Source organism: Dermacentor albipictus, chromosome 4 (assembly GCF_038994185.2).
Source record: "Dermacentor albipictus isolate Rhodes 1998 colony chromosome 4, USDA_Dalb.pri_finalv2, whole genome shotgun sequence".
Classification (NCBI taxonomy): Eukaryota; Metazoa; Arthropoda; class Arachnida; order Ixodida; family Ixodidae; genus Dermacentor; species Dermacentor albipictus.
The window spans coordinates 74,929,287-76,031,728 of NC_091824.1; the positions used below are offsets into that span (position 1 = coordinate 74,929,287).

At 47.0% G+C, this 1,102,442-nt stretch overlaps 14 protein-coding genes, 1 long non-coding RNA gene and 1 pseudogene across 37 annotated transcripts; 8 read left to right on the forward strand and 8 right to left on the reverse strand.

Annotated features, from left to right (window-relative positions):
- Positions 1-52,335: 52,335 nt before the first annotated feature.
- emei (transmembrane protein 161-like emei) lies at positions 52,336-184,371 on the reverse strand. Of its 3 annotated transcripts, none has more exons than XM_070537134.1 (12): positions 184,237-184,371; positions 90,203-90,246; positions 89,894-89,994; positions 88,014-88,112; positions 84,999-85,265; positions 80,967-81,121; positions 79,448-79,508; positions 73,486-73,629; positions 70,354-70,467; positions 69,445-69,619; positions 56,664-56,760; positions 52,336-56,192 (listed from the first exon to the last, which is right to left on the reverse strand). In XM_070537134.1, exons 2-12 carry the CDS (start codon positions 90,203-90,205, stop codon positions 55,921-55,923), a joined length of 1,488 nt encoding a protein of 495 aa, XP_070393235.1. In that variant the 5' UTR covers positions 90,206-90,246; positions 184,237-184,371; the 3' UTR covers positions 52,336-55,920. The 3 variants fall into 3 exon arrangements, with proteins under 3 accessions (XP_070393235.1, XP_070393236.1, XP_070393234.1); XM_070537135.1 differs by lacking the exon at positions 184,237-184,371 and adding an exon at positions 145,377-145,396; XM_070537133.1 differs by lacking the exon at positions 184,237-184,371 and having other exon boundaries at positions 90,203-90,430.
- LOC139059146 (putative leucine-rich repeat-containing protein DDB_G0290503) lies at positions 91,969-154,919 on the forward strand. 3 transcript variants are annotated; one of them, XM_070537131.1, is made up of 20 exons: positions 91,969-92,191; positions 94,820-94,899; positions 96,384-96,454; positions 98,588-98,845; positions 100,085-100,224; positions 105,981-106,098; positions 108,326-108,425; positions 111,717-111,822; positions 112,535-112,852; positions 114,616-116,728; positions 122,370-122,737; positions 126,140-126,315; positions 129,543-129,681; positions 134,540-134,581; positions 136,812-137,061; positions 139,703-139,730; positions 142,041-142,108; positions 146,783-147,081; positions 149,987-150,043; positions 154,299-154,919. In XM_070537131.1, exons 1-19 carry the CDS (start codon positions 92,153-92,155, stop codon positions 149,996-149,998), a joined length of 4,725 nt encoding a protein of 1,574 aa, XP_070393232.1. In that variant the 5' UTR covers positions 91,969-92,152; the 3' UTR covers positions 149,999-150,043; positions 154,299-154,919. The 3 variants fall into 3 exon arrangements, with proteins under 3 accessions (XP_070393232.1, XP_070393231.1, XP_070393233.1); XM_070537130.1 differs by lacking the exon at positions 149,987-150,043; XM_070537132.1 differs by lacking the exons at positions 149,987-150,043; positions 154,299-154,919 and adding an exon at positions 144,565-144,616 and having other exon boundaries at positions 146,726-146,896.
- Positions 184,372-184,978: 607 nt separating the features above from the next.
- On the reverse strand, positions 184,979-340,887 carry LOC139059149 (MAP7 domain-containing protein 1-like). Of its 7 annotated transcripts, none has more exons than XM_070537138.1 (7): positions 340,748-340,887; positions 220,038-220,271; positions 212,197-212,236; positions 211,412-211,456; positions 210,053-210,100; positions 195,281-195,576; positions 184,979-185,366 (listed from the first exon to the last, which is right to left on the reverse strand). In XM_070537138.1, exons 1-7 carry the CDS (start codon positions 340,854-340,856, stop codon positions 185,284-185,286), a joined length of 855 nt encoding a protein of 284 aa, XP_070393239.1. In that variant the 5' UTR covers positions 340,857-340,887; the 3' UTR covers positions 184,979-185,283. The 7 variants fall into 7 exon arrangements, with proteins under 7 accessions (XP_070393239.1, XP_070393238.1, XP_070393240.1 ...); XM_070537137.1 differs by having other exon boundaries at positions 220,038-220,274; XM_070537139.1 differs by lacking the exon at positions 340,748-340,887 and adding an exon at positions 340,332-340,437 and having other exon boundaries at positions 184,981-185,366; positions 220,038-220,274.
- LOC139059451 (uncharacterized) lies at positions 188,393-194,240 on the forward strand (annotated as a pseudogene).
- Positions 234,308-320,614, forward strand: LOC135895903 (uncharacterized). The gene is made up of 6 exons (XM_070537144.1): positions 234,308-234,489; positions 287,706-287,942; positions 289,937-289,976; positions 292,852-292,923; positions 307,475-307,546; positions 320,159-320,614. The coding sequence occupies exons 1-6, from the start codon at positions 234,486-234,488 to the stop codon at positions 320,574-320,576; spliced, it is 843 nt and encodes a 280-aa protein (XP_070393245.1). The 5' UTR covers positions 234,308-234,485; the 3' UTR covers positions 320,577-320,614.
- Positions 340,888-342,305: 1,418 nt separating the features above from the next.
- On the reverse strand, positions 342,306-780,899 carry LOC135895879 (ensconsin-like). 7 transcript variants are annotated; one of them, XM_065424085.2, is made up of 7 exons: positions 780,751-780,899; positions 423,730-423,966; positions 420,007-420,046; positions 414,780-414,824; positions 387,297-387,344; positions 374,432-374,727; positions 342,306-342,543 (listed from the first exon to the last, which is right to left on the reverse strand). In XM_065424085.2, exons 1-7 carry the CDS (start codon positions 780,857-780,859, stop codon positions 342,443-342,445), a joined length of 876 nt encoding a protein of 291 aa, XP_065280157.1. In that variant the 5' UTR covers positions 780,860-780,899; the 3' UTR covers positions 342,306-342,442. The 7 variants fall into 7 exon arrangements, with proteins under 7 accessions (XP_065280157.1, XP_070394183.1, XP_065280160.1 ...); XM_070538082.1 differs by lacking the exon at positions 780,751-780,899 and adding an exon at positions 780,320-780,402; XM_065424088.2 differs by lacking the exon at positions 780,751-780,899 and adding an exon at positions 751,820-752,005 and having other exon boundaries at positions 423,730-423,963.
- LOC135895901 (uncharacterized) lies at positions 475,699-580,457 on the forward strand. Its single transcript, XM_065424141.2, has 6 exons — positions 475,699-475,825; positions 537,164-537,400; positions 542,899-542,938; positions 562,850-562,921; positions 572,901-572,972; positions 580,011-580,457. The coding sequence occupies exons 1-6, from the start codon at positions 475,822-475,824 to the stop codon at positions 580,426-580,428; spliced, it is 843 nt and encodes a 280-aa protein (XP_065280213.1). The 5' UTR covers positions 475,699-475,821; the 3' UTR covers positions 580,429-580,457.
- LOC139059660 (uncharacterized) lies at positions 689,837-733,222 on the forward strand. The gene is made up of 5 exons (XM_070538084.1): positions 689,837-690,056; positions 695,107-695,146; positions 695,858-695,902; positions 704,531-704,578; positions 732,869-733,222. The coding sequence occupies exons 1-5, from the start codon at positions 689,855-689,857 to the stop codon at positions 733,083-733,085; spliced, it is 552 nt and encodes a 183-aa protein (XP_070394185.1). The 5' UTR covers positions 689,837-689,854; the 3' UTR covers positions 733,086-733,222.
- Positions 719,864-726,592, reverse strand: LOC135895877 (uncharacterized). 2 transcript variants are annotated; one of them, XR_010562508.2, is made up of 4 exons: positions 726,356-726,592; positions 723,946-724,031; positions 723,124-723,346; positions 719,864-719,958 (listed from the first exon to the last, which is right to left on the reverse strand). It is a non-coding gene; the product is annotated as an uncharacterized lncRNA (long non-coding RNA). The 2 variants fall into 2 exon arrangements; XR_010562509.2 differs by having other exon boundaries at positions 723,120-723,346.
- Positions 780,900-782,296: 1,397 nt separating the features above from the next.
- LOC135895881 (DDRGK domain-containing protein 1-like) lies at positions 782,297-813,218 on the reverse strand. 2 transcript variants are annotated; one of them, XM_065424092.1, is made up of 3 exons: positions 813,063-813,218; positions 785,162-785,466; positions 782,297-782,545 (listed from the first exon to the last, which is right to left on the reverse strand). In XM_065424092.1, the coding sequence occupies exons 2-3, from the start codon at positions 785,448-785,450 to the stop codon at positions 782,445-782,447; spliced, it is 390 nt and encodes a 129-aa protein (XP_065280164.1). In that variant the 5' UTR covers positions 785,451-785,466; positions 813,063-813,218; the 3' UTR covers positions 782,297-782,444. The 2 variants fall into 2 exon arrangements, with proteins under 2 accessions (XP_065280164.1, XP_065280165.1); XM_065424093.2 differs by having other exon boundaries at positions 812,981-813,194.
- Positions 813,219-862,497: 49,279 nt separating this feature from the next.
- Positions 862,498-864,877, reverse strand: LOC135895880 (uncharacterized). Its single transcript, XM_065424091.2, has 5 exons — positions 864,068-864,877; positions 863,900-864,008; positions 863,389-863,455; positions 863,173-863,271; positions 862,498-863,074 (listed from the first exon to the last, which is right to left on the reverse strand). The coding sequence occupies exons 1-5, from the start codon at positions 864,346-864,348 to the stop codon at positions 862,863-862,865; spliced, it is 768 nt and encodes a 255-aa protein (XP_065280163.1). The 5' UTR covers positions 864,349-864,877; the 3' UTR covers positions 862,498-862,862.
- Positions 864,878-877,430: 12,553 nt separating this feature from the next.
- Positions 877,431-881,496, forward strand: LOC135895902 (putative nuclease HARBI1). The gene is made up of 4 exons (XM_065424142.1): positions 877,431-877,952; positions 878,044-878,185; positions 878,702-879,043; positions 881,390-881,496. Exons 1-4 carry the CDS (start codon positions 877,431-877,433, stop codon positions 881,494-881,496), a joined length of 1,113 nt encoding a protein of 370 aa, XP_065280214.1.
- A 36,164-nt stretch (positions 881,497-917,660) lies between these two features.
- Positions 917,661-957,839, reverse strand: LOC135895889 (uncharacterized). The gene is made up of 6 exons (XM_065424112.2): positions 957,670-957,839; positions 948,693-948,929; positions 945,612-945,651; positions 925,684-925,755; positions 922,877-922,948; positions 917,661-918,147 (listed from the first exon to the last, which is right to left on the reverse strand). Exons 1-6 carry the CDS (start codon positions 957,671-957,673, stop codon positions 917,697-917,699), a joined length of 876 nt encoding a protein of 291 aa, XP_065280184.1. The 5' UTR covers positions 957,674-957,839; the 3' UTR covers positions 917,661-917,696.
- Positions 957,840-958,030: 191 nt separating this feature from the next.
- Positions 958,031-1,018,778, forward strand: LOC135895866 (protein enabled homolog). Of its 3 annotated transcripts, none has more exons than XR_010562506.1 (8): positions 958,031-958,182; positions 971,641-971,879; positions 975,392-975,431; positions 976,165-976,209; positions 990,348-990,395; positions 999,992-1,000,284; positions 1,001,604-1,001,778; positions 1,018,534-1,018,778. XR_010562506.1 is itself a non-coding variant. In XM_065424072.2 (7 exons), the coding sequence occupies exons 2-7, from the start codon at positions 971,678-971,680 to the stop codon at positions 1,018,596-1,018,598; spliced, it is 693 nt and encodes a 230-aa protein (XP_065280144.1). In that variant the 5' UTR covers positions 958,094-958,264; positions 971,641-971,677; the 3' UTR covers positions 1,018,599-1,018,778. The 3 variants fall into 3 exon arrangements, 1 of the variants encoding a protein (XP_065280144.1); XR_010562505.2 differs by having other exon boundaries at positions 958,088-958,264; XM_065424072.2 differs by lacking the exon at positions 1,001,604-1,001,778 and having other exon boundaries at positions 958,094-958,264.
- A 3,640-nt stretch (positions 1,018,779-1,022,418) lies between these two features.
- Positions 1,022,419-1,060,741, reverse strand: LOC135895869 (all trans-polyprenyl-diphosphate synthase PDSS2-like). Its single transcript, XM_065424075.2, has 6 exons — positions 1,059,819-1,060,741; positions 1,059,211-1,059,693; positions 1,038,965-1,039,292; positions 1,036,739-1,036,969; positions 1,034,901-1,035,056; positions 1,022,419-1,024,169 (listed from the first exon to the last, which is right to left on the reverse strand). The coding sequence occupies exons 2-6, from the start codon at positions 1,059,522-1,059,524 to the stop codon at positions 1,024,014-1,024,016; spliced, it is 1,185 nt and encodes a 394-aa protein (XP_065280147.1). The 5' UTR covers positions 1,059,525-1,059,693; positions 1,059,819-1,060,741; the 3' UTR covers positions 1,022,419-1,024,013.
- Positions 1,060,742-1,086,685: 25,944 nt separating this feature from the next.
- On the forward strand, positions 1,086,686-1,101,353 carry LOC135895870 (uncharacterized). Of its 3 annotated transcripts, none has more exons than XM_065424078.2 (2): positions 1,086,686-1,087,970; positions 1,089,241-1,090,633. In XM_065424078.2, the coding sequence occupies exons 1-2, from the start codon at positions 1,086,787-1,086,789 to the stop codon at positions 1,090,190-1,090,192; spliced, it is 2,136 nt and encodes a 711-aa protein (XP_065280150.1). In that variant the 5' UTR covers positions 1,086,686-1,086,786; the 3' UTR covers positions 1,090,193-1,090,633. The 3 variants fall into 3 exon arrangements, with proteins under 3 accessions (XP_065280150.1, XP_065280149.1, XP_065280148.1); XM_065424077.2 differs by lacking the exon at positions 1,089,241-1,090,633 and adding an exon at positions 1,099,972-1,101,353 and having other exon boundaries at positions 1,086,688-1,087,970; XM_065424076.2 differs by lacking the exons at positions 1,086,686-1,087,970; positions 1,089,241-1,090,633 and adding exons at positions 1,096,227-1,097,534; positions 1,099,972-1,101,353.
- Positions 1,101,354-1,102,442: the final 1,089 nt, after the last annotated feature.

The window sequence follows — 1,102,442 nt, forward strand, 5'->3', positions numbered from 1 at the left end:
TGTGGCAAGCACAATAACTCCCTTCCTTTCAAAGTTTTTCACCGTACGTATTCTCACGTGTTTGTAGCTCATCGTGTACAGCGGTGCGGCTGCACAAACGTTCACAGACAGTTCGCCCAGAACTGACTTAAATGTTTCCATGTAAATAAGTTCAATAGAAAGGGTAATTCTTGTTCGTCCAGATAAGCTATCTTCGAAAACAACTCTATGGCTGGTCCAAAGTTCCCATGAAGAGTTGTTTAGTTTAACTTCCTTGTTAGGCCAGTGGCCAGATTGGGAAACCGGGCTCGCAGTGCACGGAGAAAGAATGGGTCCGCTGAGAGAACCATTACACATCTTCTAAACTGCACATGTCGCTGTATTAAATCAGTAAAATCATCAAAGTTATCGCATGGTGGAGCCATCTCTAGAATTATCACCAACTTCAATGCCATCACTGTGTCCAATAGTTTTCTTATCTTTGTGGTACGCGGTGTTACTCGGCCTCTGACACAGCGGGATTGTTCCAATGCTACCGCCAGCCCGCGCTCTCTCATAGTGCCAGTAAGGTAGACACCGTTGTATCTCTTGGACTTCAGTTCATCCAAAGCGGAGAACAAGTCTTCTTAGCCGCATGATCGGCCAAAGATTTTGCCGCGATCGCCCGTGACGTCCTGGACCATGCTTAGCTCACTGGCCGACATTGCATAGGGTTCGTCAGCAATGTCGTAGAAGTGGGCCAGGAATGCAATACAGTACGAGACAATTGTGACCAGCCCCGCAATGTAGCGTAACTTGACTTGGACCATAGTGATGGGGAGGCACTCCTAGATGGCTTAAGAGAAACCTCTCGGCCAGCTCTCACCATTTGTGTAGAAGGCTCGAGTAAAATCGTTTCCGACGCTTCGACGATTTCTACGCGTTGTTATGGCCCGATGTCTTCAAAATGGGCACACAAATAACAGGAACATTAAATCCCTTCACTTCACCGTCCCAATGAGCGTCGGTGCAGGTTTTTCGAAGATGATGATGACGCCTTATTTAATGGCAGATACCCACTGCGAGGGGTAGGCTACAAACCTAGCGGTAATATGAAAACGAACAGAAACAATAACAAGCGAAAATAAATAAATAATTGGAGATGAGAAAGAAACCGATCATAAATTAAATAAGATAGTGTATATTAAAGCAGGCAACCTTGCATAGACAGGAATAATATGAGCTTAAAGGGACAGACAAGGCACGTGCCCAGGAGGGGACCCATTTGCCCCCCCCCCCCCCCGGAAATTAAGCAGTATCAACCCCCCTCCCAGTTACGCGATCACTCCTCACACACATTCCTAAAGAGCCGCTAAATCAATGTTGAGACTTGACAGCTATTCGGCGGTCAACATTTTGCTGCCTACTCCACTGCTTTTGGGTGGCGGTAGACAAACGGCCCCCGCAGCAATTGAAAGTCTCGCACTGCGGCCATGCGAGCAGCGGCAAAATTTTATAAAGCGGTTAACTCCAAGGCCACGCAAACCAGTATGCACGTAGCTCCAATATACCCTGGCAACGACGCACTGCAGCAGCACATGTTTATTGGATTCTTGAAGGGGGCAATTGGGAAACAGCAAAGATGGGACTACGCCTCACCGCTCTAGCCTGCCACGAGCTGGAAACACTTGCTACCCTAAACGCCACAACAAGTCGCGTCGGTAGCCAGGCAGAAATGACGCCGTTATCGCATCCTACGACACGACATTGGAACATTCTCCACGTGCTACGGGAAAAGGAAACACTAAGGCTGACGTATTATCCAACACGCGGTTTTCGAGAACTCCTACATCAGGGCATAGCAATTGTACGAGACGATAAAATGTCATGGCCGTAGAGTGCGTTTAACACCTGTGGTCCGCAATTTAGGTGCACGCCCGGTAACATGTAAATAATTTTGGCGCCGTGGAAGTAGCAGGCGAGTTCACGCACAGTACACTGATCACGCTGAAATAGGCGAAGCAGAAATCGTAGAGGAAGCAGCCTGCATCGGACAGACACGGATGGGAACGCGAACCCACCGCTAGAACGTGGTTGCCCAAGCGTCGCGCCACAGAAGACGTCTGTTCTGCCTGACCAGAAGAAGGAACCATGAAGAGACTGCAAGGACCTAGTAACCCGTAATTGTTGCTGTACAACGTGACAAACGTATTACACTCATCCAAAAAATACAGACTGTGCTAAGTACCTTCTATCTAATAGGGGTAAATCGTACCCTTGAACATGTTGAATATTTCGTCTTACGTATTCAAGAATTGAGAGCCACACCGAGTCTGACGTGCCATCATAAGTGTAAGCAAGGCCTAAAACACGAAGAGAATCGCTCTTTCAAAGACGGAAAATGGGACTTAGCCGTGTCTGTGGTGAATCAATGAACAAATAATGCCATTTTGCAAATTTTAGCGCAGCACCTGAAATACGTCCGTATTTACATTCGAAGGCTATGGGATAAGCTAACTTCACTCCTGAGATACAATGTGAAATCATCGGCTACGGCTGTCACCTTCACAACACCGCTACCAGGCAGTGGGGGACAGCACAAGTAAGGGCCTCTCAGTGCTGAGCGCCGGAGCGGCTTGAGGCTGAGCGCATAGAGTACTGGGGATAGAGGACACCCTTCACGAACAACGCGAGTAAGGGGAAATGCACTTTCACACAACCATCAAGGAACAACGTTCTTTGTATATTTGAATAGGTAGTCCTAATAATTAAACTCCGCAGAATTTGACGAAAAGCCGTACGAGGTCACTACAATAAATATGTAGCTATGTTAAAGGCGATCGAATGCTCTTTCTTGATCTATAGTGAAACTAAGAGACCACGTGCTGACCTAGTCAGCGTGCATGTCATTATATCAGGCGTCACGAACGAGAGGTTCTGTATCTCACTGCCAGAGACTGAGTATGCCTGATGGTGTCCTATTAAGGAAGGCTTCAGGCTTCCCAAGCGTAGAGTTAGAATAGCTATTAAGGTTTTGTAGTCAACGTTGAAAGGCGTGATTGGCCTCCATTCCTCTGGACGAACTGAGGATGGATCGTGCTTAGGTATCAGCACAATGCGACCGTTGCGAAAACTAGACATAAATTCAAGGTTCTCAAAGTAACGACTGAAAACAGACACGAAAGCGGCACCAGTGTGTTCGCAAAATGCTAGATAAAACTCTACGGGTAACCCGCCCGGCACTGAGGCCGGACCACGTTTCAACGAAGATAATGCTGTTTTCACCTCGTCAGCTAACGGTCGTGCACAAAGACGTTCAGCGACCGCAGGTGGAGCCTGAGGCAGCTCATTAAGCATTTCAACGTTACCATGATCCATTAGCATGTTCGTACGCGCCATGCTTTCAATAATTAGGCGCAGGAGGCGACATAACAGGAAGTGCTCTTGTGGCCACAGAACCGAATGCATTGGGCTGTTCATAAAAGCGAGTTTCTTGCAAAGCGCCAAACTTCAGGTTGCACACATGGATTATGTCTGCATTGCCAAGGAGCAGCTGACAAAGATGACGCTTCGATGAGGCGTTGGAAATGCCTCCGTAGCTCGCGATGCCATGACCGCATCAGCGGAGTCAGTTGATTGACCCGAAGGGCAATAGGGAGCTTCGTGGCGGTATCCGCCAGTTCTTCTGCCGTGCGTTGTCTGAGTACGAACTTCAACTGAGCAATGCAGACGCCACTGCACCTTGAGCGCGTCCCATGACTCTGGGTCAGATCTAGAAAGAGAGGCGCGCAAGACTCTTGACGAACAAGAGCGCGAGTGTCTCTCATATAGAACGCGGATGCCGAGGCGCGAAGGTTTTGCTGATGAAGAAGCACGCAAGCAAACTTCAAGCATAATTGGTCTGTGATCGCAAATATAAACAAGAGATGACTTCATGCTACCTATGTGAAGGTATCGTTAACACACCGTGTTAACGGTACCAATTTGTTTTTCATTCAGATTTGTGTTTTCTGACTGCGGCCCTTTCCGTGGGAAAACAATCCATTAGCAAATGTACTTATTTGACTAAACGGTCGAATCTGAGTACAACAAACCAAATTGCTGATTTGAGTGGATTCGTTATGTTGGGGTTCCTTTGTACATGGCTCCAGAAAAATCCGACCATCGTCTGCTCACATTGCGCCGTGCCAGCCCATGTAGGAATAAACTTAATTTTGGTTGGCCACGATGGATGAAAACAACTTTGGTTATCGGTGTAGTAGCTGTCGTGTGTCCACCCATACACATTTTGTCAGCTACCCGAAAACCTCAAAGAACAGCTGTATTTTGCTTATCTGCATTCACTAATCAAATAAGTACGTGTTTGCTAGAATCCCCATAATATTGAGTTAGCTGCTCTGCTTGAAAATGTTCAAAATCTTGCAGTTAGATTTGTAATAGGAAGTCATACTAAAAGGCTTTCTATTACTCAGAGTAAGGGTAAGCTGCAATGGCAGGATTTAAAAGACTAGGAAACCTCTTCAGTTAAAATTATTTCACAGCATGCATACACTATTCCAAACATGTAGAGGTAGAGAAATTCATATCAGGCTATCATCATACCTCACAAGAAAGAGATTACACTAAAAAGGTTTATTAATTTCCTTTTACTTATAGGTGATGCCTCACATTGTTTTTTCCTTGGACCAAAGGGACTGCAAGGTTTTTCCGCCTGCAAATGTTTGCATAGTTTTCAAAGAAAATTCCCTCCCTGCTTTGTGTGCTTGATTTGAATGTAAGTTACATTACACAGAATGTGTGCCCCCCCCCCCCTCCTGCAATGCCAGTACAGGTGAAGCAGGTACTAAATGAATAACCACAAAAGGATTTTGGAGCGAGCAAAAATGGCATGTGCATTAAAGATATGCGTAGATGTCCCGTCGGTATTGCTGTCAAACAAGAAATTGTGATATCGAGGGACTGAGCAAAATAACTACATGTGTGCTTGCCAAACTATAGCTGTCATTTACGCCTTGATTGTGACTTAGCTACCAAAAGAAGTTTTCTTTTTTTTGTCTTGTCCTTTTTCTGTTAAAATGTACTTTTTTCTTTGTCTTTGGGTTTTTGTAGCTATATCATGTGCACATGTGACCAATAATGCCGTGTGGAAGTTAGTGGTTGGTATTTCTCACTACCTGTCGTTTGTTCAAAATGTGTACTAAAGTCAATAGAGCACCAACCAGAATAAACCAGTGTGTTGAATTTCTTTTCTTGTTTTAGTATGAATGACCTGACTGGTTATGTGCCCAAATAAACAATTAGATTATGAAAACAAAATTCATCAGAACATGTCATGCATTTTACTAATAATTACTGTACTTCAACTGCAGAACCCACATGTTCAGGCATGTAGATTTAAGTAGAACAAGTCTTTTTGCGATTCTTAGTTCTGAACAGGTGAGAGCAGTGCTAAGGACACAAAGGGAGTCCACATAGATACATGGCATGGTGCACTGTGCACTGACTGATAATTGATGTGTTTTTGCAACAGACAAGCAAATAAATATCCAGTAACGCCTTGTCAAAAGCACGAAAGCACATAAAGAGGCAGGGCGTGGTCACATACAAATGTGCCGTGGTTTTAGATTTGTTAACAAGCATGCCACTTTCCTGTAACTTCAGAGAACAGGTGCTGCGCTGACACATTCATCTTTTTTGTTGTTATTTTGTGGGATTTGATTAGTTTCTGGTTTATTAGTTGCTGATTTTGCTAACATGTTGCACTTGTGAAATTTGGGCTGTCATCTCCACTGTTTACAGTGTATGTACTCTAATGGTCACATTATAGTGGTGCTTAATCGTGAAGGCTCTCATTCAAATATAACCTTGTCTGATCTACATATGCTTTTCTTCATGCCATAGGAATAAGATATACTATGTTTGTGTCAGAAGGAAAGAAACTCAGACTGGTGTCTATTAATGCACATAAATATATGCTTAGTTGCGTTAACATTTTTGCATATTTTCAACAACTTATTTGCATTTCTGCAACATTCACACTCTAGCTTATCCACTTAGGTGTAAGGAATAAAGACAAAAAAGTAAAGCATTACAGTGTATTTAACTTAATGCTCTTGATTCTTGTTACCTTCTTGGCAGCTTTTCTTTTTGGAAAAGCATATGTACAAAAGCACGTTTGGTCAAATAGTCTGCTGTTTGCGGGGATTTGCACGCACCACTATAACGTGACAAAAGCAATGTGTCGCCATTTGGTTATGCAAATTCTGGTGTAATGACACCACAAAAAGTAAACGAAGAAAGATACATACGCACATGAAACAAGCACCGGATCTCACTTCAAGCTTTAAAATAAGGAAACAGGCAATATTTCGTAACAGCCGGAGACATGATGTGATGATATCTGTTAAAAGAAATTCTTTATGCAGTGCAACTAATAGATCACTGATACATTTGTCATTCTTTTTAAATGGTTCAAGCCACAATTACCTTGCATGTTGTCAGGTCGTAATACCTGGCTACAACGCAAGTTTTGTGGAACACATGACTGCAGTCACATTCTTTGCAGTATTTAACATTGTGTGAGGGAGGGTTGTTTCGCACAGATGACTCATACTCCCTCAATCTCCCTGATTTCGCATTAATAGAGCATCCCATCTGTCCAATGTAGGCACGGCCTTATGATGGCAGCAGACTACACGATGCTTGCGGCCTAGCTCACTAGATGCATATTGTGCTGCAAGCCACAACCAACCTTTTCCTTTTTTTTTGGCTTCTGCCTTTTATAACAGCACAAAACTCTCCTAACAAGGGCCTGAGAAAACAATGATTTGCGCAACTAAATTAGGCATGAGGAATATAATGAATGAGATGAAGTAAAAAAGTGGTTGCAGTTGTTTCGTATGCATTTGTGATTTTCATGGGTAATAGTGTAGCTGGTCTCCACGGGCAAAAATTTTTTTTCTGTATGAAACGTGAAGAGAGATTCACTCTGATGAGAAAAAAAGAAAAGCCAGGAAAACAAATTAATTTGTTGCGTGCAGCGCAATTTGCAGGCAGTGCACTGTGCAACGAAGGTTATGTACAGTCGGCCATTCCCATCCAGTCATGCTTGCATTGCATAGACACACATCGTATTAATTTGAGATTGCGGCTAATGAAGTTTGTGTGCAACAACTCTCATCCGCACATTGTAATACATTGCAAAATAGATTGGTTCGTTCCTGTGTTCTTCAAAACTCGTAGCCAGAAATTATGAGCAGACGTACATAAGATAATTAAGCTTTGGCAGATTAGCACAAAAAGGACAAATGCATCAGTCATTCTCAGTTACATTGCATAAAGAATATGTTTTTGAATTAAGGACGTCACTTCCTGTCACTATGTGTTGTATATGATGTCTATTTTCTTATTAAGCGAGAGTTGAGGTTAGGCGCTTGTGTCCTGCATGTCTTGGTCTTCGTTTGCTTCTGTGGTGCCATTACACCAGAATAAATCCATGACAGGAGCTGCCAGTCCATGCAGTTATACTACATTGGGCTCAGTACGGATGGCGGCCTGAATGTGATGAGTGCGAAGTAGCAGTAAGAACTTCAGAAGGGTAGAATTTTGTGTCAGTTGGTGGTGCATATTACAGTATGGTGAAGCGCTATAGATGGAACAGTCTGAGGCGAGACAGATGGGAAAGTGCTACAAACTGTGAAAGTTTACTGGAAAGTTTCGCTGCAGCAGGACAATGAGTACATTATCCTGGTGCAGCAAAATTTGCCAATGTTCATAGTTGTCAGTAGCACTTGCCCATCTACATTACACTTCACCGTACACTAATAGCAGTAACAACAGCAGCCAACTGACCCGAGCAATAATCAAAGCCCATAGAATTGCCAAATTGTAGGAGAATGTTTCAGTGTAACACATGTTTTGTTAACCGACAAGTAAATGGCGTCCATGTCTGCGAAACAATGATCAGATGCATTACATGCATCTACATGCACATACATGCACATACACATACATGCACATACATGCACATACACATTATTTTACATGCACATACATTATTTTGTACAACTGCTTCCTGCTTTTGTTTTTATGGCTTTTAGGAAGCATTCCCAAGTACTTAACTGTCTGTTCTAAAATTAAATCTGTTCTCAGCCAGCACTATGTGGCATTACTGTATAAGCCCTTACTTCGTCAGTGTCCTTCGCGCTGTTCCCAACTAAATATGAAGAACCAAATAACCATCTTTTTAAATTTTCAGATTATGAAGAGAATACTCTTAATATGTATTTCATTAGAAAAATTTTCTCAATTTTAAGAGGAAGTCCGGCTGGCCCCAAGCCTGGTGCGAAATGAAGAAATGGCACTCCACATCAATTCATGTTTACTTGTGCATAGCCAGTCTGTTAGCTTAATTTTTGGTTCTTCCTATTGAATTCTCAAGAAAGGTACCAACTCTGTCATTCATTGAAAACAAATTTTTGCACTTGGGGACGCAGCCATGGACAAAGCCTTTGAGCTCATTATTATCTTTATTTTTTAAAGAAAGTGCAGCTCCTTCGAGGAGCAATAGGTTGAATAAGACGAGGGTAAATGAAAAGATGGCGACATTAGTCATCAACAGTTGTCCAACAAAGGAAGTCTCAAGCTGGAGCCAAGATCTTTGCAAGGGAACCAAATGGCTCCAGCTTGAGACATTCGTTGTTCAACCTGGCAAGTCTCCTTGTCGAAATATTTGCTCAAGCCTGAGACCTATATCCGTTCCACCACCCTCGACCAACAATACACCTATACATTTGGCAACCCATGGCAAGGTAACAAATTCACATTCAAAGAAAGGGAATCTAGTGTGCACCTTGGAAGGTAGCATGAACAGTACTTTATTTACTTAATGAAATGCAGGTTTGCTATCCAATTACTTTATTTTGATCCCCATTTTATAATTGGACAGCATGGTTCCTCAGAGAGAACAATATTTCGGAGCTCACACAATTCTGCTCCTTTATGTCCATTAAATCTGTCCTGGTTGCTACACTATCAGCCCTGTCTGTAATTGCATAGCAGTGTGTTGAGTATGCATCCAAATTCAAAAGAATAGTTAGGCTTCTACTTCAGAATGTCTGCTACTGCGTTGCAGCTCGAATTTTATATCTAGGTGGTGACTGTGATGCCATGCGCTTTTTAAATAAGACCAATATGCTATTTGAAGGGCAATTAAATGCAATCTCAAATGACCTCAGCTCGGGGGATGACACGATTGGAGGCCAATGTGATAAGGACGATTTGATTTCTGAAAATAAGGCACTTAAACGTGAGAAAGCGTGACTAATTTCGTCTAAAGATGCTGCTAGTGGATATGATCAGGGAAGGTACTTGTTCATGGCTGCATTTACAACATGTTATATTGCTGGCTTTATATGTTGCACTGGGTACAGTGAAATGTTACTGCTTGCACAATATTGAACTAAACATGGTAGCCATGCTAAAGTGTCCATGCAGAACACAACTCATCCACTGTTATGGACTACAGTGGAATTTCAATAAACGAAAATCGCTTAAGCGAAACTGCCGCTGAAATAGGACACCATCCTGATGGTTGGTTGGCTCTCTGCACTGTCTCAGTAAATAGAATGCCTGGTAAATGGAACCAATTTCCCTGGCACCTTGAGACTTCATTTAAAGATCGCCCACTGTAAAAATACAGGGGGATCCTGTTTGGAACTTCCGCACATCTAGTCGTATACAAAACTGCATGTCAGTGGGAGCGAAATGCAAAAGCACCCGTGTACTTAGACTAAGGTGCATGTTAAAGAACCCCAGGTTGTCCAAATTAATCCGGGGTTACTCGCTACGGCATGTTTCATAATCAGAACGTGGGTTCTGGTTGTTAAAATACGATAATTTTTAATAGCTTGCTCATAAATACAGCCCAATACCTACACTAAATTATGTAGCTTGTTTGTGTGATGAGTCCCAATTTCTTAATTTAGTACTTTGACATTTATCATATTTGAGTGCTAGTCAGAGCAATATACCACTGATCGGCCTCATTATACAAGCCACAGTTAATTAGGAATGGCTTAGTCAAGCAACTTAAACTTACAGCACAAACATGTAACACGGACCACAAAAGGAAGATACGACACACACTGGTGCTAACAACCTCTTTATTTCTTCGTCGTCGATGCAATATAAACCCTAGGCCACACAACCGCGCAGGCACTCCGATTACATTACAGAGATCTCCCAAATTATCACATACGCAAACGTATGAAGTCAAATTCAGATGGGTGCAGAGACAAAAATATCTTACTGATGCAATTATCGTCTTGCCTTTTTTGTGGTAGGCGTCTAAGGCAAGCCGCGCATGCTCATTCTTGCTTCTGCAGAGAATCGACGTCCCGTCAAGTTGTGCCTCACAATTGTTGCAAGAGTTTAAAGGCGCTCCAAGGTGCGCTCCTCTAACTACATTTCTGTTTATTTTTTGCGCATGTTCCCTGAATCGCTCGTTGACGCAATGCCCTATCTAGCCAAGCTATGTCTTACCACATGAGAGTGGAATGGTAAAAACCACGCCGCCAGTGCACAACACGTATGAAGCACCATGCCGAATTTGGCATCCTCCTCTGCTCTCTCTGCAGGTGCGGGAGCATAGCTTGACAAGCTTGTTCGGTGCAAAAAACGCCAAAGGAACACTATGCCTGCAAGCAACTTCCTTGAGTTGATAGATGACCTTATGTGTTGAAGGGACCACGCAGGGAACATGCGCAAAAAGTGAACAAAAATGTAGATAGAGGAGTGCACCTTGTTGCGCATATAAACTCTTGCAAAAATTGTGAGGCACGACTTGATGGGACGTCGATTCTTGGCAAAAGCGTGAATGAGCTTGCGCGGCTTGCCTTAGAGGCCTACCGCATAAAAAGGCAAGGTGATAATTGCATCAGTGACATAGCTTTGTCCCTGCACCCATCTGAATTTGACTTCCTACGTTTGCATATGTGATAATTTGGTAGATCTCTGTAATGTAATGTGTGCGCCTGTGCAGTTGTGCGGCCTAGGGCTTATATATGCATCGATGACGAAGAAATAAAAAAGTTGTCAGTTAGCGCCAGCGTGTGTCATATTTGCCTTTTGTGGTCCGTCTTAGGCGTTTGCGCTGTAAGTGTTAAGTTCAGAATTATGTACCAACTAGGCCCTAATGAAGTTTTACTGTTAGTCAAGCGAGCTCAATATATAGTTTGTGCAAAAGTGTGGAGTGTCAGTACAAAGTAGCAGTTCAAACACATGGCTCTGTAGTTACAGTTCAGTGTGAAACGAGGAAAGATTTCTTAGCATTTCTTTCTTTTACTAATTTCATTGTGTTAGGACATGTGGAATACGAGTAACTGGCATGCTTACAATGTACAGTGTTCTGTTTTAAAATCCAGACAATTGTTTTACTCGGGCAGAAATGTGCTTTCTTTTGGGCCTGGAAGTGAACATATTATATTTCTTACATTTGGCGTCAAATAAATTTTCTTCACTGTCAGTGTGTGTCTCGTGCATTTTTCCTTTCAGCAAGTAGCAACTGCTCTCGAAGGCGTTTGCAGGCCTCGGAGGCACTGCCGATAAGCTAGGACGACTGTATAAAAGCTTTGCAAAGAGGGGCTCTGTGATCAGCGAAAGTAAAAAAAAAATGAAGACGTGCGGTGACGGGTTCATTCGCCATTGGACCACGTGTGCGCGTGACTTGGTCGATTCAGCGGTGGCCCTGTGCCGTCGATTGGACCACGTGTGGCGAGTCCGCGGCGAAATGCTTCGTGTGGAGCATTTCGGGACCACGCAGGGACCACGCAAACCCGTGGCGGTACGCCGCCCCTATGCAGCAGACGGAATACCGCAGGCCAAAGTGTCAGACGCCGGCGTCCGCTCCGAGCAGGTGCGACGCCTGCTCGGGTGGCAGCTCACGGGCGGCCGAGTTCCCTTGAGCCTTGATCGACGGCGTTCGACATTTAGGCCTGCGGTGTTCCGTCTGGTGCTGCGTAAGCGCGTGACCTGCACCACGAAGCATTTCGCTACGTGCTTGCCACACCTAAACTAAAATGCCTTCAATTCCTTCACAAAACTCCCATTGTACCTCCCAGTCAAATGGGGGTGAAGTGGGCGTATTACGGTACCCCCGTTGTATGCCCAATTAATGCCCACGTCAATGGGAGTTTTATCATACGCCCTTTCAATGGCAGCAAAAAGATGTACAAAAGGGAATGCGCTAGAGGACAAGCAAAAAACGCCCATCTGGGTGTTTATTTGTTTATAGTGCACAAATATATTACCCAAAGGCGCTCGGCGCTGTCTCGCAATTTTCTGCATGAACGAACTGATGTGAGGCAGTCAAGCACACGTCAAGTCATGAAAAGTCCATGCACATGAAAGCACACCAGTCAAGCACATTAAAAGCCCACAGGAACCGCCTGACAGCAGTGGTAAACAAAATGAAACAAAGAAAGCGTCTCTGTAAGACACACTTTCTTAATCTTCACACCAACACTCGCATACTACAGGTATCTTCACCCTTGTTGTGAAGTACATTTCATCAATGCGGTGTGTGACGCCCTGTGGCAAGTACAATAAAACCCTTTCTTTCAAATTTTTCCAACGTACGTACTCTCACGTCTTCGTAGCTCATTATGCCCAATTAATGCCCACGTCAATGGGAGTTTTATCATACGCCCTTTCAATGGCAGCAAAAAGATGTACAAAAGGGAATGCGCTAGAGGACAAGCAAAAAACGCCCATCTGGGTGTTTGTTTGTTTATAGTGCACAAATATAGTACCCAAAGGCGCTCGGCGCTGTCTCGCAATTTTCTGCATGAACGAACTGATGTGAGGCAGTCAAGCACGCGTCAAGTCATGAAAAGTCCATGCACATGAAAGCACACCAGTCAAGCACATGAAAAGCCCACAGGAACCGCCTGACAGCAGTGGTAAACAAAATGAAACAAAGAAAGCGTCTCTGTAAGACACACTTTCTTAATCTTCAAACCAACACTCACATACTACAGGTATCGTCACCCTTGTTGTGAAGTACATTTCATCAGTGCGGTGTGTGACGCCTGTGGCAAGTACAATAAAACCCTTTCTTTCAAATTTTTCCACCGTACGTACTCTCACGTCTTCGTAGCTCATTCTGTACAGCGGTGCGGCTGCATAAGTGTTCACAGACAGTTCGCCCAGAACTGACTTAATTGTTTCCCACATAAAGAAGTTCAGTATAAAGGGCGATTCCTGTTCGTCTAGGTAGGCCATCTTCAGGAACCACTCTATTGCTGGTCCAAAGTTCTCATGAAGAGTTGTTTGGTTTAACTTCCTTGTTAGGCCAGTGGCCAGATTGGGAAACCGGGCTCGCAGTGCACGGAGAAAGAATGGATCCGCAGAGAGAACTATTACACATCTTCTAAACTGCACGTTTCGCTGTATGATATCTGCAAAATCATCAAATTTATCGGATGGTGGAGCCATCTCTAGAATTATCACCAACTTCAATGTCATCACTGTGTCCAATAGTTTTCTTATCTTTGTGGTACGCGGTGTTACTCGGCCTCTGAAACAGCGGGATTGGTCCAATGCCACCGCCAGCCCGCACTTAGTCATAGTGCCAGTAAGGTAGACACCGTCGTATCTCATGGACTTCAATTCATCCAAAGCGGAGAACAAGTCTTCCGCTCCGCAAGATCGGCCAAAGATTTCGCCGCGATCGCCCATGACGTCCTGGAGGATACTGATCTCGCTGGCCGCAATTCCATACGGTTCTTCAACAATCTTGTAGAAGCGGCCCAGAAATGTAAGACTGCATGAGACGGTTGTGACCATCGGCACCACGTAGCGTAACTTCACTTGTACCATAGTGTTGCGTAGACACTCAGAAAAGGCTTAAGTGATACCTCACCGTCAACTGTCGCCACTCGTGTGCAAGGCTCAAGCAAAATCCTCTCCGATGATTCGACGATTTCCACGCGCTGTTATGGCTACATATCTTCAAAACCGCCACACATTTCACAGGAACTTTAAATCACTTCACTCAATCTTCAAACGAGCGTCCGTGCAGGTTTTTCGAAGATGATGATGACGCCTTATTTAACGGCAGAAACCCACTGCCAGGGATAGGCTACGAACCGAGGGCACGATGTACGCATGTGGCCTTGTAGGCACTGGTAACAGGATATTACGCTTGGACGGTATGAAAGAGGTCGAAAAACGCACCCATTGTAGATAAAGCGTTTGGGTGGTGCAGCGGGTCCTGAAATTGTTACCAGGCATGTGCGGCCACGTCCTAGGTAGCGGGCTAGCAGCACATGAGTGTCACAAGTCGTCGGGATCCATCCCTGTTACCAGGTAGCGAGAGATGTCCGTGGCAGAGAGCAGGTATGCTTGAACGGGCAAGACGCGTCCATTGGAAAGAGTGATTGCTGCCAATGTGCACAGGGCACACACTTTCTCTAAGGACGGCACCCATACGGACACCGTGTTGGAGGCTCGGTGATATGTGTAGCCTGAGAAGCTCGTCGCGGTGACGCAAGCGTCTTCTGAAGGCTCGTCATAGGGATCTCTTCTATGTTGTAGCCTCCCTTTGGACGGATGGCAACTTTATACGATCCAGGGGGGGGCTGTTAGATGGGCGTACCGGGAGAGCGTCTGGATTAGCAGACACGGACGCTTTTGGACAGGAGCAACTGACGAGGCAAGCACGGGAGACGCACCCGGTGATGCAGCGTTGCATGGAGACGCCGGTGTTCGCGGGTCGTCTACCTCGTTTTCCATCGTCTCTTCGTTGGTGGCGGTTACCGAATCAGCAGAAGGAATAGTCGCCATAATCTCCACAGCTAACTGCTGCCGCAGCTGCTCTTTCTTGCGGGGCGTTATTGCTCCTTGGCGGGATCACTGTTCACGCGATGAGGCGGCTAAGCCTAAAACTCACTTTGGGCGACGCTGTCTTGCCCCCGGGAGCATCTCGGGGGCCGTCGATGACTCGGTTCCGTACCACAGGTGGACAGGCTACGAGGAGCGGCCAAAGGTGGCGGAATTTCGCAGTTCCAAAGGTAAAGAACGCTTCAAACGCCGGAGCTGCAGAAACACACGTCCGACGAAATGAAGCACTTGCAGCGCCCCCCTCCCCGTGCTTCACTGGGTGGCGACAGGTAGCGGCGTGTGAAGGCCAGTTTTCTCATCGATTCGGTGCCCATGCGATCAACTAGAGATGCGTTCAGATTTCACCATTTATTGGTGCAGGTCGAGAGAGAGAGAGGATAAACATTTTTATTCGGTGAATGAAGCTTTGGAGAGGCGTCCTCATTCCAGAATCAGCCTCGCAATCAACCTCGCAATCAGCCGTTGCTTATCCTCGAGGTCGGAGCTGGCCAAGGCTCTCTCCCAAAGCTCGTTAGTGGGGTGAGGATGCGGATGATTTAATGGTGCCGCTCTGCAACCCCCTACTATGTTCCTGAGGGACCCGGGCTCTGCGCAGAAGCGGCATTCCGAAGAGAATTGTGTAGGGGCTAGGAGGTGATTTCTGTTTGGTGTCAGGATTGGGGGCTCAATCCCATCGTCCGTGGTCCTTTGCCAAGATTGGAGTACGGCATGAATTCGAAGGTAGCTGGCCCATGCCGTCGTCCAACTTATTTACGCTGAGATCGTTGATGAAGTGAAGAACTGTTTCTCATCGAGAACGAGGAAAAGGGTTTATTTACAGAAATTAAATCAGTCTAACATGACTGCTTGAGAAAAAGAGTATCAGTCCAACATGACTGTATGAGAGAAGCGACTCAGTCTAACATGACTGCTCAAGAGAAGTGTTCTCAGCATTCGCACAACCACAGTTTTTATACACTCGATCCGCCGGTCATACGACGCGGCGACTGTTCGTTTACTCATCACCAACTCGCCGCTGCTCTGCAGATCAGTTTACATACACAAAGGCAACCGCGCTCTGATGCCCGACGACGGCGTTGGCGGGGTGCCGTTCCGGGAACTATCGGGGCCGATCGAGGGTCGCTCGTTGTTCCGTGCCCCGCCGAAGCGTGAGACGCACCAAAATACGTCGTCCCCACGGCAGCTTGTCCATGCATGTCAAATCAGCTCCGCGTTGGGGAACTCCGGAATCATTGTTCACACACGCCGAACTAGTTCCGTCACAATGTCGATGGGGCGGGTGGAAGGCGGCGGATTTCAGCGCAAAGGCCGCTTCTTTGAACGCCTCCCAGCTGCAGCGACGGAGAGGGAGAGGTGCGCGTCGTGTCGCCCTGTCGTAACTGTGTGGCAATCTCTTTTCGCAGCTCGCCATTCTTGACATTGGGTGGGGGAATGTATTAACCTGTAGAGCTCGGAGGAATCGCTCCTGCTCTCTAGGTAGTGACTTGTTTGGGGGGTGCATGTGTTCGGCGGGTTAGCTTGTAGTGTTGTGTGATGTCTTGGTACGAGATTAAAGGGTGCATGGGCTCGGGAGGAGGCATCCCTCCTTTATGCCTCTCTCTAGCACCATCTTCAACGGTCACGCACATCGCTGTTGACTCCTTAGTTCAACCTGCTTTGTTTAGACTGATCCAGGGACAAGGAAAGGAATCCGGTTCGTGGTCAGCTTGTCTGTATGCTCGTGGAACGAGTTTCGGCCGGACAAAACGCCACTTGCAATTATTTCCTCGAGTGACTGCTCACCGCGACGTTGGCGGGTTGTCGGAACCATATGCCCGCGATATGGGCTAGATAAGATGGAAAATAATACATTGCGAACCGCGTCCATCATCAAATTCTGAAATAACCCTTAAACCCATAAGCAGTTTGACTGTCACCCGTTACCTCGTCTGGTTTTTCTCTAATTGTACTGCACATTTCGTGCAAAATTGGCAACCGAAAAACCACCTACAAGTATACACAGACGGTTCGGTGTGCGCACAAACAGATAGCTGTGCAGCGGCATTCTGCATACCATCCCTTGAAGTGTCATGGTCTGGCCGACTGGATCGCGTAGTTTCCTCTACAACAGTCGAAAGCGCCGCAATAACCGCGGCTTTGCGGAAACTACGGGCCTTTTCTGCACGTGATATCGTGGTGCTGACGGATTCCAAGTCAGCATTACAGCGATTACATCAGGGCCTACCTCTAGAGAAATTTACAAGGCAGTCTCTAGCACTGATTGACGACCTAACGAGCAAAGGATTTAGCATAAGGTTTCAGTGGATTCCATCACACGTAGGAATTGATAGAAACGAGGAAGCTGACGCCCTTGCACGCCTAGCGCTGACATGTGTCCCAAAAGTGAACGCTCCAAAACCTTTTCAAAACTATAAGGGTGCAATCCGCCTTCACTTTCGAGAGATGCACAAGAATCCACACGAACCCTGTGTGACTCATGGACTTACACGCGAACAAGCGACGCTTTTATACCGCATCAGGACCGACTCCGCGTACACCCCAGCTTGGTTATTCAAGACTGGGCTTCGCGCTTCCCCACTCTGTGCTTTCTGTGGTGACATTGGCGACATCGAACATTTCATTTGGCTATGCCCGCAGTTTGACACAGAAAGAAAAGCGATGGTCGACAAGCTACAAAAAAGCGGTCTCACGCACAGGACCTTTGAGGACGTTGTTTTCCCCGGAGGGCCCGCGGCATTCAGGAAGAGAGCGCAACGACTGCTGATAGCCTTCCTGCAAGACACGGGGCTCATCGACAGCTGGTGACACACCCCTGATCTCAACTCGAAGGAGGATCAGGCGGAACAATTGCCGGCTATGTATGCCAGGCTAACCCCGCCTGCTTCAACATCACCACCACCACCACCACCGCAACCGAAAAGAAGGGTCATAACGAGTTGAAAAACTAAGCGATCTACGAAGGGAGATAGCCAAAGCAACAGCCAAACAGGAAAGAAAAGAGAAAATTAAGAAATTTCGCCGTTGTTTATGAAAATATTTATGAATTAACATCTTTTTATTTAACAGGGAAGTAGAGAAAACGCCGCCGGAAGTGGAGAACTATTCCGTGTGTTTTTAATGACGCTTCTACACTGCAATTACCAGTCGAGTCGCCAGACGACAGCCCCTTCTCTGCTGTGCTTATGTAGGTGTTTTTCTAACCTTCCGCGGTGGGCGCAGTACGTCTAGAACCGCAGCGCTCTGCGCTCTACACGGTTGTACGGGACTGGCGGCCACGCATCCTTACGCAATTTCCCAAATAACAATACGAGTCGTTTTCTTAGTAGAGCAGTTAACGAGGGATCCAAAAGAACAGTCATTGTTCTGCAAATATATATTTCTCTATAATTCTTCCAGAGCTAATTCAAAAAAGGTTACTATAGCCGTATACATACAACTTAAGTCTGCAGTGAGGACCCGCCCATGCCCTCATTACAGCCAGCCAATGTTCCTTGGCTTTCGTACTTCACTTTCGTAAACAATTCGTACTTCAAACTTTTCCTGTTACCCAAATACGGTGGTAATCACAAAAACAATATTATTAGCGCGTAGTTTTATATGTTTTCCCTCACCTATTAGAGTGGAATTGCAAAAGCGTAATACTTTATTAAACTGAAATAAAATGCTTGCTTCGCTGCAACTATTTATTGTCAAGTTTCACTTCAGTTGGCAGTGAAGTCTCATGAGTAAAACGGGTTCAAGCAGTGAAATGTACTATACCGCAGACTTTTGAAGAGTAAAATAGTCAGACTCCATACACTTTGTCCATGTCTGTTGCACACCTCAATGCTTCCGCCGATGAAAAGACTCTTCAAAAACAGCAGACGCTCCGGAGGTATCGGGTATTAATGCCATATTGAAAAGGCCGCGTGACGACGATTTTGTTTGCTGCTGTGATTGGCTGGCGCAGCAATGAAACCCCGCGCGGTCCGTGTGCCTTGGTTGCCAAGTGCTGTTTATTTAAGTACTATTGTACTATAGTAATCATTATTTTACAATTTCTCTTGTTTACTCATTCTTGGCATTTTTATCCCTACGCTTCTTTCCTGCGCGAGTCCATTTGATGTCGTCCCGTGTTTGCCAAGTGAAGGAGAGGTGCATCTCACAGGCGTACCTGCGAGATGCACATTATTTCATTCCTCTTTTGCGTGTTTACGCATCTTCATGGCGAATCGTGGGCGTTATTCACATTTGCACTAGTAAAAATAACCCCCCTCCCCCCCGGGAAAAAAATCCTGGCTACGTGCTTGGGACAGACAACCACTCAGAACATGAACCAAGATAACCCCGCTGATGAAATGATTCCCTATCGTAGTGGCTAAAACGAGCTGTGTTTTTCTCATTAAACGCGGATTTTGGTCGCGTATCGTGCAACGCGCGGTTCCCTTGACGACTCCACATAGAATCGACTCCTGGGACCGAATCTTATAACGGTTCGGAAGGAGAACCGTCGATTTAGCCTCACCTGATTGGTCAGAGGAGGGAAGATAACCGATGGTCATTAAAGGTTACGGGCTGGATTCCAAGGGAAGGGAAGCGTATATAGCAGGGGCGGCAGAAAGTTAGGTGGACGGATGTGATTAAGAAGTTTGCAGGGACGACATGGCCACAATTAGTACATGATCGGGGTAGTTGGAGAAGTATGGGAGAGGCCTTTGCCCTGCAGTGGGCGTAACCAGGCTGCTTATGATGATGATGGTGGTGATGATGATGATGATTGGTCAGAATTTTGCTTGCGTCAGAAGTCGTCAGAAACAGCGGACGGCACCGCAAATTATTTTCACGTCACGCATCTGTCCATCATTTTCACAACGAACCCGTCACTAAGAGCGGAACCGGCGAAGGGATAGTCCGCTTTGGCTTCCGTTGCTGTGGCTTGGCTAGCGACCGTGGTCGCGCGAGTCGGTCGCGTGACCCCGGAGACACGCGGGCATTGCGCGCGCGTGCGTTGGTTGCTTCGGAGCCTATCACTTGGCATTGTCGTCTGTTTCGCGTTGCTCTTTCATTGTCGGCCACGGCTGGAAGAGCGATACGCGCTCGAAGAGATGATGTATAATTATTTGCACCACCCCTGCCGGCTTTCTAAGTAGACCTTTTGCAGGCTACGCTACGAACTGGAGGATACTCGGGTGCAAGCGTACCTGTGATCATTCCACGCAGAGGAAGGAATTGCGCGCTGCGGTTCATCGCTACCGGCCTGCAGCTCCCAGAGGACGATCGGATGCGAATCATTCATCCGAATGGCCTAGATCTCTACTGCCGACACTGTCCACGAGGTGTTCTCGCAATTACTTTGTTGGCCGGTAGAAGGGTTGGGTCAGCGTTCCCATGACCTCCGCTTCAAAGCCAATGCCAAGTTGCCAAGTAGATATTTGCATGGCGATTTCCAATTTCCTTTGCTATCGCCACGGTGAATAGCTAGCAGATCGCCATAGGTGGGTCTAGCGCTTCCTTCGTTCGGCTGACAAAACTGTACACTAAGGACGGGAAGATATTATGAAGGTCTCGTATTTGGCTGCCCTTTTTGCTCAAGTTCGGGAGTGCTACACTTCCGTCCTCAATTTCACAGCACAGCGCGCAACGTCAGCACCACGCTCTTTGATTTTGCTTCGCGCAAGAAATGCATGGCTCGTATATCGGAATGTTCGACTTCAAGTTCCATTGCTTCTATCAAGCGACGCGCCGTGAGGCAGATCGCAGCGATAGCGGCAGCGCGGCGGCGAGCGAGTCATGTCCTACGAGCGCTGAAAACACAAGGAAAATGGATATAGACCGTTAGTAAAGGCCACCCTAAGAACCAGTTCACGTTTTTGTTGCGCTCGCTACTTCGGAAGTACCGGCACTGCATTCCTGAAGCGTGCATCGAGCAAGCTCCTGGTAGCAGACGGCATAGCGCTGCGCTCTGCCAACTCATTTACGCTTGCGATACCGCTGGTCCGTGAGAATAAAAGAGAATGAAATGGATAAATTACATCAAGCATTGCGTAAACGCCCGGCACTGCGCGTTTACAATTTAAAGCTTGCCCTATAATACTTAATTTGTATTTTATATATAATTAGCAAGCAAAAACATTCTGCAGTTCATCGATTAGCTCGTCATATGATTACGTGCACTTCAAGGAGGCACCCTCTCGTCTCTCGGTCGCGTGCTCCCCTTCTTCCACCTCCGGCTTGGGAGTGGCCAATTTAGTGACGTAACGGCGAAGAGAACGGTTCGTTTTCTGAGTTATAAGATTGGCGGCAACTGGTGACACGAGCGCGGCAGAAGCGTAATGCCATGCCAGAACACTGCTGCCACGCACGGAAGTGACGACACAGTTGTCAACACGTGATTGCGAAGTTGTTTAAGCATGTATGGCGTGTTCCGGTCTATAGTCGCGCTGGAGCTGCTCCAGCTCGACCACGTCGCTACCGGGTGGCGTGGCGCTGAGGTTCCGGACAGTATGGATCCCTCTTGCCTCGTACAACGATCTCACAAAGTACTTTTAACGCGACAGCGTTAAGGAGCTCGTGTCGCAGAAAAGCTGGTGTCGTCGGCGTTCGCGGCGTTGGCCGTGAGCGAAAAATGGCGGAAGGCAATTTTAAATAAAAACAACTTGCAAGATGGGCTGGGTGGGAATCGAACCACGGTCTCCGGAGTGTGAGGCGGAGATGCACCACTCAACCATGAGTTTTTTTTTAGTTTGATGCTTCAAAGCGGGACAAAAGCGCCTCTAGTGAATGCGGTGTTGCCTTAGAAACATGCCGTAGAAAGTTATACTGCGGTGTACATCGGTAATTATGAGCATGTAAATTACAGAAGTCACCGTTAAACGCGTAGCGAAGTACGTTTCCACTACATTTCTTCTGCGCTTGGCGCGCACGCAGAGCCATCTTGCGGCAAACACAGAATACCCCCTCCTCACAATGTACGGCGCTGCCCCGACAGCTGGCGCGCCACTCGCCCGCTTCTAGAGGACGATCCCATCGAGGCGTCAGCCCTATGATCGCGTCCGTCTTCATGGCACATCGTGGCCCGGCTATCCGTGCGGATCACGACGTTTGGCTCGCGTAGATCGTTTCTCTTTCCGAGACACCGAGTTCTTTGGTTCGTTCCGCTTGCTCAGGCACACGTTTCGTCTTTGTGTGACTCAAGAGCATGCCGAGCCAATGAGCGGGCGGCGCGAACGGGGTGCGATAACGTTATCGCGTTCCACTTTTGAAGGCGAAGCTTAAGCGTCCTCCAAGTTTCATCTGGGGAGGCGGAAGTATGCGCCCTTGCACAATAAATTGAACAGACCTCGGGCACTGACACTCAGACTCTTGAAAGTCAAGGCATACCCTAGCCCCGCCCTCTTACACCGGATCTATCCTGAAATTCAAACGTCAAACACTTGCACACTTTGCTCAGACTACCAACTTATATCACATGCCCTGGTGGTGCCCCGCATTACGGGGCGAGGAAGACGTTACGTCATCCAATTGGGAGGCTGCTACGCAGTCCCGATTTTGAAGCCCAAATATGGGCAGTCCAACGGGTCCGCGACGTGGCGAAGATACTATAGGTTTTTCTCTCCCGACGTGGGAGCGTCCCGCTACGTGCATGTTCCGATGAACCTCAATAAAGTTTTTCCATCAATTTATTACTAAATTGTGTGCTATAATATTCTTTAAGCTAGTTGCGCTATTCCGTTTTCCAGTGATGTTGCTCTTGTCTTTCATTTGCTGTTGTGAAAAGGGCACGTGTACTCTCAGCTTGGCAGCATTTTTATTCTCTTTGCACTCGTTCTAAATGCTTGTTGCTGCTGTTGCCACTTAGTGTTGTGCATTGATCGCGCAAAAAGAATTGTTTCCTCCTTCGTGGGACTTGCTGTTGCAGATAATGCGCGAGTAAGTCAGATGTAGCAAATTTTTTTTTATGGCGATGTTGCGTTTACGTCCACTGTTCACTGCCTTGCATGTTCATACTTTTTACCTGTTTATCTCGGATTTTGGTGGCTTGCGAATCGTGACTTGATTGAGCATCTGCTCTCCACAGTCCAAGTGGCACATGTTGAGCAACCAGAATGTAAACCGTGAAGACACATATTGAGGAACATGGCCTAGCCACTGATAGTTCTACTCGGGCTCAATATTGATGTAAATCTTGGCTCTCTTGAAGACCAAGGAATTTTCTTATACATATTCAGGTAGTTTGTTAAGCTGCTATTTAGTATTGCTTCTTTTGATGGTGCAATGCGAGATACTATGTTTGCACAAATGTTCCTCGCATCTTATATGCGAGGAACGAGGAACCTCCGAGGTTCCTCCAATGAACTTAGGTTCATTGGAGGAGCCTGCATTATACTGTAGATGTAAGATGCATACAAATATGACTGACGTAGGTTTGCAGGCCCATGCGAATGCCACTTGCAAGTTTCTATTCTATGTATTGTCCGAGTCGTCGAGGGGGCAGCGCAGCACCGACAAAAAACTGAGGCGCGAGCTCATGAGCTAGCACGTCTTCGTCTTCTTCTGGGAGCAAGTGGTCCAAGCGTATAGCGGAAGCGCGTGGCATTACCCCTCCTACTAGAAGAGCATCGATTCGAAGCTAAAAGTTGTTGACTAGCACAAAGACTTGTCCCAGGACAAATGCAACTGTCCGAAAACCATGACTATTATGGTGGGCGATATGCTTTTAACCGCACGACATGCACAATCTCGGTCCGCGGTTGCCGGCGTCGAGCTGGCTGGGTGCCATCCGGAAGAACTTCATAGTCGAGGTCACTCTCTCGCCGAAGTACTTTGTAAGGGCCGAAGTACCAAGCTTCTCCGAACTAACATTTGGTCGCCTGGTCACCTAACACGGTTGGTAGACAACTTGTCCGTGGCGGAAGTTTAGTGTCACGCGCCAATACACTGTTGCTCAAGCGAGCATGCTTCCTCGACATGCTGCACGAAATGCTCGGTGTCTTCGTCAAGACTGTCAGAATTGTCATATGGTAATATGGCTTCTAACATCGTCTGAACTTTACGACCGTAAACGAGAGAAAAGAGCGTGAAGCGTGTTCCTTCCGTAGTGGTATTGTACACAAACATGACCTACGGTGGTACCTCGTCCCATGTCTTCGGCGGTGCAGCCTTACAAAAAAATGTTGAATGTTTATTGAAATTTCATCGTTCAACATCAACAAATGGCATTGCAAGCACATTAGGGAATTTTTGAAGCATTATTCAGGATTTCGTTCACAAGGGTTGATAATTGGTCGGCGACATTTTGTCCGAACATCATTGGGGCCTTTCAATTTGAAAGACCGTTGGTGTACTGTTAGAACTATGATGTATTTCAATGTTTAAAGCACATTGAAGCATTTTTGAAGATGAATTGAGCCTCAAAATTGAAATACCATTGAACTATTATCCAAATATATTGTTTGTCAAAATTGAAAGCCCATTGAAGCATTGTTGCAGATGTGTTGAGTCTCAACATTAAAAGTGAATTGAAGCATTTTTGCAGATGTGTTGAGTCTCTGAATTGAAAGTCGACTGAAATATTGTTGGAGCTGTATTGAACGTCAACACTCAAATTATGTTGAAAGCCCTTTTATGTCCCCACTGTGTATTTAGCAGTGTTTAAAATGTCACTTTTCTTAAAATACTGCTGAGCTATGTTGAGTTGCATATAATTATTTTTGATGTCACGTTGATACATTTGCTGTGAAAGGATATGGGCAAATTTACATAGAGGTGCTTCTGTATTGCAGGCCTTGGTCACCCTGTGCTCAAAAGAATGCTCGTAGAGTGCCTGGCATAAACCGTATTGTAAAGCTGCTAGCAGCAGTTTGACAGTTTTTCAGTTGTCATAGTGAATGGTCCTTCCCGAAATCGTGAGTGCTGAACTGATCCAGACAAAAACCACTTCTTAAACAAAACGCACTGTTGTGCATTGAACCACAAAAGTAACATCAATGCCCATGTACTTCGTCTCATATTTATGAAAAAATATCAAATCTGGTGTCATCCTGGAAAATAATTTGAAGTGAATGCGTCTCAATCTCACTGGCTACATGTAAACTGCAATATGTGCCGTGACGTTGTAAGTGAATTAGTAAATTCGTGAGAATCAGTTGGATGTCCTTCCATTTATTGTGCTAGTAATGTCCACCTCTGAATAATCCACCTCAAGAACAAGAATTATGCTACCTGGCACAGGCAACATTAAAAAAATCTGTAAAACTCAAAAAGGATCACTGTACAATCCTTATTTGTTGGTTGAATTGTGCGTGCCGATTTCCGTAAACATTTGCTTTTGAAACATGGCAATCACAATAAGTGATGCCATGGAAGCAGTTTATTATGCTGCATTGCTTGTTGCATGATCCTGTTGTATTTTTTGCCTTGATAACGTTCCTGCACAGGTCATTCCATATCAAGCGACTTATTCATATTGACTATCTCAGATTTTTCGATGAAAAAAGAAACACCTATTAGTGATGTGCTGGAAGACTTCAAAAATTATTCCTCGTGCGAGTTCCATTTCAAATTTATTCTGTGCCACAAAACAATTACAAAAGAATTCACAAAAAAGTCAGGTTTGATGCAAACACGAAGGGTACATCATTGCCATGACCGGAGACCTTTTTTTGCACTTTAAGTTTAAGCCAACTTATACTTATTAATTCTTACTCATGTTTTAGATAGCAAAAAAAACATTTTTGCAACATTATGTAAAATGCAGTTTTTACTTAACATAACTATCGGACAGTGGCACAGATGCACTTGCAGGTGTGTCATTTCATGCCGAATCCACCATCGCTTTTCAACACCACAGATATAGCTGAAAACATTGCCACATGTTTACTGGAGTTCAAAACTCCTTCCCCGCTTTTATTTTTGCCAAAAATTTTATAGCATTTTGGAGAGGTTATATTTCCTGTTCAGTTGAGCTAGTGGACGTCAATCGACATTTGTTTTGAAATGCACATTGCTTGGATCGAGGCCTTCAAATGTTGTGCATGGAAATACGGTGAAGTGATGCGACTGCCAAATTAGCCAATTTCTCAAATACTTGAATACTTAGAGTGCTTTTGGCACCGACAAAAGTGACTAAACTTGCACTGGGTTAATTTCTTTCGTAACAAAAATTTAGAAGACAGATTTTAAATACAGAATGGTAGCCCAGGTGACATAGTATAGCAGAAAAATATTTGAAGCTAGGAAGGTTCAACCGATCACCTGTAAAGAAACTGAAAATTCTAATCGCTTGCCAGAAGGTTCATGCTCAAGGTAAAAACAGCTTTGGCGGTCAGCCAAAAAATATGTGATACAGTATCAGATAGCTATACATGTCTGCAGATAGCTCTACAAGTGTGCAGATAAAAAAAGAAGGCATTATTTTTAAATGTTAATAAATACTTTTTTTAAATTTTTGTCACTGGCTTTTCTCTGATGTGTGCAGAAGCTTGCTGGCGGCATTGCCGACAATAAAGCTGGCTTCGTTTTCAACACAGATGACAAAGAAGCGGTACTGGGGTCTGAATTTTATGGCCAAGAGACGCATGCTCTAAGGCAACAAGGCTTGTACTTGGTGTGGGCCATGTAAACCATACAGCCATTGCACATAAAATATCAGTGTTAAATTTGTGAGGGAGTCCTGCAGTGTTGAGATACGTTTCATGCGGTTTAGAAAAATAAATATTACCTATTACATAGCCAGTAAATCCATAAAGAGTGCTGACATTGTTCATGCAAAGCATTTTAAAGGACCTGTTGTACTGCAATGCAATATATCAACATGCAACGCAACATACAGGGAGCAGGACAGTGTGTCCTGCTCGCTGCAACCTAATGATGATGCAAGTACAAAACATCTTCATAATTAAAACTGGAAACATACACGAGTATGAACAAATTCTTGTGGTGTTGCATGTTACCACTGTTTGAGAGCCGGAACATGCTTATCTATAAAAGTCATATGTGTCTTGTTCAGGCTGATGTGATCGGATGTCGTTGGTGACCACTTTTCGAGCTGACTTGAAAAGCGGACAGACCATGGTAAGGAAAGGTATGCACATAAAACACACAAAAAGAACAAAAAGAAAAACAGAAACATGATTCTTTTCATTCTTGTGTCCATGTTTCCTATGCTTGCATTTCCAGACTATAAATCCATATCAACTTGCTCAACTTTATGTTGCTTCGTATTGACAGGTGCAAATGCTGCTTGCAAAATTTCTATATATTATAAATGGTAATGCTGGTGTATATCTCCAGCCAAATTGTTTCGTTCATTGGAATAAATTATTTCGGGCGATGAACCAGCCAAGTTGTACGTTACAACGTGGATAACTCTCAACATTTAAGATCTAGCTGGAAACGAGGCCGAAATCATAGCACACAGGACATACATCACACTGGACGTGCTGTGTTAGCACGTTTCCTCCTAGTGTCATTGTCTTCTACACCGCTTACTCTTTGTGTCAGTGTTGTCATGTTGCATTTGGGTTCTGCACACGGCATGTACACAGCATACATACAAATTCGAGTCCAAGAAACAACAAGCTACTTGAATATGAACAAACGTGTTTATTCTGCTTTACCGAAAAAAAGAATTTGCATGACTAGACCCTAGAGCAGGGTGCGAGACCGGGCTAGTTGGTATTCCATGCTGAAGTGACTAGCGCAAGAGCGGACACGGGACACTAAAAAGGCGACAAGGAGAAGAGCAAACTACAAAGTGGTGTTTATTACAAAAAAGTACAGTCACCAACTGATTTTCTGGACTCCAAAAATTCGGACATGCTCGATTATTCGGTCTGCTTCGCGGCACCGCCATTCTACCCATAGACCATAATGTATAACAACTGCCGAAAGTTCGGACACCTTGGAACATCTCGACTGATTTTTCGGACCCTCCTTGAGACAACTCGATCGAGAGCACCACGCACCGACTCTGAACGGTGCATGGTTCAACTTGCTGAATGCCATTTTTGTTTTAGACGGAGCCTCCTTGCTGCCTCACGAAGTGGCGCTACTGCAAATCCCCGCTCATCATCATCGTTTGTGCCTGGTTCGATAGAGTGGCTCTACAGCAGTTCCAGTTTCAGCTTAGTAAGCCATGTCAAGACAATCCAGCAGCTGATTTGTTTCTTCGCGCACGACGTTGCGAGTAGGCCACGTTTTTCGTTTGTGCGACTGGTGTTTGCTTTGTCGAGGTTGCGGTGATCCAATGCGGCATACGGACACATCGCGCCAAGTGTCTAATGGCGCCGACAGTGCCCACGCAGACTGCGCTGGGGAATGCTGGCAAGCGGGTGCCGGGAAGCCTAAGATTTGTCACCTTCCAATGTTCTCCCTACTGATTCCGGACACCGTCTCATTTGACAGTTTCCCAGGTGCTGACACTGCCGTACTGACATGTGCAGCACTCGACGACGGCGAGATCATTCGTCATGTTTCTGCTGCACCGCCGGTCGATGACTCAGAGTTGGAAGATGACGCACCATGTGCTACGCTTCCATCGCATGCGGAGCGTGTACAAGCATGTGACTGTGCTTTCAGCCGCCTATAGTGACCGTACGACCCTCTCCGAGATTCAGGCTTACCTGATTGCGCGTAAACGGAACAGCATGCAACAGCGATTCACAATTTCTTCAAGCCTACAGCCGAGCCCGAATAAGTGCGTGGAATAAAGGATTTCATTTTTTTTCTTAATCTACTTTTTCGTACACCTGTTTATTCGGACATTTCCGCAGTCCTCGTGAGGTCCGAATAAACGGTCGGCGACTGTATGTATATATGCTCTCGCTCACTTGATCATAATCAGTTACAATCGTGCAAGTCAACATGGTCATCACAAATAAGCAAGAGCGCACCAAGGCGGCCTCTCACATACAGACCCCAGGTGTGCAAATTCTTTAATGTCAATGCTAGGGATGGTTTGCTAATGCAGTTGGCTTCTGCGATAGCCGCTGCCTCAATGGCGGGCCTATCGTTCTCTTGCGCGTTGCTGGCTATTATTTCTGTTCTTTTCAAAGTGTGGATGACATTTGCATTGGGAGCAACGGATTCAAAGGAAACCTTCTCTCCCTTTCTATATTTTCTGATTATGTTCCTGTAGTCTGATGTTTAGGCACTTTTCCGTTTGTCCCACTTAACACTGCCCGCAGGGAAGAAGTATGCTATATACTACTCCTCTTGAGCATTCACCGAAACCCTTTCTGTGAGCAGTGTTACATGATTTTGATTGTCTGCTGACAGGGCTGGTTTTGGCGCATAACAGAGATAACATGTGGGGCGCGGAAAAAATTACAAACTCCTGCCATGTGGCCTATCTTCTTTAGTGTATGCAAGATAGCTTGAATGTATGGGATGGCTGCTAGATTCCTGCAAACAGTATCACATGGGTCAGGAGGAGGGGTATCACAAGTTCGTTTGAAGGCTGTTGGTTATCCCAGCTCCCTTACTGTTTCCGTTCCAGAGTCGCTGCGTAAGAAGTTCTAATCTTATGGTACCCCTCCCAGTCCACGTGATACTGTTCGCAGGAATCTAGTGGTCATCCCATACATTCACGCTATCTCGCATAAACTAAAGAAAATAGGCCAAAGGACTGGAGTCTCAGTCGTTTTTTCCATGCCACGCTAGCTAAGTTATGTGCTAAAACCAGCCGTCTGCAGACAATCAAAATCATGCAACATTGCGCACAGAAAGGGTTTCGCCGAATGCTCAAGAGGAGTAGTGCATAGCATACCTCTTCCCTGTGGGCAGCGTTATGGGGGCCAAACAGGAAGTTGCCTGAACGTGAGACTACAGGAACATAAGCAGAAAGTACAAAAAAGGAGAGAGCATTTCCTTGGAATCCATTGCTCCCAATGCAAATGTCATCCATTCTTTGAAAAACAGAAATAATAGCAAGCAACATGCAAGAAAACACTAGACATTGAAGCAGTGGCTATCGCAGAAGGCAACTGCGTTAGCAAATCATCTCTGGCATTGACGTTAAAAGAATTTGCACACCTGGGGTCTATATGTGGGACCATGTTGACTTCCATGATTGTAACTGATTATGATCAAGTGCGCGAGAGTATGCCTACCTTTTTGTAATGAAAACCAGTTGGAAGTTTGCACTTGCCCTTGTCGCCTTTTTAGTGTCCCGTGTCCACTCTTGCGCCAGTCACTTCAGCATAGACACCAAAAATGGTCTGACTAGAGGAAAGATTGGTTGATAATTGGAATGACTGGCTGCTTCCAGATGCCTTCGGCTTTGCCTGAAAAGAAAGAAACACCAATTAAGGCTCTTCCATTACTACCGCTATCAGCACCATTGTTACTCAGATAAACAATAAATGATTTCTAATTCACAACTGTCATTACAAGTGCTCTTGTCAAAAGAAATGGTTCAGACTCAGCAACGTTGGCATATATTCATCCATAGGCTTATAGCATAAGAAGCTTCAGGTGGAAAGGACCCATGTCAATTGATGGTTTGCTTGGAACAGGCAAACATGTCACGTGCACATTATGACATTCAGAGATTACATTTCCCACATTTGGGTAGAGCTGCCATGGCCACATACTGCGGACATAGCTCTCAACTTTCACTGCTACATTAAACAACCTTGCAGATTTTACTGATCCCAAAACAATGAAGCACTCTTGAAACAAGCTCAAACCATGCATGTTCTTTATTTCTGATGCAGAACAAGCAAGCCAATGATACTGTGCAGCTGGCAATCTGGTAGAATAGCAACAATATAAGGAAACCATGCTTGCACCACAACTGCGTCATAACACCTATCAGCCCCTTTCAGATATGGTTTGTTGTGTTACAAAAGAAGTATCGATGTGTAGTATACTTTTTACTCAAGCAGTGAAAATTGAAATTTACTGTCGCAAATGCATCAACATATGCTCCCCATCTTTTTAAGAAGTTATATTGCACTGTGTTCACTGAAAAATTTGCCCTTTTGTTAGTGTGTGCTTTTCGAAGCAACTGGTAGCATTCTTGTGATGTAAAAAAACCTGCAACTATGCCTAGACCCCATACATGGCTCCTGCAGGCAGTACTGCTTATTCTGTCCGTTTCTTGACTTTCAGTTCCAGAAACAAACAAATTATGCAACATGTTTTTCCAGATTGTGTTGCTTCATGTGAATGCGCTTAATTCGGGAAATTTCTTAAATGAATCAAGCCTCTCCTCAAAAATTTCTAAGTAGAGTAATTCATTAACATTCCCAAACATGAGCACTTACCGTGTATTTTGAGAGTCAATGGGAACAGAGCTATTTGCTCAAATTTCTATGACTTTCATGGCAGCAGGATGGCCGAATTCTGTGCTGTTAATAAATGCAAAAAAACTTGCTAATTTGTGCCATGTTACGTTCCAAATTACTTTCTTTTTTATACCGTGGTGAGGATAGTCTGTGGTGATTAGTTGGAAATAATGTTATTGGCCTGCAGTCTGGGACAAAAGATTTTTAGAGCCGCAGTGACAACACTTTTTCCTTGGGATCTATCCAAAACGCAGATTCCATAAAATCCAGGGAAAATTCTTGTAATTAAACAGGTGATTCTATATTGTTTTTTTGCAGACACCTATTTTTTTCTTGTGAAACTAAGGTTGATTTCATTGTTGTCAGGCTTGAGCAGCATTAAAAAATTTTTAATGAAAATTAGAAGTGGTTGCCAGACATGTCCAGTTAAATTTATGTGAACATGCCCTACTGTCTGCAGTGCACATGTTGCCACATTAAAGGCCTGAAAGAAGGCAATGAAATATGTTACTTAAGGTAATTAGTCACAAGAGTCCTAGATCAGAAGAAAATTTAAAGACTAAAAATTGTTTGCAACACTTGTCACTCACTACTGTGTCACAATCTATAGCTTACCATTAGTCTAAAAGTACCATCATTGCATTGTGCTAAAACTAATCTAAGAGACTGAACCCTGGCATGATAAAAAAGACTCCTGAGAATGAAGGCCTACTCAACAAGCAATGGAACGACAAAAAAAAATGATATGCATGATAAGAAAAGATGCTATTGAGGAAGGTAAAGAACTAAGCACCATGACAAAATTTGTAAATATGCAAGCACAGGATGGAGTCAGTAGACGCAAGCCAGATATATTTACAGATCACTTCGAAAGGCTTTCGTCCCGCAGTGAACATAATGTAATTATGCAGTCCGAGACTGTCCGCAAACCGCCTGTGGCTTCCGGTATGGCTAGCATGGACCAGAAGAGCACATCACAGTCACGTTATCCAGCTGTCTGGGACTGTTCGAGGCTTTGTTTCAAAGCACCGTGATCGCAAGTCGCTCTCCTGGCTGCTGTTGTCTGCTCTTAGCTGCTTCTAGATAGCGACCTACCCAGCAAATTCAGTAACGTGGCCTCCAATATGGTGCAGTCTCGGAGGTCACGTCGCCGACACAACCATAAAGCTTACATAATGGAATCGCAGCCTGAGCACATTGAACATGTCCACGAAACTCAGTTTACACTGCGCTCTCGCTCTTCGTGCCCCTTAACCGCTGTGTTTAAGCCAGCTCATTCATTGCCTGCAAGATTTAAGCGTCATTGCCACACAAAAATAAGCAAAAACACGGTCGTGCCACATCACTGTTCAGCCAGAAAGCACATGCCGATATCCTCAAAGCTCGTGAAACCATCTACTAAAGACCCGTGTGTCTAGGACAGAGCGCGTTTACACTGTCTACTAATCCTGCATGACCAAAAGCAAACACTCCAACTTGGTAACAGAAGGGATCAACATACGTGTCAACCGTAATCGGCGAAGCTCTGATCATACAGGGTGTTCCATGTAACTTGAGCCAAACATTAAAAATATGAAAATGCGACGTAGCTCGACAGAACCAGAGTAATGTTGTTTGCAGTCACTTGGAGATACTCAGATTTATTTTACTTCCATCTGCCTTAATTAAACTTTTCAAATTTTATTATTAAATTGCAAGTATCCATGAGAAAATTGTAGAGCAACATGAAAAGTTTCCCATACAGCTTTCTCTTGTTCAAGACATGCTACATAGAAGTGTTTTTTCGAGCGTGAAAGAAGCTTGCGAATACACACAAAGTGCTGCGAATGGCCAGTCGCAGAAGAAACCATACTTGAAGGTTTGTATAATTAGGCAGGAGAGCTGCACTTGCTGGATGGCTCATCATTTAATTTCCAGAAAAAAATTCAGCAGTGAGCAGCAATTGTATCACTAATAACCTTGAACATCTTCTGTAATTATTAATTTGTAAACATCTGTTGTCGAACAGCCTAATCACTAAAGTTCTGAACACATTGCAGACAATTACAGCACGTACTACACGAAAAAAAACAGTAATATAACTTACCAAACATAATATTAGTGTGGCAGCAGGTCAAATGGCTCTTCAGCAATGCTTGCGTCCTTCCTGCTGGAACAGAGAAGGACGTTGGGCTTACACTGACAGCACCCAAACCACACAAGCTTAAGTTGCAAACACGTTCCCCAGAGCACAGGAAGTTCCAATTAGATACGGTCAAGCCGCTTAACGATGTCGCAGACATTCAATGACAGAATGTACTTTCATGGAGTCTCCACTTTGTGAAATACGTGCTAATACAAACATGCTGGCACACAGAATCAAATTGCATGTATGAAAATTCTGAGTAAAACTATATTTCCTAGAAGCCACAGGTCACTCACTCCTTGTGAAGTACAGGTGACTGTCTAACCTACACTCAGAGGGTGGAAAATTCGGGATCCTCTCTGGTGAATAACTAACCATATCTCTACCGGTACCCAGCAATACAAAGGCGAAATACAAGTATTATATTGACTAAAGAAACAGCTAAGTGCTACCAAACAAGTACAATAAATAAATTATTTAGAATTCATCTTCATATGTCAGGCTAATCAAGTTAATTTTCTTTAGATCACAAGAGAGAATGGTTAGAAAAGAAATATTGGAATCAGTCAACACCGTTGAAGCATTTTTATGATTGCCTGCAGATAGAAGTTGTTGAAATAAGACAAGGGGCAGGGGGAGAAAAGACAACGTGCGATAAAACAAAATGGGGCCTGTGCTATGCAAAACAGCAGATGTAAGAGATGGAGACCCTCAGGTGGTATTTTGCAATATTGTTTCGACAAATTGTTTCAAGGAGCGTGTCTCCTTAATTATATTCATGTAATCTTTAGAAATGGATAGCATAAAGGATATACTTGTTGACAGTTCCATAGTGAGTCATGAACATGATGCACACAAGAGTTAAAAAAGCATCTTTAAGAATGCTGTAGAAACTTGCAAAAAGCAAGTTGAAAGCAAGTTTTTATAACCTCTCACAACAGCGAGCTTTGCCTACAACTGTTGTAACATTTCCTTGCAATGTGCAGCACTGTTTTCACAGACAGTTTGAATCACTATGTCACAAGCTTTGGAAACAAAAGTTCATAAGTGCTAAACAAGCACATATGATGCTTTACCCCTATTGTATGGTCACCTTTATCTACACCACCGCATATAAATGGATTATGTCATCCGTTTAGTAGCTTCTGATCATGTACCTCTTAACTGCAAATTCTGCCAGAATAACACCTACTGATTACTTGGGGATAGCACGAAAAGACAGGAGAAGGCTAGACAACACCAGCACAAGCTAAGACTTTTGTTTAAATGCACACGCACACACACACACACACACACACACACACACACACATAAATATTAGGCCTATTTGTCCTGCCTAGTTGCAGCTGCAGGACAGCGGGATGTTGTAAACAACAACCACACAGTTGAACTGCTGCATGTGCCTCTTGCTAAACTTCGCATCAAAGCCTGGCCTGATTCACCTTTTTGAATCCAGATTGCTTGACCTGACAAATAAAAGTTCTAGCTCTCCGAACAGTCTTTTTGAGACTATGGCTGATCTTGTGAATGTGATCTAACAGTGGTCGCCCCGCTGTAGGCCAATGTTAGACCTGGGTCTAGAAGTTCTCCTCCACTTGGTGATGTCTTCACTTGTTGAGGACGCTATTTCATGCTCCTGCGACAGAGCTTCACAGCCAAAGAGTGTGCTGATTCAAAAGGCAGAATTCCCTCCTTATAATATGGGGCATAGATCCAGTGCACATGATCGACACTCCCCCCCCCCCCCCCAAAAAAAAAAACACTGAGGTCCAGAAATGGAAGATCACTGTCTAGTGGTAATTTTCCAGTAGAACACTTTGTGGGGCTACTTGGTTCAGAGCTTACAGAAGATGAAGCGCCAACAGAGACACCACACTAAGAAAGAACAAAGACAGGACAAGGCACTACTTGCAACTGTTTATTGAGGTCAAAAGCGGCTGAACATATAGCCATGGGGAGAGGGAGAAGAAGAAAAAAAAGAAGCACTGATTATGTGAATGTGCACGCGCGAGAATACAGAAGCTGTATATGAAGGGAATCACAAGATTAACCAATATATAACACTTATCTAAAGACATGCATCCATTTGCGTAAATATTGAGAAACGGGGTGCTGACACAGGCGCCCCCTCTATTTTTAATCTGGTTGGCCTCCAACAGTTCACTCACGACAGTGTCTTTGCTTTTAAACATGATTGTTGAATCATGAAGCCTTGCTTCACTTACTTGCTTATTCTCATTCTTGCAGACCTTGCAGTGAAGCAGCAAGTTTGAGCCATAACCATTTTTCAGCGAAAGCTTGTTCTCCCACAGGTGTTCATTTATACATAGGCCAGTTTGTCCGATATAGTCTTTCCCACACTTAAGCGGTATACGGTATACAACCGCTTGTTCACACTTCACAAAAGGGCTTGTATGTTTAATAGAACGCTCTACTTTCTTAGAGTCATAAGATCCGATCAGGCGGCACAAAGTAGCAAGTTTCTGGGGCGCGGGAAAAAACTACAGGAATTTTGTATCTCACGGCAACGTGTTTAAGATTACGCGCCGCTTTTTGAGAATACGGTATCACCGGTCACCGCATTATGTGTCGTGCATCCACCCTTAAAAAACTGTGCTGTCATAAGGCACACGAAAGTGTTGACGAACAGATTATGAAGTTGAGGAAGGCTTGCTTTCCTTGTTTGGTTTTGAGCACAGTTTCGGAGGCATTGTTGAAAAAGGCGAAAAAAGAAAGAAAAAGAAGCAGCGAAGAAGATCAAACATTGGAAAAGAAAGCTAAACCAGTGGTGATATCTTAGTCTCACAAAGTGGCGCATTATCTCAAACATGTCGCCGTGAAATACAAAATTCCTGTGGTTTTTTCCGTCCCCCGAAAACTTGCTGTTTTGTGCCGCCTAATTGGACTTTATGACTCTAAGAAAGTAGAGTGTTCTATTAAACACACAAGCCCTTTTGTGAAGTATGAAGAAGGGGTCGCATAACGCATACCACTCAAGTGCGGGAAGGAGTATATTGGACAACATGACCAATGCATTAATGAATGCCTGCGGAAGCACAAGCTTCCGCTAAAGAATGGTTATGGCTCAAACTTGCCACTTCAGTGCAAGGCCTGCGAGAATGAGAATAAGCAATGATGTGAAGCAAGGCTTCATGACACAAAAGATCGTGTTTAAAAGCAAAGACACTGTGGCGCGTCAACTGTTGGAGGCCAAACAGATTATTAGAGGGGACGTCTGTGTCAGCCCCCTGTCTCTAAATATTTACACAAAAAATTCATGTTTTTAGATAAGTTTCAGATTTTCGTTAATCTTGTGATTCCCTTCATATATATCTGTGTTCTCGCACATGCACATTCATGTAATCAGCTCTTTTCCCCCTCTCCCCATGGCTATATATTCAGCCACTTTTGACCTGAATAGACAGTTGCAAGTAGCGCCTTGCCCTGTCTTCGTTCTTTCTTAGTGTGCTGTCTCTGTTGGTGCTTCATCTTTTGAAAGCTAGTTTTCTCCCTTCCAAGAACTCAACCAGCACTGTAGAGAAGACAGAAAACAAATCACTGTACCCATTCGGTAGCCCTACTTCCTGTCATATAAGGTAGAAAGTTTGCAATGAAGCAGAGTACCTTTACTACACTGGTCCTCACAGCAGTTAGTGTTTTACGACTACTTGACAGTGTTCTCAGGAGTGAAAAGTCACTAATAAAGGGGTTTAGCAACTTTTTAAAATCTCCCACAAAGTGCTACGCATGTTCAAGTAAGGAAAGCTACTACTGAAAGGCAAGCTCCGCTATCTGGGCCTGAAGATTTTCTGTGGTGAGCATTGAGCTGGAGCTATTCCCCGCACTCAAAGGTGTTATTACCTTTCCTACTGGTGCACTTGAACAATGAAGCATGTTGCTGCTACAGGAACACCAGAGAGCACTTTTAACACTTGACACCGCCCCGAAGTGGAGGGGAGCTTCCATAACCAAGTACAATGTTTATTTTAACAGTGCATTCGCAATGCCTTTAGGCATGGCCAAGAAGCATTTAATGGAGTTGAACGCAGCTGACATCTCAGGTCAGACAACTTTGAAGGAATCCAAGGCCTACGACTGTTAGGCAATGTGTACACAAAGGCAGCCATCAATTCAAGCAAATTGATCGGAGAGCTGGAACAACCTTTTTATTTTCAGCGCCAAGCAAGCTGGGCACGTACAAAATATTAACCGGACCAGGCTAACATGTGAAGTTTGCATCAAAACGTATGTGCTGCAGTTCATAGGAAGTACAGTTGGTGCTGTTTACAACATCCCACTGTCCTGCAGCAGCAATTATGTAGGACAAAGCGGCCGACGACTCAAGGATTATCTTACAAAACATGCACAGACCCTTGACACAACATGGGGGACGAACGTAGCCTATCAATGGTGCTTTGTGCAGTTGCACACCAAATTTTTAGCAGTAAAGTATTTTCATGACACATTTTCAAAGCATACACAACTTGCAGAATAGCTCTCACTGTGCTAGCGTGTCATCACTTAACCTGCTTGGCAAATTGAAGTATTCATATCAAACTGCAGGAGCGTTTTGAATTGGACTGTTTGGTGCATGTTTAGAAAGGAATCGAACAGGGTTACAGGCAGGACAAAAGGCATATGTTGCTTTGTCTGCCGCCGTCATTTCGTACTGGCCGTAGCACTGTTCATTCCCTTTTAAATATTCATATATTTTGTTCGCCTGACCCCACGACACAGCAGCGAGCTCAGGCTATAATTTTACATTGTTGCGCTGGCTTCCAATGTCGGACTTAATTATGTCCTCCTATATTCGCCTATTATAGTTAGCTCAACACTAGCCCACAGTGAGCTTAGTAGTGGCTAAACTTAGTTACCATGGAGCCCATGCATGACAGTACTAGTGATCAGTGTGCAGTGTTTTTGCGTACTCATTAGGCCAACACTAGACAAACAATTACTGTATTGGTGCATGTTTTATCTATTGCCTCAAATCATGAATCTGGCACTATTAGTATTTTTTAAACACCATACATATGTGCACCCGAGTCAGTTATGCAACAATATCACTTTCAAGCCGACGTGCTCATGCTGAACCAATTTGTTGCCACGCGAAAACAAATCATCAATTATCTTTCGAATGCATCTGCAAAAATTGCTTACATAGGCCTCGTCTTTCCACCAACATCTGCAGTCACTGTCCATTAAGACTGCATATGCAAGACAGATATGCACTAGAATGGCACAGCTTACCACAACAAAGAGCACCACACGATAGATGACTGTGGCACACTGGTGCTGTAAGCAGGCCCCCATGGCTGAGAAACTGAGCGTAAGCCGGCACACAGACATCCTTCACTGGTGCAATGGCTGCAATTGAAATACAGGTATCAGGTATCTTCAGACCGGCCTTCATAGTAAAGCAAAAAGAGTTTCATATACAATTACACTTTTGCAATAAGCTTGTTACTGAATTACAGATTGCTGTGGTATTATTTGATATCTTCAACTGTATCGATCAACTCATTTTAAAAAAGATCACATGAAGCACCTCCTATTTGGCAAAACCGCAGACATATTTCTCGACATAACTCACAACATGCATTTTAGAATAATTATTGTAGTGATGCGTATATGCTGAAAATTAGTCTACGCAACAAGAGACAGTCAGTATTATAACCAGCCTTTAACATCAGTGTTGACACATCTTTTGATATTTTTATACTAATTTGGAACATTTGTAACTCTGAAATGTCCATTACACACTTTTGGACACCGCTATTCTGTGTCAAGGTTACGTTAAAAATTACTTACCACATGCATTTGCTTTACAATTACGGCCGCATATGGGCAGAATTTACGTGACAATAAACTTCCGGAATATGTGAAATGCTGACGCAATGCGTCACAACGTTGATCGTCCGTGTGAGTAGCTGTCCGAATTAAAAACGAAAAAAATTCGAGAAACATACGATGCCGATTGCCAGCTAGCAAAAAATATTGGAGGATGCTTAAGCTTCGCCTTCAAGAGTGGGACGCGATAGCATTATCACACCCCGTTCACACCACCCACTCATTCGTTCGGCAAGCTCTTGAGTCACACAAAGACGAAACGTGCGCCTGAGCAAGCGGAACGAACCAAAAAACTCGGAGTCTCGGAGGGAGAAACGATCTACGCGAGCCAAGCTTCGTGATCGGCACGGACAGCCGGGCCGCGACGCGCCATGAAGGCAGACGCAATCGTGGGGCCGACGCCTCGATGGGATCGTCCTCTATCTCGCTTGGGAGCACTACGCAGACGCATGACTCCACGCCAGCAGCACAGCACACATCGCAGGGGACGCTTTCCCACTAGAGGCGCTACGGCGCAGCGATCATGTCAGAAGCGTCCCGCATCGGACACTGCACCTAGGAATCGTGCTGTGAGCACAAAGAGGAGCCGCGTCGTCTAAACGCGAGAGTTCAAGTGACGCACGCTGGAAGTTGGAAGGGGAGAGGGCGAGAAAACTTATTAAACGCAAGGATATTGGGCAACCTCGCACCGGTCCCCGCACGGCCCCAATGCGCTAAAACGAGACGAAGGGCAGACGTGAGCGGGTGGCGCGCCACCTGTCGGGGCAGCGCCATACATTGCGAAGAGGGGGTCTTCTGTGTTTGCCGCAAGATGGCTCTGTGTGTGCACCAAGCGCAGAAGAAATATAGCGGAAACGTACTTCGCTACTCGTTTAACTGCGACTTCTGTAATTTACATGCTCATAATTACCGATATACACCGCAGTATAACTTTCTATGGCACGTTTCTAAGGCAACACCGCATTCACTAGAGGCGCTTTTGTCCCACTTTGAACCATCGAACTCATGGCTGAGTGGTAGCGTCTCCGTCTCACACTCCGGAGACCCTGCATGGTTCGATTCCCACCCAGCCTATCTTGCAAGTAGTTTTTTATGAATTGCCTTCCGCCATTTTTCGCTCACGGCCAACGCCGCTGAAGACACCGGCTTTTCTGCGACACGAGCTCCTTAACGCTGTCACGTTAATAATCCATTTCTTCTGCAGCGACCCTTAATGGGTATCACGCGGACACTTTCAACTGCGATCGCGCACGATTGCTCGGGCTCGATCCCAAAGTAATGGGCACCGTGTGACACCAGTGTTACCTAACATTGCAGATCGCGCGAAGTTACGGCAGCAAGCACGCTACACCATCCTTTCATTGTAATGTAGGGACATCGCATCCAACATGCTCTATGAGGTGTTCATACACAAGGAAAATTTAAATTCCGGACAAGCAATCTATCAATTACGGGTATGAACACAGCGATTATGCACGCCAAGCAAAGACACTGCGTCCTAAGCTTAAGGAAATATAGAATTTCGCTGATGCAATGCACTGCCGATCACGGCTAACATAGTGTTATACCACGTCGTGAGAAATTGCTAAGGGGAACACTGACTTCACTTCGTTTTGGAATGCCAAGAGACAGCAAAGCACAGTGCAAATTCGAATGCCAACATCAGTAAACCAGCTGCCACATACAGCCGACAACGGACTGCTACAGACGTCGTCGACGCTGATACTGCTATGCGTGTCAATGTAATCTATATGAAATCAGCACAAGAAACGCTACACCCTTTATCACAGACTCGCAATGTCGCGGCTTATCAATCCTCATGGCCAAGCGGGAATGTCGTTGCAGGGCATGCTCACACAGCACAGTTGAGCCTGTCAGCGGCTATTGCGGTGCATTTCGCATGGCGGCGTGCACTAACAACAAAAAAAGAACACTTAAATCACTTACCTGCGTAGCAGTCCATCGTCGATTTCTTGTTAAATCCGAAATGCTACAGGTATACCGCCTCCGCACACCGCTATTTCCAGTCGCTGTCCACACTGTACTGTCACAGCCGCTCGATGCAAATCAAGGTGCGGCTATGGTGCGGCCAGCTACGTCGCGCCGCGGACAATAGGCGTGCGCGTCTCGGCCGAGTTTACAGTTGCGGCCGCTTTTCTTGGTGAGGGCGCCACCGGTCGGGGATGATTTCGCGACTTCGCACCGGGACTAAGCAGGCGTTGGTTCTCGCGTCAGAACGCGTTTGCCACGTGCTCTACGCACTAATCTCGTGCTTTTTCGCGTGCGTGTGTGGGAGCAAGTCGGTTCGCGTCGGAACGTGTTTGCCTCGTGCGGTATGCATTTATCTCGTGCTTTTTCGCGTGCGTGTGTGTGAACAAGTTTGCCTGTGCTTGCTGTGCTTTGTTAAGGCTTTTCGGTGTGCGTGTGTGCCGTAGCCAGCCTCGTTCATTTGGCGCGATGACGCGCAACTGTTGTTTGCCACTCTGCGACACAAGTGCCAAAAAGGACCCGACTGCGAAATATCACGAGTTCCCATGCGAATTGGAGCGTCGAGAAGCGTGGCTAAAAAATATCTCTCGCCAAGGATTGTCGAAAAAAGGAAGCAAGTGGGAACTGAGCGATAGATCTCTGGTATGTTCCCTGCACTTTACACAAAGTGACTATAAAATGAACACGGAACCTAGGCTCCTGCTTCCGAATGAGTTACCGACCGTGTTTTGCAAATATCCACGGTACCTGCAAAAAGAGAATGTGCAGCCCAAAAAACGCCATCGAGGAAACTTTACTGATCACACAGTAGTTGAGGCAAGCGATAATTGCGGCGGCTCAGGAGAAAGCCCCAACATCGAAAGTGCCTTGCAGTTTCTCAGCGACAAAGTGGAAGCTCTAGTTCCAAAGACTGCCTTAGAATCATGCTCTGAACGTAGTTTTTCTGTTGACCAGGCCTGCCAAACTGCATTAGATATTGTGGACGTCCTAGAACAGTCAAAGCAAGCAGTCAAGAGATTGAAAAAAAAAATAGCCCGTCAAGGAGAAGAGCTGAAAAAATTGCAGTCCGAACGGGACGAAATGAAAAACCGCCTCTTAGTTTATGAAAACAACAACGAAATTCAGTCCTTTGTTTAGGTATTACAAAGATCGGAAAAAGGAGACAAAGCTGCTGTTTTTATCAGCAACCAAGTGGCCACTTCAGGGGAAAAAGCTGCCTACAATGAAAGAATACTGCGGGAATGCATTTTATGGAAAGCGTGCTCAAATAAAGGACATGAACATGTTCGAAGCAGAGGCCTTTTGAAGCTTCGTTAAAAGGGACGCACTCCTTAGATAACCTCTAGCATCACTCAATATGCTTCGTTTTCATGAGAAACAATCTACTGATGATTATTTGCAATGATAAGCGTTTTTATTTCATCTAAGCTAGTTTGAATTACTTGGGGAACTCGGTACAAGTTCTCCCCATGTAAAGTTTTTACTTTGCGTACGTGTTCACGAGAAGTGAATAAAAGTACTGATAGATTGCTTCAAGCAGAACCTCTCGATGGAAGTGCACCAACCGGTCGTGCATCGTACGGGTGACGGTCACGGATAGCGTTCAGGCATATTCTAGAACAGATTTCCACCCCTGTGACAATCTGTTGGCGTTTGTGGCGTAATCAGCACTTCCATCGACAACTTAAAAGATTTTGTCTGCAATTTCCAAATATAAAACGCATTATTTACGCCTTGACTGGAGTGGAAATCGCGCGTGCCGACGCAGCTGTGAAGGGGCCCTCTATCAGCAGCCATCCCCGAGCGGTGGCGCCGCAGCGGGCGCACGGAGAACTAGGCCCGAGACGCCGTTCAGGCGCGACGCAGCGGACCGCGCCTTGTGCTTTTGGATCGAGCGGCCGTGGTACTGCTGTGCTGGAGAAATGCAAACCGTCGTGTAGGAGCGATGAAAGATGATGATAAGCAGCGCCACCGCTAAAAACTCTCCCGTTAGAGAGATGGAGATTCTTGTTTGGGAAGAAGAAAAATTGTTAGTGTGCGTGTATTTACGATTCGCCTATGGATAATGTTCAAACAGCGTTACCTATGGTAACTGCTGGTGAGCGTGAGCCGTGTCTTTCCTTTATATCCCTTGCGTGTTGATTTTTCGCTCTTAACATGTTCAGTTGCCCTCCACATGAAATTACGGACGGCTGTCCGTATTTCAAAAACAGAGCTCACGTCCGTTTTTTTTTATTGATATTATTACGTAGATGCCGCTGTTTTTCATGAAACTGAACGGTCTACAGAATTATTGCGGCAGGTTTGACCATAAACGTGCTAACATAGCGCATCGCGACAGGACGAGGACAGTCAAGGATTTTGACACACACATAGCGCTCTTTACTGTGCTCTTCTGAGCAGCCTCATCTTAATAAATGTCACTGCTAACGGCAACTGTCACACTGTTACATCACACTGTTAACTCACACTGTCACATTCTCTGGTCACACCTGCAACTAGATGCAATGGGAGTTTTAAGACGCGACGTAAAGTACACTACGTCTCGACGGTCCTTGTCTCCTGTCGTTAACACGGTGAACCCTTTCTTCAGTAACTCCGAAACTGTTCTGCGGCTAATGTCCCTTGACTTGATAGCACAGACGGGTGGAGATGTAAGACCATGCAAGGCAAGTTCACCAAAGATGGTTTTCAATGTACTCCACGAGAATAACTCAGACACAAAGCTCATCTCCGTTTCCTTGATCCTCAAGGCTGCCTTTGTCCACTGAATAAGAGGTCCGAGTCGCTCGTGCAGAACTGTTTCATTCAATTTTTGTTTTAGGCCCGTTGCCAAGTTTTTTATAGAGGACTGCAGGTAGTATATGAAGATCGGATCGGATGAGATGACAATGAGATGCCTCTTAAATCTTCTGTCCTTTTGAATTAAGCCGACGAATTCATGATACAGTCCTCCAGGCTCTTTCATCTCCAGGACTGCGGCCATCTTGAGGGCTTCCAGGGTGTCCAACAAGACACCAACGTTGTTGGTGCTTGGTGCCGTCTTGCTTGTTGAACAAGCCGATCTCTTCAATTTTATTCTTATACCTTTAGTAGTCATTTGGCCCAGTAAGTATGCGCCGTCATATCTCCTTTCCTTGAGTTCTTCTAGAGCACTCACTGGATCATGCTCGTTCAACTTGACATCGCACGAAGTCGCAAAGATTTTACATATAACTCCTGTCACATCCTTGATCAAGCTTATTTCCCGGGCCAGAATCGCCTGAGGCTCTCCCTCAACGACGTAGAGCCGATTGAGAAGCGTGATAACGTAGTAGAAAGGTGTAAGCAGGGGAACAGCAAACCTCAACTTCACTTTGTATAACGCGTACTTACGCTCGCTTCACTCTGTCATTCACAGTGTCGTCGGCCACTAGTCCAAAAGGTTCGACATCGAATGTCGGTGTTGCAAAGATGATGATGATACCTTATTTAAAGGCAGAAACCCGCTGCGAGGAATAGGTCACGAACCGAATCGTGATATGATAAAAAAACAGCAACAGTAACAACAAGGGAAAGTAAATAAATAATCGAATATGAGTGTCGACACGACTGACTAGCAGGAGCGCCGCAGGTTCGAGACAGTCTGTCCAACACAGCGGTCGTCAAATCGGGCGTCAGTGCCCGCTGCTTCACCTAGTTTACAGCGCTGGCAGCCAGCGTCCGAGCGTAAACAAACTCGACCTCACTACGCAATGCCGGCACGCCTAGGGACAAACGGCTACAACACGCGCTAAGAATCCACAGAAGAAACCTCCTCCGTAGTGCCTAGGCAGAGTCATATATTCAAAGAGCAAAAGCCCTCAGATTTTCTCTCTCGCGTCCGCTCTTACTCGCGCCTGCACCTAAACGGCTGCGATCCCTCAAATAAACGTGTCGTGCTTCATGCTGGAACGCGCCGCGGTTTATTAACGCGATAGCGTTAAGGAGCTCGTGTCGCAGAAAACCCGGTGTCGTCGGCGTCTGTGGCGTTGGCCGTGAGCGATAAATCCCAGAAGGCGCTTTATAAATAAACATCTTGCAAGATGGGCTGGCGGGAATCGAACCAGGGTCTCCCGAGTGTGAGACGCTACCACTCAGCTACGAGTTCGTTCCTTCAAATCGGGACAAAATCGCCTCTAGTGAATGCGGTGTTGCCTTAGAACGTGCAGTAGAAAGTTATACTGCGGTGTATATCGGTAATTATGACCATGCAACTTACAGAAGCCGCAGTTTCACGAGTAGCGAAGTACGTCTCCGCTAAATTTCTTCTGCGCTCTGCGCACACGCCGAGCCATCTTGCGGCAAAAACACAAGACCCCCCCTCCTCGCAATGTACGGCGCTGCCCCGACACGTGGCGCGCCACTCGCCCCATTATCGCTTCCGCCTTCATGGCGCGTCGCGGCCCGGCTATCTGCGCCGATCGCGACGTTTGGCTGGCGTAGAGCGTTTGAGTAGGCGGTGCGAACGGGGTGCGATAACGCTATCGCGTTCCACTCTTGAAGGCGAAGCTTAAGCGTCCTCCAATTTTTCTTTCGCCCTCTGTGGCTATCGCTGGAACTTGAGAGTGTGCGCGGCCTTCGCTACGTCATCCGTTGCACCTTTGTGCTTTATAGGGTGCAGACCACGGAGGAAGGAAACTCAGGAGAGGCCGTGACGTCACTCTTTGTAAAGCGAAAGTGAAGCCGGAAGTTGGTGTTGCTCATGGCGTTGCTCCGCCTATCAGGCCAGCTCTCCTCTCTTGTTTACATTTCTCGCGAAGCCACGCCGCGCTAAGCGCAACCGTGCTACTCGGACCAGCGCGCTCCGCAGCAATACTAAACAATCGTTAGCCCGTTAGCATGATTCCGCCAAAGAGGGCAAAATTTCCCGCGGATATTCCTTCGTCCGTTGCCGTTGCCGTGGCGCGGTACATTGCGTACAGCGTTGCATGCGCGTTCATTTCACGAACTTTAGTTCCTCCTGTCCCACCTGGCCACAGCAACATCCGGTAGAGCGCGGTCCAGATAACGCAGCGCAACAAAACACGGAGACCAACGCAAACCTGCCCGCACGGCGCCTTTGCCACGGTACGAAACCTACGGAGCAACACGTGTGAGCGCACAGAACAATAACAAAGCCGCCCTTGTGGCCCGAAAGGCGGGGCCGCTACAGCAAAGAAATAAAAAAAAACAGCATAACAAAGGAGAACCTACTACGTCATTTCCTCCACACTTTTCTCCTAGCGCGCGGAGGGGGCACGGCTATGAGCCCCCTTCTAGCCACCATAGTAGGGCCTCTCCTCAGTTTCCTTCCTCCATGGTGCAGACGCTCGTTCGCTGGCTCATTCCATTTCTGTTTGCTCGTCGCGTTCGCTATGGAAGTGAGCGACGAAGCCGCCGAACCAATGTTAATACCACAAAGTTAATCCAAGGAACACACCAAGGCGCACCAACGCCTGGGTGCGAGCGCCACCACCAGACACCTAAGCCAAGGATAAGGGTCGCCTCCAGCTTTATTTAGCTAATGCACGTTGGGGGCTGGTTGGTTGGGAACGTGCTAACATAGCGCATCGCGCCAGGACGAGGACAGTCAAGGATTTTGACAAACACATAGCGCTCTTTACTGTGCTCTTCTGAGCAGCCTCATCTTAATAAATGTCACTGCTAACGGCAACTGTCACACTGTTACATCACACTGTCAACTCACACTGTCACACTGTCACATTCTCTGGTCACACCTGCAACTAGATACAATGGGAGTTTTAAGACGCGACGTAAAGTACACTTCGTCTCGACGGTCCTTGTCTCCTGTCGCTAACACGGTGAACCCTTTCTTCCGTAACTCCGAAACTGTTCTGCGGCTAATGTCCCTTGACTTGATAGCACAGACGGGTGAAGATGTAAGACCATGCAAGGCAAGTTCACCAAAAATGGTTTTCACTGCACTCCACGAGAACAACTCAGACACAAAGCTCATCTCCGTTTCCTTGATCCTCAAGGCTGCCTTTGTCCACTGAATAAGAGGTCCGAGTCGCTCGTGCAGAACTGTTTCATTCAACTTTTGTTTTAGGCCCATTGCCAAGTTTTTTATAGAGGACTGCAGGTAGTATATGAAGATCGGATCGGATGAGATGACAATGAGATGCCTCTTAAATCATCTGTCCTTTTGGATTAAGCCGAGGAATTCATGATACCGTCCTCCAGGCTCTTTCATCTCCAGGACTGCGGCCATCTTGAGAGCTTCCAGGGTGTACAACAAGACACCAGCGTTGTTGGTGCTTGGTGCCGTCTTGCTTGTTGAACAAGCAGATCTCTTCAATTTTATTCTTATACCTTTAGTTGTCATTTGGCCCAGTAAGTAAGCGCCGTCATATCTCCTTTCCTTGAGTTCTTCTAGAGCACTCACTAGATCATGCTCGTTCAACTTGACATCGCACGAAGTCGCAAAGATTTTCCATCTAACTCCTGTCACATCCTTGATCAAGCTTACTTCCCGGGCCAGAATCGCCTGAGGCTCTCCCTCAACGACGTAGAGCCGGTTGAGAAGCGTGATAACGCAGTAGAACAGTGTAAGCAGGGGAACAGCAAACCTGAACTTCACTTCCATATTGCGAAGGAGCGAAGGCTTTGTATAACGCGTACTTACGCACCCTTCACTCTGTCATTCGCAGTGTCGTCGGCCACTAGTCCAAAAGGTTCGACATCGAATGTCGGTGTTGCAAAGATGATGATGATACCTTATTTAAAGGCGGAAACCCGCTGCGAGGAATAGGTCACGAACCTAATGGTGATATGATAAAAAAAACAGCAACAGTAACAACAAGGGAAAGTAAATAAATAATCGAATATGAGAAAAAAACTGATCATAAATGAAATAAGATAGTGCATAATGAGGTAGTCAGCCTTGCCTAGACAGGATGCATGCTCATCATTCAACGAAAGGACAGGCCTACACGAGGTGTGGCACACGTTCAAGGCTATGGCAGGTCAGCGTAAAACACACTGCGCTATTTCAAACGTCTTGCTCAAAACTGGTCAGTCAGTCAGCCAGCTCCAAGATGATGCCGCGAAGACGTTTTTTCCCCAACCATCGATGCCTCCGAACGCCAAAATTTACCGGAAAACGCTGCCTGTGACCGATGAGGCCATCCAGACCACATTCTCGCTCTTCGAGCTGGAACAGGCACTTTCTTCAATCAACGCGCGCAGCGCGCCAGGCTATGACGGCGTGACGTGGGCGGCCTTGGGGAATCTTGAAGAATACACAAAGAAGCAACTTCTCGATAAGATTAACGCAGCATGGGTCAACGGTGAAATCCCAGCAGGATGGAAGCATTCGATAGTCACACCTATACCGAAACCAAACAAACAGATGTAGTGTCGAACATGCGCCCTGTATGTCTCACACTTACTACGTGTAAGCTGGCGGAGCGAATGGCCTTGACACGCTTATCTCACTTTCTAGAAATAGAGGGTCGCTTTCATCCAGCGCAGATAGGGTCTAGACAGAACCTTAGCACTCATGACATCCTCTTGCTTGTGAGGGAAGGTGTACTGCGTCAAAAGACAGTCGGTCGCGCAAACCGCCACCCGAGCATCCTGGTGACGGTGGACCTGGCGTTGTCACATCAGCTTGCAGGCTTGAGGATGTCGGTGGTGCTTGTGTTTGCTTATCGTCTTCGTCGCTGGAAGGGGCGGACGCGTCTTCGTAGACCGATGACGGGAAAGAGTCGTGCCGCGTTTGTTTCGATACAGCGTTGGCCGTCGTTGTTGGACTTGCGTGCGGTCTCTATGATGACGGTGGCGGCTGCGGCTGCGTTCGTCTGGTTTCGCGTCTACGTTGTTGGTCAGCGGCAGCATGCTCAAAGCGTACTTCATACATCCCAGCAGAGCGTCCGGTGGTAGACGCTTCCGGAATGCCTTCGGGACGCTGTGTAGCTGTTTCCTCGCTCCAGTCTTGGGTTGGCGCCATCAAAGATGATTGTCCCTCGTGTACATCATGGTTGTCAGATGGAGATAGCTTCGATGACCTGGGGTCGTTCATCAATGCAGCCGTGGCCGATGCGACACCGATGAAGAGGTTGTGCAACAGAATATGAAACGCGAACAGCGCGCGTTACCGTCGAAGAGAAACGGAGCGCCAGGAAAAGACGCGCGCTCGATCGCATCCGAACCGGAAGTTGATCAGACGCTCATTAAAATTGCTTTTCTTCTATGCAGGCACTTGACAGCTAATATGATATTTCGCGGTCGTGTAGTATCGAACGCTATTATCACACAGAAACGCATGATAGTTTAGTTGATGATAGTATAGTTGATAGTGAAGATGATGTGATTAAACAAAATGTGCATATTAATTAACACTTAGGACCACTCTCTTTCACATCGTTTTAAGCTCAATGTATTTTAGTAACAGTTCATATATTTCGATTGTTTTTAGTTAAAATGATAAAGTGCCGCGTCCCTTCCGAGCGTTGCAGGAGCCGATTCTGTCTGGAGTTATCTGGGGAACCGCGCGTTGCACGAGACGCTGCCAAACATAAATCGTCATTTAATGAGAAAAACGCGGCTCGCTTTGCCACTACGATAAGGAATCATTCCATCAGCAGGGTTATCTCGATTCATGTTCTGAGCGTGTGTCTGTACTTTTAAGCTCATGTTATTATTCCTGCATAGACGAGGCTGCCTACCTTAATATGCACTATCTTACTTCATTTAGGATCGGTTTCTTTCCCATTTCGATTATTTATTTACTTTCCCTTGTTGTTACTGTTGCTGCTTTTTTTTATCATATATTACCATTCGGTTCGTGACCTATCCTTCGCAGCGGGGCATATTATATATGCGGTAACAGAGACAATACATGTCGTTGAGAGTTATGTTGTCTGGCAACCCGGAAAACGCGGCGCGAAAGCGCCGCTCCTTTTTTTCGTACAGGTGCTCGCGCGTCGGCGGCAACGCGGGCGTTTGCCGCCCGTCGCGTTTTTCGCTCGCGAAGAACGCGCCATGCAGTTTAAGAGCAGGCGCGAGAGAAAAAATGGCTGTGGCTTAGCTAAGGTTAAGCCCAGGATGCGAAGTATACTAGCCTTTATTTTAGTTGTTGAACCACTGTTTAGCCTGGTGAACTGCTGTTGCTTGGCTATATTTGGTTCGGCTAGACGAAGAAACAACTCATGCAGGCGAGCGCACGAGCTGAGACCCGGCTATGTAGCTACGCGGCCGCAAGCGAGCGCACGAGTTGAGCATCCGCTTTTGCAGCTGTTATGACGTCATATGGTAGCTACGCGGCCGCGCGCGGCGCAGCGAGGAAGAGCGTGGTTGTGCGGCTAGTATGCTTCGCATAAAAATGTGGGGGCTTTTGATCCTTGAATATGACTCTGCCTAGGCACTACGGAGGAGGTTTCATCTGAGGTTTCATAATATGCCTCTAGAAGTTCCCATGCCTTTCTGTTACTGCAGTTGCGCAGAATCTTGACCTGATTGAGCATAGGCCTGCATTTGTGATCTAGGCAATGCATGGGTAAATGACGTTGCTCCCGGTTTTTAATAGACCTTTCGTGTTCACGAAAGAGTAACGAAAAAGCACGGGAACTTCTAGAGGCATATTATATAAAAAAGAAGGGACAAGCGGTTATCAGTGACACATCGATCATACTTTACAATAGGGAGGCATATTTCCTAGAAGATATGATTAGCTGAGCCACGCCACTGGTTTTTTTCTGATTTTGTTTTTTCTCCTCTTATCTGCTGCTGATACCCTGATGCGCCTGCGCTGGTATGAACTGATATTTGTTTCCCTCGAATAAGCCTCAGTCGTTAGTTTGCGCCTGCCCCGTCTTCTTCCTTGTGATCGCCTACAAAGTGCATCCAATATTTCCAAATACAATGAACCAACTTGTCCCAGAACGCATTCTGCTAAATGTCTTTAAAGTTCTTGTTTCGGCGATAGGTAACCCTAGGTACACCCGGGAACGCTTTTCTCAGACGCTCGTTACTTGATAACATTGAGTGGTATTTTCGTAGGATGTTGTTTATGTTTGGGTGTGCATTAGAATATTTTGTTATAAAGGCCGACGGTCTGTCAGATTCTAGTGTGGGCTGTTTCTTCGCCAATTCCGACTCTCTCTCCAATCTTGACGCGGCATCATAAGCTCTATCGAGAGCAACTTGTAATAAGTAATAAATAGCAGAGGACAAGTTGACAGTATATTTATTGATAGCGCTGTATTCTCATCGCTTATTTCACGCTGAGGCGAGAGGCACCACGAAGGTCAATTCCCTCGCTGCTGCGTGCCCCATGTTGAAAGCGATCGTCTTAGGTGACGGACAGACGGACGGGTTTTTTTGTTTTTCGTTGGGTAGGCATAGAAATGCTAACGCATCTAATACCGGCGAACGGAGGCCTCGGGAGGGCAGTCAAGATTACAAAATGCCGCAGTTTCGCCGAAAGGCGAACCATCGATTGCGACAGCAAATTCGTAGACGAAGTAAGGATAACTTTATCGGCCGTATAAACTTGCTAGCGTTCGCTTGCTATATCTGAATTAACAACCATGCGTATTTCCAAATGCTAGTAGGCAGAGCAGGGCGTGGCACTTGCGGAGACGACGGACGTTTGCGCGCATGCGCGAGTAAGAGCTGGTGCGAGAGAGGAAATGCAGGGACTTTTGCTCCTTGAATATACCACTCTGCCAAGGCACTATAAAACAGTTTCTTAGCGTGTGTTGTATGCGCTTGTCCCTAGGCGCGCCGGCAGAAGTCGCGGTGGTGCTGAACCTAGCATCGCAAGTTGGCAGCTCGACGCAGTTATATTTATTCAATCGTGTTGTTTGCTAATTAAAACATGTCGCTATTTCGCATTATTGGCGGCGCCTCCAGGACACCAAAGTGGCAACGGGGACATCAAAGCTAGGAGCCGGACTGGTCCGTGGGTTGAGGCTCGCAGAGGCCTGCGCGTGCCCAACCCACAGGCTGCCATGCTTCCAGCTTTGATCCCGCCACTACCGCTTGGGTGCCCCGGAGATCTTGCGCCGCCTGCTTTAATATAACTTCAGGTGCTCTCCTGTGGCCTCGGTTTGCCGTTTACATGTGCCCTCCTGGAGCACTTTTGGCTATTACCATTACCAGAGTTCTGTTACCCCATGGTACACTTGAGGTTTGTTTTGACTTGCCCCTACCTTTTCAGTTAAAATTTTATTATGGTTAAAAGGTTACTGCATCATTCTTGTCGTGCACGTGCACAGCTTTCAGTTCATACTTTCACTTTATTTGAGCAAATCCTGACAACAGAAGGACAAGCACATTAGAAGTACCAACGGCGACTACCTCATCTGTATTTCACTTCATTTTTTAAATTTCCACTGTGAACCTCATGCACAGACACAATATACTTAAATATATCGACAGTACAATGCTTTTTATATTTTTTAAAGAGAAGGAAGTAGCCAACTAACAATTATATTTAATAGTATAAATAGCCTATGCCGCATGAAAGAATATGTTCCTGTATGTTCACTTCACTTCAAATTGCTTTGCATGCTTTTTTTCACACCGAAAAAAAAAAATTTGCATGCTTCAGAGACCCCTTCACCAGAGTCTTTTATCAATGACGTGTGAAATGCACTTGAATGATGTGTCTCAGCATTGCTTCTCTTTCAACTAGGCCATGCTAACAACTGCAGAAAGAAAAAAAACTTAACCATTTGCAAGATGTATTAGGGATGGAAAAATCACCACTTGCATGCAAAGGTCATAAACGTATATAATTGAGTCAGTAAACCAAAATGAGACCAAGCCGGATTCACTCAAAATCACAATCAATTGCAGTCATGCGCAGCAGCGCTTGTACTAAAACTCACAGTGAAAAAAAAAACAAGAGAAAAAGAAAAGGCGGCAGTAGTTTCGCTGGAACGATGAAGCACTATTAGTGAAAGTGAAGTACAAGACAATTCTCCCACAAAAAGAATTCCTCGAGGCCATGCGAAGTTTCTTCAAGTGCAACTGTTACTGAAGGTTATATATATGGGGGAGGGTTCGGAAAGCTGGTTTCCCCCGCTCCTCCAGAAAAATTAACTATCTGCCTTTGTACACCCCTAATACAAAATCGCTTTTCTTAGGCTTTTGTTTTCACTGGCATTCAGAGCCTAAGGCCTGAATAGATGTGTGCCTTAATTTTCGTACTCTACCCAAAATAATCGGTCAGTTGAATCAATTTGTCATCATTCAATATTACAAAAAAAGTAATTGATTACAAGTAACTATAATTACAAATTACATGTAATTCATTACATACAAATCTGCAGAGAATATTTCTACAGCGACTATGGTGGCTATAAAAAAAAATAGATTGCAGGGCCCCTTAACAGGCTGCCAAGCTTCACAGAAGAGCCACTGCCTTGGCCCATCACGATACCACACCACACAGCTACTTGTGAGTCATCATATGTTGCACCAATGTGGAAGCTCTGAAAGTAGAAAGGCTGACCAACAAAATTATTGCAGCCCACATGTGGTGCTCATTCAAGTAAATGGAACCCAAATGTGATGTGTGTCATTTATCAAAAGAATGTCATACAGTAGCAAACAACACCCACGCTGTCTCACAACGCAGTGTACATATCCGTTGGCTTTGAAAGGCACACAAGTGACTAAGTTGATCGTGGAAGATGATGCCTATTACATGTGGTTACAAGCACTGTTTTATACAGCAGACCGCATTTAAGACCAACAAAGGCTATAGTAACAGACTAGTTGCATAGGTTTAATCTCGCAATTTTTTATCAACTCCATGAATAAAATTATCTATGCATTAATAAGTTAGTGCAGTGGCCATTAAATGATAAAGTGAGCAAAGAACAATCTATCTTATGGAAGCTACATTTAAATACTGTTCACACTTCAATGTACGTATACAAAAATGACAGACACATACAAAAAATATGTAATGTGGCGTTTACCAGTATGCAATCGCCATGCACACATGCAAAAGGTGTTCATGAACGCATAAACTCTCCATTAGATCATACAAAGTACAGTTTGTTGACCTGTATGTCCACAAGAAAATGAAACCTTGCTTAACCGACCATATTAGCTGCTATAGATCTGTTTGACCATGAAGCTATTCATGACACTGGTGCCGCAAGTGTCACATTCAGCTGCATTCAATACAAGCTGCAACACCGGTGCCTGTGGTCGAAGGGACTCCAAGATGTATTATGTCAGACCCACCGTCTTGAAGCACTTTTGACCACTAGCATCAGCGTTGCAGCTGATATTGAATGTGAGTGTGTATGCTAAGTGGAAGTTACACCACTTAATATGTGTTTTATTATTTTAATCTCTTATAAGTGGATGTCAAGAGTGCTTTTTCAACAAGATGCAACTAAAAGCGAATGCTTAAAAAGCGAAAACAACCACAACATGAGTACCGTAACATGCACTCATCACACTGTGTTTTAGCTCCTGTGAAGTGAATCAAGTTTCTTAGCTCACAAATTTACCTCACTTGCATTGCACAACGCACTTCAGCTTACACTTCCAAGGTCAAATAAAATACCATTGCGAATCTGTCAGAAACTAACCGATAAAGTGATATCCACTATAACATGCTCGAGCAAGGACAACAAACAATAGAGTAAGTGTAGTCGTGCACTCACGCACATGCTCTGAAAGCAAGGCGCTTACACCTGTATTGAACATCCACCGTGTCTTGCGGATGTGTCACGAGGAGCCGCAGAATCACTCGTGGGTGGTGCTAGCCTGATTTGCCAACAACCTTTCTTGTGAATTTTCATTAAGAAGCTCTTATGTGGGACACCACTAAGCAGTTACCTTCCATATTAAGCAGGAGAAACACACTTGCACGGGGACAGTCAGCTTGGAGATGATGTGTCTGCAATTCTGAGATCAGAAGAACAGCACTACCCTATTTATCTTGCTGTTGCCCACAGAACATGATCAGGTGAACACAAGAAGATGAATGAGACAGTTCTACCAACTGCTACTATCAGAAAAGCCTGAAATTTCACTATCGATAACAAGATACAACACACAACGCCATAACAGAGCTATAGACAGAAACATCCGTGTGAGAAATGGGCCAGACACTGCCTGGCAGAGGGCTGGTAAGTACCATGACTTCACCACATTATGCAGTAGCTCCAAGCTTTGCTTATCAAGAACTGGGTACCCATGTATATACACTGCTAATCGCAACATACTCGTATTACATATCATTACATGTCTGCAACAATAATTCAGGTCTATGTACACTTAAAGTGTGGGAAATGACAAAAATCAAGCAACATTTACACTGCGGCCTACACACCTTAGCTAGGGGCATTTCGTATCATTAAACAATTCTCTCTCTCTCGCTCTTATGCCTTGTATTGTGCAATCTCACTCGAGCTTCCCCTCCAGAGCAACCAATCAAAACAGACCGATCGCTTCAATGTTTGTCAATGTCCTCTCTGCATGCCCCGGATACCAATTATTTAACTAAGAACTTGCCAAAAAGTTATCAGCAGCTTGGCTATTACATGGTGATGTGTGAACTCCATAATCATCTCTGCTCACATAAGGGCGTAGGTGCAGACTCTGTGTTGCACTGGGATGGAAGTATACACAGATGCCCCTAGCTCTCACGGTCATTTCACAAGCACTCAAAACTGAGCGGTACTTCAAGCCTAAAGGAGTTTAACATAACAACAACTGGCATTCTGCCTGCTACCAAACGCACAAGCCAGGCCTTGCGAAGTGCCTCTGCCACTGCACAGCCTTGTTATAAAACCCTGGGCTCGTACTATAGTGCTATCACTCATTAACCTGAACCTAGGAAGCGTACGAGTGGTACACAAGTCCAACTACACTGGTGGCAAAAGATGTCGCACACAGCCACCAGGTCATGAAGCTAAGGACACCTCGGAATAACACAGGCGTGAAGACGGCTCGAAGTCCGGCCAGCGTTAACGAGAACTGCTGGCTGGTTGCCAGGATGGATTCTGGAGACGGTCCTCTCGATGGCACTCCAGGGTCTGTGTTGTGATGAAGAGGAGCACCGGGACTGTCTGGTGACCACAGGTAGGCGATCCAGCTGTGGTCACCTAAAGAAATGAAATGAGCAAGAAAATTGCACGATAACGCATATTCCAAAATACAGTCAAATTTCATGGTAAGGAAGTCCCTTAGAATGACAGAAGTCTGAGCTAGTTGGTAAGGATTCAAATGCAAAGAAGGGGTAAGGTGTGCAGACGTGGCCACAAGAGGAGAGAGGAAGTGGACAATACGAACGCCGACTATCAATTGAAGGAAGAACTGGAAAGGTAGCACAAACATAAGGCATGACAAAGAGCACAATATTTCACGCCGGCATTTTTAAGCAAAGGTAAAATAAGAGTTTGTAATGATGGAGAAATACACACAAACTTGCTATAGTTCTACAACGAAAACATCAAAAGGGTGTGTCACAGGGCTATTTGGTATTGCACACTGTAGCAATGACAGTGCGAGAAACAATAACATCAGGCCTAATTAGGACTGCTGGACTTTAGTGGTGCATAAACCAGGCCACTGACCTAATGTTTTCAACAGGAGAGCTGTAAATGCACATGTGAGCAATGGCGTGATGTACTGCAGGGCCACTACGCACAAGTAGTAGAAGACTCGAACCACCTGAAAAATAAGAAAACATGGGAAAGAAAAGGAAATGGTAAGTTAAGTGAAAGCACGAGTTCACTGAAACTTACCTTGAGTGAACACCAGCGTCACCGCGTTAAAGAATAAAGCTGACTTGGACAACTTAGCACTTCGCCGTAAAATTTCTCGCCTAACACTTTTCCATAAGCTTTATCACCATCCATCACTTCACGATGATTTCTTTCAGTCACCAACAGTTATTTTTCCACGCCGTGACCATCCATACAAAGTCAAACGCAGTAACTGCCAGTCATCCCATTATGCATCTTCGTTCTTACCACGCACAATAACTGAATGGAACGCCTTACCATCAGTCATTGCCACGGAACCAGACTTGACTAAGTTTCAACATTTAATTCGCTCACGACTTGTCGACTAATCGTATTATTATTCTTTTTTGGGACTTTTACAGTGTTTTTCGATATTTGTTGGTGTTTTTAGTGCAGTTGCCTTATGTTCTCCTAATATGTACTAATGTTTTCTCTGTAATAATTGTGACCTAATTATCTTGTATGTTAACTATGTTTCACTGTATTATTACTTCTGTTAACCTCTCTTGTTTTTAGTATGTACAAAATACAACCAGTGCTTGTGATTGACCCCCCCCCCCATGTAATACCCTCGTAATGAGGGCCTTTGGGGGTATTTTGAATAAATAAATAAATAAATAAACTTCACTGTATGCAAGCCAATCAACATCATGTCCGGCAAAAGTTGCAAATACGTTCCACTGTGCCTCTCTACACTTCATCGGCGTTCTGTACTTTGTTATAACGGCTTTCTTTTTTTTTTTGAGACCATACAGAATTTTTAAAAAGTGCCTCTGGCAGATAGCACAATTTTAGTAATTGACCTGGATTACTGAAAGAGGTGGACAATAATTGTACGAGAAATCTAAATGCAATATTGACTAATTAAAAAAGTTCACAGTCACTTTAACATATGCTAAAGAGGATGAAGGCCTGTGCGCTCTCGAGACATTCACTACATTACTTGACATTTTCATTCAAATGCGTTGTTACTTCCTATTAGTTGTTTTGTCACAGCAAAGGTTGTGGGGGGTGCCTTAATTATTTTCGCCCTAATTCACACCAAAGGTTGCGAGTCCAACTCCCACCAAAGGTTGAGAGTTCACCTCCCACCTAACGTCATGGTTTCGACTCTCGGCCTTCCCAGTGTCAATTAGAATCCAACTTGGAGATATGGCCTGTTCGCCCATATCTCGAAGTGAGTTTGATGCCCACCAAGAGTCATGAGTTTGAGTGCTTTAATTAACTGTGCTATAGTTAACTTCACCTTCATTAACACCACATCTCAAGCTGATGCTTCTTCTTCACCGCAGCTTCATGCTTTCTTATAAAAAAATTGATGGCTTATAATTTACGCCAAAGGTTGTGGGTCTTAATTAAGTTTCCCTTAATTAACAGCAAAGGTCCTGGGTTCGACTTCGTATAAATTTTAGTGCCATGGATTTTGGTGCCATGAATTTTGGTGCCATAATGTTGGACATCGGATTTTTCGACCCATGAGCCATCTAAGGCTTTCGCCTTAAAAGTCCCTCATTAACTTTTTATTGCAATTGCAATTTACAAATCGTAGCCAGCGAGTTTGCAAGGCAAACTTGGAACGGCAGTTTCGAATATAAGAACACCAGCTTCGAGGCATGCATTCTAAGAGCATGAAGAAATACATACCACACCATGCCACCCTCCTTGTGGTTCAGTGCATTTGATATTCCAAATTTGTTTAACCATTTCATTACAATCACCAACAGGACGACAGCCCACTCCTAGACTAACCACTTAACCAGTTCACCCTGTGACACATGCAAGTCTCTGAAGCATTGAAAACACATTGTGTGACTCTGTCTCAGCTATCTTAACAGCAAAACATCTTTTGAATTAGCTTTTGTATTAGCCTGAAAGTAGTGTGCAGTAGTGGTGCATGAATAGTCGAATGTTACCAAATCAAACAGTGAACGCTTGAATAGTTCAAATCGCAAACTGAATATTTACTGTTTGATTTTCTTAAAATTCAATATATTCAGTGCAGAAATATGCAGTGCCACATGCTGCATGCCCCGCGAAGTCCCTCATGCTCGATGCCACCCAAGTGGGTGTTTCACTTCAGTTTTGGCACAAAAGGAGCACCGATCAGGCATGCCACGGACAGGCCAGCCCGGCTAATGCGGAAGCAGACTTTGTCACTCCGAGTGCTCCCTGACATCACACCAATGTGGGGAACCTCACACACAGTGCTTGTAGAACGGCACCGCAGAATGTTCATCAGAGCAAGAAGTGGGGGGGGGGAGGCGACGCCGCTGCGTAAACTTGCTGTTACCCTCCAGGTTTCAGGTGGTAAGCCACACCAAAACTGACTGAAACGGCGCGGACAGTGTCCCTGCTCTTTGCCATTGGTGCTGGCTATGCACAGAGGTGTGATCGAGTCACGAGACACGCAGTTTTTTCATCTGTTGTGCACATTAGCCATACAATAGCCCACCTGCCGTAAAGTTAGGATAGCCCTTCTGCACTTGGGAAAAAAAAAAAACGGAAAGCAACACTTTCTATGCTATAAATAAAAGATTGCCACAAAACACAGGTCTACTATTAAATGAATTTCACTGGTATTCAGTACACTAGAACATCACTACTTCATGAGTGGCTGAGGGAAAAAAGCACTTGATTCTATTCAACAGTAACTATGGATAAGAAAAATATTTCTCAGCCCTTCATACACTAGAACTGAGTTGTAATCAGCACTGGCATACTAATTTGGTGCCCATTTTAATAAGCGTAGCCCGTAGTGTTCTGAAGTCAATATAAGTTTAACTTATATTTCAGTTCATTTCAGTTTATAAGTTCATTCCAACAGTCATGTTGGAGTTGCATCGTGGAGTATTACAGCAGGAGGTCCTAGAGTTTTGAAAGAACTGCCAGGGTGACCTCCTATGATTACATAAATACGGTTATTATACAGAAACAACAAAGAAACACGGTCATGTGAACATTGAGAATAAGAATTAGGTAAGTTGATCATTTAGAACAGGAAATTAGATACATGAGTTAAAGGTAATGCTGATTACTCAAAAGTATGAAAAATAACCGAAAGCATATTAACAAGCAGAATAACAAATATTAACGAGAATAATCAACCTGACATGAGAGACTAAACTCGTTTCATTATCAATAATATTAATTACTTATACAAAAACAAAAGATAATGGATAGATTCTGATAGAATAATTGTTCTAACGGGAGAACATTAAGTTTAGAAAACACTGACTCACCAGACAAATCAAATGGGCTGAAATTCATTAGTCTCATAGCTTGGTTCTGAAGTCGCTGCAGACGTTCAATATGCGTCAAATACATATTGGCCCACGACGATGCACAATACCAAAGATGGTTACGAATATAAGCTAAATACAAAGATCGTACAATGTGAGGTGGAAAATAAGCTTTTGTCTTGATGATAATGTGGATGCCGAATGCAATCATTTTTATAAGTGATCGGGCGTGTCTATGAAGTTTTTGGTTCAATATATAAGATGACACCAGGAAACCACGCTTCGTTCAAAACCTGGATGATATAATCACCAACGTGAACAGAAGGTAGGACATCGATTGAAATTCGCAGGGAATTCAAAACCATAAATGTGGTTTTAGTGGGTTCAATGCGCAGATGATTATTCTGGCACCATAAAGTAATATTACTTAGGTCAGTGTTAAGGTTAGAATGGAGTGTGGCAGTAGATTTACTTGATGTAAAGATGGTCATGTCATCAGCGTAAAGTACACACTTGCTCTTAGCAAGAATAGTGGATAGGTCATTCATAAACATCAGAAAGAAAGGTGGACATGGAACTGTACAATGTGAGACCGGTTACTTAAGTAGTCTCTAATAAAGTTTAGTGGAGGACCACATATACCAAATGATTCAAGTTTAACAAGTTGTATGCGATGGTTTGTGGTGTCGCGGGCACATAGGATCGTCTGGGTTGGAATTCTCCGACATAAGGTGGCCTGACAGTTCGCAGGGTTATCTGACTGAGCTAGCTTGGATGCTTGGATGCCACAGTCAGAAGTTCGAATCCTCGCGCATTTTTATCCCCCTGAAGGTGGGAAGATCGAATTCACCTCCCCCACCCCAGTACACTACATCTCCAGGCTTGGAGTGGTGCCCGATATTGCCAAAAACGCCGAGAGCAAGTGGGGCTATACTAAACCAGTTACAACCAAATTAGGAAGACCCACTGAGCTTGACGTAGTAGTTCTGCAGAAACCCGCAAGGTGGAGAGAAGACTGAGATGTCTGATTTTCCCTTTACCCACTAAGCTTCAACAAGCACTCCCTCACCAGAACAGGAATTGGCCTCCCTGGTGCAGTATTCGGCTACTCCCTCCCGAATGAATCATTCAATTACCCAATGGCCCTCAGTCCCCAACAGCTGAGGAGCATCTGACCAAGGCGGCAGTCAAACATGTAAAGCAGCAAAGGGTGCTAAGAATCTCTGGACCCGGACAGGCCGCCAGTGGAAACTGACCCTTGCAATGTTCAACACCCGAAACCTCTCGAGCAAAGATAGTTTAGCAGGACTCCTTGAGGAACTATCAGGCATTGTTTGGGATATCATTGGCCTTAGTGAGGCTGCAACTGATGAGGCTTATAAAGTGCTGACAAATGGCCACGTCCTCTGCTATACAGGGCTACCAGATAAGAAGAAGTTTGGAGTAGGGTTCCTAATCCATAAGGACATAGTGGGCAACATTGACGAATTCTACAGCATTAATGAGAGGGTAGCAGTGGTCGTAATAAAGCTGAGTAGGAGGTATAGAATAAAGGTAGTACAAACCTACTCTCCAACCTCCAGTCACGATGAAGAAGAAATAGAACAGCTTTATGAAGATGTTGAATTAGCGATGTGAAAAGTGCAAACTCGGTATACTGTAGTCATGGGCGACATCAATGCAAAAGTGAGGAAAAAGCTGGCTGATTAACAAGCCCTTGACAACTACGGCGTCGATCCTAGAAACGCTAAAGGAGAGGTGCTGGTAGAATTCGCAGAAAGCAATAAGCTGAGAATAATGAGCACCTTTTTCAGGAAACGTAGCAACAGAAAATGGACCTGGAAAAGCCCTAATGGTGAAACAAGGAATGAAGTTGATTTCATACTTTCTGCCGATCCCAGCATAGTGCAGAATGTAGAAGTGATAGGTGGGGGTAAAGTGCAGTGATCATAGGTTAGTGAGGGCTAGGATTCACCTCAATTTGAAGAGAGGAAGAGTAAAACCAGTCAAGAAGAAACAGGTCAACCTAGAGGCAGTAAGAGAAAAAGTTGACAAATTTAGTCTGGTACTTGCAAACAAATTTGCAGCCTTAGAACAAAGTGATGATGATGATGACACAGAGGCAATGAATGAAACCGTAACTAGGTTGGCTTCAGAAGCAGCAGTTGAAGTGGAAGGTACAGCACCAAGGCAACCAGTAGGTAAGCTCTCCCAAGCGACAAAGGACCTAATAAAGAAACGACAAAGAATGAGTGTCCAACTCAAGAGATCAGATAGAATTTGCATAACTGTCAAAAATAATCAGCAAGGAGAAAATAAGGGATATTCAAAATTATAACATGAGGAAGACTGAGGAAGCAGTAAAAAATCAACACAGCCTGAAAACAGGGAGAAGGAAACTAGGCATCAGACAAACCAAAATGTATGCACTGAAAGATAGGCAAGGTAATATCATCAGTAATCTTGAGGATAAAGTAAAAACAGTGGAATAATCCTATACTGACCTGTACAGTACCCAAAGCAGCCATGATACCTCCATTCGAAGTAGTAATGAACAGGTTACAGAGGATCCTTCTAAAACTAGGGATGAAATTAGAAGCGCCTTGCAAGACATGAAACGAGCAAAAGAAGCAGGAGAAGATGGACTACCAGTCGATTTAATAAAAGATGGTGGAGACATAATGCTTGAAAAACTAGTGGCCCTTTATACGAACTGTTTATCGACTTCAAGGGTCTCAGAGAACTAGAAGAATGCCAACCTTATACTAATCCACAAATTGGGAGACGTCAAAGAATTCAAAAATTATAGGCCGTTTAGCTTACTTCTAATATTATATATAATAAGGGCAACACTGGACTTTAGTCAACCAAGGGAACAGGCATGTTTCAGGAACGAATGCTCTACAATGGATCACATCCATGTCATCAATCAGGTAATCGGAAAATCCGCAGGGTACAATCAGCCTCTATATATGGCTTTTATAGATTACAAAAAGGAATTTGATTCAATAGAGACCAGCAGTCATAGAGGGATTACATAATCAAGGAGTACAGATCCCTTATGTAAATATCTTCGAAAATATCTACAGATTCCACAGCTACCTTAATTCTACACAAGAAAAGTAGGAAGATACCTATAAAGAAAGGGGTCAGACAAGGAGACACAATCTGTCCAATGCTATTCACTGTGTACTTGGAAGAAGCATTCAAGCTATTAAACTGGGAAGGCTTAGGAGTAAGGATCGACGGCGAATATTTCGGCAACCTTCAGTCTGCCAATGACATTGTTCTATTCAGCAACACTGCAGACGAGTTACAACAGATGATTGAGGACCTTAACAGAGAGAGTGTAAGAGTGGGGTTGCAGATTAATATGCAGAAGACAAAAATTATGATGAATAGCCGGGCAAGGCAGATTCAGGATCACCAGTCAGCCTCTAGAGTCTGTGAAGGAGTACGTTTACCTAGGTCAATTAATCACAAGGAACCCTGACAATTAGAAGGAAATTCATACAAGAACACAAATGGGCTGGATCACATAAGGCAGACATTGTTAGCTCCTGACTGGAAGCCTACCATTAGCATTAAAAAGAAAGGTGTACAATCAATGCATTCTACCCATGCTGACATATGGGGCAGAAATTTGGAGACTGACAAAGAAGCTCGAAAACAAGTTAAGGACAGCGCAAAGAGCGATGGAACAAAGAATGTTAGGCATAACGTTAAGAGACAGGAAGAGAGCGGTGTGGATCAGTGAGCAAGCAGGGATAGCCGATATTCTAATTGACATTAAAAGAAAGAAATGGAGCTGGGCAAATCATGTAATGCGTACGTTAGATTACCGGTGGACTATCAGGGTTACAGAATGGGTGCCAAGAAAAGGGAAACACAGTCGAGGATGGCAGAAGACTAGGAAGGGTGATGAAATAAAAAATTCACAGGCGTTAGCTGGAATCAGTTGGCGCAAGACAGGGGGTAATCGGAGATCACAGCTAGAGGCCTTCGTCCTGCAGTGGATATAACATAGGCTGCTGCTGCTGCTGATGATGATGGTGTTGAGGGCCTTCGTCAGATTAATGAATACAGATTCCACAATTAGACCTCTGTCAACCGCTTGCTTGATTTCTTCAGTTAGAGCAATAAGTGCCAGTTTGGTTGAATATCCTTGGCGAAATCCGAATCGCTGAGGAGAGAAAAGGGTAAGTTTCTTTAAGTAGTGCAATAATCAAGTGTGGAATAGCTTTACAATCATTTTACTAAAAAAATGGTAGGATACAAATTGGCCTGTAATTCCTTGCTGAAGTCTGATCCCCTTTCTTGAAAACAGGAACTATTCTACCAGCTTTAAGACACGTCGAAAACACCCCTGCTAAGAACAGTTTGTTAATGATTAGTAGTGCCAAAACAGACAATATTTCATCCAAAATTAGTTTTACTTTACAAAGATCAATGTGGTCTAAGCCAGCACTTGTAGTCTTCAAAGATGTAATGACCTGATGAAATTCATCTGAAGTCATTGAATGCAGATAAAAGGAAGGACTACACTGAAGTAAAGAACACGCCGGTTGCTGCATATCCATAGATTAGTAAAAATGCTCACTGAATGCGTTAGCTATTCTAACAAGCTCAGTATACATTTTGTCACCTCGCTTTATTTTTATTTTGGTGTCTGAGCAATCATTTTTGTTTGGAAACTCTTTAATAATTTTCCAGCAGCACGTCTGTTGCTTGTGTTTTTTGCAATAGGATCCTGATAATAATTGCATTTAGCACGCCTTAATGGAGAAGATAACATTGCAAGAATATTTCTGAAATGGGACTTTAGTGTGAGGTTTAAAGGCTGTGACTTTATTTTCTCATGAAGGTTATTCTTTTTATTAATGGACATTAACAGTGAGTTACTAATCAATGGATTTCTGGGTTAAGAAAACCACTTCATCACAGTAGTGTAAATGGTGCAGTTTTCTATACATGTAGCTATTGTTTCCGAAAAAGACACAAAACCCTTTTCTGCGTGATCCTGCTTAATCACCGATGTCCAGCCTGCACGAATTAACTGCACAAGTTTGACTGAGTCAAATTGCCGCTTTGTCAATGTATTATTGCTCTTCATATTTTTAGAGCCTAAGGTAAAAAAAAATAGGATTATAGTCTGTAATGCAATGATCTACCACTCCTCCAATGCAATCTTATGAAATGTTGGAGATATGATCTATTGGTGTACTGCAGCCTCGTAAACCATTCCTAGCTGGAACTTAGATGTGCAAACAAATGCCATAGCTGTATAAACAGTGCATGTACTCTAAACATGATGCACTTTCAAGATTGACACTGGTAATGTCACCACATATAACAATGGTCTTATTTTCTACTACCAAGTTATTAAGAATGTTGCTTAATTGACTGCAAAATTCTGGATATGAAGGTGAAGGTGACCGATAAATGGAAGCTACGATGGTGTTACGACTGTTAACTGGCATAACACTATGGTTAAATACGAACCAAACAGATTTTCACAGGGAATATTCTCAAACGTGATATCAAGACGACATGTGTGTGCTAAGGACGAGTTTACAAGTATGACACTTCCACCGCCATGACACAATTCGCGATTACGATATTCATAATAACGACCTGGTAAGCCATACAAGTTTCCTTCGTTACCAGATACTAACCATGTCTCGGAGAATCATGTGATAGAGAATGAATGATCAAGTAAAGACAGGAACGCAACAAAATCACCATGGTGCTTTCTAAGACTTCGGATTTTTAGGTGCAGAAGTGATAATGTGGGTGACTTTTCGTGTAATAATTCTGTCGTTTGGTGGCACGAGTACATAGCCATAATGACTTAAGACGGGTTAAAATCCAGAATTACAGCGTATCTAACGGAAGGTACTGAGGTGTTCTCCAGATGCAATTCGAAGCATGCGACTGTCATCAGTCATTCAGGCTTTGATTGGGCAATTATCGGTCCAAAGGTGCCTCCACTGGTGTGCCCTTTTAAGCGCAAATGCCTGCACAAAAAGGTGCTTTCACTCTGGCTTAGCCTAGACTTGAGGAGCGAACGGAAGAAACTGGTACATAAGAAGCCGATCAATGAGTTAGCGGTCAGAGGGAAAATAGAGGAATTCCAAATCAAGCTACAGAACAGGTATTCAGCTTCAACTCAGGAAGAGGACCTCAGTGTTGAAGCAATGAACTACAATCTTATGGTCATCATTAAGGAGTGTGCAATAGAAGTTGGTGGTAGCTCCGTTAGACAGGATGCCAGTAAGCTATCGCAGGAGACGAAAGATCTGATCAAGAAACACCAATGTATGAAAGGCTCTAACCCTACAGCTAGAAAAGAACTGGTAGAACTTTCCAAGTTAATCAACAAGCGTAAGACAGTTGACATAAGGAAGTATAATATAGATAAAATTGAACATGCTCTCAGGAACGGAGGAAGCCTAAAAGCAGTGAACAAGAAACTAGGAATAGGCAAGAATCAGATGTATGCATTAAGAGACAAAGCCAGCAATATAATTACTAATATGGATGAGATAGTTCAAGTGGCTGAGGAGTTCTATAGAGATTTATACAGTACTAGTGGCACCCACGACGATAATGGAAGAGAGAATAGTCTAGAAGAATTTGAAATCCAACAAGTAACGCCGGAAGAAGTAAAGAAAGCCTTGGTAGCTACGCAAAGTGGGAAGGCAGCTGGGGAGGATCAGGCAACAGCAGATTTGTTGAAGGATGGTGGGCAGATTCTTCTACAAAAACTAGCCACCCTGTATACGTAATGCCTCATGACTTCAAGTATACCGGAATCTTGGAAGAACGCCAACATAATCCTAATTCATAAGAAAGGGGACGCCAAAGACTTGAAAAATTATAGACCGATCAGCTTACTGTCCGTTGCCTACAAAGTATTTACTAAGATAATCGCAAATAGAATCAGGAACACCTTAGATGTCTGTCAACCAAAGGACCAGGCAGGATTCCGTAAAGGCTACTCAACAATAAACCATATTCACACTATCAATCAGGTAATAGAGAAATGTGCAGATTATAACCAACCCTTATATATAGCTTTCATTGATTACAAGAAAGCGTTTGATTCTGTCGAAACCTCAGCAGTCACGCAGGCATTACGGAATCACGGTGTAGATGAGCTGTATGTAAAAATACTGAAAGATATCTATTGCGGCTGCAAAGCCACCGTAGTTCTCCATAAAGAAAGCAACAAAATCCCAATAAAGAAAGGCGTCAGGCAGGGAGGTATGATCTCTCCAATGCTATTCACGGCGTGTTTACAGGAGGTATTCAGAGACCTGGATTGGGAAGAATTGGGGATAAGAGTTAATGGAGAATACCTTAGTAACTTGCGATTCATATTGCCTTGCTTAGTAACTCAGGGGACCAATTGCAATGCATGCTCACTTACCTGGAGAGGCAAAGCAGAAGGGTGGGTTTAAAAATGAATCTGCAGAAAACTGAAGTAATGTTTAACAGTCTCGGAAGAGAATGGCAATTTACGATAGGTAGCGAGGCACTGGAAGTGGTAAGGGAATACATCTACTTAGGGCAGGTAGTGACTGCGGATCTGGATCATGAGACTGAAATAATCAGAAGAATAAGGATGGGCTGGGGTGCGTTTCGCAGGCAGTCTCAGATCATGAACGGCAGGTTGCCATTATCCCTCAAGAGAAAAGGGTATAACAGCTGTGTCTTACCAGTGCTCGCATACGGGGCAGAAACCTGGAGGCTTACGAAAAGAGTTCTACTTAAATTGAGGACAACGCAACCAGCTATGGAAATAATAATGGGTGTAACACTAAGGGATAAGAGAAGAGCAGATTGGGGGTGGGAACAAACGCGAGTTATTGACATCCTAGTTGAAATCAAGAAAAAGAAATGGGCATGGGCATGTAATGAGGAAGGAAGATAACCGATGGTCATTAAGGGTTACGGACTGGATTCCAAGGGAAGGGAAGTGTAGCAGGGAGCGGCAGAAAGTTAGGTGGGCGGATGAGATTAAGAAGTTTGCAGGGACAACATGGCAACAATTAGTACATGACCGGGGTAGTTGGAGAAGTATGGGAGAGGCCTTTGCCCTGCAGTGGGCGTAACCAGGCTGATGATGATGCTGCTGCTGCTGATGATGATGATGACGACGACTCTGGCATGAGGTGATCGTTCGCATACACAGGTTTGGGGCCTGCTCTCTGGGCACACCCTTTCTTACCTTTTCAGTGAATCCAGCTTTCTTGTCTAGCTAAGATAATCACACAATAATGTGCCTTCAACTTTCCGTGGGTACATGGTGTGCATTGCCTATATTTGTATTGGTGATAATATCTTGATTTTCATGCAGCTAAGTTCCTGATAGCTTATTATATTCTTTTTATGCAATGCTAGGAGACTCCCGATCATGTGCAGCCCTTGTTTCCTTGCCAATAATTTCTAAGCATTCAATTTTGTGAAAAATTTTCTGATATTCAATACAATATCTTGCTTGATTCGATTCAGAATCTACTACTATTCGGTATTTGCACATCCCTAGTGTGCAGGCATCAGCATTCTATGTGCAAGCTTTCTTCTGCTGCCCTGTTTGATGACAATGGTGACGATGTTAGCTCTAATGATATGCTGTTGGTAACTTTGTGAATACAGTTTTGGTTTTGTATGTGATCCTAATGAGCAGGCAATTTTCGGACCAATTTTGTTGCAAAGAAAGGCATGCAATATAATCAGCTAGATGCTATAATCATTCATTGTTAGCTGTCATTTCCACTTTGAAGTCTGCCAAAGGGAAGCCAAGAATCTGCATATTCAGTGGGACATAACATATTCTCAATGCAGTCACCATTCCCTAGCACCGGAAAGACAGACACTGCAGCCATCGGGATTATCAGTCAAGTTCAAATTATCTAACAAGAGCCAATTTCAGGATGAAAATGACAAAGAAAATGCGACATCATACAGCAAAAATGGCCCAAGTGATCTTCAACAGAAACTTTGGTGAAACAACCTGGAAACAGAACCAAGTCTGTAGGCAATATGCGAAATACTATAAGTAGGCTTTTCCATACTATCAGGTTCTCCTACAGAAGATGGCTGACGTTAGTCACAGCACCATGAAGTCAAAGGCAGGCTTGCAAGCAGCGAAGATGCAGTAAAAAATAGATGGTGGCAAGTATAGCGGCATCACCTGATGCACTCCTGCTTTATTTCTACTTCTAGGGCGATGTCCACCACCATGTGTGGGTCAAACAAGACGTGTGAGGAAGTGCACTTGCAAAATTCTGCGAGTCCCCTGTTCCACAGCTCAAAGTACCCCGCAACCAAACTGACACATGCAACAAGCCGCAGGTTGTGCTTACCTTGCGTTGAAGGTCAATGTTGCTGATGTTCCCAGCTTCCTTGCGAAGCTCGGCCATCTTCTCGGGAGCCAGGTTGAGGTAGGACTGCAGGTACCGCGGCATCAGACAGAGTCGCAACACCACCACGGCCAGAACCAGCACGATGCGGCTTGCCTCAAATGCCTGGCTGCTCATTCTGCATCAATGACATGTTCAATGAGCAATGGATGTGACATATGAACTCACATTGACTTCTAGGTGTGCAGCAATGCTGTTAGAAGTGTGCTTAAATGATAAGCAAGAGCTGCATAGGATGAGGCTTACATGAATTAATTAATTCGATTGATTTATTAATCCTACAGAGTCTCGAGTCCATGGCTTAATTTAAGTCCGTTAGGCACATAATGTGTGATAAGGCCCTGTCTAAGCACACAGTCTCACTTTGAGAAATGCAGGGAGTACCACTCCTGAAAATGACGCTAACACGTGGGATTATTGCACAAGAAAATTTCCAGAAAAAACATGAGCAAGGAGTTATCGCTAGTGACTGCTGAAAAACTTCCAGTTCTCTACTTAACAAAGAGATGAATTTAGCCATATCCTGCAAGCTAACAGGCTGCATAAATTCATTAAATTAAGCCCACACAAGCTTTCTTCCATAATTACGGTGTTTGTGATTTTGTTACGTGTTATATAGGTTGCCAAGCAGTTTTACACATCAATGTTTAGTGCACAAATTTGGCAGGCTGCACTCTGCTCTCTAGCTCCCTGTTATGCATTCAATGCTTTTGTAGTAGTGATTACAATCGTAAATGTTAGACTGTTACTGTCTCATTAAAATGTCTTGTTCTAGTCAAGTCTTCGATACAAACTCGAAATCAATTTCATGAAGTCAGAAAGAAAGCTGCAATGAATGCACCAGCCACTTACAGGTTTCCCCTCATGCCTGGAAATGATCTCTCGGTGAAGTACTCGCGGGCAAGAGGCTTCACCCACAGCAGCACCACAAAGAGAGGTGAGACAAAGCTCAGGTGAAGCAGGAGCCTGCAATCAGAAAAAAAGAAAGAAGGAAAAGGAATGGAAAAGAATCCACAGACTGTGATTTCCCTTGCTGTGAACTCCTTTGCTGTGACAGTGACACGCTGTCACAGCAGCCACCGCCATCATCTCAAGCACAACACTGCTTCTTTGTGCACACTTAGGTATGGCGTGTTATGCCTCTGGAATACATGCAACAGATGCTAGCATTCTGACAGCACCTTCGCATGGTCGCCATGGCCTTCCGAATCTGAGCTGATGAATTTCGAATGCACTCTGTGTCTGGGTAACTGAACAGCAAGCTGCTTTTTGGAGCAGTGAGAGGTAAGGAAGCAAAAACTGAGGGGAAGTTCCGGTAACGTGGCCAGCACCACAGGCTGCATTTACATGTGCAACATGGCTGTGATGGCGATGTACAAGGATGATAGTCATCGCTGTCGTGAATAGAGCATGAGTCGCCCTTCGCCAGCGCAACCACTGGAACGGGTCAGGTTGCGTGACTCAAAACCAAGCGTATTTTTCGGCTGCTCTGGTAATTAAATACGGTAATCATTTGTTTTGAGGTGCCATTTTTACTCGCCAGCCGAAAACAGCTATTTTCAGGAGGAGATAATGTGTCTTCGTCGGATTCGATGTCCCCTAGCACTGTCCCTTACCAAGACAGACGCTGCAGCCATAGAGGATCCCTATTTTTGGTCAGGTGCATTCATGCTGAACAGTCGAGTTCAAATTATTTGGTGAAAGTTACTTTCAGGATTGAATTAACCGATATGTCGAATTAGCCAGAGTCGAATTAATGGATGTCTACTATACTGACCTTTGGGGCCAGACACCCAGCGTGGTTGCTTAGTGGCTGTGGTGTTGGGCTGCTAAGCCCAAGGTCTTGGGATTGAATCCCAGCCACGGTGGCCGCATTTCAATGGGGGAGAAATGCGAAAACACCAGTGTATTTAGATTGAGGTGCATGTTAAAGAACCCCAGGTGGTCGAAATTTCCGGAGCACCCACTACAGCGTGCCTCATAATCAGATCGTGGTTTTGGCATGTAAAACTCTATAATTTAATTTGGGGGAGGGGGGGCAGAACTTGTGATAATAAAAAAAATTAAGCAAGAAGCTAAGAGTACACAGTGAGTGGTGGCAAGAAAAATTATAAATGCGATCAAAAGAAATAGAAAGAAGTCTAAGAAGAAAGAAATAGAAAGAAGTCCAGTTGAGAAAAAATTATAATTAGGCAGATCATGTAATATGAAGAAGATATGACTATTGTTGCATTTGAGCAAGAGAAGAGGTGCCAAGGAAAATGAATCACTGCCGAGGATAGCACAGGATTTAAGATGCAGTAATGTGATTAGGAAATTAGCACACACAGGGCAGGGTCAGCTAGAGTAAGACAAGGATATCTGCAGGCCTTCACTCAGCTATAGCCTAATGATAATAAACAGGCATATAATGAGCAGGTGGAAGAGCCAAACAGAATAAGATCCCCATAGGCTGTAAAAAAAGCAGCTTCCATGTGCTCTTTTCTTCAAGACCCTGGAAAAAAAAAACGAACAAAGCCTCTCCATTAAGCGCTTGTGTCTTACCAATGAAATCAAAGAAAGCTCACTCTTCGGGTAGACCAGCTAATTTTTTTACTGGCTTAAAGATCGGATGAATGTTGCTATGAGCAAATCAATGACCAAACTAACAGATTACTAATTTACAGATGCAGTTTATGTATTCATAAACAGCAATGACCTCATCTAGGCTCAGTGATGCGATAGCTGTGGGCCCACATGAGAGCAACAATTACATATTAAAACACCCATTCAAACAAAAATGATCAAATGAGAACAGCGACTAAGACAAACAGTAGTAAGTACACTTACATGGCACAAACTGGGGAAAAAGAAAGAAGAAAATGTGAACTGATCGTAGTTTATCAGGTCGATGATCACAAGCTGTTGCAAAACCGTCAATCAAGCAAACGCATACATTATTGTTCTTGTTTTTGCCTTCTCAAAGGGAAATGAGTCTTCCTGTCCATGGTGGTATATGTCATTCTTTAATGTTGGCACTGACATGCTCTGTTGTAAGCATTCAGCAAAGGTGCAATAGCAGAGTTACTCCAGATATGATTAGAAATACAGTATATTTCCCTTAATTCGACCATGACAGGACCGATGAAACTGATTCAATTATCCGGTGAGTTGAACTAAACATCACGCAGAAAAAAAGCCGAAACACACCGCCGATTCATTCGGCAGTATTTGCCAGAGTCTAACATACCTACGAATCAAATGCGCACCAACTTTGTGTCCAAAGCAGTTAACTAACGTATAAATGACAGTAAAGCTCCTAAATAAAGTACAATAAATCTAATGCGCACCCGATTATTTAGCAAGAAAACTATACAAGGAGCGAAAATGTGCTGCACAATGCGGCTCGTATCCTAAAGTTAGCTTCGCCGCACAATCTTTAAAGTCAGCTTTGCCGCAGTACATTCCTGGTATGCAGTAAAGCATACAAACGCCTCAAAGGCGAATTTGGTTTCGTTTCCGATTGGCACCAGGCAAGCAATTTTCGGCCTTAATTTTCCTGAAAGAAAAACCGTGCGTGAGGATCGGGTAAACTGAGACCTTGTCACCTATGGTTATTGCTTGAATATCTTTCAAGGGCAAGTCGAAAATGGGCGTTTTCAATGGGAGATGACATGTTCAATGCATCCACAGTTCCCTAGACTCTGTCTAGACAGATGATGCCACTAAAGGAGTCGCTATTTGGGTCGCCATAGGGGTCGGGCGCATGCATGCTGACTGGTCGAGTTTAAATTGTCCGCTGAAGGCCAATTTTAAGACAGATATAACAAAAGTTCGGGTCTATAGACATGCAAGGGTGTTGGCCGGGACCTTTGGCCGGGATCGAATCAATTTTTAAAAATCGAATTAACCGGAGTCGAATTTTATGGAAGTCTACTGTACTTCTGTGCTGTGCCACGAAGCTGATCACCGAACACGCCTGCCTAGTCAAGCTGGCCAGCTTACCTGATGAAGTGCTGTCCTTCGCAATACTTGAAGGCGTCCCAGTGCATGCGTGCATAGCGGAGGCCAGGAAACGTGAAGAAAGCTCCCACAAGGCCACACCAAACAGCTAGGAAGAACTTGAACATCAGTTGAGATGTGGGACCACTGGGAATCAGAAGCAAAGGTGTCTAACACAAAAAATGCAGATAATGGGAACTCACAGGTCACTAAACCTCTTAAGGGATCTTATGACCTCAGGTTGTCATAAGTGATGATCATTTTGGCTTATGGCAAGCCCTCCTCATAACATAGACTGTATAGACATACTGTCATCACTGCTTGTGTTCATTTAGACTTCCTACAATATCTGAACACATATTTCTGTGTTCTAAACATGGTATCAAAACGGGTCACACACCAACCCCTCCAAAACAAGATCCATTATGGTAGCATTATTCTTTAAAATATGAGCCCTTAAGGTGTTAATTATCCTAAATGACATGCACTGGTTGGAAGCAGATGGTTTTAACCTTCTAATTTCTTCTTCTAGTTTTAATTTTGCAACGCACCAGCTTCGAGATGATTCTAATGTCAACTGTCCTGCCATCGCTATTAACTTACAAGACAGTGCTCTGCAGACGAATTTTTCAATATGGAAAAACACTCCCGAGAAGCTTAAGTGTCTACATTCATTCAGATGCACAAATTGGAGTCATCATCTTTGCGATACCAACCGTATTACAGGCGGCCATAAGACGCAAGGCATTATTGCCTACCAAGTCTAGGATGTACAACGAGAACATGTGCAGACATAAAGACATTTCCCACTCTACGAATGCATAAGTTCTTATATTCTCTCTTTGAAAAAGTAGTGTAATAAGTCCCAAGCTTTCCCATCCCTTAAAATTTTCACCCTTCGTCATGTCGTTATGAGAATACATGTCACCAATGATAATAAACTGATTTTGCAAATGTGCTTTTTCAATCCTTCAGTGTTTAAGCCTTTGGAACCAGAACTGAAAGGCCTAAAAACAACCTGGCATTGGCGTATTTGCTGACGACTTTCTCACCGAGCATGACTACCTTGTGGCTTATGAGCTGTGAATGATGGCTACCATTACAATGTGGCATCATAACAAGAATCTATGAAAAAAAGATGACAATGTTGAAGAACAGAATGATGAGAAGCTACTAATGATGTCCAAAACAATGAACACCTTTGATGTCCTGTGCCGTACTATGGGTTTTGGCAATGTTAGTGATAATGCATGGACATAAACGAGAGCACAGTTTGACAATGTTAACCCAACAATGCGTTAGTATCCATGGTTTTATGTATTCCAGAACATTTGCTGAGTGACCTAATCCAACCAAAGGACAAACCAAGGCCACTATTAACGTTTCGCACTAAAAATTTTGAATTACTTAACCCTTTAACCGCCAATTTAACTTAAGAAAAACATACCAAAATCGTAAATTCTTTTAAGTAGTCATAATTTTTTCTAAGCAAATGCAATTCTGAAAATATATTACATCATTGATGTCTGTTTAGAATTAGCACAGAAATTAAAAAAGAAAGAACTGCTGTTGCAGGCAGCTTTCCCTCAATGCATGCCGTGGTAATGGGTCAGAACGTACTGAAAGTCGAAGTACAGAACGTACTGAAAGAGAAGGGAAACCGCGGAGGCGCAGGTGGCAGGTTATCAGTGTTCACGCGCTGCCACACACATGCACTGCTCAGTGCATCACCGCCGTCGTCGTCATCATCACCGTCGCTCTCGTTGTCACCTGAAGCAATATCTAGGATAAAGATAATGTCGAGTCGTTGTCGGACACAAATTCCATGTCGTCACTAATGCTGCTTTCTGTATTGCTCCAAGAAGCACCTCTTTTTCTTGGAGCATCGCCGTCACCGGCAATCTTCTTGCGAAGCACTATTATGAAATGATTGTTGTCAGGCTTAAAACACGTGTGAAAGGCACGAAATGTGGTTTTTAATAGACAACTACCGCCATCTAGGGTTGAAAATTGCAACCAACGCAATTGACGACAGTGATACGTCTTTGGCGGAGGAAGGAGCGGAGAATCAGGCCGGATAAGTGATTCGTCGTTGGCGATATTGGTACAAACTCGTGTGATGAGTACAGCTCGGGGTTGGCGGCTAAAGGGTTAAAGCACGATTTTATAAAGAGTCGCCTGGGAATGGTCACCACTGGTGCGTTGTTTAATCGTATGAATTGCAGAAGACAAATACTTCTGACTACCCCAAATATTGCTACTGATGATGTATTACAGTATATTTTGATACAAACGTGCATGTGCAGCTTATTATTAATATCTCAATAAATATTTGAAGAAGCTACAAGTTAGTCCAAAAACACAGCCTCCAATAAATACTCATTCGGGAGTCAGAGTTAGCATCATCTGAACACAAAATGCTCAGGTAAGTAGACAGTGTGAAAAGAAGTGTGTGGGCACCTAGAAAACCTTTTGCTGCCTGGCATGCCATAGATAGGGTAGACACTTGGCCCGTTTCAGAGCAGCACAGCTGGCCGGCTTTACCCTCATGGTTCTGGCTGCTGGTGCGTCCCCAATACTGACATGACACTTGCCAGTTTTCTGGTTTTCCATTAACCAGCACATTTTAAGCTGCTTCACAAGCACTGTCTGGTGTTCACATATAGCAACTGTAGCGGTATCATCATTGGCACTGCCCTCAGTCGTAAGCAGTGAGTCCAAGGCCAAATTGAACTGCTAATGCTAGTGTCGAATAGCACCTACTCCGGGTGGGGCATGAACCTAGCAAGAGTAGGAAATAAAAAAAGGCCAGTCGCCTCTCGTTTTTTGCAGGCCTCGGCTGTGCCCCAGCACTCCACGAAGCAACTGTGCTATCACCAGAAAATTGATAATTCGTTGGAGTTCCCTCAAACTATTTAATTGTTTGTTTACTCACTCACTTACTTACTTTTACTTACTTACTTACTTTACTTACTTTTACTTACTATACTTACTCTACTTACTTAATTACTTTGCTTACTTATTTATTTATTTCAACTGCATGCCAGGGTCGCTGCCTCAAGTAGGAGGAGTATAATAAATGCACATGAATTTCATTCGACATAGTTTGTAGCAGTATATATAATAATATATATGGGGGTACCCAAAAGTAACCGTAATTACGGTATTTAAAAAAACCTATGTACTTATTTATTTTTTACAAAACCTTATAACCTTGTAGGTACTCTCCATACGCTTAATACATTTGTCCAATCTGCAATACCATTCTTTGAAAAATTTTTCAAACTTGTCTGTTTTGATGGTCTAATAGCTCCTCTCTCGTTTTTTTCCTCACCTCTTCTACATCGTGAAATAACAGCCCTTTCATTTCATTCTTCATCCGAGGAAGCAAAAAAAGAAAATCGCATGGAGTGAGGTCCGGTGCCTGCACCCCTTACTCACCTGACCTCACTCTGTGTGGCTGTAGCATCTGTCACACTCCCGAGACAATAGCTCACGTACTTTGCATGTGCCCTGATTATGCGGCCGAACGAAAAACACTTAAGTCTAGTGTTGACTGCTTGGACTCTCGCCCCTTCTTGAAAGAAAAGATTTTAGGCGTGTGGAGAAGAGTTGACTATGCCCAACGGACCCTAAAGTCACTCTTGTGCTTTCTACGTGAAACTGGTTTAGGCGATCACCTCTAGAACCTGTGAGACGTGCAGACAGTGCGAAATGTCTTTAGGCGATAACTTGTTGTGTGGAGAAGATTACTCTTGCGTGTATTGTGTCTACAATGCACATCCGTGTATTGGACAATGTGTATATAGTAGCTCATTGTACCATAACATAGTCACCTGCCACCTACCTTTCCCTATATTCCCACTTCCCCTTTCGCCAGTGAGGAGTAGCAGGCTAGAGACACTCTCCAGGCAGACCTCTCCTCCTTTCTCTTCATTAAAAACTACGCCTCCTCCTCCACCTCCTGGATGCTTCCTGATGTTTCTTTGTGGCCTTCTTAACCTCATCCCACCAGCTCTTGGGTTTCCATCTTTTCCCTTTGGGCCCGACTCCTACCTTAGCAAGCTCTAGCTCAAATAGCCCTGTCACTAGCATATGTCTATTCTGTTTTACTGTGCGAGCACCCCCTATGCGGTTGGAAAGCTAGCAAACGGCTCCCTGCCTGGCTGGGCATTCCGGCATGCTCAGGCAAGCCCTCGTGCCCGTGTTTCTAAATGACATGCCAGCACTCTGCGTTGCGTATGGATGTATGAATTATATAATGGCAAAAATAACGACGGTATTTTTTGGTTTGCGTCCAAGTAGCATTACCCACTAAAGAGTGTGTCATCGGTGTATGCCGCAAAGCGATTAATGTGGACTCAGTATGGCAGTCAGACGTGCACTCAATGATTTGCAGCGAGCAATTTATAACAGGTATGCGTCATGAATTTCGGCCTGTAGCGAGTCCTTTTTATTAATATTTGCCCTTCTCCAATTTTAGGCCAGCCTTCAAACTTTTCTAGCCACCCAGTCTACGGGACAACTGTTTTCACATACACCCGACTTTCAGACAGGCTGCACTGCAGCGGCACCGTGGTTTGATAGAGAGGCATGTAACAGCAAGTAAATGACAGTGAAGTAGGATTTCGGTGTGGCACGCACATGACATCGGCTGGTGGTTTCAGAGTGCGCTTTCGCGTTCACTGTACACCCTCATACCTTTTGAGATGTGAACGCGGGCACTTGCTGCCAGCATCTTGCCAGTTTAAACCATGTGCGTGATGGCTTCGACTTGTGGTTTAAGAGTGCATTCTTGTGCTCGGTGCATGCTCATGGCTGTCAGCACATGGGCTCGCTCCGCCAACGGCTCGCCGGCTTAAACCATTCACGTGTGCGCATGCCAGCAAATGCATGCGTTTTTATTGTGAAATGGAAATGAAGGGCTGTATTTGCTAGCGATGCTTTTTAAAAGCACCTCATCCCGTCTGGCACGTCACTACACGTCCGATAAGATTAGATACTTGATGCGATAAGTTATACGACATAAATGCAATCTGTTGGAAAATATGGCACAAGGTCGGCGCTCATTCTATGCTGGCACTCGAGGTGCGAAATAAGTGAGCGATATGAAGCAAAGGCTAGCCGCCACAATCCAACTTGGTTTGACAGCTGGAGAAGCGATAGGTGGCATGTGTTAGCATCTATCCAAGCTACTCCAGTTCATCGCTGGGCTGCACTTTAGCTTTGTTTTGATAATAGCTCCGCACCAGGTCATTGGCAATTGAGCATCACGAAAAGCTGCAAGTCTATCCCATTTCCTAAAAATAAAACGGAATACAGCCTTCCTCCATCATATCGATATGATGTAAGATGACTAAACAAACAACGCAAGCTGAATTCCACTCGATCAAACTCCATAGCAGAGGTAGCAACAAGGTGATGACGGGGAATGTTTTCCACACAAATACTCTCGCACCGAGAGCTCCAAACGCTTCCTCAGGCCTACGGCAGGGGGTGCTCACTTTTTGTCAAAGTGTCCACTCCTCCAGCTGACACAACGTCCTAGATGATTCATTATGATCCCTGTCTGTTACTTGAGCTAGCATTACCATGACTTGTGTTTCCTTTCAATAAATCTAGTTAATTTTCCCTGATAGAAGCACAAAATCCCTGAGAATTCCAGGTTTTCACTGTTTTTCCAGTTGGAAGGCACCCTGTTTTAGAAAAGGCGTGCAAAACAAAAGACAAAACGAAGAAGCATGGCAGGGCACAAGCACCGACACAAATGGACTTTTTATCCCATTCTCTCCTGACTAAATAGAGAAGCCTACACTGGGCTGATGAGCATGTTCAATTTTCAGTATAAAAAGGGCAAATTGCCCAGAACACGCAGAACGTCTTTTTGGCAATATTATTTGTAGTACCTAGACTGCACATTGCAAATGGTAGCCCACAGGGTAAAACTAAGTGAATGTTAGCTCACCTTGAACTCAAACCCTGTGTTTGAAGAAACTGGTGCGAACTTTCATTGAAACTTCTGTATGCTGCCACGAAGAAAGCAAAAAAGAACAACCTGTAGATTCAGTAGCTGACTTGGACACTGCTAAATTGTAGCAAAGTATTTCTCCAAAATTTGCGCAACAATACAACACAACCCACATACAGCAAAGTGGTCAGTAAGCAAGCATGATCGTTTGCCTTATACTCACCAAGTGGCATCCCCAAGAGTGGGCACATATTTTGAAGCTGTAGAAACTCTACTACATGTTTGCTGCATGTAAAAGGATGACCCTCAACAAGTATGAAGGTGGAGAAACACTTTTAAGATATTTTTATTTGATACTAGAGCTGGTCTCAAAATGCTGGACCTTGCCTGGACCTGGCTCACGTGTGGCAGTCACGGTCAACACGTTAATGGAGTGAGTCAGTGTAATCGGATGTCATGGCACATCCATCTCATGGGTACCAAAAGTGAAACTAGCTCATAGGGACAAGTGTTACGGCAAATATCTAGGACACTCTAGCACTTGCAAGTACATTTTCTAAGGTTTTGACTTTCATTTACCACAAGAAAGTGAAAATTCGAATAAGTCACACCAGTTATCTTTTAATGCCTCTAGCATACATGTCACAAAACAATGCATGCACTAATTCAGAAGGATGGCTTGCTGAGTGAGTTGGTATTCCATTCTTAAGGTGAGCAGTGCGAAAATAATACTTCATACAAAGGTAAGGATGATGAACACAGTGCTGTATTCGTCTCCATTACCTTTGTATCAAGTTTCATTTTCACACTGCTCACCTCAAGAATGCATACAATAAGGGCTGCAGCACCAATTGACTATTAACAAGTGACTATCAGGAAACTAATTCATGCTGCAAAACTATGCACACAATAAGGGCTGCAGCCCTTATTGTCTATTAACAAATGAATATTAGGAAACTAAAACACACATACACAAAAAAAAAGATGTTATGTAGCAGTTCACTTTTTTTATAGCAGCAGCTTTATCCAGTGATACCAAGAATGATAGCAAATGAGTTCCGCAGAGTCCCGTAAGGTGGAGAAAGTGTCACAAAAGAGAAAGTTGTCATCCACCCGAATGTTGCATTAAGCTATAAAGGAAACCCTAAGGGTTTCTCAGAAAGAATGCTTCGCAGGTGAAGAATGATGCAAGCAAAAGTGCATCAAATGCGAACCTGCCGATTTCTGACGGCCGCAGTAGAGAATAAAAAGGCAAATGCAGCAGCCGGGCTGCATCTATTGTTATGTTGCGCTAGTTATGTGCAACTGCATAGTCTCAATGCATTATCAACCCACACTACGTAACATCCACCTTCTTTTTACAATATTAGTATGATTGACTATTTATAAATTCAAGTTATAATGCACAGTCCTGTAATCGTATGAAAAACGTTTTTCTACGGAAGCTGTGTTTAGCCTAATCAACAAGAAAGAGTAGAAAACAGAGGAAGAGCGAGAGACAGTTACGGCCACTCACCGTCACGGAGGCCAAACTCGAGGAATTCTTCGTCAGCAATCAGTGCCACCATGGCAAGGACAAAAAACGTGAATCCCGAGACAAGGCAGAGCGAGCGTTCCCCAATGGGCTCCTCGCCTCGGAAATACAGGGCTGTCAGTGAGAACAGGACCTTGCTGAAGAGGAACCACGTGTCAAGGACAGCGCCAGTTTGGCAAGGAGGACAAATGAATGCAGTGCATGCTTATAACCAGTTATCAAAGAGAGTACCGGGGCTAGCTGTTAGTTTACTAAAGTTAGCTAAGCATATATTAATTTATTGTGCATTCATTACTTTTTGTGTTTAACTTACACCCCAAGGTTCAGAGGTAGTGAAGCAAAACAATTGGTAGATTGACTATCGATAGCCCATCTACAGTTCTTTTAAACCTTCTATCGATAGGCTGAAAAGGATCACTGATATAGTTAAACCTTTTTTGTTTGCGAACGCACCTCTCAAATTGCGCACCGCGTGAGCAAGCGATCGTCTAAGCAGACTAGCATCATGTTCCCCATAAAGTCAAAGTGAGATAAGATAAGCCCATGGCTGTGCATGGCAGTCAGCATCGCTTTAGAGGTAACCTGCTGCATGTGCAAGACTGGGTGAGTCCAGATGGCCTGATATCATGTGTGCTGTCTTCCCATGCCACATGTTTAGCGCGGCTGTAACCAAATAGTGGCTCTGCACGTATATGAGTCATCTGTATTATCAGACTTGACGTATGCATTACCAGTCCTGAACGGACTGCCTAGTTTCATGGCCCAACCAGAACGAGATCATCGCATTGCTCTCCGACTGATGCTTGGATTACCTCTTGAGGCATAATCCATTGCATTACTCACTGAAGCACATTAGTTAGCCCTGAGGCTGCAAGCAGACCAGAGAGCTTTGTATCATACCAAGTGTCTGCGCCGTGCATCGAATGGCCAATTGCTCCTCAATCAGCTGATTCCATTTCCTCGTATAAGAAAAATGGCGGCATTACTTATGACCATTACTGGCAGTTCTGAACATGCTGCTTCAGTTACATCTCCGCCTCCGAAGGATATCGGTAAACACGTACCATATAGACTCATGTAAGGGCCATACCCCCAACTTGGCAGCCCAAAAATTTGGAAAAAACAAATTTCAAAGGAGAAGCAATTGCATTCAGTGCCACAATTACATACGTGATCATTGGTGAATTTTCACGTGCTGCATGTTGACCTCTGAGGCAATTGTAGATCTGGGGTGAGCACAATTTTGATCAAAAGGTTCAGTCCTGTGTAAGCAGCTGCACCTCATTAAGATTGCGAAAAAACGTTCAGCCCTTACACGATTCTATACGGTATTCCCCATTTATCTCACAGTCCCTGAAATACACAAAAAGTCTGATATGCCTGTTTCGACAATATTCCAATTGGCCTGGTTACGCATGTTCGAAAGATATGTAGGTAGTATTCACAGATACATCTGTGATTACTGGTCAAGGCACCTCTGCAGCCTTTTTCTGCCCTTCGACTCAAGCACGACGTATATTTCATATATCACATCCAGCCACATCAACAACTGTGGAGCTGGCAGCAATTGATGTTGCACTGAAATATGTGCAAGAGGAGTTAAGTACATCAAAGGCTGCCATATTTAAGGACTCCCACACTATGCTTAGCAGACTATTATGAAGTCACATTGATTGCCAGTTGTCGGCAACATTATCAACTCTGCCAGCAAAATTACATCACATGGTGTATCTCTCGTTGGTCAGTGGATACCTACGCACATGGGGATGAGCAGAAATGAAGAGGCTGATTGGCTGGCTTCAACTTGTGCTCATAACAACTATGACTGCCCAGGAATTTTGTGCAAGCTTGATGACACTCGTCTACTGATCCATCGGCACCTGTTCAAGCAGCACCCAAACCAGTGTGTGGCAAATGGAATGTTCCCACCCCATGTTTGTGATTGACACATGTCTCATTGTACAAGAGCACAACTAATCAAACTAAGTGTTGGCTGTGTAAAAGTGTGTGAATGTTTATACTGACAATGGCATGTGGACAGTCTGTCGTGTACGTCTTGTGGTTGCTGTGAGACACTTCAGCACCTGATATTGGAATGTGCCACTTTCACTGTGCAGCGCACATCACTGGTAAGGGACTATCATTTCTTTAGCCTGCAGTGTACAACGCTCAACAAATATTTCTAACCCAATGGTCATGCATCTTGACACAATCAAGCCTATCATGCTCTCCTTACTTTTCTATAAGTAGCTTAGGTTCATGTTTGTAGCATATTTTTGTTCTCAGATTACAAGACCTGAGACACTATTTCTTCAATTTTAACATTCCTTTAGTAGTGTGACCTGCAGTTACCAGCCATACTATGCATGACTTGTACTGTGTGTGCGCGTGTTTTGCATTATTGTTTGAAATTCGCCATCTTGTTCTTTCTTTCCTCTTATCTCCCTTCTTCCTATCTTGCATTTCTATGTTTCTGTCTCCTCCTTCTTTCTGAGGGTAGGCAGGCATTGTGCCCCTTTCAGTGGCAGTTACCAGCCTGCTCCTTGCTTGGGCTTTCCTGCAAGTGTATACTATACATTTTCAAAACAAATAATAATACTTTCTAGAGCCTATGGCTTGAAAATGGAGCCTTGATGGCTGAGATAGGAACCAACTAGCAGAACGACAAAATGATGGCATGGCTTGGTCGCGTGATTTTGCTTTGTCTCGCTCCACGATTGCAACAGTAATTTGCACAAGCCTGTCAGTGGTTGTAGAAACGCCACAGTGCAATCACTTAGCAACATTCTCGATATACATATCTAGGAATGTTTCCCCATGGACAGTGTCTATGACATAGCTCCTATGCAGAGTTTCTTACATTGAATGTTCAAGAGTGGCCCCCAACCCTAGTTTTCAAGGAACTGAAGGAGCGCATTTATTTTCAACCTTCAATATGTTTTTCTAAATTCAAGGCTCTTTAAGGATTCGAAGCAGCTTACAAACCCTGGATAGCTGACCAGCTATAACACTAACAGGGGAACGTTGCCATGTTTATGCTGTAGTGTTTGCGTGTGGTGTGTCACGCTATATTACACTATCAAAAGGGAACCATTGATACTACTATGCGTAAGAATAGTGCACTATCGATAGTACCATGGTGGCCCTATCAAATGCTCTTATACTACTGATACTTTGATAATGACTCAACTATGATAGTTTTGCACCGTTAATCAAAGGTCATTACAAAAAAAGTGAGGGTACATGTCTGAGAAAGCAGTACAACAAAGCAGCACAAACAAAACCACAGCAGAAGACATAGCAACAAATGAGCTAACACATGTACTAGGTGGATTAGACAAGTGGGTTAAATAAATAATTAATTAATCAATCAATAGGGTTTAATGTCCCAGGCCAACACTAAGGCTATAGGAGATGCTGTAGTGCAGGGCTCTGGATTAATTTCAATGGCCTGTTGTTCTCTATACTGCACCAAGACAGTGTGTCATTGCATTCTCCTTACTGGGATGTGGTTACTGTGGCCAGGAATCTAACCCAAGCAGGGAAATACCGCAGCCGTAAGACCAGGTAGGACAAAGCATCCAGAAAAACCATTCACAAAGTTGGTGGCAAGAGATGCACCAACAGCCAAGTCACCTGCTCCATCATCATCATCAGCCTGGTTACGCCCACGGCAGGGCAAAGGCCTCTCCCATATTTCTCCAACAACCCCGGTCATGTACTAATTGTGGCCACGCCGTCCCTGCAAACTTCTTAATCTCATCCACCCACCTAACTTTCTGCTGCCCTCTGCTACGCTTCCCTTCCCTTGGAATCCAGTCCGTAACCCTTAATGACCATCGGTTATCTTCCCTCCTCATTACATGTCCTGCCCATGCCCATTTCTTTTTCTTGATTTCAACTAAGATGTCATTAACTGCTCCATCAGATCATGTTCAATTCCCTCCCAGGACTGCTCTCGGCCCTGCTCTACATTCAAGACCAACATGGTTTTCCTGAAGGCAGCAAGGATACACGGCAAAGCCCAGTACCAGCAGGCACCACACCAAGCTGAGGTTGATCTCCTCGCGGTCAGCGAAGTAGTAGCGGTATGCCTCGGTGATGGAATAAACCAAGACGGCATGCACAGCAAAGTCCATCAGCCACTGGTAGTCGGTGTAGAAGCGGAGCTGCAGGGCCTCGTTGGCGGTGATCGGTGCTGCTTGCAGCGCCACCGGAATGCTCTTTGGCACCAGAAACTCCTCGTAGTCCTTGCCATCATCCAGCGAGCCATTGCGGTTTCTGCGGCATTTGGCAGCAGAGAGCGCACATACCAGTGACCTTCAGAATGGTTCACACAACACTTGCAGTAGTGATTTGAAGGGTCTCTGCACTCAACACCGATGCAGAGGCGTGCACTTTTCCTGGCACGTAATGAAAAATTATTTTTCTCTTACTGCTGCTGCGTTTTCACTCAAATTTCTGCAAAATAAGAAAAAACTGTTTTATGGCCTGGATCATTCACTATAACACTTGGCACTGTCAGCTGCTTGGTTTTCAAGAAAAACATTCAGACGTGCCCACCCATCAAGTAGTGAAAACCAACCTCTAAGGCAATAGTTTGTCACACAGAAAACAACAAAAGCAATTGCACGACATCATAACCACTGTTTTCAAGACACCACTTACAACAAAAAGCTTAAACAAAGGCAATCTGGCATTTTTTTTTTTTTATGAACGAGACAAATAACAGCAACATTTCTTATATCGAACGATCTGGAGCACAAAATGCAATATTCCTGCAAAATATGAGCAAAGACAGCAGTGGTACATGCAAGATAATCTTTTTTCTTTAATAAACCCACACAGCTTCATGGCAATGTGAAGGTATGACACCATACCGCATCACATAAAAAAAAAATTTTCCTGTGCCTGTTTTTAGTCTACAACACTACAATACTCTACAATGGATCACATCTATGTTGTTAATAAGTTAACCGAGAAATCCACCGTGTACAATCAGCCTCTATAATATGGCTTTCAGAGATTACGAAAAGGCATTTCATTCAGTAGAGATACCAGGAGTCATAGAGGCATTACGCAATCAAGAAGTACAGATCGCTTACGTAAGTATTTTGGAAAATATCTACAGAGATTCCACAGCTACCTTAATTCTACACAAGAAAAGCAGGAAGATACCTATAAAGCAAGGCATCAGACAAGGAGACACAATCTCTCCAATGCTATTCACTGTGTGCTTGGAAGAAGTATTCAAGCTATTAAACTGGGAAGGCTTAGGAGTAAGGATCGACGGCGAATATCTCGGCAACCTTCGGTTTGCTGATGAGATTGTTCTATTCAGCAACACTGCAGACGAGTTACAACAGATGACTGAGGACCTTAACAGAGAGAGTGTAAGAGTGGGGTTGCAGATTAATATGCAGAAGACAAAAATTATGATGAATAGCCGGGCAAGGCAGATTCAGGATCACCAGTCAGCCTCTAGAGTCTGTGAAGGAGTATGTTTACCTAGGTCAATTTATCACAGAGAACCCTGGTCATGAGAAGGAAATTCATAGAAGAATAAAAATGAGCTGAATCACATACGGCAGACGTTGTCAGCTCCTGACTGGAAGCTTACCATTATCATTGAAAAGGAAGGTGTACAATCAGTGCATTTTACCGGTGCTGACATATGGGGCAGAGACTTGGAGACTGACAAAGAAGCTTGAGAACAAGTTAAGGACTGCGCAAAGAGCGGTGGAATGAAGAATGCTAGGTATAACGTTAAGAGACAGAAAGAGAGCAGTTTGGATTAGAGAGCAAACAGGTATAGCCAATATTCTAATTGACATCAAGAGAAAAAAATGGTGCTGCGCAGGTCATGTAATGCAGGGTTACAGAATGAGTAGCAAGAGAAGGAAAGCACAGCCAAGGACGGCAGAGGGCTAGGTGGGGCGATGAAATTAGGAAATTTGCGGGCCTCAGTTGGAATCGGCTGGTGCAGGATAGGGGTAATCGGAGATCACAGGGAGAGGCCTTCGTCCTACAGTGGACATAAAATAGGCTGAGGATGATGACTGCACAAAGTCATTCGTATAAACACTAGTAGATGCTATGATTGGCACAGTCTATATGTGTGCCTTATTTTGTCCTTTTCTGAGGGCTGCAATTTGGTGTGTGGTTTGTATGCAGGGTAAGCATATATGTTACAACAAACCTTCACTGCATTCGGCACATGCCTTAAGGTTCCATCAAGGCTGTTTGACTTGGGCAATCTTGAAACCTCGATATAAGGAACATGAATATAACAAATTTTTGCATGTAACAAAGTAAATAACAAAATTTTTATCACTGATAGCAACATGTTATGAAAATATACTTATAACAAACATTGAACATAGAAAAGATACTTTAGTGCTGGCCATGACTTCGCTATAACAATGTCCGACCGATTGACTGTACTGCTGCTAGTAGTTTGCCAATAGCTTAGAGGCACAGAAAGAGGATGTTGCCACAAATAACAAAACTGAAGAAACAACCGCAAAGGGGCATTCCTGGTTGGCACTGAATCTCTCAACGTCATCACATTATTAGACATGTAGAGGGAGGCCTGAACCTGCCAGAACATACTTCGAATGACGTGGAACGGCACCAAAGAGAATGGGCCTCGCCAAAACTTCCAGGCCCTTCTATAGTTTCGGACTAACAAACAACTAACCGAACGTGCTATAGATGATATGGCTATGCTCTGTAATAAAATTAAGGATAGACACACGATGCACCGTGTGCCCTCACGCCTCTTCATTATGTCCTTTTGTTTTATACAGTGTTTTTGCTACACATCTTCTCTGCATGCACTCCAATGTCGTCAAACATCAAACACTCGGGTATTCTGAGTTTGTAACAACATTAGTTTGCACACAACGTGTCGATGACAATGTTATTTTTGCAAACTCGTATGCTGCGTGCTAGAAAATACGGCAATTTAAATTGCATTTTTCTTATCGTTTTACAAAGAAAGAAAGGCAAAGAAAAGGGACTGCATACCTCCACTTCTCCCTTTTGTTCTTTCCCTTGAAAGACTTTCCTGAAATTCCAGCGAGGGACTTGAGTTCTTCGTCCGATGGGTGGAGGTACCGTATCAGCCTGCACCACAGTGACATGAAGCGCTGCATTCGTGACACCCACACAAGTTTCTAGAAAACACAGAACCAGAAAGAGCCGAGTTTCTTGGCAGCCTGAGTGTGTGGCCAAGAAACAAGAAATATAATTTGCAAACACACCTATACAGTACATTTTCAGTGCACCTATCAGTTCCAGCTTGCCTGCACAAGTTACAGGGAAATCTGCTGTTGCATTTACAAACAGGCTTTGATTTCACTCATTACAGATGAGCAGCGATTCTCAAGCAAGCAAATATTATACTTTGGCAATGCTTCTCAGAAATCCCTTCAATAAGGAGTTGCTTGAAAAAAAAACCCACTAATAACCATATTATTGCCCTTGAACAGGCACTGAGTGTGCCTGGCAGTTGTAGGTTTATATCGGGAATCACCAAATAGTCATATTTAATTGCACTGACAACACGTACTGAGGGGTGGCACTGCCTTAGACATTCTGGAGTCGAAACCATATCAAGCGGAGGAGCTTTCTAGAATGCAGAGGGTCAAGCTTTCTATGTGGCATATCCACACCCTTTGTACAGTGGCTATATGGGCAAAGACTAGAACTGTAATGATAACTGACAAGGATTTAACATTACGAGGCTACACTTGGGTTATGAGAGACACGTCGTAGTGGAGGGCTCCGGATTACATATCTCCCCACATGAGGTTCAAGTATTAAAGCCCCAGTACGCACACATTTCTTCACTTCGGAAGTCGTTGAAATGCAGCTGCCATGGCTGGGCACTAATTCCACAAACTTTTGTTCAGCAGCGGAATGCCATTGTCCCTGCATTCCAAAGTGGTTCCCAGGTTAAAATTGACTACCCTGCTTGACACAGAGGCTCCAGCCGCAACTGCGACCAAGCAGACAGGGACAGAAACTTGCCGAGAAAAAAAGAGGGGCATCATTCTCAGACTGAAGTGATGGTTCATGGGTGTGATGCATTAGGAGCCCTTTCTTTCATCCTTAATTTACAGCATAACGGAGGAGAACAAAGGAGGGAATGATTATGATATTGAACTGAGAGATCGCACAACTACTAAATTATGGTTCAATGTGGCATATTGGTGTGCAAAAAAGAGAGATTATGCAGGACACTTTCAATTGTTTCATTCAATTTAATGGCTGGTCTATGCACTGTGATGTTGTACACAGAAAGCTGAGGCTTTTAAATAACAATTCTGGACCCCTCAGAAAGAATATGGTAGAGTGGGCAGGAAAAATGTGAATCAATATAAATATTTGGGCTGGACGAACAATGTGCTGTCTGGTATTATGCGCAGCCATCATTCCTGAGCATCACAGACTCTAGAAATGTCTTCACAAGCCCTTTAGAATCCACTGACTCGCTTGTGGAAGCCAATGTGTATTGAGGCACGGAAGCATATGCTATAAATATGCATATAAAATGGAAGACGTCACTACATACATTTGCAGCATACAGGCAAAAGTAGCGTGCGAGGTTTACTTGAAAGGCAGACTTGGAAGCACTAATAACGCAGAGGAAGAGGTCACAAACCTCATGTATTGACCGAGGCACTAGTTGAAAGTTGAAAGGCAGAAGCTCGAAATACAATTGGTCTGCACTAGGAAATCGAGTGGCGCTAGAGGGTCATGGACAGATACGCATGCAGTGCCGTGTATGGTACGCCGCTCCGCGTATACATGCATGTCCTTCCAGCGCTACGCAGTTTCCAAGTTTTATATGTCTTGAGGCAAGCACTGGCGATGCAAAGCCGTGAGTGGCGAACGTTTCTCACCTTTTGCAGATAATCCACCGGGATATTGAATACTGTGGCGACAGCTTTTGCATAACGCTGGCCATTATCATGGTGATCACGATCTGGACGCCGAAGAGAGCCTGAAAACAGAGTTTTGTTTTTCTCGCTTTAGTCATGTACTGCAAGCCGGTAAAATTAGAGGCAAGAACGAAAACACGCAGTGCGACCTTCTCGAGACTCTCCGCGTACGCATTTTCAAGCACTGCTCAAGGGTGAAGGAATTACATGTTGCTAGGGAAGAGACTATGAATAGGATCACACTTTGGAAGTAGAAACTGCGTCTCTTACCATGTTTCTTTTCTAAGGAGAAGCAGGCTTTACACGATGCCCAACTGGAAGAAATAACGCGAGCTAAATGTCACTACACTTCATTTGCGCGATCTAAGTTTGCACTGTAGCAATGAGGACTTTTCAGGACTCGATCAAATGCAAATTAGATGAATGAAAACTGGGACCGCACTCCAGACCACACGCACGGCAGATTCCTTCCATCCCCTTTTGGCAGCAGACCGCTTCGGAGAGGTTACCGAGACCAGTCTTTAAGAGGGGACAAAATAAAGCTACAACTAAGAGGGTTCTTATTTTCATACAAAAATAGAAACTTATTTAAGCATACCTTTCAGGCAGTCGTGAATTTACCGGCTTTTTATAAAGCGATGTGAAAGCACAAACAAGCCACAATAAGGGCGAACTAGTCGACGTTAGTCAAGTAAATAGCCAAACATTTAGCAGTCGACGCAGGCACGCAGGACCAAGTGAAACGCACAAGAGTAAGAGTGTGATGTTGTGCTGAAATTACCGTCACGTTTATTTGTCTGCAGTGTTTGTGTTGTAATTATGAGACGAAGTTAAAGCACCGACGCTGCCTTCGTGTCCGTTGTCGTGACCATCACGTCCAGGCGCGTGCGTAAGCTTGTGCGCAGTGCTCGATTTTCATTGCATCATGAGTGGCGCCGGGTCGACGAGGTCGCTTGTTTTGAACTCGTATAAAAGCCTCCACCGTGTCATATTGCAAGTGTTTGAAGGAGACCCGCAGACCATACGGGCAGCGAAGGTTAGAGTGAAAGAAGAATACGCCAAATACCTCCACGAAACTGACTCTGGTAAAATAGAGGAGCTACTGAAGACGGCCAAGGACGTCGAAAAAGTGCTTCAAACGGACGTGATCAGGGCTGTTAGAAATGACAAGGGAAACTACGAAGTGGAGTTGAAGCCCCATCACCTGCAGGACAATGCTACTTGCAAGTCCCACGATACCAAGGACTCGCGCTGACGAGAAGTGAACTATGCGACGCACTGCAAACTGTTCGCTCATTCCGCCGGTCACATGTAGAGCACGGTCAAGATGTAATAAATGTGCGCGCTCTATCTACTACTAAATATTGGGCACAGAGCTAGCCGTTGCTGATTATGCTGAGCACCCAGTTTCATTCGCGATATGAATACAGATGTGGTTTTTGGTGGCACGAGCATCTGCGAACATCGAGTGATATCTTGTTTCTTGCGCTGCACTTCCGGTTCACCTCTAAGACGACCGGGGAGGAAATTCAAAATAAATCAGAAAAAAATATTAAAAAATAGTACAGTACAATATTCATGGGTTTTGTTATAGATATAACAGAACATAAGTTTATTTACAAGTTGAGTTACTGAAGTGTCTGGAATAATGAGAATTAGAAATCGCTCATTACCGCACACCATACAGTTTTCTACTTTTTTTTTTTTGTAGGAAACTATGCCGCACAGCAAAGCACAGAATCGTAGACTTTTGAGACCCGCCACGCCGAGGTGCGAGGTCCACTAAGAGATTAGGGTCGCCTAACATTTTACCTCATTGCTGACCAGTGTGTGTTTATTACGGCTTTTACCTTTTACTTAAATAAAACAAAGTAAAGGGAAATCTTCACATGTTCGAGCTTGTGATACAGAGCCGGGTTTTTATTCTTTGGACGGGAAATACAAGTATGTTTTTTTTTTTTTACTTGCAAAAGTCCGAAAACGAAACATCTTAGACACGGCAGGAGTTACCATCGCCGGCGACAGCAGTTCTCTCGCCCACTCGCAATGCGCGTGCAGCGCGTGTGCCATGCGCCGCTCTCCTCCTCGCGAGATCCGCGTTCATTTAAATGTTCTCATAACCGTCGTCAGCTTTATGTCAGCCAGCTACACCGGCCGCCAGCTGGCTGGTTAATTTTAAGGGGCGTTTTCTGCGTTTTTTAACCTTTGACATTCCGAACGATGCTGAACAGAGACAAGGAAGCGGCAGTCCTGCAGTGGGTACGTCTCGAAAGCATTCTTTTGTCCTCGTACGGTTTTCTGGGCGTAGCGGCCGATCTCTGCCTGTCAGAACCACATATTGCGCTGTTAAAAATTAACTGGCCCAATTTGAAGCGTGCTTCGCTGTGGGCTAGCTGTTTCGCTGCAGTAACAGCCATAGCGCGTATTTTGGTAGATAATCGTGCGAACATGCTGAAAGAACGCTGCATAGGGACAGCTAGTTGTAAGGTGGTTGGTTGTTCGGCTAAGGTGTTTAATCCACCTGACTGTGTAAGAATTCGCGATGTGTCACGTATTTCATTGTGGTCAGAGAAGGCGTTGAGGAACTGCACTCGAGTTTGTGTATGCGAGAACACCGGCTCAATCACTTCAGCTCGGGGGCAGTGGCGCAGTCACTTTCTTATTGTTCCGTTTGTGGTACACGGTCGTACACAACCATCTGGTGGCTCCACAAGCAAACTTTCCTATGGGAATTCCCATAGTGGCCCCTCCTTGCTGGGACACAAAGCAGTTATCGCAGTTCTGCGCACTGCAGTTGCACGAATGTTTCACGCGGGCAAATGTGATGCGTTTATAGGTTTCGCTAAATTCGCAACCCTAAATAAAAGCAGTTTCGTCTACTTCGGACTTGTTTTTGTGATGCGGTCCCTGGATTTATGGACATTTTCATTGCACAGTTACACGGTTGTTGTTCACTTGCTTGCGTTGCTTCGTTTTCCCGATTTCTAGTTTTTGAAACGCTTAAGGTAATGCAACAACACTGACATATGTACTATGAGACTCCGTACGTATTTACTATTATATCACATATTTACTTTTTCAATCCCTTACTACAGTTCTTGCTGTGTCTTCCTTTAATTGCCATGATGTTGTGAATGTGGAGGTTTCCGTATATCTCTAATGAGAAAAGTTGAGATGCCATTGTTTAAGTTAACTGCACTTGTGTTGACCTCAAGCCGGCGTGAAAACCTAAGGCTTGACCTTAGCTGCTTTTGCCCCACTAAACCACATTTAACTAACTTAATGGTTTCGTCAGTTTTAATGGGCCTCAACAGTTTCATGAAATCGAAACTTTGCTGGTAATATCATAGATTTAATAACAAAAGCCACAATTATGTATGTCAGTGAAATGTGTGACACACTGGTACAAGCATTTGAATATTGCCCGCCATTTCCTGTCTTTCCTTTTGTCATTGCCATTGCCTCGTGTTGGAAAGTTCCTCGAAACCCACATATGCACAGGGTGATTATCTAGGGTTGTACAGCTATTTGATTGGCTATGACTGGGGTTCCCTTTTCAGTGGAACAGGCATTCAGATTGTGCTCAGTTGCTTACTTCAGCTGTAGAAGACATTATGATAAAGCTTGTTTCATTGCTTCATCGTAGGATGCTCAGATTTGTTTTTTTTGGGGACATAAAATGTCTGCAAGAGAAACGGTGCTATCATAAGCTGCACAAATGACTAGATTGTGTGTACTGGTATGGCAGGTTCGCTGTTTGCATGGGCATGAAAAATTTGCTTGCTCATGATGCTCTACATCAAGCTCGACTTGAGACAGACTTCACTAAGGATCCCAGCCATTCCTGGCGCTATGCCAGAATAAAGGGAAAAGGTAAATGTTACATTGGTGAAATCAAGATACTCTTGTGTCTGCCACCATCAATCTTGTGGAGAATACAGATTGCTTGGCATGTTTACCCATAACAGTAGTACTCGAATCAAATATGCAAGCTGAAGCCGAAGCTCATTGCAGATAATCAAGGGCTGTACTGACATTTTCACTCCAGTCTTTCACACCAAGTTGTGTGAAGTGACCTCAACTGTGTCATGATGCTCACGTCCTTGCGCTTTCGCATACCATCTCGTAAAGCTACAAAGTGTCTGTGTACATTTCATCCTGATGTTCCTTTACTGTGCCCAGTGTCGCGACTGCAGGAAACGCAAGATTCTGTCTCTCGACAGTTTCCTTCTTTTTCTTTGACTTCACATGAATTTGCATGTATTCTTGTGATTTTGTAGTCGTATTGTCTATGGTCAGCTTTGTCATCGTTTCTCACCTTGTCTGCTATATTATTGCTCACTTGACAAATGTTTTTCTTTTTTGCATTGTGCTCCCATGGTGCAAAAAGTGGGATATGGCGTAGCGAGCTGTTGCCAAAACCGAAAGGCTGTTAGCAGCCACTAGAAGAAAATAAATGTTTTATTAGTGTCACTCCCTGTATGCAATCTTATCCAAAATTTTAAACAAATTTCTATCAGTTAAAAATTGTTTTCACTTAGCACAGCTATTTTAGACATACCATAGTTGGCATGCAACATCGGTGTCTACAATTCCGTGCAGCTTCACAGGAAGTTCATCCTTAATGGTCATATTAGGCACCAAGAACAAGCGGTCTTTGCCAGTCCCACCCTTCAGGCTATTGCAGGGAGCTCTGCAGTAGCTATTTTCTTTTTCGTTTGAGTTTCCGTATATCTCTCAATGCATTCAGCTGATTACCACAAGTCTGTTTCCTTTGCCTTTTTCATTATTTTCTTCTTTTTCATAGAAATCTCTTAAAACTGAGCTTTGTTTTGATACAACTGTACAGAAGCACTGGTAACATCCCATTCTTATCTTGCTATGTAGCTGTCCTGCTATGACATCAAGGTTAGAGCCATCTCGGACCTACAGGATGGCTTGCAACTGCTCAAGCTTCTGTCAACCATGTGAGTCTTGCTCTTGCATTTCATATTGAGCCTATGGCATAGCCTCAGTTAAGTTATCAGTGGTTGAAAATGGCAAACATAAATGAAAGGAAATCATGGGCCAAAAGCTACATGTGAGGGCAATCGTAAATATCTTAAAGGAATTTTTTAAAATTCCCTTAAAGCTATCCTCTGGGATGTCATGTCCAGGAACTTTCTATGGGAACATACTACAGCAATTTCTTTACTTCTCAGTCTTGGAGATTGCATGTTTTAAGTTGTGCACCTAAAATTCTGCTTGCAGAATGAGTGACTGCTTGTATGTCTAATTCCTCCAGCATAAAAGGCTTCTTTAGTTATGAACAGATGCACACCAGAAAGGCTATTAGACTACAAGATTGACACTTAGTTATGTAATAAAAGCTACAGTGTAACAACACTGTTATCAACATTGCCACCAGGAGGAATGCCCAGTTCCTGTAAAGATTCCTAGTGCTCTCGCAAAGTTCTCGCAAAATTTACAAAGTGAATTTTTTTACTTTGTGTACCCCCAAAGAGAAAATAATTCTCAGTTGAGCCAGGAGTCCTTTGTCTTTGCCCCACCAGTAATTTGTTTTTCTGCGTGTCTTTTACACAGAAAATCTCTCGTTAGAAAATTTCCAAACTGATAAAGTTTGTTGCACAATGCTTAGAACTGTGGCTCCAAAAAATTGTGGCCCCAGAAAATCTCTTTTAACGTACATGTGTGGCTTTTTCAAAGCAGACTTCTCCGTCAACTGCACCACCTAAGCATGGAAGGAGTACACACGTTACATGAAAACATTATGCGAGTTCTACACATTTTAATTGCAGAACTTGAATTATTAGATGATGCCTTTAAGCATAATGAAATTCCTTGATAATATTTGTTATATTGTGTTCTTAAACTCTACTCCCACAATGCATTTGTGTAATGTAAATATGTTGTTCGTATAGCTAATAGATGACATTCTTAGTGGGGTGGCGGTAGTAAATGTGTATCCTTTTATAAATCGATAACAGACAATTTTAGAAATGTCCCCAAACAGCCTTGCACAACCAAAATCTTTTGTATGTTTCTTATGTTCTTTTTCACTCTTTGCATTCTTTTGTATGCCTGGCTAGTACTGTCCCCTATTAGAACTGTTACAGAAACTTCAGCCATGCTGTTTATTGTTGTACGCATAGTGCTTCCAGAACCAGCTGCTTCAACATTTCAGTCACTAAGCAAGTTTATCCATATTTAATCTATAACAACTACAGATACACCTGTGTACATCAAACTTCACAGTAGTGACTCTAATGTATGGGCTGAAATGGGGTGGTGGCAACCATCATGAACTCAACAATTTGGAACTAGTTTGCGATACGTACCTCCGGCAAATTGTGTTGCTAAAGTACATGTATATGCTAAACTGTTGTAGTTGCATGCATTGAAGAATCCATTTCATTGGTCGGTATCCAATTTCTCACTTTATTTCTTCTAGTAACCCGGCCTGCAGCATCGAAAACGTCGATCCTGTGAATACTTTTGCACATATAGAGCAACAGCTCTGTGGTAAGTTTGCACTCTGCTATAATCGAAGCAACAACATTCATTCCCATAAGTAGATATGTCTTGCTTGTTCTGTTAACGTTGAAGAAGGATTCAGAAGTCAAAGGCTAAGTGCAATGTTGTACGCTGTCAAAAGTTTAGTTTCAGATAGCGTATTTACATTCTCTGCGAAAAAATTTACCTTTGAAGTTGAGTGCACGAGTCTCAAAAAGCTTGCAAAAATAGCTGTTTTTGGTACTGAAACAGAAATAAATCCTGCATTTACTGCTCTCTGGGGGACTCGCTACTAAAACATCGTGCTGGAATTTGGCATCTGATAATTACCAGATGCATGCGTTGCCTCCTGAGGCACGTCTTTAAGGCTGTTCATGCAAAGATTGCTTCCTTACTATGTACTAATTTATAGCTGTGCCAAATTGAAACTTTGTTGCAGTTGGTCGTTAAAAATGAGTCGATAGGTTACGCTTTCGAAATGTAATCTAGGCCACTTTTGCTGAGATACCAGGAAGGTCAACAAAGCTTCACTTTAAATTGTCTGAAGAACAGGGTAGACCAACTACACTGTGTTTAAAGTGCTTGCGCAACAACCCAGCCAGTGCCATGCCAGTAGTCTTAGCTCTTTTCACTATGTACTTGGGTTTGAAAGGCAACATTCAGGAGAATGCCGCTGTGGAGAAATTTAAGGGGAAGTTTTGAAAAGCATCTACGCAACCGTACTCTATGGCTTAATCTTTATTCTCTCCACCCTGCCTTCTGATATCGAGGGTTAAGGATATAATGGTACAAACACAGCATACAGGGTGTCCCATTTAGCATTAGCCAAACTTGCAAAATATGCAGATTCCACGTACCTGGACAGAACCAAGTTAATGTTGTTTGCTGTTACTTGGATATACTTGGGTAATATTTTGCATTCCTTAGATGAATTAGATTAAAGGTGTCCGTGAGAAAATTGTAGAGCAACATGAAAAACTCCCCAATACGGTTTTCTGTCGCTCAATATGTGCTACACAAGTGTTTTTCCGAGCATGAAAGAAGCCCGTGAATACATGCAAGGTGCCTCGAGTGACCAGTCACGCAGCCATTTTGTGTGTATTCGCGTACATCTTTCACTTTCAGAAAAACTCTTCTATACAGCACATATTAAGCAACAGAAAGCTGTATCGGAAGTTTTTCATTTTGCTCTATAATTTCCTCATTGCCACTTTTCATCTAATTATAATATTCAAGCAGTTGAATAGCTGAGATTATGTAATTAGGTGGAATGCAGAAAGTCTGAGTATCTCCAAGTGATGGCAAACATTACCTTGGTTCTGTCCAGCTGTGTGGTATTTCCATATTTTTAAAGTTTGGCTAAAGTTACGTAGGATACAGCGTCTGCTTCTTACAATAGCTTCCCTTCAGCCCACTAAGAACTACTAGGACAAGCACACCTGGCTGCAGCAGTGAAACTCGTGGGGAAATTGGCCTGTTGGGAAAGTTTGTGTCCATTTGCAACTGGAACCAGAACAAAGAATACGAGACATTGTGCACTGCGTGTTGTGACCCAGCTGTGTCTCACTTCAGCATTCAGGAGAGCATGCAGGTAAAAGGGCTGAACAGTTATTCTGTCACATCGAACATCTGTGGCTCAAATAATGGTGCACATTTCTGAAATTGTATTTCAGTTAATCTGGTACTGCTGTTTTAGAACACTCCTTTTCATTATTTTCGGTGTAATGGTTGAGTAGAAGGAATAAGTTCGTTTTATTTAATGAACTTCATGCCATAACCTTGGCACTGGAACGTCTGGAAGAGTTTGAGTTCAGTCTTTGGCACTTTTAGAATTCAATATACTCCATCTTCACTGATAAAACAAAGCCTGAGCAGATGCCATCATCCCTTGACATCAGGTGAGGTGATCAGGGAACATAAAAGTGGTGTTGCCAACAGCCTAAGTTTTGCATCTTTTCTGACTTGCAAAGCCTCCTTTCATGGTAAAGTTTCTTGGAAGCATAATTTACTAATACTGCTGAACTTGTTTCTCTGGTACTGTCCCTTTAAGTGCTTTACACTGCGAGATGGGACTTTTCAAAAGCTTCCAAGCAAACTTGGTTCCATGCACCACTCAAATTTCACTTTTTTTTCTCTCTTCAGAGCACCATGGGTGCCTACCAGCCCACTTCCTGTCATCAGGAAGTGCAAAAAGGCGCCGATATGACGACATTCAATTGGCCACCACTTCTGTTCTGGCTCTGTCGGCTCTGGCACTTCGGGCCACGAGTTGTAGCCCAACCAGTGAGGTGGCCCCACTTCTCAAACTTGGCGAGGCAACGCAATGCTGCATTAGAGACTTGATAGAGATTGTGAGTGCCGGTGACGATGTGCTTGAAAACCTCGCAGCCTACTTGAAAGGTTGGTGGGAGCAAATCTTTTCGATACCTGAAATGTACATAAAGCATGCATGCTCTGAGGTTAGATTCGGCTGATGCTTGTTGTCCTCGGAATAGCCCAGGTTGTTGGATGTAGGGCATCGTTCACAGTAACCAAGTCCATCATGGTGAGCAGTCGCTCACAATATGAACGCTACTGTTTCTAAACAATCTGTTTCTGTAATTGGAAATCTTGCTTCAGTTCAGTCAGCTGCCAGAAAATGAAATTGTAGCCATTCTGCTTATTTCTGCTCAAGAGCCGTGTTGTGATTATCAAGAACTATAAATGCAGTGAAAAGTGCAAGTATACTTCTTTATGCTGTGAACTTGTGCCCAGAGGGGCAAGAAAGGCTCAAATTGCAGTGTGAGATGTACGCGTGACAATGTGTACAGTAAAACCTTGTTAATATGTACCTGCTTAATGAGTAATTGTAGTATAAATCTAGTTGCAATGAATTCCCGGCCTTGTCACCATTGAACCTAATCTATTGGCTGACCACTTGCACTGTAGTCGCTTAACACAGGCCAAATGGTTAGTGCGTAGTATTTACTTCTTTCAGCATGTACAAGTGTGGAATCTGCAAAATATTGTGCGTGCAGACCATAAATAGTGAAATTTCAGTGCATGGATCTTTCACGGACTGCAGTTGTCACCGATACCGACGCCAAACATGGTAGCCATGGCGTTTTTTCAGCTTTCATAGCTTCTAGCACTTCTACGTCGTCATCCATGATGACGTGGATGATGGCCCTTCCATATCCAATGCAGCTAGTGCATTGAGTCATGAGAGAATTTGCAGAGAAGTAGGACCTTGCAGAAACTGGCCCACGGTTTTGCAGAGTTTGAGGATGCCATCTTTGCTTCAAGGCCACCATGGTGGAAAGTGCAAATCTGATTTTTTTGCTGCCTGCTCACAAATAAAACTTGTCTGTGTGTGTGTTTGAGTGACAATTAACACCTTTCTTCTTGGCCAGTAAGTCTATAGCCACTCATCTGCCATTGTTTGTTAATTGGCACATCACTTAGTACATGCCTGATCAATGTCCCCCACCAATGTTGTATTAAAGAGGTATTGCTGTGTTCCACTAATCTTTGAATGCACATTGTCTGGAGGTCACCTTTTTGTGTGTCCCTTTTGCTGCTATCTCATTCCAACCTGCAATTGCAGGTTTAAACTGAACGATTCTGGGCATTACATGCTGCTTTCTCAACCCTGTGCAGTGTCCAACCTGGAGGAGGAAAGCTTTCTCTGCATCACCAGGGTCAAGCGCAGGAAGAGCGAGAGCTTCACTGCCTCTCCGACGGGGGCGCAGACCCCAACTAAACGTAACAGCATTTCGCCGCAGCAGCGTGCTCGTTTGGTGAGCTCCAGTGCTGCATTTTTCATTGCTCTGTTCAATTGTTAACCGTTAATGTGTGTTATTTATACACTGCTTGCTTTGGCTCACTTTCAGTCTGAAGGCAATGTAAGTAAATGCATTTTTGTGAGCTGTTCTCTCCGAGTAGTTGACTCTTGCAGTCAACCACCTTCATGTTCCATTAATTCAGCCTGTCGACAAATTTTCTGTATTGCCCCTGCCGCTTTAAAGGTAAAACACCAAATCAGCTCAGAGTGCAAAAAAAGTACAATTTGGAAGACCTTATTGGGTAAGACATTGATTGCTAAAAGAAAGAAAACAGGCAAGGTTTTAATTTTTCAAATTTCATCTTAATATCTCCACAATAGTATGTCAATGTGACATATTGATTTCGGTGTATTTTTTTATATTTTGGCTATTGCTGGGCAGTAATAAAGGTTCCTAAATTGCTAATTCCAATTATTAGCTATGTGTGCATGTAATATAATTCGGTCCATCTTTAAAAAATTAAGTAGGCCCAAGCAGATACTGTCATAAGCCATAACTTCATGGCAAGCAAGTATGAAGATTTCATTAAAGCTGCTTTGCCTTTCCTGGCTCATCAAGTCTACTGACAGCAGAAGTGGCTTTCTGGCATTGTAGAAGGGTGTTTTAACAATACAATTAAATAAATAAATATCACATGGAGTTGTCTGAACACAGTAGTCTTTTATTAATTCTATCTTGCTCGAAAGTCTTGGCCGGCACCGATGCATGTCTATGGGCCCAAATATTTGTCATTTCAATCCTCAAATTGGCATTCACCAGATCACTTGAGCTTGACCAGTCTGTGTGCAGGCACCATATGGTGACTCCAATGACCCCTTCTGTGGCAGTGTCCATCTCGGCAAAGCTTAAAGGACAGTGAGTGCATTGAATACACGCCATCTCTTGTTGAAAATGGTCATTCTTGGCCAGCCCTAGGAAGATATTTCAACTAATATAACTATAGCTCACAATGTCTCATCACAGTATTTACCCAATTCCTATGCACAACTATTTTCCCAGGGAACTTGGGCTGAAAACCACATTCAATCAATTTCGTTGGTCCCATGAAGGTCCAGATAACAAGTCGACTGTATATTCCAGGAGTTAAGGGCTCATAATTGGCACTGTATGCAGTGGTCACGTTAAAGGAATCTGTTGCAGGGAGCCTGGTGATTTTAGTCTTATAATAGCAAGTCCAGTTTCTGGTGGTGGTGTTTCACAGGATCTTGTCAAATTGCAAAGAATTTGAGCACAGGTGTGGTTACGCAAGACAAACCAGTCGTCTGTCATGCTATGGAAATGAAGTGAAATTTGAAATAGTTCTCTCGTCGGTGTCGCATTTACGCGACACAAATACAAAAGCATTGCAATTCAATACTTTTACCAATGGCAGCATCATGCAGCAAATTGGACCACACGCAAACTGGTTTTCCTCATAAACATTCATTGATGTGACCACAGCCACATTGCGGTTGCCCTTGGAAAAGCTACCCTTAACCAAGCTGATTTGTTAGGGCCTGCCATGGTGGCACGGTAGCCGTGTTCGGCTGCTGAACACGGGGTCGCGGGCTCAATGCCCACCCTCAGCAGCTGCATTTCAAAAGGGGCTAAATGGAAAAGCGCTCGACTGCTTAGATTTAGGTGCATGCTAAAGAACCCCAGCTGGCCATGATTAATCTGGGGCCCTCCACACAGCGTTCTTTACAGCAACTTTGGAACAATAAGCACCAAACTAGTTCAATTTAATTGATTTGTAATAATCTCTAAGGGCATAAATGGGAAAATATTTTTCTTCCAGGCCGCGCTGCATACTGTAAGCATTCATCAGACTTTCCTTTCTTGCACTATAGTATATGCATTCGACCCTCGATAATGGCGAATATGGATATAACGATGCAAATACAATTATCACCGCTACTAGTGTAACTGATCTATATCACTGTCTCGGATATAGCGTAATATATAGGATGTAATGAAGATACTTCTGTAAGAATTGCCACTCGGAAATAGAATTTTACTTTTACTAGATTTGAAAATACTGCCATTCATAGTTTGTCATTGAAGTCAGTCATTCGTAGTCATTCGCTCTTGTGCAGCTGCCACATTTTGTTTTTTTGCTACACAAATGCAAAATATATAATTACCTGTGGAGGCACTTCCTTGTGTGTTAGTTTCATGAAAACGATTGTGCTGTAGCTTATTTAGCTCTTTGTAGACTACAAAGTGCCTATCCAAACTGCATGTATAATTAGTGGAGCTATGCATAAAAAGATTAGTGCACTTCAAGTAATTTATTTCACAATCCCTTGAGAATAACTTTGTGCACTTACATTTGTCCTATATTAATGAAATTTGGTATATATATTCTGTAATTTCAAGTAGATATCAGTATTCTCTGCATCTTAAAATCTCTCTCGGCATTAGTTGCAAAAGTACAAGGTTATATTTCATGGGATTGTGAAAATATGTTGGTGTCCCATTTTTTTTATAGTTCCAGTAATTGTATATGCTGTTTGTATAGATATCAGCAATTTGTGGTCTACAACAAGCTAAATTAGCTATAAAACAATGCTTTTTGTGAAAAGTTTATACACGAGGAAGTGCGTCGAAAGATCAATATATCTTACAGTTGTGTAGGACATAAATACAAAAAAAAACTATAGCAGCTACACAAAAACTGACATCTTTGTAACCTACATAAATACCTTACGAATGGCAGTACTATTTTGAAATCTCTAGCACAAATTCTAAAAAATTTCTTTCGGTTACCATCACCGCTTAAGGTTCAACTGTAATGCAAAGTTCCAAATTTTTTGCCAGTAGGTTTTTGGCTGAGGGAATATTGTGAATGCAAATTTCAATAGTACCTGCCACTGTGGCTCGGAGGCTGACATTCTCCTGTCGAGCACGATATTGCGAGTTTAATTGCTAGCTGCAGCAGCCCTTATCCAACAGACAGGTTGTACGAATGCTTCTGTAATTAAGCCTTAGTGCATGCTAAAGAAACCCATTATGTAAACATCAATTTGGAGCCCTCTATTAGGTCCCTCTTGCAGCCAGTCTGTTTTGGATGGTAAAACACATAAATTATGCTAAGCACACTGTTTGCCTTTTTTCTTCTCCTGCTTCTTTTTTTTTTTTTTTTGAAGGGTTCCCCTGTGAAATAAGCCCTTTTTGCATTTTCTTGCCTTAAATGGACCCCTCACCAGGCCTCGTAGCAAATTTTGGTTATAAGCTGGAAGTTAAGTGCCCTCTAGAGAGCATTCTGCCATAAAAATGTTTCAAAACCGCTCATTAATAGCCGAGATAGAAATATTTCAGAGCCGCAAGCCCATGATTTCAGGAGGCGAGCTCCCCTGCATAGCAAGACTCTCTCTACTCGCCCCATCTAGCCTCCGCAAGCGAAATTCCTTCCCTGCGTTCTCCCATACCGGAAGTCAAGGATTGCGTAACTCGCACGTCACGAGCCCCGCCTTCATTTTTTTTCTCCTCGCTTCTTCGCGGCGCACTTCCACTGACAGCGTCGTGCATGAGCTGTTCTGATTGTCTCATTTCGTGCAGTGCACGATTTTGCACGCTGTGCACAAGGACACTTAACTAGCGGTATAAGTCATTGCAACACGAATACTGAGGCAGACATAACCGGATCACAGAGCATGATCCCGTGCTGGAACACAGTAAGACACGAGTTGCGGCATTTGCACGTGCGACTGCATGACATGGGAACAAGCACACGAAACAGTTGCTCAGTGGCTATGGTGTTAGGCTGCTGAGCACAAGGTCGCGGGATCGAATCCCGGCCACGGCGGCCGCATTTCGATGGGGGCGAAATGCGAAAACACCCGTGTACTTGGCTTTAGGTGCACGTTAACGAACCCCAGGTGTTCGAAATTTCTGGAGTCCTCCACTACAGCGTGCCTCATAATCAGAAAGTGGTTTTGGCACGTAAAACCCCATAATTTAATTTTTAATTTTTTTCAGAAGTACGTCTCTCTTACTGCAGTGCAAAGTAAAACAAGAACATGCAGACATTCAGTTTGTGTGTTATTATTTCGCTAAACCTTGGTTCATCTATTCAAGCTACAGAAATAAGAGATGTTGCCTTGAATAATTCTCAAGGTCACGTGTCGCTACAAACAATGTTGCAGTGCAAACACTTGTACGTAGGCGCATTAGCATGTTTATGTCGTCCTCCTGCTTGGAGTGCGGTGGCCGCGAGGAGAAGGGAAAACAGCATTCGGATTGAAATTTCGGTTCTTTCTGTGGGGGGTAACAATGTAATACTTTGCAGACAGGATCGTTATCCCTCATTGTATGCTCTGTCCTTGTCGACTAAAGATGGCCAGACCTTGTGAGGGGCCCTTTAAGTCTTTGCAGCAATATTTTTTTCCTCAGCTTCCCAATTTTCAAGCCATACTTTAAAACCATTGTTATGAAAATATTACTTTGCTTGTGTAGCTTAGTTTAATCAGCCACATGATACCGACATTTTCTTTTGGCTTCATGCAGTTGTGTTTGACAAGAAGCTGACGCCCTCGGTTCCCCTCACTTTTAATAAGGGGAACCGGCGACTCGGTGAAGCTTTCCTTTGCAAACCTCGCCAGGTCTTGACACTCTGAGAAAGCAGGAAGGGCTTCTCCCACTAAAGCATGCTGTGCATAGTAGTTTCCATCCTTCTACACTAATCAGATTCATGTATGAATTATTCCCTCTCAACTTGATAATGGGAAGATGCTGCATGTTCTGCTCAACAAGGGCATGAGATTTGTGTACACTATACTTGGCGGGCTAAGTGCAGAAGATACCCAAGTAATGTGGTCTTAAGTCTCGCCTCATGTGTCCCACAGTGCAGTTTTTGATCTGCAACATCTTCTACAGAATAACTGCTTCATATATTCATGATTCCAGTGTGCAATGCACCATGACCACTGGTCGCAGAAATGCGTTGCTCCCCTAATTCGTTGCTAACTATGCTCAGCTCTGTGAAGGCTTTAGTGTAATAAGTAAATCTCATTTTGCAACATAGAGGTATGGGACTCACTCTTGTATTGAACTGCATGACGCATCGCATATCTTTATTTCATATGTGATTCACTATCGTCTGGGTCGCGAATGCAAGCAGTCGGACAAGTCGCTCTAGCCTTCAGGGCATTACCTGATACCTACGAAATGGTCAACACAGAGCTTGCAATCTGTCGCTTCTCTGGAATGCATGCCTGTAATCCATCTCGCAAGTTGTCTGAAGCGCTGCTGCAGGTATGAGGCAACACTCTTGTGCTGCGCAATAAAGTTCCAAACACAACTGTGCGATTGATGGCAGCATTAGAGTTTTTTTTTTATTGGTGCATGATACGTTACTGCAATATGCAGTATGTTAAGACATTTGCACATGCAAGTCGAATACCGAGAATTCGGCAGCCAGTGAGCAGACGACGCGACAGATTAACCCATCCAGAGAAGAACTCTGCCTTCGTATTGGCTAAGGAGTCCTGCAGCTTGCACAATGTTTTAAACGACTTGCGCGACGGAGTATACATCACATACACCACTCTGTTGCGGTGTCTGCATTTTGATGGCAGCAAAATGCAAAAGCGCTCGTACACATTGGAGAAAGGAAGTCAAAATTATTCTGGAGTCCCCCACTAAGGCATCTCATAGCCCCAGTGCTGCTTTGGGTCGCAAAACCCACGAATCAAATGAACCTGTGATTTGTGTGCTGTCTTCCTCTGCAGCCTGCCCACCAGGTGAAGGAGATGCGCATGCTGCGCGAGCACATAAACGATGAGGAGCAGGCCAACGTCGAGCTGCGCTGTGAGGGCTCCAGGCTCAAGGACATCATCAAGCGCAAAGGTATTGTGTAAAACTGTGCTAGCAGCATGCAAACTGATCGAAATTTTGTGTCGGTACTCCTTTAAGCATGAAGTTGAAATAACTTGAAAGATAAATTTCGGGGAACACGCACACATATATCTACAAAATGTCCATAGCAAGTGTAGCTTGAAAGGTTTTTAAATTCAATTTTAAAGTGTGCGTGGGAAGTCAACCGCAGTGTGCAGCACCCCGCAACATTGCCATCAATGTGTCTGTGTTGTAAACATTTTAGGCATAAACAATGTTTATGTCAAGAGCTTTCATTGCAGTTATGCTTACCGTGCTACGAGCAGACCATGCTGCTTCTGCGCTTGCTCGTGCTCGGACTGACTGCAGCCTCTATGGTGTTATGCCACTATAGTTGCGCTGCCAGTCTTCCTCAGCTGTCACTGATGGCCAAATGCTGCCTTTGTCATACCTCGTGTGTTTTCTATTTCAAAGCGTAGAAAAAAACTGTTAGTCTTACCTCTTCTTTCTTTGCTGATAATTTGCAGGAAGAGCACAGCTTATTGTCCGGATGCTTTGCCCTCTTAAGCCCCGACCACACTAGCGCGCAGCTAGTAACAAATCTCGCGCACTGATGTGCACATCAGTTTTGTGCGATGATGTGACAGCCATTGCTGCTTTCTGAAAATCTCTACTTGTACTGCTCACTAGGTCATGTACTGACGCAAAGAAGGTTTGGTGCAATGATTACTATATCGTAGGTATCTATAATATAAAAAGACCCAAAATTTTTATCGGTACTCCTTTATTGTAAACTGGTTCTGCAAAAGAATTTTGCAATTTCCTCTTTCAGCTGTGACGGATGGTCTTTTCTGAACAAGTTATCTCTTATAGTTGCGTGGAACAATAGACCTCCTTTCTTTATATATCTTCTGGCAAACATGCAACCACTCTTCCTCCTTTCCCAACCTTCTCGCACCTCACACTGTTCATGTAATCTCATCGGAGTGTCACGGTTCTTTCAGCTGCACTCCTGATTTCAGTTGCCTTGCAGCAAGCTATTTAGCTGTGCAGCCATGTTTTGGATGACACTTGCATTTATGACCAAGAGATGCTTATACTTGAATTGGTACCTAATTATAAATCAGCAACTGTTGTGTTTGTTAGTTTCTTTGCTTTTTGTTACAGTAAGTAATGTGTATACAGTATTCTGCTATGTTCTCTTGCTGTTTCTAACTTGTTTCCAAGTACCTTTTCTGTTAACTTTATAATGTTGTGCTGTTTTTTTTTAATAACTTTTTTACAATTCCATAAGAACAACCTTGTACATTTATGATTGTCCAATACTAATGAAATCTGGCACATACAGGGTGTTTCAGCTAACTTTAGCCAGAGTTAAAAGACATGCTGGTGCACTCTAAGATGACGCAACCAAATGCATGTTGCTGACTGTTGTATGTACTGCGTCATGCTTTTTTTGCTTAATTGTATAATTAGTCATGAATAATTAACCAACTTCTGAACCAACGAAGCTAGGAAAAATTTCCAATTAATACGTTGCAGAGCAGGTTGCACAACATCCGAAGAAACAGTTTGTCTTTCTGTTTATCAAGTATTAGTGTTTTCCAGCTTACTGCGGATGCCCGCAAAATACAACAAAACACTACGCAACATGGCCACTTGCACGTCGTTGCAGAGAAACTTGCACAGAAAATGCAACAAGGCAAGGAGCATCCACTCATAATTTGCCAAGCCCTGGTTCTTGGATTCTCGTGAAAAAATTTAGGCCTACAGCTTTGTGGTTGCCAGCAGTTGTTAAAGCCAGCAAGTACATCATCTGTGCAAGCATAAACAGACAAAATTCATTTGCCAGAGGCATGGTGACAATATCAGACCTGAGGACTGGACAGTTGCACCAGAATCTCCAAGTGAAATTCAGAGCTTGTTGGACAAACACCTAGTGCAGAAGCTATTATATTTTGTCACCCAAATAGGGCTGAGCACTCCTTGCAAGTGCTCAGCCCCATTGCAAACAATGCTAGCAGGGCATTGTCGGTGAGTCATGTCACGAGGCTGCTGATGTAAGAATGTGCCCTTCGTAGTGGTCTGTACCACAGACGCTTCAAATGGATATGCTGTGACTTTGCAACCTGTCGTTAGCATTAACAGTACCAAGATGGATGATTCTTTTATAACAAGTACATCCACATCTTTAGACTATATCATTTCTTTCTTCCTTTTTTTTTTTTTCCATCTACAGATCGAGAGATCAACAGCCTGAAGGAAAGGCTGAATGCTCTACAGTCGGTGTCCTACAGTGATGCCAGCAGCCTTGCATTGCTCCACAAAAACATGGAAGAGTACGGAGTGTTCTTTTACCTATTGTCAGTTTTCTTATTTTGCTTGATGCACTCTTACTCGTGTACAGTGTGTGCCGATGTTAAAGAGAACGCGCGAGTGCAGAGTTCATGTGAATTTCCTCCTCTGGCAAGTGTACGATTGCCTGACATTGCAGCAGAAGACTTGTGTTTTGTGACACCTTTTTACACAACTGTGCTGTGCACTAACGTAGCTTCAAGTTGGCACTTCCACCTAAACCAGTTGAACACATCAGTGTTCCCTTTTAACAGTGGACCATACTGTACAGTAGAATGTTCCCGTTTCGCACACTGTCCTGGCTCAAATGTTCGCAATAAAGGACAAAAACGATAATACAGTTACGCTTAAAAAAAAAAAATTTTTACCGGTTAATAAGTTCCTGGAAAACGCTACCTTTTGGCACCCACGTCCAGTACATCACCATACAGCAAACATGTGGTGCATTCTCCACCCACTAGATCCCACGTAAACAAAGAAAGAGCACGAGGCACATGCAATTGAGAGCAGTAGATGCCTGCTACTCTGGCTTTCTCACAGTACTTGTCCTCTCTTGTCACGTGAAAAGGTCAGCACGCACTCAGTTTCCTCTTCCAGCACTAGTAAATCTCCTCACAGGTCGTCACACCCTGTATTTGCAGCTATATTGTCATAAACCCTATTGTGATAAGCATCTTCACCTGTCTCTTTCGCAGCACTTGTGTAGTGTCGTTTGAAGCGTACTGCACTTCACGCTTTCAGTAGGTGATAAACCAAACACGCAGCCATTTGTTGCCGCAGGTGATGCGAAGCGAGTGTCATGTTTGACTTTCGCAGCATCGTATTCCAGTATTGTCCGCGAGCTCAATGTTTGTTTCTTGTCGCTGTCTTAAAACACTATGCAGAAAGAAAACAGCAAAGTGTGCCTTGGGCTGCTTGAGACCCACCAAGGTAGACGTGCGTCGGCATTTCAGCCGCATTGTTTCCCAGACTAAGCATGGTAAAGCTTTCCACCAAAATGCCCTGAGCAAGGAAGCTGTTGACCGAGATTGAATTCAAGGAGTGCAAGCTATCTGAAGCTGCAAGAATGACGCATCTCGGGCAGGTCGGGGCGCCACCAGCTTGGTGTGCATTGGCGTCTCACGTTAAAACAATTCGTGCAACAGTTCACATTGCGCCGGTGTTAACTCAAGCTGAGACTTCTAAATTTTTTAGTGACTTCGGGTTGTACACTTTCCTGGCTTTCCTTGCATTTCTTTTTCCAGAACGTATAAATGAGGTTCTACTGTATACTGTAAAATCACACAGGCTTCTTCAAAGCCAAAACGTTTCTGAATCTATCTTAACCTATTCATGGTGTCTACCAACTGGGAAAACCGGGAATTCTCAGGGATTTTGAGTAGTCTGGAAAAACTCGGGGAAAAGTCAGCGAATTTGTGCTTCTATCAGGGAAAATTAGCTGTAATTTTATTGAAAGACCGAAAGTAGAGGTAATGCTGGCTCGAGTAACAGGAATCGTAATTAATCGTCTTTGACGCCTGGTCGTCAGCTGGAGCAGTTGCCAGTGCACAGTCAACGACAGACTTTCCGGATTCCCTATAATTTGGACGGCTTTGCGGCATCACCACGTATCCCATAGTCAATGTATCAGAACGTCTGAAATTTCGGACGTAAGAACTCTTCGCCGTCCTATTTTCCGGATGTTTCGCCGTGACCGTAGGTCCGAAACGGCATTAATCAAAGCCACCACCACTGCCATTTTGATTACCTTGCCGCCCTGAACCAGCGCACTTCCACGCAGTTCCGCTGGAGCTGTAGCCACCATGGTGGCAATGCTAGGCCTAGCTACTTCGACGTTCGCTATGAAGCTTCTTGTCGTTAAGTGCCATGTTTTTTATTGAAAGAATTCGCTGCTATCAGCAATGGCACGGGCTCCGCCTTTGTGGTCCTCGCGATTGGCTTAGAAGCTTGGAAAGCACGATGCGTTGCATAATGCCGGTTTCTGAAAGTCGGCTTTGCCTCTGTACACAAATGTTACTTGGTGAAGCATATGCAAAAGTATTGCAGTGAAGCATAACAAGCATTGTAAGGGGCTATTTGCTGTGGGGCAGCACGTATTCCTTAATTATACACACATGCACCCGATACCTCTTGTGGTAGTATGAGCACCGATATGCCTAATGTGTGTACCGACAGGCCTTCAGAGTGTTTTCGAATGTGCCTGTGGCGGTTTGAGCCCTTAAGGGCAGTAAATGGCATGCCTTTAATTTTTCCAACTGGCCGATTTTTCGGATGGTATTGTGCCCCCTAGGCAGTCAAAAAATTGGACGTGGACTGTGCAACTGACCAAGAAGATGCTTCAAATGGTCCGTGGCGCAAACAAGTGGCGGAAGGAGGACAAGAACAGAAAGGACCTACGCATTGAGGAATGAACGGGAAAGGATGCATGCTGCCGCCAATTTGAAGGAGCTTGAGCTCCAAAAACAGTGTTGGCTGATGCCGAGATGCAGGTGTCCCTCATCCAAACCAAAATAAAATCTTCAAAGCAGTGAAACACAACACTGAGGCGTCGTGCGCGGGCTGAGAGTATGTCGGGACAGTTGAGATTGACTTACGAGCTGTTGAGAGAGAATCTCAATTGTGACAAAGTTCGGGCCTTGTACCAATGAGCTTGCTATCAGTTGATAGAAATAGCTGATATTCGAAAATATTTGCTTCTCTATGCATCTCTTTATTCGTATTTGAGAATGTCCTACTCGATTTGCAATTTTTTTCGAAGACATTTTATTTGCTGTGCATTTTACTAATCCCTCCCTTCTGTTCTCTTCTTGAATAACATAAACACTACTACTTAGTATTCATATTGGGCTAAGTCATTTTTCTTTTTTTCATATGCTTACTAGAGAGTGACAGCATCGGGCGATACGGTTTCAGCCTGTTTTCACATAAAACATAGTTCTGCATCACTCAGGGAATGTTGCAAAGGCACTCAGGGAATGCCTGGAAAACTCGGGGGAATTTGGAAATGTCAACTTGGTAGACACCCTGCCTATTGTTTGCAATTGTTCAAGTTTCTATGGAGGCTCGTTTGGCAAAAAACAATGATAGTATGTGCGCTTTGTTTTGTGGGAAGTGTATAACGGCATGTGTAACTTTATTGTTCATTCCTAGAACAGTTCCTGTAACATTGGTCGCCTAATATGCTGTGGCCACTGGTCTTGCATGTGTTTCATATGGTCGTAAGCAGGTTCAGATCTGCAGCCATTTACAGTTCCATTATTCCTCTTTTCTTCTAGAACTTCGGCACAAAACCAGCTCCTGCAGGACGAAGTCAACTCCTTAAAACGGATAAGAGAAGACTACGACATGGTCATCAGGCAGAATGTCTCTCTGCAGGCTGAGGTGAGTAGTGTTTCTAAGCACATTTCTGTATTACCCTGTTCCTCATGAGGTTTGCTTTTGCCAAGATCTCAGGTGTATATGGTGGTTTCACCTCAAGGTACAGCTTCACAGCCGCAAAAATGTTACCTAAAGTGTGGCTTTTTAACAGCACATGCTACAGTGCAGTGAAGCCATACTTCTGATCTGTGCCACATATCACAGCACTGCACATAAGTCCTCCATTCAGAAATTCAAACTCCATTTATTCAGTTTTGGAGTTCCATGAAGTTCTAATTATCAAGATTCGAATGCATAACTACAACTTGTGAATTTGAGGTTATATCAAATTGTGCATTATTTGTGCACTTGTATGCTTCTGTTATGCGACACACTGTTTTGGTTATCGTAGTTGATGCGCTGTGGCAACTGGTTACACATAACATGTTTCATTGTGCATTTCGTCGTAAGCAGGTTCAGATTTGCAATGCCTCCCATGAAAAAATCGCATTGTTTTGCTAATTAAAGGCACAGAACCCAATGATGGAATTGCTTGATGCATCTTTCTGTAACACATTAATTTTTGGTCTCTAATGGGATCTGTAAGAGCAGTTCTCGCAGTGCTGCTTGCTATGTACGAAATGGAGTATAGTTTCCCTGTTCTATTGATTTGCTGAGACCGAGATAGCAAGGTTTTCCTTACTGACAAGTTCTTGCCCTATGACTGCTACCGCAGTGTGAGAAGATGTCCCAGCTTCAAGAAAAGTGCAACAGCCTCAAGGAAGACCTATCCAAAGTCCTGACCGAGAAATCAGACCTCCGCACTAAGCTTGATGCTGTGGAATACGAGGTTGGCGAGCTCCGCTGCGAGCTTGGCACGAAGACTCGAGAGCTGGACTCTTTGGTTAGCTTCTACTCGAACAGGGAGGAGCCAGCTCCAAGGGGCTCGCAGGCCCTGCCACAATCGCCTCGAGCCAGCTGCTACACAGAGCTGCGCATGGTTGAGCTGCAGGAGGCCAACGCCAAGTTGCAGCAGGAATCTTGTCGGCTGCAGGCGAGTGCCCATGGCTTCTGTTTTGACCTTTTCCCTGCTGGCTTGTTCCGCCTATCGTGCTGCTCCTTGTGTATGTCTCCTTTCCTAGTGCAGCTGTGGCTGCACATGGATGTCGGCAGCCTGCGTGCTCCTTGTTTTAGAGGTGACCTGCCCTGTGTGCAGAGTGGCCGTGTCGAGATGGTGGGGCATCAGGTGCACTGCTTTTCCATGTGTATTGTATTGGAAGTTGCATAAAATAGTTTCGATGACTCGAAGCAAGAGGACGACTAAACATTCCTGCTGCCGATACTTTTCACTGTATGGGCGACACTATCAGCTGCGGGGGCGGAATGGGTGCGAAAGCATGGCTGGCTTCACTTCATACCACTGATTTGAAGACATCGCTGACATGGCATGAAATTGTATCTTTCATTGCGAACTCTCAAATTCAAATTTTTTTTTTTTCTCATTCATGTTTGCGTTCTTTGATAACCCCATAATTCGGAAAATTTTGCAGTCCCTTCCGTGCATGAAAAATCAATTGCCAACTGCTTAGTTGCATAAAAAAGTATTATTTTAATACTTCGAAATTGTAATAGAACAAAGCAAATTTAGGATTTTGCAAGCTTTGCTATATCAAGGTATAACTGTATAGTGGTTTTTTTTTTGCTACTGAAAGTATTGTTACGTTACAGTAAAGCCAACTTCTAGTTTTTGCATGAACCTTTCTTGGTGCGGCGTTTTGAAATCAACTGTGCAGCATTGTTTAGCTGTTATTTATTGTTAGATCCTGGTTTGTTTGTCTAACCGAAAGTGTTCGGGAAAGGAAAAAATTGCGGTGGCGGTTACCATGCAGCTACTTTCCTAGTGAATGCTGTGTCAGAGGCCTTGCCCAGCTTTCAGTGAGAGGCTGGCACAGAACTGTGTGAGCCACAAAGCCATCGCTGCTTTAATGTGCTTCTAGGAGAAACTGCTGTAGCTTGAGCACATACTTTTGCAGGCTGGGTCGTGACGCCTGGTAGACCTGTGCCACTGCACACACAAGTGGCTACTGTTCGGGCTCCCAAAATGGCAATAAAGCACTGGCAGATTGCCTGACATGTTGGATGTCGCAGAGCATGTGCTGAAACTGAGGGCATTTTGGCGACAAATGCAGATCAGAGAAGTGGGTGGCAAACGCATCTGATTAATGCAATGGCCAGTAAGGGAAAAGTGGGCCAATGAAGGGCGCAGATAAAGTGGACATGGCTGCCACTGGAGTGCTGGAGTGCACCAGTGAAATTTCTGCAAAGGCACATAATGCAGGAAGTGCTAGCTTATAATGTCACCAGTTGCTAACCAATAGTGTGAGATGGAAGAAATTAAAAACAACTTCAAATCTAACAGGAGGAGTACAGTTCCTGTGGCAGTCTAGTTTGATGAAAACTGCTTAGTTTAACTGTTAAACAGTGTAGCCTGATCATGTGCAATGTTTCTTCCCTTCCTCAGACCCATTATATGTATCTGATCTATGCCATTTTGAAAACTGCCCTGAAATTTCACACTATTCTGTTAGATAACACACAACTATTAATTAAATGTCTTATGCAGGCAACACGTGTTTAATCGGGAATAACAATACTTATTTGCATTGTTTGCTGAAGTGATGCATCCCTCATACTATCAGTGCAAAAGTGCCAAAGCATGCTGCTTAACATGTGAAGGCAAATAGGATTGCTGCTTTTCATAATCTTCAGTTCCACATTACCTCCATTTCATTTGTGCACAATTGTTTCTGTTCACAGAGTGAACTGGAAGAGACAACAGCCAGGATGCAGGCAGATAGCAATGCCAGGAAGGCCACCATAATGCAGCTGGAGGAAGCAAAGGCCACTCTTGTTGCAGAGATGTCTCAACTGACCAACCGTAACACGCAACTGAACATTCGCATCTCGGGACTGGAGAACGAGCTGCAGCTGTCGAAGACCACAACTGCCACGCTCGAATCTCGGCTTTCAATTCAGTCGAGCCAGTCTGAAATGCTTCGCCAACAGCTTGCTGACAAGGACCAGCAGATTGCTGCACTTGACGAGAAGTCGGCCGCTTCTGATGCCATGAACCAGGAGCTGCTCAAGTCAAACGCTGAGCTGAACGCAGCTTTACGATCATCAGAGGTAGAAAAGGTGGCACAGGCAGAAAGAATGCGTGAAGTCATGGCAGAGAACAGGAAGCATCGGGATGCTTTGTCTCAACAGAATTCCAAGATGCTCGCTCTGGAGACAACACTTCGGAATGTGGAGCTGAAACTTGCAGAAGCAGTTGGAAGAAGTGAATCACTTTCATCCCAACTGTCGGTCAGCCAGGAACAGTGCATAAAGCTTGAGGAAGCCATTGCGTCACTGCGCATTGAACTGGAGGCAAGTCGGTCTCGCTGCAGAGAGCTAGAACAACAGTTGAGTCAGGCTGGATGCGAGAAGGAGGCTCAGTCAACGAGACTTCTCGAAGTGCAAGATGAATTGAACAGTGTTACGAGCAGAGCCGACCAGCTTCAAGCACGGACGCAGGAGCTTGAAGCCTCCAAGCAACAGCTTGAGACACTCTGCTCCGAGCTTCAGCACAAATTGAGTGAGAGCAAGTGCCAGCTTAACGTGGCTGCCGAAGAAAACTGTGCACTGTTAAAAATTAAGGAAGAAATGCAAGCGGCTCACGCCTCCTTGCGTGCCCAGCTCGATGAAACAAGTAAGCAGCATGCGGTGCTGGTAACTTCTCTACAGGGCCAGATACAGGAGTCTGAGGTCCTGGTTGCTAGACTCAACGAACAAAAGCAAAGTCTTGCTGAGAACTCCGGAAAGCTTGAGGCCGACCTTGGTCTGCTTCGTTCTGAACTGGTAAAACTAAACGAAAAGAATGTCATGCTTGTAAACGAAATATCTGAGGTTACTCATTCTCGTGACGAGCTTAACGATAACCTTGTTTCGGAGAAGAGACAAGTGGAGCAAATTACTGCAGAATGTGCCAGGCTTCAGCAGTGCATTCAGAACAGCGCAGCCGAAAAGGCTGAACTCGAAGTTCGCTTGGAGAAGGAAACGGGGCTTGTTCATGCACTCAAAGAAGAATGTGCCAAGCATGTTGCTGTGAATGAAAACCTCCATAGTGAAAATACAGCAATCAAGAGTACTCTTGAGGAAGCCAAGCTCGGAATGGAGCAGCTCGAAGCCAGTGTTCAAGAGGTGAACAACAAGAACATTGCACTACAAAACAAGCTTGAGGGGACCACACAGAAGCTTGATACTTTGCTAGCAGAGAAGCAAATTCTGCAACTGAAGCTGTCTGAAACAAGTGCTGCCTGTGGCGCTCTTCAGAAGGAAGTGTCGGAGGTCAGGACAAAGCTGCGTGCTTCTGAGGAGCAAGAACAAATTCTCAGGAATGCCAATGCTGGCCTGGACTCGTTCATCACTGACTGCAAGCAGAGACTACAAGCTAGAGAGTCTCAGCTTGGTGAGGCGACCAGACGAATGGAGTCCCTGCAAAAAGAGGTTGGTGTTTTCCAGCAACTAGTCACAAGACTCAACCTTGAGAAAAAGTGCTTGCACTCATCTCTCGCGACTGCAGAAACCACTTCGCAGTCATTTGAGAAAGAGTGCCAGGCTGCCACATGCACCATTGAGGAGATGAGATTGAAGCTAAAGGAAAGTCAGCACAGGCAGATGCAGCTCTCCGCGCTTGCCGAGCAACTACAACAGGAATGCAGCAGCCTGAAACTGGTTCTTGCGGACATGAGTGAAAAGCTGTCATGTCGCGAGCAGGAGTTGACGTCAGCAGCCAGTGATCGGGACAGGATGGCATCACAGGTGAAGGAGCTGCAAGATGGGCATGCCCGTCTGAAGCACGACAACCAAGCTCTGGAAGATCGCATAGGTAAAGGTTGATTCAGTATTTATTTTAATTGAGTGGCACTTCTTGAGAAAGGCATGGAACATGCGAAAATTAAGGGGGTTAGGACTGATGGTGTTCTTTCAAAACTCCAACTTTGGGGTAAGAAACTTGTTACTCGAAGAAAGCATAAGGTTGAACTTCCATTTTTGAAGCACCAATGCTAGATCGCAAGTGTGATGTTGCAGATTTCACATAACCGGCCTAAATTCAGTTTCTGGCTCTTGTAAAATTCATGGCAGTCCATCTTTACAAATAAAAATAACTAGGCCCCAGAAGACACCATCGAAATTCATTTCATGGTGAACTGGTGCACGAACTTCAAGGTAGCATCACCACCAGTCTTGCATCTCTCCTCTCGCAGGAAAAGTGGCTTTCTTGGTATTGTATAAGGGTAATTTAATAACACAGCTCAACTTGTTTCAATATAATTTTAGAGACCATTGTTCCACAAAGCCTTTCAAGCATAAGGTTTTTTTTTTAGTGCACCTTGTGAGAGCAGAGTTTGTGGCAAGTAAATCCCAGTCTACTTTTAGGAGATAACCCACTTGTAGGAACTTCATCCGTTTTTAGTTTTTTGAAAGGCACAGCGATCATAACGAAATATAATATATCACAGAACTACTAATTCTAAAAATTCTTACCCAGTTTTTTTAAGCATCTTATGATGCTCCTCACCCATTTTTCTCAGTCCTGAGAAGAAGGCTGAGGTCTCCATTTGATTTGTTGGGCTCCTCAGAGTCCTTGTCCGGACAAGGACTTTTGCTGAGGATAGCCAATTTTTGAAATAAATTATACCATGTGTTTGGCGCATGATAGCCCGAGTTGCTTATGCGCCATAAAACCCAATACAATACAATGCAATAAATGGCAAAGCCAAATGTCAGTGACAACCACCGATGCTTTCATCGCGTTTGTCCTTGTTACCACTGAGCTTAAAGCTGTGCCACCACTTTCCATCTTGCTTGTTTCATGCCATTATGAATGAAGTGCACAGTTACTGCTAAAGGTGCTGGTCAGCACACTATAGTCCCGGTTTTTTATTGCACCTCACAGTCAAAAGGGAATGCAAAAGACACAGGCCAATGAAGCATATCTGTAAACGTTTTTACGATAAGGAATGTCCAGCATTAGGACTATTTGGGCCGAGCAAAGGCGATACCATAGACATCATATAAAATTCCGATGAAGAAGACATTGGGAGATATGAAGATACAGGAAAAAAAAGGTTAGTTTTAGAGATTGGTGACTGTCATCTGCTGCCTCCGCCAGAATAGACCAACGCAGTAGAGACCAGAAATACCAAACTGAGATCCTTGATTGTATAAAATTCTTTTGTATAGTTGCAATGAGTGAGAGCACTGCATTCGAGGAAAAGGCAACATTTTACAGCACTTGTCAGTTGCAAATGGTATAGTCGGTGCTTGCAGATGCTTCTTAATAAATGTGACGTCTTCCAAGTGAGATCGTAGGCTCCCTGCTGCATGTAAAATATTTCGTTTATGTGAAATGCTGCTTACCGACTAAGCAAGCCCAGAAACGCGAATTGATACTTGTGAAAACTTATTCTTATCTAGAAGGCTGTTTGCACAAGATTATATTTTTTGTAATGTTCTTATTTCATCTCGCATGCTTTATATGGGCTTGATTAGCCACTGTGGTGTGGTGGCATAGTTTGGCATTGCTCTCCTGAGCCAAACGCTGGGGGATCAAATCCCGGTAGTGGCAGGCCAGATTTCGATGGGGGTAAAATGCAAGAATGCCCATGTACTGCATATTCAGCATAATCCGAAGTCCCCCTTTAGGACATGCCTGGTAATCATATTGTGGTTATGCTGCATAAAACCCCAGAATTTGGAGGGGCCCTGAACCACTTTTTCTGAAAGTGGAGAACGGTATTTGTAGCGAAAACAGGCTATTTCAGAAATACTTCGCTGCAAAAAGTCCTTCAGTGTGTTCAGCAGAAGTGGAGTTGGCAATCAAGTACGGCCTCCGGTGTGCTCATCCCAATCCCATCTTCAATGCCTAGCACTGCAAAGGCTACAGCAGAGTAGGGTGTGCCCACAACGCTCCACCTTCTAAATGTCACCGTGGTGCGCAGTTCAAATTTCAATCTGCATGTTAACGTAGACACCATGACTTCAGATTTTGGTGCCTACATTGCACTAAACGTAAGCGAAACGCAGTTGTCGGTCAGCCGCGATGCACGTAGCCAGTGGACTTGTGATGGCACCCGACGGTGGTCGCGGTATTGTGGGGATGCGCAACTCTCGGGCGTCCCCTGATATCTTGTTTTCCCGCATAGCTCCTGTCTCCTGCAGTGCGGCTTCGCCGCGTGGCCTGGGGCCCGCAGCGGTCGGTGTGGTTGAAGTGGAGTGCGAGAGATGGCGCGAGTGTTGCGCTGCTAATGCCACCTCACGGCAGAATTACTTGGGTGCGGAAAAGGAAGGCGGTTCCTTTTTGGGTTGCGGGCCGGCGAGTGCCGCGGACGTCCCGCGCATGCGCCGATCCATGCTTCTGAGAGACCGTCTCACGTGGCCTCCTTCGAACGCGCCACCATTCGTGTGACCGTATGTGCGAGCGACCAGGCGTTGGGATCCAGCCTGGGGTGAACATATTCGCTCGCTATCCGGTCGCAGTGAGTCGGACTTCTAGATTTGTCCTGCGCCCATTGGTGTGTTTCGTGGATAGCAACTCGGCTAGCAGGCATTGATCTATGAAAGGTGCAATAAATGCCCTTGTAATTGTTTGCACTACTGTGTTGTCGTTCCTTTGTCCCAAGAGCACGGATGAGGCCCCACAGTATCTACGCTATGTAGCAGACCGCACCTACCGATAGCAGCCGCGTACGGGAAACTGCTTTATTACGGAAAAGTGTCCAGAAGAGAATGAGGAGCAGGATTTTGTTAAAAAAAAGAGTGTTTGAGAGAAAGGTGGCTTTGCACTCCACTTGCGAGCTCCACGTGCTACATATGACAGCAAAACTTGGCAGAGATGTTCACAGCAGCGTATGCTACTTGCGGACTGTTATTTCACCAAGCACAGGGTGTGGTTCAAGGCTCCTTTAAGTGGTCCTGACTGCTGATATCTATGGAAATATTGTGCAGTCGAAACAGCACGAGAACAGGAGCATCGAGGCAATGACTGCTTATAGCAGTGCACGCACAGGCATCACGTTGCACTGATCGTGCTAGTCACCGTACTTAAGTGGTTATAAATATTGCACAAGTAGTTGAAGGCTTTACTAGAGGGAAAGGCTGTTTCTATTATGATCAAGATCGTTTTGTGGTGAACATTGGTATATGTATTTACACTTTATCTAATGATGCACATTTACCCCCAAAAATTTGCACTTTTTGCTTCCGTTAGTGCTCAAGACTTTATGCAGTTAAAATTCACCAATGTGCTGCTCATTTTTCTGTGCCATCTTGTCTAAATTTAGGATCTCGAGTACCTGTTCAAGTCCTCCTTGGTTTGAGGTGCTAACTATAAGTACAAAATCATAATACGGATGTGTGCTATTCTTCCCAGAACCACATAGACTAGCTTTGAAAAGAAGCGCAAGGACGAATTTTATTGTTCTATTTGTTGCCAGCCCAAACAGCAGCAGTGGTGCTGTCATGGTATAACCATCAGCTTTTGCAGCCCTTTTATGCATCTGGATGATTCTTCCTTCGTAAATGTTTATAGGTGTTGCCTTGAATATAATTTTTCAGTGTGTGAAACGGTAGGTCCTTGAATAGCCAAGTGACGTCAGCCACATACTGCCACTACTTTTGCTCTTGGTGAAGCTTTACTGTGATTGTGACAGTTTCCAACAAAAATTTCAAGAGGGAACTCTAGCATAGAGGCCATTGAATTGTGTTTGCTCTTTGACAACATAGATAGGAGTGGCTCTTCTTTGGTCTGCAAGATTTTTCACACTAGATAGCAGCTGGCAGTTCCAACACACATGCTATAGTCGTTTGCTACCTGAAATTGGACAGCAACGGAAAGAACATTCACAAATAAACCAGTATCTGGAGTGAGCGTATCTGCCAACTCTCCTGTCTTTTTCCAGAAACTTTACGAATTTGGGTTTGTTTTGTAAGTGCTGCTTCAGGTTTTATGAAAAATAAATTGTGCTCTTAAAAAAATTTTCACTCATGTCTCCGAACCTTCCGTTGGAAATCTTCTGATAGAAAAAGAATGCAAGGGTTTACCTGCTCGAAGCGAGCTTGAGACAAGTTCCTGGAACAGCAGAGTCGCTGGAAAATTTGTCTAAATGTTGCTTGTAGGTCTCTGCTGTTCCAAGTTTGCTATTGCTTGCGCTCATGAATAGAGCATGTATTTATTCCTAAAAAAAGAAGAAAGTGTGCCTTTATTGTCCCTTTAAAGCTTGCTCAATCAAATACTAAGTCGACGGGGACTGTTTAAATACAATTCCAAAAACCTTGCAACGGTTGTTTTGTGCCAAGAAAAGACTTCGTTTAGGAGAAAATTGCATCTGAAATGTCCGAATACCTTTTTCAAAATTTAAATCTCCAGCCACTGAACTGGGGGAGTTGCGACGTTGCATACACCATCACCACCCTTTGCTGCCATCGGTGAGTAAAACGGTGCCCGACAGACGGCGGCACCGAGCCAAGACAGAGCGGCAGATTCACCGCTGCAACTGCTTTTCGGTCAAGTGGCGTAGACCATTCGGGCATCCTGTGACATAGCATGGACGTTGAATTCTCTGCTACTTGCAGTTTGTGCGAGTTTCACGAGCCAGCAACACCTGCGCAGCACCACACGATAACGAAACTACTGAAACGCGAAAGCGTGGGGGGCACAGTCAAGCGAAAACGACACCTGTCGACCGCCCACGTCGTCGTCAAGGGAAATTTCAATGAGTTCTTTTTTCTAAAAATGAAATAGAACTGAAGCAGCAGCATTTTATTTTTTTACAATACAAGGATGTTTTTTGCAACGAGCGGTTAAGTACCAGTGACAGAATTTCAATGAGGAGTGCTTTCATCATCGGGCAATGTTCTGTGGGAGTCTCTAATCATGTCCTGTATTTACCTCAATTTCTTGAATATTAAGGCTCTGTTCGCGATAATATTGACGCCTTACAGATTCTCGAGCACTTATCTATCACTTTAGCTCGACTTAATATTTGCCTTTAGTGTCCCTTTAAAAATTTACTATCCCTGTGCTTGTAAAGCCTAAAAAAAAATCTGTGCTAGCCTTGTAGTGGCCATGGGATTTTACTAATTTTTTATGTTTGCAGGTTGACGGGTATAGGTGTAGGTGGTGCAAGAAAGTTCAGTTCAGAGTACAGTGCTTTGAGCATTGTCATACTGCCTAAGCAGGTTTACAGTAATTTTACGCAGCATCAATGGAGGAAAGCTGCAATTCAATCTTTTCTCGCAATGTTCCAAAGAATGAAGTGGGTAGTTCATAATAACTTTTTCTTTTGCCGTACAATGTTTCCATGTTTTTGTTTTAAACATGTTTTCGGAGCACTAAGAGCCCCAGGAGGTCAAAAGTGATCCAGTGCCTTCTGCTATAGCATGGCTAACTGCCTCTGCATTGCTTTGTGGCATTAAACTCAAGCAATCGACCTTCACTTGAAAAAAAAAAAATACACAATGCACAGGTGACCTGGAGGTGAAGCTGAACAACCAGCTGGAACTTCGGAGGAAATCCGAGGAAGACTACTACGAGTGCGTCAAGGAACGGGATGCCCACAAGGAGGCACTGAGGCAGCAGATAGACGAGCTCACCGCAAAGGCTGCAGAGAAGGAGAGACTGCAGGCAGAGTTGGAAGAGCTGCAGAGCCAGTGTGAGGGCTGCAAGACTTCTGCCTCTGATATGGGTCAGCTCACCGAGGAGAAAGAGCGCCTCGAGCTCGAGCTTGCAAGCAAGCACAGAGACTTTCAGACACTGGTTGCCAAACGTGATGAGCTCTGCCAAAAGGTCCAAATGCTGGAGAAAGAGAACGAAGGCCTCAAGTGCAAGCTCAAGGTGAGCCGTTGGGCTTCCCTGCATGCTGCAAGATTCCTTGTGGCTATGAGGTCTCTAAGCTTGCTAAATAGTAATGGTGTGTGGACAGCAATTTTTGAGACCAAATCACCAGCAAATGAAATAGTAGCAAAAGAGAATCTAATATGGTATCATACATTTTTGAACAGTTCTTAAATAATAAACACTCTTTTTCGCCATTAACACAAAAAATAGCCACACCCTCAAACTTACAACATTCGCAAGTTTCTGCCATTATAAAGCTTGCTTTTTGACACTTTCAGGATATGTCGTAATACCAGAAGGAAATATTTATTCCTCATTTAAATGTGCTAAATGCACAGAGAACAAGAATATTCAATAAAGTTATTTCTCTGAAATAGAGCATTTCGCTTAAAGCATTTCAAGAAGGCAAATGTGATATATGAATTTACAGCCTGTGCACAATTATTACAAAGTACACAAGAGTTTTGCAAGAAGTCCTACTCGCACTTAGTGATATTTTCAGAGCAGTGTGCACTTTAGATGTATGCAGTGCTATTTACAGAATTGTAATTTTTTTTTATTGCTGAGTCAGTATTCTAAACATGAGGGATACTTAAAAAAAAAATTTGCTATATTCAACAATTCTCATAAACTTGAAGGCCTAAATTGAACATTCATTTCGTACAGTTAGGTTTTCAGTGCTTCTTTTAAATGCAACGAGCCTTGTAAAAAATCGGTGCAGTGATTGCCAGGAAAACAATTTGTTTCTGTGCATTTAGATTATACAACTAAGATATGCAAGCATTTTATTGGTAGGTCACATGGCCTGTATCTTCATCTCGCGATGATTTTGCACATCTAATATGTAGCATAAGTGCCACAATGTCAGAATGCTTGTGTTTAGCATGTTCATACTTCACTTTTTCCATTGTGTAGCTGAATAGTTCCTGACCTTTATTTGCTAATTTCCCTGTCTGTGTTGATGTGTTTGTGTGTTAGAACAGCACCCTTTCCTCCAATGCACACATTGATTGAGGTTTCAGTGTCACTGCTTTAAGGGTGTTTCCTTACTCGGTATCTTGTTCTCATGTTCTTTGGATCAGTTTTGCATTTTTTTTCTTTCTTTTAATACAGTTGATATTGACCCTTGAATGAGTCCCCACTCCCCTCCTTATGTAATAATGCCTTTTGGCCCTTAAAGTGAAATAAATGAAATGCTTGCAAGAAAACGAGGGACGAAAAAAAAATCAAAAACTTAGAAAAGCAATTGTTAGTAAAGCTAATGTGTGAAAGGCCACAAAGGAATGCACTGAAAGAGCCAGGCCAGCTTGTTCTATTTACTGTATTTGTGCAGTGTTAATAAAAGTATTGTATCAGGGTGTCTGCCAACCGGGAAAACTGAGACTTCTTGGGTATTTTGAAGTCTGGAAATACTCGAGAAAAACTCGGGGAATTGGTGCTTCTATCGGAGAAAGTTGGCTGTCATTTTATTCAAAGGGAGCAAAAGTCTCCCTAGTGCTGGCTCGATCAATTACATTTTTGGCTGAAGTAATTGTAAGCGGTTGCTTCTCTGTAATGTGTACAAGCCTATTTAAGTCTGAGGAGCATGCAAGAAATTACAGAAATTTCATTGTTGCTGCTAGTAATTCTGAATTCGATTTGAGCATTCCACCTGAAGTTTGATACGGTGATGCCAAGATCGTTGAATGAGGGTGCTACTTCTGTGGAAGAGTTCTCAGAGTAGTTATGCAGTTGAAGGTTCAGGTGATTGGGTTACTTGCGTTACATTACCTTTATTAGTATTTAGTTTTCGGACACCCAACCGCACAGGGTCGAAGTTTGGATTCAAGTGTTACATTATCACTGGGACCAAGGTATTGCACAATTCCCCACCCACGCGACTTCGCTAAGTGAATGTGCCAGCCACCTGCTGCATGCTCACTTGGCCTCTCTGCTGTTATTGCAATGATTGATTGCCAATCACTACACCGACTGAAACCTGGGGTTTGTACAGACATTGTGAGAGATGGGTGAACCGTAGTGGATGTTACCATGATGCCTGTGTACATCGTGCTATGTTGAAAGGTGCTATTTTAAACCTAAGAGTACGGGTGCATTACACATCCTTGTAATCCGTTTCATTCATAGCAGACAACACCTTGGAGGCTAAAGAGACTTCTGTCACTGCTCGCATTTGTGCCAATAGTGCCTTGATATGAAAGATATGGTTATGTGTTATGTAACTTGATGCGACATTGAGCTTTTGCTTTTATGTTGCTCTTAGCTTCAGGTCTATGACCTGAAGCTGTTAATTGCCAAGCAAGCGAAGTGACACGTTTTTTCAACCACTGCGCACAGCGTACCACTCACTCTCAACCAAAACATGATATAGTATGCACGTTGGGTACTGGAAGCATGAATGACATGCGATTTGACATATTCTTACGTCCACAAGTTGCACAGTTGAGTCCCGCTACAATGAAATTCACGAGAATGTATTTCACTGTGGAGGGAATATTGATATCTTGCAGTCTATAAAATTGTAACAGGGAATCAAAAGCACTTCTTTGTAGTGGATTTCGACTGTAGTAATAATTGCAGTTAGTATTCTGCAGAGGCAGCTGCACTGTGAGACTTGATAAATGAGACTTTAATGACTGTATTATTTGTGGAGCTTCTGCTTAGTTGTCTGCTATGTGTTAAATTGAGTGTAATTAGGGCTATGACTTCTTTTTTCTAAGAAACTAAAAGCTTGTCATGAGCACTGTGCTGCAGTAGTCCTGCATGCACATCATGCAATACGTCGGGAAAAGAAGGGACACTGTGTTCTCATAGTTATTTTCTAAGCGGTGTTCATATCATACTGCACGCAATCTCTACGTTTTGGCTATATGCTAGTGCAGTTTTTACCTCCCTCATCTTTTTGCAGCACTGCTCACACTTTTGGGCTTATAAGCCAGGTGCGCTGAGCAACAACCAATGCAAAGCTTTGAGTTAACAGGAATTTGACAACGTATTATAGTACACAGGTTGGCGAGACCAGACATTTTGTGAATAACTCAATTTTCTGAATTAACATGCAGTTGCGTGCTATTATATTTTATATTTGAAGTTATACGATTTGTATTCGACAATATTAAGTCTCGTACCTCTTATGGATGCCTTTCCAGATGCAGGAACGAGGAGAAAGGAGAGGCTTGGTCTTTAATCGCGACAATATAAAGCCAGCAGGCAGTGAAGCCAAGGGAAGCATAGGGGTAATTAGCAGTGGTTGAAACTGGAATGTGGAAAATAATCAAGGGGAAATGAAAGTGGACGAAAAGATAACTTGTCGCCGGTGCAGACCAATTTGGTCTGCACTGCTCTGAGCCACGGCTCTGAGTGGTGCAAGTTACAGTACCTCCTTTTCTTTCTCTGTAGTCTGCCAACGAGGACTCTGCAAAGAAGCTCCAAGCTGCCTTTGCTTCAATTCATTCTGAAATGAATGAGAAGACCGCAGAAATGAAGAAATCAAATCTTGATTTAAAGGAAGCGGCTGCCATGTGGGAAAAGAAATACCTCGAGCAGCAATCTCTTCGCAGGCGAAGAGAGGCACTGTAAGTATGGCTCCACCTAGTAGTGTTTGTAGTTCACTGCATGTAAGTGTTGTCTATAGACGATCTTAATTGTGTGTGTGGGCAGCAGCACCTTTGGCTGTTAGTTTCTCAATTTTGTGCAGTGACTTTAAATTAATGTAGTCATGAGACACCAAAGACATCTGTACAACCATTTTCATGGACACGAGCCAACCACAGAAACTAAGCTTTGTTCGTTAAGAAGAAAAGTGCTGGTGTTAACAGCGTGTAATGGCGGCAATCTGATGCTTCTATAATACAGGCTATAGAATTTGTTTAGTGCACCTGGAATGCATAACGTGGTCTTAGCTAGCAAATCTTCAGACACTGAAGAGGCACTAATTTGATACCATAGGCAGTCAGGTTGTTCTGCAAAATTTTTGCTTGCATTTTGAATGAAAATGGGAGCTTATACTTTGAGGTTATAGCTTACGGTTTATTTCATTATATCGAAATTTAGGTACATTGGAATTCAACCTTTCATGAAAAGTGCAGTTGCCAAACAAATTTTTTAACATGACGTTCAATAACAAAAAAATTTGTTGTACTTGAATCGGTGACCACTTAAAGCTGTACTGACAGTGTTCACAGCAGCTGCATGGCACATGAAAAGCTGAAGAAAAAAAAAATGGCTGTGGCTTAGGTAAGGTTAAGCCCAGGATGCGAAGCATACTAGCCTTTATTTTAGTTGTTGAACCACTGTTTAGCCTGGTGAACTGCTGTTGCTTGGCTATATTTGGTTCGGCTAGACGAAGAAACAACTCATGCATTACTTCTTCGCCTTCAAGAGTGGAACGCGACAGCGTTCCCGTCGACCCGCCAAGGGGTGTAAGACAATGGGCTACAGGGCAGCGACTACGCGCCCCGCATTGGACGCGGTGAGCGTCGAGCAAAGCAGCGTTCGGCGCGGCAACGAAATGTGCGCCTGAGCAAGAGACGCACGCCTTAGAAACAGCGCGTTTCTAAGGCAACACCGCATTCACTAGAGGCGCTTTTGTACCGCTTTGAAGCGTTGTACTCGTGGCTCAGTGGTAGCGTCTCCGTCCCACACTCCGGAGACCCTGGTTCGATTCCCACCCAGCCCGTCTTGCAAGAGTTGAGCCAAAGCCACTTCTCCTCTGTCGTGACGTCACGGTGTCACGTGATCTCATGGTCACCGCCGCGCCTGAGGAGCTGGGTTGAGCCCTCGTAATATGCTTCGCATAAAAAATGAATGTCCAACGTACTGTGATGATTGGCGTAAGCAAAGCTTTCATATCCATTCCACCACCATGACTTGCCAGCGTGGTATGAAGCGTGTTACAGAGTGGTGTGAAACCTGATGCTATGTTGCACTGAACAGATTACCTCTCCAGGAAGCCCAATTAACGCAGCATCAAAACCCGTTGGATGTCAAAAAACAGTTTTGCATCAAAATCTCATGGAAGCGAAGCAACAACCTGAATTAGTTTGTTCATGGCTGCCACATTATCCGTAGTGCATCAAGTGCACATTATGTCCTCAAAATTCATCATTCGGTTATGTATGTATATCCAAAACTTGTTGAACGAGCAGTGTGCTCGTCGAAAACACCTCTATTTGTGCCAAAAAGTAATCTGCTAGTTTCGCTCTGTCATTTCCTGCGTTTCCTGGGAAATGGTGCTTTCTTTGAGTGAGTCCAGGATGGCCTCTTTTGACTTCAAGATAGAGCTGCATGGTGACGCCCTTTTTTTCGTCAATCAAAATCTCTTCAAGCAACAGGGTGTTCTTTTTAGTACTGCCGACTCTACCGCTACGTGTGCTTCTCACTCGCCACATGAGGGTAGCACCAAATTGGGTGCTACCACAAGGCAATGTGCAGAAGACAAAACTATGCTGTGTAGAATAGGCATTGCATGGCACGTTACGATGCACCAATGTGTGCCCCTACTTGACACTGCACTTACCAGCTTATGGCCTCCGTAATGTGGCAGAACATCTGAGGCCATGACCAGCAAAGTTCGCTGCTGCCAGCAAAAACACTGCTCCTATTTGGCAACCACTGCCTGTTGCGCAGCACTCAACTTGAAAGATGCATTTGTAAACAACCACCTGTAATTCAACCATTTCACCAGTGGCACCCGCAGTAGTTAGTCTCCATTTATTGCTTGTTTTCCTTCATGAGAGCAGTGAAATTTCATTGTACAGTTAAATCGTAAATAAATGCCTTTCATTATATTAGGGTAAAGATACATGGTGTTGTGTAAACATGAATTTATAAAAATGTAAATACTTCATTAATTTGATGCTTTCGTTATATCGAAGTTCATATCGAGGTTTTACGAATCAGTTGCATCACAATAAGTCATCACCTACAAGTCAGCCCCCAGCTTTTGTGCTTTGAGAATTCTTTACATCTGTGTGTTCTCTGGTGAAGGGTTTACCATGTTGTAAGTCATCACCCGTGCTCACAATATCAATAACTCTTTTTTAACAGCTATAGTAGTTGCTCTTTGGTTTTTCAGTGGTTTCTGTAGCATTCCCTAAATGAAATATCATTTCTCCCAGATGCAAGACTTTCATATGAGTGCAGCAATAGATGTCCCGACATGTTTTCATATCTCCTATGTGCATGACATCGTGTCTCGGAATTTTTTAGCGGAACAGATACAAATGGTCCAAGTGCGGATCATAGGGAAATTCGGCCCACATGCCCATTTAATGCAGATGCATCTTACAGTGATCGCTCTTGCTCCAGAGAGATTTGCGACATCTGTTGCAGGCATCATGCTTATCATTAATTGAAGGTACCCGAACTGTTTGTCTCCATCCAGAATTTAGTCCTAGCATTGACAATCTGCAAGCTGTTGCACCCCGTAGTTATTATTGTGGTTACATCATGTCTATTGCTGTTGGGTCAGCTCTTGCTGTTATGGCTTCTAAATGGCTCCATACAACCTCTTTTCTACTTGTCTCCCGTGGTTGCAATGTGGCTGTAGACGTCTCAATCTTCTCCTGTCACGCTTGTTCAATGATTACAATGCCCGCTACCAGAGTACAGAATATCAGAGAAGTGACTTTGGATAGCAACTGTCCTTTCAGACCACCTGTAGTATTTGGAAGCGCTATCTCGTTTGCTGTTTTTATGTAATTTGCACTAATGCATAATGCATGACGTCATACTGCGTGCCTGTCATAATGCATGACCAGTCACCATGAAAGATTCATTCCTGGATTTCTTTTCTTTGTAGTCTGATTAACCACATCACAGAAATGAAGGAGACAATCAAGCAGACCAAAAGGGACACAGAGACACTCAAGGCTCAGACAGAAGAAAATGCCAAGCGTCTTGCTGCCACGGAGGAGGAACGAGATAAGCTGGCGAATGAGGTAAGGTTATGGCAAAAGCTGCTTGCTAGTTACATTATTAGTCCTCCCTAGAGTCGCTAACATTACACAAGTTAGCCAAGTTGGTACATATTCACGGCTGGAATGTTAAAGGCAGAGAAACAAAGGACAGTAGACATGAAAAAGTCAAGTGCATTGAACAGGATAAGCGCAGTGCTTGTCTTGTCCTTTTCTCTGTCCCTCCGTCTGTCCTTTCTCACACTGCCTTTGCCATTCCAGCCAGACCCACTGAAGAGAACCTGTATGATTTCTAGACTGCTAAAGTATTCTTTCAAGACTATATTCTTCATTTCACTGTATGTCAATTATGTGAAGAGAAAATGAAGGCTTAGCTTCGTTGTAATGAATAAGCTAGGCCTGAGCAGACTATCAAAATCGGTTACGTGGCAAACCGGTCTGGGAGCTTCAGGGTGGCATAACGATCTTTTGTCCTTTCTCATTTGTGAAGCATTCTGTCATGGTAAGGGTGGCAGGTTTTAGTATTGCATTAGTATAATACAACTCAATCTATTCTTAGTATACTGATATGACTTTTCTGCATTACTCTGAAACTCCCAAACCCTCTAAATTCTAGAACTGATGCTTGCCACACTAAAGCACAACCACAAGAAATGCTCACAATATTCTTTATTATTTCCTAAGCAAAGTGATTGTACCTAACCCATAACTGCCAGCTCTTTTGATTGTACAAACAAGGCTGTTCTGAAAAACTGCCCCAAATACACTAGAAAAAAAGAAAAAAAAATAGTGCAGCATAGTCTGCATTGTAATTGTACAATATGCGCTAGGGACATAGTCCGATTTAAATCCATGCAATTTGTGTGTAGGCAGTGTTGGCCTATTTTGTTTCACATTGAGACATGTGCTGAGAAGTGTGCATGAGGCAAAGCTCTCATATGCATTGCAGAATGGCAGCGTTAAGTCAGCCGCATATATATATATATATATATATATACATATATATATATATATATAATATGTATTATACCGTTTTTGGCGGCATTTGTCGCATAATAATAAAGGTCCAAGTGTCATTGTCGCTAATGGCGAACTTGTGTCGGACAACTCTCGTATGGCAGTATGTTTTAATGATTTTTTTCAACTGTCTTTACTGGCACTTCTGCAGATGGTCTTTCTCCCCTCTCTCTAGAATCCCCGTACACATCACCAATGCCTAATATTCAGGTTTCGCATGAAGGCATTGTAGCTGTTTTGCTTAAAATTAATGATAAGAAATCTGTAGGTCCAGACGGCATACCGAATGCCTTTCTGCGCAGATATGCGGAATGAGTAGCTCACTATCTAGAGATCATTTTTAATTCTTCGCTGAAACAAAAACGGGTCCCAGATGACTGGCTGGTCACAAATGTGGTTTCGGTTCACAAGTCTGGTGAAAGGCAACATATTGGAAACTATCGACCAATTTCACTCACGTGTGTATGCTGCAAGCTACTTGAACACAGTTTCAAAGTCAATCTACACCTACCTTGAAGACAAGAAAGCTTTTTTTCCCAACCAGCACGGGTTTCGACAGCACCTTTTGACTGTCACACAGTTGATAGAAACGATTAACAATTTTCCGGCTTCCCTGAACAATAGAAAGCAGGTCGACGCTGTATTCTTGTACTACTCGAAGGCTTTCGATCAGGTCGTACATAATGAATTAATTAAAGAACTGATGGAAATGAATATAAATTATGATGTTGTTATGTGGATCCGCTCGTATCTTACAGATCGGACACAATACATACGTAGAAATAAATGGTAACAAATCTAACCAATTAAAAATAACCTCAGGCGTTCCACAGTGATCCGTTTTAGGACCACTTCTTTTTCTAGTTTACATAAATGATATTGCTCGTGACATAAGTAACGACATAACCATCTGGTTATTTGCAGACAATTGTTTATTATATCGTGAAATCAATAACCAAAACGATCAGGCGTCACTTAGTCAAGCCCTTAATGCTGTAGAAGTCTGGGCCGCAAAAAGTAAAATGAAAATTAACGAATCTAAATCAGTCATGCTCAGAGTTACAAACAAAACAGAGCATGTTATTGAGTGTAATGAGATGAACTTAACAATTCTAACCGAAGCTGAAACGATAAAATGCCTAGGTTTAACAATTTCGAAAGACTTAAGTTGGAAATCACACATAGACAGAATTTGTGGAGCTGCAGAAAAAAAGTTATGGTTCCTTCGCCGAAAATTAAAGCTAGCAACAACACCCGTCAAACTACCTGCATATTTAACTTACATTAGATCAACTTTAGAGTATACCAGTGTCATTTGGGATCCGTTTCAATCAGGATTAATAAACCACATTGAGAAGATACAGAGAAAATCTGCAAGGTTCATTCTTTCCCGGTATTATCGTACTGACTCTGTTTCCGAAATGCTTCGGTTGCTTGATTTGCCTCCACTGGCTCAACGGCGGAAGTTGGCTAGACTTATATTTCTTTTTTTGTTATCAAAAGGCCACTTCAATATTAAAACCACACCCTATCTTGCTCCCAGGCAGGCTCGAAACGTCAGATCAAGTAGTCATTGCATGTTCTCAACTCCAAAAGCATATCTGGACATGTACGCTTGTTCATTTTTTCCGCGAACGATTAAGTAATGGAACAGTTTGCCGGCGTCAGTTTTGCAGTCGAGTAGCATTAAAATCTTTGAGGAACGCATTAAAAACCTTTTATGAAATTGAATCTTAGTGGTGCCGTGCAAACATGGTCACACTATTCTAGAAATACATACAAGTCTTTCTTTTATGCTGCTTCCAATATCACTGTCACAATGTTAGAAACACGTATTTCTTAGCCAAACTATTGTATTTGTATTTCATTATTTGTTTTGCATTGTGTTTACAACATTCATTGCTTCATGTCCTATTTACGTTTGTAAAGTGTTTACATTTTTTATGCTATGTGTAAACCTGCTGTACCCACCCTGTTAGGGACAAGACGGCCAACAGTATTCGAAAATAAATAAAAACAAATAAATATATATTTGTGTATGTGTATAGATACATATATGTGTGTATGTGTGTGTTTCCTAATTACTATACATGTGCACACACGATGTCTCTGATCACAGTACAAGCACCGAAGCGCTTAACTATGCTGTCAGCCATTCAGATTGGTTCCTGACGTTGCTGTAATCGAGAACAAGTAGCACAAACCTTTTAGTTTGTTGTCCCCCCCCTTCTTCTCAGCTTGGCAAATCTCCTGAATTTCGAGTTCCTCAGTTTGGCAGGTATGCTAACCTTATTGTTCCACATCAAAAAATTCTGCTTTGGATCCTGAGGTCATGATAGCATCGATGACGCCAGGTCCTCTACGTTGAAACCAACATTGGTGGTATTCCCAGTCCTAACATTTCCCTCTCCAGTCAGTCATTTCCTATCGTCATGTGGTCCACATGACTTGCAATGACCGAGAAAAGGAAGAAGTTAACAGAATAATTAAAAATGCTGACTGTAATCTAGGATACCTCTGCTGCAATTGTTCCTCTGCTTCAGCTTCTTCTAAAACTCCTGCTGTACAAATCCTTAATCTGCAGTAAGCTTGAATATGCTGCCCCTAGCACATTCCTTGCCTGTCATCGTAAATTTGCTAGCCCTTGTTTATTTCACAGAATAAGTTATTCCTAGCCTGCACACTATGTTACCTCCCTGTTGCCTTTTTCCTTCCATTGATCATGCACAAAAAGCCGCAAAAATGTTGTGCTAGGCACATCGAATTTCTGTTAACCATACCTCTCATTACTAAATACTACCACCATCAGAGGCCACTCCCTTCTACTGTTAAGCACATAAATTTTAGCAATGTTTTGCTAACACTGTATTTGCAGGAGCCTAATAATGTCTCTAGTGTTCTTTTCTCCACATTGCACCCACTCCCTTCAATAGCACCTTTGGCCCTGAGGGCAACAGAAAATAACGTGGCAGTTCCACTCAACGGCAAAGCGTTGAAAGCAATAGCAAGGTTTAACGCTGCACTCAAGCGCCTTGCACAGTGTTCCAACAGCAGAGATGGCATGGTGTGCATGAGGCAACAATTGCTTTGCAGCAGGAACAGACCTTGCAGATGCCAGGCGTGTTGCAACGCTGCCATGATGAGGAATGCCGGCGTTACCACTGTCGCCACTCTATGGTGCACGAAACGAGATGGACGAGAAAATCGTTGGCGTCTGACAGGGCCCAGTGAAGGATTAGTTTCTCGCTCAGCCTGTACTCTGCACACACTTAGACCAGTGTGCGCACCAAGGTGTGGTTATGCTCACCGCTACTCAGCAGAAACTCTTGCATGTGCACGTGCAATGAAGTGTTCAGAACACTTCGCTGCAGAGTATCCGCCGTGGTTGCTCAGTGGCTATGGTGTTAGGCTGCTGAGCACGAGGTCGCGGGATCGAATCCTGGCCACGGCGGCCGCATTTCGATGGAGGCGAAATGCGAAAACACCCGTGTGCTTAGATTTAGGTGCACGTTAAAGATTCCCAGGCGGTCGAAATTTCTGGAGTCCTCCACTACGGCGTGCCTCATAATCGGAAAGTGGTTTTGGCACGTAAAACCCCATAATCTAACTTGGCTGCAAAGCCGACTAAGCAGAACGTGATGGTGCATCCACTTGGCTTTTTTCCTTCTGCAGCCAAATGGCACTGTGCGCCTCTGGAGCTTTCGTGCACTTGCCATGCATGTGTGTCCATACCATGACTGGATGGCAGTGGCAGTGGTGCAACCGTACCTTTAGTGTTCTTATAAATGCTATCATGACAATAGATAATTAAACAAATACAATTTTAAATGTCTTACAAGTGTTTCTCAACCTTCATTTCATGCAGCTTACTGCCGTGACGCAGGAACGAGACAGGCTGGCGAGTGAGGTAAGGTTTTGGCAAAACCTGCTCCACTGTGCTATTCCTCTTCAAAGGTCAAATAAAGAAGCACTAAACCAGTCTAGACTGAAGTCTTCTTTCAAAACTCCATTTTCATTGTACAATATTAAATATAAAAAGAAAACAAAAATGAGCTTCAAAAATTTTTGTTTGTTGTTGCAATGGACTTTAGTGTTCTCTTGTGTTTCGTTCATTATGCAGTAGAGCTCTAAAAATTTTCACACTAGTGTTTGGCTCCTCTTAGAATACCGTATAATGCAGAGCACCTCTACTCTACTTTACTGTTAAAGCATTAGTTAGTCAAAATCCATTATGTCAGAGAGCTGGCCTGCTGAAGCATGGAGAACAAAATAATTTAACTGGCATCGGCATGTTTTCTTGGCCCGTCGTGTTTCAAAGATGCTGCGAATTCCTTGGGAGTGCTAGACAAGACTTCTTTGCCTCCATCTGGAGGTACATGTGAGCACTGATATCTTATTTCGCCGTTGAAGTTGTTCATTTCTAAAAACATGGCACGAGTGCATGCGATAATTTAAATGCTGCTGTGGTGAATTCCCATCACCACTGGTGATGGGAATGGTGATGACGCTGGCTAGGCTCTTGGTTCTAAGAGAAGGCTGTTGTGAGCAAAACTTCGGTTTTAATCTCGTGGTGCAGGCAAATTTTTCTAGAAAGATAAGCGCATGTTAGAATCGAGTATATACTGTAAACGTTCATTGTGTGCCGTTTCCGTTTGACAACTCTCCAGGCAGGCTGTCAATAGGCCAGGGTTCACAACAGTACTTGAATGTAAAACGTCATTTTCAAGGCCTTAAAAGCCACAAAGTTTCACGGAGTGTTTAAAAATCTCTGAATTTTGCTTTTGGCTGAGTTCAGTGGAATTTGACTCCGGGCCTGCATAAACCTCATGGTCCGATTTCATTAGTATCTTTGTGGCGAGGATCCGTCTTATATTTGCAGTGGCTAGTGGTGGTTTATGCAGAAAGGGTTTAGAAAGCATACTTTCTTCATAGTGCAATAAAAATGTTTGCTTATTGTTTAAGGCAGTGTTTTGTTTTCAAGCTGCTGGGCATACTGCTTTATTCCTTGAAAGCCCTTCAATTTTTTCTGCAAAAGATGGTGCTAGCCCCAAAGGTGTTTTTGGCAAGATACATGTGCTCAGTGCATTTGCCCAGAACTGCGAAGGTACACTGCAGCCATTGAAGTCGCACGTCTTCAGGCTAACGAGTCAAGAGTTTGATTTATCCGGCAAGGGCCAATCCAGGGCTGTTCTGGCTCATAAGTGTGTGAGTGGTGATCATGACCATCGGTGATGATCGAATTGACAGAAAAATCTGATTCCAGATATTTTGAAAGTTTGTTCTATACATTACTTCGTGACACGTAAAGCTAGTGCAGAAATTCAGCTGTGTTCATGTACTGTATGCTTAGTAAATTTGATCCATTTCCATCCACAAGCTGTTGAGAATGAAAATTTTCTCTGCTCTGCCAAGCAGGGTGGAAGGTGAGATTACTGCTACTTGTCTTCAAGCCCCATGAATGCTATTTCCTTTGCTCGTGTCGTCATGCAAAGCTACATCCCCGTTTCCGCATGTTTCACATCCTAAAATAAAGTAGATAAAATAAATATATAAAATAAACTCAAATAAACATTCAAGCATCCTTGTGAGAGCCTTGTTCACTCCGTGTATGATTTTGAACAAACCTCCTGTACCGCCATCCACACTCACATTGAGTGCTCAGGCGCTGGACACTTGAGCAAAGAACCACTACTAGTAATAACACAGCATCTGCTAGGTCCGAGGCACCAGGCTCAATGCTACTGCCTGGGTGTCCTTCTGGCTTTTTCTGGTGACAAACATCTCTCAATCTGACCAGAAACACTGCTATGGATGTTGTAGTGGGACTGCCGTCAGCTGCAGTGGCATTGACAGATGGTAAGGAGAGTTCAAGCCAGCTACTAGGACAGTTGGTACGCTGGCACCACTCAGTCATTTGTCAAATAAATGCAGTTGTGGTTGCCTGCACTGGAATCTACATAATTTCTCTGCGTGACACCACATCAATTCAGCGGTCTAGACATATGCAGACAACTGTACAGGATCGGAAAGGTTATTTTTCATTCCTTGTGATCAATGGCATACACTTTCATCTTATACCATGTTTCCTTTCGATGAAACAGCCTTGAATTGTTCAATGCCATTTTCTTGTGCTGCAGAACCGGTCACTCAATGCTCAGCTGAGCTACTGCGATGCAAAGCTGCGCCAACACACGAAGGAACCCGTGAAGCCCTCAGCCAAGGGAGCTAACCAGTCCCTGTACTCCACGCCAAGCCTCGAGAGCATCTGGTCACAGCGCCAACTCTCGAGCAGGCCGTCTTGCAGCTCCACCATCTCTTGCGATGAACAGCGCCGACTCTCAAGCAGGCAGTCTTGCAGCTCCACCATCTCTTGCGATGAGTTCAAAGGTACCCGTCATGGTGGCTCTGGTTCAGTTAACCAATCTACAGTAGCCGCATTTTAACAGGGGAAAGGCAGAAACAATGGGTTAAAATTTATCTGGAGGCTCCACTACTGCATGGTACCTCAGCCTTGCATGTGTTGCTTTAGGACGTTAGACCTTCACAGTTTGGTTAGAATTTAGAGTTGAGAGGTACTGCCTAGCATAAAAAATAGCACGAATACTTTGTTCAACTAAAGCAAAGCTCTCTGCACTTTGTAAAACTCGCAATATATTTGTCGAAAAATTTTTTGATCTTGTTAGTCTGTCGCTGCATACTTGTTGCGACTGAATAGGAGATCGTACTGTCCATAAACTGATTACAGTCAAGTGCCTCTAGAATGAACGACTCTAGAACGAAATGATGTGTATAAAAAATAATTTCAGAAGTCCCAAGCACTTTGTTATAAAAGCGTTTGACTGTAGTATGTCCATCAATATTTTACTATGCTTGTCCACTTTATGGGCTATATCATGTATTAGCTTGAAGGGTTCCCAGTGAAAATTGCTTTTTACTTAGTTAGAAACCTTGGAATGGCTTGGGTTTGTATGTTGACTGTGCTTTTTTTTCTGTACCCAAACACATTTTCGAACATTGTGTAGTGATGGACATAAATATGTACAGCATGATATGACGGTTATCCAGAGATACAAACAGTTGTGAGAGCAGTTGATAATAGTCAACAACCACCATGGTGGCTTACCAGCTATGGCATTGCTTTGCTAAGCACAGTCACGGAATCGGACCCTGGCCACAGCGGCTGCATCTTGATTAGGGGTGAAATGCAAAAATGCCTTTGTATAATGCACCCAATGCACGGTAGAGAACCTCAAGTAGTCGAAATTAATTCGTGGTCCCCCACTAAGAGCGTGCCTCATAATCAGATCGTGGTTTTGGCACATAAAACCCCAGAACAGAGTTGATAATGGTCAACAAAGGTAGACACTGACACAATTCGAGCCAACTACCAGATATGCAGTTATCAAAACAAACACACAAACAAAACAAAAATTTCACGATATTTGTTCAGAAAGGGAAGAGACAGTTATGCACAAAACATTCTCCTCTAAGACACTGTTTATTTGTTAACAGTATGTAGGGGCATAAGGCACTACAGTTGAACCTCGCAATAACGAAATCTGTCGGAAATGCGAAAAAATTTGCTGTCGTGAGAATTTCGTTGTTGCGAAAAGGTAATAGGTAATGCAGCACAGATAGGTAATGCATCACAGAACAAAACTTTAACTGTCCAAATTCCGTTAGCCTACTTCGCAAGCTTTGCTCAAGGATATAGAACTGCACTGCCGACAGTACAAAGTGCGGCGCATGCGTAGTGCAGAATTCTCGGACAACTGCTTTCGGAGATGCGATGAGGATAGCAATAGGGGCTTGTTGGTATGGCATATCTCATTTTGTTATAGCGGAAGCTTGACAAGGACAACAGAAGGCACATCTGACACACACAGCGCTGTGTGTGTCAGATGTGCCTTCTGTTGTCCTTGTCAAGCTTGCGCTATAACAAAATAAGGTGTCGGAGATGTGATCACTTGCCGAGATTTTGTGTAACTCAGCACCAGACGCAGAGCAACAGTACATGCAGCAGCATTTCTCCAGCGCACGCTGTTGCCCGTAGGCGTCGATGCGGCCAGTGCCGATCGCAAAAGTGATCGTATCTCGTGTACGCGAAGGCATATGATTGAGATAACGGCCCTTTCGTGAAAATCTACATCTGGCATAGAATCCACACATGATGCCTGTCGGGTGGCACCAAAACCAGCGTTCTTGAAGCAAGGGATGCGTATTCCCAGATGATCGGTCAATCATGGCCCCATGCGTGACACTCCTTATACTGCGAACGCCATCTCAAGCGCCATAAACATTTCCACGTAGGTGGGACGTGGATTTCATTGTTTTTGCTGCATTTTTCTCACCGAGGCGCGCATTGCGCCATGCACTGCCGCGATCGGGGATTGTTGTTCCAAACGCGCATCCAGTTTGCATTCAGTCTCGCCTCACGCGATTGGCCTAGGCCTCGCCGAGTCGTCAACCACGAGGAATGCAAAATGAACGCGAGTTTCGAACAACGATCTACGATCTCGCCTGGTAGGCGTTCAAACACCGTCGTCACATTTCGGTAGCAACGTGCGTGCCACTCATGGTGCCGCTTCAAATGGGCGATCAACAAACAGGATGGCGGCCATGACTTGTTTCCAGCGCACTGATCGCTTCCGCCGCTTGGTTGTTCTTGTGAACAAAAATGGCAGTGCCCACACAAGTGCAATGTGGTGGTATTTTACGTAATTCTAATGCAAAACAATCGCATTTGAGCGCATTTTGGAGCCTGCTAGCTTTACACAATATGCGGAGTTACATTCTGGCAAATTTCGTTAATGCGAGATTGTAGTACAGCTACATTTCGTTGCCGAGAGGTACGAAATGCATTGAATCCTATGGGCGTTCTCCAGGGATACGAAAACGTTTTGTTGTCGCAAGAATTTCGTTGTTGCGGCATTTCGTTATCGCGAGTTCCAACTGTATTTACTTTTTGTACATGCTGCTGAAGGACTGACAATGGCATTAATACTGTCTGTTTTTGTTTCTTTTCTAGTTCCAAGGTTTAAGTCCAACCCTCGACGGTAAGTTCAACATTTCCTCATTGATGAGGCCATGTTTCTCTTAGATACAGCCCTGTCCGTGCATGCTGTCATTCATATTGTCAAACCCTTTCTACTTCTACCTCATTTTTTTTCAATGGACTGAGCTGCATTGGTAAATATGCTTCAATCCCCCAAAGATTCCACTCTTAGCACTAGAGGAAGCTTGGCAAGTCTGAAGAGGTGCAAGAACCAAATACAGATGGTGACACTGCCTTCAAGTTCCCGCACAGCATCTGCTCAGGCCTATATGCAATGCCAAAAACAACTGTATTGTACTCTAAATGATCCAAAGACTGAACATATCAAGTTTCAAGAACTTCCATTAAGCAAAAATTGCCCAAATACGAAAATAACACACTATGCTTATTCAAATGTAAGGAGACTGTTTTTCCCAGAATCCTTAGCCTGGAAGTCATCCCCCTTATATGCAAGGCTGACGGATTCAGTTACTGTTTCAACATGGTGCCAGCAGTGCCAAATTTCCAGTGACCTACAATTTTAGAGGGCAGTGAAAATTGTAAGGTCGGGTAGTACCATATTTTCATGCATATAACTCTAGCAGAGAATTCGGAAAGCTCAACACTAAAGGCAGGAGTGCATGCTGCCATAAAACCACACCATAGGGCTAAATTTGTGCAGCCGTGAACTCTTGCCTCAAGCTGAAATTCGCATACAGTGTGTATCAATTAACCCTGGTGCTTCCACATATTCGGTATTTTGGGCAATTTTGCCGAGTCTGAGTGATCAATCTGCTAAACTACGTCACGCTAAAGTAGTGTACTTCTGGGTCCCCCAACTGGAATCCTCACCTTGTAATTGGAACTGCATTATAACTAAATAAATAAGGTAACTTGAAATTTGTGCCATCACGGAGGTGTACCAGCAGTGGAGTTCTGGCACAAAAATTTTTAAAAATCAGTGTTAAACCTTAATTTTCTCTCTATTCATTTTGCAGAAAGAGTTAAATAAGTACTGTATTTACTCGCAAAATGAACACTTTTTTCCCCGAAAAATGTGCGCAGTTGGGGACTGCATTCACTATGTGGGATAAAGTTGTGAGCAAATTTTCTTTTCGTAGCCACCTCCATAAGAGTCGGTTCCGTCCGAAATGCGAACCATCGATTGCGATGGCAAATGTATGTACATTACATGAGGTAAGGATAGTAGTTTTATCGGCTGTATAAACTTGCAAACATTCCCTTCAGTGCAAACTGAGCGGCGAGGATGCAGTACGGACAAAGGTATGAGCCGCCATCGACTCGGCCCCCAACACAGATCGCCATGAAGATAAGGTGTGCGACAGCCGCGCAATGCGCAGTTGCTGCCGGAGTAACCCCCCCCGGCGCCACACGCGACGGAAGACTGCACGTTTCCTTCCCGCTTTCCTTCCTTGTACACGGGCAATTCAGCAGTGATTTTCAGCGCCCCTCGGGCACAGTTGTGCAATGCTGCCAGAGTACAGCCCCTCCACCCCGGGGCCCCAGTGGGCCTGGGGCCTTTTGCACGACGAAAGACGGCGTGCAAAGCTTGAGCCGCAATCATTGGCTTCCCTTGCACACGTTCACTCGCACCTACACCATGTGGTGCACGGCGACACAAAAATGCACCTGGAGCGTCCATCTAATTCCTATCGCAATAATAGTAGGAGACATGGTACCATCCGGCGTCCGACACGGCGTCGGACACAATCGCACCCGCCGGACACAGTGTCAGACGACGAATCGTACAGTGTGTCTCCTTCATGGCAGTAAGTTCAGGGTGCGATCACACGCGAGAGAAAGAAAAAAAAACTCGCTTCTTGAGTGGAAAAGTGGGGACTCCGTTCATTACGCAGTGCTTTCATTATGTGAATAAATATGGTATAGTTTTGAAAGGATGCTGTATGGGTCTAGACTGAATTGATTTTTTTCTCCTTATAGCGCTTTTAAGTCTCTGTTCAGTACATGCAGCAATTGGAAGTTGTGCTGCTGCCAGTGACTTTGCTCAGCACCAACCATTTCAACAAATCTGTCATTGATTTCTACCATAATAAATCATGGACTAGTGAACATCAAGTCACCATAAAAAAAAAGCATCAGGTTTTATGCATTGTGGAAAAGAAATATGAATTCATTCCTTTGTGTCGGTTGAACCAGAGGAGAATAAGCGCAGACAAATTGAGCCAATAATAATTTGACTATGAAAAATTTCTCTGTACTCGAATTTCATTTGTCTATGGTCGCATGTGTTTCGATGCATTCGTTAGACCTGCAGTCTTTTCTTTTTTTTTTTTTTCATTGAATTTCACAGGGAGAGTGGTGTGTCGAGGTCGGGACAGGTCGCGCAGGCAGCAGCTCTGGACTCCACCATATTCTCTGGCAAGTTCCTCATAAATTTCAGTCTTTCATTCATGTTGGCTGCCATTATTAGTTTCTTCTGCCACTCTTTCATTCATATTGGCTGCCATTATTAGTTTCTTCTGCCACAGGGCTCTCATTATTCGTCACTTGCCTATGGTGCTCAGCTTTTCAGCGCACAATGGTCATCGAGTTCTGCACTTGCTACATTTTTCACCCTGCAAAGCCCTAATGCCACTGTACATCAAGGAAGCTTGATCTTGTTCACCTTCATTTCTAGCCACGGAGAGTACATTTGTGCAATATATATATATAATATGTAAAGCAATGAAATGTTTTTTGAGTAAAAAAATTGATCACTAATTGGTTTGCTGAGCTACCCACAATGGGAAATTTCACTCCGGGGTATAAAAACGTTACTGTGAAGTTCACGTTAATTTTATCATGCATAACCCTTTGTGCATGTCATGCTGCGTCATGCAGGCAATAAAGAAAAATTTATAATTTTTTTTATTGCCAAGTTTCAGTTTTGAGTATGCTTTTTCTCTCTGAATGTCTTGAACCGACACTGAATAAACTAGTCCAATTATTTTAATGCTGAATGAATATGTTGGCATGACGGGTTATTAAACGATTCTCTCACAGTGCAGAACTCTTGTGGACCAATCGTGAGCGGTGTCTTTGAACAGATTCTATTTTGAAATGGTTGCATTGATACAGAAATATCAGTCACGTGACTCTCAAAAACGGCTGCCATTTGGGAGGCAAAAGAAGGTACTTCATAAACATGACTACAACTAACACCGTTCTATTTGAACATCGCATAGGTCCCACACTTGGAACAGTCTTCTATGTTTGCCTGCCTGAGCAAAAGCATACTAATTGACTAGTCCTAGCAACTGATGTGGTATCCCAATAGTGTTAAGTGCACAGTCGGCCAGTAAAAGCTTGTGGTGCATGGGATTTGCAAAAAAAAAGCTGAATATCTATGTAGCTTACGCATCTTCAATCTAGTACATTAGAAGCACAGTTTTTTAATGCATTAGCATTATGAGTGTCAAAGCAGAAAAAGTGTATGTGCGTGAAGTATGGGAAGCCAGTGACCTGGTAGAGGGGTAATAGGAGAGCGCAGAAGAGTGGTGGACGCATGCGTGCGTGTCGGCTGACAGTGGTCTGCCGGACCATCGTCAATTGCACTTGGGTGCCTCGAAGAGGTGTGAAGTGTCAACTGAGCTCATAAACACATTGCAATGTGATGAACATAGTTTAAATTATGAATCCAGGGCCTTAAAGAGATGCCACTAATGCATTACTCTTGCATTTACTACTAAATTGCCACTGAATTGTTTATAATTTTATTTTCATTTATTTACGTAGTAAGCATAGCGCGATCAGGCATTACAGCAGTGTAGGGATCAAGCTAATAGGTAGTCATTAAAGTGTGGTGTACAGCGAGAGAGAATGATGCAAGTAAGGAGTTGTTTCAGTGAAAGCACCTCAATTAAGCAGACCTCCAGTTACCATTCTTTCATTCATAGTGAGTATGCTTTTCTGAGCATGCATGCATTTCAGCACTGACATCTCGGAACACTGGAAAGTGTATAGTTTTTAAATAAATGCATTGTTGCCACGAACTGAAACCATAGTGGCTGGAAAAATTGTTGCTCTGCCAATGTTTTAAGAGGAAGAAACTTATTTCTGTAAGTTTATGCATTAGGAGGCATGACTCATGGGAGATGCCAATTAATGATTTATATATACTGTGAAATAACATTAAATGAAGCATGTACTCCTCTGATGCCCCAATATTCTCCAATCGAGCATCATTTTGGCCCACATGACACTGAACTGCCTTTCATATTTCGACTTGAACGCAAATCGTGCCACTAGGGATGGCGCTCTTTCCAGTTTGTCTTTATCGGCTGCTGTAGGGGAAGTCCCATACAGTGCATGGATATTGGCCGGACATGTGATTTATAACAGCAAAAAAATTCTGAAGTCCTACAAGTTTTAGTCATGATATCAATGCCACTATAGTGAGGGGTCAACAGATATACTTGCATTCAGATACGAGTTCAAATAGGGTCGTTAATTTTGTTTGTAAAAGTAAGCCAATGTCAGATTATTGGCTTCTTAGTTGTGTATACTGTCGGATTCCGTTATCTTGACCCTGAGAGGACTGATGAAATTGGTCAAATTATCCAGCTGGTCAAATTAAGGTGAAGAACAAACATTAAAACACACCACTGATTCATTTGGCAGCATTTGCCCGAGTCTAACAAACCCCTGAATTAAATGCGTGCCTACTTTCTAACTATCTGAAGTAGAAAACTAATAGTAAACAAAATAGTAATCTAACATGTCGTATTTTATGGCAGCCAGTTTCTTAGCTTCGCTGCAATGCAGCCGTCTTATGTGATAAAGTGCAAGAATGCAGCAAAGGCAGTTCTTGTTTCGTGTCCAATTGCACCATGCAGACAATTTACGGCCCACTTTCCTCGGAAAACAAAAGGCACGCTTTAGAATCGGGTAAGTACCACAATCGGGCATTACGAGGTGCCGTTATTGTTGGGGAATCTTCCTGAGTGAGCCAAAAATAGGAGTTTTCGGTGGGCGATGACGTGTGTTACATGCATTCACTGTACCTTAAGCTCCGCCAAGACTGACACTGCCAATAAAGGGTTCATCGGGCTCACCATAGAGGTCGGGCATGATGGCTAGTCCAGTTTAATTCAATCCGGTGAATGCATACTTTAGGATCGAAATAATGTTTGGGTCCACAGAAATGCATGGGTGCCGGTCGGGATCGAATTAACCAGAATTATATTAACAAGTCTACTCAATATACGAGGCGATAAAACTACTTCGTAAACAAACAAAACCGTAATATTCTGCAGAACATTTTAAAAACTTGGGGGAGGCAGTGGGGATTCAATTTCGACCCATACTGCAGCATCGGTCACATAGCGTAGTGGCTCAAGTAAAAGTATGGTGCATAGGGCATTTCATGCTATGCTTTGTTAGCAACTTACCCAAAAAGCTTTAACAACAAGCAAGAATTTTTTTTTTCTTGCTAGATAACAATGGTGTGCAAAAACCTCTTTATTTCGTTTTAACTGCACAATGCTTCGGTCAACAAGTTAGAATGGCCCACATCACATGCTTCTTTTTATTCACTAGGCACTTTGCCTAAGTATTCTTGATCAAAATGCACATTAAAGAACCACTCAAAAGAGAAATTACTTTAGCTGTTGCAAATTACCCTACCACAATACAAAAAATCACTCACCGTGGGAATGCTTGGTAAACCAGAAAAGATGCAAAAAACCACATGAGGGGGCGCTGCCTTAAAATTCCTGTACCAGCTCTCTGCGGTCATAAATTTTTACGCAATCTGCAAAAAGGAACTATATAGTGTATTTTCAGAGTTAAAAATAGAACAACTTCTACTGAATAACAATGGCCGAAATGTTCAAAAATAATATGCAATCTGTGATGTCGCAATTCTAACCACAATATCAATGAACATAGGGTTATTCAAGAGTACTTTATCGATCTAAACAGATTAAGTGCTTCTCTTTAGTGTCCATTCAAATGCTTTCAGGCTTGTATTGTAAGAAAGCAATCGGAACTTACCGTAAAAACTGGACTATGGGTCGGACCGTAATATAGGTCGGTCCCCCAACTAACGAATTCTAAGAATGAAAAGAAAAATCATTTTCAGTGGCAAAAGTACCGAAAGACACCCTTACCTTGAAACAAATGCGACTCAGCCGGTTACACAATGGTGAGTGTTTATTTAAACGCCGCTTGCATGTGCACCTGGCCATGTTTTTAACAGTATCGTGCAACCATTGACCACTGTGCTTGTCAGCAGCTTATTAACGGTGCTGAGCTGGGAAACAAACGAGATACGTGCATGTGTACAGATGTGCTTACTTTCACTATTTCGCCGCTCCGTGCTGTGATAAGGTGCTGACAAACATGTGGGTCGATGGTCGCGCGATGCTGTTAAAAATTATCCGGGTGTACAGTACACAGAAGGGCATAAAGTGCGCAATGTCTGGTATATAAGACGAGGGTTGACTTTTCGCAATGGTTCTTTGAAAAAGAAGTTCGACCTATATTCCGGTTTTTACGGTATCACTTTTAAGGAATTTTGCTAGCACCTGACTAACAGTGGACCGGTCATCATTCATCATCGCTGTTGGCAGTGGCCTCCCTATCACTATATCAACCCATAGTATCTAGTCTTCGGTGCCATCCGTGGCATTTGAGATGCCACATTTTTTAAATGCCTCGCAGACCATGGCATCCTAACAAACTTCCAGTGCTTGCGCAATGTTGCCACTCCTAAAGAGGCAGTCAATGTGTGAATGGGTTTGGATTGCAGCAATCTTGAATGCCAACGATAACCTGTAACTATTGCTGCTTTGGTTTTGTACTCATTTATAACATGCAAATGGCAAATTTTTCCATAAAGATAGTGCATGCGTTACAATCAAGTGAATACAGTATTGCCTCTTGCCATCAACATCGGTTCTGCATTCCTGCCAACGTAGCAGACGCCTTTTCTCGCATTGTAGCCAAACCATTGTAACCCTCCTTCTTTAATGTCTCTTCATTGACTGTACATAGAGAGCCGCTTCTCCTGTGACGAAGAGCAAGACATGTTCTCAGAAACGGCACTCGCAGACCTCAATAGCCAGCTGGAGGACCCGATGCACCGGTACAGCGAGTTGTATCGACGCAATTCGATGCTGCCTCAACATCTGAAGTCGGTGTACCCGGTAGAGACACAGCAGTGCCCGATACCGGCGACGCCCCTGAAAGGTGACGGCAATTTTGCCTTTCCGGAAGTTGCCAGCACCTCTGCAGCTGCTACACCAAGTGGCTCGACTAAGCAAGTCAACGCTGCTGAAGACGCAACCAAACGGAAGAGAGATGCCCGCTCCAGCAGCAGCGATGACGGCAACAGCAAACCACCGTTTTGGGTAAGTGGCGAGGCTGTTGGAGTCTTGCCTTCATTTGAGTAATGTGGCTAGGCCAAGCTCCTCTGGCAGTGGCAAAGCAGTTGCCTGTGGTGAAGTTTACGTGCAAGTAGCAGTTTGAAGTTTTGAAGGCAGGTGCTTCACTGAAATCGCAAGGCAGTTCTTTGGGGGTGGCAAATGCCAAAGTTCTACACATGGAAGTGGCTGCAGGAGCTAGACGAAAGATGGTAGAATAGTATTTTTTATAACTTGTAGCTAAAAAATCTCTGAGTGTGTGTACCCAAATATGGCCATGACCTACTTTGGCCTATTTGGTGCCTTAATTTTCTTGCAGCCAACATTGAATTGTACAGCCTTGGCAGAACTGTAGAAGTGGTCAGAAATTAACAATGCCTGTTACGACGGCTCGGTGGTCATGCGATTATGACATTTTAATACTGAGCGCAAGGTTGCGTTGCGGGTTTGATTCCCTGGTCATGGTGGCCGCATACCAGTGCCTGAAGAATGCAGAGATGGTCGTGCTTAACAACATTTTGTGCACATTAAAGGAAACTCCAGGAGGTCGAAATTAATCCGGGGCCCTGCACCACAGCACCCTTTTGAACAGTTGGATAAACCAACATTGAGGCAGTGGAAGTCCAGTTGCGTACATTTGCTATGCCATAGCGTAACCTTCACTGAACATCTCTCGGCACATTCTTTCAGTAAGCGAGACACAGGAAATGGAACAAATGTTCTCAGTCTCTTGGGTTCTAGTTTTATTTTGGTGTTAATGCTCCTTACTGTTGACGTTAAATTATAAAGATTACCATTTTGCATGAAATTAGAAGAATGCAAGCAAGACTGTATGCTTACTGGGAAATGGCACTTCCTCCTGCACATTCCCCCCCCCCACCACCCCTTTTTTTTTCTGTATGCGTGAAAGGGACTGACAACCAATTATTATGGTACCAATTTTTTTCTTTCTCTTTTTTTGTGCAATGGAAAGCTTACCAGTCTGAGTGTCTAATCATGAAGTGCTAATGCGGAAAACGCCATGGAGCATTTTTTTATCGCATTTTTTCTATCTGCAGTGAGGATGTAGGCATCGACTAGATGCATGCTTAAAGCGGTAATAGGTGAGCGCGATAGCAATTATATGCCGGCATGAGTGGGAGGCAAACAAGTGTGGCTGTAGCTGTAGCTGTGAGAAAGTATTTTGTTTATTAAGTCGATGTTCCTGTGATTCATGTCTTCTGAAGTGTTAAAGTATTTCTGCCATAATAGCTACATGTTATCATAGTTTCCCGTCCAACTGCTTTGGTATTTAACCAGCCAAAGGAACCCAATCGGATCAATAACGAAACTGCACTTGTACACATGATACAGTTCAGCGTGTTGCCATAGCCATGCGTGCGCTCTTGCTTTCTGAAGCATAGAATAAAACACAAGTGTCTAATAGTATACAAACTGCAACGTCAAGCAATAGTTCTGCTGTACTTAATACCAGTTGACTTACGTACAGTAATCTCGTAGAATGCATCCGAAGTACCAAAAGTTCACTGCCAGGTCTCTCCAATTACTGGTGTTTGAGACCTTCATTGCCAATTTAAGATTATCATTCCTACCTAAATCGCGAATAGCACGCTGCATTCTATAATTATAAATCATGGTAATTTCATTTCCATCAACGTCTCTCAACACATTCTGGCCAGGTATCAGTCCCTTCAAGTTGTTTACAGGGCACAAAATTAGAAAAAAAAAAGCCGAATTCCCGCAACTCCCAGACGCATAGCCTGGTATTTGGAACTGCACCCTGCTGCAGTATGTGCAGCTAACAATATTCAGTTCATTTAGGCACTACAGTCAGTCTAATTTTTAGGACTCCTCAGGGGCTGCAAAAATGTCCAAAAAATCGGGCAGTCCAAAAGAACGAATGCACGCGTTCTATTTTCCCCAAGGGCTCAAATTGGCACAGGCACGTCGTAATCGCTCTGAAGGCCTGCCAGTACATTTATTAGGCGTATCGGTGCTCGTACTGTGACGGCGGGTGCACGCATGTATAATTACGAAATGCACTGTGCCCTGTGACAATGGCCCCTTTCCACTCTTGGTATGCTTTACCGCAATACTACACGTATGCTTCACCGCACAACACTGCTGTATTAAGGCGAAGCTAACTTTCGGAAACCGGCATTGTGCAACGCGTCGTACTTCCCGAGCTTCAAAGCCATTGGCGAGGATTACAAAGGCGGAGTGTGCCATTGCTAACAGCGGCGAATTGTTTCAATGAAAAACATGGCACTGATCAGCAAGCACCTTGGTAGCGGATGCCCAAGTAGCTAGGCCTAGCATTGCCGCGGAGGTGGCTACAGCTGCCAGTGGATCTGCGTGCAAGAGTGACTGTTCGAGGCACCGAGATAATCAAGATGGCGGCATCGGTAGCTTCGATGAATGCCATTTCAGACCTGCGGTCATGGCAGAAAGTCCGAAAAATCAGATGGGGAAGGGTTTTTGCGTCCGAAATTTCAGACGTTCTTATACATTGACTCCATGAGGTACCCTGGCAATGCAGTGAAGGTGTCCGAATTTTCGGGTATGTCCGACAAATCCGGCGACCGGAAAATCGGTCGATGAGTGTACATGTGCGAACTGGGTGAAAACTGAACTCTGGTGGAACCGATGCCCTATAAACTTCTGATGCCAACTGTATATACTGCACTTGTAACAGTTAACCACTTCCACAGCCTAGCTTCGCACTCTAGAAATTTAGTATACTACATTGCACTACCGTGCTTACACTATTGATATACATAACAGACTCAGCTGTACAGCAGCATTGCTAGAGCTGGATGAGCATGAACTGTAGTTTCCTTTGTTGAAGAATGTTGTTCTAAACTGCCTGCACTCTTATTTTCGCTGGCCGTAGATTGTGTTCTGAATCCCTGCTGCACTCTATTTTTGCTGGTGATAGATTACATTCTGAGTAAGTATTTCTTCTTGTGCATGATATTTTCATCATCTGCACACTAACCCTTCGGTGTCCAAGTCCCACTGGCTATGAAGAGTCGTGACACAATCATGCGATACCTTTGTGTCTTGGTGGCCCAGGTTTAAGCAGTCATTTGTCAAAAAACAAGTGAAGCGTCTTTGTGGTTTGTCCTGCCTCCCTTCGTAAGGTGCATGATACAGGTGTTGTCCTGTTGTGCCACATTTCCTAAACACATTCCTGTGCTGGCTGTTCTCAAGGAACCGTGTTTTTTAATCTGAGGGTTCATGCTGCCTCTGATTTGCTAGTAAGCACATTTCTGTGTTTATTTGGTGTTGGCGAGATATCTGTATATACATGTGCTGCACAAGTGTGCATTGGAGTTGTTAATCGGGCCATTGCTTCCTTGCCTCCCCTGTGCACATATTTTAGACCACAGCACATAGCCACAAGGTTCTATGGTATGCTATCTATATAAAGTTAATGGCTAAAGACATCACAAACCCTAGTATGCTGTAAAGTTGCCAAATTCATATATTCAGCTCGTAAATGCTGCTAAACTGTTTGCATAATAAGTGCCACCACACTGCTACGAGATTGTTGCCATGTGGTGGTGTGCAAGTAAACATAAAGTTATCAAATTCTGCGCAAATTTGTGGCAAACAGCAGGAAACCACCAACCAACAAGAAAGTGAACAAGGCAAAAATAACTACACTACATCTCGCCAACTTTGTGCAGTGCAGTGAAGGCTATGGTTCATGTCAGCCAACCAGAACTGAGAGCCGCCTGTGTGCTCCGGAGGAAGTCTCGCCCATTGTGCGTTGTTAATCCTTCATCAAAGCTTTTATTGAGTCGGCACTGTGCAGTGAGAGGCGGACAATGGAGAAACCCTTCTGGTTACCATTGCTGGTTGGCTGATGCAACCTATATCATTTGATCAGCACCACAAAGAGGTTGCTGATCAGGAACATAATATCGCAAGACTAGAAGTATTTCTGGTGCACTCAGCATTCGACACTCCCAAGGCTTGCGTTTCTCGCAACTCCCAGAGTTTAAAACACATATGGCACCAATTTTTCTCTAGCAATTATCCATGACACTGTTTAGGCCCACGAGCACTAACATGTTGAAAACTTGGTGTTTTCTGCAAGATAAACTTCCAGGTTTCAAGCGTTGGGCACTGTTCTGATGAACTTTTGCAAAAAACTAGTTGCTTGCACACTTTCAAGGAACACTGAAAACGGAGATCACTGAATCTGCAGGGCCTATTTGTTTCTTTCCATGTGCTCGTTCTGATGATCTATTTAGACAAGTGCATTTTTAATGGCCTTAGGTTTTTGAGCACCACAAATTGGAAGCACGACTGCACTACTTCACTGCCTAACACAGCTGCAGTCCTTTGTTTCTGGTGAAGTTACCATGCTAGAAATAAGGCTCGTATGCTTGCTTGAAGACATATGCTTGTTATTGTTTATTTCTTTTTTAAAACTGTCTATTCAAGATTTCTGAAAGTGCATTGAATTCTTTGAGAGCTGGCATTGAGGTGACTTAGGTCCTGGTACTGGTCCTGGTACTGGATCTATGTGAAGAGAAAGAGCCCATAAGTAATGCCCTGTTGGTGTTTGTGGGGGGAGGTTGTGTTTTGTCACTCCACATGTATGTTTGTGTGCATGCTTGTTTGAGTGCTCTTGTGTGCACCTTTGTTTGATAGACTACCAAGTGTGTGTGTGTGTGTGTGTGTGTGTGACCGTCCGTCCGTCCACGTCGCTATTGCCACAGGCATTGCAGAACTTCTGGGTAGCTTTTGTGTTAATGTCTAAGCTAAAAAGCGAAGTGACTCTTATATAAAGTGAGCAAGCCTTAACAGCCAAAGGAAGCAAGGCAGTGCTCCATTCATGCACTTGAAGCTAACTGAACTCAAGCACTCCAATAATACTCAAGCACTCCAATAATAAAAGAAGTGAGCTTATAGCAAGTTTTTATATTCACAGGGTGAGTAACTATAATAACTTCAATTTGGAGAAAGTGAGTAACGGCTCTGTGGCACGAATTGGTTTATGGGCTCAGAGTGGCGAAAATGCTTGCGACGTCATTCAAGGGATCGCCAAGGGGAGTGGTTCGAATGGAACCCTGAACACCCTGCACTGTCTCGTGCAGCTGAGAATGAAACACAGTTTATTGCTATAGTGGGATTTACATTTTGTCTGGAGCTTAACGCTGCTGTGTCTGTGATCAAATCGGTAAACCGTAAGCATGGCTGTAATACTTCGGCAACCCCAGTGCAGTGAGCCATGGTGCTAGGAGCCGCAGAGTGCTATACCAATTTCCACTTTGAAAATGGTGATTGCTGCTGTTCTGTTGAGCTTTAAGTGAGCCACCATGTTCTGCTGGGTAAAGCAAGAGTGCAAATGTCTTGTCTTACCTTAACTACTCTGGGATTTCCGCTTACTGGTGTTGCAGTTCACTGCATCTCAGGCTCTGCGAACAGGACTTCTTGAGTACACGTGCTTTCAAGTGCAGTTATCATCACTCCTATTTTGAGAATTGCATGGAACAAGCTTGACTTTACGACGGGTCAATATCGCAGCATTGTGTAAATAGCCATGTCACTAGCGAAAACATAGCGGTTGTATTTGCTAGGCATTGCTGGTCATCATAACGGTCAGGGCATGACAGGAGGCCAGTGCAAGTCCTGACAATGTGACAGTTTTCACTGCTTGATAAGGACCTTTAATTTTGTCTCATCTGCTAACACCGTTGTCCTACATACAACATGCATGCCATCAGTGGAAGTAACACGCAGAGCCTTCATTCATTCATTCATTCATTCATTCATTCATTCATTCATTCATTCACAGAGCCTTCATTCAATTCTTCTCGTATGTTTTTAGCATAGCAGAACCATATTGTCATTACCCTAGCAGCTTTTCATGTTCTAAATGGTATGATTCCCACTTGCCAACGGATGTACATATTAGGTTGTGGTACATTTGCTGTACAACTGACTGGCGAATGGACAACCACGGTTACCTCGCTTGACAGGCTCTCATCTGCTTGAGCACTGTCACCATGAACACTAAATGTTTTCCGCACGTAATAATGACTACTATGTTAGAATAAAGTAGTGTCGTAACTGTTTTTCATACCAAGTTATAGCCACTGTCAAACTTCTCTAGCACGAATGAGAGCAGCAAGTGGCTGTGCCTACCGTTGCACTTGCTCGTGCCCACGTTTGAGAGCCAAAAGTGCTGTGAATGACCTCTGTTATTTTATATGTAAAACTATTTGACAAGAAGCATGTGAATTGGTGGCAAAGCTATGCATTTTGCGATTGTTCACAGTTCCTGAAGCGTTGTCAGTTATGTTTTTGGATGGAAGTTGACTAAAGCCTGTAGCGGTATGCAAGGGCGAGATTGCTTTTTGAGTGTTCACTTTGACTGTCGCTGAGTAGCTGACCTTTGATGAAAGCACACCGCTGCCAAATCGTGAGAGTGCATGCGAACGTTTGGAAAGCAAGATGTTTGTGTGATCTACAACCAGGCTCAGTCACCAGTGGCGGTGATCTGCCAGTATGTCCCTTGCAAAAGCTTGCCATTGACATGTGTTGGAGTGGGGTGCGCCGTTGCAGGGAGCTTTCTTCTATTGTTTGTACCTTTATCTTGAATGCACAAAATTAGGTGTTGCCACTGGTGATAGTACTGCTATGCTAACACACTGTTGCTGTGCAGGGCAGTTCAACACTGCAGGAGCACGCAAGCAATTTTGTTTTCACGCGTGTTAAGCAATCAATTGTAGAGTAAAATGGCAAGGCGAATGTGAACTTCTCTTGACCACAGCCATGGGCTATATTTGTTAGCAGGTTAATTTTGTTGCGTTCATTTGATAGTCTGAGCAATAGGTTTTAGTGGTAATGATAGCTGTCGAGGAAGTGTTTCTTAATGTCTTAACTTCTCTGTTTTACCATAACTACTGTATTCAGGTTATCATACAACTGAAATCAAGACAACTGTGACCAACTGTGGGAGTACAACAAGACTGCCAAAAAAAGAAAAAAAAAAGGAAAACAATCACTATAGCATTGGATGTGTCTCTTTTGAAGTGCATTCTTTGACTTGCTTCATTCACTAAATGGTGTTCATGCCTAATAATTATGATATAGGATTATGATAGGATTAAAAATTGGAAGTGGCTTCAAGAAAGTAATGCTATGTGTGAGACTTATGCAGGATATGCACTCGTTCCTTTTTCCAGGCAACTGCAGGTACGCCATCAAAGGCGAAGCCCAAGAAGTCTGCGCAGACACCATCAAGTGTCAAGAAATTTCTCAGATCCAGATTTAAGCGATAGCATTGCGGAATGTAAATAATTTTAATATACTTCTGTTTACTCGTGACTTGTTTTTAAAGGAAGAATAGCTTAAAAAGAAATGACAGAGCTCTTTGTACAGTCACCAGTTTTTAAACAAGAAAAAAAAAATTAAGTGAAAGTGTGACAGATGCTTATAGCATGACAGTGCAAGAAATTTTACGAATCTTATACAGCATTACAATCTTCCAGTTAAGTAACAGATATGCACACTCTACGTTCCAGGTTTAAGATTATATATATATATATATATATTACTCCTCGTAACAATTTATTACTGACTGAAATGCAAATTGTGCACTGTGTGCTTTCTTGGAGATATTGATGGAGTATTCACCATAAAAGGTGTCGCAAATGGAGAACTAACTTCCCCGAGTCTCGGCAAACTTCAAATTTCTGTGTAAATACTTATATTGACGGTTTCGGTGTGTGGCTTGTCTTTGGAACACTTGGCACTGCTTGTATAAAGGAAGTTTTACAGTTTTTAATAAACACTTTTACTTTGCACTTGGCTCTCATTCGTGTTTGTTATCTTAGCAAAAGCTATGTACCTTGTATTGATATGCATATTTGCTTCTTTGCACGTTTTAAGTTTAAACAATCGATAAAAAGCTTCGATCACTATAGCTTCCTACGGGGACATAGCATCTGCCATATTTTTTTCTTCTTCCAGAACGATTTGCTGCCTTCTTGAAATTCAGGTGCATTAATGCCCGAATGCAAATGGAATATTGCACACTATTCAGCAATTTCAAATAGTACTCAAAACTAACCAGATATTCCGCAAGTATTAATTTTGTTGTTCTGTCTGCTAAACAAAACAGCAAATTGTCGAAGCAATGCAGAAACAAAACAAGTAATCGAAGATTTATTTTTCGTTTCGCACTAGTAGTCCACATCACATCGTGGTAATTTGGTCCTTTTAGGCATAGTCACGTAGCAGCTTTATTACGTCTCAACCAACGATTTTTTTTTCTTGCAACAGGTACTTCTACATGGGCTTACTGCACACAAGTCCTTCCGCTACCTTTTCTTCTACAACTCCGATACATTTTTCAACAGCTATTTATTTAGCCAACTGCTCTGCCACTGCGATCATTCAGCCACCATGCAAATGATTGGTTGTAGTACATGGATTTGTCTGATATACATTCTTGTGGCTTCACTGTGGCTTTGCAATTTATGCTTTGTTTAATGTAGGAGGTGATAAGATTGCAAGCATGCATACTTCCTGCTAATTGCAGTGGTTCCTCTTGTCCATGCATCCGTGGCGTAATGGTTTCAGTGCTATGTTTGAATCCTGTTCTTAGATGATCGGTTACCCAAGTGACAAAGCTGTTAAAAGCCATCAGCACAATGAGGGTAGCATAGGGTTGGTACAGCATCTACTTTGTTGTACAAGCTGAACGACGGGAGCAACAGAAAGGCACATTTGACGTACACCCAGCGTTGCCTCAACTTTTATGTGCCTAAGCAAGTCAACGTACTACCCGTAATTCCAAAGATGGCTGAACTGCCCTGCTTGCAGCTCCTGTAGACACTAGCACCATAGTTTCCTCTAGTAATTGTGCACAGTTCAGAGGCTGTTTTTTTAAGTGTGAAATGATACTCTGCTGTGCTTTTTTTCTTTTTTAATGTCCATATAAGGATGTACCTAGTTAAACTCTCAATAAATATTTCAGCAGTAAATATATGCATCTGCTTATGATTATTCTATACTTACTATTCGATTCGTATTCAGTAAAGATTATATTCGCCCACTCTAATTTTCTCACAGCTTGATGTAACATATGTAAAATCTGAATTTTGCTTATGAAAAGAAATTTGCTTTTCAGTCTTTTGCTTGAAATGACGGTGAAATGGTACAAGAAGGGTAATTGCTTGAAGTGAATTTATAAAGACTAGGTCCAGAAGCAGGCGAAATCTGTGACAGCAAAGTCGCTGGAAAACGACGAGGGTGCGATACGGGTTTGTAGGTCGGCCGCAAGAAGAAACAAAGACCTTGCTTTGTTGCGCTATACAGATAACTTTCGCTGGAAAAGTTTGATCTAAAAGCAATGTCTGTTGTACTAGGTTTGCTGTTTCTTGTGTACCCAAGAGCAAGAAATGCCTGCTTATCCCCCTCCCCTCCTTGATGTTGCAGATCTTGAAGTTCACAGGTTGGGCAGGTATGCTAATGTGTAATGAGCTTGGACAAAGCCAGGTGCGTTTGTGATGACTACTGTGGCCAATAATGTCTCAGTTGTGCTACGGCTTGACTCCAGTTGTGGAAAATCGTACGGCAATCACTGCAACTGCCCGCCCATGCCTCGCGTGCCAAGAAGGTAACAGCTTTCCAATAGCCAGTTAGTACGCACCAGGCAACCGTGCAATAGCGATAAAGTCACACAGAGATCCAGTGTTTTTGTGGGGAGGCAAAGGTAGAGAAGTCTGTCCGATTCGGACAGCCAAGACGCTTTTCACCATGCTCCTGGGAGAGGCCTATCGCCATGGTGGAAGGAAAAAATTGAAGGACCCTGACGTCACTCTTTCCGAAGCTAATTGTTGAAGCCGGAAGTTGGCATTGTTCAGCCATCGTGTCCGGCCAGTTCTCCTCTCTGGTTAGCATTTCTCAGGCAACTGTGTTGCTCGGAAGCACGCGCTCCGCGGCAATCCTAAACCAAAGGATGTAATCGCAATGTCTTGTCGCATTACTGTTGCAGACGTAGTTTTGAAAGAAGTTCATAATGAACTTTGCATATTGGGCTGCGAGGTCGAAGCCGCTGCTTTTACTGGCTTCTATGAAAATAAACGTGCTTTATCAGCACAGCCAATAAACTGCTCTCAGCAACCGCAGGTACCGGCCATTGCCCAGTTCTTGCGTGTTCTTAAAAAAGATCACCTTTATGGCCCCCTTCTGCTTTCTTTTCTCTGCTTGGACTTCCTGGGGCTCTCAGATAGACTTGCGAGCTAGGCATCTGGTGATACGAAAAAAACTGACAACCATTCCACTCTGTGAAGATGAAATGACAGCGAAAGCTGATTACAGTCAAAGCTCTTAAACGAAAAGCAAAGTGCTTCACCTCTGCCGTGGATCGGCCCGAAGGTAGTGCAATATTCACACAAATAGTGTGCGATTCCACATACGATTCCACACAAACAGTGTGACATTAATCAGATTGAGGCCATCCAAAAGAAAGCGATCTGCTTCATATGCCATAGGTACGATAGGGATTTTTCACCGTATACAGCGCTTTCATCCCTAGGCTTACAACTGCTCTCAGATCGCTGACGTACGGAATCACTGAAGTTTTTGCATTGCATTATTAACTCTTCTTACTGTCCTTGCTGTCCGTTGCGTACAAAGTACTTACTATGGTCATTGCAAATAGAATCTGGAACACCTTAGACTTCCGTCAACCAAAGGACCAGGCAGGATTCCGTAAAGGCTACTCAACAATAGATCATATTCACACTATCAGTTAGGTGATAGAGAAATGTGCGGAATAAAACCAACCCTTATATATATCTTTCATTGAGTACAAGAAAGCGTTTGATTCAGTCGAAACCTCGGCAGTCACGGAGGCATTGCGGAATCGGGGTGTAGATGAGCCGTATGGTAAAAATACTGAAAGATAATCTATAGCGGCTCCACAGCCACCATAGTCCTCCATAAAGAAAGGCGTCAGGCAGGGAGATACGATCGCTCCAATGCTATTCACAGCGTGTTTACAGGAGGTATTCAGAAACCTGGATTGGGAAGAATTGGGGATAAGAGTTAATGGAGAATACCTTAGTAACATGCGATTAGCTGATGATATTGCCTTGCTTAGTACCTTAGGGGACCAATTGCAATGCATGCTCACTGGCCTGGAGAGACAAAGCAGAAGGATGGGTCTAAAAATTAATCTGCAGAAAACTAAATGTTTAACAGTCTCGGAAGAGAACCGCAGTTTACGATAGGTAGCGAGGCACTAGAAGTAGTGAGGGAATACATCTACTTAGGACAGGTAGTGATGGCGGATCCGGATCATGAGACAGAAATAATCGGAAGAATAAGAATGGGCTGGGGTGCGTTTGGCAGGCATTCTCGGATCATGAACAGCAGGTTGCCATTATCCCTCAAGAGAAAAGTATATAACAGCTGTGTCTTACCAGTACTCGCGTACGGGGCAGAAACCTGGAGGTTTACGAAAAGGGTTCTACTTAAATTGAGAACGACGCAACGAGCTTTGGAAAGAGTGATAGGTGTAACGTTAAAGGATAAGAAAAGAGCAGATTGGGTGAGGGAACAAACGCGAGTTAATGATATCTTAGTTGAAATCAAGAAAAAAATGGGCAGGACATGTAATGAGGAGGGAAGATAACTGATGGTCATTAAGGGTTACGGAGTGGATTCCAAGGGAAGGGAAGCGTAGCAAAGAGCAGCAGGAAGTTAGATGGGTGGATGAGATTAAGAAGTTTGCAGGGGCAACATGGCCACAATTAGTACACGACCGGGGTAGTTGAAGTATGGGAGAGCCCTTTGACCTGCAGTGGGCGTAACCGGGCTGATGATGATGATGATTAACTCTTGCCGTATATCTTCAGATCACTAGCCAACTCCTGCAAAACCATCTCCATCTCCTGCAGTCACCATCACCTAAACATCGCGCCTTATTTTGCACGTACGGACACTTCTAAATACAGTTTGTCCCCGTGTAATCGAGTACTGGAATTCCTCGCCTGGTCCTATTGTTTTTGGCGGCCATTGAATAGTTTTGGTTTGTATTGTTCGTATTGCCTGTGTTACTTACTATTTTAATTTCTCTGCCTTTCACACCCACTCCTGCAATAGCCCGATCGGGCTACAGTATGTACAAAAAAAAATATCGGGCTGACCCCCGGCAGAGGTTAAGCAGGCGTTAAGCACTCTCCATACGTGGGCCGACGCCAAAAATAGTGCAACACCGGGCCGACCCTCGGCGGAGGTGAAGCGGGCATTAAGCACTCACCATACGTGCACCGACCCCTGGCGGAGGTGAAGCAGGCATTAAAGGGCCCTTCACCAGGCCCCATAGCAAATTTTGGTTATACGCTGAAAGTTGTTACTTGTCCTCTAGGGAGCGTTCTGCCGCAAACATTTTTGAAATCGGCTCATTAATAGCTGAGATAGAAATATTTCAATGCCGCGAACCCATGATTTTAGGAGGCGAGCTCCACTGCATAGCGCGTGACGCATACGTCACGGGCCCCGCCTTCAGTTTTTTTATCCTCTCTCTTTCCCCCTCCTTTCTTTTTTTTTTTTTTTTGCGGCGCTGCGCACGAGCTGTTGTGATTGTCTGGTTTTCAGCCTCCCCTACTACAATCCCATCAAGAGTGAGGTACAACAGGCGGACGCGATTCTACGCAAAGCCTACAAAACCGCACTCCACCTTCCCCACAACACCTCAACCGAAAAGCTCCTAGCCTTAGGACTACACAACACCTGCGACGAATTGAAAGAGGCGCAACTAGTCTCCCAACAACGCAGACTACAGCAGACCCCATCTGGCAAGGAGCTCCTGAAGAAACTAGGCTGCGCCGATCAACTTCAAGAGATACTGAGGATCGAAACAATTCCGGACGAGTATCGCAACATACTAAATGTAGCACTCATACCCAGGAACATGGATCCCAACCTACACAAAGCACGCAGAGAAGCGAGGGCTGAATACCTACGAAAGACACTAGCACCCCAAGAAACGACGGCATACGTGGATGCAGCCACATACGCCAGAGCAGCGGGGCAGAGCAACAGCAACGCAATAGCAACGGTGATTGATTCGAACCTACGCGAGATCACCAGCGCATCACTACAAGACTGTACGATAGTCGAGGCTGAAGAAGCGACCGTCCCTCTAGCGGCAGCGGAGGGATATCGGTCTAAACGGTCTCTTCCAATCCTTACAGACTCACAAACGGCGTGCCGCAACTACCTACGCGGCAGAATAGGGCACGGAGCGCTCCGCATACTCCGCTCCGCAGACCACATAACGACAACTAAACGAATGACCAATTAGGCGTACGATAGTATGGACGCCGGGACACACGGGAGTGGCAGGGAACCAAGAGGCGGACAGGATAGCTCGAGGGTACACTTATTACCGAGCATCCAACGTAGGCGACCTCGAGGGGACCGAACCTGCACCCTAATACAGTAAAAGCTCGTTAATTCGAACCGCAAGAGGAAGACGCTTCAGTTCGAATTAACGAAAGTTCGAACTAACGAAAGTGAAGTAGGGCAACAGTACACTGCGATTTGGAAGCAGTAGGGCATGTCAGAAATTTGGCGTGTCAGAAAGTGATGGCGTGTGCCGCGGGCACACGCCATCTTCAAGTCGAAGCTCTGGGTCCGACTGTGCCACACCACCGATGTCCACCGAAACGAACGTTAGCCGAGGCTTAACACCATCACAATGAATCGCCACGGCCGATACCTCCTAAGCTGAAAACATAGGTGCACAACCGATGAAGACTGCCGAGACAAAGACGCTGAACATGTGAAGGTGGCAAAGGCCCTCATTCGTTGGTTCTTGATTGCAAGCGCAGCTGCGACGTACTTGATTCGCTGTGTTTTGGAGCTTGCCGTGCCATCTCCACACATTAGCAGCTGTACAAGATTTGCAAAGCCTCCGAGAGTCGCAACGGGCAAGAAGTCTCGGAGGTTACGTAGAACGGAGAGGCGGCAGCCGCCGCTGCCTTCTGGCTGACCCCGCGTCGGTTAGATTTTTTTCCAATTTTGCCTTCTCTCGCCGTTCTCTCCGTTTCGGAGGCAATACAGCCTTGTGTGTAGGCAGTAGGCGCGCTTCTCTGGCCGTCGTACAGTTCGAATTATCCATAAATTCGAATTATTGAAGTTCGAATTAACGAGCTTTCACTGTATTCGGCGATACTAAGTTACTACAAGGGCTGCAGAAAGCGGTATCCACCACCGCACAACTCCCTTAGCAGAGAGGACTCTGTCGCGTGGAGGCAGCTACAAGCGGGCTCGTACCCGAACCTAAACGTACTCATCAAAATGTATCCCACACAATACAATGACAAATGCCCTTGGTGCCACGAAACATCCACGCTGTATCACATAACGGGGACATGCCAGAAGATAGACGTGGTACCCGTCATACCAAACCCGAGTGCGTAGCAATGGGAGGGAGTGGTCTCCAGCGATCGCCGGGTAGACCAAGAAGGTCTGATTCGGCGAGCACAACTGGCAGCAGCATCCAGCGGAGCCCTGGGCTAAGGGCAACCGACCGTTGGGCAAGAAGATTGACGAAGCCATCTGAAGACCGCAGAAGACCAGCGAATCTAGAGCTCAATAAAGTTTTTCACTCACTCACTCGCGCAGCGCACGATTTTGCGCGCTGTGCACAAGAACACATGACTAGCGATATAATTCAGTGCTACACGAATACTGAGGCAGAACAAGCGGATTGCAGAGCATGATCACGCGCTGGAACACGGTAGAGAATGGTATATAATACCTTGATTTGGGCGAGTTGGTTCATCTTGACAGTTTTCATAAAAAGGCGCTAAAAACGAAGTCGAAGGAATACAAGCACCAGTCTTGTCTTATATGTTCCTTCGACTTCGTCTTTAGCGCTTTTTTTAATGAGAACGTCAGAATGGCATGGTTTCGGTACCTGCGCATATGACTGCACGACCGTGCAAACAAGCAGACGAAGCGGAAGTACATCTCTCTTCAGTGCGAGGTCAAACAAAAAACACGCAGAAATTCCGTTTGTGTGTTTTATTATTTCTCTAAACTTCAATTCGTAAGTTCAAGCAACAGATCACACAAATAACAAATGCCTTGAATATTTCTCAGTTACGTGTCACAACGAGCGACGTCACAGTGCGGACCCGAGTACGTAGGAGCAGGGACGCGAGTACGTCACCGCCTGGCTTGCAGCGCGGTCGCCGCGAGGGAAAGGGAAAACGGCGTTCGGATTAAGATTTCAGACCTTTCCGCGGAGCGTAGCGATGTAATTCTTTGCAAACACGATCGTTGGCGCGCTTGTATGCTCTGCGCTTGGCAGCTCAAAATGGCCAGACCTGGTTAGGGCCCATTTAAGCGCTCCCCATACGTAGGTCCATCCCGAATATACCGAAGGGCGCGTTACAGGTTCCCAAGCCCGCAGACGTGTATGCCATTGAGCTTGGACCCTTTCTGCACTATGACCAGGATTGGCCCACATGGTTTTTGCTGTTGACATATATACGCCGAAAAAACTACGAAAGGTTAGTCATATGCAGCTTTCGCTGTAAAAATGTACGCATTCTCACTGCACTGCAAGAATGCACGGGAGACACGTACGACACACCCGACCCATTTGCGATCCATCTGGAGTTTATGAGCACAAACGCGTATTCTCGCTGTGGCTTGAGGAATTTTCGTGCTTTATTGAGAAAATTTCAGGTGACCGCACATCACTACGACAGAGCGCCGCCGAGTAGGCACAACGTCATTTCTGACTCCGTATTTTGGTACATTGACCGCTTCTTCCCACGGTAAGTGAAGCTTCACGGAACCAAAGTTTTGTGATAGCCAACGCACGGTGTCGAACAGTACGCGCGTAGACCCGGCCTACGTGCGATGTCGAGAGCAGCGAAATGCACATATATTCTGCGTAAAGCTCTATCAGCCCGTGATGCACCTGTGCAGGTGCGTGTGACCGCCGAACGCGCCCTGCTTAAGAGAGTTCGTGCTGTTGCGAGAACTGCGAGAAACAAGCAACAGTTCAGCAACATGTGTTTTAATATACACAAACGCACAATACCAGCATTATGCATTCTTGAATAGCGGGCAAAGTTCTGACTGGTGTTGCAGAAGTAGCGGGACGGGGTAGTGCTGAACTTAGCGTCACAAGTTGGCAGCTGGACGTAATTACATTTATTCAGTCGTGTTTTACTTGTAACAACGTGCCATTATTTCGAATTATTGGCGGCGCCTCCAGGGCACCAAAGCGGCAACGGGGACATCAGAACTAGAACCCGGGCTCACCGAGGATTGCGCGTGCCAGGGGTGCATAAGATTTTTTTTTTTTCGATTACCCCCTGGCACGCTTAGGCCTCCGCGGCCCCAATCCATGAGCCACCCTGCTTCCATTTTTGATTCCCCCGCTACCCCTAGGGTGCCCTGGAGATTCTGCGCAGCCTCCTTCATTATAACCTCAGGTGGTCTCCTGAAGCCTTCGTTTGCCGGTTACATGTGCCCTACTGGAGCAGTACCTGTAAAAAATTCAGTATCGTCGCAAGGAGAAAAGCGGCCCGCGACTTATAAAACACAAGTCAGAACCTTGCTGAACAACGTACGTACTACGTGCCGAAAATGCACCATGGGCTGTCAAAATTAGGAATCGCGGACTTGCGAGCAGTGGCGTAGCTAGGTCGTCTGGCACCCGGGGTCCTTCGCTCTTCTGTCACCCCCCCCCCCCCCCCCCTCGGATGTAGTCGAGGAAGGCGAGGATATCGACAATTTTCGGGTGTCTTCAGACGTATATTCCTCCACAATTTTCTCCTAGTGCGCGGAGTGGGTAGGGCCTCTCAGTTTTTTCATTCCTCCATGTCCAATCGCTCAGCCACGGCTAAGCCGAAGCCGGCGAGCTTGCAAAATGTATACACTTAAAATGAGTTTCCAGGATGTCACCGGTTTCGAGACATTTCCCGAAGTGTGGAACGAAATACACGGACGTACCAGTTACTTTTGTGCTTCAGTGCATAAAAGAGCGTGGAAAAAGTGGAACAGTGAATTTTTATGGCGGGGTGGATGGCGTATGTCTGCAAACTGGTGTCATTCTGTAAATTCGTTCCAAGTCGATACGCCTTCCAAACTGCAATTAAGCTGGCTACAATTCGTAAATTGCAATATGTGTCGTATTGTAATTAATTCAAAAGATAATTATTGTTTTTATTATTTAGTTGAATATGTGTATCGATTTATCTTGCAAGTAATGTCCGCCTCTCGAATAATTCAGCTCGCGGACTATAATTATGTTATCTGCTACAGGATATATCTTTGAAGATTCCATAAAACTTAAAAATGGTCATCCTGTATACCAAATAATGACACATTAGTTACACTTACAAAAAATAAAAAATAAAAGGGGTCGCAGTTTCGCCCGAAAGGCGAAGCATCGATTGTGATAGCAAATTAGAGGGACAGCTATACGAAGTAACGATGATAGTTTTATAGGCCGTATAAGCTTGTAAACATAGACATAGCAACGAATTTAACAAGCATGGTGCCACGCGCTCACAAGCAAACATGAACACATCTCACTCGATGTAGCCGCGATCGCCGGCTCAGCCATACTTTTACTCGCGCATACAGCGCGCGCGCGGCGACGATATTATCGTCCTTGGACTTTATGCGGAACCCCAAGGCGACGGCGACGGCAGCAGTGCGCCTGGAGTGTCCATATATATTGCTATCGCAATAAGATCCGCAAACTGTCACTTGCCTTCACCGCAAAATATTGTAAAAGTTTCACCGCATTACATAGCTATACGGCTACTCGAGATGGCGAACAGGGTATTATATATGAGGGTATTATAGACGTGATCCATAAGAGCTTCATGACATTGCATAACTGTACTGCGGTGAAGCCATTATGCGGTGGGAAGCTAACGCGTTGCGGCTCGACTACTCGCTTTCGCCGCGCGGAGGAGCGAGCTGCCCGCCGCTGGATTATATAAGCAGAAAGTCGTCACTGAGGTGCCTAGCTTAAGGTTCCAAGACAAAAAAAATGTCGCAGTTTCGCCCGAAAGGCGAAGCGTCATCGATTGCGATATATTCCGATTGCGTTGGCATAAGGACGAGCGGCAGCAGCAGCGAGTGCTGCTGCGAGTGTTACCCTTCGTGCTGGCCCTCGCTTCAAGGCGAACTAAGCGACGAGGACAAAGCGTGCACGAAGCCATCAGCGCTCGGTGCGCCTAGACTTTGTACCCACTGCTGGCCGCTTCAAGATGGTGCCCGCTCAGCCGCGCCATGCGCAGCCGCCACTGGAGTTACTGTATATCTGTTAGCACACTATAGTAACTCTAGCCGCCATAGGAATAGGACGCCCCCTGCTGCCTTGCGCGCGACGGAAGACGGCGCGCTTCCTTCCCATCTTTCCCCATTGTGGGCATGAGATCGTGCCACCATTAAAGAGCTTTATTTAGGGGACGCAAGCGGCTTGCGTACGCAAGAACTAGGGGTGACGGTACTGCGAGTTTAGGGGACGCAAGCCGCTTGCATCCCCTAAACTAAAACTCTATATTCTTTTCGGCTCACCCTTGCACGCCTTCATTCAACCCACAGCACGCGGCGCGCGGCCGCGATGTTACCGCAGTTGAAATTTATACGGAATATCACGGCGACGGCGCAAGTGCGCCTGGGGTGTCCATAAATTCTCATCGCAAAAAGAGGGACTTTACCCTAGCTATTCGCCAAGAGGGCCTCGACTGCACATGCACGCAGCCTTCCACTTTCGGTTTCGCGCGCGCTGATAGCCGAATTTCATCGGACCACAGTTCCGCGGATTATATAATGTTTCCACGTCAAAAAAAAGAAAACTTTGCGATTACGATTACCCAGCTGAAATAAAAATATCAAAAGTCAATCTTTAGAATTTTGTTAATTAGCGACTATTTATTACCGGTGTCACACGGACACTTTCGATCGCGACCTCGAGCCCGATCCGGACCAAAATTCTCGACAGCGGTGGCTCAATCCCGCAGCTTGCACGATGGAGTCAATCGTGATCAAGAAATCGAATCCCAATCAGGCTCGATCGCGATCGAAAGTTTGCGCGTGTGGCTCCCGTATCATCCCGTGGTCGCCACCGCCTATGGCATGTATCCGAGAGAACTGTCGTCTTAATTCAAAACCGCTATTTTTTAGTATTACTAACTGTCTTAGTAAAACACCCGGTTTTGCCCTATATGTTTCCTCTATAGTACGGGGAGAACTCTAAGGATTCTTGCGCGTTATTTTGAGTGTAAGTGCGTCTCCTCGTTCGCTTTGGGACGCGTCCGCCGGGTAACCCACGTTTCGCGAAATGATTTGCGTAACCGCAAGTGGTAGCACATGGCGGGATGTCTTTGAGGACATTTAGAGCGCAGGCTCGCGTTCCTACGGCGAGTGTCGGTGTCCGTGTAGGAGGCGGCGTAACCGAGCGAACGAGCACAGCGAAAGATGAAAGCGAACGCGGAGCGCAGCGGGGGTGGAAGTCGAGAGGAGGAAAGCGGAGAGGAGGGTGCAGCGAAACCATGGGGCGGAAAGTGGAGGAGGGTATGGAGAAATCGTCAGAAGCGTAGTGCGGCGACAACGGCTAGGAGAAGGCGCCAGAGTAGCGCGCGTCCTCTGGTAGGCCTTTCAGCGGCGGCTGCTGCTGTGAATCGCGCCCACACGTCACCCACACGTTTGCTCACGCGATCTCCAGATTAGCGAGGCAGTCGCGCCGCACTTTCCTCCATTTGTAACGTGCCGCACGAGAAAGATTATCCGCACCAGCCACTATCGCGAAATGAAAGCACGTACAGGGCTGCGCTCAAATTTCGCATTAGGGAGTATCGTAATCGTCGGTGAATTTTTCGTCTAATCTGAATATCGGGGAGAGATGAAAGAAAACGCGTCCAAACACTTGCTTGCTTTATCACGCCTTATCACGCCGTCGTCTTTTGTCATTAAGAAAAATTGTTTCAGAAATATTAGTTCCCTGTGTTGGACTGAGTCTTGTCATCCCCGATATTCTGTTTTGGGGAGCCTCTTGTCTAGCTAGGACATTGCATGGCATAGGGATGTCGGTGTGACTGCTGTGATATTATAACTGAATCAGCAGGATTTCCTTAAAGTTAGTATTTGTTATTTTACTTTTGCTTTGATCTAGTAGTGGTTTATTTTAGATGCGACAAATTACTTTCATATAATTCATGCTATTCTTGGCCAATCTGCCATGCATAGTGGCTTGAGCCATTCATCGAGGAAACCACACCAAACTTTTTCTGATGTGGCTGTCTCCATCGTGAGTCTACGAGTCCGCCCATTACTATGCGCGTTTCGTATGCATCTGCGAATAGTTAAGGCGCGTTCAAGCCACACTCAGTGACTACTGACACACGTCGATCAAAGAGCCACCACATCTAAGCATATCGAGTTAGCACGCCTTTATTTCATATTAAAGAGTATATTTACTGTATGATGCGACTACGGCTCCATTATTCACATTCGCTTCCGTCGTCACTGCGAATGCGGTTCAGCTGCGGTGTCAGGAGCCTTACACACATTGTGCTGCCGGTGGGAACGAGGCGCCGTCTCAGACGCGGGCGGCGGCTGTCGCAACTTTCTGCGCGTTGTTGACCGGGTCATGAATAGGGGGGCGCCTTGCACGCGTTGCACGTCGTAAGCACTCGATAACGGCGGCTTCGCTCCACCGGCGCTGAACTGCACCGTACGACCCGGAACCGGCGAGTGGGGGCACCAAGCCGGAACTCCGAACGCGCCCAGGGTCACGTTCGGGATCGTCGCCACTCTCACCGGAACCGATTGCGGCGCTAGGAACTTCGGAGCTGCCACGTCCGAGATCGTTGTCGTTGTCACCTGCAGGGCTGGTCGCGGAGGGAGGAAGTTTCGAAATACCACGTCCGGAATCGTCGTCGTCGGCTTCGGAGCCGGTTGTGGCACGATATAGGTCGGAGGTGCCACGCCGTTTGGAAAACCCGGTACGCTCCACCGTGGGTGCGCCAGAGGAATCACATAGCGATGCGGTGCGACGAAGTACGGCGTGGGACACGCTGGAAGCCAGCTGGCAGCTGCTGGCGTCCAGTGGAATGCTGGCGTTGCTTGGAATCGGCTTTGGCTGAAGGGATGCTGGAACCAGTACCAGTACGCCGCTTGGTCGTACGTGCACGCGCTCGGCACTGCAGGCCAGGGGTGGTTACAGGCGTCCGCGTTGGGCTGCGGCGGTACAAGCTCGCACCTCTTGCGCTGCTGCTCTGCCGTTTCGATGGCTCCTGAATCGTCGCCTTGGAACGACGGCACACCCGCCTCGATTGCTGCAGCCATATCTGGCCGCGTGCCGTTAGCTTTCGAACGCGAGCACGTGACCGGAGGGGAGGAAAAGCGCCCGTGCTCGGCGAGGCTTTGAAGGGGCGCGTGAGGAGCATCGTGACTGCGGTGAGGCTACTGCTTCTTCTTCTTCTTTCGAAGACAAAAATGCCATCGAAGCAGAGTAGAGTCCCTTCGTAATAGCAATCGCAAACGGGCGCGTCCACTTCCTCTTCTTTCTATGGCTGGTACGTGTGACGTCTCTTGAAACACCGTTCGCGCTCGTCGAGCAAGCTGCGTTTGCGGAGAAACACGTCATCGACTGTTCCCGCTGCGTGCCTCACGCACGCCGGAGCAGGCCCGCGCTCACTTAGGCGATGAACTCTGGAAGCAAATCGACACCTGTCGCAGCAGCCGCAACCAGCTGCCCATGGTACCCACGGAACGAGACATGTAAAGTCAATTGCTCCGTCTCGAACATCGACGCGACTGGTGGGATTATTATTATTATTATTATTATTATTATTATTATTATTATTATTATTATTATTATTATTATTATTATTATTATTTGTTTTGAAAAGATATGTACACGTGACAGGAAAGAGAAAGCGAGGAGCAGGCTGGGAACTGCCGCCGTAAGGGGCACGATGCCTGTTACTCTTCAGAAAGGAGGTGACAGAAACACAGGAATCGAATATAGAAAGGAGGGGAGGAAAGAGGAAAGAAAGAGCAACAGTGAAAATCTAAAATATTAAAGTAGAATGCACAGTACAGGTCACACACAGCAGGGCCGGTCACATGAAGGTCATGCTACTACAGAATGAATAGAAGATATACTGTCTCAGCTACAAACGTGAACCTAAGTTAATTCTAGAAAAATAAGAAAGGGCGATTAGCTTGATCGCGTCCAGAGGCACAGCCACTGGCGTACAAATATTCAAGTGTCGTGCACTGCAGGCCAAGGGGATGATAGTCTCTCACTATAGCGACATGCGCTGCGCACTGAAAGCGGGGCACTCCAATATCAGGTGCTGAAGTGTCTCGTAGAAATCACAATACGTACACAATGGACTGACCACACGTCCTAGTCTGTATAAACGTAGGCACACGTTCACACAGCCAACCCTCACCTTGAGTAGTTGCGCTCTAGCGCGACGAGGCAAACCTCGACCGCGAACACAGGGCGGGAAAATTCCATTTGCGACGCGCTGATCTGGATGCTGTTTGAGTAGGTGGCAACAAATCAGCAGACGAACATCGTCAAGCTTGTACAAAATTTCAGGGCAGACACAGTTGTTATGTGCGCAAGTTGAAGCCAGTCGATCAGCCTCTTCATTTCCGGCGATTCCTACGTGTGAATGTATCCATTGAGCAACGAGAGATCCCCAACTGATGAAATTTTCTTTGCAGAGTCAATAATGCTACGCACTATTGGGCAATCAATTTGACTGCTTGTAACTTGCTAAGGGCAGCGCGGTAGTCCTTAAAGTGGCAATCTTCGATACGTTTAACTCCGCTTGCCCGTATTTCAGTACAACATTATTCCTGCTACCTCCGCAGTTGTTGACTAGGCTGGATGGGGTATTTGAAAGATACGTCGTATACTTAGTCGAAGGGCAGAAAAAGCTGCAGAGGCGCTTTGACCGTCGCTGTGTACAGATGCACCTGTGAATACTTGAAGATAATCTGGAAATTTTGCGAACATGCGAGACTGAGCCAATTTGAATATTGCCGAAACAGGCAAATCGGACTTTTTGTGTATGTCAGGGATTATGAGGTTAATGGGGAATAAGTGTTTGGTGATATCTTTTGTAGTCCCGGTTAACAGAGCGGTAGCGTTTTCGGACTACACGAGATATCGGCTATATACGGCGCCTGTTCACCTCCATTCACTCGGTCCCCCGAGCGGCTAGTGGCAGGGCCCCCAAGCCGCTTCCAGAGAACGGCCTGATCAGAAGAGACCGTTCCACGCTCCTGTGCTTGCGGACTGGCTGCACCTCGACTGCGGCCCGGCTGTATGCCAGGGGCTGCGCCACGTCACCTGCCTGCAAGAGGTGCGGAGACCCCGAGACTCGGGAGCACCTTCTCTGTGCCTGCCCATCCTTGGCGCAGGAACGCTCCATAGTAATCAACACCTACAGACGCCACGGCCTTCCAGCAGCCGCATAGACTGACCTGCTGTTCCCGGTGTATCCCCGGCTCCCCGCGCTGCGAAGCCTGCTGGAGTTTGTAAATTCCACATGGGGGAATACACCCTGTAAGCGCCCGCTACAACGCTGGCCACTTTACTGAGGACTGCCACTTGTCGCGCATAGTGGAGTCTATTAGGCCACATCGATCCTCCCTCTTTGTCTATCATCCTTTCCCACTCCCTCCCCCTGATGAAGCTTCGCCAGGGTCCCTCACGGGTTGCAGAATCAAGCGTCTTTCCTTTCTTTAGATCACTGTCGTCGTCATCATCGTCGTCATCATCATCTATCTTTTGGAGGCGGAAACGTAACTGAATCAGCACGTTCAGAAATGACAGCGATGATCATAAATAATACCACCATTTTTCCCATGCGATATAACGGGCGGTGAAAGAGACGATCAAGGAGCGATTGGCCATTCGATGCGCGGTGCAAACGCTGAATGCGATATAGAGGTGCCTGCCTGCTTGCAGCCTCAGGGGTAACTGATGCGCCTCAGTGAGTATTGCAACAGATTGCGCCTCACGAGGTAATCTAAGCATTAGTCGAAGGGCAACCATATATGATCTCGTTCCAGTTGGGACATCAAACTAGGTGGTACGTTCAGGGCTGGTAATGCATACAACACGCCAGAGAGTACAGATGACTGGTACACCTGGAGAGCCGTAGTTTGGTTGCAGCCAGCACCTCTAGCAGTCTTGCCCTCCCCCCTTAAGTATGTGATTGTCGAAGAAGCGGCATAGAAGCGGTCACTTCTTGTCGCCTTTAACGTATGGCACGCACCCACGAGGGAGGACTGGCCAAGGTTCGTAATGGAAACAAAGTAAAAGTCCTTGCTTCGAGTTAATTTAGTGGCCTGTATTACGTATATTCAAATAATAATGACCATCAATACTAAAGAAAATATTAATGCGTAAGCATTCTCTGGCGAGTACCCTAGCAAAATTTGTCTGTCACGCGAAAAGTGCGATGCCTTGTATGTGCGCAAAAATACGTAATTTGCGAATTTACTCGTTTATTATTATATTTATTCGCTACAATGGTGTAAATGTAGATGATCGGTAGCTATATATCTAATAAGAAGCAGCTTAAATTAAAAAATTACTTAGAGAGAATACCTACATGATTTGACTTATGTATACACATAGGGATACATAGGGCTCCGCAGAAAATGCATGGGGAAACCTATAGTAGGGGTGGATCAAGTTAGATTTGGGGATGGGCCTACTTAAATTTGCGGGTATGACGCATACTTAGACAGCTCCAGTGGAGTTTCTGCAATAAATTTGTGAAAATCGATCATGTCAATTTTTATTAAAAGCGCTAGATTACAAAAAAAATGCGGTCTAATGTTAATAATGAGCGAAAAGGTGTTTAACATGTCAGCCTCCGTGCGTAGCAACGACGTACTCATGCACAATCTGACACACTCCCTTTCGGGCACGACCAAGGGTGCTCGCACCAAAAGATAAGAAAAGTACTGAGAAAGGAAGGTCATTACGCAATAGGGGCTTCTCTATAAGGGCGTCTTTCGGGAATATATTCTCTGCAAAAAAGGAAGAAATGGTCCAGTGATTCTACATCCCGACATGACACACAAAGTAAGTTCGATGATGCAAACCCACACGTACACATGTAAAGATTTAACTGCGGTAACTATATATTCCCAAAACGTCGATGAGGAAGCGAGTCCATAACTTAAGACAAGAGTCTCTGCTAAGACTTATCCCGGAGTCTCGCTGCTGCAGTTTAGGTTGTGCCCTATTCACTGCTTCACTAGATTCGCGGGCGCGCGCACGCACGCACGCATACTCCATGAAATAGAGCATGGCTCAATTTAACATGTGACAGTGATATGGCTATCTGCAATGATACAGATTTGCCCCAGACGGGTGCCTCTCCGATGGACATAACGTGAACGAAGTGTTACTGACACACGTGGGCCTATTCTTTCGGATAAAGTGCGCCTCCAAGAGCTGACGCGCTGTTTTATTGCCGCTACTGCTCGGAATACTAACCTGCGAAAAGTACGCTCACATGTGCGGGCGTTGCAAGGCGCGCCGAGATGCGCGCCATCAAATTTAACTTGTTGCAATAACCATTACCTTGTTTATTTCTTCTTGATAAAGTCCTTTATTACATAGCTTATTACCTACGGTGGCTAAGTGCCTATGTTTGCATGTATCTAACCGTTTTCCCGCCAATCTGGGCCACCAGTGTAGTCCACGGTCGAATGGCGAGGGCATCAGGCTGGTTGTGCTGAGGGAAATGTGCTCTAAAGCAACCACTGTTATTCCAACGTGAGCCACTGAATACGTGGCAATGTCCACATATGTAAAGCTCTTCAACGAACCTCTTTCACGCCGACATGAGTCGCTGTAGACGCGGGATTGGGTAAGAGGTACACCGCTCTTCAATGATCGTTGTACCTCGCGGTTCAGATGCTCGTATACCTGCTCACTTTTGACCACGTGGCGCAATTCGAGGCAAACCACAAGTGGCAGGTGCTGCGGGCTTGCTCAGGTGCCGTGAGCACGGCGACGTCCCACGTGTGGTCGTCCCTGAGCAGGCAGCTCATGTTCAACAAGACGAGCATCGAACCCGCCTTCGAGCTGTTCGACGACGTCAAGACAATGGTCACGTCCGATGAGAGCTTGCTGGGAAATCTCTTGGAGGATTCTACGTACCAGCTCTTGAAGAAGACGCTCGAAAATGTTTCGTTGGCGTCTAATCGAGAGCTCTTGGAGCAGCAACGCAATCTTGTCCTGACGAGTGGTGCAGGGCTGACGACAGACAAGAACTTCGTGCGCAACTACTTTGCAGTTCGCCAGCAAACCCGCACCTTGGCGCTCATGTGGCCGCCGAGCGCCCTGCGGGACATAGCCTCGATTTCGGAGATGGAGTTGAGACCCACCTATAATTACGAAACTAATTCCCTGTTCCTCTCCATGGTCCTCGAAATTTCCCACATTTTCTACTTGGATGACTCGGTGCGCCTCCTCAGCTACGGCACACTCGGAGCAGCGTTATCGCGTGAGCTGATCAGATCCTTCGTCCGCCTTCACGAGACCGAATCCCAGAGCCCGGCGTAAGCCACCAAAGCGCTGCTGGAGCGCCTGACATGCTACGCGGAATATGGCACGGACCGTTCCGTGGGGAACGTAACCGACTTCAAGACGGAGATGTTTCCCTGGCTTGCCAGTGCCAAGGTGGCGTACGACGCCACGAGGAAAGACTTCTACCGCGGCGGAGTCCGCGACAACTCGACATGGAAGAAGATGCAGAAACAGTTCTTTCTGCGCTTCTTTCTCGCGGTGTGCGAGTCTTCGGACGACAGGGTGGTGGTCAACGGGCGCCACAAGTGCGTTTGGCTGCTGGCTGACAACCGTGCGTTCTCCGAAGCCTTCGACTGCCCGGACAACTCGTACTTGTCGTTCCGGCAGTGTCATTCGTAGGTTGATCATGTTTTGTCGACCACGGAAGTAGGACTTTCCACTCTGACTTTTGCTGATTGGTTATAGTCGGTACTGACGCATCACGTGCATGTGAGCAAATAAGAATCGTTTTGTTTTGAGCTATATGCTCTTCCATAATGAGGGCGCACAGAAATATCCGATCAGATAATTTCACATGGAGTGATATGAATATATTCTGTCGGATATTTATGTGCGCCCGAGGCTCTCAGAATGATTACATAGTCTTCAATTGCGCCTTTTGTCATCCTACGTCTAATTAGAGCTCCGTCGTCGTCCTCTATAAATTGTTGTAGTTCCCTAAAGGTAAGAGTGTTACCTGTGCGACAAGAAAACACCATTAAGGTGTGTAAATATTTTTGCAGTGTATACAGGACGATGCTTGAAGATCGCAACCACACCACTTTCGTTCTTAATTGAAGTCACTATTTTTGTAACTATAAGCACTTCTTTCTCACTTAAAAGTGCGATAGGTTTCACATTGCAATGCAGTATGCGTGTTGCCTTTGCACCGCACTCTAAAGGTGGCGTTGCACTTTTCCTTGCATGTGGCGAAGGCATATATATAGATAAGCTCACACATCGCATTCGCATAACACGGACATACACGTAGACAAAAAGGCAAGCATGCGCATACGTATATATATATATATATATATATATATATATATATATATATATATATATATATATATATATATATATATATATATGACATAAGCATATATGTTTCAACTTTTAAACGTACATATACTTCGCGTCATTCAGATTCCTGAAAATTAAGAAAATAATATGTAATGGCAAGTGATAAAATTGAAGTGCACACAAGTGAATGAGTGAGTGAGTGAAGAAACTTTATTGCAGGTCCGGCGACGACGCCAACTCGTCGCGCACCCGGCTAGTCCAACGTCGGGACCGGCAGGTCTAGCCCACCGGCACGTGCGCTAGAGTGGAGGTCTGCCCGCAGGATAAGTCAGCCCAGCACGTGGTTATGTCATGGCACAGTTTAGTGTCTTAGAAAACCCTGAAAATGTGCCTCGTACAATTTTGACATTTAATACACTGAACAGCCCCTTGCCCCAAACATGTATTTTCGCTGAGAAGTTTTGAGGTGCTGTTTCATGTATAGGACACAAGATGAGTACTGGATAGGTCTCCATCTATAATATCGGCGAGATGTCTTATTTATAGCCATAAAAAGAATTATCTGTCCGTCAACAGTAAGCCGTAGGCTGCCGTACACTTGCGAGTAAACGCCACCACTGTGCACATTCGGCTGATGATATCGCGACATCTTGGCAACAAATGTGCAGGGCGCCGTAAAAGTAGCAGTTTTTTAATGTGTCGCATGTATCTGTGCTCGTGTCACACCCGCCGGTGTGCAGATTGGCATGTCGTTCGCGTACATGTACAACTTGACTGTAGCTAGCAGGTGTTCAACGACCCACCTGAGAGCGAGGGAGAGAACGGTATAGGGCTCAGCACACCGCTTTGAGGGACGTTGCAGAAGGTGAAAAGTCGTGTGGTTGGGCTGTCTACGGCACACGTAAAGAAAGACGTCACAAATATTTACGCATACACCCATCGAAAGACTCCACGCCCGTGGTCAACCATCCCGAGTGCATCGATAACGGCCTCGTGAAACACATTGTCGTGCGCCTACGTGACATCGACGAACATAGCCGCAGATAGATGATGTAGTAATTTTTATACTGTATGCAGGTAATGATATCGGTAACATTGCCAGTCGATGAATGATGTGGTATAAAACCGTCCGGGAAGTTTACGTAAACATTGTGACTTTAAGAAGGCGATAATCATTCTTTAGAATAATTTTCGGACATAATGAGGCGGATTGGAGTGGAGTCCTATCGTGCTTCAAGTTGTGGAACTGTAGGCGGCTCGTCTTACATCCTACAGAAAGAATGTCGTCTTTCGGATGTACGAATCTGATTGAGAAAACTGAGCCAGTATATGGCCTCAGTGCTTAAGCGGTTGATCGCCCACCAACTGCGACATAACAGGCAAAGTTGAAGCCAACCGGGCTGCTCGAGCAGTGCATGGCGGCTCATGCCGATTTGTATAGTGTTCGTGCCATTCTCTGAAATGGAAGAGTAAGCCTTCGTTCGTGTATGTGCTTGGCCTATGAACGTGCTCTATCGCGTCATGCACTGCAGCAATGCGGACCCATTCAAATTACTGACCCGAAACGCTATTCTCCCATGCCGAGTGAAGTTTCAAGCCATGACCGTATACATGTCTACACCTACTTCGTTTAAAGCGTCTTTTAGACAAACTAATTAAAAAATATATCGATTGGATGCGATCGCCAGAGTAGCGCTTGTAACGTTCGCGATGACTTACACCGTGTTTTGCGGGCCCATGCATGGGCTTTAATTGCGTCCACAAAAGCAGACCTAAAATATATGTGGCAGCTCATCCTGGCCGCACCATATCTTCTTCGACCTCGGAGAAGATATGGCGATATTTTTCTTTATCCGGAACACTGCTCCTCATGTTCGGGTGGTCGTTTGAGAGCGCTCTGGCCGTGCTACGAAGGTGGTCAAACGCAGCTATGAAGACGCAAAACGAGAATAATCGGGCATGCAGGAAGTTATGACCCTGCTTCTTTATGAACAGTGAATCACGTTTACACGCTAGCAGCAACGATTAGTTGACTGCTCTTTCACATGAACTTTGCAGCACTGCCATAACCCTCTGGAACGACTACCCGATAATGTCATTAGGATGATTCCTCTTATACACCTCTTGCCGCCCAATGTTTTACTTATGCCCTTTAGCGGGCACATGCGAGATCATGCGATCATCATCATCATCATCATCATCATCATCATGGGCTTGTACCAGATCCACTGTTCGAGAGAGAGAGAGAGAGAGAGAGAGAGAGAGAGAGAGAAGACATTTATTTGGACCATCGAGCTCGCTGCATGCTCTTGAGGTCGAGTGGGCGGTGTCCTCATTCCAGGACTCCACTGGCCATGGCTGCTCGACGTACAGGCTGGACGAGAGCGTCTTGTACCGCCAGGATATTGCCGGTCAGCTGTACCCCCTACCGCTCACATGAAGTGCTAGGCGTCTTTAAGTGTTAAGTGTTTAAGTGTCCAGAAACTCTGGAGCACCTCCTGCTGGCCTGCCCTGCTCACCTGCAGCACCGCGGTCGACTTCTGCAAGAGTTCCACCGCCTGGGGCTCCCATGTTCACGACAGGAAGATATCCTCTTCCCCTGTCGTAATCAGCTACCAGCCTTCCTACGTGTCGTCGAGTACTTCGACTCGTCGGGGCTCTCGGCGAGACTATAGGACATTTCTACAAAGACGGATGGCCGTGAGGCCATCCCACTACCTCGAGCTTCCTGATCGGCCACTACTTCGCTTCCATCTCTACGACCCTCTACCTTTCTCCCTCCTACCCTCTCTCTCTTTTAACCCTATCCCTTCCACCCTGCTGGCGCTGAGCAATGCTCCCGCATGGGTTGCAGAAAATAGCGCTAGCCTTTTCTCCTTCCCCACAAGAACCACTTCGGTAAGTGTTGAGGTTTGCCCCCGCACCCCCACGAGATGTGAAAGAGTGTATATAGAGCTTGTGTCGTCGCACCAGGGGCAGATGCCACGATATGTTTGTGGGTACCTTTTGCTGTATCTGTGTAGGTTTGGGAATGTGTTAGTCTGAATAAGTCTGGGAGCTCCTGCCTCTTCAGTGCTGAGCTTTCTGTGAGGGGGAGGATAAATCCTGCGGTTGAGTCGCTGGATCTCGAGTCAATCGCAGTAATTGAATGGCTTGAGTATACTGTGGACCATCATGGGCCGGAGCCAGCACTGTTCGAGAATTGTGCTATTGCACGCAAGAATCGCAGCTAAATAACGCGGGAGATTATTGCTTGGGGGAACAGGTTGCCTGAGCGGGCCATCTGTTTCCCTCAACAGAAAATTATTTGGAAAGACTGGATGCACTTTGCAGACGATCACAAGGAAGAAGACAGGACAGGCGCCTGTCCTGTCTTCTTTTGTCCAAATTTGTCTAATCCAATCTGCCAGGCGAAAATTCACTCAACCAGAGAAAACCGAACGCGCAGCAGAGTGCGCAACGCGGTGGTCGGGGCAACACGAGAAAAACGCATGCGTTCTGGCTGGCTCTGGCAGCCTGCGAATAGCGAGAACAATAAAATTGAGAAGTCTCAATGTGTCCTTGTGTTCTCATGCACAAAACCAAAGGAGAAACGTAAATAAGAACCCAGCTATCTTCGCTGGCTTTAGTGTCTTGACATGGATGCTTGGTACAGGTGAAAAAAAAAATGTTGACATTCTGTTTTGTGACATGACGGCACGAATGAACCACCACAACGCTTCGTCTCATCAGACCTCGCGGCGTGCTTTGTCAGCTTATCTGATAGTGTGTTGATTTGGCTTGTTTCGTTGTAAGGTCCGATGTACGGCTTTAGAAAAGTTTATGCACCTTTGGCGTCAAATGTTTATAAAGACATTAAACCCACAAAGTTCTGCAATTGAGTATCTCAACCACGACTTTGGAAATGTCAATGCACCTTTCGTATCAAAAGTTTATGAGAACTTTATACCCATAAAGTTTCAGAATTGAAATCGATGCGCTCCGTAGATGCCGGGGCCTCCGCGAGATACCGCGACGAGCCCGCTCGCCATCAAAACGCCCTTGGAACTTTGTGCTCCGATGGGGCTCCTGCGTTATGTGACTCCAGGTTCACGGGCCTTGCCATGAAATCCAGCCCGAGTTCACAATGTTCGCGCCGAAATGCCTTTCCGAGCGTGAAAAAGGCATTCTAGACAAAATCCCGTATGAGTTCCTGCGCGGGGGGTTGTTTTGGTCGGCGGGGCATGACAGCTCGAACAAATTTCGGGAGGAGGGGCTGAAGCCCCTTAAGTCCCCCCCCCCCCCCCCCTGGCTACGCCCCTGCCCAGATGTAACTGGGCCTACCCCCACACTTCAAGTAGGCCCACTCCCAAATTTTCGTACCGCTGCTCACGCGTTCGTCGTCTTCTTCCACAGCTGCACTTTGAAAGCGATCGTCCTACGCGAAGGAAGGACGAAGAGACAGTTTTCTCGTTGGGTAACCAGAGAAATGCTTACGCATTTAAAAGATTTATCTAACGTGAATTCAAGAGAGATTTAGTGAGATGAGCTGCTACCTCTTGGTGCACACATAGTCTAGCGGAACGTGGGACTGCATCCAACTTTATTGTACCGACATTTCCGGCATGCTCCGCGGCAAAACGCGGAAGAGACGCCAGGTAAAGCTGCAGATCTTTGAATACAGCTGTCGCCTCCCCTCCCGTTAAATTATTCGTCCGTTTGCAGGCTGTTCATCGCTGTTGCCTTCACCGACAATTACGTCTTTTCTGCCCTATAGAAGGCATGCGAAGACGTCGTCGGTGGTTAGTCACAATGACATCGCCACGTGCCGTCAACTGCGACGTATTCGTTTGCCACCTCACCCGCTGCTGTGTCACAAGAAGCCGTGCGCAAATTCAACGATATCTGAAACGCTACAGCAAGAGTGTAACACTCGCCGACATCGGTACGCTCGTCAAGTGCCTCGCTAGCGCTGCCGTTAGCGCTCGCGCGGAGCACAGCTGAGTGGCGGCGGTGTTCGTTATCAATGCTAGAAATCAGCCGGGGGGGGGGGGCACCTAAATTCCTTCCTTGCAGAGTTAAATTCGTTGTAGTGGTCCTCGTCGCGGAGGCGTCACGGCACGCATGAAGGATAGGAATTTGGCACGGATATATTCAAGCCTTCGTTATATAGGTCATCTCGTTGTATAGGTGTTCGTCTTTTTTTTGTATTTGACCAACCTGATTAGTGGCCAACTTATCTCTAATGCCCATTCATGGCCAATCTCGTAAAATGGGTAAATTGCAGTATGTTGCACAAAGATGCGACACCTCCCATCCCCAGTCCTAATATGACAAGTGTTATATGTATATATGGACGTGACGCCCACGGCAGAAAGGTTGTTGCATATCCACCGCCACCCCAGAAAGGGAATGGGATACCAGCGTCGCGGTAGCTCAGTTGTTAAGGGCGTCGCAGGCGTAATGCGAAGACGTGGGCTCATATACCTACTGCGACCAGTCGTTTTACAGCGAAGCTATTAAGGGCTAGCTGCCCAGGATTGTGTCCGTGTAGACACAATACTCCACACAAGTGGCCCGATACCGAAGATAGTGCAACGCCGGGCCGACTCACGGCGGAGGTGAAGCAGGCATTAAATGCTCCCCATAAATGGGCCGATCCCGAAACTTGTGTTGTGCCGTGCCGAGCTGCGGGGGAGGTGAAGCAGGCGTTAAGCACTTCCCATATGTGGGCCGATCCATTTTTACCACAAGAAAATCACCTAGTTCCAAGCAATCGCCGTCATCATTCATGACGTCACAACTACGTCACAGCTACAGGTACTTTAAAGCGGAAGATGTGGTTTTTGTGCTCCCTGGCTTATCAAGCCTTTCTCTACTCTTCGCCGTCCATTAAGCGTCATCTTCATTCATGTGGATGGCGACGACTACCTTGTAATTGCCAGGTGCCATCCGTCTCTACTTGCAACGAAGTTTCACAATTTTATAGGTCTACCATGTCGCGAATAAAAAAAAAATATGAGTCGCAACTAATACCAATACAGGTAAAGATACTTTGAAGGGTCAATAGCTCACAACACAAATAAAGTTTGACAAAAACAAAACCGTCTTTATGTTTACGACAATGCACGACCAGAGAAAATAGAGGGATTTAGAACCGGGCTGTTGGGCATTGCAAAAGAAATTATAGTTCGTTCATTGTTATTCAGCATTAAAACAAAATGTCGGGATTTGTGGCCGTCCCGACTGGGTCAAGTCGGACACGGGTCATTTACTCAAGAGTCAGAACTGCCACGCTAAATTCGGGACCATTGGCAACCCTACTTGGAGCACGGTTGGAGCGGCATTTGTCGATCCCGGGCGTTTGCCATCACGCCCATGTCCTTACACCGGCCAGAGGTCGCTGCGACACTTTTATTTATTTATTTATTTATTTATTTATTTATTACAATACTTTCGAGGCCCAGGGGCCGTTACAGAAGGGAGTGGAATAAGAAAACGGTAAAGTCATAACGCAGCAAAAAGATAACAATATTACATAGAGTAACGAAAAAGCGCAGGCTTAGGCGAACTGCAAGATCATATCAGTGACAAGGCAGATTAGACAAACACACAGTTTTCAGCGGTAGTTTTAAATAAACCCGCGTCAGACATATCGGCAACAGAGGTGGGCAGGTGTTTACAATCACTTGCCGTCTTTGGCACAAATGAGTTAAAGTGCGCATTAGTCCGGCAGTATGGAATGCATGCCTTATGGCGGTGTTCTGTGCGAGGTGATATGAATGATGGCTGAGAAAGAAGATCCCCTTTTAGCTGATAACTGTGGTAATAAGTCTTGTGAAAGGTCAGCATTCGCAAGAGTTTCCTACGAACGGAAAGACTAGGAAGGTTCGAGGTACTTTTCATTGCAGTCACTCTAGCAGTGCGGGAGAAGTTGGGGATAATCTATGGTGTTGGGCTACTGAGCACGAGGTCGCGGGATCGAATCCCGGCCACGGCGGCCGCATTTCGGTGGGGGCGAAATGCGAAAACACCCGTGTACTTAGATTTAGGTGCACGTTAAACAACCCCAGGTGGTCTAAATTTCCGGAGTCCCTCACTACGGCGTGCCTCATAATCAGAAAGTGGTTTTGGCACGTAAAACCCCATAATTTAGTTTTTTTTAGTTGGGGATAAAACGGGTGCTGCGATTCTGTACGGATTCTAATTGATTAGTAAGGGCCTTGAGGCCCGCGTTCCATACAGAGCATGCGTATTCTAATTTCGATCGTACTAGGGTTTTGTGACTAGTAGCTTTAATGAAGATAGAGCCGTAGAAAAGTTACGCCGTAGGTAACCAAGCATGTGGTTAGCATTAACAATGTAATCGACATGCAGTTACCATGAAAGATTAGAAGTTATATGGACGTTTAAATATTTACAAGTTCTTGTTAAAGTACAGAGCCTGACATATGGTGCGCAGTAAGATTCGCAATGGGAGACCTGTGCGAAACACGCATAACTTTACATTTGTTAGCATTCAGTTTGTTTCATGAGCCAAATGTTACACCAACTAGATACCTTATCTAAATCACATAGAAGTATAGACGGGTCTTAAACCCAAGTGATTACAGGGTAAATGACGTAGTCATCTGTGAGAAGCCTGATTGAAGAGTTAATAGAATTTGACAGATAATTAATATATATTAGGAACAATAACGGCCCCAGCACCGAAATTTGAGGCACGCCTGAGGTAACAGAACATTATGACGAATAAGCGTTATTTTCAGTGACGAATTGAGTTCTATTACTCACACAAACTCTCGATCCATAAAAGAATGTTGGGGTCAACGTTTGCTGAGCCTTAAACAAAGTAGTTGGTGAGTAACAAGATCGAAACCCTAGAAATTTGTGTTGTTTCACTATATCTAAAGGTTGTGCCTCAAGGCACAGCTGAAAATCCTTCAGATGTCCTCTGGTGAAAGGCAACACAGCCGTCTTACTGTAAGACAGTTTCATTCCCATTTCCGTCGACAAGGTTAAGGCCTTCCTGCAGAGTTGACTGAACAAGGCTGGTACTTGAATCAAAGGCCCAAATGCAAACATAATCCGCATATATAGAGTAGTGTAGTGCAGGTGGAAATCTCCTCGATAAATCCGCCATCACACAATTAAAGAGAAACAGACTTACGGCACTGCCTTGTGGGACTCCTTGAATAATATTATGAGAGGAACTTTTTCCTTCACTTATTTGAATAAATAGTTACCTGCCGTTGAAGTTGGATATCCACCATAGCGCCCTTCCTGAAACTCCCAGTTCTAGCAGGATACATGGTATATGAGCATGGCTGACTGTGTCGAAGGCTCTTTTAATGACTAAAAAACCACTATTGTGACACTTCTCATAGCTCTTTCGTGTTCAACATACGTGAAGATATCCAAAATTGCATCCATGGTGCATCACCACCTTCGAAATCCTGTCATGTGATCGGGAAGTGCTTCTGTTTGCTCACACCACCATTGGGGCCTAGTGTCAATAATTTTCTCCATGACCTTGCATAAACAGCTCGTCGGACTCACAGGACGAAAAGATTCAAGAGAAAGAGTTGTTTTACCAGGCTTCAATGTAGGTATCACACGTGCCGCTTTCCAAGAATTAGGGACACGCTCCTTTTTCCACAAATCATTGAGTAAGTCCAAAAGTGCCACTCGACCATTAGGTCCCATGTTTTGCAACATACCGTATGTCACGAAATCTGGACCTGCAGCAGTCTTTGTCTTACAAGACGCAAGCGCACATTTTAGCTCCATCATGGAGAATTCGTAGTCTAATTGTACATGCTGCTACTGAAAACAAGGAAGAACTTTTTGTTTTGCCATTTAAAGCGAACACTGAAACTCAGCACTAGTAATAGATATGTTTGTTCTAGTTATAACTTTGCAGAAATCCTCAGGAATCACTAATTTTGAAGTATCCTTGGCTATTGTGAGAGCATGAAATGGTTGTGTTTGAACAACAGGGCCGCTTAATGCACGAATAGTCATCCATAGTCGTGCAACTGGTGTCAGGGGAGACAGCGCATTGCAATATTCATGTCATCTTTTTTCCCTAATTTTTGTAGTCGTGTACAAATGACTGAGGGGATTTGCTGCGAAAGAAACACGACGACAAGAGAAAGAAACGAAGACGTGTATATATGCGGTAACCATGTGCAATCAAAATTCAATTGTTAGTAGCGCTGTGTCTTCGCTTCCTGCTGTGGCAACCATGCGCAATGAAAATTCAGTTAGTAGCACTGTCTTCGCTTCCTTATCTTGTCCTCGTTTTTTCTTTGCGCTTTGCCTCAAGTTATGCAGTACCAACTAGCCCACCAGTCTGTTCATATGAAAGTCTGCGTAGCAAATGCGCAGCAGCTGTTTATGGCTTCAAGACCGCCGTCACTCGTTAATGCGACTAACAGTGATATAACGAAATACGAAGAGAATAAGTCTTTAACAACGTGGAAAAGAACTTCCTGTGGCCTTACCATGAAACGGCGACGAAGCAGAAATGTCAGACGCTGGCAGAAGAACCCAACAACGATCCTTCGGTAGCATTTCACAGAAAGAGCCCGGTGACGGGGCCCGACTAGGCTTCGCACGCGTTGGGTCGTGACGCCTGTCAAGCTGCCTGCCACAGTCACATGTTTCTCGATGTGCTCTACCACCTACCGGAATCGGTAAAGCTCCATCGCTCGGCCGCGAAACGCCTCTAGTGTCAACTCTTGTCGTTTACTATGTTACTCTATGCCGCTGAAGCGGTTACGGTAGCTGAAATCACGCCATCCGGCCCCTTATTACTTTGATAGCCGAAGGAGGCCCTGGATAAGTTCGGCTCTCGACGTGACAGCCGCACGACGCGAATATTTGGCGCAAACAGCTAGGAAAGGAACAAAGGGGGGAGAGTACCTTGGAAACCGACGAAGAAGAAATGAGCTGAGCGAAGGCAGAGAGCACGGCGGCATACTGGCTGGGCGCCTGTTATCGCTGGAACGTTAGTTGGCCGCGCCAAATGCATTGCAAGATAGGCGAGTCGGCGCTCATGTACAGGCTGTTTCACACTTAAGGCCAGAATACATGAAGCGAACTTTCACGACGAAGTTCGGGCGGCAGAAAATCTGCCGCGGCGCGACGCCGTATGTTCTTGCTTCTCGAGCGTTTTGCGGCTGCGCGAGCTGCTGCCGCCGCCCGACCCCAGCTGTGGTGCTCTTGTTCAGTTATTCACATTAATTATCTGCGTTCATTGAGTCTAGAAATATTTTTTGTAGTATCGCGTACTGCAGCAGTTGCTTAGCGTCTTTAAGCAGTCGTTTTAGAAGCCTTAGCAGTCGTTAGGTGTCTTTTCAGTCTCTTGATTATGGGATCTTCATTTATTCCATGATTCGCAACCCACGTAGAAGCAATGTGCTGAAACTAAGCAGAACTTCACACGAATAATAATTGGAGAAGCGCAGAAGAGGACGTCACTCTTGAGCCACTGTGCAGCCCATCTAGTTTGCTGAGCGAGGAGCGTCGTTGAAGTCGTGTGACAAATTCTACGGACCGCTTGAACCTCCAGTCGGGCTCCCAGTAGCCTTTTTGCTCCCAGTAGCCTTGTTCCACAGGAAATTCGCAGTTGCTGCGTCGAAAAAATATAAAGGAAGACAGCAAATTTTCATGAATAAATGAGGAAAGGCGGCAAGGTCTCACTGCACAAACTACTGTCAAGAAACAACCAGATAAAATTGTTTCTAATGGTGCTCGCGTATATACGTTGTCGCCCAGCTTCATTTTGACGCGATTCCACTGTTTTACTCAAGCTTTTGAATTCTCGCGTTCACGGGAGAATCGACGTAGTGTGCTGTGGAGTTTTTCTTACTATATTTATCCCTGTAAGACAGGAATAAGCAGTGAAATGTAGATTAGGGCGACACATCAAGCGTCAAGAAGAACCACACCCTGAGAATTAGCGAAACTCCTTTCACGTGTTACCCTTTTTAAAAGGTTTTTTGGTCATAAAATTCAAAATTAAATCTCTCTTGCGCAAGTCGTTTGTTTATAATCAAATGAAGTATTTTTACCACTGTAAATGGCTAAATTATAATCCCCTCTGCTTTTTTTAAAGCCCATGCAGATACCAGACGAACAGCCATCTCTGGATTCTTACTGGCTTGGCCGGTTGCCCACGCATTTCATTAGCCTAAGAAAGACCGCTCAGCTATAGACAGTTTTATCGAGTGCGCCGCCGTCGATTTCTCGCTTCCCATTCTTGTCAATCTCCATGATATTTTTTTGTTTCCGTTCTTTGCATCCAATTCACTGTCTCTATTTCTACCTCATTCTTTCTGGTGACTCCTTGTTGTTTATTAACAATTTTAATTACGGTGTACGTGGTTGCCAACTTCCTTGACCTTTTCCTGTGTCCACGCGTTTCAGGTAGAGGTAGTTGTGCACTTTAGCCACCCATTTGTTTTGATTCATATACCTGAGCTTTTCTTCAAAACTGATTTGGCTTTGCACTGCTCTGACTTCGAAAGAGGCCAAAACCATGTCACCCTGCACTACCCCATTTGCGGTTTTACCATGGGCGCCCAAACCAACTGACCAGCCGATCTTTGTTTAAGTTCTAGCCCCGACAAGGTATCCAATTTTAAGCACAGAAATGAATTTGCAAAATTAAGCGCAGGTACCGTTGCTCCTTTACAGATTCCACACACAACCTCATATTTATTGTGGCCTCAAGGCGCTCTACGTTTCATTATTGCTACATAAAGCAGCTCAACAAGTCGTTATCTGGTATTCTGTCGCAGTCATAATTGTTGCTACGGTTGAACTACATCCAGGTAGCCCCAGACATGTTCTAACAGCTTGTTCCGAAATGCTCTGTAGGACAGAGATGTTATTTGTTAGCATTGGGCAGCACTGGTGTGCTATATCGCAAGTATCCTAGGAAGAGCGTCCTGTATAGTTGAAGCATAGATCCGATAGATGTGCCCCACGTTTTACCGGCAAGAAACATTAGTATATGGGCGATAGGGGGTAAGCCTCTCTTCAAGTATGAGATGTGGGTGCCCATGAAAAGTCTCTGTCGATAATAACGCCTAGGAATCGGTGAGATTTTCCGTATGAAATTGTTTGGTGTTCAATAGAAATGGGGTGCCAGGTCATGTAATTGTGAGTAAAAGCGACTAAGGCAAACTTCTCGCCCCACATGCTAAGACCTTCAGCACGCAGGTACGACGATGTCAGGGTCACTGCTTTTTGGAGCCGTGCACGAATCTGGGGACGTGTAACTGCCGAGGCCCATATGCATATATCGTCATCATATATGGAAAGGTTGACTCTATGTTGTAGAACCTGGGTAAGTTCAATGATCGCAAGGTTAAACAAAGTGGGGCTAAGAACCCCGCCCTGCGGGACGCCACGGCATGTGTAATGGTCAGAGGTTCGTCCATCCATACTTTGCACAAAAAAGGATCCTTTGAATGGATAGTTCTGAATCCACCGAGACATTCATCCACCAATGCCATTATTTTCAAGGGAACATGCTGGCCCACCACCTCGCTCGCTTGACAAAAAAAAAAAAAGGACCCAAGGCAGCGTTCTCCAGATCAATTGAGGCTAACGAACACTCTTTGTCATTGAGATTCTCGCCCTCAAAAAGAACCCCATCCCCACTGTGGTGCTTGAAACAGCCTCCGGTGTGCCTTGCTGTTCCAGGAATTGCGAAAAAGGCCAGCGTGGCCACCGCAGCTCCCAAGCAGATCACACTGGAACACTTGCATTGTTATAACATCTCAATCGGGCCTCATCAAGTTTAAGACTTTACACCTAACGACATCTACAGGTTCCGAACTGGCCGTTCTTCGCGCTGCTGTGGAGTACATTGAAAAAGTACCGACTAGCAAATAGGCAATACTTTGTGACTTGAAAACAGCCCTCGAAACCTTGCAAGGTTTACGCCGTGGTAATTATGACCAGCTGGTGTCCCAAACCAGCAAAATTTGCCATTGCGCTTCTGAACGAGGACGTGATATAATCTTTCAGTGACTGCTGGAACATTGTGGCATCGTTGGTAATCACCTCGCCGATGATGCTGGCCGACGTGCCCAGGATGGACCACTGACACTCGTTATACCTTTAGCGAAAGTAGACGCTGCAAGAGAGCTTCGAAATCACGTGCATACCATCACGTTGAGTTAGTGACATACACCGCAGAACCGAAATTACCATCAAACCTTTCGCGACGTGACGCAACACTGCTTATCGGCTGTGGGTAGGAGTAGCATTCACTAACTCCTAAATCTGTCGTATTGTAATGGCGGACTCATCGATGTTAGCTAAGTGCAAGTGTGAAGAAGTCATCAATCATTTTCTGCGCCACTGTTCTCGCTTCGATAATCAACGTGAGGCTCTCCAGTGTGCCTTGACTAGACTGGACGATAGGCCATTTGCAGAAGCAAAGGTCACGGAAACCTGGCCACAGAGTTCATCAGCACAGAAAACCATTCGAGCGCTTCTTCAGCACCTGAAGGCAACAGACTTGATTGCCCGACTGTAGACATGCTGCACCCAGCTTATTGCTTGCGAAAGTGCGATATAGACCATTTTTTCATGGGCGCCACCATATTACGCATGCAGTGGCTCCATCTATGGCCAGCCGGCATGCTGGCCTGGGCGAGTATGTCAGGTATACGCTCGGCGCTGGTTTTTGGTGTTTGTTTTCGCGCTCGTGCGGTCTGTTTAGTGTGACGTGGCGTCTTCTACGTGTAAGATGGTGCTGTAAGACGTACTGAAGCGGTTTAAGTCGGTACGGCAGGACATTCTGCTGGCGTTGACGTGGACGGGGCACGCAGCGTGATGTGTGTACGCGTGTTTGAGCCTACCATCATCCTTGGAGATCAATTGCGTATTTCTCAATGTTCCAGTCACAATATGATCTTATATCAGTATTCTCCTTTATTTTTAAGCAGCGGTTTAGGAGCAATGAAACGTACGCGACAATCGTAACAGCGTGGGAACCGTTCTGCTGCGGTAGAAGTTGTGCTGTTATACTAGCGTTAAAACTGTTAGCTGTAGATTACATTGCGTGACCACGTAGTTCAGTGGACATGGTTTCCAACCGTGAATTAAAAAGTTTTGGTTAGTAATAACAGTATACCTTACAGTGTGGATTAGACTTGTCCAGCAATACGACCATTTACGAAGTGCGCAAGCGTCGGAAGCAGTGATACGTGCTGGATTGCAGATATCGTTGCTCTATATAGCGCATGGTCCAAGCATGCGACATCAATATTTATACGAGGGTTGATCCAGAAATAAGGTTCCCATCAATTTTAGAAATATACAACATTGTTTATTCTCATAGAAATTTACATAATCGGAAAGATAAAACTTTGCTCTATTTTTCTACATAATTGCCAACTTTTTCTACGCATTTTTGAAGGCGGTGCTCCTATCTCTGTATCCCAATGTCGTAGAACTCTGCCGCAAACGCGATGAGGAAGCGTTTCACCACTTCTTTGACTTCATCGTCGCTCCAGAAGCGTTGGCTACTCAAATGTTCCTTTAACTTGGGGAACAAGTGATAATCAGTAGGAGCGGGACTGTACGGTGGGTGGGGCATGACAGTCCCCCCAAAGTTTTTCAAAAGTTCCTGGGTTTGACGGGAGACTTGAGTCGTCCTCGCCGGCTGTTCTGGATAGCTCGCCTGAGTTTTCTAAGTGTTGCACAGTAACTCTACGAGTTGATTGTTGTTCCACGTTCAATGAAATTGATTAGCAGTATCCTCTTAGGATCCCAAAAAAACGCTTGCCATAACTTTGCCAGCAGAAGGAGTTTGTTCTATCTTCTTTGCGACTGGTGACTCTGGGTGACGTCACTGCGTGGACTTTTGCTTCGTTTCGGGAGTCAATTGAAGCACCTACGTTTCGTCTTCCGTAACAATGGAGTTGAACAATCCTTTCTTATTTTCCTGACACTTTTGAAGAAACTGGCAAGCACGGTCAAGGCGTTTCTCCTTGTGGTCTAATGTCAATATAGCTGCGGAACCCATCGAGCACAACACTTGTGATACCCCAATTTTTCAGTCAGAGGTCTTTCCACTGTACTGTAAGTACTCCCATGAATTAGAGCAACAAGTTCACGGATGGTTATCCTCCTGTTTTGAAGCACTTTGCGTTGGACCATCTGGATAACCGCCTCCGAAATGTGGATAACCGTCCGTCGTGTGGATCCACCACTATGTGCGGAATAAAGTAATTCCCAGTACATAACATTGGCGACGAGGCGGATCACCCATGGCAGGGAAGCCCTAGGGCATCGTGGAGCATCCAGTAAGTCATAGCTGAGCGCCAGCATGATTTTTCTGCACGCTTGGAGGAGTTTACTGGCTCCAACTGGGCATCGTGGTTCAGCCGGCTACAATTTTTTTTTCGAGGCCAACGATGTGACTCACCCTGTCAAGCAACGAGCACACTTGCTTACACTGTGCGGTGCTCAAATTTACGACGTGGTTTGTGCGCTGCGTCAACCGAAGACGCCCGACCAAGTGAGCTACGCCGAGATCGTGGCCGCACTTCAGGCACACTACGACCCTCATCCGTCCGAGGTCTACAGTCGTGCGATGTTCCAAAGGCAAGATCAGCTTCCAGGTGAATCGGTAAACGACTACATGACCGCTCTACGCAAGTTGGCTACGAGCTGCAATTTCGGCACGCTGCCGACGGCAACAACAGCAACGGCGACGTCAGCTGAGGTCACAAAAACACAAAAACAGGAGATTAAGAGAGAGCTCTTATTTGATAACTCGCGGGGCAGCTCACTATTATTCGAAGCTAGGACGGGGGTTTTGAGAACGAAAACATACAGGGCTAAATTTGAAGACGGGGACCTTCGGTGCACAGCTTGCGGAGCCGAAATGGAGACCACTGAGCATATAGTGCTAAGATGCACAGACCTTCGCCCGACCCTGGCAGAGGGAACAGTGGCAGATATGGAAGGGGCATTAGGTTTTCCCGGGGAATGAGGGCAAATAGATGAGAAAAGAGTGGCAGTAACGAAGGGGAGGCTAGAGGATTGGTCGAGGAAGTCAAGGGATAGATAATACCATAAATCGGGGAGATAATGTTTCCTCTACTGTTTTAGATAGTTATTTTGGGGGGCGGAGGGGAGTGAAAACTAGGTTAAGGAAAAGAGGATATAAAGAAAGGAAAAAAAGAATAATAATAAAATAGGAGGGGGAGCAAAAGGCTAGGTGGCACCAGCCGCAGCCCGTTACAAAGGGTATAGCCGCCATACATCCATTCATCCAGGGAGCTACGGGCTGCAATCCAACGCTTCTTCCGTTAGATGTGATGTTGCGCGATCGCTTCGTGTGTGGTCTCCGGGACCAGAATCTTCAACAGCAACTGTTTGCAGAGAAGGATCTGACTTTTTGCAAGGCTTATGATTTCGCTATTTGAGCGGAAAGCGCCGTCCAGCAGCAACGACAGATAAAAGCTGATCATGCGGAAGTCAACAAGGCGGCTACACGCGCCGGCGGCAGCGCTTCGGCGTCCAAGATGCATTCTCACTAAGCGCAACGCTGCTGGCGTTGTGACGGTTCGCACAGCCCCAAGACGTGTAAGTTCAGCACAACTATTTGCAATTACTGCCGGAAACAAGGCCACATTGCCAAGGTTTGTATTTCGAGGAAGAAGGCTGAGAAAAAAACATACCAACGTAGCATCTCCTTAGAAACTTCACGGACTGCGGAAGTGACTAACGAAAGCAAACATGAGGTTTCAACGTTGCATGACCTTTGTGCAATGGCAGACGGATTCAGCACCCCGAAGTTTACTCTGACGCTTACAGTGCACGGCAAACCTGTGACTTTTGAGGTCGACTCCGGTGCAGCATGCACCATGGTTAGCAGAGACACATTTCAAACCGTATGGCATGCACACCCACCCTCTCTGAGGCAGGACGACATTCATCTGCACACCTGGTCAGGTCAGCAACTGCAGGTTGTCGGAACGGCAACAGTAATGGTTCGTCACAAGAACACAGCTTGCAAGCTACCACTTCTCGTTGTCGAGGGCACTGGATGTAGCTTGTTGGGACGCAATTGGTTTGACAAGCTGGGCATCGAGCTTCACGGCATTCACCAGACAACGGAGGAAGGCAGTTTGACCGAGTTGCTACAGAAGCATGAAGACATTTTTCGTGAAGACATCACATGACACACGGGTGCGCCAGTGAATCTGGAACTGAAGGAGGGGGCAAGACCCAAGTTTTTGAAGGCACGGCCTGTGCCCTTTGCCATGCGCCCATCAATTGAGGTACAGATTGACAAGTACGTAGAAGACGGTATTTGGGAGCCGGTCCAACACTCAGACTGGGCTACACCGCTAGTATGGGTGCGGAAAAAACATGGAAGCTTGCGCGCCTGCGGTGACTACCGTTGTACAGTGAATGAAGCTGCGAAAAAGGCTTCATACCACCTGCCCACAACAGAGGACGTGTTTAGCACTTTGAATGGTGGCCGGGTTTTCAGCACCTTGGACTTGGCTCAAGCTTAGACTCAACTTCATGTGACTCCAGCGACAGCACAGATTCTCACAGTAAACACTACAAAAGGGCTGTACAAGGTAAACAGGCTTGCTTTTGGTGTTTCAGCAGCCCCAGCAATTTTCCAGCGGTTTATGGAGACCACTTTGAGCGGCTTGCCGGGAGTTTGTGTTTACCTGGACGATATCATCGTGAGTGGAGCAACAGCAAAAGAACACAAGGACCGCCTAGCATCATTTCTCCAGCGGCTGGCTCAGGCAAACCTACGATTGTGCAAATCCAAGTGTCAGTTTGGTGTGGCGGAGGTAAAATTCCTGGGTCTCAAGATTGATGCAGCAGGAATTCACACATCTGACGAAAAAGTAGAAGCTATCGTGAAGGCACCAACGCCCACAAGTAAGCAGACACTGCAGTCATTTTTAGGAATGTTGGCCTTCTATGATCGATTTCTAGAGCGTCGTGCTACAGTTGCAGCAACCCTGTATGAATTTCTGGCAAAGGATAAGACTTGGAAGTGGGAGCAACGGCATCAAAAAGCGTTTGATGAGCTCAAACGGTGCTTGTTGTCGAGGACTGTCTTGTCACACTATGACGAAAACAAGCCCCTCTTGATTTCATGTGATGCTTCACCTTATGGTGTAGGTGCAGTGCTTGCTCAGCTGGACAGCCAAGGCAGAGAGGCACCGATTGCGTTTGCATCCCGAACATTGGGTGCTGCTGAACGTAACTATGCACAACTTGACCCTGAAGCTCTTCCTGTAGTTTTTGCAGCCACACACTTCCACAAGTACATTGTGGGTCGAGAAGTCACGTTCATGACTGACCATCAGCCGTTACTGGGGATTCTCGGACCACGGAAGCCAGTACTAGAAATTCTTTCGCCCCGAATGAAAAGATGGTGCCTTAAAGTGTCAGCATACAACTACAACCTCCAGTATCGTGCCGGTAGTCATCATCAGAATGCAGATGCGCTGAGTAGACTGCCTCTGCCAGACCGCACTGAAGAACCTAACTTACCTGGAGACGTGCTCATGTTCGAGGCGTTACCACGACCGCCGTTGACAGCTGAGGTTGTGGCCACACTAACGCAAGAGGATCCAATCCTAGCAGAGGTCTTTTCAGCAGTACAGAATGGCACCGTGCAGCGTCTGCAGGGAGACAGTTTCACCCCATACCGCAGAAGAGCCACCGAACTTGCTATCCATCGAGGATGCATCAGCTGGGGCTAAAGAATTGTCATACCTGCAGGAGCACGAGAACAGGCCATTTCATTGGTTCACGCAGGCCATCGTGGAATTGTAGCCATGAAAGCTTGTGCGCGCAGTTATCTTTGGTGACCTGGCTTGGACGCCGAGATCGAAACAACTGTCATATCATGCGACCAGTGCCTGCGCACCCAGAGCGATCCGAAAAAGGCTCCAGTTCCAAATTGGACGCAGCCAACGACACTATGGCACACATTGCACGTGGACTTTGCAGGTCCGGTAGAAGGACATACCTTTTTGGTTGTTGTCGACGCTTTTACCAAGTGGGTAGAGGTGCGACCGGTGAACAGCCCAACATCAACAGCAATCATTAGTGTGCTGCAATCTTTGTTTGCCACATTTGGCATACCACGCAAGGTTGTGTCGGACAATGGGGCTGCATTTGTGTCTTCCGAGATACAAGACTTCTACCAGAGAAATGGCATTCGAAGCGTAACGTCAGCCCCTTACCATCCTGCTACAAACGGGCAAGCAGAACGTTATGTTGGGGAACTGAAGAGGGCACTGGCCAGAGAACCATCCGGTTCGCTCAGTGTTCGCTTGTCACATTTTCTGTTTCGGCAGCATACCACAAGCCATGTTCGGGCGGGAGCTGCCAAACCAGTTGGACCTCATCATTGCATCGGAAGGACAGCAGGCTGCACAACCTGACCTACTCAAGAGTCGTCAACTCATGCAAGGAGAAGCCGTATGGGTAAAACTATTCGGCAAGGGGCCAGACTGGACAGAAGGTACTCTGGTTAAAAGGATGGGCCACAGATCCTGGCTTGTGAAATGCGCAGGAAGAATTGTTAGACGCCATCTAAACCAGCTCAGGAAGTGCACCGGCGAAGTGAAGCTGGACAGACAAGCCTCAGCAACGCTCACGTGGGGCATGGACAGTAATCCAGCGGAAAGCACACCAGCTATGCCTTCTTCACGTCCACTCGAATCCGAATCGAGCATACCGAAACGACCAGCACGGATCAAACGGCAGCCTACTTGGTACAAGGCATCCTTATAAGCGGGGAAAAGTGTTGTCTCCGTGATTAGTTCGGGTTTCAGTCGTCGGATGCGGACGGGTGCAGCCGCATAGTGGCAGTGTCTGGAACTACGTGTGAACGTTCCCCACTGTGCCGATGGCTGGAGCCACATCCCTGGCAAGTCCTGGTGTGGGACCATCACGTGGACAGTGTGTTCGCGCCAAGTGATGTAATGTGGTCGCCATCTCTCCGACAAGGCTACGTTCTTAAGTGTACTATGTGCGGAATAAAGTAATTCCCAGTACATAACAAATACATCAGTGAGTTTGATTATGAAACGACGTCATTTGGAAAATGATCTTTAGTTGTTAGTGTGAATCGAGGTGCCAGCACATGCATGGTGCGCGTGCGTTATGAAAAACTAGCTTTTACATGCTTACTGTCTGCAAAGATAAACAGTTGCAAGTTAGCGCTCGTCCGGTATATATGTTCTCCCCTCTATGGTGATCGTGTTTCGGCGATGAATCCATTATTGTTCGACATGCATCAACTCGCTCAACAGCAAGAACTATTAGCTATACGCGAGTGCGCGATAGATCAGCGAGAAACTTATATTTTATTGAGAGGCCCAGTAAAATATTCTCGTTGCCGAGCAAACGAGATACGCGTTTGTTATGTGCATTTATTGTCGATGAAGTTGTTCGCACTACAATTCAAGAAATGCCCATAAAGTGGCATTCACAAATACCAAACGCATGTATGTTCAATAAGCTTACCATTGAAAATGCCCAGTCCTATGGACGACCGTTCACGCTCCCTCTGCAGCCGTTCCAAGTACTCAAGGTGTTCACGCTCCTCTTGCTCGCGTTTCTGGGCGCGCAGCTTGTCTTCTTTGCGCATGCGCTGCAACTTCTCCTCGTGCTCACGTGATGCGGCCTCACGCTCTGCTTGCAGCCGCTCCATTTTGTCTAGATACTCCTCGGCATGGCGCGACGCGCTTAAGTCGATGTCATCCATAGTGGCTTCGTGGACTTCCTGCCTTTTCGCTTGCTCCCTGTCCAGAGTTTCGGCCCTGGAATTGAAATTCACTTTCAGCTGTAGTCTAAACACCTAAGAAAATCCTAGGGGGGGGGGGGACGCGAACAGTAGGTTTTGAGACAAAATCGAATGGGAAATGGAGGAGTGCCAGAATCGAATCGAATAGCGAATACTTTTCTAATCGTCTTCAAATAATAAACAGCCGTTATCACCAATAATACAAAATCATCTTGACATCCCTGTATGTTCACAACAGTAGCAAGTTGTTACATTATTGCGCGTTGCGAAGCATCGATTTATAAAAAAACCGCAGTTTCTCCCCAAAGGCAAAGCATCGATTGCGATAGCAGTTAGTAGACGAAGTAAGGACATTAGTTTAACGGCGGTATAAGCTAGTAAATATTCGCTTGCTAACTAAATTAACAAGCGTGGTGCCACGCGCGCACACGCAAACATTATTACGTCTCATACAATGGCCGCGGAAGCTAGCTTTCACAACGCTGGAAGTGCGGCAGCACGCATCGAGCGAATCGACTTCCGTGCTGCGTCTCGCTTCAATGCGAACCATACTCCGTTGCTGCATCAGTGAAGGTATTCTGTAAGAGTCCACCTAGTGGACTATCCATTTCGTCCGCTGCTGATTGGATGTAGCTGTACGGACGAGGAGGGGACGAGCGGCCCTGGCCAATCAGGAACAGCCGAAATGGGCAGTCCACTAGGTGGACTGTTACAGAATACCACCCCAGGTGCAACGCTGTGGAAGCTACGCAAGCAGTTCAGTCGCGAAAATTTATCACTCAGCGCGTTCCGTCCATGCTTCGCAGCGTTCGAGTGGCGTCTGCTCGCGCTCGCTAGTATACGTGAGGCTCCCCGCGACTGGCTGCAATAACAAACCCGAAAAAAACAAGAACAAAAATCAAAATGATTTAAAACAACGCAATAGCAGCCGTATATCACAGTGTGTTTGTTTCTGAGGATTAAAACTTGTTTTATTCAATACTCAGCCTATGGAAAAACAGTAGCGCACAATTGCGGCCAAAAACATCGAACTACATCCAAGTGCGATCTGGATGTGCGAACGCGGCTGCGTCATACACAGCAGCCGCTGGAGTAAAGCGCGCCCCTCCCCTCCCCACGGTACCTTGCGCGCGACGGTAGACGGCGCGCTTCCTACCCGCTTTCCTACCTTGCGCGCGCGAGAATGTGCTGCCACTCGGCTCACTCTCATATGTTTTCACTCGTGCATACAGCATACGGTGCCCGGCATATTATCATGCTTGCACCTTATATGGAATATTACGGCGACGGTGACGACGACGGAAGAAATGCGCTTGGAGTGTCCATACAATTGCTATCGCGATAAAAGCACAAGTGTAGAATTAGGAGCAGATAAGTGCCTTTAATTCGCGTACTAAGGACCCATCGGTGAGTGCGAATGGCAGTGGCCGCAAAGGTCTTGCTCCGACGTAGCGCGCTCCACTGGATGTAACAATTCTCCTGTTTTAAATTTACTACGGCCGCCGTGATGAAGTGTATGGCACTTTTGTTGCATTTTTATGTTTGATCGCGCATAGTTCGTGATCTAAAGTATTAACTATTCGAAAATTATTCCTATTTACGAATACTGCCTATTTGATTCGAACACGGAGTGGAGGAGGGCAATATTCGATCTGTTATTCGGACGTTACAAATATTCTGACGCCCCTACAATATCCTTTTAACCAAGTACCGGGTATTTCAGTGAACACTTGTAATATTTTCTTAGGTATCCTGTGGAAGATAGCACAATTCTAATTCATCAGCTGGTCTACTCGAAGCAGCGGATATTACTTGCAAAATAAATTGACATACAAAACAGACTAATTAACAACACGTCACTAATTATGTTTGGACTAATTACCTTATGGCTCATATTGCAATCAAGGAATTTTAGGCGAGGAGTTCGCAAGGCGGATCTACTAGGAACGAACTCACAGGATGACACCAGTTTCGCGATATTATTTCCCGAACGTTGCGGAGAAATGAATTGGCGCTCCAGACACTTTTATGCTTCAATGCATAAAATGGAGTTTTGTTAAGAATGTAAGTGGAACGAGAGTGCATTTTTACCGCATACAGGACGGCGCATGTCCCATAAATGGTGTCATCCAAACAATTATTTTCATATGCCTTGCAGTCTCACCCGAGAATTTGTAAATTACAATATGTGGCATAAGGTAATTAGCTTAAATTTAATGAGTGAATTTTGTCATTTACTCAATTATGCATATCAAATTTTTGTACAAGTAATGTCCGCTAATACAAGACAATTTTTATAAATTTCGAAAGTGTTCGTTGCCTACATATCGCAAGTGAATACCGCCTAGGCCCATGTAATAGCCGCATCTTTGCCAGTGCGAACAGTGATTATGAGCCTGGCAATGAGAAAGATTATGTGCGTTTCTTTGTGACGATTTTGTTTAGACACGGCGCAACGTGATGTAAAAATTTACTTCAGCAAGAAAAATGTAGCCAAATTGCTTAAGTTGCCCGAATTACTGCCATTTTTAATGAGCTACGATCTGAGATCAAGCAAGATAAATTAAGGGATACGGCGAATAAAATGAAGAAATGGTGCTGAAGTACACTGAGCAGAAATAGATGCACAGCATTGCAAAAAAAAAGCAATTTCTTCGAAGATGCAAAAGGCCAAATTATTGCAGTTTTAATGAAATTGCTCACTAAATTGACCGAGTAATTAAAAAGTCGAAGTTGCGCCCGAAAGGCGAAGCATCGATTGCCATAGAAAATTATTGGACAGCTATATGAAGTGAGGACAGTAGATTTATCGGCCGTGTAAACTTGTAAACATTGGTTTAATAAATAAATTAACGAGCGCGGTGTCATGCGCGCGCACGTAAGCAAAAACACATCTCGCTCGATGACCGCGGAAACTCGCTGTGAAAACGCTGGCGTGAGCGAATGTGGCAGCAGCAACGAACGAGGTGACGTTCGTGCTACAGAGCGTAACTTCCAACTAAAGTTATCACGCAACATGACCCGTGTATATGCATTCATCATTCATTGCCACAGCGCATGCGTCAGAAAACATTATATGCGTGGAGAACTGACCAACACCATTGCCGACCGAGGCGAAGGCCGAGCCGCACACCCACTGATAGGAATCACGCCCGCATGGAAAACAACGCTGTGACAACAATATAAAACAATAATCAAAATACGGCTACAAGAAAGAGATTGCAGCTCCAAAAGGGAGAGTGCTAAAAAGGTAAATAAAAGAACAATGCAACATTGTATAAAAGAAAACTAGCACCATGAAACGCTAAAACGCTTCCCCAGGGAAGAAAAAGTACAAAAAACATGGTAAAAAAGTGTAAAAGATCTGAGGCACCAAAAAGGCAGCGCATGCGTAAGAAAGACCTCTAGAAGTAGGAAAGAAAGGGACAAAAGAAAACGAAGCGAGTAACCATAGAAGTTGGTCCACTGTATCCCTTAGTGTTGCCGATAATCGAGCCCTTTCATCGAGAGCGTGACACAGGAGGCGCTGACGTAACTATAGGGCATCAACACACGACGCTGCATCAGCGCCCCTTCTGACACCCTCTCTAGGAAAGAGCTCAATTATCTGCAACACTAAGTGATGCAGCACACCAGCTTCTCTGACTACTCTACTCCGTGTGGGGCATAAGGAGCTGGTGTCACTGTTGCCATCATCATCATCAGCCTGTTTTATGTCCACTGCAGAGCGAAGGCCTCTCCCTGCGACTTCCAATTACCCCTGTCCTGCGCCAACCGATTCCAAGCTAGCGCCCGCGAATTGCCTAATTTTATTTCTCCACCTAATCCTGTGCCGTCCTCGACTGTGCTTCCCTTCTCTTGGGACCCATTCTGTAACCCTAATGGTCGAGCAGTTGTCTAACCGGCGCATTACATGACCTGCCCAGCTCCAGTTTTTCTCTTGATGTCAATTAGAATATCGTCTATACCCGTTTGCTCTCTGATCCAAACCACTCTCTTTCTTTCTCTTAACGTTATACCTGGCAATCTTCGTTCCATCGCTCTTTGTGCGGTCCTTAACGTGTTCTCAAGCTTCTTTGTCAGTCTCGAAGTCTCTGCCCCATATGCCAGAACTGGTAAAATGCACTGATTGCACACCTTCGTTTTCAATGATAATGGTAAGCTTCCAGTCAGGAGCTCACAATGTCTGCCGTATGCGATCCAACCAATTTTTATTCTTCTATGAATTTCCTTCTCATGATCAGGGTCCCCTGTGATTAATTGACCTAGGTAAACGTACTCCTTCACACACTCAAGAGCATGACTGGCAATCTTGAACTCTTGTTCCCTTGCCCGGCTGTTAATTACCATCTTCGTCTTCTGCATATTAATCTGCAATCCCACTCTGACACTTTCTCTGTTAAAGTCCTCAATCATTTGTTGTAATTCGTCCCCAGTGTTGCTGGACCGGACAATGCCATCGGCAAACCGAAGGTTGCTGAGAGGTTCGCCGTCGATCTTTACTCCTAAGCCTTCCCAGTTTCATAACTTGAATACTCCTTCCATGCACGCAGTGAATTGCATTGGAGAGATTGTCTCTCCTTGTCGGACCCATTTCTTTATATGTATCGCCCTGCTTTTCTTGTGTAGAAATAATGTAGCGGTAGGACCTCTGTAGATATTTTCCAAGGTATTTACGTAAGCATTCTGTACTCCTTGATTATGTAATGCCTCTATGACTGCTGGTATCTCTACTGAATTGAATGCCTTTTCGTAATCTACGAAAGCCATATAGAGAGGCTTATTGCACTCTACGGATTTCTCGATAACCTAATTAATGAGGTGGATGTGATCCATTGTAGAGTATCGCGTCCTGAAGGCAGCCTGTTCCCTTGGTTGACAAAAGTTAGATTAGATATTATTTTGGTAAATATTTTATATAACACTGTGAGTAAGCTTACAGGCTTATAATTTTTCTATTCTTTAACGTCTCCCTTTTCGTATATAACTAATTTTTGCATTCTTCCAGTTTTCTGGGACCCTTGCAGACGATACACACTTGGTTTAAAGAGCCGCCAGTTTACCAAGCATTATGTCTCCTCCATCTTTGATTAAATCGACTGTTATTTCATCTTCTCCTGCCTCTCTTCCTCGTTTCATGTCTTGCAAGGCCCTTTTGACATCATTGCTATTTATAGGAGGAGTTTCTGTATCCTGTTCATTATTGTTTCTAATGGAGGTGTCCCGACTCCTCTGGGTATTGTACATGTCAGTACAAAATTCTTCCGCTTCATTTACTATATCTTCGAGATTGCTGATGATATTAACCTGCTTATATTTCAGCGCATACATCTTGGTATGTCCTATGCCGAGTTTCTTTCCCATTTATTTCAGGCTGCATCCTTCTTTTACGGCTTCTTCAGTCTTTCTCACGTTATAGTTTCGAATATCACTTATTTTCGCCTTAATGATCAGTTTTGACACTTCCGCAAATTCTATCTTAGGTCCTGAGTAGGACACTTTCATTCTTCTGTCGTTTCTTTATTAGATCCTTTGTTCCTTGGAAAGCTTGCCTACTGGTTGCCTTGGTGCCTTGTCTCGCACTTCAATTGCTGCCTCTGAAGCCAGCCTAGTTACAGTTTCATTCATCATCTCTATGTCATCATCATCTCGCTATCCTATAGCTGAATATTTGTTTGCAATACCAGCCTGAATTTGTCTGCTTTTACCCTTACTGCCTCTAGGTTGACTTGTTTCTTCTTGAGCGATTTTACTCTTTCTCTCTTCAAATTGAGCTGAATCCTAGACCTCACTAACCTATGATAACTGCACTTTACCCTACCTGTCACTTCTACATCCTGCACTGTGCTGGGATCGGAAGAAAGTATGAAATCAATTTCATTTCTTGTCTCAGCATTAGAGATTTTCGAGGTCCACTTTCTGTTGCTACGCTTCCTGAAAAAGGTGTTCATTATTCGAAGCCTATTACTTTCTGCGAATTGTACCAGCATCTCTCCTCCAGCGTCCCTAGAGTCAACGCCGTAGTTGCCAGTTTCTTGTTCACCACCCTGCTTTTTCCCACTTTTGCACTGAAGTCGCCCATTACTACCGTATACTGAGTTGGCACTTTTCTCATCGCTAATTCAACATCTTCATAAAACTGGTCTACTTCATCATCATCTTGACTGGATCTATGCCTCTTACTAAGTTTGATTACGACTACAGCTACCCTCTCATTAATTCTGTCGAATTCGTCAATGTTGCCCACTATGTCTTTATGGATTAGGAATTTTACCCCGTAATAATTCTTATCTGGGAGATCTATGGCAGAGGACATGGCCGTTATTCAGCAATGTGTAAGCCTCACCAGTTATTCTAATCTCACTAAGACCGATGATACCCCAGCCAATATCTTATAGTTCCTCAAAGAATCGTGCTAACCTATATCCTCACTCAACAGAATTCGACAATTGCAGTTTGAGATGGTCAGTTTCCATTGCCGGCCTGTCCGGACCCAGAGATTATTTGCACCCTCTGCTGTGTTACAGGTCTGAACACCGCCTTGGTCAGTTGTTCCGCAGCTGCTGGGGACTGAGGGCCATGGGTTAATTGTAGGAATCATTTGGGAGGTTGTTGTATCGCTCCGTTTATACGAGTATACTGCAAAGCGCAGGACGATTTTACACAATGCTGTATCAGCCCATTACTGCAAACGAAGGATACGGGTCGGCTTCGCGAAGAGGGAACGCGAGAGACACCCACGCATGGAAATAAATTCAGCTTAGTGCTTGCGCCGTGGAAGAGCCGCCAAATGCGCACGCTCGCTCGGAACAAATGCGAAGGCGGTTCGAATTGAATGGGAAGCGTTCGGGGATACGGGCCTGAAGATAGGTTGGGGTGTGCTTGAAGCCAACGTTACCGCTAGACACCCCCGGGCTTCCCAGATGTCTCGTTGACATTCTCGACCGCTGCTGCGGTTTGTTTGTGGGCCTCGCCGCCAGTCTGGGAAGCGTAGTCGCGAAAATTGGGCGACGCGACACACGGCCACCTGGTTTCAGTGCCACTTTTCGGCACCTGCGGCGCGACTTGTGAGAATGTCTTGAGAAAACGGCGATATTTTTACGACCATTTAGCCGGCTGCGACCGATAGATGTTTTTGTACACGATCTCCATCGGGTTCCAATTACGGTGTTCAGGGCGTTCGAGCGACCTGACCCACATCTGCCCGGGGTGACGGAGTTTTCTTAGCCCACTGTCAGGTACAGGATTCGTCAATAACCATGGCTTCCTGGGAACATACTTGCAGCTGGCGTGGTGGCTGCTTGCAGGAGATGCTTAAAATTAAATTATGGGGTTTTATGTGCCAAAACCACTTTCTGATTATGAGGCACGCCGAAGTGGAGGACTCTGGAAATTTCGACCACCTGGGGTTCTTTAACGTGCACCTAAATCTAAGTACACGGGTGTTTTCACATTTTGCCCCCATCGAAATGCGGCCGCCCTGGCCGGGATTCGATCCCACGACCTCGTTCTCAGCAGCCCAACACCATGGCCACTGAGCAACCACTGCGGGTTGCAAGAGATGCTTAGACCGCGGGCTTAGCCGGGCAAGGACGCGGGCAATTTATGGTTACATGCGAGAGCTAGAGCTTGGCCTCCGGTACCGTCGTACATCAAGACCGATACTCGGGGTCTGACGTCGGGGAGAGCGAGTTGAGACGCGTCTTTCAGTGAACCTATCCCTTTGCGTTGCACCTGCACAGTTTTGACCAATCTCGGGTCCGTCACGAAAGTTTTCGTGCTATGGGTTGCAATAGTGTGAACTCACATGTGTGATTCGCGGGCTAATGACTCTTGTGTAACTGAGGGTTTACAAAGTGCTGTTTTGGTTGTGTGAAAAGAGCGGGGTTCGGGCTTGGACCCGGGCAGACGCCTTGGCGTTCGAGTAAAGCGTCTCTTTACCGGGCAACGGCTCTTCCTCCGCAATGCCGGAGCGTCGCTCCTGTCCGAGCATACGTGCCTTCGCATCGCTCCACAGGAAGGACCCGAATGCCACGTTATTCGACAAGGACCAGTCCTCAGGCACGGCTCGGCTCCTCTAGAACATCATCCGAACATTTTGGCCAACTTCTGCTGTGATCGGACCAACGTACTGTGAGTTTCTGTGCTTTTGTCACGGACCTGGCAGGGCGCTCAGCTAGCCCTAACGGCTAGGGGAGTAGGCCTGCCGTCAAGTACGCCAACGGCCCGCACTCCTTCAGCAGCAATGGCCCCGAAATTCGTCACCGACACTGATGGATGGACCACTCGAGTATCAAAACGTTCCCAAGGTACGCAGCACGTTGCAACGCTCATTTTGCGTCCGCCAACTGGCCTTTTCCTACCTCAGTGGAGCCCACGAACGCTTCACGACGCGCTAAGCGTCTCAGCAGCTCTGACTGCTGCAGAGGCTCGCGCCGCTACAGTAGACATCAAAAAAGAAAAGAACTTGGCTGTAATAACCAGTGATGACTCCTCGGCGACAGAAAAGCTCCAGCGCATTAATGAAACCACTCTTAATGGCAAAACTTACCCTGTCCACATCTATATCGCTTCACCCCATAACTCGTGCAGAGGTGTGATTCACAACGTGGAAATGAACACCCCAACCGAAGAATTGATGCGTGAACTCCGAGCCCCAAATTATGAGATTATTGCGGCTCGTATGATGGGTAGAACAGCCACTGCAATCATAACTTTCAAGGGCTCACATGTACCTCGCCAGGTCATATTCGGCGGAGGTGTATACCGCTGCGTCCCTCACCGACCCAAGGCGCAATTTTGCACAACATGCTTTGCTATAGGACACCGATCAGACGTTTGTCGCGACAATGGAAAACAAAGGTGCAGAACATGTGGAAAGTCTGTCGGAGATCCTGTAGGGGATCATAACTGCAAACCAGGCTGCCCTATTTGTGGCAAGGACCACAAGGCAGACGACCCAACTTGTGAAGTGCGACGAGCCGCTGATAAAGCGGTCAGAGAAGCGGCCTACCTGAAGCGTTTGAAACAACGAAAGGACGACAAGCAAATGAAAACAGTCACCATCGCAAGCCGAAGCCCAAGCCCAAAACGTGACTCCGACAACACATCGAGAGACAGAAGTAGCTCCAGAAGCCGTCAACAGTCCAGGGGCCGCAGCCGCTCCAGAGGCAGGAGCCGATCCAAGGGCCGCAGCCGATCTAGGGGACGCGGCCATTCCAGGGGCCGGGACCACTTCGGGGACCAAAGCCAGTCCGGCAGCAGTGGCCAGTCCGGGAGCGGCGGCCAGTCCGGGGACTGCAACCGGTTCGGAGGTGGCAGCCAGTCTCCGGATCACAACCATTCCCGAGGTCAACAAGACGAGCAACCCGCAAACCAGCGAAACGTGAGTCAGTCACCCGGCACCTCCCCTTTCCCCCCCATTACCAATGCATCTCAAGTTCAAACACGAGCTCAAAAAGTAGCCAAAGATTATAAGAACGCTCTACTTCAAACCCGCAGACCTAATGAAATGTCAACACTATCGTCACAATCACTAGAGCCTACCGAAGGCATGGACATGCAAGCAGAGGCACACGCACCTGAAGTTACACGATTGGGTGATATAGAGCAACCCTTAGCTCAGGAAGCAGAACCAGCGTCATTGCAACCGGCAATGAAAAAGGCAAGATACCACACAACAGCCCTACAACACCTTGAAGCAGATTTTAAGCAACTAAGGGACGAAATGAAAGAAATGCAAACCAGTCTAGAGGCCAAGATAGCTCAACAGGTTGCTGCTCAAGTTGAGGAGGCGCTAAAAACATACACTCAACAAATAATGAGCCAAATGCGCTCCCTGTTCAACGAGCTCCTCAGGAGCCAGGCAGAGGCGATGGTCTCTACACAAGTGCAGGCTGCGATGGCCGCATTACCGCGCCAGGAAGAGCGCGAACGACCCAGAGCACGTCGATCTACCAGCGTAACACGACCCACTCCTTACCCTACAGCGGGCGCTCCGCAAAATCATCAGTAGAACAATGGCGACTAATCTGGTGGTGTGGCAGTGGAACTGTAGAGGGATTGCTCGAAAACGAGGCCTTCTCACGCAGTACATTGCCGCTCAAGATCGTCGACCCGACATTCTCCTACTCCAGGAAACTAACCAAACACCTCATCTTGCAGGCTATACGACGTATAGCCATAATTCTGCACTGGCCATTCTTATTCGTAAAGATATAGCGGCAAATGTTGTCCACAGCACGGAACAGAGCCTCACTGTACGTGTCTTTCCAACTAAAATTGTCAAGAGCAAGGCACAGCCCCACTTATTCATCACAAATGTTTATAGCCCGCCAAAACAGAAAGTAGACTTCTTCAAGGAGGTTGCGAATCTGCGGCCAACGAAGTATTTTGATCATCTAATAGCAGGCGACTTCAACGCGCCACACACTTCATGGGGATACACAAAAAACTCCTCCAAAGGATCCGCACTACTATACCATATGCAACAGGCCCAGCTAACTCTCCTTAACGAGACCGACTCCTCGACGCGGCACGGAAACTCCGTAGAAAGAGATACCACGCCTGATCTCGCCTTCATTAAAGGACGACTGTCAGCGCAATGGGTTAACACGCACGATACTTTAACAAGTGACCATACTGTCATACAGATGTTTCTGCAAATCAAAGGATTCCCAAAACGCCAGCGCAAGCATCGCCTGACGGATTGGAATGAGTTCAGAAAGACACCTGTAGGAGACTTCCAAAACATGCACTTGAAAGATTGGGTAGAGATGGTCAGGCAACGAATCCAGTCACACACGAAGGAAATAATAGAGAGGTGGGAGCAACCAAGCACGGACAGGCATCTTCTTCATCTCTGGGAGGCACGACATGCCCTCATTGAGAGATGGAAAAGAAATAAGCTCAATCGAAAACTGCGCTCACGCATCAACACGCTCAACGAGCAGATCGTCCACTACACTGAACATCTCACTCGTGAGCAGTGGTACGATACGTGCAACAAGCTCAATGACACATTGAATATGAGCTCCACGTGGAATCTCATCCGATCACTCATTGACCCAACCCAGACAAAGACGGAAACGTCCCATAAGCTCCGAAAGCTGCTCGAAACATTTGAGCATACCGATGACCTATTCAACGAGCTTATAACAACACACATTGCGGATCCAGTGCAACCACAGTATGCCGACTACAAAAGCGCAGAGCCAGAAAATGAGGGTCTCACCGGCCCAATCACATTAGCGGAACTACAGCGTGCCTTAGCAGAAGCAAAGCCGAATAAAGCGCCAGGACCAGACCAAATTACGACAACACAGCTCCGCAACCTTACAGAAGCCGATCATGCATTCCTACTTCAGGAAATTAACAATGTGTGGGACACGGGCAGCTTGCCAGAAGAGTGGAAGACAGCCAGCATCATTTTCATTCCGAAGCCTGGCAAGCCCCAAGCCATAGCGAATCTGCGTCCAATATCGCTAACATCATGCGTCGGCAAGCTAGTGGAGCGCATCGTGCTTAACAGACTTCTAATTCACCTTGAGCAATCACAACACCTACCCCATAATTTGATTGGATACAGACATCACTTATCTACTCAAGACGTTCTACTGCAGCTACACGAAGAAATCACGAAGGAAACAAGCAGCGCTCAACTTAAAGCTATTCTTGCCATAGACCTCAAGAAAGCTTTTGACTACGTTAACCACGATGCTATGCTGCAAGAGCTCGAAGCTACTGGCTGCGGAACCAAGCTTTATAACTATATTAGGGACTTCTTACGGAGTCGCACGTACACGCTACGAGTAGGCGACATCACCTCACAACAGTATCCCCATCCGCAGAGAGGTATCCCGCAGGGTTCCGTGATCTCTCCCACTCTCTTTAATCTTGCCATGTGCGTAGTCCATAGAGCGCTACGAGACATCCCCGACATCAAATATTCGATCTACGCAGATGATATCACCATCTGGATCAACACGGGTTCGCCAGGGCATATCCAAGAAACTCTCCAACAGGCTATGAACAGGGTACATGAGGCTGCTCAAACTATTGGCCTTAGATGTGCGCCGGAAAAATCTGAATTGCTACTGGTCCATCACAAAAGATGGAGACCGCCCACCATACAAATTGTAAACGAAGGCGTGCCCATTTCCCAACCAAAATGTATTAAGGTACTCGGTCTCCACATCCAGAAAGATGGAGGTCCCGCTGCGACGGTGCATCACCTGCTCAGACAAGGAGAACAGGTGCTGCACATGATGCGTAGAGTCTCCAACCGAGCAAATGGAGTGAAAGAGGCGGATATGCTTCAACTAAGAAATGCACTAATTATGTCGCGCCTGCGCTATCACCTGCCCTATACCAATCTCCGCAAGCAAGATATCAATCGCCTTGATGCGCTCATCAGGAAGGCGACAAAGCTGGCCATCGGCATCCCGTTTAGTGCCAGCACTAAGCTCCTACTTGACATCGGTTGCCATAACACGGTGGCGGAACTAGTCAGCATTCATCGTCGTCGCCAAGAACTGCGTTTGCAGCGCACGTGTCACGGTACGCACATCCTCCACAGCATCGGCCATCATCCAGAAGCTGCGCCCCTTCTGAACACGCGCCCACTACCCCCGAAACAACGCGAACTTCTAGCCATAGCTCCACTGCCACGCCACATGAATCCAGAACGAGGCAAGGAAAGGCGACGACAGCGAGTGGCCTACTTCAAGAGGTACACGGCAAGACACCCTGACGGCATATACTTGTACGCTGATGCTAGCGTTGGTGCACGGGGCTCCGCTATAGCAGTCGTGAATAACGACCTCCAAACTGTGCATACGGAGGTACTCTCGGAGACAGATCCGACCTTAGCGGAACTGACAGCCATCGCAACTGCGATCAAACACATGCCCCCTAGTAACTCAGCCTACCCAAGAATCATATTTACCGACTCCATGGCGGCTTGCAGGAAATTGTTGCACAATGATCTCCCTGCCCACACTTCGACATTTATTCAAGAGCACCTTCAGGGTCCTCTAGAAATCATCTGGATACCTGGTCATGACGGGCTGCCGGGAAATGAAAGAGCTAATCAGCTCGCCTGCGAGACTTTGAACCAGGCACCCTGCATTCCGCGACCAACCCAGACGAAAAGGTGGGCTCCCCTGCTTCTGCGGCCATATCAAGAGGCAAGACGCAAGTTCCCCAAACTCAGCAAAGTGCTCACCCGTGAACAGGGTGTACTGATTCGTCAGGCCCAGACTGAAACACTCCCTACACCAGCGCGAATGCACCTCCTCCGCGGCCTCTTACCTGAAGATCCCCCACCCTGTCGATACTGTGGTGAACACCCGAACACATCCCATATCCTCTGGTCCTGTGGACCACCCCCACCTCCCCTTCCTGCCCCCACAAATCTTTCCCCTAAACCCCATGCCGGGTGGCTGACAGAAGCAGCCAGCGCCGACGACCAACGGTACCTTGCGGCGTTTATCAGTGCTGCACTGAAGAATGCCGCAAGCGAGGCTCTGGACTGAGGGCCTTTCCACGTTACCACCGAACATGAAAATAAAGTTTTTTTCTCTCTCTCTCTCTCCGCAATGCCGCCGCGCACTCGAGTCATCTAGGAGCATCTTAAACACCTTCCCTCCTTAACTGGTGTTGAAACAAGCAGAGAATAACAGGAAAATAAAATTTACTACACTCTTCTTTGTTTTCCCTATTTCTTTCCTATTTCTAGAGTTCTTACACATGAGCTGCCTTTTGGTACCTCGGGTGTTTTCTAGGCCCCTTTTAGTACCTGTTTTACCCTTCCCCAAGGAAGCGTTTTACAGTTTCCGGCAGCTATAGTTTCCTTTTTACACAATTTTTGCATTATAATCTCTTTTCTGTGTTTACCGCCTTAACAATCTCCCCTTTTGAGCTACAATCTCTTTCTTTTCATCGTATTTTGTGTCTTGCTTTATATTGTTGTCACGGCGTTGTTTTCCACGTGGGCGGGATTTTTGCCGGTGAGTACGTGTGGGGCTCGGGCGCCATGCCGATGCGCAATGGCGTTGGTCAATACATCGAATGTTTTCTGACGCGTGCGTTGTGGCTATCAATGATGAATGCATATACGCGGGTTTTCTTTCGTAATAACTTTGCCTCATCCTTCCTGCTGTCCGTGTTCGTTTGCGCATTACCTGCTTTAATGTGTCGGCGTACCAGCTAGCTCGGATACAGACCCTAGTTCTGTATATTATAATTTGCGGGAACGAACGCCATGCCCTCTCGACGTAGCACCCACTCTGTAGTAAGACGCAGCATCGCGCATCGCTGCACTGTGCACGGTCGTCCCGTGGTAAGGCTGCTGAAGCGCTCTTTGCACTGCGTCGGGCGGAGTCAACTGCGCGTCCAATGACGATCAGCTCTTTCTTGTTGTTTGGACGCCCTGCACAACGCTTCATTCACCAATGGTAGAAAGCTATTGCCAAAAGTTTAAAAGAACTTACAGTTCTTGATAATCAGACGCTACCTGTGCCCTTGCATTCTGGAACATCCTGGAGTATAGAAATATGGAGACAAAACAAACAATACTGGTTATAAGTGACATCTCGTGTTTGGAATAGCAAAATTCTTCAGTGATCATGACATAAATCGCTGCACCACATAACTGACATTAGCCTGGGAGCTTCTCGACAGAGAAACGCTGAAGCAGTGTAAGCAGAATTTTCGAAGCCGAAAATCGGCTCACGTAGATCAGCAGTTGTTCCAATGCAAAACAGCGGAGTGCTTGGTTATCGTGAAACCTAGCGAAATGCAAGAAGTGCGCAGCTGTATGGCGTACTGCATGACAAACCAGTCACGAACACCACACGTGGCACATCGCAGTTGGTCATGTAAGTTGGCAGCGCTCTTTCATTTTTAAAATTATGGAGTTTTACGTGACAAAACCACTTTCTGATTATGAGGCACGCCGTAGTCTCCAGGACGACTCCGGAAATTTCGACCACCTGGGGTTCTTTAACGTGCACCTCAATCTAATTACACGGGTGCTTTCGCATTTCACCCCCATCGAAATGCAGCCGCCGTGGCCGGGATTGGATCACGCGACCTCGTACTTAGCAGCCCAGCACCAGCTCTTTCATTTTTCTTGGTTGCAGAAAAACTATGCACTTCACTATTGGCACTTGAAAAACTGGATATATTACGCTGTCGATCACGTGAAAAAAAGCTCAGTCTCGATATACACCAAGTGCACATCAGATGGAAGGTGAGAGCTTAGGACCTGTTTAAAGCTGCTATAAATGGCTTCTTTCTTTTCTTTATTTTAGTTTTACTTGCATTTTTTCATTCATTCTTTCCTTTTGTTCACGCACGTTGCGCTGATCCAGTGGTTTCCACCACGACGGTGTCCGATATGTAAAATATAAGGCTTTATGTGAAATTAAAGCGTTGTTTGCAATAATCTACTTCTCCTAAGTTAATGACTATTATTTACTTGGTGGTGCTGAGTTGCAGAGAATAATTAAAACAAAACGAAGCTAGGCAAAGTATTTTTCTGTGAGGATGCAATACAATATACAGTAAACAGGAAAAGTTTACTGCACACTTAATTGCTCGTCATTTGCTGCCACTTCGTATATAATTGGCTGCTTTGACCATTAAATTTTACCCTTTCAGTGAGCCAGTGCTGACACATCGGTGCGATAGCAGTCACCGCTATTTGATCATGGTAACCATCTTTCAGATTTACGTCACTCGTAAATTCTTGGATAGTGGAGCCCAGGTAAGTCATTTGACTTACGTGAACTCATGATAAGAACTGAAGTCCAACAGTCTCGAGCGTCTAAAGATGCAGCACAACTCACGCTTTCATCTCTGCACTTCCCGCAGGCTCCCTTGTATCGAGGAACCTTGAAATAAAATAAAAGTTGAGAATAAAGCATATACGGAGGATAGAAGTAAGAATTTTTCGTTTCATTTATTGCACCTTATGGGCCTACGGATATTACACACACATTTACATTGCACACAGTTTGTTACTGAGGAAGCAAAAGCTCTGTTATGCATATATATGAAGAATGAGTTGCACGCAGAGCGCTGACTATATCAAGTTAAGAAAAATAAATTGACATTTTCGCCTCGAAGAAATGAAGCCGACGGCAAGGACCCACTCACATAGAGCTCCTCCCCGGCGGTGTTCTAAGAATACGCGGGGGCGACCCTGCGCGACGCTGGCGTGATGATGAGCGCCCATCCGCCGCGGAAGCTCGGTGGCTGTGACGTTACGCGCTCTTGTCTAATTCATCGACAAGTAGAAGCACAGGCGCAATGATTCTGCCTCCATCTCATAGCCTCATGGTTAGCTCAGATGTTAGGGCGACGCCCTAAACAGGATATAAAGAGAGGTAACAACGAGGTAAGTAAATAGGTAAATTAACTAACTGACCGAGTGTTACTTATTTAATTATACGACTCTAAGCGACTATGTGAACATGAAAAGGCCATAGACGCTTATGTTGTCATTTCGCGTGGTTACAGTACACCGGCACTGGTTCCATCATGCATAGAGCAGCCGGGCTATCACTAGGAAATTCTAAGGTTGATCGTCCGCCAAGGCATGGGAACGGACACCACGAGGTTTCGGCCTCACCTGGCGCCATCGGTGAGGATCTCATCTGAGAGTCCCGGAGCTGTAACGGGGAAGGGAAACAAAACACCATTAAGCGGCCACCTCAGAACAAGAGACAATCATATATATGCGACAGCCGAGCAGGCCGATTTGGGGAGATATTATAAAGGGGAACTGCATTAGTAAACTACACTTCAATGCCGCTCATGTTCGCCAAGCCAGAAAAGACGCAAAAGCCACGAATATATACGCGTGCCGAAACGCCCTGATCTTCTCGTACATGCATTGTTTTCTTGCACTTCGCTTGCAGTATGCAGCTCCCGTATACATTTTATGATATAAAAAGCTGATTCGATGCATGTGCGTTTATATATTAGTGCAGTGTTTCTATACATTTCACAGTTAAAGATGTAACTATCGATGAACTTGTAGGAAAGCTAGGTTGTTCCGATATACAGCTGTTACCGGAGTATTTAAATTTCAGATTTGTCATCTATTTGGTTATATTTTCCCTGACCAATCTTGATGTGCTTGTGTTTCTTTTTGATGACATTGTATCATGCACTCGATGTGTGTCCTACTTTCGTCAGGTTTAAAACACTGGTATAACACAGCAGGGACGTTCCCATTGCCAGGTTAGTTGTTCCACAGTTGAATTCTGTAGTGTACAAGGCCAACTGCACATCGCAAGGGGCGGAAGAAGGGACAGACACAATTAAAGAGAGTGTTCTTTCCTCTCGTGTCTCTTTCTTTTTCCCCCGTCCCTTGAGGTCTGCATTTCGCACAGGACACCACAGAATTCACATACACATACACGTTTTATAAGGGCCTACTTTCTAGACGTTGATAACTTAGAGTGGTTGAGGTTTGGCAGGTCTTTTGAATTAGCCTTTATTAATTCATGCTTCCTACTGACTTATTTTTTCTCCTATTCATGCCTCAAGTATCCCACAGGGACATTACGTGATAGGTGTGAAAGACTGATAACGCAGAACTCGGTTTGAAGAAAAAAGTTAGAAAACTTATATTCTGGTTATGCAGTAGAGTTGAATAAAGAAAACATCGCAGCACAGGACGCAACGTCCGCTCTCTTCGGTCTCCAACACACACGCGCACACATGCGCACACGGACCGTCTTCTCTCGTCGTCGAAGCTCCACCCCACTTCCAAATTGTTACGTTTCGCCTACGACGCGCGGTATAGCCGGCGCGGATGCAATGGACGCCGGGGCTTCATTCAAAGCGGCGGACATTTTGGCCCATTCAGCGCTGCCGCAACGATTCCTGCCAAGCGCATCCAGGCATATTTCAATGCCACGTGTCTTCATGTGTGTGTGTGTGTGTGTGTGTGCGTGTGCGTGTGTGTGTGTGTGTGTGTGTGTGTGTGTGTGTGTGTGTGTGTGTGTGTGTGTGTGTGTGTGTGTGTGTGTACATATTGGTGCCCACGCTTGTCAAAACGCGGCAGCCGGGGAGAGGAGCTCCCCCAACTGTGAAGCGAGGAGGTCTGACCGGCGCCGTCCCTGCGGAAGCGTCACTTCTCGTCTCAACGTGTCCGTGCACCGCCGTCTAGTGCGCCTCATCCCGAGCCGTTCCTTCTTGCCCTCGACTCCGAGAGTATAAAAGCAGCTGCCCCCGGACGCCGAGAGAGGCTCCGATTTCTTCCGTCGAGTAACATGGCCTCCCGTCTCTCCACTTCGGTCGACCTGACCGGCCGCTCTTTTGCGATGCTAGAATAAACAAATTGTTCTGTTAGCGGTCGACTCATGCTTTTCCCGGACCTTCGGATGCTTCCAGCTGTGCCCCAGGCCGCCAGGCCAACGCTAACCTTGGGGCTTGCGACCCAGATGCAACAACTGGTTGCAAGCGGTGAGATCGCGACAACGGAGGCCAGCAGCGAAGATATGCGGTTGACTGTATGCTGAGCAGCACAACGACCATCCGGGAGCAGGGCAACGAGCCCTGTGTGATGACTGGTTGCCCGCAGCGGAACGACTGCGCTGAATTCTTGGCTGCGAGGTTTGGTGAGTGCAGGACTTTCTTCTTCTGAGTTTTGCCAGGCTTTTGCTATTGTCAGAAACAGAGCTGGTAATTGTGGTTGTCGTTGCTGCCGGGTTAGTTTGCGGCTTCGTACTAATGATGAATGATGATGAAATAAAGGCACAGAATGTTCGAAAAAAAATACGATAGTAGGCAGTAGAGAAAGCAGCATTCAGAGCAGCCATGGATTGGAAGTCGTTGCGCAAACCGAAATTGCTGGAGCTTGCAAGAGAGTTGGGTCTGGATGTCTCAGACAAACTCAGAAAACCAGAACTGCTAAGGGCTATTCTTGAGTTAGAAGCTGAGGATGACGAGCTGTCGGAATGCCTTGAGACCATTGAGGAGAGGGAGACGCAAAAAGAGAAAGACGAGCGCGAACGTAAAGAGCAAAAAGAGAAATAAAAAGAGAAGCGCGACCGTCAACACGCTTTGGAAATGAAGCGCCTCGAGGCAGAGATGGAACGCGCTCGTAATGGAAGTGAGGCACACGGTGCAGGAAAACGAGTATCGTTCAAAATGACTGACCTGATGCGGCCGTTTAGGCTTGGAGAGGACATTGGTTTGTTCCTGGTTAACTTTCAGCGAACGTGCGAGAAGCACGGGTTCTCTCGGGAAACGTGGCCAGAGCGCTTGTTCACTTTGTTACCCGGCGAGGCGGCCGACGTAGTCGCTCGCTTGAAGAGAAAGGAGGCAGAGGATTTTGACCAAGTGAAATCGAGTCTGCTAAAAAAGTACCGGCTGTCAGCGGAGGCGTTCCGTCGGAAGTTTCTGGAAAATGAGAAAGGCAGAAGTGAGTCATATACAGAGTTTGCCTACAGGCTTACGTCAAACATGCAGGAGTGGCTCAAAGAAGAGAAAGCGTTTGGTGACCACGAGAAAGCTCTGCAGTGTTTCGGGCTGGAACAGTTTTATAGTCGGTTACCTGAGAACGTGCGGTACTGGGTCTTGGATAGGCCAGACGTTAGTACGGTGGCTAAAGCCGCCGAGCTAGCAGAGGAGTTTGTGACGCGTCGGGCTCGCGGAGCTAAGGACGGTGAAAAGGGTGAATTTGGCTCCAAGTTTTAGAGGCCGAAGTTCACGCCCATGACAGCAAGGGGGGACACACGTAGTGCGGATGCGAGTGAAAGCAGTCCGACCGAACTTAAGGAGACGGCGGCAGCCGAAGCCGAACGCAGAAAGCGGTTCGAGACGAGGCAAGCGCGCGTGTGTTATACGTGCCAGAAGCCGGGTCACTTTTCGGCGCAGTGTCCAGAAACAAAAACAAAAGTCGTGTTTTTGTCATTATGCAGCACTGACGAGAACATGAAGCTTCTCGAGCCTTACATGCGAGACATCCTCGTGAACGGGAAAGAGTGCCGAGTGCTTCGTGATTCCGCAGCTACAATGGATGTAGTTCACCCCTCTTACGTAGAACCCGATATGTTCACGTGCGAGTGCGCATGGATCAAGTAAGCCGTGGAAGCTCATAGCTTGTGTCTGCCCGTAGCAAAAGTGCTTATTGAAGGACCTTTCGGAGCACTTGAGACGGAGGCCGCAGTGTCATCTATGCTGCCCCCCCAGTACCCGTACATATTTTCGAACAGGTCCGATCACCTCCAGCGCGAGAAGGGGCTTTTGTTTGGTGAGGCTAGCGTTCAGGCCTTAACCAGATCGAGAGTTCGGGAGCTCGCTGCAAAGGCGGTAGTTGCGGGGCCGACGTTGTCGAACAATGAGAAAGGGTCGGAAGAGCAGCAAGTTGATATTCAGAGCACGTCCGAACTGAATAAACTTGAGCCTGTAGCGTTGAAGGCACCAGATACTGGAGAGGAAATGCCCGACACGGGAAAGTTAGAAGAGCTATCTGCAGATTTGCTCATCGCGCCTACGTCAGATGGACTTAATAGGTTGCTAAAGGTCAGCCGGTCGGCTTTGATAGCCGAGCAAAAAAAGGATGGCAGCCTAGAAATTATGCGCTGCAATGTCAAGGAAGGTATCGCCAAGAAAAATGCTCGTTTTGTGGAAAGAAGCGGGGTCCTGTACCAGGAGTATCTAGACCGCAGGGGAGTGGAGTTCGATCAGCTGATCGTGCCTCAGTTCTACCGTCAGGATCTGTTGCGCTTGTCGCATGGAGGTTCGTGGTACGGACACCTAGGAGTTAAGAAGACTAAGGACCGTCTCTTGCAAGAGTACTATTGGCCAGGGTGTCTTCGTGACGCATACCACTTTGTGAGGACACGTGACACCTGTCAGCGGTTGGGCAAACCGGGGGACAAATCGAGGGCGCCGTTGAAGTTGGTACCTATCATTACGGAGCCTTTTAGACGGCTCGTTATTGATACAGTGGGACCTCTGCCGGTAACAGCCACGGGGTACAGACACATTTTGACTGTGATCTGCCCAGCGACAAAGTTCCCTGAAGCAGTGCAGCTTAAAGAACTCAGCTCACTTGAGATAGTCAATGCACTACTTTCCATATATGCGCGAGTTGGTTTTCCTGCGGAAATCCAGTCAGATCAGGGCACAGTATTTACTAGCGCTTTGACGACAGCCTTTCTCAAAAGGTGCGGGGTAAAGCTGTTACACAGCTAAGTGTACCACCCACAGTCGAATTCCATTGAGAAGCTCCACTCCGTCATGAAGCGCGTGTTGAGAGCATTGTGGTTTGAACAGCAAACTGACTGGCAGCTGTGTCTGCCTGGGGTGATGTTTGCATTAAGGACCGCACCGCATGCGGCTACGGGGTTTTCGCCAGCTGAGCTGGTGTACGGTCGCTCGCTGCGGTCTCCGCTTCGCATGCTTCGAGACGGATCACTGCCCTCTCCAATGGCGGCAGACTATCTCTTCCAAAAATGGCCGCCTCCTGCGCTGGAGCCTCGCTTTGCAACAATATTCCTTTGAGGTGCGTTACAAAAAGGAGAGTGTCAACGGTAACGTCGATGGCTTAAGTAGAGGCCCCTAACGTAGGAATCAGCCTCAAAGTTGTTTGTTACTCATGTTTTTCTTCCTTAGGCAGGATTTTTAACATATTGCTTTTGTTTAGTGTTTCACACTCATGACATGCTTTCTAGTGCAATCTTCCAATTTGTGGACGCGTTTTGAGTGCTGCTAGACTACTGTAAGGAACTAGGCAGTAGTATAAAAGGGGAAAGAGCCTGGCATGGCTTAGTGAGGGTTGTGTCGTGCTTGCTGACTGAGCAGTTGAGTTTCGGCGTAGTTCTAACGCTTGCTGGGAACGAGAACAAAAATGGCAACTCTCCCGAAGTCACTTTGCAGTGTCCTGTGTGAACCTGAACGTGAGAACGAGGCCTTCTCTGTGCGCTGCGCTCAAGAAACGCCGAGGGACGACCGACTTCGGTAACGAGCATCATCGAGCGACATCCCTCCGGACAGCGGATGCAGACCCCTGACCATCGGGATCTCCATCTCCCGGTGGGGCGGTCTGTTACGTTTCGCCTACGAAGCGCGGTATAGCCGGCGCGGATGCAATGGACGCCTGGGCTTCGTTCAAAGCGGCGGACATTTTGGCCCGTTCAGCGCTGCCGCAACGCTTCCTCCCAAGCGCTTCTAGGCATGTTTCAATGCCACGTGTCTTCGTGTGTGTGTGTGTGTACATGTTGGTGCCCACGCTTGTCAAAGAGCGGCAGCCGGGGAGAGGAGCTCCCCAACTGTGAAGCGAGGAGGTCTGACCGGCGCCGGCCCGGCGGATGCGTCACTTCTCGTCTCAACGTGTCCGTGCACCGCCGTCACGTGCGCCTCATCCCGAGCCGTTCCTTCTTGCCCTCGACTCTGTGAGTATAAAAGCAGCTGACCCCGGACGCCGAGAGAGGCTCTGATTTCTTCCGTCGAGTAACATGGTCTCCCGTCTCTCCACTTCGGTCGACCTGACCGGCCGCTCTTTTGCGATGCTACAATAAACAAGTTGTTCTGTTAGCAGTTGACTCATCCTTTGCCAGGACCTTCAGATGCTTTCAGCTGTGCCCCAGGCCGCCATGCCAACGCTACCCTTGGGGTTTGCGACCCAGATGCAACAAAATGTAAACACAACAGGAGCGACGCCCTGCTCTTCGTCAATCGCCGAGGGCAAAGGTTGCCTCCGTCGAGGTGGTGCCGAGGTGGTGCCGTTTCCACTCTCCACTCCGGGAAGACGAAGGGTACTTTTCGCTTTGTCTAGGAAAGACCTCTAAAGTGCGCGCGTGCGGTTAAACTAACACAAGAACACAAAACAGAACACACTGCCCCCCAAAAATGAGCGTGCTCACTTCCCCCCTCAATTGCAGAGTTCAACTGGATCTAATAGTTGCACAGGCCGACGAAGAAGCTTACCGTCCGGCAGCCGCACTATGCAGGCTCGGACGTGTCTGTTTCGACTGAGGAGCACCTCGCAAATAGCGGCTCTTTTCTAGAGGAGCCGAGGTAGTTTTTCGTCATGAACTGAGACAAGATCGCCTTTTTTGAGCGAGTTGTTTTCTTTGCTGACGGAGTTGTGCGCCGATCGTAGTAGCAGTAAATATTCGTTTCCCCACCAACGCTAGATGGTCTAACATTCAATGGCAACTTTTCCATCTTCGCAGCATTTACTTGGCTGCAGTTGCAGTTGGAATGGTCGGATGACCATCAGGAAGCGCTAACAATCTTTTGCCCGTGAAACGTTCTGTCCGTGACGTCACTTGTCACATGAGTGTTTTCTATATGGATATGCAGCTTGCGTGAAATAAAAGTTGTTGTTGTCGTGCTCGGCGTCCGGCAAAGGCCGCAACACCAGTTCGAGTTTCCGCGGAATAGGATTATTTTCCCCTATACTCGAATTACAACACCACGCTTAGATTAGATTAGATAGAATTTAGATCGTACTTTACGATTTCTCTGACGCATGTTACTTCGAGAAATCAGTTATTTCAGTAAAGCCTCTGCGCCTCTCGGATGGCCTCCGTGGTTGTCGTCAGGAAAAATCTTTCGCCAAGCGACATTCGTCGCCAACACCACCTTTTTTGCGACGCGGGGCCCTTAACGCTGTCGCACGTTTGGGCCCTACACATGCCGTCAGAGATTAGCTCTACAGGTTCTAAGAGAATTTGTCGTAGACAGTGAATTGATAAATCTCCTGTGAGCAGTAGTGACTGTGAAATTTTAATGTCTTCTCTGATCACATGATCTGACCAAAGGTACTTGTGTTTTTCTCGTGGTTTCACGATGTACTTTGTTTCCCCTGTGGTACATGGACGTGCTCTGTTAGCATTTTGCCGTTATAAACTTCTGACTGTTCTGTATTTTCATTACCTTCATTTTCTTTCTTTTTCCCTACAAATGATATTGGCATAGTCGGCTTTGTTTGTCGGCAGACTTCCCTTAATTTACAATTTATAAAAAGAAGCATCCATAATGATTAATATTTCCACTTAACATGGTGCATGCTGTTTTCTATGCTTCCATCTGGCGCACAGTATGCAGCAATGTGTTCGTCGTACATTTGTAACATAAATTAACGAGATAGTTATTCAGGAAGAAATCGTCATCCACTCGACTTTGGCGTAAACCTACAAAGCCATGTCATGATCCCTGTCCTTGTGCTTCAAGTTGTCGATTTATTCTCCCTCAGGCTGCGATCTACTAGCCTCTTGGTTAGGTTACATGGTAGAGCAACCACACCGGTAAAGCGTAAGTCCCGGGTTTCATGCCGGACGTGGGCGCAGTTTTCTTCAAATGCGAAGCTTCCTTTCTTCAGAAACGCTTAGAGTTTGTAGTTTCAAGCTACCGTCGGGTGGATTACAACTTTCATCAGCCTTTCCCCGCTGTGCGGGCTTCCGCAAAACTGATTTGTTATTTGAAAATAGTCTTGTTAACACTTACTCCTAAAAAATGCAACAAGTCTCTTGGCGTCATTTGTGCCCAGTGCATTGACAAGGTCGACGGCCTGCAATTTCTTCATATCCGCCTTGCATCGCACGCCCTTGGCTCCAAGTTCTTGCATCAGGAATAGCATGCGGTCATCGGTGATGCGGGGCAGGGCAACTTTGATCGCGGCGACTAGGTCCTTGTTGTTGACCGCCATTCGCTCCGACGGCCTTTTGGCAGGAAGGGGTGCTGCTGCACACGGAACGCAAAAAGAGCACAAGTGTCAAGTACTGCACTCGCTCGCGTATCAACGAATTCACGGAAGCTTCCATCACACACGCCTTGAAGCGAAACTGCTGCATTTAGTTTGTATATGTGAACCAGCAACGAGCAGGAAGTTCCGAAATTATAGTAAACCACTAAAAGTGAATTGTCATCGTAAACCAGGAATACCTTCGAAGGAACTATTTATAGTGCCGACGGGTTCTCTCAGAGTGGTGCTTCCTCTTAAGCATGGGACAAAGATGGCATAGCTTGCGGCATTATGCTTTAACTGGCGATAATAATGAATCTGTATAACTGTTTGGGGTATATAATACAACAGTGAAGCAATACTGAAACGTTCATAGCCTTAAGGTAATGCCACCATAACTGTACAACTGCTTCAAGAAAAACCGGCTGTGTCGAACCGCTTGGTGTGTGTGCTCTACGTGAACATTTCCCGAATTATATCGACCGCCGTCTCTTAAATCATCTTAAAGCAGTACTGAAAGAAGTACTGGCTCCTTTATGAGTCGCAGTACTCCTTTCAATGTACTGCTGCTACATTGCGCTGCACAACAGGTCAGCACTTATTTCAGTACTTCGTATAGGAACATTGAGAGCAGTACTGACTCGCTGTACGGAATGATGCAGCAGCATAGTAAGTCAACAAGCAAGCCGAACTGAATGACAAAACTTCCCGATGTTCTGCGCACACGTGACCATTCTCTGCGTCATGGCATCAGAATATATTACCACCTATTCTTATTTATCCTTGTTCCGGAGACTGCATCTCACCCGCTAACAAGTTACAGTTATCGCTCAGCGCGACACGTGCCTGCATTATTTGGAACTTACTCGAACGTTATCGTTCCTTTTCTGTAGTATTTTCTCGCGGAACTTAATGTAATCAGATAGTATGCGCGCTGCGAGTAGTGCTGTATTTTCTGGAAGGTATGCGAGCACCCGCGATTAAGCTGGAACCTTCGACGAGTCACGTATTAAAGTCGACGCGCTTGACTCACAGATCAGATTTGGACGATCGCAGACTGTGCTCGCCATGGGAACTGAATCTGCCAATGTTCAACACGCGTACTCTCTGTAGTGAGGGCAGCTTACTAGGGCTCTTTGAGGAATTACCAGGCCTTGCCTCGGATATTATTGGTCTTGGTGAGGTTAGAAAAGCCGGCGAGGCTTCTACATTGCTGACCAACGGCCGTGTACTCTGCTACAGAGGTGTTCTAGACAACAGATAATACGGGGTAGGATTTCTAATCCATAAGGACATAGCGGGTAGCATGGATGAATTCCACAGCATTAATGAGAGCGTTGTTGAAGGATGGCGGGCAGATTGTTCAAGAGAAACTGGCCACGCTGTATACGCAATGCCTCATGACGTCGAGCGTACCGGAATCTTGGAAAAATGCTAACATAATCCTAATCCATAAGAAAGGGGACGCCAAAGACTTGAAAAATTATAGACTGATCAGCTTACTGTCCGTTGCCTACAAACTCTTTACTAAGGTAATCGCAAATAGAATCAGGAACATCTTAGACTTCTGTCAAGCAAAGGACCAGGCAGGATTCCGTAAAGGCTACTCAACAATAGATCATATTCACACTATCAATCAGGTTATAGAGAAATGTGCGGAATATAACCAACCCTTATATATAGCTTTCATTGATTACGAGAAAGCGTTTGATTCTGTCGAAACCTCAGCAGTCGTGGAGGCACTACAGAACCAGGGTGTAGATGAGCCGTATGTAAAAATACTGGAAGATATCTATAGCGGCTCCACAGCCACCGTAGTCCTCCACAAAGAAAGCAACAAAATCACAAGAAAGGAAGGTGTCAGACAGGGAGATACGATCTCTCCAATGCTATTCACAGCTTGTTTACAGCAGGTATTCAGAGACCTGGATTGGGAAGAATTGGGGAAAAAAGTTAATGGAGAATACCTTAGTAACTTGCGATTCGCTGATGATATTGCCTTGCTTAGTAACTCAGGGGACCAAATGCAATGCATGCTCAATGACCTGGAGAGGCAAAGCAGAAGAGTGGGTCTAAAAATTAATCTGCAGAAAACTAAAGTAATGTTTAACAGTCTCGGAAGAGAACAGAAATTTACAATAGGTAGCGAGGCACTGGAACTGGTAAGGGAATACATTTACTTAGGGCAGGTAGTGACGGCGGATCCGGATCATGAGACGGAAATAATCAGAAGAATAAGAATGGGCTGGGTGCGTTTGGCAGGCATTCTCAGATCATGAACAGCAGTTTGCCATTATCCCTCAAGAGAAAAGTCTATAATAGCTTTGTCTTACCAGTACTCACCTACGGGGCAGAAACCTGGAGGCTTAAGAAAAGGGTTCTACTCAAATTGAGGGCGACGCAACGAGCTATGGAAAGAAGAATGATAGGTGTAACGTTAAGGGAAAAGAAAAGAGCAGATCGGGTGAGGGAACAAACGCGAGTTAATGACATGTTAGTTGAAATCAAGAAAAAGAAATGGGCATGGGCAGGACATGTAATGAGGAGGGAAGATAACCGATGGTCATTAAGGGTTACGGACTGGATTCCAAGGGAAGGGAAGCGTAGCAGGGGGCGACAGAAAGTTAGGTGGGCGGATGAGATTAAGAAGTTTGCAGGGACGGCATGGCCACAATTAGTACATGACCGGGGTTGTTGGAGAAATATGGGAGAGGCCTTTGCCCTGCAGTGGGCGTAACCAGGCTGCTGCTGCTGCTGCTGATGATGATGATGAATGAGAGCGTAGCCATCGTCGTAATAAAGCTGAATAGGAAGTATAGAATATAGTACAAGCCTACGCTCCAAACTTCAGTCATCATGCTAAAGAAATATAGCAGCTTTATGAAGATGTCGAGTTAGCGATGAGAAAAGTGCAAACTCCGTGCAATGTAGTCATGCGCGATTTTAATGCAAAAGGGGGGGAAAATGGCTGGGGAACCAGCAAACGAAAACTATGGCATATATTCTAGGAACACTACAGGAGAGATGTTGGTAGAATTCACGGAAAGGAATAGATTACGCTAACTTCTCACACGTGAGCAGAAATAAGAGGCGCGCGAAGGAAGAAGCGCCTAAGAGACGGCCTCCGTTGCTAGGCGACAGCCGGCTCGGCGGAGCATGCGCTGAGCGCGGCTCACCCTTAAGGAACCTCCTGCGAGGAACTGCTTCGTGCGTAACGTGGGACCAATGTTGCCATCTACTGAAAAAGTGCGGGGGAAAAAGGCTTTGCCTGTCCTGTCGTAGCTCGTCAGACCGCGATGAGGCTTTTAATGTGTTGGTTATCGGCGTTATATAGTCCATAATTTTTCTCTTGTACACGTGGCACCATGAAGAATGCAGTTGTATTAAGAAATGAGCTCGCTGCCGGGAAGCTATAGCTTGTGTCCAAGCGAGTTAAGAAAAGCCAGGTTTGGAAACATTTCCTGGAAGTTGTTGATGTGCACACCCTATCACCAGTAGGGCATGTGCAGTGCAAAAGCTGCAAAGCTTTCTTCGCATATGATGGCGGGAAGGCAGGAACGTCGCACCTGAACCGCCACAAGTGCAAGGCTGCAGATGACATCGCTGCCATTACTTCATTTTTCACCGAGAAGCCGGGGAATTTGATGACTGCTTGCGTGAAGTGGTGCGCAAAAGATATGCGGCCATTTGACGTTGTTTGCGACGACGGATTCCTAAAAGTTGCCGATGAACCGATTGCTATCGGTGCCAAGTACGGGAGCATATCCGCGAGGACCGTGATTCCGCATCCTACGATGGTGTCTCGCAGGGTGTCCGAAGTTGCAAAGGAACTCCGAGAAGCGGTGATGCCCGAGATCCAGTCTGCGATGAAGGAAGGTCGCTGCTCGATGACCCTTGACATGGGGACCGACGACTACAAGAAAGCAGCCTATATCACTGCAACGGCGCATTACGTGAGTGTGAAATCGGAACTGAGGAGCCTTGTTTTGTTCACTAGCGACTTTCCCCCCGAAAGAAAAGCTGGAGAGAACATCCGTAAAGGGGTTGTACAAAGGAGCGCGAAGTTGGGGATTGATGAAGGCATGTTAAGCAATGTGGTGTTCGTGACAGACCAAGCTGCCAACATAATTAGCGCACTGCGTCCGTATGCCAGAATGAACTGCTATGCTCACGTCATGAACACCGTTCTTCGGAACGCGTTTGATGACGGGTACCTCGCTCAGGAACTGCCTGACCTTTTGGAACAACTGCAAAAAGTGAAGGCTGTCGTGACTTCTTTAAAACAGAGCGGACTGACGAGCCAGCTACCGCACGGTGTATGCACGCGGTGTAATTCGAAGCTCGCAATGATCAGGTCCGTGCTAACTCAGTACGATGCGATAGAGAACCTCCTGGATTCAAGGGGCAATCTGCTCTTGGAAGACGTCAATGAGGCCTTGTTGATGGAGGTCGTCAAATTCTTGGAGCCCTTCAAGGAGGCCAGAGAAAAGCTTGAGCAGGACAAAACAGTAACGCTGCCCCTTGTATTGATGCACTACACAAAACTGAAGAAGCACCTTACTGATGGTTCGATAGACTCACCAGAAGTGTGCAAGCTCAAGTTGAGGACGCTAGAATTTCTTCAAATAAAAATGCCCATAAGAGAGCTTCACAAGATCTCAACGTTCTTGTGGCCGCCTTTCCGCGATCCCTGCGTGCTTGATGAGCAGGAGAGGAAAACTATTGACGACAGAGTAACAATTGTTGAATGATGTACATCTCCGTTTTCCACAAGGAGAAACGAGCACAGACCAGCTGGATAAGGCACCCCCAGCGAAACGTACGTTCCTTGACAAATTTAAGCAGTAGCGCGATGCTGCGGAAACTCAGCGAGCCGACAGGGAGGTTGGCAGTTACCTTCGGGACAGTGACAGGGATGAATGGTGGGAAGCCCAGCGTAGGAAATACCCAGGGCTTTCATTTTTTGCAAAAAAGTACTTTGCATCCCATCCACGAGCGCCAGTAGCGAACGCAATTTTAGTGCAGCAGGGTACGTACTCCAGGAGAGGAGGAGCTGCTTGAAGCCGGAGTGCCTAGACAACCTGCTGTTTTTGCACAAGAATATGTAAATTTTTGCATCTTGCTGGCCTTTTCAGACTCCTATTCCTGTGGCATGGTTTCCGGGTGCCGTATTTTCGCGTCATTGGGTGCTATTTTAGGCGTATTTTTTATCTTTATTTCCTTAAAAAGGGAGAAACATTTCATCTGGAATAGCATCAAGTAGGGTGCGGGACAGGTTGATTATATAATTATATTATACGTGGAGATTACGTTTCCGTGTCGACGTTAGAATATAAACGATTTGTATTTCGTCTGCTTTTGCTGATGAAATATTAGAAAATGTAATATATGAAAAAAGCTTTTTTTATCTTGCTGCAACAAATTATTATTCAAGATCCTCGTTTTTAAAAAAAAAATGCGTAAATAATGTTTCCAACGCGAGTGTAGAAAAGAGCATCAGAGAAAAGCTCCCGGGATTGCTTCTGTCCGCTTTTCTATTTTAGTTTATACTCCTTTTAAATAAATTTCGTTGCTATGTTCTATCGTCAATATATATTTATTTAATTACTTTTCGTGTACATGTACATGTACCACATTTCATTTGTATTCCTTGGTATTACCTTCCGAAACCACAATAGGATTACGAGGCATGTCATAGTGAAGACCGGATTAATATCGACCACTTGGAGTTTTTTAACATGCTCCTGAATATAAGTACACCCGTACACCCATTTCGCCCATACCGAGATGCGGCTGCCGTGGTCGCGGGAATCGCACCCGCGTCCTAGGGCTTAACAGCACAACAGCTTAGCCGCTGGGCTACCACCCCATGTAAAGCAACGTGTACACACCGGATTTCCCGTCTGATCGACCGCTACAAAGCGCAAGGCATCAGTAATAATAATCATCAGCAACAAATATCGTCTAGCGGCCCGGGCCGGGCCTGGTCATGAACAGACGCACCCTGGCTAACTTTAGTAATAACGCCCGGGCCCTGGCCAGGTCCGGGCTTGCAACCACGCGCCCGGGCCGGGGCCGGGCTTGGAACCATGGGCCCGGGACGGGCCCGGGCTAGGCTCGGGCATATGGGCCCGGCCCGGGCTTGGTATCACGTGCCTGGGTTGGGTTCGGGCTCCATAAAGCGGGCCCGGGCCGGGTCCGGGCCGAAAAATCAGGCCCGTGCAGTGCTCTATCGTCTAGTAAGTCTTTTGCTGCGCCAAGGCAAGGCCTTTGAAGGGAGCGCCGTAGGCTCGGTCTGGTGTCACTCGTCATTATGTAGTCCTTTGAGAGGTCGATAAATATCGCAACACTCAACGTCCGGGTGCTTAGTGCCAAGAGCGGCAAAGAAAAGTTTACCGCCTCGTAACGGAGCTTTGCTACGATAGTGAAGCCATTCAGGCAAGGTGGAGAGAGAGGACCAGACAGAGCGTATGGTGCGTCCTTTCGCGAGGCGCTATGACGTGTGGGTTTCCCATACGGTGGGGGTATCTTCGGGGTGCATTTTGTTAATCCGTGTACTACCCATCATTTTCATGCTGGCTGAACCTCCCCGCTTGCAGCTCCCATAGACACTAGTGCCAGAGTTCTCTCATTATTGTATGACACTCTATGGCATAAACGAATAAAGAATGGATGGATGCTATGAACGTACCCCTTGAAACGGGGCGGTGGGTGGCGCCACCAAGCTTTTCTTATTTTGCGAAATGCCTTATTTATCCGTCCTAATGCCGTCCTATCGCTGAAAACAGAAAAACACCCAGATGGGCGCTTTGCGCTTGCCCTCTAGCACATTCTCTTTCGTACGTGTTTTTGCTCCAACTGAAAGGGCGTTCGATAAAACTCCCATTGACGTGGGCATTATTTCGGCACACAACGGGAATACTGCAATATGCCCACTTCACCCCAATTTGACTGGGAGGTACAATGGGAGCTTTGTGAAGGAATTAAAGGCATTTCAGTTTATCAGCGGCAAGCACGTAGCGAAATGATTGGTGCCGCCGCGGTTACACAGCACCAGGCGGAACACCGCAGGCTGAAGTATCGGACGCCGGGGTCAAGGCTCAAGGTAACTCGGCCGTCCTTGAGCTGCCACCCAAGCAGGCGATGCGCCTTCTCGGAGCGAACGCCGGCGTCCGACACTTAGGCCCGGTATTCCGTCTGCCACTGCGTAGGCGCGGCATCCCGCCACGAAGCATTTTGCCGCGTGCTCGCCACACGTGTCCCAATCGACGGTACATGGCCGCCGCTGAATTGACCAAGTCACTAGCATACGTGGTCCAATGGTGAATGAACCCGTCGCCGCCCTTCGACATTTTTCCCTTTCACTGACCACAGAGCCCCTTCTAGCAAAGCTTGCGCTGTCATACAGTCGTCTTCACGAAAATGCTAGTTATCGGCAGTGCCTCCGAGGCCAGCAAACGCCTTCGAGAGCAGCTGCTACTTGTGAAAGGAAAAATGCACGAGACACACACTGATATAGAAGAAAATTTATTGGACACCAAATGTAGCAAATATAAAATGTTAACTTTCTGACCCAAAAGAAAGCCCATTTTTGCCCCAGTGAGACAATTGTCTGGATTTATAAATTAACACTGTACACTGTAAACATGCCCGTTAATATAGGGGGCAGTTCTATGCCACTGAAAAAAAAAAGCAAGTTTCTTGGAAGATAGCCACATGCGCACTTGGTGATCACATTTTTTTTTCTGGACTTGCATATTTTCACGTAATTTATCCCTTTCCCGTTTTTAGGTTTGGTTTCATCAAGCATTATCTTTTATCAGGTTTTATTGCCGTACTACTTTCTGGTAATTTTTATGAATCACTGCATTTTCACAATATTCCTTTTAATTAGAAGTTAGCGTACCCTGTTCTTACTGTTTACACTATACGTTCTTGCTACATAGGCCAAATAAAAGATTTTATAAGGAACACAGAAGCATCATAAGGGCCATTACAGTGACTTGTAGCAGTCTAAAAAAATAAGTAGCCTGGCTGCAAACAGCACCAGAGAACACGTAGGACGCACAAGAAAGCCGAGATGATCTAACAACCAAAAGGTTAATGTACACACCGAGTAAATGCTGGCTGACAAGCAATAAACCAAACATACACAAAAAGGAGAAGCAAAAATTAATGTGTGTTTCCGGACAGGAAATGCATCCATTTCTAACGGAGGCTATGCTGACAAGAGTCTCCCATCATTTTTCGATCTACAGCTTCCATAATTTCTCTAGGAAGCCGATCTGCACAGAATGCAAGCTTCTTCCTCTACAATGCACGTTCAGATGTCGAGAGTGCATTGCAGAGGAAAAGCTATCATTCTGTGGAGATAGGCTGCCTAGAGAAATTATGGAAGCTGTAGATGCAAAGCCACTGGAAGAATCTTGTGTCAGCATGGCCTCTGTTGCACTTTCAGAGATGGATGCGTTACCTGTTGGGATCTGTATTGACACACATTAGTTTTTTTCTTCTGCTTTTTGTAACTTCGATTTATTGCTTGTCAACCAGCATTTACTCGGCATGTTCAATAAGCTTTCATTTCTTAGTATGCCTCATGATCATCTTGGTCTCTAGCAGAAAGGTGTTCCTTCTTTTTACAGTGAAGCCGTATATGCCTAGGAGAAACACTTGTGGTCCAATCACAAAAACCCTAGTGTAGGGTTATGAGCCATTGTTTAGGGGGATGTGAGCCATTATTCGTCTTACATGATAGACGGAGAAATTTCTTGTTGGGTAGACATAGAAATGCGTATGCATTTAAAACATATACATTTATCTACGTATTATTGCAGGGAAAGGACACACAGGGGGACGGGGTTAAGAGAAGTTCATGATGTCATAATTATCTTGCAGCAAAGGTGTGGTGGGCCATTGGCTACATGTTGATACAAACATGCACACTATAACATGCAGACAAATGCTCAGGACAGATTCCAGAATGTTTGCATCCTGATACTTATAAAAATGAACAGTTCCATTACATGTCTGTCAATGAGAGGGAGAAAGAAAACTTAATTGTGTTCGAGGAACAAACATTCATTGATAAACTCAGAGATATAGTCATTGCTTAACACTTTCGAAATGAATAATTATAGCTTGCTATCGACATTCAAGCAGCCTTTCGACAGCAAGAAAAGGAATCAGGTTTTTCAGCTCTGAACATTGAATTGCAGGCAATGCAAGCAGGCATAAAAGTCTGACAATATAATCTGTTTGGGAATGCCAAATTGGAAGAAACATTTAGACTTTCATTTGCACTTTGTCTGGCTGAGCAATCTAGTTTGAAATGACTCCCATATGCATGTCTTAACAATGTTGACCTAATACAGGTTAAATGCATGACTAGCTTAAGAAATCTGGATGATTGCTATAAATTATAGTGAAGAAAGTATAATATCTAATAACATTAATAATATAATAATAATAATTATTTCCACAAGACACGCTAACCCTGAGCGGCGTGCGAGGCTGAGCAGAAAGCTGAAAATTCCTACGACAAGTGCGCCTGCCGTGGGCCTACGATCCTGTATTATGGATAGCGCGTAGTGATATGGTCTTCTTGTTAGAAGTTCAGAGTATACAACCAGCGCGAGACACAGAAAAACAAAGTGGACGAGAAGCATGTCATTCAGAATGTTATGAGACAAAGCAACGGTTTCTACAAAAGTGACGGTAGCTGCACAAAGCATTTGATGCGCCAGCTTTTGCGCCTTTAGAAATATTCAGAGAGGACTCCCATATATACATATATTCACAGCAGACGCACGGCGATGGACGAACCAGGCTAAGGGCTAAGGTTGAATTTCACAACACAACTTTCATTCCACGTTCAGTAATCACACCGAACACTTGCAACTTCGTCCACGTGCACACGTCGGCTTTCGGGTAGGTGCTTGTTGATGCGTTTGGTGCAAGAGTATGACTAGGTGCAGGCATCGCATATGCGCAATCAGGAGCAATATACACACATCATTTCTCCAGAAGCTGACGCCGAGCACGGGTAGCGCGAGGACCTTGTTGGGCTGACACGACGACTTCGTGGCAGCCGAATTCCGGATACTGCATGTGCGGTGAGGGTAGCTATATGAACTTGTCGATAGGTCATCTTGTAGATTGTTGTAGCGCAGGCAGAACGAAACGGTCATAGAGGGCAGATGAGACAACACACAGCGCTGAAACACATGCGAAAAGCTGTTTACGTGCGCCATGTCGCACTGAACTTCAGAAACGGCTGTTGCGCACTCCAAAACAAACATTAAGTAAGACGTTCTTAAATTACTAAACGTGCACATTATTTGCTCCTAATCAAGAAAAGTCAATAACATTGTAATGTATATGTTTTATTCATTACAATAGAAGGATTATGCAGCGTGTGCCATGAAACCGGGCAGTAAGCAACCCTGCGCGTCGCACCAGTCGCATTGTTGAAATCGCAATTATGTGAAATGGCTCCTTCAAAAATCGCAGTGCGACGCGTGCGACTGCCCCAATTTTCATCGTTCCAGTCGCAGCATGTGAAACAGCCTTAGGCGGCGAATCTTAGCTTACCTCGCACTGCACGTAACTTTTCTGGAAGTGGCTCGCGCTTCGGGGAACGTGTCGCATGCTCATGGCCATCCAATTAAAGACGCGGCAAAGTCCTTCATCTAAAATCATGATTTTTACGTACTCTCGCTTCACTCTAAGCACTCAAGCTGCCTCGAATACGACAAAGCTCGAACAAATACAGTGATCGTGCAAAATGGTTCTGGACGGCCAACTGTCGCGCCATGTTGCACTGAGGCCTTCAATAAGTCATGCCAGCGCTTCTCCTCACGGAGAGCACATACACACTCGTAGAACGTGCAATGGTCGTTCAAAGTCACTTACCGTGGAGTCTTGAGGGTTCAAACGTGTGAGTCGAGACATCAACAACGGTATAAGAATGCGCCGTTGCTGCTAATGGCTGCTGCTCGGTCGCTCTCAACGCGCGCGTGCGCGTTCGGAAGTCCTGTGCCCCTCCGCGCGTAGTTTCGACTTTCGGCGTCCACTGCAGCGCCAAGGCGCGGCTACTCCGAATAGAAAAACAGCGCGGACACACATTGCGCGGGATATTTCGAATCTGACTGTATAAATCATTCTACTGAAGTCGTCGCCGAGGTTGACAGCGTTGTTGCTCACGACTGAGTTACTCTTTTCTCTATTTGGCTCGTGTCAGACATGGGCGACGCTACCGTTATTTTCTGAAAATCCCCATTTTACAACCGCAATGCCCCTTGAAATGAGGTCGGGGATAAAATAATGGTTCTAGCTTATTTTACTTCTTTTCGTTTGAGTACTTATATTAGGCTGGGGAGGAAAAATGACATGTCATCTTTTAAAGCGCCCATATCGGCTAATTTGTGTTTATAGTGCCAGCATCCAACGTTTTTTTAACAATTATTAGGAACTTTGTCTTTGTACGCCTCCACTGTTTGTGGGAAAGAGCAAAAAGAATCATTATGGGAAGTGCCAACTACACTCTACATCCGCAACGTTGTCGCAGCTGTATACCCGAAAAGTGAAAATAAACACAGGAACCTCTGTCACGCATGCATCGAGACAGGTATGGGATTAGCTCGCCGAAAGTGGCTACTCACCACTTGCCAAGTAACTCGTGCGCGAAGCAAAAGTCTACAGCGGTACAGCAGACTTGATCACTAGCGCTTTGCCGCTACTCACCGGCAACGTTAGAGCAGCTGAAACTTACTCTGAAGCGATAACTGCGGCGATGGTGGCAATCGCCCAGATAAGGAAATTCGCACGCGGCCGCCCTCGTTGCAATCCGTTGTGCAATGAAAGCTGCGCTTTTACAAGCGACAAAGACGGAACCGACGATTGTGGCGAGGGCGGCAATCGCTTAGTCAGTGCCTACTAATTTTTTTCTGTGCCTGCCGCGTGAGCGCCGCGTCAGCCTTGCCCTCTCCTGTTACTCTCTCGATGTTGTCCCGAGATGCCGCTTGGCGGCTCCACCGTATTACCCGTTTGCAGACCGTTCTTCCGCGCCCGCGCACCGGAGGTTCGCGGACATTTCGCGCTGTGCTTGCGACGTCTGCGAGCAAGAACAACAAAATTTATTACATGTTTTCGCAATGACAATAAAAGAAGTAATCTCTGCACGAAATGAAAAATAACGTTGTGTTACTATGAGTCTTACCGGGGCCACAATTCCCGCCTCCGCCAACTTGGAGACGACACTTTTAACCCGTCGGTTTCTGGCAGCGGTAGACGAAGGTCCGTCTGTTTGCTGCAACGGTGATGTTCTTGTGATGTTCTACACGTCAGTATGCGCTGCTGTTGTGTACTGTTTTGTACGTCGAGCCAGCGAAAGAAAGACTCTGGGGTGCCCTTTCACGACATAGCAGCGGAGAAAGCGCTACAGGACCGATGGCTGCCAGTTATCTCAAAAAAAAAAAACTGGGAGCCAAGTTCAGACTCAGATGATTCGTCCGTATTGAGCCTTCATTTTATGGAAAGTTACTTTCGCCACGACACGAATAGGCGCATGCTCAAGAAATTTGCCGGGCCCAGTGTTTTTCCTCGCTATCCATCCCACATGAAGAATGAGCTGCCTAAGGTGAGGAGTTTAGCGTTACACACAAAAAAGGGCGATTCCTCTACGGCCACGCCGGCCAGCCTGCCTGCATCTGCTGCGGAAGTATATTCATGCGCTGCATCGTCGTCAGACACACTCGAAATTTGCGTGAACATGCACGCCCGCTCAAGCGCCCGAGCCCAAATGGCCCAGCGATCAGATCACATGAGAAAGTACCTCCAGTCTGCAATGATGACCTGCCTGATACCACTCCTCTCGCATAAAAAAGCGGGAAATGCGTGAACTTCATTTTTCCAACCGATGCGCAGTCAGTAGACGGGCCGGGCGCCCATGCCGTAGTATCAGTTGGCGCTCGGATGGAGAAGCTCCGTATCAATGTTCCTAGAACGAAAGAAGTGGCGCGAAAAAGAAAGGACCTGGAAGGCACGGAATCGGAGGCTGCAGGCAACCATGGACGCTTACAAAAAGGAGCTACAACGCCTAAAGGAAGCATTCAATGTCAACCAGTTCCTTCAAGTCGCCGCAGACTCAAACCAGGGCAGTATGAAAGCCTGATTAATTATGGATCAGGTGCTTAACAACAAGGCAAAACAAGAGCAATGTGGTCTGAAACCAGTCTGCGCCGTACCTCTGTCTCTCGTCCCTTTTCGTGCGCTAAAAAAGGTAAAAGTTATTGATAGTATCGTTTTCTGAAACTTTTCGATTCTTGCCAATCTTTAATAAAAAAAATGAGGAGCTAAATCAAAAATTCAAAACCAACAGTCACTAGATTTTATATTTTTCTTTCAAATCCAACAAACCTCGTCAAATTCGGTGCAGTGGTTGCCGAGAAAAACGAATTCTCCTTTTACATGTATTTAGATAGGAGCACCTGAACTAAAGCGTCCTCCCAACTCAGGGCTCTCGCCATCAGCAGAGCACTTCAGGTGCTCCGAGATAGTGCGACAGATTTTTGAACGCTTCTTTGCGCACTATGCTATGATGCGGTAATATGGAGGACTCGCACACACGGAAGATTATAACAAATAAGATACAATGATAATAATAATAAAAAGAAATAAAGACAATGCGCGGGTTACCAACGGCTGCAGCGCGCCGCAGCCGCCACCGCGGGGGAGGGTGATAGCATAGGGCCACCCTGCAGTCAATGAGAGCAAAAGAGTGACGATGGGTCACCAACGGAAATGTGCGTTACGCACCAGGCCAGTGCCTCGTAGAGGAGGAACTGAACAGGTTACAGATAAGATAGAGGCGGTCATAAAGGATGCGCTGGCCAAGTTGAGGGGTCGCGTGATGGGTTGACGCATGCATCCGCCCTCCTTGCAACCCGCTGTGCAATGAAAGCAGCGTGTAGAGTAGTAATAACGCCGATAAATATGGGAAAGCGAAGAGAGCGAGGGCGGTGCACCACACTGGCAAGCTTGCCAACTGTTCTCGAAGAGGTTTGCTGGGCGAATGCATACGAGTGCGAACGGGTTTTGACGCCTAGTGACGAAGACGTAGTTTGCCGTATCCGTCGAATTCCCTTGCCGAGGGGGTTTCGGAATTGTCCGCTTAGCTGTCTCTTCAAGAGCACCTGGGCATCGCATCCATAATGGGTCAGTAAATGCCTCTCACCGCCTGTTATAGCTGTTCGAAGCCGCTTGTTGACATTCGCGATTGCCTTAAACCGCTCAACGCTACGCATGGTAAGGAATACAGAACGGGAGGAAAATACCAGGTAACAGAGTACGGGCCCGAGAATTGTCACAGGCCACAGTATCCGTTTGGACTTTAAAGTTCGGCCTAAATGTCCGGCCTTTAATGTAAGCGAAAACGTAACTATGGGCCTGTTAAGTTATTCAGCTGCGGTGTTTTATTTTAGTGTACATTACAGCGGTTGCTGTTATTCATTCAATAGTTCGGGCAACAAAACTATGTAATTTGCATGGACACCTTAGTTGGTTCGAGGGCCAGTGCATAGATTGAATGTGTGAGCACCTCCAACAATCGCCAAGAGCCAACAATATAAGTAACGAAATCCAGTGCAAGCTTATCGCTTTGAACTGATTATCCCCGTAAGAGAGTAAAGCAAGAGTGGATTGTTCTGGTTCAAACTAAATAGAGGTGTTTATTTACTTATTTATTCTTATTATTTTTGCTAAACCAATTTTGAGTATTATTGTTGTCATTAATGTTAAGCTGTATTTCTATTTTCGATGCACTGTGAGCAGTGTTGTAATTTTAAAACTAGGACTTACTAGGCACTAGGACTTAGGAACGAGTTTAATGAAAAACGAAGGTACGCGTCCGTTGATTAGATCAGGTACACGCATTAGACAAAAGATGCATCGGACTGAAAACTGGCGTCGATCCTGGTTACCATAACAACAACCGTAGTCATAGCGAAAATAGTAACAAATTGCTTCAAGAATGTAGTGGGCGCACTGTTCGGCGAGAACTGGCCCTTGGGCCATGGAAATCAAATAATCATCAACTGAGTGAGTCACAACTGCCATTCTTCTGCTCCAGCAATGGTTAATATATATATATATGAACATATGCAAATTACTTTTGTACAATAGTACTTGTAACGAGCGCCTATAAGTGGATGGTTCCAGGGGCTCAATATAAAGTTAAGTACGAGATATAAAATAGTTTTTTATTACAAACTAGCAAAAGCTAAGCTGCGCATCACAATAGACCTCTCCATATTTGCAAAGAGCGTGACGTCACTACAAAAGCCTCTCCCTTCTGCCGCAAACTCGAAGTGAGCGCTAGTTGGCAAAACACGTTCGAGCGACATGTTCTCTCTGCGTAAGAATGCTGCTTGCATATCATCCGCTGCGATCGTAAGTCCGGCATATTGCTGTTTTTCAAGTGACGGCATCTACGAACAGTGCTTAAAAAGTATAACCATCCCCGTTTTATCGGCACAACAATGTATCGCTGTTGCCGAGTATACGGTTCCCTTAAGTCACCCATGCAAAAATGCTTCCTTACTTTCTTTAGAACTTTTATCAACTTCCTATCAACTTTAGTTTTTAAACATCCTATGGACTATTACATTTTAGTAACGTTTGTCAGAATAAAGTTGGTTACTTCTTTTTAACTTATTAGAAACACCGTTCAATAGGAAGTTAATAAACATAATTGTTTTTTAAGGTACATAACTCAAGTTACAGAACATGCATGAATATTGTTAAATATGCTTATAATTATTAAGTGAACATGGCTGGTGCAAGACTGTCTTGCTTCATGCACAGGTGCAAATTTCCTTCATTTTCAATCAACTTTCTAGTAACACTGGTGATTAGAAAATTTTAAAAACGATTTACTGAAAAATGAACAGATGACATAATGTTAATTATAAATGAATATGCAAAAACTGGCTACCTTCTTACTTTTTTTTTCCACAGTAACTGTTTTCATAATTTTTAATCAACTTCTCAGTAACAGACGATAGTAGAATGTTAACAGAAAAAAATTGCTTTTAATACCGGACGCTAAGAGGAAATATAGTCTCACCAATTCAAGATGAGGGCACATATTGAGGAAAACATAACACCTAGCGCCATAGGACGCTTGTATACATGGGCGGCGATCATGAATTCGTGCTCGGTAGGCATCAATGCAGCCCGCAGGCCATTGTTAGGGACCGCGTCATCTACGGACGACTAGCGCCACCTGGCATCAAGGAGCCCATTTTATGCTGGCTTGTTAGAGTGGCCGCGTCGAGCCGGAGCACATGACATCGCCAGGTTCCAGTTTTCCATTTGAATAAATAACATTTTTTTTTTTCAACTGAAGCGTGTCATCGTCAACACACAGCTTACATGGCGACCAGGGCTCCAAGAACGAACCTGAGGCGGACGGGAAACTGAAGACGAAGCGAGAAGGCGAGGCTGTCCCCACCCAGGCGAGCCACAGCGAATGCAGCCAGCAACGACGACCAGCATGGAAAACGATCACCGCGAAGTGAAAACTCTACACTGGTCACGGACGAAGCAGGCCCCGGCACCAACGATCTGCAGCTTACGACGCCACAAGTTAACATCGAAGGCAGTCACTTTACAACTCGCTTGGCGACGCGCACGGACAACGACGAAAACGGAACTATGCCGAACTCGAGCGAAACGATGGAGGTCGCGATGCTCAATACAACGCTACAGCTGATGGCACGACTTCTCGAAAGGCAATTGGGAACACCAACACCAATGTTGCGGGACGGTGTGGGTGTGGTCCATGTTGACCGTACAGCTGGCAGTTATGCAACTGTGGGATGATCCTGTTCAAGTTTCCGGTGGTATGGGGTTTTCAACAGTCACGCCTGTTGCAGGAGTGTCACTCGACGAGGTTACGAGCTCGAAGCTGTGGTCAGATTCCTCGTTGGCGTTCCGTGATTCTCTTCGCACGGGCGCGGTATGTTGCAAAAGCCGCTTTCGCGATCTATCGTCGCGACGCTACATCGGGTTATTTTATTATTATAAGTACTGATCCAGCTGTAGGGCACATGTAACCGCCAAACGGAAGTCTCAGGAGAGCACCTGAGATTATAATAAAGCAGGCGGCGCAGGAACTCCAGGGCACCCAAGGGACAGTGGGGGGATCAAAGCTCGAAGCAGAACGGTACGTAGGTTGGGGCCGCCGAGGCAGGTGTGTGCCAGGGAGTGTTCGCACTGACAGCTCCCCTGGCACGCGCAGCAGTGCCTCGCAAGGTCGAGATACTTAAAAGTCACCTGCGCCCATGATCTTTCTTTTGCCTCGGTGCAGTGAGCACGATTAACGAGAATAATATGGAGGGCATCCGGTGCAGTCGCGAATGCGTCATGGCAAATGTAGCTCGCGTCGCCTGGCGTGTGTAGTAATATCAGACTTGGTTGTATGAACTTTATGCATAACACGCTTTGTTAGGGTACCTTAGCGGAATGGGCCTAGAGGACGGTGTTGGTACACGTTTTTTCGTACCGCCCTAATCCTATACCCCCACTACAAACACACACACATATCCCCTTTTTTATGTATGCATACAATTCCTTGCCATGACGGATCATAGCTTCCTTTATTTTTCAAAAATAAAGGAGGCTATGGACCGATTGACCAGTTCAAGTTGTGAACTTGTCAGTAACCGTCATAGGAATCACCGTAATAAACACAATTCCACGATCGGATTGTTTACTTTCATTTTTTTGTTGTAACACTGAGGATATAGAACTTAAGTTTGTATATGTGAGAGGAGTATGTGGATATCACGAGCTTAAGCCAATGTGCGATACACAGACAAAGCAGCTGCTACAACATGAGCTGCATTGAGGGCCACACAACACATGTGTACAACGAATGTTCAAAAATACAATGCATCAATGCCCCATTTGCCTTCAAGTTTATTATCAAGTTCAAGTTTACTGAAGTTTATTATGAGCATATGTACAACAGGAATCTACTGACACACCCGCAGTGAAGGTGGCTGTTGGAGGTGTGCTGGCTGCCTCAGTGTAAAAAAAAGGAAATTGGGTGAATGTCGACACCAGTGCCACTGCTTCTTGCCTCTGACCTGCACGTGCCTCCGTGGCATTTTTGTGCACAAGTGTGCTGGCTTGGCGAGGTGTAGGAGTCATCCGAGAGAAAGAGTATCGTTTACATGGAGAAGTGGCTGTTCACGTTGCCTGTCGCTTTCCCTCAAATGTTTCCTTGGCGACTAGGGTGACACACCCGCAGTCAAGGTGGCTGTTCGAGGTGTGCTGGCTGCCTAAACGAAAGAAAAAGCAAGAAATTAGATGAATGTCGATACCAGTGCTATTGCTTCTTGCCTCTTACCTGCATTTGCCTCCACGGCCTCTTGGCTTGCGGAGTCTGTATGAGGGAGATGCTGTTGCTAGGCGTAGGCATTGTCTAAGCAAAAAGAAAGGCAATTCAAATGGGGAATTATGGAAATAAATGCAGCTATGTCTGCTTGCACTCTTCTTGCCTAAAGGTTTTCAAACATAGTGTCCAGTATGCACCAGCACTTTGCTTCTGCTTTTTACCTGCAGGTGTTGCTGCAAGATCATTAGTATGGCTGCGTGCAGCATTGTAACACTTGGTGGAGGCATTTGAAGTGGTAGCCAAAAATATAAAGAATCATCCTTGTCTGCACGAATGCTTTCAATTTCTAAATGCAGTGGTAACTATCACTATTAGTGCAAGGCCCCCCACATCTATGCGGCAAGTGCCATAGCTCGAAACTGAATTTTTCCTTTAGTGCTTCACAAGGCATCTGATATGTCCACATTAGATGTGATGTGTTTGTTTTTATTTATCCCAGTGTGGAGAGAGCATCATTAAATTGTTTATTCTTGCGTGTCTTGTTTTTTGGTTTATTTCTGAATGTATCAAGCAGCAGTCTCACGATGCTAAAGTGACTTATGTAATGGCAATCAGCTTTTGTTTTGCAGAAAAACAACGCATTTCCTTACCCAATGTTTGACATCCCCTCACTCGCATAATTTTGCAGAGTATTCTACCTATATTGACTTGCGTGACCTCCACTAAAGAGCCTTGCATTTTCAAATACGACTCTTTCCTTAAAATCATTCGACACTTCTCATAATTTCTGTACCTTGGGCTTCCGATACTCTGCATTCACCATTTTTGCTTGTTTCTGACTAGAAATGTCTTCTTTAATTTAGAGCTTAAATTTTACCTTTGGAACACACGGAAGGGCTTGCCATTGCATATCTGCATAAAAGGGAAACATGTTTCATTAAACATTTGCAAAATTCAATTGAAGATTGATGAATGCAGCTTGCAGTGTGATTTGACTGAATTAGTGATAAATGTAACTCATCTCACTTGGTAAATTAAAGCACATATTAGTGTGACGTACAAGATACGTTACACTAACGTGGTGGGTTCTCTTGCTTATACAGCAAAATAATCGGTGGGCGAGAAAAAAAATTATTTTTGCATACCCCTTGTACACACTGATTTAAGGAAAATGAGCTGGAGCTGTCCACATGATGTACTTATTTTACCTGCGAGTATGGTCAACAAAAATGTGTCCCAGCCGCTTAGTGGTATTCGGGATCATGTCAGTATTGCATAGGTGCCTGTTGTCTAAAATAATTGAATTTTGAAAATGCTCGCAGGGATCTGATGTGCATATCTGTAGTTTATGGATACATGTAAAATACTCAGCATCAAGTGCAAGTGAACGGTCCCACAGGCCCGGCTCGATCATGCAAATAGATTCACTGCACAAATGTGTGACCGGAAAAGATATTCCACATGAAATGTCTTGCAAGGAAGTGTTGAAAATATTGCACAGTTAATAAAATGCCTACGCTATTAATATGTGGGTTCATGCACTCGTTATGCAAAACGGAGGTGAGGCGCGCAGACAGGACACAAGAGTAGAGTATTCACAAGCAAACACGAGCGCCGCCCACTTCTCTACTCTTGTGTCCTCTCTGCACGCCTCGCCTCTGTTTTTCATAATGAATCCTTACCAAATAGCTCAGCTTTCTGTCGTTCTAAGTATCGATGCACTCGATTTCGTCCGCATTAGGCACACGCCTCTTGATTACTTCGTGGCACAGAAATACTCGGCATCAGGCTGTTTTTCTGCTGTGGCCTTTGCAGAAGCATGATTGTTCAAAGTGCAACAATTAAACAGATTCTTTGAGTTGCTTGTGGCTTCGCCAGTACAATTCCGGTGCGCTGGTCCGCCTGTCCAGCAATTTCCTACTGAAGGGAAACCTGCAAATAAAAACACCGCTCCGCATGCACAAAAATGCTCTACTGTGACGCTTCTCAAACGATTGTGATGCACCACAAGAGCTGCCTACTCGCGTGATATTCTCAACAAGGAGATACATTCGTTTACTTACATGTGAAGGTATATGAAGCCAGAGCACTTCGGGGCTTCGGTGGCACATAAGGCATGAGTTTTCCATAGCGTCCGATGTCGACGCGCAATCGCATGTCAAACCTAAACTGTACGAAACTACTGCGCATCTAAAAAACAGATTCGAAACCGAAATTCTCGTCATCCTTTATTGCATAAATGCGTACATCGTGAATTACATAAGTCACGGACTTGGCGATCGCTTTCTGTAAACTTAATATTAACGTACCACCTTCATAAAGCCATCAGGTATGCGTTTTTAGATGACAAAGCATAAGGTGACCTGTACTTCTTTTCAGCTCTTGCAATAGTAATTGCGCTGGCCACATTGACCAGTAGCAACAGGGCGGCGCCCTAGAGGTTCCCACTTTTCCGGCCCAGCTTTTCCTCTAGAGTCGTTCTACGAACTCTATGGCGATAGGAAATTTCAAGGCGCCGCCTTGCGTACATTTCTTTTTATAAATTAGAAAGAGGCCATTGTCATAACTTTTGATTGTGCGAAAAGGCATTAATCTTGATTACAAAACAAATGCAGCAGTGAAAAGTGGACAACATTGCCGAAAGTTTGCTATATTCAACCAATATTATTTCGTATAAACGCGTTCTTTTAAAAAATGATGGCCCCAAACACAAATGCCAACACCACCCGAGAGCGATGCAAATACTATGAGAACGCGTAATGAACAAAAGATTTTGTTGAACAAAAATGTACAAAAATGTGGCGATACGCATTCCTTTCGGCTGCCATTGCATATGGCTGCTCATTAGCATAATTCGCGCGGCTCGTCGCAGCAAGAATTATGGCGGAAAATCTCAGCAATGGCGGCCCGGCGCAACGTCACGCATCGTCAAAACGACGTTTACGAAACAGCCCTTCCTGTGACGCTCCTCACGAGATATTCCTTCAGCCAATCAGCAAGCTGGCATGGCGCATATCTTGGATTGCCACGACATATCCGCGCAATTGCAGATGTATTGCACTGGCTTCTGCACGCTACCGCTCACATTATTTTTGAAGCACTAACATCACAATATATCTGCCGAGGACCAAAAAAATGTATTAGTCCATGAAATTTGCAGCTCCACGTCACGTTTCGTCATCTTGATGAAAACGCAAAATGACATTTCGCAAAACTTCCGTTTCCCGGCACAAATTTCAAGGCACGCGAGCTCTCCACAGCCAATCAGAGAGTAAACATGGCGGATAATGGCGGCCGTGCAGCCGCCATGCGTGTCGAGAATAGCCATAGAGTTTCTCACTAGAAACTCTATGATAATAGCCCCCTGGCACTGGTGCGACGCCCAGGGTTGCTTACTGCCAGGTTTCGTGGCACACGCTGCATAATTATTTTATTGTAATGAAGAAAACGTTTACATTATAATGGTGTCGACTTTCCTTTGCCAGGCGCAAATAATATGCGTGTTTTGTAATTTAAAAACGTGTTGAAGTCAAGGTTTGTTTTGGAGTGCGCAACAGCGGTTGCTGAAGTTCAATGCCATGAGACACGGCGCACGCAAACAGCTGTGCGCAGCTGAATCAACGCTGTGTGTTGTCTCATGTGCCATGTCTGTTTCGTTCTGCCTGCCCTACAACGATCTACAAGATGACCTATCAAAAAGTTCACATAGCTACACTCACCGCACGTGCAGTATTCGGAATTTGGCTGCCACGAAGTCGTCGTGCCAGCCCAACAAGACCCTCGCGCCACCCGCACTCGGCGTCAGCTTCTGGAGAAATGATGTGCGCATATTGCTCCTGATTCCGCATATGGGGTGCCAGCACTAAGCCATATTCTTGCACGGAACGCAACAACGAGCACCTACCTGAAAGCCGACGTCTGCACCTGAACGAAACTGCAAAACTGCAAGTGTTCTGTGTGATTACTGAACGTGGAGTTGTGGTGTGAAATTCCACCCTAGCGCTTAGCCTGGTTCGTCCATCGCCATGCGTGTGCTGTGAATCTATATATATGGGAGTCCTCTCTGAATATTTCTAAAGCCGCAAAAGCCGATGCATCAAATGCTTTGAGCAGTTACCGTCACTTTTGTAGAAGTCTGTACGGTGCCTCATAACATTCTGAATGACATGCTTCTCGTCCACTTAGTTGTTCTGTGTCTCGCGCTGGTTGTATACTCTGAACTTCTAACAAGAAGACCATATCACTACGCTCTATCCGTAGTGCAATATCGTAGGCCCCCGGCAGGCACACTTGCCGTAGGGTTTTTCACCCTTCTGCTCAGCCTCGCACACCGCTCACGGTTAGCCTGTCTTATGGAAATAAATATTATCAATGTTGTTAGATACTACAGTTAGTTCACTGTTTTTATAGCAATCATCCAGATTTCTTAAGCTAGTCATTTAGCCTGTCTTAGATCAACATTGTTTACAAACATGTTTTTAAAAGCTTGTAGTCGCACTAACATCTTTGATGTAAAATGTTATCTTCGAAAGCAGGGGCAGTATTAAGCAATCTTTATTCATGTAATCACTACGTTTCACGTTTACTCTCAATAATCGAGGGGAAAAAATTGTTTTCCTAAAGATTTGCATTGGGGCAGTGAACAGTGTCCTAATTGTCTAGTGCCCTTTAAGTGTTTAGCAGTGTATATGGCATTGTTGGTTCGAAATGTTTTTATCACTGATACATTGTTGACTAGTTCTGAATTACAGTTCGCTCATGACCTCGAAACTTAAATATTCAATGGCAATCTCGACATTGTAGCCCTGAGCCCATTTTTTTCATTCGGGCTAACAACACGAACCCTAACACTCCCAGCGCTACATATTATGCGGGTATACCAATACCAAGTGAATTGGATGGAAAGACAGTTGTGGCTATATGAATTCGTACAGTGCTGCGTGTTTCATGTGAAATATGGGGGTTTGGCTACCAGGAGGAAAAAACTGTCATGGCTGGATGAATTGGTGCAGCGCTGCATGCGTCATGTCAAATTTGTGGGTTCGGTTACCACCAGCAACATTTCTTCTACTTCCACTGCTCTTCACAAAAAAAAACAGTCATGAAAGCTACAGCAAGGTTAACACTCAGTCATAATTTATGTCATGCTTCAATGGAGCAATATCCTCCGTGGTTTTCTTGCCATGAGTCTTGGGTTAATGAGTGGGTAAGGGCGCTAGAATGACGGGTTGAAGAATGCTTCTTTAGCTGCTGGTTACAGTTCTTATAGGTAGCGTACACCACAAAGGTAAACGAGTACATAGACAGAAGTGTCGACTGTCAACTGAGATGTTATTATTCGATGTGCCGAATTTACACAAGCAAGTGAAAGAGCTATCTGAAAAAAACATTAACTTCTGAAGATAAAAACAAGAAAAGCAGACAAGTGGGCAAAAAATGAACTACGCTGGAAATCGAGATACAAAAAAACATGTAAGATTGCATCACAAATACAGGCCGTTCATGTCACTTCCAGAAAAACTTTAGCTCTTCTGATAAGGCAGTCAGGAAGGCCTCTGCAAGGTCAAGCGCAAGATTTGGCATGTTGACTCTACATAAAAGGCTGTGCACGAAATTTCTCTTTCATGCGGCGCTTGTCATATGGGGCAGACTGCCAGATGCCTTCATGAGAGGTTGTGCGAACATGCATATAATGTGCGCAGTGGCAGAGAACGTTTTTTAGGCACATCATACTAGCACGCTTGGCGGCACTCCTTGGTTTGAAAGAATGTCAGTTATTCACAAGCACAGGGATGGTCATAACCATATCATAAAGTAGCACAATTGGCATGGGGACAGAGTACATGCATCAGCAAGCCATCCATTGCCTTATCAGAAAGAGAGCTCAAGTTTCTGGGATGTAAAACCTACGGCCAGCATCCTTTACGCAACTCTACATTACTTCATGTTCCTCTTGATGGTCTGCTTTGTTCTCCTTTTTGGTAGTTATTTTTCAGATAGCTATATCACTATTGTGTGAATTCAGGAATAAAACCTCCATTGGTAGTGAATGCTTGTGCCTACATCCTCATTCAACCTTTGCGCTATACACTCACGATAATGGATCAACAACTAGCTTAATAAGCTGCCCTGCTAAAGTCTTATAGGAGATGCTCCTTCAAGTTTGTATTCATGGATAATTTTCCCTTGTGTGCAAGTTTTAGTAATGAGCTTATTTGAAATATTAAAGCCTTTTATAACATCTTGTTTGGCGAAAGTATTTTAAGAGTTTGTGAACTATGGTCTTGATTATCAGTTTATCTTGGCTATTGAAGGACAAAAGGATTAAATGTTACCCGTCCTGTGTCAAATGCATCTGATCAATTCTCTAACCTCGGTCTCGTCACGCACCTAATGCTCTCATGGTGCAATTTACTTAAGTTCTCCCATCTGATGAATCACAGTTCAACTGTTTGATATTATTTCATGGAAATGGTTGCGCTACAGTGCTGTTGTATATTGTTTTTTGTGTATTGTTTTATGTGGAAGGTTGATGCATTATTTTCTGAACATCAGGTACCCAAATAAATTGTGCAGTGTTGCTGCAAGGAGCCTCATAAACCAATACTTAGTACTGAGGGACACATTGGACCCTGGCCATGTAGGAGCATTTTCCCATAACTGTCTTCTATTTTGATTTCGCTTGCACTTTCAGATGTTAAGCATATCCTGGCCAAGGAAGCCGCAGTTCGATGGGGGCATAATGCAAAACCACCCGTGTACTTAGATTTAGGTGTACGTTAAAGAACCCCAGGTGATCCGAATTTCCGGAGTGCCCCACTAGGTCATGCCTCTTAATCAGATCGTGGTTTTGGCGCATAAAACCCCTTAATTTTTTTTTTACATTTAAGGGACACTAAAGTGAAAAATGATTTCTTCTGCATCAGCAAATTACCGTTCTACAACACCAAAAACACCACTCTTACAACGATAAGAGGTTTGGTAATCCAGAAAAAGCACGAGAACGAAATACCTGTGGCGACGCCTAGTTAAGTTCCTGCACCTGGGGGCTGTGACGTCTTGGATTTTGATGGCTTCGTCTAGGGCCTACTAACTATATGTAGCGGCACAGATTCACTACATTGTGTTCTAAAGGAACCAAATATTAAACATGCCAGGTTTCGGGAACCTTTACTCAGCCAACGCGGCCAAAGTACGAAAACATACTTTGGAATCCCTGACGTCACGCTGACGTACCGGCGCTGGGGTTTCGGTGTGAAATTCAAATACTGATACTTGCACCTTCATTTTCTCATCTAATAATCAAACTATTTTTTTGAAATGACTGCCTATCAGGGTTCTCAAACAATGCTTCATTAGTCTAAGCTAATTTATTGTTTTGCTTAAGTGTCCCTTTAAGCATGCTACCAAAGCCTTTCTTAGTACTTTGTAAAGTTTATGACCATCCTTGCTTGCCATCCTTAAAGTCTGTGTGCTTGTGATTGAGTAGAGATGTGGTGGTTTTAAAGCTTTGCAGCTTAACTAAATGTGAAGATGTCAACAGCACCTCTGCATCTGGCATGCAATACGGCCACCTCTTGTAAAATTAATTGCTTGCTGAGCTAAATATATATTTGGTTAAATAATACATTTTTGTACCTGTAGCCGTTTTCATGCATTAAAGTTTTGACCAACACCAATACTGAAAGTAATTCTCAGATATTGTGTTAAAAGGTGTGCTAAAATAGCTCAGTTGGTACATTTTGGAACATGAAGGAAACAGTGCAAAAAGCAAGCTAAGGTTAGGGCAACTCAATGCTTAACTGTGTACTGTGTTTGCAGTTTCTTTCAAAACCTGAAAACTGGAAGTCATTGAACTGTTGATTAGGTATGTAAAGTCAATTGCTTTCATTTCATGCCAGTTCTCATGGTATGTGTGCCTAAGAAACAAGTACAAGAACATGTGAAAGGGAATGCCACCAGGATTATCTGAAGTCGATGCAGAAGTGAAAGCAAGAAAGGCAAGCGAAAGTTGTGACGCATGCTTAAAATGTGGATTTCGAAGACAGGTGATCAACTGCAAGTTTGCATGCATATTTCATTAGATAATCTGACTCTCTTTTCTTTGTTATGTGGCTTAGTTGAAACATTTAGTTGCTTCTCTTGATGTACTTGTTCCTTTCATTTACATTTTTTCTTTAACAAATGCAAATATGCAATCTGGCTATAGCAACTATATCTGCAATGCTGTCATCAGAAATTTTATAGGTGATCAAAGAAGCAAAATATCATATCACAACGCCACCGTGAACCTATAGAGTGAAACATTAGTTCAAGATGTAGTGGTAGATGCATTTATAGACTAGTAATACAGCATTCGTACTGCAATGTATATTGATATAGATGCTAAGATGTAGTGAAAGGTGTGTGGCTATGCTACTCTGGCACATGAGTTGTTTTAACCCTTCATTGATGAGATCTGCATACAGCATACCAAAAAATATTCATTTTTCTTGCTGATTTTAGCACTGAGTAAGAAGTTTCTTGTTAAATGTCTTGAGACAACACTGAACGACTCGCAGCAAGTGTCATTTGTCGGCTTAGAGCAGGAACACAGGATGGGAAAAAAAGATAGACATGGGACTTGCTTTCTGTGGAAAGCACGGTCAGAGGAGACAGACCAGTGCAAGATCTGCTGTAGTGACCTCAGACACACAATGCGAAGCAATGTACACCTATGCAATGTATGTACACATATGCAAAGAGCTCTCTGTACAAATTCCAAACGCAGCCATATGTAGTTTGGGAAGAAGCCCACTTCTTCCCCCATATTACTACAGGAGTTTCTACAAAATATTCTTTCTTTTCATTGATTATGCTTATTCTCGATGTCTTTAGCACATTTAGGTATAAAATACTTTGTTTTGTAATTATATGCGCGGTCATTAAAGGGTTAAACAAATAATGTGGTTCCAATGAATGTGAATGAATAACTTCAGCGACTCTTGTCGCAATGTGTTGATCATTCCACAGTCTTTGTGAGACCACGAAACAGGAACTAGGCAGCATGAAAATCACTCAGCAGTACCAAGAAGGAAGCTTCAGCACTTATACAGTACTGCAGAATACACTTCATCTACAGTGTACCTTTGGTGTCCTTTTTATTATGTGGTCTTGATCCCACTACGGGGAAATAACTCTGCTTTGCAAGTGCATTGCAGTACTTTAATAGTTTAACTGCTTGCTGCAAAAGGAAAGTGCCTGTAGAGTATTGCATAAGGATCATGTGTTATGAGGCAGTCGCTCGACGTGGTATGTCATAGCACTGAGTTGCCGGCAGCCATTATAATTAGCTGTCTTGTGTGGCATTGTTAACTTGACAGAACATAGTGAGCATTATTTGATCAACAGACAATACTACATAATTCTGGCCCTTATTTGGAACTTTGTCTCATCTCTGTGATCCGTGCAACCCGGCTTTGATGTTACTGAGACGGAGTGACTCCTTGCAAAGCAGCAGGGTAGTCCTGTTAATGATGCTGTCATTCACACTTACGCAGATTGTTTAGTAGGCATTAGCTCAGTGCCATTCCCCCATAGAATCACAGCTTACATTTCATTCATGTATAGTGGAAACATTCTGTAGATTTCATGTGAAAAGGTGACATTGGAGGGCATTATGCTACAAGTTCACAGCACTGAGCCCCATTATTGGAAGACAGCTGTTGTCTCAAATTACTTAGAGCAAAGTGAAGCCATGTACATTCTCACCTTAACTATTGCAGTTTAGTATGGGCCACAATGACCAAAACAAACATAAATAAGGTTCTCGTATTGCAAAAGAAAATTGTTCGAATAATTGCCAATGTTGATAATACAACTACCTCCAAGTATGCTTATTGTCTGCGTCAATAATCATTTGTATAAATTTAAGTTGTTCCAAAAAATGTTATTCAATAAACATTTTATTCAATAAGAATAGCAAGGTATAAGAATATAGAGGCAAGACGGTATCGAGACAGGCTCAAAATGTTATATTTAATTCATCGGGAACATGTAAAACTAGATAAAAAATTGTATATTACCCCTTGTAGCCGGCGCCCAACGCGTTCATCACATTCATTCAGGTTAGACGAGTATTCGCACCATACCACATCATTTAAGCAGTCCTTTTTCCCCCGAACCATCCATGACTGGAACGCCCTGCCTGAAAACGTTCTTCAAAGCTCCACCATATCGTCCTTCATGCACGCACTCATTATTCTATGAACCGAAACGTTTCCCACGATTTCTATCCTAATCCATACACTATGTGATATAGATCATATCATGTTAAGGGCACCGTTAATTTCTTTGTGTGTGTATGTATATAAGCCATTGTGTAAACATGTGCTGTATTGCAGAATTCTTTGATATCTTCCTTCCTTTTTATTGTTGTTTCTTTCTTTTGCATTGTATCAAGATGACGCTTTGCCTGTTTCCACCTTTCTTTTCTTTTTCTCTTTTTTTTTCTTGTGTTTCACATGTTATTGGCTTTAAAGCCTATATGTATATCCCACTCCTGCCTAGGGCCTCTAAAGCAGGCTGGCAGTACGGAATAAATACAATTTCATGCTGCCTAGTTCCTGTTTCGTGGTCTCACAAAGACTGTGGAATGATCAACACATTGCGACTGTCTTTCCATCCAATTCACTTGGTATTGGTATACCCGCATAATATGTAGCGCTGGAAGTGTTAGGGTTCGTGTTGTTAGCCAGAATAACAAAAATGGGCTCAGGGCTACAATGTCGAGATTGCCATTGAATATTTAAATTTCGTGGTCATGAGCGAACTGTAATTCAGAACTAGTCAACAATGTATCAGTGATAAAAACATTTCGAACCAACAATGCCATATACACTGCTAAACACTTAAAAGGCACTAGACAATTAGGACACTGTTCACTGCCCCAATGCAAATCTTTAGGAAAACAATTTTTTCCCCTCGATTATTGAGAGTTTTTATGGGGAACTACGCAGCAATTAAGTTATAATCATGCATTAAACAACAAAAAATTGTTTTGATTATAGACACCTCCCACTTTCCTTAGTGACGTAACCGCATGAGAATGGAGGACAATACTCTTTCTAATTAATTAACATTGTGCTTAACATTCATATTGCAAAACAAGCTTGGGAAAAATGTGTGACCGAACATAACTGAGACATTTACTGTGGAATGAATTCTCATTATGTACATTCTATCCCAACTTTATTTACATGTGGCATAGGTCGGCAAACTGATGCATTAGTTGACTCACTCAAACTGATCTCGAAAGTGAGTCTGAGTGAGTCCGACTGAGTCGAATTTCTGTAGGTCTTAGCCCGAATGAACCCGGCTAATAGAATTTTGGTGAGTGTGAGTGAGTTCTAATTATTTTGCTGACCTATGCATCCAGGTAATTGTTGTGGCTTACATTGTCTGAGATGACAAATTGTAGGCAATCTATTCAATTTTCTTTTGAAGATTGTCAGGCACGTCTCCTGCTGTGATATTTCAGAGGTGTGCAGCAATGTCAATGGGTATCGGAGGCAGTGTGTATGTTGACAATTCCTTGTACTGTCCTTTGACTGCATTCTCCACATGTTCAGCTGCACTACCAGACAGCCTTGAAAAGAGAAATATTTATTGAAATCAACAACGAAATCCAGTGCTAGAAAAACAAAAGGTATGGAATCACAGACTATCACTCCACATGCTCAAATTTACCAACTATAGTCAGTGACGAGCTAAGAATACAGGAAGGGCTCTTGATGGGCACATTTGCCATGGCAAATGGAGCCCATTGCTGTTCAAGGATAATGATGTACGAACAGCAAAAATCTCTGACTGAGACAACCGACTCGTTACAGCATGAATGGGCTGTTAAAACCAAATTTAGAAAGGAATTTTAACACCCCCTATACAGATACCTCCTTACCAAATCACCATGACCCCTCTCCCCCTTTTCGCATTGGTACCATGCACAAGGAATGCGCATTACTGGTCCCTTCACAGACATCGGTACCATGAGCAAAAAGCTCCCCCATCAAGGTGAAAAAAGCAACCATAGTCTACGGAGGTATTGCTTTGTGAAGGACAAATACTGGGCCATAAAGTGCCAAGTTCAGACTAGCATTGTCTTGGGACCAGAAACGAAGAAAAGCAGGTCAGATAAAGGCCAAGGATGATTTTACAGAACAAATATATACTAGCACATTCTGGTTCTCAAATACACAAACTAGACTGCTTGTGTTTATCCAAACATTATTAACACCCTATCACATTTCTGGTGGCTAACGAATGAATATTTCAATGAGTGTATTTTTTCTGATAACTTCTTGGTGCCTTTGCTTATAAGCCTTTTTTGTGAAACACGGCCATTATTCCAAACAGGAAGTCAACTTTTCCCTCAGCATTACATAAATCTGAGCTACTAAGATAGATACAAATGTCAAGGTCGAATAAGACTTTGAAAGGTGATATGGAAGGATTGAGGAGTCACGAACATGATTGTGCTTCTTAAGCTTTTCATATATCATCAGTTCTATTTGGGCTGTCTAGACTGCACAACATTTTAAAAAAATGTATTGCAGCGTTTTGTTTTTATGTTTTCATAAATACACCTCATTTGTCATATCTATCAGTAGCAGAGCATTCCAATATTTAACAAGGACGGTGGTAGGCTATAAAAGTGGAACTAGGACTATATAGATACATAAAAATGTTAGGGGGAAAAAACTCTTTAATTTTACATAGTGGAATTGCCCCTATGACATGCATTTATTTGTTTACTAAATTCCCATGAGCTTATTCCCCAAAGTTAAGATGCAACCAAGGGCAGAAAAAAGCTTTAGGACAGGAATGAATGTCACTTGCTACTACTTTATTGAAAGCAAACAGGATCGTATTTATAGGTGAAAATGGCCATGTGTACACACAGGTTTGCAGGCAGTACTCAAGCAAGTTTGCATTATTCAGTGATACAGTGCAGGAACTGTCGTTCAGTTCAGTTCAAGCCACAGATGTATCACTGACATAGACGTCACATTTCATGTTGATGAAACAGGCCTCCATTAATTCCCATACCAGAGAATCTTTGCTTTTATCAAGAATGCGGATATGGAAAAGGAATGGCTCACACGTGCGGGAATTGCAGTGCATAGGCAAATGTGCATTAATCTTATTTCTGACAGACAGCTCATGTTCTCTTGCCAAACCGTTGATGCAACAGCCTGTCTGGCTGATATGCACCCTGCCGCAATTAAGTGCAATTTCGTGCACCGTACCAACTGCGCAAGTCACATATGGCCTTGTATGATTTTTACCACAAACGGTCAGCTTCTGTGGGTCTGAGATGCGTGGGGACAGGCCAATAAGCTTCTGTGGAGCCAAGACAATAATAGGTACTTTGTACCTGCTGGCCACTTTCTTTAAATCGTGGGCCACTTCATGCATGTATGGAATAACATGCAGCCTTTTCTCCACTAGTGGCTTGGCAAGGGACAATTAAGCGTTCTTTTTGGCGGTGACGCTCGCCTCCTTAAATCATGGGTTTGTGGCACTGCAATATTTCTATCTCAGCTATTATTGAACCAATTTGAATATTTTTGCAATAGAATGCTCCCAAGAGGGCACCTAACAACTTCCAGCGTATAATTAAATTAGCTATGTGGCCTGGTGAGGGGCTCTTTAAAGTACTGTTCAAATACCGGTATTGTAGCTTTCCAGCATACAACAGGTTTTAATGTTATACAGAGTTAATGCATGATTACAGATTGAATAAGATCGGGTGCATACGACTTTTTTGGTGCCTCTGATGCTTCGGAGTGGCTTGGGGAGACAACCAAGTTAATCAGTGCTCCATCACACACCCATGTCGACGTAGCACTGGAACCAGTCGTTGGAAGATCTGAAAGCACACCCAGACGGTTTATCAATGGTTTTGCACATTAGGAGTGAAGCAGTGGACACTGAACAGGCATTGATTAACTAAACAGCCTTTTTTATGGTTGCTGTACTGTCCCAAACAGGTTTGTTATTTAGAGCCATCACAGCACAGCACGGCACTAATCCTACTGCCCATATGTGAGCTAAGTACAGGACGCATTAAGCTAACAAGGCTAAGCTTATTTTTGCAATGTCAGCAACCATCAGTGTATAAGAACAGATGATTTCACAAAGATAGAACCACATTGCTGATTACACGAGGTTTTTATAGTCCTATTGCTGAAAATGCCAGCAATTTTTTTTCTTCAGTTGGTTCAATTTAACTTCATTGCTGCGTGATTATTGCAGCGCACAAATGACAACAAAGATTGAACAGGCAAACAAGTCCGTTTTCCTCGTCTTGCCTGTTTTATTAGTTAAACGCTGCAGAAATTTGCAGACTATGGCATACTGCGACCAGTTATGCTAACTAAAGCACCATTACATTGACTGAAGCTGTTACTCCTTCTCCTACGAGATAGGGTAGCGATTGCACACCTGACCTCAACATCAGTAGTAAACCAACTGCACAAGTTTTCAGAAAATGGAAGTCCTGAAAAGGCTAGTTTCCTTGCGGCTTTATGACACGGCAATAATATAGTAGAGCAACATTGTGTTCGTATGGGCAAGTATGCGCTACACTTCTCAATTTAAGGTCAAGTGCATTGGCTCGGACGAAACGAAAATATTAGTAATTGGCATCACAGTGAAGTGACACAGAGAAATTTCGTAACACTGTCAGTTCGACGCACAGCAACCGAAGAGTTATTAATCGTGCTCGACATTTCCGCTACGCATACTGTTGCTACTTTGCCCATATGTACCAAACAATGACCAAATCCTCTTTGCACTCCATAACGCGCAGTACATTTACGCTCACCTGTACTAGAAGATCGTTGCCTTTCATCAGGTACGCGAACCCTCCCGTCCGCAGGCTTTCGTGGAGGTCGGCGAGTTTCCGGGTGCCTGTGAGCTTCACGATTTTCTTTGATGGCCCCAGCGAAGCGAGGCAAGCCGCTTCTTCCGCAACAGTCGGCGAGCGTTCAGTTGAAGGCGGATCGGATGACATGCTGCCACCGCTGTCAGGTTTCACAGGCGCAATGCAAGCAAGAGGCAAACCGCTCCTTCCGCATCAGTCGGCGAGCGTCGATTTAGGGCCGATTTACGCTCGAGCCGCCCATCGCCGCAAGCCGCACCGCACGCGTGCGGTCGCGCGAAAGATTGCACGTATCAAACACTTCTGCACAAATTTCGGCTTGCAATGTGTACGGTTTACACTATGTACGCAGTATGAACGGAAATTTCTGCACAAGTGTTAGATACGTGCAATTTTTCGCGCGACCGCAAGCGTGCGGTGCGGCTTGCGGCGATGGGCGGCTCGAGCGTAAATCGGCCCTACGCTCAAACCGCCCATGGCCGCACGCCGCACCGCAAGCGAGCGGTTCGCCAGTAATGGCCGACGTGACGTCACGAGAGGCGGTCGTGAACTTTCGCCTCCGTGCGGCGGCCGCATAAACATGGCGCTGGTTCGAAGCGAAGCGGAGCGCGAGGCCTAGACCGCTAGGCTGCCGCGGCAGTTTGTTTTTTTGTGTGGTTTATTGTGATCACTGCAAGAGCTATTCAGCACCTGCAAAGCTATTTGTCTAACACAACAAGCAGCTGTACTCTTCCTGACCTCTTCAGTCCGTGCGATCGCCAGAGGAAACAGACGGATGTGTGTTGTGTTTACGCGAGGATCGGAAGGAATGAAGCCGCCGATTTCGTGTGTTTTAGGCCGTTTTTTGCACGTGCATTACAAACGTGAAGGCCATCGCTCACACCTGCATTCTAAGCATGACACTAGTTCGGTACGCGGCAAAATGAAAAGATTGCGATCGCCCTCCTCAGCATATGGTGTTCGTAGGTGTGTATGCGCGCTTCATCGATACGAAGATTGCAAGTTTGTGCAGTACTGGCTTGTGTTTCAGAAGCGATGGCACGATGTGTAGCGATGAGCTTCATTATCGCCTCATCGCAGTCATTCGTAATGTGCTGTTTGTGTCTACCTTCGTTTGAGCTGTTTTGCGGGCTGCGATGCGCATTGGTGACCGCGAACACGTACAGAACGTTCGAGCGCTAGGGTTCTTACTTTTACGAAGCGTAAGTGTACTGTGATATGTACGTGCAATGTGTCGCAGTGGTGCTAGGTGTATAAGTGTTCGTATTATGCAATATGCATATGTTCTCAAGTGAACAGTGCATAAGCTTTGCGGGCGAGTTTTGGTTCCGGCCCTTTCTGCCTCGTTCACGTATCTTGTGTGTTTTTCAGAAGTTATTTCTGTGCTACGAAGGTGTTTGTAATCGGTGAGGGCAATATAAGGAACACCTTAAAAGTTACATGAGTACATGCGCGCTGTCATGAAATGTGGACGCGCGTGTGCACTGTTCTCATGAACGCAAATTTCGGGCACTCTTCATTTTTGTCATGTGGACATTAGTGTAAACAGCTGAAATCCTGAGGCGTATTTCTAGATTAAGCAAAGTATACATTCTTATACTGAGAGATGTGAGCGCCTTGCATGTGCAAGAAATTCAGCTGCTTGTTTCTTGTTAGTGTCTGAGTACACACTGTTAGTGCCAACACCAGTGACACAGCATGATAAGCATATAATGTGTGAAAACTAGATACTTCATTTTGATTCTTGACAATTTGCATTTTTTGATAGCAAGCCATATGCATGTAACAAAGCATGAAGATTACAACACAACTGGTATGGTCAATATATAATTCGAGGATTGTAGCAGAAGAACTTAAAGAATGCGGACACAGAAGGAACGACTATAGTCGGATACAACTTTAGAAAAAATGGGAGGCCCCGCCCAGATGACCAAAGCGCGATGTCCGATTGCCTCCGTGACTAAAATAATTCCACTAAAAAAATTGTGCTCCTGAAACGCGCAGTTTTAGGTATAAATAAAGACTTCTGTATTTTGATAACTGGTTTAGTAGAGCTCTCATGTGCTACAGCACATGCCGGATCGCGACCGAAAAATAACCCCTTGCCATCCACAACGCTGCCCGTCGTCTGCTCTTTAGCTTCATTGCAAGTGACAAAAGTAGAAAGAGCAGCTTTGGCTTTTGCGCTTCTTTACATGTACACGGCACATTTACTACTCTTGTTCCGAGCTTGAAATGAATCAGTTGCTATTGAACAAGTACTTATATAAAGCAATGCATTTATCGCAACCATTACAAACTCAAGATGCTCCGTGTCAGCGAAAGCACAGTGTTCAAGGTGAGGAGGGAGGTCAAAGCTTCGCATATTTCGGGTGGCAAACTGTTGATGCCCTCGCGAAAGCACCCACAAAATGCGGAGAAAAGAAGACGCAGCACAAAGTATGACACGTTGTGTGCACCGAGGTCGTGTGCACAATTTATTTCGCCGCAACGAGATACCGACGGTCGAGAAGATCACTAACGAGTTCGCGAAGCGTATATGGTGTTATGTTTTTGCCCTGGGATTTGTCTGACGGAAGGCCAGTGCTATGGTGTGCAACATTCATCCCCGCATGGTCCCTGCTTCGCGTACACGACTACGTGCACGACTCGGGTTTCCCGCAACTGCACGGCGTCCACGACGGAAGCCGCCACCGGATCACGGACTGCTATTCGGCCCCTCCCCGTGCCGGCAGCAATGCAACCCCCTCCCGCCTTTGTTCGGCAGCGCCCGCACCACGAACAACTCCCACTGTGTTTGGGACGGTTTCCAAAGGAGGGCTGTGTTTCGACCCTGTGCCTTACAGTTGGTTCCCTTTGTCCTATGCGGGCCATAAAACTTCCCTGGCGCACCATTCTGATTGACCGCCAGATCGGCCTGACGCCACAGCGCGGTTTGAGAAAGTGCCGGTCACCGAGAGCGGCGTTAGGACCACGGAGGCTACCCAGACCCTCTCTCTCTCTTGACCTTGTTTCGTCCTTAGGGACTGTCTGGGGAATCTGTGGACTGAGGGGTGTTATTTAAGCAGCTTGCAGCTGCTCTGTTGGTCTCTCTCCTGATAACGACGACAACATGTAAACATTGTATAAAGAATTCTTCACCGAGAAAGCTCTCCTCATCTCTGACTCTGCGTGAAGTGGGGTCCAGACCTCCTGCCAGCCTCACACACCTCGACACACGCAACAATGGATCTCCCATCACTGAAGCGGTGTACTGTGCGTCGCCTGCTTGTCGAGATCTAATTCAAGCACGAGAAGAGGAGCCGCAATTCGCTGCTGATCGACCGGGATGACATTGCTGAATGGCGGAATCTCTACCTTCGTGACGTGGAGCGCTATGGGCAGAAGGCCGAAAGATCTTTTTCCTGGATGAGACATGGGTGACGGCGGTACACACTGGGTCGATCGTGTGGACAGACATCGTGGTGCAGAAGCGCGGACACCTATACGCTCGAGCAAATGGCCCGTCGACGGGTCTACAAGAACCTTCTGGAAAAGGCCTGTGCCTGATTGTGACGCACATTGGCAGCGAGGATGGCTTCGTCGACGGCAGCTTAGATATATTCCGAGGCCATAAAAACAAGTGACTACCACGAAGAAATGGACAGCAATCACTTCGAGGGATGGTTTAATGACGTTTTGCAGAAGTTGCCTGCTGGTAGCGTCATTGTTTTGGGCAATGCACCTTACCATTCCCGGCGAGAAGAGAAATAGCCGACAACAGCTTGGAAGAAAGAAAAAATACAGGAGTGACTCAAAAGCAAGAACAACACCCACAGCGAAAGGGTGGTTAAAAAGCAGCTGCTTGAGTTGGTAGCATCTGTAAAGCCACGCTTCCTGAGCTACATCGTAGACAATGCAGCTGAAAGAGCCGGCTGCATTGTACTCAGGCTCCCACTGTACCACTGCGAATTAAATCCTATCGAGCTCGTGTGGGCAAAGGTAAAAAATGGCATAGCTGCGGACAACAGAGACGTCAAGCTATACACGGTCTAATACGTCTTGAGGGAAAAAATTAAGCACATAATGGTGGAAGACTGGAGGAAGAAACTTCACCATGTCATGGACCTGGAGGCAAATGCAGGCTTGATACGTCTGGAAGTGACCACATCCAACCCATCATCATCCAACTGGGTGAAGATGACAGTGAAGAAAGCGACTCCGACTGCGAGCTGTCCGGCATTGAGCCACTGGATGAAGCATAACAGCTTCTTATTAACGAAAGAACAGCCCTTATTAAGGCTACCAAAATATTGTCGGTGGGTTCGCAGCAGCTAAGCATTCTCCCGTGACCTCTCAAATAAATAAGCAGTTCATTTGATGACATATTCCTTTTAATGGAAGCCCAATTCTGAAAAAGCAACGGCCTGCACAGATCGTGCTTAATATAAGTATTGGCACGGAAACGTGCTGAAATGCTGGAAAATCAGAATGCAAATACACTTGTTAACCCTGAATAACTGTGCGGCCCAAAATGCTCATTCGGGCAGCCACTGTCCAGCTTCACACGAAAAAGCAGTAGTCAACGTGAAAGTGACAGCCACACCAATGCGCACACCAAAGTACATTTGCTTTGCGTGCAGTTTCGCTGGCCCTACTCTTATTTCCAGCCTGTTGAGATGAATAATGCCAATGTCAGAAGGCCCAAAATACTCTATTGGGCAGCCACCTACGAGCATTATGGGCCCTGTGATGAGATAACAGTCGTCAGGGCATGCTTGAAAGGCACCTTTAGCATCTGCACTTCAAAGCGCAGCCATGTCGTAGCCATTGTAGGTGAAACAGTAGCAATCAACGCGAAATTGTCCGCCACTTTTAGCCGTTTGCATGCAAAAGCACACTCATGTGGTCGCATTCTTTATCTTGGTTATATGGCTCAGACAAGTAATGTGGACAAGAGAACAATTATCAAACATCATTAGCTTAGTTAGGCCCCTAATACTCATTATGGTAACTATTAATATTAGTAGTCGAGGGCACGCTTGAAAGGCACCATTAGCAGTTTGCACGTCAAAGCACAGTCAAGCTGTCGCCACTGTTAGTGAAACGGCAGCAATCAACGCGAAAATGACAGCCACTGTTGGCAGCTTGCATGCAAACACGCATTAATGTGGTGGTATTGTTTATTTTGGCTACCTGGCCCAGGCAAGTAATGCGAATAAGAGAACAATTATCAAACATTATTATCTTAGTTAGGCCCCTAATACTCATTATGGTAACTATTAATATTAGTAGTCGAGGGCACGCTTGAAAGGCACCATTAGCAGTTTGCACGTCAAAGCACAGTCAAGCTGTCGCCACTGTTGGTGCAACGGCAGCAATCAACGCGAAAATGACAGCCACTGTTGGCAGCTTGCATGCAAACACACGTTAATGTGGTGGCATTCCTTATTTTGGTTATCTGGCCCAGGCAAGTAATGCGAATAAGAGAACAATTATCAAACATCATTAGCTTAGTTAGGCCCAAAATACTCAGTCGTGTAGCTATTAATAGCAGTAGTTGAGGGCACGCTTGAAAGGCACCATTTGCAGTCTGCACATCAAATCACAGTCATGCCGCAGCCATTGTTGTATTTGTTTATCTGACCGGGCAAGTAACACCAATGTTAGCACAACTATTCACCCTAAATAGCTCTGCTAGCATTGTTTGTACTAAAAAATGCTGAGTGAAGTTGAATGTGTTTTATTGAGGTAATTATTTAATTCACAAGCCATCGGCACAGCGATGGACAGCCACGTTCAGACAATGACATATATGAAGTAATAACTGGTGAAAGTTGCAAAAGCTCTCAGTGCACTGCTTTGCCGGGCTCCATTCACTGGAAGATGTCTTTGCAACGATGAAAGCATCAGACAGGAAATGATACCCCACTGCACAATGTTATTCATGTCGAATATTTTTACCATCATATGTGATGGGCAGCGAAACCGTCTGTTTACTAAGACTGAATGCATGAAAAATGCAACAGCATAGCAAGGTGTTGTTTTGCAAAATGCAGCCTTTCATGTGCGCTTCTGGCGAGCTGCCACATGCACTGATGCATAAACATGAACAGAAGTAAGAGGCAAAGTTACTGTGCAACCCACATGACGCTTTTAAGAAAATGTATCTCTAAACCTTTCTGTTTTCATAGGCGATCAAAATTTGTTTTGAGCAAGTTGGTTAATCACATTGCAGCAACAACACAAGAAGCAAGGACAGAAAACACAGCGAGTAGGCAGATTGAGAAGACGAGGTAGACCAGTGAGACAGGTTTTAATGAGATGGAAGAGGCCAGCCCTACAGTGTGCAGGAGTTAGTGCTTTGAATGAGATTGGTTAATGAAAATGTGTAAAGACTTTGCGAAAAAAAAACTAGCAAAAACAAATGCTAATATAAAATAAAAGGACAGAAATAAGATTAAGCGCAAACACGCATGGTAGCAGGCACCTATTCACGCACAAACGCGAAAGCTAAGAAAAACTCAAATTTAAAGAAATGTGGGAAATTTTAAAAAATTGACAAACGCAAGAAAACATGCACACATTTACGAACAGACGCGGGTAGAGGTATTATAGGAGTGGGTTCACAAGCTGCTGTGCCTACCTTCTCGTACCTTTTTTTTTACCGCTCTCTTAACACTGTCTTGGGAATTTTTAATCGCAACATATCACGAGAATCGAAAAGCAGCGCGAAGCTATTTTGTGGGAAACCATATCGAGCGCTGGCAACGCAACTTGTGCGTGACTGTGCCACAGCATGCATTCTACAGCTTGCGTGCACGGTGAGCACTGGTGGAAAGCAATCAATCGACGGTGCTACACAATGCTCGAACACCACCGTTAGACGCTCGGCTATCTCACTGCTGACAATGATCGTTCATGCTAAGTTGATGGCGAGAAATCTTTGCGTTGGAGGCTTCTTTTGCAAATATTTTCTGTTGAGACGCTCGTAAGTTTGTTTCATGCGTGCACATTTTTCTCATTTCTCCTGAGAATGGTTTTGCTCCATCGCTTCACCCCGTCCGACGAGAAACACGGACACTACATGAACACGCACGCTGCTGACAGTAGGCACCAGACTTTGGCAAACTTTTCTTGTCGTAACTCATAATTTCATGAAGTACAAGTCCTTAAAAGGAACGACGATAGGTTAACTCAGGAGATTCTTGAGGCATTCGAGATAAGTAAAACAGGAGCGTAATGTGTAAGCACACTGTCATTGGCCTTGACAAGAAAGGAAGTCACCTTTTTGAGACAGCCTCAGATGTATAAGAGAAGAGATATGGCGATGAAATCAATAATAGTGGGAATTTCAATCAAGAAATCAGTTGACAGTGCAGCTGCGTACTCGTCTAGTCGTTCCTTCTGTGTCCATGTTCCTTAAGTTCTACTGCTACAATCCTCGAAGAATAACCAAGTAGCCCAGTTAAACACCCTTTTGTCAATATATGATATTCTGTTGGCAGCTGGAACATCTAGTGTGTATGTAAGTGTTGAAACCATTATTTTAAGCTGTTGATATTGCATAAGGATGTGTGAATATTTGCAACTTTGTAATTATGCATCAAATAGTGTCCTGTTCGATTCGGTGGTCACTTTTTGTAACAGTGAATATTTTTTTCATACGTATCGGGCATTTCAAAATGCCAACTGCACCCACATAAACACTAAATTGCAGAAAAGTACGGTAAATTTTCACCATGACAGGCGTGCTATAGCCATAAAACATGAGAACTTGCGTAGAGGAGCAGGCTAGGTCACTCAGGCAGCCACACTTTACAGGCTCTACAGTGATCATTTGCATCCTCTGAAGAGCCCTGTGCATGCGAATAAAGTACTTGTTTGCTCGTAGGCTCAGTTTGTGTTTTTCAAATACAATACTTAGTAAGGTACTATACTATTACAGAAACTTGCTAGCTTCAAAAATACAGGGATATAAACATCAGTTTATGTTAATTGTGATAATGGCTATTCATTTTTAGAAAAGTATTCGATCCAATTTGCTTCTTGCACTGTACTATTCGGTCCTGAAAATCCTTATTTGCTCACCTCTAATATTGCATTATTTTTGTGCTGTCTTTCACATGTGCACTGCAAACAAGACTCGCATAGATGTGCACTCAGAGCATATTACATATAATTAAAGAAAATTTCCCAGTGGGCTAGTTGGTTCGACATAACGCTGTTGCGCAAAGTGACGAAGGGACAGGACTTAAGAGAGAAAAACAATGCACGACACCCGAGTGCAAACTAACAACTGTTTTATTTTTCGGAAAATGAGACCTTCATATAGCCTAGTCGCATGTTCAGGGATGTTCTTCCCAGTCTAACCACGCCATCTATTATCATTCATTACGCTAATCTCTTTGCTGAGTGATATAGATGGCACATGGGGTCATCTTGATGTTGTAGGCTTCCATGACTTCTTTTTCTTTGGTTACTACATTTCAGCAAGATCCCCATCCTGTGGGAGATACGGCATGAAGCGCAATGTATGGCCAGGTCTCTGGGTGCTTGTGTCAGACTGCAGTTGTATAGATGGTTGCGCAGTCAATCATTTACGCACCTGCCTGTTTGGTGCATGTAATCAGCCCCACTTGTCAAAGATATCTTGTAGACCATGTCTATCGTGCATTCAGTCAATCCTTTAATGTGGTTTATAGTGCATGCATTCAGGGTATTCCTTTCGCTGGTCATTCCATTTACTTTTGAGCACATTTCCTTTAGCTTTTGTCGTGCTGTGAGGACCACTCGTTCGCTCGGTTAAACTGAGCGAACGACTTCAGCAAAAGATGAGAGCAAAGGCAGCATGCAGTGGGAGATTAAAAAATCTGCAAGTGAGAAGAGGCATGAGGAGGAAAGTGGATAAGAAGGTGCAGCATAACCATGAGGCAGATAAAGGAGGAGTGTATGGCAAAAGTGTGCGAATAAAAGCGAAGTGCAGTGACGGTAGCTACGAGATGGTGCCAGAGTAGCACGCAATGTCTGGGAGGGTTGTTGGCGATGGCTTCTGTGAACCACGCCCACGCATCACCCATGCGCTGGCTCACGCGATCTCCAGATTGGCAAGGCAGTGGCGCCACACTTCGCTCCGTTTGCAACATGCCACACGAGACCGATTGTCATTGCCAGTGAAATGACAACACATGTAGAGCTGCACTAAAATTTCGTATTAGGGAGTATCGTAATTGTCTGTGATTTTTTTCTGTCAATTGCGTATGCTCTGCAGTAATAAACATTGCAGAAACATCGCCGGTCGCTTATGCTCTTATGCCTCTCAATATAGGTATTGTATCAAAGCAGATTCCTTGCTTTGTACACGTTTGTTTCCAGAGCTGTCTCTGCACATTTTACACTTTATGAAGAGGGGATACTAGGAAACAGCTTATAAGTTATATCATTGCTCCATGCATTGCAATTATTCATTTTGTGCTAGGTGTCGTGCTGTAATGTAAGCTACGCAAATGCTCCTTATGCAATCTTTTGCACATGTGGCGACACAGCAAAACACCTTCTCTGCCACTGCCCAACTGTTGCATATCTGTACACGTGTACATGTGTGATAGTGTTTCCCTTTCTGTCATGCGGGCCATATTGCGATCACACCACCCTTGCTCACTATGTGTATATAATCGTTGGCCGCCATAACCAGAAGCTTTGTTTACATGCATGCGACAGCAGAGCTTTGCTTCACCTGTACACTTTCCCTCCATTTACCTCGCAGCCACCTTAATAAACAGCAAGTATAAACGCTCTCATAAATGTTCACTTGCGGCACAGCATCTGCTCGGCATCTACTTGCTGGAATGAAAGCAGTTTAGGAAATAATCTAAAGCTCTATTTTACTGACTGCAGCATTTATCATGGGTGCGAAGAGGGTGTTGCGACAGAAAGCCTGTGGTGCAAATTCAAGGAAATGTACTAGGATGCTGATCAAAAGTTTTATAGGTGTATAGTGCAAAACCACATTTACATACAGGAATGACATGACACTGGTCATAACTTAAAGCAACAGTTCATGGGGCCCACATATATGGGCACATAAACGTGATTCTCAATGCAAGTTTGACTTGATGTGATAGTCACTTTTCAGATAGAAGTGACATGATGACATACTGGTAATCAATGCCTGTTATTTCTTTGTTCCCACAATGATCAGTTGTATAATACTTGTTCTCAGATACAATAACGCATCTCTGAATCGTAGATATCACATCCCATCTGCCCTATGCAACTTTGCCTCATGAAATAGGAAACTCGTTGATATAATCAGTTACGGATTATGCCAAAGTGTTATGCTGTTTCTTGCAGCTTTGTCTTTCATGAGTATTTGTGTAATGTGAAAAATAGTAGCCTGATGTTCTAAATGTTACGTATGCTATATGACAATACTATTCTTTTTCCCTGATCAGAGGAGGCTTTTGTGTCAATATATAAATTGGAAGCTTTTTAACAACGAATATGTGACAAGTACTTGCATGTGAACAAGCGTATGCAGCCTTCCAAAGACAAGCACGGTAACGAATGTATCTTTTAGCCGTATTGGCACAAAACTTTCCCATAGGCTTTTTTTTTGCCTAAAGCCAACCACCCATCTCGATCTAGCAGATTTATCTTTTATGAGACAAGTCTGTGCTGTTTTCTTTGCAACAAGTTCTTTTACATGTGTCTGCAAAACATTGGCCCTTCATTATGTTTGTTTTTTCTACAACTTTCATGTTTTTTTGGAAACAATTTATTTTGCATTTTTGGAAGCTCTTCATACAGCAGCCATTATTTCTTGGAAAGCTTCTTTGCAACGAGGCTCTAAAGTTGTTGATACACCATTCAAGTATTTTTTTTTATATAACATTAGTAGCCTTGCATTTAAAACTTATCCTTTGTCCCCAATAGTTAGCTCTAGTTCGCACTAGTTGGTTAAGATGTAGTAACTAAATATATGGAAATAAATATTGCTACTACAAGTACTCACGTCGTCGTGTCACTATTCAATATTAGACATTTACTATTTTTGTTCAATTTCTGTTTGAAAAAAATTAACATTCGCCCACCTCACAATGCTCGAAGATGCGCCCAAGCCATATTTGTGATGTAAAAAGGAGGTGAGGCGTGCAGACAGGACACAAGAGTAGAGAAGTGGACTTCTCTACTCTTGTTTCCTGTCTGCACGCCTCACTTCTTTTTTGCATAATGAATCCTTACCGACTAGCTCAGCTTTGTCGTTCTAAGCCATATTTGTGCTTTCTGAAGTCTTACTTTGCTTTAATAATAGTGGCAAAAAGCAGCTTTTCAGAGAGAACTTGATTTTGTTGTTCTGTGTTTTCTGTTCTTCTGCCATAAGTATAGTGAACTGATAACTATATCGCATACACACAGCCTCTCAATGGAACAGACATTTATTTGATACACATGAATTTGCACCCTGTTCATCTAGATTTCCAAATTATGCTGATTGTGGCCAGCCTCTAGTACGTACAGAAGCATGTCTATGATGTGGTCTGAGGGTACATGTGCAGTGCTACTGTGAAGCTAGTTATAGTTTTCACAGCAATGCACCAAGTAAGGTTGTTGCTTAATTGTTATAAAGAAAGACAGCATCAGCTAGGCTGTAAGGGCGACAAAAATGATTTGTGCAATTCACCAAACATAGAAACAGATATTAATACGACTATAATGCCATGTGCTAGTTAGTATATCAAGTGAATAAGAGAGTGATGTAAGGGCTGTTTGGTTAATCTGGTTTATTTGTCGGGTTAAAACACAGGCTGTGAAGGTAACTTCAACATGTCGAGGTTGTCAACATGTCTAATTATTTACGAAATTGGTGAGGTGGCAGTGAGACTCCCTGGGAAAGCAATACCTCAGTTGTACTAATGGTATGGCTTGATTATATAATTTCATCATTGCTTGTTTAGAAATATGACGGTGGGTTAGAACCTATGAAATGGCACAACAGCAAGGCTGAACATCCATCCTAACTTCTCAGAGGCTTAAAGAATGATAAACAGTTATGCTTTAGAGCATATTTTGGTAACAAATATATGCCATCTTCATTTCAGTGGAACGGAAAGAGGTGATTGAGCACAGCCATGCTATTGTAGCATGCATGAAGGAATACAGGAGAGCCTGGGGGCTAGTATATGTTAATAGAGTGAACAAGTAGCTGTGACTGGCAAGATTATTTTACTCCACAGAGGATGCTGCAGTAAGGTTCATGCAACTGTAAGCAATACGAGAATGAGTGAAAGATTACTTGTAATATATAGATTTGTATGGCAGATGAGAATGTGCACCCAATTTGCCACTACGCATTTTTTCTATTTTATGTTCAGCACAGAGTGAGTCACTATGGCTTCTTAACTGGAGATTTCTGCGTTCCATTTCACAGTGTTTATGGGGCTGCCTGCATTCATTTGACTACTTATGAAGTGATTGGATAATAGAACATGCCCACATTACAGATTTACATAGAACATAATATGAATTCATCATAAAGCTCCACCAAAAAAACTGTCTGTCGGTTATGAAAGCAAAACATGGCAACAAACATTCCCTTACTTTCTTGTGCTGCTGCACACATGCTGCTAATTAACTAATGTCTACAATGCAGACATTCTGTTCTTTCATTAGTTGTAGGTGCAAGTTGCTCTGACACAATCAACATGCATTCATTGCCTACAAGCTACTGCATATTATTATTGGTGTTACAGCAGGCATGGCAAATGTTCTCCCCTACTTGTGTCTTGTGCACCATATGAGCCAGCATTTCATTTCATTGTCATGTACCTGTTTAAGCTGTTACTGATTCAGAAAGGCAAATATAAAACGACTTACTACGTCAACCATTTCGCATGCAAGATCACTGCACTCATTGCAAAGCTTATTAGAGAGGTTTAGATCAGGGGGATGCAATCGTTGAGGCTCAAAGTACTAGGGGGCCTCAATGCTTGCGTCCCCTTAATCTAGATCTCTATATTCGCTTGATAATCTTGCTTTGCTTTGAGGTGAAGTACACATACTGTGCACCTGTTTGTTAGCCTACGCACTTCTCTTTCTTTTTAATGTGGCTGTGCATTAGCTAGCTAGGTTGTCACTACATGAATGAGATTAGGGCCATGCCCAACGCTATCAAATAACATTACTTTGCTATAGCTCACCGACTGTGCAAGCTTCTTTTTTATCTAGGGAAAAAAATAAAAAGAGAATGCATGCAAAAATGATGTTGACAGCAGCAAACGGTCTCAAGGCAATCATCCTTGATTGTCGCCATTGCTGAGAGAGCAAGCATGCTTGTATTCACTTTGACCACAGGCTGTACATTGTTTAAATGCTGATAGAGGTATGGATAAATAGTGAATGGGCAGCAGGTTGGCCACTCAGGCCTTTATGCATGGGCATTGCTGCCTTGTGTGCCCTGTAAACCTCTGTCATCTCTTAAGGCATGAATGACATAACACTACTTCTATTGGCAGGGACATTTTTAGCACCAACAAGAAATGTAAACATTAGGTGAATTCACGCCTATATGGGGTGTCTTTTCAGCAATATTAATTAATATTTGTTTTCATGCAAGCATTCTTCTGTTGAAAACATATCTGACAAGCATCTCTGGCTGAAGAAGCAAACTGTGATATGTAGATATCACTTTTATGTATGTCATAATTGTAATCAATTGCTCAAGACGTACTGATGGCTAGTTGTTTAGTCATGACTTAACATGGCAGTGCAATTTGAAATAATGACGTAACATAGAATGAACAAATGCTAGCTCTGTGCGCTCCTGTACGTTCATTCGGTGTTACATCATTGTTCAGAAGTGCGATGCCATATTACATCATGTAAGCAATTGTAGGCTCACTATTAACTTGACAGCTACTAAAGAGACCTCAGCAGCAAAGTGAAACTAAATCAACAAGCCACTGTTGATGATTCACATGCGTGCTCGGTGACGAAGTGGCTTGTCAATCAACACAGCTGTATTCCATGATAATAGAACCATCTGTATAGGAGTATGTTAATAGATAATGCTGCGGCGCTTCAGCGTGCTACGCTGTTGCTGTGACAGATCCCTTGCTCATTGGCTTAGATACACCTGTGTGTTCGTGTATGCGCGTTCTTCCAAGCTGTTGCGTACAGGGTCTGGCCTCATCCGTGAAAGGAATGCACATTGGTTGGTGGCAGAAAACAGACCGAGTTTATTTTCTACAAGAGATGCAGATGAGAGCCGCATGTGTTTGACGGGGCAAACTCTCGGTCCCTGTCTAGTGGCCGAGACGCTGGGGGTGATGGAGAATCCTTGGAACTCGACTCGGGGCGGGGTCGCTTCCTGTTTCGTCTGCACTGGTGCCTTGTCCAGCCGAGGAGTGGTGGTGCATCGCTTGTACACATTTTCCTCCCTTCTCAGATGGAGTCGCCGTGGTGATCCTGAGGGTGTCGTTCCCACTGCAGGCATGGCTCTGCAGTTGTGTTTGGCACGGTCTCAGGGGCAGTGCCAATCTCTGGTTTGGTCACCGATGATTGCGAAGGCTTCAGCATTCCTGAGAGAGTGGCCTCTGATGACGTGGAGTTATCTGCTTTTATCCCAAGCATAAATGGGAGCGGGACACTGCTTGCGGTTAGTGTACAGCCCTTATCCTGTGTCACCAAATCTTCTGTTGGGTATCTCAAAACACCGGGCTTGATGTGGTCGCATTGTCGTCGCACTAACCTGTTGGGGCCTTTAATGAGCCACGATCTGTGGCCTAGCTTTTCCAAAACTGTTCCCTCTGTCCAGATCGGATTCCCTCCAAAGTTTCGAAAGAAAACTGCTTGTCCGACAGCGAGTACTCTCGACTTTGTATCCCTGTTGCAGTTGGTATGGATTTTGTTCGCTTTTGCTTGCTTTTGCTTTTGCCCAAACCCAAGTGCAGCTGGCATTTCACCCTTTGATGTGCAGATGGTGGTGTGTTGCTCTAGAAAAAGTGGGCCAGCCTACTCACGAATGTTCCGTCCTTGTTTTTGGCTAATGCTCATTTTGTTTCGAAAGCCATCCTTTCTGCTTGGCCATTTGTTGTAGGATGGTACGGTGTGCTTGTTACATGGGTCACCCCATTCTTCTTTAGGAAGCTCTCAACTTCTACTGAAACGAAGGATGGCCCGTTATCAGTCACAAGCTTTTTTGGGAGCCCAAAAGCTGCAAAAAGGTTCCAGAGTTCCTCAATCAATGTGGCAGACTGTGTAATTATGCATGGAGCACACTTCCAACAATTTACTGTATGTGTCCACAACAATTAGCCAGCATTCTGCCTTTTATGGGACCAACGAAGTCTGCATGAGCTGTGTCCCAAGGCGTTCTGGTGCTTTCCTATTTGGGCACTGGTGCACTGGCTGGTGCCCTTTGGTGTTGACAACAAGTTGCACAGTTTCTAGTGAGCCGTTCGATATCTGCGTCAAATGCATGCCTAACAAAAGTACCTTCGTGCACATGCCTTCATGACCACAATTATATGGTGGTTTGCAGGTGCGAGTTGAAGAAGGTAGTTTCTCGCCTTTGTTTTGGAGTTACCATCCAGGAGCCTCTAACAAGGCACCCTTCCTGCGCTGAAAGCTCAGTCTCCAGTTTCCGGCACGATGAAAACTGCTCTTTTGGCAGTTTATGAACTTCACCGTTTGAAACAGCCTCCAGCACTTGGGACAGGACTCATTTGAGTCATTCGTGCTTGTTGATGCGGTGAAAGCTCGAAGCTGAGCATGGTAGCCAACATGAGCACGTCTCTTGGGGGATAAGGTTCAACTTGTGCCGGTAGTGGAAGTCAGCTTAGAGTGTCCGCATTTTGGTGCAGTAGGCCAGGCCTGTACAGCAACTTGTAATCGTACTTTGCTAGTTTAATGCACCATCGCGTAATCCTTGGTGAAAAGACCCGGGGTGCTTGCTTTGTTTCACTCACGATTCCAATCAATGCCTGGCGATCTGTTATGGTCACATGCCGGCCAGCTATGTACTTATGAAAATGACTGATGCTGTAGATTACTGCTGCACTTTCTTTGTTGAGCTGGAAGTAGCTCTTTTTGGCACTTCCCAGTGTTCATGAACTGAATGCAATGGGTGCCTCTCGGCAAATAGCATCTTCCCGAGCGAGGACGGCATCAAAGCCGTACGGCGATGCGTCCACAGACAAAAGAAGGGGCTTCGTCCCGTCGTAGTGAGTGAGTACTGTAGATGCACGAATCATCTCCTTAAGTGCCTCGAAATTGACTTGATGCTTGCTCTTCCATTTCCAGGGCGTGTTTTTCTCTAGGAGCCTATACAATTCCACCACGATCATTGCTCTGTTCTCCAAAATGCAGTCGTCAAATGCATTCGTCGTAATTTCTAGTGCTGGCTCTCCAACGTGGTTGATCCCCTTCACCTGAATTTGAAGTGCCAAAAACCAATCTCTTCCTAGGAGGTTGCACCCAGTGCCCTTCATAACCAACAATGGCAGCAGATAGTCCTTTGATCTCAACATCACATGAACTTGTGCGGAGCCCAGGATGTGTAATTGTTTACCTGACCATGAGCACAAATCGAGCAGCTCGCATAAAAGCCACGGAGTGTTTTTCTTCCGCCTTCTGTAGTCCGTGTCCTCGCTTATCAGGGAGCATGCCGTACCTGTGTCCACCTCAAACTGGACTGGCTTTCCCTCCACTATCAAGTCCACAAGGAACTTGGGGCAGTGTGTACTATCTGTGTGCAGCTTGCAGCAGGATTTGCTGACAGGTGGTGGTTTGACACTGTGTGCCCGTAGCAGCTAGTTGTCGGAGCGTGGTTCCGTGTTTTTCTTTTTCTTTGAGATGCAGGCATGCTCGACATGACCTTCCTTGGAGCAGAAACGGCACTCGGCTGTCTTGAATTTGCATGTTTCAGGGTCGTGCAAGCCGTACGTCGCATCGATAACAATGTCGCGCTGATGTATGCTTGCCCCCTGGCTTGATTTGCGACGTCCTGTTAATTTCCCCCGAGTTTGCCACTCCTTTGATATCTCGCTGATGCCTTGACGCACTTTCCGCTGACAAGGTAAGTCCACAGTGCATTGAAATGTCAAGCTTTTTCTGCGAACAGTCTCGGCGAAAGATTTTCGTCCCAGACGCCGAGGACGAACCTGTCGCAGCATCACATCTTGGGACGGCATAGTTGGATTCGCCGCAGAAGCGGTCGTTTGGGTGTCAGGTGACGTCGTCGATACTGTAGCCGAAGGCAGCGCTCCGAAGTTGCAGTCGGCTGTCAAGGTTCCAAGGGCCGCAGCGTAGCTGCTGATCGACTCGTCTGGCCGTTGGTCGGGTCTTTGAAACACGTACCGGTTCTAACGCGCGGATGTCCTGGTGTCGAAGTGCCGCCTAAGAAGTGTCACTAAATCATTTAAGTTGACTTCTGCCGGATATCTTCGGCGCTATCAGCGCGCACACGGTGTTCGAAAGTGTCGGCTCCACAAAGCGTGAGAAGTGCCCGCTTCTTCGCTGACGTCGCTCGCCACGAAGTAAAAGTCGAGGCGCTGGACCCACGATTCCCATGATTTGCCCGAGAAAGGCTCGACAGCGCCTTGCATTCGTCCTGCAGCCATGGCCTTAACTTCGAAAACTTATAGATCCGCTTCGGAACTCCTGCCTCATCGCCAGTGTTACGTACGGGGTCTGGCCCCATCCGTGAAAGGAGTGCGCATCGGTTGGTGGCAGAAAACAGACTGCGTTTATTTTCTTCAAAAGACGCAGGCGAGAGCTGCATTTGTTCGAGAGGGCAAACTCTCGGTCCCTGTCCAGTAGCCGAGACGCTGAGGGCGACGGAGGATTCTCAGAACTCCACTCGGGATGGGGTCGCTTCCCGTTTCTCCGCGCTGGTGCTTCGTCCAGCCGAGGAGCGATGGTGCGTCGCTTGTCCACAACACAAGCTTTCGCTAGCACAGCTATAAAAAGTGCGCCAGCGCGCCGTACACAACCGAGCACATAGTGACGTATGTTGTCGCAACATTACGCGGTAGCAGTAAACAAATAACAAAAAGGCGGCACAGGTAAGACGACTGCACAGTGTTCCAAAGGTGGGTCACCACGTCAATGCCACACATGCAGCAATGAATGTGACAGTGCAGGAGTCGCGTTCTCACCATGATGCGGAAACTTCAACTTACATCGACAAAAATATGCTAGTGTCGTCTGCTGTTGGCGATAGTTGCCGACTTTGAACAGTGTTGCTCTGCGCACTGCAGAATGTTTGCCAGCTTTCAACAGACGTCGCGTCCCCAAACCTAAGTGCGGATGCAGGCGCATTCGAACCGCTCGAGCTAAATAATATAAAAATAACTAATACTACAGCAAACGCAATAACAATATCTTGGCACGATGCGAAATATTGCTGGTCGCCAGCACTCGAGGCTGCCAACTCGCTGATGCATGTTGCCAGTTGCTGGTTACCTATTTCGACAACCAGAGGGCGCATGCGAACCGCAACGCATCATGCGGTTTCAGCGTAAATGCAATTTTGTGACCGATCGCGACGACCGCCCGTTTTTCACGATCCGCATGCATGCGGTGCGGCGTGCGGCGATGGGGGGTTTGAGCGTAAATCGGCCCTAAGTTGAAGGCGGATCGGACGACATGCTGCCACCGCTGTCAGATTTCACAGGCGCAACGCATTAGATACCCGTTTACCGCCGTAGATTGCAAGGTGCCGTCAGAGCCATTGCCGCTCTTCTCATAGTTGTGAATCCAAAGTCGAAGTAAATACGAAAGCCATAAGTCATGTGCTGGGTCCTGAGTATTTCGCTGCACCCGTTCGTAAAAGATTTTTCGCTCACCGCTGCACTATCCTTGCTCAAATTTGGCAGAACGACCACATTTTGGCGTCTACTTCGTTTAGGATAACACTTAGCACAGTTAATTGCCTGTTTTAAATGCAAACTTACCGGCGCCTATGAGAATGCGAGCAGCAGCCGCGACTGTGCAAGCATAAACGTTTATCGCCGCCTGCCGTCGGCTGCAGAAAGCAGCGTTTCAGAAGCGCTGCAGCGTGTTGCCTGCAAGGAGGATATATAAATTAACCTCCTTGGTTGCTGCTCCGGGAACAGGCGACTGTCCTAGTCCTCCGTAGGACGCTGCTTATTAAAGCTGATGGCAGGCGGCGACACAAGTTTATGCTTGCGCCGTCGAGGCAGTTGTTTGCATCTTCATGGGCGCAGGCAAATTGGCGTTTTCTTTCTTACAAAAAAAGGCACTTAACTGTGCCAAGTGTAAACTCGACGCTAAAATGCGATCGCTCTACAGAATTTGAGCAAGAACAGAGCAGCGGTTCGCACGTTTCTTGCACAGGGGTTTGCAGAACAGTGCACAAAGTTTGCACATTCCATTGTGGTCGCAATGATTGTAAAACAGAGCACAACGTTTTTAGATTCTAAATCTAAAACGTCAACATACCACCACAACCCATAGAAACCTTCGTACGAGGCAATACTCCTCTAAAGGGCACTGCTTCACAGAAGTGGTGCCTTTTCGGGCTTTTCGCCTCAGATTTTCGCTTCTAAAATTTTAGAGGGAAACGAAGGTTGGGAGGTTCACCTCCTATTCAGAGAAGTTGTAGGCATGCTTTTGTCTGATGAGCTTCCCTCAGAGTCTCTTGTTTATATGGAGGTGAAAATTCAAGAATTTCTCCGTTCATTCGTTATCCGCTACCCAGAAGGCCGCATCATCCCTAAATTACATTACCTTGTCCACTACCCCCGCATGATCTCTCTTTTCGGACCACTAAAACAAATCTGGCGTATGAGGTTCGAGGATAATCACCAGTACTTCAAGAATTCGGCATCAAAGATGAAAAACTTCAAAAACATATGTAAAACATTTGCAGAGCTTCACCAACTTTCGCAAAGCTATGAATTCCGTGAGATTGTCTTCAACCAACACCACACCATGTCAGGCCTGAAAGCTGTGCGAAGATCTGTTTTACATACGTGCATTGAGGAGCGTCTGCCTGCAGGTAACGCATGGCAGGCAAAGTCAGTCGCTATGCCGCAAATGGCATACCATGTGGGAGATGTGCTTTTAATGGCCAAGGGAGACGAAACTGACTTATGGGGTTTTACGTGCCAAAACCACTTTCCGATTATGAAGCAAGTTGAAGTGGAGGACTCCGGAAATTGCGACCACCTGGACTTTTTTAATGTGCACCTAAATCTAAGTACACGGGTGTTTTTGCATTTCGCCGCCATCAAAATGCGGCCGCCGTGGCCGGGATTCGATCCCGCGATCTCGTGCTCAGCAGCCCAACACCATAGCCACTGAGCAACCATGGCGGGTAAGGGAGATGACCCACAATTTGCACAGATTGCAGGTATTTTTGCGGTTCAGGATGAGGTTCTGTTCTTGTTAGACAAAATGTGACTTGTTGTATTCAGGAGACATCGATAAGCATTTAAGGTATCCAAACGCAATGTAGTCTGTGCGACGCAGCCAGGAGATGAGGTATTACCAGAGTTCCTAGATCTTTATCTGGCAGGGGAGGTGGCACCCAGATGTGAATTAGTGTTGTTTCATTAAAAATAGTAATATTTGCTTAGCTTCATGTCATGAACTCTACGTGGTGTACTTCGAAGTTTGTGCTCTGTTGACATTGTGTGTATATTCATGTTATATTTTTTTTCTTGTTTTTTTCATCCTGTGCATGGTCAATCAATATTCATGCATCCTTCCCCCCTAAGGTACCTTTATATGCAAAGTACATATTAATGTACAGTGTGTTGCATATATATACCAACCAGTGTTATCACTTTTCGAGTTTGGCGTTCTACCATCCTGCTTCTATTATTTCTTACTGTATAATTAAAAAACAATTTGGATTTCTTGCTATGTTGGTTATGCAGTAATTCAGCACTGCATGAAACGCATTTTACTTTTGGCGGCTATAGAGTTGAACTCAGGTAGTTAAATATTGCCGCGACGGACATCGTCTGCGTAGCTACATGCGCGTGGATCGAAGCGCGGCTTGGAACTCGGTTCAGGGAGTGGCTCAGGAGGTGCTAATGCTTGCCGAATTTCTTGGCGAACAACTTCTGCGACCGAAGCAACAGTAAACTCCTTCAGTGTCACAGTTTGCTTCGCAATCTCCTCGAGCACAATGTCTCTTATCAGTTGACGCAGCGAGGTCTCGTCTGTCACTGTGAGTACTGCGGCTCCTGCAAGCGCATCGTTAGTCAGGCGTTCGTATTGCCGACATCGCTGCTGGAGCGCCCACTCGATTGCTGTGGCTTCCTTAATGAATTCTTCCACAGTTGTAGGCGTGTTACGCACGAGACCAACGAATAGCTGTTCTTTGACGCCGCGCATGAGATGACTCAGCTTCTTCGAATCCGGCATGTTGGGATCCGCGCGGCGAAACAAACGAGACATGTCCTCGGCGAACATGGACACACTTTCATTGGGCTTCTGAATGCGCAACTCGAGAAGGCGTTGTGCATTATCTCGGCGATCAGAGCTTCCGAAGGTGTCAAGTAGCCGACGGCAAAATTCGTCCCACGTTGTCAAATGTGCCTCGCGGTTTTGGAACCACGTCCTTGCACTGCCTTCAAGAGCGAAGTACACATTGGAATGCTTCTGGTCCGGACGCCACTGATTGACCTTAGCTACGCGTTCATACTGCTCCAGCCAGTCTTCGGCGTCTTCGTACGTGTCACCGTGGAAGCTTGTGTGGACTAGATTGTTTTGGATAGTCACCTGTGTTGGACTTGCAATCGCCATTTCCTGAGTCGTTGAGGTCGCTGACCAAGTTCGCTGCAAGAGACCGAATTCCGGGCACAGACCTTGCAGGCGGCGGCTTGCGCGGTGCACAGGTGCCTCGACGGGTGGATGATGTCTTGAAGGGCTGGACGCAGGGCTACTCGCAGGAGTCGTCCCTATCATTAGGCGATGATGCGATACCCAGCACGTCCACCAGTGAAATGCCGCGATGCCATCTGGGCCCAACCACGCTGACGATACCCCGAGCGATGGCAATACCTTGATGGAACAGAAGTGCATTTAGTTGTTCGGCTACACCGTCCTTGTCAAACTGTTCTCCGCAACTTACGGAGACAAGACTGCATGATAGTGGTGGTATGCAGACGTCGTCGTCGGTGACACGTAACGATGTACGTCGGCGTTCTTCGTCTTGGCTCGGGTTCTTCGTCTTGGCAAGGTTACCTCGCCGACCCGTACGTTAACCACGGCGCCGTACTCCCGCAAGAAGTCCATTCCAAGGATGAGTGATCTGCAGCACTTTTTTAAAATCATAAATGTGGCGAAAAAAGCTGTATTTCCTATCTGGAGCTGTGCAGTACATTTCCCTGTAGGCACCATTATCTGGCCCCCGGCATTTCGAATATAAGGGCCCGTCCATTGCATTTTGACTTTCTTAAGCCGGTCTGGCAACTGCTCACTCATTATTGAAAAGTCTGCACCAGTATCAACTAAAGCTGTCACGTCGTGCCCATCAATTGTTAAGAGTAGGTCGGCACTTACAAATTCGTCGGCGTCCCGTTTCTCCGGGTTGCTCTGCTCGTTTCTCAGTAATAATGGGGGGTTTTTGGCGGTTCGACGACTTGCAACTTTCCCCCCGGAGGTCGCTGATTTCAGTTTCCCCGCCGTGGGCTTGGAGAGCGGCCTCGTACCACGTCGGCGAAACTGCGACGGTTCGGCGAAGAATAACGTAATGGAGACGGCGAGCGCGACCGCAGATTAGCTGAGCTGCCTTGTTCCCGGCTGACACTGTCGTCCAAGCGTGGATGTCTATCTGGAACCTGGCGCGGAGTGGCAGGTGACATTTCCTGGATGCCACCCTGGCGATGACGGCAAAAACGATAAATGTGCCCTGGTTCGCCACAGTGAAAACACAATGGTCGGCGATCAGCAGTGCGCCATACGTCGGTCCTGCGAAGCTGGGGTCGCCTGAAATGCTCCCTCTGTATCCAGGCAGCAATAGGTGGCCGCTGGTGGTACTGCTGTACCGGCATGGTAGAAAGCACAATATTATGCTGTTTTCTTTGGTATAGTCAATCAGTTATTTGATTGAGTGAACCAATGAATCCACATCCGTTGCAACCTATAACATCATATGTGCCTTTCACTGACTCTCTTCAAGCGGCATGGGAGTCCTCGATTTCATGCGTCATTCCTGACTTCCTTTTGTGACTACCGTTGGAAAAAAAGGTAGTCAGCGACTGAAAAAAAAGAGAGTCGTGGTAGTCGTGACCCTCTTTTGACTCTCTTTTTTTAAAGAGTGTACTGAGTGGCAAGCCCCTCGTCTGCTTATATGCCTTTCTGATCATTGTGTTGATTTTCTTGAGTTCCGTCGCGTTGAGTAGTGCGTATGGAATAGGGTAGGTTATTCGAGACACGACGAAGGCTTGGACAAGCCGAAGCGTGTCCGCCTGCCCTATGCCTCTTGTCTTGGTTGTTATTCGCCCGATCATGTGGGTAACTTGGGCTGTTGTATTCTTAAGCTTGTGAAATAATATTGTGTTGGTGCTATCCTACTGGAAAACCATTCCCATTACCTTTACGCTCTGAGACGGAACGATTGTGTTGTCCCTCCAGTTGTATGTTAATAGTGGGCGAGTCGGATATGTGCTTCTTTCGCGGTGAGACCAGGAGTAGCTCCGCCTTTTGTGGGGGAGCAGCTGAGGCCTCATGACAGCGTACTCGCTCACCACGTCTGCCGCTTCCTGCAAGCGGCTCTCCATTGCCCCGATGGGCCCTGTCGATGACCAGATGGTAATGTCGTCGGCATATTGGCCATGCCGGATCCCCGGGATGTTATCGAGGAGTGGCAGAAGGCCTATTAGGGCGATATTGAAAAGGAGAGGCGCGGCCCTCTGGTGTGCGCGCCCGCCCAGTAGAAGGGGTTTGTGGCTTGGTCCCCGAACTTTAGGATGGCTTTTCTATCTCAGAGGAAATCTCTGATATAGGAATACGTCCTGGCCCCACAGCCCAGCGTATTTAGCCTCTGTAAGATTGCTGTGTGTTTGACGTTATCGAACGCCCCTTTAAGATATAAAGCGAGGATAGCCGTGGGAGAGTTGCGTGTCGCTGGTACAATCACCTCCTCTTTCAGCTGAAGTAGGATGTGAGAGGTGTGGACGGAATCCTATCATCGCTGTTGGAAGTTTCCCCGAGTCCTCCAGGAATGGTTGTAGCCGGTTGAGAACGATGTGCTCAAGGACCTTTCCTGCGCACGAAGTGAGGGAGATCGGTCGCAGGTTCTCAATGGCTGGTGGCCTGTCTGGCTTCGGTATCAGACGAACCTCAGCTATTTTCCAGTCCTCGGGAAAGTTGCTTTCCCTCAATACTTCGTTAAGATGAGCAGTAAGCTCTAGCAGCGAGGGGCTGTCAAGATTGACAAGTGGCTTATTGATAATTTGGTCCATTCCCGGGACTGTGCGGCGACTCAAGCCCATTATCGCCGCTGTTCATGTAGATGAATGTCCGCAACTAGGAACTCGTTACGTGTGTCGGTGTAGGGTGGAAGAGGCTCCGATGGCTGTGTGGGGAAGTACTGGGCTTTGAGGGCCAAAAGGAGGTCCGCTTCGTTTCCTGGAAATTGGTGGATTACTCGGGCCGTATTGTGGTGGGATACCGTTTTGCTGCTGGCCAGGTTGATTAAATACCTCAATAACTTTCACGTCTTGTAAGTACTCAGTCTTCCTCTCAAGCTGTCGCAGAGGGATAGCCAATTTTCTCGGCATAGTGCGGTAGCGTATTCCGCAGCCTTTTGTGTGAGTAGTGCGATTCGCCTCTTGAGCTTGCGATTTAATCTTTGCCTTTCCCAACGCTTCAGCAAGCTACGTCGGGCTTCCCACATGTGGAGCAAGCGAGCGTCGATGCTCAGAATGGTGGTGGATGTTTTAAGCATTTTGGTGTGCGCCTTCACATCCTGGTGAAGCTGAGTGATCCAGTCCTTAATTGAATGAAGCTGTTGGCTGTGTTCGTTTGTAGCTCCTTCTTCACTTATCTCCCGCAGCTTGGTCCAATCCGTGAGGCGAGCAGTGCCTATCCTGGTTTTGTATTTGTATTCGAGCCCATGGAGAGTGGTGGCTAGCAGCGCGTGGTCGCTGGCTAGGTTCTCCTCCACATTGGTCCAGCAAGCTTGGGGATACTTCTGGTGAGGGTTAAGTCGGTGTTCATCTCTCTTTGAATACTTGTACCGAGCCTCATTCTATTCCTTGGATCGATGACGAGTGTGAGATCCATGTCCTCAATAACATTGTGAAGCAGGCTTCCCCTGGGGTTGGTGTACGTATAACTCCAGAGGGTGCGGGCTGCACTAAAATCGCCCACTGTTAGAAGCGGACGCTTGTCTGCTGCGTGCGTGGCTTGCTCTAAGACATGTTTAAGGAACGACGGCGCGCCTTTCGGCCGACAGTAGACGTTTAGAACAAACATGCGACCCTTCTTCTTTGTTGCATGTGGGATAATTTCAAGCAGAATGTCAAGCGGCTTGGATTGTTGGAGATGGTGTTGAACGGCCACTAGGTTCTTACTGACCAGGGTGTGAAGGCTGTCCGTTGTATCGGCGCCATACGTGAATCGGCACCATACGCGACGTATCCGGCTTGGCGGACGTGTGTGTTCGTTTCTTTCAGTGCAATGATATCAGGTGGTCTTGTTGATGTAGCAATGTATTGTATCAGTGATCCCTACTTCACCTTTAAAACTGGTGGTGGGATGCGCCACCAAGCTCTTATTAGTATTTTACTGAATGTCCTACCTATATTTAAAGAAAACCCAAATATTTTCTAGCAGGAAGCTTTCTGAACCACTAGTGGAAACTTTGTTTTTTACACCTGCGTTGATTGTCGTCTTCCTACTTTTTTGCCACCAAATTTCCAATAGTCTCTTAGTTTGCTTTACCCCTGCTGTCACTGAACGCAATGGTTTCAAGGAGGCCAGATGAGCCTAAACCTGCCGCTGGGCAGATATCTTCACACTCTAATAAAATAGGCTCCACCCAGGCACGTACCCAGGGGGGGGGGGCCCGGGGGGGGGGCCGGGCCCCCCCCCCCGAAATCAAGTGGCATACCCCCCCCCCCTCCACCCACGCCACCACTCCTCACACATTCCTAAAGCGCCACCAGATCAATGTTGAGACTTGACAGCTGTACATCGGTCCGCATTATGCTGCCTTTTTCACTCCTTTTAGATGGCGGTAGTTATCGCCATCTCTTGTATAGTGAAGGACAGTTTTTTCGTAGATTCTGCACCCGCGCGATTAACTCGAGATGCGTTCAGTTGTCACCATCTATTCAACCGTCACGCGCATAGCTGTTGCTTTTGTTACTTCAACCTTCTTTGTTAAGGCTGATCCTGGGACAAGGAGAGGGATGCGGCTGTTACTCAGCTGGTCTGTACTCTCATGGAACGAGTTGCGGCCGGAGAAAACGCCAATTGCGTTTAACTTATCCCTTTGCTTCATTTTAGAGCGCAGCTCTTTGGCGTCCGTTCCTGGGTTTCGCGTCGTCGTCGGCGTTGTCGTCGTCGGCGTTGTCGTCGTCGGCGTCGGCCTCGTAACCAGCTCGCCGACGAATCTGCTGCTCCGCCGCCGCGCATGCGCGCTGTCGGCTCTCCGGGCGAGGGAGGATGATGGAAGGGAGGAGGAGAGATTGTGGAGGAGGGCTGGCTACACAAATGGCTCTTTGGCGTCCGTTCCTGGGTTTCGCGTCGTCGTCTGCCTCGTAACCAGCTCGCCGACGAGTCTGCTCCGCCGCCGCGCATGCGCGCTGTCGGCTCTCCGGGCGAGGGAGGATGATGGAAGGGAGGAGGAGAGATTGTGGAGGAGGGCTGGCTACACAAATGGCTCTTTGGCGTCCGTTCCTGGGTTTCGCGTCGTCGTCGGCGTTATCGTCGGCCTCGTAACCAGCTCCGCCCCCCTTTCATCCCCCCAGCGCTAGCAGCGACCGACTGATACCGCTTTCGTGAGTCCGCTACCGCACTCACGAAAGACGTCGTGCACTTCCTGCAACTCGCATTAACCGTCCATCGATCCACACCGATGTTAGTAGTGGGGGACTTTAATGTTGACATAAAGACAAACAGCAATTTCCTAACACTTATGCGGGAGAACATCCCGTTCCTCTCGCTCGTAACGCGTCCCACGGCTGTGACAACCTCGCGAGGCACTTGCATAGATCTCGTCTTTGAGAATCAAGCATTGGTGTACCAAGTCGAACATATATCAGTCTATTTCTCCGACCACAAAGCTTCCTTCATGACTGTCAAGAACTGTTAGTGGAGTCTTTGTTAAAGGAATACGTGTGAAAAATAAAAAAAAAATTCTGTGATAGCGCATACATGTGTTGCTCGATTTCTTTGCCTCAATCTATCGAAAAGGTGAAACAGCTTATTTTTTTTAACGTAACACAAAGACATGCGCATGCTTGTTGTTATCTTGTCCAAGAAATAAAATATGATGACCTAATAAACAACCCATTTTAGAGCGCAGCTCTTTGGCGTCCGTTCCTGGGTTTCGCGTCGTCGTCGTCGTCGGCGTTGGCGTTGTCGTCGTCGGCGTCGGCCTCGTAACCAGCTCGCCGACGAATCTGCTGCTCCGCCGCCGCGCATGCGCGCTGTCGGCTCTCCGGGCGAGGGAGGATGATGGAAGGGAGGAGGAGAGACTGTGGAGGAGGGCTGGCTACACAAATGGCTCTTTGGAGTCCGTTCCTGGGTTTCGCGTCGTCGTCGGCGTCGTCGTCGGCGTTGTCGTCGGCCTCGTAACCAGCTCGCCGACGAATCTGCTCCGCCGCCGCGCGTGCGCGCTGTCGGCTCTCCGGGCGAGGGAGGATGATGGAAGGGAGGAGGAGAGACTGTGGAGGAGGGCTGGCTACACAAATGGCTCTTTGGCGTCCGTTCCTGGGTTTCGCGTCGTCGTCGGCGTTATCGTCGGCCTCGTAACCAGCTCCGCCCCCCTTTCATCCCCCCAGCGCTAGCAGCGACCGACTGATACCGCTTTCGTGAGTCCGCTACCGCACTCACGAAAGACGTCGTGCACTTCCTGCAGCTCGCATTAACCGTCCATCGATCCACACCGATGTTAGTAGTGGGGGACTTTAATGTTGACATAAAGACAAACAGCAATTTCCTAACACTTATGCGGGAGAACATCCCGTTCCTCTCGCTCGTAACGCGTCCCACGGCTGTGATAACCTCGCGAGGCACTTGTATAGATCTCGTCTTTGAGAATCAAGCATTGGTGTACCAAGTCGAACATATATCAGTCTATTTCTCCGACCACAAAGCTTCCTTCATGACTGTCAAGAACTGTTAGTGGAGTCTTTGTTAAAGGAATACGTGTGAAAAATAAAAAAAAATCTGTGATAGCGCATACATGTGTTGCTCGATTTCTTTGCCTCAATCTATCGAAAAGGTGAAACAGCTTATTTGCTGCGCTCAAATTTCGCATTAGGAAGTAACGTAATCGTCGGTAATTTTTTTTCCTTGAGTTACGGCTCGCCGCGACGCTGGTAGATGCCCGGAACCATATACACGTGATATGGGTTAGATAAGGTGGGAAATGAAATAATGTGAAAGAGCGTACATCATGGAACCCTGCAATAACCCTTAGGGCACATTCACACCGGCGACGTGACGAGGTCGCGCGACCGTTTGCGGCTCGCAATCAAAAAGCGACCGAAGGCGACTGATGTTCACACCGGCAAGCCCGGCTGAGCGCGACCCGCAAGTCGCAATCCCGGAAATTATCGTTCTCAGCGAGAACTCTCGGAATCTACGCGGAATTTGAATGCGACGCCGGAGGAGGCCGGATGTAGACACACGAAAGATCACTTCCGGTGCGCCGCTGATTGGTTTATCAGTTTTGCGACCACGGAAAAGCGACTCGCCCAAAACGGTCGCTTTTCGAGAAAGGCGACCGTTTGCGGCCATTTGCGACTGGTCGCAAAGCGGCCAACTTGGTCGCGCGACCTCCTCAAGTCGCCGGTGTGAATGTTCCCTTAGACCCATAAGCAAGATGACTGTCGCCCGTTACCTCGTCTGTTTTTCCCTAACTGTATAGCACTTTTCGTGCAAAATTGGCAACTGGAAACAAAAATCGCAAGGAGTTGAGAAATTAAGCGATCTACTAGGGGAGAAACCAAGGCAACAACCAAACTGCAAGCAAAAGCGAATAATAAAAAAGTTAACCGTTGTTTATGAGAATATTTATGGATCAACATCTTTTTATTTAAAAAGGAAGTAGAGAAAACGCCGCCGGAAGTGGAGAACAATAACTTGTTTTGAATGACGCTTCTACAGTTATCGGTCGAACCGCCTCATGTAGCCACTTCTCTGCTGTGCTTATGTGGGTGTTTTTCTAACCTTTCGCAGTGAGCGCAGTACGTCTAGAATCGCAGAGTCCTGCGCTCTACGCGGTTGTATGGGACTGGCGGCCGCACAGCGTTACGCAATTCGCGGAACTGACAAAATTGATCAACAAGGCGAAAATAACTTATATTCGAAACTATAACATGAGAAAGACTGAAGAAGCCGCAAAAGATGAACGCAGCCTGAAATCAGTAAAAAAGAAACCTGGCATAGGACAAACCATGATGTATGCACTAAAAGATAAGAAGGATAATATCATTAGCAATCTCGATGATATAGTAAAAGCAGCGGAAAAATTCTAAGCTGACCTGTATACAGTACCCAGAGGAGTCACGATAGTTCACTTAGAAACAGTAATGAACAGGATACAGAAACTCTCCTATCGCTAGCGATGAGGTCAGAAGGGCCCTGCAAGACATGAAACGATGAAGAGCGGGAGGATAAGGTGGAATAGCAGTCGATTTAATCAAAGATGGAGGAGACATAATGCTTGGAAAACTGGCGGCTCTTTATACGAAGTGTCTATCGACTGCAAGGGTCCCAGGAAACTGGAAGAATGCAGACATTATACTAACCCACAAAAAAAGGAGACGTTAAAGAATTGAACAATTATGGGACCATTAGCTTGCTCCCAGTATTATATAAAATATTTACCAAAATAATCTCCAATAGAATAAGGTTAACACTGGATTTCGTCAACCAAGGGAACAGGCTGGCTTCAGGAAGAGATACCTTACAATGGATCACATCCATGTCATCAATAAGGTTATCGCGAAATCTGCAGAATACAATAAGCCTCTCTATGTGGCTTATATATAGATTACGAAAAAGGCATTTGATTTAGTAGAGATACCAGCAATCGTAGAGGCACTACGTAATCAAGGAGTACAGGACGCTTACGTAAAAAGCTTGGAAAATATTGCTACATGCGTGAGGTATTTGTTTGAACGAGGCGCGTAGGCGCCATCACTCCAGAAAAGAGGAGGAAGAACGAACTAGGCTCGCGCTGTGAATCTAACCGGTCAGCGCATCAACCGTTGTTTTAAATATAATCTGTAAATAGTTTCTTGTCTTACTGACTCGTCTTTCGCGTTAGAATATGTACAGAGGTTCTACAGCTGCTTTAATTCTACACAAGAAAAGCAGGGAGATACCTGGAGAGAAAGGGGTCAGACAGGGAGACACAATTTCTCCAAAGCTATTTTCTGCGTGCTTAGAAGAATTCAAGCTATTAAACTGGGAAGGCTTAGGAGTAAAGATCGACGGCAAATAACTCAGTAACCTTCGGTTTGCCGATGACATTGTTCTATTCAAAAACAATGCAGACGAGTTGCAACAAATCATTGGAGACCTTAACAGAGAGAGTGTAAGAGTGGGGTTGAATATTATTATGCAGAAGATGAAGATAATGATTATTAACCGGGCAAAGGAACTAGAGATCAGGATGGCCAGTCGGCCACTAGAGACTGTGAAGGAGTACGTTTACCTAGGTCAATTAATCAGAGGGAGCCCTGATCATGAGAAGGAAATTCACAGAAGAATAAAAATAGGTTGGATCGCATACGGCAGACATTGCCAGCTCCTGACTGGAAGCTTACCATTATTATTGAAAAGTAAGGTGTGGAATCAGTGCATTTTGCCAGTGAAATATGTCCAGTGCCAATGCATTTGCCAGTGCATTTCGCAGTGCATTTTGCCAGTGCATATGGGGCAGAGACTTGAAAGCAAGTTAAGGACCACGCAAGAAGCGATCGAACGAAGACTGCTAGGCATAACGTTAAGATAGAACGAGAGTGGTTTGGATCAGAGAGCGAACGGGTATAGACGATATTCTAATTGACATCAAGAGGAAAAAATGTACCTGGACAGGTCATGTAATCCGCCGGTTAGATAACCGTTGCACCATTAGGTTTACAGAATGGGTACCAAGAGAAGGGAAACGCAATCGAGGACGACAAAACACTAGGTGGAGCGATGAAATGAGGAAATTCGCGGGCGCCAGTTGGAATCGATTGGCGCAGGACAGGAGTTTCCCGTTTCCCTAGCATTACCGCAGCAAGCAACTCTTCTTCTTGCTTGTACCTCGCTTTATAAGTACGCGTTCTAAGGTATTCTGATCTCACATGAAAAGTAAAGAGCTTTCCTTTGAGTTAACACAAACTGTTTCTTTCCTCTTAGGTAGTTACTCATAGGAGATTTCTTTTCCATTGCCGCCACTCATGAAATGATCTCGACCTCTCTGACTTTGCGTTTGACCTTCTTTGTTGCCATGCTACTTAAATATATCGGTCGCATACTTGCTGATAAGCTTCCTAGTTCTTTTCTTCCACTGTGAGTCAAAGTCTTTCCTGTACAAATATCGGAACACTCTAGCAACCCATTTACTTTCTTCTATATTCTACAGTCGTTCTTCAAGATCAATTTTACTCTGAGCTTCCCTCACTTCAAAACGTGTCCATCCCATATCCCCTTGTACAGCTTCATTTGTAGTTTTCCCGTGAGCGCCCAATACGAGGCGTCCCACTGACCTTTGTTGCCATCGACTCCTGATTGTATCCCGTACTTCATGCAAACAACCGTATTTCCAAGTGTAAGCCTTGGAACTATTACACCTTTCCACATACCCCGCAGCAGCTCAGACCTATTGTATCCCCATAGCGCTCTGTGCTTCATTATGGCCGCCTTTCTCTCCCCTTTTGCTCTTACTGTTTTAGAGTGCAGCTCTTAGGTGCCCGTTCCTGCGGCCAACGTCGGCGTTGTGCCTCGGCGTAACCAAGCGAACAGCGAAGGATGAAAGCGAAAGCAGAGCGCAGCAGGGGATGAGGGACGCGAAGAGCAAAGCGGATAGAACGGTCCAGTGGAACCATAGGGTGCAAAGCGGAGGAGGAGGGTATCGCGAAATTGTGACAAGAGAACCATAGTGCGGTGATGATGGCCACGATATGGTGCCAGAGTAGCGCACGTCATACACATGGAATCAAAGCGCTGCGTGAGCGGAGGTCTGTCTGCGGCGACTGCTATGAATCGCGCCCACGCGTCACTCACGCGCTGGCTCTCGGACCTCCAGATTAGCAAGGCAGTCGCGCCACACTTCTCGCCGTTTGCAACGTGCCACACGAGTCTGCGCCAGCCAATATATCGTGAAATAAAAACACGTATAAAAGGTTCGCTCAAATTTCGCATTAGTAAGTATCGTAATTGTCGGTGAATTTTTTTCCCCGTGTTTCCTTACTTATATATCTATTTTCTTCGTTTATTCATCAACCGATGTGTTTGTGTCCTTTCACCAGCGGTATCTCCTGGCTCTGTATTGCCACTGTCTGATCACTGTTTTCATTGAATACCATAAGACCTGATTTTGAACGCTAAATTTCGATCCTAACTTCTGACCTTACTGTGCACAGATATTAGCCAGAAATTGTATATCCCTTTGCTTGTAAGCGAGCAACACAATGTCGCCCGCATAAAACAAACCTGGAGGCTGCTGCTTTACTATTGCTCCCACCTGTTCTTTTAAAGATTAAACGTGATATAGCTTTCCTCTACCGCCCTTTCCGTCCTTACAATGTACATAATAAACAGCAGTGGTGACGGATGCCACCCCTGTCTCAGTCCCTTGCAGAGATCAACTTTCTCCTCGCTCCTCATCCCCTCCCAGTCAACGCAAACTGTGTCTTCTAGGTAAATCTTCCTGAAAAGCTGCGTACAGTCGTTGACTAAGCCTTGCCCTTACAGCGTATCCCACAATATGTTGTGGTGTACGTTGTCATACGCTCTGGTAAAGTCTAAAAAGCCACATATTCCGCTCCCTTTTCTTCTCTGGATATTTCAATACACTGAATAAGTACAAATAGGTTATCATCCATACGCCTAGCAATTCTGAAGCCATTCTGAAGTTCTCTCAATGTAGCATTATTCTCTGGCCATGCTTGTATAGTTTAATTTATTGGCCTGCATTGCTAACCTGTATATATCTGACGTAATGGTTAATGGTGTATATGAGTAATACACCCCAGCTTTATACTTACGCGGATGCGCAGAGGCTAACGCCATCTGGCGGTGCTGCAAGGAACCGAGCGGAGCACGCGGCGCACGCCGCTCTGTGATTGGTAGAAACGCGGCGCGCGGCGCGCTATTATGAGTACAAAATTCTCGCTCATGCTCAACGCACGGTCAACACCGACGATGCCGTGCTTTCTTCGTGACGGGGCCCTTAAAGCTTTCGCTTTAAAACATTTGTCAACTGAAGGACCTGCATTGCAATTGAAGTGAAGCAGGTGACGCTTCAGCTCCGTTGAAGCAGACGGCGCGCAGGGTGCTCTCACTATCTCCGAGTGATATGTCCGTCATCTGCGATGTGATCGCAATAAATGAGATACACGTGTCAGCATTCAGAGGCGACAACACGGCTGCAGCGCATTCGGAACCAGCCATCGCAGGCGACTGACAACCGTGGGCGCGTTGTGGCCCGCTGCCAACCGCGCTGTTTCCGCAGTCCTCTCACCATCATCATAACAAAACCACAGCGGCCGCCTGTGCGTGTGGGAAACGACTTGCGACAATACCCTTCTGTCCCCGCCCTTACTCCCCCTTTAAATATTAGTCCTCCTACTTCCCCCGAAAAAAAATTCTATGCCACTGATTGTATCTTCAGGTTCGAATTCTTGAGTGCAGCTAGTGATTTTCGATATTGTTCATTATCAAGTGGTACATCTGGTTCTACCTGCTACTTTCCAGCTGCCGCTAATGACCTTGACAATGGGACGAAACCGTGGACTGTTGAAGACCTTATAGGTCTAGTGCGGGTCGTCATCCCGGACATCACTGAAGACGTGCTCATGTCTCTGCTGGTATACATCAAATCAGCGGGCGTCACCAGTGAAGCGGACATCGACAAGGTAGAGGCTAGCAAGGTTTCGGCGATTGTTGGTGCCGATAATGCAATTGCACTGCTGGACTGCTTTAAGAAGGAAGGTAAGTGGGCAATGCGTGCTATAGCTGAAATATTTTTTTTTATGAACTCCGTAAATAAAAACTCAAGAGGTGGAGGAGGGGGAGGTCAACCCAGGCCACGTGTTTCACCGGTGGCGTTGAACTTGCCATTCTCTTGCTCGCGGTTCCCTGCGATTGCCCTATTGAAGTGCTCGTGAGACGTACAGAGCTTGTAATTGCAGAAATGCTTAAGTCATTTGAATGGAATTTGCTGCATTTGTTACAGAAAGCAGAATTTTAAATATATTTGCAACCAAACGTGTAATTCATGGCCGGATCGTTATTGCAAGAATTCCCAAAACTCGGGAAAACTTCAGTATACTCAAACACAAAGTTTACAAATTCATTCCTGCGCCTCAAAATCAGATTACAGTTCAGTGAGCTGCATCCGATAAAGCATATCTGGAGTGGCTAAATGTGAAATATGGGTTTGCAGCTTGAATGAAATTGTTACATTGTTTACGATAGTGAATTTTGTCAGCCATCTTTCGCGGCACTACGATTTTATATAAAATATAAAAGTGTATAAAATAAAAGGCATGAATGCCCAATTGAACTCCGCTGAGCGGTCCTTCGAGTTATGAACTCTTCGCGGCCAAGCGAGCGCGTTAAACGCCTGGCGTGTTTTGATTTGGCCTTGCCGAGGCACAGTTCGAATGCAGGAGAGAGCTTGCGCCACAGAAGCATTTCACCAAAAGCACCAGCGCTTTCTCATTCCCACACGTGAGCAGTCTTAGGTGTCTCTGCCGAATTTTTGTGTTCTAGTGATGGCTTGTTTTATTCATTTTACTACAGACAGCAGTTACGAGCTAAACGGGCTGATTTTATTAATTCATTCCTTGCAAGACAGGCAAAAAAGACAAACCTAAATGTGAGACAAAATATAAACAATGAGTTAGTTTAAACTGATAAGGTAATCCTTAAAACTCCTTTTCTCTTATTTTCGTAACAGCGGATTGTTTAGAGAAAGAAAAAAATGACGGCCAATGTTTTCATCCCGCCATAATCCTATCGCCAATGCGTGTGCGTGACGTCACGGAGTTCAATGTAGTTCTGCATATGCATTTGGCATTGGTGGCTTATATATGCGTTGTTCAATTCTTAAGTCTTTTAGAACACAATGTAGTCCGCTTATACAGACAAATAACTACGCCCTGCCATACACCGTGAAATTCTAGAAAGTCACAGCGACCTGGCACGGCAATTTTATTGGCTTACAAATCCTATTATCGGGGTAAGAGGGCTTTTTCTATTGTACGGAGGGGTACATTACTAATACAAGTGAAATTATTTTTCTCTTTAGTTTCTCTTTAACAAAGCAGTTAGATGCACGACACCTGAAAACACAAAAAGATATACTGATCCCGGTGCCAGCACCATGGCAAAAAGTTGTATATTGGCACGTTAGACAGCCGTCACGTAAGATGTTCCAGATGATATAAATACATCGCAATGCATTGTGGAGTGTGTGTGTCTTTGTAAGGAGGGGGGGAGCTTATTTTTTATTTTATTTTATTTACATTACCCCTAAGGGCCCTCACATGAGGGTATTACATAGGGGGGGGGGGGTACAAACATGACATATACACAAGAAATAAAACTACATAAAATAAACATACACACAAGGAACATAAAATAAATAGATATGAACAAGGGGTAAATGCACTCAGTCATGAAAACACAAGAACAATTTACCTAATACGTTAATATGTGCATATAGGCATAAGTAATATCTAATCTGCTACCACTAACCGTTTCCTTGCAACAAAGTTTGGAAAGATGGTAGGTTAACTTCAGTAGCTATGCGTGATGGTAGGTTATTCCATTCTATTATTGTGCGGGGAATAAATGATTTTGCGCAGAGCGACGAGCGGCACATTATGCGTTTTACTTTGTTAACTGCGGTTTGTTGTTCACAGAGTTCAAAGAATGAAAGGGTGATTGGAATGTGTATTTTCTTGCTTTCCCGTTACCAGCCTTGATCAGAAAGAACCCACCGTGCCATGCGGTCACGAGGTGAGAGATTTGCTCTTTACTAGTGTTGTGTATGCAGGTCACGTGCATGCGAGCCATTGTGAATTTATGACCGAAAGTTTCGATCTAGAGTTTTATAGTGCTATATATTTGGAAGACACCTCGAGAATGCTTCGAATCAAGACCGCGTCTGCGGTGCCGAACGTACTCGAGAAACATGCTCTAAAACACCACTGATGAAACGCAGTACCGGGTGCATATCTCTTCGTTGCAAGCGCAGTGACTGGTAAAACAAGACACCAGCTGGAAATAATTAACATAATATTGTCAGCTGACATCTTTGGTTAATTTCGAAAAGCACTTCCATTGAACGCCTGCCTAATCCTGAAAGCGCAGCCTCGTAGTTGTCAACACAGGTCTTAATGACAGCAAATAATTGAGAATGCACTGAGTAGCAACCATTAATTCGAGTTCTACGGCGCCTGTCAAATAAGTTTTTCGTACAAGACGTGACCGTGCGATAAATTGTGATTAGCTTGCCCATCACATACCCATCGCAAATACATTTCAGCTCATTTGTATGTTCCTGTCCTCGTGGAGTCTATAGACAATCACATTTTGCTGGTTTTCTTGTAGGAGGAAATAATAGGTTAACCGTGTAAAACCAACTGTTAGGGGTGTGCTGAAATTCGAATAAAAACCGAATAGTATTTTTGATTCGTATTTTTTGTGTAGAATTCACTATTGGAAGCGGTGGAATATTTGTTTCATTCGAATAATGCAAAACAGAACATTACGTGCAGTTCTCAGGACGTCTGATGTAAGTGTACACTCGTCTGCATGATTCTGGTGCACGGTTGTTGCACAGTTCTGCTATCCCGTTTCTGAAAAAACACATTTAAGAGTTCGGATAACATTTTAGCGCCAGCGGACAAGAATATAAGGGCGACGTAGATAACACGATGCGCTAACATTGACATAATATTCCTGGGAAGATTCAATGCCTGTTTATTTACTGCATTCCGAGTGTCACTCCGTAGGATACCTCTTCGGCAACCCTGCTGCAGACAAACGTCCAGACTAAGGCTTATATAAATTTTGTTATCACATATTTTGTGGAATTGCCTAGACAGAACTTGGCAATACTCCTTTTAAGCAGTTTTGAATGGGCGGAATTCTAAGGTAACAAGAGCTTATTCGTACTAGGCTTATACGTCCAATGTGTGTGTTGGTCTGGCAGCTCAAGCTAGATGTCTAGGAACTGAAGCACTGGTAACCGTGAATTGCACTTAATTAGGGGATCTGTAAAAGCCGCACTTTCACCCGAAAGACGAAGCATCGACTGCGATAGCAAATCAGTAGACAGCTATACGAAGTAAAGAAATAATTTTGCCTGCTGTATAAACTGGTAAACATTCGCTTACTAAATACATTAACAAGCATGGTTGTCACGTGCACACAGGCAAACAAGCACATCTCACTCAATGAGCGCGGACACTCGCTGTTAACGCGCTGGCGTGAGGAAGAGCGGCAGCAGCAGCGAGTGAATAGACTTTCGTGCTGCCCCTCGCTCCAACGCGAAGGGGTGAGAACACAGCGCACACGAAGCTATGAGCTGTCAACGCACCTAGACTCTGTACTTTTCTCACATACGTTTGCTTCCAAATATGAATAATTATGAGTATGAAACTGTGCAGGGTTTCGTGGCGATGCGTGCTGAGATATATGCCGAGGCTGTATTAGCGTATTTAACACTGTAATCTCGTCAAAACTATCTAGTGGGTAGCCATAAAAAGCAATGGCAGTATATGTAGTATTAACCTTATAATATTTGATCAAAAACCACACTATTTAACCGCATTTTTGCAAAATAATATATTTTACGTATGTCTGCAGTAAGAAAAACTACAGGCGGCATGCGTGCTGTGTAAGTGACGATTAAAGTGTGGTTTTTGTGCAATATTTTAGCGGAATGACGACTTTATCTAAAAAGGGAAAAAACTGATGTCTGGTGCTATTAGGGACATATGCACGTCGTACTTAGTTCAAAATCTGGGTGAACCCATTGCTCTGAATTCATGCAATATTCTCAAAGCTCACCGTTGTAATGCCTGCCGTTATAGAATGAGGGCTAGTCATACAGATAGTTGTACTCGTGTTGGATTGTGACGCGATGTTGTGACGAATGTTCTCACTCACGCTTCATTGGTGCTGTTGTGTGTTCTGTGTGTGCGATGGGAAGTAAGCTGGTGCAGTAGATGTCTTGGCGTAACAAACCTCCAAAGGAAAACAATATTTTTTTGCGCCAGCCTCGTAGAATGTAAATGGCACTGCCGTGCTTCCACAAGGCGCCATTGCAGGACGTGTGGTCTTCTATGGGAGCTTGGCTACCATGCGTAAATGTACCTTTGTAGAATGTGCCCCACCCCCTCTCAACCCCGTTGCGGGACGCGCCGTAGAAGAGGGCGTGTTTTCTCCCTCCCTTCCTCCCTTGCGCTTGTGAGATCAAGCCACGGTCCTCGGCTCATCCTCGCACGCTTACTCATGCACCTACAGCACAGGGTGCGCGGCCACGGTGGTATGGCACTTTGACTTTATGAGGAACATCACAGCGACGCCGACGCAGATGATGACGGCGGGAATACGCCCGACGTGTCCATATAATTACTGTCTGAATAAGTCTTTTCAAAGAATAAACACCGTAGAGTGTCCGTCCAGATTAAAAAGAACTAAAACGCCATCGAATTTCTACGCTGTCTGCAATGTTTAGCTTTTTTTTTTCAGTTGCCGCTTGTATTTTGTGTACTTGCTTTCTTTCTTACTTTTCTATTAACACAAACTCCCTGTAACAGCCCTGGTGCACAGCAACGAAAATAGATAAGATAAATCGAAGGCACTTCATTTTAATCCATTTCAGTCCCACGGCAGCCGCTGCTCAGCCGTCTGCCGTTGCTACCGTCGGAGGCCTGTCCCAAGACATGGTCCAAATGTGAGTAAAAGATCTCCCAAGCTTCGCGAACCTCGCGGCGCATAACACAATGCACAAAATGAGCGGCGCTACAGCGCGCAGAATATTCTCGCGTAGTTGGCTTCCCTATTTCTACCTATATATGCACATCACTTCTCAGCGCGTGTTGCCTCATGATAGCGCAAAGTGCAGGACGAGTGCGGACTTCCTCGACGCTGAGAGCTCGAACTGTTACGTGCGCCACTCCTGGCTGCAGAGAAAGCGCACGTGCGAGAAGGCAAAGGAGCATCACTTCGTGACAACACGCGTACGTCTCTTCATAGTTATGCTATATGGCGTCCTAAGAAAGATGACTGCGTAAGGCGTATTGCCTTGTGTGTCGTACATGCGAACCAACGCCCATAAAGCTGCTGCGCACCGTCAATTAGACACGGGCCTCAGTTCTGACCAAGGCAGTGAAGTGTGCGAGATTTCCGGTGCCGTGTTTTGCGTGGGCGGAGCCCTGTGGAGTGGAGACAGTGTTGCTTCTCCGGATGAACTTGGATTACCTCAGGTTCTTTAACGTGCACCCATTGCTTGGTGCACGAGCGTTTTTTCATACATCCCCATTGGAATGGAATCAAACCCAAGACTCTGCGCTTAGTAGCGAAACATCATAACGAGGCGCCCCGCATCGGACTTAGCGCCCACCTATCACGCGGTGAACGTCGAGCAACGCAGCGTTCGGCGCGACAACGAAACGTGCGCCTGAGCGAACGAAACGAACCAAAGAACTCGGTGTCTCGGAGGGAAAACGATCTACGCCAAACGTCGTGATCGGCACGGGCAGAGAGATAGATAGTAATCTAAACCGGAAGCACGGCGAAGCGTCGTCAGGGGAGAGGGAGTCCCGCGACGCGCCTGGCAGCGGTCCCAATGCGCGCGCGGCGCGCCTCCTGTCGGGGCAGCGCCGTACATTGAGAGGAGGGGGTCTTCTGTGTTTGCCGCAAGATGGCTCTGCGTGTGCGGAAAGCGCAGAAGAAATGCAGCGGAAACGCACTTCGCAACTCGTGTAATTGTGACTTCTGTACGTTACATGTTCATAATTACCGATATACACCGCAGTATAACTTTCCACGGCTGGTTTCGAAGGCAACACCGCATTCACTAGAGGCGCGTTTGCACCGCTTGGAAGCATCGAACTCGTGGCTGAGTGGTAGCGTCTCTGTCTCACACTCCGGAGACCTGGGTTCGATTCCCACCGGGCCAATCTTGGAAGTTGCTTTTTATTTATGAAGAGCCTGCCGTGATTTATCGCTCACGGTCAACGCCGCCGACGCCGACACCCGACGCCGACGACACCGGCTTTTCTGCGACACGAGCTCCTTAACGCTATCGCGTTAAAATGTTTCCCAGTCAACACAGGGACACATGCCCATGGTGTGGGGCCATCCCAACACTATATCACATCACATGGGAGTGCAGATATAACTTCTCTTTCCACACAGAAAAAAAACCCAGTGCGGAACAGTGCCGCCTTCTCACCAGCGGCGTGCTCACAGTCCAAAAAGGATTGGTGCAACACGCTCTCAAAGTGGCCAGGTTCAGCGGTGCTCTGTAATAGGGGCGCCGACCACTCAATACGGCGGAGACGTCAGTAAAACATGAAGATCTCTGTTAGCCCCTGAAAGCTGTAAATAGAGCATTAAGGTTTTTCCTTCCTTCGCCGTCCCGTGTGTTAACCACGGCGCCGTACTCCCACAAGAAGTACATTCCAGTGATGAGTGATCTGCAGTATTACTTGAATATCATAAAAGCTGTATTTCCTATCAAGAGTCCTGCAGTACATATTCCTGTAGATGTCATTATCCGGCCCCCGGTATTTCTAATATAAGAACCCGTCCACTGCATTTTGGCTTTCTTAAGCTGCTCTGCCAACTGCTCACTCATTATCGAAAAGTCTGCGCCAGTATCAACTAAAGCTGTCCCGTCGTGCCCATCAGTCGTCAGGAGTAGGTCGGCACTCACAAATTCGTCGGCGTTCCGTTCCTCCGGGTTGCTCTGCTCGTTTCTCAGTAAAAATGGGGGATTTTCGGCGGTTCGACGACTTGCAACCCTCCCCGAAGTCGCTGACTTCAGTTTCCCCGCCGTGGGCTTGGAGAGCGGCCTCGTACCACGTGGTAGTGGTGATGAAAAACTTTTATTGCTCTCAGAAGAGTAGCACATGGAGTTACGCATATGGGCCGGTCCTTAAGGGCCCGGCCCTTAAAAGGCTAGGTGGAATCCCCAGTGCGGGACTCCAGTGGCGTCGGCCGCTGGCCGAGCGCGCTCGACCAAGGCCCTTTGGGTCTGCAGATCATAGCAGCCGAGCAGGGTCGCCTTCCAGTCCTCCCGAGTGGGGCTGGGGTGAGGGGCAATAGCTGGGTTAGATGGGCAGGCCCACACCATGTGGTAGATGTCCGAAGACTTCTCCGCACAGTGCGGACAACTACCCGTGAAAGAACGATCAAAATGTTTGAGTGCTGCCGGGCACAGCAGAGTGTTCGTATAGAGACGGAGTAGAAGCGGCTCCTCCGTCTTAGATAGCTCTTTACTCGGGCGAGGGTAAAGGCTATGGCCAGACCGATAATGAAGGACAATGTCTCTAAAAGAATACGCGGGATTGAATTCAAGATCCTGATCTAGGGGGTCGAGAAAGGAAGCCCGGAGAGACAGCGCGCGGGCGGCGGCATAGGCTGCCTCATTCCCCTCGAGACCCATATGAGCAGGAGCCCATACTGTGTTCCGGTGAGCGGGGCCTCCGGTGTAGGTGCAAGTTTGAAGTAGTCGGTAGGCTAAGTATGGAGACCAGCCTTGCTCGACGTTCCGACAGTTCCCTCGCGAGTCTGAGATAATTATTTTGGAATCAGAGTGGGTAGCAGCCAGTGAAATGGCGACCTCCTCCGCATGAGTTATGTCGCGGGCGCGAAATGTAAGCCCGTTAACTCTTTTGGACTGGTAAATGACTGCGGCCGTGTACCATCCCCCATGGTGGGGGCCGGAGGCGTCCACGTAATAAGTGCCGGGTTTCGACCCATAATGGCGGCCGAGGGCTTCCGCCCGCGCCTGGCGCCGACCATTATGGTCCTCACGTGTCATGTTGTCAGGAAGAGGGCGTACGTGGAGGGCGCATCTCCACTCGAAAGGGAGTCGTACTCGCTCTTCCATAAGGGTGGTGTGTTGGATGTGTAGTGGGCCAAGGAGGCGACGGCCCGAAAGTGTCTTAGAGAGGCGTGTGTATTGGTTAGTTAAGTGAATCTCTCGGAGCTCCCGGAACGTGTTCACCATGCCTAGACCCAGGAGGCGCTGGTTGGAGGAGTTCACGGGGAGATCGAGGGCTCTCTTAATAATTTTACGGAGGGTGACTTCGAGTGCATCCTCGTCTTGTTTCAGAAAAAGGAGGTTAAGAGTCGAATACGATATTCGACTGGTCACGAATGCATGCGCCAGCCGCAAGGCGTCTTTGCACCGCAACCCCCCGCGTTTGTTGGAAACTCGGCGGACCATGCGGTCCAGCTGGTCCCCCACCTTACGGAGCTTGGCCAGGGTAGTGTTCGACCGTCAATGTTCATCAATGAAAAGCCCCAGTGCACGGACTTCTGTGCGTTCGGGAATTGGTCCTGTCTACAGAGAGAGCTCAATTTTGGCTGTATACTTTGGTTAGGGGTGTATGTGTACAAATCCCGTACCACGTCGGCGACACTGCGATGGTTCGGCGATAAATAACGTAACGGAGACGGCGAGCGCGACCGTAGATTAGCTGTCGTTCCCAAGTGACACTGTCGTCGAAGTGTGCATGTCTCTCTGGAAACTGTCGTAGGGTGGCAGGTGACATTTCCTGGATGCCACACTGGCGATGAGAGCAAGAACGATAAATGTACCTTAGTTCGCCACAGTGAAAACACAATGGTTGGCGATCAGCAGTGCGCCATACGTCGGTCCTGCGAAGCTGAGGTCGCCTGAAATGCTCCCTCTGTATCCAGGCAGCAATAAATGGCTGCTAGTGGTACTGTTGTACTGGCACGGTAGAAATCGGGCGACGGACAGCGTCTGCGAAGCTGTATGAGCGTGGCTCAAAGCATGGCTCGGGACATGGTTCAGGGAGTGGCTCAGGAAATGGAAATGCTCGCCAGATCTCTTGGCGGACAACTTCAGCGATCGAAGCAACAGCGAACTCCTTCGGTGTCACAGTTTGCTTCGCAATTTCCTCGCGCACAATATCTCTTATCAGTTGACGCAGCCAGGTCTCGCCTGTCACTGTCAGTACTGCGGATCCTGCAGGCTCATCGTTAGTCAGGCGTTCGTATTGCCCGAAACGCTGGGGTAGCGCCCGCTCGATTGCTGTGGCTTCCGTAATTAATTATTCCACTGTTGCAGGCGGGTTACGCACGAGACCAGTGAATTCCGCGACGCTACCTCGGCCCAACCACGCTGACGACGAAGACGACGACCTTGAGGGTGCAAGCGAGGTGCTAGAGAAGAAGAAGCCTGAACTGAGCGCTTGTTCTAATTGTTTCGATTAAATACCGCTCTCCGCTTTTTGCTGAAGTGAGCTGTGACACTGGTAGACGTGCTGGGTATCGCATCATCGCCTAATGATAGGGACGACTCCTGCGAGTAGCCCTGCATCTAGCCCTTCAAGACATCATCCACGCGTCGAGACACATGTGCACCGCGCAAGCCACCACCTGCAAGGTCTATGCCCGCAATTCGGTTTCTTGCAAGGAACTTGGTCAGCGACTCCGCCGACTCAGGAAATGGCACTTGCAAATCCAACACAGGTGAATGTTCAAAGCAATCTAGTCCCGACAAGCTTTCACGGTGACACGTATGCAGACGCCGAAGACTGGCTGGAGCAGTATGAACGCGTAGCTAAGGTCGATCAGTGGCGTCCGGACCAGAAGCTTTACAATGTGTACTTCGCTCTTGGATGTAGCGCAAGGACATGGTTCCAAAACCGCGAGGCACATTTGACAATGTGGGACGAATCTTGCCGTCGGCCACTTGATACCTTCAGAAGCACTGATAGCCGAGATAATGCACAACGCCTTCTCGAGTTGCGCATTCAGAAACCTAACGAAAGAGTTTCCTTGTTTGCCGAGGACACGTCTCGTTTGTTTCGCCGCGCGGATTCCAACATGCCTGATTCGAAGAAGCTGAGCCATCTCATGCGCAGCATTTATAGATTTATTTCAGGCACTTGAACCCACGACCTTTCATGTTAAGGCGAAGTTAATGAAGGCAAAGTTAACTTATGTAGAGGTAATTAAGGAGAATGGCAAGTAATTTATTGAATATCTCTTGAGCGCGCAAGCTTATGCCTTCACCCTCTTTGACGTATGCTAAAATGACCGTCAGTTTTTTTTAAATACTAGAGAATAGTAGGTGATGTGGCGATCCACATCGCAAGCGGGGTATTCAGGAAGAGAAGAGGACGAGGTTAGTCGGAGGAATTTAGAATATTTACATAGGCGCAGTCGAAAACAGGAACCTGTGGGGACGAAGATCAACGTCGCGTTCAACGAAGGACGAACCACCATTGTAGGGTTTGGAGGACGGACTTCGCGGATGAAAACCCAAACTTGGGAGGATTTATTTACATATTATACAGGACGGTGAGCGTCAATTAACAGTCGTACAGTCATTACGGGCCGGCAGCAACTCGGACGCTGCGGCCCGCGGCAAGAAGTTCGAGAGAGGTGAAACAGGGAATCAGGGCATGTCCCAGAATGCCCAGGTCTCTCTGGAAGGCTTCTTATAAACCCTTCGAGCACTGCAAGTCACGTCATGTTTGACCAATGGGAGAGTCCACTCCGATGACGCCACTTGCAGCCAATGGTAGGCGCCCGTGTCGTGGTGTCACACCTGGCGGCTTGCTGCGGTCTTGCCTCGCAGACTGGCAATGGACTTCGAACAAGGAGAAGGGGAGGGCTGCACCTGCTTCATTTTCGGATGCCCACCTGCTAATCCCGGCGGCGCACGAACTTGTTGGCACGTAAACTTGTTGCCTTAAACTTGTTTGCTCGGCCGCTTCTCTGGAATGCGCTTTCCTGCTTCTGCATTCCTCAATTAGCTGTGCTGCAATCCGATGTGGTCTGGGGAACTCGAAGTAATCGCAGGAACCAGCTCCATATCTAACAGCTCGTCCTCGCCCCGGTTGTTCTGAATGGCCGGTGAAATCAATTCGCTGGCCATGAAGAACGCTGATAGAAGCTGCAGGGTACTGGGGTCGAGCCACGTTTGACGAACTTCGGGATCCTTGGCCCTGGAGAACAAACGCCAAACAAACAAAACAGCACAGCGCTGCACCACGCGTAAGCGCACGCTCTTCACCTCTGACTCGCCAGGCTATTATTGAGTCAAAATGCACTCTTATCTTTTATTTCCCCCAATTTTGACCAAACAGTTCCAACCACCCTTCCAAACAGCTATCCATTTCTCCTCGATTGCCGACAAGACCAGAGTACTATTGTTGTTGCAAAACAAAAGGGTCGCTGACGATGCAAACAACAAATGAAAACAGCCGAACATAACATAAGTGGCCTAACTACACGAACAGCATGTTTCCAATCTATCGCAGTGGCGTACTTATCGCACGTAATGGTGCCACTGAACAATCTGGTCAACCTCACAAGTACGTAATCACAAGCGCACTAGCCTTGTGGTCACTAAACAAAACGCGTACTTGCGTTGTAGGCAAACTTTTCACTTACGCTTACTCACGTTTCTTCCCTGAAAGTCCTACAGGACACGTGAAGTAAACGAGCAATTAAACTCGCGGGACTTACACACTCCGCAGAACTCTTAAAATAATGCGTCTTTTAATAACTCGTTCCACGCATACTTATCAGCGAAGTCAGAATACGGCTGCCCTCAACACACACTAGCAACCCAGTCATAAAGTCTGCTTCCCTCCGTCCACACAGGACACGCGCTAATGGAACTAAGAACGCTTCTCCGTGCAAATCATGCACTCACTGAAAACCTACGCGCTTAACCTTGCAAAATTCAAAAATACTTAAAAAGAAGGTTAAATAAAACACACGCGCGTTACGATAGGCCTCTCAACAATAACCTTGACCCTCAGGTTACTCAAACATACACACACAAAAAAAAACCTATCTACTTATTAATGAGCATCTCGCGAGACTACATGTTTACTTAAAACGCATCTTTCAAATCTCGGAGCTTTCTCAAACCAAAACATAAACAAAGCTCATACCTTACACCTTGAAAGAAAGCCTAGTCTCAAATCGCGAAAACTTTCCGATGCTCAAAATAAAATACAAAACAACACGTTTTCCTACTACGGAAGCTCTCTTGGCCTCTCATTCCAAACGCTTACGTCTGACTCATACTTTGAGTCGTACCCGGGGAGGCCGCAGTTTCAAAGCTACTCTGGCTACGGAGGAACAACAAAAGGGCTGATTCACTATCAGCTCCCCCAAGACGTTACGGTCTCCTGCCAATTTGCGTCCCCGCGCCCCGCTTTCAACACAAGCTCGATTGACCGCGTCGCTACTCCCCACCTGGTCTCGTCCTGCCACCTTGCGTTTCTTCGAACTGCACGCTGAGCTATGAGAAGAACTACGGAACGACGAGGAGCTTAACTGCCTGGTGCCCTTTGTCCGCGTCCGTGCAGAACATTCTTCGCGGTCCCCCTTTGACCTGTGGCTCGAACGTTTTGGATGCGTCAACATCGTCCTTGACGACCGCATCTTTTTCCTTGCGCCCTGCCCTTTTGGGTTTCTCGCCATTTTTGGCGGCGCTACATTAATTACCGCGTGCCTATCTTTAGGGCGCTTCTTCCTGCGGCGCTTTCTCTTCGCACTCGCTTTCATGTCGCCTTCTCGTGCCTCGTGCTGGCCGGTACACATTTCGTCGGCCCGGATCGGTCTCTTACCCGCACAGTCTGAGTGATTTTCACTTAAATCAACACTCTCTCTGCCTCGACTGGCGGACAGCTCAACCGACTCTGGCACAATGCAGCAGGCTTTACTCGAGTAAGACAACTCGCACTCTTGCGAACTGCCCTCTACTACATTGCCCAGCTCATGCTGTGCATCGGCACACAGCCCGTCGGCATCGATCGCTGTCTCACGCGCACAGTCCGAATGATTATTAACTGAACCATCCCTCTCTTGGCTATCTAGACTGGCGGAGAGCCGCACCGATCCCTGAACAATGCAGTTGTTCTCTCGTGGACTACGGAGCTCGCCATCCCGAGAACTACTCTCAACTGCATCGCTCAGCTTGCACTTCACTTCTGCACGCACATCTGGCTCTACATGGGTGCTCGCGTCTGTCGCGTCAACAGTACCCTTTTCCTCGCTAGCAACCTCGCTAACCTTTCCAGCGACGCACACGCTCGGTAACTGTGCCAATTTGTTCGCAGCTGGCCTAGCTGTCTCTACAGTCATCTGTTGGCACAGCACCTCGTCGCTCTCCTTGCGGCCTTTAACGGCCTCTATTGCCACTAAGGCATCGTTAGCAGCTAGCCTTTTCCCTTCGCTTATGAATCGGCAGCCAATCTCACAGGCACTACTCTTTTCGTCGGCTTCTGGCGAAAATCTGCTCGATGCTGCCTCATTCTTTCGCTCTGTACTTCCTACAGAATTCTCAGACAGCCGTTGTCTCTGTGCCAATAACTGATCACAATATTGTATCTCTTTGATCAGTGCTGCCTTCTCTCTCTCATACTTTTTCTCTCGCTCAAGCTCGCGTTCCTTCTCACGTTCGTGACGCTGACACCTAAGAGTAAGTTCTTGAAGCTCCTGCTTCCGTTCATTCTCGCGTTCTTCACGCTGACGCTCACTCCTAAGCTCACGACGCTCTCGCAAACGTACACGACGCACACGCTCCCGTGGCTCCTGTATCACCTCCCAAGCAAGCCTAATACTTTCATCATCATTGCCACTATCGTTAATCGCCTTTATGATAGCTGGCGTTTCCATCCGTTCGTCCGCCTCAACTCCCAAATCGTCGCACACCAACAACAAGTCTAACCTCGTCAACCTTCTAAGATCCATGGCAGCTGCCCCGACAGGTGGTTAAAACTGTTTTCCTTAATTAATTTGTGCAAACACACAATGCAACAAACTCCCGATTCCCAGAACTATCAAAATTGAACACACAACCTTTGAGTCTGGCGAATCATAAGGAAAAAAACCACGCGCTCACTTACGGTTGCAGCACCCTGCCATCCGGTTCATTTGTCCGCTGTTCCCGGTTCCTTCCGGACTCCCTGGGTCGAAGGCTCGCTCCTTCTTCGATACTCCCAGTCTCTTCGGACCTCTTTCGACGAAGGCTCTCTCTTCTTCGCTCTTCCCGGTTCCTTAGGATCTCTCTCGATGAAGGTTTATCCGTAGCGCTGCCACCAGCTGATGCATTCGGAGGCGATCCTACCGCTGCCAACCAGATGTAGGGTTTGGAGGACGGACTTCGCGGATGAAAACCCAAACTTGGGAGGATTTATTTACATATTATACAGGACGGTGAGCGTCAATTAACAGTCGTACAGTCATTACGGGCCGGCAGCAACTCGGACGCTGCGGCCCGCGGCAAGAAGTTCGAGAGAGGTGAAACAGGGAATCAGGGCATGTCCCAGAATGGCCAGGTCTCTCTGGAAGGCTTCTTATAAACCCTTCGAGCACTGCAAGTCACGTCATGTTTGACCAATGGGAGAGTCCACTCCGATGACGCCACTTGCAGCCAATGGTAGGCGCCCGTGTCGTGGTGTCACACCTGGCGGCTTGCTGCGGTCTTGCCTCGCAGACTGGCAATGGACTTCGAACAAGGAGAAGGGGAGGGCTGCACCTGCTTCATTGTCGGATGCCCACCTGCTAATCCCGGCGGCGCACGAACTTGTTGGCACGTAAACTTGTTGCCTTAAACTTGTTTGCTCGGCCGCTTCTCTGGAATGCGCTTTCCTGCTTCTGCATTCCTCAATTAGCTGTGCTGCAATCCGATGTGGTCTGGGGAACTCGAAGTAATCGCAGGAACCAGCTCCATATCTAACACCATGGAATGCTACAAAGCAAGTGACAAACAACATGCCGTGCCACTGGAACATGTCGCCTCACCTGATGTTCTATGGAGCGTTCCAAGTGCCTCCGGATTTACGGCTGACGACACCATCACTAAAGGTACCGTTCCTTACTCCAATGAACAAGACGTGTCTGAAACTTGTTGTAAAGGACCGATCTTAACTCATGAAACTCAGCTAGCTGTAACGCCGCCGCACAGTGATATAACTGTCTTTAACGCACTGCTTGACCTTCAGAAATGCCAGATGAAGCAACAGCAGCAGCTGGTACATCTTCTTGTTATGCTGTCAGGATCTGGAAACAAGAGAGAACAGCCTTTCTTATAACCAGACATATGTGATGGCAATTCGTTCGGTGTATATACCTGGTTTCATTTCTATGTGTATGCTTGCTCCACGCACCAATGGTTGAGTGACGCAGATCACATACAGAACATGCGGACAATTCTGTGTGGCAACTCAGGGAAATGGTACGATATTTGGTTAAATTCACAGTTGAATGAACCGTGGAATGAGCGGAAGGAGACTTTTTCTCGAGCATTGAAAAAGAATCCCGAGGAACTTTGGAATAACGCCATATTCTTCAGACAGGAAGCAATAAACATCAGACGGTATGAGTTGGAAAAGTGGCATTTTATTTGTACTGCCGAGCCGAAGCTTCCAGAATCGTCAATTGTCGCCCTCATCATAGACGGATTGACAAGAGAGTAGCAGAAACAAGTTCTAGCTAGGTCGCCAAGCACAATGGACCAACTGCTTCAGTCACTGGCGTACGTTATGACGACAGATTTTAATATGCTATAAAAAGAGTCATGAGTCATAACTCTCGACCTAGTGATAAATCCACGCAAGGCTCGGTCCTTCATAACCAGCCATACCATACTAGTCCAGGCGCCACAGAATCTCGCCGATATGGTGAAGAAACGGTGTTCCTGGTTAAATCAGGCGTTCTGACAATGCCGATGCTTGTAAACAACCGAAACATGTCAGCATTGATTGACACTGGTGCTTCCGTGAACCTAATTAATGAAACTATAGTGGAGGTGACCAACATCATATCCGGAAAGCTATTCGTGTGTGTAGCTACGGTGGTTCATCTCGGTATTGCCATAAATGGACAACAGAAGCTCTTGAGTTTGAAGGTCAGAAATTCAAGATGGAAGCGCTCGTCGTGTCAGCGGTGAACTTCGCCTTTCTTTTACCACGACCTGACATGAAGAATATGAAGGTCAACATACTATGGAATGATGAGGTGACTAGTGAAAAACCTGAGCAAAATATGTGTTTCACGGGAAAACCCGACGAACGAAAGCCATCATGCGCAGAAGACGTGCTGCAGAAGTTGCCCGAGTTAATCTGCATTGGGCAATATCCCGAAGCCACAACCACGACTGAGGTGCCGTTCTTGTTGCGCGACAGCACAGTCGTCAGAAAAAAGCTGTATAGTCTCAACCATGAAAAGAAAGTATGGCTAAGACAAGAACTTCTAGGCATGTTAGAAGCAGGGATCATTAGGCCATCCACATCCTGTTTTACTTGCCCTATTACCATTGTACCAAAGGAAGATTGATCATTCCGACTGTGCACTGATTACCGAATGATAAACAAGCAGGCCGATCTTTTTCCATACAGATGCCTAGGATAGATGACATCATTGACGAGACTGGAAGATGCGCATGGTTTTCACTTATAGAATTATGCAAGGGGCACTAGCAAGTACCACTGAAAGAAGAGACAAGAAGTTTACGGCATTCGTCACACCATTCGACATCTACGAGTATAATCGGTTACCATTTGACTGGAAGAATTCTGGGTCGTGGTTCCAGAAGACGAACGAAGCGCTGAGCAAATTCATTAGACAATTTTGCAATGCATATGTGGATAATACCATTATCTACTCCAGAACAAGGGGAAACCACGAGGAACATTTGTGTGACGTACCTGAGGCACTAAGCACCGCAGGACTTAAATTTAACGTGAAGAAAAGTGAGTTTTTTTACAATAAGGTGGTTTTCCTCGGAAGGGTGTTTAACGATGAAACGAAAATCACCAAGGACGAGAGTGTTCAACGCATCAAGAAAATGGTGAAATTGTATGATGTTCATTCGCTCCGAGTGTTTTTGGGACTGGCGGACCATTTCCCTGCATTCAGAAGAGCCTGTGCCAGAAAAACCAAATGCCTCACCCCACTGACCCAAAAGGGCGTGCCATTTATGTGGTCAGAAGAGTGTAAGAATGGCTACACTGAGCTTGTCCGCATCATTTCATCGGACCCTTTATTAATGCTCCCCTACTTCAAGTTGCCCTTTCAGCTCTATACCGATCCATCGTATTATGGAGCAGGCGCCATACTCTACTAGCGTGATGCTACAAAGCACCAAGGAAAGGAGCTGAGGGTGGTAGGGTACTACTCTTCCACTTTGACTTAGACAGAAGAAAATTACGCAACTACGGAGACGGAAGCACTGGTGGTGGTGTTAGCTTTGCGGTACTTCAGAAGCTACCTGGAAGGCAACCACTTCAATCTATGTACACGCAACCAGGCGTTGACGTAACGTTAGAGCTATCCCAGCCGAAGGGCAGACTTGCTCGATGGGTCAGCGAAGTGCAACAATTCAGGTTTGACGTCATACATCGCCCGGGACAAAAACATCAAGATGCCGATGCTCTATCTCGACTCCACGAGCCGCATGAAACACCAACTAGAAACATAAACCTGTTTCAGCTTTGGGAAGGCACGCAGGAAATGAAAGTAAAGAATGGCAAAATTTACGTCCCGGATAACAATGTGCCAACGGTCCTGAAGATTTACCCCACTAGTCCAGAGTCAGGAAGATATGACGGATTCTGGAAGACGTTCCACAATATAGCCCAGCGTTCCACTCGAAAAACATGAAAAAAGACATCACAAATTATGTGAAAAAATGTCATCAGCGTCAGCTTGTTAAAGCCAAGTACAAGCTAGAGGCAACAGGATCGTCTTGCCAGAGCATTGCGATATCCCCTTCGAAGTTGCGCATCTTGATTTCGCTGAAATAAAAAAAGAAGGGGAGGGAGTTAGAAGGACCCAACCATTCCTTGTCGCCGTGGATGAGTGCAGGCGTTTTGTAGCCGCCAAAGCTAGAAAGGAGGACGCAAACTGCGTGATATCATTACTGGAGCGAGAACACTTTAAGAACGTCAGAGTCGTCGTCACAGGCAATGGCCCAGCCTTTAAAAGCGAAAAACTGCGTCTTAGGTCTGAGAAAAAAAAAATCACTCTTCGCTTCCCAGCACCTTACCATCCGGAAGCTAGTTCCCTTGCAGAGCGAGTGATTATACGATTATACCCCGGATTCAAAGGCGACTGCAAATGCGCCTTAGAAGGCGCTGTTGTACATCACAACAGATCATATACCGCGGGCCTGGGATGCAGCCCACATTGTGCGGCATGCGAAACGATATCATGGCTGTCAGCGGACCACGAATTCGGCTTAGTGAAACAAATTGATCTTAAGGAACATCCCAAGACTTCTCATCAGCGACAAAAATATAGAGCGACAGTGAAAAATAAGTTTGACCGCAAACACTGAACAAAGATGCCGGAGATTGAACCAGATTCGTAGATTCTGCTTCGAACGGAATTCGAAAACGCCGTTTGCAGGACCTTACTACGTCATCAAGACAGCTAGACAACAAGGACCGTTGAAGACAATATACTACCAAGGACCCAGTGGAAAAGGTGAACAGGCTTCAATTGGGAATGTGCTACCGTGTTATCATCGTGGGCGCCAGGACAGCCGATTGGGAGTGCGTAGCGGTCGACATCGCCAGCGGGGTAATGACGAAGAGAAGAAGAGGACGAGGTTAGCCGGAGGAATGTAGCAATAAATGGGTTCTACCGGCAGTACCCTAGTGGAATCTTTGCGAGGGATATGTTACGGCACGTTGCTTGCCAGGGCAAGCGCACCGAAACTTGCTACGCAATGAAAGATAGCAAGTTTAAATCGTTTTATCAATTATACAATGGCAGGTTAAATATGAGTCCCGGTCTGTACTTGCGACCTCCTGGCTATCGAACCTTACATATATAGCGCCGACATTTTCAAACACTCATTCCTAGTTAGAAGAATAGAAGATTGGAAAGAAAGAGGTATTTGAAGATGCAAATTTGATAGCGGGTTTTGAAAGAAATTGCATTTCGTACTTGTATAAGTCTGGGTTCTGTGGCCCTGATTTATGTTGTATGCTGTTAAAGCTGTTTATATATCGTAAATGCATCGTTTGTTTGTTATATACTTGCTATTAGTTCCATCTGCCGTGTGCTGTTTGTACAGGTAGTATATATGTCACATGCATTGTGCAATTTGTACGCTATCTGTACTGCTTAACTTTTTCTCACTTGCATTTCGTGTGCTTGCTTTCTGTCTTACTCTTTTAAATTAACACACGCTCCCTGTAACAGCCCTGGTGCACAGCAACGAAAATAGATAAGATAAATCGAAGGCACTTCATTTTAATCCATTTCAGTCCCATTGCTGCCGCTGCTCAGCCGTCTGCCGTTGCTACCGTCGGAGGCGTGTCCCAAGACATGGTCCAAATGTGAGTAAAAGATCTGCCAAGCTTCGCGAACCTCGCGGCGCATAAGACAATGCGCAAAATGAGCGGCGCTACAGCGCGCAGAATATTCTCGCGAAGTTAGCTTCCCTATATATCCACAGCACTTCTCAGCGCGTGTCGCCTCATGATAGATAGCGCAAAGTGCAAGACAAGTGCGCGCTCCCTCGACGCCGAGAGCTCGAACTGTTACGTGCGCGACTCCTGGCTGCAGAGAAAGCGCACGTGCGAGAAGGCAAAGGAGCATCACTTCGTGACAACATGCGTACGTCGCTTCATAATTATGCTATATGGCGTCCTAAGAAATAATGTAATGTAATTATGGAGTTTTACGTGCCAAAACCACTTTCTGATTATGAGGCACGCCGTAGTGGAGGACTCCGGAAATTTTGACTACCTGGGGTTCTTTAACGTGCACCTAAATCTAAGCACACGGGTGTTTTCGCATTTCTCCCCCATCGAAATGCGGCCGCCGTGGCCGGGATTCGATCCCGCGACCTCGTGCTCAGCAGCCCAACACCATAGCCACTGAGCAACCACGGCGGGTGGCGTCCTAAGAAAGTTGACTGCGTAAGGCGTATTGCCTTGTGTGTCGTACATGCGAACCGGCGCTCATGAAGCTGCTGCGCACAGTCGATTAGATACGGGCCTCTGTCCTGACCTCAAAGCAATGAAGTGTGCGAGATTTCCGGTGCCGTGTTTTGCGTGGGCGGAGTCCTGTGGAGCGTAGAAAGTGTTGTTTCTCTGGATGAACTTGGATTACCTCAGGTTCTGTAACGTGCACCCAATGCATGGTGCATGAACGTTTTTTTCATACATCCACATTGAAATGGAATCGAACCCGAGACTCTGCGCTCAGCAGCGAAACACCATAGCGATTCAGCCACTGCGGAGGGTTAAGAAAAGCATAGCTGATTTGGTGATCCTTAAAGATGGCTTTTTCAACGGTTTTCTTCTTTTTTTGGGGTAGCCGGCTTCGTGTTCCGATAACACGGTTAACTTGTGCAGCAGATTCTTTATATAGTGCATCCAGTGCTTCAAGGGCCCGTCACCAGGCCCCATAGCAAATTTTGGTTATACGCTGAAGGGAGTGTCTTGCCGCAAAAAATTTTCAAATCGGCTCATTAATAGCCTACATATAAATATTTCAGTGCCACGATCTCATGATTACACAAGGCGAGTTCCACTGCAGCGAGACTCTCCACTCGCCCCGTCTAGCCTCGGCAAGGCTATAGACGGGGCTAAACGGATTTGCAAGGCTTTTACACCACGAACAAAGAAGCGCATGCACAAGAATTTGGATGAGGTTTCAAGTATGCAGAGGACTATGTCAAGACTGAAAAGAGCTTCAGCCACCATTCCACAAGCACGGACATTTGGCCGAGTCATCCGGGTAACTTAATAAGGACTTTCTACAAATTCTTCGTGTTCAGATGCACCTGCAACTTCTGACCAAGCACGGACGACGCTGACCAAAAGAGTTCCGTCAGTTTGCCCTTAATCAGCTTACTGGACATGTCAATTCCATTTGTGCCAAGTGTAGTTTTTTTTCTACAAATGCAAGCTTTTTAATTGCGCATTCTCGTTAGATATCATTCATCCTGATCCAAACATAAAGGTCAACCGATTCTTCGCTGATAATACCAGTCACTGTCTAGTAGCATAACATATATGTAGCACTATCTTCTAGTGTATGTTGTCATGCACAATTCCTCTCCTGAAATAGCTGATGCGGCATCGGCATGTGTCCTGCATTAACTTACGCACCATGTGCTGTGCACCATTTTAACTTTCTTGATATTTTTAGCCTTCATTGCTTGCAGAGCAAAGTGGCTTCTTTTCTGAATGACAGGTTTCTCATTTGCCATATTCCTAGTCTCGTTGATCATTGCTCTTTTTCCTCGATAGCCTGGGTCTTTGCACAAGCTACACTGAAGTGATGGATTGCAGAATCTGGTTTTGCTGCCCCACTTGATTGTGGTCGCCATATTACGTTTCTCGGATGTGTAGGCCTGGTCAGTTGCGTTGGTAAGCAGTCTCTCGAGGTAAGCACTTGCTCCTGCAGTCCGCACAGCGACATAGACTCCCAATTTACACACACCGTGATTCGTGCTACCCGTTCACCCTTTCCTTGTGCAGCCATGGGCAAACTGTGACTGTGGCCTTTTTTGGCCGCGATTAAGCATGAACGGAGACCAGCATACGTGCTTACATGGTCCGATGTATATGAAGTTGATAGCCACATGGGTAAAAAGGCCCGCAAAAGTGGCTGATCATTGTGATAACCACGAAAGTTACTTGTCCATTTTGAGACAATGTGGGACGCCAAGTATGAGCCACACATTATCGGCCCTCATAAGAAAACAAACGTGCAGGTTGGAAAGGAGTCAACGCTAAAATGGCAGGCAGTCCATGTCGCTGTGTAGGCTGCGGCTGCAGATTCCTGCGTCACACGATTGCTTCGTAATGCAAGTTGTTCATCGTTAACGGCGACTTTTGGTGCAAGCAGGTGGGACACTGTCCAATCAGACCTACACGTGCGACGAAGGGAAGCACTATGCCTGTAAATAGGCGGCTGAATGTACCGTAACAGACGTGTGCACATTAATGCTCACTGCTGCCATATGATTCGTAGCCAATGTATAATGTATTGTTTGAACCTTGTGCGCTGCTTGACTGCTGTTTAATTTCGCTGTTATCTCACTTGGTTATGGTCGCGGTGTTATGCTTCTCGGATGTGGCAGCCTGGTCAGTTGCATTGGAAAGCAGTTTCTGGAAGCAAGCATTTGTTCCTTAACTGTGCATAGCGACATAGACACCCAATCTACACACACCCTGATTCGTGCTCCCTGTTCGCCCTTTCCTGCTGCAGCCATTGGCAAATTGTGCCTCTTCTCTTTCTCGGCCGCGATTAAGCACGAACGGAGACCAGCATACGTGCTTACACGGTTCTAAGTGTATGAAGTTGATAGCCGTATGGGTGGAAAGGCCAGCAAAAATGGTTGGCGAAGTTAATGCCTACGAAAGCGACTTGTCCATATTGAGACAAAGCGGGACACCAAGTGTGAGCCACACATTGGCGGCCCCCGAAAGAAAAGAAACGTGCAGGTTGGAAAGGAGTTAACGCGAAGATGCCGGGTAGCCCATGTCCCGGTGTTGGCTGCGGCAGCAGATTCCTGCATCACCCGATTGCTTCGCAATGCAAGTTGCTCATCTTCAATGGCAACTGCCGCTGCAAACAGGTGGGACACTCCGTCCAATCTACTTGCGCTGCTAGTTGTGGCTCGTTACCAGACCACCATGTGCGACGACGACGGTCAGCCGTTTACGAGCTCGCGTCAATGATTGCAGTGCATCACGACAGGCAAATTTTATTTCTGGCGTTGCAGGAGAATGTACACTGCTTGTCTTCTGCCACTAAAGTTGCACGTTCTGTTCACTCACTTGTGGCTTATTTGTATGGGCGTCAGTAGATGCTCTTTGGTCTCCTGGTAATTACAACGCACCAGCGTCGCGGCAGCATAGCTGGCAGGGCAAACATGGTGCGTACCAGTACAGTGTACTAGAATACTTTGGGTAGTGGAAAGAGCGCACGGCGCGGCATACGAGAGAGCTGTTGCCATGTCTGTTAACGGCCACGCGTGGCGCTGGCGTCTAAAAACCGAGGAGATCAGTGCCGCAGTAGCACGTGTAGGTTGCTGTCAGTTAGGTTGCGCACGTACGCTGTTTCTGCCTCTTTTACAGTCTTTCCGACACCTTATACTTTCCTGCAAATAGAAGTTGCAAATAGAATCAGGAACACCTTAGACTTCCGTCACCCAAAGGACCAGGCAAGATTCCGTAAAGGCTACTCAACAATAGACCATATTCACACTATCAATAAGGTGATAGAGAAATGTGCAGAATATAACCAACCCTTATATATACCTTTCATTGATAACGAGAAAGCGTTTGATTCAGTCGAAACCTCAGCAGTCATGGAGGCATTGCGGAATCAGGATGTAGACGAGCCGTATGTAAAAATACTGAAAGATATCTACAGCGGCTCCACAGACACCATAGTCCCTCATAAAGAAATAAAATTCAAATAAAGAAAGGCGTCGGGCAGGGAGATACGATCTCTCCAATGCTATTCACAGCGTGTTTGCAGGAGGTATTCACAGACCTGGATTGGGAAGAATTGGGGATAAGAGTTAATGGAGAATACCTTAGTAACTTGCGATTCGCTGATGATATTGCCTTGCTTAGTAACTCCGGGGACCAACTGCGATGCATGCTCACTGACCTGGAGAGGCAAAGCCGAAGGGCGCGTCTAAAAATTAATCTGCAGAAAACTAAAGTAATGTTTAACAGTCTTGGAAGAGAATAGCAGTTTACGATATGTAGCGAGACACTGGAAGTGGTAAGGGAATACATCTACTTAGGACAGGTATTGACTGCAGATCCGGATCATGAGACTGAAATAATCAGAATAAGAATGGGCTGGGGTGCGTTTGGCAGGCATTCTCAGATCATGAACAGCAGGTTGCCATTATCTCTCAAGAAAAAAGTATATAACAGCTGTGTCTTACCAGTACTCACGTACGGGGCAGAAACCTGGAGGCTTACCAAACGGGTTCTACTTAAATTGAGGACGACGCAACGAGCTACGGAAAGAAGAATGATAGGCGTAAACTTAAGGATAAGAAAAGGGCAGATTGGGCGAGGGAACCAACGCGAGTTATTGATATCTTAGTTGAAATCAGGAAAAAGAAATGGGCATGGGCAGGACATGTAATGAGAAGGGAAGATAACCGATGGTCATCAAGGGTTACGGACTGGATTCCAAGGGAAGGGAAGCGTAGCAGGGGGCGGCAGAAAGTTAGGTGGGCGGATGAGATTAAGAAGTTTGCAGGGACAACATGGCCACAATTAGTACATGACCGGGGTAGTTGGAGAAGTATGGGAGAGGCCTTTGCCCTGCAGTGGGCGTAACCAGGCTGATGATGATGATGACGCACTGCTACGCGCCAGGTTGTAAGACTGGTTACCCTGGATTCCGTGAGTTCAACGGACGGACGTAGTCGTTGTTTAGAGCCCCGTAAGATGAAGCCACACGAAAGCAGTGGGAGAGGAATTTGCACCGCAGCGACAAGCCACTCTCGGAAACGTCAGCGGCGTGCGAAAAACATTTCGATGCGCCGTTCATCGTGCGGAATTATGTGCTCAAAATCGACGGTAAAGTAGTGAGGATTCCTCGTGGCAAAACTGCGCTGACCGCTGATGCGATCCCAAACTTGCTGCCCGACTTGCCGGCCTACCTTTCCAAGCAAGTTTAACAAAAACGACGAGAAAGAAAGTGTCTAGCTGCCTGTGCTGTGGCACCGGCCAAGAAAGTGCGCTTGTCGAGACGTAACTTTCACGATTCCTGTCAAAACGGCACAAACGTGCAAGACAGGAGCGTGAGCGCGAATTTGAACGAGCCTAGTGAGCCTGCTTCATTGCAGAAAATCACTGACAAACTCAGCCTGCCGAGCACGTGGACGAGACTTAATGTGCCCGATTTTGATGGAGCTGTGTGAGTTACAACTACACCGGGACCAGAGATCAATTTCTTATCGCGCTTGAGAAGGTGCTGGTGTTTATTTCAGACGACAGGAAACGGGTCTTCGCTCGCCCTTATTTTCATGGCAAAGAAGCGAAAGAAGTTGAAGCCCATGGTAGAAGCTCGAGAAGTTCTTCACCAAACAGACATTGCCATTGTTTGCAAAGGAGCGATGGACCGACAGCAGTACACCAACGACTAGTCTGAACACCTTACAGACCGGCTGAAGGCTTCTGTTCTCCTCGTACAAGATAGTGTGTTCAGCAAGTCCTGTACAGGGACTGTTATTGACAAAGGTAAGCAGCTAGATTTGGTTGTCCAGATAATATAGGTTGCAATGAAATTACGTTTAATCAGCAAGGAAGATTGTTGTAAAAATAATGTACATTAATCGAAGCTTATCATGCCAAAATTATACTTTTTGCTGTACCTTTGTACTTTATACTATTATGATGATTTTACTTTTAAATATACTTTTTATGATCATATTCTTGTTTTTAAGGTTTCTTTTGCTAATGCGCCTGTTAATTACACCACCAAAGGCCTGCATTACCCCTAATTTACAGAAGCTACATTGTAGCAAAGAGCACATAGCGCTAAGATTTTGTAAGCAGCATCTTTCACATCCTATGCCTTTAAATTACAGGTACTGCCTGTCTGGCATGTCGCTACCTGAGGAAAGGGCTCAAGGCAAGAACATTCCGAGTGAAAATGCAGAAACCAGTGAAAAAAAACCTTCGAAATTTGCTGAAATGTTCCCGGCAAAAGGCAAAGCACCTTCTCTCATGTCTGTGCACACTGAGGCAGCATATTCTCAGAATGCAGGGCCAGAACAGTCGCAATACTGAAGAAGTTTTCAAAAAAATAGGAAGCCTCCCACCTAAGCAAAAGCAAGCAGCCCATCGCATTTTTGCAGCAGCAAAGCGTAAAATCATGAGAGGTATGGTTTACTCGAAGGAGTGGATGCTGGAATGCACCATTATGAAAATGAAAGAGCCAAAGCTGTATGAAAATATCCACAAGCAGCAGATCCTTGTTCTTCCCCCAAAAGCCACCCTACGCAATTACACTAGGGAATGCAGGTAATGATTTGGATTCAGCAGAAATGCTTTGAGTGTGCTAAAGGAGAAGACGTGCTCAATGTATGTCTTCAAGGAACACGGAGGACTCTTGGTCGACGAAATAAAACTTTCAGAGAACCTTTCTGTGACGTCTGGTGGCCACATTGATGGGTTCGTTGATTTGGATGCTTTTACCCCAGACAGTGACAAACATGCAGTGTGTGGCCACGGGATGGTAATTGTGTTTGTGCTTTGTGTTGGCAGTCGGACACAAATTACCGCCGTGTTTGTTGCACACAGTAATGTGAAAGAAAGCCTACTACCAAAAATCATGACAGAGGCTGTAATCCTTGCTGAACAAGCAGGCCTATTTGTTGATTTTATTACCAGCGATGGCGCTACATGGAATAGGAGGATGTGGGCGCTCATGGGCATTCGGGCAACTCCTACTTTCAATAGGAACAAGGTGCAGCATCCAGCGGATCCCAGCTGCTCACTCGATTTTGTATCCCCCTTCCCTCATCTGGCAAAATGCCTTAGGAATGGACTCCTGAAGTCGAGCTTCAACACCCCAGCAGGTGAGGTAATAGCAGCTTTCCATTTTGTTCTTTTCCTAAGGGCTCGGAGCAAGCAGCATTGAGCCATATGCGCAGTCATTTGCACAGTATTTGTCATGAAAAAATATATATTTTTATGTGTATTACGGGTGTCGCTTCGGCCTGTGCGAGAAGCCTTGAAGCTCGGTGGAACTAATGTTACTCTTCAAGCTATGTCCGGGAGCAGAAGCTGCCACGTCAACCCAGGTATAGTTTTGAAAAAATTAGGGAAAATTATGCATTTCAGCTGTTTGGTGATACTGTCCTCAATGGTCTCCGCCTCTACAAGACCGAGCTTGAAGCAAACTAGGGAAGTCTAGAGCCAGTGCTCACATTATTTGGGTTAGTCCTTTTCTCGATGAACTTGTTTTCTAAGGAAGAAAGCCATTTTTGGTTGCCTGCGATCAAAGAGAATACAATGCTGTTTAGTGAAACAAATTATTGTGTTCAGTATTTTCAATATGGTTTTATCATTCATTTGTACTGCAGAATGATTCGAGACTGGATAGAAATTATGACGTCCCGGTTCCCAGCCAAAGCCCTGCGCCTGGATCTGTTGCTGAGGACCAGTTGCTGACTTTCCTGGCCTACCTCAGAGTGGGAACTTAATGCTGAGGGACAAGGGGGCTTTCTGTCCACACCTACAGCAGTGGGGCTTCGAGTCACTGCGTCTAGTGTTTTACCCGTACTTGATTATTTGTCAAGACATGTTGGCTACAAGTATATAATGACATCGAAGCTGAGCCCAGACGCCGTCGGAAACCTCTTTGGGATCGTAAGACAATCATCAAGGTGCACCAGTCATTATACACCGCAACAGTTCCTAATAACTGTTAGCAGCCTAAGCTTCTACGGGCTAGCCAAGTCTGTATCAAATGGGAAGGCGGAGCCAGGTGTACTGACGTCCCTCCTAAAGCCAGATGGAATAGGCCCTAGTAAGCAGAGCAAGCAGGACCTCTTTGAAAGGTTGATTGAAGATGGCAACTGTTGCAGAGTAACACATCAACGACCTCAATAATGTTGTTCCAGATCATGGCCCATGCGTTGTTACCAAGAGTGATGCAAGACTAGTTTTTTACATCTGCGGATATGTAGCAAGGAAGTTTTTTCTCAAAACAAAATGTGAAGGTTGCCGCACATTGCTCCTTACAAGCAAGGAGTGTGTATAATTGCTGGGTGCCGCTGACTACACGAGGCTGAAGGGCCAAGGTGGTCTCCTGTACCCTCATGGTCGCCTGTTCCGGTTCATCTGTAAACTGGAAAACCTTTTCACTAGTTGCTTCATCGTGAGAGTGTCATATGGAGATTGTTAATCGGATAAAGAAAAAGCAAGAGAGCGTTGGATGTGTTAATCATGCATTCCGAGTCCCTGAAAGCGCAAATGGTTGACTTCTATGTGACGACACGTCTACGTTTCTTTGTAAGGGCTCTTAATCGCGCTAGGCTCCAGAAACGTGAAACCGTTAACTACCTAAAGCTAGGCCGCTACACATGAGCGTGTTTGCTTGTTTTTCAGGGAACCTTATTTCGTTACTTGACGCTTTCGTGTGAACAGTCTTCAAACACCAGCTTTGAACGAATTGTATTGTGATTATACCTACTTCGTTTGTGTTGAACCAATGGTTTTAAATAAAAGGTCGGTGTGTAAAAGTGCTTTTTCTTCAATTCTGACTTTATCTGCTTCAGTACTAAATATAATGGTAGCTTTGTTCTGCATGTTTGAGAAGCATGACAAAATCACAACACCAGAGAGGTCGGCGACCCCAGGTACCGGATACTCCAAAACAAAACCGCGCAGAACACCTGGCATTCACCTTAGATCAGTAAAATATAATAGCTGCAGTTAACATTGGCACACTTCCGATGCTTTCACTGCATTACTGGCAATGCTGTCTGCTAGTGACGCAGAGGCGAGCACCTGCGATAAGAATTGGCGGGAGTGCGAGGTGCCCGGAACGTGCTGTTTGCCTGTCGCAAGAGCTGCTCGTACTAACCCGCCAGTAAAATTACTCAGACGTCACCGTTCAGCGCGAATTCTTGCTGGTTACTGAAGTAAACGCGAATATGCGCGCATTTCGTGCCTTGCACCGTCTACTCAGCTGCAGTAATCTGACAGAAACTTAGCCCTGCTGAAATCATATTACTTCGTTTAATTTGCTCATAAGCAAATAAGCTCATTAGCATCGGGAGTAGTGCGCATATATGCGGCAGTAATAGAAGAAAACATCCATGCTTGCTGCTGCTTGGCTACTGTCGGTTTCTGGCTAGCAGGTTAATACTACCAGGTGGCGCCGCTAGCGTCACCTGGTAGTTTTAACTTGAAGTGCTTCACGCGCTTACCGCCGCTCTTTCCACTACCTAAAGTATTCTACTGCACTGTAGTACCAGCGTACGGTACTGGTGAAAAACGGCCATATTGGATTTTGCTCTAAAAAAAAACTCACTTCCGCTTCCTGGTTGAGCAGCGCCATATGACGTCCACTTAAGTAAGTTCTATGCGCTGCCGCTGCTTATTTTCATACTACAACAGAAGGTACAATTTCTCTTCTCTAAAGTTGATTCTTTATTCTGTAGGAAAGCGTTAAAGCGAAAAGATTTTGCGTGCTCCCATAGCCAGGCGCTCTAGGTGACCTATGAAATTTACTGGACCAATTGAATTTCTCAAGCTGAAATACGTGGAAAAATCGTAAACAATGACTTGCTCACAAACTACAGACATGATAGCTCTCGGAATTTAATTTGACTATACGAGAAAACGTAATTCTGTTGCGCGAAAACTCAAAGAAACCCCTTTTCGAGCGTTTCTAGCATTCACAAACCAGCCGCAGCGTCTGCCATTTGCGCGCGCCAACGCGCGGGTGTCTCGGGGGCCACGGAGCAGCGCGCCCGGTACCTTGCAATACCTCCAGTTGGCGCGCGCCTCCGTCGCATCGCGACCCACGCAAGATACCAGAAAGCCCGCTTTCGAGCATAGCGTTCGCGACCAGCGTTTCCCGGTAAACATTACGGTTACATACGCTCCAGTCTGCGGGAAGCGTGAGAAGCAGTCAGGGATCTTTGAATGCTATCGCGTACCACTTTTAAGGCGAAGCTTCAGCGTCCCCTAAATATTTTGCCCCGTTTTCATCTTGAGCAGCGTGTACAAACTAGCCTACCTAACAGCAAGCTCTGCTCAAGTTTATTTGCCTTATAAAAGTCAGAGCCAGGAGAAAGAAACAGAAGTAGAAAAAAAAGGTGGGGGGGGGGGGCTTATTATGCCTATCCTAGATAAGCAAGTACCATTATTTTCGGAATGGTTTTCTTCCGCCCAGCGTGGTCGACGATTCCTTCAAGTAACAGAAATGAGAAGCTCTTCGACGACGCGAAGGCCTGGTGTAGAGCAACAATGCCCCCATGTTTTATGCACGCTCTCGTCTCATATTTATCTGTGTGGAATTTTAGCGCAGATGCCCCCTCAGCAGTTATATGGTTAACACGATCCGGAATGAGTTAGAGGTGCGCCATGAGAGGGGCCGAAATGTTCTGTGCAGGGAAGAGGGGATCGCCCCCACGAAAACACCTCCCTTCCCACCTTCCGACCGCCACCAGCCATCGCCTCGCTTTCACACTCAAGGTTTCCCTTTCGTCCGTGTCACACCTTCGGAGCCCACCTTTTGAAACTTTCTGTTCCGTGGGAAAGATCGAAGTGGGCTCTTCCGAAAATTTGGAGGGAGAGGTTTCGACCCCGCCCCCCCTTCCTCCTCGAACCCTGGCTACGCCAATGCATCACAGCACTCGTGTATTCAAGGAAAAAATGCATGGAGATCACGCGCAATGCAGTCGGCGGCCACTCATCGCGCCACAACTTTCTACGTTGTGCAAATAGCGATCAAAGCAGCGCGCGAGCCTAAGTTCTTTACATTTGTAGGTATACGGTCACCGCTTGTCGCTCGCTTTAAATATAATGGAAACTATGCTGCGGTTACCTAAAATTCACGCGCTCATGATTTCGGTAGCAGGTTCCCGCTCTCCGTGGCATGTCGCCACTTCTTTATGTGCACACCGTACAAAGTCAAGAGTGGTCCATTTAATATCGATTTCGCCAGAACTGAACTAGGTTGAATTCTGGAGACCAACATCAGCATCGTATCGGCCTAGCGTGACCGAACCGATGCCCGCACGTAGTGGGTGTACGGGCACGAACTCATCGACTGCTAGTAGGCTTTCCGCTAAACAAACTCGACATCTGGTCTATCTCGGCACTGACGGCTGGCAAGCGCTGACGATCTTGAACTTCGGAAATCGCCATTCATTTTGAGCACTAATAATTATATACAAAATCGCGTTTTCGGTGTGATGTTTTCGCTCTGTGGCCGCTTTCACGGAGACTGACCGAAAGATAATCCGCAGACTGGTTCGGTCGCCGTTACGAAAGCCTGTCACACTGCAACGACTCGCTGTCGTGGGTCACGGTGGTGGCGTTGAGACAGAATGTGACAGAATGCCTCTCAACGACACAGTCTACACATCAGTCGGCCGATTATTGGTGTCGTCATGTTAGCGTAGGTGTCAGGTTGGCCTAGTGTGTCCGGACTTGCCTTTACTGTACATGGCATCCTTTCAAAGAGAAAAATTGTCATCTACCCTAATGTAGCACAAAGGTACATTGTATAGCTTCGTGCAACATTAGGATGGATGATAATTTTTTCCCTGTCATGATACTTCCTCCACCTTGCGGGATGCCGCAGAACTGATTTTCCATATGGCATCCTTTAGGACACGAAAAAATAACATCAAAAGGCCGATCGCTCTCTCGGCGGGCGACGCAAGTGCAGCACACTAGCACCATGTAACGGTAGCCAACTATGTTTTCACGCGGCAAAGAGCACGGCTACAACAGCGGACTCAAAGGAGATCACAGCAGCCGGACGTGTACCCGTATGCACCGACGGTACCCAACGGTGTTTGCGTTGCTCTATAATATTACATAAAAGACCTAACACAAACTTTTTACGTGTGCTTGAACCTTATTTTGTATTCCAGCACTTAACACACCTCGTACGAATGTAAAAGGCATTCTTAACAAGTAAAAACAAGTTCAATAGAGGATCTTCATATAGTTCTGCTTTGGCTTCGAAATCAATAAGTTAACTGAGCGCACTTTAACTATTCGTAATTTAAATGAATTCTTACAATTAAACACTTTGCGGTTCCTGCCGGCGTTGATATTCATATGCAGCAATTAGCTATACTGCCGGCATATGCAATAGTGTATGTTTAGACTTACGATGCTTATGTGAGCATGAACCTATGCGGGCCAGGTATGAATGAAAGCTCATAGCTTGCCTCGATCCGTTTTCTTTTCTTTCTTTTCCAGTTTCAAGATGCTTGTAGAAATGCAGAAGGATGGTAATGAGCAGAACATGAAGATGATGAAGGATATGCAAACAATGCAGAAGGACTTCCTGGAAAGCGTGAAGGACACGATGGTGCAGACATCTTCGATGGTCAAGGACACACTGGCGACGGTGACCAAGCAAACAACGGAGCAGGCAAGAATGCAGCAGGAGACAATTGCGACCATACAGCAGACCACGGAGGCCGCGACCAAGATGAACCAAGAGGCGATGCGTGCGGTGCAGCTCAACATGGCGGAGACGCGCAAAATGCATTCGGAGACGACCGAGTTGGTCCAGAAAAGTATGGCCGATATGCTCGACGCACAGCGGAGAAGCGCCGAAAGGATAGAACGAATGAGTCAGCTACCCCCCAATCGTGATTGCGTCATCCTGTGATCGAACGGTGCGAGCAAATAAACATCGGAGACAGCAAATTTGCCACCTTTGCCGAACACTAGTCATAAGATCGGCCCTGTCACAAATCTTTTTAAACTGACAGAATTGATTAGTCCAGTGCGATGCATTCCAATAGACAGATCTCCGCAAAAATATTTGAAAATAACATAATGGCTATATAAACCCAAGGTCCATTTTCCCGATTTCACCTCGCATCTGGGGCGGCACTCGGCACCAATGATGGTCTTCGCTGCACCCGCGGTTTAGCTGTCTACCCTGTAGCATCCCAGTCCCATAATTCCATTCAAGTTTCACACTGCTGCCACGATAAGATCTGCCGTGTGAGGCAGTTACAATACTAGCCTTCTCGGAGGTTATGAACAGCTGCGGACAAAAACGCCTCAAGCAGACGCGTCTCACTATGTGTTCTGTGTACTACGTGGACAAACAGCAGTGGTGCACGCAAAGTAACCTTCACCATCAACTCACCACTCTCGTATTGAACTAAACGCTGAAGAAATTGAACATTCGCCATCAACATCACCGCTAATTATCGTCAATCAAAGCAAACAGCACAGAAAGCTTCTCTTACGTCGCAACGCAACGCATCTATGACGGCTGGTATCTCTACTGAATCAAATGCTCTTTCGTAATCTATGAAAGCCATATAGAGATACCTAATTAATGACATGGATTTGATCCATCGTAGAGTATCCCTTCCTGAAACCAGCCTATTCCTTTGGTTGACTAAAGTCCAGTGTTGCCCTTATTGTATTGGAGATTATTTTGGTAAACATTTTATACAATACTGGGAGTTATCTAATGGGCGTATAATTTTTCAGTTCTTCAACTTCTCCATTATTGTGGATTAATATAATGTTTCCATACTTCCAGTTTTCTGGGACCCTTGCAGTCGATAGACACTTCGTATAAGAGAACCGCCAGTTTTCCTAGCATTATGTCTCCTCCATCTTTGAATAAATTTACTTTTATTCTATGCTCTCCTGCCGCTGTCCCCCGCTCCATGTCTTGCAAGGCCCGTCAGACCTCATCTCTAGTTATAGGAGGAGTTTCTGTATAATGTTCATTATTGTTTCGAAAAGCATTCTCCTGAGTCCTCTAGGTACCGTACAGGTCAGTATAGAATTCTTCCGCTGCTCTTATTATACCTTCTAGATTGCTAATGATATTACCCGGCTTATCTTTCAGTGCGTACATCTTGGTGTGTCCTATGCCAAGTTTCATTCTCACTGATTTGAGGCTGCGCCCATTCTTTACGGCTTCTTCAGTCATCCTCACGTTATAATTTCGAATATCTTTTCTTTTCGCTTTGTTGATCAGTTTTGACAGTTCCGCGAATTGTATCTTATCTCTTGAGTTGGACACTTTCATTCTTTGTCGTTTTTTTTTGGTCTTTTGTTACTTGGGTGAGCTTGCCTACTGGTTGTCTTGGTGCCTTGCCTCCTACTTCATTTGCTGCCTCTGAAGCCAGCCTCGTTAGGGTTTCATTCATTACCTCTATATCATCATCATCATCATCATCATCATCATCATCATCGTCGTCGTCGTCGTCATCATCATCATCATCTTTCTGTTCTAAGGCTGCATATTTGTTTCCAGGCATACCAACCTAAATTTGTGGACAGGCCGCCATTGGAATCTGCACCTGGCAACGTTTAACGTTAGAACGTTATCTAGTGAGGCAAGTCTACCAGTGTTATTGGAGGAATTAGAGGGTAGTAAATGGGATATAATAGGGCTCAGTGAGCTTAGGAGGACAAAAGAAGCATATACAGTGCTAAAAAGTGGGCACGTACTGTACCACGCGTGTTCAGACGAAGATGATGCAGGCATTTTTGACGAACTACGAGCCAGAAATAAGGGCACCCCGATCGTCGGATCCAGGCGCCTGGCGAAATGCAAATACATTGTGGCGATATTAGCCGCGGCCGTCTGCCGGCACTACGTAAGGTACTGGTGAGTTAAGCAGTCGTTTGCCCTTTCTGGGACCGCATCGAAGCCTGTTTCAACTGTCGGAAAGTAGATGATCGAACGGACATAAGTCCCCAAGAAAGAAAGGCAAAGTGCAAGAGATGTGGTGATGACATACAACCACACCGGAATGGGGCACCAAGCCTGCATGCATAGCTCGGTGCATAGTATGTAAGGGTGGCCACCCCACCGGTGGTAGGGAACTGTAAGTTTAAATACTATTCCCAAGTACAACAGCAAGGCAGCAACGACAAGGAGCAACAGCACAGTCCACGACAAGCCAGTAACCAAGAGCGCACGGCTCACGTCACCTCGGCGCCCCAGTCGTGCCCGCAGAACACGGGTTACAGGGACGCGGTACACGGCATACGAGGGATCAAGGTGACGCAAGACCGACAGCAAGACGCAATCCCGGGGCAGCAAGCCCGCTCGAGCTCCCGAGATCAGACTTGCAGTATAGGGACGGCCGCAGCACGCGGTCCCTTCTCTAGCCACGGCCGCGGGACCAATCGATCCACATCGCTGGCCAGGGTCCAGCACGCGCAAATACCGCGATTGGCCTGGCAGACCCGTGCTACCCGCACAGACCGGGAGAGAAAGCCTGGCGGAGAAGAAGTTAACGAAACGGTGAGAGGGCTAGTCGCAGAAGCAAATCAGTTCAGAAAAAAAGCTACCAGCCGCTAACGACAAAATCCGAGCGCTAGAAAATCTCACGCCCATCCGGGTAACAGCTACAGCTAGAGAAACTGGAAACTAATGCAAGACATAGAGTCCACCGCACAACCCGCGAACAGCCTCGAAAAAAGAGTCGAAACAGTAGAACAAACAATGACAAACCTAGCGAAAAGCATAGAAGAAAGATTCAACACAATATAGTGTGTAATGCGAGAAACACTCAAAGTCTTCCATGACATGCTTAAAACCGAAATCTTCAGCATGCTACCCACCTTAGGCAGCAACACAGAGACTCCGCAATCCTCGCTTCCACCACTGAACATGGCTACGAGTCACGCAGGATGACCTCACGACCAGCACGGCATCCCCACAGGTGCGCCCAAATCCAGGTGCATGGTATTCCGCATAGGTGATGGCGGAACAAGTTAGGATATTACAGTGGAACTACAGGTCGTTTGCCAAAAAAAGGGCAGCGCTGCAGCTCGCGATGGTGGACCTCGACCCCAAAGTCGATGTAATCGCGCTACAGGAAACAATCGTCAATCAAAATAACGGGCTATACCTGCTTTAATGAGCTCTCGACAAGCAAGAAACCAAGTGCAACAGCGATTGCTGTGCATCGACACATCATCGCAATGTAAAACGACCTAAAAATAAAAAAATCTGCACTGCAGTTTTGTGCAACTAATGTCTAGAAACAGGAAGCATACATGCCTCTATATACTAAGCATAAATATAACCCGCCCAAGTGCAATACCGTTCCCCAGATTCATGAGAAAAGCGAGGAAAGAGGCGGCACAAGTGCAGCTCGTCGTCCTGGGAGACTTTAATGCAAGCCATAACATGTGGGCTACCCCCGAAATACTAAGGAAGTATCGATAGCAAATGGGGCCAACAACCTCGAGTTGACCTTGCTCACACATCCCACGGAGCCGACACGTATCGGCAACAGCGTCTCACGGAACACCACTCCCGATCTGACCTTTGTCCGGCAAGTGGAGGGAGCGACGTGGTCCAATACAGGCCTCAGTTTGGGCAGTGATCATTATGTCCTGGACATTAGAATACAACGCTGGGTTCGCGGATATGACGTATACGAACGGGATAACTTTTCGCCCGGAGCTACTTTCCAACGTCTAGGGAGCTTCCATGACCAACGCCGTCCTTATGGTCCACCGCGCGGACGCTCTCCATTGCCTACTGTAGCATCCGAGACGGCTAAGACGTACCGTCCTGCGAGACGCCGCTCGCCGTCACCCCTTCGCCGCTCTACGTCCCCACTGAGACCTGCTTCTCAATTCGCCGAGCGTCGTCCATCATCAACTTGCCGACTCTTACTGTCAGCGCATCATAGACCACCTTCAAGGAGATTCGCGCCCGCCCAACGCCCGCCTTCGTCGGCAGCTGACGAAATCTAAGATTGACAACCGCGTCCTATACCGTCATGTCTATCACCCTGATGGTCAACGCTGGGTTCCTGTCCTGCCACGCTCTCTACGTCATCATGTCCTGCAGGCTTCTCATGACGACATGACTGCTGGTCACCTTGGTTTCCAGAAAACCTATGACCGCTTCAAAGGTCGCTTTTACTACCCTGGATTGTCCGCCAGTGTAGCGAGGTATGTCGCTTCCTGCGCCCTATGTCAGCGTCGAAAGTTCCCTACATCAGCTCCAAGCGGACAACTGCAACCGGTTCCTTGTCCGTCGCAACCATTTCAGGTCGTTGGCGTTGACCTGTATGGTCCTCTTCCTGTGACTCTCACCGGTAAACGATGGATTGTGACAGCCATTGATCACTTGACACGCTACGCCGAAACAACTTGTGTGAGTTCTGCCTCAGCCTCTGAAGTAGCTGCATTCATACTTCAATCCTTAATACTGCGTCACGGTGCTCCTCGCGTCCTCCTGAGCGACCGTGGAAAAGCATTCCTCTCGCAACTGCTAGACGAAGTACTCAGAGCCTCCGGAACCACCCACAAGACTACCTCCAGTTACCATTCGCAAACCAACGGCCTCACAGAGCGATTTCATCACACGCTGTCAACCATGCTAGCCATGTACATCGACCCGGGTCACAGAAACTGGGACGCAATTTTGCCATTCGTGACTTTTGCATATGATACCGCCGTTCAACGCACGACCGGTTACTCGCCATTATACCTTGTCTATGGTCGTTCGCCCTCTTCCTGTCTTGACGTCTCTTTCTTCGCGCCAACTGTCCATCAATGTCCATCCTCCTGTGAAGAATATGTGTCCCGCATCCTGCGTTGTCGCCAGCTCGCCGGCATCAACACCGAAGCACGGCAACAGGACCGCAAGCGGCATTACGACGCCTCTCATCGCGTCATGTGCTTCCGCTATGGCGAGGAAGTGCTACCCCGGACACCAGTTCGTACTCCGGGCTTGTGTGACAAGTTTCAGCTTCGTTTCCGAAGCTGAAATATATATGACCATATATATATGGTCACGAATACTAGCAGTGTGAGACTCAAGTCTCTATATCTTTCGTTTCGTCGCCTGCTATCTACGGGTGTGGTTCAGATATATATATATATTGTGACGCAGCAGTTCTCACGACGTTTCTGCCGCGTCAAGGATTGGGCGACCGACCACGCCCACAGCACGGATCACACTCGAGAGCCAGCCCCACAAGCGATTATGAAGAAGAACCCCATATGAGCCCCACATGATGATGATCATCTACAGATGACAAAGAATAGCTTATAAATTCCTACACTAACGTCCCGTCGCGCGAGAGCGGCCATCCTGGCCGCAATTTAAAGGAGCGCTGCACATCTCGTGAAAGGCTTCATACGGGAAACGTGGACAATCTCAGTGGAGCGGCAGCTGTGGTCATTTGGAACAATAACTGGTTCCACGCGATAGTTAACCGGAGAAGTCTGCTCCAAGACTTTGTAGGGACCCATGAACCGAAGCTGAAACTTGTCACACAAGCCCGGAGTACGAATTGGTGTCCGGAGTAGCACTTCCTCGCCATAGCGGAAGCACACGACGCGATTAGAGGCGTCGTAATGCTGCTTGCGGTCCTGTTGCCATGCTTCGGTGTTGATGCGGGCGAGCTGGCGATAACGCAGGATGCGGGACACATATTCTTCACAGGAGGATGGATATTGATGGACAGTTGGCGCGAAGAAAGAGACGTCAAGACAGGAAGAGGGCGAACGACCATAGACAAGGTATAATGGCGAGTAACCGGTTGTGCGTTGAACGGCGGTATTATGTGCAAAAGTCACGAATGGCAAAATTGCGTCCCAGTTTCTGTGACCCGGGTCGATGTACATGGCTAGCATGGTTGACAGCGTGTGATGAAATCGCTCTGTGAGGCCGTTGGTTTGCGAATGGTAACTGGAGGCAGTCTTGTGGGTGGTTCCGGAGGCTCTGAGTACTTCGTCTAGCAGTTGCGAGAGGAATGCTTTTCCACGGTCGCTCAGGAGGACGCGAGGAGCACCGTGACGCAGTATTAAGGATTGAAGTATGAATGCAGCTACTTCAGAGGCTGAGGCAGAACTCACACAAGTTGTTTCGGCGTAGCGTGTCAAGTGATCAATGGCTGTCACAATCCATCGTTTACCGGTGAGAGTCACAGGAAGAGGACCATACAGGTCAACGCCAACGACCTCAAATGGTTGCGACGGACAAGGAACCGGTTGCAGTTGTCCACTTGGAGCTGATGTAGGGAGCTTTCGACGCTGACATAGGGCGCAGGAAGCGACATACCTCGCTACACCGGCGGACAATCCAGGCCAGTAGAAGCGACCTTTGAAGCGGTCATAGGTTTTCTGGAAACCAAGGTGACCAGCAGTCACGTCGTCATGAGAAGCCTGCAGGACGTGATGACGTAGAGAGCGTGGCAGGACAGGAACCCAGCGTTGACCGTCAGGGTGATAGACATGACGGTATAGGACGCGGTTGTCAATCTTAAATTGCGTCAGCTGCCGACGAAGGCGGGCGTTGGGCGGGCGCGAATCTCCTTGAAGGTGGTCTATGATGCGCCGACAGTAAGAGTCGGCAAGTTGATGATGGACGACGCTCGGCGAATTGAGAAGCAGGTCTCAGTGGGGACGTAGAGCGGCGTCTCGCAGGACGGTACGTCTTAGCCGTCTCGGATGCTACAGTAGGCGATGGAGAGCGTCCGCGCGGTGGACCATAAGGACGGCGTTGGTCATGAAAGCTCCCTAGACGTTGGAAAGTAGCTCCGGGCGAAAAGTTATCCCGTTCGTATACGTCATATCCGCGACGCTCGCCTTGCTGGCGCTTGCGGCAAAAACTTGCTATGTGGCCATGATAGCCGCAGTAGTAGCAGATGGGACGAGGAGGACGCCACTGCGGATAGCTGGTTTGGGTAGGTGCGCTGGTAGTCATGGAAGCGATGTGGGCCGGTGTTGGTTTTGGAGGCATCGGTGGAACGATGGCTGGAGTAGCTGCAGCTACTTGTGCGTACGTTGATGGGGGCCTAGGGGTTAGAGGGTCCGTGTACGCTGCACCAGCCATGGACGCCAATTCCTCCTTGATGACGTCTCGCAGATTGGTATCGGAGGCATGAGAAGGCGTGTGCCCTGCGGCTAAGCCAAGATACTGGAGCTCTTCGCGAATTATTGCGCGTATCATTGCTCGTAATCTAGGATCGTCGGCGGTAGTGTTTGCAGTGGTGTCTGGCTGCAACCGTACTGATTCGAGTTCGTCAAGGCGCTGGCAAGTAGCGACAATATCAGCGACGGTAACGGGGTTCTGGATGGCTAAAGCATTGAAAGCAATAGCTCCGATGCCTTTGTGGATGTGACGAACCCTGTCTGATTCGGTCATGGCCGTGTTCACGCGTCGACAAAAAGCAAGCACATCCTCGATGTACGACTTATAAGATTCACCGGGTTGTTGCTTGCGAGTGTCGAGCGTCTTTTTTGCGAGGGCAGAACGAACAGCCGGTGTGCCGAAGATTTGGCGGAGCTGCTGTTTGAAAGTGGCCTAGTTCGTGAAATCAACCTCATGGTTGAAAAACCAAGTCTTAATTCGCTACTCCTGTCAGATACAAGGCGACGTGACGTAGCTTGGACGCATCGTCCTAACGGTTAGCCGAACTCACACGGTCATAGTCGTCCAGCCAATCCTCGACGTCTTCACCGCGAAGTCCAGCAAACAGATGGGGATCACGCCGGTGCCCACTGACAACCCAATACGGAGAGGCTGGGGTAGCCGAGGCCGAGATGGTGGAAGTAGAAGTGCCTGTTGGCTCGTCCTGCGACATGCTGGCGGACAGCTGGCACAATCGGCGACCCGATCAAAGCTCCAGGAGGTTGAGCGGGGAGTCAGAAAACGGAGGACCGAAGAGCACACTCCACCACTTGTGACGCAGCAGTTCTCACGACGTTTATTCCGCGTCAAGGATTGGGCGACCGACCACGGCCACAGCACGGATCACACTCGAGAGCCAGCCCCACAAGCGATGATGAAGAACCCCATATGAACCCCACATGACGACGATCATGTACAGCTGACAAAGAATAGCTTATAAATTCCCAATATATATATATATATATATATATATATATATATATATATATATATATATATATATATATATATATATATATATATATACACACATATATATATATATATATATATATATATATATATATATATATATATATATATATATATTTAGTCCCGTATTAAATACGGGTATCGGTAAGCGTCATATTCGATGAAGTGCATTAAGTCACATTTTTTATGTCGCATAATACGACGTATTTATTGGGCCTCCGTGAGGGCAGAGACCCCAGCTGCGGCTGAGACCATAGCCGCGGCGCTGGTAATAAAGCAAGAAGACAGGGTAGGCAGGGAAGTCCATGTCGTTACGGACTCGCAACAGGCCTGCCGTAACTTTACGAACGGACGGACACCGCTGCTGGCGGCTCAGATTCTAGGCCCGAGGCTGCACGAATACCATCAAATCACGTGGACGCCGGGGCACGCGGGTCTGGAGGGGAACGAAAGGGCGAACGCCCTAGCTCGAGCGCTCATCAACCGAGCGGGGCAAGACCAATCGCCTCATCAATCCCCACCCTTTACCTTCATGCCCCTGCCATCCAATTATTGCGACCGACTGGAGATCCAGCGACTCAACCGCAGGATTTATCCCCCGCCTCACAAAAAGCTCAGCACTGAAGATGCCGTAGCTCTCCGACTTATACAGACCAACACATTTCCAAACCTACACAGATACAGTAAAATGTTCCCACATACATATCGCGGCATCTGCTCCTGGTGCGGCAACACACGCCCTACACTCTTTCATATCTCGTGGGGGTGCGAGGGCAAACCTCAACACTTAAAGACGCCTAGCACGTCATTTGAGCGGTGGGAGGTACAGCTGACCGGCGATACCCTGGCGGGACAAGAAGCTCTCGTCCAGCAAGTACGTCGAGCAGCCACGGCCAGTGGAGTCCTGGAATGAGGACCCCACCCACTCGACCTCAAGAGCAACCACCTCGATGGTCCGAATAAATGCTTTTATCTCTCTCTCTCTCTGGGCAGAAAACGTCACAGATGTGATCCTATTAACCACCAAGCTTTTCAGCTTGCAAGCGCTCCCGACTGTGATGAAGTAGGTCCCATACATGTGCGCGTAAATGTAGACGAATAATCTAACATGACCTGGCAGTAACTGACGTCTACAGTAATTTATGAAGTAATTTCTCTGAAGGAATCGCAGATGAAAGACACTCGTGTAGCCACACATCATCGAGTGAGACTTCTATATATATGACAGCACTAATTACGTCTAGAATCCGCAGCGTTTCCTGCGAACGTACACGAATCTGTGTACCGAACACAATGCAGGCACCCGTGATTATTACCGATACTGTCGTTTACAGCTGGCTTGTCTTTAACTGTACGTCAATTATTTATGCTTACATCACTCGCTGAGTGGCCTTTTACTTCCTTTCAAGTTTCTTTAACCTTTATCGCATTGGTTAGCAGCATAGACGAATGCACTGATAATACAGTTTTCGTTTCAACAATATCCCCTGTAGGGGCGTCTGCGTCAGCAGGCATTTGGTGTGTTGCGACACCACGTACCCGAGCATATGGGAGTTGGCCTCTCCCGCGTCTAACCGTGTGCGGCTTAGTCGTGTCCGGGGTAAAGGGGATTCTGGGCGTTGAGCCGATACCGGGTGTTTGGACCCTTACGGCCCCTCGGCGGAGGCAACACACCTCTTTGGCCTCGGCTTCACGTAGACGGCACCACCGGACTGACCCACCCGGGGGAAATCGGTAGTTGCCTTTTCCTGTTTCTCTCTCCCTCCAGCCTTCGTCTTTCTCTCACTTTCCACCTTTCCTGTCTTCTCCTGTCTTCCCTTTGCTTCCAATTTTCCAGGCAGCAAGGGTTAACCTTGTGTGAATAGCCAACGTAGGTTATTTCATATTTGGTTGTAGTGATGACGTACTGCTGGCGTTTACAGGACCTGTCCATACAGTCCCTGTAGCGTCCCCTTGTAGGGCTCCACGGTGGGTGGCTGCCGTCATAGCCAAAATTTAAATTTGGCTATGGCTAGCTCCTTTCCTCGCCTTCCCGATAGCCCTCAGAAAAGAGGGCGCACCCAAGATGTTTTCCAGTTCTTTGGACGCCAAAGCCCGAACTTCCCACGGTACCATGTGATCCATTCAGAAAAATACGATAAACAAGTACGAAACATTCCCCTTTTCTAGTTTCCAAGTCCTTAACTGATATCCTTGGTCCAGGCTACAAGGTATTAAGGCTGGGTCTAGCTAGACTAGGCGAGAACATGAATGAGTAGTTAACAGGAGATCTCTCAGAGGGAGACACTATACCACAGCCGACCTTCACCAGAATGTTACGTGTAGAACATACAACCTACAGACATGTTCTAGCGTCGGACTGTAATTTGAATGTACGAGAAAAGATAATTCTGTTACGCGGAAACTCAAACACGAAGCCCTTTTCCAGCTGCCGTTTGAGGCCTGTCTTAGTAGGAGCGGCGCGCCCACCATTAGCAGCAAACTGGCCAGTCGGCACCAATCGACGGTGCGGTTGCCGGACGACGAAAACCTGCCTAGTTGTGTGCCCTAGTCATGAAGTATGCAGCAAAGACATCAAAAGGTGCCACTAATGGTACGAGGCAGCTGTTTTAATTCATGGTGGTGATCTTCTGTCAAAGCTGCATGACCAGAAACAATACGAAAAGTTGCCCAGTCTAGTATCATTTGGGGTTGTTCCGTTGGCAGTAACTCCACACCGCACTCTAAACACCACCCGCGGCGTTGTCTCGGATGATGATTTGCTCCAGCTGAGAGAGGCTGAGCTCTTGGAGGGCTTCAGTGAGCAGAATGTTGTCAATGTGAGAAGAATTAAGATGAGAAGGGATGGCAAAGAAATTCAAACGAAGCACCTAATACTCACCTTTGGTTCAAGTATTCTGCCCGAATCTGTAGAGGCCGGGTACATCAAGCTCCGTGTCAGACTATATGTGCCGAATCCCCTCAGATGTTTCAAATGCCAGCGTTTCGGCCACAGTTCGCAGAGCTGCCGGGGCAGCCAAACATATGCGAAATGCACTGCCCTTGAACACGCCACTGAAGCTTGTAAGAACTCTCTCCACTATGTAAACTGTGACCGGGATCACGCCGCGTACTCGCGGTCGTGCCCCTCCTGGAAGAAGGAAAAAGAAATTGTAAAGATAAAAGTAAAAGAGAATATATCGTTCAAACAGGCACGAAGGCGGGTAGCATACCTGCCAAAGAAAACCTTTGCCGAAGTGGCGCGCCAGGGGGCAGGGTCACAACGGCCTCCGGCCGCTGTCCGACCCACAAGCAGTGAGTCGGCAGTTACGCCATTTGCACCCACGGTGGTCGCAGCTAGCGCTGCTTCACCAACCGAGCAGAAGGGACCACCAACCCCGAAGGTGGGCGCAGCCGAGACTGCCCCATCCTCCCCGGCCTCTTCCAGCACTGGCAACAGCCGACGCAGCCAAATCCCTCAAGGAGCCCCATCGGCCTTCGGGCTGGTGGGCGCCGGGGTCTTGCCCTCCAAGGCGGGACTATCTCGGGAAACTTCTCGTTCGCAAGAGCACGTGTGCGGCGCCTCACAAGAGGCAATGGACACTACACCTATCCTCAAGGCACACCAAGCGTCTAAGGAGCGGCGAGGCTCCCCCGAACGCTTCAAAAAGGGCAAAACCCCGGCTACAGGGCCTCGAAAGAGCTCTGTGGTCTAATCTCTGAAATCTCTGTAATTAATACTTCTGTTTCCGTATACACAGCACCTATTTACTTTTAATATGGATACACAAACAATTCAATGGAACGTCAGAGGACTTGTTAGGAACCTTGATGACGTGGAAGAGCTTATCCAAGAACACAATCCGAATGTGCTGTGTCTACAGGAAACACACCTAAAACCACAACAAACAAACTTTCTTCGACCGTATGTCAAGTTTCGCAAAGATCGCGATGATGCTGTCGTATCATCAGGCGGTGTTGCAATTTTTATTCATAAAAGTATTTCGTGTCAGCGTTTACAGTTACAAACGCCCCTTGAAGCAGTGGCGGTTCGAGCTGTTCTAAATAAACTTGTCACCATTTGCTCGCTTTACGTACCCACACACTACAAATTGAACAAGCATGAATTTCAGTCATTTATAGACGAATTGCCAGAACCTTATGTTGTTCTTGACGATTTCAATGCGCACAGCTGCCTGTGGGGCGACTCTCGTATAGACGCGCGAGGTCGTCTTGTTGAACAGTTCCTTTTTCTTCAGGTGCGTGCTTGCTGAATAAGAAGGAACCGACATATTACTATCTAGCAAACAGAACCTTTTCTTTAATAGATATTAGTATAGTTTCCCCGTCTATACTGCCCAAACTCGAATAGGAAGTTACGAACAATCTTAACGGGAGCGACCACTTCCCCATACTGATAAGAACATCTAAAGAAAACGAATACCGTCCACAAGCACCTAGGTGGAAGATAGACACAGCCGACTGGGAGAAACTTCGAACTCTCACTAGCATATTATGGGCTGACATGTCTTCTTTAGAAATTGATGCTGTTGTGGAGTATCTCACAGCATTCATAATAGATGCCGCATCAAAATGCATATCCGAAGTAAGTGGTTTGGCATGCAAACGACGTGTACCGTGGTGGAACAGCGAATGTACGACCGCCCGTAAGAATCAGAACAAGGCGTGGGGGTTGCTACGCGCTTCTCACACTGCAGAGAATCTTTTCAACATTAAAAAAAGTAAAGTCCCAAGGCAGGCGAACCCGCCGACAGGCCAGAAGAGAAAGTTCGCACAAGTTTTTATCGAGTCTTAACTCGTTTAGAGATGAGGCCAAAGCCAGGAACAGGGTTAATAGGATTAGAGGGCGGCAAACATATTCACTCCCTCTGGTAAAACACACAGGGCGATACACTGCAAGACCAGGCAGACTCACTTGGGAGTATTTTGAAAGCGTGTCAAGTTCAACAAATTATACACAATCCTTTCACAAATACAAACAAATAGAAGAATGTAAGCCTTTCATCAGAAAATGTCGCCAGAATGAACCATACAACCGTCATTTTAGTATTGCAGAGTTTAGAGCTGCCTTGAGCGCATGCAAGAGCTCTGCACCTGGTTCTGACAGAATAATGTATGAAATGATCAAAAACCTACACAATGACAAGCAAGCTACACTACTCGTACTTTTTAACACTATTTGGGCTGTCGGATACGTACCTTCCAACCACATGTAAACAAGCCATTGTGGTCCCTGTTTTGAAACAAGGCAAAGACCCTTCCTCAGTGGCAAGTTACCGCCCGATAGCCCTCACAAGTTGCCTTTGTAAGGTATTTGAAAAAATTATTAATCGCAGGCTCATACATTTCCTTGAACTTAACAACATGCTTGATCCCTATCAGGGTGCTTTCAGAGAAGGGCGCTCCACAACTGACCATTTTGTACGCATCGAAGGAAGCATCCGTGACGCATTTGTACACAAACAGTTTTTCCTATTTTCCTATTTTTCCTTCATTGTACCGGTATTCCCGGCAGGCCCCGCGGCGAAACGCGGAAGAGGCGCCAGGTCAAGCTGCAGATAATTGAATGCAGCTGTCGCTTTCCCTCCCGTCAAAATTATTCGTCCATTTGAAGGCTGGCGTTTGAAGGCTGTTACGTCTTCTCTGGCCTATAGAAGACATGCAAAGACGTCGTCGGTGGTTAGTCACAATACCATCGCCACGTGTCGTCAACTGCGACGTATTCGTTTGCCACCGCACCGGCTGCTGTGTCACAAGAAGAAGCGCACAAGTTGAACGATATCTGTAGCGGCACAGCAAGAGTGTAACACTCGCCGACATCGGTACGCTCGTCAAGTGCCTCGCTAGCGCTGCCGTTAGCGTTCGCGCTCAGCACAGCTAAGTGGCGTCGGTGTTCGTTGTGAACGCTAGAAATCAGCCGCGGGGGCACCTCCTTGCAGAGTTAAGTGCGTTGTAGTGACCTTCGTCGCGGAGGCGTTACGGCACGAAAGAAGGATAGGAATTCGGCACGGACATATTCAAGCCTTCGTTATACAGGTCACCTTGTTGCATAGTGTTAGTCTTTTTTTTATATTTCACCAACCCGATTAGCGGCCAACTTATCTGTAATGCCCATTCATGGCCAATCTCTTAAAATGGGTAAATTGCAGTATGTTGCACAAGGATGCGACAGCTCCCATCCCCCGTCCTAATTTGACAAGTGTTATATGTATATGTAGACGTGACGCCTACGGAAGAAAGGATGTTGCATATCCACCGCCACTACAGAAAGTGGATGGGATAACAGCGCCGCGGTAGCTCAATTGGTATGAGCATCGCAGGCGTAATGCGAAGACGTGGGCTCATATACCAACTGCGGCCAGTCGTTTTACAGCGAAGCTATTAAGGGCTAGCTGCCCAGGATTGTGTCCGTGTGTAGACACAATACTCCACACAACTGGGCCGGTCCCGAAGATATTGCAACGCCGGGCCGATCCCGAAGATAGTGCAATGCCGGACCGACCCGTGGCGGAGGTGAAACAGGCGTTAAGCACTCCCCATATGTGGGCCGATCCATCTTTACCACCAGAAAATCACCTAGTTCCAAGCAGTCACCGTCAGATTTCATGACGTCACAACTACGTCACAGCTACAGGTACTTAAAAGCGAAAGATGTGGTTTTCGTCTTTCCTGGCATTTCTCAACTCTTCGCCGTCCATTAAACATTATTTTCATTCATGTGAATGGCAACCACTGCCTTGTAATTGTCTGGTGCCGTCCGTCTCTACTTGCAACAAAGTTCCACAATTTTATAGGCCTACCATGCCGCGATTAAAAAAAAATATGAGTCGCAACTAATACCAATACAGGTAAAGATACTTTGAAGGGTCAAGGGCTTACGACATAAATAACGTTTGACAAAAACAAAACCGTCTTTATGTTTACGACAATGCACGACCAGAGAAAATAGAGGGATTTAGAACCGGGCTGTTGGGCATTGCAAAAGAAATTATAGTTCGTTCATTGTTATTCAGCATTAAAACAAAATGTCGGGTTTTGTGGCCGTCCCGAATGGGTCAAGTCGGACACGGGTCACTTACTCAAAAGTCAGAACTGCCAAGCTAAATTCGGGACCATTGGCAACCCTACTTGGCGCCCGGTTGGAGCGGCATTTGTCGATCCCATGGCGTTTGCCATCACGCACGTGTCCTTACACCGACCAGAGGTCGCTGCGACACTTTCATTTATTTATTTATTTATTTATTTATTTATTTATTTATTTATTTATTACAATACTTTCGAGGCCCAGGGGCCGTTACAGAAGGGAGTGGAGTAAGAAGACGGTAAAGTCACAACGCAGCAAAAAGATAACAATATTACATGCAGTAACGAAAAAGCGCAGGCTTAGGCGAACTGCAAGATCATATCAGTGACAAGGCAGATTAGGCAAACGCACAGTTTTCAGCGGTAGTTTTAAAAAAACCCGTGTCAGACATATCGGCAAGAGAGGTGGGCAGGTGTTTACAATCACTTGCCGTTTTTGGCACAAATGAGTTAAAGTGCGCATTAGTCCGGCAGTATGGAATGCATGCCTTATGGCGGTGATCTGTGCTAGGTGATATGAATGATGGCTGAGAAAGAAGATCCCCTTTTAGTTGATAACTGTGGTAATAAGTCTTATGAAAGGTCAGCATTCGCAAGAGTTTCCTACGAACGGAAAGACTAGGAAGGTTCGAGGAACTTTTCATTGCAGTTGCTCTAGCAGTGCGGGAGAAGTTGGGGATAAAACGGGTGCTGCGATTCTGTACCGATTCTAATTGATTAGTAAGGGCCTTGAGGCCCGTGTGCCACACACAGCATGCGTATTCTAATTTCGATCGTACTAGGGTTTTGCGACTAGTAGCTTTAATGAAGATAGAGCCGTAGAAAAGTTACGCCACAGGTAACCAAGCATGTGGTTAGGATTAACAATCTAATCGACATGCAGTTACCATGAAAGATTAGAAGTAATATGGACCTCTAAATATTTACAAGTCCTTACTTGTTCAAGTACAGAGCCTGAAATATGGTACGCAGTAAGATTCGCAATGGGAGACCTGCGTGAAACACGCATAACTTTACATTTGTTAGCATTCAGTTTCATGAGACAAATGTTACACCAACTAGATACCTTATCTAAATCACATGGAAGTATAGACGGGTCTTAAACCCAAGTGATTACAGGGGAAATGACGCAGTCATCTGTGAAAAGCCTGATTGTAGAGTTAATAGAATTTGACAGATAATTAATATATATTAGGAACAATAACGGCCCCAGCACCGAACTTTGAGGCACGCCTGAGGTAACAGAACATTATGACGAATAAGCGTTATTTTCAGCGACGAATTGAGTTCTATTACTCAGACAAACTCTCGATCCATAAAAGAATGTTAGGGTCAACACTCAGTTTGCTGAGCCTTAAACAAAGTAGTTGGTGAGTAACAAAATCGAAACAGGAAATGGAGGATGACGTGCCTCTGCAATTACTAAGGAACTAGGGGTTGCTCGAGAAACACTATGCATACTCTAAGGCTCCTAGCTATTATTCTTTGGAGTCTCTCTTTTCATGAACGGGAGATTCCATGCAGAACAGGTGAATAATATGCCATCTTTCAATTTATAAGGGCATTATGTACTTTTATTAAGGATGAAACCGACCTTCCCCATGTTGTACCTGCTTGAGTTTACTTGTACTTCGAGGGTTTTAATGCGAGAATTCCAAGAAAATTGCCTGTCTAGCATAACTCTAGAAATTTGTGTTGTTTCACTATATCTAAAGGTTGTCCCTCAAGGCACAGCTGAAAATCCTTCAGATGTCCTCTGGTGAAAGGCAACGCAGCCGTCTTACTGTAAGACAGTTTCATTCCCATTTCCGTCGACAGGGTTGAGGCCTTCCTGCAGAGTTGAGTGAACAAGGCTGGTACTTGAATAAAAGGCCCAAATGCAAACATAATCCGCATATATAGAGTAGTGTAGTGCAGGTGGAAACCTCCTCGGTAAATCCGCCATCACACAATTAAAAAGAAACAGACTTACGGCACTGCCTTGTGGGACTCCTTGAATATTATTATGAGAGGAACTTTTTCCTTCACTTATTTGAATAAATAGTTACCTGCCGTTGAAGTTGGATATCCACCGTAGCGCCCTTCCTTAAACTCCCAGTTCTAGCAGGATACATAGTATATGAGCATGACTGACTGTGTCGAAGGCTCTTTTAATGGCTAAAAAAACCGCTATTGTGACACTTCTCCTAGCTCTTTCGTGTTCAGCATAGGTGACGATATCCAAAATTGCATCCATGGTGCATCACCGCCTTCGAAATCCTGTCATGTGATCGGGAAGTGCTTCAGTTTGATCACACCACCATTGCAGCCTAGTGTCAATAATTTTCTCCATCACCTTGCATAAACAGCTCGTCAGACTCACAGGACGAAAAGATTCAAGAGAAAGAGGTGTTTTACCAGGCTTCAGTGTAGGTATCACACGTGCCGTTTTCCAAGAGTTAGGGACACGCTCCTTTTTCCACAAGTCATGGAATAAGTCCAAAAGTGCCACTCGACCATTAGGTCCCATGTTTTGCAACATACCGTATGTAATGAAATCTGGACCGGCAGCAGCCTTTGTCTTTCGAGACGCAAGCCCACATTTTAGCTCCATCATAGAGAATTCGTAGTCTAATTGTACGTGCTGCGACTGACAACAGGCAAGAACTTTTGTTTTGCCATTTCAATTGAACATTGAAACTCAGCACTAGTAATAGATATGCTTCTTCTAGTTATAACCTTGCAGTATTCCTCAGCAATCACTATTTTGAAGTATCCTTGGCTATTGCGAGAGCACGAAATGATTGTGTTTGAACAACAGTGCCACTTAATGCACGATTAGTCATCCATACTTGTGGAACTGGTGTCAGGGGAGACGACGCATTGCAATATTCACGCCATCTTTTTTTCCCTAATTTTTGCAGATGTCTCCACGTGATTGAGTGGATTTGCTGCGAAAAAAAAAAACAAGAGGACAAGAGAAGGAAACGAAGACGTATATATATACAGTGAAAGCTCGTTAATTCGAACTTCAATAATTCGAATTTATTGATAATTCGAACTGTACGATTTGGTCCGGCCAAGCTCCACAGAAGTCTATGTATAAAGAAGTCCGTTAATTCGAACACGAGAAGGTTCCCTCACGGATAATTCGAACTACGCTCGCCTGGCACACGGCCAGAGAAACGCCCCTACTACCTACACACAAGGCTGTATTGCCTCCGAAACGGAGAGAACGGCGAGAGAAGGCAAAATCGGAAACAAATCTAACCGACGCGGGGTCAGCCAGAAGGCAGCGGTGGCTGCCGCCTCTCCGTTCTACGTAACCTCCGAGACTTCTTGCCCGCTGCGAATCTCGGAGGCTTCGCAAATCTTGTACAGCTGCTAATGCTGTGCGAGATGGCACGGCAAGCGCCGAAACGTAGCGAATCAAGTACGTCGCAGCTGCGCTTGCAATCAAGAACCAACGAATCAGGGCCTTCGCCACCTTCACATGTTCAGCGTCTTTGTCTCGACACTCTTCATCGGTTGTGCACCTCTGTTTTCAGCTTAGGAGGCATCGGCCGTCGCGATTGATTGTGATGGTGTTAAGCCTCGGCTAACGTTCGTTTCATTGGACATCGGTGGTGTGGCACAGTCGGACCCAGAGCTTCGACTCGAAGATGGCGTGTGCCCGCGGCACACGCCATCACTTTTTGTCTCGCCAAATTTCTGACATGCCCTACTGCTTCCAAATCGCAGTGTACTGTTGCTCTCCTTCACTTTCGTTAGTTCGAACTTTCGTTAATTCGAACTGAAGCGGCTTCCCCATGCGGTTCGAATTAACGAGCTTTTACTGTATATATATATATATATATATATATATATATATATATATATATATATATATATATATATATATATATATATATATATATATATATATATATATATATATATATATATATATGTGGTAACAATGTGCAATAAAATTCCATTGTTAGTAGCTCTGCGTTCGTTCCCTTCTGTGGTAACGCTACGCAGTAAAAATTCAGTTGTTAGTAGCGCACTGTCTTCGCTTCCTCGTCTAGTCCTCGATATTTTTTTCGCGCTTTGCCTGAAGCTGACTTTTATTTCGCATATATGCGACGTGGCAGCTTCCGAGCTATCAATTGAATTTTTATTGCCCATGGCTACCACATATATACATAGTATATAAGTGGTAACCATGTGAAATAAAAATTCAGTTGTTAGTTGCGCTGTGTTTCCTTGTCTTGTCCTAGTGTTTTTTTTCGCTTTGCCTCAAGTTATGCAGTAACACGTCGCCTACAAGTCTGTTCTCTTGAAAGTCAGCGTAGCAAATGCGCAGCAGCTGTTTATGGCTTCAAGGCCACCGTCAATCGTTAATGCGGCTATCAGTGATATAACGAAATACGAAGAGAATACCTCTTGAACAACGTGCAAAAGAATTTCCTGTGGCCTTACCATGAAACGGCGACGAAGCAGTAATGCCAGACGCTGGCAGAAGAACCCAACAACGATCCTTCGGCAGCATTTCACTGAAAGAGCCCGACGACGGGGCCCGACTAGGCTGCGCACGCGTTGGGTCGTGCCGCCTGTCAAGCAGCTAGCCGCAGCCACACTTTTCTTGATGTGCTCTGCCACCTAATGGAATCGGCGAAGCTCCATAGCTCGGCCGCGAAGTGGCTCGAGTGTCAACTATTGTCGTTTACTACGTTACTCTATGCCGCTGAAGCGGCGACGAGAGCTTAAATCACGCCATCCGGTCCCCTAATGTTTTGCTAGTCGAAGGATGCCCTGTAGACGTTCGTCTCTCGACCGCCGAACGGCGCGAATATTTGGCGGGCACAACTAGGGAAGGAACAAAGGGAGGAGAGTACCTTGGTAACCGACGACGAAGAAATGAGCTGAGCGGAGGCAGAGAGCACGGCGGCATACTGGATGGGCGCCTCTTATCGCTGGAACATTAGTTGGCCGCTCCAAATGCATTGCAAGATAGCCGAGTCGGCGCTCATGTACAGTACAGGTTGTTTCACACTTAGGGGATGACTCGGAGCGAATTGCGTCGCGATGTGGCGAGCGGTTGATTCCGGCGGCGGCAGCAGCTCGCGCAGCCGCAAACGCTCGAGAAGCGGAGTCTTGAACCGCATGGTCTGCTAGGGCGGCGCGTGCTGGCCGCGTTGGCGGGAAGCGTGCGAAGCCCCCCGATTTCATCGTTACTGCGGGAACTGAGCCTATGTTCTTTACTAAACGGTGTGCGACGCCCACCGATTCGCCTCGAAGGCAAGTTCATCCCCGAAAGATACGGGGCAATCATAGACGATGTACTGATTCCATACGCGTTCTCGACGGCCCGTTACCGCGAAAGGCGACTATACATTCCAACACGATAGGTGGCCGATCCACACTGTTCGTGTTGTGCAAGAAGTGCTCGAAGAGGGCGGCGTCGCTGTCTTGGAGTGGCCGCATCAGTCCCCGGACCTCAACATCGTTGAAGATGTCTGGGGCTCATTGCAAGTATCGCGCTGGCGCAGCATCCTCTATGTAGGATGTCGGAGGATAGGCTTTGGTTCACCATCGTGAGCAAGTGGGACGTGCTTCGAATGAACACATTGCTCGCCAAGTCACTCTACACCCCACTGCACTCCAGAGTGGGCCCTGTCATCACTACTACTGGGGACGTAACGAGATACTAGGGGAGTTCGGAGCGTGACGCGTGCATTTCTCAGCCGGCGGGCAGGGTCTGTCTAGTGTAATGAAATATTGTCGAGAAGAATCACTTCCAGCTCGCAGTCTTAACCTAAAACATTACTTTATTCGTATCTGTTTGTTTCGTCGTGTTTGGCACCAATAGTTCTTATTGTTGAGTGCTCTGTTTTCCTTTCGTGTCAAATAAAGACTGAGCACGTTGCGGGCACATTTTGGTGCCTTTCTTGTCGCTGCGTATTACGGTAGTACACACAGTGAAGAAATATACGTGCACGTACTCAGTACCCCGACCTTTTGAAAGAATAGACGAAGCATGTTGTCAAAAGAAGTTTGTAGAACTGCATTATCGCCAATGAAGGCTCGGAGGTTGGCGTCGCACAACGCTTAGTAAAGAGTATCGGCTCAGTTCCCGCAGTAACGATGAAATCGCTGCACCGCCCCTGACAGAAGCAGGCTTCCCGACAGTGCATCCAGCGCACGCCGCCGTAGCAGACGACGCGGATCAAGACTCCGCTTCTCGAGCGTTTGCGACTGCGCGAGCTGCTGCCGCCGCCCGACCCCAGCTGCGGTGCTCTTGTTCAGTTAGTCACATTAATTATCTGCATTCATTGAGTCTATAAGTATTTTTTTCGTAGTACCGCGTATTGTAGCAGTCGCTTAGCGTCTTTTATCAGTCGTTTTAGAAGCCTTAGCAGTCGTTAGGTGTCTTTTCAGCCTCTTGATTATGGGATCTTCTTTTATTCCATGATTCGCAACCCACGTAGAAACAATGTGCTGAAACTAAGCAGAACTTCACACGAACAATAATTGGAGAAGCGCAAAAGAGGAAGTCACTGATGAGCCACTGTGCAGCCCATCTAATTTGCTCAGCGTGGAGGCCCGTTGAAGTCCTGTGATAAGTTCGCCGGACCACTTGAGCCTCCAGTCGTGTTTCCAGAAAACACTTCCTCCACGGCACGGCATACTCCTGAGTGGAAAAAAATATTAAAAAATATAGCAAACTTTCATGAATAAATGAGGAAAAGCGGCAAGGTTTCACTGCACAAACTACTGTCAAGAAACAACCAGATAAAATTTTTTATAGTGGTGCTCGCGTCTATACGTGGACGTCCAGCTTCATTTTGACGCGATTCCGCTGTTTTACTGAAGCTCTCGAGTTCTCGCGTTCACGGGAGAATCGACGTATTGTGATGTGGAGTTTTTCTTACTATATTTATCCCTGTAAGACAGGAATCAGTAGTGAAATGTAGATTAGGGCGACACATCAAGTGTCACGAAGAACCACACCCTGAGAATTAATGAAGCGCCTTCCACCAGTTACCCTTATTTAAAAGGTTTTTTTTTTGGTTGTACAATTCAAAATTCAATCTCTCTTGTGCAAGTTGTTTGTTTATAATCAAATGAAGCATTTTTTAACGCTGTAAATGGCTAAATTATGATCCTCTCTGCTATAATGCTTTTTTTAAGAGCCATGCAGGTACCAGACGGACAGCCATCTCTGGATCCTTATTGGCTTGATCGGTCGCCCATGCCTTTCATTAGCCTAAGAAAGACCGCTCAGCTATAGACAGTTTTATCGAGTGCGCCGCCGCCCCCGATTTATCTTTCTGGTGACTCCTTGATGTCTATTAACACTTTTAATTACGGTGTACGTGGTTGCTAAGTTTCTTGACTTGTTCCTCCGTCAGTGTCCACGCGTTTCAGGTAGAGATAGTTCAGCACTTTAGCCATCCATTTACTTTGATTCATATTCCTGAGCCTTTCTTCAAAACTCATTTTGCTTTGCACTGTTCTCATTTCGAAAGAAGCCAAACCCATGTCGCCCTGCACTGCCTCATTTGTGGTTTTACCATGGGCGCCCAAAGCCAGCCGGCCAACCGATCTTTGGTTAAGATCTCGCCGCGACGAGGTATCCGATTTTGAGCACAGAATGACATTTGTGAGAGTGAGCGCTGGTACCATTGCTCTTTTTCAGATTCCACACACAACCTCATATTCATGTGGCCTCAAGGCGCTCTATGTCTCATTCTTGCTGCATTAAGCAGCTCTAGAAATCGCTATCTGGGGTGCGATTTTGTACGCGTTCCAAAATAGAACGGAGGCGGTTCGTTCTTTGCGTCACGAAATAGGCGTTATGTTCCGTTCCGTTCGTCCGATAGCAGACGACACGGAATGCTTGACAGCAGATATCACGTCACAATTGACGTCATGGCGTTCGGCATGGTTCAAATTGACGAATCGTATTTGGCTCGGTGGAACGAACGGCCTCCGTTCTATTTTGGAACGCGTACAAGATCGCACCCCTGGTGTTCTCTCGCGGTGGTAATTGTTGCTGCGGTTGAACTACATCAAGGTAGCCCCAGACACGTTCTAAGGGCATGTTCTGAAGTGCTCTGTAGGACAGAGATGTTATTTTTGCTAGCATTGGGCAGCACTGGTGTGCTATATCGCAAGTATCCTAGGAAGAGCGTCTTGTATAGTTGAAGCATAGATGCCATAGATGTACCCCACGTTTTACCGGCAAGAAACATTAGTATATGGGCGATAGGGGTAAGCCTCTTCTTGAAGTATGATATGTGGGGGCTCCATGAAAGGTCTCTGTCGACAATAACGCCTAGGAATCGGCGAGATTTGGTGCATGAAATTGTTTGGTGTTCAATAGATATGGGATGCCAGGACATGGGCTCGTGAGTAAAAGCGACTAAGGCGGACTTCTCCCTCTAAATGCTGAGACCTTCAGCACGCAGGTACGACGATGTCAGGTCACTGCTTTTTGGAGCCGCGCACGAACCTGGGGACGTGTAACTGCCGAGGCCCATATGCATATATCGTCACCATAAATGGAAAGGTTGACTGTCTGTTATAGAACTTGGGTAAGTTCAATGATCGCAAGGTTAAGCAAAGTGGGGCTAAGAACCCCGCCCTGTGGGACGCCATGGCAAGTATAATGGCCAGCGGTTCGGCTATCCATAATTTTCACAAAAAAGGAGATTTTGAATGGATAGTTCTGAATCCACCGAGACATTTATCCACCAATTCCATTATTTCCACAGGCACATGTTGGCCTACCACCTCGCTCGCTTGCCAAAGAAACAAAAAAACAAAAAGGACCCAAGGCAGCGTTCTCCAGGTCAATTGCGGTTAACCAACACTCTTTGTCATTGAGATATTCGCCCGCAAAAAGAGCCCCATCTCCAGTGTGGTGCTTGAAACAGCCTCCTGTGTACCTTGCTGTTGCAGGATTTGTGAAGAAGGCTAGCCTGGCCACAGCGGCTCTCAAGCAGATCACACTGGAACACTTGCATTGTTCGTACGCTAACCAAATCTATCTTTACATGGACGGTTCGGCCTCGGAAAGTTAGACGGGCGCCATTGTTATAACATCTCAATCGGTCGTCATCAAGTTTAAGACTTTACACCTAACGACATCTACAGGTTCCGAACTGGCCGTTCTTCGCGTTGCTGTGGAATACATTGAAAAAGAACCGACTAGCAAATAGGCAATACTTTGTGACTTGAAAACAGCCCTCGAAAGCTTGCAAGGTTTATGCCGTTGTAATTAGGACCAGCTGGTGTCCCAAACCAGCAAAATTTGCCATTGCGCTTCTGAACGAGGACGCGATATAATCTTTCAGTGACTGCTCGAATATTGTGGCATCGTTGGTAATCACCTGGTTGATGATGCCTGCCAACGTGCCCAGGATGGACCACCGACACTCGTTATACCTTTTGCGAAAGTAGACGCTGCAAGAGAGCTTCGCAAGTTACTGACGTACACCGCAGAACTGAAATTACCAGCAAAACTTTCACAACGTAACGCAACACTGCTTATCGGCTGTGGGTAGGAGTAGCATTCACTAACTCCTAAATCTGTCGTATTGGAATGGCGGACTCATCGATGTTAGCTAAGTGCAAGTGTGAAGAAGTCATCAATCATTTTCTGCGCCACTGTTCTCGCTTCGATAATCGACGTGAGGCTCTCCAGTGTGCCTTGAATAGACTGGACGATAGGCCATTTGCAGAAGCAAAGGTCCCGGAAACCTGGCCACAGAGTTCATCAGCACAGAAAACCATTCGAGCGCTTCTTCAGCAACTGAAGGCAACAGACTTGATTGCCCGACTGTAGACATGCTGCACCTAGCTTATTGTTGTGAAAGTGCGATATAGATCATTTTTTTCATGGGCGCCACCATATTACGCATGCAGTGGCTCCATCTATGGCCAGCCGGTATGCTGGCCTGGGCGAGTATGTCAGGTATACGCTCGGCGCGGACGACGAAGTTTCCCTGCTAAGGTGGCTGCTCACCGCTCCTGTGAAAAATCTCGCCTTCCGCGTAAATACGTTCCATACATCAAGAGATTGGACCCCAAGACATCTGGGGACGCCCCGGACGCTGATGCGCAGTATGGTTTTCTGACATTCAGCGAATGTCACTCCATCGGCCCTGCAGCTGAATTGTACACCGGGACTAGGCCTAGTGCCTCCGGTGACGCGCTGGCGGCGGTAGATTCACCGGTGGCGCTCGTCACGACGGCGTTACCGGCCGCACAATTGACACCTGAGCCTGGATCCCAGCTCCTGGTTCCTGCTCCAAGTCCTTCGGCTACAACCCACCCATCGCCTTCCCAAAATGCACATCAGACCGTGAGTGATCTGCCCACAGGGCGGAGCCCCGCGATGGCTTCCCAGACACCGATCGGGAATGGGGCTCCAGTTGTTGTGCATGACGAACCGAGTACCCCTATGGACTTGTCTTCTGCGCTACCATCTGTGGCGTCGGCACCCCGTGGTTCTCAGAAGCGTCCTTTGGAGCAATCTGCACCAGATTCGTGTTCGGCCAACAGCGGCTCCCAAGGCAAGCGTTCCTGTCTAACGACTGACCACCCAGTTGTATCGACACCGGGCTCGGTTTGCTATAAAGCAACCATTAAGGCTCTGGCCCCCACAAGACTCACGGAGATTCCGAACACGATTATTCAGGCGAACCTAGACGCTTGTCTTGGCACCACAGGCTTCCGCGGCTTCGCGGCCCGGAAGAAGTCAAATACCATCGCTGTGTGGCTCCCGACATTGGCTGCTGTCGAGCGTTTGCAAACGCTTCAACGTCTCTCGATAACGAGCGAGGTCACCGTGCCGGTCCAGGTGTACCTGGTAGAGGGCTCGGGTCTACAGCGCTGTGTCGTTTACAACGTTGACGTTGGCGAGGACCAGACTGCTCTCCAGCGTGAGCTCTACTGTCCTACTCACCGTGTCATTCAGGCGCGTTACATGGGAAAGGGGCGCTCTTGCATCGTCACCTTGCAGGGCCCACCAACTCCTCCAGCCCGCCTGTACTACTATGGCTGCATTCTACGACCTCGGCCATATAAAACCAGCGTCGTCTATTGTTACAACTGTTTCCGACCGGGCCACATGCGCCGATCCTGTCCATTTACAGCGCCAGATGAAGCTGTATTACCTGGCGCAGTGTCCTATCGATGTGGACTCTGCAAGACCGACGACCACGAGATCACTTCTCCAACTTGTCCCACAAAGCAAAAGGCCACTCAGAAGGTTCGTCGCGGGATCCCTAAGCAATGGCCTCAGCATGCTGCAACACAACCAGTGCCGACATCAAACAGGTTTGCGGCGCTCCAGTGGGATGACGACGACTGGCCAGAGCTTTCAGAGCCCGACCCGCCTGCACCCCATTCCCAACAGACTTACAGTGACAAAGTTCGCAGAGACCGCCGTCGCCCGCTGGTTATACAGAAGCAGAGCGGGCCGGAACATCCGCGTGATGATATGGCAGCAGTTGACAATCAAACTGCCCGCCTTTTAGCGGAGGTATCCAAGCTCCGACAGCACCGTGAGCTACTTGCGCGTCGGCGACGTTCAGTGGAATCTCACACCAATACAAGTACCGATTCCGCTGCATCATCGTCTCTGTCACACCCTGCTGTATCGGTCGCAGAGTCTACCAGATCTCCAGCTCCGTTGCCGGATAACTCTACAACATCCCTTTTGCGGTTCATGGTCAGCCAGTTATCCAACCTGACATCTGTGATTTTGCAACGCCTGGACTCGTAATCTAAATGGCGGGCACAGGTGTTTGTGGCGTGCTTCAGTGGAACTGTAGAGGGCTCTCCACGAAAGTGGGGGAGCTTAAATCCCGTCTACGTATGAACAAGCTGCAGGTGTGGGCCCTGTTACTACAATAGACCAACGCCTTGCCTGCCATTCCGGGCTTCAGTGGATACGTGTCTCCTTCGATGAGTGACCGTCGCGTGCACACAGCTGCCCCTCCAGGAAAGGCGGCAGTGTATGTTGATACGCGCTATCCTCAGGTCTGCCTTTCTCTTGAAAACTGGTGTAACTCATATCAGGAGGTAGTGGCAGTAGCTGTGAAGTTACCCAAGACAACTGTTGTGGTAGTGTCATACTACATAAGAGCAGCCGGTGGCTCTGCTTCAAGAATTAATCTGGGCTGGTTAGTGAATGTCCGTCGCCAATACCCAGCGTGTCCTATTTTAGTTGGTGGTGATTTCAACGCCCCTCACCCAGATTGGGGGTACCCTACTTCTAGCCCTCGAGGTAGGCGTGTGCGGGACGCCTTCGCGGATGCGTTGTTTGTACTACTGAACCATCCCGATTCAGCAACGCGAGCTGTGCCTCAAGCTCGACGTACAACATACGCACCGGATCTTACGTGGTGGTCGGGTCCCGGCACTCCTACTTGGCACCTGGAGCCAGACTGCTGGGGTAGTGACCACCACCCTATCATCATCGGCCTTCATCCGTCGCAGGCCCGCCGATTGCGCCGCAAGTGTTCTGTGAACAATTGGGACAAATTTCGCGCCGTTCTCCAAGACACCTCTGTGGACTCGTCACCACTACTTGTTGACCGCATACAAAGCGCGCTCAATGAAGCTACAACCATCAGCTGGGTAGACGTCAATCGACCGGCACCGGATATCGGCCTGCTCAACTTGTGGGCTGCTCGCAGACAAGCTGAGCTGGCAGCATCCCGAGACCCCACTTCTGCACAAGCACGTACAAGACTGAATTTCCTTACTGCTAAAGCCCGCAGATATGAACGCGACCTCTCGCGGAGGCACTGGCATACGTGGTGTGAGCGGTTTTCATCCAAGACATCGAATGCTTCTCTCTGGCGAACCTTCCGCGCCATGGAACACGGTGGTAGCCGTCCAGACGTGGCAGCCACAGCCTGCTTCGCTGCTGGCTTGTCGCCGGATGATTTCGCCAGAGAAGCAGCCCGGAGGTTCTTCCCGCAGTACGACGTGTTGCCTCAAACAGCCAATGGTGCTTCCTTGGCAGGCATTCCGACACATATCGACAGGTTACCATCTACGGCAGACTCCGAGGGGATTGCAAGCTCTTTCACCATGTCTGAGTTGCTTGCAGCGATAGATGGTACCAGTCGCAAGACAGCACCAGGTCCACACTCTATTACTTATGAGGCCTACAAGAACCTGAGCTCCGCTGTGCTGCCTCAACTCCTCGACACCATTAACAAGGTATGGCTAGATGGCGTTGTCCCTCCAGGCTGGAAGTCAGCTATTGTGATCCCGATTCCGAAACCAAGCAAGCCGCCGACTGACCTTGGCAACTTCCGACCCATTTCCCTAACGCCAACGTTGTGCAAGCTTGCTGAGAAAATGCTTGCCACACGAATGTCGTGGTGGCTAGAGCACCACGGTTTCTACCACCCTGCTCAAATTGGCTTCCGTCCTTCCATAGGTACTGAAGATGGCCTGGCTGTCTTGGCATCCTCGGTTTTATCGTCAACTCGTAGCCACAGTGTCCGTACTGTCCTCGCTATGGACGTCGAAAAGGCGTATGATAACATCAGTCATGCTGCCATCTTGGCTTCAATTGACATGCTGCATTTTCCCCCCAGAGTACGGAATTTTGTCAAATCTTTCCTTGAAGACCGACATTTTGCAATTCGCCTCAGTGGTGACGCCGTCGGGTCATTTGTCCCTCTTCGTGGCGTACCCCAGGGATCTGTATTATCACCGACATTATTCAATATTGCTTTCATTCCGCTTGCATGGCGCTTACACGATGTACCCGACATAAAGTTCTTGTTGTACGCTGATGACATCACGGTATGGAGCACTCATCACGACCTGCTGACTCAAGCCGCTGCCCTTCAATCAGCTTTAGATATCACGGCGGCTTACGCTTCTTCGGTCGGCCTTAGGCTTTCCGTCAGTAAATCTGCTTACATGTCAGTCGCCAATCGCTGGGGCCGGCGTAAACTCTCTGCAACGCCCATTCGTCTTCATCTATCCGGAACCCCTCTTCAACAATGTTCAACTATAAAAATTCTGGGTCTGACGGTACACCAGTCGGGAACCGGAACTACTTGGCTCTCCAGCGCTAAAAAGCAGGCAATTCAAACGTTGGGTCTGATTAGGCGCATTGCTCCTAAAATGGGCGGCGCCAGCTCATATGTTGCGCGACAATTGGTAAAGGCGGTAGTGCAACCACGCCTTATTTATCAAGCCCAATTCCAGCATTTGACGAGGGCAGAATGGGATCGCCTTGAGGCTGTTAATCGCGAGGCAATGAGGGTAATCACTTGCCTTCCCCGCATCACCCCGATCGTGGCTCTCCAAGAAAATGCGCAACTCAACACACTAGATGAGCTGGTGCAGCAGCGGCGTGATGCTCGCAGGCTTAAGGCCAGCCTTTCACACGCAACGAGTGCTCTCAGGGCTTACGCTTTCTCGAACTCGCTTCTACCACCACCATCGCCAGTTCTTCCTCCCTGGAGTTTTGTACAGCTGAGTGACAACAAGCCAACTGATATACATCGCCCGACATCAACTCACGCGGCGGCATCGCTTCGTGACCGAATTATAGATCAAGATGCCCACCTGCCGCTTGGCTCCATCGTCCTTTACGTTGATGCAAGCATTAAGGGCTGTGAAACAACCACTGCAATTTATTGCCCATGCGCACCTGCCCTTAATAAGACGACCCGGTTTCAAGTCCAAGAACCTCCTTCCTCCTTTTGTGCTGAGCTCCTTGCTGAGCGTTGTGCTCTGTGGCCGCCTTTCCCTTGGTCCCCACGGCCCGCATCGTGATCCGCACTGATGCCCTCCAGGCGACGCGGCTTCTGCGACGCGTCAGTCGCAGCCCTGACATATGCTAACAGATCCATCTTCTGGCGGCACGCATCCCGCAGTCAATATCTGTCGAGTGGATCCCACGCGACCTTCTAAGCTTCCAAAGCCGTGCGGATTCTGCGACCCGTCTAACGACCTCTCCATCGTCACCGCCTCAACTCTTTCACCTAGATGATGCCACCCTCCTTTTAACAAGAAAGGAGCACCTCCGGCGCCGCACACGTGCTGTCATACTTCTGTGTGCGGTAAACCTTCCCCGCGGTCTTACCCGTGCAGAGGAGGTTGCGCTTCGGAGGATCCGGGTCGGGGTTGCCCTCACTCCTGCCGTGACTAGGAAGTGGCCGCACTTTCGCCCGCTTTACCCTCGTTTTGAGCGTCCACTCTGCAAGTCGCCAAATGTTGAAGCCGACATCCACCACCTGCTGTGGGTTTGCCCTGCACTGAAACCGACGAGGCTCCGGCACCTCGCAGCAGCGGGACTCTCGCCGCATAATCTGAACCATTACACTGCTTGGATGCAGGGACCGCATTATCGATCCCTCTTGGACTTCATTAGGTCAGCAAATCTATTTTCATTCATTTAATCATCCTTATTCACCCCCATCCCATACCCTTGTATGCCCTGAGGCATTTATCCTCGCATTAAAAAAAAATACGCTCGGCGCTGGTTTTTGGTGTTTGTTTTCGCGATCGTGCGGTCTGTTTAGTGTGACGTGGCGTCTTCTACGTGTAAGATGGTGCTGTAAAACGTACTGAAGCGGTTTAAGTCTGTACGGCAGGACATTCTGCTGGCGTTGACGCGGACGGAGCACGCAGCGTGATGTGCGTACGCGTGTTTGAGCCTACCATCAGCCTCGGAGATCAATTGCGTATTTCTCAAAGTTCCAATCACAATATGATCTTATATCAGTATTCTCCTTTATTTCTAAGCAGCGGTTTAGGAGCAATCAAACGTACGCGATAATCGTAACAGCGTGGGAACCGTTCTGCTGCGGTAGAAGTTGTGCTGCTATACTAGCGTTAAAACTGTTAGCTGTAGATTACATTGCGTGACCACGTAGTTCAGTGGACATGGTTTCCACCCGTGAATTAAAAAGTTTTGGTTAGTAATAACAGTATACCTTACAGTGTGAATTAAACTTGTCAAGCAATACGACCGTATACGAACTTCGCAAGCGTCGGAAGCAGTGGTACGTGCTGGATTACAGATATCGTTGCTCTATATAGCGCATGGTCCAAGCATGCGACATCAAGGTTTATACGAGGGTTGATCCAGAAATAAGGTTCCCATCAATTTTAGAAATATACGACATTGGTTATTCTCATAGAAATTTACATAATCGGAAAGATAAAGCTTTGCTCTATTTTTCTACATAATCGCCATCTTTTTCTAAGCATCTTTATAGGCGGTGCTCCAATCTCTGTATCCCAATGTCGTAGAACTCTCCCGCCAACGCGATGAGGAAGCGCTTCACCTGTTCTTTGAATTCATCGTCGCTCCAGAAGCGTTGGCCACTCAAACGTTCCTTTAACTTGGGGAACAAGTGATAATCAGTAGGCGCGGGACTGTACGCTGGGCGGGGCATGACAGTCCCCCCAAAGTTTTTCAAAAGTTCCTGGGTTTGACGGGAGACTTGAGTCGTCTTCGCCGGCTATTCTGGATAGCTCGCCCTAGTTTGCTAAGTTTGCTAAGTGTGACTTTTGCTTCGTTTCGAGAGTCAATTGAAGCACCTACGTTTCGTCTTCCGTAGCAATGGAGTTGAACAATCCTTTCTTATTTTCCTGACACTTTTGAAGAAACTGGCGAGCATGGTCAAGGCGTTTCTCCTTGTGGTCTAATGTCAATAGCTGCGGTACCCATCGAGCACAACACTTGTGATACCCCAATTATTCAGTCAAAGGTCTTTCCACTGTACCGTGAGTACTCCCATGAATTAGAGCAACAAGTTCACGGACGGTTATCCTCCTGTTTTGAAGCACTTTTCGTTGGACCATCTGGATAACCGCCTCTGAAATAGACGGTCTTCCACTCCGTTCTTCATCGTGGACTTCCTTCCGACCGGCACCAAACTCCCTGCACCACTTTCGGACGTGTTTAACGGACATACACTTGCCGCCACACACCTCTGTCAACTGGCGATGAATATCCACGGGTGTAGTCCCTTTGGCGTGCAAAAAGCGAATTATGGAACGAATCTCGCACTAGGCAGGATCAACAGAGGGAACCTCCATACCGGACGGCTGCTGAGCCAAGAATGAGCGGTGCAGTGAAGCGCGGCCGAAGGAATCGAGGAGGGGAACAGCCCCACGCAGCAGCGTGTCCGGATTTTGCCTCGCAGATTCCCGTGTGGCCGGAGCTCTTTGGGAACCTTATTTCTGGATCAATCCTGGTAGATATATAAACGTTGAGCGGCCTGACCATGCGAGGTCTCACTGAGGCGTTAGCCCATTTTCTTTTTTTTTTCGTGAAAGAGGATAATAACGAAATACTTTTTTTTCCCGATTTTGTTCGTCCTGTTGTCTGCGACGCACTCACCCGTATTACGGAAATGTTGTCCTCCCAAATAGCGGTCACATTATTTTTATGCGACACCTCTCAGATATTAGGGATTTACAGGGCAAGAAAGGCAATGCCGCAGCACATAGCTTATTTATGTATCATGCTGGTTCACCAACCGCAGTTATCGCTGTGTTGAGCAGCGCCATCGACCTCATGCGGGAGGCTAGCATAGACATATCATAGCGATTTAAAGTCTACTAGATCTGAAATGCGTGAGAACGATGCCGGTGCATCACAAATATTTGATAGCGCCTAGCGCTTAGATGTTTCGGGCTTGCCTTACACGCGCATGCGCTCTTATGTTTTGATTCCTATGCCAAGCGATAAGATATTGAGCAGAATTTTTATTTCCTGTCAATACACAGGTGCCGGTCCTCTTCGTTGAATTAAAACCGACACACCTGAACTAGTTCATAGCACTTACACACACCACGGCTGATAATCCGCGTCAGATGTTTGTGTCCCCAAGAGGTATTTCCGCATACTGTAGCTACCGATACACCGAAAGGCTACACACAGGTTCCCCGACTACCTTGTATGAACCGACAGTGCGGAAATTTCAGAAAGTACGAGCTAAAACATCTCCAAATCGTTCCGCAGCACGCGACAGCAATACTTTCAAACACCGCCGCGCGGGATCGCACAAGCCAGAGAGGGGTAACGTTTCGCCGCGCGCCCTTTCCTTCTTGCCCAATGAAAAGGTCTATAAAGTTATATCTCCTCACTCTCTCTCTTTATTTCACTCCCCCTCCCCCTCCACAAATATAGGGTAGCAAACTGGACTCAGGCTGGTTAACCTCCCTGCCTTTGGTTCCTCCCTTCTGTCTCTCTATTGCTGCATTACGTTTCCCTTTATTTTCAGATTATTTTCGTCGGCGGTTAAGGAAGTCTTTTCTTCGTTTATGTATGCGCCGCGGTATTTAGAGTGCTTGGCTATGGGTATGACTTGCTGTTGAATTGACATCGCGTAATTACTCGTCTCTTTCATTAAAGGTGATGATTCCCGATCTCTCTGTGATAAACCTAAAGCCTAGAGATTTGTCGCTGCGTTGCAACAAATATTCACAAGTGTTCACATATATCTTGCAACTATTCAGACACATCTTGCATTGTCCTATGGTAGCACTATGTCATCCTGATACACCAGTCCAGGGACCTTCTGTTGCGCGTTTTCTTCTTTTCGCATGTAGGATAAATGACACCATTCGGCACACCATGCGACACGATGTCCAGGTTTCGTCCAGGTTAGTTATTTAAACTACTCCTGCACTAGAACTTCCGACCAGCGTTTTGAGTACGGTGTCGTGCCCCTATGACGTTCAAAGGCGGCTATATCGGTCTGTATATTTCTGTACGAGAGCAGTGTGTAATATTGTTTTGTCACAACTACTTTTAATCCTCTCAGGGGATGTCAAGTGAAGGCAGGGTTTCATACGTTACATGCCAATCTGATGCGCTAGAATTCTCTGCTATCTTGCAGGGATTCAAGTGAGGGCAGGACACCATTTTGTCTGACCTAGCTGACATGTGCAACCGGCATCAACTTTCGGAACAAAAAATCCAAAGCCTTTCGAAAAGGGTGTGGTCTTTGAAGCAAAACCTACTTTTAGCGATTTGCAGCGGGTGGACCCGCTCTACCCCGGATGAGGAAACAACAGCACTAAATGCTTTCGCCTACGACCTGCAGAATAGAGTAAGAAGGAATAATCTCCTCTTTTATGTTTCCGAGATAGTCCTTCTGAAACATGGAAGCAAGCAGAGGAAACCGTTATCACGTTCTGTTCGGAAAGGCTTGGTATTTCGCTCGATCCGCGAATGTCGGCGGCGCCCACCGACTCGGTTCCTTTCGGCAGAATAAAACCGCTCAATAATAGCGCGTTTCGCTTGGTTTAAGATCAGAGAAGCTGTTTTAGTATCTTGCTACAAGTTGAAGGCAACGACTTTTTCTGTCCGCGATAATTTTTCTCGTTCAGTTCGACAAACTCGCTGAGCGCTCATTGTCTTCCCAAAAAATATAATAAACAGAACTCAGTATTTAAACTAAGATTGGGCAAGCTCTTCACTAAAGAAGTTACTACATTTATGACCCCATTTCTCATTCTGTGGTTCAACAACAACAACAACAACAATTAACCTAGTCGACAAAGGAGGCGTGGATTTTCTCCAGCCTCAAAGTCAACCTCCCTGCAGCAATTTATACTCTCACACGCGGAGAAACCGCACGTTGTCCTCCTGCGAAAAACACAAACCGAAAGCGTCGTGCTAACCGACTACCGGTCCGCGGCGAAGCATGAAGTAGGAAGAGGCGTCGCTGTCCTGATAAACAGGAAGCTGACACACGTCACGCACGACCTCAAAAATGATGTCAAGCTAGATCGAATACATCTTGATTGATATCCTTCCCAGACCCGCCAGCTGGGGGGCCTCTTCATCTTGAACGTCTGCAGCAGCCCAAAGGATCTGAAACAGCGATTCAGGACTTTCGTCTCCAAGGCGGCGCAGCCTGTCAGGAACTCCCTCTTCGTCACTGCAGGCGGCTTTAAGGACGCGCAGCTTCTAGAACGGCTCTGAATACGCCTCCCCCCTCCTCTTCCTATTCCCCATTATAGGCCTTCGCACCATCCTTTAATAAATACATTTTGTCATCATCATCAACTCTCCGTTTTACACCTGGGGCTACCTGTACGGCAGCCACAAAGGGGGGTACTTTCGGAGAGAGGCGCTCAACCAGGATCTGATGCTCGTCATCGACCCATCATTTTCTACTATAAGCAGTACATCGGCCAGGAAGGATACGACCCCAGACCTCACCTACGCCAAAGGAGCATAGGAAGCTATGTGGGCCAACCTCAATATAGACCTGGGTAGTGTCCACTACATCCTCGCCACGGCCCTGCGGGTAGAGCAGAGTGCGCAAGTTCAGGGTCACCGAATGGGACAAGTTTCGCAAGATTAGGGAGGAATATGCGGAAAACGTAGAGGTGAAGCCCGATCTCGAACACTGGGCTGGACAGATCGGATGAGATATCGCCACCGCCACCAAGGATGTTAGCACTGATCTCCCTGTAGAGAAGATGGATAGCAGGCTCCCCATCTGCTCGAGGCCAAGTAGTCCCTGGTGGAAGGGGCAGCGTCTCAACAGAAGGCTCTGAAAGAAGATTGCCGAAGAAAACAAGAAAATAGAGGAGCATTGCAAGGTCCTCACCAGACAGCAGTGGAGCGATGTCTTCAATTCTATATATGGTTAGATGCGCAAAGAGGGGTCTTGGAACCTCCTCAAGCACTTGCTGGACGAGACGAATACCAAGTAGAACCACCGAAGCACGGTGGCACTTATTTTGCACTCTGCCAGCCAGGAATCCTTGGACGACGACCTCCTAGGGAAGCTGGCTAACAAGTACCTACGGGTGGTTTACGGCCCGGGCGACTACCCCCTCAAGGATTACGAGGGCTCCGACAACCCGGGGATGGACGCGGAGTTTGGGGTTTAGGAAGTCAGACGGGCCCTACACGACTTAAACGGCAGATCAACCACCGGTCCGGAAAAGATCACGAACAAGACCCTGAGGAAGCTGGACGACAAATCAATAGAGTACCTGAACGAGATCGTCAACCAGGCGCAGAGCAGAGGCAAAGTTCCGGGAGTGTGGAAGAGGTGCACCACCATCCTCATTCCCAAGCCCTGCAAGCCGCCCACTCTCGTCAATCTCAGGCACATTTCGCTCACTTCGTGTGTAGGCAAGGTGGCTGAGCACGAAAGCCACAACATGGTCTCCTAGTACTTGGAAGACAAGGACGTCTATCCCCAACACATGATAGGCTTCAGAGCGGACCTTCCGACGCAATACGCCATGAGGCTTATAAAGGATCAGGTCATCGATTGCTACACGAGAGACACGCGAGCCATACTTCGCCTGGACTTGGAGAAGGTCTTCGACAACATGCTCCATTCCTTTGTCTTGGAACGGTCTCGAGCCTTGGTTTTGGCAAACACTTTCATGACTTCACGAGATCTTTCCTGGTTGACAGAGAAGCCATCCTAAAAATGAAAGACCTCACCTCAGACTCGGTTAAGATTGGTTCTAAAGGATCACCACAGGGGTCAGTCATATCCCCGACCCTCTTTAGCCTCGCCATGATCGATCTATCGAGGAAACTCTCCGAGGTCGCCGGCATTCACCACGCGATATATACAGACGACATCACCATATGGTGCGCTGGTGGTAGCAATGGACGCTAAGAGGCTGCGCTTTAAGAAGCCATCGAGGTCACAGAAAACTACCTGAGACCGACCGGCCTCCCATGGTCGCCGTGGAGATCAGAGCTAATACTATACAGGCCCAAGCGCAGGGGCGCAAAACCAAAAGGTTGGAGGCCTGTAGAACGCATCAGCATCATTCTAAGGAGAAGTGAGGGCTGTGTCATCCCCAGGGTGGTCTGTCTCCGGTTTCTGGATATGACGATCGAATCGAACGGCTCCAATAAGCAGACGGTACTAAAGTTCACCAAGAAAACGGACCATAGCATCAGGTTGATAAGAAGGGTTACCAACCGGCAGCAAGGACTCAGCGAAGACAATCTCGTCCGGATAGTTCATGCTTTCGTGATGTTTCACTTTACCAACATCGCGGCCATGCACAGCTGGCAGAGGTCGGAATGGGAGGAGAAGCTGAACGCGTTGATCAGAAGTGGTCAAGAGAACTCTCTGGCTTCCCATGTACACGAGGTCGAAGCGACTGCTTCAGCTCGGCATGCACAGAAGGCTAGAAGAGATAGCGGAGAGGGCGCAGTTAAGCAGACTATCTACCACCAGTGCCGGAAGAAACATACTGAGAGAGCTTGGAGTTCCCCCACTGGAGATCAAGACCAGTTTCTTCAGCATACCTCGAAAACAGAGAGAGCGAATTACCATTGCTCCCATTCCTCGGTATGTCCACCCAGAGTACAACGTGGGCAAAACGAAGGGCTATGGCGAAAGCCCTCCTGGAATAGGCCGGTGCACGCGCCCGGAGTTGCTGTGTCGTCGATGCAGCCGTGACGGAAAGCGTTCGCTCCACTAAGCGTCGATCAATAGGGGAAAATCAAAAACTCCTCGACGGTGCGGATGACGATAGCCCAGGTTGCGGAAATGGCTGGAATAGTGTTGGCCTTGCTGGATAACGGGAGAACGACAATATACAGAGACTTGAGATCGGCGGTCCAAGCATTCGCCAAGGGCACCGCCTCGAAAGCGGTCTTGCGGATCTTACGGGACAATGAAATCAAGCAATACACGATCTTCTGGGTCCCCGCTCACATGGGACAGATCAAGGGCGCACCGTACAACCTCAACGAGTCGGCCTACAGAGCTGCGCGAGGAGTAGTCGACCACGTAGTTATCGAGTGGCGCGGCGCTGATGTTCCGGACAATAGGGTTCCTTCTGCTTCATATAATGAACTCACAAAGTGCTTTCATCTGGGGAGGCGGAAGTATCCGCCACCGACAGTAAATTGAACAGGCCTCAGGCATTGATACTCAGACTCTTGCAAGTCGGGGCATGCCCTAGACCCGCCGTCTTACACCAGATCTATCCCGAAATTAAAACGTCAAACACTTGCATGCATAGCTCAGACTGCCAACTTGGGCCACATCCTCTGGCGGTGCCTCGAGTAACGGGGCGACGAAGACCTTACGTCGTCCAAGTGGGAGGCTGCCCTACGCAGTCCCGATTTAGAAGCCCAACTATGGGCAATCCAACGGGTCCGCGACGTGGCGGAGAGGCTAGGTCTTTCTGTGCCGATGTGGGAGTGGCTCGCTGCGTGCTAGTACACGTACCGATGGACCTCCATAAAGTTTTTCCATCCATCCATCCATCATAGTCAACTTCCGCCACGGCATGAAACATATGTTCTAATAATATTATTACGATATCATCGACCGATGCTCAAGAGACGATCCGCCGCGAGAACGACGAAGTTGGCCCTTGGCACGAGCGAGTGTCAGCCTGGCTGCCTGGCTCCAGTGTAAATGGCGTGTAAGTAGCATCTTTCGTCTGTGTCTTTCGACACGTAACATTTCTGGTGGAGGTCAGCGATCCCCGTCCTCACCACGGAACTCCGAAGTGGTCGGCACACCGAGCTTGTCACCACGCCTCACGGTGACGAGCCCGATTCTGCAACGGCTTCGGCTTGTCCGACGGCTCGAATCGTCACGGTTGCCCCACACCGTGACCCAGATGTGTTCTCTGGCCTGGAGGGACAGGATGTCGACGACTGGATCAAGCTCTATGAACATGGCAGTGCTAATAATGGAGGTAATTATGGAGGTAATGGTACCGCATCTAGTAGACTATAGAAGCACTATATGATTACTTGCTGCGAAATACCAATTCACGTTCAAACATCCTTATCACTGGCGATTTCCACTTACCCGGCAATAATTGGTCCAGTCTTTCCCATGACGGCAAGGATTCTAAAAATGCTGAGCCTCTACTGCTAACAGCGTTTACCTTTTCCTTAAACCAACTTGTTTCCGAAACTACCAGGATTTCCAATTCTTCTTCTATTTTTGACCTTGCGTTTGCAAGCAGTTCGCTCCCAAACTGCTCTGTTAGTATCAGAGATGGGATATCTGATCATAAGTTACTCGTGTTAACATGTCCTATTTCTGGCTCACGATCACCCGTCAAGCCTTCTGACATTTTTATCAGGGACTACACGCATGCGGATGACAATGCAGTAGTCAGCTATATGGAATCTATGTTCCCATATTTTAATGAAATAAGAGATGTTAGGGAGTTATGGTCATGTTTTAAAGAAATGATATTTCATTGTGAGCGCAGTTATGTGCCTTTAAAAAAGAAACGTGTCAACAGGGACTACCCATGGATGAATCGTGATTTGATTCATCTAAAACGCAGGATTAAACGCTGTCGTAAACGTGGTGACAAAGAACAGCTTCCAAGTCTTGTACAAACATTTCAGGAAAAAGTGCACGCAGCAAGAAACCAGTTTTTTTCCTGCACTCTGTCCTCTTTCATGTTAGAACAACCCAAAAAATTTTGGCGTTATTTGTCTAAAGACCTAGCCTCTCCGCCACGTCGCGGACCAGGTGGATTGCCCATAGTTGGGCTTCAAAATCGGGACTGCGTAGGGCAGCCTCCCACTTGGACGACGTAAGGTCTTCGTCGCCCCGTTACTCGAGGCACCGCCAGAGGATGTGGCCAAAGTTGGCAGTCTGAGCTAAGCATGCAAGTGTTTGACGTTTTAATTTCGGGATAGATCTGGTGTAAGACGGCGGGTCTAGGGCATGCCCCGACTTGCAAGAGTCTGAGTATCAATGCCTGAGGCCTGTTCAATTTACTGTCGGTGGCGGATACTTCCGCCTCCCCAGATGAAAGCACTTTGTGAGTTCATTATATGAAGCAGAAATAAAAGAATCGGGCGTAATCATCGATGACCCCTCCATAATTTCTGAAAAATTCAACGCATTCTTCCAGTCCGTTTTCACGCTGACGGCGTCACACGCACATTTGCCATCTTATGCACTTCTTGAACCGATGCCTGAAGTAAACTTAAGCAAAGAGGGCATTCTTCACCTTTTGCGTACACTTGATATAAAAAAATCACCCGGTCCTGATGAAATATCAAACGTGTTTCTTAACATATATGCGACCTGGGTAGCAGAGCATTTGTATAAAATATATACAGTCTCGTTAGAATCTTGTGTGATACCCGATGACTGGCCCTCCGCAAGGATAGTCCCAATTCACAAGACTGGATCACCATTAGAATTAAACAACTACAGACCAGTTTCCCTAACATCCACAATTTGTAAGATGTTAGAACATAATATATTTAAGGCAGTTATGATACATCTTGAAAATAACAAACTGCTTCATGACAATCAACATGGCTTTAGGTCCGGTCTGTCCACTGCAACTCAGCTAGCCGAGATAACCGATGATTTCGTAAATTCCCTAAATTTGAAGGGTCAGATTGACGCAGTGTTTTTAGACTTTTCAAAAGCGTTCGACGTTGTTCCACATGATGATTTAGTAACGAAACTGCATGCTATTGGTATTGAAGACAACATTGTTCGCTGGATAGCATGTTACTTAGCTTCAAGGAAACAATACGTGGCCGTTAACGACTGCATCTCTGATACACTAGATGTACACTCAGGAGTACCACAAGGGTCGGTGCTCGGTCCATTGTTGTTTCTGGTCTATATCAACGATATCTATTTTTCAGTGCAACCTCCTGTAAAGATCCGACTGTTTGCGGACGATTGTGTCCTTTATTCCAGCATAAATCAACACGCTGATCAAGTCAGACTAAATGATGCATTGCATTCACTCAGTGCATGGTGTGATAAATGGGGCTTGAAACTCAATACTTTGAAAACGGCAAGCATTACATTTAGTAACAAAAAAGAACCTTTACAATTTGCTTACACCATTAAAAATGCTTATATTTAAAAAACTAACCAGGTGAAGTATTTAGGTGTTAGACTCACAAGTAATTTGAGTTGGGAACCCCATATAGATAATGTTTGCAGTAACGCACCGAAAAATCTGGCATTTTTAAAACGAAAACTACGTCATGCGTCACCTGCTGTAAAGTTAACAGCATACAAAGCTCTCATTAGGCCAAAATTAGAGTATGCGGACCTAATCTGGAGTCCATATCAGCAATATTTAATTAAAAAAATAGAAAGGGTGCAGAACATGGCCTTGAGGTTCATTTATTCTACCTATTCGCGCTTCTCGAGCGTATCAGTTCTTCGAGATAAAGCGAAGGTCAAAAAACTCGATCATCGCAGAATGGTATCCAGATTAAAATTTATGTATCAGCTTTACCATGGTCACTTTAACATACAGCGCGAACGTCACATAACCGAGCCGTCAATACGCTTTACCCGTACACAACACAACAAAACATTTAGGCAACCATTCAGTCACCTTAGCATGCATCAATATTCCCTGTTTCCTCATGCTATTTCATTGTGGAATAAATTACCACAAGAAATAGTTAGCGCTAATACCACACAATCGTTCGTTCATCTTGTGAATGGTTTTTCTTTTGATTAGTAGCATGCACATAGGGAAAAAATTAATTAATCGTTATCTGTGTTTTGTAATAAAATTAGGTGAAAATGCTGAATTGAGTGACCTGTTGTGTGTACATGGTTTGCCAGTACTTTTTGTTTAGTTGCAAACTACAACTGTTGTTCCTATATCGTATTTATATTGATAGGTCTAAATTTCAAAGGCTGATGTTCCTGTATAATATATTCTATATATCTTTATTATTATTCTGTATTCTATTTTTGTTATTGTTATTTCTAGCCTTGTTTGTTACTATCGATGTAACCACTCCTGCTTGGGCCCGAATAGGGCCTGCAGTATTTGTAAATAAAATAAATAAAAAAATAACAGGTGGGACTCAACGATTATGCTCTCCAATGTCATCTTTTATCTCGGCGGCACCCCGCGCGATTGGCACCAAACGCATGGTGACGAAATAACCAGTTGGGACAGCTTCAAAGGAAAGCTACAGGAACTGTTCGGCGACCCCATTGGGCGCAAGGCTGCCGCGAGAAAGGCTCTTGCGTCTCGTGTTCAGTCATCTACAGAGCCATACGTTTCCTACATCCTCGACGTCTTGGCTCTATGCCGTAAAGCTGACGGTAATATGTCCGAAGCAGATAAAGTGGCACATGTGCTAAAAGGCATTTGCTTGTTTTCGGCAACGTCTCGACTATCGACGCCATTATAAAAGAATGCCGTCGCCTTGAACAGGCTAAGAGCCGCCCTATCTCATACCACATTGCGAGGCTACCGAGCACTGCTGCTACGTCGACATGTGAGGGTCGACCGCGTCAGACCACCACCTGTGACGACGTCACCCGTATTGTTCGCCGCGAACTCGAGGCCACCTGTTCGCCAGCCTTCTCCACGACGCTTCCCGATCCGCCAGCAACCACAATTGCGATGATTCAGGCCGTCGTAAGACAGGAATTTGAAAACATGGGTCTGAACACCGTGTGTTCCACGTCTGGACCCAACGTTCCCCAGTTATCTAGCGGCCCTCCTCGTCCCCGGCAGTCATTTTCTGCCACATCTCGCCACAACCCGTCCGAATGGCGTACCCCTGATGACATGCCGACCTGCTTCCACTGCTGTCACATCGGCCACGTCGCCCGTCACTGCTGAAACCGATGACCACCACTTCCTCGGACTTACGCCGCTACTTATTCCCGCACCTTTGGACCTTTTGTACCGTATGCCACCCGCCATGAACCCGCTACTTATTCCCGCACCTTTGGACCTTCTGTATCGTATGCCACCCGCCATGAACCCACTACCGCTGATGCCCCTGCTCCGAACCTTCCATACAGCCGCTCGGCCTCACCTCGACGCCACCAGTCTCATTCGCCCCAACCCCACCGCTTCTCTTCGCCGCCTGTCGCCTCCCAGACCCAGCCGGAAAACTAGGCACTGCAGCTTCTGGAGGTGAAGCTGCGTGGTAGACCCTGCCCTCAAATCCTCTGCTCACGTTACATACTAACCGAAACCTTCTTGACGTTGACGTTGACGACTATCCTGCCACGGCACTCATCGATACAGGAGCTCATTTTTCTATTAGTGCTGCCTTCCGACGACGAATGAACAAGCTCCTCACCCAAGCGTCGGCACGCGTCGTCCGCGTTGCGGATGGCGGTACTGTGCCTATCATCGGCATGTGTACGGTTCGTGTCAGCATCGCCGGCCGCCACACTCTTGTCCTCTTCACCGTAATTGCTCATTGCCCCCACGACCTCACTCTCGGCCTCAATTTTCTCTCCGCCCGTTCTGCTCTTATTGACTGCTCTTCCAGTGCCCTTCGCCTTGAGTTGCCGATGCTCGCAGAACCTTTTGACGCACCCCACTGCCGCTTACGATCCACCGGCTTTTTTCGCCTGCCGCCAAAGTCCATAGCCCACATTGAACTGTCGTCTTTCCCCCCAGTTTCTTATGGTGAGTACGTCGTCACTCCTCTGCCCGACATCCCAATACAGTATGACGTCACCGTGTCTTACAGTATACTTACTATTACTGCGAACCACACTCTCATGCCTGTCTGTAACTTTGGATTGGCAAAGCAAATTCTACCTCAAGGTATTTGCCTTGCCACCATTCATTGTCTCGGCGACCAATACGTGGCAGCGTTATCGACCGATGGTTCTCGCGAGCTTAGCATGCCCCTCGTGCCAGCCTCGGGCGTTGATCCCAACATAAAGAAAATGGTTGCGACCGACCTGTCCTCTACGCAGGCTGAAGACTTTTGCGAAGTATTACTGTCCTACCGCGATATTTTTGACTTTGACGATCCCCATTTATGCCAGACGCTCGCGGTCAAGCATCGGATTCTTACTGGCGATGCTGCACCTATTCACCGACGACCGTATCGAGTTTCTGCGTCGGAACGCCGAGTAATTCAAGATGAAGTGAACAAAATGCTCGATAAAAACATCATTGAGCCTTCATCGAGTACCTGGGCGTCACCTGTGGTGTTGGTTAAGAAGAAGGACGGCACGTGGCGCTTCTGTGTAGACTACCGTCATCTGATCAGCATTACAAAGAAGGATTTGTACCCGCTCCCACGTACAGACGACGCCGTTGACTGCCTTCACTGTTTCAGCTATTTCTCGTCTATTGATCTTCGTTCGGGATATTGGCAGATTGCTGTTGACGATATGGACAAAGGAAAAACCGCGTTCATCACAGCTGATGGCCTATACCAATTTAAAGTAATGCCGTTTGGATTATGCAAGGCCCCTGCCACCTTTGAGCGTATGATGGACTGCTTGCTCCAAGGTTTCAAATGGTCCACATGCCTCTGCTTCCTCGACGACGTCATCGTCTTCTCGATGCTCGTAGCGGTATCTGCTCGTAGGCGGTATCTGGGCTGGCAAACATCCGTGAAGTGAAGAAAAAAGATGACGGCGCTGCATGGTCCCGTAGAGGGGCATCTGGGCTGGTTAACACCCGTGAAGGGAACAAAAATGATGGCGGCGCTGCGCGATCACGTCGGGGTTCTGGGTTGGCTACCATCCGTGAAGTGGAGAAAAGGATGGCAGCGATGCATGGTCTCCTAGAGGAACATCTGGGCTGGCTAACATCCGAGAAGTAAACAAAACAGATGGCGACGTTGCAAGGTCTCCTAGAGGGGTGTCTGGGCTGGTTAACACCCGTGGAGGGAACAAAAAAGATGGCAGCGCTGCACGGTCTCGTAGAGGGACATCTGGGCTGGCTAACATCCGAGAAGTAAACAAAACAGATGGCGGCACTGCAAGGTCTCCTAGAGGGGTATCTGGGCTGGCTAACATCCATGGAGGGAACAAAAAAGATGGCAGCACTGCATGGTCTCGTTGAGGGATATCTGCGCTGGCTAACATCCCAGAAGTAAACAAAACAGATGGCGGCGCTGCAAGGTCGACTGCAGAGGGGACGCTACCAGCGCGCGTAGCGAGCGGACGCATGGGACATCGGCTCCGGCGATTTTCGACCGTGGCGGCGGCCCAACGCGTTTGATCCCGACAATTTTGGACTTGACAGAACCAGCAAGTCAGCCGGCACGCAGGGAGACCACTCCCAATCCGGTGGGCCGATTTGTTGACCTTTTTAAGCGTTTTTCCTCCCATCCGCCATAGCGCCGCGACGCAGCCTCAAGGCTGAACGCCGGCGTTCGGCGGCGGGGAGGCCGCTCCAAGCCAACATGGCAAGCGCAAACCAGCAACGCGGCTACGACCTGGAAGGCACGGCATGGACAACTGTGCCGCAGACCAGTCGGGACCAAGCCTGCAACGCTAATGTGATCCGGGCCTTTGAAACAAGAGCCCAGAAACTCCAAGCCTGCGCACAAGGGAAGGCCACGTCAGCTCACGGAGGCCACCATGCGCAACCCGACAAGGCACCCGATGAGCGCGCAGCCGGAGGCCCAAGGCAAGTCAAAGCTGCATGGAAACCCAAGTTTCTCTGCAGATTTAGACCAGACGATGTGGTGCTAATCATCAAACCATTAACGGCGACAAGCTTGAAGAACTTACAACACGGTGAGCTAGGCCTAGCCCTACGACAGCGAGTCGGGGAGGCCGAAGCGGACAACTTTTACTTCACAATATCCCCGTACCAAAACCTGATCATCGTGGGCACGTCGAGCATCCACGCGGCAGACAAACTGGTCGGGGACTTTGCGATAAAAATCCAAGAAGGAGCAGACCTCCATTTGCACGGGCACGTAAAACAGAGCGAAGACAACGTGATTCACGGAGTCATCACAGTGGCCAATCTGGAAACCACCGAGTCCCTGCGAGGGAAGGTGAAAAGCTTTCACGGAGAAAGCACCATCCTGGAGATCCGAAAGTTCGGAACTTCTAACAAAGCCAGAATCACCTTCGAAGGCAAGTACAAGCCCAGAGCTGTACTGTACAACGCGCAAGTCATACCGGTAGCAAGGTACCGCCGCACCATACCAGCGTGTAACTTGTGCGGCACAGTGGGGCATAAGCCAGATACCTGCCCGACACCGAGACAAGAAAACTGCGGACTCTGCGGAACGCTAGCCCCGTTTGTGGAGGGAGTGCGGTCCCCTCACCTGTGCAACCCAAAATGTGCGGTGTGTGGCGGCGAACACGCCACGAACTCCAGAGACTGCACGGCGAAATTTCGCACGAACGCGCAGCAACAACCCAGCAATCAGGAGAAAAGGAGGAGGAAAAAGAAGAAAAAAAACAAGAAGAAGAAGAAGGGAGGAAGCGGGAATCTCCCGCCCCCTCCACCTAGCAGGGAGTCGACTTCTGATCAACCCAAGCAAAAGAAGACCTGGGCCAGTATAGTCCAGAACGGGATGCGGCAGGTGAGTGGGACCGCCTCTCCTCCTCCTCCTCCCAAACCTTCCTCTCCACCCACACCCAACCCAGTAGAAACCGAGTTACGAAACCAGATAGCAGCCCTAAAAGCGCAGATCGCGGTGCTAACGAGCAAACTAGAAAGTGCGCTAGCTAAACCCCAGCCACCTCAGCAAGAGGAGGCGATGGAAAGCGACACAGAACCTAGTCTTGAAAATAAACTAGAAGCTATGATGAGAAGGGTCTAGGAATCCATTCCCACCATAGTCTCACAACAGATAGCGAAAGCGATGACGGTTCGCAAATACGCTAACACGAGGAGACTCCAGACTCCCCGAACATACAGGATGCGTAGGGTGATAAGCGAGGACGAGGAGGAAGACCACCAGGAGCAATTTCCCCCCCAGAATAACAACAATCTCCAGATACAACATGGCGAGACAAACTAAAAAGAGTCCCATAACATTAACGCAGTGGAATAGTCGAGGCTTGAAATCGAGGACTAAGAGAGCGGATCTTAGGATGCACCTGTCTACGTACGAGCATACTCCGGCAGTGGTGGCCGTACAGGAACCTGGCGGGAACGTGAGCCTCACAAACTACAAAACGTTCCAACTCGACCACCTAACGTGCATCTTTGTGCACAAAAACTACACTGCAAATTTGGTAGATCTGGAATTACAAACCAGCTTTTCGCACGTGATGGTGACTCTTCTGCCACTGAAAAAGGAGGATTCGCCGCTACACATCCTGAACGTGTACTGCCCACCTAAAGCAAAAAACGTAACCTTCTCCACACTCCTGAGCAGAGCTATCAGGGAAGCAGGACGAGACCCGTTACTAGTAATGGGAGATTTCAACGCGCAGAGTCCCTCATGGGGCTATCATCGAGAAGACATACGAGGACGGAAGCTAGCGGAGGCGGCGTCCGCGTTAGGTCTAACCCTACACACTGACCCGGCGTGCCCCACGCGGATAGGGAACTCTGTGCAGAGGGACACGTGTCCCGACTTAACCTTCACGAAAAACGCGAGGCAAGTGGAGTGGACGAATATGGAGGAAACTCTCGGTAGTGACCACTGCCTGATCACCATAACGATCCGTACGAAACCCCTTACCAGGCCTACGGGGCACACTATGCTGCCGGACTGGACGAAATTTAGAAAGGAATACGAGGTAAGCTCCATCCAGGAGCAGGGATATCAAGCCTGGACAAAACAGCTGCTGATCCACCTGCGTTCGACGGAAACGCAGGTAAAGCTCTCAGAGGCGGTGACGGACGTGGACACCCACCTCCTCCACCTCTGGGCAGCCAGACGCAGCATGGTCAAAAGATGGCGTAGACAGAAGCATAACCGAAAGCTAAGAGCTCGGATCGCGGCAATCACTAAAGAAGCGGCGGAGTACGCGGCGCAACTCGCGGACGTGAACTGGGTAGATAGGTGCAACGCGGCCGCTGGGCAGATGTCTAGCAAGAACACATGGCGCCTCTTCCGGGCACTCATAGATCCCAACCAGACGCGCACCGAGACGCACAAGCACCTGCAGAGAGCGGTACATGCATTTCAAGGAAATACGGCCCAGCTTGCACTGAAGCTTCGGGACCAGTATCTGACCACAACCCAAGATCCAAGGGGAGACGCTTACAGATACAATGGGGCCCAAAATGCTGAGCTGGACGAACCTTTCAAAATATACGAACTCAAGGCCGCTCTAGCGAGGATGAAACGCGGGACCGCGCCAGGAAGGGACGGGATCTCGGTAAAACTCCTAGCCAATCTGCCGGACCGCACATACGAATCCCTCCTAGAACACTTTAATTCGATTTGGGTGGGCGAAGCTCCATTTCCCACGGAGTGGAAGACGGCGCTGATAACTTTCATCCCCAAGGCGGGCAAGGCCATAGATACGGATAACCTAAGACCTATTTCTCTCACCTCGTGCGTGAGCAAACTGATGGAAGCTATGGTCAGAGACAGACTATCTGAGTACCTAGAAAACAAGCGAGTCTTCGCCGACTCGATGTACGGCTTCAGGCCGAATAAATCGGCTCAGGACATCCTGCTGCAGCTCAGCAGGGAGGTACTAAACCCGATCGAACATCCGAACGGGGATAAGATAGTGCTGGCCCTAGATCTGAAAGGAGCCTTCGATAATGTGACACACGAGGCGATCCTCACACACCTATCAGAGACGGGATGCGGCAGGAACGCTTTCGAGTATATAAAACGCTTCCTCACGGACAGACAGGCCTACGTGAGGATCCAGAACGCGGAACACGGCCCCTTTCTATTAGGCACGAGAGGGACGCCACAGGGAGCGGTGCTATCCCCCTTGCTTTTCAACTTGGCAATGAAGAACCTGCCGGTCCACTTGGAGAAAGTCCCGGGTGTGCAACACGCGCTGTACGCGGACGACATCTCCATTTGGGCCACGCAGGGCTCTCTCGGTGAAATGGAGGCCAGCCTGCAGGAGGCGGCCACCGCGGCGAACGAGTACGCGAAAAGATGTGGCCTTCATTGCTCCCCTCAAAAATCCGAATTCGTGCACATTCGCCCCAACAAAAAATGCACAAACAAGATAGAATTGAGACTTGGATCGGAACCGATACCCGAAAGAAAAGAAATTAGAGTCCTATGTCTTTTCATCCACCAGCGTCGGCTGGCGACGACCACGCTCGACAAACTAAAGAAGGTGGGAGATCAGGTGGGCCGAATGGTCCGCAGAGTCTCGAACAAGAAAGGGGGACTGCGAAGCAAAGACGCCTTGCGGCTGGCCAATGCCTTTGCAACAAGCAGAATCCTGTACTCGACCCCCTATCTCCGCCTCAACAAACACGACCAGAACATCATCGAGGTGATAATACGCAAAATGGCGAAGAAGGCCCTCGACCTCCCGATAACCACGTCTAACCTGAGACTCCAAGGTCTGGGTATGACGAACTCCTTCGATGAACTTAGAGAAGCCCACCTCACAGGTCAATACACGCGATTATCGCAGACGCCGTCAGGACGCCGCCTTTTGGCCCGTCTGCACATAGAACACACGACTCTAACCGAGGAGAGAGTAAGACTCTCTCAGGAATGGCGTTACGCCCTGCACGTAAGACCACTCCCAATTAAGATGTCCAGGGACGACCACGAGGGTAGACGCAGGGCCAGGGCAGAGGCCTTAGCTCACCACTACGGAAGGAAACCCGGGGTATACTGCGTGGACGCATCCGGCCCGCACCATGGCGGGTGGTACACGGCGGCAGTGATCCACGAGTCCAAAACGGTGAACGCGCTCACCTTCAAAGCCCGAAGCGTCACTCAAGCAGAGGAAGTCGCCATCGCTTTAGCGGCAACACACTCCGATTCCAAGACAATCATAACCGACTCGCGAGGGGCGTGTCGGAACGTCCAACAGGGCTGGGTCCCGTACCTGGCCTACCGGCTACTGCAAAATAGCTCGTACGTAGGAGGTCCATCCCACCGCTTCATAGTCTGGGCTCCGGCCCACTCAGGGCTAGGAGGAAACGAGGCAGCAGATGCAGCCGCCCGCGCGCTCTCTAACCGGGCAACCTCGTCCCCCGCCACCTCTGAAGAAGCAGCGGAAGCCACGCCGACCTACACTTACAAGGAAATAACACAATTATACAAAGATAAACATAAACTGTACCCCTACCCGTGTAAAGGATTAACGAGAGCGGAGGAACGCCTGTTCCTCCGCCTTGTCACGAACACCATGATGTGCCCGGCCTCGCTAAAGCACTTTGACCCTGCCTTCTCCGGGGAATGCCCGCACTGTGGGGAGAGGTCCTCGGACCTCTACCACATGGTGTGGGCGTGCCCCTCCAACCCTGCTTTTACTCCACACCCAAACCCCACCCGGGAGGACTGGGAGGCGACCCTACTCGCCTGTTGCGACCTGAAAGCCCAAAAGGCGATGGTCGAACGAGCTATGGCGGCAGCGGAAGCCACTGGGGTCCCGTACTAGGGACTCCACCTAGTGTTTGTGAGGGGAAAGGCACTAAGCCTGACTCCAGAGCACCCTCCATGTAACTCCCTCTTTTCAGAGGAAATAAACGTTTTCACCACCACCACCTGCAAGGTCTCCCAGAGAGGTATCTGGGCTGGCTAACATCCGTGAAGGGAACAAGAAAGATGATAGCGCTGCATGGTCTCGTCGAGGGGCATCTGGGCTGGCCAACATCCGAGAAGTAAACAAAACAGATGGCGGCGCTGCAAGGTCTCCTAGAGAGGTATCAGGGCTGGCTAACATCCGTGGAGGGAACAAAAAAGATGGCAGTGCTGCATGGTCTAGTTGAGGGACATCTGGGCTGGCTAACATCCGAGAAGTAAACAAAACAGATGGCGGCACTGCATGGTCTCGTAGAGGGGTGTCTGGGCTGGCTACCATCCGTGGAGGTAACAAAAAAAAATGGCGGCGCTGCTCATTGAAATTATTGAAACAAATGATGTATATTTAATGAGACTGTCAAATTATTCAGCAGCCTGCAGAACTTAGTTCTGTAGCTTCGTTCCTGTTAGCACAAAGGAAGTATAGCTTGCATGTCTATATGTTTTGAATTAATGCATTTCATTTGTATCAAGTTGAATGTAATCTATTCGCTTACCGTAGCAGATAAATATTTGCACAATGCTTAACTGCACTGCAGCCTTCTTTACCGTGCTTTAAGATGCAGTGGGCTGTATTCCTGCCCTGTCTCGTGGTACTTCAGCCATTGCATGACAAAAATGTTTGGTCGCCTTATTGGACCACTGGGATGGATCTTCAAGAGCCATGCAATTCTTTTACACCATTGCCCCACAAGCCAACACAAAACCAGGCAATACTTATATTCTTAACTATATGTAAAATGCAGCAGTCATGCCGCAGTCCGAGGGCACATCATCAGGAACGCCGTTGTTATGTTAATTTATAATCAACGAGGACGTCCTGTAGATACCATAAATCCACAACCAAATCTCCCACAAACATCCTTTGGACGATTGGTAAGACAATGTCGCAGAAGCGTCCTGCATCCTGACAAAAATGTTAGGACATAATCGGGATGGTTCAATAAAGTTAATCCGTATTTAAACATCTCTTATACGTCAGGATATGCCATTATGACGTTTGTTGGATCATTCTTCGACATCATTCTTGCTGGATGATCCCTGGACATCCAAAATGATCCACAGGCTTCCTAGATATGTCCTCAGCACATTCGAATGTCCCGTTTCAAATCTGTGCTGGACATCTGTAGGACGTTGATTGTCCAATGGGTAAGCTCTTTCTCATAGTTGTCATACCACAGCTTCGCCGTGCATTGTAGGTAGAAGACCAAGTTAGCCAACATAATCGTCGGATTCCATTTGTTTTGGGCACTTACACAGTCATACATGGCGACCCATGCTTCCATGTCGAGGTGGTCGGTGCCGCAGAACTTTCCTTCTGTCGGAGCTGTAGGCGTTGATGTGTGTGGGCCGCAGCATATGGGGTGCTGTTTCGTCCATCATGTTGTCCAATCCGAGGTGACGACCACTGTGGAGCTCGGTTGTTTCTTGTTGGTACCCCACACCTCTCACTAAGTTCTTACATTGAAGAAGTCATATATAAAGATGTATCTACAATACTTGCAAGAGAGGCAACGATGCATAAACAAGATGGCTGTCGAGACTGATTCTACCTCTACACAAGAAATTGCCTTCTTCTGACTGGCGCCACTTTTGGTTGCACCTCAACGATAAAAAATATCTTTTTTTTTCATGAAGCATGCACGGCGCATGTGCTCGCACCTCGCTTCACACTAGCAACACTAACAAAGACTTTCCAGATAATGTATTTCCAAATCAAACTCACTGATGCGTCACTTGCACAATCTGTACTTTTCTTTCTGATAAAAAAATATCGCGCTTTCGCCGGAAAAGCAAAGCACCGATTGCGATAGCAAATGATTAGAGATATACGAAGTAGAGATAGTCGTTTTATCGACCACATAAACTTGTAAAAGTTATCTTGCTGTCTAAACTAACAAGCATGGTGGCACTTGCGCACAGGCAAACATGAACGCATGAATTTCACTCCGTGATTGCGGGCACTCTCGGTCAAAACGCTAGCGTGAGAAAGAGCGGCAGCGGCAGCGAGCGAATTGCCCTTCGTGATGCCACTCGCTTGAACGCAAACTAAGCGGAGAGATCACACCGCACACTAAACGAGCAGCCCTCGGGGCACTGTCCTCATCGCAGATCGCTTTCAAGATAGGGCCGGCGTGGTCGCGCCGTAAGCAGCCGCCGCTAATTTCAAACGCTCTCACCCTTCCCTTTCCACCGGTGCTTTCAGCGTTACGGAAGACGGCGCGCTTCATTACCGCCTTGGTTCCTTTCATGCGCGAGATTGAGCCTCCATCGTCTGCTCACCCTCACAAGCTTTCACTCACACTCACAGCGTACGGCGCACTGCCGCGATGCTATCGCACTTGAAATTTATACGGAACATCGCGGCGACGCCTACAACGGCAGCGTGAATGCGCCTGGAGTGCCCATATAATTGCTATCGCAATAAAACGGTTTCCAATTAAGACTTCGCGAGCAACTTCGTTTTCGCTCCTTCCCAGGATCCGTATCTCCAATTGCGTGGCTCCCACCCACATGAAGTCACAGGCACGTTGAGTAAGCGCTTTTCTTATTCGCGACATTAAGTGCATGTTCGCTCGAGTGTGGATGTGACCCACGCCTTGCGGAGAAACTGATCTTGGGAAGGAGCAAAAACAAAGCAGCTCGCAAAATCTTGGAAGAACTTAAATATTTAAAGAAAGCTAGAAATTGAGTAAGTAATACATCAGTGAGTTTGATTATGAAACCACGTCATTTGGAAAATGATCTTTAGTTGTTATTGTGAATCGAGGTGCCAGCACATGCACGGTGCGCATGCGTTATGAAAAACTAGCTTTTACATGCTTACTGTCTGCAAAAATAAACAGTTGCAAGTTAGCGCTCGTCCGGTATATATGTACTCCCCTCCATGGTGATCGTGTTTCGGCGATGAATCCATTATTGCTCGACATGCATCAACTCGCTCAACAGCAAGAACTATTAGCTATACGCGAGTGCGCGATAGATCAACGAGAAACTTAAATTTTATTGAGAGGCCCAGTAAAATATTCTCGTTGCCGAGCAAGTGAGATACGCGTTTGTTATGTGCATTTATTGTCGATGAAATTGTTCGCCCTACAATGCAGGAAATGCCCATAAAGTGGCATTCACATATACCAGACGCATGTGTGTTCAATAAGCTTACCAGTGACAATGCGCCGTCCTATGGACGGCCGTTGACGCTCCCTCTGCAGCCGTTCCAAGTACTCGCGGTGTTCACGCTCTTCTTGCTGGCGTTTCTGGGCGCGCAGTTTGTCTTCTTCGCGCATGCGCTGCAACCTCTCCTCGTGTTCACGTGTTGCGGCCTCCCGCTCTGCTTGCAGCTGCTCCATTTTCTCTCGATGCTCCTCGGCATGGCGCGACGCGCTTAAGGCGACGTCATGCATAGTGGCTTCGTGGACTTCCTGCCTCTTCGCCTTCTCCCTGTCCAGAGTTTCGACCCTGGAATCGAAATTCACTTTAGCTGTAGTCTAAACACCTAAGAACATCCGAGGGGGGCGCGAACAGTAAGTTTTGAGACAAAATAGAATGGGAAATTGAGCAGTGCTAGAAACGAATCAAATAGCGAATACTTTTCTAATCGTCTTCAAATAATAAGCAGCCGCTATCACCAATAATATAAAATCATCTTGACATCCCAGTATGTTCACAACATTCGCAAGTTGTTACGTTATTGCACGTTGCGAAGCATCGATTGCGATAGCAATTAGTAAACGAATTAAGAATAGTAGCCTTATCGGCGGTATAAACTAGTAAACATTCACTTGCTAACTAAATTAACAAGCATGGTGCCACGCGCGCACAAGCAAACATTATTACATATCACACAATGGCCGTGGAAGCTAGCTTTCACAACGCTGGAAGCGCGGCTGCACGCAGCGAGCGAATCGACTTCCATGGTGCGTCTCGCTTCAAGGCGAACCATACTCAGTTGCAGACATCAGTGAAGGTAATCTGTAAGAGTCCACCTAGTGGACTATCCCATTTCAGCCGCTGCTGATTGGATGCAGCTGTACGGACGAGGAGGGGACGAGCGGTCCTGGCCAATCAGGAACAGCCGAAATGGGCAGTCCACTAGGTGGACTGTTACAGAATACCACCCCAGGTGCAACGCTGTGGAAGCTACGCGAGCAGTTCTGTCGCGAAAATTTATCACTCGGCGCGTTCCGTCCATGCTTCGCAGCGCTCGAGTGGCGCTGGCTCGGGCTCGCTGGTACGTGAGGCTCCCCGCGACTGGCTGCAATAACAAACCCGAAAAAACAAGAACAAAAATCAAAATGATTTAAAACAACGCAATAGCAGCCGTATATCACAGTGTGTTTGTTTCTGAGGATTAAAGCTTGTTTTATTCAATACTCAGCCTATGGAAAAACAGTAGCGCACAATTGAGGCCAAAAAACATCGAACTACAATCAAGTGCGAACTGGATGTGTGAACGCGGCTGCGTCATACACAGCAGCCGCTGGAGTAAAGCGCGCCCCTCCCCTCCCCACGGTACGTTGCGCGCGACGGTAGACGGCGCGCTTCCTACCCGCTTTCCTACCTTGCGCGCGCGAGAATGTGCTGCCACTCGGCTCACCCTCATATGTTTTCACTCGTGCATACAGCATACGGTGCCCGGCATATTATGATGCTTGCACTTTATATGGAATATTACGGCGACGGTGACGACGACGGAAGAAATGCGCTTGGAGTGTCCATACAATTGCTATCGCGATAAAAGCACAAGTTTAGAATTAGGAGCAGATAAGTGAATTTAATTCGCGTACTAAGGACCCATCGGTGAGTGCGAATGGTAGCGGCCGCAAAGGTCTTGCTCCGACGTAGCGCGCTCAACTGGATGTAACAATTCTCCTGTTTTAGATTTACTATGGCCGCCGTGATGAAGTGTATGGCACTTTTGTTATATTTTTATGTTTGATCGCGCATAGTTGGTGATCTAAAGTATTCAATACCTATTCGAAAATTATTCCTATTTATGAATACTGCCTATTTGATTCGAACACGGAGTGGAGGAGGGCAATATTCGATTGGTTATTCAGACGTTACAAATATTCTGACACCCCTACAATATCCTTTTAACGAAGTACCGGGTACTTTAGTGAACACTTGTAATATTTTCTTAGGTATCCTGCGGAAGATAGCACAATTGTAATTCGTCAGCTGGTCTACTGGAAGCAGCGGATATTACTTGCAAAATAAAATGACATACATAACGGACTAATTAACAACACGTCACTAATTATGTTTGGACTAATTACCTTATGGCACATATTGCAATCAACGAATTCTAGGCGAGGAGTTCGCAAGGCGGATCTTACTGTGAACGAACTCATAGGATGACACCAGTTTCGCGATATTATTTCCCGAACGTTGCGGAGAAATGAATTGGCGCTCCAGACACTTTTATGCTTCAATGCATAAAATGGAGTTTTGTTAAGAATGTAAGTGGAACGAGAGTGTATTTTTACCGCATATAGGACGGCGCATGTCCCATAAATGGTGTCATCCAAACAATTATTTTCATATGCCTTGCAGTCTCACCCGAGAATTTGTAAATTACAATATGTGGCATAAGGTAATTAGCTTAAAATTAATGAGCGAATTTTTGTCATTTACTCAATTATGCATATCAAATTTTTGTACAAGTAATCCCCGCTACTTCGAGTACGCCAGCTCATGCACTAGAATTGTGCTATGTGCCACAGACAATTTTTATAAATTTCGAAAGTGTTCGTTGAAACAGCCTATATATCGCAAGTGAATACAGCCTAGGCCCATGTAATAGCCGCATCTTTGCCAGTGCGAACAGTGATTATGAGCCTGGCAATGAGAAAGATTATGTCCGTATATTCGTGACGATTTTGTTTAGACACGGCGCAACATGACTTAAAAATTTTCTTCAGCAAGAAAAATGTAGCCAAATTGCTTAACTTGCCCGAATTACTGCCATTTTAATGAGCTACGATCTGAGATCAAGCAACATAAATTAAGGGATATGGCGAATAAAATGAAGAAATGGTGCTGAAGTACATTGAGCAGAAATAGATGCACAGCATTGCAACAAAAAAACAATTTCTTCGAAGATGCAAAAGGCCAAATCATTGCAGTTTTAATGAAATCGCTCTATAAATTGACCGAGTAATTAAATAGTCGCAGTTTCGCCCGAAAGGCGAAGCATCGATTGCCATAGGAAATTGCTGGACAGCTATATGAAGTGAGGATAGTAGATTTATCGGCCGTGTAAACTTGTAAACATTGGTTTAATAAATAAATTAACGAGCGCGGTGTCATGCGCGCGCACGTAAACATGAACGCATCTTGCTCGATGACCGCGGAAACTCGCTGTCAAAACGCTGGCGTGAGCGAATGCGGCAGCAGCAACGAGCGAAGTGACGTTCGTGCTACAGAGCGCTACTTCCAACTAACTTTATCACGCAACATGACCCGTGTATATGCATTCATCATTCATAGCCACAGCGCACGCGTCAGAAAACATTCGATTTGTGGAAAACTGACCAACACCATTGCCGATCGAGGCGACGGCTGAGCCGCCCACCCACTGATAGAAATCACGCTCGCACAGAAAACAGCGCTGTGACAACAATATAAAACAATAATCAAAATACGGCAACAAGAACGAGATTGCAGCTCCAAAAGGGAGATTGCTAAAAAGGTAAATAAAAGAACAATGCAACATTGTATAAAAGAAAACTAGCGCCATGAAACGCTAAAACGCTTCCCCGGGGAAGAAAAAGTACAAGAAACATGGTAAAAAGTGCAAAAGTTTTGAGGCACCAAAAAGGCAGCGCATGCGTAAGAAAGACCTCTAGAAGTAGGAAAGAAAGGGACAAAAGAAAACGAAGTGAGTAACCACAGAAGGTGTTGCCGATAATCGAGCCCTTTCATCGAGAGCGTGACACAGGAGGCGCTTACGTAACTATAGGGCATCAACACACGACGCTGCATCAGCGCCCCTTATGACACCCTCTCTAGGAAAAAACTCGATTATCTGCAACACTAAGTGATGCAGCACACCAGCTTCTCTGACCACTCTACTCCGTCTAGGGCATAAGGAGCTGGTGTCACTGTTGTCGTCATCATCATCAGCCTGTTTTATGTCCTCTGCAGAGCGAAGGCCTCTCCCTGCGACTTCCAATTACCCCTGTCCTGCGCCAACCGATTCCAAGCTAGCGCCCGCGAATTGCCTACTTTCATCGCTCCACCTAGTCCTGTGCCGTCCTCGACTGTGCTTCCCTTCTCTTGGGACCCATTCTGTAACCCTAATGGTCCAGCAGTTGTCTAACCGGAGCATTACATGACCTGCTCAGCTCCAGTTTTTCTCTTGATGTCAACTAGAATATCGTCTATACCCGTTTGCTCTCTGATCCAAACCACTCTCTTTCTGTCTCTTAACGTTATACCTAGCAATCTTCGTTCCATCGCTCTTTGTGCGGTCCTTAACGTGTTCTCAAGCTTCTTTGTCAGTCTCGAAGTCTCTGCCCCATTTGCCAGAACTGGTAAAATGCACTGATTGCACACCTTCGTTTTCAATGATAATGGTAAGCTTCCAGTCAGGAGCTCACAATGTCTGCCGTATGCGATCCAACCAATTTTTATTCTTCTATGAATTTCCTTCTCATGATCAGGGTCCCCTGTGATTAATTGACCTAGGTAAATGTACTCCTTCACACACTCAAGAGCATATACTGGCATTCTTGAACTCTTGTTTCCTTGCCCGGTTATTCATTACAATCTTCGTCTTCTGCATATTAATCTGCAACCCCAGTCTTACACTTTCTCTGTTAAATTCCTCAATCATTTGTTGTAATTCGTCCCCAGTGTTGCTGGACCGGACAATACCATCGGCAAACCGAAGGTTGCTGAGAGGTTCGCCGTCGATCTTTACTCCTAAGCCTTCCCAATTTCATAACTTGAATACTTCTTCCGTGCACGCAGTGAATTGAATTGGAGAGATTGTGTCTCCCTGTCGGACCCATTTCTTTATAGGTATGGCCCTGCTTTTCTTGCGTAGAACTAACGTAGCTGTAGAACCTCTGTAGATGTTGTCCAGGGTATTTACGTAAGCGTTCTGTACTCCTTGATTACGTAATTCCTCTATGACTGCTGGTATCTCTACTGAATCGAACGCCTTTTCGAAATCTACGAAAGCCATATAGAGAGGCTTATTGCACTCAACGGATTTCTCGATAACCTAATTAATGAGATGGATGTGGTCCATTGTAGAGTATCGCCTCTTGAAGCCAGCCTGTTCCCTTGGTCGACAAAAGTTTGATTAGATATTATTTTGGTAAATATTTTATATAATAGTGGCAGTAAGCTTACGGGCCTATTATTTTTCTGTTCATTAACGTCTCCCTTTTCGTGGATAACAAATTTTCGCATTCTTCCAGTTTTTTGGGACCCTTGCAGACGATACACACTTGGTGTATAGAGCCGCCAGTTTGCCAAGCATCATGTCTCCTCCATCTTTGATTCAATCGACTGTTATTTCATCTTCTCCTGCCTATCTTCCTCGTTTCATGTCTTGCAAGGCCCTTTTGACATCATCGCTATTTATAGGAGGAGTTTCTGTATCCTGTTCATTATTGTTTCTAATGGAGGTGTCCTGATTCCTCTGGGTATTGTACATGTCAGTATAGAATTCTTCCGCTTCATTTACTATATCTTCGAGATTGCTGATGATATTAACCTGCTTATCTTTCAGTGCATACATCTTGGTATGTCCTATGTCGAGTTTCTTTCCCATTTATTTCAGGCTGCGTCCTTCTTTTACGGCTTCTTCAGTCTTTCTCACGTTATAGTTTCGAATATCGCGTATTTTCTCCTTAATCATCAGTTTTGACACTTCCGTAAATTCTATCTTAGGTCTTGAGAAGGACACTTTCATTCTTCTGTCGTTTGTTTATTAGATCCTTTGTTCCTTGGAGAGCTTGCCTACTGGTTGCCTTGGTGACTTGCCTCGCACTTCAGTTGCTACCTCTGAAGCCAGCCTAGTTACAGTTTCATTCATTATCTCTATGTCATCATCATCTCTCTATCCTAAGGCTGAATATTTGTTTGCAATACCAGCCTGAATTTGTCTGCTTTTACCCTTACTGCCTCTGGGTTGACTTGTTTCTTCTTGAACGATTTTACTCTTTCTCTCTTCAAATTGAGCTGAATCCTAGACCTCATTAAGCTATGATAACTGCACTTTACCCTACCTGTCACTTCTACATCCTGCACTGTGCTGGGATCAGCAGAAAGTATGAAATCAATTTCATTTCTTGTCTCAGCATTAGAGTTTTTCTAGGTCCAGTTTCTCTTGCTACGCTTCCTGAAAAAGGTGTTCATTATTCGAAGCCTATTACTTTCTGCGAATTCTACCAGCATCTCTCCTCCAGCGTCCCTAGAGTCAGCGCCATAGTTCCCAGTTTCTTGTTCACCACCCTGCTTTTTCCAACTTTTGCATTGAAGTCGCCCATTACTACCGTATACTGAGTTGGCACTTTTCTCATCGCTAATTCAACATCTTCATAAAACTAGTCTACTTCATCATCATCTTGACTGGATGCTAGAGCGTAGGCTTGTACTACCTTTAATCTATGCCTCTTACTAAGTTTGATTACGACTACAGCTACCCTCTCATTAATTCTGTAGAATTCGTCAATGTTGCCCACTATGTCTTTATGGATTAGGAATTTTACCCCGTATTAATGCTTATCTGGGAGATCTCTATAGCAGAGGACATGGCCGTTATTCAGCAATGTGTAAGCCTCACCAGTTATTCTAATCTCACTAAGGCCGATGATACCCCAATAAATATCTTATAGTTCCTCAAAGAATCGTGCTAACCTATATCTTCACTCGACAGAATTCGACAATTACAATTTGAGAGGGTCAGTTTCCATTGCCGGCCTGTCCGGACCCGGAGATTCTGAGCACCGTCTGCAGTGTTACAGGTCTGACCGCCGCCTTGGTCAGTTGTTCCGCAGCTGCTGGGGACTGAGGGTCATTGGTTAATTGTAAGAATCATTTGGGAGGTTGTTGCATGGCCCCGTATATACGAGTATACTGCAAAGCGCAGGACGATTTTACACACTGCTGCATGAGCCCATTACTGCAAACGAAGGATACGGGTCGGCTCCGCGAAGAGGGAACGCGAGAGACCCCCCCGCAGGGAAATAAATGCGGCTTATTGCTTGCGCCGTAGAAGAGCCGCTAAATGCACACCCTCGCTCGGAACAAAATCGAAGGTGGTTCGAACTCAATGGGAAGCGCTCGGGGATACCGGGGTGAAGATAGGTTGCGGTGTGCTTAAAGCCACCGCTACTGCTAGACACCACCGGACTTCCGAGATGTCTCATTGACATTCTCGACCGCTTCTGCGTTTTGTTTGTGGACCTCGCCGCCAGTCGGGGAAGCCTAGTCGCGAAAATTTGGCGACGCGACACACGGCCACCTGGTTTCAGTGCCACTTTTCGGCACCTGCGGCATGGCTTGTGAGAATGCCTTGAGAAAACGGCGATATTTTTACGACCATTTAGCCGGCTACGACCGCCAGATGTTTTTGTGCGCGATCGCCATCGAGTTCCAATTACGGTGTTCGGGGCGTTCGAACGACCCGACCCACATCTGCCTGGGGTGACCGAGTTTTCTTGGCCCACTGTCAGGCACACGATTCGTGAATAACCGTGGCTTCGTGGCAACATTCTCGCAGCCGGCTTGGTGGCTGCTCGCAGGAGATGCTTAAAATTAAATTATGGGGTTTTATGTGCCAAAACCACTTTCTGATTATGAGGCACGCCGAAGTGGAGCACTCAGGAAATTTCGACCACCTGGTGTACTTTAACGTACACCTAAATCTAAGTACACGGGTGTTTTCGCATTTCGCCCTCATCGAAATGCGGCCGCCGTGGCCGGGATTCGTTCCCGCAACCTCGTTCTCAGTAGGCCAACATTATAGCCACTGAGCAACCACTGCGGGTGGCAGGGGATGCTTAGCCCGCGGTCTTAGCGAAAGGGCAAGCACACGGGTAATTTATGGTTACAAGCGGGAGCTAGAGCTAGGCATCCGTTACTGGCGTACATCAAGACCAATACTCGGGGTCTGACGTAGGGGAGAGTGAGTTGAGGCGCGCCTTTCAGTGAACCTATCCCTTTGCGTGTTGTACAACCTATCCATTTGCGCTGCAGTTGCACAGTTTTGACCAATCCCGTGTCTATCACGAAAGTTTTCGTGCTATGGGTTGCAATTGTGTGGACCCACATGTGTGATTTGCGGGATTGTGACTCTTGCGTAACTGAGGGTTTACAAAGTGATGTTTTGGTTGTGTGAACAGAGTGGGGGTTCGGGCTTGGACCCGGGCAGAGGCCTTGGCATTCGAGTAAAGCGTCTCTTTACCGGACAATGGCTCTTCCTTCGTGCTGCCACCGCGCACTCGAGTCATCTAGGAGCACCTTGAACACCTTCCGTCCTTAACTGGTGTTGAAACTAGCAGCGAATAACAGGAAAAGAAAATTTACTACACTTTTCTTTGTTTTCTCTATTTCTTTCCTATTGCTAGAGTGCTTACACACGAGTTGCCTTTTTGGTGCCACGCGTGTTTTTTAAACCACTTTTACTACCTGTTTTAACTTCCCCCGAGGAAGCGTTTTAGAGTTTCCGGCAGCTACAGTTTCTTTTTTACACAATTTTTGCATTATAATCTCTTTTCTGTGTTTACCGCTTTATCATTCTCCCTTTTTGCGCTACAATCTCTTTTTGTCACCGTATTTTGTGTCTTGTTTTATATTGTTGTCACGGGGTTGTTTTCCACATGGGCGGGATTTTTACCGGTGAGTACGTTTGCGGCTCGGGCGCTATCGCTATGCCCAATGGTGTTGGTCAATACATCGAATGTTTTCTGACGCATGCGTTGTGGCTATCAATGATGAATGCATATACATGGGTTTTCTTTCGTAATAACTTTGCCTCATCCTTCCTGCTGACCGTGTTTTGTTTGCGCATTACCTGCCTTAATGTGTCGGCGTACCAACTAGCTCGGATACAGGCCCTAGTTCTCTATGTTATAATTTACGCGAACGAACGCCATGCCCTCTCGACGTAGCACCCACTCTGTAATAAGACGCAGCAACGCGCATCGCTGCACTGGGCAGTAGTAGTAGTAGAAAACTTTTAATGAGATCGTTTAAGAGATTCGCGGATTCGAAGCCTCCGTCGTCTTTCTTGGCGCCGGCGACTTGAGGCTTCTCTTCAGCAAGGTTGGGCCCCTAGTCCAGGGCTCCACTGAGTCGCGCTGCATCAGCAGCGTGCCGCACTAAGGCCCTTTGGGCCGCGAGCTCGCTGCTGGTGAGCCGGCTCTCCCATTGCTCCGCACTCGGGAATTCGTGTTGGTGGAATGCTTTATTTCGTTCGCACTCCCATGTGATGTGGTATAGTGTGGGTGTGTCGCCGCACCAGGGGCAGTTTGCTCTGTATTGTGTTGGTGACATCTTGTTATAGATGTACAAGTTGGGGAAGGAGTTTGTTTGTAGCCTACGCCAGCCGACTGCTTCCTCCCTCGTGAGGGCTTTGTGTGGTGGTGGGTACTTGAATCTAGTCCCCCTGTATAGTTGTAATGTCTCTGTGTATCCCCCCTCGCATGCTAGTAGCTGAAGCTCCAGAACATCTGACATGCCTGCTCGGTATGTAAGCCCTCGAGCTAGGCTGTCTGCTCTCTCGTTCCCCGCTACGCCTGCGTGGCCTGGGACCCAGATTATGTGTTGTATGGGTGTCTGCTCAGCAGAGGCTGCTGCCCCACTGATTATCCTGAGGGCCATGCCGCTAATTCTGCCCTTCGTATAGTTTTTACACGTGTCTTTCGAGTCTGTTAAGATGTTTAGGGATCGGCCTTTCCTATAGCCTTCTGCTACCGCCAGCGCGACGGCAATTTCCTCGGCCTCCGTTATGCCCACGACCTCCACTGAGGCGCATGTGGCCATGTCTCCTGTGCTATTAGCTACCACCGTAGCGGCTAAGCGCTTCCCTGCATGTACGTACATGGAGGCGTCCGTATAGACTGTGTTCTCTGACCGGCCTAGCCTCCTTTCTAGCTGCTCGGCCCTTGCTGTTCGTCTGTCCTCGTGTAGGTTAGGATCCATGTTTTTAGGCAGGGGTCCTACATTAAAGGTCTTTCTAAGGTCGTCCGGTACGTCCACGTATCTGTCTACCAGTCCGCACGTGTTCCGACCCAACCTTCTCAGGAGCGCCCTTCCCGTAGAGGAGCCTCTGAGTCTGATGAGTTGTGCCCCCAATTGAGCCTCGGCAAGCTCATCGAAGGTATTGCTGATTCCGAGTTGGAGTAGCTTCTCGTTTGATGCGTTTCTGGGCAGGTGTAGAGCAATCTTGTACGCCTTCCTGAGAATACAGTCGGCTTGCTCTCGCTCCGCCTTTGTTGTTGCGTGGTAGGGCAAGGAGTACATAACTCTGCTAACGATTAGGCTGTTGACGAGTTTGAGGGTATCTTCTTCTTTCATCCCGTACCTTCTCTGAGAGACTCTACTGATCATTCTGCCAACCTGCTCCGCGGCTCTTCTCAGCAGGCTGATGGTATGGCTGCATTTTCGGCTGCTCTGCAGCCACATGCCTAGGATTCGTACCATGTTCTGCTCTGGGATCAATTGCCCCTCTAGAACTACTTCCAGCGAGGCTTTGGTAGGATTTCTTCCGATCCTGATGATTTCCGACTTCTCCGTCGAACATCTGAGGCCTCTCTCCCTGACGTAGGTCTCTACGCAGGTCGCAGCTTCTTGTAGTCTGTCCTGCTTCTCCCCTAACGATCCTTGGGTGACCCACACCGTGATGTCGTCGGCATACATCGCGTGTTGGATGCCCGGGATTTCCTTGAGGCGTCTTGCTAGCCCGATCATCGCCATATTGAACAGGACGGGCGATATCACGGAGCCTTGGGGTGTTCCTTTGCAAGGCGTGGTGAAGACGTCGCTTCTCAGCTCGCCTAGTCCCACGGTCGCTGTTCTGTCGCTCAGGAAGGCCCTGATGTAGTCGTGGGTTCTTCCCCCGCAGTTGGTGTTGTTGATGCCTTCCATGATGGCGGCGTGGCTCACGTTGTCGAAGGCTCCCTTTATGTCGAGGGCCATGACAACGTTTTCGCCACTTCTCGGCATTTTCTCGAGTACTTCCTCCTTGAGTTGGAGTAGTACGTCCTGCGTAGACAGGTGGGCTCTGAACCCGTACATGCTGTCTGGGTACAGTTGGTTCCTCTCTAGGTGCGACTGGATCCTTTTTTGTGATTACTTTCTCGTACATCTTGCCCAGGCACGACGTGAGGGAGATCGGCCTGAGGTTCTCGACCTGGAGTTTCTTGCCTGGCTTCGGGATCATTACCACTACCGCGTGTTTCCACTCGGCCGGCACTTTTCCTTCGTGCCAGAGCTTGTTGAAGTAGGCTGTGAGCTGATCTATGGCGCCATCGCTGAGGTTTCTTATGAGCGAGTTCTTGATTCTGTCCGCCCCCGCTGCTGTGTTTTTTGTTGCCGACCTGATCGCCTCGACGACTTCCTCTCTCGTTATGGGCCGATCCATGGTGGGATTCTCTTCGCCCTGGTACTCTTCTTGGTAGCTTTCGACCTGGTCTCTGCCGTAGCATTTGACCCGGACTTCCTCGAGTAGCTGTTCGTCCGTGCCCGTGTACTGGTGCACCAGCCTCTGAATCGATTTGCCGCTTTCTGATTTGTTCTTGCTCGGGTCCATGAGGGACTTGAGGATCTGCCACGTCCTGGCCGTGCTGAGGGTGCCGTTCAGCGCGTTGCTGAATTGCTGCCATCCTTGCCTAGCCAGCTGCGTTGCATACTCCTCCGCTTGTTTAGTTATTTCGGCTATTTTAATCTTTAGCTTCCTATTGAACTTCTGTCTTTTCCAATGCTTGGTGAGGCCGCGTCTCGCCTCCCATAGCTTGAGGAGCCGCTTGTCCACCTCCGGAGTTTGTTCGGTTCTATCCACCTCTTTAGTATAGAGTTCTTGGATCTGTCTGAGTTGCTGGCTCCACTCCTCCGCAGATACAATGTCGCCCTTGATCTGCTTGCAGTGTGCTCTGAAGGCGTCCCAGTCCGTTAGGCGGACCTTGCCTATTTTCCGCTTGATATTGTTTGCGGTTGTGCTGATCCTTATTATGTGGTGGTCGCTTCCAAGGTTCTCGAGCAGGTTCTCCCATTCTGCTTGTCTGGCGCCCCTTACGAAGGTTAAGTCAGGGCACGTGTCTGAACTGACGCTGTTCCCCTGTCTAGTTGGGTGGTGTTCGTCGGTTAGCAATTCGCACTCTGCCTGTTCTGCTGCAGCGCAAATGCCACGTCCCTTCTTGTCGTCTTTATTGTAGCCCCACCTCGGGCTCTTGGCGTTGAAATCACCTGCTATTACTAGGGTGTTGTTCCCCGCGAACTTTTTCGCCTCCGTAAAGAGCCTAATAAAGTCCCCATCTTTCTGTCTGGGCGGGCTGTATAGGTTTATAATATAAGTGCTTTTAGATCGTGCTTTCTTTTTGGGGATTATCTCCGTGATCACGTGTTCGATCCGGGTGTCCTTTATTTCGTTATGTGCTATGGCTACTACTTGTTTGCTAATGAGAGTTGCCGTACGGCCATTTTCCTGACACGTGTAGCCCCTAAGCGTAGGGGTGCAGTTTGTTTCCTGTAGCATAATTACGTCTGGTGGGGTTCCTCTGGCATAGATGAATTGCTGCAGGAGGCCTTGTTTTTGCCTGTACCCCTTGCAGTTCCACTGCCACATCTCTAATTGTTGGAGGCGTTCTGCCATGATGGGTTACCATTATTTGCGTTGGGGGTTTCTGTGCCGAACCTGCGTTCGTTAAGTAATCTGTCTCTAGCATCATTGGTTATTCTCTGTGTGTTTTGGCTCTTGCCGATCGGCTCGTTCATTTTGTTTGGACGCCCTGCACAACGCTTCATTCGCCAGTGGTAGCAAGCTATTGCGAAAGCTTAACGCAACTTACAGCTCTCGATGATCAGACTCCACCTGTGCCCTTGCATTCTGAAGCATCCTGCATTATAGAAATGTGGAGACAAAACAAAAGGTACTGGTTATAAGTGACATCTCGTGTTTGGAACAGCAAAATTCTTCAGTGATCATGACATAAATCACTGCACTACGTAATTGACATTAGCCTGGGAGCTCCCTTTCAGAGAAACGCCGAAGGAGTGCAAGCAGAATTGTCGAAGCCGAAAATTGGCTCACGTACATCAGCAGTTGTTCCAATGCTAAACAGCGGAGTGCTTGGTTATCGTGAAACCTAGCGAAAGGCAAGAAGCGCGCAGCTGTATGGCGTACTGCATGAGAAACCGGTCACGAACACTACAGGTGGCACGTCGCAGTTGGTCGTATATGTTGGCGGCGCTCTTTCGTTTTTCTTTGTTGCACAAAAAGCACGCACTTCACTATTGGCACTTGAAAAACTTGATATAGCATGCTGCTGATCGCGTGCAAAAAAAGTTGTATTGGTGTTCACCAAGTACACATCTGATGGAAGGTGAGAGCTTAGGACCTGCTTATAAAGCTGCTATAAATGACTTCTTTCTTTATTTCCTTTTCTTCCTTTCATTTTTTCGTTCTTTCTTTCTTTTTGTTCACGCACGTTGCGCTGAGCCAGTGGTTTCCCCCGCGACTGTGTCCAATATGTAAAATATAAGGCTTTAAGTGAGATTAAAGAATTATTTGTAGTAATTTACCTCTCCTAAGTTAATGACTGTTATTAACTCGGTGGTGCTGAGTAGCAGAGAATAATTAAAACGACGCGAAGGTAGACATAGTCTTTTTCTGTGAGGCTACAACACAATATAGCGTAGGTAGGAAAGAAATACTGGACACTTAATTGGTCGTCATTTGCTGCCCCTTCGTAAAATTGGCTGCTTTCACCATTATATATTACCCTTTCAGTGAGCCAGTGCTGACACATCGGTGCAATAGCAGTCACCGGTATTTTATTATGGTAACCATCCCTCAGATAAGGACATAGAAAACTTTACGAGAAAGGCCATGCACCTGTTTCTTTTATTATCACGTGGCTTCTGCTACCCGTTAACAAGATCAACCGCCGTGCAAGCCTTGCTCCTAAAATCAATTATTCGAAAGCCTGTACAGTCAACTGCCCTTAATTCGACCCTTGCGGGGCCGACAGATTAAGTCGAACTATCCAAAAGGTCGAATCAACGAATATGACGAAATGACCAAGTTTAAATCGTTTTTTTTATGGCTTGAGGAAGTCTCTAACATTGTGAAAGAAAAAATGTAGGCCGCCCAAACATATTGTCGCGATGCAAAAGAGGACGTGCAGAATAGAGACGATCACGAAGAAGTGTTGTTGTTGCTGAGACGCTTCGGCCGCCGTGCTCTAATGTCAGCTGGGAAGCCAGGCGGATGGGTGGCGCGGTCTGGCTCAGATCGCAACAGTGAGCTCTCGGGGTTTTGGCTAAGTGTCGGGCGGATTTAGTCAGTTTTGTAGGTACCAAGCAGTGTGTTAAGATAAAAATATTGTCTGATGTGGAGATGTGGAGATAGTTCCGTAAATGTCGAAAAATCCTCCAGGGGACGGCCCGGGGCGATCTCCGCCTTGGTCGGCCTCCCTACTGCCTGATCAAATGCCTCTGAAGCTTTGTTTCCTAACGGGGTGTGCAGCATTCTTGTGGCGCTGGTGCCTTTGCATAGAGGAGCCATCCGGCTCAACAGCCCAAAGGCAGCGCAGGCAGAACTTCAGGCAGCAACGAATCATTACTTGCACATCACTGATGCACGACAGTTTGGCAGAGGTGGGATTGTTCGCCCTTCGCCAGACCGGGCGTGTGTGTACGACATACTTAAGTGCTCGTCATTTGGGTCAATGCAAGTGAGTGCCTTCATTCCCCCGCATCTTGCCTGCACTAAAGGAATAGTTCGTGGTGTATAATCCACTTTAAGCCTGGTGGAGACTCTAGAAAAGCTCTCCGCGGCTGGGTAATTGCTGTTTACCGGTGCAACAGAATGGTGCACAATACACGTGTCCCTACTCAGTCAGTAAGCGCCACGTTTGCAGGTAATTTCTTGCCCTGCCGATATGAAAGTCTGGCCTCTAATATTCAGAGTGGACGCGCTTGCCTCGCGTCCATTACAATGTCGCAGTTGTTGGCGCAATGGTCATATCATGGGTGGTTGTAAATCCAGCTTTCGTTGCGTCTGCGGCGGGAGCCATTCCGCTAGCGATTTCTCGGCCAAGTCGGACTCTTGCTGCCTCTGTGGTGGAGCTCACAAGGTTGATTGCTCAAACTGCCTTGCTAGAACTCAAGAAGTCCAAATAATGGACGTTATGGACAAAAGGCGCTGCTCACGCCAAGAGGCCATTGCGGCGGTAAAGGAAGCCCATGGTTATGCGAGTATGACAGCACGACACCAGGCTGTCGTTGATGGAAGCCTGTCAGATGTAATTGCACAAGGTAATGAAACGTCTATGGCTGAAATTATGGAGCGCATTGTAGAAAGCGTCACGGAATGCTTTAATGCACTGGTATCCTCAAAGTTAGAACAATTATTACCGACTGCTACTGCTCTGCCATCAAGCTCTGACATGAATGCTTCTTTAACCCACTCTCAGAAAGATGGGGCAATTGCGTCCACAACCCATATAAAGCAAGTCAGGCCTGTTCCAGGTTCCTCAAACAAGGTCACTACTAGCCCAGAAAAGTCTGATTATCAAGATACCTCAAACATGGAAATTGACGTGAGGGCACAGAAAAGGAATTGTCACAGAAAAGGAGGAACCTTTGAAGCCATCACTTCACATTCACTTAATAAATCTAAAGAAATCCTCCCTGACGTCAAGCCGAAATGTAATATTTTGGAGGAGGCTTTGGTTTTGCGGTGCTCTCATCACTGGAATGTGGAAGCTGCAGTGGAACTGCAGATCAATATTCTCTGCTTCTACTGATTTAAACGTTCTATCTTCTCAAGTTCTTTCTCCTTTTATTCCCTTTACCCCTTTCCTCAGCACAGGGTAGCCAGCCGGTACTTACACTGGCTAACCTCCCTGTCTTTCCTCTCCTTTGTCGCCTCCTCCTCCTTCTCAAGTTTCTCCAGATATAATTTTACTGCAAGAAACTTGGTTATCCCCATAAAAAGTGTCTTCTCTGCGCAATTTTAGGTCCTTTCGCCTAGATCGCCCGTATAGAGGTGGGGGACTGTAAATTATGGTCTCAAGAAAGTTTCGCCACAGGGCAAATATATCATTCCAGCTGATGTCTGCAGAATGTGAAATTCTAGCAGTAGAAATTACTCTCCCTGGCAGTCAATGTACACTTTAATGTATGTACACTTTATCTTGTCAATGTACACTTTATCTCCGATGTGCAGGATACACGCTCACTAGACTCGGCTTTGGCAAAATGCGGTAAAGGTATAGTTTTGGCTGGTGACTTCAGCTCTCATCATGTATCATGGAGATCCAGGACAGACCAGTGCGGAAAGCGTCTATGGGACCGGGCAATAACAAATAAGTTTTCGTTTCAAAATTTGTGTTCAGTTACATTTCTTCGCGGACAGTTAAGATCTGTGCTGGATCTTACATTATCGGGTCCAGGTCTTTCCACATGCGCACGGGAAACGTTGAATGTTGGGACAACCAGCGATCGTTTTCCAGTTGTGTTTGAAGTGGTAGTTCTTCAGTCCACCGTGGAGGTTCGAATCCACTCTTTTGTGGATTACCATACATTTAAATATGCTTGCAGACCACTTTCAAATCAATTGAAAGTTCTCCATTGAAAGCTGAGGATATTTGCTCAATCATAGATACGTCGCGCGAAGACTGCTTCTACAAATCGGTGGAATGACGATTGCTCGCGGGACTACAAGCGACTTAAAGCTGCATGAAAACAAATCATGCATAACTGGTCTCCGAAAAACTGGAGCAACTATAAATTTATTGCTGGAACATTTAAAAGAACGGTATCTAAGGAAAATACGATTACAATGTCCGAAATTTCAAATTTGTGATAATATGTGGTACGCGGGAGTGAGAAACATAAACATATGAAAGTAGTGTGCCATGCGGGGGCTAAGAGGACACTGACTCTTGGGAGTCAGTGTCCTCATCATCATCCAGTGGATCATCATCATCCACACCGATTTGGGAGCGTCGACATTGGCGCCTCGAAAAGCGTGGCCCAAGAGAGTGTGACCCATGGCTTGAGGAGTGTGCGAGGTTCGGCGTTCGAGGGAAAAAGAGCTTCCTCGGTGGGCGTCCGGCCCATAGGAGCTATCGCCGCCCGCGTCACTATGCAGAACCAGAATCAACGCTGTCACCCGCTGAGAGGCTACCTCGCCCAGTTCTTCCGCTGGGCAACTGGTCCAGGAGGGCTGGCGGTCCTGAACCTGGGTGAACGAGCGTTCGGGTGAGCGGCCACAGGGCTACCCCGCCAGCTGTGGACGTGACCCGATGGCTGCTGCTGTGGACTCCCGAGCGAAACCCCACCGGCGAGAAACCGGGCACGCGGATGCTCCAGTATATCGACTGTGGTGCAGGGCCACCTGAGTTCCGCGAGGCAGTCCGACCTCGCTGGCCCACCCTGCTGGCCGACATCGGTTCCATGACGTCCCAGACATGACGACACATGTTTTCGCCTGAACTGTAGGCCGATTACACTTGATCAGTACATATATATAGCTGCATGTCGTCTAGAAGGTATTTCGGGAACTGTCGCGTTTGTGTGCCGTTTTTAATGTGTTTAGTTTGTCAATGCAAGTCTGATGTGTGTTTGTGTTTTTGCGTGCTGCTTCTGCCTCTTTCTGGGGTGATCCTGCACCCAATAACATCACGAACTGGCGAGCCTGCCAGGATTCACTCGTAAATACAGTGAAAGAGGACAGTTTCACTTGAGCGCAGACACGCATTAGTAGACGGCACCATGGATTTAGAGAAACTCGTCGCCATAGAACTCCAACTAGGATTGTCAGGCGCAGAACTTCGCAGATGGATTGAAGTGGAACAGGCCAAAGTAAAGGCATACAGAGCTGCGGAGCGAGAGGCAATCTATGAAACTGACGAGAGGCAGCGCGAGATCCTTCAGCTAAAGCTGCAGCTTCTGGAAGGAGCTCGGAATGTGCCGGCAGCGGCTTCTGAAATTTTCATTGCGCCCAGCACTTATTCGTCATCCATCAATCCACAGAAGTTACTTCCTTCGTTCGACGAGAAACGCGATGACTTGCAGGCCTATTTACAGCGGTTAGAGCCCGTAGCAACAGGGCAGACCTGGCCGCAGGAAAAATGGACTCTTACTGGGAGCATGTGTCTGACTGGAGAAGCTTTAACTGTGATCGGTCGGATGACTGCTGCCGATTCATTAGATTACCCGAAGGTAAAGAAAGCTTGACTGCAGAGGTTCCAATTCACGGGTCAAGGTTACCAAGAGAAGTTTCGGAAAGCACGAGCAGTAGAGGGCGAAACTGGAAGAGAGTTACCAGCAAGGATTTCAGCCTATTTTGATAATTGGATTGAGATGGCTAACGTGCCAAAAACATATGAAGGCCTAGGCAATCATATGACCTCTGAACAGTTTCTGTGCTATTGTGAACCAAAGCTAGTCATTTTCTTGAGGGAGCGAGAGTACAATCGCTAGCTTGGCGGATCGCTTTCTTGAAGCGCAGAACTTGACAAACTTTGGAAAAGGTGCTGCTAACACAAATTATTCCTGTGTATAAACTTTGAAGCTCCCAGGAAATCGCAACTAATGTGCATCCTCTGTCAGCGGTTTGAACATTTGGCTCCTGACTGGCGTAACCAGCCTAAGCATATGCTACAGTGTAAGTTGTGTGACGAAACGGCACATACACCTGAAAATTGCCGAAATCAGTACGGGGACAGGAAACCGAGTTCTTCGTGTGCACTAACCGAATATCAACCAGTTCGGACTCGTGCAGAAAAAGCACCAAAACGTCCAGGAAAGAAAACTCATCGATCAAGAGTCAGCGACGACGAGAACCCTGGGAATGCTGTAACTTTCCTCATTGACGGCTTGCCAGTGGTTGAAGGCCAACGCCTAGGACGAAGTGTTTGTGTATTATGAGACACCGGTTGTAATACCGCATTTGTCAGACGACAACTCCCTCCAGAGGTGTATATGATAAGAAAAACGAGCAACGTTGTTCTTCTGGACGGCTCAACAAGCTACCTGCCTGAAGCTGGGTAAGCGTAGAGACACTCATAATTTACCGCTGTATATCCGACCTATAGAGTTCGGCTGCGTGTTATTCTCCTGCGCCTCTGCTTACAAGCTATGTCGGCTAGTTTTGCAGGAGCGGGAAGAGCTCCGGTTATGGCTGGGGCTACCAAAGTTTGTAGCCAGTACTGTGTTCTACAAGAAAGCACGATTACCCTTCCTTGAAATGAGATTTGAAATAATCACCGTTCAAACATTTATAAGGCTCTATGAATCTCCACTAAGGAAGTCCCAGTCCATTTTCATCAAGCAACGAGCCCAATTTTTTTGGAGTGAGATGGCCTCGGTTTCACACACCACAAGTGATTATATCACAATATTTAATGATTCCGTTAGATGTAACTATAAATGATGTGTTCACGGTAGACAGCATCTCAAATTTATTGGTTATTAATTAAGACTTACACCCAAATAATGCAAAGCAGCTTCCCTCGCATATTCTTAACGGCTTACTCCAGGATCACTTGAATCAGCTCCACGCTAACGTAATTATGGCAACAGATGTCTCGCAGAGTATCTGTCTTCAGTCTGTATCCAGTCTTCACTTCCATATACCTAGCCTAATTCCTAGCTGTTGTCCTAGCTTTGCGTAAGCTACAATCTTCCAGGACAACTGCGCTAATAATCACAGATTCTTTCTCGCTGTGCACCTCACATGCTGCTCCCGGCGGTTCGCATCGAGGGCATCATCATCATCATGATCATGTTCTAGTGTCAGCTGGGCGCTGTAGCATTCGACTTGCATAAGCATCATTCGTGCTTGTCTCCGCCTCGCAACATTTTGGTGGACGTGCGAAGTACCAACACGAAGCTCTGCAGCCATCGCCGCTTGAGCCCCGTCACGATGATCAACAGCCAAAGTGCCACAAGGACCGACCACCCACTTCCAGTGCCGCAGACTCTGACCGCCGTCGTGTTGTCCCAGCCGCATGACCCAGGAACCTTCAATGGCATCGATGGTACGGACGTTGAAGAGTGGATTTCTTGGTGTGAGCGTGTAAGCGAAAATAATCGGTGGGACCCAACGGTAATGCTAGAGAATGTGATTATCTACCTCCGAGACACTGCGCTAGCATGGTACGATACCCACGATCACAACATAACCAGTTGGGAAGTCTGTAAGCAAAAGCTTCTAGTCCTCTTGGTAAAGCCGTTTGGCCGTCAGCTGGCAGCGAAGAAGGAGCTATTGACCCGTGCCCAAACGTCAACAAAATCTTACGTGGCATATATTCCAGATGTCCTCGCGCTCTGTCCTATAGCTGACAAAGGCATGAACGAGCCTGACAAGATTGGCCACATGAAGGGCATAGCATATGATACATTCAACCTGCTTATCTGCAAGAACTGTGACTCGGTAGACGCGATCATCAAAGAGTGCCGCAATTTAGAACTGACGAAGAGCCGCATTACGCAGCAGTTCAACAGGCTACCAGATACAGCTTCGACGTCTTCGTGTAACAGCCACGTGGACCTTCTTTGTCGCGACAAGAAAATTTGTAGCAGTTAATTCGTCCCGAGCCCGAAGTCATGTCTCCCGCCGTTCCTCGTCAGCATTCCCCAGACAGCGCATGTTCCGTACCGCTCATACAGGCCGTTTCAGACAAGAGATGCAAAATTTAGGCCTCCTGTCTCTCTGCCTCATTCGTGATTCCACTCTCAGTCAGGACCGGCACCGCCCACCTACTACTTCCCCGTTTCCAGCTGTTCCAACTCGCCATCATAACCTGACCGACTGGAGAACACTGCACATAGGCCGATTTCTTTCAATTGTTCCCGTGTTGGACATATCACTCGTCATTGCTGCAGTCATTGGTCATCGCCTCTAGATGAAGCTTCCCGTCCGACAGTCCGGATCAAAGTGCTCCCCGTTTCTCCGTGCATCTTTCATCTACGAATACCGACAACGTACCTACGACCTTCTGAACCAGCCGGTCACCATCACCCATATGTCGTCGGTCTCGTTCGCCGCAGGCCCGCCGCTATTCTTCGCCCGCTTCGTTCCACAGGAAAGCTAGTCCGTGCAGCTCCCGGAGGTAACGGTGCATCAACGACCCGGCCTGCAAATCATCTGATCAGATTGTCAACCCATGGAAGTATATTAGACGTTGAGGTGGATAGAGTCCCAGTGTAGTCCCTCGTCGACACCGGTGCGCGGATGTCTGTAATGAATGCCACCCTTCACAAGAGTCACGAAGGTCCTCACTGCTGCCGTACCGTGCACAGTACGCGTTGCTGACGGCAATACGCCACCGGTCGTCGGCATGTGTACAGCACGAGTGAGGATTGCCGGCCGTCAAACCACAGCCTTATTTATAGTGCTAGGGCGCTGTCCGCATGACCTGATTTTGGGGCTGGATTTTCTTTTGAGCCGATCTGCCCTGACAGAATGCGCTACAGGTGTCGTGCAGCTGGACCTTCCTTCTGACAGCTGCTTGCTGATGCACATCGTCCGTCTTTGTGTTCTGCCGAATTCGCATGGTTGCCGCCTCAAGCCACTACTACTATACCTTTCAACGCTCGGCCACATCTTCCTGATGGCGACTGAAGCACCTCTCCGCTTGTCGACGTTATTTCTACAGCATGGCGTCGCGCTCCCAGGTGCCGTTGTCACCATTGTCGGTAAGTGTACTTAGATTCCCGTTCTCAAATTTGGGTCTGTTGCACATGTCCTTTCAGGTGACATGACAGAGATCCGCCTGACACCTGTGCGCGAGTACAAGATATCTCCGCTTGCGCCCACTATATCTGCCTCTGTCGGCCCTATCGTCGCGTGTTCAGGTTAGGATTCGTCACCCCACCGCGACGTCGACAAAGTGATCGCTAGCGACCTCTCTCCAGCTCAAGCTGAAGAGATTGGGCGGATTTTGTATAGTTACCGCGATATTTTCTTATTCCGTTGACCATCGCTTGGCTAGGCAGCCGTTGTCGCTCATCGGATTCACACCGATGACGCAAGTGCCGGCTATCGCCGCCTCTACCGCATGTCTGCAGCAGAGCGCAGCATCACTCAAAGCGAAGTCACGAAGATGCTGAAGAAGAACATCACCGAGCCTTCCGTTAACCCGTGGGCCTCACCAGTAGTTCTGGTCACGTGGTTCTTGTCAACAAGAAAGACAACACCTGGATATGCTGTGTTGATTATCGGCATCTGAACAAGATCACCAAGAACGATGTGTAAGCATTGCCTCCTATCGATGATGGACCTAATTGTCTACACGGGGCAAAATATTTTTTCATCGGTTGACCTCCGCTCGGGCTTCTGTCAGGTCGCTGTTGATGAAAAGGATCGCGACAAGACAGCCTTTGTTACGCCTGATGGACTTTTTCAATTCAGAGTCATGCCTTTCGGGCTTTGCAATGCCCCAGAGACGTTTGGGAGAATGATGGACGCACTTCTTCAAGGCTTGAAGTGGACCATCTGTCCGTGTTATCTCGATGAGGTAATCGTTCTTGCTCCAACCTTTCAAACCCACTTTGAGCGTCTCGCGACTGTCCTTGCAGTGTTTCGCGCGGCGAAACTTCAGCTCAACTCATCAAAGTGTCACTCGGTCGTCGTGAAATAACCGTTCTCGGGCACCTTGTGAGCGCCAACGGAATTGAACCTGGCACGGCCAGCGTTCGAGCCGTGCAAGACTTCTTGTGCCGTGCTCAGTTAAGGACATGCGCGGCGTCATAGGCTTATGTTCGTACTTTCGTCGCTTTGTTCAAAATTTTGCTGACATTGCGCGCCCTCTCACGGAGCATTTAAAGAACGACGTCGCTTTCACGTGAGGACAGCGGCAGGCCGAAGCCTTCGCAGCACTCATCAGACTCTTGACAAGCTCCCCAGTTTTAGCCCATTTTGACCCTTTAGCGCCCACTGAAATCTCTACGTATGCTAGTGGTCACGGTATTGGCGCTGTTCTTGTCCAGATTCAGCGTGGTCAAGAGTGCGTTACCGTTTGCGCAAGCAGTTTTCTGTCCGCGGCCGAGCACAACTATTCTATCACGGCGCGAGAGTACCTATCGCTGGTTTGGGCGATAGCGAAGTTTCACCCATATCTATTTGATCACCATTTCCACGTAATTACCGACCAGCACGCGCTCTGCGGGCTCTCCTCGTTGAAGGACCCTCAGGGCGTCTTGGCAGTCTGGCATCGCGCTCGCAAGGGTAGAAGCTTTCTTTGTAATGCACAAATCCGGCCGTTTACAATCAGGGCGCCGACTGCATGTCCCGCCACCCTGTTGACCCACCGGAAGCCACAGACCTCGAATACGACACCATCGTTATGTCCTTCTCGGGCTTCCTCAGCACTGCAGATGACCAGTGCCGTCATCCCTTTTCGCGAACCATCATAAATCGGTTAAGCTCGCCAACTCCTGATCTTTGCCTGCGTCTCTTCTGTGTGCCCGGCGGAGTCCTGCACAAACGCAACTTGCGCCCTATTAGTGTTGACCAACTGCTAGCCGTACCAGGGCACCTTCAACGCACTGTGCTTCCTCGATGCACCGACCGCTGGGCATCTTGGTGTCACTCGCATCTATGACCGAGTCCGGCGCCGTTTTTTCTGGCCCGACCTCTACCTCTCTGTGCGCCGCTATGTGATTGCTTACGACCTGTGCCAACGCCGGAAGCGCAATTCCATGGCTCCAGCTGGGCTTTTACAACCCATCGATATTCCCACAGAGCCTTTCTTTCGCGTAGGACTCGACCTACTAGGCCCTTTCCCTTTCTCAACTAAGGGCAACAAATGGGTTGCGCTTTCAGCCGATTACGCCACGCGCTTCGCCATTACAGGATCTCTGCCTACAAGTTGTGCCACTAGCGTCGCGAATTTCCTCCTACGCAACGCCATCCTGCACCACGGTGCTCCACGTCTGCTCCTCACGGATCGCGGACTTTATTCTCGGATTCTTTTCAAAGGTAATCGATGATATCCTCCGCCTATGCTCTACTCAGCATCAAATAGCCGCTGCTTACCATCCACAGACTAACGGTCTCACAGAGGGACTGAACAGAACGCTTACCGACATGCTAGCTATGTACGTCTCTCCAGACCACCAGGGCCGGATCATCGCTTTGCCCTATGTCACCTTCGAGTACAATTCGTCCCATCCGATGACACTGCACGTTGCTCACCGTTTTATCTACAGTTTCGCCGTGATCCCGTTTTGCCCCTGGACACTGTACTTCCACAAGTCACACAGTCGTACACCGCTTATGCCCGCGATACAACTTCTGCGGCAACGCAGGCCCGTAAGCTTACCCGCATTCGCCTCACTGATTCCCAGGCTTAGCAGAAGTCCCATTACGACACGCACCTTACGGACGTGCAATATTTATCTGGCTCCCCCGTGCTTCTGTGGTCACCATATCGTCATGTGGGCCTATCGGAAAAACTTCTGTCGCGATATACAGGACATTGCGATATTCGGGACATTGCTCCCGAAGAGCCAGGCCAAACGTCCGTACAGCCAAAAACCGATTTTGTTCATGTCTCCCGTTTAATGCCCTACGTGCGTGCCTTTTCCGGGACATAATCGCTTGCGCCAAGTTGGCGCTCCAACCCAGGCGGCGTACTGTCGCGATGCAGAACAGGACGTGAAGGCAAGAGACGATTGCTGGGGTGCTTGGGCCGCCATGTTCTGGTGTCAGCTGGTGCCTGCAGCATTTGCCTTGCATAAACAACATTCGTGCTTTTTTCAGCTTCACAACAATATAAATAACATCAAGAAGTATGAGCTCCCATAAGGGAGCCTTTACAATCCAGATTGTGGTCGATTCTCCACTATGAGAGCCGACATCTATTGCTATTATTTATGTTTGCGGTCGGCGTCCATTTTCCCTTTCATTGTGATTAATTCCGACAAGAAGCATTTTGATCAAGCCCTGGACTCAATTTGCCTGTAATGTATTTTGCTTCTTGCTTTTGAAAGGGCCCCTCACTAGGCTACATAGCAAAAATTTTGTTTATACGTTTGAATGAGTTACATGTCTTGTAGGGAGCGTTCTATCGCATAAAATTTTCAAAATTAGCTCATTAATAGCCGAGATATAAATATTTCAGTGCCACGAATCCGCAATGTCAGCAGTGAATGAATGAATGAAATTAAGAGTTTTACGTGCCATAACCACAATTTTATTATGAGATACGCCGTAGTGGGGGACTCCGGATCAATTTTGGTCACTAGGGGATCTTTAACGTGCACCCAATGCACCGGACGCGGGCGTTTTTCTTTTTTGCCTTTCGCCCCCATCGAATTGCGGTTTGATCCCACAACCTCGTGCTAGGCCACCGCGGTGCCCGAGCCACTAAGCCACCCCGGTTGGTCATCATTTCAGGAAGAGATCGGTCATCGCCAACATAGACTAGTGGCTTGTGTTGATAACAAAATGTGCGAAAATGTGGAATCGCCCACTTGTCAGCATTTCCTGTGCTTACCATAAGCTGACAGTATTCTAAACATCCTAAACGTGCAATCAAATCTCTTACAAGTATGTGTGAACATTGTATCCCATATAATAAACGGTACATATATATGTTTGACTCTTATATTGTTAAACAATAACAAATAATCTGTACGTATTTGTCATCGTTGACAACGGTTCCATATTTGTGATATGATGTATAATTCTTTCTAAAAGGTCTGAAGTCATTATATTAGCATTGGTAGTTTCGAACCACACTAATGCACAGTAGTTAAGGTGCGAAGTAAACAATCCGTGATATATTTGCATTTTGGCGGATACCGGGAGCTCGCAGCGTCAACTGGATACAATATATGTTAAAGATCATAGCTCTCTGGACAAACCGTTAACGTGTGCGTCCCAATTTAAAGTAGACGTAAAATAGACTCCAAGAATTTTGTAGCTATATATTGCTACGGAACAGTATTTCCATGACGAAGAGGCGAGCAGTGAGAAGACGACGACGACGATTGGAGGCTAGCGCGGGCTGTTGCCTCTTGGCCAAGTTCGGCGTATTCCCTTGTAAATTTACTTGTATGTTGCTTTTCGTCTGCGTCTTCCTACGTAACATATCTGGTGGAGGTGGACGTTCCCTGTACCTCGTCACGGATCTTCGCAGCGGACGGTACGTCGAGCCTTGCTTCATGGATCCCGGCGATGACAACTCGACTCAGCCGCCTCCGACGCCTGCTGCCACTTCGACGACCTACATCATTCTCCCCGCTCCTCGTGGTCCTGGCGTATTCTCGGGCAAAGATGGGGAAGACGTCGAGGACTTGATCAGCCAGTACGAAGACGTCGACCGCAATAACCGATGGGACCCTACTATCATGCTCGCCAATGTAGTCTTTTACCTCGGTGGCACACCTGGAGTTTGGTTTCGGACGCACGAAGATGAGCTCACCAGTAGGGATTCGCTAAAGCAATAGCTCCGCGACTTGTTCGGCAACCCCTACTGTCACCAACTTGCCACGCAGAATGCGCTTTCCGGCCGTGTGCAGACGTCAACAGAGCCCTATGTCGCGTACATTCAGGACGTCTTGGTTCTGTGGCGCAAAGTTGACGCACACATGACCGAGTCCGACAAGGTTTCCAAAATCCTCAAAGGCATTACCGATGGCGCCCTCAACATGCAGTTATAAAAGACTGTCGCCACCTGGAACTCACTAAAACCCGACGTATCGACCAGCAGTTTGCCCGTCTGCCCAACACCCCAGCGACATCTTCCTGTACAGGCGCTCCTCGTCCCAACAACACCGGCGATGTTACCAGGATCGTCCGGCGTGAGATCGAGGCCGCCTATCCGGCGGCCTCCGACTCCATCTCCACCAACGCAGCTGCAGTCACGGTTTCTTTGATCCAGGCAGTTGTCCACCAGGAGTTCGAAAACATGGGTCTTCACACCATCTGCTCAGTTCATCGCCCTGATACCCAGCCGGCTTCTTCGATTCCGCCGCATCTCCTTACCCACCACGTTCCCGCAACCCATCTGAATGGCGCACTGCTGATGACAAGCCCATTTGTTTTCACTGCCGTGGAATCGGGCACATTTCTCGGCACTGTCGCATTCGCTGGACTTCCCCGACCCGGTCTACTTATAATGCCTACTCTAGCCCTTCAGGTGGCCCTTCTCGTCCCTATGCCGCACGCTCCGATAATGCCGCCACTGATTCTTCTGCGCTGAACCGCCCCTATTCTCGTTCGCCTTCACCCCAACGACGGCAATCTCGCTCTCCCCAGCCCCGCCGCTCCTTTTCGCCGACTCCCTTCGGACGCCGCTCCCAGCCGGAAAACTAGACGATGCAGCGCCTCGAGGTGACGCTGCATTGCTCCCTACGCCGCCAAATTCTCATCTGACGTTGCCCACTTATCTGAACCTTCTTGACATGCATGTCGACGGTGTTTCTGTATCGGCTCTTATAGAAACTGGGGCGCATTTTTGGTAATGAGCGCTGATCTTCGTAACCGCCTGAAGAAAATAATCACGCCCGCCACGACGCCTGTTGTCCGTGTCGCCGATGGCGGAATAGCCCCCATAATTGGTATGTGTGCCCATCCCTGTCCCTTTCGCCGATCGCTCCTCAATCGTGCTAATCACAGTCATCGCCCACTGTCTCCACGACATCATCCTCGGCTTAAGACTTCCTCTCCGGACATTCTGCTCTCATCGATTGTTCCGCCAATACTCTCCGCCTTGACCTGCCTGTTCTGGATCCCGCTGAACCACGCCCCACTCGCCTCAGTTCCGTCGACTTCGTTCGCTTGCCACCTTCGGCACTGACTTACGTTGACTTAGTGCCATCCCCACCAATGCCCGACGGTCACTATATCGCGGCTCCTACGCAAGACGTTCTACTTACACACGGGATCACAGTACCTCATACCGTTTTACCTATTAAGGCGAATTGCGTCTGCCAGCCAGTGGTCAATTTTGGCTTGATAACGCAAGTGCTGCCACGCGGGATGTCTCTGACCCAGCTTTGCTCATTCGACGATCACTCAGTAGCATCTATTGCAGTAGACAATTCAGCCGATCCTCGTCTGCCATCGCAGTCGGCCACTTGTACCATCGCCGACTTAGAGAAAGTGATTGCAGCCGACATGCCGTCTGAACACGCTCGTGAGCTGTACCGCGTTCTGCTTTCCTACAACAATATTTTTTACTTTAACGATCGTCCTTTGGCCCAAACTACAGCTGTTAAGCATCGAATTAATACCGGCGATGCCCCTACTATTCATCGCCGCCCGTATCGAGTGTTACCGGCTGAGCGTCAAGTTATTCAGGCAGAAGTTCGCAAAATGCTTGCCAAGAACATTATTTAACCGTCATGTAGTCCATGGGCGTCACCTGTTGTACTGGTAAAAAAGGAGGATGGCTCATGGCGCTTTTGCGTGGATTATGGGCACCGTAACAAGGGTTACCAAAAAGGACGTGTATCCCCTACCTTGGATTCATGAGGCCCTTGACTGCCTCCACGGTGCTCGCTGCTTCTCCTCTATTGACCTTCGCTCCTGCTACTGGCAGATTGTCGTGGACGATCTCGACCGCGAGAAGACTGCTTTTGTAACACCCGACCGTCTTTATCAATTCAAGGTGATGCCGTTCAGTCTATGTAACGCTCCTGCCACTTTTGAACGCATGATGGACTCCCATCTTCAAGGTTTCAAATGGTCCACGTGCCTGTGCTACTTGGACGACGTTATAGTATTCTCCCCAACATTCGCTACGCACCTCGAGCGCCTCTCGGCAGTCCTGTGCCAGCGCGCACCAACCGTCACTAAGGGCTCAGCACAAAAGTTGATTCTCTCTCTCTCTGCTGGACGTTTTACGTCGAGCCGGTCTGCAACTCAATGCATCAAAGTACCAATTCGGCTGACGCCAGATTAACGTCCTTGGGCATCATGTTGACGCGAACGGAGTGCAACCGGACCCAGGCAAGATCCATGCTGTTAAGCACTTCCCTATTCCGAAGTGTGTCAAGGATGTGCGCAGCTTCGTCGACCTTTGTTCGTACTTGCGCCGTTTCGTTAAAAATCTCGCTGTCATAGCACGACCAATACCCAAGCTTTTGAAAAAAGACGTCCCTTTCCAGTGGTGCGAAGACGAGGCCTCTGCATTCTCGCATCTAATCGACATTCTCACAACGCCTCCCGTTCTGGCCCATTTCGATCCTTCTGCTGCTACTGAAGTCCGCACTGATGCCAGCGGTCGCGGAATTGGCGCAGTAGTGGCACAACGCCAACGCTGCGATGACCGTGTTATCGCTTACGCCAGCAGGCTCCTCTCACCCTCGTAGCGCAACTATCCATCAGTGAGCGTGAGTGTCTGGCCCTAGTTTGGGCGGTTGCGAAGTTCCGCCCATACTTATATGGCCGACCCTTTTCCGTTGTCACAGACCATCACGCGCTTTGCTGGTTATGCTCACTGAAAGATCCTACAGGAAGACTTGGTCGCTGGGCCCTACGCCTCCAAGAATATTCGTATACTATCACCCACAAATCTGGCGGACTACACTAGGACGCTGACTGCCTGTCTCGCTACCCGGTAGACGAGCCTGACGACGCCGACAGTAGTACCACCAACGGCAGTTTCTTTGTGTCTGCCTTCGCTAACATCGCCGATGAGCAGTACCGAGACCTATCGCTGCGAGCGCTCACCGAGCGTCTGCGCTCTACACCTACCGACACATCCGTTGGCTGATATGTCCTCCAGGGCGGCATTCTGTACCGAAGAAACTTCCTCCGTGAATGATCTGGTCTTATCGTGACAAAACATCTACGACAGACAATGCTCTTCGAGATGCATGACGCACCCACTGCAGGACATCTTGGGGTAACCAGCACGTACGACCGCGTCCGCCACCGCTTCTATCGACCTGGTCTCGCTAGCTCCGTCCGACGCTATGTTGCTGCCTATGATCCCTGCCAGCGTCGGAAAATACCTCAGGTGCTACCTGCCGGTCATCTCCAGCCGATCACTGTCCCTGTGGAACCATTCTTTTGTGTTGGATTAGACTTCCTCGGCCCCTTTCCCACGTCATCCTCTGGGAGCAAATGGGTAGCAGTCGCAAATGATCACGCCGCCCGATACGCTATCACGCGGGTTCTCCCTACCAGTTGAGCCACTGACGTCGCGGACATTCTCTTGCGTGAGATTATCTTACTTCATGGTGCCCCGCGACAGCTGCTCACTGACCGTGGTCGTAACTTCCTCTCGAAAGTTATCGCCGACATTGTGCGTTCCTGCTCCACTCAACACACGCTGACTACCTCATACCGTGCTCAAACCAATGGCCTGACAGACCGGTTAAACCATACTCTTAACGATATGCTGTCGAAGTACGTTTCTAAGGTCCACCATGACTGGGACATCGGCCTTCTTTACGTCACATTTGCGTATAATTCCTGGTACGACACAGCCGGATTTTCCCCTTTTATCTACTGTACGGTCGCGAACCGACCTTGCCCCTTGGCACGGCACTTCCCCCTGCTGCCATCTCAATAGGCGAGTATGCGCGCGACGCCGCCGCCCTCACCGACCATGCACGCCAGCTTGCCCGTGCTCGACTGACGGCCTCGCAAACCACTCAGCAGCGTCAGTTCAGTGTGTGTGTGTGTGTGTGAAGTGATTTTTGGAAAGGAAACGGAATAGATGAGTTCAGCGCCGTAACTGTCTCTCACAGGAGGACACCTCAACAGCACTGCACGGGGAAGGGGGAATGGGAAGAAAAAGATGAAAGAGAGAAAGACAGGACTAACGTGGCAAGGGGGAAAAGAAATGTGAGTGCGGGGCTCAGAGCCGCGCTCTCAAGTGCGTCGCACTGCAGTAGTCTAGCAGTGCCGAAAGAGCGTGCTTCACGGTGGACGAGTGGGCTGCAGGGAATAGCAGTGCGGTCGCCGTATCGTAAGTCAGTCCCAGTCGCCGATAGACTGTACACAAGTCCGTGCGCTCCACATCGAAGGCAGGGCAGCGAAGTAGCAAGTGGTCGAGCGTCTCCAAATCGGCGCAGTTGCTGCACGCGGTGTCGCCAATTCCCTGCAGCCTGTGCGTTCTAGCAGCCGTCCTGTAGCAGCCGACGTGCAGGCGAAGCAGGAAAGAGCGGTCCGCCCGGGAGAAGCCCACGCGGGGGAGCAGTCAAAGTGACGCACCCGCGGCGACGCGCTGGTCCGGGTGCTGCGCACGGAGCGTTCACAGAATGGTTGGTTTGGCCACGTCGAAGCTGCTGACCGAGGTAGCGAGGGGGAAACGCAGGGAGTGAGCCTGCTTTGCGAGAGCGTCCGCGGCTTCGTTCCCTTGCAGGCCGATGTGCGCTGGAACCCATTGCAACGCCAAATCGCAGCCCTGGCTGCCGAGATGGCGGAGCTTTGAGCCGACGCGCTGCACCAACGGAGGTCCAAGGTAATCCTTCGCCAGCATACACAGTGCCGCGCGCGAGTCCGAAAGGATCGCGGCAGAAACAACACTGCGCTGTTGAAGCAGGAGATCAGCTGCTAGGTCGATCGCAGCAAGCTCGGCCACCATCGACGACCACACAACACGAAGGCGGCACTGCCGCGTAGCGCAAATATCCGGCGCCGTGCACGCTGCAGCACCAGAAGCATTACTCGCCACGGAGCCGTCGGTGTAAACGAGCAGCCGGCCCCCTAGGCGCTCGTGTAGCAGTGGGGCCGTTTCCTGCTGCATAGCACAAACAGCTGTTTGACGCTTGGACTTAACGCCTGGCACCGTGGTGCTTACATCGAGTAGCGCGGAGGCGTGCGGCGATACCGGCAGAGGTAGCAGTTGCGGCGTCGACGCGACGAGTGCGCTGAACTCGGTGGCACGCTGGCCCATGCCCGAGCCCTCGAGGGTGTGGAGGCGACAAACGAGGCGTTGTCCCTGTGGCGAACTTTGAGGGCGCTCGATGTGGTTCATAGCTTGCTTCCGTGCGCGAAGTGAGGGAGGCCAGTCTCCCGCTTCGGCGAGAGTTGATCCTACTTGCGAGTTGCGACGAAGCCCGTAAAGTTGGCGAATTACGGTGCGGTGCTCCATGTCGATGGCGTTCCAGTTGGTGGCTCTGGCGTTCGTGAGGGGAAGCGCATAGAGTGCTCGCGTTGTTGCAACAGAGTTGTAAACTGGAAGCGCAAGTTGCGGTGTACAACCACGACCACGGGCGAGCAGGGAGCGTGCGGCGCCAGCCACCTTCTTAGAATTCTTGCAGAGCTGGGAGACGGCGGCGTTAAAGTTGACCCGGCAGTCGATGTCAAGTCTGAGATAGCGCACTTTTCTCTGCCACGGGAGGGGGCTTTCGCGCAGCGTGAGACAAGGCATTTCGAAGCGCGCACGAGCACGGGGGTGTACTAACAACGCCTCAGTTTTTGACGCCGAGAGCTGGAGCCCTATGCTGGCGAGATATTCATCGACGGCGTTGATCGCCGACTGCAGGGATTCTCGCACTTGGAAGCCGAGGTCCGTGGGCCCGCACGCGAACAGTGCAATGTCATCGGCGTAGATCGCCACGCGGACTTAGTGGGCTGTCATCTTGGGGATGTAGTTTGGTAGTCTTGCCAGAGCCAAGTTAAAAAGAAATGGGCTGATCACGCTGCCCTGGGGAACCCCGGAGGTCACGCTGCGAGGGGCACTGAGCGTGTCGCCAACTCGCACTCTGAGCGTGCGGTCACTGAGGAAGGCCGCGATGTAGTCAAAGAGGCGGCCGGTGACACGTAGGTCACGGATGGCTTGAATGATGGTGGTGTGAGGGAGACCATCAAATGCGCGTTGCACATCGAGCAGCACGAGATATCCGGCTTCTTGGCGACTTGCTGCGTGCTCGAGCGTAGCCACGACGTCCGCGAGCGAGTCAGCTGCTGAGCGCAGTCGCCGGAAACCACTCTGTTCAGGGGCGAAAGCGTCAAGGGCGGAGGCAATCCACTCAAGGCGGCGCAAAGCCATGGCCTCCAGAGTTTTGCCGGCTACCGAAGTAAGCGACACTGGATGATAGGAGCTGACGCTCGTCGCAGCTTTGCCGCGCTTGAGAATAGGGACGACGATCGCCTCTTTCCAGTCAGCAGGAATAATGCCACTGCGCCAGACGCCATTGAAGGCCTCGAGTAGGAAAGGAAGCTGCGCTGCATCGACGTTCCTGAGGACCTGATGAGTTAGTCCGTCGGCACCAGGCGCTGAGCATCGTTTACGCGTGTTCAAGACAATGCGCAACTCACTGAGGGTAAACTCGGCCGAGCAAAGCACCTCAACGTGCTCCAAGATTGCCCTCCTAGGAAAGTAGCGCAGGGGAGCGAGGAGTTCAACCCTGTTGTGCGGCGGTAGTTCGCAGGGTGCACTGACGGGGCGTACAGACGGGGCGTACAGACGGTGGCGGTGGAGCCAAGGCATCGGCGAAGAGTTCGGCCAGTTGCTCTGTGCTCAAGCCCGTAGCCACCGCGATGGAGAGTGCAGGATGGCGAGGGATCTTGGGACGGAGGAGGGAAGCGAGAATGCGCCAAGGGCGCGACTTGTCGCGAGTGTCCTCCAATGACACGCAGAGACTTTGCCAGCTCTGATTGCGGCGCTGCCTGGCGTGACGGCGCCACGCAGCGTCCAGGCGGTTGTATAAAGTCCAATGCTCCACCTTGTCGCTCTTGATGGCACGGCGTTCGGCGCGACGACGGACAGCGCGCAGATTGAGCAGCTTGATATCGGGGACCGGCGTTCCAGCAGGCACCGCGCAAGATTTTGTAGCGGCATCCGAACACCCCGTAAGATGCTTAAGAAAGTTTGTATTTGCCGGAGGGGCTATGGCACAGAGGGACCGAAAATGGGACAAGTCCGTGACGCGTTACGTACATGTCCTCGTGCGGTTAAGGCCGAGCGGGTCGAGAGATATCGGATAGCGATCCGGCCCCTGCGTGTCAGGGCTGCGAACCCACTCGTAGTGGCATCGCTCACTCGCGAGCGACAAGTCTATCGCACTCCCGTGTACCCTCCGACGCACAAAAGTGGGACTTCCGGTGTTGATGATTAGCAGGCCCGAAGCATGGATGGAACTCAGCAGGTCCCTGCCGTGCGGCTCACTATGGGCGCTGCCCCACGCCGTGTGGTGGGAGTTGAAATCACCGCACACGACACAGTCACCAGCGATGCGCGCGGTGAGGCTCTCGATGAAGGTCGTATCCCACCGTCGTACGGGTTGCACGTACACGCTGGCCACACAAGTGTCGCCCCCCCCCCCCCAACGCGCACAGTCACAGCCACACACTCTACGGAGATGGGTACAATGTCGGCCACCCGAACGACGGCTTGGGCAAGACGCGCACGGACGTAAATAGACGCGCGGGAGCGACCGGGTGGATTGAGCGGATCACAGCACTGCACGTTGGCGCAAGTCCGTAACTCGCAGGTGGTCGCACTGTGGTAGCCCACAAATCCCGGAAAGTTGCACTCCTCGTCGCGCGTGTATGTCTCTTGCAACGCGAGCACGTCGTACTCGTGCAGAACTAGGTGTTCGGAAAGTTCGGCGTGTCGTCGGCGCAGCGAGCGCACGTTCCACTGCAGGATGCGCGGCCGACGCTTTGCTGTGCGACTAGCCATGGTGATTGTGTTGCTGTTGACATGCCACTGCCTGCAGGCAGATGGCCCGGAGCGGATGGTCAGCTGGCAGCAAGGTGCTGAGTGCGTGCATGGTGAGCAGCAGGTTGTCTACCAGCTGATCCATAGTAGTTTGGGCAGGTGGAGCAGCAGTATCCTGTGTCTGCTGGCGTTGAGAGGCACGAGGGGCTGGTACCGGATTCCTGGGGCCCTTCAGCACGCTCGCATAGGACCGCGCCAAAGATGAGGACTGCTGTGGCTGCTTCTCCTCCCGGACTGCTGCCCTGACAGCACGCCTCGACAATGCCGAGGTGGAGGAAGCCATGATGGTGGCCACCTCCCGTTCTTCCTGCCATTTGGGGCAGGCGGGAGTGTCAGCCCTATGGGGGCCCCCGCAGTTCCTGCAATGGACTTTCTCGCAGGAGGCGCCCTCCGCGTGGCTTTTGCCGCAGGAGATGCAGTCGGTCGGCCATCTGCAGGACTCCAGCACGTGCCCGAAGCGGCCGCACTGCCGACATGGCACTGGACGGGGCCTGGCAGGTCGCACCCTGAACCCTAGCTTGAAAAGGCGCACGTGTTCAGGGGGGACTGGTCCCGCGAATCGGATGGTGGTGGTGCTCTCCTCCCTCGTTGCCGACAGCACGGGAACGCTCGACTCGATGGCTCCCAGCAGGTCTGTGTCCGCGGGTAACCTGACCACCCCGTGCAGGAAGCCGGTGATCTTGCCGCGCTCGGTTGGCAGTCGGGCAGTCACTGGAATTCCGTGCAGCTCAGTGACTGCCAGCAGCTCCTCCAGGCACTCCCGGGTGGTAGTATCGGCGGCCACGATGTTGCGCTTATGGTTAACGCGAACCACTGCAACACCGGGCCGCGAAGAGAGGGTTGCAGCGAGTGAGAGGCGCGGTGCTCCTCGGAAGGAAAAAATAACGTACAGCGCAAAGGACAAGGACAGCGATAGACGACATACACTCGACATCGCTGTCCTTGTCCTTTGCGCTGTACGTTATTTTTTGGATCATGAATTACCAACTAGCCCAAGCAACCACCCTAACTCCTCGGAAGGTTCCGCCGGGTGCCGAGGGACGGAAGAGCACCGTACCGACGACCGCGGGGTCAACCGGGAGTGCAGCAGTCTCCAGGGCTCGTGCACGGCGCCGGTCCCTCTTTGACTGCACCAGCGTGAAGTCGGACGTGGTGGACTCGCGGGCGGATGGTGTCACTCTCTGTAATGCGGCTGTAGGCACACTGGGGGTGACCAGGGTAGCGGGTGGGCGCCGCGAGTCGTCCGTTGCCCCGGGAGACGAACGGGAAACATGGGCAGGCTCCTTCCTCTTCTTCTGCTTCTTCTGCCCCTTTGGCTTCGGCCGCGAAGCAGGCTGGTATGGTGGGTCCTTCAGGAACCGCGCCGCGGGTGATCAGGGCCCTGATGTGAGGAAACAGTGGGTGTTGCGTCCGTCAGCTGCATCTCGTCGGCAGCGCTTTCGTTTGTAGCTGGTTCGCTAGCAGACGCTGCAGGGGACGCGCCGCCATCAGGAGCAAACGGCGCGTCCAGGATGGTTCCGGGCGCGCCCTTGCTCTGAGGGGGCGCGGAGGTGGTGGCTGTAGACTCGGCGGGATGTCGAGAGGTGGTGCTCGCCTTTCTTGGAGGGCCTCCGTCTTGGGCGGCAGGCGGAGAGGAGGTGGCGGCTGTTTCGCCCGAGTGTGGGGAAATGGCGCTGCCGTGGTCCGGTTGCTGCACGTGGCAGCTGGCTGCCGTGTGCTGCTCCGGGCTGGGGGGAGAGCTCGACGGCTGCTTACGTCGCCCGGTTGGCTCCTCGTCCTCGCTCTCCGTCTCGCGGGCGCGTTTCCGGGAGCTGGACATATCCATGTCCTCGTCGTCGGAGGCGGGGAGCGGGACCGAAGCATGGGGCTCTTGTACTGGGTGGCCGTCATGGAGAGGCTTCGAAGCGGTAGTAGGCAGGGGGGGATCCACAGGGAGATCGAGGGTGGCGGCCCGTTGGCTGAGCCACTGGCCCAGCATACGAGTGGCACGAAGTTCCAGGTCCTCCCGTGCCCGGAGTTCGTCGAGGGATGCAGGGCCGAGTGTCACCAGGCTCAAACTGGCATGGCGACGGTGGCGAACGCGTGGCGGGCGCTCTCCAAGCGAAGCGAAAACCATCTTGGCCCGAGACTTCAGAGCGACACGCAGCCTATCATATCTTCCGCGAAACAACCCTCGGGCGTTGGATGCGTCGGATTCGGCTCACAGTGCACGTGCAACGCTTGTTGCTCGTGCGGCATCGAGCGCTGTCGGACTCCTTTCACGCGCCGTGTGCCTGCTGCACGTGCGACAGATGTTCTCCACGGCGGACCGCCGTGGTCTCGAGGGGCGTTAGGCGTAGCAAGGCGCGGCACGGTCGGCGAAGATGAAGCTCGATATCTTGACCAAAACACACTCACATTTATTGTGGGTGGTGTCCGCTGGTTCCTTGAATCTTGCTGATTCTAACGGTGCAAAATGAAAGGGGTGAGTGGCCTTTCTGTAGAGATGAGCGCAGGACGCAGGAGCCCATGTGAGGCACGTCAGTACTCCACGGCCCCCACGCGTCAGCACAACGCTCGCCACCTTAATGTACAGTTTTCGCCTATTGCGCTCGTTCGCCCTCTCGTCACGTCGGACTTTCAGAAAAGCTCCTTTCGCGATACACAGGGCCCTACCGCGTGCTGCGCCAGGTGACGCCTGTGACGTACGAAATTGCTCCTGTGAACTCAACCTCGTCCTCTACTCTGGCATCTAGTGATGTGGACGTCAGTAGGCTCAAGGCCTACTGCACTGCTTCCGAGTCCGGCCTTTAGTCGCTCCGGGAGGGCGCTTTTGCCGCCAGGGGTAGTGCTACGGAACTGTATTTCCATGACGAAGAGGCTCTCCTCTTCGTCATGATTGACGACGAAGACGTCATGATGACGAGTGAGAAGACGACGACGATGATTGGAGGCTATCGCGGGCTGTTGCCTCTTGGCCAAGTGTGGCGTATTCCCTTGTAAATATACTTGTATATAGCTTTTCGTCTGCGTGTTCCTACGTAAGAATATCAACCATTTCTATTTGTCGACCCTCAAAAGTTATAGTACTGTTCAATGTTGCTTTCTTGTTCCTCGCGTGAAATATCATTACCTTCGTCTTTACTGCACTGATCTTTAATTGGTTTTCCTTGGACCACACGGATAACTTCATTAAAAAAACTCGTTGTATTGGGATGATAATTGATTTACATTAGATAAGGCCACAAGAATAATGCTGTTCTCAGCATATATAATGAATTTTTTCTTACTTGTATGATATCATTAATACAAGCATTAAACAAAAGTGGAACGTCCGAGCACCTTCCTTTGTTGAACACCAAATTTATTGTTTAGGTCGGACGACGTTTGTCAATTTATACATTTTCACTGTACTCCTTAGTGAAGTAAGGTTGAAACAAATTCAGGAAACCACCGCGTTTTCCCTGATCCTGTAATTTGTCGAGTAATGTAGTACGGTCAAGACAGTCAACTGTCTTGCTAAAATCCGAAAATAATGCAAATAAACGTATATTTTTCTACATTTTTTTAAAAGATGGATTCCTTTAAATACAGTGAAGCTATTTTGTTTGATCTACTCTTCTGAAACCGTATTCTGCATTCGTTAAAACGGAGATTATATCAAAAAAGCTCGTCTTGCGATTAAATACACCTTTTCAACTCCCTTAGAAATGGCGGCCAGTACTGGTATTGGTCTATAGTTGCTCGGTGCATATTGACCACCCTCATTAAAAATTGTTGAAGCCCTGGCACATTTAATCCGTTCGGAAAAGCTTCCTGATTGCAGTACTAAATTAAATATCGGTGCCAGTAATTTGAAAGCAAAGACAAATAGTGTTTAATGAGCGCTACTTGGAGATTTTTGACGTCAAGTGCTTGACTATCTTTCAAGCTAATGAGGGTGCTGCACACCTCGCATTCATCAGTAGGCTGTATAGAAAAGATTTCTTGAACAGTATTCTAGGTAATGTTTTGTGAATGTAGATAGGGGAGTAAGGGAGGTGATTGCAGCGCTAACGAAGTGTTAACTGAAATGGTCTGCCAGCGATTTGCCGCAAAGTTTGGAAGCATAGTGTATTATGGTGTTCGCGATGTTTGTTTTGCGTTGTCGACCCATGAGATTGTTAACTATTCCCCATGTTATGTCAGGATGCTGCCGACCGACATCTGGAAATAAACTTTAAAAGGACGAAGGCGAGGTCGACTGTTCTCCAAACGCGACAAGCACCTTTTGTTTGCAGACTTTCCAGCTAGTCAGGTCTTCTTCGTGTGTATCATGCTCCACGCGAGAGGCGTGCCTTGGAAGTAGAAGATAACGCTGGCAAGCATGAATGTCGCGTCCCATATATCTGTTATGTTCGCTGACGCATTTATACCAGGTGAGCCCGTCTTCCGCGTCCGTGCCATTCATGCCGGTGGAAATCTCTGGGTCACGAGTGTGCGATAGCACCAGATGTGACGAAGCCTCGGTGAATGCGGACGGGGCGGCGTAGCTTGAAGACATCGCCACGGAACCGATGCGGCGACAACAACGGGAAGCCAGCGCAGCGTCGTAGCGAGCGCACCCCGCACCTTCACCAAATGTGACAGTGCAGGCGGCCTGCACCGGTGTTTGAATAAACGCGGCAGCGAGGGCTCCGAACCACAGTATCGGAAAACAGTCAACCTCGTCTTCCCCTTCTCGCGCTGCTGGCACATACCTTTCTGTAACAATACGCGTGTTTTGCTCGGCTGAGTTCGGTATTTAGCTGATTCCTAAAAACATTATATTCCTTCAAAGCCTTCTCGGAATGTATCTGTGAAAAGAAGTGGCTGTGGGGATTTTTATCTTTTATCGTCTTCAGGTGTTATTTAGCGGTTAATGGTTTTCTAGCTTTGTTTGAAGGTTCTAAAAGTTTTTAAAATGAATCTTTATGGTAAATTCGCCTCCGCCTCGTTTGCATTGTCATTTTCTAACCCAGATGACCAATCCTAACTTCTTATTTCGTGTTTAAAGGATTCGAGTCTATCTGGCCTAATTGGCTGAGCCTTAAAAGCATCCGTAGGCCTCTTGCATGTATGGTACTCATTACGGTACATCAACAAAACTGCATGGGCAGTGATCACTGAAGTCTGATGCAATTATGCCAAAACTGTAAACTGTAGTGCCTATGTTAGTAAACATAAGATCAAGGCTAGGTAATGAAGAACAAGTAATACGTGTTGGTGTGCTAATCCAATTTTCAAAACCCAATGACAACAGCGTACTATAGAAATTCTGAGTGTTATATTTATCCAAAGAATTAATAGTAAGGTGTCCACCGCATATAAGCCTATAGTTATGCTTACAAACATAATCTAGAAAGGCCTTATTGAATTCCGGGAAATGCGCGAAAGGCTACTGTAAACAGTTTGCAAATTTGAACAATATTTACTCAGAAACTGATGGCCTAAACAAATAATACACTTCCTACGGTCACTAAAATTTAAAGTTTCGTTTTCAATGTAACAAACATGATCAAATTGGATGCAGCAATCGAGCACATAGCTAAACCTTCCCCTTGAGCTCATCGTCACTCGTAAATTCTTGAGTAGTGGAGCCCAGGCAAGTCACGTGAGTTACGTGAGCTCAGGATAAGAACTGAAGTCAACCAGTCTCGAGCGTCTAAAGATGCAACACCAACTCACGCTTCGGTCTCTGCACTTCCTGCAGGCTCCCTGAAGTCGAGAAACCTTGAAAAAAAAGTTGAGAATAAAGCATGTACGGAGGATAGAAGTAAGAATTTTTCGTTTCATTTATTGCACCTTATGGGCCTACGGATATTACACACACATTTACATTACACACAGTTTGTTACTGAGGAAGCAAAAGCTCTATTATGCATATGAAGAATGAGCTGCACAGAGAGCGCTGACTATATCAAGCCAAGAAAAATGAACTGACATTTTCGCCTCGAAGCAATGAAAGCAGCGGCAAGGAGTCACTAACATAGCGCTCCTCGCCAGCGGTGTCCTAAAAATACGCGGGGGCGACCATGCGCAACACTGGCGTGATGATGAGCGGCCATATACGCCGCGGAAACTCTGGCTGTGACGTTACGCGCTCTTCTCTAATTCATCGACAGCTAGAAGCACAGGCACAATGATTCTGCCTTTATCTCATAGCCTGCTGGTTAGCTTAGATGGTAGGGCGCCGCCGTGAACAGGATATGAAGAGAGGTAAGAACGGGGTAAATAAATAAGTAAATTAGCTAATTAAGCGAGTGTTATTTATTTACCTTTTTTTTCAAACTTTATTTCGCATTTTCCTTTGCACAGAAAAAGAAAATGCAAGGGTAGGAACAAAAAGCTGCACAATCGCAGCTTGACGAGGTTCCTGTCCCCTGTCTTTGACAAACAGTTGCAGAATATTCACAAAGAAAATCAGTTACATATGCACAAAAACAATTCCATACAGATATTGATATTGAATACAGAATTGATACAGAATACAGATATTGATATTCACAGCAGAACATTTATAACATCATTATACACATATTCACATGCGCATCTACACCAACCCAGCATCTATACATATTTGCATCTGTTCATGTAGGCACACATCTGTATACAGAAAAAGTGGAGGAAAAAAAAATATCATGCACAAATGACAAGGAACACCTGAACAAAAACGGTTTAAAATACCAAAAATTCAACTCAATCTAACGGCAATGTTCAGCGGAACAATAAAAAAATGCGGAACGATGGAAAAGCGAGGTTTGGAACATGCTAAAAAATAAACTGAATAAAAAATAAAATAAATAAAAATGCAAATGTTATTTATAAGATTTGACCATTTTTATTCAAATTAAATTTCAGTGCCTTTCTCGTAATAGCATTTAGTTCGGTATGGGGAGCCTGTATCACATTTAGTATTCTCGGCACCTGGTACTGCAATCGCTTGAAACCAAAATTTGTTCTTGTGAACGGTAACGCCCACTGGCTCTGTTTTCGGAAATCATATAACGCTTCCCTTGATTTGACAAAGTTGCACAAGTTTGTGAAAACGTTGTTGTTACAGCGAAAATATTTTTTAATTTTTAAGAGTAGGTTATAATCATAGAAATATTCAATAGGGAGCACATTAAGAGCACGAAATATCTCGAATGTATGTGCATCAAACGGTGCGTTAACAACATGTTGGACAATTTTCTTTTGTAATGTTTTTAAGCTTCGTATGTTTGCTTGCGATGTCGTACCCCACATCAAATTGCAATAGCTAACATGTGAAAGGAAGAGACTGTTATATAACATTAGTTTTACCTTAGAGGGCAGTATGTGTCGTAATCGACAGATTATTCCACATGCTCTCGCCAAAGTGGACATAATACGCTCAACGTGTGCATCCCAAACTAAATATTTGTGAAAAATTACACCTAACGTTTTGACAGTATCAACTATTTCTGTCCTTTCTGTGCCGAGGTAAAGAACAGTATTGCAGTTTACTTGTTTTTGTGGTGGCGTAAACAACACAGCCTTAGTTTTATTTCATTAATTGCTAATGAGTTTCGATTGCTCCACTTTTGCAATAAGTTTAAAGTTTTGTTTGCCATATTTGTAAGTTGCACATATCGAGTGACCTGAAAAAAAAAGGCTAGTATCATCCGCATAGACTAAGAACTGTGCATGTTGACTAATATTCGTTATGTCATTATTATAAATGTTAAATAAAATCGGTCCAAGTACACTTCCTTGTGGAACGCCTTGTGTTAATTCTCTTGCTGAAGAAACTTTTGATCCTATTGCGACGCACTGCCTTCTGTGCTCAAGATATGATTTCAAAAGTTTAAGGGGAGTCCCGCGAAAGCCATAATGGTTTGATTTTGAAGATAGAGTATTATAGTTAACCGAATCGAAAGCCTTGGAAAAGTCAACGAATACACCTAGAGTTAACATTTTGTTCTCAAAGTTGTTTAAAATTATTTCTTTTTGCGTCAGCAAGGCAAGCTCTGTAGACATTTCCTGCCGGAAACCGAACTGCATATCTGTTAGAATGCTATGTTTATCACAAAATGATCTAATTCTTGCGCAAATGATCCATTCGAGACCCTTCGAAATTACAGGAAGTATAGATATTGGTCTATAATTTGTTAGCTCGTTTTTGTTTCCGGACCTAAATATAACAATCACTTTGGCATGCTGCATTTTCTCAGGGACGACGCCATTTAATAAGGAAATGTTAAAAATGTGATAAGCACATGTAACAAAAGATCGAGCACAAATTTAGTGGGTTTAATCTGCAATCCGTCTGTATTGCGCGATGTGCTGTTTTTTAAGCACATAAAGGGCACGTATACTTCTTCTGGTGTAGCAGGTTCAAAAAAAGCTGTGTAAGCTAGACAATACTAGACAAGCGCAGCGTGGCCACTGCTCAAGTGGGTGCGGCCAGACCATCCGGTATCAGCTGATCCTGCTGAACCTGCTGGATCACGTGGAGCTTGTCGTCACCGGAGCCAGGGATAAAAGCACGCTCGCATCGAAGAAGCAACATTTGGCAACAGAGGCAGCGCGAAGGAAGGACGTCTCACATTTCCCTGTTCGATTTCCCAGGTTTGAGACCTTTACCATATAGTGAAACTTATTTGTTTGTTAGCTTGCTGCCCCTGTTGCCAAACCACTGTTGTCTTTGACTGCTTTTCATGATGTCAACCGAAGTGTCAAATTTAGTGCGGGAACTGCGCAAGGAAATAAGGGAGCTTAAAAATAGTCTTGAGTTTATCAACAAAGAGTTCGAAACACTCAAGCAGGACTGCGCAAAAGTGAAAACGGAAAAATGTAGCTCTCAAAACATCGCAACTAGCACTCACGCAGGAAGTCGAGGGACTAAGAAAAGAATTGCATGAAACATCGCTCAAGGTCACTGTTCAAGACCAATACTCTCGGAACAAGAACATCGAAATTAAGGGAATTTCGTATGAGAAAGCTGAAAATCTACTTTATGTGCTAGGCAAAGTAGGCGACGCAGTGGGTGAACCAATTAAGAAGGAAGACATTGACATTTGTCATCGAGTCGCGTCACGAAGGGCGGACATGGAGCAGAGCATTGTGGTTGTTTTCAACCGCCGTGCAAAGTGTGAAAAAGTGCTTGAGAAAGCACGGAAGGCTAGAATTAATTCCTGTGACCTAGGATTTGACAAGCGGCAAGCAATATATGTAAACGAGCATCTTTGTCCGTAGCTAAAGAAGCTTCTGGGCATGGCCACCGCTAAGAAACGGGAACTGAACTGGCGATTTGTTTGGGTGAAGGGCGGTAAAATTTTAGCTCGGAAAACGGAAACATCTAATGTTATTCGAAACGGTAGCGAGGCAGATGTGCAAATGATGTGCGAGTAGACGCGCCTACATAGATTTCATTGATCTGTTTCATATCTTATTTGCACCATGGGAACAGTTTTACCAAGAGACGTCATAAAGCCGAATTCGCGCGATTGCCTTTCATTTCTTCACTGTAACGCACAATCAGCTAGGCACAAGCATGACGAGTTGATCGCGCTTCTCGGTGACTTCCCGTTTCAATTTGACAATGTAATGATAACGGAAACATGGTATAGATCAGAGGAAGAAGTGTTTCGAATGCCTGGTTTCCAAACCTTTTATTTGAACCGTTCCGATAGGTGTGGCGGGGGTGTATTACAGCTAGTATCTGGTCAAATTTCATGTAGCGTGCTTCCAGCTTACTCTGCATCGACAACAGATTACGAAGTGTTAAGTCTAGAATCACACAAGTGTGTTTTCGCTGTTGTGTATCGTCCCCTTAGCGGCGACATTGACAATTTTTTTTTGTGTTTCTTGAAAGATTGTTGTGCTACATCAGCACAAATCACCTGCAACTTGTTATTGGCGGGGATTTTAATATTATTCTTCTAGTAAATACGCCGATGTCTCGAAGATTGCAGATTATTCTTGATTCTTTCTGCTGCAGAAACGTAATTACGGCACCCACACGAATTTGTACCAATTCCGCAAGCTTGCTTGATTTGTTCATCACAAATAGCTCGGAAGGCTATGTACAGTCTGGTGTAATTGAAGGAAACATAGGAGATCACTCGCCCGTGTACATTATATATAAGGTTAATCGCGCATTTTGGAAGTACCATCGTTCTGAGCCACTTCAGATTCAAGCAAATAATAAGAAAACTCTAGAAACTTTTAGAACGGAAATAAAAAAAATTAATTTCAGCTCTGTACTTGACTGCACAGACGCAAATGAAGCGTATAATATATTTATCCATACACTTTTAAATGTTTACGAAGTTTCTTTCCCGTACAAAAAACTTTAAAAATCGAGAAAGATTAGGAAACCATGGCTTACTGATGAATGCCTCAGAATGATCCGAGAAAAAAATTCTTTGTATGCAAAGTTTTTTAAGACTCGGGATCCTGCGGACTTCACTTCCTTTAAAAAATTACAGAAACAGTTTAAATAAATTCTTGAGAAATGCCAAGAACAGGCATTTTGAAAACGTTTTTAATAGAGCGGGAACTAGAAGTGATGTCGTTTGGCGTGAATAAACTTCTACAGCCGGAATCGCATAATAAGCAGGAATTTGAGCTGACAATTGATAACAAAGCAATTAGTGCTGAAGAATTAGCTAACAAATTTAACGAACACTTTACGTCTTTAACCCCAAGCACGCATAACATAAATGCAACTTCCTTTCTGGATAGTCCCAATGCTTTGGGACTACTGTACGACTCTAAGCGACTATGCAAACAAGAAAAGGCCATAGACGTTTGTGTTGTCGTTTCGTGTGGTTACAGTATACCGGCACTGTTTTCATCATGTATAGGGCAGCCGAGCTATTAGTAGGAAATCCTACGGTAGATCATCCGCCAAGGCATGGGGACGGACACTGCGAGGTTTCGGCCTCACCTGGCGCCATCGGTGATGATGTCATCCGAGAGTTCTGGAGCTGCAACGGGGAAGGGAAACAAAACACCATTAAACTGCCACCTCAGAAAAAGAGACAACTATCTCTGTGGCATCCGAGCAGCCGACTTGGGGAGACATTATAAAGGGGAACTGTATCAGTCAACTACACTTCAATGCCGATAATTCCGCTCTGATTCGCCAAGCCGGAAAAGCCGCAAATATATGCGCGTGCCGAAAGAGCCCCGATCGTCTCGAACATGGATTGTTTTCTTGTTTTCTTGCGCTTCGCTTGCAGTATGCAGCTTTCATATACTGTTTATGATATAAAAAGCTGATGCGATGTGTGTGAATTTATATATTATTGTAGTGTTTCTATACATTTCACAGTTAAAGATGTAACTATTGATGAACTTGTAGGGTGACGAGGTTTTACCGATATACAAGTGCTACAAGAGTATTTAAAGTTCACATTTGTCCTCTATTTGGTTATATTTGCGCTGACCAATCTGGATGTGCTTGTGTTTCATTTTGATGACATTATATTCCGCACTCGATGTGTGCCCTATTTTAGTCAGCACAAGAAGAATGGTATAACGCATCAAGGATGTTCTCATTGCCAGGTTAGTTGTTCCACACTTGAATTCTGTATTGTACAGGGCCAAATGCACACTGCAAGGGACGGAAGAAGGGAGAGACACGCTTAAAAAGAGCGTTCTTTCCTCTCGTGCCTCTTTCTTTTTTTTTCTCGTCCCTTGAGGTGTGCATTTCGCGCAGCACACCATAGAATTCCTCAGGGAAGCTACGACTCAGCGCTGTTAATGCACATACACGTTTTATAACGGCGTACTTTATAGACGTTTCTAACTTGGAGTGGTAGAGGTTTGGCAGATCTCTTGAATTGACATTTGTTAATAATGCTCCCTACTGACTTATTTGTTCTTAAATTCGTTTCTCAAGTATCCCAGAGGGACATTACTTGAGGGGTGGACAAGAAGGCAACGGTTCGCAGGTAACATGTTAAGTAATGGCTCTCCATGGCAGCTTTAAATTGGGAGCAGACTTTTAACATGACAATGTGGGTGGGATGTTCGTTTGGGTCTTGCGCCGTATGTAGCAGTAAAGGCTTCTGGAAGGTCTTCGTACGGGTACACTCGGGATGTACGGCGTTTAGATTGCAATGGCGAGATCTCCGATTCCAGGCTTGCGCTTGAGCATTGCGCTGAAGTTCGACTAATGGATGAAGGGGCAATTTACAAAAGTCCTGAATAGGCGAAGTTCATAAAAAAATGTCGGCGATCTTTCTCCGGTTTTCTTTTTTTTTACCGTAAACGGTGAACCCCCTTGATCAAAACTTTCCGCTTTCCCCGATATTTATTACCCACTGGTTGAGGGCCTGCTGAATGCCCACAACACGACCAGCAGCAAGAGACATTTTTCCAGTCATCTGAACTCTATGAAAAAAAAGGAGGAGGCTTAAGCTTCGCCTTTAAGAGTGGAACGCGATAGCTTTCAAAGATCTCTGACTTCTTCTCACGCTTCCCGGCAACTGCAGCTTATGTAACCGTAATCTTTACCGGGAAACGCATGCGCCGAACACTATGCATGAAGGAGAGCTTTCTGGTAGAAAGAGCACGTAATTATTATTATTATTAATATTATTATGTCACCAACACTTTGTATTGGGAGGACGAAGTAACCACGCCCCCGCCAGGATGACGCGCTAAAAAATTAAATTATGGGGTTATACATACTAAAAACACTTACTAATTGTGAGGCACGCCGTAGTGGACTCCGTAAATTTGGACCACCTAGGGTTCTTTAACGTGCGCCTAAATCTAAGTACACGGGTGTTTACGCATATCGACCCCATTGAAATGCAGCCACCATGGCCGGGATTTGATCCTGCGACCTCGTGCTCAGCAGCCTAACACCATAGCCACTAAGCAACCACTGCGGTTCATCACGCTCGACTGCCTACCATTCAAGCAAAGTAAGTACATGCACGTAAGGAAAGGTAACGAGGAGAACACCAAAAGAAAAAAAGAAGGAAAGTAAGAAAGAAAAGGAAAAAGGGAAAACTTGCTACACTGATAGGCAGTCATCGGGGCCCACCCGCAAGTGCCGCTCGCCAGCATTCGAGGCGTCCCTTTGTCCCGGCGAATGCGGCTCCATCTAAACCACATGTACCGTCATCTCTACTAGTCTGTTCGAAGCTAAGACCATAGATAAACCGTGCGCGACAGATGACCCAATGCATCGTAGCACCACATGTTCAATGTTTTCGTCCTCCTACCCACACTCCCGACACCGTGCATCACTAATATCATTGTTTATGCATGGAAAGCGCACACAAGTACGGAGTGCACCAGCTCTTGCTTAAACAAGCAGCCTACTTCCAAGGGAATTGTCATATAGGTGCAACACGGCAGTATTGTTCTTATGACATCGGTACACAGCCATTGTCAAATTCGCTGCCATATCACGCATCCAACGTGTTTCTTCTTCATCCTGCACTCGTTCCCGCGCCTGTTTTACCCAATCCGCCGGAGAGTTTGCACTGATAAAGCAGCAAAAAAGACCGTATCTACTTTCTATGCTGTATAAGCGCCTCAACAACGGTGTGCACGTGCATGTCGCTGACAGGTAATCACATATAAACACCCCGCGCCCACCGCCCTCGAGGCATGTCGAGCAGGCGGCCACGGTATGCGATTTTACTGACCGCCTCCCGAACCTCAAAACTCGGCGAGCCTAGGTCTCCCTTTATAGCCTCGTTGACCACCGCACCCTGACAGCCGAGAGTTATTCGACCAACGCCTCGCTGGCGCCGCTCCAGCCTAACCAACGCCGCGTGGGCGCCGAGAGGCAGAACACAGCATTTCCGAACGTCAGCGTCAGCACGTGAACGATTTTCAATAGGTCGCAAACGATCACAAACCGGTTGCGTCCCCACAGACTTCGGTGACGAAGGATGCACTGCGCCCGATGTGCCTTCTGGCGGAGTATGTCCTCTTGGTGGCCACAAAGCTCCGGTCCACTTAATATTTGCAGTCCCAAGTATCTGCATGCCGAGCACACCGTCGAAGCCTCGTATACTAGCGTTATATCGCCCTCACCCACGCCTGGGCCTGCGAGGGTACTATTGCAGATTTCTTGCAGTTAAGCGGAACCCGTTACGCATTATTTCCTCTTCACAGATTTTAATGAGCGCTAAAGGGATAAATGTTTTTACTTCAAATAAACTAAAGGGATAAAATTAATGTTTCCACTTCACATGGTGCATGCTGTTTTCTAAGCTTCCATCTGGCGCACAGTATGCAGCGATGTGTTCGTCGTACACTTGTAACATAAAGTAACCAGATAGTTATTAAGGAAGAAATCGTCATACGCTCAATTTTAGCGTGAAGCTACAAAGCCCTGCCATGATCACTGTCCTTATGCTTCAAGTTGTCTATTTATTCTCCCTCAGGCTGCGATCTGCTAGCCTCTTGGTTAGGTTACATGGTAGAGCGACCACACTGGTAAAGCGTGAGTTCCGGGTTCGACGCCGAACGTGGACGCAGTTTTCTTCAAATTCGAAGCTTTCTTTTCTCAGAAACACTCAAGAGTATGTAGTTTCACGCTACCGTTGGGTGGATGACAACTTTCATGAGCATTTCCCCGCCGTACGGGCTTCCACAAAACTGATTTGTCATTTGAAGATAGAGTCGTATTAACACTTACTCCTAAAGAATGCAACAAGCCTCTTCGCGTCATTTGTCCCCAGCGCATTGACAAGGTCGACGGCCTCCAATTTCTTCATATCCGCCTTACATCGTACGTCCTTGGCTCCTAGTTCTTGCATCAGGAATAGCATGCGGTCATCATTGATGAGCGGCAAGGCAACTTTGATCGCAGCGACTAGGTCCTTAGTGTTGGCCGCCATTTGCTCCGAGGGCCTTTTGGCAGGAAGGGAGGCTGCTGCACACGAAAGGCAAAAAGAGCACATGCATCAAGTACTGCACTAGCTCGCGCACCAACGAATTGGACGGACGCTTCCATCACACACGCTTGAAGCGAAAGGCTGCATTTAGTTTGCATATCTGAACCAGTAACGAGCAGGAAGTTGGGAAATTATAGTAAACCATTAAAATAGCATTGTCATTGTAACCCACGAATATCTTCAAGTGAACTACTTATAGTGCCGACGGTTTCTCTCACAGTGGTGCTTCCTCTTAAGCATGGGACAGAGATGGTATAGCTTGCACCGTTATGCTCCAACTGGCGATAATAAGGAATATGTATAATTGTTTGGGCTATATAATAGAACAGTGAAGCAATGCTGAAGCTTCCATAACCCGAAGGTATAGCCACGAAAACTGTACAACTGCTGCAAGAAAAACCGGGTGTGCCAAACCGCTTGGTGTGTGCTCCACGTGAACATTTCCCGAATTACACCGATCGCCGTCGCTTAAATAGTCTTAAAGCAGTACTGAAAGAAGTACTGGCTCCTTTATGAGTAGCAGCATTCCTTTCAAATTACTGCTGCTACATAGCGCTGCGCAACAGGTGAGCACTTATTTCAGTACTTCGTATAGGAACATTGAGAGTAGTACTGACTTGCTGTACGGAATAATGAAGCAGCATAGTAAGTCAACAAACGAGCCGAACTGAATGCCAAAACTTCCCGATGTTCTGCTCCCACCTGACCATTGCCTGTGTCATGGCATCGTGATATATTAACACGTGTTCTTATTTATCCTGCTTCCGGAGACTGCATTTCACCCGCAAACAAGTTAAAGTTATCGCTCAGTGCCATACGTGCCTGCATGATGTGGAACTTACTCGAACTTTATTGTTGTTTTTTCTATAGTGTATTTTCTCGCCGAACTTAATGTAATCAGATAAAATGCGCGCTGCGAATAGTGTTGTATTTTCTGGAAGGTGTGCGACCACCCGCGATTACACTCGAACCTTCGACGAGTCATGTATAAGGGTCGACGCGCCTTACCCACAGATCAGATTTCAACTATCGCCGACTGCGCTTGCCGCTATCGTCGTGCGTCAACCGTCGCTTGGTTTTGTGCATACAAGTTCGCCCAATAAAGAAATGTTTCGTGATTCAGTTTTGCTACTGTGTGCTTCACCGTCACTACAATGTGACAATATTCACCTCCGTGGAAACAAAACCTATACTAGGCCCGTATTCACAAAAAATTCGATATGCTGCAACTGTTACAGAACATTCCAACCAATCATTAAGCTTGAAATATTAGAGAAATCGCCCAGCCAATAACGAGGAGCACTTAAGAACGAAAAGCATTGTGGATCCGGCCATTGGTTCCTATTAAAGCTACTAAATTATATTGCAACTATGCAGTAATGGTTGTGGGGTCTTAGGGTCTCACAGGAGTACCGACCACCGCGGGTTCGAGCTTAGCGAGCCACAGGGCCGCGTCAGCCGTCAGCCTCTAGCGCCGCTGCGCGCGAGCTCAGGCCACAAGGGGCTACCGAGCGACGCACGCACGAACACAGTAGTGCCCTAAGTTGACGGAAACCGTTTATTGTCTCCAACGGCACCCAACACTGCACGAACGCCCGGTCACGGGACGGCGGGGAACCAAAGGGGTCCCGCACCAAGGGCGAAAAATACAGTTAGGGGCGCCTGTAGCACGTCGCTGCGAGAGCACAGGCTCAAGCTGGGACGCGCCGCTAGGAAAAGACCCGGCGGCTATGCTACTTGCTCTCGCGATAACTGATGGGCCAACTCGCGAGAGCTCGGGCAATCTCCTTCGGCTCGGGCCTCCGATGAGTGCGGCTCGGCGTGGTACGACCTCGCGCGAGCATTAGGCACCCGTTCTTCGGCTTAGCGTCGGGATAGGAACAACACGAGGTACGCGCTCCCCGCACGGGCAAAGGCGCCGTGCGTGAGCTCAGTCCTAGTCACAAAGGTGTCGGCGGACAAGAGGAAGCATGTACGTACAGGCCGCTGTCCCAAGGAGAAAGAGTCCGGTACCGTCACGGCAGCAGCCACCAGGGGCCGCTTCGTGACGTCACTAGCTCCGCCCTCACCGCGAACCACCGCGAGTGGAGCGCCACCGCTAAAACTGGTTCGGAGAGAGCACGAGGTGGCTACGGATTGCAGACATGGGTGAAATGCGCCCGCGCAATGGTGCGTCCAATGCCCCAAATCCCCACACGGTGAAGCATTAGTCTGCACCAAACTATGTGTCAAGAATCTAACTTTTTGCTGGCCGAACTTGTGCCACGCTGAACAATACTCGCAGCGTCGACCACAATCAAGAGCGTCGAACACAATCGCCCACATTTTTTTACAGTTCAAGCACGCCGGCTATTCTACATGATTACAAGTAACATGGAAACTGAATCTGGCAAAGTTCAACACACGTACCCTCTGTAGTGAGGGTAGCTTACCAGGGCTCCTTGAGGAAATTTTCAGGACTTGCCTGGGATAATATTGGTCTTAGTGAGGTTAGAATAACTGGTGAGGCTTCTACAGTGCTGACCAACGGCCGTGTACTCTGCTACAGAGGTATTCTAGATAACAGATAATAAGGGGTAGGATTTCTAATCCATAAGAACATAGCGGGTAGCATTGATCGATTCAACAACATTATTGAGAGGGTAGCCATCGTCGCAATAAAGCTGAATAGGAAGTATAGAATAAAGATAGTACAAGCCTACGCTACAATTTTCAGTGATCATGATAAAGAAACATGGCAGCTTTATGAAGATGTGGAATTAGCGATGAGAAAATTGCAAACTCAGTGCAATGTATTCATGGGCGACTTCAATGCAAAAGTAGGGGAATGCTGGCAAGGGAACAAGTAATTGACAACTACGGAATGGATTCTAGGAACACTACAGGAGAGATGTTGGTAGAATTCGCAGAATACTCAGCAAGGTAATTTCCAATAGCATCAGGGCAACACATGACTTCAGTCAACCAAGAAAACAGGCTGGCTTCATTAAGGGATATTCTAAAATGGATCACAACCATGTCACCGATCAAGTAATCGGGATGTCTGCGGAGTGCGATCAACCTCTCTGTATGGCTTTCATCATCATCATCATGATCATCATCATCATCATCATCATCATCATCATTATCATCCTGGTTACGCCCACTGCAGGGCAAAGGCCTCTCCCATACTTCTCCAACAACCCCGGTCACGTACTAATTGTGGCCATGCCGTCCCTGCAAACTTCTTAATCTCATCCGCCCACCTAACTTTCTGCCGCTCCCTGCTATGCTTCCCTTCCCTTGGGAACCCTTATTGACCATCGGTTATCTTCCCTCCTCATTACATGTCCTGCCCATGCCCATTTCTTTTTCTTGATTTCAACTAAGATGTCAATAACTCGCGTTTGTTCCCTCACCCAATCTGCTCTTTTCTTATCCCTTAACGTTACACCTATCATTTTTCTTTCCATAGCTCGTTGCGTCATCCTCAATTTGAGTAGAACTCTTTTCGTAAGCCTCCAGGTTTCTGCCCCGTACAGTCGCAATCAATTTGAAGGTCATCGCTCGAGCTGCAACCGGCGGCCCTTCCAAGCAGCATAGCGGCCGATTTCCGAACTGCGAAGATGAAAATTGCGCTGCCTTCTTCCCCTTTTACGCTCGTCTAGGCTGCAACCGTGACCCCCAAGACTAATTCGCCACATTTTTGTGCTTGTTACCCTTTCATGGCAATGATGTGTGTGCGTCCCTGCCTCATGCATACATTGGCTAACAATAACGCTTCTGTGCAATAGCTGATAAGGCAGTCGAAATGAATTCGCAGGTTATCTCGTGAAGGGTAACGAAAAGCTGCGAGCAGCCAGACGGGAGTGACAGCTGCTCAGCGAACAGCAAAAGAGAGAGAGGGAAGCTATCTGATGTTTCCCTCTTGACTGACGTTGATGACGTAGCATGGCGCTGCTCCTAGTTTCGGTCGCCGGTCGAGCGATCACCTTCAAATTGATCGCGACTGTACGTGAGTACCGGCACGACACAGCTGTTATACACTTTCATAATTTTCTTTTATATATATATATATATATATATATATCTATATATATATATATATATATATATATATATATATATATATATATATATATATATGTTATTTTCTGAATCCTGCAATAAACCAGGTATTTTTATAATTTCGAATGTGTTTTGTCATTTGTATAATGCAATGCCTGCTATCACATTCCGTTCGTAAATAACAGCTGAAATGAGTAAGACGCTTGTATAGTGCTTGCAGAGGTAGAATAAGTCATTCAATGCAACCAGTGCAATTAGCTAACACTGTTTTAAAAAAAATTTGTCCTCATAAGTCGTACAACACGGGTCCATTTCAGAGTCTCAACCTTGATTCTACATTTGGTTCTTCCAGGGCACGGAAAAATCATGCGTACAACGTTTCCAAGTGCTTGTACGAAGCTTTACAGCATAAAACAAATTGCAGTAGCGGTGAGCGATCTCTCACTTCAGAAATATGATACTGCAAGCCTGAATGACGTTTTTAACAGCGCAGCTGTCCTTGCTCGGCGTAAAATGGCCCGCGTATCACAAAACTCCACAGACGCTCACCGATAGACACAATACGCGCAGCCGGGTTTGCCGCCGCGCCGAAATCTGCGCATGCGTCGTGAAAACGGTTGGGAATGTGCATGTGCTCGACCTTGAAAAGGATATGGAAGCGTGTGCTCAGCGACGCTCGGTGAGTTAACGCCATGGGGCCAGGGGTAGCACACTCTCAAGTTCAACAGATGGCCGCACAAGGCGAAAAAATCGACCGCGCGCCGCTGCTAATAAAACCAACATAGTAGCATCACTTAGGGATGCCTACGTCTGTTCCAATATTTCCCGCTAGAGGCGCCGCAATAAGCGCAATTTTATCTTACAAACTTTCCCCTACAATTATCGAAGCACTTTTATTACACAAGAATGAGGGAAACATTACCATTACTAATTGGATATTGTACTCTTTAGTGGTAAGTTTATTGTTCCTTTGTCACTATAAATGGACATAGCGTTCAGCACCACCGATCTTTCACGTGACGTCTGGCCTGGATGTAAAATTTTTACCGGTATTTTCGAGTGCATGGCGGCTCGGAATTATTGGTTCGTACACTTAGACTGGTTGCTTCTTTGTTGCTTTGTATTTGCAAGCGGACATGTAAGCTCCAAAGCTAGGTTTCTGTCGTGAGTCACGCGTCTGCATCGAAACGGGAACCGTATTCTGCGACTGAGGACAGCAGTACCGGAGAGTCGTTTAATATCGCCGCCTGAATCATTATGTAATATTTTTCTCGTTAACTTTTAGGCGGAGACATGTTAATGAACTGCATCCTGCATTACATATCGGCTGTCAGGACCTTCTATTGCTGTTACCGAAACAAACCTTTAGTTAAAAGAACTTGTGAATCACTGTTCACTTCTAAGTCCTGTCTTCCTTTGTTGCGCTGTTTGGTCACATAAAAGAGACTCGTACGACAGCGGGTGTGAGAAACACCGCACACTCGCAGGAGGCGGTCGTTATAGACACAAAATCACGGAAGAAGAAGAGAGATATCGGAATCTGCGTCACATTTTTCATCTTCTAGCCATGGGCAGCCAGTCCCAAGCCCTTCTCATGGAGTCCTGCAGCAGCATTGTAGATGGAGTGCCAGATAGTTAAACGGGTGGCGCTGACCAAAGGTTGTGCGAAGGCCACGAACAGTCCTCCATATAAGCGACAAAGGTTTTCGCGGATCCAGGGACTCGCAAAAGGATACCCATTGTCGCGAAGCCACCTTGTTCATGTGACGCTGTATTTTCTTTTGTGTTCTTCTAGCCAATCTCAAATCATAATTGGACTTCGTGCGTCTATATCTTCGCTCCGCACGACGGCGAAATGCTCGAAGTTTCTCCAGTTTCATGTCGAAATCGGTGCGGGAAGAACTCTTCGAAAGGAAATGCGTGGTTGTTTGTATGGCATCCTTTATCGCGCCCTGTAGGTTATAGGAGGTGCCGTCACGACAACAGTCTTCCATTATTATTTTGTATTTAGGCCAATCGGTGCACTGGACGGTTCTGGAGGACTTGGAGCTAGTCAAACCTTCGATCTTCAAATAGGTTGGGATGTGGTCGCTACCCCGCGTTTCTAAATCCGAAAACCAGTGCACTCTTCTTGAAAGCGAACGTGAAACGAAGGTAAGGTCCAAGCAACTACTATACGCTGATCCACGCAGATAAGTAGGGCTACCATCGTGTGACAGGCAAAATTCCAGTTCATAGGCAAAGGACACCAACGTTCTGCCTCTAGAGTTCACTTTGGAGCTTCCCCATAGGTAATGGTGGGCGTTAAAGTCCCCAGTGAGCACCCACGGCTGTGGAGTCGATGTCGAAATTCCCCGTAAGTGCTCACAATCTAGACGGCTTGCTGGAGATAAATAGGCTCCAAGAATTGTGAACGTCAGCTTTTTCTTCTTCACTGTTAAGCAAACGTATTGATTTGCTTCGTCAGGAGGCACTGTGTGATGTACATAAGTCAAGTCACGGCGTATAAACACAACGACCTTGCTGCATTCTCCGTGGGCAGAGGACATAAAGCACTCATACCCGGACAGTCTGATGGGAGCTGACAGGTTTGGCTCGCAAATCACGATAATGGGGAATTGGTGCGTAAATACAAACTGTTTTAAGTCGGACATGCGTGACTTAAGCCCTCTGATCTTGATGTCGCTGAATCTTCTGCAGAAAGATTGCTGGCGAAGCAAATTCCACTGGAACGGGTACGAGAACACTCGACCACCCACCGTTCTCACGTGATCCCCGCATGGAATGTCCTTTTTCTATGGAAGAATTAGAAGCTGCGCTGGCTTTGGGCAGGCGTTCTTCAGCGCCAGGACCTGACGGCATTACATACCCTGCCCTGTGTAATCTAGGAGGCCAAGCTAGGAAGGCACTCTTGCTCCTGTACAACGACTCCTGGCAGACGGGTATGGTTCCGCAAGAATGGAAGTCAACTCGCCTCATTCCGCTTCTGAAAGCTGGCAAGTCGCCTTTGGACATTTCCTCATACCGTCCGATAGCACTTGTCAGCTGTGTCGGAAAAACAATAGAAAGAATGATTTTAACACGTCTGGAGTCATACTTAGAGTACTATGAAATCTACCCGGATGCTATGGCCGGATTCAGACGTGGCCGTTCGTCAGCAGACAACGTTGTTGACTTTACAACATTTGTGCAACACCAAAAGGCCTGTAAGCGACTATCTGCTGCTATGTTTCTAGACGTTAAAGGGGCTTATGATAATGTCACCCATGAAGCCATCCTTAGCACGTTAGAAGCCGTCGGACTTGGTGGTAAGGTGTATATGTGGGTGTGCAACTACTTACAGAGGAGACCATTCTATGTAGACACAGAAAATGGCCCGACATCCGAGCATTACGGTAGCCGAGGAGTCCCTGGAGGCGGAGTGCTTTGCCCGGCTCTTTTCAATCTCACCCTCTTTGGTTTAGTCGACAACCTGCCAAGCACCGTACGACTTTCCATCTATGCGGACGACATCTGCATTTGGACATCAAGCGTGACACGACCTCAGCTTCGCGCTCGGCTTCAGAAGGCTGCCACAATGACATCTTGCTACCTTCGTGAACAAGGACTTGAAATTTGCGGAAAGTGTGCAATGGTGGCATTCACGAGGAAGCCAATGTCTGGTTACGGCGTATCTATTAACGGACAACTTATACCATACAGCAGAAGTAACAGATTCTTGGGAATCGTAATTGACAGAGACCTGTCTTGCACTCCGCACGTCAATTACGTGAAAAAGCGGCTGACTGCTATCTGTCACCTGTTCAGGTTCCTTGCAGGAAAAAGTTGGGCAGTATCTGTACACGCTATGTTACAGCTGTACATGGCGTTATTCGTTGGATTCCTGTGATACAGCCTGCCTGCTATATCCAACACCTGCAAGTCTAACCTGCGTACGATACAGAGTATTGAAGCCCAAGCCCTTAAGATATGTCTTGGCTTACCACGCAGTGCATCAACGGCTGAAACCATTGCCCTTGCGCAGGATTACCCAATGAAGACGCACATTACCGTTGAGAATGCGTATGCATCTCAGGTATTATGCTAGGACCCCTTCCCACCACTTGGCGAGCCTCACTGCTGCAAGGCCCTGCTCGACATTTAGCGGCATTGTCAGTGCACATCGTGCGTCGTTTACTTCAGGGTACGCACCTGCGGCCAAGCAAGCGTTTCCTCCGTGGTGCTTGAGCCGTCCACAAGTACATCTAATGATTCCAGGACTACAGAAGAAGACAGATCTACCGGCCCCTGCTCTAAAACAGCTGAGCTTACTTCTTCTGCATGAAAAGTACAGCCACCACGTCCACATCTAAACCGATGGATCATCTACGTCGTGCAGTTCCGGTGGTGCCGTGGGGGTACCAGCGCGAGGAATGACACTGCGCTTCAAGACATCGCATGCCACGACCTCAACGACGGCAGAACTAACGGCCCTGCGTCGAGCACTGGAATTCATTGAATCTGAAAGAGCTAGAAAATGGGCTGTGTTCTGTGATTCAAAACCGGCATTACAGTGCACGCAGTCAGTTCTTCGACACGGATGCCATGGCCAACTGACATACGAAATCGCGAAACTTTACCATCATGTCCAACAAAAAGATCACGAGGTCGTTTTTCAATGGGTACCTGGCCATTGTGGAATCAGTGGCAATGATTCCGCCGATAACGCTGCTCGTACAGCACATCACGAAGAGCAGAGCGTTCCAATTCCACTTTCGAGGACAGACGCCGCTAGGCAGCTTCGACACTTGGCACGCAGTCTCACACTGACCGAGTGGAACTCGCCAAACTTACGACCTACACGACTGCATCGACTAAACCCCTCCCTGCAACTCCGGCCTCCACTCGTACTTCCTCGACGTGAGGCTACGCTTCTCTGTCGCCTTTGGTTAGGAGTTGCCTTCAGAAAGGCATACTCTACTTTAATTGGAGTGACTGACAGTGGAGCATGCGAGGTCTGTGGCACGGAAGAAAACATGGACCACCTGCTGTGCCACTGTCCAGGATTCACCCCTGAGAGACAAGAACTTGCCAAAGCTTTTCAAAAACTGGACAATCGGCCGCTTTCTGTGCAGGTGCTGCTGGAACACCGCCCCCATCGCCCGTCGGCCCATAAAGCGGTGAAGGCACTTTTGTGCTTCTTAAGGACGACGGGCTTGTGCGACCATTTGTGACTATTGATGCAATTTCTGTAAGGCCACACACGTCAGCGAACTCACTGCAATTTCCTTCTTTCCTTCCCCCTCTCTCTCTCTCTGTTATCTTTGTTTTCCCCCTTTCCCGTGCCCCCGGTGTAGGGTAGCCAACCGGACGTGATTCTGGTTAACCTCCCTGCCTTCTTCTTATCTCTTTCCCTCCCTCCTCCTGCAGCAGCAAGCCATCGCTAGAGGTGCGTTCAGAGCAGGTGCACGGCTAATGGCTGACATTCTTGCCTGTGTTCTTGCTTCGGATGTGTTACTGTTCTGCCCCAACAGAACCTGTCCCAAGCACTTCTCGTGGAGTCCTCCAGCAGCAAGCCGTCACTACAGGTGCGTTTAGAGCTGGTGTGCGGCTAATGGCTGATCTTCTTGCCTCTGTTCCTGCGTCTGATGTGTTAATGTTCTGCCTCAACAGAGCCTGTGCAAAGCATGACTGAACTCAGTCAGTTGACCCAGCTTCACGACCCAGTCAGCACGACTCCGCCAGTCGAGTCGTCGTTCAAGGTGCGTTCACAGCTAGTGTGCGGCTACTTGCTGACCTTCTTGCCTGTGCTGTATCTTATTTGTTATTGTTCTGCCCCAACAGAGTCTACGCCAAGCACATATTGGTCCTCATCGCAAGATCTGCCATCTACACCAACAGTAAGGGGCCGGAGCCGAATTTGCAAGGGTTTCGCAACAAACAAGCGGATGCAAAAATATTTGGAGGAGATAGCAAGCATGTGGAGGACTGTGTCAAGACTGAAAAGAGCCTCGGCCATCAGTCCACTAGCACGGATATTGGCGCTGGCAAAAACGCTGGCCAGCGCTGGACGACGCTGGCCAAAAGAGTTCCGCCAGTTTGCCCTTAACCTCTACTTCAATAGCCCAAAAGCGTACAGATACCTTGCGAAACCCCTTAGCCTTCCAACAGTAAAAACGTTAAGAACCTGGCTATCGGCAATATCGCTCAAACCTGGATTGATGCCAGAGATTGTGGAGTTTGTAAAAGAAAAAATTTGGATTTAGTGGACACGGTATGTGTCCTCATCTTTGATGAAATTTCTCTGAAACAAAACCTGCAGTATGACTCTAAGCATGATGTTGTTGGTTATGTTGACAGCGGTACTGAAAGGTCTGGTCATGTAGCAAAAACAGCACTCTTGTTTCTGTTGTGTAGTATAGCGAAGCGGTGGCTCCAACCTGTAGCTTTCATGATATGTAACGGCAGAGTTCCTTCTGGACCCATTATGATTTTGCTGAGACAACTAATAAGCAAGCTGTAGGACTGTGCTCTCCATGTAAAGGAACTGATCTGTGACCAAGCTGCCAATTGTGCACTTGAGACAGCACTCAGAATAACCCCCCCAAGGTCCTATTTTTTCAAATGGATGGGACGAAAATATACTTTATTTTTGATCCGCCAAACTTATTGAAGTGTACTAGAAACAACTTGAGGAAGCATGACCTCAAGATTGGCAAGGGTGTTTCACGGAAACACATACTAAATATATACGAGTCCACCCATCATCTAAAGCTGAAGCACCTGCCTAAAATGACGGAGAGGCATTTGTGTGAGACTCCTTTTGGCAACATGAAAGTAAAATTTGCCTCGCAGGTCTTGAGCAACAGTGTCTATTTGGCCTTTGAAGCTTTCATTGCTTTTAACGTTCTGCCTCCTAATGCCACACACTCTGGCAGCTTTGTAGAAAGGATGCACAAGCTATTTGATGCTTTGAACAGCTCTGCCGCAGTGCGCATAAAAGAGCGGAAAATGAGACACGCCATGACCTTGAATGGCGTGTCTTGAATTGTCTTGAGCACATTGAATTTTAATGGCTTGCGTGCTTTGGATCAAGTCCTGGAAATTGATTGCCCTCGGCTACCTAGGACTATGTATAGATGGCAGGTGACAATCAAATCAATCTTGTTGCTGTGGAAGGACCTTCAACAATCTTTTAATTTTCAATTCTTGCTGACGCGGTGGCTAAATCAGGATCCATTTGAGAATATCTTCGGGCTCATTTGGCAGCAGCATGGTTGCGATGAAACTCCAAATGCCTACTAGTTTTATGCCAGTCTAAGGTACATTGTTGCGTCAAAGCTTTTCAAGCTTTCTGAGAACAGTAAATGCGAGGAGGACAAGGGCTTTCTTTTAACTCAACTTAAGTAGCTGCAACGGACCAACCTCAGCAGACCGATTGAAGGGGTCCCTAGCTCCACAAGGGCTGCTTTTACAGAAGGGCTCTCTGAAAGTAGTGCAGAAGCAAGTGATGACGCGCTTGAGTCAAACATAGTTTACTATGTGTGTGGGTATTTTATACACACATTCCTAAAGAAAAGTCAGTGCAGCTCGTGCCATAACCTCCAGAAGATGAGTAACCAGGACCTTGCAAAACCTAATCAGTACGATGTTTAAAGCTGCTGAAATAAAGGGCAAAGCCTTCGGCCATTTCACTGCGCCCATTGACGCAGCATATGGGTGTATCGTGAAGCTTTAGGACAAACTGACATAAGCAATAGAGGTTATTGTACACCATCGTGGTGTTACAAGTCAATTGTTCTCCATTGTGGCCGAGGAGACAGGTCATCCACCGTTTTGTAGTTAAGATTGCAAACAGCAATTTCTGCAGCTCTGTGTCCGCCTTAGATTTCTCTGGCATTTGAGTTTTAAAAAGCTGCAGTTAAGCTTGTCAAAAGCACCTAAATGTGTTGCCAAAAGAAGACTGAAGAAGTTACAGTAGGCGTCAGGCTGTCTTGCAAATGCCAGGGTGTCTTGCAGTGAAGGTGTCTTGCAAATCTAAGGGTAACACTTCCTTTCTTTTTCGCTTCAGTGACTCGTGGTTTCGGTTTCATTTTCTTAATTAGCTTCCCGGCGTTGTCAGATTATTCAATTGGTGCGAAGTATAACATTTCTTTTCTATGAATCTAAGCTTTTTCATTCCCCATTCTTGCTCGGGATGATTCTTCCTCCTCATCCGAACGTACCGATCAAGTGATTCTTGCTACGTAGCATTTGCCTTTTTTATTTTTGGTCTTCGGCTTACAGAGTGGAGTGGCTTTCGTCTTGAACACAAGATTTCTCATCCCCACGTTGAATTGCTAGTTTCATTCAGAATTTCTCTCTTTGTTTGAAAGAATGGTTTTTTGCCAGGTTCACTGAAGCAATTGCGAGTTTCGTTGAGATACTGTGTTACGTTTCTCGAATGTGGCGGACTGGTCACTTGCATTAGGCAGCAGTCTCTTGAGGTAAGCGCCTGCTCCTGCATTCCGCACAGCAGCATTGACTCCCAATTTACATGCACCGCGGGAAAATTGAGCTTGTGGCCTTCCTGAGTGGCCGCGACCTGGCATATACGGAGACCAGCATACGTGCTTACATGGCCTGAAGTGTATGAAGTTGATAGCTACGTAGGCGGAAAGGCCCGCAAAAGTGGCTGCCAAAGGTGATACTCAAGAAACAAACGATGCACATATTGAAACAAAGTGGGGCACAAAATGCAACTGCCACTTTAGCGGCCCCCGAAAGAACAAAAAGAAACGTGTTGGTTGGAACGGAGTCGAACGCTAAAGTGGCGGGTAGTCCGTGTTGCTACGTTGGCTGCAGCTGCAGGTGCCTGCGTCACCGAATTGCTTCGCAATGCAAGTTGCGCTTCTTCAACGGCAACTGTCATTTCAAGCTGGTGAGACGCTCTATCAAATCTGTTTGCACAGCTGGTTGTCGCTCGTTATCAGACCACCATGCGCTACGACGAAGAGCGGTTTAGGAGTTCGTGTTAATGATTCCGGCGTATCTCGACATGAAAATTTTATTTCTGTTGCTGCACGAGAATGTACATGGACACTGCTCGTCTTCTGCCAATAAAGTAGCACGTTCTGTTCATTCACTCACTTGTGGCTTGTTTGTGTGGGCGTAAGCAGAGGCTCTTCGGTCTCCTGACAATTAGAACGCACCAGAATAACTCAACCGGTGGAACGCGGCCATATCGGATATTGCTCTAAAAAACTGCATTTCCGCTTTCTGTTAGAGCAGTGCCATCTGGCGTCCACCTACGTAAGTTCCATGCACTGCCGCAGCTTATTTTCGCACCGCGGCGGAAGGTACAGTTTTCCTTCTCTAAAGCTGGTTTTTTATTCTTTGATGGGGCGGCCTAGGAAAGTTCGTAATGCCGAAGGCGAGGCGGCGCATCGCGAAGCCAGACTTGCTGCGATGCGGGAGAAACTACGGCAATGACAGGCCGATCCGACCTACTTGGCGAGAGAGGCCGAAGCCAACAGGTGGCGACCACGGGAATATCCAGAATACGCCAGTGGAGAGAGAGCGAGGATCGCTGCGAAGCATCGACGATTACTTCAGGACCCTGCAGTGCGGGAGGCCGAGTACGAGCGCTGCCGAGCTCGCGCTTCAACCGAGAGTGTCAGCCCTTGGTTTCAACGTGAGTTCCTCTGGTTGGAGTTCAGACATTCCTGCCGAGTGTGCGGTCGCCTGTGGTTTGACTCGAACCTATCGAAGTTCAACATGGTTCGGTCTGTCGAGAAACGTGCACAAGGCCTGTGTGTGCTGCGAGCCATCTTCCCGGAAGCCAGCGACCACGACGAGATACGACCGATGGAGTTGCTTCTTGTACGATACGTCTCACATAATCGTTTTTTCCGGGTTGCAAAGAACGCCCGCGAAATATGAGAAAATCCACGTGATGGAGCGTTTGCGCAGTGGTATTTTGCTGCCCTCAAGCTTGCGTTCGGTGAACAAGGTCGGCTGCAAGGTGACTGGCGACGAGGAAGCGGCAGGGCGTTCTTAATCTCATCGGCAGGGCTCGGCCAGCAACATGGATTTTCGCTGTCGTCCGACGAGAGACAACTTTGCTCAATGAACGCATGCTTAAGAGCAGCACGATACGACTGCGCAAGTGCTGCGTCACGTGGCTTTTTTCGCATGTCGCAGGCTTTTTTGTCAACCGTAAAAAAGGGACCACGTGAGACGTGTCGTAACGGAAACAACTCGGTCGGTGGTTTGTGAACGTGCTCTAAAAACCTGCGTATCATACTTGGGGTCCTCAGCCAATAATCAAAATGTTAGGTATTTAAACTTAATTAATTAGTGAGTAATGGGAAAAATGTAAGTTACTTAGGCTATTGCGAATAGTATGCATTTGGTTCAACTCGCTTGCGACGCGCCTCTCATTTTTAAGTTATTGGCTCAAGGTACTGAAGTTGGTGAATGGTTCGTATCGGCTCTTGACGTTGCCTGGCAGCTGCCGCAGCATAGGTTAGCGGAGCAGCTGCAAGCAGCTGGTGGGGAGCAACTGGTAGTGCGTCAGTGACTTCTCCTTGAATGATGTTGCGCCGAGCAGATGGTAAAGGAGTAGTAGGCACCAAGATGAAGGGCACCAGGGACAGCTGTCGCGCGACTTATTCGCGAACAAAGGCCTTGATCTGCATGATACACGACGTTTGGTCCGAACCAATGGCCAGGCTGGAGATCGATACATCGGTTGTAGGAGGAGGCCTCGTCAAAGCTCGCTGTTTGCGTAGCTCGTCGTAGCTTTGACAAAGGGCGATGACGTAGGCAGCAGTGGTACGGATCTTGGTCAGTAGCATTTGGAAGCCATCATCATGAATTCCTTTCACGATGTGGTTAATCCGGTTCGCTTCCGACATGGTGGCATTGACGCGCTTAGATAGATCGACAACGTCCTCTATTTAACTGGTGAATGTTTCAACCATGTCCTGGGCGCGTGTGTGCAAATTCTGCTCGGCTTGGAGTTTGCGGATGGCGGGGCGGTTAAATACCTTTGTAAAAGACGCCTTGAAAGTAGAACACAATCGGAAATCCGCCTCATGGTTTTTGAACCAGAAATTGGCCACGCCCGCGAGATAGAAAACGACGTTGGTTAGTTTGGTAGACTCATCCCATTTGTTATGAGCGGTCACGCACTCGTAGGACCCAAGCCAATCTTCAACGTCACTGTCGTCTGTCCCGTAGAAGATGGTAGGATCCCGCTGGCGAATAGAGCCAGCACAGAGAAGAGGCGATGACGGGAGCGTCTGGCGGTCAGCGTCGGGCGTGGCTGAAAGTAGCGTCCGAATGCGGAGTTCCAGGATGGTAGCGATGAAAGGGACCCAGCACGTCCACCAATTATAAAGGAGGTTTATTAACCGACAGACCGATGACGCGTGGAGCGCTTCGCCGAGCACAGTCTCTAAGCTCGAGCATCGGCGGCACGCGATGCTGTTGGCAATCCTGCTGATAGGTACAGGCGTTCTTCTTCATTACAATATGTAGAATCGGTACCCATGAAGGTCTATTCTGAGCTACTGAAATTTCTGCACTGTGTTAGTACAAACATATCCTTTGAGTCTACCTGGTCTGAACCCATTCTGGAGTTCCGCCAGTGCATCGTTTTTCTCTACCCACTTAGACAGTTTATGGCTTGCTATCTATCACTTGCTCTAGGGCATTAGACAGGAGTGCCCTTCTTTTCGGACAGAGGTTTTACAGCGAAGCTGTATAGCTCTACCGTCCAAGGACATTTTCCTGTGGTTGTAAGCAACAACAACAAAAAAGAAAACTCCCCATACGTGGGCCGATACCGAAGATAGTGCAATACCGGCCCAACCCGCAGCGGAGGTGAAGCAGTCTTTAAGCACTCCCCATATGTGGGCTGATCCCGGAGATAGCGAAATGCCGGGCCGAACCGCGGTGGAGGTGAAACAGGCGTTGAGCACTCCACGATACTTGGGCCGATCCCGAAGATCGTGCAATACTGGCCCGACCCGCGGCGGAGGGGAAGCAGGCGTTAAGCACTCCGCATAATTGGGCCAATCCCGGAGATTTTGCAATGCCGGGCCGAACCGCGACGGAGTTGCAGTTCGCCATTAGGGGGCCACGTACACAGCTTCGCTGGTCATCCTTCTTCACAAAGTGGAGGGGCACTGAAATTTTTGATTAGCTGTATTGGAATTTCATCTGTTCCTGCGGCCGTGTTATTAGGGATGTTCTCGTCAGCCTTTTCCAGTAAAAGTTTCCTATGCTAAATTTTGATTTTTCAGGCACCTCTGTCGTTCTTGGCTCTGTTTGAGCATGAACCACGCTTTCTTTCGTGCCGAAGTTATCCCAAATAACTTCTCTGATGTGCCGCAGTGCATCGTCTCCTTTGAAAATGTTACCGTCTTCATCCCTCACACCGTTTGCGAATTTTTATTTGAAGGTTCGAGTTCCAGAATCTCTTTGGTGCACCTTTATCTCTTTTGTGAACGTGCACCCAACGTGCACTTGTGCATTTAATCTTATTTTGCACGAGCTCAGTTACCACCCATGTGTTTTCTCGTTATTCGTTCCGCATAAGCAGCACCTCTTCTTCATGTAAACCCAACTTTTTGTCTTCTCGATAGTACCTATACACCTGCCTACGCTCCTCTATAGCTTGCTGTATTTCGTTGTTCCTCCACTTACGTGGTTTCCTCTTTCCAGTCCAAAACCTTTTTTGCCGTGTCTGCCTTATCTCCTGCTGCACATCTACCAGTTTGCACAGAGTTGCGCATAAAGGAAATGGACACAAAAATCTGCAGAGATTGCAGACAGAAACCCAGGTTCGACCAGTGCGCAGTAATGGCTAGAAGCAAAAATGAAATGAAACTGAAATGAAATGACCAAATAATATTTATAAATTAGGAGATAGGTGCATCAGTGAGGCGTCGATTGCACTGTCAGCTAAACAGAGCTCTTTGGAGGGGATGGGCACGTGCGTAAGGATATTTCTCGCGCCATGCGCTGCGTTGTAGGAAGTCTATAAAAGGGTCGCGTTCTTTCACAAATAAAATTGTAAGTTTGCGCCTTGTTTGTCCCATCGTTCTTTGTTTTGTCCGTGTCCTTTATGCGCAACTCTGTACATACTTATGGCATACCAACAGGCCCAAATAGATACTTTAGTGATCTACCAGTTCCTTATATTCCCAGACTTTTGTAGACGATGAGCAAAACGTGAACAAGATGAACAAGGTGAATTTCCATCTCCCGCATTCCCCGTCTTTTCTCCAGACTTTTGTAGGAAACACCTCCATTTTCTTCGCTGTTTTCTTTTTGCAATCTCTGTTATTTGCTGTTCATTCATTTGTAAAAACTAGGATGTTGTTGGTTCGTATTTTGTGTTAGTATCGCTCACAAATTTTAAGATTGACCGTTTGTCATCGCTACCTAAGCTATTTTTCCATGTTTGTCTATCATCATCTGGTCTAGTCGTTCGTAGACCGCTGCTGAGACCAAGGCGTAGTCGATGCATGACTGCCTGTTTCCGCATGGTTTCCGCAGTGGTCCTTCAATGACGTAGTACGTACTAACAGCACGTAAATTTCCCAGAGAACTAGCTAAATCACCTTCAAATGTTTCTACAGGATGCTACGCATAAGCGCCGACTACGGCGTGGCTCCGGGGTCCGAGCCCCCTCCGGGGTTTTCAGGGGAGGGGGGGCGTGCTGAGCCCCCCCCCCCGGGCGATGCCGAAGCCCCCCCCCCCCCTACGCGCACCTGAAGTTAAACCTTTTTCACCCACATCATTTGAGGTTTCTTTTTACTTTCCTGGACCTTTCGGCTTGAAATTTTGCTGGGGCTAATATCTTACTGCATCGTCGTTAGCGCGGCTGTGCGCGGCTTTTAATTCATACTTTCGCTTGTTTTCTGCAAATTTTAACATCACGAGGACATGCCCATTAGAAGAACTATCGGCAGCTGCATCATCCGTATTTTCTCACTTCAACATGCTTTAAATTTTCACTGTAAACACCATGCACATACACCATATATTTAAATATACACCCAGGACAAAGTTCCTTATATTTTTGAAAGAGGTGGAGGTAGCCAATAAAAAATTATTTCTAAAGGTATGGATAGCCCATGCTTAGATAATGAATATGTTGCTGTATGTTCACCACGCTTCAAATTGCTTTGCGTGCTTTTTGGACCATGAGAAAACCTATAGACTTCAGTGACCCTAACGGAAGAGTCTTTTATGAATCGCGTGGGAAGTGCACGTCAATGTTGTGTGTTTCAGTAATGCTTCTCTTTCCAGTAAGCAATGGTAACGACTTATGAAAACAAAAACATCCCTAATAATTTACAGCGTTTATGAAGGATGGGAACATCATCACTTACATGCAAAGGTCATAAACATATACAGGGTGTCCCAATTAAACATGATGCACCAAGATTTTCAAGAGAGGAACGCGTTACTCGAAGAAAACCTAGTGCGTATTGTCCACAGTTCAGTGTAGTAGCTGCAGTAACTTTTTCGTTAGTGAGATTGAATTGGGTAATTGTAATTCATTGTCTAACGCGAGACATACTATCCTAATTTTAAAAGCGTAAATGAGGCATTTGAAGGCACAGTCAAGGGACATGTAACTGTGATATAATCAGTGATGTACTAATTGCGTACTAATTTTTTACGACTGATAAATAAACCCTGCGTGAAAACCACGTGACTGTGTTCTCACCCGGATCATAAAGCAGCGCCCTCGAACAGGCTCCCTCTGAGTTATCTAGAACGAATAAAGGAAATAAAGAAAACACTGTGATCGAGCTAATGCCTCGCCATTGCCGTGCCCTTGCCGAAGTAACACGTCGCGTTTGGCGTTAGTTGGAAACAAGCTGTGATAGGCGTTGTAGTAACGTAGATGAAGTGCACGGATGTTTCTTTTTTGCCACGAAACCTATCGCCACTAATGCGAATCGCAACGTCAGTGCAAAGGTTTAAATGTGCGTTTTGTTTCGTCTCGGTCCCCATGCCTTTCTCTAATGAGCAGAAGGTTAACATAATCTTTGCCTTGGGATCTGCAAATGGCAGAAAAGGAAGACCGCAAATGTCTTGGAAGTGTGGCGGTAGGACAAACGCGTCGACTATATCATCAGAAATGATGAAAACTTGAGACAAACTGGCAGCTTCAAGAATCATCAGCGTAGTACTCCATCTTCCATCTTAGAAGTCCTAGACTACGCACGGATGTTCTAGCCTTTATGGCCTCAAACCGTCATGCTAGCATGTGGGACATGGCCGCCCAGGTACCAATTTCCAAGTAATCCGTTTGGAGGGTTTTAAATGACGGCCTTTCACTCATGCCAACTTAACCAGAACCAATGCTTGGAAGACAGGGACTTTTAGAATCGCCTAGGTTTCCCGTATTGGGTCCTCACAAAAGCCTATAAGACACCGAACTTTTTGAGCAACATCCTGTGCACAGGTAAAGCGAATTTTCCAAGAAATGCCTCAGTAAATTTGCGTAATGCACACTATTGAAGGGACTGCAATCTACAATGGGTAAAGCGCACTCTGCACTAGTTCCAGTCGTCGCTTAATGTGTGGTTCGGAATTTATGCTGGTGCTACAATCGGTGCTATCTTCTGCGATCGCACACTTACTGGACAGCGTTACGTGGACGAAATCCTTGAAGGAGTGGTGGATGAGTTTCTCAGCGAAGTCCCGCTGTCACGTCTTCCACTTCACAGCACAAAGGAGTAGCCGTGCACGAAACAGGCTGGATGCGACTTTTCATGCGCAATAGATTGGAAGGCATGGGCCTGTATATTCGCCGGCTAGGTGACTAGACCTCTCTCCACTCGACTTCCTTATTTGGCGTTATGTGAAAGATCGTGTTTACATGATAGAGACGGACGTCAGATAAGCTTAAGACAAGAATAACGGATGTCTACCGTAAGATTCCGGCGTCGGTCATCAAGAAAGCCACTAAAGATGTGATAAAACAGTACTGCACCACTGCGAAAGGAGACCTATTCGAACACGCCGTCTAGGCAGCAGCTGGTGTTCAACGGAGCTTACGAATTCATAGACTATGACGGCACACTTAAATCTGATGGTCATATTTTTTTCTTCAGCAGACATACTGATTGACAAATCGGCTTATTTAGAAGTGGTATATTTACTTTGTTGAACACATCGGTTTTGCCTTTTCTCTACATGTTCTTCGTTTCCCGGTCTGTTTATCTGGCTTTTATTTTTTGACACGAACCTGTTTTCGGAGCATCTATACACTTTCATGAAAATAAAACGGCCACTTTATTTTGGCTTTGACCCGAAGCAAGTTTCTTGCGCGAAAAAGAACTTCGCGCGCACTCTTTCGACGCAGTGCGAGCAAAGCTATTTTTGAAACATTTTATGCCTATTACATTGCTTTTCGCATTTCGTGCATGGTCAGAGCGGCGCTTCGGCTGGGTAAGGGGGCTTTTGTTATCAGTCTCATCAGTCGGCCTTGAGAGTCAGATAATAAGTGTGGCGCAGAAATGAGAGCAAGGAACAGCTGAGAAGCCGCGAAAACTGCTGTTGGGGCTCCTTCCGTACCATTATCACGCTGATGCGCTGTCCCTTCGGGTTTGCGACAGGCGATGCAGTTTCTTTCAATCAGCTTATTTGAGGCTTCTGCTTTATGATGCGGTTGGGAGCGTACTGAAGTGTTATTTTTTATAGTTCGCGAAGTTTCTTTGCCAGTCGGAAAAATATTGTACGAAATTAGCACGGCACTAAAAACACCGTACTTCGATGTCATTTTGGGGTGCCTACAAATGCCGCATTGACACTTTGAATATTAAGACAGTGCTTGCCGAGTTAGATCATTAATTGAAATTACCGAGTTAAATCTCAGTAACGATATAATTACTGGCGGCAACTCTAGTGTAGTGGAAACAATATGCACTAGGTTTTTTTTTTAGGAACGCAACTGCTCTTCTTTTAAGACTTGGTGCATGATAGTTGGGGAACACTGCATAATTCACTTAGTAACCAAAATGAGGATAAGCCGGGTTCACTCGAAATTAAAATCAACAGCTGTCATGCGCAGCAGCGTTTATACCCGGACTTACAAACACAAAAAAAGAAGACAGAGAGGTTGCAGTTTCGCCTGAAAGGCGAAGCAGTATTATTAATAGCCAAGTATGCGACAATTACACGAGGCAGGATCACACCACCGAGAGCACTCAGGCTGAGAAATTGAGCTGTCTCGTACTATGAGGTCTTGTACATAGTCACATAACGCCGTCACTTCAGCGCTCAATTTTCCGAGCTTGCGTGAAGTTTGTTCAAGTGCAAGAAGATATATATATATATATATATATATATATATATATATATATATATATATATATATATATATATATATATATATATATATATATATATACCCAAGAAAAGTGGATGGGGAAACAGCGCCGCGGTAGCTCAATTGGTAGAGCATCGCACGCCGAATACGAAGGTTGTGGGTTCGGTTCGCACCTGCGGCAAGTTTTTTTCATCCCCTTTAATTGCCATTAATCATTCGTTTCATTATTTCATTTAATAAGCACAAGTAATTTCTCCTATGTTGACCTTGGTGTCAGTGTTTGTTGGCTTCGTATGATATGACTACATATATATATATATATATATATATATATATATATATATATATATATATATATATATATATATATATATATATCGGCTTATTAGAAGTATATATATATATATATATATATATATATATACCAACAAACACACGTCGGGTTCGGAAACCTGGTCAGCGCCCCCTCCCCCCCGGAAAAATGAAAACTCTCCCCCTATGCGCGACGGTAAGCCATTCAAGCCGCGCCTCGCCAGCTGGGACAAGCCAGACACGAGGAAAGGATCGCGGCGATCGCGAGACGGAGTGTGCGCGCACTTTCCTCCTCGCCCGATGAAATGATGATGACTACATAAACCATAGAATTTCATACAATAATTACTAGAGGGAACTCCGGCGCTTCAATCGTTCAGCCACCATGAGAATGAAGGGAAGTACATGGATTTGCCTGATCTTAGTGCTTGCGCATCCAAACTTTATTGTGGCTTCGTTTATAGCGCGCTTTATCTTCCTTTGTTGACTTAAATTTCAGAGCAATCGATGCTTTTCCAAGTGCAGAAGATTGCGAACACGCACAATCACTACTAATTGCAACGGTTCAGCCTGTCGAGGTGGCCCAAGTCGAAACGTGCGACGCGTCTGAACGCGCTGGTTGGTCCGCAAGAAATTCAAAAGGGCGTTCTGTGCCGTCTGACGACGCATGCGCCCGTGGCCTAATTATTCTGCTCATGGGTGCGGTGCGGTACGGACGCAGAATGAAGGGCTCTTCGGGAGCTCCGAAAGCGGCTGATGTTGGCCGTGGTGCCACGCGCTCTGGGTTGCCCAAGGGTTACAGTGTCATCTTGCCTCCGTTACCAACAGGTGAAGGACAAAGGCGCACAGTTGCATTGCACTGAGATTTCACTGGACACAGAATAGAGCGAACGACTTTTGGAAGCCCTTCAAGGATGCTGGAGTAATTCGGCAGCTATAGGTGAAATAGGCACATATCAAATGTGGCACCCATAGAGTTTCTCACTACATTACCTAGAGGGAAATCTGGCGCTGCTGCGCTATGGTATGCATGGGAATGCCGGTATATTGTGGATTCGGATTGGCATCGTTCTCGTAATGACAGGACGCCTTGAAGACGCGCTTGGCAAGTACCGTTCCGTCTGTCACAATGATTCATTTTCTACTAGAACAGCACATGAAAAGCTGTTTTAGCTTTATTATTACGCGAAAACATGTTTTGTTTAACTATGAGGACTTGTTATTGTGTGTACGACTACGTGTTACGTAAAAAGTATCAGTGGGCCGCTAAAGTTGGAGGACAGACGACAAGGTTCACGCTCGCTTTGAAACAGTTGGTTGTCTGTTCTTGCTTTTCTTCCCTTGGTCATGCATCGTGGGTGAGTAAAGATGTAATATGCATGAATGGAAACATTTTATGAAGATTTTACTTTGAGAACGCGTTATTTGCGTAGCCATATCCACGTTTTAGACGAAGCCTCTTACAACATCAGCCAACACGAGCCTCGCAGACACATATACCGTCATTCCCATGACGGCACGGTGCCCCCTTAAGAAACTCCCATAGACGGTGGCGCCAAATTACCCTCTAGGTGTCATAGTGAGAAACTCTATGGTGGCACCTGTGGCTACTGAACATGAAGACAGATGAGGCAAAGCAGACGCTGCTAGACGCCGGACCGCTATTGGTGAAGAACCGGCATGCCTCATCATTGATCCGGCGCGGCAAGAGCTCAGGATTAAACTACATTGGGTCGCGTTCGACGTCACCTGTGAGACCGTACGACGAGCCTTCCGAGAGTATGGCGAGGTAAAGGAAGTCATCAGAGATCGGTGGAAGGCTGAGGACTTTGAGGGCGCCGAGTCAAGGACTCGTCTAGTACGTCTTTTCCAGCGCCCAGGCAAGGCATTTGAGGGGAACGCCGTAAGCTCCGTCTGGTGTCACTCGCCATTATGGAGACCTTAGAGACGTCGATAAATATTGCAACACTCAACGTCCGGAGGCATAGTGCCAAAAGGCGGCAAAGCTAAGTTTACCGCCTCGTAATGGAGCACGGCTTCGATGTTGTAGCCATTCAGGAGAACAAAGTGGAGAGAGAGGACCAGACAGAGCGTATGGTGCGTCCTTTCGCGAGACGCTATGACGTGTGTGAAACCTCCCATACGGTGGAGGTGTCTTCGGGGTGCATTTTGTTAATCCGTGTACTTCCCATCGTTCCCATGCTGGCTGAACCTCCCCGCTTGCTGCTCCCGTAGACACTAGTGTCAGAGTTCTGTCATTGTTGTATGACACTCTATGACATAAACGAATGGTGAATGGATGGACGCTATGAGCGTACCCCTTGAAACGGGGCGGTGGATTGCGCCACCAAGCTTTTCATATTTTGCCGAATGTCTTATCTTTCTTTTGCGAGAAGGAGTCCTATCACTGTAAACAGAAAAACGCCCAGATGGGCGTTTTTCGCTTGTCATCTAGCGCATTCCTTTTTGTGCATGTTTGTGCTCCAACTGAAAGGGCGTACAATAAAACTCCCATTGAAATTGGCATTATTTCGGCATACAACGGAAATACCGTAACATGCCCACTTCACCTCCATTTGGCTGGGAGGTAAAATGGGAGGAATTAAAGGTACAAGGAATTAAAGGCATTTCAGTTTAGGAGTGGCAAGCACGTAGCGAAATGCTTGGTGGCGCGGGTCACGCGCTTACACAGCACCAGACGGAACACCGCGGGCCGAAGTATCGGACGCCGGCGCTCAAGGGAACTCGGACTTCCGTGAGCTTCCACCCAAGCAGGCTTTGCGCCTGCTCGGAGCGAACGCTGGGGTCCGACGCTTAGGCCCGGTATTCCGTCTGCCACTGCGTAGGCGCGGCGTCTCGCCGCGAAGCATTTTGCAGCGTGCTTGCCACACGTGGCCCAATCGACGGCACAGGGCCACCGCTCAACTGACCAAGTCACGAGCATACGTGGTCCAATGGTAACTGAACCCGTCGCTGCCCTTTTTCGACATTTTTTTCCCTTTCACTGATCACAGAGCCCCTCCTTGCATAGCTCGTGCCGTCATAGAGTCGTCCTCACGAAAATGCTAGTTATATGCAGTGCCTCCGGCCAGCAAACGTCTTTGAGAGCAGCTGCTACTTGCTAAAAAGAAAAATACACGAGACACACACTGATAGAGAAGAAAGTTTATTGGACACCAAATGCAACAAATATAATATGTTAACTTTCTGGCCCAAAAGTAAGCACATTTTTGCCCCAGTAAGACAATTGCCTGAATTTAAAAAAAGAACACTGTACACTGTACACGTGTTCGTTACTATTATTCTACATGTCCTAGCACAATGAAATTAGTAAATGAAAGAAAGGCTAAGAAATTATATCTTGTTTCACATTGAACTGTAACTATAGAGCCACGTGTTCGAGCTGTTACTTTGTACTTACATTCCACACTTTTGCACAGACTATATATTGAGCTTGCAAGAATAAGCTACACCAAATTAACAGTGGCTTGTATAATGAGGCACATCAGTGGTATTTTGCATGGACTAGCACATAAGTATGATGATAAATGCCAAAATACTAAATTAGGAGATTAGGACTCATCACGCAAACGAGGTCAATAATTTACTGCAGTTGTGGCGATGCATTTCCGAGCAAACTATTAAAAATTAAGTTATTGTATTTTATGAGCCACAACCACCATCTGATCATGAGGAATGCCGCAGTAACCCCGGATTGATTTGGGCAACATGGGGTTCCTTAACGCGCACCTAAATCTAAGTTCATGGGTGTTTTTCCATTTCGCTCCCATTGAAATGCAGTTTCGTTTACGTTTTGCTTAAATTTTAAAGTGGATGCTCTTTAAACAGAACCTGAAGGCACCAGGGAAACTGGTTCTGTTTACCACGAGTTATATTTACTGAGAGGCATTGCAGAGAGCCAACCAACCGATCATGAGGATGGTGTTCTGTTTAAGCGGCAGCTTCACTTAGGAGATTTCCGTTTATCGAGATTCCACTGTAGTTTATAATAGCGGGTGAGTTGTGTTCTGCATGGACACTTTAGCATGCCTACCATGTTTAGTTGAATATTGTGCAAGCAGCAGGATTTCATTGTACCCACCGCAAAATTTAAAGCCAGTAATGTTGCAGACGCAGCCACTAACAAGTACCTTCCCTGATCATATCCAATAGCAGTAACTGTAGATGAATTTAGTCATGCTTTCTCACGTTCAATTGCCTTGTTTTCACAAATAAAAGCATCCTTCTCACACTGGCCTCAGATCGTGTTGTCCCCCGAGCTGAGGTAATTTGAGAATGTATTTATTCGCACTTCATATAGCATATCGCTCTTATTTAAAAACCACTGGCATCGCAGTCACCACCTAGATATAAAATTTGAGCTGCAATGCAGTAGCAGACATTCTGAGGTAAAAGCCTAACTATTCTTTTGAATCGGGATGCATACTCAAAACACTGCTATGCAATTGCAGACAGGAGTGGTAGTGTAGCAACCAGAACAGACACAGTGGGCATAAACGAGCAAAATTGTGTCAACTTCAAATTTTTATTCTCTGAGGAACCATGCTTTCCAAATATAATATGGACATCAAAATGAAGTAATTGGAAGGCAAACCTGCATTACATTCAAGTAAATAAAATACTGTCCATGCTACCTTCCAGGGTGCACACTACATTTACTTTCTTCAAATGTGAATTTGCTACCTAGCCATGGGTTGTCAAATGTATTGGTGTATTGTTGGCCGAAGGTGGTGGAACGGATGTGTGTGAAATGTTTCGACAAGGAGACTTGCCAGATTGAACAATGAAAGCCTCAGGCTGGAGCCATTTGGTTCCGTTGTAAAGATGTTGGCTCCAGCATGAGACGTCCCTTGTCGCACAACTCTTGATGACTAATGTAGCCATCTTTCCTTTTACCCTCGTCTTATTTAGCCTATTGCTGCACAGAGAAGCTGCACTTTGTTGTAAAAAAATTTAACGACCTCACAGGCTCTCTGCATGGCTCTGTCTCCAAGTGCAAAAAGTTGTTTTCAATGAATGACAGAGTTGGTACCTTTCTCGAAAATTCAATATGAACAACCAAACATTGACGACAAGTAAGCTATGACGACAAGTAAGCATGAATGGATGTGGAGTGCCATTTCTTCATTTCACACCAAGCTTGGGGCCAGCCGGACTTCTTCCTGAAATTGAGGAAATTTTTCTAATGGAATACATAATAAGACTACTCTCTTTATAATATGAAGGTTAAAAATTGTTATATGGTTATTCATCTTTAGGTGGGAACAGCACAAAAGACAGTGACAAAGTAAGGGCTTATAGAGTAATGACACATAGTGCTGGCTGGCAACTGATTTATATTTTAGAACAGACAAACAGTTAAGTTCTCTAGAATGCTTTCTAAAAGCCATATAAAACCTAAGAAGCAGGAAGGAGTTGTACAAAATAATGTATGTACATGTAAAACGCACCTAGTCATCGGTTTACCGACAAGTATACGTTATGTCAGTTTGCAAAACAGGTGCTGCTCTGAAACATTTCTCCTACAATTTGGCAATTCGGTGAGTTTTGATTATTGCTCAGGTCATTTGGTTGCTGTTGTTACTGCTATTAGAGTATGGTGAAGTGAAATGTAGAAGGCACAAGTTCTACTGGCAACTATGAACATGGACAACTTTCGCTGCAGCATGATAATGCACGCATTGTCCTGCTGCAGTAAAACTTTCCAGTAAATTTTCATTGTTGTCAGTAGCACTTGTATCATCTGTCTCTCCTCACACTGTTCCATCTATTGCGCTTCACCATACTGTAGCTTGCATCCCCAAGTGACACGAAATTCTACCCTTCTGAAGTTCTTACTGCTACTTCGCAATCATTAAATTCAGGCCGCCAGCCGTACTGAGCACAATGCAGTAAAAATACATGAACTGGCAGCTCTTGTCATGGATTTATTCTGGCGTACTGGCACTACAGAAGCAAACGAAGACAAGGACATGCAGGACACAAGGGCCTAACCTTAACTCTAGCTTTAATAAGAAAAGAGACATCACATACAATTCGTGAAGTGACGCGGTTCATTCAAAAGCAAATTCTTCATGAAACTGAGAATGACTAATCCATTCGTCGTTTTCGTGTCAATCTGCCAAAGCTTAATTATCTTACATAAGTCTGGTCATAATTTCTGGCTACTACGAGTTTTGAACACAGAACTGAACCCATCTATGTTGCAGTGCATCACAATGTACGCATGAGAGTTGTTGCCCACAAACAACTTCATTAGCTCCAATTTCAAAGTAATACAATGTATGTCTATGCAATGAATGCATGACCGGATGGGAATGGCAGACTGTGCATGACCTCCGTTTCACCGTTTCACAGTGCACCGCCTGCAACCTGTGCCGCATGCAACAAACAATTTGTTTTCCTGGCGTCAGTCTTTTTTCTCACATCAGAGCAAATCTCTCTTCACATGCTTCATACAGAAAAAAAAATTTCCCATTAGCAACCAGCTACACAATTACTCATGAAAATCACAAAAGAATACGAAACAACTGCGACCACTTTTTTACTTCACTATCTCATTCATTAAATTCCATCTTTATGCATAACTCAGTTGCGCAAGTAATTTTTTTCTCAGGCTCTTGTTTGAGAGTTTTGTGCTGTGACAACAAAAGGCAGAAGCCAAAAAATAAAAAAGGTTGGTTGTGGCTTGAAGCAGAATATGCATTCAGTGAGCTAGGCTGCAAGCATTGTGTAAACTGCTGCCATCATCAGGTCAAGCCTACATCAGACAGATGAATTGCCCTATTAATGCGAAATCAGGGAAATTGAGGGAGTACGAGTCATCTGTACGAAACAACCTTCGCTCACATACTGTTAAACATTGCAAAGAATGTGACTGCAATTCTGTGTTTCACAAAACTTGCGTTTTAGCCAGGTATCATGGCCTGACAACATGCGAGTTAATTAGGGCTTGCACTATTTAAGAAGAATGACAAATGCATCACTGATCCATTAGTTGCACTGCACGAGGAATTTCTTTTAACATATATCATCACATCATGTCTCCACCGGTTAATAAATATTGTCTGTATCCTTACTTTAAAGCTTAATCCGGTGCTTGTGTCATATGTGTACATATCTTTCTTCGTTTACTTTTCCGGTGTCATTACGCCAAAATTTGTATAACCAAATGGCCACACACTGTTTTTGTCACGTTATGATGGTGCTCGCAAAGCCTCGCAAACATCAGCCAATTTGGTAAAAACATGCTTTTGTACATATGCTTCTCCAAAAACAAAAGCTGCCAGGCCAAGAAGGCAACAAGAATCAAGAGCAATAAGTTAAATCCACTACAATGCTTTATTTTTTCGCCTTTTTTCCTTATACCTAAGTGGATAAGCTAGAGTATGAATGTTACAGAACGGCGCCAAATAAATTGTTGAAATTATGCAAAAATGTTAATGCAACTAACCATAGATTCTATGTGCAATAATAAACACCAGTCTCAGTTTCTTTCCTTCTGACACAAGCATGGTACATTTGATTCCTTTGACACGTAGAAAAGTATATGTAGACCAGGCAAGTCTATATTTGAATGAGAGCCTTCATGATTGAGCAACGCTATAATACGATCATTAGGGTACACACACTGTAAGCAGTGCAGATGATGTCCTAGATTTCACAGGTGCAACGTGTTAGCAAAAGCAGCAACTATTAACGAAGAAAGTAATCAAAACCCACCAAATAACAAAAGACGAATGTGGCAGTGCAGCATGTTTTCTGTAGTTACACGAAAATGGCACGCTTGTTGACATACCCACAACCACGGCACACTTGTGTGTGACCATCCCCTGCCTGTTTATCTGCTTTCATGCCTTTGACAAAGCGTTACTGCATATTTAATTGCTTGTCTGTTGCAAAAACAGATCAATTATCAGTCACTGCACTGTCCACCAAGCCATTCTTCTATGTGGACTTGCTTTGTGTCCTTAGCATTGCTCTTACCTGTTCAGAACTAAGAATCACAAAAAGATTAGTTCTATTTAAATCTACATGCCAAATATGTGGGTTCTGCAGTTGAAATAGGGTAATTATAAGTAAAACGAATGACACGTTCTGATGAACTTTGTTTTCATAATATAATTGTTGATTTAAGCACATAACCAGTCAGATCATTCGTACTAAAACAAGAATACAAATTTAACACAGGTTTATACGGGTTGGTGCTCCATTGACTTTAGCACACAAATTGAGCAAAGGACAGGCAACGAGAAATACCTACAACCACTAACTCCCAGGTGGCATTATTGGTCACGTGCGCATGATATAGCTATGAAAAAGTAAACAAAGTAAATAGTACATCTTAATAGAAAAATAACAAGAGAAAACAAACAAAACTTCTTTTGGTAGCTAAGTCAAAATCGACATGCAACTGAGAGCCATACTTTGGTACGCACACATTTAGTTATTTCGTTCTGTCCCTCGATATCACAATTGCTTGTTTGACAGCGACACCGACGGGACACCTACGCATATCTTTATTGCAAGTGCAATTTTCCCTCCCTTCGAAATCTTTTTGTCGTTATTTATTTAGTACCTGATTAGCCTGTACTGGCATTGCAGTTGTTATGTGTAATGTAACTTACACTAAAATCAAGCAAACAAAGCAAGGAGGGAAGTATCTTTGGAAACTATGCAAACATTCCCAGGCGGAAGAACATTTCAGTCCCTTTGATCCAAGGCAAAAGCACAATGTGAGGCATCACCTGTAAGTAAGACGAACTTAATAAATTTTCTTAGTGTGATCTCTATCTTTTCAAGTATGATGATAGCCTAATATGAATTTCTACATCTCTACATGTTTGGAATAGTGTTGGCGGCGAGGAGTTACGGAGTCGCCATCTAGCGGAAGCGCCTCGCTGGCGTAGTATGAGGGATCACGCGGCGCGCTCCTCATAGGTTTTGCTGTCAGCGCTCACTGAAAACACCACACGCGAGCTCTCCCGAACATTTCTTTAAGTACTTTCGGAACGAGAGAAGTTTTTTACTGTCTAAATAATAATCTTGGGCAAACTGAAAGCACACAATCGTTTACAGACGCTATCTCTTTACCGAATACGTACAGTGAACGCCACTGCGCGCGGTCGCCGCGATGTAGTCTCCCGAACCGGCTTCTTGCGTGAAAGGTAGGTAAACGCTGAGAGCAAGCTATGTGCAATATGTTCTTATAGTGTTTGCATACCTAAATGGAGCGTAATAGAACGAAGCCTCAATGCAGAGATCGCGTAGATTCGCAGCGACCGACTGCGCGTCTGCATGCTTGTCCGCGCACTGTTTCGCTTTCTCCGCGCGCGCGTTTTTGCACCGTGCCATGAGCTTTAAGCCCGCAGAATATGAGCATTTGACAGTATGCAAGCAACCATTGTTGCGTGGGTGCTATCAGAGCTGTTCGAAAATAACTTCACGGTAGAGACTTCGACGCCTACGGGGACTGTGATGTGCCATCGCGACGATTGAATCTTTTTTTTTTCTTCTAAATTCTTTGATCTTTCAATATTATTTGTCGAGTAGCGTCGCACTGTATGTTTATCGGTGTTCTCGGCGTGCCATTTCCCGCTGCTCCTTTTTTTAATCCAGTGCAATAATTCGTAACACAAACATGACCATATGCCATGCTTTTTTTAAATGTGCTTTTTACCGTTGCCTTTCCACTCCACTCAACTTGCCAGTATCTATAGCATCGACAACTTCATAGACCAAACCGTCATGACATTAGTCGGGCAGCGGATTCGGGCGAGCGTCTCAGTGCGCGTTTTCGGAACATCGCAGACCGGGCGCCGTAGCAGAAATCTTCCTCGCGTCTGTGCTTGCTGCATACCCGAGTTGTAGCCGATGACTATTTGCCGGTTTTATGTTTCGCGAGCCAAGCTTCACGCAGCTTCTTGACCTGCGGCTACGTGTGAATAAGGCTGACACCGGCCTCCGTTACGTGCGTTCGGCATTGCGGCACCGAGCAGTAGCCTACCATGTTGCGCGCCTTCAAGGGCAGCCACTACCTATTGTAGTGCTTTCAAGCATTGTAAAGGAGACTCTCGAAGCGGGAAAATTTCGCCACTAAATGAGGACCGCAGCGTACGAGGGAATTTAAACTCGTTTTCAGCTCGCTTCGGCGCTCCCGAAGCAGCTGACGCGGCCGCTATGTCCACGTGATCCCTCCTAGCACGTTACGCCGACGGTGGCGCCAGCTTTTCCAGTGGTGGAGCTCGAGGCCAATATGCTGGGAAATAATATTATTTGAAGCCATTTTCTACAGTCTTTTAAATCCTGCCATTGCAGCTTACCCTTACCTTTAGTAATACAAAGCCTTTTAGTACGACTTCCCATTACAAACCTAACTGCCATATTTTGACCCTTTTCAAGCATGCCAGCTAACTCAATAGTATGGGGATACTAGCAAACACATGTTTATTCAAGTAGTGAATGCACATAACCAAAATACAGCTGTTCTTGGAGTTTTTCAGGTAGCCGACAAAAATGTACATGGGTGACACACGACGGCTGTTACAGCGATAAGCATCGTGGCCAACCAAAATTAAGTTTGTTCCTATACGGGCGCGCATGGCGCAGTGTGAGCAGGTGATAGTCGGCTTTTTCTGGAGGTATGTACAGTTAAACACCGACATAACGAAGCCACGAAAATCTGCAATTTGATTTATCGCAGTGAGATTGCACATTTTAGTAAAACAAGTACATTTGCAAATGTATTGTTATCACACTAAAGGGGCCAAAGTAGGAAAAAGGAAATTTGAATGAGGAAAACAATTTTTGAATTTTAGGGTTGGCGACTAAAGATATGGTTTCATGGTGTGTCAGCGATGCCTTCACATAGGTAGTATGAAGCCAACCCAGCTCTGCTTTCGCATCCACTCTGTCCTCAATGATACTGTCACACACAGTGGGACGACGCTATCATAAAAAGTGCCAGCAGTGGGGTGCGAAAATTCTGTCTATCGCTTCAATTAATCTCTGAAATTGCTGATTTTGCACCGTCCAATGAAGCAACGCTGTAACTTCAGATTATGCAACCTCCAGTACTAAACACATGGAAAGACTATGCACATATGCCATGCCATGCCAGCACGTCCACTCTTTCCACACCCAGCAGTTTACCTCTGGAACAAGGTTTGCAGGCTGCATATGTACTCAGCTGCTCTAGAAAAGACACACACGGAGCGGGACCCTCAGAGTGCCCATTTAAAGCTCAGTTTATCAGTTCTTGTTTTTGTTACACGCTAATGCAAAAAGTGAATTTGCTTTATGCCTATTAAGAAATTTTGTACTCATGGTGGAATAATTATGAAATTCTAGGGCATTTTATCACTTTTCACCTCTCTCAGTTGGAATATCGTACAAGTGCATAAGCCGCCATTTTTGCCTTGTTTCATCTGTAGTGAAGAGGAATTCCCGGCGCGGCAGCCACATCGCCCGTAGTCCGGGAGGCGCGAGCTCGAGATTGTCTCAGCTGCTCCAAGGAAGCATGCCGAAACTACATTAACGGCAGAATTGGTAAAAAAAAAAACACTCCAAATCTTCCTCCGCGCTGGCCAACAGAATAAACGCATTAGACGCACCATCTTTTGGGTACCGGGGCACACTGAGATTAAGGCAACCAAAGGGTTGATAGGATCGCTCGCGAGCATACAAACCGAGCGGACCTAAACAGAGATACTGAGGAATTCATGCCAGTGATACCAACGTACTCTGACATATTAAATTACTATAGAGGGACGAGAATCAGATATCCCCCGCCTCACAATACACTCACTCAACAACAGACAGTTTACTGGCGAAAGCTGCAGACAGGAACTTTCCCAAATTTACATATACTATGCAAAATGTTCCCAAGTCAATACAGGGACACATGCCCGTGATGTGGCACAATTCCCACGCTTTATCACATCCCATAGGAGTGCAATACGAATAAGGCATTCCACAAAATAGGAAATCCGAGTGCGGAGCACTGGGAGAGCGTGCTCTCCAGCGGCGACCCTAGCCTCCAACAGAGGCTGGTGGATCATGTCCGACAAGCAGCCACGCTCAGTGGTGCCCTGGGATAGGTGCGCCAACCATGCAGGCCGGAGGTCGTCATCAACCAATAGAAGATGAAGACATCCGGCCCGACCGCTTAATTACTCTTTCTAGAGCAATAAAGTTTACTTCCTCCTCCTCCTCAGCTAATCTGGTTGAGACACGCTGCTGGCTGCTTTCTTTACTCTATTAATATTAGTTTCTGGTAGAGGTGCTGCGGTTTTCCCCCAACATTGAATTATGCACCCGAACTCTGCCATCCGTCCTGCCTGACGACCCCAGCCCGACATCCCAACCGGTTACTCCAGCATCGTATGTGCTGGTGTCAGCGGGAACATGATATCTTCAGCTGCACTGATGAGAAAGACGTTGAAGATTGGCTAAAATCGTATGAACGCGCCAGAAACACCAAGCAATGGGACAATACCCTAAAGCTCGGCAACGGTATCTTCTCTTTATCGGGCGTGGCCCAGCTGTCGTTCAAAAATAACGAAGCCGATCTCCGCACGTGGGCTAGCTTCAAAACCAGCATAGCAGAAGTTTTCGGCCGCCCTGGCGTGCGTAAATTTCGCGCTAAACGCCTACGAAGCGGATCCCAGCAAACTGGTAAACCGTTCACCAACTACATAGAGGTCTACGTCACCCTCTGGCGGCGTGTCAACACGGCGATGACGATGTTGGCTGTCCACGTTGAAGGACCCCTCAGGTCGATTAGCTCGCTGGGCTGTGCGGTTGCAAGATTGCAACGTGCGCGTTCTCTACAGGTCTGGCCGCCGCCACACCGATGCCTACGCGCTCTTCCGTTCGCCCGTGTCAACCGAAAGCGATGCCTGCCTCTCTGCCGTTGGCCAAGTACTTTCCTTCCCAGCAGGTTGCGACATGGCTTCGGAGCAACGCAAGGTTGCCTGGATTAGTGCTCTTATCCACTTCCTTTCAAACCCGTCGACTATTCCTTCACCTTCTGGAGCTTTCCGCCATCAAGCATCTCACTTCGAAATTCGGGATGGACTTCTATATCGCCGGAATTACGTATCTGACGTCCGCAAGTGGTTGCTGGTCATACCTCGACATCTTGGTGGCGAAATATGTTCTGCCTTCCATACTGAGTCGTAGTGTGCACATTCGGGTGTCTTCAAGACGTAAACTGGGCTTCGCTCCAGGTTTTATTGGCGTGGCATGTACACCTTTGTGTGCAAGTACATTCGATCATGCTCTCAGTGCCAATGCCGCAAGGTTCTTGCTCAGCAGGTCCCTGGCCCACTCCAGCCAATCCCATGTCCTGCCAGGCCCTTCAATCGCATTGACATTGACATGTATGGACCCCTTCCGAGCACGGCTTCTAGACACCGCCGGATAGTTGTCGCTATCGACCATTTTACGCGATACGCAGAAAAAGCCGCTCTGCCTACTTCCACCGCTCGTTTAATAGCATCCTCCCTCCTGCAAAATTTTATTCTCCATCACGGTGCATCTCGCGAACTTCTGAGTGATAGAGGACGTGTCTTCCTCTCGGAAGCCATAAACGCGCTGCTTACTGAATGTCGCATCGTTCACCGCACCACCACCTACCATCCTCAAGCTAATGGTCTGACGGAAAGATTTAACCGCACCCTTGGCGACATGATCTTCAAATACGTCGCCTCGGATCATACTGATTGGCACCTCATTTTGCCATTCATCACGTTCGCCTACAACAGTTCACCACAGGCGACCACAAACTTCTCCACATTCTTCCTCTTGAATGGCCGCGAACCTTCGATGACCCCAACACCATTCTTGTGCAGGCGCGACTCATCCTAATATACGCCCACCTCTGAAGCTGCCCGCCGCGCAGAGGAATGCCGTCAGCTCGCCCGTTCCTTTACAGTTGTCGACCAATGGCAACAAAAATCTCGACGTGACGCTGATCACCCGCATTGTGACTTTCCTCCGGACTCCCTTGTGTGGCTTTGGGTTCGTGCCGTTCCTGCTGGACTCTCATCCAAGCTTGTCTCCAAATATCAAGGACCCTGCCGTGTTGTAGCGCAGACATCGCCTGTGAACTATATTGTCGAACCTGTCACGCCACCTACGGACCCACGCCGTCGCTGTCGTGAAACCGTCCACGTACAACGCCTGAAGCCGTATGACGACCCCCTGATTCTATGTTCACCATGAGTCGCCAGGATGGCTCCTTTTCCTATAGGGAGTGACAGTAGTGAAGAGGAATGCCCGGCGCTGCAGCCACATCGCCAGTCCTCTGGGAGGCGCGAGCTCGAGATTGCCTGAGCTGCTCTGGTTGAGACAGGCTGCCGGCTGCTCTCTTGTACTGTATTCACATTAGACATCTAAGATTTTTTTCATGCTGAAGGAAAGGCATGTGTTTACAAAATAAGCTAGGTTTCGACATGTGAAGGAATTGTGTAATGTCACATGAAGGGTTGCTGAAATCAAAATACAGTCGTGACTTCCTTGTGACTGGAACACACTCAGAAGGAAGATGACCTTTTAAACAGCCACAGCAAATGCACTCATACTAATCCAGGGACTGTATCAAGCTGACATGAGAAAAAACTATGAAGAAAAAAAATGTTTCCCGGTTCGGTAAAACTTTTAAAAGAATGGCTAGCACCTGGCACCACGCTTTAGATCTCGAAGGAATGAAGTTCTTCTTAGGTTACTCTGAGTTGTCTCTTGAACTCAATAAATGTGCCCAGAAAAATGGGTCACGTCTACATCTTCGGCAAGGTTTGAACAAGAAACTCGCTTTAGCTAGCTGCAGTGCATCCTGCGATGAATACTCAGGCAGAAAATTGTTATCCCAATATGACTGTGCTGCCAAGAAAAACAAATGTGGTAGACTACAGTAATGCACACGGAAAAATCTTTAGTGCGTGCTTGCTAGCACCGTCCGTCTGTATTCGCCCCAAGGAGACTTTGTGGCGCCCATCTGCTGGAATCTTTCCATGGTGCAGAAAACAAAATTGTGTGATACCGGCTGTGAAGTGTCAATTAGTTTTGTAAGCCGTTTAATCACGGCAGCAGTTTAATCACAGTTACTTCCAAGTGTTTACATGTTTTAAGCATAGCATTTGGGTGTCTTGGTTACAAAACAACGTAGATCTTACATCCCAGTCTGCTGTGTAACGCAACAAAGGCTTTTATTGGAGCAACCTGATGATTTTATATTGGTTATTCAGTTGGCATCATTTGTCACAAAAGAGCTATAGGCGATTTTGCTGCAATAACAGTGCTGTATTCACAGCATTCGTTGTGGGGAATGCTACTTGCCCCTTTTGCCAGAGTTATTGCTGAACAGCGATTTGTTATTCGCCTATTATATGTGGAACTTCAACAGATTATATTTTTGTTTCCTCAATCCACACTTCTGCCGCACTTCTGTCAGCACCTCTGCACAGGGTGTTTTTACTGATGCCATACCAAGTGAGCGCGCTACAAGCCCTGTGTGCATCGCTTGCATGATTCTTTAGATGACGACGTTAGTTCGTTTTCAGGGACTTTATCAACTATAGCATCTATCGGCGGCTTGAACTTGGGGCATGCATGACCAGGGTTTCCAGATTGGGCTATTAATGGCGAAATTGGGCTACTTTTTGTCCCAGTTTGCGTCAGAATTTTCCTTTTGGCTATGTGGCTATTTTTGGGCTACATCTTTTTCCGGTGTAAAAAAAGTAAAAATAGTTAAGCGCAAATGAAAAGCACGCTGGAATCAAAATGCAGGTGACAGCAGGTTAAAGAAATTAAACGCGCCTGCTACAGAATCAAAATTTGCAAGTTCGATGTGAGAGAACACATATGCATGCCAGCAGGTCAAGGGTGGCGGCCTTTCGATAATTTTAATTAAGAAAGCTGGCCTCAGGAAACACGTCTCCAATCGACAACTAACGCTGCCCGCGCGCGTGCGCCAGCGAGCATAGGCTATTGCTGCCTCCATATGTCAGCTTTCGGCGTCCTACGTATTAAGCATGAGGTGCTATCAGCTCCCGTTGATGGTGCGCCGTGGGTAACCTCGGCGCCAGAACAGAGGGCGAACACTGAGCTGAACCTAACCGAAATTTGCCAAATTTTCTGCCTGCCGCATGGCGCCTACGTGGCAATTCGCTCGGTCGACCCTTCCTGCCCAAACTGTCCCTGCTCCAATGCCAAAATAGAACATATCCTTTTCTGTTGCCCCACAGCCACCACAGCTATCCGTTGCCTACCCAACTCCGAATCCTCCTCATGTCTTTGCTATCACTACCCGTACTAAATGCCGCCGTCGAATGAGTGTTCTGCCAGGTCTCGCTCATTAAAACCCACCTTCGAAATAGAATGTCGAACGAGACAATGGTAGCGCTTCTCCGCGTGAAGTTTGGCCTGGCCAGGAACGGATGCTGCTGGAAGGATTTGAAACCGGGCCAAGAATTTTATCCCGTTTCAGCTCTGCCATTCTGTACGGACCAAGCAATTTCACTTCAAAATAAGCTCATGATGCTTAATCAAAGCATACTTCTTTATGTCTATATATAGTACTAGATACTGTACCAACCGCCATCTATGGTGTTAGACTTTGTCTTGCAGTTTTTTGTGGTTTTTCATTTACTGAATTGTGTGGTGTAAAACGAAATTATCATGAGCTGTAAGTAGTAATACTGAACGCACGAATGCATGCCATCGCTCAGTGTGTTTATTGTGCGGTGCTATTTGTGTGTTGTTTATTTCGTGATTTTTGGTGCTCTGGGACAAATAAAACACTGCATTTGCAATAAAGACAACATTTGTCTTATCATTTATTCGCCTGCCTGCCTGCGTTTCTGCTCATCTTGCACTTGTGCAGCATCTGTTGTCCGTGCGACATGGCCTCCGTGATGTTGAGCGCTGTGGTCATGCGTGGAAAACCTAATATGTAGGTATTCTTGCCGAACATTAATTCAATGCGTTTAAGTAATGATGATGATGATGATCTGGTTTTTTTGTGGCGCAAGGGCCAGGTTTGGCCAAAGAGCGCCATGACAAGTGGTAATGTTGACGATGTATTATGGAAGGTGTGACTTGGCTGTAAAGTGGCCTAAAGATATTCGCTGTAAAGTGCGTAAAATTAACTTGTTATAAAATTATGGCGATGACAAATGGCGAATACTATGAATATTAAAATCCATCGTAGAAGAATGATGCAAAGTAGAAAAATATAGGATGTTAAAATTACTTGGAGCACTGCTGCCTCGCCAGAGCCCTTGAAACATAAGGGCCTAGAGGCATGTGCGATACGAAAAAGCTATCGCAGTGGCATCCTCTGAAGAGAGGACCCGCTGCGAACATGTGGGGCTAAAAACATGCAAGACAACATCTTTCAGAAAACTTAGGACTGCGTTGGTGTCAAATAAAGACTCTGGGCCGAGTAACATAACAGGATGAAGGGGGATGTGCTGTCGGTATGCTAAGGGAAAATGTTTCTTTCTTTCATATTCGGCTTCCCGACACTCCAGGAGGACGTGGAGGACGGTCAGCCTCTCCCCGCATCTACCGCAGGTTGGAGGATCATTTTCAGTGAGTAAAGAGTTATGCGTGCCAAATGTGTGTCCTATTCTGAGACGACAGAATAGGACATCTGTTCGGCGTGATTTTGTTACGGAAGGCCAGAATCCTAACTGTGGCTTTATCACGTGGAGCTTATTATTTGTTTCCGCGTCCCATAGGCGTTGCCAGTGGTTGCGTAGTTTCCTCCGTAAGAAGGACTTCAGATCTGTGACAGGAACTGCAGCGGTGGGATTAGCTGAATGCCATGCAACTGACGTGTCCATCTGGTCCGCCAGAACATTACCTTCGATGGCCCTATGACCTGGCACCCAGCATATAATCACATGCTGGTTAGATACATATGCTTAACATAAGACGGAATAAAGTTCGATTATAACATGATTTTTGTGCTTACAGAACGATATCAAAGCCTTCACAACAATTAGGGAGTCCGTATATATGACTGATTTTTTTAGTTTTGATTTCCTAATATGCTTCACGGTCGACAATACTGCGTAGGCCTCAGCCGTAAAGAAACTAGTTTCCGGATGCAGTACGTCGGATTCCGAGAAGGATGGACCGACGGCTGCATAGGACACCCCGTCGTATGACTTTGATGCGTCTGTGTAGAACTCCGTGCAGGAGTGTTTCTGCTGGAGTTCACGGAAATGCATTTGGATTTCAATGTCTGAAGCGTGTTTTGTAACTTGCATGAAAGATATATCGCATTGCATGAGCTGCCACTCCCAAGGAGGTAGCAGCTTGGCTGGATGCATTAGGGGGAGCTCGAGGAGTGGGACATGCAGTTGATCGCTAAGCTCCCTCACACGCAGCGAGAAAGGCTGTCTTACGGAGGGACGATTGCGAAAGAGTGTAGCATATGTCATGTCATTAATGGTATTAACACAGGCATGTTGTGGATTTGAGTGGACTTTCAGAAAATATGTTTGGCTGATGTATGTTCTCTGCAGATGAAGTGACCACTCATTTGATTCTACATATAAACTTTGTATGGCAGTCGTTCTGAAAGCGCCAGTGGCCAGACGGATTCCTAGATGGTGGACCGGATCTGGCATCTTTAGCGCGCTCGGGGCTGCAGAATGATAGATCATGGCACCATAGTCTAGTCGTGATTGAATGAGGCTCTTATAGATATCCATTAGACACTTCCTGTCACTACCCCACGTAGTCTGGGATAGAAGTGTCATTAGATTCATTGTTTTCAGACATTTTTGTTTAAGGTGTTTAATGTGGGGGACGAAAGTGAGTCTATAGTCAAGTATGACGCCTAGAAATTTGTGTTCCTTGTTTACAGGTATCTGTTGTCGAGACAGTTCTAAGCAAGGATCCAGAACCAGGCCTCTCTTTCTTGTAAACAGAACACAAGAACTCTTGTGAGGATTGATTTTAAATCCATTCTTCTCTGCCCACTGTGACACCTTGTTCAAACAATGCTGTACCTGACTCTCGCAGACTGTGAGGTTGCAGGATTTGAAACCTATTTGTATATCGTCTACGTAGACGGAATAGAAAATAGCTGGTGGTAAAGATGCACGAAGCGTGTTCATCTTTACGACAAAGAGCATGCAGCTGAGTACGCCACCCTGGGGTACCCCAGTATCCTGTATAAATGTACGCGACAGTGCAGGACCTATTTTCACTCGAAATGTACGGTTCTCTAGGTAGCTCTCTATAGTATTTAACATATTGCCGCGGATACCTAGCGCGGAAAGATCGCAGGATTCCGTACCGCCAGGCTGTGTCGTACGCTTTTTCCATATCCAGAAATACAGATAAGAAAGATTGCTTGTGCACGAAGGCATCGCGAATGCTCGCTTCGATCCGCACAAGATGGTCGATTGTAGATCGCCCTTCACGAAAACCACATTGAAATGGGTCAAGCATATTACTGGACTCGAGGAGATGCACGAGACAGCGATTGATCATTTTTCAAATACCTTACAAAGGCAACTTGTCAGGGCTATCGGGCGGTAACTTGCCACTGAGGAAGGATTTTTGCCTTGTTTCAAAACCGGGATCACAATGGCTTCTTTCCATGCAGTCGGGAGGTATCCCGCAGCCCAAATGGTGTTGAAAATTGTGACTGGTGTAACTTGGGTGTCTTTATGTAAGTTTTTGATCATTTCATACATGATTGTGTCAGATCCCGGTGCAGAGCTCTTGCATGCACTCTAGGCACCTCTCAGCTCGGCAATGCTAAAAGGACAGTTCTATGGTTCATTCTGTTGACATTTTCTCATGAGTGGCTTACATTCTTCTATTTGTTTATATTTCAGAAAGGATTGCGAGTAATGGTTGGCGCTTGACACGCTCTCAAAGTGCTCCCCAAGTGAGTCCGCCTGATCTTGTAGGGTATCGCCTTCTGTGTTTACCAAAGGGAGTGCATATGCTTGTCGTCCTCTTATCCTATTGACCCTGTTCCAGGCTTTGGCCTCATCTCTGAACAAGTTAATATTCGATAGAAACTGCTGCCAACTTTCTCGTCTGGCCTGTCGGCGGGTTCGCCTGCCTTGGGATTTTACTTTTTTAAAATTGATGAGATTCTCCGCAGTGGGGGAGGCGCGTAGCAACCCCCACGCTTTGTTTTGTTTCTTACGAGCGATCCTGCAATCGTCGTTCCACCACGGGACACGCCGTTTGCATGCTAACCCATTTACTTGTCATATACATTTAGTTGCGGCATCAATTATGAAGGCAGTGAAATATTCTACGGCAGCATCAATTCCTAACGAGGACATGTCATCCCATGAAACACTAGAAAGAGATCGAAATTTCTCCCAATCAGCTGTCTCAATCTTCCACCTAGGAGCGTGGGGTGGATATTCGTTTTCTTTCGGTGATCTTAACAGTATAGGAAAGTGGTCGCTGCAGTAAGGGTTGTCGGTAACTTCCCATTCAAGTTCAGGCAGTACAGACTGGGAGACTATGCTAAGATCTATGGAAGAATAGGTTCTGTTTGCAAGAGAGTAAAATGTGTGTTCCTTCTTATTCAAGTCCATGCGCATCTATACGAGGGTCGCCCCACAGGTAGTTATGTTCATTGAAATCGCCAAGAACAACATAGGGTTCTGGCAATTCATCTATAAAGGACTGAAATTCATGTTTGCTTAGTTTGTAATGTGGGGGTATATAAAGCGAGCACATAGTGATCAGTTTGTTTAGCAGAACAACTCGAACCGCCACTGCCTCAAGGGCCGTTCGAAGCTGTAAAGGTTGACATGCTATACTTTTATGAGCGAGAATCGCAACACCACCCGATGATGCGATGGCATCATCGCGATCTTTGCGAAACGTAACGTACGTTCGGAGAAAGTTTGTATGTTTGGATTTTAAGTGTGTTTCCTGTAAACACAGCACTTTTGGATTATGTTTGCAGATGAGTTCTTGCAAATCATCAAGGTTCCTAAAGAGACCTCTGACGTTCCATTGAACAATTTGTGTATCCATTTTGAAAGTAAATAAGTGCTGTGTGTATGGAAACGGAGGTGATACCTTAAGTTACAGAGCTCTTTCGAGGCCCTGTAACGGGGGTTCTGCTCTTTCTGGAGCGTTCGAGGGAGCCTCGCCACTCCTTAGGCGCTTGGTGCGCCTTGAGGATAGGTGTAGTGTCCATTGCCTCTTGTGAGGCGCCCGACGCGTGCTCTTGCGAGCGAGAATTTGCCAGCGAGGGCCCTGCCTTGGAGGGCAAGACCCCTGCACCCACCAGCCCGGAGGTCGATGGGGCTCCCTGGGGGATTTGGCTGCGCCGGCTGTTGCCAGCGCTGGAAGGGGCCGCGGAGGTTGGGGCAGCCTCAGCTGCGCCCACCTTCGGGGTCGATGGTTCCCCCTGCTGTGTTGACGGAGCAGCGCTAGCTGCGACCGCCGCGGGGGCAGATGGCGTAACTGCCGACTCACTGCTTGTGGGTTGGACAGCCGCGGTGGCCGTTGTGTCGCTGCCCCCTGACGCGTCACATCGGCAAAACTTTTCTTGGGCAGGTATCAAACCCGCCTGCGTGCCTCTTTGAACGATATGTTCTCTTTTACTTTGATGGTTACTATTTCTTTTTCCTTCTTCCAGGAAGGGCACGACCGCGAGTACGCAGCATGCTCCCCATCACAGTTTACACAGTGGAGAGCGTTCTCACAAGTTTCAGTGGTGTGTCTTGGGCACTGCATTTAGCACAGGTTTGGCGACCTCGGCAGCTCTGCGAGCTGTGGCCGAAGCGCTGGCATTTGAAACAACGGAGTGGGTTTGGCACGTACGGCCTGACACGGAGCTTGATATACCCGGCCTCGATTGACTCGGGCAAGACACTTGAACCAAAGGTGATTATTAAGTGCTTCGTCTAGATCACTTTACCTTCTCGCCTCATCTTAATTCTTCTGACATTGATCACATTTTGTTCACTCAAGCCCTCCAGGAGTTCCGCTTCAGTCAGCTCGAGCAAATCATCATCCGACACAACACCGCGGGTGGTGTTCATTGTACGGTGCGGGGTTACTATTATGTGGGTCTCCGCAAATGACACTAGCTTTGGTAGTTTGTCATATTGCTTCTGGTCGCGGAGCTCCAAGAGGAGGTCGCCGCTTGCCATCCTCGACGCCTTGTAACCTGGACCAAAAACATCAGTCAAGGTCCTTGACACAAGGAACGGTGAGATGGTTCGCACTGGTTTGTCTGTCTTTTCAGAGTGAATAACGTGAAAGCGGGGGAAGTTTTGGATTTGGCGTCCGAAAAACTGGAATAAATCTTCGGTGCGCCCTCTTTTCTGAGGGCGATCAGGAAGTTTGGGGAAAGGAGTTTCCATGAAAAAATGTATACATTCGGCAACAGCGCCAACCGCCCACCACGGAGCCCAACGAGGGGACGCGAAGGAGCTTGCATGCAAGTCTGCACGACGCCAATCGTACACCGCCACTATAACCAAATATGGTGTACCCAAGGTTGGATAACCACACAGGGTTAACCCTTGCCGCCAAGGAGAAAGGAAGTAAATAGAAGAGAGAAGGAGACAGGAAAGGTGGAAAGTAAAGGAAAGACGAAGGTTCTAGGAAGAGAGAGACAGGAAAAGGCGACTGACGATTTCCTCCAGGTGGGTCAGCCTGGAGGTGCCGTCTATGTGAAGCCGAGGCCGAAGAGGTGTGTTGCCTCCGCCGGGGGGCCTTAAAGGTCCAAACACCCAGCTTCGGCTCAACCCCCAGGATCCCCTTTTCCCCAGACACGGCTAAGCCGCGCACGGCTACACGCGGGAGGGTCCAGCCGTCGTGTGCTCGGGTACGTGGTGTCGCAACACACCAAACGCCTGCTTGCGCAGATGCCCCTGCAGGGTGCGTTTAAGTAATGACTTCACAAAAAGACAAAGCTTTCTGGCTACGTTTGGGATACCCAAAAGTTACGCTTATGGCTACGTTTGGGCTACTGCGGAGGGCAATTTCGCTACCTGTGGTTAGAGCGATCTGGCAGCCCTGTGCATAAGAACTCGCACCAGGCTTGGTCAAATACGTCCGGCACTGTAGCACTGAACAGTGAACCATGCTGTAGGAGTTGGCAACGAAATTGCCGCCTTGTGGTTGAAACATTTACAACCTTAGAATGAAGGCTTCAATCGCCCAGCCAGCGAGCTGAAGCAAAGGGGTGAACTCTAGTCACGTGATGCCACATTATATGTCATAGCGATAGCAGCTGATCTCCCCAGTGGTGACCCTGAAGGCCAACAGGCATCCCTTTTCTGTGTATTGCTTATGTAGGAATAAGCTGATGGTGCCAGTTCGTTCTTCAGCATTAACACGATGTTGCCACTGTATCGGGAACAGATTTTCTTACACAGTGCGATAGCCCTTCAGCCTAAATAATTACCACCAAGAGCCCCATTTCCACCAACCTTTCCGTTGCCAAGTCTTTTGCTTCTGCCTTGATGTCATGAAGGTACTTCAGCTAGCTGAAGCAATGATGGTGTTTGAGTACCCACACAGCCTTGCAGTTTTCCAACCTGAACATTTATTCATTAAACATTGAATGATTTGGTCTCAGCAGACAGAGGTGAGTTAAAAAAGAATCCTCAGAAACTTCTTTCAAAGTCATTCTAACCTTCTCAATAATCCCGTGCGTTTTGATATGTCCTTTCAGGATTTGCCAAGGCAAGTTGGCTGTTAAAAAACCAAAATAATAACTTTACAAGGACCGCTACTAGGCTATCAGTCTCTCCAGCCGGCCTGAAGTGTCTCGCAGCCATCAAGGCAGGAGTGCAAAAAAAACGACAAAGGAAAGTGTGGCAGACAAAACGTTGTTCGTGGAAATCCCTCATGCTTATAGACTATTACAGGGACTGAAGAACATATTGGCTTCCCAAAACAGTCTTGATATACATAGTTGTTTCAATCACGAACAAACAGCCAGATGCCGAGTTCTGCACAAGCACTGTGAGCAAATTCCCATGGAGTAAATCATTGAAAATTATTGCCTGTACATGTGGTGCAGTGTACTACATCTCATTTTCCTAAGGCTGCAGTACACTGGGCAGACTAGTTGCTACTTCAATAGTAGGCCCTTGGAGTATCGCAGCCCTCTGTTCACATTTTGCTGCATATTGTATCAAATGCGAATGCAAACTTTTTCGCAGGACACATCACTTGAGTTCACGCCATGAGGCAGAGTAACCTAAGAAATAGTTTAAGCCTCAAAAACACAAATTGTCACTCTTAAGAAATGGTCTTTCTCGTAACGTTTTGATAAGACCCTAGTTTATTACAGGCTTTCGTATTTCACTGGTGTTCTGATGTGCACACCCTCTTGTGTCGCTATAATGACAACTTGTAACAAAGATTTTCCTTCGTAACAAACGTTTCGAGACAGTGCCTGTCATCTCATCGTTTAACCTGTTATCATTTCATCTGTGCATTTACATCGAACATAAACTACAGAAATATCTTTACTGAGAATCACAAAAGAACATACCTGTGGAGCGATTTTACTGAGATTGTTGGAGTGGTCAGCCACAGAATGCAGCAGGTAGAAAGGCATCCTGAGTTAAAGCAAAATAAAATCATTGTAAGATGCGGATCAAAAATTTTATTCTGTGAGGCTTTTAGCATGTATAGTAATTACGACATTTGCATATAAAGCAGTTTTACATAATAGTTGAGCAAGGTGATTGTCTGGCCCTGGGACTCCCAGCCAGTGCTACCCCTGCCAATTGTGGGGAATAAGACACAACCTTTCAAGTGTAACTTTTGTGTGTTGCATGAATTCAAAAGAACTTAGGTTCACATAATACATGGCACCTGTGGTTCGAAGGATGTGTTGCATGCAGCACTAAAGCCACGAGTGGCACTGCCTAACATTTCCAGGGCCAGACTTAGTACACACACAACACAAATACGCAACAAAGTGAACAGGTGGAAAGCTGATGTTATAACTCAAAGACTGCATGCATTTTGCAGATGTGAATGCAGCTCCCATCAGGAGCGAGTTGCCCTTTGGTCCACTTCACTTCCATTCCTCTGTTGTCTTCATTATGTGTTGGTGCCTCATAGGAATAACGAACAAAAATCAAGCACCTCAGTTCCCATTCTAGTTTTACTACATGATGTAAAGTCATCTAAATGTGCTCAACACTCTTAAGGATCCACTTTAGACATTTTATTTTTACCGTTTTCTATTGGCTTCACTACACAGTAATGTACTATTTATTCTAGACAATGCTTACAGAAAAACCTATATACACACAATAACACCTTCGATTAAGATTGCACGGTCTATGGCTTCGAGATGTGTAGATTCCTACTTTATGCAAGTTTACAATAAAAATATAATTTTTTTTCTAATTCGCACACTTACCATATTGCAAAACAGTCACCTGGTTCCAAATGCTTTTTTGTTATCACTCATAGGACGGCTATAACTATAAATTTATTTCTGGCAGTCACTCAATACACTGCCTAAATCTTCATAGTGCAATCAATAAAAATTTTCTAATTTAGAGGAATTGAACATAAATAAGGCAAATAGTTTTATAGTGTTAAATAATGAACCGTTATGGCACATGGCGGCAAAAAGTCATGCGCCTGAAACAGAGGTACTGTTTATCATATAAGTGCATTTTACATTTTAGATTACATTCCTATGCATTGCATAAAACAATTTGCTTATGTGTAAATTTTGCTACATGGCTGTATCATGTTATCGCTTGTTTTTTTTTCACATTTGTCTTATCGCTATTTTATGTGCATGTAAATGGGCCAATGCTACCTTCAGCTGAAGGCCAAACACTATGCTGTCCAACGTACATGCATTTTACAACACCGAACAGTAGACTTATAGAATGAGCAGCTCTTTTGAAAAGTGTGGTTATTTGGACGCACAGTAAATGACATATATCTGGAAAATAATCATTTCGCTAAAAGGATAACTTAATCTAATTGGCACTAAGCACAATGCATCATGCAAGGAACTTGCATTTGCCCGATGCCAATATAGACACTGCGAGCTTTTCAGCTTTTCCACAATCTGGCACAATGTGCTCAAGCTGCCTGTAAACCCTGGAAGGTGTCTATGATACTTCTTTAAGGAAGCTCAGCAAACATGAGAAGGACCTAAAAAATAAGCCAGACAAGCAAAGCACATTTTTAACCATTCCTTTCTACGTTGTTATGGATGTGAAGGTGCAAGCAAATGATGTATTAGAACTGGTTTTAATCGCGCAGTACTAGAGAGCACATTTTTGCGATAATAATGTCATAGAGAACAATTACAATAATTTGACAAAAACGAACGTAATGCATATTTTTATAAACTTGCACGAGGTTTTCGACCCCCCCCCCCCCCCGTTATGCTGATGCACACACCTGCATACTTCTTCTGTGCACAGTTTTGTTGTTTCAGGCTTTTATAAAACTGTCAGATAGTAATTTACATGATACACTTGTCCTTAAATACGACATGTTGGGCTCCTGCAGTATCTTTTTCCTACTGGAACACACATGCCTTTACAGGACAAGCATTCCAATACACGCGAAATTGCCATAGGACTGGCTGTTCAAGGCACATTGCGGGTATTCTCACGCTTCTTTCATGCTCTGAAAAATACATTAAGCAGCACACATTGAGGCACAGAAAGCTGTACTGGGAATGTTCCATGTTGCTCTACAATTTTCTCATTGACACTTTTAAACTAAGTATAAAAATTGATATATTGATTAATTGAGACTACTTTGTAATTACGAAAAATGGAAAAACTCGAAGTGTTTCCAAGCGACAGCAAATATTACTTAGGTTCTGTCCAGCTAGGTGGCGTTCGCATATTTTTAGTTTTCTAAGGTTACGTGAGACAACTTGCACATATTGTCCCATGGAACAGGTGTCACAGCAATCACTCTAAGTGAAGCCGCTAAACTAGCCATTGCACGTAAAACGTACAGGGTAAAAAAAGTAAACTCTACGTAAGAGCATACCAAGTCCTCTGTTGCTGAAAAGGGAAACTGCTGGAAGACGTCTGATGTCCGGCTATGAAGCTGCTTGATCCACACAGCTATAGCCACAGTCCTGAAACAAAGGAGAAAAATTAGACATAACAATGATCACATAGAACGCGAAAAAGCTTGACGCAAGTTTATATTGGATTACTTCCGCTGCTACATTGAGTTTTGTATGTTGTTCAGCTGATTGTTAAACTAAGCTTGTCAAAATTTTATACCTTAATGGCTTTGCTGTTTACAAACTAAAACCTTCCCCCAACTCATCCACTTAAGCTATGAAATGTTTACGGATCCCCTACAATGAACGGCTTCTAATACAAATCATTTCAGACAGAAGGATGCATAATTAATGTGTGTTGCTGACATTGAATACCAAGTCAGTATCTCTCCTTATATTAGACAATGGCGGACTTCAAGCACATTTTTGTTGCAAATATGGGTTGATCGCTCGGCTTTGTTTTCTCCAGCAGCAGAAATTTTGTTATTAATAATTGTGCAATATAGTATGATGCTGTGAAGTGTGATATGTTCCTGAGTTGAAAAGCGCAACATCTTTTTGTGAATTTGGCACCTAGAAATCAAAAATGAATATTTTACCTAATGGCGTATTAGCAAAGTAAGTAAGCATTAAACAAGTCGAGCCATCCAGTGCACAGAGGCGGCTGTTGAATAACAACACTTTGTACAAGCACCGACTATATATAGATACAGCATAGTAGTTGCTCGGGAGGCGCGTAGTGGCGGCCTCAGCAAAGAACACGGCCACCGAGCGACGCGCCGGAACGACCTATCACCGGCAACGCTATCGCGTAATTTGATATATCTCGTCACGGAAACAGCATCTTTTTCTGCCCGCCGAGGTGCCGGCACCACTGGTACCAGCCTGCTCCGGCCGCCGAGGGTCAAGTGACAGCCTATGCAGTAACCTGAACCGAAGCAGAACACCCGTTGCCGCCAAGCAGTACGCTAACTATCGAGTTTTTTAAAGACATAAGATAACCATCTCAATTACTCTGATCGGAAGCTCGTGCGGAGTTAACCCGTAGTGCTGTTGGAAGCTCACAGCACGCTTTTAATAACACGCGCCGCCGATATTTGTCGCCCACAGACCAAAGTCGACGGGCGCAGCCGCTCCAAGATATGCGCCGCAGTCGCGCACTGCCTGCACAATCAGCGGCGTGAGCGCGAGGGGACACAGACGATAGCACCCAGCGAACCGGCAAAATATGCATAGCGCGCGCTTCGTAAGCGATCTACAGCGCACAATCGTACGAGCTAGGGGATGGACGCCACGTACGCGGCAGCTAGCAGATACCGCGCACAAAGGAGCGCCGCCGGTTCTCGTTCAAGTGATCGCTGTACAAACACGCACATTCACGCACCGCAGTAAACCCTTAACGAGCCGCCACATTTTCAGGCAGCGGTTAGGCTGCGAAACTTAGCTCACCTCGCGCTGCACGTACCTGCTCGAATGCTCACAGCCATCGAATTAAAGACGCGGCAGAGTCCCTCATCATCTAAAATCATGCTTCCTACGTACTCTCGCTTGAATCTAAGCACTTAAGTCGCCACGAATACAACAAAGCTCGAACAAAGATAGTGATCGCGCAAAATGGTTCTGGACGGCCAACTGTCACGTCATGCTGCACTGAGGCGTCAAATAAGTCATACCAGCGCGTCTCCTCACTTAGAACACATACACACTCGTAGAACGTGCAATGGTCGTTCAAACTAACTTACCGTGGAGTCTTGGGGGTTGAAAACTGTGAGAAACATCAACCACGGTAGAAGAATGCGCCGTTGTTGGTAATGGCTGCTGCTTGGCGCGCGTGTGCGCTCTCCGAAATCCTGTGCTCCTCCGCGCGTAGTTTCGACTTTCGGCGTCCTCTGCAGCGCCAAGGCGCGGCTACTCCGAACAGAAAAACAGCGCGGACACACATTGCGCGGAATATTTCGAATCTGACTGTAGAAATAATTCTACTGAAATTGTCGCTGGGGCTGACAGCGTTGTTGTTCACGACTGAGTTAGTCTTTTCTCTATTTGGCTCTTGCCAGATATCGGCGTATTTCAATACTCCCATTCTATCGTACGCCACCGTTATTTCCGGAAAAACCCCATTTTACATCCCCAACACCCTTTAAAATGACGTCGTTGATAAACTAATGGTTCTAGCTTATTTCTTTTCGCGGGAGTACTTATGTTAAGCTGGGGAGGAAAAACGGCATGTCAGCTGTTAAAACGCCCATATAGGCTAATTATTGTTCACAGTGCCAGCATCAAAATTTCTTAACAATTATTAGGAATTTTGTCTTTGTACGCCTCCATTGATTGTGGGAAAGAGCAAAAAGAAACATTATGGGAAGCGCCAACTACAGTCCACATCCGTAACGTTGTCGCAGCTCTACCCAAAAAATGAAAATAAACACAGGAACCTCTGTCACGCATGCATCGAGACAGGTGTGAGATTAGCTCGCCGAAAGTGGATACTCACCACTTGGCAAGTAATTCGTGCGCGAAGGAAACGTCTACAGCGGTACAGCAAACTTGATCAGTAACGATACTCACCGGTAGCGTTAGAGCAGCTGAAACGTGCGCTGAAGCGATGATTGGGGCACCAGTGGCAATCGCCCAGTTAAGGGATCAGGTTATGTAGCAACTCGAACGCGCCCGCCCTCCTTGCAATCCGTTGTACAATGAAAGCTCTGCGAGGTTGTGCCTTGTGCAGTGATACCAAGGAGGAAGGGACGATTGCGGCAATGGCAGCAATCACCCAGTTGAGGGGTCACGTGATGCGTTCACGCATGCGCCCACCCTCCTGGCAACCCGTTGTCCAATGAAAGAAGCGCCTAGTGCAGTAATAGCACGGACCAATAGGGGAAAGCGAAGAGAGCGAGGGCGTTGTACAAGACTGGCACCCCAACACGGGGGTGTTCTCAAAGAGGTTTGCTGGCCGAATGCATACGACTGCGAACGCGTTTTGACGCCTTGGGACAAAGACGTGGTTTGCCGTATTCATCGAATTCCCTTTCCGAAAAGGTTTCGGAATTGTCCACTTAGCTGTCTCTTCAAGAGCACCTCGGCATCGCATCAATAATGGGTCAGTAAATGCCTCTCACCGTCTGTCATAGCTGTTCGAAACGGTTTGTTGAAATTCCGCCGCTTCTTTTCAGCGCCTCCATCAGGGAGCGTAGCTTTAAGCGGTCTGTTGAGTTTTCATCCTTATTTTTCGCCTTCGCGATTGCCTTATAAACCGCTGAATGCTACCCATGGTAAAAAATAAAGAATGGGAGGAAAATACAAGGTAACAAAATACGGGCCCGAGAATTTTCACAGGCCACAGTATCCGTTTGGACTATAAAGTTGGGCCTCGAGGTACGCTTTTTAGTGCAAGCGAAAACGTAACTATGGGCCCGTTAAATTATTCAGCTGCGGTGTTTTATCGCAACAGCGGTTGCTGTTATTTACTCAACACTTCGGGCCAGAAAACTACGTAATTTGCATAGACACCCTAGTTGGTTCGAGGGCCAGTGCATAGATTGAACGCGTGAGCACCTCCAAGAATCGCCAAGAGCCAACAGTATAAGTAACGAAATCCAGTGCAAGCTTATCGCTTTGAACTGATTATCCCGGTAACAGAGTAAAGCAAGAGTAGATTATTCTGGTTCAGACTAAATAGAGATTTTTATTTATTTAATCATTATTATTATTTTTGCTAGAACAATGTTTAGTCTTAGTATTGTCATTAACGTTAAGCTGTATTTCTATTATCGATGTACTGTGAGCTGTGTTGTAATTTTAAAACTTGGATTTACTAGGAACTAGGACTTAGGAACGAGTTTAATGAAAAAGGAAGGCACGCGTTCGTTGATTAGCTCAGGTGCACGCATTAGACTAAAGATGCATCGGACTGAAAACTGGCGTCGATCCTGGTTACCACAACAACGGTAATCATAGGGAAAATAGCAGTAAATTGCTGCGAGAATCTAGTGGGGGTACTGTTTGGCGAAAACTGGCCCTTGCGCCATGAAAAACAAATAATCATCAATCGAGTGAGCAAAAACTGCTATTGTTCTTCTCCAGCAAATGGTAATACACTTTTTCATATCATTAAGAGAACATAAATTAGATATGTACCATAGTATTTGTAAAGAGCGCCTAAGCGGCTTTTTCCTGGCTCAATATAATGTTAAGTACGAGATATAAAATAATTTTTTATTAAAAACTAGCAAAAACTAAGCTGCGCATCACAATAGACTTCTCCATATTTGCAAACAGCGTGACGTCACTACAAGTGCCCCTCCCTCCTGCCGCAAACTCGAAGTGGTCGTTGATTGGCAAAAAACATTCGAGCGACTTGTTTTCTCTGCGTAAGAACGCTGCTTGTATATCATTTGCTGCGATCGTAATTCCGCCATATTGCTGTTTTTGAAGTGACGAAATTTACGAACTCTGCTTAGAAAGTATAATCGCTCCCGTTTTATTGGCACAACAATGTAGCGCGGTCGCCTAGTACATGGTTCCCTTAAGTCAGCATGTAGTGATTTTGTAAGATGTGCGTCTTCCGTAGTTCATCTTAAAGGCGCAGCGCAATACGACGAAGACAGGAGGCAGAAACATACAGGACAGCGCTGAACTCGCAACTAACTTTATTCGAAGGCATACACGAACCTATGTACTACAACCCATAGCGACGTGCTCTTCCATCGATGGCGTCATTATCATGGCGCAGGCAAAAACGCTAAATCCTGTAATCTAATGCTACACTATGCGGTGGCTTAAAAATTCAAATTCAGTGTCATAGAAATTTAACGATGCCATGCTTACACAACGCGACCCTTTCTTGTGGTATAGTAGGCCTCAATAATATCCCTCGTTGTCTGATTTCTATGCACGGAAAGTAATGTGGTGTTTTCATAGATCCTAGCGCACCCATGTTCAGAGCAATGCCGCGCGACATGTGAGTAGGCGTTGCCCATTAGTGAGCGCCTATGCTGAGTCAATGTAATGTTCAGGCAGCGACGTGCTTGGCCAATAAAGACGTGACTGCAGGAAAATGGAAGCTCGTAAACAACTCAAACAATGGAAACTGACCCTTGCAACGTTTAACACCCGAACCCTCTCGAGTGAGGGTAGCTCAGCAGGATTCTTTCAGGAACTATCAGACATTGTTTGGGATATCATCGGCCTTAGTGAGATTAGAAGAACTGGTGAGGCTTATACATTCCTGAAGAACGGACATGTCTTCTGTCATAGAGGTCTGCTGGATAAGAAGCAATATGAGGTAGGATTCCTAATCCATAAGGACAAAGCGGGCAACATTGACGAATTCTACAGCACTAACGAGAGGGTAGCTGTAGTCCTACAGCTACCCTTCTGTAAGGTCATGGGTATGAATAGCTGCAGTTCTCAAACGCTCCAATTGAAAAGGGGGTTTACCCCTTTTCTTCCTAGTTGTTTTAAGAAACTCTCAGAAGTCTGGCGAAAACACAATTTCGAAAGTGCAGTGAAATACATCCAGCAGACATGCTTAGCAGCATGTTGCACATGAATGAAGGTCAGAAAAACCAATTTTAGATTTTCACTCAGCACATTCGAAGGTGGTAAAAAATGGCATTGCTTTTTCGGTCCTATTTTCTGCACTTTCGAACTCGTCTTTGCACCAGACTTGTGAGAGTTTCTTAAAACAATTGGAGCCTTTGAGAAAGGTAGGTTTTCTGGAGGACGCTATCCGCATGACCGTACAGAAGCTTCTTAAGCGTGTAAAATTAGGAGCACCCACAAGAATGAATAATTCAGAGCCTGTCAACAAGAAGAAAAATACTGTTTGTAATTCCATATGCACATAAGGGTTTGCACATAAGGGCACATAAAGGTTTTATTTAAAGGTAGTTTTTTCTGCCCCTAACAAAATGATAAAAATTTGCGGTAAGATTGATAGGAAGTTGGCCATGCCTGCCTCCACTCATGCTGGGAAAGGCTGCACTTAAGCATACGTCCCCGCTTGTACACTGTAGAATGTGAGTTGTTTCATAATAATAATAATAATAATAATAATAATAATAATAATAATAATAATAATAATAATAATAATAATAATAATAATAATAATAATAATAATAATAATAATAATAATAATAATAATAATAATAATAATAATAATAATAATAATAATAATAATAATGAGCCTTTTTAGGTCTACTGCGGGACGAAGGCCTGTCCCTGCGACCTCCAATCACCCATGTCCTGCGTGAACTGATTCGAACTAGTGCCCGCGAATTTCCTAATTTCATCGCTCCATCTAGTTTTATGTCATCCTCGATTGCGTTTCCCTTCTCTTGGTACCAATTCTGTGATCGTAATGGTCCAACGGTTATCCAACCTGCACATTACATGACCTGCCCAGCTCCATTTCTTTCTGTCGATGTCTATTACAATATCGTCTATACCCGCTTGCTATCTGATCCAAACAGCTTTCTTTCTATCTCTTAACGTTATGCCAAGCAATCTTCGTTCCATCGCTTTTTGCGCGCTCCTTAACTTGCTCTCTCTCGTCAGACCAGTGCTGACCCCATATGTCAGCACTGGTAAAATGCACTGATTGTACACCTTCCTTTTCAATGATAATGGTAAGCTTCCAGTCAGGAGCTGGCAATGTCTGCCGTATGAGATCCAACAAATTTTTATTCTTCTGTGAATTTTGTCCTCATGATCAGGGTTTCCTGTGATTAATTCACCTGAGTAAACGTACTCCTTCGCAGACTCTAGAGGCCGAATGGCGATCCTGAACTGTTTTTCCTTTGCCAGGTTATTTATCATTGTCTCTGTCTTTTGCATATTAATCTTCAATGCCATTCTTGCGCTTTCTCGGTTAAGGTCCTCAATAATTTGTTGCAATTTGTCAGCATTGTTGCTGAATAAAACAATGTCATCGGCAAACCGAAGGTTGCTGAGATATTCGCCGTCGGTCTTTATTCCTAAGCCTTCCCAGTTTAATAGCTTTGTGACGAAGAAGATCGGCAGGCTGAAAAGCCCCGTTGCAATCGCCTAGCTCGTACCCAGTTCGTTCGCTGGCTGTGCCCTACCTGCTGGCGCTGACTTTGTCGCTGCTCTACGAGCCGAATAAACCCCTCTTACAATTGGTGGAGCTGCTGGTTACAACCGGAATTCTGGAACTCCGTAATCGGACACTGCAGCCCGTCTTCATTATGCCAGAAGAAGGATTACCACAACCACAACCCGCTGCTCCGGTGACTACCGTAGTCTGTCCCGGCCAGCTGCGTGAACGCGACCCACCCATCTTCAGCGGTACCGAAGACCACGACGTAGAAGGCTGGCTCGGTGAGTACGACCGGGTGAGCATCCACAACCACTGGGCCGACACCAAAAAACTGCATTACGTGTCGTTTTATTTGAGTGGTGTCGCCAGCGTGTGGCACCGAAACCACGAACGTGATCTGACGACGTGGACGGCCTTCCAGATTAACGTGACAGAGGTATTTGGGCGCCTCGCGGTTCGCAAGCTTCGCGCCGAGCAACGTTTGCGTGGCCGTGCGCAACAGTGCGGGGAGACATTTACGAGCTATATAGAAGATGTTGTCGACCTCTGCAACCGCGTTGACGTCGCAATGGCTGATGCGGAGAAGATCCGCAATATCTTAAAAGGCATTGAAGACGACGCCTTCCAGATGCTGTTGGCGAAAAATCCCTCGACAGTCTCTGAACTCGTCAGTCTGTGTCAAAGCTTCGACGAACTACGCAAACACCACGTAGCCATCCGCTAATCTACACCTCAGGCTACTTCACTGTAGAGCTTGGCTGCTGCCCCGGATAACACTTCCCTGCTGCTTCAGATAAAGGAGATCGTCGGTGAAGAGGTGGCTCGTCAGCTTTCCTTGATTCCACTAACACATGGCCAGTCGAGTACTCTGTCGACGCCCGCTCTCCAATCTATCAAGTAGCAGGTAGCCGACCACATTTCGCCTTCTCTCCAGCAGGCTCCGACGGCCGCTCCCCTGACGTACGCCGAAGTCGCGACGAGGCCTGCGCCACAGACCTACAGCCCCCTTCACCCACCTTTGCGCCCACCCGTATCCCCTGCACTCCGGCCACTGGCGCACTATGCACGACCTCAAGACCATTGGCGCACGGAAGACAATCGTCCGATTTATTTTCATTGTGGCCGTGCTGGACACGTGACACGTCACTGTCGCCTCCTTACACCGAACGTCCCCAACAATGCGCGTCCATATGAGCCACGTTTCCAACAACGCCGCAACTATTCAGACACCTTTGAATCTCCTCCTGCCGACGAGACCGCATTCTCCGCGGCTCGCCATTCACCTTCTCCTCGCCGCCGCTCCCTTTCCCCCATGCACCGGCGGCGGAGCCCTCTGCACCAGGAAAACTAAAAATCGCAGTTCAGGAGGCAAGAATAGTGGTGTCAGCGAAATGTATAAGGCCTCACACTTCCCCGAAGAACGGTATTGAAGTCGCGATAGAAGGAACATTGACGCTAGCACTTGTCGACACCGGCGCTGCACTTTCAACGATAGATGCCCGTATTTGCTGCAAGATAGGAAAAGGGACTACGCCTCTTTCTGGACTGTCCCGTCGGACTGCCAACGCGCAGCACGCCGAGCCATCCGGCGCCTGCACCGCTCTTGTCGTCATTCAGTAGATCCTTTATATCATAGATTTCATCGTGTTGCCATCATGTTCACACGACGTCATATTAGGTTGGGACTTTCTCTCCACACTTCATGCGATCACTGACTGCGGCCGCGCGGAAATCGAGCTGTTTCAGATTTCGACCGATATTGTCACTGACCACGAGGACCGTTGTCGCAAAATCACTGTTTCAGAAGACACCAATATACCTGCCTGGTTGTCCACTCTTGTCAGTATCTCTTGTGACCCTGTAGATGACAGCACAGTCTCATCGCTCCGTCTCAACTCTTAGTTCGCCGCCGCTAACTACCACTGCCGTTCGCCGTCCTCAATTTCAAAGCTGGCGCCACTTTCATGTGCGTCTCAATGCCATCGGCTGAACCAATCACTTTACGCTGCCGTGAAAGCCTTGGCATAGCAGAGCCACTGACCTCATCTTCAATATTTGACACGATGGACGACTCCACTTATCTTGCTGCTCTCGAGGCATCGCCTCCTCAGTCACTGCCGCGTTCTTTTACGCCATCTATTGCCAGTGACCTTACGACGACGCAGGGCGACGAACTTCTTCGCTTGCTCCAAGGCTTCGCTTCCTCTTTTGACTGCTAAGCAACATCACTCGGCCGCACAACGAGTGTTTCGCAAACTATCGACACTGGGAGCCATGCACCAATACGACAGCATTCCTACCGAGTATCGGCGACTGAAGGACGCGTTATCAAGGACGAGGTGAATGATATGCTCAATCGCGGTGTCATTTGCCTTCTAGTAGTCCCTGGGGACCAGTCGTCCTAGTTAAAAAAGAACACGGCACCAGATGATTTTGCGCCGATTATCGAAGGCTTAAGATTACCCGAAAGGATGTATACCCGTTGCCACGTATTGACGACACACTTGACTGTTTGCAAGGAGTGGAGTTTTTTTCCTACTTAGCTTTCAGCTCTGGCTACTGGCAGATGCCCATGTCTGACACTGACTGTTCTAAAACCGCGTTTGTAACACCAGACAGCTTGTATGAATTCACTGTAATGCCGTTCGGTCTGTGCAACGCGCCCGCCACCTTTGAACGCATGATGGACGGCATCCTACGCGGCATGAAGTAGCATAATCGTCTCTGCTACCTCGACGACGTTGTCATCTTTTCCCCTGATTTCCCGACCCATCTTCGGCGTTTACATCAAGTTTTGACCTGTCTCGGGAATGCTGGTCTCGAGCATAACTTAAAAAGTGCCGATTTGCAGCTCGAAAACTAACTATATTAGGCCACGTTGTATCCAAAGAAGGCATTATTCCTGATCCTGCTGAACTTCGGGCCGTATCAGAATTTCCGAAACCCACTAACTTGAAACACTACGCAGTTTTATTGGTCTATGCTCCTATTTTCGAAGTTTCGTTCGCAATTTCACTACTGTGATCGCACCACTAAACCAACTTCTCCAAGGCGACAATGAACTTCCTGCTTGGTCGGAAGCCTCTGATGATGCCGTTACGACTCGTCGTCGCCTACTCACATCTCCGCAAATCTTGCGGCATTTTGATCCAAGTGCACCTACAAAACTTAGCACTGACGGCAGTGGTGTCAGCCTTGGTGCCGTGCTCGCATAACGCAAGAACACTAATGCCGAATACGTGGTCGGTTATGCCAGTCGTGTCCTCACGAAACCTGAGCCCGATAACTCAGTAACAGAAAAAGAGTGTCTGGCTATCGTATGGGCTCTTCAAAAATTTTGCCCATATCGCTACGGTCGACGCTTTGACGTGGTGACGGATCATCACGCTCTTTGCTGGTTGTCTAACCTAAACGACCCGTCGGCCCGCCTCGCTCGGTGGGCCCTCCGAATCCAGGGATATGATATCTATGTCGTCTATTGCTCTGGACGCAAACACTCTGACGCCGATGCCCTCTGGCGCTTCCCAGTTACTTCAGACAGCAGTATTTCTACCTACAGACATGACATCTCGCCACTTGACATCCTGGACATGGCCTCGGTGCAACAAAAAGACCCGTGGATCGATTCGATCCATGGATTCGATTTTTTGTCAAATACACCGGCAGCTTCCGCACCGCGAGCGTTACGCCGACAGGAGCAGCATTTCACAATCCGCGACGGACTTTTATACCGCCGCAACTACCACAATGACGGCTGCAAATGGCTCTTAATAGTGCCCCACCACCTTCGACAAGATGTATGCTCCGCTTTTCACTCTGACCCGCAGTGTGGTTATGGCGGAGTGTCAAAACATACACACGGCTTCGCCTAGGATATTATTGGCGAGGAATGTACACTTTCGTCCACAAATACGTACTCTCCTGAATCGCCTGCCAGCGACGCAAATATTTCCCACATCTCTCCACCGTACCTAGCTCTCAAGCCACTTCCGCGCCCAGCTCAGCCATTTGACCGTGTTGGCATCGATATATACGGGCCTCTTCCATCTACTGGCGCTGGCAACCGATGGATTGTTGTCTCCGTAGATCATTTAACACGGTATGCTGAAACCGCCGCCTTGCCTGCCGCATCAGCAAAAGACGTCGCCTCATTCATTCTAAACAACTTCTTTCTCCACCATGGCGCACCTCGTGAACTGTTGAGCGGTCGGGACCGCGTATTCCTCTCGGACGTCCTGCAGTCACTCCTATATAAATGCCAAATTATTCATCACTCTACTAATGCTTATCATCCACAGACCAATGGCTTAACAGAACGATTCAACAGAACTCTTGGTGACATGCTATCAATGTATGTTGCATCTGACCACTCCAACTGGGATCTTGTACTTCCATTCGTCACTTGCGCATATAACACTGCCTCTCAAATCACTACCGGATTCACACCATTCTTTATGCTTTACGGCCGCCATCCTTCCAGCACCATTGATACGGTTCTCCCGTACCGGCCGGACCTTGCTGAATGCTCACCTGTTTCTGCGATCACTCAGCACGCCGAGAAACGCCGACAACTGGCCCGTTCTTTGACAACTCAACAGTGCCGCCAAAAAGAGCGTCATGACCTCAGTCCTCCCACTCACCCCTTTCCCATCGGCTCACTCGCCTGGCTTTTCGCCTATTACTGCTCCTGGCCCTTCGTCCAAGCTCCTCCGGAAGTACCACGGGCCCTACCGCGTGGTTGCACAAACATCACCAGTGAACTACGTGGTCGAACCCCTATCGCCATCTTCCGATCTGCGTCGTCGGGGGCGAGAGACTGTGCACATTGACCGGCTGAAGCAGTATTACAATCCACTCACCTCTTCCTAGGTCGCCAGGATGGCTACTCTTCAATTCCGGGGGTGACTGTGACGAACAATCGGCAGGCTGAAAAGCCCCTTTGCCATCGCGTGGCTCGTACCCAGTTCGTTCGCTGGCTGCGTCCTACCTGCTGGTGCTGACTTTGTCGCTGCTGTTCTACGAGCCGAATAAAACCCCCTTACAGCTTGAATACTTCTTCCAAGCACGCAGTTGGAGCACTGGAGAGCTTGCGTCTCCCTGTCTGACCCCTTCCTTTATAGGTATCTTCCTGCTTATGTAGAATTAAGGTAGCTGTAGAACCTCTCTAGATATTTTCCAAGGTATTGACATAAGCATTCTGTACTCCTTGATTACGTAATGCCGCTATGACTGTTGGTATCTTTACTGAATCAAATGCCTTTTCGTAATCTATGAAAGCTATATAAATAGGCTTATTATACACTGCGGATTTCTCGATGACCTAATTAATGACACGGATGTGATCCATTGTAGAGTGTCCCTTCCTGAAACCAGCCTGTTCCCTTATTTGACTGAAGTCCAGTGTTGCCCTTAATGTATGGGATATTATTTTGGAATACATTTTATATATTACTGGAAGTAAGTTAATGCGCTTATAAGTTTTCAATTCTATAACGTCTATATTTTTGTGGATTCGTATAGTGTTTGCATTCTAACAGTTTTCTGAGACCCTTGCAGTCATTAGACACTTCGTATAAAGAGCCGTCAGTTTTCCAAGCATTCGGTCAACTCTAGCTTTGATTAAATTGACTCTTATTCGTCTTCTCCTGCCGCTCTTCCTCGTTTCATGTCTTGCAAGGTCCTTCTGACCTCATCGCTAATTATAGGAGGAGTTTCTCTATCCTGTTCGTTACCGTTTCTAATTGAGGTATCCTGACTCCTCTGGGTACTGTACAGGTCAGTTAGAATTCTTCCGGTGGTTTTACCATATCTTCGAGGTTGCTGGTATTACCCTGCTTATCTTTTAGTGCATCGAGAGAGAGAGAGAGAGAGACAGAGGAAAAGGAAAATGCAGGGAGGTTAACCAGAGGAGAAAGCCCGGTTTGTTGCACTACGCTGGGGAGAAAGGGGAGGGGGAGGTAAAGTGATAACAAAGTAGAGATAGAGAAAGAAAGCAGCACAGACATACAATCACGGTCGGTCACTGTTGCCGCATACTGTCACCGCACTTTTAGTGCATACATCTTGGTTTGTCGTATGCCTTTTTTATGGATTAGTATAATGTTTGCATTCTTCCAGTTTTCTGGTACACTTGCAGTCGATAGACACTTCGTATAAGGAGCCTCCAGTTTCCCAAGCATTATGTCTCCTCCATAATTGATTAAATCGACCGTTATTCCATCTTTCCTACTGCTCTTCCAGTTTGAACATTTCTCATCGCTAAATCAACATCTTCGTAAAACTGATCTACTTCCTCACCATCGTGACTGGATGTTGGAGCGTAGGCTTGTACTACCTTTAGTGTATACGTCTTATGAAGCTTCATTACGACTACAGCTACCCTCTAATTAATACTGTAGAATTCGTCAATGTTGCCCTCTATGTCCTAATGGATTAGGAATCCTACCCCGTATTGTTTCTCATCTAGGAGACCGCTACAGCAGAGGACATGTCTGTTATTCAGCAATGTATAAGCCTCACCAGTTCTGCTAATCTCACTAAGGGCGATGATATCCCAAATGATGTATGATAGTTCCTGAAAGAGTCCTGCTAAGCTAGCCTCACTCGAGAGGGTTCGGGTGTTAAACGTTGCAAGGGTCAGTTACTATTGTTTGAGCTGTTTACGAGCTTCCATTTTCCTGCAGTCACATCTATATCGGCCAAGCAGGTCGTTGCCTGAACATTACATTGACTCAGCATAGGCGCTCGGTAACGGGTAATGCCTACTCACATGTCGAGCAGCATTGCTCTGACCATGGGTGCACTCCGATCTATGAATACACCACAATACATTGCGCGCATAGAAATCAGACTACGAGGGAGGTTATTGAGACCTACGATGTCAGAAAAAAAGGTTCGCATTGTGTAAGCACGCCATCGTTACATTTCCGTGAACGTGAACTTGAATTTTTAAGCTGCCGTTCATTAAATTACAGGATTCTGCGTTTTTGCCTGCCCCCTGATAATGACGCCATCGTTGGGAGAGCACGTGGCTATGGATTGTAGTACATAGGTTAGTGTATGCCTTCGAACAAAGTTAGTTGTGAGTTCAGCGCTGTCCTGTGTGTGCCCGCCTCCTGTCTTCGTCATATTGCGCTGCCTTTTGAATATGTTCAACAAGCACCATTTTCACAAATTTCGATCCTTCCGTAGATCAAATAGCCTCAAAAAATTTTTTCTCTTCGAAAGCAAGCATTTTACCACAGAAGATGCACATTATGACAGTGCCGAAATGATATTTCGTCCAAATTACTGGTTGTCGTAGAAAAATTTGTTTTGCATTTTCGTGAAGGTTGTGTGACCCCCCCCCCCCTCCCCGCCCTAATATGCGCCCCAATTACGCTGTAGTGTCAAACAATCTACAAGACGAACTTTCTCTTCAACTATCCGCCATGCTAATCACGGCGGTGCCAGAATTCAGATGAGGGAGTAATGCAAAAACACTTGCATAAATCTTGGTTTGTCCAATGCCAAGCTTCTTACTCACTGATTTTAGGCTGCGTCCATTTTTTACGGCTTCCTAAGTCTTTCTCATGTTATAGTTTCGAATATCACTTATTTTCGCCTTGTTGATCAGTTTTGACAGTTACGCGAATTCGATCTTATTTCTTGAGTTGGACACTTTTACTTTTTGACGTTTCTTTATTAGGTTATTTGTTACTTGGGAGAGCTTGCCTACGGGTTGCTTTGGTGGCTTGCTTCCCACCTCAATCGCTGCCTCTGAAGCCAACCTAGTTACGGTTTGATTCATTGGCTCTATGTAGTCATCATGTCTCTGTTCTATGGCTGCATACTTGTTTGCAAGTACCAGCATGAATTTGTCTGCTTTTACCCTTACTGCCTCTAGGTTGACTTGTTTTTTTCTTGACCAAATTTGCGCTTTCTCTCTTCACATTGAGGTGAATCCTAGCCCTCACTAACCTATGATCACTCGAGTTTACGCTACCTATCTCTTCTGCATCCTCCACTATGCTGGTATCAGCAGAAAGTATGAAGTCAATTTCATTTCTTGTTTCACCATTAGGGCTTTTCCAGGTCCACTTTCCGTTGCTACGCTTCCTGAAAAGGTGTTTATTATTTGAAGCTTTTTCGTTTCTGCGAATTCTACCCGCATCTCACATCTAGCGTTCCTAGGATAGACCCTGTAGTTGCCGATTGCTTGTTCACCAGCCTCATTTCCCCCACTTTTGCATTAAAGTCAACAATTACTACAGTATAATGAGATTGCACTTTTCTCATCGATAATTCAAAATCTTCATAAAACTGGTCTACTTCCTCATCATCGTGACTGGTTGTTGGAGCGTAGATTTGTACTATCTTTAATCTATACCTGTTACAAAGTTTGATTAGGACTACAACTACCCTTTCATTAATGCTGTAGAATTCGTCAACGCTGCCCGCTATGTCCTTATGGATTAGGAATCCTACTCCGTATTGCTTATAACAATACGGAGTTTGAACTTTTAAGCCGCCTCATGGTGTAGCATTATATTACAGGATTGTGCGTTTTTGCCTGCACCCTGATAGTGATGCCGTCGAAGGGAGAGCACGTGGCTATGGGTTGTAGTACACAGGTTTGTGTAGGCCTTCGAATAAAGTTAGTTGTTAGTTCAGCGCTGTCCTGTGTGTTGCTACCTCCTGTCTTGGTCATATTGCGCTGCCCCTTCAATATGTTCAACCTGTACCAACTCGCCTAAAGATCGATCCTTTCGTAGATCAAACGGCTCCAAAAATGTATTACTCTTCAAGCAAACATTTCACCACAGAAGATGCACATTATGTAGTGCCGAAATGATATTTCGTATAAATTACTGGTCGTGAAGTTAAATAACTGCATTTTCGTGAACACAATTTGAGCCCCCCCCCCCCCCTAATATGCGCCACATTTACACTGTAGTGTTAAACCATCTACGAGCTTCCTCTTCAACTATCAGCCTGACCCATCACGTCGACGCGAGAATTCAGATGAGGGAGTAATACAAAAAGACTTGTTAATGTGCTTATAAGGAGCATGGTAATAAATTCCAGCTAGTCGGAATTGACCCACCGCATTTCTTTATGATGTCCCACATAAGCCTCTGTGCAGCTTAGGGATGGTAAAGACCATAATGGTATTTTAGTTATTAGTCATGGTCATGTGACTGTACAAAGCAAAAGCTTACATAAATGCATCATCTGCCGCGCAGTACTTTTATTGTGCCTGATGCTTCCAAAGAGTCAGCTGCCTCCCTTTGCTGCTGTCAACTTTGTAAGACCCAACTTTCACATGTTTATTTACATAAAGTTCATGCCATGAAGGTAAGCATAGCAATGACGGAAAAAAAAAGTTCCGTTTAAGACCCATGAGTTCCACTTAAAATGCGATAATTTCAGCGGTTTGCCTTTTGAGCATTCCCCGTGAGTTTTTGAACCTTCGGCAGGGTTCAAAAAATTCTATAGGAGTTCATTTAGAGCAATACCTTTTAGCCGATATATTATGCTCAAACAAGTTTTTTTTTTTCTGCACACCGCGCAGATGGCAACGAGATACATGCGTTCACTAACCGTCGCGTCTCATTTATTCCTACCTGATCAAAAATTACGGGTTCTGAAGCTCTATCGGCGCCTGATCAATATCACTGGCCTTATTACACGCAACACGCCTGCACAGTCTCCAAGCGAGATGCATTGCTAATCGCGTAGTATACGCGCGCGCACCCAAAATGGTCCGCTTCCCTACGCAAAGATGAGCCGATATCCCCGTTGTCTTTCGCCGCACACTTCCTCTCACCACAACAAACGTGGTTCACTCCCATGGAAAAGCCTACATTGTTCATTGCGCAATCCATCACAGACCACCACGTGCTTGACTTTAGCAAGTAAAATGAGGCCAGCGTCTCCCGATTTTCATGACGCAGTTTACAACACATCGATGCTCTCCGACACACAATACGGCAAATATGGCAGACAAAGGAATAATGGAAGTTCACGTAAAAAGAAAAAAAAAACGTGGTCATGTGGCGCGCACCTACACCAAGTACTGCGCGACTGCACCACGGAGAAAGCCGACGGCGGCTGTTTTTTGCCGACCAGGATCACTGCACGCGCGTTTTGACGTCCTGTGGCGCTTTCTCGGACCACTTTACCGAAACGGAGTACTCGTGTTTTGGCGACCGGCATAGGCGAGGGTGGCGATGACGGCTCGTGGTCCTTGACGGTGCAGAGCCATGCGTAATAGTGTTCTGTAGTAGTTCGCTTTGGAACTGATTCGCTGTTATACGGTGAAAGAGTGGAACGTCGCTGCGCGAGGGAGACCAATGAACAAATGGCGTTGTGCCTCAAGGTAACGCTATCATCTTAGTTTGTACTTTGGGGACGATATAGTAATTGAAGGATGTTGCTGGTTTGGTAAAAATGTTGGTTTGTATACAAGACTCGCCGTTTATTTGCCAGTAATAACTGTGAACTTCGGACGCGGACAGGCGATGGTGTAATTTTATCTTTGTTCTTTTATTTATTTATTTATTTATTTATTTATTTATTTATTTATTTATTCATTCATTCATTCTTTGTCGCTAGGTGATGCGCCATACGTTAAGTAATGAAAGTGGTTCTCTGCGTATAGGCCATGGGTGTAATAGGATTTCGTTTAGCCCTGGCTGAGCTTCTTAGGGCGGACGATTGTGCTGAGTCTTCCGTCCACAGATCTCGCAAATTCGAGAATACTGCCGTGGTGCAGGAAGATTTCTCTACTGTGGCTTTCTCTTGCACCATCGAGAGAGATCTCACACCCATTTCTTCTTTTCCCTCAACCGTAATCACCCTAATGACTGCGGTAATGTTGCTATATACTCACCGACCGTTGCAACAGCACAATAGCTTCTACATTCCAGAGGCACTGCTGAAAACAACCCGTGTGGAAAAAAAAAAGAAAGCGCACACAGCACTTAAACCGTTAAGGCCCAATAAAATCTACCAGTTACATTTTGTTGATTTTTCGTGTCAGATGATCTTTTCACAATGTAAATACATTGTGAAAGTTTTGTGAGTGGCTCTTTATTCTTTGAACCGTTACGATAGTGTGCGTTATTAAGTGCGCTGGGCTTTTATGTGAGTAAAACGTGATGTATATCAAGAAATATATATGCTATTTCTTGGAGCTTCCAAAAACAAGAAGGCTTGCAGCGAGAGGTCAAACGAAATTTTGCGCAAGCCCTTGTAACATTTTGGCAGCAAAATTAGCATCTTAGTGGAAATTATTATTTGTTATGGAGTTGTGTTTACTTATCAAGTGTGTGACATGACTCTCAAGTAACTGGGAAGGACTTTGCTGTTGCTTTCAGAGGCGTGCGCGACGCAAATATAGTATTGACGCAGATCTAGACACGATAATTGGCAATAAGTACAGGCATTAAAAACTATAAAGCATTCAGTGTTTGGTTCAGTGCTAAATGAACCATTCAACAGGCCGGTTACATAGCCTCCAATGTCAGTCGGTTCTTGCAATAAAATCCTGTTGTATAATTGCTAGGTGTCATTTTCGTTAGAATTTTCTGTCCCTTCAAGAGGTGGGGTCTACATCTCGTTCACCAATCTGGGTTGCCCAATACCTTTATTGCGTAATTGGCATAGGATATTCTGTTATTTTCTGTTTTCTCCCACCCATTTTCCTATTTGTAATAAATGATACAGGAATCATGCTTCTTTTTATTATTCTTCATACGATACCTAAATGGTTTTTATTTATCTAAATTTGCTATAACACTGCTCGCTCTATTACTGACTGAGAAGACAAGCGCATCGGCATCTTTGTCAGCAGCTAGAAAGGAACCTGGAGGAATAATAGCAACGTTGATGTAATTCTAGATACAATTCTTTCCGTCAACGGTCTCTCAATTTCTTGTGGCCAGCCAAAACTATTTTTAAAGAATACAGGGGAAAACACCATCGCGCGTGTTTCGAGATCAAGCACACCCCTCCAGCATTCATATAGGCCCTGCGTACTTTACAAAGTACAGCTGCATTCATTTTCTTGCGATGGTATAAATATGAATTGTGTTTGGAATGTCATGCATTCATCGTTTACACCCTTCTTTTCTAAAACTTACCCATAAACTTCAGCTTCGAGAAGCGTATGCTATGCTTGACAAAAAATAAAGAAACGATATGTAGAGCAGCACCTGCTATATGCCGCACTTTTCCAAGTTTGGCGTTGAATAGATCAAGCACATCACTAGATTTGATCACATTTTCATCGACAACATTCGGGTATAACTGGTGCGATTCCACCAACTCTCTTGTAAAAGTCTCTAATCGTCGCAACTTTTCTAAGACAGCAGGTTCCGCATCACAGTCAGCAACAGGCTGACCTCCTTCTACAACCCAAAGAGATCTTGCCATTATGAACATCAACGCTAGGAGTATAGCTAATAAATTTCCTCTTTTTCTTGCCCTTGTTTTGTCCTATACACCTGACATTATTGGTATCACAGAAACTTCGTTGCATGCGGGTATTCATGACTCGGTGTTTACACCACCAGGTTACGACCCCGTTCGTAATGATCGTCATAATCAGAGAGGAGGTGGTGTTGCACTGCTTTTCCGCTCGGATTTCAAATTCAAAGTCCTCTTCTCTCCAATAGACATAGAATCAGTCAGCTGTAGACTTTACTACGGTAAACAATTCTTAAACATATGCATTTTTTATTGTCCCCCTAATAGTTCATGGGAAAGTCTTGACAACCTGGACCTACTTGTACTGCAAGAGAATTTAGCTTCCTCAAATGTCGTTTTACTGGGTGATTCTAATGCTCCCGGAATCGACTGGATGTCTCTCTCATTTTCTGATCATGGTAATGCATTTAACAGGAAATTTTTTGAGTTCTCGCTATCTCTTGCCTTATAGCAGGTCGTTCACAGTCCCACCCGTAGTGACGCAGTACTGCATTTGATTTTTCTCAACACTGATTTTGCGAAAAGGGGTTACAAGTGCGAAATAATTGATGGTATCTCTGATCGCAACGCTGTTTTCTATCTGTGAACCGGCCAATTCCCCTCCCTCCCCCCCCCCCCCTAACCAATCTTTTACACTGTCCATGTTTCGAGACTTTTCCAGAGCCGATGACGCCCGTATCATAGATGAACTATCCAATAATTTCGAAGCATTTTCGGCACTTGGACTATCTAGTGACGTTGCTGCGCTCGTGGCGTGTTTTGAAAGCATTGTAAAATCATGTATATGTCGATTCGTTCCTTTGAAAACTAAGAAAAAGAACGATAACCTTCCCTGGATGAACCGAGAACTGCTGCACTTATCGCGACGTGCTGGCAGACTTCGCACTAAACGCTCGAACAATTGTCAGGCATGCGTTTTGTATGCTCAGGTAAAAAACGAACCCCACAAAAAAAACCACCTCGGCTAAAGATTTCTTCTATATTGTTCAGTTGCTGAAACTGCTCAAGTTTGACCCCCGCAAATTCTGGTCTTTCATATCTCCTAGCTCTTCTTCTTCCACATCTTTTAAAATCAACAACATTGTTGTTAACGATCCGTTAGAAATTTCAGAAGCGTTTAATACATATTTTCGGTCAGTGTTCGCCTCGGATAATTCCAGTCTTTCAACACTTACAACTAACGATTATTATGCAATTGGTGACATCGACATTAACCTAGAAGGTGTTTTGAATCTCGTACTAAACTTCGATACTAAAAACCAGCCGGCCCTAATAGAATTCCAAATTCCTTTTTAGTACTATTCTCGCTATGGATATCTAAATACCTGTTCAATATATGTAAGAAGGCCCTTAATAGTGGCGTTGTGCCTTCTTCCTGGAAAAGAGCTAAAGTACTACCTTTATATAAATCTGGTGGCAGACAGCTCTTATCTAAATATAGGCCTATTTCTTTAACTCCAACCTCATGTAAAATACTAGAACACATAATATATAAGCATATAATAATGTTTCTTAAAAATAATAACCAATTGAACAGCTTTCAGCACGGCTTCAGACGCGGTTTTAGTACTGTAACCCAACTTACGGAGTTCACTCATGACCTTTCCCATTACATCGACTTAGGTAATCAGATTGACACCAGTTTTGTTCACTTTAGCAAATCTTTCGGCACTGTACTAAACTCCAAATTGCTTTTGAAAATCCATAATATTCTAAATAACCCTCAGTTGGTGTCTTGGATTTCCCGTTTCCTTTCTTTGCGTTCCCAATTCGTATGCTATGATTCTGCAGATTCATGGGTCGACGCAGTGAAAGGGAACAATATAAGGAACATACAGAAAATCACTGAAGCCACGAAGAAAGAAGATATGAACAAGGTGCGTGAAGCAAATGAGACCCTAAGACAAGAAAACGCGGCGTTGCGAGTGACCATCAACAAACTCACGAGAGAGATCGCCGAGATCCGTCAGTTGCTGCTATGCAACAACGAGCCTCTGCAGAGACCCACGCCAAGCACAAGCAAGACCGAGGAAACAACCACGAACATGCAGGAGACAGCCATAGAGTAACCGGCACCGAAGAAGCGAGCCATCGAGACCACGCGCAAGCAAACAGAAAACGATGGTATCGACAGCCTGGAAGCGAAATTCGAAACGACATTCACCAATCTCAAGCAGCTAATCACGGCGAACATCATAGCAGTGACAGCATTGAAGCAAACAGTGGAGACCTACCAAGCCGAGAACACGAACAGATTCGCCTACATCGAAAGGACTCTACAGCCGATGGTAAGTCACCCGACGTTTGCGCCCCTCTTCGTGCAACATCCACCCAACCAGGGAGGCCCGTACACGCCAACGCAATCATGGCCGCCAGCGCAACACCAGCAACAGCAGGTGTAACAGCGTGGCAGTGGAACTGTCGCGGCTTCGAAAGGAAGAAGGCAGTCATCCAACAGCACATCGCACATGCCGCGTGCAAGCCGGACGTGCTACTATTACAAGAAACACTAACCGCCGCACCGTCTCTCCCCGACTACAGAGTGCACAAGAGACCGCCCGACGGGAGACGCCTGTGCACACTGGTCAGGAAAGGACTCACGTTCGTCGAACACGAGGTGCAAAGCAATATCAAGATCGAGCACACACTCACCGAAATCATCCCGGGCAAGAAGAGAAAAGGAAGCATATTTCTGTTCAACGTCTACAGCAACCCATCGTAGAAAAAACAGACAAGACACTACTGCACAGAGCCAGCACCACAGCGGGCCGCAACACACTGATCGCGTGCAGAGACTACAACGCGATGAACCCTGCCTGGGGCTACAACAAGTACACAGCAAAGGGCCGCGACATGTACCAAGACGCCATGGAACTAGACTTCACCCTCATCACATACCCGACACATCCGACGAGAATCGGTAACTCCGTGTCCTGGGACACCACTCCGGACCACACGTTCGTCAAGAACGACATCCGGCGCGCGATCACCTGGAGAAACACGGGGACCGACCTCCGCAGCGACCACACCATCGTGGAAATCGGCATACCGGAACAAAACGACACCAGCATCAAAATACACAGATGGATAGACTGGGATGCCTTTCGAGACGCCAGAAGCCAGAAGAGTGACGGTGACGACGAGATCGAAGACATCGACTCGTGGACGGCCGAAATCACGAAGAGCGTACGCGACGCGACCAACGAAATTGAAATGGGCGTGGCGATCGACAAAGTGGACACCCGGCTTGCGCATCTCATCGAAACCAAACAGTCGATACTCAATTGCTGGAAGAAACAACAGCTTAGCCGTAGCATACTGAAAACATTTTGCGCCAGAAAACACAACACACACAAGAAAGACGACAACCGCATACTCAGAAAGAAGGTGGCAGAGCTGAACCGAGCGATCGAGGATATCACTGCTGCATGCTGTGCACGCAACAGTGGAACGGGATCTGTAACGCGGCAGACGGGCAGATGCACAGCGGGAAGACGTGGAACCTGCTGCGGCACCTGCTCGACGAAACCAAGACCAAGTCGCCCCAAAGGGACAGACTAACCAGGCTCATACATCGGGTGGTCTCAGTACACGGCGCCGACGAAGTCACCAGGCGCATTAACGACAAATACCTGCCGACTACACCCACCGAACAACACGCGCCGTACAGCGGCCTACCTAACGCGAAGCTCGATCGTGACATCGACGTCGAGGAGGTACGCGCGGCCCTGCACGACCTCAACAGCCGGTCGGCAGCCGGCCCGGACCTTGTCACGAACAAGGCGCTCAGGAACCTCGACACCGGCTCGATCGAAAACCTTCAACAAGTGCTGGAGAGCGGGCGTGCTGCCAAAGCTGTGGAAGACAGTCAAGACCATCCTGATCCCCAAGCAGGGGAAGCCGCCGGATACGGATAACCTCCGGCCCGTCTCGCTGACGGCCTGCGTGGGCAAGGTGCTGGAGCACGTCCTGCTCAACAGGTGGCAAGACTACCTGGAACGAGAAGGGTTGTACCCTGCCACTTTGATCGGCTTCAGACAGCACCTCAGCACGCAGGACGCGATGCTGCAGCTCAAATACCACATCATCGACGACGGCGGCAGCGCCCGCGACAACAAAGCAATCCCAGGGCTCGACATGCAGAGCGCCTTCGATAAGGTGAAACACTCGGTGATTCTGCCCAAGTCTCCACGCTCAACATGGGCGAAAGATTCTACAACTACATCAAGGACTTCCTCACGGACAGGACCGCCGAGCTACGAGCAGGGGACCTACAGACGCAAGAGAAAAAGTTCGAGAGCACCGGCACACCGCAGGGATCGGTCATTTCGCCGATGCTGTTCAACCTGGTAATGATCGTAGGGGCCGAAAAGCTCGCGGACATCGAAGACGTCAGGCACACCATCTACGCGGACGATAGGTGGTATGGTGTGGGTGACCGCTGGCAGGGACGCCCACATCGAGGGCGCACTGCAAGCCGCCATCGACGCAATAGAAGACCAGCTGGAAGACACCGGACTGAGATGTTCGCCGAGCAAATCGGAGCTATTCATACTCCCACCTACCAAAAACAGCAGAGGTAAGACCAGACAACGCGAAAACAAAAAAAATTACCGACGATTACGTTACTTCCTAATGCGAAATTTGAGCGCAGCAAATAAGCTGTTTCACCTTTTCGATAGATTGAGGCAAAGAAATCGAGCAACACATGTATGCGCTATCACAGAATTTTTTTTTTATTTTTCACACGTACTCCTCGGGCGGTGCACATATACAGATCCGCCGCCACCGATCTGGCTCTCTGATTGCCACCGCACAGGGCGAACGGCAGCGGCAATTTCGGCTCGGGCGGTGCACATATACAGATCCGCCGCCACCGATCTGGCTCTCTGATTGCCACCGCACAGGGGTTGCATTGGAGGAGGAGCGAAGAAAGGAATTAAGTTCGAGCCGGCGCTTTGACAACCGGAGACTCGCAGGAAGAGGGGGGAGGGGGGCGGCGTGTACACCCAGCGGCAAACGATGGGGGCAGAAGCGCGCGCAGCAAGCGGACAACACGATAAAGGGAGGAGGGAAGAGATAGCAGCGACTTACTGATGCCGCTGACGCCGATAGTGAGTCAACCCCAGCTGCGGAGTTGGTTTCAGGGACAACGCCGCCGATGCCGACACAAACAATATGATACCCTCGCTTCCGCAGCGCTAAGAACCAGGTCTAGCCGTGGGAAGGTGGTCACGTATTCGTCGACGTGCCGAGGCCTACGTGAAATAACCGGCGCGTCGGCAACTGAAGAGCACCCTATCCGCCACACAAGAACAGGGGGGGGGGGGACCCTTTCCTCCTCTTTCTGCATGGCGGCGACGGTGTTCTATGCAGTCACGTTATCTTGACTCTCTAGCGGCGTCAGCGGCATCCAGCGGTATCAGTGGGTCGCTGCTAGCGCTGGGGGGATGAAAGGGGGGCGGAGCTGGTTACGAGGCCGACGACAACGCCGACGACGACGCGAAACCCAGGAACGGACGCCAAAGAGCTGCGCTCTAAAATCTGAATCGTGACGAAATCCGGCAACGTGATCTCCAAGGTCGGCAAAATTAGGATCCTAGGCATGGTCATCGAAAAGCGCGAAAAAAACGGCGGAACGATCACCCGTCTCACGGCAAAAGCAGCCAACGCGACTCGACTCCTTAAACGACTCACTTCCCGGAAAGCTGGCATGAGAGAGGAGAGCCTTATTTGGCGCGTCCAATCCTTCGTCATCAGCCACATCGCGTGCGTTGCAGCCTACCACAGATGGCTGCAACACGAACGTAACAAAATCCACGTGCTCAACAGAGGAGCGTACAAGACCTACTTGAGTCCACGAGCACATCCCGCTTGTTACATCTCGGGATACACAATACGCTTGAAGAAATAGCCGAAGCGCAACGCACCTCTCAACTGGAGCAGCTGTCCATGACCAAAGCCGGTAGGAAGATACTGGATGATCTGGGATTAGGATGCTCGAATGATGTGGAGATGAAGCTGCCCGTCCCCGAAGAGGTCCGACGCCAGACCAGAATCGACCCCATACCGAAGAACACGAATCCCGAGTGCAACAAGGGAATAACAGCGGCGAGGGCCAAGGCTCTCATCGACCAGCATGCCAACGTCGAACACGCGTGGTACGTGGACGCGGCCGAATACCAACGGAGCGCCTTCGCAGCGGTCGTCCTAGAGGCGTCAACCGGCGCCACGAGGACGGTAGCGAGCGTGAGAAGCGCCGGAGCGGAACAAGCGGAGGAGGTAGCCATCGCCCTGGCCCTCGCCGACGCAGACTGCCCACGGTGCTGATTGACTCGAGACAGGCGGTGCGAAACTTCGCCAAAGGCCAAATCTCCAGGGAGGCTGAGCGCGCACTGCGAGCGGTCAAACTACAAGACAGAAAAGTTAGACTGAGTGGTTCCCGGCGCACGCGGGCGACGCGTCGGAACGCAATGAGAATCACATGAGATGGCACACGCAGCGGTGCGAGCGCTAACCAACCGAGCCCCGGCGACAGACGTTCTGATGTGGTTGGGAACCAACGACCGCATGACGGATTACAATGAAATCACGAAGGCCAGGCTCGCAGGACACTACCACCCCCGCACCCGAGGCTCAGTCGAGCGGAGGCGGTACTACTGAGGCAGCTCCAGACCGGACCACTACCGAGCCCGAGACTGATGCATCGCATGTACCCCGAGACATATCCGACCGATCAGTGCAGAGTCTGCCAGAGGGAGGTGGCAGATTACACGCACATCTTGTGGGACTGCGTTAAAAATCCAGGCGAAGCAAAATCAAGAACGCTCAAGAACGAATCAAGAATCAAGAAATCAAGGCAGCCGCGAAGAGCTACGACCGAGACGAACAGCTCTGGGCCGTCCAGCAGGTCCTCGGGGCGCTCGAAAGGCAGGGACCCAGCGAGCCGGTAACGGCGAGCGGACACCCGCGCCGAGTAACGGCGACTTCGTAGATGACGTAGGTCCTCGTCGGGGCGCGCGAGCGCCGAACTGCAGGCACAAATAAAGTTGGCTCTAATCCAATCCAATCTGTAGTCGACGTCACCTCAGGGGTCCCACAGAGATCTGTACTTGGCCCTCTACTATTCTTATTGCTTATTAACGATCTGCCAGACGAGGTTACTTCAAAAATACGCCTCAATGCAGATGATTGTGTTATGTACAGCCCAGTTGGCTCACTCGCTGATCATCAGCGCCTTAAAAATGCATTTCTTTCATTTAGTGACTGGTGTGCTATCTGGAAAACGAGCATAAATTTTGATAAAACTGTTGTAATGTATTTTACTAACAGGCACATGCCCGTATGTTTTGATTATATATGCAACGGTGTACCACTAACAGGAGTTTTTCAATACAAATATCTAGGCGTCATTTTTACACCCACATTGTCTTGGTCCAAACATATAATTACATTTGTAGTAAAGCGTTAAAAAAACTTGGTTACATCCGCCGCAGATTATCTGCTGCTCCGAGGGACAGTAAATTAGTAGCATACAAAACACTGATTCGCCCAATTTTAGAATATGCTTCCTCCCTATGGAACCAATATCAACAATGTGAAATTAACTGTATTGAATCGGTTCAGAGGAAGGCTATGCGTTTTGTTTACCGTCACTTCGACCAAGACTTTTCACCTTCAGCTGCTCTTGCCTTATTATAAAATGATAGGATAAGAGAACACAGGCAAAAGTTGAACTGTTATCGATATGGACATGTATCCGCGCAATGTGATGATTGCGGCTGTAATAAACCACTGTTCAATGATTGTATAGTTATGTTTAGAAATGAAGATAAAGATACAAGGGATATGGAGAAGCAAGCTTGATTGAAAAAGAAGGTACAAACTGCGTGAGCACCCCATCGTTCTATCTGAGCAGAAAGGAAATGGCCTATCTGGAAAATGCTGGGTTGCGCGTGTGGTGATTTTCACTCGTGTGAGCCGATATAAATACCATATTTTGGGGAAATAAAATTCGTTTGATGATTAGCGCACTTCCTGTCGTCTTTCATGTCCCTGTCAATCCAGCGCTATGACTCCACCGAAGAGTGTTTTCATAATTGCTAGTAGGTACAGCGGGGCGTGGCGCTTTTCAAGGCGCTCGACGCTTCTGTGCAAGGACGAGTAAGAGCGCATTCGATAGAGAAAATCTGGGGCCCTTGGCTCCTTGAATATGTGAGTCGCCTTAGACACAACGGAGGAGGTTTCTTAAACGCATTTTGTATGCGTTTGTCCCCTAGGCGTGCTGGCATTGCGGAGTACGGTCCAGTTTACGCTCCGCCGCTGGTTGCCCGCGCGGTGAGGAAGCGGGCACGGACGCACCCCTTTGGTGATCGCTATGTCTGAAGGGGCAAGGTAGTGACTGGTGTTGTATAAGTCGTGGGTCGCTTTTTAAGTCACGACGATAGATTGCATTTTTTACAAGCACTGCTCCAGGAGGGCACATGTAACCGGCAAACGGAGGCCTCAGGAGAGCACCTGAGGTAACAATAAAGCAGGCGGCGCAGGATCTCCGGGGCACCCATCGGTAGCGGGGGGCTCAAAGCTAGAAGCAGGGCGGCCCGTGAGTTGGGCCTACGGAGGCCAAAGCGTGTCAGGGGGTGTTCGCAGAAAAAATTGGTTGTGCGTGGTAGCGGACAGCCGATCTTATACTCCCCTGGCACGCGCAGGCCTCTACGAGCTCCATCCCACGGACCTGTCGGGGTTTTAGCTTTGTTGTCCCAGTGGCCGCTTTGGTGTCCTGGAGGCGCCGCCAATAATGCGAAATAATGCCACGTTGTTTGAATTAGTAAAAACACGTTTGAATAATTATAATTGTGCCGAGCCGCTAACTTGCATTGTGATTCTTGTTGCCGCATTTCTGTTGTAGTGTCCCGATCTGGCAGATCCGATGCCCCGCTCTCGGGGGCGGAGGCGGCGGCCACATAATCTGCGGCGGCTCGGCGTGTGAGACCTCGAGCCGTGGCGTGGGCCGCCTCGTTGCCCGCGAGCGGGTCATCGGTGTCTGCCGGGGTCCAGAGGAGGAAGACTGTAGAATTTTGGGGTTGCGAGGGCGATGACGAGTCGCCGTCATCACAAATTTGGAGTATGCGGACCACTTCCCGCGAGACGCGACCGCGCGTGAAGCCGCGGATTGTCGCCTGCGAGTCGCTGATCACGATCGCAGCGCTAGGCACCGTGGCCAGTGCTAGGGCTATTGCGGCTTCTTCGGCCGCCTCCGTGTGTCCCGTGATCACTGTAGCGCTCGCGAGGCACTTGCCCGTGCGGTCTACAAGCGCGATTGCGTGTGCGCTTTTCTCTCCTTCATATTGCGCAGCGTCTACGTACACCGCCTCGTTGCTGTTGCCAAACTTCTTCTGAAGGTCTCTTGCTCGTTTGTTGCGTCTCGAGGCGTGATGCGTCGGGTGCATGTTTTTGGGAAGCGGCGGGATGATCAGGCGGTCGCGGACCGAGGCCTGAACCGCCATCTTTTCTCCATGCTGAGTGTGGTACGCGATGCCGAGTGCCTCGAGGATGCATCGACCTGTCTTTGAATTAGATAATCGTTCGTACTGCGCAATGTCGTGCGCCTCGATTAACTCGTCAAGTGAGTTGTGAAGCCCGAGCTCCAGAAACTTGTCGGCACTCGCGTTGAGTGGAACGCCGACCGCCCTCTTAAAAGCCTTTCGTATCATGCATTCGACCTTGTTTTTTTCGCACCCTATCCACTTAAGGTAGGGGGCAACATACGTTATGCGGTTTATCGCGTACGCCTGCACGAGACGGATCATGCAGTCTTCACGCATACCATTGCGTCTATTCGTGATGCGGCGCAAGAGTCGGATGGTGTCATCTACCGAACGACTAAGTCTTCGCACCGTCTCTCCGTTATGGCCATTTGCCTGCAGGTGTAACCCAGGATTCTAATTTTGTCTACGTGCGGCACGGGAGTACCATCTGCCAATGTAATACGTATTTTGGAGTATTCCCGTTCTTCGTCCCGCAGGGTTTTACGACCTCTCCTTGTGGGTTTGTAGATGAACAGTTCGGACTTGGTTGCCGAGCGCTCGAGGCCCGTTCCACTCGAGTAATTCTGCACCGCATCTACCCCTGCCTGTAGCGTTCGCTCGACGTGACCGTCGCATCCTCCCCCGGGAATTAACTCAGCGGTTGATATCATCCGCGTATAGACTATGATACAATCCTTCTACTTCTGTTAATTTCTCGGGTAGACCAAGTAGAACTAAATTAAAGAGTAATGGTGATATGACGGATCCTTGCGGCGTGCCGGACGGACCCGTCTCAAATTCCGGCGATTCCTCGTCGCCAACGACGACGCATGCACGCCTGCACGCGAGGAAATCTCTAACGTAAATATACGTTCTTTGGCCAAGTCCGAACGTTCCTATTGTTTTTAAGATTGCTTCGTGTTTAACGTTACCGAAGGCCTTTTTAATATCTAGGCCAAGAATTGCCTTAGTGGAGCTGGTAGTGTCGTTTACGATCTGGTGTTTAAGCCGAAGCAATACGTCCTGTGAGGCGAGGTTGCGGCGGAATCCTAGCATGGTGTGCGGGAACGCGTCACGATCTTCGAGAAAATCGGTCACGCGGGTGAGAACTGCGTGTTCCATGACTTTGCCAACGCAAGACGTAAGCGAAATCGGTCTTAGATTATCGAGGGTAACATGCTTGCCGGGTTTTGGAATCATGATAACGCGGGCCCGTTTGCACGCTTCGGAAAGGGAGCCCCCTCGCTAGCACTCGTTGACGTAGGTCGCGAGGCGGGAGATCGACTCGTCGTCTAGGTTACGGAGAGTCTTGTTGGTAACCCGGTCCGGGCCGGGCGCCGATCGGGTGTTTAGTTCGAACAGGACTATCCGAATTTCTGCTTCGCTAAATTGCGCGTCCAATTTCTCGTTTGCGACGCCGTCGTATTCGGCATGTTGGATGCTTTCGGCCTTCTTAATGTAACGATCACGTATTGCGTCGAAGAAGTTATCACCTTTGTAATCTCTTACTAGTCTACGAGTCTTGTGACCTTGAGCGGTCCTAGTTTCCTCCGGATCTAATAGGTGCCGAAAGAGGCGCCAAGCACTCGCCCCGGCCATCTGCCTCTCGAGGCCGTTGCACGTGTCTTCCCACTGTGCCCTGGATACCTGGAGTGCGTGTTCTTCGATCTCTCTGTCTAATTGTGCTATGCGTTTGCGCAAAGCCTTATTGTGTCTTTGACATTTCCATTTCTTTAGAAGTGCTCGCTTTGCTTCCCACATGTGTAGCAGCCTGCTGTCAATTATCTCAAGGTTCGCCTCGGGCGGAACTTCGCTCCTTGCCGCGTCTACATCCCTTCTGAGCGTCTCGGTCCAGTCGTCTATGTCCGTAATCGGCTCGTCGGCTCACCCCGCTTCTTCTCGTTTCTTGCGGAACGTGTCCCACTTCACAAGTTTGAGTTTACGGCCTTTTCTTACCGGGTTAGTCCCACGACCACTCGGGCCCGTGCCTATCGTCTTCTCGATCAGCATGTGGTCACTTTCTAAATCTTCTTGCGTGTTGTGCCAGTGCGCTGTGGTTATATTCGAAGCGAACGCGAGGTCGGGTAGCGTGTCGACACTCACGCTGTTCCCTCTGCGTGTAGGATCGGCGGGATTCGCGATCAGTTCTAGCCCGTGGTCTTGCGAGTCTTCCCAAAGGTGTTTGCCTTTGGGTGTTTCTCGGGCGTAGCCCCAGGCTCCGTGGGGAGCATTAAAGTCGCCCGTAAGAACTAGAGGCTCGCCGCCGGAAGCCGCGCCGCGTCCCGGAGCAGGTCCCCGAAGCGGTGCTGCAGCGTGGGTTTACTGTACACGTTAAGGACGAAGAGTCCGCGGCCACTCTTAGGAATTAATTCTACGAATACGTGAGGTATCTTTACGGAGTGAAGTTCGCGCTGCGCTACAGTGACGTTACGCCGAACGAGCACGGCGGCGACCGGCAACGGGCGGCGTGGGGGCGACTCGACTGCCGGCGCGCCACCACCGCCCCTGGCCCCGCGTTATCTGCCACGTGGGGTGTAGACAATTTTCTTCTTTGTCTGTTGTCCGTCGCGGTCGCATCTATAGCTTTGTAGCCAGCTAGTTTGACCGGATGGTTTAATAATAATAATAATAATAATAATAATGTCTTTATTTGTGTCCCGTAACAGTACACGACACGGGAGACCTGCAGTAAAAGCTGTCATGAATGACAGCTTGACAGAGCCGTAGGTCCCCCATACAAGGGGCAGTTACAAACGCCAAAAAAGACATAATACATTGTCACAGTTGAAATTACACATTCCGAGCGTACAATGTAACGTACACAAAAAATAAGGCACGATAGAAATACAAATTGCAAGTTCACTCATACAATAAAACATCACAGTCAACTACGGGGTAGTCACAAAAGAAATAACATAAATGCAGTTTCACTTATCCGCAAGAAATAATAACAAGAAATAACTACGAATGTGTGCAGTGAATCTGTCGTAATTCACGTTTAGATAGTTTAAGTAGGTCAGTCCCGGATTTTTTGCAGTTGTTTAATAGAGTTGGAAGTGTGAAGGATAATTTTTCCATTGTGTAATTGGTTCTAGGAGTTGGTACAATCCACTCCTCTTTATGACGGGTAGTGTAAAACACAGTGCTCTTTTTCAGTAATGACAACTCATGCAGATATTTAAGATGATTTTTTAGTTCGCGCTGGAATGCAAGTGCTAGCTTATAATTGTAAAGATTGAATACTGGTATTATGCATGCTTTGGAGAAAAGACCTTGCGAGTGACTGTTGTATGGTAGATTAAAAAGTACTCTGATAAGCTTTTTTTGAAGTATAAAGATCCTTTGCAAATTTGTATACGTGGTTGTGCCCCAGACCAAGAAACAGTAATTAAGATGAGAGTAAAATAGGGAATTATAAAGCAGGATCTTTACTTGATACGGGAGATATGATCTGTAATGTGAAATAATGCCTACTTCTCGAGCTAACTTAGTTAGAACAGCATCAATGTGACTATCCCATAGCATGTTCTGAGAAAATGTAACACCCAGAATTTTAATATTATTTGTGATTTCTATTGGTGCGCCACCATAACTTAAGCTTACATGAGAATTTAGCTGCCTAAATTTAGGTCTAAATATTACAGCTTTCGTCTTATTAACGTTTATGTTCAGATGGTTTACTACTGACCACGTTTTAAGCTTAGTAAGGAGAGAATTCGCATCATTGTGTAAGATATGACAGTCTGGAGCAGATAGAAATACACTAGCGTCGTCGGCATACAAAACATATTTAGGACTAGTAGAGAGGTTAGCGAGATCATTTATGTAAATGTTAAAGAGAAGCGGACCAAGAATGCTGCCCTGAGGAACACCTTTAACTATGGATTTTAAATCAGAACGATACGTTTCAATTTGAACGAACTGCTGTCGAAAACTGAGATATGATCTAATAAGTTCAAGAAAATGACCTCGGATTCTATAAATTTCCAGTTTCTTCAGCAAAGTTAAGTGATGAATACAATCAAATGCTTTATAAAAGTCGACATAAATACCTAGCACAAAGTTCTTTTTTCCAAATTCGGACAAAATAAATTCCTTCTGTTCCAGCAAAGCTAATTCGGTCGATTTGTTCTTCCTAAATCCATATTGAGCATCTGAAATAAGTTTGTGTAAATCAATGAACGAGCAAAGCTGATAATGGATAAGCTTCTCCAGGCCTTTGGAAAATATGGGTAAGACAGAGATGGGTCGGTAATTATTCATATCATTAGTATCACCATTTTTGAAGAGCATAGTTACTTTAGCGATTTGCATTCGCTTTGGAAAGCATGCACTTGTTAGGCAAAGGTTAAAAATATGGGTTAAATATGGACATAAGAGATCCAATGCATATTTCACCGGACGTGTCTGAATTCCTTCAGCGTCACAACTTGAACTATTATTTAAAGAAGAAAAAACTGAGGTAACTTGATCCTCTGTTACAGGGCTTAGAAAAGCAGATGAATTATTTCTAGCGGGCATAAAATTGTGAAAATCTACAAGTATACCTTGATCAGAATAATGAAGTAAATACTGATTAAAGGAATCTGCAAAGGCACAGCCAGACACTTCACAGTCATTTATTGACAGCTTCTCGATTCTAGGTGAAAGTTTCGTGCGTTTAAAAACAGTGTTCAACTTTTTCCATACGAGGTCACTTTTCTTTAGGCAGCTATGGAATTCAGTAAATGTAACTAGATGTGCTTTTTTTAACCTCCTTGTTTAATTTATTTCGGCACGTCTTGAATGGCTTTAAGGTATCAGGATCTTTTGTTTTAATAAACTGATGGTAAAGCATATTTTTCTCATTGATTTTTCGGCGCAATTCTGGAGTTATCCAAGGTTTGCGGATTTTTTTACCTAGCTTAAAAGTTTTCATTGGAAAATGTCGCTTGTAAACCTGCAGGAACTGGTTGATAAATTTTTCATACCCTTCGTCGGCATTTTTTATCTTCATTACCCATGTGAAATCTGACTTAAGTAGCTCAGTCCTGAAGCTGTCTAAATTTGACAGAGTAATAGATTGAAAAAAAATGGGTGGTCGGCTTTTGCATCCTTCTAAATTCTGCTTCTTTACCATAACAAATATCGGAAGATGGTCGCTAAGACCACATGATATAGCTCCTGCTGTGATGTCTGTATTATCAAAATTTGTTACAAAAAGGTCTAGCAGTGTCTTATTGTTTTTCGTAATTCGGGTCGGTAGTGTGATTGCATTATCGCAACCATTTGATGTAATAAGCATTTTCATGTTTCTTTGTTCGTTAGTGTTTGCTAACATATCTATATTAAAGTCGCCGGCTGACGTGACAGAGTAACCGTTTGCAGAAACAAAATCGAGAAACTGCCCGTAAAATAAAAAGAAGCTTGACACATTTCCATGTGGGGGCCGGTAACAAACAGAAAACACATGCTTATTTACATGAACTGACAATATTTCAAAGTCATCACATAGCACAAAAAAAAGAAGGAAGCAGTTCGCACTTTACATTCGGCTTCATCAATAGCATGAGTCCACCACCACGACGATTTTTGCGATTTAAGCAGAAGGATTGATAACATGAAAACTGAAAGTTATCCTGGTCGTCTTTACACCAAGTTTCGGTTAACATGACCGCGTCGAACAAAAAAGAAAAACTAGAGATGGAAGCAAGTTGTAAAGAGATGGAGTTGTAAAGTGAGCGAACGTTTAAATGAAGGCATTTTAGTGAATTTTTGTGCTGGTTCGTTGCAACTGCGTTTACATCCTTTGGAAGAAGGTAATTGTCATTAGCCATTTCAAACTCCGACAACACATTTTATACCCATTTGTTGGACATACTGAAATGTGCTATGACGGAAGGTCACGCACACTGCGCACTACGATTGCCGACTGGCCATCTGTTTTGCGCATGAAGATCTTCCCATTCCTGTGCCAGACATACTGATATGCATTTTGTTTTGCCCAGTCCGTCAGTCGCAACAGATGTCGGTTATGACTAGTCATATTTTCCATAATGACAATGTTGCTTTTTTCCTCCCTCAGTTTATTCTTTTTCTCGAGCCACTTATCTCTGACAGCTTGCCTGGTGTATCTAACTATTATTCCTGGGATCCTATCGTGCTTTGCAGGTAGCCGATGAATTGCATCGACGTCTGCGCTCGAAAGCCTTGAAACTCCTATCGTGTCAGCCACAGCGTTTACTTTATCTAGTAGATTTTCAGGTTCGGTGGACTGAATTCTATGGAATTCAAGGTTCAGCTTTCTGCTCCTCCATTCAAGATCATTGACGTCACTCCGCAACGTTTCATTTTCTTCTTTTTTTCCGACCTTTCTCTCCAAAATTTCCAATCTCTTTTGAACATCTTTTGTCTCTTTTTCCTGGGTAGTTAGCCTTTCTAGTACTTCATCATACTTTTCCGACATTAGCTCTACAGCTGTTTCAATGCTAGCTACAGTGTCTTTAAGCGGCATCAGCTCGTGTAATTTTCCATTTATAGTAACGAGTAGGGTTTTAATGTCGGCTATCTCGTCATCAGACAGCTTTTCCCCTTGGTTGTCTCCTTCGCCGCTTCCATTTTTGCATGTGGGGCATGCCCATTTCTGCTTGGCTGACTCCCGATTTACTTTTGTACTCCTTTACGGTAAGCCCAGCACAGGTTCCGAGATGGTACAATTTGTTGCATGCAGTATATTTGGCAGAAATTTCCTCGGGCGTAAACTTGTTATTGCATGAGGAACAAAAATCTGTCGACATCGTGCGTTCAAGACAGTAGCTTCAAGCAAAACAAGAACAACAAAAAAAACGACAATAGCAGAATACTAGGGCGGCGGCAGTGGCAGCAAGCAGCACATATTCTTAAAATCAATCACAAGTAACGACACCAACCTGCGAAAAAGCAGAGCGGTGTTCAAGCGGTGGCCTTTCGTGCTGCCGCTGCCGCCGAGTGCTGGTAGATCCGAGCAGTCCGTCTTATATCTTCAGAGAAGGTCGCTTGTCGCGCCGCGGTGGTTCCAGGCAGTTAGCAGATCGAGGTAGATCTGCCGCACTTGCGCAGTAGAGTTCCTTCGTCAGGTTCAGCGTGGGCAACCAAGCCGCAGTGGAGACGAAACTTCGAAAAAGCAGAGCGGTGTTCAAGCGATGGCCTTTCGTGCTGCCGCTGCCGTCGAGTGCTGGTAGATCCGAGCAGTCCGTCTTATATCTTCAGAGAAGGTCGCTTGTCGCGTCGCGGGTGGTTCCAGGCAGTTAGCAGATCGAGGTAGATCTGCCGCACTTGCGCAGTCGGGTTCCTTCGTCAGGTTCAGCGTGGGCAACCAAGCCGCAGTGGAGACGAAACTGCGAAAAAGCAGAGCGGTGTTCAAGCGATGGCCTTTCGTGCTGCCGCTGCCGCCGAGTGCTGGTAGATCCGAGCAGTCCGTCTTCTTTCTTCAGAGAAGGTCGCTTGTCGCGTCGCGGGTGGTTCCAGGCAGTTAGCAGATGGAGGTAGATCTGCCGCACTTGCGCAGTCGGGTTCCTTCGTCAGGTTCAGCGTGGGCAACCAAGCCGCAGTGGAGACGAAACTGCGAAAAAGCAGAGCGGTGTTCAAGCGATGGCCTTTCGTGCTGCCGCTGCCGCCGAGTGCTGGTAGATCCGAGCAGTCCGTCTTATATCTTCAGAGAAGGTCGCTTGTCGCGCCGCGGGTGGTTCCAGGCAGTTAGCAGATCGAGTAGATCTGCCGTACTTGCGCAGTAGGGTTCCTTCGTCAGGTTCAGCGTGGGCAACCAAGCCGCAGTGGAGACGAAACTGCGAAAAAGCAGAGCGGTGTTCAAGCGATGGCCTTTCGTGCTGCCGCTGCCGCCGAGTGCTGGTAGATCCGAGCAGTCCGTCTTATATCTTCAGAGAAGGTCGCTTGTCGCGTCGCGGGTGGTTCCAGGCAGTTAGCAGATCGAGGTAGATCTGCCGCACTTGCGCAGTCGGGTTCCTTCGTCAGGTTCAGCGTGGGCAACCAAGCCGCAGTGGAGACGAAACTGCGAAAAAGCAGAGCGGTGTTCAAGCGATGGCCTTTCGTGCTGCCGCTGCCGCCGAGTGCTGGTAGATCCGAGCAGTCCGTCTTATATCTTCAGAGAAGGTCGCTTGTCGCGTCGCGGGTGGTTCCAGGCAGTTAGCAGATCGAGGTAGATCTGCCGCACTTGCGCAGTCGGGTTCCTTCGTCAGGTTCAGCGTGGGCAACCAAGCCGCAGTGGAGACGAAACTGCGAAAAAGCAGAGCGGTGTTCAAGCGATGGCCTTTCGTGCTGCCGCTGCCGCCGAGTGCTGGTAGATCCGAGCAGTCCGTCTTCTTTCTTCAGAGAAGGTCGCTTGTCGCGTCGCGGGAGGTTCCAGGCAGTTAGCAGATCGAGGTAGATCTGCCGCACTTGCGCAGTCGGGTTCCTTCGTCAGGTTCAGCGTGGGCAACCAAGCCGCAGTGGAGACGAAACTGCGAAAAAGCAGAGCGGTGTTCAAGCGATGGCCTTTCGTGCTGCCGCTGCCGCCGAGTGCTGGTAGATCCGAGCAGTCCGTCTTCTTTCTTCAGAGAAGGTCGCTTGTCGCGTCGCGGGAGGTTCCAGGCAGTTAGCAGATCGAGGTAGATCTGCCGCACTTGCGCAGTCGGGTTCCTTCGTCAGGTTCAGCGTGGGCAACCAAGCCGCAGTGGAGACGAAACTGCGAAAAAGCAGAGCGGTGTTCAAGCGATGGCCTTTCGTGCTGCCGCTGCCGCCGAGTAAAATTCTCCTGTAAAAGGATTACGTCCGGTTTCGTCTCGCGGCTGCGTATGAATTGCTGGAGATTAGCGCGCTTCCTCCTGTAGCCCCGACAGTTCCACTGCCAGATGGTGTATTGTTGTTGTTTCCCAGTGTTAGTGTGGTTCGTTGCGTGTGTAGCCATGATGATGCCTGTGTTTAATTTAACCCGTCGCCATCGAGGCGACTTGGTTGCTGCTGTGGCTGTGTCTCTACTTCTGTAAGCGTGCTTTGCTGCGGTTGATTGTGTTGTTGTTGTCTATAGTACGGGTTGCTCATCGTTCTTATTGGCCTACCCGCAGCTGGCGGCAGCCTCGCTTCTATGTTGTCTATGCGCGCCAAGTGCGCGGCGAGCATTTGTGTTATTTGCTCAGAGAGCTTAGCCACCGCGTTATTAAACATTTCGTTCATATGTGCCGTCTGTTTTGCAAAACGTTCCTCGAGGCTCTTCTCGATGCTGTCTACTCGTTTCTCTAATTTCTCGTAACGGCCGCATGGCTGTTTGGTGTCGGGTCTTGCGGTATCTAGTGCGATCCTTTTCGCGGTAACTAGACGATTATCCTGTTCATCCGCTGTCTCCATCGAGCTACCCTCGTCATCCGTGTCAAACCCGGCCGTCTCAGGCCGAGATGGAGTCGGTGATTGAGGCACCGAGGATGGCGGCATCGTTGTGTGACGTTGCTGTGGTTGCTGCGATTGTGGAGGCTCGCCTTTCAATTTGAAATTTTCCTGTCTAAGGAGCGCGTTTTCGCGTTTAAGCTCGGCAATCATCGATTCTATTGGTTCTAGGCGTAGCCGCATTTAATTTAGGGATGTGCTGGTGAGTGCGGTGGGCAGCTTTCCGTCGAAAACGGCAATGTACCGATGTCGATACTGCTCTGTCTCGTCGCTGCTTGCTTTTTGTGTGTACACTGTAAGAAATGAGGAATGGTTTATTTCAAATCCGTATGGGCAAACCTGAACCACAGAAGTAGTTTTTTTCATCCTAATGGCCTAATTAGCTTCAGCTCAGTCGCTCAGGTCCGCCAGCAGCAGACACATGAGCTACGCGACTGTGACATATAGGCTTAACCTCGGCTGGACGCGATCGGCATCGGCTCAAACTGTGTGTGCGGATGGCGTGGGTTACACCACTTGCCAGCCCCCATCACTTGCCCGCCCACAGGGACCGCAAATCATCGTATCAGCAAATTCTCACGCCAAGTACTAGCTCACGATCGTCGACTGCTTTGCGTTTTCGTCGCTGTCGTCTGCATGATCCCAGCATACTCTGAGTGGCACCCGCCTGAGGTCATACACAATGTTGCCTGTAACTGAGGAGCAGGGAAGGTAGGGTGTTCGAGGCAATTTATTAAATTCATTTGTAAAAAAAACTGTGTGCAACTCTCAAGCCTGATTTTTTGAGGACATCACAAGAGTGTGCAGAGGAACATACCCAGCGAATTTCATCGACATCTGTTGACATCAAAAACATCGCCGGAGTTGCCCTTTAAGACAACGCTTCGGGTCATCACCGCCCGGAGCTTGCGTTGGCATTTACGTAAATTTGATGTCAGGAGACTGGAATAAACACAGATTGGAATAGTTTTACATTACCAGGTTCCCTGGTACCTCCTCAGCGCGCCACCCTCAGTGTCGACACTGAGCGACGTCGGGTGACGAAACGCCGAGAAAACGCTCAATGTGGGGCGGCCTTAACTGTCGCAGTGTCAAGACTACTAAATCTTGTGGTCCGTGATATTCATGCTTGTTGCAAATCCATCGCACTTCGTTTTTGGAGAGCCTAACATGTCTTCGGAACTCTCCTTCACTCATCTCGAACGCGTCGCGCCGTTGTCACGTCGTTGTCTTTGGCCAATGCTCGACAGAAACACAAGCAAAGAAGCCGTTATCGGCTTCTTGCCGCGCCAGCGATCGCGAGACTAGCAGAAGGCCATGGTTGCCTTAGCAACCCTCGAGATCATGCTCGCGACCGCGCACGACCCTCGAGTGAACCACCACTCCGCGGTTCCGTTCGTCATAGAACTATATGAAACTTTGTGCCACTCGTAGCAGACGACAGGTTCACTGGCTGATGATTGACCAACTGTGCGACTACAACAAAATTTGTAGTCACGCCCACCAGGGATGACGACAACGAAGCGCCGACCAATGGTGTTCGTGAGAACGAACCGTTTCACAGCGAACCGTTACAGAATACGGCACCTTTCTCCCAAGGCACAGCCTTTCGACGGCGGCACTAAATAGTGGATATTTAAAAAGATAATTTCGATGTGATATCAAGCCTCATCCGACATCGTGCCCAGATGAAATCGAGGTGCGTTTCCCGCGGCCCTGATTCCCAACAGCCTTTAGCTAAACTGCGACCACGTACATGGACTTGATTAGTCGTGTGGTGAGCCTTTGCTCATGAGCGCAGTAACTGCCGCATTGTGGTCTATCTTGGGCTAATAAACCCGTGTTTGTTGGCGATGTGACTCCAGAGCCTCCTCGGCGTCGGGTCAGGTTATCTACCAACCGTGCTTTGTATCCTCTGGTGTTCAGCACGACGCCGCCGGCCTGATTGCAGCTGCTGGGGCCGCGGCCCATTGAAAGCGAAATTCTAAAGCGCTCGTCTACTTGGATTACGGCGCATGGTAGAGAACGCCAGCAGGGTAAAATTCATCGCGAGGTATATCTCCGCTACGACGTTTCTCATAGCCGCAGAATTACTTCGGCACTAGACCACACGAATCAATGAATCATTCAACTTATGCAAGTGAAAGATATTAAAGGTGTGCAATGTTCATCGAAGCAGACTTTTCACATATTTATGTTGTTTTTCAACGTGAGCTTAGTCAAATACCAACACGATTCCCAGGTGCGCTCATTCCCAACCGATAGCTGTAGTGGTGTGAGATTCCATTGCATGTTGGCGACGCGCAAGTAGTTCACGGTGCTGTCGGAGCTTAGAAACCTTCGCTAAAAGGCGGTCAATTTGTCAACTACTGCCATATCATCCGGCTGATGTTCCGCCATGCTCTGCTTCTGTGTACCCGGCAGTCGAAGGCGGTATTTGCGAACTTTGTCACTGTAAGTCTGTTCGGAATTGGGAGCAGGTGGGTGGGACTCGGAAAGCTCTGGCCAGTCGTCGTCATCCCATTGGAGCGCCGCAAACCTGTTAGATGTCGGCACTGGTAGTGTGGTAGCATGCTGAGGTCATTGCTTATGAATCTCGGGACGAACTTTCTGAGTGGCGTTTTGCTTTGTGGGACAAGTTGGAGAACGGATATCGTGGTCGTCGGCCTTGCAGAGTCCACATCGGTAAGACACTGTGCCAGCTAGTACAGCACCACCTGGCGCTGTAAACGGATAGGGCGGCGCACGTGGCCAGGTCGGAAACAGTTGTAACAATAGACCACACTGGGCTTATATGGCCGAGGTCGTAGAATGCAGCCATAGTAGTAAAGGCAGGCTGGGGGAGTTGGTGGGCCCTGCGAGGTGACGATGCAAGAGCGCCCCTTTCCCATGCAACGTGCTTGAACGACACGGTGAGTAGGACAGTAGAGCTCACGCTGGAGAGCAGTCTGGTCCTCTCCAGCATCAACGTTCTAAATGACGCATCGCTGTAAATCCGAGCCCTCTACCAGGTACACTTGAACTGGCACTGTGACCTCGCTTGTAATCGACAGGCGCTGAAGCGTTTGCAAACTTTCTACAGCAGCCAATGTCGGGAGCCACACAGCGATGGTATCTGACTTCCTCCTGGCCGTGAAGCCGCGGAAGCCTGTTGTTCCAAGACAAGCGTCTAGGTCCGCCTGAATAATACTGTTCGGAATCTCCATGACGCTTGTGGGGGCCAGAGCTTTAATGGATGCTGTATAGCAAACCGAGCCCGGTGTCGACACAACTGGGTGGTCAGTCGTTAGACAGGAACGCTTGCCTTGGGAGCCGCTCTTGGCCAAAGACGAATCTGGTGCAGATTATTCCGCAAGACGCTTCTGAGAACCACAGGGGGTCAAGGGCACAGATGGTAGCGCAGAAGGCAAGTCCATAAGGGTAGTCGGTTCGGCATGCACAACAATTGGAGCCCACTCCCAATCGGTGTATGGGAAGCCATCGCCGGACTCCACCCTGAGGGCAGGTCATTCACGGTCTCATGTGCATTTTGGAAAGGCGGCGGGTGGGCTGTAGCCAAAGGCTTAAGAGCAGGAACCAGGAGCTGGGATACAGGCTCAGGTGTCAATTGTGCAGCCGGTGCTGCCATCATGACGAGCGGCGCCTGCGAATCTACCGCCGCCAGCGCGTCACCGGAGGCACTAGGCCTAGTCCCGGTACACAGTTCAGCTGCAGGGCCGATGGAGTGATATTCGCTGAATGCCAAAAAACCAGACTGCACATGAGCGTCCGGAGCATCCTCAGATGTTTTGGGGTCCAATCTCTTGAAGTATGGAACGTATTTACGCGGAAGGCGAGTTTTTTCACAGCGACGGTGAGCAGCTACCTTAGCAGGGACACTTCGTCGTCTTCAGGATTCAGGACAGTTCGTATAATGGACCGCCACTTTTTCAACCATTATATCTCCTCTATCATTGATTAAATCAACCGTTGTGCCATCTTCTCCTGCCGCTTTTCGCCGTTTCACGTCTTGCAAGACCCTTCTACCTTCATCCGTAGTTACAGAAAAAGCCTCTGTAATCAGTTCATTACTACTTCGAATAGGGGCATCGTGGCTCCCCTGGACAATGTACAGGTCAGTACAGAATTCTTCCGCTGCTTTTACTATATCTTCCAAATCTCTGATGATATTACCCTGCTTATTTTTCATTGCATACTATTTGATTTGTCCTATGCCAAGTTTCTTCTCACTGATTTCATAGTGCGCCCGTTTTTTTACTGTTTCCTCAGTCTTTCTCACTTTATAATTTCGAATATCCAGTATTTCCTCTTTGTTGATCAGTTTTGACAGTTCCGAGAATTCTATCTGATCTCTTGAGTTGGACACTTTCATTCGTTGTCGTTTCTTTATTAGCTCGTTAGTTACTTGGGAGAGCTTACCTACGTGTTGCCTTGGTGCCTTATCTCCCACATCAACTGCTGCTTCTGAAGCCAGCCTAGTTAGGGCTTCATTCATTACCTCTATGTCATCTTCATCTCTGTGTTCTAAGGTTGCCTATTTGTTTGCAAGTACCAGCCTGAATTGGTCTACTTTTACCTTTACTGCGTCTCGGTTGACCTGTTTCTTCTTGACCAATTTTACTCTTTCTCTCTTCAAATTGAGATGAATACTAGCCCTCACTAGCCTATGATCACTGCGCCCTTTACCTTACCTTACAGTTCTATATCCTACACTATGCTGGGATCGGCAGAAAGTACGAAATCAATTTCATTTCTTTTTTCACCATTAGCGCTTTTCCAAGTCCAGTTCTTGTTGCTACACTTCCTGAAGAAGGCGTTCTTTATTCGCGACTTATTCCGTTACACGAATTCTACCAACATCTCTCCTCGAGTGTTCGTAGAATCGACGCCGTAGTTGCCAATTGTTTGTTCATCAGCCTGATTTTCCCCCACTTTTGCATCGAAGTCGCCCATTACTGCAGTATGCTGAGTTTGTACTTTTCTTATCGCTAATTCAACATCTTCATAAATGTGTTCTATTTCACCATCATCGTGACTGGAGGGTTGATGGTAAGTTTGTATTACATTTAATCTATACATCTTATTAAGTTTTATTACGACTACTACTCCCCTCTCATTTATGCTGTAGAATTCGTCAATGTTGTCCGCTATGTCCTTATGGATTAGGAATCCTACTCCGTACTGCTTCTTTTCTGGAAGTCCTCTATAGCCGAGGACATGGATATTGTTAGCACTGTATAAGACTCCATGGTTCTTCTAACCTCACTAAGGCAAGTAATACCACAAATGATGCCTGATAGTTCCTCGAAGAGTCCTGTTAGGCTAGCGCCACTCGAGAGAGTTCGGGTGTTAAATTTTGCCAGGGTCAGTTTACATAAGAGTGCTTTTCCGAGCGTGAAAGAAGCCCGCGAATACACGCAATACTGCCGCGCGACTAGCCGCTTCAGCTATTTTGCGTGTATTTGCGGACTTCTTTTACGCTCGGAAAAACACTTTTATGTAGGACGCATTGAGCAACAGAAAGCTGTATCAGAAGTTTTCAGGTTACTGTACAATTTTCTCGTTGGCACATTTAGTCTATAATATTTGAGAAGCAGGTTAAGTGATTACGACTAATTATCTAATTAGGCGGAATGCAAGAATTACTCTGAGTATCTGCAAGTGATGACAAACAACATTACCTAGGTTCTGTCTAGCTACTAGGCATTCGCATATTTTTAAAAATCTTGGTGCTTTATAGTTAGGACACCCTGTATATGCAGGGTGTCCCACCTAACCTTAACCAGAATTTAAAAATATGCCGATGCACTCTAAGGCGACGCGACCAAATGTATGTTGCTCATTATTGTATAGACTAAGTCTCACTATCTTTTGTATTCTGCTTAACTGCATAACTAAGACTAATTAACCAACTTCTCTAGCAACGAAGCTAGGGAAAAATTCCAATTAGACAGTTGTAGAGCGCTTAGCAAAACGCCCGTTTAAGCATTTCTAACTTTCTATCCATTAATGATTAGCTTTTTTCCGCTTACTCCAGATGTCCACAAAATACACAAAAACAATCAAAGCCCCCTTCTTAAAGTAAGATGGTTGAATGCGAAGCTGTATTCCCCCAATACAAACTGCAGACCTGGGGAAACTAGAGTCGAGGGTTTACTTAAATGAAAATCTGACTGTCCAGAACAAAAGACTGTTCAGGGAAATTAGATCAACCGAACGGGAAATGAATTATCAGTCCGTGCGGATCAAAAACGGTAAAATGTTCGTGCATTTCGTGCAAAGGCCGGATTATAAAAATAAGACCAGTGGAAGATCTGAATAAAGTACGATAAGGCATTTGACTCTCCTCTACGCCTGTCGCTGTTTCGACAACTAATTCATGGCGATATGGCGTCAAACTTGTGGCTATATGGTGCGACTTCTTTCCGAGACCTGAGAGTTTCACGAGATGCAAGGCAGCTTTCCTTGCTTCATTTCAATGTGCGCAGTTTTACGAATAAACATGAGTCGATTGATGCATTGCTGGACAGCCTCAACCATGAGTTTAAATTTTTGTGTTTCACTTAAACATGATTCTCTGATAAATCTGTTGATGTGATTTTTTTTGGGTATACGTGTGCTTTTGTGTCAGAAAGTGGCAACCGAGGAGGAGGTGTTGCAATATACGTGCAAAATAACCTTCAGTTTGAAGGTATATCCGAATACTCGCTTGCAGATCGTCACTATGAAAGCTTACTGATAAAGTGCACCAATTCAATGTTACTTGTTCTTTACAGACCTCCTTCTGGTAATGTTAATAAATTGCTTGCATACCTTGAAGATATTTTATTACCTGCTCCGTATTGGCCTCCCCCTCATTGTTACCAGTGTCTTCAACATCAACTTACTCTCGCAGGACAGCAATAAACAACGCCTTCTTGACACATTTTATTCCTTTGGCTGCCAAAGTGTCGTTGAGACACCTAATAGGGTGACCGACCCATCTGAAAGTTTGCTGGAACTGCGTTTTACGAATTACCTGTTGCTCACTCAGATGTTGGTGCACTAAAGTCGGGAATAAGAGATCATTTGCCCATTTTTATGTTTTTAGGCCATACTGTTCATACCATATCCGCTTCAGAGACCAATGTCTTATCTTGTATAGAAAAATATCAGGAGACAAAATTGCAGTTTTTGGTAGCTTGTTGAGGAAGCAAACTGGAGTACAGTAATGCAAGAGACCGGCCCTGTGGCGGCGTATCGTATTTCTTTAGAAAATCTGAAATGATTTTATGACTTAGCATTTCCTATTATTCAATTTAAGAAGCCTAATAAGTCCAGAAAAGTATGGATTGATGCCGTCTTATGAAGCGCACAAGAAAAGGTGATAAGCTGTTCGCCTTATTCATAAAAGCAGAAAACATTCTTTTTAGAGGAATATAAGAACGTCAGGAATAACCTAAATTCCAATCCAAAACGAGCTCGGGCCATCTACTATGAAAACAAGTTTTAAAAGTTTTGCAAGAATTCTAGAAAAAATTGGAGGACGTAGTGGGCGTGGCTAGAACGATGTCATACGTAACATCGGTCACTTGGCGGAGCACGCGATATGGGCCTGTGTAACAGGAAAACAGCTTTTCACAAAAACCAACTTTACGCGATGGTGACCAAAGTAAAACGAGGGCGCTGGGCACAAAATGGACATCACGGTGACGGAGCACCTCGCATCGCTTCTGTTTGTCTTGAGATACCTGTTGACGAGCGCGCGCAAGTTGGCGAGCATGGTCAGCACGGGAGATTGCATCACGGGCATAATAGCTAGTTGAAGCTCTGGCGGACGGAAGCACAATGTCCAGTGGTAGCGTCTGTTCGCGGCCATACAAGAGGTAAAACGGGAAAAAGCCAGCAGTTTCGATACGGGAAGACTTTTACTCAAAGGTAATGTAAGGTAGAGTCAGGTTCCAGTCACGGCGGCCGTCTGAAACGTATTTCGATAGCATGTCTGCAATGGTGCGGTTCAAAAGTTCAGTGAGGCCGTTCGTTTGAGGGTGGTAGGAGGTGGTAAACTTATGCTGTATTGAGCAGGCTCGCATGATGTCGTCGATGACTTTGGCCAAAAACGTACGGCCCCGGTCTGTTCGCAATTGGCGCGGGGCACCATGCATCAAAATGATCTCATGTAGGAGGAAGTCCGCTACATCAGTTGCGCCACTGGTCGGAAGAGCGAGGGTTACGGCGTAGCGGGTGGCGTAGTTCGCCGCGGCTGCAACCCACTTGTTTCCTGATGTAGATTCCGGAAATAGGCCGAGAAGGTCTAAGCCGACACGATGGAAGGGCTCGGCAGGGGTGTCGAGCGACTGCAGCTAACCAGCGGGGAGCTGGGAAGGCTTCTTCCGTCGTTGGCCAAGTTCAAAAGCGGTGACGTAACGTCGTACGGCATGGGCAAGGCCCGGCCAGAAAGAACGGTGACGTAGATGGTCATAGGTTCAAGAAACGCCGAGGTGTCCTGCCGTTGGTGCGTCGTGAAGCTCTTCTAGAACGGTTTAGTGGAGGTGTTTAGGCATGACAAGTAGGAACTCAGAAACGTCCGGATGAAGTTTACGGCGGTACAGAGTACCGTCGCGGAGGAGGGAGAGCCGTAGAGTAGCATTGGCCGGAGAGTGTTCAAAACGATTGATGAGGGCTCTGATGTAGGAGTCACGACGTCGTTCGTTGGTGAAATGATGCAGCTGTGACACAGAGAATAAGCAAGCAGATCTGGCAAAATTGGAGGAGCCAGAATCGCCACCAGGGTAACGCGACAAGCTATCAGCGTCTTGGTGCAGGCGTACAGACTTGTACACCACGGAACATGACAATTTTCGTAGCCTCAAAGCCCATCGACCAAGCCGGCCTGTTGGATCTTTTAGCGATGAGAGCCACCAGATAGCATGATGGTCAGTGACTACTGAAAAAGGGCGACCGTAAAGGTAAGGACAGAACTTCACAACCGCCCAGACAACAGCAAGGCATTGTTCTTCCGTAATGGAATAGTTGCGCTCCGATGGTTCTATGAGGTGGCTCGCGTAAGCGATAACGCGATCCTAGCTACGCTGACGCTGGCCTAAGACAGCACCTATGCCATGACCGCTGGAATCTGTAGGCAATTCTTTAGGGGCATCAGGGTCGAAGTGGTCGAGAATGGGTGGTGAGGTTAGAAGAGTGACGACACGAGAGAAGGCGGCTGCTTCTGAAGTACCCCACGAGACCTGTACGCCCTTCTCCAAAAGATTAGTGAGGGGCCTAGCAATTGCCGCAAAATCTTGAACAAAGCGACGAAAGTACGCGCATAGCCCTACAAAGCTTCCAACGTAGGTGGCTCTCTTCGGTACCGGAGAGTTTCGGACAGCGCGAGTTTTGTCGGGATCAGGCTGTACTCCGGTAGCGTCAACGAGATGGGCCAGAAGAGTAATTCGTCGGTGGACAAAACGACATTCGGACGAGTCAAGTTGCAGCTTCACCTTTCGAAATACATCAAGTATACTAGTTAGACGCTCAAGGTGAGTGTCGAACGTTGGCGAGAAGACGATGACGTCGTCGAGGTAGCAGAGACATGTGGACCATTTGAAACCACGGAGCTAGGAGTCCATCATACGCTCAAAGGTGGCAGGGGAGTTCCATAATTCAAACGGCGTTAATTTGAATTGGTATAGGCCATCAGGTGTGATGAACGCGGTTTTTTTTCTGTCCATGCCGTCGACAGCAATCTGCCAGTATCCAGAAAGAAGATCCATAGAAGAGAAATAGCTTGAACCATGGAGGCAGTCAAGGGCGTCGTCTATACGTGGGAGCGGGTAGACGTCCTTCTTAGTAATGTTGTTCAGATGACGGTAGTCTACATAGAAACGCCATGTGCCGTCCTTCTTAAGCATCACCACAGGTGACGCCCAGGGACCCGAAGACGGCTCAATGATATTTTTATCTAGCATTTTGTTCACTTCACTTTCATTTACTCGGCGTTCCGACGCAGAAACTTGATGCAGTCGTCGATGAATGGGCGTAGCATCGCCAGTAAGAATCCCATGCTTGACCACGAGCGACTGGCCTAAAGGGCGATCGTGGAAGTCGAAAAATCTCGGTAGGATGATAATACTTGGCAAAGGTCTTCAGCCTGCGCAGAGAACAGGCTTGTCGCAACCATTTTCTTTATGTTGGGTTGGCGCGCGAGGCTGGCGCGAGGGGCCTGCTAAGCTCGCAAGAACCATCGGTAGGTAACGCTGCCACGTGATGGTCGATGAGACAATCAACGTTGGCAAGGCAAATACCTTGCAGTAAAATTTGATTTGCCAGTCCAAAGTTACAGATAGGCATGCGAGTGCGGTTCGCAATAATAGTAAGTATACTGAGGTACGGTAACGTCATGCTGTAATAGAATGCCGGGCGGAGGAGTAACAAGGTACTCGCCATCAGGAACTGGAGGGGAACACAACAGTTCAATATAGGCTATTGACTTTGGCGGACGGCGAAGAAAGCCGGTGGGGCGTAAGCGGCACTGGGGTACGTCAGAAGGTTCTGCGCGAATCAGCAACTCAAGGCGAAGGATGCTGGCAGAGCAGTCAATAAGAGCAGAATGCGCGGAGAAAAAATCGAGGCCCAGAATTATGTCATTGGGGCAATGAGCAATCACGGTGAAGAGGGCAGGAATGTGGCGGCCAGCGATGCTGACACGTGCCGTACACAAGCGAACGATAGCCACAGTACCGCCATCCGCGACGCGGACGACGCGTTCCGACGCTGCAGTGAGGAGCTTTTTAAATCGTCGTCGGAAGGCAGCACTCATAATAGAAAGATGTGTATCGCACTCGTATCGATGAGTGCAGTGACAGGATAGCCGTCAACGTCAACGTGAAGAAGGTTTTGATTCCTCGGTAACGTGAGCAGAGGATTTGAGGGCAGGGTCGACAACCCAGCTTCACCTCTAGAAGCTGCAGTGCCTAGTTTTCCGGCTGGATCCGGGAGGCGATAGGCGGCGAAGAGAAGCGATGGGGTTGTGGCGAACGAGACTGATGGCGTCGGGGTGAGGGCGAGCGGCTGTAGCAAAGGTTCGGAGCAGGGACATCAGCAGCAGTGGGTTCATCGTGGGTGGCATAGGAAACAGAAGGTCAAAAGGTGCGGGAATAAGCGGAGACGTATATCCGATGAAGTGGTGGCCATCGGTCGCAGCAGTGACGAGCGACGTGGCCGATGCGACAGCAGTGGAAGCAGATCAGCCTGTCATCAGAGGTACGCCATTCGGACGGATTGCGGCGAGATGTGGCAGAAAAGGACTACCAAGGACAAGGAGGGCCGCTAGAGAACTGGGGAACGCTGGGTTGAGACATTGAACACACGGAGTTTAGACCCATGTTCTCAAATTCCTCTCTGACGACGGACTGAATCATCGCAGTCGCTCTTGCTGGCGGATAGGGAGGCGTCGTGGAGAACGCTGGCGAATAGGCGGCCTCGAGCTCGTGGCGAACAATACGGGTTCCGTTGTCACAGGGGGTGGTCTGACGTGGTCGACCCTCACATATCGACGTAGCAGCAGTGTTGGGTAGCCGCGTGATGTGGCGTGTGATACGGCGGTTCTTAGCTTGTTCAAGGCGACGGCATTCTTTTACGATGGCGTCGGTAGTCGAGACGTTGCGGAAACAAACAAATTGAAAGCGTCGTCGGCGATGACTTTTACAACATGTGCCACTTTATCTGTTTCAGATATAGACCGACAACTTCGGAGTTCGGTGATGAGAACGGGGATCGCTAACCTCCACCAGAATGTTACGTGTGGAAAGACAGACAGACAGAGAACTTTATTGGTGGTCCCGCGGAACTGCGTTAGGGTACCTCCCTTTTAAAGGAGTCCCCGTAGCCGTCGCGGGCCGCACCTGCGTCGGGATCAGAAAAGCGTGGTCCTCCGCCCTGTCGCAGGCCCTCTGGACAGCCCGTAGTTGCTCTGAGAGTTCGTCGCTATTAAGGGCTTGCTCCCAGTCTGTTAGATTGGTGAGCGATGAGTTGCGTAACGCAGGACATTGCAAGCGGATATGAGATAAAGAGCAATACGCCTCCCCACAGTCTGAGCAGTGGGGTTTTACATTAGGCGCGAATAATCGGCCCCTGGAGGGGAACGACCCCATATGGAGCATGCGAAAGGCCGACGATTCTGGTCTGGTGAGTTATGGATGCGGTAGCGGAAAGGCCCACCGAGCAAGTGAATAATTTGCCAATATTTCATGGAAGGGGAGAAGCGAATCCCTGTACAGTCCTGAGTCGCCGTCCGTGAGTCCACCGGAACCGCCGTGGTGTCTAAAACCTCGCGCACAGTCATGTGCCAACTCGTTCGAGTTAACAACCGCAAAGTGCACATAGATTCCCATATGGGCCGGGAACCATTTGATGTCATGAAAACCAGCAGCCCCCTCACTGCCGGGGGTGGCCGCCGCCTCCTTTGAGATCGAGCCGCAGGCGAACGCTCGGGCTGCAGATCTGGAGCCTGTAAAGATATTGGGACGTAGAGGGTCCTTGAGTGCAATAGCTAGAGCAACCTGCTCGGTTACGGTTGCAGAAAGCTTCCGCACGTATAGTGAGGTAATGAGAGTACCATTAGAGTCGACCGAAACTACGGCATGGGGATCAGAGCGACTGCACTGGGCGGCGTCAGCGAAACATGCAAGATTCGGAGTGGCCGCAGCCAATTTTAACAGGGAACGAGCCAGGCCTACCTTCAACGTATCTCGGATCATGGGTGATAGGGTCGCGTTGCGCTCCGTGATTTACTGGAGACCGCATTCAACGGATTCGAGGATTCGTCTCCCCGCTCGCGATAATGACAGGCGTATTCCTTGGGCCACTCACTGGGCCTCGATAACCTCTGGCGGGGTGTTGTGCACGCCTTGTTGCATCAGACGCGCGGTGCTGGTAGTGAGTGGTAAACCCTGCACGCGCTTGATGCTTTTGCGCACGAGGGCGTCAATTTTGGCCTCATAACGTTTATACCAGCGCAACGCAGAGGCTACATAGTTAACATGGCTCATAAGAAACGTGTGGTTGATTCTGAGGAGATTGCTCTCTGCTCTCGCTTACCCCCCCCCCCTCCCCTTGCGTTTCGAGACCTTGAGGATAAGCCGAAGCATATTCTCCGTCTTGGATGTAATGCAGGCTATAGTCTGTGAGTTGCCCCCGCGAGATTCTACCAAGAGTCCGAGGACCCTGATGGTATCCAAGCTGTGGATTTGTTGTCCTTCCCTCGTATAGAGGGCTATGGGAACTTGATCTAAGGGTGTGGAGCACCTAACCCCGCCATCGGGTGGGCCTATACAATAGAAGTTCGGACTTGGTTGGTGACAGACTCAGGCCCGTGTCTAGTAGGAACTGTTCTGTGATGTCGAGCACCTCTTCGAGCGCACCCTGAAGTGCAGCGTCAGACCCACCCATCCACCATACGGTAATACCATCCGCGTAGAGGGCGTGACTTGTTCCTCATACTGTGGCCAGTCTGTTCGGGGGGACCTTCATGGCGATGTTAAACAGTAGGAGAGAGATGACCGCTCCTTGCGGGGTGCCTCTCGCTCCCAATGTAAATTCCTTGGATTTGAGTTGCCCTATTTTGAGAGTGGCCTTGCGATCCCTGAGGAAGGAGCTAACGTACGCATGGAATCGTGGCCCTAGGCCCATGTCCGAGATGGCGCCTAGCACGATCCGATGCGAGATGTTATCAAAACCCTTGGACAATACTAGAGCAAGGATTCTCCGATTGTCTCCATTGTCGATATTGTCGCAGTACTGCGCGACTGAGGCAGAGAAAGAGGAAGTAGAGTGTACGCGCGTGATCTCGTGGTACTCTGCGCCGGCTGGGCCTGGCCTGTAGCTTCCATCTCGGACCTCGTTTCATCTTGTAAATAAACATCATTCGTAACATCTTTGGTGGACGTGCGGGGTAAATCTTGGACGATCCTGGACGACCCAGCTCTACCAACTGTCCGACGGAGTAGGCGCTTGGCCGGTTTACGACCACAAGCAGCGCACATGGCCGATTCCGGAGAAGGCAATGACGACCCCACCTGCGGCGGACCAGACAGCAATCACGGAGGTGAGGCTGGCTACTGGACACCGCTGCGGGAGCCACCCACCTTTTCGGGGAAGGCGAACGAAGACGTCGACGGCTGGCTTAAACACTACAACAGAGTGACTCGCCACAACCACTGGAGCGCTACGAAGCAGCTCGATAACGTGGGTTTTTTTTTTCTCGCTGGAACCGTGCTCCTCTGGCTTGAAAACCACGAGAGCGTTCTGACAAGCTGGGATAATTTTGTAGAAGAATTCACCACATGCTTCGGGGACCCGATCTCTAAGAAAAAGAAGGCTGAGCAGACGCTTTCCCGACTAGCTCAATTACCTGGCGAAACGTGTACAACGTACATAGAGGCTGTTCTGAAATTATGCGGAATCGTCAGCGCTACCATGACAGACGAAGACAAAGTAGGACATCTGCTTAAAGGAATCGCAGAAGATGTTTATAATTTTCTTATAACGAAGGAAAATCTTAGTACTCCGTCTGATCTGAGGAAACACTGCCGGGCGTTTGAAGCGCTGAAAATGCGAAGGATTGGGCCAAAGCTTGGACGCTTGGACAATGTTACTACTGTTGCAAGCGTGTCCGTCCCAATCCACGACGACATCTCCTCGGTGATTCGGGAAGTGGTTAAAGAAGAGCTTGAACGCCTTAAAGTTGTTGACGACGCTGATGTGTGCCATCAGTGTGCATTTGATCATCGCTATCGTGTGCCACCGGCCACCTGGGCACCTCAGAGTTACTGAGAACCTCGCAGGACCTATGCTGATCGTACGGAGAGCAGCAACTTGCCACCGCAACCGACAAGTCTGGGACGCCGACAAGATGCACCACAACGACTTGTTCCGCGGGCTCTTCCCCCCTACAACCAGCCTGAGAGTACGTTTCCACCCATGACGCCCATGTCACCGGTGTCACCCGCGACAAGCCGCGACTCCGGCATTTGCTACAGCTGCGGTGTGCCTGGACACATTGCTAGGTATTGCCACCGCCGCCAGCAACGTGCTCCACAGTTTAACTCCTACACACCCCGCGTGCCCGCTGACGAGCCCTGGCCGTATCCCAGTTCCTTCCAGCGGCTGCAGCAGGGACGCGCGAACCGCAGTGACTCCCCCGTTTCCGATCGCAGCCTCACACCACCACCGACACGACAACGACGCTCTCCATCACCTCGTCGCCGCTCGTTATCACCGCCGCCGCTGGGAAACTAGCTGGTGCGACCGACGGGGGTCGCACCAGCTAGTTTTGATCCGGAGCATTCAGCATTTCACCAGCATTTGATCCGGAGGCGTCAACTGAGCTGCACACTGACGCCAGCGGTGCGGGTGTTGGCGCTGTGCTTGTTCAGCTCTGCGATGGCCGCGAGCATGTCATTGCCTACGCTAGTCGGAGACTTACAAAAGCGGAGGCAAACTACACCGTTACTGAACTCGAGTGCCTAGCAGTCATATTCGCCATTCAGAAGTTTCGTCTGTATCTACATGGCCGCGCATTCACGATAGTGACTGACCATCATTCACTCTGTTGGCTGGTTGGGCTGCGTGACCCGTCTGGTCGATTGGCCCGCTGGGCTTTGCGCCTTCAAGAGTACAGCTTTTCCGTTAAATACAAGAGCGGACGCTGTCACACGGATGCTGATTGCCTATCCCGTCTCTCATCGCCGCATACTAAAGCTGAGGATGATGACTTCGATGACTACCTAGTTTCCATCTCATCCGACTTTCCAGACCTACGTACCTTCGAGAGCGAGCAACGTTGCGACCCTACCTTGAAATCCCTACGGGCAGCTGCACGTGAGCCAATAGGAACAACACCGTTTACTTTTCGTAATGGTTTGCTGTACAAAAAAAAATTACTCGGCTGATGGTCCCCCATTGCTTCTAGTTGTGCCCGAAAACCTGCGCCCTGCTGTCCTTCGTTCCATGCATGACGATATCACGTCCGGGCACCTTGGCTTTGCGCGCACACTACACCGACTTAGAGATTTTTCTGGCTAGAGCTCTGGAAAATAACGAAACAGTATGTCGCCAGCTGTACTGTTTGCCAGCGCCACAAGCAAACGACGATGGCCCGAGCAGGCTATTTACAACCAGTTAGGCCACCGACGTTACCGTTTGAAAAAGTAGGCATCGACCTGCTTGGCCCGCTCCCAAAGACGTCAGCTGGCTACCACTGGATTATAGTATGCGTAGATTATCTTACTCGCTACACGGAAACGGCGGCAGTTCCATCTGCCACTGCAGCAGATGTGTCTTCATTTTTGTTGCATCACGTCATACTCCGTCACGGCGCTCCCCGGGTTGTCATCAGTGACCGTGGACGGCAATTCACCGCCGACGTCGTTGAAGAAATTTTACGGCTTTGTGGTTCTGCATATCGTCATTCCACTCCTTACCACCCGCAAACCAATGGCCTCACGGAGCGGACGAATCGAACCCTTACGAACATGTTATCAATGTATGTCGCTGCTGACCACAAGAATTGGGACGCCGTCTTACCTTTTGTAACATACGCGTACAATAGTGCCTAGCACGAAGTTACTGAATATGCGCCGTTCTTTTTGCTCTACGCACGCGCTCCCCAGAGCTTTCTGGACACTATTCTACCTTTATCGTGCCAAGAAGATCCTTCCATCGCCCAAACTCTGTGTCGTGCTGAGGAAGCACGTGGACTGGCGCATCTTAGGACGTTGTCCTCACAAGGCCACAGCAAGATTCGCTATGATGCGCGGCATATCCCCGTCAGCTTTACTCCCGGTGATTATGTTTGGTTGTGGACACCTGTTCGCAAAAAGGGATTGCACCGCAAGTTTCTCGCTACTTACACCGGACCATTCGTTGTACTCAGTCGCTTGAGTGATGTGAACTATGTCGTCGCTAAAGTGACGGCAAGTAATCGGCGTTCAAGTGCGACGCAAGTTGTTCACGTGGCCAGACTCAAGCAGTGCCATCACCGGTCCCTTTGACTCGCTCAGTGAGCTTCGTCTGCCCCCGGGGAAAATGTCGAAGCACTGCGCGACTGAGGCAGAGACAGAGGAAGTAGAGTGTGCGCGCGTGATCTCGTGGTACTCTGCGCCGGTTGGGCCTGGCCTGTAGCTTCCATCTCGGACCTCATTTCACCTTGTAAATAAACATCATTCGTAACAATATCAATGATTTGCCTCTATTAAGTAGCATGACGTCCTGTGTGGCGAGTACCGGCCGAAAGCTGACCATGTTATGAGGGAATAACTCATTAGTTTCTCAGTGCCTAGATATACGGTTGTGAATGGCATGTTCGGCCAGCTTACCCACGCAGGACGTGAGCGAGATGGGCCGCATGTTCTCCGGCGCAAGAGGTTTGCCTGGGTTTGGAATGAGCACCACTGAGGCTGTTTTCCAGGATTCGGAGACGAGGTCCGTTTCCCATATTTTATTGACTGCCTCGGTGAGCAGCCCAACTGAGTGTTCATCCATGTTGCGGAGGAGCTTATTGGAGATGTCATCCGAGCCCGGTGCAGAGCGAGCGTTGAGCATTTGGCGCACCTCCCAGATTTCCGATCCCGTGAAGGAAATCTCGTTCAACAACCAACGAACGAGGAAGCTGCTCATGCAAGAGGCCTGCACTCGAAACTCAGACAGACGCAAGAAGTTTACGTTAGTGTGGAGCACGTTCGCGGCTCAAGCTTTATACGGCGCCTGAAAAGCAGCGCTATTGGATAATGCCCCTAAATGAAAAAGACTTCGTGCCTAGCAAACACGCTCGGGCGGATATTCGTTTTGTGGTCGTAACTTACGCGATCACGTGTCTCTTGCCTTCCCGAGCTGCGGACCTGTGATAACAACATAAGAGTGCCACTTACGACCTTTCGGTGACTTTATTTATGGGCTTTTCGGTTCCCTTTCCTCACGGAAAGCCCACGCAGGCAAACCCATAGCTAAGAACTGCGTTTTGGATACGAAAGAAAGGTAAGCAAACAGAGTTCAATTGCGCGCGTCGACTTCGTAGCTTGCGCAGCGATTGCTCCGTTCCGACAAATAAGTAAGACTGCAAAGAACTGGATGGTTTTTGTGACCTTTTTTTATCATCCGCATGAATGAGCAGCATTCTACTACTCATGACGGCGAAAACAGAAAGCAGCATGCAACTAGCGTGCACAGAAGCAGGGATATATGCACGCGTCCAATGCCTCACCTAATTTCATTTCCTTTTTTCGGGCACTGTGTGGGCGCTTAAAGTGCTATAATTGGGAAATGTTCACACTCAATTACGCGAGAAGCATGTTCAATCGTTCCCAACAGGGCTGGTAGCCCCTTAAGCGATGTCGTACATGGATGCGCAAATTATTGTGTATTCGCTATTGACTGCGAGGGAGAAAGTAATTAAGCGCGTGTCATTCACGCGATATAAAATATAATGATTCTATCTTGTGTACACTGCACTGCCCCGCTAATTATATGGCCGAGTGTGTCCATTGTCAATGTGAAGTAAATGCTCCTCGTAATAGGTTTCATGTCAGAGTCCTCTGTAAACACACAAACACGAAGCATAGCGGGTTCGGCCTCTTCTGGTAGTTTCGGCACACCAGCTAGTTGATCTTGCGAAGGTTGTGCCGGCACAGGACTGTATTAACAGATTTGATCCATGTGACGCTGAAGCTCACCTTCTGCTGTTTCAACGGTGATCATTCGGGATCCTCTTGTTTCTTTTACTGTGGCTGGCAGCCACCTTTCTCCCTCTCCAAAGTTGCGAGTCCAAACAGGAGTGCCCGGGTTCAGATTGCTTCCTTGATCTGTCTGTGTACAGATAGGAAAGGTTACGGGTGGTGGAAGGCACGTGTCCAACCGGGAACGGATCTAGTATCCCAAACGTCGTTGAGACGGTGATGGTCCATCATTCGGGGGCGTTCTACGGTAGCTAAATAGCAGTTTAGCCAATCGCTAAGCCAAGTCACCTGACAGAACCTTCTTGAGGCCATCTTTCAGCGTCAGCACGGTGCGTTCAGCAAGCCCGTTCAATTGGGGTTGATATGGTGCCGTACGAAAGTGCTTTATGTTACTTCCTGTCAGAAACTTCGTGACAGTCTCTGACGTGAACTGAGTTCCGTTGTCTGTCGCAATGGTTCTTGGTATGCGCAGTCTGCTGAAGATTTCACGCAAGGGTGTAGCTGTCGATTGCACTGTGGCATGATGAACTCGAATTGTTTCGAGCCACATGGAATGTGAATCTACTTCCTATTAGGATCCACTAGGAGCCACTAGGATCATGGCGTTATTCACTGGACCAGCATAATCGAAATGTACACGTGACCAATTCTCGTGCATTAGTGGCCAGCTTACTGGTACTTTTGCCGGTGATACTGCGCTTACTTGTATGCATGTAGTACAATTCCTACTGATTTGTTCGATAGCTCCATCGATGCCGAGCCACCACACGACCGTACGGGCGAATGCCTTCATTGCAGACATTCCCTGGTGCGTCTCGCGCAGGAATTGCAGCATGTCACTACGAGCAGCGTCGGGAATCACGACTCTGTCACCCCAGTAAATGAGACCTTCGCAAACGGTTATCTCACTCTTTCGTGCGAAGTATGAGTCCAACCGCGGATCGGGTGCTTTGCGCTCTTTTGGCCAACCATGAAGCACGTAGGAATTGACATTTCTAAGTACTTGATATTTCGAGGTCAACTGACTCATTGCTTGCGACGAAAGAAGCGTGTCATCCAGCTGCTGCAGCGAGTGCACGTACTCGTGTAGTGCCTCTGATGTGTCCTCGGTGGTTTCTAGAGGGAGCCGACTGAGTGCGTCTGCATTCTGGTTGTCCGAGCTAGGTTTTTACTCTGTCTTGTACTGGTATGCTCCCAATAGCAAGGATCGACGCTGAATTCTTGCGGCAGCCATGATGGACGTGGGACGATCTTCGCAAAATAGACCCACTAGCGGCTTGTGATCTGTGATCAAGGTGAATGTTCTTCCCAGTAGCTAATCCCAAAAGTTTGATACCCCGAACACTAGGGCCAACGCTTCACGCTCCAGTTGGGAATAATTCCTGTCCGCTTTGGTAAGTCTTCGAGAGCGAAAACTTATAGGCTTGTCAACATTGCCAATGCGATGGGACAGTACCGCTCCGATTCCGTTCGGTGACGCATCGCACTCCAAGCGCAGCGGCAGTGAGGGATAGAAGTGCGTAAGCATTTTTGCATTGCATAGAGCGTTTTTTGACTTCTGAAACGCTTCCCGTTGTTGACAGCGCCGATTCCAGCGACGTTCTTTCGTTAGCAAATCGTATAGCGGGGATAGCAGACTTGCCATATTGGGAAGCAACTTGCTATAATACGTCCGAAGACCTAAGTAGGAACGCAGTTCACTCACGTTCTTGGGTGTTGGCGCATTCATGATAGCGTCCATGTTCATCTCCAGAGGTTGCAGCCCTCCCGTACTGATCTTGTGGCCAAGTTACGAAACCTCAGACATCCTGAAGGTTCATTTGTCCTTCCTTCGCTTGACGCCGTACTCTCGAAAGCGCTGGAGAACTGCGTTGAGGTTCTTTCCGCCGCCATTCCCCTTCTCGGCAACCAGAACGTCATCCAAGTACGCCTGGACTCCCGACAAACCGTTCAGGACGTTGTCCATTATTCGCTGAAAGATAGCTGGGGCAGAAGACGCACCAAATGGCAGGCGATTAAAGCAGAATAATTCCCGATGTGTGTTAATGACCGTCAGCTTCTTTGAATGCTCATCCCCTGCTTGTAGGCGTCTCCAAGGTCCAGTGTGCTGTAAACTTCACCCTCGTGCAGTGCAGCAAAAAGGTCATAGATTAGCGGGAGTGGGTACTACTCTGTCAGACAGCTGGCATATACCGTTAGCTTGTATCGCCACACAAGCGAACTGTTCCGTCTTTGTTCATTACCGGAACTATCGGCGTCGCTTACTCTGAATGAGCCACCGGGGACAGTACTCCGGATTTAAGGAGCCTGTCCAGCTCGTCAGCAATTTTTTCTCGCATTGCATATGGAAGTGGCCTCGCTTTGAAGAACTTCGGGACCGCATCCTTCTTCATGTATAGATGAGCGGACGGAACCTTGAACAGACCCAGTTCAGATGCAAACACGTCCTCGTACTCAAACAGGATCGCTTGCAAGTTTAGCCCTTGCTCCTTAATGCTGGACACGCTCAAAACCGCAGCAACTTCGTTGTTCAGTGCCTGAGTGAAATCACGGCCGCACAAGCTCGGTCCGGACACGCGAACAACGGTCAGTGACGCCGTAACAGTCGGGCCGCAGTATGAAAGTGGGAGCGTTAGCTTCCCAGCTATAGGCAATGGACCAAACTTTAAGCTGGATTTTTCAAGGCAGGGCTACCTTGTGCAATGTTGGCAGTAAACGTCCCAGGACACCACGCATACGGGTGAGCCGGTGTCAATTTCCATCACGTGATCGGCTCCACCCCAGCAAAAATTGTGTCGTACCGGGCTGACGATTCCGTTGTGTGGGGTTGGTTGCGGCTTTAGTGTATACAACTGTGCGGAGAGCTCGGCTGAGGCATTTTCCATTGAGCCGCTGCTCAGCGCCAAGCTCTGCTGCGGTCGCTTTCCTTTAAATCGACACACCGCAGCTAGGTGCCCATTATTCCTATAGTTGAACCGTTTGGCGTGTTTAAAGGCACGAGTCACCTCACCGTGCTCGCGGCTTCCACACCGGTTACAGTCTTTAGACGATACACTCGCCTGACAGCAGGTTTTTCCTGCCTGTTGCTGCCTTCTATCGCCCGCTAGTCTGTGAAGCTCGGGCTCTTCCTTCGGTTCCGCCTGCTTCATAATCTGAGCACCCTGTCGTGCAGCCTCTGCTGCAAGCACGATGTTTTCTGCCTCCTGCAACGTCAGTTTCGGGTGAGAAAGCAGTGCCTTCTGCACGTCACTGCTGCGAATTCCGCACACGATCCTATCTCGCAGCAGGTGGTTCAACATGGTCCCGAAGTTGCATTTATCAGCCTGGCGTCGAAGCTCCACGATAAACTGCTGAGGTGATTCCTATTCCCTTTGAATGCGGGTAAATATCTTGAAGCTTGCGGATATCTCATTTGGCGGGGGTGCGTAAAATTTTTCGAAAATGGTAACCGCTTCCGCGTATGCTAGCTCGCTCACCTTCTGTAGGGCACAACGCCCACTCAGTACGTCGATAGGCTTTGAACCCAGTGCCGAGCTGTGAAGCGCCCTTTTTTTGGCGTCGTCGATGATGTTGTTACCCTCGAAGTACGATTCGACTCTGATGTAGTACGACGGCCACTTGTCCTTGACGTTGTCGAACTGTGGAACTTGGTGCGCCATGGCCGGAGTGTTCGCCGTCATCAAGGTGCTGCTTCGTTGCTCATCGCCACTGTTATAACTCAACTGTTATGACTGCTACCGGGTGGGAATGGCATCCGGCCGGACGGCCATGAGCATAATAACGCTCACACAAGAACGGGAACACTGCGCCCGTTTATTCAGTGACAGTCCTTTTTTCAGACGTTCCGAAGCCGCTCAGGCGTGTGTGAAGAGGTCAGTCTCGCGTCACGGCGAACGCAGTTTTTCTGTATTGGTTGTCGTTTTCACTTTACAGCAGTGTCTAATTAAAGAGATATCACGGGGGGAAAACATTGGAGATGGTTATGCTTCGCTTTTAAGAGTAGAACGCCCTAGCATTAAAGGGTCCCGGACTGCTTCTCACGCTTTCAGGTAAGTGCAGCTAATGCAACCGTAATCTTCAAAGGGAAACGCTTGCGGTGAAAGATATGCACGAAGGCGAGCCCTCCGGAATTTTTCGCCCCGCATGGCCGGCGCCGCAGCTACCGCGGATGGATGGAAAACATAGATCGATGCTATGAGCGTCCCCTTTGAAACGGGCGGGGGGAACTCGCTACCTTGCCCTTATTATTATTTTTCCAAATGTTTACCAAATGTATTTACAAAATGTATTTTACCAAATGTATTATTTTTCCTATATAAAAAAAACCGAACAATTTCTAGCGTGGAACTTTCTGAACCACTATTGGGAACTTATATTTTTGTATATATCTGTTGTTTGTCGTCTTCCTGCTTTTCTGCACCCAAATTTCCAATACCCTCTCAGTAATATGTTTGATTTACCCCTGCTGTCACTGAACCCAATGGCTTCAAGAACGCCAGCGGAGCCTAAACCTGCCTCTGGGCAGATATCTTCATATTCTAATAAAATTTGTTCTATCGTTTCCCTATCTTTACCGCAGCAAGAACATGCTTCTTCTTACTTGTTGTACCTCACTTTAAAAGTGCGCGTTCTAAGGTATCCTGCTCTCACTTCGAAAAGTGAAGAGCTTCCTCTTGAGTTAACATAAGTTGTTGCTTTCCTAATTTTGTTTTTTCTCTTAGGAAGTTGCTCATAGCAGGTTTCCTTTCAACTGCCGCCACTCATGAAATTATATCGACCTCTCTGACTTTGAGTTTGACCTTCTTTGTTGCCATGCTACTTAAATATACCGGTCGCATACTTGCTGATAAGCTTCCTAGTTCTTTTCCTCCACTGTGAGTCAAAGTTTTTCCTGTACAAATGTCTGCACAGTCTCGCAACCCATTTAGTTTCTTCTATATTCCTGAGTCGTTCTTCAATACAAATTTTACTCTGAGCTTCCCTCACTTCAAAACTTGTCCAGCCCGTGACCCCTTGTACAGCTCCAATTGTAGTGTTCCCTTGAGCGCCCAATGCGAGGCGTCCCACTGACCTTTGGTTGCCATCGAGTCCCGATTGTAACCCTGATTTCAAGCAAACAACCGCATTTCCAAGTGTAAGTCCTGGAACCATTACACCTTTCCACATACCCCGCAGCAGCTCATACCTGTAGTATCCCCATAGCGCTATGAGCTTAATCATGGCCGCATTTCTCTTCCCCTTTGCTCTTACTCTTTTAGCGCGCAGCCCTTAGGTGCCCGTTCCTTCGGCGAGCGTCGGCGTTGTGCCTCGGCGTAACCGTGTGAACAGCGAAGGACGAAAGTGAAGGCCGAGCGCAGTAGGGGATGAAGGACGCGACGAGGAAAGCTGAGAGGAGGGTCTAGCGGAACCATGGGGTGTAAAGCAGAGGACGAGGGTATCGCGAAAGTGTGAGAAGAAAACCGCAGTGCGGTGATGGTGGCTCAAATATGGTAGCGCGCCTTAGACACATGGAATCAAAGCTCTGCATGAGCGGAGGTCTGTCTGCGGCGGCTGCTATGAATCACGCCCACGCGTCACTCACGCGCTGGCTTTTGCGACCTCCAGATTAGCAAGGAAGTCGCGCCAGACTTCACTCCGTTTGCAAGGTGCCACATGAGTCAGCGCCAGCCAATATTTTGCGAAATGAAAAAACTTATAAAAGGTTCACACAAATTTCGCATTAGGAAGTATCGTAATTGTCGGTGAATTTTTTCCCGTGTTTCCATAACTGTATATCTACTGTCTTCGCTTATTTTTAAACCAAGATGTTTATGTCCTTTCATCAGCTGTATCTCCTGGTTTTGTATTGACACTGTCTAATCACTGTTTTCATTGAATACCAAACGCCTGATTTTGAACGCTAAATTTCTATCCTAACTTCTCACTTTACTGTGCACAGATATTAGCCAGATATTTCATACCACTTTGCTTGTAAGCGAGCAACACAAGGTCGTCCGCATAAAACAAACCTGGAAGCTGCTTCTCTTCTATTGTTCCCACCTGCTCTTTTGACAGATAACACCTGACATAGCTTCTCTCTAGCGCCCTTTCCGTCCTTACCATGTACATAATAAACAGCAGTGGGGATAGATGCCACTCCTGTCTCAGTCCCTTGTTGAGATCAAGTTTCTCCTCGCTCCTCACCCCTTACCGTTCAACGCAAACTGTATTTTCTAGGTAAATCTCCCTCAAAAGCTCCGTACAGTCGTTGACTAAGCTTTGCCCTTACAGTATATCCCACAATATGTGTTGGTGTACGTTGTCGTACGTCCTGGTAATGTCTAAAAAGCCACATATAGCCGTCCCCTTTATTTTCTGGATATTTCAATAGACTGAATAAGCGCATATGCGTTATCGTCCAGACGCCTACTAATTCTGAAGCCATTCTGAAGTTCTCTCAATATTCCATTATTCTCTGGCCATGCTCGCAGTTTATTCGCCTGCATTGCTAACCAGTATATTTATGATGTAGTGGTCGACGGCATATATGAGTAATACTTCCTACCTTTACACTTACGCGGATGCGCGGAAGCTAACGCCATCTGGCGGTGCTGCAAGGAACCGAGCGGAGCCCGCGGCGCGCCCCGCTCCGTGATTGGTAGAAACGCGGCGCACGGCGCGCTGGTATGGGTAGAAAATTTTCGCTCACGCTCAACGCACGGTCAACACCAGCAATGCCGTGCTTTCTTAGGGACGGATCCCTTAAAGCTGTCGCTTTAAAACATTGGCTAACTGAAGGACATGAACTGTAATTGAAGTGAAGCAGGTGACGCTTCAGCTCCGTTGTAGCAGACGGCGCCGCAAGGTGCTCTCACTACATTATCTCAGAGCGATATGACCGTCATTTGAAATGTGCTTGCAATAAAGGAGATACGCTTGTCAGCATTCAGAGGCGACAAGACGGCTGCAGCACGTTCGGAACCAGGCATCGCAGGGGGCTGACAACCACGGGCGCATTGTGGCCCGCAGCCGCCCACGCTGTTTCCGCAGTCCTCTCACCACCATCATCATCATAACAAAATTATAGCGGCCGCCTACGGGCGCGGAAACGGCTTCCGACAATACCTTGCTGTCCCCACCCTCACTCCCACTTCTGAATATTAGTCCTCTACCTTCCCACGAAAAAATTCTATGCCACTGTTTGTATCCTCTGGCTTGCATTCTTGAGTGCAGCTAGTGATTTTGATATTATTCATTATCATAAACTGGTACATCTGATTCTACCTGCTATTTTCCAGCTGCCGCTAATGACCTTGACAATGGGACGAAACCGTGGCCTGTTAAAGACCTTATATGTCACGTGCGGGTCGTCATCCCGGACATCACTGAAGACGTGCTCTATTCTCTGCTGGTGTACATCGAATCAGCGGGCGTCACCAGTGCAGCCGACGTCAACAAGATAGAGGGTGGCAAGCTTTCCGCGATTGTTGGTGCCGAGAATGCGATTGCACTGCTGAACTACTTTAGGAAGGCAGGTAAGTGGGCAATGCGTGCTATAGCTGCAATATTTTTTTCGTATGAACTTCGTAAATAAGAACTCAAGTGGTGAAGGTGGGGGGAGGTCAACCCGGGCCACGTGTTTCACCGGTGGCGGTGAACTTGCCATTCTCTTGCTCGTGGTTCCCTGCGATTGCCCTATTAAAATGCACGTGAGACGCACAAAGCTTGTAATTGTATAAATGCTTATGCCATTTGAATGAAATTTGCTGCATTTATTACACAAAGCTGAATTCTAACTGCATTTGCAACCAAACCTGTAATCCATTGCCCGATAGTTATTACTAAAATTCCCCCAAATCGGGCAAGCTTCAGTAAACTCAACCATAAAGTTTACGAATCCATACCTGCGCCTCAGAATCGGATCACAGTTCATTGGGCTGTATGCTATTAGCCCCGAGAAAGAACGCGAGCGGCGCTGCGAGCGCCGCTCGCGTGACGTCAGGGCACGGACTCGCGCCTGTCGTCTGCTACAGTTCGGGCGTTGTCCGGGCGCTTTCTGCGGTGTTTTCGTTTGTTCAGCCTCGTTCTCTCTGCTTGTATACTTATGGTGGTCGTCTCAAATATATTTTTACGACGTCTTCCTTTGCGAACATTTATTCAAAGAGCTAATTTCTTAGACAACAATGCAGCTCTCGAAGGCAACGCTACAGTGCCAGCCGAAGCGATGCAGACCAGCCCATTGCGGGTTTTTCATACGCGGATAGACAATCGCAAAAGCATAGCCTATAGGAATCCAGTTATGATACCATACCTGCCACGGTGAAACAAGTATGTCACAAAGCTGGCTATATATGACTTCTACAGCAGTTACGTTGATTTGATTCCGCTAAAACAGGTTTGCTCACGACCAATAGTTCATGGTATAATATGGAATTTTTGCATTTCCTCACAGAAACGCTCGGCAGTAGCACGGGGGCTTAACTAATACTGGAGCTTAGATTCTACACGCCTCACTTGCTTCTTTAACTGCTTGTCGACATTAGGCGGTTCTTCACGTGCTTATTTTTTTTTTATGCGGCGGAAATTTGAAGTAAAGTTAATGAAGGCTTACAGATATTTACAGAGTACAAATAGGAATGTACCAATGTATATTCCCTTTTCCGTGCTACACGTTCAACTCACCTCTTAATAGCGCGTTTGTTAATGATTAATAATGTATGTTATGTTCCTCTTTTTTTGTCTATGTTACCAAGTGTATATCATTTATTTATTTCAATGCCGCAGTGTGTTTTGCGTTGTTATTGTGGAAATATATCACTGTTCTTTCATATATTGTATAACTGCAATGTTTTATGGCCACTATATAAATGTAATTTATATGGCGCTTGATGTGTTACCCCATGCAGCCATATTGTACCTAAGGGGGTGAGGTTACCTCAAGCCGCGTCTGTGCGGCTTTTTTCCCTCATCCACCTCCATTTACCACACCTCTGTACATGTTTGTGTGTAAATGAAAATTAATAAATCAAATCAAATCAAGCTCACTTGACAAATTTACTGGTGCTTGTTGCTTGAGGAATATACATGACGAATCTGTTTGGCGAACTGACACAGGCTGCTCGGCCTATTTTTTTTAGTGAAGTATGCCTGCTGGACCGCATAGCTGCAGCCAGAAAGAAGTCGAAGCGTCAATGACTAGTAGTATGGGACATATTGAAGGTATCGAAATTCCCCGGTGGAGGGTCAGAAATCAAGTTAAAGTATATGCAAGGCTTGTGGTGCTTTCTTTATGTATGTTTGCGATTGGATTGGCGCAAACTTAATTTATCCTGCAAGGTTCTCTTTTATGTGCCGACGAAACGAATTGTTATTCGTTTGTATAATTAAATAACGCTGGATCGAGACATCGTGAGACAGAAGGTGCTTGAATTTTCCTTTTGTAGGCAATCTAAGCTGCGGTGTAGTAGCTCGAGAATACTTTAGCCATTCCAGTTGGCGCTGTAAAAAAATGCTTTATGGTTTTAATTCGAAGTTGTAGTGAACTGATGGGTTTCGCGAACATAGCGTGCCTCGCCATACGGACAGTCGTATACTACCGTTACGTGATCAGGGGTGTGCCATATTGTCGATAAAGGCTATTGAGGGCCACTATGAAACATTCCATCACTTTCAATTGAGTGGCTCTCGATCTTAACAACGAAACTTTGCTCTCAGGTGATTGGTACTATGGTGTTTGTGAATTAACTATGTAAATACTCTACATGACGCGCCGTCGTGTTAGCAGCCATGAGAAATTCGTTTTTTTGGAGGCCTGTTTCAGAGGGGGATGAAAGTAGCAGCCAACTTTTTCATAAGAAATGCGCGCCTAACTATTTTTTATGCAATAATGAATGGCCATATTTGAATAGAACAGCACACCAGAGTAATAGGAATCATGATGACAGCTTCGCTGGGCAGTGTCTTTCTAACATCGGATAACATGTTGACGCCAATTACCAAATTTTTCTTCCACGTAAAATGCAATGCCTCGCATAGCTAAATACTAAAGGAATGTTAAGTGTTTAGCGAAGCATCATACACAACTTCGCGCGTTGAATTTGCAGATATGCTTTTTTTAAATTTACCGATAGACACGGCGCATATATGCATTGCAAAACCTAGTAGACCCCTTTAACGCTACTTAGCTTGCGATATCCAAGCCGCAAAGTTTCTCGACTAAAACGCTTTTGAAGAAGAAACTGTGGTTAAGGTATGGCAGCTGAAAGAAGCCGACGTATTCTTCAATACGTACGGCTCTGGCCACCCGTACCCCAAGCATACACGAAGGGAACGAGCGCGCACGGCAGCCGAGCGAGCCGGAGCGAGCGGCGTCCTGGCCGTGACGTCACTCGCGAGAGGGCGCCACTCCTAATTCTCGCCGCTAATAGAACATATCGGGAGTAGCTAAATGTGAAATACGAGTTTGTAGCTTGAATTAAATTGTTACATTGTTTACGATAGTCAATTTCGTTAGCCATCTTGCGCGGCACTACTCTTTTATAGCGCAGCTCCTAGGCGCCCGTTCTTGCGTTGGGCGTTGGCGTGCCTCGGCGTCCCTCGACGTAACCGAGCAAGCGAACACAGCGATGGATCAAACCGAGCGCGGGGCGCAGCGGGGGATGAAAGACGACGGTAGCGAAGAGAGCGAGGAGGAAAGTGGGGAAGGATGGTGCAGTGGTACCATGGCGCGGAAAGCGGAGGAGGAGGGGATGACGAAAGCATGAGAAGAAAAGTGTAGTGCCACGCAAGACCAGCTCTGTGGCGGCGACTGCTGCGAGATGACGGCAGAGTAGCGTGCCGTCGTCTGCTCATTGATGGCATGAGGAGAGCGTGCCCACTGATACCATGTGTGGAAACAATGAGTTGCATGTGCGGAGATGTGTTTGCGGCAGCCGTTGTGAATCCCACCCACGCGTCACCCATGCGCTGCCTCTCGCGATCTCCCGATTACTGAGACAGTTGCGCCACACTTCGCTTCTTTTGCAATGTGCCGCACGAGGCTGATTGCCCATGACAGCCAATATATTGTAAAATAAGACATGTATAGAGCTGTGCTCAAATTTTCCCTTGGGGAGTACCGTAATCATCGGTGAATTTCCTTCTCACACTGTCGCCATACCCTCCTCCGCTTTCCGCCTCGTGGTTCCCTTTGCTATAGACATCTTTCATCCGCCACTGCGCTCCTCGTTCACTCTTTCATCTCTCGGTGAGCTCATTTATTCGCCTACGCCGAGGGCGACGCCGACGTGATACGCAGGTGTGGGCGCCTAAGAGCTGTGGTTTTAAAGAGTAAGTATTCAGACACTGGTCTGCAGACGCATATAGACGTATATAGAGACGCATAACTGATAATATTCTAGCAAAAGATTCCTAACCGCTGGAAATGCAACAAATAACGTTTGAATCATGTAATACAGCGAACGGAATCACTAATAGTTATTAACTGAAAGCATTATATGTCCCATTACGCGAACGTCCGTCGTAATCGGCGTGACCGAAATATGGTACCGAAAATGGCCGATGGCGAGAATAGTAAAAACACGTCAAAAAATAATCGGATTCATGTGAAATTTACCAGGGAGGCTTCTGTAACCAACTTAAATTAATGCCTTTGGAAAGAAAGTTTCGTAAATTTCGGTCTGGGGAGAATCGAACATGGGCCTCCGGTCTGCGAGACGAGCAACCTGCCCCGACGCCATGGCAGGTTTTCTTTTCCTTTATTGCCACATTGAGCAGCACAAGCATTGAATAAAGGCACTCGGTATGCACTCGGTATGCCACGGCAGCTCAAAGGTTCTGGTTGACTGGAGGGGTGCCTAGTGCGTGTGTCATTGCACACGTGACGTCGCAGCCATCTGGCTAACCAAACCTGTGGCCTAGTGCATGCGTCGTTCGACACGTGACGGCACAGCCAATGGGGAGGAGGTGGCGCCCCGTCATGTGTGTATAAAATGAGTGTAGAAAATTAAAGGCATGAGTGGCCAATTGACCCCGCTGAGCGGTCCTTCGAGTTATGAACTCCTCGCGGCCATGTCAGCGCGTTGAGAAGCTAGGCGTTTTGATTTAGCCTTACCGAGGCACAGCTCGAACTCAGGTGACGGCTTGCGCTGTAGAAACATTTCACCAAAGGGACTAGCGCTTTCTCATTCCCGGACGTAAACAGCCTTAAGTGTCTCAGTCGAATTCTTGTGTTCTAGTGTTTGCTTGTTTTCTCTTTTTTTTTCTGCTTACTGCACACAGCAGTTACGAGCTAGCAAACGGGCCGATTTTATTAATTCGTTCATTGCAAGACAGGCAATGTAGACAAACCTTAAAGCGAGACAAAATAAAACAATGAGTTAGTTGAAACTGATAACGTAACCCTAAAAACTCCTGTTTTCGTATTTTCGTGTTAGCGCATTAATTAGAGAAAAAAATATGACGGCCAATGTTTTAATCCCGCCATAATTCCAGCCTCAGTGCCCGTATGTGACGTCATATGCATTTCGCATTGCTGGCTTAAACGTGCATTGTTCAATTCTTATGTCTTTTAGAACACAATGTAGCCCGCATATCCTAAATACCTACGCCCTATCATACACCTTGAAAATCTGGGAATTCACAGCAACCTGGTACGGGAATTTTACTGGCTTAAAAATCCTCTCCTCGGGGTAAGAGGTTTTTTTGTATTGTATGGAGGGGCAAATTACTGATACAAGTGAAATAATTTTTCTCTTTAGTTTCTCTTTAACAAAGCAGTTAATTGCACGACACTTCAAAACACCAAAAAATGTACCAACGCCGGCGCCACCATGGCGTAACAATGTACAATGGCACGTTAGACAGCCATCACGTAAGATGTTCCAGATTATATAAAATATCCTAATGCATTGAGGAGTGTGTCTGTTTGTGTGTATGTATGGGAGGGGGGGTTATCACTGCGGTTTATTGTTGATAGAGTTGAAAGAATGAAAAGGTGATCGGAGTCTGTATCTTGTTCCTTTTCCGTCACCAGACTTGACCAGAAAGAACCCCCCGCGCCCTGCGACCATGAGGTGAGAGATTTGCTCTTTACTAATCGTGTGTATGCTGGCCACAACGAGATTATTAAATTTTTTTACATGTCTAGAAGGGCCTTTCCACACCCTCACCCCAAGTTGAATAGGGCGCAAGCCGTTTCGCTAAGACTTCTACAGACTAGCACATATCCGTGTTTGTCCGTTCTCCACGAGGCTTACCCCGACGTATATCGCTACGACACCTTCCCGTACTGCGGGCATGTTCAGTAAGGAGGAGTGGAACTCGCTTTTGCGTAGCCCCGGTCTAGAAGAGCAAATCCTGCCTGTACAGCGTGACCGCGACCGGGCCAGTGGGCTACACCTGCCGGTCCCGACGTGGGACTAGCCGGGTGCGCGACGAGTTCCTCCAATAATGTTTCCTCACTCACTCACTCACTCACTCACTCACTCACTCACTCACTCACTCACTCACTCACTCACTCACTCACTCACTCACTCACTCACTCACTCACTCACTCACTCACTCACTCACTCACTCACTCACTCACTCACTCACTGGCATGTGAAACATGGTGAATTTATGATTGAAAGTTTTGATCTAGAGTTTTATAGAGCTTGATGTTTGGAAGACACCTTGAGAAGGTTTCCCAAGTTTTACGAAGTCACCGTGTGACCTGCGGTGCCTACGTTCCCGTTTCCTGCGCCAATGCGATTTAAAGCTGCACCTCCTCCCGAGTCGCCTTCAATTCCGTCTCAACGCCCAGTTCAGAACCCTTGGTGTACACGTGACAACCGGCCCATATGGTTTGCTTGCGGTATCACAGGCCATGTCGCGCGCTCCTGCCATCGTCGCATGCCACCTGCTAACGCTGCTGTCGCAACGCCTGGATATGGCTATACCGACGATACTACCGGCCATGCGATGCTTCCCAACCGAGAGTTCTTGCCGCCTCCACGATGTCCTGTCGGCACCCATCGGTCGCCATCACCGTGTCGTCACTCGCTTTCCCCCTTAGTCGCCGCCAGTCATCTAGCGAGGGAAACTAGCTGCTGCAGTTCCGCAGGCACGAACTGCAAGCTTCGCGACTTCTACAAGGCCTGCACAGTCGCCACGCAATTTATAGGACCTTTTGGTCAAAGGAACCGCCGCAGTTGCACTAATTGATACTGGTGCTGCACTTTCTGTTATCGACGAAAACCTTTGTCGTAACCTCCACAAGGTCACAACGCCATTGTCTGGCATGCTTCTACGCACCGTGACTGCGCAGCATGTAGCCCCGCTTGCTCAATGTACTGCAAGGGTGATCATTGACGGCGTTGTCTATGTTGCTGAATTTTTCGTGTTGTCTTAACGTTCACATGACATCATTCTCTGCTGGAACTTCTTGTCTCACCATCGTGCCATTATCGACTGTGCCCGGGCTGAAGTGGAACTTTTCCCGCTTGCTGATTTCCCACTGTCTGATCCTTCTGAAAATAAAGCCTTCAAGCTCACCGTTGTGACCGATACGGACATACCACCCGAAATGTCTGTGCTTGTGCCCATCTCTTGCTCTACAGCGCAAAACGCTACAGTACTTTTTACGCCGTCGCCTATTTCCTACGTCGCAAGGCTCAACCTCTCCCGTTTGCTGGCCGCACAACTATATCTGGATTATCCTCTGAGCTCGTGTGTAACACGTCTCACTACCCTGTGAACTTACTGCGCTGCAAATCACTAGGTCGTGTTCAGCCCCTTGATCCGCTTCAGATTCTCGATGCTTCCGATGACACGGCCTGTTCTGAGCTCGACTCCCTCACTTCTCCGGTGCTGTGCAAGTCATCATTATCATTGTCGTCGTCATCGTCAGACATTCTTGAGTCTGTCGTAGACGCCGATCTGCCACATCCATATCGCCAGCAAGTCCTCGCGCTTCTTCAGAATTTTCACTCGTCGTTTGTTTGTAAACAACCATCCCTGGGGCGTACGGCAAGCGTCGCTCACAGCGTCTACACTGCTCCCATCCTCCTTTGCGCCAGCTACCATACCGCGCGTGAGCAGCCGAGCGACAGATCATTAACGAGCAGGACGACGATATGCTGCACCGTGGCGTCATTCGCCCTTCCCACAGTCTTTGGGCGTCTCCTATAGTATTAGTACGCAAGAAGGACGGGTCAATACGCTTCTGTGTTGACTACTGTCGACTCAACAAGATCACCCGTAAAGATGTCCATCCGCTGCTTCAGATAGATGACGCCCTCGACTCCTTACAAGGCGCGGAGTACTTCTTATCTTTGGATCTTCGCTCCGGCTATTGGCAAGTGCTGATGGCAGAAGATGACTGTGAGAAGACAGCTTTCATCATGGCCGATGGCTTGTACGAGTTTACCGTAATGCCATTCGGGCTCTATAACGCGCCCACTACTTTCGAGCGTATGATGGACACCATCCTTCGTAATTACAAATGGGAAACCTGTCTGTGCTACCTTGATGATATCGTGGTGTTTTCGCCAGATTTCCCGACGCACATTGTTCGCTTGCGTGAGATACTGGCCTGCCTCACCTCTGCTGGCCTCCAACTCAACATCAAAAAGTGCAATATTGGGACACGTTGCATCGAAGGACGGTGTGCTTCCTGACTCAGCCAAGCTTCGCACGGTCGCAGAGTTTCCGATGCACACTACGTTTAAGGCGCTCCGCAGCTTTATAGGGCTCTGCTTTTACTTTAGGTGTTTTCTGCGCAATTTCGCAACTATAATCGCACCACTGACCAATTTGCTTACCGCTACCAACGGCATCTTCACGTGGTAAACTTCCTGTGATGAAGCCTTCAAGCAACCATATCGCCTACTTACTTCGCCACCGTTTCTTCGACACTACGATCCCACAGCGCCTACAGAGGTACACACGGACGCTAATGGCATTGCACTTGGCGCAGTCCTCACACAACGGAAAGACGGCTATGACGAGTACGTCGGCGCGTATGCGAGCCGCACTTTAAAGAACGCTGGAGCCAACTACTCTGTAACAGAAAAGGAGTGCTTCGCCATTATTTTGGCTCTCGTCAAATTTCGTCCATACCTTTATGGTCACCCTTTTGACATAGCCACCCACCACCATTCCCTTTGCTGGCTGTCCTCGTTGAAGGATCCATCACTAGTGCTAAAAAAGAATAACTGGAAGCACCTGTGGACGTATAATTGCCAGATTAAAGCCAGAAAGACAAATGAAAGCCGTCTTTGTCGCATTGCTGACGAGTCCGACCTTTCTGTTTTCAACTAAATGCCTGTATTCTGACTCTTAATATCATTACCATCCACCATGGATTCTTACCTGTCAGCATCTACGCTGAATAAATTCACGTCACGCGACTACCATTCAATTATTCACTTCAATGCTAGAAGCCTCCGCAAGCATTTTCATGATTTTGAGAACCTGGTTTCGACACTTACCAATACCTTTTCAATAGTATGTGTGTCTGAAACCTGGCTTAGTAATGATGACAAGGACCTATTCTGCTTTAACTCATACACTTCTGAGTATTCTCACAGAGAAATTAGTAATCACGGTGGTTCAGCTATATTTGTCTCATCTAACATTCCATATAAACGACGGCCAGATTTGGAGTTGAATATTACTAACTGTGAATCGGTGTTTGCTGAATTTTATTCCCCCGTCTTCAGTACAGGCAACAAGAACTTAGTGTTTGGCTGCATTTATCGCTCACCTTCTTCTTTAGTTACTCACTTCTGTAGTGCGCTTGATCTAACCATGGAAAAAATATCGTACGCTAATTGTAATGCAATAATCATGGGCGATATCAACATTAACTTCTTAGATACCAATTCATCTAATTCTTCTATTTATTCAAGCATCTTCCACAGTTTTCGATATGAATGTTTAATTTCTCTCCCTACTCGTTGTCCTAACGTTGCTGATGGCACCTTAATTGATCATGCATTATCGAACTTAACAGATCTACCTGAGGCTGGAATTGTTACCACCGATATTACCAATCACTATCCTATCGTTCTACGCCTGCGCAATCACTCAGCCTTATCTAACACGTCATCTTACAGAGTTGTACTTGACAAAGAGACGTTCCTTGCAAGCGTAACTGAAACTGACTGGTCAGAAGTTATGTCATCTAATGAACCTCAAAAATCTTTTTCGCAGTTTTCAACCACACTTTCATTGCATTTCAACTCCCACTCTCATAAAATAAAGTGCAGAAAAAAGGTATCATTGCCACAAAATCCATGGCTTACAGATAGCCTTCTGAAAGCTATGTGGTCTCGTGAAAATTTATATAAAAAAAACAAAGAAGCAACCTTTCAATACTAAACTACTTGCCCGTTACAAAAAATTTTCTAACTCTCTTTCTGCACAGCTTAGAAGTGCGAAGAGGAATTATAACGAACCAAAAATTATAGAATGTGCTAATAACACTAGGAAAAAGTGGGAAATAGTCAACACCTTTTTAAACCATAACTCTCAGAAAGTCATTTCGAGAATCACTCACAATGACATGGAATACATTAATCCGCTTGATATTGGAAATGCATTTTGTTATGCTTTCTTCAATAACACTTCTGATTCTGATTCATGCTGCAACCTGTCCTTTAGGCGCTTACCTCACTCATTTTTCGTTTTTCCAACAACACCTCATGAAGTAATTTTAGTAATTAAAACCCTTAAAGCCACTAGTGCTGGCCTAGATAATAATAATGCCTACCACATTAAAATGATCGCGGAACATATCGCTAACGTCCTCTCAGCTATCATTAACCTGATTTTTAAAACCGGTGTTTTTCCATGTGAACTTAAACACGGTCGAGTCATTCCCGTTTTCAAAAAAGGTGATCGCACGCTTACACGGAATTATAGACCCATTTGCGTTCTTCCATTTTTTAATAAAGTTATTGAAAAACTTATCGAAAAACGTTTAACGAAACATTTAGACAAATTTAGTATTCTTTCCCCTTTTCAGTTCGGCTTTCGTTCAGGCTTTTCAACTAATCTGGCACTTATATCTCTTACTGATTCTCTCAAAAAAGCAATTGATGAAGGTAAATTTGCAGCCTCGATATTCGTTGACCTATCCAAGGCCTTCGACTCAATTAATCACACAATTCTTTGTGCTAAACTTGAAGCCATTGGCATAACTGGCCCGCCTCTACTTCTAATCCGCAGTTACTTACAAGATTTAAAACAATTCGTTAATATTTCTGGGTACTACTCTAAAGAAGCTACTACTAACATTGGTGTACCACAGGGGTCCATATTAGGTCCTCTACTTTTCCTAATTTATATTAATGATCTGCCCAGTTGCCTCTCCTCATCGAAGTGTATTCTGTACGCAGATGATACTACTATAATTAGCTATAACAATTGTATATCAACGCTAACACGCGAGCTCAATGAAGATCTCGTGAAAATTTCCACATGGTGTGAACTTAACAAGATACACATTAACCATAATAAGACCAATTTTGCCATTTTTGCCTCACATCAGCGATCACCTGAGCTCCTTCAATCTATTTCAGCCAACAATCACCTAATCAGTGCAGTTGATCATTGCACCTATTTAGGTGTGGAATCGGACCGCCATCTCAAATTTCACCTTCACATTGTTAATATTAAAAAGAAAATGGCATACGGGATACGCGTTTTAATCAAAGCATGACCATATTTATCATTTTCTACTCTCATATCACTTTATTATGCTTTTGTTCATTCTCATATTAACTATAACATTGAATCATGGGGAAACACTTATAACAGTCACCTAACTTCGTTGCAAGTAATTCAGAATCGAGCTATTCGGCTAATAACATTTTCACCTCGTAGCATTAGCACAAATCGGCTGTTACATGTACATAATATTTTCAATTTGACTGACCTTGTTAAATATAACCAGGCCATATTTATTTTAGGGCATTAAACAATGATATTCCAGTAACCATCATACCGAAGACATCCCTTACTGATACAAATAATACTAGATTTGCTGAAGATATTACCTTAATTTTACCCTTAGTTCGCACCGACTATGGTAAGCAGTCACTACACTTTTCAGGTTCATCTCTGTGGAATACATTACCATTCCCTTTAAAATTGTTCAAAGCACACAGATTTCGTACAGAACTTAGGCATTTTCTTTTAGCTTCCTCCGACTTTCCCATTTGAGTATAGTATGAGTTGTATTATTAACTTTCTCTTTGTCTCTTGATTTCCTTCCCGCATATATATATATGTACTTTCTTTCTTTTTAGCTATTTTTGTAGTTTTACCTTTCGTTGACTAAGTTGAAGCCTTGTTTTTGTTTAATACGCACATATGCTGCTTTTCTGTTCATTTATGCCTTGTCTCCTAAAACCTTTATTCGTAAATTTTTCATGTTGCCATTGTTTTATGTATTATTAATTCTAGTCATCATGCACAGGAGGTCCCATTTCAGTTTCTAACTACGGGACCTCCTTCTGTATACACATATGTTGTAACTATCCTCATTCTGTCATGAATAAAACTGATTTCGCCTAGGCTGATGGGCACTTCGCTTACAAGAATATGACATCCGCGTTGTCTACCGATCGGGCACAAGACATTCTGACGCCGTTGCGCTATCCCGATCACCGCTGCCTTCTGATGTGGCTTCAGTGTCTCCACTCTTCGCATCCACGTCAGCCTTCAACGCCGCCGATATGCCGGACGAGCCGCGTAAGGATCCCCTGCTTTCAGCTATGCTGAATTTCCTCCACGACCCATCCGCCCCACCCTCTTCTCGAACACTTCGTCGCCAAGCCGCTCACTTTGCTGTACGCGACAACGTCCTTCGCCGCAGAAATTATTTGCCTGATGGTCGCAAATGGCTCCTTGTGATACCACGATACATGCGTTCTGACATATGCACTTATTTTCATGCTGCTTCTCATAATGGTCATGCCGGCGTTCTGAAAACGTATACTGGGTTAAGGCAGCGTTTTTACTGGCACGGCATGTATCACTTCGTGCGCCAGTAAGCACGCGCTTGCACGCCGTGCCAACGGCGTAAAATTCCACAGCGTCCTCCTGGTGAGCTACAGCCGCTGCCCTGCCCAGCTCTGCCCTTCGATCGCGTCGGCATGGACCCATTCAGGCCACTTCCCTGCAGCTCCTCGGGTAACCAATGGATAATTGTAGGTATCACCCACTTGACGCGCTACGCCGAGACTGCCGCACTGCCAGCAGCCTCTGCGCCCGAAGTTTCGTTTTTCTTGCGGAACTTCGTGCTTAGGCATGGCGCACCACGCGAACTTCTCAGCGACAGGGGACGCGTCTTCTTGTCTGAAGTAAGCCAAGCCCTTCTCGCTGCATGCAGCATCGTGCACCGCAAGTCTAGAGCCTACCACCCGCAAACGAACAGCTTGACAGAGAGGTTCAACCACACACTCGGTGACATGTTGACTACGTGCGCCGCCTCGACCACACTTACTGGGACACTGTTTTGCCGTTCGTGACGTTTGCCTATAATACGGCCACACAAGCTACCACTGGCTTTTTGCCCTTTCTTCTGCTGTATGGACTAGAGCCCTCGTGTACTATGGACACACGGCTACCATACCGATCCGACGCTTCCGAATGTACACCTGTGTCTTAAGCCGGAAAATACGCCCAGGAGAGTAGGCAGCTCGCGCGAACCCTTACGACCGCTGCTCAAGATCGTGAAAAGCTGCGGCGTGACAGCGGCGCGCTTACACCACTTTTCCCGACGGGTTCTCTTGTTTGGTTGTGGGTCCCGCCTCACTGCCCTGCCCTTTCAACTAAAGTCCTTGCACGCCATGATGGCCCCTACAGCATCATCTACAGCATCGTTGTAGCACCGGTGACACCATCACCCGACCTTAGGCATCGCGGGCGTGACATGGTTCATGCCAACCGACTTAAGCCGTACTATGACCCCCTCATCCTACCTACGCCCTAAGTCGCCAGGATGGATCCTGTTCGCTCCCGGGGATGAATGTAGTGAAGAGGAGGACGAAGAAGACGGCTCTTGTGTCGGTTGTGCGCGCGATCAGCATTCGTGTACTGTCGGTGCAACTAGCCTGTTCCTAGTGTCTCGCAATATATCCTCATATTACACGGGGATGTTGCGAGTATAGAAAGTCTATATTTACAATATATATACAGGCTGAATCAGAGTAGGTAAGATGGCTGACCACCAAAAACATGCAGCAGCTAGCGTCTTCAGTCTTCTTCGTCATGACGCTCTCTTCTTTCATCCTGCTGTAACAGGACCCACGGGTGGCAAAGCGCCGTCTCGGCGCATGGTAGGCGAAGAATTGCGAGCGAAGTATGGCTTCAGGTGCGAAAGGTACACAACGTCAACAGGCGTCTGACTTGAGGATGCGTCAAAGTGTAGGGGCGAAATCTCGTGCTTTATGTCGTTAACTTGGCGTAGGACTTCATAAGGCCCTGTGTCGCGAGAGAGAAGCTTCTGGGAAAGGCCAACCCGACGACATGGGGATAATAGACAATGTATAGTGCATAGTGCCAATGCGTTATGTTAGAGGTATGCTGAAGTGATTTGATTGCATAGCCTTATTTCAATACTACACCACTTGATCACAGTTGCCATGTTGCATTTCTAGTAACACGACCTGGTCAGTTGCGTTGGGCAACAGCCACTTAGGGTAAGCATCTGCTCCTGCAGTCCGCACAGCGACATAGACTCCCTGTTTACACGCACGGTGATTGATGCGCCCCGTTCCGTCCTTTCCTACTGCAGCCGTGCGCAAATTTTTCTTGTGCCCCGAAAGAACAAAAAGAGACGCGCAGGTTGGAAAGGAGGTAACGCTAAAATGCCAGCTAGCTCATGTAGTTGTGCTGGCTATGGCAGCAGATGCATGCATCATCCAATTGATTTGCAGCGCAACTTACAAGTGGGAGACTGTCCAATCTGCTTGCGCCGCTGGTTGTCACTCGTTACAAGGCTGCCATGTGCGACGGAGGCAAGCACTGTGCCTAAAGTCGGATAGCTGAATGTACTGTAAGCGACCTATAGTGTGTGAATGCTCACTGCTGTCATGTGGATCTTACCGAATGTGTGGTTTATTGGCGGAACCTTATGTGGTGATTGAACCATCATCATCATCATCATATTCATCATCATCAGCCTGGTTATGCCCACCGCCGGGCAAAGGCCTCTCCCATACTTCTCCAACAACCCCGGTCATGTACTAATTGTGGCCATGTCGTCCCTGCAAACATCTTAATCTCATCCGCCCACCTAACTTTCTTATGTCCCCTGCTACGCTTCCCTTCCCTTGGATTCCAGTCCGTAACCCTTAATGACCATCGGTTATCTTGCCTCCTCATTACATGTCCTGCGCCTGCCCATTTCTTTTTCTTGATTTCAACTAAGATGTCATTAACTCGCGTTTGTTTCCTCACCCAATCTGCTCTTTCCTTTTCCCTTAACGTTGCGCCCATCATTCTTCTTTCCATAGCTCGTTGCGTCGTCCTCAATTCAAGTAGAACCCTTTTCGTAAGCCTCCAGGTTTATGCCCCGTAGGTGAGTACTGGTAAGACACAGCTATTATACACTTTTCTCCTGAGGGATAATGGCAACCTGCTTTCATGATCTGAGAATGCCTGCTATACGCACCCCAGCGCATTCTTGTTCTGATTATTTCCGTCTCATGATCCGGATCCGCCGTCCATACCTGCCCTAAGTAGATGTGTTCCTTTGCCACTTCCAGGGCCTCGCCACCTATCGTAAATTGCTGTTTTCTTCCGAGACTGTTAAACATTACTTTAGTTTTCTGCAGAATAATTTTAAACCCACTCTTCTGCTTTGCATCTCCAGGTCAGTGAGCATGCATTGCAATTGGTACCTTGAGTTACTAAGCAAGGCAATATCATCAGCGAATCGCAAGTTACTAAATTATTCTCCATCAACTTTTATCCCCAATTCTTCCCGCTCCAGTTCTCTGAATACCTCCTGTAAACATGCTGTGAATAGCATTAGAGAGATCGTATCTCCCTGTCTGACGCCTTTCTTTATTGGTATTTTGTTGCTTTCTTTAGGGAGGACTATGGTGGCTGTCGAGCCGCTATAGATACCTTCCAGTATTTTTACATAGGGCTCATCTACACCCTGATTCCGTGATGCCTCCAAGACTGCTGAGGTTTCGACAGAATCGAACGCTTTCTAGTAATCAATGAAAGCTATATAAAAGGGTTGGTTATATTCAGCACATTTCTCTTTCACCTGATTCATAGTGTGAATGTGGTCTATTGTTGAGTAGCCTTTACGGAATCCTGCCTGGACCTTTGCTTGACATAAGTCTAAGCTGTTCCTGATTTTATTTGCGATTGCCTTAGTAAATAGTTTGCGGGCAACTGACAGTAAGCTGATGGGTCTGTAATTTTTCAAGTCTTTGGCGTCTCCTTTCTTATGGATTAGAATTACGTTAGCGTTTTTCCAAGATTCCGGTACGCTCGAGGTCATGAGGCATTGCGTATACAAGGTGGCCAGCATCTCTAGAACAATCTGCCCGCCATCCTTCAACAAATATGCTGTTACCTGATCCTCCCCAGCTGCCTTCTTCCTTTGCATAGCTCCCAAGGCTTTCTTTGTTCTTCCGGCGTTACCTGTGAGATTCCGAATTCCTTTAGACTATTATCTTTTCCATTATCGTCGTGCGTGCCAGTGGTACTGTATAAATCTCTACAGAACTCCTTAGCCACTTGAACTATCTCATCTATATTAGTAAAGGTACTGCCGGCTTTGTCTCTTAACGCATACATCTGATTCTTGCCAATTCCTAGTTTCTTCTTCCCTGCTTTTAGGCTTCCTTCGTTCCTGAGAGCATGTTAATTTCTATCTATACTATACTTCCTTATGTCAGCTGTCTTACGCTTGTTGATTAACTTCGAAAGTTCTGCCAGTTCTACTCTAGCTGTAGGGTTAGAGGCTTTCATACATTGGTGTTTCTTGATCAGATCTTTCGTCTCCTGCGATAGCTTACTGGTATCCTGTCTAACGGAGTTACCCCCGACTTCTATTGTACACTCCTTAATGATGCCCACAAGATTGTCGTTCATTGCTTCAATACTAAGGTCCTCTTCCTGAGTTAAAGCCGAATACCTGTTGTGTAGCTTGATCTGGAATTCCTCTATTTTCCCTCTTACCGCTAACTCATTGATTGGCTTCTTATGTACTAGTTTTTTCCGTTCCCTTTCCAGGTCTAGGCTTATTCTAGTTCTTACCATCCTATGGTCACTGCAGCGCACCTTGCTGAGCACATCCCCATCTTGTATGATGCCAGGGTTAGCCCAGAGTATGAGGTCTATTTCATTGCTAGTCTCGCCGTTCGGGCTCCTCCACGTCCACTTTTGGCTCTCCCGCTTGCGGAAGAAGGTATTCATTATCCGCATATTATTCTGTTCCGCAAATCAATAACTCTCCCCTGCTACTCCTAGTGCCTATGCCATATTCCCCCCTGCCTTGTCTCCAGCCTGCATCTTGCCTACCTTGGCATTGAAGTCGCCCATCAGTATAGCGTATTTTGTTTTCACTGTACCCATCGCCGATTCCACGTCTTCAAGAAGCTTTCGGCTTCCTGGTCATCATGACTGGATGTAGGGGAGTAGACCTGTACAACCTTCATTTTGTACCTCTTAATAAATTTGACAACAAGACCTGCCACCCTCTCGTTAATGCTATAGAATTCCTGTATGTTACCAGCTATATTCTTATTCATCAGGAATCTGACTCCTAGTTCTCGTCTCTCCCCTAACCCCGGTAGCACAGGACGTGCCCGCTTTTTAGCACAGTATATGCTTGTTTAGGCCTCCTAACTTCACTGAGCCCTATTATATCCCACTTCATCATCATCATCATCATCATCATCATCATGAAGTGGGATATAATAGGGCTCAGTATCATATCCCACTTACTGCCCTCTAATTCCTCCAATGGAACGTTGCCAGCTTCATATTCCAATGGCGGCCTGTCTGCAGCGGTGGCTTAGAGGTAGAACACCCACCTCGCATGCAAGAGGTCCGTGGTTCGAAGCCCAGTGCCGCGCCATTTTCCACCAGATTAAAAAAAAACCACGTGTTGATAAAATTGCATAAACAGGCCCGGAGTGTGGCCTGATCCCGGTGACCAGAACCGGTAACGAACTCCCTCACCAGAGCAGGATTGGCCACCCGGCCGCAGTACTTGGCCACAACCTCCTATATGAACACAACAATCAAACCCCCGCCCTCAGTCCCCAGCAGCTGCGAAGCAACTGACCACGGCGCCGGTCAGACCTGCGATGCAGCAGAGGGTGCTAAGAATCCCTGGCTCCTGACAGGTGATTGAATGCCGAGCCTCATCTGATCATGGTTGCCATGTTATGTTTCTTGGATGTGATGATCTGGTCAGCTGCATTGGGCTACAGTCTCGCGAGGTAACCATCTGCTCCTGCAGTCCCCACAGCGACAATGACTCCCAATTTACACACACCCTAATTGGTGCTCCCCGTTCGACCTTTCATGCTGCAGCAGTTGGCAAATTATGCTTGTGGGCTTTCATCAGACGTGATGTGGCGTGAAAGGAAACTAAAATACGGGATTACATGATCCGAAGTGTACGAAGTTGATAGCCACATGGGTGGAAAGGCCTCTGCAAAAGTGGCTGCAAAATGGGGATGGCCACATTGAGAATGTGAGGCACCAAGTGCGAGTCACACATTAGCGGCACGCGAAAGAACTAAAAGAAATGTGCAGGTCGGAAAGCAGATAACGCAAAAATTGCGGGTAGTCCATGTCGCTTTCCTGGCTGCGGAAGCAGATTCCTGCGTCACCTGGTGCCGTATTCTGTAGCGGTTCGCTTTGGAACCGGTTCGGTCTGGCTGTTACGTCTGGATTACGTCACTCGGAGAAAGAGTGGAACGGGGCGGCGTGAGGGAAACCAATCAACGAGCGGCGGTCTGCTTGAAGATCACGTCATCATTTTTGTTCGCACTTGGGGTACGGTATAGCAATTGAAGGATGTTGCTGGTTTGATAAAAAACATTGGTTGGCAGAGAACACTTGCAAATATAATTTTCAGTAATAAATGTGAGCTTGCGGCGGAGACGGCTACTGGGAGTTGTAATTTTATTTGTGCTGTTTTCTTATTTAGTCGCTAGGTGGTGTGCCATACGTCATGCAAACAACTTGCCTCGCTTTGTTTACATTTTGGACTTGTTCGCGCGCCGAAACCCAAATGATATCGTCGCACAAAAACAGGCGGCTGGGTCCTCATGTTTCAGCGAGGCAGCGCGAAATACTCGTTTCGTTTATCGAGGAGCACTCCTACCTAGCAAAGGCGTCGTGTGTGTTGGGCCAGCAGCTGAAGGCGGCTTTCTGTTGCGCCGTGGATGGGAATCTAACCCATCCATTTTCTTTGCCCACAACCGTAATGGCCTTGCGACGGATGTAATGATCCGGCTGACCGAAGGTTGCGACAGTGCAATCGCTTCTTCATTCCCGATGCACTGGAAAGCTCCCGGTGGCAAAAAATCGCCACGCGCACAGCACTTTCATCATAGTGTCGACACCACGAAATCATTGAGGTCCGAGATGTTCCAGCTCATCGCAAAGACGTCGCACTATGTCTCTGGAGAGCCGAAAACGCCTTCGAAACTCTCTTCGGCCATGCCGAACGCGTCGCGTCGTTGCCTCTCGTCACGTCGTTGTCTTTCGGCGCTCGCCAGCAGCACAACCAACGGAGCCGCCATTGCCGTCTCTGTCTCGCCTCGTGTAGGTGCCGGCTCGTCAGCTGGCGCGAGACTAGCCGGCAACCAGGGTTGCCCTAGCAACCTTCGACACCATGCTCGGCACCGCGCGCGCCCCTCGAGCGAACCACTTCTCCGCGGTTCCTCTCGTAGCAGGGAACCGGTTCCTTTCCAGATGATTGACAACCAGTGTGACGTGAACAAAGTTTGTCGTCCCGCCCACCAGGGATGACGACAACGAAGCGCCGACCAATGGAAACAGCCAGACCGAACCGGTTCCAAAGCGAACCGCTACAGAATACGGCCCCTGGTTGCTTCGTAATGCAAGTTACGGCGACTGTCGATACAAACAGGTGGGGCACTGTCCAATTTCCTTGCGCTGCTGAGTGTCGCTATTTACCAGGCCGCCATGTGTGACGACTTAAGTGAGCTTCTCAGCGTATTTGGATATGCAAAGTTTATTTCTGCTCTTGTACGAGAAGGTGCACTGCTTTCCTTCTGCCACTAAAGTCGCACGTCCTGTTCACTCACTTGTGGGTTGTTTGTATGGGCGTTAGTAGAGGCTCCTTAGCCTCCTGGCAATTAGAACGCACCAGCTACGCGGCAGCCTAGGCAATGAGGCATGTCGCGTAGGCAGCAGGGCGAGCACGGCGCGCACCAGCGCACGCGACCGGCGGAAAACAACCTTATTAGATTTTGCTCTAAAAAAAAGCCACTTCTGCTTCCTGGTTGAGCATCGCCATCTCGCATCCGCCCCGCTAGGTTGGTGCAAATGCGTACCCTAAATCGTGACGTGGTGTTAACTCTTGCCGATGGAGTCGGCGTGGGCTACGTTCCACATCTGCTACACGTTTATGGAGTGCAGAGCCTTGTATTGATTTCAGACCGGCCCCCGCTTTGACTCCGCTGTAACAAGGTTGGGCACATTTGTCAAAACTGCAGATCGCCACGTTGTGAAAGCTGCAGACGCTTTGGCAACACACCTGAAGAATGTGTTGTGACATGCGCCGACAAGTTACGACACTGGACAAGGCCTCCGGATGAAAGCTTGCAGGATAACATAATCGATATAACTGAGGTTCTCGACGCGAATGCAGACGTTCCCTCTTCCGCGGATACCAGCTGTGCTAATAAGGCCCCTCTACATGTTAAAGACAATGGCATCGCAGAACTGCCCGTGGAAAAGGAAAGTAGCGGAGAGAAAGAAGCACCCGCTACCACGCAGCCAGTTGCTGCCCAGCCAGCGAATGAGACAGCCGCTGATGACTCATCTGCTACACCGAAGCATCTCAACACGTGCGCTATGCTGGCAGAGGACAGACCAAGTAGCGCGGATACGTCAATTCCGAAGCGCCGTGCGACTAACAGATCAGAATCAAGCACGGACAGCGAGACGGCCAGTACCACAAGAAAAGCACTCCGTCGCGAAACATCGACACACTCACGAAAGTGCCGGCGATCAGGATCCAGGAGGCCTGGTGAGGGTTCGGAGCGAGCCTCACCTTTATTCTGTAGGACCGAACGCATAGCGAATTAGGTCTAAATAGTGGGTAGTCACCATGGCCCTGTCCCAGCAATTTCTCTTCGCAACCTTGAGCGTGCGAGGCCTTAGGTCTTTGCAGAAACGGGCGCAGCTTCGCCGGCTTTTGTCTAGGAAGCGCCTCGACTTCGTCGCCGTGCAAGAGACGAAGATTGAGAATGATGACGAGACAGAAAGGACTCTGCGACCTTTTCTGTCTGAATATAATGTTTGCGTTTCACACGCTCTTGGTTTACCCGCGGGCTGTTTCCTGCTTCTGAAAGAGAGCCTACTTTATTCAGCATTTCGCTACCATGTAGACACTGAAGGTCGATATATACGTTATGATCTTGTGTTGCAGGATGTGCCATGGTGAATAGTCAACGTCTACGCATTTAATGACGCTGCAAAACGAATTATATTATTTGATACTCTGCGTAGTCTAATGGACTGTGATCGTTGCATTGTGTTAAGGGGAGATTTCAATTGTGTATGTGATGCGTGTAATCGAAGCGGCATTTACACTCAGCGGGACAGGAGTGGTGAAGTTTTATCTAACCTGATAGAAAATGCAGGCCTCATTGATATATTTGTGTTCGGACAGGGAGCTTGCTCTTATACACGAATGCAAGGTCGCTCTTACGCCCGCCTTGATCGGATTTATGTTTCTTCATAACTCCTCTCCAGGGGATTGTCCTACACTTCTATCCCAGTTTCGTTTTCTGATCATCGCATGGTTATCGCAAAGATTGGTGAGAAATCTGTAACAAATTTCCGACCTCAGTGGGCACTCTGGAAGCTTAACTCTGAACTCCTAAATGATCAGGAATTTATTAATCGCGTGCGCATGACCCTAAAAAATTCTTTCTACTGACTTGCCGTTATTTCCAGCTTGGGAACTCTTTAAACGAGAGGTTCATACAGTGCCTATAGAAATTGAATGGCTGAAAGCATTCTATAGAAAGGATGAAGAAACAATACTTCGTAAGAGCCTACACAACCTTTATCAGATGGAATGCGAAATGCCAGGCACTTAATTGTTGACATAGAAAATATTATATGTGAGTTGCAAAAGTATGATGCACTGCGTTACAGAGGTGCGCGAGTTCAATCTCGAAATAGGCGTGCTCTGCTGTCTGAGCAACCAACACGTCAAGCTATTCTTGTCAAGCGACGTCACGCTGTTTCTGAAGTTATTCCGGAAATCTAATCCGAAGGTAATCTAATAAATACGAATGACATAATGTCTAAGTTCGAAACTTACTACAGTGTGTCGTTTAGTGCCCGGCCCGATGATCACGATGCAAAAGTCTTAGAGAGTTTTGTACCGCTTGTAAAACTTTTACAGGATAATGACTGCGCATTCATTAGTGATACCCTTACGATACAAGAAATTGAGCTAGCTATTGATCAGCTGCCTCTGTCGAAAACACCCGGCTTTGATGGACTTTACTGTGCATTTTACAAATCTTTCAAATCAATTATCAGTTCCATAGTATTGGAAATTTTTATTATAAGATTAGAGGTTGACGCCTTTCCGCAATCTCTTTGCAAAACACAAGTTTTAATTCCCAAAAGTTCAGATAAGAAGAAACTGCGTTCTCTTGAAAGCTACCGACCAATCACATTGTCAAACGTGGAATAAAAATATTTGCAAAAGTTTTATCGAATAGATCGCAATTTGCGACGTCAATTCTCATTTGTTCCCATCAGACGTGTGGAATTAGGGGCCGATCCATTCAAACCAACATACATATCACCCGTACACTCACTTCTTCAATATGGTTACTGTTCAACTGAGCAGCTTGAAATGCTCCAGGTAGACCTTGCTAAAGCTTTTGATCGTGTCAGTGAGTCCTATTTATTTTCTCTTCAGGAGCATGCCAATGTTGGCTCCGTTGTACTTAAAGGCGTTAAGCTTTGCTATATGTAATGTACTACTCGTTTAGTTATTAATGGCCAACTCTAAACCCGTTTCCATTTGATCTTGGGTAAAACAAGGATGCCCTATGTCCCCATTACTATTCGCCCTTCATCTGGAACCACTACGCTTAAGCGTAATTCAGTCGAGTTACATCCATGGCTTCAATATAAAGGGTAATTAAGTAAAAGCCATAGCTTATGCAGATGATTTAACGTTCTTCTACACGGATAAGTCCAGTGTGGAAAAGGTAGTATCAACAATAGAGGATTTTGGCAGCGTATAAGGCGCACGAATGAACTCCGCAAAAAGCTTAGGCTTATGGTTTGGCTTATGGTGCTATACACCAGAACAGTTTGCAGGCGTTAAGTGGACCGGTCTCCCGCTAAAGTATGTCGGCGTGACGTTAGACGCATATAAATTAGGCGCACGCTATTGGAAAGAACGGGTTTCGGCCCTGCAAAGTTGCGCCCACACATTCATTCCACACCGACTTTATATTTTTGGGAAAGCCGAGGCCTGCAATAAGTTCTTGGCAACAAAAATTTACTATGTATTGCAAGTTATACATTGTGCCAGGCTCTACATCCAACGCTTTCACCGAATCTTTGCAACTTTCGTATGGTCTTCAACTTTCGAGCCCATGAGTCGAGACAACATTTTCAGGCCCGTTAGTGAAGGTGGGCTGCGTTTAGTACATCTTTATGTGCGGTATATAGTGTTCTCGTTTCTTCTTTTTTCGTGATACATCGCATCCTATAATTCTGTCATTCATGCAAGTCACAATTGGTAATGCGTTACCTGATTTATTGTTTCTTGCAATTTTTATTCGCGTTTATGCTTGTGGGGGTTCATGCAAGAAGTTTACTTGGCGGTTCGTTTCCAGACAGTTCGGTCTTCCACTGAATATTTGTACTCTGTGTCGCGTAAGACGTTACGCAAAGATTTTTTGTCCACGCTCTTTCCGCCTCCATTTTACCGATCACTATACATTCAATGGCCAGGTCACGATGTATTTAAGCGAGTTCGTAAAATGTATATATCCCCTTACTGCAAAGCATTTTTTTTATAAACTTCATGGTGAAACTATACCGGTTAAAACATGGTTACAGAAAGAGGGTGTCTTTGTCTCTTCTGTTAACTGTCGTCTTTCTGACGTGCCAGAGACGACTGAACATTGTTTTATTAGCTGCACCGACGGCATACTATTTTGGGATGTCCTCCAACGGACTTTAGAAAAAGACTGAGATTAACGCTCATACTGTGCGATACCTGCTGCCGACCTCTGATAATAGTACACCTTTTGATGTGTTTTTTTCTCATCGGAATGCGCAGTTTGTGGAAAACGCGAATGATGTATCGATACACCGAAACGGTTGTACCTACAAGGGTACATTTCATCCAGATTACACTACACCTAAAGCAGGTTTATGATGGACTTGATACGCAACCGGACTGGTACCCCAATTTGGTGAGGTGCCTATCCTTACCACCTTTTTAAAGTGAAAGCAACATTTCTACCGACAGTATGAACGATGCCTTTTCACTGAGTGACTTTGATTGTGCTCTCCATTCTCTGACTATGCATAACTGGTGAATGTCGGGTTGTTGCTACTGTAACAAACACCATGAAAGAAAAATTGTTTTTATTTATGAATTGCCTTCCGCCATTCTTCGCTCACGGCCGACGCCTCCGGCTTTTTTGCGACACGAGCTCCTTAACGCTGTCGCGTTAAAATTTTGTGAGCTCGTCTCGCGCAGACACGCGCTGGTGACGCTGCTCGCGCGTTGGTCGTCTTCTTCCACAGCTGGCTCTGATGCTGCGCAACATACAAAAAAAGGCAGAGGTAATATAATCCGGCGGTGGTCCGACTCCCACCGCCGGTCTTCGGTTAAAGTGTCTGAAATTAGTCTATATCTTATATAGACTAATTTCAGACACTTTAACCCAAGACCGTCGGTGGGAGTCGGACCCTCGAGCTTATGTGCAAGTCGAGCCCACGCCCATTGATGTTAAGGCGAAGTTAATTAAGGCACAGTTAACTTATGTAGAGGTAATTAAGGAGAATGCCTGCTAATTTAATGAATATATCTTGAGCGCGCAGGCTTTTGCCTTCACCCTCTCTAGCACATGCTAAAGTGGGTGTAAGTTTTTTCCAGATACTAGGGAACGGGATGTGTTAGCGCACGTTGCTCGTGCGTATCGAAACTTGCTACGCAATGAAGGATAGCGAGGTTAAGATTGTTTTATCGATTATACAATGCCATGTTAAATATAAGTCCCGACCTGTACATGCGACCTCCTTGCTACAAAACCTTATGTTTCTAGTGCCGGCAATTTCAAACTCTCATTCCTAGTTAGAACAATAGAAGACTGGAAAGAAAGAGGTATCTTAAGGTGCAAATTCGATGGCGGGTTTTGAAATAAATTGCGCTTACTTATATAATTCTGGGATGTGTGGCCCTGATATATGTTGCACGCTGTTAAAGCTGTTTATGTATTGTAGGTACATCCTTTTAGTTTGTCATAGTTGCTATTGGTTCCGTCTGCCGTGTGCTGTTAGTACAGGTATTATATATATGTCACACGAATTGTGCAATTTGAACGCTATCTGTACTGTCTACCTTCTTTTTTCAATTGCCGCTTGTATTCTGTGTGCTTGCTTTCTTTCTTATTTTTTTTAGTTAACACACACTCCCTGCAACAGCCCTGGTGCGCAGCAATGAAAGTAGATAAGATAAATCAAAGGCACTTCATTTTATTCCATTTCAGTCCCACGGCAGTCGCTACTCAGCCATATGCCGCTGCTGCCGGAGGAGGCAGTTCGCAAGAAATGGTCCAAGTGTGAGTAAAAGATCTGCCAAGCTTTGCAAACCTCTTGGCGCGTAGCACAATGCACAAAATGAGTGGGGCTACAGCGCGCAGGATATTCTCGCGAAGTTAGCTTCCCTATTTCTCCCTTTATATGCACATCACTTTTCAGCGTGTGTTGCCGCATGATAGCGCAAAGTGCAAGGCGAGTGCGCGATCCACTCGACGCCGAGAGCTCGAACTGTTACGTGCGCCACTCCTGGCTGCAGAGAAAGCGCACGTGCGAGAAGGCAAAGGAGGATCACTTCGTGACAACACACGTACGTCGCTTCATAGTTTTGTTATATGGCATCCTAAGAAAGTTATGGCATCCAGGCCGAGGATTACCTTGGCGTCTCTAGAACGTGAGTCAATTATGTTATGACGTCATATGGTAGCTACGCGGCCGCGCGCGGCGCAGCAAGGAAGAGCGTGGTTCTGCGACTAGTATGCTTCGCATAATATGTCCCCGAAGTGCGGTCGGCGTCACCGTCACCGGTTCGTGGTCAGGGGCGCGATAAGTAATACCCTGGTATTCCCACTGCAAGGTAGAGCCACGGTTAGCGTTGTACTGGTGGTTGGCGCTTACAATCACCATGATTAGTATACCTGCACCATTACGCGTTGGTACGCTCAATGTGCGGGGTCTAGGGGCTAGTCGCAAGCAATATCAAGTCAAACGCATAATGCAAGAAAGAGACCTAGATTTGCTTGCGGTACAGGAGACGAAGGTTAGCAGAGAGGAGGCGACCGAAGGCTTGGTAGCAAAATTTTCTTTGAGGTACAATGTATGCGTGAGCCATGCTGTGGGAACATCAGCCGGGTGTATGTTGTTTGTTAAAAATTCAGTTGGCATTGTCGTTGAAACGGTTACAAGTTGCTTGCAAGGACGCTTTGTTTTGTGCGATCTTTCTTACGGCGAAGCAAAATTTAGACTTATTTGTGTCTATGCACCTACAAAGCCGCATGAAAGATTTTTGTTCTTTCGCGAATTGAGTATGTATTTTGATTGTGAGAGGTGTTTGATTGCGTTGGGTGACTACAATTGTGTCCTTATCAGGAAGACCGTTCAACCACTGCTAGCGTAAATGAAGAAAGTGCTGCGTATCTCAAAGAATGCGTGAGGAAATTCTCTTTAAATGATGTGGCACAGTTCGCAAGAGGTGGAAGTCGCCAGCATTTCACACACTTTCAAGGCACCAGCCATGCACGACTAGATCGAGTGTATGTGTGTTCGGAGATTACGCCTTTGTGTCAGAACTACGATGTTGATGCTCTTTCTTTCAGTGATCATTGTTTAGTGACTTTCGAGATCGGCCAAAAGCAAAAAGGAAGCTTGAATGGGAAAGATGGAAATTGAATGCCAAGCTTATCAAGGATATTGCTGGATTGGGCTGCTGAGCACGAGGTCGCGGGATCGAATCCCGGCCACGGCGGCCGCATTTCAATGGGGTCGAAATGCGAAAACACCCGTGTGCTTAGATTTAGGTGCACGTCAAAGAACCCCAGGTGGTCAAAATTTCCGGAGTCCTCCACTACGGCGTGCCTCAATATCAGAAAGTGGCTTTGGCACGTAAAACCCCAAATATTATTATTATTATTACCCCTCAATCCACATGGCATTCCTTTTTTACCCCCTGAACGCGATTTTGAACAGATGGATGTTATCTTTTTACTTGGACTGCACGCAGTATGGCGTAGTCTGTTGGCATATAGACATTGCCATGTTAAAGGCCGAACTGTGTATGAATATTTTGTGGAAATGGTTGTGAAGGAACGTGACGTGTACAAGATGAATGACTGTGATGAAGCTGTGGTGTCAATGCTTGATACTTTGACACATATAAAACGAGTGTGATCTATGATCACAAACACTTTTGAGGCTTGTAGCCAAGCTGGAAATAAAGAAAAAAAAAGCGTCCGTGGCTTAATGGTTTCAATATCAGGCTTCTGTGCTAGAGTCCCTGTGTTCGAATCCTCCCGTCGGGCAATTTTAAAGATGTTTGTTTAATTATTTATTGCGCAATATACTGTTGAAAATGACGAGTTTACAAAGTCACAAAGCCGTTTGAAGCCAAAAGGACGACTTTTAGGCAAATCCATGTACTTCCCATAATTCCCATGCTGGGACAACCACTCCCATTGCAGCTCCCGTAGACACTAGCGCCAGAGTTCCCTCTAGTAATTTTTGTACGAGACTCTCTGTCGGCATGGACAGCCGAGCCGCGACGCACCATGAAGGCGGACGCGATCACGGGGCTGACGCCTCGATGGGATCGTCCTCTATCTCGCTTGGGAGCACCACGCAGACGCATGACTCCTCGCCAGCAGCACGGCACACATCGCAGGGGACGCTTTCCCACCAGACAAACTACGCCGCAGCGATCACGCCAGAGGCGTCCCGCATCGGACGCTGCACCTAGAGATCGCGCTGTGAGTGGAAAGAAGAGCCGCGTCGTGCAGGCGAGTGGCGCACCACCTGCCGGGACAGTGCCGTACATTGCGAGGAGGGGTTCTGTGTTGGTGACAAGATGGCCCTACGTGCGCGCCAGGCGCAGAAGAAATGTAGCGGAAACGTACTTCGCTACGCGTTTAACTGCGACTTCTGTAATTTACATGCTCATAATTACCGATATACACCGCAGCATAACTTTCTACGGTACATTTCTAAGGCAACACCGCATTCTCTAGAGGCGCTTTTGTCCCGCTTTTCGGTCGCTTTTTTCATGTTCTCCGCTCCAAAGGATTTATCGGCCCCTGGCCAAGGGGCTGTTCGGGCTTCAGCCAGCAGCAATGACTACCGTGTTGTGCTACCTCGCCTTCCTACCGGTAAGCTGGTTGTGGACTGCGTTTTCCTGCATGCTGGCTTAAGTGGTCGACCATACAGAGCCCAAGACTTCAGAGACATCCTTCGGAACATTATTGACTTGAAGGAAATATGTTCCATCGGCCCATTTCAGATGTCGCGCGTGTGGATGGTAACGTGCAAATCAGCAATTACAAAATCAAAGCTAGTCGCGTGCGGAGAATTATTCGTAAAAGGTAGACGCTGCGTCGTTACTGACCCCGAGCCCACGGAAGTAAAAAAAAATGCAACTTTTATGGCTTCCTGAGCGTTTGGAAGACGATTACATTCGAAATGCGCTCCAGGTTTACGGGAAAGTGAAGTCTATATCAGGAGAAAGCTGGAGAGTATCGGAAATGGAGCAAATGCGTACCCGAAATCATGACGTGGTGTTGACTCTTGCCGATGATCGGCGTGGGCGACGTTCCACACCTGCCAAACGTTTATGGAGTGCAGAGCCTTGTATTGTTTCCAGGCCGGCCCCCGCTTTGTCTCCGCTGTAACAAGGTTGGGCACATTCGTAGAAACTGCAGATCCCCACGTTGTGAAAGCTGCCGACGCTTTGGCCACACAGCTGAAGAATGTGTTGTGACATACGCCGACAAGTTACAACACAGGACAAGGCCTCCGGATGAAAGCTTGCAGGATCACATAATGGATATTACTGAGGTTCTCGACGCGACTGGAGACGTTCCCTCTTCCACGGATACCAGCTGTGCCAGTAAGACCCCTCTACATGTTAAAGACAATGACATCGCAGAACTGCCCGTGGAAAAGGAAAGTAGCGGAGAGAAAGAAGCACCCGCTACCACACAGCCAGTTGCTGCCCAGCCAGCGAATGAGACAGCCGCTGATGACTCATCTGCTACACCGAAGGATCTCAACACGTGCGCTATGCTGGCAGAGGACAGACGAAGTAGCGCGGATACGTCAATTCCGAAGCGCCGTGCGACTAACAGATCAGAATCAAGCACGGACAGCGAGACGGCCAGTACCACAAGAAAAGCACTCCGCCGGGTAACATCGACACACTCACGAAAGTGCCGGCGATCAGGATCCAGGAGGCCTGGTGAGGGTTCGGAGCGTGCCTCACCTTTATTCTGTAGGACCGAACGCATAGCGAATTAGGTCTAAATAGTGGGTAGTCACCATGGCCCTGTCCCAGCAATTTCTCTTCGCAACCTTGAGCGTGCGAGGCCTTAGGTCTTTGCAGAAACGGGCGCAGCTTCGCCGGCTTTTGTCTAGGAAGCGCCTCGACTTCGTCGCCGTGCAAGAGACGAAGATTGAGAATGATGACGAGACGGAAAGGGCTCTGCGACCTTTTCTGTCTGAATATAATGTTTGCGTTTCACACGCTCTTGGTTTACCCGCGGGCTGTTTCCTGCTTCTGAAAGAGAGCCTACTTTATTCAGCATTTAGCTACCATGTAGACACTGAAGGTCGATATATACGTTATGATCTTGTGTTGCAGGATGTGCCATGGCGAATAGTGAACGTCTACGCATTTAATGACGCTGCAAAACGAATTATATTATTTGATACTCTGCGTAGTCTAATGGACTGTGATCGTTGCATTGTGTTAACGGGAGATTTCAATTGTGTATGTGATGCGTGTAATCGAAGCGGCATTTACACTCAGCGGGACAGGAGTGGTGAAGTTTTATCTAACCTGATAGAAAATGCAGGCCTCATTGATATATTAGTGTTCGGACAGGGAGCTTGCTGTTATACACGAATGCAAGGTCGCTCTTACGCCCGCCTTGATCGGATTTATGTTTCTTTATAACTCCTCTCCCGGGGACTGTTCTGCACTACTATCCCACTTCCGTTTTCTGATCATCGCATGGTTATCGCAAAGATTGGTGAGAAATCTGTAACCAATTTGCGACCACAGTGGGCACTCTGGAAGCTTAACTCTGAGCTCCTAAATGATCAGGAATTTATTAATAGACTTCAGACTCTGCCCAGGCGGCGCTGCGGAAAAACCCGTCACTAGCGCCCCCATCGGAGCCTTGGCGCGAACTGAGTAGTGCAAGGAGAGCTGTCCGCAAGCGGAGGTGCATAGGCCACAATGGACCCTTCTCTTTCGTTTGTGTTGAGGCACGGTTTCCTAAAAATCAAGGACCTGTAAAGCGTCTTCCGCCCATCCACGCTTCGGAAAGAAAGCTCAGCAGGGCGAAGTACGTGTACAACATAAAATAAAGTCTCAAGTGTTATTTCAGCGTGCTGCAACTCGCAAGTACAGAGAGCATCAGGTTTGTCATATCATATCAGCATAAAAATCTAAGCATTTCAAATTGGTTCATATTGAATATGTCCTGAACACAAGACTCAAGTATCTCCTATATTTTTATGTATTTTATCGTAATGTTTTGTCTCGCAGTTATTTACAGAGAGCATATCCTTTCATAGCCTTTTCCAGGGCAGCAAACAGAAAACGTTTTCAAGGTAGCAAACAGCATGCGATCATAACGAAGGAAGCTTCCCACAGTGCCTACGCGCTGCATCTTTCTTTCTCGCAGGAGCTACAGCATCGCTCGTACCTTCATTTGAACTTTTCGCAAACGCTTCGAGCAGCAAGCGCGCACAAATAAATCTAAATAAACGCGACATTTTTTTCTTTACACACGTGCGTTACTTCGCAATTACTCGTCCAGTGCTCCTACAGCAACTTCATTGCTCCCATTTGAAAAATTGCGTCGAGCAGGCTCAGCACATTGCGAAGCGTGCTTGTTGTACCGGCGCAGGACATAAAAATTCCCGAAAGTAGAAATGAGCTCGCGATACAACGATGGTTTAGAACAGGATTTTGAATTCATAAACAAACCAAAATGCTTGGTTAAGCTGACCTGCCAAATCTCTCTGTTCCACTTGTTGAGTCAAGCGGAAGGCGGACGTCTGTTGAAAGGTGGAGATATCGATGGCACATAAGCAGGACGGTTCGCAATGTTGTTTGTTCTGTTACCAACGAAGTGGCGGCTGCAAATTCTTTAGTTTTCGCTTGGTTACCACGGTCCTCCGTCGGGGCTACGCAACACAATTACAGAAGAACAAAATTGTCGCACTCTCTCATGCGAGCTGCTGTGTTGTGGGGAATGCAAGTAATCCGATTACCCAACAGGTTGAACGGCCCGTATCTAGCGCTCTCGCCTTTCCTCATCACACGATTGCGATGGAAATCGGTAAAACTGAACGTTGTTATTCCGTCCTTCATGTTCATGGCAATTTACAACACAACAGTAGCGTCGATTGCGGCGTTTCTTCGTAGCACGCGGAGCTGTCGCGGTTCCCGTCGTTTCCGCCATCAGTCTAAAAAGTGAGTCAGCAAGCGTTTTATGGCAGTACGTCGGCGCGTCCGACTAGCGTAGAAATTCATAGCTCTCAGTCTGGGTGTTAAATGCGCGAAACACTCGCAATATGGAGCACAATCTAGTTACATCATTGTTTCGCAGTGGCTAGGTTCATAGGCAACTTAGCAAGGGAGTCGGGCTTCACGCTACTCAATTAATGCCTCTTCGCACCGGCAGGTGGTGCTACGCGTCTTGCAAAACTCCAGAGCCTGAGGTCCATCGCGTGCGCATGACCCTAAAAAAATTCTCTTCCTACTGACTTACCGTTATTTGCAGCTTGGGAACTCTTTAAACAAGAGGTTCGTACAACAAGAGGTTCGTATAGAAATTGGATGGCTGAAACCATTCTCTAGGAAGAATGAAGAAACAATACTTCTTAAGAGCCTACACAACCTTTATCAGATGGAATGCGAAATACCAGGCACTTAAATTGTTGACATAGAAAATCTTAAATGTGAGTTGCAAAAGTATGATGCACTGCGTTACAGAGGTGCACGAGTTCGATCTCGAAATAGGCGTGCTCTGCAGTCTGAGCAGCCAACACGTCAAGAATTACTTGACCAGCGACGTCACGCTATTTCCAAAGATATTCCGGAAATTTACTCCGAAGGTAATCTTCTAACAAATACGAATGGCATAATTTCTAAGTTCGAAACTTACTACAGTGTGTTGTTTAGTGCACGGCCCGATAATCACGATGCAAAAGTCAGAGTTTTGTGCCTCTCGTAAAACCTTTACAGGATGATGACTGCGCGTTCATTAGTGATACTCTTACGAAACAAGAAATTGAGCTAGCTATTGATCAGCTGCCTCTGTCGAAAACACCCGGCCCTGATGGACTTTCCTGTGAATTTTACAAATCTTTCAAATCAATTATCAGTTCCATATTATTGGACATTTTTACTACAAGATTAGAGGTAGACGCCCTCCCGCAATCTTTTTGCAAAACCCGCAAAGTTTTAATTGCTGAAAGTTCAGATAAGGAGAAACTGCATTCTCTTGAAAGCTACCGACCAATCACATTGTCAAACGTGGATTATAAAATATTTGCAAAAGTTTTATCGAATAGATTGCAATTTGCGATGTCAATTCTCATTGGTTCCCATCAGACGTGTGGAATTAGGGGCCGATCCATTCAAACCAACATACATATCACCCGTACACTCACTTCTTCAATATGGTTACTGTTCAACTGAGCAGCTTGCAATGCTCCAGGTAGACCTTGCTAAAGCTTTTGATCGTGTCAGTCAGTCCTGTTTCTTTTCTCTTCTGGAGCATACCAATGTTGGCTCCGTTGTGCTTAAAGGCGTTAAGCTTTGCTATACGTGTTGTACTACTCGTTTAGTTATTATTGGCCAACTCTAAACCCGTTTCCATTTGCTCTTGGGTAAAACAAGGATGCCCTATGTCCCCATTACTATTCGCGCTTTATCTGGAACCGCTATGCTTAAGCGTGATTCAGTCGAGTTACATCTATGGCTTCAAGATACTGGGTAGTTAAGTAAAAGCCGTAGCTTATGCAGATGATTTAACGTTCTTCTGCACGGATAAGTCCAGTGTGGAAAAGGTAGTTTCAACAATAGAGGAATTTAGCAGTGTATCAGGAGCAAAAGCTTAGGCTTATGATTTGGCTCATGGTGCTATACACCAGAACAGTTCGCAGGCGTTAAGTGGACCGGTGTGCCGCCAAAGTATCTCGGCGTGCCGCTAGACTTATATAAATTAAGCGCACACTATAGGAAAGAACGGGTTTCGGCCCTGCAAAGTTACGCCCAGACATTCATTCCACACCGACTTTCTATTTTTGGGAAAGCCGAGGCCTGGAATAAGTTCTTGGCAACAAAAATTTACTATGTATTGCAAGTTACACATTGTGCCAGGCTCTACATCCAACGCTTACACCGAATCTTTGGAACTTTCGTATGGTCTTCAACTTTTGAGCCCATCAGTCGAGACAATATTTTCAGGCCCGTTAGTGAAGGTGGGCTGGGTTTAGTACAGCTTTATGTGCGGCAAATAATGTCTCGTTTCTTCTTTTCTCGTGATACATCGTATCCTATAATTCCGTCATTCATGCAAGTCACACTTGTTAATGCGTTACCTGATTTAATTGTTTCTTCCAATTTTACTTTGCGTTTATGCTTGTGGGGGTTCATGCAAGAAGTTTACTTGGCGGTTCGTTTCCTGACAGTTCGGTTTTCCACTGAATACTTGTACTCTGTGTCGCGTAAAACGTTATACAAAGATTTATTGTCCATGCTCTTTCCGCCTCCATTTTACCGATCACTATACATTCAATGGCCAGGTCACGATGTACTAAAGTGAGTTCGTAAAATGTATATATCCCCTTGCTGCAAAACATTCTTTTCTAAACTTCATAGTGCAATTGTACCGGTTAAAACATGGTTACAGAAAAAGACGCGGACACAGCGTGAGCGCTGTGTCCGCGTCTTGCCACTGTCTTTCGTCCCTTTTCGTGCGCTGAAGGACCTCAGTTATGAATGCAAGATTTTTACCCATAGTATGAACGATGCCTTCTCTCTGAGTGACTTTCATAGTGCGCTCCATTCTCTGACTATGCACAACTGGTGGATGTCAGGTTGTTGCTGCTGTAATAAATACCATGTAAGAAAGAAAAAAGAACTCATGGCTGAGTGGTAGCGCCTCCGTCTCATATTGCGGAGACCCTGGTTTGATTCCCACCCAGACCATTTTGCAAGTTGTTTTTATTTATGAATTGCCTTCCGCCATTCTTCGCTCACGGCCGACGCCTCCGGCTTTTTTGCGACACGAGCTCCTTAACGCTGTTGCGTTAAAATTTTCTCGCGCAGACACGCGCTGGTGCCGCTGCTCGCGCGTTCGTCGTCTTCTTCCACAGCTGGCTCTGATGCCGCGCAACATACAAAAAAAAGGCAGCGGTAATATATATAGACTAATTTCAGACACTTTAACCCAAGACCGGCTGTGAGAGTCGGACCCTCGAGCTTATGTGCAAGTCGAGCCCACGCCCTTTGATGTTAAGGCTAAGTTAATTAAGGCACAGTTAACTTATGTAGAGGTAATTAAGGAGAATGCCTATTAATTTAATGATTATCTCTTGAGCGCGCAGGCTTTTGCCTTCACCCTCTCTAGCACATGCTAAAGTGCGTGTAAGTTTTTTTTCCAGATACTAGGGAACGGGATGTGTTAGCGCACGTTGCTCGTGCGTATCGAAACTTGCTACGCAATGAAGGATAGCGAGGTTAAGATTGTTTTAGGAATTATACAATGCCATGTTAAATGTAAGTCCCGACCTGTACATGCGACCTCCTGGCTATCAAAACTTATATTTCTAGTGCCGGCAATTTCAAACTCTCATTGCTAGTTAGAACAATAGAAGACTGGAAAGAAAGAGATATCTTAAGGTGCAAATTCGATGGCGGGTTTTGAAATAAATTGTGCTTACTTATATAATTCTGGGATGTGTGGCCCTGATATATGTTGCACGCTGTTAAAGCTGTTTATGTATTGTAGGTACATCCTTGTAGTTTGTCATAGTTGCTATTGGTTCCGTCTGCCGTGTGCTGTTAGTACAGGTATTATATATATGTCACACGAATTGTGCAATTTGAACGCTATCTGTACTGTCTAGCTTCTTTTTTCAATTGCCACTTGTATTCTGTGTGCTTTCTTTCTTTCTTATTTTTTTAATTAACACACACTCCCTGCAACAGCCCTGATGTGCAGCAATGAAAGTAGATAAGATAAATCAAAGGCACTTTATTTTATTCCATTTCAGTCCCACGGCAGCCCCTACTCAGCCAGATGCCGGTGCTGCCGGAGGAGGCAGTTCGCATGAAATGGTCCAAGTGTGAGTAAAAGATCTGCCAAGCTTTGCAAACCTCGCGGCGCGTAGCACAATGCACAAAATGAGTGGCGCTACAGCGCGCAGGATATTCTCGCGAAGTTAGCTTCCCTATTTCTCCCTTCATATGCACATCACTTCTCAGCGTGTGTTGCCGCATGATAGTGCTAAGTGCAAGGCGAGTGCGCGATCCACTCGACGCCGAGATCTCGAACTGCTACGTGCGCCTCTCCTGGCTGCAGAGAAAGCGCACGTGCGACAAGGCAAAGGAGGATCACTTCGTGACAACACACGTAACGTCGCTTCATAGTTATGTTATATGGCATCCTAAGAAAGTTGACTGCATAAGGCATATTGCCTTGTGTTGCGTACATGCGAACCGGCGCTCATAAAGCTGCGGCGCGCCGTCGATGAGATGGGCCCTTTGTCCTGACCTTAAAGCAATGAAGTTTGCGAGGTTTCCGGTGCCGTGTTTTGCGTGAGCGGAGCCCTGTGGAGCGGAGACAGTGTTGTGCCTCCGGATGAAGTTGGATTAACTCAGGTTCTTTACCATGCATCTAATGCATAGTGCACGAGAACTTCTTAGGTGTCTTCTATGGAGTGTTTTGCCGCAAAAAAATTTCAAATCGGCTCCTTAGTAGCCCAGATATATTATTTCAGAGCCTTGAACTCATGATTTCGCAAGGCGAGCTCCACTGCATAGCGAGACTTTCCACTCGCCCTGTCTAGCCTCAGCAAGCGAAATTCCTTCCCTGCATTCTGCCATACCGCATCTCGCGGAACGCGTAACGCTCACGCCAGAGGCCCCGCCTTCATTTTTTTTCTCCTCGCTTTTTCTTTTGCGGCGCTTCGCATTTTTACTTGGGGCGTCGCGCGTAGGCTGTTGTCTGGTTACGCGCAGCGCACGATTTCGCGCGCTGGCGACAAGGACACATGGCTAGCGGTATAATTCAGTGCTGGAACACGGTAGAAAATGGCATCGTTTCAGAACCTGCGCACGTGACTGCACAACCGTGGGAACAAGGATACGAAGTCGAAGTACGTCTCTTTTCCGGTTCGAAGTAAAACAAAAAAGAGGCAGACATTCCGTTTGTGTGTTTTATTATTTCTCTAAACTTCAATTCGTCAATTCAAGCAGCAGATCACACAAATAACAGATCTTGCTTTGGATAATTCTCGAAGTCACTTGTCACCACGAGCGTCCTCACACTGCGGACCCAACCACGTAGACGTAGGGACGCGACTACGTCACCGTGCGGCTGAGAGCGCTGTCGCCGTGAGAGAACGGGAAAACGGCGTTCGGATTGAAATTTTATACCTTTCCGTGGCGCGTAGCGATGTAATGCTTTGCGAACACGATTGTTAGCGCGCATTGTATGCACGGCGCTTGTCAGCTCAAAACGGTAGAACTTGTGAAGGGCCCTTTTAAAGACCAAAAAGGCACAAGGCTTCGAGCGCGGTAAATTCTGGCAGAACGGCCAATAGCTCCGCGCGTCCGGCATTTATCATCTGCGGCAGTCCCTGTTGTAAGGGTTGGGGTCGGGTATGTCAAAAGGGCTAGCTGGACCATGACGTCGTCCGACTCATCCACGCTAAGGATGTTGTTTTAGGGAGGAACGTCTTCTCATCGAGAACGAGGAATACTGGGTTTATTTACAGTATCTACACGAAGAGTGGAGAACATTGCATCTCATCAGTCTAACGTGACTGAAATGAAGCACACAACGAGGAACCGAAAACGTCTGATTAAACACCCTCTGTCCTCCCTAGATCCCTACGTCAGAGAAACTGCTGTGCAATCTTCGTTTAATCGCAACGTCCAACGTCATCGAAAGAACTGCGTTGAGGGCGAGACTTCACACACTCGCTCTCGCACCTTTTTTCACTGAACACACAGAAAGGAGGGGAGCCTCGTAGGCAGGGGTTCTCACGCTTGACTCAAGCTGGTGCGTCTTGGTTTCTGGGATGACCCAGCAGTTAGCTGGGGCGTCTGTCAAACGACCGTGGCGGTGACCGGAGACCGTGAGGGAACGCCTTAGAACACTCTTTTCCAGAAGATTCTTTCTCCCATTGGTCTGTGAATGCGACAGTGAACCCTGTAAGATTCGTCGGACGATCTCGCCGCTGCCACCATTTGTCAGAGTTGTCGGACGATCTACGATCTGTAGGCCGATCTCACCGCTGCCATTCAGATGTAAGATTTGGCAGTCGTAGTTGTAGGAAGGAGCCTGACTCTTCGTCGGGACTGAGGCAAGGAGGATTTATTTACATGTTATTTACAGTTGAACATGAGATACATCGACAGTCTAGCGTGACTCCCAAATGGAGCCCGCAAGACGAGCATACAGCGAACAGCTTACGAGCACACAGCTCACGAGTACATTTCGAGCACGACAACGAGCACGCAGCTCACGAGTACATTTCTAGCACGACAACAAGCACACTCTAGCAGCCGACAATCGCTGCTCATAAGCACTCCGCTCGACGTCATAGTTCGACGTCATTGTAGATGACCCGCCCTTTTGGAGGAGGCGGGCTCTCGACTTGGAGGAGGATGAGGGCTCACACATGCACGCACGCACGCACGCACGCACACGCACGCGCACACACACACACACAAACACACACACACGCACACACACACACAAACACACACACATAGGTGCAATGGTCCGGAGCCGACGTCACAGGGGCTTCGTAGAACTCTGAGCAAACCCGGGTAGCGCGCTCGGGTAGCACATTGCCTTGCGTCTTGGTTGGCGCGTGGGAAGGAGCACTCGTCGGCGTTCCGGCGGCAACTCCCCCACTCCTAGCAGAACAGGGGGGCCTTATAGTGTTGCGCACAAAGCCTACTTCGTCGAACTCGGAGCCGTCCCGGGTGGCGTGTCCGGGTAGCACATTGTCTGGTGACTCGAAAAGCGCATGGGGAGGTTCCGCCAATTACCTCCCCTCGAGAACTCCGCTGAGCTGACCCCTCGCCACGTGGCTGCCGGTTATCCGCAGTTCTCTGAAGTGCGCCACCATCCGGGTTGGATCGGAACATGTGCAGCGGGCTGAAATAGCTGCAGGCCGATCCTAACAACCAACATACAATACTCGGTCTGCCACGCGTGTCTCGGCCTGCTGGTTCCGTAGGACTGTAGGAGGGGGCCGCATTGTTAGCTTCACGAAGCGATTCGTCGCAGCGGGACAGGAGATGCCAGAAGGTCACAACCGCCGCTGGCCGATCGTAACACTGTTTTCTATGCCAATGAAATTCGGGGCACCTGTGCTTAAGTGCAGCGTGTCACCTCTTCCGAGCCTCGGTAGGGATCATAAACGTTTAACCTTGAAATTCGGGAGAAATACTAATGAAAAACAAGAACCAATAGCATTATAATTTCTAAAAATGAACGAAAAGCAAACAGAGATTGCAAAATGCATAGAGAAGAAAATGGCGGCGTTTCCTACAAAAGTCTGGGTATGTAAAGAACTGGTAGACGTTGTGCAGAATGAAATATTACGGAGAAGTAAACAAAAACTGTTGTATTGGAAGGAGGAAACCACATATATGGTTGAAGAATTAAATAAAGCAAGCTAGAGAAAAGCGTAAGCAGACGTCTAGGGATCATCCAGAAGCCAAAAAGTTTTTACACGAATAAGAGGTTCTCCTTAGAGGGAACAAATACCTAGAAAACACAACGGCGGCGAGTGAGCTCGTGCAAAAGAAAATAAATATACAAGTGAACGTTGGGTGCGTAACATGTGCAAAAGAGACAAAGGCGCACCAAAAATATTCGGGAGTCATGTAATAGCACTTGGAAACGACGCGATGCGGCACCTGAGATAAGGCATTACGGATAACTTCGGCACGAAAGAAAGCGTAGTTCAGACTCAAACGGAACCACAAACAACAAAGAATCCTGAAATATCAAAATGCAGCATAGAAAGCATTTATTGAAAAAAAATCAGGAGAACATATCCCGAATAACACGGCAGCATGACCCGATGGAATCCCAACACAGCTAATCGAGAACCTCGGTCCAAAACGTAAGGCAATGTGGACTAATGCTATAGAGCAAGAGATTAGAACGAAGAAAATTCCCGGTGGGTGGCGAGAAAGCAGTGTGAACCTGATCTACAAAGGTAAAGGTGATAAGGATAAGACGAGCTCGTACAGGTCAGTTACACTAACGTCGGTGATATATAGAATGGCAATGCAAGCCATAAAAATGGGATTGTCGAAGTGGGTGAAGAAAAATGATATACTGGAGGAACTCCAGAATGGGTTCAGGCCAAGCAGACGCTTTGGCGATAATATGCTTGTATTAACTCAGTGCATAGAAATTTCAGTACCTCAGAGTAGACCTTTATGGACAGCATTTTCAGATATTAAAGCAGCCTATGACAACGTACAGAGGGAATTGTAATGGGATATTCTTAAGCACGAAGTCATAGAGGACGATTTCGTGGAACTAATGAGGGAGATTTATGGACGCAACCGAGTACAAGCTGTATGGGAAGGCTGAAAAAGTAATGAAGTGGTGGCAATTTACCAAGGACTGAAGCAAGGATGTCCTCTGTGTCTATTGTTGTTCGCGCTTTATATTAAAGGCATAGAAACGCGACTCGAAAACAGCGAATTAGTGCTTGGTTTATCCTACATGCGCATTGGAGAAATGGTGCAACAGAATCTCCCTAGACTGATGAATGCGAACGACGTAGTAAAACAAGCGGACAATACGCGAGAGTTGCCGACGCTGGCGAATATTTGTGGCAACGCGGCGACAAATCTAGGCCTGAAATTTAGCGTAGGAAAATCGGCGGTTGGGATCTTTAATGACGAGATGAGTAAATATGTGGTGTCAGTTCAATAGCAAGTGATACCCTAGTCAAGCAATATAGATACCTCCGTGCACACATAAACAGAGGAATGACTTACTCGAGCACCCACAAAGGGAATCGGAAAATAAATGGTAATCGGAATGCTGCAATAATGAAACACAGAGCACTGTGGGGCCACACTAAGTATGAGGTGGTGCGTGGTATCTGGAAAGTAGTAATGGTGCCAGCGCTAACATTCGCTTTCTACGTTGTGGAAATAGCGACCAAAGCAGCGCACGAACCTAATTTCTTTACATTTGCAAGTATACGGTCACCGCTCGTATCTCGCTTTAAATAGAGTGCTGAGGTGATCTGAAATTCACGCACACCTTATTTTGGTAGCAGGTTCTCGCTCTCAGTGGCATGTCGCTACTTCTTTATGTGCGCACTGTACAAAGTCAAGAGCGTCCATTTAATGTCGCTATCGCCAGAACTGAACTAGATTGAATTCTGGCGACTAAAATGAGCATCGAATCGGCCTAGCGTGACCAAGCCCATGCTATTGAAAAAGCTAAATGACGTGCAAGAAATTATCTGTAAACTTAATCCTAAAGTGCTGTGTGTGTTAGAAACACATCTAACTTCCAAGGTTCTCGCTTTCCGTGGCATGTCGCTACTTCTTTATGTGCGCACTGTACAAAGTCAAGAGCGTCCATTTAATGTCGCTATCACCACAACTGAACCAGATTGAATTCTGGCGGCCAAAATCAGCATCGTATCGGCCTAGCGTGACCAAGCCGATGCTGTTGAGAAACCTAGATGACGTGCAAGAAATTATCTGTAAACTTAATCCTAAAGTGCTATGTGTGCAAGAACCACATCTAACTTCCAAGGTTCTCGCTCTCCGTGGCATGTCGCTACTTCTTTATGTGCGCACTGTACAAAGTCAAGAGCGTCTATTTAATGTCGCTGTCGCCAAAACTAAACTAGATTGAATTCTGGAGACCAAAATCAGCATCGTATCGGCCTAGCGTGATCAAGCCGATGCCCGCGCGTAGTGGGTGTACGGCCACCAACTCATACACTGTTGGTAGGCCTTCCTATAAAAAAAACTTGATATCTGGTCTGTCTCGGCACTGACGGCTGACAAAGGCCGACGATGTTGAACTTCCGAAGTTTCCATTTATTTTGAGATTTTCAGCACGTATAAATATATACAAAATAGCGTTGTCGGTCTGACGTTTCCACTTTGTGGTCGCTTTCACAGACTGAGCGAACGATAATCCGCAGGCTGGTTCGCTCGCCGTTACGAAAGCCTATCACACTGCGACGATTCGCTGTCGTCGGTCATGGTGGTGGCATTGTGACAAACTGTGACGGAATGCCTTTCAATGACAGTCTACACACTAGTCGGCCGAGGATCGGCGTTGTTGTCGTGTTGGCATCGGTGTCAGGTAGGCCTATTGTGTTACCGGACCTGCCTTTACTATACATGGCATCCTTTCAAACAGAAAAAGTGTCATCTGCCCTAATGTAACACGACCTTCGTGCTACATTAGGATGGATGGCAATTTTTTCCCTGTCTTGTTACTTCCTCCACCTTGCGGGATGCCGCAGAACTGGTTTGCCATGTGGCATCCTTTAGGACATGTATAAAGTAACATCAAAATGCCGATGGCTCTTTCGGCGGGAGACGCAAGTACAGCACACTAGCACCACGTAACGGCAGCCAGATATGTCTCCACGAGCACGGCTACAACAGCGGACTCAAAGCAGATCACAGCAGCTGGGCATGTACCCGTATACACCGGCGCTGCCCAACAATGTCTGCTCTGCTCTATTATATTACAAAATATACCTAACACAAACTTTTTACATGTGCTTGAACCTTATTTTGCATTTCCAGCCCCAACACACCTCGTACGAATGTAAAAGGCATTCTTCACAACTAATGACACGTTCAAGAGAAGATCCCCGTATAGTTCTGCTTTGACTTCGAAATCACCAAGTTAACTGAGCGCACTTTAATTATTCCTAATATAAATGAGCTCTTACTATTAAACATTTTGCGGTTCCTGCCGGCGTTGATCTTCATATTCAGCACTTTGCTATAGTACTGTCGGCAAATGCGGTTGTGTAGGCTTAAACTTACGATGCTTATGTGAGCATGAACCTATATGGACGAGGTATGGATGAAAACTCATAGCATGCGTCGATCCATTTTTTTTCTGCCTTTTCCAGTTTCAAGATGGCTATGGCAATGCAGCAGCATGGTAATGAGCAGAACCAGCAGCTCATGGAACGTATGCACACGATGCAGAGCAACATGATGGGAAGCATGGCGGCTACATTGTCGGAGACATCTTCGACAGTCAAGAACGCAATGGAGACGGTGACCAAGCAAGTGACGGAGCAGGCAGAAAGGCACCGGGAGACAATTGCGGCCATGCAGGAGACCACGGTCTCCGCGACCAACATGAACCGAGAGGCGATCCGCGCGATGCGGGAAAACATGGTGGAGACGCGGATGATGAATTCGGAGGCGAACGAGTTGGTCCGTAGCGGCATTGCCGATATGCGCGAAGAACAGCGAAGAAGCGCCGAAAGGGAAGAAAGAGCATCTCAGCCACCCCCCAAGGAAGAATGCGTCATCCAATGATTGTATGGTGGGAGCAAATAAACATTGGGAACCGCAACTTTGCCACTTTTGCCGAACAGTAACCATAAGATCGGTCCTGTAACACATCTTTTTTAAACTGATCGAATTGACAAGTTCAATGCGTTGCTTTTCAATATATATATACCCGCAAAAATATGGGAAACCAACATAAAGGCTATATCAACCGAGGGTCCATTTTCCCGTTTCCAGCTCACATCTTGGGTGGCACCCGGCACTAATGTTGGTCGTCGCTGCTTTCACGGCTTGCCTCTCTACCCTGTAGCAACCCATTCCCATATTTCCATTAAAGTTTCACACTACTGCCACAATAATTAAGATCTGCCATGTGAGGCATTTACAACACAAGCCTTCTCGGAGGTTATGAACAGCGGCGCAAAACACCTCAAGCGAACACGTCTCGCTGTGTGTTCTGTGTACTACGTAGACCAACAGCAGCGGTGCACGCAACGTAACCTTTACCATCGACTCACCATGCTCTCTCCTATTTCACTAAATGCTGAAGAAATTGAACATTTTCCGTCAACAGCACCGCTAATTATCGTCAATCAAAGTAAACAGCACAGAAAGCTTCTCTTACGTCGATTCCCACAGTGCGTGGGATCCGCATATATTTTTTAAAAAAGACCGTTTCGCTTAGTTGTTACCCCTTAGCGCACAATAGAATGAAACAAAAATTTGGCCGATATCTACGACATGGTGCTCATGCTACTTTCTGTGACGTAGACGACATAAACGGGGTGCTGGCCAACGTGCTGAGAATCCGCATGAACACCAAGTACAATCCGCACTGCAAAAATGCTGTCGCTCACGAATCCCTTTTTCTTTCATGTGCAGCTTGTTGCCCTTACTGTAATGTGGCTTTCCCTGCTTCCCGGTCGACCAAGTGTTCCTTTATCGTCACGTGTGCTGAACTCAAGACCGCCCCTGACAGTCACGGCTACAATCGGCGAAGATGACTGATTCGTCCTGCATGACCTGCGCAGTGCTCTTACATTGCACTCAAGCGGCACATCGGCAACGCAAGCGTCATCATTCCACAGCGAGCCCTTAAAGGACTGGCGTGGGCTGTCCGCCTTCAGTGGGCACAGGAGAGTGAAAAAATGCTGTCGCTCACGAATTCCTTTTTCTTTCCTGTGCAGCTTATTGCCCTAACTGGCGTGTGGCTTTCCCTGCTTCCCGGTCGACTATGTGTTCCTTTATCGTCACCTGTGCTGAACTCAAGACCACCCCTGACAGTCACGGCTACAATCAGCGAAGATGACTGGTTCGTCCTGCGTGACCTGCGGAGTGCTTTTGCACTGCACTCAAGCGACACATCGACAATACTAGCGACATCATTCCACAACGAGCCCTTAAAGGATTGGCGTCGGCTGTCCGCCTTCAGTGGGCATGGGAGAGTGGAAAAATGCTGTCGCTCACGAATCCCTTTTTCTTTTATGCGCAGCTTGGTGGTACTTCATGTCTTAATTCTAAACGATCGAACAATCTTTGCCTGCTGCTGCTCCCGTGCCCCAGTGTGCTTTACGGTATTCTGTGCGAATGCATTTTTGTTGTGGAACTCTTAATGCTTTGCGCGGATACAGAAGCAAATCCCTGTCCGCTAAATGTTGACCGCTAGCAAATCGCACAAAGAAGTGCGTGACGCCATAGGAGCCCTTTCAGCGAAATACAACAGTCGCCACTCAAACGTGATGCATGCATTCGCTGAGTTAAAAGAAAACCAAGAGGGACTTTCACAGACAATCGCAGATCTTGCATGCAGATTGGCAAATCTTCAATCTACTGTCGAATGTCTCGAAACGGTGCTACCTACAGCAGATGCCAGTAGTTCTGTTGCCCAGGCCGTTAAGGCTGAAAGTGTTGCGTTGGCATCGCGTCTTGATGATCTAGAGGATAGGTCACGGCGATATAATTTACTGTTTTTGGCCTCCCGGACGGTTTTTCCGAGGTGTGGACACAATCGGAAGAGCATATCTGTAAGCTTCTTTTACGTCATTTAAATTTGCATATTACAGATGGCATGGTGGAGAGAGCACATAGGTTGGGTGCTTATGTTGCAAATAAGACACGCCCAATCATCGTGAAGTTTTTTTCTTTCAAAACCAAAGAAGGTATTATCTCACAGAAATCTAAATTGAAAAGTACAGGTATATCCATTAGCGAAGAATTCTGCAGGGAAGCGCGTTTTACGCGAAAAAAACTTCTCGAATTTGGCAAGTCTAGTGGCCAGCCTTTTTCGTTTCGTTTTAATAAACAAGTAACCAGCAACAAAGCCTAGATATACAGCGCAGTGACTGACACTGTTTGTGAACTGGAATCCCCTAGAGAGGCGCGTGCAGTTTACACTCGCAAAGCACCTGCTAATGCAGCACATGACAGATCGGCATAGCTATCTCCCCTATCTGCAAAGGGGGCTTCAATATTTTTCACCAATGCACGCAGTGTTCTTAATAAACGAACAACTTTATCATCTATCACTGACGCATGTTCAGCTGACATAGTTGTTCTTTCGAAAACCTGGCTGTCAGCGAAAACAAAAAACGATGAAATTTTTGAATGTGAAAAAAGCTACATGATCTACCGGTACGACCGTGATGTTCGTGCTAGCGGAGGTGTCTTAATCGCCGTGAATGATCAACTTTTTTCATCGAATGTTCCAGTAGTGTCTGCTTTAGAACTTGTGTGCGTACGTGTTATTGATAATCGTTACTGCGTTTCCTTGCGCTTGCTATCGACCCCCAACCGCACGAAAATCTTTCTGCGATGATTTACATGATGTACTAAACAATCTAACTGTTCGGTATCCTACGTCATCTTTGCTTATTCTGGGGGACTTTAATTTTCCTAATATTTCGTGCAGAAGTGATTTCGGGTTCAATACCCTGGAAGAAAGCTCATCCGAGGATGCACAATTTCTGAATATCTGTTCAGACTTCAACTTGTCACAGTTAGTACATGAACACACCCGTGCAACTACTACGTCATCTAACATCCTTGACCTTATTTTCACAACTAAGCCTGACCTAGTTTCTAAACTAGCTTATCTCCAAGGCGTTAGTGATCACCTGATTATTAATTTCACGTTGAAAATGCGTGTATCTTCCAAGAGACGATCTAAAATTATCGTTGACTATAACCGCGCTGACATATCCTGTTACCGGTGAACTGGAAACGTTTACCAGCAACTACCTTACTAAATTTGATGATCGCTCTGTTGATGAAAACTGGCAGCTCTACAAAAATAAACTGCTCCACTTAATTAACCGGTATGTACCTCGAAGGCAGATTCCTTATAACTCACGCTCACCTTGGTTTAATAATTCCCTTAAGCGACTACGCAACAAAAATAAACCTATTTTCCGTCGTTCCAAAAAAACCAATCTTGCCGATTGCTGGGATGTGTACCATCGTGTAGAAGCCGAGTACATTTATGCTGCTAGCAATGCAAAAAAAAAACCTATTTTAATGTCATACTGCCGTCCCTCGTACTATCTGAACCACGTAAATTCTGGAGTATTGTTGGCGACAAGAAAGCTGACTTCATTCATTTAGTTGATGTTGATGGCAGTGATGTTGACGAAAACCAGTGTTGCACTGGGGTAAATGAAGTGTTTACCTCATTTTTCGTTATGATAACCTTGCCGATTTACCAAATATTCCTCATTCCTTGTTTTGTGCTGTGGATCCCGTATTATTTGATTGGATTGGTATTACCAATTCGATTGATAATCAAAATATCTCAGCTTCTGCAGGTCCTGATCTCATAATTCAAATGTGTTAAAATGTATGGCATTATTTTCATCTATTATTCTATCTAAGCTGTATACTCAGTCAGTACAGTGCTCATCGCTTCTTACAGACTGGAAAACGGTGAGGGTGGTTCCAGTCCACAAATCAGGTAACACAGTATGTCCCGGGAACTACCGACCCATCTCATTAACTAGCATTTCATGCAACCTATTAGAACACGTAATACATTTTCACGTCATCAATTTCCTCGACAGTAACTCGTTCTTCCATCCATCTCAACACGGTTTTAGAAAACATTTATCATGCGATACACAACTTCTTTGTTTCACTAACGATTTGTTTGCCGCCTTACACCAAGGATTCGATATTGACTGTATCTTTTTAGATTTCGCCAAAGCTTTCGACACCGTCTGTCATAACCTACTTATCCATAAGCTTAATCAGCTTAATATTGAATCAAGTGTGTTGTCTTGGATTAAGGAGTTTCTTTCTAATAGAACTCAATATGTCACAACCAATAACTATTCATCTGCTTTGTCAGCAGTTACATCCGGTGTGCCACAAGGATCCGTCTTGGGGCCTTTACTTTTCTTGATTTGTAATAATGATCTCCCTAACTGTGTAACGTCATCATCAATTAATCTGTTCACAGACGACTGCGTAATATAGTGCAACATCACTAACCCTGATGATTCAGACAAACTGCAAGAAGATCTTCACAATGCATCACTCAGGTCTAAGAAATGGCTCATGAAACTGAACGCTATCAAGTGTAAATCGATGTGCATATCACGTGCGGCTACCAATAGCAATCAGTGCCGATATGTACTGAATGACACTTCATTAGCGTCCGTTAATGCTCACAAATATCTTGGCCTTCACGTAACTAATGATCTTTCATGGAATATGCATACTAATTATATTACTGCTAATGCTAATCGCATGTTAGAATATCTTCGTCGTAACTTTTCTACCGTTCCTACTTCGGTAACATTGACACATTGCAAAGCCCTAGTTCGCTCAAAAGTTGAATATGCATTTGTCATTTGGGGTAACAATCAGGCATCACTAACAGTAAACCTTCAAGACATTCAAAATCGAGCAGCTCGCTTTATTTTATCTAACTATTCCCGCCATTCCAGTGTTACATGTATAAAAAAACCTAATTCTGCCAGATCTTTCATTACACCGCAAATGTTCTCGTCTTTGCTATTCCACAAGGTTTATCACTCTAACCAGTTGCTCAAGTATTAGCTTGTCACCCACCTTTGTACGTTTCATCCCGTTCTGACCAAAGATATAAAGTTGCCGTCCCATCCTCCCGAACGAACAAGTATCATGATTCTTTTTTAACCCGCACAAGTGTCGACCGGAACCACCTTCCTGCTTCCATCATTCAGACCACAGATATATTTTCATTCAAAACAGCAGTCTACCACGCTATCGCTTAACGTTGTCTGCATACCATTGTCTGCATATTACATTGCTTTGTTATGTACCACTCCTTTCTGTAGTGGCTTAAGGCCTTGAAAGTATGTATGATAAATAAATAAATAAATAAACGATCGTTCTGACCTGCTCAAAATCTGTGTGTTAACTTTGAAGCTAGGTGTTCTTGCTACTTGTTTTCCCCTATTCTTTGCGTGAATACTGTAAACAAAAACCTTCCCGTCATTTTTCTCTGTACCTATTGTGCGGAAATTTCACATCCTGAAAGAAAGCCCGCTCTGGCAGCGAGCCTCGTAAGTTGCTGCGGATAAGTTCTTGGACATTTGTAGTGTTATGTAGAGTGTAGTGCCAACATCTATTCGCCTATTAGGTTCCCCGAATACATTTTCAAGATCTGTATACGCTAGCTTTTATGTATTGTGCGCTTATAAAGAGAGAATCAGGGCAGGTGCAGATGTTCGGAATTTGTCTGCCTTATATTTCCAGTCTTGTAACTAAAAACCATGTGCAAGGTATATCGGTAGTGTATTTGCAAAGCCCTCTTTGTAACTATTTCGTGTTGCACGATATAGTCTTAATTCTCGGTGGCCCTAACCTCTTGTTTCCGGAATGTCACGCATGCACGTGGTCTTGAACGTGCCTAGGTACACGACATACTGTCGCTGAATTTGAACAGCACTTAACACTTCTGTGTAAAAATTAAAAAATGAAAAATTTTCAGCGCTTACCGAGAGGCCCCGAGTCGCGTATCACCCGCTCGTCGGATTTTCTTATATTACAAAATTGGTATTAAATATCACAAGTCATGTTGATGTATGCGTGTACTCGTATGAATGCGCGTTTTCGCTGTTGACGCTTCGGCGCATTCCTGCTAGAGACCGTGCCTCCCTCGGAGATCACCATGATCGCCTCCGACTCAGCCACAGCAAAGGTGAGTGAGTGTGTCGAATTCCCTTGGTTCGTTCATTGCGACGCGGTAAACAAATGCTCGAAATTGCGTATATGCTCTTGTGCGTGTCCTCCGCGCGCCTCCTTGCTCGTTTTCGTTCCTAGTACTATCCCTCTGTTGTGAGAATTGGTTATAGAGCACTAGATTTATGGTGTTGGACGTGGAGTTTTGTCCTGGTTTAACTTCACGGTGCGCTTGTGGCGACGTAAAGCATCTATGACGTGCCAGCTAAAACAGGGCATGTTGTATGGCGCAATTTTTGGTGCGGTGTTCCAGGACCTATAAGGCTCGTGGTTGGCCCAGGGAGCGCTCCCTCTGTCGTGAACTGGGTAATACCAAGGTCCGTCGTCTGCTTCGGAAAGCACGTTTACAATACGAACCCGCGACTTTTGGTTGTGTTGTATCACGGTTTGCAGCGGATATCGGGCGCCGAATGATTTTTCAGGGGTGGCAGGCTACGTAAAGGCAAGAAATTACGCAACACCGAATACGTGTACGCCGTTCAAGAAATAAGCGGCGAAGTTTTAGCGTGGTGTCCATCGCAAGTGAAGCGAGTCACGTACGAAGCTGAACTTCAGGTACGGCTTGCACGCTGCTATATTCAGGTGCATAAACACGAGGAACTGCTTGCTATAAATAAATTCACAGCAGCAATAAGCAGACATCGGGTGTACAGAACAGCTCGAGCGCACGAGGGTACGGGCCGCGGCGCCAGCGGTCTTTCGACATGCCGCGAAACTGCGGGCCTCCTGCAATCTTTGTTGTCTGCATGTCGCTAGACAAGTAATTATGCCTACGTTGTAGTAGCGGCAACCTGGCCCTTGAGCAACTGATAAATAACTGATGCAATGCACATGAGCTCTCAGTAACATACGTGCGAATCGCGCTGCAGTGCGAGCTCGTGCGCTGCTCGCCTGATGTAGCTTTTAATGACAGCGCTCGAAGATCGATGTGCTGTAATCTTGCTGTAATCTCTACCTTGCTGCGCTGCATCAACGTTTCATAGAAGCGATGCAGACGACATTAATTCCGCGCCGGATACTAGCAGTGTTATCAAACCCTATTGCGAGAAATTGCAAAAGTCCCTTTACTTTTTCACTTCCCCTACATGACAAGTGGCTTGCAGTGGAGTGGGAACTGTAAGCACGTGGCAACAGCTTCCAGGCTTGTAACATTGGCTCAGGAGTGTGTGATTAGAGTGCACTCGTGCAGGCAGTCACCTCACACATGCAGCTTCTAAGACACTGCTAACCACTTCTGAGATGAATTACGTTTGTACAGATCTTGCTTGGCTTCCCTAGCGTTGAAGCAATAGGTGCTGTGCAGTGAAAGGGCCAAGTATTTATACGAATGTATAGGTAAGTGAGAAATGTTTGTGCTGTGATATTTATTGTTTTGCACCACTAAGAGTTGCAGAGATATGCCAAAGCTTTCAAATAAACTTTTTATTACATGTTCACCTTCACCACGTTTACAGCTGCCGCAGTCTGTTGGGTCATGCTTTGCAGAGAGCCAGTACATATGCAGGGGCTAGCTCACAAGACAGATGCAATGCCTGCAGTTTTGAAGTGCAGGCTTTTCCTTTTCTCGCTTTCACAATGGCGCCGGTGTCACAGCGCAAACCACGCGACACAATGATTGAACAACGTGCAACCTCATGTCATGGTAACACATATAACAGCCTACTGGCCTGTATGCTCTGATGTCGCACATGTCACTGCAACACGCCATGCAAAGAGCTTTCAACACAGTGACATCACGTGCGCCCTTTAGTGAAGAATAGAAATACTGATGAGTTAACTATATTGCCATCTCCACTGTCAACTGCTACTAAATCTACACAAAGATGACCAATATTTGAGAACAGCTCTACAACTAGATGCATGCTGATTTGCTGAAACCCCTCGAAAAATATGAAGATATGAAATGCAATCTATCAAGAGTGCTATTGTAGCCCAGGCTGTCTCCTAAGTCCCCCTCACACCCTTACCACCTAATTCCCCGTAACTAAACATCTCCCATTGCATCAGCTCATGATGAAACATTGATGTTACAGCGTTATAACAATCCTGCTAGTTTTTTTTTCTTTTTTGATATGATGAACTTGGGCCAGGACAAGTGTGAAAACAAGGTTGATGTGGTGCTGTGCACTAATGTGCTATACCTTTCCGCATGCACACAGCTTATTTATTTATCTACCATAATACCCACTGTGTCATTGTCTGGCATTGTACTGGGGAGGTAGAAAAAGATACGCAGAATACTACCGCTAGTGAAGAAATATCATTGCTAGGAAAGAATATTGTTACGTAGGAAGACACCGACGAAAAGCTATTTACAAGTATATTTACAAGGCAATACGCCGCAGTTGACCAAGAGGCAACAGCCCGCGCTAGCTGCCAATCGTCGTCTTCGTCTTCTTCCTGCGCGGCTCTTCGTCAGTGGGAATACGGCCCCGTAGCACTACCCCCGGCGGCAAAAGCGCCGTCCCGGAGCGACTAAAGGCTGGACTCTGAAGCAGTGTAGTAGCTCTTGAGCCTACTGACGTGCACGACATCACTAGACGCCAGAGTAGATGACGAGGTTGAGCTTACAGGAGCAATTTCATAAGTCACAGGCGTCACCTGGCGCAGCACGCGGTAGGGCCCTGTGTACCGCGAAAGGAGCTTTTCGGAAAGTCCAACGTGACGACAGGGCGACCACAGGAGCACGAGTGCACCAGGCGAAAACTGTACGTCACGGTGGCGGGCGTTGTACCGACGCTGCTGCGTGGTTTGCGAGTCCGTCAGTCGAGCACGGGCAAGCTGGCGTGCATGATCGGCGAGGGCGATGGCGTCGCGCGCATACTCGGTTGTTGAGGTCGCAGCAGGAGGAAGTACCGTGTCAAGGGGCAAGGTCGGTTCGCGACCGTAGAGTAGATAAAATGGAGAAAATCCGGCGGTGTCGTGCCGGGAAGAATTGTAAGCAAAGGTGACGTAAGGAAGGGCAACGTCCCAGTCGTGGTGGTCCTTCGAAACGTACTTGGACAGCATGTCGGTAAGAGTACGGTTCAAGCGCTCTGTCAGGCCATTGGTTTGAGGATGGTATGAGGTAGTCAGCTTGTGTTGAATAGAGCAGGAACGCACAATGTCGGCGATAACTTTCGAAAGGAAGTTACGACCACGGTCAGTAAGCAGCTGTCGCGGGGCGCCATGCACTAAGATAATGTCACGCAAGAGAAAGTCGGCGACGTCAGTGGCGCAACTGGTAGGTAGAGCCCGCGTGATAGCGTATCGGGTGGCGTAATCAGTTGCGACGGCTACCCATTTGTTCTCAGAGGATGACGTGGGAAAGGGACCAAGGAAGTCTAATCCAACACGAAAAAACGGTTCCACAGGGACGGTGATCGGCTGGAGATGACCGGAAGGTAGCACCTGAGGTGTTTTCCGACGCTGGCAGGGATCACAGGCAGCAACATAGCGTCGGATGGAGCGAGCAAGACCAGGCCAATAGAAGCGGCGGCGGACGCGGTCATACGTGCGGGTTACGCCAAGATGTCCTGCAGTGGGTGCGTCATGCATCTGAAAGAGCACAGTTTGTCGTAGATGTTTTGGTACGACAAGAAGAAGATCAGGGCCATCAGGGAGGAAGCTCCTTCGGTACAGAATGCCGCCCTGGAGGACATATCGGCGAACGGATGCGTCGGTAGGTGTAGAGCGCAGACGCTCGATGAGTACTCGCAGCGATAGGTCTCGGTACTGCTCACCGGCGATGTTAGCGAAGGCAGACACAGAGAAAATGCCGTCGGTGGTACTACTGTCGGCGTCGTCAGGCTCGTCTACCGGGTAGCGAGACAGGCAGTCAGCGTCCTTGTGTAGTCGGCCAGATTTGTAGGTGACAGAGAACGAATATTCTTGGAGGCGTAATGCCCAGCGACCAAGTCTTCCTGAAGGGTCTTTCAAGGAGCATAACCAACAAAGCGCGTGATGGTCTGTGATAACGGAAAAGGGTCGGCCATATAAGTATGGGCGGAACTTCGCAACCGCCCAAACTAGGGCCAGACACTCACGCTCAGTGATGGAATAGTTGCGCTCCGCGGGCGAGAGGAGCCTGCTGGCGTAAGCGATAACACGGTCGTGGCCACGCTGGCGTTGTGCCAGTACTGCGCCAATTCCGTGACCGCTGGCATCAGTACGGACTTCGGTAGGCGCAGAAGGATCGAAATGGGCCAGAACGGGAGGCGTTGTGAGAAGATCGATGAGAAGCGAGAATGCAGAGGCCTCGTTATCGCCCCACTGGAAAGGGGCGTCTTTTTTCAAAAGCTCGGTTAGTGGTCGTGCTATGGCCGCGAAATTTTTGACGAAACGGCGGAAGTACGAGCAAAGGCCGATGAAGCTGCGCACATCCTTGACACACTTCGGAACAGGGAAGTGCGTAACAGCATGGATCTTGCCAGGGTCCGGTTGCACTGCGTTCGCGTCAACGAGATGTCCAAGGACGGTAATCTGGCGACGGCCGAATTGGCACTTCGATGCGTTGAGTTGCAGACCGGCTCGCCGAAAAACGTCCAGGACTGCTGAGAGGCGCTCGAGGTGCGTAGCGAATGTTGGGGAGAATACGGTAACGTCGTCCAAGTAGCACAGGCACGTGGACCATTTGAAACCGTGAAGAAGGGAGTCCATCATGCGTTCAAAAGTGGCAGGAGCGTTACATAGGCCGAACGGCATCACCTTGAATTGATAAAGACCGTCGGGTGTGACAAAGGCAGTCTTCTCGCGGTCGAGATCGTCCACGGCAATCTGCCAATAGCCGGAGCGAAGGTCCATAGAGGAGAAATAGCGAGCACCGTGAAGGCAGTCAAGGGCGTCATCAATCCGAGGTAGGGGATACACGTCCTTTTTGGTAACCCTGTTAAGGTGCCGATAATCCACGCAAAAGCGCCATGAGCCATCTTTCTTTTTTACCAGCACAACCGGTGACGCCCATGGACTACATGACGGTTCAATAATGTTCTTGGCAAGCATTTTGCGAACTTCGGTGTGAATCACTTGACGCTCAGCCGGTGATACTCGATACGGGCGGCGATGAATAGGAGGGGCATCTCCGGTATTAATGCGATGTTTAACAGCTGTTGTTTGGGCCAAAGGACGATCGTTAAAGTCAAAAATATCTTGGTAGGACATCAGAACGCGGTAGAGCGCACGGGCGTGCTCGGACGGCATGTCGGGTGCAATCATTTTCTGTAAGTTGGCGATGGGACAAGTTGCCGACTGCGATGGTAGAGGAGGATCGGTTGAATTGTCGTCTACTGAAATCGATGCTACAGAGTGATCCTCGAATGAGCAAAGTTGGGCCAGAGACATCCCGCGTGGCAGCACTTGTGTCGTCAAGGCAAAATTGACCACTGGCAGGCAGACGCAATTCGCCGTAATAGACAAAATAGTATGAGGTAGTGTGATCCCATGTGTAAGGAGGACGTCTTGCATAGGAGCCGCGATGTAGTGACCGTCGGGCACTGGTGGGGATGACACGAAGTCAACGTAAGTCAGTGCCGAAGGTGGCAAGCGAACGAAGTCGACGGAACTGAGGCGAGGAAGGTGTTCTTCAGCGGGATCCAGAACAGGCAGGTCGAGGCGGAGAGTACTGGCGGAGCAATCGATGAGAGCAGAATGTGCGGAGAGGAAGTCGAGGCCGAGGATGATGTCGTGGGGACAGTGAGCGATGACTCTGAATAGCACGGTAGTGGAGCGATCGGCGAAGGAGACGCGGGCGGCACACATACCAATTAAGGGGGCTGTTCCGCCATCGGCGACACGGACAACAGGCGTCGTGGCGGGCGTGATTATTTTCCTCAGCCGGTTACGAAGATCCGCGCTCATTACCGACAAATGCGCCCCATTGTCTATGAGAGCTGATACAGGAACACCGTCGACTTGCACGTCAAGAAGGTTCAGATGAGTGGGCAATGTCAGGAGAGGATTTGGCGGCGTAGGGAGCAATGCAGCGTCACCTCGAGGCGCTGCATCGTCTAGTTTTCCGGCTGGGAGCGGCGTCCGAAGGGAGTCGGCGAATAGGAACGACGGGGCTGGGGAGAGCGAGATTGTCGTCGTTGGGGCGAAGGCGAACGAGAATAGGGGCGGTTCGGCGCAGGAGAATCGGTGGCGGCATTATCTGAGCGGGCAGCATAGGGACGAGAAAGGCCACCTGGGGGGCGAGAGTAGGCAGTATATGTAGACTGGTTCAGGGAACTCCAGCGACTGCGGCAGTGCCGAGAAATGTACCCAATTCGACGGCAGTGAAAACAAATTGGCTTGTCGTCTCCAGTACGCCATTCAGAGGGGTTGCGGAAACGTGGTGGGTAAGAAGATGCGGGACGGGGTGGAATCGAAGATGCCGGGTGGGGATCAGGTCGATGGGCCGAGCAGATGGTGTGAATACCCATGTTGGCGAACTCCTGGCGGACAACTGCCTGGATTAGGGAAACAGTCACTGCGGGTGCATTGGAGGGGCTGGAGTCGAACGCAGCCGGATAGGCGGCCTCGATCTCACGCCGGACAATCCTGGTAACATCACCAGTGTTGTTGGGACGAGGAGCGTCGGCACAGGAAGATGTCGCTGGGGTGTTGGGCAGACGGGCAAACTGTTGGTCGATACGTCGGCTTTTAGCGAATTCCAGGCGGCGGCACTCTTTTATAACTGCGTCCACCGTCGCGACGTTGTTAAATACGAGCAAGTTGAAGGCGTCATCGGCAATGCCTTTGAGGATGTGGGAGACCTTGTCGGACTCAGTCATGTGTGCGTCAACTTTGCGGCATAGAGCCAAGACGTCCTGAATGTACGTGACGTAGGGCTCCGTTGACGTCTGCACACGACCGGAAAGCGCCTTCTGCGCGGCAAGTTGGTGACCGCAGGGGTTGCCGAACAAGTCTCGAAGCTTTTGCTTAAGCGAATCCCAACTGGTCAGCTCATCTTCGTGCGTCCGATACCAAACGCGAGGTGTGCCACCGAGGTAAAAGACGACGTTGGCGAGCATGATAGTTGGGTCCCACCGGTTATTGCGGCTGACGTGTTCGTAAAGGCTGATCCAGTCCTCGACGTCTTCCCCATCTTTTGCCGAGAATACGCCAGGATCACGGGGAGCGGAGAGGGTGATGTAGGTCGTCGAAGGGGCAGCAGGTGTCGGAGCCGGTGGAGTCGGGTTGGCGTCGCCGGGAGCCATGAAGGTAGGCTCGACGTACCGTCCACTGCGAAGCTCCGTGACGAGGTACAGGGAACGTCCACCTCCACCAAATATGTTACGTAGGAAGACACCGACGAAAAGCTATTTACAAGTATATTTACAAGGCAATACGCCGCAGTTGACCAAGAGGCAACAGCCCGCGCTAGCTTCCAAACGTCGTCTTCGTCTTCTTCCTGCGCGGCTCTTCGTCAGTGGGAATACGGCCCCGTAGCAATATGCATCATTATGGATAATGTGGGCACTATCTCATCAGGCATCTTTTTTCCATTTAGAAGACCTTGGGACAGAATCCCTGCTCCAGTTGGTACATTTTAATGCAGGCAAAATGCAAGAAAACCCGTCTGCGATTTAATATCAGTGCAGATTAAGAAACCACAGATGCTCAAAATTTATCCACAGCCCTCCACAACAGCGCCTTTCACAGCATATGAGCAGCTTGTATGTCTCCTACATGGACGCATCCAGGGAAACAGACCACACCTAGTGAACTCCAATATAAAGGGCACATTCTTGTCATTGTGCTTATGCCATTGCAATTATGTGAGGTTGAAGATTTGCCAAAACACAGCACATACGGAAAACCTCCTTCATAGAAGAAATAAGTGGAATTGGGATGTCATGTTTCCGGATGCCGTACTGCTTAATTTTTTTGAATCGCCCTTTCAACATGAGCGCACACAGATGCAATGCTGTAGATTCGCCCCATTTCTTCAGGAGAAAATGGGACGCTACTTCCAGCTGAAAAGGGTGACATGATCATAACTACTCATTTGTGAGCAAGCTCTGTACGGATACCAGGGAAACCTTTGTCAGCCAAGATCATGTCAACTCGTTCAACGATGTGAAGAAAACCAGCATCAAGAGTGGTTTGTGTATCAGAGCACCGTCTGCCGAAAGGATCAGATGCAAAAACAGTCATTCCATTTCGGATAATTCCAACTAAAAATTTTAGTGTGTAGCAACTCTTGTATGAAGAAAACAGCAGGTGCTGCTGCCTGATTTCGGATGGTGTTTCGGTTTTAACTTCAGTGCACTCAATGATCAAAGTGCACTCTGGATAATTTTTCTTGAAGCATTCAGGCTGTGAAATATTTATATCTTCCATAGGGGGCTTATAAATCCAATTATTTGTTATTTCTGCCAATGCGTTCTGAACTGAATAAAAGATATGGCAGGCAGTGCTCTGATGCACCCCAAACATGACACCAATGGCCGCAAAAGATACTCCTAGTTTCATTTTCATGAGAAACATGAGAAGTTTGTTTTCAATCATTACATGAGTAGTTCTTTCCCTGACAGCTCGCAAAAGACTAAGGAATAAATAAAACGCCTCGCTGTCCACCCCGCACAAACTTCTTAGTGCATCAGGGGCACTTACAATGCTTTCATATCCAGCAAAGTAGCAAGCCCTCGTGTGCGGTCTAACCACGCGTGTAACCATCTGCTAGTCATCAGGTTGCGCTGATGTTTCAAGTCACAAGGTGCCTGCAGAAGTCAAATCCTCTTTCAGAGGTCTGGGGCAGCCTTCGTCATCACGAGATAATGCTGGGTGAAAGCCTCCAGGTATTTCTGCTCTTGTCTGGTCAGCAAGAGCTCCAGTGTAGTCGGAACACTTTGCAGCCTTCTGTTGCTCGGCGTGGGTTGATGGCTGCATGGTAATTAAAAGGTGCGGAAATGTAACGACCAATAGCTAAAGGTTTGTAATGTGAAGGAAGTGATAATGTTCAGAAACGCAATAATTATACACCGCCAGGGCGAGTAGTTCTGCGGAGAAAAAATTTCAGCTTACATTTTCGCTTCTCGCCTCGAAGGTTTCCTCTGATGCAGTTTGCACGTCTGGAACGTTGCTTCCAGCAACGCAGGAACTCTGCCTCAGGCCCCTTTATTGCCACCTAAATGTTTGGAAAGACCAGAATAAAAAATCTATTGAAGTTCTAAAATGTGAGGCCTAACCGCAGCAGACGAAAAGCACGACTCACTGAGAAGCATCGCACCGAAAGTTGTACAGAGCTCAATGGCTGCAGCAGCTACCGATGATACCATCCACATGGTAATAAATAAATGGCCCACTTACTTTTTAAATTGTTCCATGTGACTAGAAGAGTCAGGCGGAAGAGGGCCTATTGTAGGCCCTGGGAAGACTGTAGGCACATACGCTGGGTGACTGGAGGAATTGCGTTTCTCGTTCCCCACAAAGTGGCGACTGCATATCCTGGTGTTCGGCGCTGGTTTCCACGCTTTGCCGTCGGGACTCTAGGTGCAAAAGACCGAATTTTCGCAACGCAGATAAGCAAGCTTCAAGACAGGCGAAGCAGTCAGCATGGCGCGAAGTTTCGCTTAGCCAGCGCGACTAACTGCAGTTATCCAGTGCGCCCGACGCTCCGCTTCTTGAGACCTTGAAGGAAAACGGTAGAATTTGATGTTGGGATCCATGCCTTCTTATTCATGGCAGCACATGACGCAGCAATAACGACGGTGACGCTTTTTCTTTTGGTTGAGCTAGGTCTCTCCCCTTTCGCATCCAGCATTACGTCCCACGACACATGGAGATTCTGTTTTCATTGAACTATATGCGGCGCCCAGCTGGGAGCGTAGTCGGCGTGGTCTGTGAGAAGGGACGAACCTTTTCGCACTCGCAACAGGGCACAAAAAGTACGAATCGACGCAAAACTTCGCCACAGCCAGGACTACCGAGATAACCCAAGCTGGTACTACCCAGATAACGTTTCGCGCCGCTACCAGGCGCCGCTACTGAACCTTGAACTCCAGTGCAATACGCATTTGAGTTAGCCTTATAAATGAGTGCAAAACAATGCAGCGTGAAATGATCCCAACCGTACTGTAATCAAGATATTTCGTTCGCGCCACACCATCTAGTACATGGCGTGTGAGCGGGCTTAAAGAAGCGAAGGGCGGTAGGATCGGCGAAAATGTACTTTCTTGGGCTCTTCTCTTCAGACCGCGTTGCCGCGGTCGACGCTCGCGGGATCAGGAACCACACAGGAGGCTACGGTGCGATAGTAAGAAATAATTTGAAAGGTGTATGCCATTCTACATGTTACGTGGAGTAAAATAGGTGTGGCGCCACCGAATGCTGCGAAATTATCCAGTTATGTGCCTTGCCAGCCGCGTGTATTTTGTTTTGCACCAGTTCACGCGCATTCAACTTTATTTTTTCATCTCATTCGACGCCATCGAGTGCATCGCGCAAACTGCTTCGCGTAGGCACTCTTTGCATTTACAAACAAGGCAGATTTCATTGCATTCTAGGTCCTACTTTACGCGGATAGAACGTAATGTAATCACGTGAAATTTCAGCTTTTGGCACTTCAGTAACTGATTTATTTAAGCCCTAAAATCAGTAGGGAAGGAGATGCTTGGGTATATCTGCTCATTCGTGCCAATGTGCTTCCGGGCGGCATGTATGCGCTATCGACAACATAAACTTCCAAAATTAGCAAAGTTTCTTGAGACCATAGCAGTAAATAGTCATCTCAAAAAGCTACTTTTCTTTTAAATTCGCGCACTATAAAAAGAACAGACTGAAAGGGCAGTGCGTCCTTGTGAACTAAATGACCTTTTGCCACAAGGTTGGAACAGTGCTTTGTTGGTGGAGCAGTTCTATGCAGTACTTTCTTTGAGGGCAAGCAAAACTTCGGTAGCAGCAGGTAGACGGGAAATAAAAAAATGCAACTGTGGTTTTATATGAAGGAGCTGCCTTGAATATGCGGCCATAACAGTAGATGAGCAGCAATAATTTTTAAAATAAGGGGAGGAAATAAAAATAAATTATTTGCCCGCTTCACACTGCCAGTGGCAAGAGCGGTCACACTTGAATGTTTTCAGCTAGTCATTTATATCCGTCCATTTATGCCAGCTTAATGGTGTATGTAGCTCTTTTGATTGTGCATACTGGCTTTACATATTATTGCTGACATGTGTTGTGAGATTCAAAGTTAGCTGGGAGACACCACAGCGGAAGCGCCGAAAGGTGAATTCTTTGGCCATTCAGTCTCTAATGTCACCATGGCCAAATGCAGTGATGCAATGAACATGTACTGCCGGGAGCAGAAAAAAAAACAGTGTTGATGCAACTGCAAGCATTTCCTCTATTGATCAATTGGTACACAGTGCCTTGAGTAGCAGACATGATGACTAAGCACTTAGCTGAGAGACTTTGCAACTGTACCGGGACTGGGAGTAAATTTCGATGTCACTTGTGGACAAATTAAACGTAGAATATTCCTTTTCAGAGTATATGCCTCATATAAGATGGGCATTCAAAAACTTGGTGCACACATTAGGGGTAAAGATGAGTGCGCGTCTTTCTAGTTTTAGCACAATAAGTATGTCCTGAGTCATACAGCAGTGCACTGCTAGGAGCGCCGAACCAAAAGTAGCAGGACCCATTGAGAAAGTTGGTTCAGAACGCGCCGCAGTCCAGGCTTTCTGCATTTCAAGGGCAAAATTTCAAAAAGAATAATGCTGAGCTAGACGGCGTGCAATGCCAGTCGGTACATACTCTAGCCAGCGTGGCATGAATCTCCCTGCCATTGTCTTTTTAAGATGTAGAAACCAAGTCACAGGTCATAAAAAAACAAGAAATGGAAATTGGCAGTTTGGGGGCAATGACGACAATGGCGTGACGAACACTGCATCACGAAGCCTGCCTGACGACGAGGGAGTGACGACGGCACGATGAGAGGCGATTGACGAAGCGGGAATAACGAGGATGCGAAAATCATGACGGCATCATGATCATGAGCACATATCTAGTGGCCCAAGCTGTTAACTTGGTCCAGTGGGTCATCGTAAGACAGAAAGACTGAAAACATATGAAGTAGACAAATAATGTTAATCGCATTAATACAGCATCGAAGTCTGCAAAGACAAAGGCTACAAGATAGTCTGCAGTCAAAGCGAGCAGACGAAAGATGAATGATGCAACAGTGACTTCCGGGACTTCTTTTTTAATGCGATCAGCAATTTTTTCCTACTACAGACTTTTTGAATATATCTATATATCTACCCTTTTACGGCAACACACTGGCCCAAGCTGTCTACTAGCTCCGGGACTGACCTCGGAGTGACCGCGATTTCTTTTTTCATGTAATTAGCAATGTTAGTAAGGAGCTTTCAACCTACCTATATACACAAATATATCTATCTAATCTCAATTATAGGGTTTTACGTCCCGAAACCGCTTTCTGATTATGAGGCATGCCGTAGTGGAGGACACCGTAAATTTCGATCACCTGCGGTTCCTTAACGTGCACCTAAATATAAGTACACGGGTATTTTCGCATTTCGCCCCCGTCGAAATGCGGCCGCCGTGGCCAGGATTTGATCCCACGACCTCGTGCTCAGCAGCCCAATACCACAGACACGGAGCAACCACGGCCGGTCTATCTAATCTCTTGTGCCAACATAGTCACCCAAGTTCTCTACTAGCTTGATACGCTATATATGCACTCGTGATCGCCGTGCCGTCGTGGTCATTCAGACAAAAGAGACATTTACCAGCGCCAAGTTACCGTACGGAAAGCGCAGAAATACCGTACCGGCCTAAGACTGCGTATGCGGGCATTTTACCGCACGTAAACATTTTCCGTGCGGCATACGAGACGGTAAGTACTGTCACGTGGGTCACCTGCGCACCGAGTTTCGCGAACCAAGACAGTCCACGCCAAGACACAGCTCACACTGCGAAATGGTATCCACCACGAAATGCGCACCGTGTTTGCCCGTTTCTCGCGTGTGTTTTGCCCGCACTGACGACTTGATCGCAGTTCAAGTCGTCAAAGAGGTTCAGCCTGTGTGCGACCCGATGAGGTGGCAAGAAGTCGCAAAAATGGTTCAAGAAGAAACGGGCAAGCTTTGTACAGCTCGCCGCGTCAGAGAGAGGTTTGACGTCCTCCTCATTCAATTCCGCCGCAAGGACAATAAGAAGCGTGGCAAGTGAGTATATTCTATGTACGTTATTTCAAAGCCATTGCTTTGCCACGGACCTTCGATCCTCAAGGTGTGTGCTTCAGCGTAGGTCGGGTGTGGAAGAAGTAGTTGGCAAATTCGATCAACTACTCCAGTATATCTCCGACTTGGCCAGAGAGTGGGGCTACAAGCCGCGCACTGTGGACCTCCAGAGCAGGCAGCAAAAAGACTCCCAAAGGTCCGCAGAAAGCGACGCACCGAGTGCAGCGCACACGCGGCCTGCTGCAGCCCAGTCGGTGCGTACTTCAACTGCAGCAGACCGAAGAGCCAAGGCTATGCGAGCCTACACTGCGCACACGCACACTTCGCTGGTTTTGTGTTTCGGCAACAGCTATGGAGTTTGATTTGAGCAAAGAGGAAGTTGTCATCACTGTGCTGATGTGCTCTACCATGATTGCAACTGTATCATCGCAAAAGCCTATGAAAAAACGACAATAGTGCGTGCGCTTGTGCCTCTGTTCGCGATAAGTGGCTGGCCATGCTTGCCACATCCTGGCAGAATCCCACGTGCATGACGAGGAGTGTTATCAACAGTAAGTTATATTTTCTAGTTCACCTTGCATAGGAATTGGTGCATACTTTTGTGCATTCTTGTGCTGCTGTTTAGCTCCCTGCGAATGCTACTGCGTACATCCAACAGATTGCTGTAACTGCTGCCCCCCAGCCTCACAAGGCAAGACACCAACTACATTTCTTCGAAAATACGGGGCAGACTGGAGGTGGAAATTCAAGACGATGAGCTAAACGAGAAGAAGGTGAAAGCAGGAGCCAACGTTATCGTACAAGAATGTATGGAAATGTTGGCTCCTGCTTTCACCTTGTTCTCGTTTTGTTCATCAACTACATTCCTTTAATCCGTCGTGGTGGCGTGAACTTTGTAATTGCATTCCTGTAGTCTGCTGCGGTGGTGATGAAAACAGCACATGAACTTCATTTTAATATAGCCTTCACCACAGAAACGATGAAACTGGTAGTAGGCTACATTTGCATCACCACATGGTAGCGTGCCCAAGTAGCTGAGACAAACTGATGGCCACACGATGTTAAAGTAGAGGGGTAATGCCGCGGCTTTACAGAAGCGCATTGTTAACCTTTTCTAGCTGTTTATTATATTGCACTGACAAAACATTTCTGTAAGAATGCATGCCGCCAGACATATTCTTGTGTCTAGCCTGTACTCTTAACCAAGACAAAGACCATTTCAAAGAGCCTTTATACTGTCCCTTGACATACAGCTGTTGCATTATTCGAAGTGGCAAAACTCACCATCTATTTTTTCTGTTTCTCTTATCAGCTTGAGCGCACCTTTTTATTTATTTTATTTATTTATTTAAAATACTTTCAAGGCCCGAAGGCATTACAGAAAGAAGTGGGTGAACATAAAGCAAAAGAATGCGCAAGATACAAAGACATATTCAACATAGCGTTTCATGAATAGTGGTTTCGAAGGTGTCGGTAACCAAGATGGCTGCATTGGTGGTGGGAAGGTGTTTCCAATCTTCGCTTGTGCTAGGGATGAATGCGTTACTGCAAAGTTTAATACGTGAAGACGGCATACCAACTTTAACACTGTGGTCAGAGCGAGATTATATGTATGATGGTTGGGCGATAAGCTGTTCTTTCAACAAAGGGTTGTGGTGGTAGGTTTTATGGAAGAGCGAAAGCATCTACGACGGAAAGAAAGTTCTGGCAAGTGAAATGTTGTTTTCATCGAGGTAAAGCTAGCATATCGGGAGTAGTTTGATAAGATGAAACGCGCTGTACGATTTCGAATGGCTTCCATGCTGTTTATGAGTGTAATGTTAGCCGGGTCCCAAATGGCGCATACCTATTCTAGTTTGGAGCGAACTAATGTTTTGTAGAGAGTTAGTTTCAGTGACGATGGTGCAGATGAGAAGTTTCGGCGCAAATAGCCCAACATACGATTGGCATTGCTACATATAATGTCGACATGCGTGTGGAAGGTTGCTGGTGATGTTTAGTCCAAGGTATGTGTACGATGAGACAACTGAGAGAGGGCTATTATTGAGAAAGATGTATGCAGATTAGTAGTATTAGTACGCTGTGATACGCGCATCCACTTACATTCGCTTACACTTGCGCCTCTTTAGTACACTTTCTTGGCAGCCACACACTTGGGGCTCATCACCTCAGTTGACAAGACTGCTTTGGCTCTTACAAGCGAATTGGATACGCAATGTTCATTCTCCTACATGTGCCCGCAACTCTATCGGCTCACTTGTCTGATGACTTAACTTTTGGTTTTTGCAATCTTACTGAAGCCTTTCAGTAACATTCAGTCATAAAAATTTATAGTTTGCATTCAACGTATCACCACTACATTCTGAATACAATACTTATTGCAAGAAACAGCTTAGGAACAGACAACTTGACAATAAACCCTTATTTGCTACCTCACAGCAGCAAGACTGGCAAAGTATAGGCCTTTCTTATGTAATCTGAGAGAAGAACAAGGGCTTTGCAGGTGCTTTAGTTTTTGTTTTTTACAAGGTACAGTATCATAGGTGTAGGCCTCAAGGTGACTCAGCAGTGCATTTTACATGTTATTGCAAAAACGTGAGCTACCAGCTTAAGCTGGCACACAACTTGTAATGATCATATGCAGAGCATTGTTTCCCACTTTTATTCGTACAGGCTGACACTTCTTAACAAAGAGCAGCAGCAAACTCTTTACGAAGAGAGATTCCAAGACATTTCGCATTCCCTTGGTTATTTTTGTGGGAGAATGGTAGTGTAACATATAAAAGTGCAACATGCAAATGATAACAGTTGTGCACTAACGATGGTAATCTAGTTCATGACCGGGCAGTCACGACGGACAATAGAGAGAATGTTCGACAATGCACGACCACACGGCGACCAATCAGAGATGAGTGAACAATGTTCTGAATAAACCTTTTGTCGCAGGGCTATTTCCCCGACGAACTGCAACAAAATTTTATTACCATGTAAACAAATGTAGTTTCCAACAGTATAGGTAGAAATCAAATATGTGCATGAAGTTAGGTTTAAAAAAAGCAGATGCATAAAAATTCCTTAACTTTTCAAAGTTAGAATGCCGCAATTGCTGCTTGCATTAAATTACACAGAAGTCGGACCACTGAGGATAAGTTTCTGGGTCTCCACACACGACATAGGGATTCAAATCCATGCGTGGTTCTTAGATCTGCGTCACATATGCTTACTATAAGTGCCTGCGTAGTATGTTTTGGTGCTTTTGAGAGGCTACTCAAATATAGATGTGTGCATGGAGCATAGCCCTTTGCCTGCCGTTCTGTAGAAACTTCGGCAAAAACATAATATAGGTAACAATGCCTTGAAGGTGGCACCTCTCTTTGGAATTGCCTATATATCTCAGCAGATATTTTGTTTCGAAACTTCGAAAAACGCTAGTGCCATCAGTCTTAAGGATATCGATCGTGGAAACAAAAAAAAACTAAAAATGATTACTAATCTACATATCATGGTGCACCTGCTGGCTAGGTAAACCAACTAGCTCAAAAGGGTGTGCTGTTGAGGAAGACAACAATGTGTTTATCCTACGAAATGTTCAGCTTTGCCCATAAGGACCACAATAAATGGCCCATTGTGCTCTGTTCATAACTGCAGAACTGCTCGTCATGTCGGAGACATTTTAGTCTCATATGAAGGAGCATCTATGCAGCCAAAATGAACCTTAATGCTGCCTCAAAAGAAAGCTAGCTTGTTTTGTAGTGTGAAATGTACATTTGTGCGCTCTTCGTTGTATTTTTTGTCTTTTTCGCTAATTTTGGGTGTGGCACTGGGTCCTTGCTACTCATTCTATTCACTCGGTTTTATTTTGCCCGTTTCAGTCAATCAGTGAGTCAGAAAGTGCATGTTAACAAAATAGAGTGCCTCAGCGCAGTGCAACATTTAGAAATCTTGTAGAAATCTACCAAATAGCACATTTGCGAAATTGCGCTATACAAGTTCATACCTTTAGCTAAAATAGATACAGACATTGAAAATCAACGTAGGACCTATTGAACATACATGAATATTCCTACATATCCTTGGGTCTGTCTGTTAAAGCAGAATCTTTTCTTTCCATCACATCCCAAATTTTCACTTTGTGTAGATTACCTTCGAATAAATATAATTGTGCATTGGTAATCAGCACACAAGAATAAATACTTCCCACAAGTTTATTCGCCTAAAACAAATCGAAAAACAACTGCGGCGGTGAGGACCTACGACCCCCTTAACCCCTAATGCCGTGACAAATTTCAAGAAATACTTGTAGAAGCATGTAATATTTTTAAAGATCTCCATATTACTACGATATTATCGGTAGATACCCGAGAGACGAGCCGCCGCGAGAACGACGACGAAGTGGGGCTGTGCCCTTGGCACGAGAAAATGTCGGCCTGGCGCTCTTGCTCCAGTCCAGTGTAAGTAGCTTGCAAATAGCCTCTTCCGTCTGTATCTATTGTTCGCGCGAGCTCGAGGCCGCCTGTCCGCCAGCTTTCGCCGCGATGCCACCCGATCCGCCAGCAACCACGATTGCGATGATTCAGGCCGTAGTCAGGCAAGAATTCGAGAACATGGGTCTGAACTCCATGTGCACAACATCTCAACCCAACGTTCCCCAGTTCTTTACCGGCCCTCCTCGTCCCCGACAGCCTTTTTCTGCCATGTCTCGCCGCAACCCGTCCGAATGGCGTACCCCTGATGACCGGCCGATCTCCTTCCACTGCTGTCGCATCGGCCACGTCGCTCGTCACTGCCGCAACCGATGGCCACCACCTCCTCGGACATACGCCGCCACCTATTCCCGCACTTTTGGACCTTCTGTTCCCTATGCCACCCGCCATGAACCCACTGTTGCTGATGCCCCTGCTCCAAACCTTCGCTACAGCCGCTCGCCCTCACCTCGACGCCATCAGTCTCGTTCGCCCCAACCCCGCCGCTTCTCTTCGCTGCCTATCGCCTCCCGGACCCAGCCGGAAAACAAGGCACTGCAACTTCTGGAGGTGAAGCTGTGTTGTCGACCCTGCCCTCAAATCCTCTGCTCACGTTACCAACGAACCAAAACCTTATTGACGTTGACGTTGACGGCTATCCTGTCACTGCACTCATCGATACAGGTGCACATCTTTCTGTTATGAGTGCTGCCTTCAAACGACAACTCAAAAAGCTCGTCACCCCAGCGTCGGCACGCGTCGTCCGCGTTGCGGATGGCGGTACTGTGCCTATTATCGGCATGTGTACGGCACGAGTCAGCATTGCCGGCCGCCACACCCCTGTCCTCTTCACCGTGATTGCTCATTGCCCCCACGTCCTAATTCTCGGCCTCGACTTTCTCTCCGCGCATTCTGCCCTTATTGACTGCTCTGCCAGTACCCTTCGCCTTGAGTTGCCGATTCTCGCAGAACCTTCTGACGCACCCCAGTGCCGCCTACGCCCCACCGGCTTTATTCCCCTGCCGCCACAGTCAATAGCCTATGTTGAACTGTTGTCTTACCCACCAGTCCCTGATGGCGAGTACCTCATCACTCCACTGCCTGACATTCCAATAGAGTATGACGTTACAGTGCCTCACAGTATACTTAATATTACTGGGAACCGCACTCGCACGCCTGTCTGTAACTTTGGGTTGGCAAAGCAAATTCTACCGCAAGGTATTTTCCTTGCCACCGTTGATTGTCTCGGCGACCAATACGTGGCAGCGTTATCGACCGATGGTTCTCGCGAGCTTAGCAGGCCCCTCGCACCAGCCTCGGGTGCCGATCCCAATATAAAGAAAATGGAAAAAAAGAGCTTTGCCAAGTATTATCGTCCTACCAAGATATTTTCGACATCGACGATCGCCCTTTAGGCCAGACGGTCGCGGTCGAGCATCGGATTCTTACTGGCGATGCTACTCCTATTCACCGACGACCGTATCGAGCTACTGCGTCGGAACGCCGCGTAATTTAAAGTGAAGTCAACAAAACGCTAAACAAAAACATCATTGAGCCTTCTTCGAGTTCCTGGGCGTCACCTGTAGTGTTGGTTAAGAAGAAGGATGGCACGTGGCGCTTCTGTGTAGACTACAGCCATCTGAACAACATTACTAAGAAGGACGTCTACCCGCTCCCACGTATAGACGATGCCCTTGACTGCCTCCACGCTTCCACCTATCTCTCGTCTATCGATCTCCGTTCTGGATACTGGCAGATTGCTGTTGACGATATGAACAGAGAAAAAATCGCGTTCATCACACCTGATTGCCTATACCAATTTAAAGTAATGCTGTTTGGATTATGCAACGCCCCTGCCACCTTTGAGCGTATGATGGACTCCTTGCTCCGTGGTTTCAAATGGTCCACATGTCTCTGCTACCTCGACGACGTCATAGTCTTCTCGCCCACGTTCGACACTCACCTTGAGCGTCTAACAGCTATACTTCATCTATTTCGAAAGGCGAAGCTGCAACTTAACGCGTCCAAATGCCGTTTCGGCCGCCGCCAAATTACTGTTCTGGGTCATCTTGTTGACGCTTCCGGAGTACAGCCTGATCCCGACAAAACTCGCGCTGTCCGAGACTTTCCCGTTCCGAAAACAGCCGCAGACGTTCGAAGTTTTGTAGGGCTATGCTCGTACTTTCGTCGTTTTATTCAAGATTTTGCGGCAATTGCTAGACCCCTCACTAATATTTTGAAGAAAGGCGTACGATTCTCGTGGGGTACTGCAGAAGCCGCCGCCTTCTCTCGCCTCGTCACTCTTCTCTCCTCACCACCCATTCTCGCCCACTTCGACCCTGATACCCCTACAGAATTGCGTACAGATGCCAGCGGTCATGGCGTAGGTGCCGTCTTAGCCCAGCGGCAGCGTGGCCAGGATCGCGTTATTGCTTATGCAAGCCGCCTCCTCACACTATCGGAGCGCAAATATTCCATTACGGAACGAGAATGCCTTGCTGTTGTCTGGGCGGTTGCGAAGTTCCGTCCTTACCTCTACGGTCGCCTGTTTTCCGTAGTCACTTACCATCATGCCCTCTGCTGGCTCTCATCCCTAAATGATCCTAGAGGCCGGCTTGGTCGATGGGCTTTGAGACTACAAGAATTTTCGTATTCTGTGGTCTACATGTGTGGCCGCCTGCACCAAGACGCTGACAGCCTGTCGCGTTACCCTGTTGTCGACCCTGACTCCTCCAATATTACCAGTGCTGCTTGTGCATTCTCTGTGTCGCAGCTGCTGCATTTTGCCGACGAGCAACGTCGTGACGCCAACATCAGAGGACTCATCGACCGTTTTGAACACTCTCCGGCCGACGCCACTCTGTGCCTCTTCGTCCTCTGCGACGGTACTCAGTACCGCCGTAATGTTCATCCGGACGGCTCTGAGTTCCTGCTTGTAATACCTGAACATCTCCGCTCCACCGTTCTAGAAGAGCTCCAACGGCAGGACACCTCGACGTATCGCGAACCTATGACCGTGTACGTCGCCGTGTTTTTTTTTTCTCCGGGCTTTGCCCGTTCCGTACGACGTTACGTCGCCGCTTGTGAATTTCGCCAACGACGCAAGAAGCCTTCCCAGCCCCCCGCTGGTTACCTGCAGCCGCTCGACATCCCTGCCGAGCCCTTCCATCTTGCTGGCTTAGACCTTCTTGGCCCATTACCGGAATCTACATCAGGAAACAAGTGGGTTGCAGTCGCGGCTGACTATACGCGACCCGCTACGCCGTAACCCGCGCTCTTCCGACCAGTTGCGCAACTGACGTTGCGGACTTCTTTCTATATGATATCATTTTGGTTCATGATGCTCCACGTCAATTGCTAACAGACCGTGGCCGTACGTTTTTGGCGAAAGTCATTGACGACATCATGCGGGCCTGCTCCATTCAGCATAAATTTACTGCCTCCTACCACCCTCAAACGAATGGCCTCACTGAGCGTTTAAACTGCACCCTTACAGACATGCTCTCCAAATACGTTTCAGACGACCGCCGTGGCTGGGACCTGGCTCTACCCTACATTACCTTTGCTTACAACGCTTCGCGTCTCGAAACTGCCGGCCTTTCCCCGTTTTACCTCTTGTATGGCCGCGAACCGACGCTACTACTAGACACCGTGCTTCCGTCCACCACAGCTTCAACTAGCGCTTATGCCCGTGATGCAATCGCCCGTGCTGACCATGCTCTTCAACTTGCGCGCGTTCGTCTACAAGTCCCTCAAGACAAACAGAAGCGACGGTACGACCTGCGTCACCGTGATGTCCATTTTGCGCCCGGCACCCTCGTGTTGCTTTGGTCACCATCGCGTAAAGCTAGCTTTTGTGAGAAACTGCTTTCCTGTTATTCCGGCCCATATCGCCTGCTCCGCCAAGTGACCGATGTCACCTATGAAATTTTTGTAGCCATGCCCACTACGTCCTCCGGTGTGACAACCAGTGACATTGTCCACGTCACCCGACTCAAGCCCTACAACTCTCCACGTGCCTTGGATATCTAAAAGCACCGTGACGGCGCTTTTGCCGCCGGGGGTAGTATTACGATATTATCGGTAGATACCCGAGAGACGAGCCGCCGCGAGAACGACGACGAAGTGGGGCTGCGCTTTTGGCGCGAGAAAATGTCGGTCTAGTGCTCTGGCTCCAGTGCAGTGTAAATAGCTTGTAAATAGCCTCTTCCGTCTGTATCTTTCTACACGTAACAATATATTGTGCTCTTTCTGAAAGTTTCGCTAATTGTTTTACAAGCCTTTTTTGCCTAAATTGCAAAAGTTCACAAGTTCACTCAGCATCAGCTTCAGAAGATGCTCTTGTGGTGGTAAGTTATCTCGTGATGGGCAAGTAAAGGGTTAAGGAATAATATGCCACTACTTTTTTGCACTAACACTGTCTATTCAATACAAATATACTCCATGTCAAGTGCACCATAATGATGTTCAGGAATAGTAAAATCTGCATGGGTGTAGCGACAGAGGGGTGGGGCACATGGCTTGGAGCTTTTGCTATTCATATCAGGCTTTATGAGCATGCCCTGTGTTCAGTTCATTTGAAATACAGTGGAGAGGATGCGAGAACAATGCGTACCTGCCAGGTCCCCTGGTTTGTGCAGGAGACTTCCGAATTTTGACTATTTCGTATGATTGTGTAGCCAAGACAGATATTCCACAAATGCTCCTGTTTGTCCCACTGCATGCTTCTTGTCTGGCAACCTAGCCCAAGAGCACTCGCGCAGTCAGCTTTGTGGAGCAGTTCCTGGCCTTATTGCCACAGCAGAAACAAGAGACCAGAGATGTTCTAGAAATGTAATTTGTTAACCCACAGGCTTTTGTAATTCCTTTATATGCGCCAAAATCAAGAAAGGGGCTGACAGATGAAATAGCACACTGTGGTATAAAGTTTATAAGCAGGGATAAGGTGCCTCAGAAAGGCTAGTGTTTTCACCCCGAAATGTGGTTTTGTCAAGAGGAACTATCCTGGAGTAATCTTCTCTCGCAAAAGAACGTAACCTGTAACCACGAGCACATGCGGACCCTGTGTGCCAGTTGAATAATTGACTGACCAATGTTTTGCAATGTTCCATGTTCGTGATTTTTCCCCCATCACAACAGTCATGCGCTCCAATAATTAATAAGAATCACTGGTACTGACTCATATTCTTACGGCCATAGCCACAAAAATTTCATGGCCAGCTAAGCGAAATTCGCAGGCGGAGCTTCTGCCTGACCGCGAGCTTCCATAGTTTTTTGGCGCAGAACTAAGATTGAGTATTGTCTTGTCACTTTGCAGCCAAATATAGCTTTTGCATTGAAAATACAAATGGTCACCGGATATTCCTGGCCGAACTTATCTTACTTTGCCCAGCATACATATTAAAGAAATCGTCAGTACAGTATAATCTTTAAGTAATGCGCTGTCATCGTAACTAACAACTGGCACTATTTTTAGCTCAAGAGCTGCCAGTAACGGAAAACTAGTTGGACCCAATAAGCCAGAGCAAAAGGTCTCCCTCCTATTTGGACCGTGTCCGTAGGGAATACCCATCCGCACAATACAACAGACAGACCCCAATAAGAGGTAAGACCAAACATGTTGCCATGACACAGTAGCTTGTGTTATTAACCGCCTTGGGAAGCAAGCTCATGGGAGTGAGAGGTGCTTCCTAGACCACAAGGAAGAAACGGCGACATACATGGCACACGAACATATATTCTAATGTAAAGAGAACAAACTGCAAATAGCACATAGCACTGGCGCATGCAAGGATTGATGCAAAGTTTTTTTGGAAAGGGTTTGTTACTCGAGCTTACTGTGCTCACTCAGCTGACATGGCTGCCTCACACTAGGCACAGCTAAGGAATGGACAAGAGAATCTCGCAGATTTAAGTGTGTGCCGACAGTAGGAACAGTTGCACTGAAACCCAGTCATGTGTTGGCACTTGACCATGCCTTTCCCACATTCATCGACGGCTGATATAGCCAACACGTCTTCCCTTGTGCACTTGTCTTTGTCTCCCTCTGGTGACAGCTACCTATCTTTATCACACCTTACCTGATGCTGCAATCTTTGAGCACTGACATTAACTTAGCAGCCAAGACTACATATGCCACTTAATGCGGGATGCATCACTCTTTAAGGTATATATTTCATATTCCCAAAGATGGACACGTTTGTTACGACAGCTGCTACATAAACCTGAATTCTTGAGAGCTTAACTATAATATCCAGTTAATTTTTATCACACAGTAGGTGCGGTGCTACCACATGTTTGACGGAATGCAATAGCCGGATGTCTTATGCTCCTCTTGTCTCTTCATGTCTACAACAGAGTTCTTGTAACGTATGGCTGACATGATTCTGCTTTATCATAGAGTATAAGCTCAAAGCTAACCTGCACCATTAAAGTGAGTGGCTATGGGTGCACAAAAGAAAATGAATAGCATTTCGACCATCTTTTACGTAAAAATGGCTTCGATTTTAGATGATGCTAATTTGTTTCAAGGATGCCTCTGTGTAACTACAACAGATTGAAAACATTTACGTTAAACACTCAGCAAGCACAGTATGTAAGATTGACAGTGAAGTCAGCGTTGTTCCACACACAAGTCCTCTAAACTGTGTAATCCACCGAGAGATGAGTCAGTATTTTGGACTTTATTCTTTACTACCTTCATTTGAGGATGAACTTGTGAAGAGGAGTGGCAATGAACAATGCAATTGGATCGGCAATCATCCAACATAACTACAGGGTGCGACATTAGCAAAGAAGGCAGTGTATTCCTCATCTGGTGCACCCAAAGTGCTCGGAATTTTGCGGAACACTCAACACTCATATGTTCAGCATGAAGCGTATAAGCCTTTGAGGACTGCAGTGAAACCTCGTTAAACCGTACCCGCTTAAACAGTAGTTTGGTTTTAAATGTAGTAAAGTCAAATCCCCGACTCAGCAGCCATTCAACATAATATGTTTTGTATTCGCATAAACCGCACCAGCTTATTGCTTACGTATCGCTTAACGCGTAGTGTTTCCACTTTTCGCCGCGCAAGCATGGCGGTGCGTCGTCTCCATCAGGGGGCCTGGCAGAACAGCAAGCCTCAGAGATCAGAACGGCCTACAAGCGCCTTGTGCACTCTTACGTGAAGCAATATCATCATTTCAGCGCCGTGCCGCCGTGCCAGAGGAGCGTTGTGCCGTCGACAAAGCACTTGCGTCATGCCGAATCTCGGATAAGAAAGACATCGTTCGTGCTATCGAATGTGGTACGAAGAAGTCGGCGCTGGCACGTGACTACGGTGTAACTGTAGTCATTTGGGGGCTGAGTCGTCATAATTGCTTCTTTCTCTTTGCAGGCTTGCAACTACACAATGATATGGCTGTTGCGTATATTGAGTGGTGGTCGCAGCGGGGGTACGAAATTGACAGCCGTCACGTGCAGCTTGATGAAAGGAGGCTGGAGCTGCAGATAAAGCTGCACAGCGACAAAATGAGGCTTAAGGAACTGGAGATGCAAGAGCGTCAAATGGAGCGAGAGGCACATGCAGAACAGCGGCGCCAAGAATTAAAGTGCCGCCAAATGGAGCAAAAGGCCCTCGCATACGAGAGAAGCCTCATGGCTGCCGAGCGCCAAGCTTGTATACTGCATCAGCTAATGCAGCTGGAAATGCTGAATAATTTATTTAGTCAAATACAGAAATTATAATGAAAATAATTATTATCCACTCGACTGTATCATGAAGCTACAAGGGAAACCCAATACTGGCGCCTTGCAATCTTCATCGTGATCCAGGCATAAAACCAGGGACTAACTTTCCAAAACAGTTGCTCTACACTACCTCAGTTACCCAGGAGGCTGTCCATTAGCAGACCATGATAAACGTAACTGATAGTTTGAAAAAAAGGGACAAAACATGCACATTTGAACCTTTTTAAGCAAATATACACAAGCAGTTTTTCAGTGGAGTCGTTCACTCCTCTGTGTTTATGAAGGCACAATATAGCAAGCACATCAATACTGCTCAAGGTGCAACTTTTATTACGTAATTGCTGAAGCCTCACAAGCAACCATTGCAGCCTTCATAGCACCCACTATTAAAGGGGCCCGGAAACAGTTTGGCGAAATTTTGTAGGCATGTAGTGTACAGCTGAAGTTAATTATTCGTCCCACAATTTGTCTGAAGCATCTCGCGTTAGGAGAGCCTCGGACGATCACCAGATACCCTTCTCCATAACCATGCATTTCCTCCTCAACACACTCACCAGTTGATCAGGGCTAAGCTCCGCCTTCACTGGCTCTGCGTCATGACACTACGCCATGTTTTCTAGGAGCGCGCATGCGAAGCCTCTCCGACCTCTCCGACAGCCGCAACACAGTCGACCCCAAGCAAACGACACTTGCTTTGTGCCGGAAGTGCTTTTAAGTGTAGTGAGAAACTTCCCTTGAGCATTCTGTTTCGGTTACTTGCTTTCCATAGAAACAAATCAACTAACATTGCAACTATAACAAACATTTGTTCACCATCAAGTTGGAAAAATTATCGATGACAGACCCTGGACAGCGAATTCAATAGCTCGCCCTACTAGAGTCATTAGGGAAACTTGCATCAAATGGTCAGGGGCGGCTGAAAATGCAGCCAAGATCGGTAGCGACGTACATACTTAAAACTTTATAAGTTACAAACTTTACGTGGAGCCCTTAGATGCATCAATTAATGATCAGGAGGACCTACCCTAACTACACAGTATGCTTGTAGAATATCGTCAAAATTGTTTCAACGTCCCTTTAAGACTGTGCTGTGCTATACAAACTTATTACAGCTGAAGAGCCAGATGATGGAGCTGCACATATTGAATGACCTGTTCCAGCAAATAAGCATTGGTAGTCTTTAAATACGCTAGTTCATTCATCTGTGTTTATGAACGCACACCCACATCAATGCCGCTCTGCCACTTAACAGTTGTGGCGCTCAACATACAACTATAAGCACAAGCATACAAAGCCAGAAGGGGACAGAGGGTTTGCAACACTGAAGTAATACATTGCTTGGGCTACGGCAGGAGAGAGGGCATGGAAGGATCGTCATCTGCAGATGCTGGTTGCAGCTAAGCGGGCAGTTTGGTTTACGTCCTGGCAGTATGAAAATGCAGTATGTGTATTTTTCTCATATCCTCTAACAATGAACATTCTTGAAAAATTATTGCAGTACAACACTTCCAGCATGGTGTCTTACAGCTTGCAGTGTATATAAGTGTCGCGATATCATGATGCAGGTAGTGGTTACGCAATGACAGGACATCGCAATGTTTCGATGCTTGCCACGACTAGCTCAGTCGCCTCCTATGCTGCTAGTGGTTGCGATGCCTAGGCATAGCCGTAACGCCCACCGGGCATGAGACTCCAGGCCCATTTGCAGGACCCCGATTGCCACAAGTGCATGTCTCGACTGTGAAGAAGGCGCATTGTACAGCCACATCGCGAACGCATGGCTTGGCTCTGCTGGCGCTGCTAGTTGCTGGCATCATTTTGGACCGCCTCGTCGCGCGGGACCGCCTCGCCTCCCTTGCCATTCTCAATCGCTGTTCACGGCGTTGTTTATATCGTCGAGTGTATTGTTCTTCCTGTCTGCTCGCATGACGTCATCCTCAGATGGGACTTCTTGTCCCATCATAAAGCCGTAATCGACTGCGCACACATCGAAGTTAAATTTTCACCTCTGTGTGATGCACCGTTGCACGAAGATCGTGATCGCCCTTCTAAAGTTGCCGTGCGCAAGGACAGATATTGCGCCTAGCTCCTTCGCCCTCGTACCCATATCCTGTGATGCCATAACTGATGCAACAGTGCGCTTCACGCCGTTCAACGTGTTCATTAGCCGTAAAGCTCTACCACTATTCTTCGCAATGCTTCACATCGCTGGCAGCTGCAGCAATACATACTTATACAATCTCCTCTGTGCGCCTATTACGCTGCTCGTTAGTGAATGCCTTGGCTTCGTGAAATACCTCGACTCTTCGACTTTGGCTGACGTCCCTAGAGACACTTTCGATATCGACTCCGGCCAACCATCTGCGATTTCGGAGCAGATGGTTGAGTGCCATCGCTGATACCATGCTACCATCTAGTGAAAGCGGGGAGACACAGTTCCCCGTGACTGCGCGTGGTCGGTGATCTGGCAGCGCGTCCTCTTATTCATGAGACAGAACATGTCTGAGAGACCATTAAAGGTCTGCGTATGTTACTCCTCGTCTGGCCGTCTCGCTCTTCCCTCCTGGCTACAACATGGTGTCAGAAGAACAAGTTCTACCAGCGGGCATCAGCTCCTAGTCTTCCTTCATGCAAACGATGCCAGGAACGAAATGCCGGTGAGCTGCTCCATATACGCACATCTCGGTACTCAAGCATAAGCGACCCCTTAACGTTCGAGGCCAAGGCGTCATTCGTATTTCAACTGCCGGACGCCTTCTACTTTTCGTCGCCGAACGAGTGGCCAAAGTGGAAACTAAGATTTGAACGTTTCCGAACCTATTGAGGGTTGTGCATTAAGCCCGAGTAGCATCAAGTAGACACGCTACGCTACATCATGAGCAAGCGAGCCATGCAAATCTACGCCACTTTTGCTCTCTCCGATGAGAACTCCAAGAAATTCGACGCAGTCATGGAGCAGCTTCACAAATACTTTATCTCGCGGTGCAACGTAATCTTCGAACGAGTCAGATTCAACACCGGAGTGCAACAAGACGATGAGTCGGCGAGATTTCGTTGCTGCGCTTCACACACTTTCTAAGACTGCGAGTTCGGCGCTCTTCGAAAAGAATTTGTGCGCGACCGCCTCGTAGTTTGAATAAAAGATAAGCAGTTATCCGCAAGGCTACAGCTTGACGCAGACCTCACTCTTCAGACGGCTTTTGAGTCCGTCCGGCAGATCGAGAGCGTCCGTTAGCTACAAGTCCAGCTCCGCCAGGAAGTGTCATATGTGAACAAAGTAGCGTCCATTCCCCAATTCACTTGGGGTACTTCAAAAGAGGACAAAAACGGCAGCTATGCACGTGGGAAAAACAAGCCATCTTCATCCTCCGGTAAAAACAGCATGAAAAACTATGCCGTTGCTGCGGTCAAGAGTGTCACCCTCGTACTCTGTGCCCAGAACGCTCGCAAGTCTGCAGGAATTGCCGGAAAATACGCCTCCGTATGCATGTTGCGGCGCCTCGATTGCGTGTAAACACAACAAGTCAATTTAGAAGCAGGATTCTTCCGAGTAACCAAGACGTCGGATGCTGGAACGTGGGAGGCAATAGTCATGGTTCAAGGTCAGCCCGTAGATTTCAAAATTGACACTGGCGCTGATGAAGCAGTGCTCCCGAAGCAAGTATTCCAGACACTCAAGGACAGACCTTTCCTCTCAGCTCCTCCTCGCCAGCTACGTGGTCCAGACGAAAATTTCTTCCAGCCGCAGGAGTGACACAACTCGAGCTCATCTACCGCGACCGTACGACTACTCAGGATGTCTGTCTTAGATGAGGTCCGCACTCGGTTGCTAGGCAAGCCAGCGATCAAACTCCGGTTGTTGACCTTTGTAAATGCCATTGCTGAGAAAGTGAATCCGAAATAATTTCCAGCATTGTTCCAGGAACTTGGCAAGCTGCACAAGGAACACCGAATTCAGCTGCAAGCACGAGCGAAACCACTCGCGCTCAGCTACCCGAGGCGCGTCCTAATTCCTTTATACGAAAGGACCAAGTTGGAACTATAAAGAATGCAGAATCCAGGCGCCATATCACCTGTTGACGAGCCGACTGAGGTAGTCGGTTCCAATGGCAGTCGATTTCAAAGCCCTCCAGAGACGTGTAAATCTGCGTGGACTTCACAGAACTGAACCGCCACGTTCTGAGAGAATGGCATCTTATACCTTCCGTGGAGCACACTTACGGACTTCTTCATGGAGCTAAAGCGTTCACCAAACTGGACGCTAACTCTGGATTTTGGGAAATTGCACTTTCTGAAGGTTCTAAAAAGCTCGCCACGTTCATCTCACCTTTTGGATGTTTTTATTTGAACCAGTTACCGTTTGGAATGGCGTCTGCTCCTGAACGCTTCCAGAAACAGATGTCACGCATTTTACAAGGCGCCAGTAGGGCTGTCTGTCACATGCACGACATCCTTGTCTGAGGATCGAAAGAGCATGAGCACAATGAGACACTCAGAAATGGGCTGCAGCTGCCTATGAAGGCTCGAGTGACATTGAATGAAACCGAATGCTTGTTTAATTTACAGCGCCTCCCGTTCCTTGGGCACCGGCTAGACCAAGACGGAACACGACCCAACGAAAAGAAAGTTGAAGCCATTATGAAAATGGAGAACCCAAGAAACAGGACCGAGCTGCAGAGAATTCTCGGAATGGCAACATACCTCGCCAGATTCGTTCCCACTCTCTCTGAAGTCCTGCAGCCACTTAACCTTTTGCTGTCAAAGAAGCAAGAGTTTGCTTGGGATGCTCCACAATGGAAGTCGGTGCCCTCATCTCGCCCTGTCCTTGGAGTTTACGATCCATCAAGAGAAACAATCGTCATTGCAGATGCACCATACTTCGGACTTGGTGCATTAATCCGGCAGAAGCAAATGAATGGCGACTTTTTGTCATCGCTTATGCTTCGCGACAACTCTCAGACTGAGAAGCGTTATGCCCAAATCGAGAAAGAGGGTCTTGCTTTAGTCTGGGCATGTGACAAGTTCGGCGATTATCTTGTAGGCAAGCTGTTCAAGCTGGACACGGATCATAAGCGATTGGGTCCCATCTTCGCTTCGAAGAGCCTTGATGACCTGATACCCAGATTACAGAGGCTAAAGATGAGAATGATGCGACACTAGTACGAGATTGCATACGACCCAGGCACAGGCCCTCTAGTCGCAGGCACTCTTTACAGAGCGCCTCTCCAAAAAATAGAAGACACAGAGCTCGAACAAAGCGTGGGAGCCTTTGTATGCTCTTTGAAAACCCCTTTTCCAATAAAGGAGCACTGCCTTCAATGGTTAAAATCATCCCAACAAACAGGCCCTGTTTTTGCACAACTTCGCCGGTGGAGCAAGAACAAAGAGTGGCCCTCCATGCGAAATTTACCAGCGGACCTAAAACCCTTCTACGAGCATGGACACCAGCCCACTCAGGACAACGATTTACTCCTCTATGCTACTTGAGTTGTCGTCCCTGCCTCTTGCCAAAACGATGTCCTACAACTTTTACATGAAGGACGTTTCCGCATAACAAAGACACTTTCTCGAGCTAGAGATTTTGTCTGGTTGTCCATTATAGGAGCTCATGTGACGTCCCTGGTGAAGCAATGTCAGCGATGCGTCGAAACAACAACAGGAAAATGCCACTAAAATGTTCCGAATGTCCAGAAAGATCCTGGTAACACATTGCAATGGACTTGTTTCACTATAAGAGCCATAGGTGGTTGCTAGCAACAAATTAATATTCAAGATACCCTGAACTGGCTTGGCTCGAAAAGATTACGTCCGCAGCTGTAATCAAGCATTGCAGGTAATTTTTTGCACGCCACGGGATTTCTGAGGAAGTGGTTTCCGACAACGGCCCGCAGTTTTCGTCGACTGAGTTTTCACTTCTCGCTCAGAATTACGCCTTCAAGGACATTACCTTTAGCCGTCAGTATCCTCAGAGCAGAGGACTTGCTGAGGCTACGGTAAAAATCAAGACATCCATGACAAAGCCGAAAGACCATTACTTGACGCTTCTAGCTTAAAGGTCGACTCTATTCAAGAATGAGTATAGCCCTGCGGAACTACTGATGGGTCGTCAGCAAAGAACCAAGCTTTCTCTTATTTCCACCAAGCTGACACCCCAACTGCTGGATCAATAGAGCCTTCGGAAGTTCGAGAAACAGTGCGGTAAACGTCAAAGAAAAGACTTCGACAGACGTCATGGAGTCTGCGACTTGCCGAAGCTATTCTACAGAGACGACGTCTGGTTGGCAGACCTTAAGTGCAAAGCGACAGTACAAGCCCCAGCCGATGAGCCTCGGTCCTACTGGGTTAACACCGACACTGGTGCTGTACGCAGGAACGGGACCCAGGTAGTTCGCTATTCCCTGCTAAAACCAAAACAGAAAGTGTTTGTCTCAGTGACGGTGTAGCAGACGCCCGTTCGTGTTGCCAAGACACTTCCGACATGCATACTAGAAGTGGGAGGTGCATGAAGCCGCCTGCTGCAGCAAACTCCGCTTGCTCTGTTGGGGTGATGTTGTACATGCGGCCGTTTAGCGAAAGAGGGGAGACATAGTTCCCCGTGACTGCGAGTGGTTGATCTTGCAGCGCGTACTCTTCTTTTTCTTGAGATAGAACACGTCTGAGAGACCAATAAACGTGTGCCTATGTGATTCCTCGTCTGGCCGTCTCGCTCTTCGTTCCTGGTTACAACACATTCGACATTTCACAACCTCACCTGGGCCGCACGCATACCGTCGACACACTCCTTCCATACCGTCCTGATGCATCTGAGTGTCTACCTGTGTCCGACGTAGCCCGACAAGCCGAAGGATGATCCCGCTCGCGCGCCCCTTTACGGCACAGCAACACCAGCGCCAGAAAGAAAACGCACCGACTCGCTTCCAAACACCACCTATGCTCCAGGCTCTCTTGTGTGGCTGTGTGTCCCTTTTCAAATGTCGGGACTTTCCTCGAAACTCGTCCCAAAACACGAAGGGCATTACCGAGTTTTGGAACGAGCATCCCTGGTGAATTTTTTCATCGAGCCACTGTCACCACCTGACGACTTGCACCGGCGTGGACGTGACATTGTCCACGTCTCGCGTCTCAAGCCCTACCATGAACCTCGGCCTCCTGATTCTTAAGTCGCCAGGATGGCTCTTTTTTTCAAGGTGCGGGGAGATGGTGAAGAAGACGCGTCTTGCTGTACAGCTGCATCGCCACCGCACAGCTCGGCTCTGCTCGAGTTGCTGGTTGCAGCGTCTTTTTGGACGGTGCTTTGGGCTGCCTCGCCAATCCAAGTCGCTGGGCCCTTTGTATGATGAGCCACTAATAAACCTCTTCTCACAACGATCAACGGGGACCTCAATAGGTGGACGGGCTTCTGGGAGGAATATGAACAAACCATGTGCCTCAACGATTTGATGCCTTCGACTAAATTTTATTAGCTAACAAGTTTCCTGGCTGGTGATGTAGCAGCAGCAACGTCTGGTTTGCCCACGTCCGAATAATGCTACGCCGATGCCATTTTGCTGTTGAAGGAAAGGTTCAGCGATCGAGCAAGAAATATTCAGCACCATTAGACTGCGCTGCAACACCTTTGAAACGTAAAATCAGCCAACGACATAACTGGTCTGCAGTGGCGTAGCCAGAAACTTTATATGGGGCCAGTGGCGGAGCCCCCCCCCCCCGAATATATATATATATATATATATATATATATATATATATATATATATATATATATATATATATATATATATATATATATATATATATATATATATATATATATATATATATATATATATATATATATATATATATATATATATATATATATATATATATATATATATATATATATATATATATATGTGTGTGTGTGTATATATATATATGGGGCCAGTGGCGTAGCCAGAAATTTTGTTCGAGGAAGCTTTAGCTCGGGTTCTCCTATTTAAATACATGTAGAAGGGGAATTCGTTTTTCCCTGCAACCACTTCACCAAGTTTGAGGAGGTTTGTTGCACTTAAAAGAAAAAGTTTAATTCTAGTCATTACTGGTTTCGAATTTTTCATTTAGGTGGTCAATTATTTATTAAAAATTGGCCGAAACGAAACTATCAAGTTTAAAACTCCGTGACTCAACAATGAAAAATGATATCACAATTCTGTGAATTGCATCTAATAGTACATCTACAGCGGACAAAATGTATATGTTACACATGAATCTCAAAAAAATTTAGTAGTGTGGAAATACGGCTAGTGCAGAACCCTTGTACACAACGTAACCAATTCACGTAAGATACAAATTGACATAGCCAACTTCTGCGCTTTGACTTATAATAGATGCCGTTTACAGAACCACAATGTCTGTTCTTCATGCATAGCTACTAGTTTGTAAACGTCGTGCTTCTATTTTTTCAAACTTTCGATTTTTTCAAAATATTTTAAACAAAATTCAGGCCCTAAATCGAAGTTGTGTTTCCAACAGAACTAGGATTTAACTTTCTCTCTCAAATGCAACGAATTTCAACAAAAGCGATTAGCAGGATTATCTAAGAAAAGCGCTTCTGCGTTTTACAAGTATTTGAATAGGCCGCGTCGGTTTAGGCCCGAGCTAAAGCTTCCTCTTAAACAATGTGTCAAGGGGTCAAATCCATGAATAATAACTGCATTGTCATTCCCAAAGATGCTGCAAACGAATTCTTGAACGCTACGCACAGTCAAAACAATAAAATATGTATTTTTTCATAAAAGAATATACTCGTATGTGCCAAAAATGTTGCCCAAAATAACTGATATCAATGCTTCCATATTTTTGTCTATTTAAGTAAAGAAAATATCATACGAACTTTAGAACTATATCAGTTCGAAACCAGGAAAGCAGTGCATGCCACTGATATGAAAAATTAAAAGGTAATGAACTGAACAAGTTGAGGACAAATATGTTAACGAAACTTTGTCATTCAGGAACCATTCTTGTATATATGCAATGGCCAGTGAAAAATCTCAATGACGCTGTAATTTGTTTTAATGTATTACACAGGAGCAGCTGTCACCGGTCGTGTATCGTGAGTAATTGCACCGAAATCATAGTCGCAACAGAAGGCACGTATAGAAAGCAGGAATTCTGCAAGATATACGAAGGCAAGTCAAATGAATGTGAGCCAACAACGGGGTACTTTATTTAAAAGTAGTCTTCATGAGAATTCAGACATTTGTCCCATTGACTAACGAGTCGCGTGATTCCCGTCTTATAAAACTCCTTGGGTTGCTGCTTCAAAACGTCTGTATCTGGTTCCCTTGAGCTGTTTTTTCGGTTGCCCTAAAATGTAGATGTCGCAAGGTGACAGGTCTGAGCTGTATGGCGGATGCTGCAGCGTTTCCCACTAGAACTTTGCCAGTTTTGTATTAACCACATAAGCGACGTGGGGACAGGCATTGTGTGGAACACGATGACCCCATTCGTCAATTTTCCACGTTGTTCGTTCTTTATTGCGACACACTGCCGTTCTGGCGTTTCACAATATCGGAAACAATTGATAGCCTCTCAAGATTTAGCAAATTCTATCAGTAATGGACCCTGACGACCGAAAAAAGTCAACAACACCTTTCCAGCGGAAATGATGGCCTTTGCGTTCTTTGGGCGTGGTAAATTCGAATGTCTCCACTGTAAGATTTGCCGTCGTGTTTCAGGCTCGTAGTAGTGGCACCAAGATTCGTCCCCGATCACAAATGCAAACAATAAGTCGTCATCCTCATTGTGATACCCGATCAGATGAGTCAAGGCAGCGCGAAACTTCTCCGTCTTCTCGCGATGGATCAAAATCATGGGGATCCATTGCGCACCAAAAGCCGATAACCGAGAAGCTCATGAATTATGGCGTGAACCAAACCGTGACTGATGTTCAGACGGTCTGCCAGTTCATCGATGCTTATCCTCCGTTCTTGTTTCATCAGCTCATGAACCTTTGAAATTGTGTGGGGGGTGATTGCACGATGGTTTTGGCCCGGTCTTGGAATGTCTCCACAACGTCCTTTAAACCGTTTGCTCCAACGCTTCACAGTGGTCAATGAAATGCCGTGTTCAACGTAAACGGCAGCCATACGGCGATTAATTTCTGTTTTGGAAACACCTTTAGCTGTCAAAAACTTCGCGACATCGAGCTGTTCAACTTTTGAAGTGTTCATTATGTGACGCAACCATATTCAACCCAGTGTATGAGAGCATTAAAGAACAGTTATCTTCACACCTGCGTGTCACTTTTGTAAATGAGACATGCCGTTCTCCTACGCGCATGCATCGCAGATAATGAACCGAACCATTATTGCGCGGTTAGGGTAGGCGCACTTTCATTTGACTCGCCCTCGTACATTAGAAATGCAGATACAATGGGATATACAAATGCGAAAATACGGCTTGATAAAGGACAAAAAAGTGTCACTGGAAACAAAGTTCACTGCATGTATACACAAAACCTCGCAACAAGATATTTAAGTATACGTATAAGTTTCCGATGAGTCTATGTATGTAAGAAAAAGTAACTGTATGTAATGCGTCAAACAAGGCAAATAAACATGTTGCACAATCATAGATTCACAGAATCCTAGATTCCGCCCCCATTCCATCCACTCCCCCCGATGTATTGCGCGCGACGGAAGGCGGTGCGCTTGCTCCCCGCTTTTCTCCTTTGCGCACACAAGACTGAGCCACCATCATCGGCTCACCATTCCACCTCCCCTCCTTCGCTTTCACTCGCACATACAGCATGCAGCGCGTGGTCACGATTTTATTAGCCTTGGACTTTATACGAAACATGAGGGCGACGGCGACGGCAGGAATGCGCCTGGAGTGTCCATATAATTGCTTTCGCAATAATATAATAAACGTATCCGGAAACTAAAGCGTCCCGTCGCCCATTACTTTCCGCAAAAGAAGTGTCAAAATCGAACTTTCACCATGCGACAATTCGCTGCGCCGCAACAATAAATTTTTTTTCTGTGGGGCGGAGGCACCGAAATGAAAAAAAGAACGCGTAGCAAACTATGTTGGCCAGAATCGAATGCCTACATCGGGCACCTAATGGGGCTACGGAATTAATACCGAAGAAAACATGTGACGATTGGCCCACTGAGAACCATACGCATACTGCTCAGTATCCTATACACCGGCGAAACAAGACTTTCCGGAAAGGTTCCGCTCAAGGAACGCGGTGCAATCCTTCGAGTCCCCACAGTGATGGCGGTGAGCGACCATTGTTTTTTTTTTCTTTTTTCTCGTCTGCTAGCCAGAAAGCTTCCGAAACTCTGTCAGGTGAAAATCCACTCGGCCAGAGCAAACCGAACGCCCACCGAAGTGCACCGCGCGGTGGTCGGGGCCATACGAGAAAAACATATGCGCTCTGGCTCGCTCTGGCAGCCCGCGGGTAGGGTAGTGAGAACAAAAACAAATTGAAGGGGCTCAATGTGTCCTCGGCGAATAAAAGTCAAAGTAGAAAAAATAAATAAGAACGTAGTTACTTTGGCTAGCTTTAGTGTCTAGACGTGGATGTTCTGGAGTAGGTTAAAAAAATGTTGATATTTTTTTATATGACACGACGGCACAAATGAACCACCCCAACGCATCGTCTCATTGGACCTCGCTGCGTGCTTTGTCAGCTCGTCTGCTAGTGTGTTGATTTGGCTTGTCTCGTTGTATATTCCGATGTAAGACTTTAGAAAAGTCAACGGACCTTTGGCGTCAAATGTTTATAACAACATTAAATCCACATAGTTCCGCAATTGAAAACTTAAAGCACAACTTTGGAAATGTCAATGCACGTTTCACATCAAGAGCTTATGAGATTTATACCCATAAAATTTCGCAATTGATATCCATGCGCTCCATAGATTCCGTGGCCTCAGTGAGATGCCGCGGCGAGCCCGCTCACAATCAAAGCGCCCTTGAAACTTTGTGCTCGGATGGCACTGCTTGGCGTTATGTGACTGCCGGTGTATGGGCATTGCCACGAAATCCAGCCCGAGTTCGCAATCTTCGCGGTTAAATGTCTTTTAGAGCTTCAAAAAGACATTCTAGACAAAATCCAGAGTGATTTCCGGCGCCGGGGGTCGCTTTGGTCGGCGGTGCATGGACAGCACGAAAAAATTTCGGGGGGGGGGGCGCTGAAGCCCCATAAGCCCCCCCCCCCCTGGCTACACCCCTGGTACTGGGTCTTGGATAGGCCAGACGTTAGTACGGTGGCTAAAGCCGCCGAGCTAGCCGAGGAGTTTGTGACGCGTCGGGCTCGCGGAGCTAAGGAAGGTCAAAAGGGTGAATTCGTCTCCAAGTTTGAGAGGCCGAAGTTCACACCCATGAGACACACGTAGTGCGGATGCGAGTGAAAGCAGTGCGACCGAACGTAAGGAGACGGCGGCAGCCGAAGCCGAACGCAGAAAGCGGTTCGAGACGAGGCAAGCGCGCGTGTGTTATACGTGCCAGAAGCCGGGTCACTTTTCGGCGCAGTGTCCATAAACAAAAACAAAAGTCGTGTTTTCGTCTTTATGCAGCACTGACGAGAACATGAAGTTTCTCGAGCTTTACATGCGAGACCTCCTCATGAACGGGAAAAAGTGCCGAGTGCTTCCTGATTCCGCAGCTACAATGGATGTAGTTCACCCCTCTTACGTAAGTATCTAGACCGCAGGGGGTGGAGTTCGATCAACTGATCGTGCCTCCGTGCTACCGTCAGGATCTATTGCGCTTGTCGCATGGGGGTTCGTGGTCCGGACACCTAGGAGTTAAGAAGACTAAGGACCGTCTCTTGCAAAAGTACTATTGGCCAGGGTGTTTTCGTGACGCAGAACACTTTGTGAGGACATGTGACACCTGTCAGCGGGTGGGCAAACCAGGGGACAAATCGAGGGCGCCATTGAAGTTGGTACCTATCATTACAGAGCCTTTTAGACGGCTCATTATTGATACAGTGGGACCTCTGCTGGTAACAGCCACGGTGTACAGACACACTTTGACTGTGATCTGCCCAGTGACAAAGTTCCCTGAAGCAGTGCCGCTTAAAGAACTCAGCTCAGTTGAGATAGTCAATGCACTACTGTCCATATTTGCGCGAGTTGGTTTTCCTGCGGAAATCCAGTCAGATCAGGGCACAGTGTTTACTAGCGCTATGACGACAGCCTTTCTCGAAAGGTGCGGGGTAAAGTGGTTACACAGCTCAGTGTACCACCCACAGTCGAATTCCGTTGAGAAGCTCCACTCCGTCATGAAGCGCGTGTTGAGAGCATTGTGTTTTGAACAACAAACCGACTGGGAGCTTTGTCTGCCTGGGGTGATGTTTGCATTAAGGACCGCGCCGCATGCATCTACAGGGTTTTCGCCAGCTGAGTTAGTGTACGGTCGCTCGCTGCGGTCTCCGCTTCGCATGCTTCGAGACTCTTGGGAAGTCAGGGGCGACGACCCAGTCGTGGTGGAGTACGTGCTTAGGCTCCTAACGATTAAGAAGGGCACAGGAGTTGTCAGGTGAAGCAATGGCAAAGGCGCAGCAGAGGGGCAAGGTTTATTATGATCGGACAGCCTGGGCCCGTCGTTTTGTGGTGGGCGATGAGGTAACGCTATTGCGCACATCGCTAAAAAAGAAACTCGACGTGCAGTGGGAGGGCCCAGCACGGGTTGTTCAAAAACTGTCGGACGTTAACTAGGTGTTAAGTGTGCCAGGAAAACGGAAAGCACAGCAACTTTACCACTGTAATCTGCTCAAACCCCATAGACAACGGGAAGCAGTGGTGTGTATGATGGTAAACGTTCCCGAAGAGCTTCCGGTCGAGCTTCCGGGACTAGGCTCAGTGACGAATGGGAAGACACTGATCAAGTCATTAGTGACTTAATCAGCAAAGCACCGCTGTCGCCTGAGCAGAAAACCGAGCTACACCAGCTTTTACAAGAGTTTCAAGGTCAGTTCTCTGAGAGGCCTGGTAGGACTTCTGTCCTTACTCATGAAATAAAACTTACCTCCATAGAGCCACTATGATCCAAGGCGTACCGGGTGTCACTCCGCCAATGCGATATTATGGAGGCTGAGGTAAAGAAAATGCTACAGCTCGGTGTTATAAGGCGGGTGAGAGTGATTAAACCTCCCCTGTGATTTTAGTTAAGGTACCGGGCAAGGAACCTCGTCCTTGCGTCGACTACCGCAGGCTTAACTCCATCACTAAGGATCAAATTCATCCGATCCCTAACATCGAGGAGCGCCTTGAGAAAGTTAGTAGCACTCAGTTTATTTCCACCCTAGATCTTGTCAGGGGTTATTGGCAGGTTCCACTTACAGAAGAGGCTAGTAGGTATGCGGCGTTCATTTCACCAATTGGAACATTCCGTCCTAAAGTTTTGAGTTTTGGATTGAAGAACGCGCCATACCGCTTTTCAAGCCTCATGGACAATGTGTTCCGGGGACAGGAGGAATTCGCGTTACAGTATTTAGACGACGTAGCGATATACTCCGCATCCTGGTCTGACCATATGGCACACTTGCGGGCAGTGCTAACCCGCCTACGCAAAGCAGGCTTGACTGTCAAGGCTCCCAAGTGCCAGTTAGCACAGGCCGAGGTTGTCTACCTCGGTTACGTGATTGGACTGGGTCGTCGCCACGCCTCTGAAATAAAGGTGGCCGCTGTGCGAGACTTCCCACAACCGTGCACGAAGACCAATATTCGGTCGTTCTTAGGTGTCGCCGGCTACTATCAGAGGTACATCTCCAGGTACTCTGATATCGCGGCTCCCCTGACGGATGCTCTAAGAAAAACAGAGCCCCAAACAGTCGTCTGGGACGACACAAGGGAAAAAGCTTTTAGCGCCCTAAAGAGCGCCCTAACAAGCCAGCCTGTGCTACGACCGCCGAACTACACAAAAGGGTTAGTGAGCGAGGCCTGGGCGTTGTACTGTGCCAACGGGAAAATGGAGAAGTGGAACACCCCGTCCTGTAAGCTAGTCGTAAGCTGACCAGTCGTGAGCAGGCGTACAGCGCCACCGAGAAAGAGTGTGCGTGTCTCGTGTGGGCCGTTCAGAAATTGTCATGCTACCTAGCCGGCTCGAGGTTTATCATTGAGACGGATCACTGCCCTCTCCGACGGCTGCAGACCATCTCTTCCAAAAATGGTCGCCTCCTGCGCTGGAGCCTCGCTTTGCAACAATATTCCTTTTAGGTGCGTTACAAAAAGGGGAATCTCAACGATAACGCCGATGGCTTAAGTCGAGGCCCCTAACGTAGGAATCAGCCTCAAAGTTGTTTGTTACTGATGTTTTTTCTTCCTGAGGCAAGATTTTTAACATATTGCTTTTGTTTAGTGTTTCAGAGTCATGACGTGCTTTCTAGTGCAATTTTCCAATGTGTGGACGCGTTCTAAGTGCTGCTAGACTACTGTAAGGAACTAGGCAGTAGTAAAAAAGGGTAAAGAGCCTGGCATGGCTTAGTGAGGGTTGTGTCGTGCTTGCTCACTGAGCGGTTGAGTTTCGGCGTAGTTCTAACGCTTGCTGGGAAAGAGCACAAAAATGGCGCCTCTGCCGAAGTCACTTTGCAGTGTACTGTGTGAACCTGAACGTGAGAACGAGGCCTTATCCGTGCGCTGCGCTCAAGAAACGCCGAGGAACGACTGACTTCGGTTATGAGCATCGTCGAGCGACATCCCTCCGGACAGCGGATGTAGTCCCCTGACCATCGGTATCTCCTTCCCCGGCGGGGCGGTCTGCTACGTTTCGCCTACGACGCACGGTATAGCCGGCGCGGATGCAGCGGACGCCGGAGCTTCATTCAAGCTCATTTTGGCCCGTTCAGCGCTGCCGCAACGCCTCCCGCCAAGCGCGTCCAGGCATGTTTCAATGCCACGTGTCTTCATGTGTGCGTGTGTGTGTGCATGTTGGTGCCCACGCTTGTCAAAGCGCGGCAGTCGGGGAGAGGAGCTCCCCAACTGTGAGGCTAGGAGGTCTGACCGGCGCCGGCCCGGTGGATGCGTCACTTCTTGTCTCAACGTGTCCGAGCGCCGCCGTCACGTGCGCCTCTATCGAGGCGTTCCTTCTCGCCCTCGACTCCGAGAGTATAAAAGCAGCTGCCCCCGGACGCCAAGAGAGAGGCTCCGCTTTCTCCTGTCGAGTAACGTGGTCCCCCGTCTCTCCACTTCGGTCGACCTGACCGGCCGCTCTTTTGCGATGCTATAATAAACAAGTTGTTCTGTTAGCAGTCGACTCATCCTTTGCCAGGACCTTCGGATGCTTCCAGCTGCGCCCCAGGCCGCCAGGCCAACGCTACCCTTGGAGCTTGCGACCCATTTGCAACAACGCTCTTCAGGATTTCTTGGTCTGTCAATTCTTCAAGCACCACCACGGACGAATCGGCTTGGATATACATTGGCTTGGATATACATCTCCACTTTCCTGCAGAGCTGCCCATATGGCTGTAACTTCTTCAGACGGTGACATCGCTACCTTCGTTCTCAGAGTCCGAAGTTTCGGCAGCTTGCGCAGTGAATCCAGCATGGCGGAGGCACTTCCAGATTAGGCGCTTGGGACGCAACCACCTGTTAGGAAGACCTTTGCGCTGAGGAGATTTTGCCATCTCATGAATTATTAGCACGACTATGGATGGTTCAGACAGGTTCGCGTTGGCATGTTGCAAGTAGTCGTTTTAGAAGGTAGTAGTCAACGGCTGTTCCTTCTCGATGCATGAAAAAAATAGCCTATAATATTATCCTAACATTCAGGAGAAATCTGCTTAAATTCCCGAATGAAACAGTTCTTTTTTTCATTCAATCCATTGCTTGAATGCATGGGTTGGTATCCGCCCAATAATCCAATTCCCAACATTTCCCATTAGAAAAGACGCATATTGTTGATGAGATCATAGCCACAACTTCAACTGTTTTGAGTGCATGCATATTGAAAAAAATTGAAGCCAGACCCAGGGTCTCAATCGCATACCATCAAAAAAATCAGGAACAATCACTTTTCGCATGCATGCCTTGGGAAGTTGAACACTGATGTTAATACCCTCAAAAGCTGTTCACTTTGTTGCAATTTTTTCTTCTGCATATGCAACAAGCGTTGCACAACCAGACGAACTCCTTGCTTCATGAATGTTACTGTGTCATGGCTATTTTACCCGTGGATTCCTTGTTCGAACTCAGTCACCGGCATATCAACTCTGACTGAACTCTTGAAGCCCGTTTAGGCAAGGATGATGTAAGCCTTGTGAGCTAGAAATGTCAAGAACTCCGGTGCGCTGACCTGTTCCGGAAAGTGCATGGCAACGTCTCCATCTTCTTGGCATGTATTGGCGAGTATACCGCCGTCTTCACGTCAGGCGATCGTGAACAACACCCGCATAGTTCAAAGCTGTTCGACTACAGCAGAATATAACGTTCCATTTTTGCCATACCTCTGAAACTTCGCACGGATGGTGTACTCCTGTTCGCGTTGAAGGAGTTCAAGAAGCAACTATGCTACTTTTATTATGTCACTTCCAGTGCAAGGTTCCTGCTAGCCAACGGGCGAGCTGAAAATCATGTTCAAGTGTTGATCTGGCTGCTGAAGAAAACCAAGTATAGTCATGGACCACTGTGGCTTGGTCTCCTAAATTAGAGTCTCTCCCTTGGAAGATGGTCTTGTGCGTCAGTACTTCTCATGGGAAGGTGGCCGAGAGAATTCGTATCGGAATTTGGAGCGCCACCAGAATCTATAATAATCAGGCATACCCAAAGACCTTGGCTACATCATGAATTGCTAGTGCTGAATGAAGGAGCCGCAGTGCAGTATGTGGAGGATCGGACATGGCCCAGGAATGTCTTGGTCTTTCAGCAGGTGGCTATGCATTCTTACATGCTAGACATGGAGTGGGAAGCGTGTCAGTCTCAACCTTCAACATATCTTGAAGACAGCAGAGACATCCAAACTTCAGAACTTCAGCGGAGAGGACGGCCGGGGATTGAAGCACGGTTGCTCTTGTGGAGAATGAGTTTGTGGAGAATGAGTTGCGGAGAATGAGCGTTCTGGGTGTCGAAACAGAATTTCTGGGTGCCATGGAACTGTCAGAACATTCATGCCCCACTGTGCATTGTAGCGCGCATATCAGGAAACCTTGAAACACGCTAGTATATAATGAGTAATTTCAACTGAAATGCTGCAAACTCTGGCAAGGTGATCTGAACTCAACTTTCATCAGCTGTGTTCCACATTTATGCCAGCAACATTGCCTAGCGAGAACCACGTGACCTGAGACTATATATTGTCCTGGCAAATTAATTGTGTTTTATCCATATTGTTGCGGGAAAAAAGCAGGCCCACGAGTGTAAAATAACGTATATTTACAAATGGTGTATATGACGTTCAGGCAACTGCCAGACTTCGTCTTCCTCTAGTCCAATTCAACTTGTTCCTTCACTTCACCGTAACATCACCATCCCGGCGGGGTAGCTCCATCCCGGTGCAATTTATACAGCCTCACTTAATGGGGAGGCAGGGCTTGAGCCTGGTGACGTGAACAACATCGCTGCTTGCGTTGGGAGACACTGAAGGCTGACCAACTGGGGTGATCTCGTATGTCACGTCGGACAGTTGGCGTAAGATCTGGTATGGACCAGAATAACGGGAAAGTAGTTTTTGCGACAAGCCGACGCGACGTGAAGGCGTCCAGAGGACAAGAGAACCAGGTGCAAAATGGTGGTCCGGTGCCGAAGGTCGTAGCGTCGCTTTTGAGAAGCTTGAGAGACTGTGAGGCGATGACGGGCGACATCTCGGGCCTGGGCGGCTAAGTCATTATCATCGCGAGCGTAACCAGTGCTGGATGATTGTACTGCAGAAGGTAGCAACGTGTCAAAGGTCAAGGTGAGGTCGCGGCCATACAAAAGGAAAAATGGTGAAAACCCGGCAGTGTCGTGTCGGGACGAGTTGTATGCGAAAGTCATGTATGGTAAAGCGACTTCCCAGTCGCGGTGATCGTCGGAAACGTACATGGCGAGCATTGCAGTGAGTGTGCGATTGAGTCGCTCGGTGAGGCCGTTCGTTTCAGGGTGATATGCGGTAGCAATCTGGCGTTCTGTAGAACAGGAGCCAATTCAACCTCTTCCTTCACTTCACCGTAACAATATTATGAACTGTCTCACGTCAGTCCTTTACAACCATATGACGGCCTCATGAGCATACCCGTAAGCGTTGCATTGACTCCTGCTGTTCAGGCCACGTGGACAGCTCACGCTCGGGCATCCCCTGCATCCTGCCCTTTCTGTCCCACATCTGCTACGGAAGTCACTCTGAACAACATCTTTCAGAGGCTGTCCAGGTCTTCAGACGGCCCATGCGTGCCATCTACATAGCCTAGGCCAACAAATCGGCCGCCCGCCTGAATTTTGCCAATGGACACATGGTCCTTTATTCAAGCCACTCCTGCATTTTACAAAGGACAAAGGCCTTATTTGTATGTATTTCTGCCGCAGGGTATGCATGCGGAATAAAATGCGTTCCCTGCCGCAATGCACTAATACCTGTCTGCTCAAATGTGCCCCAGTCTGGTCCGAGCACAAAAGCGAAAAGAACTACTTGGCTAATGCAGTCAGGCATTATGACCTTTCCTTGGGACACCATCAAGGACTTAACCAAGGCAGGAAGGCCCACCACCTCTTCGAACTCCGGATAACCTATATGGGCAAATCCAAGCAGAAAAAATGGCTGTGGCTTAGCTAAGGTTGAGCCCAGGATGCGAAGCATACTAGCCTTTATTTTAGTTGTTGAACCACTGTTTAGCCTGGTGAAACGCTGTTGCTTGGCTATATTTTGTTCGGCTAGACGAAGAAACAACTCATGCAGGCGAGCGCACGAGCTGAGACCCGGCTATGTAGCTACGCGGCCGCAAGCGAGCGCACGAGTTGAGCCTCCGCTTTTGCAGCTGTTATGACGTCATATGGTAGCTACGCGGCCGCGTGCGGCGCAGCAAGGAAGAGCGTGGTTTTGCGGCTAGTATGCTTCGCATAAAAGAATAATTGAACTTGTGCACGCCTCGCCACTACAATCATGTCACTTGCCACCTGTGCACACACGATATTTGTTGTCATTTCGCTGGTGGATATTTGCATGCGGTATCAATTTTTGAGTTGGCTTGAAAGAAAATTGTGTAGCTACATGTACATATGAGGGAGAGGTTTGGCATATCTACAGGATCACATAGCGGTGACAAGAAAGATTTGATGAAAACTGAACTACTTTAGACATGAGCGTTCGTCGAGCAGGTTCTGATGGCAATGTAGTATATCTATATGCTACTAAAAGGAATCTTTACTCAAATAAGATAACATGATGTGAAAGAAACATACATTTATGAAGGCACCACTGATGGCAGAAACAATGTGCTATTAATTAAGTTTCTACAAATTATCTCACAAACTCGGTCATACCTGAACGTGCCTAAAGAGGGGATATCTGAAGCCTACGTATCCGGCCGACGGCAACTGTCTCAGGATGGCGGATACGACGCATGCAGGTAGCACGACCCTGCAGCATCTCCCCAGCCTGTTCCAAATCCACTGTGTAAAGAGGCGGTTCGCTAAAAAGCGATACATCCTAGGAAAGAGTATAAAGTGGTGCGGTCAACGTTGCTGTCGTAGTCTGCTGGCAAGTCCCAGATGTTCAGTACTGTAACCGTAACTTTACCTGTGCACTTCTTCGTCGACCGCCACGCGTTTCACCTGTAGCTCCTAATACAATGCTCCTAGTAACGCGGGGCTAAGGCAGACGCTCCTGAACTCTTCATGTTGTGTGATGCAATCCTCCGGACTTTGTGCCACCACTTGTGGCAGGTCACGGCAACACACCTGCTCAAGGGCCGTTGACATGTGCTCGCAAAGCCGGCCATCGAATCTGCATTATAACGAATCATCGGAGGCGGTCGTTATATATACCATACATACATCGCGAAGTAACCTAGAGAGCGTCCCAACGAAATCGGTTGAAGCACGATCGAACGTGAATGCAGAAATAGTAAAAATGTGGTTTTGTTTCTTTTTGTCCATCTCAGTCGCGCTGCTCCTGTTGAATAGTAAAAAGAGTACACCGCTCAACTTCAATCTTTATCTTTTGTTTCCCCTGTTACAAGCTAGACAGCTCCGAGAAAACAGACACAAATCGAATAGAGAAAGCCAATTCCCGCATTTACGCTTACCGGTGACCGTTGTCGCCGTCGGGGGCGTCACGGGTATCCGGTGAGTCTGGTGGTGGCGAATCGTTGCTGCCGTCGTCAGCGTGGAGCGGATTGTGAAAATGTGTGTCGCCATATGGATCACAACCCATCTCCTCGCTCATCCGGCGCAACCGCTTCTCAAGCTCTGGGTCCATGGCTCCCACGTCCAAGGGGCTAGCGGAGAGGTATCGCGCGGGGGAGGGGGGGGGGGGCTCCAAAACAACTGGAAGTAGGCGATGTGACGTCGCATCGTGACGCGGAACCAGTGAAGGCGGAGCTTAGCCTCAATCGCTCGGCGAGAGAGTTGAGGAAGAAAATGGCGTTACCGGCGATAGGTCGTAGCGGCGCATCGCTCAGTGGCCGTGTTCTTTGCTCAGGCCGCCACTACGCGCCTCCCGAGCAACTACTATGCTGTATCTATATAGTCGGTGCTTGTACAGTGTCGTTATTCAACAGCAGCCTCTGTGCACTGGATGGCTCGACTTGTTTAATGTTTATTACTTTGCTAATCCGCCATTGGGTACAAATATTCAGTTTTGATTTCTAGGTGCCAAATTCACACAAAGATGTTGCGCTTTTCAACTCAGGATCATATCAGACTTCACAGCATCATACTATAATGCACGATTATTCATAACAAAATTTCTGCTGCTGGTGAAAACAAACAAGCGGAGCGATCAACCCATATCTGCAAGAAAAATGTGCTTGAAATCCACCATTGTCTATTATATAGAGAGACACTACCTTGGTATTCAATGTCACTAACGCTCATTAATTATACATACTTCTATCTGAAATTTCCTCACAAACAGGAAAGTCTCCTTAACGCTGGGCAAACTCGCATCCGAAGACAGGAACATAGGCAGCGATGGCACCCCGCAAGGCTCGGTCATCTCGCCGATGCTCTTTAATCTCATTATGATCGGCCTCCCCGAGCGCCTCAACGCCATCGAGGGAGTACATCACACAATATACGCGGACGACGTTACGATCTGGGTGTCCGAGGGAAGCGACGGAGAAATCGAACAGCGATTACAGACCGCGGTCGAGGTGGTGGAGGAGTACCTCGTCTGAACCGGTCTCGTCTGCTCGCCAGAAAAATCGGAACTCCTCCTCTACCGCCCGACGCTTAGGGGAAGACCCCCCAAGGCTTACATCCAGCATGCTGCATAGGAAGAAATTTGCATACGCACCAAAGACGGACAAGAAATACCCAGGGTGAAGCAGATTAAGGTGCTCGGATTCATCATAGAATCGAACGGCAACAACGGAGAAACGGTCAGGAATTTGGAGACTAAGATCACGAACACGATGAGGCTCGTCAGAAGAATCACCAACAGACATCAGGGTATGAGGGAGGCCAACGTTGTCAGACTCATACACTCCTTCGTTATTAGCCACATTACCTATGTGGCCGCCTACCACAACTGGTACGCGGCCGAATATGCCAAATTGAACACCCTCATTAGAAGAGCATACAAGATGGCACTGGGCCTTCCAGACAGCACCAGCACGGAACTGCTGCTACAGCTGGGCGTCCACAACACGCTTGAAGAGTTAATTGAAGCACACCAAATCTCGCAACTCGAAAGACTAGCGAAGACACGAACGGGCAGGAGTATCCTGGACAAACTCGGGATAAGTTATCACAAGCAGCACGGCGACAAGACATCCCTTCCAAGCGCGATCAGGGAAAAGCTGCAGGTGGCTAATATACCCAAGAACATGAGCCCCGAATTGAATCAGCGTCGAAGAGAGAGTAGAGCCAAGGCTTTACTCAAAGCCTTCGGTAGGGACAAGGAAGCGCTGTTCGTAGACGCGGCAGAATACGAGGATCGACGTGCTTTTGCAGTGGCCGTCCTCAATACCGAGAAACAATTGGTCAGTTGTTGTAGCATACGTGTAAAAAACCCCGAGGTAGCGGAAGAGGTGGCGATAGCCCTAGCCATCGTTAACCGCAGTTGTAGATACGTAATCAGTGACTCGCAGATGGCGGTCAGAAACTATGCACAAAGCAGAATTTCGCCGAAGGCTGAGGCTATACTCAAAGCTAACGCGAACTATTTCACCTCCGAAGAGACGGAGGAACGACACATTATATGGTTCCCGGCTCACACGTCCCCCGACACCCCCGTACCCAACCACAACGAGGAGGTCCACCGCGTAGCGCGAGGTCTCACGTTTCGCGCCCGCGAAGAAGGATCCTCTCTTGGGGTTGGAAATCCAACGGAGGCATGGACAGAGAGGGACAGAATGACCAGATACTGTGACATTACAAAATTTTATCAAAACTCAAGGCGGGTTTATCCGCCCCCTAACCCCAAACTCGACAGGGCCCAAGCGGTAGACTGGCGGCAGCTACAAACAAAGACCTTCCCCAACCCCGTCCATCTCAGGAGGATATATCCGGACGTCTACTCAGATGATAACTGCAAGCTATGCAGCAGGCCTCACGCAACTCTTAGACACATTCTCTGGGAATGTGACGTTATATGCGAAGAAAATGCAGTTTCCCCAGATGAAGCTGCGGCGCGATGGACGGCCGCGTTGCGCAGCTCAAACCTCGAAAATCAACTATGGGCCATCCAGCAAGCCCGTGAGGCGGCGAGGAGACAGGATCTCCGGACCTCCTCGGGGGCGGCCTAGGCCCAGGCCACGAATTTGCCGGATTGTTAATAAAGTTGTTACCACCACCACCTATCTGAAATAATTCGTATCAGAAGCCGTTCATTGTAGGGGATCAGTAAACATTTCATAGCTTAAGTGCATGAGTTGGGGAAAGGTTTTAGTTTGTAAAGAGCAAAGCCTTTAAGGTATAAAATTTTGACAACCTTAGTTTAACAATAAGCTGAACAACGTACAAAACTCAATGTAGCAGCGGAAGTAATCCAATATAAACTTGTGACCAGCTTTTTCGTGTTCTATGTGATCGTTGTAATGTCTAATTTTTGTCCTTCGCTTCAGGACTATGGCTGCGGCTGTGAGGATGAAGCAGCTTCATAGCCGGACATCAGACGCCTTCCATCAGTTTCCCTTTTCAGCAACAGAGGACTTGGTATGCTTTTACCTAGAGTTTACTTCTTTTACCCTGCATGTTTTACGTGCAATGGCTAGTTTAGCGGCTTCACTTAGAGTGATTGGTGTGACACCTGTTCCATGGGACGATGTGTTCTGGTTGTCCCATGTACCTTAAGAATACCTTAAAAATATGCAAATGCCACCTAGCTGGACAGAACCTAAGTAATGTTTGCTGTCGCTTTGAAATACTTGGAGTTTTAGCATTTTGCCTGAATACGAAGTAGTCTTAATCACCCATTTCTCAACAATTATGATTAGTTTAAAAGTGTCAATGAGAAAATTCTAGAGCAACGTGCAAGATTCCCAGTACAGCTTTCAGTGGCTCAATATGTGCTGCATAATGTATTTTTCAGAGCATGAAAGAAGCCTGAGAATACCCGCAATGTGCCTTGAACAGCCAGTCCTGTGGCACTTTTGGGTGTATTCGACGGCTAGCACTGTATAGGCATGTGTGTTCCAGTAAAAATAAAATACTGAAGGAGCCCAGCATGTGGTGTTTAAGGACAACTGTATCATTTAAATTACTATCTGATGGTAATATAAGAGACTGAAACAACAAAACTGTGCACAGTAGAAGTATGCAGGTGTATGCATCAGCATAATGGGGGGGGGGGACGGAAACTTCGTGCAAGTTTATAAAAATATTCATTGCCATCGTATTTGTAAAATCATACAACAGGATTGTAATGCAAGAACCGGCTGTCATTGCAGGAGATGTCACCAGCATGTTGAATGGTTCAATTAGCACTGAACCAAATACTGAATGCTTTAGTTTTGAATGCGTGTATTAATTGCCAATTATCGCATTCTAGATCTGCGTCAATGATATATCTGCGTCGCGCACGCTTCTGAAAGCAACATCAAAGCCTTTTCTTGTTACTTGATAGTCATGTTTCACACTTGTTAAATAAACACAACTTCATAACAAACAATATTTCCCACTAAAATGATAATTTTGCTGCCTAGAGGTTACACGGGCTTGCGCAAAATTTTGTTTCACATCTCGCTGCAAGTCTTCTTATTTTTGGAAGCTGGAAGATACAGCATATATATTTCGGGACATGCAGCAGGTTTTACCCCCATAAAGGCCCAGCGTACTTTATAAAGTACACTATCGTAGCGGTTCAAAGAATAATGCGCCACTCACAATACCTTCACAACGTATTTACACTGTGAAAACATCTTCTGACACGAAACATCAACAAAATGTAGTAACTGGTAGATATTTGTTGGGCCTTAACGGTTTAAGTGCCGTGCACGCTGCCTTTTATTTCCTTTGTTTCTTTTTGACAGGGCTTGTTTTCATCAGTGCGTCTGGAACGTGGCAGCTTTTGTGTTGTCGATACGGTCAGTGAGTCGCATCATTACCGCCGTCGCTAGGGTGATTACTGCTGAGGGAAAAAAAGAAGTGGTGTGAGATCTCTCTCCACGGTGCAGGAGAAAGCCGCAGACGAGAATGCTTCCTTCACCGCGGCAAGAATCTCAAAGTTGCGGGATCTGTGAACGGAACTCTCATCACAATCGTTCGCCCTAAGAAGCTCAGCCACGGCTAAACGAAATGCTATTACAGCCACGGCCTATACGCAGGGAACCGCTTTCATTCCTTAACGTATGGCGCATCCCGTAGCGATAATAAATAAATAAATAAACAAATAAATAAATAAATAAATAAATAAAATTACACCACCACCTGTCCACATCAGAAGCTCACAGTTATTACTGGCAAATAAATGGCGAGTCTTGTATACAAACCAACATATTTCTACGAAACTAGCAATATCCTTCAAATACTATATCGACCTCAAAGTACAAACAAAGATAATGATATTACCTTGAGGCACAACGCCTTTCCTTCATTGGTCTCACTCGCGCTGTGACGCTCCACTCTTTCACCGTATAACGTAACGCAGACGTATTTGCCAGAGCGAATTGGTTCCAAAGCGAACCATTACATAATACAGTCCCAGGGCATTTAACACAGCTGAGTTGCTTCACCTGTGGTACAGCCAGTGCTACGCATGGCTTTGCACCGTCAAGGACCACGAGCCGTTATCACCACCCTCACCTATGGCGGCCGCCGAAACACGAGTACTCCAGGTGAGTTGCTTCGCCTGTGATACAGCCAGTCCTACGCAAGTCTTTACACCGTCAAGGATCACATGCCGTTATCACCACCCTCGCCTATTCCGCCCGCTGAAACACGAGTATTCCAGGTGACTTGCTTAGCCTGTGAAACAGCCATTGCTACGCATGTCCTTGCACCATCAAGGACCACAAGCCGTTATCACCACCCTCACCTATGCCGGCCGCCGAAGCACGAGCGCTCCAGGTGAGTTGTTTCGCCTGTGATACAGCCAGTGCTACGCATGTCTTTGCACCGTCAATGACAACATGCCGGTATCACCACCCTCGCCTATGCCTGCCGCTGAAACACGAGTATTCCAGGTGAGTTGCTTAGCCTGTGAAGCAGCCAGCGCTACGCATGTCTTTGCACCATCAAGGACCACAAGCCGTTATCACCACCATCACTTATGTCGGCCGCTGAAACACGAACACTCTAGGTGAGTTGCTTCGCCGATGATACAGCCAGCGCTACGCATGTCTTTGCACCATGAAGGACCACAAGCCGTTATCACCACTATCGCTTATGCTGGCCGCTGAAACACGAACACTCCAGGTGAGTTGCTTCGCCGGTGATACAGCCAGTGCTACATATGTCTTTGCACCATCAAGGACCACGAGCCGTTATCACCACCATCGCTTATGCCGGCTGCCGAAACACGAGTATTCCAGGTGAGTTGCTTCGCCTGTGATACAGCCAGTGCTACATATGTCTTTGCACCATCAAGTACCACGAGCCGTTATCACCACCTCCGCTTATGCCGGACGCCGAAACACGAGCAATCCAGGTGAGTTGCTTCGCCTGTGATACAGCCAGTGCTACATATGTCTTTGCACCATCAAGCACCACGAGCCGTTATCACCACCATCGCTTATGCCGGCCGCCGAAACACGAGTATTCCAGGTGAGTTGCTTCGCCTGTGATACAGCCAGTGCTACATATGTCTTTGCACCATCAAGGACCCCGAGCCGTTATCACCACCTCCGCTCATGCCGGACGCCGAAACACGAGCAATCCAGGTGAGTTGCTTCGCCTGTGATACAGCCAGTGCTACATATGTCTTTGCACCATCAAGGACCACGAGCCGTTATCACCACCTCCGCCAATGCCGGCCGCCAAAACACCAGTGCTTGGCTTTAGTAACATGATCCGAGGAAGCGCCACAGGACGACAAAACGCACGTGCAGTGATCCTGGTCGGCAAAAAGGAGACGCCGTGGTTTTTCTGCCTGATGCAGTCGCGCAGTACTTGGTGTAGGTGGTCGCCACATGTACGAGTTTCTTTTTCTTTTTTTTTCCTGAACTTCCACTATTTCTTTGTCAGCCATATTGCTGTATTATGTGTCGGAGAACACTGATGTCTGGTAAACTGCGTCATGAAAATCTGGAGACGCTGGCCTCATTTTACTTGCGAACGTGAACCACGTGCTGGTCTGTGATCGATTGCACAGTGAAGAATATCGGCTTTTCCATGAGAGTGTGCCACGTTTGTTATGGTGTGGGGAAGCCTGCGGCGAAAAACAATGATGATATCGGCTCATCTTTGCGTAGGAAAGGGTACCATGTTGTGTGTGCGCGTATACTATGCGATTAGCAATGCATCTCGCTTGGGAGACTGTGCAGGCGTGTCGCGTGTAATAAGGCCAGTCCTATTGATCAGCCGCCGATAGAACTTCAGAACCCGTAATTTTTGAACAGGTGGGAATGAATGAGACGTGATGGTTAGTGAACGCATGTATCTCGGTGCGATCTGCGCTGTGTGCAGAAAAAAAGAAAACCTTTTGTTTGAGCATAATCTATCGACTGAAAGGTATGACTATAAATGTACTCCTAGAATGTTTTGAACGCTGCCGAAGCTGCCTGTATACATTTACCCAGGGGGAATGCTCAAAAGGCAGACCCCTAAAATTATCGCGTTTTAAGTGGATCTCATAGGTCTTGAACAGAACTTTTTTTTCTTTACTGTTATACTTACCTTTATACTTACCTTTATGGTATGAACTTTATGCACCTAAACATGCGAAAGTTGAGTCTTATAAAGTTGAGAGTAGCAAATGGAGGCAGCAGACACTTTGGAGGCATCAGGCAGAATGAGGGTACTGCGCAGCAGATTATGTAAGTATGTAAGATGTTGCATTGTACATTCACATGACCATGACTAATAACTAAAATTACGTTATGGTGTTTAACATCCCTACGCTGCACAGCGGCTTATGTGGGACATTAAAAAAAAGCCTCTGGGTAAATTTCGACGGCCTGCGATTTCTTACCAGGCTCCTTAAGTACGTTAACAAGTGTTTTTGCATTCCTCCGTTATCTGAATTCTGGAGCCGCCGTGATGGGTATGGCTGATAGCTGTCGAGATAGTTCCTCTTGTAGATTGTTTAACACTACAGTGTAAATGGGCGCATATTATAGGGGGGGGGGGGGGATCAAAATACCTTCACGAAACTGCACAACAAATTTTTGTCTGACGACCAGTAATTTAAGCGAAATATCATGTCGTCACTGTCATCATGTGCAGTTTCTGTGGTCAAATGTTCGCTTTCGAAGAGCAATACATTTTTGTGGCCGATTGATATACGGAACAGGCATATTGTTAGGAAATCACTACATGCCGACTGAAGGGAACCATGTGCTCGGCAACAGGGGTACATTGTTGTGTCAATTAAACAGGGACGATTATACTTTCTAAGCACACTTCGCAGGTGCCATCAGTTCAAAAACAGCAATATGCCGCAATTACGATCGCAGCAGATGATATACAAGCAGCGTTCTTACGCAGAGAGAACAAGTCGCTCGAGCGTTTTTTACCAACCAGCGCCCACTTCGATTTCGCGGCAGAAAGGAGGGGCACTTGTAGCGACGTCACACTGTTTGCAAATATCGAGACGTCTATCGTGAGGCGCAGCTTAGTTTTTGATAGTTCTTAATTTTAAAAAATTATTCTATATCTCGTACTTAACTTTATATTTAGCCAGGAACCAGCCACTTAGGCGGTCGTTACAAGTACTATTGTAGATTTTTAGTTTGTGTATGTTCTTTTAATCATATGAAAAAAAAATAATAACCATTGCTGGAGCAGAACAGCATCAGTTGTTCCTCACTTGATAGATGGTTATTTGATCATTATGGCGCAAGGGCCAGTTCTCGCCAAGCAGTGCCCTCCCTAAATTCTCTCAGCAATTTGTTACTATCTTCGCTATGATTACCGTTGTTGTCATGGTAACCATGATCGACGCCAGTTTTCAGTCCAATGCATCTTTAGACTAATGCGTACACCTGATTTATTCACTGAACGCGTGCCTTCGTTTATCATTAAACTCGTTCCTAAGTCCTAGTGCCTAGTAATTCCTAGCTTTAAATTACAACACTGCTCACAGTACATCGAAAATAGAAATGCCGCTTGATGCTAATGACAACACTAATACTAAACATTGTTCCAGCAAAAATGATAATAATAAATAAATAAAAATCTCTATTTAGCTTGAACCAAAACAATCCACTCTTGCTTTACTCTCTTACGGGGATAATCAGTTCAAACCGATAAGCTTGCACTGGATTTCGTTACTTATACTGTTGGCTCTTGACCACTGTTGCAGATGCTCACACATTCAATCTATGCACTGGCCCTCGAACCAACTAGGGTGTCCATGCAAATTACGTAGTATTGTGGCCCGAACTCTTCAATAAATAACAGCAACCGCTGTAATGTGGATGACAATAAAACACCGCAGCTGAATAATTTAACAGGCCCCTTGTTGCGTTTTCGCTTACCTTAAAAAGCGGACCTCGAGGCCCAACATTAAAAGTCCAGACGGATACTGTAGCGTGTGACAATTCTGGGGCCCGTATTTTGATACCTCGTATTTTGCTCCCATTCTTAATTTCTTACCGTGTGTAGTGTTGAGCGCTTTAAGGCAATCGCGAAGGTGTAAAATAATGTTGAAAATTCAACGGACCACGCAAAGCTACGCGGCCTGATGAAGACACTGAAAAGAAGTGGCGGAATGTCAACAAACCGTTTCGAACCGCTATAATAGACGGTGAGAGGCATTTACTGACCCATTATTGATACGATGCCGAGGTTCTCTTGAAGAGACAGCTAAGTGGACGATTCGAAACCCTCTCGGCAACGGAATTCGACGGATACAGCAGACAGCGTCTTCGTCACAAGGCGTCAAAACGCGCTTGCACTCGTATGCATTCGGCCAGCAGACCTCTTTGAGAGCACCCCCGTGTTAGGATGCCAGTCTAGTATACTGCCCTCGCTCTCTTCGCTTTCCCCTATTAGTCCGCGCTATTACTGCACTAGGCGCTGCCTTCGTTGCACAACTGGTTGCAAGGAGGGCGGGCGCATGCGTCAACTGTCCCGTGACCTTCCGACTGGGCGATTGCCGCGTTTGCCACAATCGTCGTTTCCTCCTTGCTATCACTGCACAAGGCAAAGCCTGGTCATTGGCCTGGCACAGCTTTCATCGCACAACGGGTTGCAAGGAGGGAGGCGCATGCGTGAACGTACCAAGTGATCCCTTAACTGGGTGATAGCCACCGTCGCCGCAATTATCGCTTCAGCGCACGTTTTAACGCTGCCTGTGTGTTGCGGCAAAACGCTAGTGGAAAAGCTTGCCGTACCGCTGTAGGCATTTCATTCGCGCACGAGATACTTGGCAAGTGGTGAGTAGCCGCTTTCGGCGAGCTTATATCCTATACCTGTCTCGATCAGGGGCGTAGCCAGGGTTGGAGGCCTTATGAGGCTTGAGCCGCCCCCCCCCCCCCCTGAAATTTTTGGCGCTCTCATGTACTACCGACCAAAGCAAGACCCGTCGCCGAAACTCAATCTGTATTTCGTCTAGAATGTATTTTTCCTGGTCAAAATCCATTTTGGTGCGTAGATTGTGCACTCGGGCTGGATTTTGTGGCAACGCCTAAGCACCATGGTTCACATAACGCAAAGTGCCCCATCCGAGCGCAAAGTTTGAAGGGCGTTTTGATGGCGAGCGGGCTCGTTGCAGCACCTCGCAGAGGGCGCGGAACATACGGAGCGCATGGAGCTCAATTACAAAAGTTTATAGGTATAAATATGCCATACCTTTTTCATGCGAAAGGTGCACTGACCTCTCCAAAGTCGTGCATTAGATTTTCAATTCCGCATCTTTGTTGGTTTATTGTTCTTATAACCTTTTGACGCCAAAGGTGCATTGACGTTTCTAAAGTCGGACATCGGACCATATTACGAAACAAGCCAAATCAGCACACTACCAGACAAGTTGACAAAGCACTCAACGAAGTCCGATGAGATAACACATTGTGATACTTCATTTGTGCCGTGATGTCACAGAAAAGAATATATTTTTTTCACCTGCGCCAGACCATCCATGTCAAGACACCAAAGCCAGCAAAGGTAAATACTTTCTTAGCTATTTTTTCTACTCTGACTTTTACTGGCGAGGACTCATTGAGCATCTTCAATTTTCTTGTTATCGCTACCTGCGGGCTGCCAGAGCCAGTCAGAGGTCATGCGTTTTTCGCGTGCTGCCCTGAACCTTGTGCGGCGCACTTCGGTGCGCGTTAGTTTCTCTGGCCGAGTGGATTTTGGCCTCGCATGGTTTTGAACGCTCTGGCTAGCAGACGAGAAAAAGAAGCAATGGTTTCTCACCGCCATGAATGTAGGGACTCGACGGATCGCAACGCGCTCACTTGGGGGCATCACCTTCATTTCGATGTTATCACAACCTCTCCGGAAAGTCTATTGTCTCGTCAGTGTACTTTTGTTTTGATTATGTCCGGTGTACACTTCTGCTTGGACTCCAATCATAGTCTGCAGTATTGTGAAATAACATACTCGACGGATTGGAACGCGCTCATTTGAACGCATTACCTTCATTTCGATGTTATCGCAACCTCTCCGGAAAGGCCATGTACTTTTCTACAAGTCCCCAATATCGTCAAATAAATAAATAAATAAATAAATAAATAAATAAATAAATAAATAACGAGCAGAATCCATATGGTTCTCTGTAGACCAAGCGTCTCACGTCTTATTCGATATTCCTTCGTAGTCACATTAGGTTCCAAAAGTAAGCACTCGATTGTGGCCCACACGCTTTCCTTTGCGTTTCTTCGTTCTGGTGCCCCCGCCCCACAAGAAAAAAAACAAAACAAAATCAAGGACAGTGCTGCAACGGAGCGAATTTTCGCATGGTGAAAGTCCAATTTTGTTACTTGTTCCTTTGCGGAAAGTTATGGGCCACGGGACTCTTGAGTGAGTGAGTGAAGGAGCTCTATTGCTGGTCCGGCAAGGACGCGAACTCGTCGCGCACCCGGTTAGTCCCACGTCAGGACCGGCAGGTCTACCCCACCAGCCCTGACGCGGGCACGCAGGATAGCCAGTCAGGCACATACCCAGGGGGTGGCCCGGGGAGGCCCGGGCCCCCCCGCAATTAAGCAGCATACCCCCCCCCCCCCCTCCCCGCCCACACCACCACTCCTCACGCACATTCCTAAAGCGCTGACAAGTCAATCTATTCGGCAGTCAACATTTTGATGCCGTTTACAGCGAGAGCTGTATATGACTCACATTACATAGTTTTTTCGTCATACGTCAACAGAAATAAGCATCATGTTGCCCGATCCTGGTGATAGTGCAAAAAGGGTCCAAGCTCGATGGCACATACCCCTCTGGGCTCGGCAACTTGTAACGTGCCCTTCGTAATCTTGGGGATGGGCCCAGGTATGGGAAGTGCTTAACGCCTGCTTCACCTCCACCGTGGGTGGGCTCAGTATTGCACTATCTTAGAGATCGGCCCACGTATGGGGAGTGTTTAATGCCTGCTTCACCTCCGCCGCGGGTCAGCCCGACGGTAGTGCAATGCCGGGCCGACCCGCGGCGGAGGTGAACCAGGTGTTGAGCACTCCCCATACGCGGGTTAAACACTTTGCTTTTCGTTTGAGAGCTTTGACTGTCGTCAGCTCTCGCTGCCATTCCATCTTCACAGGGTGGAATGCTTGTCAATGTTTTCGCTCCTTTTAGATGGCGGTAGTTATCGGCATCTCCTGGGGAGTGAAGGCCAGTTTTCTCATCGATTCGGTGCCCGCGCGATTAACTCGAGATGATTTCAGCTGTCACCATCTATTCAGCGATCACGCGCATCGCTGTTGTTTTGTTAGTTCAACCTTTTTTGTTTAGACTGATCCAGGGACCAGGAAAGTGATTCGGTTCGTAGTCAGCTGGTCTGTATGCTCGAGGAACGAGTTGCAGCCGGAGAAAATGCCAGGTGCGTTAAACTTTTCTTTTTGCTTAATTATTTCCTCGAGCAACGGCTCGCCGCGGCGCTTGCAAATCCTCTGAACCATGTACCCGCGATATTGTTTAAATAATGTGGAAAATAAAATAATGCCATAGAGCGTCCGTCATCAGACCCTGCAATAACCGGCAAAACCATAAAAAATATGATTGTCACCCGTTACCTCGTCTGGTTTTTCGCTAATTGTACAGCACTTTTCGTGAAAAATTGGCAACTGGAAAGAAGTGTCGCAACGAGCTGAGAAATTAAGCAATATACTAAGGGAGAGAGCCAAGGAAATAGCCAAACAGGTAGGAAAAGCGAAAATTAACAAATTTAGCTGTTTGTGAAAATATTTATGGATGAACATCTCTTTATTTAAGAAGGAAGTATAGAAAAGGCCACGGGAAGTGGAGAATAATTCCATGTTTTTTTAATCACGCTTCCACAGCTATCAGTGGAGCCACCTGACGTAGCCAGTTCTCTGCTGTGCTCATGTGAGTGTTTTTATAAGCTTCCGCGGTGAGCACAGGATGTCTAGAACCGCAGCGTCCTGCGCTTTACGCGGTTCTACGGGACTGGCGGCCACGCATCATTACGCAACTTCTGAAATAGCAACACGGGTCGGATTTGGCACTTTACTTGATAGAGCAGTAAACGAGGAATCCAAAAGAACTGATTGTTCCGGAAACATATATATTTCTCTATAATTCTTCCAGAGTTAATTCAGAAAATATTACCAGAAATTTTTATTTTTTACTTTCGCTGGTTTACTTGTTCTTGGCAGCGTTCTTCCGGCGCTTCTGTCATGCGCGAGTCCATTTGATGTGCTTCCTTGTTTGCCAAGTAAAGGAGTGGTGTATCTCACAGGCATACCTGTGAGGTACACCTTATTTCAGCTCTCTTTTGCGGATTTACGCGTCCTCATGATCAATGGTGGGCAGTATTCAAATTAGTGCTAGTAAAGATACCTGCCCCGTCATTTGTATAGGAAGAGTTATCTTGGGTTGGGGGGGAACACCGCCCCCCCCCCTCCCCGAAGAAAAGTCCTGCGTACGTGCCTGCAGCCATTATTTGCTTTTCTAGAGCGTGGCTACGCAGAAGCGAGTCCCACTCCTTCTTGATGAACTTCGGGTATGTGGACCCGCACTCCCAGAGCATGGGCGCTAGAGTGGAGGTCTGCCCGCAGGACGGGCAGGCGTCGTCGCGATACACGTCGGGTAAGCCTCGTGGAGAACGGACAGACACGGATATGTGATGGTCTGTAGAAGCCTAAGCGAAACGGCTTGCGCCCTTCTTAACTTGGGGTGAGGGGGCTACGAGACTCTTCGCTTGCCGGATGCGCTTAATATATTATTGCGATAGCAATCATATAGGCCCTCAAAGCGCATTCCTGTCGTCGCCGTCATGTTCCGTAGGAAGTCCAAGGGCGATAACATCGTCACCGTGAGCTGCATGCTGTATGTGCGATTGAAAGCGTAGGGGGGAAAGGCAGGGGGTGAGCCAACGATGATGGCTGTGCGCAACTAGGTGTACATAAAGAATGGTCAAGTGGGACGAACGGCGCTCTTCCGCTGAGGCGCCGCGTGCGGAAAAAGTTTGCGAGGACGCTGCGAGCAAACAGGATTGGGGTGGAGACGCACTTCGCGGCAGTTTTAACGCAATTTCGCTGCGGCCGTTGAGACCGATTGCGCGCATACGCTCTTATAATGGCGCTTTATTTCAACTGCAAATTCAGATTTGCACTTTTTTGCTACGTATGCATATTTTATGCAAGGGATATACAAAATGGCGTTTTCAATTTTGCTGTCGTTGTCAGGTAAGTCGTCTGCCAGCGAGTGCCAGTTCGTTTCGCTCACGCTGCCGTTCACCCACTTTTTCTCACGGACAGTTTGTGCAGCAAAATGCTTTATGATTTTACTTACTCTGGCGCGCCCACGACTCTTGCCGGCCGATACAAATTGTAGCTTTAGCCAGATGAACTGGTATCTTTATCATTGTTTTCTAAAAATAACACGTAATTTATGCCACACAAGCCCCCTATCTGCAACATGAAGCTAGAAAAGAAAACTTTATTCATATCGTGTCATTTTCCTCGCTCTTTTTGTTGGTGGAATATCGATCAGAGAGAATGATCAAAGAAAACGATATTATAGTCAAACAAACCAGTGTTATTGACTGTGTTGTGCAAAGAGCTAGCTGCCGATGACCAGTGCACTTGTGGGTAAACTTAAGGGTGGATAGACATATATATGAAAGGCACACGTATAAGAGAACAATCAACAAACATTCTGAATGCACTGACTCAAAAAGTGAAAACGGCGACCAATAAGCGTATTTTTTCTAAAAGCTGCACCAGCCACAGCTGAACCAATCGACTTTCTGAGAAAAGGAATCAAGGTTCAATCAATTATTGGATGTTCATTTGAAAAACAGTGCTAGAGATAAGATATTGCCTATGTCCTCAGACTGAATCGGGGAGACCGGGAAGTCTTTACCAATGTAATCTCCGTAGCTTGTCTGGCAATCTCCTTCAACGTGCCAGCAGACGAAATGAAGTAAAAACAGATTGGCTCATCAAATGGTATTTGCTATTCAGCAGATCGTATTGGACTACAGAATTCACTATTAAAAATTATCGAATAGCCGTTTCCGTTCGAACGTAATGCATAAAAGCACTTTTGAAGTCCCGAAGGCATAGGGCCGATGAAAGGGAGGACTCTTATTCCGAATGATTGTGCTGCTGGTGATTGGTGGCGGTTGCGCAGAGGCGGAGCAATTCCAGAAAGAATTAACGCATGGCTGCTAATTAATTCTGCTGAACAAGTTCCTATCTGTCATGGAAATATAAACGCCCCGTAACGGAGCACCCTGTAAATCTGCTAACTTGATGCAAGCAAGGAAAACACTTTTTTGACACAGCATCATGTCTGAAGCCCATAAAAACTTGTTGCCCAATGTGGTAGCCCAATTACCTTCTTCAATGAGCACAGCAGATCTACAAATATCTCTACGCGTATGTCAGGCATACCGTTCCTTTAATTGCTTTATTATTCTCCCTATGATAGTGCACCGGATAATTGAAAGCAGCCTTTTATAATAGAGAAGCTGCTTGGTTGAGCGGACTTACAGCTGGGAACAGCATTAAATTTAGGTATGAAATATAGGACAAGCGGAACATGTTTTGCTGAGAACTCAGACTCGAGAAGAATCTCTTTCGTTTACTCCACTAAAGAAAGGCGAACGACCCAGCTACCTCCTTTCTTGGTGCTTCATTAATGAAAAGAATTCTGGCATTTTCCGTCTGGCCATATGATTATGAAACACCCTGTTCCGTTCTCAGCACCTACGATTATTTGACGTGCACATAAACAGAAGTACATGAGTGTTTTCCCATTTCGTTCCTATCGAATTCCGCGACCTGGTTTAAAGCTGCCAAACTAGTTTAGCAGCGCAACGTCATATCCACTACGTAGCCACTAATTAGGATACCGCACCGCCTTTGTTGTTGTTAAGCATGGGCAGGAAAAAAAATTTTCACAAGGCTTACGGGCCAAAGAGTAGCATATATAATGGCTACCTACGCCTCTTTTTGGCGCCCGAGGTCCGACCGCAATAAAAGAACCCGCACCAATTACTCCATATTGTGTTACGCGATCAAGAGGGAAACATGAATTAAATCTTGCACTGCAGCTTTTTTGTTTTTCTATAAGAATACTTTCCGTAAATCTGGTTACAGGGTGCCGTATGGGGCAGATAAGTTTTATTTGTTTGAAGCGGCAAGCATGAAGTTTGCATATGTGTTTCCGTCTGTGTTTTGCAAAACCTACTGATGGAACATTATGTGCGCAAAATTGCACACGAAGGATACATGCGGCTTGAAGATCAAGAAAAATATTTGTTCTCCTAAGGGAACCGTGCAATAACATGGTAGAATGAGAGCCGACACTGCGGCCCCAATGCACGCGCAATCCCTAGCGGTATTAAAGAAATAAAATGAAATAATGAGAAAGAAAGGCATTTATTGCTAAGGCATAAATACATGTCATTTGCAATTATAAACACCGTTTGAGCGGACGCATATACCAGCGGGCTAAGTAGTACGAATGACCCTTTCGAGAAGTATCCCAGCAGTTTCCAACGCCGGGACCTTGATGAGGCAAAGACACTTTGATCGCTGAGCCACCACAGTATTATTCGTCATCGCGCGCCTCACAGCAAAGCATGCGCCGCCCCACGCGCTCGTCTCAGTCAACCGTATTCTAGTACACTATAGCACAACGGAGAAAAGCGGGGAGACAGCGTACCGCCTTCTGCCGCGCGCGAGGCATCAGGAGGAGTGCAGACAGAGATGAGGGCGGGCCTTAGGATTCCCTGATCTGTGAATCTGTGATTGCGCAACATGTTTATTTGCCTTGTTTGACGCGTTATATATAGTGACTTTTGCTTAGATGCGTACATTTACTGGAGACTTATACGTATCTTTAAATACCTTGTTGCAAGATTTTGTGGATACACGATGTGAACTCTGTTCCCAGAGACACCGTTTGGCCTTTATCAACCTTTATCTTCGCATTTCTATATACCCATTGTATCTTCGCATTCCTTATGCAGAACTCCTGCTTTTCATGTGTGATCTATCTTGCGACTATGATTTCGGTGCACTTACAATGCACGTCCAGTGGCATCTCCTCCAGCGCAATACGTTGGAACGACGGACAACATCATTGAGATTTCCCCTGGCCGTTGCATGTGTATAAAAATATAAACAAGGTTCTTGAATGACAAAGTTTCATTAAAATATTTGTCCTCAACTGGTTTATTTCATGGCCTTTTAAGTTTATCATATCAGCGGCATCCACTGCTTTGCTAATTTAGAACTGACGTGCTTATAAAACACGTGTGATATTTTCTTTACTTATTAAATATGCAAACAACATGGAAGCATTGATACCAGTTATTTCTGACACAACGTTGGGTACATACGAAGCTATTCTCTTATGAAATAATACATATTTTACTTGCGTTAACAAGGCGTAGCGTTCAAGAATTCGTTTGCAGCATATTTGGCAATTGCAATGCATTTATTATTCATGTATTTGATCCTTCGGGAAATTTTGTAAGGATGAGGCCTAGCTCCAACGTGAGCCCCCCGCGAACAAAATTTCTGGCTACGATACCGTTCTCGATGCATGCGTGACAGAGGTTCCTGTGTTTATTTTCATTTTTCGGGTAGAGCTGCGACAACGTTCCGGATGTGGAGCGTAGTTGGCGCTTTCCATAATGTTTCTTTTTGCTCTTTCCCACAAACAATGGAGGCGTACAAAGACTAAGTTCCTAATAATTGTTAAGAAATTTTGATGCTGGCACTGTGAACAAAAATTAGCCCATATGGGCGTTTTAACAGCTGACATGCCATTTTTCCTCCCCAGCTTAACATAAGTACTCCCGCGAAAAGAAATAAGCTAGAACCATTATTTTATCAACGACGTCATTTTAAAGGGCATTGCGGATGTAAAATGGGGTTTTTCCGAAAATAACGGTGGCGTACGATAGAATGGGAGTGTTAAACTACCCCCATATCTGGCACGAGCCAAATAGAGAAAAGACTAACTCAGTCGTGAACAACAACGCTGTCAGCCTCGGCGACAATTTCCGTAGAATTATTTCTACAGTCAGATTCGAAATATCCCGCGCAATGTGTGTCCGCGCTGTTTTTCTGTTCGGAGTAGCCGCGCCTTGGAGCTGCAGAGGACGCCGAAAGTCGAAACTACGCCCGGCGGAGCACAGGATTTCGGAGAGCGCACACGCGCGCCAAGCAGCAGCCATTACCAACAACGGCGCATTCTTCTACCGTGGTTGACGTTTCTCACAGTTTTCAACCCCCAAGACTCCACGGTAAGTTAGTTTGAACGACCATTGCACGTTCTACGAGTGTGTATGTGTTCTAAGTGAGGAGACGCGCTGGTATGACTTATTTGACGCCTCAGTGCAGCATGACGTGACAGTTGGCCGTCCAGAACCATTTTGCGCGATCACTATCTTTGTTCGAGCTTCGTTGCATTCGTGGCGACTTGAGTGCTTAGAGTCAAGCGAGAGTACGTAAGAAGCATGATTTTAGATGATGAGGGACTTTGCCGCGTCTTTAATTCGATGGCTGTGAGCATTCGACATGTTCCCCGAAGCGCGAGCCACTTCCACGAAAGTTACGTGCAGCGCGAGGGTGAGCTAAGCTTCGCCGGCTAACCGCGGCCTGAAAATGTGGCGACCCGGGTCGTTGAGGGTTTACTGCGGTGCGTGAATGTGCGTGTTTGTACAGCGATCACTTGAACGAGAACCGGCGGCGCTCCTTTGTGCGCGGTATCTGCTAGCTGCCGCGTAAGTGGCGTCCATCCCCTAGCTCGTACGATTGTGCGCTGTAGATCGCTTACGAAGCGCGCGCTATGCATATTTTGCCGGTTCGCTGGGTGCTATCGTCTGTGTCCCCTCGCGCTCACGCCGCTGATTGTGCAGGCAGTGCGCGATTGCGGCGCATATCTTGGAGCGGCTGCGCCCGTCGACCTTGGTCTGCGGGCGACAAATATCGGCGGCGCGTGTTATTAAAAGCGTGTTGTGAGCTTTCAACGGCAATACGGGTCAACGCCGCACGAGCTTCCGATCAGACTAATTGAGATGGTTATGTTATGTCTTTAAGAAACTCTATAGTTAGCGTACTGCTTGGCGGCAGCAGGTGTTCTGCTTCGGGTCAGATTACTGGATACGCCGTCACTTGACCCTCGGCGGCCGGAGCAGGCTGGTACCAGTGGTGCCGGCACCTCGGCGGGCAGAAAAAGATGCTGTTTCCGTGACGAGATATATCAAATTACGCGATAGCGTTGCCGGTGATAGGTCGTACCGGTGGCGCGTCGCTCGGTGGCCGTGTTCTTTGCTGAGGCCGCCACTACGCGCCTCCCGAGCAACTACTATGCTGTATCTGATATAGTCGGTGCTTGTACAGTGTTGTTATTCAACAGCCGCCTCTGTGCACTGGATGGCTCGACTTGTTTAATGTTTACTTACTTTGCTAATACGCCATTGGGTACAAATATTCAGTTTTAATTTCTAGGTGCCAAATTCACAAAAGGATGTTGCGCTTTTCAACTCGGGATCCTATCACACTTCACAGCATCATACTATATTGCACGGTTATTGATAACAAAATTTCTGCTGCTGGTGAAAACAAAAAAGCTGAGCGATCAACTCATACCTGCAAGAAAAATGTGCTTGAAGTCCACCATTTAGAGATATACTACCTTGGTATTCGATGTAAGTAACGCTCATTAATTATGTATCCTTCTGTCTGAAATAATTTGTATTAGAAGCCGTTCATTGCAGGGGATCAGTAAACATCTCATAACTTCTGTGCATGAGTTGGGGATAGGTTTTAGTTTGTAAAGAGCAAAGCCATTAATTATAAAATTTTGACAAGCTTAGTTTAACAATAAGCTGAACAACATACAAAACTCAATGTAGCAGCGGAAGTCGTCGAATACAAACTTGCGACGAGCTTTTTCGTGTTCTATGTGATCATTGTAATGTCTAATTTGTCTCCATTTCAGGACTGTGGCTGCGGCTGTGAGCATGAAGCAGCTTCACAGCCGGGCATCAGACGCCTTCCAGCAGTTTCCCTTTTCAGCAACACAGGACTTGGTGTGCCTTTACCTAAAGTTTACTTCTTTTACCACCCGCCGTGGTTGCTCAGTGGCTATGGTGTTGGGCTGCTGAGCACGAGGTCGCGGGATCGAATCCCGGCCACGGCGGCCGCATTTCGATGGGGGCGAAATGCGAAAACACCCGTGTGCTTAGATTTAGGTGCACGTTAAAGAACCCCAGGTGGTCAAAATTTCCGGAGTCCTCCACTACGGCGTGCCTCATAATCAGAAAGTGGTTTTGGCACGTAAAACCCCAAATATTATTATTATTATTACTTCTTTTACCCTGCATGATTTACGTGCAATGGCTAGTTTAGCGGCTTCACTTTGTGGGGATTTGGGGAATTCGACGCGCCATTGCGCGGGCGCATTTCACCCATGTCTGCAATCTTTAAAAGCCACCTCGTTCTCGCTGCGAACCAGTTCTCTGCGGTGGCGCTCCACTCGCAGTGGTTCGCGGTGAGGGTGGAGCTAGTGACGTCACGGAGCGGCCCCTGGTCGCTACGGCCGTGACGGTAGCGACTCTCTTGCTCCTTGGGACAGCGTCCGGTACGTACATGCTTCTTCTCGTCCGCCGACACCTTTGCGACTAGGACTGAGCTCACGCACGGTGCCTTTACCCGTGCGGGGAGCGCGTATCTCGTGTTGTTCCTATCCCGATGCTAAACCGAAGAATGGGCGCCTAGTGTTCGCGCGATGTCGTACCACGCCGAGCCGCACTCATCGGAGGCCCAAGCGGAAGGAGAATGCCCGAGCTCTCGCGAGTTGTCCCATCGGTTATTGCGAGAGCAAGTAGCATAGCCGCCGGGACTTTTCCTAGCGGCGCGTCCCAGATTGAGCCTGTGCTCTCGCAGCGACGTGCTACAGGCGCCCCTGTCTGCATTTTTCGCCCTTGGTGCGGGACCCCTTTGGTTCCCCGCCGTCCCGGGACCGGGCGTTTGTGCAGTGTTGGGTGCCGTTGGAGACAATAAACGCTTTCCGTCAACTTAGGGCAATACTGTGTTTTTGCGTGCGTCGCTCAGTAGCCTCTTGTGGCCTGAGCTCGTGCGCAGCTGCGCTAGAGGCTGACGGCTTACGCGGCCCTGTGGCTCGCTAAGCTCGAACCCGTGGTGGTCAGTACTCCTGTGAGACCCTAATACCCCAAAACTTAGAGTGATTGGTGTGACACCTGTTCCATGGGACGATGTGTTCTGGTTGTCCCATGTAGCTGTAGAAAACCTTAAAAATATGCAAATGCCACCTAGTTGGACAGAACCTAAGTAATGTTTGCTGTCGCTTGGAAATACTTCGAGTTTTGGCATTTTGCCTATATACGAAGTAGTCTTAATAAACTAATTTCTCAAAAATTGTCATTAGTTTAAAAGTGTGAATGAGAAAATTGTAGAGCAACATGCAAAATTCCCAGTACAGCTTTCTGTGGCTCAATATGTGCTGCATAATGTATTTATCAGAGCATGAAAGAAGCGTGAGAATACCCGCAATGTGCCTTGAACAGCCAGTCCTGTGGCAATTTTGCGTGTATTCGACGGCTAGCCCTGTATAGGCATGTGTGTTCCAGAAAAAAATAAAATACTGAGGAGCCCAGCATGTCGTATTTAAGGACAAGTGTATCATTTAAATTACTATCTGACAGTAATATAAAAAACTGAAGCAACAAAACTGTGCACAGTAGAAGTATGCAGGTCTGTGCATCAGCATAATAGGGGGAGGGGGGGCGAAAACCTCGTGCAAGTTTATAAAAATATTCATTACGTTCGTTTTTGTAATTATTGTAATTGTTCGCTACCACATTATTATTGCAAAAATGTGCTCTCTAAAATTGCGCGATTAAAAACACATCATTTGCTTGCACCTTCACATCCATATCAACATAGAGAGGAATGGTTAAATATGTGCTTTGTTTGTCCGACCTATCTTTAGGTCCTTCTCATGTTTGCTGAGCTTCTCAAAAAAATGTATCATAGACACCTTCCAGGGTTTACAGGCAGCTTGAGCACATTGGGCCAGATTGTGGAAAAGCCGGAAAGCTCGCAGTGTCTATATTGGCATCTTTAGGTCCTTCTCATGTTTGCTGAGCTTCTCAAAAAAATGTATCATAGACACCTTCCAGGGTTTACAGGCAGCTTGAGCACATTGGGCCAGATTGTGGAAAAGCCGGAAAGCTCGCAGTGTCTATATTGGCATTAGGTAAATGCAAGTTCTTTGTATGAAGCATTGTGCTTAGTACCAATTAGATTAAGCTATCATTTTAGCGAGATGATTCTTTTCCAGATATATGTCATTTGCTGTGTGTCCAAAGAACCGCGCTTTTCAAAAGAGTTGCTCATTCTATAAGTCTATTGTTCGGTGTTGTAAAATGAATATACGTTTGACAGCCTAGCGTTTGGCCTTCAGCTGAAGGTCGTATTGGCCCATTGGCATGAACATAAAACAGCATTAAGACAAATGTGAAAAGACAAGTGATAACACGATACAGCCATGTAGCAAATTTACAAATAAGCAACTTGTTTTATGCAATACTTAGGAAAATAAGCAAAAATGTAAGAATGTGCTTATATGACAAACAGTACCTCTGTTTTAGGCGCATGAAATTTTGCTGCCATGTGCTACAACAGTTCATTATTTAACACCATAAAACTATTTGCCCTATTTATGTCCAACTGCTCTAAATTCGAAAATTTTCATTGATTGCACTATGAAGATTTAGGCAGCGTCTTGAGTGACTGCCAGAATTAAATTTATAGTTGTAGCCATCCTATGTGTGATAACAAAAAATCATTTGGAACCAGGTCACTGTTATGCAGTATGCTAAGTGTGCGTATTAGAAAGGTCACTTATGTTTTCATTGTAAACGTGTATGAACTATGAATCTACACATTTCGAAGCCCTAAAGTGTGCAATCTTAATCGAAGGTTTTATGGTGTGGATATAGGTTTTCCTGTAAGCATTGTCTAGAATTAGCAGTACGTTAAGGTGTGTTGAAGCCAAGAGAAAAATATTGTTAAACCAAAATGTCTAAAGTGCATCCTTAAGACTCTTAAGCACATTTTCATTACTTTAGAACATGTAGTAAAACAAGAATGGGAACTGAGGTGCTTGATTTTTGTTCGTTATTACCATATGGCACCAACACACAATAAAGACAAAACAAAAGAGGAAGGGAAGTGAAGTGGGTTAAAGTCAACTCGCTCCTGATGGAAGCTGCATTCACATCAGCATTATGCATGCAATCTTTGAGTTACAGCATCAGTTTTCCACCTGTTCACTCTGTTGCACATTTGTGTTGTGTTTGTACTAAGCCTGGCCCTGGAAGCGTTAGGCAGTGCCACTCGTTGCATTTGTGCTGCATGCAACACATCCTTCTAACCACAGGCGTAATGCATTATGCGAATCTAACTTCTTTTGGATTCATGTAACCCACAAAAGTTACACTTCAAAGGATGTGCCCTATTTGCTACCATTACCAGGAGTAGCACTGGCTGACAGTCCCAGGGCAAGACAATAACCTTGCTCAGCCATTATGCAAAACTATTTTATATACAAATGTCGCAATTACTATATGCATGCTAGAAAAGCCTCACAGAATGAAATTTTGCATCCGCATCCTACAATGATTGTTATTTTGTTTTACCTCAGCATGTCTTTCTACCTGCGCTGCATTCTATGGCTGACCACTTCAACAATCTCAGCAAAATCGCCACACACGTGTGTTCTTTTGCGATTCTCAGTAAATATATTTTTGCAGTTTATGTTTTATGTAAATGCACAAATCAAATAAAAACAAGTTAAAAGATGAGATGCCAGGCACTGTCTGGAAACGTTTTCTTAGGAAGGAAAACCTTTGTTGCAAGTTGTCATTGTAGCAATACAAGGAAGAGGGTGTGCACATGAGAACACCAGTGAAAAAGGAAAACCTTTACTAAACTAGTGACTTATCTAAACGTTATGAGAAAGACCATTTCTTAAGAGTGACAATTTGTGTTTTTGAGGCTCAAATTAGTTCTTAGGTTACTCTGCCTCATTGCTTGAACTCAACTGATGTGTCCTGCGAAACAGTTTGCATTCGCATTTGATACAATATGCAGCAAAATGTGAACAAAGGGCTGCGATACTCTAAGGGCCTACTATTGAAGTAGCAACTAGTCTGCCCAGTGTACTGCAGCCTTAGGAAAATGAAATGTAGTACACTGCACCACATGCACACGCAATGAATTTTAATCACTTTAATCCACGGGAATTTGTACACAGTGCTTGTGCAGGACTGGGAAGCTGGCTGTTCGTGATGAAAACAATTACTTATATCAAGTCTGTATTGGGAAGCCAAGATGTTCTTCAGTCAGTGTAATAGTCCAGAAAAATGTGGGATTTCCACGAACATTTTGTCTGCCACACTTTCCTTTGTCGTTTTTTGCACTCCTGCCTTGATGGCTGCGAGACACTTCAGGTCGGCTGAAGAGACTGGTAGCCTAGTAGCTGGGCTTGCAAAGTTATTATTTTCGTTTTTAAGAGCCAACTTGCATTAGCCAATGCTAAACGAATTTATCAAAAGGCACAGGATCATTGACGAGGTTAGAATTACTTTGAAAGAAGTTTGTGAGGGTTCTTTTTAACTCACCTCTGTCTGCTGAGACCAAATCATGCCAACTTTTAATGGAGAAATGTTCTGGTTGGAAAACTGCAAGGCTGTGCGGATACACAGACACCATCATTGCATCAGCCAGCTGAAGTGCCTTCATGACATCAAGGCAGAAGCAAAAGGCTTGGCACCGGAAAGGTTCGTGGACAAAGGGCTCTTGGTGGTAACAATGTAGCTTGTAGGGCCATCGCACTGTGTAAGAAAATGTGTTCCCGATGCAGTGCGAACATAGTGTTAATGCTGAAGAACAAAGTGGCACCATCTGCTTAGTCCTACACAAGCATGTGCACAGAAAAGGGATGCCTGTTGACCTTGAGGGCCACCACTGGAGAGATCGACTGCTATCGCTAGGACACAGAATGTGGCATCACGCGACTAGAGTTCACCCCTTTGCTGCAGCTCGCTGGCTGGGCGATTGAAGCCTTTATTTTAATATGGTAAATAATGTTTCAATCACAAGGCGACAATTTAGTTTCCAACTCTTACAGCATGGTTCACTTCTCAGTGCTGCAGTGCCGGACATATGCGACCAAGTCTGGTGCGACTTCTCATGCACAGGGTTGCTAGATCGCTCCAACCACAGGTAGCCAAATTGGCCTCCGCTGTAGCCCATACGTAGCCATAAGCGTAACTTTTCGGTAGCCCGAACGTAGCCAGAAAGCTTTCTCTTTTTGTGAAATCATTTCTTAAGCGCATTGAATTAATTTTCGGCAAGAATACCTACATATTAGTTTTTCCACTCATGGCCTCCGCGCGCATCATCACGGAGGCCATGCAGCACGGACAACAGATGCTGCACAAGTGCAAGAAGGGCAGAAACGCAGGCATGCAGGCAAATTCATGATAAGACAAATGCGGTCTTCATTGCAAATGTAGTGTTTTATTTGTCCCAGAGCACCAAAAAATCGCGAAACGAACAACACACAAATAGAACCGCGCAATAAACATGCTGAGCGCTGGCATGCATTCGGGCGTTAAGTTTTATTACTCATAGCTCATGATAATTTCGCTTTATACCACACAATTCAGTAAATGAAAAACAGCAAGAAACAACAAGACAAAGTCTAACACAATAGATGGCGGTTGGTACAATATTTAGTACGATATTTGTACATGAAAAAGTATTCTTTGATTAAACATCCCGACCTCATTTCGAAGTAAAACTGCTTGGTCCGTACAAACTGGCAGAGCTGAAACGGAATAAAATTATTGGCGCTGTTTGAAATCCTTGCAGCAGCCTCCGTTCCTGGCTAGGCCAAACTTCACGTGGAGGAGCGCTACCAATGCCTCGTGCGACATTCTATTTCGAAGGTTGATTTTAATGAGCGAGACCTGGTTGAACAGTCTTTCGACGGCGGTATTTGGTACGGCTGGTGATAGCAAAGACAGGGGAAGGGTTTGGAGTTGTGTAGGCAACGGATAGCTGTGGTGACTGTGGGGCAACGGAAGAAAATACGTTCTATGTTTGCGGTTGGAGCAGGGCCGATTTGGGCAGGAAAGGTAAATTTGGGCAGGAAAGCTCACATGTGGAGGCAGCAACAGTCTATGCTCGCTGGCGTGCGCACGTGGGTAGCGTTAGCTCGCGGATGGAGACGTGTTTCCTGAGGCCAGCTTTCTTAGTTAAGATTATCAAAAGGTCGCCATCCTTGACCTTCTGACATGCATTTGTATTCTCTGACAAAGAAATTGCAAATTTTGATTTTGTAGCAGGCGCGCTCAATTTCTTTAACCGGCTGTCCTCTGCATTTTGATTCCAGAGTGCTTTTCATTTGTGCTTAACCATTTTTACTTTTTTTACACTGGAACACGATGTAGCCCAAAGATAGCCATATAGACAAAAGGAAAATTCTCGCGCAAACTGGGACACAAAGTAGCCCAATTTGGCTAATAAGAGCCGAATCTGGCAACCCAGCATGCATACCCCAAGTTCAAGTCGCCGCTAAATATGCTTAGTTGATAAAGTCACTGAAAACGAAATAACATACTCATCGAAAGAGTCATGCCAGCTATTCACACAGGGCTTGTAGCGTGCTCACTTGGTATGACATCAGTTAAAACACCCTGTGCAGAGATGCTGGCAGAAGTGTGGATTGAGGAGTAAAAATATAAGCTGTTGAAGTTCCACATATAACAGGCCGATAATAAGTCACCGTTCAGCAATAAATCTGGCCAAAGGGACAAGTCGCATTCCCCACAACGAATGCGGTGAAAACAATACTGTTATTGCAGCGAAATTGCCTATAACTCTTTTCTGAATGAGATGCCAACTGAATATTCAATATAAAATCAAGTTGCTCCAATAAAAGCCTTTGTTGCATTACACGCCAGACTGAGATGTAAGGTCTAGGTTGTTTTGTAACAAAGACGCCCACATGCAATGCTTAAAACATGTAAACACTTGGAAGTAACTGGGATTAAACTGTTGCCGTGAATAAACCGCTAAATAAACTGATTAACGCTTCACAGCCGGTATCACACAATGTTGCTTTCTGTGCCATGGAAGGATTCCAGCAGAAGGGCACCACAATGTCTCCTTGAGGCCAATACAGACAGAGGGTGCTAGCAACCACGCACTAAAGATTTTTGCATGTGCATTGATGTAGTCTACCACATTTGTTTTTCTTGGCGGCACAGTCATAGTGGGGTAACGATTTTCTGCCTGAATATGCATCGCAGGTAGCACTGCAACCAGCTAAAGCGAGTTTCTTGTTCACCCCTTGCAGCAGATGTAGACGTGACCCATTTTTCTGGGCACATTTATTGAGTTCAAGAGACAGGTTAGAGCAACCTAAGAAGAACTTCATTCCTTCTAGACCTAAAGTTCAGTAACGTGGAAAGTTGGGCTAGTTGGTGAGTGATCATAGTACCTTGCTAGTGAAGCAGCGCACAAACACGGACACAGTGAAGACAAGCAGGAATAGACGACACTCGCTGCACTCGCAACTATTTTATTTCAGAACACAAACTTCGTTTATATACCTGCGCACCCTGAGGCGTCAAAGCAAATCATGGTAAGATTAGAGGCTTTTTATATATATATATATATCGTTTGCCCGCTCATACTCGGGCGTCAAAGGCATTGCACTTATCTAATATGGTGTGCAATCCTATCCTAATTTGTTGCAACCCTAACAACCATTTTTTTGCACATTTTCTTTTCTCTTCTTTTTAGTGTACTTCCAAAAACGCAACTTCCCCATGGCTTAGATGTACAGATGGCTGACTGATACAACCCTCTCCCCTCTTGTGAATATGAAAGGCTTGGATTATTTCCCTGGTTAGTTGATCCTTATGGTGTGATAAAACTGTGGCATCATTGTAAAGCGGCCAGCACCCAGGTTGTGAGCAGTGCCCCTTAATATGGGAATGAATGTTTCCCCCCAGTGACCTTTTGTGCTCTAAAAGTCTCGTGTTTACACAACGACCTGTTTGGCCGATGTATACTTTCCCACACGATATGGGCAAACAGTAGACTACAGAAGATTTGCACTCGACAAGTTTTTCTTTGTGCTTGACTGTGCACTTACGTCCATTTTCTTCTACTTTTGTCGAAACTCTACGATCCAGTCCGGCACATATTTTTCCGAGTTTGTTAGGCGCTGAAAAAACTACTCGTAGACCGTATCTGCCACCTACGTTTTTTAAGTTATGCGCAATTTTGTGTGCATATGGTAGTGACACAATTTTTTTGCTGTCAATCTCTAGTCTGTTGCGCTCTTTCTGATAGCCATTGCGCACATAACGGATCAACTTATACGCTGATGTACAGAGTACATGTTTTTCATACCCTGCATTCTTTAGTCTGATAACCTGTTGGCTGAATGTTTCTTTTATTTTTTCCGGGCAAGACTTAGTTAAGGCAGCCCTCAGGCACGAGAAAGCTATGCCACTTTTTACAATTTTAGAGTGTCCCGAGTTATAACTAAGCAAGGGTTTTTCTGATCGTGGATTGTATGACCAGCAAACGTGGTCCGGTGTGGAAGTTAACGCCAAATCTAAAAATTGTAGCTTGCCATTCTGCGGCAACTCAACAGTGAAAGCCAGTCCTTCGCTGTTGTCCTTGAACACTTTTAAGACTTCACTCATTCTTACGTCCAAAACACCATGTTCGATTATAACTAAAAAATCGTCCACAAAGCGGAACACTTTTACCGCTAAGTCTTTAAGGTTTGCAACTATCGCTTTGTCTATACTACCTAAAAAAATTGTGCTAAGTACCGGAGCTACTTTTGAGCCTATACATATATCGGACTTTTGTCTGTACATAACATTATTCCACATTACAAAGGTGGACTCAAGGTAAAATGTTAATAGTTCAAGAAATGTATTAACTGATACGCCACATTTGCTGACAAATTCCATCTCGTCGTTGTCTTCCGTTATACAGTGCCTAACACTCGATAATAAGGGACCATGCGGAATATTGTAATACAAATCCTGTACATCTATGCTGAAGAATTCACATCGTCCAGGGTTAGATGTGCTTAAGTACGTTACTAACGTTTCAGAGTTTCGTAAAACGAACGGATCGCTAACTATCAAGCCATTAAGGTGGTTTTGAAGGAATGAAGATACAACCAACTGCCACGAGTCCCTTTCTGATACTATGGCTCTGAACGGAACGTCAACCTTATGTGTTTTTGCCACGAAAAACAATTCGAGATGTAGGTTGCACTAGCGCTTAACTGCAGAAGCAAATCGCTCAAAATTGTTGCTTGCGGGTAATGTGACTGCTTTATCCCTCACCTTTTTAGCTTTTACGTCGACACGTACGAAATTCTTTCTGACCGCTGTCATTGCCTTCTCTTGGAAGAGACCTTCAGGCACAACTACAAAACAACCTTCCTTATCAGAAGTCAAAAACCGTAAATCGTTCTTCACGCCAAAGTTCACTAGATTCCTTACGTGTTGCTCTTTTCTGTCGGCGGTCATTGTCCTGGAAAGCACATCCATAGACTCTGTAATGAAACGTGGACGTTCTTCTTCGGCCACACGACGCGCCATGGTCATGGTCTTGGTCTTGGTGCTTTGGTCTTGACGCCTCAGGGTGCGCAGGTATATAAACTTGAAGTTTGTGTTCTGAAATAAAATAGTTGCGAGTGCAGCGAGTGTCGTCTATTCCTGCTTGTCTTCACTGTGTCCGTGTTTGTGCGCTGCTTCACCAGCAAGGTACTAAGACCTAAAGTGTGTTACCAGGTGTTAGCCATTTTTTTAAAAGTTTTACCAAACCGGGAAACATATTTTCTTGAAAGTCTTTTCTCATATCAGCTTGATACAGCCCCTGGATTAGTATGGGTGCATGTGATGCGGCTATTGAAAAGGCCATTTTCCCTCTGAGTGTGTTCCAGTCACAAGGAAGTCGCGACTGTATTTTGATTTCAGCAACCCTTGATGTGACATTACACCATTCCTTCACATGTCGCAACCAAGCTTATTCTTTAAACACATACCTTTCCTTCAACATGAAAAAGAAATCTTAGATATCTAATATGAATACAGTACAAGAGAGCAGTCGGCAGCGTGTCTCAGCCAGAGCAGATCAGGCAATCTCGAGCTCGCGCCTCCCGGACGACTGGCGATGGGGCTGCAGCGCCGGAAATTCCTCTTCACTACAATCGCTCCCCATATGAAAAGAAGCCATCCAGGCGACTCATGGTGAACATAGAATCACGGGGTCGTAATGAGGCTTCAGCCGTTGTACGTGGACTTTTTCACTAGCACGATGACGTGGGTCCGTAGGTGGCGTGACAGGTTCGACAATATAGTTCACAGGTGATGTCTGTGCTACAACACGGTAGGGTCCTTGATATTTGGAGACAAACTTAGATGAGAGTCCAGCAGGAACGGCAGGAACCCAAAGCGACACAAGGGAGTGCGGAAGAAAGTCACAGTGCGGGTGATCGTAATCACGTCGAGATTTTTGTTGCCATTCATCGACGGCTGTAAAGGAACGGCCGAGCTGACAGTATTCCTCTGCGCGGCGGGCAGCTTCAGAGATGGGCGTACATTCGGACGAGTCGGGTCTGCACGGAAGAATGGTGTCGAGGGTAGTCGAATGTGCGCGGCCATTCAAGAGCAAGAATGTGGAGAACTTTGTGGTCGCCTGTGGTGAAGTGTTGTAGGTGAACGTGATGAATGGCAAAATGATGAGAGGTCCCAATCAGTGTGATCAGAGGTGACGTATTTGGAGTGCACGTCGCTAAAGGTGCGCTTAAATCTTCCCGTCAGGCCATTAGTTGAGTATGGTAGGCGGTGGTGGTGCGGTGAACGATGCGACATTCAGTAAGAAGCGCGTTTACAACTTCGGAGAGGAATCAATCAAAAGTTCGCGAGGTGCACCGTGACGAAGAACAATATTTTTCAGGAGGAAGTATGCTATATGACGACCGGTGGCAGCAGGCGCAGTGGCTGTTTCTGCGTATCGGGTCAAATGGTCGATGGTGACGACTATTCAGCAATTTCTGGAAGCCGTGCTCGGAAGGGGTCCATACAGGTCAATGTCAATGCGATTGAAGGGCCTCAGGACATGGGATTGGCTGGAGTGGACCAGAGACATGTTGAGCAGGAACCTTGCTGCGTTGCCATTGAGGGCACGATCGAATGCACTTGCACACAAAGGTGTACATGCCACGCCAATAAAACCTGGAGCGAAGCCGGGTGTACGTCTTGAAGACACCCGCATGTGCACACTGCGGCTCAGTATGGAAGACAGATCTTATTTCACCGCGATGTCGAGGTATGATCAGCAACCACTTGCGAACGTCAGAGACGTAATTCTGGCGATAGAGAAGTCCATCCCTAATTTCGAAGTGAGATGCTTGACGGCGGAAAGGTCGAGAAGGTGAAGGAACAGTCGACGGGTTTGAAAAGAAGCGGATAAGAGCACTAATCCAGGCATCCTTGCGTTGCTCCTAAGCCATGTCGCAGCCTGCTGGGAAGGAAAGTACTTGGTCAACGGCAGAGAGGGAGGCATCGCTTTCGGTTGACACGGGTGAACGGAAGAGCGCGTCGGCATCGGTGTGGATGCGGCCGGACATGTAGACAACGCGCACGTTGAACTCTTGCAACTGCACAGGCCTGCGAGCTAATCGACCTGAGGGGTCTTTCAACGTGCACAGCCAACATCGTCATCGCCGTGTCGACATGCCGGCAGAGGGCGACGATGACCTCTATGCAGTTGGTGAACGTTTCACCAGTTTGCTGGGATCGGTTTCATAGGCGTTCAGCGCAAAATTTGCGCTCGCCACCGCGGCCGAAAACTTCTCATATGCTGGATTTGAAGCTAGCCAACGTGTGGATATCGGCATCGTGGTTCTTGAGCCACAGCTTGGCGACGCCCGATAACTAGAAGGTCGCGTTGCCCAGCTTGAGGGTATCGTCCCGTTGGTTGGTGCTGCTGGCGCGTTCACACGATTCTAGCCAATCTTCAACGTCTTTCTCATCGGTGCCACTGAAGATATGAGGATCCCGCTGACACAAGCACATGCGATGGGTGGAGTAACCGGTGGGGATGTCGGGCTGGGGTCGTCAGGCATGACGGATAGCAGAGTTCCGGTGCGTAATTCTAGGTTGGGGGAAAACCGCAGCACCTCCACCAGAATCTATTATTATTACAGTAAAAAGAGCAGCCGGCAGCTTGTCTCAACCAGAGCAGGTCAGACAATCTCGACCTCGCGCCTCCCGAACGACTGGCTAGGTGGCTGCGGCGCCGGGCATTCCTCTTCACTACAGATGAAACAAGGCAATAATGGCGGCTTATGCATTTGTACGATATTCCGACTGAGAGAGGTGAAAAGTGATAAATTGCCCTACACTTGCATAATTATTCCACCATGAGAACGAAATTTCTTTGTAGGAATGAAGCAAATTCACTTTTTGCACTAGCCTATAACAAAAACAAGAAATGACAAATTGAGCTTTCCCTCAGAAGGGCCCACTTCGTGCGTGTCTTCTTTTCTAGCCCTTTCGGCCCTGGCGGTGTCAATTGACACCACAAGAGAAATGGTACCTCCACGCAAAGAAAACGAAACAAGAACTTGCAATTTTTCACTTGAAAAGAAGTCAGGGCCCACCTACTGCCATAGACATCAGTATCGCCGCGTTTTCTCGAACGCTGAATTCACGACGAAGACGAAGAAGTGGCGACATCATGGCGAACGCGGAGCCGGGTGAGTTCCGACTTTCTGCAACTGTAGTTACCTAATCCCTTTGGATTATGTGCCCAGTTTTTTGTATGCTGTGCCTTAGTAGTGCATTAGTGAGAAGGCATTTGAGATATTTTGTTTGCACATGCAGCTTTTTCGCAGTGGCATGCTTTTGTCATGTACGATTTTGACACCGTCAGGGCTCAATGGTTGCCAATGGCGGTGTGCGAGTCGATTGTGGCGCCTGTTTTAGATGCGCGATATTTGAACAAATGCTTACGTGGTATATCAATTACCATGTTTCTTTTTGTTCACAGGTGCGGGTATACCTGTGACTTCATTTTATCCGTGCCACCGAACGCGTTCCACACGGTCGAGGAGCTCGACAACGGCAACTTGTCCGACGTAGACTGCAAATTTTGATGACTCTGACGACAAGGGTGTGCGGCATTCTGCTTCTGATGAAGCTCAAATGGAGAGCGACAGTGAAAGCTCTGATGATGAGAGTGCACTGGACACATCTGGCGGCTGGAGACGAGAATTGTTCAAGGCACCGGACTCAACATACACATGTAGGTGATGTCCACGAAGCACCGGAACTCGGAGAGCTGCTGTCACCGAGTATTTCGAAGGGAATGTGCCGAATATTGTATTTCTGGAGCTGGTTGAAAAAACAAACCATTACTCGGTGATTCACGAAGACAGCTCCGTCAACACCAACAAGGCAGAGATAAGGCGTATAGTTGCATTACATATCACGATGGATGTTCTCCACTACCCGAGGCTGGGACTTTATTGGAAGCTGAACATGAAGTGCGGTCATGTGGCGTCTGCAGGCATGTCGCGCAACCGTCTATCATGCGGACTCTACCGACCACCTCTGTAAAGTGGGCCACTGCTTGATGTTTTCCAAAGCAAGTGTAAATGACTCGCAGCAGAGGAGCGCCTCTGCATAGCAGAGCAGATGGTGCCTTTCAAAGGGCGGCTTGACATAAAAGAGTATGTCAAAGGCAAGTCGCACCCATCGGGCATGGAAATATTTATGCTCTGCGGCGAATCTGGCCTTGTATATGACTTTCTACCCTATCACGGGTCCACAAGAAAGGTAGAAGTCCACGTCAAGCAGCACTATGGTGTTACAGGCGCGATAGCTTTGCAATTAGCTGAAAGAATTCCATCTGCTATGGAACACAAGCATTTTTCGACAGCTATTTCATGTTCTGCCACTGCTCAGTGAAATGTTGTGTAAAATATTTGATGCCGGCACTGTAAGATCGAACAGGTGTGAAAAGTGCCCTTAGAAAACTAAAAAAGTACTGAAAAAAGTGGCCGCGGTTCTTCAGAATCGAACTACAATTCACTCGCAAAAGTGGACCTTGAGGATGACGTTTCATTTTATGAACCTCCAGTGGTCAACGCTTGGTTTGAGTACAGGCGTGACGCAGACAAACAGAGCATCCCTAAGCAGCTTGATCTCCTTGACTTCATTGTAAGAGTCATTGAGTCACTGTCAGCAGGTGGGTCGAAACATGTGGCACCCAAGTGGGGAAGGCCTTCAATCACCATTGCAGGCTTCAAAACACCCAAGAATGGCAGAAAATAGACCTGTCCAGGATGTAAGGTTTGATCAGCTCGGACTTTGCCAACTGCACGCTGACACGAGGGAAAGAAGAAGCAAGATGGAAGGCTGCACAGGAAGAACCCGCATAATGTGCGAGAAATGCAAGGTTCACTTGTGCCTAACAATGTTGCGAAACTGCTTCAGGTCTCTCCATACACGCGTATAACATCTCTTTGATCACTTTGACGATTTGGAGTTGCCCTATGTCCTTTTGAATAATGCTGCCACATATTTCACTTTGCAACCATTGAGCCCTGATGTACGGTTTTGACACCATGCTTGTAACTCTGTAAGTACCGACATTATGAAGTTGAAATTTTTTGGTGATGTTATTTATGTCCTAAACAAGAAAAAAATGCATCGAAAAAAATCTGCAAAGAAAATAAAAAAATCAGGGCTGAAAGGGCTAGAGCAGCTGAGTACATATGCAGCCTGCAAACCTTGTTCCAGAGGTAAACTGCTGCGTGTGGAAAGAGTGGACGTGCTGACAGATCGTGGCATTATGTGCATAGTCTTCCCATGTGTTTAGTACTGGAGGTTGCATAATCCAAAGTTAAGGGTTGCTTCACTGGAGGTTGCATAATCAGTAGTTTCAGAAAAGACAAAGCATTCGCACCCCACTGCGAGCACTTTTCATGATAGCGTCGTCCCACTGTGTGTGACAGTATCAGTGAGGACAGAGTGGATGCGAAAGCAGAGCTGGGTTGGCTTCATACTAGCTATGTGAAGGTGTCGTTGACACACCATGAGACCATCTCTTTATTCGGCGACTCTCAAGTTCAAAAATTGTGTTCCTCATTCACGTTTGCTTTTTCCGACTGCGGCTTATTTTGTGGGATAACAATCCACTTGCAAATGTACTTATTTGACTAAAATATGCATCCCCGGTGCGATAAACCAAATTGCTGATATTAGTCGCTTCGTTATGTCGGTGTTTAACATTACATACCTCCAGAAAAAGCCGACTATCGTCTGCTCACGCTGCGCCATGCCCGCCCATCTAGTAATAAACTTAATTTTGGTTGGCCACAATGCTTATCGGTGTAGCAGCCGTAGTGTGTCACCCATATAAACAATAAACATGTGTTTGCTAGTATCCCCATACTATTGAGTTAGCTGGCATGCTTGAAAAGAATCAACATATGTCAGTTAGATTTCTAATAGGAAGTCGTACTTAAGGGCTTTGTATTACTAAAAGTAAGGGTAAGGTGCAATTGCAGGATTTAAATGCCCTGAGAATATGGCTTCAAATAAAGTAATTTCACAGCACATACTGTTTCAAACTTGTAGAGATGGAGAAATTCATATTTGGCTATCATCACACCTGAAAAAAAGAGATCACACTAAGAAAATTTATTACGTTCCTCTTACTCATAGGTGATGCCTCGCATTCAGTTTTTTCCTCGGATCAAAGGCCCCGGAATGTTCTTCCACCTGCAAATGTTTGCCTTATTTCAAAAGATAATTCCCTCCCTGTATGTGTGCTTGATTTGAGTGTAACTTACATTACACAATGTATACCCCCAACTGCAATGCCAATGCCAAATAACCACAAAAGGATTTTGAAAGGAGCAAAAATGGCACTTGCAATAAAGGTATGCGTAGATGTCCCGTCGGCGTCACTGTCAAACAAGAGTGATATCGAGGGACTGAGCGAAATAACTAAATGTGTCCTTGCCAAAGTATGGCTCTCAGTTGCATCTTGATTGTCACTTAGCTACAAAAAGAAGTTTTGTTTGCTTTCTTTTGTTATTTTTCAAATAAGATGTACTTTTTATTTTGTTTACTATCGCTTGGGTTTTCGTAGCTATATCATGTGCACGTGACCAACAATGACATGTGGAAGTTAGTGGCTGTGGGTATTTTTTGTTGCCTGTAATTTGTTCAATTTGTGTGCTAAAGTCAATAAAGCACGAACCCGTATGAACCTGTGTTAAATTTGTTTTCTTGTTTTAATACGAATGATCTGACTGGTTATGTGCCCAAATAAGCAATTATATTATGAAAACAAAGTTCATCAGAAGAAGTCATTTGTTTTACTTATATTTAGCCTATTTCAACTGCAGAACCGACGTGTTTTTGCATGTAGATTTATATAGAACTAATCTTTTTGTGATTCTTAGTTCTGAACAGGTGAGAGCAGTGCTAAGGACACAGAGCAAGTCCACATAAAAGGATGGCTTGGCGGACTGCGCAGTGACTGATAATTGATCTGTTTCTGCAACAGACAAGCAATTAAATATGCAGTAACGCTTTGTCAAAGGCATGAAAGCAGATAAAGCGGCAGGGGGTAGTCACGCACAAATGTGCCGTGATTGTAGCTTTGTCAACAAGCGTGCCATTTTCTTGTAACTTCAGAAAACATGTTGCACTGACACATTCGTCCTTTTTTTGTTATTTTGTGGGTTTTGATTACGCTTCGTTAATACTTGCTGCTTTTGCGAGCACGCTGCACTTGTGAAATTCAGGACATCATCTGCACTGCTTACAGTGTGTGTACTCTGATGGTCGTATTATAGTGGTGCTCAATCATGAAGACACTAATTCAAATATAGACTTGTATGGTCTACATATGCTTTTCTTCATGTCAAAGGAATAAATATACCACGTTTGTGTCAGAAGGAAAGAGACTGAGAATGGTGTTTATTATTGTGCATAAATCTATGCTTAGTTGCATTAACACTTTTTCACAATTTAAACAACTTATTTGGTGCAGTTATGTAACATTCATACTCTAGCTTATCCACTTAGGCATAAGGAAAAAAGGCGAAAAACTAAAGCATTGCAGTGGATTTAACTTAATGCTGTTGATTCTTGTTGCCTTCTTGGCCTGGCAGCTTTTCTTTTTGGAGAAGCATATGTGCAAAAGCATATTTTGACCAAATAGGCTGATATTTGCGAGGCTTTGCGAGCACCATCATAACGTGACAAAAGCAATGTGTGGCCATTTGGTTATACAAATTCTGATGTAATGACACCACAAAATGTAAACGAAGAAAGATATGTACACACATGACACAAGCACCGGATCTCACTTCAAGCTTTGAAATAAGAAAACAGACAATATTTAATAACAGGTGGAGACAAGACGTGATATTTGTTAAAAGAAATCCTCGTGCAGTGCAACTAATGGATCACTGATACATTTGTCATTCTTCTTAAATATTGCAAGCCACAATTACCTCGCATGTTGTCAGGCAATGATACCCGGCTACAAAGCAAGTTTTGCGGAGCACAGGACTGCAGTCACACTTTTTGCAATGTTTAACAATGTGTACCGGAGGGTTGTTTCACACAGATGGCTCATACTCCCTTAATATCCCTGATTTTGCATTATTAGAGTATCCCATCAGTCCGATGTAGGCATGACCTTATGATCACAGCACACTACACAATCTTGGGATCTAGCTCACTCAATGCATATTGTGCTTCAAGCAACAACCAAACCTTTATTTTTGGCTTCTGCCTTTTGTTGTGACTGCACAAAACTCTCCTAACAAGGCCCGAGAAAAAAATGACTTGCGCGACTAATTAGGCATAAAGATCGAATATAATGAAGGAGATAGTGAAGTAAAAATGTGGTCGCAGTCGTTTCGAATTCTTTTGTGATCTTCATGGGCAACTGCGTAACTGGTCCCTAAGGGCAATTTTTTTTTTCTGTGTGAAGCATGTGAAGAGAGATTTGCTCTGATGTGAGAAAAAAGACTCAAGCCAGGAAAACAAATTGTTTGTTGCATGCGGCACAGATTGCAGGCGGTGCACTGTGAAACGGAGGTCATGCACAGTCTGCCATTCCCATCCGGTCATGCATTCATTGCATAGACATACATTGTATTACTTTGAAACTGCAGCTAATGAAGTTGTTTGTGGGCAACAACTCTCATCCGTACATTGTGATGCACTGCAACATAGATGGGTTCATTCCTGTGTTCAAAACTCGTAGTAGCCAGAAATTATGACCAGACTTATGTAAGATAATTAAGCTTTGGCAGATTCACACGAAAAGGACAAATGGATCAGTCAATCTCAGTTGTATGAAGAGTTTGCTTTTGAATAAGCGGCGTCGCTTCATGTATTGTATATGATGTCTGTTTTCATATTAAAGCTAGAGTTAAGGTTAGGCGCTTGTGCCCTGCATATCTGTCTTTGTTTGCTTCTGTTGTGCAATTACGCCAGAATAAATCCATGACAGAAGCTGGCAGTCCATGTATTTATACTGCATTGCGCTCAGTACGGCTGGCGGCCTGAATTTTATGAGTGCGAAGTAGCAGTAAGAACTTCAGTAGGGTAGAATTTTGTGTCAGTTGATGATGGATAATACAGTATGGTGAAGCGCAATAGATGGAAAAGTGTGATGAGATACAGATGAGACAAGTGCTAGTGAAAACAGTGAAAATTTACAGGATAGCTTCACTGCAGCAGGACAGTGCGTGTATTATCCTGCTGCAGCGAAATTTGCCAATGTTCATAGTTGCCAGTAGAGCTTGTGCCGTCTACATTACACTTCACTGTACTCTAATAGCAGTAACAACAGCAACCAACTGACTTGATCAATAATTGAAACCCACAGAATTGCCAAATTGTAGGAGAAATCTTTCAGTGCAGCACCTGTTTTGCAAACTGACAAGTGAATGGAATACTTGTCAGTAAACCGATGATGAGGTGCATTTTACATGCACATACATTATATTATACAACTGTTTCCTGCTTCTTAGATTTTTTATGGTTTTTAGGAAGCATTCCAGAGAACTTAAAATTAAATCAGTTGTCAGCCAGCACTATATGTCATTACTCTATACGCCCTTACTTTGTCAATGTCCTTTGCGCAGTTCCCACCTAAAGCGGAATAACCAAATAACCATTTTTTAATTTTCATATTATGAAGAGAATACTTTTAATATGTATTCCATTAGAAAGATTTCCTCAATTTTAGGAAGAAGTCCGGCTGGCCCCAAGCTTGGTGTGAAATTAAGAAATGACACTCCACATCAATTCATGCTTACTTGTCCTCATAGTCAGTCTGTTAGCCTAACGTTTGGTTCTTCCTATTGAATTTTCAAGAAAGGTACCAACTCTGTCATTCATTGAAAACAAATTTTTGCACTTGGAGACAGAGGCATACAAAAAGCCTTTGAGCTCATTAATATTTTTTTTCAAAACAAAATGCAGCTTCTCTGTGCAGCAGTAGGCTGAATAAGATGAAGGTAAAAAAAAAGATGTCTACATTAGTCATCAAGAGATGTCCAACAAGGGACGGCTGATGCTGGAGCCAACATCGTTAGAAAGGAACCAAATGGCTCCAGCCTGAGACTTTCATTGTTCAATCTCGCAAGTGTCCTTGTCGAAACATTTCACCTACATCCGTTCTACCACCCTCGACCAACAATACACCAATACATTTGACATCCCATGGCAAGGTAGCAAATTCACATTTGAAGAAAGGAAATGTAGTGTGCACCCTGGAAGGTAGCATGGAGAGTATTTTATTTGCTTGAATGAAATGCGGGTTTGCTTTCCAATTACTTTATTTTGATGTCCATTTTGTAAATGGAAAGCATCGTTCCTCAGAGAGAACAATAATTTGAAGTTGACAAAATTTTGCTTGTTTACGTCCGTTAAATCTGTCCTGGTTGCTACACTATCAGTCCTGGCTGAAATTGCATAGCAGTGTTTTGAGTATGCATCCGGATTGAGAAGAATAGTTAGGCTTTTACCTCAGAATGTCTGCTACTGCTTTGCAACTCAAATTTTATATCTAGGTGGTGACTGAAGAGCGATATGCTATTTGAAGTGCGATTAAATACATTCTCAAATGAACTCAGCTCAGGGGACAACACGATTGGAGGCCAATGTGGGAAGGAGGATTTGATTTCTGAAAACAAGGCACTTAAACGTGAGAAAGCATGACTAATTTCATCTATAGGTACTGCTATTGGATATGATCGGGGAAGGTACTTGTTCGTGGCTGCGTTTGCAACTTGTTACATTGCTGGTTTTAAATTTTGCACTAGGTACAATGAAATCCTGCTGCTTGCGCAATATTCAACTAAACATGGTAGCCATGCTAAAATGTCCATGCAGAACACAACTCATCAGCTATTATAAACTACAGTGGAATATCTATAAGCGGAAATCGCTTAAGTGAAACTCCCGCTTAAACAGAACACCATCCTCTTGATTGGTTGGTTGGCTCTGTGCAATGTCTGTCTGTAAATATAACTCCTGGTAAACAGAACCAGTTTCCCTGGTCCCTTGAGGTTCCGTTTAAGGAGCATCCACTGTAAAAATTAAACTAACCGCAAACGAAACTGCATTTCAACAGGAGGGAAATACGAAAGCACCCATGTATTTCTATTTAGGTGTGCGTTAAGGAACCCCACGTTGTCCAAGTCAATCCGGGGTTATTACGGCATTCCTGATTATCAGATGGTGGTTCTGGCTTGCAAAATACAATAATTTAGTTTTTTAATAGCTTGCTCGGAAATGCAGCGCCATAACTACAGTAAATTATTTGGCTCGTTTGTGTGATGAGTTCTAATCTCCTAATGTAGTACTTCGGCATTTAATATCATATTTTTGTGCTAGTCCATGCAAAATACCATTGATCTGCCTCATTATACAAGCCACTGTTAATTTGGCGTAGCTTAGTCTTGCAAGCTCAATATATAGTCTGTGCAAAAGTGTGGAATATCAGTACAATGTAACAGTTCAAACACGTGGCTCTATAGTTGCAGTTCAACGTGATTTTATTGTGTTAGGACATGTAAATCTACTATTAACCGGCATATTTACAGTGTACAGTGTCGTTTTTCAAAATCCAGACAATTGTCTTACTGGCGCAAAAATGTACTTTCTTTTGGGCCGGAAAGTGAACATATAATATGTTTGTTACATTCGGTGTCTAATAAATTTTCTTCTCTATCAGTGTGTGTCTCGTATATTTTTATTTTCAGCAAGTAGCAGCTGTTCTCAAAGGCGCTTGCTGGCCTCGGAGGCACTGCCGATAACTAGCATTTCCGTGTGGACGACTGTATGACAGCACAAGCTTTGCAAGGAGGTGGTCTCTGTGATCAGTGAAACGGAAAATATGTCGACGAATGGCAGCGACGGGTTCATTCGCCATTGGACCACGTGTGCTCGTGATTTGGTCAATTCAGCGGTGGCCATGAGCCGTCGATTGGATCACATGTGGCGAGCACGCGGCAAAATGCTTCGTGGCGGGACGCCGCGCCTACGCAGTGGCAGACGGAATACCGCAGGCCAAAGTGACGGACGCCAGCCTTCGCTCCGAGCAGGCACCAAGCCTGCTTGGGTGGCAGCTCACGGATGGCCGAGTTCCCTTGAGCCTTGGTCGCCGGCGTCCGATACTTCGGCCTGTGGTGTTCTGTTTGGTGCTGTGTAAGCGCATGACACGCGCCACCGAGCATGTCGCTACGTGCTTGCCTCCTCCAAACTAAAATGCCTTTAATTCCTTCACAAAACTCCCATTGTACCTCCCAGTCGAATGGGGGTGAAGTGGGCATATTACGGTAGTCCCGCTGTATGCCGAAATAATCCCCACCTCAATGGGAGTTTTATCGTACGCCCTATCTATGGGAGCAAAAACATGTACAAGAAGGAATGCGCTAGATGACTAGCGAAAAAGGCCCATCTGAGTGTTTTTCTGTTTACAGTCATAGGACTTCTTGTCGTAAAAGAAAGACATTCGGCAAAATAAGAAAAGCTTGGTGGCGCAATCCACCGCCCCGTTTCATGGAGTACGCTCATAGCATCTATTCATTCATTATTCGTTTATGCCATAGAGTGTCATACAATAATGAGAGAACTCTGGCACAAGTGTCTACGGGAGCTGCAAGCGGGGAGGCTCAGCGAGCATGGGAGTGATAAGTACACGTATTTAAAAAATGCACCCTGAAGGCACCTCCACCGTATGGGAAACACACACGTCGTAGTGTCTCGCGAAAGGACGCACTGTACGCTCTGTCTGGTCTTCTCTCTACACTTTGGTCTCCTGAATGGCTACAACATCGTAGCCGTGCTCCATTACGAGGCGGTAAACTTGGCTTTGCCGCCTCTTGGCACTAAGCCCCCGGACGTTGAGTGCTGGAATATTTATCGACGTCTCTAAGGGCTCCATAATGGCGTGTGACACCAGACCGTGCCTACGGCGCTTCCCTCAAAGGCCTTGCCTTGGCGCAGCAAAAGACGTACTAGACGAGTCCTTAAATCGGCGCCCTCAAAGTCCTCGGCCTTTTACCGATCTCTGATGACTTCGTTTACCTCGCCATACTCTCAGAAGGCTCGTCGTATGGTCTCAGAGGACGCGTTGAACGCGACCCAGTGTAGCTTATTCCTGAGCTCTTGCCGCGCCGGAGCAAAGATGAGGCATGCCGGTTCTTCACCATTAGTGGTCCGGCGTCTAGCTGCGTCTTCTTTCCCTCATCTGTCTTCATCTTCAGCAGCCACACGTGCGACATTACCGCCGTTGAGAGCGCGCCGGAGTGGCCGGAGCCGCCTGCCCGGGCGGTGCATTTTTTTTTTTCGCTGCGGCTTTACGACGCGCCGCATGGCGCCGCCACTGCATATGGCCCCGTCGGCGCATACAACAATTGTGACTTTACCTGGTCGCCCGCGCTCGCTCGCGCTGACGGGAGTTTTACCTCCTGTATGTCTTACTCCGTGAAGCAAGCTAATAGGCCTATAATTATTCAATTACCGCCTCCCTGAATTCCTTTGTATTAGCATATTGTTGTCGTTCTTACAGCTCTCTGGTATTCATGAAGTCATAAGGCATTGCACATAAAGGGCCGCAAGCTTTCTAAGCTTGAGATATCCTACATCTTTGGTTAAATCGACTGTTATTCCGTCTTTTCCTGCCCGCCTTCCCTGGGTCATGTCTTGCAAGGCCCTTTAAACTTCATCGCTAATTATTGGAGCCCCTGTATCCTGTTCATCACTACTTCCCATGAAGGTAGCATGGCTGCTCTGGGTACCGTACAGGTCAGTATAGAGTTCTGCTTTTACTATATGGTCGAAATTGCTGATGACATTATCCTGCTTATGTTTCAGTGCATATATATTTCTTTGTCCAATGCCAAGTTTTCTTCTCACTGATTTCTTGCTTCGGCCATTTTCTACTGCTTCCTCAATGTCTCCCACGTTATAATTTCGAATATCCCTTACTTTCTTCTTGTTGGTCAGTTTTGACAAATCAGCGATGTCTACCTGATCTCCTGAGTTAGACATTTTCATGCTTTGTTGTTTCTTCATTAGTCCTTCGTTATTTGAGGGAGCTTACCTATTGGTTGCCTTGGCGCCTTATCTGCCACTTCAGTTGCTGCTTCTGAAATTATCCTAGTTACGGCTTCATTAATTGCCTGCTATCTCGTCTTCATGTTCTAAAGCTGCATATTTGTTTGCGAGCACCAGCTTGAATTCGACGGGTTTTACCCTTACTGTGTCTTGTTTTACCCTTACTTCCTCCTGTTTAATTTCATTCTCTCTCTTCAAATTGGAAGAATCCTAGACTTTACGCTATGGTCACTGGACTTAACCCTACCTTAGAATTCTATATCCTTCACTATGCTAGGAGCGGCAGAGAGTGTGAAATGTATTTCTTTTCTTGTTTCTCCATTAGGGCTTTTGCAGGTCCACTTACTGTTACTGCTCTTCCTAAATAAGGTATTCATTATTCCGAGCCTATTCCGTTCTGCCAGTTCTACCAACGTCTCTCCTGTATTGTTCCTAGAATCCATGCCGTAGTTCTCAATTACTTGTTCCCTTTCAGCTTTTCCCCTACTTTTGCATTGAAGTCGCCCATGAATACATTGCACTGAGTTTGCACTTTTCTGATCGCTAATTCATGATCGCTAATTCATGATCTTCATGAAGCTGCTATATTTTTTTATCATGATCACTGAAGGTTGTAGCGTAGGCTTGTACTATCTTTATTCGATACTTCCTATTCAGCTTTATTACGACGATGGCTACCCTCTCATTATTGTTGTTGAATTGATCAATTCTTCCCGCTGTGTCCTAATGGATTAGAAATCCTACCCTTTATTATCTGTTATCTAGGATACCTCTGTAGCAGAGTACATGGCCGTTGGTCAGCACTGTAGAAGCTTCACCAGTTCTTCTAACCTCACTAAGACCAATAATATCCCAGGCAAGGCCTGATAATTCCTCAAAGAGCCCTAGTAAGCAACCCTCACTACAGACGGTACGCGTGTTGAACTTTGCCAGATTCAGTTTCCATGTCACGTGTAATCATGTATAGTATCCGGTGCGCTTGACCTGTAAATAAATATGGACGATTGTATTCGGCCCTATTGTGCTGCGAGTATTACTTGTCTTGCCTGTCACAAGTGCGGCCAACAAAAAGTTGTATTCCTGACTGATAGTTTGGCCCTGACTAATGCTTTACCGTTACTACATAGTTGCAATACAATTTAGTAGCTTTTATAGGAACCAAGGGCCGGATTCACAATGCTTTTCGTTCGTAAGTGCTCTCTGTTATTGGCTGGGCAATTTCTCTAATATTTCAAGCGTAACGATTGGTTGGAATGTTCTGTAACAGTTGTAGCATATGGAAGTTTTGTGAATACGGGCCTAGTATAGGTTTTGTTTCCACGGAGATGCATATTGTCACATTGTAGCAGTGGCGTAGCCAGAAATTACGTTCGGGGGGGAGGGCTCACAATGCAGCTCGGCCTCCCCCTAAAAAGAAATATTGGGTCGCATGCGATTCGAAACATCTCCACGCAGGGGGGAAGAAGACGACGTTTTCGAACGCACATGTGCGAGCGCGTCGGCTCCCGTTTCTACAAACCTTTTGGACCATATTTCTTGCCTCAACCCACAGGAACTGTGCATCAATCGACGCAGTTTACTCCACGGAACAGGCGGCTACCGAAATCTTACCGGTGGGTGGATTTTTCGCACTTTTCCGAGACTTTTCCACCGCAGGCCACGTTGGCGCGCAGCTACGCCTAACGAGCCAAACCACACGGGGCGGTCGGGCAGGCCTCGAGCCTACGCCCAACGCGTCGTCGAGCTAGAAAATGGCCTCCAACCCCAATACCTTGGTTGTAGAAGGCATGAAAATCAATCCGGAGGAAGTGGAGTGCTCAGTCTGGATCGAAGTCGTGAGCAAGAAGAAGAAACTTGCCGAGCGGTGTGATCCTAACGCGCCCACGTCAGCGAAAGGAAGCGGTAATGGCGGCGCCCGCAATGCCGCACCGCAGAAGGTATTGAGACGAGTTGTGGAAGCTTCCAGAATCGCGAACCTTCCTAGGAATCACTTTAAGACCATTATAAGGCCTTGTGGAGGGCTGGATGTTAAGAAGACGGACCTTATTATTTTCAAGCGTGCGCTCGCCAAGGCGGCTTCCCTAACAGCGGAACAGGTGTTCGACGACACATTGTGCACGAACCCCTTCCAGAACATTCTCGTGGTTGCCACGCCGTTCGAGGCGAACGCGCGCGCCTACGCCAAGGTTCAGCAGATTTGTATGGCAAGTGTCGTCATAGAAGTGGCGGCCTACGTGGCTGCGTCGGACGACACATGTAAAGGAGTGATCCGCGGAATCAACGTGGACATCAGTGACGCAGAACTGACGGAGATGATCGTCAACCGGAGAAACCCCGGCGCTCTGGGAGTTCGAAGAATCAAGAAGACAACAACAGTGATCGTGTTGTTCGACGGACACAAGGTCCCCCTAAACGTCGTATGTGATGGTGTTCGCTACCCTTGTTCCTTGTATCGAAGACAAGTAGACGTTTGTTATGCGTGTGGAGAACTGGGCCACAGGTCCGACATTTGCCCGAAGGGCGAAGACCAGAAAAAATGCCGCGGATGTGGCATGCTCACACCATCAGAGGATCATCAATGTGATCCCAAGTGCGCCATCTGTGGTGGGGCACACCAAACGGCAGACCGCAAGTGCAAACAGCGCTTCCAGGTGCCATACATCGTGCGCCAAAGACGGCGGCGCCGCAGGCGCGCACAGCACGCGCAGCGGGCGGCAGGACCGCGTGGCTCCGACACAGTTAGCGGCGGAGAAGCAATGGCAGGAGAGAAACCCTTCTACTCCCCCCACCGCAACATATCGGCATCGAGAGGACGCTCCCGCTCCCGATACAGAGGGCGATCCAGCAGATCGCGCTCTCGCTCCAGTGGGCGCGACAATAGCAGCAGACGCTCCGTTTCGAGAGGACGATCGGGTTCCACGGTCCGAATCCAGGAACCAATGTCCTGGGCAGACAAGGCCAGGATGAGCATCTCAAGCGGCAAAAAGGTAACACAGGGCATCTCGCCGGAGCATAAAAGAGAGCAATCTGAGATTTTAATGCTTAAGAAGGAAAATGCAGAGCTAAAAGAGGCACTACGAACGCTGAGGGCTGAGTTCGAGCTCTTCCGCAACTCGCGTGAACCTCGCGAAGTAGCCTTACCCATCCCAGTTCAAGCAGAAGGGTCGAATAAGCGCAAAGCTATTTCCCCCCCCCCCCCGCGACCACGGAAAGAGAGCCAATGCAAACTGACGAGTCCCCCGCTCAGCACCCTAAGCCAGAACCAAACATACTCGCGTCTTTGAAGGTAATTGAGGAATCGCTCACGCAGATGAGAGAGGCCTTAGCTATTCAATCTAGCACTGTCGAGCATATGGACAGTAACATCTACCACCTAACAAGTAGAGTTGGCATCCTCGAGTCTAAAATGAAAATGATAGTTGCTAGCAAAATCAAAAGGATCTCCACTGGCACCACTGCAAAAGCTAAAAACGTACAGCAGGATCCCGATAACACGAGTCCCCTGCAGGCTCTGCTAGCTCAATAGAAATCAAAATGGCGGGACAAACCGGAAACGTAATTATCTGGCAGTGGAATTGCGCCAGCTTCTTAAGGCGCAAGGCTGCTCTATTGCAGCTCATCAAAGCACAAGCGATAATGCCGCACGTCCTGCTCTTGCAAGAAACACTTAGTGAGAAGGTAAATTTATCGGGCTACCGTTCAGTTAGCCAAAAAGGAGAAAATGGCAGAGGTATCGCCACATTCGTCAGGAAAGACACCTCTTTTCAGGAGCATGAAGTCAAAATTTGTAACTCGGATAAGAAATCCGGTCTCGAGGCACAGTTAATTGAAATCATCCCCCACGGAAAAATTCGACGAAACATTTTCATTCTCAACCTGTACAGCTCTCCTTCCGCTCATAAGCATAATCTCCGCTCACTACTAAATAGGGTCGCAACCACTGCGAAATCGCAGCCCTTAATAGTCGCAGGAGATTTCAACGCTCCCCACCCGGCTTGGGGTTATGTAACACGAACAAAGAAAGGGGCCAACCTAGTTGCAGCGAGTACAGACCTAAACCTGACGCTGGTCTCGGACCCACGTTTCCCCACGAGGTTGGGAAACTCGGTCGCCAGAGACACGACCCCTGATCTCAGCTTCACTAGAAATGCTGTGGCCACGTGGTCCAACTTACAGGAGAACTTGGGGAGCGACCACTACATAATAGAACTCAGGATGGAAATAATAGCAGCTCCTCCCAAAACCTATAAATACAAAGACTGGGACCACTTTAGGAAAATAAGAGGTGAAGATGAGGCAGTATACGACGCGTTCAGTGAACTGCTTGTACAGATACAAATGGATGTCGAGAAGGCCACCAAGGAAATAGTTACGGATTTTGATGCCCCAGGGATGGACGCAAGGTTAGCGAATCTCCTGGAAGCCAAGCGCTCTCTCCTCGAGAGATGGAAGACACAAAGACTCAATCGCAGGCTACGGAAAAAGATCGCGGAGCTCAATAAACTCATTGAGGAGCATAGCTCAGAACTTAATAAACAGCAATGGAGAGACGCCTGCTCGGCAGCGGATGGAAAAATGCCCAAAGGAGGCAAATGGACCCTCTTCAAACATCTCTTAGACGATGGACAATCTAAATGTAATCAGAGACTAGTCATAGACTGATTAATTAATAAGAAAAAAATGGAAGGCATCTCAGAGGCCTCCATATTTCGGAAACTAGCGAACAAATACCTTCCCATTGGCCAAAGCCCAGGTTCTCCCCTCCCTCAGTATGAGGGCGCGCCTGCCCCAGAGCTGGACGTCCCCTTCTCGGAAGCTGAGATCAGGGAAGTGCTGCAAAATTTAAACGGAAGGTCTGCCCCAGACCCCGACGGAGTTACAAACCGGCTCTTAAGAAATTTGGACGACAAAGCAATTCAAGCTTTAGTGAAGGAGATAAATGAGGTATGGGAGGAAGGCGTTGTACCGGAGAGTTGGAAGAAGGCCACAGTGGTCTTAATCCCCAAGCCAGGTAAATCACCCAGCTTGGAGAACCTCCGTCCTATCTCCCTTACTTCTTGCATTAGCAAAGCAGCGGAACATGCAGTGCATAACAGGATATCGAGACATATTGAGCGCAACGAACTATTCCCGTACAATATGGTTGGTTTCAAGCCCTTGCTTTCAACGCACGATGTCATGCTCCTGCTCAAAACTCAGATAATCGACTCTCAAAGCAAAGATGTAAAAGGCGTCCTCGCACTGGATCTATCCAAGGCATTCGATACAATTGCACATGACTATATCCTTCAGGAGATATCGGCCTTGAACTTAGGAGTTAAATTCTCCTCCTTCGTTGCATCCTTCCTCGAGAGCAGGACGGCGGCCATAAAGTTGAGGCAATCAGTCTCGGAATACTTCACACTCGGAAACAGGGGTACTCCCCAAGGGGCAGTTATCTCACCCCTTCTGTTTAATATAGCAATGCGCAAGTTGTCGGATAGCCTTGCAGCAATTCCTTACGTAGGTCATGCATTATATGCTGACGATATTACAATCTGGTGTCCTGGAGGATCGGAGGCTACGGTCGAACAAGCTCTACAGGAGGCTCTGGATGTTACAGAGTCTTTCTTGAAAGGTACGGGACTGGCACTCTCGCCTGGATAGTCGGAATTCCTGCTGTACAGACAGGCTAGACGAGGTGCTAGGGGACTCACCCCACTCGATCAGGTGCCAATTAGCGTTCGTACCAGAGATGGGCACACCATCCCGAGAGTAGACTATCAAAATACTAGGACTTTCAATAAACTCAAAGGGATTCAACGCTAAGACTATAGCCCAACTCACCACGAAAACTGAAAACATTATTAGATTAATCATGAGAGTGTCCAACAAGAAAGGTGGCATAGGCGAGGATATACTCCTTAGGGCTCACCATGCTTTCCTCATCAGCCATGTCATTTACATAGTCGCAGCCCTCAATTGGACGAAAACAGAAATGGATAAATTAGACACGCTTATGCGCAAAAGTATCAAAAAGGTGATCGGCGTGCCAATCACGGCTAGCACAGAGAAACTCATGACATTGGGAGTACACAACACAACTTCGGAATTAATAGAAGCACAAAGATCAGCACAAATTATTAGATTATCGAACTCCAAAGCAGGCAGAAGACTTCTGGATGCGGCAGGCCTCCGTCCTAGCTTCAATCAGGAAAATATCACGCAACTTGATGTTCAGACAAGGAACTCCTTTATTGTAGACCCTTTTCCAAGAAATGCCCACCCCCAACACAATAAAGGTCGAAGGTTAGCGAGGGCTAGAACTTTCTTAAAGAACATATCCGGAACGGAGACCTTTGTTGACGAGGCGCGACACGCTAGTGCCAACAAGTTCTCCGTAGCTATAGTCAATGACAGGGGAGAACTCCTCTCGGCAGCCTCGCTGAAAACCTCCTCGGTCGATGTGGCAGAACAGGCTGCTATAGCTCTCGGATTAGTGGACTCAAAACGCACTACGGTGTACACGGACTCCCGAGCAGCCGTTAGAGCGTTCGCATCGGGATTGATAGCCAAAGAAGCAGCCAGGATTCTAAACGGCAAACACCCCTGTGACATTGTTCACCACATAGTCTGGTTCCCAGCTCACATGGGACCAGACGTATTGCCGGGTCATTTGAACCCCAATGAGATAGCCCACGACCGTGCGCGAGGTTTCGTATGCCGCGACGGGATGGTGTCTCGGGTGAGTTCGGGAGAGCTCGTCCACAGTGATTCACTGGTTACCTTTCATGAAATCACCTCTCATTACAGAGGGAATAGGCAGAGTTTTCCTTTCCCCCATCATAAGCTCAACAGGCCACAAGCTAGCACGCTTCGCATGCTCCAGACGGGGTCCTACCCCTCTAGGGGCTTTTTGAACAAGCTCCACCCGGACATCGATCCACTCTGCCCAGATTGCGGCACTGAATTTAGCTCATTAAATCACATGCTCTGGCAGTGCCCTGTGTTATAGGATTTTAATACAGAAGAAGACTGGACGAAGGCCATCACAGACCCGAGACAGGACGTCCAGCTCCTGGCTGTCCAGAGGGCCCGTGAACGAGCGGAGAGGCATGGCCTCTCTATTCCGACATGGGACTAGCCAGCGGCTGGGTAGGGACCTGCAGGCCCCCGCTTAGCTCCTCAGGACCCCAATAAGGTCGTTTGCTGCTGCTGCTGGGTCGCATGCTCCCATCTAAATACATGTAGAAGGAGAATTCGTTTTTCTCGGCAACCACTTCACCACATTTAATGAGGTTTGTTGCATTTCCAAGAAAAACCTAAATTCTAGTGATAGTCTGTTTCGAATTTTCGATTTAGGTCGTCAATAATTTATTGAAAATTGGCAAAATTCGAAAATTTCCAGAAAACGAAATAATGAAGTTTACAAGTCTGTAAATAAGCAATGAAAATTGATACCACAATTCTATGAATTCCACATAATAGTACATGTACAGCGGACAAAACTGATGTTAAACATGAGTCTCAAAAAATTAAGTTTTATGGAAATACGGCTTTTGCAGAACCTTGTACACAACGTAACCAATTCACATAAGATACAAATAGACATACTGAATTTGTCCGCTTTGAATGATGTAATCGATGCCGTTTACAGAACCGCGATAACTGTTCTTGATGCAGAGCTATTAATTTGTAAACTTTGTGCTTCTGTATTTTTCTAAGTTTCGAATTTTTCAAAATATTTTAGACAAAGTTCGGGCCCTAAATCGAAATTCCGCTTCCAACAGTCACTAGGATTTCACTTACTCTCTCAAATGCAAAAAAATTTCTTTAAAAGCAATTCAGGAGTTATCTCAGAAAAGCGTTTCTGCGTTTTACATGTATCTGAATAGGCCACGTCGGAGTTGGGCCCGAGCTAAAGCTTCCTCTTAAACAGTTTGCCTAGGGATCAAATACATGAATAACTGCATTGCCATTGCCAAAGATGCTGCAAACGAATTCTTGAACGCTACGCACTCTCAATACAAGTAAAATATGTATTTTTTTATAAAATATTGTACTCGTATGTGCCAAAATTTGCGCCCAACATAACTGATGTCAATGCTTCCATGTTTTTGTCTATTTAGTAAGTAAAGAAGATATCACACGAACTTTAGAACTACATCAGTTCGAAACCAGCAAAGCAGTGCATGCCGCTGATTTGATAAATGTAAAGGCCATGAAATCAACAAGTTGAAGACAAATATGCTAATGAAACTTTGTCATTCAAGATCCTTGTTTACATTTTTGTACATATGCAACGGCCAGTGAAAAATCTCAATGACGCTGTCATTTATTCCACTGTATTACGCAGGACCAGCTGTCACCGGTCATGTATCGCGAGTAATTGCACCGAAATTATAGTCGCAACAGGGAGCACGTATAAGAAGCAGGAGTTCTGCAGAATATACGAGGGCGAGTCACATGAAAGTGAGACAATGCGAATATATGACGAACGGGGTACTTTATTTAAAAGTAGCCTCCATGAGCATTTAGACGTTTGTCCCATTGACTAACGAGTCGCGTAATTCCCGTCTCATAAAGCTCCTGCGGTTGTTTCTTCAAAACGTCTGCAAATGACTTTGACGTCATCGTCCGAGATGAATCTGGTTCCCTTGAGCTGTTTCTTCGGTTGCCCCAAAATGGTGGAAGTCGCAAGGCGACAGGTCTGAGCTGTATGGCGGATGTTGCGGCGTTTCCTGCTTGAACTTTGCCAGTTTTGTATTAAATACATCAGCGATGTGGGGACGGGCATTGTCGTGGAACACGATGACCCCATTCGTCAATTTTTCACGTAGTTTGTTCTTGATTGCGACACGCAGCCGATCCGGCGTTTCATAATATCGGAAACAATTGATAGTCTCTCAAGATTGAGCAAATTCTATCAGTAATGGACCCTGACGATCAAAAAATAAAAGTCAACAACCCCTTTCCGGCGGAAATGACGGCTATTGCTTTCTTTGGGGCTGGTGAATTCGAATGTTTCCATTGTAAGCTTTGCCGTCGTGTTTCAGGCTCGTAGTAGTGGCATGATGGTTCGTCTCCGATCACAATCGTAGACAAGAAATCGTCACCCTTATTGTGATACCGGGTCAGATGAGTAAATGCAGCGCCGAACTTCTCCGTATTCTGGCGGTGGTTCAAAATCTTGAGCATCCATTGCGCACACAAGAGCCAATAACCGAGATGTTCATGAATTATGGCGTGAATGGTGACGGTGAACCGAACCGTGACTGATGTTCACACGTTCTGCCAGTTCATCCATGCTTATCCTCCGTTCTTGTGTCATCAGCTCATCAACCTTTGCACTTTTGTTAGGGCTGATTGCACGACGGCTTTGGTCCGGTCTGGGATCATCTTTACAACTTTCACGACCTTTTTGAACCGTTTGTTCTAACGCTTCACAGTGGCCAATGAAATGCAATGTTCAATGCACACGGCAGCCATACGGTGACTAGTTTGTTTTTGGGAAACACTTTAAGCTGTCAAAAACCTCACGGCACCACGCTGCTCAACTTCTGCAGCGTCCATTACGTCACGCAAGCATGTTCGACCCAGTTTATGAGAGCATTAAAGAATATTTATTTTCACACCTGCGTGTCACTTTTGTAAATGAGAGATGCCTATCTGCTACGCGTAGGCCTTGCAGATAATGAAGAGAACTACGATTGCGCAGGGTGGGTAGGCTCACTTTCCTTTGACTCGCCCAGGTACATTAGAAATGCGAAGCTACAGCTTCACAAAGGGCAAAAAAGTGCCACTGGAAACAAAATTCACTGCACGTATGCACAAAACCTCGCAACAAGATATCTAAACATACCTATAGGTCTCCAATAAATCTACATATTTAAGAAAAAGTCACAGTATATAATGGGTCAAACAAGCCAAATAAACATGTTGCGCAATCACAGATTCACAGAATCCTAGATCCCTCCCCCATTCCATCCACTCCCCCCGATGTATCGCGCGCGACGCAAAGCGGCGCGCTTCCTCCCCGCTTTTCTCCCTTGAGCACGCAAGGCTGAGCCACTGTTGTCACCCATGCCTCCTTACGCTTTCACTCGCACATACAGCATGTGGCACGCGGTCACGACGTTATCGCCCTTCGACTTTATGCGGAACATGAGGGTGACGGCGACAGCAGGAATGCGCCTAGAGTGCTCATATAATTGCTATCGCAGTAATATAATAACAGTATCCGTCAGCTGAAGCGTCCCATGGCCCATTACTTTCCGCAAAAGAAGTAATAAATAGAACTTTCAACATGCGACAATTCGCTGCGCCACAACAACGTCTTTTCTTTTTCCTTTTGTGGGGCGGGGGCACCGTAATGAAAAAAATGCAAAGGCAAGTATGTTGGTCACAATCGAATGCCTACTTTGGGCAACTAATGTGGCTGTTAAAGGAATATCGAAGAAAACACGAGACGCTTGGTCCACCAAGGACCATACGCATACTGCTCGGTATCCTACTCCGGCGAGACAAGACTTTCTGAAGAGGTTGCGCTAAAGCGAACGCGGTGCAATCCGTTGAGTCCCCGCAGTGATGGCGGCGAGCGACCATTGTTTCTTTTTCTCGTCTGCTAGCTAAAAAGCGTCCAAAACTCTGCCAGGAGAGAATGTACTCGGCCAGAGAAAACCGAACGCGCACCGAAGTGCGCCGCGCGGTGGTCGGGGCAACACGAGAAAAACGCATGCGCTCTGACTAGCTCTGGCAGCCCGCGGGTAGGGAAGCGAGAACAAAAAAATTGAAGAGGCTCAATGTGTCCTCGCGATTAAAAGTCAACGTAGAAAAATAAATAAGAACGTAGTTACCGTCGCTGGCTTTAGTGTCTTCACTGGATGCTTTGGCGCAGGTGCAAAAACAAATTCATATTTTTCATATACATGAATTATACGAATGAGCCACCACTACTCTTCGTCTCATCGGGCGTCTCTGCGGGCTTTGTCAACTTGTCTGATAGTGCGTTGATTTGGCTTGTCTCGTATGGCCCGACGTACGACTTTGGAAGAGTTAATGAACCTTTGGCGTCAAATATTTATGGGAACATCAAACTTACAAAGTTCTCCAATTCAAAATCTAAACCACACGTTTGGAAATGTCAATGCACCTTTCACATCAATAGTTTATGTGAACTTTACACCCATAGAGTTTCGGAATTGACATCCACGCGCTCTGCAGATTCCATGATAGAGTGTAGATTCCGCGGCCTCCTCGATATGCCGCGGCGAGCCCGTTCGCCATAAAAACGGCCTTGAAACTTTGTGCTCGGATGGGGCTGCTTGCGTTATGTGACTCCCGATGCATGGGCTTTGCCGCGAAATCCAACCCGAGTTCGCAATTTTTGCGGTGAAATGGCTTTTCGAGCGTGAAAAAGACGTTCTAGACAAAATCCAAAATGATATCCGGCACCGGGGTTGCTTTGGTCGGAGGTGCATGGACAGCACGAAAAATTTCGGGGGGGGGGGGGGGCTGAAGCCCCATAAGCCCCCCTTCCGCCTGGCTACGCCCCTGCATTGTAGTAACGGTGAAGCACACAGTTGCAAAACTGCATCACGAAATAATTCTTTATTGGGCGAACCTGTATCCACAAAACAAAGCGACGCTTGACGCACGCTGATAGCGGCGAGCACAGCCGGCGATCGTCGAAATATGATCTGTGGGTAAAGCGCGTCGACTTTTATACATGACTCATCGAAGGCTCCAGTGTAATCGCGGGTGTTCGCATACCTTCCCCAAAATACAGCACTATTCGCAGTGCGCATATTATCTGATTACATTGCGTTCGGCGACAAAATACACTACAGAAAAAACAACAACGTTAGAGTAAGTTCCAAATCACGCAGGCATGTCTCGCGCTGAGCGATAACTTAGCGAGTGAAATCGAGTCTACGGAAGGGGGGGGGGGGAGGATACATAATGACAGGTGTTAATATATCATGATGCCATGAAGCAGGCAATGGTCAGGTGGTAGCAGAACATCGGGAAGTTTTGGCATTCAGTTCGGCTTGTTTGTTGACTAACTATGCTGCTGCATCACTCCGTACGGCGAGTCAGTACTCCTCTCTATGTTCCTATACGAAGTACTGAAATAAGTGCTCACGTGTTGCGCAGCGCAATATAGCAGTAGTAATTTGAAAGGAGTGCTCCTACTTATAAAGGAGCCAGTACTTCTTTCAGTACTGCTTTAAGATGATTTAAGTGACGGCGATCGATGTAATTTGGGAAATGTTCACGTATAGCACACACCAAGTGGCGTATGGCACAACCGGTTTTTCTTGAAGATGTTGTGCAGTTTCCGTAGCGTTCCCTTAAGGTTATGGACGCTTCAGCATTGTTTCACTGTTCTATTATATACCCCAAACAATTATACAGACTCATTATTATCGCCAGTTGAAGCATAATGGCGCAAGCTATATCATCTTTTTCCATGCTTAAGAGGAAGCACCACTGTGAGAGAACCCGTCGGGACTATAAATAGTCCATTTGAAGGCATTCTTGGTTTACGATGACAATGCTGTTTTAATGGTTTACTATAATTTCTCAACTTCCTGAGCGTTGCTCGTTGAGATATGCAAACTAAATGCAGCCGTTTCGCTTCAAGGCGTGTGTGATGGAAGCTTCCGTCCAATTGGTTGGTGCGCGAGCGAGTGCAGTACTTGATGCATGTGCTCTTTTTGCGTTCCGTGCGCAGCAGCATCCTTTCCTGCCAAAGTTAAAGGCCCTCGGAGCAAATGGCGGTCAACATCAAGGACCTAGTCGTTGCGATCAAAGTGGCCCTGCCGCTCCTCTCCGATGACCGCATGCTATTCCTGATGCAAGAACTTGGAGTCAAGGGCGTACGATGTAAGGCGGATATGAAGAAATTGGAGGCCGCCGACCTTGTCAATGCGCTGGGGACAAAGGACGCGAAGAGGCTAGTTGCATTTTTTAGGAGTAAGTGTTAACAAGACAATTTTCGAATAACAAATCAGTTTTTTGAAAGCCCGGAAGGCGGGGAAAGGCTCATGAAAGTTGTCATCCACCTAACGGTAGCGTGAAACTACAAACTCTTAAGTGTTTCTAAAGAAAGAAAGCTTCGCATTTGAAGAAAACTACGTCCACGTCCGGCGTCAAACCCGGGATTCACGCTTTACCGGTGTGGCCACTCTACTATCAAACCTAACCAAGAGGCTAGCAGATCGCAGCCTGAGGGAGAATAAATCGAGAACTTGAAGCATAAGGACAGGGATCATGACAGGGCTTTGTAGCTTCACGCTAAAGTCGAGTGGATGACGATTTCTTCCTTAATAACTATCTCGTTACTTTACGTTACAAATGTACGACGAACACATCGCTGTATACTGTGCGCAAGATGGAAGCATAGAAAACAGCATGCACCGTGTCAAGCGCAAACATTTATCGCTTTCGATGCTTCTTTTTATAAATTTTTAATTAAGGGATGTCTGCCGACAAACAAAGCCGACTATCCCAATATCATATGTAGGGAGAAAAGAAAAGAAAGGCGATGAAAATACAGAACACAGTCAAGAGTTTGTAATGGCAAAATGCTAACAGAGCACGTCCGTCTACCACGGCGGAAAGAAAGAAGGACATCGTGAGACCACGAGAAAAACAGAGGTACCCTTGGACAGATCATGTGATCAGAGAGGACATTAAAATTTCAAATTAACTACTTCTCGCAAGCAATTTATCCATTCATTGTCTACGACAAATTCTTGTAGAGTTTGTATAGCTAATCTGTGTGACGGCATGACTAGGGCAACGTTGCACAGCGTTAAATACCCCATGTCGCAAAAAAATTCGGTGTCGGCGTCGGTCGTCGCTTGAAGAAAAATTATTCCGGACCACAACCGCGTAGGTCATCTGAGAGGCGCAGAGGCTTTACTGAAATAACTGAATTGCTCGAAGTACCATGCGTCAATGAAATCGCTAAGTACGATCTAAACACTATCTAATCTGCTGACAGGATAGCGTCAGGTTGCAATTCGAGTACACGAGAAAACATAATTATATTACGCGAAACTAAAACAGTGGTGTGCGGCCCTTGCCGGATGCCGAGCACGATAACAACAACCTTTCTTTCACGCAAGCAGCATATCTATATAGAAAGCACTCATGTGACAAGTGAGGTCACGGACAGACAACGTTTCACACATCGGGGCGAACGCGCCCGATAAAGCAGACACATGACAAGCGGCATAGGTGTAATCAGCACAAACCACTTTTCCAGCAGTTCCACCATTCATAGGGCCGCCATGGCCTCCATGATTTGCGCGCGCCGACTGGCGCGCACTCGCGCACTAATCTCGGAGGCCATGGAGCCGCGTACCCCTATCCTTGCAACACCTCCAGGTAGCGCCTATACAGAAACAACATTGCCATTGCTCACTTTTGGGGGTGTACTATCCACACATGTCACGGTTATGAGGGAACTACGACAGGGATACCCTCTGTCCTCACTGCTTTATATATTCTGTATGTGGCCAACCTAGAACGCAAACTTCTGAGTAGTGGTCTCGGTTTCCAGCTAAAGTTCAGTAAGGTGGACGTGGATGAGAGGTCGAAATTATTTGGCCTCACCTTTGCTGATGACCTTGTGTTAATGATAGAGTGCCCTCAGGACCTACAAGCGCTCATTAACATCGGTCAAGGGGAAATTGATCCTCGTCCAGGCATGGATGATGGCGATATAACGCAAGGAGACTAGGCTCCGACGGCGTGCTCGGCATACAGATACTTGGGACTGCAAATATCAAGTGGACCGGAGCTTTGTGGCCACCAAGAGCACATCCTCCACCAGAAGGTACATCGGGCGCAGTGCATACTTCGTCACCGATGGATGTCTGTGGGGATGTCATCGGTTTGTGATGGTTCGCGACCTATCGAAAATCGTTTACGTGCTGTGCTCTGCCTCTCGGCGCGCACGCGGGAGTGGCTGGAGCGGCGCCAGTGAGACGTTGGTCGGATAGCTCTCGGATGTCATGGTGCGGTGGCCAACGAGGCTATACAGGGAGACCTTGGCTCGCCGAGCTTTGAGCCTCGGGAGGCGGTCAGTAATAACGCATGCCATGGCCACCTGCTCGACATGCCTCGAGTAGTGCCTCGTCGTGGGCATGGCGTGTATGTGATTACGTGTCAGCGACATGCATGTGCACACCGTGGGTGAGGCGCTTTTAGCGCATAGAAAGTAAATACGGTCTCTTTTGCTGCCATATCAGTGCAAACTCTCCGGTGGATTGGGTAAAACAGGCGCGGGAACGAGTGCAGGATGAAGAAGAAACACATCCCGCCGTGGTTGCTCAGTGGCTATGGTGTTCGGCTGCTGAGCACGAGGTCGCGGGATCGAATCCCGGCCACGGCGGCCGCATTTCGATGGGGGCGAAATGCGAAAACACCCATGTACTTAGATTTAGGTGCACGTTAAAGAACCCCAGGTGGTCAAAATTTCCGGAGTCCCCCACTACGGCGTGCCTCATAATCAGAAGGTGGTTTTGGCACGTAAAACCCCATAATTTAAAAAAAAAGAAGAAACACGTTGGGTGCGTGATATGGCAGCGAATTCGACAATGGCTGCGTACCGATGTCATAAGAACAATGCTGGCATGGTGCATCTATATGACAATTCCCTTAAGAGTAGGTTGCTCATTAAAACAGGAGCTGGTGCTCTGCGTACTTGTGTGCGCATACAAGCATAAACCAGGATGGAAGTGATGCGCGGTGTCGGTGTGCGGAAAGGAGGACGAAAACATTGAATATGTGGTGCTACGATGTATTGGGTCATCTGTCGCGCACCGGTTTATCCATGGTCTTAGCTTCGAACAGACTAGTAGAGAGGACGGTACCTGCGGTTTAGACGGAGACGCAGTCGTGAAGACAAAGGGACGCCTCGAATGCTGGCGAGCGGCACTTGCGGGTGGGCCCCTATGACTGCCTATTGGTGTAGCGTGTTATCCCTTTTTCCTTTTTCTTTTCTTTTCGTTTTCTTTTGATGTTCCCCTCTTTACTTCTCCTTACCTGTACTTCCTTTGCTCGAGGTACGCAGTCGAGCGTGATCAACCGCCGTGGTTGCTTAGTGGCTATGGTGTTAGGCTCCTGAGCACGAGGTCGCGCGATCGAATCCCGGCCACGGTGGCCGCATTTCGATGGGGTCGATATGCGAAAACATCCATGTACTTAGATTTAGGCGCAGGTTAAAGAACCCTAGTCGGTCCAAATTTCCGGAGTCCCCCACTACGGCGTGCCTCACAATTAGAAAGTGGTTTTGGTACGTATAACCCCATAATTTAATTTCTTTAGGGCGTCATCCTGGCGTGGACGTAGTTGCTACGTCCTCCCGATACAAAGGGTTGGCCACATCATCATCATCATCATCATCATCATCATCATCATCGCGTGCCGTTTCTACCAGAAAGCTCGCCTTCATGCATAGTGTTCGGCGCTAGCGTTTCCCGGTAAACATTGCGGTTACATAAGCTGCAGGTGCCTCGAAGCGTGAGAAGCAGTCAGGGATCTTTGAATGCTATAGCGTTCCACTCTTAAAGGCGAAGCTTAAGCGTGCTCCTTTTTTTTCATAAAGTTCAGAAGACTGGAAAAATCTCTCTTGCTGCTGGTCGTGTTGTGAGCACTCAGCAGGGCCTCAACCAGTGGGAAACTAAATCTCGGGGAAAGCGGAAAGTTTTGATCAACGGAGTTCACCGCTTACGGCAAAAAAGAAAGCCGGAAAAAGATCGCCGATATTTTTTTTCTGAATTTCGCCTATTCAGAAATTTTGTAAATTGCCCCTTAGTCCATTTGTCGAACTTCAGCGCAATGCTCAAGCCTAAGCCTGGAATCGGACATCTCGCCATTGCAATCCAAACGCCGTACATCCCGAGTGTACTTGTACGAAGACCTTTCAGAAGCCTTTTCTGCTACATACGGCACAAGACCCAACCGAACATCCCACCCACATCGCCATGTTAAAAAACTGCACCCAATTTAAAGCGCCCGTGGAGAGCCATTACTTAACATGTTACCTGCGAACCATTGGCTTCATTGTCCACCCCTTATGTAATGTCCCTCTGGGATACTTGAGGAATGAACTTCAGAAAAAATAAGTCAGTAGAAGCATTATTAACAAATGCTAATTCAAGAGATCTGCCAAACCTCTACGACTCTACGCTAGCAACGTCTAGAAGGTACGCCGTTATAAAACGTGTATGTGCATTTACAGCGCTTAGTCGTAACTTCCCTGCAGAATTCTGTGGTGTCCTGCACGAAATGCACACCTCAGGGGACGAGGGAAAAAAAAGAAAGGGACACGAGTGGAAAGAACGCTCTTTTTAAGCGTGTCCCTCCTTTCTTCCACCCCTTGCGATGTGCATTTGGTCCGGTACACCACTGAATTCAGTGTGGAACAATTAACCTCGCCATGAGAACGTCTCTACTGCGTTATACCAGTCTTTTAATCCTGTCTAAAACAGGACCCACGTCAAGTGCGGGTGTACTGCCATCAAAAAGAAACACAAGCACATCAAGATTGGTCAGCGCAACTATTACCAAATAGAGGACAAATATGAACTTTAAGTACTCCGGTAACACCTGTATATCGCTACAACCTGATCATCCTACAAGTTCATGAATAGTTACATCTTTAAATGTGAAATGGATAAACACACTGCAATAATATATAAATTCACACACATGGCATCAGCTTTTTATATCATAAAAAGTATACGACAGCTGCATACTTCAAGCGAAGCGCAAGAAAACAAGAAAACAATCCATGTTCGAGAAGATCGGGGCTCTTTCGGCACGCGCATATATTTGCGGCTTTTCCGGCTTGGCGAATCTGAGCGGCATTATCGGCATTGAAGTGTAGTTGACTGATACAGTTCCCCTTTATAATGTCTCCCCAAGTCGGCTGCTCGGCTGCCGCATAGATAGTTGTCTCTTTTTCTGAGGTGCCAGTTTAATGGTGTTTTGTTTCCATTCCCCGTTGCAGCTCCAGAACTCTCGGATGACATCATCACCGATGGCGCAAGGTGAGGCCGAAACCTCGTGGTATCCGTCCCCATGCCTTGGCGGACGATCTACCGTAGGATTTCCTACTAATAGCTCGGCTGCTCTATACATGATGAAAACAGTGCCGGTATACTGTAACCACATGAAATGACAACACAAACGTCTATGGCCTTTTCTTGTTTACATAGTCGCTTAGAGTCGTACAGTTAAATAACACCCGCTTAATTAGTTAATTTACTTGTTTATATACCTCGTTGTTACCTATCTTCATATCCTGTTCAGGGCGTCGCCCTACCATCTCAGCTAACCAGCAGGCTATGAGATGGAGGCAGAATCTTTGTGCGTGTGCTTCTAGTTGTCGATGAATTAAACAAGAGCACGTAATGTCACAGCGACAGAGTTTCCGCGGCGAATGGGCGCTCATCATCCCGCCAGTGTTGCGCATGGTCGCCCCCGCGTATTCTTAGAACATCGCCGACGAGGAGCGCTATGTTAGTGACCCCTTGCCGTCGGTTTCATTGCTTCGAGGCGAAAATGTCAATTTATTTTTTTGCTTGCTATATAGTCAGCGCTCTGTGTGCAACTCATTCTTCATATGCATAATAGAGCTTTTGCTTCCTCAGTAACAAACTGTGTGTAATGTCCGTGGGCATATAAGGTGCAATAAATGAAATGAAAAATATCTACTTCCATCCTCCGTATATGCTTTATTTTCGGATTTTTTTTTGAAGGTTTCTCGACCCCAGGGAGCCTATCGGAAGTGCAGAGAAGGAAACGTGAGTTGGTGTTGCATCTTTAGACGCTCGAGACTGTTTGACTTCAGTTCTTATCATGAGCTCACGTAACTCACATGACCTCCTGGGCTCCACTATTCAAGAATTTACGAGTGACGATGAGCTCAAGAGGGAGGTTTAGCTCAGTGCTCGATGGGTGCGCCTAATTTGATCATGTTTGTTACATGGAAAAGGAAACTTCGAATTTTCGTGACCGTAGGAAGTAGATTATTTGTTTAGGCAATCAGTTTCCCAGTAAATATTGTTCAAATTGGCAAAATTTCATTGTTTACAGTAGCCTTTCACGCATTTCTCGGAATTCAATAAGGCCTTTCGAGATTATGTTCGTAAGCATAACAAGAGGCTAATATGCGGTGGCCACCTTACTATTAATGTTTTGGCTAAAGATAGCCCTCAGAATTTCTATAGTACACTGTTATCATTGGGTTTTCAAAACTGCATCAGCACACCAACACGTATTACTCATTCTTAATTACCTGGCATTCATCTTATGGTTACTAACGTAGGCACTACAGTTTACAGTTCTGGCACAATTACATCAGACTTCAGTGATCAATGACAATGCAGTTTTGTTGATGTACCGTAATGAATACCATACGTGAAAAAGGCCTGCGGATGCTTTTAACGTTCAGCCAATTACGTCAGATAGACTTGAATTCGTTAAACATGAACTAAGGAATTAGGATTGGCCATCTGGGTTAGAAAATGAAGACGCGAACGAGGCGGACACGAATTTACCATAAAGACTTGATCTTAAACTTTTAGAACCTTCAAACAAAGCTAGAAAACCATGGACCGCTGAGTTACACCTGAAGACGATAAAAGATAGGTTCCGACATAGCTTTGAAAGAATATAAAGTTTTTAGGAACCAGCTAAATACTACACTCAGGCTAGCAAAACACGCGTATTGTTACAGAAAGCTATACGTGCCAGTAGCGCAAGAACGGAAGAAGACGAGGTTGACTGTTTTCCGATACTCTGGCCAGGAGGCCTCGCTGCCGCGTATGTTTAAGCACCGGTGCAGATTTCCTACACCGTCACACTTGGTGGAGGTGCGAGGTACGCTCGGTTGCGCTGGATTTCCGTTGTTCTCGCCACATCGGTTCCGTGGCGATGTCTTCAAGCGACGCCGCCCCGTCCGCATCCACCGAGGCTTCGTCACATCTAGGGGTATCGCACCCTCGTGACCCGGATAGTTTCACCAGCACAAATGGCATGGATGTGGAAGACTGGCTCACCTGGTATAAACGCGTCAGCGAGCATAACAGATATCTGGGACGCGACATTCATGCTTGCCAGCGTTATCTTCTACTTCCAAGGCGCGCCTCGCATGTGGAGTATGATACGCACGAAGATTTGACTAGCTGGGAAGTCTGCAAACAACAGGGGCGTGTAGCGTTTGGAGAACAGTTTACCTCGTCTTCTTCCTTTTAAAGTTTATTTCCAGATGTCGGTCGACAGCAACCTGACGTGACGTAACATAGGAAATAGTTAACAATGTCATGGATCGACAACGCAAAACAAACATCGCGAACACCATAATACACTATGCTTCCAAACTTAACGGTAAATCGCTTGCAGACCATTTAAGTTAACACTTCGTTAGCGCTGCAATCACCTCCCTTACTGCCCTATCTACATCCACAAAAGTTACCTAGAATACGGTTTAAGAAGGTTTTCTATACCGCTTTCTGATGAATGCGAGGTGTACAATACCCTCATTAGCTTGAAAGATAGTGAAGCACTTGACGTCAAAAATCTCCAGAAGAGCTCATTAAACACTGTGTGTCTTTGCTTTCAATTTACTGGCACAGATATTTAATTTAGTACTAATCGGGAAGCTTTCCCGAACGGATTAAATATGCCAGGGCTTCAGCAATTTTTAATGGCGGTGGTCGTTATGTACCGAGCAACTATAGACCAATACTAGTACTGCCCGCCATTTCTAAGGAAGTTAATAAAGGTGTATTTAATCGCAAGACGAGCTTTTTTGATATATTCTCCGTTTTAACGAATGCAGAGTACGGCTTCAGAAGGGGGAGATCAAAACAAAACAGCTTTACTGTATATAGAGCAATTCATCTTTTACAAAAATGGAGAAAAATATACGTTTATTTGCGTTATTTTCGGATTTTAGCAAGATGATTGACTGTCTTGGCCACGCTAAATTACTCGACAAATTGGAGCATCATGGAATACGCGGTGGTACCCTGAATTTGTTTCAATCTTACTTCAGTAAACGAGAACAGTGCAAATGTATAAATTGCCAAACGTGGTTCGACCTACACAATAAATTTGGTGTTCAACAAAGGAAGATGCTGGGGCGTTCCACTTTTGTTTAATGCTTCTATTTATGATATTATACAAGTAAGGAAAAATTCATTATATATGCTGACGACAGCACCATCCGTGTGGCCTTGTCTAATGTAAAGCAATTATCATCCCTATGCAACGAGTTTTAATGAAGTTATCCGTGTGTCCAAGGCCGACCAATTAAAGGTCAGTACAGTAAAGACGAAAGTAATGATATCTCACGCGAAGAAGTAAGCAACATTGAACAGTACTACAACTTTTGAGGGTCGACAAATAGACATTGTTGATATGTAGCTACAAAATTGTTGGAGTCTATTTTACATCTACTTTAAATTGGGATGCACACGTTAACTGTTTGTCCAGAGAGCTATCATCTGCGACAGGTATTGTATCCAGTTGACGCTGCAAGCTCCCGGTATCCGCCAAAATACAAATATATCACGGATTGTTTACTTCGCACCTTAACTACTGTGCATTATTCTTGTTTGCAACTACCAAAGCTAATGTAAAGACTTCAGACCCTACAGAAAGAATTATACATCATATCACAAATATGGAACCATTGTCAACGATGACAAATGCGTACAAATTATTTGTTATTGTTTAACAATGTTAGAGCCAAGAATATTTATATGTACCGTTTATTATATGGAATGCAATGTTCACACATATTTGTAAGACATTTAAGTGCACGTTTAGGATTTTTAGAATACTGTCAGCCTATAGTAAATACAAGAAATGCTGACAAGTGGGCGATTCTACATTTTCGCTCATTTTGTTATCAACACCAGCCACTAGTCTATGTTGTTGGTGACGCTCCCCTCCTGAAATGATGACCCACCACGGTGGCTTAGTGGCTCTGCTGTTGCGCTGCTAAGCACGAGGTTGCGAGATCAAATCGCGGCCGTGGCGGCCGCATTTCGATGGGGGCGAAATGCAAAAAAAAAAACGCCCGTGTCCTGTGCATTGGGTGCCCGTTAAAGATCCCCTGGTGGTGAAAATTGATCCGGAGTCCTCCCTACGGCGTATCTCATAATGAAATTGTGGTTATGACACGCAAAACCTTAAATTGCATTCATTCATTCATTCTTTCTTTGTTGACATCGTGGATTCGTTTCAATGAAATATATATATATCTCGGCTAATAATGAGCTAATTTGCAAATCTTATGCGATAAAACGCTCCCTTCAGGACACGTAAAGCATTCGAATGTATAAAGAAAATTTGCTATGCAACCTAGTGAGGGGCCCTTTAAAGAGCAAGGAGCAAAATACATTACAGGGAAATTGAGTCCACGCTTTGGTCAAAATGCGTCTTGTCGGGATTAATCACAATGAAAGAAATAGGCTGAAATCCTTGCTGTTAAGTGTCTTCCAGTTTTGACCTCTACTGCTCGTGCTTTCCGAAACTTCTCTTGGTAGCCTTGAGCCGTGAATTGGAACCTCAGTATTAAAGCTTTCTTTACTTTCAGGTAATCTAATGAATCGGCGACAGTCATCCGACCGACCACTGTTAAAGCTTCCCCAGTCAGACACATGCTCACAGCAAGAGCCCATTTTTCTTGTGGCCAGGCCTGCCCTGTTGCTACGGGCTCTAATCGCTGTAAATAGGCGTGCAAGTCATCGCGTTTCTCGTTGAACAGAGGAAGTAAGTTCTGTGGATTGAGGGATGACGAGGAAGTACTGGGCGCAGTGAGAATTTCAGAAGCCGCTGTCTGCACATCCCGAGCTCCATCCTGAAGTTGCAGCTTTAGCTGGAGGATCTCACGCTGCCTCTCGCTCCGCAGCTCTCTCGTCCTTTTGTTTTGCCTGTTCGGGTTCAATCCACCTGCGAAGTTCTGCGCCTGACAATCCTAGTTGGAGTTCTATGGCGACGAGTTTCTCTAAATCCATGGTGCCGTCTAATGCGTGTCTGCGCTCAAGCGAAATTGCCCTCTTTCACTGTATTTAGGAGTGAATCCTGGCAGGCTCGCCAGTTCGTGGTGTTATTGGGTGCATGATCACTCCAGAAAGAGGCAGAAGCAGCACGCAGGAACACAAGCACACATCAGACTTGTATTAAGACATTAACACATTAAAAACGGCACACAAACGCGACAGTTCCCGAAATACCTTCTAGACGACATGCAGCTATATATACGTATTGATCAAGTGTAACCGGCGTACAGTTCAGGCGGAAGCACGTGTCGCCATGTCGGAGACGTCGTGCAACCGATGTCGGCCAGCAGGGTAGGCGAGCAGGGTCGGACCGCCTCGCGGAACTCAGGTGGCCCTGCGCCACAGTCGATATACTGGAGCCTCCGCGTCCCTGGTTTCTCGCCGGCGCGGTTTCGCTCGGGAGCCCACAGCAGCAGCTACTGGGTCACGTGCACAGCTGGCGGGGTAGGCCTGTGGCCACTCACCCGAACGCTCGTTCAGCCAGGTTCATGACCGCCAGCCATCCTGGACCAGTTGCCCAGCGGAAGGACTGGGCGAGGTATCCTCTCAGAGGGTGACAGCGCTGGTTTGGGTGCGGCACAGTGACGTGGGCGGCGGTAGCTCCTATGGGCCGGACGCCCAGCGAGGAAGCTTTTTCTCTCGAACGCCGAACCTCGCGCACTGCTCACGCCACGGGCCACACTCTCTCGTGCCACGCGTTTCGAGGCGCCGCTGTCGACGATCCCAAATCGCTGTCGATGATGATGATGAGGGCCCACGCACATACCAACTCACGGGTATTTGCCATGAGTCGGTGTCCTCTTCGACCCGCACGGCGCACTGCCTTCATATGTTTATGTCTCCCACTGCCGCGTACCACATATCACAAATTTGATATGTCGGACATTGTAATCGTCTTTTGCCTTAGATACCGTTCTTTTAAATGTTCCAGCAATAACTTTATAGCTGCTCCAGTTTTTCGGAGACTGGTTATGCATCAGTTGTTTCCATGCAGCTTTATATCGCTTGTAGTCCCGCGAACAATCGTCATTCCACCAACTTGTAGAAGCATTGCCATAGCGTGCCTTTTACTGTAACTCTGATCTATTGCGCGAAGTATCTATGATTGAGCAAATATCCTCAGCTTTCAATGGATTATTTTCATTTAATTTGAAACTGGTCTGCAAACATTTTTCACTGTACGGTATTCTACAAAAGAGTGGATTCAAGCCTCCACAGGGGCTGCGGAACTACCACTTCGAACACAACTGGAAAATAATCGCTGGTTGTCCCAACATTCACCGTTTCCAATGCGGATGTGGAAAGACCTGGACCCGAAAATGTAAGATCCAGCACAGATCTAAACTGTCCGCGAAGAAATGTAACTGAACCAGAATTTTGGCACGAAAACTTATTTGTTATTGCCCGATCCCATAGACGCTATCCGCACTGGTCTGTCCTGGATCCCCATGATACATGATGAGAGTTGAAGTCACCAGCCAAAACTATAACTTTACCGCATTTTGCCAAAACCGAGTGTAGTGGGCATGTATCCTGCACGCCGGAGGGAAAGTATATATTGACCAACGAGAAAAGCGTGCCAGGGATAGAAATTTCACATTCTGGAGGCATCAGCTGGAATGATATATTTAAAACTTGCTTTAGACCATAATTAACAGTGCCCCACCTCTAGATGGGCGATTTAGGCGAAAGGACGTATAATTGCGCAGAGAAAACAGTTTTTATGGGGATAACCAAATTTCTTGCAGTAAAATTACATGTGGAGAAACTTGAGAAGCTAGAACATTTAATCAGTAGAAGCAGCGAATATTGATCTGCAGTTCCATTGCAGCACCTTCATCTACCTTCCAGTGATGGGAGCACCGCAGAGGCCACAGCCTCCTCCAAAATATTACATTTCGGGTTGACTTCAGGGAGGATTTTCTTATCTAACTGACTGTGAAGTGGCAGCCTCAAGGGGAGAACACCTCTTTTTCTGTGCCCTCACGTCAATTTTCATGTTTGAGGTATCTTCAGAACCAGAGTTGTCTGGGCTAGTAGTAGCCTTGTTTGAGGAACCTGGAACAGGCTTGACTTGTTTTATATTGGTTGTGGATGCAATTGCCCCATCTTCCTGAGAGTGGGCTAAGCAAGCATTCATGTTAGAGCTTGATGGCAGAGCAGTAGCAGTCGTTAATAATTGTACTAACTTTAAGGATGCCAGTCCATTAAAGCATTCCGTGACACTTTCTACAATGCGCTCTATAACGTTTTCCACATACTTCTCAATAGCTTCTGCAATTACCTCTGACAGGCTTCCATTAACGACAGCCTGGTGTCGTGCTGTCACACTCGCGTAACCATGGGCTCTTTCCTTTACCGCCGCAATGGCCTCTCAGTGTGAGCAGCGCCTTTTGTCCATAACTTCTAGTGTTTGGACTTGTTGAGTTCTAGCAGGGCAGATTCAGCAGTCAGCCTTGTGGGCTCCACCGCAGAGGCCGCAAGAGTTCGACCCGGTCGAGCAATCACTAGCAGAATGGCTCCCGCCGCAGACGCAACAACGAAGGCTGGATATACAACCACCTATGCTATGACCATTGCGCCAACAATTGCGACGTTGTAATGGACGCGAGGCAAGCTGGTCCACTCTGAGTATTAGAGGCCAGACTTTCATCTCCGCAGGGCAAAATGTACCTGCGAACGTGGCGATTACTGACTCAGTAGGGACACGTGTATTGTGCACCATTCAGTTGCATCGCTAAACAGCAATTACCCAAGCCGCGGAGAGCTTTTATAGAGTCTCCACCGGACTTAAAGTGGTGTCTACACCGAGAAGTATTCCTTTAGTGCAGGCAAGATGCAGGGGAGTGAAGGCACTCACTTGCATCGAAATCAAAGGATGAGCATTCAAGTATGTCGTACACACACGCCTGGTCTGGCGAACGGCAAAACTGACTAAATCCACCCGACACTTAGCCAAAACCCCGAGAGCTCACTGTTGCGATTCGAGCCAGACCGCGCCACTCGTCCGCCTGGGCTTCCATCTGACATTAGAAAATGGCGGCCGAAGCGCCCAACAACAACACTTCGCCATCATCTCCTGTTTGCACGTCCTGTTCTGCACCGCGACAATATGTTTGGTCGGCGTCCATTTTTTCTTTGACTATATTAGAGATTTCCTCACGCAATAAAAAAAACGATTTAAACTTGGTCATTTCGTCATATGCGTTATTTCGACCTTTTGGATGATTCGACTTAATTTTTCGGCCCCGCAAGGGTTGATTTAAAGGCCGTCGACTGTACAGGCGTTCGAATAATTGATCTTACGAGCAAGGCTTGCACGGTGGTTGATCTTGCTAACGATAGCAGAAGCCACGTGATAAAAAAACAGGTGCATGACCTTTTCGTAAAGATTTATATGACGTTATCAGAGGGAAGGTTATGATCAAATAGCGGTGACTGCTATCGCACCGATGTGTCAGCACTGGCTCACTGAAAGGGTCATATATAATGGTGAAAGCAGCCGATTTTACGAAGTGGCAGCAAATGACAAGCAATTAAGTGTACAGTAAAACTTTCCTGGCTACTGTATTTTGTATTGTAGCCTCACAGAAAAAGACTATGCCTACCTTTGTTTCGTTTTAATTATTCTCTGCAACTCAGTTCCACCAAGTAAATAACAGTCATTAACTTAGGAGAGGTAAATTACGGTAAATAATGATTTAATCTCACTTAAAGCCTTATATTTTACATATCGGACACAGTCGCGGGGGAAACCACTGGCTCAGCGCAACGTGCGTGAACAAAAAGAAAGAATCAATGAAAAAATGAAAGGAAAATGAAAGAAAGAAAAGAAAAGAAAGAAAGAAGCTTTAAGCAGGTCCTAAGCTCTCACCATCCATCTGATGTGTACTTGGTGAACATCGCGACAACTTTTTTTCACGCGATCGACAGCGTACTATATCCAGTTTTTGAAATGCCAATAGTGAAGTGCGTGGTTTTTGTGCAGCCAAGAAAAATGAAAGAGCGCTGCCAATTTATATGACTAACTGAGATGTGCAACGTGTGGTGTTCGTGACTGGTTTGTCATGCAGTGCACCATACAGCTGCGCACTTCTTGCATTTCGCTAGGTTTCACGATAACCTAGCACTCCGCTGTTTTGCAGTTGAATAACTGCTGATGTACGTGAGCCAGTTTTCGGCTTCGACAATTCTGCTTACACTGCTTCGGTGTTTCTCTGTAGAGAAGCTCCCAGGCTAATGTCAGTTATGTAGTGCAGCGATTTATGCCATGATCACTGAAGAATTTTGCTATTCCAAACACGAGATGTCACTTATAACCAGTATCGTTTGTTTTGTCTCCACATTTCTATATTCCAGGATGTTTGAGAATGCATGGACACAGGGGGCGTCTGATCACCTAGAGCTGTAAGTTCCTTTACCTTTTGCAATAGCTTGCTACCACTGGCGAGTGAAGCGTTGTGTAGGGCGTCCAAACAAAACAAACGAGCCTATCGTCATTGGACGCGCAGGTGACGCCGCCATTCGCGGTGCGAACAGCGCTTCAGCAGCCTTACCACGGGACGACCGTGCACAGAGCAGTCATGCGCGCTGCTGAGTCTTATTACAGAGCGGGTGCTACGTCAAGAGGGCATGGCGTTCATTCCCGCAAATTATTACATAGAGAACTAGGGCCTGTATCCAAGCTAGCTGGTACGGCGACACATTAAGGCAGGTAATGCGCAAACAAAACACGGACAGCAGAAAGGATGAGGTAAAGTTATTAGGAAAGAAAACTCGTGTATATGCATTCATCATTCATAGCCACTGCGCATGCGTCAGGAAACATTCGATGTATGCGTAACTGGCCAACACCATTAGGCATCGGTATGACGCCCGAGCCGCACACTCACCGGTAAAAGTCACGCCCACGTGGAAAACAGCCCCGTGACAACAATATAAAACAAGACACAATATACTGCAACAAAAAAGAGACTGTAGCTGAAAAGCGGAGAATGTTAAAGGGGTTAAAACAGAAAAGAAGTTATAATGCAAAAATTGTGTAAAAAGAAACTATAGCTGCCGGAAACCCTAAAACGCTTTCCTGGGGGAAAATAAAAACAGGTGGTAAAGGCATTTTAAAAAACACCCGAGGAACCAAAAAGGCACCTCATCTGTAAGAACCCTAGAAAGATGAAAAAATTAGAGAGAAACAAAGAAGAATGTTGTTTATTTTCTTTTTCAGTTATTCCCTGCTAGCTTCTACACCAGTTCAGGAGGGAAGGTGTTTAAGGTGCTTTTCGATGACGCGAGCACACGGTGGCAGCTCTCTTCAAACAACCAAAACAAGACTTTTTAACACCCGCCGTGGTTGCTCAGTGGCTATGGTGTTGGGCTGCTGAGCACGAGGTCGCGGGATCGAATCCTGGCCACGGCGGCCGCATTTCGATGGGGGCGAAATGCGAAAACACCCGTGTGCTTAGATTTAGGTGCACGTTAAAGAACCCCAGGTGGTCAAAATTTCCGGAGTCATCCACTACGGCGTGCCTCATAATCAGAAAGTGGTTTTGGCACGTAAAACTCCAAATAATAAAATAAAGACTTTTTAAACCCTCACTTGCACAAAAGTGCCATAGACCGGCCAATCACACATGCGGGTTTCCACCATTACAACCCATAGCACCAAAACTTTCGTGACGGACCCGGCATTGCTCAAAACAGTGACGCAGTCTACAACACGCAAGGGGATAGGTTCAATGAAAGACGCGTATCATCTGACTCTCCCCTACGCCAGACCCCGAGTATTGGTCTTGATGTACGCCGGCACGGGAGGTCAAGCTCGAGCTCGCGCATGTAACCATAAATTACCCGTGTCGTACGTTCAACTTCCTCTAATCCCGTGGGCTAAGCATCTCCTGCAAGCAGCCGCCCCGCCAGCTGCGAGAATGTTCCCACGAAGCCATGGCTATTGACCAATCGGGTGCCTGACAGTGGGCTAAGAAAGCTCGGTCACCCAGGGCAGATGTGGGGTGGGGTCGCTCGAACACCCCGAGCACCGTAATTGGGACCCGATGGCGATCGCACAAAAAAACATCCATCGGTCGCAGCCGGCTAAGTGGTCATAAAAATATCGCCGTTTTCTCAAGACATTCTCAAAAGTCGCGCCGCGGATGCCTAACAGTGACACTGAAACCAGGTGCCCTTTTGTCGCATCGCCCAATTTTCGCGACTACACTTCCTGGACCGGCGGCGAGGCCCACAAACAGACCGAGCGGTCGAGAATGTCAACGAGACTTCTGGGAAGCCCGGGGGTGTCTAGTGGTAGCGGTGGCTACAAGCACACCCCAACCTATCTTCACGCCCGTATCCCCGAACGCTTCCCATTCAGTTCGAACCGCCTTGCCTTTTCTTCCGAGCGAGGGTGCGCATTTTCCGGCTTTTCTACGGCGCAAGCACTAAGCCGCATTTATTTCCATGCGTGGGTGTCTCCCGCGTCCCCTCTCTGTGGAGCCGACCCCCGTGCTTCGTTTGCGGTAGTTGGCTTTTACAGCACTGTGTGAAATCCTCCTGCGCTTTACAGTATACTCGTATAAACAGGGCTATGCAACAACCTCCTCCCAAACGATTCCTACAATTAACCCATGGCTCTCAGTCCCCAGCAGCTGCGGAGCACCTGACCTGTAACACAGCAGAGGGTGCTAAGAATCTCTTGGTCCTGAAAGGCCGCCAATAGAAACTAACCCCGTCAACCTGTAATTGCCGAATTCTGTAGAGTGAGGTTATAGCTTACCAGGATTCTTTCAGGAACTATCAGACATTGTTTGGGGTATCATCGGCCTTAGTGAGATTAGAACTGGTGAGGCTTACACATTGCTGAATAGCGGCCATATCTTCTGCTGTACAAGTCTCCCAGATAAGAAGCAATACGGGGTAGAATTCGTAATCCATAAAGACATTGTGGGCAACATTGACGAATTCTACAGCGTTAGTGAGAGGATAGATGTAGTCGCAATCAAACTTAATAAGAAGTATAGATTAAAATAAGTAAAAGCGTACGCTCCAACACCAAGTCACGATGATGATGAAGTAGACCATTTTAATAAGATGTTGAATTAGCGATGAGAAAAGTGTGAACTCAGTATGCGGCAGTAATGGGCGACTTCAATGCGAAAGTGGGAAAAAGCATGCTGGTGAACAAGCAATTGGCAACTACGGCGTTGATTCTGGGAACGCTAGTGGAGAGATGCTGGTAGAATTCGCAGAAAGTAATAGGCTTCGAATAATGAAGACATCCTTCAGGAAGAAACGCAGGAATAACTGGACCTGGAAAAGTCCTAATGGTGAAAAAAAGAAATGAAATTGATTTCATACTTTCATGCCGATCCCAGCATGTGTAGGATCTAGAACTTTTAGGTAGGGTAAAGGGGGCGTGCAGTGATCATAGGTTAGTGAGTGCTCGGATCATCTCAATTTGAAGAGAGAGAGAGTAAAATTGGTCAAGAAGAAACAGGCCAACCTAGAGGCAGTGTAGGCAAAAGCAGACAGATTCAGGCTGGTACTTTCAAACAAATATGCAACCTTAGAACAGATAGATGAAGATTACATAGAGGCAATGAATGAAACCGGTTGAATGAAACTAGGTTGGCTTCAGAAGCAGCAATTGAAGTGGGACGCAAGGCACCAAGGCAACCAGTAGGCAAGCTCTCCCAAGTAACAAAGGACATAATAAAGAAACGACAAAGAATGAAAATGTCCAACTCAAGAGATAAGATAAAATTCGCGAAAGTGCCAGAACTAAGTCATAGTCCAAACCATAACGTGAGAAAGACTGAAGCAGCCGTAAAAAATGGGCGCAGCCTGAAATCCTTGAAAAAGAACCTCAATATAGTACAAACCAAGATGTCTGCACTGAAAGATAAGCACCGTAATATCATCAGCGATCTCGAAGACATAGTAAAAGAAGCGGAATAGTTCTATACCGATATGCGCAATAACCAGAGGAGTCAGGTTACCTCCATTAGAAACAGTAATGATCAGGATACAGAAACTCCTCCTATAACTGGCGATGAGGTCAGAAGGGCCTTGCAAGATATGGAACGAGGAAGAGAAGCAGGCGAAGATAGAATAACAGTCGATTTATTCAAAGATGGAGGAGACATAATGCTGGAGTTTATACGAAGCGTCTATTGACTGCCAGGGACCCAGAAAACTGGAAGAATGCCAACATTATGCCAATCCACAAAAAGGGAGACGTTAAAGAATTGAAAAATTATAGGCCCATAAGCTCACTCCTAGTATTATATAAAATATTTACCAACATAATCTCCAATAAAATAAGACCAACACTGGAAATTACTCAACCAAGGAAACAGGCTGGCTTCAGGAAGGGATACTCTGCAATGGATCACATCAATGTCATTAATCAGGTTATTGAGAAACCCGCAGAGTATAATACGCCTTTCTATATGGCTTTCATAGATAACGAAAATGCATTTGGTTCAGTGGAGATACCAGCAGTCATAGAGGCAGTACAGAAAGCGTACGTAAATACCTTGGAACATATTGTTACGTAGGTAGACACCAACGAAAAGCTATTTACAAGTATATTTACAAGGCAATACGCCGCAGTTGACCAAGAGGCAACAGCCCGCGCTAGCTTCCAATCGTCGTCTTCGTCTTCTTCCTGCTCGGCTCTTCGTCATTGGGAATACTACCCCGTAGCACTACCCCCGGCGGCAAAAGCGCCGTCCCGGAGCGACTAAAGGCTGGACTCTGAAGCAGTGTAGTAGCTCTTGAACCTACTGACGTGCACGACATCACTAGACGCCAGAGTAGATGACGAGGTTGAGCTCACAGGAGTAATTTCATAAGTCACAGGCGTCACCTGGCGCAGCACGCGGTAGGGCCCTGTGTATCGCGAAAGGAGCTTTTCGGAAAGTCCAACGTGACGACAGGGCGACCACAGGAGCACGAGTGCACCAGGCGAAAACTGTACGTCACGGTGGCGGGCGTTGTACTGACGCTGCTGCGTGCTTTGCGAGTCCGTCAGTCGAGCACGGGCAAGCTGGCGTGCATGATCGGCGAGGGCGATGGCGTCGCGCGCATACTCGCTTGTTGAGGTCGCAGCGGGAGGAAGTACCGTGTCAAGGGGCAAGGTCGGTTCGCGACCGTAGAGTAGATAAAATGGAGAAAATCCAGCGGTGTCGTGCCGGGAAGAATTGTAACCAAAGGTGACGTAAGGAAGGGCAACGTCCCATTCGTGGTGGTCCTTCGAAACGTGCTTGGACAGCATGTCGGTAAGAGTACGGTTTAAGCGCTCTGTCAGGCCATTGGTTTGAGGATGGTATGAGGTAGTCAGCTTGTGTTGAATAGAGCAGGAACGCACAATGTCGGCGATAACTTTCGAGAGGAAGTTACGACCACGGTCAGTAAGCAGCTGTCGCGGGGCGCCATGCACTAAGATAATGTCACGCAAGAGAAAGTCCGCGACGTCAGTGGCGCAACTGGTAGGTAGAGACCGCGTGATAGCGTATCGGGTGGCGTAATCAGTTGCGACGGCTACCCATTTGTTCTCAGAGGATGACGTGGGAAAGGGACCGAGGAGGTCTAATCCAACACGAAAAAACGGTTACACAGGGACGGTGATCGGCTCGAGATGACCGGAAGGTAGCACCTGAGGCGTTTTCCGACGCTGGCAGGGATCACAGGCAGCAACATAGCGTCGGACGGAGCGAGCAAGACCAGGCCAATAGAAGCGGCGGCGGACGCGGTCGTACGTGCGGGTTACGCCAAGATGTCCTGCAGTGGGTGCGTCATGCATCTGAAAGAGCACAGTCTGTCGTAGATGTTTTGGCACGACAAGAAGATCAGGGCCATCAGGGAGGAAGCTCCTTCGGTACAGAATGCCACCCTGGAGGACATATCGGCGAACGGATGCGTCGGTAGGTGTAGAGCGCAGACGCTCGATGAGTACTCGCAGCGATAGGTCTCGGTACTGCTCATCGGCGATGTTAGCGAAGGCAGACACAGAGAAAATGCCGTCGGCGGTACTACTGTCGGCGTCGTCAGGCTCGTCGACCGGGTAGCGAGACAGGCAGTCAGCGTCCTTGTGTAGTCGGCCAGATTTGTAGGTGACAGAGAACGAATATTCTTGGAGGCGTAAGGCCCAGCGACCAAGTCTTCCTGAAGGGTCTTTCAATGAGCATAACCAACAAAGCGCGTGATGGTCTGTGATAACGGAAAATGGTCGGCCGTATAAGTATAGGCGGAACTTCGCAACCGCCCAAACTAGGGCCAGACACTCACGCTCAGTGATGGAATAGTTGCGCTCCGCGGGCGAGAGGATCCTGCTGGCGTAAGCGATAACACGGTCGTGGCCACGATGGCGTTGTGCCAGTACTGCACCGATTCCGTGACCGCTGGCATCAGTACGGACTTCGGTAGGCGCAGAAGGATCGAAATGGGCCAGAACGGGAGGCGTTGTGAGAAGATCGATGAGAAGCGAGAATGCAGAGGCCTCGTAATCGCCCCACTGGAAAGGGGCGTCTTTTTTCAAAAGCTCGGTTAGTGGGCGTGCTATGGCCGCGAAATTTTTGACGAAACGGCGGAAGTACGAGCAAAGGCCGATGAAGCTGCGCACATCCTTGACACACTTCGGAACAGGGAAGTGCGTAACAGCATGGATCTTGCCTGGGTCCGGTTGCACTCCATTCGCGTCAACGAGATGTCCAAGGACGGTAATCTGGCGACGGCCGAATTGGCACTTCGATGCGTTGAGTTGCAGACAGGCTCGCCGAAAAACGTCCAGGACTGCTGAGAGGCGCTCGAGGTGCGTAGCGAATGTTGGGGATAATACTATAACGTCGTCCAAGTAGCACAGGCACGTGGACCATTTGAAACCGTGAAGAAGGGAGTCCATCATGCGTTCAAAAGTGGCAGGAGCGTTACATAGGCCGAACGGCATCACCTTGAATTGATAAAGACCGTCCGGTGTAACAAAGGCAGTCTTCTCGCGGTCGAGATCGTCCACGGCAATCTGCCAATAGCCGGAGCGAAGGTCAATAGAGGAGAAATAGCGAGCACCGTGGAGGCAGTCAAGGGCGTCATCAATCCGAGGTAGGGGATACACGTCCTTTTTGGTAACCCTGTTAAAGGGAAGCTGAAACACTTTTCGAAAAAAATGAGTTCTCTGCGGCATTCTACAGTTTTGAGTCCCCTGAACACGAATATCTCGTTCAAAAAGGGCGGAAACAAGTGCAAGCGGCTGTTTTTTTCCTGAAAACGCGCTCCAGCGCCTCAGGGTATCGCGCGAACGCTGCTGTTGCCCGTGATTGGTCGGAGCCGCTGTGACGTCAGTGGCGGCAGTCGCCGGTCGGCGCCGACGTTTGAGAGTTCTGTTCTGGCTGCATAGCTGAGTCGTAAGCATTATGGAACGTTCTCGCTGTCTCGGACAGCTTGTATTTTCGCCGTACATGTTCGAACCGACAGCCGATACGGAAAACGATGGAGGCAACGGCGGCAACGACGATGTTGAGTGTGCCAAAAGCGAGAGCGATGTGCACACCTTCTCGCGCGCTGGAAATCTTAGCTGTTACGTATGCTTTTTTTTTTTCATGTAGCTGCACGTTCCAATGACGGGAGAAAAAATGCGCTAAAGTGTCACTGGGAACTTGCTGCTGGAAGAATGCCGAAGCACTAACTTCTCATTAGATTGTAAACACGGGTACAATTCCGCGATGTCAAGCACCTTGCCGCTGCTTGTCTGAAGTCCCGTGGTTTTCTGAGCGTTGATACACGATCGCGAACATAAGTGCCGCGTTTCAAAGCGCGCACATGCAGTGCTGCGAGGTGCAGTCATGGAAGTTGCTTATCGTACACATCCAGATCGAGAGGGGGGGATTATATGTGAAATATTCAGAATATGGTTCGACGACTTTGCGATTGTGGCTCGATCAAGAATCGGTATGCGCGCTCCATGCTAGTGTTGACATAAAGATATTAGGCAGTTTTAGCACCGCCGTGTGGTAAACATGATAACTGCAACCGTACGTCGAATGTCACTAGGCAAGCCTATACTCCAATTTATACCTCAGGTGCAACGCTGTGGAAGCTACGCACGAAGTCCGGTTACCAAAATTTATTACTGCGCGCGTTTCCGTCTATGGTTCGCAGCGTGCCAGCGGCATTTGCTCGCGCGAGCATGCACGTGAAGCTGCCGCGACGGGCTGCAATTAAAGAATGCCGAAAAGAAAATTGATTTAAAAGAACGTGTTAGCAGCCGTATAAGTACACGGATTTTTTCTATGGGTAAATTCTTTTTTTTTTCATTCAGAACTGAGCTTATACAGTAAAAGCTCGTTAATTCGAACCGCAAGGGGAAGCCGCTTCAGTTCGAATTAACGAAAGTTCGAACTAACGAAAGTGAAGGAGGGCAACAGTACACTGCGATTTGGAAGCAGTAGGGCATGTCAGAAATTTGGCGTGTCAGAAAGTGATGGCGTGTGCCCGCGGCACACGCCATCTTCAAGTCGAAGCTCTGGGTCCGACTGTGCCACACCACTGATGTCCGCCGAAACGAACGTTAGCCGAGGCTTAACACCATCACAATGAATCGCGTCGGCGGATACCTCCTACGCTGAAAACAGAGGTGCACAACCGATGAAGACTGCCGAGACAAAGACGCTGAACATGTGAAGGTGGCGAAAGCCCTGATTCGTTGGTTCTTGATTGCAAGCGCAGCTGCGACGTACTTGATTCGCTGTGTTTTGGAGCTTGCAGTTCCATCTCCGCACAACATTAGCAGCTGTACAAGATTTGCAAAGCCTCCGAGATTCGCAATGACCAAGAAGTCTCGGAGGTTACGTAGAACGGGGAGGCGGCAGGCGCCGCTGCCTTCTGGCTGACCCCGCGTCGGTTAGATTTTTTCCCGATTTTGCCTTCTCTCGGCGTTCTCTCCGTTTCGGAGGCAATACAGCCTTGTGTGTAGGCAGTAGGCGCGTTTCTCTGGCCGTGTGCCAGGCGAGTGTAGTTCGAATTATCCGTGAGGGAACCTTCTCGCGTTCGAATTAACGGACTTTTTTATACATAGACTTCTGTGGAGCTTGGCCGGACCAAATCGTACAGTTCGAATTATCCATAAATTCGAATTATTGAAGTTCGAATTAACGAGCTTTCACTGTATATGAAAAGTTTTCTCAAAAATCGGGTCAAGGAACACCGAACTTTTTCTAAGTGCGAACGCAGCCACTGCAAGAAGTATCTATCTCAAGCCTCCACAGCGTTGCACCTGATGTATGAAACGGAGTATAGCAACGCTAGCAACAACGCGTTTCCGCATTTGTCGTAAGGCTATCCAGCTATCGCGGCAATGGTCCGAGCACAGCACAGTTTATTTCGTCGGCACGAACTTATCTCTCCTCACCGCACTGCGCTGCAAGCTTCTTGTGCTTCGGGAACCTGTGAAACACCACATCGTCTCGCCCGCGTGTGTTCGCGCAGCCGATTGCTGCACAGAACGAGGGCATGTTGGGCGCCCTTGGCTGTAGGCACTCACGCAGCACAGAAGGAAAGAACAGTTTACGAAAATCGCAAAACCAACGTGAGCGGCGGCGGCGGCAAATCTCTCGTAGCGTCGTTCAGTAAAGCGCAGGACGGAAAGAGGCATGCCAGCGCATGCCAGCACGCCGGTCCGGCAGCTCGGTCCCCGCCAGTGACGTCACTCTCGCCGGTTCTCTCCTCTGGTAACCTCCTCACCCGGCGCTCCGGGAAGCGATGGGGGCGTGTCCGCGGGGGTGATTTAGAAAGCGATTTCCGCCCCTTATATTAACAAAACGAAGAAAAAAATTTCGGAACCGTAAATTATTAGGTCTGTTCTTCCCAATCCCAGCAATTCATGGAAATTGAAAACCGCTTCAGCTTCCCTTTAATGTGCCGATAATCTATGCAAAAGCGCCATGAGCCATCCTTCTTTTTTACCAGCACAACCGGTGACGCCCATGGACTACATGACGGTTCAATAATGTTCTTGGCAAGCATTTTGCGAACTTCGGTGTGAATCACTTGAAGCTCAGCCGGTGATACTCGATACGGGCGGCGATGAATAGGAGGGGCATCTCCGGTATTAATGCGATGTTGAACAGCTGTTGTTTGGGGCAAAGGACGATCGTTAAAGTCAAAAATATCTTGGTAGGAAATCAGAACGCGGTAGAGCGCACAAGCGTGCTCGGACGGCATGTCGGGTGCAATCATTTTCTGTAAGTTGGCGATGGTACAAGTTGCCGACTGCGATGGTAGAGGAGGATCGGTTGAATTGTCGTCTACTGAAATCGATGCTACATAGCGATCCTCGAATGAGCAAAGTTGGGCCAGAGACATCCCGCGTGGCAGCACTTGTGTCGTCAAGGCAAAATTGACGACTGGCAGGCAGACGCAATTCGCCGTAATAGATAAAATAGTATGAGGTAGTGTGATCCCGTGTGTAAGGAGGACGTCTTGCATAGGAGCCGCGATGTAGTAACCGTCGGGCACTGGTGGGGATGACACGAAGTCAACGTAAGTCAGTGCCGAAGGTGGCAACCGAACGAAGTCGACGGAACTGAGGCGAGGAAGGTGTTGTTCAGCGGGATCCAGAACAGGCAGGTCGAGGCGGAGAGTACTGGCGGAGCAATCAATGAGAGCAGAATGTGCGGAGAGGAACACGAGGCCGAGGATGATGTCATGGGAACAGTGAGCGATGACTGTGAATAGCACGGTAGTGGAGCGATCGGCGAAGGAGACGCGGGCGGCACACATACCAATTACGGGGGCTGTTCCGCCATCGGCGACACGGACAACAGGCGTCGTGGCGGGCGTGATTATTTTCTTCAGGCGGTTACGAAGATCAGCGCTCATTACCAAAACATCGCCCCAGTTTCTGTAAGAGTAGATACAGAAACACCGTAGACTTGTATGTCAAGAAGGTTCAGATAAGTGGGCAACGTCAGATGAGGATTTGGCGGCGTAGGAAGCAATGCAGCGTCACCTCGAGGCGCTGCATCGTCTAGTTTTCCGGCTGGGAGCGGCGTCCGAAGGGAGTCGGCGAATAGGAACGACGGGGCTGGGGAGAGCGAGATTGGCGTCGTTGGGGCGAAGGCGAACGAGAATAGGAGCGGTTCGGCGCAGGAGAATCGGTGGCGGCATTATGTGAGCGGGCAGCATAGGGACGAGAAAGGCCACCTGGGGGGCGAGAGGAGGCAGTATATGTAGACTGGTTCAGGGAACTCCAGCGACTGCGGCAGTGCTGAGAAATGTGCCCAATTCGATGGCAGTGAAAACAAATTGGCTTGTCGTCTGCAGTGCGCCATTCAGAGGGGTTGCGGAAACGTGGTGGGTAAGAAGGTGCGGGACGGGGCGGAATCGAAGATGCCGGGTGGGGATCAGGGCGATGGGCCGAGCAGATGGTGTGAATACCCATGTTGGCGAACTCCTGGCGGACAACTGCCTGGATCAGGGAAACAGTGACTGCAGGTGCAGTGGAGGGGCTGGAGTCGAACGCAGCCGGATAGGCGGCCTCGATCTCACGCCGGACAATCCTGGTAACATCGCCAGTGTTGTTGGGAGGAGGAGCGTCGGCACAGGAAGATGTCGCTGGGGTGTTGGGCAGACGGGCAAACTGTTGGTCGATACGTCGGCTTTTAGCGAATTCCAGGCGGCGGCACTCTTTTATAACTGCATCCACCGTCGCGACGTTGTTAAATACGAGCAGGTTGAAGGCGTCATCGGCAATGCCTTTGAGGATGTGGGAGACCTTGTCGGACTCAGTCATGTGGGCGTCAACTTTGCGGCAGAGAGCCAAGACGTCCTGAATGTACGTGACGTAGGGCTCCGTTGACGTCTGCACACGACCGGAAAGCGCCTTCTGCGCGGCAAGTTGGTGACCGTAGGGGTTGCCGAACAAGTCTCGAAGCTTTTGCTTAAGCGAATCCCAACTGGTCAGCTCATCTTCATGCGTCCGATACCAAACTCGAGGTGTGCCACCGAGGTAAAAGACGACGTTGGCGAGCATGATAGTTGGGTCCCACCGGTCATTGCGGGTGACGTGTTCGTAAAGGCTGATCCAGTCCTCGACGTCTTCCCCATCTGTTGCCGAGAATACGCCAGGATCACGGGGAGCGGAGAGGGTGATGTAGGTCGTCTAAGTGGCAGCAGGTGTCGGAGCCGGTGGAGTCGGGTTGGCGTCGCCGGGAGCCATGAAGGTCGGCTCGACGTACCGTCCACTGCGAAGCTCCGTGACGAGGTACAGGGAACGTCCACCTCCACCAAATATGTTACGTAGGAAGACACCGACGAAAAGCTATTTACAAGTATATTTACAAGGCAATACGCCGCAGTTGACCAAGAGGCAACAGCCCGCGCTAGCTTCCAATCGTCGTCTTCGTCTTCTTCCTGCTCGGCTCGTCGTCATTGGGAATACTACCCCGTAGCAATATCTACAGAGGATAAAGCTACCTTAATTCTATACTAGAAAAGCAGGAAGATAGCTATACAGAAAGGGGTCAGGCAGGCGACACAATCTCTCCGATGCTATTCACTGCGTGCTTGGAAGAACTATTCAAGCTATTAAACTGGGTAGGCTTATGAGTAAGGATCGACGGCGAATATCTCAGCAACCTTCGGTTCGCCGATGCCATTATTCTATTCAGCAACTATGCAGACGAGTTACAACACGTGATTGAGGACCTTAACAAAGAGTGTACGAGTGGGTTGAAGATTAACATGCAGAAGACGACAATAATAATGAAAAGCCGGGCAAGGGAACAAGAGCTCAAGATCCCCAGACATGCTCTAGAGTGTATGAAGGAGTGCGTTTACCTAGGTCAATTAATCACAGGGGACCCTGATCATGAGAAGGAAATCTATTGAAGAATAAATGTGGGTTGGATCGCTTTCGGCAGACGTTGTCAGCTCCTGAATGAAAGCTTACCATTACCATTGAAGAGGAAAGTATACAATCACTGCATTTTACCAGTACTGACATATGGGGCAGAAACTTGGAGACTGACAAAGAAGCTTGCGAACAAGTTAAAGACCGCGCAAAGAGTCATGAAATGAAAATTGCTAGGCATAACGTTAAGAAATAGAAAGCGAGTGGTTTGGATCAGAGAGCGAACGCGTATAGACGATATTCTAATAGACATCAAGAGAAAAGACTGGAGCTGGGAGGTCATGTAATGCGCCGGTTAGATAATCGTTGGACCATTAGGGTTACAGAATGGGTACCAAGATAGGGGATACGCAGTCGAGGACGGCAGAAGACTAGGCGGAGCGATGAAATTAGGATATTCGCGGGCGCTAGTTGGAATCGGTTGGCGCAGGACTGGGGAAATTAGATATCGCAGGGAAAGCCCTTCGTTCGCAGTGGACGTAAAACTGGCTGCTGATGATGACAACAGCGACAACAGCTCCCTATAGAGTACTCAGAGAAGCTGATGTACGGCATCACTTAGTGTTGCAGATAATCGAGGTCTTTCCTCGAGAGGGTATCAGAAGTGGCTCTGATGCAGCGTGGTGTGTTGAACGGCTTGCACCACTTTCTTTAATTGCTCGCTTCGTTTTCTCCTGTCCCTTTCTTTCCTCCTTCTAGAGCTCTTTCTTACACATGCGCTGCCTTTTTCGTACCTCAGATTTTTTACACCATGTTGCACCATTTTACCATGTTTTTTTTTTCTTTACTTTTTTTCCCCGGGTAACCGTTTTACCGTTTCATGGCGCTAGTTTCTTTTTATACCATGTTGCATTGTTCTTTTATTTACCTTTTTAACAATCTCCCTTTTGGAGCTGCAATCTTTTTCTTGTTGCCGTATTTTGATTCTTGTTTTATATTGTTGTCACGGCGTTGTTTTCTATGCGGACGGGATTTCTATCAGTGGGTGTGCGGCTCAGCCGTCGCCTCGATCGGCAATGGTGGTGGTCAGTTGTCCACAAATCGAATGTTTTCTGACGCATGCGCTGTGGCTATGAATGATGAATGCATATATACGGGTCATGTTGCGTGATATCTTTAGTTGGAAGCAGCGCTCTGTAGCACGAACGTCACCTCGTTCGTTGCTGCTGCCGCATTTGCTCACGCCAGCGTACTGACAGCGAGTTTCCGCGGTCATCGAGCGAGATGTGTTCTTGCTTACGCGCGCGCGCATTACACTGCGCTCGTTCATTTATTTATTAAAGGAATGTTTACAAGTTCACACGGCCGATAAAACTACTGCCCCACTTCATATAGCTGTCCACTAATTTCCTATGACAATCGATGCTTCGCCTTGCGGGCGAAACTGCGACTTTTTAATTACTCGGTCAATTTTGTGAGCGATTTCATTAACACTTCAATAATTTGGCCTTTAGCGTGTTCGAAAAGAATTGTTTCTTTTTTTTTGCAGTGCTGTGCATCTATCTATTTCTTCTCAATGTACTTCAGCATCATTTCTCATTTTATTCGCATTATCCTTTAATTTATCTTGTTTGATCTCAGATCGTAGGTTATTGAGAATGGGACCAATTCGGGCAACTTAAGTAATTTGGCTCCATTTTTCTTGCTGAAGTAAATTGTTGCATCATGTTGCGCCGTGTGTAAACAAAGTCGTCACGAACAAACGCACATAATCTTTCTCATTGCCAGGCTCATAAACACTGTTCGCACTGGGAAAGATGCGGCTATTACATGGGCCTAGGCGGTATTCACTTGCGATAGATAGGCTGTTTCAACGCACACTTTCTAAATTTTTAAAAAATTGTCTGTCGCATATGGCACAATTCTAGTGCATGAGCTGGCCTACTCGAAAAGTCGGACATTAGTTAAACAAAGAATTGATGTGCATAATCGAGTAAATGTCCAAAATTACCTCATTAACTTTTCAAACTAATTACCTTATGGCACATATTGTAATCTACAAATTCTCGGGTGAGACTGCAAGGCATATCCACTTCAAAATTTTGTCTTTTAATATAATTGTAATTTACTGAACATGCGCCGTCAAACATGCGGTAAAAATGCCCTGTCGTTCCATTTAATTTCTTAATAAAACGTTGTTTTATGCATTCAAGCATAAAAGTGACTGGAGCGCCAATTACTTTCTCCGAAACGTTCGGGAAATACTATCACGAAAGCGGTGTCATCCTGTGAATTCGTTCCTAGTGGGTCCGCCTTGCGAAATCCCCGCCTAGAATTTGTAGATTGCAATATGTGCCATAAGGTGATTAGCCAAATATAACTATAGGTTATATAACAAGTTGTCACCATACCGTTTCGAAGGGATGCCATCATTACCATCACCGTCATCAACAGCCCTTACAAAAAATGTTGTTGGAAATCCACTGATTTTCCATCGATATATTATTGTACCATCAACAGAAAAATTGTGGAAATTCCATTGGCATTTCATGGAGGATCTGTTGAGAGATCATGGAAAAGTGGCCACCGTGAATCCATTGTATTTCCATGGGAGTATTATGGTGTGGTATTTCCATGGGGTCTCCATGGTATTTTTATTGTGTTGTTTTTTCATGGGATCTTCATTGGATTTTCATTGTAGTGTTCTTCCACTGGGTTGTCATTGTATTGCGCAGTATCTTCATGAAGTTGTCATTGCATTTAGTCCTCAATGCAATGACTTCATGTAAGATGCTTACTGAGGCTGAATATGAGGTGCAGCCAGCAGTAACAAACAAGAAGGCATATAAAAAGGCATGGTCTTACTTCATTTTATTTATCACGAAAGCAAGGATAGGCTCTTCTTGATGTATGGAACACTGGCTCCCGGCAACTGAGCAGGTGTATCCTGGAAACATACGAGTAAATGAAACAATGTGCAGCTCTGGCAAATTAAATTAGCAGGCAATAGTGATTATTTAAGCAACAAAACTAAGAAATAAATATCTGCTAGAAGCTTTCATGTTTAATCCATGTACTACTGATGTTCTGTATAAGGAGCTATAATAACAGTATAAGGAGTCATGGTAAATGTGGTAAGAGCTTTCTACAAGCTGCTAGACAAAAAGTATACAAGTGAGCTTCTATGCAGATTTAACTAGCTTCATGCTCGAATTATCTGCCCAAAAAATCCTGTAATATTTTTGTTTTATCCTTGATTAAATGTTATTACAAATAGCATTATGCTTTCGATTATCTGATGGTCACTATGGCAATGCAAAGCTTGAACATAGCAAGCGAAAACATTGCATCTGGAATTTACTACTTCCTGTCACCCTTTAATTGGTTTAAGAGAAAACATTCATCTTTAAAGTAGGTGCAGCCTGCTGCTTACACATGACAGCAGTGGTGGTCAGACATGCAGCAAATGAACTAAATCAGCTCCATGCTCAACGTGACTGTCACACGAATGTGATGGGGCTCTTCCTCTCTGTGCATTCACTAAGTTCCTGCTAGAGTGAACCTTTCATGCAACATATATATTTGACACTTTATAATAACAATAAGCGCTAAGTTAACCCAAGAAGTCTTGAAAAATAGTGCAGGCTTTTCTTAGTAAAGAAACAAAGCTATAAGATAGCCAGCACATAGCAAATCGCCGAGCATATATTAAAATGTGCCATCAGAAATAGCTGGTGCAGAAGTCGACCTAGGAACATATGTGTGCTATCTGGCCACCTATGATCTTGAAGCAGCACACTTACATCTGACACGTACACTTAGAAAGGGCATACACAGGTGCCGGACTGCAACTACTGCTTTATTGCTCAAAGACCCATCTTTTATAGTGTCTCTTGTGAAGCGTACATGCCCTGATGGCAGTGAGGTGAGACAAGAGCCAGGATAAAATGCACAAAGAACACAAATAAAGATGAAATTTTTGGATTTCCACTCTATGAATAACCAAAGTCCAAGATAGCAGCATGCTTCTTCAGAGAATGATACTGAGGGGCAACTGATACACCTATCTTTCCATTTGTCAATTTCTATTGCTTCAAGAAATTCCCGTTTGCTTTTTGTGTTCTCTGCGCACAACTTCCGTATCTTTCAGTATGGGTTTGCAGCCACAATCCTTGCAATGAAACGCTCAATGATCTGAATCTTTAGCCATGTAGTGATAGTTGTGCTCAGTTAGCCTTGCACTCAAGGACCTGCCCGTCTGCCCAATGGATACCTTGTTACAGGACAGAGGGAGCTTATAAACCACTCTTTCTGAACAATTCACACATGGCTTTCAGTGGTTGATTGCACAGGCACTTGTTCCTTTTTTCGCGCCATTCCCCTTTTTGCACAGGCTCGACAATCACAGAGGCGCGCAAAACACCACATCAATGCCAGCCCTGTGACCTATCTTTAGCAGATTTGGGAAATTGTGAGTACATAAGGCATGACCAGCTTGTAATGCCTTGTGACTGTGCGTGGATCCGCTAGTCTTTTCTGTCTTCTTATGTAAGCATTCTGCAACTGATCAAGAGCTTCGATGAATACCCAGAACTCCTGAGGCAGGTTACCTGGTTTGCTAAGCTTGTTTCACATTTGTGATGGCATGTTTTTTGCAGTGTGTTAAGAAAGCAAGAGCGGACAGTCATCCTTTTCACAAGCTTTGAATGGGCCGAGTGGTAGGGAAGGGCAGCTTTGTTGCTCCTTGGCTCATAAGACCAACAGATTTGATCAGAGGATACATATACACCAAAGTCTAAAAACCTAATAAAACCGCTGATAGGTAGCTTATGTGTTAGTAACAATAACGTGATGCATTTATAAAACACTGCATTGGTGTGTATGTTGGTATTATGAACCAAGGAGCAACAAATCTGTCCTTCCCTACCAATCGGCCCATTCAAAGCTTGTGAAGAGGGCGATTGTCCGCTCTTGCTTTCTTAACGCACTGCAAAAATCATTCCATCACAAATGTGAAACCAGCTTCACAAACAAGGTAACCCGCCTCAGGAGCCCTAGGTATCCATCGAAGCTCTTGATACGTTTCAGGTTACTAAACACAAAAAAGTGAGCGGATCCACTGCAGTCACAAGGACTGTCAAGATAACGCAGTCATACCTTATGTACACACAATGTCCCACAATCTGCAAAAGATAGGTCAAAGGCAGGCGTTGATGTAGTGTTTACCACACCTGTGCAGTTGTCGATCCTGTGCAAAAAGGTGAATGGCACAAAAAGAAAGAACAAGTCCCTGTGCAGTCAACCATCGAAAGCTCTATGTCACTTGTGCAGACGGAGTGGTTTATAGGAGCCTTCTGTCCTGTAACAAGGCATACACTGGGCAGACATGCAGGTGCTTGAATTTACAAGGCTAAATGAGCACATTTATGCCTGCACGGCTAAAGATACAAGTCATTTAGCCTTTCATTGCAAGGATTGGGGCTGCAAACCTGTCCTGAAAGATACGGAAGTTTTGCGCAGGGAACGCAACAAAGCAACAGAAACTGACAAATGGAAAGATAGGTCTATCGGTTGCACCTTGGTATCATTCTCTGAAAAAGCGTGCCGATATTTAGACTTTGATTATTCAGGGTGGGAATCCAAAAATGTCACCTTTATTTGTGTTTTTTTGTGTGTTTTACTTTCGCTCTTGTCACACCTCACTGCCATCAGAGCACGTGTGCTTCTCAAGTGGCACTACAAAAGACGGGTCGTCTTTAGGCAATATTGCAGAATGTGCAGTCCAGCGCCTGTGTATGTCCTTTCTATGTGTACGCGTATGTGTCAGATGTAAGTGTGCTGCTTGAATGCTGCTTAAGCAGCTGTGATCAATCTATAGCTCAACCAATCATTTCTTTTATCAGGCCTCTAAAATGTGTGCATAACTTTCTGGCCATAATGTAAATAATGAAAGAAGGGAACTATTTGTTTTCTACAGCAAATATTAGGAACACTTACTATACTTCATCCAGTTGCTAACAGCACAGTTTGTAGAAATAGCCTTTCTTCAACTTATATGCATGTTCTGATTTCATTATTTAAGACTACATGACTATTAAAATAGCGTACACACCTATCGGTCTCCACGCACACAGTGTTGAGGGCCTCCTCTTGAACCGTCTCGCCACGTAGGCAGCTCTTCCCCCAAACAGCGGCTTGCTGTGGAGCCCACCATCAGTAAAGACGTGGTGCAAAAGTGCCCCGACGAATTTTCCACGGCCACTGGTACAGTCAGAGGCCTGGCTCAGCCGATCGAGGATGTTCTTATCAATCAGCGTCCGACCACCAATGTCAACCTGTAGAAAATTAAGCGACACTTTAAAAGCTCACTTTTGATCACACAGAGCATAAAGGTGAACAATTTATCATCAAAAGGACAAGCCATAAATGACAGCAGAAGAAAAATAAATGTCTTGCAGCCCCGTTGCGTGGTTTGCATTGCAGAGGCATTTTTTTGACAGTTGCTTGCAGTTACTGACACTGCAGCACATGTGCGAACAAATATAAGTTGTTCAGAGGTGGACTTAGTAGTTGCCGGCTGGTTGCCCACAGATACACAAGCTGTCGTCAGTGAGCGTGTTCTCGTACACGATCATTGTTAATTATTGCTAAATAGCATACAGCACCAGCAACTTTCCTGCAACGGCTTGTTACCTGCCATCATGCTGCCCAGATATCAATTTTAGTCATAGTCACACATCGCAAGATCAACTGCAAATCTTTAAGTGATCCATACAGATCCCTTTCGCTATGTCAAGTGATTCCAGGGGCCAGAAGTTGGGAAACACTTATTTAATCATGCTTTGTTCACGGAATCACTTCAAGTGCACTATATTGCCAAAAAAGAAAGCAAAAGAAAGAAGGGAGAACAACTGGCAGCACACAATAAGCGTACCTGTGTGCAAGCAATTACTGGTTCTTCTGGCTTGCTCTCGATGTTGTTGAGGATTTTTCGTAGCCTCTTCACTCTCTTGCCAGCTTCTGCATAATGAGAAAGCAATACAACCGCTGAATAAAAGTAATATGTACTTCAACCATTTCAGCGATAAAGCACCAAATGCTACTTCCTTATGCAGCGAAATATGTCACACTTAATAATGAATTTTGCGACCCTTGGGTTCTTTTTGTGCATCAGTCACTGATGCGTGATTTGGCGAGCCTGGCATTTAACATGAGTCGGATGCATGACACTTCGTGATAGTCGAGTGAAGCCGAGAAGCCTTCCATTAAAGTGTTGCAGGTCTTCACACATGCTGCACAGATAGTTTTGAATTCAAGAATAGGCATGTTTATCCACAAAATTATTACAAAAAATTTATGGGTATTTCTTTCAAGCAGCAAAAGGGAACAAATCAGTATGATCAATACATCTAAGTTGTTTAAAATATGCTTCAGTATTCAATATTCCTCATAAATTCTAGTACGGATTGAATACTACCAGACCATACACTGCTGCAGTGTGCTTTTTTGTCCCGAGTCATGGAGTTCCATACATAAACCGGCTAGAGGGCCTCGACACCTATACTTCCATAAATATTACAGGGCGTGTACACAGGAGCGTTCGATGTGGAAGGGCATGTTCAACTGGTTCTTGTTATGTTAGCACTGTTTATTCGGTGTGGCAAAGTAGATTCGCACATGCAGGGAAGGGCCTTAAAGATCCTTTGTTATATTCTCAGAAACCATTAAATAGATGGTGTAAGATTGTTGCCTGCTGTTGATGTGTCACGCAAGTTTGCACCAGTGTCAGACACAATGTGCCCTGCATTCCTCTCCAGATGCTGTGGATGACAGTATTTAAAGTATTTTATAAATGCAGTATTACATATCAGCTACACAGTGAAATGCCACCAATAATAAAAAATGTATATAAGTGCTTGATGCTTATGTAACCAAGTGTTTCTTGCTACCAGCTACTGTGTTAGCAATGTATTTTATTTATGTGACTGAATGAATTAGTTGAATATTTTTATTGTCCACTGCATATGTTTTAGGTATACTGAAATAGCAAGAACCAAATTCTTTTACCAACAGTTTTTCACAGGGCGGTTAAGAAAAAAAAAATTTCGAAAGAAAGTGTCTGATATTACGACATCTTTATGACAAGGCACTTTTCTGTGCGAACATACAAGTAAAAATTTGGGCGCTCTGAAGGGAAAAATAACCCAGATTTGGTCTAAAGGTTGCATCTTTTCTCTCATATTCAGAGGCTTGCATGCTTTCATAACCTTATTTCTTTCTTTATTGCAAGAAGGCATATATTTATAGTAACACCGGATTAACAAGTCTTTTTCTGTAATACACTACAGGTTTGAGTAAAATCTTGTTCTTTAAAATATCCAGAGCACACAAATAACTTCACAGAAATAATTTTGCAACATGAAAAAGATACCCAGGGCTGAGAGAGAAACTAACTGGTGGCGTCAATCACATGCGCTTTAGGCATTTTTTTTTCTACTTTTTTACAACACGGTAGCATTCGATTCGCGAACGATCAACCAGCCTCTTTTATAGGACGATCCGCGTTTATTAGACATGACACGATATCGGCCACGACATTTCTGCATGATTATTTGATGACAATACAAGGAAAAGACGGTCCGCCAATTCGATTTTCATATAAACGGCTGTGCATGGGTGCTGCTGCAACGGTAATACTTGAAACAGGGTCAAGCAAGTTAAACGTTCAAATTCTGTGATTTTACTATCCAAAGCCACGATCTCACTACAAGGCACGCGGCAGTGTACAACTGAATTAAATTTGACCACGACCCCGACCTTTAACAAGCACCCATATCCAAGCACGAGCGTTTTTTGCATTTCGCCCCATCGAAATCCGGCTGCCGCAGCCGGAGTTGCACCTGCGGCCTCAAGGTCAGTGGAGCAACACTACCGCGACGGGTGGGGACGACCATGACAACACAGGAACAGGCGCCCTTGTTTTAAGTGTTTTCGTGCATTTCAGTTCGCGATAAACTTGGCTACCGTGTAGTACAGACGAATAGGCCAAGCTGCTAAATACACAGCTTAAACAGACGACATGACCCCACCTTGGCGCTCGATGGACCGAATGAGCATGCAACACGCTACACATGCACCCGGGACCGGCCCGGCACGAAATGTTTTGAAACACCGACGCGGTGCACCACGCGTGAATCAGACATACAGCTCGGAGTGGTTGACTCACACAGCGCGAGCGCCACAGGCGAAAGTCTGCCCGACGTACACCCAGAGACAAAAAAAGCGCCCCGCGACTTCTACGACACCAGTCAGAACGTTGCCGAACAGACAAGAAACGCGCTTACCGTCGGGTCAGCCGGCGCTCCATTCTTCATGCACGCTTCCACGCAGCCCAGTCGGTGGCATACCTCCGCGTCAGCCAGTGGACGGACGGGCACATTCAGCTTTTCGTCTCCGACGCTCTTGGCAAAAATGTCTCTTGTCCGCGCAACAGCAGATCACAACGCACACGCATGCTTAGAGCTCACGACGCACACAACGTACACACGGAGACACGAAAAAAAGCAAAATGGCGACGAAAACGAATGCCAAACAACCAAACACGCAAGAAAAGAAACAAATTTCAATGTTGCTTGTTAACTTTTGTACATTTCGCTAGGTTTGGTAAAAAACTTTCAAAAATAGTTTGTTCGGGAAGAACTTCTATAATTATTTTGCACAGCTGTCAGTTATACACAAAGTGTAATAAAATAAATTATCTTGCTGCGCAAATCGCAATTGTCTGCGTTGAAACAATGATTCAGTATCGATGGCAATGTTGAAGCATCGCCTCCGAGATTTCCTCCGTGACGACACATCGTCTCGATCTCGAAGGCAACAAATGCATCAAGTTGTCACGAAGCGAGTAGTCGCAAACGGTGGCGATTTACCACTGGTTTGGCTCATTCCCTAAGTGCTCGTTGTTGCAGCCGCGCGAATGCAGTGGCAAAGCTGTGCTGATTAACCAATGCGCTGAAGGTTACCTTACGCGGCAACGATGGCGCGAGAAGAAGTGAACGGCATCAATCGACAAATGTTTTCTTCTGACGACGGGCAGGTCGCGCACGCTGATGCGAACATGAGTCTGTATGAGTCGCGTCTCGGTCGCTATATACAGGTGTAAAACCTGAATAAATCAAGCAGACTAAGAGACTATTTGTCTCCGCCCTGTTTCAAAGGTTTTTGGTGCCGATCATCATCATCATCATCATCATTCTAGTTGGTCGCGTGACCTCTGCCAATCGGCGTGTAGGCGCGCTTACACTGAATTTTGTTGCATATTTTGCCGTAATGTAATAGTGTAAATTTACCCGAGGTCGCCTTTCCGCAGGCTCTGTATTGTTGTGGTAGCTTGTGATGCCACGTAATATAAATTTTGGTAAGGTCCAGTAGGATCCGTACATTGACGTACCGATAGGCTCGAAACAAAAGTTGAAGAACCGGTTACCTATCAGTATTCTAGGTGCTTCTGCATGCATTGAGGAAGACATGAAGCTACGCCGACGACAAAGGCGCTCTTTGTCCAGCCAGTTTCGATTTCAAGGAGCCTGCCAAGGGGAACTAATTGTTCGCGAAGCTCCCACATGAAATCCACTATTCAAAATTTGATCATTGGGATAGGTAGTGTCGAGCATGGGCACCAAAGTACTCATTTGCTGTAGCCACCTATTGCTGATAATTAGAAAGTTAATTAGCGTAACCTTACTAATTATGCACGTAAGTGCGGCAATTGCGCTGCATCTAGAGGCCGCCAATCTGTGCACTCGTATGGTAAACATAACATTACCGTGATTTATATTTTGCAAGTTTAAAAATTTGGTGCAGCGAAAAAGAAAAAGTACCCTGTACATTGCCCAGTGGGATGAACCTCTTCTTTCCTTGGTAGTACAATGTACAAGCTTTACACTGAATCACCTACACTCAATCTTTTTCAGGTCTTCCATTGCAGTTATAGCGCACATTGCAATATCCACAATGATTAAAATAAGTTGAACCTATCCGGAGATTGTGCATTTGGCGCTGCAGCGGCTCAATACAGCATTATTTTGCATTAATAATGCATTAGTGCATTATTTTGCAGTGTTCTGCACTTGAATGTACAACTGCCTGTGCAACAAATTTTTAAATAATATTTGGTTGAAGCTCTGGCCAGCTTAATTACGCCATTTCATGTTGTAGCCTAAACTAAGGAACCTAAACTAATGTTTATTGTTTCGTGTAAATTGTATGTCGCCTGTTTAACTCGGTCCAGTTGTTGGCATTACGCAATAGAAATTGAACAATATTTCATCAATAAAAAAATTATTGTGTAGTTGTCAATAAAAATTTTCTTGAACTATCATGGTGCTGGCTCAATGAATGTTGTAATTTTGTGGAGTTTCTATGGAATCAATGATAGTACAACAGATCAACAATGGAAATTCAACAACCATTTTTGTAAGGGAGCAACGTACCGTGCCATGGGTCAAAGGATGTGACATGTGCGCCACGTAGTCTGGATACCTGTGTTTGCACTTCGACACACGTTATGGCACCTCCTCGCTAGGGACGAACCTGAGGAAGCGATTCGTAGAGCTACGCGCATGGCTGCAACCAAGCAACATCGGGCGCAGCAGGCCGCTGTGCAGAGAGCAGGACAAGCCGCAGATCGCCGTTGACATCCGGCGTTCTCGTGAAAACCACGCGAAGACCTGTTGTGCGTGGTGACGAAAATGGAGCACCTACGCTGCCGCTCCTGCAGCTTATGCTGTGACTATGCTGCGTAGGCCTGCGACTTTTCAACTCGATAAGCAGTTCGCGTCGCGGAAGATCCGGTGTCGGCATCGTAGAGCGTTACAGCATAGAGAAAGAAAGTTCAATAGTAGCGCACACTCCCACAGAGCCCAGTGGCCGAATTGACTGTAGCGCACCGAGAGGATGGTATTAAGACATTCAGGTTTCGGTTTTGGGCGCGCGCATTTTTAATGCCAGTTGGTACACGCCACGCCGGCTCCGCTGATCGGCGCGGCATTTTTTTCCCCGCTTCTAGTGCTGAACCACGACGGCCTTTGCACGGAATCATTTTATTATTCAGTAAAAATGATTGCGAACGATCCTTGCAAGCCAAAACTTGTCCCGGTAAGATTCAGTACACGCGAAACTGCGTCACACGGCCGAGGTGCTTTTCGTCACAAAGTCAGGTGCGGCGAGCGTGCCCAAAAATTGCCGAAATAAGTTCAATAATGCTTGGGCTCATAGAAAGCGTTGCAAACATCTTCCAGTACGAGTAATTACCTCAATTTAACTAGGCTTGGATAGCGGAGCAGTTTTTCGGTAACTGCGTTACTATATAGGTTGAGTTTTGTGCAGTAGGCCTAAATCTGTTTCAAATGCGTCGCAGACTGCCAAACAAAATTCCTCACCTTGCTCTAGTCCAGTAGTGCAGCAGTGCCGTGTCGAAATGCCGACGGAACGCAAGAAAACGCCGGGAGCCCGACAAACGGGCTACATCCAAAAGAGACGGGTCGCCGAGCAGGCGAGCTTCACATACGCAGCCGGCCTCGCTTGCTTTCGTGGCATATCTGGCGAATGACGCATGCATATGGTGCGGATGGCGTGCCGCTAGCTTGTTACTAGGTGACGCAAGGAAAATTAGTCGCGAAGTATAAGTTCATTTATACGCAAGAATTTTGAGTTCTAGCAACAAAGAATAAAAAAAATTAAGAGGTCTGTAAGTTCATTTTACATTCTTTTTTTTTTCGATGCTCGCGTCAACTAACGAATAGAGTCGACACTAGGCGTGACATGTCTTCTCCCGTTGAATTTCTTTCTCCATCGTTACAGCGTAAACATTTTGGGAGCTCCCATACCAAGGCTCTCCACGTGACCCAAGGTATTTACTGGACTGATTGAATTTCTCAAGCTGAAATACGTGGAAAAATCGTAAAATATAACTTGCACTAAACCTACTGATATATCTCTCGGATTTTAATTTGACTATACGATAAAACATAATTCTGTTACGCGAAAACTTAAAGAAATCTCTTTTAGAACGGCATTACAAACCAGCCCCAGCGTCGGCTATTTGCACGCGCCAGCGCGCGGGTGTCTGGGGGGCCACGGAACAGTGCGCCCGGTCCTTTGCAATACCTCCAGTTGGCGCTCGCCTGCGTCGCATCGTGGCCCACGCAAGATACCAGAAAGCCCGCCTTCGTGCATAGAGTTGGCGACCAACGTTTCCCGGTAAACATTCGGGTACATACACTCCAGTTGGCGGAAAGCGTGAGAAACAGTGAGGGATCTTTGAATGCTATCGCGTTCCAGTCTTAAAGGCGAAGCTTAAGCGTCCCCTAAATTTCTCGCCCCGTTTTCATCCTTAGCAGCGTGTACAAATTAGCCTTACAGCAATCTCCGCTCAAGCTTTTTTTTGCATATTGAAAGTCAGAGACAAGAGGAGGAAATAGAAGTAGAAAAATAGAGGGGGGGGGTAGCTTTCTGTGCCTATCCTAGACAAGCAAGTACCATTATTTTCGGAATGATTTTCTTCCGCTCAGCGTGGTCGACGATTCCTTCGAGTACCAGAAATGAGAAGCTCTTCGACGACACAAAGGCCTGGTGTGGAGCAACAATTCCCAAAATTTTATGCACGCTCTCGCCCCATTTTTATCGGTGTCCAATTTTTAGTGCTGATCCCCCGTCAGCAGTTATGGTTAAAACGATCCGGAATGAGGTAGATGTGCGCCATGAGTGGGGCCGCAATGTTATGTGCATGGAAGAGGGGATCGCTCCCATGACAACACTACCCTACCCCCCTTCGGACCACCACCAGCCGTCGCCTTTGTTTCACATTCAAGGTTTCCCTTTCGTCCGTGTCGTTCTTTCGGAGCCCACCTCTAGAAACTTTCTGTTCCGCGGGAAAGATCGAAGAGGGGGTCTTCGGAAAATTTGGGGGGAGAGGTTTCCATCCCCCCCACCCTCTAAACTTGGCTACGCCAGTGCATCACAGCACTGGTATATTCAAGGAAAACAATGATTGGAGAGCACGCACACTGCAGTCGCCGGCCACTGATCGCGCCACAAATGTCTACGTTGTGGAACTAGCGAGAAAAGCTGCCGACGATCCTAATTTCTTTACGTTTGCAGGTATACGGTCACCGCTCATCTGTCGTTTTAAATAGAAGGGAAACTATGCTGCAGTGACCTGAAATTCACGCCCTCCTGATTTTGGTAGCAGGTGCTCACTCTCCGTGGCATGTCGCCACTTCTTTATGTGCGCACCGTATAAAGTCAAGAGCTGTCCATTCAATGTCGCTATCACCAGAACTGAACTATATTGAATTGTGGAGACCAAAATCAGCATCGTATCGGCCTAGCGTGACCGAGCCGATGCCCGTACGTAGTGGGTGTACGGGCACGAATTCATCGACTGTTGGTAGGCCTTCCGCTAAACAAACTCGACATCTGGTCTATCTCGGCACTGACGGCTGGAAAAGGCCGTAGATCTTGGACTTAGGAAGTTTCCATTAATTTGGAGCGTGATTAAATACATACAAAATCGCGTTTTCGGTGGGATATTTTCGCTATGCGGTCGCTTTCACAAAGACTGACCGAACGATAAACCGCAGACTGGTTCTGTCGGCGTTACGAAAGCCTGTCACGCTGGGACGACTCGCTGTCATCGGTCACAGTGGTGGCGTTGCGACAAAATCTGACAGAATGCCTCTCGACGACACAGTCTACAGACTAGTCGGCCGATTGTCGGTGTCATCTTGTTGGCGTAGGTGTCTGGTAGGCCTAGTGTGACCGAACCTGCCTTTACAATACGTGGCTTCCTTTCAAATAGATAATTGTCATCTATCGTAATGTAGCACGCAGGTACTTTGTATAGCTTCAACCCGCCGTGGTTGCTCAGTGGTCATGGTGTTGCGCTGCTGAGCACGAGGTCGCGGGATCGAATCCCGGCCACGGCGGCCGCATTTCGATGGGGGCGAAATGGGAAAACACCCGTTTACTTAGATTTAGGTGCACGTTAAAGAAATCCAGGTGGTCGAAATTTCCGGAGTCCTCCACTACGGCGTGCCTCATAATCAGAAAGTGGTTTTGGCACGTAAAGCCCCATAACATTTTTTTTGTATAGCTTCGTGCTACATTAGCATGGATGACAATTTTTTCCGCGTCATGATACTTCCTTCACCTTGCGGAATGCCGCAGAGCTTATTTGCCATATGAGATCGTTAAGGACACGTACAAAGTAGCATCAAAATGCCGATGGCTCTCCCGGTGGGCGACGCAAGTCCAGCACACTAACACCACCTAACGGTAGCCAATTATGTTACCACGCGGCAAAGAGCACGGCTACAACAGTGAACTCGAAGCAGATCACAGCAGCTGGGCATGTACCCGTATACGCCGACGGTGCCCAACGGTGCTTGCGCTGCTTTTTTATATTACAAAATATACCTAACACAAAATGTTATGTGTGCTTGAACCTTATTTTGCATTTCCAGCCCTTAACTCAACTCGTTGTTACGTAAAAAGCATTCTTAACAACTAAAAACACGTTCAAGAGAGTTTCCTCACATAGTTCTACATTGGCTTCGAAATCACTAAGTAAACTGAGTGTACGTTAATTATTCGTAATATGAATGAACTCTTACACTTCAACACATTGCGGTTCCTGCCGGCGTTCATCTTCACATACCGCAATTTGCTATACTGCCGGCATATGCGGTGGTATGGGCTTACACTTACGATGCTTATGTGAGCATGAACCTATGTGGGCCCAGTATGGATGAAAGCTCATTGCATACCTCGATCCGTTTTTTTTCTGCCTTTTCCAGTTTATATACGGTTGCACGAATGGAGCAAAACATGATGATGATGAAGGATATGCAAGCGATGCAGGTGAACTTCAAGGATATGATGGTGCAGACATCTTCGATGGTCAACAAGACAATGGGGGTGTTGACCGACCAAGTTGTGGAGCAGGCAAGAATGCAGCGGGAGATATTAGCGGTCATACAGAAGGCCGTGGAAGCCGTGACCAAGAGGAACTAAGAGGCGATGCGCGCGGTGCAGCTCAACATGGCGGAGACCCGCAATATGAATTCGGAGACGACTGAGTTGGACCGTAAAATCATTGCCTATATATTCGAAGTACAGCGAAAAATCGCCGCAAGGGTAGAAAAAATGTGTCATCCCCCCCAAGGAGGGTTGCGTCATCCTATGATTGTACCGTGGGAGCAAATAAACATCTGAGACAGCAACTTTGGCACCTTTTCCAAACAATAGCCATAAGATCTGCCCTGTTACACATCTTTTTTTAACCTGACAGAGTTGATAAGTGCACTGCGATACTTTTCAATATATATATATATATATATATATATATATATATATATATATATATATATATATATATATATATATATATATATATACCCGCTAAAATATTTGAAACCAACATAATGGCTATCCCTTATAAAAATGACTGTTGAAATGTTGTTGGCATATTGTTGATTAATTGTTGGCTCAATAGATTTTCAACAATACGTCGACAACTATTGAAAGCACAGGGCAATAATTCAACAATAAAGTTGTTGGGTAGTTCACAAAAATTCGTTGACTAAATGCAGTTGCCATTAGTTGCATAGTATTGAGTATTATTAGGCCATTGCTCAGTAGGTTTCAACACTAAAGTTGGTGACTAAAGTCTGTTGATATACGCGTATTGTTAAATTATATTGCTACGGAACAGCCGCCACAGTGTGGCTGCACTGAGGAGAACGAAGAAGATGTGTGTGCCCGTTTGATATAGCGTCGCCATTTTGGCCTCCGTGAGCTTCCCTGCAAATAAATTGTAAATAGTATTCGGCTTCAGCTTCACGTAACATTAATTTGGGGGAGGTGAACGTTCCCCGTACCCGTCATGGATCTTCGCAGCGGTCGCAACGGCGACAATACAACTTCGGCTCCTGCTGGCGGCACTTCATCTACGCAAGCGTCTCGGCCTGCAGCGCCGACCTACGTCGCCGTTTCCCCACCTCGGGATCCTGGTGTTTTCAACGGAGACGGCAGTCCTGATGTTGACGACTGGCTCCGCTTATACGAACGTGTCAGCACCAGTCACAGGTGGGACCCGACTATTATGCTTGCCAACGTACTTTTCTACCTCGACGGAGCTCCATTGGCGTGGTTCCAGACTCACGAAGAGGAGATGTCGAGCTGGGATTTCTTCAAAGACAAGCTACACGACCTTTTCGGCAATCAGTTTGGTCGACAAGTCAATGCCAAGAAAGCCCTTGCCACACGTATACAGACGTCGACCGAGTCCTACGTGTCCTACTTTCTCGACGTATTGGCCCTTTGTGCCAAAGCTGACCCGAACATGGCTGAGGACGATAAGCTTAATTACGTCCTCAAAGACATTGCTGACGACGCCTTCAGTTTAGTTGTGTCTACGAATGCCACCAGCATCGATACCATCTTCAAGGAGTGCCGCCGTCTCGAGCATGCTAAATGCCGCCGGGTATCCCAGCACATCACGCGACTTCCCAACACAGCTGCTACGTCATCCTGTGACGACCTCTTCCCACTAGCCGTCGCGATCTGACAAGTTGACCAGCATCATTCGTCGTGAGGTCGAAATGGCACAACCGGCGGCCCCTTCATTCCCGTTACCTGATCATTCTCCGGTGACAATCTCCTTGATCCAGGCCGTCATCCGTCAAGATCCAACGTCGGCCTGAAATCCATTCGTTCCGCACGCTCAGAACCTTTGTCTCCACGCACGTCCACACCGCGCTCTTCTTACTCCTCTTATGGACAGCGCAACCCCTCCCAATGGCGAACCGTGGACGACAAGCCAATCTGTTATAACTGCCGACGCATTCGACATGTCGCTCGCGACTGCCACAGCCGCTGGACTTCTCCGACGCGCTACTATCCTGATTACCCCCCTCGCCCCTCTGGCGCATCCTTTTCCTTCGCCCCTTCTATGCCCGCTCCATCATCTGACCCTGCGACACCTCTGACACGACCCCACTACTCCCGCTCGCCTGTTCGTAGCATCGAACGGCGGCTGTTACGTAGCATCATTCAGTATTATTGAGCCATTGTTGATTGTTGAGAACAATAAAGTTGTTGACTAAATGCTGTTAACTTATTGTTGAATACCATTTAGCTTATTCACTAATGCTGCGTTTTGAAGCATATGGGAAAAATACACGCACATGTGTGTGTGTGCGTCTTTCGCATATATATTGTTCATAGATCACTCAATCACCACTCCATATATACAGGGCGTTGCTTCAGGTTACTTGAACCATAGACGTATCTATCCACTGGCCAGGGGGACAGTCCACCGTGCTAACCATGCAAATAGGCCTATAATTCAAATTAGGTGACTTGGCCCCTCCCCCACTGTAGACAGCAGGGGAGGGGATGTGCCCCCTTCACTGCTCTGCTTGGGCGACCCCTGTCCACCGAGTAGGTATGGTTGTGCTTGAAGACATGAAAGGCCCTGCGCGCGCGCGCACACACACACACACACACACACACACACATATATATATATATATATATATATATATATATATATATATATATATATATATATATATATATATATATATATATATATATATATATATATATATATATATATATATATATATATATCAGCAGCCAGTTTTACGTCCACTGCAGGACGAAGGGCTCTCCCTGCGATCTCCAGTTACCCCCCTGTCCTGCGCCAACCGATTCCAACTAGAGCCGGCGAATTACCGAATTTCATCGCTCCACCTAGTCTTCTGTCATCCTCGATTGCGTTTCCCTTCTCTTGGTACCCATTCTGTAACCCTAATGGTCAAATTGTTATCTAACCGGCGCATTACATGACCTACCCAGCTCCTTTTTCTCTCTTGATGTCAATTATAAGATCGTCTATACCCGTTCGCTCTCTGATCCAAACCACTCTCTTTCTGTCTCTTAACGATATGCTTAGCATTCTTCGTTCCATCGCTTTTTGCACGGTCCTTAGCTTGTTCTCAAGTTTTGTCAGTCTCCAAATCTCCGCCCCATATGTCAGCACTGGCAAAATGCACTGACTGCACACCTTCCTTTTCAATGATATGGGTAAGCTTCCAGTCAGGAGCTGGCAATCTCTGCCGTATGCGATCCAACCCATTTTTATTCTGTGAATTTCCCTCTCATGATCAGGGTTCCCTGTTATTAATTGACCTAGGTAAACGTACTCCTTCACAGACTCTAGAGGCTGACTGGAGATCCTGAGCTCTTGTTCCTGTGCCCGGCTATTTATCATTATCTTTGTCTTCTGCATATTAACCTTCAACCCCACTCTTACAGAATCTCTGTTAAGGTCGCCAATTATTTGTAGTAGCTCCTCTGCATTGTTGATGAATAGAACAATATCATCGGCAAACAGAAGGTTGCTGAGGCATTCGCAGTCGATCTTTACTATAAGCCTTCCCAGTTTAATAGCTTGAATACTTCTTCCAAGCACGCAGTGAATAGCATTGGAGAGATTGTCTCTGTCTGTCTGTCTCACTCCTTTGTTTATAAGTATCTTCCTGTTTTTTTTCTGTACAATTTAGGTAGCTGTAGAACCTTTCTAGATATTTTCCAAGGTATTTACGTAAGCGTTCTATACTCTTTGATTACGTAATGCCTATGTGACTGCTGGTATCTCTACTGAATCAAATGCCTTTTCGTAATCTATCAAAGCCATATAGACAGGCCTATTATACTCTGCGGATTTCTCGATAACCTGGTGGATTTGATCCATTATAGAGTATCCCTTCCTGAAGCCAGCCTGTTTCTTCGGTTGACTAACGTTCATTGTTGCACTCATTCTATGGGAGATTATTGTGGTAAATAGTTAATATAATAGTGGGAGTAAGCTAATGGGTCTATAATTTTTCAGTTGTTTAACGTCTCCATTATTGTGGATTAGTATAATTTTAGCATTCTTCCAGTTTTCTTGGGCCCTTGCAGTGGATTGACACTTCGTACAAAGGCCGCCAGTTTTCCAAGCATTATGCCTCCTCCATCTTTGATTAAATCAACTGTTACTCCATATTACTCTGTCTCCACTCTTTCTCGTTTCATGTTCACGAGGGTTGCAATGTGGGCTTGTTGGTAATGCATTTTCAAAGGGAGTACGGTAGCGCGATTAAAAGACGGGACAAAAGAAGACACATAGGGACACACATAGCACTGTGTGTGTCCCTATGTGTCTTCTGCATTTCTGTGTCTTCTAAATTTCTGCATCGTAAACATTACTCTTTCTAATGGAGGTATCCTGACTCCTCTGGGTACTGTGCAGGTCAGTAGAGAATTTTTCCGCTGCTTTTACTATATCTTAGAGATTGCTGATGATAGCACCCTGCTTATCTTCCCGTGCAAATATCTTGGTTTGTCCTATGCCAAGTTTCTTTCTCGCTGATTTGAGGCTGCGTCGGTTTTTACGACTTCTTCAGTCTTTCTCGCATTATAGTTTCGAATATAACTTATTTTCGCCTTGTTTATCAGTTTTGACAGTTCCGCGAATTCTATGTTATCTGTTGAGTTGGACAATCTCATATTTTGTCGCTTCTTTTTTAAGTATTTTGTTACTTAAAGGGATAGTGAATAAAAAATGGCTGTGGCTTAGCTAAGGTTAAGCCCAGGATGCGAAGCATACTAGCCTTTATTTTAACGCGACAGCGTTAAGGAGCTCGCGTCGCAGAAAAGCCGGTGTCGTCGGCGTCGGCTAAGGCGTGCGTCACTTGCTCAGGCGCACATTTCGTTGTCGCGTCGAACGCTGCGTTGCTCGACGCTCACCGCGTCCGATGCGGGGCGCGTAGTCGCTGCGCCATAGCCCATTGTCTTACACCCCTTGGCGGGTCGACGGGAACGCTGTCGCGTTCCACTCTTGAAGGCGAAGCTTAAGCGTCCGCTTTGCAACTGTTATGACGTCATATGGTAGCTACGCGGCCGCGCGCGGCGCAGCAAGGAAGAGCGTGGTTGCGCGGCTAGTATGCTTGGCATAAAAATTTGTCGCCGAGATTTCTGTCTCCAGTGATAGCTGTCGCACCGAGAGCGACCAAAACAACACTCTTTCTGAGGAGAAGTGAGCGAAAAGTAATTATTTTAGTGAATATTTCTCAAATCACAGCCCCTACCGGCCTCCTCCGAAAGCTCTGGCAAAACCGGATATCACGTCACGCTTACCCACCTAGAGACCCATTGTGAGCGATCGTCCACACTGAGCGCGCGAAGGGGCGAGTTGGCGTTTGCAGCAACGCGCTTTTTTTGTTCGACCGTCCTCTTCGTACCGCTTCCTCGCGCGAGCTGTTCGAAAACCTCGTCTTTCATCTCGTGGATTTGTGCTTTGATGTGCGGAGCAGCCGCGTCAACGCCGCAAAATGCCGAGGGTCTGCTGTGCGCATGTGAAAACGGCAGGCAGTGGTAGTCTTTTTCTCGCGTACTTGTTCACGCTGTAGTTTTGCGCACAGGTGTCGTTTGACCGTAATTTGTCGTTTGTATGACGTTCTGAGCCAGATGTTTGGCCAATTCTGCCAGAATGAATCGAAATCCGCATTGTCTGAAGCGACGGCTGACGAAAAAAAATTCGCCGATATGAGACTGATGGCGCCATCTCGTGTGCACCAAGGGAAGGGGTGCTCGGCTGCGATGAAACAACGGGACGCTGAAACCGTTCTCGTACTCGTTCACTCCGTGAATAACAACACGTTCCCTGATTACAGAGACGCATTTCAGTCACTGCACATGCCTGGCTTCAATCCTCACCCGTTGCTTCACCGCATCTATTCTCAAAACAGCTACTTGCGCGCATCAAGCACCTGCCGCGCGTGAGTCGGCAGCCGACTGTTATGCTCACGCCGCCGGCCACACCTGCTTCGATGGCGTAGGTACAGGGAGGTCTAAACGCGTCAATATCTTCAACGAAATCTACGTTTTTTTTTGTTTTTTTTTGTACAGTGTGTACTCACGGCACCTGTATTGTGCAATGGTGGCTTTCATGTTTTACGCGCTAGCAGCTACCCATCCAAGCGGGCGGAGCAAGCCGTTTTGCGCAGAACGCAGAGTAATTTCCTTACGTCGCTTGGCATTGCATAGCCTGAGGCATAAGCGTCCTCGCTCTGTTGAAGCCAAACATGGCAAAGCGTTTGCGTGACTGAATCACGCTGGGCGCACCGCCACGGATGCAACACTGTCAATGAGGCGTGCGCCTCTCGTCTCGGTAACTCATTCGTGACAGGTGCGAGCTTGCGATCCGAGCCGCAGGAACCGAGTTTATATGTGGCTTCCACTTCTGATGTCGCCCTTCATCTCTCGAGGCGAACGCGTGTTCATGGAATGCACAGTGTAAACACCACTTTGCTGGTCCAGACTCTCTCGGCACCGCGGAGGGGGACTGCTGCGGCGGGTCGTCGTCAGTTGCGCTTGACGACGCGGACGGATCGTAGGCATACGCCTTTATCGTTCGTGGTCGTTCAGTAGGCCACTCATCCAAGTCGGAGTCCTAAGTTCCGCTCATGCTATCGCTCTCACTAGAACTTTGCATTTTGCACTGCGCAGGTCGAGGAAAACAAAACTGCGCAGCCGGCCAGCTCGCTCCGCGGCTGCTGAGGGTAGGTGTGACGTCAGATCCGCCGGCTTGTTGTCAGGAGCGCTTAGCGAGTGACGCGGTGGCCGCTCATAGAGAGTCAAAAATAAAGCCATCCGCTCACAAGTAACCCGAATAATGACTATATACTATAGCAATCGTGTCTTAGGAATGCAACTGTGGGGCTTTCTTTATATTCTTCGATTTTTATTCTGTATCCCTTTAATGCTAAATTTTAACCTACATCAACTTGTCACTCGTCCTACCCGCGTTCAAGGCTCAACGAAAAATATCCTCGACCTCATATTTCTTAGCAACCATTTTACTACAAGTCAAGCACAAATAGACATTATTCAAGGAATATCTGATCACAGTATACCTATGTGTACATTCCAGCTTGATCATTGTATTACTACCCAGTCTACAGTAAAAAGCTTTTTCAATTTTCATAAAGCACATGACGCCAGCATACTAACTTATCTGTCACATGAATTCGATTCCTTTTCGGAAAAAGCATCTCAGGAATCTACTGATGTAGATGCATTGTGGCTACGTTTTAAAAGCATTGTCCTGCACTGTATAACTAATTATATTCCAATGCAAAAAAAAACAGCACCTTAAGAATCCATGGATCACACGCGAAATCATTCATGCTAAACGGCGCGCAAATCGGCTGCGTAAGGCAAACAAGAATAACCCAAAACCATCTACAACCTTGAAGTTAAAATCTGCAGTTATGGATTTCAAGCAGAAACTAAAAGATTCGAAACAACATTACTACAGTGTCACTCTTGCTAACTTCCTAAAAGATAACCCACAAAGATTCTGGAAACATTTGCGCGGTACCGAGCAAACAACCAAACTAGCTGAAGAAGGAAAAAGTGCAACGGCAAACAAATATAACAATTTCTTCAAATCCGTCTTCACGGAAGACAATGGTACACTCCCCCCTCTTCCACCATCATGTACGTCAGTAATTGATCGGTTAATAATAACAGACACCGTAATCCACAATCTTCTCCTCAACATTGACCCTAAGAAATCAATCGGGCCTGACGAAATTCCAAACGAATTCCTAAAAAAATATGCTGAGTGGTGCAGTAGATATCTGGGACACATTTTTCGTAAATCACTAGCGCCTTCTAATCTACCACATGACTGGAAAAAGGCTAAAATAATACCGATCCACAAGAAAGGAGACAAAAATAATGTTGCCAATTTCAGACCCATATCTCTCACCAGCATTTCATGCGAAATACTAGAACACATCATTCTAAAACACATGACAGTATTTCTAGAACGTGAAAACATCCTATCACCTCACAAGCATGGTTTTCGATCTGGCTTATCAACCATCACTCAACTAACAGAGGTAGTTCATGACCTTGCTCTTAGTATTAATAATCGTTCGCAAATTGACATGATTTTACTTGACTTATCTAAAGCTTTTGATTGCGTGAGTCACACTAAGCTAATTGCAAAAGTGGAGCATGCCATCGGGAAAGGAGAAGTTTCTGCTTGGATAACAGCTTTTCTAACACACCGCTCACAATTTGTTATGTTTGACCACATGCCATCTAATGTCGTTCCTGTCACATCTGGAGTACCACAAGGCTCGGTACTCGGGCCGCTGTTATTTCTGATCTTTATTAACGATATAACCAATAATATAGGGTGCAAAATCAAACTCTTCGTGGATGACTGCGCGATATATAAAGAAATTAACAGCCATAACGACCATCTCGATCTTTCTGATTCCCTTAACACGCTAGCCGAGTGGTGTTCCCAGTGGCAAATGTCTATTAACGTCAATAAATCAGTGGCAATGACAATAACAAAAAACGCAACCCTCTCATTTCACCTATATCGTTAATGGCACGTCTCTTTCCATGGTTGAGCAACAGAAATATTTAGGAATAACGCTGACATCAAACCTCAATTGGGAAACACACATAACTAATATTACAACTACTGCACTACGAAAGGTATTTTATCTAAAAAGACGCCTAAAGATCGCTCCAACGAACATTATGCCCCTGGCCTACAAAAAAGTTGTGAGACCTATTTTAGAATACGCTAACACAATTTGGTTTCCTTACACAGCAACTAACATAGCTAAACTTGAAGCTGTAAGTACAAAGAAAAGCCGCAAGGTTCATTCATAGCAAATATCGTTCTACTGACTCACCTTCACGTCTCTTAGCTTCCTCAGCCCTCAACACATTATCGTCGAAAGCGAAACGAGGTCGACTAAAATTTCTGTTTCAAATGCTGCACCGTCAGTATAAAATTGATATCACCCGGTGCATTTCATATTCGCAATCTAGAATAACACGGCATCAACACGAACATACGCTAACCGAGTATTCCTTTTCTAATGACGCATTAAGGTACTCATTCTTTCCTCGAGTAATCAGAGAATGGAATGAACTTAACTCATCATTAACAGCGACAAATTCTTTATCCCTGTTCGTTTCACAACTAGAGCTCATCACAAGAGATTATTAACAATTTCTCATGTTTGTTCCCTGTTCTCTTTATGTTAAACTAACAGTGCTTAGAAAAAAGAATGTATGCACTTGTTTGTTTCCAAATACTTCACGTTTTCGCTTTGGCTATGATATGCCCCGGTTGTTGTTCATTTTATTCTGCTTTGTTTAGTGTTCTGTTGTATAACTTTTCTACCTTATCTTTTGTATTTTGTTGAATATTGTTGCTTTTTCATTCTTTGTGTAACTCGCACATGTATTTATGTCGGGAAAAGAATGTGTTCATGCCCGTCTGCTAGGCTCTCGGCTGAGAGCGGCAGTATTGTAAAATAAATAAATAAATAAATAAATAAATGTCGCTGAATAATTTTCTCATTGAAACTTCTATACTAACTATAATATTTGAGAAGTCGAATAATTAAGACTAATTATCCAATTAGGCGGACTGAAAAAAATATATTTTGATTATCCCCAAGCGACGCAAACAAGATTACCTTGGTTCCATCCAACTACGTGGCATTCCCGTATTTTTGAACTCTGCCTAAAATTAGCTGGCGCACCCGGCATAACAAAACGTGTGTGAATGAGAGCGAGTTTTTCAAGAAGTGCATTAACTTTCAAATAAAACTTTCTGGCAGCCATAGGTGCCTCTATCATGAAGTCACACACACACACACACACGCACGCACGCACATATATATATATATATATATATATATATATATATATATATATATATAAGAAAGGGCTCACTCATTTACCCACCCGTGCACGTTGCTCAGTGGCTATGGTGTTCGGCAGCTGAGAACGCGGTCGCAGGATCGAATACCGGCCACGGCCGCCGCATTTCGATGGCGACGAAATGAGAAAACACCCGTGTACTTAGATTTAAGTGCAGGTTAAAGAAACCCAGGTGGTCAAAATTTCCGGAGTCCTCCACTGCAGCGTGCTTCATAATCAGAAAGTGCTTTTGGCACGTAAAACCCCAAATTTACCTCATTTACCCAAAGGCCCTCAGTCTCCAGCAGCTGCGGAGCACCTGAGCAAGGCGGCAGTCAGACTTATAACACAGCAGAGGGTGCTAAGAATCTCTGGGACCGGACAGGCCGCCAATGGAGACTGACCCTTGCAACGCTTAACATCCGAACCCTCTCGAATGAGGCTAGCTTAGCAGGACTCGTTGAGGAACTATAAGACATTGTTTGTGATATCATCGGCCTTACTGAGATTAGAAGAACTGGTGAGGCTTATACATTGCTGGATAACGGACATGTCCTCTGCTATAGAGGTCTCCTAGATAAGAAACAATACGGGGTGGGATTCCTAAGCCATAAGGACATACCGGACAACATTGAGGAATTCCACAGCATTAACGAGAGGGCAGCAGTAGTCGTAATCAAATTTAATGAGAGGTATCGAATAAAGGTAGTACAAGCCTATCCTCCAACATCCAGTCACGATGATGAGGAAGTACATCAGCTTTAAGAAGATGTTCGAATAGAGATGAGAAAAGTGCAAACTCAGTATACTGTAGTAATGGGCGACTTCAATGAAAAAGTGTTGAAAAAGCGGGCTGGTGAATAAGCAATTGGCAACTACGGTGTCGATTCTAGGAACGCTAGAGCAGAGATGCTGGTAGAATTCGCAGAAAGGAATAAGCCTCGAATAATGAACATCTTTTTCAGGAAGCGTAGCAACAGAAAGTGGACTTGGAAAAGCTCTCATGGTGAAACAAGAAATTCAATTTACTTCATATTTTCTGCTGATCCCAGCATAGTGCCGGTAGGGAAAAGTGCAGTCATCATACGCTAGCGAGTGCTGCGATTCATCCCAATTTGAAGTGAGAAAGAGCAAAATTGCTCAAGAAGAAACAACTCAACCTAGAGGCACTAAGGGTAAAAGCAGACAAATTCAGGCTGGTACTTGCCAACAAATATGCAGCCTTAGAATAGAGAAATGTTGATAACATACAGGTAATGAATGAAACTGTAACTAGGTTAGCTTAGGAGGCAGGAATTGAAGTGGGAGGCAAGGCGCCAAGGCAACCAGTAGGCATGCTCTCTACTGCCTAGAGCACGTGAGAATTCTCATCTTGGGGTAACATACTGTGTCTTGATTTTGTTGACATTTGGTCAAATGGTACACCCAATATACCCACATACTAGTTTTTGTGTTCAAATTGCATGCCAATGTATTTTGATTTCTTGTCATTCGCTCCTCTTCACTACGTAAAGTCGAGCTTCACTGGCTCTTTCACATCCTCGTGTCCTTACAGCTGCCTTCTTGCGTTATCTAAAGCGGGTGCCTTAAATATATTGTGTGCAAAAGTCAACACAAGGGCATGGTGCAAAACAACATCAAGACAGTCAAGGCCATGGCAATAAAAGAAAGTCTTAGCTCTTAGTCTTCCTAGTGAAATGCATGCAAAACATCCAAATGACTGCAACAGTCAACTGCTAAACTAACTTCAATTTTTAGATTTAAACAAAATACAAATAACCAACATTTCATGCTTGTTTGTCACCAATGTTAGAATACTCCTGCTAATAATAGAATATTGGTCGTTTTTAGACGTCATAGGTTTGTCATAAATCTGGTGTATCGCAAACACCACTTAAGTCAGGTGTATGGCAAACACCACTTGTGACACATCCTAAGCACGTGCCCAGTGTGCCCCCCACACCATCCCTGGTTGTGCCACTGCTGAACCCATATTTGAGGATCATAGCTGCAAACATGATGCTCAGTAGGGATGAAAGTATTGTCCTTCAGCTCAATGGATATATAGATGTGCATATAAAAAAGGGCAAAAAGGCTTGTTATGGCAAGCTTACCCACATTTCAATACTAACAAGTAAGTTCACTGCGGCCTGCATCTAAGCTTACTAAAAGGCATAAACTTATTTTCATTTATGAGGTGCGCAATGGAGTTCATTTTTGACAGACTCGACTGCTGCTGCAATTTGAAACCTAGCATTTTAGATTCTTGAAGGCATGTAAAAGTTGCAGTTAAACCGCAGTTATTAGTTTATTAGACCAACTTATTGTTCTGTGTACGACAGGTGACTGGTAACACGGAATTAAAGAAACCTTTCATTTTGAAGTTTTATTTCTCTACTAAAATATTCAAGCGATAAACACATTTTGATCTGCCATGCAGTAGCAAAATGCACACATTACGCTTGTAAGCCCCGGAGGAAGGCTGATTAAGCTGTTCATATGACATAACTCTGACACGCCAACTCATATTAGCAAATGCACAGGCATGTCCAAAACAATAAGCGTATGCAAAGCGCCCCTGCAATTGTAATTCCATACAGCAGCCGTTATATTCGATGCAGATGTATAACTGGCTGCTCGACAATTCACCGAGTTCGTAGACATAAGCATCCTTTCAGTTTCGCACCGTGCTCGAAAACCGCAACAGGAAACAAAACCAGACCTATAATCTCACCATTTCAATACATGAGCAAAAACAGTTCAGTCTTAGGGATAAACACTGTGAGAGCGATTTAGTGCGCGTCGGCGACGAGCGACGGCTTCGAGCGACAAAACGGGCCGTCGCTTGAACAGATGGCTCGGTTCTGGAAATCTAGAAATCGTCGCTCGTCATCCGGAAGTGCTTTGAGCGACTAGCCAATAGCACGAAGTGGGAACTGGATGTACATCGCTCAAATACTACCGATTGTCGCGCGGAACGAGCAAATCATTCAATTTTGATACGTGCAAGGCTAAAAAACCTACAGCAATACCTCCGGAAATATTGTATGTTACTTTTTATAGTAAAATCATCATCATCATCAGCCTAGTTACGCCCACTGCAGGGCAAAGGCCTCTCCCATACTTCTCCAACTACCCCGGTCATGTACTAATTGTGGCCACGTTGTTCCTGCAAACGTCTTAATGTCATCCGCCCACCTAATTTTCTGCCGCCCCCTGCTACGCTTCCCTTCCCTTGGAATCCACTCCGTAACCCTTAGTGACCATCGGTTATCTTCCCTCCTCATTACATGTCCGGCCCATGCCCATTTCTTTTTCTTGATTTCAACTAAGATGTCGTTTACCCGCGTTTGTTGCCTCACCCAATCTGCTCTTTTCTTATCCCTTAACGTTACACCCATCATTCTTCTTTCCATAGCTCGTTGCGTCATCCTCAATTTCAGCAGAACCCTTTTCGTAAGCCTCCAGGTTTCTGTCCCATATGTGAGTACTGGTAACATACAGCTGTTATACACTTTCCTTTTGAGGGATAGTGGCAACCTGCTGTTCATGATTTGAGAATGCCTGCCAAAAGCACCCCAGCCCATTCTTATTCTTCGGGTTATTTCAGTCTCATGATCCGGATCCGTGGTCACTACCTGCCCTAAGTAGACGTATTCCCTTACCACTTCCAGTGCTTCGCTACCTATCGTAAACTGCTGTTGTTTTCCGAGACTGTTAAACAATACTTTAGTTTTCTGAAGATTAATTTTCAGACCCACCCTTCTGCTTTGCCTCTCCAGGTCAGCGAGCATGCATTGCAATTGGTCTCCTGAGTTACTAAGCAAGGCAATATCATCAGCGAATCGCAAGTTGCTAAGGTATTCTCCATCAACTTTTATCCCCAATTTTTCCCACTCCAGGCCTTGAATACCTCCTGTAAACATGCTGTGAATAGCATTGGAGGGATCGTATCTCCCTGTCTAACGCCTTTCTTTATAGGGATTTTGTTGCTTTCTTTGTGTAGAACTACGGTGGCTGTGGAGCCGCTATAAATATCTTCCAGTATTTTTACATATGGCTCATCTACACCCTGATTCCGTAATGCCTCCATGACTGCTGAGGCTTCGACTGAATCAAACGCTTTCTCGTAATCAATGAAAGCTATATAGAAGGGTTGGTTATATTCTGCACATTTCTCTATCACTTGATTGATAGTGTGAATATGGTCTCTTGTTGAGTAGCCTTTACGGAATCCTGCCTGGTCCTTTGGTTGACAGAAGTCTAAGGTGTTCCCGATTCTATTCGCGATTACCATAGTATATACTCTGTAGGCAACGGACAGTAAGCTGATCGGTCCATAATTTTTCAAGTCTTTGGCGTCCCCTTTCTTATGGATTAGGATTATGTTAGTGTTCTTCCAAGATTCCGGTACGCTCGAGGTTATGAGGCATTGCGTATAGAGGGTGGCCAGTTTCTCTAGAACAATCTGACCACCATCCTTGAACAAACCTGCTGTTACCTGATCCTCCTCAGCTGCCTTCCCCCTTTGCATAGCTCCTAAGGCTTTCTTTACTTCTTCTGGCGTTACCTGTGGGATTTCGAATTTCTCTAGGCTATTCTCTCTTCCACTATCGTCGTGGGTGCCACTGGTACTGCATAAATCTCTATACAACGCCTCGGCCACTTGAACTATCTGATCCATATTAGTAACGATATTGCCGGCTTTGTCTCTTAACGCACACATCTGATTCTTGCCTATTGCTAGTTTCTTCTTCACTGTTTTTAGGCTTCCTCCGTTCCTGAGAGCCTGTTCAATTCTATCCATATTATAGTTCGTGATGTCCGCTGTCTTACGCTTGTTGATAAACTTGGAAAGTTCTGCCAGTTCTATTCTAGCTGTAGGGTTAGAGGCTTTCATACATTGGCGTTTCTTGATCAGATCTTTCGTCTCCTGCGATAGCTTACTGGTTTCCTGTCTAACGGCGTTACCACCGACTTCTATTGCGCACTCCTTAATGATGCCCATGAGATTGTCGTTCATTGCTTCAACACTAAGGTCCTCTTCCTGAGTTAAAGCCGAATACCTGTTCTGAAGCTTGATCAGGAATTCCTCTAGTTTCCCTCTTACCGCTAACTGATTGATTGGCTTCTTGTGTACCAGTTTCTTCCGTTCCCTCCTCAAATCTAGGCTAATTCGAGTTCTTACCATCCTATGGTCACTGCAGCGTACCTTGCCGAGCACGTCTACATCTTGTATGATGCCAGGGTTCGCGCAGAGTGTGAAGTCGATTTCATTTCTAGTCTCACCATTCGGGCTCCTCCACGTCCACTTTCGACTAACCCGCTTGCGGAAAAAGGTATTCATTATCCGCATATTATTCTGTTCTGCAAGCTCTACTAATAATTATCCTCTGTTATTCCTAGAGCCTATGCCATATTTCCCCACTGACTTGTCTCCAGCCTGCTTCTTGCCTACCCTGGCATTGAAGTCGCCCATCAGTATAGTGTATTTTGTTTTGACTTTACCCATCGCCGATTCCACGTCTTCATAAAAGCTTTCGACTTCCTGGTCATCATGACTGCATGTAGGGGCATAGACTTGTACCACCTTCAATTTGTACCTCTTATTAAGTTTCACAACAAGACCTGCCACCCTCTCGTTAATGCTATAGAATTCCTGTATGTTACCAGCTATTTCCTTATTAATCAGGAATCCGACTGCTAGTTGTCTCTCCGCTAAGCCCCGGTAACACAGTACATGCCCGCTTTTTAGCACTGTATAAGCTTCTTTTGTCCTCCTAACCTCACTGAGCCCTATTATATCCCATTTACTACCCTCTAATTCCTCCAATAACACTGCTAGGCTCGCCTCACTAGATAGCGTTCTAACGTTAAACGTTGCCAGGTTCAGATTCATCATTACTAAAGCACGCGTCACTTGTGATTGCAGCCCTCATACCGGCAACACCGGGGAGGCGTCGCTCAAAATCGTCGCTTGCACGGAGTACGACTTGTAGGCGACGAGCGAACGCAACAGCCTTCTCCATCGCGTCGCTTGTAGCTGTCGCGCGCAAGATCGCTTGTATGGGGGTTTATACTGTTTTTTTCAGCTTTCAACATGGATTCCTCATGCGTTTTCACTAAGTTCAAGATAACGCGCCCAATCGACCTCTTGCAGCATGCAGCTGAATGCCTGCGGCAAAGTTCCTAACTAGCACTGGTGCTGCCCGTCCGTAACTTCAGTGGTCGCAGATTCGTGCTGGGCGAGACACCGTCAAGCGCGCGGCTTATTTATAACAAAAGCATACTGGCAGCAAAATTACGCCTTCTGTTATGTGATTCCTTATTTCAACAGCATTCCGTACACAGTAGACTGCCAAACTGAATAAATTCAAACACACAAAACGCACGCTAATCACGCTCCGCATGGGCTCGGAATCACCGGCTGGTGAACAAACCATTTTAAGCTTCCTCTTGCCTGGCGTCTTATTGACCATACCATAGTTCTGGCAGCGCTTGCGATTTTCAAAGCTCTTACGTATAACGGCAAAGTGATAAAGTCACATGCAGTTATCGCGACGACTGGCTTTTTCGACTGACATCGAGAGACACAGCGCGTATGCCTAATGCGTTGTCAATCGCGTCGGCTAAGCGCAGCGACGACTTCCTGGCGATAGCATGTCATATACGGAGAATGTGCACCTAAGTTAGAATTCACTTACCGTGGAGGTTTTCTTGTTATATGCACGGCATGACGAACGACAGTCGTGTTTTCGGGGCTACGCGAGATGGCTGACACACGATCTCCCTTGGATGGCCTTCGTTGCTGCTCGCTGGACGAATCACCTTTCTCCGGTGCTGTGTTGTACCGCGATCCTGAGCGCGCGCGCGTGATGGGGCAACTCCGAGTGAAAAAGTAGAGCGCTTGCTACGCGTTCTTTTGAACTGCGGCAGCCTGTTCTCTTAGAAGCAAAACAATGTGTTGTTTGCTCAGCGTGCATGAGTGATACATTGCCATGTTCGGGGACAGCCACCTAGAGTTGAAGCAGAAGATTGCGCTAAGTTTTGTTCTCTATTGCCGCAAGAGTAGAACGGGCATTCTACTCTCTCTCTGAAGGGGAGAGGGAAAAGCACATTTCACTCTCTCCTTGGTGAGAGAGTGAACAATGCATTTCACTCTACTCGACGTTTCGCGGGAGTAAAACAACTCTTTGAAGAGTAAATCAGAAGCTTCACTCCTGCGATACCCTTCCTAGTTTTAGAGTGTACCAGTCGCAAGCTTTCCCTTTTTCCCGGTGCTTTATATTCCGGATGCAGTGATTGGCGAAAAGCATGGAATTGTGTCGATTGTCGCGGCATCTGTGGATGACAAAACTAATTATAAAACGGCACTTTCCCGAGCACCGCAACAATTACGAGAAAATAAAAGTCGATATATATGGGACACACTGTAAGCAAATACACATAAACAGCATTTACAATCATCGCGTTTATCGCTACCTTTTTCTTTTCACTTGCATTTGTCATTCCGAATACTACACACGTACTTTTTCGCCAGACAAATGCACAACATAGCCCAACTGTTTCATTTTACCGCGCATATATTGTCTCAGTCAGTTTTGTTTCGGTAAGTTTCAGTCCGTTTCAGGCTGGGAGGCTATGCGTCACCACCCCGTTTTGAAGGGGATGTGTATATATATTATCATCATCATCATGTAGATCAACATACCTCTCTTCCCTTAATCTCAAGCACACCACGTTTCGTAGATAGCAGGGGACGCCACGAAAGATATAGGGAAGCTTGAATCACACTGCTGGTATTTGCGACCATATATATATTGCGTCCCGCATTCAATACGGATATCGGTAAGCGTCATATTCGATGCAGCGCATTAGGTCACATTCTTTTGTGCTGCATAATACGACGTAATTATTGCGCAGAAAACGTCACAGATGTGATTCTATGAACCACCAAGCCTTTCAGCTTGCGAGTGCGAGCGACTGAGATGAAATGGGTCCCACAAATGTGCGCGTAAATGTAGACAAATAATTTAACTTGGTCTGGCAGTAGCTGACGTCTACAGTAATTTATGGCGTAATTTCTCTGAAGGCGTCGCAGACGAAAGACACTCGCGCAGTGACACATCGTCGAGTGAGACTTCTATATATATGACAGCACTAATTACGTCTAGAATCCACAGAGTTTCCTGCGAAAGTACACGAATCCCTGTACACAACACCATGCAGACACCCGTGATTATTACCGATACTGCCCTTAACACCTAGCTTATCTTTAAGTAAACGTCAATTATTTATGAGAACATCGCTCGCTGAGCGGCCTTTTACTTCCTTTCAAATTTCTTTAACCTTTATCGCATTGGTTAGTAGCGTAGAAGAATGCATTGATAATACAGTTCTCGTTTCAACAATGTAAGTATAAGCAGTTGTCAGTGATAAGGAGTGCCGGCCATACGCACTCCAACTAGCGGGCTGATACTGGCTTTCGGTCTGGATAAACATGCTCCTCTACTGCTTATGGAGGCTTACTGTCAATCACGAATCAGCGGTGGGGAGGGGAGGGGCGAGGAGTATAGAGGTAGAGCATCGGGTAGTCAAGTTTCTCAGTAAGAATTCTTGTCCAAGCCTTTCGATTTTTTTTTACGCTTGGAGTATAAACCTTGTCGTGATGGGCGTCGCCATATTGCGTAGGCAGTGGCGTCATGAGCATTTAGATGTTTCGGGGTTCTATTGCGTTGGTCTAACAGGATGGAGCACTCCTACGTCTTAGTTCTTACACCAAGCGATCAGATAGTGAGGCGATTTTTTCAATTCACGGTAGCACTTGACAGACGCCTCTGCTCTTCGTAGAGTAAAAAAAAAGGCAGAGCCAAAATAGTTCGCAACACACATACAAACATGCACATCGCATGTTGGCGCAACAAAGAGAAATTTCCACAAACTGTACTTACGCTGCACAGAAAGGCTGTACAATGGTTATTCGATGACCTCGCATGTTCTGACGTGACGTAAATGTCACAAAGATCGAGCTAAAATGTCCCCACATCGTTCAGCAGCACGCGACGGCAACAGATTCAAGCACGGTTGCGCCGAATCGCACAAGACAGAGTGGAGGAAAGGCTCGCCGCACGCTTCCGTCCTCGCGAGACGAAGAGGTCTGTATCACCGCATTCGAGAATAACGCAAACAAAGGTAGACTTGGGAGGTCCCAGTTACTGCAATGACGTGCAGCGGATATCCTGTTGATATCCAAAGCCATGACATGGATATCTCAAGAATGTGTCGAATACGTCTTGCGCACGTTCCTTAATTGCACGTCCGCAAGGGACGTCACGGGGACGTGCTATGCATGTATTTCGCGGACATGCCATGGCTTTTTTGCACACTGTTCGCTTTAATAAATATCACGTTCACTGCGCACGCTGCGTGGCAGACCCAATGGGCAGAACGCCCACACAGCAAGAACAGCAGGAAACTCTCCAGAAGAACAGATACATCGGGAACACACGTTACGTGCACACCCCACGTGCGCGGATGTTCAGTGTATTTCTCATTGGCCTTCCGTCAGGCAAGTGACGCGCATTGAATCATTCGAGGCTTTGAGAGTTGCGTCAGAGAATACGCAAAGTACGACGCACATACGGATCGAAGACGGGCTCGGAATTATAATTAGAGCGTAGAAAAAATCATAATTCTCTTGCGAGGAAACTGAAGGACCAAGACGCTTTGAGAACAACTAAAATGTGCAAGTCGAAAAAAGGTCCATGTGCAATATCCTTGAGACGTCCGTGCTCCTAAGTTTCAATGGGAATTTATAGTCCAGCGGCAGCCATATTAGGGCCTACCAAGGAAGGCCCGTTAGCGACAAGCAAACGTAATTTTTTTTTTTTTGACGCTGGACATATTCGCTATCTTGACTTAAATTTCGCATTGAGCAAGCAAATAAAAATGCGCACGAGGGTCACAATTTATTCGGAGGAATCCAATGCGGCGTTCCACATAGCCAAAAGCGTTTCTTGAAATTCACATTAGCAAGGTGCAGTTTGAGTTTTAAAGTTTCGCGCATGTGATAAACTAGCATATATAAGACAAGTGTCCTAATCTGCGGTTACGTTGACAGGATGTTAAAAGAAAATATCTGGTTGAGCTGAATTGAAAGACTAGGTTTCCGTTATAAATTAAGACTGATGAAAATGAAAAAAAAAGGCAGAGGAGCCACCACTTGGCGAATGTGGTCCCACTCCTGTGACGTCAGCGCTGGATAATTCACATAGAAATTCACAGAAAGAGCGGTCACTTGCAGATTACATCAACTCTGCCGTTTTGGCGTGGACGGCGTGAATTGAAGACCAGCAGCAGTACCTTCGGCGCCAATTTTCTACGAAACAAAATGACATATTGGCACACGCTAAACGATGACCGACGAGGCGTATAGAGGAATGTTCTATCGATCCAGCGCGACGCAATGTTTCCTTCAGTGTCCCTTTAAGCGTGCAATTTTTGCAACGAACCCATTCTTTTTTCTTCGATTCTTACTGCAGTGTGCTAGTGATAAAATGAGTAAAAGGTTACATGCATGAAACTTCGTATTGCCGCAGGACTCATGAGCAGAGCACCAAACACTTCCTCCATTGGCGACCCATTAACGAAGTCGGTACTCGGTGTAGGATTCGCCCTCTTGCTGCTCGTGGGTATTGTAATCTACGTGGTAGCAACACGAGGAAATTTTTTAAAGAAAATATCTCACTGCAACGACGTGACACGTGACGACCGGTACAAAGCCTTGGAAAGCATTCTGAACCACACCGTAAAGCCTTGCGACGACATGTATGCCCACGCCTGCAGCCAATGCACGAGGAACAGAGAGCACGCGGGCTTCTTTCCGCACTCTCTGGAAAACTACCTGACCAAAATGCACAATAAACGTCAACGCGTTTATCAAGATACTTCAGATGCAAACTTGACGCGATTTAAAGAATCCCTGCAGGATGTTACATGGGAGTGTATATATGAAATCAAAGATGCAGATAAGGCATATGACGAATTTCTTAATGTAGTAAAAAATGCTTATCACGCAAGTTTTCCCACAAAAACTGCTAAACGGACACACAAAATAAGAAAACCTTGGGTGAGCAAGGATATATACGATAAAATTAAAACCAAAGAACAACTTTACGCTACCTTCCTCAAAACCAATGACATAAATGTATTTGCTGAATTTAAGCGGCTTAGAAACAACGTTGTGAAGTTGCTCCGGAAAGCGAGGACGGCGTATTACTCTAATCTATTTTCACATGACACTAAGCGTACCGACCTGACCTGGAAAAAAATAAACACTGTGCTCGGGCGTAACCAAGATTCCAACGAAATTGACTCAATATGTTACGGTAACGATTATGTTTCTGGTTCTGCTTTAGCCAATCTGTTCAACAATTTTTTCATAAACCAATTCACACGTAATGCAGTACAACACAAAAGTATACACAGACCTTGCACAACCCCAAGCACCATATTTTTTTGCCCAACAGACGCTCAAGAGGTAGCTTCCGCAATAACAAACCTTAAAAACAGTAGCGTTTGCGACGTAGACAACCTACAATTAGGACCACTAAAGTATGCAGTGCATGAGATAGCGCGTCCATTAACGCACATTTTTAATCTTATCCTCTCCACTGGTGTATTTCCAAAAAACATGCAGATTGCAAAAGTAACTTTAATTTTTAAAGGCGGTGACAGAAATGTATTGAAGAACTATAGACCTATATCGATTTTACCAGTTTTTTCCAAAGCGATAGAAAAGCTCTTGTATATAAGATTGTCTAACTATTTTTCTAAGCAGTCATTACTACACAATTTTCAGCATGGATTTCGTCAGCATTGTTCGACGGAAACCGCGCTGCTAAAGCAAAAGGAAATAATCTTAAAAAACTTTTCAGACCATAATTTAACACTGGCAGTATATGTAGATTTATCGAAAGCCTTTGATTCATTACAGCATGAAATAATACTTGATAAATTGCAGTCATATGGTGTACACGGCATTGCGTATGACCTCCTAGCTTCTTATTTAGGGCATCGTAAGCAGTATGTATCAATAGGAACATCTTCTTCAGATATTAAATGCATAAAAATGGGAGTACCTCAGGGCAGCATATTGGGGCCACTTTTATTTTGTGTTTACATTAACGACCTACACTCCTTTACCTCAAATCCACATGTAACATCAATTTGCTATGCTGATGACACTACATTATTAATCACCGGTAAAACAACTGACGAAATACAAAAGATATCTGATGAAACAATGCCGGCGTTACTGGAATGGACAAAGTGCAACTCCTTACTTATTAATAATACTCTTCAGACCAAAAAATAAGGTTGTAAATTTGCCGCTGATTACACTTGGCCACAATGTGATTGAAATAGTAGAATGCATGAAAGTGCTGGGCGTATATTTTTCAAGTACTTTAACTTGGGATGACCATATCCGCGAAACTCATAAAAAATTGTGCAAAACTGCGGGTATGCTAAACAAATGTAGACATATCATTCCTCAACGTATAAAACTACTACTATATAACTCGTTAGCCCTTTCTCAGTTATCCTACGCCCACCTAGTATGGGGCACAACAACAACAACGAATCTAAACAGACTGTTCCTAATTCAAAAGAAGTTTATGCGAATAATTGCAAACGTTCCATATGATTCTCACACGCAGCAACTCTTTAAACAGTTTAAGGTTATAAATATCCATGATTTTTATAATTATCGTTTACTCCAGACATACTGTTCGGCCACAAAAAAGAACAACTCTTTTTACAGAGAGATTTCAGAATTAAGAGAAAATATTGCCGTATACCCTACGCGTCACCATATTATTTGGCACATACCTACACCTCAAAACAACTATGCGAAACAATCGATCACTTTTACTCTCCCAGCTCTGCTCAATAATTTTGCCAACAAATCTGTAGATGTGTCACAGTTGTCTAAAAAAACAATGCGAGATCAGTTCCTGTGAACTATGATGCATTTATTTATGTTTTCGTATATTTTGCTCATTAATGTGAAGTTTTCTTTTGTATTTTGCAAAATGCTTATGTTCCGTTGTTATGTTCCATTGTGCAATCATTGTCCGTGCATATGTATGAAAGCAGTCATTTGCACGAAAATTGTTTCATAGTTACTGCTGCTGCTGCTGTGTAAAGGGGCAGCCACCTCGTCAAGCTACTAATCTCAGTAGCTTTTTGTGGCTGCTCCTTCCTTGTGTATTTGTTTCAAGGAGAATAAAACTCAATTCAATTCAATTCAATTCAATATCGTCGAAACTTCTGACATCAACGTCGTGAGGGAAGGGCTCGGCGATGGCTTGAAGGGGAGCGTCAAACTTTTTTCGCAGTGTCGGGCGCCATGAAAACCACGGAGTTCAGCCTGAAGGAGGACGTGCCGTATTTCACGAGCAAGCTCCTCCTTACGAGAGTAGTGGAGAGCAAAACTTCCAGCGAGGCACTAAATGAAGGCACGGAGGTGTCGCTCACGTTGGAGCTCAACGGTTTCCTGACCCTGCATGCTCAGTGGGTAGAGACAGCTGTAGTAATGTATGCCTTCCAAAGCGTACCACACTGCACAGACGTTGCTTACACAGTCCTCGAAATACCCCACATCTTCTATTAGGATAACTCGGTCATCGTCGTTGTCATCATCATCATCATCATCATCATCATCATCATTATCATCATCAGCCTGGTAAAGCCCACTGCAGGGCAAAAGCCTCTCCCATATTTCTCCAACTACCCCGGTCATGTACAAATTGTGGCCATGTCGTCCCTGCAAACTTCTTAATCTCCTCCGCCCATCTAACTTTCTGCCGCCCTCTGGTACGATTCCCTTCCCTTGGAATCCAGTCCGTAACCCTTAATGACCATCGGTTATCTTCCTTCATTACAAGTCCTGTCCATGCTCATTTCTTTTTCTTGATTTCAACTAAGATGTCATTTATTCGCGTTTCTTCCCTCACCCAATCTGCTCTTTTCTTATCCCTTAACGTTACACCCATCATTATTCTTTCCATAGCTCCTTGCGTCGTCCTCAATTTAAGTAGAACCCTTTTCGTAAGCCTCCAGGTTTCTGCCCCGTACGTGAGTACTGGTAAGACACAGGTGCTATACACTTTTCTCTTGAGGGATAATGGCAACATGCTGTTCATGATCTGAGAATTCCTGCCAAACGCACCCCAGCCCATTCTTATTCTTTTGATTATTTCAGTCTCATGATCCGGATCCGCGGTCACTACTTGCCCTAAGTAGATGTATTCCCTTACTACTTCCAGTGCCTCGCTACCTGTTGTAAACTGCTGTTCTCTTCCGAGACTGTTAAACAGTACTTTAGTTTTCTGCAGGTTAATTGTTAGACCCACCCTTCTGATTTGCCTCTCCAGGTCAGTGAGCATGCCTTGCAATCGGTCCCCTGAGTTACTAAGCAAGGCAATATCATCAGCGAATCGCAAGTTGCTAAGGTATTCTCCATTAGATCTTATTTCCAATTCTTCCCAATCCAGGTCTTTGAATACCTCCTGTAAACACGCTGTGAATAGCATTGGAGAGATCTTATCTCCCTGCCTGACGCCTTTCTTTATTGGGATTTAGTTGCTTTCTTTTTGGAGGACTACGGTAGCTGTGGAGCCGCTATAGATATCTTTCAGTATTTTTACATACGGCTCGTCTACACCCCGATTCCGTAATCCCTCCATGACTGCCGAGGCTTCGACTGAATTAAAACGTTTTCCCGTAATGAACGAACGCTGTATATAAAGGTTGGTTATATTCCGTACATTTCTCTATCACATAATTGATAGTGTGAATATGGTCTATTGTTGAGTAGCCTTTACGGAATCCTGCCTGGTCATTTGGTTGACAGAAGTCTAACGTGTTCCTGATTCTATTTACGATTACCTTGGTAAATACTTTGTAGCGAAAGGAGAGTAAGTTGATCGGTCTATAAATTTTCAAGATTTTGGCATCCCCTTTCTTATGGATTAGGATTATATTAGCGTTCTTCCAAGATTCCGGTGCGCTTGAGGTCATGAGGCATTGCGTATACAGGGTGGCGAGTTTTTCTAGAACAATCTGCCCACCCTCCTTCAACAAATCTGCTGTTACCAGATCCACTCCAGCTGCCTTCCCCGTTTGCATAGCTTCCAAAGCTTTTTTTTACTTCTTCCAGCGTTACTTCGGGGATTTTATATTCCTTAGACTATTCTCGCTTCCATTATCGTCGTGGGTGCCATTGGTACAGTATAAATCTCTATAGAACTCCTCAGCCACTTGAACTATCTCATCCATATTAGTAATGATATTGCCGGCTTTGTCTCTTAACCCATACATCTGATTCTTGCCAATTCCTAATTTCTTCTTCACTGCTATTAGGCTTCCTCCATTCCTGAGAACATGTTCAATTCTATCCATATTATAGTTCTTTATGTTGGCTGTCTTACGCTTGTTGATTAACTTCGAAAATCCTGCCAGTTCTATTCTAGCTGTAGGGTTAGAGGCTTTCATACATTGGCGTTTCCTGATCAGATCTTTCGTCTCCTGCGATAGCTTGCTGGTATCCGGTCTAACCAAGTTACCACCGACTTCTGTTGCGCACTTCTTAATGATGCCCATAAGATCGTCGTTCATTGCTTCAACACTAAGGTTCTCTTCTTGAGTTAAAGCCCAATACCTGTTCTGTAGCTTGATCCGGAATTCCTCTATTTTCCCTCTTATCGCTAACTCATTGATCGGCTTCTTATGTACCCGTTTCTTCCGTTCCCTCCTCAAGTCTGCCTAATTCGAGTTCTTACCATCCTATGATCACTGCAGCGCACCTTGCCGAGCACGTCCAAATCTTGTATGATGCCAGGGTTAGCGCCGAGTATAAAGTCTATTCTATTTCTAGTCTCGTTATTCGGGATCCTCCACGTCCACTTTCGGCTATCCCGCTTGCGGAAGAAGGTATTCATTATCCGCATATTATTCTGTTCTGCAAAGTCTACTAATAACTCTCCCCTGCTATTGCTAGTGCCTATGCCATATTCCCCCACTGCCTTGTCTACAGCCTGCTTCTTGCCTACCTTGGCATTGAAGTCGCCCATCAGTACAGTGTATTTTGTTTTCACTTTACCCATCGCCGCTTCCACGTCTTCATAGAAGCTTTCGACTTCCTGGTCATCATGACTGGATGTAGGGGCGTACATCTATACGACCTTCAATTTGTACCTCCTATTAAGGCTCAGAAGAGCTGCCACCCTCTCGTTAATGCTATAGAATTCTTGCATGTTACCAGCTATATTCTTATTAATCAGGAATCCGACTCCTAGCTCTCGTCTCTCCGCTAAGCTCCGGTAGCACAGGAAGTGTCCACTTTTTAGCACTTTATATGCTTCATTTGTCCTCCGAACATCACTGAGCCCAATTATATCCCATTTACTGCCCTCTAATTCCTCCAATAGCACTGCTAGACTCGCCTCACTAGATAACTTTCTAGCGTTAAACGTTGCCAGGTTCAGGTTACAATGGCGGCCTGTTCGGTGCGCCTCCTCAAATACAGCACCCTGGGTGCGGCGTTGGCGCGTGAGCATATGGGATCCTTCGTCCTTCTTCACGAGGCCGGATCCCAGCGCTCGGCGGAAGTCACCAAAGCGCTGGTGGAACGCCTTACATGCTGCGCGGAATATGGCATGGACCATTTTGTGGGGAACGTAAGCGACTTCGAGGCGGAGATATTTCCCTGGCTCGCCAGTGCCAAGGTGGCGTACGACGCCATGAGGAGAGCCTTTCAGTGCGGCGGAGTCCGCGACAACTCGACAAGGAAGATGTTGCAGAAGCAGTTCTTTCTTCTCTTGTGCCTCGCGGCGTGCGAGTCTTCGGAAGACGCGGTGGTGTTCAATGGGCGCCACAAGCGCGTTTGGCCGCTGGCTGACAAACGTGCGTTCTCCCATGCCTCCGACTGCCCGGACGACTCGTGCATGTTGCTCCGGCACTGTCATGTGTATATAGGTGGATGATTTGTCTGCCAGGAAAATATGACTTTCCCCTCTAAGTTTTGCTGATTGCCTATAATCGGTGCTGACGCGCCACGTGCATAATGAGTGATCAAGATGTATTTTCTTTTGAGCTGTGCCCTTCAGTAAAAGTTGTGCAATTACTCAAATTGCAATTTTCTGTTCGTCAGAGAGCTCCAACATCCCTTTCACTATGCACCATGTTAGGAAGCAACACACAGTAATTTCGAAACTGATCGGCCTCCAATGTGTAATCAGTGTGATTTCCGCTGTTAGAGATCGCTCGTCATTGATGGTATATACTGACGCGCTCTGAAGGGACCAATTGGAAATGCCACAAATTGTGTTTTGCTAGCGCATATATCGTTCTAAGGTCACGATTTATTGGAGATTGTGATAATTAAGGCGTTATATAAAGAGCCCACTCGATCACACACACTTTAGCAGTTTCTTGCAGGTCATGTTCTCTTTCACTCAGTTGCAAAACAAAAGTGCGCATATATCAGCTGCTACTTCAGTTGAGTTGACCTTACAGTTTGATACTTTGTCAGGATTTTAAAAATATGCATCGAAAATTTCTTAGCCTCACATGCATCGACAGCTACAAATAGAAATGACTATATCGTATGTATATCTATATCTATATCGTAAAACAAATTGCTCATTCACATGTCAAATTCCTTTTATATGAACAGCAGTTGCTTTCACTGAAAAGGGGAAAAACAAACTTTAAGAAGTAAGGTCACGTTTCAAATGAACTGAAAATTGAAACCACCTAAGCGAGGAGCATCCTTTCTTAATTCAGTATAGCGTGCACACACATTTAATGGTTTTCCATCTTAACAACTATAGTTGTAAGCAGCGTCTGAGGCAAAACGCTGCGGGATATTGAGTGCCGTCTGCTAAACAGTCCACTTAAGACAAAGCTTCCTTTGCAAACTCCCCGCATTTAGGCTAAGTAACATTTCTAGCCTTAATAGCCACTTATACAGCATTAAATATCGATTGACAATTTGGAGCGATATAACGAACCACTGTTCTGCGCAATAGAAGAATACACGGCGGTATAACGCCTGCAAATCTAGCGCCGGCTCACTGGTATACCAGAGACCTCTCATTGCAAAGGCGCATAAGATATAACGGAATTTATCATTTATTAAGCAGCCAAGCACCTTTATAAGGAAATGATCGGGACTTCCAACACCCTTCAGTATACAAGACACTTCTGTGAAAAGAACGCGCACCCTACCGCTCACAATACAGCAAGCTACAGACACGTTCAACAATAGAAAAACTATCTAAACTATCAGAATTTACTAAAGCGTAAGCACTGTTTGACTCGGCTGTGACTTGGTTTTGGCGTAGTGTGCTTACCTGGCTTTCCTAGCTTATGCACTTCTACCCATAGCCTTTCCGGTGGCAAAGAATGCTGAGGCTTTAGTAGACAGCCTACGTAACGCGCGCGTTCCTTGTCCGCGCGAGCTCTCGCCTGCGTTTTGCCGCGGCAGCGCCGGCCGCGGCGAGGCCCAATGAACACGTGCCAAGCGTCTCAACGCGTTCGCTTGCCCGCGAGGAGTTCGCAACTTGAAGGATGCTCGGTAGAGTACAATTAAACATTGGGCCAACCCAAACCTTCAGGTAGGGCTGCACCCAAATTTGAAATTGGCCGAACCCCAAATTTAAGTGGGCGTTCCAAAATTTAAGATGGCCCACCCTCAAACTTTAGTTGGCCAACCCCCAGATGTCAAGTTGGGCCAACCCCGAATTTGAAGTTGGCCCACCCCCAAATTTAGGTTGGCCCGCCCCCAAAATGGCAAGTTGACCTACTCCCAGATGCAGTGGTGTAGTCAGAAATTTCATACGGGGGGGGGGGGGGGGGGGTCATATTGAAGCTCGGCCTCCTCCTCATATAATTTGTCGAGGGATCAAATACATGAACAATAACTGCATTGCCGTTGCCAAACATTCTGCAAACGAATTCTTGAAAACTACGAACTTTCAAGTAACGCACGTATTTTTTCATAAAAGAATACACTCGTATGTCCCAAAAATTGCGCCCGAAATAACTGATATCAATGCTTCCACGTTTTTGTCGATTGAATAAGTAAACAAAATATCACACGAACTTCAAAACTATGTCAGTTCGAAACCAGCAAAGCAGTGCGTAGCGCTGATATGAAAAATGCAAAGGCCGTGAAATGAACAGGTTGAGGACAAATATTTTAATGAAGCTTTGTCATTCAAGAAACTTGTTTACATTTTTGTACATAAGCAACGACCAGGGAAAAATCTAAATGATGCGGTCCTTTGTTCCAATGTATTGCGCAGGATCAGCTGTCACTGCTCATGTATTGCGTGAATAATTGCACCGAAATTATAATCGCAAGAGAGAGCACACGCAAAAAGCAGGAGCTCTGCAAAATATGCGAGGGCGAGTCAAATGAAAGTGAGCCAATACGAATATGTCACAAACGCGTTACTTCATTTAAAACTAGTCCCCATGAGCACTTAGACATTGGTGCCACTGACCAACGAGCCGCGCTATTCGCGTTTCATAAAACTCCTTGGGCTGCTGCTTCAAAAAGTCTGTAACTGCCTCGTTCACGTCATCGTCCGACAGGAATCTGGTTTTCTTTCAAGTGCCCCAATATGCGGAAGTTGCAAGGCGACAGGTCTGGGCTGTGTGGCGGATGATACGGGTTTCCCACTTGAACTTTGCCAGTTCTATGTTAACCACAACAACGACGTCGCGACGGGCATTGTCGTGCACGCAGCCGATCCAGCGTTTCAAAATGTTGCAAACATTTGATCGTCTCTTCAGGTTTAGCGAATTCGATGAATATTGGCCCCTGACGATCGCAAAAAAAAAAGTCAAGAACACCTTACAGTTCTTACAGTTCTTGCAAGTGTTACTAGGGTAGATGTCTGGGTAGATCCTGTGGTAACGTGTTAGTGAGGGGTTAGTGTTTCTAACAGGCGAAGGGTGGTTGCCTGTACTCTGTTTAGCTTGTGATGAGAGATGACGAATGTTCTTCTTTGAAGATACAACGATTTCTTAAGGTCGTTGTAGCTGGTGAGGCGATCGCGCTCCCCGGGAGCACCTGTGCTGTCTCCGGCACGGTTGACAAGGCCTCCTGCTACGGAGTGAGCGACCTCGTCGAGGTTGGTGAGGTGCAGATGTACAACGCCAGCGCGCGCTGGGAACCAGACGAGAGTGAGTTGGTTTTCGGGTGGCTGAGGGGCTTGGTGTAGGAGTGCTTGTTGTGAAATAGGACCTTTGATGTAACTGCTGATTGCCGTGCGGGAATCGTTCACTATGGTGTGGCAGACCGGATCGAGGGTGGCCAGGGCGGTGGCCACTACCTCGGCCATCTCGGCGTTTCGGGTTACGATGCTGGCGGCACGTTTGAGCGAGCCGCCTGCTGTAGTAGCCGCCGCGAAGCGGTGCCCGTCTTGATATTCAGCTGCGTCGAGGAACGTGACACCCTTGGTGTTACCATAGGCTTTAATGAGGGAGGCAGCCCTTGCCTTCCCAGGTTCTTTATTGTAGTCCGGGTACATGTTTTGGGGGATAGGGTCGGCACGTAGCCAAGTCGTACGTCGCGCGGAATTGGATATTTGTCTCCATGTTGACGGTGGCAGGTGATGCCGAGTTTAGTTAAATATGCTGGCCCGTTTCTGTCAGGGTGAGGCGCTCCAGATGAGACCGACGCTGTGCTTCGATCAATTCGTCGAGGGTGTTATGGAGTCCTAATTGGACTAGAAGTCCCGTGTTGGTGTTGTTTGGCAACAATGCCTATCTCTTTGTGGAGCCGGGGCATGGAAATGATAAAAAGAAACACAAAGGAAAACATGTTGGCCACAATCGATAGCTTACTTTGGGCCCCTAATGTGGCTACCGAAGGAATATCCAAGAAAACGTGAGACATGCCTGGTCCTCAGGGAACCGTACGCATACTGCTCGGTATCCTACACCAGCGAGACAAGACTTTCGGTTGCTCTCAAGCGAACGCGTTGCAATCCGTTGAGTCCGCAAAGTGATGACGACGAGCCACCATTGCTTCTTTTTCTCATCCGCTAGCCAGAAATCGGTCAAAACTCTGCCAGGCGAGCTCTGGGGGTGTAGAAACGCTCCGCCCGACTCTACCTCGGACAAGCGGGAGGAGACCCTAGGAAGCCCGCTACTACCAGCAATGGGCCGTCCAGGAGGCTCGTGCAGCGGCCGCCAGGTACTCCATGCCGGTCCCTGCGTGGGAGACGCCCACAGCACGCTGACGTGCATCCTGCAGGACCTTTAATAAAGTTTGTCCAATCAAATCTGTCAGGCGAAAATCCACTTGACCAGAGAAAACCGAACGCGCTTCAAAGTGCGCTGCGTGGTGGTCGGGGCAACACGAAAAAAATGTATGCGCTCTGGCTGGCTCTGGCAGCCTGCGGGTAGCGAGAACAATAAAAATGAAGAGTCAATGTGTCCTGGTGTCCTCGCGAATAAAAGCCAAAGGAACAAAATAAATAAGAACACAGTTACCTTCGCTGCCTTTAGTGTCCTGACGTAGATGCTTTGGCACAGGTGAAAAATATGACATTCTTTTCCGTGTCATGACGGCACAAATGAACCAACACAACGGTTCGTCTCATCGGACTTTGTTTGATAATGCGTTGATTTGGCTTGTCTCGTTGTATGGCCCGATGTACGACTTTAGAAACGTTAATGCACCTTCAGCGTCAAATGTTTATAAGAACATTAAACCCACAAGGTTCTTGGATTGAACATTTAAACCACGACTTTGTAAATGTCAATGCACCTTTATTATAAAATGTTCATGAGAACGTTATACCCATAAAGTTTCAGAACTGAAATCCATGCGCTCCGTAGATGCCGGGGCCTCCGCGAGGTACCGCGACGAGCCCCCTCGCCATCAAAACTCCCTTGAAACTTTGTGCTCGGATGGGGCTCCTGCGTTATGTGACACCAGGTTCACGGGCGTTGCCATGAAATCCAGCCCGAGTTCACAATGTTCGCGCCGAAATGCCTTTTCAAGCGTGAAAAAGGCATTCTAGACAAATCAAGTATGAGTTCCTGCGCCGGGGGTTGTCTTAATCGGCGGGGCATGACAACACGAAAAAAATTTTTTGGGCGGGAGGCTTAAGTCCCTTAAGTACCCCCCCCCCCCTGGATACACCCCTGTCCAGATATAACTTGGCCTACCTCCACATTTAAAGTAGGCCCACCCCCAAATTTTCGTGCCGCTGCTCACGCGTTCTTCTTCTTCCACAGCTGCACATTGAAAGCGATTGTATTACGAGAAGGAAGGACGGACAGACAGTTTTCTCACTGGATAACTAGAGAAATACTTACGCATTTAAAACCTTTATCTAACGTGAGTTCAAGGGAGATAAGTCGCTATGCTATGTCTTGGTGCATACATTGTCTAGCGGAACGTGGGACTGCATCCGACCTCATTTCACCGACGTTCCCGGCATGCTGCGCGGCGAAACTCGCAAGAGACTCCTGGTAAAGCTGGAGATCATTGAATGCACCTGTTGCCTTCCCTTCCGTCAACATTATTCGTCTGTTTAAAGGCTGTTCATCGCCGTTTCCTTCATCGACATTTACATCTTTTCTGCCCTATAGAAGGCATGTAAAGACGTCGTCGGTGGTCAGTCACAATAGCATCGTCACGTGTCGTCAACTGCGACGTATTCGTTTGCCACCGCACCCGCTGCTGTGTCAGAAGAAGCAGCGCACAAGTTCAACATCGGTGCGCTCTTCAAGTGCCTCGCTAGCGCTGCCGTTAGCGCTAGCGCTGCCATTAGCGCTAGCGCAGAGCACAGCTATGTGGCGTGGGTGTTCGTTAGGAACGCTAGAAGTCAGCCGTCGGGGCACCTTCTTTGCAGAGTTAAATTCGTTGTAGTGGTCTTCGTCGCGGAAGCGTTACGGCACGCCTCAAGGGTAGGAATTCGGCACGGACATATTGAAGCCTTCGTTATACAGGTAATCGCGCTGTAAAGGTGTTCGTCCAATTTTTATGTTTAACCAACCCGATTACTGGCCGACCTATCTGTATATGCTCATTCATGGCCAATCTCTTAAAATGGGTAAATTGCAGTACATTGCACAAGGATGCGACACGTCCCATCCCTGGTCCTAATTTGATAAGTGTTATATGCATATATAGACGCGAGGCCTACGGCAGAAAGGATGTTGCATATCCACCGCCACCATAGAAAGGGGATGGGATAACCGCGCCGCGGTAGCTCAATTGGTAATAGCATCGCAGGCGTAATGCGAAGACGTGGGCTCATATACCACCTGCGGCCAGTCGTTCTACAGCGAAGCTGTTAAGGGCTAGTTGCCCATGATTGTGCCCGTGTGTAGACACAATACCGGGCCGACCCGCGGAGAAGGTGAAGCAGGCGTTATACACTCCCCATACGTGGGTCCATCACGAAGATAGAGCAATACCGGGCCGACCAGCGGCGGAGGTGAAGCAAGCGTTAAGCACTCCCCATACATGGACCCATCACGAAGATAGAGCAATACCGGGCCGACCCGCGGAGATGATGAAGCTGGCGTTAAGCACGCCCTATATGTGGGCCCATCACGAAGATAGAGCAATACCGGGCCGACCCGCGGCGGAGGTGGAGCAGGCGTTAAGCACTACCCATGCGTGGGCCGGCCCCTCACGAAGATAGAGCAATTCCGGGCCGACCCGCGGCGGAGGTGGAGAAGGCGTTAAGCAGTCCCCATACGTGGGTCCATCACGAAGATAGAGGAATACCAGGCCGACCTGCGGCGGAGGTGAAGCAGGCGTTAAGCACTCCCCATACGTGGAACCATCACGAAGATAGAGCAATACTGGGCCGACCCGCAGAGATCATGAAACTGGCGTTAAGCACTCCCCATATGTGGGTACATCACGAACATAGAGCCATACTGGGCCAACCCGCGGTAGAGGTGAAACAGGCGTTAAGCAGTCCGCATAAGTGGGTCCATCACGAAGATAGAGCAATACCGGGCCGACCTGCGGCGGAAGTGCAGCAGGCGTTAAGCACTCCCCATACGTGGAACCATCACGAAGATAGAGCAATACCGGGCCGACCCGCGGAGATCATGAAGCTGGCGTTAAGCGCTCCCCATATGTGGGTCCATCACGAACATAGAGCCATGCTGGGCCAACCCGCGGTGGAGGTGAAACAGGCGTTAAGCAGTCCCCATACGTGGAACCATCACGAAGATAGAGCAATTGTGGGCCGACCCGCAACGGAGGTGAAGCAGGCGTTAAGCACTCCCCATACGTAAGCCAATCACGAATATAGAGCTATACTGGGCCAACCCGCGGTGGAGGTGAAACAGGCGTTAAGCACTCCCCATACGTGGAGCCATCACGAAGATAGAGCAGTACCGGGCCGACCCGCGGAGATGATGAAGCAGGCGTGAAGCCACTCTCCATATGTGGGCACATCACGAAGATAGAGCAATACCGGGCAGACCCGCGGAGATCATGAAGCTGGCGTTAAGCACTCCCCATACGTGGACCCATCACGAAGTAGAGCAATATGGGGCCGACCCGGGGAGAAGGTGAAGCAGGCGCTAAGGAGTCCCCATACGTGGGCCCCAGGGGCGTAGCCAGGGGGGGGGGGGGGGCTTATGGGGCTTGAGCCCCCCCCGAAATGTTTTCGTGCTGTCCATGCACCACCGACCAAAGCGACCCCCGGCGCCGGAAATCACTCTGGATTTTGTATAGAATGTCTGTTTGACGCTCGAGAAGACATTTAACCGCGAAGATTGCGAACTCGGGCTGGATTTCGTGGCAACGCCCATACACCGGCAGTCACATAACGCCAAGCAGTGCCATCCGAGCACAAAGTTTCAAGGGCGCTTTGATGGTGAGCGGGCTCGCCGCGGCTTCTCACTGAGGCCACGGAATCTATGGAGCGCATGGATATCAATTGCGAAACTTTATGGGTATAAATCTCATAAGCTCTCGATGTGAAACGTGCATTGACATTTCCAAAGTTGTGCTTTAAATTTTATATTGCGGAATTTTGTGGGTTTAATGTTGTTATAAGCATTTGACGCCAAAGGCCCACTGACTTTTCTAAAGTCTTACATCGGAACATACAACGAGACAAGCCAAATCAACACACTAGCAGACGAGTTGACAAAGCACGCAGCGAGGTCCAATGACACGGTGCGTTGGGGTGGTTCATTTGTGCCGTCGTGTCACATAAAAAAATATGAACATTTTTTTTAACCTATGCCACAACATCCATGTCAAGACACTAAAGCCAGCCAAAGTAACTACGTTCTTATTTATTTTTTCTGCTTTGACTTTTATTCGCGGAGGACACATTGAGCCTCTTCATTTTTTTTTGTTCTCGCTACCCTACCCGCGGGCTGCCAGAGCGAGCCAGAGCGCATATGTTTTTCTCGTATGGCCCCAACCACCGCGCGGTGCACTTCGGTGGCCGTTCGGTTTGCTTTGGCCGAGTGGATTTTCACCTGACAGAGTTTTGGAAGCTTTCTGGCCAGCAGACAAGAAAAAAAAAGAGTGGTCGCTCGCCGCCATCACTGTGGGGACTCGAAGGATTGCACCGCGTTCCTTGAGCGGAACCTTTCCGGAAAGTCTTGTTTCGCCGGTGTAGGATACTGAGCAGTATGCGTATGGTTCTCAGTGGACCTAGCGTCTCATGTTTTCTTCGGTATTCCTTCCGTAGCCCCATTAGGTGCCCGATGTAGGCATTCGATTCTGGCCAACATACTTTCCTATGCGTTTTTTTTTTTCATTTCGGTGCCTCCGCCCCACAAATTCATTGTTGCGGCACAGCGAATTGTCGCATGGTGAAAGTTCGATTTTGATACTTCTTTTGCTGAAAGTAATGGGCGACGGGACGCTTCAGTTGCCGGACACGTTTATTATATTATTACGAAAGCAATTATATGGGCACTCCAGGCGCATTCCTGCCATCGCCGTCGCCCTCATGTTTTGTATAAAGTCCAAGGGTGATGCTGTATGTGCGAGTGAAAGCGTAGGAGCGGAGGTGGAATGGGTGAGCCTACGATGGTGGCTCAGTCTTGTGTGCGCAAAGGAAAAAGGCGGGCAGGAAGCGCGCCGCCTTCCCTCGCGCGCAATACATCGGGGGGAGTGGATGGAATGGGGGCGGAATCTAGGATTCTGTGAATCTATGATTGTGCAACATGTTTATTTGCCTTGTTTGACGCATTATATATTCAGTTACTTTTTCTTACATACATAGACTCATTGGAGACTTATACGTATACTTAAATATCTTGTTGCGAGGTTTTGTGTACACATGCTGTGAACTTTGTTTCCAGTGACACTTTTTGTCCTTTATCAAGCCGTATTTTCGCATTTGTATATCCCACTGCATCTTTGCATTTCTGATGTACGAGGGCGAGTCAAATGAAAGTGGGCCTACCCTAACCGCGCAATAATGGTTCGGTTCATTATCTGTGAGGCATGCGCGTAGGAGAACGGCATGTCTAATTTACAAAAGTGACACGCAGGTGTGAAGATAAATGTTCTTTAATGCTCTCATACACTGGGTTGAATATGGTTGCGTAACATAATGGACACTTCAAAAGTTGAACAGCTCGGTGTCGCGAAGTTTTTGACAGCTAAAGGTGTTTCCAAAACAGAAATTAATCGCCGTATGACTGCCGTTTACGTTGAACACGGCATCTCATTGACCACTGTGAAGCGTTGGAGCAAACGGTTTTAAAGACTTTGTAAAGGCATTCCAAGACCGGGCCAAAACCATCGTGCAATCACCCCCCGCACAATTTCAAAGGTTCATGAGCTGATGAAACAAGAACGGAGGATAAGCATCGATGAACTGGCAGACGGTCTGAACATCAGTCACGGTTCCGTTCACGCCATAATTCATGAGCTTCTCGGCTATCGGCTCTTTGGTGCGCAATGGATCCCCAAGATTTTGATCCATCGCCAGAAGACGGAGAAGTTTCGCGCTGCCTTGACTCATCTGATCGGGTATCGCAATGAGGATGACGACTTCTTGTTTGCAATTGTGATCGGGGACGAACCTTGGTGCCACTACTACGAACCTGAAACACGACGGCAAAGCTTACAGTGGAAACATTCAAATTTACCACGCCCAAAGAACGCAAAGGCCATCATTTCCACTGGAAAGGTGTTGTTGACTTTTTTTTCGGTCGTCAGGGTCCATTACTGATAGAATTTGCTAAATCTTGAGAGGCTATCAATTGTTTCCGATATTGTGAAATGCCAGAACGGCAGCGTGTCGCAATCAAGAACGAACAACGTGGAAAATTGACTAATGGGGTCATCTTGTTCCACGACAATGCCTGTCCCCACGTCGCTTATGTGGTTAATAAAAAACTGGCAAAGTTCAAGTGGGAAACGCTGCAGCATCCGCCATACAGCTCAGACCTGTCACCTTGCGACTTCTACATTTTGGGGCAACCGAAAAAACAGCTCAAGGGAACCAGATACAGACTTTTTGGAGCAGCAACCCAAGGAGTTTTATAAGACGGGAATCACGCGACTCGTTAGTCAATGGGACAAATGTCTAAATTCTCATGAAGACTACTTTTAAATAAAGTACCCCGTTGTTGGCTCACATTCATTTGACTTGCCCTCGTATATCTTACAGAATTCCTGCTTTTTATACGTGCCCTCTGTTGCGACTATAATTTCGGTGCAATTACTCACGATACACGACCGGCGACAGCTGCTCCTGCGTAATACATTAAAACAAATTACAGCGTCATTGAGATTTTTCACTGGCCATTGCATATATACAAGAATGTAAGCACGGTTCTTGAATGACAAAGTTTCATTAACATATTTGTCCTAAACTTGTTCAGTTCATTGCCTTTTAATTTTTCATATCAGCGGCATGCACTGCTTTCCTGGTTTCGAACTGATATAGTTCTAAAGTTCATGTGATATTTTCTTTACTTAATAAATAGACAAAAATATGGAAGCATTGATATCAGTTATTTTGGGCAAAATGTTTGGCACATACGAGTATATTCTTTTATGAAAAAATACATATTTTATTGTTTTGACTGTGCGTAGGGTTCAAGAATTCGTCTGCAGCATCTTTGGCAATGACAATGCAGTTGTTATTCATGGATTTGATCCCTTGACGAATTGTTTAAGAAGAAGCTTTAGCTCGGACCCAATCCGACGCGGCCTATTCAAATACTCGTAAAACGCAGAAACGCTTTTCTTAGATAATCCTGCTAATCGCTTTTATTGAAATTGGTTGCATTTGAGAGAGAAAGTTAAATCCTAGTTATGTTGGAAACACAACTTCGATTTAGGGCCTGAATTTTGTTTAAAATATTTTGAAAAATTCGAAAGCTTGAAAAAATAGAAGCACGACGTTTACAAACTAATAGCTATGCATGAAGAACAGACATTGTGGTTCTGTAAAAGGCATCTATTATAACAGTCAAATTGGACAAGTTTGCAATGTCAATTTGTATCTTACGTGAATTGGTTTCGTTGTGTACAAGGGTTCTGCACAAGCCGTATTTCCACAATACTAAATTTTTTTGAGATTGATGTGTAACATATCTATCTTGTCCGCTGTAGATGTACTATTAGGTGCAATTATTGTGATATCATTTTTCATTGTTGAGTCACGGAGTTTTAAACTTGATAGTTTCATTTGCTGAAAATTTTCGATTTGGGCAATTTTTAATAAATAATTGACCACCTAAATGAAACATTCGAAACCAGTAGTCAATAGAATTAGGCTTTTTCTTCTAAATGCAACAAACCTCGTCAAATTTGGTGAAGTGGTTGCAGGGAAAAACGAATTCCCCTGCTACATGTATTTAAATAGGAGCACCCGAGCTAAAGCTTCCTCCAACAATATGTCTGGCTACGCCAGCCCCATGTGTGTGTATATATATATATATATATATATATATATATATATATATATATATATATATATATATATATATATATATATATATATATATATATATATATATATATATATATATATATATATATATATATATAATATGGGGCCAGTGGCGTAGCCCCCCCCGAGCAAAATTTCTGGCTACGCCACTGGTGGGCCCATCACGAAGATAGAGCAATACCGGGCCGACCCGCGGTGGAGGTGAAGCAGGCGTTAAGCACTCCCCATACGTGGACCCATCACGAGGAAGGAGCAATACCGGGCCGACCCGCGGAGATGATGAAGCAGGCGTGAAGCACTCTCCATATGTGGGCCCATCACGAAGTTAGAGCAACACCGGGCCGACCCGCGGCAGAGGCGAAGCAGGCGTTAAGCACTACCTGTACGTGGGCCCATCAAAAAGGTACACCAGTACCGGGCCGATCCGCGGCGGAGGTGAAGCAGGCGTTAAAGACTCCCCATACGTGGGTCCATCACGAACAAAAAGCAATACCGGGCCGACTCGCGGGGGAGGTGAAGCAGGCGTTAAGCACTCCCCATACGTAAGCCAATCACGAATATAGAGCCATACTGGGCCAACCCGGGGTGGAGGTGAAACAGGCGTTAAGCACTCCCCATACGTGGAGCCATCACGACGATAGAGCAGTACCGGGCCGACCCGCGGAGATGATGAAGCAGGCGTGAAGCACTCTCCATATGTGGGCACATCACGAAGATAGAGCAATAGCGGGCAGACCCGCGGAGATCATGAAGCTGGCGTTAAGCACTCCCCATATGTGCGTCCATCACGAACATAGAGCCATACTGGGCCAACCCGCGGTGGAGGTGAAACAGGCGTTAAGCAGTCCCCATACGTGGACCCATCACGAAGTTAGAGCAATACCGGGCCGACCCGCGGCGGAGGTGGAGCAGGCGTTAAGCACTCCCCATACGTGGACCCATCACGAAGATAGAGCAATACGGGGCCGACCCACGGAGAAGGTGAAGCAGGCGCTAAGCAGTCCCCATACGTGGGCCCATCACGAAGATAGACCGGTACCGGGCCGACCCGCGGCGGAGGTGAAGCAGGCGTTAAAGGCTCCCCATACGTGGGTCCATCACGAAGATAGAGCAATACCGGGCCGACCCGCGGTGGAGGTGAAACAGGCGTTAAGCACTCCCCATACGTGGACCCATCACGAAGATAGAGCAATACCGGGCCGACCCGCGGAGATGATGAAGCAGGCGTGAAGCACTCTCCATATGTGGGCCCATCACGAAGATAGAGCAATACCGGGCCCAACGTTACTAGACTAGCTTCAGTTTTAAAACTCGGCGCCATTGCGCGGAACCGCCACCCGCCCGCGCCTTCGTGGCGCTGCAGTCGCGCCCGGCTGCACTTCTCCACTAGCCGGCTGCGCGGGCGGGCCGGACTAAGCACGCAGTGCAGCGTTGGTGTATTCTGTGGTTCGTTGTTGACAGCGAATTTCAGCAAGCATGTCATCCGTGTAACTGTAGCCTTCGCTGAGTTTCTTAAGAATATCAGCAGACGATGCCGACGTGCTGCGTACCTGGCTGCATAGGCCGCTATCGGAACGATGTCGACAGTTCGGCGCACCACTTTTAGAGCGCAGCTCTTTGGCGTCCGTTCCTGGGTTTCGCGTCGTCGTCGTCGTCGGCGTTGTCGTCGGCCTCGTAACCAGCTCGCCGACGAGTCTGCTGCTCCGCCGCCGCGCATGCGCGCTGTCGGCTCTCCGGGCGAGGGAGGATGATGGAAGGGAGGAGGAGAGACTGTGGAGGAGGGCTGGCTACACAAATGGCTCTTTGGCGTCCGTTCCTGGGTTTCGCGTCGTCGTCGGCGTCGTCGTCGGCGTTGTCGTCGGCCTCGTAACCAGCTCGCCGACGAATCTGCTCCGCCGCCGCGCATGCGCGCTGTCGGCTCTCCGGGCGAGGGAGGATGATGGAAGGGAGGAGGAGAGACTGTGGAGGAGGGCTGGCTACACAAATGGCTCTTTGGCGTCCGTTCCTGGGTTTCGCGTCGTCGTCGGCGTTATCGTCGGCCTCGTAACCAGCTCCGCCCCCCTTTCATCCCCCCAGCGCTAGCAGCGACCGACTGATACCGCTTTCGTGAGTCCGCTACCGCACTCACGAAAGACGTCGTGCACTTCCTGCAACTCGCATTAACCGTCCATCGATCCACACCGATGTTAGTAGTGGGGGACTTTAATGTTGACATAAAGACAAACAGCAATTTCCTAACACTTATGCGGGAGAACATCCCGTTCCTCTCGCTCGTAACGCGTCCCACGGCTGTGACAACCTCGCGAGGCACTTGTATAGATCTCGTCTTTGAGAATCAAGCATTGGTGTACCAAGTCGAACATATATCAGTCTATTTCTCCGACCACAAAGCTTCCTTCATGACTGTCAAGAACTGTTAGTGGAGTCTTTGTTAAAGGAATACGTGTGAAAAATAAAAAAAAAATTCTGTGATAGCGCATACATGTGTTGCTCGATTTCTTTGCCTCAATCTATCGAAAAGGTGAAACAGCTTATTTGCTGCGCTCAAATTTCGCATTAGGAAGTAACGTAATCGTCGGTAATTTTTTTTCTGTGCTCCCAGCAATGCGACGCTTCGCTCGGCGTGAAACAGAGCGATTCCTCGTGGCGACCGGGAAGTCTCTGCGAAATCAACGGCACGCGCTCGTGCCACTGCTGCCGCGTTCGTCGTCGTCTTCCCCAGCTGGCTGCGTGGCTGTTCATCTTTCCAGCGTAGAATTTCACTTCTGTCATCGTAATGGGGAGGCTGCGTTTACGGGGGTATGAGCCATTGCTTAAGGGAGTATGAGCCACTCATGGTGTTACGTAACGGAAAGATTTAATTTTGAAGAAATTTAATTACGAAGAATCACAAGCGCCAAATCGCAGGCGAAGGCTGCTAACCACGCCGCCTAGCAAACTCGAGACATCGAACGCAAGCGACAACTGCGTACTGTGGGCATACCGTCAGTGACGTGGTTCTCTCCACCGCAGCCGATTGTGTGTGTAACCTCATAACTGAGAAATGCTTTAATGAACCCTCGGGATTAACCCAGTGATAAACACAGGGGCCGCACGTTTCAGCTTCGCTGATTAAGCATCTTCACGGAATGAAAAATCCGACTTTTTTTTGTGGCTTGTGTGTACAAAGACCGACCTCATCTTTCTTTTTGTAGCTTTTCTTTTGCGTGGTGAGAAGCTTCGGTGGGGATGATCATCCTACAATCGCGCACTTTGGCGAGATATTCAGACTCGTGAGCCTAAACTGCGCGAAATGTCAAGACGACCGGAAGAAACACAGGGCATTTAGAAACGCAGCTCCTTCGCTTCGCTGTAGGCGTTTCTTCCTTTCGTGCAGTTTACCCTTCTTTCAGTATTAACGAACTGGTGCCATAAATCTTATTGCTTTATGTGGATACCGCTTTCTCGTGATATCAATAATTCGGACAAGGGAGAACGCCAGCCAGCGTGAAACACGCGCAAACTGCCCATTCGCACAAGTTCAAGGCTGTGACGAGGCGTCTGCAGTAGAGCTCGATGGAACAGCGCTGCCATCTGGCGGCTGTCACAGAAGTGGCGACAGTGGCTGTAAGCGCGCGGGCGGGGAGTTTTACAACTGAAGCTGGTGTACTGACGTTGACCGGGTCGACCCGCGGCGGAGGTGAAGTAGGCATTACGCACTCCCCATATGTAGGCCGATCCATCCTTACCGCCAGAAAATCACCTAGTTCTAAGCCAGCACCGTCCAAATTCGTTACGCCGCAACTACGTCACAGCTACGGGTAGTTTAAAGAGGAAGATGTGGTTTTTGTCTTTCCTGGATTATCAAGCCTTCTCTGATGGTTAAGAATGACTTTATGGATCGTAGAAGCGCGATTTACCATTACAGTAGAGCTCAATTTTCTTTTCAGTGTCCATTTACCATCCTCTTCGTTCAGGCGGATGGCAACGACTGCTTTGTAACTGCCAGGTGCCATCCGTCTGTACTCGCAACAAAGTTTCACAATTTTGTAGGCCTACCATGTCGCGATTTAAAAAAGAACAGTCGCTGCTGATACCAATACAGGTAAAGGTACTTAGAAAGGTCAAGGGCTTACAACACTAATAAAGTTTGACAAAAACAAAACCGTCTCTATGTTTACGAGAATGCACGCCCAGACAAAATAGAAGGATTTAGAACCGCGCTGTTAGGCATTGCAAAAGAAATTATAGTTCGTTCATTGTATTCAGCATTTTAAAAAAGGCGGGATTTGTGGCCGTCTCGACAGGGTCATGTCAGACACGGGTCATTTATTCAAAAGTCAGAACTGTCACGCTAAATTCGGGACCATTGGCAACCCTACAGGGCGCCCGGTTGGAGCGGTATTGGTCGATCCCTGGCATTTGCCATCACGCCCATGTCCTTACACCGGCTAGAGGTCCCTGCGACACTTTCACTTATTTATTTATTTATTTATTTATTTATTTATTTATTTATTTATTTATTTATTTATTTATTTATTACAATACCTTCGAGGCTCAGGGGCTGTTACAGAAGGGTGTGAAGTAAGAAAACGGTAAAGTCATAATGCAACAAAAAGAAAACGATGTTATATACAGTAACGAAAAAGGGCAGGCTTAGGCGAACTGCAAGATCAGATTAGTGACAAGGCAGATTAGCTGAACGCACAGTTTTCAGCGGCAGTTTTAAATAAATACGTGTCAGAGATGTCGGCAACAGATGTGGGCAGGTGGTTACAATCATCTGCCGTCTTTGGCACAAATGAGTTAAAGTGCGCATTAGTCCGGCAGTATGGAATGCATGGCTTATGGCGGTGATCTGTGCGAGGTGATATGAATGATGGCTGAGAAAGAAGATCCCCTTTTAGCTGAAAACTATGGTAATAAGTCTTGTGAAAAGTCAGCATTCGCAAGAGTTTCCTACGAAGGGAAAGACCAGGAAGGTTCGAGGTACTTTTCATCGCAGTTATTCTAGCAGCGCGGGGGAACTTCGGGATAAAACGGGTGCTGCGATTCTGTACCGATTCTAATTGATTAGTAAGGGCCTCGAGGCCCGGATGCCACACAGAGTATGCGTATTCTAATTTCGACGTACTGGGGTTTTGTGAGTAGTAGCTTTAATGAAGATAGAGCCGTAGAACAGTTACACCGCAGGTAACCAAGCATGCGATTAGCATTAACAATATAATCGACATGCGGTTGCCATGAAAGATTAGCAGTTATATGGACCTCTAAATATTTACAAGTTCCTACTTCTTCAAGTACAGAGCCTGACGTATGGTATGCACTAAGATTCGCAATGGGAGACCTGTGTGACACACGCGTAACCTTAGTATTCGTATTCACTTTCGTGAGCCAAATCTAGCACCAACTAGATACCTTATCTAGATCACATAGAAGTATAGACGGGTCTTAAACCCAAGTGATTACAGGGTAAATGATGCAGTCATCTGTGAGAAGCCTGATTATAGAGTTAACAGAATTTGACAGATAATTAATATATATTAGGAACAATAACGGCCCCAGCACAGAACCTTGAGGCACGCCTGAGGTAACAGAACATTATGACGAGTAAGCGTTATCTTCAGCGACGAATTGAGTTCTATTACTCAGACAAACTCTCGATCCATAAAATAATGTTAGGGTCAACATTCAGTTTGCTGAGCCTTAAACAAAGCAGTTGGTGAGTAACAAGATCGAAACAGGAAATGGAGGATGACGTGCCTCTGCAATTACTGATGCTATCTTCGGCTGGTCGCTTCCATCCCCCGAAGCAGAGGCGGGCAGATCCGGCGTTCCCCGAGCTCAGAGGTAGAGGACGAGCGCGCAAGCCAAACGTGCAACTCGTTCTCGGAGGAGGCAATGGCAGATGCTAAACCACGTGACTACTACCAACGTCCGATGTTTCGCTTATCGAAAGCTCCCGGCGCTGCCGGGAAAACCGGCGGACGCGCCGGCGGGACGAGCGTTCGTCGCAGTGGCCTGGGTTGCCTAGGTTACGGTGGGCCGTCGCCAACAGCAGCGACGCGGCTCTGCGATGACGTTTCAATTTCGACGACTGCTCCGAGGACAGGGCTCGGAGCGCCTCAGAGCGCTCGAAGGTGGAGGAGAGCAATCGAGAAGAACCAGCCGAACGCAGGGCGTGCACCCTCTTTCAACCAGCCGAAGACAACGCCGCTCGCGAGAGCGCTCCAGAGCGCTCAGAAACGACCAGTCGAAGATGGCATAAGGAACTTGAGGTTGCTCGAGGAACACCATGCATACTCTAAGGCTCCTAGCTATTATTCTTTGCAGTCTATATTCAGGAACGGGAGATTCCATGCAGAACAGGAGAATAATATGCTATCTTTCGATTTATAAGGGCATTATGTACTTTTAGTAAGGGTGAAACCGACCTTCCCCATGTCGTGCCTGCTACGCGGTGAAGAACATGTATTAATGAGTTTATTTCTACTTCGAGGGTTTTAATCCGAGAATTCTAAGAAAGTTGCCTGTCTAGCATAACCCTAGAAATTTGTGTTGTTTCACTATATCTAAAGGTTGTCCCTCAAGGCACAGCTGAATATCCTTTAGATCTCCTGTGGTGAAAGGCAACACAGCCGTCTTACTGTAAGACAGTTTCATTCCCATTTCTGTCGACAATGTTGAGGCCTTCCTGCAGAGTTGACTGAGCAAGGCTGGTAGGTTAACCAAAGGCCCAAATGCAAACATCATCCGCATATATAGAGTAGTATAGTGCAGGTCCAAATCTCGGCGGTAAATCGGCCATCACACATTTAAAGAGAAACAGACTTACGGCACTGCATTGTGGGACTCCTTGAATAATATTATGAGACGAACTTCTTCCTTCACTTATTTGAATAAATATTTACCTGCCGTTGAAGTTGGATATCCACCGTAGCGCCCTTCCTGAAACTCCCAGTTCTAGCAGGATACATGATATATGAGCATGGCCGACAGTGTCGAAGGCTCTTTTAATGGCTAAAAAGCCGCTATTGTGACACTCACCCTAGCTCTTTCGTGTTCAACATACGTGAAGATATCCAAAATTGCATCCATGGTGCATAACCGCTTTCGAAATCCTGTCATGTGCTCGGGATGTGCTTCTGTTCGCTCACACCACCATTGCAGCCTAGTCTCGATAATTTTCTGCATGACCTTCCATAAACAGCTCGTCAGACTCACAACACGAAAAGATTCAAGAGAAAGAGGTGTTTTACCAGGCTTCAATGTAGGTATCCCACCTGCCGTTTACCAAGAGTTAGGGACACGCTCCTTTTTCCACAAGTCATGGAATAAGTCCAAAAGTGCCACTCGACCATTAGGTCCCATGTTTTGCAACATACCGTATTTAATGAAATCTGGACCGGAAGCAGTCTTTGTCTTACGAGACGCAAGCCCACATTTTAGCTCCATCATAGAGAATTCGTAGTCTAATTGTACGTGCTGCGACTGAAACAGGCAAGAACTATTGTTTTGCCATTTCAATCGGACATTGAAACTCAGCACTAGTAATAGATATGTTTGTTCTAGTTATAACCTTGCAGTATTCCTCAGCAATCACTATTTTCATGTATCCTTGGCTATTGCGAGAGCACGAAGTGGTTGTGTTTGAGCAACAGTGCCACTTAATGCACGAATAGTCATCCATACTTGTGGAACTGGTGTCAGGGGAGACGACCTATTGGAATATTCACGCCATCTTTTTTTCCCTAATTTTCGCAGACGTCTCCACATGACTGAGTGGATTTGCTGCGAACAAAAAAAAGAGGACAAGAGAAGGAAACGAAGACGTGTATATATATATATATATATATATATATATATATATATATATATATATATATATATATATATATATATATATATGTATATATGTGGTAACTATGTGCAATAAAATTCCATTGTTAGTAGCGCTGCGTTCGTTCCCTTCTGTGGTAACGATACGCAGTAAAAATTTACTTGTTAGTACTGCACTGTCTTCGCTTCCTCGTCTAGTCCTCGATACTTTTTTCGCGCTTTGCCTGAAGCTGACTTTTATTTCGCATATGTTTTTTATTATGCGCAGCAATGAGCGGTGATGATAGCGATAACAGCGACGTGGCAGCTTCCGAGCTACTAATTGAATTTTTATTACACATGGTTACCACATATATACATAGTATATAAATGGTAAGCATGTGAAATAAAAATTCAGTTGTTAGTTGCGCTGTGTTTCCTTGTCTTGTCCTTGTGTTCTTTTTTTTTCGCTTTGCCTCAAGTTATGCAGTAACACGTAGCCTACAAGTCTGTTCTCTTGAAAGTCAGCGTAGCAAATGCGCAGCAGCTGTTTATGGCTTCAAGGCCACCGTCACTCGTTAATGCGGCTAATAGTGATATAACGAAATACGAAGAGAATACCTCTTGAACAACGTGCAAAAGAACTTCCTGTGGCCTTACCATGAAACGGCGACGAAGCAGTAACGCCAGGCGCTGGCGCAAGAACCCAACAACGATCCTTCGGTAGCATTTCACAGAAAGAGCCCGGCGATGGGGCCCGACCAGGCTTCGCACGCGTTGGGTCATGCCGCCTGTCAAGCTGCCAGCCATAGCCGCAGCCAGTCACATGTTTCTTGATGTGCTCTGCCACCTAATAGAATCGGCGAAGCTCCATAGCTCGGCCGCGAAGCGGCTCGAGTGCCAACTCTTGTCGTTTACCATGTTACTCTATGCCGCTGAAGCGGCGACGAGAGCTGAAACCACGCCATCCGGTCCCTTAATGTTTTGCTAGTCGAAGGATGCCCTGGAGACGTTCGTCTCTCGACTTGACCGCCGCACGGCGCGAATATTTGGCGCGCACAACTAGGGAAGGAACAAAGGGAGGAGAGTACCTTGGTAACCGACGACGAAGAAATGAGCTGAGCGGAGGCAGTGAGCACGGCGGCATACTGGCTGGGCGCCTCTTATCGCTGGAACATTAGTTGGCCGCGCCAAATGCATTGCAAGATAGGCGAATCGGCGCTCATGTACAGTACAGGTTGTTTCACACTTAGGGGATGACTCGGAGCGAATTGCATCGCGATGTGGCGAGCGGTTGATTCCGGCGGCGGCAGCAGCTCGCGCAGCCGCAAACGTTCGAGAAGCGAAGTCTTGAACCGCATCGTCTGCTAGGGCGGCGCGCGCTGGCCGCGCTGGCGGGAAGTGTGCTAAGTCCCATAATTTTATCGTTACTGCGGGAACTGAGCCTATGTTCTTTACTAAACTGTGTGCGACGCCCACCGATTCGCCTCGAAGGCAAGTTCATCCCCGAAAGGTACGGGGCATTTATAGACGATGTACTGATTCCGTACGCGTTCTCCACGGCCCGTTACCGCGAAAGGCGACTATACATTCCAACACGATAGGTGGCCGATCCACACTGTTCGTGTTGTGCAAGAAGTGCTCGAAGAGGGCGGCGTCGCTGTCTTGGAGTGGCCGCATCAGTCCCCGGACCTCAACATCGCTGAAGACGTCTGGGGCTCATTGCAAGTATCGCGCTGGCGCAGCATCCTCTATGTAGGATGTCGGAGGATAGGCTTTGGTTCACCATCGTGAGCAAGTGGGACGTGCTTCGAATGAACACATTGCTCGCCAAGTCACTCTACACCCCACTGCACTCCAGAGTGGGCCCTGTCATCACTACTACTGGGGACGTAACGAGATACTAGGGGAGTTCGGAGCGTGACGCGTGCATTTCTCAGCCGGCGGGCAGGGTCTGTCTAGTGTAATGAAATATTGTCGAGAAGAATCACTTCCAGCTCGCAGTCTTAACCTAAAACATTACTTTATTCGTATCTGTTTGTTTCGTCGTGTTTGGCACCAATAGTTCTTATTGTTGAGTGCTCTGTTTTCCTTTCGTGTCAAATAAAGACTGAGCACGTTGCGGGCACATTTTGGTGCCTTTCTTGTCGCTGCGTATTACGGTAGTACACACAGTGAAGAAATATACGTGCACGTACTCAGTACCCCGACCTTTTGAAAGAATAGACGAAGCATGTTGTCAAAAGAAGTTTGTAGAACTGCATTATCGCCAATGAAGGCTCGGAGGTTGGCGTCGCACAACGCTTAGTAAAGAGTATCGGCTCAGTTCCCGCAGTAACGATGAAATCGCTGCACCGCCCCTGACAGAAGCAGGCTTCCCGACAGTGCATCCAGCGCACGCCGCCGTAGCAGACGACGCGGATCAAGACTTCGCTTCTCGAGCGTTTTGCGGCTGCGCGAGCTGCTGCCGCCGCCCGACCCCAGCTGTGGTGCTCTTGTTCAGTTATTCACAATAATTATCTGCGTTCATTGAGTCTAGAAATATTTTTTGTAGTATCGCGTACTGCAGCAGTCGCTTAGCGTCTTTAAGCAGTCGTTTTAGAAGCCTTAGCAGTCGTTAGGTGTCTTTTCAGCCTCTTGATTATGGGATCTTCATTTATTCCATGATTCGCAACCCACGTAGAAACAATGTGCTTAAACTAAGCAGAACTTCACACGAATAATAATTGGAGAAGCGCAAAAGAGGAAGTCACTGATGAGCCACTGTGCAGCCCATCTAATTTGCTCAGCGAGGAGGCCCGTTGAAGTCCTGTGATAAGTTCGCCGGACCACTTGAGCCTCCAGTCGTGCTTCCAGAAAACAGTTCCTCCAGGGCAGAGAATATTCCTGAGTGGAAAAAAATATTAGAAAATATAGCAAATTTTCATGAATAAATGAGGAAAAGCGGCAAGGTTTCACTGCACAAACTACTGTCAAGAAACAACCAGATAAAATTTTTTCTAGTATTGCTCGCGTCTATACGTGGACGTCCAGCTTCATTTTGACGCGATTCCGCTGTTTTACTGAAGCTTTCGAATTCGCGCGTTCACGAGAGAATCGACGTATTGGGATGTGGAGTTTTTCTTACTATATTTATCCCTGTAAGACAGGAATCAGTAGTGAAATGTAGATTAGGGCGACACATCAAGTGTCACGAAGAACCACACCCTGAGAATTAATGAAACTCCTTCCACCAGTTACCCTTATTTAAAAGGTTTTTTTTTTTGTTGTACAATTCAAAATTCAATCTCTCTTGTGCAAGTTGTTTGTTTATAATCAAATGAAGCATTCTTTAACGCTGTAAATGGCTAAATTTTGATCCTCTCTGCTATAATGCTTTTTTTAAGAGCCATGCAGGTACCAGACGGACAGCCATCTCTGGATTCTTATTGGCTTGATAGGTCGCCCATGCCTTTCATTAGCCTAAGAAAGACCGCTCAGCTATAGACAGTTTTATCGAGTGCGCCGCCGCCCCCGATTTATCTTTCTGGTGACTCCTTGATGTCTATTAACACTTTTAATTACGGTGTACGTGGTTGCTAACTTTCTTGACCTGTTCCTCCGTCAGTGTCCACGCGTTTCAGGTAGAGATAGTTGAGCACTTTAGCCATCTATTTACTTTGATTCATATTCCTGAGCCATTTCTTCAAAACTCATTTTGCTTTGCACTGCTGTCATGTTGTCCAGTCCGAGGTGACGACCACTGCGGAGCTCAGTTGTTTCTTGTTGGTACCCCGCACCTCTCACCAAGTTGTTACGTTGAAGTCACATATAAAGATGTATTTACAATATTTCCAAGAGAGACAAGGACACATAAACAAGATGGCTGTCGAGACTGATTCCACCTTTGCACGTCAAATCGCCTTCTTCTCACTAACGCCACGTTGGTTGCGCCGTAACGATATAAGAGATCTGTTGTTTTTTTTTCATAAAGCACGCACGGTGCATGTGCCCTCGCTCCTTGCTTCACACACGAAAAACCAGCAAACACTTTCCAGATTATGTATTTCCAAATAAAATAAACTCACTGATGTATCAATTACACAATTTGCACCTTTCTTTCTGACAAAAAAATATCGCGCTTTCACTTGAAAGGCAAAACACCGATTGTGATAGCAGATTATTAGAGATATACAAAGTAGGAATAGAAGTTTTACAGGCCGTATAAACATGCAAACATTGGCTTGCTATCTGAACTAACAAGCACGGTGTCAAGCGCGTACCGGCAAACATGAACACATGAATTTCATTCTATGACTGCGGACAACTCTCGGTCAAAACGCTGGCGTGAGGAAGAGCGGAAGCAGCAGCGAGTGAATCGCCCTTCGTGGTGGCAATCGCTTGAACGCAAACTAAGCGGCGAGAACACAGCGCACACGAAGTCAGCAGCACTCGGTGCACTCGGTCCCCATCGCTGATCGCTTTCAAGATAGGGCACGCGTGGCCGCGCCGTAAGCAGCCGCCGCCGGTGTAAAACGCGCTCCCCCCCCACCCCCCCACCCTTCCCACCGGTGCCTTGCGCGCTACGGGAGACGGCGCGCTTCTTCCCCGCCTTCGTCCCTTTCGTGCGCGAGATTGAGTCTCCATCGTCTGCTCACCCTCACACGCTTTCACTCCCACCCACAGCAAACGGCGCGCTGCCGCGATGATATCGCAATTGGAATTCATACGGAACATCCCGCCGACAACGGCGGCGGAAATGCGCCTGGAGTGCCCATATAATTGCTATCGCAATAAAAAGGTTTCCAATTAAGACTTCGCGAGCAACTTTGTTTTTGCTCCTTCCCAGGATACGTATCTCCAATAGCGTGGCTCCCACCCCCATGAAGTCACAGGCACGTTGAGTGCGAGCTTTCCTTATTCACGGCAATAAGTGCATGTTCGCTCGAATGTGGATGTGACCCACGCCTTGCGGAGAAATTGATGTTGGGAAGGAGCGAAAACAATGTAGCTCGCAAAACCTCGGAAGCATTTAATTATTTAAAGAAAGGTAAAAATTGAGTGAGTTTGATTATGAAATGACGTCATTTGGAAAATGAACTTTAGTTGTTAGTCTGAATCTAGGGGCCAGCACATGCACGGTGCGCGTGCGTTATGAAAAACTAGCTTTTACATGCTTACTGTCTGCAAAGGTTAACAGCTGCAAGTTAGCGCTCGTCCAATCTATATGTACTCCCCTCCACGGTGATCGGGGTTTAGGTGCTGAATTCATTATTTTTCGACATGCACCAACTCGCTCAACAGCAAGAACTACTAGCTATATGCGAGTGCGCCATAGGGCAGCGAGAAACTTATATTTTATTGAGAAAGGAGGCCCCGTAAACAATTCTCGTTGCCACGCAAGCGAGATACGCGTTTGTTATGTGCATTTATTTTCGATGAAATTGTTCGCCCTACAATTCAGGAAATGCCCATAAAGTGGCATTCACATATACCAAACGCATGTGCGTTCAATATGCTTACCAGCCCAAATGAGTCCTGCTTCGGACACCCGTTGACGCTCCCTCTGCTGCCGTTCCATCTCCTCGAGGTGTTCACGCTCCTCTTGCTCGCGTTTCTGGGCGCGCAGCTTGTCTTCTTCGCGCACGCGCTGCAACTTCTCCTCGTGTTCACGTGGAGTGGCCTCCCGCTTTGCTTGCAGGTCCTCCATTTTGTCTCGATGCTCCTTGGCTTGGCGGGGCACGCTTAAGAAGAAGTAGTCTGGCAAATATATACTGTCGTCGTAGAATTCCATCCTCATCGACTGCGCCATGTCCAGAGTGGCGGCCCTGGAAGCGAAATTCACTTGCAGCTGTAGTCTAAACACCTAAGAAAATCCTGGGGGGGGGGGGGGGGGCGAACACTAGGTTTGGAGACAAAACCGAATGGCTAATTGAAGAGTTCCAGAATCGAATAGCGAATATTTTACTAATCGTCTTCAAATAATAAACAGCGGTTATCACCAGTAATATAACATAATCTTGACATCCAAGTATGTTCGCAACATTAGCAAGTTGTTACGTTATTGCACGTTGCGAAGCATCGATTGCGATAGCAATTAGTAAAAGAATTAAGGATAGTAGCCTTATCGGCGGTATAAACTAGTAAACATTCACTTGCTAACTAAATTAACAAGCATGGTGCCACGCGCGCACAAGCAAACATGAACACATCTCATTCGATGACCGCGGAAGCTAGCTTTCACAACGCTGGAAGTGCGGCAGCACGCAGCGAGCGAATCGGCTTCCGTGCTGCGTCTCGCTTCAATGCGAACCATACCCCGTTGCAGACATCAGGTGCAACGCTGTGGAAGCTACGCAAGCAGTTCTGTCGCGAAAATTTATCACTCGGCGCGTTCCGTCCATGCTTCGCAGCGCTCGAGTGGCGCTAGCTCGGGCTCGCTGGTACGTGAGGCTCGCCGCGACTGGCTGCAATAACAAACCCGAAAAGAACAACAAGAGAAATCAAAATGATCTAAAACAACGCAATAGCAGCCGTATATCAATGTGTGTTTGTTTCTGATGATTAAAACTTGTTTTATTCAACTTGTTTTATTCAATACTGAGCCTATTGAAAAACAGTAGCGCACAATTGCGGTAAAAAACATCGAACTACATCCAAGTGCGAACTGGATGTACGAACGTGGCTGCGCCATACACAGCAGCCATTGGAGTAAAGCGCGCCCCTCCCCTCCCCACGGTGCCTTGCGCGCGACGGTAGACGGCGCGCTTCCTCCCCGCTTTCTAAAGCCCCTCAATCTCCCAAAGTAGCGCCATTCACTTCTCTCCTCCTCCGCTCGGCGCGGCCTCGACGGTGGCGCCGCCGGCAGTGGGCCTGCCGTAGCAGACGACGGCTAACACGCTACGGGAGGAAATCCGCGGAAAAGTTCGTTCGAGTCCTGCGGAGCAGTTTTTTCAATCTAGATCTTGCTTTGTCAGTGGGTAACTGGCCTTAAGAATGTCGTGTCGGATTTGCGGAAGAAATAGAGAAAAGCACCATTATTCAAGGCGTATTTAAGGCGTAAAGCGCGCGCACGTTGAAAGTTCGTGTTGCTGAAACACGACACAAGCACGCGATGTGCTCAGACACGCGAGTAATTACCAGAGTTTCAGGTTTTGACAGCGCGAAAGTATGTGCACGTGGTTTCGTAGGTTAATTTACGTACCTGCAGGATGCTTTTGTTCGGCCGGCGCGTGAGAGATTCCGACTGTCTGCGGTCAGCAATGCCTGGCAGCAGGGCCGTTTCTGTTCCGCGCCTTTTACAGATGTACGTAGCTCATGCACAGGTTGTGGTGGCCATGAGCAACGTTTTCACACATAGGCGGTATAGATAATTTTAACAACTTACCAGCATATGAAATCGTTATTTATTTATTACAGTGCAAATGGTTAGAATTTGATAGAAAAGAAAGAAGGAACTTGATGGGACAACTGGAAAGAGGTTCAGAAAATAATTATCCCCCTCCCTCATTGGCACCAGCAACACTTTTGTTGAAGTGCTAATTTTATCTCTGTATACTACGTGCGTCTGTATTCTTTTGCGTTGTAAGTTTTCACAAGGAAGCAGTGTTGCGTTAACTGGAACAGTCAAGGCACACAAGACAGAAGAAAAGTTGATTCTTGGGTTTTACATCCCAACACCACGATCTCATAAGGCACGCCATAATGGGGGCTCTGGATTAATTTTTTTTGCAGCTGGGGTTCTTTAACGCACCCCCAATGCACTGGACACGGGCCCGTTTTGACACGGGCGTCAAAAGAAGAGGTTGCAGGAGCCGTGTCACTTAACAAAGCCGCGCGTTCTTTGCCACTTGCTCGAAGTCAGCCCGCCCGATCTTGTGAATCCACACTTTTCTTCGTTTTGCGTTGCGCCCGGCGGATGGTAAAACAAAAAGCTTTTTGCCGTCACTGGGTCTGTTGTGGCAACCGTAGGCGCAGCAGCACGGCATCGCAATTAAGCACTCGGCCCTAACACATTGTATAAAACTACCGCGCTCCTTCAAACCGCCTGCCGTACTTCGTCGCGGAGGTCCAAAAATGGGGGTCGCAGGCCCAAGATTGGGGGTCGCAGCGCGCTGGAAAGAAAAGATATACAAAAGCGCGGCGCCTGCTCTGCGCCGGAAAGAAAAAAATATACAAAAGCGCGGGGCCCGCTTTCACGTGACACAGATTGGCCAATGGGGGAGCGGAGGAGGCTGGGGCGACAGGAGGAGTGGAGGAGGAAGCGCCTGGGTGAGCGGGGTGGCGGAAAGATCTAAGAATGGCGCTACTTTTGGAAAATTGAGGGGCTTTACCGCTTTCCTGCCTTGCGCGCGCGAGATTCAGCCGCCATCGTCGGCCTCACCCTTATACGTTTTCATTCGTGCATACAGCATACGACGCACGGAGGCATTTCACGCTTGGACTTTATATGGAACATTACGGCGATGCTGACGACGACGGAAGAAATGCGCTTGCAGTGTCCATTCAATCGTTATCGCGATAAAAGCACATATGCAGAATTAGGAGCAGATAAGTGCCTTTGATTCGCGTACTAAGGACTTATTGGTAAGTGCGAATGGTAGCGGCCGCTAAGGTCTTGCTCCGACGTAACGCGCTACACTAGATGTAGCTTTTCCTGTCTTAGATTTACTAGGGCCGCCATGTTGAAGTGCACAGCACATTTATTTCATTTTTATGTTTTATCGCGCACAGTTGGTGAGCTAAAGTAGTCAATAACTATTCGTAAAATATTCGTATTTACGAATACTGATTATTTGATTCCAACACCGAGTGGAGGAGGGCAATATTCGATCTGTTATTCGGACGTTTCAAATATTCTGACGCCCCTACAATATCCTTTTTTGCCAAGTACCGGGTATTTCAGTGAACACTGTAATATTTTCTTAAATATCCTGTGGCAGATAGCACAATTTTAATTCATCAGCTGGTCTACTCGAAGCAGCGGATATTACTTGCAAAATAAATTGAAATGCGTAACGGACTAATTAACAACACATCACTAATTATGTTTTGACTAATTACTTTATGGCACATATTGCAATCCACACATTCTAGGCGGGGAGTCCGCAAGGAAGGAATTCATAGGATCACACCAGTTTCACTATAATATTCCCGAACGTTGCGTAGAAATGAACTGGCCTTCCAGGTACTTAGATACTTCAATGCATAAAATTGAGTTTTGTTAAGAAATAAGTGGAACGACACTGCATTTTCACCGCATGTTTGACGGCGAATGTCCCGTAAATGGTGTCGTCCAGACAATTATTTTCAAGTGGATATGCCTTGCAGTCTCACGCGAGATTTTGTAAATTACAATATGTGCCATTAGGTAACTACTTAAAAAATTGTTGAGGGAGTTATTGTCACTTACTCGAGTATGCATATGAAATTTTAGTGCAAGTAATGTCCGCGTCTTCGAGTATATATCGCAAGTGAATACCACCTAGGCCCTTGTAATAGCGGCATCTTTCCCAGTGCGAACAGTGTTTATGAGCGTGGCAATGAGAAAGATTATGTGCGTTTCTTCGTGACGATTTTGTTCACACACGGCGAAACATGATGCAACAGTTTACTTCAGCAAGAAAAATGTCGCCAAATTACTTGAGTTGCCCGAATTGTTGCCATTTTTAATGAGCTACGATCTGAGATCAAACAAGATAAATTAAAGGATATGGCGAATAAAATGAAGAAATGGTGCTGAAGTACATTGAGCAGAAATATATGCACAGCACTGCAAAAAAAAACAAATTTTTTCCAAGATGCAAAAGCCCAAATTATTTTGCTCACAAAAATGATCGACTAATTAGAAAAGTCGCCGTTTCGCCTGAAAGGTGAAGTATCGCTTCCCATAACTAATTAGTGCAAAGCTATACGAAGTGAGGATAGTATAGTTTTAGCAGCCGTGTAAACTTGTAAACGTTCGCTTAATCAATAATTTGACAAGCGCGGTGTCATGCGCGCGCACGTAAGCAAGAACACATCTCGCTCGACGACCGCGGAAACTCGCTGTCAAAACGCTGGCGTGAGCGAATGCGGCAGCAGCAACGAACGAGGTGACGTTCGTGCTACAGAGCGTAACTTCCAACTAAAGTTATCACGCACGGTGACCCGTGTATATGCATTCATCGTTCATAGCCACAGCGCATGCGTCAGAAAACATTATATGCGTGGAGAACTGACCCACACCATTGCCGATCGAGGCGACGGCTGAGCCGCACACCGACGCATACAATCACGCCCGCATGGAAAACAGCGCCATGACAACAACATAAAACAAGAAGCAAAATACAACGATAAGAAAGAAATTGTTGCTCGAAAAGGGAGATTGTTAAAAAGGTTAAAAAAAGGAATAATGCAAAATTGTAATAATAATAATATTTGGGGTTTTACGTGCCAAAACCACTTTCTGATTATGAGGCACGCCGTAGTGGAGGACTCCGGAAATTTCGACCACCTGGGGTTCTTTAACGTGCACCTAAATCTAAGCACACGGGTGTTTTCGCATTTCGCCCCCATCGAAATGCGGCCTGCAAAATTGTATAAAAAGAAACTAGCGCCAGGAAACGCTAAAACGCTCCCCCGGGGAAGAAAAAGTTAAAAAACATGGTAAAATGGTGAAACATTGTGTAAAAAATCTGAGGCACCGAAAAGGCAGCGCATGTGTAAGAATTAGTTCTGCAATGAAGAAAGAAAGGGACTGTAGAAAACGAAGCGAGTGATCAGAGAAAGTGGTGCAAGCCGTTCAACACACGACACTTCATCAGCGCCCCTTCCGACACCCTCTCGAGGAAAGACCTCGATTATCAGCAACACTAAGTGATGCAGTGCACCAGCTTCTCAGACTACTCTAAAGTTAGTGTGGGGCATAGAGAGCTGGTGTCGCTTTTACCATCATCATCATTATCACCCTGTTTTATGTCCACTGCCGGACGAAGGCCTCTCTTTGCGACCTCCAATTACCCCTGTCCTGCGCCAACCGATTCCAACTAGCGCCCGTGAATTTCCTAATGTCATCGCTTCACCTAGTGTTCTGGCGTCCTCGACTGCGTTTCCCCTCTCTTGGTACCCATTCTGTAACCCTAATGGTCTAACGATTACCTAACTGGCGCATTACATGACCGGCCCAGCTCCACTTTTTTCTCTTGATGTCGATTAGAATATCTGCTACACCCGTTTGCTCTCTGATCCAAACCGCTCTTTTTTCTGTCTCTTAATGTTATGCCTAGCAAACTACGTTCCATCACTCTTTGCGCGGTCCTTAACTTGTTCTCAAGCTTCTTTGTCAGTCTCCAAGTCTCTGCCCCATATGTCAGCACTGGTAGAATGCACTGACTGAACACTTTCCTTTTCAATGATAAAGGTAAGCTTCCAATCCGGAGATGACAATGTCGGCCGAATGTGATCCACCCCATTTTTATTCTCCCATGAATTTCCTTCTCATGATCAGGATTCCCAGTGGTTAATTGACCTAGGTAAACGCACTCCTTCACACACTGCAGCATGACTGGCGATCTTGAACTTTTGTTCCCTTGCCCGGCTAGTTATTATCTTCGTCTTCTGCATATTAATCTTCAACCCACTCTTACACTCTCTGTTAAGGTCCTCAGTCACTTGTTGTAACTCGCCTGCACCGTTGCTGAATAGAACAATGGCATCGGCAAACCGAAGGTTGCTGAGATATTCCTAAGCCTACCCAGTTTAATAGCTTGAACACTTTTTCCAAGCATGCAGTGAATAGCATCGGAGAGATTGTATCTCCTGTCTGACCCCTTTCTTTGTAGGCATCTTCCAGCTTTTCTTGTGTAGAATTAAGGTAAGTTTAACCTCTGCAGATATTTTTCAAGGTATTTACGTAAGCTTTCTGTACCCATTGATTACGTAATGCCTTTATGACTGTTGGCATCTCCACTGAATCAAATGCCGTTTCGTAACCTATAAAAGCCATATGGAGATGGTTGTTATACTCTGCGGATTTCTCGATAACTTGATTGATGACATGGATGTGATCCATTGTATCCCTTCCTGAAGCCAGCTTGTTCCCTTGGTTGACTAATGTCCAGTGCTGCTCTTATTCTATTGGATATTACTTCGGTAGATATTTTATATAGTAATAGAAGTGAGCGTATGGGACTATAATTTTTCAATTCTTTAACGTCTTCCTTTTTGTGGATTAGTATAATGTTGGCAGTTTTCCAGTTTTCTGGAGCCCTTGCAGTCAATAAACACTTCGTATAAAGAGCCCCAAGTTTTCCAAGCATTATGTCTGCTCCATCTTTGAATAAATCGACTGTTATTCCATCGTCTCCTGCCTCTCTTCTCGTTTGATGTTCTGCAAGGCCCTTCTGACGTCATCGCTAGTTATAGGAGTTTCTCTATCCTGTTCATTACTGTTTCTAATGGAGGTATCCTGACTCCGCTGGGTATTCTGCATGTCAGTATAGAATTCTTCTGCATGTTTTGCTATATCTTCGAGATTGCTGATGATATTACCCTGCTTATCTTTCAGTGCAGACATCTTGGATTGTCCTATGTCGGGGTCCTTCCTCACTGATTTCAGGCTGCTTTCATTTTTTACGGCTTCTTCAGTCTTTCTCACGTAATATTTTGGAATATCATTTATTTCGCCTTATTGATCCGTGTTGGCACTTCCGCGAATTCTATCTTATCTCGAGCTGGACACTTCATTCTTTGTCGTTTTTTTTATTAGGTCCTTTGTTACTTGGGAGAGCTTGCCTACTGGTTGCCTTAGTGCTTTGCCTCCCACTTCTATTGCTGCTTCTGAAGCCAACCTAGTTACAGTTTCATTCATTGTCTCTATGTAATCTTCATCTCTCTGTTCTAAGGTTGCATATTTGTTTGCATGTACCAGCCTGAATTTGTCTGCTTTTGCCCTTACTGTCTCTAGGTTGGCCTGTTTCTTCTTGACCAATTTTACTCTTTCTCTCTTGAGATTGAGATGAATCTGAGCCCTCACTAACCTATGATCACTGCAACCCCCCTTTACCCTACCTAACAGTTCTATATCCTACGCTATGCTGGGATCGGAAGAAAGTATGAAATCAATTTCATTTCTTTTTTCACCATTAAGGCTTTTCCAGGTCCAGTTCTTGTTGCTTTGCTTCCTGAAGAAGGTGTTCATTATTCGAAGCCTATTACTTTCTGCGGATTCTACCAGCATCTCTCCTTTGGCGTTTCCAGAATGAACGCCCTAGTTGCCAACTGCTTGTTCACCAGCCTGCTTTTTCCTACTTTTGCATTGAAGTCGCCCATTACTACCGTATACTGAGTTTACACTTTTCTCATCGCTAATTCAGCATCTTCATAAAACTGCTCTACTTCATCATCATGGTGACTGGATGTTTGAGCGTAGGCTTGTACTACCTTTAATCTATAGCTCTTATTAAGTTTGATTACGACTACAGCTATCCTCTCATTAACGCTATAGAATTCGTCAATGTTGCCCACTCTCTCGTTATGGATTACGAATCCTACACCGTATTGCTTCTTATCTGGGAGATTTCTATAGCAGAGGACATGGCCGTTATGCAGCAATGTGTAAGCCTCACCAGTTCTTCTAATCTCAATAAGGCCGAGGATACCCAAAACAATGTCTGATATTTCCTCAAAGAATCCTGCTAAGCTAAAGCCTCCCTCGACAGAATTCGGCAATTAAAGGTTGACAGGGTCAGTTTCCATTGGCGGCCTGTCCGGACCCAGAAATTCTTAGCACCCTCTGCTGTGTTACACGTCAGGTGCTCCGCAGCTGCTGGGGACTGAGGGCCATGGGTCAATTGTAGGAATCATCTGGGAGGAGGTTGTTGTATGGCCCAGTTTATACGAGTATACTGCAAAGCGCAGGAGGATTTCGTACACTACTTTATCAGCCAATTACCGCAAACGAAGGATGGGGCTCGGCTCCGCGAAGAAGGGATGCGGGAGACCCCGACGCATGGACATAAATGCGGCTTATGCCCCAACCACTGGCACGCGCCGAAGCGTCAAAAGTGTCAAAAGCGCTGGTCGGGAACACGGTGAAGCGTAACGACGCGCAGCGATTATGTCTACTGTCGATGCTAGAAGTTTGCCGACGCGCGGCGAAGCTGCGCCGGCGTGCACTAATGAGAGGCTGCGACGCGTCGCAGGCGTCAACCAATCGAAGGCTGCGCAGCCTCCGGCTGCTATGCCTGTAATGGCCGCCCAAGCGAAGGCGCCCGGCACCAACGATCGTCCGAGTTTTTTGGACGCACGACGCGCGCGACAGTGTTCCTGAAGGACAGTGTTGTAATAGTAGGCCGAACACGACACGACGGACCGACCGACGCCCGTGGGTTGTGGTAGTGCGACGTGGATCCGAAGCGACTTCGAACGACGCCGACTAATCCAACCTGCCCACTGGGTTCCGCCGGGCTCAGTACGATCGTTTGCCAAAACAGCCGACCGAATCACGATTGCCGTAACGTCTGTGCTTGTTGTATGTGCATTTTTTGTGCTCAAAACGAATGGGAACATGTTTACGAGCTCCGAAGTCTGGATAATCCACACTTGCCTATCGCTGATGTTGTTTACGTTGCGCGTAGGCCTAACGCGTCCATCGAGTTCGTAACTGGTGAGTGAACGAACTCACCTGAGAAACTCTCTCGAAGGAAATGAATTTTCATGTCCGTTTCGTGCTGCAGTGATATAAAATATGGCACTCCTGACTTCGTGTGGTGTGTGATGTGGTGAATGAAGCATGTGGAAGTTCGGTTGGTCAACCGCGGCGTGTTTCGTGTGGTGTCGGTTGACTCAAGTTTCACGGGCAAGCTCTGCGCTGTTTCCAGTGGTAAAGATAACTTCCGAAAGCGAAATACACTAGTAGCCGAACTGTTGGAAGTACTTACATAATCAGCCGTGCCGCCTGTTTCAGCTGACACTGCGCTCTTCTATTCGGCATGTGAATCCAGTTCAGTACAAGTTCACTGTACTCATTCACTCACTTCTTTCAAGTGCGTCCGTCTTTTGGGCTAGTTGGGGATAATTCACTCGTGTAGCAATCAAGAACACTGACGCACTGAAGCATACGTGACAACGCAGTCATGTTTGAGTCAGTGTGTCCTTATAGTTGAGTACTGAAAAAAAAAGAAATTATCTGTTTTCAACGTGTGCCCTGTGTGCAGTGCATAGCAGGACCTGCATAACGCAAGACCTATGCGTGTAGCAGCGTATACTACGATTGCTTCGATGCCCGCTTCAGAAGCTGCAAGTACTGAGTCAATGAAACTGTAATTGGTTTTTTATCTCACTTTTTGCTTATGGAAAGTGTAGTTGGTGTGAGTGCATTGTGGGGAAGGTGAAAAGGTGTCATCAGTGTCTTGTGCAGTCGGTACACTTAAACTGCTGGAATCCCTTCAGCTTCTACTAAAATGTTAATTGCTGCGATACTATAAATTGTAGTCAGGACAAAGATATACTCAAAACCAAGTTACTAATGCACCTGCGCAGAATGTGTTTGATTAACAAGCTAACACTTCCACAACAACAATATGCCGATGCACAGCATATGTGCTTACAATAAATACATTCCGTAAAGGTGAACGACTGGGCCTGCAATATCAAACTTTGTAGTAGCACCGTAAAAAGTGCTGGCATGCGTATCAGCCACAACGAAACTGCTGCCCGTCCAACCTTCTTCCTTGGAGGCACCTCTATAAATACTGTTCGGGTCCTTCCCATTCTGGCTGCAACATTTAGCTCTTCTCTCAACTTTTCCCCATATGTCACCAGCACTGTATGTAAGCACCGGCACATTCTTGGGTTTGTGTCCCGTGTCTCCCTTCCCTGATGACCTAAGGTCTTCCGAGCCCTCTACACTTCTATCATTCTGTCACGACTTGAGTACTGCTCATCAGTATAGTTCCCGTACCAAACTCGCGACGCTAAAACACTTAAGCTTGTTCAGCGACGGACAATACGCACGCTTTACTCCCGTCTTTTCGGTTGTCACAAGCTCATGCCAGCCTTCGAGGATTGCCTCAAACCCCTCAAGTAGCACACCCTGCAATACCAGCGCAACATTGCACTAGTCTATACTGCAGGGTGCTTGACGACTCTCTGGACAGCACTACTCTTTCTTCAGTTCGTCTGAACAAGTGGTCAACACAGCCTGAGCCCTCATCTCGCCTCTATGGCCCGACACCACAACTCCATGATTATATCTGGCATGCAGAAGTTTCTCTCCACCCCCCCTGGTGATTTGGATTCTCCTTCCTTGGAACCAGACTGAATTGGCACTCCTGTGTGTTGTGCACCTGTCGAATGTGTGCGTGTGTGTGTGTGCCGTGCTGTGTTATTGAGCAAGTGTGTGTGCACGTGGAAGGGAAGGAAGTGCCTTCTGCATCCTGCAAATTCCTGCTCTAGATGGCTGGTTATCAGATGCTCTAACATACAGGCATCAGCCTTCTTTTAGTCTAGTGTGCCAAGTTACCACTAAGAATATTATTATTATTATTATTACTATTATTATTATTAGAATCATCACTACTACCGCGTTGATTGTGTTGAAGCCAGCGTGACACATAATTCAAAATAATTCTTTAGCTTTGTGGGCTCTATTTTACAAAGAGTGCCAAAGATGTACGTCTTCTTCATGGAAATAGTGGTGTTGTCTCGAACACTGCTGATGCCTTTGCAGAACATTTCTGTTTGCTATAGGGTGTGAAATATGCTGCAAGTAACCTTCCTTCTCAGTCTGGCACAGTGTATGCTATCAGTCAATGAAAACCTTGTTTCCAAGAATATGAAGTGCCTTAAACCTTGCCTTAAACTTTCCCTTTCTTGTGGTGTTGATGGTACTTCCTCCGCAGAGCTTAACCCTTTGAGACGCTGTCTACACAATCGTGCACAGCAGGAGAGTGTGTCAATAGCAAGAGCACTGATGAAAGTTATGGTATTTAAAATGTGTTTCATGCATGTTGAAACACCTATTATTGGAACTGTGCTGCAGTTTTGAATAACGTGCGGAATGTTTTAACAAAATGAGTGGGAAGGTAGACGGCTGGGCGTTTTTACTCTGTGTCAGTATGTTGTATGTAGCAGGTTCACTTCTTTTAATTGTTTTTTACAATATCGTGCTCCAGGCATAATTTTCAAGTGGCAGGATAAGTGCTTTTCAAGCTTTTCAATACACGAAATAGTACATGTCCTCATATTTTGTGTTCCTGTAGTGAGTTTTCGCATGGAGTCGAAATTTTGTAAACTTGACAAAACTCGCTAAACAATTGAAAATTCTTAATATTTGCTGCAGCTGTACACTTTCTACGATTCTGAGGATGCAAGAGATGTGCTGAAAGCAACTTTTCAATCAACGGGATAAAAGGGTGTTGAAAGGGTTAAGACGTATGGAAGCATACTTGTTCCCCGTTCTCACAAGCATCTTCAATAGTTCCCTAAAGTCTAGTACCTTTTCTAGCACTCGGAAGGTAGTATGAACATCGCCCATGCACAAATCAGGTGCTAGATGTGCAGTTACTAACTGCCGACCTATATCTATCCTCTTTAGTGCGTCAGGTGTTTGAATCGATATGGGATTCCTCGCTTTCTGTTAATGCTAAGAGCATTTTAATAAATGAACAGCATGACTTTGTGTGCAGACAACTTCAAACTATTTCAGACTGTCAACAGTGTTCACCTATCATCGACTTCCAAAAAGACATTTTTTTCACTCTCAAACTGTTGCAGAAACAATAAGTACTCTTAAATGCTTCCAACACTACGGCATTAAGTTATATGCAGAAAACGCACCATGGGAAATTTTGATACACCCTACGTGATGCTCCAATCCTTAGGGTCGATGAAATGAAAGACCTTGGTGTGTACTTCGACAAAATGCTAAGCTTCTCTTCACATAGATAATTACACAACATGCCCTTCACGCTCTTGGAATTGCATGCCGTATATTGCATGATTTCCACTCACCTGTTGTTTCTGAAATTCTGTTGTGTGCCTCCAACTACTAAAGTATGCCTCTGTAGGAGGGGGTGCAATGAGCAAATCTATTTCTGACCTCATTGAACTCATCCAGAATAAATTGATATCTATCTTAAAGCAGCACTTCTGCCATTCTGGCGACCACAGTTGAGCCTTCTCAAATATACTTCAACTCGCACCTCTAGATTCAAGACTTAATTATTCACACCTTTTGTTCATGTATAAGGTGGTCCATGACATTATACATTCCTTACAGCTTCTTGATCATATGCATTCGTTCGTGCCTCAACAGTATACCAGAGTAGCATTCCACATTCGTTGCCTGGGCTTGTTACAAGATTGTGCTAATAAGACTAGACTCCAAAACATACTGCAGAGTTCATTTCCTGTGTTTTGTGTATCTTTAGATAATCACGTAGGATTAACTCCCTTTTACTTTTCCTCGTTTCCTTTTTTCCCTATTTCTTTCTCTACCATTTTTTGTCTAAAACATTCATGTTTTCTGTACATTTTGTCTCACATATTGCTCGTTAAGTGCACCAGTAGAAATGCTCTCTAGCTGTTCCTGGGCACTACAGTAAAAATTCGAATGATTGATTATTACCATAGTATAAAATCGTGCGTTTTAAGTATGTACTAGTATACTATTTCAGTGCGGTAGCTTTTGTACAATTAAAAAAAGGGCATGAATTAAGACAGTGCAATAATATGCTATATGCCTGATCATATGCATTGTGCTATTAATTTCTTCTGAGATTTAATAATGGCGGGCTACTGTATGCAGTGTTGTGCAATAAAATAATATGCCACAGCAATTATTGCGTGCCTCGCAGAACAAATTGAATATATCTTTCTCAGTCAAAACATCATAGCAGGCTGAAAACAATTAACTGCATTTTTTTCTTTTTGTGGTGACGAAGTGTATAAATTGTGAAAATAACCTCTTTATATATTTCTTATACTATGCAAATAAGCTGCTCCCATACATTCGAATAAGTGCTTCAATAGTACAACTTGGCAAAGGGCAACGAAAGACTCCTATGAAAACCCTCACAAGTCTCAAGCTTGTATTATCTGACGGTATGTCATTTCATTAATGTAAAGAAAGACAAACTTGATATGTGGAAACCAATTACAATAGAGCATGGCCCTTACTCTGTGAAAATGTTTTGTAGCAATACACTCAATGTGAAGGCCTCTGGATGAGGTGTTGACGCGTCAAAACAACCTAGAATTATAGAGGTGCTCCATGGGCTAGATTTGGCAGAATCAAGAATTGGAGGGAGACAAGATACGAATTACATACATTTTAGCTATTCTAGTTTTTTTTGTGAGTGCTGCAGGTGTTTCAATTATGTTTTGCTGATTTTCTCAGAACCCACTTTTTCACGTTTATCTCACGCACCAACAAGCATAATTATATTGACACGGATGCTTTATCTGCATCCGGTTACCAAAATCATGCGCATAACGTTTCCAAGCACTTGTACGAAGCTTTACAACACAGAACAAGTCGACGTAGCGGTGAGAGACCTCTCTTCAGAACTATGATATTGCAAGCCTGAATGACGTTTTTAACAGCGAAGCTCTTGCTCGGCGTAAAATGGGCCGCGTATCACAAAACTCCACTGGCGCAGACACTGCGTGCCGCCAGGTTTTCTGCCGCGTCGAGATCTGCGCATGTGCCGTGATAACGGTTAGGAGTGCGCATGCGCTTGACCTTGAATATGATATGAAAGCGTGTGCTCGGCGGCGCTCAGTCAGTTGACGCCATAGAGTTTCTCACTATTACACCTAGAAGGAAATCTGGCGCCACCGTCTATGGGAGTTTCCTAAGGGGCACTGTGCCGTCATGGGAATGACGGTATATGTGTATGCGAGGCTTGTGTTGGCTGGTGTTAAAAAGGCTTCGTCTAAAAACGTCCCCATGGCTACACAAATAACGGGTTCTTAAAGTAAAATCTTCATAAAATGTTTCCATTCACGTATATTACATATTCAAGTGAAGTTTACTCACCTACAATGCAAAACCAAGCGAAGAAAAGAAAGACCAGACGACGAACTGTTCCAAAGCGAGCACCAATTATGTCGTCTGTCCTCCAACTATAGCGGCCCACTGATACTTTCTACGTTTCATATAATTGTACATGCAATAACAAGTTTTTATAGTTAAACAAAACATGTTTTTTGTGTAATCATAACGATAAAACAGCTTTTTACGTGCTTTTTTATTAGAAAACTAATCATTGTGACAGACGGAACTGCGCTTCCCTGTCTCTCCGAGAACGATGCGAATTCGAAGTCACAATATACCGCCATTCCCATGCATACAACAGCGCAGCAGCGCCAGATTTCCCTCTAGGTAGTATAGTGAGGGTTTCTATGGTTAACGCCACGGGGCCAGGAGTAGCACACTCTCAAGATCAACAAATGGCCACAGAGGGGGAAAAAATCGATCACATGCCACTGCTAATAAAACCGGCATAGTAGCATCACTTAAGGATGCCTGTGTTAGTTCCAATATTTCCGGCTAGAGGCGCTATAATAAGCGCAATTTTATCTTACCAACATTCTCCTACATTTATCGAAGCATTCTTATTACATAAAAAAGAGGGCAACATTATCATCGCTAATTAGATATTGTAATCTTTATTAGTACGTTTATTGTTTATTTGTCACTATAAACGAAAATAGCGTTCAGCATCATCGATCTTTCACGTGACCTCTGGCCTCAATTTAAAATTTTTACCGGTATGTTCGAGTACACGGCGGCACGGATTTATTCGTTCGTACACTTAGACTGGTTGCTTCTTTGTTTCTATAACTAGTTTATTGCGCTTCGACGTCTCGCGTTATTTAACTTGGGGTGAATTGGCGTGTTTGCAAGCGGACATGTAAGACCGGAAGCGAAGTTTCGGCCGTGAGTCACGCATCTGCATCGAAACGGGAACCGTATTCTGCTACTGAGGACAGCAGTACCCGTGAGTCGTTTAATATCACTGCCTGAATCTTTATGTAATATTTCTCTCGTTAACTTTCAGGCGAAGACAAGTTAATGAACTACATCCTGCATTACATATCTGTTGTCAGGACCTTCCGTTGCTGTTACTGAAATAAACCTTTAGTTGCGAGCACTTGTGAGTCAGTGTTCACTCCTAATTCTTGTCTTCCTTTGTTGCGCTGCCTGGTCACTTTAAGGAGACTTTGTACGAAAGCGGGTGTGAGAAACGCCGCACACTCATAGCAGGCGCTCGCTATAGACACAATATGATGGAAGAAAAATGAAATATCAAAACCTGCGTCACAGTTTTCATGTTGTAGCCGTGGGCAGCCTGTCCCAAGCACTTCTCGTGGAGTCCTCCAGCACCAAGCCGTCGCTACAGGTACATTCAGAGCTGGTGTATGGTTAATGGCTGATCTTCTTGCCTGTGTTCTTTGCGTCTGATGTGTTACTGTTCTGCCCCAACAGAGCCTGTCCCAAGCATGAGTGAACCCAGTCAGTTGATGCAGCTTCACGACCCAGTCAGTACGACTTCGCCAGTCGTCGTTCAAGGTGCGTTCACAGCTAGTGTGTGGCTAATTGCTGACCTTCTTGCCTGTGCTGTATCTTATCTGTTACTGTTCTGCCCCAACAAAGTCTGCGCCAAGCACACCTTGGTCCTCATCGCAAGAGCTGCCATCTACACCAGCAGGAAGGGGCCGGAGCCGAATTCGCAAGGGTTTTACACCACCAACAAAGAAGCGGATGCAAAAATATTTGGATGAGATAGCAAGCATGCGGAAGACTGTCAAGACTGAAAAGAGCCTAGGTCATCAGTCCACCAGCACAGATATTGGCCGAGTCATCCAGGTACCTCAGCAAAGATTTTCTAGAAATTCCTCGTGTTCACATGCACCTGCAACGCTGGCCAAAAGAGTTCCGCCAGTGTGTCCTTAACCTCGATTTCAGTAGCCCAAAAGCGTACAGGTACCTGGTAAAACCCCTTAGCGTTCCAACAGTGAAACCGTTAAGGACCTGGCTATTGGCAATATAGCTCAAACCTGGATTGATGCCAGAGATTCTGGATTTTGTAAAAGAAAAAAAAAACAAAAAAATTGGATTTGATGGACACGGTATGTGTCCTCATCTTTAATGAAATTTCTCTGAAACGATACCTGCAGTATGACTCTAAGCATGATTTTGGTTATGTTGACAGTGGTACTGAAAGGTCTGGTCATGTAGCAAACACAGAACTCTTTTTTCTGGTGTTTGGTATAGCGAAGCGGTGGCTGAAACCTGTAGCTTTCATGATAGGTAGCGGCACAGCTACTTATGCACCTATTATGATTTTACTGCGACAACTAATAAGCAAGCTCAAGGACTGTGCTCTCCCTGTAAAGGCACTGATCTGTGACCAAGCTGTCGACAATTATGCACTTGAGACAGCACTCAGAATAACCCCACAAGATCTTATTTTTTTAAGTAGATGGGACGAAAATATACCTTATTTTCGATCCGCCGCACTTATTGAAGTGTACGAGAAACAACTTGAGGAAGCATGACCTCAAGATTGGCAAGGATGTTGTTTCACGGAAACACATGCTCAAAATATACGAGTCCACCCATCATCTAAAACTGAAATATTTGCCAAAAATGGCTGACAGGCCTTTGTATGAGACCTTTGTATGTATTTTTGGCATTATGGAAGTAAAGTTTGCCCCGCAGGTTTTGAGCAACAGTGTGTATGTGGCAATTGAAGCCTTCATTTCTTTTAACGTTCTGCCTCCTACTGCCACACACAAAGACACCTTTGTAGAAAGGATGGACAAGCTATTTGATGTTTTGAACAGCTGTTGAGCAGTGCGCATAAAAGAGCGGGAAATAAGGCACGCCGTGACCTCGTCCACAAAGCACATTGAATTTTTAAAGGCTTGCGTGCTTTGGATCAAGTCCTGGAATTTGATTGCCCTCGCCTACCCATGACTCCGTAAGGATGGCAGGTGACAATCAAAGCAATCTCGTTGCTGTGGCAGGACCTCCATTAATCTTTTAATTTCAATTCTTGCTGACGCGGTGGCTAAATCAGGACCCACTTGAGAATATGTTCGGGCTCATTCGGCAGCAGCATGGTTGCAATGAAACTTCAAATGCATACCAGTGTTCTGCCAGTCTAAGGTACATTGTTGTCTCAAAGCTTTTCAAGCTTTCTGACAACAGTAACTGCGAGGAGGACAAGGGCTTTCTTTTAACTCAACTTAGGTCACTGCAACGGACGAACCTCAGCAGAGCGATTGAAGGGGCCCTTAGCTCCACAACTGCTGCTTTTAAAGAAGGGCTCTATGAAAGTAGTGCAGAAGCAAGTGACGACGTGCTTGAGTCAAGCATAGTTTTTATGTGCGTGGATATTTCATACACACATTCCTAAACAAAAATCAGTGTAGCTCGTGCCATAACCTCCTGAAGGAGAGTAACCAGGACCTTGTAAAACCTTGTCAGTTACGATGTTTGAAGCTGTTGAAATAAAGGGCAAAGCCTTCGGCCACGTAACTGTGCTCCTTGACGCAGCATACGAGTGTATCGTGAGGCTTGAGGACAAATTTACATAAGCAATAGATGCTATTGTACACCATCATGGTGTTACAAGTTAATTGTTTTCCATTGTGGCCGAGGAGACTGGTCACACACCGTATTGTAGTTCAGACTGCAAACAGCAATTTCTGCAGCTCTATGTCCACCCTAGACTTCTCTGGCATTTGCAGTTCAAAAACCGGGAGTAGCTTGTCAAAAGCACCTAAATCTGCTGCCAAAAGAAAACTCAAGAAGCTACAGTAGGCATCAAGGTGTCTTGCGAATGTCAGGGTGTCTTGCAGTCCAGGTGCCTTAGAAATCTAAGCGTAACACTTCCTTTCTTTTTCGCTTTAGTCACTTCTGGTTTCGGTTTCATTTCCTTAATTAGCTTGCCGGCCTTGTCAATTTATTCCATTGGTGCCAAGTATAAAGTTTTTTTTTCTATGAATGTAAGATTTTTCATTCCCCATTCTTGCTCGGGATGATTCTTCCTCCTCATCCAAACGTACCGGTCAAGCTATTCTTGCTACGTAGCATTTGCCTTCCTGTTTTTGGCCTTCAGTGCTTACAGAGTAAATTGGCTTCCTACTTGAACGCAAGATTTCTCATCCCCATATTGAATTGCTAGTCTCATTCAGAACTGCTCTGAGTTCTGAATGACTGAAAGACTGAGTTTTTGCCGGTACACTGATGCAATTGCGAGTTTCGTTGAGATACTGTGTTACGTTTCTCGGATGTGGCGGCCTGGTCAGTTGCATTGGGCAGCAGTCTCTCGAGGTAAGCACCTGCTCCTGCTTTCCGCGCGCCGACATTGACTTACAATTTACATGCACCATGGGAAAATTGTGCTTGTGGCTTTCCTCGGCGGCCGCGACCTGGCATGTATGGAGACCAGCATACGTGCTTACATGGTCTGAAGTGTATGAAGCTGAAAGCCACGTAGGCGGAAAGGCCCGCAGAAGTGGCTGCCAAAGGTGATGCCCAAGAATCGGACGATGCACATATTGAGCCAAAGTGGGGCACAAAGTTCGACTACCACTTGCCCACCCTACAGGCCACATATTTGCTGGTAAGCTTCCTAGTTATTTTCCTCCACTGTGAATCAGCACGTTTTTTCAGTACAGATACCTCAACACTTTGTCAGCCCATTTACGTTCTTCATACTCAATTTCACTGCGAGCCTCTCTCACTTCAAAACTAGTCCCACCCATATCACCCTGCACAGCTTCATTAAAAGTTTTCCCGTGAGCGCCCAATGCGAGGCGACCCACTGACCTTTGGTTCCCATCGAGTCCTGATTGTACCCCTGATTTAAAGCAAACAACCACATTTCCAAAAGTAACTCCTGGAACCATTCCACCTTTCCACATACCTCGGAGCACCTCGTACCTATTGTATCCCCAAGCGCTCTGTGCTTCATTATGGCTGCATTTCTCTTCCCCTTCATTGTTATCGTTTTTTTCCTGTGTTTCTATATATCTATTGCCTTTGTTTATCCATATACCAAGGTATTTATATTCTGTTACCCGAGGTATTTCCTGGCCCTGTATCGCCGCTGTCTGTTCACTGTGTTCATTGAATACCTTAACACCAGATTTTCTAACACTAAATTTCAAACCTGAATTGTTGCCTTGCTGTCCACAGATATTAGCCAGATGTTACAAATCACTTCGCTTGTTAGCTAGCAACACAGTACCGTCCGCATAAAATAAACCTGGAAGCTGCTGTTCTACTACTGTACCCGCCTGTTTATATGAGAGATTAAAGCCGATATGACTTCCTTCTAGCGCCCTCTCCAACCTCACCATGTACATCATAAACAGCAGTGGAGATAAAGGGCACCCCTGCCTCAGTCCCTTGTTGATATGAACTTTCTCCTCGCTCCTCATCTCTTCCCATTCAACGAAAACGGTATTTTCTAGGTAAAGCTCTTTCAAACGCTGTAGACAATCGTCACCTAAGCCTTCCCCGTCCAGAATATCCCGCAAAATGTTGCGGTCTACGTTGTCATAGGCACCTGTTATGTCTTAAAAGGCCACATATAACGGTCTGCTGTCTAATTTTGATATTTCAACACACTGAGCAAGAATAAATAAGTTATCATCTAAATGCCTACCTATTCTGAAGCCATTCTGAAGTTATCCAAAAATGCCATTATTTTCTGCCCATGCATGAAGCTTTAATTTGATTACCTGCATTGCTAGCCCGTATATTACCGATGTAATGGTCAACGCTCTATACGAGTGAATTCTATCTTTCTCCCCCTTACCTTTATAAATTAAATTCATTCTACTTTGTCGCCAGCCGTCTGGTATTCGTCTATCTTTTAAAATTTTTTGCACTGCTTTCACCAGAGCTTCCTTACTTTTTGCTCCTAGTTCATTAATCAGCCTAACAGGAACCTCGTCTAGCGCTGTGGCTGTGCGCTTAGGAATTTGAGAATTTTCTCTTCGGCTTTCTTCCAGTTGAAACTTGTCAGCACCAGCTCCTTTTCTACCTGGGTCTCCTTCATGCTCTTTTTTTTTTCTTCAAATACAACCTCGTCATTGCCTTGGAAAGATACGGCTCTTATTTTTCGGATGTAATTTATTGCCACTTCTCCTTCCAGCCTGTTTTCATCTTCGTCTAGGATATGTTGTTGTATTCTTGTTGACTTCCTGCCTAATAATTTTATGTGGTTATAAAATATTCTAGGTGCGGCCTTCTTTTTCTCACATATTTCTGACAACTCTGACAACTAACGTTCACTTTCACCTTTTAATTTGCTTGCACCAGTATTTGAACCATATACTTCTTCTCCGGGTATATTTCCCAGTTACTGGTCACTTCATCCTTCGGCTACTGCGCCTTCATTGCCTGCCTGTGGTCTCGAGACTCTTTTTGTCGTTCAGCGATCGCTCCTCGTATCTCTCAGTTCCACCAGCTTTTCGATTTATTTTTTTTCTTTTCCAACGAACATGTTTCTCTTTCCGTATTTCTGTTGTTATTACACTTACAAGCTCACTACACTCCCACTCTTGGCCATTTGCCATGTTCTTCCTCGACTCTAGTGACTATATTCGTCATTCGCTCAGCGTTCAAATTTGGACTGGTCATTTTGCACTCCTTACTCTCGTTCCGAACTACATATCCGATATTCAAAATCATTGGTTCAAGGCCACTTCCTGTGCTACTATACCCTTCCTCACCAATGACCATTTCTCTCAACTTATCATGAATTCCTTATGTCATCAGACAGTAATCAATGTTTGATTGCCGGTTTCCCACTTCCCACGTGATCTGGCCCACTTAGGCCCTGTATTCACGATAACGAGGTTATGTTGCTCAAGAAGGTCTAGCATTAACTTCCAGTTGTTGTCGGTATAGCCATCTAAATGCTGTATGTGGGCATTCATGTCACCTAACAGGACAGTTTGAGCACAATTCCCGAAGCCCTTAATATCAGGGTTTATGCACTTGACTAACTCTTTATTCTTCTCTGTGAAATTATTTCCCATCCACAAATACGCAACGCCCAGCCAAGTTTTTTTCTAACTCATTTTATCTCATAACCAAAGAAGCTCTTGACATTTTGAATTTAATCTTTTCCATTTGGCTCCCTGATGGATGAGCATTCCGACTCCCCCTCCCTTTCTTTCCGACTTAGTTCTGTTGCACCCTTCTCATACATAATTCTCGATGACTGGTGGCCCTTCTGAGTCTTTAAGGTGCGTTTTTTCTCTATTTAACTGCTCCTTAATCTCTGCCCCCTTTTCCTTTCTTCTGCCGCCCTGCATGTTTATGTAGCCTATTGCATGGCAAGCTCTCTTTCTTGCTTTCCTCCTTTTTCTGTTATTGACGGCGATGCTGTTCTGAGGTTACCCTTGGGGACCTTCCTCATTACTACCTACTCTGGCCTCCTGTGCGCCCGTGGGTCCCCCAAAGAAGCAACAACGCGACCATGAAGTCGCCAGCCCACTTCTCATGCCAGCCTGTAATTGAAGTGGATCCCGTCTCGTTTAAAACCACCACACCTTCCGATTCCCCTGTTTATTTCCACAACCTCGAAGCCTTTCTCTCGGTTCATTTTCCACATCACCTCATTAGCAGTCGCTACGGCTCTTTGTACGTGACTGTTACATACAGGCACCTCCGGCACCTGTTAGAGCGCCTGTTCCGCTTCCTGTTAGAGCACCGCAATCTGGCGTCCACCTAAGTAAGTTCCAAGCGCTGCCACTGGTTATTTTCGTACCGCTGCCGAAGGTACAGTTTCGCTTCTCTACAGTTGGTTCTTTATTCTATGAAGGAGCGGCCTAGGAAAGTTCGTAATGCCGAAGAAGAGGCTGCGCATCGCGAAGAAAGACTTGCTGCTATGCGGGAGAAACAACGGCAACGACGGGTCGTTCCGACCTACTTGGCCAGAGAGGCTGAAGCCAAGAGGTGGCGGCTACGCGAAGACCCAGAATACGCCAGTCGACAGAGAGCCAGGATCTCTGCGTAACGTCGACGATTACGCCGAGACGCTGCAGTGCGGAAGGCGGAGAACGAGTGCCGCCTAGCTCGCGCTTTAACCGGGGGTGTCAACGCTCTGTTTCAACGTGCGTTTCTCTCGTTGGAGTTTAGAAATTGCTGCCGAGTGTGCGATCGACCTGTGGTTTGACTCGAAGCTATCGAGGCTCAACACGCCTCGGTCTGTCGAGAAACGTGCACTAGGTATGTGTGTGCTGCGAGACATCTTCCTGGAGGCCAGCGACCACGACGAGATACGGCTGTGTAGGATCTGTTGAGAAACGGTCTTACACGGGTAGGTACCGCAGTTCAGCTCGACAAACGGCTTCAAGTATCCACCCAAGCCGGCGGACTACATAATCGACCAGTTTCGCTGTTTCAAACCTCACGCGACCGAATGCGAGCTTGCCCGTTTTTGTTTCCATGTAGGCAGCCAAACCGTGTTCATACCAGCTTACGCGAAACGTTTAATTTCTTTCTCGCATAAATGTATGTAGTGATTTTAACCTTTCTGGTACCATTGTGGTCGGCTTTAGCTAAGTCTTCTTCGCTCGGCACTGGCAGGGAATTTAATTCACGATACACAATACCATCTTCGCCTGTATTGGATTGCACACAAATTAAATTTCTTACTAGAAAACACTTGCCGTCATTCACCGCGGTTAATCTCCCTCCCTACCCCGCCAATTACGATTTCGTTTTTTGGAGCCGTGGTGTACGTGGCGGCGGACATCAGAGGTACGACAAGGCATGGTAATTACAAGGCACTATGTTGTCCGCATACATTAGTCCGGGGGCCTTCTGTTCCACCAATCGTCATTTACACATGTATAATAAATCAAACCCTAATCCATTGTTTTGCAGTCTTTCTATGGCCTTAACACTAAGCGCGAACAAAAATGGAGACAAAGGACATACTTCCTTCAGCCCCCGGTGAAATTCCACCTCTTCATTACATTTGTGGCCTTCCCATAAAATTTCTACTCTGTTGTCTATATACAGAGTGTCCCACATAACTTGATCCAAGAATTTAAAAATGAAAGGCGCGTCGGAAGCGAATTGAACCGAATGCCTACTATTCGCAATAGCCTATAGTAACTCGGACAATTTTTTTGTTTTCCCAATAACTCACTAATTTAAGTTTAATTATTAACCAAACTTTCTTGTTATTGGTTCAGGACCCCAAGTATCATATACAGATTTGTAGAGCCCCTTCAGAAACCACCGATCGAGTTGTTTCCTGTACGATATGTCTCACGTCGTCCTTTTTTTCCGGGTTGCAGAGAAGGCCCACGAAATATTTAAAATATCCACGTGACGGAGCGTTTGCGCAGTAGTATTGTGCTGCTCTCAAGCGCGCCTTCGGTGAACAAGGTCGGCTGCATGGTGACTGGCGACTAGGAAGCGACAGGGCATTCTTTTGATCTCATCGGCAGCACTCGGCCAGCAACATGCATTTTCACCGTCATCCAACGGGAGCCGACTTTGTTCAACGAACGCATGCTTGAGAGCAGCACGATACCACTGCGCAAGTGATGCTATAGCATAAAAGTTTCTAAACGATTATTACGCACTCTGTGCTTGTTCGCTTCCATTGCTTGTGGGAAAGAGCAAAAAGAAACATTATGCGAAGCGCCAACTTCACTCCACATTCTGAACATTGTCGCAGCTCTACCCGAAAAGCGAAAATAAACACAGTAACCTTTCTATGTATAATTTAATTTTAATTATTTTTTTATTTTTAATTTTTACTTAGGTTCCACTTTTCTAAATTCTAAAAAAATGCGAAATCTCAAGAAATAATACTCAAAGTATACGACTCTGTACCTCAGCAACTAAACACCATATGGGAATTCTGTAAGCTGCACCTAATATTTCATTTAATGCAGACAAAAATGATATATCACATGCCACCCTGAAATACACCCCTAACTCCTGAATATGGTATTCGCAAAATCTTAACAGGCATTGTAACTTCACATAGGTCATAAATTCATACATCGAATTTGTCCAATTGAGATGCTCCAAGGGATGCAGTTTAGAGGGATGCGATATCAGTTTTTATCCTAACGGATTTGTAAGCTTCGTACTTCTTTTTCAAATTTGCCGATTTCCGATAATTCTTGTCAATAATGCCATGGCCTAGTTCAAAATTATTATTGCAGCGATCACTGTGATCGAACGTTCTCTCTTGAATGCAACAATTCTCATTCATATCGGTTGAGCGATTTTCTCATAAAATCATTTACGCGTTTTACATGTATTTGAGCAGCCGGCATCGAAGAAGGGCCCGAGCTAAAGCTTCCTCTTATTGAATCACACTGGTTCTTAGAAAACACAAGAAAAATAATGCTGACTATACCGAAGCCCGCGGCCGCAGTCGTGCGCAAATAAACAGAAAAAAAAAACGAGGAAAGGGAACCCAACGCAAGCTTTGCGGGAGCTGTTACCTCGGCCAGACATCTCACCCTGAATGCTGACGAGCTGTCTGGCAAGGTGTCTAGCAAAATCGTCGATTCATTGCAAGTCGAGCAAGTAGCAGGTTGTCTTCAAGATAACGCTGATACATAAGCGCGCTCGTTTCCAAGTGCCGAGGGGAAGCAAGTCTCAGGGCGTGCTTCTTTTTATTGTGTTTTCTTTAGTTGTGCGTCATGGCGTTCGTCACGGCGCGAATTTCAAATCTTTAAGGTTGATACGTCACATGGTGGCGAAAATAGAAACTAAACGCATGTCCAGAATTCCTGGGTATGGAACCGAACGCCTACTATTCGCAATAGCCTATAGTAACTCGGACAATCTTTTAGTTTTCCCCATGCCTCTCTAATTATTTAAGTTTAATTATCCAACTTTCTTGTTATTGGTTCAGGACCCCAAGCATGATATGCAGATTTGTAGAGCCCCTTCAGAAATCACCGATCGAGTTGTTTCCTGTACGATATGTTTCACGTAGTCCTTTTTTCCCGGGTTGCAGAGAAGGCACACAATGGATGGATGGATGGATGATTGTGGCTCAACCCTTTGAATCGGGCGGCGGCGATGCGCGCCACCTAGCCTTTAATCGTTCTATATGCATGCATACCTATGTATTTACTCCTTTACTTTTGCGTTGATATTGTCCACCAATCAGATAGCCTCCGTTTAGTTATTTCTACCTGTTCAAAGTCTATTCTACTTTCACTGTCTTTAAAACCCAAGGCTTTGAATAGCTCCCCGTTAGATTCAACTGCAGGGCGAAGTTGTTTACAAGCAAGTATCAGGTGTTCCGCCGTTTCCTCCTCCTCTCTACACGCCTCGCATACCAAATCTATCTCCTGGTATCTGGCTCGGTACGTTTTAGTCCTCAGTACACCTGTCCTGGCTTCGAACAACAATGAGCTTCCCTTAGAGTTATCGTAAATATTTTCTTTGGCTATTTCTTGCTTAAACGTCCTGTATGTCTCCACTGCCGATTTGCTTTGCATCTCTGTACTCCACATACCCCTCTCTGCCTCCTTAACCTTTTTCTTGACAGATGATTCCTTACTTGTTCCCCCGCTACTGCCCAAGTATTTGCTTGTCAATTTTCTAGTTCGCTTCCTCCACCTCGTGTCAACATTCCTCGTGTATAAGTAACTGAAAACCTTCCTAGCCCACCGAATTTCCCCCATTTTTCTCAATCGCTCCTCAAAGGCTATCTTGCTACTAGCTTCTCTGCCCTCGAAAGAAGACCATCCCAGATCCCCCTGCACTCCAAGATTTGGTGTCTTGCCATGTGCTCCCAGAGCGAGCCTACCCACCCCACGTTGCCTAATTTCCAACTGTTGCCGGGTCTCTGTTCTAATACATAGAACCGCATTGGCAAAAGTCAGGCCTGGTACCATTACCCCCTTCCATATCCCTCGTACTACCTCGTACCTATTGTAGTTCCACAGTGCCCTACTCTTCATAATCGCTGCACTTCTGTTACCTTTAGTCGTTAGATATTTTTCGTACTCTGTCAGATACTCAATGCCATTATTTATCCACACCCCAAGGTACTTCTATTTATCGACTATCTCCAGCGTGGCCTCCTGTATCTTATGCTCGCCGCAACTGTTATCATTAAAAATCATGACTGCTGATTTTTCTTTGCTAAACTTCAAGCCTAATCTGTCTCCTTCTGTACCACATATGTCCATTAATTCCTGCAGATCTTCTGCATTGTCAGCCATTAATACAATATCATCCACGTACATCAGTCCTGGTAATGACTGTTCAATCAATTTTCCTTGCTTGAGAAATCATAGGTTGAAGCCGAGTCCGCTTTGCTGTATTTTGGCCTCTAGACCTTGTAGGTACAGCATAAACATCAGAGGCGACAATGGGCACCCCTGCCTAAGCCCCCGCCGAATCATTACAGGCTCCGAAACCTGCTTTTCCCATTGTATAATCACCCGGTTACCTTTATAGATATCTTTTAAGAAATTGGTTACTCCATCTTGCACTCCTAAAGTTTCCAGAATGCCCCACAAGCCCTCTTGAAGTACACTGTCATAGGCTCCCTTGATGTCCAAAAAAGCCAGCCATAGGGGTCTGTGTTCCTTTTCAGCTATTTCAATGCACTGTGTTAGCGAGAACAGATTGTCTTCTAGCCTCCTATGCTTCCGGAACCCATTTTGTAGCTTTCCAAGTACCCCCTCGTTCTCTACCCATGCCTGCAGTCTGTCCTTTATAATCTGCATAACCACCCTGTAAACCACTGACGTCACTGTTATAGGCCGGTAATTATTTATGTCAGCTTTGTCCCCCTTTCCCTTATATATCATTCTCATCCTACTTAGCCTCCATTCGTCAGGTACTTTACCTGAAATACACGAAATATTTAAAAAATCCACGTGACGGAGCGTTTGCGCAGTAGTATTGTGCTGCTCTCAAGTGCGCCTCCGGTGAACAAGGTCGGCTGCATCGTGACTGGCGACGAGGAAGCGACAGGGCATTCTTTTAATCTCATCGGCAGCGCTCGGCCAACAACATGCATTTTCACCCTCATCCAACGGGAGCAGACTTTGTTCAACGAGCGCACGCTTGAGAGCAGCACGATACCACTGCGCAAGTGATGCTATAGCATCAAAGTTTCTGAACGATTATTACGCACTCTGTGCTTGTATGCTTCCATTGCTTGTGGGAAAGAGCAAAAAGAAACATTATGGGAAGCGCCAACTACACTCCACATTCTGTACATTGTCGCAGCTCTACCCGAAAAGTGCAAACAAACACAGTAACCTCTGTCACGCATGCATCAAGGCAGGTATAGAATTAGCTCGTCGAAAGTGGCTACTCACCACTTGCCAAGTAACTCGTGCGCGAAGGAAAAGTCTACAGCGGTACAGCAAACTTGATCACTAGCGCGTTGCCGCTACTCACCCGCAGCGTTAGAGCAGCTGAAACTTGCACTGAAGCGATGATGGCGGCGACGGTGGCTATCGCCCAGTTCAGGGGACACGTTAAACAGGAACTCCCACGCGCCCGCCCTTCTTGCAACCAGTGTTGCCACGACACATTAAAAATAAAAATAGGTTGGTCATGATGATGATGATAATGGTGGTTTCATCGTTGTGGGATTCGGTATGTACCCACTTTCACAAATTCACCGCCTCACCTTTTCCCATAGAGCATAGAAACTCTATGCCTTTTCCCTACTTTGCTCAAAAACAGAGTTAGCGCCACGTTTGAGAGTCTGGAAACGCAAGAATGTATGTTAACCTCGAAGCCAACCACGTTTTTTTTTGTCTCGCTAGGTGGCATCACATCAATATAACCGCCGCCGCCCGATTCAAAGGGTTGAGCCACAATCATCCATCCATCCATCCATCCTCTGTAACCTCTAAAACCATCCATCCATCCTCTGTACTGAAAAAGTTGCAGATTCCGCTTTCGTTTCAGTAGAAAAGCAAGAAAATCACCATATTCAAGCGCTTTATCACTGAATCGGCAGAAAATTTTAAAAATCAGTAGATCTACTGCTAAATCAGCAGCCGTGGCATCACTGCTTGCAACCCATTGTGCAATGAAAGCTGTGCCTTGTGCAGTCATAGCAAGGAGAAACCGACGATAGCGGCAACGGCGGCAATCGCCCAGTCGAGGGGTCATGTGATACGTTGACGCGTACAACGTTACTAGATTACTTTCAGTTGTCAAACTCCGCCGCGGCACCTGACCCCTTTCTGTCGCGCCCGCGGGGCGGCGCGCGCGACACTGTCGGCCCGAAGGCGGGCGGTGCGAGCAACGTTTGTGCGGGCGGACAGAGACGCCGATGCGTGAAGCAGTGTGCCACGTTTTGCTCGTGTTTCTTATTAGTGTGCCAGGAAAATGCTGCTCGCCTTGCGAACAAACGTGCCTGCAATGAAACAAGAAAAACCACGAGAAAGAGACAAAGTGATAGCTAGGGAGGGTGCAGCGCCCTTCCTATCACTTTGTATATTTTTACTCGTGCTTTTTTGTTTGTGGTAATAAAACCTTGCTAGCATTATACGACTAAATAGTGTACGTGACCACCGCCTTTGAACTTCGTGCGCATTTCCTATGGGCTATAAACTTGTTACACTAATCATTTCAGGTGATCAAAGGTTTTTTTTTTGGAACTGCTAAACTTGACAGAACAGAATGCAATTCAAAAGAACCTGAAGCTTTTTGCATCATAACAAACGACAGAGTCGCTGCAAGTAACTCTGATGTCGACTTTAAACAATGTCGATAATCTGCTGCGTCAAGGTGCGCTCTATGTTTCGACAGCCAAGTTAAATCAAGATCCATTGGAGGTAATTAAGGCACACTGTTCACATTTGTTGTGACTGCATTCACATTGCACTGTTTGCTAGGAAATTCACTCCTTTATGTTTTTTCAGCCTCACTTTGGACTAGTGCGTGCCTTCGGTGGAGATGAATCTCATCCAACTATAATCATCTTCGCGCAGATATTCCGCCTTCTAAGCCTGTATACACCTGTTAAAACGGCGCTACGCGGGAGTGTGGAAGGTGTGCCAGGCCCTGTGCTCGTCGACGTCAACGACACATTCAAACAGACCAGAGAAGCCTGCCAGTCAAAGCATAGTCTTCGCAATGCCATTGAGGCGACGTTGATAAGTTGCGTGGAGCCAAGCAGCCCACCAGAATGTGCTTGCAATGAGCACACTTATGTTCGAGGAAACACAGAGGACAATGTTGGTTATTATCTGTGTGGATATGTCATTCAGAAAGTCAGAAAGGGCGCACCATGTGATCTATGCATAGCGCACATAAGCTCTATAATCCCAGAAGTTGTCTGCGACAGTTACTTAATTGAGTACAGAAGACTCAAGCAAGGTTCCTTAAAGCACCCGACGCCGAAGATGCTGGGCTTTATGAAGACTGCTAACAAAAGTGTGTCAGCTTCCCTGGATGAGGCAGGCCTTTACGGAGAGATATTTTGGAAGGTTTTAGATGATCTAGAGGGGTGCTGCCTCCCTCTTCTTGGTTGTCCAGAGAGTATGCTCGCGTTCACGTGCGAAGTACTGAATTTCTTCATTGTTATGCGGATGCATTTGTACTCCAGGGATACAAACTGTCAACTAGAAAGCAGTCACAAGGTAGCTGTAGCAACCAAGAAAGTGCGTCTTTTGTGAATATCGATGCAGCATGTGACAGCAAATATGAAAAAGGCTGGATTCTTTCTCAAATACAAACTGTTTATTATCTGCAGAGGGTCGGCGTGAAGCGTGTTGCTGCCTTCCTCGGCCGTGTCTCTCGTGCGTCTCCCGTGCCGTCTCTCGTGCTCGGCTGACCTCCGGCTCTTCTCTCTCGCCTCGCTCGAACCCCCGTGTCTCCTCGTGGGTCTCTTCTTACGATCCCAGGAACTAAGGGCATCGGTGCGATGAGTCTTTCCTCGTGTTTACCCGAGGGTCTCTTGCGGGGAGCAAAGTACCATGCAGGGCGTCTCGTGATCTACGGGATTGCGGCGGTGGAGCTTGCTGCCTGACAGGTCGGCGTAAAATGCGTGACGGCTAAGTTACGAGAGTGCGCGCCGCTCACACGGCCTACCCAAAATTTGCGACTGTCCTCAGGCGCACGTGTCCGTCGATGTCAATTCCTCGGTGTCCAAGGCGCGTTCTTAGTACTTCCTCAGCTGTTCGACGTTTACAGTTTTTTCGTTTGATCTTCCGGGGATGATGTTTGGAACGCCGAATCGTGGGATCCACCGGTTCGTAAGAAATTCCAGGTAGTACTTGGAAGATGTGCTTGGCACTGCTGCTGCGTCCATGTACCTTGTAGCGTGGTCGATGCCATACGAGGATATAACCTTCGCCTCCATCCAGGGGATCCATGTGATCGAGAGAGATGACAACATTGGGCTCGTTTAGAACTTTTCTGGGGCTGAGGCACTGTTCAGCTCGAGTCGTTCGTGAGGTAGTCATCTGGCACGTGTGACATGACTCGATGTAGCGGCGGATGTCCTTTACTTTAGATAGCCACCAATACTTTCGCTGGACCAAGGCTTTCGTCTTCTCGCTTCCAAGGTGTCCGTTGTTGTCATGAAAGACTGCCATTACGCTGCTTCGGAGCGCCGCAGGAATCACCACCGTTTTGCAAGCTCGTCCGCCCTCGATCGATCTTTTCACCACGATGTCGTCTTCCACTTCGTAGATGGAGTTAACAGTTCCTGCTTCCGCCCGGAACTTTTGGCATTCGGGATCGCTCTCTTGAAACTGGCGGTCCGCGGGACAGGATCTGTATGTCTTTGAGGCGACGGCAATATCGTCCCTGAGATCGATGCTGTGCTCGGCGTGAGCGCAGAGCCACAGCTCGTCCTTCCTCGTGGTGAACGCCTTGTGGTGACGATGAAGAACTGAGCGCAGCTCATCTCGTTCGTCGGCGTTTGCGTCGCGGGACATTTTGGATACTGCCTCTTGGATCTGATTGGTGTAATCTTCGTCAGGACCGGGGTCCTTCGTCTTTAGCTGTACGATGCCGATATCGCTCGCCGGTAGTTCGTCTAGGACCTTGCGATTGCTAAAGGCTGTTATTAGGGTCTCTCCGACGCGATACGCACTGTGTGCGCTTGGTGCGTGACTCGATGGCTCACTCACCGATGGCTGAACGGGGACGAGGGTGACGTCGTTAGTGGGGTGGAAGGTACGTGACGTCAACGTTCGCCGCGCGGCGCCAGTCCGAACCAAGAATCAGGTCCATGGCACCTGGCAAGGGTGCGATCACTACCTCCTCGAGCCGCACGCTCGATGTTCCGATGGTCACGTTCAGAGTCGCCACTCTCGCCGGTCTGATGCACCGGTCGAGCACTTCTATCGTTTCGGGAGACGTCCAGGGTCGGGGATGAACCTCAGGGCCCACGAAGCTCTCGCCGAGGACGGAGACGTTGGAGCCGCTGTCTATGCAGACTCTGACCGGCCGGTTCTCAACGAAGCCCTTCACGATGGGTAGGGTGCCGCCCGTCGATTGCAGGAAGCAGTTCGCTTGCCTGGAGGTTGTGTCGGCATTGCCTGCGTCATATCTGGCTTCTCGGCGTCGTTCCGCGTGGATTGTGGCCTCCGTCTTGGGTCTGGTGCACTCCCTCTACAAATGTCCCATATTGCCACAGTTAAAGCAGGCTCGTGCTCGCGCCGCTCGAACTGGTTCTCGGTGTTCGCGCCGCATTGACTGATCGCTCGGCCCGGGACGTCCGTCGTCGGCTGCCGCTCTGTTCTCGTAGCTGTTCCTCGTTTGGTTTCGTTGGCTCTGTTGCCCAGCTTGAGATTGTCGGCACTGCGCTGGTTGCGTCGTTATTGCTTTACGCCGCCTGGAGTCGAGCAGCGCTGCGCGGTCTATCAAATCAATGACGCTGCTGCAGGGCTGTGCAGCGAGAGGATTCGCCCAGGTGTCGTCTTCGATCCCACTGAGTATCTGCGAAATTCTCTCTTCATTCGCAAGCGGGTACGGAGACTTGTCCAGTAGAGCATTTTTAGAGTACATGTACTCCACCAGGGTCTCCGAATTGCGCAGTTTTCGTGAAGCTTGCAGGTCCAAGAACTCCTGCATTGTTAGCTTCCGGTCGAAACGAGAGGCAAGTGCTTCCTTCCAAAGGTCCCACGTTTCACATGCCGTACCGTAAGAGCTGTGCCAGTCCTTTGCGGCACCTTGCAGCCGGGTTGCTGCCGTCGCGAGCGTCAGTAATGGGGACCAGTGGGCCAGCGCAGCAATGCGTTCCACCTGCGCAATCCACGTTTGGACATTTCGTTGTACATCACCGTCGTACTCGGGAATGGCGGACGCGGTATCGTTCGTAGACTGAATCAGCACGGGCGGAGCTGGCGCGGACATTCTCGACAGCGCTTCCGTCATCTGCAGCTGCGCGCGTGCGAACATGGCCACGATGTCAGTCATGCTTGGCGTACCTTCTGGAGCTGTGGCGGTGGTGTTCTCCGGCGAAGGCTGTGGAGGTGCGCCACGGTTGACTTCTGCAGGCCGTTGGTTCGCTGCCGTAGCGGGGGCTTGGATCCCGTCGTAACGTTGGGAGCCCGTTTCGTCCCCAGCTTGCGCCTGCGTTGGCTTCGGTGCCCCCGTTGTGTCACTCGATCGTAGCGTGTGAACCGCGTTGCTGGGTTAGAAGCCATCGCAGTTGGTCAACCTCGGCACGCAGACTCTCGATCGTAGCCGGCGCCTTGGAGTCCGCCTTTTCGTGGTCGTCGCCGTCAGCTTCGGTCTGGAGGCGAGTGTTGTCGTCTTGGAGACGGGTCACGAGATCGTCCTTGCGGCCGCTGCACGGAAGTCCACGCATTCTCAGCTCGTCAGTCAGCTGTTGCTTTTTCAGGGCGCTGAGAACGTCGCGCACAGTTGATTTCATCGGTGAATAGATGAATGTCGACTCCGAGCTCACCGATGGCGTTCTGCTGGGCTCCGTGGTGGCCGCTCGTTCTTCGTTCGGGAAAGACGCGTCTGCAGATCCTGTCGGCTGCGCCATGACAGCAAATATGAAAAAGGCTGGATTCTTTCTCAAATGCAAACTGTTTATTATCTGCAGAGCGTCGGCGTGAAGCGTGTTGCTGCCTTCCTCGGCCGCGTCTCTCGTGCGTCTCCCGTGCCGTCTCTCGTGCTCGGCTGACCTCCGGCTCTTCTCTCTCGCCTCGCTCGAACCCCCGTGTCTCCTCGTGGGTCTCTTCTTACGATCCCAGGAACTATAGCAGGGCATCGGTGCGACGAGTCTTTCCTCGTGTTTACCCGAGGGTCTCTTGCGGGGAGCAAAGTACCATGCGGGGCGTCTCGTGATCTACGGGATTGCGGCGGTGGAGCTTGCTGCCTGACAGGTCGGCGTAAAATGCGTGACGGCTAAGTTACGAGAGTGCGCGCCGCTCACACATGCTTCGATTCATCAATCCGGCGTTGTACCGGTCCTATTCTCTTAAAACAACATGCCGCAAACGAAAAGACTCACTCTCCTATTCAATCACCTATTAGCCGATTTTTAGAGTGCACAATGTAAAAAGGTTATTCTTTGAACATTCAGTGCCATGAAGAGCAGCAAAAAGAAAGAAAAAAAACTGGCAGAGTCGGCGGTGCGCTGCTGCCTTGGGAAGCTTCCGTAGCCAACCGGGCCAACCGTAGCGGCAGCGCCACCACGCGAGAGGAGGCGCTTAGTGCAGTAATAGCGCGGACCAATAGGAGAAAGCGAAGAGAGTGAGGGTGGTGCACCAGACTGGCACCCACGGAGGAAGGAAACCCTACCCCCTCCGCGCGCTAGGAGAAAAGTGTGGCGGAAATGACGTAGTAGGTTCTCATTTTTTGCTGCTTTTTTATTTATCCTTGACATAAAACTGTTTACAGCGCAAACACATGCAACCACAAGTAAGGGACAGGACACAAGCGCTTGTGTCCTGTCCCTTACTTTGTGGTTGCATGTGTTTGCGCTGTAAACAGTTTTATGTCAAGTATGCACCAACTCGCCCAGAAAGAAGTTTTAATTTTTATTTATTTTTACTCTTTGGCCACGCCTTTTGGGCCACAATGGCGGCGTTGTTATCGTTTTGAGCACTCACACGTGTTGCTCTGGTAGGTTTCGTGCCGTGGCAAAGGCGCTGTGTGGGCGGGTTTGCGTTAGTCACCGTGTCTTGTTGCGCTGTGTTACCTGCACCGTGCTCTGCCGGATGTTGCGCGAGCGCGAGCGCTCCGCGAGCGAAACCACGCGCAGCGCGGCGTGGTTTCGCAAAAGATGTAAACAAGAGAGGAGGGTGGCACAAAAGGCGGAGCATCGCCATGAGCAACGCCAACTTCCGGCTTCACTTTTGCTTCACAAAGAGTGACGTCAGGGCCTCTCCTTAGTTTCCTTCCTCCGTGCTGGCACCACAGAACACCTATACAAACTTAGAGAAGGGAAACTGTACCTTCCACAGTGCTACGGAAATAAGCGTAGCGGTGGCGTCGTGAATTAAAGTATGCGACCACCGGTAGCGCTGTACAACAGGAAACGGAAAAAGGCGGAAAAAGGCGGAAGCAAATGTTCCAAAATGCACGTCCGCGGGGATAGACGAAATTCCAATCAATTAATGAACTTGGCCCAAGAAGCAAGGAAACGCTGATAAAAGCATTGGAGGCAGTCATAACGAATAAGCAAATTCCGCACAGCTGGAAACAGAGTAAAATGAATTTGATTTATAAAGGGAGAGGTGATAAGAAGAACATAAAATCTTTCCGACCAATTACGATAACATCAGTTATATATAGGCTGGCGATGCAGGCGGTGAAATTAAAAATGCAGTCATGGGTAGAAAGTAATGGAATACTTGGAGAACTTCAGAACGGGTTCAGAAGTGGTAGGCGCTTAGATGATAGCCTGTTCGTGCTTACCCAATGCATAGAAATAGCTAAGGCGGAAAAAAGACCTCTGTATTTAGCCTTCCTGGACATAAGTGGTGCGTACGACAATGTGAACAGGGAACTCCTGTGGAACATATTAAAAGCTGAAGGTATCGGTAATGAGGTAATTGATTTTCTACAGGAACTATATCGAGAAAATAATGTTCAAATAACATGGGAAGGAATCAAGAGTACGACAACTGTCGAGGTTCACAAAGGATTAAGGCAAGGTTGTCCTCTATCACCGCTGCTGTTCATGCTATATATGATAAACATGGAAAGAAGGTTACAACGGAGCAATCTAGGGTATAATCTGTCGTACAGATTAGGCGAAAATGTTGTTGAGCAACGACTACCGGGTTTAATGTATGCGGACGATATTGTACTGTTAGCAGGTAGCCAGGAAGATTTGCAAAATCTGGTTAATTACTGTGGGGACGAAGGAGACAGTTTAGGTTTAAGTTTTAGTACAGCTAAGTCCGGTGGGGTGTTTTTCAACGATACAACTGATCAGGAGCTTACGATACAAGGCCACGAAATACCCCAAGTGGCCGAATACAAGTATCTCGGGGTATGGATAAACAAAGGGAAGATGTACACGGAAAAGCACGAACAGTCTCTAATAGCAAAAGGGCGAAGAGATGCCGGGATAATGAAACATAAGGCATTGTGGGGTTACAACAGGTATGAGGTACTGAGAGGCATTTGGAAGGGAGTAATGGTGCCGGGGCTTACTTTCGGGAATGCGGTCCTGTGTTTAAGGGCAGAGGTTCAGTCGAGGCTAGAAGTAAATCAGAGAGCTGTGGGAAGGTTAGCACTAGGTGCCCACGGGAAAACCACAAACGAAGCAGTGCAGGGAGATATGGGCTGGGCATCATTCGAAGCAAGGGAAGCTCAGAGTAAAATCCTATACGAAAAACGGCTGAGGAAATTGGATGATAACAGGTGGGCAGCTAAGGTGTTTAAATACCTATACAGAAAGAGCGTTGACTCACAATGGCGGAAAAGAACTAGGAAGCTAACCAGTAAGTATGCCAGACACGAGGACGAAAAAGGACAGAGCATTAAACGACAGGTTAAAAATGCGGAAGGTAAAAATTGGATAAATTCAATGGAAAAGAAGCATAGCGTAGAACTATATCGATACTGGAAACAGCAGATCAGGAAGGAAGCGTTTTATGATAACTCAAGAGGCAGTGCCCTACTCTTTGAAGCTAGATCAGGATGTCTTAGAACACGGAGCTATAAAAAGAAATTTAAGGAAAAAGAAGGCACATGTACTGTGTGTGGTAAATATGTAGAAACAATGGAACACCTCATACTAAAATGTGATGGTGTCAATCCCGATGTCGATGCGGCCACAGTCACCCTTCCTGAGGCCCTAGGGTTCAGAGATAATGATAGTCATGTAAATAAATGTGTGGTGGAAATTAGCAAAAGGCGATTGGAGGATTGGTGGCTCAAAAGCAGAGAGGTGACATAAGGTTAAAAGGATAGGAAGACGTATTTAAAGAAAATCGAGAAATTCAATAACACACAACACAGATAAAAATAAAAGGCAAAATAAAAATCTGAGCATGGTGGCAACTGCCATCGCCCCGTTTCAAAGGGGACGCTCCTACCTTCCATCCATCCATCCACCGGAAACGGGGTTTTGCGCACGCTTCACCAGGTGTTCTGTGGCTTTACTGGGTTTCTAGCTGCTGCGCCTCGATCGTGCTCCCGCCAGTTTGGTTGCTGTGTGGCAAACGTAGCGCCTATGTGTATATGTAGGCGCTACGTTTGCCACACAGCAACCAAACTGGCGGGAGCGCGATCGAGGCGCAGCAGAATACATGTAGCGCTGAGTCTTATCGAGTTAAGGCACACTCTGAACTGACTTTTAAGGGCATCCCGAGCGGTTTTTCGTTTATTACGCCGCCTTTACCCCGAGTTGTGCCGCCGCGCTCCAGCTGTTGCATTTCGTGTAGGGCTACTGACAGAATGCGGTTTCCAGGTGGCACGATGGCCTCGACTGGAATAAACGCACATGACACCAAAGATTGAGTAAGCCTGAAAATATTTTATTTGCATTTTACAAGTACAAACAGAAAGCACACGTCTACGCATCCACACAAACGCGGTTACATAGTCAAGAACATAATCAAGAAATGGCTCATTAATAAGGGTAGCACAAACGCACAAGAAAGAAGACCGAAGCTACAAAACGTACGGTCAGCTGCTAAGTATAATAATTTCCCTGTCACCGCGTGTCACTTTTATACAGCATCTTTACAGCACTACCAGGCCGGGTAGTTTGGCCGAAACAACGCAACAGCTTACGGCCGTCAGCTGCCTCTTCCTTACGGGTGTCGTAATTATCCTAATCTCCGCATCAACGTCGTGCAAGTCCGTATAAAGGCATCTGTATCTGAACCATAGGTGCCAGCTTAATACATGTGTAGTGAAATTATGATAACCAATGCGTCTTATCAAACGTTTTGGTTTTGCAAATGCGCATTACAGCTGACGGAACGACATACTGTAAGTGAAGCACAAGAGAACAAGAACAAAAGGAGGGTACAACACTTGAAGAAATGAAGAATTAGTAGGCGTACAGCAAACAAGCGATGACGGAGAACACACAATAATGATGCATCGGGTGTTCTGTGACATCGGTTTGCGTACTCACGGTGTTATGGAGATCAACGGCATAAAAACGTACCTTCAAGCGTACTCCCTCAACCTCCGCCGCATTCATTATGATAATCAACGCCTAAACAAAATGAGGCACTATTTTTTTCCAAGAGTAGACCTCTTTACAGCAAGTCAATGTAATGACTCGCAGACGAAACCAGCATGCTTTCGAAAATATTTTACCGGTTTTACCGCCGCAGTATTCGAACGCCAACGGCCAGGAAACACATCGATACCAATAGGCTGTCGGCTGTCGGTGGTTAATCAAGTACAAAAACCTTGACGCTATGACTAAAAAGCAGCTTCAACAATCAAATTTAAAAAAATCAACTGCCTATTTGCCTGAGGTAACAAAACATCCTTAGACGCCTCGATTGTTTATGTCAATGGTTTGTGTAAAGTAAAAAATTCAGCATGTTCAGCGCCCCTAGCAGAGAAAGCACAAATTAAAGTATTCGACCAAATTACAGTAGCTCCACTTGCGCGCTTACGCTGAAACGCGCCTCGATTGATTTTTCGCCCTCTGTGGCCATTTGTTGAACTTGAGAGTGTACGGGGCCTGCTGGCACCCCTTGTTTTCACAGAGGTTTGCTGGCCGAATGCATACGAGTGCGAACGCGTTTTGACGCCTTGTGACGAAGACGCGGTTTGCCGTATCCGTCGAATTCCGTTGCCTAGCGGGTTTCGGCATTGTCCACTTAGCTGTCTCTTCAAGATCACCTCGGCATCGCATCAATAATGGGTCAGTAAATGCCTCTCACCGTCTGTTATAGCTGTTCGAAATGGTTTGTTGACATTCCGCCGCTTAGTTTCAGCGTCTCTTTCAAGCAGCGTAGATTTAAGCGTTCCATTGAATTTTCAACATTATTTTGCACCATCGCGATTGCCTTAAACCTCTCAGCGCTACGCATGGTAAGAAATGAAGAATGGATGGAAAATACAAGGCAACAAAATACGGGCCAGAGAATTGTCACAGGCCATAGTATCCGTTTGGACTTTAATGTTGGGCCTCGAGGTCCGCTTATGAATGTAGGCGAAAACGTAATCATGGCCCTGTTAAGTTATTCAGCTACGGCGTTTTATTTTCATCCACATTACAGCGGTTGCTGTTATTTATTCCACAGTTCGGGCCACAAAACAACGTAATTAGCATGGACACCCTAGTTGGTTCAAGGGCCAGTGCATCGATTGAATATCTGAGCACCTCCAGCAATTGCTCAGAGCCAAAAGTATAAGTAACGAAATCTAGAGCAAGTTTATTGCTTTGTACTGATTATCCCCATAAGAGAGTAATGCAAGAGTGGATTGTTCTGATTCAAACTAAATAGAGATTTTAGTTTATTTATTTATTAATAATATTTTCGCTAGAACAATGTTTAGTATTAGTGTTGTCATTAAAGTTAAGTTGTATTTCTATTTTCGATTTACTGTGGGCGGTGTTGTAGATTTAAAACTAGGACTTACTAGGCACTAAGACTTACACTCTAAGAACAGTTTACACCCTTTGGCTTGCCCCTTCTGCCACACAAAAATAATCGTCATCTGCCTTGATGCGTTTCCTTTCTTTATCGCTGCGAGCCCGGAACTTTCCAGTAACGAACGGCACGCGCGTTATCAGCATAGAACAGTTTACACCCTTTGGAGTGCCTCTTCTGATAACGCGCGTGCCGTTCGTCACTGGAAAGTTCCGGGCTTGCAGCGATAAAGAAAGGAAACGCATCAAGGCAGATGACGATTATTTTTGTGTGGCAGAAGGGGCAAGCAAAGGGTGTAAACTGTTCTTAGAGTGTAGGAATGAGTTTAATGAACAACGAAGGCACGTGTCAGGTGATTAGATCAGGTGCACGCATTAGTCTAAAGATGTATTGGACTGAAAACTACCGCCGATCATGGTTACCATAACAACAACGCTAATCAAAGCGAAAATAGGAACAAATTGCTGCGAGAATCTATTGGGGGCACTGTTTGGCGAGAACGGGCCCTTGCGCCATGGAAATCAAAGAATCATCAACCGAGTGAGGCACAACTGCTATTGTTCTGCTCCAGCAATGGTAAATATTTTTTTCATATGATTAAGAGAACATATACAAATTACATATGTACAATAGTTCTTGTAACGAGCGCCTATGTGGCTGGTTCGTGGCTAAATATAAAGTACGAAATATAAAATAATATTTTTATTAAAAACTAGCAAAAACTAAGCTGCGCATCACGGTAGATCTCTGCATATTTGCAAACAGCGCGTCGTCTCTACAAGTGCCCCTCCCTTCTGCCACAAAATCGAAGTGGGCGCTGGTTTGTAAAAAAACGTACGAGCAACTAGTTCTCCCTGCGTAGGAACGCTGGTTTTGTATCATCAGAAGAACTTCAGTTTGGCCTAGTTGGTGTTTACTGCATATCACATAGACCGCAAATAAAGACGGGGATAGCGGAAGAAAACACGTAAACGACCGTAAAGGTTACCGTAAAACGAACACGTAAAAGTTACCGCCCGTGTCGTTTAAGTGTTCTCTTCCGCTGTCCCAGTCTTTATTTGCGGTCAATATTTGATTTGATTTGATTTATTGATTTCCATTTACACACACACACATGTACAGAGGAGTGGTAAATGGAGGTGGATGAGGGAAAAAAGCCGCACACACGTGGCTTGAGGTAACCTCACCCCCTTAGGTACAATATGGCTGCATGGGTTTACACATCAAGCGCCATATAAATTACATTTATCTAGTGGCCATAAAACATTGCAATTATATAATATATGAAAGAACAGTGAAATGTTTCCACAATAACAATGCAAAACACACTGCGGCATTGAAATAAATAAATGATATACACTTGGTAACAGACAAAAAAAGAGGAACATAACACACATTATTAATCATTAACAAACGTCCTCTGAAGTGAAAGCAATAGAGTTTTAAATTCTGACAGTGATAAATCCTGTAAATTGAAGCCTGCTCTGTAGCATAAATTCAGTAATCTTGGAAGGTTGTTACACAACATTTGACAACCGTAGTTAGTTCTAGAGCGCGGAACCTTCCAGACTTCACGTGTACGAGTTGAATAACGGTATGAATTGACGGATAGATTTGCAAGTTCTGCAAGTAAAGTATTGTTACGTTTGGTATTAAAGTAATACTCGCGTAATAGTCTGCAGTTATAGATTTTATGGGCTGTCGCAATGTTGTATTTCTTGAACAGGTTTTCAGTATAGGCGGCAAACGGTACATTAGCGATGACACGTATTATTTTCTTCTGCATACAAAATAATTTACTCAAGTTACATTCAGTTGTGGTGCCCCATACAAGAAGCCCATAATGTATGTGAGACACGAATAAGGCATTATAAATTAATAATTTTACAGAGACGGGTAAAGTATATCTGTAGCGATTTAAAACACCTGTTATGCGGCTAAGTTTTTGGAGTACAAAGCTTACATGGTCGTCCCATTGCATGGTACTCGTGAAGTGTACCCCTAACACCTTTGCAGAAAGAGTGAGTTCTATATTTGTGGATCTATACGCTAATGTTAGATCTGGAGGAAGAAGACTCATGCCTTTGGTATGAAAAATTACGGCCTTTGTTTTCGCCGTATTTACTTTTAGACAGTTCTCAGTGGACCAATAGGATAGGCTGTGCAAGAAGTCATTTGCCATGCTAATTAAATTGGTACAAGAACCGGACGAGATGAAAACACTTGTGTCATCTGCGTAAATTATAAACTTCGCCTTTTCGTAGATGGAAGTAATATCGTTAGCATATAAGTTAAACAGCAACGGGCCCAATATGCTACCCTGTGGGACGCCACAAGGTATTTCTTTGGTTACCGATGTATTGTGGCCTACAGAAACAAACTGGCGTCTGTTATTAAGATAAGATTTCAATAATTGTAGTGGAACGCCTCTAATCCCATATTTCTCTAGTTTGTAGAATAAAATGTTGTGAATAATATGATCAAACGCCTGTGTAAAGTCGACAAATATGCCTATTGCTAATAGCTTATGTTCGAAGTTCTGCAATATAAATTCCTTTTGATCGAGCAGAGCTAAGTCAGTCGACCTGTTTTTACGGAAACCGTATTGAACATTTGAAATTATCTTGTACTTTTCACAGAACGAAGACAACTGACTTAGAATAATTTTTTCAAGACCTTTTGAAAAAACAGGGAGGATCGAGATCGGGCGATAATTTTTTATATCCAATTTATTACCCTTTTTAAATAATACTACTACCTTAGCAACCTTCATATTTTCTGGAAATGCACCTGTGGAAATGCACAAATTTTAAATATGTGTCAAAATAGGGGCAATATCACATATAACAAATTTTATAGGTAGAATCTGAAGACCATCGGCATCGCAGCTGCGAGATGTCTTGAGTCTTAGGTACACAGAACATAAATCCGAAGGCATGAGTGGCTGAAAAAATATTGTGTTTGCGTTCGGAGTAATGTGCATATATGATATGCATATCATGTGCTGCGATAGTAATTCCGCCATATTGTTGCTTTTGAAGTGACGGCATCTACGAACTGTGCTTAGAAAGTATAATCGTCCCCGTTTTCTTGGCACAACAGTGTATCGCTGTTGCCGAGTACATGGTTCCCTTAAATCAGCATGTAGTGATTTTATAACAATGTGCGTCTTCCGTAGATAATCTTGAAGGGACAGCGCAATATGACGAAGACAGAAGGCAGCAACACACAGGACAGGGATGAACTCACAACTAACCCTATTCGAAGGCATACACAAACCTATGTACTACAACCCATATAGCCCAGTGCTCTCCCATCGATGGCGTAATTATCAGTGCGCAGGCAAAAACGCAAAATCTTGTAATCGAATGCTACACTATGAGGCGGCTGAAAAATTCAAATTCAGTGTCATACAAATTTAACGATGGCATGCTTACACAACGCGAACTTTCTTTTTCTGATACAGTAGGCCTTAATAATCTCCCTCGTCGTCTGATTTCTATGCGCCGAACGTATTGTGGTGTTTTCACAGATCGGAGTGCAGCCATGTTCAGAGCAATGCCGCGCAACATGAGAGTAGGCATTACCCGTTAGCGAGTGCCTATGATCAGACAATCTAATGTTCAGGGAACGACCTGTTTGGCCGATATAGACATGATCGCAGGAAAACGGAAGCTCGTAAACAACTCCGATTCTACAGCGCACATGCGGGGACGTATGCTTAACGGTGCAGCCTTTCCCAACATGAGCAGAGGCAGCCTGGGCAAAATTCCTATGAATCTTACCGCAAATGTTAATCATCTTGTTAGGGGCAGAAAAAAGAACCTGTACATCAAGAATGCTGAGGCTGCGTGATAGCTTATGTACATATGTAATTACAACCAGATTTTCCTTCTTGTCGGCAGGCTCTGGATTATTCATTCTTGTGGGTGCTCCTAATTTTACAAGCTTAACAAGCTTCTGTACGGTCATGCGGGTAGCATCCACTCGAAAACCTGCCGTTCTCAAAGGCTCCAGTTGTTTTACAAAACTCTCAGGAGTCTGATGAAAACACTATTTCGAAAGTGTGGAAAATGGGACCGAAAGCGCAATGCCATTTTTCACCACCTTCGATGGTGCGGAGTGAAAATTTAAAACTGGTTTTTCTGACCTTGGGCAGTACATCCAGCACACATGCTTCTCAGCATATGTCAGAAAAACCAAGGTCAGAAAAACCAATTTTAAATTTGGTTGACAAGGTTTGATGTAAAGGTTCTTTTTTCTGCACCTAACAAGATGACCAAAATTTGAGTTAAGATTGATAGGAAGTTGGCCCAGGCTGCCTCCACTTATGCTGGGAAAAGCTGCACTGTTAAGCATACGCCCCTACTTGTGCGCTGCAGAATGGGAGTTGTTTCGTAATCGTCATCGTCAACCTGTTTTATGTCCGCTGCAGGACGAAGGCCTCGTCCTGCGATATCCAACTACCCCTGTCCTGCGCCAACCGATTCCAACTAGCGCCCGCGAATTTCCTAATTTCATCGCTCCATCTAGTCTTCTGTCGTCCTCGACTGCGTTTCGCTTCTCTTGGTACCCATTCTGTAACGCTAATGGTCCAACAGTTATATAACTTGCGCATTACATGACCTGCCCAGCTGCATATTTTTCTATAGATGTCATTTAGGATATCGCCTATACGAGTTTGCTCTCTGATCCAAACTGCTCTCTTTCTGTCTATTAACGTTATGCCTAGCAATCTTTGTTCCATCGCTCTTTGCGGAGTCCTTAACTTGGTCTCAAGCTTCTTTGTCAGTCTCCAAGTTTCTGCCCCATATATGTCAGCACTGGCAAAATCCACTGCTTGTACACCTTCCTTTTCAATGATAATGGTAAGCTTCATGTCTGGAGCTGGCAATGTCTGTCTTATGCGATGCAACCATTTTTATTCTTCTATGAAAGTCCTTCTCATGATCAGGGTCCCCTGTGATTATATAACCTAAGTAAACGTACTCCTTCACACAGTCTACATCATGACTGGCGATGTTGAATTTTTGTTCCATTGCCCGGCTATTCATTATTATCTTCGTCTTCTGCATATTATTCTTCAACCCACTCTCACACTCTCTGTTAAGGTCCTCAATCACTTGTTGTAACTCGCCTGCATTGTTGCTGAATAGAACACTGACATCGGCAAACCGAAGGTTGCCGAGATATTCGCCGTCGACCTTTACTACTTAGCCTTCCCAGTTTAATAGCTTGAATACTTCTTCCAAGCACGCAGTGAATAGCATTGAAGAGAGCGTGTCTCCCTGTCTGACCCCTTTCTTTATAAGTATCTTCCTGCTTTTCTTGTGCAGAATTAAGGTAGCTGTGGAACCTCTGTAGATATTTTCCAAGGTATTTACGTAAGCGTTCTGGTACTCCTTGATTACGTAATCCCGCTATGACTGTTGGTATGTCTACTGAATCAAACGCCTTTTCATAATCAATGATCGCCATATGGAGAGGCTTATTATACTCTGCGGATATCTCGATAACCTGATTAGTGACATGGATGTGATCCATTGTAGAGTATCCCTTCCTGAAGCCAGCCTGTTCCCTTGGTTGACAAAAGTCTAGTGTTGTCCTTATTCTATCAGAGATTATTTTGGTCAATATTTTATATAATACTGGGAGTAAGCTAATGGGCATATAATTTTTCAATTCTCTAACGTCTACCTTTTTGTCGATTAGTCTAATGTTTGCATTTTTCCACATTTCTGGGACCCTTGCAGTCAATAGACACTTCGTGTAAAGAGCCGCCAGTTTTCCAAGCATTATGTCTCTTCCATCTTTGATTGAATCGACTGTTATTACATCTTCTCCTGCTGCTCTTCCTCGTTTCATGTCTTGCAAGGCCATTGGACCTTATCACTAGATATAGGAGGAGTTTCTTTATTCTGTTCATTACTGTTTCTAATTGAGGTATCCTGACTCCTCTAGGTACTGTACAGGTCAGTATAAAATTCTTCTGGTGCTTTTACTATATCTTCGAGATTGTTGATGATATTACCGTGCTTATATTTTAGAGCACACATCTTGGTTTGTCCTATGCGAAGCTTCTTTCTCACTGATTTCCGTCTGCGTCCATATTTTACGGCTTCTTCAGTCTTTCTAACGTTATAGTTTCGAAAATCACTTATTTTCGCCTTGTTTAACAGTTTTGACAGTTCTATCTTATCTTATCATATCTATCGACAATTATATCTTATCTCATGCGTTAGACACTTTCCCTTTTTTTTTCATTTCTTTATTAGGTCCTTTGTTACTTGGGAGAGCTTGCCTACTGGTTGCTTTGGTGCCATGCCTCCCTCTTCATTTGATGCCTCTGAAGCCAACCTAGTTGCCGTTTCATTCATTAGCTTTATGTCATCATCATCTTTCTGTTCTAAGGCTGCATATTTGTTTGCAAGTATCACACTAAATTTGTTTGCTTTTACTCTTACTGCCTCTAAGTTGACCTGTTTCTTCTGGACCATTTTTGCTCTTTCTGTCTTCAAATTGAGGTGAATCCTAGCCCTCGCTAAACCATGATCAGTGCCCTTTACCCTACCTATTACTTTTACTTCCTGCACTATGCTCGAATAAGCAAAAAGTATGAAGTCAATTTCTTGTTTCACCATTATGTCTTTTCCGGGACCACTTCCTGTCGCTTCTGTTGCTTCTGTGCTTCCTAAAGAAGGCGTTCATTATTCAAAGCTTTTTCCTTTCTGCGATCTGGGCCGTCCAGCGAGCCGAGGAAGCCGCTTCGAGACTAGGTCTCGGAACCGCGTCCGCGGCGGGTGCCTGCAGACCCACTAAAAAGACGCCGGACTCAAATCTTGTTGATTTGAAATAAAAGTTTACGCTCTCTCTCCTTTCTGCGAATTCTACCAGCATCTATCATTTAGCGTTCCTAGAATCTACGCCGTAGTTGCCAAGTGGTTCTTCACCAGCCTCCTTTTCCCCAACTTTTGCATTGAAGTGGCCCAGTATACTGAGTTTGCACTTTTCTCATCGCTAATTCAATATCTTCATAAAACTTATCTACTTCCTCATCATCGTGACTGGATGTTGCAGCATAGGGTTGTACTACTTTTAATCTATACCTCCTTTTAAGTTTTATTACGGCTACTCCTCTCCTCTCATTTATGCTGTAGAATTCGTCAATGTTGTCCGCTATGTCCTTATCGATTAGTAATCCTACTCCCTACGGCTTCTTTTCTCGAAGTCGTCTATAGCAGAAGACAGGGCTATTGGTCAGCACTGTATAAGCCTCACTGGTTCTTCTAACCTCACTGAGGCCAGTGATATACCACAAAGAATGCCTGATAGTTCCTCAAAAAGTCCTGTTAGGCTAGCTTCACTCGAGAGAGTTCGTGTGGTAAAGGTTTCCAGAGTCAGTTTACATAAGAGTGCTTTTCCGAGCGTGAAAGAAGCCCGCGAATACACGCAAAGTTGCCGCGCGACTTGCCACTTGAGGCATTTTGCGTGTATTCGCGGGCTTCTTTCACGTTCGAAAAAACTTTCATGTGGGACGTAATGAGCAAGAGAAAGCTGTATCAGGAGTTTTTCAGGTTGCTGCACAATTTTCTCATTGGCACATTTTGTCTATAATATTTGAGAAGCTGGTTAAATGATTCAGAGTAATTATCTAATTATGCGGAATGCAAGAGGTACTCTGAGTGTCTGCAAGTGATGGAAAACAACATTACCTTTGTACCGTCCAGCTACATGGCATTAGCATATCTTTAAATCTTGGTGCTTGATAGTTGGGACACCCTACAGGGTGTCCCTACTAACCTTAACCAGAACTTAAAATATGCCGATGCACTCTAAGGCGAAGCGAACAAACGCATGTTGCTTACTATTGTATCGAGTAACACTATGTTTTGTATTCCGCTTAACTGCATAAGTAAAAGTAATTAATCAACTTCTCAAGCAACAAAGTTAGGCGAAAAATTCCAATTAGAAAGTTGTGGAGCGCTTATCAAAACGTCCGATTAAGCATTTTCTAGCTTTCTATCCATTAAGTGTTAGCTTTTTTCAGCTTACTGCAGCTTAACTGCATAACTAAAAGTAAATAATCAACTTCTCAAGCAACAATGTTAGGCAAAAAATTCCAATTAGAAAGTTGTGGAGCGCTTAGCAAAACGTCCGATTAAGCATTTTCTAGCTTTCTATCCATTAGCTTTTTTCAGCTTACTGCAGATGACCGCGAAATACAAAAAAATCAAAGTCCCTTTGTTAAAGAAAGATGGTTGAATGCGAAACTTTATTCTCTCAATGCAAACTGCAGACCTGGGGAAACTAGATTCTGAGGTTTACTTCAACGAAAATCTGACTGTCCAGAACAGAAGACTGTTTTCGGAAATAAAGTCAACCGCAGGTGAAATTTATTAACAGTTCGTGTGGATCAAAAACGGCAAAATGTTCTTGCATTTCGTGCAAAGACCGGGTTATTAAAATAAGAACAGTGGAAGATCTGAACAAAATACGATAAGGCATTTGACTCTCCTCTCTTCACCTGTCGCTGTTACGACCCACTAATTCCTGGCGACATGGCGCGAAACATGTTGCTGTTATGATGTGACTTCTTTCCAACACCTGAGAGTTTCGCGAGAAGCAAGGCAGGTTTCCTTGCTTCATCTCAATGCGCGCAGTTTAACGAATAAACTTGAGTCGATTGATACATTGCTGGACGGCCTGAATCATAAGTTTGAATTTTTGTGTTTCACTGAAACGTGGCACTCTGATAGATCTGTTGTGAATTTTTGGGGGTATACGTGTGCTTTTGTGTCACGAAGTGGCAAGCGAGGAGGAGGCGTTGCAGTATACGTGCAAAATAACCTTGAGTTTGAAGGTATATTCGAAGGCTCGCTTGCAGGTCGACACCATGAAAGCTTACTGATAAAGTGCACCAATTCATTGTTACTCGTTCTTTACAGAACTCCTTCTGGCAATATTAATGAGTTCCTTGCATACCTTGCACAGATTTTATTACCTGCTCCGCATAGGCCTCCCCGTCATTGTTACCAATGTCTTTGCCATCAACTTAATCTCGCAGGACAGCAATAAACAACGCCTTCTTGACGCAATTTATTCCTTTTGTTGCCAAAGTGTCATTGAAGCACCTACTAAGGTGATCGACACATCTGAAACTTTGCTGGACCTGTGTTTCACAAATTACTTGTTGCTCAGTCAGATGTTGGTGTATTAATATCAGGAATGAATGATCATTTGCCCAGTTTTATGTTTTTAGGACGTACTGTTCATACCATAACCGCTTCAAAGACTAATGTCCTATCTTGTATAAAAAATATAACGAGACAAAGTTGCATTTTTGCGGTAGCTTTTTGAGGACGCAAACTGGAGTACTGTACTGCAAGAGACCGACCCTGTCGCGGCGTATCGTAATTTGCTAGAAAATGTCAAACAATTGTATGACTTAGCATTTCCTCTTGTTGAATTTAAGAAGAATAAAAAGTCCAGAAAGCCATGGATTGACGTCGCCTTATGAAGCGCATAAGAGAAGGTGATAAGCTGTTCCCTTTGTTCATAAAAACAATAGAAAACATTCCTTATATACAGGAATATAAGGTCAGGAATAACCTCAGTTACCATCTAAAATGAGCTCGGGCCATCTACTATGAAAACAAGATTTAAAATATTTGCAATAATTCTAGAAAAGTTTGGAGATGTGTAAAAAATCTAACGATGGCAGAAGCGAAAAATGATATTTCGGAACTCATGAAACAGCGTATACATTACTCAGGTAATTGACTCGTCGACAAATTTAATGAACATGTCTTTAAGGGCTGGGATATCTGACAATCCCGACGCAAGCAACACTGATTGCACGTCGTACATTACTGGTTGTGCTGTGTCGTCGATATTTCTCACTCCCGCCACTGAACTAGAGATTCATGACCTGCTGCAGAAGATAAATAATAATGTTACATGTGGCATAGACGAAATAAGCCTCAACCTGTAAAAGCGATTTCTCGTATCATTGTTCGGCCACCTTTCACACTTTCAATTTAATTCTTAGCACCCGAACGTTTCCAGATGAACTGAAGATCGCAAGGAGCACAGCAATTTTCAAATGTCGCGATAACGGTGACCTTGGCAATTACCGGCCTATCTAGGTCTTGCCTATATTCTCAAACATAGTGGAACGGGCCATTCATTCTAGGCGTTCTAACTTTTTTTTGACAAGCCAACGTAATAACAAAGCCGCAGTATGGCTTTCAAAACAAAAATCTACTGAAGCGGCCTTATTGAAGATAAAATTTTTCACAACTTCGAGCACAAATTAGACACTTAAGTCTTGTGCCTTGACTTCCGGAAACCATTTGAGTAGGCAAAACATGACATATTATTATACAAACTGTATAAAAAGGGAATTAGAGGAGTCGCTTTAGAAGTGGTTAAAAGCTAGCTTAAAACTCGCGTTCAATACACTGCCAACTATGAAATCAAATCTAGGATGGGGCATATAACACGCGGCGTTCCTCAGGGGTCAATTCCTGGGCCACTATTTATTTGTATGTCAATGACATTGTAAATGTACCACACACGCCACATTTTACTTTGTATATGGGCGACAGTAGCTCTTTCTTTTACGGCACGGAATTAAAGTCATTACATTAACAGACTAACGATTGATTTCACGAACTGTCAAAATGGCTTAAAGTTAACAGTTTAGATTGAAACAATAAAAAAAACAAAGTATGTAATATTTAGACCTCGTACAAAGGCCGCTCCTCAAGAGAATTTTATTCACTTTCGCAATCTCCTAATAGACCCAGTTATATCATACAAATTCCTTGATCTACTTTTCAACGAATATTTACCAAGGTCTATGCACAAGAAATTGTCCGTGAAAATGTGCCGCGACACACTGGTATTACATGTAAATTGCGAAGCTCGATTCCAGTGTGGCTGAAGGGACAGCTGTATTACAGATTGGTACACTCACACATTCATTACTGTTAACATGTGTGGGGAACCACGACAAGGACTGACATGGAATGTATAATTGTACTCCAAAATATAGTCTTACGTATTATCGAAGGTGAATCATACCACTGTCATACAGCTCCAATCTTTAAAAAGCAACAAATTCTGGCAATTCCCAATATACTGAATAAGAAAATAGCTACTCTAATATATAATGGATAAGTGGCTGATGCATCTGGTTTCGTAAATAAACACCTCCGGACAGAACACTGCCACGATTTGCGACATAGGTTTTATAGTGTGGCGACGTGCGACCACGTAGACCGTCAAAGTATCAGGCTCTCGCAGGAGAGGAAGAACCGACACTCCGTCGCTTAGCGTAGCATTCTTTTTAATGATCTTCGGAACGCTAGCCCGCGCCGGAACGCGCCAGCCGCTCGAGCCTCGTGTAGACGCGAGCGTCTGCGTCAACTCTCGTGCGACGCCGATGCTGCTGCCGCTACAGAGGGCTCCCCCCCTAGAGAGGAGGAAAGTTCGACGAACGATGGAAAGTCCACGTGACGCGGCGTGTCTTCGCGGTGGTCTTGGGTGTCACGTGCGCAGGCGGCGACGAAGGATGCAGCAGGGTCGTGTCGCATACAGGTGGAGCTGATGGCGCGGGTGCTTCGATGTAGGCGGGTTTGAGACGTTCCAGGGCAATTGTGTCTGATCGGCCGTTGACATTCACAACAAACGTCGTCGGACGACGCTCTAGAACACAATATGGCCCGGAGTAGTGTGGTTGTAGAGGCTTCCGCACGGCACAGTTACGCACGAAAACGTGGGTAGCAGAGCTGAGTGCGGGAGAAACGTACGGGGACCTTGCTTCTTGTGAACGTGTAGGCACGGGGCGCATCTGGCTGAAGAAGGCTTGCAGGTCGGCGACGTATTCGGCAGGTGATGGCATAGGCGTTTTGGGGGTGGCGACAAAGAAATCGCACGGAAGGCGTAGGTGGGTGCCGTAGACTAGCTCAGCACAGGAGCAACCTAGGTCGCTCTTGAGTGCGGCTCTGATGCCAAGTAAGACGAGAGGCAAATGCAGGACCCACTTCTCCGGCGATTCATGTGCCATAAGGGAGGCCTTGAGATGCCGGTGAAAACGTTCAACTAGTCCGTTGGACTGCGGGTGGTAAGCAGTTGTGCGAAAACGTGTCGTTCCGAGTAGTTTGAGTAGCTCGTTGAAGAGCGCTGAGTCAAACTGTCGACCGCGATCTGTGATTATTGTGGATGGGCAGCCGAACCTTGCTATCCACGTAGACACGAACGCTACTGCAACAGTGGGCGCTGAGATATCAGATATAGGTGTAGCTTCTGGCCACCGTGTGTAACGGTCGATGCATGTCAGTATGTAGCAGTATCCTTTCGAAGGTGGAAGAGGGCCGACGAGGTCCAGGTGTACGGTGTCAAAACGAGCATCCGGTGGAAGAAAAGACTTGGCAGGCGGAATGGGGTGACGCTGGATCTTCGAACGTTGACACGACAAACAGCAGCGAACCCAATCGCGAACTTGCGCGTTTAGCCGAGGCCAAACGAAACGACTGGAAAGAAGCTTCTGTGTCGCGCGTATGCCAGGGTGCGACAGGTTGTGCACGGTTTCGAATAGACGTCTGCGAAGGGATGCCGGAATGTATGGTCTGGGTGTGTCGTTAGAAGTGTCGCAGACGATGGACGTACCATCTGGGGTCACAACGACGTCATCCAATTTCAGGGACGTTGACGAATGCCGGAGTGTGTGAAGTTCAGTGTCGTCACGCTGTTGACTGGCGAGTAAGTCGGCCTCGATGATGAAAGGTTCCGATGTCAACGTGGAAACGACATTGACCCGACTCAGGACGTCGGCTGGAACGTTGTCGGTGCCCTTGATGTGGCGGAACGTTGTTGTAAACTCGGAGATGTAGGAAAGGTGTCGAATCTCGCGGGGCGAGTAACAGGACGCCGAACGATTCGTTGCGTGCACAAGGGGCTTGTGGTCAGTCAAGACAGTGAATGCACGGCCTTCGAGGAAATGGCGAAAATGCTTGATAGCCAGGTAAACAGCGAGTAATTCACGGCCGAAAACGCTGTAGCGGGACTGCGCAGGCTTCAGTTTCTTGGAGAAAAAAGCGAGTGGATGCCACTCATTCTCGATGAATTGCTGCAGAACGGCACCAACGGCGGTATTTGAAGCGTCGGTCATGATGGCAGTGGGTGCGTCTGGCTTTGGGTGTCTAAGCAGCGTGGCGTCGGCGAGGGCAGACTTGACTTTTGCGAAAGCGTCTGCGGCCTCTTCAGTCCACTGAAGCACTTGTTTGCGCTTGTTTACCAGGAGAGCGTCTAGCGGAGCCATAAGTCGTGCGCACTCGGGAATGAATCGGCGGTAGAAATTGACGAATCCGAGAAATTGGCGAAGCTTGGTGAGTGTGGTCGGTCGGGGAAAGTTTTCGATGACGCGAATCTTGGACGGCAGAGGTCGAATGCCGTTAGCGTCGACGATATGACCGAGGAACTCGAGTTCGGTTTGACCGAATTCACTCTTGGCGGCGTTGATGACAATTCCTTTACTGGCAAGGCGTGAAAACAACAACCGCAAGTGGTGAAGATGTTCTTCGGCCGAAGAGCTTGCCACGAGGAGGTCGTCAATGTATGCAAAAACGAAAGGCAGACCTCGGGTGACGGAATCGATGAAACGCTGAAAGGATTGGCCCGCGTTCCGTAAACCGAAAGGCATGCGGAGAAATTCGAAAAGACCGAAGGGCGTGGTGATGGCGGTCTTGGGAATGTCTTCTTCAGCGACCGGTAGTTGATGGTAGGCGCGAACGAGATCGATCTTAGAAAAGATCGTCGCACCGTGCAACGCTACCGTGAAGTCCTGAATGTTCGGTAGAGGGTAGCGATCAGGAACTGTGACGTTGTTTAGTGCCCGGTAATCGCCGCAGGGGCGCCAGTCGCCCGTCTTCTTAGGCACCATGTGAAGTGGTGATGCCCAGTTACTGGAAGAAGGGCGGATGATGCCAAGTTGCAGCATGTGTTCGAACTCCGCGCGAGCGATCTTGAGTTTCTCCGGGGACAAACGCCGGGGTCGGAAGTAGACCGGTGGGCCGGAGGTGACGATGTGATGGCACACGTCATGTTGTACCGGTTGCGTCCAGTCCGGCAGGCGCGTCAAAGTGGGAAACTCGCGTAGGAGCGCGGCGAAAGGTTCGTCCAACATGGCAGAAATAGGCGCTATGGGCGATGTGCCTGATGATGGGACGCCGGGAACGGATAGCTGGGTCACGGAGTCGATGAGACGGCGTCGTTGGATGTCGACAAGGAGTCCGTAGTTATGCAAGAAGTCTGCTCCAATGACTGCATGACGGACGTCTGCAACCAGGAAAATCCAGCGGAACGCTCGTCGAAGGCCAAGGTTTAGCATGACGGAGCGTGACGAGAAAACTGGAATCCTGGTGCCGTTGACGGCTTGCAAAAACGACACAGGAGTCGCTTTTCGGTCGGAGCGCTGGGCGGGTAGAATGCTGACGTCAGCACCTGTGTCGACCAAGAATCGTTGTCCCGTAACTCTGTCCGTCACGTAGAAAAGGCGACTTGTGTGCTGGGCCGGACCACTCGTCGCCGTTAGAGGTCGGCCGGCCTGTTTCCCTGCCAAGCGCAGGGACGCCGACAGTGACGAGCGTCGTTTCCAAAACGGCGGTGGTAGTAGCAAACGCCAGGCGTTGTAGTTGAGGCTTCATTGCGAGTGCCCGTGCGTCTTGATCTGCTGGAACTACGGCTGCGAGGGCGACGAGACGTGCGGCGATGCTCCGCTCCACTGATGATGCGTTCCAGGCGCTCACACAAGGAGTCGAGCGGAGAGTGCACTGCGGAAGAGCAGGGAAGAGTTTGCAGAGCGGTTGTATTGTCACCCGGAGACGGTGACGTGGCTGCGATGGTTGGGGTGGCTACTTCCATGACTTTGTCGGCCAAAGCGGCAAGTCCGGTAAGGTCCATGGTAGAGGCTGTCGCCAGGACCATCTGCACGTTAGCCGGGAGTCGTTGCAAAAACAGTTCGCGCAACAGCGTGTCGTCGATGGATCTCGCGTTGTTTCCGAGGAGCTGGCTCATTCGGCGAAGAAGTTGACTAGGGCGTCGGTCGCCGAGTTCTTCAGCGGACAGAAGCTGCTGGATGCGAGAACGCTGTGAAGCTGCTGTGCGCTGTAGCAGTGCTGCCTTGAGATCGTCATAGGCGGCGGCAGACAATGGGGAGCTCAACAAATCTGCTACCTCGTCAATGGCGGCGGGCGAGAGTGCTGCGACGGCGTAATGGAACTTCGAGGCTTGAGAGCGGATACCAGCGACTTGAAATTGCGCTTCGGCCTGAAGAAACCACGCCGAAGGATGCTGGTCCCAGTACTGTGGGAGGCGGACAGCGATGGCGGAACAGGAGGGCTCACCGCGTTCCTCGGAAGGGTTCTGGCCTTGAGCTCTCGTAGCGTCGGTCTGGTCCATGGTCGTCTCTACCACAGGAGCGTATGGCAATATCACGTCCGGGTTCACCAATCTGTGGCGACGTGCGACCACGTAGACCGTCAAAGTATCAGGCTCTCGCAGGAGAGGAAGAACCGACACTCCGTCGCTTAGCGTAGCATTCTTTTTAATGATCTTCGGAACGCTAGCCCGCGCCGGAACGCGCCAGCCGCTCGAGCCTCGTGTAGACGCGAGCGTCTGCGTCAACTCTCGTGCGACGCCGATGCTGCTGCCGCTACAATAGAAAGGAAAAGCTGCGCACCAACTACGGCATCAAGAAGCTTGATTACGTAGTATCAGATTTCTTAAACAAACACCCTAATGTACTGTCGATTATCGAGAAGAGCACTTCTGTCCACGCCTTGAAAAAAGTATTCATGCATACCTATTAATAATTCAGTAAGGACGGAGCGGGTAAGCAAATACTCGCCACTTTGCACGGAATCGTCATGTTTTCAATGTCGTTCATGATATCGTCAAGTGTTTGTATAGTTGCTCTTCAAGTCATATCTTAGATATATTGTGTATCCTTGTAGCTATGTGTGGTTTTCACAACTTTTTAACTTTTTACAATATGAATTTTTGTCCTTTTTTTCTTTTGCAATTGTATCCATGGATTACTGTTCTTTTTTCTGGGGGGTATTCTCACTGAGATCTGTGCTCATGGGTAGCTGGCACTTTGTTAGGCATGTATTTGCCTCTCTCCACCAGCGTCCTCGGGGAGTTTGTATATGATCGTACGAAACGCTGACATACATATATATATATATATATATATATATATATATATATATATATATATATATATATATATATATATATATATATATATATATATATATATATATATGTATATATATATATGTCTACCCACTACTCCACCTTAATGGGTGGATTGGTGGATAGACTAGCCTCGTCGCGGGTAGTCTTCCGGAGCTTCGGGATCGCCCTACTGTTTTCTCGGGCACGACGTTTTTCTACACCCCCAGTCGGCGCACCAACTTTTGGTCAGAAGCTAGCGCTATACATATGCATTGTAAATAAAATCGGCGGATCTGTGATCCGCAGATCTGCGGACCTGTGATAACAACATAAGAGTGCCGCCTTAGACCTATCGGTGCCTTTGTTTATGGTTCGGCTCACTTTACCCACGGAAAACCCACGCAGGCTAACAGATACCAAAAACTGCATTTTGGATACGAAATAAAGGTAAGCAAACAGAGTTAATGTGCGCGTGCCGACTTCGTAGCTTGCGCAACGATTGTTCCGTTCCTGAAAATACATAAGACTGCAGGGTACTGGACGGTCCTTGTGACCATTTCCTTCTCATGCGCATGAATGAGCCGCATTCCAGTACTCATGACCGCGAAAACAGAAAGCAGCTTGTAACTAGCGTGCAGAGAAGCGGGCACCTGGCAGACGCTTACGCTCCGCCTTTAAGAGTAGAACGCCTTAGCAATAAAGGGTCCCGGACTGCTTCTCAGGCTTTCACGTAAGTGCAGCTAATGCAACTGTAATCTTCAGTGGAAAACGCTTGCGCCGAAAGCTATGCACGAAGGCACTTTCCATACGCCCCGCACGGCTGGCTCCGTCGCTATACCGCGGATGGATGGACAACATTGATCGATGCTATGAGGGTCCCCTTTGAAACGGGTGGTGGGATGCGCCACCAAGCTGTTATTAGTCTTTTACCAAATGTTCTACCTATATATAAAGGAAAGCCAAACAACTTATAGCATGAAACTTTCTGCATCACTATTGGGAACATTGTTTTTTGTACACCTCACTGTTTCTCGTGTTCCTACTTTTCTGCCACCTAATTTCCAATAGCCTCTTCGTAATATCTCTATTGCGGACATGTTTGCTTTACCCCTGCTGTCACTGAACCCAATGACCTCAAGAAGGCCAGAGGAGCCTAAACCTGCCACTGAGCAGATATCTTCACATTCTCCTAAAACAATTTCCGTCGTTTCCCTAGCTTTACCGCAGCAAGCACATGCTCCTCCTGGCTTGTGGTACCTCGCTTTATAAGTACGCGTTCTAAGGTATCCTGATCTCACTTCGAAAAGAGCTTCCCTTTGAGCTAACAGAAATTGTTTGTTTCATGATTTCGTTTTTTCCATCTTAGGTAGTTACTCATAGCAGGTTTCTTTTCCATTGCCGCCGCCCATGAAATTATCTCGACCTGTGACATTGCATTTGACCTTCTTTGTTGCCATGCTACTTAAACGTACCAGTCGTACACTTGATGATAAGCTCCCTAGTTCATTTCCTTCACTGTGAGCCAAACTTTTTCCTATACAACTATATGAACACTCTCGCAACCCATTTACTTTCTTCCATATTCCTCAGTCGTTCTTCAAAATCAATTTTACTCTGAGCTTCCCTCACTTCAAAACTTGTCCAGCCCATATCCCCTTGTACAGCTTCATTTGTAGTCTTCCCGTGAGCGCCCAATACGAGGGGTCCCACTGACCTTTGGGTGCCATCGAGTCCTAATTTTACCCCTGACTTCAAGCAAACAACTGCATTTCCGAGTGTAAGTCCTGGAACCATTGCACCTTTCTACATACCCCCCAGCAGCTCATACCTATTGTATTCTCATAGCGCGCTGTGCTTCATTATGACCGCATTTTTCTTCCCCTTTGCTCTTAGTGTTTTAGAGCGCAGCTCATGGGTGCCCGTTCCTGCGGCGAGCGTCGGCGTTGTGCCTCGACGTAACCGAGCGAACAGCGAAGGATGAAACCGAAGGCAGAGAGCAGTATGGGATGAAGGACGTGAGGAGGAAAGTGGAGGGGAGGCTCCAGTGGAACCATAGCGCGTAAAGCGGAGGAGGAGGGTATCGCGAAAGTCTGAGAAGAAAACCGTAGTGCGGTGACGGTGGCTACAATATGGTGCCAGAGTAGCGCATGTCAGACACATGTAATCAAAGCAATGCGTGAGCGGAGGTCTGTCTGCGGCGACTGCTATGTATCGCGCCCACGCGTCACTCACGGGCCGGCTCTCGCGACCTCCAGATTAGCCAGGCAGTCGCGCCACACTTCGCTCCGTTTGCAACGTGCCACACGAGTCTGCGCCAGCTAATATATCGCGAAATGAAAACACTTATAAAATGTTCACTCAAACTTCGCATTAGGAAGTATCGTAATGGTCGGTTAATGTTTTTCCCGTGTTTCCATACTTGTATATCTATTGTCTTCGTTTATTCATAAACCAAGTTGATTGGTCCTTTCATCAGCGGTATCTCCTGGCTCTGCATTGACACTGTCTGATGACTGTTTCCATTGAATCCCATTACACCTCATTTTGAACGCTAAACTTGGATCCTATTTTCTCACCTTGCTGTGCACAGATATTAACCAGACATTGCATACCACTTTGTTTGTAAGCGAGGGGCACAATATCGTCCACATGAAACACACCTGGAAGCTGCTTCTATACTATTGTTCCCACCTGTTCTTATGAGAGATTTAACCTGATATATCTTCCCTCCAGCGCCCTTTCCGTCCTTACCATGTACATAATAAACAGCAGTGGGGATAGATGCCACTCCTGTCTCAGTCACTTGTTGAGATCAACTTTCTCCTTGCTCCGCATTCTTTCCCATTCAACGCAAACTGTATCCTCTAGGAAAATCTTCCTGAAAAGCTGCGTACAGTCGTTGACTAAGCCTTGCCCTTACAGCGCATCCCACGATATGTTGTGGTGTACGTTGTCATACGATTTGCTAATGTCTAAAAAGCCACATATAGCGGTCCTCTTTCTTCTCTGGATATTTGAATACACTGAATAAGTACAAATCGGTTATCATCCACACGCCTACCGATTCGGAAGCCATTCTGAAGTTCTCTCAATATACCATTATTCTCTGGCCATGCTTCCAGTTTAGTTTAATCGTCTGCATTTTTAAACAGTATATTTCTGATGCAATTGTCAATGGTCTGTACGAGTAATACACGCTACCTTTATACTTACGCGGATGCCTGGAGGCTAACGCCATCTGGAGGTGCTGCAAAGAACCGAACGGAGCACGCGGCGCGCACCATGCAGTGATAGGTAGAAACGCGGAGCGGCGTCGCGCTGTTATGGGAACAAAATTTTCGCTGACGCTCAACGCACGGTCAACACCAGTGACGCCGTGCTTTCTGCGGGACGGAGCCCTTTAAAGCATTGGCCAACTGAAGGACATGCATTGTAATTGAAATGAAGCAGGTGGCACTCTAGCTCCGCTGAAGCAGACGGTGCCGCATGGTGCTTTGAGTACATTATCTCCGAGCTATATGTCCGTCATGTGAAATGTAATCGCAATAAAGGAGATACACTTGTCAGCATTCAGGGGTGACAAGACGGCTGCAGCACGTTCTAAGCGAGTCATCGCAGGCGACTGATGACCGCGGGCGCGTTGTGGCCCGCTGCCACCAGCGCTGCTTCCACTGTCTTCTCACCACCACCATCATCATAACAAAACCATAGCGGCCGCCTACGGTCGTGGGAAACGACTTGCGACAATACCTTCCTGTCCCCGCCCTCACACCCCCTTCTTAACATTAGTGCACCCCCTTCCTGCAAAAAAATTCTATGCCACTGATTGTATCTTCAGGCTCGAAGTCTTGAGTGCAGCTAGTGATTTTCGATATTATTCATTAGCATCAAGTGGTACATCTGGTTCTACCTGCTGCTTTCCAGCCGCCGCTAATGACCTTGACAATGGGGCAAAGCCGTGGACTGCTGAAGACCTTATAGGTCACGTGCGGCTCGTCATCCCAGACGTCACTGAAGACGTGCTCAATTCTCTGCTGTTATACATCAAATCAGCGGGCGTCACGAGTGAAGCGGACATCGACAAGATAGAAGCTAGGGAGCTTTCCGCGATTGTTGGTGCGGAGAATGCGATTGCACTGCTGGACTACTTTAAGAAGCAAGGTAAGTGGGCAATGCATGCTATAGCGGAAATATTTCTTTTTTTTCTCTCTCTCTTATCAACTCCGTAAATAAAAACTCAAGAGGTGGAGGAGGGGGAGCTCAACCCGGCCCACGTGTTTCTCCGGTGGCGTTGAACTTGCCATTCTCTGGCTCGCGGTTCCCTGCTATTGCCCTAATAGAATGCACGTGAGACGCACAAAGCTTGTAATTGTGCAAATGCTTAAGTCATCTGAAAGAAATTTGCTGCATTTATTAGAGAAAGGATAATTCTAAATACATTTGGAACCAAAGCTGTAATCCATGGCCCGATCGTTATTACGAAACTTCCCGAAATTCGGGCAAGCTTCAGTAAACTCTACCACAAAGTTTACAAATCCGTTCCTGCGCCTCAAAATTCGATCACAGTTCATTCAGCTGCATTCTATAGAGCATATCTGGAGTGGCTAAATGTGAGATACGAATTCGCAGCTTGAATGAAATTGTTACATTGTTTACGATAGTCAGTTTTGTCAGCCATCTTGCGCGGCACTACGCTTCTATAGAGCAGCTCCTAGGCGCCCGTTCCTGCGTTGGGCGTCGGCCCCCCTGAACGCAACCGAGCGAACGAACACAGCGATGGATCAAAGCGAGCGCGGAACGCTGCACGGGATGAAAGACGGCGATAACGAAGAGAGTCAGGAGGGAGGCGGGGAAGGATGGTAAGGCGGTACCATGAGGCGGAAAGCGGAGAAGGGGATGGCGAAAGCATGAGAAGCAAAGCATAGTGTCACGCAAGACGAGCTCTGCGGCGACGACCGCTGCGAGATGGCGCCAGGGTAGCGTGCCGTCGTCTGTTCACTGATGGCATGAGGCGAGCTCGTCCACTGATACTATATATGGAAACAATGCACTGCATGAGCGGAGGTGTGTCTGCGGCGGCCGCTGCCAATCCCGCCCACGCGTCACCCATGCGCTGCCTCTCGCGATCTCCCGATTAGTCAGGCAGTTGAGCCACACTTCGCTCCGTTTGCAATGTGCCGCACGAGGCTGATTGTGCGTGACAACCAACATATCGTAAAGTAAAAACATGTATAGAGCTGCGCTCATGTTTTCCATTGGGAAGTACCGTAATCATCGGTGAATTTTCTTCTCACACTGTCGCCATACCCTCCTCCTCCCCTTTCCGCCTCATGGTTCCGTTTCACCTTCCGCCGCTTTCCTCCTTACACTCTTTTTGCTATAGACATCTTTCATCCCCCACTGCACTCTGCGTTCACTCTATTATCTGCTCCGAAGGGATAAGCAGGCGAGGGCGCCTAAGAGTTGCGGTCTAAAAAGAAAGTACTCAGGCGCTGGTCTGCAGACGCATATAGGCTTATATATAGAGGCTAATATTCAGACGCATAAGGGATATTCTTCCTGCAACATATTCCGAAGCGCTGGAAATCTATCAGTTAACGTTGTTTGAATCATGTATTACAGCCGAGGGAATCGCAAATAGTTATTGAATGCGAAAGCATTATATGTCCTATTACGCGAAAATCCGTCGTAGTCGGCGTTACCGAAATATGGTACCGAAAATGGCCGATGGCGCGAACCGTAAAAACACGTAAAAAATATTCGGATCGATGTGAAATTCACAAGGGAGGCTTCTGTAACCAACGTAAATTAATGCATTTGGAAAGAAAGTTTTGTAAATTCCGGTCTCGGTGGGAAACGAAGCTGGGCCTCTGGTCTGCGAGTCTAGCACGCTTCCCCGATGCCACGGCCGTTTTTTTTTTCTTTATTGCCACATTGAGCAGCGCAAGCACTGAATAAAATGAACTCGGGGAGCTAGTGGCATAAGTAGTGCAGCCGATGCCACGGCAGCTCCACGGTTCTGGTTCACTAGAGGTGTGCATAATGCGTAGAACACAATGTAGTTCACTTACACAGATAAATAACTACGCCATACCATGCACCGTGAAAATCTAGGAAGTCACTGCGGCACCTGGTACGGGAATTTCACTGGCTTACAAATCCTCTTCTCAGGGTAAGAGTTTTTTTTTATATTGTATGGAGGGGCAAATTACCAATACAAGTGAAATAACTTTTCTGTTGAATTTCTTTTAAAAAAAAAGTTAAATGCAGGACACTTGAAAAGACCAGAAAAATATACTAACGCCGGTGCCCCCATGGTGAAACGTTGTTTAATGACACGTTAGACAGCCATCACATAAGATGTTCTCGATGATATAAAAATAATCTAATGCTTTGAGGAGTGTTGGTGTGTGTGTGTGGGGGGGGGGGGGGTTGCTTATTGCTGCGGTTTGTTGCTCGTAGAGTTGAAAGAATGAAAATCTGTTTGGAGTCTGTATCTTCTTGCTTTCCTGTCACCAGCCTTGAACAGCAAGAAGCCACTGTGCCATGGGGTCACGAGGTGAGAGATTTGCTCTTTACTAATCCTGTGTATCCAGGTAACGTGCATGTGAGACACGGTGAATTTATGACGGAAAGCTTCGGAAAGCTTCGATCTAAAGACACCTTGAGAAGATTTCGAATAAAGACCGCGTCTGCGGTGCCGGACCTACTTGAGAAACATGTTCTATAACACCACTGATGAAACGCAAGACCTGGTGCATTTCTCTTTGTTGCAAGCACAGTGACTGGTAAAACGAGACACCAGCTGGAAATAATTAACATAAAATTGTCAGCTGAGACACTCGGTTAATTTTGAAAAGCACTTCCGTGGAACGCCTGCTTGATTCTGAAAGTGCAGCCTGGTAGTGGTCAACACAGGTCTTAATGACAGCAAATAATTGAGAATGCACTGAGTAGCAACCATTAATTCGAGCTCTACGGCTTCTGTGAAATAAGCTTTTCGTTAAAGAATACGTGACCCTCCGATAAATTATGAATACCTTGCCCATCACATGCCCTTCGCAAGTATATTTCAGCTCACGACTTGTATGTCCCTGTCCTCATGGAGGCAATAGACAGTCGCATTTTGCTGGTTTTCTTGCTCGGGGAAATAATAGGGTAACCGCGTAAAAGTAACAGTTAGGGGTGTGCTGAAATTTGAATAAAAGCCGAACAGTCTCTTATTTATTTATTTGAGAAATGCTGCCAGCCTTCAGAGAAGGCCGTAGGCAGGAGTGGACAGTACATATGAAAAAATGATCAAAAATAACAAGACAAGAACGCATTACACAAGGCTCGCGCTACGCACTGAAAAGTAGCGAAAGACCAATAGTTTGCACGTCGCTTGCATACAAACCTGTGCTACAGATGTAAAAATTGGACAATGATATATTGACAGAGTGCTTGACAAGGAAAGAAAAAATCAGAACATGGTCAATTCAAGCTGCACATGCGCGTCGCTCGATATGTCAAACTGCTGTAATGCATCACTTATCGAAGCATAACTTTGCGTAACTAAGCATAACAAAGAACTTTAATTACAAGGTCCTGAGAAGCTTTGCTCCAGGGCAGATAGTCTCTTTGATAGCATTTTTTTTAAGAATTCACTTTTGGATGTGGTGGAATATTTGTTTCATTCAAATATTTATGTTTCATTCAAATATTGTAAAACACAACATTTAGTGCAGTTCTCAGGCAGGAAGTCTGATGTAAGTGTAAACTCATCTGCTTGATTCTGGTGCAGTAGAGCCGCGATGGCAGCGCAGTTCTGCTATTACGTTTCTGAACAAACACACTGAGCAGTTTGGATAACATTCTGGTGCCAGCGGACAAGAATATACGGGCAGCGTAGCTAACACGACGCGCTAAGATTACATAATATTCCTGGGAAAATGCAACGATTGTTCATTTACTGCATTCTGAGTGGCACTCCATAGGATACCTCTACAGCAACCCTTCTGCTATAGAAAGGTCTTCGGCAACCCTGCTACAGACAAACGTCCACACTGAGGCTTATATAAATTTTATGTTATCACCATTTTTATGGCATTCCCTAGATAGAACTTGGCAATGCTCCTTTCAAGCAGCTTTGAATGGGTGGAATTCTAAGGTGAAAAGTGCTTATTCGTGCTAGGCTTATACGTGCAATGTGTGTGTTGGCCTGGCAACTCAAACTGGATCTCTAGAAACTGAAGCGGTGGTAACCGTCAATGTCAGTTAATAAATGTTTCAGTAAATGTCGTGCTTTCACCCGAAAGACGAAGCATCGATTGCGATAGCAAATTAGGAGGCAACTATACGAAGTAAAGAACTATAACTTTACCTGATTTATAAACTCGTAAACATTCGCTTACTAACTAAATGAACAAGCATGGTGTCACGCGTGCACAGGCAAACAAACACATCTCACTCGATGAGCGCGGACACTCGCTGTTAACGCGCTGGCGTGAGGAAGAGCGGCAGCAGCAGCGAGTGAATAGATTTTCGTGCTGCCTATCGCTTTAATGCGAAATGGTGAGAACACAGCGCACACGAAGCTATGAGCTGTCAACGCTCATAGATTTTCTCTGTACTTTTCACACATATGTTTGCTGATATATATGCGGGGACTGTATTGCCGTATTTAACACTGTAATGTCGTCAAAACTCTCTAACGGGTAGCCATAAAAAGTAATGGCTGTATATGTAGTATTAACCTTATAATATTGATCAAAAACCACACTCTTTAACTGCATTTTTACAAAATAACATGCTTTACTTATGTCTTCAGTACTAAAGCACAACTACAGGCGGCACGCGTGCTGTGCAAGTGACCATTAAAGTATGGTTTTTGTGAAATATTTCACTGGAATGTTGATTTTATCTAAAAGGCGAAAAAAAAACAGACGTGTGTTGCTATTAAGGACATATGCATGTCGTACTTAGTTCAAAATGTGGGTGAATCCATTGCTCTGAATTCATGCAAAATTCTCAAAACTCACCGGTGTAACACCTGTCGTTATAGAATTAGGGCTAGTAATACAGATAGGTGTATTCGTGTTGGATTGTGACGCGATGTTGTGACGAATGTTCCCACCCACGCTTCATTGGTATTTTTGTGTGCTCTGCGTGTGCGATGTGAAGTGAGCTGGTGCAGTAGATGTCTTGGCGCAACAAACCTCCAACGGCAAACGATTTTTTTTTCAAACCACGAAGTTGGCCTCGCAAAATGTAAATGGCACTGCCGTGCCTCCACAACGTGGTATTGCAGGAAGTGTGGTCTTCTATGGGAGCTTCGCTACCATGCGTACATGTACCTTGGTAGAATGGCCCCCCGCGCTCAACCCCGTCGGGGTACACGAGGTAGAAGACGGGGTGCTTTCTTCCCGCCTTCTTCCCTTGCGCTTGCGAGATCAAGCCACCCTCCTCGATTCACCCTCGCATGCTTACTCAAGCACAGGGCGCGCGGCCATGGTTTTATGACACTTGGACTTTATTCGGAGCATCACAGCGACGCCGACGCAGATGATGACGACGGAAATGCACCCGAAGAGCTCATATATTTACTATCTGAATAAATTATCTCAAAGAATAAACACCGTAGAGTGTGCGTCCAGATTAAAAGAGGTGGAACGCCATCGACATATCTTAGCACTCTAAGTGCACTGAAACCTACCGACGTGTTGGACAAGCGTTCTATATTGTGGTTGGTAAACGTCTATAGCTAAGTATAGGCGCTAAACACGAGCCAGTGCTCACACCTTGTTTTTGAATAAATATACCTTGATTGGATTCTGCATATGTAGAAAAAAGATAAAAATGTGAAAAATCTATGAAGCCGTGAATACATACATACATACATACATACATACATACATACATACATACATACATACATACATACATACATACATACATACATACATACATACATACATACATACATACATACATACATACATACATACATACATACATACATACATACATACATACATACATACATACATACATACATACATACATACATACATACATACATACATACATACATACATACATACATACATACATACATACATACATACATACATACATACATACATAGATGGTTTAGTTCTACTACTAGAACTAAACCTTGTAGCATGGAGTGTCATAGACAGCGCCACCACTCACAAGCCTTGGTGGCTGATGTGGAACATCCCTTCTGCCGCAGGCGTCACGTGTACAGGAACCTTTTGGATGCAGACAAGTGGTCAATAAACCAATACGTGCTACCTGAAGCCACCAATGCTGCCAGATTCGGGACCCTCGCTATGTAATGAACGAGAAGAAAGAAAACCGAGGGTCGCTAGCATGATTAGTCATATCATAAGAAGCCAACAAACAAAGACACCAAGGACAGATTGCAAAGGTAAATTAGTTGTGCTTATTAATTTAATTTCTCGGAGATAAACGTAAATACTACAGAAAGTGGCTGGGAAAACGGCGCCGCGGTACATCAGGTGTTAAGTGCATCGCACGCATATTGCGAAGACAGTCCCGTATGCCACCTGCGGCTAGTGGTTCTTGTGTTTAGAAAAAGTTTATTTAAACAAGAGACGATACGAACACTGAGTCACAATCACGGCATAATCCTGCCAGGACGATAACATATACAGGAAACGAAGGATTCTATACACGGCACGTTCTCAAAGTAGAGTGCCGAGTCCTGACTCACAAACGTATAAAATGGACCCACGGATACGCAGAGTTACGCAGAAACTGATTGTGACATATATAAAATGACGTTCCATATATACAGTGTACATAATGGTTTTGTACAATTATGATATGACACAGACACTTTACATAGAGAGAGAAATAAGTTTAATGACACGAAATGCCGAGAGGTCGGCCTGAGGTATATTCCTTTAGCCAGCTACTCGGCATTGGGCGAAGGGGAAGTGGGAAAGAAAGAGGGAAGAAAGAGGTGCATGATGGGTGACGATGACGATAGAAGGAAGATGTAGAAAATATGGCAAGCAATTGGGCATGCTCAAAGTCTGCAGTCCAGGCCCGTAATTTTTAAAATGTTCAGTAATGCCTTGATGGCCTTAAAACTCGACTGAGCGTCTGGCCAAGAGCCTAAAATAACATCCTCCGACAACGGTGCGCTGTCGAGACGCGTAAGGTCCTTGACCAACCTATCACGCTCTTCCACAAACTTAGGGCAGTCACAAAGCACATGACCTAGAGTCTCAGTCACATTGCACACCTCACAGTGTGGATACTCGGTGCGTCGCATGAGGTGCACGTATCCGCGCGTAAACGCTACCCCCAGCCTTAGTCTGTGCAGAAGACTGGCATCGCTTCGTTGAATTTTGGGTGGTAGCCTAAAATTCATGGTGGGGTCCAATCTCTGGAGTCGTCTGTGGCGATTATCTGGATTGTCCCAGTGCTCCAGATAATCGCCACAGACGACTCCATACTTTTAAACTTTTTACGGCATACTTTTAAAGTGATGCTATGAGATGTGTATATACAAAAATGATCATGGGCAAGAGAGCTCGGACACACATAATTTACAGGCACCTACATTCTGTGCACATTCAGTGAACACTTCTGATGGCCTGGCTACAAGAACCAGGCTGATCGAAAATTAAGGCGTACGCGTTCACCAGCAACCGACGGGAAACGGCATGACCACCGTCGAAAGAACTCTTCTTCCCCAACGAAGAACAACTGCTCTGACAGAAACGACAGTAGCTCAGAGTAGAAGCTCTCCAGAAGTGGAAACAGAGTGTGGTGACGACGCCCCGCAGCAACTGCCTCGCAACGGTTACGTCATAGACAAAAGGCTCCTGCAGCAATTAAAAGTCGTGCAAAGCGACCACGTGTTCAGCGACCAGGTGTAATAAAGCGGTTAACTCCAAGGCCACAGAAACCGGCCCTCCAGAACACCCTGGTAAAGACGCATTGCAGCAGCACATGTTTATTGGATTCCTGAAGGGGGCAATTTCGACACAGCGAAGATGGGACTACACCTCACCGCTATAGCCGGTCACGTGTTGGAAGCACTGGCCATCCTAGCCGCCACATGAAGTCGCATAGGTGGCCAGGCAGAAATGAAGTCGTTATTGCATCCCACGACACATTATTGGAACGTGCGTGGTGCGCTCGGGGAACGAGAGGAAGCAATAAGGCTCTGTATCCACAAAACGGTTTTCAAGAACATCTACATCAGGACATACCTGTTGTATGTGGCGATAATATGTCACTGGCTGTAGAGTAAAATGCAGGTCCATTTAACACTTGTGGTCCGCGATATAAGTGCACGCCGAGTGACATGTAACAAATTTTTGTGCTAAAGAAATAGCAGGCCAATTCCCACGCAGGACTCTCATCACGCTGTAACAGGTGGAGCAGACATCGCAGAGCAAGCAGCCGGCAGCGGCCAGACACGGATGGCAACGCGAAGTCACCGCGAGAGCGTGGTTGCCCAAGCGCCGCGCGACGGACCAGTTCTGTACTGCCCGACCAGAAGAAGGAACTAAGAAGAGAACCCGCAATAGTGGTTTACAACGTGGCAAACGTACCACATTCGGCCGCAAAATACAGACTGAGCTGACTACCTTCTTTCTAATAGGGGCAAATCACACCCTTGAACATCTTGAATTTTTCGTCTTACATATTAAAGAACTGAGAGCCGCACAGAGTCTGATATGCCGTTACACTGTAAAATAATTTACACCCTAAAAAGTGAAAAAGGGTGTAAATGTGTCTATAACTCACACCTTTAGGATGTTATCTATATAATGGACACCCGAAGGGTGTGAGTTATAGACACATTTACACCCTTTTTCACTTTTTAGGGTGTAAATTATTTTACAGTGTACAGGTGTAATCAAGGCCTAAAATACGTATAGACTGGCGGCAGCGACGGCGCAGCAAGCACTGCCTCACGTATTTTTCCCTGAATGTGCAGTTATCTTGGCCAGCTTCCTATCAACCTTCGCACCGCACGTGGAAATCAAGCACTCGGTTCCGTGGACGACAGCTTCCTGCAAGCCCAACAGGTGCCGTCGGCTTCGTTGAGCAACGCTCATAACAAGCAGCACCATCACCCATGCTTCACTGGTGGCAGCGATGGCGCAGCAAGCACTGCCTCACGTATTTTTTTCTGAATGTGCAAGTTAGTTCTGTTAAATCATGCCTAATTTTTTGCGAGTGGCCTGTTCGCTGTCGCTGTTGCCACAGTTTCTTTTTTTCCTTTGTGCTCTTGTGTGTGAAGCTGTTTGGTTAGCGCTTTGTTGAGAAACCAAAATGCCGACAAACTGAGAGCTTGCCAACAGAATTAAAGCAATTGAGACTAAACTGGAAACTGAATGCAGCCAATTCACTGACGATATTCTCGGTAAATTTCTGTTAATGTTGCAGTCTACTGGGCTTGATGCTGTTCAACTAAAAAAGCAGGTTGAAAACCTGAAAGCAAGTATCGGTGTCTTAAAAACATCGTTGAAAAAATGAGGGATGAAAAACTCAAGCTTACAGCTGACAACAAAAAGCTCATCTTAAAGAACAAAGCACTGTCTGAAAGGGTGGCGGAGAAGGAACAATACTCTAGAATGAACACTGTTGAGATCAGGAGCGCCTCCTGCACCCAAGGGGAAGACTGCATCGCAGTCATGCAAACCCTTGGCACTAAAATTGGGTGCCCGGTAACGGCTGCTGGCACCGATGTCGCTGATCGGGTCCGTACAAAAGTGCAAGACACGAAAAACATCGTGGCTAGATTCTGTTCCCGCAGAAAGAAGGATGAATTTGTCTTCAAGGCACATAAGGCTAAGCTTGACCTAAGTGGCATCGCGGTGAAAGCTTTTGTTGACAGTGTGGTCGACGTCAATGAGCCCTTGACGCCACGGAATAAAGCGCTCTTTTCAAAGGCGCTGGCTCTGAAAAAACAACACAAATGCCAATTTCTCTGGATCAACATCTGCCAAATCAAAGCTAGAAAAGTGGAGATAACCAGAGTGTACCGCATTGCTGATGATTCAGACCTTGTGGTCATTCACTAATCGACATTAACTTTGTGCCTCCCTTATCCCCTTTCTTCCATCATGGCGTCATATTACACAACGAGCGAGTTAAATGACTTCCTTTAGAAAAGTAATCGCTCTCTTATTCATTTCATCCGCCGTGGTTGCTCAGTGGCTATGGTGTTGGGCTGCTGAGCACGAGGTCGCGGAACCGAATCCCGGCCACGGCGGCCGCATTTCGATGGGGACGAAATGCGAAAACACCCGTGTACCTAGATTTAGGTGCACGGTAAAGACCCCCAGGTGGTCCAAATTTCTGGAGTCCCCCACTACGGCGTGCCTCATAATCAGAAGGTGGTTTTGGTACGTAAAAATCCATAATTTAATTATTCATTTCAATGCGCGCAGCCTCCGTAAACATCTCGATGACTTCCAGAATCTGTTTTCAACACTTTCCCGTTTACAATCATTGCCGTCTCAGAGACCTGGCTTAGCGAAGATGATAGAAACTTGTACTGTTTCCCTCCTTATAAATAAGAGTATACACACAGACAGTCCAGTAACTACGGTGGTGCAGCTGTCTGTATCTCGTCTGGAATCCCGTGCAAAAAAGACTCGACCACACGTTAAATATTCAAAACTGTGAATCAGTATGGTTGGAATTCGATCCTAGCTTTCTTAACACCGATGATAGAAACTTCATCTTTGGTTGCGTTTACCGTTCACCTTCCTCTTCAATTCCAGACTTTTGTATTTCTCTCGAAAAAATAATGGCAAAGTTATCCGCGAAGACAAAAAATGTCATAATTATGGGTGATATGAACATAAATTTAATGGAGTCATCCCCGACCACTGTCAATTATTCGTCTTGTTCCCAGAGTTTTGGTTACGAATGTCTTATTAATATCGCTACCTTGTTCAGTCTTTGGGGGTTCTAACACTCTAATCGATCATGCATTGTCTAATCTTCTAAATCCACCTGATGCAGGACTACTTGAAAGTGACATTACCGACCATTTTCCTCCTTTTCTGCGCATTACATCTGCACATTCTTCCTATGCCAATTCTTACACCAAACTTGTTTTTGATAAAAAATTGTTCTCAGCAGCTGTATCTCACACTGACTGGTATTTCGCTCTTGACACCAATGATCCGCAGGTAGCCTTCTCGCGATTTAAAACAAAGTTTATATAATACTATCATACGTACTCTCAGATAAGTAACTACGGAGAGAAAGTGGCTTCACCTCAAAATCCCTGGGTCACCGATAGTGTGCTAAAAACCATGCGCACACGAGAAAACCTATGTAAAAAGAATAAAAGAAAACCATTCAATATAAACCTACATGCGCGGTACAACAAATTCTACAACACACTTTCTTCACGCCTTAAAATAGCTAAAACCAAATATTATGAAGAAAAAATACTTAGATGTGGTTCTGATGTAATGAAAAACTGGCAAATAGTGAACTCATTTTTGAATAGGAAACAAGGAGCTGATAGCATAACTAAAATATCCCACGATGGTAATACTTATTTCGAGCCTCTAAAGATTGCGGATGCTTTCAGTAATTTCTTTTTTGCTAATAACTCCACTCAAACCCAACACAACTTATACGCACCAAAGCGCCTTCCACATTCATTTTATATGATTCCAACCACTCCTGGTGAGGTGGTATCAGTAATCAACAATTTAAAAATAACTAGTGCTGTACTGGACAACATACATCGTGGTCATGTTAAATAAATTTCTACACCAATATCATTTGTACCGTCTGAAATTATTGACCTGATGTTTAAAACAGGCACGTCCCTCGCGTTCTTAAACGTGGTAGGGTTATTCCAGTTTTTAAGAAAGGCGATCACTCATTACTAGCTAACTACAGGCCAATCGTGTTTTACCCTTTTTTAGCAATGATCAAATAGTTTACCAAATTTATTATTCTTTCACCTTACCAATTTGGATTTCTATCCGGTTACTCTACTGACCTAGCACTTGCATCTCTTACTGATCAATTAAACAAAGCCATTGATAACGGTAAATTCGCAGCATCCTTATTTGTAGGCTTTTCAAAGGCATTTGACAGCATTGACCACGAGATTCTTCATCTTAAACTAGGTTCAATGGGTATCACAGGTCTTCCTTTACTACTATTACGCAGCTACTTACGAGACAGATACCAGGTTATTAGTGTTGCCAATGCTCATTCTAAACCTGAAATGACTAATTTAGGTGTACCACAAGGATCCATATTGGGCCCGTTACTCTTTTCACTTTATATTAATGATCTACCTAACTGTCTCACATCTTCTAAATGTATACTACATGCCGATGATACAACAATTACTCATTCTGGCGAATGTCTGTCAACGGTAATAACCAAGCTTAATAGTGATCTTTATAACTTGTTAGAAGGCTGCAAAATGAATAGACTTACCATTCATCCTGCTAAAACTAAATTTATTTTATTCTCATCCCAACATCAATCCATTGGTGACCATTTATTATCAGCAAGTGAAGAATGTACATACTTAGGTATTATTATTGACTGTAACCTAAATTTTCATCGCCATATAACTCATATTAAACAGAAGTTATCACATGGAATACGCGTTCTCTTCAGGGCGCGTCCATTTCTTTTTTTTTCATGACCTGCGTTGCTCTCACTCTATTTCACGTTTGTAAGCTCTCACATTAACTACTGCATAACCTCCTGGGGTAACACGTACACTACTCACCTAAAGTCGATACAAACCATTCAAAACCAGGCAATTAGAATAATCACGTTGAATCCACAGACCGCCAATGCTAAACAATTACTACGAGCAAATAACATTCTAGACGTTGCAGCCCTTGTGAAGCACAACCTTGCCACTTTTCAAACTAATAAATGACAAATTATCATTATCGCTAATTCCTATATCATCTCTAACAAATACTAACTCAACTCGTTTTGCACTGCATAATAACTTCGTTATGCCCAAAGTGCGCACTAATTATTGGAAACATACAGTTCACGTTGCAGCCATATCATCATGGAATACATTACCATTTGTCATAAAACTCCTGAAACCCCATCGATTTTCTGGTGAACTGAAAGATTTTCTGTTATGTGATATGTAAGTGACACTGTGCACTGTATAATCCGATCTTGGTTTTAGACCTGCCATTCTTATGTACTACCCCATGTAATTAATTTTTTTCTATAATTCTTTTCTCTTTCTTCCTCTTTGACTTTAGTTTAATCTAGTTTCGAAATATTGTTTACTGCCGTTGTATTGTCCATTAATTACTTCAACTACTTAGATTTGTATCTCATTATATATCATTACTCTAAATTGTACCAATTTAGCTGCTGTTTCTTGCCAAATGAACTTTTATGTTAACCATGAACAGGAGGTCCCAATTCAGTTTTAACTATGGGACCTCCTTCTGTATACCACTATATCGTATTATTTTTATGTAATAATAACAATTGATTGATTGATTGATTGACTGAGCGTTGCTCTTTTGAAGGCGGAAAAGGGGATTTAGGCGTGTCTGTGGTAAAACAATGAACAAATAACGACATTTTGAATAATTTAGCGCACCACCTGAAATATTTCCGTACTCAGTGAAAATACGAAGGCTACGGCAAAAGCTATATACATGTACATGTATTCATTTCTCAGATAAGATGTGGTGTCATCGGTGAGGGCTTTCACCTTCACAACACCGCTACCAGGCAGTAGGAGACCGCACACATAAGGGTCCCTCAGTACTGAGCGCAGAAATGGCTCAAGGCTGAGCACAAATAGTGCTGGGGATAGAGGGCACCCTTGACGAACACCACGAGTAACGGGAAATGGTGCACTTTCCCGACCATAAAGAAATACTGTACTTCAGATATTTGAATAAGCAGTCCTAATAAGTTCAACAAAATTTCACAAAAAGCCGAACGAGGTCAGTACAATAAGTGTGTAGCTATGTTCAAGGCGATCGAATGCCCCTTTTGATCTAGTGAAACTAAGAGCCCGTGGTGACCCTATCAGCGCTTACGTCATTATGTCAAGCGTAACGAACGAGTGACTGTGTATCTCTCTGCCATGGACTGAGCATATGCCTGATGATGCCCTATTAAGGAAGGCATCAGGCTTCCCAAGCGTCGAGTGAGAACAGCTGTGAAGGTTTTGTAGTCAACGTTGAGAAGCGTGATTAGCCTCTATTCCTCTGGACCAAATGATGATGGATCGTGCTTAGATATCATCCCAATACGACCGTCGCGAAAACTAGACAGGAATTCAAAGTTCTCAAAGCAGTGGCTAATAACAGACACGAAAATGGCACCAATATATCTTCCCAGATTGTTCGATAAAATTCTACGGGTAACCCGTCCGGCCCTGGGGCCGGACGAGTTACCCGTAGCATGTAGCCATGTAGCCATGTAACTTGTAGCCACGCTTCATGGAAGATAATGCTGCTCTCACTTCATCTGACAGTCGTGAACAAAAACGTTCAGCGAGTTCAGGTGTAACCAGAGGCAGCTCACTAAGCATTTCTACGTGATCATGATGCATTCGCATATTCGTACGCGCCATGTTTTCAAAATGCGATACAAAGAGCGAATAATCACGCGCGGGAGGTGACAAAACGGGAAGTGTTCTTGGGGTCACCGAACCCAATACATTCGGCTGTCTAAAAAGAGAGTTTCTTGCAAAGCGCAGAACTTCAGTGTGTGCACATGCATTACGTCTGCATCACCAAACAGCGGCTGACAAAGAGCATGCTGCGATGAGGCTTTGTAAACGCCTCCGTAGCTCACGCTGCCATGACCGCATCAGCGGAATCAGTTGATTGACCCGAAGGCAATGCGGAGTTTCATGGCACTATCCGCCAGTTCTTCTGACGTTCGTCATCTGAGTGCACGACCTTCAAATGAACAATGCAGATTTCACTGCACCTTGAGCGCGTCCCATGAGTCCAGGTCAGATACAGAAAGAGAAGCATGTGAGACTCTTGACAAACAGAGCGCGAGTGCGCGTCATGTAGAACGCGGATGTCGAGGCGCGAAGGTTTTACTGATGAAGAAGCAGGGAAGTAAACTTCAAGTATAACTGGACTGTGATCGGAAACGTAGACAGGAGATGAAGACAATGTTCTCAGATTGAGTGACATACTGAGATAAATTGCTTGGCACATAGGCACGGTCTAACCTACTTGACGACATGCCACGTCGCCCCCTCCAGACAAATGAAGAACCATGAAAAAGTCTATACGTATCCAGAAACCAAAAGTGCTGGACGAGACGATGCAACTCCCGTGCGTTTCAATCAGCGTGAACCCAACCCGGGCCTCGCACATCTGCTCGCGTGTCTAAAACGCAGTTAAAATCCCCAACGAGAACCACGTTACGACCGTCCAGGAAATACACCTCCAGGTCACGAAAAAAATCATTGTATTTAGTGGCTTGCGCTGGCCCATAGAAGCGCAAAATACGTAACATAAATGAAGATAGCACACAGTCAAATGCCAATATGCGCCCTATCACATCAAAACACAATTATATCGAAGTTCGCAGATCTCGCGAAAGAGAAAAAACAATCTAGGTTGAAAGTGCGTTCCAAAGCGAGAACATGCCTGCTGCAGAAAAAATGTGCTTCTTGCAAACACAGAATGTCACAATCTTTAGCGCGTCCACGATGATAATTTCTGCGTGTTTTATAAAATTTCAGAACCCCTGTGCGTTTAATGAAATAGTATTCAGGGTGTCAGCCATATTTAATTTAAGGTACCACGGAACTGACCTCGTCGTGTTGTTCAAGTCGGCGCCCCGGGAACAAGGCCAGGGGACATGCAGCACACACGTCACTTGTTCGACCCTCTTGAAGGCCGAAGTTTTTTAAGCTGTTGTAACTCGGCGCGGCGATCCGGGGCGCCGTCAGAGCCAGTGGCTGACGCGTTGGCGCGCTTTACGTCTCGTGGGACCGCTATCTCTACGTCGGGCCCATCCAGGCTTGGTGAGAGTCCAACGCTGCTATCAACTCCGAGGCTCAAGCTATTTTCAGATGATGATGATGCCGGTAGCGGTTGGGTGGCGGGATCAATGTTATCGCCACCGACAACTTCGGCTGCCGGGGGCTCATTCAGATGCAACAGTGCAGTGGCTTTTGCAGAAGAGTGATATATCGGATGTAGCGTCGAAAATGGCGCAACTAAGGCGCTTGAAGCATTCTCAGACTTCGTTGGTGTAGCGAGCGCAGAAATTACGGGACCAGGTGTTTTAGCCGGTAAAAAACTTCCATGTTATCAGGACTGTTGGTAGCAGCCGAAGCGGAGGCGCCACCGGCCACAGCGCGCGAGTCCATTGCTACCTTGGAGGCCAGCGAACAAGGCGTGCTGCGATCCGACACGTCATCAATAGCACGGTCCTCATTTTCGGCCGACGAGGCTGGCGAACATGGCGTGTCGTAATTGCTCGAACTGCAGGCTTGTTCTCTGTCATTTGCCAACGCTGGGTGGTGCAGCGGTGGCGTTGAGGTAGAGTATTCGCCTCGCATGCAAGAGGACCGTGGTTCGAATCATCCCGATGCCGCGCACAATTTTTCACCGGATTAAAAAAAATCCGCGTGTTGATAAAATTGCATAAACAGGCCTGGAGTGCGGGGTGATCCCGGTGACCAGAACTGGTAACGCAGTCCCTCACCAGAGCAGGATTGGCCACCCTGGTGCAGTACTTGGCCACAACCTCCCGTAGGAGTAAACAGTCAAACCCGGCCCCAGTCTCCTGCGACTGCGAAGCAACTGATTACGGCGGTGGTCAGACCTCTGATGCAGAAGGGTGCTAAGAATACCTGGGTCCGAACAGGCCGCCATCGGAATCTGAACCTGGCAATGTTATTAGAGTTGTCGGACGATCCCACCGCTGTTACCAGAGTTAGGAGTTGTCGGACGATGTTGCCACTGCCACCATTTGTAAGCGTTGATGGTCGTAGAGAGGAACACGGGAGAAACTAGGCGAACAGGGTTTATTTACATTTGAAACAAGAGATATATTTACACAGTCTAGCGTGGCTCCCAAATGGAACACGCAAGACGAAACATACAGCAAACGAGTACATTGACGATCACATAGTACGACGACGAGCACAGTCTAGCAGCCGACAATCGCTGCTTATAAGCCCTCCGTTCGAAGTAATCGTTCGACGTCATCGCCGACTACACGCCTTTTTGGAGGAGGAGGGCTCACACACACATGCCACACAGGTTTCAGTCCTCTCTCGAGGGCAGACGACCTTTACAGCGCAGTCGTCGTGGTATCCATTGTCCTGTGTCCCCGTAGTCAGGTGGTCACGCCCGACCAAGCCGGCGCCGCTAAATTTCATAGCTGCCTTTTTCCTGTAGTCGCCACGTGTGTCAGCAGACTGTGACGAATCCTGGGGCCCCCGTACCGCAAAGCACCCTTTCGCCAGAGGAGCTCCCCCTGCCGCAGAGAGACCATGACGACCCGGCAAATTAACCAACAATGCACGGGGCGCCAAACGTGGCCAGCCCAGCCTGGGGTGCGATCGCGCAAACAGCTCGCTTTTCCGTTCTCTCGCTTGCCCTCTCGTGATTCGTTGGCGCCCGCGCGTTTCGTCACGGCGGCCATTGCGCCGGGGCGGGACCACAAAATGCGTTTACGTCACACTCCTGTCAATCATTCCAAAAGCGAGGGGAAACGGCCGCTTTCGTGGAACGGTCGACAAGGGCATTCGCTTCGAAGAATGAATGGCCGTTGCCATAGCAGCGCTAGTAGCAGACGATGCGCCTGTCGTCTGCTCATAATGTCGTCGCTCGCCGAACATGGCTGGCCCTGGCGGGGGTCGAGTTTTTCGAGATTAAAACGCGATCCGCCATCGCCGAACGTTAGCGATGTTAATTATTGAAAACAACTGTGATCACAGTGAAATTAAATGCTGCGCCTGCGCTGTGATAAATATAAATAGTGCTGTTTTAATTTTGATTGATCCGAGTGCATTTGTCGAGAATGCTCGCCGTTTCACGTTGTGCTCCGCGAGCCGCGAGTCATCCGCGAGCCGTTCGACCAAGGCGTCCCGGTGGGACGCCCGACGAGGGCCTCGCGACCGGCGCTGCACCCGGGGTTGGTAGCCTGGAAAAAGTACCACTTTTTAATGAACTAAACACACAACTACATTACGTCCAGTGCATTCAAGCTGTGACATTGCAGGATATTTCCTTTTCACTTACTGGTTCTCACTCCGCCAGGGCCAGCTGCAGGCTGTGCAGTGGCTGGAGGGCTTCGGGGCAGTGGCTCAACAGGGCCCACTCCTGGCTGCTGCAGTGCTCCTATATTGGTTATAGAGGGTACATTCACTCAACGGTTAGAGTAGAAATAGTTTGCGTTCCTTATATACGAAACAGATTCCACAAACAGGAAGGCAACAGGGAAGAGCAAAAGCTTACCTTCACGTGAAAGGCCACTGGTTCCTGCGGTGGTGCCCACAGATTCCACGGTCACCTCCATGGCGGGCTGAATTATGTATAAAATGCGAAGAAGCAGTTTTGTCAAGTTTGCGTAATCTGCTCCTCCTAATATGCACTAACATAGAGTTATGACAGCAGAAAAAAATCTCTTGAAATCCCAGTAGTAAACCATCTTGTGCATGCCAGCAGCAAACACATGCACATAAAGGAAGAAAAACTATTTCTGTTATACCAGTGTCACGCAGGCACTTTTGATCTGAATCGATCCCGATCGGGGCAAAATTTCTCTATTTCTATTGCCTCCTTCGCGGAATGAAGAAAGGAGCCAGTGGCTGTCGAGAAATTCCGTCTAAACTGGGCGCGATTGCGAAGGAAGCGGCCTGCGTGACTGGGGTATAACATTGCTTACGCGATGCAGTATACGCGGCGCAACTACTGTAAATTACTGCCGCGTCCTCCCGTTTTTTTGGTGCGTTTGTCAATGGCTTACCTCGTCGAGTGGTTGGTAAAAAGCCTCGCACACTCCGGTCACCGTGGAGGTGCCCACTAGGGCGATGATACGGCCACGAAGGCCGGGCAGACGGCCACCACCCGTGCCGCTGCAATTACGGACAGCATTGTAAATATCGCGAGCAACAGAACCGCTCCTCGCACTCACCTTTGACTTGCGGAAGCTGTGGCGGCATCTCGGCGGGAAAGAAATACTTCTTTCCGCCAAAAGACCTGCCACTGTTCGGCTGTCTTGGCGGCCGGGCCCTCAGTGTTCAGCAGGGCGGCGAGCTCACTCCAAAGCTGCCGCCTCCGCTCCACCGTGCACTCCGGTGTGAGTGCACACGATGCCCGCACAAGATAGGGATGGCCCTCCATAAACGCCACCAACAGTTCACGTTGGTGTGGCGACACGTGAGGGCCAAGCTTGACGTTCTTGTGCGACGACATTTTGGCAACTGACGAACAGCGATTTTGCAATTGAACTGCGCGCTCCCGCCAATTTGTTTTGACGTGTGCGATACCACCTAGCGGACTAAACCAAAATATATGCCGCTTAAATTAGTTTTCTGCTCTCGCATGAGATTTCCGAGGCAGATTATATGTTGCAACAGTAAGAATCTTTTTCTTATATTACGTGTTTAATTATTAAAGCATCGCAAACATTCTGCACTTAATGTATCGTCCCCGATCGAAGCTCAAACTGGTGACGCAAACTTCCGGGGCTGGGCTCGCTCGTTTATTGGCTGTGCTCTCCCTCCCGTTCTCACAAATCTTGCGGACGGCCTACTTTGTGACGTCGCAGCCAGACCGAACGAACGGAAAAGCGAGCTGTTTGCGCGATCGCACCCCTGCTGTCGTCAACGATCCTCCAAACGCGGCGCATGGTCGGTTAGCATTGTCGTCCTCGCTCGTTCTCTGAAGGGCGCCGCCACCGCGGGTCGGTCGAAGCACGTGCAGCGGGCTGAAATAGCCGGCACGTTGCCACCCCGGCCGGCCATTCCTAACAGCTCCTCCATGGCCCGCAAAATCTCGCCTGGCCAGTGCTGGCAACCGCTGGGCAGGAAGAGAATGGCTGGTGAGTAAGACGATGGCTTTGCTCTCTGCAACCCCTGCGCACTTGGAATGCCTTCAACCATCTCACAACAACTGGCACAGAAGAGTCGATCCCGGCAACACAATACCACTCAGCGTGCAAACGCCCAGAATCACCTGTTAATCCACCAGGCCTCCTATAAAAATTTCCATACAAGCCGCTCAACTAGGAATCCCAAATTTTGCCCCAAAATTTTTTGCCGCCAAAGCGAGCGTTCACGTTCCCCTTCGAGTTCGACCAAACGTGACCGTCGCGCTGCATAAGCGTAAAGGTTTACGCAGAACTAAACCGAAGGCTCTCAACCATTAGTACCCGAACATAACTTAAGCAGCCTAACTTCACGAACAGCCTGGTCTTACCATATCGCAGTGGCGTATTTATCGCACGTACTGGTGCCACTGAACAGTCTGGTGAACTCCACAGGTGTGTAATCACAATCGCGCTAGCTTTGTGGTCCCTATTCCGAACGCGTACTTGCGTCGTACGTAAGCATTTCAACACGCTTACTCACATTTGTACCTTTAGTCCATATGGGACACGTTCCTTAAACGAACAACTAAACTTGCGTAACTTACGCACTCCGCAGAACCCTTAAAAAATGCGTCTGCTAATAACTCGTTCTACGCACGCGTACTAGAGAAGTCAGAATACGGCTGCTCTCAACACACACGAGCAACCCAGTCATTCACAATCTGCTTCTCTACGTCCGCACACGACACGCGCTAAAGGAACTAAGAACGCTTTTCAGTGCAAATTACGCACTTACTGAAAACCTACACACTTAACCTTACAAAATACAAAAACGCTTATAAAAAAAGAAGGCTAAATAATACACGCGCGCGTTACGATAGGCCTCTCAACGATAACCTTCACCTTCAGCTTACTCACGCACAAAAAAGAAAGCTTATATACTCATTAACTAACACCCGCGAGACTACTTGTTTACATAAAACACCTCTTTCAAACCTCGGAGCTTCTCAAACCAAAACATAAACAAAGCTCATACCTTACAAACTGAAAGAAACTCTAGACTTAATTCGCGAAAATTTCCAAGTGCTCAAAAATAAAACAAAACAACATGCTTTAGTTCTACGGAAGCTCTCTTGGCCTTCCGTTCCAAGCATTTACAACTGACTCATACTTTTGAGCCGTACTCGAGGTGGTCGCGGCTCAAAAGCTATTCTGGCTACCCAGGAACAACAAAAAGACTGACTCACTATCAGTTCCTCCAAGACGTTACAGTCTCCTGCAAATTTGCGTCCTGGCGCCACGCTTTCCTCACGAACTCGACTGACCGCGTCGTGACTCCTTATCACCGCTTCTCGTCCTGCCACCTTGCGCTTCTTTGTACTACACGCTGAACTTCGAAAAGAACGACAGACCGACAAGGAACATAACTGCCCCGTGCCGTTTGTCCGCGTTCCTGCAGAACATGCTTCTCGGTCTCTTTTTGACCGGTGGCTCGAACGTCTTTCATGCGTCAACATCGTCAACGACGACCGCACCTTTCTTTTCCTTGCGCCCTGGCTTCTTGCGTCTTTCGCCGTCTTTGACTGCGCCTAAGGGGGACAAAAGAAGCATGTACAGGGCTGAAAAGCGGCTACGTCCTGTGCTACCGGGCCTTAGCGGAGAAACGAGAACTAGGCGTCGGATTCCTCATTAATAAGGATATAGCTGGTAACATACTGGAATTCTATAGCATTAACGAGAGGGTGGCAGGTGCAGTTGTGAAACTTAATAAGATGTACGAATTCAAGGTCGTACAGGTCTACGTCCCTACATCCATTCCTGATGGCCAGGAAGTCGAAAGCTTCTATGAAGACGTCGAATCGGCGATGGGCATAGTCAAAACAAAATACACCATACTGATGGGCGACTTCAATGCCACGGTAGGCAAGAAGCAGGCTGGAGACAAGTCAGTGGGGGAATATGGCATAGGCTCTAGGGATAGCAGGCGAGAGTTAGTATAATTTGCAGAACAGAATAATATGCGGATAATGAATTCCTTCTTCCGCAAGCGCGATTGCCGAAAGTGGACGTGGAGGAGCCCGAATGGCGAGACTAGAAATGAAATAGACTTCATACTCTGCTATAACCCTAGCATCATACAAGATGTGGTCGCGCTCGGCAAGATGCGCTGCAGTGACCATAGGATTGTAAGAACTCGAATTCGCCTATACTTGAGGAGCAAACGGAAGAAATTGGTACATAAGAAGCCAATCAATGAGTTAGCGGTAAGAGGAAAACTAGAGGAATTCTGCATCAAGCTACAGAACAGGTACTCGGCTTTAACTCAGGAAGAGGACCTTAGTGTTGAAGCAATGAACGACAATCTTGTGGGCATCATTAAGGAGTGTGCAATAGAAGTCGGTGGTAGCTCCGTTTGACAGGATACCATTAAGGAATCGCAGGAGACGAAAGATCTGATCAAGAAACGCAAATGTATGAAAGCATCTAGCGCTACAGCTAGAATAGACCTGGCAGAACTTTCGAAGTTATTCAACAAGCGAAGGACAGCTGACATAAGGAACTATAACATGGATAGAATTGAAGATGCTCTCAGGAACGGAGGAAGCCTAAAAACAATGAAGAAGAAACTAGGAATCGGCAAGAATCAGATGTATGCGTTAAGAGACAAAGCCGGCAATATCATTACTAATATGGATGAGATAGTTCAAGTGGCTGAGAAGTTCTGTAGAGATTTATACAGTACCAGTGACACCCACGATGATAATGGAAGAGACAATAGTCTAGAGGAATTCGAAATCCCAAAGGTAACGCCGGAAGAAGTAAAGAAAGCCTTGGGAGATATGCAAAGGGGGAAGGCAACTGGGGAGGATCAGGTAACAGCAGATTTGTTGAAGGATGGTGGACAGATTGTTCTAGAGAAACTGGCCACCCTGTATACGCAATGCCACATGACCTCGAGCGTACGCGAGTCTTGGGAGAACGCTAACATAATCCTAACCCATCAGAAAGCGGACGCTAAAGACTTAAAAATTTATAGACCGGTCAGCTTACTGTCCGTTGCCTACAATGTATTTACTAAGGTAGTCGCAAATAGAATCAGGAACACGTTAGACTTCTGTCAACCAAAGGACCAGGCAGGATTCCGTAAAGGCTACTCAACAATAGACCATATTAACACTATCAATCAAGTGATACAGAAATGTGCAGACTATAACCAACCCCTATATATATAGCTTTCATTGATTACGAGAAGGCGTTTCATTCACTCGAAACCTCTGCACTCATGCATGCGTTAAGGAATCAGGCTGTAGACGAGCCATATGTAAATATACTGAAAGATATCTATAGCGGCTCCACAGCCACCGTAGTCCTCAAAAAATAAAAGCAGCAAAGTCCCGATAAAGAAGGGTGCCAGGCAGGGAGATACGACTTCTTTAATGCTATTCACAGCGTGTTTGCAGGAGGTATTCAGAGGCCTGGGTTGGGAAGAATTGGGGATAAGAGTTAATGGAGAAGGCTTTAGTAATTTGCAATTCACTGATGATATTGCCTTAGTATCTCAGGGAACGAATTCCAATGCATGTTCACTGACTTGGAGAGACAAAGCAGAAGAGTAGGTATAAAAATTGATCTGCAGAAAACTAAAGTAATGTTTAACAGTCTCGGAAGAGAACAGCCGTTTACGATAGGTAGCAAGGCATTGGAAGTGGTAAGGGAATACATCTACTTAGGGCAGGTAGTGACCGAGGATCCGGGTCATGAGGTTGAAATAATCAGAAGAATAAGAATAGATTGGGGTGCGTTAAGCAGGCATTCTCAGATCATGAACAGCAGGTTGCCATTACGTTCAATAGAAAAGAGTATAACAGTTGTGTCTTACCAGTACTCACGTACGGGGCACAAACCTGGAGGCTTACGTAAAGGGTTCTACTTAAATTGAGGAAGACGCAGCGAGCTATGGAAAGAAAAATGATAGGTGTAACGTTAAGGGATAAGAAAAGAGCAGATTGGGTGAGGGAACAAACGCGAGTTAATGACATCTTAGTTGAAATCAAGAAAAAGAAATGGGCATGGGCAGGACATGTAATGAGGAGGGAATATAATCGATGGTCATTAAGGGTTACGGGCTGGATTCCAAGGGAAGGTAAGTGTAGCAGGGGGCGGCAGAAAGTTAGGTGCACGGATGAGATTAAGAAGCTTGCAGGGACGACATGGCCAGTATGGAGAGGCCTTTGCCCAGCAGTGGGCGTAGCCAGGCTGATGATGACGATGATCGGGTTTCCGTAGAGGAGCCATGATTGTTACGATGAGTGGTTAAACAATGAGCTCTAGTCTACATTGATTGCTTAACATTCGTCTCGAATGTGTAAAGCTTTGCTATTAGTAGACTTCCTAGCTTTGATTTGGCAATTGTCTCTCCATACCTAAGCAAGAAATACGTATGACAAGTAAGAAATAAGTAATAACCGTCCGATGTCCATAACAAGCGCTCTATGTAAACTCCTAGAACATATATTTGACAAATAATTGGTCCAGCACACGGAAAACAATAATTTAGTCTATCGTAAACAGCATAGCTTCCGCAGGTGCCTTTCAGCTGCTGAGCAACTCCTCGAAGCAGTTCAGTAATTTTACGAAACCAATCAACTTAAAAGAACAATTTGTGTGTTGTCGCCTTAGATTTATTAAAAGCATTTAACAAATTATGCCACCAGAAACTTATCGAAGAAATGAGAATACATGGTGTGGATTCAATATTCATTAGGTGGACTGAGGCGCACTTGAACAATCGAGGGCAGTTTATGGAAATCTCCGACGCGCACACAAGTGCTTTGCCTGTCACATCTGGAATTCCCCAGGGTTCTGTGATAGGACCGTTATTATTCCTTCTCTGTATAAATGACGTTGCTAATGGCGTGAGTCCACAAATTGAGGTTCGCCTTTCTCCAGATGATTGTTCCTTGTTTTGTCGAGTGAAGAGCGTTCTGACCTAATAAACGAGTTATTCAATATGACTTCCGACTGATGTTCTACGTACAATATGCAAATTAGCTTCGACAAATCGGCATGCGTGACAATGACAACAAAGAAATTCCCACCAATATTTGCTTATAATTAAGAAAATTCATTAAGCGAAATATGGAGGTTAATTACTTCAGCTCGAGTAATACACATTATATGAACGTGGAAAAGCGCTGCAACAACTGGGAATACAGCGATGGTAATAGAGATAAGCGGATTTTGATCTAAACAAGACAATTGTTAGACCCGCATTTGAGTACGCAACTGCAATTTGAGTCCCTCGCCGATCACACCGAATGACTCAGATTGAGCGAGTACAGCCTATCTCTGTGTGATTTATTTTTGAAGCGAAAGCGCCAAATCGCTGGCACCCCCGATGGTCTGAAAAATGCGGCGTGCGGTAGAGAAAGTCATGTGACCTCGCCTTGCGCAGACACGTGCTCGTGCCACTGCTTGCGCGTTCTTCGTCGTCCTCTTCCACAGCAGGCGTCAAAAGAAAAAAGAAAAGAAACGCAGAGCTAATACATATAGACTTAGTTCAGGCACTTGAACCCATCACCTTAGGTGGGAGTCGAACCCTCGAGCTTATATGGAAGCCAAGCCCGCGCCCTTTGATGTTAAGGCGAAGTTAATTAAGGCACAGTCAATTACATAGAGGTAATTAAGGAGAATGACAAGTTATTTAATGAATGTCCCTTAAGCGCGCAGGCTTTTGCCTTCACTCTCTTTGGCATATGCTAAAGTGACTGACAATTTTTTCTAAATAGTAGGGAACGGGATATGTTCCCGCATGTTGCTCGCCAGGGCCAGCGTATACCGAAACTTTCTACGCAATGAAAGATAGCGAGGTTAAGATTGTTTTGTCAATTATAAAGTGGCATGTTAAATATAAGTCCCGACCATGTGCTTGCGACCTCCTGGATATCAAACCTTCCTTGTCTAGCACCTACATTTTCAAACACTCATTCCTAGATAGAACAATCGAAGACTGGAAAGAAAAAGGTGTTTTAAGGTGCAAATTCGACAGCGGGTTTTGAAATAAATTGTAGTTCCTACTTATGTAATTCTGGGTTCTGTGGACCTGATATATGTTGTATGCTGTTAAAGCTGTTTATATATTGTAAATGCATTGTTTTAGTTTGTTATAGTTGCTATTAGTTCCATCTACTGTGTGCTGTTTGTACAGGTAGTATAAAGGTAACAAGCATTGTGCAATTTGTGCGCTATCTGTACTGTTTAGCTTTTTGTTTCTTTGCCGCTTGTATTTTGTATGCTTGCTTTCTGTCTTATTTTTGTGAATTAAAACACATTCCCGGTAACAGCCCTGATGCACAGCAATGAAAATAAATAAAATTAATCGAAGACACTTCATTTTAATCCATTTCAGTCCCAGGGCAGCTGCTGCTCGGCCGTCTGCCATTGCTGCCGTCGGATGCGTGTGCCAAGACATGGTCGAACTGTAAGTAAAAGATCTGCCAAGCTTTGCGGAGCTCGCAGCAGCGTAGCACAATGCACAAAATGAGCGGCGCTACAGCGCGCAGACTATTCTCGCGAAGTTAGCTTCCCTCTTTCTCCCTATATATGCGCATCACTTGCCAGCGTGTGTTGCCGCATGATAGTGCTAAGTGCAAGGCGAGTGCGCGATCCACTCGACGCCGAGAGCTCGAACTGCTCGAACTGCTGCGTGCGCCACTCCTGGCTGCAGAGGTAGCACTCGTGCGAGAAGGGAAAGGAGGATCATTTCGAAATAACACGCGTACGTCGCTTCATGGTTATGCTATACGGCGTCCTAAGAAAGTTGACTGCGTAAGGCATATTGCCTTGTGTTGCGTACATGCGAACCGGCGCTCATAAAGCTGCAGCGCACCGTCGATTAGATTCAGGCATTTGTTCTGACCTCAAAGCAATGAAGTGTGCGAGATTTCAGGTGCCTTGTTTTGCGTGGGTGGAGACCTGTGGAGCGGAGACAGTGTTGTTTCTCCGGATGAACTTAGATTACGTCAGGTGCTTTAACGTGCACCCAATGCATGGTGCACGAGCGTTTATTCATATATCCCTATCGGAATGGAATCGAACCCAAGACTTTGCGCTCAGCAGCGAAACACCATAGCCATTCAGCCACTGCGGCGGGTTAAGAAAAGCATAGCTGATTTGGTGATCCTCTAAGGTGGTTATTTAAATGGTTTTCCTTTTTTTTTTTAGCTGGCGGGCTTCAAGTACCGATAACACGGTGTCTTGTGCAGGAGATGCTTGATCTAATACATCCAGGGCTTAAAGGGCCCGTCACCAGGCCCCATAGCAAATTTTGGTTATACGCTGGAAATTCTTACGTGTCCTCTAGGGAGTGTTTTGCCGCAAACACTTTTCTAATCGGCTCATTAATAGCTCAGATATAAATATTTCTGTGCCATGAACTCATGATTTCACAAGGCGTGTTCTACTGCATAGCGAGATTTTCCCCTCGCCCCGTCTAGCCTCCGCAAGCGAAATTCCTTCCCTGCGTTCCCCCATATCGGACCTCGAAGATCGCGTGCCGCATACGTCACAGGCCCCGCCTTCATATTTTTTTCTCCTCGCTTTTTCTAAATTTTTTTTGCGGCGCTGTGCATTTTTGCTGAGGGTGTCGCGCTCGAGCTGCTGTCTCGTTTTGCGCAGCACACGAATTCGCGTGCTTTACACAAGGACACATGACTAGCGGTATGATTCAGTGTTAGACGAATACTGAAGCAAAACAAGCGGATCGCAGAGCATGATCACGTACTGGAACACGGTAGAACATGGCATAGTTTCGGAACCTGTGCACGCAACTGTTATTCATATAGCTGGTCCTGGCTCCCTCTTTTTTTTTAGAGTTCTTCATCATGCATGCAGCATGCTCGATGAAGTATTAAAGGAAACTGCGTGGCACATGTGTGCTCAGTTGGAGAGCACGTATATTTCTTGGAAAGGGTTGATGACAGCTGTATACTCGCACTTGTTGCCCGTAATTGGCGTAAGAAGCAAACAAATATGTCAGCATAACGATATCACAACCTCCCTTTATAGGTCGTAAGCACTACGTACAACGCTACCACTATATGTAGTCGCATTCGTTCATGGAAGCATCGGCGAGTGCGACTGGCAGCTTTTAGTCGACAATGGTCCCGTATACCGATATGGGCGCCGCTGCCCGCTTTCTTTATGTGTACCATAAAACATGGCAAATTGCTATAGCCATAACCTAACTACAAAGCTAGTATGCTTCGTCCAAATTGCTTATCTTTTCTTCTACAGCGTAAGTTGTTATGAGCTCATTCCAACAGCGGTTTGGGTGGCGATGGTGGCCGCCGCCGCCGCTGTCCCTTAGCAGTTACAGTGTGGTAGCCCTAATCTAGTACATTATTGTAGCAGTAATTGCCGGGAATGAGAAAAAGAAGACCCAGTTCCAGCCTGGATCGAATCCGGGCCCGCTGTGTGGGAGTCAGCGACTGTACCACTGAGCCACACTAGCGCTTAATTGCTAGCATGCCGCAGAAAAATGCCCTCTAAACGCGTCCTTGCGCGCGAGTAGATACGCAATGCGACACACGCGCCGCCTAGCATCGATACGTGGACATTTTGCATTGCAATTTCATATTATTACACCAGGTAGAACGCAAATTTAGCGGATGCACATGTACAAGGCAGTTAAAGGAGGTTTGAGGAAAAGAAGATTAAGGATCTGTATACAAGAATGCTAGAAAAAATATACATTGTGTGCCTGATCAAATCAAGCTGGCTAGATGACCATGTCACCGCCGCGTTTCAAAGGAGATATGCCATAAGTCCTGATCATCATTAGCATCGTATTTTGCTATTTGCCTTGCAATGTGAGATTCGCGCCGCGTAGCGTCTATACATTGCAGTTGCATATTATTGCAACAGGCGGCACGCCATGTAGCAGCTTCATAGGTAGCGTTGCAAGGTCGATAGAGAAGTCTTGAGGAAAGAAAAGGTCATGGATATGTATAAATATTGATGTAATAAAAAGCATGTATGATAAACCTGATTTATTCAAGCAGGGTAGGTGAATTTTTTTCACCGCCCCGTTTCAAAGGGAATTCTACTAAACCATCATTATCATCACTACCTCCGTAATATGCCATTTCACATGCGCGCCGCGTAGCGTCGATAAGTACACATTTTTCATGGTATATAGTTCTATTATATTCCATTAGGAGCCCCGACATGTAGCAGTTGCATGCCGCATGTAGGTGAACCCTGGATTTATCAGGCTAGGTGACTAGTCACCATCCCGTTTCGAAGGGATGCCATCATTACCATCACCGTCATGAACAGCAACGTACCGTGCCATGGGTCAAAGGATGTGACATGTGCGCCACGTAGTCTGGATACCTGTGTTTTCAATACACGTAAAGGCACCTCCTCGCTATAGGAACGAGCCTGAGGAAGTGATTCGTAGAGCTACGCGCACGGCTGGAACTAAGCAACATCGGGCGCAGCAGGCCGCTGTGCAGAGAGCAGGACAAGCCGCAGATCGCCGTTGACATCCGGCTGGCAGTTCACATCGTTCTCGTCAAAACAACGCGAAGACACTTCGCCGCTAAGACATGTAGTGCGTGATGACGAAAATGGAGCACATACGCCGTCGCTCCTCCAGCTTATGCTGTGACTGTGCTGCGTGTGGCGCTCAGGCCTATGACTCTGTAACGCGATAAGGAGTTCGCGTCGCGGAAGATCCGGTGTTGGCGTCGGACAGTGTTTATTCATTTCATTATTTAGTGAAAATGATTGCGAACGATCTTTACAAGCCTTCACCGAATCTGTGTCACGTGCAATTTCATAAATTCCAACGCAATACGTCTTCTGGAATGATGAAATGTTTGTTTTGCTCTACATAAATGCTCGTTCCGGGCTTCTTGTGCATTCATCCAAAGTTGTTGCACCAGGTACGCAGCAGTCGTTGCCGTACGAAGCTCCAGCGGATGCCATCAGCTGAAAAAAAGTAAATTACAAGCATGTATCAATTTGGTATATATAGTGATCTAACAGGAATATTGCGTGTAGAGGCGAAACGTACGTAGTCGTGAATGAGCGGCATTACAGATAAATTCACTTTTACATACATTTCTTAGCAAATAGACTCCTCCCCAACAATGCATCCAAATTTCAAGCATCCGTCCCTTCCCGGGCATTATTTCCTGCACTTTAAGAGCATGGATACAGAGGTGACTGCGCGTTTCCAAAACAACTTGGCCTCAGTCGACGCGATGGTACTCCAAGTACACAGAGGAGGCTACAGCACAGGCTCTCAGCCAGACGATGTTACACACTCGCAGAATGCCTTCTAGTTGCACTCAAGACAGATTCGTGGGTGCGACGCCTGTTTTCAGTCGCTCAGAAGACAGAAATGTCACGTTCTTGAGCTCCTCGGCGTTATCTTTTACGCATCCTGCCGGCGCAAGCTACACACTGCCGTGTTATCACTCTCGGCAATCGCTCATCGCGTTTGGCACGCGTGCGTACCGAAATAAGGCATATGTTGTTGCAGGGCCATGATATGCGTCATAAACTTGTAGCATAGAGAAAGAAATTTCAACAAGAGCGGACACTCCCATAAAGCCCAGCGGCCGAATTGGCTGTAGCGCACCAAGCGGATGGTATTAACTTCTTCCGGTTTCGGTTTTGGGCGCGCGCGTTTTGAACACCTGTTGGTACACGCCGCACCGGCTCCGCTGTTCGGCGCGGCATTTTTTTTTTTTTTCGCTTCTGCTGAACCCCGCCTGGCCTTGGCGTGGAATCGTTTCATTATTTAGTAAAAATGATTGCGAACGACCTTTACAAGACTCCGCCGAATCCGTCAGGGTGCGATTTCATAAAGAAAACGCAAGACGTCTTCTGAAATGATGAAATGTTTATTTTGCTCTATATAAATACTCGTTCCGGGCTTCTACATTCATCCAAAGTTGGGGCACCCGGTAAGCAGCAGTCGTTGCCGTACGAAGTTCCACCGGATGCCATCAGCTGAAAGAAAGTAAATTACAAGCATGTATCATTTTGGTACACTGACCTAACAGGAGTATTGCGTGCAGAGGCGAAACGTGCGTAAGTGGTCAATGAGCGGCATTACAGATAAATTCACTTTTACGTACATTTGGCAGCAAAGACTCCTCCCAAACAATGCATAAAATCTGAACAAAACATCCGATTTTCAAGCAACCCTCCCTTCCCGGCATTATTTCCTGCACTTTAAGTGCACAAATACACGGGTGACTGCGCCTTTCCAAAACAACTTCGCCTCAGTCGACGCGATGGTACGCCAAGTACACAGAGGAGGCTACAGCACAGGCTCTCGGCCAGATGATGTTACACGCTCGCAGAATGCCTTCTAGTCACACTCAAGACAGATTCGTGGGTGCAAAGCCTGTTTTCAGTCGCTCAGAATACATAAATGTCATGTTCTTGAGCTCCTCCGTGTTATCTTTTACGCGTCCTGCCAGCGCATGCAACACTCCCGTGTTATCATTCTCGGCAATCGTGGCGTTTTCGACAAGCGTGAGTACCGAAATAAGGTTTATGTTGTTGCAGGGCTATAAAATGCGTCACAAACTTGTCCCACTAAAATTCAGTACACGCAAAACTAACTCACTATGGCCGGCTTGCTTTTTTGCTAACAGCTTCACAGCCCTAGGCGCGGCGAGCATGCCTCAAGATAACCCAAGAAGTTACCAATTACAATACTTTTTTCGGGTCAGAGAATGCGTCACGAACTTCTACCAGTAAGATTCAGTACACGAGAAACTAACTGCGTCACACAGCCGAGCTGTCTTTCGCTAACTGCGCCGCTACGCCGAGCGCGGCCACTGTGCTTGAAAAGTACCCCAAAAACTAGTGAAATTAGTTACAATAATGTCTGAGGTCAGAGAGAGCGCCAAAACTTCTCCCGGTAAGGTTCAGTACACGCGAGACTGCCTCACACGGCCGAGGTGCTTTTCGTCGGAAAGTTAGGTGCGGCGAGCGTGCCCTAAAACTAGCGGAATAAGTTATAATAATGCTTCGGCTCATAGCAAGCATCGCAAACCTCTCCCAGTACGAGTAATTAACTGAAATTTACTAGGCCTTGACGGCGGAGCTGTTTTTCGATAACTGCGTCACTATATGCAGTAAGCCTAAATGTGCTTGAAGTGCGTTGCAGACTCAAAGAATATCCCTCACCTTGCTCCAGTCCAGGGGTGCTATTTTGTAGGAATTCTATTCCTTTCTTTATGCCTTTTGCCGCCATCACCTTGCATCCATTGGTCGAAAATGACTGGGCCGCGCCCATTCCGTCTGTCAATCACGCGACGTCAGGAACCTGCGAAAACTGTAATCGTCATAGTGACGTTGACGCACTCATTATGCGGAGCATAAGGCACGGATTTTCGGCACGGCCAGAGGCAGGTTCTTTTCCGAAGGCATAACAAAAATGGCCGCCCCTCTGATTGCTATGGCCGTGGCTCTTCGCCGTCGCCGACGTGAACACGGAGAGCCAGACGACGTGTTTGACATGCCGGATGACCATTTTCGACTCTCGAAGGGAACGGTGCGGTTGTTGTGCGAGGAACTGGCGGGGGAACTAGAAGCGGAGCGAGCGACGGGACTGTCGGTGGAGCGGAAGGTGTTGTGTGCGCTGCGCTTCTTTGCCACTGGGAGCTTCCAAGCGTCCGTTGGGAGCGAGGAGAGGATTCGTGTGTCGCAGTCGACAGTGAGCGAGTGCGTGCGACGGGTGGCAGAGGCTGTTGTGATCGCCGGGGCGCGCAAGTGGGTGCAATTTCCTAAGGCGGCCGAGGAAAAGGCAGCCGTGAAGGAAGGTTTTCTTCGGCGCGGTGCTATCCCCGGCGTCATAGGATGCGTCGACGGCAGCCTCGTAGCTATTGTCGCACCGAAGGGCGAGCACAAGGCTGCGTTCATGTGCCGCAAGGGATACTACGCCCTCAACTGCATGTTCGTAAGTAAACCTCACGTTTTCTGGTGCCGATCCTTTTTGAAATTTATGTTGCTCATGTCAACGGGCACTTTCTCTGTTTACGTTTTACCAGATCTGCGATGCGGACAAGAAAATCTTGGCCGTGGACCCTCTGCGACCGGGGTCGGACCACGACGCTTTCGTCTGGCGGACGACATGGCTGCGCCGGCGGTTTCAAGCGGGCTGCATCGTGAATCCTGGGGAATACCTCCTCGGTGAGGCAAAACACCTTTTTTGGCGCAGTCACGCTTCAGTAGCGCAAAACGCCGTGTCCGCTCCAACCCAAACTTTTAACCAAATTACAAGCACATAAGTCGGGAGTAAAAAAAAAATGAAGTCACCATTGTCACCATTGTGACTGCCACTATTGTCAATGTTCGAAGTGTTAAGTTACAAGCACATTATGTGCCTGCAAGGAGGAGATGACAGCAACACGTATTAGTGCTGCTACTGCACCCAGTGCCTGCCAGAAGCAGAAGAAATGAACAAACATTAGTGCTGCTACTGTTACTACTGTAATTGATAGTACCAACAAGTGTTGATTTCTTCTGCTTGTGGCAGGCACCGAGTAGTGCACTTGTAAATTTGTTAACCGTTTGTGTCGGGTATGGACATGCTCAACTCATGCTTTTACTTGGGATTCACCTCTGAAGCCTGCTGTAGATTTCCTAAGTTTACAACTTGCCTCTCGTCAGAGGAGTACTCAATGTACTATTTCCATCTTCGTGCAGGTCACAGTGGCTACCCCTTGGAGCCGTGGCTCCTGACCCCAGTTCCTGACCATCCTCCAGCGCAGACAGCCGAGGGGCAGTACAAGACAGCACATGGCGCCATGCGTTCTGTAGTGGAGAGGCGCACTGGGCTCTTAAAGAGCCGTTTCCGCTGTCTTCAGCGATATCGCACCCTCCTCTACGAGCCGGAACGTGCAGCCAATATTGTCGCGGCATGTGCGGTGTTGCACAACCTTCGCCTTTCTGAGGGCAACATAGACTCGGGCGATGATGACAGCGATGACGACAGCAGCAGCAGCAGTAGTACTGAGCTCTGCGGTAATGGCGACACCATTCCGCAAGGTCTGCCCCGAAACACAGGGTCGAGAATGAATTATTTGAGAGGCCGGGCTGACCGCGACTCTGATTGGCATGTTTGGGACAACCCGTGCGCAGCACATACATTACCTGAGGAGTGTTCGGCGGCAGCTGCGACGTCAACAGCAGCGTCAGCATCGCTAGGTGCATGCACACAGTTGTAGCATAACATATACCAAATAATTGCATTGTGCATTTTTCATGCTGTGAAATTGCAGACAGATTTCCCATGCTAAGTTATGGTTGATGTTTATGTTGTGCAAAGCATTCATGACTTGTCAAGAAATTTAAAAGTTGTGTAGTGAACCGTTATGTAAGGCCTGCATTTATACTAAGTGAAACAGTATGTTTAGTGGTGACATATAATATTGAAAGCAAGCTAAAAATAGGTGTATTTTCAAAGTGTCTGCCATGATTTGCTTGTTGCTGCTGTCGTCACCTAGATGCCCTGCGTGCCATGCATGTAGCCTGCAGTTGTCATAATTACTTCTACTCGTATCGGTGAGAGTTCTGTGTTCCCTTATGCATTGACGGACATAAGCGCCTGTCTACTCGCTTTCTACTCGTGCAGAGAAGCTCCCAAAAGCCAAAATGTGCAGTGTACGTCACACCTTCCGCTCAATTGAACGTGCTGTTACACGTGCACCTTCTAGTTCCTCCACCATTTTGTCTCGCAACAACCGCAAAGTTCCTTTGTAGTGACGAAAATGCCGTTCAACTGGTCATCCGACATGTCAAATTCTGTGGCTCGCGTGAAGTGTGTGCACGCATGAGCAGTTGATAGATTTCAACAAAGTGCCCTCAATTGCAAATAGCTGAACTCGGTGAATGGAATATTGCAGAGTGTGTAATTTCATTTCCACAGTGCAAGCTAGCACTGCAAATACTGTAGCGCCATGCAAATAAAAGCACCAGAGGAACACTGCACCTTTCTGTGTTATTTCACTCTTCAACATACAGACATTTTTTGTGGTAACATTTGTTTATGTACACATCACGTGCGACAGTCTCTACATTGAATAAGTGCGACAATAGTGAGTACTGCAGCAGTAGAGACATATGCAACATATCACAGACAAGTTGCAGTGAATATTGCATCACATTGTTCTTGCATCTGAAAGATTCACAGGCAACTGCATCATAAAATATCGCAGGTAACGGCAGGCATCGTGTAAGGAAAGTATTGTACGCTGCACAAATATGCAGAATTAGCAACTGGCTTAAACTGCACCTGAAAAAAAAGGTGCAGGTGCTTAAGTCACGCATCAACAGAAGAATATCACTGCAAAATGTGTAGGTACATCACTACGTGTGAAAGGAACATGCTGTCGTGGAGTTCCATACTGGAAAAGAAAGCCATAACATCTTGTTTTGATATTGAGTAAGAGAAACTGCATAAATATTGCACACGAGGGGTAAACGTACAATGTATCACAACCGTGAAAGAACACTGAATGACAACAAAAACGTGGTAATGAAAAACAAGAAAAGAAGGCGTCAAGCCCTGTATGTCATGACAACAAAATATATAAACCATGAAAAAAACACTGAACGACAACAAAACGTACTAATGAAAAAGAAGACATTAATCCCCGTATGTCACGACAAAAAAGAAATATCAACCATGAAAGATCAGTGAATGGCAACAAAACGTAATGATGAAAAACGAGAAAAGAAGACATTAAGCCTTGTATGTCACGACAAAAAGATATTGACCATGAAAGATCAGTAAATGGAAACAAAATTTTATAACGAGAAACAAGAAAAGAAGACATTCCAGCCCTGTATGCCAAAGAAAGCAAGTCTAATATGTACATAAATATGCAAAAAATACACATTACAAATGAGGTTAAGGCGCATAGGCAAGGAATTTTCAGAACTTTTTCTTTTTGCTGTGCATATTCAGACGTTCCGTTTGACATTACATTAAGGCGCGAAACTGTCACCATTTGATGACACAGGATTAAATTGTAGAACATTTGCAGTGTTGCTTCGTGCTTAACTTGACATGACATTAACTAGGCACCACATAATTGCAAAGCCGCAGTCAGACTAATGTACCATCAGGCTTGCTGGCACTTGTGCAGGTGAGCGTGATAGTGTGGGCGCTCTTATTGCTGAAATACAACTTCGAGCAAAAAAAATCGTGCTGCAACGGCTATGCTACTTGTGGTTGCATGAAAGGGTGACTTGAGCAATTATTTCTTGCAGAATAGCAATATCCGGTCTTCATATCATCATTACTACAACAGCAAAATTTAAGCTAATAAAACAATGGTGTAAAATTCCTTGCCTATGCTAGTACTTATTTAAATATGTGGGTCCTCAAAGGGGGGAGGGACTTGGCTGCCACCATGGGCCGGTGCAGCCAGCAGCAGCTGCAGGAGACGCTGGTTTGTCTCCTGGAGCGCCGTTCCACTGCCAGCCGCTGCTGCTGAATGTCGCGCATGCTGCCAACCACCTCCCTCAGCTGTAGCAGTCCCTCCATATGGACAGCATGTTGCTGCCGCAGGACCTCCATATGGACGGTATGCTGCTGGCGCAGGACGTCCATATGGGCCTCGTGGTGCTGTTAGCGAATGAGACGCGTAATTAGTTTAATTAGATAAGCTCAGTGACAAGGCCTTGGTGTGTTGCATTCATCCGCATTTGCAGGCTATTGTCACTGTATATTGAAACACTGAATATATATTTCTGGCCCATGAAATTTGTGCAGTCCCATTCGATTAAGATGTCTTACATGGTTATACCTGCTTCCCTGAACCTAATGCCACTTCTTTCTTTTTGCCACATAATTGCGTAAATATGGACACATATTATTCCACGCAAATGTGTACAAGATATGATCAGCACAGCACTGTATGCATACATTATGCTTGTTTACTGATTAATTGTTGGAGAGGTCATATGCTCGTCAATTTCATACGCAGAAAAATATGCGTCTGTGGCCTTACACATACCCGCTGGTTTTGCTCCAGCATTTGTCGGTGGAAGCGGGCCTCCTCCTGTGCCCTGGCTTCCGCCGACTGGCCCTGCCGAACATATTCCAAAGTAGCCATCTGTACGGCGCCCTCGAGGAGGTCCTGCTGCCTCGACTCCCTATGGGGGGGGGGGGGGGAGGGTGCCTGCGGCTCTCGTGGGGTAGGCTGGGGGGTCGGCTGGGAGGGTGGCTGCTGGAGGGTAGGCGGTTGCTCTTCATGCAAGACAAAAACAAACACTGCTCGTCCACTGTTATCCGACCCACACAGCTTGATTGTCTTAACCAGTCACTTCGAAATGTCATTGTAGCTGCATAGCTACAATTATGATACACAAGGCAGTCGCATAGTTGGAGCAAAAGATGTCACAGAAAATTGATGGTTACAGTAACCTTTCATAATTCAGGCGAGCACGTTGTTGGGCGAGTCGGTCGTACATACTTAATGAAGGGAATTGCGCTAAAAAAGACACGGACGAGTAAGGACATGGACGGGCGCAAACTCGCGACTGATTTTATTCAGAAGGAACACAAATATATATACCTAGATTCTTATTGCCTAATCATTGCCTAAGCGCACATGCCAAGAACGTTTTTTCTTTCTTATACAAATTTATACTGGAATCACTTACACAATCATCACCTGACTTATCAATGTAAAAAGCCTCTGCGAGTTCACGTGCGACCTGGTTACGACTGCGCCTTATGATTTTGGTTCTAGCCAGCAAAGGCTGGCAAGCTTTATCAGGCGTAGCCAAAGGGCATGCGCCGCAATGTAAGGGCAAATTTGACCCTTTTTCGTTGACCATAGAGAGCTTGTGTTCCCTTAGTCACTCACTTTAACATCACTTTAACACCAGATCACACGTATTGGATGTACTCACCACGAGCCCGGAAAGAGCTGTTGCCTTTTGAGTCCGCTCATTCTAAGACGGTAAAACGCGCCATTGTTATGCTGTGCCTGAAGGAAGCCCTGCAGAAATCATGTGTTCACCTGGTAAATGACAGCCTCAACAATCAGATTGGCAGGTTGCAGAAGGCTGGTTTTCCCGTTTCCGTCGTGGCTGCTGTGGCAGAGAAGCTTCTGCAAAGCTTGAATTCTAGAACACCTCAAGATGGTGGCGGTTGTTAGATATGGAGCTGGTTCCTGAGGCTACTTCGAGTTCCCCAAACCGCTTCGAGTGGCAGCACAGCTAATTGAGGAATGCGGAAGCAGGAAAGCGCATTCCAGAGAAGCGGCCGAGCAAACAAGTTTAAGGCAACAAGTTCGTGCGTCGCCGGGATTAGAAGGGGGCCTGGGACAATGGAGCGCAATCGACCCCCTTCGTCTTTGAAGAAGGCATTTGCCACCACTGCGGAGCCGAGTCACCGGGAGCAGGTGGGCATCCGACAATGAAGCAGGTGCACGGGCGCCCCCCCCCCCGCTCCTTCTCCAGCCTACAAGTGGATTGCCAGTCTGCGAGGCAAGACAGCAGAGAGCCCCGCCAGGTGTGACCCCACTCCTTCTCCAGCCTACAAGTGGATTGCCAGTCTGCGAGGCAAGACAGCAGAGAGCCCCGCCAGGTGTGACACCACGACACGGGCGCCTACCATTGGCTGCAAGTGGCGTCATCGGAGTGGACTCTCCCATTGGTCAAACATGACGTGACTTGCAGTGCTCGAAGGGCTTATAAGAAGCCTTCCAGAGAGACCTGAGATTCTGGGATATGCCCTGATTCCCTGATTCACCTCTCTCGAACTTCTTGCCGCGGGCCGCAGCGTCCGAGTTGCTGCCGGCCCGTAATGTCTGTACGACTGTTAATTGACGCTCACCTCCCTGTATAGAATGTAGAATAAATCCCTCCCAAGTTTTGGGTTTTCATCCCGAAGTCCCGTACTCCAACCCCGACATCTGGTTGGCAGCGGTAGGATCGCCTCCGAATGCTTCAGCTGGTGGCAGCGCTACGAATCAACCTTCGTCGAGAGAGATCGTAAGGAACCGGGAAGAGCGAAGAAGAGAGAGCCTTCGTCGAAAGAGGTCCGAAGAAACTGGGAGTAGCGAAGAAGGAGCGAGCCTTCGACCCAGGGAGTCCGGAGGAACCGGGAACAGCGGACAAATGAACCGGATGGCAGAGTGCTGCAACCGTAAGTGAGCGCGTGGTTTTTTTCCTTATGATTCGCCAGACTCAAAGGTTGTGTGTTCAATTTTGATAGTTCTGGGAATCGGGAGTTTGTTGCATTGTGTGTTTGCACAAATTAATTAAGGAAAACAGTTTTAACCACCTGTCGGGGCAGCTGCCATGGATCTTAGAAGGTTGACGAGGTTAGACTTGTTGTTGGTGTGCGACGATTTGGGAGTTGAGGCGGACGAACGGATGGAAACGCCAGCTATCATAAAGGCGATTCAAGATAGTGGCAATGATGATGAAAGCATTAAGCTTGCTTGGGAGCTGATACAGGAGCCACGGGAGCGAGAGCGTCGTGTACGTTTGCGAGAGCGTCGTGAGCTTAGGAGTGAGCGTCAGCGTGAAAAACGCGAGAATGAACGGAAGCAGGAGCTTCAAGAACTTACTCTTAGGTGGCAGCGTCACGAACGTGAGAAGGCACGCGAACGTGAGAATCAACGTAAGCTTGAGCAAGAGGAAAAGTATGAGAGAGAGAAGGCAGCGCTGATCAAAGAGATACAATATTGTGATCAGTTATTGGCACAGAGACAACGGCTGTCTGAGAATTCTGTAGGAAGTACAGAGCAAGTGTCTAGCGGATTTTCGCCAGAAGCCGACGAAAAGAGTAGTGCCTGTGAGATTGACTGCCGATTAATAAGTGAAGGGAAAAGGCTAGCTGCTAACGATGCCTTAGTGGCAACAGAGGCCGTTAAAGGCCGCAAGGAGAGCGACGAGGTGCTGTGCCAACAGATGACTGTGGAGACAGCTAGGCCAGCTGCGAACAAATTGGCACAGTTACCGAGCGTGTGCGTCGCTGGTAATGTTAGCGAGGTAGCTAGCGAGGAAAAGGGTACTGTTGACGCGACAGACGCGAGCACCCATGTAGAGCCAGATTTGCGTGCAGAAGTGAGGTGCGAACTGAGCGGTGCAGTTGAGGGTAATTCTCAGGATTGCGAGCTGAGTAGCTCACGAGAGAACAACTGCATTGTTCAGGGATCGGTGCGGCTCTCCGCCAGTCTAGGTAGCCTGGATAGGGATGATTCAGTTAATCATTCGGACTGTGCGCGTGAGACAGCGAGCGATACCGACGGGCTGTGTGCCGATTCACAGCGTGAGCTGGGCAATGTAGTAGAGGGCAGTTCGCAAGAGTGCGAGTTGTCTTACTCGAGTAAAGCCTACTGCATTGTGCCAGAGTCGGTTGAGCTGTCCGCCAGTCGAGACAGAGAGAGTGTTGATTTAAATGTAAATCACTCAGACTGTGCGGGTAAGAGGCCGATCCGGGCCGACGAAATGTGTACCGGCCAGCACGAGGCACGAGAAGGCGACATGAAGGCTAGTGCAAAGAGAAAGCGCCTTAAAAAGAAGCGCGGTAAAAACCGAAAGTCGGTAATTAATGTAGCGCCGCCAAAGATGGCGAGAAACCCAAAAGGGCAGGGCGCGAGGAAGAAGGTGCGGTCGTCTAGGACGATGTTGACGCATCCAAAATGGTCGAGCCACCGGTCAAAGGGGGACCGCGAAGAATGTTCTGCGCGGACGCGGACAAAGGGCACGGGGCAGTTAAGCTCCTCGTCGTTCCGTAGTTCTTTTTATAGCTCAGCGTGCAGTTCGAAGAAACGCAAGGTGGCAGGACGAGACCAGGTGGGGAGAAGCGACGCGGTCAATCGGGTTTGTGTTGAAAGCGGGGCGCGAGGACGCAAATTGGCAGGAGACCGTAACGTCTTGGGGGAGCTGATAGTGAATCAGCCCTTTTGTTGTCTCTCGGCAGCCAGAGTAGCTTTCAGACCACGTCCACCCCGGGTTAGACTCAAAGTATGAGTCAGACGTAAGCGTTTGCAAAGGGAGGCCAAGAGCCCTTCCGTAGAAATGAAGTGTTTGTTTTTTATTTTTGAGCATCGGAAAGTTTTCGCGAATTGAGACTGGGATTTCTTTCAACGTGTAAGGTATGAGCTTTGTTTATGTTTTGGTTTGAGAAAGCTCCGAGATTTGAAAGATGCGTTTTATGTAAACATGTAGTCTCGCGAGATGTTCATTAATAAGTAGATAGGCTTTTTTTTGTGTGTTTGAGTAACCTGAGGGTCAAGGTTATTGTTGAGAGGCCTATCGTAACGCGCGTGTGTTTTATTTAACCTTCTTTCTTTTTAAGTGTTGAATTTTGTAAGGTTAAGCGCGTAGATTTGAGTGAGTGCATGATTTGCACGGAGAAGCGTTCTTAGTTCCATTAGCGCGTGTCCTGTGTGGACGGAAGGAAGCAGACGTTATGAGTGGGTTGCTCGTGTGTGTATAGGGCAGCCGTATTCTGACTTCTCTGATAAGTATGCGTGGAACGAGTTATTAAAAGACGCATTAGTTTAAGGGTTCTGCGGAGTGTCTAAGTCCCGCAAGTTTAATTGTTCGTTTATCTCACGTGTCCTGTAGGACTTTCAGGGAAAAAAACGTGAGTAAGCGTAAATGAAAAGTTTGCCTACAACGCAAGTACGCGTTCTGTTTAGTGACCACAAGGCTAGGGCGCTTGTGATTACGTACTTGTGAGGTTGACCAGATTGTTCAGTGGCACCATTACGTGCGATAAGTACGCCACTGCGATAGATTGGAAACATGCTGTTCGTGTGGTTAGGCCACTTATGTTATGTTCGGCTGTTTTCATTTGTTGTTTGCATCATCAACGACCCTTTTGTTTTGCAACAACAATAGTGCTCTGGTCTTGTCGGCAATCGAGGAGAAATGGATAGCTGTTTGGAAGGGTGGTTGGAACTGTTGTCGAAATTGGGGAAATAAAAGATCAGGGTTGATTTTGACTCAGTAATAGTCTGGCGAGTCAGGGGTGAAGAGCCTGCGCTTACGCGTGGTGCAGCGCTGTGCTGTTTTGTTTGTTTGACGTCTGTTCTCCAGGGCCAAGGATCCCGAAGTTCGTCAAACGAGGCTCGACCCCAGTACCCTGCAGCTTCTTTCAGCGTTCCTCCTGGCCAGCGAATTGAGTTCACCGGCCATTCAGAACAACCGGGGCGAGGACGAGCTGTTAGATATGGAGCTGGTTCCTGAGGCTACTTCGAGTTCCCCAAACCGCTTCGAGTGGCAGCACAGCTAATTGAGGAATGCGGAAGCAGGAAAGCGCATTCCAGAGAAGCGGCCGAGCAAACAAGTTTACGGCAACAAGTTCGTGCGTCGCCGGGATTAGAAGGGGGCCTGGGACAATGGAGCGCAATCGACCCCCTTCGTCTTTGAAGAAGGCATTTGCCACCACTGCGGAGCCGAGTCACCGGGAGCAGGTGGGCATCCGACAATGAAGCAGGTGCACGGGCGCCCCCCCCCCGCTCCTTCTCCAGCCTACAAGTGGATTGCCAGTCTGCGAGGCAAGACAGCAGAGAGCCCCGCCAGGTGTGACCCCACTCCTTCTCCAGCCTACAAGTGGATTGCCAGTCTGCGAGGCAAGACAGCAGAGAGCCCCGCCAGGTGTGACACCACGACACGGGCGCCTACCATTGGCTGCAAGTGGCGTCATCGGAGTGGACTCTCCCATTGGTCAAACATGACGTGACTTGCAGTGCTCGAAGGGCTTATAAGAAGCCTTCCAGAGAGACCTGAGATTCTGGGATATGCCCTGATTCCCTGATTCACCTCTCTCGAACTTCTTGCCGCGGGCCGCAGCGTCCGAGTTGCTGCCGGCCCGTAATGTCTGTACGACTGTTAATTGACGCTCACCTCCCTGTATAGAATGTAGAATAAATCCCTCCCAAGTTTTGGGTTTTCATCCCGAAGTCCCGTACTCCAACCCCGACATCTGCGGTCAACCGAAGACCAGACCGGCGGTTCTCCCCTATATTCATAGGGTCTCCCACAACCTGAAGAATGTGGCCAATCGCTACGGTGTGCCGGTGGTATTTTCTGCCCCGCGCAAGTTGGCCTCTTTGTGCCCCCGGATTGTCTCCGGCGAGGAATGCGTGCGAGACTGCACCAAACGTCACGCCACCCAGTTTGTCAGGTGTTCGGTCGGGGTTGTGTATGAAATTCCCCTGACATGTGGAAAAGTTTACAATGGCCAGACGGGCCGTTGTATAAATGAACGACTAAGGGAACACAAGCTCTCTATGGTCAACGAAAAAGGGTCAAATTTGCCCTTACATTGCGGCGCATGCCCTTTGGCTACGCCTGATAAAGCTTGCCAGCCTTTGCTGGCTAGAACCAAAATCTTAAGGCGCAGTCGTAACCAGGTCGCACGTGAACTCGCAGAGGCTTTTTACATTGATAAGTCAGGTGATGATTGTGTAAGTGATTCCAGTATAAATTTGTATAAGAAAGAAAAAACGTTCTTGGCATGTGCGCTTAGGCAATGATTAGGCAATAAGAATCTAGGTATATATATTTGTGTTCCTTCTGAATAAAATCAGTCGCGAGTTTGCACCCGTCCATGTCCTTACTCGTCCGTGTCTTTTTTAGCGCAATTCCCTTCATTAACCTTTCAGAAGCACAAGGAATCTCTATTACAACATCATGTCATTTGTAGGCTTGCATTTCTGCTCCGTGAATAAGAGCTTAATGCTGGACACAGAGATAGTAACAGCACAGTGGGCTACTTCATAGCAAGGTCATACAGCAACTGCAAACAATGCTACAACAAAAGCTGGGTCACTGACTTACGTGTAAGGCCACTTGGCCCAGCAACAGCTGCAGGACCCGACACCACAAACGCAGTTGTTGCTGGCGCACTGCGGGAGGGCCCTGCAGCATCCTCCGAACTTGTGTCCTGCAGTCCTGCAGTCAGAGTAGTGTTCAGCATTGCGAGCAGTGTGTGCAATGAGCATCATTTACACAAGTTGCTGCTCAGAGTACATAACCTATATTGTAATTTGCACAAAAAACGAAAAAAATATGGCTGAAGAGATTTTGGAATATTGTATTACAATGTAATGCTGAAAATTTGTGAGGCTACAGCAGCACAAACAGCACTTTTTAAACCCAATGTACGCACCTCGCTATCGGCGAAGTACTGGGGGGGGGGGGGGGGGGGAGGGACAAGGAGGCCGCCTGTCCTCCCAAGAATGTCGAGGACGCGGCCATCCACTCCACCTATTCTGCTGCCTCCAGTGGCCCTGCAAACACAACAACGACAACAACTACGTGAAACGACGTTACTGTCGGCATCGTTAGAAAGCTCACCTCTTCTCGCTCGCGGCCCTGGCCGCTTCTTTTTTGGCCTTATGAGCCATTTTAGCCCAGTGGTTCCGCCAACGGCTCGTTGACTTTACCACAGGGCCCTGTCCGTTTAACACTGCCGCCACCTCCTTCCATAGCTCGTTCTTTCGAGCAGCAGTCATACGTAGTGAGAACTCTGTAGAAGCTCTCGCCAGGTATGGGTGCTGCTCGATGAACTGCACCAAAATATCCGTTTGTTCTCTTGAAACTCTGGGCCCTTTAGCTGCCGCCATTTTTGATTTTCAAACATGGGAATTTCAGCCGGCCCGCAACACAGTAAGAAATTTACAGGCAAACATTCTGTCTAAGCTAAGCGCCTGCATAAAGTGCTCACTACGAATTGATTATTTTTTGCCTTTTTATACCACTAATATACAAAAGGTAAAGAAGCTACTCACATTTACCGCTGTAGCAGCTTCTTTCTCGGAGGGTAATCGTCAGTGCAGGGGCGCCAGGCCCAGGAAGTATTACCGTTGTTGTGATCACATTGACGAGGCTATTATTCTGTCGTGGCGGTGCTCTAATGAAAGGTGCTGAGTGCCTTGACAGTTCTCGATCCACTATGTTGCAAAGTTTGTCCTCGTGTGTTACAGTTAATTCTTGTTGGCCCTTCGTAAAGAAGAAATTATCACATGTCAGACATGATGATGCACCGAAAACCACACGACAACGTAAGCACTACACGAGCAATATTTACTCACCTCACTCTGCTGTATCTCACGGCTGCTGCAAGCAGCGCAGATTCTTCTCAGATGCAAGTATACCGCTGTGGGCCGCAATTAGTTGCGCTACGTTACGGACACACTAGCGGCTGTCAGCTGTTGGGTAAACAGAGGCCGCCATTTTGCGTGCGCTCAACGGCATGGCTTGGATGCACATCCGACCAATATGTGGCTATGGCTTCAAAAATAGGAGTACTTGCATTTGCATTTCTTTAAGCTGCGGCAGCTTTTACGTTGTAAGGTTACAAAACGAATTTGCTTAACGCAGAATGGAAGTCCGCTTTTATTAAGTGTGGTTTTACAAGACGAATTTCCTATACAGCCCCGGAAAAAGAGAAGAGAACACGAAAGAAACATCCGGCCGATGAAGGGAGCTTCTGATTGGACTATCCAAAAAACGTCGTGCGTACGCAACCACCATTTCCAAAATCGGTGACGTCAGGCGAAAAGGCATTGGCATAAAGAAAGGCATTCCTACAAAATAGCACCCCAGTAGTGCAGCGGTGTTGTGTCGAAACGCTGACGGAACGCAAGAAAACGCCGGGAGCCCGACAAACGGGCTACATCCAAAAGAGACGGGTCGCCGAGCAGGCGATCTTCACATGCGCAACCGGCCTCACTTGTATCGGTGGCATGTCTGGCGAATGCGTACGGTACGTCATCCATGCATATGGCATGGATGACGTACCGCTAGCTTGTTGCTAGGTGACGCAAGAAAAATAAGTCGCGAAGTATAAGTTCATTACACATTGTTTTTTTCCGATGCTCGCGTCAACTAACCGATGGAGTTGCCACTAAGCGTTTCCTGTTGCCAGCTTTAGCCGAGTGTCCCATCTTATTTTCTCCACATGGTTACAGCGAAGATTTTGGAAGCTCCCATACCAAGGCTTTCCATGTGACCCAAGAAATTTACTGGACTAATTGAATTTCTGAAGCTGAAATACGCGGAAAAATCGTAAACTATGACTTGCACTAAAACTACAGACATCATAGCTCTTGGATTGTTATTTGACTATACGAGAAAACATAATTCTGCTACGCGAAACCTCAAGGAAACCCCATTTCGGACGTTTCTAGCATTCACAAACCAGCCGCGGCGTCAGCCATTTGCGCGCGCCAGCGCTCACACACACGATGAAAGTCCATCACACTAACACCACGTAACAGTAGCCGACTATGTTTCCGTGCGGCAAAGAGCATGGCTACAACAGTGGACTCAAAGCAGATCACAGCAGCTGGGCGTGTACCCGTATACGCTGGTGTGCCCAACAGTGTTTTCGCTGCTTTATTATATTACAAAATATACCTAACAAAAGAGTTTTATGTTTGCTTGAACCTTATTTTGCATTGCCATCCGTTAACTCATCTCGTAGGTATGTAAAAAGCATTCTTAACAACTAAAAACATGTTCAAGAGAGGACCCTCGTTTAGTTCTGCTTTGGCTTCCAAATCACTAAGTTAACTGAGCGCACTTTAATTATTCGTAATAAAAATGAACTCTTACACTTAGACACTTTGCGGTTCCTATCGGCGTTGATCTTCATATACAGAAATTTGCTATACTGCAGGCATATGCGGTGGTGTAAGCTTAGACTTACGATGCTTATGTGAGCATGAACCTATGTTGGCCCGATATGGATGAAAGCTCATAGCATGCCTCAACCCGTTTATTTTCTGCCTTTTTCAGTTTCAAGATGGTTGTAGAAATACAGAAGGATTGCAATGAGCAAAACACGAAGGTGATGGAGAATATGCAAGTGATGCAGATGCGATTCCTGGGAACCGTGACGGATGCCATAGCGGAGCAGGCAAGAATGCAGCGGGAGACGTTGACGGCCATAAAGCAGACCACGGAGGCCGCGACCAAGAGGAACTAAGAGGCGATGCGCGCGGTGCAGCTCAACATGGCGGAGACCCGCAATATGAATTCGCAGACGACCGAGTTGGTCCGTAAAATCATTGCCTATATGCTCGAAGCACAGCGAAAAAGCACCGCAAGGGTTGAAAAAAATGTATGAACATCCCCCCCCCCCAAAGAGGATTGCGTCATCCTATGATTGATTGTATGGTGGGAGCAAATAAGCATCCGAGACAACTTTGCCACCTTCGCCGAACAGTAGCCATAAGGTCGGCCCTGTAACAGATCTCTTTTAATCTGACAGAGTTTTTAACGGCCAAAGTTGATAAGTCCAGTGCGATGCTTTTCAATAGATATATATCCGCAAAAATATTTGAAACCAATATAATGGCTATCCCTTATAAAAATGACCATTGGAATGTTGTTGGCATATTGTTGAATTGCTGACTCAATAGACTTTCAACAATACGTCAACAGTTACTGAAAGCGCAGAGCAATAATTTAACAATAAAGTTGTTGGGTAGTTCACAACAAGAACTCGTTGACTAAATGCGGTTGCCATATAGTTGGATAATACTGAGTATTATTGAGCCATTGCTGAGTAGTTTCGAACGATTAAGTTGTTGACTAAATTCTGATATAGCATTAAATTATATTGAGTATTATTGAGTCATTGTTGAGTGTTCACAACAATGAAGTCGTTGACTTAATGCTGTTAACTAATTTTTGAATAACATTGAGCGTATTGATTGAGTTTTGAAGTATACGTGAAAAACGCACGCACATGTGTATGTGTGCGTCTTTTGCACATATATATTGTTTATTGATCACTTAATCACCACTCCATATATACAGAGTATTGTTTCACATTGCTTGAACCATAGACGTATATGCCGAGTGGAGAGGGGGACAGTGCCGCGTGCTCACCATGCAAATACGTCTATAGTTCAAATTACGTTAATTGGTCCCTCCCCCACTGCGGAGAGTGGGGGAGGGGATGTGCCCCCTTCACGTCACTGCTTGGGTGCCCCCTGTCCACCCAGTAGATACGGTTGTTTTTGAAGACGTGAAACGCCGTGCATATATATATATATATATATATATATATATATATATATATATATATATATATATATATATATATAGGGTGTGTGTGTGTTCATTGCAGGACGAAGGCCTCTATCTGCGATGTGTGTGTGTGTGTGTTCACAACGTCAAACGCTCTGCACACACACACACACACACACAAACATATATATATATATATATATATATATATATATATATTTGTATATCAGCACCAGCCTGTTTTATGTCCACTGCAGGACAAAGGCATCTCCCTGCGATCTGCAATTACCCCTGTCCTGAGCCAACCGATTCCAACTACCGCCCACGAATTCCCTAATTTCATCGCTCCACCTAGTCTTCTGTCGTCCTCGATTGCGTTTCCCTTCTCTTGGTACTCATTCTGTAACCCTAATGGTCCAACTGTTATCTAACCGGCGCATTACATGACTTGCCTAGCTCCATTTTTTTTCTTCATGTCTATTAGCATATCGTCTATACCCGTTCACTCTCTGATCCAAACCGCTCTCTTTCTGTCTCTTAACAATATGCCTAGCAATCTTCGTTCCATCGCTCTTTGCGTGCTCCTTAACTTGTTCTCAAGCTTCTTTGTCAGTCTCGAAATCTCTGCCCCATATGTCAGCACTGGTAAAATGCACTGATGCACACCTTCCTTTTCAATGATATTGGTAAGCTTCTAGTCAGGAGCTGGCAATCTCTGCCGTATGCGATCCAATCATTTCTTATTCTGTGAATTTCCTTCTCATGATCAGCGTTCCATGTGATTAATTGACCTAGGTAAACGTACTCCTTCACAGACTCTAGAGGCCGACTGGCGATCCTGAACTCTTGTTCCTTTGCCAGGCTATTTATCATTACCTTTGTCTTCTGCATATTGATCTTCAACCCCACTCTTACACTCTCTCTGTTAAGCTCCCCAATCATTTGTTGTTGCATTGTTGAAGAATAGAACAATATTATCGGCAAACCGAAAGTTGCTGAGACATTCGCCGTCGATCTTTACTCCTGAGCCTTCCAAGTTTAATAACTTGAATACTTCTTCAAAGCGCGCAGTGAATCGCATTGGAGAGATTGTCTCCCTGTCTGACCCCTTATTTCTTTATTGGTATCTTCCTTCTTTTCTTTTGTAGAAATAAGGTAGCTGTAGAACCTCTGTAGATATTTTCCAAGGTATTTATGTAAGCGTTCTGTACTCTTTGATTACATAATGCCGCTATGACTGTTAGTATCTCTACTGAATCAAATGACTTTTCTAAATATATCAAAGCCATATAGAGAGGCTTATTATACTCTGCGAATTTCTCGATAACCTGATTACTGACATGGACGTGATGCATTGTAGAGTATCTCTTCCTGAAGCCATCCTTTTTCCTTGACTGACTAAAGTTCGTTGTTGCCCTTATTCTATTCAAGATTATTTTGGTCAATATTTTATATAATAGTGGGAGTAAGCTAATGGGCCTATATGTTTTCATTCTTTTAACGCCTCCCTTTTTGCCGTTAGTATAATGTTTGCATTCTTCCAGTTTTCTTAGAATCTTGCAGTCGATAGACACTTCTTACAAAGGACCGCCAGTTTTCCAAGCATTAGGCTTCCTCCATCTTTGATTAAATCGGCTTTCACTCCTTATTCACCTGCCGCTCTTCCTTGTTTCATGTCTTTCAAGGCCCTTCTGACCTCGTCGCTAGTTATAGGAGGAATTTCTGTATCGTGTTCATTAATGTTTCTAATGGAGGTATCCTGACTCCTCTGGGTGCTGCTCAGGTCAGTATAGAATTCTTCCAGTCTTTCTACTATATCTTAGAGATTGCTGATGATAGCACCCTGCTTATCTTTCAGTGCATACATCTTGGTTTTCCTATGCCAAGTTTCTTTCTTGTTGATTTGAGGCTGCATCCATGTTTTACGGCTTCTTCAGTCTTTCTCACGTTATGGTTTCGAATATCACTTATTTTCGCCGTGTAAATCAATTTGGACAGTTCCGAGAATTCTATCTTTTCTCTTGAGTTGGGCACTCTCATATTTTGTCATTTCTTTATTAGGTCTTCAATTGCTGCCTCTGAAGCTAACCTACTTACGGTTTCATTCATTAGCTCTATGTTATCATCATTTCTCTGTTCTAAGGCTGCATATTTGTTTCCAAGTACAAGCCTCAATTTGTATGCTTTTACTCTTACTGCCTGTAGGTTGATCTGTTTCTTCTTGACCAATTTCGCTCTTTCTCACTTCAAATTTGGGTGAATCCAAGCCCTCACCAAGCTATGATGACTGCACTTAACGCTAACTGCACTATGCTGGGATCAGCAGAAAATATGAAGTCAATTTCAATTCTTCTTTCACCATTAGGGCTTTTCCAAGTCCACTTTCTGTTGCTACGCTTCCTGAAAAAGGTGTTCATGATTCGAAACTTATTCCTTTCTGCGAATTCTACCAACGTCTCTCCTCTAGCGTTCCTAGAATCAACGCCGTAGTTGCCAATTGCTTATTCACCAGCCTGCTTTTTCCCCACTTTTGCACTGAAGTCGCCCATTACTACAGCATGCTGAGTTTGCACTTTTCTGATTGCTAATTCAACATGTTCAACAAACTGATGTACTTCCTCATCATCGTAACTGGATGTTGGAGGGTAGGCTTCTACTATCTTTAATCCATACCTCTTAATAATATTCATTACGACTACAGCTACCCTATCATTAGTGCTGTAGAATTCTTCAAATTGTCCCGCTATGTCCTTATGGATTAGGAGTTCTACCCCGTATTGCTTTTTATCTGGGAGACCTCTATAGCAGAGGACATATGTCCGTTAATCAGCAATGTATAAGCCTCACCACTTCTAATCTCACTAAGACCAATGATATCCCAAACAATGTCTGATAGCTCCTCAAAAAGTCCTGTTACGCTACCCTCACTCGAGAGGGTTCGGATGTTAAACGCTGCAAGGGTCAGTTTCCATTGGCGGCCTGTCCAGACCCAGAGATTCTTAGCACCCTCTGCTGTGTTAGAGGACTGACTGCCACCTGGTCTGAAAGCCATTGGGTAATCCATTGAGCAAGTGTATATATATATGTGTGTGGCTTTATGATAGAGGTGGCTATGGCTGCCGGAAGGTGTTATTTGAAAAGTTGACGCACTTGGAAAACTCTCTCTCATTCACACGTTTTCTTATGCCGGGTGTCCCAGGTAAATCTAGGCAGGGTTTAAAAATACGGAAATGCCACGTAGCTGGATAGAACCAAGGTAATCTTGTTTGCCGTCGCTTGGTGATAATCAAAATATTTTTTTCATTCCACCTCATTCGATAATTAATCCTAATTACTTATTCGACTTCTCAAATAAAAATAATATAAAAGCGTCAACGAGAATGTTGCCCAGTTACATGAAAAACTCCCGATACAGCTTTCTGTTGCTCAACACGCGCTACATAAAAATGTTTTTCTGAGCGTGAAAGTAGCCCGCAAATTCACGCAAAATTGCAGCGTGACTGGCCGCTCGAGGCACTTTGCGTGTATTCGCGGGCTTCTTTCATGCTCGGAAAAATACTCTTATGTGGCACGTATTGATCAACAGAAAGCTGTATCGCGATTTTTTTACGTTGCTCTACAATTTCCTCATTGAGATGGTGAGTTACGTAAAACACCCTGCGCGCGCGAACACACAGACACATATGTATGTATATGACTTCAGGATAGAGGCATGTATGGTTGCCGCAAGGTTTTATGTGAAAAGTTCATGGACTTCTTGGAAAACAACTTTGTCTTTCACGTGCAATCCTTCTTATACAGGGTGCTTCAGTTAACTTTACTCAGAATGTGAAAATATAATGATGCACTCCAAGACGACGCGACCGAACGCATCTTGCTCATCTTTGTTTGCGTCACGTTATTTTTGTACTTTTCTTAATTAATTACTAAACATTAATTAGCCAGCTTCTGAAGCATGAAAGTTGGGCAAAAAATCCCAATTAGAAAGTTCTAGGGCACTTTGCAAAACGTCCGATTAGGCAATTTCTAACTTTCTATCTATTAAGTGTTAGTGTTTTTCAGCTTACTGCGGATGCCCATGAAATACAAAAAATACCGCATGACATACCTGCTTTTTTTTTTCAATTCGAAAGCATGCCCTTAGGCATAATACAAACGTTGTTAAAAACACACGAACAGATTCGACTCGTGCAAAAAATCTAGGAGTGAACGATGATGTGGTCCATGAATCTAACGTTCAAGGTCGGGTGGGCGGCCAGGCCGAAGTCCTGTTGCCCGGAGGTGGCGGAGACGGCTTAGATGAAGTCCTGGGCACGTCCATAATAGGTGTGTCACTGTCACAATTAGGATTTCTGCGTTGCAAGATGGGCACGATGAGCCGTAAGGACCATGGTACTGTTGTGGCCAGAGAGCGGTAACAGACGGGCGGAGCGCGACCCCGGCACGTAGCCTCCTTAACGTAACCTCCTCTCGGTGGGTTAACCCACCAGGGAGGTCTGACTCACACGGAGGTATGAGAGCTTGTGTGGTACGCCGGAGGTTTTCCTTTTCCCGGATCAGCCGTCCACAGGCGTCTTCAGGAAAATGTGGAAGTGGGTATGTTGTAATATGTGGGTGGGTTGCCATATCTGCTTCAAGGAGACCCGGCAGGGCTGCTCGAGGCACCCACTGGACGCGTATGAGGATATTCGAAGTGGAAGCAAGACGGTGAATGCTATCTGAGAACAGAGTGGACCGAGATACCCTACGTATGTCGTGGATGGCTTGAGTTGAGTTTGTGCGAATGATGAGTTGAGAGTATCGAGCATATTGAACAGTAGGTAGCAACGCGGCCAAGCCGTCTCGTATGGCAACAAGCTCGGCAAGGTAGGCCAGGGGTGCAGGATCGGCAACATACGAGCATGTCTGGCCTGCCTCTGGTATCAATGAATACACGAGAGCTGTGTGAATCATGGTGCCATCAACAGTGGCGTCAGTGTATGCTACAAGAGTCGCATCGTCTTGATTGTCATCGGCGCGATGAAGGCGGGAAACATGGGCATTCGCCTGACGAGGAACTGGGCTATACAGACGACCAAGTGGCTTATTGTCACTTAATTGTACCCTTTTCCACGGAGCTACATCGGGTCTCGTAGAAGCTGGATTGTCTATTTCGTGTCCCATGTACCGGGCCAGTGAAGCAGCCGTGAAGAAATATGATGGCTTTAGCGCGCACGCATCGACGTTGGTGTACGAGTTCGTCAATAGTGTTGAGTTGGGACTCGGCCTGTAGGTTTGGCAACAGAGTAAGACGTGGTAGTCCCGTTATGGCCCCCATGGCTTCGTTATTAATGGCCTCAAGGCGAGCCCATTGTGCCTTCGTGAGATGATGAAACTGGGCTCTGTAGACGAGTCGTGGTTGCAATACAGAACGGACAAGAAGTCGAGCCATGTTGATGCTCGTTCCGCCAGATTTCTTCGCAATCTGATGTATCAACTGTATCGTTTCTGCGGCCTGTTGCTTTACATTCTTGAACCATGGTCCCGCAGATCCGGAGGAATCCATTTCAAGGCCGAGTACACGGATAGTTGAAGCCTCGTGTAATGGTTGCTGATCCAGAGTTAACTGAAGAGGCCGGAGTGCCAGTAGACGGCGCCCCTACTTGTTCGCTACTGACATGTACGTCGTCTTGTCCTTGGAAATGTCAAGGCCTATCTGAGCACACCAGTTGTGCGTCATGTTTAGGGCCTCTTGGAATGCGTGTTTTTGGTGACAGATTTCAGGATGAGCTGAGCACACAGTGATGTCATCTGCGTACATTTTGTATTGTACGTTATGTATCGTGGCTAGCTTCCAAGCTAGTGGAAAGAGAGCAATATTGAAAAGGACTGGTGCGAGCACAGGTCCTTGTGGGACGCCCCGATGTGCGACAAACTGACCTGCTGCTTGGCCATCCAGGCGAATGGAGAAGGTGCGAGCGCACAGGAAGGCTTCGACGAATGTGCAGACACGGCTAGGGAACTGAAGCCAATGGAGCATTCCGACAATTGCTTCGTGACTCACATGGTCGTACGCTTTAAGAATATCCATTGCCACAATCGTGCGAATTCTTCGAGGACGGCCTCCGATGAGAACCATAGAAGACAGGTACGCTAGGCCATCCTCTGCGTCTAGATAAGCACGGAACCCTATTTGGCCAGGATGATACCATGAGTACCGCTCGAGCCACTATGTGTGTCGCGAGCATACGCTCCATCAGCTTGCCTAACGTTGAGATTAGTGCTATTGGGCGCATGTGAGCGATATTATCTTGAGGTTTTCCGGGTTTGGGAATAGGGACCATTTCTGCATGCCGCCAAGAATCGGGAATGACTCCTGTAGCCCAAGCTTCGTTTATGGCCCCCAACAGCACTTCGAGCCTTCCGTGTTTTTATAAAGTTCATACGGTATGCCATCCGGTCCTGGTGCCTTGTATGGCTTCGACAGGTCTATTGCCGTTAAAAATTCCGCCATAGTGAAGACCGCTTGTATACTCTCGATGTCGGAGAGCGTAGGCGGCGTGCCTGCGTCCGCGGGAAGGCAGTTTTGAACAACGAAGGGAGGCGGTGCTGTGTCCAAAGCCGGAAAAAAGGTGTGGGCGACAGTTTCTGCGAATACTGCTGGTGTCTGGCCCGATGCTAACAGGGCGCAGGCTGCGGGCTCTAGAGGGCGCCGACCACGTTCCATTACTCGGAAGGTGCGCCAAATAGAGGCATTGGACGACGAAGGTCCGAGAGAAGAGCACCAGTCCATCCAGCGGCCACGTTCTAAGCAGTGTTCATGGCGCCGAGCTGCTGCAGTAAGGCGTTGGGCTTCTAAGTGGAGGGTATTTGACGCAGGGTCAAGCTCTGATGCAAGTTCTGCTTGGCGGCGCGATGGCCAGAGACACAGAAGTTGCAAATCAGGAGCGGTTCGCGATTCATCAACCCACGACGTACGTGTCGTCTCAACTAATGCCGCCTTAAGACAATGGGACGGGTCCAGCATGAGGTTGGATACATTGCTTTCTGATACCGCCCTGTATCGATCCCAGTCCGCCAGTCGACATAGTCGGTGGAGGCGGCCTGTTCCACCCGAAGATAAGCCAAGGTGAATCGGATGATGGTCGCTACCCCAGCAGTCTGGTTCACATAGCCACGAATCGGTCATCCTTCCTAGCCACCAAGATAAGTCCGGTGAGTGTGGCGGCGCGCGAGGGTGGTCACGCCGACGAGTAGGCACTGACACGTTATTAAGCAGAGTGAATTGGGCGTCTATAAATGTGTCCAGCACACATGTACCACGCGCACTGGAAGTAGCGTATCCCCATGTGATGTGGGGCACGTTAAAATCTCCTGTGGCCATAATGGAGCAACCAAGATGTTTCTGTCGTAGGTGCGCCAGCCAGCCGAGACACAACCGAGCCGCACGACCACTGTAGGGGCGGGCATAGTACGAAACGATGATAACATCCATGCGTTGGAGACAAACCAATACGACCACGACCTCTTGCCATAGAGTGCACCACCGTGAAAGATCAACGCGAGTCTGATGAAGAGTGCATCTTACATACGCTGCAGCCTTTCCTGGAGGGACATCGAGCGTAGCACTCCTACGATCCAACATTGCAGGCGATTAGTATGCCACAAATCCTGGAATGGGTGGCAGGCCGTTGGATTCTTGAAGCAGTAGAGCCCAAACACGCAGCTTCCCATATCTGAGACGCTGACGCAGCTCTCCGACCTTCCCCGCGATGCCTTCTGGCACACTTGAAGACGTAGCAGATATCATAGATTAAGATTGGCCAGTACAACCGAGGTGAGATGCTGGAGCTATTGCGCAACGAAGCGCAAGAGTTCTTGGGGTGAAAGAGGTTTCGACACAGATGCCGGGTTAGCCATATGAGCAGGACTAGACGTCGACGGCGAATGCGACGGCCGCGCTCCGTCGTAACGACCCCGGAGCACTGTACGGCGTTCCTTGAGACGTTGGATTTTCTTTTCAAGGTTGGCCAGGCGACCGTCGATCTCGAACTCTTCGTCTGCCAAAGGAAGGGGCGTGTCTTCTATCGATTGTAATGCCCGTTCCGGTCGTGAAGTGGACGACCTAACAGCTGCGCTATAGGTACGAGTGGCAGCGTCACTTGTCGCTGTACTTGCTATTGTCACCTGGCTAGCGTCCTCTTCCAGCGAGGCCAGAACGGCGTAACGGTTGTACACGGGTACTTGTTTCATTGATGGAACTCGAGGGGTCCTTGCTGGCTGTCGAGAATGGCGTTTCGAGCCTTCTTAGTGGCCTTCAGCTTCGTAGGATACGTCGTGGAACTGATGTCATGATCGTTTGTTTGGCATAGGCCGCATCTAAACGATGCTGAGGGTACAGGCTCCACGGTGTCGTCCTTGGGTGGGTAGGGGCAGTGTGATTTCATGTGTCCCTGTCTAAAGCAAGAGTAGCAGTACACAACGGAAGGCTTGAACGGACGCGGGCGCAGTACGCAGCCGTAATACAGGATACGTTCAGGTGGGGAATTAGGACCTTGAAGCGTGATTAGGCACGTACGACCGCTGCCTAGGTAGCGAGCAGCCACGACCTTGTGTGTGGGACACGATAGTTCCTGCAGGAGCCTCTCGGTATCTTCGTCAAGGTCAACGCCGTTAACCACGTAGCGTCTTAAATCGGTACCACTGGCGAGGTACGCCTGGACTGGAAGGACACATTCTTCCGAGACTTGCATTTGTTGCAGGTTTATAAACTAGTACCATAGCAGACACCCATAGTGAGACCGTATTAGTGGGTTTCTGTAGAGCAAAACCTTGAAATCGGGAAGTCTCGATGCAGGCGTCCAGGGCCGCTTGAATGATACGGTCGTGCAGAGTGGACATGCCATATCTAGCACGAGGCTTGATAACCGCTTTGCACCACGATGTCGTTGGCGACTCCGGAGACGTGCGCGTCGGTCGTGCGGGCAGGCCTTGTGATGAGCGAGGTCTTTTCGGGGCTGCTGGAGCTACATTTTCGTCCGATGGAAGGCCAGTAGCTTCCTTCGGTCTCTTGGCCGAGGTGTGCAGGGCTGTTTTGCTTCATGTTGGCGGTATCCATGCTCAGGGTACCGCCTTCGCACGTTGCACTTGTCCCCATGAAGGAGACGCTCCTGACTTGGATGGCAGTTGCATCGGTAATGTTCCGCTCTTTCGACGTAGCGGACAGCAGCTTGGATGCTCCGCGCCGACGCGGCGAGTGGCGCGGGGGCACTCGCACTCGCGAAGCCGCGCAAGAACTCGAGTTGGACGACGCAGCAGGAGGGTGTAGATGACGACGGACCTTGTAGATAGGTGCCAGTAGTAATTACGAACCGCCAAAGTGGTCCATAAACAACAGAGTTCCAGTAGCGGGGAAAAACAACCAGCAAACGGGGCGAAAATACGGAGCTGCGGAAAAACACGTCCGAGCGGAACGAGCGCTGAAAACGCCCTCGACATACCTGCTTGCGCACCGTGGCTGCAGCACTCCCAAACTGTCCGCGTACAAAGGAATTTAGCATCTAGTAGGGCGGGCTGCCGCTTAAAAGGCGACAAGGCAGTGACAAAGACGTTGGCTGTGCGATTTACAAGGTAAATGGGGCTCTTGCATTGCCCAGGGGGCGCTGCGAAAAAGGTGCTAAAAAGCGCCCTCTGTCCTAAAATGGGTCGTACCAAGCTTGGTCGTCTGCTTCGGAAAGCACGTTTACAATACGGACCCGCCGCTTTCGGTTGTGTTGTATCACGGCCTGCAGCGAATATCCGGTGCCGAAGATTTTTTCAGGGGTGGCACGCTGCATAAAGGCAAGAAATTATGCAGTGCCGAATGCCTGTATGCCGTTCAAGAATTAAGCGGCGAAGTTTTAGCGCGGTGTCAATCGCAAGTGAAGCGAGTCGCGTACGAAGTGGAACTTCAGGTGAGGTTTACACGCTGCTAGATTCAGGCGCACAAACGCCAGGAAATGCTTGATATAAATGAATCCACAGCAGCGATAAGCAGACATCATGTGTACGGAACTGCTCGAGCACACGGTCGTACGCGCCGCGAAGGCAGCGGTCTTTCGACATGCAGCGCAACGGCGGGCCTCCTGCAATCTTTGTTGACTGCATGCCGCTAAACAAGTAGTTATGCCTGCGTTGTCGTAGCGGCCATCTGTCCCTTTTAGTAACTGGTAATAACTGCATATGAGCTCGCACGTACGTGCGAATCGCGCTGCAGCGCGAGCTCGTGCGCTGCTGGCTTGACGTAGCTTTTAATGAAAGCGCTCGAACATCGATCTGCTGTAATCAATACTACCTTGCTGCGCTGCCTCAACATGCTGACTTGAGGTCAGTATGAGCACATTTAACTCTCTAACCTGTGCTGCTCGTAGTGGGGTAGTGAATTGTCACCGAATCAGCCCGGCCATTTGTGGTCATTTGCAAACACCTGGTCACTTAACCACTTCGCATCGGTCGAATTGTTAATTGTCGCTGTTGCCGGGTCTCGAATCGTGAATTACCAGCCATGCCTGCTGCTATGTCGGTGTGCTGTGGGGGCTGTAGGTGCAAAAGACCGAAATTTAGAACGCAGATAATCAAGCAAGCTTCAAGACAGGCGAAGCAGTCAGCATGGCGCGAAGTTTCGCTTACTCAGCGTGACGAGCTGCAGCTATGCAGCGCGCCCGACGCTCCACTTCGTGAGGCCTTGAAGGAAAACGGTAGAATCTGATGTTGGGATTCAGGCCTTGTTCATGGCAGCCCACGACGCAGAAGTAATGACGGTGACGCCTTCTCGAGGCTGGGCTAGGTCTCTCCGGATCGGCGTCACCGATTCCGTCTGCTCCCAGCATTACGTCCCACGGCACACGGAGAGCCTGTTTTCGTTAAACTATAGGCTGCGGCGACCTCGCAGCGTGGTCGGCATGGTCTGTGAGAAGTGACGAGCCTTTTCGCACTCGCAACAAGGCAGAAAAAAGTGCGAATCGACGCAAAACTCGGCCTAAAAACGCGCTTCGCCATAGCCAGGGCTCAATACGACCCAAGCTGGTACGACCCAGATGTCGTTTCCCGCGCCGTCACCAGGCGCCGCTACTATACCTCAAACTCCAGCGCAAGACGCCCATATACCTGGTAGCGAAGCTTCCATAGGAGCCCATACGTTCAAAACATGGCGGTCCATCGACGGTTCATGGGACTTAGCGCCATCTGTATGTGGTGGGAACACTTCCGGCGGAAGAAAAAATAATGTGACGCCATGTCCGTTAAAAGCAGAAGTGACGTCATTTTGTTTTCGAAGGCGCGAAATTTGTTTTCTTGTCCTTCCTTTGGAGCTATATATTAAAATGCCCCGCTATGCGACTTGATAGGCGTTTCGAGCTTTCAGCGTGGAAAGCGATGCAGGAAAAGGCCAGCCGTACGGTTGTCGAAATCGCATCCCTGCTCAGAACATACTTTCTTTGGAGGCCGACGAAAGCTTTAGGTGTAGAGTGCTGATCCTATTGTCGAATGCGAAGCCCGTCAGCCAGCGCCGTTGCACGAAAACAACTACACAATTATCTGGCGATCGTAACCCAGTCCTTTTAACTGAACAGATTAAGAAGCGATGAAGCTACCCGCGTCACCAAATTCAGACAAACTTCGACAAGCAAGAAAGCACAAACTGTAAGGGGGGCGCATTTCTACAGGTGAACTTTACGAGTGCGCCTTCCTGCCCATTTCAAGACGTGCATTGGATTGCGAGTGATAGTGGCGCCAATGCCCCCTGTAGCGATGGGCGCTGAAAAGAAATGCATTTAATATTAATAATAAAATTAAACTTGTATTTTCTCAACTCGTCACGAATATATAAAATTGACTAGGAATTTTATTTTCGTTGAATGAATCTAACTGTGTCTCGTTTGAATTAAAAAACACGTTTTTCTTTCCCAATGTTTGTTCCCTCCAAACGTAGTCGCGCTTCAATCGCTGCTCCCATAACCCCCCCATGCTGATGTCAGTGGGAATCTGTACTGAACCGCTTTTCGCCCGAAGCTTCGCGACCTATTTGAATCGACCTTGCGATTTACGCCAGCGATGTGCTTCCCTCGCGACGGTTCATGATAGTGATAAGCAGACGGGTATTTACACCAGCTAAATGCTATGTTCGTTTGTGCGCGGAAGGCTTATGAGCAGTGCAATCACGACTCGCAAGCGGGCATGTGCACGTGCTTCTTTTTGTATTGCGCGGGCATCCGCAATAAGATCAAAACACTAATACCGTATTTTCGCGATTCTAACCATGCACCCCCCGATTCTAAGCAACCCCCATCCCTCTATTTTCTCGAAAAAATTGGGACAAAAGTTTGCACGCGAATCTAAGCACCCCCCTATTTGTTAGGAAAAGGGCGTAGCCAAGGCCGCCAAGCGCGCGTGCTCAATCTGTCATCGAGCCTGAGCCGTCAGAGTCCCGAGGTGGAACGGCGTCCGCGGCGCGATCTCGCCGCGCAGCCGGACTGAGCCGCGTGGACTCGTGACCCCCGTGAGCCTGAGCAGTCGGAGTCCGGAGGTGGAACGGCTTCCGCGGCGCGAGTACGCCGTACAGCGGGACTGCAGAGGCGCGCGGGCTCGTGACGCCCGTGAGCTAGAGCCGTCGGAGTCTCGAACTGGAACGGCTTCCGCGGCGCGAGTACGCCGTACAGCGGGACTGCAGAGGCGCGCGGGCTGGTGACGCCCGTGAGCTAGAGCCGTCGGAGTCTCGAACTGGAACGGCTTCCGCGGCGCGAGTACGCCGTACAGCGGGACTGCAGAGGCGCGCGGGCTGGTGACGCCCGTGAGCTAGAGCCGTCGGAGTCTCGAACTGGAACGGCTTCCGCGGCGCGAGTACGCCGTACAGCGGGACTGCAGAGGCGCGCGGGCTGGTGACGCCCGTGAGCTAGAGCCGTCGGAGTCTCGAACTGGAACGGCTTCCGCGGCGCGAGTACGCCGTACAGCGGGACTGCAGAGGCGCGCGGGCTGGTGACGCCCGTGAGCTAGAGCCGTCGGAGTCTCGAACTGGAACGGCTTCCGCGTCGCGAGTAAGCCGTACAGCGGGACTGCAGAGGCGCGCGGGCTCGTGACGCCCGTGAGCTAGAGCCGTCGGAGTCTCGAACTGGAACGGCTTCCGCGGCGCGAGTACGCCGTACAGCGGGACTGCAGAGGCGCGCGGGCTGGTGACGCCCGTGAGCTAGAGCCGTCGGAGTCGCGAACTGGAATGGCTTCCGCGGCGCGAGTACGCCGTACAGCGGGACTGCAGAGGCGTGCGGGCTCGTGACGCCCGTGAGCGAGTGCCGTCGGAGTCTCGAACTGGAACGGCTTCCGCGTCGCGAGTACGCCGTACAGCGGGACTGCAGAGGCGCGCGGGCTCGTGACGCCCGTGAGCTAGAGCCGTCAGAGTCTCGAACTGGAACGGCTTCCGCGGCGCGAGTACGCCGTACAGCGGGACTGCAGAGGCGCGCGGGCTCGTGAGGCCCGCGAGCGAGAGCCGTCGGAGTGCCGAGGTGGAATGGCTTCCGCGGCGCGAGTACGCCGTACAGCGGGACTGCAGAGGCGTGCGGGCTCGTGACGCCCGTGAGCTAGTGCCGTCGGAGTCTCGAACTGGAACGGCTTCCGCGTCGCGAGTACGCCGTACAGCGGGACTGCAGAGGCGTGCGGGCTCGTGACGCCCGTGAGCTAGAGCCGTCGGAGTCTCGAACTGGAACGGCTTCCGCGGCGCGAGTACGCCGTACAGCGGGACTGCAGAGGCGTGCGGGCTCGTGACGCCCGTGAGCTAGTGCCGTCGGAGTCTCGAACTGGAACGGCTTCCGCGTCGCGAGTACGCCGTACAGCGGGACTGCAGAGGCGCGCGGGCTCGTGACGCCCGTGAGCTAGAGCCGTCGGAGTCTCGAACTGGAACGGCTTCCGCGGCGCGAGTACGCCGTACAGCGGGACTGCAGAGGCGTGCGGGCTCGTGAGGCCCGCGAGCGAGAGCCGTCGGAGTGCCGAGGTGGAATGGCTTCCGCGGCGCGAGTACGCCGTACAGCGGGACTGCAGAGGCGTGCGGGCTCGTGAGGCCCGCGAGCGAGAGCCGTCGGAGTGCCGAGGTGGAATGGCTTCCGCGGCGCGAGTACGCCGTACAGCGGGACTGCAGAGGCGCGCGGGCTCGTGACGCCCGTGAGCTAGAGCCGTCGGAGTCTCGAACTGGAACGGCTTCCGCGTCGCGAGTACGCCGTACAGCGGGACTGCAGAGGCGCGCGGGCTCGTGAGGCCCGCGAGCGAGAGCCGTCGGAGTGCCGAGGTGGAATGGCTTCCGCGGCGCGAGTACGCCGTACAGCGGGACTGCAGAGGCGTGCGGGCTCGTGACGCCCGTGAGCTAGTGCCGTCGGAGTCTCGAACTGGAACGGCTTCCGCGTCGCGAGTACGCCGTACAGCGGGACTGCAGAGGCGTGCGGGCTCGTGAGGCCCGCGAGCGAGAGCCGTCGGAGTGCCGAGGTGGAATGGCTTCCGCGGCGCGAGTACGCCGTACAGCGGGACTGCAGAGGCGCGCGGGCTCGTGACGCCCGTGAGCTAGAGCCGTCGGAGTCTCGAACTGGAACGGCTTCCGCGTCGCGAGTACGCCGTACAGCGGGACTGCAGAGGCGTGCGGGCTCGTGAGGCCCGCGAGCGAGAGCCGTCGGAGTGCCGAGGTGGAATGGCTTCCGCGGCGCGAGTACGCCGTACAGCGGGACTGCAGAGGCGCGCGGGCTCGTGAGGCCCGCGAGCGAGAGCCGTCGGGGTCCGGAGGTGGAATGGCTTCCGCGGCGCGAATACGCCGTACAGCGGGACTGCAGAGGCGCGCGTGCTCGTGACGCCCGTGAGCTAGAGCCGTCGGAGTCTCGAACTGGAACGGCTTCCGCGTCGCGAGTACGCCGTACAGCGGGACTGCAGAGGCGTGCGGGCTCGTGAGGCCCGCGAGCGAGAGCCGTCGGAGTGCCGAGGTGGAATGGCTTCCGCGGCGCGAGTACGCCGTACAGCGGGACTGCAGAGGCGCGCGGGCTCGTGAGGCCCGCGAGCGAGAGCCGTCGGGGTCCGGAGGTGGAATGGCTTCCGCGGCGCGAATACGCCGTACAGCGGGACTGCAGAGGCGCGCGGGCTCGTGACGCCCGTGAGCTAGAGCCGTCGGAGTCTCGAACTGGAACGGCTTCCGCGTCGCGAGTACGCCGTACAGCGGGACTGCAGAGGCGTGCGGGCTCGTGAGGCCCGCGAGCGAGAGCCGTCGGAGTGCCGAGGTGGAATGGCTTCCGCGGCGCGAGTACGCCGTACAGCGGGACTGCAGAGGCGCGCGGGCTCGTGAGGCCCGCGAGCGAGAGCCGTCGGGGTCCGGAGGTGGAATGGCTTCCGCGGCGCGAATACGCCGTACAGCGGGACTGCAGAGGCGCGCGGGCTCGTGACGCCCGTGAGCTAGAGCCGTCGGAGTCTCGAACTGGAACGGCTTCCGCGTCGCGAGTACGCCGTACAGCGGGACTGCAGAGGCGTGCGGGCTCGTGAGGCCCGCGAGCGAGAGCCGTCGGAGTGCCGAGGTGGAATGGCTTCCGCGGCGCGAGTACGCCGTACAGCGGGACTGCAGAGGCGCGCGGGCTCGTGAGGCCCGCGAGCGAGAGCCGTCGGGGTCCGGAGGTGGAATGGCTTCCGCGGCGCGAATACGCCGTACAGCGGGACTGCAGAGGCGCGCGTGCTCGTGACGCCCGTGAGCTAGAGCCGTCGGAGTCCCGAAATGGCCGGACACGTTATGGAAACATAGGAATGACATATGTCAAAGAACACGGGGTTAATGTAGCAGATAATTAGAAATAAATATATGCTTACAATACGCAATGTACAAATGGTATATAGACTATGCGAAAAAAAAATTGAAATGCCTAAGAAAGGATAAAAAAGAAGACAAAGGAAGATATAAAATAACCAATAAATAAAGGCTGTCGATACAATATTCTATTCTATCCCTTATATTCTTCTTCTTTTTTTGAATAACATAAATACTACTCCTTAGTATTGAAATTGGATTAAGTCGGTTCTTTTTAAAAAAATTCTTATGCTTACGAAAGAGTGAGAGCATCGGGCGATATGGTTCCAGCCCGTCTTGACATAAAACATAGTTCTGCATCACTCAGGGAATTTCGCAAAGGCACTCAGGGAAAACTTGGAAAACTCAGGGAATTTGGAAATGTCAACTTGGTAGACACCCTGAAGTTCCACACAAAAATATCAAAAATAAATTGGCTCGAGGTGTACAATCAGTCTGACGTAGATGCCGCGTACGAGTCATTTCTGCTTCTTTAGAAAAAGGCTTACTTGGAATCTTTTCATCCTAAAACACTGAAGCCTAGAAAAGCTAGAAAACCTTCTATAACCAATGCACTTCTGAAACTAATCAAACAAAAAGATGCTCTATTCAAACGTTTTTTTTAGACTCAAGAGACACATGCCATCTATCCAAATTGAAGAAATTTCGAAAAAAGTTAGCTGCTACTCTTAGACAAGCCAAGAAAGATTACCTTCATAGGTTGTTTAATCCTGAAGGTATAAAGCGAACGGATATCACATGGAGAAACTTCAGCACATTGCTTAACATTGGACGTCAGCATTCAGAGGGCGTACGAGAATGGATAATTAACGGGGAACGTTCATCAGGCGCGCATTTAGCGAACGCTTTTAATAATTATCTTGTGTCCCTTGCAAATAGTTTGCACGATCCAAGCTCCGCAGAGTACCTCAATTCCAGAAATTGTTATAGCGCTTTTTTACTTCTAACTAGCGCCGAAGAAATTTATCTCACATTTTCCGCTCTGCGAAATAGTAAAAGCTGCGATATCGATGACCTGCAAGTACGCCCCGTAAAACACGTTTTAGATCTGATATGCCCAGTTATTGAGCATGTGTATAATCTGTGCTTTGTAAACGGTATATTTTCCAAGCGCATGCAGCTCGCAAAGGTTACAGTACTCTTCAAAGCCGGTGATAAAAACAACCTGTCTAACTACAGACCAATATCCATTTTGCCTGTATTTTCAAAATGCCAAGAAAAATTAATAACACTGAGAATGACCGCTTTCTGCGAAAAACGCAATATTATTACTTACTGTCAGTTCGGTTTCCGAAAGGGCCAATTCTTCATGTGACGCTCATACGCAGCCTATTTTCAGCGCCCTTAATTTACAACCGGTCACCTCCATATATCGTAGTATTTTACTCAAGCGTTTCACTACTGCGAAAAAACAGAACACGAAATTTTTCGTGGGCAATGAATTCTAACATTTGTAGCACACGTCACAGACAAACATGGCACGTTCCTAAAGCGCGTACTAACTACGGTAAACAAATGTTACGCCACGCACTGCCATCTTTGTTAAACTCATTAGCAAATCAATAGACACGTATCTCTCCTTTTAATGGGCTCATTGTGGATTCCCTTTTTTTTGCTTTGCTCTGGTATACACTGATGCCATGAATGCTTAACCAGATTTCTCTGCTTGTCAATAACTTATTATTTATAGATGTGCATTTCAAGGCTGTATTATTTTTATCATTTTATGCTATTCGCTTTTTGTAATATAATTTCTTGCAGCATTCTATTGTTGATTTTTTTTTTACCCGCATGCATTTCCGTTATACGATGTTCACTAATTTTCACTTTTTTCTCGTTTATCCATTATTGTATGTTTGTGTTGTCTTTATTGTGCACAGTGCCATTTCTGTAGGAGGTACAGATTCCGTCAAGCCGAATTCATAAGGCGTTTTGTCTGTACTCCTATCATCTGTAAATGTATAGATGCAAATAAACTTGAATTGAATTGACTGTGTTGAGAGATCTTTGCATGGCGTGTTGCAGTGACAAGTGCGACATCAGGGCATACGGGCCAGTGGGCTGTTATATAGGTTACCATAACATGAGGTTGCATGTTAGCCTATCATTGTGTCGGGTGGTCTGCGCGGTGACACCGGTGTCATTGTGCTAGTGAGGAAAAGAAAATCCTACACTTTAAAACTGCAGGCATCGCATGCCTTATGAGCTAGCTCCTGCATATGTACTGGCTCTCTGCAAAGCATGATCCAACAGACTGTGGCAGCTGTGAACGTGGTGAAGTTGAACATCCAATAAAAATTTATTTGAAATCTTGGGCACATCTCTGCAACTCTTAGTGGTGCAAAACAAAAAATATCATAGCACAAACATTTCTCACTTACCTATGCATTCGTATAAATACTTGGCCATTTCACTGCACAGCACATATTGTTTCAACGCGAGAAAAGCCAAGCAAGATCTGTACAAACTTTCTTCATCTCACAGTTGGTTAGCAGTGTCTTAGAAGCTACATGTGTGAGGTGACTGCTTGCACGAGTGTACTCAAATCACAAGCTCCTGAGCCAATGTGACAAGTCTGGAAGCTGTTACCACGTGCTTGCAGTCCCCACTCCACTGCAAGCCACCTGTTATCTACGAGTGGAAGTGAAAAAGTAAAGGGACTTTTGACATTTCTCGCACTAGGGTTTGATAACACTGCTAGTGTCCAGCGCTGAATTAGTGTAGTCTGCAACGCTTCTACGGCACGTGTCACTCTTGTTCCCGCGTTAGTCGTTAGAGTGTAGCAGACCGCTAAACATGCAAAGTGGGCCCCGAAAGAAATGTCAGCACAGCATTAGCCACAATCTATATTCGGCTTTTGTGAAGGGCGTTCGCAGGTATGTGGAACCGCTGTACATGATGCCGACTGGAACTAATTCACCCAGAGCACCACACCAGCAGCATGCTTGCATTTGCCTAGGCATGTGCATTTGCCTAGGCATGTGCATTTGCCTAGGCATGTGCATTTGCCTAGCATGTGCATGTGCTTGAGATTATGGCATGCTGAGGCGAAAGCTGAAATGCATATATGCAGTGAACAAACGCATGTGCATGCATAGAATGAGAATTAAGGCTTTCTACAACACAAGTTGCCTAGTACGTCCCTACATAGGCAGCTGTGCCACATGAAGCAGCAAAGCAGCGAGAAGTGTACCGTCGCAACACCGAAAATTTGGGAATGCACAACACAGCAAGCAGCAAAAAGTGAGAGATGCATAGCATAATTCACAGAATATGTCAAGCGAATGCGCAACACAGCAGGCAGGGAAGAGAGAGATGCATAGCATAATTTACAGACTATGTCTAGGATTAGTTGCTGTCTAGGATAGGAAAACGTATCAAGTAGCAAAAATGAGAGATGCAGCAAATAATTTACAGGTCAAGTCCAACATCTCACTTCAGATAATCACTATTGAATAGCAGACCGACATAGCAGCAGCGATAGCTGGTGATTCTCGATTCGAGACCCAGCCACAGCGACAGTTAACAATTCGACCAGTGTGAAGTGGTGAAGTGACCAGGTGTGTGCAAATGACCACAAATGGTCGGGCTGGTTCGGTGACAATGCACTACCCCACTACGACCAGCACAGGTTAGAGAGTTAAATGTGCTCATCCTTGATCTCAAGCCAGCACGTTGAGGCAGCGCAGCAGGGTAGTATTGATTACAGCACACTGAAGTTCGAGCGCTGTCATTGAAAGCTACATCAAGCAAGCAGCGCACGTGCTCGCACTGCAGCGCGATTCGCACGTACGTTACTGCAAAGTTATGTGCATTGCATCAGTTATTTATCAGTTGCTCAAGGGACAGATGGACGCAACTACAGAGCAGACATAACTGCTTGTCTAGCGGCATGCAGTCAACAAAGACTGCAGGAGGCCCGCCGTTTCGCGGCATATCGAAAGACCGCTGCCGTCGCGGCGCGTAGCGTCGTGCGCTCGAGCAGTTCCGTACACGTGATGTCTGCTTATTGCTGCTGTGAATTCATTTATAGCTAGCATTTCCTCGTGTTCGTGTGCCTGAATCTAGCAGCGTGCAAACCTTACCTGAAGTTCAACTTCGTACGCGACTCGCTTCTCTTGAGATTGACACCGCGCTAAAACTTTGCCGCTTATTTCTTGAACGGCTTACACGCATTCAGCGTTGCACACTTTTTTGCATTTACGTAGCGTGCCTCCCCTGAAGAAATCTTCTGCGCCCGGTATTTGCTGAAAGCCGTGGTATAACAATACCGAAAGTGGCGGGTTCATATTATAAACATGCTTTCCGGGGCAGACGACCGAGCTATGGTACTACCCAGTTCAGGACAGAGGGCGCTTTTTCGCGCCATTTTCGCAACACCCCATGGGAAAAGCAGGAGCCTTATAGGTCCTCGAACACCGGGCCAAAAATTGTGCCATACAACATGCCCTGTTTTATCTGGCACGTCATAGCTGCGTTACGTAGTCACAAGCGCACCGCGAAGTTAAACCAGGACAGAACTCCATGTTCAACACCACAAATCTAGTGTTGTACAACCAATTTTCACAACCGAGGGATAGTACTAGGAACGAGAACGAGCATGAAGGCGCGCGGAAGATACGCACAAGAGCTGTACGCAGTTACGCGCTTTTGCTTGCCGCGTCGCAATGAATGAACCAAGTGAATTCGAAACACTCACTCACTTTTGCTGTAGCTGAGTCGGAGGCGATCATGGTGATCTCCGAGGGAACAAGAAGCCCAAAGAAAGCGAAGAATATTCCAAAAAACGTCGTAGCGAAGCACACAAAGAGCGCACAAAACGCAGGAAGCTCATAAGCAAACCACATGCGCGGTCTCCAGCAGGAATGTGCCGAAGCGTCAACATCTAAAACGCCCATTCATACAAGTACAGACATACAGCAACATGAATTGCGATATTTAATACCAATTTTGTAATATAAGCAAACCCGACGAGCGGGTGATACGGGGCTCGGGGCCTCTCGGTAAGCGCTGAAAAATTTCCCCTTTTTTGTTTTTACACAGAAGTGTTAAGATCCGTTCAAATTCAGCAAAAAATGTATGGTGTATTTAGGCGCGTTCAGGACTGCGTACATGCGTGACATTCGGGAAACAAGAGCTTAGAGCCCCCGAGAATTGGCACTGTATCGTGAAACACGAGATATTTACGAAAAGGGCTTTGCAAGCACACAATACCGACATACCTTGCACATGTTTTCTAGTGACCACACTAGAAAAATAATGCAGACGAATTCCGAACATCTGCACTTGCCGCGATTCCCTCTGTATAAACGCACAACACAGAAGCTAGCTGATACAGATCTTGAAAACGTATTCGGGGAACGCAATACGCGAATAGATGTTGGTACTACACACTACATAACACCACAAATGTTCAAGCACTTATCCGCGGTAACCTACGAGGCACGCTGCCAGAACGGGCTTTCTTTGAGGATGCGAAATCGCAGCACAAAAGGTACAGAGAAAAATGACGGAAAGTTTTTGTTTACAGTATTCACGCAAGGGATAGCGGAATACAAGTGGCAACAACACCTAGCTGTAAAGTTAACACACAGATTTTCAGCACGTCAGAACGATCATATATGCGTCCATTCCTTTCGTCTACATCTGCAGCTATTCTTTACGTGCTTATTTTCGTTTGTATTCCCGAGAATTTTATTGCGACCGCGGCGGTAGCAGAGCCGTCAATTTCTTACACGCGCGGAACGTTCAAACCATGTCTGACGGATCGAAGAAGGCACCACTGTAGGTTAAATGAGGCATACAATTCCCAACTCCCTAGCGCTTAGGCCCACAGCATTCCCAGAAAAACTACGTAGTCAGTTACCCCCCCCCCCACCCAATATCCTCCCTCTCATTAGCTCTAGTATAACCGCTGTCGAAAGCTGCAGAAAGGTTGCAGACACGACTGGGAGCTGTCAAAGTCGTCTGCTTTGTGCGAGGCTCAGAGCGGCATTGATACGGCGGCGCGACTGACTATTCTGAATAGCTACCCGGCAGCGCCAGTTTTCGGCCGCCAAGAGACAAGCAGACGCGACGAGCGGGTGATACGCCACTCGGGGCCTCTCAGTAAGTGCTGAAAACTTTTCCCTTTCTTATTTTTGCACACAAGTGTTAAGTGCTGTTCAAGTTCAGCGAAAATATATCGTGTACCTAGGCGCGTTCAAGACCACGTGCATGCGTGACATTCAGGAAACAAGAGGTTCCGGCCTCCGAGAATTGACCCTATATCGTGCAATTAAAGGCGGACAAACCAGGGATCTCTTAGGCATGTAGGGCCCTCTGGGCCGTACTTTTCGGCGACAACGTAGCCTAGCCACCTGCGGGATTATCTTACTGAGCTATGTCGAATGCTCGGTTGGGGTAGTCGGAAATTCAAATTACCCCCTCAGTTTTTTTTTTCCATTCTGCATTGCACTGCATCTGCAGGCTTGGAGTGACGTCTGACACCGGCGAAAGATGCCGAGAACGAAAGGGGCTATACTAATCCAGGTACGACCAAATTAGGAAGGCCCACTAAGCTGAACAACGACACTCCCTCGCCAGAACAGGAATTGGCCTCTCGGGTGCAGTATTTGGCCACAACCTCCCTGATGATATCTTTAATTAACCAATGGCCCTCAGTTCCCAGCAGCTGCGGAGCGCCTGACCAATTTGGCGGTCAGACGTGTAACGCAGCGGAGGGTGCTAAGAATCTCTGGGTCCGGACAGGCTGCCAATGGAAATTGACCCTTGCAACGTTTAACACCCGGACCCTCTCAAGTGAGGCTAGCTTACGTACAAGTACAAGCTTACGCTCCAACATCCAGTCACGACGATGAGGAAGTAGATCAGTTTTATGAAGATGTTGAATTAACAGGGAGAGTGTAAGAGTGGGGGTGGAGATTAATATGCAGAAGACAAAGATAATGATGAATAACCGGGCAAGAGAACAAGAGTTCAAGATCGCAAATCAGCCTCTAGAGTCTGTGAAGGAGTACGTTTACCTTGGTCAACCAAGCACAGAGAACCCTGTCCATGAGAAGGAAATTCACAGAAGAATAAAAATGGGTTGGATCGCATACGGCAGACATTGTAAGCTCCTGACTGGGAGCTTACCTTTATCATTAAAAATGAAGGTATACAATCAGTGCATTTTATCGATACTGACATATGGGGCACAGACATGGAGAGTGACAAAGAAGCTTGAGAACAAGTTAAGGACCGCGCAAAGAGCGATGGAACGAAGGATGCTAGGCATAACTTTAAGCGACAGAAAGAGAGCGGTTTGGATCAGAGAGCAAACGGGTATAGACGATATTGTAATTGACATTATGAGAAATAAATGGCTTGGGCAGGTCATGTAATGCGCAGAGTAGATAACCGTTGAACCATTACGGTGACAGAATGGGTACCAAGAGAAGGGAAACGCAGTACAGACCGCAGAAGACAAGGTGGTGCGACGAAATTAGGAAATTTGCGGGTGCTAGATGGAATCAGTTGGCGCAGGACATGGGTAATTGGAGATCGAAGGAAGGGGCCTTCGTCCTGCAGGGGACATAAAATAGGCTGATGGTGGTGATGATGATGATGATGATGATGATGATGATGATGATGATGATGATGATGATGATGATGATAAAGATAATGTTATTGCTTAACAATTTCAGCAAGTTTCAAGTGTATGTAAGTTTTCTGCTTGGCTTCTTTGATGAACGACTTCCTTTATCGCAGTAACGCAGTGCACCGGCCGGAGCTAATGGAGTGCGCGGGAAATGGCTCAAAATTCAAACGCCGCAAACGCCGCGCCATGTGTGCCCGGACAGTTTTCATCGTTTGGGTAAAAAAAAATTAAGTAAGGCTTGGAGCAACCGTGCAAACTGAGCTATTGACCATGAAAGTACGGAGTTGTTGCTGTTTGTGCGCCTTAGTTCGCCATCATGGCAAACTGCAGACTCTCTGTCGTCCCATTCTTCAGACATTTGGGCGTGTGCTTCTGCGCTATGATTTGTTACCGGCAAAATATAGCAGTGCCGATCGTGCTTGGTATCCGAGCAGATTCCCAGCACGTTTTCCAGCACCCCGTTTATGTCGTCTACGTCACAGAAAGTAGCATGAGCACCATGTCGTAGATATCGGCCAAACTTTTTGTTTCATTCTATTGTGCGCTAAGGGGTAACAACTAAGCGAAACGCTCTCTTTAAAAAAATTATGCGGATCCCACGCACTGTGGGAATCGACATAAGAGAAGCTTCCTATGCTGTTTGCTTTGATTGACGATAATTAGCGGTGATGTTGACGGCGAATGTTCAATTTCTTCAGCGTTTAGTTCAATACGAGAGTGGTGAGTTGATGGTAAAGGTTACTTTGCGTGCACCGCTGCTGTTTGTCCGGGTAGTACACAGAACACACAGCCAGACGTGTCTGCTTGAGGCGTTTTTGTTCGCAGCTGTTTATAACCTCCGAGAAGGCTAGTATTGTAACTTCCTCACACGCCAGGTCTTATCGTGGCAGCAGTGTGAAACTTTAATGGAATTATGGAACTGGGATGCTACAGGGCAGAGAGCTACGCCGCGGGTGCAGCGAAGACCAACATTGGTGCCGAGTGCCATGCCAGATGCGAGGTGAAAACGGCAAAATGGACCCTGGGCTTATATAGCATTTATGTTGGTTTCACAAATTTTTGCGTATATATATCTATTGAAAAGCACTGGACTTCTCAATTCTATCAGTGTAAAAAAGATGTGTTACAGGAACGATCTTATGGCTACTGTTCAGCAAAGGTGGCAAAGCTGCTGTCTCCGATGTTTATTTGCTTCCACCGTACGATCATTGGATGACGCAATCGTCCTTGGGGGCTGGCTTCAACATTTTTTGTACTTCTTGGGCGCTTCTCCGCTGTTCTTCTAGCATAGTGGCAATGCTTTGATGGACAAACTGGGTCGTCTCCGAATTCATCCTGCGCGTCTCCGCCATGTTGAGCTGCATCGCGCTCATCGCCTCTTGGTTCGTCTTGGTCGCGGCCTCCGTGGTCTGCTGCATGGCCGTCAACGTCTCCCGCTGCATTCTTGCCTGCTCTGTAGTTTGCTTGGTCACCGTCTCCAGTGCGTCCTTGACCATCGAAGACGTCTCCACTACAGCTTCCTTCACGGTTACCAGGAATTGCGTCTGCGTCTTTTGCATATCCTCCATCGTCTTCAACTGCATCTTTTGCATATTCTCCATCGTCTTCCTGTTTTGCTCATTGCCATCCTTCTGTATTTCTACAACCATCTTGAAACTGAAAAAGGCAGAAAAAAACGGTTCGAGGCATGCTATGAGCTTTCATCCACATTTCGTCCACATAGGTTCATGCTCACATAAGCATCGTAAGTGTAAGTCCACACCACCGCATATGCCACCAGTAGTATAGCAAATTGCTGTATATGATGATCAACGCCGGCAGGAACCGCAAAGTGTTTAATTGCAAGAGTTCATATACATTACGAATAATTAAAGTGTGCTCAGCGAACTTAGTGATTTCGAAGGCAAAGCAGAATTATACGAGAATCCTTTATAGAACGTGTTTTTAGTTGTTAAGAGTGCCTTCTGCATCCGTACGAAGTGTGTTAAGGGCTGGAAATGCAAAATAAGGTTTAAGCACACTTAAAAATTGTGTTAGGTATATTTTGTAATATAATAGAGCAGCGCAGACACCGTTGGGGACCGCCGGTGTATACGGGCACACGCCCAGCTGCTGTGATATGCTTTGAGTCCGCTGTTGTAGCCGTGCTCTTTGCCGCGTGGAGACATAGCTGCCGTTACGTGGTGCTAGTGTGCGGCACTTGCGTCGCCCGCCGAAAGAGCCATCGACATTTTGATGTTGCTTTGTACGTGTCCTAAAGGATGCCATATGGCAAAGTAGTTCTGCGCATCCCGCAAGGTGGAGGAAGTATCATGACAGGAAAAAAATTGTCATCCATCCTAATGTAGCACGAAGCTATGCAATGTAACTTCGTGCTACATTAATGTAGATGGCAATATTTCTCTTTGAAAGGCTGCCATGTATAGTAAGGGCAGGTCCGGTCACACTAGGCCTACCTGACACCTACGCCAACACGACAACGACACCGGCACTAGGCCGACTAGTGCGTAGACTGTGTCGTTGAGAGACATTCTGTCACATTTTGTCACAGCGAGTCGTCGCATTGTGACAGGCTTTCGTAACGGCGACCGAACCAGTCTGCGGATTATCTTTCGGTCAGTCATTGTGAAAGCAACCACAGAGCGAAAACATCACACCGACAATGCGATTTTGTACATATTTAATCGTGCTCAAAATGAATGGAAACTTCCGAAGTTCCAGATCGTCGGCCCTTGCCAGCCGTCAGTGCCGAGATAGACCAGATGTCGAGTTTGTTTAGAGGAAGGCCTACCAACAGTCGATCAGTTCGTGCCCGTACACCCACTACGTGCGGGCATCGGCTCGGTCGCGCTAGGCCGATACGATGCTGATTTTGGTCTCCAGAATTCAATGTAGTTCAGTTCTGGCGATACCGACATTAAATGGACCGCTCTTGAGTTTGTACAGTGCGCACATAAAGAAGTGGCGAAATGCCACGGAGATCGAGAACCTGGTACCAAAATCAAGAGTACGTAAATTTCAGGTCACCGCAGCATACTTTCCATTCTATTTAAAGCGGGAGACGAGAGGTGACTGTGTACTTGCATATGTAAAGAAATTAGGCTCGGGCGCTGCTTTGATCGCTATTTCCACAACGTAGAAAGCGAACGTTGGTGCTGGCGCCATTACTCCTTCCCAGTTTCCACGCACCGCGTCATATATGGTGTGGTCCTACAGTGCTCTGTGTTTCATTATTGCTGCATTCCGCTTCCCATTTATTATCCGATTCCCTTGGTGGGTGTTTGAGTAAGCCTCTCCTTCGTTTATGTGTGCGCAGAGGCATTTATATGGCTTGACTATGGGCATGACTTGCTGTTGAACTGACACCACATAATTATGCGTCTCCTCGTTAAAGATCATAACTCACGATTTCTCTATGCTAAACATCAGGCATTTATTTGTTGCCGCGTTGCCACAAATATTTGCCAGCCTCGGTAAATCTCGTTTATTGTCCGCTAGTATTGCTACGTCGTTCGCACACATGAGTCCAGGGAACTTCTGTTGCGCCATTTCTTCAATATACATGTAGCATAAATCAAACCCTAATTCTCTGTTTTCCTGTCGCGTTTCTATGCCTTTAATATAAAGCGGGAACAACAATAGAGACAGAGGACATCTTTGCTTCAGTCCTTGGAAAATTGCTACCATTCATTACTTATTCAGCCTTCCCCTACAGCTTGCACTCGGTTGCCTCTATATATCTCCCTCATTAGTTCTACGAAATCGTCCTCTATGACTTCGTGCTTAAGAATATCCCTTAACAATTCCCTCTATACGTTGTCATAGGCTCCTTTAATATCTGGAAATCCTACCGATAAAGGTCTACTCTGAGCTACTGAAATCTCTACGCACTGAGTTAATACAAACATATTATCCCCTAAGCGTCTGCTTGGCCTGAACCCATTCTGGAGTTCCTCCAGTACATCATTTTTCTTCACCCACTTCGACAATGTCAATGTTATGGTTTGCATTCCCATTCTATATATCACCGACGTTACTGTAACAGACCTGTATGAGCTCATCTCATCCTTATTAGTTATTACCTTTGTTTTTGTAGATGAGGTTCACCTTGCTTTGACGACATCCCACCTGGAATTTTTTTCGCTCTAATCACTTGCTATACGGCATTAGTGCGCAGTGCGTTACTTTTTGGACCGAGGTTTTCAATTAGCTGTGTTGGGATTTCATTGGGCCCTACTGTCATGTTATTAGGGATATTTTCTTCTGATTTTTTTTCCAATAAAAGCTGTCTATGCTAAATTTTGATTTCTCAGGCTTCTCTGTCGTTTGTAAATTTGTTTAAGTCATAACTACGCTTTATTCCATGCCGAAGTTATCCTATATACCTTTTCTCATGTGCCGCAGCGCATCGTCTCCCAGTGCTATAACATGGCTCCAGAAGATTTTTGATGCGCCTTTGTCTCTCTTGCACATGTTACGCACCCAATGTTCATTTGTATATTTAATTTTCTTTTACACAAGCTCGCTCGCCACCCTATTGTTTTCACGGTATTTGTTCCCTCTAAGGAGAACCTCTTCTTCATGTAATCCCAACTTTTTGGCTTCTCGATGATTCCTAGACGTCTGCTTACGCTTTTCTATGGCTTGCTTTCTTTCCTTGTTCCACCATATACATGGTTTCCTCCTTCCAATACAACAGTTCCTTTTTTATTTGTTTGTATTATTACCTTCTGCACAACGTCTACCAGTTCCTATTATGCCCGGACTGTTGTAGGAAACGCCTGCATTTTCTTCTCTACGCTTTTTGCAATCTCTGTTTGCTTTTGGTTCGTTTTTAGAAATGCTGATGCTATTGTTTCCTGTTTTTCGTTAGTATTTCTCCCGAATTTCAATGTTATACGTTTATGATCCCTACCGAGGCCGGACCGAGGTGACACCCTGCACTTAAGCAACAGCGCCACCGGTGCCCAGAATTTCATTGGCATGGGAAACAGTGTTACGATCGGCCAGCGGGGGTAGTGACCTTCTAGCCTCTCCTCCCCGCTGCGACGAATTGCTTCTCGAAGCCAACAATGCGGCCCCCTCGGACAGTCCTACGGCACCAGCAGGGTGCGACACGTGTGGCAGATCGGGTATTGTTTGTGGGTTCACTGTCGACTAAACGTACCAATGGGAGAAAGAAACTTCTGAAAAAGGGTGTTCTGAGGCGTTCCCCCACGGACCCCGGTAACCGCCACGGTCGTTTGACAGACGCCCAAGCTAACTGCTGGGTTATCCCAGGAACCAAGACGCGCCAGCTTGAGTCAAGCGTGAGAACCCCTGTCTACGAGGCTCCCCTTTTTTCTGTGTGCACAGTAAACAAAGGTGAAGGAGCGAGTGTGCGAACCTTCGCCCTCAGCGTGGCTCTTTCGATGACGTTGGACGTTGCGATTGAACGAAGGTTCCACAGCAGTTTCCCTGACCCGGGGATCTGGGGAGGACAGAAGGGGTTTAAGCAGAGGTTTTCGGTTCCTCAGTGTGTACTTCACTTGAGCCACGTTAGACTGATGAGATACAACGTTAGCCACTCTTCATGTAGATACTGTCTATAAACCCAGTATTCATCGTTCTCCATGAGAACAGGTTCCTCCCTAAAACAACGTCCTTAGCGTGGATGAGTCGGGCGACGGCATGGTCCAGCTACCCCTTCTGACATGCCCAACCCCAACCCTTACAACAGGCACTGCCACAGATGAGAAATGCCTGATGAGTGGCGCTATCGGCTGTTCTGCCAGGGTTTAACGCACTCGAAGCCTTGTGTCTTTATGGACCTTAAAAGGGCCCCTCACCAGTTCTGGCCGTTTTGAACTGACAAGCGCAGAGCATACAATGCGCGCTAACGATCGTGTTTCCAAGGAATTACATCGCTACGAGCCGCGGAAAGGTATGAAATTTCAATCCGAACGCCGTGTCCATTTCTCTCGCGGCGACCGCGCTCCGAGCCGGATGGTGACGTAGTCGCGTTCCTACATCTACGTGGTCGGGTCCGCAGTGTGACGACGCTCGTGGTGACACGTGACTTCGAGAATTTTCAAGGCAACATCTGTTATTTGTGTGATCTGCTGCTTGAATTGACAACATTAAGTTGAAAGAAATAATAAAACACACAAACGGAATGTCTGCGTCTTTCTTTGTTTCACTTCGCATCGAAGCAAGAGAGACCTACTTCCGCTTCGTCTGCTTGTTCCCACGGTCGTGCAGTCACGTGCGGAGGTTCCGAAACTCTCACATTTTCTGTCTTGTTCCAGCGCGTGATCATGTTCTGCGATCCGCTTGTTCTGCCTCAGTATTCGTGTGACACTCAATCATACCGCTAGTCATGTGTCTTGACAGATCTTTTACTTACAGTTGGAACATGTCTTGGGACACGCCTCCGACGGGAGCAACGGCAGGCGGCTGAGCAGCGGCTGCTGTGGGACTGAAATGGATTAAAATAAAGTGCCTTCGATTTATCTGATCTATTTTCATTGCTGTGCACCAGGGCTGTTACAGGGAGTGTGCGTCAATTCAAAAAATAAGACAGAAAGCAAGCACACAAAATACAAGCGGCAATTATAAAAAAAGAAGCTAAACAGTACAGATAGCGTACAAATTCCACAATGCATGGGACATACAAACTACCTGTAGATATATAGCATAAGGCAGATGGAACTCATATTAACTATAACAAACTAAAACGATACATTTACAATATATAAACCGCTTTAACAGCATAAAACATATATCAGCATCACAGAACCCAGAATTATACAAGTAGGAACTACAATTTCAAAACGCGCTATCAAATTTGCACGTTAAAATACATCTGTCTTTCCAGTCTTCTATTGCTTTAACTAGAAATGAGTGTTTGAAAATTTTGGCGCTAGACATGTGAGGTTTGATATCCAGGAGGTCGCAAGTGCATGGTCGGGACTTATATTCAACATGCCACTTTATAATTGATAAAACAATCTCAACCTCGCTGTCTATCATTGCGTAGCAAGTTTTGGTGCGCTGGCCCTGGCGAGCAACGTGCGGTAGCATATCCCGTTCCCTAGCATTTAGAAAAAAGTGACAGTCACTTTAGCATGCGCCAAAGAGAGGGAAGGCAAAAGCCTGTGCGCTCAAGAGATATTCATTAAATTACACGTAGTCGCATTCCTACATCTACGTGGTCGGGTCCGCAGTGTGACGACGCTCGTGGTGACACGTGACTTCGAGAATTTTCAAGGCAACATCTGTTTTTTGTGGGATCTGCTGCTTGAATTGACGAAATGAAGTTTAAAGAAATAATAAAACACACAAATGGAATGTCTACGTCTTTTTTGTTTCACTTCGCATCGAAGCAAGAGAGACGTACTTCCGCTTTGTCTGCTTGTTCCCACGGTCGTGCAGTCACGTGCGGAGGTTCCGAAACTCTCAAACTTTCTGTCTTGTTCCAGCGCGTGATCATGTTCTGCGATCCGCTTGTTCTGCCTCAGTATTCGTGTAATGGCCCGTTTATAGTCCGACGTTATCGGCGCGCGGGCGAGCGTCGTTCGCGATCAGTCACGCTACGTCGGTTGCGCTGCGCCAGCCGAGATTCCATCCCCTCTATACTTCAACGCGCGCTCCGTCGGTTGCTATCTTCGGAGCATGCGCAGAACGTTCAGCAAGTCGCGCGCCGTCCGCAAAAGCCGTCTGCGGAGTTGCGTTGGCGCCTTTTTCTTCGCGCGCAATGCATTGTGGTGCGAGAGTTCCGCCGACTCCGACGCGCGAATGGCTCAGGAACCTTATTGGCGCCGGGCCCGTAGGGCCCGTCGGAAGCCGCCGGTTACGTTGGCTGCGCCAGTGCGCCCGACTATAGAGGGGTCGTTTTCGCCCACGTGACATAGCGTGCGCGCGCGCGTGCGTTACGTCGGACTATAAACGGCCCTTAACACTGAATCATACCGCTAGTCATGTGTCCTTGTGCAAAGCACGCAAATTCGTGTGCTGCGCGAAACGAGACAACAGCTCCCGCGCGACGCCATCAGCAAAAATGCGCAGCGCCGCAAAAAAATAAAAGCGAGGAGAAAAAAAAAATGAAAGCGGTGCCTGTGGCGTGCTCCTTACGCGATCCTCGATATGCGGTATGGGAGAACGCAGGGAAGGAATTTCGCTTGCGGAGGCTAGACGGGGCGACTGGAGAATCTGGCTATGCAGTGGAGCACGCCTTGTGGAATCGAGAGTTCGTGGCACTTAAATATTTATATCTGGTCTATTAATGAGCCGATTGGAAAAATGTTTGCGGCAAAACACTCCCTAGCGGACACGTAAGAACTTCCAGCGTATAACCGAAATTTGCTATGGGGCCTGGTGACGGGCCCTTTAAGCCCTGGATGTATTAGATCAGGCATGTCCTGCACAAGTCACCGTGTTATCGGTACTTGAAGCCCGCCAGCCAAAAAAAAAAGAAAACTGTTGAAAAAAACCACCTTATAGAGTCACCAATTCAGCCATGCTTTTCTTAACCCGCTGCAGTGGTTGAATGGCTATGGTGTTTCGCTGCTGAGCGCAGAGTCTTGGGTTCGATTTCATTCCGATGGGGATGCACGAGAAAACGCTCGTGCACCATGCATTGGGTGCACGTTAAAGAACCTGAGGTAATCCAAGTTCATCCGGAGAAGCAACACTGTCTCCTCTCCACAGGGCTCCGCCCACGCAGAACACGGGTACCGGAAACCTCGCAAACTTCATTGCTTTGAGGTCAGAACAAAGGCTCGTGCCTTTGTTCATACATAGATGGTGCGCAGCAGCTTTATGAGCGGTGGTTCGCATGTACGCCACGCAAGGCAACATGCCTTACCCAATCAACTTTCTTAGCTAAAGACGCCGTATAGCACAACTATGAAGCGACGCACGCGCGTTGTCACGTAGTGATCCTCCTTTGCCTTCTCGCACGTGCGCTTTCTCTGCAACCAGGAGTGGCGCACGTAGCTGTTCGTTCCAGCTCTCGGTGTCAAGGACGGGCGCACTTGCCTGGCACTTTGCGCTATCATGCGGCAACACACGCTGACAAGTGATGTTCACATATAGGGAGAAAGAGGGAAGCTATCTTCACGAGAATAGTCTGCGCGCTGTAGCGCCGCTCATTTTGTGCATTGTGCTACGCTGCCGCGAGGTTCCGCAAAGCTAAGCAGATCTTTTACTTACAATTGGACCATGTCTTGGGACACGCCTCCGACGGGAGCAACGGGAGACGGCTGAGCAGCGGCTGCCGTGGGACTGAAATGGATTAAAATGAAGTGCCTTCGATTTATGTTATCCATTTTCATTGCCGTGCACCAAGGCTGTTACAGGGAGTGTGCGTCAATTCAAAAAATAAGACAGAAAACAAGCAGACAAAATACAAGCTGCAATTGTAAAAAAAAGAAGCTAAACAGTACAGATAGTGTACAAATTGCACAATGCATGGGCCATGCAAACTACCTGTACATATATAGCATAAGGCAGGTGGAACTAATATTAACTATAACAAACTAAAACGATACATTTACAATAATATATAAACAGCTTTTACAGCATACAACATATCTCAGCATCACCGAACCCAGAATTATACAAGTAGGAACTACAATTTCTTTCAAAACGCGCTATCGAATTTGCACGTTAAAATACATCTGTCTTTCCAGTGTTGTATTGCTTTAACTAGAAATGAGTGTTTGAAAATTTTGGCGCTAGACATGTGAGGTTGTGAGGTTGAAAATTTTGGCGCTAGATGTGAGTGCATGGGCGGGACTTATATTTAACATGCCACTTTATAATTGATAAAACAATCTTAACCTCGCTGTCTATCATTGCGTAGCAAGTTTTGGTGCGCTGGCCCTGGCGAGCAACGTGCGGTAACATATCCCGTTCCCTAGCATTTAGAAAAAAGTGACAGTCACTTTAGCATGCGCCAAAGATAGGGAAGGCAAAAGCCTGCGCGCTCAAGAGATATTCATTAAATTACTTGCCATTTTGCTTAATTACCTCCAAATAAGTTAAGTGTGCCCTAATTATCTTCGCCTTAAAATCAAAGGGCGTGTGCTTGACCTCCACATAAGCTCGAAGGTTCGAGTCTCACCGGAAGTCGTGGGTTTAAGTGCCTGAAATAAGTCTATAGTCGGATGCAACTTTAGAAAAAAGGGGAGGCCCCGCCCAGATGACCGAAGCACGACAGCCGATTGCCTCCGCGACTAAAATAGTCCCACTCGAAAAATCGTGCTCCTGAAATGCATAATTTTCGGTATAAATAAAGACTTTTGTATTTTGATGGCTGGTTTAGTAGAACTCTCATGTGGTTTCCCGCTCACGTACGATCGGTCGAGGGTGCTCCCCCGAACCTCAATGAGTCTGCCCACGAGGCTGCGCGTGACCTCACCGACCGCGCTTCCTCTATAAGGAGCACTGACTCCCCTTCTCTCTACGGTCACAGGGACGCTCCCGCTACTCACAACGAGATTATTAAATATTTCTACATGTCCAGAAGGGTCTTTCCACCCCCTCACCCCAGGTTGAATAGGGCGCAAGCCGTTTCGCTTAGGCTCCTGCAGACCAGCACATATCCGTGTCTGTCCGCTCTCCACGAGGCTTACCCCGACGTGTATCGCGACGACGCCTGCCCGTCCTGCGGCCAGACCTCCACTCTAACTCACATGCTCTGGGAGTGCGGGTCGACATACCCCAAGTTCATCAAGGAGGAGTGGGACTCGCTTTTGCGTAGCCCCGCTCTAGAAAAGCAAATCCTGGCCGTCCGGCGTGCCCGCGACCGGACCGGCTGGTGGGCTAGACCTGCCGGTCCTGACGTGGGATTAGCCGGGTGCGCGACGAGTTCGCGTCCTCGCCGGACCTACAATAAAGTTTATTCACTCACTCACTCAACTCTCATGTGCGGCACACGTGCCGGATAGCGACAGAGAGAGAGAGACAACTTCATGTAGTCGCCTGCAGAACGACACCACGACTAAACGGCGCCGTGACGCGGGCCCTGACGTCTTCTCAGCGGGTGGTCTCTACTCAACTCCAGCGCGTGTTACTCCCGCGGTTGGTCGCCCTGGGGGGCAACGTTCCATCGGTTTCGCTCGGCCTTTGTCTTTCAAGAGCCGCCGAGACCTGCTGGACGGCCCAGGTTTGGCTTTCGTGGTCGTAGCATTCCGCCGCAGCGGCGAGTCGCGGGGGAATCGTTGTACTTGTCGAAGCCTCATTGGGAAACTTGGTGCAATCCCATAGGATGTGCGTCAGGGTGGCCCTCTCCCGCTGGCACACGCGGCACACATCACTCACATATAATTTAGGGTATAGATGAGTCATTAATACTGGGGTGGGTAAAGAACCAGTTTGTAATTGTCTGAACAGCACCGCCTCCGCTCGGCTCAGCCCCGGGTGCGGGGGTGGGAAAGTCCTTCGAGCCAGGCGGTGGAACTGGGTAAGTTCGTTGAACGTCGTCATGCGGTCCTTGGCACTACACTACGTTGGACGGTCGGTTGCAGCGGCGCGGTTGGTTAGCGCTCGCGCCACTGCGTGTGCCGTCTCGTTGTGGTTATCGTGCTTCTCGGACGCATCGTTGCCCGCGTGCGCCGGGAACCACTTGATTCTAACACACCGATTCTGTCGTTGCAGGTCAGCCGAGCACAGAACGCGCACAGCCTCACCACACACTTTGCCCTTTGCATAATTCCGCACTGCACTTCGGGAATCGCACAACACCGTCTGGCACCCGGGGTCGGCAATGGCCAGGGCAATGGCCACCTCCTCCGCCTGACACGCCTCGCGGACCCGTAAGCTCGCCGCTGCCCTCGTCGCGCCGGACGACGCCTCGATGACGGTAGCTACGAACGCCGCGCAGTCTCCCTGGTATTCTGCCGCATCCACGAACCTTGCGTGCTCGTCCTTGGCGTGAAAGTCGATGAGGGCCTTGGCCCTCGCCGCTCTTCTCTCCTTGTTGTACTCCGGGTTCATGTTTCTCGGGATGAGGTCCACCCGAATCCGGCGCCGGGTTCCGTCCGGGACAGAAACGTCGCTACTCGCCGCTTTCGCTCCGGGCGTGAAGCCCAAGTATTGAAGTATGCGCCTGCCGGCTTCGGTCATAGAGAGCCGCTCCAGCTGGGCGGTCCGTTGCGCTTCCGCAATTTCGTCGAGGGTATTGTGTACCCCCAGGCTCAGGAGCTTGTTGGTGCTCGTACACTCGAATAGTCCGAGCGCCGCCTTGTAAGCTCGGCGTATCAGGGCGTCGATTTTACTCCTTTCACATTGCATTCAGTTGTGGAAGGCTGCGACGTAGGTGACGTGGCTGATTACGAAGGAGTGCACAAGCCGAATCAAGCTTTCCTCCTTCATCCCGGCGTTGCGGTTGGCGACCCGTCTGATGAGACGTATTTCGTTGGTAATCTTGGCTGTAAGGCGGGAAATAGTCTCGCCGTTGCCCCGTCGCTTGTCTACGATCATGCCGAGCACCCGGATTTTGTCGACCTCCGGGATCACGTGGCCATTCCTCGTCACGATCTTGATGGCCTCGTAATCCCTCGCTTCGCTCTGCTTACGTCTGACGTATTTCGGTGGTAACACCAGCAGTTCTGACTTGCTCGGTGAGCAGATCAAACCGGAACCGTTCAGCTGGTCTTCAATCGCGTCGACGGCTGCTTGCAGCGTGCTCTCAATGTGACCATCGCTGCCTCCCGGAACCCACAGCGTGATGTCATCGGCGTAGATGGTGTGCCGGACGCCCTCGACGCGAGAGAGTCGCTTGGCCACCCCGATCATGACGAGGTTGAATAACAACGGTGAGATGACGGAGCCTTGGGGGGTCCCGACACTGCCGAGCCTCTTCTCTTGGAGCCGTAGATCGCCGGCGCAGAGCTCGGTAGTCCGCCCCGTCAGAAAGTCCTTGATATAATTGTATGTTCTTGCGCCCATGTTGAGTCTGGACACCTGTGCTAGGATTGCAGAGTGCTTCACCTTGTCGAAGGCGCTCTGCAGGTCCAGCCCCAGAATGGCCTTGTTGTCTTTCGTTAGGGTATCTTCGTCAATTATATCTTTCTTCAACAGAATCATCGCGTCTTGGGTGCCGAGGGAACGCCGGAACCCGATGATCGTGGTGGGGTATAGTCCCGACTCCTCCAGGTAATCCTGCCACCTACACATGAGGACGTGCTCCAACACCTTGCCCACGCAGGACGTGAGCGAGATGGGCCGGAGGTTGTCCGTGTTCGGCGGCTTGCCTGGTTTGGGGATGACTATGGTCTTGGCACTCTTCCACTGCTGGGGCAGTGACCCCGCACTCCAGCACTTGTTGTAGTAACCGGTGAGGTTTTCAATGGCCACATCGCTGAGGTTCTTGAGCGCTCTGTTCGAGATGTGATCCGGGCCGGCCGCTGACTTGCTGTTTAGTTCGTGCAGGGCCGCTCGCACCTCCTCGACGCTGATGTCGCGGTCAAGCTTCTCGTTGGCTTGACCACCGTACTCAGGATGCCTTTCCGTGGGTGTAACCGGAAAATACTTGCTGTTTATGCGTCTGATTACTTCAGTTTCCCCGTTTTCCTTGACTGCTCTGTGAATGATCTTTGCGAGGTGGTCGCGTTGGTGGGACTTTGTTTTAGTCTCGTCGAGCAGATGCCGCATCAAGTTCCAGGTTTTGCCGCTATGCATCTGCCCGTCCGCAGCATTACAGATTTCGTTCCATTGTTGCGTGCAGAGCAGCCGACAATAAACTTCGATGGCGCGATTCAGCTCCGCCACCTTCTTCCTTAGGCGCCGATTTAGTCGTTGCTTCTTCCACCTGTTTAGGATAGATTGCTTTGCTTCGAATAAGTGCGCGAGGCGGCTGTCAACCTTGTCGACCTGCTCATCCGTTTCTATGATTTTGGTCGCCTCCTTGACCTTCCCCGCGATGTGAGCTGACCATTCTTCTATGTTATTGATTTCCTCCATCTCCGTTGGTAACAGGCTACGGAAGGCATCCCAATCCGTAAAATAATGTTTTCTGGTGTCCTCCGAGGCCTTGACCTCTTCCGGTATGATGACCTCTACGATGTAGTGGTCGCTGCCGAGCTCTGACCCCATGTTGCGCCAGGAGATATTCCCCTTCTCGTCGTTCTTCACGAACGTGAGGTCCGGCGTCGTATCCCTGGACACAGAGTTCCCAATCCTTGTAGGATCAGTCGGGTCTGTGATGAGGGTGAAGCCCAGGTCTAATGTGTCTTGGAACAGGTCTCGCCCCTTGGCCAATTGCTTGTTATATCCCCATGCCGGGTGTGCCGCGTTGAAGTCCCCGCAGGCGACGAGCCTGTGAGTCCCCGCCACGGTGCTGGCTCTGTGAAGGAGCATCTTGAATTTTTGCTTCCAGTCTGAAGGGCTACTGTAGACGTTAAGCAGAAAGGTGCTGTTCTTTTGTTTCTTGCCCGTAACGACCTCGATGAGAATGTATTCAATTTTACTATTGTGCAACTCGTGCTCAATGAAGGTGAGTCCCTTGCGAACCAATGTGCATATCCCTCTGCCGCCGCTGACCTTTGGAGACTTGGCGTATACGAGATAACCGGGTAGCGACACTGTATCAGTGCGAGTCTCTTGTATCATGATTATATCAGGCTTGTTTGCTACTTGTGTTATGTGTTGCTACAAGACTGCCTTCTTGCTAGCGAAACCGTTACAGTTCCAGTGCCAGGTCACGAGACCCTTCACTGCTGTAGTTGTTGTTGTTGCTGGAGCGGCCATGATTGTTGCTGATTGTACTGCCGCGTTATTTGCTGTATTGCATTCGTTAACTGCTGACACGTCCGCTCGATGGCGGCGAACCTGTCGTTAATCATCGTGGTGAACGTTGGCTTAATATAATCTTCGAGCCCATCGAGGTGTTCCTCGATTTGGTCGACCTTGTCTTTCAGGTTGTCCACCCGGTCGTTGAGCTTGCGCTCCTTCAGGTTCTCGATCGCTCGTCTCTTGGGTGCCGGTTCCTTCTCAGCGGATGTTGATGGTAAAGCGCTGCTGATGCTGGGTGTTGGCTCACATGATACCGCTTGGGGCGTTTCGTTATTGGTGGAACGGGTCGTGAAAAGCTTCATGATTTCCATGATCTCGTTTGCCATCTTGCTAATAGTGGCCACTGACCTTCGTCTCGAGCTCGTTGTTTTTGCGCCTGAGTGCCTCGTTGTCTTCCTGCAACACCCTCATCGCCTCGTCTTCCCTCGTCTTGCTCTTGTTGTTGCCATCGACGGTCTTGCTGATGCTAATGGTCGTTGCGGTGGTCGTTGCGGTATTGGAGGTGGTGGTGGTGGCACCCCCCTGTGCTTTCTTGGCACCGTGCCTTGCTGCATCGGCCCAGCTCACGCGGTCACGTGACTGCGATCGCTTACGGCTAAGGCTACGCTGTCTACTCTCGCTGGCCCTGCGCTTCGAGACGGAACGTGATGCTCGGCGACCAGCTGGGCCGGCAGGTGTTGCGGTTGCCGACATCAGCGATGGAAATTCCTCAGCTCTGAGAGATGTTCGTTGTTGCTGCTGCGCTTGTTGTTCGGCCATCTTGCGCTCCCATTGTCTCCTTGTAACTACGTATGGGACCTTGAACCTATTCTTGCAAACCTTGTCACCGGTCAGATGTGGCCCTCCGCACAATCGGCAAGTGGGGGTACAACTATGGTCTTCCTTGGGGTCAACGGCCCCGCAAGCAAAGCAAGCCCTCACGTGAGGGTTTGGACAAACGTCGCGGCGGTGGCCCACCTTTCCGCACTGCTTACATACATCGAATTGTTTTCGATATAGGCTGCACTTGGTGAGAACGGGACCATAGCAGACGTAATTCGGGACCTTCAGGCCCTTGAAAGCCACGATGACTGTGGTCGAGCTACCAATCCTCTTCGCGCCAAGTGCCAAGGGATTTCTCGAGTTTACAATGTTCCGGTCGATTGTGGCCGTGGAGTCCTCTATTGGGATACCTCTAATAATGCCTTTAACGGTGCCATATGGCGCGGTTTGATATGCGCCAACCACGTGTTCCTTGCCACCAATGCAGATCGATTTTATTTCGGCGTAACGTGAAGCACGCATATCGTCGGGGGTACTCACCACCATGATGTTTTGTTGCAAGTTGGGGCAGAAGGTGTCCGCTGCTCCGTCCTCCCTTGATACGTTCGCCGCCGTCATGATGGCTGATGCCACGGTGGCGGTCTGGGTCCTCGCGATGTTAAGGCCTCCCCGAGGCCGCACTATCACCTTGGTCTCCTCCCTCGGTAGAGCGTCCGGCATCCTTGCTGCCCTCGTCACCGAAGTTTTCACGTTCCTGGCAAAGTTCTTCGTCGTAGGTCTTGACTGGTGAGCGGTAGTCCCCTGGCTGGCCAAGGTCTTTATACGCCGGCCTACATGCGACCAGTCTGCATTGTCGTTGAATTCCTCGGAAGAAATTTCTTCCCCTTGAGTTGCAACACACATCTGGCTAACGCCGGAATTCGCCGGGTCCCGAACAATGGACGTCTCCATCTCGGTCGACATGTTTGTATAGCCGCCGCCCGAAGACGACGGCCTTTCCTCGCAGAGGATGGGCCTGGCTATGGGCAGATCCAAGCTGTTCGATTAGGCTTACTGGAACGGTGCCGGCCTCCACTGAAAGGCCCGGGAAATTGGCGAAAAATCGTACCTTTGGTAGCCACCGGTACCGGTTGATGACCCGCACTCTCACAGACACAGTGGTAATAGTTATACCGCGGTAAAAAATAATTAGCACTGCAAAATTGGTCATAAAATCCGGAGCCGATGTGAGCACGTCAGCTCAGACCATGGCTCATACCCGAGAAAAATAACCCCGTACCTTCTACAACGCTGCCCGTCGTCTGCTCTTTGCTTCATTGCAAGTGACAAAAGTAGAAAGAGCATCTCTGGAAGGCTTTTGCGCTTGTTCACATGTACACAGCGCATCTGCTACCTGTTTTCCAAGCTTAAAATAAATCAGTTGCTATTGAAAAAGTACTTATATAAAACAATGCATTTATCGCAACCATTGCAAACCCGGAGCGAGAACACGGTCGAGGCAGCAAGGTACAACAATGCTTCATTCATCGTTTTAAATAAATACTCTTGGTTTTAAACGGCATAAAATTTATATTTTTTGGTTTTGTCTTTTCACAGCACGCATTCTACAGCTTGCGCGTGCACTGAGCACTATAACGAGCACATGTCCAGTGGTCCAAGCTACTAGACAACTTGGTCCACTGGATCAACGTAGAAGGCGTGACGAGGACGGCGCGACGAAAGTCTCATGCAACACGTGAATGATGACGACGGAACGACCATGAGGTCATCACAGCCACAAGCACAAGCCCAAGATCGTAGACAACTTCGGTTACTGGGTGAAGGTAAGAGGATAGATAGATAGATAGATAGATAGATAGATAGATAGATAGATAGATAGATAGATAGATAGATAGATAGATAGATAGATAGATAGATAGATAGATAGATAGATAGATAGATAGATAGATAGATAGATAGATAGATAGATAGATAGATAGATAGATAGATAGATAGATAGATAGATAGATAGATAGATAGATAGATAGATAGATAGATAGATAGATAGATAGATAGATAGATAGATAGATAGATAGATGGATGGATGGATGGATGGATGGATGGATGGATGGATGGATGGATGGATGGATGGATGGATGGATGGATGGATGGATGGATGGATGGATGGATGGATGGATGGATGGATGGATGGATGGATGGATGGATAGATAGATAGATAGATAGATAGATAGATAGATAGATAGATAGATAGATAGATAGATAGATAGATAGATAGATAGATAGATAGATAGATAGATAGATAGATAGATAGATAGATAGATAGATAGATAGATAGATAGATAGATAGATAGATAGATAGATAGATAGATAGATAGATAGATAGATAGATAGATAGATAGATAGATAGATAGATAAGTGGGCAATAATGGTAATCGCAATATATATAGTCGGAACCCGCTAAGTATGTCATTATCGGAACATGCCCCCGATCGAAAAGCTTCTGTAACGCTATTGACTGTCAACTAAAATTAAGTCAGAATGCGAGTGAGAGTGACTAAAGGGAGAATTAATGCAGTCGCTGCCAAACATAATCTACAACAATAATTTTTATGTTCGCCTAAGTCCGGGAGTGATTCGTATTAACGTTTTATTAATCAGTAATTCAACATCACCGCCTCTGTTAACAGGAAAGCGTTAAGGGCGCCGTGTCGCAGAAAATCCGGCGTCGGTGGCGTTGTCCGTTAGAGAACAGTAATCCCGAACATATATTCAGGTATCTATGTATATGCCACGCCTTGCTATATAACATGCGGTATATGCGGGTTATATTGCCAGACCATTCTATCACTAAAGTTGCTCAAACCTTGTGTTACATTCTTGACAAACTTATTCCACGGCATTTTCGAAATGACAGCCCACAAACAAATCTCATCAAACAAAACACCGACAGCGCATTGTTATGACCGACCTGTAAGGTGTGAGAAGCATTCAAACTGGCTTCTCCACGTCAACATAATTGCCCTCTTCTCCGAATCGGCGCCACCTCATTCTCCACGAGCTGACACAAAAGGATACGAGCAGACACCAAATATCAAGACGACGTGGCGCTTTTACCCGAGCTGACACAAAAGGATAGAAGTAGAAAACAAACGTCAGGACGACGTCCTGCTTTCACCCAAGCTGACACAAAAGGATACAAGCCGGAACCAAACATCAAGAAGACGTGCCGGTTTTGCCCGAGCTGACACGAAAGGATTAAAGCAGAAAACAAATGTCAAGACACGTGCAGCATTTACCCGAGCTGACACAAAAGAATAGAAGCCGAAACTAAAGGTCAAGACGACCTCACCCGTTTTCCCCGAGCTGACACCAAGGATGGGCAAAAGGGAAAAACAGGCTCCGGAGGAAGGCGGCAATGACGAAAGCACCGCCAGTGGTTATTTAAGGTCCTACTGGCACTCGTGTTGATAAGACCGCTGGAGACTCATATGAGAACCACATCCATGAATCAATGAAGTGAATACAATCTTTTCCACATTTTTCATCATTACTATCCCCTGCCTCGTCCTCGTTTCCTGATTACTGCTGTGAAGACACACTTCACCCGGTCGAGATAACATCAGCATGCCATTAATGTTAAATCTCCTCGGACTTAAATATTAAAAGTGACTTAACTATTAAAATGCTGTGACGCAGTTTCGCGTGTACTGAATCTTAGTGCGACAAGCTCCGGCGCTTTCTCTGACCCCCAACATTATTGCAACTAATTTCGTTACTTTCTGGGATACTTTTCAAGCGCAGTGGGCACGCCTGGCGCTGTGACGCGGTTAGCGAAAAGCAGCTCGGCCGTGGTGCGCAGTTAAGTTTCGTGCTTTAAATGCACTGACAAGTTCATGGCGCTTTCTCTGACACCCTACACTGTTAAAAAATGTTTTCGGTACTTTATTTTTGTTACTTGTGAGGCACTGTCGCCGTACCTGTCACGACGCAGCGAAAAGCAGCTCGGTCGAGGCGACAAAGTTGGTGTGGCGCCTCTCGAATCATACTGCGACAAGTTCAAATTGTGACAATTTTCATGGCCACGCAACAATTTAAGCCTTCTTTCGCTACTCACGCTTGTCGGAAACGCGACGAGCAATTTCCAAGAGTTATAACACGAGAGTGTGTTGCTTGCGCCGGCAGAACATGCAAAAGATAACGCCAAGGAGCTCAAACACCAGAAACTTTAACTCGAAAATTCTGTCTTCTGAACGACTGAAGAAAGATTTTCACTCACGCATTTGGCTTGAAAGTAGAAGGAATTCTGCGAGCGTCCATCATGGTCTGGTTGAGAGCCTGTGTTGTGGCCACCTCCATGTATTCTTAGCGTACCATCGCGTCAATCGTAACCAAGTTCTCCTGGAAACGCGCAGTAGCGTGGGAAAAGGGGAATGCTTGGAAATACAATGTTCTCGTGGTATGTACGGTATTGTTTGGGATAAGTCGGGTATTTGCTACGCCGTGTATGTAAAAGCGTAATGCTTTTGTTTGCAATGCCGCCCATTCACCAATTTCGCACGCTTCGCCTCTACACGCATTATTCTTACATGTTAATACCAAAATGGCACTTGCTTGTAAACGAATTTTTTCAGCTGATCTTGTCTGGTGGAGCTTTCTACGAGAACTACTGCTGCTTACCTGGTGCCACAACGTTGGATGGATGGATGGATGGATGGATGGATGGATGGATGGATGGATGGATGGATGGATGGATGGATGGATGGATGGATGGATGGATGGATGGATGGATGGATGGATGGATGGATGGATGGATGGATGGATGGATGGATGGATGGACGGACGGACGGACGGACGGACGGACGGACGGACGGACGGACGGACGGACGGACGGACGGATGGATGGATGGACGGATGGACGGACGGACGGACGGACGGACGAACGGATGGATGGATGGATGGATGGATACAACTTTCTTGTACGTCCGGCAAGGTTTAACGCGCCCCGGGCTCAGGTCTCCCACGGGGGAACGTCATGGCCCTGCCTCTACGCCACCTCACGGGCTTTCTGGACTGCCCACGTCTGGATTCCGAGGTCTGAGCTGCGCAGAGCAGCAGCCCACCTCGACGACAGGGTCTCCGGAGTAACTGCCATCCCTCCTATAACTACAGACGCTCGAATCATGGTTGGACTCGGCGCGTTTTAAATTCTGAAGTTTTTCGAGATGGCTATCGTTGTTTCAGACGCGATCGAGGAGCAAGAGGGGTATTTATTCTTGTTAGCTCAAGCTTATCGTGTGTACGACTGGAAGGTTCTACAGCCGATCTTGAGTCTGTTTCTTGCAAAGTGAGGCTATCTAATGGGAAAAGTCTAGTTATTGGATCATGTTACCGTCCTCCCACAACATCATACGACCAGTTTCTTCAGCTATCTGCTTTCCTTGATACGCTTGAGAACGATATCATAATACTAGGGGGAGATATTAATCTTCCGGGTATAGACTGGTGATGCGATGACCCTGTGCCGTCGGTCACTGGCCATTTGTATCCTGCATTTTTTGATCTCGTCTGTGATTTTACGTTTCAACAGTACATTGGTGATGCATCACGGAGCGACGGCACAGGTCCCGTACTTAATTTGCCCTTATGTAATGTCCCGAATATTTTAACAAATGTGAATGTACTTCCCGGCTTTAGTGACCATTGTGTTTTTACTGCTGATATAAACGTTCAATATGTGTCCGTGCCGAAGAAGGAACCCAGAAAGATTTACGTGTTTAAGAGGGCTGACTTTGGGGCTATAATGTCTACGTTTGAGTCATATTTTCCTACCTTTCATGCATTAGTTGACGAATTCAGCATTGAAGAGTTATGGAAGCTGTTTAAAGGCAAGCTGTTTGTATAGCGCGATACATTTGTTCCTACTTATGTTATCTCATCTAAACGGTCAAAGGATAAGCCTTGGTTTAATCATCAGCTGCGCACACAAATACAAAAAATTAGGAGAGCTTATCTCAAGTTTCGGAGAGCGAAGTCCCCGGATACTTGGTTAGAACTGAAATGTTTGAAAAAAAGCTTTCAGAATCTTGCGGAGCAGGCCAAGCATACTTATTTCGAAAACCTTGGTGTGACGTTGCTCAAAGATTCCAGAGAGTTATGGAGATTTGTTAGGTGTAACGGTAAATAAAACAATTCTATCCCCCCTTTCAAGAGCTCTGAAACCATAATTGATGCTGATGAAGACAAAGTGAAACTTTTTAGTGATTTGGTGTATACTGATTTGGTTATATTTGGTGTAGAAGGTTTGCGTAAATTACTGCAGGAGATGAAGCCGACGACCGCTTGTGGCCCTGATAATATTCCGGCAGCGATTCTTAAAAACTGTTTTGGAATATTGTGTTTTTACTTTTCTCGGTTATATACAAAGTGTTTATCTGAGTCTTGTTTGCCGCGTGATTGGAAGCTGGCACGGGTTGTACCCATTCACAAAGGCGGATCGAGAAGTGCCGTTGAGAACTACAGACCGGTATCTTTAACAAGTATCACATGCAAGTTAATGGAACACATAATTTTTACTTCAGTCATGTCGCATTTAGTTAAGCACAATATTCTAAGCTCTAGTCAACATGGTTTTCGACAAAGTTTTTCAGGCTCTACACAGTTAGTAGAGTTCTTTCATGATCTGGCCTTGGCAATAGACAAAAACAAAGTAATAGACTGCATATTTCTAGATTTTAAAAAAAGCCTTTGATGTCGTTGCACATGATCTTCCCATTTCAAAACTTAAGGCCTACAAATTGGGCAATAGTGTCATAGCTTGGATTGCCAAATATCTTCGTGCAAGAGAGCTTTCTGTGGTTCTCAACGGTTTTTCTTCTGTATATGTTCCAGTTACCTCAGGTGTTCCTCAGGGATCAGTTTTAGGTCCCCTTTTATTTCTACTCATTATTAATGATATTGAATGTGAGCTTACGTCTTCATTTAGGATGTTTGCGGATGATTGGGTCATTTATATAGTCAGAGATAACGCAAATGACATTTCACTATTACAGACTGATTTAGACCCAGTAGGAACGTGGTGCAATACGTGGGAAATGTCACTAAATGTTGAAAAATTTGTTCACGTCACCTTTTCAAGGAAGCGCGCATTTCAGTCATGCACTTATACCTTGAGTAATATGGCATTAAACAAGCTTGACGAATACAAATATTTAGGAATTTTAATGACGTCTGAGTTAAGATGGAACAGGCACATTGCGCATATTAAAAATAAGGCAATATCTTCATTGGGTTTCCTCCGCCGTAACTTCAGTCAGATACCGAATAAATTAAAAGAGCAACTGTATTTCACTTATGTTCGTAGTTTACTTTATTACGGTTGTATTTGTTGGGATCCGTACACGGCTGATCTCACAGAACAGCCTGAAAGAGTGCAGAATAGAGCAGCTAGATTTGTTCTTAATGACTCTAGTAGAAAATTAAGTATGACAGAAGGTAAAATTAAATTATCGTGGCCAGCATTAAAAGACCGGCGAAAAAATATGAGTTGGAAATTTTTTCACGCTGTTTATTATTCAAAAACAAGGATTGAGAGAGAAAGATATATTAACTCGTCTACTTATACGTCGTTCAGACGCGACCATGCGCTGAAAGTCCGCGAGTTTCCTTTCAGGGGTGACGCCTTTAGCAGAGGCGTAGCCAAGGGGGTGGGTGGGGGGGGGAAGGACTTATGGGGCTTCAGCAGCCCCCCCCCCCCCCGAAAGTTTTTCGTGCTGTCAATGCACCGCCGACCAAAGCAACCCCTGGCGCCGGAAAACGTCCTGGATTTTGTCTAGAATGTCTTTTTCATGCTCGAAAAGACATTTCACCGCGAAAATTGCAAACTCGGGGTGGATTACGTGGCAACGCCCATGCACCGGTAGTCACATAACACAAACAGCTCCATCTAAGCACAAAGTTTCAATGACGTTTTGATGACAAACGGCCTCACCGCGGCATCTCGGGGAGGCCGCGGAATCTACAGAGCGCATGGATATCAATTCCGAAACTTTATGGGTATAAATCTCATGAACTATTTGATGTGAAAGGTGCATTGACATTTCCAAAGTACTGCTTTAGATTTTCAATTGCGGAACTTTGTGGGTTTAATGCTCTTGTAAAGATTTGACGCCAAAGGTGCATTGACTTTTCTAAAGTCTTGCATAGGAACATACAACGGGACAAGCCAAATCAACGCACTATTAGACAAGTTGACAACGCACGAAGCGAGGTCCAGTGAGACGAAGCGTTGTGGTGGTTAATTTGTGCCGTCATGTCACATAAAAAATGTCAATTTCTTTTTTCATCTATGCCAAAGCATCCATGTTAAGACACTAAAGCCAGCCAAGGAAACTGCGTTCTTATTTATTTTTCCTACTTTGACTTTCGTTCGCGAGGACACATTGGGCGTCTTCAATTTTTTTGGTCTTGCCACCCTACCTGCGGGCTGCCAGAGCCAGCCAGAGCGCATACGCTTTTCTCGTGTTGCCCTGACCACCGCGCGGCGCACTTCGGTGCTTGTTTGTGTAGAGCCGTGGTAAACGAGATGGACACACGTCTTTTCGGTAACAAGGTCTAGTTTATTCTGTCAAAAGAGAGTATTGACCGGCGCGCGCAGCGCGCCGGAAGTGGCGAGGGCTTTAGAGAGAGAGAGAGGAGAAAAGAGGGAAAAGGATCATAGAGAAGTGCGCTGCACGGACCTAGTGCGAAAGGAAAGCAGTAAACAAAGTAATAAGAAAGGGGAGCTCGCGCACTACGTTCGGCACAGTGAGTCGGATCATGTGTCCGCGTGCCTGGTGTCCAACACTCGCGAAGGTCCGCTTACGGGAGGCCCGCGGGACGCCCCGCGGAGTTGTTTATGGCTGCGGGGGTGGTGCGCAGCTCCATCGCCGCGCCGCTACATTTGGTTTGCTCTGGCCGAGTGTGTTTTCGCCTGGCAGAGTTTTAGACAATTTCTGGCTAGCAGACGAGAATAGGGAACAATGGTCGCTCGCCGCCATCACTGTGGGGACTCAATGGATTGCACCGCGTTCGCTTGAGGGCAACTTCTCCGGAAAGTCTTGGCTCGCCGGTGTAGGATACCGAGCAGTATGCGTATAGTTCTCTATGAACCAAGCGTCTCAAGTTTTTTCGATATTCCTTCGGTAGCCACGTTAGGTTCGCGAAGTAGGCATTCAAGTGTGGCCAACATATCTTCCTTGGGCTTTTTCAATTTTGGTGCCTCCGCCCCACAAAAGGAAAAAAATACATTGTTGCGGCGCAGCGAATTGTTTCATGGTGAAAGTTAGATTTTGTTACTTCTTCCTTTGCGGAAAGCAATGGGCCACGGAACGCTTCAGTTACCGGATACTCTTATTATATTATTGCGATAGCAATTATATGGACACTCCAAGCGCATTCCTGCCGTCGCCGTCGCCCTCATGTTTCGTATAAAGTCGAAGGGCGATAACATCGTTACTGAGCGCCGCATGCTGTATGTGCGAGTGAAAGCGTATGAGAAGAGGGGGCTGGAATGGGGGAGCCGACGATGGTGACTCAGTCTTGTGGGCACAAAGGAGAAAAGCGGAGAGCAAGCTAGTCATCTTCCGTCACGCGCGATACGTCGGGGGGAGTGGATGGGATAGGGGTGGTATCTAGGATTCTGTGAACCTGTGATTGCACAACATGTTTATTTGCTTCGTTTGACGCATTATACGCCGTGACTTTTTCTTAGATACGTACATTTATTGGAGACTTATACGTATTTTTAAATATCTTGTTGGGAGATTTTGTGTATACATGCAGTGAACTTTGTTTCCAGTGACACTTTTTGCCCTTTATCAAGCTCTATCTTCGCATTTGTATATCCCATTATATCTTCGCGTTTCAAATGTACTAGGGCGAGTCAAATGAAAGTGAGCCTACTTACCCCGCGCAATAATGGTTCGGTTCATTATCTGCGAGGCATCTGCGTAGAAGAGAACTAGGGGTATCTCATTTACAAAAGTGACACGCAGGTGTGAGGATAAAGGTTCTGTAATGCTCTCATACGTTCGGTTGAACATGGTTGCTTGACATATTGGAAACTCCAAAAGTTGAACACTGTGGTGCCGTGAAGTTATTGACTGCTGAAGGTATTGCGTAAAAAGAAATTAGTCGCCGTATGGCTGCCGTGTACGTTGAACATCGCATTTCATTGACCACTGTGAAGCGTTGGAGCAAACGGTTCAAATGAGGATGTGAAAGTTGCAAGGACCATCCAAGACGGGACTAAAGCCATCGTGAAATCACCCTTGAAATCACGAGATGATGAGACAAGAACGGAGGATAAGCATCGATGAACTGGCAGAGCGTCTGAACATCAGTCACGATTCGGTTCTCGCCATAATTCATGAACATCTCTGTCATCGACTTTTGTGTGCGCAATGGATGCCCAAGATCTTGAACCGCCGCCAGAAGACGGAGAAGTTCGGCGCTGCCTCGACTGATCTGATCCGGTATCACAATGAGGGTGACGACCTCTTATCTGCAATTGTGATCGGGGATGAACCATGGTGCCACTACTACGAGCCCGAAACACGACGGCAAAGCTTACAGTGGACACATTCGAATTCACCACGCCCAAAGAAAGCAAAGGCCATCATTTCCGCCGGAAAGATGTTGCTGACTTTTCTTTTTCGATCATCAGGGACCATTACGAATAAAATTAGCTAATTCTTGAGAAACTATCAATTGTTTCCGATACTGTGAAACGCCGGAACGGTTACGTGTTACAATTAAGAAGAAACGATGTGGAAAATTTATGAATGGGGTCATCTTGTTCCACAATAATGCCCGTCCCCACATCGCTGATGTATTTAATATAGAACTGGCAACGTTCAAGTGGGAAACGCTGCAACATCCGCCACACAGCCCACGCCTGTCGCCTTGCGACTTCCACATTTTGGGGCAACCAAGAAAACAGCTCAAGGGAACCAGATTCGTCTCGGACGATGACGTGAAAGTCAGTTGCAGACGTTTTGAAGCAACAACCCAAGGAGCTTTATGAGACGGGAATTGCGCGACTCCTTAGTCAATGGGACAAATGTCTATATGCTCATGGAGGCTACTTTTAAACAAAGTACCCCGTTTGTCATATATTCGCATTGGCTCGCTTTCATTTGACTGGCCCTCGTAAATTCTGCAGAACTCCTGCTGTTTATACGTGATCTCTGTTGCGGCTATAATTTCGGTGCAATTACTCACGATGCACGACCGGTGACAGCTGCTCCTGCGTAATACATTGGAACAAATGCCAGCGTCATTGATATTTTGCACTGGCCGTTGCATACGTACATGAATGTAAACACGGTTCTTGAATGACAAAGTTTCATTAACATATTTGTCCTCAACTTGTTCATTTCATTGCGTTTACATTTGTCATATCAGCGGGATGCACTGCTTTGCTGGTTTCGAAATGAAACAGTTCTAAAAATCATGTGACATTTTCTTTACAATAATAAATAGACAAAAACATGGAAGCATTAATGTCAGTTACTTTGGACACAATTTTTGACATATACGAGTATATTCTTTTATGAAGAATGATATATTGTACATGTTTTTATGGTGCGTAGCGTTCAAGAATTCGTTTGCAGCATCTTTGGCAATGGCAATGCAATTATTATTCGTGTATTTGATCCCGCAACAAATTGTCTAGAAGGAATCTTTAGCTCGGGCCCCACTCCGACGCGGTCTATTCAAATACATGTAAGACGCAGAAACGCTTTTCTAGGATAACCTCTGGATTGCTTTTAATGAAATTTGTTGCATTTGAGAGAGAAAGTTAAATTGTAGTGTCTGTTGGAAGCAGAATGTCGATTTAGGGCCTGAATTTTGTTCAATATATTTGGAAGAATTTGAAAGCTCGAAAAAAAATGGGAGCACGACGTTTACAAACTAACAGCTCTGCATCAAGAACAGATATCGCGGTTCTGTCAACGGCATCTATTATAACAGTCAAAGCAGACAAATTTGGTATGTCAATTTGTATCTTACGTGAATTTGTTACATTGTGTACAAGGGTTCTGCAAAAGCCATGTTTCCAAAATACAAAATTTTTTAGACTCATGTGTAACCTATCAATTTTGTCCGCTGTAGATGTGCTATTAGATGAAATTCACAGAATTGTGATGTCATTTCTTATTGTGGGAGTACAGAGCTTTAAACTTGATAGTTTTGTTTCTGAAAATTTGCGATTTTGGCCAATTTCTAATAAAGAAGTGACGACCTAAATCCAAAATTCGAAATAGACAGTCACTATATTTTAAGTTTTTCTTTTAAGTCCAACAAACTTCGTCAAATTTGGTGTAGTGGTTGCCGAGAAAAACGAATTCCCCTTCTACATGTATTTAGATAGGAGCACCCGAGCTAAAGCTTCCTCTTAAGCAGAATGCCGAGCTGCACCGTAACCCCCCCCCCCCCGAACGAACTGTCTGGCTACGCTACTGGTCTTTAGGTATTCTTTTTTTGTTCGGTCTATAAGAGAATGGCATGCTCTTTCGCCTAACATTGTTAATATTGAAAACAATGCCGAGGTTTATCGCGCTTTATGTATGAGATTCCTTGTTCCTTATAAATAAATGAATAAATAAATAAATAAATAAATCATGGTAACGTAGAAATGCTGAGTGAGCTACCTTATGTTCCACCTGAAGTCGCGGAACGCCTTTGTACACGACCGTCAGATGACGAAGTGAAAGCAGCATTATCTTCCATGAAGCGTGGCTCGGCCCCAGGGCCGGATGTACGAAATGTTGTGTTTTACAATATTCGAATGAAACATGAATGTTTGAATGAAAGAAATATTCCACCATTTGCAATAGTGAATTCTTAAAAAATACGAATCAAAGAGACTATTCGGTTTTTATTCGAATTTCAGCACACCCCTAACAGTCACCTTTACGCGGTTAACCTATTATTTCCCCGTACAAGAAAACCAGCAAAATGTGATTGTCTATAGCCTCCATGAGAACAGGGACATACAAGTCGTGAGCTGAAATGTACTTGCGAAGGGCATATGATGGGCAAGGTAATCCCAATTTATCGCACGGTCCCGTCTTCATGAACGAAAAGCTTATTTGAGAGCGGTCGTAGAACTCGAAAAAATGGTTGGTACTAAGTGAATTCTCAATTATTTGCTGTCATTAAGACCTGTGTTGACAAATACGAGGCTGCACTTTCAGAATCAAGCAGGCGTTCTATGGAAGTGCCTTTCGAAATTAACCAAACATGTCAGCTGTCAATATTATGTTCATTATTTCCAGCTGGTGTCCAGTTTTACCAGACACTGTTCTTGCAACGAAAGGATATGCACCCGGTCTTGCGTTTCGTTAGTGGTGTTATAGATCATGCTTCTCAAGTATTTGCGGCATTGCAGACGCGGTCTTGATTCGAAACCTTCTCAAGGTGTCTTCCAAACATCTAGCACTACAAAGCTCTAGATCGAAGCTTTCTGTCACAAATTTACCGTGACTCACATGCAAGTGACCTGCATACACAAGATTAGTAAAAAGCAAATCTCTCACCTCGTGTCCACATGGCACAGTGGCTTCTTGCTGATCAAGGCTGGTGACAGGAAAGCAAGAAGATGCAGACTTCAATCACCCTTTCATTCTTTCAACTCTACGAACAACAACCCGCAGCGATACCCCCCCCCCCCACACACACACACACTCCTCAATGCATTAGGTTATTTTTATGTGATCTGGAACATCTTACGTGATGGCTGTCTAACGTGCCATTATACAACGTTTCGCCATGGTGGCACCGGCGTTAGCATACTTTTTGGTGTTTCCAGTGTCGTGTATTTAACTGCTTTGTTAAACAGAAACTAAAGAGAAAAATCATTTCACTTGTATTAGTAATTCGTCTCTCCATGCAATACAAAAAAACCTTTTACTCAGAGAAGAGGACTTGTAAGCCAGTAAAACTCCCGTACCAGGTCGCTGTGTCTTCCTAGATTTTCACGGTGTATGGTAGGGCGTAGTTATTTATCTCTATAAGCGAACTACATTGTGTTCTCAAAGACATGAGAAATGAACAACGCAAGTTTAAGCCAGCAATGCCAAATGCATATGAAAAACTAAATTGAAGTTCATGACATCACACCCACGCATTAGCGCTGCGATTACGGCGGGATTAAAATATTGGCCGTCATTTTTTTTTTTCTATAAACAATCCGCTGTCACGAAAATAAGAAAAGAGGAGTTTTCAGGGTTAGCTTAACAGTTTAAACTAATTGTTTCCCTTTTGTCTCACTTTAAGGTTTGTCTTCTTTGCCTGTCTTGGAATGAACGAATTAATAAAGGCGGCCCGTTTGCTAGCTCGTAATAGCTGTCTGTAGTCAAATGAACAAAACAAGCAATCACTAGAACGCGAAAATTCGTCAGAGACACTTAAGACTGCTTGCGTGTGGGAATGAGAAAGCGCTAGTCCTTTTCGTGAAATGTTTCAGTGGCGCAAGCTCTCACCTGCGTTTGAACTGTGCTTCGGTAAGATCAAATCAAAACACGCCGAGCATCTGAACACGCTCGTTCGGCCGCGAGGAGATCATAACTCGAAGGACCGCTTAGCGGAGTTCAATTGGGCATTCATGCTTTTTATTTTGATACACTCATTTTATACACCCGTGACGGGGCGCCACCTCCTCCTCACGTTTAGTTAGCCAGGTGGCTGCGACGTCACGTGTGCAATGACACACGCACTAGGCACACCTCTAGGGAACCAGAACCGTGGAGCTGCCGTGGCATTGGCTGCACTACTTATGCCACTGACTCCCCGAGTGTCTTTTATTCAGTGCTTGCGCTGCTCAATGTGGCAATAAAGAAAAAAAAAGCGGCCGTGGCATCAGGGAAGCGTGCTCGTCTCGCAGACCGGAGGTCCAGGTTCGACTCCCACCCAGACCGGAATTTATGAAACTTCCTTTCCAAATGCATTATTTACGTTGGTTACAGAAGCCTCCCTTGTAAATTTCACATCAATCCGAATATTTTTTACGTGTTCTTACTGTTCGCGCCATCGGCCATTTTCGGTACCATGTTTCGGTCACGCCGACTACGACGGATTTTCGCGTAATATGACATATAATGCTTTCGCATTCAATAACTATTTGCGATTCCCTCGGCTGTAATACATGATCCAAACAACGTTAACTGATAGATTTCCAGCGCTTCGGAATATTTTGCAAGAAGAATATCGCTTATGCGTCTGAATATTTGCCTCTATATATAAACCTATATGCGTCTGCAGACCAGCGCCTGAGTACTTTCTTTTTAGACCGCAACTCTCAGGCGCCCTCACCTGCGTATCCCGTCGGCGTCGTCCCTCGGCGTAGCCGAGTAAATGAGCACACCGATAGATAAAAGAGCGAACGCAGAGTGCAGTGAGGGATGAAAGATGTCTACAGCAAAAGGAGTGTGAGGGGAAAGCGGCGGAATGTTAAACGGTACCATGAGGCGGAAAGCGGAGGAGGAGGGTATGGCGACAGTGTGAGAAGAAAATTTACCGATGATTACGGTACTTCCCAATGAAAAACATCAGCGCAGCTCTATACATGTTTTTACTTTACGATATATTGCCTGTCACGCACAATCAGCCTCGTGCGGCACATTGCAAATGGAGCGAAGTGTGGCTCAACTGCCTCACTAATCGGGAGATCGTGAGAGGCAGCGCATGGGTGACGCGTGGGCGGGATTGGCAGCGGCCGCCGCAGACACACCTCCGCTCATGCAGTCCATTGTTTCCATATATAGTATCAGTGGACGCGCTCGCCTATGCCATCAGTGAACAGACGACGGCACGCTACCCTGGCGCCATCTCGCAGCGGTCGTCGCCGCAGAGCTCGTCTTGCGTGGCACTATGCTTTGCTTCTCATGCTTTCGCCATCCCCTTCTCCTCCGCTTTCCGCCTTACCATCCTTCCCCGCTTCCCTCCTCGCTCTCTTCGTTATCGCCGTCTTTCATCCCGTGCTGCGCTCCGCGCTCGCTTTGATCCATCGCTGTGTTCGTTCGCTCGGTTGCGTTGAGGGACACCGACGCCCAACGCAGGAACGGGCGCCTAGGAGCTGCTCTATAAAAGCGTAGTGCCATGCAAGATGGCTGACAAAACTGACTATCGTAAACAATGTAACAATTTCATTCAAGCTGCGAATTGGTATTTCACATTTAGCCGCTACAGATATGCTCTATAGGATGCAGCTGAATGAACTGTGATCGAATATTGAGGCGCAGGAACGGATTTGTAAACTTTGTGGCTGAGTTTACTGAAGCTTGCCAGAATTTCGGGAAGTTTCGTAATAACGATCGGGCCATGAATTACAGCGTTGGTTCCAAATGTATTTATAATTATCCTTTCTCTAACAAATGCAGCAAATTTCTTTTAGATGACTTAAGAATTTGCACAATTACAAGCTTTGTGCGTCTCACGTGCATTCTATTAGGGCAATCGCAGGGAACCGCGAGCCAGAGAATGGCAAGTTTAACGCCACCGGAGAAACACGTGGGCCGGGTTGAGCTCCCCCTCCTCCACCTCTTGAGTTTTTATTTACGGAGTTCATAAGACAGAGAAAAAAAGAAATATTTCCGCTATAGCATGCATTGCCCACTTACCTTGCTTCTTAAAGTAGTCCAGCAGTGCAATCGCATTCTCGGCACCAACAATCGCGGAAAGCTCCTTAGCTTCTATCTTGTCGATGTCCGCTTCACTCGTGACGCCCGCTGATTTGATGTATAACAGCAGAGACTTGAGCACGTCTTCAGTGATGTCCGGGAGGACGAGCCGCACGTGACCTATAAGGTCTTCAGCAGTCCACGGCTTTGCCCCATTGTCAAGGTCATTAGCGGCGGCTGGAAAGCAGCAGGTAGAACCAGATGTACCACTTTATGATAATGAATAATATCGAAAATCACTAGCTGCACTCAAGACTTCGAGCCTGAAGATACAATCAGTGGCATAGAATTTTTTTGCGGGAAGGGGGGTGGACTAATATTTAGAAGGGGGAGTGAGGGCGGGGACAGGAAGGTATTGTTGTAAGTCGTTTCCCATGCCCGTAGGGCGGCCGCTATGGTTTTGTTATGATGATGGTGGTGATGAGAAGACAGTGGAAACAGCGCTGGTGGCAGCGGGCCACAACGCGCCCGCGGTCATCAGTCGCCTGCGATGACTGGTTTAGAACCTGCTTCAGCCGTCTGGTCGCCTCTGAATGCTGACAAGTGTATCTCCTTTATTGCGATTACATTTCACATGACGGACGTATAGCTCGGAGATAATGTACTCAAAGCACCATGCGGCGCCGTCTGCTTCAGCGGAGCTGAAGTGCCACCTGCTTCATTTCAATTACAATGCATGTCCTTCAGTTGGCCAATGATTTAAAGGGCTCCGTCACGCGGAAAGCACGGCGTCGCTGGTGTTGACCGTGCGATGAGCATCAGCGAAAATTTTGTACCCATAACAGCGCGCCGCCGCTCCGCGTTTCTACCAATCACAGAACGGTGCGCGCCGCGTGCTCCGTTCGGTTCCTTGCAGCACTGCCAGATGGCGTTAGCCTCCACGCGTCCGCGTAAGTATAAAGGTAGCGTGTATTACTCGTATAGACCATTGACTATTGCATCAGAAATATACTGTTTAAAAATGCTGACGATTAAACTAAACTGGAAGCATGGCCAGAGAATAATGGTATATTGAGAGAACTTCAGAATGGCTTCCGAATCGGTAGGCGTCTGGATGATAACCGATTTGTACTTATTCAGTGTATTCAAATATCCAGAGAAGAAAGAGGACCGCTATATGTGGCTTTTTAGACATTAGCAAATCGTATGACAACGTACACCACAACATATCGTGGGATGCGCTGTAAGGGCAAGGCTTAGTCAACGACTGTACGTAGCTTTTCACGAAGATTTACCTAGAAGATACAGTTTGCGTTGAATGGGAAAGAATGCGGAGCAAGGAGAAAGTTGATCTCAACAAGTGACTGAGACAGGAGTGGCATCTATCCCCACTGCTGTTTATTATGTACATGGTAAGGACGGAAAGGGCGCTGGAGGGAAGCTATATGAGGTTAAATCTCTCATAAGAACAAGTGGGAACAATGGTATAGCAGCAGCTTCCAGGTTTGCTTAATGCGGACGGCATTGTGCCCCTCGCTTACAAACAAAGTGGCATGCTATGTCTGGCTAATATCTGTGTACAGTAAGGTAAGAAGTTAGGATCCAAATTTAGCGTTCAAAATCAGGTGTTATGGAATTCAATGAAAACAGTGTTCAGACAGTGTCAATACAGAGCCAGGCGATTCCGCTGATGACAGGACACAAACACCTTGGTTTATGAATAAACAAAGACAATAGATATGCAAGTATGGAAACACGTGAAAAAAATTAACCTACCATTACGATACTTCCTAATGCGAAGTTTGAGTGAACTTTCTATACGTGTTTTCATTTCGCGATATATTGGCTGGCGCAGACTCGTCTGGCACGCTGCAAACGGAGCGAAGTGTGGCGCGACTGTCTCGCTAATGTGGAGGTCGCTAGAGCCTGTGCGTGAGTGACGCGTGGGCGCGATACATAGCAGTCGCCGCAGACAGACCTCCGTTCATGCAGTGCTTTGATTGCATGCGTCTGACACGCGCTACTCTGGCACGATATTGTAGCCATCGTCACCGCACTACGGTTTTCTTCTCACACTGTCGTGATACCCTCCTCCTCCGCTTTACACGCCATGGTTACACTGGAGCCTCCCCTCCACTTTCCTCATCGCGTCCTTACTGCTCTCTGCCTTCGCTTTCATCCTTCGACGAGCAAGCGAACGTCGAGGCACAACGCCGACGATGGCCGCAGGAACGGGCACCCAAGAGCTGCGCTCTAAAACACTAAGAGCAAAGGGGAAGAAAAATGCGGCCATAATGAAGCACAGCGCGCTATGGGGATACAATAGGTATGAGCTGCTGCGGGGTATGTAGAAAGGTGTAATGGTTCTAGGACTTACACTTGGAAATGCAGTTGTTTGCTTGAAGTCAGGGGTAAAATTAGGACTCGATGGCAGCCAAAGGTCAGTGGGACTCCTCGTATTGGGCGCTCACGGGAAGGCTACAAATGAAGCTGTACAAGGGGATAGGGACTGGACAAGTTTTGAAGTGAGGGAAGCTCAGAGTAAAATTGATTTTGAAGAACGACTAAGGAATATGGAAGAAAGTAAATGGGTTGCGAGAGTGTTCATATATTTGTATAGAAAAATGTTTGGCCCACAGTGAAGGAAATGAACTAGGGAGCTTATCATCAGGTGTACGACCGGTATATTTAAGTGGCATGGCAACAAAGAAGGTCAAATGCAATGTCACAGGTCGAGGTAATTTCATGGGCGGCGGCTATGGAAAAGAAACCTGCTATGAGTAACTACCTAAGATGGAAAAAACGAAATCATGAAAGAAACAATTTCTGTTAGCTCAAAGGGAAGCTCTTTTCTAAGGGAGATCAGGACACCTTAGAACGCGTACTTATAAAGCGAGGTACCACAAGCAAGGAGAAGCATGTGCTTGCTGCGGTAAAGCTAGGGAAACGACGGAAATTGTTTTAGGAGAATGTGAAGATATCTGCTCAGTGGCAGGTTTAGGCTCCTCTGGCCTTCTTGAGGTCATTGGGTTCAGTGACAGCAGGGGTAAAGCAAACATGTCCGCAATAGAGATATTACGAAGAGGCTATTGGAAATTAGGTGGCAGAAAAGTAGGAACACGACAAACAGTGAGGTGTACAAAAAACAATGTTCCCAATAGTGATGCAGAAAGTTTCATGCTATAAGTTGTTTGGCTTTCCTTTATATATAGGTAGAACATTTGGTAAAAGACTAATAACAGCTTGGTGGCGCATCCCACCACCCGTTTCAAAGGGGACCCTCATAGCATCGATCAATGTTGTCCATCCATCCGCGGTATAGCGACGGAGCCAGCCGTGCGGGGCGTATGGAAAGTGCCTTCGTGCATAGCTTTCGGCGCAAGCGTTTTCCACTGAAGATTACAGTTGCATTAGCTGCACTTACGTGAAAGCCTGAGAAGCAGTCCGGGACCCTTTATTGCTAAGGCGTTCTACTCTTAAAGGCGGAGCGTAAGCGTCTGCCAGGTGCCCGCTTCTCTGCACGCTAGTTACAAGCTGCTTTCTGTTTTCGCGGTCATGAGTACTGGAATGTGGCTCATTCATCCGCATGAGAAAGAAATGTTCACAAGGACCGTCCAGTAACCTGCCGTCTTATGTATTTGCCGAAACGGAAGTATGTATTTGCCGGAAGTCGACACGCGCACTTTAACTCTGTTTGCTTACCTTTATTTCGTAACCAAAACGCAGTTTTTGGTATGGGTTAGCCTCCGTGGGCATTCCGTGAGTAAAGCGGGCCGAACCATAAACAAAGGCACCGAAAGGTCTAAGTGGCACTCTTATGTTGTTATCACAAGTCCGCAGATCTGCGGATCACAGGTCCGCAGATCTGCGCATCACAGATCCGCAGATTTTATTTACAATGAATATGTATAGCGCTAGCTTCTGACCAAAAGTTGGTACATCGACTGGGGGCGTAGAAAAACGTCGTGTCAAAGAAAACAATGGGGCGATCCTGAAGTCTCGGAAGACTGCCCGCGACGAGGGTAGTCTACCCACCAATCCACCCATTAAGGTGGATTAGTGGATAGACATATATATATACATATATATAGACATATATATATATATATATATATATATATATATATATATATATATATATATATATATATATATATATATATATATATATATATATATATATATATAGTAGGCAAAGAGGGTTTCTTCAGGCTACCTTTCAAACGTAAAGAACTTGAGTGGTGCTACAAGGTAAACAGAACAAGTATTTAATTTCGACAGTTTCGATCGGTGGACCGATCTACGTCAGGGTTTACAGGTTTTGTAAACCCTGACGAAGATCGGTCCACCGATCGAAACTGTCGAAATTAAATACTTGTTCTGTTTACCTTGTAGCACCACTCAAGTTCTTGATATATATATATATATATATATATATATATATATATATATATATATATATATATATATATATATATAACACCAAGACATAAACACTGACATATAAACACTGACACCAAGGACAACATGGGGAAATTACTTGTGCTTAATAAATGCAATAAAGAAACGATAAAGTAATGGAAAAAGGTGGATGAAAAAACATCCAAAAAACAAGGTTATGGGTTCGGTTCCCACCTGCGGCAAGTTGTTTTTTCATCCACTTTAATTTCCGTTACTTTATCGTTTCTTTATTTCATTTATTAAGCACAAGTAATTTCCCCTATGTTGTCCTTGGTGTCAGGGTTTGTTGGCTTCTTATGATATGACTAATAAAAATCGGGCCCCTCGGTTAACCCCCTTTCTTCTCGTTCATATATATATATATATATATATATATATATATATATATATATATATATATATATATATATATATATATATATATATATATATATATATATATATATATATATATATATATATATATATATATCAGCATTTCGGACGATCATGCACAAACCCCCTGAGGACGCTGGTGCAAAGGCAAATAAATGCCTGACAAAGTGCCAGCTACCCATGAGCACAATGCTCAGTGAGAATACCCAAAAAACAACAGTAATCAATAGATACAAATGCAAAAGAAAAAAATGACAAAAATTCATATTGTAAAAAATTAAAAAGTGGCGGAAACCACACATAGCTACAAGGATACACAATATATCTAAGATATGGCTTGAAGAGTAACTATACAAGCACTTGACGATATAATGAACAACATTGAAAACATGACAATTCCGTGCAAAGTGGCGAGTATTTGCTTACCCACTTCGTCCTTACTGAATTGTTAATAGGTATGCATGAATACTTTCTTCAAGGCGTGGACAGAAGTGCTCTTCTCGATAATCGAAAGTACATTAGGATGTTTGTTTAAGAATTCTGATACTACGTAATCAAACTTCTGGATGCCGTAGTTGGTGCGCAGCTTTTCCTTTTTACAAAACCTATGTCGCAAATCGTGGCAGTGTTCTCTCCGGAGGTGTTTATTTACGAAACCAGATGCATCAGATACTTATCGATCATATATTAGAGTAGCTATTTTCTTATTCAGTATATTGGGAATTGCCAGAATTTGTTGCTTTTTAAAGATTGGAGCTGTATGACAATGGTATGATTCACCTTCGTTAATACGTAAGACTATTTTTTGGAGTACAATTATACATGCCATGTCAGTCCTTGTCGTGGTTCCCCACACATGTTGACAGTAATGAATGTGTAAGTGTACCAATCTGTAATACAGCTGTTCCTTCAGCCACACTGGAATCAAGCTTCGCAATTTACATGTAATACCAGTGTGTCGCGGCACATTTTCACGGACATACATAAAAAAGTAGCCCAGGAATTGACCCCTGAGGAACGCCTCATGTTATATGCCCCATCCTAGATTTGATGTCATAGTTGGCAGTGTATTGAACACGAGTTTTAAGGTAGCTTTTAACCACTTCTAAAGTGACTCCGGGGTTTTGATTGTTGTGTTCATATAGGAGGTTGTGGCCAAGTACTGCACCACGGTGGCCAATCCTGCTCTGGTGAGGGAATGGAGTGCGTTACCGGTTCTGGTCACCTGGATCAGGCCACACTCCAGGCCCGTTTATGCAATTTTATCAACAGGCGGATTTTTTTTATTCCAATGGAAAATTGCCGGCACCGGGATTCGAACCACGGACCTCTTGCACGCGAGGCCGGTGTTCTTCCTCTACGCCACCGCTGCTTCTGAGGGTTTCTTAAAACAACTAGAGCCTTTGAGAACGGCAGGTTTTCGAGAGGATGCTACCCGCATGACCGTACAGAAGCTTGTCAAGCGTGTGAAATTAGGAGCACCCACAAGAATGAATAATCCAGACCCTGCCGACAAGAAGAAAATGCTGGCTGTAATTACATATGTACATAAGCTATCACACAGCCTCAGGAATGTAGCAGGCAGGTTTGATGTAAAGGTTCTTTTTTCTACCCCTAACAAGATGATTAACATTTGCGGCAGAGAGAGAGAGAGAGACAACTTCATGTAGTCGCCTGCAGAACGACACCAAGACTAAATGGCGCCGTGACGCGGGCCCTGACGTCTTCTCAGCGGGTGGTCTCTAGTCAACTCCAGCGCGTGTCACTCCCGCGGTCGGTCGCCCTGAGGGGCAACGTTCCGTCGGTTTCGCTCGGCCTTTGTCTTTCAAGAGCCGCCGAGACCGGTAAGATTGATAGGAATTCGGCCCAGGCTGCCTCCACTCTTGTTGGGAAAGGCTGCACCGTTAAGCATACGTCCCCGCTTGTGCGCTGTCAAATGGGAGTTGTTTACAAGCTTCCGTTTTCCTGCGATCATGTCTATATCGGCCAAACAGGTCGTTCCCTGAACATTAGATTATCTGAGCACAGGCACTCGCTAACGGGTAATGCCTACTCTCATGTTGCGCGGCATTGCCCTGAACATGGGTGCACTCCGATCTATGAAAACACCACAATACTTTCCGCGCATAGAAATCACACGACGAGGGAGATTATTAAGGCCTACTATATCAGAAAAAGAAAGGTCGCGTTGTGTAAGCATGCCATCGTTAAATTTGTATGACACTGAATTTGAATTTTTCAGCCGCCTCATAGTGCAGCATTCGATTACAAGATTTTGCGTATTTGCCTGCGCACTGATAATTACGCCACCGATGGGAGAGCACTGGGCTATATGGGTTGTGGTACATAGGTTCGTGTATGCCTTCGAATAAGGTTAGTTGTGAGTTCATCCCTGTCCTGTGTGTTCCTGCCTTCTGTCTTCGTCATATTGCGCTGTCCCTTCAAGATTACCTACGGAAGACGCACATTGTTATAAAATCACTACATGCTGATTTAAGGGAACCATGTACTCGGCAACAGCGATACACTGTTGTGCCAAGAAAACGGGGACGATTATACTTTCTAAGCACAGTTCGTAGATGCCGTCACTTCAAAATCAACAATATGGCGGAATTACTATCGCAGCAGATGATATGCATATCATATTGACTGCAAATAAAGACGGGGTCAGCGGAAGAGAACACGTAAACGACACGGGCGGTAACTTTTACGTGTTCGTTTTGCGGTAACTCTTACGGTCGTTTACGTGTTTTCTTCTGCTGTCGCCGTCTTAATTTGTGGTCTATTTATTACGCAGTAAACACCAACTAGGCCAAACTGAAGTTCTTCTGATGATGCACAACCAGCGTTCCTACGCAGGGAGAACAAGTCGCTCGTACGTTTTTTACAAACCAGCGCCCACTTCGAGTTTGTGGCAGAAGGGAGGGGCACTTGTAGTGACGTCGCGCTGTTTGCAAATATGCAGAGATCTATCGGGATGCGCAGCTTAGTTTTTGCTAGTTTTCAACAAAAAAAAATTATTTTATATCTCGTACTTAACTTTATATTTAGCCAGGAACCAGCCACATAGGCACTCGTTACAAGTACTATTGTACATATGTAATTTGTATATGTTCTCTTAATCATATGAAAAATATATTAACCATTGCTGGAGCAGAACAATAGCAGTTGTGCCTCACTCGGTTGATGATTCTTTGATTTCCATGGCGCAAGGGCTAGTTCTCGCCAAACAGTGCTCCCAGTAGATTCTCGCAGCAATTTGTTCCTATTTTCGCTTTGATCACCGTTGTTGTTATGTTAAGCATGATCGACGGCAGTTTTCAGTCCAATACATCTTTAGACTAATGCGTGCACCTGATCTAATCAACGGACGCGTACCTTCGTTTTTCATTAAACTCGTTCCAAAGTCTTAGTGCCTAGTAAGTCCTAGTTTGAAAACTACAACACCGTTCACAGTACATCGAAAATAGAAATACAGCTTAACTTTAATGACAACACTAATACTAAGCATCGTTCTAGCAAAAATATTAATAATAAATAACTAAACTAATATCTCTATTTAGTTTGAACCAGAACAATCCACTCTTGCATTACTCTCTTACGGGGATAATCAGTACAAAGCAATAAGCTTGTACTAGATTTCGATACTTATACTGTTGGCTCTGAGCAATTGTTGGAGGTGCTCACATATTCAATTTATGCACTGGCCCTTGAACCAACTAGGGTGTCCATGCTAATTACGCAGTTTTGTGGCCCGAACTGTGGAATAAATACCAGCAACCGCTGTAATGTGGGTGAAAACAAAACGCCGCAGCTGAATAACTTAACAGGCCCATGATTACGTTTTCGCCTACATTCGAAAGCGGACCTCGAGGCCCAACATTAAAGTCCAAACGGATACTGTGGCCTGTGACAATTATCTGGCCCCTATTTTGTTGCCTTGTATTTTCCATCCATTCTTCATTTCTTACCATGCGTAGCGTTGAGCGGTTTAAGGCAATCGCGATGGTGCAAAATAATGTTGAAACTTCAACGGACCGCTTAAAGCTACGCTGCTTGAAACAGACGCTGAAACTAAGCTGCGGAATGTCAACAAACCATTTCGAACAGTTATAACAGACGGTGAGAGGCATTTACTGACCCATTATTGATGCGATGCCGAGGGGCTCTTGAAGAGACAGCTAAGTGGACAATGCCGAAACCCTCTCGGCAGCGGAATTCGACGGATACGGCAAACCGCGTCTTCGTTACAAGGCGTCAAAACGCGTTCGCACTCGCATGCATTCGGCCAGCAAACCTCTGTGAAAACAAGGGGTGCCAGTCTGGTACACCACCCTCGCTCTCTTCGCTTTCTCCTATTGGTCCGCGCTATTACTGCACTAAGCGCTGCTTTCATTGCACAACGGGTTGCAAGAAGGGTGGGCGTATGCGTCAACGTATCACATGACCCCTCGACTGGGCGATTGCCGACGTTGCTGCAATCGTCGGTTCCTCCTTGTTATGACTGCACACGGCACAGCTTTCATTGCACAATGGGTTGCAAGGAGGGTGGGCGCGTGGGAGTTCCTGGTGATCGTGTTCCCTTAACTGGGCGATAGCCACCGTCGCCGCCATCATCGCTTCAGCGCAAGTTTCAGCTGCTCTAACGCTGCCGGTGAGTAGCGGCAGAGTGCTAGTGACCAAGTTTGCTGTACCGCTGTAGACTTTTCCTTCGCGCACGAGTTACTTGGCAAGTGGTGAGTAGCCGCTTTCGACGAGCTAATTCTATACCTGCCTCGATGCATGCGTGACAGAGGTTACTGTGTTTATTTTCGCTTTTCGGGTAGAGCTGCGACAATGTTCAGAATAATATTTGGGGTTTTACGTGCCAAAACCACTTTCTGATTATGAGGCACGCCGTAGTGGAGGACTCCGGAAATTTTTGACCACCTGGGGTTCTTTAACGTGCACCTAAATCTAAGTACACGGGTGTTTTCGCATTTCGCCCCCATCGAAATGCGGCCGCCGTGGCCGGGATTCGATCCCGCGACCTCGTACTCAGCAGCCCAACACCATAGCCACCGAGCAACCACGGCGGGTACAATGTTCAGAATGTGGAGTGTAGTTGGCGCTTCCCATAATGTTTCTTTTTGCTCTTTCCCACAAGCAATGGAAGCGTACAAGCACATAGTGCGTAATAATGGTTCAGAAACTTTGATGCTATAGCGTCACTTGCGCAGTGGTATCGTGCTGCTCTCAAGCGTGCGTTCGTTGAACAAAATCGGCTGCCGTTGGATGAGGGTGAAAATGCAAGTTGCTGGCCGAGCGCTGCCGATGAGATTGAAAGAATGCCCTGTCGCTTCCTCGTCACCAGTCACGATGCATCCGACCTTCTTCACCGAAGGCGCGCTTGAGAGCAGCACAATACTACTGCGCAAACGCTCCGTCACGTGGATTTTTTTAATATTTCGTGGGCCTTCTCTGCAACCCGGGAAAAAAGGACTACGTGAGACATATCGTACAGGAAACAACTCGATCGGTGGTTTCTGAAGGGGCTCTACAAATCTGCATATCATGCTTGGGGTCCTGAACCAATAACAAGAAAGCTGGGTAATTAAACTTAAATAATTAGTGAGGTATGGGGAAAACAAAAAATTGTCCGCGTTACTATAGGCTATTGCGAATAGTAGGCGTTCGGTTCCATACCCAGGAATTCTGGACATGCGTTTAGTTTCTATTTTCGCCACCACGTGACGTATCAACCTTAAAGATTTGAAATTCGCGCCGTGACGTATGCCATGACGCACAACTAAAGAAAACACAATAAAAAGAAGCACACCCTGAGACTGTTGCTTCCCCTCGGCACTTGGAAACGAGCGCGCTTATGTATCAGCGTTATCTTGAAGACAACCTGCTACTTGCTCGACTTGCAATGAATCGACAATTTTGCTAGACACCTTGCCAGACAGCTCGTCAGCATTCCGGGTGTGGTGACTGGCCGAGATAACAGCTCCCGCAAAGCTTGCGTTGGGTTCCCTTTCTTCGTTGTTGTTTTTTTCTGTTTATTTGTGCACGACTGCGGCCGCGGGCTTCGGTATAGTCAGTGTTATTTTTCTTGTGTTTTCTAAGAACCAGTGTGATTCAATAAGAGGAAGCTTTAGCTCGGGCCCTTCTTCGATGCCGGCTGCTCAAGTACATGTAAAACGCGTAAACGATTTTCTGAGAAAATTGCTCAACCGATATGAATGAGAATTGTTGCTTTCAAGAGAGAACGTTCGATCACAGTGATCGCTGCAATAATAATTTTGAACTAGGCCATGGCATTATTGACAAGAATTATCGGAAATCGGCAAACTTGAAAAAGAAGTACGAAGTTTACAAATCCGTTAGTTAGGATAAAAACTGATATCGCATCCCTCTAAACTGCATCCCTTGGAGCATCTCCATTGGACAAATTCGATGTATGAATTTATAACTTATGTGAAGTTACAATGCCTGTTAAGATTTTGCGAATACCATATTCAGGAGTTAGGGGTGTATTTGAGGGTGGCATATGATATATCATTTTGGTCTGCATTAAATGAAATATTAGGTGCAGCTTAGAGAATTTCCATATCGTTTTTAGTTGCTGAGGTACAGAGTCGTATACTTTGAGTATTATTTCTCGAGATTTCGCATTTTTTTAGAATTTAGAAAAGTGGAAGCTAAATAAAAATTGGCTGTCTGAAATCTAATTTTAACTGTTTCTTTTAAGTTCAACATAACTCATGAATTGCGCTGCAGTGGTTGTAAGAAGAAAGGATTGATGATTTCCCAGATAGGAGCTAAAGCTTCCCGTTAAGTTAGGTTTAGACTAATACTTTTGCTGAGAGAAGAAGCAAGACGAGTAGCGCATATACATTATGGCGGCCGCAGTTCGACGGGGGCGAAATGCGGAGACACACGTGTACTTAGATTTAGGTGTACGTTAAAGATGCCCAGTTGGTCGAAATTTTCCAGATTCCCCAACTACGCCATGCCTCATAATCAGATCGTGGTGTTGTCACGTAAACCCCCATATTTTTTAATTTACAGAATGTACAGTAATTTACAGTAATTGACAAAGCCAAGCCTACAGCAGGCTAGTCATTAAAGCGTTCACTTCTTCAGACCTAAGCTCGTGCTCATCTTCCTCAGCTTTGTGCAGAGCTGCGCAACATATTTCCACTTGGCGTGAAAGCGCCGTCCCGCTGCTTTTTAGGCAGAAAAGGGCTGGTAGCGTTTTAGGCGGCTGACCTGAATGACGTCATGGGAAGTCTGGATGGAGCGAGTAGCAGGTGTGACCGGAGACATATAGTAGGTTACGTAGGTTACCTGACAGAGGACCCGGTAAGCGCCGGAGTAGCGGGATATCAGTTTTTCCGAGAGGCTGAAACGGCGGGTGGGAGATCGAAGAGGGACAAGATCCCCGAGAATATAATCGGTGTCCCGGTGACTACTGTCACAAATGCTTTTACTCTTTTTCTGAGAAGCACAAAGGCGACGGTGAGCAACTTGGCGTGTTTCTTGGGCTCGAGCAATGGCATCGCTTTTACACTGAGACACGGACTCTTGAGGGGTAGGCAGTATTGTATTAAAAAGCAATACTGAATCTCGGCCACACAACAAATAAAATGGCGAGTAACGTGCAGTGCCGTGGCGTGATGAATTGTACGCTAATATGACAAACGGGCGAGCAGTATCCCAGTCACGATGGTCATCAGAAACAGACACGAAGAGCGTGTCTGTTACTATTCGATGAAGCCGCTCTGTAAGACCATTGGTCTGCGGATGACATGCATTAGTAAATTTACGCTTGGTAGAATAAGGGCGCAGTAAGTCGCCCACAACTGGATAGATGGATGGATATTATGAGCAGCCCCTTTGGAACGGGGCGGTGGGTTGCGCCACCAAGCTCTTGCTATTATACTGCCTAATGTCCTACCTAGGTTGAACAATAAAAAGCGCTATGGACTACCACACCAAAATTTTCTGATCCCCTATTGCGAAATGTGCTTTTGTACGTCTCCGTTTTTTGTCGTTTCCCTACTTTTCTTCCACCAATCCTCCAATCGCCTCTTACTAATGCCTATGGCGGACATGTTTACTTTTCCACTGCTTCCGCTTAACCCAAGGACTTCAAGCAGGCCAGTGGTGCCTCAATCGATTGCTGGGTAGACGTCTTCACATTCTAATAAACCATGCTCCATAGTTTCCCTAGCTTTACCGCAGCAAGCACATGTTTGTTCTTCCTTCTTGTATCAGGCTTTATAGTAACGTGTTCTAAGGCATCCCGATCTCGCTTCGAAAAGTAATGAGCTTCCGTCTGAGTTATCATAAATGGTTTCTTTCCTGATTTCGTGTTTTCCTCTGAAGTAGTTACTCATGGCAGGTTTCTTTTCCATTGCCGATACCCATGAGATTATTTCAGGCTCTCTGACTTTCAGCTTGACGTTCTTTGTTGCTGTGTTGCCCACCCTACAGGCCGCATACTTGCTGGTAAGTTTCCTAGTTCTTTTCCTCCACTGCGAATCAATGTTTTTCCTGTACAGATATCTCAACACTCTCCCGGCCCATTTACTTTCTTCCATATTCCTCAGCCGTTCTCCATACTCAATTTTACTGCCAGTTTCCTTCACTTCAACACTAGACCAGCCCGTATCACCCTGCACAGCTTCATTTGTAGTCTTCCCGTGCGCGCACAATGCGAGGCGATCCACTGACCTTTGGTTCCCATCGAGTCCTGATTGTACCTCTGATTTAGAGCAAACAAGCACCTTTCCAAAAGTAAGTCCTGGAACCATTACACCTTTTTACATATCTCGGAGGACCTTGTCCTCCGAGGTAAAGAGAAAGGAGCGACCCCTGTCGGTAAAAAGTTGACGAGGAGCGCCGGGGCGAACAAGAACGTTGTGCATTACACCAGTAAGTAGGCTACGCCAGTTGGAAGTTTACCCGCCGTGCTTGCTCAATGACTATGGTGTTGGGCTGTTGGGCTGTTGAGCACGAGGGAGCGGGAACGAATCCCGGCCGCGGCGGCCGTATTTCGATGGGGGCGAAATGCGAAAACACCCGTGGATTTAGATTTAGGTGCACGTTAAAGATCCCCAGGTGGTCGAAATTCTCGGAGTGCTCCACTACGGTGTGCCTCATATTCATAAAGGGGTTTTGGCACGTTAAACCCCGTAATTAAGTTACGTCAGTTGGAAGGGCTCTAGTGAACGCGAACCAAATCGTATAATGTGTGGCGACGGCAATACACTTGTTGCATCAGTCAGATCTGGGGAAAGGTACCAAGAGATCTACACCGACGCGATAGAAGGGTTCGGTAGGGAAAGCCAAGAGGTATGAGTAAAGCAATAGTGAGCTCAGATGGTTTCTTCTGGAGTTGACGTAACTCACAAGAAGCAACGTAGCGGCGGCCAGGTCGGTGCATACCAGGCCAAAAGAATCGTCACCGGACACGGTCGTACGTATTGATTCCCCGAGGTGACCAAAAGTTGGTACATCGTTCAGCTTGGACAGAATAGCAGTGCGAAGATGCCGCGTAATAATTAGCACCATCTAATCCACTGGGGTACATGCTACGCCGATATAAAATGTCGTCCTTGAGTAGGAACATACCAAGAGAAAGGTCACATGATCTAGATGTAAACTTTCCCATTATACCACGTATGCTTGGATCTCGGCGCTGTTCGGTAGCAAGGTCAGCTAAGCAGATAGAGAAAATACAGAGCAGAAGCATAGGTCGCAGGAACATCGCCTGGGTGGCGGTTCAAGCAGTCGGCATCTTGGTATAAACGATCGGACTTGTAAGCAACTGTGTACGGGTATTCCTGTAGGCGTAGTGCCCAGTGACCTAAGGCGATCGGTAGGGTCTTTGAGGGACGCAAGCCAGCAGAGCGCATGGTGGTCTGTGGTGAATGTAAAGGGCCGAACACATAGGTAAGGGCGCGATTTCGCCACTGCCTAGAGAACTGCAAGGCACTCACGTTCAGTAATGAAATGATTCCGCTCAGCTGGAAAAAGCAGACGGCTGGCGTAGGCAATGACGCGGTCGTGGCCTTGTTGACGTTGGCAAAAAATGGCACCGATTCCATAACCATTGGCATCAGTGCTCACTTCTCTTGAAGCAGTCTGGTCGAAGTGCTCAAGAAGAAATGGAGATGTAAGTAGAGAGATAAGCTTCGAGAAGGCAGTTGCTTGTTCAGGTCCCCAAGAAAATGAAGCACCTGCCTTCAGAAGAGCAGAGGACGAGTGACCTCCGAAAAATTGTGCATGAAGCGGCGTAAATGCGAGAACAGGCCCACGAAGTTCCGGACATATTTAGCACATGTTGGCACGGGAAACTTCTGTACGGCACGAGCTTTTCCCGGGTCTGGGCGCACACCAGAGGAATGAACAATATGACCGAGGATAGTAATTTAGCGCCGTCCGAAGTGACATTTAGACGAATTAAGTTGAAGGCCAGCATTGGAGAAAGCAGAAAGAACGAGTGAGAGGCACTCCGGGTGCGTGGCAAATGTAGGAACAAAAACGACGGCGTTATCTAAGTAACAAATAAAGATGAAGCACTTGAGGTTATGATGGAGTGTGTCCATCATGCATTCAAAAGTAGATGGAGCATTACATAAGCCGAATGATATAAATTTGAACTTGTATAGGCCATCGGCTGTTATAAAGGCGGTTTTCTCTCGGTCCATGTCATCGACGCAATCTGCCAGTAAGCGGAACCAAGGTCTATCGAAGAAAAGTGCTTCGCACCATGGAGGCAGTCTAGGGCGTAATCAACGCGTGATAGAGGATAAACGTCTTTATTGGTGATCTTGTTGAGGTGCCGGTAATCCACGCAGAAACACCAGCTGGCGTCCTTTTTAACTAGAAAGACAGGGGACGTCCAAGGTCTGGATGATGGTTCAACGATTCATCGAGAGAGAATCTTCTCGACCTCCGTTTGAATGACTTGTCGTTCGTGCAAGGACCGACAGTATGGTCGCCTGTGAATAGGGTGTGCGTCACCCATGTCAGTATGGTGTGTCGTGAGAGAGGTCTGGCCGAAAGGGCGGCCCAGGTCAGGCTGAACGCGGAGAGCAGCTAGTTGGCGTGGTGAGGCAGAAGTTCGGGAGCAATAACGTTTTTTAAGCTGAGGAAGAACAGCCGGCAAAGAAGAAGAGTCAACGGGAGACGACGTAATATAAGCAGCCGAGGCTGAAAACAGGCAAACTTGGGAGGAAGACAGCGTACCTAAGGCTATGCCTTGTGGTAGGACGTGGTCACCGATTCCTAAGTTGACGAGCTGAAGGCTGGTAGAGTTGTTGGTGATACTGACGACGGTTTGCTGAAGAGCAACGTGATGAACAAGGAGGACTTCCGCGAGAGGAGACACAACACAGTCTCCATAAGGCACAAGTGTAGATGTATAAAGCAGGACCCTGGTCATGGTTGTGGGGCGACTCGATAGTGCTCAGCGAAGCAGAACCTGCTGGGAACTTCCTCAGGAGCGTTAGGACGGGTAGGTAGGCGGAGCTAAACTATTCTAAGCCAAGTAAAATATGGCGACTTCCTACACTCTTGTAGTCAGTACAGATAAAAATATAGCCCTATTGACTTCGTGAAGCATGACATCTAAAGTGTAAGGTGATTTATTAGAGCTGGCGTTCGAACTGTAATTGCAGTGCAAGTGTGATTCATTCTGCACGCAGCAGCGTCTTGAGAGGCAGCAGGGAGGAAGAGGGAGTGTATATGCGTGTGCACGTCTTGAGTGTGCATGCGCGTGTACTTGAGTTTGTGCGTTCGCCCGCGCTTGTGTCTCCGTATTTGAATCTGCGTGCGAACGAGCGCGCTTATGCGTCTGCGTGCATACGCGCATTTGTGTATGCGTGCATTTCAGTGTACGTGCATGTGTGCGCACATTTTTCTGTGTGTGTACATGCGTGGGCGCATGTACACGCACAGAAATGTGCGTGGAGGTGAAGATGCCAGTTATCTTTACGTCTGTGTGCTTGAAAGAGAAAGTGCGTGTGTGGTGAAAATATGTTTGTGTGTATAGCTGTGTGTGAGAAGCTAGCATTTCCTTACTTGTACCTATTCTCGCATGCAAATGAAATATCAACGTTAAAATTAAAGATTCAGGCAGCGATATTAAACGACTCACGGGTACTGCTGTCCTCAGTAGCAGAATACGGTTCCCGTTTCGATGCAGATGCATGACTCACGACCGAAACTTCGCTTTCGGGCTTACATGTCCGCTTGCAAACACGTCAATTCACCCCAAGTTATATAACGCGAGACGTCGAAGCGCGAAAAACTAGTTATAGAAACAAAGAAGCAACAAGTCTGAATGTACGAACGAATGAATCCGTGTCGCCATGCACTCGAACATACCGGTAAAAATTTTAAATCCAGGACAGAGGCCACGTGAAAGACCAATGAATCTGAACGCTATTTTCGTTTATAGTGACAAAGAAACAATAAACGTACTAATAAAGATTTCAAAATCTAATTAGCGATGATAACTTTGCCCTTCTTTATGTAATAAAAATGCTTCGATAATTGTAGGACAATGTTTGTAAGATAAAATTGCGCTTATTATAGCGCCTCTAGCGGGAAATATTGGAACTAACACAGGCATCCTTATATGATGCTACTATGCTGGTTTTATTAGCAGTGGCACGCGGTCAATTTTTTCGCCCTCTGTGGCCATTTGTTGAACTTGAGAGTGGGCTACTCCTGGCCCCATAGAGTTTCCTACTCTGCCTGGCCCCGTGGCGTTAACCATAGAGTTTCTCACTATATTACCTAGAAGGAAATCTGGCGCTGCTGCGCTCTGGTATGCATGGGAATGCCGGTATATCGTGACTTCGGATTGGCATCGTTCTCGGAGAGACAGGGAAGCACAGTTCCGTCTGTCAGAATGATTAGTTTTCTAATAAAACAGCACGTAAAAAGCTGTTTTATCGTTATGATTACACAAAAACATGCTTTCTTTAACTATGAAAACTTGTTATTGCATGTATAATTATATGAAACGTAAAAAGTATCAGCGGGCCGCTACAGTTGGAGGGCAGACGACATGATTCGGGCTCGCTTTGGAACAGTTCGTCGTCTGTTTCTTTTCTTCGCTTGGTTTTGCATTGTAGGTGAGTAAACTTCACTGGAATATGTAATATACGTGAATGGAAACATTTTATGAAGATTTTACTCTAAGAACCCGTTATTTGTGTAGCCATATGCACGTTTTAGACGAAGCCTCTTTAACACCAGCCAACACAAGCCTCGCATACACATATACCGTCATTCCCATGACGGCACAGTGCCCCTTAGGAAACTCCCATAGACGGTGGCGCCAGATTTCCTTCTAGATGTCGTAGTGAGAAACTCTATGGCGTTAACTGACTGAGCGCCGCCGAGCACACGCTTTCATATCATATTCAAGGTCAAGCGCATGCGCACTCCTAACCGTTGTCACGGCACATGCGCAGATCTCGACGCGGCGGCAAACCCGGTGGCGCGCAGTGTCTGCGCCGGTGGAGTTTTGTGATACGCGGCCTGTTTTACACCGAGAAAGAAGAGCTTCGCTGTTAAAAACGTAATTCAGGCTTGCAATATCATAGTTCTGAAGAGAGGTCTCTCACCGCTATGAAGACTTGTTCTATACTGTAAAGCTTCGTACAAGCGCTTCGAAACGTTATGCGCATTTTTCCGTGCTCTGTGAGAACCAAATGTCGCAGCAAGATTGAATCTCTGAAATGTACCCGTGTTGTACGACTTATGCGGACAAATCTTTCAAAAAAGTGTCGTTCAATTGCAGTGTTTGCAATGAATGACTTATTCTACAGCTGGAAGCACTATACAAGCGTCGTACTCATGTATCGCAGCTGTCATTTAAGAACGGAATGTGATAGCAGGCATAGCCATGCCCTAAAAAAGACTGACAAGCTATGGGTCACATGTGGACAAATTATAAAAAATACATGGTTTATTGCAGAATTAAGAAAATTGCTAACCCAGCTCATATACTCAGCTCTGCACTCTGCATGCGTGAGTAGAGTGACGCAGGATTTGGTCAGCAATGGCTACCCCGGCCAGTTTATAAAGACTGAAGAAAAGCGTGCAGCTGAACCCCCCGTAAGGCCGATGAGAACAAGAAAACGGGCGTCTCTCCCCTATGCGCGGGCCGTGTGTGAGTTAATATCATGAATTTTCAAAGATTATGATGTACAAATCTGCCACGTTCCTTCAAGTAAACTAAAACAGCAACTCGTCCGAGTGAAAGACAGCCTCGAAAAAGAAACATTTCCGGGCTTCACCTACAAAATTCCTCGCCAGGACTGCCAAGCGTGCTACGTAGGCGAGACGGGGAACGTTAAAAGAACGCTACAGCAGCATCGCAATGATGTAGCCAAGGGAAACACGGTTTCTAGCGCCCTGGCAGAGCATCACGAAAAGACTGGACACAGTATTAACTGGCATTCGGCTTCTATCATCGAAAGAGGAGGAGGAGGAGGAATGAACGTTTATTGTAGGAAACAGCGAGAATGTGTTCTTTCTTCGCCCTAGGTGGGCGGCTTTCTTAGTCCAGAAACCCGTTGGCTAATGCCGCAGCCCGGGCCCGGTCCGCCAGTCTTCGCTGATCTTGCAGGCTCTGTGCCTTTAACATTGCCTCCCACGCTTCTCCGATCGCATGTAGCGGTTCTGATGCTTCATCTTGACTGTTTTTCTCGCTGTGTGTTCACACCAACACCATGTGTAGGAGCGTGTCTGGTACGTCAGAATACCGGCATAGGTATGAGAATTTGGTGGGGTGAACAAAATTATCATCCCGATTGCTCCTTGAATCATTCTGCATACAGTCTACTACTAACACGATAAACCGGACACGGGGACCCCCCCCCCCCCCCCTGAGTTGTACGCAAGCGCATTACGTCTTCCGACGCGTATATAATAAGACCATCATGCATTCGTTCATTGTTAATAAGACACCCGTATTGGGCACCGAAACATCAATTTGTGTTTTGAATTTTTTCACTTGGCGAGTGTACGTTTATTCAGCCAAGTTGACTGCGTGGGCGGAGTGCTGAGGGGGGGGGGGGGGTATTCTGTAAGAGTCCACCTAGTGGACTATTCATTTCGGCCGCTGCTGATTGGATGCAGCTGTACGAGCGAGGAGGAGACCAGCGACCCCAGCCAATCAGCGGCGGCCGAAATAGACAGGTGGACTCCCACAGAATACTTCCCCTAGACAAAGAAATTGTCTCTTGAAGAAGTACAGACCAAGCCCGATGATGTGAAGTCAGGTGAAAATGTCGGGAGGCATTGAACAGAAGCCTAGTCGCTCCTGTGGCCGATTCCAGTACTCGACATCTGTTAAACAACTACCCATATACTCGAGATGCCTAGTAGTCGGTCGTTCCTGGGTGAGTCGGGGCAGAAATTTGAAACGCGGACTCTATCACATGAAAGACAATACACTGCGTCGTGCCTTTCTTCGACGGCTCGTACTAATCTTCCCGCGGTGAGGATGCGAACAAATTCTCTAATGTGCCGACTTTCACCTCCCTCGAACTGGCAACATTCCTTAATGATGTCCTTCAGAGTCGCGAAACCTTGAATAGAAGTAACTATGACGAAGTGTGCGCGATGCCTTTGAGTACGTAGGCAGTCTTTTTGGCTTTCAATATCTGCTGATCTACATTGTGGCTATGTTATAAGTTGGAACGGCGACATGGCAGACAATGTAAAGAACAGACGAATCCCGCGTCTATTATGGCACAGTCATCTTAAATAGTGGTATTCCTCCACGTACATCGATAACAGTGAGGTGATAGTATTTTGACAACGAACTGCAAACAATGTACATATCCTACCCAAAGGTGTACCTGGCCCTGTGGCCAGTAAATGTGACGTAATTTTGTGAACAGCTTCGGCCATAACGTGCTAATGGATGACGACTCAGACACACCTTGCACTATTCTTGTGTTGTGCCTTATGTCTCAATGTGTAAAACTGACTTGTTCATGTGTTCACTTTAATACTTGAGCTCATCTTGTAGCTTCTGCGGTAACTCATGAGTACTGATAAGAAAATTGCTTGGAATATAATTGAGGGCACCTTAACAAAACAGATAGGTCAGAATTAAAAGCCATTAGCAACGTTGTCCCTCATAGCCGCTGGGCGAGTTCCGTTTCGTCTATGAAAGCCATACAGAGAGATTGATTGTACTCTGCAGATTTCTCGATTACCTGATCAGTCACATGGTTGTCATCCAAGTCTCGCCAACAAATACAGAATGCGTTCCCATTGAAGAAAAGCTGCCCCGGAGTGCTTCCCACGATTATTCTATCTAGCACGTTCAGTTCGTAGCATTAAAACAATCATGGCTGCATTTCAAAGATCGCAGGGAATGAATTTCGCTTGCGGTGGCCATACGGGGCAAGTGGAGAGAGTGTATATGTTGGTGGTTTAGCTTGCCTCCTGAAATAATGGGCTTGCGGCACTGAAACATTTGTATCTCGGCTATTCTTCAACCAATTTCGGAAATTCTTGAGGTATAACAATCCCTAGAGAGTACGAAACAACTTCAAGCATATAACCAAAATTCGCTATATGGCCTGTTGAGGGGCCCTTCAAGGGCCTTAATCATTTGTTGTAATTCATCCCCGGTGTTGCTGAACAGGACGATGTCATCTGCAAACCGAAGGTTGCTGAGATATTCGCCGTTGACCCTCACTCCTTAGCCTTCCCAGGCGGGTAGCATGAATACTTCTAAATATGGAGTGAATAGCGTTGGACAGGTTGTCTCGTTGTGTGACCCCTTTCTTGACAGGTAGCTTTCTACTTTACTTGCGGAGAACTAATGTAGCTGTGGAGTCATTGTAGACGTTTCTTAAGATAATTACGTATTCATCATGTAATCCTTGATCACGCAATATCTCTATTACTGCTCGTATCCCTACTGAACCTAATTCCGTTTCATGATCTATGAAAGCCATACAGAGAGATTGATTGTACTCTGCAGATTTCTCGATTACCTGATCAGTCACATGGTTGTCATCTATTTTAGAATATCCCTTAATGAAGCCAGCCTGATTTCTTGGTGTGTTGCCCTGATGCTATTGATGTGTGCTCGCATACCTTCCACAAATTACAGCACTATTTGCAGCGCGCATCTTATCTGATTACATGAAGTTTGGCGAGAAAATACACTACAGAAAAAACAAACATAACGTTCGAGTATGTTCCAAATCATGCAGGCACGTCTCGCGCTGAGCGATAACTTTAACTTGTTAGACGGTGAAATGCAGTCACCGGAAAGGGAGGAGGGATAAGGATAAATAAGAACAGATGTTAATATATCATGATGTCATGACGCAGACAATGGTTAGGTGAGAACAGATTATCGGGAAGTTTTGGCATTCAGTTCGGCTTGTTTGTTGACATACTATGCTGATGCATCATTCCGTACAGCGAGTCAGTACTCCTCTCAATGTTCCTATACAAAGTACTGAAATGAGTGCTCATCTGTTGCGCAGCGCAATGTAGCATTAGTACTTTGGAAGGAGTCCTGCCACTCATAAAGGAGCCAGTACTTCTTTCAGTACTGCTTTAAAATGATTTAAGCGATGGTGATCGATGTAATTCGGGAAATGTTCACGTATAGAGCACACACCAAGTGGTTTGGCACAACCGGTTTTTCTTGAAGCAGTTGTACAGTTTTCGTGGCATTATCTTAAGGTTATGGACGCTTCAGCATTGCTTCTCTGTTCTATTCTATACCCCAAACAATTATACAGATTCATTATCATCGCCAGTTGAAGCATAATGCCGCAAGCTATACCATCTTTTTACCATGCTTAAGAGGAATCACCACTGTGAGAGAACACGTCGGCACTATAAATAGTTCATTTGAAGGTATTCCTGGTTTACAATGACAATGCTGTTTTAATGGTTTACTATAATTTCTCAACTTCCTGCTCGTTACTGGCTCAGATATACAAACTGAATGTAGCAGTTTCGCTTCAAGGTGTGTGTGATGGAAGCTTCCGTCCAATTCATTGGTGCGCGAGCGAGTGTAGTACTTGACACTTGTGCTCTTTTTGCGTTCCGTGTGATGCAGCATCCCTTCCTGCCAAAGTTAAAGGCCCTCGGAGAGAATGGCGGCCGACACCAAGGACCTAGTCGCCGCGATCAAAGTTGCCCTGCCCCGCATCACCGATGACCGCATGCTATTCCTGATGCAAGAACTTGGAGCCAAGGGCGTACGATGTAAGGCGGATATGAAGAAATTGCAGGCCGTCGACCTTGTCAATGCACTGGGGACAAACGACGCGAAGAAACTTGTTGCATTCTTTAGGAGTAAGTGTTAATACCACTCTATTTTCAAATGACAAATCAGTTTTGTGGAAGCCCGCAAGGCGGGGAAAGGCTCATGAAAGTTGTCATCCACCCAACGGTAGCGTGAAACTACAAACTCTAAGTGTTTCTGAAAAAAGAAAGCTTTGCATTTGAAGAAAACTGCGTCCACGTCCGGAGTCAAACCCGGGACTCACGCTTTACCGGTGCGGTCGCTCTACCATCTAACCTAACCAAGAGGCTAGCAGATCGCAGCCTGAAAGAAAGTAAATCGACAACTTGAAGCATAAGGACAGTGATCATGACAGGGCTTTGTAGCTTCACGCTAAAGTCGAGCGGATGACGATTTCTTCCTTAATAACTATCTCGTTACTTTATGTTACAAATGTACGACGAACACACCGCTGCATACTGTGCGCTAGATGGAAGCATAGAAAACAGCATGCACCGTGTGAAGTGGAAACATTTATCACTTTCGATGCTTCTTTTTATCAATTGTAAATTAAGGGAAGTCTGCCGACAAACAAAGCCGACTATCCCAATATCATATGTAAGGAAAAAAGAAAGGTAATGAAAATACAGAACACAGTCAAGAGTTTATAATGGAAAAATGCTAACAGAACACGTCCGTCTACCACGGTGAAAAGAAAGAACGACATCGTGAGACCACAAGAAAAACACAAGTACGCTTGGACAGATCATGTGATCAGAGAAGACATTAAAATTTGAAATTAACTACTGCCCACAAGCAATTCATCAATTCACTGTCTACGACAAATTCTCCTACAGCTTGTAGAGCTAATCTCTGGGACGGCGTGACTAGGGCCTAAACGTGGGACAGCGTTAAGGGCCCCGTGTTGCAAAAAAATTCTGTGTTGGCGTCGGACGTCGCTTGGAGAAAAAATATTCCGGACAACCTCATAGGCCATCCGTGAGGCGCAGAGGCTTTACTGAAATAACTTAATTGCTCGAAGTAGCATGCGTCAGAGAAACCGTAAAGTACGACCTAAATAATATCTAACCCGCAGACAGGATAGCGTCGGATTGTAATTCGGGTATACGAGAAAACATAATTATATTACGCGGAAGCTCAAACTGTGGTGTTGCGGCCCTTGCCGGATGCCGAGTACGATAACAACAACCTTTAATTCACGCAAGCAACATATCTATATAGAAAACACTCATTTGACAAGTGACGTCACGGACAGACAACGTTTTACACATCGGGGCCAAAGCGCCCGATAACGCACACACATGACAAGCGGCATAGGCTCTATCAACACAAACCACTTTTCCAGCATTTCGACCATTCATAGGGCGGCCATGGCCTCCAAGATTTACGCGTGCTGGCTGGCGCGCATACGGGCGCTAACCTCGGAGGCCATGAAGCCGCGTGCCCCTTTCCTTGCAACGCATACAGGTAGCATCTATACAGAAACAACATTGCCATTGCTCACTTTGTGGCTGTACTATCCACACCTGTCACAGTTATGAGAAAAGTACGACAGGGATACCCTCTGTCCCCACTGCTTTATATATTCTGTATGTGGCCAACCTAGAACTCAAACTTCGCAGTAGCGGTCTTGGCTTCCAGCTACAGTTTAGTAAGGTGGACGTGTATAAGAGGTGCAGATTACCTGGTCTCACCTTTGCTGATGACCTTGCGTTAATGGTAGAGTGCCCCCAGGACCTACAAGCGCTCATTAACATCTGTCAAGAGGAGATAACGTGTCATGGGCTCCGCTTTAACTGCAAGAAATCTGCAATAGTTCCCCTCGCGGGCCCAGGCATGAATGAGGGTGATATAACGCTAGGATACGAGGCTTCGACGGCGCGCTCGGCCCACACATACTTGGGACTGCAAACATCAAGTGGACCGGAGCTTTGTGGCCACCAAGAGGACATCCTCCGCCAGAAGGCACATCGGGCGCAGTGCATCCTTCGTCACCGATGGATGTCTGTGGGGATGCCACCGGCTTGTGATGTTTCGCGACCTATCGAAAATCGTTCACGTGATGGCGCTGACGTTCGCAAATCCTGTGTTCTGCCTTTCGGCACCCACGCGAGAGTGGCTGGAGCGGTGCCAGCGAGACGTTGGTCGCCGTAATTGGGCACATTTACACAATATAATATAAATATATAACACAATTTAGACACGAATTAATCTAATGAAAGATGGCGTGACACATTTGTCTGCACACTGCAAGGCCTGCATGTGCAAACCACGTTTTTCTGAGATTAGGATTCTTGGCAGAAGTAGGTTTCAAACAGCACGTGAGCTAATGGAAGCTTACTATACAAGAAAGAAAGGTACAAATTGCATTAGCGATACATCTATCGTGCTCTATAAATCGGAAACTAGATTGTTTGACCGCTGGGTAACGTAGATCTGTGAACAGCCAGCGCATGCGTGTATGTGTATATATATCCATGGCTCACAGCCCAAATTAAACCAGTTAGAAGTGCCACCCATGTTGTCTTTATGTGTCTTCCATTTGTGTGTGTTGAATTGCGGCAAAAAACATGTCTATTACTTAACATGTTACCTGCCTTCATTGCCCGCCCCTCATGTAATGTCCCTCTACGATACTGGAGGCATGAATTTAAGAAAAAAATAAGTCAGTAGGAAGCATTATTAACAAATGCTAATTCAAGAGATCTGCCAAAACACTACCACTCCAAGTTAGAAACGTCTAGAAAGTACGCCCTTATAAAACGTGTATGTGCATTTACGGCGATTTGTCGTAACTTCCCTGCGGAATACTATGGTGTACTGCGCGAAATGCACACCCCAAGGAACGAGGGAAAAAAGAAAGAGACACGAGTGGAAAGAACGCAATCTTTAAGCGTGTCTCTCCCTTCTTCCGCGCCTTGCGATGTGCATTTGGCCATGTACACTACAGAACTCAAGTGTGGCACAACTAACCTGGCAATGAGAATGTCCCTGCTGCGTTATACCTGTCTTTTACTCCTGTCTAAAATCGGACACACATCGAGTGCAGGATATAATGTCATCAAAAAGAAACACAATGACACCAAAATTGGCCAGGGCAAATATAATCAAATAGAGGACAAATATGAATTTAGATACTCCGGTAACACCTGTATATAGGTACAATCTAGTCATCCTACAAGTTCATCAATAGTTACGTCTTTAACAGTGAAATGTATAGAAACACTGCAATAATATATAAATTCACATACTTCGCATGTGCTTTTTATGCCATAAAAAGTATACGAGAATTGCATACTGCAAGCGAAGCGCAAGAAAACAAGAGAACAATCGATGTACGAGAAGATCAGGGCACTTTCGGCACGCGTATATATTTGCGGCTTTTGCCTCTTTCCCGGCTTGCCGAACCTGAGCAGCATTATCGGCATTGAAGTGTAGTTGACTAATACAATTCCCGTTTATAATGTCTCCCGAAGTCGGCCTGCTCGGCTGCCGCATAGATGATTGTCTCTTGTTCTGAGCTGGCAGTTTAATGGTGTCTTGTTTCCATTCCCCGTTGCAGCTCCGGAACTCCCAGATGAGATCATCACCGATGGCGCAAGGTGAGGCCGAAACCTCGTGGTGTCCGTCCCCATGCCTTGGCGGACGACCTACCGTAGGATTTCCTACTAATAGCCTGGCTGCTCGATACATGATGGAACCAGTGCCGGGGTACTGTACCACACGAAGTGACAACACAAGCATCTATGGCCTTTTCATGTTCACATAGTCGCTTAGAGTCCTATAATTAATTAAATAACGTTCGCTTAATTAGTTAATTTACTTATTTATTTACTTCGTTGTTACCTCTCTACATATCCTGTTCAGGGCATCGCCGTACCATCTCAGCTAACCAGGAGGCTATGAGATCGAGGCAGAACCATTGTGCCTGTGCTTCAAGTTCTCGATGAATTAGACAACAGCGCGTGACGTCATAGCCACTAAGTTTCCGCGGCAAATGGGCGCTCATCCTCGCGAGCTGCACCACGCTGTGTCGCCCCCGCGTATTCTTAGAACACCGCCGGCGAGGAGCACTATGTGAGTCCTTGCCTTCGGTTTCATTGCTTCGAGGCGAAAACGTCAATTTATTTTTCTTGGCTTGACATAGTTAGCGCTCTGTGTGCAGCTCATTCTTCATATCCATAAGAGAGCCTTTGCTTCCTCAGTAACAAACTGTGTGTAATGTAAATGTGTGTGTAATGTCCGTTGGCCTATAAGGCACGTGCAATAAGTGAAATGAAAAATTCTTACTTGTATCCTCCGTATATGCTTTATTGTCAACTTTTTTTTTTCAAGGCTTTTCGACACCAGGGAGCCTGCCGGAAGTCAAGAGATGGAAGCGTGAGTTGTGCTGCATCTTTATACGGTCGAGACTGTTTGACTTCAGTTCTTATCATGAGCTCACGTAAGTCACGAGACTTACCTGGGCTCCACTACTCAAGAATTTACGAGTGACGATGAGCTCAAGAGGAAGGTTTAGCTCACTGCTCGATGGCTGCACCCAATTTGATCATGTTTGTTACATTTGAAAGGAGGCTTTAAATTTTAGTGACCGTAAGAAGTAGATTATTTGTTTAGGCCATCAGTTTCTCAGTAAATATTGTTCAAATTTGCAAAATTTCAGTGTTTACAGTACTCTTTCACGCATTTCTTGGAAATCAATAAGGCCTTTCTAGATTATGTTTGTAAACGTAACTATAGACTGATATGCGGTGGTCGCTTTACTGTTAATGTTTCGGATAAAGATAGCTTTCAGAATTTCTATAGTGCACTATTATCATTGCGTTTTGAAAATTGTATCAGCACACCAACACGAATTACTTGTTCTTCATTACCTGGCCTTGACCTTATGGTTACTAACGTAGGCACTGCAGTCTACAGCTCTGGTACTATTGCATCAGACTTCAGTGCTCAGTGACCAGTTTTGTTGATGTACCGTAATTAGTACCATACATGCGAATTGGCTAAAGATGCTTTTAGGGTTCAGGCAATTACGCTAGATAGATTTGAATCCTTCAAACACGAAATAAGAATTTAGTATTCGTCATCTGGGTTAGTAAACGAAGATGCGAACGAGGCAGACGCGAATTTGCCATAAAGATTTTATTTTAAACTTTTAAAACCTTCAAACGAAGCTAGAAAACCATGGACCGCTAAATGACACTTGAAGACGATAAAAGGTAAAAATACGCACTGCCACTTCTTTTCACAGATACGATCCGACATAGCTTTGAAAGAATATAAAGATTTTTTTTAGGAACCAACTAAATACCGAACTCAGGCGAGCAAAACACGCGTATTGTTACAGAGTGGTGTCTGCCAGCATCGCGAGAAAGGGAAGAAGACGAGGCTGACCGTTTTCCGATGCTGTGATTCGGAGCGCTCGCTGCCGCGTATATTTAAGCACCGGTGCAGATCTCCTACACCGTCACATTTGGTGGAGGTTCGGGGTACGCAGGAGGCGTAATGCAAACAAAGAAAGAAAAAAACCGTGCCCGGTGAATTGGGTGCACGTTAAAGATCCCCTGGTGGTCAAAATTAAACCGGAGTCCCCCACTATGGCGTATTTCATAATCAAATTGTGATAATGGCACGTGAAACCCCAAAATTCATTCATTCAGTCATTGCTGACATCGTGGATTCGTGGCAGTGAAATAATTGTATCTCGGCTGTTAATGAACTAATTTGAAAATTTTACGCAATAGAACGCTCTCTATAGGACACGTAACGCTTTCCAGCGTATATACAAAAGTTGCTATGTGACCTGTTGAGGATCCCTTTAAAAAGCAAGAAGCAAAATACATTACAGGCCAATTGAGTCAAGGGTTTGATCAAAATGCGTCTTGTCGGGATTAATCAAAGGAATATGAACGCCGACCACAGAACAAGCACGAATGTTGTTTATGCAAGGCGGCGAATGCTACACGCACCAGCTCACACTAGAACATGGCGGCCGAAGCCTCTCAGCAACAACACTTCGTCATCGTGTCTTCTCTGCACGTCCGGTTCTGCATCGTGACACTACGCCGCCGGGGTTGGAGCGCCGACCTGGCGCAAGCGATTATGGCCCGACAAAGACACGCACGTAGGGCTTTAAACGGGAGACATGAATAACATCGGTTCTTGGCTGCACGGACGACGGGCCTGGCTCTTCGGGAGCAATCTCGTACGTCACATCCGAAAGCTGTCGCAGGATTCCGTAGGGGCCTGAATATCGCAACAGAAGTTTTTTCCGACAGGCCCACAGGACGATATGGTGATCACAGAAGCACAATGGAGCCAGGCGAATACTGCCCGTCCATATGGTGCATATCGTAACGGGACTTCTGGGAAGCCTGGGAATCAGTGAGGAGAGTACGGGCAATCTTACGGGCCTGCCCTGCCACAGAAGTCGCATCGTGGGCATAAGCGGTGTGAGACTGTGTGACTTATGGAAGTACAGTGTCCAGGGGCAAAGCGGCATCACGGCCAAACAGTAGATAAAACAGTGAGTAACCTGCAGTGTCATGGTGGGACGAATTATACTCGAAGATGACATATGGCAGAGCGACAAGCCGGTCCTGGTGGTCTGGAGAGACGTACATAGCTAGCATGTCGGTAAGCGTTCTGTTCAGTCGCTCTGTGAGACCGTTAGTCTGTGGATGGTAAGCAGTGGCTATTTGATGCTCAGTATAGCGTAGGCGGAGGATATCATCAATCACCTTTGACAAGAATCCGCGACGTGAACAGAGTCCGCGATCCGTGAGGAGCAGACGTGTAGCACCGGGGTGCAGGATGACGTTGCGTAGGAGGAAATTCGTGACGCTGGTGGCACAACTTAGAGGCAGAGATCCCGCAATGGCGAAGTGCGTGGCGTAATCGGCTGCAACGGCAACCCATTTGTTGCCCTTAGTTGAGAAAGGGAAAGGCGAAAGAAACGCGAAAGTATTCCCACGCGAAAGAAAGGCTCTGTGGGAATATCGATGGGTTGTAGAAACCCCGCTGGAGCCATGGAAGTGGGATTCCGGCGTTGGCACAGGTCGCAAGCACATACCGGCCTACAGAGCGGTAGAGGTTGGGCCAGAAGAAACGACACCGGACTCGGTCAAAGGTGCGAGTAACACCGAGATGCCCAGCGGTCGGTGCGTCGTGGAAATACGGTGCGTTGAAGGTGCCTTGGTACGGCTGCCAGTAGGTCAACACTATTAGGGCGCAAGTTGCGTCTCTACAGCACTCCCTCAGACACACAGAAAAGACGCAGGGAAGAATCAGGAGTTGGCGAGCTTAACCGATGCATGATGGTTCGCATAAAGGGATGACGGCGCTGTTTATAGCCAATGTTGAGGAAGCCTGAGAGGGACATAACGCTGGCGTCGTATTCGAGGTCTGTGGCTTCCGGTGCGTCAACAGGGTGGCGGGGCAAGCAGTCGGCGCCCTGGTGTAAACGGCCTGATTTGTACATTGCAGAGAAAGCTTGTACTCTTGCGAGCGCAACGCCGAACGCCCAAGACGTTGTTGTGCTAGAGCTCCCAACAAAGGTTCGCTTTGCCGGCATGCGGCTGAAGCTGGGCGCCGAACGAATTCGCCGGGCCCGACGGCGGGTCGTGTTCGGGTTACATCCGGTGGCGCCGCCGGAGCGGCGCCGTTGAACCACTTCACCGGGATCACCTGACGCAGGTCCCTCTCGTCCATTCGTCGAAATTCGCACAGCAACCCGCGGTGGGTCCTGATTGGAGGTTCGAGCCGATGGCAACTGCATCGACTCCTATGGTTATAAAAGCCCAAACCACGGGACGACGACGACGACAGCAAGCAGAGGCGTGCTCCCGTTTCTCACAGCACGCTTGAGTGCGAGTCCATTTTGTCCCGGCCTCTAAACCGTTCATGTAACGCCCTTGTATATACTGCATATAAATGTTTCGTTTAATCACCGTCGCCTTGGATCCCCCTTCGCAACAGTGGCGGCAGCGTTGAGACGTCTCCGTCACAACAGTTGGTTGGCAGCTGCGGGATCGACGGGCGTCAGCTACCTCGGCGCGGTGAGTGCCTGATGTTTTCCCCTCAGTTCACCAGACTTCTCTAGCACAGGTTATCGTAGTTTAGAGTAAGGCTGTGTGAAGCACTGTGGAGAGCTTTGATTGTTTCAGACCTAGTGAGAGTTTTGAAACCAAAGCTAGTGCCGAGGGTGTAAACAAGACAGTGTAAAGAATTACTTGCGCGTGTCACGCTAGTAGCTCGATAGTAGTGAACGGCAAGGGAATTCTAACAAGGGCAAAGGGCGAGAGGCCACTGTGAACAATGGAGAACTTTCGGGTAAAGGAACTCATCGAAATTTGTGAGGAGCTAGGCCTTACCGTAGGCCGTGCGAAACGAACGCAAGCCATTCTTGATATCATGAAGAACGAGAACGTAAGTGCTGAGGAGGCCAATGAGGCCTGGGCTGCGATCAAAGAGCGCCGTGAACGCGAGCTCGAGGAGGCCGAGAGGCTGGAGCGTATACGTAAAGAGGAGGCTGAGAAGCAGGAGCGTATACGTAAAGAGGAAGCCGATAGAAAAGAGCGGCTCGCGACAAAGAGGTTGGAGTTAGAGCTTGGGCAGTCCTCGCCGGCGGTAGCTTCTACGACAGTTCAGGCGAGCGGTCCAAGAGTTCGGGACCAACTGCCGCCGTTCGTAATTGGCGAAGACATGGCAAAGTATCTCGTCAAATTCTAGCACGTTTGTGAACGAAACGACATCGAGAGGTCTCATTGGGCACAGAATTAACCTGTTAGCTATGCTTCCTGGGGAGGCATCTGACGTGATAACGTGCCTGTCAAAGGAGGCGTTTGAGGTACGCTGATGTCAAAGAGGCTCTATTGAGGAAGTATAGATTGTCACCGGAGGCTTTGCGGCAAAGGTTCAGATTCGCAAAAAAAAGGCAGTGAGTCGCACATCGACTTCGCATTCCGCCTTAAGGCTGATTTGATTGAATGCCTTAAGGGCGAAGAAGTTTATGACGATCGAGATAAAGTGGTAGAGTGCGTAGCATTGGAGCAATTTTACCGCTGCATCGAAGATGACGTCAGGCTCTGGCTGCAGGATAAGCTTCAAGAAGTAAAGCTGAACAAGGCAGCAGAGCTAGCTGAGGAGTACTATATCCGCCGAAGCTTGCATAATAGGGCCGTGCGAGTGGAAAAAGCGGAGAGGAAGGACGCTTTTACAAAGCCCGATGAAAGGAAACCGTTCGCGTACCGCAGTTTTCGGAAAGACTCATCTCCTCCTAAAGAGACTGCGAGGAAAGAGTTATATGAATCGCAAAAATCAAACGATGAGGCCAAGCAGCGAGCGGATGCCGCACGTGCATTTGAGACGCGGAAGCCGCTAATCTGCTACAACTGCAAAAGGGAAGGGCACATCGCGGCAAACTGTTAACAGAAGGTTGCTTTTGCAACGATTCGAGAAACAGAAAAGAACATGTGGTTGTTGGAACCCTATATGCAGGAGATAAGCGTTAACGGAAAAAAATGCCGAGCACTCCGGGACTCAGCAGCCACTATGGACGTGGTCCACTTTTCACTAGTTTCTCCAAACGACTTCACAGGAGAATGCGCGTGGATAAAGCAGGTTGCTGAGGAGCAGTGTGCTTGCTTACCTATCACTACGGGGATCATTGAAGGCACTTTTGGTAAGCTTAATACCGAAGTGGCCGTGTCTGCAGCCCTCCCAAAGCATTTTCCTTATCTTTTCTCTAACAGCTCGGAGAAGCTCCTAAAAGACAAGAGGAAAATCGCTCTTTGCCAGCTTGGCGTGCATGGCCCTCACGCGATCGCAAGCGCGGAAGATTGCGCAGAAACTTGATACTGGCCCAGAGAGTGAGGCAGAAACAGCGGCCGAGCAGCGTAACCCGAGCTGTCCGTCGACCGGGCTGGAGAACTCCCCCAATAGTGCAATCGGGCCGTCTGCTGCGGAAGAGGGTTGCATCGTCCCCACCGGCGGAGAAACCGAACCGGCGCCGTTGGGCGAGGTGAGCTCGACGTTGACCCCAGTCTCTGACAGCTGGAATGAGCAACTGAACGTTGACCGAGCGGCGTTCATTCGAGAACAGCAAGGGGATATCCTGATAAAGGACTTGCTTGATAATGTGAAACTGGGAGCAACGAGAAAAAATGTTTCATTCCATGAGCAATCTGGCTTGTGGTACCGCAGTTATACGGATGTACAGGGTCGTAAGTATGAGCAGCTTTTAATCCCTTTAAAGTATCGCCGTCAACTACTGGACCTCGCGCACGAGAACGCGTGGGCAGGGCATCTCGGCTTGAAGAAAACGAAAGCTCGACTTGCCCAAGAGTACTACTGGCCTCGTTGTTGGAAGGACATTGAAGAGTTTGTGCGCTGTTGCGATACATGTCAGAAGGTCGGCAAGAGTACTGACAAATGGAAGGCACTAATGAAGTTGGTACCAGTCATAATTGAGCCTTTCTGTCGGCTGGTAATCGACATAGTAGGGCCACTGCCGGAGTCCGAGAACGGATGTCGATACATTTTAACCGCCCTGTGTGTCGCAACGAAGTTTCCGGAAGCGTTGCCACTTAGAGAGCTCAATTCTCCTCAGGTCGTTGACGCGCTCCTTTCTATATTCGCTCGAGTCGGATTTCCTTCGGAAATTCAATGTGATAATGGTAGCGTCTTCACTAGCTGCCTAACCTCTACTTTCCTGGAAAGGTGCGGAATCAAAGTGTTCCACAGTTCGATCAATCACCCGCAATCCAATCCAGTAGAGCGAATGCATTCAGTGTTGAAACGAATATTGAGAGCTCTTTGCTTTGAGCGGAAACGGGATTGGGAAGCATTCATTCCAGCCGCAATGTTCGCTTTGAGATCTCTCCCCACAAGAGTACGGGCTTCAGCCCAGCGGAGCTTGTATACGGTCGGAGTTTGAGAACCCCGCTGCGCATGCTACGAGAGGCGTGGGAAGGCTACGATGAGGACCCAAATGTAGTTACGTACGTTCTTCACTTGCTTCAGAGGCTCGGAAGAACTGAAGACCTTGTATAGAGCCACCTTAAGGCTGCACAGGCATTGTCAAAGGTGTACTACGACCGGTCAGCAAGGAAGCGTACTTTTGAAGCGGGTAGCCAAGTGATGTTACTGTGGCCTTCTAAGAAAAATAAACTCGAGGTTCATTGGGAAGGGCCAGCGAAGGTTGTATCGAAGCTTTCTGATACAAACTACGAAGTGAAACTAGGCAAACGACCGAACAAAATCTACCACAGCAATTTGATGATACCCTACATTCGGCGTCACGCAGTGGCGAACGTAGTTTTGAGTGTTCAGGACGAGGAAGGTGCGGAAATCCTGACCACTGTGGACATTAAAGAAGGTGGTCCGAATGTCCTGCTGGAACAAGTAAAGTTAGAACCCCGTCTAAGCGAAGCCCAAAAGGAGGACTTGAAAATAATTGTTTCTGAGTTTGAAGAGGTCTTTTCCGATCGGCCCGGAAAGACGACGCTAATTGAGCACGACATTGAACTAACGAGCGAAGAGCCGATACGTAGTAAGCCGTATCGTTGTTCTCCCGTACAGAAACGAATTATAGCGGATGAGATTCAGCGCATGTGTCCTGTAGGTAATTTAACAGAAGGCGAGAGACCTGGCTTCCACATGGTGAACTGAGGAGTGAACATTTGTAATTGGGAGGTCTGTGTCGGATTACGTGATTTAATTCTTTTAAGTGTCGCTGCGGTGGAGCAATTGCCGGCAGCAACTGCAAGGCTAATCCCACCAGTAGCCTACAACAACTCAACTCAACTCAACTCAGCGCATGTGTGACCTAGGAGTCATTGTGCCGAGTGAGTGCAACTACACCTCGCCTCTAATACTAGTCCAAATACCGGGAAAGGATCCGAGGCCGTGCATCGATTATCGACGCCTCAATGCGATAACCTACTCCGTACCACCGTACACCGTACACCGTACCGTACACCGTACAGCGTACGTCGAGGAAAGGGTGGAGACGGTATCGAAGTCGAATTACATATCCACACTAGACCTTGTGCGGAGCTATTGGCAAGTCCCCCTCACAGAGCGGGCCAGTCGCTACGCTGCGTTCGTTTCCCCGAGCGGAACGTTCCGCCCCGTTATGTTAAGTTTTGGACTCAAAAACGCGCAGTACTGTTTCACCAGTCTACAGGATCAAGTGCTTCGTGGCCTGTCTGAGTACGCACTCCCTTACCTCGACGATGTCGCCATCTTTTCAAACACTTGGGTCGAACATCTGGCGCACTTACGAGTCGTGCTGAGCAGGCTGAAAGAAGCAGGTCTTACGGTAAAACCTGTGAAGTGCCACCTTGGTTGCGCCGAAGTGACTTATCTGGGGCATGTGGTGGGGCGCGGCCGAAGAAGACCGTCTGAAATCAAAGTAGCCGCGGTCGTGAACTACCCCCGACCAACCACCAAGTCCGAGATAAGGGCCTTCTTAGGCTTGGATGGATATTACCAGCATTACGTGAAAGGTTACTCTGCGCTTGCTTGTCCTCTAACTGACGCACTTAGAAAGTCTGAGCCAGTGAAGGTGCAATGGGACACGGCAAAAGAGAAAGCATTTGAAATGCTGAAACAAGCCTTGAGCAAAAAACCAGTGGCGCCAGACTTTTCAAAAGGTTTTTTGATCCAGTGCGATGCGAGCGACCGTGGTATGGGAGCGGTGCTATGCCAAGAGGATGATAACGGCCATGAACGGCCAGATTTGCACCTGAGCCGTAAACTAACTTGCAGAGAAGAGGCTTACAGCACCTCTGAAAAGGAATGCGCCGGCGTCGTGTGGGCCGTGCAGAAATTGGCCTGCTACGTTGCCGGTTCCAAGTTTGTGGTGGAGACCGACCACTGCCCACTGACTTGCTTAAATAATATGTCGTCTAAAAGCGGCCGGTTGTTAAGATGGAGTATGACGCTCCAGCAGCACAATCTTGTCGTTCGCTGTAAGAAAGGCAAGTTGAACGCGAACGGAGACACATTGAGCCGTGCGTTCTAAACAGCGCTGCCTTCGAACTCCTCGTGACTTGCATTTCGTTACTTCACGAAACGCTAATGGTGTTGTTATTAGCTGAGGGCAAAATTTAGACACCTCATTTGCAGCCTCAGCTTAGTGTTTTCTCACCAAGTGATCTCAAGAAAACCAAAATTTTGTTTTGCATCGTAATCATTACGTGTCATGTAGTGACACATTGTTTGTGTCGCGCTTGAGAGTTCTGCATACCACATCTATCTCTTGTCGAAGAGGGAAATAAATTGGGACAGAGACAAAGCTAGAACCATTTCGATACGTTTGAGTCTGGTATTCTGACGGGTGACAAAACGTCACTTGCTAGTGTTGGGGGTTGCCTGTTGTCGGTTGGTTCTCGGATGCTGCAGAACTAACCCTGAGCGGTGCCGAGAAGAAAGCCTGTCGGAGCTGCCAAATAAAGCTGGTCGAGACACTTGGGCGACAAGCCGGTGAACGAGTGACCCTGGCCTGGCGAGTGGGGCCTGTTGACGGGAAGGAGCGTGGAGCCACCTATTCCCCGGAACACGGAGGGGAACCTGGATAGGCCTGGCCAACAAGCGCGCCCGGCATCAGAGCCACGAGGGAGCAGCTCGTCTTCCTGGCGCATGGTCTGGCGGCGGGGGTGCTGTTTTGCTAGAGCTCCCAACAAAGGTTCGCTTTGCCTGCATGCGGCTGAAGCTGGGCGCCGAACGAATTCGCCGGGCCCGACGGCGGGTCGTGTTCGGGTTACATCCGGTGGCGCCGCCGGAGCGGCGCCGTTGAACCACTTCACCGGGATCACCTGATGCAGGTGCCTCTCGTCCATTCGTCGAAATTCGCACAGCAACCCGCGGTGGGTCCTGATTGGAGGTTCGAGCCGATGGCAACTGCATCGACTCCTGTGGTTATAAAAGCCCGAACCACGGGACGGCGACGACGACAGCAAGCAGAGGCGTGCTCCCGTTTCTCACAGCACGCTTGAGTGCGAGTCCATTATGCCCCGGCCTCTGAGCCGTTCATGTAACGCCCTTGTACATACTGCATATAAATGTTTCGTTTAATCACCGCCGCCTTGGATCCTCCTTCGCAACAGTGGCGGCAGCGTTGAGACGTCTCCGTCACAAAAGTAGCGCAACGCCCAACGCCCAAGACGTCCTGAGGGTCCTTCAACGAGGAGAGCCAGCAGAGCACGTGGCGGTCGGTAATAACGCGGAAATGGTGACCAAGTAGGTATGGGCGAAACTTCGCTATCACCCAAACCAGCGATAGGCACTCTCGCTCCGTGATAGAATAGCTGCGCTCGGCCGTGGACAGAATACGGCTTGCGTAAGCGATAACGCGCTCTTCACTACGCTGAATCTGGACAAAAACAGCACCGATTCCTTGGCCACTAGCATCCGTAGGGATTTCAGTGGGTGCTGAAGGGTCCAAATGGGCTAAAATTGGGGAGCTCGTCAAGAGTCTGATGAGTGCTGTGAAGGCTTCGACCTGCCGCTGCTCCCAGGCGAAAGCAACGTCGTTATTTAAATGCTCGGGGAGAGGGCGTGCAATGTCAGCAAAACTTTGAACAAAGCGACGAAAGTACGGGCATAAGCCTATGAAGCTGCGCACGTCCTTAACTGAGCGCGGCACAGGAAGTCTTGCACTGCTCGAACGCTGGCCGTGTCAGGTTGAATTCCGTTGGCGCTCACAAGGTGCCCTAGAACGGTTACTTCACGACGACCGAGTGACACTTCGACGAGTTGAGCAGAAGTTTCGCAGTGTGAAACACAGCAAGGACAGCCACGAGACGCTCAATGTAGGTTTCAAAGGTTGGAGCGAAAACGATTACGTCGTCGAGATAACACGGACAGATGGCCCACTTCAAGACTCGGAGAGGTGTGTCCCTCATTCTCTCGAACATCGCTGGGGCATTGCAAAGCCCGAAGGGCATGACTCTGAATTGAAAAAGTCCATCAGGCGTAATAAAGGCTGTCTTCTCGCGATCCTTCTGATCAACAGTGATCTGCCAGTAGCCCGAGTGGAGGTCAATCAAGGAAAAAATATTTCGCCCCATGTAGACAGCCAGGTACATCATTAATACGAGGTAATTGTGACACGTCATTCTTGGTAATCTTGTTCAGATGCCGATAATCAACAAAAAATCTCCAGGTTGTGTCTTTCTTCTTGATCAGGACAACTGGTGAGGCCCACAGGTTAGAGGAAGGCTCGATGACGTTCTTCTTCATCATCTTCGCGACTTCGCTTTGAATGATGCTGCGCTCTGCTGTAGACACGCTGTGGGGGCGGCGATGGACGGGACCTGCGTCGTTGGTGTGAATCGCATGAGTGACTACGGCTGTCTGGCCGAGCGATGGTCATCGAAATAAACAATATCGTGGTAACTATACCGAATGCGCCTAATGTCTTCAGTTTGAGCTGGAGAGAGGTCGGTAGCGATCATTTTATCGACGTCGGGGTAGGGTGATGAATCCTAACGGGAAGACGCGACGATAGGGCCGACAGAGGTAGAAATAGTGGGCGCAAGCGGAGATATCTTGTGCTCATGCACAGGTGTCAGACGGGTCACTGTCAGGTTACCGGGAAGAACATGTGCAGCTGACCCAGAGTTGAGAACGGGAAGCCAAGTACAGTTATCGACAATGGTGACAACGGCACTCGGCAGCGCGAGGCTATGCTGTAGAATAACGTTGACAAGCAGCGAGACGATGCAGTCGCCATCAGAAGATGTGGTCGAGCGTTAAAAGGTACAGTAGTAGCGGCTTGAGGCGACAACCGGGTGAATTCGATCGGCAGAGTACAGGGACGGATGATGTTCATCAGAAAGCAGCTTTCAGAAGGAAGGTCCAGCTGCACACCTGTAGCGCGCTCTATCAGGGCAGAATAGTTCGAAAGAAAATCCAGCCCCAAAATCAAGGCATCCGGACAGCGCTCTAACAAAATAAATAAGAGGGTCGTTTGGTGGCCGGCAATCGTTACTCGTGCTGTACACATGCCGACAACCGGTGGCGTACTGCCGTCGACAACGCGTACTGTGCACGGTACAGCAGCAGTGAGGACCTTTGTTAGTCTTCCGAAGGGCGGCATTCATTATAGACATCCGCTTACCGGTGTCGACGAGGGACTTCACTGGGACTCCATCCACCTCAACGTCTAATATACTTCCAGGGGTAGGCAATGTGACCAGATGATTTGCAGGCCGGGTCTTTGATGCAGCGTTACCTCCGGTAGCTGCACAGACTAGTTTTCCTGTGGAACGAAGCGGGGAAAGAAGAGTGGCGGGCCTGCGGCGAACGAGACCGACGACATATGGGTGAAGGTGACCGGCTGCTTCGGAAGGTCGTAGGTGCGTTGTCGGTATTCGTAGATGAAAGATGCACGGAGAAATGGGGAGCACTTTGATCTAGACGGTCGCACGGGAAACTTCACCTAGGGGCGATGACCAACGACTGCGGCAATGACGAGCGTTATGTCAACAATTGAGCAATTGAAACAAATTGTCCTATCGTCCAATGTTCTCCAGTCGGCCGGGTTACGATGGCGAGTTGGAATTGCTGAAAACGGGGAGGCAGTAGTTAGGTGGGGCCGGTCCTGACTGAGAGCGGCATCACGAAGGGGGCAGAGAGACGGGATGCCTAAATTTGTCATCCCTCTTCTGACAACGGCCTGTATAAGCGATACGGAACATCCATTGTCTGGGAAATGGTGACGAGGAACGGCGGGAGACATGACTTCGAGCTCGCGACGAATTAACCGTTTCAAATTTTCTTGTCCAGACAGAGGAGGTCCACGTGGCTGTTACACGAAGACGTCGAAACGGTATTTGGTAGCCTGTTGAACTGCTGCGTAATGCGGCGACTCTTCATCAGTTCGAAATTGCGGCACCCTTTGATGATCGCGTCTACCGAGGTCCCTGGGTCTCGCAGCTGGGACAACACGACGGAGGTCAGAGTCTGCGGCACTAGAGGTGGGTGGTCGGTCATTGTGGTGCTTTGGCTGTTGATCATCGTGTCAGGGCTCTCGCGGCGACTGCTGCAGAGCTTCGTGTTGGTACCCCGCACGCCCACCAAAATGTTGCGAGGCGGAGACAAGCACGAATGTTGTTTATGCAAGGTGAATGCTGCAGGCACCAGCTGACACCAGAACATGGTGGCCGAAGCACCCCAGCAACAACACTCTTTTGTCATCATCTCTTGTCTGCACGTCCTGTTCGGCATCGCGACAATATGTTTGGTCGGCGTAAATTTTTTCTTTGACTATGTTAGAGACTTCCTCAAGCAATAAAAAAACTATTTGAACTTGGTCATTTTGTCATATTCGTTAATTCGACCTTTTGAATAGTTCGAATTAACCTTTCGGCCCCGCAAGGGTCGAATTAACTGGAGTCTACTGTGCAGGCACTCGAATAATCGATCTTACGAGCAAGGCTTGTACGGCGGTTGATATTGTTAACGGGTAGCAGAAGCCACGTGATAAAAAAAAGAAACAGGTGCATGACCTTTTCGTAAAGTTTTCTATGTCCTTATCTGAGGGATGGTTACCATGATCAAATAGTGGTGGCTATAGTGGTGGCTATAATAGTGGCTATCGCACCGATGTGTCCGCACTAGCTCACTGAAAGGGTAATATATCATGGTGAAAGCAGCCAATTTTACGAAGTGGCAGCAAATGACAAGCAATTAAGTGTCCAGTAAACTTTTCCTGCCTACTGTATTTTGTATTGCAGCCTCACAGAAAAACACTATGCCTAGCTTCGTTTTGTTTTAATTATTCTCTGCAACTCAGCACCCCCATGTAAATAACAGTCATTAACTTAGGAGAGGTAAATTATTGCAAGTAATTCTTTAATCTCACACAAAGTCTTATATTTGACGTATCGCACACAGCCGCGGAGGAAACCGCTGGACCAGTGCAACATGCGTGACTAAAAAGAAAGCATGAATGAAAAAATGAAAGTAAAAATAAAAGAAAAGAGAAAAGAAGGAAGCCATTTATAGAAGCTTTAAGCAGGTCCTAAGCTCTCACCTTCCATCTGATGTGTACTTGGCGAATATCGAGAATATGGTACTTTTTTTCACGCGATCGACAGCGTACTATATCAAGTTTTTCAAGTGCCAAGAGCGAAAGGCGTGGTTTTTGTGCAGCCAAGAAAAATGAAAGAGCGCCGCCAACATATGCGACCAACTGCAATGTGCCACGTGTGGTGTTCGTGACTGGCTTAACATGCAGCACTCCATACAGCTGCGCGCTTCTTGCGTTGCACTAGGTTTCACGATAACCAAGTGCTCCGCTGTTTTGCATTGCAAATACTCCATGGGAAATAATGTACGTGAGCCAATTTTCGGCTTCGGCGTTTCTCTGTAGAGAAGCTCCCAGGCTAATGTCAATTATGTAGCGCAGCGACTTATGTCATCATAACTGAAAAATTTAGCTTTTCCAAACGCGAGATGTCACTTATAACCAGTGTCGTTTGTTTTGTCTCCACATTTCTATGCTCCAGGATGTTCCAGAATGCAAGCGCACAGGTGGCGTCTGAATATCGAGAGCTGTAAGTTCCTTTAATCTTTTGCAATAGCTTGCTACCACTGGCGAGTGAAGCGTCGTGCAGGGCGCCCAAACAACAAGAACGAGCCGATCGGCATTGGATGCGCAGGTGAAGCCGCCATGCGCCCTGTAGAGTGCTTTAGTAGCCTTACCACGGGACGACCGTGCACAGTGCAGCGATGCGCGCTGCTGCGTCTTATTACAGAGTGGGTGCTACGTCGAGAGGGCATGTCGTTCGTTCCCGCAAATTATAATAAACAGAACTAGGGTCTGTATCCGAGCTAGTTGGTACGGCGATACGTTAAGGCAGGCAATGCGCAAACAAAACACGGACAACAGAAAGGATGAGGTAAAGTTGTTAAGAAAGAGAACCCGTGTATATGCATTCATCATTGATAGCCACAACGCATGCGTCAGAAAACATTCGATGTATTGACCAACGCCATTGCGCATCGGGATAGCGCCCAAGCCGCACACTCACCGGTAAAAATCACGCCCACGTGGAAAACAACGCTGTGACAACAATATAAAACAAGACACAAAATACGACAATAAAAAAGGAACTGTAGCGCAAAACGGGAGAATGTGAAAGCGGTAAAAACAGAAACGAAATTATAGTTCAAAACTTGTGTAAGACAGAAACTATAGCTGCCGGAAACTCTAAAACGCTTCCCCGGGGAAAAGATATATAAAACAGGTCGTAAAAGCGGTTTAAAATACACCCGAGGCACCGAAAAGGCAGCTCATGTGTAAAAACTCTAGAAAGAAGTAAGAAATAGAGAAAACAAAGAAGAGTGTAGTTAATTTTCTCTACCTTTTCTTCTCTGCTAGCTTCAACACCTGTAAGGAGGGAAGGTGTTTAAGGTGCTCCTCGATGACTCGAGTGCGCGGTGACAGCGCGAAGGAAGAGCCGTTGTCCGGTAACGAGTCGCTTAATCCGAACGCCAAGGCATCTGTCAGGGACCAAGCCCGAACCCCCGCTCTTTCCACGCAACCAAAACATGACTTTTTAAACCCTCCGTTGCACAAAAGAGTCATGGACCGGCCAATCACACATGCAGGTTCACACCATTGCAACCCATAGCACCAAAACTTTCGTTACGGACCCGGCATTGGTCGAAACAGTGGCGCAGTCTACAACACGCAAGGGGATAGGTTCACTGAAAGACGCGTGTCATCTCACTCTCGCCTACGTCAGACCCTGAGTATTGGTCTTGATGTACGCCGGTACCGGAGGCCAAGCTCTAGCTCCCGCATGTAACCATAAATTGCCCGTGTCCTTGCCCCTTCTCTAAGCCCGCGGGCTAAGCATCCCCTGCAACCCGCAGTGGTTGCTCAATGGCTATGGTGTTGGCCTGCTGAGAACGAGGTCGTGGGATCGAATCCCGGCCATGGCGACCGCATTTCGATGGGAGCTAAATGCGGAAACACCCGTGTGCTTAGATTTAGGTGCAGGTTAAAGAACCCCAGGTGGTCGAAATTTCCAGTCTTCCACTTCGGCGTCCCTTATAATCAGAAAGTGGTTTTGGCACATAAAACCCCATAATTTAATTTTAAGCATCTCCTGCGAGCAGCCACCAAGCCAGCTGCGAGAATGTTGCCACGAAGCCACGGTTATTGACGACTCGTGTGCCTGACAGTGGGCCAAGAAAACTCGGTCACCCCAGGCAGATGTGGGTCGGGTCGTTCGAACACCCCGAACACCGTAATTGGAACTCGATGGCGATCGCGCACAAAAACATCCATCAGTCGCAGCCGGCTCAGTGGTCTTAAAGGTATCGCAATTTTCTCAAGGCATTCTCAAAAGTCGCGCCGCAGATGCCGAACAGTGACACTGAAACCAGCTGGCCGTGTGTCGCGTCACCCAATTTTCGCGACTACGCTTCCCCGACTGGCGGCGAGGCCCACAAACAAACCGCAGAAGCGGTCCAGAATGTCAACGACACATCTCGGAAGCCCGGGGCTGTCTAGCGGTAGCGGTGGCTTCAAGCGCACCCCTACCAGTCATCACGCCCGTATCCCCGAACGCTTCCCATTCAGTTCGAACTGTCTTCCCTTTTCTGCCGAGCGAGGGTGCGCATTTGGCGCCTCTTCCACGACGCAAGCACTAAGCCGCATTTATTTCCATGCGTGGGTGTCTCCCGCGTCCCCTCTCTGTGGAGCCGAGCCCCATCCTTCATTTGCGGTAATTGGCTGAGAAAGTAGTGTGCGAAATCCTCTTGCGCTTTGCAGTATACTCGTATAAATTGGGCCATATAACAACCTCCTCCCAGATGATTCCTACAATTCACCCATGGCCCTCAGTCCCCAGCAGCTGCGGAGCACCTGACTTGTAACACAGCAGATGGTGCGAAGAATCTCTGGGTCCAGACAGGCCGCCAATGGAAACTGACCGTGTGTGCCGAATTCTGTCGAGGGAGGCTATAGCTTAGCAGGATTCTTTGAGGAAATATCAGACATTGTTTGGGGTATCATCAGCCTTAGTGAGATTAGAACTGGTGAGGCTTACACATTGCTGAATAACGGCCATGTCCTCTGCTATAGACGTCTCCCAGATAAGAAGCAATGCGGTGTAGGATTCGTAATCCATAAAGACATAGTGGGCAACATTGACGAACTCTACAGCGTTAATGAGAGGATAGCTGTAGTCGTAATTAAAATTAATAACAGCTATAGATTAAAGGTACTACAAGCCTACGCTCAAACATCCAGTCACGATTATGATGAAGTAGAAGTTTTATGAAGATGTTGAATTACCGATGCCATCGGCCATACCATGCTGAATGCGCCGGTTGAATTACCGATGAGAAAAGTGTAAACTCAGTATACGGTAGTAATGGGTGACTTCAATGGAAAAGTGGGAAAAAGCAGGCTGGTGAACAAGCAATTGGCAACTAGGGCGTTGATTCTGGAAACGCTAGAGGGGAGATGCTGGTAGAATCCGCAGAAAGTAATAAGCTTACAATACTGACACCTTCTTCGGGAATCAAAGCAACAAGAACTGGACCTGGAAAAGCCCTAATGGTGAAAAAAGATATGAAATTGATTTCGCCATCCCAGCATAGTGTAGGATGTAGAACTGTTAGGTAGGGTAAAGGGAGGGTACAGTGATCATTGGTTAGTGAGGGCTCAGATTCATCTCAATTTGAAGAGAGAAAGAGTAAAATTGGTGAAGAAAAAGCAGGCCAGCCAAGAGTCAGTAAGGGTAAAAGCAGACTAATCCAGGCTGGTACTTGCAAATAAATATGCAACCTTAGAACAGAGAGATGGAGATTACATAGAGGCAATGAATGAAACTGTAACTAGGTTGGCTTCAGAAGCAGCAATAGAAGTGGGAGGCAAAGCACCAAGGTAACCAGTAGGCAAGCTCTCCCATGTAACAAAGGACCTAGTAAAAAAACGACAAAGAATGAAAGTGTCCATCTCAAGAGATAAGATAGAATTCGCGGAAGTGCCAAAACTGATCAATAAGGCGAAATAAATGATATTCCAAAATATAACGTGAGAAAGACTGAAGAAGCCGTAAAAAATGAACGCAGCCTGAAATCAGTGAGGAAGGACCCGGACATAGGACAATCCAAGATGTCTGCACTGAAAGATAAGCAGGGTAATATCATCAGCAATCTCGAAGATATAGTAAAAGAAGCAGAAGAATGCTATACTGACATGCACAATACCCAGAGGAGTCAGGATACCTCCATTAGAAACACTAATGAACAGGATACAGAAACTCCTCCTATAACTAGCGATGAGGTCAGAAGGGCCTTGCAAAACAGCAAACGAGAAGAGAGGCAGGAGACGATGGAATAACAGTCGATTTATTCAAAGATGGAGGAGACATAATGCTTGGAAAACTTGGGGCTCTTTATACGAAGTGTTTATTGACTGCAAGGGCACCAGAAAACTGGAAAACTGCCAACAATATACTAATCCACAAAAAGGGAGACGTTAAAGAATTGAAAAATTATAGTCCCATACACTAACTCCTATTATTATATAAATATTTACCAAAGTAATATCCAATAGAATAAGAACAACACTGGCCATTAGTCAACCAAGGCAACAGGCTGGCTTCAGGAAGGGATACTCTACAATGGATCACATCCATGTCATTAATCAGGTTATCGAGAAATCCGCAGAGTATAATAACCATCTCCATATTGCTTTCATAGATTACGAAAAGGCATTTGATTCAGTGGAGATACCAGCAGTCATAAAGGCATTACGTAATCAAGGGGTACAGAAAGCTTACGTAAATACCTTGAAAAATGTCTACACAGGTTAAAGCTACCTTAATTCTACGCAAGAAAAGCAGGGAGATACCTATAAAGAAAGGGGTCAGAGAGGAGACACAATCTCTCCTATGCTATTCACTGCGTGCTTGTAAAAAGTGTTCAAGCTATTAAACTGGGTAGGCGTAGGAATATCTCAGCAACCTTCGGTTTGCCGATGCCATTGTTCTATTCAGCAACGATGCAGACGAGTTACAACAAGTGACTGAGGACCTTAACAGAGAGTGTGAGAGTCGGCTGAAGATTAATATGCAGAAGACGAAGATAATAACTAGCCGGGCAAGGGAACAAAAGTTCAAGATCGCCAGTCATGCTGCAGAGTGTGTGAAAGAGTGCGTTTGCTTAGGTCAATTAACCACTGGGAACCCTGATCATGAGAATGAAATTCATAGAAGAATAAAAATGGGGTAGACCGCATTCGGCAGACATTGTCAGCTCTGGACTGGAAGCTTACCGTTATCATTGAAAAGGAAAGTGTTCAGTCAGTGCATTCTACCAGTGCTGACATATGGGGCAGAGACTTGGAGACTGACAAAGAAGCTTGAGAGCAAGATAAGGACCGCGCAAAGAGTGATGGAACGAAGTTTGCTAGGCATAACATTAAGAGACAGAAAAAGAGCGGTTTGGATCAGAGAGCAAACGGGTGTAGCAGATATTCTAATTGACATCAAGAGAAAAAAGTGGAGCTGGGCCGGTCATGCAATGCGCCAGTTAGGTAATCGTTGGACCATTAGGGTTACAGAATGGGTACCAAGAGAGGGGAAACGCAGTCGAGGACGGCAGAAGACTAGGGGCCCTATAACGTAAAACTATTCCAATATGTTTCTATTCCAATTTCCTGACGTCGAATTTGCGTAACCACCGACGCAAGCACCGGGCGGTCACCCGCAAGGTTGTCTGAACAGACCAATCAAACGCTCTCCTCGTTCATAGGAGGTCACTTTTGTTTGCTTGAACAACGAATAACATTGCCTATAATGAGCGGCTTGTCGTATCTAATTGGCTGACAAGAGGCGAGGAAAACGCTCAAGTGGAGAGGGATTAACTGAAGGCAGAGCCAGTGCACTGAAAATCGGTAACCGGATGAAGAGAGTGGTGCCGGCGCCTGCAATTGGTCGGCTTTCCCTTAAGGCTCAACCAGACGTACGCGTTCCAATGCGTCCGCACACGCCGCACTGACTCGACGTCGCGTCGCGCCCGACGGAGGAAGAGGGCGCGCACCCAAACGATGCACGAGTTGCCGCGCGTAGCCGCGCGTCTCGCGGCGGCGGCGCAGTGTTGCTAGCTTGCCATGTTCAAGGCAGTCTAGCCTTCGCTTAACGACCATGTTAAGCATGTGTGTTACATATTGCAAGAAAGCACAATAAAAGCGGGGAAGGCGAAGCTAACTTCACCACAAACTTCACGACGCGCGCGTGGAGCCGGAGAGATTGCTCAAACACATCACGCTAGGCATCTCGGAGACGACGAGCGCGCCACCTGTCTCTGTCATGACAAAATGCCGCACCGCCATACGCGGCGCAGCCCAGCCGATGCTGACACCTCCCATTCTAGCCACCCTACCCTGGCTTGCCTGAACGTCGCGCGAAGAGTCGTTCCGGAAGTGACGTTGGCTTGCCGTGGTCATGTGAGGTGCGTCATGCTACTGACGCGAGCGGCAGCTTCCGGCGCGGGCGCGAAAAACCTAGCGGTTGTAGGTCTCCACGCCGCCACGCGCCTACACGCGAAACAGCCTCCGCGCCTGACGCCGTACGCGCCCAGGCGTGGTGCGGCGCGTGCGGGCGCATTGGAACGCGTACGTCTGGTTGAGCCTTTACTAAGCTTGTGGTGGCTGGTCGAAAATCGCGGCGGCATGCAACGGAAGCTTAAGAATGACGCTGAAACTGACCCGCAGCAAAGAAGAGTTGGCAGAATGAGGTAGTAAATGTGCCGAAAGTGCTTGAAAGCGTTACACGGTCACACAAGAAGTTTTATTATATGCAAATACACCCATGCTCTCCGGCAGGTGCGAGTAGCCAGCGTCTCAGCGATCGGCGGCAGCCATCTTTTATTTCTTTCGGAACGGGGCAGCCTGCGGCTATTCCGAAAAAAATTCAGTTTTGTTCGGCATATTAATGCATCTTTATCGCGTACACGTCACTTTGACGCGGCGAGCTTGTGCGGTTTTGTGACGTTGCGTGAAAGGCAGGTGAAGTGGGTGCAGCCCGAAAACTTTTTACCAATAGCCGAGGGCTAATGGCGAAATGGGGTCGAATCAAAAATAACTGTTTTTCTTTTTTCTGTCAAATCATGCATAATCAGTGTGTACACATCATATCAGATGGGGAGGTATTGCGGTTTTCGTGACGTCGCGTGACAGACAGGTGAAGTGGGGATGGTTGAAAAAAGTTTTCGACCAATAACGGAGGACTGATAGCAGAATTGGAATAGAAAAGTTTGGAATAGTTTTACGTTATAGCGCCCTAGGTGAAGCGATGAAATTAGGAAATTCGTGGGCGCTAGTTGGGATCGGTTGGCGCAGGACAGGGTTAATTGGAGGTCGCAAAGAGAGGCCTTCGTCCGGCAGTGGACATAAAACAGGGTGATGATGATGATGGCAAAAGCGACACCAGCTCTCTATGCCCCACACTAACTCTAGAGTAGTCTGAGAAGCTGGTGCACTGCATCACTTAGTGTTGCTGATAATCGAGGTCTTTCCTCGAGAGGGTGTCGGAAGGGGCACTGATGAAGCGTCGTGTATTGAACGGCTTTCACCACTTTCTCTGATCACTCGCTTCGTTTTTTCCTGTCCCTTTCTTTCTTCATTCCAGAGCTCTTTCTTGCACATGCGCTGCCTTTTTGGTGCCTCAGATTTTTTACACCATGTTTCACCATTTTACCATGTTTTTTTTTACTTTTTCTTCCCCGGGGAAGCGTTTTAGCGTTTCCTGGCGCTAGTTTCTTTTATACAATTTTGCATTGTCCTTCTTTTTACCTTTTTAACAATCTCCCTTTTCGAGCAACAATTTCTTTCTTTTTGTTGTATTTTGCTTCTTGTTTTATGTTGTTGCCACGGCGCTGCTTTCCATGCGGGCGTGATTCCTATTCGTCGGTGTGCGGCTCAGCCGTCGCCTCGATCGGCAACGGTGTGGGTCAGTTCTCCACGCATATAATGTTTTCTGACGCATGCGCTGTGGCTATGAATGATGAATGCATATACACGGGTCACCTTGCGTTATAAATTTAGTTGGAAGTAGCGCTCTGTAGCACGAACGTCACCTCGTTCGTTGCTGCTGCCGCATTCGCTCACGCCAGCGTACTGACAGCGAGTTTCCGCGGTCATCGAGCGAGATATGTTCTTGCTTACGTGCGCGGGCGTCACACCGCGCTCGTTAATTTATTTATTAAGCGAATTTTTGCAAGTTTACACGGCCTATAAAACTATTATCCTCACTTCGTATCGCTGTCCACTAATTTGCTACGGCAATCGATGCTTCGCCTTTCGGACGAAACTGTGACTTTTTTCATTAGTCGATCATTTTTGTCAGCAATTTCATTAAAATTGCAATAATTTGGCAAAATTGTTTTTTTTTTGCAATGATGAATTAGAATTGTGTTATCTGCCACAGGATATTTAAGAAAAAAATAAAGTGTTCACTGAAATACCCGGTACTTGGCAAAAAAAGGATATTGTAGGGGCGTCGGAATATTTGACACGTCCGAATAACAGATCGAATATTGCCCTCCTCCACTCGGTGTTCGAATCAAATAGTCAGTATTCGTAAATACGAATATTTTTCGAATAGTTATTGACTACTTTAGCTCACCAACTGCGCGCGATAAAACATAAAAATGAAATAAATGTGCTGTGCACTTCAACATGGCGGCTCTAGCAAGTCTAAGACAGGAAAAGATACACCTAGTGGAGCGCGTTACGTCGGAGCAAGACCTTTGCGGCCGCTACCATTCGCACTCACCAATGAATCATTAGTACGCGAATTAAAGGCACTTATCTGCTCCTAATTCTGCATATGTGCTTTTATCGCGATAACAATTGTATGGACACAGCAAGCGCATTTCTTCCGTCGTCGTCACCGTCGCCGTAATGTTCCATATAAGGTGCAAGCGTGAAATGCCTCCGTGCTTCGTATGCTGTATGCACGAGTGAAAACGTATAACGGTGAGGCCGACGATGGCGGCTGAATCTCGCGCACGCAAGGCAGGAAAGCGGGGAGGAAGCGCGCCGTCTACCGTCGCGCGCAAGGCACCGTGGGGAGGGGAGGGGCGCGCTTTACTCCAGCGGCTGCTGTGTATGGCGCAGCCGCGTTCGCGCATCCAGTTCGCACTTGGATGTAATTCGATGTTTGTTTTTTTTTACCGCAATTGTGCGCTACTGTTTTTCAATAGGCTCAGCATTGAATAAAACAAGTTTTAATCATCAGAAACAAACACACTTGGATATACGGCTGCTAATGCGTTGTTTTAGATCATTTTGATTTTTGTTCTTGTTCTTTTCGGGTTTGTTATTGCAGCCAGTCGCGGGGAGCCTCACGTACCAGCGAGCCCGAGCCAGCGCCACTCGAGCGCTGCGAAGCATGGACGGAACGCGCCGAGTGATACATTTTCGCGACAGAACTGCTTGCGTAGCTTCCACAGCTTTGCACCTGGGGTGGTATTCTGTAACAGTCCACCTAGTGGACTGCCCATTTCGGCTGTTCCTGATTGGCCAGTGCCGCTCGTCCCCTCCTCGTCCGTACAGCTGCATCCAATCAGCAGCGGCCGAAATGGATAGTCCACTAGGTGGACTCTTACAGATTACCTTCACTGATGTCTGCAACGGAGTATGGTTCGCCTTGAAGCGAGACGCAGCACGGAAGCCGATTCGCTCGCTGCGTGCTGCCGCACTTCCAGCGTTGTGAAAGCTAGCTTCCGCCGTCATCGAATGAGATGTGTTCATGTTTGCTTGTACGCGCGTGGCACCATGCTTGTTAATTTAGTTAGCAAGTGAATTTTTGCTAGTTTATACCGCCGATAAGGCTACTATCCTTAATTCGTTTACTAATTGCTATCGCAATCGATGCTTCGCAACGTGCAATAACGTAACAACTTGCTAATGTTGCGAACATACTTGGATGTCAAGATTATGTTATATTACTGGTGATAACCGCTGTTAATTATTTGAAGACGATTAGTAAAATATTCACTATTCGATTCTGGAACTCTTCAATTTCCCATTCGATTTTGTCTCCAAACCTAGTGTTCGCCCCCCCCCCGCCCTAGGATTTTCTTAGATGTGTAGACTACAGCTGCAAGTGAATTTCGATTCCAGGGCCGCCACTCTGGACATGGAGCAGGCGAAGAGGCAGGAAATCCACGAAGCCGCTATGCAAGACATCACCTTAAGCGCGTCCCGCCAAGCCGAGGAGCATCGAGACAAAATGAAGGAGCTGCAAGCAAAGCGAGAGGCCGCATCACGTGAACACGAGGAGATGTTGCAACGCATGCGCGAAGAATGCAAGCTGCGCGCCCAGAAACGGGAGCAAGAGGAGCGTGAACACCTCGAGTGCTTGGAACGGCGGCAGAGGGAGCATCAACGGCAGCCCGTTCGACGCTTTGTGGCTGGTAAGCATATTTAACACACATGCGTTCGGTATATGTGAATGCCACTTTATGGGCATTTCCTGAATTTTAGGGCGAACGATTTCATGGACTATAAGTGCACATAACAAACGCGTATCTCGCTTGTGCGGCAACGAGAATTGTTTACGGGACCTCCCTTCTCAATGAAATATAAGTTTCTCGCTGCTCTATCGCGCACTCGCATATAGCTAGTAGTTCTTGCTATTGATCGAGTTGATGCATGTCGAACAATAATGAATTCAGCGCCGAAACACGATCACCATGGAGGGGAGTACATATACACCGGACGAGCGCTCCCTTGCAACTGTTTATCTTTGCAGACAGTAAGCATGTAAAAGCTAGTTTTTCATAACGCACGCGTTGACAATAACTTTATGCTGTCGGTAAGAGGGTGAGATCGAATTCTTAAAATACAACGCCGAAGTCATATTGGCTGAAAATTTCAGTTAATGTGCCTGAGTAACAACGTCGAATGCTTTGGAGTAATAAACGAAGGTACCCAATGCGCACAGCTCCCATTCAAAGGCATCCGTTGTTATTTCCTTACGTGCCAAAAGAGCATGCTCTGTCGAGATACCTTTCTGAAATACAACTTGCGAGCGCGTTATTGTGATATATTTTTTCAGAAAAGAAGTTATAGGCGTAGGAATAATTTTTCTGAACGTTTCTAAAATACTGGCAAGATAGATATAGGTTTGTAATGGGAAAGCACGTTCTTATCTCCATCTTTGTGAGGAACTGCCACCTCTAATGTCCTTGGAAAAATTTCGTGAGCTAGGATATAATCAAAAACGTATTCAAGGACTGGTGTCATTGTGTCAAGTACACGTTTAATAGGACAGACTTGAAGTTCATCAACGTCGCAGCAGCCACTGGTTCTTCCGGATCTAAATACAATAGTTGTTTCGCCTGCATACTTTGCAACCAAAAATTGCACTTTCCTTCTGTCCAGGAATTGCTTGCGCTTTTGTTCATGCACCCGATTTTTGAGGGTCAGGAAGTAAGCATTAAAGCTATTTGCTAGGTCCGCCCCTGAAGTTATACCGGTGTCACACCTTCACTTCTGAGCGCGATCGGAGCTGATATGGATCGAATTTCTCGACTGCGATCAGCAATGGTTGCTGCTACACGGTCCAACGACCCGGATCGAGTTATTATCGTCTGTTGATCGTCAGAAACTCTCAGAAGTGCATAATCTATTAGCTACGAATTCATATTTGCAAAATATTGTGAAATCTGGACAATAGTTCAGTTTTACAGATTTTTAAACATTTTTATTGAGCTGGCATCACTTTTTTTAGCGTTTTCAGAGTACTGCGCTAGAGGGCGCAGACGTCAGCCTGCGCTCACGATCAAGGGGCCTGATCGCGATCGCCCAGATCCGGATCCCGCAGGATCGAGATCGCAAATGACCGTGTAGCAACACCCAATGCGGATCAGGCTCGATCCGGACCGGCGCTGATCGCGATCAGAAGCGTACGTGTAACACCTGCATTATATTACAGTCTATGCAAATTTCTGTTATGAAATATTCGCCTAACTTCCGCCGCACACAAGGAACCTACTCAGTTGCTTCCAGTCTAGGTGGAATTTTAGGTGCATAGTTAAATAGGTTGCCTAAATCTTTCTCAATTTCGCGCCGTATTAGGCTGCTGACCTTATTTCTTTGTTCATTTAATGTTTAAGAGATTTTTCGCTATTAGTACTCATAAAGCGTTAGTATAACTTACTTCTATTGTGTATTAAAACAACTTCTGGGCTTTACATGTCAAAACCATGGTCTGATTAAAAACATTGAGTTCTGGGGTTTTACGTGCACGAACCACGATATTATTATCAGGCACACCGAAGCAGGGGACTCTACTTAATTTGGCCTACTGTGGTTGTTTACCATGCACCGCGGGCACGGTACGCGGGTGCCTTTTACATTTCGCATTCACCAAAATTCATCCGCCGGGGCCGGGATTTGTTCCCGCGACCTCGGGCTTAGAAACACGTGCCACGACCTATAAGCCAGCACGGTATAGCTCCACGCATTTTTTCAGGCAGTTCTTCTTTATCCATGATTTCTTGCTATTGCGGTAAGCTTTAGGTTCTGTATAAAAAATAAAAAAACAATGCATTGGTCATAGACAGGTTTGAACACACAAGAAAAGCAATCATAAGCTATTTCAGGCTTTTCAATGCAATAAATATTGAATGAACCGTTCACAATTTTTTGCAGAAAAAATTAAGGCTAGATTCATTAATATCCCTTACGTCTATATGAGCACTGTCCTTATTCCAAGTTGCGCATGTATTTTGTTTGGCGATCAAAAATACGGGCCGGACTGACATACGCGTTGACTGCACCGGACAAGAGACCAGAATTATCAAGATTTGTGAGAAAAAGTTCAATCAAAGTTCAGGAGTTGTTCACAATTCTTGTGAGCACATTTGTTACGTTTAACAAACCCTTGGACGGTTCTCTTGAATCCCTGTTCTTCCGCAGAAAAATTTGGTAGATGCGCATTCAGGTCATCTGCCAGAAGCAATCTGAACCCATGCCGTTAACCAATTTTGTTAATCGTCAACAAAAGAAATGAAACGCGCAACACTTTCTGTCAGGGCCCATAGAGAACTTCAAAAGCAACAAAATTGCATTGTATACATTCTACAATTCATAATCGTCCGCATTGCAAGTACATAAGTTTCAATCCATCGGCAAGTTCGCCTATAAAAAGCGAAGCGTTTCTTTGCGAACATCACCGCGTCTTCGTGACCGGGGAAGCTGCGTGGCTGTTCTGTCGCCGAACAGCTGAACCAGTCACAAAGGCGCGCGTCACCGCCGCTGGGCTCCTTCAATCACCACTAGCACAGCCGGCACGATTAGCATGTCAAAGAAAACGCGGAAACTATACAATTCAGTGACGGGTACAGACAGGTAAAGGTCATGTGAAACCCATAGTAGAGGTACCCAAGCAAATAAATATGAGAACACAATAACAGCGCTAGTAAGATGCTGAGCGAAAACGCAACATACACTGATTATGGCATGTAAAAATGGCATAAATAGCATTTGCGTGTGGAGCGCATGAAATAAACACACACAAAGAAAACTCTATAGGCTAAAATGCAAGCTACAAATGGTGAGACAGAAGATATAAAAATTTGTTGCGTGATATTGCAGCAAGACGTTGGTGCGCCGCGAATTGCACTGCCGGAAAAAAAAAAAGATTTCCGGTCTGTAGTTGGGCGTGCAAGTTTTTTTTTATCTTTCAGGGGTGGTCGTTGCGTTTTGATGATGATGATGAAAAACGTTTATTTGCTCTATTTTGCATTGATTTTTGCGGCTTCAGATGGAGTCTTCCATCTTCTCTACAGGGTCGGTTCCCCTAGTCCAGGGCTCCGCTGTGGGTAGGTGCCCTGCGTGCACGCCTTACTAGTCCTTGCTGGACTTTCAGGATGTCGCTGGATAGCATCCTCTCCCACTGTTCCACACTCGGGTTTTTTATTGGGGCTAGTCCATCTGTTTTCAGGCAAGCCCATGAGCTATTGTATAGGGTTGGTTTGTCTCCACACCATGGGCACTTGCTCTCGTACTGCGTGGGGTAGATCTTGCTTAGCATGTTTAGGCACGGGAATGTTCCCGTTTGTAGCTGTCGCCATACTACGGCGTCTTCTCTATTTAGTTGTTTGTGAGGGGGCGGGTATTTTCGTCTGATGCCTCTGTAGTAGTTTAGTATCTCTGAATAGCTTTGGGCTACCGGCTCGGGTTCCTCAGCGGGGTCGGGATTGTTGGATGCTCGGTTTGTTGTGTGCCCTCGAGCTATCCTATCTGCCTCCTGATTTCCCGTAATGTCAGTATGTCCCGACACCCAAACTATCGTGTGTTTGGCCTGGTTGTTGACGGTTTTGCCACTTGAGCGGAGGATTCGGAGCGCGCTGTGGCTGATTCTGCCGTTTAGGTAGTTGCGGCATGCAGGTTGTGAGTCTGTGAGTATGGTTAAGGACCTGTTGGATCGGTAGCCCTCGGCTGCCGCTAGAGCCACGGCTGCCTCTTCGGCCTCATCTACCGTACAGTTCCGAATTGATGCGCTGGTGATTTCTTTTAGGTCCGAGTTGATCACCGCTGTGACTTTGCTTTTCTTGTGGTTTCTGTCCTCAGTGTAGGTAGCGGCGTCTACGTACACTGTGTCGTGTCTAGTTGCCAGTGTTCTTTCTACATACTCTGCTCTTGCTTGTCTTCGTGCCATGTGTAGGTTCGGGTGCAATTGCTGGGTATCGGTACTACTTTGATGGTGTTTCTGTATTCGTCCGGTATCGTCTCCGTGCTTTGTGTCTCCTTTATCGTAGCTTCACCGCCGTATCTGCTCAGGAGTCTTCTGCCCGTTGCCGATAGCTTTAGTCTTTGCATTTGCGCGATTATCTGCGCTTCTTGGAGCTCATCGAGACTGTTGTGTAGCCCCAGGGCCAGAAGTTTGTCGGTTATTGCAGATATTTCTTTATCGAGCACAGGTCAATTCAATAAAATACTTCTAATGAAGATGAGGCGAAAATGTTTACGACGTGTGGCGAGCTCATCGCCATTCGGGCTACGTTTATAGTTCGTAATGCTGCTTGGCATAGAATATTTTCTAGTCACGAAACGCGTAACGCGGTTTGAATGGCTTCTGTACTGTTCATTAGCATTTGGGCATGTGGATCCCACATAGCCCACGTGTATTCCAGAATAGGGCGGACGTTGGTAAAGTAGAGCAACTGTCTCGCCATATAAGTGGTTCATGCTTAAAGTTTACTTCAATAAAATTAAGAGCGCGCCCAGCCCTAAGTGTTATGTCATCAACGTGTTTATTGCAGGTTAGATTTGACGAAAAAGCTACACCCAAGTACGTGGCTTTGTTCGCTTTTTCGATTATTTGTTGCTTAGGTAAAAAGAGAGTGTGCTAAGTGGTACACGTTCGCGAGTAAAGCGGATGCACTCACATTTGCTACTACTTAAGGGCATCTTCCATTTTTGGAACCGGCAATAAATTAAATCCAAATTATTTTGTAATGCTGACTGGGCCGAGTGATCCACGCATTCCCTATATAAAGCACAATCATCTGTGTAAAGCTTACTTTTAGATGCGACACCGGTACCTATGTCATTTATACAAATTAGAAAGAAAAGCGGACCGTGGACGGATCCTTGTGGTACTCCAGAGTTAACGGGCGCCATGGGTCATTCTACGCCATTTATTATTACCTTTTGTCTACGACCAGTGAAATAGTTGCGAATACAATAAAAAATGTTGTCGGGTAAACGAAACGAGGACAGTTAGTTTATAGAGAAGACGATAGTGCAGTACTTTGTCGAAGGCTTTTTGGAAGTGAAGTAGTAAACATTCGATCTGTAAGCCCTTGTCGAATAAGATAAAGAAGTCGTGGGAAAATTGGGTTAGCTCAGTTACGTAGAAATGTCCAGAGTGAAAACCATGCTGAAAATTGACAGAAAGCTTATTATCCTGACGGTGAAAAAATATTAGTGTATAGAACACGTTCAAGCGTCTTGCAACAAATACTAGTTAGGGATATTGGCCTGTAGTTAAAGACCTTTTCCCGTAGCCCTGATGTATTAATAGTAACAATGTTACCAGTTTTCCAGTCTTGAGGCAGCTCACAGTTATTCAGAGATTCCATGAATAGTAATGTTAAGTATTTAGAAGAATGCCACGGCAAGATTTGAGGATATAGTTAGGAATACCGCCAGAGCCAGGCGCAGAGTTTGTTTTTAGTTTTGTGAGGAGCCTCATAATGCCGTAGTCGTGATAGTAACGCTGGGAATGGGATTGAACTCGATTAAAGCTATTCAGGCAGAGTGGAGCATGACTGAACGTAGAGCTAGAAAAAACGGAAACAAAATAATCGTTGAAGGAGTTCGCTTTTTCACCATCATCGCTCATAGTTACGTTCTCAAGCGTTAAGGGTGGAATCCCAACTTCACCTCTGCCCTTTCTTTTTACCTGTTTCCATAACTATTTGTGTCTCTCTTTCAGAAGTGACTCTTAGGTTTCAAAGAAACTGTTATACGCTATTGTAATTTTCGAGATAATTAGACTACCCAACTGCTTTAGATTGTCGATGATCAGTGTTTCTCGACTGTCGTTAAGACGCTGGTATAAGCACTTTCTTCTGTTTATAAATATTTTAATTTTTTGGTAAACCAACATTTATGCCGCCTTTGTTCATGGGAAAGAACCTTGGAAGGAACGTACAAGTGAGGAAGTGTTAAGATTTCCTTCAATAGCATTCACACAGCTCATATACACTAGCCGTAAGGCTATAAGCATCAAGAAACTGAAAAAATTGCGGTATCACAAGTGTTGTGCTCGATGGGTACCGCGGCTATTGACATCAGACCACAAAGAGAAACGCCTTGACTGTGCTCACCAGTTTCTTCAAAAGTGTCAAGAAGATAAGAAAAGATTGTTGGACTCCATTGTTACGGGAGACGACACGTAGGTGCTTCAATTCATTCCCGAAACGAAACAAAAATCCGAACAGTGGCGTCACCCAGAGTCACCCGTCGCAAAGACGTTCAAACAAACTTCTGCTGCTGGCAAAGTCAAGGCCAGTGTTTTGGGGGATCCTGAGGGGATACTGCTGATCAATTTCATGGAACGTCAGACAACAATAAACTCAGACAGTTATTGTGCAACACTAAGAAAACTCAGGCGAGCTATTCAGAACCGCCGGCGAGGACGACTGGCAGCCGATGTAACGCTGCTTCACGACAACGCCCGACCTCACGTGAGTCTCCCGTCAAACCCAGGGAATTTTGACAGACTTTGGATGGACTGTCATGCCCCACCCACCGTACAGTCCCGCGCCCAGTGATTATCATTTGTTCCCCAATTTAAAGGGACATTTGAGTGGCCAATGCTTCCGGAGCGACGATGAAGTGAAAGAAGAGGTGAAACGCTTCCTCAACGTGTTGGTGGCGGAGTACTACGACATTGGGATACAGAGATAGGAGCACCGTCTACAAAAATGCGTAGAAAAGGATGGAGATTATGTAGAAAAATAGAGCAAAGTTTCATCTTTCCAATTATGTAAATTTCTATGAGAATAAACATTGTCATATATTTCAAAAATTGATGGGAACCTTATTTCTGAATCAACCCTCGTATAAACATAGATGTCGCATGCTTGGACCATGCGTTATATAGAGCAACGATATCTGTAATCCAGCACCTACCACTGCTTCGGACGCTTGCGCAGTTCGTAAACGGCCGCTTTGCTGGACAAGTGTAATTCACACTGTAAGGCATACTGTTATTACTAACAAAAACTTTTTTTATTCACGGGTGTAAACCAACCGCGCATACAATAAATTCTTAGCGCCCTCTCTGATGCAGCAGAGGGTGCTAAGAATGTCTGGGTCCGGACAGGCCACCATTAAAATCTGAACCTGGCAACGTTTAATGCTAGAACGTTATCTAGTGAGGCGAGTCTAGAAGTACTATTGGAGGAATTAGCGGGCAGTAAATGGGATATAATAGGGCTCAGTGAGGTTAGGAGGACAAAAGAAGCATATACAGTGCTAAATAGTGGGCACGTCCCGTGCTACCGGGGCGTAGCGGAGAGACGAGAACTAGGAGCCGGATTCCTGATTAATAAGGATATAGCTGGTAAGATAAAGTATTTCTATAGCATTAACAAGAGGGTGGCAGGTCTTGTTGTGAAACTTAATAATAGGTGCGAATTGAAGGTAGTACAGGTCTACGCCCCTACATCCAGTCATGCTGACGAGGAAGTCGAAAGCTTCTATGAAGATGTGGAATACGCGATGGGTGAAGTCAGAACAACATCCACTAAACTGATGGGCGACTTCAATGCCAGGGTAGGCAAGAAGCAGGCTGGAGACAAGTCAGTGGGGCAATATGGCATAGGCTCTAGGAATAGCAGGGTAGAGTTATTAGTAGAGTTTGCAGAACAGAATAATATGCGGATAATGAATACCTTCTTCCGCAAGCGGGATTGCCGAAAGGGGACGTGGAGGAGCCCAAATAGCGAGATTAGAAATGAAATATAATTTATACTCTGCGCTAATCCTGGCTTCATACAAGATGTGGACGTGCTGGGCAAGGTGCGCTGCAGTTACCATAGAAACGTGGAGGAGGGAATAACTTTATTGTGCCCTGAGGAACCCCTCCCCACCCACTCTTGGTTTAGTGGTCGGCAGGGATCGCGGGCCGCACCCACGTTGGGACGGGAAGCCCGTGAGCCTCCGCCCTTTCGTGAGCCCTCTGGACGGCCCGGAGCTGGGTCTGGTGGTCTTCGCTCCGCAGGGCGTGCACCCAGTCTTCTTCTTTAGTGAACACGGTGCCGCTTAACGCGGAGCATTGTCAGAGCATGTGCACTAGCGAGCAGTACGATTCGCCACAATCCGGACATAGTGGCTCTACTTCTGGTGAATAACGGCTCAGTCTGCCTCTCGAGTGGAACGACCCCGTCTGAATCATTCTGAATATCAATGACTGTAGTCTAGTGAGTTTAGCATTTGGGAGTGCGAATGTCCTCCTCGACAGCTGATAATATGTTGTTATTTCGTTGAAGGTGAGCAGCGGGTCTCGGTCCTCCCCTCCCTCCCCGCCACTTCGCTCGCCACGATCGCCGCGGTGCGTGAGTCCTCGCGCGCGTCCGTGCGCCAGCTCGTTGGCGTTGGGAAATTCGGGGTGCACGTCGGCCCCCATGTGGGCTGGAAACCATTTGACGAGGTGCTGACCCGCGGCTCCCTCGCTGCCGAGGACGGCCGCCGCTTCCCGGGATATCGAGCCCGAGGCGAATGCTCTTGCCACCGATCGCGAATCTGTGTAGACGTAAGGACGTTCGGGGTCCCTCATTGCCATGGCTATTGCCACCTGTTCGACCACAGCCGACGTTACCCCCTTGACCGATGCTGCGTTAATTATCGTACCATCCCAGTGTATCGAGACGGCCGCGTACCGGTCGCTGCGCCCGTACTGGGCCGCGTCTACAAATGCCGCCAGTCCCGGGCAGTTGGCGGTCGATTTCAGCAGTGCTGGGGCCCTCGCCTTTCGGCGCCCTTCGTTGAATTGCGGGTGGACGTTTCTCGGAAGCGGTTCCACCTTGAAAGTGCCCCTGACCGCCGTGCTGAGCGCAAGCTTGCGTGCGTTGCACTCTGCCTCGGCATTTATCCCTGCTTCTTCTAGGATGCGCCTGCCGGCCGCCCTGGTGGTCGACAGCCGCACGACCTGTGCCTTGGTCTGCGCTTCGATGATTTCTGATAGGGAATTGTGGACCCCTAACCGATCGAGCCGCTCCGTTCTTGTAGTGATCGCAAAACCTAGCACCCTTCTGATGCTCTTGCGCATTAGTGTCTCTATCTTGGCCGCGTCTCTCCTGGTCCATTTTAGCGCCGAGGCTACGTAATTTACATGACTCATGAGGAAGGCGTGGTAAAGTCTGATGAGATTGCTCTCGCTGAGCCCTCCTCTGCGGTTCGTCACCCTGAGGATCAGCCGGAGCATGTTCTCCGTTTTGGACGTGCGTTTCATGACAGTTTGCGTGTTACCGCCTTTAGCCTCAATTAGCAGCCCCAGGATTCTTATAGTGTCCACTCTGGGAATCGGCTGGCCGGCACTCGTGTGTAATTTTATAAGTATTTGATCGATCGGCGTCAAATTCCTCATGCCTTGTTTCGAGCGCCTGCATAGCAACAGGTCCGATTTGCTGGGTGACAGACGGAGTCCCGTTTTCTTCAGGTACTCTTCTGTTCTTCTTCGGTTCTGTCCAGCGCCTCTTGAAGAGCCCGCTCGACTTCTGCGTCGGACCCTCCCGGGCACCACACCATAGTGTCGTCTGCGTACAGGGTGTGATTGACGTTGGTCACTCTCGTCAGCCGGTCCGAGAACCCTTTCATTGCCAGATTGAATAATAGTGGGGAGAGCACCGCCCCTTGTGGGGTGCCCCTCGCGCCCAGCGTGTACCAATCGGACGTGGCCTGTCCTATTTTGATCGTGGCTTTCCTGTCTCTGAGGAAGGAGCCTATGTAAGAGTGGCATTTCCGGCCGAGCCCCATCACCGAGATCGTTTCCATTAGAAATCTGTTTGAGCGTGTCGAACGCTTTCGTTAGGTCCAGGGCCAGTATGCCCCTGGTGTCTCTGGTCATGCCGTGAATTAAATGCTTCTTGAGTAGTAACATTACGTCCTGTGTGGAGAGGCCCGGTCTGAAGCCCACCATGTTATGTGGGAAGAGGCCCTCTCTCTCTATGTACCGCGATACTCGGTTATGTATGGCATGTTCGGCCGTCTTGCCTACGCACGAGGTTAGCGATATTGGCCGCATCTTCTCCGCCGCAAGTGATTTACCGGGTTTCGGTATTAGTATGACCGAGGCCTCTTTCCAGACCTCTGGTACTCGCCCCGTTTCCCACACTCTGTTGATTTCTTCGGTGAGCTTCTCGACCGACTTTACGTCTAGGTTCCTCAACAGTTTGTTCGAGACCCCGTCCGGGCCCATAGCGGAGCGTCCGTTGAGGCCTTGTAAGGCATCCAAAATTTCCGATTCCGCGAAGGGCGCGTCGAGTTCTTCGACCTCTGCCCCGGCGTATTGTGGATAGTCGCCGTTGACTGACGGGCCCAGTGGGAGATACGTCTCCGCCAGCTCCTTTAAGAACTCGCTTTCCGTTTTGCCCTGCTCCTTTTGCTTTTGTAAAATCGTATCGATTGCCAATCTCCGATTGCCTTTGGATTGCCTGTCGTCTAACAGTTGCTTTAGGAGGTTCCATTTGCGCCCGGTTCTCATTTGTCCGTCTACCGATGCGCACACCTCGTTCCACTGTTGCTTGGAAAGCTAGATCCAGTGCGCTTCGATTTCCCGGTTTAGTGCCGCTACCTTCTTTCGCAGTCTGCGATTCAGTCTTTGCGTTTCCCACCTGGCCGTGATGGAATTCTTTGTCTCTAATAGGTGTGCCAATCTCGCTTCCATCCTTTCCACGTTCACTTCAGTTTGGACAACCCTCGTCGCGGTGCTAACGTTCTTTTTGAGCCTTCTAAAAAGGTTGTCTAGGTCCGCATATTCGCTTTTGTCTTCCTTCCTTATTTTGCGGAAGGCGTCCCAGTCAGTGACCTTAAATTCTCTCGGTGGTGCCGCCCTGATGGGGATCGTGACCACCAGTATGTAGTGGTCGCTGCCGAGGTTCTCGTGCAGGTTGCGCCTCTCGGCCCTTCGCACGTTCTTGACGAAGGTCAGGTCGGGCGTCGGGTCCCGCACCACCGACGTGCCTAGTCGAGTCGGATAGCGGGGGTTCGTCACCAGCTCTAGCGAGCACGTAGTGACTGCCTCCAATAGCCGCTCTTCTTTAGGCACTGGCCTTGCGTAACCCCAGGCTCCGTGGGGCGCGTTAAAATCTCCTGCCACTATTAGTGGGGCCCCTCTGGCCATTGAGGCCGCCTTCATCATTATCGATGTGAACGACTGTCTGTGGTCAGAGGGCGGGCTGTTCACGTTCACTACGAATACGCTGTTTTTCAGCCAACTGTTTGGTATGATTTCGATCACGGTTACCTCCGCTTTCGCGTTGCCTAATTTCAAATCTCGTTCCTGGAATGAGCATTGGTTCGCGACGAGGGTCGCCACTCCGCGCTTACCCTGTTCAAATTTCGAACGAGGCGACCCGGTAGCCGGGCAGGGTCGCCTCGCTACCCAAAGTTTCTTGTAAGATTATGACGTGCGGTTTGTCCGCCTGTGAGGGGACGAACTGTAGCAGCGGAGCCTTGCGCTTTTTGAAGCTAGCGCAATTCCACTGCCACACTACCAGCTCTCTAGTTGAGTCGTTCGCCATGATTGATGCCTTGGATTTGTTTAGCACCTGCCGGCGCCATGTGTGCTTCGATACGCGTCACTCTTGCCGCGAGCGCTACCATGCTTTCCGCTAGTTGCTGGACCATTAGCTGCAAAGAGCTAATCGACTGCTTAATTCCCAATAGGATGCTACTGGACTCGGATTCCGCCGAGTTTCCCTCCTCTGTCAGGGGAGGGGCCCTGCGTTTGACCGAGCGAACCGACTGCTCCCCTTGCGGGGTCGGTGTACTTTGCGGCACCTGCTGATGCTGTTGTTCGATTAGCTGAGGAGTGGAACCTTGTTTCCGAAACGATTCGAAATCTGCCCTCATTTGCTGAATCTTCGCCTTGAGGCGCGCGTTTTATTCTGCTAGCTGAGCTATTCTAGGGTCTTCCTTGTTATGCTTTGGCAATGCTACCTGCGTTACCTTTGATTGTGATTTCGGCTGCGGCTTTGGCTTGGCCCGGTCCGCCAAGGTCGGCCCTTCTTGAATGCGCACTTGGGAGCGGGAGCGCCCCCTGGAGCGGGAACGGCCTCTCGATCAGCTGCGCGGTTGTAGTGTCGGCGTTGTGTCTCTGGGGGCGCTTGCCACGCTGGAATCGCATGATCTACTCTCCAGCTGTTGCGGATGGCTTTGCAGCTGCGATTTCTTCGCATTTCTGCGTCGGCGCCTCCTGCGCCGCACGACGTAAGGGATTTGATATCGTTGCTTGCACTTGCTGTCCACCGTCGGGTGTTGGTCCCCGCAGAGGGCGCACTTGGGCGAGCGCTGGTGGTCTTAAGCCGGGTCGTTGGCTCTGCAGCCGCGGTACCTCTTGTCAGGATTTGGACAGACGTCGACTCTGTGGCCCAAGTCACCGCACCCGTAGCACACGTCGTTCTGCCACCTGTATAGCGTGCAGCGTATTAGGCTTACGCCACACATGACGTAGTTCGGCACTTTCATACTGTCGAAGAGCACTACCACCGTCGAGGTGTTTTTGATTCGCTTGGCTTCCAAGGCCTTGGGATTTCTTTGGTTCACGATCATGGCCTGAAGCTGGGCCTCGTTGATTTCGGGGTCCACTCCTCTGATGACCTCCCTGCACGTGTTGTCCGGCGCCGCAAGGTATGCGGCCACATTGTATGCGCCTTCTCTTAGGGGAAGCTTGTGAACTCCGGCGTATGCGTTCGCGTTCTTCTCGGTCGGCGTGGACACGACGAGAATGTTCTGGGTTGCGTTCGGACCAACGATGTCTTCCTCGGTCTCGTTCGGCGGGAGTGAGGCCGCCATTGCTAGCGCTTGCGCCAGGCGAATCTGACTCTCTTTTTTTTACGTCGAGGCCGTCTCTCGGCCTCACTATGATACGAATGTGGTCCCTCGGTAGCCGGGGGAGCCTCGATGCGGTGACGAGGCGCTTGACCGCGCTCTGCGGGCCGGCCGTGCGGCGGCCGCCCTTCGTCTCTGCTCGTCCCTCGTTGCCTCGATCAGGAATGGTCGGTCCCGGTTTGGCCTTCTTGTTTCTCCCGTGGCCGTCGTCCAGCCCGGGCGATTCGTTTCTTCTTGGTAGATGTCCTCTCCCTCCACGACGGTCTCCATAGCGGGCATGCTGCCGCGCACACGTACGAGCGAGGCCTGGGCCTGCTCGCTCCTCGCCCCCGACGATAGGCCTAGTCGGGTAGGGCTAGCTGAGCCGCGGCGTGGTCCGAACTAAAAAGTCTCGGAAATTGAAAAGAGTTCACTGACGGGAAGAAAAATCGGACATCGGCGTGTTCCTTGGAAGAAACTGCGTCGAATAGTGCACATTTCGTTGCTAGGAATCACAGAAATCAGTCCGAAAACGTGTACATAAGCGGGAGCCGAACATTCCACATACGCACTCAGTGTACTGAGATTTATTTTGGTAAGATGTCGAATTAGCCTGGAGGGAACGGAAGAAACTGGTACATAAGAAGCCGATCAATGAATTAGCGGAGAGAGGGAAAATAGAGGAATTCCGGATCAATTGAGCTACAGAACAGATATTCGGCCTTCACTCAGGAAGAGGACCTTAGTGTTGAAGCAATGAACGACATTCTTATGGGCATCATTAAGGAGTGTGCAATAGAAGTCGGTGGTAACTTCGTTACACAGGATACCAATAAGCTATCGCAGGAGACGAAAGATCTGATCAAAAAACGCCAATGTATGAAAGCCTCTAACCCTACAGCTAGAGTAGAACTGGCAGAGCTGTCCAAGTTAACCAACAAGCGCAAGACAGCTGCCATAAGGAAGTATAATATGGATATAATTGAATATGCTCTCAGGAACGGAGGAAGCCTGAAAACAGTGAAGAAACTAGGAATAGGCAAGAATCACATGTATGCGCTAAGAGACAAAGCCGGCAGTATCATTACTAATATGGATGAGATAGTTCAAGTGGCTGAGGAGTTCTATAGAAATGTATGCAATACCAGTGGCACCCACGACGATAATGGAAGAGAGAATAGTCTAGAGGAATTCGACATCCCACAAGTAACGCTGGAAGAACCAAAGAACGCCTTGGCAGCTATGCAAAGGGGTAAGGCAGCTGGGGATGATCAGGTAGCAGTAGATTTGTTGAAGGATGGTAGACAGATTGTTCTAGCAAAACTGGTCACTCTGTATACGCAATGCCTCATGACATCAAGCCTACCGGAATCCTGGAAGAACGCCAACATAATCCTAATCCATAAGAAAGGGGACGCCAATGACTTGAAAAATTATACACCGATCAGCTTACTGTCTGTTGCCTATAAAGTATTTACTAAGATAATCGCAAATAGAATCAGGAACACCTTAGACTTCTGTCAACCAAAGGAATAGGCATAATTTTGTAAAGGCTACTCAACAATAGACCATATTCACACTATCAACCAGGTGAAAGAGAAATGTGCGGAATATAACCAACCCTTATATATAGCTTTCATTGATTACGAGAAAGCGTTTGAGTCAGTCGAAACCTCAGCAGTCATGGAGGCATTACGGAATAAGGGTGTAGACGAGCTGTATGTAAAAATACTGAAATATATCTATAGCGGCTCCACAGCCACAGAAGTCCTCCATAAAGAAAGCAACAAAATGGCAATAAAGAAAGGCGTCAGGCAGGGAGATGTGATATATCCAATGCTATTCACAGCGTGTTTAAAGGAGGTATTCAGAGACCTGGATTGGGAAGAATTGGGGATAAGAGTTATTGGAGAATACCTTAGTAACTTGCGATTCGCTGATAATATTGCGTTGCTTGGTAACACAGGGGACTAATTGCAATACATACTCACTAACTTGGAGAGGCAAAGCAGGAGGGAGGGTGGGTCTAAAAATTAATCTGCAGAAAACTAAAGTAGTGTTTAACAGTTTCGGAAGAGAACAGCAATTTACGATAGGTACCGAGGCACTGGAAGTGGTAAGGGAATACATCTACTTAGGGCAGGTAGTGACCACGGATCCGGATAATGAGACTGAAATAATCCGAAGAATAAGAATGGGCTGGGGTGCGTTTGGCAGGCATTCTCAAATCATGAACAGCAAGTTGCCACTATCCTGCAAGAGAAAAGTATATAACAGCTGCGTCTTACCAGTACTCACGTATGGGGCAGAAACCTGGAGGCTTACGAAAAGGATTCTGCTTAAATTGAGGACGACGCAACGAGCTATGGAATGAAGAATGATGGGTGTAACATTAAGGGATAAGAAAAGAGCAGATTGGGTGAGGGAACAAACGCAAATAAATGACATCTTAGTTGAAATCAAGAAAAAGAAATGGGCATGGGCAGGACATGTAATGAGGAGGGAAGATAACCGATGGTCATTAAGGGTCACGGACTTGATTCCAAGGGATAGGAAGCGTATCAGGGGGCAGCAGAAAGTTAGGTGGGCGGATGAGATTAAGAAGTTTGCAGGGAGAACATGATCACAATTAGCACATGACCAGGGTAGTTGGAGAAGTACGGGAGATGCCTTTGCCCTGCAGTGGGCATAGCCAGGCTGATGATGATAATGATGATGATGATCTCAATGACAAATAGTGTTGGTTGGCCGCAATTGAGCTGGAGAACGCTGCCTTGGGTCCTTTTTTTGGCAAGCGAGTGAGGTGGTGATCAGGAACTCTGGATATATGAGCAACATGTGCCCTTGAAAAAAATGGCTGTGGCTTAGCTAAGGTTAAGCCCAGGATGCGAAGCATACTAGCCTTTATTTTAACGCGACAGCGTTAAGGAGGTCGTGTCGCAGAAAAGCCGGTGTCGTCGGCGTCGGCTCAGGCGTGCGGCGCTTGCTCAGGCGCACATTTCGTTGTCGCGCCGAACGCTGCGTTGCTCGACGCTCACCGCGTCCGATGCGGGGGGCGACGCCGCGAGCGACGGCGCGAGTTCGAGCTCCGTTTCTCCTCTGTCGTGACGTCACGGTGTCACGTGGTATTGAAGGCGACACCGCCGCGCCTGAGGAGCTGGGTTGAGCTCTAGTAATATGCTTCGCATAATAATGCAATTGGTGGATGAATGTCTCGGTGGATTCAGAGTTATCCATTCAAAAGATCTTTCTTTGTGCAAAGTATAGATGGCCGAACTGCTGATCATTGCACTTGCCGTGGCATGCCGCAGGGCGGGGTTCTTAGCCCCACTTTGTTTAACCTTGCAATCATTGAACTTACCCAGGTTGTACCACGTACAGTCAACCTTTCCATATAGGATGACGACATATGCATATGGGCTTTGGCAGTTACACGTCCCCAGGTTAGTGCATGGCTCCAAAAAGCAGTGACCCTGACATCGTCGTACCTGCGTGCTGAAGTTCTTAGCATTTAGAGCGAGAAGTGCTCGCCTTAGTCGCTTTTACTCACAAGCACAAGACTTGGCGCCCCATTTCTATTGAACATCAAACGATTTCATGCGCAATATCCCACCGATTCCTAGGCGCTATTGTCGGCAGAGACCTTTCATGGAGCCCCCACATATCATACTTCAAGAAGAGGCTTACCCCTATCGCCCATATATTAATGTTTCTTGCCGGTAAAACGTGGGGTACATCTATGGCATCTATGCTTCAACTATACAAGACGCTCTTCCTAGGATACTTGCGATATAGCACACCAGCGCTGCCCAATGCTAACAAAAATAACATCTCTGTCCTACAGAGCACTTCAAAACAAGCCCTTAGAACATGTCTGGGGCTACCTGGATGTAGTTCAACCGCAGCAACAATTACCACCGCGAGTGAACACCAGATAACGATTTGTAGAGCTGCTTAATGCAGCAAGAATGAGACATAGAGCGCCTTGAGGCCACAATAAATATGAGGTTGTGCGTGGAATCTGAAAAAGAGCAATGGTACCAGCGCTAACTTTCACAAATGTCATTGTGTGCTCAAAATCGGATACCTCGTCGCGGCTAGATCTTAACCAAAGATCGGTTGGCCGGCTGGCTTTGGGCGCCCATGGTAAAACCACAAATGAGGTAGTGCAGGGTGACATGAGTTTGGCCTCTTTCGAAGTGAGAGCAGTGCAAAGCAAAATGAGTTTTGAAGAAAGGCTCAGTGATATGAATCAAAATAAATGGGTGGCTAAAGTGCACAACTATCTCTACCTGAAAAGCGTGGACACCGACGGAGGAAAAGGTCAAGAAAGTTGGCAACCACGTACACCGTAATTAAAAGTGTTAATAGACGACTAGGAGTCGCCAGAAAGAATGAGAGAGAAATAGAGCCAGTAAATTGGGTCGAAAGAACGGAAACAAAAAAATACCATGGAGATTGACAAGAATTGGAAGCAAGAAATTGTCGGCGGCGCACTCGATAAAACTTTCTATAGCTGAGCGGTCTTTCTTGGTCTAATGAAATGCGTGGACGACCGGTCAAGAGAGTAAGAGTCCAGAGATGTCTGTCCGTAGGATATCTGCGCGGGGTTTAAAAAAACATTACAGCGGAGGGGATCATAATTTAGCCAAATACACGGTTAAAAAACACTTGATTTGATTATAAACAAACAACTTGTGCAAAAGAGATTTAATTTCGAATTTTATAACCCAAAAAAACATTTAAAAAAGGGTAAATCGTGAAAGGAGTTTGGCTAATTCTCAAGGTGTGGTTCTTTCTTCTTGACACTTAATGTGGCGCCCTATAATCTACATTTCACTGCTTATTCCTGTCTTACAGGGACAAATATAGTAGGACAAACTCCAAAGCACACTACGTCGATTCTCCCGTGAACGTGAGAATTCAGAAGCTTGAGTAAAACAGCGGAATCGCGTCATAATGAAGCTGGGCGACAACGTATATACTCGAGCACCATTAGAAAAAATTTTATCTCGTTGTTTCTTGGCAGTAGTTTGTGCAGTGAGACCTTACCGCCTTTCCTCATTTATTCATGAGAATTTGCTGTCTTCCTTTATATTTTTTCGACGCAGGAGCTGCGGATTTCGTGGTGAAAGTGGTTACTCGAAGCCCGACTGGAGGTTCAAGCGGTCCGTAGAATTTGTCACAGGACTTCAACGGCGCTCCTCGTTCAGCAAATTAAATGGGCTGCACAGTGGCTCAACAGTGACGTCCTCTTCTGCGCTTCTCCAATTATTATTCGTGTGAAGTTCTGCTTAGTTTCAGCACATTGTTTCTACGTGGGTTGCGAATCATGGAATAAATGAAGATCCCATAATCAAGAGACTGAAAAGACACCTAACGACTGCTAAGGCTTGTAAAACGACTGCTTAAAGACGCTAAGCGACTGCTGCAGTACGCGATACTACAAAAAATATTTCTAGACTCAATGAACGCAGATAATTAATGTGAATAACTGAACAAGAGCACCACAGCACATACACACACACAAAAGCTTTAAACGGTTCACCACGGCTCGTATCACGCCGCTTCGCAATGCGGAACGGAGCGTTAGCACCTAAAAAGATAACGCTAGAAGTAAGGAAATCCGAAGGTGACCGTAGACAGTTGACTGAGCGAGGTAAATTTTAAGTCCTCAAGCGCCCGCGTTGCAATCCGTGAAGCCCCCGCAAAGATGGCGGCGAGCGCCTATCGCCGCTTTTAGCCGTCTGCTAGCCAGAGAACTTCCAAAGAGCAGCCAGACCAAAATCGTCCTGGCAGGTACTGGCAGCCGGCAGGTAGCCAGATCCGTCCAGCCCGAGCAAAGGGAACGCCCGGCGGAAGTGCGTCGCGCGATGGGCGGAGCAACCCGAGAAAAACGAAGACGCTCTGGCTGGCTCTGGCAGCCCGCGGGTAGCCAGAAGTGGAAAATCGAAGAAGCCCATTAAGGGGCCGGATGGCGTGATTTCGGCTGTCGTCACCGCTTCAGTGGCATAGAGTAACATAGTAAACGACAAGAGCTGACACTAGAGCCGTTTCGCGGCCGAGCTATGGACCTTCGCCGATTCCGTTAGGTGGCAGAGCACATCAATAAAAATGTGGCTGCGGCTGGCAGCTTGACATGCGGCACGACCCAACGCGTGCGAAGCCTGGTCGGGCCCCATCGCCGGGATCTTTCTGTGAAATGCCACCGAAGGATCGTTGTTGGGTTCTTCTGCCAGCATCTGGCATCACTGCTTCGTCGCCGTTTCATGGTAAGGCCACAGGAAGTTCTTTTCCACGTTGTTAAAGACTTATTCTCTTCGTATTTCGTTATGTCACTGTTAGCCGCATTAACGAGTGACGACGGTCTTGAAGCCATAAACAGCTGCTGCGCATTTGCTACGATGACTTTCAAGACGACAGACTAGTGGGCTAGTTGATACTGCATAACTTGAGGCAAAGCGCAAAAAAAAGAACACGAGGACAAGAGATGGAAACGAAGACACATTGGTACTAACAACTGAATGTTTATTGCACATGATTACCACACATATACTACGTATATATGTGGTAAACATGTGCAATAAAATTACTATTGATAGTAGCTCGGAAGCTGTTATCGCTATCACCGCTCATTGCTGCGCATAATAAAAAAAATTATGCGAAATGAAAGTCAGCTTAAGGCAAAGCGCAAAAAAAACGAGGACAAGAGAAGAAAGCGAAGACACAGCGCTACTAACAACTGAATTTTTATTCCACATGGTTACCACATATATACATGCCTTCCTTTCCGCCTCCTGTCGTCGTGTTTTTTTTTTCTTAGTAAATCAACTCAGTCATGCGGAGACGACTGCAAAAATTACGGGGGAAAAGTTCGCGTGAATTTTGCAATACGTTGTCTCGAATGACACCAGTTCCATGAGTATGGATGGTTATTCATGCATTAAGCGGCCCTGTTGTTCAAGCACAACCATTTCGTGCTCTCAAAATAGCCAAGGATACTTCAAAATTTTAGTTGATTGTTATTCAGCATTAAAAATTAAGTCGGCACCAGTGGCTATCACGACTGGGTCAAGTCGGGACTCGGGACAAATTCGGAATGGTTGGCAACCCTGCTGGGCGCCCGGCTGGAGCGGTTTGTGTCGTCTCTTGGCGTTCGCCATTACACCCATGTCCTTAGGACCGGCCAGAGGTCGCTGCGGCACTCTCACTTATCACCCAATTGTCACCGACACTGACCGCTAAGGTCGAAAATTGGGCAGTAACCAGATATGATGATTGCAGTTGTAGTACTAGTAATAGTCAATTATATTTGGGAGAAAAAAGGGTAAGGATAGGGAAAGCACGGAAAGGGACTCGTAACTGTCTGTTTTCAGTGGACACTTGAACTGTCCCGCGGCCATGGAGAAAAAGTGGCACAGGGCAGAGTAACATATAGAGTGTCCCAGCTAATGTTAACCAAGTTGTTGTTCAAAGCATAAAAAAAACTTTAAGAAGTACGGCGCAAGGTACAACTTTAAGACTTACGGTGTTCGGTTGCCAGACCTCTGACGACCGAACACGATAGGTTTTGTAATCTTATCCTGCACTTTGGTCTCTTAATATCGTTTTCTTTTTATTTGACCAGCTTGGCTAAAGTTAGCTGGGACACACGGTAGAAAAGGAGAGGGATGTGACAATAAAAGAGACGTTGCTAAGAAAATAGGAAGAAATTAGACAGGTTTGCGGTAGGCCTGTCGAGACATGCTGCTTGGTACCCCGGTGTGTTAGTTAATGCTATGATGAGTGTTGGTGCTGTGATGCTGCATGGCCTACAGAATCGTCCCACTTTACGAACCACATTAAATAAAGTCCAAAACAGCTAGCAACTCCATGAGACACCGCAGCAGACGTCTCCGGACTTTGACCACGCGAAATGCGAAGGTTGAGGGTTCGGTTTCCACCTGCGGCAAGTTGTTTTTTCATTCATTTTCATTTCCAGTGATTCATCGTTTCTTGATTTCATTTATTAAGCACAAATAATTTCCCCCATGCTGTCTTTGGTGTCCGTGTTTGTTGGCTTCTTATGACATGACTAATTAAAATCGGGCCCCTCGGTTAACCCCCTTTCATCTCGTTTATTACATAACGAGGGTTTCGAATCCGGCGACATTGATGCCTTCAGATAGCATGTGTGGGTTTATTGACCAGTTGCCTTCACCTGAAAAAAGATCATGTTCTCGTGACGCCTGCGGCAGAAAGGACGTTCCACGTCCGCCGCCAAGGTCTGCGAGTGGTGGCGCTGGCTAACACTCCCAGTGTTCTAATAGACCACACAAATACCCAAGAACGTGAATGGGGAACGGCGCCGCGGTAGCTCAATTGGTAGAGCATCGCACGCGAAATGCGAATGTTGTGCGTTCGGTTCCCACCTGCGGCAAGTAGTTTTTTTCATCCACTTTCATTTCCAATAATTTATCGTTTCTTTATTTCATTTATTAAGCACAAATAATTTCCCCTATGCTGTCCTTGGTGTCAGTGTTTGTTGGTTTCTTATTATATGACTAATAAAAATCGGGCCCCTCGGTTAACCCCCTTTCTTTTCGTATGTTACGCATTGAGCTTTATTCCGAGTTCTAAGTCCAGCAGCGTTCCTGCTTCCGATCTCGGTCACAAAATTGTCCCTATTTATGCGGACCCAAGCGTGCTCCGACGATTTTTCACATTTCTGACACTCCTGCTCCGTTGGTAAGCGATAAAAAAATATCACGGCGTCGAATGTGCCACTAGCTGCCCCAATTTCGCCTCCACTGCTCATTAGGGCGGTGCTGTCATCGTGGAAAGCTTTCAGCACCGAGTGCTTGTGGCTGACCAGTGCAGTGTTCGTTGAAAGACGTCTTTACTAGTGCATCTAAAGTCTTACCCTACACCATTTGCCTACGTCATGTCTAGGCGCAGTAGTTGAAGCGGGTACAGTTATTCAACTCGGGAGTGCAATCAAGCAACATGAGCGCAGAGCAGGAAGCACGTAGACACTTTATTTTCCATAAAATATATCACACACGCACGTGCGTTAACACCATATTAGCTGTGTGCACATACTGCTTACGTATATGGATAAAAACTTGCGTCTTAAAAAAACTATATAGTTTTGATCACATAAAGGCGCTAAAACAATGATGAAATTATTTATAGTAGGCGCAGTGCGCCCGTCTGATATTTCGAAAGCCGCAGATCACGCGGCTTGCTTCATTAAGCATGCGGTGCTGAAAAATTGCTAACTCGCGAGCTTTCGTTATGACTCAACTACAGAAAACCTCCCCACGGAGTCTCCTGTAGGTTTATTGCGAGCCTCGTGATGAACCCGTGCTGTAGCGGGACCTGCTTGACCTGGAAGCTCACGTGTACCATACTTGAGCATTGCATAACACCGCCATCGTGGAAAACATTGGTGTCGCATAGTGTGCCAAGGTGTTGGCGCGCGATTGGCACGCGTCATACGCGTGGCCAGCTCGAAAAGCCGGCCGCGCAAAGTCGGCACGCAAGAGCAGCGTGCTGACGCTAAGGAGTGGCCAGGAATTTTTTTTCTTGATTGTCTCGGGACAGAGTTGCAAAGCCATACTCGCGGGACATATGCTAACTGCAACAATAACTCGGGAACTGGGCACCGACAACCAGGCGCGTATGCGGTACGTCCCAAGTTATTTTGTCGGTTTTCATATGCCACAACGGTCATTCTTCACTTAGTTCAAGGCCCGCTGCGTGAACAACGGTCCTTGTTCATGCACAAGTTGTTGCAGTACTCGCTGTTCGTGTAGACGTCGAGAGAAACGGTTGAAGGACCCGTTTCAGTTGACGTCTACACCAAGAGATCGTCCCAAAACTTATCTTCATCGAATTGTTTCAGATGAGCGAATGCCGACATTGCAGTGCTTAGCTGTTGTTCCGTTAACTTTTCTTCCTTTAGGAATCGTAAGGTTGGCATATTGCATTGTGCTAGTACTCTCTACCGACGGAGCTTTCTTAACGAACGCTAGCGCTAGCGAACGCTAGCGAACGCATGCTGCCAAGCGCCGTTGGTGCAAGTCTGGACGACGTGGAAAGCTTCGGGAGGGACTATATACCATAGATACTATCTCTGCAGCAGCCCGTATAAAAGTGACTTCGTTCTATAAGGCGATCGCCATGTCTTACCCTGGACACATTTCGCACGCGATTCAAAAACAATTAGGTGCTTGCGGGAAACAGGGGAATGTACTCGTCTCGACACCTGTCCTGTGGAGACGTTCGTTAATAACGCCTGGTTTGCGCATTCGCCATGCATATCCGAAGCCGCAAAAAACGCGACTTCAAGGCTGCCCACTTCGGCACGCCACTTTCTGTGTGGGCGCGTGGACTGCAGCATGCGCGAAACAGCTTACACGTGTGAAACTCGCAAATTAGACGTGTGACTTCAACAACGAGCGCTCGCAAAAATTTTGAGCAGGGCGTCAGCCCCGCCCAAACGAAGGTGACGCACGTGCACGCTTCGCCGTTCCGCTCAGCACCTGAAAAACAAACAGAGCTAAAAGGAAACACATCAAGGGTAACGCTTTGGCTGGCGAACAAGTCGTCACAGTTCCTTGAGGCTGCCGACGATGGTGACAAGCGACTTGGCGGCGTCCGACGGGCCGAGACTCCTGGCCAGCAGCCGGGCCTCCTGGATGTAGTATCCCAGCATGACCTGCGCCCGCTCCAGCGCGTCGCCCGACAGCACTTCTGACTGGAGCTTTTCGAGCGGACCACGTTCACGCAGGACGCCCGATGGAGTAGGGGGAAGAGAGGGGAAGAGACAAATGGAAAGGGGGCAGTCAGAGCGGCTCATGGTTGCGTGAGGCTGCGGTACGTTTGCATGCCACTTTAAAGACCTGTCGCGACACCTCTTAGAATCTTGTTGGATGCAGTCTTTTACACACTGTTCGCACGCCCTTCGCTTGTGCTCTCACTCACTCACTCACTCACTCACTCACTCACTCACTCACTCACTCACTCACTCACTCACTCACTCACGTGCTTACACGCTCACGAACTCGCTCACTCGCGCGCTCGCCGTGGCCTGGAGGCGTCGCATAACCTACGCGGTTTCTTAAAGGAGGTTACAACATTTCCTCTTTTCTCCTAGGTACCGCATGAGCAGTCTAGCGTGAAGCGGGTGTCGGAAACGTTTGGCGACATGAACATGCTCGGAATCGGGCGAGCGCAACGTCGTTGCTGCGAAGCGCCTTGGAGTCCCATTACGTGGCATTACGGAGACGGATGGTGCGGCGGCTCTCATATTTTGCTGGTGCGTGCGCATGTGCGGGAGGGGCTGGGTCACGATGACGGACAGCCGGTGGGGCCACTGGCACAGTGTTCAGAAAACGGCCCGCAGTCTTTTTCGTCACCAGCCCGGCGCACGCAAAGCACCACATCTTCTCACACTTCTTTCCCCTCCTCAAAATCTTTACGAACAATTTCAAATCAGAAGCACAGTTCGTATTGGGAGAGTCGTGAAACAGCGTCAGACTTCCGAGTTAATTCCATGCGACCTCTGACGCGTACTGCGAGTGACGTTCAAAATGGGCTGATCGTTGTCAGCACATCTCTGCAAATTTCACAGGCCTCTGAATAAACTTGGGTATGCTCGGATGGCCCTATAGCGAACATAGAAAGAAACGCATAGGTTTCATCCAAAAGCAGGCATAGCAATTTAGTTAAATGGGCAATTGTATCGCGCAGCATTGTGACTTCAACACGAAGTTCTGTGTAGGGTAGCACACTGGACTCAGTCTGATTAACCTCCCTGCCTTTCCTTCTTCCCTTCTCTCTCTCTCTCTCTCTCTCTCTCTCTCTCTCTCTGTGCTAGAGGTGCTTTTATGACCTAGAGAAAGGTGCACCCAATTTCACCGTAGAGTGAAAACAAAAAAAAAGCCTAACTTCAAGTTCAGTGGCTCAATATGCAAAATTCGAAATCAATATCTACAAAGTTATTGAAAAAGCCTATGACCGAGAGACGATGAAAGTGTCCGTCAGCCTTAAAGCTGCTGCGAAAATGGAAATATCGTGTAAGACGACAGGTGTAAAACTATTTTTGATGTTGACCACCTCGTAGGGTGTCATGCGAAACAGTGCAAGCAATCCTTACGTCTGTTTTGAACGTGCACCGTCATGCTGTAGCTCGTCCGTACGATCCGGGCCACCGAACCGAAGGCGCAGCCTCTCGAATTTCAACAAAACCTTCGCCGCTCCACGATGAACGATCTCATTGATATTGAGGTTCATCACAGAGGATGATACTTTAATTGAGTCTGGGCTTACGATCATGAAGCTAAACAAGCAAAAGTCTTCGCATTGGGAAGCCTGGAGTGTCCAAGACCGAAGAAGGCGTGATAGGCAAGACAGTCAAACAAGAGCATGCTTCCTTCATCCTTGAATGTTCGTGGGGTTGTGCATTGTCAGCTAAAACCAGAGATCTAGACTAAAGAAGAAGACACAAGAGAAGGAAGCCAGCACAGAAAAACAGCTCGAATACCTGATGCGAGAAATAGAACAACTACGGAGAGAACAGACCCAGCAATCGCAAACACCCCTACCGCGGCCTTTATCCCCACCCCCACCACCATCACCAACAGAGTCATCAACAAGTCAACAGACCAGAGCCATCAACACTGTCGAACCAAGCGGTGATAACCCAGAACGACCTCAAGACACTTGAAGACCGCATCAACGCCAACGTGACCATCATGATGGAAACCACACTGTCCACAGTAACGCAGGTTATGCAAAACACGGTAACACAGATGATACAGACTGGCTTCCAATCTCTCAAGAACGAAATAGAGAACCAGATTCAGGCTCTACAGACCAAAATGACACAATCCGGAGAAAGTTTCAGTCAACGCATTCACATGCTAGAAGAAAGAGATAATGCTCGCAAGAAACCTAAGTACCCTGCGCGAGAAGCCAAGATAATGCAGACCCTAAGCGAACAAGATGGCGAGGCAATCTAAAGAGGAAGATGACTACAAGCAACACCCACGGCTCAAAATTTGGCAATGGAACTGTCATTCTATTCGAAGTAAGAGAAGCAACCTTGTACAATTCTGCAGGCAGTTTGACCCAGACATTATAGCCTTACAAGAAACCGAAGCAGAAGACTTCAAGGTCAGTGGTTACCTCACTCACGTCACTGACGGTCAAACGAGGACAGCAATCCTGACCAAGAAAGCCATCAACGCTCAACGACACGACATCCAACACCGCATCGAACACACCCTCGTCGAAATCGCACCCGAGAAAAAACAGCAGCAAAGCCTCTTTGTGTTAAACGTGTACAGCCCACCAAAGGACCACCTAAAGGATCTAGACAAGCTTATGAGAGAGGTGAAGAAGCTGAGCAAGGGTAACGGGCTGATAGTCGTTGGAGATTTTAATGCTCCCCATGTGGCCTGGGGTTATGCGGCCTCAAAGAAAAAAGGAGAAGACGTGCACAACGCAGCCCAACAACACCTCCTCACGCTACTCAACGACCCGCAGACACCCACGCGCATCGGCAACAGTGTATCTAGAAACACCAGCCCCGACCTCACATTCGTACACGGACTCGAACAGTATGAGTGGAGCTGCATGGACGAGAACCTTGGTAGCGACCATTTTATAGTGCAAACGATCATTCCACACCACAAAGCAACGATGAAGATAGGAAAAGCCAAGATCACGGACTGGCAGGCCTTTCGCAAAGATGAGAGTGCCATTAATGCGACGATAGACGACATAACAATATGGATCAGAGGAGTCGTGGAAAGAGCCGAGAAGCATACGAGGACAATCCAGCTGTCGCAAATCACCCCCGTGGTCGACCCGCACTTACTCCACCTGTGGGAGGCGCGGAGGGGTCTCGCCAAACGCTGGCAGCGTAACAAGTGCAACCGGAAACTCAAAATTCGAATCTCTAAGCTGATCAAGGAAACGCAAGAGTACTCTGAACAACTTGAAAGAAAGAACTGGCGCGAAACATGCAACAAGCTTCAAAGAGAGAGAGAGAGAGAGAGAGAGAAAGGCAAGGGAAAGACAGGGAGGTTAACCAGAGATTATCTCCGGTTGGCTACCCTGTTCTGGGGGAAGGGAAAGGGGATGCAATAGGTGAGAAAGAAAGAAGGATAAAAAAAGGAAAAAAAACCTAAGCACACACACGCACGTACACACGAACTATTTCTGTGGGCACTGTCACGCAACCCGCAAAGGCATTCCTAGTCTTACGCAGTGTCACCGTACAGTCCTGCGCCACACAGTGTACTGTCACAATTTGTCAGAAAGTCCCGTGTCTTTCAAGTATCGCAGCAGCGCCTTCATAGCGGATCGCGCTGATGTTCGCGTAGGCCAGGTTCCAAGGATCTTGTCTTCTGTCATAGGGCGCTTGTCCAGTTTGTCTAAGGTGGCTGAGAGGACAGTTCTTTGTGGGTTAAAACGAGAGCACTGACAAAGAAGATGCTCGATCGTTTCGTTGCACCCGCAAAAGTCACATAGTGGGCTGTTGGCCATTCCGATAAGGAAAGAGTAGGCATTTGAAAATGCTACTCCAAGCCATAGACGGATAAGAAGGGTGCAGTCACGTCGTGGAAGCTCGGACGGAATATGGAGCTGTAACTTAGGGTCTAGAGTATGGAGGCGTGCACTTGTGAAATCGGATGAATTCCACTGGGCTAATGTCAGGTCACGCGCAAGTGTGGCAAGTTTTTTCGCTGCGTCGGCTCTCGAAAGAGGAATGGCAACGCAGTTGACGCCGTCATGGGCAGATCGGGCAGCTGCGTCTGCTCGATCATTGCCATGTATGCCACAGTGACTAGGCAACCACTGATATATTATATCGTGCCCTTCGTCAACTAGTCGATGGTGGACTTCTCTGATCTCTGCGGCGAGCTGCTCATGTGATCCATGGCGCAGTGCTGAGAGTACACTCTGTAGGGCTGCCTTGGAATCACAGAAGATTGACCATGCCTGGGATGGTTCCTCCTTAATAAAATGAAGAGCTGCACGCAGGGCTACGAGTTCAGCAGCTGTCGTTGATGATACATGTGACGTCTTGAGCTGTATCTTGACGGATCTTCTTGGTATCAGCACAGCGGCAGCTGCGCTTGCAGATGTAACTGAACCGTCGATGTAAACGTGTACGCGGCCACTGTGCACCTCATGTAAATGTTCTAACGTGGCCTGCTTAAGGGCAAACGAGGACATGTTGGCTTTCTTCATGATTCCTGGGATGGTGAGGCGTATGTCAGGTCTGTGCAGGCACCATAAAGGTAAGCATGGTCTTGCTGCAGGCATGTAGTTCGATGGCAATGAGGGGCGATTGGCATCAATTAAACGACTGAAAGTTGTGTGTGGCCTTTCTGTGGGTAGAGCGGCAACATGGTGAGAAGGTAATCGGGCAACGTGCCGAATATGCGCCCTGAGAGCGTCGGTTGCCAAATACGTTGATACTGGGTGATCTCGAGCTATGATGATCGTTGCCGCTGTAGACGCACACCTCGGAAGACCGAGACACGTCCTTAGGGCCTGAGCTTGTAGTCCCTGGAGTACACGCAGGTTTGTTTTGCAGGTGTTGCCAATCACAGGGAGGCTGTATCTTGCGAAGCCGAGGAACAAGGCGTTATACAGCTGCAGCATTGACCGCACCGAAGTGCCCCATGACTTTCCGCCGAGAAATTTGAGGAGATGTATTATTGTCAATAATCTCTTCTTCAGGTATGAAACATGCGGGCTCCATGATAGGTCTCGGTCAATAATTACCCCTAAAAAGCGGTGTTTTCGTGCATTCGCTACTGCTTGCCCATTGACCTTTACACTGTAACGCTTCATTTCCTTCCGAGTGAATGTAACAAGGCAGCATTTCTCTGAAGACAGCTCTAAGTTCTGTTTTCGCAAGTACAGAGATGTTATCGTAGCTGCCTTTTGCAGCCGTGCTCGTACCTGCAGCCGTGTTACGGCAGACGCCCAAATGCAGATATCGTCGGCATATATTGATACCTGAACTGTGTTGGGCAAGGATCGGACTAGGCCAACGAGCACTAGGTTGAAAAGCGTCGGGCTTAACACTCCGCCTTGTGGTACTCCACGGCACGTTTGGTGTTGAGTCGTGGCGCCATCCTCGGTCATCACGAAGAAATGCCTGTCGGTCAAATAACTGCACAGCCACTGAAAAGTGCGGCCACCGATTCCGGCTTCAGTAAGAGCATTTATAATGGCATAATGTGCTATATTATCATAGGCGCCTTTTATGTCTAGGAATAATGCAGCAGTGAGTCGTTTCCGGCGTTTTTGATGCTGAACGAATGTAACCAAATCGATGACATTATCTATGGATGAGCGCCCACGCCGGAAGCCAGCCATAGCATCTGGGTACACGTTGTAACTTTCCAGGTACCATTCCAGGCGAGTCAAAATCATTCGTTCCATTATTTTCCCTATGCAGCTGGCCAGAGCGATGGGGCGGTACGATGACAAGTTTAACGGTGATTTGCCAGGTTTGAGAAGTGGAACCAAGCGGCTGCATTTCCAGTCACGTGGAACCAAACCGTTGCGCCAAGACTCGTTGTAATGGTTTAGTAGCATGAGTCGTGCTGTCTGCCCAAGATTGGCGAGCGCCGCATAGGTAACCCCGTCCGGGCCAGGTGACGAAGAGCGCCTGCAAGTCGCCAGTGCCGCTTCAAGCTCCTCCAGCGAAAAAATTACATCCATGTGGGAATCCCGTGGCACAGGAGTAGCACATGGTGTAATTGCGCGTTGGAACTGCAAGCTGGAAAGTCTCGAGCAAAATTCTTCAGCAATGTCAATTTCGCTGCGACCTTGGTGCAAAGCGACTCTAAACGACTACACGACGTGCTATCAGCGACACCCGGCCCTACGATTCTCACAGGAGATTTTAATGCTCACCATCCGCTTTGGGGGAGCCTGAAGATGGACTCCAGGGGAAGGCGAATAGCATCCTTTGCCACACAGCACGACCTTTACTGCCTCAACGATGGTAGTCCGACATATTTACGCGGGCCTACCTACAGCAGCTGCCTAGACTTGACCCTGGTTTCTCGGCTTCTTGAAAGAAACGTGCAATGGTTTACAGACATTGAAACACATGGAAGCGACCGTATTCCGACGTACCTGAAGATCAAGGGACTATCGAAATACTCCTCCATGACGCTCCGGCGAATTGACTGGTCGGCGTTTCGGTCGCACATGGAGGGAGTATGTCAGCAAGGGAACCCTTCAAGTCCGGAACACGAAATTCAAAAAGCCATGCAAGAGGCTACGCGTAGTTTCCAGCCTTTCCTGAAATATGCAGAATTTGAAGCAGAACTGCAGCGACTACGAGCAATTCGCCGGCGGGCTGAACGAAGATACAGGAGAACTAAATCCATCCATGATCTCCGAGAGGCAAGGCGGATGCAAAAGAAGATTCAACGTCGCATCGATGCACTACAATCTCAAAGATGGAAACGTTTCTGTGAGTCCTTGGATCCACGTCAGCGATTATCTCAAATATGGAGAACCGTGCGTGGGCTTCGCGTATCACCACAACAGCGTGTCCCTTTCAAAGCAACAAGCTTCAAAGTACCTTAAGCGGCAAGCGCACTTGGGCGGTGCTCAAGACTCTCCTATCAAAGAAGAACAAGAACGCCGCAAAACAGAAAATGCAGCGACTCATACACAACCACCCGGGGAAAGAGGAAGACATTATCAGAGAAGTAAAGGAGAAGTTCCTCTGTACTGAGCGAAACATAACTGTAGATTCGCACTTCGACGAGTATCGAGGCAACCCAAATATAGAACTGGATCGGCCCTTCACAGAAGCAGAAATCGAGAGGGCCTTGAGCAAGCTCACCCGCAACACGGCGCCGGGGTACGACAGAATAAACAACAAGACACTCCGGAACCTTGATGGACCCTCTGTAGACGCGCTCTTAGAATACATCAACGAGTGCTGGCAACAAGGTAAAGTACCACCGGAATGGAAACATGCCGAGGTAACCATGATACCTAAACCCAACAAGCCCATCAGCGTGCAGAACCTTCGACCTATATCCCTAACCTCGTGTGCTGGAAAACTCTACGAGCACATGGTGCACAACCGCATGATCGACTATCTCGAAGACAACGAACACGTCCCAAGCACTATGTTCGGATTTCGAGCTCACCTGTCCGCGCAAGACGTGTTGCTGCAAATCAAGGAAAAAGTCATCGACAAGCTAGACACGCACAGCAAAAGAGCCATCCTCGCACTTGACGTGAAAGGGGCTTTCGACAACGTGTCACACGAAACCATACTGCAGCACCTCAACGTATATAACTGCGGTGAAAAAGTATATAATTACATCAAAGCTTTTCTGAAAGAACGTACAGCCACAGTGGGGATAGGCAACTTACGCTCTGAGAAATTCGACATACCGCGAAAGGGAACGCCACAAGGCTCCGTCATTTCGCCGATGCTATTCAATCTGGCGATGAGCTCACTACCCAAGCAACTGAAGCAAATAGAAGGGATTGGTCACGCAATATATGCTGACGACCTCACCATCTGGACTACGGGAGGGTCGACAGGTCAACAGCAAGACGCTCTGCAAGAAGCGGTTGACACTACGGAAAAGTACCTGGAAGCATGTGGACTGACGTGCGCACCTGAAAAATCGGAGCTCTTGGTGCTAAGAAAGCGCACAAGAGGCCGACAACCGCAGCAGATACCAGACCCGGTAGTAAAGGTGGGAGGCATCATGATTCCACAGGTTACGACGCTCCGCATCCTCGGACTCCTGATTCAAAAGGACGGGGCCGGGGGAGCAGAGTTGGAAAAAATTCAGAGAACAGTGCAACAAATAACCCACCTTATCAAAAGAGTGACGAGCAAAAGCCACGGACTCAAGGCAGAAGACTGCACGAAAATGATACAAGCGCTGCTCACGAGCATCGTCACGTACGGGACCCAATATGTTGACATGAAGAACAGTCAACGAGACAAAGTAAACGCCCTCATCAGAAAATCATACAAAATTGCCTTGGGTCTGTCCCCCTCCACGTCCACAGCGAAATTACTCAAAATGGGAGTCCACAACACGTGGGAAGAGCTCGTGGAGGCGCACAACGTCAACCAACTGGAGAGACTAAAGCTGACAAAGACGGGAAGAGCCTTGCTGCAAGATCTGGGCTACCAAGTCGAGGATGAAAGGCACCTACCTCAGCGTATCCCACACGAGATCAGAGACAAGCTACACATAAGTACCATTCCCAGAAACATGCATACCGAGTACGACAAGGAAAGGATACAAGCGAGAATACAGGCGCTCAAGCGCATACTCGAACGCACCAACAGCAAAGAAGAAAACGTTAGATATACGGATGCAGCTGCGTACAGTACCAACGACCGATTCGCAATCAGCGTGGTCGACGAGAAGGGCGAACAACTTACAGCCACATCCATACGTGCCAAGGACGCGAGCACAGCGGAAGAGGTGGGCATAGCCCTGGCCATCGCAACGTGCAAGAAGGTCATGGTTACCGTGGTGACGGACTCGCAAGAAGCATGCCGAAGGTATATGAACGGAAGGATTGGAAAGGCAGCGCTTCAGGTCTTGAACACCACCGAGATAGAAGCAGCACAAATCCTCTGGACACCGGGGCACGAGTCTCTCACGGGGAACCAGGCGGCGCACGCCGCGGCTCGAGATCATGCACGCCGAGCCATCTCCGACGCGCAGAGAACGCGTACCAACGACTGTGACGAGGATGAAGAACGCATATCCAAGAAGTACTCGGATATCTTGGCGCACTACAGGAAGCAGAGGCGTCGCTACCCGCCCGCGCATAAGACGATGAGTAGGGACCAAGCGGTAACCTGGAGAAGACTACAGGCTGGAACCTACCCACACGGAACACTGCTGCACGCCATGTACCCGGGCATCTACGGGCGAGACTGCAAGTTCTGCCCGCCGGACACGCCCAACACCTTGCGCCATATGGTGCTGGAGTGCAGAAATAACCGCGAAGTACCACCGTCATCATCACCACCAAGCGATAACAACCAGGAAGAAGCGGATATGGAGGAAGAATCGAAAGACCAGTGGGAGGCTCTGCTGGTGACGCAAGACCCTGACAGCCAGCTGCGGTTGGTGAACAGGGCTCGGGCGGCGGCAGCGAGCCATGGCTACCTGGACTGAGGAAGCCACTCACCTTTGGGCTCAAGAAGCCTGGTCTCAAAATAAAGTTTATTTCTCTCTTTCTCTAGACTAATAACTCGCATTATTAGTGAAATATACTTAAGCGCCTCGGAGAGGTCACTCAGCGCATAAGGCTAGAGCCAACTGGATGCTCCGTTATAAATTATCCGCTCGCGCAGCGTTATAGGAACTTGCTTGTTCATCGACGTAAAGAGCATCCTCGCCAGTGCTCACTACCTTACATGACGTATTTAACTAGCTGAACCTTTCTCGCTAGAGAGAGCCGAGGCTAGACCCTATAGCTGAAGGGCATGTCGTAGGCCAAAGCCGAAGCGTAGACAATCGGCGATGCCAGAAACAACAGTCTGGTATGATTTGTTCGCGTGAGCGTGTTGGCCGCGACGAAAACAAACTGTAAATGTTGAGGATGAACACGCCGCTAGATTATTGCTTACAAGACGTATCGTTTTCAGCGTCCAACGCTCTGAAACCGTCAAGGCGAATAAATGCAAAGCACGATTCTAGACTAATTCCAGGAAGCGTTCTAGGGACGAGAAAACACTAGGAGCAGTGTAACGTTACGTGAAAGGAATACCTTCGCAAGGAGACAATGACCAGAGTTTAGTACACAGCAGGTGCATTTCTGGGCTGAGCACCAGTTCAGAAACTTATTTACGGATTCTCGTACTTTGCTCTTGTCGTTCGGAACGTTTTTGAAGAATTATTAAAGAGAAAACAGTGAACCAAATTTGGCAGGCAAGCTATCTTTATTTTTTTTTTGAGAACTGGCAAATCAAATCAAGTAGATCATTTACCTGGCGTAAAAAGAGGAAACGAAGGTCAAACTTCCCTTTTCTTGAATTTCGTACTCAACCGCGGCGCCAAGTACTTCAGTGTGACGTCACGTGTTTCATAGTATTTTCGCGTATCTGTCCTATTTCGTGTATAATAGTTTCCAATTGAGCCGTTTCCTGATACCATGAGCAATGTAATGCATCGTTTAATTGACATACAATCAAGTAACGTCCATCATACGCTGTCAAAATCCGTGATGTCGCGAGAAGCGAACGTGCCGGAAATTTAGTGCTTCGTCGCCATCCATCTTTTGTGTTGGTGTGCTTTCTCGCTTACCAAGTTTCCTCAGAAGAAAAAGATTTAGATATTCGCTCTTCAAGGATTGTAATCTACCAATCCAACTTCTCCTTGGCATGTCTTCTACACAAGCACAACAATGAACTGCATGCAAGGTTTAGCTGCCGTCGCAGTTTCGCACCAACCTTTGAGAACTGTTGATTCTTCATTCCAGACTCCTTGAGGCGGGCCAGCATGTGAGGATGCGTTTCCATATGCAAAACTACTGGAAGACTAGTGACGTCGTAGTTGGAGCCCGTCGAGCATGGTGTGTCCAAGAATTGCCTGGTTTCGTGGTAGGTCTGCACACGTTGAAAGAAGTTCACAGAAAGTTGTTGTCAGGGGGCCAAAGATTGCCGACGCGCAAACAAAGCCAAGCCTGCGAGAAGACCCCAGTTTTCAACTCGCACTCGAGTTGGCGCTTTTGTAGAGGTCTCTCGCAAAATTAGGCATGATATTAAGTTGCATCTTAACAGAAAGTAGGTAGAAGTCACCAAAAAGCAAACAAAACAACGAGAAAATTTTGTATAAAAAGCCTTGTAAGGGCTCGATGTTCGCGCGTTCTAGATCCTTCGCCGTAAGCTTTTCCCGTTCCGTACATATTGCTTTAACGCTGCCCTTTACACAGGGTCTGCGTCACGCATGCACCTTAATTATTAATACGGGCAAAACTGGAATCGAGCAGTACCGTTGGAACGAAATACATTGCTGCCTCGACCTCTTGGCTACAGCACCAACAAGTTCTTTTTTTTTTTCGGAGGTAGTGGATATTTCTAGTTGATAATACTCACCCTAAAACTGTGACAACTGGTTACGCTCGTAAATTTATAGGCGACTATATTATATCTGATTGCGCTCTAGCGAACGAATGAAGCGAGAATATTCAATGACAGATAATTGGAATAAAACAATAGGCTATCACAATAATGACGTCTTTGTTTTTTGCACGTTTGTTTCTTTTAACCTGCTAGTTTTTATAAGTACTGTTTGCCTAAGAGACAAGTAGCGCTCATCACCCTGAACCTTTCCGCAGGCACATTTAACAAAATAATTCAAAAAATATATATTCCTAAGTGCTATTATCTATTCGTCACCAATTATGATCTACTCATCACAGAGCTACCAAAATTAATGAGCACCGTATGTTGTGGACCAAATACAGTGCATGCTACACAGAGAACAGTATATCCTTCAGCTTGTTACTCAAGCCATTTATGGTCCGTTTTCAGAATTAGAAGCAGTGATTCCAGATCCTGCACTGTAAATCGTGCTCCACTGCTGAACAAAAAAAAAAGAACAAGAAAATAGAAATTCTGGTTGAAAACAGCGAATGCACGTCCTTTACAGCCTAGCAGTCCGATACTGCAAGATCGGGAACACCATGCGAGAAACACGCAATGTCCTCTTCAAAACAAGGTAGTGCTTCTCTCTTCATTTCGAGGCCATCAAGTTTTAAGGCGTAACGTGGCTGTCAACGAGACTGTGATGGCTGTCGCGTCCTTAATTGAGCGATTTCAACAGCTCCATAGTGAGGGCCACGGCAAATGGGGTTAGCTTAAAATTGCTTAGGTGGTATTATCTATCACGTAGTCGACCACGCCTTTACCCTACATATTGTTGCTGCTCGTGAAACAAGGAGTACTAGTCAAACGCAGTGGCGCTATTACGCATAAGCATAAAATTGACTCAGGCTCATTAGCTGTTTATATGCACCCGATAAAGTCGGGTCGGGTAATGTCGAGTCCTCTCGTCGGGCCGTATAGTGGTCGTCGCGTCCTCGTAAACCGTAGTGAGTCGCACCTAGCGAGCGTCCAGGATAGATCAATCGGCCCACCCACAGAGTGTGTTGGCCCGATCCACCAATTTGGCAAGATGCATGTGAAAGCGGTCGGGTAGGGCGGGGTCAGCTCGTCCTCTCACTCGACCCGCTTGCGTCGAGTTAATGTAGACGAAGCCTATACTGCTTTGCTTTCCAGTGTCTCACCTGAAAGGCGAGGGCGATGTGCTTGCCGAGCTGGTAGACCTGGTCCTGGAGTTCGCTCTGATGGCCGGCGACCATGGCTGCCGCCCTGTAGGCGGAAGCCAGCAGACTGGCAGTCTTCAGGTGGGTCTTGGCCTCCCACCACATGGCATCCACGAAAGGCACTGCGTTCAGGTCGCTCTCGAAGTACGACCGCACGTAGTCCTCGACGGCCTTACCGAACACGTCCAGCATCTGGGGTGCAACGAAGTGCCACGGCATTACCCACCTTGATGGACACGGAGTTACGCTTACACCGCAAGGCAATGCGCTAGCGGAGCGTCGAAGCCGACGGGTGCAGAAAGTCTATTACTGCCAGTACTTTGTTATGCTCTCTAGCATTCTGGTGGTAGATGCTAAATTCGCGCGTATTTTGTTCCTGCATTCATCTTACAGAAAATTAGAAGCCGACGCCGTTTACAGGCGCCAATATGTCTTGACATTACTGTATTTTAAAACAACATCTGCGCTCCGCTTGACCCCATGGGCACAGCCACGATGGGGAGAGGGGAGAGTGCACATCTGGCACGTGACGCCACATTCGGAAATTTCCATGTATGAGGTATACTTGGCATAAAACATGGGACAACACCCACCTGCCCCTACGTGAAGGCTCTAGGACAAGTCTCTATCAATGTTGACATCAAGAAATCTGTGCGTTCATCGATATGGTACATTTTGTTGATTGATCCGCAAAGCATACGGGGCCATCGTTTTGCGAGTAAATGCAACGAGTGCACACTTAATTGATGAAAGCTCTAGGCCTTGCCTTCTTGGGTATGTTGACACCGCCGCTCAAGCCTTCTAAAGTCGTGCACGGACTTGGACACGTGTCACTCCTGAAGGCGATAGGCAAGTGTCGTTTGCATATGCGGAGAGCTGTGCGGTTTGCGGTAACGAATCGGCGAGACCAACGAGCAGCAGGTTGAAAAGTTAGGGCTGAGTACTCCGCCTTGCGGTACACCATGACTGGTATAGCTAGACGGCGCTGGTCCGTCTTTACTTAGAATAACGAAAGATTTTCCATTCAAATAGCTGCGTATCCAGCGAAAGACGTGTCCATCAATCCCTACAGCTTCTAAGGCGTCCAGAATTGCACGATGTTCTACATCGTCGTAGGCACCTTTAACATAAAGTAATAAGGCCGCCGAAATTCGCTTCAGGTGTTTCTGGTGTGGTACATACGTTACAAGATCAACAACGCTATCTATTGACGAGCATCCACGTCGAAAGCCAGATAGATAGATGTTGTAAAATTTAAAGTACCATTCTAGCCGTGTAAGGATCATTCTTTCCATTACCCTGCAGACGCAGCTGGCCAGTGACGCAGCTGGACGGTAAGATGACAATTCCAAGTGAGATTTGCCATGCTTAAGGAGTGGAACAAGGCGACTGGATTTCCACATCGTATGGACCAAGCCGTCACGCCATGATGTGTTGTATAGGCCAGGAAGTGCATGTCTGGCCTCTTGACCAAGGTTTGCAAGCGCAGAGTACGTGATGCCATCGGGTCCTCGTAACAAAGATCGCCTGCACCTAACGAGTGCGGCCTCCAATTCTTCGATGGATAAAGGAACGTCCATACGAGCATCCCTGAAGCGAGTGGGGACAATAGGAATAGGTGTGCAAGGCTAGAACGCCGGTTAGTAGATGGACCCAACAGTAATGCTAATGGTACACTGGTAGCGAGATACTCGAATTTCATAGCGTTAGCCATAGCTTCGCTTACAGGAACTCGACGCGAGCGAGTCGAGTCAAAAGTCGAGCAGACCCATGCCTACTGACCACATGTACCCTGCCAAAGGGTTTGGGCGAGCCAACCTACCCCTTGCAGGCGGGTTGGCCAGGAACTCGCCTCGACACCCGAGCTATTAAACCTATACGTACCCGACAAATGGTTTTCAGTACGACAAGCCAACTCGACCCGCCTCCGTCGCGTCGATGTAAACGTAGCTCATGTCGCACTACCGTACGGCAAAACGGAGCAGGCAAAAGGCCGATGGTTACCGCATTATGTTGTAGGGTATACGCAAATACGATGATGGTTATCGCCAGAAGGAATTCGGTGCAGTTCCGACCGCCTGATCGGAACTGCACCAAGGGAACAACCAGCGTCACATGCATGCAGGGACAACGCTCGCATGCAGTAATTGAGCTGTACTGTGTGGATTCCGCACACGGTCTGCGCACCACGGGAATGCCAATGTCCGTGGTGGTCTGGAAGGCCTTGGCGAAGAAGTAGTCCCCGGCGAGCACGGTCATCTTGTTGCCCGTCTGCACGTCGTCCAACACGAGCGGGTCGAGGCGGTCCCGCTCGGTGGTGGCCACGTTGCGGGCCGACGCGTGGATGGTCTGTGCCGCGTGGAACTCCTCCGTGGCGTTGACGACCAGCTGCTGGCGGCGAAGAACCACTTCCGGGGGGTCGGCGTGGCGCTCGGCCGTGCCGCACGCCTTGATGAACAGCGAGACGAGAAGGCCTCGCGTCTGGATGTTGGCGCTCTGCTGGAACAGCAGCTGCCTGGAAACGGCGAGAGGGAGAGAGGAAAGAGATGATTGACGTGATGAAACGGCACGAAATGCGAACGCGAAGGGAAGACAAGACGAAGCGCGCTTGGCACGCAATCCTGATCAACTTAGTCGAGAGGTTACGAAAGCGTTATAACTGTATCACCTTCAAGATGATCGACTATGCTAGTCGACCGCCAGCTGCACAATCATGTGAATAAGTAGTATACATCTGGCATTCATGCGGCTCCGCAATTTTGATGGCATGTGCTAATGATATCGCATGTTTTTCCTTCCAGTTGCTATTTTTATTTCTTTTTCTGTTTCGGACTACGAAGTGGCGTGAATAAGAGGTTAAGTATGCATAAATTAGAACCCTCTCGTTTCCTTCAGTCTTCTCGCTCACTATATGTTCCCTTTGTGTTAGCTTTTCACCCTGCTTCATCGTGTCATCTCACCAACTCGCCCATCTGTCTTTACTTTTCAAATGCACGACTATTTGACTTCGAAACTGTAGTCCGTTGCACCAAGTTTATGCAGGGCAGCGAAAATTATTGGTCGCATCAGCCAATACAAATGAAAATCCTGAAGACGTGTACTCCCGCCGTGCTCCGATGATAGTTTTCTACGTGACGCCGGTTGAATGCAGGCTTCAGGGAAGGATCAGCATTGCCTCCGAAACACGCTACCATCTCTCGTTACTGACCGGCTGGCACTATGTCCTTACTTGTACGTAACTGGTGAGACTGAATATAGGGGTCGGCGATCGCAAATCGTTGAAACTTGGCGGAACGCCCCATGTGATGATTAATTAACAGTAAGGTTATGTGTCCCAAAGCAACTGTGGGCTTCCGGACAGGCTCGGAACAGAAGCTGAATCTCCTAACGCTCAACACAACAGCACCTTATATAGAGTTTAGCCATCTATACCACGTCTCGATAATTCCGTACAGTATACCGCGGCAGCTATAGGACTCGTGTCATCCCACCACTAAAAGCAACCGGCTGTATGTTCCGAGAAGTGCTCCCACATTGCGTGTCGCTGTTCCTTCCGTGAAGCAAATCAGTCGTCGTAGCGCGAAAGGACGATTAGAGGTGGACTATAGAACAGCGCCCTTCTTTTGGTGCTCTATTCTGATAGGCTGGCGCGCGGCCCGTAGGTTTCGCTGCAGAACACGGAGTTAGTGACAGCCAGCATATCGCATAAGAAGGCTCATGCATGGTCTGTTAGAGCAGCAGAACGGGTACGAAGGGAAGCGCGAAAAAAAAAAAAAAGAAGCCTAGACCGCCAGAAAGTGTAAATGCGGTGGTGGGGTTAGGTCGTGTTCATTCGACGAGCCGAAAGAGCTATACGAGATAGTAATTGCAGTGGGCTTGATCAGCCTGATTATTAGGATGACGGAGATTTCATATTAATCAGGTTTTATGGTCCAGAGATACGATTGGCGCTATGACGAGCAGCGTATGGTAGAGGTCCCAAAATTAATTTTGGACCAACAAGTGCAAGCACGTGCAAACGCTTTTGGCTTCCGCCGCCGCCAGAAAGCAGCCACTGAGAATTCTAGAATATAACGTTCGACATCGTGTTCGGCTCAGCAAGTATACAGAGGTCTTTTTTTATTCCCCTGTGAATGAAAAATAACGTTAGCGCAAATCCTTAGCTCTAGGTGCACGCTGGTTTCACGTACAGAGGGAACCCCGCAAAATGCGACCGGCGGGCTACGACTATCGGTAAACACATATATATGCATGGTTGGCAGTTATGGTGCCGTACCGTACCCGTGGGAGGTAATTATGCGAGCGTCCACCTAGTAGACATGTCCATTTCGCCTGCTGCTGAAGTTCTGATTCGCTGTGTCGGAGTACGCGTCAGCAGTGGATAGGCGCCCCCAGCCAATCACTACTTCCGCAGCTGACGAAATGAATAGGTCCACTACCTGGATCCTTGCGGAATACATCCCCCTGACCCTTTATACAGTCCCTTCCTTGTGTAATGACATTTTTTTTTTCTGCACCAACAGTCAATAAAGTTTTTCAACCTACCAAGACATTTTGGTATCAACTGTCAGAATTTTACGCGCATCGCTCAGAAATAACATCTGCTCACGAAAGCAGCATTACAATGAACCCACGCGATATTGCTTTCAAGCACCGCTTGGAGAGTGCCACCTCTAAAAAAAAGATTGATGGTTTGATTGACTGATTCATTCATTCATTCATTCATTCATTCATTCATTCATTCATTCATTCATTCATTCATTCATTCATTCATTCACTTCCTTGACTGAGTGATTTTAGCGTCTCAAAGCAACATCTTCACTACGAGAGACGCCACGTAGTGGTGGGAGTGTGCAGGGGGAGACATAACTTTGTCCAAGTGGAGCAATCTCTCATGCTCGCCTAAATGCAAACGCACGAGCGCTTTTGCACCCCACGTCCCTTGCAACGAGGCCGCTGCGCCACTGAATCGAACCGGTGACCTCGCGCTCAGCAGCAGAACGCCAAATATTATATATACATATATATATATATCCGCTGACCTCGCAAGAACCCTGGCCACCGCGGCCGGCGTTTGCATTTCTTCGCTGTACGCAAGCGGTGCGCACCACGCCGCGTGCACGATCTACATAGCAGCCCGGCGGCGGTCGGGATCAACAGCCCAACGCCCGCGCGACGCCGATCCCCCCCCCCCCCCCCGGCGTGCTTGAGGGTCATCGATACGTGCACTTGACCCGAGCCGGTGCATGCGCCCCGTTCGTGCCGCCGAAAGGCGAGGGAACGGAATCAGAACGAGCCTCCGCCACCGGTCCCTTGCTTTCTTCGCCACGCATTCTGAGCCAGTCTTTACGGGCTCCCAGAACATGCAGTGTGCAGTGCAGGGAAGGGGGGGGCGAGGTCACGGGCTGCACCTTCATCGGCATACGCGCATTCGCCCGACTGGCTGAGCCGAGCTGGTCTCTCTCTCTCTCTCTCTCTCTCTCTCTCTCTCTCTCTCTGCAAAAATGTGCGTGCGTGTAACTATATTTATATAACCCTCGTGCACTGTATTGTCATTGCCTGCAATCGGTTTCTTTTTCTTCTTCCTTTATTTGAAATTCGGAAGCGATCACTCAAAATGTTCATGCTAGATTTGAAGTGCATTGCATGTGGAACTGTGCGGAAGTGGTTTACTCATATTAATGTCATCCGCTTTCGATAAATTTGAAACTAAATTGATCTAGGCGTCTGTGTTGTCGCAGACGGCGTGGGACAGCAGCCTTGTAGTGTTTGGAATTCCTCGACATTACGCGAAAAAAATGGGATGCAACAGCAACATCGCTATGTACAACAGGTAGTTACCCCTTCCTATCTAGTGTTTAGAGAATTAAATGCAGTCTTTTTTACCATAGTGAACATGAGGAGATGGTTACTTCCTTTGCGTACATGGTGATGCAGCTTAAGGAATCTAACCATGGTATTTACACTTTTAAAAAATGCTTTTCGCGCTCATAACATATCAGTTGGTTATAAAAACCAGCGTGAAAAGCTATTGTGCACCGTAGATACATTTGGGCTTAAGGAGGCGGATATATATATATGTGTGTGTGTGTGTGTGTGTGTGTGTGTGTGCGTGCGTGCGTGCGTGTGTGCGTGTGCGCGCGTGCGTGCGTGCGTGCGTGCGTGCGTGTGTGCGTGTGTGTGTGTGTGTGTGTGTGTGTGTGTGTGTGTGTGTGTGTGTGTGTGTGTGTGTGTGTGTGTGTGTGTGTGTGTGTGTGTGTGTGTGTGTGTGCGTGTGTGTGTGTGTGTGTGTGTGTGTGTGTGTGTGTGTGTGTGCGCGCGCGCGCATCCCAGACAGTGCCATGTGCGTGTCTGACGCGTTGGTCGTTGAAGCGAGGTAGTGTGTATCCCCGCACGTATGTCGATGGCGTTCTTGCTAAAATGAAAACGCGTGCAGGCTAAAAAGAAAAATAAAGATTAATTCACAAGGATATGGCACGGTGCAGGATAGTTTCGGAAATATACAGTAAACAAAATGTTATTGCGCATAACCGCAGCTTTGTTTTAGGCGATGCGAAGGGCATACTATACACCGTTGTGTCGCGAGCACAATTGTTTTACTTTTTCTTTGCCGGGGACCATTTTTCACCAGATTATAGCACTGTTAAGCAGTTATCGTTACAGCGCCTGAAATCTCTTGAACGTTGTCGCCTATTCTGCAGCGAAGAAGGAGTCACATCTACTGATCGAAAGCGAATAGCGCTGTGGAATGTTCGGCGATGGATGCATAAACGTTGGGCGTACACTTGAAGTTAATATTCGATGACCGACGACAGTGTGCTCGGCGCTATCGTTGTGACTTGAGTGTAGCTTGTCTCTCTAGGCACAAGTTCGACCGAAGAGCTGTTTAAAACTTAGTTCTCGTTTTGGCCAGCCAGCCTGCCTGCACCTGCGCGCCTTGAATGGTTACGAGGCGCGCCGTAGTGGGGGACTACGGATTGATTTTCACCAGCTGAGGTTCCTTGACGTGCACCCTAACCTAAGTAACACGGGTACTTTTGCGCATCGCGCCCCCACTGAAATGCAACAACCGGAATCGAACCCGAGACCTAGAGCCCAGCAGCGCAACGCCATGCATATCCTACAGATTTGGGGTTTCGCGTACGCTAAGCCACTTGGGTATACTGTTTCTAAAACTTCCACAAATCTGCGTTGGTAACCGTTCGCCTGTGCAGAGGAGGTCTGTAGTTTCGACCTCGATAATCTCGTGCCAATCGGTGGGACCTACTCATTGGCCTTGTTTACACGAATAAGGCATTACCGCATAGCTTTTATTAGTGTATCGCGAGAACACCACGCGACGGAGTTCACATGTCCCCTTTCGCCGGAAGCTAGCCGGAGCCCGTTTCTGGGGCAGTGCGCTTCCACCAGTGAGTGGAGGAGAGCGCACGTCGGAAGCCGTCTCACTTTTGCTCTCTCCCTCCACGCGATACGCCAACGTTTAAGACGCACCGCGTGAGACACGCGATTCGCATGTTTCACCAATGTTTGCATCGATGCGATGCGCTAGGAATGCGATGCGCCGCTTGTTCCGTTCATGTAAACGCCGCTTATGGGTCGCGGGAGGAGACGAACGGGCGTGCCAGAAAGGTCGTTTCCCCCTCCCCCCCTCCCCCACACACATACGCAGCTCTTCTTTTTTTTCATATTATAATCTTCGTTTTCTATTTCCTTCTTTATTTCCGTAACGTTCTTTTCCGCTCTACTCATCAAATACGAGCAGCCGACCGCCGGCCCATTCTTCTAAACCGGGCAAGAAATTCAACATTGTAACGCTCTCTCCATACCCTCAGCTCGCGAATGGGCGCACAAAGAAAGAAAGAAAACATAGTTCCCGTGTACAGGAGCTGCTCCCTGCTCTCGCCGACGTTCTCTCTCGCGTCAGAGCTTGTGCGCTTGATGGTCATTTCCGCGTCGATCAGCGGCGGGTGGGGGAGGAGAGGGGGGGGGGGGAACGGGGGTCCCAGTGCCGACTAGCGCACTTCCCCCCGCCGCCCGCATGCTGTGGTTCGGGCGAGAGATGCGAATCAAGGCTACGCGGAGGTCCCGACGACAAAGCTCCCCAGCGAGCGAAGCAAGCCGGCAGCTCGCGACCACTGTGTCCCACTTTTACTCTCGAGCGGACGTGTGACTCACTCAAGCAGCCGCCGCCGCCGCCGGTCATCGAACCCGGCGACCATGCGTCGCGCGCCGATCTTCGAGAGCGGCTCGGAAGAAAAGGAAACGATCGGTGCCCGTTATCCTTCCCCCATCCTCAGGAACATCCCGCCCCTCAACCTGCGTGCATGCGTGCGGACTCGTTCAACGAGGGTAGTTGCCAGAATAGGCTACGGGCACGGGCCGGTTGCGGGGCGCAATCCTTTCTCTCTCTCTCTCTCTCTCTCTGTCCGGGTCTCTTTTCTTTCCAGAAATAGCGGTGCGTACCCTCATCGTGCCGCGCACAACCCCGTTGCGCTGGTCGCTCAGCGGTGTCAAAGATCGCGCGGCGCCTCTCTCTCGACCCGTCGGGCGAGAAGCCGCGCTCGGCACGAAACAGGATCTCGCGAGCGACAACAGTCAGTCCCGCGACGTGGGACCCACTCAGCCTGCGGCTGGTGGAGGGGGGAGGGGGGGAGGACGCACGCGAGCGAGTGTGTAAGTATACGTACACACGTCGTATACGTGTGGCGTATCACGCGCTTTTCTCACGCCTGTCACGAAAAGCAGCACCACAGTGTGTGTATGTATACGGCTTTTCCTCGACGATCGAGATTCTTGAATACAAGACCCTTGTGCGCGCGGTGCGTGCCTGCTGGTCTAAAAAGAACGCGGTAAGGGATTGTATACCGTGCAATTCTTTGGCTGAGTTGCATCAACCTTTTGACTTGTGTCGGCTAGGACGGCTTTTTCCCGTAAGCCACTGCAGTAGGGCGAGCAACCACATGGAGCGTATTTCCGGCGCATCGTCAGCGTCGTCACGTTAGTTTTGCGCCACGCCGTCTCGAAAGTTCGTGCACGGTGTGTCTGCTTAAATTGACACGCCGAAAGCTAATTTTTGCCGGGCAATGTTACGGTCAACTTACCGTTTAAAATAGACATTCCAATTCGGCACCAAAAATACGATCCATGCATGTGATTATGGCATGTGGTTACGTCTCTGGCCGACTCCTTGCGACTACTGCTAAGTAAGACTGCTGCAAATATTGAGAATCAGCTCAGGGCCAGGCTACATTTGTCGCCGCCTTCCTTTACAGGATACCGAGATTTGACTCAGGATTAGCACGCAGCATCCGAAGGAGCCACGCAAGCACTCACTCTTTAAAAAGTGTACGCCCTTTGAGGCTTATCTTGTCCCACAACGGTAATCATTAGCTGTCTTGCCCGCATTTCCTTCCTTTAAAGCTGCGAACCCGGTACTTCCCAGACACCATAGAATTTCGAAATAATTACCCTAGAGGGAAATGTGGCGCTAGTGTCTACGGGGGCTCTCTTGAGCGTTGCCTCAACCTACATGGAAATGATGGGAAGCGCAGGCTTCGGATTGACTTCGATCTTTAGACTAGTGGCGTTTGCGACCGGCGCAGTAAACGAAGCTATACTAAAATATTTTCGCGTAAAGTCTAATTTTATTTCTTCAGTATATTATATAATGCACAATACATTACGTAAACTTTATATGTCTTTGAGATCGAAGCACGGTTTACCACAGGGAACATCAGGGTATGCATTGTTCTGCAATTTTGCTCCCGATTCAGGGCCAGCGAATTATTATTTTTACAACAGCAATAACAACCGTGTATGTGCTCACATAAGAATACTCATCAAGTATTTTTATGGAAATAAACATTTTGTATTGTAAGAAAGTGTTGCGTCTTTGAGATGAATGCTACAAGTGTCGTCTCCTACGACGCCTGCTCGCTGCGAACGCGAGACTTTTCACGCAGATGACAGGCACTTGCAATATATCTCGCTCATTCGAAAGCATGCGTCCGCTGTCACGGTTGCTGAACGTCTTCAAGTACTTCTAAGCACATCTGCTGCAGTGCTAGCTGGAACGCTTGTGGCCCCCTACGAGTATGCTTTATTACATCTTATGCTAACGTACTGCTCCTTCTGAAGTGCACACTGTTATTGCGTGGCTTTGCGCTTACCCATTTGCATTGGGAAAGCCACCTCGCCAGCCTGTGCCTCCTGTGGTGAACCAGAAACTCTGGAACACCTCCTGCTGGCCTGCCCTGCTCACCTGCAGCACCGCGGTCGACTTCTGCAAGAGTTCCACCGCCTGGGGCTCCCATGTTCACGACAGGAAGATATCCTCTTCCCCTGTCGTAATCAGCTACCAGCCTTCCTAAGTGTCGTCGAGTACCTCGACTCGTCGGGGCTCTCGGCGAGACTATAGGACATTTCTACAAAGACGGATGGCCTAACGGCCATCCCACCACCTCGGGCTTCCTGATCGGCCACTACTTCGATTCCATCTCTACGACCCTCTACCTTTCTCCCTCCTACCCTCTCTCTCTTTTAACCCCATCCCCTCCACCCTGCTGGCGCTGAGCCGTGCTCCCGCATGGGTTGCAGAAAATAGCGCTAGCCTTTTCTCCTTCCCCTCAAGAACCACTTCTCTCTCTTACCCATTTTGTGACAGCAGACTACAGCCAGGAAGCAGCAACCTTTCCTACCGCAAGTAAGTCTGTGTTCTCAAATGTCCTGGAACACACATTTCAATGAGCACATAAACAAGCAATGCGTAATCAAGTCCTGATTCAAATTTGATTGTCAAGCCACTAGAAGTAAAACTATGTAGTGAACAAAATGCGTTATGCAAGCAGTCAGCCGTATTTTAATTGCACTCAGCATCACTAGTAGTAAAAAAGTTACTGGCAGGTTATTAAAAACCGAACACATGTGCGCAGCTAGACTTTACAGCTTTAAGGCCCACACGGCAAATATAAGCATGTAGAAGAAGCCAAACAGCTGTAGCAAAACAGTAAGTTGCATCTTCATGCTGACCGCGCAAAGAGCGACAACGGCAAGAGAGAGGAAGAGAGCAGTGTGGATCATAAAGCAAATGGGTAAAGCCGCTATTCTATTTGACATTAAGAGAAACTAATCGAGCTGGGAAGGCCATCGAATGCACAGGGCATATAACCGGTGAACCGGTAAACGCCGGCCCGATCAGTCATCCCAGAAGAAAACACCAGTACGTGCACAATCGCGACGCATTTTAATGAAAGCCTTACTTAAGCATATTAGTTGTCACGCCACGTTTCCTACGTGCTTTAAAGGTTCTAAGCATTGAATATGTACGTAGTATCGTGGTTGTATCAGTAGTAGCTTCTTTTGCTCTTCTGAAGTTTGGTAAGGCACGTGACGCTACGGCGCCAACCTAACACACTTAACAAATCAAGATCAAAACCGTCAAAACATATTCTTTCAACGTTTACGATGCCGTCACTTTCTCGCCTGGGCTTCGTCACCACACCGCGACACAAACATCGTCCCAGCCGCTGGCTCAGCGCGCTATCGCCACTTCGAACAGCACAAAGGCAGACAGCTTTGCGGCGCACTGCCCCACTGCGGGTTATAGCAACTGCGCTTGGAGTGAAACCAAAACTGTAGACTAGTTCGCCAATCAACAGAATACCAATCCGTAGCCTATACTTCTCATCATTCCCAGGATAGCTGAACTGAACAATCGCAGCGCCAGCTTTCCCACTAGTTATAGTAATTTGGAACTCTACGCAAGTCACGAAAGGCTTGCGCGTTATCCGCGTGACACAGCATTCTCGACTGGAAAGTAGCGAGCGCTGAGTTTTCAAGAAAGGAAACGCAAGCAAGACAGATGGTGATTGTTGTTGTGGGACAAGCCCCAAAGGGTGCAAACATCTTTAAGAGAGTCCTACACAGCTTGAGATATGGCTTGCCCTTTGCTCGACACTATCGTCATCAGCCGTGCAGATAGCCTGGACTGTGAGAGCCACACTGTACCGGATATTATAGACCACGTGCTTGGTGCGTGCCCGCGGTGCTTAAACGAGACCATCATTAGATGGACATTTAGCACGCACCGACATTGGAGGACATTCTGAAAGTCTCGCTTTAGGCCCGCGGTTGCGACACTTTGTGCCGTACCATGGAGGGCATTGTGTTTTATTTTCTTTTAAGAAAAAGTGAAGCAACGGATATGTGAATGCCATAAGTGTTTTCGGGTTCTTTTTCTTCTTTTTTTGTTTCATGCGCATCTTTCTTCTTATCATACATACATAAATATATTACTATATAAATGAAGCCGTGTGCACGTGCACTTATACTAAGCAGTGCCGATGAGTGCGGAGATCTCCACAAAGGAACTACGAATAAAATTTTATCTTGCCACTCTATCAGCTAGGCATGCACAACAACATCGACGAAGTGATCGAGGCTCAGACTATGGCGCAAATACTCCGCCTATCCTCGTCCAAAGCCGGTAGACTAATTCTAAGCGAAGCTAATGTCTCCCCATCTCCCTATCTCGAGCACGCTATTACCCTACCGAGTGACATTAGAGACAACTACAGAGTCTCACCGTTTCCCAGAAACTTCCACCCACTATACAACGTGGGCAGGCGCCGGGCCCGCGCCCGCGCGATTCTCGACCGCACCGACGCGGATCGTGAAGCCACCGCATTTGTGGACGCGGCCCAGTACGGCAATACATCAACTTTCGCGATAGCAGTTGTGGACGGCAACGGAACGTTACGACCATCGACATCGGTTAAATCGACCACCAGCGCTAAAGCAGAATAGATAGCCGTAGCCATCGCCATGGCAGACCCCACATTTACCCATGTCCTTACGGATTCGCGTGCTGCAATTCGGGCTTACGAAAGCGGCAACGTATCGAAAGAGGTAACGCATATACTACTAGCGAGCTCAAAAGAGTGCAAACGATGCCTCTCCTGGTTCCCCGCTTACATGAGGAAAGACATTCACCCGCAAAAACCCAACCTCAATGAAACGGTCCACGACCGTGCGCGAGAACTTGCCCGCCGCGACGGTCCCACGGCCTCCGAGGGGCTGCACATTCAGTTTAATGACCCGCTACTCACTTACCAAGAAATCACCTCACACTACCGAAAAGGCAGAATGAAATACCTGGTCCTGCACGCCAAACTCGAACGCGCGCAGGCGGCCGCGTTTCGAATGCTGCAAACGGACTCGTATCCGTCACGAGGCCTACTAAGCCACTACAATTCAGAAATCCCGGCAAATTGCGCAGACTGCCCAGAACTCTATTGCTCACTCTCGCACATGCTTTGGCAATGTACCGCGTTACCAGAGGGCCCTTTCTCCAGTGAGCCCGAATGGGAAGAAGCCCTCAAAAGCCCGGATCTCAAACTCCAACTAAGGCCGTCCAGAGGGCCCAAGAACTGGCGGAGCCTCACCACGTTCCCGTCCCGAATTGGGCGTCGCCTACGGTTTCGGCCCAAGGAGCTCCCCGCGTGCGATCTCCAACGGCTTAAACCCCCTCAGGACCTCAATAAAGTTATTGATTGACTGACTGCCACTCTATTGCATATACGTAAATAGTTGCCTTCTATTACTATATTCTTTCTGCTGTCATCTCTCTGTCATTTTAACGGCTTTAACACCTTCATCCTGGCGCGCTCGACAGTTACAGTGCGGTCAGCCGCAATTTTTTCTACCGTATATCCTAATAATAATAAACAAACATTTACTTACACTTATCCAAATATCGCCAAAACTTGTAAATGTTTGGACAACTCGAGTGAGAAAAAGCGGGAAAGGTGCAAATGGACCGGATGTCGGGGCTGTATGTGAAGCGGCGGAATCATGTGTATGAAGTGGACGAACATCGCACTTTATACTGATTTATAACGGCGCGTAGATTCGATTGTTCACTAGCGTGGACAGTTAAGACAGCGAGGCTTGTGTCGATGCATCCGACATTCTTGAGGACCGTGGCCATTGTGTTCGCGGCGTAATCGTCACTGAAAAGAGCCGCCTTACACTATAGCGGGCAGTACCTGCTATATTGTGCAAGGCTGTTAGGAAGAAAAGAAATTTGGTGTTGCCGCCACGACAAAATAAACCACCGCCAGATGCGCGCATCGCCAGCGAAGTCACCCTCGCCGCGCCTGCAACTTCAGAATGAGCGCAGCACATTAGAGAATGCTTACGGCGGTGACGCAGCTGTTTTCCGCGTAGCCGCGGTAGTACGTGCACACTCCGACAGGAGCGCACGTATGGGAGCAATCAAGTACGGGAAACTGACGTGGAATGAAGTATGTGCGCTGATTATTCAAAAAAACAAAGAAAACGGCGTTTTAGTTCATGAAGAACGTTGTGCGGAGGGGGCAAACATTGTCGGCATAAATAAACGTGCACTTGCTGGAAGGAAGGAAACGAAAAGAAGTTCCGAGGTGAAAACAACAATTCGTTTTCCTTTTTTTTTTTCTGTGGCCGAGCACTCGGCCTTTACTCTCAGAAAGCACTTCGCGCATACGTCGACTTCCCGGTATGAGACACACCCAGTTTTTAATGCAACAGCGAAAGTCCAGGCGCGTCCCAGCTTTTTTTTTTCTGTATAACGATCGATAAACAAGGTTTCCTTTTTATAATGCCCGACAGCTTAATTGCACATCCTTTTGCGTTTCATTGTATTGTCATAAACATAAAGGCGGTCTCGTTTTTGCAGTAGCTTCAGTTCTGTGGTATACCTTAACCATTCACAGTACCTCTATATGTAGTGGCAGCCGTGTTAGCCAGGCAACTACTGCACCATTTCTTGTTCTAAATTGCGACAGGAAGATATGAAACATTGTTGCACGTACACACTGCAGCGATTGCTGGCACTGGCAGGCTTCTCCTCTCGGTGAGCTACGACGCTCGTGGACATAATTATCTGTTGGTGCCAGCGATCTTTGTCACTCCGCAATAAATTAAGGCCTACAAATTGCTGTAGGTACGCAGATGTATTGGTTCTGAGTCGTGGTCAGGGGCAGCGCAAGGGCCCAGGGGCGAAGAAAACGAGACGGCAAACTCGGAGCTCGCGACGCGTTTGTCGTCCCGCTTTGTTTTTTTCTTTGTCTAATCTTTTGGCTGCCCCTTCGATGAATCTAGTGATTAAATCTGGAAAGAAGTCTTAAGTCTCCTGGAAACGATTTCCATTTATCCGGGATAGCCACAGGCACCAACTTTTTCTTTTCCGAAAACATTGTTGCGTTTTCGCTGCCTTGTTTTAAGATTTGCGGTAAATGGTGCTGACCTGGGTCTGCGTAGTTTGGCTTCTTGGCAGTGTTACTTATGGCCCGGCAAATAAACATTTCACAAATTTACATGACGGCAATCCGAGCACGTGCCTTGGTTCTGCAACAACGCAGCAGCGCAGCGCAGCTCACTATATATGTATAACAGCGCGAGCAGCCTCGTACTTAGCAATGGCGGACACACTCGCGGAAAGGACCGGAAGTGACGCGCCTGCAAGCCATATATAGTACATACCTACGTTGTTTGATGCAGTGTGGTCGCAGCAGCCATTGTTTCTTATGCGAACTCATCAGCAACCCGGCGCGGTTGGTAGTTTCGCGAGTAATTTATTTTCACTGCCTAAATTTCGTCGGAAGACCAAAATTGCAGGAACCTGTTGCAGGCATAGTTCAATGTCACATGTGAAACGTGCGCGTTCTGTATCATGGCAAGCACATTTGCAACGCAGAGTGTTTTTGTAGAGCGTCTGCGTCGTTTGTCTCGCATGTCGTATAGCTTTAGAATAATTAAATGCCGTTTTCCGAATTCACACAAAACTTTAGTTCACATCCTATATTCACCACGTTAACAAATTTTATATCATTACACGGAACGTATCAAACTGCATTCCCTAAAAGCCCCAATCGAGTGTTAATAATAAATAAGTCGTTTTGGCTCATACTGCGTAGTATTCGGTGAGTGCGACTGATCGCGGTTTACTCCGCAAACTCCGGCCCCACGAGCAGTGTACAGCGTGTTCCAATATGCATTGGCGTAGCCAAGGGGGGGGGGGGGGGGGGGGGGAATCCAATAATAATAATATATGGGGTTTTACGTGCCAAAACCACTTTCTGATTATGAGGCACGCCGTAGTGGGGGACTCCGGAAATTTTGACCACCTGGGGTTCTTTAACGTGCACCTAAATCTAAGTACACGGGTGTTTTCGCATTTCGCCCCCATCGAAATGCGGCCGCCGTGGCCGGGATTCGATCTCGCGACCTCGTGCTCAGCAGCCTAACACCATAGCCACTGAGCAACCACGGCGGGTGGGGGGGATCCAACAGCCCCCCCTCCTTTTCCACGGAACAGAAAGTTTCAGGAGGTGGGCTCGGAAAGAGCTTCTTTTTCAACAGCACAAAGCACGAGAAGAGTGCACATACATAGCGCTGTGTATGTGCACTCATCTCGTCCTTTGTGCTGTTCAAAAAGAATGTCACACCAACTCGCCCAAGCTCGGACAGCGTCCGAAAGAGCGACATGGATGAAAGGGAAAGCCTGAAGGGGAGGAGAGAGTTGTCATGTGGCACTGAGCCAACACCCTCTAGAGAACTTAAGCCCTTCTGGCTATTCCTCCCCCCCCCCCCCTACCGCCACCCCTGAGCTACGCCACGCAAAAGAGGGTCACATAGAAGTTCCGTGCAGCGTGCTACGAAGCTACGAGCGGCGCACCTGTGTTGAAAATGATGCGCGGTAGACATACAATGGCTACACAACCCCGGCTGTTCGGAGAAGACCGAATGGGCGACCACGGCGATAACAATTCGATTAGCTCCGGGAACCCAGCCGCTACCTTCGATAGCTGCGGGGTATGAACAGTCCTCATATGCTGCGACATGCTTCCGAGCTACACGCACAACCCTGCATGTAGCCTCTGCGCTTGGGCTGTGGTTGTGTGTACGGCAAGCTTGCGGATTACGCTCATGCCAGGATATGCCTAATAAGTGCTGTGTGCCCAATTGCCAAAGCCATTACAAATCGGGGCCGAAAAATCATGTGTTCATGTTTGCGCCAAATTAATGACAGAACATTGGATGCCAGTGCTAACGCAAAGAAGAAAAAGCTGAATATCGGCGGAATAAAGCATCTGTTTCCTCGTAAATAGTTGCACGAATGCTTTTTATCTCCATTGCTAAACTCATTTGATGTGTTGTGAATATGTGGACTGTGGTAGTGTATGTAATAATGCCTCGAAAGCGAACTTATTCATTTAAAGCCTAATCTAGAGTGGAATAAATACATGTGTCCCGAATATGAAGAACACAGCAGTGAACTCATGGGATGTATGTTATGGTGCAGTGCTAACATTTTGTTGAGGACCTTTTGTGGTCGCATGAGCGGCGAACTCTTCGACGCCGACGATAAATCAATGCTACTCTGAAGAAGAGGGGAGCACTGCGACTTTTCAATACGAGCCGTGCTACCTGTCATCATGTACCCGAAATCTTCTCAATCCTAAGGTTGAGCCATTTCATTTTTTTATGGACGGGCTTTTTAATGATGCAGCGCATCAATTGTTTCGCATAAACATAATTTTGGAACACGCTCTGTGCTCTGCGGGCCATCTGCTAAACTATGCCTAAAAGAATAAACAATGTCTGCGCTCCGGTTAACGTTGCGCGTAAGTGTGCGATCCCTTCATTCAACCCCTATCCCCGAGCACGCCGCCGGTGTAGTCTCCGTGACGTCACCCGCAGAGCGCTCAGGCCTTCTCTTGTCTAGGTGGTGTTGGCTGAGCCATGCTCCCTCAAGGGCTTTCCTTTTTCACGTCGAACCAATTCTCTCTCATGTCACCGTACCTAGAACTTAAGTTTATCCACCGAGCGAAGAGTGGCACGGCTATCGCTGGTTTCGCGACTGCCCATTCTCTGCCTCCTGTCCTCCTCCTCTCTACCATTCCATCTAGCTCTCCTCTGGACTTGGGTATAGTAGAAAGAAAGCGCTGCAATTTCTGCAGTGGTTTTGCTGGGGGTCACGGATGATTACAGCTGTCTAGAGGATAATGTGGTGATCAACGCCCACGGTGCTCCAGAGGGCATCGTGCATATTCGACGCGGTGAAAAGGTCCAAACGAGTTTCTCACGTCTTCTTTCCTCTCTACCACGCTCATTCCATGTATTACAAGCTCTGAACCACCCTCGATGCGGGCAAACTTTCGAAGAAAAAAAAAATAGCTTCGCTTTAAAAGAACGCTGATTTGCGCACGGCAAGATATATCGTGAACGGGGCAGCTAAGAAACCGCCGCAAGAAACAGGTGGGAAGGCAGGTATAGGAGAACGGCCTCGAAGACCACACACAAAAAAACAGGAATATAGGAACGTTAGCGGCGGCCACGCCACTCAACAAACGGAAGAGTATGACAGTGACTAATGGAAAAGAATGTTAAGAAGGGGAGTGGAATGATAGATAGATACGAGGAGATGGGGGAGGGGCATAAGATGTGACAGGAGTGAACTCGGCGGATAATTACAAACGTGGGGAGAATCTCGTCACTGCGCCATCGCTCAACGCCAGATGGCCGGGGCCAGACGCATAGCTGTGGCTCATCTTCCCCGTCGTAGCACGTGCTCGTTGCTGCGGGAGAGCCCACCTTAACTGAGCGATTTTCAGAATAGACGGGTGTCCGGAGACACGACGCTTTCAAATCCCTCGGAGCTACTGGCCCTTATATTACCGCGAACGAGGGATGCCGTAATTTTCACAAAGTCTTCTAAGCAGGAAGCAGCTTTGCTTCGGACCCTCTGCCGCATCAGTTCCCGAGTGTGATAAAGTAGCAGTACGCGTCTCGTGATGACTACAATACCATGATCGCCAAACATCTTTTCGAACAAGTCGGACAGCAGGCCACGAAAACTGAGTGAAACTTGCATCACGTGACACTATCGAAGTTCTAGCGCAAAGCTCCGTTCCTTTACTTCTAAATCTCCAATAATATATCATGCCACACATCACCGAAAGGGCGATTGAGTGATAGGAACCTTGCAAAATAGTGCCCCCGCCCACTCCCGTACGTAGACGTGGCAGTACTACTCACTAGAAAGCATGGAAAGCAACGACGATCTCTGCTGTTACCTTGGCTGCAGCAAGTCTCCCCTGCAAATGTGAAGGCGCACGACCGTGCGCTGTCTTGTTTTTGTATGGCCCTGTTCTTAGCGCTGTTCGTTTTTCCAAGTCATGTGCCAGCGAGGTCATCGACACATAGATGATATAAATGCATAAATCCATAAAGAAAATTTTTACCTTTTTTTTAATTTCATCATTTTTAAAAATAGCATCAGGATGATGGCATGATTGCATGCGAAGTGGCTGCAGAACGTGCATTCTCGTTGTTGAAGCAATCTTGTCCGGGGAGCTCATCCTTGTGTAGAGAGAGAGAGATGAGTGGTAGTTGTCGGCGAAAAAACCCCCCGTAATTAATTTCTGGCTATGTCACTGCCAATATGTAACTTCTTTAGCTTTATTTATCTACAAGGGCCGCCAAAGAGATAAATTCAATACACTATTGCTCCCATTTCGTTCGATGCTGCATGGCTGACAATTTAACACTTTCAAGAAACTTGGGCACCAAATATTCGCATTTACGAATGGCAACGGTTGTCACGTAGTAGTAGCTGTAAAGAACACAGTTGTAAAACTGTGAATAGCCAAACTAGTGTTTTATTGGGCGAACCTGCGCCTACAAGAACAGGCTACACTTGAAGCACAACGATAGCAGCGAACACAGTCGACGATCGTCGAAATCTCATCTGCGGGTCAAGCGCGTCGCCTTGTATACACGAGTACCGGAAGTTCTGGAGTAATCGCTGGTGCCCGTCTGTCTTCCAGAAATCAGATTACACGGGGTTCAGTGACAACAGATTAAACCATCGATAACATTCCAGTAAGTTCCGATCATGCGGGCGCGGCTTGCGCTGAGTGATAACTTCAAGTTGTTAGTGGGCGAAATGTATCCCCCGAGAAGAAAGATAAATAAGTACACGTGTCAATATTAGAAGAGCGAATCGAGTTAGACGAAATACGATTCGGTATTCGAAAGTTCCGGATATTCCAAGGCAGAAGGTTGGGCTAGTCGGAATTTCTACAAGGACACTTCCAGCGCGTAACGAAATATGGGAAAGAGCCGAGCTACAAAAAAGACGGGGACAAAAGTAGAACGCTGGTTTTCAACTGTATTATTCTTTTGAAACGAATTACAGCAAGTCACGTGGTGACAGAGGAGGACGAAGAAGTGGGCACATTTGACTAACGCCACTACAATGCAACTACGAAGACCACGACGCCGGTTGTCGACATAGATGAGTTGTTTCGCCAAAGCAACCAGAAGAAGTGGACGCGCACTTGTCAGTCTTGATTTACAGAACGCTTCATTCATGCGTGTTTTCGAATGTTCGGGCACTCCCAGCAGTCAGCATTCGAAAAACTGACGCCTGAAAAGAACGAAACACCTTATCTGTATATGCTTGTTGTGTCTATTCGCTGCTTTCCTGCCACAAACGATTTCCAAAATAGTGAGCGCCACCTAAAGATTTCCAGCCTCGAACTCTGGTTCACAGATTGCATTTCTCCGTCTAAGTGAGCCTCACACATGGTCGAGAAGGACCAAGTTTGTGACAAAATGCACGTACCGCCAACTATTGCCACATGCTGGGGAAACAGCCGTTTCTTGCAGTTCCCACAGCGTCGGAGCTCCCTGCTTTTGTAAGGAACTCCACGGTTTCGCTAGCCTAATCGCACCTGCCAAGTTGGAGGATCACAAGTTTCGTGATCCGTGTAATCTGCAGCCCAGTGTCTTGAAAGCTATGAATGAGGATTCGCTGTGACGTGCATCGCCGGGCTGTCGAAAGAGTGCGAGATTTACATATGCTGAAGAACACGGCAGACAGCAAAAAAAAAAAAGACACGTGCAAAGTCACGCCGGAGGACAGCAAAAGCTGCGGCTAAAAATGCGCACGAGAAAGGACTGCAGCAGGATGAAAGAAGACGACGCATCCAACACACGACTACTATAATAGTGGTGTTCAAGAGTGCAGTATTCCTCGGATTCCACAGCACTGACTCAGCCTTCATGGAAGCTCGCGCCTCTGCGCTCTTGGACGCAACCATACATCTTTCCCGCTCAGTGCGGGGGGGAGAAGCGCGGTGACCTTCGCCGAACGAGAGAACGGAGGAATGTGAAGGCACCCGCCTGAAAACAAAGGGGTACGTGGCTTCGAGGCGGTCATGCGCACCCCGAAGCTAGCCCTATTGTCCAGGCCGAGAGCCACACCTGGCCACGGAGCCTCCCATCATGCACTGACAACGTTCCTCCGTATTTCTTTCGCAGGAATTTTCCACCGCGCAAAAAAAAAGAAAGAGAAGAAGAAGGGTTGCGAGGCACGCGGAAGGCCGTCTACCGGGGCGGCGTCGTGCTCTCCTTCCTTGACGTCCTGCCCCGCGGTGCCGCCGGCTGACCCACATGCACGCGATTCACACGGCGGGAAACGCGAATCGGCAGCTGGCCGCTTCCCTTGTGCTTTGCCTGCCGGGGCGGAGGCGCGTCGCGGGCTCGACAGATCGAACCGCCGATATCAGGGACGCGCGAAAACGCGGTTTCCGAGTCCTCGCTCCTTTAAATGTTGAAACACGCGTGGGCGACGTATACTTTGGTCATCAAAGGGCGTTTTTCTTTTTGTTCGTTTCGTAATCGTTGAGATCTTTCTATCCGGGCACCAATCGGATAGCTCGCGCTGTGCAGCGCTGGAAAGTAGCCGGGGCAGCAATGGCACCCCAACTGCAAGAAACGCTGGTGTAGTTACGAGCTCGTTAAACAAAGAACCACGGGGTAGTCGTAATCAAACTGCAGCTACCCACCATACGGTGTCTCTCATATGCCGTGCGTTATCTTGAGACGACAATTCCCGTAAATTTCATACATATCAGCGTCTATCGGACACGCTTTTCCAGTGGTTAACTAGCTCGTGAGTATATTCAGTTAACACACAATTTCTGCATTCACCAGTGTACAGATAGCATTAGAAGACAAGCGTATGTACTACCCAGTACTTTCCCAGAAAAAAAAAAGAAAGAAACACGCAATATCGCCGAAATAGGTTGTTAGAAGCCTGACGGTCGGTGGCTTTGCCAGATCAAGCTTTAGCAGCGCGTCCTGCCCAAAAGCAAAGTTTCCAAAGTGCGCTTACGTAGCCAAGTTATCCATCTTGCTTCGACACAAATACTACTACTACTACTACTACTACTACTACTACTACTACTACTAAAAGAACTGTTGGTCATCACTGCACTTACCTTGGATCCGCTTCCCCGCGCGAGAGCAATAACCCAGGGACGTTTACACGCAAACACCAAATATGCCATGCGCGAACCAAAGGCACGCGTCGGCGGACTCACTTCACGGAATCCACGATGGGGTGCTGGCTTCCCATCATCTTGGCCACGGTGCCCAGGAATGTGTGCAGTTCGCCCATGTTCATCAGCTTCTCCGAGATGCGGCTGGTGTTGTGGCCCGTCAGCTTCTCGGCACACTGGATGGCATGGTTGAGTCGCAGCGAGCTGGGCGCCGCCGATCGCGACGGTGTAGACCACGCGCACCTCCGCTGCTGGTGCTGCGGATGGTCGCGCGCCGAGGCCGTCGCGCCGCCGCAAGTCACCGAGGCGGCGTGGCGCAGTTTGGGACACAGAAGCCGGCTCCTTCCGGAAGCCATTCTGACTCCGCACTTTCACAGCACCGCACGGCGTATCACGTAAGAAAGCTGTCGCGCGACACAGCCGGCTCTTGGCAAGACTCACGCGCTGCTCTAGTGAGAGTAGCCGAGCCTGTCCAGCGAAGAACTGTGACGTCGAGGAGGGGATGTCGGGAACAGAAATCGCTGCCTGAAAAAGAGAGAGCGTGCTGAATCACTGTTCCTCTGTGGGCGAGATAAGTGTGACGTCCGCGGGGGGGCAGTTTACTTGGGCTAAGACTTTTTCCAAGCGCCGCATCGGCGGTATACCATCACCTTTTCGCACTGGCCCTTCCAGGAACGACGTTGTCCGTGGCGTCGGGTGCTTCGTCCGCGTTGTCGTGCGAGTTCGGAAGGACCACGTGGGTCGAGCGGGCGGGTGCGTTTCACGCAGTAAGCCAAGAAGTCGGCCGAATGTGCCGTCACGGGTGGGCGCACGTACACCTGCGTCACCAGTCCGAAAACGCACGCCGGGAAGCGAAATGTGCAGCCACAAAGAGCCGCGCTGTCCGTCCAGAACTGCGACGACGCCAGGAACGGCGGGAACGACGAGAAGGCAGGCGCCGCGCACACCGCGGCGCGCTGTTTCTGGCGGCGACCGGACCCGTTCTGCGTGCTCGTACCGAATGATGATGCCCCGGAGCTGCTGGTGAGAGGGGCGGTGGAGCCGGTGGAAGTCGAAGGCGACGTGCCTGGAGCGTTGCTGACGTCGACTGGGCCGCGGTCGGCGGCGTGGTCACTTTCGGCGTCGTCCGCGACGGCCCGCAGGGAACGAACGTCGACGGCACAAGAAAGAAAGAGCCCGTAGACACACAGGAGGCGTGCGTGTGTTCTGGTACGATTCGCGCGTAGCAGGCGTCGTCTTCGAGGAAGGCTTTGCCGGCTTGTGGAAGACGAGAGGGTGGTGGGAGGGGAGGGCTAGCGGGGTGAGGAGTTTGCGAGCGTCATCTTCTCGCCACTGCCGTACACGCCGAAGAAAGAAAGAAACGAGATGCACGAGAAGAGAAGGGCCGGCCCAGCTGGCCGAAAAAAATGTGGGCCACGCGGCTACGTAGTACCGCGTAGTACGTACATGCAGGCGCGGAAAGAACGGCGGGCCGCCGCGTTCTCCACCGCGCGCGCACAAGAGGGTGATAACCCTGCCGAGCGGCTTTTCGGGCGCTGCTTGCTTTTGGGCGCGCGCTGCTTTCACCAAGTTGGCCGGTGAAAGTGGCCCGCCGGGCCCTGTTGTCCTGCTGCCGGTGAGGAGCGGTGCTTGTTGGTGGAGGAGTGGCGTCGTTACCGGGTGTCCCTTTCCTGCGCGCATTCACGCAAAGAAACGCTGCTCGCGAGGGCGCCTCCGCTGCGGAAGTCTTTCGAGCGGCCGCGTTGTTCCCCAGTCCCTGTCGCGTTGCTTAGATGTGCATAGCCGTAATCAGGCGGTCAACCAGTTCGTGCTTCTCCTCGCCGAGTGCTCCTAACAAGTTTGGTTGGCACACCGCGAGGCAGTTTTTGGGGGGAGGGCACCGGGCCTTCACGAAGTGCTTGCGAAAGCACGGAAGGAGGTCTGGTTCCATCTCACCCGGGAGCGGCACCGCTTGGGCGAGAAGTTTCTCGAAGTGTGGGCCCGTCCTGCAGTGATTGTTGATGAGTCAGGTGGACAGCTATCCATTAAGTTATGATGCATGCTCCTAAGGTCGCTCGACTCGGCCGCGTGTGCCAGTCGATCTACGGGGTTTTGTTTGGTTCAGTGGAACCCAGAGCTAGAACCGGTGGTGGCGCACCATTGGTTGGTCGCGCTGCTCCGCGGACGGCTTTGGTGCTCTGCATGGTTGTATGCCTTGGCCTCTTTTGCGCCGAGGCAGTCCGAGGGTCAGTCAGGCTTGAGTCCTGTAAGACCGACATGGCTGTTTGTGTGTTGAGTGCAGTGACTTTGTGTTGCTGCACCACAACAGCCCCCTTGTCCGGGAAGGACCGTTGGCCCGAACCAAAACCCCCCGCACAGTCAACCCGGGTTGAGGGGGCGAGCCGGGGCCAATGTATCGGATGATGCTGGGTTGATGAGTACATGAACGCTCATGGACGCGGTGCCTTCAAAGGTGCCAAGTCCTCTTCCCATCTGACAACGGCTCTCATTATCGCAGTCCGATTCTCACCCATCTTCTAGCAGCCCTAACAGATTGTTCTATCTTCTCCCTCTTTTTTTTCTCCTTCTTCTTGGCGCGTACCGCCGCCACAAGCTAATATCGGTGGAAGCTCAGTCCAGAGCGTCAAGACCTCCAGTGGTTTCAAGCAACAAGCGCACTTGACAGTCACCAAGCAGTGTACACTTCGTGAATAGCTGAATGAATACAGGTGTTTTTAAGAGCCCATACCGCTGCATAACCTCCGACTCTGCAATCACGCTATAAGACTTCAATTCCCCGCGTGCGCACGACAAATCGTGAATTATACAATTTGTTTAATACGGCCGACTTCGAAACGCTTGTCATGTAGAGCCCTGCTTCTATCCAGGTACACGGATCGCGAAAATCAGAAGGTGGGCGTGACGTGATTTCACTGATGCGCTGGTCGGCCAGCACCAGTGTAGTGGTCTCAAGTGCCGTCTCAAGCTACGGCGATTGCCATCCTCTCGCCGAAAACCGAGCGCTCTATGCGTATGTGACATGAAAAAATCGCGCTAAAGACGAACACAGTCAGAATAAACAACAGGGCGTTGCGCTTTCTCTTAACCAAAGTGTATCGCAGATAGACGCTGATATACGTAAAATTTTTCATTTGCGGCCCCCTGGAATAATGTAGATCGATCAGAGTTGCAGATGCCGAGACAGGCGGCCCCGGCTTGTCCGTCATCTTTCACCGCAGCAGCGCTGTGGTGGAAAGAGGCACGAGACCTTTGCACGACGTCAGGAATGGCCGTCGTTAGGAACTGGGAAACTAAATCCAAGCTACAACTAATGACGTAATGCGCTCGGACGCACTCAGCTGGCCGGCTGCAGCCTCGGTGAACCTTGTGGTGGAGGAAATAACGCGATAACCGCAATGACATACGGCGAGTGTGATGGATAGCGCATGGGGAAGTAGCGGCTGTCGTCCTTCTGTTCAGAGAAACGAAGCTTAAACGATCGATTCTCGTGCGCCCGCGCACATTCTTTTTTTTTCCCCGTAGGGCTGCATGAATAAGCTACGTTCGTGAATTGCCTGTGTATGCAACGTCGTTGACAATCGATTCTGGTCCTTCCACCAATTTGCGAAGGCGACGTGCGCGGTCGTACGTCATCAGCCGAGGTTGCGCAAGCGTGTAACGTCGTCTCTGACGCTAATGTGATTCTTAGCAGGCCAGACTGCATGAGCATGGGCTGCTGGGTGTAGAAGGTTTTGCGGTGAAGCTTTATTAAAGCGAAGCTTTCTTTGCCTCTGCCTTCGACTTTTCTACTGCTGCTGCATGCTGCTGTGGTTGTCTTGCACGCCGTGTCGGGGGGTGGTCAAGAGCGGGTATATACATGGAAGGAGCGTATCAGAGAAGAAAGACGACGTGAGAACCTCGTGTGGACCTTTAATCTCGTCGCATGTGCACAATGCCCTCTGTAGCTGCCTGGGCGTCGCCACATTAGCCTTTTGACAGCTGCATTGAAGAAAATGCAGGACTTATCTTTTTACTAATGTCCAACTCCAGAGAAAAGGTAGAAAGGTATAGAGGAGGAAGGAAGGGGTTGAAGGGAGGAGGAAAGAGATGGCATGGGGAGGCAAAGAAACGGTATTCGCTGGGATGGATGGATGAATGGATAAGGCTGAACCCTTTAATTCCGGCGACGGCACACGCCGCTTGGCCGTGACTAATAATATATTTTGGACTTAGTGGAGAGTGAAATTCCTCTCTTGTCTGATAGGTGGGTAAAATCAAGGCAACCTCCGTTTGGTTATTTCTACCAACTTAAAGTCTATTTTTCCTCCACTATACAACGCTACATAAAACAACGCTAGTACACTTAGATTTGTTCACGTTAAAGAAAACCAGAGTGTCAAAATTTATCCGGAGTCCGCTGCTACAGCGTTCCTCATAATCCGATTGTGGTTTTTGCACGTACAGCCCAATTTTTCAAATAAAGTTGAACTATTCTGCATATAGGGTGACTGAATGATCTCTCCCTCGCCGAGCGGCGGCTAGGGGGAGACCATTCAAGCACCCTATTTCTGCCACGATGCGATGTGCCACGTGAGGCAATGACAATGCCCAACCCTCTCAGAGATTATAAACAATGGTGCACAACAATCCCTCAAGCAAATGCGTGTCCCCTGTGTGTTCTGTGGACTGTGCAGACAAACAGCAGCGGTGTACGCAACGTGTACACGTTTAACATCAACTCGTATTGGACTAAACGCCGAATAAATTACACATTCACCGTCAACATCACCGCCAATTATCGTCATTCAAAGCAAACAGCCCAGAAAGCCTCGCTTACATCGATTCCCACAGTTCGCGGGATCCGCGTAGCTTTCTTTTTACTCGATTCATTGCAGTTTCTTTAATTGCTGCAGATTTGCTTACTTCCAACGAAATTGCTTGGGGTCACCTACAGTTGAAAAGCTGTTACGGTCAACTTGAGCGTACAAGAGCAGCGGACTCACATCACAGGAATGTACACAAACGATCGTGCAAGTACAAGACACAGTCTAAGGTGCAAATCAGATTTCAAAACAGTTATACACATACAAAAGAAATTTAGGACGACAGTTAGCATAGAAAAAGAAAAAAAGAAACTAGGCCAGAACTTAGCGCCGCTAACTGTCTGATTATTTAGAATGGGAATATTTTTTCGTATCGATAGCTGCGCACGCTCGCACGACGGACGACCTTGCACGCTGTCACTCATCAAAGTGACGTTTCTATACGCCTCGTATCTCTTACAAACGTGATTTCGCACTCATCGTGATGCTCGCGAACAAACTCAACAGACCTCGAGTTTTCGTTAGATACGTCCAAAGCGGGTGAAGTCGGCCTATAATGCTATAAATTCCTGACCCATAGTGGGACCGAACATCCGTCTTCCAGCACAGCAGCCCCGTGCTTTGAAAAACATCAGGACGCGATCGCACGCATGCTTATCTTGTCCCAAAGTAGCTCGCCTGGCGGGTATGTCATGTGCCAGTTTATCGCATACCTCCGCCCCCCCCCCCCCCCTCTCGTGACAGCTATAGCGCGTTCAGACGCTGTGTTAAGATTGCACTGCCTTTTCAGGATGGGCCCATATTTTTCGACAGAAAAATGTGTTGCGTGCAAAGTTGGTGAAGTCCGTCTATAATGCCATCGCATTAAAAGAGGCATGATTTCCGTAGTGTTGTCGCCTTCTACAACAGGCATACAGTTACATCAATACATCCTCAAAGGAGCAGTATACAGAAAGAAGCATGGCAAATTAAATATGCTTGAAGCGTATTTGGAAAGCAATTGCAATATGTGCCATACGGTAGTTAGTTAAAAACGTAATTACTGAATTTTCGGGCCTAATCTTTCGATCTAGCTCTTGGTATTTTCCTTTAGTATCCCTTTAAGCACTCAGTTTAATCTGTTATCATAGGCATTTGCAAGTCTGGGCACCAATAGCTAAATAAGGGTCACTACAACAAAGTTAATTTATCAGTCTGTTAAGTATGCCGCTCGCCAACTAAGCGGTACTAAGACCGTTGGAACTATTATACGAAACAAACGAAAGGGCAAGAGCACGGGTTACTTAACGTTGACTATTTAACACGCTATGGTAAATAAAGTTAGCGTAACGTGTTGACACGTTACGTTAAGTAGCACATGTTAAGTAAAGAAATGACGAAACTTCAGTGTTTCTGACTTAACTGTACGAGCTTTGCAAACAATCACTAAATCTCATGTCTCTCTCTCTCTCTCGTTATTTTCATGCATTACACGATGTTTACAGGTTTCCCCGGTGTCTTCGGTGAATTGAACAAGGCACCTCATTTATATTGAGTTAAAATAACAAGCAGGTTATACACAACGTGTCATCAGAATTCGAGGCGCGTGGGTTAATTACGGCCTTTGCAATAAATCATGCGCACGCCAGCGCAAGCTTGTTTTACGAATGGGGCTGAATATAGGCCGCTGCCCACGCCAACGCAGCAGAGATCAAGGAAGGAAGGAAAAAGTAGAGAAGGAAAGGCAGGGAGGTTAACCAGTTTAGCTCAACCGGTTTGCTACCCTACACATGGGAGCGGGATGGGAGGGATGAAAGATGGGGAGAAGAGATATCAAGTTAATGAAAATTGGGGGACGTTGTGAGCTATTTGTGTGCGAAATTAAACGCGTCTGGATCAATCCGCCGCTTTCATGGCGCGACGGCGCATGCGCACTGCCCTAGCGGATTAGTCGCGAAACGTTTTGGAAGGGTCGCGCGCGTGGCCGCGCGCCGAAAAGTCCCCCCCCCCCCCCAAAAAGAAAGCGTTCTACTCCGGGCCGCTGTATCTTCAAAGCCATGTGCAACGGGGACAGAGTCCGCCGCACATCAAAGAACAAAGGCCAAGGCACTCGCTGCTGCTGCCGCGCATCCTCACTCCAACGTTTTGACAGTGAGTATCCGCGGTCATCTAGTGAGGCGTGCTCATGTTTGTTTGTGCGCACGTCACACCATGCTTGTTAATCTAGTTAGTATGCCAATGTTTACAAGTTTATACGGGCGATAAAACTACTATCCTTACTTCGTATAGCAAGCTGTCCACTAATTTGATATCTCAACCGATACCTCGCCTTCCGGGTGAAACTGCACCTTTTGTTTGTTTGTTTGTTTGTTTGTTTGTTTGTTTGTTTGTTTGTTTGTTTGTTTGTAATAGCACAAAAGCCTCATGAGGCGCATTACACAAGATGCGGGTACATATAAATCATGGGGAAGTTCATTGTTGCGTTTATTTGAAATGTAGAAAGTAATAAGGGTGGTTTTCGACGGCGGATCTAAAGCCGTGGCAGTAGGGTCGGTGATCGCAGCAGTACGGGCTAAAAATGAAATTCGAGTCACACGTAAAAGCGCTTCCCTTGCGTCGACGTTCTTTCTCGCCTTTTTTGTTTCTTTTCGCTTCTTTTTTTTCTTTCGGTGCTAACGCTTGCGCTGTTGAGCCTGCAGGCTTCGTGGGAATTCCGCCTGCGGTTCTGCAAAGACGCACAAGACTGCCGTCTTTTCAAGCGCGCTCTGCGGGGAGCACTTTCTGTGGAGAAACGAGGACTAGGCGCGAAATCACACTCGCACACGCTGCCGCACTGCGAGGACGAAATTCCTCGATTCTGGAGGGAGCGCAAACTCCGCGCGCTTCGCTACACGCCCGGCTGGCTTTCCATCGCGGTTAGCTGCACTTCTTCTTTCTTCTTTTTTTTTTGAGCGGGTTAAATCTCCAACCATGGCTAAACGCTCCAGCGCTCCTTCATTTGTTTTTCCTTCTGCTTTATTTCAACAAGTTGAAAGAGCGTTTTAAGAGACGCTAACCGTAGAGAGGGAGGACACAACACGAGATTCGAAAGCACTCGTCTTGTGTCCTCATTCTTCGTCCGCACCTTTTCAAGCGCTTTACAGTTGTTAAGTGCTTATGCTCCTTTGCCATGTTGCTGGCATGTTAGCATGCGAATAAGACCGAACGTCAAAGCTTGTCCACTCCTTTCCTTCATTTTTTCTTTCTTTCTTTCTTTCTTTCTTTCTTTCTTTCTTTCTTTCTTTCTTTCTTTCTTTCTTTCTTTCTTTCTTTCTTTCTATGCACTTCCCAATCTATAAAGCACTGTCAATGACCTATAAGCGAATTGGTTTATTCCTACATGCCTCCCAGTACCCAAAGTGGAGGAAGGGAACTGTTACGAATGCTCCGGAACTCCCTAGGCTGTCGTTCGGAAACGCTAGCGACACTTAAGCGCACCCGTTCGGCCCTGCATGTCCTGCGTAAAGCGGCTTGCCAGATTGGCCTTAAATGAATGTCCTAAATAAACTCACGCGTCTACAAAGAAACAGAGACTCCATTGTAGATGATTCCAAACTAATGTTGACTTCTTTAGGAATACTTAACGTGCCTACAATGCTCGGTTTGCGAGATTTTGACAACGAAGCTTATATTGCTAGATGCGTTCAAAAACGTTATATTGCTGCTATTACAATTTTCTGGAACATAACAAACTCAATCTGAAAATGTGGAAAATGTTTTCAAGTAGAGGTTACATAAATATGGCTATACCTTCGTTTCCCGCCTGACTGCAAGCGTTATGGGAAACGCTTACAAAGTTTACCAGCTCCCCTGGGAGGACGAAAAACGGCAGCAATTTCATGTTTGCAGGAAATGAGGACCGCTCTACTGTTGGCGTATGCAGAAGGTTTCAGGTGTGTACGTTCAAAAGATGTTCTGACATTGAATACTCGTTTTCTCCCAATCTTTATGCGTTATCTATAGAATATAAATGTGGGGTTTTGCGTGCCAAAACCACGATCTCATTATAAGGCACGCCGTACTGAAGGATTCCGGAATAATTTGGACCAACTGGGGTTCTTCATAATGTCCGCTTAAATCTATGTACACCGGTGTTTTCGCATTTGGATGGATGGATGGAATAACTTTCACCCCTATAGAAATGCGGCCGCTGTGGCCGCTACTTGAACCCGCGACATTGTGCTTATCAATAACAAAGGATCGCGTGCTTAAAGTAAGAGTGCTCCGTCGATAACAGCGTTGAATAAGCTAGAAACTCAATAAACCCGCCGAAGCTCAAACCTACAATGAAAGTGTGGAGGGAAATGCTCAAAGAATGAGATTATGAGTGCAAATATAAGATTGTACTTCTGGTCCAATCATCTTCGATTCACTTGTCTTTACGAAAGCGCCTGTCATAGGTAAGTTGTCACGACAGTCGTGTAGCAACGTTCAGTTGTAAAATCTGGGACGCCACCAAACTTCTGCTTCGATGGCAAACACCGGCGATAGTGCTCACGATAACCGAAGCGGTAATGACTTGTGAATTGTATAGGGGCTCTCGGGCAGCTCTTGGTCATCCCGTTCCTGTATAACAGTTGCTACAAATTCAATAATAGTGGTTATATTGCAAACGAGAGAAAAAATTGTGCCAATTCCATTCACCGGGGGAATCAGTGCTGCGCAAAGTATAACATTTACAATTATTCGCTCTCTGCAGGTTTGTGTAAGAGTCTCCATCAGTAGAGCATCTGGTCTAAGCTAAACGATGATTGTTCTAATCTCACCTCTGTAAAAACTTTCTTTTTATTGAAGAAGCCCCAAACCAGGCCCTAAACCACCGTTCACGGCCGGCAGGTTCTGTTTATAATGCGGACGGAACGTCGCTAACATGGCAAAAAGCTGCGAAAAGGCATATCACCGAATAAGTTAACCGCCACAACATTACGGCCAATACACTTCACCTGCCAATTCCGGTGGTTGACCACCATTTTTAAATAACACTAAATCATCTACGTCTTACTGACGCCCTCGATTTGCTATCCCGTCTTCAGCTATAGCAGACCCATCCGGTATCCGTAAGGAGTATCATCTCTCGCTGACCATTCCACGGCTACTAGCTTCCGGTTACTGTGCTTCCGGTTCGCGCTGTCGTCTTCGTCCGTCTTATCGCTACTACGACGCTTCGCTGAACAGGGCTTGTCTTGGCTTCGTCCTGGTGCTATTCCCGCGGCCGGCGCCTAAATCGAGACGACACAGTGGTCACGCGCAAGTCTCGGCGATGGCAGGCCCGACCCGTCCGCGTTTACACGCACACTACAAACGGGTCGAGCTGAGTCAGCCTACCCCAGGCAGGCTGACTGAGCTAGACTCGACACTTGTTCGGCACAACCGGCAATCGCTTACAACTCGACAGGCGTATTCCAGTCCGACAATTAAGCCCTCTCGAAGCGCTTCTGTCGGGTTCACATAAACGATGGAGAAAGGAAAACGTTAGGAGAGAGCATTACGTCGCGCAGCCAGCTTTGGCGAGCGAACGCCCCGTGAAGGCCATGCATATTTGTTCAGTGGTGGCCCAGCACGTGACCTTTTGCATCGAGATCGCGGAGCAAGAATCAAGATTTGCTGAGACGTTTGGTTCCCGGTAGCTACGCCAGTAGTTTTTATTCGATACCCGTTTGTTCGGCGGCCCTAACGTGGCTCTGCCTACAGAGCGGCAACACTACAACCAATCGCGCACTTTGACGTGCGATCACGTGATGGGCCACCAGGTTCGGCTTCAATTGCGTTGCGCGATGCTCCCTCTTAACGTTTTCCTTGCTCCGTGATATGAACGCCCTGAAAAGCATGAAAAAACATGGCGCCAAGCAGCCTAGGTCGGGAGTATTGTGCAGCAACAAGCACAACCGCTGCATAAATGTGCTTCAACAATTATTTATTCAATATAAATGTTTTAAACGGACGCAACGTTGATTTTAATGTAAATAATCAATAATTTCTCACTTTTAGAAGAGCCAGTATACGCACGAAAGTGCTCCCTTCAGCCGCGAGGGAGACCGCCGATTTACATTGGCCAAAGGCTCCATTGAACTTCCTTAGTGGAAGCACGATCGCGTGCCACCGAGTTCCTCTTTATCCAAATAAAGACGCGGAATTGAAAGATAATTGCGCGTGCCCATGTGAAAGGCTCATTAATAGAGGCAAGCATGAAACTTAATATATTCGTGTCGTACATCTATCATTCTCCTAGATGAATGATCGCAGCACCAAAGCTTTCACCCCTACGTGTCGTAGTACCATGTATGCATTTGTAACAATATTATTCATTCATTTATTCAATCATTCATTTCTAGAATGAGAAAGAGCTTGCCGTTTGCCCCTCTCCCAACATCCCCGCCTGTCAATCACCCCGTAGTGGGTATCAGCCAGTCAGTGCTTGGACACAAGAACGAGAGCTACAGATTGAATCGCTCTACCAATTTTTATCAGCTATTATGATCATAACAGTCATCATCATCATATTTACATGCGCACAAACCCCACGGGCCAATACTCTAGGCAGTCCGGTCCTCTATTTAGACTGCACTATCTTCGGGATCGGGCTTAAAACGAGGCTAGAAACATGTGAGAAGCAGACGTACCCAATACCGAAAAGTCGATACAGAAATTATGCGGCAACTATAGGCAAGAAACATATTGTCTTCATGTCTTCAAAAGGTGGCATGACAGTGCGGTGCCGTGTGGAGCTCGCCGCCGCTGTCCCAAGCATACGTGCCACGCGCGCAGAGACGGAAAGGAAGCTTCCTCGGATGATGCAGTGCATGATTTTCAACGGGTGACATGTACCGTTTCGCCGCTGCCAAAATTAATTAGTGCATCCTGTTGTAGCAAGCGTTTCGAAGATCCCTCGAAACGAGAAGGCCGGAGCGCCACACAACAATTTCACATTCATCATAAACAAAAAAACGCCCGTGCATGTCCCTGGCCGCTACGGACAGCAGAAGAAGAAGATCGACACCATGGCGGACGGTGTTCATCCACGACGAGTAACAGCGCCTTTTCGCGGCTCTGGGGCTTCCGCATCAAACCATCTCGCCTATGCTGCGCCACTCAAGAACACCAGGAAACGCGCGTTCTTCGCTGGGTGTTACGTCCTTTACTGCCGGAGGCCGGGTACAGACTGACGGGAAGCCACCGTCACGTGACACAGGGTAACACAGGGTTGCTTAGCCCCAAGATTGTCCCGCTATAACACTCCTCCCCCCTACGTCACGAAGTCCTTCAGATATGCAGGATGGCTGCGTTGGGCGCTGTGGTCGCTGGACTTGAAGGGATGCGCTGTCCTCACCACAGGAAACAGGTTCGGCACTGGGTGTTGCAGCCTCCTCTCGTATTTCTCTTTGGTCCTGGGATGCGCTTACTTCACTGTCCTCACCACAGGAAACAGGCTCGGTACTGGGTGTTGCAGCCTCCTCTCGTATTTCGGGCCTGTTGACATCATATAGTGCACAAGCACATGCGATGATTGCAGCAGATCTTTCGCCTGGCGAAAGGCGTCTGCCTCGGCTCCCGTCCAACGCAACTCGCGACCCTTGTCCAACAGCCGGTACAGTGGCTCCAAGGCATGTGCTGCTCCTTTAAGAAACTTGTTGTAAAAGTTCAGAGCTCCCAAAAAGGCGTGAAGCTCCTTTTTGCATGTTGGCTCCGGGGCCTCGTGAAAAGCACGCACCTTGTCTTCTGTCTGCTGCACACCTGCAGAGTTCACGATGAATCCCAAGTAACGCACTTCCTCAACACAAAATTGACATTTGTCAAATTTCAGTCGCAGACCGTCTTCGTGCATTCTTTTGAGCACCTCTTGCAAACGAGCATAGTGCTGTGCCTCATCCCTTCCACCGATCAAGACGTCATCCAAGAACACCAGCACACCATCAATTCCATGCAACAGTTCTTCCATGTACTTCCAGTTCTTCCAGTTCTTCCAGTTCTTCCTCTGAAAAATAGCCACTGCCACTGCCACGCCAAATTGAAGACGGGTTACGCGGAACACTCCCCGATGTGTTGTAACTGTCAACAAGTCAGCTGTTTCTTCATCAACAGTCTTCTGTTGATACGCTTGTCCGAGGTCTAGCTTTGAAAACTTTGAGCAACCTGCCAGCCTGGCAAACAGCTGCTCTGGTGTTGGCAGAGGATACTTTCCCACTGCACCACACGATTGACTGTGCTCTTGTAGTCCCGCAGATCCTTATCGATCCATCTTTTTTGACAACTGGAACGACAGGTGTTGCCCACTTCGAGTGCCGTACAGGCTGGAAAATGCCTTGGCTCACCAACCTGTCCAGTGCTTCGTCGACCTTCGGTCTCAATGCAAACGGTACTTGCCGTGGCTTCAGAAATCGCGGCGGAGCTGCCGGGTTCACCTCTATGCGTACAGGAGGCCCTTTACTTGTTCCAAGTCCAGGCTGAAAGACTGAAGAATACTTCTTGAGCAAGGCCGTTGTTCCCTTACTGCCAGTTCTACTCGGCTCGCACACACTGTGAACGCCACTCAGACTTATTCCCAAGGACTTGAACCAGTCCCGACCGATAAGTCCGATACTAGCACCCTTAACCACCACCAATCGCAGGCGATGTTCTTGCCCCCTAAATTCCACCGTCACGGTCAGTTCACCCAACACTCGTAGTTCCTTATTATTGTAAGCTCGGAGGTGAAGGCTACTTGGGCGCAACGCCCTTTTCGATATTCGCAGCTTCCGCATAGTCCGGTCGTTGATGACTGAACACACTGCACCCGAGTCCACCTCCATCTCTAGGGGACTTCCGTCGACGCGCACTTCCACTCTCACGGCTGGCTCCTCACCAGACAGTACGAACACATCGTATACGTCCGACGCAGCATTCTTGTGACGGCCTCCATTGGCCCGTTTTCCGTTCGGAGAGTTCGGTTCAGCCGAAGCGCGAGCTGTAGCCTTCCTCCTGCATGCTCTTACTATGTGCCCTCGTTGCTTGCAGAAGTGGCACTGCACATTAATGAATGGGCGACTGCTTGGTGAACTTGTGCTCCCAGGCGAACCAGCCTGCTTGTACCCTCCTTGGCTGTCACTGGCGCAGAGACCTTCGTAACACATAGGTCGAAACGCTTCCCGCTCACGCTGCATACTACAGACGATGTGGCACTGCCGCGAATTTGCTCGGTCTGTCGCTGCGCAGATTCCATGGCAATGGCTTTCTCCCGAGCTGTCGCAAACGTAAGCTCCGGCTCCGCCAGCAACCGACGCTGAAGAGTCTCGCTTGGCACCCCGCACACCAGTCGGTCGCGCAACATGTCGTCGAGCGACGCACCGAAATCACAATGTTCCGAGAGACGTCGCAGTTCTGCGATGTAGTCGGCAATTGACTCACCGGGCTGCTGCTGACGCGTGCCAAACTTGAAACGCTGTACTGTCACCGACGGTCGCGGCGAGAAGTGGTTTGAGAGACGCCTGACGATCTCATCGTAGGCGTTAGTAAGATCTTGATGAGGGCTAGTTGGTTCATACTTAGAACTGAGGTGAAACAGCGCGAAAAAGACGAGGACACAAGGAAACAAATACCACAGACAAGCGCTGACTGCCAACTGGAAGTTTATTTGAAAATCACCGGACATTTATAGCTTCATCAGCATAGGCATGCGCACATCATTCACAAAACATCTGCAAATCATCATTTTAATCTTTCTTCCAAAAATGTTATTTCTTTTCCTGACAAGGCAAGAGAGGGAGTGCTCACACATTTATCGCCTTCCTTTCTTATATGAAAGGCCTCTACTATTTCCCTTTCCTTCTTGCTTTTTCCTTTCCCTATGAATTTAGTCTTTTCAAATATGGGGGTGCATTGACACTTGTTACAGTGTCCAGCTAAATGACTCCCATAGCCGTTCTTTAGGTTAGTGCTGTGCTGACGAGCTCTTTCATTGAAGCACTGTCCCGTTTGACCTATATAAGATTTCCCACAGCTTAGCAGTATTTGATAGATGACATTGCACCTGCACTCAGTGAAACGTGTTTTATGATTAGTAGTGCACAAGTGCCTTTCGCGCTTGTTCATGCGATTGCATATCGAGGACAACTTGCACGGGGCACTGAAAACCAAATTAATATTATGTCTATTGGAAACTTTCTTCAGATTGTGAGATAGCTTGTGTAGGTATGGCACCACGTGCGCTAGTCTTTTGTCTTTGTTTTTTTCTTGGGAAGCATCGGAACTTCTTTTCTCTTTCTGCAAAATGGCTTCGCATACTGAAGTGATCACAGAACTGGGAAAGCCTGCGTTCTGTAGTCGCGATATCTGATTTAAAAAACTATGATCGCACTCATGCTCACATGACTTACTAAGTGCTGCCTTAATGCACGTTGTCGCTATGCCTCTCTTAATCAATTTAGAGTGTACCTTGTTGCGTTAAATCTATTCCAAAAATGACAGCCTCCTGCGCTGGAGCCTCGCTTTGCAACAATATTCATTTGAGGTGCATTACAAAAAGGGGAGTCTCAATGGTAACGCCGATGGCTTAAGTCGAAGCCCCTAACTTAGGAATAAGCCTCAAAGTTGTTTGTTACTGATGTTTTTCTTCCTGAGGCAGGATTTTTAACATATTGCTTTTGTGTAGTGTTTCAAAGTGATGACGTGCTTTCTAGTGCAATTTTCCAATTTGTGGACGCGTTCTGAGTGCTGCTAGACTACTGTAAGGAACTAGGCAGTAGAAAAAAAAAAGGGGGAAAGAGCCTGGCATGGCTTAGTGAGGGTTGTGCCGTGCTTGCTGACTGAGCGGCTGAGTTTCTGCGTATTTCTAACGCTTGCTGGGAACGAGAACAAAAATGGCAACTCTCCCGAAGTCACTTTGCAGTGTCCTGTGAGAACCTGAACGTGAGAACGAGGCTTTCTCTGTGCGCTGCGCTCAAGAAACGCCGAGGGACGACCGACTTCGGTTATGAGCATCATCGAGCGACATCCCTCCGGACAGCGGATGCAGTCCCCTGACCATCGGGATCTCCTTCCCCCGGCGGGGCGGTCTGTTACGTTTCGCCTACGACGCGCTGTATAGCCGGCGCGGATGCAACGGACGCCGGGGCTTCGTTCAAAGCGGCGGACATTTTGGCCCGTTCGGCGCTGCCGCGACGCCTCCCCACCAAGCGCGTCCAGGCATGTTTCGATGCCACGTGTATTCGTGTGTGCGTGTGTGTGTGTGTGCATGTTGGTGCCCACGCTTGTCAAAGCGCGGCAGCCGGGGAGAGGAGCTCCCCAAGTGTGAAGCGAGGAGGTCTGACCGGCGCCGGCCCGGCGGATGAGTCACTACACTCGTCTCAACATGTCTCTCAGCTTGTCCGTGCCCCGCCGTCACGTGGTCTCATCCCGTGACCTTCCTTCTTGCCCTCGACTCCGAGAGTATAAAAGCAGCTGCCCCCGGACGCCAAGAGAGAGGCTCCGATTTCTTCCGTTGAGCGTGCTCGCCCGTCTCTCCACTTCGGTCGACCTGACCGGCAGCTCTTTGTGATGCTAGAATAAACAAGTTGTTCTGTTAGCAGTCGACTCATGCTTTGCCAGGACCTTCGGATGCTTCCAGTTGTGCCCCAGGCCACCAGGCCAACGCTACCCTTGGGGCTTGCGACCCAGTCGCAACAACTCGTGCCAGCGGTCCGATTGCAACAACGGGCGTCAGCGCTGAGATTCCAACAGCTTCCAAGTGGCCCGAAAACTAGGGCCTAGCGATTTTTATTTAACCTCTGATGGGCACACATCAGAGTTTGCCCCTATAATTCCCCACATTTTGTCAAATCATAAACATCATCCTGAGTTATGTAGTTTTCTTTCCTTTTACATAAAAAAGCCGTGATAACTGACGTATGACGCTTTCGAGCGCTTTTATAGTCGCATTACCAAACAGCTTAGCTGTAAAATTTCACATTCCTAATCAACCCAATAACAGCACGTGCAAGTCACGGGCCGCATGTTGGGCGCCGAAGAAGAAGAGCGACACCATGGCGGACGGTGCTCATCCGCGACCGGCAACTGTGCCTTTTCGCGGCTCTGGGGCTCCCGCAGCAACCCGTCCCCTCAACGCAGCGCCACTCAAGAACGCCAGCAAACGCACGCTCTTCGCTGGGTGTGCCGGTGCAATGTTTGTGGCCACAATCGTGGTGATCGTGTCCTTCAGTGTCTACGCGATTGTGGGAAAGAGAAAGAGCAAGCAGCCTTCGGACACCGAGACCCACTCGTTCTGCTGCCCCGACGAGGTCGGCAAAATAGCCAGGTACCTCAACACGAGCGTAGACCCGTGCGACGACTTCTTCGCGTACGTCTGCTCAAGTTCGATCGAGCTCGGCCGTTACAAAAACACCAGCCTCGACTTTAGACTCGATAGCGCCATAACTACAGGCGTGATGCCGCCCAACATAACAATGCTTAAGGCAGGACGGTTCCTCCACGCATCCTACGAGACGTGCGTGAAGACCATCTCCCACCGCGAGTCGTTCGCCACCTCACTTGCGAGTGCCTTGTTGGAGGAAACCGGAGGCCTCCTGCAGAAAGTGGACTCTCGAAGCGCGATGGTATTCAACGTGGCGGCGTCTCTCAGGTATTCTCTCGATTCAGTCATCGATATATTTTACCAAGGAACTGGGGGCATCCTCATCGCAAGCAACCTTATTTGTAACCCCGACTCCCTCTCTCTGGACTGTCTTAACGCTACAGTGGACGCGCTCAAGCGTGCTACGAATTCGACAGCGACAACAATGGGTACCGCCAAGTTGGCTGCAACGCTCTGTGAGCAATTTCAAGACAAACGCTGGCGAGAGTACTCTCTACCAAACAGCAGCAGCAATTTCAGCCGTGAGGTTTGGAACATCGATGATGTTGACGCCGCGATGAATTCTGAGGGTCTCATCTTTGATGTTGAAATTATAACGGTTTTTGGCGGGAGACAAATTCGCCTCCTTTACGATACTTTCGCAAACTCCACGAGTGGAGATACCAAGGCGGCCTACCTTCTGTGGCACGCGGTCGTAACAGGCATAAAACAGTTCGAGACCACGGGCACTCGATTTTCGCCCCAAGTCGCGGAAATGTGCACGGGAAACGCCTTGCAACTTTACGAGCTTCGGGAACTGTTCAAGGCCGAAATTCTCACTACTCCCGAGAAAGATTTTGAGGTAACGTACATATTCGCGCTAATAAAAAACGCCGTTCACGAACACTTCAAGAGGATCTCTTTCATTAAAGCTAAAGACGCCAAGAAGCGAGACCGATTCTTCGAAAATATGAGGCTTGTTACACCAATGGCGGAGACCCGAGCTTCAGTGCCAGTCCCCAAAGCCACGCAGAACTTCGCCCAGAACTTGCTCAAAGGCCGGCGTTTTAACCTCGAAGTCTACATTGCACGACGGTCGAAGGTTGTACTCGCGAGAACATCAGGAGACTACGGCGATTTAAGCCTGCTGGGAGACAGAATTATCCTGCCATCACCAACGGTGTACGACGTCATTCGCACAGGTCCCAATTCTTTTCTTCCCAATATGGCAATCCTCGGTCAGAGCTTCGCGGACAGCCTGTGGAGGCTAACTGTGGATTTAGTGAAGTGGCAACTTAAGACAAGAATGCAGATCAAACATTTCATTGCTTGCTTTAATGATGCATACATTAACAACGCCATGATAAGCGACAGGGACAAAGTGCTCTACATTTCGCTCGCTATGTCCACTGTTCTGACTGCACTGAACGTGACCGACTGGCACACGGTGCAACATGCTTGGAGTCTCTGGAGGCTCTCTCACGCACAGTTCTTTTACATACTCAGCAGCTACCACCGCTGCCCAGACCATAGGTCGCTGCAGGCCTACTTCGAGATCAGCGTGCCTCTAATGTACGTTCAGGATTTTGCGCGGACATTCAGTTGTTCCAGAAATGCTTCGAAGACGAAACCTCGTGAGTGTCTTGACCTCGGCCAGCACCGCACTTGAAGTTGTCTTTGCGGTCTGTGTTGGATTTCCACTCTGTTCTTTTATGTAATGCGATTTCCGACTTCATGGTCTAAAAGTGCTCGTGATTAAGAGATCTGAAACCTTTTTCTTTGTTTCTTTTTTTGCGTGTGTGTGTGCTTGAAGTACTAGAACTGAATTCTATGTTTTGATATAAAGGATTTTCATAGCTATTCGACGATGGATTGCGTGATCTCTGTCCTTTTGCGACCTCTGTCCTTTTGTGATCACTGCAATGTTGTGGTGTGCCTGAAGATTCCTATGCTTTGCCGCCTGCTTTGTTCAGGACACAACCGATGTTCTCTTGAGCGACTACGCTTGGTTCTTCCGGTTTGCCGTTCGACCGTGAAACCTTCAATAAATTCTTGTTAATGCAGAACTGTCTAGCGTTTTTGTTTGTGACAGATGTCCTGTGTTATCGTGTTATTGCGTATCGCAAGGCTTTGCTCCCGCCGCTTCGAACGTCGCACCTCGTTTTTCGTTTGGCAAGCATCCTCAGCAGTAGCGTACTTCCGAGAGGGTATGCAATTCTTTATTGATGGTTCGGATGCTTGTTTTGAGGTTTTTATTTCTTGAAACGTATGCTGTTCTGTGTGCTGTACGAGTGACAGTGACAGTCACAAGAACTTTATTAGAGTGTCCTGAGGAACTCGATTGGGGGGAACCCAAGGCTCCCCGATCAAGTTGGTGGCTCCGCCCACGACGGGACAGAGAGGTGGTGACTCTCCGCGACGTCGTGGCCCCTCTGGACGACCTGTAGTTGGTTTGTGAAATCCGAGCTCTTCAGCAAAGCGTCCCACTTGGACTTGTTATGAAAGTCGGAGCCCGCGTTGTACGGGCACAGCCAGAGCATGTGGTCGAAGGAGCAGCACGCGTGACCGCATTTGAAGCACGATTGCGGGAAGTTCGGGTCTATCCAACTAAGCGCTCTCGGAGTGAGAAAGGATCTCGTCTGTAAAAGCCTAAGTAACAGCCTGAGCCCTGTTCAGTTTCGGGCTGGGGGGAGGGAATTTTCTCCTGCTGTGTCTGTAATGTGACGTAATTTCGTGAAAGGTCGTAAGATTATCGTTGAAGGGGCAATCCTGCGGGAAAGCCGGACCGTTAGCTCGGCCGCGGTTCGTGAATTCACGCGCCAGGCAGTTGGCCCGCTTGTTAGGGTTTCAACCCACTTGGTTAGTTACATCGTTCATGTGCGCCGGGAAACACGCTATTGCATAAGCTCCAGTGTCTTCTCGCGTAGTAATACGAAAGGATCTGTTGACGATGTCGGCTGCGTGTTTACAAAATAGAGCGGACGAGGATGCCCTGACCGCCGTGCGCGAGTCGGAGAAAATGGTCGCCGGCCCTTTTGCGGCTTGAAGAGCCAAGGCTATCGCGGTTTCCTCCGCCTCGTTCGCTTGTTTAGCGGAAATTCATACGACGCTGATAAGTGTTCCGCGCGCGTCAACGACCGTGATTGCAAACCTGTCTTCGCTGCCATACTTGGCGGCATCGACGAAGAATGCATCTGCCCCGTAAGGATCGATTCGTCGAAGGATGGTTCTAGCCCGCGCTCTTCTGCAACCTTCGTTATATATTGGGTGGAATGTTCCTCGGTACGGGCTCAACCTTTGTACCTTCACGTGCTAATTTAGACAGGGGGTGTAATCGAGCGGTGCCTGTATAGGGAGTTACCCACTTCATCAAGAATTTTGATTCCCGGCTTAGCTGACGAAAGCCTGGAGATCTGTGCCATAAACTGTGCTTCAATTAATTCGTCTGTAGTACTGTGAATTCCGAGTTCAAGTAGTTTTACTGTGCTAGCGGATTGTGGGATACCGAGTATTCTTTTGACGCCGAACCAAATGAGCGTGTCGAGTTCGTTCTTTTCAATTTTGCTTCATCTGAGGTACGGTGGCGTGTAAGTATAATGTGACTGATGAAGAAAGCTTGGAAGACCCTGAGTAATGGCGTTTTTCACTGGTCGATTCGGAGCAGGATTTTTTGCTCCGCGGCAACGAATCCGAATTTCACTGGTCGATCTGGAGCGGGTTCGCGCGTTCCACTGGTCGTTTCGGATCAACTCGCTCTGCGCCGGATCGCTCTCACTTGCTCCGCCGCCGAGACGCGGATTCGGGCGGAAATAGAACGCGTCACATGGCGTCACTTCCGTCTTCAAGCGAAATCGGTACCCGGTCGGTACGCACAACATTGTGTTGGGCATAGTTTGCGGAACTGGTTTGTGTCACGTGCACGCAGACTTCCTGTGTGATCTCCCGCGGAGCGTTCGTGCGCTCCACTGGCAGACTCGGATTGGTGAAAGCCGAGCGCTCGCTCGAGGATTCAGGCGGCTGCTCCAGATCGACCAGTGAAAAACGCAATAAGTTGTCATCCTTGAGTCCCCCCCCCCTTTTGCTTGCGATTCTAGTTATGAGTCCTAGTGTATTTTTCGCCTGCGCGCTCAGCTTGTTTAGAGCTTCTGCATTACAGCCTTTGGCGTTGATTAAAAGTCCTAAAATTTTGATGGAGTTCACCCTTGGAATGGGGTGCCCTCCTCGTGTTGTAATTTCGACTGGCAGCGTTTCCAGAGGCTCCAGGTTCCTAACGCCCTGTCTCGACTGTCTGTAGAGGGGGAGTTCGGATTTGGTCGGTGACAGCTTGAGACCCGTGCATGTAAGAAATTCTTCCGTTACATCTATGGGCACCTGGAGAGATTGCTCCAGATGGGCCAGAGATCCCCCCGGGGACCAGATTGTGATATCGTCTGCATAGATTGCATGGCCTATTTTGGGGAGTGCGGCCAGCCTTTCGGAGAGTTGATGCATGGCGATATTAAATAGTAGCGGGGATAGGACCGAGCCCTGAGGAGTTCCGCAATTGCCCAGTTCGTAAGGACCGCCCGAGATCGTGCCCAGTCGAAGGAACGCTTTCCTCTCCGATAGGAACGAGAGAGTGAAATTAAAGAATTTCCGCCCTAGGTTGAGATGGGAAATTTCGTTCAAGATGTGTTAGTGAGCCACCTCATCAAAGGCCTTAGCGAGGTCGAGTGCAATGATACCTCGTACGTCCCGCGTCTCGTTATCGAATATAGATCTTTTCAGGAGGAGCGTTGCGTCCTGTGTGGAGAGTCCCTTTCTAAAACCTATTAGATTATGCCTAAATGGTTCGTGGTTTTCTACGTGTTCGACGATTCGATTGTGCACTGCATGTTCTGCCACTTTGCAAATGCACGATGTTAGAGAGATGGGACGCAGGTTATTTATGTGCGGAGGTTTCCCCGGTTTGGGGATGAGCACCACCTTGGCGGTGCGCCATTCCGACGGGACCTGCCCCGAGCTCCACACCTCGTTTATCTCTGCCGTTAGGATTTCGATGGCCTTGTCGTCCAGGTTCCGGAGGAGCTTGTTGGTGACCCTGTCTGGCCCTGGGGCCGATCTTCCATTTAGGTTGGAGAGTACGTCTCTGGTTTCTGAAATCGTAAAAGGTTCGTCTAATTCTGGCCTGTCTGGCCCCGTGTAAACCGCTCTCACGCTTATGCCTTGCGAATCTCCTTCCTTGACGGGTAGGTAAGTTCGTGCCAGGTCGTTGACAATTACGTCGTTTGTGAGGCCCGAGGTGACCTGCTTATGTATGAGCCCATCGACGGCGAGATTTAGCGCATTCCGGGACTGTTTGTCGTTAGGAGGCTTTTAGGCAGATTCCACTTACTACCTCTTCTCATGCGACCGTCCTTTTCGTTGCACGTTTCGTCCCACTGTTGCAGGGCCAGTTGCTTGGAATAGCATTCTATTTCCTTGTTTAGTGACGTTAGTTTTGCTCGCAGTCGGCGATTTAATTTCTGTGTTTTCCACCTCTCTCCAAGAGCGTGTTTAGCCTCCAGGAGATGCGCTAACCGCAAGTCCATTTTGGGGACTTCAAGTTCTGTGCTAATTTCTTTGGTGGCGTTTTTGACGGCCTGTTTAAGATTGGTAATTAGTTCTTTGAAGGATTCGCTTGAGGTGGCCGTTTCGGCTCGAATTTTCCGAAAAAGATCCCAATCGATATATTCGTATTTGACCGGAGGTTTGGACTGGACCTGCACCGCGATATCGAGAACGTAGTGGTCACTGCCCAAGTCCTCTTGGAGCTTATCCTACGTGCCCTCGATATTTCGGAAGAATGTGAGGTCTGGCGTTGTGTCTTGACTGACCGAATTACCCCTTCTAGTGGGAAACCTAGGATCTGTAACAAGGGTGAGGTTAAAATAGGCTGCACATCCGGCTAAGTTTGTGCCCTTGCTGTTAAAGCCGTATCCCCATTCCGTGTTCGGAGCGTTGAAGTCCCCCGCAATTAAAAGGGGCGCGCCTCTGGCTACCCTGCTTGCGGAATGGAATAGTGCATTAAAGTCTCTGTTCTTATCTTCAGGCGAACTGTAGACGTTAAGAATAAAGACATTCGCGTTGCTCCATCTACTGGGCACGAGCGCCTTGCGTTTCGACTGCCCGGCTAACGGGCCTGGGTTACTGTTGCTAATCTCATGCCGGTTTATAAGTTTTCCTTTCATGCTGTTAAATGATTCCTTAATAAGCTCTGCGAGCTCGCGTCTAAGTTCCCTATTTTCCACTTCAAGCGCTTGGATACGGGGATCGATCCTATGCTCTGGCTGTGCCTCACCTATCATTTCTTTGCTTGATGCGTTCTTCTTCCCAGACGGCTGCGTCGCTCCCTTGACCTTGTCGGCCCACGTGGCCCGCTTGACGGACTGGGAGCGAGACCGGGATCTCGATCTGGAGGAGCGTTCTCCTTGCCTCGGTTTGGGTTCTCACCTTCTCGAGCGTGAGCGCCCTCCGGATAGAGATCGGGTACTTAGGATAGAACCGCTCCGCGCAGCTGGTGCAGCCAACGAGACGTCGCCAGTTGCGTAGGTGACGTCAGATTCTTTGTCCAGTTGTGCCTTCCTTGCTCTTTGTCGGCGTCTTCGGCGTCGGCGTCGTACGATGTATGGGATTTGATAGCGCTTTTTGCCCGTTCGGTCCCCGGTGACGTGGGGCCCACCGCACGCCTCGCACTTGGGGGTGCCTTGATGTTCTTCTTCGTTGTCCGATTTTGCTTTTCCGTAACCGCGACATTTACTTCTCTCGTCCTCGCTGCCGAAGCAAACGTCGGCTGTACGAGTGATTTCAACGAATGTATGAGTCCCTGCATTTTTGCTTCCTTACGGGGGTATGAGTCACTGCTAATTATGATAATTCTTGTACCAATCGACTACACGTCGCCTTAAGGGGTGGGGGTGTTCCACTCTGCGTGCGGCTAGGGCTCAAGGCGAGCTCCGGATCTAGCCCCACGCAGTCGCATTGTGTTACTCCAACCCGTAGCGCGGGAATCGCGGCTACGTCGAGTTCGAACGAATAAGGCAACCAGCGGCGTCAACTGTAATAACGTTTATTGCTTCCGGCAATAAAGAACACTGGCAGAGGGACGTCCTCTCTGTAATAGTAATAAATAGGCTGGCCTCGTTGCCCGGGATAGTCAGGCAAACGAGGTCACTCACGGGTACCCCTGTCCGGCAGGGTTAGGGGTCCGGCGTCAGAGAGAGGGGGTCTCCCACGGTGGCGCTGTATTGTGCCTTTTTACCTGCGCGAGGGGAATGTCCTCCTCGATCGTAAGCTATCTGCCCGCGAGTCGGGTAGGAAAGGTGCGCGCGGGTCGCGAGAGCGAGGGAGAAGCGAGGGGGCGTAGTGCACCTCTCCCGTGTCTATGCCGGTTGTCGACGCGGGAGAAGATGGGTGCGTGTACTCCCCACATCTTCCTCAAGAAGCGCCCCGTACGCTGATGCTGGCACCTAGGTACGCCCGAGGGGTTCGGGCGCCCGTTTGCTAAAGTTCCCGCCATGGTTCGCGATCAAGGCAGCGTTGCACACGCCGGCGTTGAGCGTCGGGCTTGCGTTGCTGTAGCCCTCAGCTGGCAGATTCTTTATGCCGACTCGAAGGTGCCCAGTCAGCGGCACTGCTCGGGCTTGCGAGGCGGATCGTAGTCCCGGCTCGAAGGCGGCTCCCCGTGCCGCGCCCCAGGTGTCGGCTGCACAAGCCGGGAGGTCGCTTGCTGGGCGCCGGGTAGTGGTTCGTGCGGCTGCAAGGCCAGCGTAGCGCCGTCAGCGCGTCAGTTGTACCCGCGAGCACTGCAGGCAGTTCGCACGGCCGTGTCTTGTTTCCTGCTTCAGAAAATTGGATTAGTCCACTGCACCGAACGACATTGTGATAAGCAGCATGACTGGCCGGATCCGGGAGCACCATCAACGCCCGTTACGAAGGGAATGGTCGTCCGCGTCATCGACGATTCCCAGCACAGGATAATCACCGCACTGGCTCTCGCAAGTCTTTGGTCAATGCACACACCGCATGCAAACACGAACTTGTTCAACGTGTTTGCGCGTTTGTTGGCCTTGTTCGCCAGGCTAAACCCGCCTGTTGCTGCAATTCACCACCACCACCACCACGTTGAACTGTTCATGCCACATTCCCGTCGTGGTCCGTGTGGTTGCTTGAAGACTGGAACGACGACTCATCGTCAATACTCGGCGCTCTGCTCTCGCTAGACGTTCGCTTCCCGGCAGGCTTCCCTTTCATCTTCTCGAGCCAGAAGACAAGCTAGGAAACCTTCTCTCGCACTTGATACGGCCCGGTCCACTTCGGCGCCAGCGAGGCAGCGAACTGTTTGCTAGAATCGCTGAGAACGTGCTGGCGTCGAAGCACCAGATCACCCACTTCGTAGTGGACGTTCCGATGTGAGCGGTCATACTGCGCCTTCTGTAGCGCCCTACCAGTGCGAAGATTACGGCGTGCTTTGTGTAGAGCTACCGTCATCTTCGCACGTAGGTGCGTCGCGTATTCAGCTCGTGCTGCCGGCGCAACCGACATTCCGCTGCTATCCGCGAGAACTCTATCCATCGGATTCGGCAGCGCTCTCCTCAGGTTGAGAGAAGGCGCATACCCAGTCGAGCGGATCACTGTTGAACGCAAGGCAAACCCGATCTCTGGAAGGTAGGTATTCCAGTCCTTATGTCTTTCAGAGAACGAGACATCATCATCATCATCATCATTATCATTATCATCATCATCATCAGCCTGGTTACGCCCACTGCAGGGCAAAGGCCTCTCCCATATTTCTCCAACAACCCCGGTCATGTACTAATTGTGGCCATGCCGTCCCTGCAAACTTCTTAATCTCATCCGCCCACCTAACTTTCTGCCGCCCCCTGCTGCGCTTCCCTTCCCTTGGAATCCAGTCCGTAACCCTTAATGACCATCGGTTATCTTCCCTCCTCATTACATGTCCTGCCCATGCCCATTTCTTCTTCTTGATTTCAACTAAGATGTCATTAACTCGCGTTTGTTCCCTCACCCAATCTGCTCTTTTCTTATCCCTTAACGTTACACCTACCATTCTTCTTTCCATAGCTCGTTGCGTCGTCCTCAATTTGAGTAGAACCCTTTTCGTAAGCCTCCAGGTTTCTGCCCCGTAGGTGAGCACTGGTAAGACAAAGCTATTATACACTTTTCTCTTGAGGGATAATGGCAACCTGTTGTTCATGATCTGAGAATGCCTGCCAAACGCACCCCAGCCCATTCTCATTCTCCTGATTATTTCCGTCTCATGATCCGGATCCGCAGTCACTACCTGCCCTAAGTAGATGTATTCCCTTACGACTTCCAGTGCCTCGCTGCCTATTGTAAATTGCTGTTCTCTTCCGAGACTGTTAAGCATTACTTTAGTTTTCTGCAGATTAATTTTTAGACCCACTCTTCTGCTTTGCCTTTCCAGGTCAGTGAGCATGCATTGCAGTTGGTCCCCTGAGCCCCTGAGTTACTAAGCAAGGCAATATCATCAGCGAATCTCAAGTTACTAAGATATTCTCCATTAACTTTTATCCCCAATTCTTCCCAATCCAGGTCTCTGAATACCTCCTGTAAACAGGCTGTGAATAGCTGAGACGAGACAAGCATGTGATTAATGTTGCGATTGAACCGTTCAGTGGGGTTCGACTGAGCATGGTAAGTTGTTTTCTTGTGCTTAATGCCAAGTGCAGCGCACGAGTCGACGAACACCTTCGCAGTGAAGTAGGACGCATTGTCTGTTATCAACTGCTCCGGGAAGCCAAACCTGGTGAAAACCTCGATCAACTTATCCATGATCACTCGTACCGTCAGTTTTCGCAAGGGGGAAAGCTCGACCCATTTACTGAAGTGATCTGTGACTACCAGCAAGAATTGGTTCCTGCTCGGTGTGGTGGGTACGGTCCTATTACATCACACGCCGCGACTTGCCAGGGAGTCTGGCTGTCGATAGGCTGCATGAAGCCGGGTGGTCGTCCACCTCTTGGCTTGAAGGCTTGAAGTTCTCCCGGCCGATTCTGTGTAGCCACGCAGAACAACGCTCTCGGTCATTTTCCCGGTCGGAGTCTAGAAAAAAGTCCTTCCAGACTCAGTTCGGTTGCTGCATCCGAAGGCGCAGCAGCCAGACGATTTCCTTGCAGTCAAATGCGAGCGCGACAATCAGAACACAAAAAACGTAGTGAACCTGCGCTGCCTGCGCTCCAACTCAGCCGGCCCGCCCGATGCTTGGAAGGTATATGGCGCCCCAAAGTCACGTGGTACGGTTGGGCCAATGAACGCGTCGGCGGCGCGGGAAAAACGAATGCCGGACTCTGAAATTTTTTCCAGTGACTCTACGTTAAGCTTACATGGAGCGCACTCTACCGATTAGAACGCGCTCGAGCTCGTCGTGCACTCTCGCACACCATCTGCGCACGGCCGTGTGATCCCGCCACGCTATCCCCGACGCGCAAGACAACAATGGCAGGTGCGGCGGCAGCCTCCGACTGGAAGGAAATCCTCATGCAAGGGCTGGACTTTGATCGACCTTGCAGCGCTGCACTGCCTGGCGATAGGTGCTGGCTCAACAGTGATTTGACACACTGGAACCAAGTACTGCAGCGACTCGCGTTCGAAATCCGCGAAACAAGCCGAGGCGGCCTGCGCCTCTGTTCAATGCAGTGGCGATGCATGAAAATTGCCGGGAACGGCGACTCCGTATCTCGCGATGCGGCATTCCTTGCTTCACGGCTCCTCGATCACCACGCCTGCATCGACGAACTGTCGGTCAGCATCGTGGCTGACACTGGCCGGTTGGAAAAGCCTGGGTTCTTTATTAGTCTGCGTCCTTCATCGTCAGCAGGCGAAACCGTTCGAGTGATTCGCTCGCTGGAAGTTTGGGAGATTTCGTTCGAAGAAGCTCGACGCGACGGCATGCTCTACACTTTGGAAGGTATCGACAACATCTGCTCTCTCGAAACGCTTCTCTTCCACAGCCATCGATGCAAAACCAAGTTCACATCAGACCTTGGTGCCCTGTTACAGCGTAACCGGAACTCCCTCAAACGTGTGGATGCTATGGTCTGTGAGGCCGCGATGTGTAATAGGGACACTGAAATAGTAATGGCGCCTTTAACGTTTGTAAACCCCAGCCTTTTAGGCACGTTCACAGCCATAGACTGGATCAAGCCTCTTTTGAGAGCATCGATGCATTTAACGGAACTGACAGCGAACGTTCACGGAAGTGAACTTGCGATATTTGCTGGAGCCGTTACGGCAATCAAAACTTTGACCAAGCTGGAAGTGATGATACATAAGTCTACACCAACAGTCCTGTTTGATGTGCTCAAAGTGAACTCGGCGTTGAACTGGCTCTGTGTGGAATTTCCACTCCTAAATTCGAACTGCGAGCGGGCACTGGCGTCTGCACTGCGCATGAACACGACCCTCAGACACCTGAAACTCGAATATTTTAAATGTACGTCCAGCCTGGCGCATCTGGCAGCGGCACTGTCAGACAATGCCAGTCTCAAGTTTTTGGAATTGGACACTCTCTCTCTGCAGATGACAAGAATCACAGCGCTGTGTCGTGCTCTTCGTACAAACAAGACGCTGGAGACTTTGGCGCTTAGACTAAACAGTGGATTCGGTACCTGCAGGGAAAGGTATGGCTCGATCAACACCTTTTGTTGCGATATTAATTATATATTGGTAACGCTGGGATCAAGAACACGCCGGGGGCTTGCCGCTCAGAGCGCGGCTCCTTTTGCCCGCCCGTGCGCTGGCGGGCTGGCCGAGATGGTTTGCGGTAGTTATACTGGTGTGACAGGTACATTTCCGATCGCGATCGGAGCCGATCCGGATTGAAGTTTAGCCGGATCGAGTGTTGCTACGCGATCATTTGCGATCGCGATATTGCGGGATCCGGATCCGAACAATCGCTATCCAAGAATTGTGATGCATAGGCCTCTTGATTGCCATCGCAGGCTAACGTCCGCGCCCTTTAGCCCAGTACTCTCATAACGCTAAAAATAAAAAGTGAAGGCAGCTCAATAAAAAAAACTAAAAAACCTTTTTTATCAGCAATAGTAAGCTGTAAAATTAAAATCTTGTCCAAATTTAACCATACTTCGCGAATCTGTATTTGCATCTAAGGCAGTTCTGAGTTGCCGGCGATCAGCAGACGATAATAATTCGATCCGGATCTTTGCACCGCGTAGCAGCGACCGTTGTTGATCACGATCAGAAGTGTACTGGTGCACGGGCATTACTGTATAGGCTCCCTTTAGGAAGCCTATAAGGGAACCTACGCATGTAGTAACTTAAGCTGGCGGCTACATGCATGCGTGCTGCCTTTTTGCGCGCCTCGTGCTAGAGGTCGCGTAATGTAAAGTTCTGGAAACGCTTTGAGGGAGGGGCAGCCGAAGCGTTCGCTCCTGTGCATATGTCAGCCCTCTTCATCACACCAACGTGGGGAAGAGCGCTAACGGAGCGTGATGAACTGGCAAGTGGAGTTTGAAGGCACCGTCAATAATAAAAAAGGTTATCGATCTCTGTGGTGCAACCAGAGGGGCAGATATGTTGACTGTGCCATATATATAGCTAGCTCCACTTTCGAAATTTGTTAGTTTCGTGGTACTTGCCGCGGCCCCTTTTCGAGTTTTCGCGCGAGTGGATTCTAATATATCTTTTTGTTCACTATACTGTAGTGCAGGTGTGGTGTACGGGCGGGCGGGGTGGAGGGGGGGGGGGGATGCGAAGATATTATCGCCGGGTTTTACATACGTTCACTTTGACCCTCACGAACTGACCGACCTCTTCTTGCTCACTCCGAGTCTAACGAGTATGTGCGTGTGTGTGTGTGTGCGTGCGCTTTGTCACTTATGCCTGTGCCAGTTCGCAAGAACTTACGCTGATAAATTTCTCTTACGACAGGGTCGCCTTGGCGGACGAGCTGACCCACAGCGGAAGCTACGGTCGCGTCTGTCTCCCGTTGGCAGTGCCGGATTTGCCGGGCTTGACGGCGACATTGGCCTCCGTTACGGCTTGCCCCCAGGAACTTGACTTCAGCAATGTCTGGCATTTTAAGGAGGCACTCCTCATTTCTCTCTTCAACGCCGTCGCTTCGAGCTACGTACGCACTCTGAGGGCACACGTGCCGGATAAACCTGGCGCAAAGGGTGTTCACTTCTGCGAAATGCTCAAGGAGGTCGGAAACCTTCGACGTATGGACCTCGCTTGCCAGGAGCTCTTTGCTCGAAACGTCTTCAACGCTGTTGCATTGAACAACAGCATCGACACTTTGTGCATCGGTATCACGGACTCGGTACGTTTCAGAACTTCCGAGCTGGCCAAGGCGCTCTCGTGCATGCTCGCTCACAATGAGTCATTGACCAGTGTCACCGTATTCGGCACGTACAGCTCTTTCGGTGTATCTGCAGGGGAAGTGATTGCACGCGCACTGTCTCAAAACAGGCGCATCACGCATCTTTCCTTACCGTTTACGCTGAGGAATAACTGCAGCGTCAGTTTCGCCATCTTGGAAGCACTGCGGAACAACCAGCGCGATCTACGCCGCGCTGTAGATTTTGCCATTCTTCCCACGGCAGACAGGCTGTGTGCCGAGGCTTTCGAGCTGTTCTTTCGAAGCCCCGGCTTACGCGACGAACTGATGGCGGCTGCCGGCGAGCAGCAAGTAGAGGTGACCCGGATGTTGAGCTCGGCTCGTAACTACTTGTTGGACAACTACCTCGTCATCACTGGCGTGGTGCGGCAGAACGTCGTGAGATGTCGCCCTTCGAGTGCTGCCACTCAGGCGGATGCGCTCACAAACGACTGCTGGCGAGCGATTGCGCGCTACCTAAAGATAACCGACGTGATTGCGTAGAGAGGTTGCGCTTCTGTACCAGCCAGGGCTGATGGACGGTGCTCCTTTTGTCTTTTGCAGTAACGCTTGATTCTGCTTCATTTCTCTCGGCCGGTTCTCACGTTCGCGCAACATACCAGTTCTCAGCTCTTCGCAAGGATCGAGGATCGCTTCGGGCGCACGAAAACTCAAAATCCGACGTCGTGCGTATATATGCCCAACAAATAGAACACATAGCCAGTCCAAGCGAATAATGCATACATTCAGGTGCGTAAGTTGCGCTCGTCCTCTGAACAGTTCTTTTTTTTTCCCCTGCCATGGTTAGCCTTTGAAGACAAGGGACGGACTGCGAGAAAGCGCGCGCTTATCATGATTATATTTCGCCCTTCGTTCCAATTTACCGCATAGTAGCACGTTAGCAAATGTACGCTAATTACTCTGACTTTTCAATAAAGAACGTTCTTATCATTTTACGCTTGAAGGTCTACGTTTCTTGCGAAAAAAGAAAAAGTGTACCGTGGGATTGTAAATGGTGTGAAACCAATTTTAGAGCTCCCACTCTCCCCCCCCCCTACACACACACAAGAAAAAAGAAAAAAAAGAAAATTCCTTTAAGTGGAACTGAAAAGCTTTCGTTCATCTTAAAAACAGGTAGTACAATTCATTCAGTTGATAAGCTCGTCGACAACATTCTAAGCGAAGCGCAATTTAAGGGCACAACACGGCGTATTTGTAAACAAAAAAATGCTGATATGCATTTTTTTACCAATAATTGCTACACTACATTTATAACCTTGTATATATATATATATATACATATATATATATATATATATATATATATATATATATATATATATAAATTATACTGTGCTGCTAAACCAAACCCAAAAGCGGACAAATATTCGTCACATTCATAGCCAATAGTGCCTGGGAACATGCAGCCTCCTTATCCCGCTTCCTTCATTGTACATGATGCAGTCATTTCTCCAACGCTCGCAATGATGTATTTAGTAATGAAACGATTATCTGTGCCGTTATAATCGGTTGAGAAATGATTCCAATATCGTGTTTTACTTAAACATGGACATGTTGGTGTAGAGTCCGAAGACGACTAGGGGCAGTGCTTAAGTGACACGAGACGTTCATTATGCCATGTGAGACAATGACAATGCTCAACCCTCTCAGCGGCTATGAAATATGCATCACAAAAACTCCTCAAACACCTTCCCCTGTCTGTTCTGTGTGCTACCCAGACCAAAGGCAGTGGTGCACGCAAGATAACGTTTAACATCAACTCATTACTCTCGTATTAGACTATAAACGTTAAAGAAATTAGGCTTTCGCCGTAAATATCACCGCTAACAATCGTGAATGAAAGCAACCAGCACAGAAAGCTTCGCTTACATCGATTCCCACAGTGCGTGAGATTTGCATAATGTTTTTGCGTGTGTTGTCAAGAAGTAGTGTGTAAAAATGAAGTATTATCGTTGAAGTGTCCAAAAAGACAAAATGATCAAGCGAAAAGGACGAGAACGGTGGAAAAATACCGTATCATGGCGTTTCTCCAGGTAAGCAGAGGAGCCTACATGTACAAATGCAACGTGCAGAGATAATCCACATACAGGGACAAAATTTTATTTTCTATATACACTCATGATCAAAGCACAAGAAACAGCCAAGAACAACGGTTTCTCATTTTCACTTCTTCGCAACTGTCTTTAATTTACGTGCATTTGCTTCAGCTTTTGCAGCAGCAGCAGCCGTGTCATTTCTGTTCTTGCAATAATTGAATGGCTCAAATGAAGAACACGCTTTTCTTATCGTACTCGCATGGGGCAAGACCAGAAAACCTGAGGAACTTGTATGCGTGAGGGGATATGGTGTGCAGAATACAAGCGAGTATCATAACCTCTGATGAATACTGCACGCATTCCTTTACAAGCAGTGTGACCTGATCTTTCAAAAATCTAACCATATCCATTTTGCTCTCTGTGAGGTATTCCCCTATTTATTTTCCAGGAAGGCACAAACAATATCCGGAATTCCATCAGACGGACAGTCGGCGTTCTCAATGCGTTGCATCCGTTTCAGAAGTTAGAGGAGACCATTGACTTCCTTGATATAATTTGGAATCACGCAATTTCCAAAACGCTTTATGCTTTTGCTGCGGAAGCACGCACTTGTCTCCCTATCAACGGAGGCAGTCACTGATGACTGCAAAACAGGTGCGCTCTCGCTCCAATGATTAAAAAGAGTGCGTGCAGTTGGGGCGATGAATAACCGTCCACACATCCGGCACGCATGCTGTCTGCAACCGCTCTCTCAGTTCAAGAAGGGAGGAAGAAATACGCTGGATTTCTACACGCTGGTAGCATGCTGCGGATTCGCAAATCGCACTAGCGAGATCGGATGCTTCTCGGCGGACCCGTTTGCTCTCTGGTGACAGCCTAGAAGGGCAGCCGTCTTGTTTCGACAACTACGATGGGCATCCCGGGAAGAGGGTAGGCGCTGATCGTTGGCCAATGCGTGGTACTTTCAAAGAAACTTCGAGCACTCGCCCTGTCCTAGGATCCGTGTACGAAGTCTTTAGTTCAAGGCACGATTCCTCGAAGTGCAGCGCACTTACCTGCAAGCAAGGAAACCGAAATACGTGCTACGTATGGGTCTCGTTTGACTAAAAATGAATAATCGAGATTGCACTTCAAGGACACTACAGAAGCGCAGTGTAACGAAAAAATACGTTACCTTTTTTATTCTCTGCAGGAGCAAAATCCTTCCGCGGAATCGCCCTCGGCCACTTCGTGCGCAGCAGTTAGTCCTTCGGGAAAGAAAACACTCGGGCCGTTTCCCCTGCTCCGTAATTACTTGAACGTGCCGGCACACAGCTCTTTTTTCGGCATGTCAAGACCGGCATATGCCGCAAAACATGGGCGAACGGCAACTAAATAAGACGAAAAAATCGCACAAAACTGCAGCACACACACCACACGAAGCGAATATGGCGTGCGGCGGACTTGTGCGCCGGTGCCAAGAAGGAAGGAAGAAACCGAGGACGCGCCCAGACGCCACTTTATTGTGAAGCTAAGTGAAAGCACCGACTAGCCCGCCATGACGTGGGGCTAGTTCTCCTCTCTTGTTTACATTTGTCGCGAAAACCACGCCGCGACGCGCCCGCCCAGCAGCAATTCTCAACGAAAGGATGCAATCGCGACGAATCATCGCATTACCGTTGCCGAAATCATGTTGAAAGGAGTTCATAAAGAACTTCGCAAATTGGGCCGTGAGATCCAATAGGCTGCTTTTACCGGCTTTTATGAAAATAAACGTGCTTTATCAGCCCAGCCAACTGAACTGTTCCCATCAACCGCAGGTACCGCTCGCTGCCCAGTTCTTGCGTGTTTCTAAAAATGGTCACCTTTATCGCTCCCTTCTAGTTGCTTTTCTGTGCTTGGTCTTCCTGGGGCTCTCAGACGGACTTGCGAGCTAGACGTCCGGCGATGCGAGAAAAAAAAAGCACGCATTCCCACTGCACTGCAAGGATGCATTGCAGGCACACACGTACGACACACCGACCCACTTGCGATCCACCTGGAGTTTATGAGCACAAACACGTATTCTCGCTGTGGATTGAGAGCACAAACACGTATTCTCGCTGTGGTTTGAGGAATCTCCGTGCTTTGTTGAACAAACTTCGGGTGGCCGCGCATTACTAGGACAGCGCGCCGCCGAGGAGGTCATTCCTGACTCCGCATTGACTGCGGCCTGAGGTGCCTTCTTCCCAGAGTAAGTGAACCCGCCGTGGTTGCTCAGTGGCTATGGTGTTGGGCTGCTGAGCACAAGGTCGCGGGATCTAATCCCGGCCACGGCGGCCGCATTTCGATGGGGACGAAATGCGTAAACACCCGTGTACTTAGATTTAGGTGCACGCTAAAGAACCCCAGGTGGTCGAAATTTACGGAGTCCTCCACTACGGCGTGCCTCATAATCAGAAAGTGGTTTCGGCACGTAAAACCTCCCAAAATTTTCCCCACATAAGTGAAGCTTCAAGGAACCGAATTTTTGGGGTAGCAGCCGCACGGTGCAGAGCAGTACGCGCATAGACCTGGCCTATGTGCGACCATGGAACAGCCATTTTATGTGTTCGCAGGCGTACGTTTTGTGGAGCCTTGCTCACTATTGCAGCGCATCCACTATAACATTCACTTTCCTGCGCGCGCAGATAAGATACGCCTTCGGTAGGGAGGATTCGTTCCTTAACCCTTTGACGGTTTACCGTACAAGTACGGCGGCGGTTTTCTGTCCTGCAAGGTCTTCGCCCTACGGGCACGGTTTCAACCCTCTGTTTGAAATTTCGCGCCATAATGACAATGCACGCTTACTGGGAGGTGCTGCCACCTCTTAGGACTTACAAGAAGCGCTTGAAATTTGTGCTACCATCTTGGGGAGATAAATAGAACTGACTTCAAGCTTCAGCGCGTCGCGCAGACTGCGGCCACACCCCTTTTGCGGTTTCGGTTTCGCCACGTGATCGCAACGGAGGCGCGCGAAACGTCATTTTCTCTTTGTCGGCACTCTCTTGCAGATGCTGTGGAAGTTGATTTCTATCTTGATTGGCGCTGCTCTTAGCTTGTTTATAACCGCCGCTCGCGAGGTATTCTCGCTCTCAGCGGCAACGTGCTTTCGCGCTTTCGGTTCCGCCGCAACGGAGGCGCGCGAAACGTGATTTTTGTCTTTGTCGGCACGCTATCGCAGTGGCGATGGAAGTTGATTTCTATCTTGATTGGCACTGCTCTTAACTCGTTTATCACCGCCGCTCATGAGGTATTCTCGCTCTCTTCGGCTGTGCGGAGACTCGTGTTTCAAGGAGTACCCCACTCTAAAATACTATTAAACATATTGCAGTTCTGAGTGATGCCGACACCAAAATACTGTTCCTAATTTTTTGTTACTATTTATTCCCGACTTTATACATCTTGTACATTCAAGATCCGCAATAAAGTAATTTGACCACCCGGGAAAGCTTTCTTCAAAGTAATTCGACCCTCGAAGGGTTAATAAGTCAAAGCAGCCGCTTCTTTTCCATCTTCTCGGATGAATCGTCGACTGGCCGGCGAACGGTGCCGAGGGCAGCAAAGTGCACATATTCAGCTTAACGCTCTATCAGCACGTGTATTGTGGTACACCTGTGCAGGTGTGTATGAACCTCGAACACGCTCTGCTAAAAACACTTCGTGTTGTCACGATTACTGCAAGAAACAAACAGTTGACCAACATGTGTTTTAATATGCACAAAAGCAAGGTGTTACTTAACACGAAGTTCTAAAACCAGGATTATGCATTCTGGAAAACGTACGGTCTACGTGCCGTAAATGCATCACGCGCTGTCACAACCAGGAATCAGTGACCTGCAAGGCGTTCATGGTACCAATTCTGAAACGCATCGGTTTCGGCCTGCGATGGCACATTAGCATCATTCCGCTGAAGAGGGCAATATTACCCGCGGATATTCCTTCGTGTGATGCCATTGCCGTGGCGCGGTACATTGCGTGCAGCGTTGCATGCGCGTTCATTTCACGAGCTTTAGTTCCTCCTGTCCCCAGCAACATCCGGGAGAGCACGGTCCAGATAACACAGCGCAACAAAACACAGACTAACGCAAACCTGCCCGCACGACACCTTTGCCACGGTACGAAAACTACGGATCAACACATGTGAACGCACAGAACCATAACAAAGCCGCCATTGCGTCCCGAAAGCATGGCCGCTACAGAAAAAAAAACGAAGAAAAAAAAAGGAAAAGCTCTCCTAGCGCGCGGAGAGAGTAGGGCCTCTCCTCAGTTTTGAAGCGAAAAGCTTCACTAGGCTAGTCAACATGGCGCTTCGCGCGAGCTGGCGTATGTCTTTCCCTCCTTCCACATGAACAACCATGTAAACAACAGAGGAGAGTCTGACCCGACAAGACGGCGGAGTAACGCCAACTTCCGGCGCCACTTTAGCCTCAAAAATAGTGACGTCAGGACTTCTTAGATTTGCCATCCTCCATGCTTCCGGCCGTTAAGCTTACATGGAGCGCACTCTACCGATTAGAACGCGCTCGAGCTCGTCGTGCACTCTCGCACACCATCTGCGCGCGGCCGTGTGATCCCGCCACGCTATCCCCGACGCGCAAGACAACAATGGCAAGTGCGGCGGCAGCCACCGACTGGAAGGAAATCCTCATGCGAGGGCTGGACTTTGATCGACCTTGCAGCGCAGCAGGGCCTGGCGAAAGGTGCTGGCTCAACAGTGATTTGACACACTGGAACCAAGTACTGCAGCGACTCGCGTTCGAACTCCGCGAGACAAGCCGAGGCGGCGTGCGCCTCTCTTCACTGCGGTGGCGGAGCGTGGAAATTAACGGGGACCCCGACTCCGTGTCTCGCGATGCGGCATTCCTTGCTTCACGGCTCCTCGATCACCACGCCTGCATCGACGAACTGTCGGTCAGCATCGTGGCTGACACTGGCCGGTTGGAAAAGCCTGCGTTCTTTATTAGTCTGCGTCCTTCATCGTCAGCAGGCGAATCCGTTCGAGTGATTCGCTCGCTGGAAGTTTGCGAAATTTCGTTCGAACAAGCTCGACGCGACGGCATGCTCTACACTTTGAAGGGTGTCGACAACATCTGCTCTCTCGAAACGCTTCTCTTCGGCAGCCATCGATGCAAAACCAAGTTCACATCAGACCTTGGTGCCCTGTTACAGCGTAACCGGAACTCCCTCAAACGTGTGGATGCTATGTGCAGTGAGGACGCGATGTGTTATAGGGACACTGAAATAATAATGGCGCCTTTCTTGTTTGTAAACCTCAGCCATTTAGGCACGTTCACAGCCATAGACTGGATGAAGCCTCTTTTGAGAGCATCGACGCATTTAACGGAACTGAGAGCGAACGTTCACGGAAGTGAACTTGCGATATTTGCTGGAGCCGTTACGGCAATCAAAACTTTGACCAAGCTGGAAGTGCTGTTACATGAGTCTACCCCAACAGTCCTGTTTGATGCGCTCAAAATGAACTCGACGTTGAACTGGCTCTGTGTGAAATTTCCACTCCTGAATTCGGACTGCGAGCGGCCACTGGCGTCTGCACTGCGCACGAACAGGACCCTCAGACACCTGCAACTCGGCGGTTTTCAATGTACCTCCAGCCTGGCGCATCTGGCAGCGGCACTGTCAGACAATGCCAGCCTCAAGTTTTTGGAATTGGACACTTTCTCACTGCAGATGACAAGAGTCACAGCGCTGTGTTGGGCTCTTCGTACAAACAAGACGCTGGAGACGTTGGCGCTTAGACTAAAGTGTGGATTCGGTACCTGCAGGGAAAGGTATGGCTCGATCAACACTTTTTGTTGCGATATTAAATATACTTTGGTGGCACTGGGGTAAAGAACACGCCAGTGGGGCCGGGGGTTTGCAGCTCAGCTCGCGGCTCCTTTAGCGCGGCCGTGTGCTGGTGGGCTGGCCGAGATGGTTGGTGGCAGTTATACTGGTGTGACATGTACACTTCTGATCGAAATCGGGGCCAATCCAGATTGATCTTGATCCCAATGGAGTGTTGCTACACGGTCATTTGCAATCGCGATATTGCGGGATCCGGATCCAGACAATCGCTATCAGTGAATCGTGATCAATAGGCCTCTCGATTGCCATCGGAGGCTCACGTCTGCGCCCTTTAGCCTAGTATTCTCATAACGCTAAAAATAAAAAGTGAAGGCAGCTCGATAAAAAAAGTTACCGACGATTACGTTACTTCCTAATGCGAAATTTGAGCGCAGCAAATGCAAATGTTTGCGTTTGGCCTCGGCCTCGGCCGCGCGAACGGTAGAGTCTTCTCTGCGACGGCGATGAGCTTCTGCTTCAGCCTCGCTTACTGCTGGTTGCTCTCGACGGCGGCGATGAGCCTCCGCTTCGGCGGTGCGAACGGCAGGGTCTTCTCGGCGGCGGCGATGAGCTTCTGCTTCAGCCTCGCTTACTGCTGGTTGCTCTCGACGGCGGCGATGAGCCTCCGCTTCGGCGGCGCGAACGGCAGGGTCTTCTCGGCGGCGGCGCTTAGCCTCTGCTTCGGCGACGCGTACTCCTGGATCATCTCGACGGCGGCGACGGTAAGCTTCTGCTTCGGCGGCACGCACCTCTGGATTCTGACGGCGACGGCGCTGGGCCTCTCGTTTAGCAGCAGCAGCAGCAGACGGAGGACTTCCATCGGTCGTCTCGCTCATGGCTCAGAAAGAACTGGCAGATAATTTCGCAGTGGCGAACGGCAGCGGCAATTTCGGCGCGGGCGGTGCACATATACAGATCCGCCGCCACCGATCTGGCTCTCTGGTTGCCACCGCACAGGGCGAACGGCAGCGGCAATTTCGGCTCGGGCGGTGCACATATACAGATCCGCCGCCACCGATCTGGCTCTCTGATTGCCACCGCACAGGGGTTGCATTGGAGGAGAAGCGAAGAAAGGAATTAAGTTCGAGCCGGCGCTTTGACAACCGGAGACTCGCAGGAAGAGGGGGGAGGGGGGCGGCGTGTACACCCAGCGGCAAACGATGGGGGCACAAGCGCGCGCAGCAAGCGGACAGCACGATAAAGGGAGGAGGGAAGAGATAGCAGCGACTGACTGATGCCGCTGACGCCGATAGTGAGTCAAACCCAGCTGGTAATCGTCGGTAATCGCGTCAGCGGCATCCAGCGGTATCAGTCGGTCGCTGCTAGCGCTGGGGGGATGAAAGGGGGGCGGAGCTGGTTACGAGGCCGACAACGACGACGCAAAACCCAGGAACGGAAGCCAAAGAGCTGCGCTCTAAAAAAAAACGCTAGAAACCTTTTTATCTTATCAGCAATAGTAAGCTGCAAAATTGAAATCTTGTCCAAATTTAGCTATACTTCGCGAATCTGAATTTGCAGCCAAGGCAGTTCTGAGAGTTTCCGGCGATCAGCAGACAATAATAACTCGATCCGGATCTTTGGACCGCGTAGCAGCGACCATTGTTGATCGCAATCAAGAAATCCGATTCGGATCAGCCCCGATCGCGATTACAAGTGTACTGGTGCACCGGCTGTGTAGCCTCATTTTAGGAAGCCTATATAGGAGCCCATGTATGTAGTAACTCAAGCTGGCAACTACTTGCATGTGTGCTGCCTTTCTGCGTGCCTAGTGCTAGAGGTCGCGTAATCTCAAGTTTTGGAAACGCTTTCAAGGGAGGGCAGCCGAAGCATTCGCTTGCGTGTGTCAGCCCTCTTCATCACACGAACGTGATCAAGAGCGTGAACGGAGCGTGACGAACTGCTAAGTGGAGTTTTACGGCGCCGTCAATAATAAAAAAGGTTATCGATCTCTGTGATGCAACCAAAGGGGCAGATATATATTGGCGGTGCCATATAGCTAGCTCCACTTTCGAAATTTGTTAGTTGCGTGGTAGTAGCTGCGGCCCCTTTCCGAGTGTTCGCGCGAGTGGACGCGTGGGCATTCTAATATCACATCTTTTTGTGCACCACGCCGTAATGCAGAGGTGGTGTGGGAACGGACGGGGGGGGGGGGGGGGGGGTCGAAGATCTTATTGCCGGGTTTTACCTACGTTCACTTTGACCCTCACGAACTGACCGACCTCTTGCTCACTGCGATTCTAACGTACCTACGTGTGTGTGTGTGTGTGTGTGTGTGTGTGTGTGTGTGTGTGTGTGTGCGGACGCACGCACGCACGCACGCTTTGTCACTTATGCCTGTGCCAGTTCGCAAGAACTTACGCTGATAAATTTCTCTTACGACAGGGTGGCCTTGGCGGATGAGCTGACCCACAGCGGAAGCTACGGTCGCGTCTGTCTCCCGTTGGCAGAGCCCGACTTGTCGGGCTTGACGGCGACATTGCCGTCCGTTACCGCTTGCCCCCAGGAGCTGGACTTCAGCAATATCTGGCATTTTGAAGAGGCACTCCTTATTTCTCTCTTCAACGCCGTCGCTTCGAGCTACGTACGCACTCTGAGGGCAGACGTGCTGGATGAACCTGGCGCAAAGGGTCTTCACTTCTGCGAAATGCTCAAGAAGGTCGGAAACCTTCGCCGCATTTTTATCATTTGCCAGGAGCTTTTTGCTCGAAACGTCTTCCGCGCTGTTGCATTGAACAACAGCATCGACACTTTGCGCATCGGTATCCCGGACCCGGTGCGTTTCAGTACTTCCGAGGTTGCCGAGGCGCTCTCATGCATGCTCGCTCACAATGAGTCGTTGACCAGTGTCGCCGTATTCTGCACGCACAGCTCTTTCGATGTATCTGCAGGGAAAGCAATTGCTCGCGCACTGTCGCAAAACAGGCGCATCACTCATCTTGTCTTACCGTTTACGTTCAGCAATGACTGCAGCGTCAGTTTCGCCATCTTGGAAGCACTGCGGAACAACCAGCGCGATCTTCGCCGCGCTGTAGATTTTGCCATTCTTCCCACGGCAGACAGGCTGTGTGCCGAGGCTTTCGAGCTGCTCTTTCGAAGCCCCGGCTTACGCAACGAATTGATGGCGGCTGCCGGCGAGCAGCAAGCAGAGGTGACCCGGATGTTGAGCTCGGCTCGTAACTACTTGTTGGACAACTACCTCGTCATCACTGGCGTGGTGCGGCAGAACGTCGTGAGATGTCGCCCTTCGAGTGCTGCCACTCAGGCGGATGCGCTCACAAACGACTGCTGGCGAGCGATTGCGCGCTACCTAAAGATAACCGACGTGATTGCATAGAGAGGCTCACCAATGGGTTCACTTCCGTTTCAGCCAGGGCTGATGGACGTTGCTCTTTTTGTCTTCTGCAGTAAAGCTCGATTCTGCTTCATTTCTTTCGGCCGGTTCTCACGTTCGCGCAACATACCAGTTCTCAACTCTTCGCTAGGATCGATGATTGCTTCTGGCAATTCCGACGTCGTGCATATATGTCCAACGATTACAACACATAACCAGTCCAAGCGACGAATGCATACATTCAGATGCGCAAGTTGGCGCAAGTTTTTTTTTCCTGCCATGGTTTACCTTCGAAGACAAGGGAAGCACTGCGAGAAAGCGTGCGCCTATTATGGTATTCGTTTGCCCTTCGTTCCAATTCACTGCAGAGTAACATGTAAGCAAATGTACGCTAATTACTCTGGCTTTTCAATAAAAAACTTTCTCATTCTTTCGCGCTCTAAAGCTTACTTTTCTTTTTAAAAAGAAAAACAAAGTTTACCGTGGGGTTGTAAATGGTGTGAAATCGATTTTGGAGCCCCCCCCCCTGCCCCCCTATAGTTAGAAAACAAAAGAAAGAAAAAGAAAATTCCTTTAAGTGCAACTGAAAAGTTTTCGTTCATCTTAAACAAGAGGTAGTACAATTCATTCAGTTGATACGCTCGTCGACAACAGTCTAAGCGAAGCCCCCCATTTAAGCGCACAACGTGGCATACTTGTGAAAAAAATGCAGATATGCATTTTTACCAATAATTGCTACGCTAGATTTATTACTTTTTATACGTCTATGCAATATATATAATGCTCTCTGCTATTAAACCATCCCAAGAGCCTACAAATATTATGCACAATCATAGCCAATAATTCCTGGGAACATACAGCCTCCTTATCCCGCTTCCTTCATGGTGAAGGCAGTCATTTCGCAAACGCTCGTAAAGACGTATTTAGTATTGAAACACTTCTCTGTGCCATTATAATCGGTTGAGAAATGGTTCCAATATCGTGTTTTACTTAAATATGGATATGTAGTAGTGCAGCCCCAAGACGACTAAGTGACATGAGACGTTCGATCATTTGCAGCCGTTTGTGCGCACGCGCGAGTAAGAGCGGGCATGAGAGAAAAAATCTGGGGGCTTTTGCACTTTGAATATATGACTCTGCCTAGGCACTACAGAGGAGGTTTCTTAGCGCGCGTTGTATATGTTTGTCCCATAGACATGCCGGCATTGCGGAGTGCGGTTGAGGCAGTGTGCACGGACGCCCCATTTGGTGGTTGTTGTGTCTGACCCGCCGTGGTTGCTCAGTGGCTATGGTGTTAGGCTGCTGAGCACGAGGTCGCGGGATCGAATCCCGGCCACGGCGGCCGCATTTCGATGGGGGCGAAATGCGAAAACACCCGTGTACTTAGATTTAGGTGCACGTTAAAGAACCCCAGGTGGTCGAAATTTCCGCAGCCCTCCACTACGGCGTGCCTCATAATCAGAAAGTGGTTTTGGCACGTAAAACGCTATAATTTAATTTTTATTTTTTTGTGTCTGAAGGG

Excerpts from the sequence above, each read along its gene's own strand:
- LOC135895902 (XM_065424142.1), top strand. The coding sequence starts at position 877,431 with ATGGCCGCCCCTCTGATTGCTATGGCCGTGGCTCTTCGCCGTCGCCGA. Across the intron at positions 877,953-878,043 it reads ACGCCCTCAACTGCATGTTC|ATCTGCGATGCGGACAAGAA; the intron begins GTAAGTAAACCT and ends ACGTTTTACCAG. Across the intron at positions 878,186-878,701 it reads TCCTGGGGAATACCTCCTCG|GTCACAGTGGCTACCCCTTG; the intron begins GTGAGGCAAAAC and ends ATCTTCGTGCAG.
- LOC135895889 (XM_065424112.2), bottom strand. Across the intron at positions 945,652-948,692 it reads GGACTACTTTAAGAAGCAAG|CCTTGATCAGCAAGAAGCCA; the intron begins GTAAGTGGGCAA and ends TCCTGTCACCAG. Across the intron at positions 925,756-945,611 it reads CTGTGCCATGTGGACACGAG|TCCCACGGCAGCCGCTGCTC; the intron begins GTGAGAGATTTG and ends AATCCATTTCAG.
- LOC139059660 (XM_070538084.1), top strand. The coding sequence starts at position 689,855 with ATGGCGGTCAACATCAAGGACCTAGTCGTTGCGATCAAAGTGGCCCTG. Across the intron at positions 695,903-704,530 it reads GGAAGTGCAGAGAAGGAAAC|GATGTTTGAGAATGCATGGA; the intron begins GTGAGTTGGTGT and ends TCTATATTCCAG. Across the intron at positions 704,579-732,868 it reads GCGTCTGATCACCTAGAGCT|TTTATATACGGTTGCACGAA; the intron begins GTAAGTTCCTTT and ends TGCCTTTTCCAG.
- LOC139059149 (XM_070537137.1), bottom strand. The coding sequence starts at position 340,856 with ATGCATTTGGAGCGGCCAACTAATGTTCCAGCGATAAGAGGCGCCCAT. Across the intron at positions 211,457-212,196 it reads ATCCTCACCGATGGCGCCAG|GTTCCTCGATACAAGGGAGC; the intron begins GTGAGGCCGAAA and ends TTTTATTTCAAG. Across the intron at positions 185,367-195,280 it reads AGGACTGGGCATTTTCAATG|CAACTGCGAATTTCCTGTGG; the intron begins GTAAGCTTATTG and ends TTTTCGACGCAG.
- LOC135895879 (XM_065424085.2), bottom strand. The coding sequence starts at position 780,859 with ATGCATTTGGCGCGGCCAACTAATGTTCCAGCGATAAGAGGCGCCCAG. Across the intron at positions 423,967-780,750 it reads CTTCGTCGTCGGTTACCAAG|CAGCCTCCCTTCCTGCCAAA; the intron begins GTACTCTCCTCC and ends TTTCGTGTGCAG. Across the intron at positions 420,047-423,729 it reads GCTTGTTGCATTCTTTAGGA|CTCCAGAACTCTCGGATGAC; the intron begins GTAAGTGTTAAT and ends TCCCCGTTGCAG.
- emei (XM_070537134.1), bottom strand. Across the intron at positions 70,468-73,485 it reads GAAGGACAGCACTTCATCAG|GCTCCTGCTTCACCTGAGCT; the intron begins GTAAGCTGGCCA and ends TTCTGATTGCAG. Across the intron at positions 56,761-69,444 it reads ACATTGACCTTCAACGCAAG|GTGGTTCGAGTCTTCTACTA; the intron begins GTAAGCACAACC and ends CTTATTTTTCAG.
- LOC135895903 (XM_070537144.1), top strand. Across the intron at positions 289,977-292,851 it reads CCGTGCCATGCGGTCACGAG|TCCCACGGCAGCCGCTGCTC; the intron begins GTGAGAGATTTG and ends AATCCATTTCAG. Across the intron at positions 307,547-320,158 it reads TCCCAAGACATGGTCCAAAT|TTTCAAGATGCTTGTAGAAA; the intron begins GTGAGTAAAAGA and ends TTTCTTTTCCAG.
- LOC139059146 (XM_070537130.1), top strand. The coding sequence starts at position 92,153 with ATGCTGAACAGAGACAAGGAAGCGGCAGTCCTGCAGTGG. Across the intron at positions 94,900-96,383 it reads CTCAAGCTTCTGTCAACCAT|TAACCCGGCCTGCAGCATCG; the intron begins GTGAGTCTTGCT and ends TATTTCTTCTAG. Across the intron at positions 112,853-114,615 it reads AGGAATCTTGTCGGCTGCAG|AGTGAACTGGAAGAGACAAC; the intron begins GCGAGTGCCCAT and ends TTCTGTTCACAG.
- LOC135895869 (XM_065424075.2), bottom strand. The coding sequence starts at position 1,059,524 with ATGGCTTCCGGAAGGAGCCGGCTTCTGTGTCCCAAACTGCGCCACGCC. Across the intron at positions 1,039,293-1,059,210 it reads CCCATCGTGGATTCCGTGAA|GCAGCTGCTGTTCCAGCAGA; the intron begins GTGAGTCCGCCG and ends CGCCGTTTCCAG. Across the intron at positions 1,024,170-1,034,900 it reads AGAATCAACAGTTCTCAAAG|CTCCAGTCAGAAGTGCTGTC; the intron begins GTTGGTGCGAAA and ends CCGCTCGAAAAG.
- LOC135895881 (XM_065424092.1), bottom strand. The coding sequence starts at position 785,450 with ATGGCGCAGTCGATGAGGATGGAATTCTACGACGACAGTATATATTTG. Across the intron at positions 782,546-785,161 it reads AGCAGGACTCATTTGGGCTG|GAATATTCTCTGCCCTGGAG; the intron begins GTAAGCATATTG and ends TTTTCCACTCAG.
- LOC135895901 (XM_065424141.2), top strand. Across the intron at positions 537,401-542,898 it reads GAACTACTTTAGGAAGGCAG|ACTTGACCAGAAAGAACCCC; the intron begins GTAAGTGGGCAA and ends TTCCGTCACCAG. Across the intron at positions 542,939-562,849 it reads CCGCGCCCTGCGACCATGAG|TCCCACGGCAGTCGCTACTC; the intron begins GTGAGAGATTTG and ends ATTCCATTTCAG.
- LOC135895870 (XM_065424078.2), top strand. The coding sequence starts at position 1,086,787 with ATGGCAGGTGCGGCGGCAGCCTCCGACTGGAAGGAAATCCTCATGCAA. Across the intron at positions 1,087,971-1,089,240 it reads TTCGGTACCTGCAGGGAAAG|GGTCGCCTTGGCGGACGAGC; the intron begins GTATGGCTCGAT and ends CTCTTACGACAG.
- LOC135895880 (XM_065424091.2), bottom strand. The coding sequence starts at position 864,348 with ATGTCGTCGCACAAGAACGTCAAGCTTGGCCCTCACGTGTCGCCACAC. Across the intron at positions 864,009-864,067 it reads ACAGCTTCCGCAAGTCAAAG|CGGCACGGGTGGTGGCCGTC; the intron begins GTGAGTGCGAGG and ends CCGTAATTGCAG. Across the intron at positions 863,075-863,172 it reads CCCTGGCGGAGTGAGAACCA|GCTACCAACCCCGGGTGCAG; the intron begins GTAAGTGAAAAG and ends TACTTTTTCCAG.
- LOC135895866 (XM_065424072.2), top strand. The coding sequence starts at position 971,678 with ATGGCGGCCGACACCAAGGACCTAGTCGCCGCGATCAAAGTTGCCCTG. Across the intron at positions 976,210-990,347 it reads GGAAGTCAAGAGATGGAAGC|GATGTTCCAGAATGCAAGCG; the intron begins GTGAGTTGTGCT and ends TCTATGCTCCAG. Across the intron at positions 1,000,285-1,018,533 it reads CGTTCGACGCTTTGTGGCTG|GAGCTGCGGATTTCGTGGTG; the intron begins GTAAGCATATTT and ends TTTTCGACGCAG.